This window comes from Dendropsophus ebraccatus, chromosome 8 (genome assembly GCF_027789765.1).
Source record: "Dendropsophus ebraccatus isolate aDenEbr1 chromosome 8, aDenEbr1.pat, whole genome shotgun sequence".
Lineage (NCBI taxonomy): Eukaryota > Metazoa > Chordata > Amphibia > Anura > Hylidae > Dendropsophus > Dendropsophus ebraccatus.
Genome location: NC_091461.1, coordinates 119,795,891 through 120,905,864, shown reverse-complemented (window position 1 = coordinate 120,905,864; position 1,109,974 = coordinate 119,795,891). Strand labels below are relative to the sequence as shown.

General features: G+C 42.9%; 4 protein-coding genes across 9 annotated transcripts in view; 3 read left to right on the top strand and 1 right to left on the bottom strand.

The window, feature by feature from the left end:
• Positions 1–601, top strand: part of DMRTA2 (DMRT like family A2) — a 6,764-nt gene extending 6,163 nt beyond the window's left edge. Inside the window, exon 2 of the mRNA XM_069979491.1 lies at positions 1–601. This exon is cut by the window's left edge and continues 817 nt beyond it. Within this exon, the coding sequence (XP_069835592.1) occupies positions 1–64 (64 nt within the window). The 3' untranslated portion in view covers positions 65–601.
• A 175,188-nt stretch (positions 602–175,789) lies between these two features.
• On the bottom strand, positions 175,790–276,427 carry ELAVL4 (ELAV like RNA binding protein 4). Of its 6 annotated transcripts, none has more exons than XM_069979485.1 (8): positions 276,201–276,427; positions 224,354–224,594; positions 209,902–209,988; positions 196,221–196,324; positions 189,165–189,318; positions 185,211–185,436; positions 181,161–181,199; positions 175,790–178,211 (listed from the first exon to the last, which is right to left on the bottom strand). In XM_069979485.1, the coding sequence occupies exons 1-8, from the start codon at positions 276,246–276,248 to the stop codon at positions 177,884–177,886; spliced, it is 1,227 nt and encodes a 408-aa protein (XP_069835586.1). In that variant the 5' UTR covers positions 276,249–276,427; the 3' UTR covers positions 175,790–177,883. The 6 variants fall into 6 exon arrangements, with proteins under 6 accessions (XP_069835586.1, XP_069835588.1, XP_069835587.1 ...); XM_069979487.1 differs by lacking the exon at positions 276,201–276,427 and adding an exon at positions 270,246–270,426; XM_069979486.1 differs by lacking the exon at positions 276,201–276,427 and adding an exon at positions 269,495–269,618.
• Positions 276,428–331,595: 55,168 nt separating this feature from the next.
• Positions 331,596–973,787, top strand: AGBL4 (AGBL carboxypeptidase 4). Its single transcript, XM_069981925.1, has 9 exons — positions 331,596–331,765; positions 393,599–393,721; positions 447,947–448,071; positions 737,323–737,417; positions 891,278–891,494; positions 906,743–906,842; positions 908,695–908,730; positions 973,289–973,370; positions 973,610–973,787. Exons 1-9 carry the CDS (start codon positions 331,723–331,725, stop codon positions 973,785–973,787), a joined length of 999 nt encoding a protein of 332 aa, XP_069838026.1. The 5' UTR covers positions 331,596–331,722.
• A 72,872-nt stretch (positions 973,788–1,046,659) lies between these two features.
• Positions 1,046,660–1,077,118, top strand: BEND5 (BEN domain containing 5). Its single transcript, XM_069981577.1, has 7 exons — positions 1,046,660–1,046,986; positions 1,050,316–1,050,458; positions 1,058,476–1,058,860; positions 1,070,952–1,071,044; positions 1,073,562–1,073,710; positions 1,074,741–1,074,954; positions 1,076,943–1,077,118. The coding sequence occupies exons 1-7, from the start codon at positions 1,046,776–1,046,778 to the stop codon at positions 1,077,098–1,077,100; spliced, it is 1,353 nt and encodes a 450-aa protein (XP_069837678.1). The 5' UTR covers positions 1,046,660–1,046,775; the 3' UTR covers positions 1,077,101–1,077,118.
• The last annotated feature ends 32,856 nt before the right edge of the window (positions 1,077,119–1,109,974 follow it).

Genomic DNA, 1,109,974 nt, shown 5'->3' with positions numbered 1-1,109,974 from the left:
GGACCAGGTTTACTCCAATGGGCTTTACGGTTCTGTAGTCAACAACGCTACAGAGAAACAATGAAGAGTACTCTTCTGGAAGTGTCTGAGGACCCTAGATAGTAAGACTGTGGAGGACAAGCTCCAGGACTGAAGACCCTCTAAGGAACTGGGGTCCAGCTACATGCACAATGCATAGGTTATAGTTCCAGCAGCCAAATTCAGGATCTAATCCATGTGGAGGTTTCTCTTTGGCCACAGCACAGACACATTGTAAACTTTTCTTCTTAAGATGCACTTTTCTCCCCTTGATGAATTGATTGTTCTTTTCTCAGCTTGTTACAATAAGGTTACAATGTATCATATACACAGACAGATGACAATGAATGTTGGGGCTTCTAAGTTATTCGTGACGTCGTGGGGGAAGTCGGTGACTTGCAGGTTACAAGGACAATAGGACGAGTCTCTTTTGTGTACAGAATTGTAGATATGGTGCGGAAGTGGCGTTCAATCTACTTCTTTTTTCTTTTTTTTTTTTGGTCAGTTTTAAAGTATTGCTGTCGGTTTAATTGTTTAGAGATCAATAACATCTATGTGTGAGCTGCGTCCATGAGCATTAGTAATAAATGGTATTTTCTAAACTGATTTTCTCCAGTGATTATAAAGGTGAAGCCTCAATATTATCCAGAGGACCAGAACTGATCATATTATTACAAGGAATCCTAATATTTATAAATATAAGAAGAGTTATAATAACCGAAAACAATGAAATATTATATATAACTATTTAAATAATATTTAGTATAAATATATTAATATGATCAAAATCACACACACATATATATATATACTTGTACACACACACACATATATATATATACTTGTACACACACACACACACACACACACACAAATATCCTCTTATTCACCTCATACAATTACGTCAACATTTAAACAAATTTTTGTCACTTTGTTTCAATACCCCCGATTTAAATTTTTCAATCTTTTTTTTCCTAAAAATTAAAACCTATAAATCCACAGTTATTTATTTATTTTTTCTATGCACAATCCAAAAAGACAGAAATGGCTGCACATCGCACCCATGGCTGACACGAAAGCTTATTCAGCTACATTTAAAACCAACATCAGAAGTTAGTATATAATTTGGCCAAACCATATTGCCTCATGTACCACGTGCAGGTCTTCTGATACACATGAGTCCCTAACCAAAAAACATCACTGTGCCGGTCAGCGACCACAATCCCCGCAAAACGTTTTAAATTTTTTTTTTTTTTTACTGTCCTTAAATTGTTTACATACAAAATACCAAAATCTGCAGTGAAATCAAAGCTTTTACGTATGATTTCGTTGTTGATTTTTTTGATGATTCTTATTTTTTTATTTATATTTTTCAACTCTATGATGAAAATTAAGATTATATTCCCAACCGCTAGGGGTGACTGTGGATCGTGCCTTGAATTTGCTGCAGGTTTATTTTGTGCAGTGAATGAACGATCTTTAGTAACGATCACGGTCGCTCACATTGTGCGGCGCAGATTCTGCAACTGAAATTTCACAGTAAATCCGCAATGTGTGAATTCAGCCTCAGGGGCTGATGCTGAAAATTATATTACTTTAATCAATTTTTATTTTTATTTTTGGGAATTAAAGAATGAAGATAAAAACAAACAAATAATTGTATTTTATGCATCAGTTTTCATTATTATGAAGACCGGATAAACATGCCAGTGATTTGTACACACCAATGTAGTTACATCATATTGTTTATTTTATGTGCAGCTGATTCATATCTATCTCCTATCTATCTATCTATCTATCTATCTATCTATCTATCTATCTATCTCCTATCTATCTATCTATCTATCTATCTATCTATCTATCTATCTATCTATCTCCTATCTATCTCCTATCTATCTATCTATCTATCTATCTATCTATCTCCTATCTATCTATCTATCTATCTATCTATCTATCTATCTATCTATCTATCTCCTATCTATCTCCTATCTATCTCCTATCCATCTCCTATCTATCTATCTATCTATCTATCTATCTTCTATCTCCTATCTATCTATCTATCTATCTATCTATCTATCTATCTATCTATCTCCTATCTATCTCCTATCTATCTATCTCCTATCTATCTATTATCTATCTATCTATCTATCTATCTATCTATCTATCTATCTATCTATCTATTATCTATCTATCTATCTATCTATCTATCTCCTATCTATCTATCTATCTATCTATCTATCTATCTATCTATCTCCTATCTATCTATCTATCTATCTATCTATCTATCTATCTATCTATCTCCTATCTATCTATCTCCTATCTATCTATCTATCTATCTATCTATCTATCTATCTATCTATCTCCTATCTATCTATCTATCTATCTATCTATCTATCTATCTATCTATCTATCTATCTATCGATCTATCTCCTATCTAGGTGTTTACCACCAAAAAACAGTCCAACCCCCCCCCTACCCTAAGATCTGTCCAGTCTTGAAGACATATCTTGCATAGTTATTGTGGCTCCTTTATGAATGGAAACCATGCCGCTAGCATGAACAGAGCGACTGGAATGACTGGACAGACCTGCAATACAGGCTTCTCTCTAGTACAAAGTTGTATATGAAGCGCCCAACAACCCTGTGCAGCCATTGTCACATTATACCATTCTCAGATCACTCCATATCTCCCTTACCACTAGAGGGAGCTAGAGAGCTTTAGATTTTCAGAATATTTAGCTTTAGAATTTTATGGAAGTTTTCACTCATTGCTTTTGTTTGAGTAGATTAAAAACAGATAGGAAATTATAAAGAAGGATGTATACTTCTTCATGGATCCACTTTTGGCTTTGGGTCATGAAAGCTACGTGACAATCCCCCCCCCCCCTCTTCCCTTACAATTTTTATTTTTTTATTATTAAGCAAGTGTATTCTCAACAATCCCACACTACAATGTCAGAACACATGCTGCCAAATGACAAACTCAGCACTGCTCCATCCATAACACCCGCTCAATACAAGGTCACCTGAAAAGACCCCGAGATGTCATGAGATCTGGAGATCTGCAGGAAATCTTACCCTGAACCTTCCCTTTCCGTGTTTGTACAGATCATTGGGAGTAATGGATGAAATGCTCCTTAATGTATGTAAACTACACCTCAATAAACAGAGCTAAATCCGCTGCCGCAATTGCCAAATCTATATCACAAAGTAAACTTTTAAAAGCTTTATCTGCTGGGGGGAGCGGAAACATAATATCCATGGCCGCGGCCGGGGTTTAATAAAGAGCGGCTTTAATAGGAGCTAATGTGATTGGTTTTACTAATTCCACTTTAATTGGAAAATTAGGTGGATTCTGGCTGTAAATTGGCAGGTTCCATCCCGGCCGGGAGACGATGGGGCTGAACATCTGTATAAACTTCTTGTGTACTTAGCTGCTCAGTCAACCTTAATGCTGCGCAGACCCCCGGCCCACGGCAGATGTCACACTGGGGGGGATTCCTGGCTGGTTACTCAATCCTGCAAGTGTCCAGTATACACAGGGTTAAACATTTGCATATGGATACTAATCCCATCTCTGTCATTGGCAAATATTGCGGCACTACAAGACCCAGATTACCAAAAACATCTGTAACTCACATTGTGCTGGGAATTATAGTTTCTCCAAATGCAGAAGTCCTAGGGACCCTATATATATCTATGGCAATTGTAAAACGCACAGCACAGTTGTAGTGGTGGTGGCCCCCAAAGAAAAGGCCAGAGTAACCCTCCAGCGCCGGCTTTTACCATCCAGGACACAAGGTTCTGGTGTTTATTTCACTGTCTATGGGCCTATACCTCCCCGATCCTCAGGGGAGGGGACATCCTGGAGACGTTCTCATCACCCAATAGCAAAGAGGCTTTTTGCAGTCTGCACCACAGACAGATGAGGAGAGCGCTCGGAATGGTAGGTGCCCCCTCCGCGCCATTTTTATCACTATTGTTGCCCTCGTGCAGGTGTAAACGGGTGCAGCAACTCTCAGGCCTCAGGAGTTAGGTAGATTCTCACAGCTCCCATAGCAACCAATCACGGCTCAGCTTATATTTCTCACATAACTCTGGTAACATGAAAACTGAGCTGTGATTAGTTGCTATGGGAGCTGTAATTGGTTGCTATGGGATCTGTGATTGGTTGCTATGGGAGTTGTGATGGCTTTCTATGGGAGCTTTGATTGGTTGCTATGGGAGCTGTGAAGGGTTGCTATTGGAAACAAGGAGAATCGTATTAAAGGAAAGCGCCATAAATCGTCTACCATATCATAGTTGCCATCTGTCCTGAATATTATTTATTGGCCTAGCGCAAAAAATATCATCATATATCCTAACTCTGCTGTCATAGGGAAGGAAAAGAAAAAATAAAGGGTTAACCCCCAGAGTAATTTTCTCTGGTGACCCCAAAGTAGTCCGATCTGAGACTATATATGTGTAAGTGGGGACGGAACTGTGATCTTAAGCCACCCTGTATATAAAGAAGTGTGTGTGTGTGTATACCCATTATTCTGTAATATGCTGGGACCTGATACTGGGGTATGTAATATACTGGGGATCTGATACTGGGATGTGTAATATACTGGGGATCTGATACTGGGGTTTGTAATATGCTGGGACCTGATACTAGGGTGTGTAATATGCTGGAGCGTGATACTGGGGTCTGTAATATACTGGGGGCCTGATACTGGGATGTGTAATATACTGGGATCTGACGCTGGGGTGTAATATACTGGGGGTCAGCTACTGAGGTGTGTAATATACTGGGGATCAGATACTGGGGTGTGTAATATACTGGAAGTCTAATATGGGGTCTGTAGAATGGTGGGGGTCTGATACTGGCATGTGTATATACTGGGATCTGATACTGGGTCTGCAGTATGCTAGGGGTCTTATACTTAGTTTTCTGCAGTATGTTGTGGGTCTAATTTTGTGGTCTGCATTATGCTGGGGGTCTGGTTCTGGGGGTCTGCATTATGCTGGGGGTCTGGTTCTGGGGTCTGCATTATGCTGGGGGTCTGCATTATGCCGGGGGTCTGATTTTGTGGTCTGCATTATGCTGGGGGTCTGATTCTAGGGCCTGCATTATGCTGGGGGTCTGATTCTAGGGCCTGCATTATGCTGGGGGTCTGATTCTAGGGTCTGCATTATGCTGGGGGTCTGGTTCTGGGGTCTCCATTATGCTGGGGGTCTGATTCTAGGGCCTGCATTATACTGGGGGTCTGGTTCTGGGGTCTGCATTATGCCGGGGGTCTGCATTATACTGGGGGTCTGATTTTGGGGTCTGCATTATGCTGGGGTTTTGGTTCTGTATTGTCTTGTTAGATCCCTACAATAAGGACAAAATACAAGGGAAATGTAGAATTAAAGTGTTTCTGCCACCCTTCTTACTGTATGTGCAATTCTCCGCACACCCACAAGCTTCGCTGCTGCACATGTGACATATACCTGAAAACTTGTCTGTGTCTTATTGGTAACAGGAGGGGAGATGGGGCCCAACTGCTGGGAATCCCTCCCAGATGACTCTGTTAACCAATGAAATAAAGCGAAAGTAAAGGGGGTGACAGTATCACTTTAAGCCTCTCAGTGACAAGCCACACCCCAAACCACACCCATCCCCACAAACCACACCCAAAATAAACCACACTCCATAAGTTCCACACCCACAATAAACCACACCCACAATAAACCACACCCACAATAAACCACACCCACAATAAACCACACCCACAAACCATACCCACAATAAACCACACCCACAATAAACCACACCCATCATCATGAAAGCTGAGGTGTCCTTGGAAAAAAATGTCAAATATTGGAATCTATGAATGTATTGATATGGTCACTCATAGACCCCCTGATCCGCGCCCCAATACACCGAAATGTATGAGGGTCTTTTTTTTTTTTTGGCGTTTTTCTCTTATATTCAATAGGTCACATGATGAGGGAATCACATGACAGAGAAAAACACAGGTGTAAAAATAAACATAAAAAGCCCAAATACACAATATAAACAAAATAAACAATAAAAACATAATTGTCACATGCTGTACAAAGGACGTTATTTAACGCCACCTATGGCCAAAACTAATGATCATGATAGGTAACGTTAAACAACAGCCAATTACAGCAGAACAGCTCTGCCTTGAACGGCCATTGCTTGTACAGCGTGTGAACATAGCCCAAAACTGCATCATGGAGGACAAAAAAATATTTCTGAAGGAAGCCTTAAAGTGTTGCTGTCATGATGGCAGCTGCCGCACCAATGGAGATCTCCTCTGTTAGTCTGGGAGTTCGGGTCTCCATGGCCATAAACACGACCATTATGTGCGTGACCTCTAATAGGGGTCGTGCATATTATGGTCACATTGTGAGTTTGTAGCCATGAAGACCTCAACTTACATTTTTTCTTACAAATCAACTGGTGTCAGAAAGTTATATAGATTTGTAATTTGTTTCGGTTTTAAAAATCTCCAGTCTTCCAGTACTTATCAGCTGCTGTATGTCCTGCAGGAAGTGGTGTATTCTCTCCAGTCTGACACAGTGCTCTCTGCTGCCACCTCTGTCCATGTCAGGAACTGTCCAGAGCAGCAGCAAATCCCCATAGAAAACCTCTCCTGCTCTGGACAGTTCCTGACATGGACAGAGGTGGCAGCAGAGAGCACTGTGTCACACTGGAAAAAATACACCACTTCCTGCAGGACATACAGCAGCTGATAAGTACTGGAAGACTGGATATTTTAAAATAGAAGTATATTACAAATCTGTATAACTTTCTGACACCAGTTGATTTAAAACAAAAAGATTTTCGCTGTCGCCAGGTGTTAGCTGGGAGTCGGTGGGGAACTTTTTTTCTGTGTGTTTTTCTTGCCTGCACGCTGTGGGGGATTTATAAAGTCAAATGCAAAGTGGATGAGAGTTTGAAAATCTCCTATAAAATGTGTAAAATAACTGCAAATAGTCACAATACAGGACGGGATTCCGGCTGGTGACATCACTGCAGATTGGTAGAAAATCAGCAGAACTGTGACAAGAAATCCATTGTGATTCCTTCCCCAGTCACTGATGAGGCAGCATGATCTCTAGAATGCACCGAGCTCAGTTCAGTACTTTGATTACAGTGACATCTTGTGGCCATAACCAGAATGACAGCTTTCATTCCTCTGGGTAGTCTCCTCTTAGTAAATAATAAAAATGTTCTTGTCATTTAACAAAACTTTTGGCGTGTCACAAAGACGTGAAACATTTGATTGGTCTTAGGGTCTTTACAGATATTGTACACTTTAAGGCTATGTTTACACACTCTAAAAACAACGGCCGCTGATTGACATGTTCTCCTGGCCAATTAGGATTGTGAGCACATTTGGGTTTGCCTGCAAGCCGAATTACCATTGAAATCAGTGCAAATAAATGAACGGCTGTGAGAACGGCCATGCATCGTGTGAACAGACCATGAACATCGGCCGTTGTTCACAGTCTGCCCAGCCAGAAATAATTGACAAGTCAATTATTTCCACGACTGTAGGGGAACAACGGCCGCTGTGCAATAAATTGTGTGAACAGCGGCCACTGTTCCCTATAGGATTCCACACAGTTCATTCTTTTTCTACAAGAACGGCCATTGTTTAAATCGACAACGACAGCCGTTCTTGTAAAAAAAAAATAAAAATACATTGTGAGAACATAGCCTAAAGAGAGACTTTCTATACCTGAAATGGATGATAACAGGGAACAATAGCACCTACAATACCCAGTGCGTTCTGCTGTCAGGATTCAGGGGAGACTGATATTATAGCTAACCGCGTGTGTCTTATAACCCCAATGGGAGGACGTTCATACAGACTCCTGGAAACATCCAAAATGAGCAAATCCCCTTCTCCTCTGAGGTTGGAGGAAACTAGAAATCTGCAAGAAAGATGAGCTGGGCAATGAAGAGATTGTGGAATGAAAAACGTTCATCGGACCACCAGTTATCTCTTTAACCTCCCCATATACACCATATTTTATATATATATATATATATATATATATATATATATATATATCAGATCATATTATACCCAATATTAAAAACAGTTTAAATATCCCAACATAGGGACCATGACCAAAAATTATCACCACATTAGGTAATTGCAGTCTACGGGTCTCTACGTGTTTCTTTCCCTACTGAGACTTCTTCAGGGGTAGAGATGATACCCATGGGACATGTATAAAGTGAGCATGCGCTGATAAAAATGCAAGTGACATGGGATGCCACATCCATCCAAACAAAGCAAATAAACACACTGGTGACGTGACAAATCACTCATCTTGTCAAGCCCAGGTACTGGATTAACCCCTATAAATGCCAGATAATGATTTGCAGATATTGCGTGCCCATAGACTTGAAGTAAATTTTAAAGGGTACTCCAGTGATTTTTTTCATTTAAAACTGTTTTTAGAAAATACAGATTTGTATTTTACTTCTTATTAAAAATCTCCAGTCTTCCAGCACTTATCAGCTGTTGCATGTCCTGTAGGAAGTGGTCTCCTGACACAGTGCTCTCTGCTGCCACCTCTGTCCATGTCAGGAACTGTCCAGAGCAGGAGAGGTTTTCTATGGGGATTTGCTGCTGCTCTGGACAGTTCCTGACATGGACAGAGGTGGCAGCAGAGAGCACTGTGTCACACTGTAAAGAATACACCACTTCATGCAGGACATACAGCAGCTGATAAGTACTGGAAGACTGGAGATTTTTTTTAAATAGAAGTAAATTCCACATCTAATTTAAAAAATTTGAAAGAAAACCAAAAATTGCAGGAGTTCCCCTCACACGTTCCCTTTTTTTTGCAGTCTGTGTATAATGTCTACAATTTTTACTGCGCATTCGCTATGCCTCCGAAATTGTCGCTTTTTTCAACAAAAGTGTAAAGTACTGCGAGGCCGGGTGTCATCAGCAAGTGATGGTTGGTAACACAATGCCGCCCGCTGGGGACAGAAGAAGTGCAGAGAAGACACAGCAGAGATCAGTGGTGAGATGTCTAGCTAATCCCCCTGAGGTGTAACCTCTCCACCAAGAGACAGCTTCTACTACAGTGGGCCTAAGAACTTCACCTGGGTCCCAAAATGCTGAACAATGGACTTTTAGGAACTAAATTATTGTTTGGAGAGACTTCTGACCTATAAGGTGCCAGGATACCAGAGAGCCTGCTCCACCAATAGGAAACCAGTCCAGACCTTAATGTTGGAGAGGTTCATGTGTTCAGTTCCAGATTAGAAAAGCTGTTTACCAACCCCCCCCCCCCACCACCAGAAGCAGCAGGATTCCTGTGTCCATTATGGTCTATGGAGAGGGGAGGGGCCGAGGGGGATGAGTGAGCACGGAGAGGAGAAAAGGCAGCCCTGCACAGCACATCACATCATCCTGCAATCTTCTCTCACCAAGCTCCCAGTCCAGCACTGACCTTTCTGACCTGTGAATCCAGCGTTTTATGTGCCCAGACAGTCTCCAAATTGCAGTGCTGCTTGTCTCCTCTTCCTACTTACTTACCCCCCTCAGCCCCTCCCTGGGTTACAATGGACTCAACAAACTCATCTTTACTTTGCTCCTCTGAAATGTAGACGACTTTGCCTGATAATACACAGATAAGAAGTGTGTCTGTGTGTGTGTGTGTGTGTGTGTGTGGACAGCTTTTTGAGCACTGAAGAAGGCTTTCTTGACTAATAAAACCTATTACAGACTTTCTTAAAATTGATTATACTATTTCTGCAAAAATATTTTAAATATATATATAAATATTACATTTTTCAAACTGAACCAGCAGTTGGAGAAGTGCTACGTGCCAATGTGCCTCGCTGTCTCTTGCTCAGTTTCCTTGGCTAATGTTGAGGGGCCAGCTCTGCCCAGTTGTGCAAACCTGGGGCCCGTATTACTGGACTTGCCACTCTGTTTACTCAACCAGCATTGACAGATATTTTCTGACAGTGAGTATGGCTTATTCTCTTTATTTAAAGTATCGCAACACGAGCCAAGGTTGTCAGAATCTCCCCAGCAGAGTGCCCTGCTATTGGACAGGCCCTCACTAGAGATGAGCGAACCTGCCGAGGTTCGGATTCGTATGAACCTGAACTCTCGGCTTCTGATTCCCGCTGTCTGCAGCCTCCGTGAAGAGGGTAGATACAGCCGGAGGACTGCCTGGAAAACTGTTCCTTGTCTGGCACCTGTCGCAAAAGCCTTGTACTCAAACGTAAGGTGGTGATGAAGATATTTGTGTCACTATAGGGTTACTGTTTCTTAGTATTTTGTGATTCTGTGCACCAATGGATATACTTCTTTTCTTCTACCTATCTCTATTCTTCTTTCTTTGCACACTCTCTTCTCCACCACTCCCAGGGACTCTTACATACCCTGTAGGAAGTAGTCACTTGGTGGAAGGAAGTGTAGCATCAGTTTCCCTCTGATTCTCTGAGGAGTAGGACACACACAGAACAGGCATCCCTGCTGTACTTAGCCAGGGCCTGGCTCTGCCAGGATCCCTGTACGGGACAGCCCGGCTGTCTTAGTCGTCAGAGACACTCGCTGCGAGTCCGTTCGTGTGAATATACCCTAAAGGAGAAGTCTAGGCACTGAATTTTTTTCTTTTCAAAATAAGTGATAAGTAAATATACATAAAACAAGGCGGCGAGAGACACCGGGGGAGTGCAGACTGGTAAGCATAGGCTTTTTTATTTATTTTTTTATGCGTATTAAATTGTGCAGCCGCCATTATTACGGACTGGTTGCGCATTTTCCTTATTGCTCCAGATAAGACAGTCTGGACTCCAATACTCCACAGTGAGACAGACTGAGACCACCATCAGGAGGACACTGAATAACCATGGTGTGCATGACAGGACTGCAAGGAGTAGACCGCTGTCCAAGTAGAACATTGCTGCCTGTCTGCAGCTCCGCCCCCCCTCCCCCCTCCGTCATTGGCGATAACCTCAATGCTTGCCATTAAACTCCGCACAAAACGAGGCCTCATGTAACTCAGTCAAAATATTTTTAATCTTCATTGACCCTGAGAAATATTATTAACCCCTAAAGCACCACATATTTTAATTTTAGCCTCTAAATCATTCTTGGCTATAGATATGCATTAACCCCTATACCACAAAGCCCTCTGACATTGTACAGTACTAGGAATAGTCACCTTTCTTTGAGAAATAGTAAACCTTAAAGGGGTATTCCATTCAAACATACCTTTTGATATGTTGCTGCCCATGGTGAGACTAACAATTCTTTCCATACTTGTTATTTTCTATTCAGTCTCCTTCCCCCAGTTCTCGGCTGCTGCTTTCTGCTGAAGACACAAAAATCTGTGTGTGAGCTTTTCTCTCTGTCTTCCCCTCCTCCCCCTCCCTTCTGAGATGGCTGATGTAAACAAGTCCCTGGCAGGCTTTATCTACAACTTTGTAGCTTCTTTGAAAGGAGGAAGGATTAATCACAGTAAGTTCATCAGCAATATGACCTCAGAATAATCCTCCCAGCATTACAAAGAAGCTACAATGCTGCAGATACAGCCAGTCAGGGACTTGTTTATATCAGCCATCTCAGAAGTGAGGGGGAGGCAGAGAGAAAAGCTCACACACAGATTTTTGTGTCTTCAGCAGAAAGCAGCAGCTGAGAACTGGGGGAAGAAAACTGAATAGAAAATAACAAGTATGGAAAAAATTATTAGCAACATATTAAAGGTTATGTTTGAGTGGAATACCCCTCAATATGCCTTCACACCTACCAGAACCGCAGCGGATTTTCATGCTGAGAGTTTGCAGAGAGATCAGCTGCGGATCCTGTACTGTGAAGCTCAATGGGTCCCATACATGCATGGGACCCGGCCCCTTTAACCCCTGCGCCGCCGCTGGCCGCCCGCAGCTTAAAGCCCGGGCCCCCTTAAACCCCCGCACCGCCCGCACGCCAGATCAGCCGGCAGCACTGATGCTGATGGGCAGCAGGGGGAGCCGGGAGCATCACACATCCACGGCCCGAGCATGATGTGATGTATGCTCTGGGCCTGGGCTGCGATCGGGCGTGTGTGTGTGTGTGTGTGGGGGGCTGCGATGGGGCGTGCGGGCGTTCAGGGGGGCCGGGGCGGCAATCGGGCATGCGGGGGGCCGAGGCGGCAATCGGCGGTGCGGGGGTTTAAGGGGGCCGGGGCTGTAAGCTGCGGGCGGCCGACGGAGGCGCAGGGGTTAAGGGGGCTGGGTCCCATGCAGGCAGCGGATCCGCTGCGTGTATGGGACCCATTATGCTTCACACATAGGCGTAGCTACCATAGAGGCAGGGTAGGCAGCTGCTATGGGGCCCCTGCAGGAGGGGGGCCCGGGGATGCACAGGGAAGATAAGAGCCAACCTGTGTCCTTCTGCTTAACCACTCATGTTCTGCCGTGTGTAAGGTTAATAAGCAGAAGACAAGGGATCTCTGCTTCACTGGTCTGATAACCCCTGACCTCTGTTCCCCTGAGCCCTGCAGAGGTCAGGGGTTATCAATACACTAGCCATCTCCTCCTCTTCTGCTTTTAAGTTTTTTTTGTGCTGCAGCATGTAGGTGAGGTTTATATAGTGTGCTTTTTGTTTTGCGGGGGGGGCCTGTACAATTTCTTTGCTATGGGGCCCCATGAATCCTAGCTACACCCCTGGCTTCACAGTACAGGATCCGCAGCTGATTTCGCTGCAAACTCGCAGCATGAAAATCCGCTGCGGATCCTGTAGGTGTGAACGCACCCTTAAAATGCTTTAAAACATCCTGGACTTTTAAGTAGGAATTTCAATTTAAATCCCATCATTTGGCACTAGATGGCGCCATAACCTTACTTATTGCTCCGCATTTATCTATTGTAACTGGAAAAAATATGTACCTGAAAAATAAATGCTCTGCATTATATTGTGACCTTTATAAAGGGGACTAGTTTTTTTAAAAAAATAATTGGCAAAAATAATTTATTCATTTATTCATTTTTTTTTTACTGAAAATGAAAACTGCAATTTGTGAACACAGCCTTGTAATCGTCGACTAAATTGCCTCTTCCTGCTCCGCCCTATACTTTATACTGCAGCTGTGTACAGAATAGAAACAAAAGCAAGAGGAACCCAGTGCATAGAGGGGGGGTTACTATTATTATTATAATCTATAATCAACTAAACAAGCAGATTACTAGACAACAGATATAGATTAAGACCAATGAATCTCCATACGGGAGGCCGTGAAACCTGCAGAGTTTTCTATATTTCTGCAGAAATATAATTAAAGACGACATAAGAGTTTTACAAAGTGGCTAAAAGAAGCAAAAGGAGTTAAAAATATTAGAGCTGAAGAGTATCCTTTATAATACTAGCAGTGCATTCTAAGCCTAGCCTGTAATAGAGGTTTTAGTTGGCAGTGTTATGGCGCCATCTAGTGGCACTAGTGTGTTATGCAGCCAGTGCATTATCCTGACTGGTATCATCCTCCGGCATTAGTCCTGCCCCACCCTGCACTAGCCATAGCATAAACAATCACCCTGAAAGGGGAGCTCTGTTTTTCTTTTATTATACAAATCTTTTCAGTAGTTATCAGCTGCTGTATGTCCTGCAGGAAGTAGTGTATTCTCTCCAGTCTGACACAGTGCTCTCTGCTGCCGCCTCTGTCCATGTGAGGAACTGCCCAGAGCAGGAGAGGTTTTCTATGGGGATTTGCTGCTGCTCTGGACAGTTCCTGACATGGACAGAGGTGGCAGCATAGAGCACTGTGTCAGACTGGAGAGAATACACCACTTCCTGCAGGACATACAGCAGCTGATAAGTACTGGAAGACTGGAGATTTTTAAATAGAAGTAATTTACAAATCTATATAACTTTGTGACACCAGTTGATTTGACTTTTTTTTTTTTGCCGGAGTTCCCCTTATAGAGAGGAGAATAGAAGCTGTTGACTTCTTCTGGCATATAGTGCTGGCACACCATCAGTTTCATTGGGCTCCTTGAGAATGAGACCATTTGATACTAGGATTTGCATCCCGGCTATATAACCTGCAATGGGGGACGTGTTCACTGGATACGTCAGCAGAAGCAGCTGGACAGGCTCATATAACATGGCGGCCGTCCATCTCTTCTCCCCCATCTGTCCGTTCATTGCAGATGCCTTTATACACAGTGACTTATAGCCAGCCATATAGATTGGAGTTTTATTGTCTACATTTGTTTAGGAGATGACACTTCCATTCCGTCCTCTATGAAATACTGCGACGTGCAGACACCTGGCATTGACCGCGCAGACTATAAATGCTGAGACTATGGAGGGGGAAGGAACGCGACTGAAAGCTTCCAGAAAAAGGAAAATCCAAGAGCGACAACAAGGCAGCGACCATTCGGAGGTCGGTGTGGACTGGCAGATTCTTAGTCTAGCTTACTGACTTTGTTCTGTAATTATTGGAGGATTTCTTTTTAAATTGAATTTTTGGCTTTTTTTCAGCAGTCCTATTCAATTAAAGGGGTACTCTGACGAATTTTTTTTTCTTTTGGTTTCAGAAAGTTATGTAGATTTGTAATTTTCTATTTAAAAGGGGATGACTAATCTCTTACTATTGCTACCACAAGGGTAAAATCTCATCCTTATATATCTTATCAGGCAAAAATGCCACCGTCTCCTGTTACAATAAAGTTAGCTTAAAACAAATGTACCACTACTGTACATTGCTTTGTGTTTTTTTACATGAACAGACTGGAGTTGGTGTGGGTATGCTGGTGATGTGGTCCTTTTTTTGAACCGCCACCTGATTCATGCATGGCGCCGGTCTGTTCCTGAGCACTGACCTGCCCTGGAGCTCTGGGGGCAGTTCGGACGGCCCCCACTTTGCCAAAACCCCTTCTGTGACGCAGCTATTGATTATAATGGAGCCGCATCACAGAGGGGAGGGGGTTTCGTCACACTGGGTGCCAGCGGGCCTGCCCCCAGAGCTCCAGGGCAGGCCGGTGCTTGGGAATAGACTGGCGCCATGCACGAATCAGGCGCGCGGGTCAAAAATAGAACCGTGTCACCAGTATACCCGCACTGACTCCGGTCTGTTCATGTAAGAAACAGAAAGTGATGTGTTAGTAGTAAAATTCGCTTTAAGTTAACTTTATTGAGACAGGAGATTGTTGCATTTCTGTCTGATAAGATATATTAAAATTGTTCATCTATTTGCTTGTCCTATTGATCTAAGTAAAGTTTGTTTAAAGGACAGTGACCATCTGAGGGATTAAAATTTCAGGATCATTTCAGGATCATCTTAATGTAGAATCAAACGGTTACTGTGAGATTGGTAAGAGGAGAACGGATGACGATGGAGGAAAAGGCAACAAATAAGGAGGGACGAGCTGGATGGAGACCGTCAGCATCAGCATGTTCTTCTTCTTCTATATCACAGGTGAAAAAACTGTCGGCCCTCCAGCTGATGCAAATCTACAATTCCCATCATCCCTGGAGAGCTAAAGCTTTGGCCGTCCAGGCGTGATGAGAACAGTAGTTTTGCAACGTCTGGAGGTTTGAGACGCCTGTCCTAGATGGAGACAGATGGAGAAAACTAGAGAGGGCACAAAAAAGGACAAGAAAGGTTCTTATATGTGCAGATAAGGGGGATGGGATCCTGATTAGGGTCTATACAGAATATGATGAAGACGCATGGAAAACCACGAAAGATGCAGAATATGATGAAGACGCAAACAACGAAAGATGCAGAATATGATGATGACGCGGGACACAACCTAGTTCCAATTCTTCATAAAACTTTAGGGGGTTTTTAGGGTGGAGGCCAATATTTCAACTATAATAACATCAATGTTACTCTAATAACATCAAATTGTGCCTTATTCTTATAGACTTATAATGGAGCGGCCCCACAGACTTATAATAGAGCGGCCCCATAGACTTATAATGGAGCGGCCCCATAGACTTATAATGGAGTGGGTGCGGCCCCACAGACTTATAAAGTAGCGGCCCCATAGACTTATAATGGAGCGGCCCCACAGACTTATAATGGAGCGGCCCCACAGACTTATAATGTAGCGGCCCCATAGACTTATAATGGAGCGGCCCCATAGACTTATAATGTAGCGGCCCCATAGACTTATAATGGAGCGGCCCCATAGACTTATAATGTAGCGGCCCCATAGACTTATAATGGAGCGGCCCCATAGACTTATAATGTAGCGGCCCCATAGACTTATAATGGAGCGGCCCCATAGACTTATAATGTAGCGGCCCCATAGACTTATAATGGAGCGGCCCTGGGGTCAGGGATTGCAGTGCGCTGGCATTAGCTTCTCCTGACTCATTCTCCTTATCGGTGACCTGTGAAAAAGGAAATATACTTACCAGTTCTGATAATACCTGTGATGCACGGCGATTCCTCAGTTTCGAGGGGGGCAGGGCTGGGCTGTTTGCTGGGTATACACACACACGGACTTCCTTCCCTTACTTGTCTGGTCCATCACAGCCCAGTGCTCCCTCCTCTCTCCTGCCAGGACATAGTGCTGGTGAGTGCACGGGATTGGCTGGCACTGTGCTGGGGAATTACTTACAGGGGTTATAGAGACGGACAGGTCACAGATAGCGGGTAGAAAGTCTTTGCACACCGCACTAGCTAAGCCCCACCCACAATTCTTACATTCTGGCCGTGAATAGCAAATAGCAGGGAGCAATCTAGTGGCCAAGACTTGAAAAAAAAAATTCTGGGGTAAGGAGTCATTTCTGGAACACATATGTTAGACATCACCATGACTATAACATGGAGGAAAGATGTTTGTAATGACAAAGACTCTTGAAAAATGTAAAATTTTAAGGCAACATTTCTATGAGATTCTGCATATTACAGCAGCTCACACCATTTCAAATCCAGTATGTGAGCGACATCTTGTGGCAACAGCTTGAAATTACACCTCTCATTGATTTCTATATCACCCAGGAAATACTACCACAGCGACCCCTGGTGGTTGAGACAATGGAATAGAGTGCTGATATACATTATGATGGATTGTAACACTTCCTACAAGTCTCCTATAACTAGATAACACACATTACAAAGTTATACAACATTGTAATGTGTGTTATTTAGGTGAATGGCCCCTTCCCCATGTTTCCACCCACCGCCACTAGTCCCTGAAGTGTAAGGCCGGGTTTACATATGTCCGGCGGTGCGGCGGCGTTTCCCTCCGGCGCAGGAGAAAAGCGCCGGAGGGAAACGCATCTTTGAACTCATCCCATTGTTTTCAATGGGATCGTTCAAAATGTGCGGCGGTGAACTAGTGGCCGCCGCATCGCCAGGCCGTCGGTGCGTTAGGACGCATCTTGCAGCGTCCTGGCGGACCGCCGCTCCGGTGATGCGGCGCCGCACCAATTCAATCGAATAGAGCGCCAGATGCCTCGCCGGGCAGGACGCATGCCGTTCGGCCCTGGCATCCGGCGTTCAGGCAAATAGTAGCACAAAATAAACACATCTCTCCCCCTGTGTGCTCTCCTCCTCCCCTATAGTCCCCCCTTGGTCCCCCAGTAGTATTTCGCCCCCCCTGTTTCTCCTCCAGTAGTATATAGCCCCCCTGTTGCCCCCCCAGTAGTATATAGCCCCCCATGTGAGCTCTTCCCCTCCCAATTAGTATACAGCCTCCCTGTGCGCTCTCCCCCAGTAGTATATAGCCCCCCATGTGAGCTCTTCCCCTCCCAATTAGTATACAGCCTCCCTGTGCGCTCTCCCCCAGTAGTATATAGCCCCCCATGTGCGCTCTCCCCCTCCCAATTAGCCCCCTATGTGCTCTCCCCCTCCCATATAGCCCCCCATGTGCGCTCTCCCCTTGTAGTATATAGCCCCCCTGTGAGCTCCCCCAATTAGTATATAGCCCCCCCCTGTGCGCTCCCCCGCAAATCCCCTTGAAAATGACAGGAAAACATACTGGGGAAAAAAATGTCAACTGATGAGAGCAACTTGTGACAACTGATGGTTTTAATGAAAAGAAGGATAGAAAAACTGATCACAACTGATGCATTATTGGCATCAGTTGTGGTCAGTTTTTAGGCGGTCCATGGGGCAATATGGTTTTATCAAATTATATACCAACATCCTGGCGTTGGTTTTCAAATATAACCGAGAGGCATCAGTATCAGCCATAGGTGTGAGGTGCAGCCGCTCCTTCTCTCTCCAAGTCATCATTAAATGTTCTGCCAATTATGTGTTGTGCACTGTCAGGCAGAATGGGATATATTGCATCCACACATGCTATAATATATGTATTTCAGAAAATTGTATAGATTTGTAATTTACTTCTATTAAAAAATCTCCAGTCCTCCAGTACTTATCAGCTGCTGTATGTCCTACAGGTAGTGGTGTATTATCTCCAGTCTGACACAGTGCTCTCTGCTGCCACCTCTGTCCATGTCAGGAACTGTCCAGAGCAGCAGCAAATCCCCACAGAAAACCTCTCTTGCTCTGGACAGTTCCTGACATGGACAGAGGTGGCAGCAGAGAGCACTGTATCAGACTGGAGAGAATACACCACTTCCTGCGGGACATACAGCAGCTGATACGTACTGGAAGACTGGAGATTTTTTAATAGAAGTAAATTACAAATGTCTGGCTTGTGCTGGGACCAGTTCATTTGATTTGAAAGAATGTTTTTTTGGTGTACAAGCCCTTTGCCTCTAGTGTATACGGCAGTATACAGCTGCAGACTGTCCATATATCAGTATTTCAGCTCTCCCTCCTGCATCTCGGATAAGATGTGATGGATAAATACAGAGGAGATGATTCCCCTGATTCCCGGCTCTCCAGTGTGATAAGGATTTGTCCGTTCTTCGCCGGCCTCGGGGTAATGTATCTATTTGCCTATTGTTGCGGCTCTATTCTGTGTGACACAATGGGATGGAATTAGAGAGTCCGCCAGGGGAGGCAATGGCTCGGAACGTGACCTTTCGCCGTTCTCAGCTTTGTGCGCTAAGCTTTATCAGCCCAGTGATATTCTCCTCATTGACATTTTTGCTTTTTCTTCTGAAATTATCCGTCTCCTCCACACAAAGCAACAAGGTTACAATCCGATGAGTTCACCTAGGCCCCATCCACCGGGGAGGAGGAGGATCGCCTCGCAACGTCCATGGGGAAGGTCAACCAGACGAAAACAGGATGTATGGAATGGTAATAGGGCCGAGTGCATGAGGCTTATAGGATACTCATTGCCCAGTAACAGCTAGGGAGGTTTATGATGCCGATACAATGACTAAAAAGTTTAAAGGGTTACTCCACTAAAAAAAATTTATATATATGTATATATTTTTTTCAAATCAACTAATATCAGAAAGTTTTATAACTTTGTAAACTACTTCTATTTAAAAATCTCCAGTCTTCCAGTACTTAGCAGCTGCTGTATGTCCTGCAGGAAGTGGTGAATTCTCTCCAGTCTGACACAGTGCTCTCTGCTGCCACCTCTGTCCATGTCAGGAACTGTCCAGAGCAGCAGCAAATCCCCATAGAAAACCTCTCCTGCTCTGGACAGTTCCTGACATGGACAGAGGTGGCAGCAGAGAGCACTGTGTCAGACTGGAGAGAATACACCACTTCCTGCAGGACATATAGCAGCTGAAATTTTTTAATCTTTTTTAATAGAAGTAATTTATAACTTTCTGACATCTGAGAGACACCCTTGTTAATCAGAACAGGTGGAGGAACTTTTTCTTTTGGGACAAATGTTACGTGTACATGGGGTGTGCTCAGATTTTTGTAGATTTAATTCCATTTATCCAATGATAAATAAGGAAAAAATTGTGGCACTCACCACTTCAATAACATGTTAAAAAAAAACGTGCAGCAATTTTTTCTTATTTGTCGTTGTGTGTCACTATACTTTGAGCTCTGATTGGATAGTGTGCAGGGACACGCCCACTATTGGTCACACCCAGTTGGCTACTGATAGATTTCTAGTAAGAATAACAGAGGATCGGCCCATCACACGGCTACAAGAATAGGTGATCCAGAATTGTTATTTCATGGACGTTGCATGGTGGTGGCTGGTCCTCTTTAAGGGTATGGGCACACTATGGAATTACAAGCGGAATCCGTGTTGCAGATTTTTTTCCATTGCCCCTTTTTATGCGTTAACCCTTTGTGGGACTGTCGCCTGCCTATAATGTATTATTCCCAGTAATTTATAGGAACGTGTTTCTCTACTTGTGGATCAATGGATAATTTTCCTCCTTTCAGTAACGTCTGCGAGTCGGAGGGATGTGAAGGTGCCCCCCCCCCCCCCCCGGCAGACATCACTACTCCGCGCTGGCACCTGGCTAATTTCCTGTGTATTGTACGCTCCAGCCCAGGAGCCCTGCTCTCAATATTCCTATAAATATATTTAATCGCTCGTTTTGCTTCCTCTGCTCCTGACAGGTCTAATGTTTTATCCGTTACAACTCCCAGGTCCCTTTGCTCTGAAAACATCAATATCTTTACTCGAAAATCCAATCGGCGCCGGCTTTTTTCTTGCATTGAGCAGCTGTTTGGAATTTGATGGGTACTATGTATTCTTCATCTTCTCTTAACCTTGAAATGTGAAGCCGTACAAGTAAATTCCTCTATTTTTTCCCCATCTGTGTAACAAACTGTCTGGCTTATATCTATAGCAATTTCTTCGGGAGCGTAGCAATTAATTAGATTTATGTATTGAAACATATTCATTTTGCTGATGTGAAAAGAAGATCCAAAGATTTGCTGTACAGGAGTCACATAGCCGGTAAGCAAACCTACCATGTGGGAAGGCTCAGTGACTGTGTTGTGGGAGTGTTCAGTGACCGTGTTGTGGGCATGCTCAGTGACCGTGTTGTGGGCATGCTCAGTGACCATGTTGTGGGTATGCTCAGTGACTGTGTTGTGGGCATGCTCATTGACCATGTTGTGGGCATGCTCAGTGACAGTGCTGTGGGCATGCTCATTGACCATGTTGTGGGCATGCTCAGTGACAGTGTTGTGGCCATGCTCAGTGACCATGTTGTGGACATGCTCAGTGACCATGTTGTGGACATGCTCAGTGACCATGTTGTGGGCATGCTCAGTGACCATATTGTGGGCATGCTCCTTGACCATGTTGCGGGCATGGGTGGTACTCGTCCAGTTACGGTGATGTTGCTTGTCGTGATGCCAGTACTGTAGTAGTACACAAGTGTACCTGTACACACGACATAAAACAGTAAACCCATTACTCTTCAGCTGTGTACATAGAACATAAAGATAGTAGTGACACCTAGTGCGGAAAACAAGGTACTTCATCTGCCACTTGTTTAACCTCGGTGAACAACTTACTGGGGAGCATATACAACACCTGTGGTGGAACACCACACATGCTCAGTGACCGTGTTGTGGGCATGCTCAGTGACCATGTTGTGGGCATGCTCAGTGACCGTGTTGTGGGCATGCTCAGTGACCGTGTTGTGGGCATGCTCAGTGACCGTGTTGTGGGCATGCTCAGTGACCGTGTTGTGGGCATGCTTCACAATAAAGCACCTGGTGTATACATGACAGGCTGAAAAGCGATGGAAAATATCAGTCTATTTGCTGCTTTTCGCTGTAGGAAAAAAACATTATATTTTACTAGTGGTGATAACGAATGATTATTTTTGTTCACATCATTTTATCAGATAGAAAAATGAGTAAGAGGGGGGGGGGTGATGATTTTGAACTTTTATTATGGGAGATTTTTTTAAAATATTTTTTTCTCCAGTTTTTAAGGCCGCCAGGGAATTTTCATAGGAAGTGGTTAGATTACATACATCGGTGCTCTGGTATTAGTCTGCCTAGCAGTGTCACTATGGCGGCAGGAAGGGCTAGAAAAGGCCTCCAGCTGCTGTAGTAACCAATCACGTTGCGGCGGTGTGGTGGTGGGGGCCACTGCCATTGATTGTGGCATTTAAAGGGTTAAATGACTGACATGAGTAGGTTTGCTGTTGCCAGTCATTTGCAGAGGATGTCTGTTGAACTCTGTGTATAGAGCAGGCAACCAAAATGTGTGTGTGTGTATATATATATATATATATATATATATATATATGTTCTGTGGGTGGTCATGAAGAGGTTAAAGGGTGTTGTTCAAAGTCTAGTCTGTCATTTAAAATATTTTAGCAATTTTAAGACACTCTGTAATAGGTTTTATTAGGAAAAAAAGATAAAAAGGGTTTTTCTGAGTTCATTATAACCTATGGAGGGGGGAGAGGCTGAGGGGGATGAGTGAGCAGGCAGAGCAGAGAAGCAGCTGTACAGTTTGGAGACTGGGCACATAAGATGCTGGATTCACAGTTCAGGAAAGTCAGTGCTTATCTGGGAGCTCGGTGAGAGAAGATTGCAGGGCTGCCTTTTCTCCTCTCCTTGCTCACTCACCCCCCTTGACCCCTCCCCTCTCCATAGAGCATTATGGACACACTGACATGAGTCACATGAGTACGGCTTCTTTTAATGTCATACCATCCTGGCCCAACAAATGAAGTGTCCGGGCAACTCCTTCAATGGGAGCTATACAGGTCTACTGCATAAAAGCTAGGACCGTCTACAGGAGAAGAGCAATGACCACTTCTCACTAGGGATGGTCCGAACCTGCCAAGGTTTGGGTTCGTATCAGATTTCTGCTGTCTGGCCGCTCCGTGGAGAGGGTGGATGCAGCGGGAGGAACGCCTGGAAAACTGGGATACAGCCATAGCCATAGGCGCGGGCAGACAGGGGGAATCATTACCGAGGGTTCGGGTTCGTACAAACCCGAACCGAACTCAGTTCGGACCATCCCTACTTCTCACCCAGCACCTGGGGCACATCCACCCGGACCCCCCTCGCACCGCTGGTCCATTGGTGGTTCCTGAGGGACACCGGCCCCCATGATGTCCTCCGTCGGCTGTATCGGATCCCGGAGAAGCAGCCGCCGGGTTCCTCTCAAATCCTCCAATTTGCTCCAGTTTCAGCTGATAAATAGATGGGATAGTTGCTGCTGCTGATATACGAATCCGGCGGCTCAGACCGCGCGTTTACCGGGACGCCGATTATTGGAAGAGACATTGATCAGATTCATCTAATAAAGACTCACAAGTTTTCTAGCGTTCGGCATTTCTGAAAACTCTCGGTACAAGTCAGGAGACGGCGGGAAGGAAAGTCGGGATTGTGTGATGGTCCGAAAGGTGAACTGGTGATCAGCTCGAACAAAACGGCCAGTGATCAGCCGAGGAGTGGGAAATCTCTTGCTGATCAGCTGATCGCATCCTTTGTGCAGTCATTTATATTAATGTTAGGCGCATCTTCCTGTGGAGAAGGAAATGTGCTGCTGACTATTACGAAGTTTAAGGGGTACTCCGGAGAAAATATATATAGAACTAAATATAACCTTATTGTTGGATCCACAGTTTACACTGATCAATACTGCTCTATAATGTCCATGTTGCTGCTGCTACTGAGAATGTACTACAAAGATATACGGTGGCAGGATCCCTTCTCCTCTGTGTGTACAGTGTATTGGGAACCAATATTAAAGGGGAACCAGTACCAAATAATATACAGATTTGTCATTTACTTCTATTCAAAAATATCCAGTCTTTCAGTACTTATCAGCTGCTGTATGTCCTGCAGGAAGGGGTGCATTCTCTCCAGTCTGACACAGTGCTCTCTGCTGCCCCCTCTGTCCATGTCAGGAACTGCCCAGAGCAGGAGAGGTTTTCTATGGGGAATTGCTGCTGCTCTGGACAGAGGTGGCAGCAGAGAGCACTGTGCCAGACTGGAGAGAATACATCACTTCCTGCAGGACATACAGCAGCTGATAAGTACTGGAAGACTAGAGATTTTTTAATAGAAGTAAATTACAAATTTATTTGCCTTTCTGACGCCAGTTGATTTGAAAGAAAAAGATTTTTTTCAGCGAACAACCCCTTTAATAGCAGATCCGAGCCGCGTCTGCAGACCTGTAGGTGACAAAGAATCTGTGTATTTCTTTGCAGTGCATAGACGGATATATTTCCAGCGATGTGTGAGCGGAGACAGACGGTCGGCTCTCCTCCTGATCATATCTGGCGTTCCCCGTGTTTTGACAGCGCCATCAGACATCTTCTCTTCCTCTTCTCTTCCTTCACTCTTCTCCTTTGTTGGCACAATCGATTTGAACGCTCTTCGCTCTCTCGTTTGCGTCTCCTCTATTCTCCGGCGCGCGCTCATTTTTTCTCTCTCTCTTTTTTTTCTCCATTAAATCAGGATGGGCCTCATCAATAACGTATGAACCGCGCGCTCCCCGCAACTGGAGGTGAAAATAAAGAGGAAGAGATGGCTGCAATTACATAAAGAAAGACTCCGGATACTCCGCCGCTCCTCCCGGCGTCTCTATACAAGGCTGGAGAGTTAGACCATCTCCCCTTCCTGCATTTCTGCGTTTTGTGTAAGGTGTAGGCTTCATCCTGGGTCAAAGTCGAAGGAGGGCGCAGAGAACAGAGCGGGAACATTGGATGGTGGCACAATATTCAGAGGTTGTGTCTGATGAAAAGGTCAGATTATTGGTTCCAGGTCTGTTGTTTTACTACACAGTGACATTAAAGGGGTACTCCGGCGATTTTTTTTTACATTTCAAATCCACCGCCGGGCGATAAAAAAAAATTCTCAAATTAAATGGTAACAGATAGTTATGCAGATCTGTAATTCACTTCTATTTAAAAATTTCCAGTATTTCAGTTCTTATCAGCTGCTGTATGTCCTGCAGGAAGTGGTGTATTCTCTCCAGTCTGACACAGCGCTCTCTGCTGCCACCTCTGTCCATGTCAGGAACTGTCCAGAGCAGCAGCAAATCCCCATAGAAAACCTCTACAGCTCTGGACACTTCCTGACATGGACAGAGGTGGCAGCAGAGAGCACTGTGTCAGACTGGAGAGACTACACCACTTTCTGCAGGACATGCAGCAGCTGATAAGTACTGGAAGACTGGAGATTTTTATATAGAAGTAAATAACAGATCTATATTACCTCAGTGTGATGATCTCCCAGCCTCTCTGTGACACGGCTCCATTAGAACATTGGGGGTGGGGGGGGGGGGTGGGGGGGCGGAGGTCGGTCGGAGTTACTCGTCACACTGGGGGCCTGCCTCAGGTGTTTCATGCCAGGCCCATGCACAGGAACTGGGCGGCGGTTTAAAAAAAGGGACTGCACCACTGTCATCCCTGTGCCGGCCCCGGTCTGTTAACCATTTCTATCCAGGATTAGAAGAACACAGATCCTTTTCTGCAAAAACTGTCCCATCACGGCCAGTGATTGGCTGAACGAGCTGTCACCCTCAGACATGTTTGTCTCGGAAGTGGGGACTGGATCGTCTTGGCCAGGACCTGAAGATGCTGCAGAAGGTCACCGCGCGGAAATCTTGTTATGTTCTCACCATGGGCAGCAACATATCAACACTTATTTATGAGTGGAATACCCCTTTAAAGTCTCATTTTAAAGGGGAATTATTAGACGAATGTAACCTGCTGATACACTCATAGAGCACAGCCGGGACAGTGGTACGGTATGGAAGCTCCCAGCCACTAGGGGGAGCTCACCACAGCACACTCGTATAGCACAGCAGGGGCACAGCATATGGTATAGCGGCTTCCGGCCACCAGGGGGAGTTCACCACAGCACACTTGTACAGCACAGAAGGGACAGAGTGTACGTCCGATATGGTGCTTCCACCCACCCGGGGGAGCTCATCACAGCACACTCATACAGCACAGCAGGGACAGAGTGTATAGTATGGCAGCTTCCACCCACCCGGGGGAGCTCACCACAGCACACTTGTACAGCACAGCAGGGACAGAGCGTACATCCGATATGGTGCTTCTGGCCACCAGGGGCAGCTCACCACAGCACGCTCGTACAGCACAGCAGGAATAGATCTACGGTATGGGGGCTTCTGGCCACCAGGGGGAGCTCACCACAGCACACTCGTACAGCACAGCAGGGACAGTATACAGTATGGCGGCAGGTGACAGGATAATGGCAGACTGTGTGTAGCTCTACATCTAGTGGTAGGGGACAACAGAAAAAGCAGCAGACGATTACAAGTGACGGACACAGAAGGGAACATTGGCGGCAGGTGACGGTCTCCATGTCCTGCATGCAGCTGCTCTGCAATGGACGGTGAAGGTAGGGGACAACGGCGGCGGGCTAAAAAGAATCCCAGCTGCATGCCCTGGTGTTGTGTTCGGCGGCCATGCTTCCTTACTTTCGGGGGAAATCTTATATTTAGCAATTCAGCAAAACCTCCACCAGGTCTTATTTTCAGGGGAGGCGGGGTTCTCTTTTATTTATTGAGAATATTGCTGGTGAATGTCCTTCAGGCCTTTCCCCGCTTTATGAGCCTCTTTTCTTTATGGCGCTTGTATAATATATATATAATCTGCATAGACGCTGCTACTTCTCCTGTTTACAGGGTTCAGTCCTCTCCATTTATTACCGTCATAGGCCGCAATTATTTATGGGAACTCCCCAGAATCTATGGCCGCCTGGTTAATTTAAATGAATGCAGTGACACTCAGCCTTGGATATATGAAAGGCTTCTCCCTTGTAAGCGCCGAGCAGGCAATGGATTTATGAGGAGCTATTCATTTTATCATCACGCTGAACTATATTTTGATTTATATTGTGGCACTAAACTCCGATGCAAATCCAGACTATAGAGATTTCCATTACATAAAATATGCTTTATTCTAATAGTTTACTGGAAATTACTTCAATTAGAGGCTTATAAATAAATAGACTGGATCGGGATTTTAAAGAGACAGGATAACCGGTAAGGTCGCGGCGTGGCGAGACGGAAGGAGACGCTAAGTGCTCCCCATAGTAGGACAATGCGGCATTTGTGGTTCATTCCTTTTATCCTTGTTATCTTTTCCGCTATATTATAAAATAATCCTGATATCTTGCAGTTCTCATTCTCACCACTGGGGCTAAAACTAAGCTGAGACTTCCTGCTGTGTCTGTGGTGATAAGGAGGAGGCTGCTGTAAAGTGACCTGTACAACATTGCAGCGTCATGTGACACCAGTAGATAGAGGAGACGATAGCAGCTCCCTGTGGAATCACCTCTTCACAGGTCACAGAGCGCGCTCAGTAATGTCTCACATTCATTTCAAGGGGACAGAGTCTGTCTATTGTCGTCTATGTCCATGAGGCTTGCTGTAAAGCATGTCACTAAATGCTGTTAAGAACAGCCCAGGCAATATGACTGACCCTGTAACAGTGTACAAATAGCAAAATACAACAAAATGGTGTAAGAAAATAGAAACAGATTGGAATAAAAGAACCAAAATTAGTATATGACTCCGATCAGCAAAAGAAAAATAAAAATGTAGGCGACACAGGAAATATGTCTGCGCCCTCTGTAATGAGTGCAAACTATATTTCAGTCCATAGAAAAATAAATATCAATTGCACGCCATGTAACCCACATCAGGACCAGCATATCCCTTTAAAAAGTCAGGCGGGAGGGGTTTACCAGTGGGTCCAGTTCCTGAAGCATGGTGTGGAGAATCCTGGTGCGTACAGTCTACAGAGAGTTAAAGGAGAAGTCCGGCGAAAAGTTTTATTAAAGTATTGTATTTCCCCACAAAAGTTATACAAATCCCCAATATACACTTATTACGGGAAATGCTCATAAAGAGCTTTTTTCCCTGCACTTACTACTGCATCAAGGCTTCACTTCCTGGATAACATGGTGATGTCACTTCCTGGACAACATGGTGATGTCACTTCCTGGATAACACGGTGACGTCACTTCCTGGATAACACAGTGATGTCACTTCCTGGATAACATGGTGATGTCACTTCCTGGATAAAATGATGATGACTCCGACCGGACTCCTAGAGCTGTGCGACACAGGGCACTGGAGGGAAACTAAGCATTCCTCAGCCATCATCCTCTCCAGCAGCCACAGCCCGCACAGCTCTGGAAGTCGGGTCGTGACATCACCATGTTATCCAGGAAGTGACATCACCATGTTATCCAGGAAGTGACATCACCATGTTATCCAGGAAGTGACATCACCATGTTATCCTGAAAGTGACCACCATGTTATCCAGGAAGTGACATCACCATGTTATCCAGGAAGTGACATCACCATGTTATCGTGAAAAGTGACATCATCATGTTATCCAGGAAGTGACATCACCATGTTATTCAGGAAGTGACATCACCATGTTATCCAGGAAGTGACATCACCATGTTATCCGGGAAGTGACATCACCATGTTATCCAGGAAGTGACATCACCATGTTATCCAGGAAGGGACATCACCATGTTATCCAGGAAGTGACATCACCATGTTATCCAGGAAGTGACATCATCATGTTATCCAGGAAGTGACATCACCATGTTATCCAGGAAGTGACATCACCATGTTATACAGGAAGTGACATCACCATGTTATACAGGAAGTGACATCACCATGTTATACAGGAAGTGACATCACCATGTTATCCAGGAAGTGACATCACCATGTTATCCAGGAAGTGAAGTCTTGATGCAGTAGTAAGTGCAGGAAAAAAGCACTTTATAAGCATTTCCCGTAATAAGTGTATATTGGGGATTTGTATAACTTTTGGGGGACAATACAATACTTTAGTAAAAATTCTCGACGTACTTCTCCTTTAAGCGTCCCGCATATATCACTGTAGTTATGCCTGTATTGTGGCACATTGCACATTGTTGTTCAATACATTGTGTGAAATGACAGCCGTTGTTTGCATTGACTTCAATGCGAATCATTGCATTATAAAAAAGAGCGGCCGTTGTTTTCATAAAAAAGTACGCTGTGTGAACATAGAGGGGAAAGACGGCCGTCTCATTATAAACACAGCTGAAAACAATGTTCATGATTGGGATTCGTGGCCGTGAAGTAGGAACGTAGCGGTTTCACTGTTAGGGTACAAACACACACACCGTATATGCAGCGTATTTACTGCTGCGATACGCAGCAAATGCGCAGCAGATACGCAGCAGATTAGATCTAAATAACTGAACACAGCATCAAATCTGCACCATCAAATCTGCTGCGTATCTGCTGCGTATCTGCTGCGTATCTGCTGCGTATTTGCTGCGTATCTGCTGCATATACGGTGTGTTTGTCCCCTTAGGCCATGTTTCAACACTGTGAAGTAACGGACGACATTTGAATTTGTTTTAAATTTTCAATAATTTCCTTTGAAGACTATTATGGTCTAACTCCCGGTGTGATGTTATATCGGAGGAGCGGCCGGTCACTTGCTAGGTGTTGTAGTGTGACACCACTCCGGTGGTGGTTGGCCGAGATACAGCCAGACCTTGGGATGTTGTCACGTGACGCCAGTGCCGGGTGGGCACACAGCTGTGATGGCACGCCTGCTTTTACTTTACAAGGCCGGGTGTACCCTTTTCCCCTGTGGTCGGTGTCCTGCTGTCACGGACGGCCAGAGCGGTGTAGTAACCCTCCCGGATAGTAGGACCCGCCACCCACAGAAAGGGGAGAGTGTCCCAAGGCTGCAGTGTGTGCTGTGTCGGTTGTTTCCACGAATAATGACACAGTCTTGTAGATATAGTTGAGTTAGTTTAATACTTGTAAATGTGCAGCAGGTGATACAGGTTCAACAATACAAGGTTCCTTTAGACCAGATCTGTAGCATAAGTGCAGTGTAGGAGATAGTCCTGTTGGTTGAGTTGTGCGGAGAGATACAAGAAGCAGAGTAGCAGAGAGGAGGATGTTGTGAGAGTCTCAACCCATGTAGTATTGTGCTCTGCCGGCATGTTGGAGGATGAGGTAGAAGAATACTTAGAAGAATAAGAAGATAAGAAGAAGAACACCAGTGCCCATGAATTGACCTTTACCTTAGGCTTCACGCCATCTTATGCCCACTAGTGTCGGGTGTCAGGTTGATGGGGTCTTGATGACACCGGGCTCCAACCTTGTGCCATAAAATAACATTACACTGGGGCTCACGCTGGAGATGGATCGGGAAGCCTCCTAACTCACAGGTATAAGGAGCGGAGACAATGGCGACTCTCGGTATTTAGGAAACACATTCAAAATGGAAGCCGATTAGAAAATGAAAACTGAGCACAGGCCTGATAATCATTTTTCCTAAAACTTTACAGGTACTTAGTAAATATGACAATATCTATCCCGTACTGTGAACACAACCCTAGTGCTGCCATAGTTACAGTGGGGTGGGGGGGACCCAAGCTTAGTGAACAGCTCTGGGCTTATGCTTAAGTTATTCTGCCCCTGGTTGTTTTGCATTATTTTTATATTGTGGGAACATAACCTAAGGCTATGTTTACACAATGTTATTTTGAAAAAAAAAAAAAAAAATATATATATATATTGCTGAACTTATCAGCTGCTGTATGTCCTGCAGGAAATGGCGTATTATTTCCAGTCTGACACAGTGCTCTCTGCTGCCACCTCTGTCCATCTCAGGAACTGTCCAGAGCAGCAGCAAATCCCCATAGAAAACCTCTCCTGCTCTGGACAGTTCCTGACATGGACAGAAGTGGCAGCAGAGAGCACTGTGTCAGACTGGAGAGAATACACCACTTCCTGCAGGGCATACAGCAGCTGATAAGTACTGGAAGACTGGAGAATTTTTAAATAGAAATAAATTAAAAACCTGTATAACTTTCTGGTACCAGTTGATTTAAAATAAATAAAATCGCCATTTAATTGCATTGTTTGCCTCCACATTTTCAGGATCAGCGGGTCAGACTGTTATCCCATACTCTATCAATAAGCTGATATGGGAAAATCCCTTTAAATATATTTATACTGTAATAAAAAAATTACATAATTATGCAGTTTGCACTTTAAGTGATTATCTGTTAAACAAAATAAAATAAAATAAGACAACTGTACTGGTTCAGGGGCCAGAATGTTCTTGCTCCCCCTCCCCCCTGGTCCGTCTTTGATTGATGTACAGGGCTAGGCTATCAGTGCTGGGCTCTGGATGCAAATCCTGCACATGCGCTATGGATACCAAAGTGGGGCGCACACAACATTTGCAGTCAGCTCAGCGCCGTTAACCCTGTATGGTAATCATAAAAAATAGGAGGGGGAGAGAAAAGGCGTGGCAAGCTGGGGCCTTAAAGTGTTTCTGGACACTGGAATGGACGAAAAAATAGATCATATTAAAGGAGAACTCTGGCTAAAATGTATTTTGTAATATGTTATTACATAAGGAAAGTTAGACAAATGTACATTAATTATGGGAAATCCACATATACTGATTGAGATATATATATATATATATATATATATATATATATATATATATATATATATATATATATATATCAGATAGTGCTATTCCCCTTAATTTAGTAGATCAGACAGGCTTCAAATTCTCTAAAAAACTGTGATGTCACGAATCAGGTGTAATTAACATGAAGTGTGCAGCAGGGGGCACACTATATGTTGAAGTCTAAGTAGTGTATTGTCTATGGAAGTCTGTAGTGTATTGTGTAACCTGTGTGTGAGCTTTTCTCTCTGTCCCCTCCTCCCCCCTCCCTTCTGAGACGGCTGATGTAACCAAGTCCCTGGCAGGCTGTTTCTGCAATCTGTAATGCCAGGAGAGTTAATCACAAAACCTCAGATTAACAGAGTGCAGAGACATGTTTACATCAGCCGTCTCAGAAGGGAGAGAGGAGAGGGAGAGAGAGAGAAAAGCTCACACACAGTTTTCTGTGTCTTCAGCAAAGAGCAGCAGCTCAGAACAGGGGGAAGGAGACTGTATAGATAATAACAAGTATAAAATAAATTGTCATTAGCCAGGAGAGGGGATGGCTTAGCATGTATTTTACCTAATTCATCATGGGGCTTGGTTACATCTGCTGAGCTTATGCCCCAGGGCTTTATGATACAGCAAGAGGTGGGACTAAGAACAAGTGAGGCCTAGCGATCCTAGGGCACGGGGAAGCCTAGGCTCTGCCTCCTTGACACTATTACTACCTGAATAAAAAATGAAAGCCTAGATGCAGGAATCTAAGGTCTGACCATTATTAGAGCTGTCCAGCAGTACCAGTATCTCTATAGACATGATGGGGGTGACCGATTTTAGTTAAATAGATTATCCAGGATCTTCCAAGAACAGCGCCTCTCCGTCCTCAGGCCGTGGGTGGTATGTATTTTTTGCATTTCATGCAGTCAATATGGATGTCCTGTAACATTTCTCTCCGGCAGGTGTCTTCTTCCATTGTGGCAGCAGGTGGCAGTAGAGCACACGGCATCCACTTGGATGAATCCATTTGTCTATGCAGATGTGATCTGGACATCAATCACAGCTATAACAGTTCCATATATAAATGAATTGTTTTTAGAGGCGGCTACGCTCCGGCCTCCGTTTTCTGTTTTCGCATCCTCGGCTGAATTTAAATTATTATTATTTTTTTTGTTAAATGTTTTTTATTGTAAATGCAGAGAAGTAGTGACGGCGTGATGTGTTATCATGACTTAGATCCCACACTGCTTGCTGTATGCTTTATTCCGGTGATAGAAGCCGCTCTGTACCCAACCTGCTACGCTCCAGATAAATGGAGACTATTCATCCGAAATGAAATAATGGCGCAGATGTAGCTGCTGCTTTCTAGTCGCCGGCTCTGTGCACAATCTGGGATTGCTGGTGGATTACTGGAATCTCTGGGCACTTACATGGAGCTTCCAGGAAAAGTCATCATTCTGGTTTACAAAGGGTTGAAAGGAAGCAGGTTCAGAGATACGGGGTTGGGGGCTGCGCCGTATTTCTCATCCGTGCATCAGTTCCTGCGGATGGTTGGTGCATATCAAATACTGTATAGCAAAGGTCATGCACGGAGGCAGATGTATACTTACCATCAGGAACGAGGGGCTTCCTGCTCCCCTCTAACAGAGATGGTAAGGAAGCCGAAAACAGACAAAATTTGTGTGATTTCCATTAACTTTAATTGAGGATGTATAATCAGTGTAGTTCAGCCTTTTTCCAGAGTCATACCTGCCTGTTTTTGGTTTTCCGACCACCTCCGCTAAAGATAAATGAGGGTCCGCAGCCCCCCATCTAAAGATAAGTGAGGGTCCGCAGCCCCCCATCTAAAGATAAGTGAGGGTCCCGCATCTATGGTATCTCAGTAACATATTCCATAGATATGCTATAGATGGGAATATCCCTCTGATCACCACTAGATGGCGCTTAGGAGCTTATAGCTTTTACCATAGATATAATAATACAATAATAAAAAGTATAAATGAAAAGAGTCGTATAGAATAAGAAATTTATGACTGCTTTCTTGCTTCTACATACAGCGCCTCACCTGTCTATAGGTTGTTCCTTATTGCGCCATTGAAGTGAGTGAGGCTGAGTTGCAATATCACACACAACCTCTGGACAGCTGTGGCGCTGTCATGTCTTTCTGATTCTAAACTATTCTTTGAGATTTTTTTTTTAATTATCCATCTTTACTTTTATGTAAGGAATTAGGAGTTTTGTATAAAAAAGAGAACCCTGGTAAACATAAAGATATAATGGGAATAAAAATCAGTACAGACTGGTGTGCCTGAAAAATTATACAAATCAACTGGTACCAGAAAGTTATGTAGATTTGTAAATCACTTGTAGGTCTTCCAGCACTTATTAGCTTCTGTATGCTCTGCAGGAAGTGATGTATTCTCTCAAGTCTGACACAGTGCTCTCTGCTGCCACCTCTGTCCATGTCAGGAACTGTCCAGAGCAGCAGCAAATCCCCATAGAAAACCTCTCCTGCTCTGGACAGTTCCTGACATGGACAGAGGTGGCAGCAGAGCGCACTGTGTCAGACTGGAGAGAATACACCACTTCCTGCAGGACATACAACAGCTGATAAGTACTGGAAGACTACCGATTTTAAAATGGAAGTAAACTAAATAAATTGAAATAAAACAATAATAAATTGCCAGAGTTTCTCTTTACGACCCCAATTGTCCTGTCCCTCAAGGAATTAGTTTGTCTGATATGAGAAAGTTTACTTACATTTTTCACAATTTTTTTTATAATTTACCCAAAGTTTCTATCATTTCCCTCTTCTACCTGAGATAGTTTAAAAGTTTTTAAGTTTTTTGCGCCGCAGAGGCTGTAAGGGATTCTAAGGGTAAAACATGGGGCGTTTAGAGGGATCGAAAACAATTTGCTGGACAAGTTTTGCTCTCGTCTCTTGCAGCGTAAAAGGTCAATGGAAAATCATAGAGTATTTACCTGTTCTGTACAGCAAACACAGGACGGTCTACTTTGTCAGTGACCCTCAATAATGAAATGTTTGCCTGAATGGTTTATCCCTATGTAAAGGTTAGAGCCCCCCCCCCCAAAGGTCGGAATCCCTCCAACTCTATTCTAAGTCCTGGGCTGGTGCTGTGTGTGGAGCCGCTGTCCCGGCCGCCGGGTCCAGGTAATTACATCCACCTAAAGCCACAGGAAAGGATTCTATCCCACCCATCACCCACAGATCGCCTGACGCTATTACCATTAATAAAGTCGTATTCCTGCATCAATTCAACATGAGAACATCGACCAAGAAAATCAACCTTAAACTGCAATCAGATGTTTGAATATTGGGCAAAGGCCTATGGGAAATTGGTCATTTTCCTTAACCCCTTTATAGATGGGACACGTATTACCGATTATTACTTTTTTTCATGTGGCTCTATGGCTTTTTGTTTGATGATTTCACAAATTTCACACTGAATTTAATCTTTTTGGTCTTGTTTTATATATAGCGGGAAAATAAGTTTCTGATCCGCTGCCGACCACCTACACAGAATAGAGAGGGGGGGGGGGGGGGGGGGGGGGTTAATATTTCTGGTCGGTAACTTCACCTGTGAGAGACAGAATCTATAGAACATTCCAGATAATCACATTGTAGGATTTATAAAAAATCATTCATGACATTTTGTGACATGATATAAGGATTTGATCTCTGACCAGCAGTAATTCTGCCTCTCCCGCAGCTGTCAGTGTCTCTATAAGAAGCTCCTCCCCCTCTGCCCTCATTACCTGGATTACCTGCACCTGTGTGACCTCATTACCTGTATAGTAATCACCTGTCCTCACACTCATCACACTCCAACATCAACACCAAAGAGCTGTCTGAGGACACCAGGGACAAAATTGTAGACCTGCACAAGGTTTGGATGGGCTACAGGACAATAGGCAAGCAGCTTGGTGAGAAGGGACAACTAAGGAGCAAACACACAGCCGGGACAACTAAGGAGGAAACATGCAGGACAACTAAGGAGGAAACCCACAGCCGGGACAACTAAGGAGCAAACACACAGCCGGGACAACTAAGGAGCAAACACACAGCCGGGACAACTAAGGAGCAAACACACAGCCGGGACAACTAAGGAGGAAACCCACAGCCGGGACAACTAAGGAGGAAACCCACAGCCGGGACAACTAAGGAGAAGACCCACAGCCGGGACAACTAAGGAGGAAACACACAGCCGGGACAACTAAGGAGGAAACACACAGCCGGGACAACTAAGGAGGAAACACACAGCCGGGACAACTAAGGAGGAAACACACAGCCGGGACAACTAAGGAGGAAACACACAGCCGGGACAACTAAGGAGGAGACACACAGCTGGGACAACTAAGGGGGAAACACACAGCCGGGACAACTAAGGGGAAACACACAGCCGGGACAACTAAGGAGGAGACACACAGCCGGGACAACTAAGGAGAAGACCCACAGCCGGGTGTAACGCCTGGAGTAGTGGATCCACTGGACCGTCACCAGCGATAGCACTAACCTCACCAGGGAGCGGAGTCTAAGGGGCCGCTGGTTTTTACCAGAGCCCGCCGCAAGGTGGGACGGACTTGCTGCGGCAGGCGACCCCAGGTCACTACCCCTGGCTTGGTTGCTAGTGATGGCAGGCGAGGCGTGGCAGGAGCAGTAGGCAGGAGATAGTGCAGGCAGAGGTCTGTAGACATGATCGCAGGTGGCGGACAGGACTCAGGAACAATGGGAAGGCGGCGGGCAAGGACTAGGGACAAGGACTGCAGACAGGAACAAGGGACAAGGACTAAGGTCAGGAACAACAGGGAGCTGGGCCAAACGCTATGGGAAGCATGCAGAGGCTCCAACACCTGGAAGGGGGCAGGGCTGGAATTTATAGGAAGTGAATAGTCTACCTTCCAATTAGGGGCGGACTGGCCCTTTAAATCTGAGACAGCCGGCGCACGCGCCCTAGGAGGCGGGGACGCACGCGCCGGCCGGCACAGTGGGTGACAGGAGCGGGGCGAGGTAAGGCGCCCCCCAGGGCCGAACTAGTAGCAGCGCCGGGTCCCTGCACATGGACCCCGGCAGCTGCATGGAGAGGTCGCGGTGGCGGCGGCCCGGAGCACGGGACGCCGCCGCAGCCGTGACACCGGGACAACTAAGGAGGAGACACACAGACATTACAACTAAGGAGGAAACCCACAGCCGGGACAACTAAGGAGGAAACACACAGTCGGGGCAACTAAGGAGGAAACACACAGCCGGGACAACTAAGGAGGAACCCCCCAGCCGGGACAACTAAGGAGGAAACACACATCCGGGACAACTAAGGAGGAAACACACAGCTGGGACAACTAAGGAGGAGACGCACAGCCGGGACAACTAAGGAGGAAACCCACAGCCGGGACAACTAAGGAGGAGACACACAGCCGGGACAACTAAGGAGGAGACACACAGCTGGGACAACCAAGGAGGAAACACACAGCCGGGACAACTAAGGAGGAAACACACAGCCGGGACAACTAAGGAGGAAACACACAGCCGGGACAACTAAGGAGGAAACCCACAGCCGGGACAACTAAGGAGGAGAAACACAGCCGGGACAACTAAGGAGGAAACCCACAGCCGGGACAACTAAGGAGGAAACCCACAGCCGGGACAACTAAGAAGGAAACCCACAGCCGGGACAACTAAGGAGGAAACACACAGCCGGGACAACTAAGAAGGAAACCCACAGCCGGGACAACTAAGGAGGAAACACACAGTCGGGACAACTAAGGAGGAAACACACAGCCGGGACAACTAAGAAGGAAACCCACAGCCGGGACAACTAAGGAGGAAACACACAGTCGGGACAACTAAGGAGGAGACACACAGCCGGGACAACTAAGGAGGAGACCCACAGCCGGGACAACTAAGGAGGAAACCCACAGCCGGGACAACTAAGGAGGAAACCCACAGCCAGGACAACTAAGGAGAAGACACACAGCCGGGACAACTAAGGAGGAAACACACAGCCGGGACAACTAAGGAGGAGACACACAGCCGGGACAACTAAGGAGGAAACACACAGCCGGGACAACTAAGGAGGAAACACACAGTCGGGACAACTAAGGAGGAGACCGACAGCCGGGACAACTAAGGAGGAAACAACACAGCCGGGACAACTAAGGAGGAAACCCACAGCCGGGACAACTAAGGAGGAAACACAGAGCCGGGACAACTAAGGAGGAGACACACAGCCAGGACAACTAAGGAGGAAACACACAGCCGGGACAACTAAGGAGGAGACAGACAGCCAGGACAACTAAGGAGGAAACCCACAGCCGGGACAACTAAGGAGGAGACCCACAGCCGGGACAACTAAGGAGGAAACACACAGTTTCCTGATAGTGAAGGTCGGTTTAACCAAATGTCACGTTCAGCTCTGCTACATCTTCCCAACCTTTGCGACATGTTGTCATGCGGCTATAAAGCCATAAACCACCGCAAAACGTTTTATAATCACTTTCCTGCATGGGAAGACATTTCCGAATGCCGTTATCATGAAATATTCACCTGCGAGTCACCTTGCCGATGGTTGTGGTAGTGAAGCGTACAATGGTAATAATAACAACAACAATAATAATTATAATAATAATAACCCGTAATGCATATCTGGGGCAATATAGACTTTCTAATAGCATAAGCAATGGAGCATAGACCCGGCCACCGCCGCTCGGAAAGGACGTGATTGTGCCGAGAAAATCAAACAAAAAGGCACAAAATGGCAGAAGGGAGGCGGCCGGGTCTGCTTGGACGCGGTTCAGCCGGGGACATTGTAATGTTTAATAGGTTGTTTGTAAAGGAATGAAGTCATTAGTAGTCACACAGATTCACAGATGTGGCCGATATGCATGAATTCAGCCGGCGAGTGGGTGAGAGAATACACAATTTATTCTGTGCCACATACAATGAGACGACACTGATATCTCCAGGAAAAAAAAATCTGAAAGAAATTATGTTTCACTGAGCGCATCGCCTTTCTGGGGTATTTTGTGTGTATACAGCGGGATCGATTAAAAAAGTCTGCCAACAAATGCGTCAAAAAAAATTACAACAATATATATATAGATTTTTGCCAGTATCATGTACACTGAAAATGTGAATGAGGCATAAAGGGGCACTCCGGCGAAAATCTTTTTCTTTCACATCAACTGATTTCAAAAAGTTATATAGATTTGTAATTTACTTCTATTTAAAACAGCAGCTGCTGTATGTCCTGCCAGAAGAGGTATATTCTTTCCCGTCTGACACAGTGCTCTTTGCTGCCATCTCTGTCCATTGGAAAGAATACACCACTTCCTGCAGGACATACAGTAGCTGATAAGTATTAAAACACTTGAGATTTTTTTTTTTTTTTATAGAAGGAATTTACAAATTTCTGGCATTTTTCTGGCACCGGTTGATTTGAAAGATTTAATACTACGGAGGATCTCTTAGACCTGATCTATACGATGAGTACAAGCAAACTAATTCCAGCCCCTTTCTCCTTGTTTGCAAAAGAACACCAGAGAACTCCAGAGACACCACAAGAGTCTCAACGTAGTGAGCTAGCCAGACCTTCCTCCCGGAAGGAACAACCAAGCCAAGGAATGTCTCCAATCAAGAAAACCACCTGAGCAAGGTATCCATCCACATACAGCTGTTTCAGGGGTTTTGCCCCTCATCAGTGTGGAGTAGGTTTCTGGCTAGTGGGAGCAATGCCTAGTAAGTGCATGCAAAAGGACGCTGGTTGACCTCATCACGTGTCTCAACGCCAGTGTATTCTAGGACATTGTAGTCTGGATGCCGAAAAGCTGTCTGGCGGCGGTCCTAGGTGTCAGCACCCCGCTGATCGACTATCCTGTGAATAGGCTACCAATTATTTTTTTTATAGACAACCCATTTAACTCTCTAGCTAGTGTTAGGGCTAAATACTAAAATGTAGTTAGTAGAGGTGAGTGCACCTTGTGCATGCTCCAGTCCACTCGCTCGGCATTTGATTACCAGTGGCTGAAGTTGGATGCCACCCTAGTCCCTAGGGCTGCATCCAACTTCCTCAGCCACCAATATTAATATGCTGACTCCAGTTTGCTGAAATTGTGCTCATCTAAAGGCAGTGTGGCCCCTCACTGTTCTTGAGGATATGAAACACTTGCTCCTCCCCCTTACCCCCGCCCCTGAGGAGCCAGCAGCTATAACAACATCCATATTGTGGATATCAGGCACAAAACGGTGCCGCTTTATACAACCATGAAAGATTTATGTTGTTTTTTTTTTATTATTATTTCTATAAGAACGCACATTGTACATTCTCCATTATGGATGGTTTAGGGTTTTCTGAGAATAATTATATCCATGTAACATTCCGGCATTATTATAAGCTGCACAATGATCCATACCCTGGAATTAACCCTAATGTGCCGTATCCCTCCTATGTGTTGCGCTCCAGTACCGGAGCAGAGTGGGGGGGATTGCTGGGATGAGCCAACGGCATCTCATTTCACACAAGTCTGATGGTGCTGAGAGACGCAGCCTGCACGGGGAAGGCGGCGTGTAATGAGGGGAGCGGGGAGGAAGAGATGGAAATCATTTCTGGCTGAACGGTAATGCTGTAGACCGGTATTGCTTCTATCTCTGGGACAGAGAAGGTTGACATTTTGGGGTTCTGTGCACCCCGACCTCAGGATTTGTAGAACACGACACTTCATGGCCCTGCTGTCATTGGCAGCCTCATATCTACTGTAATATAGTACAACCAGACCTGAAATAAGTCCGTAGTTGCGGACCCAGAAATTTTTATTGGGCTACTCACACTACCCGTAGTAGTGCAAAAAATAAAGGACATGCTCTAGTATGGACTGTAATTACGGAACAAATGCTCCCATAAAAGCCAATGGGAATGTCCGTAATTTTTACGGATGAAACTGATGAAACTTAATTTAACGATCACCTTCCCCCAAAAATATGGATTATAAATGCACTACAAATTTTTAGAGGATTGAGAACAAGGATTGTAGACATATTATAAGGTACATATGCTTTACAATATGGCATCCAACAGAGAATGCCAACATGTTTTCGGTAACAAAGTACCCAGTGACGTCTATGGGTGTGGGGTTGTGTACCACAGAAGTTCTGCAGAACTGTAATATGCTTAAAGGGGTATTCCACAAATGGTCGATAACCTCCGGGAGTGTTGTGGGTCCCTTGGGCACTTGTCATGGCAACCTGGAGTGGTAGTAGAACCAGTGTCGGACTGGAGTGCCTTGGCCCACCAGGGGAAATCATTCTTGGGGCCCACCCTTCTGCCACCACACTTATCTATGGTAACATTAATAAAGGTACATTAACACGGCGTGATATGGGGCAGTGTAGGGCTGCAAATGATTGCTAATCAGCAGGGCAGGAATATATAGAGATGTGCAGCCGACAGCAATGATCTTAGCCGACTATGGGGCATTTGCTTGCATGTCAGCCAATCTCTGGCACTTTTACATGGGCCGATCATCGGCTGAATAGACTTCCTAGGAGCACTTGTTACCGATTATTGGCCGGTGTAATCGCGCTATAAGACAATTTTCTTTGCATGATAACACTGTATGCTACCAATAACACCAGTATATAAAGAGCAAATATCCCCACACATATTACCGCTATACAGTAACTGACCAAATCCTGTATATCAAGACCGATATTACCAATAAACCAGTATACAGGAGGGAAATAGTATCACCATACATATTACCGCTATACTGTTACTGACCAAATCCTGTATACTGAGACCAAAATTACCAGTACACAAGGGGGAAATATTACCGCCACACCACAACCATCACCACCATATTGTTACTGACCAAATCTGGTATACTAAGACCAATGAACACCGCACCAGATTACAAGTAACAAATAATACCCCCACATACTGACTAACACCGCCATTTACTGACTAACACCCCCACATACTGACTAACACCACAGCTGCTACTGAATAAAATCCTCTGAACAAAGATCAATATCCCCTCATACAGTCATATAGAGGTAGCCCCAGCTCTACACTATATACATTACGGTGCACATAGATTTAGTGACTCACAGGGGACGTCTTCTCTGATCGGAGTTCTTCCCTTTTCATCTACTTCTTCATCTGCCCTGGGCCGTTATGAGAACTTCTCCGAGCCACGAATCCACAGAATCTGCCAGAGAAATATATTAGGCTCCTTACTCTGTCACCATCCTCATCTCTCTACAAACTGCACATCTGTAATGGCCTCTTTACACCTTCTCTCAGTGGTTGGCTCTCCAGCTGTTGCAAAACTACAACTCCCTTCATGCCTGCAACAACTGCAACAGCTGGAGATCCAAGGTTCCCTATTCCTGCCCTATAGTATATGGCCCCCTCTGTGTAGTTCCCTTATAGATGACCCCTCTGTGTAGTCCACTAAAGTAGATGCCCCCTATAGCCTATTGTATACACACCGCACCCAGTATAGTTAACCTTATAGATGCCCCCCATTGTTGTCCCCCTCTGTGTAGTGCCCTTTATAGATGCCTCCTCAGTGTTGTCCTCCTTATAAATTGCCCCGATCCAGTGTCCCTTATAGATGTCTCCCTGTGTTATCCCCCTTATAACTGGCCCGCTTGTGTTATCCATCCCCCCCATATAGATAGCCCCCTTATGTTGTCCATCCCTACCCCCCATATAGCCCCTTATGTTGTCTATTCCCCCGTATAGCCCCCTTATGTTGTCCTTGCCCCATATAGCCCCCTTAAGTTTTCCTTCCCCTGTATACAGCCCCTTATGTTGTCCTCCCCTGAATACAGCCCCTTATGTTGTCCTCCCCCTGTTTATAGCCCCTTATGTTGTCCTCCCCCTGTATACAGCCCCTTATGTTGTCCTTCCCTGTATATACCCCCCTTATGTTGTCCTTCCCTGTATACAGCCCCCCTTGTGTTGTCCTCCCCCTGTATACAGCCCCCCTTATGTTGTCCTTCCCTGTATACAGCCCCCCTTATGTTGTCCTGCCCCTGTATATACCCCCTTATGTTGTCCTCCCCCTGTATATAGCCCCCCTTATGTTGTTCTCCCCCTGTATACAGCCCCCCTTATGTTGTCCTGCCCCTGTATATAGCCCCTTATGTTGTCCTTCTCCTGTATATAGCCCCCTTATGTTGTCCTTCCCTGTATACAGCCCCCCTTATGTTGTTCTCCCCCTGTATACAGCCCCTTATGTTGTCCTCCCCTGTATATACCACCCTTATGTTGTCCTGCCCCTGTATATAACCCCTTATGTTGTCCCCCCCTGTATACAGACCCCTTTATGTTGTCCTCCCCCTGTATACAGCCCCTTATGTTGTCCTCCCCCTGTATACAGCCCCCTTATGTTGTCCTCCCCCTGTATACAGCCCCCCTTATGTTGTCCTCCCCCTGTATATAGCCCCCCTTATGTTGTCCTCCCCCTGTATACATACCCCCTTATGTTGTCCTCCCCCTGTATACATACCCCCTTATGTTGTCCTCCCCCTGTATACAGCCCCCCTTCTGTTGCCCTCCCCCTGTATACAGCCCCTTATGTTGTCCTCCCCTGTATACAGCCCCCTTATGTTGTCCTCCCCCTGTATACAGCCCCCTTATGTTGTCCTCCCCCTGTATATAGCCCCCCCTTATGTTGTCCTTCCCCTGTATACAGCCCCCTTATGTTGTCCTCCCCCTGTATACAGCCCCCTTATGTTGTCCTCCCCCTGTATATAGCCCCTTATGTTGTCCTCCCCCTGTATATAGCCCCCCTATGTTGTTCTCCCCCTGTATACAGCCCCCCTTATGTTGTCCTCCCCCTGTATATAGCCCCCCCTTATGTTGTCCTCCCCCTGTATATAGCCCCTTATGTTGTCCTTCCCCTGTATACAGCCCCCTTATGTTGTCCTTCCCCTGTATACAGACCCCCTTATGCCATCCTTCCCCTGTATACAGACCCCCTTATGCTGTCCTTCCCCTGTATACAGACCCCCTTATGCTGTCCTCCCCCTGTATACAGCCCCCCTTATGCTGTCCTCCCCCTGTATACAGCCCCACATGTTGTCCTCCCCTGTATATACCCCCTTATGTTGTCCTCCCCCTGTATATAGCCCCCCTTATGTTGTTCTCCCCCTGTATACAGCCCCCCTATGTTGTCCTCCCCTGTATATACCCCCTTATGTTGTTCTCCCCCTGTATATAGCCCCCCTTATGTTGTTCTCCCCCTGTATACGGCCCCCCTATGTTGTCCTCCCCCTGTATACAGCCCCCCTTATGTTGTCCTCCCCCCTGTATACAGCCCCCCTTATGTTGTCCTCCCCTGTATACAGCCCCCCTTATGTTGTCCTCCCCTGTATATACCCCCTTATGTTGTCCTGCCCCTGTATATAGCCCCCCTTCTGTTGTCCTCCCCCTGTATACAGCCCCCCCTGTATATACCCCCTTATGTTGTCCTGCCCCTGTATATAGCCCCCCTTCTGTTGTCCTCCCCCTGTATACAGCCCCTTCTGTTGTCCTCCCCCTGTATATAGCCCCCCTTCTGTTGTCCTCCCCCTGTATATAGGCCCCCCTTATGTTGTCCTCCCCCTGTATATAGCCCCCCTTATGTTGTCCTCCCCCTGTATATAGGCCCCCCTTATGTTGTCCCCCCTGTATACAGCCCCCTTATGTTGTTCTCCCCCTGTATACAGCCCCCTTATGCTGTCCTCCCCTGTATACAGCCCCCCTTATGTTGTTCTCCCCCTGTATACAGCCCCCTTATGCTGTCCTCCCCCTGTATACAGCCCCCCTTATGCTGTCCTCCCCCTGTATACAGCCCCCCTTATGCTGTCCTCCCCCTGTATACAGCCCCCCTTATGCTGTCCTCCCCCTGTATACAGCCCCTTATGTTGTCCTCCCCCCTGTATACAGCCCCCCTTCTGTTGTCCTCCCCCCTGTATACAGCCCCCCTTATGTTGTCCTCCCCCTGTATACAGCCCCCCTTCTGTTGTCCTCCCCCCTGTATACAGCCCCCCTTCTGTTGTCCTCCCCCCTGTATACAGCCCCCCTTCTGTTGTCCTCCCCCCTGTATACAGCCCCCTTATGCTGTCCTCCCCCTGTATACAGCCCCCCTTATGCTGTCCTCCCCCTGTATACAGCCCCCTTATCTTGCCCCCTCTGATAAAAAATAAAAAAAAACCACAAGACAACTCACCTAACCACACGCTCCCCCGTCGGTCGCCGGTGTCCTCTTCTCTGACAGCAGCTCCGATGTGAAGTCCCGCCGGCGCCATCACTGACCTCAGTGTGCGCCGCGGTGGCTGGGACTTCCGGTATTCGCTCCATGACCCGGAAGTCCTAGCCGCCGCGGCGCACACTGAGGTCAGTGATGGCGCCGCCGGGACTTCGCAACGGAGCTTGCGTAACTCTTGTGATCGCAAGCAAATCTCTGCTTGCGGTCACAAGAGTGATTGACAGGGCGGGAAGCCGTAGGCTTCCGGCCCTGTCAATCACAACACTGCTTACATTTAACTGGAAGCGATTGTTGCGATCGCTTCCAGTTAAAAAGGGAGGTGCGGCCCCCGGCCCCCCTAGGAGCAGGGGGCCCACTCCAGCTCGGGGCCCACCGGGGGTTTCCCCGGCCCCCCGGTGGCCCAGTCCGAGCCTGAGTAGAACCAACCGGGATGTCGGTACCGCCACCCAAAGAGAAGGGAAAAAATAACCCAAAGTAGACAGTGGTGTGTGTATGGGTGCAGGTGCAGGAAGATAAGACAGAGTCCTGTGTGTTTTATACAAAAAGAGCTTGGTGAAGAGAAGGAAGAGGAGAGGAGTTGCCAGAGGAGCCCTGCCCAATGTAGAATCTGTACTCTGCCGGAACTAAGGGATAGATAAGGAGTAGATAAGTGATACTCGTACTAACGTATAGACTATAGTCTGACCACCTTCTACCCCCTGGTTGCGCATAACCCGTCCTAGATGGGTAGCATGATCCCCAGTGGTAGGTTATCTGGGTGTAGCAGACTTCCAAGATTACCTGGTTGTCCTGCACTGCGCAGTAGGACACGTAGAACAATTCCGGTACCACTGTTGTCCTACTGGGATCGATTCTTCTTGTTTCAGGAGATCGCCCTGCACTTTTTAGACACGTTCCTGACGTGGGCTAGGGTGATCCTAGGTGGCTTCTCTCCCCAATGTAATTTATTACTACATAACTGTAGTGGTGGCATGCATAGACAATAAAGTATTTTGCTGCATCTGTCACTGGTCCCTGTCAGGGGCCCTGGCAACAGCCAGGCCCTGGCTTAACTTCTGCAGGAACTGGTTTTGTTGTGTCCTCTCTAACTAGAACTTCATCTCAATAGTACTTCATCTCCCACTTTAACCTGAGTGAATGAGTTACTGGGGTGCATAAAGAACACTCGTGGTACACCACACTGCTTTCTGCTGAAGACACAAAAATCTGTGTGTGAGCCTTTCTCTCTGTCCCACGCTCCTCCCCTCTCCATTCTGAGATGGCTGATGTAAACAAGTCCCTGGCCTGCTGTATCTGCAACATTGTAGCTTCTTTGTAATACTGGGAGGGTTATTCTGAGGTCAAGTTGCTAATGAACACACTGTAATTATCCCTCCCAGCATTACAAAGAAACAACAAAGTTGCAGATAAAGCCTGCCAGGGACTTGTTTACATCAGCCTTCTCAGAAGGGAGGGGGGAGGAGAGGGAGACAGAGAGAAAGTATGGACGGAATTGTTAGTCTCACCATGGCAACAACATATAAAAAGTTATGTATGAGTGGAATACCCCTTTAAGATAAAAGTTTGCTGGTCTGTGGAAGCTGAATGTATCCCGTCTTGGATAATATATATATACAGTGCACTATTGCCATAAAACATCGGGCTGTTGTGCAGCACCGCCATAATGTTTTATATCTGAATAATATCCATACGTCAGGCGCTCTACCTGCTTGCCCCTTTGCTCCTGGAAATGTTCCCCCCTCCTCATTCTCTAACTTGGATCAGTCATAAAAATAACCAGTCATAGCAATGAGGTGCTGCACAGTCATGTGTGAAATTTCTTTGCATGATAAAGTACCGGGGAACTGCGATCCTGTCATTTTTATATAGTGCCGAGGATATAAACAATACAGTACAAGGTAACACAGACAGGCCGGCTGAGTTATGGGCCCCGCCGGATCGCAATCTACTTTTATTAAAAGTGCTCAAATAGATGATTCTGCTTAGAGGTGCAAAGAGCTGCTGGTGGGTTCGGATAACAGTGCGCCACCTGTGGGGAACTACAAGTCCCAGCAAGCATTTCTACCCCTATGTGGGTGATGGGTTCTCTGGGACTTATAGGTCCATAATGGAGGAAGAGAATCTGGGCTGGAGACAACGCCGTGACGTTCATCATTGTATATGGGCGGCGGAGTTTTCAGACTCGGGCTAAAACGCGTTCAGAAATGTTTCCACTATTTTCACTGTATAAACCGAATTGGACAGCCCCCCCCATCCCCCCGAACCGCCTCATCAAGGCATGTCCGGTCCCGGGGTTGCCCTGTCTTTTCGGGACTGTATTTGGTGTCAAAATAACTTTTACGGTGGCACATTGTCAATGAGGCGGGGCCTAGAGCATCCATGCTTAGGCCTGCAGCATCTCTCTCCACGCCTTCTTTCTTTTTTTGGTCCGCCCCGGGGCGTGATCTTCATCTTTGGCGTACTGATGATCTAGCCCAGGGGCGTGCCAAAAAGAGGAAAGGTGGGGAGAGAGATTAACGATAACGAGCCCCGCCCTATTGACACCCACCACACCCTGAATACTGTCCCCAAAAGACAGGCACACCCCGGGACCGGACATCAAAACGAGGTTTTGTTGAGGTTTTTTTTTTATCATCACATACAGTAGATAATCATGATTCAAAGAGAAGGCCGATGAATCCCTGGATGTCACGTTTTACTAAAAGTTTTTACTAAAAACACGAAAAATCACAGATCAGCTTTCATTTTACCAGAGCTGGAGGGCGACTGGTTCCTCAACATTGCTAGAAGGGTACGTTCACGTGTTGCAGATTATATATATATATATATATATATATATATATATATATATATATGGTCTTTTGCTGAATAATTGCACATTCTGATTACACAGGTAGATGCTGGCAGAGACGTCCTTAGGTGCCAGGGCCGCTGCTGGGCAGTGCGGCACCCCCTCTCCCTATAAGCAAGTCTGATGGCTGCAAGGGGGGGGGGGGTGAGTAATTGGGGATTAGGGGAGGAACTGATTAAATGGGGACTTGGGGGGTCTAATACTATATGGGGGCTGCAGTGGCAAGGAATACTAAATGGGTCTACAGGGGGGAACTGATTTTATATCAGGACTGCAGGAGGTGTCTAATATTAAATGGGGGTTACAGGAGGGGGCCTATACTAAATAGGGGCTGCAGGAGGGGGCTGATACTTAATGAGGGCTGCAGGAGGGGAATGGATACTATATGGGGACTGCAGGGGAAGGACTGATATTATATACTCTATGGGGGCAACAAGGGGGAACTGATACTATATGGGGGCAGCAGGGGGGAAATTATACTATATGGGGCTACAGGGGGGAAATAAAAGCAAGTTCCGCACAGGGCGCCATCTACCCTAAGGCCGGCCCTGGATGTGCAGCTCATGAACAACGTTTTTTTGATAGGTCTAAATGATTTACCAGTTGATCACTGGACCTAATAGGTGACGATCCTGGCAACATTGCCCAGCTATTGGTGAGGAAATGGGGGTGTGGTTTTAGTTGCGCTCGGGATGCATTCCAAATGCAAATGTATATAGTCAGGGATATAACAATGCATGGTGCATTATTTTGGTGCATGGCACAGAACGTTAGGCCGCATGCTTTTCCATGCATAGCAAGGAAGGCTACGCTCACTTTCCTGTTCTTTTTGGCACATGCAGCATAATAAATGTCCGGAAAAATCCACCATGTGAGGACAAACTGTAAAACAAATGGCACTGTAGGCGTCCGACACGGCATTAATACGTAATGTTATCGTGAGCCGGGCGTACATTGAGACATTTGAGGAGTCAGAGCCTTCGAGGGATTTTATAAGCACCTGGAAGCAAATTGTTTATCTTTAAATTCTTTTTCAAGTAGTTGGTGATGATAAAATATTCACGTCCAGAGTGAGGTGAAGATTACCGCCGACAAGGAATCCATACGGGGTCCACGCTAAAAACATTCAAAGTTTGGTAATACAGTAATTGTGAGAATCTCATTCCCTGCTGATTCTCCACACTCTATGTGTAACGTGAACTTCCGGTTCTGGCTGTTTGCAGGTTGTATTTGTGGGTCACCAAAATAACAATTATATCATTTCATTAAAAGGTCTTACAATACTTATCAGCTGCTGTATGTCCTGCAGGAAGTGGTGTGTTCAATCCAGTCTGACGCAGTTCTCTCTGCTGCCACCTCTGTCCATGTCAGGAACTGTCCAGAGCAGGAGAGGTTTTCTATGGGGATTTGCTGCTTCTCTGGACAGTTCCTGACATGGACAGAGGTGGCAGCAGAGAGCACTGTGTCACACTGGAGAGAATACACCACTTCCTGCATGACATACAGCAGCTGATAAGTACTGGAAGACTGGACATTTTTTCATAGAAGTAAATAACATATCTATGTAACTGGAGATTTTTAAATAGAAGTAATTTACAAATCTACATAACTTTCTGACGCCAGTTAAAGAAAAACATCTCCGCCAGAATTCCACTTTAGGGTAGCTTCACACACACCGTATCGCAGCAGATTTGATCTAAATAACTGAACACAGCATCAAATCTGCACCATCCAATCTGCTGCAGATCCTGTACATGTGAACGCACCCTAAGGCCGGGTTCACACTACGTATAACACCGGCCATTCACAGAATGGCCAGTGTTACTGAAGATCACCTTAAGATCATCTGTGGGCGCCCGTATCCCAATTCACTGCTGCACATAATGGAACACTGAATAGCGCCCGCACAGAACATGTCCGGCCGCTATTCAAAGTTTTTCGTGCGGCCGGAGCGTATGTGTATGTATGTATGGAGTGTATGTGTATCCGGGATTCCATTCATTCACATACAACATATGTTTTGTATAAATCATGGCCGTTGTTGCAAATTGTTCATGTGTGAACATAGCCTAAAGGGTAAAACTTTTTACACATTTATGCTATAGCCATAAATGTCTCTGGAATTAGGAGTACCCCTTTAACTCCTATATGTTCTTTACTCGTCCTAGGGGACATCAATGTGTCCTCCTCCTCCTGCATCCTATAGCTAGCACACATAACACACTATGCTAGGGAAGCGCTATAAAAGACAGACAACATGAAACATAAAACAATATTAATGATGTCTAATATAAATATATAAATATTTCATGAATAAACAGCTAAATAAACCCGATCTCTATCACACATTGTTTTCTTCCCAGAACTCATTTCAGTCTATGTGTTGGAGAGAATTCATCTCCATATAAACTTTCTTCATTAAGCCAATTAAAATTCCTCGCAGCCGGTAATTTCCGAGACGCCACCACAAGGCTTTACTAAAAGGTTTTCTTGTGCCTTGAGCAGGTCTGGGGACAGGGCTGGCATCTGTCTGGGGTATGGCGGGCTCTGGAGCGCCGCAGGCAGTCCCAAGCACAGCAGATGCTCTCCATGGTCCTGAAAGCTTCGCCCCACAGGTCATGCTACGGGACAGAATTAGCCGTCTGCGGAAAGAAGAATTCACTAAAAGTCCAAGCAATGTCACCGTAGTCAGACGTTCACGTATCTTCTGCACATCGGGGATGATTAACAATATAATGCTGTCTTATGGAATGAAGACATTATCGAGGCTTCACAAGTGCCTGATATTATAATGTTATGAAAGGTGATAGGAACGGAATATCTGCTGCTTGCTATATCCTTATTGTGCTTTAAAGTGAATGTACCATCAGGTACATTCGCTTGAAGTATTGCCCATGTATAGAACGGTATCGGCGCGGGGAAGGCGATGCCACAGTCCTTTTTTTTTTAACCACAGCCCCATTCCCGTGTACGGCGTCATTCTATTCACGGCTACAGGGCCGTTACATTATAATATCCAGCCGGCCCGCTCCCAGTGGGAGGAAACAACCTCCCCTCTATGATGCAGCTCCATGAGAATTGATGGAACCCCATCATAGAGGGGAGGGGTTTCCTCCCACTGGGGGGGTTTGTTGCCCACCTTTAGTGCTTCACCCCCGGCCCTGTGCCCGTGAATAGAATGAGGCCCTAAATGGAAACCGGGCCGTGGTTCAAAAAAAGGACCGATACATGGGTAATACTTAAAGCACATGTACCTGATGATACATTCGCTTTAAATATAGGCTATCACTCGCCCTGTCCAAACTCCTGATTTCTGACTCTGCCTTGTACTAGAGGCAACTGGAGGCATATCAATGACTTACCATTCAGGAGCATGGAAAAGATGGGTGATGTCAGTCTGCTTCGAAAGAAATGCAAATATCTAAGGAATGGCTGCGTGTTCTCTTATAGTTCTCTTATCATTTAATTTATTAGCGTTCAGGTTTAACCAGGGTAAAAAAAAATGGAGGTATTATTATTTTTATATAGGATTTTATTATATTATATTTCATTATATTATGTCATTATATATACTAGTATTACCTCATTCAGGTGTGCATATCTGTCAGAAAGTTCCTGGAATTCTTTCCTTCAATATGGTCATGTGATTTAATGGTGACCCTGTGAAAATTACATGTGTTTCTGTGCTTTCAATTGGATCTAATCCCCCACCATAATAGAGCCAGAATAATAACACCAGGTTGATGAGATTGTCCCTCCATAATGAAGCAGATTATATGTGACTTTTTACCTATAATAATGCCAATAGTGTATGACAGTATTTCCTGTACTAGCCCTGATTGTATAAGGTCAGGTTCACACATGTCCAGCAGTCTGGAGGCATCCTGGATAAACCACTAGATTACAGATGTCAAACCGGTGGCCCTCCAGCTGTTGCAAAACTACAATTGCCATCATGCTAAAGCTTTGGCTGTCCAGGCATGATGGGAAATGTAGTTTTGCAACAGCTGGAGGGCCGCAGTTTGCTCCCTGTGTGTAAGATGCATCAAGCTCATCCAGTATCCCATAAGCTGAAATAGGGGACGGTACTGGAGCTATAGCCTATCTGGTATAGTTGCTTTCTTGTAAGTTTTTTTGCACATAATGTTATTTGACCTGGAGCTGGTAGAGCCTCTATAATAGAGCGTCCATCCCTCCATAATAACAGGTACATTTTCAATGGCAATGTTCCCCAATGAGAGTACCAAGTGCAATGCACTACACAAAATAAATAATAATAATAATAATAATACCAGGTGCAATTCACCACATAAATAAAATAAATAAAATAAATAAATATTAATGATAACAATAATAGTAGTTGTAGTACCACCAAGTGCAATGTACTACATAAAATAACTACTACTACTACTACTACTAATAGTACCAGATGCAAAACACCACATGAAATAAATAAATAAATGATAATAATAATAATAATAATAATAATAATAATAATAATAATAATAATAATAATAATAATAATAATACCTGGTGAATGCAACACATTAAATAAATGAATGAATGAATGAATGAATAAATAATAATAATACCAGGTGCAATGCACCACATAAAATAAATGAATAAAGAATAAAAAAATAAAATAAAATAACAACATAAAAATAATAATAATAATAATAATAATAATAATGATAATAACAATAACAACAGTGCCACCCACAACCCCCTCCTATAGTGCTATCCAGTGCACCCAATAATAGCCATGCATATATATAGTATTAAACATAGCACTTTTATGAATCCCCTCGTACAGTGCCACCACTTAGTGCACCCCCTTCCCCAAAACACAGCACAAAATATACAAAATATCCAAATGTAGAGAGAAATCTTGAGTTTTCCTCCCTATGTGTGTATTGCGAGGCGTCTCAGTGCTCCAGTATAGCGGCTCTCATGTCGGGATGCTTGATTTGATATGTAAATGCACCTTGATCTCGCATTGGATGCATTATTCAGGAGTCTGCTGACAGATTCCATACAGCAGCATATTAATTATTAAGCGATATATTTGTAAAATCTGAGGCACAATACAGATTAACTCATCATTTGTGTGGTAAAGGTCCAGATGTTATTAGCCACCACTGGCAGCGCTAGGAATCCCCATCAATTATTTAGGGATAAAATAATGCGCTATATGTGCCGGATGGCGGGGATGGCGTTTTGTCAGTCATTTAGAAATAAAATGAGATCATAATTTTTTTTTTTTAACAGGCGAAGAGGCAGCGGTCCCCGTCTACCCGGTGCATCACTTATACACGTTTATCAAAAATGTACATTTCAGAAAATAATAGAGGCCGTGTTTTTATGTATATTTGATAATGATTCTATTATTTATGGGGAATTTTAATAGAATTGAAATGAAAGCTGCCACCTACGAGCACACGAACAGCCAGGTACAAATCACTGCCGGCAGATGAGATCGCTTCCGGGTACAATGGGCTTGACATTTTTTTTTTTTTTTGCCCATTCTATCAGTGTCTGCCATATTCTTCTTCTTGTCATGTGCCGAACCTCTTCTTCTTCTAGCAGGGTCCAGGAATTAGCTAAAGAAGCCATTTCTATCACTGTGTTTTTCCAAAAATCAGACATGGTCTTATATTATTATTATTTTATTTTTTTAAAAAAGGGCTAGGACTTATATTTGGGGTAGATCTTATTTTCGGAGAAATGCAATAAGCCGCTACATAGTAGCCGCACTCTATATGGTAGTTAGCTGTCATATTGTATGTATCACTGTTGTTATACTGTAAGTCCCCCTGTAGTTAGCCTTCCATACTGTATACATCCTTCCCACCTCTGTAGTTGTTCCCCCCATACTATATACCTCCCCCCCTCTGTAGTTAGTCCCCATACTGTATACATCCACCCCTGTAGTTAGTCCCCATACTGTATACCTCCCCCTCTGTAGTTAGTCCCCATACTGTATGCCTCCCCCTCTGTAGTTAGTCCCCATACTGTATACATCCACCCCTGCAGCTAGTCCCTATACTGTATACCTCTTCCCCCTCTGTAGTTAGTCCCCATACTGTATACCTCCCTCCGCTGTAGTTAGTCCCCATACTGTATACCTCCCCCTCTGTAGTTAGTCCCCATACTGTATACCTCCCCCCCTCTGTTGTTAGTCCCCATACTGTATACATCCACCCCTGTAGGTAGTCCCTATACTGTATACCTCCCCCTCTGTAGTTAGTCCCCATACTGTATGCCTCCCCCTCTGTAGTTAGTCCCCATACTGTATACCTCCCCCTCTGTAGTTAGTCCCCATACTGTATACATCCACCCCTGCAGCTAGTCCTTATACTGTATACCTCTTCCCTCCGCTGTAGTTAGTCCCCATACTGTATACCTTTCTCCCCCCCATACTGTATACCTTCCCCACCGTAGTTAGTCCCTATACTGTATACATCCCCCTCTGCAGGTAGTCCCTATACTGTATACTTCCCCCCTGTGTAGTAAGCCCCCATACTGTATACCTCCCCCTCTGCATGTAGTCCCTATACTATATACCCCCCCCCCCTATGTAGTTAGTCCCCATACTGTATACAACTAAGGGGGAAGCCGGACAACTAAGGAGGAGACCCACAGCTGGGACAACTAAGGAGGAAACCCACAGCCGGGACAACTAAGGAGAAAAAACACAGCCAGGACAACTAAGGAGGAAACCCACAGCTGGGACAACTAAGGAGGAGACACACAGCCGGGACAACTAAGGAGGAGACACACAGCCGGGACAACTAAGGAGGAAACCCACAGCCGGGACAACTAAGGAGGAAACACACAGCCGGGACAACTAAGGAGGAAACACACAGCCGGGACAACTAAGGAGGAAACACACAGCCGGGACAACTAAGGAGGAAACACACAGCTGGGACAACTAAGGAGGAGACCCCCAGCCGGGACAACTAAGGAGGAAACATACAGCCGGGACAACTAAGGAGGAAACCCACAGCCGGGACAACTAAGGAGGAAACACACAGCCGGGACAACTAAGGAGGAAACACACAGCCGGGACAACTAAGGAGGAGACACACAGCCGGGACAACTAAGGAGGAAACCCCAAGCCGGGACAACTAAGGAGGAGACCCATAGCCGGGACAACTAAGGAGGAGACGCACAGCCGGGACAACTAAGGAGGAGACCCATAGCCGGGACAACTAAGGAGGAAACCCACAGCCCGGACAACTAAGGAGGAAACCCACAGCCGGGACAACTAAGGAGGAGACCCCAAGCCGGGACAACTAAGGGGGAAACACACAGCCGGGACAACTAAGGAGGAGACGCACAGTCGGGACAACTAAGGAGGAGACCGACAGCCGGGACAACTAAGGAGGAATCCCACAGCCGGGACAACTAAGGAGGAGAGCCATAGCTGGGACAACTAAGGAGGAGACACATAGGCCGGGACAACTAAGGAGGAAACCCACAGCCGGGACAACTAAGGAGGAGACCCACAGCCAGGACAACTAAGGAGGAAACAGACAGCTGGGACAACTAAGGAGGAAACACAGAGCCGGGACAACTAAGGAGGAAACACACAGCCGGGACAACTAAGGAGGAGACCCACAGCCGGGACAACTAAGGAGGAGACACACAGCCGGGACAACTAAGGAGGAAACACACAGCCGGGACAACTAAGGAGGAGACCCACAGCCAGGACAACTAAGGAGGAGACCCAGCCGGGACAACTAAGGAGGAGACACACAGCCGGGACAACTAAGGAGCGGCTCAGTAAGAAGCATTTCCTGGTCCTGAAGCGGCCGCCAGTCTCCACACCTGAATCCTATAGAAAATCTTTGGAGGAGCTGAAACTCAATGTTGCCCCCAGTGACAGCCCCGAAACCTGGAAGCTGTGGAGAAGATGTGTATATGGGGGAGGGGACACAATCCCTGCTGCAGGGTCTGCAAACCTGCTCAAGACCTCCAGGAAACATCCGACCTCTGTGACTGCAGACAAAGGTTTCTGCACCAAATAGGAACTTCTCTCCTTCTATTGTATCAGATCCTTATATCATAGAATAACATGGTGACTAATTCTTTATAAATCCTACAATGTGATTATCTGGAATGTTCTATAGATTCTGTCTCTCACAGGTGAAGTTAGCTACCAGTAATATTACCCCCCCCCCCCATCCTGTGTAGGTGGTCGGCAGCAGATCAGATACTTATTACCCTCCTGTCCATTCCCTGCCTCATGCTCACTCTCAGTCTGCTGTCTCACACACTTAGTCTTACACTTGTTTGCACACACATGTTCTCTGGGAATAGATAAATACTGCATAAGACATATGTGTTTGTCATCATTACTATGTAACTAAATGTGTGAAAAATAACATACAGGACATAATGTGTTTAGTGTTCAGACCCTGACCAACTGCTAGAAGAAGTGGGGAGAGAAGCGGCAACACAGAGTAGTGCAGTAACACAATGAAATGATACAATAATCCGACAAAACCACAATGTGCGAACACAGCCTCAGCCTGCATGAAAGACGTCATAAGGAATTACAACCTCCTCTAAATCTTGGAAATTGAAGCTAAATAGCAAAGTTGAGCATCATATTCATTTTTAGCACCACAAAATTTATTAAAGGGGTATTCCGCTCAGACATAACTTTTCATATGTTGCTGCCCAGGGTGAGACTCACAATTCCTCCCATACTTGTTATTATCTGATCAGTCTCCTTCCCCCAGTTCTCAGCTGCTGCTTTCTAGTGAAGACACAAAAATCTGTGTGTGAGCTTTTCTCTCCATCTCCTCCCCCTCCCTTCTGAGATGGCTGATGTAAACAAGTCCCTGGCAGGCTGTATCTGCAACTTTGCAGCTTCTTTGTGATGGTGGGAGGGTTAATCTGAGGTCAAGTTGCTGATGAACTCACTGTGAATAACCCTCCCAGCATTACAAAGTTGCTACCAAGTTGCAGATACAGGTGGCCAGGGAGGGGGAGGGGGGAGGAGGGGGAGATGGAGCAAACAGCTCACATGCTGTTTTTTGTGTACTCAGCAGAAAGCAGCAGCTGAAAACTGGGGGAAGGAGACTGAATAGATAATAACAAATATGGAAGGAATTGTTAGTCTCACCATGGGCAGCAATATAGCAAAAGTTATGTTTGAGCGGGATACCCCTTTAGGTTCAACTGTTTTCGCCTATAAACCAATATGGCTGTTGATATTATAGAAACAGATTTTGGTTCTGGAGGTCAAAGCCATTAAGAAACAACTCATATCATAATTCACCTTCCACGTTATTCCTCACGTTACTCAGGTTTAATATGAACCGACGCAGGTCCTTCTTTATATACCAGCAGGGGCCCCTTTTAGGTCATCATTTTTTTCAAATCAACTGGTGCCAGAGATTTGTAGTTTACCGCTCTTAAAAAAATCTCCAGTCTTCCAGTACTTATCCACTGCTGTATGTTCTGCAAAAAGTGATATATTGTTTCCAGTCTGACACAGTGCTCTCTGCTGCCACCTCTGTCGATGTCAGGAACTGTTCAGAGCAGCAGCAAATCCCCATAGTAAACAGTTCCTGACATGGACAGAGGTGGCAGGAAAGAGCACTTTGTCAGACTGGAGACAAAACACCACTTCCTGCAGGACATACAGCAGCTGATAAGTACTCGAAGACTTTTATAGCAGTACATTTCAAATTTCTGGCACCAATTGAGTTGAAAGAATTTTTTTGTGAATAATCCCTGTATTACTTATCTATTTTATACAAGTAATCTGCTAACACACCACAGGGGGCAGTATTGCACCTGCTCTCTGGCCTGCTGCTTCTGCTAATGCCTGAGAATGTAAATGTCTTGTGTTGTTTTCTCGGAGCTGTCCACTGGAGTTCACTTCTGTCTATCACACGTCATGTAGCGACGCTTCCACTTTCGCCTCTAAATGTAACTTTGCACTTGTCATCCATGACTGTAATTTCCCGTTGAATTGTGACTCATTCCTAAGAGTTTCTGATTTTGCTATTCTACTAAATTTTCTGCCTCCTCCAGACGCTGCCAGATTGCCGGCTACAGCCGCTGCTAAATATGAATGAACTATAGATGACATTATTTATGGTCGCAGATCCTGAGGAGCGCTCCGGCCCCGGCACACACTGCGGCGGAGCGGCGGCAGGGACTGTTCCTTGCCTCGGTGGTCCTCTCTATGGCCGTGGATGTAACACAGGGCAGATCTCTCACCGGCTGACATTCATCTAAGAGTTGTAATAGAGACAAATGTAGAAAGCGCCATTCTGATGATTATTGGCACTTCTAGATCAATAACTTCTATTCCCGCTCTTAGCATTCTTGTACATTGTAACCTTTTACATACCATTCATGAAATTACATGGCATTTGGGTAAAAATCATTACTTAAAGGGGCACTCCAGAGAACCAGAGATATGTGGTGCCCCACCACTGGTGTACTTTTCTTTTCTCTGCACTTGTCGAAAAAGTCTCTTTCTCCAGGTTAAGTGGTGATGAAGGTGTTTTTATAGTTTCACCACTAGATGTCAGTATCTTTTATATGTCTATTCTTATGTATTGTACAGCTGAAAAAAAGGCAATAGGTTACTGTTTTCTGTGTACCATGTGCTCTTATTGACTTATAGGAGATGCTTTCTACTTTTAGCCAATCTTTTTGATTCTTTCTTATACACACACACTCCTTCCCACCACTCACAGGGTAGATTACTTAGCCCCTGTAGGAAGTTGTTACTTGGTGGAGGATGTTTAGTTCAATCTTATCCAGATTCTCACAGAGAGAAGGCACACAAAGAACATACACAAACCAGAAACAGACTAAACACAAAATAGGAGCACCCACAAAATATCAAAAAGTATATAAATTTTATTCAACAATATTTCATCATGTACAAAAAAACTGGACAAAAACATCTAAAAACACTTAAAAAAGCATAAAGGGTGAAATATACAAAGAAGCAGACATGATAAGCTTACTTCCACACCAGTTGCTATTATATTGTACCAGGGTCCAAAAAGAAAACAAATAATACATTCCAAATAAATTATTATTAGAAGTTAATGCAAATCCTAATTTTCCTTATAAAGGGCACATACATGAAACCAATAGTTCATATAATGACATTTGAAGACATCACAATCAAAAAAATCCATATATGAACACCAACAAAGTAAGTGCTGGTACCCAATATAAACCAACTGGTAGGATAAACAATTTTTTTTAACCACCAATACTATCACTTTTAATTAAAATAATGCCCCCCCCCCAAAAAAAAAGAAAAATTAGATAGCAAAAAGTAATATCACAAATATTACATAATAAAGATCACCCAGGACCCTGTAGGCTACTCTGGATCTGAAGGCACACAAAGGAAATGTCCCTGCTGTAGCCAAGCTAGGGCCTGGCTTATGCCAGGACCCTTGTCCGGGACCAAAGTGAAGTTGAGTCTAAGACACGCATGGACACAGATGCAGCTAAAGACAACCAGTTCTTCCAGTATTCCTACTATATCTACTATGCAGTGCTAAACACATAAAAGAGAAAAGAATCTATGAACATCTTAGCCCTCGCCATGAACCAGTCTAAAAAGTGCAGGGCAATATCCTGATACACAATAGGAACTAGCCTGGATAGGACAAAGCTACCAAGGAAGGTCTACATATCCTATCTCGCAGTGCAGGTAACTGAGACACCCCCGGAAACGTAGCTTCACCCAGATAACCACGGCTGGGGCTTGTATCACCCTATTAGGACAGGACACTCGACACTGTAGGGTAGAAGGTGGTCAGACTAAAGTCTATACACAAGCACAAGTAAACTTCTCAATCTACAAGAATTCTCTTAAGTTCTGGCAGAGTACAGTACATTGCTACATTGGGTTAGGACTCCCTCAACATACTCTTCTCCTCTACTTACAACTTTGCAAGCACCGCTACAGCTACCTCTCTTCTCTTCTACTTCTTCAAGCACTTGCTCAAGCACAAGCGAAACAAGCACTAAAGTCTGTGTAAAGATTTATCTATCTATTATTTATCTTTATCTAAGATATTAATGGTGGGCTCTTTTATTAGAGCCCAGCATTAATAGAAGCTGCTGCAGAACCACACACACATATACACCAGTGCTACAGACATTGCTCACACACACACACACACACACACATACACACACACACACACACACACACACACACACACACACATATATATATATATATATATATATATATATATATATATATATATATATAATATAGCCACAGATACATACACAAACTGACATAAATATATACACAGATACATATATACACACACTGACATATACATATACCTACAGATACATATATACATACATACATACACTCACTGACACACATACACAGCACTTACAGCTCCCAGGCTTCCCCCTCCTCCTTCTGTAGTCTGGACTGATCTTCACATAGAAGTATTCAGGACCTTTAAGTCATGTGACCCAAAGGTCCTTCATCCCTCTCCTGTGCCGTGCAGGACCTGGCAGGTCCTGCTCCTCTGTTCAGCCCGCTCACACGGCACTACAGTGAGGGGGCTGAACAGTGCAGTGGGGGTCCCTCTTCCTCTCTGGACCCCTGGGGGAGCGGGGTACAGTGGTCGGGTGTCAGTACCTACCATGAAGGCAGGGCAGGCTTTCTCTGGCCCCCTTCCTGCAGGGGCCCCATAGCAGTCGCCTTCCCTGCCTTCATGGTAGCTATGCCACTGCAAGGGACCCATTACAGCCCGGCAGGTCACCGACCATTTCAGGGGGATACAGCCAGCCACAACACAAAGCAGGTACCAACATCACACCTGTCTGCTGGACTAGCACTGGCATCACAACCACCTGTCATAACATCATGCGGTAGATTACTACTGCAGAGCTAAGTCTGTACACTACCACATATCTATCTATCTATCTATCTATATAACTATCTATCTATCTATCTATCTATCTATCTATCTATCTATCTCCTATCTATCTATCTATCTATCTATCTATCTATCTATCTATCTATCTATCTCCTATCTATCTATCTATCTCCTATCTATCTATCTATCTATCTCCTATCTATCTATCTATCTATCTATCTATCTATCTATCTATCTCCTATCTATCTATCTATCTATCTATCTATCTATCTATCTATCTATCTCCTATCTATCTATCTATCTATCTATCTCCTATCTATCTATCTATCTCCTATCTATCTATCTATCTATCTATCTATCTATCTATCTCCTATCTATCTATCTATCTATCTATCTATCTCCTATCTATCTATCTATCTATCTATCTATCTATCTATCTATCTATCTATCTATCTCCTATCTATCTATCTATCTATCTATCTCCTATCTATCTATCTCCTATCTATCTATCTATCTATCTATCTATCTATCTATCTATCTCCTATCTATCTATCTATCTATCTATCTATCTATCTATCTCCTATCTATCTATCTATCTATCTATCTATCTATCTCCTATCTATCTATCTATCTATCTATCTATCTATCTCCTATCTATCTTCTATCTATCTATCTATCTATCTATCTATCTATCTATCTATCTATCTCCTATCTATCTATCTATCTATCTATCTATCTATCTATCTATCTATCTCCTATCTATCTTCTATCTATCTATCTATCTATCTATCTATCTATCTCCTATCTATCTATCTATCTATCTATCTATCTATCTCCTATCTATCTATCTATCTATCTATCTATCTATCTATCTATCTCCTATCTATCTATCTATCTATCTATCTATCTATCTATCTATCTATCTATCTTCTATCTATCTCCTATCTATCTATCTATCTATCTATCTATCTATCTATCTCCTATCTATCTATCTATCTATCTATCTATCTATCTATCTATCTATAAAACAGGAATCTCCACGGCACTCCAAATTCATCAAAATTAGTGTTTATTCCATGGTGAAAACAGCACAGCAAAGTGTCAAAAACAGCGACGTTTCGACGACCTCCGTCGTCTTTTTCAAGCGGAGGTCGTCGAAACGTCGCTGTTTTTGACACTTTGCTGTGCTGTTTTCACCATGGAATAAACACTAATTTTGATGAATTTGGAGTGCCGTGGAGATTCCTGTTTTATATCCAGTCTGGTCGTGGTCTCGACTGTCCGCTGGCACCCACTACACCTTGCTAAGGTGGTGCCGCTCCAAGATTCGTTTTATCTATCTATCTATCTATCTATTTTCTATCTATCTATCTATCTATCTATCTATCTATCTATCTATCTATCTATCTCCTATCATCTATCTATCTATCTATCTATCTATCTATCTATTTTCTATCTATCTATCTATCTATCTATTTTCTATCTATCTATCTATCTATCTATCTATCTATCTATCTATCTATCTATCTCCTATCTATCTATCTATCTATCTATCTATCTCCTATCTATCTATCTATCTATCTATCTCAATATCTTTGCATGTCTGATCCTCCTCGCAGTCTGTCGCTCCTCCATGTCACCAGATATGACTGTAATCTCTATAACCTACTACACCACAGCTTGACACCCAGATACACTACAGACCCTCACAGAACTTCCATCCCCTTTATAAGACATTGATGCTGAGTGATCTCTCATTGCTTTCTCCTCAGCATGGGAAGAGTTACTCACTATGGAATGACATCAGCCGCATTTGTTAAGGGAGGCATGAAATTTCAGGGAGTGGTGGAGAGGTCCCTGAGGGATCCAATGCTCCATCTCCTGCTGGGACACCACATGTAGTTGCTCTGGTCTGTTTAGTCTCTGACTGAGCAGTTCTGGCGCCAGCCTAATGGGCAGGTGTCTCCTGCATTTAGGGCATTAAACGTCTTCACGGCCTCATGGAGCGGCAACATCCTGCGCCAGTTGTGTATAAATCATACACCTGAAGTAAGGAGTTTATTTCTGGTGTGTGCTTATGAATATTCTAATAGTGCACATAGCACATGAGTGATTTTATAAAGCTGCACAAAGCCATAGACATCTAGTGTGCCTGCATTACCACCGCTCACCTCTAGGTGTCAGCATTGCTTGTTTCCCTTATGCATTACCTATAGCGGCTTCACCTTTGGGCGCCGCTACGTTTCATACTTGGTAATAGTGTTTTGCAACAAGTACATGGAAAATTATATATTTGTAATGCAGCGAGCAGCTTGTATTAATGGTTCGGTGCACACCTTTTCTTGAAAATACTCCAAAGAATTAAGTAGCGGTCTTGGGCAAAGGCAGAATGCAGGTATGGCGGAGTATTGTTGGGAGATGTAGTCGCTGACAAAGGTGCTTGAAGTTTCTTCACAGAAGGTTGCCCTGCTTGTGGCTCATTAGGCATCAGGTACGCAGGTCTCCCCGTATACAGCGGAACTGTCAAACATTCTGACAGTCATTTACTGGGACATTAGGCAGCTAATGAAGTCAGTTCAATATCTGCCGCCACACGCAGGTAAAAGAGACAACTTTTTAAGATGCATTTTTCCAGTTTATGATTAACCGTTTCCATCCTGTGATGAATGATGAGATTTGCGACCGTTTTCCTCGCCTTTTCTGATCACGAAGATCGCAGCATGGTTACAGGATCGGGATATCAGGCAAGGTTATGCGGTCCTCAAAGGGGTAATTGTTTTCTTTCAAATCAGCTGGTTACAGAAAGATATATAGATTTGTAATTTGCTTCTGTTTGAAAATTTCCAGTCTTCCAGTACCTATCAGCTGCTGCATGTCCTGCAGGAAGTAGTGTATTCTCTCCAGTCTGACACAGTGCTCTCTGCTGCCACCTCTGTCCATGTCAGGAACTGTCCAGAGCAGCAGCAAATCCCCATAGAAAACCTCTCCTGCTATGGACAGTTCCTCACATGGACAGAGGTGGCAGCAGAGAGCACTGTGTCAGACTGGAAAGAATACACCACTTCCTGCAAGACATACAGTAGCTGATAAGAGCTGGAGACTGGAGATTTTTTACAGAGAAGTAAACGTCAAATCTATATAATTTTCTGAAACCAGAAAGCTTGCACTCTTCCTTGCTCCTTGCTCTCCCCTACTCCCATCGGAGATGTGGATCATGTGACCTCTGTTCCTGGTTAGCGCCTACAACCCAGCTCACTGCAAAAATGGAGGCCAAGGGATCTACTGACATCCTTGTTCTGGGATGGTCAATGGGCCGTGGCTTTATCCATAGATGAAGATGATGCACAGCATGCTGGGAAATGTAGTTTCCTCTCTAGTACCATCTTCAATATAGTCCTGGACATACAAAAACTTCTAATGGAGGCGCTGAGGAGGGTGGAAGAGTTCGGGTGAGGAGTCCTGGCAGCCGATCGGTTCAGGAGAACAGGGACCTCCTTCTTCAGTGGTCAAGTGATTTTCGGGGGGTGGGGTGATTTAGGGGTACAGGCAGAGGGGGGGGGGTGCTCTCCCAGGCCACCTGGAGGTCCGGACGCTTTCCCGATGTGCATCAGGAAAGCGCCTGGAGCTCTGGCACTCCCATAGACTTCTATAGGGGCGTCTGTGCCGGGTTTCTGGATAAAAATAGGACAGGATCTAAAAAATCCTGACCTATTTTCCGGAACGGACACCCTTCAGGAAAAATCCTGAAGAGTGTCCGTCACTAATGCACCTCTATGGGTCCGGGAATCTGTCTGGATTTCCTGATAAGAAATCCGGGTGTAATCTGGTGTAAGTGCAGAATGAAGGAGAGAGTCCAGTAGCTTAACCAGAATAACTTCCGTTTACTTAAAATCTTCAGTGCAATCCACAGAAATAAAGCTTCAGTAACTGCAGGTGCAGGCAAGAGGTAGAAGAAGTAATAGCTGTAGATGTGAGAGCAGAGGAGCGTCTTGAGGGCCCTGTCCAAGGTAGCTGTGTACTCTGCTGGGATAGCGTAGTGATGAACAAAGGAAGAAGAGGAAGATAATCATACATACATATAGATCCCTTACTTGATCTGATCGCCTTATGCCCTATAGTGTCGGAGTACCCGTCCTGTTAGGGTAGTACGAGGTCCAAGGTCCCTGCGATGGGTTGAACAGACTTCCTAGGATAGGAAGTAGGATATGTAGGCAAGTTGCAGCTTTGTCCTACTGGGGTCAGTACCTAACTCAGGTATACTGCCCTGTGTCTTGTTGAGAGTATCCCTGGCATGGACAAGGTTATCCTCAGAGGGCGCCCTTTCCTCCTTCGGGGTCTAGTACTGCATGCTAGCAGTGGTTAACAACTTGGGAAATGTCTTTCACTCTGTGTCTCTGTCTCTCCCACACTCCTGACAAAAAGATTCCAGAACAACAACTCCTCTCACCAGGAACTAACCTCCCATTTATAGGGGGAAACCAGAGCTCCTAGTGATTGGTGGGGCTGTGTGTGCGGAAAAGAGAAGAGAGGGAAAGGAGGGAAAAACTCCTGTACCTGTGATAGGAGAGAAACCAAACATGTGACAAACAGCAGTTAACCAACTTTAGCCGCGCTCAGTACAAGATACACAGTAAGTACAGCAGCGACACCTAGTGGGGAAAACACATAATACACTTTGCCCAGGTGCAATAAAAACTTAGTGGCACACCTGTGCTGGGACACTACACTATGGGACTGCTAAGGACAGACAAGCACTGTATATCGCTATATCGCAGTTCTATAGTGATTGAATAAAGCAGCTAAAAATGCGTACCACAGCTTTGTTCAAAAGGAAGATGAGAGACCTTGTTCCTATCATTCGGACAGAAACTTATTGCACCAAAAAGACATCCTGCACAGGGTGCCATCTTGTAACAGTACAGTAGTGCACAGAGGGTATACGGCTGATTAGTAACAGTACAGTAGTGCACAGAGGGTATACGGCTGATTAGTAACAGTACAGTAGTGCTCAGAGGGTATACGGCTGATTAGTAACAGTACAGTAGTGCACAGAGGGTATACGGCTGATTAGTAACAGTACAGTAGTGCTCAGAGGGTATACGGCTGATTAGTAACAGTACAGTAGTGCACAGAGGGTATACGGCTGATTAGTAACAGTACAGTAATGCACAGAGGGTATATGGCTGATTAGTAACAGTACAGTAGTGCACAGAGGTTATACGGCTGATAAGTAACAGTACAGTAGTGCACAGAGGTTATACGGCTGATAAGTAACAGTACAGTAGTGCACAGAGGGTATATGGCTGATTAGTAACAGTACAGTAGTGCACAGAGGTTATACGGCTGATAAGTAACAGTACAGTAGTGCACAGAGGGTATATGGCTGATTAGTAACAGTACAGTAGTGCTCAGAGGGTATATGGCTGATTAGTAACAGTACAGTAGTGCACAGAGGTTATACGGCTGATAAGTAACAGTACAGTAGTGCACAGAGGGTATACGGCTGATTAGTAACAGTACAGTAGTGCACAGAAGGTATACGGCTGATTAGTAACAGTACAGTAGTGCACAGAGGTTATACGGCTGATAAGTAACAGTACAGTAGTGCACAGAGGGTATACGGCTGATTAGTAACAGTACAGTAGTGCACCTGTAGTGTCCCAGAACCCAATGTTCTGCCATTGTTTCTGTGTAGGTATGTCAGTCGGAATTGAGTGTTACCTTTTGCAGGGTTTTCTTTGGAAAGTATTTTACTACTTTTTGGCCACAAGATGGAACTATCTTCCTCCTATGCAGTCAGCACACAGAAGGATGCTTAGGAGCAATTGCCTTGTAACACTTGTAAGTGCGCATAAGGACATTTGCCAGCCACCTCCATACTCCGGGGGCCTATTACAGGCCTTTTCTAGAAGGTTCTCTCCAGCCTACCTCTATTTACCACACAGCCTGTGTAGTGTCCCAGTACAGGGGACACTAACTTGTTTACCGCTCGTCAGAAAGTAACTCTGTCAGGTGTCACACCAAGAGCTGGGAGCTGTGATTTTCTGCTCCAGCCACTAGGTGTCTCACTCTCCCCTGTGCACAGCTTCAGTGTTAAGCTTTAGCTATGTGTGTGCTTAACCAATCATAGGTGCAAGACACTCGACACTTTTTTTTCTATTTTTCTCTTTTTTCTGTCACATGACACTATATAGGTCAAGGTAGCTTCCTTTTCTGGGTCTTCTTCTAGTCAGTGTGTATGAGAGACACACACAAGAGACAGGTTCCTACCAAAGAGACAAAGCGGGCCTGGCTTGTGCCAGAGCTCTTGATGGGGTCTGAAGCTGTTATTCTTAAGAAAGACTTAACCCACCCACTAGTATGTAGTGCTGAGCCCTTAGAAGTGGGGTAACCGTGGGTTGGGACACCCTTGTCTGTGCTGTGGATCGTCTCAAATGTCAGGAAAGTCACCAGCTAGAAAAGAGGAAGAGGGACTGATCCCCAGTAAGACACAGCTGCTAAGTGCAAATGTCAGGACAGTCACCCCCTAGAAAAGAGGAAGAGGGACTGATCCCCAGTAAGACACAGCTGCTAAGTGCAAATGTCAGGACAGTCACCAGCTAGAAAAGAGGAAGAGGGACTGATCCCCAGTAAGACACAGCTGCTAAGTGCAAATGTCAGGACAGTCAGTAGCTAGAAAAGAGGAAGAGGGACTGATCCCCAGTAAGACACAGCTGCTAAGTGCAAATGTCAGGACAGTCACCAGCTAGAAAAGAGGAAGAAGGACTGATCCCCAGTAAGACACAGCTGCTAGGTGCAAATGTCAGGACAGTCACCCCCTAGAAAAGAGGAAGAGGGACTGATCCCCAGTAAGACACAGCTGCTAAGTGCAAATGTCAGGACAGTCACCAGCTAGAAAAGAGGAAGAGGGACTGATCCCCAGTAAGACACAGCTGCTAAGTGCAAATGTCAGGACAGTCACCAGCTAGAAAAGAGGAAGAAGGACTGATCCCCAGTAAGACACAGCTGCTAGGTGCAAATGTCAGGACAGTCACCCCCTAGAAAAGAGGAAGAGGGACTGATCCCCAGTAAGACACAGCTGCTAAGTGCAAATGTCAGGACAGTCACCAGCTAGAAAAGAGGAAGAGGGACTGATCCCCAGTAAGACACAGCTGCTAGGTGCAAATGTCAGGACAGTCACCAGCTAGAAAAGAGAAAGAGGGACTGATCCCCAGTAAGACACAGCTGCTAAGTGCAAATGTCAGGACAGTCACCCCCTAGAAAAGAGGAAGAGGGACTGATCCCCAGTAAGACACAGCTGCTAAGTGTGTTACTGAAAACGCTCATCCACTTTGGGGAATCTACAGTAGGAGCTTGATGTAGAGACCTAGGACTTGTATTACCTCACATGGCGGTCTCCCAGCTGGTGGGGCAGAAGGTGGTCATATATGCCCAATCCATATATATATATATATACATGAGTACAAAAAGTTCTTCTTTCAAGTATCTACACCACAATACCCGGCAGTGTACTGTGCTACTCAGACAAGGGCCCCTACACAGCTCCTACACTACCCTCACTACTTTCTTCACCTCTACTACCCCCAGAGTTGTATTACCTTTTTGCACTAGCACCTGTGAGCGGAAGTTTTTACAACTAAAGATGGGGCAAGTGTCATCTGCCTTATAAGGGTTTTTGCCTTCCTCTGGATCAACACAGTAAGGTTTCTCTGGGTTGAAGCTGATGGACTCTAGGTTTAACCTTATTAACTATCTTACTATGTAAGTGCTGGACCTTTCTTGCGTCGCACCTGCACCCTTACACAACACTATAATTTTTTTCAAGCGGTGGGTGGGTATTGTCATTCCTGGCCACCGTGACAAGGTTATTCCAAAACACCAGAGCCCACCAGCTGCCACAACACCTGCATACAGCACCTGGGCCACGGCACCTGCTCTGTCAATGGGAAGCTAGTAACGTCCCAACTTATAAATTTGGTGAGCATGGCCAGTTTGTTAGTTCTGGTGTAGTTAAAGGGGTTATCCAGGTAACAAAAACAATATTCTAAACTATCCCCCTTCCCAATACCACCCTATGTCTTATATACTGTACATGTATAACCTATCTTGCACCCTTTCCCTGTTTTTTTCTCATTCTTATCTGGATGTCTAAATTCATCTTCTCTATGTCCACTCTAACCACGCTTAGCTCTCTCGCCCCACCTCTCTTTGTAGTCACAGGACATGTGATCTCTCTAGGGGCTGGGTTAGCTGTTTATTGCCTTGGCAACCCAACTCCCAGGAGACATTATATGCATCATCTCCATGCACCTGTGCTGCTTCCATAGATGTACATGTGTCCATGAGCCTAGGTCTCTGTAATATGTTCTATCCCTGCTTGCTGTCAGTGAATGCAGGCATATGTACCTGTCTTTGTGTCTCAGCTCTGAATATTGTATGTGTTATAGATGTTCTTAGAGTCTGGATGGAACTAGAATGTTTTCATTCACAGTCAGCAAGTGAGTAAGACCAGCTAGCTGCTGCCATTTCTTAGCTCTTGGGTGGATAACCCCTTTAAGCTCCTTACCAGACCTGCACCATCAGGCAGTTCCTAAGGAAGTTCTTTTCAGGGCCTAAAGACTGCAAGCGGATTTCTGTTCTACATTCCAGTAACGTTCCAGCTACAGTTGGCTCAGTACTATGCAGCTCTGCTGTCTATGTAAAATCGAAGAATAAATCCCTTGTGATTGGTTATGTATGTGGCTGGAGCGGGGACGTTGTGTAGTGTAGTATACAGTTCTGTCTGTATTATTCTGTCAGTCGCTGTGCAGGAAATTATTGGGCAAGTTTAACAATTTCCCTGGAGCAGTGATGCCTGTGTAATACTGAATTTTTTTTACACTAGGTATATGCCGCCATGGCCATCTGTATATCACAATTCTGAAGGTTTTTATGCAGGTTTTGGATTCCCATTGGCTTGCAGGTAATGGATTATAGCGGGGGTTAATGGACGGCTGGTTGACCTCTCGGAGATGACACGGTAGTCTGAAGGAGAGAGCCGTCATTTTTGGAGAGGAAGGTGATGCGCTTTGGGAAACCTCGGCAATACCGGCTCCAATAATAAAAAAAAATTCAGAGTTCTGGAAGCTGCATTTTTATTTTCCATTTCATCATTTCTATTATTATGTTTCTGTTTTCAGCCGTCTGGAATATTAAAGCAGCAGAGAACAGGCAGAAAGCAAGAAATAAGAGATCTGAGGGAAATTATCAGCCGCCTCTTTTCCTTGCACATTCAGAAGAGAGCGCCTGCTCCAGATTGAGAAATATGTGTGTCTGTAAGATTGGATTGTGCAGTGAACAGTAGCAAGAAGTGAACGGTAATAAATCATGGCGTCGTGAGACAGTGGGAGAAGCGCCTTCCAAAACCCCTGCTGGAATCAGTCTGAAGGTGACCTCAGCCCAACGCAGACGGAAAAAGAATAAAATCAACACCTATTTATACAAACAAGCGCGATTACGAGTGCGGCGAACAAAGAGTAAAGAGTCTGAACCGCCAGACGTCGCCTGATTTGACTGCGATAATACAGGTTATTTATATGTCCGTGCGAAAAGCCACCGACGAGCCCATAGTCTGGAGATGGGACTTACGACAGCTGCCCCTGGTGAAAACCCATTAGGCATAATCCAATCTTCAGAGGGGACAATCATCAGGACGGGATAAATTACATATTACATAGACGCATTAAGGCTTTTACATTATGGTGGAACGGGAAGGGACCGATGCATTCACTAAATAGGTGATTACCGGCTATGCGAATGATGACAGTGCATAGTAACTTACCCTGCTCCATACACTGATCAGCACCTGTTGTTTCAGGTAACTTTTAGGATAAGCTTTCGTGTGTGTACATGTGCACATAAGATGTAGAACTATTTTGGCCATTAGATGACTTTTTATATGATATTATATAAATTGTGATGTCTCCCATACATTACACACATAGTACTCCACACAGGACTCCTCCTCTAAAGTACACCCTGAGAAGCAGCAGCAGCAGCAGTGTGGAGAACATTATAAAGCAGTGTAAGCTGCTATGACATCACACACTCTCAGTAAACTTTTGTACTCTCTTTGCATTCCCTGCTCTCTATTGAGTCTCTCCAATCACTCCCCCATTCATCTTCCTCTTTGACCTTCTCCTCTCCGTAGACTTTTAAAGGCAGCATGCAACTGACCCTTCCCTAAGCTTTTAATCTGTTTAATAAAGACATAATTGAATTGACTAAAAAAATAAGCATTTTTATTACTTTTTTAAATTAATATTTCCAGTCAGTAGCAGCCTGGTAGTACCTGTATGGGAAGGGTCATTTATTTTGGCTAGAGATAAGCGAACCTGGAGCATGCTCGAGTCCACCCGAACCCGATCGTTCGGCATTTGATTAGCGGTGGCTGCTGAAGTTGGATAAAGCCCTAAGGCTATGTGGAAAACATGGATATAGTTATTGCCTGTATCCATGTTTTCCAGACAACCTAAGAGCTTTATCCAAGTTCAGCAGCCCCAGCTAATCAAATGCCGAACGTTCGGGTTCGGATGGACTCGGACTCGAACCCGAACCCGGTTTGCTGATCTCTAATTTTGGCCCTTTCAAGCCTAATAATACTAGCCTGCTACTGCCTGACCCTATTTTAACACTGGGCCTGATGGTATCTAGCTATTCCCTGTATCCCTGTGGCAAGGGGTACTGGAAGTAATACTGTGGCGGTTAGCAATAGCTTGCTAACATTCAGTGACAATAATAATATTAGATTGTGAGCCCTAATGGGGATAAGGACCGAAATTGATGAACTATGTAAAGTGTTGTGGAATCAGTGTGCACTGTACACATAAAAGTTTTATTATTAATATAGAATAAAAGTCATGTCCCTTATGTAGTTCACAATGCATATGTTAGCTATGGCTGCTAGTGTAGGGGAGAAGAGCCCCCCAAAAGAGCTGGAAGGCTGCGGACCCACCCAACCACTGGTAAGCAGCTAGGGAAGCTAGTAATATTTCACAGGTAAAACTTTCCATAAGCCGCACAGTCAGCTGAGAAGTTTCACTAGTTGTTTGGAACCTGCCGTTCCGCCTACATTGAAACCAATTGTCGCAAAGTTTTAGTTGTGACATAGAGGCCTGTATGTGTCGGTGATATATTACTAGTTTTCTTTTCTTAACCCATGTAATGCACACTCACCACTGCTATCCCAGCTGTACCATGTGGTTCATTCTATCACAGCTGGGGCCGGGTCACACCGCCTTTTAGCATCCGTTTCACTGTATTAGTTTTTGAATGCTTTATTTTAACATACAGTATGTGGTAAACCACGGTTTTGTGTACAGTGAAAAAAATGTAAAAAACATATCTGTTTTGATTGTGTCTTTAGGTTCGAAACCAAAATCATCATCCACCGGCCACGCATCACTATGTGTAATAGCTACGTGTAATATCAATGCACGTCCGACAGCTAATGATTGAATACATTACCTCTCCAAACTCCTGGTCTTCTCCTGCCCTCTGCTTCCTATCCAGTGCTGCAGCTTCAGAGCGGTCTCTGTGCTGACAGGCTGCTTAGACAATGACTGGCCTGGACCACCATGGTCAGTGATTGGCCAAGTAGCCTGTCAGCACAGAGACTGCCCTGAAGCTGGCGCCACAACGTCATCTAATAGGACCCTAAGAGTCTGAGGAAAGTGGTAACTATTCTATGGTGATGGGAATTCATCACTGGTAACTGTAGACAATGAATACACTATTTATCTGTGCACGGTATGGCCCTGTTGGTGCAATGTTTGGCCATGCACCATGTGGCTACCATCAGACCACGGCACTGGAGGACACTATACACCTCAACATTTGGACACTATTTTGGCACTGTCTGATTGTGTAGCAAGCTCTGCCACTAAGTGGGCATCATATGGCTTTATGTGGGCATTATATGGCTTTATGTGGGTATTATATGACTTTATGTGGGCATTATATGGCTTTATGTGGGTAATGTATGGCTTTATGTGGGCATTATATGGCTTTATGTGGGCATTATATGACTTTATGTTGGCATTATATGGCTTTATGTGGGCATCATATGGCTTTATATGGGTATTATATGACTTTATGTGGGCATTATATGGCTTTATGTGGGCATTATATGGCTTTATGTGGGCATCATATGGCTTTATGTGGGCATTATATGGCTTTATGTGGGTATTGTATGGCTTTATGTGGGTATTATATGGCTTTATGTGGGCATTATATGGCTTTATGTGGGTATTGTATGGCTTTATGTGGGTATTGTATGGCTTTATGTGGGTATTGTATGGCTTTATGTTGGCATTATATGGCTTTATGTGGGCATTATATGGCTTTATGTGGGTATTGTATGGCTTTATGTTGGCATTATATGGCTTTATGTGGGCATTATATGGCTTTATGTGGGTATTATATGACTTTATGTGGGTATTATATGACTTTATGTGGGCATCATATGGCTTTATGTGGGCATCATATGGCTTTATGTGTGTAATGTATGGCTTTATGTGGGCATTATATGACTTTATGTGGGCATCATATGGCTTTATGTGGGCATTATATGACTTTATGTGGGCATCATATGGCTTTATGTGGGCATTATATGACTTTATGTGGGCATAATATGGCTTTATGTGGGCATTATATGGCTTTATGTGGGCATAATATGGCTTTATGTGGGTATTGTATGGCTTTATGTGGGTATTGTATGGCTTTATGTGGGTATTGTATGGCTTTATGTGGGTATTGTATGGCTTTATGTGGGCATTATATGGCTTTATGTGGGCATTATATGGCTTTATGTGGGTATTGTATTTTGGACTATGTTAGTGTTTCTTTTACTTTAATTTACTTGCAGCAAGGTCTTCAGTGTATCGGACGGCTGAATGTTGAACGGTTACATGGAATCCCAGGCGGCCATTGTCCTTGAAGTCTACGCAGGGGAGAGAACGGTTTCTGTATGCAAAGCAAATCCAATAACAGGGCTGTAATGGCGGCTCCCCTGCAAAGCACCAAATTACTAAATAGGTTTGCATTAAAATTTTTGCTTTATTTATATATCATCTGTGAGTATACAGCGTGGCAGAAGAGACATTTAGCGTGCTGGGATGACAACCTGCGCCAGAATGAGATGGAAATTCTTCTATCCCTTCTCCCCGTGTACTGCGCTGTAACGCACTGCAACCTCCTGAAGTCAACACAAAGCAGAACAATGGGATATTCCTAAGACAGAGGGGGACTTAGAGCGTTATTATCACCGCGTCCAGGCAAAACATCTATTATACAATCAAAAACATCTCTAAAAGAAGAAAAAACTAAAGGGATTGTCCAGATTTAAAAAAACATTGCTGCTGTGTTTGATAAACAAACACCTGTCTGGTATCATGTGGTACTGCAGCTTAGCTCCATTGATGTGCATGGGGGAGAGCTGCATTACCACAATAATCCTGTATACAGATAGGGGTGCCATGTTTGAGAGAATGGACTTAAAGGGATTGTTCACCAATTTTTTTTTCCTTTCAGATCAACTAGTACCAGAGATTTGTACTGCACCTCTATAAAAAAAAATCTCCAGTCTTCCAGTACTTAACAGCTGCTGTATGTTCTGCAGGAAGTGATGTATTCTCTCCAGTCTGACACAGTGCTCTCTGCTGCCACCTCTGTCCATGTCAGGAAGTGTCCAGAGCAGCAGCAAATCTTCATAGAAAATCTCTCTTGCTCTCGAAAGTTCCTGACATGGACAGAGGTGGCAGCAGAGAGCGCTGTGTCAGACTGGAGAAAATACACCACTTCCTGCAGGACATACAGCAGCTGATAACTACTGGAAGACTGGAGGATTTTTATTTTTTATTTTTTAATAGAAGTAAATTACAAATCTCTGGCACTTTCCGGGACCGGTTGATTTGAAGGAAAAAAATTTGGTGAACAATTCCTTTAAGCCAGAACTTCTGTCCCTCGAAAGCGATAACGGTTAACCAGGCATTGTGCTGTTCAGAGCCGAGCAGTTTTGTTCTCCATATCCCAGATAACACCTTACTGATTTTCTTATTTTCTCAGCTGAAGGACCCTGGAAATATCTGATATAATTTAAGACTTTTTCTTAGAAGTAGAAATATGGCTGCCAACTCCTCCCTCGCCCCTCGGAGAATCTGCCAGGATTACAGTTTTTACAGTCTAGTTCATTATTTCAAAACATGATGGAAGCCGCTATTTCACAAAGGAGCAGCGAGGAATTCTTATCTGGTTTGTGCAGCGACCATTGTAAACGCTAATCCACCTGCTTAGCTAACCCCAATAACGCTATTAGTGCACGGCCTCTCCTATCTGCTCCGGCACATAATGTGCTACAATGTTCTCATTCACCGAGCCCCATTCCAGAGATTTCACTTAGCAACCTGCATCTGCAGAATGGAAACACTCGACAGTGAGTCCAGTGCAGAGGGTCTATTCAGTGGCCGGGGGGGTGCCGCACTGCCGGGAATTACACCGACTCTCCTATATGAATTCATTATAGCCATTTAATGGGGCTAATTACTGTATGTAGCCTAACCGGATGATAATAATAATAATAATAAGAGTTCCTGAAATAGCAGTTATTACAGCACTCACCCTGCAGGAGCGGGAACACCTACAACAGCAGAGCTGGGTTTGGGAGATGTAGCAGAGCTAAGTTTTTACAGCTGACAGATGACTATTTGGCCGATAGCTATTATATGACTTAGGGTGGTATTACAGGGGCCGATGGGGGCCAGATAATACCTGTAAACGAGCGCCGATCTGCTAGAACGGCGCTCGTTTACTGGGCCTATCACACGGCCCGATAATCGTTTAACAAGGGCTACATGGACATTGTTCCGGATGTCCTTGCAGCTCTTGCTTAAACCCTATACATTACCTATCCAGGCTGCAGGGCTCCTCTTGCGCTCTGCTTCTCACTGGGTCCTGGCCGCGGCAGTCCTGTCCAGTGATTGGCTGAGAGGCCTGTCAGTTCAGACAGGCCGCTCTGGAGTTGCATCACGCAGGACCCGGGGAGAAGCAGAGTGCAAGAAGAGCCCCGCAGCATGGATAGGTAATGTATAGAGTTTGGAAATCGTCAGCTGCCGGCCGTGCACCGCTATTACACGCGGTGAGCGCCTGTCAATTATAGGTCCAAACCTATATCAACGATCAGCCGATGATCGTTGTCATCGGCTGATCGTTGTGTTTATTACACAGAGTGATAATCGGACAGATAAGTCCGATTCGGTCGATTATCGTTCTGTGTAATAGGGCCCTTACTGTTTGACTGAAGGGTGGGATGAGCTGCCAGACCTCCCCCTCCCCTTGTTGGATGGACAATCAATAAAGTGAATTGCACCCATATCTTTTCTTCAAATCCTAGAAGTCCTATTACTTATATAGAGAGGACCACCCGGAATTGCCTTGAGGAGTAAGAGAAGGTGGTCTTTTAAAAGAGGTGGTCTTCTGGGCAGTTGTCTAAGGGGCCTATTCCACAGGAGCGATAATCGGCCGAATTGGCCCCATTCGGCCGTTTTTCGCTCTGTGGAATAGAGAGAACGATTGTGTCATCGGCTGATTGTTCATTTTGGTTCAGACCTAAAATCGTCATTCGCCACCAGCACATCGCTACATCGCTACCGCGGCGACCGACGATTTCAGCAGAACCATACATTACCTGTCCAGGCCACAGGTCTTCTTCTCCCGGTCCCGTGCGCAGCATCGGCTTCGGAGTGGGGCTGTCTGAACTGACAAACTGCTAAGCCAATCACTGGCCGGAAATGCCGCGGCCAGTGATTGGCTGAGCGGTCTGTCATTTCAGACAGCTCCGCTCCGAAGCTGCTGCGGAGCGCGGGAACGGGAGAAGAAGACCTGCGCATGGACAGGTAATGTATGAAGCAGTAGCGAAATTAGAGGGGTGCAAGGGGGGCGGTCGCTCCTGGGCCCACACTGGCAGGGGCCCACTGAGGTCTCAGACGCTTAATGCTGTCTGCTAAATCTATTTCTTTTGCAGACAGCCTTAGCACCTGTGTAGTGGGCCCCTAACAGGGCAACAACACCTGGCAATACCTGGCAACACCTGGCCCCCTGCTCAGCCGTCAGATGCCATGCCCGGCCAGGGCTGGATCTTCTCCCTGTTTTCTTCTCTTCCTCCTCCACGCTGCTTCCTGCTCTGCTGCTGGGCCCTCCTCATCCTCACTGTCCTACAGAGCGTGGTGTGAGGAGGAAAGTTGGAGGGATCCTGCCATCCAGCAGCCATTTATAGATATAGCAGTGACCAAATAAACAGTTGTGAACAAGGCGCGAGAAGCGTTGAAACGCGTAAACTTTTTTATTCACTGTACCTGATGTGAAGAATTACAATAAAGACTAAGCTTTATGGGATTTGCCATTTTGGTGCTGGACTTTTCCTTTTTGTATATATATATATATATATATATATATATATGGCTCCTCCTGGTTATTTCACTACTGCTGTGTATATATATATATATATATATATATATATCTCCTCCTGGTCATTTGATGACCGCTGTGTGTGTGTATACATGCAAAAATGTATTCAAATCCCAAATACAAAAGCAGCAACGTTTCTGACCACAACTGCTTGAAATAGCTTGAAAAAAGACCGCAGTTGCAGTCAGAAACATCGCTGCTTTTGTATTTGGGATGTGAATACATTTTTGCACAGTTTATCACTATCATTGGAGTGCCGCAGCCTTTTTGAAGATATATACAGCATTGATCTGCAGGAGCCATATATATATATATATATATATATATATATATATATATATTGTGACAATCTGGGGGTTACTCACTCGCTGGGATCGCCATCTCCTGGGCCTGAGACGGTTGGCACATCACAAATTGCAGTCCAGTCAGTGCTGTATGCTTTATACTGACCTCAGTCAGCTTTATTTATCCGTTCAAAAAACACAAGACATAGGCAACACTGCCAATAAAATAAAACCTAGGCCGTCTAGCCACTGACTAACACCACAGCTTCCCTAGCTGTCACTTATGAGCCTAATGCTCAATATCACCAGCTCCACTGGTCTTACCCAGACTTCTTGTCTGCAGCTCCCACAGGCCTAGTGCTGCCTGTTCTCCCACCCTGGGAGTCTTCACCTGGGAGCCATCACCTGGGAAGCTCTGGAGTCTCTAATAGAGCTCCACCAGGTGGTTTCAGAGCCTCATTAGCTCTAGGACTGGAGTGGAGTATCTGGACCAGGAGCTCCACCTGAACTCCAATTCCCACTCCAGAGGCATAGAACTGCCTCTTACAGCCCCACCATGCCACATATCCTCCCCCCCTGACAAAGGCCATAGGACTTGTCACTTTATTAACACCCCCTCCTGGGTCAAAGGTCCTACATTGGGGTAAGATGTGACACCATTCATGCCTCATTTTCTTTTTCTGGGGACACACATCACACTTTTCATGAGGTTTTGGTTTTCCCCACATTTTCCATAACACAGAACCCCCGTACCCCACTTTCTCACTTTGCCGTTCATTTCTTTCATGACCACGTCTATAAGTGGAGACATACATAGGACGGCTGTACTGAGAACCACTCTCAGCGTGCACACAGTCCTTGTTCTCATATGTAATTTGGGTTCCCTTATTGGTAACATCCAGGCTGTTACCCTTGGCAACATGAAACCTCTCACTTCCAGCTACATTGTAGGGGACTGTATGAGTGACACTCGGCTCAGACATTGACTGACAGTTCTCACTACCTCTCACTTCAGACAGGGCAACATACAGACTGCATTCACTTTCAGTCTCCAAAGTGAAAGTCTTCATACCAGCTCCTTCATGCACATCTTGGTACTGAGGACATGATTCCTCCAAAGTTACCTCTTCATTATTCACATCAGCCTCAGTAACTTCAAGACTCCCTGTAAGAGGTAATGTGTGAGCCAACACAAGCTCTTCAGCCGGACATTCTCTGGCCACCATCTCATCACCTGCTACTTGAGGCATGTTCACATTAGTCACAGGAACAGCTTCTGGGACCTGACAAAGAAGAGATTCTATAACAATAAGCGGTGGCTGTTCTACTACTGTGTGACCCTCACTAACATCACTGGATGCTACTACTGTGTGACCCTCACTAACCTCACTGGATGCTACTGTGTGACCACCACTAACCTCACTGGATGCTGCTACTGTGTGACCCTCACTAACCCTACTGGATGCACCACTCAGGTCTAGCTGGCTCTGCATTGTAACACGGTCACCCACACCAGGCTTACTGTCATAGACATAGGGGGCGCTCTCAGACAAACCACGTGCATACGGCTTCCTACCAGGCCAAGCACATCTGGCTATCTCCATGCAACATTTCAGTCTACAACCATATTCACACTGGTCACTTTTTCCCCTTCTTTTATTTCGGAGATACCTATTGGGCACAGCACAGCTGTTGTAGGAACATAGTTTAGGTGTGAGAATACACAACACATTTTCACTATGTTTCCTCACCCCATGCATTCTCACTGCATCACTTTGGGAAAAACGCGCCCCACAAACCCAGCATACATACCGCTTACTGCCACAGTCACTTCTCACATGCTGTTTGACTTTGTAGGTCACTCTCTTGGCATAATATGAACCCCTGGGCTTGTGAGTCTGATTACCCTCCTTGTTATCTTCAGCAGATATTTGGTTGCCACTAGCAACCACATTGGCCTCACTTGACTCAGTAAAGGCCACCAAACTCTCTGTATTGCTTTCAACCACAGCACATGCATCCCATGCAATACTCTGGTCCTTACACACCATGACCTCTAGGGGCAGCACTGCACCTTCATCACATGCAATCATCTGGTCATTATACACCATGACCTCTAGGGGCAGCACAGCACATTCATCACATGCAATCTTCTCGTCATTACACATCATGACCTTTAGGGGCACACTAGAGCGAATCCCCTCTGCTGCTTTTTCTGCTTTAGAGGTTAGTTCACACTCTGCATTCATTGGAACTAACGCTGTAGCACACCCATCATTTACCTGCTTAGGTTGTGGGACATAGTTATGGGTTAAATGCATGTTAGGCAGCAAATCTGACATTACCTTACTGCTATCATATAACTGCTGGGTGACATTTTCAATACACATTGCATGCAATACATTATCATTAATTTCATCTGACTTTTCAAGTCCATGTTCAGACTGTGCAATAATCTCATCAGACATCAGGATGGTCTTGTCAGCCACAGGATTCTTCTCCTCACTTGGTAGCATTGCTGAACATTTGGACTTATTTTGGTCACAGTTCACACAGTAAGATAGTGAGGCTCCGCCCACTGGTAACTCTGGGACTTTTGTATATGGTTCTCCTGGTTCCTCCCCCTTAGGCAGTGGTACAGTACACTTTACTGGGGACTCTCCCTCCCACAACTGCCAGAAATAAGGAAAGTCTCTGCCAAGTATGAACTCCACCTCAAGCTCCGCACAGACCTCCAGCACATGATTTACTGTCCCATAACAAGTTTTAAAGTCAATTAGAATAGTCTTACCATACGGCTCTGGTCGACTCTTCACAAACAGTATAATATCCGGGTGGACCCTGGACACCTCCTGGCGACAGTCCAGGTCAACCAGCAGTGGGATGCCACCCACCAGCAATTCACAGGTTTTTGGTTTAAATTTCTCTGATCTCCTGACCAGAGGACAATAAGATGCACAGACCCCCTCTCCCATGCACCTCCAACATGGCGCTCTCTGCTCAGTGACTGCCGCTTGCTGGTGTGGTTGGTTGCTCCTAGCAACAACATCATGGCGCCTCTGCAAAAGTGACTTTTTAACACTTGGGCTTTGGGCAAAAGCACATCCAATTACACAACAGTCCATTCTCATACATCTCAAGCCTGGCTCTGGCTGGTTGGCTTTAGGGACGGCACCCTCACACTTTTTATCTGGAGAATCAGACCAGGATGCAACTGGGACCTTGGTACAGCAACCACTGGGCTTGGACCCCTGTGCTTTCTGGTTAGCAGCCCCCTGCAGTGCAGTGCGGGGTGTAGCAGTACATGCACTTTGTACAGAAGCGTGCTTATCCAATGTCCTTTGCAGTTGGGCCTCAACAGCCTCCCGCTCTGCTTCAAACTGCGCAAGGTTATAACCCATTTGTTTGGCCATGTCTTCACGGCGCTGTATGTCCCATATGCGTCTGACATAGTCCTCTGCTAGACCCATGGCAACTATATTCTTTATGCAGCAGAAACACCAGCTTCAAACAAAAGCAATATTGGCCTTATCCAGACAAGACAGTCTCTGTATGTCTCTCTTGCTCCACAGAGACACAGCCTCTTATAAGGCTTCTGGCCCTTTAAATCCAGCCAAAAACTTCATGTGCCATTTTCTTGCCCGCATCCTCCACCATATGTGACAATCTGGGGGTTACTCACTCGCTGGGATCGCCATCTCCTGGGCCTGAGACGGTTGGCACATCACAAATTGCAGTCCAGTCAGTGCTGTATGCTTTATACTGACCTCAGTCAGCTTTATTTATCCGTTCAAAAAACACAAGACATAGGCAACACTGCCAATAAAATAAAACCTAGGCCGTCTAGCCACTGACTAACACCACAGCTTCCCTAGCTGTCACTTATGAGCCTAATGCTCAATATCACCAGCTCCACTGGTCTTACCCAGACTTCTTGTCTGCAGCTCCCACAGGCCTAGTGCTGCCTGTTCTCCCACCCTGGGAGTCTTCACCTGGGAGCCATCACCTGGGAAGCTCTGGAGTCTCTAATAGAGCTCCACCAGGTGGTTTCAGAGCCTCATTAGCTCTAGGACTGGAGTGGAGTATCTGGACCAGGAGCTCCACCTGAACTCCAATTCCCACTCCAGAGGCACAGAACTGCCTCTTACAGCCCCACCATGCTACAATATATACATATATACAGCTCTGCTGGAGGGCCTGAGTGTGACACCCTTGCAGTAGTCAGTATGATGGAGGTCACCCAGCTTTCTGGCATCCTGTAGTCAGTATTATGGAGGTCACCCAGCTTTCCCAGCATCTTATACTCAGTATGTTGGAGGTCACCCAGCTTTCCCAGCATCTAGTACTTAGTATAATGGAGGTCACCCAGCTTTTCAGCATTTTGTACTCAGTATGATGTGTGTGTGTGTGTGTGTGTGTGTGCGCGTGCTATTTTGCACATGGGTCTGTACTAAACAGAAGAGGGAGGAGTGTACTACACACAGGGGGGGGCAATACTATAGAGAAGCCTACACTCCAGAGAGGGGGGGCAATACCACAGAGAGGCCTATACTATACAGAGGCTGCATAGAGGGGGCTACTACTGGGGAGTTTGTATAGAGATGAGGATAATGCTGGAGTGAGAAGCCTAAAATGTCTCTCTAGCAGATCCTGTGAAGACGAGTCATGGTTGGAGAAGTCTTCATGATGGCCGGAGCCAGATGGAGACCAAAGAAAAGCGAACAACCTTGAATATCAAAAACGTTGCCTGCAATTCGGATGGATGGGAGATAGATAGATAGATAGATAGATAGATAGATAGGAGATAGATAGATAGATAGATAGATAGATAGATAGATAGATAGGAGATAGATAGATAGATAGATAGATAGATAGATAGATAGATACATAGATATATAGATAGATAGATAGATAGGAGATAGATAGATAGGAGATAGATAGATAGATAGATAGATAGATAGATAGATAGATAGATAGATAGGAGATAGATAGATGATAGATAGGAGATAGATAGATAGATAGATAGATAGATAGATAGATAGATAGATAGGAGATAGATAGATAGATAGATATATAGATAGGAGATAGATAGATAGGAGATAGATAGAGAGATAGATAGATAGATAGATAGATAGATAGATAGATAGATAGATAGAAGATAGGTAGATAGGAGATAGATAGATAGATAGATAGGAGATAGATAGATAGATAGATAGATAGATAGGAGATAGATAGTTAGGAGATAGATAGATAGAAGATAGATAGATAGGAGATAGATAGGAGATAGATAGATAGAGAGATAGATAGATAGATAGATAGATAGATAGATAGATAGGAGATAGATAGAGAGATAGATAGATAGATAGAAGATAGGTAGATAGAAGATAGATAGATAGATAGATAGGAGATAGATAGATAGATAGATAGATAGATAGATAGATAGATAGATAGAAGATAGATAGATAGATAGGAGATAGATAGATAGATAGGAGATAGAGAGATAGATAGATAGATAGATAGGAGATAGATAGGAGATAGATAGGAGATAGATAGATAGATAGGAGATAGATAGATAGGAGATAGATAGATAGGAGATAGATAGATAGATAGATAGAGAGATAGAGAGATAGATAGATAGATAGATAGGAGATAGATAGATAGATAGATAGATAGAAGATAGGTAGATAGGAGATAGATAGATAGGAGATAGATAGTTAGGAGATGGATATCTAGCAGCTCATCACATATCTTGGATTGTACATACCAGCTCACCCCTTTTAATGTCTTAAAACATATTACCTATACCACTATTATTTGTAGGCAAAGATAATCTGGTTAAAAGGGTTCTCCAGAATAAAGAAAAAAAAACCTAATTGCTTTCTTCCAAAACAGCGCCACCCCTGCTCTTAGGTTGTGTGTGGTATTACAACTTGGCTCTATTCACTTCAGTCGAATACCACACACAAACTGAGGACAAGAGTTGTGCTGTCTGTGGAAGAAGGCAGCTATATTTTTCTAATCTTAAGCACTTTAGATTTTTTTGTGGTTCTATATGTGAAATGTAGAAGCCTCTTACACAGCTCTTTATCCTTATCCACTATGAGTAATGTTGAAGAATATTCCCTTTATTATTCAGAAAGCCTTGTCACCTGCAGAGGTTCCCTATGGGTAAGGTTGGTTGGGGGCCCACTCAGACTCACTCGCTCCCCCCTAGGCTGAACCCCTAGCTACGCCCCCGGTCTGACCACCTTCTGCCCTACAGTGTCAAGCTTCCTGTCCTAATAGGGTGATACAAGCCCCAGTCGTGGTTATCTGGGTGAAGTTAAGTGTCCGAGTCTTCCCATTTACCTGCACTACGAGATAGAATACATAGACCTTCTTGGTAGCTTTGTTCTATCCAGGTTAGTTCCTCTTGTACATCAGGATACTGTTCTGCACTTTTTAGACTGGTTCACAGTGTGGGCTAGGATGTCCTGGTCTCTTCTCCCTTTGTAGTGTCTAGTACTGCATAATAGATATAGTAGATAGACTAAAAGAACTTAGACTTAGTCTTAGACTCAACTCACTGAACACACTATCTGAACTGACTTCCTCACACAGGGCTATCTAGCTACTTCCTAAGGGACTGTGTGTGTGTAGAGAGAGCAGGGATAGGTAGAGGAAGAAAGAACATCTCCTAAAGGTGAGCAAAGAACACATGGTACAACAACAACAATAACTCTTTGTTAACTCCAGCTGTGCATGAGATAACAAGACTTAAAAGTAACACTGACACCTAGTGGTGAAACTATAAAATACTACCTTCATCCCCTCTGAACCTGAAGAGAGAACTTTACGATAGGTGACTAGGGCACTTAACAGTGGGACACCACAGAGGGAGGTATACAGTATTGGTGGAAGAACTGCAGAGGGGGAGGGAGGTATACAGTATGGGGGGGGGGGAACAACTACAGAGGGGGGAGGGAGGTATACAGTATGGGGGAACAACTACAGAGGGGGGAGGGAGGTATACAGTATGGGGGGGAACAACTACAGAGGGGGAGGGAGGTATACAGTATAGGGGGGAACAACTACAGAGGGGGAGGGAGGTATACAGTATGGGGGAACAACTACAGAGGGGGGAGGGAGGTATACAGTATGGGGGGAACAACTACAGAGGGGGAGGGAGGTATACAGTATGGGGCGGAACAACTACAGAGGGGGAGGGAGGTATACAGTATGGGGAACAACTACAGAGGGGGGAGGGAGGTATACAGTATGGGGGGAACAACTACAGAGAGGGAGGGAGGTATACAGTATGGGGAACAACTACAGAGGGGGGAGGGAGGTATACAGTATGGGGGGAACAACTACAGAGGGGGGAGGGAGGTATACAGTATGGGGGGAACAGCTACAGAGGGGGGGGAGGTATACAGTATGGGGGGCAACTACAGAGGGGGAGGGAGGTATACAGTATGGGGGAACAACTACAGGGGGAGGGAGGTATACAGTATGGGGGAACAACTACAGAGGGGGGAGGGAGGTATACAGTATGGGGGGAACAACTACAGAGGGGGGAGGGAGGTATACAGTATGGGGGGAACAACTACAGAGGGGGGAGAGAGGTATACAGTATGGGGGGAACAACTACAGAGGGGGAGGGAGGTATACAGTATGGGGGGAACAACTACAGAGGGGGAGGGAGGTATACAGTATGGGGGAACAACTACAGAGAGGGGGAGGGAGGTATACAGTATGGGGGGGGGACAACTACAGAGGGGGAGGAAGGTATAGAGTATGGGGGAACAACTACAGAGGGGGAGGAAGGTATACAGTATGGGGGGAACAACTACAGAGGGGGAGGGAGGTATACAGTATGGGGGGGGACAACTACAGAGGGGGGAGGTATACAGTATGGGGGGAACAACTACAGAGGGGGGAGGGAGGTATACAGTATGGGGGGAACAACTACAGAGGGGGAGGGGGTATACAGTATGGGGTCCTTACTGTGCGGGGAGGAGAGGTATACAGTATGGGAACTACCTAAAGAGGAGGGAAGTATACAGCATGGAGGCATAACTACAGGGGAACTTACAGTATAGGAGCCCAACAACAGTGATACATACAGTATGACAGCTAGCTGCCACATAGAGTGGGGGATACAGTGTAGTGGCATATTGTGTTTCTCCAAAAATAAGGCTGCATTCACACGTTCAGTGTTTTTCCTGGTCCGTGATTGTGGTCCGGCAGCTACCTCCGTGATCCGTGCAAAACAGTCCGTTTTGCATCCGTTTTGTATCCGTGTCTGTTTTTTTTATGGATTTGTGCATTTTAAATTATATTGATTACATCACATCTGTGTTTTTCACGGATGAACACGGATGTCACATCCGTGTACTTCCGTGAAAAACACGGATCTCATTGACTTCTATGGGGAATCCTTTCCGTGCATCCGTTCTGAGTAATTACATGTCCTATTTTTTAACGGAACGGATCACGGATCCGTGAAATCATGGAACATCTGAATAGCCCAATAGAAAGCAATGGGCTGTACAATTGTCCATGCGCACTGATCTGTGAGCACGGACAACTTCCCGGAACGTGTGAATGCAGCCTTAGTTTCAGAGGACCCCTCTTTGGCTCGCCATCCACATACACCATCATTTATTATTTCTAATAATGAATTAATGAAATGAAATATAAAAACCTGCTAAAGTATCACCTCCCCCATTATTTGATGTGTGGGGTCTTCGGGCGGGGACGGTGCTCGAGTTACATCAGGAAAGAGTTAAAGACACAACCTATCCTGATGTCTCCTGTAATGGTGGCTGCGGCTGCACATGGCAGACAGGAAAGAGGGTCCCCCAGGGAGGATGACACCAGCGCTGTCTGCCTGTCTGGGTGGGATTCTATCTATTATTCATGGCCGGGGTGGGGGAGGGGGGGGGGCTCCTCAGGAGCAGCTGTGACCTCACCATCCAGTCACCAAAACAGGCAATTAAGTGAGAAGTCATTTATAATAACAAGTGACAGATCGCCCAGAAATGTAAGGTTTAACCCCTTCAAGTACAAATGTGTCTTGTCTGCTTAGCAAGATGTCCAGGAATTTTCAAGAGCTAAGAAAAGAGATGAGAAATTATCTATGTACCTATCTATCTATCTCCTACCTATCTATCTATCTATCTATCTATCTATCTATCTATCTTCTATCTATCTATCTATCTATCTATCTATCTATCTAATTATCTATCTATCTATCTATCTATCTATCTATCTATCTATCTATCTCCTATCTATCTATCTATCTATCTATCTATCTATCTATCTATCTATCTATCATAATCTATCTATCTATCTCTCTATCTATCTTCTATCTATCTATCTATCTATCTATCTATCTATCTATCTATCTATCTATCTATCTCCTATCTATCTATCTCCTATCTATCTCCTATCTATCTATCTATCTATCTATCTCCTATCTATCTATCTATCTATCTATCTATCTATCTATCTATCTATCTCTCTATCTATCTATCTCCTATCTATCTATCTATCTATCTATCTATCTATCTATCTATCTATCTAATTATCTATCTATCTATCTAGTAGAAGATAGTCCACAGCACACCAGGTAAAGGTGAAAAAGTAGTAGTGTTTTATTCACAGCATTATCATGTTACAGCACTCCAGTGACGCGACGTTTCAGCAGCCTCACGCTGCCTTTTTCAAGCGTGACATGTGAAACTCATACATACTCATATCTATCTATCTATCTATCTATCTATCTATCTATCTATCTATCTCCTATCTATTATCTATCTATCTATCTATCTCCTATCTATTATCTATCTATCTATCTATCTATCTATCTTCTATCTATCTATCTATCTATCTATCTCCTATCTATCTATCTATCTATCTATCTATCTATCTCCTATCCATCTATCTATGTATTATCTATCTATCTATCTATCTATCTATCTATCTATCTATCATCTATCTATCTATCTATCTATCTATCTATCTATCTATCTATTATCTATCTATTTCCTATCTATCTATCTATCTCCTATCTATCTATCTATCTATCTATCTATCTATCTATCTATCTATCTCCTATCTATCTCCTATCCATCTATCTATGTATTATCTATCTATCTATCTATCTATCTATCTATCTATCTATCTCCTATCTATCTATCTATCTATCTATCATCTATCTATCTATCTATTATCTATCTATCTATCTATCTATCTATTATCTATCTATCTATCTATCTATCTATCTATCTATCTATCTAACTCCTATCTATCTATCTATCTATCTATCTATCTATCTATCTATCGATCTCCTATCTATCTATCTATCTATCATCTATCTATCTATCTATCTATCTATCTATCTATCTATCTCCTATCTATCTATCTATCTATCTATCTATCTATCTATCTATCTATCTATTATCTATCTATCTATCTATCTATCTATCTATCTATCTATCTATCTATCTATCATACACATCACAATTACCCATACAATATAATCATTAACAATGGTGATACTATAATGATAATCTAAACTCTGCTAAATCATTAGGGGAATTGATCTCTTGATCGTCACCGTTGTGATTGATCATTAATCATAACCATGAAGCGGAGACATGTATGTAGCCATCTGACAAGTCCTGACAGACAATTAAGTGTGAGGCGTGCAGAAGATGGAGCGTGTATGACAATCGGCTTCAATTAGTTCTTATGTTCGGGGAATGAAGAATTAGCGCCATCCTCATGACTGTGTTATGTATGTAGCTGTATGGAGGAGCCGCCTGACAGAATAGCATAGAGTGTACTGCTGGGGCAAAACTCCACCTGTGGGATACCACTCACATACTGCCCGCTAGTCGCTGCATAAGAGCTATTAAAGGGGTATTCCAGAGAAACTTCTATGTATATAAATGACCTATACTTACCCACCCCATTACCCCCCCCCCCCCCCCACTGCTGCACTGCATTGAGTCTGTGCTGCAGAGGCGCTTTCCTGCTCAGCCAATCAGTGAGTGTGGTCGTGTCCTACTTCAGCCTCTGATTGGCTAAGCAGAAAGGCCCTTGTGTGTGTCACAAGTGCAGGGACTGAACAGGTGACTCATACAGAGAAATAAACGGCGTCAGGCTAGTGAGGGGGATAAGTATAGTTTTTTTTCCTATTTAAATGGGCACTCAGATAATTTTTTTCCTTTAAAATCAGTTGGTGTCAGAAAGTTATACAGATTTGTAATTTACTTCTTATTAAAAATCTCCAGCCTCTCAGTACTTATCAGCTGCTGTATGCTGTCCTGCAGGAATTGGTGTATTTTTTCCAGTCCTCTAGTACGTATTAGCTGCTTTATGTTCTGCAGGAAGTGGTGTATTGTCTCCTATGATAATCCTATTCTCCTGCATATTAAGAGAACGGATTACCAGAATTATGTAAGTAATACACGGATCTGTTCAGCATTTCTCTCACTAGTTTATGTTGCCCTCATTTAAGGTGGAATAAACCTAGTGACAGATTCTGTTTAAAGACAGACTATGGAGATAATGAGGAGTCACCCTAATAATGGTAACCTGTTAATGGTGTTTCCCTATCCCAACGTGTTTCCTTCAACAAGGGGTCTTCAGGGGATTTAGGATTATGCTTTGTGATACCAGCTCATTGGATTAAATCCTCAGGTTCCCAGATGGATGAACTACATGGATCATGACCATTTACCTCTATGGCAGCCCCGCATACAGGATATTACTATGAAGAAAACTCTTTCCTATAATAACATCTTCCGATACAGTAGAATCAAGATTTTTTATTCTTTGACCTCGAAAAACTTTCACCAACTACTGAGTTAAAGGAGAAGTCCAGCAATTTTTTTTAAGTATTGTATTGCCCCCCAAAAGTTATACAAATCCCCAATATATTTTCCCCTGCACTTACTACTGCATCAAGGCTTCACTTCCTGGATAACATGGTGATGTCACTTCCTGGATAACATGGTGATGTCACTTCCTGGATAACATGGTGATGTCACTTCCTGAAAACATGGTGATTTCGCTTCCTGGATAACATGGTGATGTCACTTCCTGGATAACATGGTGATGTCACTTCCTGGATACCATGGAGATGTCCCTTCCTGGATAACATGGTGATGTCACTTCCTGGATAACATGATGTCACTTCCTGGATAACATGGTGATGTCACTTCATAGATAACATGGTGATGTCACTTCCTGGATAACATGGTGATGTCACGACCAGACTCCCAGAGCTGTGCGGGCTGTGGCAGCTGGAGAGGATGATGGCAGGGGGAAGGTCAGTGTTCCTCCAGTTCCCTGTGTCCCTCAGTGTCCCCCTGCCATCATCCTCTCCAGCAGCCACAGCCCACACAGCTCTGGGAGTCGGGTCGTGACATCACCATGTTATCCAGGAAGTGACATCACCATGTTATCCAGGAAATGACATCACCATGTTATCTATGAAGTGACATCACCATGTTATCCAGGAAGTGACATCCCCATGTTATCCAGGAAGTGACATCACCATGTTATCCAGGAAGTGACATCCCCATGTTATCCAGGAAGTGACATCACCATGTTATCCAGGAAGTGACATCACCATGTTATCCAGGAAGTGACATCATCATGTTATCCCGGAAGTGACATCACCATGTTATCCAGAAAGTGACATCACCATGTTATCCAGGAAGTGACATCCCCATGTTATCCAGGAAGTGACATCATGTTATCCAGGAAGTGACATCACCATGTTATCCAGGAAGTGACATCACCATGTTATCCAGGAAGTGAAGCCTTAATTGGTTACTTTAAAAGGACCCAATGCTGACCCAAAATTTCTAATCATTCATAATTTTTTTTTTTTTTAAACTACAGGTACTAAGGTTCCAGTTTTTCTCTACAAACCTCATGCAAATGAATGAATTAGTGAAGAATGTTATAAGATTATAGAGGAAGCTGATCAGTATAATAACGGCTGAGCATGTGGATGATGGGAGTGGTCCTCCGCCCGTGGGGACTGTCATCGGAGGCCTCCACCAGTTGTGGATCTTTCTGCTCCCAGTGAAGCGTGTTATGCATCTTACCAGGTGATCTCAGGAGAAGAGCATTACAGCATAGTGTCTTGGGACTTCATGTTGTGTCTGCCTGCGCTGCAATTATTCTGTATACAATGAAGTCACCAGAGAGAACCCCGGCGCCTACGCTGAGCTGCGTCTCAGACGCTTTTCCCCCCTCCCCAGTTGGTAACTCAGCGAGAGCCAATTGTTTTCACTGAGCACCGACTGGATGTGAGTCTTACACATTGTCTTGACAGCAGTGAAAAAAAAACAAAAAAAACCCCACACTTTAAACACCTAAAAAAACAATCAAACAAAAAAAAAAAACCAAGAAAAAAGTCAACGTGAATAGATAATATGGAGGAAACCAGTGTGAGGTCATTTTTTAAAGAAAATTTATTTATTGGGAAGAAGTCATGAAAGGTTTAAGAGGAGCTCCTGAAAAAATCTATCACAGGCCTCTCCATCTTTAACGGGGAACTGTGGCAAATAAATAAATAAATTATACATATATATATTTATTTATTTCAAATTATCAAATCAGCTGGTTTCAGAAAGTTCTTAAAATTTGTAAATTACTTCTATTAAAAAAAAAAACTCCAATCTTCCAGTACTTATAAGCTGTTGTATGTCCTGCAGGAAGTGGTTTATTCTTTTCATTGTGACACAGTGCTCTCTGCTGCCACCTCTGTCCATATCTGGAACTGTCTAGGTTGTTTTCTGTGGGGATTTGCTGCTGCTGTATTCATTCCCCGTCTCCTCCATTACCTCAGTCATTGTGCTGTGGGAGGGGGGTGAGCAGGGTGGGAGGACTGTGATATGTAGGACATGGGGGGGACATATCGAGCTCCAATGGAGTATCCATAAATGAGGGCTCAGTTGCCCCCAAATCCCAAAAAGTTATTTTTTCTCACCTGACAACGAGCGCAGGAGACAAATAGATCCATTAATACTCAGTAAACAGTTCAGCAATTCATTTTCTGATGAAACAGCCCAATCCGTCCCCCCTTGGAAATAAAGATTAATGAAATCTTTAAGCAAAGTTGTAACTGGAGGTTAAAAAAAAAAAAGGACATTATAAAATATTCTCCGGCGTTCCGTCGCCTCCGTTCCGCTGTTTACCTTCCTGAGAAACGTGAAATGAGATTTTATTTGTCTTTTTCATTGTGTGATTATTTTTGTGGATTTGTTTTTGTTCAGCAAATATTCCCGGATATTTTCAGGTGCATAAAGTTTGTAATAGTATTTATCCTGCTTTATTGTTATCTGCACTTTGTGCATAAATTACCATTCATTTGCATACGATTGCTGGCGCTGCGCTGGTCGGGGTGGGAAGGAATTCTCCTCTCTTTTGGAACAATAATATTCGAATATTCCATCGACAGAAATGTGGTTTGGATTAAAGTGTCAAAAATGGAAACTTTTTGGTCCAAGTAAGAGGCGAGTTTTTTTTTTTTTTTTACAGGTTTTCGAATGTGCCGACTCGGGGGTCAGGGGTCACGCTGCCACCTACCTTAGCGTCTCTCTTTGGTGAACTGCATGTTAGACACAAATGTTTGGCCATAAGATAAAAGTTGGCAGATCCATCCGCAATCTAAAGATGGCAATGCTACAGGACTGGATGCATGTCTGATGTATATGGCAGCATCCCAACTCCGCGCTGACGTCTGCCGTGGTGAGAAGCAAGGACCAAGCATATTGGGTTTCAGTACTCCCGACTGTTTGTCATCCAGGGAGATAAGTGTTGACAAATAAAGCTTATCCTCCTACTAGAGTAGACGTGTCTGGCCGCTCCACACAACACACTGGCTGGTGATGGAGATAGCTGTTGCCTTAAAGGAGAACTCCGGCAAAAAAAAATTTCTTTAAAATCAACTGGTGCCAGAAAGTTATACAGATTTGTAATTTACTTCTATTTAAAAATCTCCAGTTTTCCAGTACTTATCAGATGCTGTATGTCCTGCAGGAAGTGGTGTATTCTATCCAGTCTGACATAGTGCTCTCTGCTGCCACCTCTGTCCATGTCACGAACTGTCCAGAGCAACAGCAAATCCCCATAGAAAACCTCCCCTGACATGGACAGAGGTGGCAGCAAATATATGAAAGCAACTTTCTCCATAGGAAATAATTGAAATGCACAACCCAAAAATAAGGTGGGTAAGGGGTTCTGTATCAATAAAGAACACTGTATCAGTAAAGAAAGGGTTAATCTGTTAACTCTCCCCCCACACACCCAAATCCCCAGGGGGCTGAAAACCTGCCGGCTGCCTGGAGCAGCTATCGGTGAAGGGGCTAATTCAGGGGTCAGAGGGAAGCAGCGGTCATACACCATCCAGCGCCATGTGTAGACAAGACCCGCTTGGGTTATATGTCTGTGCACATGGGATCTAGTTTGTCTGAACACTGGAGAATGAGGACGCTGCAGCCTCATTAACACTTGGTCCTCCGGCAGCAGGGAGAGGAAATAAAGACGAGCTGCTCGCTTCCACAGGAGGATCTCCGCAGTTTTACAGGGTTTCTAGCATGGATAGGCCCCTGGAGGAGAGCCGGAAGGCGTCCAATCACCACCAGAATTGATCAGGTAGCAGTAGGTTAAAATGTGAGAGCTTTCTACCCAGTACAGTATCAGGATGGGGACACAGGGGGCTCATATTACCAAATCTTGCTCATTTGCCAAGTTACAATTTTTTTTTTTGTTAGCTGGCCCTGAAACATTCTCTCAGATCAAGTTACTTGTAATTCAAGGTTTCACTGTATACCTTTAATGGGGTATTCCAACTTTTGATAACTTTTCATATGTTACTGTCCATAGTGAGACTAACAATTCCTTTCATACTTGTTATTATCTATTCAATCTGCTTCCCCCAGTTCTCAGTTACTACTTTCTGCTGAAGACACAAAAATCTGTGTGTGAGCTTTTCTCTCTGTCTCCCTCTCTTCCCCCTCCCTTCTGAGACGGCTGATGTAAACAAGTCCCTGGCAGGCTTTATCTGCAACATTGTAGTTTTTTTGTAATGCTGAAAGGGTTAAAGGGTACTCCAGTGGGGGGGGCATTTTTTTCCTGGGACCGGGGAGGAGGTGGCTGAGGGAAACGACGTCCACTCACCTCCCCGTTTCCAGCACCGGGTTCCGCATCGCAGCGCTCCTGTACCTGGTTCCCGGCCACTTTCTGGTGTCTGACGCGGGCTCGAGACGGGACTTTTCAGGTCCGCTCAGCCAGTCAGTGACGGAGGCGGGACCCATTGCAAGTCCACTCAGATCCCGCCTCTGTCACTGACTGGCTTAGCGGACCTGAGATGTATCGTCTCGGGCCCGTGTCAGACACCAGGAAGCGGCCGGGAACCAGGGACTGGAGCGACGCGATGCGGGGCCTGCCGCTGGAACCAGGGAGGTGAGTGGACGTTGTTTCCCTCAGCCACCTATTCCCCGGTCCCAGGAAAAAAATGCCCCCCCACTGGAGTACCCCTTTAATCACAGTAAGTTCATCAGCAACGTGACCTTAGATTAACCCTCCCAGCATTACAAAGAAGCTACAAAGTTGGAGATACAGCCTGCAGGGGACTTGTTTACATCAGCTGTCTCAGAAGGGAGGGGGGAGGAGGGGGAGACAGAAGGAAAGGATCACACACAGATATCTGCGTCTTCAACAGAAAGCAGCAGCTGAGAACTGGGGGAAGGAGACTGAATAGATAATAACAAGTATGAAAGGAATTGTTAGTCTCACCATGGGCAGCAACATATCACAAGTTACGTTTGAGTAAAATACTCCTTTAAGAAAGGTCTAGCCTCATCTGCTCTCTTGTTACATATCAGGTACAGGTTGAGCTTTCTGAACCTTTCAGTAACTCGGGGTTCTTCCTAAACTTTCAGGGCTGTGAATCCCTCTGATGAAATGGAAATGAATGCAGAGCTGATACGGAGTATGTGGTGAATAGGAGGATGGAGCGGCGTAAATTGGGAAAGAACATTCTGTCAAGTACTTTTCTCTGAACTCGAGAGTGAGAGAGAGATAGAGAGAGAGAGAGAGAGAGCAAGAAATCCGTTCTGTGCCGTACACCATAATCATCCTCCCTTCCAGAAGAGCCTTGATTGCAATCACCCAAACAGGAGTCTGTCGGCACGTAATAAGGCGGCAAACGGTTAGTGCCGAAGTTCACTCCAGGCAGCAACACCTGTAGCCGAAAACAAGTCGGGAGAAGTCCTCCCAATGTCTGTGGTTATATTCAGAAGACTTTTAAAGGGGTTATCCTTTTAAGAGTAAAAAAATAAAATGCTAGCTGGTCTTACTCACCAAGTCCCCCTGAGTATTTTGAGCCGTCTCCTGTCTTTCTTGCTGCTACCATTCCTGAGTTACAAGTTTTCCTATAAGGTGATCTATATCCAAGATAGGAAACTACATTTCCCATCATGCATCTCCCTGATTGGTCTGTACTCACCCCCTTAGCTTTATTTCCTGCCCACTGCTCTCATTACTATTGCACAGTAAACACAGAACAGTTTTTTTTCACAGATTTTGCATCATATCACCCCAATATATATTCCACACTAGCTGATGAAGTAGCAGAGCTGACACGCGCATAATGTAGTGGAGGGTGTAGTGTGCGTTTAGATCTCTGCTTGCTGAGTGTGAAAGAAAACATTCTAGTTCCATCCAGACTCTAAGAACATCCATAACACTTACAATATGTAGAGCTGTGACACAGAGACAGGTACATATGCCTGCATTCACTGACAGCAAGCAGAGATTGAACAATAACCTTCATATAAAAGAAACCAAGGCTCAGGGACACATGTAAGTCTATGGAAGCAGCACAGGTGCATGGAGATGATGCAGATGACATCTCCTGGGGGTTGGGTCACCAAGTCAATAGACAGCTAACACAGACCCCAGAGAGGAGATCACATGTCCTGTGTCTACAAAGGGAGGGGGATAGAGGGAGTTGAGTGTTGTCAGAGGGGACATAGAAAAGAGGAATTTAGACATCCAGAACGAATAAGAATTAGAAAAAAAACAGGAAAAGGGTGCAGCATAGGTTATACATGTATATTAGACATAGGGTGGTATTGGGAAGGGGGATAGTTTAGAATATTGTTTTTGTCACCTGGAGAACCCCTTAAATGATTGTATCCAAAACTTCACCTTTGGCCCCTGGTCCTCCTAACATTGGAGACGCATTACAGGAGCACATACTGTAAGTTAGGTAGACATGTGATGGGTCCCTTAAAGGGGCTCTTCTGACAAAGATCAAAAAGTTATTGTCTGTCGTTTATAAAACCAAATCTATGTCTCAGCTATGATTGTCTTTTAGGCCCCCTTCACACGTCCGGAAAAAACGGATTTCCGGACGTATAGACTTTCATTGGACACGGACACCCTTTCGGATTTTTCCGGAAGGGTGTCCGTTCCGGAAAATAGGACCGGATTTTTTAGAACCGGTCCTATTTTCGTCTGGAAATCCGGCCCGGACGCCCCCATAGAAGTCTATGGGAGCGCCCGAGCCCTGGACGCTTTCCTGATACACATCAGGAAAGCGTCCGGAGTTCCACTCACCCAGACCACCTTCCGCCGCTGCTCCCGGTCTGCCCCGGCCTCCTGCTGCCTCCTCCTCCCTCCTCCTCCACTTCCTGGACCTCACCAGCACCGACACACCCACCTTCCCGGAGCAACGACCCGCGGCAACCACCGGCCACTCGCCGCACCCCCCGCGGCAAAGGCACCCCCCCTGCAGCAACCAACGGCCACTCGCGGCGCCCCCTCCCGCGGCACCCCCCCGCCGGCCACTCGTGGCACAACACCCCCCCCCCCCCCCCGCGGCAACCACCGGCCACTCGCGGCATCAACCACAACCCCCCCACCCGCGGCAAACACCGGCCACTCGCGGCACCGAGCCTCAACCCCCCCCCCCCCCGCGGAAACCCTCGGGCACTCGCGCCACCACCGCCACCAGCCCAGGTGGGATCCCTCCTCCAGGACAGGTGAGATTCCCCCCCCCCTAAGAATTAAAACTCCCACCATGACCGGCTGACAGGTCATGATGGGAGTTGTACTTCTGAAGCCTGTGGCCATCCAGGTTGCAGAAGTACGACTCCCATCATGTCCTGCAACCTGGGTGACCACGGACTGCAGAAGTACAACTCCCATCATGACCTGTCAGCCGGGCATGATGGGAGTTGTACTTCTGCAGCCTGTGACCATCCAGCTTGCAGAAATACATCTCGTGTCCTATTTTTCTTCTGATTAGGAAATCCTGAAGGTTTCCTGATGGTTTCCTGAGGGTAAAAACGGATTACTGTCAGGAAATCCTGATACTTTCCTGATGACATTTGAGGTCTCCTGATTAGGATTTTCTGACAGTAAAAACTGACACGGACGTGTGAAGGGGGCTCTTAGAAAGGTCCCGAGCTGTCAGCTTTAAGGGGTACTCCAGAGAAAAAAAATGTTTTTAAATTAACTGGTGGCAAAAAGTTATATAGATTTGTAATTTACTTCTACTAAAAAAATCTCCAGTCTTCCAAGACTTATTAGCTGCTGTATGTCCTACAAGAAGTGGTGTATTCTCTTCAGTCTTCCGGTACTTATCAGCTGCTGTATGTCCTGCAGGAAGTGGTGTATTCTCTCCAGTGTGACACAGTGCTCTCTGCTGCCACCTCTGTCCATGTCAGGAACTTTCCAGAGCAGGAGAAGTTTTCTATAGGGATTTGCTGCTGCTCTGGACACTTCCTGACATGGACAGAGGTGGCAGCAGAGAGCACTGTGTCACACTGGAGGGAATACACCACTTCCTGCAGGACATACAGCAGCTGATAAGTACTGGAAGACTGGAGATTTTTTTTTATGGAAGTAAACTACAAGTCTCTGGAAATAATTTTTTTTAGTGTACAACCCCTTTAATTTAAGTCCTGAATATGTGGCCATAATATAAAATGCCCTCATATTAAATATACATATTATAGCGCCTAAGGTACCAAATTATGTACAAGAAGAGCTCAGAATTGGGAATTGTTGGCTTCTATCCTACCTTTGGTTACTATATAGTCGCTGACTAGTCTTGTCCAGCTGGGCGTGATACGGTCATACGTCATGCATTTGGTTATAATGGATACTTCCCACTCCAGTCCGGTGACTGCAGGTTTAGGGAGAGAACGTCGGAGTAACCCCTTGGCGTCCGCTCGCCCTACAACCGGCGCATCGCATTCTCCCGGATTCCGGAGTGTGGTTGCTATGGAAACTTTCTGTGCATTCTGCAAGGTTGCTTGTTGATACTTGTACGATATTGCTGTTAAATTATTCTTTAATATAATACAGCCCGACATTTTCCCTGAATCCCTCGAGTACGACTGAATAAAATAGAAAATTGTCAAAAGTTTATGATTGTATTATAACCACAGAATAAATGATCTCTCGCTGAGACGACTTTTTTTTTCTCTCTCTTGTGGAAATTGATGCTGTGCGGAGGCCACATCGCTGCCGCCATGGCGCCCATCGCTCATACGGACACCGGCACAACGGCCAAATGTTATCTCTTTAATCTAATTAAAAACGACCTTACTCGCTTATCCCTGGCCCGGAAATCTCTCTCTTTCTATATATATATATATATATATATATATATATATATATAAGGTGACTTTTTTTTTAGTAAATTCTGCAGGAAATGTAATATTCATTTAGGTTTTATTGAGCAAATATATGAAGATCCTAAAAGGAGCAGCCGACAATTAATATTAATATTGTTACTATCCGGCTGATTTCTCCTCTGATGAAGGAACGTTCCGTCTAATCCCGCTGGTTCTCCTTGGTTTCTAACAAAGCCGCCGCGATAACAAGGTCCATGGAGTTCGGGCTCGTCAGATGGAGTCGGAAAAACCCGAAAGAAGGAATTCTAAAACATTTGTTGTATCTATGATATAGGCCCAACACAAAGAGCCAAGGTAAATTAGAATGGAATGTGTATTTTAAAGGGGTACTCCAACTAAAAAAAAGTTTTTAAATTAACTGGTGTCAGAAAGTTATACAGATTTGTAAATTACTTCTATTTAAAAATCTTCAGTCTTTCAGCACTTATCAGCTGCTGTATGTCCTGCAGGAAGTGGTGTTTTCTTTCCTGCTCTCTGCTGCCACCTCTGTCCATGTCAGGAGCTGTCCAATATCCCCATAGAAAATCTCTCCTGCTCTGGACAGTTCCTGACATGGACAGAGGTGGCAGCAGAGAGCACTGTGTCAGACTGGAGAGAATACAGCACTTCCTGCAGGACATACAGCAGCTGATAAGTACCAGAAGACTGGACATTTTTTGATAGAAGCAAATTACGGAGCTGTGATGGTTGCTGAAATCATAATAGTATCAGACTGTAAGGAGCTATACAATTGTACAATGCTATGGGACTTATTAAGGATGCATACCACTTTTTGGAGATACAAAAGTTGCAATATTTTGTGCAACCATAAGCAACGCCCCCTACTCTCCGGAGGTGCGGGCCAGTCTGGGGCGAAGCCAAGGTCATCAATACAAGTTATGGATCAGCCACAAATTGGAAAACTAAGAATAGTCAAAGATATGCGTGTATTGTTTGTGCAGCCTGGGAAACAGACAGTGCAGATATGTATATGTTGGGGTCTGATATATGTATATATGTATGTGTATATATATATATATATATATATATATATATATATATATATATATGCTGTCAGTTTAAAGGGAATGTTTAATCAGAAAATGACTTATTATGTAAATAAAGTTTTTATGTTATAGAGATTTTTAAAGAATTCATTTTTTCCCTAATTTTCCCATATTATAAAATAATCCTGATATCTTGCAGTTCTCATTCTCACCACTGGGGCTAAAACTAAGCTGAGACTTCCTGTTGTGTCTTTGGTGATAAGAGGAGGCTGCTGTAAAGTGACCTGTACAGCATTGTGGCAGTCATGTGACACCAGTAGATAGAGAAGACAATAGCAGCTCCCTGTGGAATGACCTCTTCACAGGTCACAGAGCGCGCTCAGTAATGTCTCATATTCATCTGAAGGGACAGAGTCTGTCTATTGTCGTCTATGTCCATGAGGCTTGCTGTAAAGCACGTCACTAAATGCTGTTAAAAATAGCCCAGGCAATATGGCCGTCTCCATAACAATGTACAAAAAGTGATTGTAAAAATAAATAAAAATTTAAGTAAGAAAATTGAAACAGATTAGAATAAAAGATCAAGTTTTAGTATCTGACTTTAATCAGTAAAAGAAAATTTAGGTGACACCCTCCCTTTAAAAATCACAAGCAGCAATGTAGTCTTCCTTCAGGACATACTTACTTCTTGTGACCCGGCATTCAGGTCACCCGTCGTCTTGGCGCTGGCTGTATTTTCAGGCCCCGCCTCCTTAAACTGTCAGTCATTCTGGAGGAGGTGGGGCCTAAAGATACAGCCAGTCCCCGAAAGGACGGGTGACCTGGATGCCCGGTCACAAGCAGCGTGGTTGTAAGTATAGATTGATATGCACAGATATATACATGTCCCAGAACCCAGTATATACATATCTGTGCTGTCAGTTTTCTTTTATCATATACACAGGACGATGGGTGGCTGGCAACAATACATTTTAAAGCCCGCTCTAAAGACACAATCAGTCAAGGATCAGCTGATCAGTGTCGCTATTTACATAGACTGCTTCTAGCAACATTCCTGGATAATCGTCCCTTAATACAATACCAAAGCCAAGATGGCGTCAACACAGGGAGGTAACAATGTACAAAATTAGTACATAACAATCCAGAACCGGGGGAGAGCAAGCAAACCAGAAGTCAGCATAACCGGAGGAAGCAAAGGAAGACAGAATGTGAGTGTGAGTGTAAACCATCGCTGCTGTCAGCTGTGAGCACCAGGGCCACTCATGTTTGGCCTGGCATTCCTTCTTATCTGATTGGCCAACCATGCCCAGCCTTACTGTGGAAGGCCAGGCCAGGTAGGCCAGGGTAGCTTGTGCCGTGTTGGGGCAGCTTCGTGGGTCACTTGGGTACTTGTTACGGTTGCCTGGAGTGGCGTTGACACCAACCCCCGGACAAGTGGGGTCTCTTTCCGAGATTTTAGATAACCCAAGTGTATCCCTGGTGTGTATGTGCAGGTGCAGTAAGAATAGACCAGAGTACAACAGCTTAACCAGAATAACGTCCGTTTACTTAAGATCTTCAGTGCAATACAACAATACTTTGGCAACTGTAGGTGCAGGCAAGATGTAGCAGTAGTAGTTTGTTGGCAAGAGGAAAGTGGAGTAGAGGAGCATCTTGAGGGCCCTGTCCAATGTAGCGCTGTATTCTGCCAGGATAGGGTACTGAAAAACGGAGAAGATACTCATACTTACGTACGGATATCTTTGATCTGACTTACATATGCCCTATAGTGTCAGGACAGCCGTCCTGCTAGGGTAGTATGAGGTCCCAGGTCCCTGGCTTGAGCAGACTTCTTAGGATTTCCCAAAATAGCTGTACGTTGCAGGAGGATACATAGGCATTTTCTGCAGCTTTGTCCTACTGGGATCAGTACCTAACTCAGGTAAGAGGAGAACAAGCATGTGACAAATACAGTTAACCCAATGCTTCCTTCAGCTGTGCATAACATAAGACTTACAAGAAATGCAGTAGTGACACCTAGTGGGAAAAACACACAATAGACCCTTACTTCATCCCACTGTGAGAACCTTACAAGATAATTTTCAAAGGTGCATAGGAAACTTAGTGGCACACCTGTGCCAGGACACTAAATTACCAGGGCCATGCAGGGACACAAGCTCCTTGCTCTGAACTGGTTGCCCAGTTGCAACGTCAAGAGGCTGGCCAGCCATGGCAACCACCTTACACCTTCATTGCCATAATGGAGGAGAGGGGACGACAGAGCTCCCAGAAATTGCCATAAGTTATGCCAGAAATCTGTCTTGTGCAAGGCAATGAAAGAACTGTACCAAATCTATTAGGAGGCTTATTCATCTTAATACATCTGCTACATCTGGGTTACTGCAGGGCAGGGTCAAGCTGGATGGATGAGATACCACAGTCTTGTCACAGACATGAGGGGTTTCCATAAGTAATCCTGCAGTGTCCCAGAGCCCACGTCCACTGCTACTAATGTATGTATGTGTAGGGCGGCACTACTGTCATCTTTATTCCAGGTCTAAGGGTGGACGAAGTATGTATAACTGCATTTACTTGCCAGCCACCTCCCTACCCCTGAGCCTATCACGGCCCAGCCTCAGGTCCACTCTACAAAAGGATTTATCTAAAGTGGTTGGAGAAGTTTCTACATGCCGACGTGCCCGCTGTCTCTTTCTCAGCTTCCTCTGCATAGGTTGAACAGTTAGCTGTGCCCAGTTGTTCAACCCTTGAGCCCATACTACTGAACTTGCTACTCTGTGTAATCGAGCAGCATGGACAGATAACTTCTGACCGTGAGTACAGGTTTATATAAAGTATCAAGGTTTTTAGAATCCCCTCCAGGTAACACCCCTTACTACAAGTCTTCTAACATTAACTCCCAGTTTTATGTATATAACATGAAAATTGGATGTAGACTGGAGGGGCGGGTCAGAGATGGTGACATCACTCAGGGGGGTTGGGCTACAGCACAAAGAGAAGATCCAGCCAAGCCTCCTGTGACATCAGAGGACCATGCATTGTAGATGGAGAGGGAGGAGTCAGGGAGCTGAGACAATACCCGTTTTGTAGTTCTGCTATTTTCCATTTCCTTTTAGTGATGGAACATGTAAAACCACGCAGAAGCCAGTACTATTAGTGATTACAGTATATTAGTAAGTTGTGTATTTTGGGGTGAGTTCCCCTTTAGGACACGCAAATCAGAAACCAGTCTTTATAAATCTGCCCCCCCAAGACCCCTTTTAAAGGAACCTGTCATTATGCAGATGTAGTCTTATCTACCTGCATGGGCTGCAGAAGAGGAGAAGCTGAGCAGACCGAGATACAGTGTAAAAATATTCAGTATAATGTGATTAATACTGCTGCTTAATGTGGGCTTAGGAGTCCTGTGGGCGGAGTCAGTGACTGGCAGAGAAGATTGTATCATTCAGAACTTTTTAGATTTCCTATATTCAGTTCCGATCTCTCATTATATCATAAATCTTTGGGGTTCTATGACATGGAAATCATATCTTTCCATCTTTTACCATGTGATGCCATTATTGACTATATAGCCACAAGCCATCGAGTCCTGTAATAATTCCTCCAGTATGAGCGTCCCATGATGGGGAGGAATGGATCTGCTCCGGTTGTAGATGACCGAGCATTTCTGCATCTTCTCTCGGTCTTGACGGAGTTTCTGGCTACAATCCAGTTGCCGTTGTTATTTATACCATGTGAAGCCGTCCCTTCACCTCTATTCCTATATATAACAATAGCGCATGGACAGATGCTCCATACACTGACAGTAATAATGTCCATGTAGTCTTCATTTTTAGATTTTTAGTTGTTCTTGTTTCTAAGAATAAAAAAATATATATTACATACAAGCATTTTCAAAGCAGCTATTGGTGGCCAAATACTACTGCTATATATATATATATATATATATATATATATATATATATATATAAATAATGCTATCATATGATGGCCAAACACCATTACTGTATATTTTCCACAAAATACAGTAATTCAATGCCAAAGTGAAGGTGGAGGAAGAAGTTGTTAAAGGGGTGTCAGAAAGTTATACAGATTTTTAATTTGCTTCTATTTAAAAATCTCAAGTCTTCCCATACTTAGCAGCTGCTGTATGTCCTGCAGGAAGTGGTGTATTCTCTCCACTATGACACAGTGCTCTCTGCTGCCACCTCTGTCCATGTCTGAAACTGTCCAGAGCAGCAGCAAATCCCCATCCCCAATTCCTGACATGGACAGAGGTGGCAGCCGAGAACACTCGGAGAAAATACACGTGAGCATGCTCTGTGACTTCTGTGATTTGTGTAAAGGTCATAGCACAGGGAGGGGAACAGCGTCATCTGTTATCTTTGCAATCTAACGACGTCACCTGTAATTTTGTACAGGTCACTTTCCAGCAAACTCCTCCTTATCATCACAGTCAGGGCACGGAAGTCTCAGCTTAGTTTTAGGCTTAGTGGTCAGAATGCAAGTGCAAGATTTCAGGATTCTTTTACAATATAAATAATTAACTGGAGCAGTGGAAAATAAAAATCACAAAGTGTTCCAGTATTTATCAGCTGCTGTATGTCCTGCAGGAAGTGATGTATTCTCTCCAGTCCAACACAGTACACAGTGCTCTGACACTCAGGAACTGTCCAGAGCAGCAGCAAAACCCCATTGAAAACCTCTTCTGCTCTATACAGTTCCTGACATTGACTGAGGTGGCAGCAGAGAGCACTGTGTCAGACTGGAGAGAATATACCACTTCCTGCAGGACATACAGCAGCCGATAAGTACTGGAAGACTGGTGATTTTTTAATTGAAGTACATTACAAATCTATGGCACTTTCTGACACCAGTTGATTTGAGACATTTTTTGGCCGGAGTCCACCTTTAAGCCCCTTACTGTCTAGGGCAATGAAGGTCTACATGCTCCCCTAACCCACCCCTGCACATTTGCACAAAGCCTACAATTAGTTTATGATGACTACTGACTCCCATGCAAGCGAATTTAGCAAATCCCATAAGATCCAGTAAACCATGGCTGCGGTGCCTCCCTTTAACCACTCACCCGCCTGGCATTCGCTTTGCAGCCATAGTAACATAATGGAGGGTGACAGCGGCTAAATGCACCGGGACCCCTCGGTGCTGCTATGTTGAGGCATGCTAGAACACAAAGCACACTTGTAGGAAGTTTCTAGAAATATTGCACTGCAGTCATTATGCTAATGGCAGAAGGAACATCAATTGTCCTTAAGAAAGAGCAGGCTGGGTTGTGCAGTAAATGCCAGTGGATGAGTGATGAGCTTCTTGCAGGGATGCTGGCTCCATCCGGCCTCCTCTCTCCATTATCCTGATGAATTTTTATGGCCCGGCCTTTATTCCTCCTCTCAGTGGTTGCACAGAAAGCTTTATAGTTTGCAGCTTTTCTGGCTGATTGAATGCAACCGGCGTACTTGCAGTGTAGAACAAAACAGGTACTTGGCTCCGAGCCTTAACCGTTCGCACGCCGACCATTACGCACTGGATGAAAATGTTACCGAATCCAATATCATTCAGTGACCTTCACGTCAATAGGAGGGAGCGCGGGGAGCGGCATCCATCAGTCAATGAGGCTGTCAGTCATCTAGAACAACCGACAGCTCTCCTGTCCATCACATGAGCAGCTAAAGGCTAGCTGTCATCTGCTCCTTTACTGTGCTTTATTGCCTGTCACCATTCCCTCCTGAGCAGTCAGCAGTTTCTGCTACAGAGGTAAGGTGGGTCCTTACAGGGGGGCCCGAAAAGCCTATCTGCCGTATGGGAAGACATCAGTATTATAAGACTCTATTACACATTGCGTTAAAAGGGTTCTATCGAAAAACCTCCAGTCTTCCAATACTTATCAGTTGCTTTATGTCCTGCAGGAAGTAGTGTATTCTCCCCAGTCTGACACAGTGCTCTCTGCTGCCACCTCTGTCCATGTCAGGAACTGTCCAGAGCAGTAGCAAATCCCCATAGAAAACTTCTCCTGCTCTGGACAGTTCCTGACATGGACAGAGGTGGCAGCAGAGAGCACTGTGTCAGACTGGAGAGAATACACCACTTCCTGCAGGACATACAGCAGCTGATAAGTACTGGAAGAAAGGAGATTTATAAATGGAAGTAAGTTACAAATTGGTGCAACCTCCTGAAAGCAGTTGATTTGAATTATTTAGCGGCAGAGTACCCCTTTAATCATATGAGATCTGCTATTCATATTACAGCATTAGAAGCCATGGCATATGCCCAAGAGACAGTCAAGAACTGTCCAGAGCAGCAGCAAATCCCCATAGAAAACCTCTCCTGCTCTAGACAGTTCTTAACTGTCTCTTGTGCATATGCCATGGCTTCTAATGCTGTAATATGATAATATGATGATGATAATATCCTGACATGGACAGAGGTGGCAGCAGAGAGCACTGTGTCAGACTAGAAAGAATACACCACAACCTGCAGGACATACAGCAGCTGACAAGTGCTGGACATTTAGAATTTTTAAAGTAGAAGTAATTTACAAATCTATATAAGTTTCTGACACCAGTTGATTTGCTATTTTTTTCCCTCCAGAGTACCCCTTTAAGATGGTTACAGGGCATACAACAGCTGATAAATACCCGAAGACTTGAGATTTTTAAATAGAAGTAGTTTACAAATTGGTTTAACTTTCTAAAACATGTTGATTTAATACCAATTTTAGTTCTGCAGAGTTCCCCTTTAAGCTTGACGCACATGATTTGAACCTTTGTAGAGTTACTCTTGGAGGGTTAATCCTTCCAATGAATCAGTACAGGACGCTGTGTTCTGTCTCTGTCTTATCATAAAAAGCCAACTAAAAGCCTCCATCCTAATTTATTACAGCTCACAGTCATTTTCTTCTTTCTTCTTCAGAAACAAAAAACTTATCTCTGGCCGAGTGACTGTAGGGGGCTGGTAAGTCAGGGAGAGGATATCAGCGGCCCTTGCCCTTCACAGACTGGGGGGGGGGGGGGCTGGTAGGTCAGGGAGGGGATATCAGCGTCTCTTGCCGTTCACAGACTGTGGGGGGGTGCGGATGTTCGGGGGTGGGGGGGCTGGTAGGTCAGGGAGAGGATATCAGCGTCCCTTGCTGTTCACAGACTGGGGGGGAGGGAGTGATGTTGGGGGGGGGGGGGCTTGTAGGTCAGGGAGAGGATATCAGCGGCCCTTGCCGTTCACAGACTGGGGGGGGGATGTGGGGGGGTCTGGTAGGTCAGGGAGAGGATATCAGCGTCTCTTGCCGTTCACAGACTGTGGGGGGGTGCGGATGTTCGGGGGTGGGGGGGCTGGTAGGTCAGGGAGAGGATATCAGCGTCCCTTGCTGTTCACAGACTGGGGGGGGGGGATGTTCAGGGGTGGGGGGGGGGGGGCTGGTAGATCAGGGAGAGGATATCAGCATCCCTTGCTGTTCACAGACTGGGGGGGGGAGTGATGTTCGGGGGGGGGGGGGGCTGGTAGATCAGGGAGAGGATATCAGCGTCTCCTGCCGTTCACAGACTGGGGGGGGGATGTGGGGGGCCTGGTAGGTCAGGGAGAGGATATCAGCATCCCTTGCTGTTCACAGACTGGGGGGGTGGGGATGCGGGGGGGCCTGGTAGGTCAGGGAGGGGATATCAGGGTCCCTTGCCGTTCACAGACTGGGGGGGGGGAGTGATGTTCGGGGGGGGGGAGGGGGCTGGAAGGTCAGGGAGAGGATATCAGCGTCTCCTGCCGTTCACAGACTGGGGGGGGATGTGGGGGGGCCTGGTAGGTCAGGGAGGGGATATCAGGGTCCCTTGCCGTTCACAGACTGGGGGGGGATGTTCGGGGGGGGAGGGGGCTGGTAGGTCAGGGAGGGGATATCAGCGTCCCTTGCCGTTCACAGACTGTGGGGGGGGGGGATGTTCGGGGGTGGGGACGCTGGTAGGTCAGGGAGAGGATATCAGCGTCCCTTGCTGTTCACAGACTTGGGGGGGGATGTGGGGGGGCCTGGTAAGTCAGGGAGGGGATATCAGCGTCCCTTGCCGTTCACAGACTGGGGGCGGATGTTCGGGGGTGGTGGGGCTGGTAGGTCAGGGAGAGGATATCGGTGTCCCTTGCCGTTCACAGACTGGGGGGATGCACTCGTAGGTCAAGGAGAGGATATCAGCGTCCCTTCACAGACTGGGGGTGGGGATGTTCGGGGGTGGGGGCTCTTAGGTCAAGGAGAGGATATCAGCATCCCTTGCAGTCCACAGACTGGGGGGGGGGGGTGTTCGGGGGAGGGGGGCCTGGCAGGTCAGGGACAGGATGTCAGCGTCCCTTGCTGTCCATAGACCGGGTGGAATGGGGGGGGGGGGAGGTTCTGGCTTAAGGCGGCTGATAAGCAGTTTTTCCATCATTCTCCGCATTACATTACACAGGTAGAGAAGACCCGACGCTTAATAAGAAAGCGACGTCAGTGATGGCAGAATGTGCAGAAACAAAACACGTTTTAAGCAAATTCGTTTTCATGTCAGATACATTTGCTGTAATTTATTTTGCTACCAGTTTAATTTGCATTTAAGGAACCTATTACGCTCTTGGCTAAAAATATGCCCTTCCCCCGAAACACATTACCCATTAAAGTGATATTTGTAATATCGGAGCAATGAGCTGCCGGCACAGGCGATGGAGAAAAGGTTACCGCTCTGCTTCTCATGGAAGGAAAAGAAACAGGAGTCTCGGCTGCATTATACTGGATATTTTTATGTTATTGTGACGCTGTTTAATCCATGTTTAGATCCTTAAAGGGGAATGTCACATTGAACACGCAGTATGATCTGCGGGCAGCATTCTATAAAGCAGGAGGAGCTGAGCAGGATGATATATAGCTTTGTTGGAAAATATTCAGTAGAATTTGAATTTAATTCATTTAAATCCTACTTAGGAGTCCAGTGGGCGGTCCTATTCAAGCATTGACAGCTTTCCTGGGGTGTATGTTCATAAAAGAAAGAATAAACTATATATCAGTTTGTTCAGTGCTTCCTGCTTTATAAGAAGACGCCTGCAGATTAGACTCCATTTTCAAGGTGACACGATCCCTTTAAGGGAATAGACATTGATGGCCCATTGCTAGGACACAGATTTAGATTGCAGAGTCTCTCATCATAGGGACAGGGGGACACTGGCCAGTACTTTGTCCTGTACTGGGAGGTAAATCTCTGCTTGTGCCACTGACAATGCTACTCTCATGACCCACCAATGTACAATATCCATTAGCGGTGCCTAGTTAATATACAGATGCTGTCCGGCTCAGTACAGTACAGCTGCACATGGTCCGCTCCTCTCCAGATTCTGCTCTTCCTCCTCTTACTGTGGATCATAATATGGGCGGGATTGGCTCAAACCGTCCACATCTGATCTTGTCCATCACGCGGGAGCCCACCAGAGGATACTACGGGTGAAGTGCAGCAGCAGGTCCGTCCCTGAGTGCACTAATTGCTTAATCGTGTGCCCGCCGAATACTGACAGCCATTTGGGACTTCAGAGGGGAATCTACTAAAGGAGTATTACACAGAAGGCTTCTAATATAGGAGACTACATAGCGGGCCATCTACTAATGGGGAAGTACACTGAGGACTGTCTAATAAATAGGGGGCCATCTACTAAATAGGGCACTACACAGGGGGCCATCTGCTATAGAGGGACTACATAGGGTGCCATTGACTATAGCATGAATACATAAAGGGCAATCTACTATAGGGGGACTACACACAAGGCATCTATTATGGGAGACTACACAGGGGGTCATCTACTAAAAGGGGGACTACACAGGATGCATCTACTATAGGAGACTACATAGGGGCCACCTACTAAATGGGGAACTACACAGGGGGGCATCTACTATAGGAGACTACACAAAGGGGCATCTACTATAAGGGGACTACATAGGGTGCCATCCTTTATAGCAGGACTACAGAGGGGCCATCTACTAAACAGGAGACTACACAGAGGGCATCTACTATAGGTGACTACACAGAGGACCATCCACTATAGTGGGACTACACAGGGGGCCATCTACTATAGGGGACCAAGCAGGGGGCATCTACTATAGGGGGACGCGAAAACTCTAGAGTCCTGTGTCTGTGTACTGGGGTGGGGCCCAGGGTACATTTAATGGCCCAATGATGTCTGCTTTCTTCTCTATTTCTGCTCCAGTTGGTGCTCTTCAGAAGTTTGTCAGTCCAGTAGTCCATTATAGTCTATGGGTGACCATATGTTACGAACATATAAAAAAAATTTTATGCTAAAAGTAATCAGGGATGTTCCTTGATGTTATACAATCGGAGTATATATCAGCTCTGTTCCTGTAAATCTTCCCGTATTCGATGGGTATTAATAATGTATGCCTGAACTGTGATTGTGCGTCTCCCATTCTGCACGTCCAGATTGCAGCTTTATTTCCAGATACGTTTGTTTAATTTACATGAATGAGTCAGATTTCTGGCGTTGTGTCCGGACGGTGGAACGAGATGTAGGGTGGCCGCACGGATTGCCAAATGAGATTCTCCAGACTGGGATATTAGTGGAAATAATAAGGGAAGAAAGTTGTTTTGATAAGTTTTGATCTTCTCCTCAGGGTTCATAGACTTGGCAGAGGGGCCATTTGTTTTCTGGAACCCTTTCAATGGTAAATGGCTGCCCAGTCCTTCACTTTGAAAGCTTTGTTATCGGCCCCTTATTCAGCTTCTATGAAGACCTGTACGCATTGTAGGTGGCATCTATCCATGCACATGTAATGGGTACAGAAGAGGGGGCCACGACCAGGTGAAATCTCTGCATAGAACTTATTGTACAGACACAACAATGGCAATATCCTAGCCGCTTTGGTTGTTGGGATCCTGACTGGCTCAGTTATATCATGACCTGGGCTTTTACTTGTGGCATGTTAGCTCTGGAGCTTCTTCTTTAGGTCTCTTCCTTGGTTCGTGAGCAAACTGAATGGACAAACACTCTTGTTTATCTGAACATTACCTGTAGAGGCGGGCGGCATTACACGTGGAGCCCCCACACATTACCTGTAGAGGTTGGTGGCTGTCCTCCACCCCAGACCCCAACAAGTGGTTTCCCCTGAGGAAGTCATTAAGTGAAACACGTTTGAGGAAAAGGAATGACGCAGCTGCATTAGAAGCAATGAGCTGCATCATAGAGGGGAGGGAATTCCCTCCCACTGGGGCGGGCCTGCTGTGCTTCAGCTCCGGCTCGGTACCCGTGGATAGAACGGCGGCGTACACGGGAACCGGAATAAATGGACCACGGCAGCGGCTTCCCTGTGATGGCCCTTTCTATCCAGGGGCCATATTAAAGAGGATGTACCTGATGGTACATCCTCTTTAATGTGTTCTGTGGATGACCACGACCTTCACCTCAGACCTCAGCACGTGTTTCATCCAATGACTTTCTCAGGGGCAAACCACATATTAGGAGCACAGTGCATATTGTGGATTGTACTTCTTCACATAATCATTTTATTCAGCTATTTTCTCCAATTCTAGACGGAGGCTAAAACGAGATGCCTGCGGCTTGGAACCTGAAAATCTAGAAGGATTCTAGGTAATCATTTATTTTTTTAAGTTAAAAAAAAAAAAAAAAATAGTACTGAATACTGAAAGTATTTTTCAGTTTTAGCTTTCTCGGCCATCGGTCACAAGAAAAGTAATTCCAGCCGTACAATCCTCTAATCACACGGGTCAGTATAGCCGGAGCCCTTCTTTGTAGTGTGAATAGAAATCCCATTAGAGACACGTGACCTGCAGTGAGCGGCGCACACACCTAAAGGTTAAGGACAGTGTAACATTCTGAGAGCCTTCTCACATGGAACAGATGGCCGAACACAATGGACGTCCTCTATGGGCTGATAACTCATACGCTATAAGCCGAGACCACCGGATGACATCATCCTCTTCTTATTATCACACGAAAATGCTTCAAAATTTTTTTTTATTTACTGCTCAGTCTCCCCTGTATTGTCTGATATAATAACATATGGCCTTGTCCATCCATGGGTCCTTTAAGACTTAGGGTCCTTCTACATGACCTAATACGGGGCCGTTCAAGGATGCAAGAAATCACGATTAATCGCTTATTTGGCTTGTATCATTTGTGCGTCCATTCACATAAATTGCTATCTGCCGCACATCTGCTTTATCAGCCAAGGATCGGACGTTTTCCTGCTCTTCAGGTGATCACTGACACTTTTCGGAGGGTCGATTATTGGTCAAAGAAACATTTCTAGAAATGCTCCTTGCCGATTGTCGGCCGTGTAAAAAGGGGCTATATGAGATAAGAGCCAGTTCCAGGTCCGTATGCCGCGATTGTGGGGCGGTGTTGCTAATTCCACTAGAACCAAAGGGGTTGTTCGCCAATTTTTTTTTTTACTTTCAAAATAACTGGTGCCAAAGATTTGTAATTTACTTCTATTAAAAATCTTCCAGTACTTATCAGCTGTTGTATGTCCTGCAGGAAGTGGTGCATTCTAACACAGTGCTCTCTGCTGCCACATCTGTCCATGGCAAGAAAACATTTTTTAATGTTAAAGTGGTTTCTAGCTAGCAATTATAGTTTACATTTGTTTTCAAAGGAAAATAAAAAAGACACATACTCACCTTCCTTACTCCCCCACCACTGTCTCTGTCATGGTATTCACCAGTCTTGTAGGATTAGGGTTGTCAGACGCCATCTTTCTTCTCAATCAGTGGCTGCAGTGGTGTTCTTGGGCTGTGGTGCATCGAGGACATTGGCTCTATGACAGTAGTGGGGGAGCGAGGAAGATAAGCTATTCTTCATCTTGCTTTCTCCTAGGCCAGGGGTCTAGTCCGGACCCCTGCTGCAGCTCAGTATATCTGTATACTTAGCTGCGCTCTGCAGAATAACTATGAGCGCTCGTAACGAGTGCTCATAGTTACCGTGCAGCAGCACTGACAGAGAGGGAGCCATTGGCTATATACTACTGGGGGAGTGCACGGGGGTCTATATTCTACTGGGGGAGCAACAGGGGGCTATATACTACTGGGGTAGAGCACAGGGGGTCTATATACTACTATATCTCTCCAGTCTGACACAGTGCTCTCTGCTGCCACCTCTGTCCATGTCAGGAACTGTCCAGAGCAGCAGCAAATCCCCATAGAAAACCTCTCCTGCTCTGGACAGTTCCTGACATGGACAGAGGTGGCAGCAGAGAGCACTGTGTCAGACTGGAGAGAATACACCACTTCTTGCAGGACATACAGCAGCTGATAAGTACTGGAAGACTGGAGATTTTTAAATAAAAGTATATTAGAAATCTGTATAACTTTCTGACACCAGTTCATGAAATAAAAAACTTTCGCTGGAGTTCCCCTTTAAGGCTCTATACTATAGTGCGTTAACCCAACTTAGAAGACATAATCAGGTAATATGCTAGTAAGCCCTTCTAAACTCTATGAGAACCTTGTGAATTATTATCTGCTATATAATTGTGGTTGCATTTTCCCTCGTTCAGATCTAGGAGCTGGAGGAACCCCGCTGCCGATACAATCACGTCCCTAACTTCTCCAGCGTTATATACACTTGTACAGTTTTATCCCCCATATTCCTGTCAGGCTCCGCACTGTGTCATGTATTGTGCTTTTACCTATCGAGAATTCACTAGAGGGAGCAGCAGAGCAAATGATTTCATCATCATATCGGTGCTAAATGTTTCATGTGTATATAGAATGGCGAAGAGAAGATACAGATATCATGGAACGTTCAGCTGCAGCTTGTGAGAATGGGGCTATAATGTGATCTGAGACCTGCACTTAAAGGGGAACCTCGGTGGAAAATATTTTTCTTTCAAATAAACTAGTGTCAGAAAATTATATAGATGTGTAATTAACTTCTATTTAAAAAATCTCCAGTCGTTCAGTACTTATCAGCTTATTCAGTGCCGAACTGCCAGAAGCTGCAGCAAATCCACATAATGCAAACATAGGGGGAGATTTATCAAACATGGTGTAAAGTGAGACTGGCCCAGTCGCCCCTAGCAACCAATCAGATTCCACCTTTCATTCCTCCCAGACTCTTTGGAAAATGAAAGGAGGAATCTGATTGGTTGCTAGGGGCAACTGAGCCAGTTTCACTTTACACCATGTTTACTAAATCTCCCCCTATATAGAGAGAAAACATAATCACAGTTTAAAGGGAATATGTCACCTATATTTTCTTTTCCTGATTAGAGACAGATACAAAACTTCTTCTTTTTATCCAGTCTGTTTCTATTTTCTGATTGTAGATTTTTTATTTCACTTTTTGTACATTGTTATGGGGCGGCCATTTTGTCTGGGCTGTTCTTAACAGCATTTAGTGACCTGCTTTACAGCAAGCCGCTATTGTCTCATCTATCTACTGGTGTCACATGACTGCCACAATGCTGTACAGATCACTTTACAGCAGCCTTCTCTTATCACCACAGACTCAACAGGAAGTCTCAGCTTAGTTTTAGCCCCAGGGGTGAGAATGAAAACTAGTGAAACTAATGAAAAATATTTGGATTATTTTATGATATAGATAGAAAAATGGAAAAAATTTCATCAAAAATTCTTAAAAACATTATTGATATAATAAGTTATTTTCTGATGACGCTGTCCCTTTCATAACAAAAATTCACAATTTTAAGACAGAATATACAATATAAGCACATCTAATCTTCCATTTTTCTATTTATATTATAATTTAATCCTGAGATCTTGCAGTTCTCATTCTCACCACTGGGGCTAAAACTAAGCTGAGACTTCCTGATGTGTCTGTGGTGATAAGAGGAGGCTGCAGTAAAGTGATCTGTACAGCATTTCAGCATCATGTGACACCAGTAGATAGAGGAGACAATACCAGCTTCCTGTGGAATGATCTCGTCACCCGTCACAGAGTGCGCTCAGTAATGTCTCAATAGGGGACAGAGTCTGTCTATTGTCTTCTATGTCCATGAGTCTTCCTGTAAAGCATGTCACTAAATGCTGTTGAGAACAGCCCAGACAATATGGCTGCCCCCTTAGCAATGTACAAAATAGAAACTAATGAAAATTGCAGTCAGAAAATAGAAACAGATTAGAATAAAAGAAGAGGTGTTAGTATCTGACTTTAATCAGTAAGAGAAAATCTAGATAACACATTCCCTTTAACCCTTTTAAACCTAAACGCTCTGCACTTGATTACCGGTGGATGAAGAAGTTGGGTGCAGCCCTAAGGCTACCTGGAAAACATGGACACTGCCGTATGCCATAGGCTGTATCCACCAGGACTCCCTTGGGCTGCACCCAACTTCTTCAGCCAGCGGTAATCAAGTGCAGAGCATTCGGGTTTGGACAGAAAAGAACGTTCTCGAGATTTACCCATCTCTACTCTTCTTTATTTTGTCACTCTACGTGTTTCAGGATGTACAGTCTTTTTGCCTGTAGCCCGATAAAAGGGTTGTACACCCCGAAATGCGTAACTTAAAGGGGTTGTTCACCCAAAAATTTTTTCTTTCAAATCAACTGGTGCCAGAAAGTGCCAGAGATTTGTAATTTACTTTGTTAAAAAAAAATTCTCAAGTTTTCTCGTCCTTAGGTGCTGCTGTATGTAGGTTTTCTATGGGAATTTGCTGCTGCTCTGGACAGTTCCTGACATGGACAGAGGTGGCAGCAGAGAGCATTGTGTCAGACTGGAGAGAATTCACCACTTCCTGCACAACATACAGCAGCTGTAAGTACTGGAAGGCGGGAAAATTTTTAAATTGAAGCAAATTGTCAGTCAGTGTCAGTCACTCATCCAGATGTCCGCCATTGCTCCCGGAGAAGTAAACAACGGGACAGGGACCACCGGAGTCCAATGCTGATTCAGCATCTTCTTCATTCTCCATCGTCCCTTTAAATTCTCGGCCATCTTTATCCCGGCTGCGGACGTTCACATGCGGTTACACTTTAATACTGTAAACTCTTAATTAGAGAATTGACGGATTATCATAGAGAAAGTTTTCATTTATTTTTATTCTTTTGTCTTTAGTGAAACCTTGGAGACAGAGCCGCATCCCTCGAAGATTACGCCAGATCTCCAACATGCAATAAGCGGAGAGAGTGATTAGCTCTCCGAAAGTACAGGCAACAGGAAGCCATTCTAATTAGCTGCTGCAACGTGGTGTCACAAGCCGAGGACTCTCAAAGGTTTCCAATAGCAACTCAGAGTCTGCAGATTTATAGGATAATCTGAATATTGCATAAAATTAAAGGGGTTATCCAGGATTAGGATTACAAACCCAAAAACATAGCCAAACTGAGGGCAAGAGTGGCATGATTTCTAGAAGGAAGTTGTAATGGTTTTCAAATCCAATCTTCCAGTACTTATCAACTGCTGTATGTGTAGTGGTGTATATAGTGGTGTATATAAATACCTTTGATCTGACCACCTTTTGCCCTATAGGGTCGGGGTACCCGTCCTGCTATGGTAGTACAAGGTCCAAGGTCCCTGCGCTGGGATGAGCAAACTTCCTAGGGTTTCCCAGAATAGCTGTGCGTTGCAGTTTGATACGTAGGCTTTACTGCAGCTATGTCCTACTGGGGTCAGTACCTAACCTCAGGTATGCTGTCCTGTGTCGTGTAGTGTAGAGAGTATCCCTGATCCTCGGAGGACGTCCTTTCTCCAGAGGGGACTAGCACTGCATGCTAGCTGTGGTTAACAGCATAAATGAACAAGATCTCTCTCATCGTTTCTCTCTCTCCAACTCATGACTCAACTGGAAAGAGACCCTCCCACCAGGAACTAGTTCCTATTTATAGGGGCAAACTAAGCTCGCCTGTGACTGGTGGGGCTGTGTGTGTGCAGAGAAAGAGTGGAGGTTATAGGGCAGAAAAAAGACGGAAAACTGACCTGCACCTGTGACAGGATGAGAACAAACATGTGACATTAACAATCCTTCAGCTATGCAGAACATAAAACATACAGAAGATACAGACAGTGACCCCTAGTGGGAAAAAACAAACACTACAACTCTCCTTCATCCCACTGTGAGAGCCTGAGTGAGTTACTTTGCACAGGTGCATAGAAACTTAGTGGCACACCTGTGCTGGGACACTACAGTGACCTTTGGCATCCGCCATTGTCAGCTGATGATCAATGTTCTTCACTTCAGCTGCCGGCGCTGTGGATCTTGCGGCTGATGGGTGTATCGGTTACAGTAGCACATCTGCCTTTTCACGTCTTCTCTTCGTCTCCGTCCTGCGATCCTGATGTTTTTACTGAACTGATTTACTCTCCACGCTATGAATGAGCAAATTATTGGCTAATTGAGAAGTCAGCATCTATCAGCCACCTGTTAGTGCCGGGCGCCAGGTGTGTTGGCAGAATTCAGAGCGCTGCTCCGGTCTCTTCGACATGACTCTGTTCTGCTAGTTTATTGGCCGACTGACAAATAATGGTTTATTTCTCGGCACTTTCACATCTATGTCTACAACATCAGATTTAGTATTTTTTTTTACCATTCTGCTTTGTACTATCAGACCCTCTGGCAGTTTTATTCTATTACTCGCTGAAGGTTCATTGCAAATAGCTTCACATCAGTTTTGTATTTCATAAATAAATTATACAGGAACTGCGCAGCTCATTGTGTAGCCGAGCTTAAAGGGGCACTCCCATCTTATTAAAGGGGTTGTTGGGATTTACAATATTGATGGTTTATAGGATAGGACATCAAATCAGGGGATCCACCACAACGGCACCTAAATCTGGAAAACCCTTTTAAGTTACCCAGGGTCGGCATCAGCACAGGACTTACCCGGGCAAGTGCCAGGGCCCACAGCGCCTCTAGGGGCCCAAAGAGGGAACGGGGCCTAGTGTTCTGATGTTTAGCATGAACACTGTAACATAGTTGCCAACATTTGAAAGTTTTTTCCAGGGACACTTTAGTGTTACAAAGGGGTGTGGCTTATTGTGGTTGTGGTCTTGGTGGGGTGTGGCCTATCATGGGTGTGGGTTAAAAATTTTCCAGTTAGAATTTACAGTCAGAACAACACAAAAGGAGCATTACACACCCCAGTATCAGGTCCCCAGTATATAACACACCCAAGTATTAGGTCCCCAGTATATTACACACCCCGGTATTAAGTTCCCAGTATATTACACAACCCAGTATTAGGTCCCCAGTATATTACACACCCCAGTATTAGGTCCCCAGTATATTACACACCCCAGTATCAGGTCCCCAGTATATTACACACCCCAGTATTAGGTCCCCAGTATATTACACACCCCAGTATCAGGTCCCCAGTATATTACACACCCCAGTATCAGGTCCCCAGTATATTACACACCCCAGTATTAGGTCCCCAGTATATTACACACCCCAGTATCAGGTCCCCAGTATATTACACACCCCAGTATCAGGTCCTCAGTATATTACACACCCCAGTATCAGGTCCCCAGTATATTACACACCCCACTTAGAACAGGCGGAGACTCAGAGATAGCACTTTACTCACTGACTGTACATACTGGTAGTTTGTACCCATATGATGCAGCTGCACCCCCCTTCATCCTCCTGCCCCTCCATCATCATACTACTGCCCCCTTCATTCTCCTGTCCCTCCATCATCATACTACTACCCCCTTCATTCTCCTGCCCCTCCATCATCATACTACTACCTTCTTCATTCTCCTTCCCTCCATCATTGTACTACTACCCCCTTCATGCTCCTGCCCTTCGATCATGATAGTACTACTACCCCTCTCATCCTCCTGCCCCTCCATCACCATACTACTTCCCCCTTCATCCTCCTCCTTTCCCTTCATCATACCAGTACCCCCTTCAGCATCCTCTTGTCCCTTCATCTGTATTTAAAACAAAAAAAAGAAGCTATACTTACCTCACCAGTATGGTTGCTGTAGTCCCCCAGGGACTCCTCTCCCTGCTCTGCATGAGTGACATCACTCGCACTGGAAGGGGGCGGGGCTTCCCGTGGTGGTGGCGGGCATGGTTTTGCTGCGGCTGTCTCCTCAGAATCTGGACAGTCCAAGCAAAACCGTGACTGTTGGCATGCTGTAGTGCAGGGTGAGGGGATTAACATGAGATACAGGAGAAACTGCGCAGAGAAGTAAAAGGGTAAAGGACCTGATCACATGACCTACAGGTCCTCAACCTTACAGTGTGGAGAGCAGATGAACAGAGAGGAAGAGGGAGAGGAATGAGCTGTAAGTGCAGTGTGTCAGTGTCTAAGAGAGTCAGTCAGTCATTCGTGTCAGTCAGTCTTTCAGTGTCAGTCAGTGTCAATATTGTGTGTTTGTGTATGTTAGTGGTGTCTGAAGTGATTGTGCATAGTGTGTGGATGATGGGTGCATAGGACATTCGGGTTCATCTGAATTCGACCTCTCTACATTGATTACTGGGGACTGAAGACGTTGGATGCAGCTCTAAGGAGAACATGGATACAGCCATAGGCCATAGTGTGTATCCATGTTTTCCAGGCAGCCTTAGGGCGGCATCCAGCTTCTTTCGGACGGACCTGAATGTAGTGTAAGTTCCCTTATCTTTTTCTTGTTACCTCTTTACTGTATGGTTGTGCACACTGTGTGGGGTTTATTTGTAGGAGGCGGAATTTCTTCTAATAATCCAGCGTCCGTGATTTTCCTCTTTAGCCCCCTGTCACCTTGTCTTCTTCTGCTTAGGGGGTTGGTGCTTTTTTTCTATCTTTTCTATAATTGAATCCAATTTCATTTACACATGGACTCTCTCTCCAGGCACTTTGACATCTTCCTTGATCTACCTGTTTTTCCTTTACATAATTCCCATTTTCTGCACTGAAATATATATATATACAGTATATATATATATATATATATATATATATATATATATATATAGCCTATTTATATATATTTATATTCTAGTTATATATATATATATTTAAATTCTATTTTATACACACCTGGAACAACCAACATCTCTATCTGCACTCTGCTGGGTTTCAGTACGATTTGTTATTCTTTCCATTGATACAACTGCCAATTCTCTTGTTGGGTCCAGGTTTTCTTTCATCCCCCCCCCCAAAATTGATAAGTTTTCTAAGCACTTGTCCTTCAATCTGTGCACTATTTCACACTACGCCTGGCCTGGTGATTATGATACATAATATATGGCTCTCTGCTCAGTCAGTTCAAGGGCAGGGTCTCCTGTCTTTGATAGGAGTCTCTGCTCCAGGACTCATTCACTGGAAGGAGATCACAAGCATAAGATTCTAATGCATCCAATTTCTTTCGGTAAGATCCAGAACTTTCAGGGAACACTGGTTGGTATCTGACTAACCGACCGAAGGCACCATCTACATAGATCCTGCACTTTGTCCATGTCTTTGGTGAGTTATCCCCCGCTTTTTATATAAATAGAATACGAGTGGTCACCCGGGGGGGGGGTCTAATAATTTTGCTGCCCCCTCTTTTGCTTACCCCACTTCATACCTGGTTGCACACCTGTCACCCAGTCCTTATAGTTGATCCCAGTGCCAGGACTCTGGTGGCCATGGAGGATCCTACATGATAAGGAACGGTTTCAGGTGCACCTGCCTAAGCAGCTGTCTCGGAGTAAACCACAAGGTATTGTGCACCTCGGCCCTCAGATATTGCCGTTACTCGTCCCTCGGGACCTGGTGGGATTATCAGCCGGCAGAACGGTTGCGGCGCTCACGTGTAGGTCGCAGCTATTGTTTGAGATGCGCATTAATATTATAATTACGTCTTTTCAATGACTCCTGTTGGAGTTGATGTCTTTTGGGAGATTGTTAAATTGTTATTTTGTTCTTGATATAAGTCGGGGTCTTATTCCACCTGTCTATTGTGATGAGGAAACCTCTCAAGCACAGATGGATGGTAAACACAACACACCACTCTTATTGTGCCGGGGAGAGGGGGAACTAATTGGGATGATGCTTCTTGCAAGACAAAGCCTTTAAGAGGATGTGGCTGCTCCCTGTGGAACCTCTCCAGCTCTTCTCCGAACAATCTTCACTACTTTGTAGGAGATTTTCTCCTTATTGAAGCATTCAGCCATGGAAGTAATTGGCAATAGATGCTCATCATTAATTCACCTAAAATACTATTTGGTGCGTCTCACGTTACGTTGCATTTAAAGTGACAGTAGATGCTAAATAGACGACAACGGGAAGTACAGACGAAGGCATAGAAGAGGAGGACTATGTAGCTGTATGGGGTCAAATGAAGGAGAAGACGTTCAGAAGTTGTCAGCCATATGGGGCAATGGAGAAGAGCATTACACTGGATCATTTATTGCAGGGATCTGTTCTTAGTAACATAAAGCAAAAAAAAAAAAAAAAAAAAAAAAATACATATATATCAAAATGTTCTGCCGAAAACACGATAAGATCCACTCTACCTGGATAACAACTGACAAATGGACGGAGCTTAGCAAAAGGGGTGGGCTTAAAGGGGAACTCCGGGTAGAGGTAAAAAAAAAAAATGAAACTTCTGCAGAAGCATATAACAATACTTACCTATCTATCCCAGTTTTGAAACTACCAAAAATCCTTTTGTTTTGGGGAGGTTTTGTTCTGTTTTGTGTTTTTGTACTTCCTGGTTGAGCAGTTGTACTCAGTACTACCGGTTCCAGAGTGCAATGCTTTCCCTCAGCTGTTCCATCACAGCCCCCCACCCTGCCTATTCCCCACCCAAAGCTGTTGCAGAACATCTAGGCTGTGTTCACACATTGTAGTTTCATTGGGTTACTGAATTATTTGCAGTACTTTATCATTTCATTGTGGTCCCACCCGCACAGCACGCTGTATTCTCTTCCTGTAACACCACACAGCACACTGTATTCTCTACCTGTAACACCACACAGCACGCTGTATTCTCTACCTGTAACACCACACAGCACACTGTATTCTCTATCTGTAACACCACACAGCACACTGTATTCTCTACCTGTAACACCACACAGCACACTGTATTCTCTACCTGTAACACCACACAGTACTGTATTCTCTACCTGTAACACCACACAGCACACTGTGTTCTCTACCTGTAACACCACACAGCACACACTGTATTCTCTACCTGTAACACCACACAGCACACTGTATTCTCTACCTGTAACACCACACAGCACACTGTATTCTCTACCTGTAACACCACACAGCACTGTATTCTCTTCCTGTAACACCACACAGCATGCTGTATTCTCTCCCTATAACACCACACAGCACGCTGTATTCTCTACCTGTAACACCACACAGCACACTGTATTCTCTACCTGTAACACCACACAGCACTGTATTCTCTTCCTGTAACACCACACAGCATGCTGTATTCTCTCCCTATAACACCACACAGCACTGTATTCTCTACCTGTAACACCACACAGCACGCTGTATTCTCTACCTGTAACACCACACAGCACACTGTATTCTCTACCTGTAATACCACACAGCACACTGTATTCTCTACCTGTAACACCACACAGCACTGTATTCTCTACCTGTAACACCACACAGCACGCTGTATTCTCTACCTGTAACACCACACAGCACTGTATTCTCTACCTGTAACACCACACAGCACACTGTATTCTCTCCCTGTAACACCACACAGCACGCTGTATTCTCTACCTGTAACACCACACAGCATTCTGTATTCTCTACCTGTAACACCACATAGCACACTGTATTCTCTACCTGTATCACCACACAGCACATTGTATTCTCTACCTGTAACACCACACAGCACACTGTATTCTCTACCTGTAACACCACACAGCACGCTGTATTCTCTACCTGTAACACCACACAGCACGCTGTATTCTCTACCTGTAACACCACACAGCACGCTGTATTCTCTACCTGTAACACCACACAGCACTGTATTCTCTACCTGTAACACCACACAGCACGCTGTATTCTCTACCTGTAACACCACACAGCATGCTGTATTCTCTACCTGTAACACCACACAGCATTCTGTATTCTCTACCTGTAACACCACATAGCACACTGTATTCTCTACCTGTATCACCACACAGCACATTGTATTCTCTACCTGTAACACCACACAGCACACTGTATTCTCTACCTGTAACACCACACAGCATGCTGTATTCTTTACCTGTAACACCACACAGCACACTGTATTCTCTACCTGTAACACCACACAGCACGCTGTATTCTCTACCTGTAACACCACACAGCGCCCTGTATTCTCTACCTGTAACACCACACAGCACACTGTATTCTCTGCCTGTAACACCACACAGCGCTGTATTCTCTACGTGTAACACCACACAGCACACTGTATTCTCTACCTGTAACACCACACAGCGCTGTATTCTCTACCTGTAACACCACACAGCACACTGTATTCTCTACCTGTAACACCACACAGCACGCTGTATTCTCTACCTGTAACACCACACAGCACTGTATTCTCTACCTGTAACACCACACAGCACTGTATTCTCTACCTATAACACCACACAGCACGCTGTATTCTCTACCTGTAACACCACACAGCATGCTGTGTTCTCTACCTGTAACACCACACAGCACTGTATTCTCTTCCTGTAACACCACACAGCACGCTGTATTCTCTACCTGTAACACCACACAGCACACTGTATTCTCTACCTGTAACACCACACAGCACTGTATTCTCTACCTGTAACACCACACAGCACACTGTATTCTCTACTTGTAACACCAAACAGCGCTGTATTCTCTACCTGTAACACCACACTGAATTCTCTACCTGTAACACCACACAGCACGCTGTATTCTCTACCTGTAACACCACACAGCACGCTGTATTCTCTACCTGTAACACCACACAGCACTGTATTCTCTACCTGTAACACCACACAGCATGCTGTATTCTCTACCTGTAACACCACACAGCACACTGTATTCTCTACCTGTAACAGCACACTGTATTCTCTACCTGTAACACCACACAGCACACTGTATTCTCTGCCTGTAACACCACACAGCGCTGTATTCTCTACCTGTAACACCACACAGCACACTGTATTCTCTACCTGTAACAGCGCCCTGTATTCTCTACCTGTAACACCACACAGCACACTGTATTCTCTGCCTGTAACACCACACAGCGCTGTATTCTCTACCTGTAACACCACACAGCACGCTGTATTCTCTACCTGTAACACCACACAGCACACTGTATTCTCTACCTGTAACACCACACAGCACGCTGTATTCTCTACCTGTAACACCACACAGCACGCTGTATTCTCTACCTGTAACACCACACAGCACTGTATTCTCTACCTGTAACACCACACAGCATGCTGTATTCTCTACCTGTAACACCACACAGCACACTGTATTCTCTACCTGTAACAGCACACTGTATTCTCTACCTGTAACACCACACAGCACACTGTATTCTCTGCCTGTAACACCACACAGCGCTGTATTCTCTACCTGTAACACCACACAGCACACTGTATTCTCTACCTGTAACAGCGCCCTGTATTCTCTACCTGTAACACCACACAGCACACTGTATTCTCTGCCTGTAACACCACACAGCGCTGTATTCTCTACCTGTAACACCACACAGCATGCTGTATTCTCTACCTGTAACACCACACAGCACGCTGTATTCTCTACCTGTAACACCACACAGCACGCTGTATTCTCTACCTGTAACACCACACAGCACGCTGTATTCTCTACCTGTAACACCACACAGCACGCTGTATTCTCTACCTGTAACACCACACAGCACACTGTATTCTCTACCTGTAACACCACACAGCACGCTGTATTCTCTACCTGTAACACCACACAGCACGCTGTATTCTCTACGTGTAACACCACACAGCACGCTGTATTCTCTACCTGTAACACCACACAGCACTGTATTCTCTACCTGTAACAGCACACTGTATTCTCTACCTGTAACACCACACAGCACACCGTATCCTCTACCTGTAACACCACACAGCACGCTGTATTCTCTACCTGTAACACCACACAGCACGCTGTGTTCTCTACCTGTAACACCACGCAGCAGGCTGTATGCTCTACATGTTACACCACACAGCACACTGTATTCTCTACCTGTAACACCACACAGCGCGCTGTATTCTCTACCTGTAACACCACACAGCATGCTGTATTCTCTACCTGTAACACCACACAGCACACTGTATTCTCTACCTGTAACACCACACAGCACACTGTATTCTCTACCTGTAACACCACACAGCACGCTGTATTCTCTACCTGTAACACCACACAGCATGCTGTATTCTCTACCTGTAACACCACACAGCACACTGTATTCTCTACCTGTAACACCACACAGCACACTGTATTCTCTACCTGTAACACCACACAACACTTTATTCTCTACCTGTAACACCACACAGCACACTGTATTCTCTACCTGTAACACCACACAGCCCGCTGTATTCTCTACCTGTAACACCACACAGCACGCTGTATTCTCTACCTGTAACACCACACAGCACGCTGTATTCTCTACCTGTAACACCACACAGCACACTGTATTCTCTACCTGTAACACCACACAGCACGCTGTATTCTCTACCTGTAACACCACACAGCACTGTATTCTCTACCTGTAACACCACACAGCACGCTGTATTCTCTACCTGTAACACCACACAGCACTGTATTCTCTACCTGTAACACCACACAGCACGCTGTATTCTCTACCTGTAACACCACACAGCACTGTATTCTCTACCTGTAACACCACACAGCACGCTGTATTCTCTACCTGTAACACCACACAGCACGCTGTATTCTCTACCTGTAACATCACACAGCACGCTGTATTCTCTACCTGTAACACCACACAGCACGCTGTATTCTCTACCTGTAACATCACACAGCACGCTGTATTCTCTACCTGTAACACCACACAGCACGCTGTATTCTCTACCTGTAACACCACACAGCACTGTATTCTCTACCTGTAACACCACACAGCACACTGTATTCTCTACCTGTAACACCACACAGCGCTGTATTCTCTACCTGTAACACCACACAGCACGCTGTATTCTCTACCTGTAACACCACACAGCACGCTGTATTCTCTACCTGTTACACCACACAGCACTGTGTTCTCTACCTGTAACACCACACAGCACGCTGTATTCTCTACCTGTAACACCACACAGCACTGTATTCTCTACCTGTAACACCACACAGCATGTTGTATTCTCTATCTGTAACACCACACAGCACGCTGTATTCTCTACCTGTAACACCACACAGGACGCTGTATTCTCTACCTGTAACACCACACAGCACTGTATTCTCTACCTGTAACACCACACAGCACACTGTATTCTCTACCTGTAACACCACACAGCACACTGTATTCTCTACCTGTAACACCACACAGCACACTGTATTCTCTACCTGTAACACCAGACAGCATGTTGTATTCTCTACCTGTAACACCACACAGCACTGTATTCTCTACCTGTAACACCAGACAGCATGTTGTATTCTCTACCTGTAACACCACACAGCACGCTGTATTCTCTACCTGTAACACCACACAGCACACTGTATTCTCTACCTGTAACACCACACAGCACTGTATTCTCTACCTGTAACACCACACAGCACGCTGTATTCTCTACCTGTAACACCACACAGCACCCTGTATTCTCTACCTGTAACACCACACAGCACGCTGTATTCTCTACCTGTAACACCACACAGCACTGTATTCTCTACCTGTAACACCACCCAGCGCGCTGTATTCTCTACCTGTAACACCACACAGTGCACTGTATTCTCTACCTGTAACACCACACAGCACACTGTATTCTCTACCTGTAACACCACACAGCACACTGTATTCTCTACCTGTAACACCACACAGCACGCTGTATTCTCTACCTGTAACACTACACAACACGCTGTATTCTCTACCTGTAACACCACACAGCACACTGTATTCTCTACCTGTAACACCACACAGCACCCTGTATTCTCTACCTGTAACACCACACAGCACGCTGTATTCTCTACCTGTAACACCACACAGCACGCTGTATTCTCTACCTGTAATACCACACAGCACACTGTATTCTCTACCTGTAACACCACAGCACTGTATTCTCTACCTGTAACACCACACAGCACGCTGTATTCTCTACCTGTAACACTACACAACACGCTGTATTCTCTACCTGTAACACCACACAGCACACTGTATTCTCTACCTGTAACACCACAGCACTGTATTCTCTACCTGTAACACCACACAGTGCACTGTATTCTCTACCTGTAACACCACACAGCACACTGTATTCTCTACCTGTAACACCACACAGCACGCTGTATTCTCTACCTGTAACACTACACAACACGCTGTATTCTCTACCTGTAACACCACACAGCACACTGTATTCTCTACCTGTAACACCACAGCACTGTATTCTCTACCTGTAACACCACACAGCACGCTGTATTCTCTACCTGTAACACCACACAGCACGCTGTATTCTCTACCTGTAATACCACACAGCACACTGTATTCTCTACCTGTAACACCACACAGCACGCTGTATTCTCTACCTGTAACACCACACAGCACTGTATTCTCTACCTGTAATGCTGATATTGGAATAAAGCAAAGAACTTTTTAAATTACATTTTTCTTTTTTTTTCCTTTTCATCTCCACGCACATATTATGATCGAGCATCTTTTATCTTTGAAGTTGATTCCACAATAAGGACTTTATCCGATATTATCTTACATGGGATATACTGTTTATGCTTTGTTTTTTGTGCAGGGATTGGCAGTGCCGGCTCTTATCCTCTCTGCTGTTTAGCATTATCTATTTGTGTTACTGCATCATTTTTGTGGAGATGCTGCAGTACTGCAATGACACACCAACATGTGTGAACACAGCCCTAATTTCTCTGTAGACTTTTGCACAATCAGCGAAGCTGAAACACCTGCTTTTGGCCGGTCAGAGATGGTGAATCACGCCCTGCCCCCTGTCTGCATCATCAGCCTGTGCTCAGCAAGCACACAATGTGAGACAGAGGCATGGAAGATTTGTCTCCTAAGGTGGGAGAGAAGAGGGAGCAGGAGACAATGTGAATTGGCACAGAGGCCATTTTTTTTTCACTTCCTGGATTTCTATCAGCTACCAGTGTGGCAGAACTGTACAGATACAGTAATACATTGTATAGACACATCTATAGAACTTCTAATGTACTTTTAATAGAAAACAAGTTTTTCTTATCCGGCGTTCCCCTTTAAATGTTATTTCAAGGGGTACTCTGGCGAGTTTTTTTTTTTACCCGTGTCAGAAAGTTATAAAGATTTGTACTTTAGTTCTATTTAAAAATCTCCAGTCTTCCAGTACTTATCAGCTGCTGTATGTCCTGCAGAAAGTGGTGTATTTGTTCCTGTCTTACACAGTGCTCTCTGCTGCCACCTCTGTCCATGTCAGGAACTGTCCAGAGCAGGGGAGGACATGGACAGAAATGGCATTAGAGAGCACTGTGTTGGACTGGAAGAGAATACACCACTTCCTGCAGGACATAAAGCAGCTGATAAGTATTTGAAGACTGGAGATTATTAAATAGAAATAAATTAGAAATCTGAAAGATTTTTTTGTCGGAGTACCCCTTTAAAGAGGATTTAGAAGGATAAGGATGTCTAAGGATGGTTATCTTATGGTGCGTTTACACAGAGAGATTTATCTGACAGATTTTTGAAGCCAAAGCCAGGAACAGACTATAAGCAGGGTGCAGGTCATAAAGGAAAGACTGAGATTCCCTGTCTTTTCAAGTCCATTCCTGACTTTGGAATTGGTCAGATAAATCTGCCTGTGTAAACGCACCCTTAGGGTATGTCATAAATCCCTGAAAACATTTATCAATTCAGATTGGCTGCTAGTAGTTGCTTTTACCACTTACCAGAGATTATCCAGGGTTAAACATTCATAAAAAAAACAGCGCTACACCTGTCTCCAGGCTGTATGTAGTATTACAACTCCAATGGAACTAAGCTGCAATACCACACACAACCTGAGGACAATAGAGGCGCTGTTTCTAGAAGAAAGCGGCTATGCTTTTTCTAATCCTGGATAATTGTAAGTTCAAGACAATGGTGCTTGTAAAGAGGCTGACAAGGGGCCGTATACAGGTCATCCTACAGATACCAACATCTTACAATACATGAAATGGCACCAGATAGAAAGCACCATTTACAGGAACTCCCACCATACACTTCTCATTGTGATTTGGTCATATCCGTGGATGGCGCATGTGCGGCGGGGCTGAAGGATGGTGAGTATATACGGCTGCCGGGGCACTGACAGTATTTAAATGAGCATCATTAGGAGACTCATAAATTAGGAGTATTTCTTCCTTCTCGTGGAGCCACTGATTCAATGTTAATTAAAGAAGCGGAGTGGCTGGTGCGGCGGCGGCGGCGGCTTGCTCTCCCTCATGTACGGAGATGAGTATCATTATGGGTGGCTGCTTTGCTGTTTAATTATTTTTAAGCTGATTTTTTTTTATTGCTGCAGAGTTTTTCTGCTTGGCTTGCACTCCCTGTATTACAGGTCCCCAGAGACTCGATAAGTTGGATTCACTCCTGGGTAGTGTACAGTAATCCCAAGATTGTTCACCCATAGCACATGTTCTGTCTCACCGCACTGTGTTACTTTGTAGGGAGAGCAGGTTGAGATACAGTGTGGGTATACTGTATGGACGGAAATAACTTAAAGGGGCACTCCAGCAAAAATGTTTTTCTTTTGAATCAACTGGTGTCAGAAAGTTATACAGATTTGTAATTCACTTCTATTCGAAAATCTCCACTTTTCTGGTACTTATCAGCTGCTGTATGCTCTGCAGGAAGTGGTGTATTCTTTCCAGTCTGACACAGTGCTCTCTGCTGCCACCTCTGCCCATGTCAGGAACTGTCCAGAGCAGCAGCAAATCCCCATAGAAAACCTCTCCTGCTCTGGACAGTTCCTGACATGGACAGAGGTGGCAGCAGAGAGCACTGTGTCACACTGGAGAGAATACACCACTTCCTGCAGGACATACAGTAGCTGATAAGTACTGGAAGATTGGAGATTTTTGGATAGAAGTAAATTACAAATCTGTATAACTTTCTGACACCAGTTGATTTGAAAGAAAACCCCCAAAAACCTCAAGGGTGGGTTCATTCTGAGGAATTCTTGCGGATAATGTCAGCGGAATTCCAGAGCATGTCCGCCCGCACGGCCGCGCGCCTTTCCGCTGGCTCCTTAGACACCATTCTATGGGCCGGCGTATTCCACTATCTGCCAAAAGAAGTGACATGTCACTTCTTTTGGCGGATAGTGGAATACGCCGGCCCATAGAATGGTGTCTATGGAGTCGGCGGAAAGGCGGACAGCCGACAGAATTCCGCGTAGTTTATCCGCGAGAATTCCGTAGTGTGAACCCACCCTTATAATGTTTTTTAGACATCTGTGTCCTGTATGGCAGGACTCCTTGGACAGAGAGTAAGAGTTCTGCTTGCACCGCCCACACACAGTGATTGACAGCATCTCTGTACACACACTGATATAGGGAAAGCTGTCAATCACTAAGTGTGGGAGTGGTAAACAGGATTCTTACTTGTCTGTTCTAGCAGTCCTCTTAGGATTTACTCTGCTTTATGCTCTTAATCATATTAAATAGGGAAATCGTCAATCCTGATGATGTCAGCACTGTTGGGACCAGGAGACTGTGTAGTGGGAGCAGTAAGGGGAGCAGAGTGGGGTAAGTATGCAGGGTGGGGTAAGTATGGCTTGGTTGCTGTTTTATGCTATGGGGAGGCACTGGGGAGAGCTTAAGATTTCCCTGGAAAACCTATTTGATATACATGACTGAATCGGACGTCTCTCTCTATCGCGATGCTTTTAGAGAGCGCTGCACAAATCACCTGTCAGGTATCTGTTTCAGTAAATACTTGTGTTCACCATAACAATTCCTGAATATCTTTACTTGTGCTGTTCCTCTGTATTTCTTCTGGAAATGTATGAATAATCGGACTTCCGAGAGTTATTATTCTCCTTGTCAAAACTCGTTTCAGGTAACTTTTTAAGGACAAGCTTTCTTATGAGTGCACATGAGGAGAACGACTATTATATCATTTGTACATGAAATTCTCTGCCAGATTTCTGCTGTTTAGATTCTGTCTTTTTTCACTGGTTCCTGAGCTAGTGGGTAAAGACTAGCTTCCATGATGGCTTCCATACTCAGAGGAGGAGATCCTGCTCTTCTATATTTTTATATATAACCTAAGAAGTAGAAGCAGCACAAAGGACATTATAGAACAGTACTGAGTAGTCTGAGCTGTGAATAAAGCTCTGGATTATATATATCATACAAATAGTGAGCTCTTGTGTAGTCTCATGGCAGTCTCTGTCTCTGTTTTTAGTCTCTGTACTCACTCCCTCTTCCCCCAGATGCCCTTCTCCATAGTCTTCTAAAGGGAGCATGTAACTGCTATGATGCATCCCATATACTGCAAATACACAAAGGAGAGGCTCCTGCTCTTCTAAGTCTCTATACATACCCTTACAAGAAGAAGCAGTATGGAGGACATTATCCAGCATTACTGAGCAGTCTAAGCTGTGAATCAAGTCTACTCATTCTGTCTTTCACCTCCCTCCTTTCTCCTCCCTACTCAATAGTTTTGTAAGGTAGAAGGTAACCTGATTCTTAAAGGGGTTATCCAGTGCTACACAAACATTTCTTCCTGTGGGGTTTTATAAGTCAGTTCCATTGAAGTGAATGGAGCTTAATTGCAAACCACACCTGAACTGGAGACAAGTGTGGCCATGTTGGATAACCCCTTTAATTGAATTGCTAGACAGACAAAACACAACAATCATTAAGCTCAGGGAGAACAGCAAAAAAACAAGTGGAGTACTCCCACAAGAGTCTACATTGATACATTGGCCCCTTAGAAATTTGAATATGCAAAAAAAAAAAAAAAAAAAAGGAGTCCATAGAGCCTCAAAACATAGGAATAGATATCTCTCCTGGGGGTAGGCTCGTTGCCAAGGGGTGCCTCCCAGTGGGGGGATCACAGAGCCACCCTGATACGGAGCCCCTTAAGTCCTACTCAGTTCCGAGTATTAGGATACATATAGAGAAATATTAGGGTGGCCCCTTTTTCATCAAAGTCTAACTCAGTTGCGAGTATTGCGACATGACAAGGGAAAACCAAAGGCCAGGCATCCATCCACAGACAGCGGTTTTGGTGCATTTGCCCCTCATCAGTGTGGAGCAGAATTCTGACTAACAAGGGGCAATGCTTTTGGAGTGGGAATATGGGATTTGGGATAAGAGAAGAAAGAAGCATTTTTCTCTGATAAGATATATTATAAAGTCTTTTACATGCTCTTGTGTTATTGGATAAAGGAATATTTTTGGTGCAGTTGCCTTTTTCAAATGTAACTTCCCCTTTAAATCTCAAGTTAAACATCAGTAGAAAATACGGTGGAAATCACGAGCTGAAGAGAATCAGGGGAACTTTAAAAAGAATTTTAATAAAGTGACAGAACATTGGATAGGCTGGAATATTTCTTTGCAATGATAAAGGAATCTGTCATCCCTTTACCGCGTCAAATTAGCTTGTCTTTGATGCCATCATTATATAAACACAGTGAACAATAATTAAATGAAAAGAACTCGGCAGGACCGCGAGAAAATACAAACACAATCATTTTTCACAGAAAACACCTAATTACAGCCGCCAACCCGCAAACCGCTTCCATTTTTTTTCCTCTTCATGCCAACCGCGGTGTCATTGTTTATTTAATCACTTGCTCTACGGAACCTGGATGCAGTCGGAGGGCTGGAGGGAGATGACAAGGTCACCGACCAGAAGGCGAAGGAAAAGAGCAAGATTTATTATTTACCATCCGCAATGTCTCCGTGCGAACCCATCGAGGTCCGGTAACCGGGGGCGGGAGACGAGCTCGGGTCAGGTGATCGCTGCCCACCGCGTGCTCGGAATCCCAAATGCATTGGTCATTGCACAAGACAGTGTCGTATGAAGGTCGTTAGACAGTAATAACTTCCCTGACTGTATGGGGGCGACTATGATGGGTCACCGGCTCACAGTTCCCTTAATCCTAATCATTTGTCCGTTTGTCAGCAGCGCTGAGCCGAGTTTCAGGTAGAATCGTATCTGGGGAATGTACAAATTCAATAAAGTCCGGGGGGGAGGGGGAGGGGGGAGGTTGGCGTGACACTAAGATGGATTCCTATTTTGAAGGAGCCGGTGACAACTACAAATGACATCATAAATGAAATAAATCTATAGGCGCTTATTGATTGGGATATTATGTGGGTATTATTTTCTCAGAGACAAAATAGATGGGCTCGGCATGGGGCCGGAGCCGGAGCTGGTTAACCCTTCGGGCGCTGTCTTCTTTTCCTATTATAGTGAGTTTAGAGGAAATCCTGAGGTTCATGCAAGTCCGTGTATGGATTTCAAAGCATTATTTTTTTTTATTTTAAAGTGATTGTCCACCTTTAACATGTTATTTTTACTTCCAGAGTTATGTGCTGCCTCTAGTTTTCTGAAATATAGGTGCCGATCCGTAGGCAAAGGGTTCAGTGATAAATACTAGTGTTCTGCAGACGCCTCTACAAGCTAAGAGTTTACTGCATGATGCATTATCATTGATTTTTATAGATGTATTCATTAAACTCTTCAGCTCCCCCTAGTGGTGGCAGCAGACAGTCAGTATTGAGTCATTCAGAAGTAGTAAGTTGGTCTCAAAGTCTCAGGCTGGCTGAAAAAGGTGATAACAACGATCATCGGCTGACCTAAAATCATCTCACAGCCACTGCGCATGCACGGCCAATGGCTGATGACTGTGTAAAGGGAATATTAAAGTATATTCATTACCTCTCAACGCTCTCATTGTCTTCCTGGCCTCTCTCTGCAGTTGCCGGTGCAGTTCCAGAGGTAGTCTCTGAAGTGACATGCTGCTCAGCCAATCACTGGCCAAATCCTTTGACTTGTTGCAGAGACAATTAGGAAATACTTAGGTGTCTCCAGAGATGTCTGCAGTCAGGAAGTGACTCCCTGTGGCCGGTCCCATGGCAGCTTCTATTGCTTTGGGCCTTCTTGTGCCCATAATTTTGACTGCCAGTAACTCTTCAGTTTCATGATCTTAAAGCGTCACTGTCGTATTTTTTCTTTCTTTCAGAAATCAATAGTACGGGCGATTTTAAGAAACTTTGTATTTGGGTTTATTAGGCAAATATGTAATTATCTGCATTCAAAAAGACTTTCCCCACGTCCCCCCCCCCTCTCTCTCATCCACTGCTCATTATCAGGAAATCTCGACTCTTTTACCTCAGTTGAGCCCTGTGTAACCTATGGAGAGGGAAGGGGGGAGGAGTGAGATTAGTCGGCAGCAGAGAGCAGAGAACAAAGGATTACACAGTGGGACCTGTGTGAAAGCCACTATTCAGAGCTCAGACGGGTCGGTGCTGACTTCAGAGGAGATAGCCTGGTGATGTAGCTGTGAAATTAACTCTTTGTTGTCCTGTTTTGTTGCCTCATCAACGACAGTGACACTTTATCCAAGAAAACCTGGAGAAGACAGAGCAGATATATGTACTCACAAACCACGAGTATTATGAATTCTTAGGAAATTGAGGTTTTCAGGGTCCTTGGTTGGTGTTTTCCAAATATCTCAGCCCCTGCTTATATAAGATGCTAATATGTCATGTCCAAAATGTTAACAAGCCCTGCTGGCATTTCTCAGGTGTTTGAGCCTTTGGCTGCAAGAACATGGCTTAAAGAAGGTTTCAGATGATAAAACCTTCAAGAGTCTAATAAATTATCATATATTGGCAAATAAATCTATTTTAACTACCATGAAAGAGTAAATCCCTTAATGGACTTCCTGTTTTGCTGTACACTATAGCTGGCAATTCATCCAAGTCTATCACCCTCCTACTATTTGGGAGGCAGCTGTGGTTGCAGTGGGTGGGGTTATATTCAAGAAGATATAGGGTGAGATAGATACAGTTGGCTGAACTACCAGCTAGAGTGTACAGCAGAAGCAGGATTTTCTAAAAAAAAAACAAAAAAACAAAAAAAAACACTGCTGCTATAAGTCCTGCAGGAAGTGGTGTATTCTCTCCAGTGTGACACAGTGCTCTCTGCTGCCACTTCTGTCCATGTCAGGAACTGTCCAGAGCAGCAGCAAATCCCCATAGAAAACCTCTCCACCTCTGGACTGTTCCCGACATGGACAGAGATGGCAGCAGAGAGCGCTGTGTCAGACTGGAAAGAATAAACCACTTCCTGCAGGACATATAGCAGCTGATAAGTACTGGAAGACTGGAGGTTTTTAAATAGAAGTAATTTACAGATCTGTATAACTTTCTGTTACCAGTTGATTGAAAAAGAGAAATTCCCACTGGAGTTCCCCTTCAATAGTTTACACTACATTGTTCCGCACTGGCTTTTTATTAAGGGGAACCATACGTGATAAAAAGCTCAAACCTCCACTCAACATTGTCAGTCAAAACAACCAATAGTGACCACCAAGAAATGGAGAAAGTGAGTAGTCTACGCATGGATATAGATCTGTAAACCTCTATGGGCCCATCTGTAAACCTCTATGGGCGCGCACAGCTATTCCGGTAAGTGCCATATACTGCAATACTGAAGACGTCTCTCCGCTTCTCCTCCATAATTATCTATGTTGTACTATATTGTTCAGCATAGAATAATATACCATTGATTGTAACGCTATGGTGGGAGTCGAGCCGTTGAGATGCAATGTATAGCAGCCTTGGCTCAACTCACTAGGATCAACATTTACATAACAATCCTATTCCCATGACCATCATGGCCTGGGATCCATCTTTGTTGGGTTTAGCTGTAGCGCCTGTCAGTCATCTTGCAGAGGGGGTCCCATTGAGGTGGGCTATGATGCTTTGCCATCTCTAAAGGTCTTTTCTTCCCTTGAGGAGGAGGAGATTTCCATTGCTTCCATCTCGGAGTTAATCAGCGAGCGCAGAGAAGAGCTAATAACTTTTATCCACAGATATGAGTCTCCCGGCCACCGGAGCGCCAGTATAAAGGTTACTTGCCGCGAGCACATGGGTATTTTGTAGCAGAAAGTGATATTCCTAAGGAGAATCTGTCATGGGAGAACAACTTTGCTTTGCAGGACACAGGATAACCAGCGCCGGCTGAAGGGGTTCGAGCTCACCGGTACAAAGAGAGACCCAATATACAACTTGTTACACCACCCTGGTAATTACTCGTTCAATGTGTACAACGCCTTGAAAAAGGGTTAAAATGGTGGTGGTGAGCGGACTCCAAAGTGTCCCCCTGCTGTGACCCGTGACGTCAGCTGTGGAGAAACCTGGCGGTAAGTGGTCAGATTGGCAGCAGCGCCCCCAGAGGGGAAATGAAGCATGACAGAGTGGTGACCAAGAGATGAGGATCCTCCTTCCATCTATTAACGTGGCTACCTTAGGGCGGGGCAGGAGGCGGGGCTGTAAGAGAGACTGGAGGCGTGCCTGAACCAGACGAGGAGGCGCACGTCATGAAGGGGGTATCTTTGAATTGCCCGTGCCAGGCCGACCTCCAGTGCATAACGGCCCTCATTAGCATATCGAATTACAGGCAAATATAACAAGGACCAGGTGTCGGATTCAGAAAAGCTCCATAGCTGCTGATTGACCTCAGCGGCGCCAACAGGGTTGTATGTAAATCTTATTACCGGCCATGAGGGGGTACATTCACTTGAAGCCTAGTAGCCAGAATAAAATTTTAAACATTTCAGAATTACTTTATAATATTGACAGTAAAATGAAAAATTAGAAATAACATAACCAAAAAGTCTTTAAAAAAGATGTTGTGGAAAACACCAATACAGCCATAGGCCATAGACTGTATCCATGTTTTTCAGGACTTCCTAGAGCGGCATCCAACTTTGTCAGCCACCGGTATTCAAACGCCAAGTAATCTGATGCAAGCATGCCCGAGTCGCACTCATCTCTCACCTTCTCTTTTTAACCTATAACTATTATGGTTTAGAGGCAAATCATGGCGCAAATCTACACCTGCTGGAAGCTCAGATTCGGGCACCCGGCCGGCCAAATTCCCTAAGAGGCCTCTTAGTGAATCCTGCTGTGAAAAAGAGGGCGGGGCTTCATAAATCCCCCCCATAGCATACCCTGCGGCCGGGATCCCTAGCGGCGCTGCAAACAACTGACATGTCAGTGCACATTGTGGAGCGAACGCCTGCAGCCGCAAGCTTCATAGTGTGCTGTGGGGAGTTCTGATGCCAGCGCGCACGCATACAGTACCGGCCGGTCTCTTACAGCATCTGCACATGGCCTAATAATGCAACTTTGGCGTGTTAGATGCAGCCAGGCATGCTTCCCCTGCTCTCCCATTCCATTGGCATCATTTCCTGAGGTGTCATTGTGGACTTGGTGACCTCCAAGTGGTCGAATTTTTATTTCCAAGTATTGAGCATTTTTCTCCCATAGACTTTAATGGGATTCGATATTTGATCGAATAGTCGAGTATCGGGGTCTACTCAACTTCATATTTGAAAATTGGAATATTTCACTACTCGTCATCTCTAATGTCTAGTATAAATGCACTAAAATTGGGTGTTGCCATTTACCTTAATGATGGAAGTCTAAAGGTGGCTATGTATGTTCAATAACTCCCCTGGCCTCTCTGTATGCATGAATATTCAGCATGGTTGAATGTTCATGTGTCCTCTATGGGTAGTGATAGGCCACAGCTACGGTGCTGGCCTACCTCTCCAAGAACAAAGGCACCAGGAATCTTCCATGCTTGACCTTTCTCTCTCCTGACATCATCTGACGGAGGAGAGTTGGGAGGCCACCATACACGATAAGGTAGCTATACACCTACGATAACTGTCGGCCTAATCTGCTGAATGGGTTGAAAGAGATCATTGGAACATGGCAGCATTTTCCAGAAACCTCTCTCCATGGGCTAAGTCTATGTACCAATTCAAGGGAAAGGGCCATCCCATGACAAAAGAAAAGTGACATCTTTGGCCAAAGAAAAGGGGTGTCAAATAACCAATAGAAAGGGGCATCCAATAGTTTTCCAAAGGGAAAGGGGTGTCCCATGGCCAAGAAAAAGGGGCGCCCTATGGCCAAAAGAAAGGGGTGTCCAATATCCAAGGGAAAGGGGTGTCCAATGGTCAAGATAAAGGAGTGTCCAATAGCCAAGGGAAAGGGGTGTCCAATAGCCAAGGGAAAGGGGTGTTCAATAGCCAAGGGAAAGGGGTGTCCAATGGTCAAGATAAAGGATTGTCCAATAGCCAAGTGAAAGGGGTGTCCAATAGCCAAGGGAAAGGGGTGTCCAATAGCCAAGGGAAAGGGGTGTCCCATGGTCAAGAGAAAGGGGCGCCTTATGGCCAAAGGAAAGGGGCGTCCAATAGCCAAGGGAAGCGGGTGTCCAATAGCCAAAGGAAAAGGGTGTCCAATAGCCAGGGGAAAGGGATGTCCAATGGTCAAGATAAAGGAGTGTCCAATAGCCAAGGGAAAGGGGTGTCCAATAGCCAAGGGAAAAGGGTGTCCAATAGCCAAGGGAAAGGGGTGTCCCATGGTCAAGAGAAAGGGGTGCCTTATGGGCAAAGGAAAGGGGCGTCCAATAGCCAAGGGAAGGGGGTGTCCAATAGCCAAAGGAAAGGGGCGTCCAATAGCCAAGGGAAGGGGGTGTCCAATAGCCAAAGGAAAGGGGTGTCCAATAGCCAAGGGAAAGAGGTGTCCCATGGTCGAGAGAAAGGGGCGCCCTATGGCCAAAGGAAAGGGGTGTCCAATAACTAAGGGAAAGGTGTGTCCAATAGCCAAGGGAAAGTGTGTCCCATACCCATGGTTGGTGTGGATTCAGACGTGTTTCTCATCTCATACTCTCATCATACTAATACTATTACTACTGATCCTAACGCTGCCGATAGTGAATAATACTGTACCGCCAGCAGTAAGGCTTTAGATAGAGTCACTTTGGCATTTAGTAATATAAAACAATGCTGGAACTATTAGCCATTATCTACTTCAGACACGCTCAATAATAGAAACAATCTGTTATTTTAAATGCATTGTGCTCCTGACGTTCCTGTGATTGGCGGCTACCATTATTGAATCCCTGCAGCTTTATCAGCTCATAAAACTTATCCGTAATATCTGATCTTATAATATGCATCTCTGGTATCCACTTCCTTCCAGAGTGTGAGCGTTCCTGTACAAATGCTGAACAAAAGGCTTCCATTCTCCTGGGATTAAATGTCCTATTACCTATTTGTCATTGGTCAGATACCCCACTCTATGCCCCTCTGCATTCTGGGGGTACTCCTCCGAAAATCTTTTTTCTTTCAAATCAAATGGTTTCAGAAAGTTATATAGATTTGTAATTCACTTCTATTTAAAAATCTCAAGTTTCCCCATACTTATCAGCAGCTGTATGTCCTGCAGGAAGTGGTGTTTTCTCTCCAGTCTGACACAGTGCTCTCTGCTGCCACCTCTGTCCATGTCAGGAACTGTCCAGAGCAGCAGCAAATCCCCATAGAAAACCTCTACTGCTCTGGACAGTTCCTGACATGGACAGAAGTGGCAGCAGAGAGCACTGTGTCAGACTGGAGAGAATACACCACTTCTTGCAGGACGTACAGCAGCTGATAAGTATGGGAAGACTGGAGATTTTTGCATAGAAGTAAATTACAAATCTGTTTAACTTTCCGAAACCAGTTGATTTGAAAGAAAAAGATTCCGCTGGAGTCCAGATTTTGCTATTTTATTTTTTATGTATGAAAGTGTAGTACATTATTCCCCATAGTAAATAACGCAAAATACAGGCAATGCATCATACAAAAGTGTACCAGTATCCTAAGTGCCCCATATACAATGTTATAAAATGTTGCAATGTATATTGCTCCATATAAAGTGCCATAAATAATAATACAATACATCAAAATAAAAAAAAAAATATGTTTGTTTCTGTTACATCTGTTTGGAGTTGGAAAGTTGCCTAGTTATACTGTGATATGGGCAAATGGATGTGTGGCTGCATCCCGTACCCATGCTGTTTATGGATCCGGGGGATTACAGCGCCAGTTCATCAGCATTCTGGCACTAAGCATTCTCCTGTCTCACTCGCAGGAAATCTATGGCAGTGCCTATTTCTGTACTGGAAGGGGTGTAACATCTTACCCCTGGCAAAAAGGAGATGTTCACCAGCTGTTTACTTCCTAGCAGAACACAAATCACAGATATGACACAAAGCAACGTCTGTTTAATGGCTGAATATTCTGCGTCCATGAAATGCAGGCTGTTGGATGATTTTAGTGTATTAGAGGGGGGGGGGGGGGGTGTAAAATCAAATTGTAATTTGCATTTCTAAAATAAATACGTGCACGAGTCTATAAAGGCAACTAAATGGGAACTAAAAGAGGAAAATTCTGGGATTATGGATAGGAAACATTGCCCCAATGAGAGGGTTGTCAGTGGATAGGATTATAATACTCCTTCATGCAGCATTGAGCGCAGAACAAGATGTTGGTTGTTCCCAGGCAGCTCTATGTAAAGAACCGTGCAAGTATAAAGAAAATGGGAAGGGTTTTAAAGTGTACCTGTCATCAATAAGTATCAATAGTACAAGCGATTTAAGAATCTCTGTAATAGGTTTTATTCAGTTTCCTTCTGTACTCAAAAAGCTAACTTTAGAAGAAGCAGGATTTCTGTGTCCATCATGCTCTATGGAGAGGGGAGGGGCCAAAGGGGATGCGTGAGCACAGAGAGGAGAAAAGGCAGCCCTGCACAGCACTATATCTTGCAATCTTATCTCACCAAGCTCCCAGATAAGCACTGACCTTTCTGACCTGTGAATCCAGCTTTATGTGCCCAGACAGTTTGCAAACTGTACAGCTGCTTCTCTTCTCTCCCTGTTTACTCATCCCCCTCGAGTAAAGGACTTTATTCCCCCGGCCGTGTGACAGGCAGCGGCGGGTAAGTAGTAATCTGGGTGGCTCCCTGCCCGTATCTAGTCACCGCTCTCTGCCTGTCAGCGCGCTCCAAGGGGATGAATGACAGGCAGAGAGGTCCGTTACTGGCCTGACAGGCAAAGCGTGGTGACTAGATACAGGCGGGGAGCCACCCAGATGACTACTTACCCGCCGGTTTCATACTAAATGTGAACATAAAGGAGCCTAAAGGAGAACATTCAGGTAAACCAAAGAAGACGTCAAAGTGTCAGGATAAAAGCCTAAAGCCATTTACTAGTTTGTATCCATTTGTTTCTCATCTATTTGGCTGAGTATTTTCTGTTTTCCAGACATATGGCTTTAGGCTTTTATCCTGACACTTTGACGTCTTCCTCGGTCTACTCCTATGTTCGCCTTTAAAAACCCTTCCTATTTTATTTTATACTTGCACCATTCTTTACATAGAGCTGCCTGGGAACAACCAACATCTTGTACTGCACTCAGTACTATATGAAGGAGTGTTATAATTCTACCCACTGTCATCCCTTTCATTGAGGCAATGTTTCTTATGTATTAGCCCAGCATTTTCACTTTTTACTCCTTTAAGTAGAAGGAAACATGGTTACAGGGAGCTACATGATCATGGTGTGTGGAGAAGTGGATGATAGTGATTGTCAGTAATCGATCACCGATTTGTATTGGCCATCTGGTGTCATTTTAATCACATTGTCCTGTAAAGAATCACATTCTAAGGAAAGACATATCAGCTCAATGTCACGGCCAGCAAACGATGTAAAAATAAAATAAAAATGACGAGGCTCCATCTTGCGGTCATGTGATCTGTCATCGCTCCTGGAGGAATCCTGATGAAGGATTCTGTTTATCATTAGTGAAGTCGGGGCCTCGAAGAATTCAGGCATCATAATAACTGAGGAGGAGAAACCAAGGACTGGCTTTGATTTTTTTGGTCCGTAATTTTTCCTCTGCTCGACCTTTACAACCAGCCACTATTCATTAAAATTATTTCCTTTCATGCATTTGAGGGATGTTTTATGAAGCTATGACATTGCACTAGTAAAGACTGTGTCATATCTGCGCTTTGTGCATTTACTACACTGTAAAAAGAACGGGGGGAGCTTCCTCTAAATGTGGTGATTCCATATTTTTTGCCACGGGTTGTAAATGCAAAATTGGCTGGACACCCAAGCTTTTATTTCACAAGTGATTTTAGGACAGGACATTGTTTAGCAGGATAAGCCCCTTAAAGGGGTATTCCAATGCCAAGTAAAAAATTAAATAATTCTGCAGTTAGCTAATCTCCAGCAACTGCAGCATTCATTTCCTGTCTGCTCCTCTCTCCCTGTGGCATTGCTCAGCACAAAGAAGCATGCTGTAAACTCACCTCGTAATTCTCTAAATGTCCCAGTGAAGATAGGTGTATATGACAGTAGATGGTGATGTAGGCTGCAGGGCAAGGTGGGAACCTTTGTCCCTCCAGCTGTTGCAAAACTACAATTCCAATTATGCCTGAAAAGTGGGAGGGACAAAGGTTCCCTATTCTTGCTGTAGGGTCTGGTCCATCATTGGGGGCAGGGCTGGAGCTCAGAGACAAAATCTAGTCACACCACCTGTGGCATCAAAGGATGATGTGTTGTCTGGAGACAACACCACATTGAAAATTAAAGAGCTACACAACTTCCTCTTAGGGGTAATTCTGGTAACAACATGCTAAAGCCAGAGCAATTAGTGATAAGACTAAGTTATATGTCTCGGAGGGGTACTTTCCTTTCAATATAGTTTTCTTATACTGGAGTACCCCTTTAAAGGGATTGTTCAATCAGGTAAAGTACGTGGTGAACCATCCTGGAGACTAACAATTCCTTCCACCGTTGTTATTAACTTTGCAGTCTCCTTCCCCCAGTTCTGAGCCGCTGCTTTCTGCTGGAGGCACAGAAAAACTGTGTGAGCTGTTGACTCTGTTGACTACTTTTCCCTCCTCCTCCCTCCCTTCTGAGATGACTCATGTATTGTGTATCCCTACCTATCTGTCTCTGCAGTTTGTAATACTTGGAGGGATAATCATAGTGAGGTCAACAGTAAGTTGACCTCAGATTAACCCTCCTGAAGTCACAGTGTGTTCAGAGACAGCCATACAGGGATGCTGTTTACATGAGCCGTCTCAGAAGGGACGGGGGAGGAGGGAGATCAGAGTGTCTTCAGCCAAAGGCAGCAACTCAGCACTGGGGGAAGGAGACTGAAAAGATAATAACAAGTATAGAAAGAATTGTTAGCCTCCAGGAGGGGGGAAGATTTAAAGAGGATGAACCATCAGGTACATCCTCTTTGATCTGACACACGCATCGAACAGCGATGTCACGGTGCTGCGGTCTGTTTTTTAAACCGCGGCTCGGTTCCCGTGTACGGCGCCATTCTATGCACGGGTCCCGGGCCGGTGGTGAAGCACAGGAGGGGGGCCGGCCCGCCCCCACTGCGAGGAATCCCCCACCCCTTTATGATGCGGCTACATTGATTCTAAAGGAGCTGCGTCATAGAGGGGAGAGAATTCCCTCCCAGTGGGGGCGGGCCGGCCCCCCTCCTGTGCTTCACCACCGGCCTGGGACCCGTGCATAGAATGGCGCTGTACACGGGAAACGGGCTGCGGTTTAAAAAATGGACCGCGGCACCAGCTTCCCCGTGACGGCGCTGTTTGATCTGTGTGTCAGATTAAAGAGGATGTACCTATTGGTACATCCTCTTTAACATGTACTGAACCTGATCATACAATCCCTTTAAAGGGGTACTCCAGTAACAGAAAACTGTATTGAAGTGAAAGCATCCCTTTAAGACATATAACACAGTTTTCTGTGTCTTCAGCAGAAAGCAGCAGGATCAGAACTGGGGAAATAAGACAGAAAAAGTAATAACCAGTATGGAACAAATTGTTAGTCTCCAGGACTATTCAACATGTATTTTACCTGTGTGGAATACCCCTTTAAGCTATCTACAATACTTCAGACGCTCTCTGTCTGTGACGGAGCTAATATAACTTTGCGTTATTTGGGTTACCAGATAATTAGAGTAAATTTCCGAGTTGAGGGTAACGGAGAGGATTGGTAGAGGAACAGATGGAGGGTCTTCGTTTGCCTGTTGACAGGTAGCATGTCAGCACTTCAGGTTGTTATCATACAGAGAACAGCAGTTGTGAATCTTAATTAGGACCCAGAAGGGTTTGTTGTGTAGATTTTGGCGCCTCTTTCCCGGCACATAAAGAACAAAAAGAGACGACTGGAATTATCAATATGATTGGATGGGAAAAATTACAGGATGATTCCTCGGCTCGGCTGCCTTTGATACCCGGCTATAAATGACGACAATCAAAGGCGAATCAGAGAAGCCATGTTTACCGAGCGATCAGCGGTTCAGGAGAGACACGCCGAGCCGGAGAGAAGGGCGACACAAAGTGGATTCATGGAGACGAAGAGCGATCGGCTTCTAATTTGTCGACCAAAGACGTAACAATGAACGGAGTTTTCTGCATAGAATTGCGCAATAGCAGCTGTTGGCGTTCAGTAATGTAACAAGATAACGGGACGAAAGGAAGCGAGAGAGAGGACACCGGCCCCAAGGAGGCCAGGGATCTCCACTCTTTATGGAGCTGGACCGGTCACTAGTCCATCTTATGATATAGGGGGACATTTATGAAGACCGATGTAACTTATAGCCCCGCCCCCTCCCCGTCATGAGTCATGATAAATCAGGTGCTGGAGGAGGCCACGCCTCCTCCCTGCTTTGCCACACCCCCACCCAATAGGGGAAGGGGGGGGGGTATGGCAGGCGTACACCAGGGAGAAGGGACATAGATTTGTAGGAAAAGTTCTCACGTACCCATTTACATCTCTGCTTATTCTGGCTAAGAGGTCAAGTGGGCGGTTCTACGTTATGATTGACAGCTCTCCCAATGTGCACATGAATACACAGATAGCTGTCAATCACATAGTAGGACCACCCACTTGACTACTGAGCACAGAATGAGAAGAGATTTATGTAAATAAATGACAGATTATCCTGAAATTTCGCCCACAAGACTGCTCAGCTCCTCCTCCTCTATACCGGGATCAATGTAGACTGGACGGCATTTTTACTTTAATTCAGAAGTTGACCACATTGGACAGTTCCTTTTTGTTAAAAATATAAGTTCTCTAAAGATATTTGGCTGCTGGTATCATCATTAGCTTCAGGTGTTCAATTCCCCTAGAGCTCCCCCTCAGGGGAAATGTGGTATTACATGATCTTATTGAGATCAATGCAATGTCTAGGTAATTCATTGACTTGCTGGGTCATCCAGAGCTCTATAAACCATGCCCTGCCCAGGCTAATAGACGACAGTAGTTGAGTACAACCTTTTCTGTATATTTTGTACTTTGCTTCTAGCTTCTGCCGGCTGATACCCTCAGGGGTTGTGAATTGATCCTGAAAACTCCATTGGTTCTCATGGGGGAGGGTAGAGATTCACTTATACTCTACATCTCTTGTACTAAACCTATTGGGAAATAAAGGGTCAGTGAGGTTACAGGTGATTTAGTGAGGGATGATATTGGCGGACATCTATATTATATGTATTGAGCCCTTGATTTATAGATTTTATACTGTTTGAGTAATTTAGAAATTTAACAGGTAAAAGGTATAATGTAAGTTGCCATACAATGTGATAGGTTCCATTTAGGTTGATCAATAATCATTATCTGTTTGGTATGGTTGGTTGGTTAGAGTTATTGGGATGTGCACCATAAGTCATTCAGGTGGAGCTGATCTTTAGAGTTTATTTTAAAGGGTTTTTTCTAAGAGAAACCCTGTCTACAGCATAGGGGATAAGAGGGTGATTGGTGGGGGTTCCACCGCTGGGACCCCAATCATTCATGAGATTAGAGATCCTATGAAGTGTCAATCAGACAAGTGTCCTGATGCACCATTCACCGCTATGGGACTGGTGAAGATGATGGAGCACAGGTGTAGTTTGGTTTGTATGATGGGACATTCCTGGCATAGAGATAAGCCGGGGTTTGTTCTTGCTTAATTAAAGGAGTACTCTGAAGAATTATTTTACTTTTAACTGGTGTCAGAAAGTTATAAAGATTTGTAATTTACTTCTATTTCAAAATCGACAGTCTTCCAGTACTTATCACATGCTGTATGTCCTGCAGGAAGTGGTGTACAGTATTCTCTCCAGCCTGACACAGTGCTCTCTGCTGCCACCTCTGTCCATGTCAGGAACTGTCCAGAGCAGCAGCAAATCCCCATAGAACAGTACCTGAAATGGACAGACGGCCGCTCTGTTTTCTCTTTTACAAGCATTTTTTGCCCTTATTCTTACATGGTGTGACCATATCCTAAATTCTAGGAAAAATTTCAATAACTTCCTCTATGGAGAACCACATTGCAGTTTCACATGCAACACAACACTTTTTCATTACTTCGGTTTTCTCCTTCAGTGAGAGAAAACTGCAGTAAAAAGACCAAAAATCTTGTAGTTTTTATCCAGACTGTTTGAAGGGGATTTTGGTAATAAGGTAACATATGGCCAGTGCATTAGTATACTGCGGCAACAAAGACACAGGGACTAAAACGCATGATGGCGATCTGTGTACAGCGCCGCTGAATAGGTTGGTGCTATGGTGCTAAATAAGCAGTGTGCAATAAAATCATATGGAGCGGCTTTTATGGAAATACATATAGTGTATAGGATGGTGAGAAGAGAGAGGAGACACTGCGTGGGGGAGGTGTAAGAATTTACCTAGTTACAGAGTGATCATCCAAAGGTGTAAAACCAAGTTACTGTATGCAGAATGAAACAAGATGCAATACAACAAGCCAGGAATGAACTGGAAGGGGGTAATAAGTCTCTTGTCACACTGAGCAACACAAAGACTTTTTAACCCCTTACCCTCTTATATCAGTATATAGCGGCGGCCCCTTTCCCACATATTAAAGGGGTTGTTCACCAAAAATGTTTTTCTTTTAAATCAACTGGTGGCAGAAAGTCATATAGATTTGCAATTTACTTATTTAAAAAAAAAATTCAATTCTTCCCATACTTCTCAGCTGCTGTATGTCCTGCAGGAAGTGGTGTATTCTTTCCAGTCTGACACAGTGCTCTCTACTGCCACCTCTGTCCATGTCAGGAACTGTCCAGAGCAGCAGCAAATCTCCATAGAAAACCTCTCTTGCTCTGGACAGTTCCTGACATGGACAGAGGTGGCAGCAGAGAGCACTGTGTCACACTGGAGAGAATACACCACTTCCTGCAGGACATACAGCAGCTGTTAAGTAATGGAAGACTGGAGATTTTTCAGTAGAAGTAAATAATAAATCTATATAACTTTCTGAAACCAGTTGATTTAAAAGAAAAAGATTTTCGCTGGACAACCCCTTTAAATGAAACCTAAAGCGGAGTTCACTTTAAGAGGCGCCAGCTAGAATACATTACCGAAAATTGTATTCCACTTTAATGCTTTTTCGGCATAATTTGGGTTCAGTTTTTTTTTCTCTTCCCGTCGACAAATAATCTTTTTGCTAAAATGGAGGCAATAACCTTGAAATACATTTTCCTGGTGCGAAGCAATCGAGCCCAATGTGCCTGCAATTTAGCTATCTATGTCCACTCTAATACAATAAATCATCTAATATTTATACTTCATAGAAAAAAAAAAAAAAAAAAAAGGGAAAAAAAAGCTAATTTCCCCAGACGTATGATTCATACCGAACGGAAAACATTCGTCTTTTGTTTGAATTTTCCAAACAAATTAAAAAACCTTTTCTATAAGTCAGGCTTCAATAACTTTGCTTATTAGTTTCTGAAAAGGGCAAATGTACTTAAATGGGGATATAAACAATTACTGCAATGAAGGAGTGTACATAGCGGCTGCTATAATTAGGTTATATATTTTCCGGGAGATGTCGGCGCTCAGTCTCACTTGTCTAGGTATGTTTAGATTAAGGTGGCGTAACCTCGCAATTAATTAATACAATCTTATTCCTGCAATTTTTTTTCTGCAAATCCTAAATGGGAAAACATGATCAAATTCAAACATGGATTTGTCTCGCATTATCCTCGTACATGGTGAAGACTTAAAAGCGTGTCTATTAAAGGGGATGTCTGCTTTACAATATCCTTTTTTTTTTTTTTTTTTTAAATATTCAAGTATTAAGCGTTAGGAGCTAATGGACCTGGCTTAAGGCCCTCATCTGTTAGTCACTAAGAGGGCATCAATCTCTACGGAGGACTCGGCGCATGCAGGTCTTACAAGGACAGGTCATTGATTTCAATGGATAATGTGCAATGCTTCATTCAGCGCTGGGGGTGTGAGTGTAAAGCTTGAGGAGGTATGGATCAGGCTCACAGCCCCTTTAAAAATCAAGGTCAGGCTAATCGGGTTATTCAGGAAAAGTATAGATGGTCAATCATGTAGTATAATCCCTATACCTAGTAATAGTTACCAAATAAAAAGTTTTGAAATCCAATTATTTATTTCAATAGATAATGTGCAATGCTTTATTTCTCCTGTGGTGGCGCTGAAGATCAGGTTGGGGGGACGGGATATCAAACTGAGGGAACATGAATAAGGCTTAGGGGGTGTGAATATGAGGCTGAGGGAGTGAATCAGACTCAGGGGGTAAATTTGAAGCTGTGGAGGCATGCATCAGGCCTGTGGGGCTGAATATGAGACTGTAGGAACGGGAATTAGGCTTAGGAGGTTTGAATATGAAGCTTAGGGTGTGAATTTGGCTCAAGGGGGGAAAATGAAGCTGTGGAGCACTGAAACAGGCTGGTTGGGGGGAGGCGGTTGAATATGAATCTGTGGAGGCATGAATCAGGCTGGCGGGTGAATATGAGGCTGAGGGGATATAAATGAGGCTTGGGGGATGAATATAAAGCTGTTATCATTCTAGATTTTTTTTGTCTTGATTGCCGGAAAATACAAATGTATGGCATGATTGCCAGATTTGGCTACATTTTTTTGCCACCTGCTTTGATGGTCCCCAATCTTTCAACAAACTTTTCAGAATATGCTGTTCTATGCGTGTACAGAAGGAGCAGCACTACATGACTATATGGCAGTTTTTTCCTCTACAGAACCTCTGCTGAACCCATATATTACAGCCAAAGAAGCATCATCATCAGCAGCATGAAGGACACTATAGAGCAGCACAGATCCGTGTAATCAGGGAATTCACTACTGTGTTACCTCCTCCCCCACACTTTTCCATAGACTTTGAAGAGCAGCATGTAACCTGGTCTCTGGTGAGCTGATTCATCTGCAGATTAATAAAAAGCTAGTGACCATTTAAAGTGGTATAATGACATATCCAGTAGAGATGAGCGAATGTACATTACAAATGGAGCAAAGCGCTTTGTTTGCTTGGCACTCAGATGCTTGGCACTCAGATTTTCGTGCTGCTCCACCCCGGGTGCCTGGAAAAGCTGGAGAGTTTCCCAGGACTGGATCCAGCTTTTCCAGGCACCCGAGGTAGAGCGTGAGGAAACGGCACAGAGATTGACTTCATCCGACGTATAAGGCAAGTGCCGAGCAAACAAAGTAATATGTAGTGCTACACTGTGTATGCAACACACATACAGTCCATGTCTATGAGCCAGCGGGTGGAGACTAACTGCTATGATGTCTCCCATATACTGCACATACAGAAAAGACCAGAAGCGGCTCGGTGGTCCTTGTACTTGAAGTAGGTGCGGGTCCCGAAGGTAGCTTTGTAAATGGATGGAAATCCCCCTCTAAGTTTGGGTCAGTCTGCTTTTCATGAGAGGTCTAGGCACCCGAGCACAAACACAGCTGAGTTAAAAAAATTCCAAGCGGGAACAATTGACTGCCCCAGTTTCAAGAAGTGAAGAACATCCAGTAACATCTAGGAAAGACATTTCCACTTCTTCCGTCAAACAGTTACGAAACTATTTTTAGCTATTTGTTCCTTTGCTTTAAAAAAAAAAAAAAAAAAAAAGTGCGTACTCCAGGCGGATCTGCTTAATTTAATATTTCACCGTAGATTCAAAGTGTCTTTGTTTAACTTGCGCAGCTACAGGAATGCAAGCAAAGTATTTCAACAAAGGATATTAGTCATTACAGAAAGCCAGACGCGCTATTCCTGTTTGAAGGTGCCGCTATTATTCCCGGAGTGGATCAGACTCCGCGGATCGCTCTAATGAACTGGGTTCAGTGTTTGATGAACTGTGGCGCCGCCGATAACACAACTTACTGCATTCACAGGGAGCGGAAAATGAGTTTTAAAAATATTTTTATTTGCTACCACAAACACGCGAAGAAGGGCGCTCATGCAAGCAAGATGCTGCTGCGGCGTAGGGGAACAAACAAAGAAACATGACGTGAAATGAGAAGCAGAAGTGGACATAACTTACTATGAAATATGAAAAGGTTTGGGGAATTCTGGGTTAAAATTATTATTCTTATTTCAGACTTCCATCAAGTGGAAAACACTTTACAAGTGTTAAGGACCCCTCATTCATGGGAAAGTATTCTTCAAAAAAAAAAAAAAAAAAAGGTTCAAACCGGATATCTCCACTTGCCACTTCATGATAAACTCATTCAACACTCACTTAAAATTCAACTCTTGGCCACGTTTATAGTTTTACTTGCTTGAATAGTTTCAGTTATGGGTATTAGGTTATTATCATGATGCTCTCGCCCTCTTTTTATTAAAGTCTCAGTAGAAGCCTGGACTGGCTGACACCATAGAGTTGTTTTGTTATGTCAACATCACATTAAGTGTATGACACAATGACAATATAACTATACAAACTACTTCATTGACCACTACTGGTGAACTGTTGGCGTTCGGCAACCTTCTCCGAACCCAAGCGCTCTGAATTTGACTCCTGGTGACTGGTGAGGCTCGATGCTGCCCTAGGGAGTCCTGGAAAACATGGAACTAGCCATAGGACATAGGTTCCTAGGACGGCATCCAACTTCTCCAGCCACCGGGAGTCAATTGCCGAGCATTTGGGTTCAGAGAATGTTGTCAAGAGGAGCATCAAACCACTGTGAGTTAGCATGTCACCATACTGCAAAAATGAATGCTAAGTTGGTCTATGCAAGATGCAAGACTGTGCAGATGCCAATATAATAGAGCAGATGCTGAACTGCCACCGGGAGTCAAATGGCGAGTGGGAAGGTTCAGAAAATGTTGCCGAACATGAACAGTTTGTCATCTCCGCTCAACGCTAACACATCAACAGGAGAAGTGGCCCAGTGTGAGGTTCTTAGGATATTCTGGTGGCAGGATGTAGGTCTGTACCACAGCCAATTACCTGGATGGCGAGGGTACAACATTGGTTCTTATGGTGTCCTAGACTCAATGATAGAATTGGAACCATAGCATGTGGTCATAGCGAAGTGACAAGTTGGTCAGTGAAATATGTACAAAGAACCTCAAGTCCATGTCGTAATTGGACGTAGTAGTCATATTTCACTGGTGAAATCTATTTCTAAGTATAGGGAATTGTTGACTCTTTGGAGTTAAGCTTAAACATAGTATTTTTGGTGCCTGGGAAACTAAGGAAGCGTGGAGAGCATCTTTTGGCATCAGTCACTGTCCTTAACCACCGAGCTGGTCCTTCTTCCTGTCAGTAATTACAAGTTTCTGTCGGGAAAATAACCATTCTATAAATCTAAGACTTCCTTTAGAAAGATAAGAACTGTTGTGAGGAAACCTGGACGTTGCCGTCTGTCTTCGAGAGGATCTTTATTGCTCCTTTTTTAGGGTTCCGGTATTGAAAAACATTTGAGAACTTTTTCTTTCCTCTGGAAACTGACAAAGCATCGCTCTCTCTGGAAGATATTACCCGTTATTGAGCGCATGGTAGATTTTCTATAATTTCTGACTCTCTTCTAATTTCGAAACAGTTTTCGGCCGGAGTAATTTCTCTTTTTCTACACATCGTTTGAAAATGTCAATGATAGTATTGAACCTCTATGAGTAGAGGACGTTCCACTACCTAGTCTACTCGCTCTTCCAACTTCAATGTCTCCATGACAACAACGTCATCCAATCACAATGTTCTTTTACTGGAAATGCTGCACATAAAACTGCTGACCTGCAATTTCTCTGCAAAGCTATGCATGAAAAGAGCAATCAGATGGAGCCTGGCCATCATCACAGGCCAAATATAGCTCCATCCTATATCCATCCTAGTGCACATCCTGATACACTCACATAACTACATGCAAGATCAGTTCTCTTGTTAGTCACGGAACGGAGCAGAAAAAGTTCAATATCATAGTTCAATCCAGTTTTTCTTCTATTGATGTCACCATATTTCATTATCGACATAAAAGCGCATCAATTATCATATGACTACATATTGAATATGTACCGTATTATTAGGATAACAAAGACTTCCTGCTCAGACTTTCTATCAGAAGAGACATTTATTGTTAAGAGCTTATATTTCTATGACACCAGCAGAGGCATTTCGACTGCTATGTAAGTGATATTCTTCAGTTCCGTAGAGAACATTATTACCTTAGTGAGAACCCTCCCAAAAAACAAACACCCCCCCATCCAATCAGGTTTAGGTTGACTGGAGACCCTGTATCACAATCCTCAATCTCCACAAGGGTCTCCCATTTCTGTGGTGCTCAGGTTAAGGTGGACATATGCCTTGAATAACTGACGGCTGAATGATCGTCAATTACATCTCTTATTCCGCCACAGTTGCTGGCATACCTCCGGAGTTCTAAATTGTCTTGCAGGAACTTATTGCATTTTTTAGTTTTAGTTTTGATATATTTCCTTTAAACATCCTTTCAAGGGATGAAATATACCAAAAAATAGAACAAAAACATGAAAAAGTTTAACCAGGCACCCGCCGCTCTACCAATAAGGGGGAACTTGAGTAAATGCTCGACTCTCCCATTGATTTGGGGGTTGTTACTTGAGTTGAGCACTTGAGCATTGAAGAATACTCAACTTGAGTAACGAGTACTTGAGCATTTTTAGTGCTTGCTCAAGACTAGTGTTCTCCAATGGTTGACACCATGAATGGACATTGGGAACATTCTGTTTGTCAGCTGACATGGTGAAGGGATGGACCCGAGAGTAGCCAACAAATTGCTGGCTCTATTATATCTAGGCATTGAAAAAGAATATAAACAGTTGACTTCTCAGGAGGAACGATCAAGGGATATGAAGAAGCCTCTCCACCTTGGCTAACATCTTCTAATAACAGAGCTGGAGTTTAAACTTTGTCCAGTACATCTGCAGAATACAGTTGACACATCAACTAAAGGGAAATTGCTTAGCGGTGGTGTCAAGTCCGTAGGGTAAAAATGAGCCCTGAACCCAGATCACTCGGTCGCTGCTTACTTGAACCATCTGCCCTAAACAGCAGACCCCAACTAGGTAACGTTCCCTACTCTGACTAGGTGCGGGCCAATCAGTGGAGAAACCAAGGTCACCAGAAAAACCTGTCAATTATGGATAAGCCAAAAATTGTCTTCTGGTAAACTGAGTCCCTACTCTAACAATGGCACAGTGCCGGTCGGCAACCACCACCATAGAATCAGAGACCAATTGCAGTGCCGAGCTGAGGATAACACAGGAGGTAACACAGTATAAAATCACAAAACCAGAATCAGGTGTCAGGGAGCCAGAGGTAAGTATAACCAGAGGAAGCAATGGAAAACCGAGTGCGAGTGATGATGTCTGCTGACAGTAGACACCTGTTTAAATCTCCGCAAGAGTCAGCAGTGAATGCTGTGATTGGCCCTGTGCTTCTACCCTCCTGATAGGCCAACAAGTCCCAGCACCGATTGGGTTCGGATAACGTTGCCAAAACTAAACAGTTCAGCCTCTCTGCTCAACACTATCCTTCACATAAAAGTAAACTTTTTGAAAGTTAAGTCAACGTTTCGGGAAGAGCTCTTCATCAGGCTGGTAAGTAGATGTCCAGGAATTGATCAGTTGTCTCACTACGAGTGCACAATGGGTCAATAAAAATTATGGGTTTGTAGGTAACGGAACCCTAGTTCCTGGGGTAAATAGTTGTAATGTGGTGTCCATTTTATACAGAGTGTCCTTAATCGCATTGTGGCGAGAACATAATTTGTTATGTCCAATCTTGTGTTGAGTCCATGGACGCAGCTGGACACATGAAATGCGTCGGACTCCAGAGACGTGAAAATTCCTATCCATTATTATATGACAAGTTATTAAGCGTCCGTTGTGGTCCCGTTGCAGTTCTTAGCACCAAAGAAATGGCTGTAAACCAACAAGACACAGTAAACACATGAATTTTAATGCTCCTTCAGGCCGAATTCCAAAAAAAAAGTTAACTCAACTTTTTTTTTGTTTTGTTTTCAATTTCATTAAAGCAAAAAGTTTAATTCCAATTCACGGCTTAGCTAGGAAATTAAATCTTTTTTTTTTTTCCCTGCCTGCCCAGAGAGTCAAACTGTTTTGTCATTTGTCTATAGCCCGGAGAATGTTGGACACATCTAAGGAATTTTGTACTTGTTGAATAGGGTTTCGCTCCGGAAAAAAAAAAAAAGTAAGTGTAACACCAACTGCTCTTCATGGTAGATTAGTGCTCCTGTGGCCAAATTTGCTTTTGACTAATGTCAGGGCCCTATGGAGTCGGATCATCTGTTGCGTAGCAACTGCCTCAGCAGCACGGAGAGTATCCATGCATAAAAGATTCCACATGATGGCAGGCCAAAGTGTGAAGATTTTTAAGAATTAGATAAAATCTCCACAGGAGTCTGAACTCAGGGTCCGAACTGGAAGGATTTTTGTAAACCTCAAGGCAGCGCCTGCTGAAAAACGTCTGCGTTTCACAGTATTAAGCGAGAACATAAGTACAATCGCACCTCGGCTATATCCGCAAGGCTGATGGTAGCCTATGGGGACCGCCAAAGAGTTCTCTACATTCATGGGAGCTGATTTATAATTGCTTAATATGGAATAATCACACAAATAGGAAAGAGAGCGAATATCATAAAAATAAACGCCTCCCAGTAACGCAGCTGCAGTGTATGGGATTCAGAGATTAGAAAGCAGAAATTGACTTGGTTCTTTGAAGGTAACCGGCTTAAAGGGGTACTCCGGAGAAGTCAGCTGATGTCAGAAAGTTATAGATATTTATAAATTACTGTATATAGTTTGACTGGAAGGTGGAGCCTGACTTCATTAACTTTGAATTACAGCTTGTACCCATCATTATGTAATACATTATGCTCTTCTGTTATAATAGACGCCCAGATAGTCACTTGCCTTAAGGCCCTATTCCACGGAACGATTATTCCACGGCCCTATGCCGTTACGGCCGATAATCGTCCCGTAGAATAGAAGGCAACAATCAGCCGACATTGTTCATGTTGGCTGATCATTGCAGTCGTTTGTTTTTCAACATGTTATAGCTGCCATTGCTCCACGGAATAGGAGCGGCGGCAACAGACCGCTGTTGTATGCTATGGGCTGCCCGGACGATCTAGCAATCACCCGGGCAGCCCTACTCCGCAGCTCCCCCCGGCCCTCCCCAGACTCACCCGCTCGCTGCTGCCGCGTGGAATCAAACTTGGTAATGAAACTTAAATGGAAAGACAGAAAAAGAGCTGTATAGGGAATCCATCAGCTCTGTACAAAGTTTGGAGCTACAGATCCTGACAGATTGGATTTGTTTGTGAACTGTAAACTGGACGTTTTCTGGTCCCAAATCCAGACCATAAACCAGAAGAACATAGTTTGAATGTGACACCAACCTAAAGCAACAAGAAGTCGCCATCACGCTGCACAATCCACGTTCCCCCCCTGGAGAATCTCATTCGCTTTCAGAATAAAATCATTTGGAAGGAGTTTTTGGTGCATTTCTAGTAGCGTCTGGACGAATATCTCGGCATGGATGTTGGGCTCGATCTGTATGCAGCTGTGCACATCTGCATAAATCTGAATAAACCTCCTGCACAGGTACAAGCTGGCAGCAAATAAAATGTATGTACCAGAGCTGTCATGTAAATCCCACTAATGAAGGAGTGGGAGCCCCGGCGGGCCGAGCAGACTGGGTCTCCGGGTGCCGGGAACATTGATTCTGCAGTCTCAGTGTTATACCGGACTCTTCACCTCCAGCAGAGATGAGTCAGAGTAGCGAGGGTGCGCACATCACTTGTCATTACACATTGTCTGACATTTCCATTCCCGGATCACACGCACAGCTCTGGGACAGGAACAAGTCAGGTTTTTCACTTTGATGATACAACTTTGCGCCTCTGTTATTTTTACACTCCCCCCCCCCCCCCCAATAAGCTGATTTGTAATCACCGGATAGATCACTCTGTACAACCATGAATACAGCATTTACATGACTTCATTCATTCTTTAACTCTTTGGATTCCAGGAGTAAGAAGAACACAGCTGCATCAAGGCCAAAAAGTCTAGGCTTCTACAATATTCTCCTGCATAACGTCACTTAGTGGTGTAGCTACCCTTAAGGCAGACCATACAACTACTACAGGGCCCGTGTACTAAAGGTACTATTAGACGGGCCGATGGGGGCCCGATAATAAACTAAAGAAAAAAACTAATCGGGAGTGGCCCCAATCATTCGGCATGAACAAAGACAATCTGGCTAAACACACTTACAATTGGTGAGTGCCCCATACGTTCACCACTCTCTTATGCACAACGTCCAAAACCAATTCTTATCCTCTGGCCCACCGCAATCACCATTCCACCGGTGTATATGTGTTGCATGAGATAGATGTATATATGTGGTGTATACAGTTTGGGGTCACCCAAACAATTTTGTGTTTTCCATGAAAAGTCACACTTCTTCACCACCGTACGTTGTGAAATGAATAGAAAATAGAGACAAGACATTGACAAGGTTAGAAATAATGATTTGTATGTGAAATAACATTGTTCTTCCATCACACTTTGCTTCCGTCCCAGAATCCTCCTTTTGCAGCAATTCCAGCATTGCCCACCTTTGGCATTCTAGCTATTAATCTGTTGGGGTAAGCTGGAGAAATTGCCCCCCACGCTTCTAGAAGCAGCTCCCACAAGTTGGATTGGTTGGATGGGCACTTCTGGCGTACCATACGGTCCAGCTGCTCCCACAACAGCTCAATGGGGTGGTGATCTGGTGACTGCGCTGGCCACTCCATTACCTATTATAGAATACCGGCTGCTGCTTCTGCTGGAAATAGTTCTTGCACAATTTGGAGGTGTTTAGGGTCATTGTCCTGTTGTAGGATGAAATTGGCTCCAACCAAGCGCTGCCCACTGGGTATGGCATGGCGGTGCAGAGTGATAGCCTTCCTTATTCACAATCCCTTTTACCCTGTACAAATCTCCCACCTTACCAGCACCAACCCCAGACCATCACATGACCTCCACCATGCTAACAGATGGCGTCAGGCATTCTTCCAGCATCTTCTCATTTCTTCTGTGTCTCACAAACGTTCTTCTTTGTCATCCAAACACCTCAAACTTGGATTCATCCGTCCACAACACTTATTTCCAGTCTTCCTCTGTCCAATGTCTGTGTTCTTTTGCCCATCTTAATCTTTTTCTTTTATTGGCCAGTCTCAGATATGGCTTTTTCTTTGCCACTCTGCCCTGAAGGCCAAAATTCCGAAGCGCCTCTTCTCTGTAGATGGTGACACTGGTGTTTTGCGGGTACTATATAATGAAGATGCCAGTTGGGGACCTGTGAGGCGTCTGTTTATCATACTAGAGACTCTAATGTGCTTATCTTCTTGCTTAGTTGTGCAACGCGGCCTCCCACTTCTTTTTCTACTCTGGTTAGAGCCTGTTTGTGCTGTCCTCTGAAGGGAGTAGTACACACCGTTGTAGGAAATCTTCAATTTCTTAGCAATTTCTGGCATGGAATAGCCTTCATTTCTAAGAACAAGAATTGACTGTCGAGTTTCAGATGAAAGTTCTCTTTTTCTGGCCATTTTGAGCATTTAATTGACCCCACAAATGTGATGCTCCAAAAACTCAATCTGCTCAAAGGAAGGTCAGTTTTGTAGCTTCTGTAACGAGCTAGACTGTTTTCAGATGTGTGAACATGATTGCACAAGGGTTTTCTAATCATCAATTATCCTTCTGAGCCAATGAGCAAACACATTGTACCATTAGAACACTGGAGTCATAGTTGCTGGAAATGGGCCTCTATACACCTATGTAGATATTGCACCAAAAAACAGACATTTGCAGCTAGAATAGTCATTTACCACATTATCAATGTATAGAGTGGATTGGTTTAAAGTTAGGACTAGTTTAAAGTTATCTTCATTGAAAAGTACAGTGCTTTTCCGTCAAAAATAAGGACATTTCAATGTGACCCCAAACTTTTGAACGATAGTGTATGTGTTATATGTGTATATGTGTTGCATGAGAAAGAATGAAAAAGGAGAGAGGACTTTTGTCCAATGCACATTCAAAATTAATACAGGGAGAAAGAAACTAGAACTTTACTCACTGGTCGGAGGGAAGCTCCCCCCCCCCCCCCCCCAAGGCCAGGAACGTCTCACAAATAGTCACTCTCATAAGAAGCCAGATCCCTGCAGTCCCCTAAGGTCTCCACAGTAGTGTTCTCATCCTCCCCAATTCACTCTGCTGGAAGGGGAGAAAGTGAAGCTCTGTGGTTTACAGCTTACGCTTTACATTATTGCTTTATAATGCCCTCCATGCTGCTGCAACTTCTGGGTGTGCTATAGAGATATAAGGTGGCAGGGTCCCCTCTTTGGTGTGTGAAATTCATAGGAAATATCACATCAGCTTCAATTCGAGCCAGCAATGCTATGGTAAGCTTAGATGAGGAGGATGACTGAGGATGCTCCCCTCCGAACTGTGAGTAAAGCTCGAGTTTCTTTCCCTCTGTAATTTTGTGTGTGCATTGGATTAGACAAAAATCAGCTCTCCCTTTTCAACTATTCTCATGCAGCACTACCGTCTGTTTTGCAATATAATCTCCCATGGGCGCTCTATAACCACCGTCTATCGTAGGTTGTGGAGACCCGGATTCTGCATTGTTACCCAAAAGGCCTAAGTTGCACCTCAAGTTTCCCCATTCCACGTTTTTTTTAAGACCAGACCGGCGCTTCCTCCTGAAATATTTCGCCTTCTTGTTGCTCGCATCCATCTGGAAGAACTTAAGTGTCATATTTAAATGTGAAAACGAGAAGGAACTGCTGAGTCTTCTCTTCTCGGCCGCACATTTCATCGGCACATCATTCTTCGCCGGTACATTCCGCAGGGATGAGTTTCCGAGAACTTTCCTATCATTTAACATCAATTACATGAATTACTGATTGATTTATCTTTCCGACTCGGCTCACCAGATACTGCCCAGTCCATTGATCTCTGTTCACACTGAAGATTTGGGGAGGAATCTGCCAAAGTGGATTAAAGAGCCTTCATCTCCCAACTTTTATCCAGCAAAGTCAGAACTTTATAAAACAACATAAGACGAGGTTTTAGGCTTTCTAAAGGTTAATCATTGTCGCTGGCGGCTCAGTATCAATTCCTTATCCATCTCATTGATTTTTTTTTTAACTTAAAGTAAGGAGTTTATGAAAGTAATGGCTGAATACAGTAACACAGAGTCTGCAGGGTAGAGGGAAAGGTATAGGGGGGGGGGGGGGGGGGGGGGAAGAGGTAACAGTCCTACCTGGTATCTTAGAGGGCTCATCTACCAGATCATAAGACAACAGTATTATAAAAATCTCCAGTCTTCCAGTACTTATCAGCTGCTGTATGTACTGCAGGAAGTGGTGTATTCTCTCCAGTCTGACATAGCTCTCTCTGCTGCCACCTCTGTCCATGTCAGGAATTGTCCAGAGCAGGAGAGGTTTTCTATTGGGGTTTGCTGCTACTCTGGACAGTTCCTGACATGGACAGAGGTGGCACTGTGTCAGACTGGAAAGAATACACCACTTCCGCAGGGCATACAGCAGCTGATAAATACTGGATGACTGGATATTTTAAAATAGAAGTAAATTACAAATCTATATAACTTTTTTTTCCCCTCTGGATTATTCCTTTAAGTATTCCATGACTCTTTTCCCCCTTGCAGATATTACAGTCATCCCCCATGTGTATCCGTGGCTGCATCACATTTATTAATCAGTGGAGATTCATTTCCTAAGATAGGGGAAGGCAGTGGACTTTCATTTGGTTGGTTTGTAACCAAGGAAATTCAATTCGGAGATATCTCCCGGAACATAAATCCTGGCGTCCTGATCCTGACACTGTTTCCTTACTCAATAAGAGGACAATTTATTTCTGCTGGCGCCATCTCCCCGGCACTGTGCGCCTCCTCTCCTGTCTGTCGGGCGTTGAGCCTTTTCATTATGTCTGGGCCACACAACGCTTTATCCCTTCTTGTTTTAATTTCCTTTGGTGTCTCCTGTTGTATCTTTTATCATAAATTCCAGATATTTTCCGTGTGGCGCGGACCACACTGAGATTATTAGTCCAGGTTTTACATAGAGCTCCAATGTATCCGATAGAAAAGCTAGATAAAGGGGGGAGGGGTACAGTTATTCAATAACCTATAATGTACCCTTGTATGCTATATTATAATTATGTTAATAATTACTCAAAGGCAAGCATAAATTATAGGGGTCGGCCACTTGCAACAATCTTTTCTCAGTAATTCCAATGATTGACTGTAATCGGCATAAGAACTAAGCAACAAGTATTCAATTTCCCTACAGCGCCCCAGCAGGACAAATAAAGCATTACACAGAGCCTGATAATATCAATACACTGTCCTTAGACATGGGTGCGCTTAGACCTCCAAAGCAAGAGGAGACTTGGGGGGAGATTTATCAAACATGGAGTAAAGTGAAACTGGCTCAGTTACCCCTAGCAACCAATCAGATTCCACCATTCATTCCCGACAGACTTGACGTCTCAGGTCCGCTCAGCCACCCAGTGAAGGAGGCGGGATCCGTTTCAAGTCACGTCACGTCTCGGGCCCGCGTCAGACACCCGGAAGCGACTGGGAACCGGGCACTGGAGCGCCGCAATGAGGGACCCGCCGATGGAACTGGGGAGGTGAGTGGACGTCTTTTCCCTCAGGCACCTCCTCCCCGGTCCCAGCAAAAAAGTGTCCCCCCCCGCTGGAGTACCCCTTTAACCCCTCATGTACTGCAGTGTGTAAGTGACCCAACGTTCACTTACATGCTGCAACACAAAAAAGGGTTTAAAAGCAGAAGATAAGGAGATCTCTGCTTCACTGCTCATGCACTGATAACCTCTGACTTCTGCACAGCTCCAGACATTTTCCTAGAACAGAGGTCAGGGTTTATCAATGCAGTGAAGCGATGACCTCTTTGTCTTCTGCTGTTTAACTTTGGTTTACACTCTGCAGTACATAGAGGGTTAAACAGAAGGACACAGGATGACTCTTATCTTCCCTGTGCATCCCCCGCCCGTGGCACAGGCCTCTAGCAACTGCCTGGCCTGCCTCTATGGTAGCTACGCCACTGTGCATGGACATCGTTACCAAATGTCTGAGCAGCCCATGCCTAATAATCTTTATACCTGTCCATGCTCCCTGGTGTTCTCCTCTCCTCTCCCCGCAGCTGTCGATGTAACTTCTGAGCCGGTCTCTGCAGTGACAGGCTGTTCAGCCAATCACCGGCCGAGACGGGACACCACTGTAGCCAGTGATTGGCTGAGCGGCCTGTCACTGTACAAACTGGCTCAGAAGTTCCAGTGTCAGCAGCGGGGAGAAGCGAGGAGAACACCAGGGAGTGTGGACAGGGAAATATAAAGTCTATAATTGTTTTTACACAAATAAATTTAAATTTTTTTTATTCCACTTGAGAATGATTAAACTTAAAAATAATTGTCAGATGAGATGATCGGTCCTCCTCAAAAAGAAAAGTCCCACTGTGTCTCAGGTTTTATTATACTGGTAGGGCTTACAAATATGGCCGACCCCACTGTCCCTCGGTCACAGAGCTGCACATCTCCGTTTTATGAGCACCAGAGTATAATCTTCCACCTTCTCTAGTATAAATGCCACATTTAAGTCGATATCCTTATTACCCGCAGCCAGAACCCGCCGTAAACAAGCATAAATAACATACTAATTGACCTCTCGAAAAACGATGAGCCTCTCCGCCCGTCCTCTGCCCGCACTTTGGTGGCCGCCTGTTAAAATAAGTATGAAAATAGAAAAGAGATGTCACAGCGTGAGGCCGGCTATTAACGCTCTCGAAATATCTCAGGTTTTATCTCTCTCGGATTGTGTTTTCGTGTGTTTGCGGCGGCCGCTCTAACCAATCTTCATTGTTCTGTCTTCTGCTCTAGATGGATCATTCTGTAACAGTTTGACCTCATTGTGCTCTTGTTGTTTTGTTATTTTTCGGGTAAAAGTACAAGGTAGGTAGAAGCTCTTTCCATGATTGTTTTTTTCTGTGTGTCTATTACTGCTATGGCATAGAATACTGATCAAAATGAGGACCAATAAAGTATACGCGAACCCAACCCTAGACACTTCTGAACCCGTCTCTGCAGTGACAGCCTGCTCAGCCAATCACTGGCCAAGATGGCACATCCCAATGGTCAGTGATTGGCTGAGCAGCCTGTCACTGCAGAGACGGGTTCGGAAGTGTTGGAGGCGGCTGTGGTCAGCAGGGAGCGCAGGAACAATGGAGGTTCCAACACATATACAAACCTAACCTGGTTTTAAGGGCTTTTTACAGGCCGGGAGAGTTGCTCCTTTGGCTGATAATTGACCTGTGTAAAAGTCATAGCGATCAGCTGAGGAGCAGGAAAATGCCTGATCTTTGGATGATAGCATCTTTTGGATACCGAAGAAAAATCGACAGCACCGATATGCATAAATCAGTGCTGTCAGTTTCTAGATAACACAAGATGTGCGTATATACCTTCTGCACTGCTGTGTGATCCGGCATCCTGCTCACCAGATCTCCTGTCCTGCTCCACCGCCACTGTATCCAGAATGATTGACAGCCGGAGGAGGCGGGGTGGTGCTCTGAAGATAGTACGGGAGAGCTGGATGCCAGATCACACAGCAGCGATCTAGGTAAGTATGCAATTTTTGTGATCTGTAAACTGACAACATGGATATATACAGATGTGTGCTGTCAGTTACCATGGCCACAGGAACAATACAAGGATCGTTTGAATATTGACTGTTGAACAGAGTATACATTTATCCATATACTGTATATTTAAAGTGTCACAGTTGTTTTTTTTCCTCTGCAGAAATCAATAGTCCAGGCGATTTTAAGAAACTTTTTTATTGGGTTTATTAGGCAAATATGCCATTATCTGCATTCAAAAAGACTTTCCCCAGGTCCCCCCCCTCCTCTCTCTCATCCACTGCTCATTATCAGGAAATCTCGACTGTTATACATCAGTCAAGCCCTGTGTAACCTATTGAAAGGGGAGGGGGGGAGGAGGGAGATTAGTCGCCTGCAGAGAGCAGAGAACAAAGGATTACACAGCGGGACCTACGTGAAAACCGTTATTTAGAGGTATGAGAAGTCAATACTGACTTCAGAGGAGATAGCCGGTGATGTAGCTGTAAATTAACTTTGTTGTCCTGTTTTGGTGCCTCCAGCCCTCCCCTCTTCATAGAAAAAAATTGAAGACAGGGGGAGAGCTTCTAACTGCTTTTTCACAATAAAAATGCATTTTTCGGCTAATAAACCCAATTACAAAGTTTCTTAAAATCGCCTGTACTATTGATTTCTGCAAAAAACAAAATAAATTTAAACGACAGTGACACTTTAAATTATATTTTTAAGTACCCTAAGACACAACCAATCCATCCCACCAATGCCAACCATAGTGCCTATTACTACCATCTGGAATGTTTCCAAATAAGTACTCATTAGGTACATAACATTTTTGGTAGTACTACTACAGTGCCCCACCCCCAAAGTATTCATTACTGTACCCCAATCAAATCCATACCCCAGTATATCAGTATAGTCATCCATGTTCACCGGCTCTTTTTGTTCTCCAAGGTCAGCGTATAGGATATAAGGGAAGAATCCCTCACTTGGTTCCCCTCTTTTCCCCTAAAACGACCTATCTTGGTCACCCTTCTCCGCCCCCTGCATGGAAACATGCTTTATACTGCAGCACAATGTAGATGCAATAAGTTATTCATTGAGGATAATGGCCACACTATATCATCCGTCCGGTTCCATCGCGGCAGGCTCTTTCCCTCACAGTTCCCATTGCTTTTTCTGTCCCATATCTAACATTCACCATCTCTATCCCTGATATTGACTTCATGAGCGCGGCTCCTATCTCTGTATATTCATTTTATGAGTGTCCTGTGAAGCAATGAATATACAATCAGCTCCATATTACAATGAAATGGAAATAATTCTAATTTTAGCTCGCCGGTACCAGCCTTTTATTCAGGAAGGGAGAAGACGGTTTTATTTTTTTCGCTATTTTTCTTGTGATCTTTCCTTATAAGAACAAAACGACATAACTGAGCATAAAATATTAATGTCAGAATCACACAAAACGTATTACCAAAAAGGCGGAAAAAAAAAACGCAATAAGGAAACGTCTCTCTTGGTGATCACTAAGGAAAACGTTCCAGATTAAATTTAATGGTGATACAAATATGTCCGGAAAAATATCCTATGGGGAAAATTGGGCAATCAATATTTATATACATTTACATCGCAATATTCCGAAGATCAATTGTAGCCGGTCTCAAGGCTGGAATCCCGGCGTAGGAAAATAGATCGGTGCCGCGAGTGTCACATTGTGCTCTTGTTTCTGCCGCTGGTTTATTAAGATGAATATAGAACATAAAGACAAAGGCAATGGTGGTAGTAGTAGATGTGTGTGATATCCAGAATACAGCAGGGACAATCTACAAACTTTCTTTTATAGATATATAGTATCAATAACCTTAAAAGGTCACCGTCATTTCGACAAAGTCATAGTGAGAAACTTTGTAATATATCTTATCAGAGAAAAATGCTTCTTTCTCTTCTTATCAAAGTGTCCCAATTAAACTTTCATTAACGTGTACCTGTCACAAAGTACAATGCACCTGCTCGGCTTGCAAACCGTTAGCTGACTGAAGTTCAGGTATCCATGGAGACAACCATGCTGTGTTTCTACTGGACCCCCCAATTGGGGTTGTGCACATTCCCGACCCTGCATGGTAATCTACACGGATACCCGATCTTTTGGCGAAAAATTAATTGCATGGTACCATTTAACCCTGAAATGACAGATCCATTCCTGTGATTACAGGACACACTAGCAAATCACTGAGGGATCAGATTACATGCTACCCCTACAAATCTTTAATGATAAGTGAGGAGGGGGATGGGGTGGAAGTGAATTCAGAGAGCAGACACAGAAAAAGAGACTACACAAGTTAATGGTGGTAACATTGTATAGCATCACTTTTTATGGCCACCATATGGCATATTGCATCCTATTGCATATTGCTTTTACCATACTAGGCATTAACATTATACTGCCACTATGTGAGTGTTATTACTGGTATTATATGGGCTATGGCAAACATTATACTGCCACTATGTGAGTGTTCTGATCCTCACGATATGTAAGTCATATAACATTATACTGCCACTATGTGAGTGTTCTGATCCTCACGATATAAAAGCCATATAACATTATACTGCCACTATGTGAGTGTTATTACTGGTATTATATGGGCTATGGCAAACATTATACTGACACTATGTAAGTGTTCTGATCCTCACGATATGTAAGTCGTATAACATTATACTGCCACTAGAGCTAATATTGGTGTATAGGGGGTATATACTATATGCTCCTGTTAGTGTCAGTACTGCGCTGCCATTATTCTGCCATCTCACCTGCATCTTATCACCCGGCGTCTGTACATTTTATAAACCCCTATTGGACTCCTGCCATGGGGCTCCTCATCCCGCTGATATTCCCTGCGCTCAGAAGAACAAGGACATCATTCACAAACTGCACATTTATCACTCTTTATTTACGTATCACAGACACATACCATGGCGCTCATCCACTGGGTGTATTAGCAAACACATTGACTTAGAATTGATTGAAAAACAATTACAATACAGGAACAAAGGAAGGAGAGGACCCTGCTGAGAAGCTCACAATCAGCTCGACATCACCCACACCCAGATCAATCATCAATTACAGCAACATCAGCCAGCTGTCACATGGAAGATAGTGACCACCCCCACGCAGTAACTACAGTCACCCTATCAGTCCCACACAGCTCTATGACCTGGACATCACTCATGGTACAGTCACCTCCATCACAGTCTATGATTCTATCAAGAAAAGCTTCCATAGACATCATACACAATCTTATATAAAATAATATAATCCTGGCCCTCGATGCACTTGGTGTACTCCAGGCGGTAGATACTTGACTAAAATCCTGACTCATGCTTTAAGGCTTTGTTATGGGTGGGATATTAGAGAAGCTGCCACCACTAGGTGGAGCTAGAGCTTGTTTTTATCTTTCTGGAGGAGAGCTCATTTGCATATCCCTTTCCCAGGGAGCTTTGGCTGAAAGATGGCAGATGGCAGTCTCCATAAGGAGAAACAATACCTGTTGAGTTTGTGCCATAAATTGTTGGGGATACTTTGGTGTAATTTATTTATATATTTATAACCCACATGACCTATCACTATGGATCAAAATACTGATCATGACAAGAGATGAACGCAACTTGAGCATGCTCGAGAGTCCCATCCTTCGGCACTTGAAGACCTGTGGCTGAAGAAGTTGGATGCTGTTCTAGGGAGTCCTGGAAAACATGGATATAGGCATAGGCTATAGGCCGTATCCTTGTTTTCCCAGACTCCCTAGGGTGGCATCCAACTTCTTCAGCCACAGGTCTTCAAGCGCTGAATGATCAGACTCTCGAGCATGCTCAAGTTGCTCTAATCTCTAGACCCCTTTACCTGTAGGCAGTCACCATATAAAGGTGCAGACACCGGCACTACTACCTCTATGTGGTTAGGACTCAATACTGGATGGAGGGAGTATTCCACTGCACAATCATACGTGGTGCTCACTTGCTGGAATTGTAGATATACAGTCTCTAAATCATCAGCATGAAGAAAAATGCAAGGGCACTCACCGATCCGTGCTTGTACTTTATTGTTTCATCTTGTTAAAACATAGATTAGCAGCCAGCGAGGAGGACGCAGAACACCTTTAGCCTCGCTGGATGCTAATCTTTGTTTTAACAAGATGAAACAATAAAGTACAAGCACGGATCGGTGAGTGCCCTTGCATTTTTCTTCATGCTGATCACCATATAAGTCTCTACCAGTGCTTTTTACCCTTTGATGTACCAGAATATTAGAAATAGCCCTGGTGGGCTCAAAATTAAGAGATTAAAGACGACATCCAGGCTTAGATAAATATGTCTGCTCTTGTCCTCAGTTGGGGTGTGGGTTTTGCAGTTCACTTCCATTGAAGTGAATGAATCTGAATTGTATTACCAAACACAACTAGGGGTGGCGCTGTTGTTGCAAGAAAGTAGCTGTGGTTTTTCTAATCCTGGAGAACCCTTTTAGTTGGCTACAAAGTCACCTCCAAATCTAATTGTCTTATAGTGAAACTTCAAGACCTTCTATTGTATGATTGGTGGGGTCTACTCAGGGATCTTGTACTCTTGTACTCACCTCAACCAGAGTTTGCCCTTTTTTTATAAGAAAGTAGCTGTGGTTTTTCTAATCCTGGAGAACCCTTTTAGTTGGCTACAAAGTCACCTCCACATCTAGTTGTCTTCTACTGGATCTTCAAGACCTTCTATTGTGTCATTGGTTGGGTCTGCTCAGGGATCTTGTACTCTTGTACTCACCCCAACCAGAGGTGGTGCTGTGTTTGCAATAAAGTAACTGTGGTTTTTCTAACCCTGGATCACCTCTTTAGTTGGTTAGAACATCATCTCCACATCTAGTTGTCTTCTACTAGACCTTCAAGATCTTCTATCGTGTCATTGGTTGAGTCCTCTCAGGGATTTTGTACTCTTGTACTCACCCCATCCAGAAGTAGTGCTGTTTTTGCAAGAAAGTACTGTAGTTGTGCTTTCTCTAATCCTTGATAATCCTTTTAGTTGGCTACAAAGTCACCTCCAAATCTAATTGTCTTATAGTGAAACTTCAAGACCTTCTATTGTATGATTGGTTGGGTCTGCTTAGGGATCTTGTACTCTTGTACTCACCCCATCCAGAAGTAGTGCTGTTTTTGCAAGAAAGTACTGTAGTTGTGCTTTCTCTAATCCTTGATAATCCTTTAATTTTGCTACAAAGTCACCTCCAAATCTAGTTGTCTTCTATTGGACCTTCAAGATCTTCTATCGTGTCATTGGTTGGGTCCTGTCAGGGATTTTGTACTCTTGTACTCACCCCAACCAGAGCTGGTGCTGTTTTTGCAAGAAAGTAGCTGTGGTATCTCTAATCCTAGATAACCCTCTTAGTTGGCTACATAGTCACCTCCAAATCTAGTTGTCTTCTACTGGACCTTCAAGACCTATTATGTGTCATTGGTTGGGTCCGCTCAAGGATCTTGTACTCCGGTTGGCCCATTAGATCCGGTTTTCACGATTTAGGCCATCACACAATTCACAGTCAGTTCCTCTTTTCTTTTTTTTTTAATTACGTCCTTGGATTAAGCGTTGTCGGCAGTCTTGGTGTAGACGCTCCTTAGCACCGACACAATTCTCTTTTGGATGCTCCATTACTTGAAGACAATTACCTGCGCGCTCGCTTACAATTATATATAGACTTCTAGCTTCATGTTTCTTTTGCGAGCCGCCCCAGGGAAAATCTTCAGCCTACAAATATTCCGTACTAGATCAATTATTCTTACAGCATAAGTGGTTAGGGAAGAAGAAAAATAATCGAGATTGATCGTTCCGTACAGTTCGAAAACCCAAGGTTGTTTATTCCATAGTACACCCACCAGGATTTGGGGGTTTTCTGTACTCTCCGGTGCCGGTGGCGCCTCTTTTGGCTCTACTCCGTCTTAGGACTCCCGGTAAGGTGGACATATAAGATTAGGCAGCAGATGGTTATGTGTGGGAGTCTAACTGAGGATTCAGACAGATTTCTAAGCTTAAAAAGTTAATTATGCACCTCGAGTGACTTCAATATACAAATCATTTTTTCTACGGAGGCGAAGTCTTATACCTTGTCTAGTAGAAGAAAAAAACAGGAGAGAATTTTTTTAATTTTTTCATTTATTCTTAAATGTTTTTGTTAATCGGCTCTGGAAGGTGGAGGAGACATTTTCAAACTCAGCATTAACCTTCGCGATGCCAAAGTGAATCGTAACATTAGTAAATTGTATTTTGTGGGGGTGCTGCTGCTGTTTACTGACTTCGATCAATGTAGCAACAACCCCCCCCCCACACACACACAAACAAAAAGAACACAATAAAAACGAACAAAATTGCAACATTAACGTTATTTCCATTCCCCTGCGGAGCTCACAATCTAATTTTCCTATCACATACACACACACTCGGGCCAATTTTACGGAAAGCCAATTAACCTAAAGCTTTTTGTAGCACTGGAGGAAATCCACACGAACCTATAAACTCCAGACAGATGTTACCCTGATTGAATTCAGACCCACGAGCGCCGATCGCGCCACCTGTTATTGTGGTTTGCTTGTGCTTTTGGGCATGTTACAGCTTTACAATTAGAGGATTAAGTAATAATGTGTTTTTCACTAGATCCTCGCGTTTTAAGGCTTAGCTCCCCACATTGGCGGCACACACAGTGTACTATGTACTTTTTGTTCTAGGTTTGTTTTACAGTTGTTGTTCGTCTACGGATTTGTAGAATCTATGTTTATATCTATTATAGTAGCTACAATTTCAGAACATGAAGCTAAATGGTCACAGGAAATCCAATGTACTATGCAGTATAGTGCTGCTTCATGCTTGCTAAGGTTGACCATACACATTACTCCAACAAAAATCTTTTTAATTCAAATCAACTAGTTTTATAAAGTTATATAGATTTGTAATTTACTTCTATTTAAAAATCTCCAGTCTTCCAGTACTTATCATCTGCTGTATGTCCTGCAGAAAGTGATGCATTCTCTCCAGTTTGACACAGTGCTCTCTGCTGCCACCTCTGTCCATGTCAGGAACTGTCCAGAGCAGCAGCAAATCCCCATAGAAAACCTCTCCTGCTCTGGACAGTTCCTGACATGGACAGAGGTGGCAGCAGAGAGCACTGTGTCAGACTGGAGAGAATAAACTTGCTGCAGGACATACAGCAGCCGATAAGTACTGGTGAAAGTGTTTTAAAACTTCCCAGCACTGTAATGAAACACCCATGTGGCTCTTCTATTACAGTGCCACAAGGATGTAAACACTTTCTCCCCGCCTCGGCATCATATTGATACATGTTGCCAGGCAGGGATACATTCCATTACACATCGTACCTGTAGGTTCTATGTTTCCGGAACGTGGGAATAAGCCCTTAGACTAGTGCACACTCTGTAGCTGAATTATAGTCACAGATCACAGCTCAGACCTAACAGAGAAAACAAACAAACAAAAAGCAATATCTGGCACATATAGCAGGCAGGTGAGCGCCCCCTATAGGCACTGATCTACACACCACTTTCGAGCTCCCGATTGGACAATCTTTTTATATACAGTGGTGCCTTGGATTACGAGCATAATTTGTTCCGGGACGGCACTTGTAATCCAAATCCACTCTTATACCAAAGCAAATTTTCCCATAAGAAATCACTGATATGCAGACAATTTGTTCCACCCCCCAAATATAATGATTTATTATTCTGAATAACATGTAAAACAGATGAAACAAACATTCAGAAACAGCAGAATCTGTGATATTATAAGTTACTGTACAGTAATGGAGAGGATGGGAAACACAAGGGCGGACAGAGACTGCAGGGAGCAGGAAGGAATGAGCAGGGCAGATGTGGGCACATACATGCAGCGCTCTCTGTCCGGGGAGAGAGGGGTTACAGCTATGGAGAGATTACCTCCACAGTCCTGTCCCCTGATGTAAGCCCCAGCCTGAAGTGGATCTGCTATGATTTGTAAGGTGAGGGAGACTTCCTGGGTCAGAGTACAGGCAGTGGCGTAGCTACCATAGAGGCAGGGAAGGCGGTTGCTATGGGGCCCGTGGAGGGAGGGGGCCCAGGGAAGATAAGAGCCTCTTGTGTCCTTTTGCTTAACCCCTTATTTACTCCAGTGTGTAAGTGACCCAGTGTTCTCTAACATGCTGCAAAACAAAGAAAGGGTTAATACAGAAGACAATTAGCTCTCTGATTGACTACTCTGATAACCTCTGACCTCTGTTCTCTGAGTTTCTGCAGAGGTTAGGGGTTATCAGTGCAGGAGAGAGCTATTTGTCTTCTGTATTAACCCTTTTTTGTGTTGCACCATGTTAGAGAACACTGGGTCATTTACACACTGCAGTAAATAAAGGGTTAAGCAAAAGGTAGTCTGCTTAAAGGTAGTATGTGTATATATACATAGTAGTGTGTAGGGGAGGGGGGCCCCATACAGTTTTTTGCTATGGGGCCCCATGAATCCTAGCTATGCCCCTGAGTACAGGGGTGTAAACCCCGCTATGCAGACCATACCCCTCCCCCACTCCCCCTCCCACCCAGTACAGGGAGCTCTTACACCAAAGCAATGCTCTTACACCAAGTCACAATTTTGAAAAACTGTGAGCCCTAAACCAAAACGCTCTTAAACCAAGTTACTCTTACACCAAGGTACCGCTGTATATATATCTGACACTCTCTGACAGACGGAGTATTTATCAGTCCTTCCTGATGCTTTGGACTTTATTAGACATCTAGTTCACTTGTCCATCATGCTCCTCCAGTATTTCACCCTTGGCGCAGTTTCCCCTCATTATACCATCACCAGATTATTTATTAATATCTTCCACATTAACATGGATCATTCCCTTCTTTTCTTCCTCCCCTTTCACCTCTTTCGTTCCCTCTCCATTATTTCTTTATATAATCTTCTCCCATCGCTGGTAGAATTTTTGTTTGTCCTGACGGCGTCTCTATCACAGCTGGTTAGTCTTTCTCTGTCATTATCCTATGTGATGTATACTACAGTATATTATACATATCATAGTATATTATATATATATATATATATATATAGACATGGGCAAAGTAGTATGTATACTTGTATTAATTACACTTAGGTCACCTTCACACACCCTATAGTTTGATTAAACAACGGACCCTGTTGCAGGTTTACAACAACGTTCCTTGTTTAATGACAGCGGCCGATCACTTTAATTACTTTGAAATCCCAGATAGAGTGTATACAGACTGTATACACTCCAGCCGGGATTCCATGCGGCTGCACCGAAAACTGACATGGCAGTTTTGTGTGGCCGCTATTCATTGAATAGTGGCCGCACAACACTGACAGAGCAAACAATGTTAAGGGCGGCTATGGGTAATTGGGATGCGGGCACACCAGAATGTACACTCGAAAGCACTCGCATCCCAATTAACGTTACGCTAGAGACCGGGCAAAACCCACCCTACTCTGTGATAAAGATTTTGCATACTTACCCTCACAGTCCCAGCAACGCTCTAAATGCCGGTCGCGTTGCCTAGAAAACCCTACTACATTTCTTCACGCTCATTGATCACTGATCTGTGATTTCCTATGTAAGTTGGACTCATCTTCTCATTGGCATAATGAGTAGCAAAAAGAGAAGCAGGGATTTCTGGGCAACACAATTGGCATCCAGAGCATCCCAGGGACAGAGAGGGTAAGTATAAAAATCTTTATTATGGGGTCAGGTGGGTTTTGCCTGGATCCCTAACATGACCTTTTAAGAATAAGGGATTTTATATTCATAGGTTACCCAACTTCTTGAAGTGATGGATCGACAAATTTTTTTTTTTTTTTTTTTTTAGAGGCAAATGAGTTAAAAAAAGAAAAACTTTAAATCCAAAATGATAAAAATCAGATGAGAAATGGATTTATTAATTTTCTTCCAGTAAGACTGCTTGGTGAGTGATGTATCTGTGTATTCAGCGGCTGTCAGGAGGCAGCTTACATATCATGAATCATCTGGGCCCAGGTCGTACAGCCGGGGCTGGCACACTCCACTGCCTTAATGCGACCAATAAACTGGTCAAGAAGGAAGATAAAATGTGTTTTATGTATTCTATCTCATGGAGCGGCAGAGAGAAACACACTCATTAACACTTTCATTGTTAGGGAGGATTGTGACCTTATATCACAACAGTAGAACGGGTCAAGGACCTGGGAAGAAAGAGCATTGAAGTCTTTGTTGGTCAAACAATGCAGTATATCTTACCGGCCAGAGATGGCTGACGTCCAGGTTCTCCTTCTCTGAAGGTCACTGCTGAGCACAGAGCTTTATAGCGGAGGCTTGCAGTCAGGATGAAGACCCGAGGATCAGAGTGGATGTCTCTTAGACTGTTGACGGGTTAATAATAAGCCTCAACCTTACAACTGAGCGACTTTGATACTGAACTGCAATGATGTCGATGTTCCAGCACTAAGACTCCCACACCTAGCAAGAAAATCATGCTTACCAGACACGGGGTTGTTAGGTTTCTGTAGGTCCATCCTCTAAACTCTAAAATGTTTCCCCATAAGGAAATGTGGACTTTGCTGGGTAGAATCTGCAGGTTGGGGTCCTCCAAACAGTCTCAGATTGTTAAGATGAGGTCATTGGGTGCTCAAGACTTTTTGATGTGTGAGTGGAGTGTGGACAAGCTTGCCTGATTTAAAGGGGAAGTCCGGCACAGGGTCAAAAATTATTTCAGGCTTGGGGGTGGGGGAACATAATAAAGCAGTCATATTCACTTGTCCCGTTGCCTGCGCAATGACGTGTCCCACTCCTGGACCCTGGCCGGCTGTCTTCTAAGCTCCCCTCCGGCTACGTCATGATCCGGTTGACAAATGCCCACTAAACCAGTGACTCAGGCAGGACACTGCTGCAGTCACTGATTGGCTGAGCAGGCTAAATCCCACCCATTTGTGATTTTCAACCCAGGTCGTGGTGTACCCGGAAATGGAAAAAGAGGACAACCGGCGGCGTACAGGAGCCCAATGCAGCACAGCGCAGGCACAGGGACAGGTGAGCATATTGTCTATTTTAATTCCCCCCCACCCCCTGCCATAATGATTTCAATCCCCCAAGAGATACTTGAGCAGAGAGACCAAACTGTTCAGATTTGGCAACGTTCTCCGGACAGGAACACTTGGCGTTTGACTCCACGCGGCAGCAGAGGATGCAGCCCTAGGTAGTCCTGTAAAATATGGACACGGCCATAGGCATCCAACTTCTGCAGCAAATACCAAGTGTTCAGGTTTGCAGAACTTTGTTGAACCCAAACAGTTCAGCCCCTCCACTCAACACAATTTGCTAAAAAACAGATAGAACACACAGGATATCTCAGCTTTCCATGTATGAAACTGCATAGTCATCGGGTGATCAGAATTCTCCCACAAGTTCCTAGAATGGGCTTCAGACCTGGGCCATGGGGCAATGTTGACCTGGTCGGATGAGGTGTGCTCTGGGTGCCTAGGGATTTGTTCCTCACTTACCTGGGGAAGAAATGGCACCAGGATGCACTATGGGAAGAACACAAGTAGGCAAGGCGGTGTGATGTTCTGGCCAATGTTCTGCTAGGAAACATTGGGCAATGGTATTGGAGCTTCTTTGTTATATAGCACCTACATACAGATAGTTATAGACCAAGTACCAGTGACCTCCCTCTGTTAGCAGGAAAATGCTCATAATCACACTGCAAAATATTTCACGAATGGTTAGAGGAACATGTCAAAGATTTCAAGGACTCGGCCTCCAGGTTCTCCAGATCTCTCTTATTGATCATCTGTGTGACGTACTGGAAAATCAAGTTTGACTTATGGAGGTGGAACTTCACACCTTACAGGGCTTAAAGGGGTTTTCCAATTAAGAAACCTTTTTTGAACTGCCTAATGAATAAACATATAAATTGGTAGTAAAGATATTTTGCTGGCTTTCTGTGGTCTTTAGACTTTGCTTAGACTGATGCTCTATGGTGTTCATATAGAAGGGAATCTACAATGGTACTGCAGGTCCACAGCTTTGCCTATGGATAACACAACTACACCCAAAAAGTTCTGTTTACAAAAGTTATTTGCTGATAAAGTAATTTCCAGCTGCCTAAAAAATGACCATATATTGGTAAATAAGATTTTTTTTTTTACTATGTTTCTGTGGTATTTCATACTTTCCTTTTGCTCTGATGCACACTATCTGCTCTGTTGTCTTCAGCCCTATGTCCTGTCTGGTGTACATCTTGTAACACTTCCTGTTACTGCTGCACACCCTAGCTGGTAATTCAGCCAATTCTCCCTCCCACTACATATTCTTGACTGTAGGGATGGGTTGAGACTACATTTTTATCATCCGTTTTTACAAAAAAAGGATGAAAAAATTGATACATTTCCATTGACTTCCATTATAAAAAGAACGTTTAAAATGCATCCATTTTTTTTAGCGTACACAAAAATGTGGTCGAAAGCATGAAAGACGCCAAAAAGATAGTAAAGCTTATAGGTTGTATATATGGTCACCTACTATTAATAGGGTTCTTCTTTGGACAACCAATGTGAGGAATTTTTGTACTTTTTTGTTATTAAATGTGAATTGAGTTGCGCTTATTTATTCAGAATGCAATTTGAAGTTATGAAAGTAAAAATAAATCTTGTCTAAATGGTTGTATCTGTCATGCTAAGCGGCGATACGATAGTGGCTGCAAATGTCACCGTAGCTATAAAAATAATAATATTCTACATTGTATCGTTTCATAAAACCTGCAGTTCCATAAAGTTTTAACCATCGACCACTAAAAGGAAATGATCCCACCATCCCTCTATACATGTGCACACACTAATAGGCTATGTTCACATGACGGGATTTTGCAGCCGTCACTGCCGTCAATGGAAATTATTTTAAAACAACGGATGTTATTATATGAATAATGACCAATAGTATAACATAATTAAAATGGTCATCATTTTGACAGTGTGAACACATCCACTTGTTGAGGAGTCCTGTGACATATTTTGTTAAAGAGAATCTGTTACTACGTTTATGCTGCCTTAAATGAGGGCAGTATAAACTAGTGAGAGAAATACTGAACAGATCGGTGTATTACTTACATCATTCTGTTCAGCCGTTCTTCTAATATGCAGGAGAATAGGATTCTTGCCACACCCCTACCCCCATCTGCTAATTGACAGTTGCTGACTATACACAACATGGATAGATAACTGGCAATCATTAGTTGGTGGGTGGAGTTTTCTGCTTCTCATGAATATCCAGGACTACTGAGCACATGCACATAATGGAGAGGACTACTTATTGTCCATGTTATTCAGGAGGAGATCTCTGGATCAGCTGCACAGAACAATGTAAGTGACCCATCATTCTGTTCAGCTTCTCCATCACTAGTTTATGCTACCCTGAGATAGGACGCCATAATCCTGCTGACAGAGTCTCTTTAAGTCTTTGCTAGGATCTACCGCTACTCCGGTGAGCCAGTCCAGCCTTAATCATTAAAATTTCTTAATAATGTCTACAATTGTAATGTTTGAAATCATCAAAATATTTCTTCAATTTCAACGCTCCCAAGAAGATGCAAAATATCTGCTTTTCTGCACATTTTGGGTGAATAAAAAAAAAAACTACACAAAGTAAGCACGTTATATATAACCATAACAACGTTTTATTACCATTAAGACTAAACTTGTATTGAAAAGATTTGATATAACAAGACAAGAAAAAGCAATAGCAAATTTTAACTATCAACTAGATTATGCATAGCGAGTAACTTTTCCTAGTACTCAGGGAAGAGCAGAACATTTTTTATTATGTTTTATTTTTTAAAATATAGAACGGTACAGAGCACAAACATACTAAAATTATCAGTGCACTGGATGTGGGAGAGCCGATTCTTCCTTCGTCTTTAGCCCATAGCTCTGTTCTTGTATCCATCAGAAGAACATTAAAAATAAAGACCCAGTTTTTTGTTGTATTTGTTGTTGTTGTTTGTTTGTTTGTTTCTACTGTGCATTAAGAAAAAATATTCACGACAAACATGACAACATATCAAACAATATTTCTACACAAGTTACCTTGATACGCTTGTCAATCAAGTATTATAAGAAAAACATTTTAAGACATATACAAACAGAACTAGCAAAGGAGTACAACTTAATAATAAGAATAATAAATTAACAGAAATTCAAAAAAGAAAAAAAAAATAACTTTATATATATATATTTATATTATATATACACGTACACACACAAGAAATGACACAATAATATGCTTCTTCCCATAGTTTAAGTAAACAAATAAATAGACTAGCCAAACCTGCTATAATTGATATTGGCCAAATGCATTACATCAGCAATTAAATAAATACGTGTTGCAAGCAACATAAAAACAGTGTTTTTTTTTAAATTTTTAAATGTGCCAACGCAGCCCCCGTTATATTGGAAAGGGCCGTAAAGTGAACTTGAAAACTCTTTAACAAATTTTAAAGCAAATGTTTCCTTTTATTATTCTAAACACATTACATTTAACTATGATACTAAGATATGTCAATGATTTTGTAGCACCTACAGCTCAAACTAAGGAAGTTTTTGCCCCACCCAAAATCGAAAAACAAAAACTAAAAACAAAAAAAAAGGAAGTTTTCTTTTGTTCTGCAGATATCCCATACTGATGACTTAAAGAAAAAAATTGTCTTGCAATGCACCTCTTGCTTGATTTGGGTTTTGACTGTGTGGTTTTTGGGGACCTGTGTAGTACACTCTCCCTCACTCAATAGTATAGTTTGCAATATGCTATGAAAAGATACGAAGACCAACTGTTTGTAACCCATCTCTCAAAAAACATTCTACTAATCCAATTTAAAACATATCTTGTTCTCTAAAAAGTTACCAGTGCAGTATGAATGACAAAGTTGTCAATTTTCCCCTAAATTAGCCAGTCAAAATATTATTTTATTTTTTTCTCAAATCCAGATTCTCTTGTAAAAATTCTTTATATTTTATAAAAATAGATTTTTCTGGAAACCCATTTTCAGCAAAGAGACAAACTCTTTGGCAACATTGTTCATTTATTTAAATTGTTTTGCGTCATCAGGTTATTCTGACCTTCGTGGTCCCCTCGGAAATCTCCTTTCAACAAGTCAAGAAACAATACAATTGAATGCAAAAGTCATTATTTTTTTTTTGTTCCCTTTTTGCACAAACTTACTATATTGTTTCTTTCTTTTTTTTTAAATATTTTTAAAATATTTTTTTTTTAAACCGCCCTTTGAGTGTTAGAACCTTTGCTATATTCCAACACTAAAAAGACGTCTGGAAAGGAGGAAAGGGGAACCGGTCACCAATCTGAAAGGATTTATTCAGTGAACAGAAAAGAAAGCTGAAAAAGAAAAGAAAAAACACACTTTTTTTCTTTTCTTTATAGTGTTACATTTGTAAAAATTGTTTTTTTTTCAAGTTTTTTTTAATTATTTTATTTTTTATTTTTTATTTCTTCAAATGAACTCATGGTCATCTTAAAAACAGCCACCTTCAAAGAAGGTGTAAAACTAGCCGGCTGGGTTAAAAAAGCCCTGCTCATTGTAATCTATGTATATTATATTCAACGACAACAGCTATGAAAGAACATTCAATGCATCAAAGTTTTTTTTTCTTATTTTCTTTTTTCTAAGCATTATAAAATCCTTTCCGGTTTATCACAGGATATCCAATGGTAATACTTAGGCAACATTGGCTTATAAAGTCCATGGTTGGTTATAAGCCATTGAAAGTCTGTTTTTTTTATTTTATTTTCCATCTTCTTTTTGTTCGTGAACAGAATTTATTTTTTGTTTTCAGGTTGATGTAGATAGGCTAGAAATTCAAGACTTGTGGGTTTTGTTGGTTTTAAAGGAAACCTGCAGAACTCTGTCTCCCAGGCGGTATCCATTAAGGCTGGCAATAGCCATAGCTGCTTCGTCATAATTGGTCATTGTGACAAAGCCAAATCCCTTGCATTTGTTGGTGTTGAAATCACGGATGACTTTGACGTTGTTGACTGCCCCAAATGGGCCAAAAAGCTGCCAGAGGACGCTCTCATCTGAGTCGGGAGAGAGGTTGTAAACAAAGATGCACCAGCCTGTACCCGTGTGCCCAGGGATGTTCATTCCAACCAGGCTTGTCATTCCATCAATAGTGATTGGAGAAAACCTAGAAGGAGAGAAAGGAGAGGACATTACTCATGAGAAAATAGACATAGTATAAGGAAAGAAAAAAATGTTAAACACTCAAAACCAAATTTTTGAAATTCAGTCAAATAATCAAAGTAATAATGATGATAATGACAATTTTGTACACATTTCCACTTGCTCCGAATAGATGGTACAGACTGGGCTCCCTTTGTATAGTGTTGGATTGAACTACGGACATAAGTGTTGGTTGACGTATGTTCAGGTTAGGCTCAGTTATCTTCGACAATTATATGAAACTTTGAGGGGAATTGATATTATATTTGTTTTTTGTTTTTTTTTATTCTGGGCCAGTTGTGCCAATTTCACATTAGGTAACGCATCAGAATTCCCTAGAATGGGAATGGGGAACCTTTGGTCCTCCAGCTGGTGCAAAACTACATGGACAGCCATGATGGGAACTGTAGTTTTATACCAGCTAGAGGACCAAAGGTTCCAAGTAACTGCTATACATGTTTAGGCTATGTTCACAAAGTGTATTCTTTTTTTTTACAAGAACAGCCGTTGTTGCCAATCATAACAATGGCCATTCTTGTCAAAAAAAGAATATGCATAGCAGAATACTATGGGGAACAGTGGCCGCTGTGCACACAATGTATTGCACAATGGCCACTGTTCCCCTACAGCCGTGGAAATTTCACTTGTCAGACTTCAGACTGTGAATGAATGGCTGTTGTTTACACAATGAACGGCCATTCATTGTATTGAGTTCAATGGTCCTTTGGATTGCAGGCACACCCAAAAATGGCTGCCTTCCAAATAAAATAAATGAATGTTCTTCCGGCCAATACTTCAGTATCGTCCGGTTGAACATGTAAGACTTTTTCTTACATAGTGTAAACATAGACTAAAAGGAACAATAAGGCAAATGATCTGCCAGATGAGCAGTATAAGCATCACATATGGGTCCATTGTACCCATCTAGTGTGATATCTAAGGAGTGAAAAGGTTTTTTTGTTGTTGTTCATGGTTTTAGATTTTTTTGATTCTATTACATTGTACCGGTATAATAAGAGTATATATTGGGATACAATATAACTAACCCATGGCGTGATAAATAAAAAAAAAATATATATTTATTAGGGCTCGAAAGTCATTGCGATGGTAAATATATTAAGAATTGTGTGTGATATCATGAGTGAGTGACTGTACAGATACAGAATAGGTTGCACTCGAGCTGACCTTGGTCTTAAAGTCATTGCATGATTTACCAGCTGGACGGCCGATAATGCCAACAAGATTCAATATATTACATATTCGGAATGATTATAATTTACATGAATTGTTAGTCTCTGCCATAAGGACCAAGCTAAATATCCATGGTGGATTTCCTGCCCACTAGTTTATTAGATTTTGTAAAGTTAATTAGATTAGGTAATTGCAAGCTTCATTGCCTAGAGACCACACATTTGGAGAGGTGTACAGAATATGTAGAAAAAAAACCAAATCAAAGAACCTTAACATTTCATCATAGTTATTAAACCTGCAAACAAAAGAAAACTCTGGGACAGGTAAGGTGCCGACAGCTGCACGGATCATTCATAGCAATGGAGGCTACTAATACCTAGGCGTAAGCTAAAACTCCGTTACGGTCCCCTAACATCCATAGCACTGGTGTACGGAACCTCTCAAATGTCAGGGCCTGAATATAACTTCACCACCCTATAGCTACACACTAACAAAGCTCTTAAAATCTTGAAAAAGGGCAATTTGATAATAATTTACCATACAAGTGGTAAATATTAGTTCTCATGAAAATTTTGGTAACATTTTACCGTACACATTGTAAATATTACTTCTTACGTAAATTTTGGTCATATTTCTAATATGCATATTAAACTGTAGACTAATATAAGTGGGGCATATAATTTCATATTTAGTAGGTTAGGTTTTTCATGGTATTTGGCTGTCCCAAAGAGACAGTGAAGAGTCGCCAACAAGGCCTAAGAATCTCTTACTCCGTGGACTCAGCATATACAGCTATTAGTCGCTAAGGGGACACCTACATTCAACTGGCTGACTTCATGAACACAATCTGTGTTGTAGTTATTCACACATGTATAATAATTACCATGGGACGATAAAATCTTTCAATATATGCCACCATGTGGGCTATCAAAAAAGTAGTCACTGTGGCCCTAACCTTAAAGGAGAAGTCCGGGGAGTTTTAAAATTCGGCAGCTGGCAAGGGCAGGAGGGGATATAATAACAATTACCAACTTACCTCTTGTCCACGGTGAGTGTCGGGACCGGCCTCGGGACCCCTAATGTCATGACCTGGCTGATGTACTGGCCGCTCAGCCAGTCAGTGACAGGGGCGGGGCGTCGCTCCAGTCACTGATTGCCTGAACAGGCTGTCCATCCTCCTGGACAGGCATTTTCTCCCGAATCTTGATGTAATTACAACTCGGGTGAAAATTACTTCTAGAATTGGTCCCGAGGCCGGCCCCGCTGCTCACCATGGGCACGTGGAGGGGTAAGTGCCCTGCCACTCACCACAGGCATGCGGAGAGGTAAGTGCCTACTTGTTATCAAATTCCCCCCTGCCGGCTGCCGGATTTTCAAAATGGCCGGACTTCTCCTTTAACCACACTACAACCATATAATCTAATAACCAGTGTAACTGCTGCACCTTAACTGCCAATGAAGCCCACCTGTGAAAGAAAACAAAATAGTGAAAAAAATATGGAACACCACAATGTACTGGCATCTTCATAAATGAAAACCAACATAAGTCCCAACGTAAAAGAACAGAATGTCACATGCTGGTGGGGAAAAAAAGAGCAATTAAACAAACACAAATAAAGTTAGTGAATTGAAAAAAAAACAACAAAATAAACAGAAAAGAAATAAATTATAGCGCCAATCTGTGCCAACATGGACATCTGGCATTCTGTGAAATTCTAATTACCTCTTAACGCCATAGGCCATATTAAGCAAATTGTCCAGCCTGAAAGAGAAGGAGTGTCTTTGGGTTAATGTCTTACAGATGGTAAGAGAGCTCAATGGAGCCGATATTAATGACGTCCCTTTTCAACAGAAAGACAAATCTTCTACCATTTGATTAGGCTGCTAGATCTTCAGCCTGTAGGAGTCAATCAAGCCGGATTTTATACCCCCTAAAATACCCTCCAGAAATGTAACACGCCAGTTTTTAACCCTTCCTCTGCACTTTAGGTCTTGCCCAGACTGTGACTTTGGCTTGTTGAGTGTTGGCCGTGAAAGGGTCCTCATACAAGGAGGCTCCTAGAACTTACTACTGCTAGATGTGAGGGTAGTATTGAGCGAACCTTGACAAAATTTTGGCCTTGGCAACATTTGTCCAAACCCAAACACTCGGCATTAGACTTCCAGTGTCAGGAGAATTTTGATGCCACCCTAGGGCTGCCAGAAAAACATGGATACAGCCGATAGCCTATTGCTGTATCCGTGTTTTCCAGGACTCCCTGCACCCAACTTCTCCAGCTGCCGGAATTCAAATGCTGAACGTTCAGGTTGCTGAACCCGAAGTTTGCTCAACACTAGTGATGAGAGCAACTAGAGGTGAAAGAAGTTACGCAAATGAAATCATTGGAAGTCACATCTTGCCATTTGGGTCGAGTGATCAGCCAGTATTTGGGATCATACGACCATTGTCTACCTGAATGGGATATAAATGAAATAACTTTTCCATTGTACATCGGCCTACAAAAGCGTTGTCAGTATATATGCCTTAACCTTTTTTATATGAGGGCACATAGACATTTAATAGAGCACATAGAGGGATTCCCAGCCTTCCATGAGGCTCTGCCGCGTGGCACACAGGGGGATGCATTTCAATTTTCAAACCTTATTGCTTCTGCCTAAACAATGGATGAATAAACTTATGGCACATGCTGTATGTAGGACAATAAAATAATAATACAGCACCAGATATACAGCCATATGAGTACAATGGGTAATATAAGGTCCTGAGTATGAACCCTCTAAGCTCTCCAACGTCAGACCCATCAATACTATTGTGCACTAGACACCAGATTTTGTTTGTTGGATCTGGGTGTATTCCTCTCATTCCTATGGCCCTTTTATTAACATATCAATACTAACAAATAGAAAGTGATACGGTAATAAAGTTAAGTTGATGAAAGGGAAGGATTTCAAACAAAATGATTGTCTGTTGGGTGACACGTAGCAACAATCAATTATCTTTTAGCCGATCGATGACTGTTACTGTCCGAATAAAGTCAACCCGGCTGGAAATTTCCAGGTGATAGTCACACGAAAGTTGGTCGTTGGTCGATTAATAATTGTTTGTGAAAGAATATTCTCTGAATGTTCTCAGAAAGACTTTTCACCATTTTGTCCGGTGTCATTGACCATGTGCGGCCCAAACAACGTTACCACCATCTATGGACAAAAATGTACATGATTGTAACTGCAAAAGATCGGTTGCTGGGTGATCATTTGATCAACTGTTGTTCAACCATCAGTCCACTTTTATCTAATGCGTATGCCTACCTTAGCAATCAAACACATTGGGGCAAATTTACCAAGGACGTTGCGTCTATTTTTAGGTAAATAATTGAAATATTCGCCCAATTTTGGTCCAAGTTTTATTTATGAACCAGTTTTTCGATGGGCGAATTTTTTTTTTTTAAATAAAAAAAAATCTGTCGTTTTTGAGTGTTGATAGATAGATAAATTGAGATAGATGGATAGATATTATAGAAAATACTCCGCAGCACTCCGATATAATTAAAAAAAGGTAACGTGCTTGAGAATGGCGTATGGTACGCTGAAACGTCGTGTATTTTTTTGCTTGCTGTGAATCGACACTTGATGTAATAAACGCACGTTACCTTTTTTGAATTATATCGGAGTGTTGCGGAGTATTTTCTATATTATCCATTTTTTGGTTCTGAAGTCTGGGACCCGTCTGCAGGCACCTTATTCTGTTACACGGAGTGCTGCCTATATTGCTGAATATAGATAGATAGATAGGAAGGAACTGGATGTGAGTGGCACTACAAGTCCAAGAGAGGCGGGTGCCGGCAGACTTGGTTCTGACCACGAACCTCAGTAGGTAGAAAGGACGATGATCCGCAGCACACCAATCGAGTGAAAAAACTTAGTGTTTTAATTTGAAAATTTCAAACAGTGCAACTCAGCATAGCAGGACGGTTCGGCGGGGTATCCGCCATTTTCAAGTGCACTTGAAAATGGTGGATACCCCGCCGAAACTTCGTGCTATGCTGTGTTGCACTGTTTGAAATTTTCAAAATAAAACACTAAGTTTTTTTACTTGATTGGTGTGCTGCGGATCATCGTCCTTTCTTTCTAGATAGATAGATAGATAGATAGGAGATAGCTAGATAGATAGATAGATAGATAGGAGATAGATAGATAGATAGATAGATAGATAGATAGATAGATAGATAGATAGGAGATAGATAGATAGATAGATAGATAGATAGATAGGAGATAGATAGGAGATAGATAGATAGATAGATAGATAGATAGATAGGGGATAGATAGATAGGGGATAGATAGGAGAGAGATAGATAGATAGATAGATAGATAGATAGATAGATAGATAGATAGATAGATAGATAGGAGATAGATAGGAGATAGATAGAAAGATAGATAGATAGGAGATAGATAGATAGGAGATAGATAGGAGATAGATAGGAGATAGATGATAGATAGATAGATAGATAGATAGATAGATAGATAGATAGGAGATAGATAGGAGATAGATAGATAGGAGATAGATAGATAGATAGATAGATAGATAGATAGATAGATAGATAGATAGATAGATAGGAGATAGATAGATAGATAGGAGATAGATAGATAATAGATAGGAGATAGATAGATAGATAGATAGGAGATAGATAGATATGAGGCCTTTTTGTTGTCATTCAAGACTCCTGTATATAAACACTTTCTTGTTACAGGTGGAGCTGCCTATACTGTATCGGGCATAGAGAAATACACAATATCGAGTTAATATGCAAAAATAAGCAAAACATTTCCACAATCTGCCATCAGATTCTCCTTTTTCTTCCCGTAGTCAAAAATGTTAATTATATGTGCCGCTTGAATCGCTCTCTGATGGACAGAAAATAATGGTTCATGCATTTAGATCCTCGGCTGTCAGAACGGAGATGATTTCGCCAGTAGACGCCGGCTCCATTTTTGGAACGGTTTCAGGATACAGGATGTTACATTTTTGGAGGGTTTGAGGATGAAGGGGGGGGGGGGGGGGGGGGGGGGGGGACGCTCACTAAAAATAGTTATACATTTAGGAAGAAGGCAAAGCAATAATTAATCTTTTTTTTTTCTTCCAGGCTCGGCATGCACAGATATTAAAAAATGATGACCAGTAAAGGATTTCAGCTCCGGCGGCTCCTGCCTGCCAGCTCTCTCAAGCACCACGGGAGAATATTGGAGAGAGCTTGATCAATACCTTCTGAAACTTGGCAGAAGATTAGTTCTCAGCCTTGAATAAAATAGGCCTTTGAGCAGGTTTGAGTGAATAATCAATCGAGATAAGGAGACAACCTCACTTACACCGTATTACCCTCTCTTGAAAAAAAAAAAGAAGAGGAAATAACCCTTTCAGTGCTGGGGACGTGGACATTGAGGACGCTAGCCTAGTGCCGAAGTATCCCACTGTCGGGCACGGCATGGCTGCTGCTTTCCATGGTTCTGCACATCCAGACACTTTAGTCTTTATTTGCATATTTTCCAGCCAGTTGTACAGTAAGTAATCTCTTACTATACAGATGAGGAAACCAGCCAACAAATCAATGACAGAAGACACAGATATTAGCATAAACAACGTCTCGTGCTGCCGCTACCGCTCTCTTACCGGGCCCTGACGCTCTCCGGATTTATTATTATAAGGTAATTAGTTGATGATTACAGACTATGAACAGAATGGTGATGGTGCAATGGACTGGATGGGGCTTCTAGTTACCTGAACCGCTGTGCCTGGTGGTGGAGAGGGCCTGGGTAGCGCCTGTTGGGGGACTGGTAGAGCTGGGAGAGTAGCGCTTGGCTGGTTTTCTGACTGGGGTTGTTGGCGAATTTCACAGTAATCGGTTCAGTTGCTCCACTTGGCTTCTGTCCATTCAAACCCTTTATGGCTTCCTCGGCCTCTATTCTCTTGTCAAAACGAATAAATCCGACTCCCCGAGACACACCTGCACAGGAGACATTGGGAAGCCTTACTATAAAACATCAGTGTAGTCAATACATATCAATCAGCAAGTTAATACAACTCTATATAGAAAGGTAGATGGAACTGGCAGCTTTATATTAGTGCATCTTAAAGGGGTAGGTCACCAAGGAAAATCTTTGTTCCCAATCAAGTGGTCTCAGCAGGTGCCAGAGATTTGTAATTTACTTCTATTTAAAAATATTGAGTCTTTCATTACTTATTAGCTGCTGTATGTCCTGTAGGAAGTGGTGTGTTCTCTCCAGTGTGACACAGTGCTCTCTGCTGCCACCTCTGTCCATGCCAGGAATAGAGATGATTGAACATCAGGAAATTTTAGGTTCGATCAAACTCGAACCTTCTCGAACCTTCAGCATTTGATTCCCGATGCCTTCCCGCTCCGTGGAGAAGGTGGAGACAGCCCGAGTACCGCCTGGAAAACAGGGATACAGCCTAGGTAATAGGCTGTATCCCTGTTTTCTAGGCGGTACTTGGCGGTACTCCCACGGAACGGGAAGGCATCAGGAATCAAATGCTGAAGGTTCGAGTTCGATCAAACCTAACATTTTCCAATGTTCGATCATCTCTAGTCAGGAACTGTCCAGAGCAGCAGCAAATCCCCATAGAAAACCTCTCCTGCTCTGGACAGTTCCTGACATGGACAGAGGGGGCAGCAGAGAGCACTGTGTCAGACTGGAGAGGATACACCACTTCCTGCAGGACATCCAGCGGCTGATAAGTACTGGAAACTGGAGATTTTTTTTATAGACATAAATTACAAATCTCTGGCACTTTTATGGCATCAGATGATTTGATAAAAAAAAAATTCAGTTTGTGGTATTGTAGCTCACAAGTGGTTTTATAGGAAAACATGGCAGATCTTTTTTTTCTTTCTTAGCCCCTTTAAGAGACTAATAAACACATTAGTCCATTGTAAAGATCCTGATTTCATGTAAATATTAAAATACTTGAATTTTTCCCTTTTTCAATGTCTCAAATTAACATTGACGTAGGGCTAAACTAACATTAGGGCTAAACCCCTAAAAAGCTGCGAATAGATGCGTCCTGATGAGGCTCATGATCATGTTTCACGGCTCTTTTTGGGTCAGCTATTGATTTGCTGGACATCCACCAATAGGGGGCACTAGAGAGACAGTTGAATTTTTTGAGGAGAGCTAATTTGCATACTTCTTTCCCATAATGCATTTTGCTTGTAGTTGGATCTCTTCAATGAGAACCAGTTACCCCCATTAGCTTCACTGGATTCAATAATGCAATGGGACCCACCATCTATTACAGCTTATCAATCCGATCAATAGGGGCAGATGGACTTGCGGCTCCCAAGATGGCAGCTATAATGTGCCTCAATGACTGTAAGCAGGGGACGTCAGTGTTAGAGCTGTGCAGCTGTGTAGACATACGGTGGTCTACCCCTGGGGCAGACGGTTGGTGGTCTTTCTTGGACACTTCTAATGGTTGTAATGCCGGCACACATTGTGGATCTCCCGTTAGCTCCGCTCCCGCCACCCACTCTCCTACATCTGCTCACGTCTCGCCAAGTACACAATTCATTGCACCTGCTTTAACCACTTCTGTGTTTTCTTACAGAATTTTAATCTTGGCTGACAAAAAACATCCAATCGCCACATCTCTGTTTTCACCTATTTACCCATGCAGATAATGGGCACAGCTTCAAGGCGTCTATTTCACGAGCAAACCGAGAGAGTAATTAGGAACCATATGCCGCACACTAGAATGGAATGGAGCAGGTTCCTCTGCCAGGGCTTCAGCTTGGGCGCACACCTGTACCGGGGTGGGGCCACTACAACGCTTAACCCCTTAAGGCCTTCTGTGGTACTCTATGGGGCAATGTTTTATTTTTATTTATATATCTCTGTACTTTGAAAGCATAAAATAAAAAAATAAATAAATACTGGGAATGACCGTATTGGGGTTACATATGACTTAATATTTTGTTTTTGGATTCCAATATGAATATGTTCTTATCATAAGGGTTACAAATGTGATGAAAATGTAGATTTTTTTTTTTTTTATATATTTTAAAAAGATGGCACCTGTCATTTAAATTCATAACAGTCGTTTTTTTTTTTCATGCTAAATGACGGCAGTCCATTAAAAACGGCCGTCATGTCAATGGTGTGGAATATAGCCTTGAAGGAGAAGTCTTCCTGGATAACATGGTGATGTCACTTCCTGGATAACATGGTGATCCAGGAAGTGACATCACCATATTATCCAGGAAGGGACAGCATGTTATCCAGGAAGTGACATCACCGTGTTATCCAGGAAGTGACATCACCATGTTATCCAGGAAGTGACATCACCATGTCATCCAGGAAGTGACATCACCATATTATCCAGGAAGGGACAGCATGTTATCCAGGAAGTGACATCACCGTGTTATCCAGGAAGTGACATCACCATGTTATCCAGGAAGTGACATCACCATGTTATCCAGGAAGTGACATCCCCATGTTATCCAGGAAGTGACATCACCATGTTATACAGGAAGTGACATCACCATGTTATCCAGGAAGTGACATCCCCATGTTATCCAGGAAGTGACATCACCATGTTATCCAGGAAGTGAAGCCTTGATGCAGTAGTAAGTGCAGGGAAAAAAGCACTTTATAAGCATTTCCCGTAATAAGTGTATATTGGGGATTTGTACAACTTTTGGGGGGGCAATACAATACTTTCTGCTGTTCTAACTTTTAGGGTATCAGGGCCCTTGCTCACTATGGAAATCACGTAGATAACTTGGATTCCGTGGGCACTACTGCTCGAATATCTGGCCATCCCATAGGCTTCATACTAGGCTCAGGCAGATTCCGCCATCCGCCCAAAGAATTAATGGAGCCTATGGGACTGGTGGAACTTCAAGCGGGGGCGCAGGCGGGGCGAGCGACGGAATCTGCTGCAAGTTATCTGTGTGATTTCTGTAGCGTGCAAAAGCCCTCACTGAGGAATAGGCGAGGAATTGAAGAGGAAAGTTTTCTGCTTGAAATTTCCTCTTCTTCAACTGAATTGGCGCAGAATAGGCGAGGCATAGCCGCTGAATAGGCGGAAAGTGGAACTTTAAAGCCTTAATGACTTCTATGGGATTTATTTAGCGGAACCCGCCCAAAGTCATGACATGTCAATTCTTTGGGGCGGAAAGCTGATCCGTTGTGGAACATTCCAGGCATAAAATCCATTATGTACATTGCTCTGTATGTATTGTATAGGCGGAATTTTAAGCGGAATACTCATGCAGATTCAGCTTGAAATTCCTTGCCTCTTCCTCAGTGTGAACATACCCTTAGTGTCCGCTCACATTGAGCAAAACAGGCGGAAATTCTTAGTGGAACTCTCACCACGGCCCCCGCTTAGAAACCCGCCTGCCTCAGTGTGTCAATGCGGTGCCTCATGTGTGTCCGCTCTCTGCCGGTCTTCACTCAAAGAATTGACATGTCAGGAGAGTGGAGGTACCCGAGGCATTGCATTGATATTCTGGGGCAGACAGGATTCCCAGCGAGGGCTATGGTGCGAGTTCTGCTTAGAATTTCAGCCTGTTTTGCTCAGTGTGAACATACCCTTATAGAGCAGAACTTGAGTGGATCAATAGCTATGTGGGAAAAGTATAATTTGTCAGTAATCTTGTAAATTGAATGTTTATTCTGCCTGATCCATCACCGGTATACAGTCACTTACCTGTAACTTGATCCACTAAGATTCTTGAGGTGATGATGCGTCCATACTGTGAAAATAATTGTTCCAGTTCCTTCTGCGTCATGGTTTTTGGAAGGCCGCTGACATACAAGTTGGCATCACGGATTGATGCGGAACTGGGCCGGGCGTAGGAAACCTGACAAAAATGAGGAGTTTGTCATCAGATCACTGGTAAGGAACAGACAAATTGTATGGTGTTAGGCAGAGATGGCTGCGGCCAAGCCAAAACAACATTTCGTTTGAAGGGGTATTCCAGTTTCAACAAAAAATTCTATTCATTGAGAAGTTATAAAATTGTTATAGAGTTATCAGTTCCTCCCAGTTGTCAAGATCTCTGCTTGCTGTGACTAATCATGTGACACACTATGACCAGTCCTGTATGTCCATCACATGACCAGGACAGATGGTCAGATTCAGGAAAGTGACAACAATTGGAGATCTTGGATATTTTTAAAGGAATTGATACAGAATCTAAATATAAAAAAGTGCAAACAGATTAGAGGGGTATTCCAGATAAAATTTACTTATATATAGAATCAGAGTCCTGTAAAATAGAAAACATAAAAGCAATATTGGTTTAAATTGTACTCAGGCTTCTGAAACTAGAAAAAAGGCAATACTCACCTTCCTTGCTCCCTTGCTGCCACTGTCACTCTGCAGTACTTCCTTGTGTCTACATTGGAACAAGGACCTGCCGGCACAGCCAATCAGTGGTTATAGCGGAACATAGATACAAGGAAATACTGCACAGGGATGGCGATGGCAGGAAGGGAGTGAGGAAGGTGAGTATAGCCTTTTTTCTATCTTACAGGAGCCTGAGTACAATCTAAACAAATAATAATAACATACAGTATATACATATATTTCTGGAATAATTGTTTGCTGAAACTGGAAAGCCACTTTAATTTGCACATAGAAGGCCTAAGGTGAAAACCTACATAAACCAAAATCTATTAACCTCAACACAGAATGACAAACTTTCTACAGAATGGCGTACAGTTGGTCACATTGGCCAATATCACTGCTCCTGCTGCAATGGATGAAACAGGAGATAGCTTTGATCTCAGGTGTTTAACCCTTTGATGTTACAGTCAATAATAACTGCAGCATCTAGGAGGTTATACAATAGGGAGGGGACAAGCATGGGGTGTCTATAGTCCTTGTGCAGTGTTCAGTGTCGGACTGGCCACCAGAGGACCGGAGGATCCTTCGCTGGGCCCCCAGCTTTAGAACCTACACTTACACTGACTGATATGTTGGTTCTCACTGGTTCTTCATTGGTGGGCCCCAGATACCCCAGTCCAACACTGACAGTGTCATAGGCATAGCTTAATAGATCTTATGGTTTAGTAAGTTTCCGGCTAAGGGTTCGACCCCTAAATGACATGACATCTCAATCCTAATGGTGGTCAGTAGCAATGGAGATCAATCTAATTCAGCGGCCAAATCTTTAAAGACGACTTAATTAGTATTGAGTGGAAATACCCAACTGTTTCGGTTCAGCAACATTTTCTGTACCCGAACGCTCGTCATCTGACTCCTGGTGGTTGGAGAAGTTGGATGCCACTGCAGCCTATGGACTCTCCAAGTCGGCATCCAACTTCTTGGGCCGTTGGGAGCGTTTGAGTTTGGAGAATGTTGCCGAACCCGAACAGTTTGGCAATTCAACACTAGTGATCCGTCTGTTTTCATGTGATCCGATTAATGTAGATTGCCTGAGCGCTGAAATATCTTCCATGAATGATCAACCCGTTATGAATAGGTTGGTTGCATATATTGGAGCCTCTTTATGTTTGATAGTTACTATTTACAGCAGGGGTGGGGAACCTTTTCCATGTCGAGGGCCGGTCGGGGCTTAATAAAATCATTCGAGGGCCGCACTCAATGTTATACCGTGCGCGGCAGCTAGTAGCGTGGGTTAGCAGCACCCGAACAAGGCAAAGTATTGTTCCCCTAATGCCCCTGCTATTGTAGTTAACCCTCTGTGATGCCCCTTGTACCTGATTTGAATCCTTAGTGATGCCCCTGGTAGCCTAGTTAACCCCCCAGCCATTTCCCTGGTGGCCTAGTTAACCCCCCCAGTCATGTCCCTGGTAGCCTAGTTAACTCCTCAGTCATGTCCCTGGTGGCCTAGTTAACTCCTCAGTCATGTCCCTGGTGGCCTAGTTAACCCCTCAGTCATGTCCCTGGTAGCCTAGTTAACTCCTCAGTCATGTCCCTGGTGGCCTAGTTAACTCCTCAGTCATGTCCCTGGTGGCCTAGCTAACTCCTCAGTCATGTCCCTGGTGGCCTAGTTAACTCCTCAGTCATGTCCCTGGTGGCCTAGTTAACCCCTCAGTCATGTCCCTGGTAGCCTAGTTAACTCCTCAGTCATGTCCCTGGTGGCCTAGTTAACTCCTCAGTCATGTCCCTGGTGGCCTAGTTAACCCCCCCAGTCATGTCCCTGGTAGCCTAGTTAACCCCCCAGTCATGTCCCTGGTAGCCTAGTTAACCCCCCAGTCATGTCCCTGGTGGCCTAGTTAACCCCCCAGTCATGTCCCTTGTGGCCTAGTTAACCCCCCAGTCATGTCCCTGGTGGCCTAGTTAACCCCCCAGTCATGTCCCTTGTGGCCTAGTTAACCCCCCAGTCATGTCCCTTGTGGCCTAGTTAACCCCCCAGTCATGTCTCTTGTGGCCTAGTTAACCCCCCAGTCATGTCCCTGGTAGCCTAGTTAACCCCCAGTGTCTGCCCCAAATGAAAAAAATAAACATCCCACTCACCTTTCCTCCGCTCCCAAGCTGTCCAGGTCCTCTTCTCCCTTCTCTCTTCTGTGCCGGTCTTCTCCTGCAGGCGGCGCGCGATGAAATGACGTCATCACGCGTGGCCCGCAGGAGTCAGAAGACGTGCGCCGCTCTGGTGAGGCAGGAGCCGGCATACAACACATCTTCCTGTGTCTGTGCCAGCTCCTGCCTCACCAGCGCGGCGCACGTCACAGGAGGGCAGGAGTCAGAAGATGTGCACCGCTCTGAGGGGAAGGAGCCGGCACTCACAGCATCCTCCTGGCAGCTGTCACAGACACAGGAGGATGCCGTGTGTGTCGGCTCCTTCTCCTCCAGAGCGGCGGATGTCACAGGGGAGCCGCGGGCCACATCCGGAGGTGTCAGGGGCCGGATGCGGCCCGCGGGCCGGAGGTTCCCCACCCCTGATTTACAGTATGTTACTTCCTAATCCAGTCAGGAGACTGTCAGTTTGAGTATTTATAACCGGATGTATTTGCAGTTTATTGACTAAGGGCCGTATTAGAAAACCCGATATTTGGAAGCAAGCAAGCGCCAACCTGCCAGGTCAGTGATCAGTTGCTCCTCATTCCCTGCGCGCTGTCTGTGCACTGGGATAGAGCGGGGAGGACCGGGGGTGGGGTTTTGGTCATAGTGGTTGGGGTCATGGGGAGCTTCAGGAGGAACTGCCCAAATAGCTCCTAGAACATAGCGGCGGTCTACTGCCACCGCTCCTATTACACAGAGCAACGTCCAGCAGACCATCGCTATCGTTATCTGGATTTTGGTTCATGCAGAAAGGCAACGATTAGCCGACATCATGCACGTTGGCTTATCACTGCCTTTCTGCAAGAGCTGTACCATTAAACGATTATCGGCCAAGTACGGCCGATAATCACGACTTCATATAGTACCCTTAATGCTGGTTGTGACAGGTAAGATAATAGGGGTCCCTGATTGGAATCCTTTTCTATTAGCCACACAATACAATCCCCTTCCATATCATGTGAACATCATGACGTCCATGTCATGTACCCAAGACATTCTTTGTCTATTAATTTGGCCACACACCACCAGGGTGCAGAGAAACCAGACCTAGACATAGCAATAAATCTTACTAATACTAATCAGGTTTGCATCTGGGTCCCCTATAATGAACCAGGAGGCCACTTTAATGTCAGTCTACAAATGCTTCCTATAGTTGGGGTAGGCTGTATCCTGTCGTATCCATGTAAACTATCCGCAGTCCACTGACAAATCAATGATCGCTTTTACCCCCAGGCTATATTTTCCTGACAGCAACCATGGGCCATGTAAAAACTTCCCTGCAGAATTGCATGAGCATTACTCATAATAACACTCCATGTATATTCAGAGAACTGTTATTTCTTGCAGCCCGCCTATATATTATATAAGGCGGCTGCAAATCAGTCAGTGGAGATGTATTGTATTGCTCGAAAGGATGGATGGAGAGGAAAAAAACAACGGGAAAAGACTGCTGTCCATTAGTCTTGCTATCCCCCCTTAAGACACATCGAGCCCAAGCAACCCCCCAAACACAAACGATCGGTTTCCATCTTTATCTTCTCGGTGTTTTAAAAATAGCTATTGAGTCAACGGAGAGAATGTGACTAATGTTAGATTCAGCAGAACGGATGAAGAAAGACAAACTTGCAGTTTTGTGTGATTGGCTGAATGTGGGTTTTCTAGTTCAGCGCTCAGAGTGACTGTAAATACTGCTTGTAAAATTCAGTCTTGGAAGCATGGATCTCAAATGTCATTTGTAGGTCAAACATTGCTTTGTGATTTCAGCTTCCAGTCTGCAAGAATAGCAGCCGTGCCGGATAGGACGAGAGCCGGTTAACAAGAAGGAGGTTGAATAGAAAGAAGAGAAATCAGATTTCTGCCTCGGTTCTACGTGGCTGCGTTATTCACTGAGTCGTCTTTATGAGCGTTCTCTATTGAAGGTGCCTTACACAACACTGGGACCGCAATGATTTCAAAAATTCCTTTAAATATTAATAAACGCAGGCCCCGTGCTATTCTTTAACTGGGAACTAGAAGCAGCTTAGACTAATCTAACCTGCTGATATGTCCCCTATTGCACAGGAGACGCCGAGGAGGAAGGTAAGTGTCTTATAGTATGTCTCTTACCTCCATCCTCAAAGCTGGTGGAATTAGTTGTTTGCTCCATGGTCTTGTAAGACAGTTAGGAGCACTGAGGTACCATCAGGAGAACTGCCCCACCCCCATATCGACGATCCGGCCCACTCCAATGATTATCATTGGAAAGGGGCAGTCCAGCCGTGGGCAGATCGGTGGTATGGGGGCGAGGCAGTGCTCCTAATGGTGGAGACAACAAGTAACTGCAACGGAATGGCGCCCAGGATGAAGGTAAAAGACATAAGCTACATACTGTATATACAAGTATGACCTCAATATTAAAATTGTATGCAGTAATCTCTTAAGCTCCCCCTAGTGTTGGCTGTAAACACCCAGAATTTGGCCTTTAAAGTAGTACTGCAACAATATTATTATTATTATTTTTTATTTGGGGGGGAGGGTATCAAATAACATTAATTTACACCCAGTATTCCTGAAGTGTAATTTGTTTCATCCCAGCTCAGCTGTCATCCATGCATTTTTTGCAGAAATCAATAGTACAGGCAATTTTAAGAAACTTTGTAATTGGGTTTATTAGCAAAAAAAATGCATTTTTATTATGAAAAAGCAGTTTGAAGCTCTCCCCCCTGTCTTCATGGTTTTCTATGGAGAGGGGTGGAGGGAGATGGGGAACCAAAACAGGGCAACAAAGAGTTCATTTAAAGCTACATCACCGGGCTATCTCCTCTGAAGTCAGCACTGACCTCTCTGAACTCTGAATAGCGGCTTTCACACAGCTCCCGCTGTGTAATCCTTTGTTCTCTGCTCTCTGCTGCCTACTAATCTCCATCCTCCCCCCTCCCCTCTCCTTAGGTTACACAGGGCCCGACTGATGTAAAAGAGTCCAGATTTCCTGATAATGAGCAGTGAATGAGAGAGAGGAGGGAGGGGGGGGGGGGACCTGGGGAAAGTCTTTATGAATGCAGATAATGGCATATTTGCCTAATAAACCCAATTATAAAGTTTCTTAAAATCGCATGGACTATTGATTTCTGCAAAAAACAAAAACAACAGTGACACTAAGTCCTTTCATTATTGCAGCTGATCCCCATTCAGATCACCAGTCTGGTGCACGTTCTACATACTACAAGTAGTGAATCTGCCAGACATAAATGTAGACCTGCTCCAGAGGTCAGGCCATGCCTCTTCCACTACTTGCCGTGTCCCCTGCCCGACCATCAGGCCAGCTGGGCGTACGTTGAGGGAAAAGGCACAGATTATGGTTTGAAGAAAACTCTGCGCTTTTTCCCTGACAGACACCAGGGCACATGCTGATACATCCCCCAGGGCTGTCAAATGTAGAGCGTTTGGGTTCAGAAAATGTTGCTTAACCCAACCAGTTCGGCAGGTCCATCCAACACTAATCACGAGGGTCTCAGCACCAAGACCCCAACCAAATTTTTCTCAAGTCAAAAGTTTTTATCAATGACAGTAACCCTTTAACCTCCCTCAGTTTGGGGGAATATGGATTTATTGCTACAGGTACAATAGGTGAGGGGGTGCAGCTCTCTATGGAGCCTCCAATACATCTACTATTTTTTCTGATAAGGTGATGGGCAACAAGAGAAACAAATGAAAAACTCCATTATAATCTATAGGGTCCATCAGGCACCTTCGGTGGCCATCATATTCCAGATTTAGCACCATTATCATTCTCCTTCTTGAGATGAATAACGTAGTTGTGAAAAAGACCTAAAAACTTTGACTGAGAGGTTACTGTAAGGGGCAGGATTGTTAGGGTACTGTCCATTCCCCCAAGAAGCTCGCAAGTCTTTATAGAGTCGAAATGGCAAAAGATGTGTCGTATGATCCCGGCTAAATGGCTAATAGGTCTTCGTAGAGGAAAGGGCTGAGGCCGCAAGCTATTTTGGCACTTTGGGAATTATATACGTATGTGATTGTATACATAGATCAGTGTTTCCCAACCCATGTCTCTCCAACTGTAGTAAAACATTCCCATTGTGACCTGCCATGATGGGAATCGTAGTTTTGCCTCAGGTGAAGAGACGCGGGTTGAGTAACAAAGTTACATTTTTGAGAACAATGTTTTCAGCACAAGTTATACACCAGAACCCATTATTGCATTAAACGTGACCGCTGCCATAAATGTGTCCTCACCTTGATAGTTTTGGTTTGTAGTCTGAGTCCATTTAAAGTGTTAATGGCTTTTTCTGCATCCTTTGGATCAATGTAATTAACAAATCCATATCCTAGGCTCTGTCCTAGATGGGAAAAGAAACAGCAAATTAGGGACCGATCATCTTATCAGTCGGAACATGATTTACATAGAAATGATCTTCACCAAGGTCAACCGAGCTACCAAGGTCAAAGGACTTTCTTTTTTTTTTTTTTTTTGTTGCGACAGTCAGAAGAGAAGCTGGAAAGCCGCTCATGGATCTTGTTAGAATGAAAAACGTGAAATTATCTCAAAAGATAAACATTCCAACCTGTCATGTAAAATTAGTGAGGACTAAAAGCGGTAATGTATTTAGGAGAAGAAGGTTTTCTGGTTTTAATGACATTTAGGGGTTTGTGGCAGAAAAGCTGGCCCGAGGCGTTCCGATCCCGCGGCTGAAGCAATGAATTTTAACAAAGCCCTACTCTTCATTAGTCCTGAAAATCCTCAATAAGAATGGTCACTGTATCGGGAAATTAGCATTTCTCATGAGTCTATTTGTGTGCGAGGCTTCTTTATTGTCAGATGGGTTTTCCTTATCTGAAATACTCAGTATAATACAACTAATGGCCCTATTACTCGAGGCGATAGCACCCTATAAAACCGGGACAGTGATCAGCCAACAATGCCAACTGTTGGCTGATCGGGTTGGTTTGACCTGCGAGAAATTAATTGGCCATCAGCCGCACGTCTGAGCGTGTAATAGATAATGGGCGTCCAATGGCTGATTACAGCAAAGGGTCACATGACTGATCCTGCCGGATGCTTGAACAGTGTAGAGGCTCTGTAAATGGGCTTCAATCTACGAGATTGATGCTCATTTACTCTGTGGGGTTGGGCCATGTATGTGGGTCCTAAGATAAGTGGATGTGACTGATGATTTATGAGTCAGATCAGTGAGGGTCCAATTGTTGAGACCTTCACAGATCACAAGAGTGGCCCCTTGGTAAATTAAATTGATGAAAATGGCCAAGGGCTGAAGAGTTATTTTTTGTCAGGACCATTGAGATGAATGGAATGGCAATGTGCAATTGCCACTCAATTCAATCGAAGGGACATGGGACTCCTAATCTCACGATCAGAGGGAGTTGGACCTTTACAGATCAGACACTTTCTATGCGGTAGATGGCTGTTGTGTAGTGTTTGAGCAGAAAGGCTGTATCCCTATTTTCCAGGACTCCCTAGAGCAGCGTACAACCTCTGCAGCCACAGGGAGTCAAATACCGAGCATTAGGGTTCGAAGAACCTTGTAGAACCTGAGGAATTTAGCCTCTCCGCTCAACGCAACTAATGAATGTTGTTGGACTGTCACTTTGTCAAGTTTTGATAATTCTAAAAATGCATGTAATATTTTGGGTCTTCCATGGTGGAGGGGGAGCAACGGGCTGCCCTCCAGGCCACTAAGTGTTTCTCTTCCTTTTGATCCTCTAAGGGTCCTTTTACATTAATCAATCTTAAACTGTCCGTGGCCGAAAGAACGTTTCTAGCAATGCTCCTGATCGATAATCAGCCCGTATAAAAGGACTTTCAGAGATGTATCAGTTAATTCCAATGAGCCCAACTTGACCAGGTGTATGCTAAATGAGTGGCTATTGTAGCCAATAGTTTGGAGCTGTAATGGATGAGCAGGACCCTATAATGTATGCTGAGGAACCTTCACATGGCTCAATCAATTGCAGGCCGAACCACATGAATAACTAGTTGGTACCATTAAGAGTCGTAGGGGATGAGGCATGGCTACCTTCATACCGGACATTGATAATGATCTAATTTTCTAATTTCATGGTCCGCCGGGAGAGATTGTGAACGGTAGCAAAGAATAACAACAAGAGGTTATTTATCTGTAATTTATCCTTCTTAACATATGTATTCGCTGCCCTATTTTCTGCACATTAAGCAGCGACAGTTCCTACTACAGCCTACAAGTTTTGGCACCCTCCTCCTTAGCAACTAATAGCTGGCAGCTCGTCTCTTCCCGTGCACGCTCTTACCTAGGATGTGATTAAAAATGAAGGATTGAGGTTCAGTCAGAGAGCTTCCTGCCATCCAATACATAGCTGATTAAAATAATTGTACAAATGGCGACTTTTCCAATAACATTTTGCGCAGTAGCCATCAATGCCACTCGTTTTAGCAACTATTCAAGGAATTAAAGGGCAATTCTATTACAAAAATTAGCCATATCATTTTTTTTTCTAGAAAGTGTTTGTAAACCCATTATAGCTCCTACCATGGTTGTCACTCAGCTTTACTAAGCTTGTAGATGTGTGCAGTACCTAACAACTATGTGATACTGAATATCTGGATTAAGACATTTAGGAAACCCTGATAATCTGTAGTGTTGGCTGTTTTGGTTGTTATCCAGTTTTATTAAATACAGATGTTTTGCTCTATGACATTTTTTTTTCTACTTTCTCAATCTCGACACATATGATAAAATTAGAGGATCCAAATCTGCACTTTGTGATGGAGACTAGAAATAGCCAATGGTGCCACTCTTTATAGAGACCAATGGAAACATCTAAGCTGAAGGCTTGCTTGGGTGTCGTTTCCATCCTTCCCATGGACATGTTCTCTAGATTAAGCCAAGTATGCATGGGTTGTCAATGAGGAAGAAAGAATATGCTGCTACTTGACACCAGTGGTGGCAGCTTATCTCCCGCGAATAGTGTTGAGCAAACTTCCGAAAAGTGTTCAGATTTGGTCACGTCGCCAAAACCGAATGCATCGCATTAAACTCCTGGTGTCTGGAGAAATTGGATGCCGCCTGAGGGCTGGCAGGAAAACATGGATACAGCCTATGGCCTATGGCTGTATCCATGTTTTCCTGGACTCCCTAGGGTGGCATCCAGCTTTGAAGGCTGAGCACTTTTCTGAAGTTCACTCAACACTACCCGTGAGGAAAATGGATTTATATTAAGTTCAACATGCCTGATCCATTTTCTCCTGATATCATCTGTGCAATGTTGGCGAAGCCCTGTACCATAATATAGCTGGGAACTCCTACCAAAATTCCAACTATTATAAAGATAAGTATATGTTCACAGGGTCCAACTGCTGGGACCTCCTATGATCTAGAGAATGTGGTTCCGAATCTCCTGTTGGAATCAAGCAGCAGTCGTGCATGCTTCTACATTATGTTGTCTATTGGAGATGTTGGTGACAGCCACATGTTATACTCAGGTATCTCCAGCAGTTCCCATAGATTGCTCCATCCCAATTGCTCCATCCCAATGGGACACTTGAGACCTCATCCGCTAGATCCAAGGAGATTGCAGCAGTCAGACCCCCCTATGCTCATACTCTTACAGTATGTGTATTGGCTGGACAACCACATTAGGTCACCATCATTTCTGCCATTAATTTCTAAACACGGTGGAGCCTTCACATAAATGGATTCATGTAAAAAATAATGGGAATATTTGAATTTTATTGCTATGAAAGGACATTGTTGTTTGAGAAAGATGAATAAATTATACTAATTTTTGTGCTTTTGAAGACTAGGATTTATGTTATTTGCCTTTGTACATCTAACAATTGCAGCTCAGTGTGTTCTGTTTTGTGTTCAGAAATAACCATCATCTCTTCCTGATCTAAAAAAATAGGAAATTGGGTTTCGGCAGTGAAGCCTGATTTCTAAAAAGAAACACAGCTATTTCCGCTTACTTAGTATGGAAACGATACTTTAGTAGCACAGGGTGAAAATGTGAAAAATATAATAACCATTTAATACCGTTACCGTGCTAGTAATCTATTATACACATAATGGCCAGAGCGCCGGACATGGCCAAAATAATGGAACACAACAACTTCCAACATGGCCGATTACTGAACATGTCCGTAATAAGATTTATTATAATCAATACTACACCGCCCAACATGACCTGGATATAACAGTACTGCATTTCTGTTAGACTCTATACACTAAAACCACCAACCTGAACGGAACACTGGACGTTATAAACCAATTCTGTTATACTCTCTACATTGAACACTTTGCTTTATCAACATGGCCAGAACACTGGATAATATCCTAATACCATCCTATTACATTCAGAGAATAAAACCTCCCATCCCCTGGATGTTATCATAATGCCATTTTAATATATTGTATACAAAGAAGACTACATCTCCCAAAATTACCTAACCACTGGCCGTGACCATCATACAATTCTATTATACTCTATATGTAGAACGCTGCAACTCCTAACTTGACCTTACCAATGGGCATGATCACATATAGTGTTCAGTGAACTTCATGAAAGTATCCGGGTTCACAACTTCTCCAAACCTGAACGCTTGGTATTTAACTCCCCCGTCTGGAAACGTTGGGTGCCAGCCTAGGAAGTCAGGTAAAACCTGGATACAGCCATAGGTTCCACCCTCTCCAGATATGAGGCGTTAAATGCCACCCGTTTGGGTTTGGAGAAGCTGCTGACCTGGACACTTCCATGAAGTTCGCTCACCACTAATCACAAACCAACTCTACTACAGTGTAAACATGGAACACTACATTTGCCAACATGACCAGACCACGGAACATGACTGTAATATAATTCCATTATCCATAGGTCTCCAACCTTTTTTAACCCTCGTGGATGGTCGGTCACCAAATCAAACAAAAAATTGGAGACATTTGTGATAACTGTAGAGAGACTAAACATTCTCATAAAATTTGACACTAGTATTAGTTATACCATGTAAATTTTAGTTTGGGAAATTACTGCCTCTACCTATGATCTGCCAAGCCACGCATCAGGGGGTCAGGAACCATTGGCTTTATACATAAAACAATACAATCTCCATCAAGGCAAAACCACTGGACATGGTCATCATATATATATAAAAACAGTACAAGACCCACTATGCTCAGACCACTTGGCACAATACTACTACTACTACTACTAATTCCCATGTCGATGGGATTTGAATCCAGGGCCCCCACCTTAACCATTCTATAATTTATACAATTTTTACAATTTTATTATACTCTATGCATAGAACATAGACCGACCAGTGGATATCACAGTAAAACCCCATATAGACTCCATCTCCCACCATGACCTTAGCTATGTGCACGACTAGAATCCATTCTACCGTACTCCGTACAGACATTAAACACTACATCTATTGGTATGACTCACTCACCATGGGATACGACCATAATAAAACGCTCTCATCCACAGGACATTACAGCAGACATGGCTGGTGATGGCATAGCCCCTTTTGTTGCAGCATAAATGCTCATATTATTTGCAGCTTTCAGGCTTCCAGATAACACAAACGTCCCAGTATTTTGCTTAATATAAGGTTCCGCATTTCCCGCATCCTTCTGTGCATCCTCAATCACGCAATAACATTATCGAGCCAAATTATTTCAAAACTCATTTCTACTTGTGCTCGGTCTATTGAATAAAATTGTAAGCTTTGTATCCAAGGGCAACAAAAAGCAAACACGAAAGGCGAAATCGGCATTCATAAAGATGAAACTGTGTGCCTAGCGAACGATGCCGGATGTGCGGGATGGAAAGTGATTACACTATTGTTATTTGAAGGTGACTATGTTATTATGATAGCACCAATCAGCGAAAGATCTGAAATATGTATTTATTCCCCTGTGATATTACCCGCATCTCAACTAAACGGAGGGATTAAAAAAAAAACTGCACAAAAAAACATCCGGACACCAGCACACAAGATATATTATCCCAGTCGGCTAATCATTACTCAGAAAGGGGATACTGTCAGCGAGTGACCTTCTCAAGGACACGGTCAGATGCGGAACTGAGCTGAGAGGTGTGCGACTCTATCGGTGGGTGGAGGCTGTGTAATAGAGTGGATGGGTTAAAGCCAGCTCGAAAAATGCTTAAGGACTCGTTACTGGGGTTGAGCATTTTTCGATGCTGCAGAGCTCGACTTGAGTAATGAACCCAGTTGAAACAATGGGAGACTTGAGCATTTAACCAGGTTCCCCCTGGTGGAGGTTGCCTGGTTAACCTTTAACCTTTTGCTTTTTTTCATTCTAATTTTTGTATATTTTGTCCCTTAAAGGGATGTGTAAAAGAAATATACACAGCCCTTCAAGTGACAAAATATACAAAATATAGAATGGGGAAAAAAAAAAAAAATTGCACTAGGTTACTAAAGAGGGTGGGAGTTATAACTGAGGAGCGAATGTTTTGCCGTCAGTTGTTGACCTTTACGTGAGCACCACGAGTTTGATCGAGTACAGCAATCGAGCACTATGCTCTACCAAGCACCCCGGTTCTCGATCAAGCACTATGCACTAGTTAATGTGCATCATTCACTATAAGAAAAAGTTGCACAATCCTCTCAATTTTTTTCAGGACCAGTCCACTCTATGGAAGACGCCCAACAATTGGGGAAGAGATGGGTTGAACAGTTCTCTTCCCCAATACTATCTTATTTTGACGTGATTCAACACCACCTTTTGTTTAGCGATAGGCTACAGCTGGAACTTTTGGGCAGCGGCTTTCCTCCCCTCTCACCATTGATGATACATGAATTTTCGTCCGGTTCCTAAATTCTTGTATGGGGTGAATGGTTTGAATGGCCAAGTGTACACGAAATTCAGGCCATATCCCCAGTCAATAGACCTCTCTTCTATCATAACATTTCTCAACATATTTGTGTATTTCACAATCTACGGACTGGCCTGATTAAAGGGATTATCCTTAGACACCCTTAGAAAAGCATGTCCGCTTTCTTCCAGAAACAGTCCCACTCTCCTCACGTGTGCTATTGCAGCTCAGTTGCATTGAAGTGAATAGAGCTAAATTGTAATTCCACACACAACCTGAGGACAGTGTGGAGCTGTTTTTGCAAGAAAGTAGCTGTGTTTCTTCTTTCACTTGATACTAGGTTGACTCTCTCTCTCTATATACAATGGTGCTGTCCATAGCAACTAGTTGCATTGTGTTAATTACCTAAGGTTTTGCATCATTTTATATATACAGCCAATAATTGATTATTGCAGAAATCTACTGGTTTTGGTTTGTTGCAACAAAACTAGTAGACTGTCTGGTCATCTGTTTTTGAGATAATTGTTATTGTGAGAAAGTTATTGCTGATCGGTGTCATTGTGGTGAAGCTCTGGGTACTAGTTATACAAAGCCGTACTTTTCAACATAGCAAAGACAGAAATATTTCAGAACAATCAGATGGACAGAAGACACGTCTGATTTTTACTTGAAATAGCGCCGCTCATGGACTGTGTCTGGTATTGCAGCAAATCTCTATTAAAGTTAATGGGGGCTGAGCTGCAATAACCTGCAATACCATGTTGACTAATATAAAGCAATTTTGCATTGAGACGCCTCAATGATATGTTACATTTGGATTGTGTAAAATCTCTATTGGATATTCCAAGGCATTGGCACATGTATGGACCTTCCAGGCATTTGTCCGATTAGCCGGATGGCCAGTCCGGGCCTGCTTCTAGCGGAGTTAGTGGGCAATGACCAGGAGGCTAAATAGTAGACACAGCAGATATTCTCTTGGGACTGGTTTGACTTGTAGGGTCATGGTTGTGTCTTTCGGCCATCTTTTCTCCAGCCCTTTGGCTATTAACCCCTAAACATGTGTCTTCTATTGTCTGATCTTTACCTATATATTCTACATTTCAACCCTCCCCATGCAACTGTAACACACCAAATCTCAGTATGACTTCCCCACAATGCAGAAGCTACTGTATATGGGCCACATGTCTGTCTATAGGTTCAGAGGAGTGGATATTACAGGATTCCTGCTGCACAAATGGAAGCCTCTCTCATGAATAATGCAGACCGTAAGCCGTGCAGAAGGCGGCGGCAGCAGCAGATGTGCATAGAGAAGAGTCAGCAGTGTAATTCTAAGGTTAAAATAATGCAATCCACAGGGATCAAAAGGTAAAAATAACCCTGCACCAACGCCGAGGCAGCAGACTCAGATTCATGCCGCTGCTCCTATGTATTTTGCTGATAAGACACAGCCCTTGTCCAATGTCACCGGCAGCAGCAGACTGGTGGCTCCCAGCATTCCACTCATCGCACTGATAAAAAGCAAATGCCGGGAAACGTGACTGGTGCACACTTCAATTATTAATCTAATGTATCCCAGTAATAAGACGGCCCGCTCATCCCTGCTGACCTCACTGCAAAACAAAGGGGGTGGGGGGGATAGGCCATGGCCTACACCGCTGTCTATGTTGTTACCGAGAAGGATTTAACCCATACTTTCCTGTACAAGTCAGACGCGTTTCATGTGGACTGAATTAGTCAGTCTATGTATCTGAATAGATAGATAGGAGATAGATAGATAGATAGATAGATAGATAGATAGATAGATAGATAGATAGGAGATAGATAGGAGATAGATAGATAGATAGATAGATAGATAGGAGATAGATAGGATATAGATAGATAGATAGATAGATAGATAGATAGATAGATAGGAGATAGATAGATAGATAGACAGATAGGAGATAGATAGATAGATAGATAGATAGATAGACAGATAGGAGATAGATAGATAGATAGATAGATAGATAGATAGATAGATAGATAGGAGATAGATAGATAGATAGATAGATAGATAGGAGATAGATAGATAGATAGATAGATAGATAGATAGATAGATAGATAGGAGATAGATAGATAGATAGATAGGAGATAGATAGGAGATAGATAGATAGGAGATAGATAGATAGATAGATAGATAGGAGATAGATAGATAGATAGATAGATAGGAGATAGATAGATAGATAGATAGATAGATAGAAGATAGATAGATAGATAGATAGATAGGAGATAGATAGATAGATAGATAGATAGATAGGAGATAGAGAGATAGATAGATAGATAGATAGATAGATAGATAGATAGGAGATAGAGAGATAGATAGATAGATAGATAGATAGATAGATAGGAGATAGAGAGATAGATAGATAGATAGGAGATAGATAGGAGATAATATATAGATAGATAGATAGATAGATAGATAGATAGATAGATAGATAGGAGATAGATAGATAGATAGATAGATAGATAGATAGATAGATAGGAGATAGATAGGAGATAGATAGATAGATAGATAGATAGGAGATAGAGAGATAGATAGATAGATAGATAGATAGATAGGAGATAGAGAGATAGATAGATAGATAGGAGATAGATAGGAGATAATATATAGATAGATAGATAGATAGATAGATAGATAGATAGATAGATAGATAGAAGATAGATAGATAGATAGATAGATAGATAGGAGATAGATAGATAGATAGATAGATAGGAGATAGATAGATAGATAGATAGATAGATAGATAGATAGATAGGAGATAGATAGATAGATAGATAGGAGATAGATAGATAGATAGATAGATAGATAGATAGATAGGAGATAGATAGATAGATAGGAGATAGATAGATAGATAGATAGATAGATAGGAGATAGATAGATAGATAGATAGATAGGAGATAGATAGATAGATAGATAGATAGGAGATAGATAGGAGAGAGATAGATAGGAGATAGAAAGATAGGAGATAGATAGATAGATAGATAGATAGACAGATAGATAGGAGATAGATAGATAGATAGGAGATAATATATATATAGATAGATAGATAGATAGAAGATAGATAGATAGATAGATAGATAGATAGGAGATAGATAGATAGGAGATAGATAGATAGATAGATAGATAGATAGATAGATAGATAGATAGGAGATAGATAGATAGGAGATAGATAGATAGATAGATAGATAGATAGATAGATAGATAGATAGGAGATAGATAGATAGATAGATAGATAGATAGATAGGAGATAGATAGATAGATAGATAGATAATAGATAGGAGATAGATAGATAGATAGATAGATAGATAGATAGATAGATAATAGATAGGAGATAGATAGATAGGAGATAGATAGACAGATAGACAGATAGATAGATAGGAGATAGATAGATAGATAGGAGATAGATAGGAGATAGATAGATAGATAGATAGGAGATAGGAGATAGATAGATAGGAGATAGATAGATAGATAGATAGATAGATAGATAGATAGATAGATAGATAGATAGGAGATAGATAGGAGATAGATAGATAGATAGATAGATAGATAGATAGATAGATAGGTAGATAGGAGATAGATAGATAGGAGAGAGATAGATAGGAGATAGATAGATAGATAGATAGATAGATAGATAGGAGATAGGAGATAGATAGATAGGAGATAGATAGATAGATAGATAGATAGGAGATAGCTAGATAGATAGATAGATAGATAGATAGATAGATAGATAGATAGGAGATAAATAGATAGATAGATAGATAGGAGATAGATAGATAGGAGATAGATAGATAGATAGATAGATAGATAGATAGATAGATAGATAGGAGATAGATAGATAGATAGATAGATAATAGATAGAAGATAGATAGATAGAAGATAGATAGATAGGAGATAGATAGATAGATAGATAGATAGGAGATAGATAGATAAATAGATAGATAGATAGATAGATAGGAGATAGATAGATAGATAGATAGATAGATAGATAGATAGATAGGAGATAGATAGATAGATAGATAGACAGAAGATAGATGCTTCATTGCTGCAAATGCATTTGGTAAATAGAGTGTAAAATCATGTAAAGCTAAAAACTGCATATATTTAAGTAAGGGCTTATTATAAATGATATAATACAACCCAGCTATCGGTAAAGAGACCCATACCAACTCAGCAGATCATGACTGGTCCACAAACATGAGCAGGTATAATGCCCTTGAAGTCAGACATATCATAAGACCTTGTTCACACTATTAATGTTAGATTTCTAGTGGGAGGAACCAGTATTTTTGATGGCACAGTCAATAGATACATTTTTGCCATCAAGAATTCCAGCTATGTCTGACTTATAGGCTTATAGTGTTGAGCGGACTTGCCGAACTGATCGGGTCTGGTAACGCTCTCCAAACCCAAAAGATTTGCATTAGTGATGAGCGAATACTGTTCGATCGAATAGATATTCAATCCAATAGTGAGATATTCGAATATGCGATAAATATTCGATAAGCGTTCAAATCCCCCAGCTTCCGGTTTTACCCTCCAAATGATCAAATAGATGTTTTTCACTAATCGAATACTTGTTCCCATAGACTTTAATGGGATCGAATATTCGATCGAATATTCGAATATTCGCGGGATATTCGTACGAATATCGAATATTGGAATATCTCACTATTCGCTCATCACTAATTAGCATTCAACCCCCGGTAGCTGAAGAAGTTGGATGCTACCTTGGGGCTGTTTGGGAAACAGACCCTTATGTACAACTGCGTTGCTTTGAAGGTGGCAATGACCCCCCCCAATGCACCTGCACAGGTTGCACCAATGATATGTCCGTCCCCATATACATGTGTAAATAAACTCACACACATATATTATACTAAGTGAGCAGCATTGAGAATAGACGCACTAGAAAACACAGATTACAGCTTATGCCTGAGACCTTGCACTCAAGTCATTTCTTCCTACTAAACCGATGGGGCTGCATTATAATGAAGTGACTATAATGTATATGTATTATGCTTAGACACAGAGGCCAACCTTGTAGGATATCGGCGCACAATACGCTTAGGGAAAATAATTATTAATCACTCTCGTTAAAAAAAATGCCAGCGACTTCCACATCACATCAAATGTAGTTATCTAGAACATGCAGGAAGAGGTCCGGCCGCAGATCAGTCCAGGCAGATACTTAAGTCAATCAGGCAGATCTGTACAGGATAACCGCTAATCGGCTGTTCCGTCCTGTGCAGGCTCAGGAATTAAAGGAGAACAGCAAACTTTTGGACTTTTTTAGTACTAAGCTAGCTAACATGGGACATCCATGGGGCACATCTAGGTAGGGGACTCTATAGATTAGCTGTCACCATTATGGCCCCATCTCCTCTCTCCTCTCGTCTAGTAGCCCAACCTCTATCAGAATTTTTATGGAAAAATAATGATGGAGAGTGAATGTTGTTTTCTCGACTTATTGAACTGGATGAGCAAGAAGAAGAATAAAAATACAAATTCCCTAGCAAATAAAAGGGAAACAGGTAAAGGAGAACAGCAAACTTTTTAGGCTTTTTGTAGGACAAAGCTAGCTAACATGGAGCCCCCCCCCCCCCACATCATTGGGACATCCATGGGTGACACCCAGGTAGAGGACTCTATAGATTAGCTGTCACCATAATGGACGCCATCTCCTCTCTCCTCTCGTCTAGTAGCCCAGCCTCTATGAGAATTTTTATGGACAAATAATGATGGAGAGTGAATGTTGTTTTCTCGATTTATTGAACTGGATGAGGAAGAAGAAGAAGAAGAAGAAGAAGAAGAATATAAACACAAATTTCCAGGCAAATTAAAAAAAGCTAATTTTTTGGTCTTTTTGTAGGACCAAGCAAGCTAACCAAAGGCTATCCCCACCAACCATCATTGGGACGTCCATAGGTCCCATCTGGGTAGGGGACTCTATAGATTAGCTGTCACCATAATGGACGCCATCTCCTCTCTCCTCTCGTCTAGTAGCCCAGCCTCTATGAGAATTTTTATGGACAAATAATGATGGAGAGTGAATGTTGTTTTCTCGATTTATTGAACTGGATGAGGAAGAAGAAGAAGAAGAAGAAGAATATAAACACAAATTTCCAGGCAAATTAAAAAAAGCTAATTTTTTGGTCTTTTTGTAGGACCAAGCAAGCTAACCAAAGGCTATCCCCACCAACCATCATTGGGACGTCCATAGGTCCCATCTGGGTAGGGGACTCTATAGATTAGCTGTCACCATTATGGCCCCATCTCCTCTCTCCTCTCGTCTAGTAGCCCAGCCTCTATGAGAATTTTTATAAACAAATAATGATGGAGAGTGAATGTTGTTTTCTCGACTTATTGAACTGCGTGAGCAAGAAGAAGAAGAATACAAATACAAATTCCCAGGCAAATAAAAGAAAAATAAGTAAAGGAGAGCAACAAAGTTTTTGGACTTTTTGTTGGACCAAGCTAGCTAACATGGAGGCATCCCCTATTGGGACGTCCATGGGTCACATCAAGGTAGGGGACTCTATAGATTAGCTGTCACCATAATGGACCCATCTCCTTTCTCCTCTCATCTAGTAGCCCAGCCTCTATGAGAATTTTTATGGACAAATAATAATGGAGAGTGAATGTTGTTTTCTCGACTTATTGAACTGGATGAGCAAAAAGAAGAAGAATACAAATTCCCAGGGAAATAGGTAATTATTCATTAGTGACCCCAACGCATTTCCACAATATAGTGGAGATCCACTGGTGTCGTTCACATTCAGCTGTCACCATAAGGGAATAGTACAGTCTAGCCCCACGTAATGGAGATGACTATGTGGTTTTGGATGGGATTATCCTTAACTTTATCAACGAGCTATAGCTAAAACTTGTGTTAACCTTGAGCTCAATGAGTATAATAAAATGCTATATTCAGTATCACATACACAAATGGCCCTGAGTGCAAGGAGCCTTCAATGTGGAATACATTGTAGACCCCTAGGTCACCAAGCTAGATTGTATTAAAAAGCAGTAACAAACACCACTGACCTTTCCCAAAGATAGGGCCCTCTTCAGTAAGGGATTTCCATTTTGTGCCAGTAGCTAAATCCTTCAAGTGTTCCTCCAAATGTGGGCCTATGGCAAAAATCCTTAGTGAATAGGGCCCAATAACAATTACAGCTTGGTATATTTAGTGTATATAGATATATATATCATGCATGCACAATATGAGCATAATCCTCCATCAGAAATATAGGAGAATAGAAAAGATAACAATAGAGTATATTACAGGAAAACCATTATATACAATCTTTCTTAAAATATTACTCTATGAGCTTACTCTATGGATGGCGCCAACGGAGAGCTGGCCTGGTGTAACCTAAGTATCTACTGGGCACCATCCTAGCTGAACTTTATGAATGATGATTCTGGTTCTATGTCGGAATACTCTTTTAATAAGAATCAAGACCTCTAGATATCATGGTGGCCATACATGGTCCATTATGGGGGGAAAAAGAAAAGATCAGATGACTAAAAACTATACTACTACTATAATGAAAGGAGTATCCAAAACGATTAGGACTACTGCCCCCCCCCCCCCCCCGTATAGTCATTACATTCTACTGCTATATTGAGAAATAATTTAAAGGGGTACTCTAGTAAAAATCTTTTTCTTTCAAATCAACTGGTGTCAGAAAGCTCTATAGATTTGTAACTTACTTCTATTTAAAAATCTCCAGTCTTTCAGTACTTATCAGCTGCTGTATGTCCTGCAGGAAGTGGTGTATTCTCTCCAGTCTGACACAGTGCTCTCTGCTGCCACCTCTGTCCATGTCAGGAACTGCCCAGAGCAGCAGCAAATCCCCATAGAAAACCTCTCCTGCTCTGGACAGTTCCTGACATGGACAGAGGTGGCAGCAGAGAGCACTGTGTCAGACTGGAGAAAATACACCACTTTTCTAAGTTTCTGAAACCAGTTGATTTTAAAGAAAATATTTTCGAAGTACCCCTTTAAGTCCATCATCACTTTGGTGTTAGTGCTGCCTAAATGCCATAGGATGGGTGGACATATTCCCATATATGATGGCTCTAAAGGGAACTTGTAACATTTAAAATGCAGTTTAAGTTTCCCGCCTCATCATTTAAAGTGGAAGGAGCTGGGCTCAGGAGTCCAGTGGGCGGTCCTAATGAGTGACAGTTGTTTTTGAATACGCACATGTACTGAGAAAGCTGTCAATCACTGATTAAGACCGCCCACTGGACTCCTAAGCGCAGAATGAGCAGGAACTAAAAAAAAAAAACCTACAAATAAAGTTGCAATAAATAAATAAATAATCTTTTCTTTTTACTTGTCTTTGAACATGGGGTATGAGTTTAAATACCCAAGATTAGAAAAAAAAATTTTATTAGAATTTTTTTAAACTTCCGGAAACAGTGCCCTCTCTTGGTCTGTGTCAGCATGTACAGAAAAACAAATGCTCCAGAATCCTTAAAGGGGTTTCTGATTGTGAAACGTCTTTTTAACTAGTAAATTCTTAATCGCTGGTAAATAAAGATATTTTACTACCTTTCTGTTGTCTATTATGTTTTCCTTCTTCTTCCGATACAAACTCCCTGCCCTCTTCTGTCCATTGCTTCACTTCCTGTCCAGTGTTCATCCAGTTGAGGACTTCCTGTTCCCGCTGCACACTCTAGCTGGCTGTTCAGCCAACTCTCTATTTCCCGTGTAATAGTCAAGGAGATGCAAATTTGACTGCAATAGAGTTGACTGCAAGAGCTATCTTGTACAGGAGAAACAGGAAGTCTTTTACACCAGACAGGAAGTTGGGATACCGAAGACAACGGAGCAGACAGTTTGAATTCTAAGCCTAAGAAAATGACCACAGAAAGGTTGTTAAATAACTCTGTTAAACAATGTGCATTTATTTTATGGTTGAAAGGAAAAAAAAACTTATCGAAAAGCCCCTTTAAGTGTCTGTCCTCATTGTATTACACCCATCTATATAAGGCTGCTGGAATGTTTGTTCTTCTCTACATAACTTGAAGGGTTGGTCTCCCCTCTTAAAGGGGAACTATGGGAAGGTTAGAGAAATCTAACCCGCTGATAGCCTTCTATTGTGCACAAGTCGCCGAGGAGGAAGGTATGTCTCTTACCTTCCTCCTCGGCCTGTTCCCGCTCAGTAGGACATTTGCTCCACAGTCTAATAAGACCGTTAGGAGCACTGCCCTCCCCCATAGTGCCAATCCATCCCCTTCTTATGATGGAGCGGCCGGCCAGTGGCATGCTGCATCAACCCTATGGAGGCGGACATTCTCCAAACGGTCTTACTGGACTGTGAAGCAAACGACGAACTGCACGGGAACGGCCCTGAGGGGGAAGATAAGAGACATATTATAAGAGACATCCTTCCTTTTCCGCACCCTGTGCACAATAGGGGATTATCAGCAGGTTAGATTCCCCTTTAAGGGGCCAATCGGTCCGATTTGGCCGATTATCGCTCTGTGAAATAAATACAATGATCAGCCGATGACAACGATCATCGGCTGATCGTTGATATAGGTTTGAACCTATAAATGTCGGAGCTGGCCGTGCATCGCTACGTGTACGGCAGCTAACGATTTACATTACCTATCCAGGCTGCCGGGCTCCTCCTGCTGTCTAACCCCCCCCCCACCGTCCCGCACGCTCAGCTTCAGAGCAGTCTGTCTCAGCTGACAGGCCGCTCAGCCAATCACTGGCCGGGACCACCGCATCCAATGATTGGCTGAGCAGCCTGTCAGCTGAGACAGGCCGCTCTGAAGCTGCAGCGAGCGGGACCCGGGGAGAAGAAGAACGCAAGAGGAGCCCTGCAGCCTGGACAGGTAATGTATAAAGTTTAAACAAGGACTGCAAGGACATCGGTAATGATGTCCATGCAGCCCTTGTTAAACAATAATCGTGTAATAGGCCCAGTAAACGAGCGCTGATCTAGCAGGTACAGTTATTATCGGGCCCGTGTAATAACACTCTAAGTGTCTCCTCACATCCTCACTGGATTGGGCAGCGCAGCCGCCATTTCTTTCTATAGCCACTTTACAGTAAATAGGGCTAAGCTGCACTACCAGGCGCAGCCCATGCACAAGAGGGGGCGCTGTTTCTAAGGGGGGGGGAGAGTAAACCATTTCTACCAAGCTCATTGTAAAAAAAAGAAAACAAAAAAAAAAGCAAGTGTGTCATGGACGGTAGAGAGAAACCAGTTATTGGGAATAAAGAGCCTCTGTAAAGAGTTATTTCAGGAATAAACATGTTTTGCAGATCTTATGGATGACGGTAAAGGGAGAAGATTCTAGACAGCTGCCATTTCCTTTACAAACCCCTCTGCGCTTTTGTAATGTCCCACACATGGGAACAAAACAATCTGATTGTGATTGAGGGAGAAAAAAAAAAAGGCCAGAATTTTAAATGCAGAAGGGGGGGGAGGAGGCGAAGGGAGGAAGGCGAAGGGAGGAAGGCGAATGGAAGCAGTCTGGCAATTATAGCTGCCAATGTCGGCTTGATCGGGCTATCACAAACAATATACCGGGCCTTGCAGGATTTCATTCTCATCTCAAGCTCCGGAGGAAAAGATCACACAGCTTAACCCTTCGGTGGCCTGACTGCTATCCTAAGCGTCTCCTCATAGGGATTTCCTTACATTCATTGCTTGGGATTAAACAAAGACATTAATACCTGTGCCCATTGGGTGCCGCCTTATTGAGATTCAGTATATATCGTATGTCTATAGGGTTCGGGGCTCATTCCTAATGCTTGGGATTGTCCATGTGCTGTTATTGGGATCTGACTATAATATAATGGGGGAGGGGGGCACGCTCTCATAACTGCGAATGGTCTGACTTAATGCAGAATAAATAGGCGATATAGTCAGAAGACCTTTAGCTAATGATTGCATATAGTCCGCCTCTTGTAAGGGTGCTGTTACCACTAGTCTGCCAGGGCAAACACTCTGCGTCCTCTCTATACCAATTAGCTTTCATACCAGCCCTAAGGTACAATGCCGTATTATGATCTGAATTGTTTGGAACTATAACGCAATGCTCTATACTGGTAATTAGTATAGCTCCAACTTTACATGTAGGCTCTTTCGGTTATATTCTTAAAGGGAATCTGTCAGCGCTCGATCATGCTCAGAGTTGAAGGGTCAAAGAGAATGAGTTGAGCCTCAGGATGCATGCCTACTCCCTCCCTCACACCACCCGGCCTTGACCAACTGACATACAGAATCATATACCAGCACTAAATCATTCATCAGTGAAAGCAAGGAGGGGTGGGGGAGGGAGGAGGCATGCATCCTGAGGCTCAGCAAAGCCTCCTACACCTTTTGACAATCTAGAGCTGATAGTGTCTGATGTAACACATGCCGTTTGGGTTTATAAGGGTTAATTCTTTAGTTTTTCAATGCTAGACACAGAGAATATTATCAGTCAGCAACACTAGCTCACTGATTCCAGATCACGTCCCGTACTTCTTTAAGTATCTTAGTGCGCTGTACACACCTGGCTTATACAGTAGATCACTAAATCTACTAGATTACTAATGGACATTAGGAGCCCAGCAATCCAGGCTGGTTGTACACATGCACACAGTATGAGGCCGATCCTTCTGGACTGTTCCAGGAGGCTCTGGGAGCGAGTAAGAAGACGAGACGGAATGATTCTGTGGGCTGTGGAACATAGTGGAGGATCTCTGCAGATGTTGTGCTAAACTCCTCTCGGCTTCCAGGAGCTGGATGACGGCCAACAAAGCCCCCTCCCCTCAGACTGCGTCTAAGATTCTTACTTTATAGCATATTTGGTTGTTTTAGATGTTTCTATCTACTTCTTTGTATCTTGTAGCTCTCATTGTGTCTTACTTGTTGCTTTGTATTTATCATTTAAAGGGAATCTGTCAGATGCAAATCACGTTACAAACTGCGGACACTGTTAGATGCTGTTAGGTCAAGAAGACACATGGTACCTGTCATATATCTGTCTGTGCTTCCAGAATGTAGAAAAATGCTTTTATTCTCCAGTGCAGTGTCACAGAGGCGGTCCCAAACTCTTGAATTGTTGCAAGCTTACAGTATGTGTCTCCTCGCTCCCCCTCCCATCACTATCCCTGCTTGATCGATAGTTAGTTGGGTGTTGTGTCAGGGATGGGAGGGGGGGCGAGGAGGCATCTCAGCTGGCAACAATTTAAGAGTTTGGGAAACGCCTGTCTGACACTTTACATTGGAGAATAAAAGCATTTTTCTACATTCTGGAGGCACAGATAGATAGATGGATGAAAGGTACCGCGTGTCTTCTTGTCATAACAGCGTCTAACAGTGTTCATGGTTTAGAACGGGAATTACAGCTGACAATTAGTGATGAGCGAATAGTGAAATATTCGAATATTCGATATTCGTACAAATATCTCCCAAATATTCGATCCCATTAAAGTCTATGGGAACAAGTATTCGATTATTGAAAAACATCTAATCGACCACTTGGAGGTAAAAACCGGAAGCTGGGGGATTTGAACGCTTATCGAATATTTATAGAATATTCTGCAAACTATTCAATAATATTCAATAGATCGAATACCTTACTATTCAATCGAACAGTATTCGCTCATCACTACTGACAATATCTATTCCCTCATCTATTTTATATGGACCTATTTATTTGAGCATCAAAGAATCCAACACAGAGGTTTACAGAGGTATTTCCTCATTTCTAATAATAATATAAATACTACTACTAGTAATATAAATAATAATAATAATAATAATAATAATAATAATAATAATAATAATAATAATAATAATAATAATATAAATACTACTACTAGTAATATAAATAATAATAATAACAATAATAATAATACAAATTCTACTACTACTGCTAGCAATAATAATATAAACACTGCTACTGTTAATAACAATATAAATACTACTAGTAGTAATAAAAAATATAAATAATAATAATAAAATAATAATGATATAAATACTACTACTACAAATACTACTACTACTGCTAGTGATAATAATAATATAAACACTACTACTACTACTACTACTACTACTACTAATAATAATAATAATAATAATAATAATAATATTATAAATACTACTACTTCTTAATAATAAAAAAAAACAATTACAACAATAATAATGTAAATAATGATATAAATACTAATAATTATATAAACAATAATAATAATAATATTTTTAAATAATTTTTAAGGGGTTGTCCACTAAGAGGTTCCCCGACCAGCAGCCCCTCAGCCCTATCCCTGTAATGCTGCTATACCAGACACAGCCCATACATACGGGTCACACTCTTCTCAGAATAAAGTTAGTATCAGGCTAATTTTGAACAATGTTCAATCCTGGACAATTCCTTTAAAAACCAGGTGATGGCTTTTTCTATTGCAAATGCAATGAGCTCTCATGTACTGGATACATAATAGAATCAGGATCCTATTATCCAGGATATATTATGTATAGCAAAATAATGCGGGGGATGAAAAGCAGCAACTTGGATTGTGGCCAATTAAAGGGAATCTGTCAGCTTTATATCATACTCCGAGCTGCAGATGTAGGAGGTAACCAACAGATATATATCACTTAGCAAATGGCAGCTTGTTAAATTATAAAATCATGTTATCCTCAAGAGTCGTAGAGGCCGGGCTGAGCTGCAGCATGCACGCCTCCTTTCTCCCCATCCCTCCCTGCCCTGCATGATTGATGTACAGGACTTTGTTTCTTCATGCATGACAGGGAGGATTGGGGGTAGGAGGCTTGCATGCTGCAGCTCAACCCGGCATCTATGACACTTGAGCTTAGAAGGAAAACATGATCTTATAACTAAGAAAGTTTTTCTATCAGCTGTCTGCCTGCATCTGCAGTCACTCTTTAAAGGTTTTTTTTTTAAACCATTTTGCCCTACTACAATATACCCAGTAAGGTTCACTTACTTCTTACAACAATACAGAATAATAAATCTCTATTCTAATCCGCCATGGTAACATATGGTCTATGTGTCGGCTCATATCTATATTCCTTTCACTGTGGTATTTCTGTGAGTGGGCTCTGTTACTATGATCTCAGTGAGTGGGATCTCAGTAAGGAACAGTCACGCTTATACCAGGCTCCCATCTCCACCGGACTCAGCAGAACACGACTATCCCCCCACAGGATGTCGTTCCTATAGCTATATCTGCACGTTGGTGTAGATAACACTTATCCCCCCCCCAATAGACTAGGACGTCGTTCCTATAGCTATATCTGCACGCTGGGGTAGATAACACTTATCCCCCCCCCCCCCAATAGACTAGGACGTCGTTCCTATAACTATATCTGCACGCTGGGGTAGATAACACTTACCCCCCCCCCCCAATAGATTAGGATGTCGTTCCTATAGCTATATCTGCACGCTGGGGTAGATAACACTTATTCCCCCCTCCCCCCCAGGACGTTGTTCCTATAGCTATATTTGCACGCTGGGGTAGATAACACTTATCCCCCCATAGACTGGGACATCATTCCTATAACTATATCTGCATGCTGGGGTAGATAACACTCCCCCCCCCCCCCCATGGACTAGGATGTTGTTCCTATAACTATATCTGCACGCTGGGGTAGATAACATTTCCCCCCCCCCCCCCCATGGACTAGGACGTTGTTCCTATAGCTATATCTGCACGCTGGGGTAGATAACACTTATCCCCCCCCCCCCCAGGACGTTGTTCCTATAGCTATATCTGCACGCTGGGGTAGATAACACTTATCCCCCCCTTAGACTAGGACGTTGTTCCTATAACTATATCTGCACACTGGGGTAGATAACACTTCCCCCCCCCCCCCCATGGACTAGGACGTTGTTCCTATAGCTATATCTGCATGCTGGGGTAGATAACACTTCCCCCCCCCCCATGGACTAGGACGTTGTTCCTATAACTATATCTGCACGCTGGGGTAGATAACACTTATCCCCCCCTTAGACTATTGCTACATTGTCATATAAAGGAAACTGTTACATCCAAAGGGATTGACACATCTATGCTGTATAAAGCTCAGTAGGCGCCACTCCTCATGGATATCAGGTCCCAAATGCAAAGCGTTGTCGGGTTAAAGGCGCCGGCTGGCCGCTAATTCCCGCGCTGGGTTGTAAGGCGGAATCTATTGCACAGATTGTAATATATTCATCTTGTTCGTGCAGGTACAGAGCTTGCAGACTGCTTATTAACCCAGATCAGACATGACTTGCCTTCACTGTCTGTCACTTGAGCTGTTCACAATTTAAAGACTTTTCATCCCCGCCCCCCCCCCCCCCCCAGGCCCTGCAGCAGCGCTCTGTCATGTGTGTTTGTGTGTGTCTGGGGTGGGGTTTTTTGCAGCTGCCCCCCCCCCCCTCCTATGCAAATGCTACTGACTGGCGCACACGCTGCACGTTGCTGTCTCTGGCATCGGCCATGTCTCTGGATAGGGAGAGATTCTAATTCTCTTTGAAAAAGCGTCTCATTATAAATACATCACATGACTGCAGGTCTCCGGTGAGACGGGGCTGGGAGGAACGCCGGATATTAGAAGGGGACTTGTACAATGCTATTTTATTAAAGAGTGTTTTTTTTTCCTTTCTTGCATAGAGAATTACAGAAGGATGACATTGTTATTCTATAACTGGGCGATGCATCAAATGTGAACAGCGACCGGCATGCTCCTCATTAGGAATCCATTAACCCATATAATCCTATTTAAGGCTTGCGGGGTAAAGACCCATTTATGAGGCTCGATTGTTGGCTGATTGAGCATTTGTAGGGACGACGATCAGATTCAAGTACTTATCAGCTGCTGTATGTCCTGCAGGAAGTGGTGTATTCTCTCCAGTCTGACACAGTGCTCTCTGCTGCCACCTCTGTCCATGTCAGGAACTGTCCAGAGCAGGAGAGGTTTTCTATGGGCATTTGCTGCTGCTCTGGACAGTTCTTGACATGGACAGAGGTGGCAGTAGAGAGCACTGTGTCAGACTGGAGAGAATACACCACTTCCTGCAGGACATTCAGCAGCTGATAAGTACTAGAGGACTGGATATTTTTTTTTAGTAGTCATTTACAAATCTGTATAACTTTCTGACATCAGTTGATTTAAAAACTATTTTTTTCCCACTGGAGTACCCCTTTAAGTTGACCCAACACATTAGACTGGTGTTGTGGCAGATAATGGGATTCTAACACGCCCAACCCCTTTGTTCTCAGGGAGTGGTGGTGTTTGGTGGCAGCTTTCTCCTTACTCCCCCTCAGAGTGCGCACGCTCAGGTGACTCAGGTGGGGGAAGGGGGCATAGCTGTGTTTTTTGGGGTCAGTGGCATTTTTCACAGAATATGGAATGGTCTGCCTGTGGTATTTTTTCTGGAAGCTTCTCTATAGAAATGTTATTACAAATATAACTTGCAGGAAAGCCACTAAAATACTAGTAAAAAGAAAACAGCAATAATTTTTTCTTTCATAAGCAAAAATGTTTATATATATATATATATATATATATATATATATATATATACAGTATAAATATGTTGCTTATAAAAAAAAACCTTTTAAAAAAAATAATAATGATAATAATAAAAAAAAAAAAAAAAAAAAAAAAAATATATATATATATATAGCCTGTTGATGGGAGAATTCAGCTCTGCAGGCTTTGGATGGAGCTCTGTACTGTAATACAGCCGGTAACTGGGGGCTGTTACATAAAGGAGATTCAATGTTCTTTCATTAACGGTGACTTCCCATAACTAGATTTACAGCTATGGGAATAAATAGCTGTGCCGGAACAATGTATCCTCATCATTATTCACGGGTAAATGTACTCATCTTCCGGGATCGTTCAGGATTAGAAAAAAAGGATCTGTTTTTTTTCGGTTTCAAATTCAGCGCCAAATCTGGTAATGTAGTTTAATCTCATTCACTTCAACCTGCAATACCAGACGTGGCCATAAAAAAGGGTGGCGCCTATTCATTGAGGAAAAAAAAATACATACTTTTTTCCCTCCTTTAAGTTCTGGACGACCCCTTTAAGTGGAGTTTAGCTAAACACAAACTCCCCCTTTGTATGTGGTTCTATGGCTGTAAACCCACTATATGTATATTGGCTAATCCCGACATCTAGGCGGCTCCACGATCCCATTAAGCAGGTTTATAAAGAGCCGGCACCCTGCGCCCATTCATTTCAGCCTGGCCTCATTTAATCATCTCCTTTCTGCTGAACAGGTAAGAAAGTTTCTCTTTCTCCTTCCCGGCCTCGGTACAACTGGAAGGGTCCTGGAGGGACCGGCTTTATTGTTAATTTAAAAAGCCAGAATTAATTACATTGTGGAAATGAAAGTTATAATAAGCTCACTTTATGGCTACATTGTGTCTTTCCAGCTTGTTCCATCTCAGCATCTTTACGAGACAATACCCCCTATGAATCATAGCTACTGACTGCAGGCTTGTCTTATTTATGTATTTGTTTTCCCTTCAAAGAGCACTTATCCCTGTCTATTATTACTCGGAAAATGTCTTTCTATAGCCTTGGTGGTGGCGGGCTTAGCGCACAGCAGGTGGGATTCAATATACGTCTTTTAGAGACAAAATGGGAAATACATCCTGTTCTCCAACGTAGCCGCAAATTAACAGTATCGTTAAACCACTCATAATGAAATCATTGTACGTTGCCAAGTCTCCATTGCAATCAAGTTCTCACGCCTGGACTCGGGGGGCTATGCCAGCCGATATCCACCAGGGGGGAGAGAGAGAATCTAGCATTGGAATGGCACCCATTGGTTTCAATGGGAATAACTTTTGAAGCGAACTTGCCAAACTGTTTTGGTTCGGCAACGTTCTCCAAACTTGAACGTCAGCATTTAACTTCCAGCATCTGGGAAAGTTGGATGTTGCCCTAGGGCTGCCAGGAAAACATGGATACAGCCTATGGCTATGGCTGCATCCATATTTTCAAGAAGTCTCTCGGGAGGAATCCAACTCAACAAACTCCAACTCGACAAATGCCGATGTTCGGAGTCAAATGTTGATGTTCGGGTTGAAAGAACGTTGCTGAACCCGAACAGTTTGTCAAGTTCGGTCAAAAATAATTTTAACCTAAAAGTAAGTAAAGTTGTTAAATAGTCAATCGGCTACTTTGTATCCAACCATTCACTGTCCGAAGGGAAAACCATTGAGGGTCGGAGAAATCTGGGTATATTGATACCATTGGGGAAATTATTTCCATTGAATGAATAAATCTTAGCATTGTTCTCTTTATGGACCCAATAACAAAAATACAATCTAGGATCAGTAAGTCCCTGCTCTGTGTGGCATCCGCTGTGTTAGCGCTCAGTCCCCACATTATTTGTACCTGCACTCAATAAGGACTCCCTTAGAGCGTGGTATGAGGCTATAGAACAAGCTATAAGGCTCCTAGGATTTGTCTTTGAAGCGACTCTGTACGGGCATGGAGCCGCCCCCAAACCTCCGGTATTGCCTTTTAGGTGTCCTAACGCAGTGTCCGGATCTGGGGTTGGTCTCTCTCCCGGCATGCCGGTATTTTGAAGAAACTACTTCTATTATTGCAGCAGTGTGGCGGGGAGTCAATCCGGCGTGGCCTAAAGCTTCCATGCCCTAGGCCTGTAACACCTCTCTCCCCACCCTGCCGCAGCAATAAAAAAATCTTTTTTTTCCTTTCTGACACCAGGAGAAAGGTTGACGCCCGAACTGGTCACTGCATGAGGACCTCAGCACGGTACCAGCAGTTTGGGGTCGACTACATGCCGGTACAGTCACTTTTAGGGTCAGTTCACACATACAGACTCGCAGTGTAAATCTCGCTGCGAGTCTGTCAGTTCCCTGTCACTACATACTCGCAGCTGTCTGAACGACCACTGCATGTATGTAATTCTGCCCGCCCCTTAACCCCTTCGGCTCCCGCCTCGCTGTGTCTGTATGTACGTTACCTGTCCTTGCTGCGCGGCTGGGCAACACACTGATTGGCCGGGCGGGAGAGCAGGACGCTGGGACCCCGTGCAGGAGACAGGTAATGTATATACAGACACAGCAGAGCGGGAGCCGGACGGGAGCTGAAGGGGTTAAGCGGCCAGCAGAATTACATACACGCAGCGGTCATTCAGGCCGCTGCGAGTATGTAGTGACAGGGACCTGCCAGGACCTGCCAGACTCTCAGCGAGATTTATGCTGCGAGTCTGTACGTGTGGACAGACCCAAAGCATTATTAAGGTTAAAAAATCTTTTAACATGTCAAAACTTTTGATCGGTTGGTGTGTTCATGAGTCGGGGAGAAGCACTCAGAACACTCCCCAAGTGATCAAAAGTTTATATATATTTATTTTTTATGATAACTTTATGGTAGTCATACATGTAAGATTGCTGTTGGCCCAATACTTAATAGGCCAACCACTATCTCTCCCGATGGCCCCGTATGCATAAAGGGTCATGTTTTCGAAGGAAAGGGGGGGGGGGGTAAGCCTCTAACAGAACAATAGTAACAATAGTCTACAGTATCCAGTCTGTAGGCTGCATCAACACTAAGCAAACATGGGCAGATGCTGGGATCATGGTTGGGTATGATGGATTTCAACATGCCCAATCCTTTTGGTCTTCAGGACATATGCTGCCATTGGAGGTGTCTGCCCCCCCCCCCCCCCCCCGACTGACCACTAAACGGTCAAGTGAAGTCATAACTACATAACTGCTAGCTCTGGTCAGGAGTGCTTGCAGTTAAAGGGAAATTTGCAAAACCCAGGAGACCAGCAGGGCCACCCGATGCTGCAAATGATGACGGCTCAGGGGGCCCAGTGTATTGCAGGAGCAGGCCATGGGGCCCCCTGATGCGGCGGGCCCCATAGCAGCCACTATGGCTGCTATAGTGGTAGATACGCCCCTGCTCACAACTATCTAGTGTATGGCCTGTGGTAGACTTAGTTGCCAGCCTCCCGATGTGAAGTCTGCTCCGAGGTATGAAGCAGCTTTGGTGGATTTCGTCTTGTTTTTGTTATGCAGTCGGTGTCAGCGATTTCTTTCTCTATACAAATGAACATGCAATTTCAGCTGAGCCAAGCGGGACTGTTAATGGGAGCCTGGGAAAGATCATTTTTGGTTGGATAACTTTCTAGAAGCTATTCTGGCTTTATCTATATCTTCTTAGCATCGCTCTCTCCTGCTTCTCTAAAACATTGCGTCAGGTTGTGGAAGGGGCAGATGAAGTCAATGGGAACATTGCCTCCTCCTGGTTGAGGATTGCTCCCTCCTTCCCATGCTAAGAGGCATCTACACCAGGGATGGGGAATCTTCGGACCTCCAGCTGTTGCAAAACTACAATTCCCGTCATGCCTGGACTGCTTTAGCTCTACACTGTAAGTCAGAACATGATTGCAATGATCGTCAATAGTGTTGAACGGACATGCCGAACTGTTCAGGTTTAGCAATGTTCTCCAAACCAGAACATTCAGCATTTGACTTGGAAAAGCTGAATGCCGTTCTAGGGTATCCTGAAAAACATGGATATGTAGGCTGTATTCATGTTTTACTGGATACAGCCTGGATATCAGAAACTTTGTAATATATCTTATCAGAAACTTTGAATTATATCTTAACAGAGAAAAATGCCTATTTTTTCCCCTTATCAGGCTCCTCCTCCCCCCTTATCCCTCCGAAACTCACTATTCATTTTTGAATACTGCTTAAATCTGTCATAAGATGGTTTAGCTCATTGAAGTCAAGTTATGACTGCCCGAAAAAGCCTGTGGGGGGGGGGGGGGGTGTCTTCAGAGTGGGTCACAGGCACAGAAAGAAACAAAGATGGTACCGAAACCTGTATTAAATGTTACTCTTCCCCCTGTTGTTTAATTCAAAAAATAAAATGCTCAGTACTTTGCTATAATGTCCTCCATGCTGCTGCTGCTTCTGAGGGTGTACTTAAGCTATAGGGAGCAGGATCACCATTGTGTGTGTATGCAGTGTATAGACAGCACCATAGCAGCTAGTTGTTGTTTTTTACCCAATAATTCAGGGGCAACTAATATTTAGATACGGAGCCCGTGGAAAATTCCATAAATGAGTGAAATAACGGCCAGAAATAGGTCTACTCCTCATAAACACACAACAGCTTATCCTCTAGAGTTACATTAAAGTATAGTAATGCTCATAACCTTCATTTATCCTATTGTCCCTTATGGTAAATACAATTCTAGCATGGATTTCCTGTATATATACTGTATATGTAGATTCTTTCAGTCCAATAGAAATACATTAATGACCAGTCATGAGCACTAAGGAGACTAATACGAGATATTACGGCCAGTGCAGTGACATGAGAGTCAATGGGTGGGGTTGTTGTGGCATCAGGCTATGGCTTCCCCCTATAGCATATAATAGTATCTGATACTTACTGTCCCATGTAACCCGTGCCCGATACACCTAGAAGATATGAGAGAAGAAGCTGTATACACGTACCTGTAATTTTGTCCCGCACCAGCTTGCACGATTCTATCTCCCCAATGCTGCCAAACAGACTCCTGAACTCTTCTTGCGTCATGTTTTGCGGCAAATAGTTGACTATGAGGTTAGTTTTGCTGTCATCTGTGGCTGCCCCTGTCTGCATAGGAGAAGCACAGTTTCGACTATTACTGGATGGTCCATTGCTCGTATTGGAAGTTGGGCCATTCGACACCTGAGGTTCCATGGTGCTAATTATCTGCAATGGAAAAAGTCGGAAGAATTAGCTCAGCTAGGCCTTAAAGGGACAGTGTCATCAGAAAACGACTTATCGTGTAAATAATGTTTTATGTCAAACAGATTTTTTTAACAGAATTTTTGGTGAAATTTTTTCTAATTTTCCATTTTTTCTATCTATATTATAAAATAATCCTGATATCTTGCAGTTCTCATTCTCACCACTGGGGCTAAAACTAAGCTGAGACTTCCTGTTGGCTGCAGTAAAGTGATCTGTACTGCATTGCAGCGTCATGTGACACCAGTAAAGGAGACAGGTCACAGAGCGCACTCAGTAATGTCTCACATTCATCTCAAGGGGACAGAGTCTGTCTATTGCTATCTATGTCCATGAGTGTTGCTGTAAAGCAGGTCACTAAATGCTGTTAAGAACAGTCCAGGCAATATGGCCGCTTCCATAACAATGGATAAATAGTGAAATAAAATAAAATTACAGTCAGAAAATAAAAACAGATTAGAATAAAAGAACAATTTTTAGTAGTATCTGACTCTGATCAGGAAGAGAAAATCTTGGTGACACTTTCCCTTTGAAGGAGACAGATGCATCTTTGTAAGAACTTTAGTGTTATCTCACGACTAATGATGAGTAGCGTTGAGTGAACATGCCAAAAGTTTGGGTTTGGCAACATCCAAACCCGAACGCTCAGCATTTGACTCCCTAAGACTGGAGAAGTTGGATGCCGCCCTAGAGAGCCATAGACTGCATCCATGGTTTCCCTGGTAGCCCTGGGGCTAAACCCAACTTCTCCAGGAGTCAAATGTTGAGTGTTTGATTTAGAACGAATGATGCTGAACCTGAATATGAAGAATATGGAGAGTTCACTCAATACTAGGGATGAAACATTTGGGTTCGGCCAAACACGAGCGCTTGCCATCTGGAGAAGTTGGATTGAGTTCTACAATCCAACTGGATACAACCATAGTCCCCCAAGAGCTGCATTCAACTTCATCAGGCAGCGGACGAACATGAAGTTTGCTCATCACTACTCATAACCAAAAGAGCGAAATAGATACATATGGTGGATTCTTCTTTCTCTAGACCACAGATAGAGAACCTTTGACCCTCCATCTGCTGCATTACTACAATTCCCATCATGGCTGTCCGGGCATGATGGGAATTGTAGTTTTGCAACAGTGAGAGGTCCACAAAGGATCGTGATCCGGTACGTAGCATCAGATAGCCGTTAATTGGGACAATACGCTCATATAACCTGCAACTCACTGAACCCAATGGTGGGTGAGTCGTCTTGTGGTTCTTCTTCCCTTTCTCAGATACAACCGACTCCTGGACTATTCTAATGCACATAACGGAGTATACGGCTAATCAGCACAATGCTGGATATAACCGGGACCTGAAATACTAATGCAGCATTAATTCTACAAAAACCCCAATGTGCATATTTATTGTGCCGCCCTTGACAATCCGCGATATAAATAAATGGCCTCCACTGAGTCTGCAGACCTTCCCGAGCACGACTGCAAAGACTCCCTCCGACACCTAACCACATGAACAATAATAAGGTAACGTTACCGGAGACGCAGCATGGGGCTGATTGAATGGGGGAAAACGAGTGACCTGTCTGCTGCTTCTTCTATCTGAGCAGGATTTGACTGACACTTTCTACATTTAGTGCAGTCGGGAGCCTCGGACGCCACATTGATGTGGCGCTAAGGAGAGCCGGAGCTTTAAAGAGAAGGTGTGACATTGCGGATATAGTCCAAGCTGTAGTCACCATGGTTTAGAACAAAATGAGCTGAGAAGATTGTAAACTCCAACTCATTGGGGGCTTAAAGGGGTACTCCGATGAAACCAAATTGTTTTCAGATTAATTGGTGTTAGGAAGTTATACAGATTTGTAAATTGTCTTCCAGTACTTGTCAGCTACTGTATGTCCTGCAGGAAGTGGTGTATTCTTTTTGACACAGTGCTCTCTGCTGCCACCTCTGTCCATGTCAGGAACTGTCCAGAGCAGCAGCAAATCCCCATAGAAAACCTCATCTGTTCTGGACAGAGGTGGCAGCAGAGAGCACTGTGTCAGAGTGGAAATATCACACCACTTCCTGCAGGGCATACAGCAGCTGATAAGTACTGGAGGACTGTAGATTTTTAAATAGAAGTAAATTACAAATGTATATAACTTTCAGAAACTGGTTGATTTTGAAGAAAAAGATCTTTGGTCAGGAGGTCAGAAAGCGTTTATAGTATATTGCAGCGGTTTACAGTCTCAGAGAGTCGCTCGCTAAGGTTAATCTTTGCTCATTAATACCTCTAAATTAGAAAATATATAAAATAAAGGATCGGTCCCAAATCTGTGACTTTGATGGTTTGTGCTCCGGTGTGTATATACATATATACATATATACATATATACTGTACATACACAATCATATATAATAGAACGTATAACACCCATGTGGCCCACAGTACATTATCCTGACCTATAATAGAGTAGCAGCTGCTGAGTGCCGTGCGCCGGGCGTGCTGATCACCTCAATGGGCCTCCATGTTGGCGTACAGGACTAATATACATACTATAAATGGAGACTCTATTTACTAGTTACATAACACAGTATGAGAAGCTTCCAGGGTAATGGAGAGGATTTCATAGGGAACCTGGCTGTATTATTGTATGAGAGCACTTCAGCTGGGAGAATATCATCTACAGGGTTTCCAGGGCTGCCGCTGGTGTATGTGTTACGGTTGTGTATGTGTTACGGTTGTGTATGTGTTACAGTGATCTCTGTATTATGATGGTGTATGTGTTACGGTTGTGTATGTGTTACGGTTGTGTATGTGTTACGGTTGTGTATGTGTTATGGTTGTGTATGTGTTATGGTGGTGTCTCTATTATAGTGATGTGTGTTATGGTGGTGTCAGCAGTATGGTGGTGTATGTATAGTGATTAGAGATGAGGGAACCAGGTTCGGGTTAGAGTCGATCTGAACCCGATCATTCGGTATTTGATTAGCGGGGGCTGCTGAATTTGGATAAAGCTGTAAGGTTGTCTGGAAAAGATGGATACAGCCAATGACTATATCCATGTTTCCCACATAGCCTTAGGGCTTTATCCAACTTCAGCAGCCACCGCTAATCAAATGCCGATCGTTCGGGTTCGATGGACTCCAGCTGCTCCAGGTTCCATCATCTCTAATAGTGATGTCTGTGTTAAGGTTGTGTATGTATTTTGATGGTGTATGTGTTACGGTGGTCTCTGTATTATAGTGGTCTCTGTATTATAGTGATCTCTGTATTATAGTGATGTATTATGGTGGTCTCTGTATTATAGTGATGTATTATGGTGGTCTCTGTATTATAGTGATGTATTATGGTGGTCTCTGTATTATAGTGATGTATTATGGTGGTCTCTGTATTATAGTGATCTCTGTATTATGGTGGTCTCTGTATTATAGTGATGTATTATGGTGGTCTCTGTATTATAGTGATCTCTGTATTATAGTCATCTCTGTATTATGGTGGTCTCTGTATTATAGTGATGTCTGTATTATGGTGGTCTCTGTATTATAGTGATCTCTGTATTATAGTGATGTATTATGGTGGTCTCTGTATTATAGTGATGTCTGTATTATGGTGGTCTCTGTATTATAGTTATATCTGTATTATGGTGGTCTCTGTATTATAGTGATGTATAATGGTGGTCTCTGTATTATAGTGATGTATAATGGTGGTCTCTGTATTATAGTGATGTATTATGGTGGTCTCTGTATTATAGTGATGTATTATGGTGGTCTCTGTATTATAGTGATGTCTGTATTATGGTGGTCTCTGTATTATAGTTATATCTGTATTATGGTGGTCTCTGTATTATAGTGATGTATAATGGTGGTCTCTGTATTATAGTGATGTATAATGGTGGTCTCTGTATTATAGTGATGTATTATGGTGGTCTCTGTATTATAGTAATGTATTATGGTGGTCTCTGTAATATAGTGATGTATTATGGTGGTCTCTGTATTATAGTGATGTATTATGGTGGTCTCTGTATTATAGTGATGTCTGTATTATGGTGGTCTCTGTATTATAGTTATATCTGTATTATGGTGGTCTCTGTATTATAGTGATGTATTATGGTGGTCTCTGTATTATAGTGATGTATTATGGAGGTCTCTGTATTATAGTGATGTATTATGGTGGTCTCTGTATTATAGTGATGTATTATGGTGGTCTCTGTATTATAGTGATGTCTGTATTATGGTGGTCTCTGTATTATAGTAATGTATTATGGTCTTGGCCCTCATACAGCAGCACGACTGATACATTGTACATAGAAATTACATAAATGTCTACCCCCCCCCCACCCATTGTTATATCCATACACCGCCGTTGCCTCGGTATATAAAGGTATCTATAATAATATTCAGATGAATTTTTGAAGCCATGTCATATCGTATCAGAGGAATAATTTCGACTCCAGGCTTCAGGCCGTGTTGTGTGAAGTAAAGTTCCCACAGTAACAGACTGCTCTCATTTCCCAGAAATAGTAAATGCGCTTTCCTTCGCTGTCATGCATCACGCAGAAGAAGCCTCCCAGAAGCCTCGGGAGTGATGGAGCCTCCGACGTGTCTCTCCAGTTCTCTGGCAGGTCTATTCATGGGATTGTGATCACCGGGCCTAATCCACAGCCACCTGCATCTAGGGCAGCCACCTTGTGACCCCCTCCCCGGCTCTCCATTCACAGGCCGCAGCCTTCCCTTGGCTGCCCACCGCCCCTGCTAATGGCACTTGTGAAGCCGCCTCCATTAGGGTGGAAAGAGAAATCTCACTGAGTGGATGACACTCGCTGCCACTTCGCACCTGCTCTGCAGATCTGCTAATTTCACGCCTGCCGCTTCATATCAGGAATCCTCTCAGACAGATTGAGGTCCCTTAACTACCCCTGGTGTATTGCCGAGCGCCTGGTCTGCCCTCCTGAAGGCGGAGGATGGGGCTGGCGGCATGGATTTTTAGGTCCATTTATTAACCCCTTCACAGCACTCAGTCTAAGCTTTGTTTACATCGCGTCTTCCTGACCCCCGAGGTGTCTGAGCACAGAAGCCGCGTCCGTGAATGTGCGAATTTATGAGCGGCCTTCAGCCTCCGACCAGATGGGGAATTGACATCACAAGGTCGTATAAAAATAATATAAATTACAAGATTTTCCATAAAGAAAAATATATTAATGTAAGAAGAGTCCAAGCACTATATAATGTATATAACAGCTCAGGGCTAACAGCAATAACCTATGTCCCACTATTCCATTACATACAAAATATTTGACCCCCCCCCCCAACACAATGAAGGGAAATCTATCTATCTATCTATCTATCTATCTATCTATCTCCTATCTATCTATCTATCTATCTATCTATCTATCTCCTATCTATCTATCTATCTATCTATCTATCTATCTATCTATCTCCTATCTATCTATCTATCTATCTATCTATCTATCTCCTATCTACCTATCTATCTATCTATCTATCTATCTCCTATCTATCTATCTATCTATCTATCTATCTTCTATCTATCTATCTATCTATCTATCTATCTATCTATCTATCTCCTATCTATCTATCTATCTATCTATCTATCTATCTATCTCCTATCTATCTATCTATCTATCTCCTATCTATCTATCTATCTATCTATCTATCTATCTCTCTATCTATCTATCTCCTATCTATCTATCTATCTATCTATCTATCTATCTCCTATCTATCTATCTATCTATCTATCTATCTATCTATCTATCTCCTATCTATCTATCTATCTATCTATCTATCTCCTATCTATCTATCTATCTATCTATCTATCTATCTGTCTATCTATCTCCTATCTATCTGTCTATCTCCTATCTATCTATCTATCTATCTATCTATCTATCTATCTATCTCCTATCTATCTATCTCCTATCTATCTATCTATCTTCTATCTATCTATCTATCTATCTATCTCCTATCTATCTATCTATCTATCTATCTATCTATCTATCTATCTATCTCCTATCTATCTCCTATCTATCTATCTATCTATCTATCTATCTATCTATCTATCTCCTATCTATCTATCTATCTATCTATCTATCTATCTACCTATCTATCTCCTATCTATCTATCTATCTATCTATCTATCTATCTATCTATCTCCTATCTATCTATCTATCTATCTATCTATCTATCTATCTATCTATCTATCTATCTCCTATCTATCTATCTATCTATCTATCTATCTCCTATCTATCTATCTATCTATCTATCTATCTATCTACCTATCTATCTATCTATCTATCTATCTATCTATCTATCTCCTATTTATCTATCTATCTATCTATCTATCTATCTCCTATTTATCTATCTATCTATCTATCTATCTATCTATCTATCTATCTATCTCCTATCTACCTAATATCTTTCTATCTATCTGAAGGCTTAAAGTTAAACTATCAGCAGATTGCAGCATTGATCTTTCTCTGTGACGCTGTTTTTTGGAATATTTTTATTTATTTATCCATAAGTAGTAACATCTCCCTCCCGGCCCAGATCTTGCACAGTAACACTAGCTCAGCCCCATACTGGCTATTACTGTATGAGATGTGGGGAAGAAGTTGCCACTAGGTATGGATACATGAGGCAATGGGTGAGTCTGCAGGGGGGGGGGGGGGCACTGAGGGGCCGGGGACACCCCAGGGGGCACCATAAGGGCTCATTTACATATTTCCTCCGCTAAAACTACCACAAATCTTCCTCTCTCCCCCTACAGGTACAAAACCACAGGGTTGTATATACAAACCTGCTGATAGTTTCCCTTTTAAATGCAGTTAAGTGGAACTATAGATATTTAGCAGAACGGTGACGTATGGCGGAGTATATACCTCCCTAAGCTTTCCATGCTGGCTGTGCTTCTTATTGATGTTTCTGTAACAGATTGTCCTTGTATACTGATTCCTATATCAGTCTACAAGTCTACTATCTATATCAGTCTACTATCAATCTACAAGTCTACTATCTATATCAGTCTATTATCAGTCTACAAGTCTACTATCTATACAAGTCTACTATCTATACCAGTCTACTATCAGTCTACAAGTCTACTATCTATATCAGTCTATTATCAGTCTACAAGTCTACTATCTATACAAGTCTACTATCTATACCAGTCTACTATCTATACCAGTCTACTATCAGTCTACAAGTCTACTATCTATACAAGTCTACTATCTATACAAGTCTACTATCTATACAAGTCTACTATCTATACCAGTCTACTATCAGTCTACAATTCTACTATCAGTCTACTATCTATATCAGTCTACTATGAGTCTTCAAGTCTACCATCTATATCAGTCTACTATCAATCTACAAGTCTACTATCTATATTAGTCTATTATCAGTCTACAAGTCTACTATCTATACAAGTCTACTATCTATATGAGTCTATTATCAGTTTACAAGTCTACTATCAGTCTACAAGTCTATTATCTATATCAGTCTACTATCAGTCTATAAGTCATTTATCTATATCAGTCTACTATCAGTCTATAAGTCATTTATCTATATCAGTCTACTATCAGTCTATAAGTCATTTATCTATATCAGTCTACTATCAGTCTATAAGTCATTTATCTATATCAGTCTATTATCAGTCTACAAGTCTATTATCTATATCAGTCTACTATAGATGTGAAGGAGCTGATGGAGTTCACAGCCACCATCGTAACATGTAAAGACTGGAGTAGACAGTGACTGTTTGGACATGATGGCTGCATATATTATCTCTTCTTTATGGATGGATCCGGTGGGTATAACGCCTCCTACTTATAATATCTCTTCTTTATGGACGGATCCGGTGGGTATAACGCCCCCCCTACATATATTATCTCTTCCTTATGGATGGATCCAGTGGGTATAACGCCTCTCCTACATATATTATCTCTTCCTTATGGATGGATCCGGTGGGTATAACGCCTCCTACATATATTATCTCTTCTTTATGGACGGATCCGGTGGGTATAACGCCCCTCCTACATATATTATCTCTTCTTTATATACAGATCTGGTGGGTATAACGCCTCTCCTACATATATTATCTCTTCTTTATATACAGATCTGGTGGGTATAACGCCCCCCCTACATATATTATCTCTTCTTTATGGACGGATCCAGTGGGTATAACGCCTCTCCTACATATATTATCTCTTCTTTATGGACGGATCCGGTGGGTATAACGCCTCCTACATATATTATCTCTTCTTTATGGACGGATCCGGTGGGTATAACGCCTCCTACATATATTATCTCTTCTTTATATACAGATCTGGTGGGTATAACGCCTCCTACATATATTATCTCTTCTTTATATACAGATCCGGGGGTTATAACGCCTCTCCTACATATATTATCTCTTCCTTATGGATGGATCCAGTGGGTATAACGCCCCCCCTACATATATTATCTCTTCCTTATGGATGGATCCAGTGGGTATAACGCCTCTCCTACATATATTATCTCTTCCTTATGGATGGATCTGGTGGGTATAACGCCTCCTACATATATTATCTCTTCTTTATGGACGGATCCGGTGGGTATAACGCCCCTTCTACATATATTATCTTTTCTTTGAGGACGGATCCGGTGGGTATAACGCCTCCTACATATATTATCTTTTCTTTATATACAGATCTGGTGGGTATAACGCCTCCTACATATATTATCTCTTCTTTATATACAGATCCGGTGGGTATAACGCCCCCCCTACATATATTATCTCTTCCTTATGGATGGATCCAGTGGGTATAACGCCTCTCCTACATATATTATCTCTTCCTTATGGATGGATCTGGTGGGTATAACGCCTCCTACATATATTATCTCTTCTTTATGGACGGATCCGGTGGGTATAACGCCCCTTCTACATATATTATCTTTTCTTTGAGGACGGATCCGGTGGGTATAACGCCCCCCCTACATATATTATCTTTTCTTTGAGGACGGATCCGGTGGGTATAACGCCTCCTACATATATTATCTCTTCTTTATATACAGATCTGGTGGGTATAACGCCTCCTACATATATTATCTCTTCTTTATGGATGGATCCGGTGGGTATAACGCCCCTTCTACATATATTATCTTTTCTTTGAGGACGGATCCGGTGGGTATAACGCCTCTCCTACATATATTATCTCTTCCTTATGGATGGATCCGGTGGATATGATGCCCCTCCTGATAATTTGCTTCTTTAAGCAAAAGTTTTTCACGTAGTTAAATCAAAAGTGTGAAAATCTTAAGTTCTCTATATTTAGCCCTGAGACAGGAGCATCAGTATCAGGTTTACACCTCTGGCGCCTGTAGGTGTCACATGGCATGCCTTAGCGCTTTCCCCTTTAATAGATTCACAACAAAACCCACGCTTTCTATAAGAGTAAATGAGCACAAGTCGAAATCATTCGGCAGAAATTTCTACCAGGATTACCAGAAAATCATGAGAATTAAGTTTGTAGATTTTGTAAGAATTTTTTATGTGCAAATCCGTACAAGGAATTCACGGCAAGTCCACCTCATGTGCATTTCTTCTTAATGATCTGGAGCCTTAAAGGGATTATTCAGGCTTAAAAAAAAACATGGCTTCCAGAAACAGCGACCCTTCTGTCCTGGGTTTTGCAGCTCACTTCCATAGAAGTGAATGGAGCTGTAATACCACACATAACCTGAGGACAGGGGTGGTGCTGTTTTTTGCAAGAAAGGAGCTGTGCTTTTTCTAATCCTGGGAGATCGCTTCAACTTGTATAACACTTCAGCTGCTGTATATTACATGTGTATATGTAGTCAATGGAGATTTCATATCAACATCCATAACATCAATCATGATCCTTCCACATAGCCGCTCGTAGACAATGCCCCTGGGGCCTAATGGGAAATCCATGTATTACATGAAATACAGATCTAATAACCCAGTATTCCTTCTCATCAGAATCAGCACAGAAAGGTCCAAAACAGAGTATTTTACTAAAACCAATAGCGATGATGAGTTTTAGAATCATAAAAACAGAAAAAAAAAAACGAAAACATTGTTTAAGGTTAGAAAAAAAATATTAACTTTTTTCCCCCCATAAAAAAAAAAAAAATCATTGAGTAGTCATCTCAGTCTTATTCAAAGCCAAAGGGCTTAGCTGCAATACCAAGCACAGCCCAAGGACAGGAGTGGCGCTGTTTCTAAAAAAAAAAATATATATATATTTTTTGACCCCTTTAATGGCCTTTAGCCATGTGTAGTCTCTGCATGGCGACACACTATTGCTAATAGAATAACACTCCTATGCGGCCCTGTGCAGACCCATGCTACAATAACAATCATACCGCAGACGTTATATACACAGCTTCTTTCTTGGGTTCATGAACATTATTTCTGGCCGTCATTATAAAATAATGCTGGCAAAACTTAGTCTTATGATGACGTTCTTAAAAAATTAAAAAACAAACAGCAGATCTCTAGAATTATTATACTATACTATATACTAGTAGTATACTACAATAATAATTATTTTATTAAAGGGATACAAAAATCAATTGGTGTCAGAAGGGTATATAAATTTGTAATTTACTTCTTTTCAAAAATCTCCAGTCTTCCAGTACTTATCAGCTGCTGTATGTCCTGCAGGAAGTGGTGTATTCTCTCCAGTCTGACACAGTGCTCTCTGCTGCCACCTCTGTCCATGTCAGGAACTGCCCAGGGCAGCAGCAAATCCCCATAGAAAGCTTCTGCTCTGGACAGAGGTGGCAGCGGAGAGCACTGTGTCAGACTGGAGAGAATACACCACTTCCTGCAGGACATACAACAGCTGTTAAGTACTGGAAGACTGGAGAATTTTAAAATAGAAGTACATTTCAAATCTATATATCTTACTAACACCAATTGATTTGAAAGTAATTTTTTTACTAGAGCTCCCCTTTAAGTTACTGATCTCTATTGCACAAAGGATATAGGATAATTGACAGATGGGTGGATGGGCTCTAAACCTTCCTGCATGAAGTTGCTGTATTCATACTAAAGCTATGTTCCTGCTTTTTCTTTTTCTTTTTTTTTTTTTTTTACTGTTTAGCCGCAGTTTTTGGGGGGCGGCCATCCTTATTGTGCCAAAATGCCACCATTTTATGGCACCAAAAGAACGGCCACGATACGGCCAAAAAAGGACATTGTGTGAACAAACCCTATATAAACAAAAGGCTAAGCTCCCATAGACTTGAATGGATCCGGCTGCCTCCTCTGCCAGATGCTAGAGGAGTCTCACCTAATTGATCACAATGATAGAAAAAAAACTGCTGAAATATCCGGAATAATAAAGAGCGCTGTATTACTCCGCCACATTTTCTCCGAAACAAAGACCAGAAGCAGCCCGCGTCTACCCAAACAAGACGCTTTACTTTTATCTTCCGAAACATTTGCGCGCCTCTCTCTTTAACAAATCAGCCGCTCTGTCAATACATCCGTTTGATTCCAGGGTTTAAGACAAATCTGTCTCAACATTGAGAAATCGTCATCCGTCTCCAGACACCGCGGCAGCCCCTCCTGCGCAGTCATCTCACTCCGAAATCTCGTTATTACACTGACTTCTCGGTTCTATCGGTCAGTAGCGGTGAAGCACGTGAGCCCGCCCCCCTGCCCACCACCGCTGTAATATCTATTCCCTACTTCCAACTTGCCGGCAGAACGCGTCGCTTTTTCGGCCGCAAGACTAATTATTCCGGGTCTGAATGTTCATAAAAAAATAAATTAAAAAAACTAAATTCATTCTAGCAGCTAATGACTTAAATTATGGCGTGACCCCCATCTCTGATTTACACTTGAATTATTTATTCGGGAAATGGCGCAGCCAGAAAATCTGAATCGTACCTATCTACTAGTGATAATGCCGGCTGATGGATTCACGTAAACACATTAGAAGTGAAAAAAAGTGATGAGAACCGATCGCACAAAACGATATTACGGTAATACGGCTTACGGACAGGAATGGCGTATTCATTGCGATGCCCGATCTTTAGGCTAGGTTCAAACGCAGTAAAAGAAAAACAAAATACAGCCGTAATTTTGAGTAAAAAACTAACGGATTTGAAAATTTTTTTTCTACCCAAGCCAGGAGTGGGATGAAAACACAGAAGGGCCATGAGCACACAACATTTTTTTCTGGACGAATGTTATTTTGGTGCCAAAACGCGTCCATTTTTTTTTTGCAAATATTGGCTGTATTTAGCATAAAAGGGTCACTTTTAGCTCCAAAATGATGGCCGCCAAACGGCAAAAAAAGATTGTGTGGCCGTAATGTGTAAATCTTTACTTTCTAATTTTCCTCTGTTTCTTCCATTTCTGATTTTGGCTGCAAATACTGAACAAAATACCACGTGTGAATATAAAAATCTGCCTTTTTTTTTTTTTAGCTATTTACAGTAGTTTAATCAACTCAACGGAAAAAGAACTGGAAATGCCCATTTAGTATAATGTCACTGCCATAGGCTATGTTCCCACTACAGGATTCTAGGGTAAAATAACGTCCGCCTCTTTTTTAAAAATAACAGCTGTTATTTGGACTCAAACTGACGGCTGTCCACTTCTGGAAAAGACGGCCGTCTCGTTATATAGATGGCGCTAATAAAGATCATATGTGGGAACATAGCCATAATATGGACCCATAGGAAATTCCAGTGCAATTTGATAGAATCCACATGAACAAGTTATTCATGGAAACCTCTAGTTCTTTAAAATTATTTCAAGAAACGGTTAAAGGAAGCATTTGTGCATGCGGTTGTCGCCTACTGATTTCAATGCAGAAAAACGATACAAAGCCGGAAAAAAACGTATGTAATGTTTCCTAACTGTACGTCAGTAGCCAAAAGTCGAGAGAAAAGTATAAAACACAATACAAGCAATTTTTTTTGCTTCTCCTTATTTTGAGTACATTTTTGGGCTCAGTGGCATTTTTTTTTTATTTATTTAAATGCAGTACACTAGGGTTTGGTGTTGCAGTATACTAGGGATTGGCATTGCAGTATACTAGGAATTGGCATTGCAGTATACTAGAGGTTAGTGTTGCAGTATTAGTTGGTGTTGCAGCATACAAGAGGTTGATGTTGCAGTATAATAGAGGTTGGTGTTGCAGTATTGGTTGGTGTTGTAGTATACTAGGGATTTACGTTGCAGTATACTAGAGGTTGGTGTTGCAGTATACTAGGGGTTGATGTTGCAGTATACTAGAAGTTGGTGTTGCAGTATTGGTTGGTGTTGTAGTATACTAGGGATTTACGTTGCAGTATACTAGGGGTTGATGTTGCAGTATACTAGAAGTTGGTGTTGCAGTATTGGTTGGTGTTGTAGTATACTAGGGATTTACGTTGCAGTATACTAGAGGTTGGTGTTGCAGTATTGGTTGGCGTTGCAGTATACTAGGGGTTGATGTTGCAGTATTAGTTGGTGCTGCAGTATACTAGAGGTTGGTGTTGCAGTATCTTAGAAGTGGGTGTTGCAGTATGTTGTGATGTGAGTATGTGATGTTGTATTGTGAGTATGTGATGTTGCAGTATACTAGAGGTTAGTGTTGCAGTATTAGTTGGTGTTGCAGCATACAAGAGGTTGGTGTTGCAGTATAATAGAGGTTGGTGTTGCAGTATAATAGAGGTTGGTGTTGCAGTATAATAGAGGTTGGTGTTGCAGTATCTATTCATGAGCTCTGATAAAATGAAAGCTGAGCTGGGGACAGGGGTGGCGCTGTTTATCTAAGAAAGTAGATGTGCTTTTTCTAACCCAGCTACATGGGCTGGCACAGCACACGTTAACCATACACATTTCCTCGCCAATGGGCCAATACATTAAATAAACTCTGTCAGTGAGTTTATGCAGTACTATATAAGAGTAGCATAAACTAGTGACAGAGAAGCTGAACAGAATGATGTGTCACTTATATTGTTCTGTGCAGCTGATCCAGAGATCTCCTCTTTAATAACATGGACAATAAGTAGTCCTCTCCATCATGTGCATGTGCTCAATAGTCCTGGATATTCATGAGAAGCAGAAAACTCCACCCACCAGCTGCTGATTGGCAGTTATCTATCCATGCTGTGTACAGGCAGCCAAATGTCAATCAGCAGCAGGGGGAGGGGTATGGCAAGAATCCTATTCTCCTGCATATTAGGAGAACGGCTAAACAGAATGATGTAAGTAATACACCGATCTGTTCAGCATTTCTGTCACTAGTTTATGCCGCCCTCATTTAAGAACACATAAACCTAGTGACAGAATTCCTTTAAGCCAGGGGTGTCAAACTTTTGACCATCCAGCTGTTGCAAAACTACAGTTCCCATCATGCCTGGGCAGCCAAAGCTTTAGCTTTCCAGGCATGATAGGAATTGTAGTGTTGGAGCAGCTGGAAGGCCAAAATTTTGCTCTGTGCTCTATGTGATACTGCTTTAGTATATGCGACCCTGTGGTTACTATGACTATTCATCTTGGAGTAAGGCGATCATCACATGACATTTTTTCTTTACGGATTTTATTTTTTAAGATGACGTCTGTCATTTCACGTGTTGGCGCCTGGCATTACAATAACGGCTGCTGGAATATTATTCTAGGTCAGGTGGGCTGATTGCCCTTTGAATGGGTCTATTGAATTAAATGGTAAGGACGGTGAAAAAAGAAGAATTGTGTGTGAACAACTAAAAAATGGAAAGGGCAGCATTGCATCGATTTCAATACAATGCTGCCCAGGCTGAAAAAAAGCGGCTGTTGCATGAACATAGCCTTATTGTGAACATAGCCTTAGTGTGAACATAGCCTCAGAAGAGCTTTATTTTTCAGCACCAATAAATAAATATTTATAAAATAAATAAACAAAGAACAGTAAACAAATACAAAGTCCTCGTCTGACACAATGAAGGTTGGAGAGTCCGTTCCCTCCCAGCCGAAGTGAATACAAAACACAATTACAGATCAGGAATATATATACAGTATACATGTTAAAATGAAAAACACAATTGTTGCAATTTTCTTGTAATTACATATTCAAAACTGTGCGACTAATGTACCCGAGGTAGCGAGGTCCACTTATTAGCTGTCTACTCCAGTGACAGCACTATATTCAGAAAGTCAATTTATATTCCAGCATTTTCCGTTTCCACACGCGCTAAATTGTTCCAGTGCCGAGCAACTAGTGACCCAAATATACAGGATCACATGATTCTTCAAACAGCGATCAAAAGACTCCACCAACTCGGAGCTACTAAGGAACCCCTGTGGCTATAAGTAATATCCATTCACACCACATAGCTCCGCTCCCTCACCTTTCACTGCAAGGATCTCAAAATAGGAGCCCAGATTCCAGATATTCCCGATATTCTACGCTTTAAAGGACGCCCTACGAGAATAATGTACAATCCCACGTTTTTTTTTATTTTTATCTTTGACATGAATCAGAATTGTGATAGGACGTCAGCAGCAAGAATTGGTGTTATCAACATGGGGGTCCGTGATGGAGCACAAAGCACAAAAGATCTTTATGAAGAACGTCCGCATTGTCTTAGTATTAAAAATAATTAAAAGGGTTAAAAAAGGGTCATGTCTATTTTCCTTCTTCTAGAAACAGCACCACTCCTGCCTGTGGTCGGTATCCGGTATTGCAGCTCATCCTCCTTTAGAGGGATTGAGACTATAACATACAAATCTATTTGCAAGAAACTGTAAAGACCCTATTCCACGGAACGATTATCGGCCGCATTCGGCCTCTATTGCCCATTACGGCCGATAATCGTCCCGTGGAATGGAAGGCAGCGATCGACCAACATCATTCATGTCGGCTGATCATTGCGTCGTTTGTCTTTCAAACATGTTGAAAGACAAACTACTCATACAACATAAGATCTGCTGCTGCTGTCGCTCTGCTGCTATATGCTATGGGTTGCCCGGGCGATCTAGCGATCACCCGGGCAGCCCCCCCGCAGCTCCCCTGGACTCACCCACTCGCGGCAGCGAGCAGGGAACCAGGAGCAGACGAGCGCTAATAGCGCTATTCGGCTGATCGTTGCTTTCTATTTCACGGGATGATTATCGGCCGTAAAGGCCAATGTCGGCTGATAATCGTTCCGTGGAATAGGGCCTTTACTCACCAGCACCGATGGTCTCTGTATGTCTACTTGTTGTGCAAAGATGATGTCATGTACACCCACATGACTACAGGAACCAATCACTGGCCTCAGCAGTCATGTGCTGTACTTGCTGGTGTACCATTAACAGAGTAATAGCTGCAATACCTTATACAGCCCATGGGCAGGAGGGGCGCTATTTCTAGAAATGGAAGCAGTCGCCATAGCCTTATCCCTGGTGATCTTTATAATAAAAGCATACATAAAGAGAACATCTATCTGTGACTAAAATAAAAAAAAAATACACTGAAGTATGGATTCTTTTCACCTGTATCACTTTAGCAGACCCTAAGAAGCAGCAGCAACATGAAGGACATTATAGAGCAGTACTGAGCCGTATAACCTATGAATCAAGCTCTGTGATGAGATCTAATACTCAATGTAAACCTCGGTAGTTTTTATTACCCTATGTCTCTCTCCAGCCATTCCCTATCCTCTCTCTCCCACCTCCCCATGCCCCTCCCCATTGACTTCCATGACTTCTAGCTGTACTCTGATCCCTCTCCTCTCTCAAGTTTTTGTTTTTCCAGTCAGTGGTGAATGTGGGGCTTGTCAGAAAATGTTAAAAAAAACAAAACAGTAAATTCACAGTATTCACAATAACAGTGACTTTTCAATTTCAATCATAGGCGCAATAGGGGGGAGTCTACTAGGAATACCACCCTTAATCCAGCTGGATTAGGTAGATTCCTTTAAGAGACAGACACCTGAGGCTGCTACCCGGCCCCTGCACATCGGCATTTAAAAGGGTTCTCCAGACTTTACGGCTCAGTCAAATTAAAGTGGATGGAGCTGAATTGTAATATCACACACATAGGATAGGGGTGGCGCTGTTTCTGGAAGAAAGTAGCTTTTTTTAAATCTAATTTAACCCCTTCAAGCTAGCTGTTCGCCAGTGTAGACTTCTGTTATACTTCACAGCAGATATCACCGAAAAGTAAATCTGTTGGGTGGTATAGGCCCCGTCCCCTTTGTCTAAAGCCCCACCCACCCCAAAGTGGCGAAACTGCTGAAAAGTGACACATTTTTACACAAATGACGTCCGTGACGTTCTTATGATAAAAACTAGCGTATAACCAATAGTAAACGCGTCTCGAAGTGACTGTGCTGACCTATTCCTATATTATTCTGTAGACTGTCTGTAGTGCCGTTATACGGGGTCCCTGAGGCTACACCGGAAGTCACATGACAGCTCATTTTACGGTTGTCATGGACTTTAGAGAGTTATTAGAAAACATTTATCAAAACTGATTAGTTGCCCATAGCAACTGAGCGCAGCTTTAATGTCTCAAACTTCCCTGGAAAGCTGCGCCGTGCTCGGTTGCTATTAGCAACAAGGACAGCTATTGTTTTCAACAGTTTTGTCTCCTCCTTTGTGTCACTCGTTGCCCCTAGCAACCAATCACTATGCGGCCTCCATTTTTCCAGAGCAGTTTAAGAAATGAAAGCTGAGCTCTGATTGGTTGCTATGGGCAACAAACGCAGCAGAATAAATCTCCTGCACTGTATGTACTGTACACGTGACTAGTAAAACACCCGCCAATGACTCCTGTATAGTAAAATGGAAGCCATCCGGAATGGTGGCAGATAGCGGACGCACAATATCTGTTCTGGCAGCGTACAAATCAGTGACAGATCCTAGATACCCCAGCGTCCGTGTGCGTAACATCAGACTCAGACAGTATATAAATGCGCCCAGGACGCTGCACGGCCATAAGGATTCATATACGGCACAATACAACCTTGAAGAACGACTAAAAGGATATGATAGAATCAAATGTGAAGCATCCCTTTAAGGGGCCATCACTCATGATTGGTGGGTGTCTACCTCCCGCACCACCTCCAAATCATAAGAATTAGAGGGGCTCATGACCACTAAGAATAGCCTGATGTGGTGTCTATCGCACTAACGTTTAAAGTAAAAAGTCATCTAGATTAAAGGGATTTTCTGGGATTTTTAAAAAATGTATTGCCTAGCCGTAGTTATAAAATCATGTTTCCTTCCAAGCTTCTAAGAGTCATAGAGGCGGAGCTGTGATGCAACATGCATAGACAGTGGAGGCCACATTTATGAATGTTTCAGATGGGAACACCCCTTTAATTTTTTTCCCCTCAAATTAGGGATTGTCAAGGCTTAGAAAAACATGTCCGCCTTCTTCCAGAAACAGCACCGCTCTTGTCTCCTGTTTGGGTGCGGGTTTTGCTGCTCCTTTGAAGTGAATGGAACCTAATAGCAAAACCAGTCCCAAATTGAAGACAAAAGTCAGTGGTGCTGTTTCTGAGAGAAAGCAGCCATGTTTTCCTAATCCTGGATAACCCTCTATAATATGTGCAATGGGATGAGATCCTATGGGCCCTTATTAACTGTGTTCATTAGAGATGAGCGTAACTGGAGCACTCTGGATAGCGAATGACTGAAGCGGTGACTGAAGAAGTTGGATGCCGCCTTAGGGATTCCTGGAAAACATGGATACAGCTATAGGCGATAGGCAGTATGCACCAGGACTCCCTATGGCTGCCAACCTTCTCCAAACCTGAACCCTCAGTATTTGACTCCCAGCGTCTGGAGAAGTTCTATAGCCATAGGCCACTGGCTGAATCCATGTTTTCCTGGCAGCCTTAGGGCGGCATCCAACATCTCAGCAGTCAAATGCATCATGGTTTGGAGAACGTTGCAGAAGCCGAACAGTTCAGCGAATCCGCTCAGTGATAGTTATAACTATGCACATCTTGTTAAAGGATGAGGATATCAACAGATACAACAGACAGATCCACTTTATCATGGGACAAACTATTTTTCAGGACTCTAAATTAGTAATAGTAAATAATAATAGCAAGTTATTCTTGACTGCCCGCATCCTATCCCAACCCAAAGTTACCATGTCTCCAGTCACATTATAGTAAATCACAGTAGTCATAATCCAAGAGAAAAGCCCAAGATAGAAACAAGTATGCCCATCCCAATGTAAGATGGTAATATAGATACAATATATATAATAATGTATACAGAATGTAAAAACGACCTGAAGAGGGGATCACCCCTACCTCACTAGCCAAGGACACGCTTACATTTAATATATGGCCTCCCCCAACCCCCCATATGCCCTCAATATCACATAGGAAAGTCACAGATGACGTGTGCACCATAATGTAATAAACGCTATATGCACTGTAATTATAAATAAGATATCATATATACATATGGACCATAAATGCATAAAGTGACAGAATGCAGCAAGTGCAGCATATAAAGGTATATACTTAGACTGGGTTCACACTACGTTTTTGTAATCAGTCTTTTTCATCTATTTTTTTTTGCAAAAAACGGTCGAAAAAAAAAACAGATGCATTTAAGTGCGTCCGTTCCTTCTTTGACTTCCATTATAAAGAAGACGGATCAAAACGGATCTGTTTTTTTTAGCCGACACAAAAATTAGGTCAACTACATTTATGCGTATGTTAAAAAAACTAATCTGTTTTGAAACTGCTTAAAGCAGATGCACACAAATGCATCAGTTTTTTTCCATTCGTTTTTCATGAGTACAATAAAAAGCAGAAGCAATGAACAACCTTACCAATAGATCATAATAAGCCCAGTGAAAGGAGGCAGAGCTGTCCCGGCACTACCCCCATGCTACTTTATATATGTGTCCATACTAGAAAATAAGAAACAAGGAAGGACGAGCAATATTAAAAGCATTGCTCTCCAACATTTTTTTTTTTCTTTCAAATAAAATAAAATAAAATAAAAAAGAGATTTGTAATTTACTTCTATTAATAAACCTCAAGTCGCCCAGTACTTATCAGCTGCTGTATGTCCTGCAGGAAGTGGTGTATTCTTTTCAGTCAGCAGAGGTTTCTATGGGGATTTGCTGCTGCTCTGGACAGTTCCTGACATGGACAGAGGTGGCAGCAGAGAGCACTGTGTCAGACTGGAGAGAATTCACCACTTCCTGCACAACATACAGCAGCTGTAAGTACTGGAAGTCTGAAATTTTTTTAATAGAAGTAAATTACAAATCTCTGACACTTTCTGACACCAGTTGATTTGAATGTTTTTTTTGGTGAACAACCCCTTTGAAGTAAATCCACATTACTGAGTGATATCTACTAATACAGGAGAATCCACTTTATAAAGTTTTATCCAAAATTCGGAACGGCCTCTTAGTAGCCAAACTGGCCCACAGGCCGGCAGGAGCAACTTTGCCATACAAAACCCAAGCGGGTCCCTTCACGGCGGGGCGTATGGATATCTGCATTGTGTCTTCGGCGGAGCGCGTCAGGCATAGAATATTCAGTGACTTCCCACGCCTCGTGCGCCACGATCCGTGCATCTGCATTAACATCAGAACCATGACAAGGAGACGTCTATTTATAAGGGTCCAAGTGTAGTTTGTTTGGAAAATATCTCCCTAACAGAATAGCAAAGAAGTTAAATATTAGGGGAGAGACGGAAAACATGCTGCTAGCATCCGATGCAGGGAACAGATTGCTACTCCTAGCAGCCGGGAGAAGTCCAAAATATTAGCTATGCATAAGGAACTGTTCCCTGCACCTTTGTGCCAGGAAAAGAGATTGTGGTAAATTGCGCTCATGAACTATTCATGAGCTCTGATTTCATATTATTTCTGCTCTTCATTAATGAAAACATGTCTTACATCCCGCCATAAGGAGGAGAAGCCATTTATATCTATAATATCGGAGGAGTCAGGGCAAAGCTATAGCCGGGGAGAGAGTTACATCCTCTGCTCCACCAACCACCACATCCCCCCTTATACTTCCAAATCAGGGGGGTCAAACTCATGGGCCCCCAACGATTGCAAAACTCCAAGACCCATCATGCTAAAGCTTTGGCTCTCTGGGCATCATGGGAATTGTAGTTTTGCAACAGCTGTCTAGATGGTCTGAGTGGTAATAGGAACCTATGTCTAACACAATTATTTCTGCCTGATCCACTGTAGGATAATAGACAATTGATCATATGGATAGTAAAGTCAGCAACATAGTTCTAGATAGACCAGGGATAGGGAAACTCAGGGCCTCCAGCTGTTGCAAAACTACAACTCCCATCATACCTGGACAGCCAAAGCTTTAGCGGATATAGAGTCTTTATACTACAGGTCAGTAGAGTATGGTATACATTATCTTAAAGTGTCACTGTTGTTTACATTTTTTTTGCAGAAATCAATAGTCCAGGCGATTTTAAGAAACTTTGTAATTGGGTTTATTAGCCTAAAATTCAATTTTTATCATGAAAAAGCAGTTTGAAACTCTCCCCCCTATCTTTATGATTGTCTATGGAGATGAGGCACCAAAACAGGACAAAAAAGAGTTAATTTACAGCTACATCACCAGGCTATCTCCTCTGACAGTCAGCACTGACCTCTCTGACCTCTGAATACCGGCGATCACACAGCTCCCACTGTGTGATCCTTTGTTCTCTGCTCTCTGCTGGTGATAAATCACCCTATGGCCATAAGCTGTATCTATGTTTTTCAGAACTCCCTAGGGCGGCTAGTCCACTCATCACTACTAACTATGTTACTTAAACGCTGTATATTCAACCTAAAAACATGGCAGATTTATCACAGTGCTCATGCTACTTAATATATATGGTGAATCTTCAGTATAGATCCTTTATTAGTCACTTTAAGCCCACCAAAAAGCACTTAAAGTCACACCCAAGCCACATCCCCATAGTGTAGTGTCTAGTGGATTTTCTCCAAAAAATTGCATATGGAGGTACCTATTCACATTGTATTGGGGTAGTTAACAAAAAAAATCTATTAAAAAAAAATCTATTCCAATATTTATCAGCTGCTGTATGTCCTGCAGGAAGTGGTGTATTCTAATATTAAGGAGGGTTATCCTAAAATTAAAACATATCACCTATCCACAAGATTGGTATTATGTATCTGATCTGTTAGGGGTCCAAGTGATGATGAGAATGGGGGTCCTTTGCCCCATGGTTTGTCGAACAAGCATCTATTTACTAGAGGCAAATGACCACCCCATAGGCAGTAAATGGAGGGTCAGTCTACATGCATTACTGCTGCCCAATTCACAATGGGGAGACAAGGGACCCCTATATTGATGATTAATAAGGGTCTCAGTATATGGTTCCGGCTCATTGCTGATATCACATTTTACAACAGATACAATGTGACATCATTAGTGACAATGGGAACCATGGCCTTTGTTTGCGCTCAATGCTCTTCATTGTGGCGGTTTATCTAACATTAGGATCTCCCATTGCGGATCGGCTATGGCTCGGCCATTGGAGGCTTTGTGGTGGGAAACCGCTCATGAACCACGGACAGACGATTGTTTTCATATATAAAATAATAATAATCTTTGCATTGGATTCCGTCCTTCCCCCGGCAGCCTGCAAGAGTTCACAATGGGAGTCATTTTACAGGGAGTCTATTGTGCTTCTCAAGTACACATGGAAAGAAGCCGCCAGGACCAACTCACTTTCCCGAGAACAAAAGACCATCACACAGACAGAATCTTTAGTGCTATAATATGTGATGGGACACAGTAATTTACTTATCCGCTGCACCTAACCACCGAGGACGGGAAGAACACTGGAAGACGCTTCTTTCCAAATGTCAAAGTCTAAGTGCAAAGTTTTCCAACTACCTGAAAAACTCATTGATTCACCTGTAGATGAACTCGAAAAACCGTCTGACACCCGGAACTTCAGAAAAACACAAGATTTTTTATATATTTTATGTTTCCTTATCCTTTTATGTTTCAGTAGTGATTCGAGTTTAAAGGAGAAGAAAAAACTTTTTCTTTCCAGAAACAATGACATTAGTAGTAATACTGCACAGTATTACAATGATACCCATAACTCCCTCCATTTAAAGGGGAGAAAATGATAGTTTATTACATATTTAATTTTAAAATCAACTGGTTTCAGAAAGTTATACAGATTTGTAAATTTGCTTCTATTTAAAAATCTCAAGTCATCCAGTACTTATCAGCTGCTGTATGTCCTGCAGGAAGTAGCCAGTAGCAGTGTGTCAGACTGGAATGAATAGGCTACTTCCTGCAGGACATTCAGCAGCTGATAAGTACAGGAAGACTGGAGATTGTTAAATAGAAGTAATTTACAAATCTGTATAACCTTCTGACACCAGTTTATTTGAAAAGGAAAAATGTCTCCGGAGTACCCCTTCAAATTCCCCATGATAACACTTTCTGGCAGTGTTGTGAAAAAAGTTTTTTCCACAATTAAATATTACATTTCTCTGTTAGATCAGGCAAAACACAATCATTTTACAATTGGTATTAGGAAACAAAATGCAGGCAGGACTAGATATTAATATTACATATAATTTTACATACAACGGTTCTCCCTGTATGGGGAGAAGAAGTTCCTTCTTGTAAGCTGATTCTTGTTAATGGGCTATACAATAGCAGGAGTCACTCCACTATCTGTGTATAAGAGGATCCTGGTACTTGGACTGAGCTACTGAGCATGTGTGACCACCAGAACTGGGCACATTAGGTGGACATCCTATAATAAAATGACATGAACACCAGGTGGCGCCATATAAAAATTATAAAATAACTGACTACAATAAATTAAATATTGTTACATTTTTTTAATTTAACAGGTTCATATGAAACATTCCTTCAACAAACTTTTGTCTAGAGGAATCATTTGTGTGCCGATTTTTTTTTTACAGTTCAAAAATGACCCGATCAGCCAACAAATGAGGGTTTGCCAGTTTGTCTGCTGATGGGAGTGATCATCCTGTTTGGCTAATGAGAAACCTGTATGCTAGGACCCTAAGGAAGATAGAGCAGTGATGTCATGAGGATAGATAGATAGATAGATAGATAGATAGATAGATAGATAGATAGATAGATAGATGATAGATAGATAGATAGATAGATAGATAGATAGATAGATAGATAGATAGGAGATAGATAGGAGATAGATAGATAGGAGATAGATAGATAGATAGATAGATAGGAGATAGATAGATAGATAGATAGATAGGAGATAGATAGATAGATAGGAGATAGGGAGAGAGATAGAGAGATAGATAGGAGATAGATAGATAGATAGATAGATAGATAGGAGATAGATAGATAGATAGATAGATAGATAGATAGATAGATAGAAGATAGATAGATAGATAGATAGATAGATAGATAGATAGATAGATAGATAGGAGATAGATAGATAGATAGGAGATAGATAGATAGATAGATAGATAGATAGATAGATAGATAGATAGATAGATAGATAATAGATAGATGATAGATAGATAGATAGGAGATAGATAGATAGATAGATAGATAGGAGATAGATAGATAGATAGATAGATAGATAGATAGATAGATAGATAGGAGATAGATAGATAGATAGATAGATAGATAGTAGAATATACAATGGGAATGACTAATAGAGTTTGTTTACAATGAAAAAGAAAATGTTTTTACAATTTTTTTAGACCTGTATTTATAGAGAGAGTGAGCGGATATTGTGCGGCTATAGAGACACTGACATCTCTGTGGGAAATGCTGCATTTTATAAAGAATGAGATATTTAATACAACATATTGAGCTTTTTTAGCTTTTTTTCAGAGTGTAGAGAACAAACCATTAGTCATAGAGGGTAAGGTTATGTCGGTACACAGTGTTTATGAGGACACAGCACACAGACATATATATATATATAGGGGTGTAAACAGAGCGGTTGTTACGGAGGGTTAGAGGGAGCTCGGCTGTCGGCGTGCATTAGCATGCTGGATTAATAGACTGCTCATAGACATGCAGATTCATCTCCATATGCTTCTGTAATCATTACTATTCCTTCAATGCACTAAAAAATCCTCTGCGATTAATCTTGATTAGAATTATCCTATGCTTTTGTGTATACGGCTCTAATGCAAACCTATATGGCTGCAGACTGTAAGCCTTGTGTAATAAAGAATTATTAAGTGGAACTTCCCCTTTAAGTCCTTATACAGTGATCGCTCATGTTACAATGGCCTCAGGATCCATTATTTCCTATGGTTGTTTTAACTTGCAATCACTCTCAATATACAATATACAGACCGGTCCTGATTTTCAGCTTTTATAACTTGTACTTGGCAGCATGTAAACCCCTGTATTATTGAAGTGCATGCATTGACTGTTTGCCTTATAGCGCCCCCCTACAGTACAGTGCAGTACTACATCTTCCATGCTGCCATCTGCCTGTACTCCTCTATGTGTACTGCAGTACATGACTTTGACCACCAGGTGAGGGGGGCTCTGGTATATTACACTGCACAGGACCCTCCTATCCTCCAGCAGCTTTTTACTGTCTTCTTTATCCGCTTTATTTCCTCTTTAATCTTCATTTTTTTCTTATTTTCAGATAACATTTTGGAGCTTTGGAACCAATTACAAGTTTTCCATAGAGTTATATAGTCTCCAGTTACAATAGTTTCCACCCGCAATAGTCGTCCTGGAACCAATTAATACTGTAACTGGAGGGAGTGTTGTATTCTATAATCCAGTCCTGAAGATACAAATCCGGCTCAATAAATGTCAGACATCCCTTATGCCGTCTGTGCAGATATCTTGTATATTATATGTAGCCCTGTACAACTTCATTCAGCAAAATTCTCCATAGGAATTTTTTTTTTTTTTTTTATCAGAAAGGTATATAGGTCTGTAAATCAATTCTATTTAAAAAAAAAATAATCTCCAGTCGTCCAATACTTATCAGCTGCTGCATGTCCTGCAGGAAGTGGTGTATTCTCTCCAGTCGGACACAGTGCTCTCTGCTGCCACCTCTGTCCATGTCAGGAACTGTCCAGAGCAGCAGCAAATCCCCATAGACTGGAAATATAGACCATTTCCTGGGATTTCAGTTGATTTGAAAGAAAACTCTTTTTTGGTGAACACTCCCTTTAAGGCATCAAGGTTTCTTTTTTTGGATCTAATGCTCTTGTATCAGATCATATAAAAATGTTAATTATATTCATAAAAAAACAGATTTGACACATAAAGGATTTCTATGGTTTTATATAAAAAAAAGAAGGAAAGCAGCGCTGCAAAATAAAAAGTAAAAAATACTCCAGGGACTCGTGAGAAAATAAAATGCATGTCAGCGCTCGGCAGTACAATGAACAAGGCGATGCGCTATATTTTTCCATGTGCAACATTTCTGCCCAGCTCAATGGGGTACAAATAAATAGGACACTAATACCGGAGTATGTGCTGAGAATGTGTTATATAGTATACAGCAGTGTCCCCAACCTGCAAGACTGCAGCACACAAAGGGGCAGCCTATCATATCTGACACTTTTCTTGCGTGCCCTTAAAGGGTCACTGTCGTTTACATTTTTTTTTTGCAGAAATCAATAGTCCAGGCGATTTTAAGAAACTTTGTATTTGGGTTTATTAGCCAAAAAAATGTATTTTTATCATGAAAAAGCAGTTTGAAGCTCTCCCCCCTGTCTTCATAGTTTTCTATGGAGAGGGGAGGGGTGGAGGGAGATGAGGAACCAAAACAGGGCAACAATGAGTTAATTTACAGCTACATCACCGGGCTATCTCCTCTGAAGTCAGCACTGACCTCTGAATACCAGCTTTCACACAGGTCCTGCTGTGTAATCTTTGTTCTCTGCTCTCTGCTGCCGACTAATCTCCCTTCCCCTCCTCTCTCCATAGGTTACACAGGGCTCGACTGATGTAGTGGAGTGGAGATTTCCTGATAATAAGCAGTGAATGAGAGGGGGGGGGGGAAGGCTTTTTGGATGCAGATAATGGCATATTTGCCTAATAAACCCAATTACAAAGTTTTTTTTTTAAATCGCCTTTACTATATATTTCAGCAAAAAAAAAACCCCAAAAAAACATGAAGGTGCATGAACACAGCCTTAAGCTATGTTCCCACAACGTCTTTTTTTGGTTCAATGTTATTGGCCAACTGTCAATATGTATAATTTGCACAAAACGGCTGCATTTTGGTACCCAAATGGCAGCCATAGAAAAAAAAACTGCTGCAAAACGCCCAAAAAAAGACGTTGTAGGCTGATGTCAAATACAAACCCTGTTTTTTATTCTCACACAAGGATAGTTTTATAGTAGATAAGGTAGAAAAAATTGAATACATAAAGATCAACCTATAACTCTACTGTGTTGATCCAGAGAAAGGCAAAAAACATATGGAGCATAGAATACGTGAATTAGATTAAGGCTATGTTTACACACCGTCAAAATAATGACCATTTTTTAAAGGGGTGGTCCACAAAAATCAAGTGGTCCCAGCAAGTGCCAGAGATTTGTAATTCTGGACAGTTCCTGACATGGACAGAGGTGGCAGCAGAGAGCACTGTGTCAGACTGGAGAGAATACACCTATTCCTGCAGGACATACAGCAGCTGATAAGTGCTGGAGAGCTGGAGACCTTTTTAATAGAAGTAAATTACAAATCTCTGGCACTTTCTGGCACCAGTTGATGTGAAAGAAAAATTTTTGTGAACTACCCCTTTAACAGGAAACAATGGACAATATTTAAAGCAAAGGCCGTTAATTTACGTATAACCGCCATTGTTTTAAAATAATGGCCGTTTTTTTCATGGACGTCATTTAACGGTAAATAACAACCGTTATTTTTAAACATTGATGGTTATTTTGATGGTGTGTGATCATGTATCAGAATGTAAGGTGAGTAAGGCACAAATCCACCTAAAAGTGGCACAAAGGGATAATAAGGATGCCAGATTAAACATGGCCAAGGAAGGGGGGGGGGTGCAAACGAGTGGAATAAAGATGAGTAACTCTCCCCCAAAGAGCTTACATTCCATGACAGATATGAAGAGATATGTCGGCTATGGTCCTGGCTATGCTATGTTCCTGGCTATGCTATGTTCCTGGCTGTGCTATGGTCCTGGCTGTGCTATGTTCCTGGCTGTGCTATGTTTCTGGCTATGCTATGTTCCTGGCTATTCTATGTTCCTGGCTATACTATGTTCCTGGCTGTGCTATGTTCTTGGCTATGCTATGTTCTTGGCTGGGCTATTTTGCTGTCTGTGCTATGTTCCTGGCTATTCTATGTTCCTGGCTATACTATGTTCCTGGCTGTGCTATGTTCTTGGCTATGCTATATTCCTGGCTGGGCTATTTTGCTGTCTGTGCTATGTTCCTGGCTATACTATGTTCTGTTCTTAGTTATGCTATGTTCCTGGCTGTGCTATGTTCCTGGCTATGCTATGTTCTTTGTTATGCTATGTTACTGGCTATGCTAGGTTCCTGGCTATGCTACAATATGTTCTTGGTTATGCTATGTTCCTGGCTATACTATGTTCCTGGCTATGCTATGTTCTTGGCTATACTATGTTCCTGGCTGTGCTACGTTCAAGGAAATGCTATGTTCCTGGCTATGCTATGTTCCTGGCTATGCTATGTTCTTGGCTATGCTATGTTCCTGGTTTTGCTATGTTCTTGGTTATGCTATTTTCTTGGCTATGCTATGTTCCTGGCTGTGCTACATTTCTGGCTATGCTATGTTCTTGGTTATGCTATGTTCTTGGCTATGCTATGTTCTTGGATATGCTATGTTCTTGGTTATGCTACGTTCCTGGCTATGCTATGTTCCTGGCTATGCTACGTTCCTGGCTATGCAATGTTCTTGGTTATGCTATGTTCTTGGATATGCTATGTTCCTGGCTATGCTATGTTCCTGGCTATGCTATGTTCTTGGTTATGCTTTGATCCTGGCTATGCTATGTTCCTGGTTATGCTATGTTCCTGGCTATGCTATGTTCCTGGCTATGCTATGTTCCTGGCTATGCTATGTTCCTGGCTGTGCTATGTTTTTGGTTATGCTAAGTTCCTGGCTATGCAATGTTCCTGGCTGTGCTATGTGTTCCTGGCTATGCTATGTTCCTGGTTGTGCTATGTTCCTGGCTATGCTATGTTCCTGGCTATGCTATGTTCTTCGCTATGCTATGTTCTTGGCTATGCTATGTTCCTGGCTATGCTATGTTCTTGGCTATGCTATGTTCCTGGCTGTGCTATGTTCTTTGCTACGTTATGTTCCTTGCTATGCTATGTTCTTCGCTATGCTATGTTCCTGGCTGTGCTATGTTCCTGGTTGTGCTATGTTCCTGGCTATGCTATGTTCTTGGCTATGCTATGTTCCTGGCTGTGCTATGTTCCTGGCTGTGCTATGTTCCTGGCTGTGCTATGTTCCTGGCTATGCTATGTTCCTGGTTGTGCTATGTTCCTGGCTATGCTATGTTCTTGGCTATGCTATGTTCCTGGTTTTGCTATGTTCCTGGCTATGCTATGTTCTTGGCTATGCTATGTTCCTGGCTGTGCTATGTTCTTGGCTATGCTATGTTCCTGGCTGTGCTATGTTCTTGGCTACGTTATGTTCCTGGCTATGCTATGTTCCTGGCTATGCTATGTTCCTGACTGTGCTATGTTCCTGGCTATGCTATGTTCTTGGCTATGCTATGTTCCTGGTTTTGCTATGTTCCTGGCTATGCTATGTTCTTGGCTATGCTATGTTCCTGGCTATGCTATGTTCCTGGCTATGCTATGTTCCTGACTGTGCTATGTTCTTTGCTAGCTGCCCCCACACTGTGTTTTACAGCAAATATTGGATGTTCTCATTGGAAAATAATTTTCTAATCATTCCTTTCAACTATTCCAAACTGCATTCTGCTTTGCTGCAGGCGTCTCTAGGACGCACCAGGAGAGCGGAGAGATGGGACTCCGCATGGCTGACACGTGGATGGGATAATTACTTCTCTACTCCGAGATCCTGTACATCTGGCTTCAGCCTAGCTGAGAGAAGCCACCGCCTAGGAAGGTGTCTACTAAAGCTGGGGAAACAAAACAAGGGCCAAACTGGATGTGGTGAATGCAAATGTACTGTACTGTGCATAAATGAGTGTTTGTATATAACAAATACAAAATACATAGAACAACAAGACACTGGTCTGTATATATATATATATATATATATATCTATATCATGACACCCTTGACTACTCAGTTTCCTAGTTTCATCCCATGCATGACAAAGGGCGACAGGTTCTAGGACAAAAGGTCATGTAAAGAGCAATGGACACCGAGTGCCGAGTTACAAATCAGTCAGATCTGTCTATGGTTCAGATTCTTCTTTAGGTTCAGAATTGCCTGTTGGAAAGTATATACAGCAGCAGCAGGGACACCTGCCAAAGACTGGAATCCCTGCTCCTGTACAGTACACTGAGTGGTTGGTGGTAGTAGTAATTGCAATAGTAGTAATAGTAGTAGGTGTAGTAGCAGTGGTAGTAGTATCAGCAGCAGAAGTAGTACTGGTAGTAGTAGTAGTAGTAGTAGTAGTGGTAATAATAGTAGTATTGGTAGTAGTAATAATAGTAGTGGTAGTAATAGTAGGGTGTTGGTAGTAGTAGTTGCAATAGTGGTAATAGTAGTAGGTGTAGTAGGGGTAGTAGCAGTGGTAGTAGTATCAGCAGCAGAAGTAGTACTGGTAGTAGTAGTAGTAGTAGTAGTAGTAGTAGTAGTAGTGGTGATAGTACTGGTAGTAGTAGTAGTGGTGGTAACAGTTGTGGTAGTATTGGTGGTAGTAGTAGTAGTAGTAGTAGTAGTGGTGGTAGTAGTAGTAATAGTAGTAGTAATGGTAAAAGTAGTAGTAGTAGTAGTAGTAGTAATAGTAGTAGTAGTAGTAGTAGTAGTAGTGGTGATAGTACTGGTAGTAGTAGTAGTGGTGGTAACAGTTGTGGTAGTATTGGTAGTAGTAGTAGTAGTGGTGGTAGTAGTAGTAATAGTAGTAGTAATGGTAAAAGTAGTAGTATGTAAATGGTCAGCACTCAAAAAACAAGGTCCCTTGAATCAAAGTGCGGTGTTCCTGTTTTGGCTGTATGCCACTCTGAGAGCGCGTGAGAATAGTCCCTGGACCCAAGGGCATCCAACAGAAGACAGACAAATAGATTTTCTCCAGCTCTCTAAAATTATAACTTTATTTGATAATGTTTAAAATGCCGACGCGTTTCGGGCTCACTCGCCCTTAATCATGGCTCTACACAACATGAAACACAGTGTGTTAGAAACACATATGTCTACATATACAAACCAAGTTAGTGACAAAAACAGTGATTGAACAAAAACCCAACGAAATATTAATTCGGGAAAATATACATATATAAATAACATGCAAAAGGAAAGAATCCACGTATATAAAGAAATCAGTAGTATTAAAATTTGCAATGTTATCTTTGGGTAGCGAAAGGTACCAGAATAATAAATCTCCAAAATAGAAATAAAAATAAAAATAAAAAATAAAAAATGAAAAATAAAAAAAGTAGTAGTAGTAGTAGTAGTGGTAGTAATAGTATTAGTAGTAGTACTAGTAGTAGTAATAGTAGTAGTAGTAGTAGTTGTAGTGCAGTATGGGACATGTAGGAAAAGGCAGGAGATATACGGCTGTGTATGACTACGAGGAGAGGTCGCCATTTAGAGATGATTCTAAAATACTGTATATCTCAAACATTTTCTATGCCCCAAATTTTTGGGAATTGGATTGGTGTGAAATGACTGTGCTCATGTCTAGAGCCTGATATGGTGAGTGTTATTATTACGTCATATATATAGTTACTACTACTATTATTTATAACCGGACTTGACCATCACTTGCCCCATCGTGCCGGTTGTATCTGTCAAAGGCAAAAGAAACCTGTCGGGCAATTGTCTGTCATTACCTCGCTCACCATTATGTAATTAAAATTAATTTATGCAGAGCAAACAATACTTTGCAGGTTTGATCGCAGGAGCACAAATTCAATAGGAAATTAAAAATAGCCCCATCCATAATAGTGTCTGTAATAATACCCAATGAGATTCTGTGCAAGGAAAAAAAATGCTAATTTGAAATGAATAAACTAGCAGGAAAGGAGTCTTTGAAAATTAAATAAAACATAGAAATATTAGGAACACAGTGTTAATTAAACTCTCAGGGGGTGATGATTTAGCGCAGTGCAAATGCCTTATAATTGTATACCTGGAGGATATCAAGTTGACAAATAGCTTCCTGTTAGAAAAAAGATATGGAGCAGCTAATCACACAGTGAATGACGGACGTGAATGACGGACGTGAGGCGACTGACAGCTCATACTTGACCCTTTTACTGTGAACATGTAGCAGTGGTTATAATACCAAGCTATGATTCTCATTGGGATCACACACTGAGGGTCCTCCTTATTGGCCAACCAAGAATCCATTGGCAATCTATTGGTGATAAAGTGACCTCTTACTGGGAACGATAGTGTTCAGTAAGTGTTCAGTTTCTCTGCAGTGCCTCCACTGGTGAGATCAGGCATTACACAGTGTCCATTCCCAGCAATGGGTTGTATGTAGTGTTGAGCGGATGTGTGGGGTTTGGCAATAAACATTCCTGTGCGTTCCTGGCAGCGCTAGGGCGGCATCCAACTTCTGCAGCCGCTGGGAATGAAACGTCCAGCGCTCGGGTTCGGATAGTGTTGCCGAACCAGAACGTCAAGGATCTATTGGTGATAAAGTGTCCTCTTACTGGGAATCTCAGCGATCAGCTGTGCGCAAATCTCTAAGTAAGTGTTCAGTTTCACTGCAGTGCCCCCTCTGGTGAGATCAGGCATTGGTGTTGCTGAACCTGAAGATTGTGATAGATCTGCTCAACACTAGTTGTACGTGTAATGCAGGACAGGACAGATACTCTGGAGTAAAGGCCCTATTACACGAAAAGATTATCGTCTGTATTCGGCCGATAATCGTCTTATGTAATAGAAGACAACAATCAGACAAGATGAACGATGTCGGCTGATTGTTGCTGTTGCGGCTATCCTCTATGGGCTGCCTGGACGATCTAGCGATCACCCGGGCAGCCCCCGCTGTGCTCAGCCACTCACTGCCGATGCATGTAATAGCGCCGGCAGCGAGCAGGGAACGCTGACCGCTCGTTTGCTCCTTAAAATCGCCTTGTGTAATAGGGGATAAGGTGTGGCCATATACCTTTAATAGCTAACAGCTATGTCTGCATTCACCCTAAACACATGAACGTAGGGCTCAGGAATTATGTGGTCTGAATAGGGAGTGGGGAGGTAAGCCACTGCCAGACTTATCTCCCAGAGAACAAAAAGATCAGGCAGCTAAAAGCCAAGATGCCTGATGTTTCTGTCTCCTGAAAGTGGAGATATCCACATATCCCTTAGAAAGTCAACTGGTCCCATCAAAACTGGTGCATTCGGCTGACCTCTCTAATGTATATGCTCTTTGTAACCGCTCTCGACTTTGGCCAGGAGACTGGGGGATTTGCTGCTGCTCTGGACAGTTCCTGACATGGACAGAGGTGGCAGCAGAGAGCACTGTGTCAGACTGGAGAGAATACACCACTTCCTGCAGGACATACAACGGCTGATAAGTACTAGAAGACTGGAGATTTTTTTTTCTTATAGAAGTAAATTACAATCTTTTGAACTTTCTGGCATCAGATAATTTGAAAAGATTTATTTATTTATTTTGCTGAACTGCCCCTTTAAGTCACCTTTAAAATCTCATGCATATGGCTACACTATGGGTTGTAATGTATTGTAAGCAATACAGAAGCCATAGATGCCAATAGGGACTGTATTGTCCTTGTACCATACAGATTCGCTTTATTATTGGCGCCCTACAGGCCCGCTATGGTCGTAGACGGAGCTTGGAGCCATAGGCAGCCGATGTGCCTCCGTACAGTCCGTACACTCCAGTCCTTGCTCAGCCACTTATCACGATACACAACGGTTAAATGACAAATTGAGCTCCGCTACATCTATATTACTATCAATTGTGTTCAAACGCTTAGCAATTGCTTGAAAACTAATCAATGACGCAGTTTAGATATCAATACAGTTGAAGCAATTGGACAGAAATCCTATATCGGCGGACAATATAGACCCCATGAAAATATTCCATCAGCCAGCGTCTCCCCTATAGCGTTTGATTATATTTCCGTCCATTCAATCCCTTTCTGCTGTTTTTAATGAATACATTAAGGACAAGCTGATAGTTGGTGAAGCCAGGAGCATACTGAGTCTTATTCTGAGAGGAAAGCTAAAAAGCCGAGGACTCCCGGTTCTCTCCCACTCCTGCTCCGTCTTTGTTGTGAAGGCAGAGATAATAATTAGGAGCTAACTAAGCATCGCATACTGTGAGGAGGAAAGCACAGCCTTATATACAGCCATTCAGATATATGTGTGCGCATTGATGCTTATACAATACCGAACATGGAGGCTGAATAGCAGATAGAAAATCGAGAATTCCAGTTTGGGAGAACAAAAACATCACAGCGCAGAATACAAAGGACCCAGGTAAATAGAACAGAACGTGGTTTGGGGAGATTGTCATTCTACGAGGGTCTCGTGCCCAGCGTTGTATTGTGGCTCTGCGCAGGTTTCCAGTTGTAAGGAACCGTAATGTGTCACATATAGACGTCAAGAATTCTATACTGTGTTGACTTCACGCCAAGGCGCTCTACAGAGCATGTATTTTATTCCATGCAGTGGCGTAGCTACCGTGAAGGCAGAGCACGCAACTGCTACAGGGCCGGTGCACTAAGGGCACCCACCCTCCGACACTTGACAGCATAGTCTGAACAGTCCATATTCAATTTGTCCCAACTTCGTTATCCGGTATACGCCAACCCCCGCCCTGGAGTTCTGTACTTGAGGTAGAATGCTGCCTGCAGCCACAAAGGGGTTTGGTTCAGCAGGGAGCCTATAGCTCCTTGCTGTGTCATTCCTATCACTGTTTGTAACTGTAAGCGATCATTAAGAGTGCTCACAGTGAAAAAAGTCTCACTACACAAGTGAGTCTTTTAACTGTGAGCGCTCTTGATAAGCGCTCACGCTTAAAAACAGCCATGTGATTAACACAGAAAGGAGCTATTGGCTCCCTGCTGTGACAACCCCCTTTGTGGCCACAGGCAGCATTCTGTCTCCCCCAGCGCACTGGCAGCACATGAGTGACATCACTTGTGTGTTCGCAGAGCAGGGAGAGGAAGAAGATGCCAGTGGACAGAGGGGCAAACTAGGTGAGTATGTGATGTTTTTTTTTTTTTTTTTTTTTATGCCTACTTGGGGGCACTTACTAACTGGATATTTCTAGGAAGAATGCTATCGACAGACAGGTTGGGCAAATAAACCCAGTACAATGGATCCGCTACCATTTGAAAAGACCGTCCCATTATCTAGGCCAGAGTTTGTGTGATGGTTTTCAGTCCCCTATATGTTATGTGTAGCAGCCATTTTATTTGAGAAAATCACCTTCATAGAATTTTGGGTGGACTTCTCAAAGAGGCTTTACTGGATGACATTAGATCTGTTAAAACTTCCTCATCAGGTCTAAAAATGTGATCAAGAGGTTCATTGGTGCTAGTAGTTATACTAAGATAGTGTTCCCCAACCCGTGCTTCTGTAGTTGAAGTAACACTTCAAGAGTATGAAAGAGTATGAAAGAGTAAGCCAAGAGTATGAAAAAGATGTAGTTGGGAAAAAGATGCTTGAGGAAGGTCCAAATAGCAACTTCAGCACCTAGAACCTCTAAAGCACCTTGACCGGTAGCATAGAACACCTAAAGCACCTTAACAAGTGGCACATAACACCTTAAGAACCCTGACTGGTGACACATAACATCTACAGCACTTTGACTGGTAGCAGAGAACATCTAAAACATTTTGACTAGTGGCACAAAACACCTAAAGCTCCTAGACTGTTGGCACAGAACATCTGCAGCACCTTGACTGGTGGAACAGAACACCTAAAGGTCCTTGACCAGTAGCACATAACATGTAAAGCACCTTGACTGGTGGCACAAAACACCTAAAGCACCTTGACTGGTGGCACATAACATGTAAAGCCCCTTGACTGGTGGCACAGAGTATCTAAGCACCTTGACTAGTGGCACATAACATGTAAAGCACCTTGACTGGTGGCAAAAAACACCTAAAGCACCTTGACTGGTGGAACAGAACACCCAAAGCATCTTGACTGGTGGCACATAACATCTAAAACTCCTTGCCTGGTGGAACAGAGTATCTAAGCACCTTGCCTGGTGGCACAGAGTATCTAAGCACCTTGCCTGGTGGCACAGAGTATCTAAGCACCTTGCCTGGTGGCACAGAGTATCTAAGCACCTTGCCTGGTGGCACAGAGTATCTAAGCACCTTACCTGGTGGCACAGAGTATCTAAGCACCTTGCCTGGTGGCACAGACCACCGAAAGCACCTTGCTTGGCGACACAGTATATCTAAACCACCTTGACTGGTGGCACAGAATATCTTAGCTCCTGCGTATGTAACATTTAATGCACCTTGACTAGTGGCATTTCAAAATGTATTTAGAGTCATTCATTTTGGGGAATATTTCCCTGCACTTTTTGATGCAGTTTTTTTTTTTAAGTCAGGAGTGAGTGCAAAAGAAATGAGAATGATAAATGAAGAACGTATACTTCTCCTTCCTGCTAGATCCACTTCTGACTGCATCAATAACTATTGTGGCCTTTTTTTTTTTCTTTTTTCAAAACTGTGTGAACACCATCTCAGCCTGTACCTTTTTAGACAGCACAACAACTACACTCCGTCCAGGTGGCAACCACTTGCCTGGTCCCCTAGAGACGGAGCTGGGCCATGCCTCAGTAAACAGAATATCCCTTACTCTGTGTTATCGCACATAACATCTGTTTCATGTAGTCGCCTGGTCTGTCGGAATTTTGTCAACTCCGAGCACCAATATTCTGTCGAGAAGGTTGTCCAATAGGGATGCAGCAGAGGTGGATTCGATATACCCTGTCGCCATATCAAATGAGTTTCCATAGGTCTGAAGGAAAAATCCATCAATCGCAATGGACTAAGAACTCGACCTGAAAGAGTTTACGACATCTGTACCGAGAATTTACTGCATGAGCAAAATAAGGAAGTAACAGATTGAAAGGATGCTAGCAACGGCCTCGTCCGTAACTGGAAAGGGTTAAGCTTCCATGCAGAAGAGGGAGTGCGGAGCAGCATTTTGTTGGCTAGCTCTGCATTTTGTACTGTGCTGCAGTCACATCTTTGTAAATGTGCGTGCACATCCATTTATCCGACCTTATTACCCCCGCCCCTTTCCAGCGCGCACAGTCACCCTTGCCATGTCTCCATCCAATTTAATTAAAGATTCTATGTGCTTCTAAACACTTCCTTAGCCTTTCAAGATCACCTGATCCTCTGGGGATACAGAATAATGAAGGATGGTGGAGCAGAGCGGGAGGAACTCCGAGTTTCCAGTTCTTCTAGTCTTTGAAACAAGCCTGGGTGAAAATTATGCAAGGCCGAGTAAATGAAAGGCCATTTAACCACCTCATTGCCCTTACACATGGGGGAGGGGGGAGGAGAATATTTAGGGAGGGTTCCTTAATGGACCAGTGCATCTATCTGCTAGACATTCAGACATTCAGACCCTCCTCTCTCTTACAGAAAGGTGAAATGTAACAAAATTGGTTTCTTGTGATGATTTGATTTTGTTACATTGTTATTATTCTGCGCCATATGGACATGATAACATTACTAGCATGGGGGGTTGACTATACAAGGACATAGTATTGGGGGTATTCTTAGGCTAGGTTCACACCATGTTTAAGTGCCAAATCCTGCCAATGTACACATCTATGTTGGCATATGTGTAGCCAGCAGACCGATATACAACCTTAACCGTACAGAAAAGCCTGGTCTCCAATACAACTGCTGGTCCGTATCCAATACAACGGCATACAACAGACATGGAGAATATGTGTTTTTTCTCATATGCCTCAATAGCAGATGTATATAACTGTATACCATACTGCGGCATATGTCACCATTGGCCCAGAACTTAACCCTAGTGGGTATGACAAGGAGATACTAAAGGTGACCAATACTGTCATGGATGTACACTACCCTACAAAGTGCTTAAAGAAAAAGTATTCTTATTATTATTTTACTATTATTATTATTGTTATTATTATTATTATTATTATTATTTTTCTATGATTTATATATATATATATATATATATATATATATATATATATCTTGTTCTAATATTATTAAATGATTACTAATATTCATCATTATTATTATTATTTGATTTTGTTATAATATCTTTAATAGTTTATTTATTTATTATAACATTATACATTATAAGATGTATTTATTTTATAATATGACTATTAGGCTGTGTTCACACATAGTATTTCTGTCATTTTTTTTTTTTAACCAAAATCAGGAGTAGAACTTTACTGGGTAAAATTATAATGGAAAGATTTGCACAGCTTCTGTGTTTTCGATCCACTCCTGGTTTTCTTTGGGAAAAAAAAACCAAAAAAAAACTGACAGACATGCTATGTGTGAACAGAGCCATTATGCTACATTGCTTTTATTATACAGTTAATATATTCTTATTATTACTATTGTTATTACATTATGTAATTAATAGTAAGTTGTTATTATATAATTAAAATAATTTTATTTTTTATTATTCATGCTTATGTTATTATTATTATTATTATTTTTTTATTACTGAGGCACCAGTACAGAAGAATCCCAGATATTGATGAGTCAATTTCCCCAGGAATATTCCTGCTTGTAGCACTGACCGCCTGCACAGACTCCTTTCTCTTCAGCATTACTAACTAGTATGATACAGATATTAATATTTTATTACATATGAATAGATTCATTTTCCGAGTGTCCCTGTAGACTCTATTCATATGTTGCAAACTGTGTATAATATAGGACAGGGATATATAACCAACCAATAGCTAATGAATTCCTATATATCAGAGAGGATTAATATAGCAAGTGATCAAAATAACCCACACAATGAACAAAGCCCATATAGTCTGGACTCATAGACTGGGTTTACATCACAGGTAGGTCACACTGGTGGCTTATAGGTCATATGTGGGACTCTTTTTCTATGTTTACATCAATCTTGTATTAATCCCATGGGAAATTAGTTTGCATATATATATATATATATATATATATATATATATGTACATGGCCCAAACATCATATAATTGCAATTGCAAAAAAAATATATATATATAATTCCCAACAACTCTACTAAAGTTTGGGATAACTTTACTGGTGTATACTCACTTTGTTAGTGTTCACCGCATATTGTACAGTACTTGACTATAGGGTCAACTCAATTCAATGTTGTTTTTATCTATTGGTAAATTGCCGTTCTATCTAGAGAGCTAATTTGCATTCCCTTTTCCCAGAGTGCATTGCCTGGCCTATAAAATTCCTCAATGCCAGCTTTGTCATCTCCTCAAGGAGAAACATTACCGCTTCAGATCTACTGTTTGTAGTGTTAGTTATTCAGTGTGATATTTCTCTCAACCACCTGACTCTTTAAGGAAAACACTAATTCACGGTAAGTAACATTGGTGTTTCCTATGGGCGTTACTAGACACTGGGCGCTGGATGTCACACCCACTTTGCCAACAAACTGGGGACTATATGACTATAACGGGATACACCCAATATGTCAACGATCTAGAGCCAAGTATAGACAAATCAGAAACTGAGTGTAATATGTCTCCACCACCAATGTTCACTCACAATACACCAAAATTATTATGTTTAAGTCCAATATATTTCCCATATGGTATCTTTTCCCTTATCCTGTGTACATTCCGGGCTTATATAGCGTAGTCAACGCATTATGCAAATACATTTAAAAGGGATATCTAAGATTAGAAAAACAAAGACATTTTTTCCCCCAAAACAACGCCACCCCTGTACTCAGGTTGCGTGTGGCATTACAACTCAGCTTCAATGGAACCAAGCTGCAATACCGCTTACAGACTGAAGACCAGAGTGGTGCTGTTTCTGGAAAGCTATGTTTTCCTAACACAACTCATTTAAATTCCATGGTTGCTTTCCAACTGTTACGTATGAGGAGACTCTGCACCAAGTTGTTCAGTTTCCCTATAGCACCTCCAGAGGGGAAACGAGGTATTACATCACACCAATTAAAATCAATAAGCTGCCTATGGCGTGTTTGGGTTCTCCAATCTGATTCTGAGAGAGAGAGCCTGATTTTATTTACCCATAATGCCCTAGTACCCCCAACCCAGTGCAAAGCCTTGACCTAATACACGTCATGGCGAGATAAGATGAGAATGTATACGAGATAATATAAAGGAGGCTTATTGATATGAAAACTACTTGGCATCAGAGGCCTACGTGTTAGAGTAGATAGTAGTCACCCCCCCCCCATACATCAACCCAACTCTCTGCCTTTATAGATCATTAAAGAACACACAATAATACCTCAAAATGTCTATTTGACTTGACAAAAGTCTTTCCTCTCCTTTATGAGCTGTCATGGAGCTGCAAATATTTGCATCTTAATCCTTCCTTTCTGCATCAGCTCTTTCTTGTTTTCCGGATGGCTGCGTCTGAACGGTTATGTTTATAGCTTTGGAAGACTATCCGTTATGGTGCCGTAAATGTGACAGAGCCCGGGGTCAGGGGTCATTACAAGAGTGCACATTTAAAAGTCCCTTGGAATCAATGTAATGAGAAACAATTGACTACGCAATACATAAACTCTGTCCCCACTGGAAGACGGAGCCCGGAGCTACAAGAACTAGAAGGATGTCTCATTTATTCTAGAAAGTATTTCTTTTAACCTGCCTCTTCCTATAGTGGATTTGGGGCACGAGTGTCAGACATCTGCAAGGCTTCTTACTGGATTCATATTATAACATATCGATAGTTTTCAGCAAGATTTTCTGCTTTCTTGACCCAAACGATGGACATAGACTCTCCATACGCTACATGGCGCCATTATTTAGTGCTATTACTATATTTTATAGCTACATCTAGCCTGTTCAGTAAATTATAGATCATTCAAGGATAATGATAAGACAACCTTTCCTCCTCACACATAAAGGTAAAGAATTTGTGTATGCGCTGATGTAGCAGAGCTCAACTGGTCATGCTCACAAGTTGTCTAAAACACTCTATATTGCTGCCAAACTCAACTCAATATTTGGTTGAAATGACTGTCAGAAAGTTATTGCGCTTTATGTAACGCTTGATACGTCATCGATATATCTGCGCTACATTTCACTTTTTGGCTGTTGCAAAAGAATTATGTAACTGCTAGATGAGCATCCTACAGTGCATAAAGGGTGGGAGTACTCCTTTAACCTTCACAGGCTGTCACCTTTTGTGGGTAATTGGGCAACCTTGAAAACATGAAAACAGAAGGAGGAGAAATTTGACGAACCCCCGACCCCCAGTTCATCTCGAAATTAGACGTTGTTTTTTTCTATGACGTCCCACCAAATACAAGCTTTGTCTAACCCTAAACACCCTAATGACATTGAAAAAAATACTGCATTGCAGCACTTATTCAATACGTCTACACTGTCGACTGTCCCATAGACAAATAACTGTGTGTAAGGTACACTGCTCGGCGAGTCAGCCAGGCTTGGTATCATTATATCCCCCCTGGGGGGAATATTTCTCATCTATATTTCTTTTATTTCTCATGCACAGCCAAGAGGCTAAACACACAGCGGGGGGAAAGGACACTACTCCACTCAACAGTCCCCACCGCAAATCGAGGAGAAGTGCTGCTGCTGCTGCTGGTGGTGGTGATGGTGTTCAGGACATGGAGACATGACTGTGACTATGCTCTGTGCATTTGGCAAACAAAGAGGTAAAGAATAAAAAGGGAGGAGGGGGTGTAACATGGAAATCAGTGGCTGCTGGGAGACACTGATCATTTCAGAACAAAGGGAAGGAGAAGAATTGGATTTTAAATTCACAAAAGGAGACAGATCCTATGACAGCCAAGGCAATATCTGCATCGAAGACTGGAGAAGAATAGTTAGGATTGACCGAGGCCTCTGGGCTGCTGACCAAGGTGCTGAAAGCCAGAAGAATCTAGGAAAGAACAATGTAGGGAACGTTGCCTTCTCACCGTATGAAGGGCATCAACAAACCATGTTAACGGTTGGGGTAATTTGCTGAGGTGTCCGTGGAAACTGTGAGTTTATGACAATAAAGGAACCTTTACAGCAACTGGGGAATTCGGGAGGGATTTTAACTATTCCACATCCAAACGGGAGTTATTCTTATTCCATTTATAAAGATAGCATTATGTATCCTGATGGATCTGCAACTATCCTTACAAAGTGTTCTAGGGATGACCCATAGGAATGATATCCAGACACAAAGCTCTCAATTCCCTGTCTGCTTAGTTTTCCATCTACTCTCCAATTCTGTGATAGTAAATCCAATGATCAGAGCCCCTATAGAGTTAAGGATTGAGCCTCCTTCTACATAGTCAAGTCACTTCTACACCAATTCCAATCTAAAAAAAAAAAAAAAATCATCATGGTTCTTCTATTCTTAGACTGAAGTTTCCATCTCTCCTTCCTTCAGCCATAGACTTATATAGTCCACAGGGAATGCAGTAAAATGGGGACAGTTCTTGTCTTTTCCCCCAGGAAGCTCTGGGCAATGCAATTCATAACAAACAGGAAGTATTAGTCCCAGACGTAGCTTGGGAAGTAAAGTTGTTCATAGGCTAACTTTGTCGATCTGGTATCTGGCATGGTGGTCATACACGTGCGATATGGTCGCCATACACATGCAATTAGCTAAAAGAAGTTATAGTCTGCAGATAAATATCTTATGTCTATGGTCATCATAAAGTTTTCCACCTTAAACTAGCAAGGGAAGGGGGAAAAACACACAGATATTCAATTTTACTAAATTAGTATTCTCTCCAAATCTCAAGGCCAAAAGCAGTCGCCCCAACGCATCAACATAAGCAAAAAGTGAAATGCACAAACCACACACTTCCAAAAGGACATGGTGGACGTTGGTGAGGAACACAATATAACCATTCCCTTCCCCTACCAGCTGTCTCTCCATCATAGATGATTGTCTGCCGTTCTATAACATTATTCATTTAGTCAACCGAGGTGTTGTGTGCGCTAGAGTAAGACACCTATAGAGATTATAGGGTCTTAACATCCCCCTGTACCGACATGTGAAGGTATCTCCTTACCCAACAAAGGCATAGACGCAATGAAGTCAAATTCTATTATTTACAAATAAATAAAAAAATTCTAAATTTAGTAAACTTACTAACGGTATACAGTGGCTATTTTGATATTGGAAAACGTCTAACCATCGTGGAATATCTACGGTACCTTTTGGCTATGTCTAATGTCCAATGCATAGCCCCCTCAACACTTTTTGACATTTCGGGGGTGGAAGTGGAGAAGGTGGATGGAATTATGGAATCTACAGACTATAGGGGGGGGGGACTCAACCCCCATCTCAACCCCCTGCAGGTTCTGTAAAGCCCATGTTGAAATTTCAAAAATAAGTGTATTTTTCTATGTGATCCACCTGGAAGAAGAAATGAGGACAACGTCTCTCTCTATATACGTATACAGTTACAGTATATATATATATATACATATGTTTGTGTGTTTGTGCTTGCTCTATTGTTGGTCAAGGTTTCGCTCTTCCTGCTCAGTAAGTACACAACGTGAAAAGATACACCGTTCTATAGAGAGACAGATGCTTAAAAATAGTGTTTAGCGATTCACCGTACATCTGTGCGGAGATGTAATTAGCACCTATATGTACGGAATAATTAAAGTTGTGACTGCTATAAAGCAGTGCGGATAATAGCGGTAACCCCAGTCCTTTTTTTTTTTTCACGCCGCTTGCTATATTCCCAAATGATTGCCACCTGCTCCCCTATCTCCGCTCTTTCCCTAGTCGTTTCCTCGGCAACCTTTCTCTGGCTTCCCCTCGGAGCGATAGCTTTCGCTTAGAATGCTCCATCTAATCTTGTTTGTTTTACACCCATCAAAACAAGCAGACAAAGACAATTCCTTAAGAATGAAGAAAGGCGCTCGGAGGAGATAAAGAAGAAGAATCCTCATATCGTAGGGGAAGTAGCTTTTTTTTTTTTTTTTTTTTCTCTCTCCTCATCCTCCTTAAAGGTCCAAGTCTACAACAGGTTCGAGGGATTAGAGGAAACTGTAGGTACATTGTGCCCTTGTGTCCCTGCAGCGTTCAATGAAATGCCATGCAGGTCACGACTGCAAAGATTCAAGTGTGGCACTTTACACCCATTGTGAGAAAAGCACACAAAAGAAGCGTCAAGTAGCTACATGCTCAGTGTTTTGGGGGTAAGGGAAGAAAAGACAGCTGCACTTATTTAACATATGGGCATTCTGCGGCAAAGGCTTTTTTTTTTTTTAGAAAGGGGGGGGGTCTTTTTTTTTTTTTTTTTTGCTTTAAGGCAGAAAGCTTTCAGCAGCAGCAGCGTAAAAAAGGAGAAAAAAATCCTGACACGGCCAAAGACTCATGTAATTCAAATGAAGATTACACAGCACCAAGTAATTCTGTGATAGACGTGCACTGACATTATAGTTGTCAAGGTCCTATCCTAGATTGGATGCAACACAGCAGTCACGCGTTCGACACGAATTACCCATGTAAAATCGCAAAGCCGGGAGAAAAAAAAAAAAAAACAGAATGTAATTTGAAATAATTGCTTAGTAGGGAATAGGCAATGAAAAAAATAAGAAATAAAAATGAAGGCAAAGGATAGCGTTGGATAGAATGCACTTACCATCTTTAAGCCATTCCACTCCATCTGTGACTATTGAGATGGAGCCTTCAAGCTTGTCACAGTGTCAAAACCAAAAAGAGCGTTATGTAAAAACTGACATTCCTTCTTACAGTACTGCTGGCAAGAGATGCTACGAAGGACACACACACACGCACGCACACTCACACACATACATACACAGAGTGCGCGCTCAACCACACGCCTGCCTCCTCCTCTTTTATGAGGTCACGGCAGGGAACTCTGAAATACAATATGCAGCATTTACCAAGCCCCTATATATTACTCTCATGAAAGATTACCATACTGATGGAGCAGACCAACCCAAATTAGCAGCATGGGCGAGATTTTTTTTTTTTAAGGATTTTTTTTTTTTTTAAAGGAGTCTTTGTGCCGAGAAACACAATGGCAGAAAAGAAACCTCACGCGCACACATACACAGTATCACAGGTTAAATGGAGACAGATGATCGCAACGCTATACACAGTACACAGGGTGCTTTTTTTTTTTGTCTAACATAAGCGTGCAATACCGGAATGACCTTGGCAATAATATGCATTCTAATACAGCCTGATAGCACGTGACAAAGCGACATAATAAAAAAATCAGCAGCCCACTGATACTACGACTAAAGCGGCAGCAACATAATGCCCATAGAACAAGAGATGCAGACACAACATATCGACACACTGAACGCAACGCGGAAACATAAAAGAGAGAAGCAAAAAGAAAAGAAATGCCATACGGTACCTACCATCACCATTCTTAACTGCTAATATTGTCTCGCCGTGCCCTCCGACTTTTCTCCCGGCAACAGTTAATTTTCGAGAATGCTTTATTATATGTTTTTGGAAAAAAAAAAATTCCAAAAAAATAGTTTTTGTGTATTATTGTTATTATTTGTAATGTCTTTTTGTTATTGTTTTTTGTTGTTGTAGTTGTCTTTTTTTTTTTTTTTCCAAATCCACGAAGTGCCCGGAAAAAAAAAAAAAGAAGCGTCCAGTAATCGAAAAAAAAAAATAAAAAATCAAATAAATAAATAAAATAAATAAATATATCAAATAAATAAATAAATCGTAAAGTATATCTTTGTCTTTCTAAAGAAAGGAGGAAAAAAAACAAAGGAAATAAAAACCGGAAAGGAAAAAAATAAGGAAAGAAAAAAAAAAAGAAAAAGAAAAAAACTGAGAGAGAGAGAGAGAGAGACTGTGTTGATGCCTCTCGAAAGTAGGGTGTAGATATGAAAATTGGATAGAGCCTTGCTAGAAAATTGGCTGGCTGCTTGCATGCATTTATGGGACTATCTGTCAGATAAAGGCTGCCTCTGATTGGCTGGGGGAGCTGGGGTGGGCGGGGCTATGCAAGGTGCTATTGAAATTGTCTTCTAACAGCTAGGGAGCTTAACTCTTTGTCTGCCGCGGGAAGCTTCTGGCCGTGGGTTCCTTTTGAATGTGTTGCTGCTGGAGCCTGGGGGTTAATGGCTCGGTGACGGTCACAGAAATGGCCATTGTATTTTATCATTAGTGACCAGCTGGACCCTTCTGGCTCAAACAGTATCAGTTCACGGGTCATTTCCAGCGTGCAAACTGTAGTCATCCAAATTATTGATTTTTGAGCATTACACTGTGAGTTGAATGGAGGAGGAAAACATATGATGGTGGAGAGGGGGGAAGGTTGGGGTAAAGGAAGTCACATGACCCAAAGTAAGATTCCTAATTATTTATTTATGTTTTGTTTTTTTTTTTACTTTGCACTAAATGTAATCCTCATGGCCGTGACTTGACCCTCCGACCTTCACATCAACCCCCGATGAAAGTTTTTCCTTGAATTTTTTCTTCTTCTATTGAATGGAAGAAGACATTGTTTGATATGATTCCTTTCTGAAGACAAGTCTATGTCTTACATGTTTGGTAAAGTGCAAAAACAGATAGAAATCCACCAGTGCTAGACAGCGGGCACATCTGTGCAGAGCAGGAGGGGCGGCTCCGTCAGTCAGGAGACAGCTCCACCAGGAACCTGCCATGGAACAAGCTGACCGTACCTGGTGCATTTGTGCAAGTGACCATAATACGGCCGTGGTGGACAATAAAAATGGTGGCAACTGGGCAACTAGAACCTAAGGTAGCTTTTGAAGGTTATCTGGGGCATTTGCTCTGAATGCATTGAATGCACATGTGCTATATAGGTATATGTATCTATCCATCTATTGGATAGGCAGGGAAGAATAAAAAGTGCAAAATCTCTATTTGCATGCCGTTATGATTATTAAACCCTGCAACGTGCATGACGTGCACGAAAATACCTGCACTCCATCTCCATACATTGGTTAAAGTCAGCATAGACATAGCAGACATAACACACACACACACACATATATATATATAGGATATATAAGAGCTAGACTAAGGGATTGCCATAAACTATTCAAAACCCATTAAGGACGTATAGATCAAAGGGTATGGCCATCTGTATGGTTCATCCATGATGATGACCATGACTATGAGTATGGCAGCACCACAGACAGAGTAAAGGTACAGGTAGGTGGTAAATATGGAAACACTCTAACAAACACCCTATATTGACTCCACTAAGTATATAGTCTATATCCACTTACGCCTAAAAATTATACTGAAACAATATTGGTTGCCGCCCTAGGCAATGGTAAATACATGGTAATCCCAGAACCAAGCTCTGATGTCACTAATGGGCGTGGCCTATTTCAGAACTATAAGCCTGGACCAATCCAATCAGCAGATTGAGCTGTAGGTAAGTTACCTATGATGATACCGCTGATCTGGTGATGTGCTGATCATCCCCCCCCCCATATACCACATCCAATGAGATACCATCGCATTATGGAGGCATGCATTATCCAGAGTGGTAAATCAGCTGTGACCCGGAGCGGGGGGAATGGCGCTGCGTCAGGAAACCTCCGCCTTGGAGTCCATTAGTAGCATTGTGTTCACAGGAAGCATCTTGGGCCACTTCTTGCAGATTACTGATCTGAAGATCAATAATAAAATGCTTAGAAGGGACGGGTTATTATAACATTATACCATCGCTTCCACTTTTTAGTTTCCTGATACATTTGTATTTTTTCCCTGGAGGCGGCGAGATAGAAGACGTTCTGTAATGTGCAGGAAGCTTTTTAAGGGATTTTTGTCCTTATTGATTAATGTAAACAGAGAGAAAAGTCATTACTGTGCAGAAGTGCTGAGAGCACCGAACGTCTCCACCGAGCCAGTCCGTCAGCGGGGATGGAAGGATACATCCAGTACAAGGCAATGACTGCAGGACACAGCAGACTGATAACACCAGGGACACAAGGACTTACACAGCGCCATGGACTCTCCATGGGCCATAGAGGAAACGTTACTGATCTGGGAAATATTGGCTTCAAGGACTGTCGGAAAAACAACCACAACTTTTTTACTTAACTTTTCTTGGATTTAATGTAATTAAAACATAATAATAATAATAATAATAATAATAATAATAATAATAATAATAATAATAATGATAATAATAATAATACCCTAAACCAAAATCCATAGGCCAAGCACGCAGCAAACCATGTGACTTCTGCCAACGCAATGTCACATGGCAGTATAACACAACAAGCGCATATATAGCATATGTATCCTGTATCCAAGACCTGTACACCACCAGAAATGTCCTTGGCCATATATATTTATCAATGGATCTACAAGCTGCATCTATCTATCTATCTATCTATCTATCTATCTATCTATTATCTATCTATCTATCTATCTATCTATCTATCTATCTATCTATCTATCATCTATCTATCTCCTATCTATCATCTATCTCTCTATCTATCTATCTATCTATCTATCTCCTATCTATCTATCTATCTATCTATCTATCTATCTATCTTCTATCTATCTATCTATCTCCTATCTATCTATCTATCTATCTATCTCCTATCTATCTATCTATCTATCTATCTATCTATCTATCTTCTATCTATCTATCTATCTATCTATCTATCTATCTATCTCCTATCTATCTATCTATCTATCTATCTATCTATCTATCTATCTATCTTCTATCTATCTATCTATCTTCTATCTATCTATCTATCTATCTATCTATCTTCTATCTATCTATCTATCTATCTATCTATCTATCTATCTCCTATCTATCTATCTATCTATCTATCTATCTATCTATCTATCTATCTATCTCCTATCTATCTATCTCCTATCTATCTATCTATCTATCTATCTATCTATCTCCTATCTATCTATCTATCTATCTATCTATCTATCTATCTATCTCTATCTATCTATCTATCTATCTATCTCCTATCTATCTATCTATCTATCTATCTATCTATCTATCTATCTATCTATCTATCTCCTATCTATCTATCTATATCTATCTATCTATCTATCTATCTCCTATCTATCTATCTATCTATCTATCTATCTATCTATCTATCTATCTATCTCCTATCTATCTATCTATCTATCTATCTATCTATCTCCTATCTATCTATCTATCTATCTATCTATCTATCTATCTATCTATCTCCTATCTATCTATCTATCTATCTATCTATCTATCTATCTATCTATCTATCTATCTCCTATCTATCTATCTATCTATCTCCTATCTATCTATCTATCTATCTATCTATTATCTATCTATCTATCTATCTATCTATCTATCTCTCTTCTATCTATCTATCTATCTATCTATCTATCTATCTATCTATCTATCTATCTATCTACCCATTCCCAATTTATTGAACCAAGCAGTAGAACACGCATTTAAACCCAACAACCAATCAGATTCTTGCTTTAATGATATGTGGCGCAGTAGAATAATAATCGCTGACTTATGATTGGTTACAGGCTGCACAGTTTTCCAGCTACCCACAATAACAGCAAATGACGCCACAGCCGGGGTGGCGGATCTCACAACTGTATATAGACATGAGAGGAAAGTGAATTAGATCCAATGAAGCGTAACCTTTCCTATAGGGCACTAATGCAGTCATCTAGTACGGGGAGACGCCATAACAGACACTGACTGGGTGTGTATGCGTATATGTGTGTGTATGTATGTATGTATGTGTGTGTGTGTATGTATGTGTGCGTATGTGTGTGTGTGTGTGTGTATGTATGTGTGTGTGTGTGGGGGGGGGGTACAGGTGTCTCCGTCACTTCTTTTAGAACATCAATTCTCAGCACTTTAATATAATGGTCGGATGTAGTGTAAGTGTCTTATTATCACCAGGACTGACATATATTATAGTATAAAGGGAACATAGGAATATAGACACTGTATATTATGACCATTTCTGATGAATATCATCATGGGCCGGGGTATTGCCTTCTATTATGGACCCCCAGACTAATACAATTACTTAAAGTAAGACTCCGAGTCCCATAGTGTGTAAGGGGGCGCCATCTGTCCAGGCTGAAAGTTATCCCTCAACTCTAAGGCAATGAAAAGGACAACGACCGGTGAGAGGAGGAATGGTTGGCGTTCATTATATCCCACATAATACATAGCCATACACCATGGAATGAGCACATGAAATGCAATATCACAATAGCACAACCACATGACTACTTTGTATATAATTCAGCTTGCAAGTGCGTATTAGGACGCTTAGGGCGTTTCCACTTTTTTTTATGGGTCGACCAAAAATTGGCGCCCGGTGATACCAATAACCCAAGTTCTGGAAAATTACACAACTTTTACCATAGTAAGTGGCTTACTGGTTCGTCGGATGAGTCCTAGGAAACCTTGGCTCTCCAGCTGTTGCAAAACTACAACTCCCATCATGCCTGGACAGCCTTCGGCTGTCCAGGCATGATGGGAATTGTAGTTTTGCAACAGCTTGGAGAGCCAAGGTTCATTAGCTCTATCAAAAACTTGCAAGCCTCTATATACAAACCCCCCTCTCGGTAAAGTTGGTAACATATAAGAAATAATAAAGCTATAGGATGCTACACCTGCAAGGATCAGCTATGCCGAGGGGAAAAAAACACTGCAAAGGAAGAAGAGGAAGGAGGAGAAAAAAAATAAAAAAAGATATAGACAAGGAACTGGTGCACGGACGATCCCTCCGAAAATCAAATCAAAAGGTGATTAGATTGCCTTACCCTAAATGAGCAGCCTTGTAAGTCATTAGCGGCAGCAGATGCATGTAATAGGGACGGATTCATAGCGTATCTCTCAGCCTGTCTCCAGCAAACATCCTTTCCAAACGGTATGGACATCTTAACATCACAAGAAATCTGCAGCGTCTCTTATAGTCCAGATGGGCTACACCACAAGCCAATTCAGCATTAATAAACACCTACTCTGGGCAGCTTGCAAGTCATACTTGGTACTACCATAGGCAACAGCAGGCGACTGACGCACTCATTAACCTCTATGCTGTCAAAAGGACTAAGGAAGGCAATACACTGGAAGCCCCCTTGGCTGCAAAGAGGTTTCAAAGATCACGGGAGGGAAGAAGAAGAAGAAGAAGAGAGGAGGCAAAAAAAAAAAATTCTTGATTTTTTTTTTTTTGGTTCGCAAAAGCCACAAAACAACAAATTTTTTTTCAAATCAGGTTAATTTGTCTTCATTTTAGATTTTTTTTAAAAATTTTTGGGGGAATCATCATTCTTCATTACAGCAGTTTAAAGTCAGCACGGAAAATGTCAAGAAAGTGTCAAATTGTTACCTCATTATTTAATAAAGCAGCATTAAGGGTCCTGGAGATTTCATACATCTTGCCAGAGAGTAAGAAAAAGGAGCCTTTGCTATATGCTCCGTCTGCAAAGGGTCTGTCCGAATTGTTCCTTTTTTTTTTTTTTTTTTTTGTTCCAAGAGAGTCAATAGGAAGATTCCCTAGAGTTGGCACATCGGAGCTTCTCTTCAGCTTGCTGGATTTTCCCCCCGATCAAGCGCACAGAGTACAGATGGATAAAGCAGCATGGACTGCTCTCTTGCAAGGTTACACTGCTACAAACATGGCTGGTGTTAAAAGTATTCTTTCAAAGTAACAATTCAAAGCAGATCCACTAGGTGGTTCGCGAGCAAAATGCAAATAACCTTGGGTAGAGAGAGGGACCTGGAGCTTCTTGGTTGGATGTGCTAAAACAGGTAGATTAACAGCTTGCACCCATGCCGGCTGTCCCTCCAATCACCCCTCGTATACTAAATGACTTGTCACTGCCCACCCAATCCCCCTGCCCTCCACCAAGAAGAACAAACTGCTTTCTTGCAGTCTCAGTAGACTCTGGAGATTAATTCCATTGAGTGAACAGATGCATGTCTGGAAATTGTTGCATCGTAGCTGCAGTCAGGACGAGAGTGATGGCACAGGGACGGGGATGGGAGAGAGATGGCACAGGGACGGGGATGGGAGAGAGATGGCACAGGGACGGGGATGGGAGACTGATGGCACAGGGACGGGGATGGGAGAGAGATGGCACAGGGACGGGGATGGGAGAGTGATGGCACAGGGACGGGGATGGGAGAGAGATGGCACAGGGACGGGGATGGGAGAGTGATGGCACAGGGACGGGGATGGGAGAGAGATGGCACAGGGACGGGGATGGGAGAGTGATGGCACAGGGACGGGGATGGGAGAGAGATGGCACAGGGACGGGGATGGGAGAGAGATGGCACAGGGACGGGGATGGGAGAGAGATGGCACAGGGACGGGGATGGGAGAGTGATGGCACAGGGACGGGGATGGGAGAGTGATGGCACAGGGACGGGGATGGGAGAGAGATGGCACAGGGACGGGGATGGGAGAGAGATGGCACAGGGACGGGGATGGGAGAGTGATGGCACAGGGACGGGGATGGGAGAGTGATGGCACAGAGACGGGGATGGGAGAGAGATGGCACAGGGACGGGGATGGGAGAGAGATGGCACAGGGATGGGGATGGGAGACTGATGGCACAGGGACAGGGATGGGAGAGTGATGGCACAGGGACGGGGATGGGAGAGTAATGGCACAGGGACGGGGATGGGAGAGTGATGGCACAGGGACGGGGATGGGAGAGTAATGGCACAGGGACGGGGATGGGAGACTGATGGCACAGGGACGGGGATGGGAGAGTAATGGCACAGGGACGGGGATGGGAGAGTGATGGCACAGGGACGGGGATGGGAGACTGATGGCACAGGGACGGGGATGGGAGAGTGATGGCACAGGGACGGGGATGGGAGAGAGATGGCACAGGAACGCAGATGGGAGAGAGATGGCACAGGGACGGGGATGGGAGAGAGATGGCTACCTGTCTGCGTAGATAGGGTGCAGACTCATATCCCCGCTGGACGAGTGCTTAGTGACGTAGAAATACATAGATGTTACTGGAATATTGGTAGCAGAGCAAGGACGGATTGGACGGCTAAAAAATAAAATATGTGGTTGTATAGAAACCCTTTGGTGTCCGTGTTGCATATAATGTACAAATAACATAGACAAGGGCGTACGGATCATGGTGACTACACATGGAGGCCTGGTTGGTCCCATCCCCTTTGACTTTGCTAGCAAGGTTGGTGGGGTACCAAGGCCCTTCAGTTCTGGGACCCCAATGATCAGTGCCCCCTCTCTTCACTATGCACGTTACTATATGCTATATTTAATTCTACATGGTTATTATATCAAGATTACAGTATTAGGCTATGTTCACACTACGTAAATTCTGTAGTAATAACAGCCGTTGTAACAAGTGCTGCCATCTGAGGATTCCCAGCCAGAGTGTGTACATATAGTATACACTGCGGTGGAGATCCCTAGCGGTGCCGCGAGAAACTGACATGTCAGTCTTCTGCGGCCACTATTCATTGAATATCAGCTGTAGAAAACCCTGTCAGTTTACACAATGGCCGCACGCTCCGTTGTGTGCAGCAGGGACTTCGGATGAGGGTGCGCACGGATGCGCCCGCATCCAAATTCAGCGGCGCTAAAGATCATCCGGTGCACATGCGATGATCTGTTCTGAGACCGGCCGTTCCGTGATCTTACCATGTCTGAACATAGCCTTATAATATAATCACTGCGCTGTATCAAAGAGTAACTAACCCTGTCAGTAGATTTTTGCTGTCCTATCTAAGGGTAGCACAAACTTCTGCTAGAGAAGCTGATCAGAATGATGTATCACTTACATTGTTCTATTCTGAAGAAATCCTTCTGAATAGCAAAAGATTCTGAGCATGACAAACTAGTCCTCTCCATTATGTGCATGTGCTCAGTAGTCCTGGATATTCATGAGCACCGGCACTCTCTGGCAGTTGGAAGTTGTCTAGCTTTAGGCACAGACAGCTGTCAATCTTGTGGGACGGCACAAAGCCCATTCACCTGCACATCAGGAGAACGGCTGAACAGAATGCTGTCAGTAATACACCGATCTGTTCAGCATTTCTGTCACTAGTTTATGATGCCCTCAATCAAGTCCCCAAAACAACTAGTGACAGATTCCCTTTAATCATGTATGTAGGAGTACTTTAAAGGAATTTGTCAGTAATAACCAATAAGAAACTATTGATGGCCTATTCTCAGGACAGGCCTTCCATATCAAAAAAGGGAAATGCCAACAACTGGCAACCAGGCCAATATGCTACTTGCCTGAACCTCTGGAATATACTGTTAATGGAGCCAGAAGCAGAAGTTACTGCACCTCAGCTCCCATTAAAGTGTACGGGACCTGAGTTGTAGTAACCGAGCATGGCCACTACATAGTATATGTCACTATTTACTTCCTGGTTTGTTTCTCTGTATCGGCTAAAGCATCTTGGGGAGGGGGGGGGGGGTAATAAGATCATGTTTTCCTTCTATGATCAAGTGTCATAAAAGCTGGGCTGAGCTGCAGAATGCAAGCCTCATCCCTCCCCCACCCGTCCCTGCCTTCAATGATTGATGCATTGATTAGTTTTATCTCCCTATCAGCTATTTGCCCATGTGTGCAGCTCTGAGCATCATATAAAGCCGACAGATTTCCTATAGGGCCATAATCATACTGAAAGCGCCCAGATCACAATGTTCCTACTCACCCTTAGAGGCCATCATCTAGCCACAGATAAGGGATGTCAGTCATTCTGACAAGGGGCTGACACATACAGGGGAGGACGCCATGGAAATAAAAGTATATGGCCCCTCTGAATAGCTTAGTATCCCATTGTGTCTCTCTAACAATGCACTAGTAATTGTGTGCCCTGGCGTTCAATCTAGTAGACAGTAGGAGGCGTCTTCAGGAGACAATAGGCCCTGTTACCTGCTGGGCCATTGTATGACTATGGAAGTTGCACATATGTCCACTCTAGATTTTTACCCCTTCCCCCCAAACACAAAAATGATCCGAACCCACAGATTTCAGGGGAAGCCAAGCATATGTATGGTGGATGAACACCTACTCGGCTGATAGCGTCTATGGCTGCCTTAAAGGGTTACATTTAAATGTAGCCAAGGAGGGGGGAATAGATGGTAGACCCTCAGATGAGCTGGAAACAGCTGCCTAGGATCTTGTCATCCAGTTTTTGGGCTCTTTACAATGTCTCGGTAAGTAACATTGAGCGGACCTTTCAAACTGTTTGGATTTGGTAACGTTCTCCGAACACCAAACGCTCGAAATTTGCCTAACACGGCACTGTGCAATGCTGTCTAATGTAGATTCCCTGTGTCGGCCACTCTCCACCCGACCCATGTAATCCCAGTCACATATACAGAGATCATTTATCCCTAGTTTACTGACATGCTGACAGTAAACTAGGGATGCAAAAAACATTCCTTGCTTACTGTCTCTACTGTAGTTAGTGAAGGGCTCCATGGAAACTATGCAAAGGAATATGGGCATCGGACAAAGACACATGCAACTTTAAGGTTGGTGCAGGCTACATCTGTATGTATCACAGAGGCAGATCATCTGGTTGTTATAGAGCCTGTGGAGCAAGGAAGTATACTTTTCGTTGGACTCTCTTTTTGTGTCAAGCGATGAGACACAGACGCGTGAGTGTTTAGAGCCCCACTGATCTCTAGTTATGGCAAAGAGAAGCACATAGCTAACTTACAATGGAGGTTGTCTCACCTCTGTTCTGGGGCCTCATAAAGTGATCAATGTCAATGCTGGGGCGTCACCAACAAACATGTATTACTACGCAGCGCTAGATACCATCATGTAATGCACATAATCTCCCAGAGCACCACCACAGTGCAGAAATATATACTGTTCTACCTATATAACTCAACACCAGACTGCACAACTACATACTGCTCCACCTCTATAATACAACACCACACTGTGCCAAAACATACTGCTCCAACTCTATAACCTGACAGCACACTGCACTAAAACATACTGCTCCAACTGTACAACTGGTCCACACTACACCAATACTGCTCCACCTGTATAATCCAACACCACACTGTGCCAAAACTTACTGCTCCACCTCTATAATCCAACATCACACTGCACTAAAACATACTGCTCCACCTCTATAATCCAACATCACACTGCACTAAAACATACTGCTCCACCTGTATAACCCGACATCATACTACACCAATACTGCTCAACCTGTATAACCCAACACCACACTGCACTAAAACATACTGCTCCACCTGTATAATCCAACACCACACTGCACCAATAAATACTGCTCCACCTGTATAACCCAACACCAGGCTAAACAAATAAATACTGCTCCACCTGTATAACCCAACATTACACTGCACTAATAAATACATGGGTCGAGGGGCCATGGTCGCTGCACTTTCTTCTGTATGTGTTACTTTGCATATAAGAATATAAGTAAGATTGGCCAGAAAAAAAAAAAAAAAAAAAAAAAAAGATGTTCAAGTTCCAGAAGAATGAAATGGGGACAGAAGGACTGATAAAGCGTTACATAAGAAAAGCTGCAATAAATGTGCATTGTCATCACACGGGGAGTGCGCATTTGTATGTTTTTTAGCACAATACGAAGCTCCACTTTCCACTGTACAGTAAGTACATCTTGTCGGAGATGTCACAACGCCTGACAATGGGCTCATCACACCGCTAAGTGCATCTCAAGGGCTATGTGTTGTGTCTGATAATGTTCTAAACTAACTTAATAGCTTTATTACCAGTGCAAAGCTTTACATAACTCTAACCCTGCGAAAGCGCCCAGGAAGTGGTCTTTTCCAGCTTATGTCCTATTCAATGACGATATTTTTTTTTGGCGTTCTTACTAAAAACAACATAAAGTTTAGGCAGAAAAACATTTGTAATGCTGCATCATTAAATACAATATATATATATAGAGAGAGAAATATACAATTGAGCCATATTCAGAAGTCATTGCTGTTATCATCAGCTAACCCTATATAATCCATCCATACATACTTCCTGCCATGCTGGGATCCCACCAGCAATTGTTACAGATGTGTCCAACATATTTTTCTTATTGGAAAAGGGAATAATTTGTAATCTGTCCCTTTCCCTTAGGTCCAGGTCACACTGAGCAAAAACGTTGCAGCGCCACGCTCAGTGTCCAAATGGGAGGTCGTATGCGCGTGCACGAGTCCGCTCCCACCGCTCTCCACCCAAAGAATTGACACGCGGAACACTAAGCGCGGAGAATTCCGATCTTTTTGCTCAGTGTAAATGAGGCCTTAGTGATTTCCTGTAATCTTTAGTCACCCATGTGTCCCCCAGGCCTCCTCCCTCCTCTGTGTCCCCGGGCCTTCTCCTTCCTCTGTGTCACCCACAACAAGGCTAACCTCTGTGCCCCCCACAACATTGCTAACCTCTGTGCACCCCACAACATGGCTAACCTCTGTGCCCCTCACAACTTGGCTAACCTCTGTGCCCCCCACAGCATGGCTTACCTCTGTGACCCCATAACATGGCAGTAACCTCTGTGCCCCCCACAGCATGGCTGTAACCTCTGTGCCCCTCACAACATGGATAACCTCTGTGCCCCCCACAACACGGCTAACCTCTGCGCCCCCCACAACACGGCTAACCTCTGCGCCCCCCACAACACGGCTGCAACCTCTGTGCCCCCCACAACATGGCTGCAACCTCTGTGCCCCCCACAACATGGCTAACCTCTGTGCCTCCCACAACATGGCTAACCTCTGTGCCCCCCACTACATGGCTAACCTCTGTGCCCCCCACAACACGGCTAACCTCTGTGCACCCCACAACATGGCTGTAACCTCTGTGCCCCTCACAAGGCTAACCTCTGCGCCCCCCCACAACATGGCTTACCTCTGTGACCCCCACAACATGGCTGTAACCTCTGTGCCCCTCACAACATGGCTAACCTCTGTGCCCCCCACAGCATGGCTGTAACCTCTGTGCCCCTCACAACACGGCTAACCTCTGTGCCCCCCACAACACGGCTAACCTCTGCGCCCCCCACAACACGGCTAACCTCTGCGCCCCCCCACAGCATGGCTGTAACCTCTGTGCCCCCCACAACATGGCTGCAACCTCTGTGCCCCCCACAACACGGCTAACCTCTGTGCCCCCCACAACATGGCTAACCTCTGCACCCCCCCACAGTATGGCTGTAACCTCTGCATCCCCCACAACATGGCTAACCTCTGTGACCCCCACAGCATGGCTTACCTCTGTGACCCCCACAACATGGCTAACCTCTGTGACCCCCCCACAACACGGCTAACCTCTGTACCCCCCACTACATGGATATCCTCTGTGCCCCCCACAACATGGCTAACCTCTGTGCCCCCCACAACATGGCTAACCTCTGTGCCCCCTACAACATGGCTAATCTTTGTGCCCCCCACAACATGGCTAACCTCTGTGCCCCCCACTACATGGCTAACCTCTGTGCCCCCCACAACACGGCTGTAACCTCTGTGCCCCTCACAAGGCTAACCTCTGCGCCCCCCCACAACATGGCTTACCTCTGTGACCCCCACAACATGGCAGTAACCTCTGTGCCCCCCACAGCATGGCTGTAACCTCTGTGCCCCCCACAACATGGCTAACCTCTGTGCCCCCCACAGCATGGCTGTAACCTCTGTGCCCCCCACAACATGGCTAACCTCTGTGCCCCCCACAACATGGCTAACCTCTGTGCCCCCCACTACATGGCTAACCTCTGTGCCCCCCACAACACTGCTAACCTCTGTGCACCCCACAACATGGCTGTAACCTCTGTGCCCCTCACAAGGCTAACCTCTGCGCCCCCCCACAACATGGCTTACCTCTGTGACCCCCACAACATGGCAGTAACCTCTGTGCCCCCCACAGCATGGCTGTAACCTCTGTGCCTCTCACAACATGGCTAACCTCTGTGCCCCCCACAACACGGCTAACCTCTGCGCCCCCCACAACACGGCTAACCTCTGCGCCCCCCCACAGCATGACTGTAACCTCTGCATCCCCCACAAAACGGCTAACCTCTGTGACCCCCACAGCATGGCTAACCTCTGTGACCCCCACAACATGGCTAACCTCTGTGACCCCCCCCCCCCCCACAACACGGCTAACCTCTGTGCCCTCACACTACATGGCTAACCTCTGTGCCCTCACACTACATGGCTAACCTCAGTGCCCCCCACAACATGGCTAACCTCTGTGCCCTCACACTACATGGCTAACCTCTGTGCCCCCCACAACATGGCTAACCTCTGTGCTCCCCCACTACATGGATATCCTCTGTGCCCCCCACAACATGGCTAACCTCTGTGCCCCCCACAACATGGCTAACCTCTGTGCCCCCCCACTACATGGATATCCTCTGTGCCCCCACAACATGGCTAACCTCTGTGCCCCCCACAACATGGCTAACCTCTGTGCCCTCCACAACATGGATATCCTCTGTGCCCCCCACTACATGGCTAACCTCTGTGCCCCCCACTACATGGCTAACCTCTGTGCCCTCCACAACATGGCTAACCTCTGTGCCCCCCACTACTTACTGCTGCAGTTTCTACTGGGCTCAGATGTTAGCTCCTCCTACAGGGGTGGGGCTAAATCAATGTGGATGTATAACCCCACCCACCTGATGACTCACTGCTCCCTCACTGGCAGGAACAGGAAAAAGAAAGGGAACGTGACATCACAGGAAGTAAAGGAAACACAGGCAGATTGGTCATGTGACTGAGCCTGATTAGGTTCAGATACTAAAACTTGTTCTTTTATTCTTATCTGTTTCTTTTTTCATACTTAAATTCTTTTTATTTTACTTTTTGTGCATTGTTATGGGGGTGGCCATATTGCCTGTGCTGTTCTTAACAGCATTTAGTGACCTGCTTTACAGCAAGACTCACAGACATAGACAACAATAGACAGACTCTGTCCCTTTGAGATGAATGTGATACATTACTGAGCGCGCTCTGTGACCTGTGAAGAAGTCATTCCACAGGGAGCTGCTACTGTCTCCTCTATCTACTGGTGTCACATGACTCTGCAATGCTGTACAGATCACTTTACAGCAGCCTCCTCTTATCACCACAGACACAACAGGAAGTCTCAGCTTAGTTTTAGCCCCAGTGGTGACAATGAGAACTGCAAGATGTCAGGATTGTTTTATAATATAGATAGAAAAATGGAAAATTGGAAGAAATGTCACCAAAAATTCTATAAAAATCTGTTTAACATAAAAACATTATTTATACAATAAGTCATTTTCCGATTTCTAAATTTGTAAATATTTCTATATTCTATCTTTACCTTCTCCTCAGGGACACTGAGTACAGACTGATGGAGGAAAACCTTATATTTTAGCACAAAGCGACAACATAAAATGTGAAAAAAAGTGAAGTGAAAGTGTTGGAAGGCTTTCCGAATGCCTTGTGTGATTGGTGTCAACCTACTTGTACTAGTTCATAGATACAAAGTAACAGAATTACAGAGTAAAAAAAAAAAAAAAAAATTGCAGAATTTTCAGAATAAAAAAAAAATAGTTAATCAATACATTTAAATTCTCCCAAAGTCTTCATAACTTCAACAAAAAACTCTCTGACTCTGACTCTAACACCCGGATGTTTCTCCCAGCAGGAAAGGGGTTAAATCATCAACATGATGAAAGTCACTTGCATAAAAAAAATACCCTTAAAAAAACCCAAAAAACAAATGTCTTCCACTGTTCTGCCCCCGTCCACCCCCAGGATGCTTTATCTGATCAATAATAACCATTCCCCATTGACATTACACCATCTGCCTTGCTCTGGTGCTAAGTGCAACTCAACTGTTATAAAGAGACTTATCTCGGCCTCTTAAAGTCATAGCCCCACTTAGCAAATTGTATATCAGATGCAGCAGACTGAAAGGATGTATCCCATGACATCGGGGTCGTGGACTTATGGTACGGTAAAAAAAAAAAAAAAAACAGTGGCACCCCATCCTTTGTGATTGTCTTTCAAGTTTAATGGAAAATTCACTTGACTTGTAACGGGCTTCGGGTTTTGGGCTGGTTCACGACACGGCTGCATCTGCTCTTCTTAGGGAGGGAGAAGAGGCTGAGATGTATAACGGGGCTCAAGCTCTCAGTATATGGCTAAACATGACCCTATCCTAATTGTAGAGTAATTTTTGTATGGTTACAGTATACTGACATAGCTCATATTAAGACGTAAAGTCTTAGAATACCACTAGCATTACTCTTTTTATCCAAAAGGTTGTATTTATGTGCACTGTAGGGCCTTGACACACTGGGGACTGCAATTAAGCGCAACGGAGGTGCACCTCACGAGTAGTTATATTGTGAAAGCAAACAGTTCAGTAAAAAGCTGAGGGCACTCCCTAGGATGTTGCGATGCTTCTTTATTTCAACATATAGTAAAACCTTCGGTGACACATGTCACTGTTCAGCAGACGCCAAACCACTTCACATATACGACATAGACATGACGGCCATTTCGCGCGGATGCACACTTCATCAGATGGGCTTCCGACGGCAAATTAGTATAAATTTCTGGTACCAGTTAATTTAGAAAAAAATAATACATTGTAGCCAAGTTCCCCTTTAACTAAGTGGTGCAAGACCGTACGTGTGTGTGTGTGGGGCAGGGGAGGAGGGTTGTCCAGTTTAGATTGACCTACGATTCGTTCTTAAAGAATAAAGCAAAACATTCAACTCTCAGCATTCTTACTTGTTCTTTGGCAGGGATGGGGAGCCTTCGGCCCTCCAGCTGTTGCAAAACTACAATTGCCATCATGCTTGGACAGCGCTGCGGAATCTGTTGGCACTATACAAAAAACGAGGGTTCCCCATCCCTAGAGGGTTGGATAATGGGCCATTACCTCTATGTATAGTATTGGAAAGTGGAATTTCTGACTCTGGCCACCAATATTCGGCAGTCGGCCCAGATACTGATATTCATTTGATCTCCTTTGTAGAACAGTTCCCTAAACAAAAAAAAATCTTCCATCCAATGGAAGCCAAGTAAAGGTTTGACATTGTTCTTTGATTTCCTAACATTTATAAAACATTCATCTCCATCCCTGGTCTTAGGAGAGCAAACGCACATTTGCATTACACATCTCCCTTTGGAATCTACATGTCACTTCAAAGCTCTGCCTCGAAATAGATCATACCTACCGTAACTGACAGGGATACATCACTGGTGAGAAGAGGCGAGGAATACTGTCCCGGAACATGAAACGCTCCACCTTATGAATTATTAACCTTTTACCCTTTACCCCAATTAATATTCTCCTGCTCATCCATTGGTTCTGGGAACGTTGCATCCACGATAAATAGTTAACCCTGGTGTACGCTCATACTAATGGCCTCTCAGTGCTGTAACCAGCAAGTCAATAGTCGTCTCTCTAACAAATTAGGATAAATAGCAGCGCACTTCCTGTCTCATTGGAAAGACTCACATGGGACCAGGGTTTTTTTTCGTTGTTGTTTTTTTCCCCCCTTATTCAGAATGAATTTCAGCTGTACGAGGAAACAAAGAAAGTAATGTGCCGTTGACTGTCCGAGGCGTGTGATTATCTAAGGAAGGAAGTCTGATAACTGGCATTGTGATGGGGTATGGGCAGGACATGTCATTTTACCGAGACAATGGACGTCAGACAATTTTTGAAGGATGGACTTTATTCAATCTTTAGCGCTCACGCACATGGTTGTATTATAGATGAGTGATGCGCTATAACCCTATACTGTACTTCCGTGTGCCTCTGATTTTCGTGCGAAAATCGATATATTGTTCAAATTTAAAAGATAATTGTGTTGTGTAAATGCAATAATCAGACGACCAACGAAAAATCGCTCATGTGTCCTTGATCATTGATTTTGTGGTCACACCGAAATCGTCACTAAGGGCGGGTTCACACTGAGGAATTCTCGCCAAATTCCGTCGCTAGACGCCATTCTATGTGCTGGCTGATTCCGCTATCCGCCGATTGCGGATAACTTTGCAAAAAGTTTGATTTGGTACTGAATTGAACTTTTTGCACACTTCATAACAAATCTTGAGTCGTGAAGTTCAGTTCACTGATTCCTAATGTGGGGTTTAGTTATATGGATTTACATAATATATGGTCTTAACCCTTCGACCTAGTGCTGCTAGAACAATGACACCATACAATGACCACCATAAAATAGCTTGGGGCTACCGACACAAATCCATGCGTAAGGGGCCCAAGAGCCACATCCCAAGCCAATAGTTGGAGAAAACCAATATACACCATGGCCAAGCACAGATCCTAGACTACCTTTGTAAATAATATAGTTCCCAGCTTAGGTGGGCCCCATCTCTATTCCATATGGAGGGAGGGTGACATTACTCCTCGCTTTTACAAGGAATGAGAAAGTCCTTCTTCTGGGATGAACTTGTAAATCTGTCCCAGGAGACAAGGCCCATTTTATTTTGTCAGCCATACTGGCCCATGAGATAACACTGTGGTGGGCCTCGGTCCTAACACACTTCCTAGGATCTTCTAGCAGGGGACGATCCAGTCTAAAGATAACCATAGAATGGATGCTTCTCGTCTTCATCTTCATGTAATAGTTGGGTAATTGACAACAAGCCTTCTGGTCCTTGCCTGTTGGGCTCAAACTAACCAAGTGGAGCAGTGAAGAGTTTCCATTGATGTTACCACTAGAGATAAACGCAATTTGAGTATGCTCCGGTCCATCCAAACCTAACTGTGCGCCATTTGATTAGCCATGGCTGAAGAAGTTAGATGCAGCCCTTGAGAGTCCTGTAAAGCACAGATAAAGCCATAGACTTGTGGCTGCATCCATGTTTTCCAGGCAGCCTTATGGAGATCGGATTCGGATGGACTGGAGCATGCTCAAGTTGCGCTCATCTCTAGTTACCACTCTACAATCTCCCCACAATGGCCCGGGTCTTACTAGTCTACTCTATAGACTTCAGATGAGTCCCAGTGTACACAATATACTGTACATTTCCCTGGCATTTTGTCAATCAGGATTAGAACAGTTTGAAGCCCTATTACATCCAGTCATCTGCTAATTTCCAGCATTTTCATGGGTTTTATCCTATGCATATGGGTAGAGAATGAATCTTATTAGTGCCTTCTAATCATCTCTTATTGCATTATATTAGCAGACAACTCGGTGATATGATTAGGGCCGCACATACAGTTCTGCCTATACTGTAATGCAAGTACGACATGCAGGATTTGTCACTATTTAGGATGCATTACTGGAAGTATTCTCCAGATTTAGAGACCAAGACGCAATGTGTATCCGTATCATTATAAATGCCTTTTAGTAAATTAAAGATAATAGCCATTAAAGGGGAAGTCCAGTGCTGGGCCAAAAAATTATTCTGGGCTGGGGGTGGATGAACATAAAAAAGTCCAAGTCACCTGCCTGTCCTGCAGCGCCATGTCCCCCTCCTGGACCCCAGCCGGCTGTCTTCTTAGCTCCCCTCGGACTACGTCACAACCCTGTTGACGGATGCCCCACTCAGCCAGTCAGTTAGTGGGGTGGGACATCGCTGTACTTACTAATTGGCTGAGCAGGCTCAATCCCACCCGCTTCTGACATTCAACTTGTGTCATGACCTACCCAAAAAACGGGAGAAGAGGATTATTTATTTATTATTATTATCTCCAGTCTTCCAAAACATATCAGCTTCTGCATGTCCTGGAGAAAGTGCTGTGTTCTCTCCAGTCTGACAGAGTGCTCTCTGCTGCCACCTCTGCTGGTGCTAGGAACTGTCCAGAACAATCTAGTGAGTGATGATGCATATAGTACTGTAATGAGTGATGATGCATATACTACTGTAGTGAGTGATAATGCATATATAGTACTGTATGAGTAATGTTGGATATAGTACTGTAATGAGTGATGATGCATATGGTACTGTAGTGAGTGATGATGCATATAGTACTGTAGTGAGTGATGAAGCATAAAGTACTCTAGTGAGTGATGATGCATATACTGTAGTAATTTGTGAATGATGATGCATTTAGTAATGTAGTGAGTGATGATGTATACAGTAGAGTACTGAGTGATGATGCATATAGTAATGTAGTGAATGATGATGCATATAGTACTGTAGTGAGTGATGATGCATATAGTAATGTAGTGAGTGATGATGCATATAGTAATGTCATGAGTGAGGATGCATATAGTACTATAGTGAGTGATGATGCATAAAGTACTGTATGAGTGATGATGTATAGTAATGTCATGAGTGAGGATGCATATACATTAGTACTGTATGAGTGATGATGCATACAGTATTGTAGTGAGTCTTGATGCATAAATACAGTAATGTAGTGAGCTTTTAGTTTCCCTTTAAGAAGTTGAAACGCATAATAAATATTTGTCATTAGTGTGATGACTCTGGAAATATGTGACAATAAGTCAATAAGCCGTATAGAAACAGATTTGCTTTTCTTTATACAGTAGTGAGCATACTTTATCCTTTATACAGTAGTGAGCATACTTTATCCTTTATACAGTAGTGAGCATACTTTATCCTTTATACAGTAGTGAGCATACTTTATCCTTTATACAATAGTGAGCATACTTTATCCTTTATACAGTAGTGAGCATAGTTTATCCTTTATACAATAGTGAGCATACTTTATCCTTTATACAGTAGTGAGCATACTTTATCCTTTATACAGTAGTGAGCATACTTTATCCTTTATACAGTAGTGAGCATACTTTATCCTTTATACAGTAGTGAGCATACTTTATCCTTTATACAGTAGTGAGCATACCTACTAAACATTGCGCTGCTGCTTTCCTTTCATCTACATGATTGTATGTGATCCGTGACAATGTGCCAGGACCAGTCTGAGATCTAAGCAGGTGGATGAGCTTCCTTGTATAGGACTCAGGTATGTAAGTCCGCAGTGAATGGGATCAGTCTTCCTCGTTCAGAAAGATAAATGTCTCTTCAATAAAACTATTGACCATCAACAACACAATTTCATGGCCTTCTAAATGCATTTCATTCCATCACGGTGACAAAAAGAAGATACGCCATGTAATATTCCAATCTCGCCGAGCACCTAAGAATGAGAGCCTTCCATAGATATCAGCTGTGGGGCCATGCGCAGAATTCTCTGGCTTTTGGTTAATTTGCTCGACCATTATACTTTTTACCATTTCACTTGTATTTCTTGGTTGCTAAAAGACTAGTTCTTCACAAATACAAGAAATTTGTTTCCATAAGTAAATCAGAGACACATGGAGGTATAATGTGGCCCACAGCACTGTATGGCTTCTGTATCAGGTTTATGTAAGTTCGGTAAGGCTGGGTTTACATATATAAGTTGGCATCAGTTGCGTTTTTTTTTCTAAAAAACTGACCACAACTGATGTCACAACTGATGCCAAAAAATGCATCAGTTGTGATCAGTTTTTCTATCCTTCTTTTCATTAAAAACCATCAGTTGCCATCAGCTACCACAAGTTGCTCTCATCAGTTGACATTTTTCCCCCCAGTATGTTCTCCTGTCATTCTCAATGGGATTTGCAGAGGAGTGCACAGGGGGGCTATATACTAATTGGGGCAGCTCACAGGGGGCTATATACTACAAGTGGAGAGCGCACAGGGGGGCTAATTGGGAGGGGGAGAGCGCACATGGGGGGCTATATACTACTGGAGGAGAGCACACAGCAGGGCTATATACTACTGGGGGAGAGCACACAGCGGGGCTATATAGTACTGGGAGAGAGCACACAGGGGGGCTAAATACTACTGGGGGAGCAACAGGGGGGGCTATATACTACTGGGAAAGCAACAGGGGGGCTATAGAGGAGGGGGAGAGCACACAGGGGGAGAGATATGTTTATTTCTTTATACTGTGCTACTCTTTGGCTGAACGCCGGATGCCAAAGCCGAACGGCATGCGTGCTGCCAGGCGAGGCATCCAGCGCTCTATTTGTTTGAATGAGTGCGGCGCCGCATCCCTGGACCGGCGGTGCGTTAGGATGCTGCAAGACACATCCTGACGCACCGACGGTCCGGCAATGCGGCGTCCACTAGTTCACCGCCGCATATTTTGAACTGTCCCATTCAAAATAATGGGATTAGTTCAGTGATGCGTTTCCCTCCGGCACTTTTTTCCTGCGCCGCCGCACCGACGCATATATGTAAACCCGGCCTAAGTCTGTAAGTCCAGGATAGTTGCCACCTGACATTGTGGCCCATTACCCAAAAAATTTCATGCAGTGCTATTCAATCTGGCTCGACCACTCTCTGGGGTAGCTACTTAGATCAGCCATAGGTCCAATATTGTGCCCTATTTCCACAGGGTGCAGATGGGAACTGGGTTCAGTGCATTTACCGTATTCTTTCAGTGCTCCCATCTAAGGTGGTTCTGAGTTGATGGATCTATTTAAACCCAGCAAAAATGTGGCCTTTAACATCTATAAACCATTATAAGACTGAAAAAGTTCCACTTTAGCATTTGCTTGTAAGAGTGTTAACCAAGCTGCGGTATTGTATGTACCATAGGAATGGACCACATTAATACATCGGGACCTAAAGGGAATTGGACCCTACAGCGAACTACATATTGTGCATAGAACTTTAAGTCAACGATTGAGTAAATGGATGGCCAGTTCAAAGGTCGGATCGGCTGGGGGGTCAGGGTTGAACCTCGAGCGATAAGCTGTTTGAGGTGGATACAATGCTCATCCCTGCTCTTGAATGTCTATCAGCACTCATGCCTTCATTTCCATATTAGTTGCAGCAGCGCAAAATACAGCAGTAGTGCTGAGTGAGCATTAAAATGCTTCAGTGCTCAACTTGAACTCCAGTAACGAACCTCATTTAAAGGAGAAGTCCAGGCTCCGTCTTTTTTTTTTCCAAAACAGCCTGGAATGAGGTGGCTGAACATAACAACATGCACCTAGCTCCCGAGCTCTAGTGCTGGGTCCGCTGTCCTTGCCCAGTTCCCGGTCCCTCGGCCACTCCCTGGTCTGAGCAGGGACCCAGGTCATGATGTCTCAGGGATCCCACTATGGCCGCTGACTGGCTGAGTGGAGCTGACACATCACGACCCAGGTCCCCACTCAGATAAGGAAGAGGCCAGGGGACCGGGAACCGAAGTTAGGGATAGCTGACACCAGCACTGAAGCCGGGGAGGTAGGTGCATGTTGTTATGCTCAGCCACCTCCTTTCCGGCTCTTTTGAAAAACAAAATTCAGAGCCCGGACTTCTCCTTTAAATCAATAGGAGACGCGAGTATTTACCAGGTGCCCCCAGCTCAGTAGATTGGGGGGTGCTTGGTTCACCCATTACATTTATTTGTTCTAATCTTTGTATATTTTGTCCGTGAAGGGATGTGCAAACGAAATATACAAAAATTAGAACAAAAAATTTATTAGCCAAATTGGAACTCTGGCGCAATGCTGGCCTATCCTGAAGATTTTATAAGGTTGGATAGCCCCTTTAACATCAGCAAAGCCCGCAGACTTCAATGGAATTCGTCGACTATCTAAAGGCCCTTAGATAATTGTCACGGTAGATTCTGGCTGTCAGTCTAGCATGTATGGAGCCGTTCTGAACGTCCATGTCCGAGAATGTCCATGATGATAGGGGTCTGCAGTTCAGAAATAGATACGTCACAGCGAACGTGCTCTCACTGCGGTTTATCTCCCCCCTCCCCATAGACAATACAGGAAAACTTGGCCATGTGTATAGGGCGGACAGGCGGTGGGCGGGAGATTCAAACAATCGTTCAGCCGTCAGTTATTGAAGGTGTATGGCCCCCTTAATGAGTATGGGACTGTCCTGTGCAGAGTCAAGGGTCAGGCATGTTGGATTTCAGCATGCCCCATGCTTTTGTTGACAGTGATATAATATAATTATAAGGCCAGGCTAAACAAGCTGACAATGCTCTGTGGAATAGGGCAAAGTATTAGCCAATGAATTAGCTAGTTTTTTGGCTGATTGGATCAGATCATTTTGATCAGCGAAGTTCTCCTCTCTCACTGACACTTGGGACATCTAATACAACCCCTACCCTCCCGCTCTACATCCAGAAGACAACCTCACCCATGGGTATCTGAACTATATGGCCAGCTACTTATTGATAGTGTTGAGCAAACTTGAGCAAAAAGCTTGAGGTCTTCAATGGTCGTCTGAACCCAAACTCTCAGCATTGGACTTCTGGCAGCTGGAGAAGTGTTCGGCTTTATCCATGTTTTCCAGGACTCCCCAGGTCTTCATCCAACTTTTTCAGCCACTGTAGGTCAAATGTAGAACGTTCGGGTTCAGATGAAAGTTGCCGGACGTGAACTTTTGCTAAGTTTTTACAACACTACTTAGTGCATATTCTGGGGTTGGACATAAGTCGTAGATCAGAAGCCAGAGAGGCAATGATATTGAGCCTAAAAACCCCGGAATATGTCTTTGTTATAACGAAAAGGAATTTTGCTCACTATAATTTATGCTAAATGTATCACTGATCCCCAATCCTATTCTTTAAGCAATTTCTTCAGGGGGTTAACTCCATGGTTGAAAGGGTTAGATTTAATTTCTAAAAATGCAATTTTTTTTTTTTACCTTTTCGATTTACTACAACAAAGTATCCTTTGTACATAAACAATATACTCCCCCGGGCTGGAAACAAAACCACATTTCTACACAAGAGCACTAATTACTAACAAGATCAGCGCGTATTAAAGCTGATCGGTGGAAATGTTTTGAAGACAGGGAGGAATCCACCCACCAACGAGTGAGAATTGCTATTCAATTAAAAAATACGGGAGGTGAACAGTTTACAAAACATGCATCGCAGACACAAATACATTTTAATTATACAATTATTGCTCAAAAGTAAATTATGGGCCTTTTATGCCTGTAGACACATTATAAATCATAGGCGCATGACACACATTCCTGCTTTTTAGGTCCCTTTATTAGCAAACTGTCAAAACTGAAAAAAAAAGGTGGCTTTGGTTTTTTTTTTTATTATTATTATTATGTTTTTTTTCTAATTACCTTCATTATAATCATGGTTTATATATTTCTTGGGTTATCCAAAATAATAAAACCCGGATTCAAATACTAGTCGGCTGAGAAAATGCTCGTAATTGTCGAGGTATTAAATGAGATTCATGAACGGTTTAGACGCCGTTTTCAGCTCGAATGTTAATTTTGTTTTGTTGGATTTGGCGTCTGAATTTTTTTTTTTTTGCAGGCCGTCAAAAAGAACCAAATCACTGAAGCTGCCTATGAGTTACCCAACCAGCTCAATTCACCAGTCCTTTTGGCATTTATCTCTCCGAATTCTTAGCTTTTACCTACCCAAAATAAGGTAGAGGTAACCGCCACAACCGAGGGCTCCTGCATATGGGCCAAGTTATTCACAGCCTTCATACTGCACCTATGAGGTTCTATTGCACCGACATTTGTCTCCAATGTCATACAGAGGAATAGAGATTTATTTTTTTTTGCATCCAAATGGAATCCAAGAAAAAAGAATAGAGGCATGTTCCATCGGGAACCGGACCACCTTGTGTTACGGTTACTACTGTAGGTGCTGTTGCTCACCTCTACTGGCTCCAGCACTGTCCTAGAGCCAAATCATTGTCAGGGGGTCCATTCTTGATGGTCACAATTGGTGTTGAGCAGACCTAACAAACGGTTCGAGTCCGCCAACGTTCTCCGAACCCGAACATTTGACTTTTGACTCCCCGAAGCTGGAGAAGTTGGATGCTGTCCTAGGGCTGCCAGGAAAACATGGATACAGAATATGGCCTATAGCTGTATCCATGCTTCCAGGACTCCCTAAAACTGTATAAAACTTCTGCAGCTGCCGGGAGTCAAATGCCAAAAAGTCAGGTTCAGAGAACGTTGCGGGACTCAAACAGTTTGACAAGTCCACTAAACACTAGCCATAATTCCATACCGGTGCATGTCAGGAGAAATGACACCAGTATGGAATGTTTAATAGCCCCCGATATCGCCACAACATTGGTAACATCCAGCAGCTATTGACCATTGCATGCTATGAGTAAATGGTTCCAGTCTTTCTCCGTGTCAGTATGTATTATGTATGGAAGTAGCAAGTTAGCAAGTTTTATAAAAAGATGCAAACACATTAGTAACATTACTCCAGCATGACCAGCAGATAATAGGATTGGGTTTTAACAACCTTTATAATAGTAAATCCGAGCGTTCCATAGAGAACACTGCAGCTCTATGGTCAGTAATGGACACTACTATACTTGCACTCTGCAATAACTCCATCTGCACCCATGATATGTTTGCACCCAGGGGGGCTGTTCTTAGTGTAAGAGTCGTAGCTAAGAGTTTAGGAGAGTGCAGTCTGGTCATATATTCCTGTGCGCGGTATATCTGTAAGTACGAAGGGACAGATGGCCGCTGCTTGAGGTCATGCTATAAACTGCTTATTCTTTGCAACCTAATAAACAGTGAAGGGAATGGTGAGTTCTAAGGGCTATAAAAGGCCTCCTTGTGCTAATCTACTATGATCACCTTCACTATAAGAAACTGCAATGTCTTCACCCCTCAGGTGCTATGAGAAAGGGAGCAATGACCATCTGGGTCATTTGGGCAATGTACAAGGGCCCATGGCCAGAAGGAGCCCATTGGTTTGTTATAGCATTCTATAAGAAGGTTATATCATCAGACGAGAGCCACCACCTCCATTAGCTGATTGCTGACATCTGTCCAAGAAACCCTGGAAAACAACTGCGGAAGCCGTGGCCGGCCTGACAGTTCCCTGTATTGGCTGATTGATGGAAAATGTTTTTGTACATGGAGGCAAGGGGAATAGAGCAGGCTGAGAAGACAAGTCTACAAAGTCTTAGCTTTTGCTAATATAACGATATGTTTCATGCTGTAATAACTCTATTCCCCGATGCAACAAATGCACATTTTAAGTAAAAAAAAAAAAAAAAAAAGATTGTGAATTTGCCGGTATGAGATGATACAATAGAGAGTAAAATGCCATAGTGCAGACTTCCTCGGTGCACTTTCTATAACTCAGCCTGGTAATAACCATAATCTTATACTCATCAATGGATTTTATAATTTCTATGTTTTTAAATAAAAGCTCTGATCTATGCAAAAAATCTCACCGGCCCATTGTATCTTCATCTTAATGGGCGATTTGCGACAGACACAACCAATAATTGCTTTTATGGCTTTTGCCATTTCGGGTCTGAATGTCAGATTTTATCAGTTTGAAAAAGAAACAAGCAAAGAACGGCCTCTTTTCTTCCTCTTAGACGGAGGCTTTGTAGGGCCACTTGTCTTCCCGACACAAATGGAATGTAAAGATGTCACCCGCTCTTTGTATTATTTGACGTGACGTCCGAGGCAACAAATTACAACAAAGTAATGAAACCAATACGGATACCTGTTAGCCAATGCATCACTTCAAAAACGACAAATTCTAATGGGAAAAAAGGAGCGTTTTTTGGTTTTTTTTTTTTTTTATTATTAGCTTTTTTTGTAATTTTTCTTCAAATAAAAAAACTGGGAGAAAGTTTATAGAGTTGATAGTTGGGAGTAAACTTGGGAATAAAGAATCACGGAGAGGACAGGCTGTAAAGATTCACTTATTGTATAAGCGTTAGATTTATAGAGTACCACACAGTCACCGCAGGGAGAATGATGCATCCGCATACTGACCAAACCAGTCTCCACCAGTCTGGAGGCTCCACCATAAGGATAAGATCTGCGGACAGCTATAGAAAGTGTCCATGCCGCTTAGATAAACTTTTGGGTTGGGTTGGGTTTAGGTTCATATGATTTCTCGATATATGAGGACACTTGTCCTACCTCAAAAGCTAAAAACTGAATTCCATGGGATTGTGTGATATAGCAATGGGCAACATCCTAAAACCAGTATCAACTCTCCCTAAACATAACAAATGTAGAGGAAACACAACTGCAACCATAGGTCCCCATAGACTTTAGACTTCTGTTGGGTAGGTTCCCATTGGTAGGTACAGCCATCAGTATAAAGTGAATGGGGCTCTCCCAAGACCAATTGCGTAACTAGAAAGGGCTGGGCCCCAGAGTAAACTTTTTAAATGGGCCCCCCTAGCCCCCCATCCCCCTGTTTGTTAACCCACCACCCAGTAGATTGCATATGTAAAGAATCTCCCTTGCCCCCCCCCCCAATAGATAGTTTCCCCCATGGTAGACGTCTCCTTTAGTGTCCCCCAAAATAGGCATCTCCCCTAGTATCCTACCCTCCTCAGTACATAGTGTTCCCCATGGTAGGCTTCTCCCCTGGTAGTATGATGACAGCTCACAAGGCCCAGTGTAGGGATGGGCCCCCCTAATGCGGTGGGCCCTGTAGCAGATACTATGGCTGCTATAGTGATAGTTACGCCCCTGTCCAAGCCTCCACTGACATCATCTGTAGGGGTTGGGCTTAATGGAAAAACACTGCCCAATCCCTTTGTTCTAAAAAAAATAAGCCGCCACCAGAGCTACCACCACTAGAGCATGGTCATCTGTTTAAAGGAAAATAATACTCAGATAATGTCAGAATTGCCAATTTTTTCTCAAATATCAGATAAAATGTAATAAAAAGCAAACAAAATGACAGGGGAAGGAGTTAAAGTTTCCTTACATAGAAGTATAGATCTTTTATGTAGAGCCATGCTACAGACACACTTATTTCCATCTATTCTACTAAGACATTGGAAAGCTGCAATCTCTGTTTTAGTGCAGTTCATTTAATGGCCAACTCTGCTGAAAATCTTTTTCTTTCAAGTATTCCAATACTTATCAACTACTGTATATCCTGAAGGAAGTGGTGTATTATTGCCAGTCTGACACAGTGTTACTCTATGGGGATTTACTGCTGCTCTGGACAGTTCCTGACATGGACAGAGGTGGCAGCAGAGAGCACTGTGTCAGACTGGAGAGAATACACCAGGACATACAGCAGCTGATAAGAACTGGAAGACTGGAGATTTTTAAATAGAAAAAAATTACAAATCTATATAACTTTCTGACACCAGTTCATTTGAAAGAAAATTATTTTCGCCGGAGTGTCCTTTTAAGGTTCGATTTTGACAAACCCGAACTTTGCCTCAAAGTTTGGCGAACTTGATGAACCAAACTTTTGAAAAGTTGTCTCATCTCTATCTACAACCCATTTACCATATCAGTAGCAGCGACAGATCGGAAGTAATAACCACAGTGACAAAGAAACCATTGAAAGATCTGGGGACGGATAGACTGGGATTAGCCATGAAATACGTTGGATTCCACAGATACAAATGATCTTATGTGACTAATGTTCCTTTCTGGAGAGCAGATTCTCTGTTTGTTTCGTGGAATGATCCCAGGAGAGGATGGAAAGCTTCGGAGGATGCACTTTTCAAGTGGATTAAAGTTTGCATTAGAGAGAGTTAGAGAGATTATTCCCCATCCAGTTAATTTTATACTGTAATCCACAGATAGCGCATCAGGTTTCCAGGGGAAGCCGGAGCTCAGGAGTAGGCGGCATGGAAGCCTCATTTACTGACGTAGCCGAAAGACTAAAGAAAACAGCCATCTCAAGGTGTATGACCTCCGCTATACAGCCCGAACCTCCACATCCATTATACAGGAAGCCATAGAGACACAGCAAACATTTACACTGCTTAGGAATCGGAGTGTTCAGACACCGACTGATCGGGAGAACGAGTCTGGAGAAGTCTTGGCTTAGCCTGTTCTTAACCCCTCAAGGACTGGGCCAATTTCCATTTCGTACGCAGCTTAAGTACGCTTCGAAACCAGAAAAAAATTCAATGTGTGATGAAATTGAAAAAAAAACCAAAAAACACATTTTTTATTTTTATTTTGGGAGGTTTCGTGTTTACGACCATTTGCCCTAGTGTAAAACTGACTTGTTATGCATGTTCCTCAAGTTGTCCCGATTACAACGATATGTAACATGTATAACTTTCATTGTATTTGATGGGTTTTAAAAAGTTAAAAACCTTTTTTAAAAAATAAATGTTCCTTAGAATCGCTCTATTCCCAGGCTTTTAGCGCTTTTATCCTTTGGTCTATGGGGCTGTGTGAGATGCCATTTTTGGCGCCATGATGTGTTCTTTCTATTGGTACCTTGATTGCGCGTATGCGACTTTTTTATGGCTTTTTATTAGAATTTTCTCTAGATTTGATGCAACCAAAATGGCACAATTTTGGACTTTGGAATTTTTTGCGCTTAAGCCGTTTACCGTGCGTAAAAGGGGGGTGATTCAAACTTTTATTAGGGGAGAGGATTGTTTTATTAATAAAAAAAACATTTTTTTTTTTTTTTTACACACAGACTAGAAGTCCCCCTGGGGTTAGGGTTATTCCCCCTGGGGTTAGGGTTATTCCCCCTGGGGTTAGGGTCATTCCCCCCTGGGGTTAGGGTTACTCCCCTGAGGTTAGGGTTATTCCCCCCTGGGGTTAGGGTTATTCCCCTGGGGTTAGGGTTATTTCCCCCTGGGGTTAGGGTTATTCCCCCTGGGGTTAGGGTTATTCCCCACTGGGGTTAGGGTTATTCCCCACTGGGGTTAGGGTTATTCCCCCCTGGGGTTAGGGTTATTCCCCTTGGGGTTAGGGTTATTCCCCCTAGGGTTAGTGTTATTCCCCCTGGGGTTAGGGTCATTTCCCCCTGGGGTTAGGGTTATTCCCCCCTGGGGTTAGGGTTATTCCCCCCCTGGGGTTAGGGTTATTCCCCCTGGGGTTAGGGTTATTCCCCCTGGGGTTAGGGTTATTCCCTCCTGGGGTTAGGGTTATTCCCCCTGGGGTTAGGGTTATTCCCCCTGGGGTTAGGGTTATTCCCCTTGGGGTTAGGGTCATTCCCCCCTGGGGTTAGGGTTATTCCCCCCTGGGGTTAGGGTTATTCCCCCCTGGGGTTTAGTATTATTCCCCCCCTGGGGTTAGGGTTATTCCCCCTGGGGTTAGGGTTATTCCCCCTGGGGGACTTGTAGTATGACTGCTCTGATCTCTCATTGAGTATAGATATACTGCATAGATCCATGATATCAGTGTTTTCTTTGCTTTCGGCTGCTGCAGCTAAATGCAATAGAATACCGAACTGGATCTGCTCCATTACGGCGCAGACCCTAGCCCGGAACAATCCCGTTGAAGTGGGGGTGGGCAATCCCCCCCATTAGACCACCGAGGACTGAAAAATAAGCTTTTTAAATGCAGCTGTCAACTTTGACAGCTGCATTTAAAAAGCTAATTAGTGGGCATGGCGATCGGACCATGACCGCTAACAGCCGCAGTCCCAGGCTGCATATAGCACCCGGGATCGCGGCGGTTCAGAGGGGGGTCGCCGCGCGGCCCCCCTCTGAACGCCCTTAGCGGCGCCAGGGCGTATATATACGCCCTGTGTCGTTTAGGGGTTAAAGGAGAACTATCAGCAGGTTAGACAAATCCATAGTGAGCACGGACACTAAGGATGAAGGTAAGTCGTCCTCAGAGCCGTTCTCACGCTGTTAGCTGTTAAATCCTCTGCCCGGTAAGCCGTTAGGACCACTGGGGGCTGGGCTACCGCACCGAGCACTGATTCCGGGGTTGGATCACCATACAGGGGGGTGGGGCTATGGCCCTGCTGGCCCAACCCTTCTAATGATTATCAATGGAGGGGGCGGGCTGGATCAGTACTCGGGGTGGTGGCTCCACCCACAGTGCTCCTAACGGGATGCTTGGCGGAGGATTTCAGAACGGGAAGGGCACCGAGAATGAAGGTAAGAGACCTCCCTGTGCCCACTAGGGAGCTACCAGTGGGTGAGAGTCATCTAACCTGCTGATAGTTCCTCTTTAACATGATCGACAATAGAAGTCTATGGGACCATCTCAGTGTCACAGACACAGAGCAGGAAGAAAAGCACATGGCCACACTCATTTCCCTGTTCATTCTACCGATCAGTTATTGTTTTAGTCCCACTGGGGGGAGCACAATGGGATCCGCTGATCGCTTCTATAATGCTTTAGTATACATACTATACTATCATTATTGCCTTTCAGTGTTACTCTGAGAGACATACATTCATGGCAGACCTGGGGGGCTTTGTCGGACGTGCATTTACAGGGGGCTGATGAATAACAGTAGGAGCCCCCTCCCTCTATGCACTGACTGCGGCATCAAAGGGGTTCGATTTACAGATCATTGATGCTGATTGTTATAGCAAGGTCTTGGCTGTGCATTATAATTGGACTCTTGATGCCTGATCCCATGGACACAGTGAGAGTGACCCTGTGATCATCTCCAAGCTGGCAAGGGTGCAGTGTGTCTGGCAATACTAGCACGGCCAGCTTACCCCAAGTAGCTTTCCCTGGTCATAACCCCTTAACAGTTTATCCCAATCTCTGCTTGGGGCACAGGTCAAAGGACAGAGGAGGCAGCAGAGAGCACTGTGTAAGGACATACAGCAGCTGATAAATACTGGAAGACTGGAGATTTTTTAAATAGAAAAAAAAAACTGAAATCTGTATAACTTTCTGACACCAACTGATCTGAAAGAAAAACATCTTAGCCGGAGTTCCCCTTTAAGACTTGTATGTGATATGCCAGTGTTAGTGCTATACAGGGGCATTCCTCATTTGGTGACTGTGACTTTATGAGATTATGAAGTGAGCTGCAGGTTTTTAGAGCCAGTGACCGATTTCCTTCACTTTTCGTTATTTTCCGGCTTATTTCTTGGGTTATTAATAAGACATGACGTCACTTTTGACCCTTTATCTCCGTGTGCAGAATATTTGTATTTGCATTTTGGAGCCGCTTTTCCAGTCCTGACATTCAGGAGATCCTTGAATCTATTTCTGAGTCTTAGAAGGTCAGATTGTGCATTTTGCAGTTTAGATTTTTTTCTTTTTTTTGCTTACGTCCTCTAGCACAGAAATCTGGTTAGGACGGGAGTTCACTTGGGTTTTTATTGTGATTTAACCCTGGAGTTAATGCAATGACTTTTTTCGCTAACGTAAGACTTTCCTAGTAATGGGTGAGGGGTCTCAGGAATATTCTGAAGCAAAAGTATTCCTGGAGTTTGGTGATTTCCCTGTCTTTTAAAGGAAAAGTCCAGCAAATTTTTTTATTACAGTATTGTATTGCCCCCCAAAGTTATACAAATCACCAATATACACTTATTACAGGAAATGCTTATAAAGTGCTTTTTCCCTGCACTTACTACTGCATCAAGGCTTCACTTCCTGGATAACATGGTGATGTCACTTCCTGGATAACTTGGTGATGTCACTTCCTGGATAACTTGGTGATGTCACTTCCTGGATAACTTGGTGATGTCACTTCCTGGATAACATAGTGATGTCACTTCCTGGATAACATAGTGATGTCCCTTTCTGGATAACATGGTGATGTCACTTCCTGGATAACATAGTGATGTCCCTTCCTGGATAACATGGTGATGTCACTTCCTGGATAACATGGTGATGTCACTTCCTGGATAACTTGGTGATTTCACTTCCTGGATAACATGGTGATGTCACTTCCTGGATAACATAGTGATGTCACTTCCTGGATAACATGGTGATGTCACTTTCTGGATAACATGGTGATGTCACTTCCTACCTGACTCCCAGAGCTTTGCGGGCTGTGGCTGCTGGAGAGGATGATGGCAGAGGGATGCTCAGTGTCCCTCCAGTGCCCTGTGTCCCTCAGTGTCCCTCTGCCATCATCCTCTCCAGCAGCCACAGGCCGTACAGCTCTGGGAGTCGGGTCGTGACATCACCATGTTATCCAGGAAGTGACATCACCATGTTATCCAGGAAGTGACATCACCATGTTATCCTGAAAGTGACATCACCATGTTATCCAGGAAGGGACATCACCATGTTATTCAGGAAGTGACATCACCATGTTATCCAGGAAGAGACATCACCATGTTATTCAGGAAGTGACATCACCATGTTATCCAGGAAGTGACATCTATGGAATCCCATTGAACTTCATAGTACAAGGATTCGCAGCGGATTTCGTTACAAACTTGCAGCGTTAAATCCGCTGTGAATCCGATAGGTGTGAAGTTACCCTAAAGGGGAATTATCAGCAGGTGAGACGTATCTAACATCATCTCACCTGCTCATAGTTCTGCTTTAATCATGTTTCATAGACTGCAATGGCTTGAGGGTAAGTACTGTCGGTATTAGAGATGAGCGGACCAGGTTCGGGTTGGAGTCGATCCGAACCCGAACGTTCGGCATTTGATTAGCTGGGGCTGCTGAACTTGGATAAAGCCCTAAGGTTGTTTGGAAAACATGGATACAGCCAATGACTATATCCAGGATTTCCTCATAGCCTTAGGGCCCTATTCCACCGGACGATTATCGTTCAGATTATCGTTAAATCGTTCGAATCTAAACGATAATCGTTCGGTTGAAATGTAGTTAACGATCAACGACCGAACGAGAAATCGTTGGTCGCTCTATAAGACCTGGACCTATTTTTATCATTGCTCGTTCGCAAAACGTTCGCAAATCATTCGCATTGAATAAGACATCGTTCGGTTGTTTGCAGTAGATACGAACGCAATAGCGAAGAAATAGCGAAGAAAAAACTATCATAAGTAACAATTATCGTTCCATGGAAATGAGTGAACGTTTTCAGGTCTGTCGCAATAGCGGTTGTTTGAGATTGTTAATCGTTAACGATTATGCGAACGATAATTGTCCCGTGGAATACGGCCCATAGGGCCCTATTCCACTGGACGATTATCGTTTGCAAAATCGTTAACGATTAACGATCTCAAACTACTGCTATTGCGACAGACCTGAAAACGTTCACTCATTTCCATGGAACGATAATCGTTACTTATGATTGTTTTGCGATCGTTTTTTCTTCGCTATTTATTCGCTATTGCGTTCGTATCTACTGCGAACGACCGAACGACGTCTTATTCAATGCGAACGATTTGCGAACGTTTTGCGAACGAGCAACGATAAAAATAGGTCCAGGTCTTATAAAGCGACCAACGATTTCTCGTTCGGTCGTTAATCGTTAACTGCATTTCAACCGAACGATTATCGTTTAGATTCGAACGATTTAAAGATAATCTGAACGATAATCATCCGGTGGAATAGGGCCCTTAGGGCTTTATCCAACTTCAGCAGCCACCGCTAATCAAATGCCGAAAGTTCGGGTTCGGATGGACTCCAGCTGCTCCAGGGTCGCTCATCTCTATGTTTATAAAGCGCAATGGATGACACCTGCAACCAAATCCTGCAGCTTTGCAAACAATAACTTTGTTTTGCTCCAATGCATAAAAAACTAAATAAAACTTTCCTAGTTGCCACTTTACAGCGTGTAAGGGTGCTAGAAGCCTTCCATTACAGTTTATAGTTTAAATGCTAACTTGGTAATTACTATTGCACTGGGGGTAGCTGTGTTACTGCTTGCCATATTAAAGTATTCGTTGGTAATGTATGGTACAGGTATTACTAGGTAAATGTATGAACTTTGGTTCAGGACTTGGCAGACGTTTCCATGTTAAAGGGGTACTTTGGTGACATTTTTTTTTCTTTAAAATCAATTGATTTTAGAAAGTTATACAGATATGTAATTCCCTTCTATTTAAAAATCTCCAGTCTTCCAGTACTTATCAGCTGCTGTATGTCATGCAGGAAGTGGTCTATTCTCTCCAGTCTGACACAGTGCTCTCTGCTGACACCTCTGTCCATGTCAGGAACTGTCCAGAACAGGAGAGGTTTTCGAAGGGGATTTGCTGCTGCTCTGGATAGTTCCTGACATGGACAGAGGTGGCAGCAGAGAGCACTATGTCAGAATGGAAAGAATACAGCTCTTCCTGCAGGACGTACAGAGCCTGATAAATACTGGAAGACTGGAGTTATTTTTTTTAAATAGAAGTAATATACAAATTTGTATAAAGTTAATTTGAAAGAAAAATATTTTCGCAGGAGTACCCCTTTAAACACTGTGATTTACTATGGGTCACCTACATATAGATTCAGCAGCAGAGCTGGGATGAAACAGACAACACTGTAGGATTAGTGGTGATCAGTATACAGTATATGGACCAAATAAATCTGGAGCCTCTATGACGTCAGTATTTTTAGTGTGTGAGTCCGGCCGGCTATAATTGGTGTCTGTTTTTAGACTCTTACCATAACTGATACGCCACATAGAGACAAAGCAATGAACTATGGGATTATCCTCCCAGGACTAACAGATGAGCCGGCTCCTTCTCAGCAGTCTATCTCCGGCGCTGGTGACATTTAAATTGATGGATACATGAAGAAAAGTTAGTTTGTGATATTTTAATCATCACTTTCAGCCAGTAGATGGTTGAGACTTAAATCTGCTTTTACAGCACTTAACTTCTTGGCGGGTTATAGAGCATAAATCCTCTTATGATCAAAACACCTGATTTGCCGACATTAATCTTAAAGGCAGAAAAGGTTTTAATGAAAGTTTTTTTTTTTCCTTTGCACTTTAATTCAAGGTGCCCCTGACGAATATCGAGATAATAGGATTATCGAAAAAGAAAACTAAGTGTTGGAGGGCTAATATATTGTAGCCTATTGTGCACAACATTGGGAGCTGATGATTGGACTATCCTGCGTTACGGCAACCTCTGTTTTGGAACATACCCAATACAATGCCATTCCCATCTATATCTAGTGCCGAACTGTTGGGCTTCGGCAAAATTCTCGGCGCTTGACTGCCGACGTCTAGAAAAGTTGGATGCCTATGGCTGTATCCATGTTTTCTAAGACTCCTACCTCACTAGAGGCAAATGCCGCGTGTTTAAAGACTGTTCGGGTTCGGAGACTGTTACCGAATCGGAACAGTTCAGCAAGTCACTCGATGTTACCTATATCATTATTTCATTGTAAATTCAGCATTTTTTTGCGCATTTTTTTGAGCATGCAAAGAAGTTAAAGGGGCACTGACGCTAATTTTATTAAAAAAATTTTTTTATAAATTTCCAGAGGCTGTAATAGCAAGCTGGTTTGCAATATGTTTTCCATGTTTAAAGTGTCCCTGTCATGTAAATGTCACCTTTCAGAAATCAATAAATATCAATAGTACAAGTTATTATAAGAAACTCTGTAATAGGTTTTACTAAGAAAAAGAGTTTTCTACTGTACTCAAAAAGCTGTTTTCCTCCTCCTCCCCCCCCCCCCCACTTCAGAAGATGAAGGATTTGTGTCCATTATGGTCTAGGGAGAGGGGAGGGGTCGAGGGGGATGAGTGAAAACAGTGAGGAGAGAAGGCAGCCCTGCACAGCACATCACCCTGCAATCTTCTCTCACCAAGCTCCCAGACCAGCACTGACCTTTCTGACCTGTGAATCCAGTGGTTTATGTACCCAGACAGACTTCAAACTGTAGAGCTGCTTGTCTCCTTTCCCTGCTCACTCATTCCCCTCTGCCCCTCCCCCTTCCATAGGTTATAATGGACACAGCAGAACCCATCTTCACTTTGCTTCTCTGTAATGATGAGCGGATAAGGAGTAAGGGGGGGCTGCAAAACAGCTTTTTGAGTATAGAAAGAGACTTTTTTTGCCTAAAAAAACTATTACAAAGTTTCTTAAAATCCCTTGCACTGTTGATTCCTGCAAAAATATTAACGTAAATTAACGTCATACGTATGGCCACTAGGTGTCTTCCTTCCCTGCACATGTCTACAGCAGCTGCGCGTTCACACTGAGTAGCAGAGATTCCTGGGTGTGCTTGCATTGTACGGTCAGCTCTTCTGTCACACAGCACCAAAACCAGTGTAACCACACAGTGACATTATACTGACTGAATTTTTGCCTAACAAAGAGCATTTTCTCCTGGTAAGGTGCAGAGCTGATAATAGAATTAGCCTAAGTTAATTGTCCTCAACTGACATACAACCTGCATGATGGACAGCTATCTTTCCTTGAGTGAGTGCGCAAAGGACGGGGACTTTCTGTGTTTGGTTTCTTTTTTAGAATAAAGAAAAAAAATTAATACGCGCCCCGAGTATAAACCACAGTTTGGCTGTAATTATATCGTTAATATAAAATTAAAAAAAATTAACCAAAAAAAAAAAAAAAAAAGTATATTGCAAAACTTCTTGCGATCCCAACCCCTGTGAATTTTATTAATAAAAATATTTTTATATTCATAAGAATTCTGACTTTCTAGGCCACCAGTAGGGGGAGCTTAGGAGCTTACTGCATACTGCTGCTCCTAGTGGTGGCCAGAACTTCAACATTTAACTCTACATATGGTAAATATGTAAACCTGTTTTGTTTTTTCCCTGTGGGATTGCAAAAAGTACAGATTTTATTTTTAATTTTTTTAGATTTTTTCTCATTTTTGGCAACCTATTTTATTTTGCTAGGTTCCCATAGTGTTGGGATTTCCTATGGTGAGCTGATATCGGTGCTCAATGCTCAGGCAAGTCCATGCACTTGAAGTGCGGTGTAATTCCATCCTAATACAGAGGGGTCCTGTCCACCAATGGCCGCATACATTGCAGGACTGGGGTTAAGAGGCAACGCACTTTCAGCTCCATAAAAACGTCAACTCTTCATTTCATTTTCTAAAAGTCAAAACTGACGTGTTTCGCATGCTGCATCTTTATTCATGGCTGTAGAACAATCTCAAGCAAACCATACAGACTTATGGCTAATTGGTACTCCATATGCAGCCCCAGTGGACCAGGCAGCCACTGTACTGCTCGCACATATGCCCCTAGGGAGCAAATAAGAATTTGGGGTCAAATATAAAGTAGCAATTATGGATATCTGTCTGGATTGCTCACACACTCGTTGGGATTGTTCTACAGCCATGAATAAGGATGCACTGAACACTCGAAATGCGTCGGTTTGATGGGAACTGTTTATGATGGTGATGACTATCATCTGCCCCTGGGGCTTCACTTTACCAGGGTGCTCATCACCAGCAACTCTCAGTTCATTATAGAAAGTCAAGTGCAAGATCATCTCCGAGTCATCCCAGTTTGTGACAAGGCCAATGCTAGGGTTAAAAAGATAGTTCAGAAGAAGAAAAAAAATCTTTCATATCAACTGGTGGCAGATATTTGTATTTTACTTCTATAAAAAAAATATCTCCAGTCTTCCAGTACTTATCAGCTGCTATATGTCCTGCAGGAAGTGGTGTATTCTCTCCTGTATGACATAGTGCTCTCTGCTGCCACCTCTGTCCATGTCAGAAACTGTCCAGAGCAGCAGCAAATCCTCATAGAAAACCTCTCCTGCCCTGGACAGTTCCTGACATGGACAGAGGTGGCAGCAGAGAGCACTGTGTCAGACTGGAGAGAAGACACCACTTCCTGCAGGACATACAGCAGGTGATAAGTACTGGAACCTGGAGAGAATACACCACTTCCTGTAGGACATACAGCAGCTGATAAGTATTGGAAAATGGAAAGAATACACCACTTCCTGTACGACATACATCAGCTGATAAGTACTGGAAGACTGGAGATTTTAAACAGAAGCAATTTACAAATTTGAAAAATTTTCTAACTCTAGCTAATTTGTAAACAGTTTTCTTTAACTGGAGTACCCCTTTAATCCATTACAGCTTCTGAATCTATGTGCATTACGGAAACCAAAGGGGCTCCATATCTGTACATGACAGTACATGGCGGTCTAGGAGATCTAGGAGATTTAGGATTACAGAAAAGTACCAAGTGGCGGTGAGATCGGAGGCAAAATACCGAACGCAAGAATCAGAATTCCATCAAAATCTGCAAATTTATAGTAAACACATAGGGGGAGATTTATTAAACATGGTGTAAAGTGAAACTGGCTCAGTCGCCCCCAGCAACCAATCAGATTCCACCTCTCATTTTCCAAAGAGTCTGTGCGGAGTGAAAGGTGGAATCTGATTGGTTGCTAGGGGCGACTGAGCCAGTTTCACTTTACACCATGTTTGATAAATCTCCCCCGTGTACAGTAAAACGGTCTCAGTCGCCCCTAGCAACCAATCAGATTCCACTTTTTATTTTCCAAAGAGTCTGTGAGGAATGAAAAGCGGAATCTGATTGGTTGCTAGGGGCGACTGAGACCGTTTTACTGTACACGGGGGAGATTTATCAAACATGGTGTAAAGTGAAACTGGCTCAGTCGCCCCTAGCAACCAATCAGATTCCACCTTTCACTCCACACAGACTCTTTGGAAAATGAAAGGTGGAATTTGATTGGTTGCCGGGGGCGACTGAGCCAGTTTCACTTTACACCATGGTTGATAAATCTCCCCCATAATAATAATAAAAATAAGGACACGAAAGCTAAATAACAATGAGATAGAAGTCCCCTTCATTTGGCAGCGGGTGCAGTGCACATCATTCTGGCGGATTCTGTGTCCTTTAATTAGTATGTGATCGGGATGCCAGCGCCGACACATCCCGGAGACGTTCATCTCTCCCAGTATTGGTGTGTAATGGAGGCCTTGTAGGCTTCAGGAACGGTCTGCCTATTAGGGACAGTGCTGAGGCACGAGGTTCCATATACCTCATCACTGAGCAATCTATATATACTGCCAAATAACTTTGATGATTGTATACTCTCACCGTGTTTGGTATAATGCCTGCTTAAAGGGGTACTCCGGACATTTTTTTTCTTTCAAGTCAAAAGTTATATAGATTAGTAATTTAATTATGTTTAAAAATTTCAAGTCTTCCAGTACCTATCAGCTGCTGAATGTCTTGCAGGAAGTGGTGTATTCTCTCCAGTCTGACACAGTGCTCTCTGCTGCCACCTCTGTCCATGTCAGGAACTGTCCAGAGCAGCAGCAAATCCCCATAGAAAACCTCTCCTGCTCTGGACACTTCCTGACATGGACAGAGGTGGCAGCAGAGAGCACTGTGTCAGATTGGAGAGAATACACCACTTCCTGCAGAACATACAACAGCTGATAAGTACGCTCTTCTTTAGGGCAAAAGCACGGTCAGGGCTGATCAGATCCATGGGGGAGAAGAACAGTACAGTTATGTAGATCATTTTATGTATATGTACAGTATGTGCCACACATCTTATTTGCTGCGTGGGAAACCCCCTATAACATCAGAGGGTGATGTGATCTCTTCTCCTCCTCAGCACAGACAGTGGTATACTCACATAGTGGTCGCATCGCCGCATCGTTCCCTCATCCCGAAGCTACAGCCGGGTCTGACAGTGGAAATGTTTATAAAAACACTTGAATATTCATAGATGACAGCGGCGGATTCCCATACTGCTAATCTGCTGCTAGAGAGGCCTGGACTGACAACTCCACCGCACCAAGGGATTATGGGGAATTATAAAGTTATACTCCCAGATCTGAGACGACTATTAGCAACAGGGAAGGGGGGGGGGGGTGCCCTGCACTCCAAGGAACCAAATAACTAAGGCATATCATAATATCATAGAGTAATCACAACCCCCCCCCCCCCCATCCAGTGCCGGAATCATGGCTGACACAGGGTCGTAGAAGTTTGGCAACAAAATACAAAAAAGATTAGAACATATGGAAATAATTTATACCAGATGGAATCCATTGCTTTCATCTATCTATCTATATATCTATCTCCTATCTATCTATCTATCTATCTATCTATCTATCTATCTATCTATCTATCTATCCATCTATCTCCTATCTATCTATTTATCTATCTATCTCCTATCTATCTATCTCCTATCTATATATCTATCTCCTATCTATCTATCTATCTATCTATCTATCTATCTATCTCCTATCTATCTATTTATCTATCTATCTATCTATCTATCTATCTATCTATCTATCTATCTCCTATCTATCTATCTATCTATCTATCTATCTTCTATCTATCTATCTATCTATCTATCTATCTATCTCCTATCTATCTATCTATCTATCTATCTATCTATCTATCTCCTATCTATCTATCTATCTATCTATCTATCTATCTCCTATCTATCTCCTATCTATCTATCTATCTCCTATCTATCTATCTATCTATCTATCTATCTATCTATCTATCTATCTATCTATCTATCTCCTATCTATCTATCTATCTATCTATCTATCTATCTATCTTCTATCTATCTATCTATCTCCTATCTATCTATCTATCTATCTTCTATCTATCTATCTATCTATCTATCTTCTATCTATCTATCTATCTATCTATCTATCTATCTATCTATCTATCTATCTATCTATCTCCTATCTATCTATCTATCTATCTATCTATCTCCTATCTATCTCCTATCTATCTATCTATCTATCTCCTATCTATCTATCTATCTATCTATCTATCTATCTATCTATCTATCTATCTATCTATCTCCTATCTGTCTGTCTCCTATCTATCTATCTATCTCCTATCTATCTATCTATCTATCTATCTATCTATCTATCTATCTATCTATCTCCTATCTATCTATCTATCTATCTATCTATCTCCTATCTATCTATCTATCTCCTATCTATCTATCTCCTATCTATCTCCTATCTATCTATCTATCTATCTATCTATCTCCTATCTATCTATCTATCTCCTATCTATCTCCTATCTATCTATCTATCTATCTATCTATCTATCTATCTATCTATCTATCTATCTATCTATCTCCTATCTATCTATCTATCTCCTATCTATCTCCTATCTATCTATCTATCTATCTCCTATCTATCTATCTATCTCCTATCTATCTCCTATCTATCTATCTATCTATCTATCTATCTCCTATCTATCTATCTCCTATCTATCTATCTCCTATCTATCTATCTCTCTCCTATCTATCTATCTATCTATCTATCTATCTATCTATCTATCTATCTCCTATCTATCTATCTATCTCCTACCTATCTATCTCTCTCCTATCTATCTATCTATCTATCTATCTATCTAATATATATCCAATATTATCTTCATTCTATGACATAAAATTCTATGCATAAAAATTTGCACAAAATTTGTGACTTTCTGGCTGATTTACACCATGCTTTAAAAAAGTAGTCACAGCGAGGTGTAAAAGGGGCGTGGCCAGCGCAGATATATACACCGACTATAATGAACTAGTGTAAATTATAGCTTACAGCTACGACAGATTGGAGCTGGCATAGATTTCACTGTGTGGCACTCAGCCAGATGCTGCAGCAGCAGATTTATTAAAGGGCCAGCGCCTCTTATTAAATGTGCTGAAACAATCAGCAATGTAAATTATTGTCACCAGTTATGATGTCGTATCACTTATGTACGTATTTGGGTTTCTTTAAGGGTTACCGTTGCAAAAAGAAATAAAATATTTTCAGAAAGTTATATAGGTTTGTACTTGAGTTCTATACAAAAATCTCCAGCCTTCCAGTACTTATCAGCTGCTGTTTGTCCTGCAGGATGTGGTGTATTCTCTCCAGTCTCACACCGTGCTCTCTGCTTTCACCTCTGTCCATGTCAGGAACTGTCCAGAGCAGAAGAGGTTTTCTATGGGGATTCACTTCTCCGTACAGTTCCTGAGGACCCCTTTAATGGCAGTGATAGGTGGTGCAATAGACTTGATTATGAGTTTATGAGTAAGCTAACACTAAACTCTCACCTGTATACATATAGTATATATAGCAGTGATACGGTTTGAAAAAAAAATATTAATATGAAGTAAAAGATGTTTTCAGATATGTTAGCGCCTTCAGGGCACTGTGATAGTAATGTTAACTTATATAGCTGCACATTACTATAGAGTCATATAGAGATGCAGATTATATACAGTCATATATATATACATTATATAGAGTCATATAGAGCTGTACATTATATAGAGTCATATAGAGCTGTACATTATATAGAGTCATATAGAGATGTACATTATATACAGTCATATAGAGCTGCACATTATATACAGTCATATAGAGCTGCACATTATATTGAGTCATATATATATATATATATATATATACATTATATAGAGTCATACAGAGCTGCACATTATATACAGTCATATAGAGCTGCATATTATTATACAGTCATATAGAGCTGCACATTATACACAGTCATATAGAGCTTTACATTATTATACAGTCATATAGAGCTGTATATTATTACAGCTCTATATGACTCTATATGACTGTATAATAATGTAATAAGCTGTATATTATTATATAGAGTCATATAGAGCTGCACATTATTATATAGAGTCATATAGAGCTGCACATACATTATTATATAGAGTCATATAGAGCTGCACATTATTATATAGAATCATATAGAGCTGTACATACATTATTATATAGAATCAGATAGAGCTATACATAGAGTCATATATACAGTATCTGCACATTATTATATAGAGTCATATAGAGCTGCACATTATTATATAGAGTCATATAGAGCTGCACATTATTATATAGAGTCATAAAGAGCTGTACATACATTATTATATAGAATCAGATAGAGCTGCACATAGAGTCATATATACAGTATCTGCACATTATCTGATTACTTTGTCTTTACCCAACTATAAACTTTTTTTTACACCAATAATTAAAGGGACGGCGTCTCCCACCTGTGGTCTGAGGACCGGCTGACAACTAAAAAACAGTTTTTAGCATTTCTGCTGGTTGTGGCGTCATCTCCTGGGACCAGGTTTGTCTGCAGGGATAGGATTGTGGTAGATGATGGTATCTAAAATTACACGGCATATGCAAGCTTCTAAACAGAGGAAAGTTGATATGATAATTACCTGCAATACTATTTTTCTTCTTTTATTTGTTATGTTCACTTTCCTCAGGGATGATTGATAATGAGAGCGAAGAACACAAAGGATCTGTATGCCGGGTGAGGAGATTCACAGGAAGGAGAACCAGGACCATAGACTGAGCTGATGTACTGTATATACGGGTATATATATGAGCAGGGAGATGGATTGTCAGATGGTTGTCCTGTCATGGCGCCTATTAGACTTGATAGTAATACTACCAAACAGAGGGAAGGAAGGAAAGCGGGAGGAATGAGGAAGAGAATGGAAAAAGGAAGAGAAAGATGGAAGGAAGGAGGGAAGGAAAGAGAGCGGGGGGAATGAGGAAGAGAATGGAAGAAGGAAGGATGGAAGGAAGGAAGGAAGGAAGGACGGAAGGAAGGAAGGAAGGAGAGCAGGAGGAATGAGGAAGAGAATGGAAGAAGGAAGAGAAAGATGGAAGGAAGGAGGGAAGGAAAGAGAGCGGGGGGAATGAGGAAGAGAATGGAAGAAGGAAGGATGGAAGGACGGAAGGAAGGAAAGCGGGAGGAATGAGGAAGAGAATGGAAGAAGGAAGAGAAAGATGGAAGGAAGGAGGGAAGGAAGGAGAGCGGGAGGAATGAGGAAGAGAATGGAAGAAGGAAGGATGGAAGGACGGAAGGAAGGAAAGCGGGAGGAATGAGGAAGAGAATGGAAGAAGGAAGAGAAAGATGGAAGGAAGGAGGGAAGGAAGGAGAGCGGGAGGAATGAGGAAGAGAAGGACGGAAGGAAGAATGGAAGGACGGAAGGAAGGCGGGAGGAATGAGGAAGAGAAGGACGGAAGGAAGGATGGAAGGACGGAAGGAAGGCGGGAGGAATGAGGAAGAGAAGGACGGAAGGAAGGATGGAAGGACGGAAAGAAGGAAGGAGGGAAGGAAGGAGAGCGGGAGGAATGAGGAAGAGAAGGACGGAAGGAAGGAGGGAAGGAAGGAGAGTGGGAGGAATGAGGAAGAGAATGGAAGAAGGAAGAGAAAGAAAGATGGAAGGAAGGAGGGAAGGAAGGAGAGCGGGAGGAATGAGGAAGAGAATGGGAGAAGGAAGAGAAAGATGGAAGGAAGGAGGGAAGGAAGGAGAGCGAGGGGAATGAGGAAGAGAATGGAAGAAGGAAGAGAAAGATGGAAGGAAGGAGGGAAGGAAGGAGAGCGGGGGGAATGAGGAAGAGAATGGGAGAAGGAAGAGAAAGATGGAAGGAAGGAGGGAAGGAAGGAGAGCGGGGGGAATGAGGAAGAGAACGGGAGAAGGAAGAGAAAGACGGAAGGAAGGAAGGAAGGAGAGCAGGAGGAATGAGGAAGAGAATGGAAGAAGGAAGAGAAAGATGGAAGGAAGGAGGGAAGGAAAGAGAGCGGGGGGAATGAGGAAGAGAATGGAAGAAGGAAGGATGGAAGGACGGAAGGAAGGAAAGCGGGAGGAATGAGGAAGAGAATGGAAGAAGGAAGAGAAAGATGGAAGGAAGGAGGGAAGGAAGGAGAGCGGGAGGAATGAGGAAGAGAATGGAAGAAGGAAGGATGGAAGGACGGAAGGAAGGAAAGCGGGAGGAATGAGGAAGAGAATGGAAGAAGGAAGAGAAAGATGGAAGGAAGGAGGGAAGGAAGGAGAGCGGGAGGAATGAGGAAGAGAAGGACGGAAGGAAGAATGGAAGGACGGAAGGAAGGCGGGAGGAATGAGGAAGAGAAGGACGGAAGGAAGGATGGAAGGACGGAAGGAAGGCGGGAGGAATGAGGAAGAGAAGGACGGAAGGAAGGATGGAAGGACGGAAAGAAGGAAGGAGGGAAGGAAGGAGAGCGGGAGGAATGAGGAAGAGAAGGACGGAAGGAAGGAGGGAAGGAAGGAGAGTGGGAGGAATGAGGAAGAGAATGGAAGAAGGAAGAGAAAGAAAGATGGAAGGAAGGAGGGAAGGAAGGAGAGCGGGAGGAATGAGGAAGAGAATGGGAGAAGGAAGAGAAAGATGGAAGGAAGGAGGGAAGGAAGGAGAGCGAGGGGAATGAGGAAGAGAATGGAAGAAGGAAGAGAAAGATGGAAGGAAGGAGGGAAGGAAGGAGAGCGGGGGGAATGAGGAAGAGAATGGGAGAAGGAAGAGAAAGATGGAAGGAAGGAGGGAAGGAAAGAGAGCGGGGGGAATGAGGAAGAGAATGGAAGAAGGAAGGATGGAAGGACGGAAGGAAGGAAAGCGGGAGGAATGAGGAAGAGAATGGAAGAAGGAAGAGAAAGATGGAAGGAAGGAGGGAAGGAAGGAGAGCGGGAGGAATGAGGAAGAGAATGGAAGAAGGAAGGATGGAAGGACGGAAGGAAGGAAAGCGGGAGGAATGAGGAAGAGAATGGAAGAAGGAAGAGAAAGATGGAAGGAAGGAGGGAAGGAAGGAGAGCGGGAGGAATGAGGAAGAGAAGGACGGAAGGAAGAATGGAAGGACGGAAGGAAGGCGGGAGGAATGAGGAAGAGAAGGACGGAAGGAAGGATGGAAGGACGGAAGGAAGGCGGGAGGAATGAGGAAGAGAAGGACGGAAGGAAGGATGGAAGGACGGAAAGAAGGAAGGAGGGAAGGAAGGAGAGCGGGAGGAATGAGGAAGAGAAGGACGGAAGGAAGGAGGGAAGGAAGGAGAGTGGGAGGAATGAGGAAGAGAATGGAAGAAGGAAGAGAAAGAAAGATGGAAGGAAGGAGGGAAGGAAGGAGAGCGGGAGGAATGAGGAAGAGAATGGGAGAAGGAAGAGAAAGATGGAAGGAAGGAGGGAAGGAAGGAGAGCGAGGGGAATGAGGAAGAGAATGGAAGAAGGAAGAGAAAGATGGAAGGAAGGAGGGAAGGAAGGAGAGCGGGGGGAATGAGGAAGAGAATGGGAGAAGGAAGAGAAAGATGGAAGGAAGGAGGGAAGGAAGGAGAGCGGGGGGAATGAGGAAGAGAACGGGAGAAGGAAGAGAAAGATGGAAGGAAGGAGGGAAGGAAAGAGAGCGGGGGGAATGAGGAAGAGAATGGAAGAAGGAAGGATGGAAGGACGGAAGGAAGGAAAGCGGGAGGAATGAGGAAGAGAATGGAAGAAGGAAGAGAAAGATGGAAGGAAGGAGGGAAGGAAGGAGAGCGGGAGGAATGAGGAAGAGAATGGAAGAAGGAAGGATGGAAGGACGGAAGGAAGGAAAGCGGGAGGAATGAGGAAGAGAATGGAAGAAGGAAGAGAAAGATGGAAGGAAGGAGGGAAGGAAGGAGAGCGGGAGGAATGAGGAAGAGAAGGACGGAAGGAAGAATGGAAGGACGGAAGGAAGGCGGGAGGAATGAGGAAGAGAATGGAAGAAGGAAGAGAAAGATGGAAGGAAGGAGGGAAGGAAGGAGAGCGGGAGGAATGAGGAAGAGAAGGACGGAAGGAAGAATGGAAGGACGGAAGGAAGGCGGGAGGAATGAGGAAGAGAAGGACGGAAGGAAGGATGGAAGGACGGAAGGAAGGCGGGAGGAATGAGGAAGAGAAGGACGGAAGGAAGGATGGAAGGACGGAAAGAAGGAAGGAGGGAAGGAAGGAGAGCGGGAGGAATGAGGAAGAGAAGGACGGAAGGAAGGAGGGAAGGAAGGAGAGTGGGAGGAATGAGGAAGAGAATGGAAGAAGGAAGAGAAAGAAAGATGGAAGGAAGGAGGGAAGGAAGGAGAGCGGGAGGAATGAGGAAGAGAATGGGAGAAGGAAGAGAAAGATGGAAGGAAGGAGGGAAGGAAGGAGAGCGAGGGGAATGAGGAAGAGAATGGAAGAAGGAAGAGAAAGATGGAAGGAAGGAGGGAAGGAAGGAGAGCGGGGGGAATGAGGAAGAGAATGGGAGAAGGAAGAGAAAGATGGAAGGAAGGAGGGAAGGAAGGAGAGCGGGGGGAATGAGGAAGAGAACGGGAGAAGGAAGAGAAAGACGGAAGGAAGGAAGGAAGGAGAGCAGGAGGAATGAGGAAGAGAATGGAAGAAGGAAGAGAAAGATGGAAGGAAGGAGGGAAGGAAAGAGAGCGGGGGGAATGAGGAAGAGAATGGAAGAAGGAAGGATGGAAGGACGGAAGGAAGGAAAGCGGGAGGAATGAGGAAGAGAATGGAAGAAGGAAGAGAAAGATGGAAGGAAGGAGGGAAGGAAGGAGAGCGGGAGGAATGAGGAAGAGAATGGAAGAAGGAAGGATGGAAGGACGGAAGGAAGGAAAGCGGGAGGAATGAGGAAGAGAATGGAAGAAGGAAGAGAAAGATGGAAGGAAGGAGGGAAGGAAGGAGAGCGGGAGGAATGAGGAAGAGAAGGACGGAAGGAAGAATGGAAGGACGGAAGGAAGGCGGGAGGAATGAGGAAGAGAAGGACGGAAGGAAGGATGGAAGGACGGAAGGAAGGCGGGAGGAATGAGGAAGAGAAGGACGGAAGGAAGGATGGAAGGACGGAAAGAAGGAAGGAGGGAAGGAAGGAGAGCGGGAGGAATGAGGAAGAGAAGGACGGAAGGAAGGAGGGAAGGAAGGAGAGTGGGAGGAATGAGGAAGAGAATGGAAGAAGGAAGAGAAAGAAAGATGGAAGGAAGGAGGGAAGGAAGGAGAGCGGGAGGAATGAGGAAGAGAATGGGAGAAGGAAGAGAAAGATGGAAGGAAGGAGGGAAGGAAGGAGAGCGAGGGGAATGAGGAAGAGAATGGAAGAAGGAAGAGAAAGATGGAAGGAAGGAGGGAAGGAAGGAGAGCGGGGGGAATGAGGAAGAGAATGGGAGAAGGAAGAGAAAGATGGAAGGAAGGAGGGAAGGAAGGAGAGCGGGGGGAATGAGGAAGAGAACGGGAGAAGGAAGAGAAAGATGGAAGGAAGGAGGGAAGGAGGGAGAGCGGGAGGAATGAGGAAGAGAATGGGAGAAGGAAGAGAAAGATAGAAGGAAGGAGGGAAGGAAGGAGAGCGGGAGGAATGAGGAAGAGAATGGAAGAAGGAAGAGAAAGATGGAAGGAAGGAGGGAAGGAAGGAGAGCGGGGGGAATGAGGAAGAGAAGGACAGAAGGAAGGATGGAAGGACGGAAGGAAGGAAAGCGGGAGGAATGAGGAAGAGAATGGAAGAAGGAAGAGGAAGATGGAAGGAAGGAGGGAAGGAAGGAGAGCGGGGGAAATGAGGAAGAGAATGGGAGAAGGAAGAGAAAGATAGAAGGAAGGAGGGAAGGAAGGAGAGCGGGAGGAATGAGGAAGAGAATGGGAGAAGGAAGAGAAAGATGGAAAGAAGGAGGGAAGGAAGGAGAGCGGGAGGAATGAGGAAGAGAATGGGAGAAGGAAGAGAAAGATGGAAGGAAGGAGGGAAGGAAGGAGAGCGGGAGGAATGAGGAAGAGAAGGACGGAAGGAAGGATGGAAGGACGGAAGGAAGGAAAGCGGGAGGAATGAGGAAGAGAATGGAAGAAGGAAGAGAAAGATGGAAGTAAGGAGGGAAGGAAGGAGAGCAGGAGGAATGAGGAAGAGAATGGAAGAAGGAAGAGAAAGATGGAAGGAAGGAGGGAAGGAAGGAGAGCGGGAGGAATGAGGAAGAGAAGGACGGAAGGAAGGATGGAAGGACGGAAGGAAGGAAGGAGAACGGGAGGAATGAGGAAGAGAATGGGAGAAGGAAGAGAAAGATGGAAGGAAGGAGGGAAGGAAGGAGAGGGGGAGGAATGAGGAAGAGAATGGAAGAAGAAAGAGAAAGATGGAAGGAAGGAGGGAAGGAAGGAGAGCGGGGGGAATGAGGAAGAGAATGGGAGAAGGAAGAGAAAGATGGAAGGAAGGAGGGAAGGAGGGAAGGAAGGAGAGCGGGAGGAATGAGGAAGAGAAGGACAGAAGGAAGGATGGAAGGACGGAAGGAAGGAAGGAGAGCAGGAGGAATGAGGAAGAGAATGGAAGAAGGAAGGAAGGAAGGAAGGAAGGAAGGAAGAAAGGAAGAAAGGAAGGAAGGAATGAGGAAGAGAATGGAAGGGAGGAAGAGAAAGAAGGATGGAAAGGAAGGAAGAGAAGTAGTGAGGATGGAAAAGAATGGAGGAAGGGAGGGACAAAGGAGGGAAATAGTGTCCTATGCTACTGGCATGTATAGTAATAGACTCTTGCTCTACCAGGAGGTATTAATAATAACTTCAATATATTTTTGAAGACAAAGGGGGGCATTTATTAAAACAGGTGGACTGTATTAGGCCCTCACCCTAATTGACTAAAAGGTCCAAGAGGCGAGATCTTAATGCAGGAAGTGCAAAAAAAGTGTAAATTTTTGCCTGGCTTATGCTTGGTAAACCTTGATAAAAGAGGCATGGTAGCAGGCCGAACTTCCTCTCCACCTTGCTGCTCCGCCCCTGCCCGCCATTCAGCTGAGCTGGGGATACGGCTAGCGTAACCCATGGAAAAGGGCCATCTTTTCTGTCTGGAAAAACATGGATACAGTCTATGGCCTATGGCTGAATTCATGTTTTTCCAACTGCATCCAACTTCTTCATCCACTGGTAATCAAATGGATCGGGATTGGACAAATCAAAGCTCAAGGTTCACTTGTCACTAGTAAGAATTTAACCAGCCCATCACTAATACTGCAGCTCCCGCAGATAGACGACCATTGTGGACTGCGCTGTTGGTATTCTCCGATCTGTGGCTCTCTGCTTGTTGTAAGACCTCACCCTCACAGTTTTTGACTACAGGGACAGAGCGATATAGATTTCCGATCTCCAGCTGTAGAACTGAGCATGCTGGGAAATGTAGTTTTACAGATTGACAGACACAGATTGGAGATGACTGGTGTATTAGGACTAGATCTTGGCCTTGTCTCCTACTCAGTTCCCCATGTGCTATCTCTCTCTTTGTGTAAGTATCTAATAAGTGCTATATTTTCCTACCACCATCTACTCTGATAGTTTATGTGACTCAAATGGCCTTGTCTTGTGTTTATGTAGAGAAATTATATTGCGTGCAATGAAGGTACAGGATCTAGATGACTTATACTCCATGGCTTGTACCATATCCCTGATGGACATACGGACATACAGTATACTAAACCCCTTCCATCATACTATCCATGTCAATGGCAGCCAGTTAGGAGTGGGACCAATGGAACACGTGACTATAAGTTACATTATGTTGAGTCCTTGGTCAGGACGACCGAAAACAGAATAAACATAGAAAGGAAGGTTCCATTACTGGGAGCCCTTATAACTAGCCACTGTCTACGAGGATAACCCATAGAGATTTCACTGCATGAACACATATAAGACTGAAATCCACAGTATACATCAGTGATGGGGATCCTGTAGTCTTCCATCTGTGGCAAAACTACAATTTCCATCATTCCTAGAGAGCTTAAGCTCTGTCTGTCCAGGCATGATGGGGAATTTGGTTTTGCAACAGCCGGAGGGCCTTGGGATCCCAAGTTTTCATTTGCTGGTGGCTCTCTGAATCCAAGAGCTATGCTTAATGGCACCATCTAGGTTATCTAGTGGGGTTCCTGTGTAGGAAACAGTCATCATTGCGGTTATTTACATGCATCAAAAATGCTGCAGATTTTCTACAGCAGAAGTGATTTCCACATCAAAGACCATTATAAAAAATGCTTCCATTGACTTCGAAGGATGTAAAAAAAGAAGTGAGATGATGGTGTGTTCACTTTTGTGCAGTTATGTTCTGAATTTCCCATTGAAATGAATAGGAGCTTCAGGTTCACATATCTGATGTATATTTCCACATATAAATCCACAGTGATAAAACTAAACAAGATCATGTGGATTTTGGTGAGGATTTGATAGATGATAGATAGGAGATAGATAGATAGATAGATAGGAGATAGATAGATAGGAGATAGATAGATAGGAGATGATAGATAGATAGATAGATAGATAGATAGATAGATAGATAGATAGATAGGAGATAGATAGATAGATAGATAGATAGGAGATAGATAGATAGATAGATAGATAGATAGATAGATAGATAGATAGGAGATAGATAGATAGATAGATAGATAGGAGATAGATAGATAATAGATAGATAGATAGGAGATAGATAGATAGATAGATAGATAGATAGATAGATAGGAGATAGATAGATAATAGATAGGAGATAGATAGATAGATAGATAGGAGATAGATAGGAGATAGATAGATAGATAGATAGATAGATAGATAGATAGATAGGAGATAGATAGATAGATAGATAGATAGATAGATAGATAGATAGGAGATAGATAGATAGATAGATAGATAGATAGGAGATAGATATATGTATATCTGTATATATTAAAACCTCTATATTACTCTGTGTGAAGACCACCCCTTCATTCAGACCCCTTTTACGGCTTTCTATTGGTGTTGCTGTCTATAGTATATAGTATATAGTATATAGTATACTGTATACAGGACATTGTGTAGTATACAGTAACAAACACTTGTGCCCCAAATAGTTTCACATACTCAGAATAAAGCCTTGAAATCCAACCTCAGATACACAGACAAATCTGTTCACAAATCCATCTGAACGCATAAAAGAAAGAGAGAACCTGCGCGGAGCATTACCATTTCCCACATGGAAAGTGTTAGTCATAATGATAAGCAATAACCATGTGTTCTCTTTGCTTTTCATGAAAACAACGGATGGGATAATCATTCTGTCAACAAATACAACAAGTCCAAACTGAACGTATGTCATCGACGCCGGGAGCACCCAGTAAGGAGAATGAATGGAGGCACTTACATTGCTGCGGCTGCGGAGCTCCTGATGATGCTGGGGGATTACCTGCATGCAGTGCCTCGTACAGGTACACCTGGCTCTTTGTCTCGGATGGGCCCGCCTGTGACTGTACATGTAACTTACACACGCTCCACCCAAGACCAGGTGACAATTTGGGATTTCTAGGGATGTGCATTACAAATCCAAGTATGCCGCTGACTAGTATATAGTTACACTATGAGAGGGGAGGGGGTTACTAATCCTATTACTTAGGCAGTGTAAACTTAGACTGTCCAGTCTGAGGCTATGTTTACACATTGTATATTTTCGTAAAAACGTGATTTATATGGAAATATACGTGCCATTGCTGCCTAGGAATCCCGTCCGGAGTGTACAGTATATACACATAGTATACGCTCCGGCTGGGATCCCTAGCGGCGCCGCAAACAAGTGACATATCAGTTTTCTGCGGCTGCTATTCATTGAATAGTGGCCACAGAAAACCATGCCAGTGCACACTATGGCTGTATGTTCCATAGTGTGCAATAGGCAGTTCTGATGTGGGCGCGCACGGACGAGATCAGAACTCTGCGGCTGCAAAGATCATCCAGCTGGTACTGCAGTACCGGCTGGGATGATTCTTTCAGAGACAAGCTGTACCGTGACCCGGTCGGGTCACGGAACGGCCGGTCTCTTACTGTGTGTGCACATAGCCTGAAGATGTATTGGAAGGTTAAAGGGGAACTATCAGCAGATGAATCTAACCTGCTGATACATCCTTTATATCATATAAGGGATATATATGTCTCTTACCTTCCTCCTTGGCTCCATTCCCATGCTGTAAGCAGTGTAATCCTTGGTCCGGAGCACTGTTAGGAACACTGCCCCGCCCCCAAAGCACCGATCTTGCCCGTCCGCTCCATTGGTTATCATTAAAAGGAGCGGACCGGCTTTGTGCTATGGTTATGGGGCAGTGCTCCTAACAATGCTCCGGACCGAGGATTACACTTCTAACAGTACGGGTGCGCCACATACCTTCCTTCTCAGCGCGCCATGCACAATAGGGGGCTATTGGCAGCTTAGATTAGTCTGACCTGCTGATAGTTCCCCTTTAAGAGTACACTAAGGGCTCTATTTCATCAAGCGATTATCGTCCGTATTTGGCCAATTACCGTCCTCTCTGTCTGATAATTCTTTGGTGTAATAGGACATGTTTTAAGACAACAATCAGCTGACATGAGCGATATCGGCTGATCGTTGTCTTAAAACATGTTCTATTAATGCGACAAAAGGATTAAAAGGATAGTAAGGGTCTGCTGGCTGTGTAATAGTAGTAGGGGCAGCAGACCGCCGCTATCTTCTATGGGCCCCTCACAATGCTCCCCACGACATCCCCCGCTCCTCCTCGCTCAATGTCTTTGCATGTAGTAGCACCAATATCGAGCGAGGAATGAGGAGAAAGTGAGTACTAACCTCACCAGTAAGCAATTGCTTGCTCCTTAATATCAGGCCGTGTTACAGGGCCCTTATACTTGCTCCAATGTTCCTGCACTTTGTTCCAAGCCATGCTCCCTCCCCCCTTCCCATAAGGAGAGTGCTTACTAGCCTTAAAGGTAAAAAGGCAACAATAACCAATAAACTTTTTTTTTTTTTTTTTATAAAGGAATTGTCTGTGTATTGGTTTATTTTTAAGTGGTCAATCCAGGATTAAAAGAAAAATGTAAAAAAGCACTACTCACCTGCCAGATTGCCCTTTGCTGGTGTTTTGACATTGCCCAGCCCCTGTTACTGACTACTTTCTAGTGTCCTCTGCCAGGTGCCAACACTTACTTCTGGCGTCACAGTCCGGCTCCCGCTTCCACTCACCACCTCAGTCCTGCCCGCTCCTCTGCCACATTCCTCAATGGTCCTGGGGGTCGCCATTGTCCACTAGCATCCTTGCTTCTGCTGACCTCTGCTGCTTTCTTCCAGCCATCACTGCAATTCTGCCACTGTCCACTAAGGGTGTGCACAACTGCTTGCTGAGGACTTAAAGGGCCAGCTTGTCCCCATTTATTTCGGCTTCCACTGATCCTGTTCTGTTTGCACCTAATTCAAGTCACTCCACCTGCTCTTTCTTGCCTGTGCATTGTTGGATCTTTCTGTTCCTGGTGAAGTTGTTTTCCTGCGATTGCTATTCAGTTTTTATTCCGTGTATCTTGATCTGTGTCTGTTCCTCAGATTGTGCTTCTTTCCTGACCCTTGTCTGTACTGTTTGCCACGGATGTCTGACCTGCCTTTGAAGCCACCTGCCCTGATCCTTCACCTGATTGATGAAACTCCTGCCTTATCCAAGGTACCACGCTTATTCCCTCGTTGACGACCCAACTTGCTGACTATTCGGCTTCTTCCCTATCACTGTCTGGTTCTCACATTCAGCCGCTACCCATATAGGTACCACACTTGGGGAGAAACTTAGTGTCCTCTAGCAGCAGAAGTCCAACTTCCCCACCCTGGAGCCGAATAAATGGTGAAGAGTAGTGATGAGCGAGCCGGGTCGACGATCCCGAACCACCACTATTTGGATCCCGCTATCTTCCCATTCCGTCGGGATGGAGACAGCCCATGTCCCACCTGGCTCTTTCCATAGCTCCATTGGAATGAATAGAGCTGCGGGTCTTGTGCCTTACCCAGGACTCTATTCAAAACACAGAAACCCATGGTCTCTTACTTATCTCTTACTATCCTGTGGCTAGGGGACAAGCTCATTTTTCTTGAAGTACCCCTTTAACCAGGTGCCCCATGCTCGGCAGAGAAGAGGGTGCTTGGTTTACCCATTACATTTTTTCGGTGTAATTTTTTGTAAATTTTGTCCCTTGAAGGGAGGTGTAAATGAAAAATACAAAAATCTGAACAAAAAAATGCACTAGGTTTGTGCAAGCCACATCTGACAGTGTACAGTCCATTAAGTTTTAATGTGTCTTGCAGGAACCTATTTCATTCTGTTTTTTTCTAATTTTTTATATGTCCTCCCTTGAAAAGATTAGTAAACTAAATATAGTAAAGCTCCAATGGGAGCTTCAAAACTGTTTAAATATTCGCTCTACTGTTTTGACACGCTGTACCAGTACAGTAGCGCCCAACACTAGTAAAGGCCTATTCACATTCCTTTTTGCCCACATGTCACCAGTATACATGGGAAACCTGTCAAAAAGATAGGCGCTAAGTTTAATGGATAGAGATGAGCGAATACGATTCGATTGAGTAGGTATTCGATCGAATATTGTGGTATTTGAAAGATTCGAATTCAATCGAGTAGTGAGACGAATACGCGGGAAACATTCAAAAGCCCTCCCATCGCAGTTGGTGCTTTTTTTAATCCAATGACCATGCAGGGAGGCCGTGAGGAACCCTGGGAGTACGCACGCAGCGAGAAAACAGCGTCTACCCTCAATGGATGGCTGAACCACATGACCTCAAATCTTGAATACTTGGCTCCCGCCTCTCGACCGCAGATGAGCTTTCAACCTAGCCAGGGAGAGATCTTGCAGCAGGGAGACATAGGTTTTAGTAGCGTTTTGGTTAGGTAGGATTACTACAGAACCCAAAAGGCTAAGATCCAGCAAAAAAAATCATCTCTTAATCAAAAGTAGGGATGAGCGAACCGTCGGACTTTTGGTCCGACGGCATTATCGCTCAATTAGTATGCCTGCGATCCCGGGTGCATAGTTGCGATCCCGGGAATCTGCGGGCAGGTTCTTCCAGGGAATTCAAGATACATGTATCTTGAATTCCCTGGAAGATCTCGGCTGCAGATTCCTGGGAGCGCAACTATGCACCAGGGATCACAGGCATCGCACTGGAATGAGCGTTCGCAAATATTTTTCCTTCGCAACTGCAGAGAGTGGCATTATACTGCGATTTTGGGGTGTTGGGTGCACCCAGGCATGCTCCCCCTAATGTCCCAGTGTCATTCCGGAGGTGTTTGCATCATTTAAGGAGGTTCATGGGGGACTTGGTGACCTCCAAGTGGTCGAATTTTGATTTCCAAGTGCCGCAAATTTTTTCCCCATAGACTATAATGGGATCGAATACTCGTTCAAATAGTTGAATATCGGTGCCTATTCAATTCGAATACTCAAAAGTCGAATATTTCACTACTTGCTTATCTCTATTAATGGACTTTGATGATTTAGATCCTATATCTCATCAGTTATACCTGATGATCCAGTATAATAACTTTACCCATAAGCTGCAGGTAACTAAAGTGGGTAAGAGCTTTTGATATGCGTTTCTCCATGTAGTGTTCCATAGGAAGCACAATGTACCCAAGTTATATATTCATAGGCTATGATCACACTATGTAAGTAACGTAGTAATCACAGCCGTTGTTGCCGATTTGCAACAACGGCGGTGATTACTATGTAGCTTATGCAGTGCTGCACCTGAAGGAATCCCATACATATAGTATACACTCCAGCTGAGATCCCTAGCGGCGCCGTAGAAAACTGACATGTGGTAGAATACGTAGAAAACTCAACCTGTCAGTTCAGCGGCGAATTGAGATGCGGGCACGCACTGATGCGCCCGCATCCCAATTTAAGAGTATCTGTCCGGTGCTGCAGATGATCTTCTCTGACACCGGCCTTTCTGTGACCTGGCCTGCTCACACATAGACTCTATTTCCGATGGGAACAGGATGAAAACACAGGCAGCGGGGGCAGATCGGGTGATCCGGGATCAGTAGCGACAGGGAACAGGACAGGTAAGTATATATCACGGACCTGTTCCCTGCAGATACCGCAGCCTGGCCAAGTGTTTATTTTTCCTGGACATCCTCTTTACGTCTGACTCAGTAATAAATTCCAATTAGGCTTTAGATATAAGATTGTGATTAGTGTAGAGCAACGTTGCAAAACTGTTTGGGTTTGGCAACGATCCTTGAACTCAGCATTTGACTCCCGGCGTCTAGAGAAGTTGGATGCTGCCCTAGGGCTGCCAGGAAAACATGGATACAGCCTATGGCCTATGGGTGTATCCATATATTACTGGCAGCCCTAGGGTGGGAGTCCAGTGCTGAATGTTCAGGTTTGGAGAATGTTGCCCAAACATTTGCTCCAACATTTCAGCAATTTCACTCAATACTAATTGTGATGAAACAATCAATCGACCAGTTTGAGCAATGAATAGTTAATGTATGGGATAAACCAACAAGTATACATATAGTAAGATTCCTGTATAGAGTGTGAGTATAGATAGTAGTCTATACAAGGCCTTGTTGACATTACTCTTCATGCTCTGTGCACATCCAATCCTGTTGTGCATCATGTCAGAAGACATAAGTCAAAGAAAATACAATTTACTAAACCCAATAGGGAATCATTGAGAATGTGAAAATGGCCATACTGAGAAGTGCTGCATGCATGACATATGGATTTTCCGTTCGGTTTTCACACTCTGACACGTGCGATCCCTGCTCACTGAATCCTGTATTACATCAAAACAAGCCTTACTCTTTCATTGTTCCATTATGCCGCTCTGTAGGGGCACTGATTCTCATTAGGAGATCCAGCTGGTGGATGGAGTCTTGCAAGCAATGTTCCATAGTAAGGAGTATGGAAATTACTATAGCTCTCTGCTAGATGAGAAAAAAAATGGTGTCTTTCTAGTGTGGAATGTAGTTAGTCAATGTCCGCCACCCAGGGGATCGGGTTGGCTGAGCATAGGGTTGTTTTTTTTTTTTATTTATACCATGGCCCAGCCAATAGCTATTTAGCTCAAAAAAAGAAAAACTTCTTCAAATAGGCGCCAGGCTATTAACAAAAGTTGCAGCAGCATAAATGACATTATAGAGCAGATGGCATTAAAGAGCAGATGACATTATAGAGCAGATGACATTATAGCGCAGATGGCATTAAAGAGCAGATGACATTATGGAGCAGATAACATTATAGAGCAAATGACATTATGGAGCAGATAACATTATGGAGCAGATGACACTGTAGAGCAGATGACATTATGGAGCAGATGACACTGTAGAGCAGATGACATTATAGAGCAGATGACATTATAGAGCAGATGACATTATAGAGCAGATAACATTATAGAGTAGATGACATTATAGAGCAGATAACATTATAGAGCAGATGACATTATGGAGCAGATGACATTATAGAGCAAATGACATTATGGAGCAGATGACACTGTAGAGCAGATGACATTATAGAGCAGATGACATTGTAGAGCAGATGACATTATAGAGCAGATGACATTATGGAGCAGTATTCATCATTTACTTTCCAGCACCCCCTCCCACTACAGTCATCACCTACTCTAATAAAAAATTATCAAATTTATTTTAAGGTGCCCCTAGAAGTCTATGAAGAAAGCTGATAACTTATAGTAAGAAGAAGAAGAGGACTGATCATCGGTGCAGGCACTGCTGCAGCAATTCTCCGACCTGTTTTATTTAATATACTGAATAAATGAAATACATGATTGATTATTGATGGATTACACGTTTCTGTTATCACATTCCTTCCTGCAGACACCTGAGAAGGGTGATATGCACAAAGTCCAAGGGGCTAAAAGGTGAGGGTCTCATCTACCTCTTAGGCCTAAGGCCAAACACTGACAATGCAGTATTACACCTAGCGCCACTATCCAGTGTTCTGTGAAGAAAGGAGGGAGGGGGGAAGAGGGGAATGGTTAGAGAGAGAGGAGACAGAGATAAATGGAGAGACTTGTAGTGAGTTTTATACCTGACACCAGTGCTTGATTAGCTGCTTACACTGCTCAGTACTGCTCTATAATGTTACAATGTCCTCCATGCTGCTGCTGCTTATGAGGGTGTAATATAGATATATAAGGAAGCCCTTATTTGTGTGTGTGACAAGTCTTCACCCAGGGATGATGGGAAGTGCAATTTTGCAACAGCTGGAGGGCGGCAGGTTCTCGATTAAAGGTCATATAAAGGGCAGACGATTTTAGTGCCACTAAGTCAGCTTTGATATTCCCATTAATTGTAGGTTTAATAAGTTAATATTGTATATGGAGATTATTTTCATCTTCATGTAGCGGCAGTCGAGTAGGTGGGCTTAGGGCCCCATTGCCTTTGTACTTAGAAGGACCGCGCTAATCCTGAGCGCTCCACTATTCCAGCTGAGGGTTATGAGCTGGTGATGATTTTTTCTATGGTAACCTAAATTGCCATCAGTATGTCAGCTTCTAATGGCTCATTAATCGCCAGCAATTCACACCTCAGATCATTAGTGCAATGAGAGCCGGATCGATCGCTGGCTGCACGGGGCTGCATCAGGCCGGGCTGCTTATTGCTGCTTTCACTACACACTTCAATTAAGTCCTAATAGCCAATCAAGTCAGGTTTGTGGTGGATTATCATTTTTTAGCTTTAGAGGTGGAGATTTTTGCACTCTGAAACTCAGACTTTAACCCTCTAACGAATGAGCCTATTATGCCAAAGATATCCCCCTGCCCCCCTCCCCTGGTGTTGCATTACAAACTAAAATTAACCCCTTAAAGGGGTATTCTGATGGAAAAAAAATATTCAAATCAACTGGTTTTATAAAGATTTGTAATTTACTTCTATTTAAAAATCTCCATTCTTCCAGTACTTATCAGCTGCTGTATGTCCTGCAGGAAGTGGTGTATTCTCTCCAGTCTGACACAGTGCTCTCTGCTGCCACCTCTGTCCATGTCAGGAACTGTCCAGAGCTGCAGCAAATCCCCATAGAAAACCTCTCCTGCTCTGGACAGTTCCTGACATGGACAGAGGTGGCAGCAGAGAGCACTGTGTCAGACTGGAGAGAATACACCACTTCCTGCTGGACATACAGCAGCTGATAAGAACTGGAAGACTGGAGATTTTTAAATAGAAGTAAATTACAAACCTATATAACTTTCTGAAATCAATTGATCTGAAAGAGAAAGAGTATCCCTTTAAGGCCATAGAAAATGCTAGAAAATACACTCCTTGTCACGTGACTGTTAACATACACTTGTGATCATACAAGGGATGTGATAGTGTTATATAATTGTATGGAAGGTCCTATAATTCATCGTTATTACGCATTGAAGGGTTAATTCAGAGTTCAGAAGCCACGCCCCCCTGATGACGTGGTGAATCCCCCTGATGATATGATTGGATGGAAGTTGGTTTCAGCAGGTTCAAGCTTTGTATTGTCTCTTGTGTGTAAAACCTATAAATGCACTGAGAAGGCGGAATGTTATCAGATTTTAAGTGAATAACAGCTATTCACACTGTGCGTTCTCATGCGTCTACTGTTACCATGGAGCGGCTGAAACTCCAGCACCTTGGTCAGCGACGGCCCCGCCCACCCTGACGTCACGCGTCAATCACCGTGCGCACGCCGTCGTCATTCAGCCGCGCTCCAGCACCTCGGACAGCGCCCCTGGCCACGCCCTCCAGTGACGTGCACATCAATCATCGACGAGGCGCTGCCTGTCCGGCCAGTACGACGTCACCGGTTACCATAGCGACCGCAGAGCGGCGTCTTCTGGTTGTGTCAGTGGATGACAACAAACATGGCGGAGAGCAGCGGGAATACAGAGACGGGTCTGTTATTTGTTTCGTTTCTATGACGTGCAGATTGTTTGGGCAGGGGGGGTGGGAAGGCACTGGCAGGGCCCGGGGGCAGCTAGGTAGAAACAGGACTGAACCTTTAAATAGAGCAGTGCCTGAGACTGGGGGGAAGACAAGATGGTGCTGCAAGGATGACTGGGGACTAATAGTCACCTTCACAATGATTCATTGCTGTCAGACCAGTCATCAGCCACATCATACATCATACACAGCCCTTGTGTTACATGTTGTCTCTAGAGGTTGTATACAACACCGAGAAAGACCGAGCTTCTTGCCGAAACAGCGCCTCTCCTGTCCTCAGGTCACGAGCGGTATTGCATCTCAGCAATATTGAAGTGAATGGAGCAGAGCTGTAATACCACACACAACCTGAGAACATTGGTGGCGCTGTTTTTGGGATAAAAAAGCTATGTTTTTCTATTCTTATGTTTAAAGGGATACATCAGTGGGGGTACGAGAGACGGGACTCCCCTAACATCACAGACTGTAATATTATTATACGGAGTATTTATAATCTAAAGGGGAAGTCACATGGGGTGTGCAGGAAGGCAGGGGGTCCAGGAACATAATAAACAAAGCATACTTACCTGTCCTTGTGTCCTCTAGCATCGCTCGCCGGTCCTGTTGACAGCCGCTAGCTTCCTGCAGCTGTTGTAGCTGCAGAGTCATATACTCGAGTGATCCATTAAGTGAGGCAATTCCAGCTGAAAATGACAGCCGGCGGCTGTCAGTGAGACAAGGGAGCGGTGCAGCGGAGGCACTGGGACTGGTAAGTATACATTGCTTATTAATCCCCCCCAGCCCTTTTTTATTTTATGGGACTTTTCTTCCCCAGGGTTTTTTCAGGCAGATTGTATTGATGACCTATCTTGTGGATAGAGGATCAATATCAGATTGGTGGGGCTGATTAGATGTTTGCCAGATCTGCTGCATCCACATACTCAGGAAGCAGATAGCGCCATACATTGTGTAGTGGCCGTGATCGGCTACTGCAACTCAGCTCCCATTCATTTCAGTGAGAGCTGCAGGAACCCAGCACGGCCATTACAGAATGTACGGCGCTGCCTGCTTCCTGCTCTGTTTCATAGTGAATGTGGGCGCAATGTCTACAGCAGACAGTTGTGCAGCCCTCTTATTTAATATCGCTGGTCTGTCCTGAGGATATGTCACCAAACAAGCTCAGAAAACCCCTTGAAGAGAGTTTTCCTTTCTTTATATGAATAAATTGTAACTGCAATGAAAAGAGATAGCTGTGCCCGTGCACTGTGTCTGCTCATGCTTCACCTCTCTCAAGATCTCTGCTTTCTGTCAGTGAAAACATAATCCGGCTATGAGGGCCTATTATATCATATTATAGGCTCCAATGGGGCGGAGTTACAGAAAATCCCATCCAAAGGAATGCAGGGTCGGCAAACTGTGCCCTCCCCATTATTAAAGGGGAACAAATGTCCCTATTACACAGGAGACGCTGAGGAGGAAGGTGTGTCTCTTTATTTGCTTCACGATCTGCTGAGACCGCTAGTAGCACTGCCGCCACCATAGTGCCAATCTGGCTCGTCCCTACCTGCCCCCTCCATTCATTATCATTACAAAGGAGTCTGGCCGGGGGTGGGTCGGCAAACTACTAACTGCACCGGAACGACTCAGAGGAGGAAGGTAAGAGACATGCTATAAGAGACATACTATAAGAGACACGCTATAAGAGACACACTATAAGAGACACACTATAAGAGACACGCTATAAGAGACACACTATAAGAGACACACTATAAGAGACACACTATAAGAGACACACTATAAGAGACACACTATAAGAGACATACTATAAGACAGTGCTTCTTGATTCCAGTCCTCAGGCCTCCCCAACAGGTCATGTTTTGAGGATTTCCCATACAAAGAACACATGTGATAATACCTGATGCACTGAGTATAATTATATCACCTGTGAAATACTAAGGAAATCCTCAAAACATGACCTGTTGGGGAGGCCTGAGGACTGGAATTGAGAAGCACTGCTATAAGAGACATGCTATAAGAGACATACTATAAGAGACATACTATAAGAGACACACTATAAGAGACATACCTTCCTCCTTCCCGGCATCTCCAGTACAATAGGGACATATCAGCAGGTTAGATTCATCTCACCTGCTAATAGTTTTTCTTTAATCATACAGTCAGGTAGAGGTCTGCACTACTACTTTACAGTCACAAATATAACCAATAATGCCGCCATATACTGACTGTTAAGAGCGATACATATTCTGACATGACGAAAACTGAGCTAGCCTTGTGGAGGCCGATCACTGAGGTGGCCTTAGGCAGTGTCGGACTGGCCCACCAGAGGACTGGAGGATGCTCCGTGGGCCCCCAGCTTAAGAACCTGCAGTAACACTGACTGACATGTTATTTCTCACTGGTTCTTCATTAGTGGCCCCTATGATCATTTCCTCTGGTGGGCCCCTGATACCCCAGTCCGACACTGGCCTTGGGCAGTATAATAAGGCTCTATAGGCTGCTAGTTCTTTATTAAGGGCCCATACACTTTACATTAAAGTCCGCCAAACCTGTCGCCTCTGGCGGGTCCAGCCAACTATACTGCAGAGAGGGGTTGGACGTCTGACCTTTTTTGCTCTGGGAGGGATAAACCAGCGCCCGAGCAGTTTAGCTGCAGATTAACTGGTCCATACCCACATTAAAGGGGTTATCCAGCGCTACAAAAACATGGCCACTTTATTCCAGAGACAACTAAACTCTTGTCTCCAGTTCAGGTGGGGTTTGCAATTAGGCTCCATTCACTTCAATGTAACCAAGTGGCAAACCCCACCCAAACTGGAGACAAGAGTGGTGCTGTCTCTGGAAGAAAGTGGCCATGTTTTTGTAGCGCTGGATAACCCCTTTAACCTGTAGACCACCCTGTACGTACCCTTACGTCCAGGGCCGCCTCCCCGCGTTCAGAGCGGGGCCGCGCAGCGGCCGCGATCTGAACCGCCGCGATCCCGGGTGCCTCATGTAGCCCGGAATCACGGCTATTAGGCGAATGGCGTAAAAACACATACCCCCCAAATAAAAGAAATGCGTTTTTTAATTTCAATTTTACCACACCTTGAATTTTTTTCTGGTTTTCCAGTGTACTTTATGCAAAAATTCAGCCTGTTATTGCAAAGTACGATTAGTGACGCAAAAAATAAGGGCTCATGTGGGTTTCTAGGTGGAAAAATGCAAGTGCTATGGGCTTATATACACAAGGAGGAAAAAACGAAAATGCAAAAATTTTAATTGGCCGGGTCCTCTAAGGGTTAAAGGAGTATTCTGGGGGAAAAAAATACAATGTAGGCAGGAAGTGGAGGTGAATGTACCCTTAATGTGAATTTGAAGTCATGTATTCTTGGATTAGTCTTCAATATCAGTTTACTCTTTTGTTCTTTTTTTATTGTTAATAAAGGTGAATATATATAGATCATTGAATAATTATTTTAGCTATGTATTTACACAGAGAAATCTTTTTTTTAAATATTTTATTATGTAATTGCTGCTTAAGTTTAATATTAAAATTTTGTATTGGGCTGTAGTATAATTGTGCTTGTAGGTTATGTTGGCTCTTTTCTAAGGGAGTAATGTAATATATGAGTGTTTTTCCTTTTTTTGTATTGTTTTGTCAGCTCTAGATCATGTTCATAGAGGTCGTGCTGTCCTGCAGCTTGCATGTCTCCTCGCTCCCTCACCCCTCCCTACCTTGACTGATTGATATACTGGGATCAGGGCTGGAAGTCACTCAAGGCAGGAAGGAGTGAAAGATGGAGGGGCATGCATACTATCCATGCTTGAAGCCTAGCACGGTATGTCAGTCAGTCACATCAGGGAGGAGACATGCATACTGTCAGGGCTGGGAGCTTAGCTCTATATAGCAGTAACTCCAGGGAGGAGGGAGGATGCAGATATGCCGTCATTGCTTGAAGCCTAGCACTCTTTGTCAATCACTCAAAGCATGGAGGAGTGGAGGAGTGAGGAGGCATGCATGCTGCCAGTGCTGAAAGCCTAACACTGTATGTCAGTCACTTAAATCAGGCAGGAGGGAAGAGGCATGCATGCTGACATTTAAGTTGGTTTCCAATGTTAAGTATTATCTAAGGCAGGGATGGTGAACCTACGGCCCTTCAGCTGTTGAAAAACTACAATTTGCCAGTCCAGTAAAAAAAAATATTAAAGTATTGTATTGCTCCCCCCAAAAAATTATACAAATCACCAATATACAGTACACTTATTACGGGAAATGCTTATAAATTGCTTTTTTCCCTGCACTTACTACTGCATCAAGGCTTCACTTCCTGGAAAAGATGGTGATGTCACTTCCTGGATAACATGGTGATGTCACTTCCTGGAAAAGATGGTGATGTCACTTCCTGGATAACATGGTGATGTCACTTCCTGAATAACATGACGATGTCACTTCCTTGATAACATGGTGATGTCCCTTGCTAGATAACATGGTGATGTCACTTCCTGGATAAACATGGTGATGTCACTTCCTGAATAACATGGTGATGTCACTTCCTGGATAACATGGTGATGTCACGACCCGACTCCCAGAGCTGTGTGGGCTGTGGCTGCTGGAGAGGATGATGGCAGGGGGACACTGAGGGACACAGAGCACTGGAGGGACACTGAGCATCCCCCTGCCATCATCCTCTCCAGCAGCCACAGCCCGCACAGCACTGGGATCAGGCCGTGACATCACCATTTTATCCAGGAAGTGACATCACTATGTTTATCCAGGAAGTGACATCACCATGTTATCCAGGAAGTGACATCACCATGTTATCCAGGAAGTGACATCACCATGTTATCCAGGAAGTGACATCACCATGTTATCCAGGAAGTGACATCATGTTATCCAGGAAGTGACATCATCATGTTTATCCAGGAAGTGACATCACCATGTTATCCAGGAAGTGACATCACCATGTTATCCAGGAAGTGACATCACCATGTTATCCAGGGAGTGAAGCCTTGATGCAGTAGTAAGTGCAGGGAAAAAAAACACTTTATAAGCATTTCCTGTAATAAGTGTATATTAGGGATTTGTATTACTTTTGGGGGGCAATACAACACTTTAATTAAAAAATTTTTGACAAACTTCTATGCCTGATTTAAGGTCTGACTTACCTATGTAGATGTGGGGAGGATGGAGCGTCAGTCAGTGGTGGTGCCCGAGATAGTAATAATCCAGATAGGTAGTAGAAAGGACCCGGCATTCACCAAGCAGTTCTGCTTATTTAATATAATGCAGTAGACATCAAGTAAAGTAAGGACGAGTTTTGGCCAAGCACGGCCTTCATCAGCTTAAGGAGTACTCTTTAAGCTGAAGAAGGCCATTCTTGGCTGAAACGCATCCTTACTGTACCTGATGTCTACTGCATTATATTAAATTAGCAGAACTGCTTGGTGAGTGCCGGGTCCTTTCTACTATGTGACCTGTTCGCTCCTTCACTTGGGTGCAGCGATGACATGATGCCATTATACCCACATCACTGCTGCAGCCAAGTGAAGGAGCGAACAGGTCACATAGTAGAAAGGACCCGGCACTCACCAAGCAGTTCTGCTAATTTAATATAATGCAGTAGACATCAGGTACAGTAAGGACGCGTTTCAGCCAAGAATGGCCTTCTTCAGCTTAAAGAGTACTCCTTAAGCTGATGAAGGCCGTGCTTGGCCAAAACTCGTCCTTACTGTACCTGATCTCTACTGCATTATATTAAATTAGCAGAACTGCTTGGTGAGTGCCGGGTTCTTTCTACTATGTGTCCTTTCACTGCTGCAGCCAATGCCTCCCCTCAGTGGTACTGTGCCGTATACTGCCAAGGTCAGGGGCTGCAGGCTTGACGCTAGTATATAGGCACGTCATCACCGCAGCCATGTAAACAAAAAGAGAGCGGGGCACATTATGTAATAGATGGGAAATGTTCCCACATGGCCACCATCATGATCTGTATAGCGGTACATGTTTATTAATATTTTTGCTGTTCTGTCACTGACAGAGCCCGCGGTTAATCCTCCTAATTACATGTTGTGCTATCGCCGCGCACATTGGGTATGTGAAGCCCTATCAGACCTATGACGTATTGTTATCGGTGTCAGCAGCATTAAATATTATTATGTATTGTCAGCGTGGCGCAGCTGTCAGGGTTATCCGTGCCCATGACATCCGATTAAATCTCCGTATTGTGATTGCAGTTTTTATTTTTCTTGTTACTTTCGTAGCCGCGCAACAAACTGCTAATTGCTGGTAATAATTATTGTTAGGGAGAGACATTACGGTGTCAGAGACCTGCCACACAATACTAATTATTACTAATGGATTATTGTTATGATAATTTACCACTTACAGAGTTGGAAAGATCCTTCCTATTACTAATCATATACTATTATTTAGTAATTGCCCCCCTTCTATTAGAACTGCCTAACCTGGAATACATTGTTCTAGTTTGGGGAAAGTTACGCCGCACGTTCAGAGTTCAGAGTTTCTTCATTGTGGATTTGCTGAAATGATGGAAGGTTTTTGGGTTAAAGGGGTACTCTAGAGATTTTTTATTTTAAATTTACAAATTTGTAAATTACTTCTATTTAAAAATATCATGTCTATCAGTACTTATCAGCTGTTGTATGCCCTGCAGGAAGTGGTGTATTCTCTCCAGTCTGACACAGTGCTCTCTGCTGCCACCTCTGTCCATGTCAGGAACTGTCCAGAGCAGGAGAGGTTTTCTACGGGGATTTGCTGCTGCTCTGGACAGTTCATGACATGTCACTCTAGTTCTGTCCAGTGTCACGGTGAAGCACATGCAGGTTTAGGCCATGTTCACACAACGTATGTTTTGCATAAATCATGGCCATTGTTGCAATTTGCAACAACGGCTGTGATTTATACAACCCATAGTAGACGATCTGGCCAGGATTCCATCCGGTTGCTCGAAAAACTGACATATCAGTTTTCTGTGGCCGCTGTTCATTACACAATGCTCCATTGTGTGCAGCGGTGAATTGAGATGCGGGCACACACGGGCGACCAGAAATGAAGATCATCCCGCCGGTCTGGGACAATCTTCAGTAAAACTGGCCGTTCTGTGACTCGGCTGTGACCAGGTAGTTTGAACCCGGCCTAAAACAAAATTCAGAGCGGACATTCCCATACATTACTAAGAGGAGGCTTATGTAGATTTTTTTTCTTTTCAAGTCAACTGGTGTCAGAAAGTTGTACAGATTTGTAAGTTATTTCTATTTAAAAATCTCCAGTCTTCTAGTACTTATCAGCTGCTGTATGTCCTGCAGGATGTGATGTATTATCTCCAGTCTGACACAGTGCTCTCTGCTGCCACCTTTGTCCATGTCAGGAACTGTCCAGAGCAGCAGCAAATCCCCATAGAAAACCTCTCCTGCTCTGGACAGTTCCTGACATGGACAGAGGTGGCAGCAGAGAGCACTATGTCAGACTGGAGAGAATACACCACTTCCTGCAGGACATACAGCAGCTGATAAGTACTGGAAGATTGGTCATTTTTAAATAGAAGTAATTTACAAATCTATATAACTTTCTGACACCAGTGGATTAAAAAAAAAAATCCTTTTCCTCCGGAGTACCCCTTTAATAGAGTGGTGTAATGTGTAGCTGTAAGGTAAGGCCGCAACATAACGAAATGTAAAAAAAAAGTGAATGGTTTGAAGACTTTGCGAGTGTTTTATATGTGGGTGAATAAGTAAAATGATAATCTCTCCTATGACTTATTGGGATGAGTCTTTCTATCCATCTTGCGAATCTATCTGGGTGCTGGCACAGTCTCCGCTCTGGCACAGTACCTTCCCACAATGAGGGGACTTGTGTCGGCGGTGACAGGCGATAAGGTTGGTGGATTGGGAGTTAATCTATGTACTTTATTTCCTATGCAGCCGGGTACATTCTCAGACAAAGGTCCCTCCATGGTTCTGCAGCTATAATCAGCTCCGTGTAGGAGTAGTGTCAGGAAGAGCTGTGATTTTTCTCTTTCACTTTGCTCATTCTTATGAAATGTTTTTCTTTTAATGAGGGCATATTTTTTATAAGAAACACAGAAAAAGTATGGATAAGCTGTACTTTACTCTGTTTGAACTATGAAATGTACTTTTTTTTGCATGCTAATGGTAATTATATGATGACTACAAGTCTCACCGCAGCAGAGTTTGTACTAGTCAGTGGTTTTTATATTCTTATACTTGGTCTTTCTTTCTGTACATGGATAGATAGATAGATAGATAGATAGATAGATAGATAGATAGATAGATAGCAGCAAGACAGTCCACGGCACTCACAAGGTTAAAGGTGAAAAAAAGTTCAGTGATTTATTTGTTCATCATGACACAGCACTCCAAACAACACACTTGAAGATGGTAACGTGAGGTTACCGAAACGTCGTGTTGTTTGGAGTGCTGTGTCATGATGAACAAATAAATCACTGAACTTTTTTTCACCTTTAACCTTGTGAGTGCCGTGGACTGTCTTGCTGCTATCTGAATATGATCCTGGGTCAGGATTCAGGACCGCTGGCACCCGACTTCTACTAAAGCAGTGCTGCTTGCCTTTTCTTTTTTGTAGATAGATAGATAAATAGGAGATAGATAGATAGATAGATAGATAGATAGATAGATAGATAGATAAATAGGAGATAGATAGATAGATAGATAGATAGATAGATAGATAGATAGATAGATAGGAGATAGATAGATAGATAGATAGATAGATAGATAATAGATAGGAGATAGATAGATAGATAGATAGATAGATAGATAGATAATAAATAGATAGATAGATAGATAGATAGATAGATAGATAGGAGATAGATAGATAGATAGATAGGAGATAGATAGATAGGAGATAGATAGATAGATAATAAATAGATAGATAGATAATAGATAGATAGAGAGATAGATAGATAAATAGATAATAGATAGATAGATAGATAGATAATAGATAGATAAATAGATAGATAGATAGATAGGAGATAGATAGATAGATAGATAGATAGATAGATTATAAATAGATAGATAAATAGATAGGAGATAGATAGATAGATTATAGATAGATAGGAGATAGATAGGAGATAGATAGGAGATAGATAGATAGATAATAAATAGATAGAGAGGGATAGATAGATAGGAGATAGATAGATAGATAGATAGATAGATAGGAGATAGATAGATAGATAGATAGATAGATAGATAGATAGATAGATAGATAGATAGGAGATAGATAGAAGATAGATAGGAGATAGATAGATAGATACATAGATAGGAGATAGATAGATAGATAGATAGATAGATAGATAGATAATAGATAGATAGATAGGAGATAGATAGATGATTGATAGATAATAGATAGATGATTGATAGATAATAGATAGATGATAGATAGATAGAAAGATTTTTATAGTTTCAATAGTTTTTATTGAAGAAATTTTTGGTATAAACAGTTTGAGAATATTGAGCAGAGAGGTACAATCTTACTATAACATAAATTTCAGTTTACAAGTTTACATACAAAGATGTGGTACATCTCTTAGATTTAGAATAGTTTTTTTAGATGTGTGTAGCCTAACCTTCACTTTATAAGTGATACAATGCACTTTAATAGTCAGTTATGGTGCGTTTACACCGACAGATTTATCTGACAGATCTTTGAAGCCAAAGCCAGGAACAGACTATAAACAGAGAACAGGTAATAAAGGAAAGACTGAGATTTCTCCTCTTTTCAAATCCATTCCTGGCTTTGGCTTAAAAAATCTGTCAGATAAATCTGTCTGTGTAAACGCACCATTAGTTTATAACATATATTCTGCTATAGGTGTCAGTGCTTAAAGGGGTACTCCAAATATTTTTTCCTTCTCTGGCTTACCCCCTTAAATGGCTGTATTTGGAATCCACATGATACACAATCAATGTGTTTTGGGCCCTGCATGGTATGAAGAGTGATGTTCACAAAAAGTGTTTCTATCAGTCTTTTGGTCGGTATTTTTTCAACCAAAGTAAGGAGTGGAACTGACAGGGCAAAATTATAATGGAAAAATTTGCCCAGTGCCTGTGTCATCCCCCCTACTCCTGGCTTTGGTTGAAAAAGACTGACGGAAATCTTACATGTGAACAGAGCCTAATGAGAAGTTCAGAACTCCTTCTGCCTTTGGCCGCGTACAGGACTTTATTATTCCTTCTTATTAGTTAATGTTTTGCAGGAAAATACACAAATTCTATGTAACACAGAAGAGTTGAGAAAGGCGTTCTGTCACATTCAGAAACATGTCGACTCTTCCATCATCATTCGTACAATATAATTTTTGATGCCATAGGGCAATGAATTGGCTCATTTACCAAGTGCTGGTGGTGCTATTTATAAAGGCACATTCTCCCCAGTCGCATAGAAACAACATAATTGTGAAGTAAAATGAAGCATTCTGCACAAATACTACATAAAATGACTGAGAGTGCGAAATAATTGTGTCCACACGAGCACAAAGCACCATATAGAATGGATTTATGTGCCGCCACCATCGCCGCCATCAAAGTGCCGGTATATTTAGAATGATTTTTCTGTTATAATTATCATTTCTTACATAAGACGCTCGGTCCAGATGGGTTGGGTGTTGCCGGATGGATCCTGTGATGTCACATGTGGCCCTTTATAGTGCACCATGCGGTGGTCTTACACTCTCTGGCTATGTTCACACTACGTAAAACTAGGGCCGTAGTTCTTGCCGCAGAACTACGGCCGTAGTTTTACGGGGTGGGACATAGCTTTATTTTTAATGGGATCCCGGCCGGAGCGTATACACATCGTACGCAGGAAGCCCTGTCAGTGCACACAGTGAAGCAAGCGGCTCCGGCCGCTCGCTTCACTGTGGGCTATGGGAAGCTCTGATGCGGGCGCATTCACTGAATTCCGGCCGCAGAAAACTGACCTGTCAGTTTTGTTCCGGCGCCGCATGGGCTCTCGGCTGGAGCGTGTACGATGTGTGTACGCTCCGGCCGGGATCCCATTCAACATAAAGCTATGTCCCACACCGCAAAACTACGGCCGTAGTTCTGCGGCGAGAACTACGGCCGTAGTTTTAAGTAGTGTGAACATAGCCTTGTATTGTCATCACATAAAGTTGGGGCAATAGGTGCAAAGTGTCCTGAGCCGACGTGCAGAATTATTTAAAATTAATATTTGCATTTAATATAATATATTGAATATTACATTTATTATTAGATTTTAAAATTAATTAAATCTGGCAATAAAACTATTCACACCAGCATCATGAAATGTGCAAAAAATAATAGATCACAGGGGTACTCAGGCGAAAATATTTCTCTTTCAAATTAACTGGTTTCATATAGATTTTTAATATACTTCTATAAAAATCCAGTCTTCCAGTACATATCAGCTGCAGCCGGATCCATTCAGGTCTATGGGAGCTAAGTGGAGCCTTTTGTTTATATAGGCTATGTTCACAGAACATCCTTTTTTGGCCGTATTGTGGCTGTTCTTTTGGCGTCATAAAATGGTGGCATTTTGGCACAAAAATTATGGTTGCCCAAAAAAACTGGCTAAACAGTAAAAAAAAGATGCAGGAACATAGCCTTAGTATGGATATAGCAACTTCATGCAGGAAGGTTTAGAACCCATCCACCCATCTGTCAATTATCCTATATCTTTTGTGCAATAGAGATCAGTAACTTAAAGGGGCACTCCAGTGAAAAAAAAATTACTTTCAAATTAACTGGTGTCCGAATGTTATATAGATTTGACATTTACTTCTATTTAAAAATGTCCAGTCTTCCCGTAATCATCAGCTGCTGTATGTCCTACAGGAAGTGGTGTATTCTCTCCAATCTGACACCGTGCTCTCTGCTGCCACTTCTGTCCAGGTCAGGAACTGTCCAGAGCAGGAGAGGTTTTCTATGGGGATTGGCTGCTGCTCTGGACAGTTCATGACATGGACAGAGGTGGCAGCAGAGAGCACTGTGTCAGACTGGAAAGAATACAACACTTCTTGCAAGACATACAGCAGCTGATAAGTACTGGAAACAGAACATGCTGTAGTTTCACTTATCTCTAGTAACCATGCCAGTGTGGACATATCTTAAATGAGTCTTTGCCGTACTCTTGAGAACTGGTACGATATTTATTTCAAGGTCTATAGAAAAAAACTAGGAGAAATTCTTTACAGATGGAGAAAAGACATGGTAAATATTGGTATAGGAAAGGATTCTTTATAGAAAGAGTAGTGAGATGGTTACCCAATAGGTAGTAGATAATAGATACAGTAAGAGTTAAGCATTAATTTCCCAGTTAATGACATTGAGAATTATAATAAATATAGAATATATGGGGTCAAAAAACAAATTCACCCCAAAAGACTGAAAAAGAGATATTCCGCTCAAAAATACCTTTTGATATGTTGCTGCCCATGGGGATAACATTACAATCAGTGTATGCTTACCTTTCTGTGCTCCTTCTGTGTCCTCCTCTGGGTCTCCAGTGTCCCTATGAGACGATCCTGCCACTTCTTGACAGTGACACCAATCACTGGCTGCTGTGACACACTGGAGACCTATAGGAGGACCCTGGGAGTGCGTGGAAAGGTAAGTATAAACTGTTTGTTGTGTTATCCCCAATGACAGCATCATATCAAGCGTAACCCCTCTATGGGGAGTCTGTCAGCAGTTTGGATCCCTTTCAAGATATTTATAGTAGTACTAACCAAGAAAAAGAAGCTTTACTCACTCAAGTCAAGCAATGCCAAGGGTCATGTGAATGTTCTGGTTGTAAAGACACAACAATATTTGACCTTGGTGCTACCGAAATATACAAAAGCATACTTACCAGCCCCGATTCCTCAATCAATGCAGTCCTACCGGCTCCTGGTCTCTTGTACTAATGGCTTCTTACTGCTTCCTCTTACATGGCCACCATGCAGGAACTGCCTGCTTAGTCACTGTCCACAATAGTGACTGCCTAAGCAGTGGTAGGACTGTGTCGGTAGGAGGGATCAGGGCAGGTGAGTATTGAAATCCTTGAAAAGCCCTTACATTTTCTACACGACTAACCTCTTCTATGAAATAAATAAAGGTGACACGGACAGGAGTCAGGAGGTTTCAGCAAACGTTGCAATTGCCGTATATATTATCACATAAAAATATTCCGCTTCTTTTGTCACCCCAGCACATGTCACGCAATAATATTAGGCTATTTGCCTCCTACCGCTACAGATAATTATTGTAAAGGTTCAGAATCTACTTTCTGGCATTTCGTATTTTCCAGAAAGTACACAGAAGGCTAATTTTTCCTCGTCTTTATCTGACAAGTACAATGCAGCACGCCTGATCCCAGTCCCATCCTTCAAACAGTTAAATGTATTGTCATTTTAAATGACATTTCCATTAGTCTATCTTGTACAACTGGTTGCCAGTTTTCTGCAAATTATAAATAGATTCTGTCTGCTGCTCAACTAGCTAATTTTTGTAGCACATAACAAATAACAGTATTTACAGTCAGTCATTTAGAGTTTCACAAATCCGAAGGTAAAATGTTCTGCCTCAGCGTAAAAATTGTGAATTAGCTGGCTGTAAAATGGAGTAATTGAAAAATATTTTGCAGAAAAAGTAACATTCTCACTAAACATCATTTGTTCGGTGTTAGACGGCATGCAAATTAAAATCATCCTGCCATTCACATGATGAAATTAAAAAAGATTGAAAAGATTTAAAAAAAAAATAAAAAATTTGGCTGAATACTTTGGGGAAAAAAATATGGTTTTCCAGGGATGAAGCCTTGTGGAGACTTGTTTTTTGCAGGATGAGTTTTATTTTTTTTAAAGTCACCATTTTAGGGTATATTTGACTTAAAGCGACTCTGTACCCACAATCTGACCCCCCAAACCACTTGTACCTTCGGATAGCTGCTTTTAATCCAAGATCTGTCCTGGGGTTCATTCGGCAGGTGATGCAGTTATTGTCCTAAAAAACTACTTTTAAACTTTCAGCCCTGTGTCAAATTGGCCTGGCCTAAAGTGTCTGTGCATTAGGCTTGCACCGCCTCTCCGTCCCTTCTCCCCGCCCGCTTCATCATCAGGAATGCCCCTGGGCAGGATTTCTCCTATTCATCTCCTGTGTGAGCATGGCACATGTACTGCATTGTTAGGGCACCTGTGCAGTATTCAGACAAGTGAGGGCTAGGAAAAATTCTGCCAGGGCCATTCCTAATGGTGAAGAAGGTGGGAGGAGGGACAGAGAGGCGGTGCAAGGTTAGGGCATAGACACTCAAGGCCATGCCAATTTGACACAGGGCTGCAAGTTTAAAGTTGCTTTTTAGGACAATAACAGCATTACCTGCCGAGCGGACCCCAGGACAGATATTGGATTAAAAGCAGCTATCTGATGGTACAAGCGGTTTTTGGGGGGTCAGATTGTGGGTACAGAGTCGCTATAAAGTGTCACTGTCTTTATAACTTTCAAAACCTAAAACAACAGGGGATACGATATGAAGTTTGCAATTTACGTTCCTTTTTTTTTTTTTTTACTTATAATGGAAAACATAGCACTTCCTGTGTTCTGACTCGTTTATTTTCCAAAGAGTCTCAGGAAGTTCTGTGTTTTCCAGGTGATCTGTGCTCACAGAGAAGGCAGTCATGTGATTGATGGACACTGAGCTGTGACTCTCTGTACAGATCAGACTTCATGTGTTTACTCTCTTTTCTTCAACCAGCACAAGACTAAAAAGCTTCAGCAGACTGGTACTGGATACAGTAAATATAGCTGTTATATTAGCAGCCTTCAGGAGACTGGACCTGGATACAGTAAGTATAGCTGTTATATAGCAGCCTTCAGGAGACTGGACCTGGATACAGTAAATATAGCTGTTATATAGCTGCCTTCGGGAGACTGGACCTGGATATAGTAAGTATAGCTGTTATATAGCTGCCTTCAGGAGACTGGACCTGGATACAGTAAGTATAGCTGTTATATAGCTGCCTTCAGGAGACTGGACCTGGATACAGTAGGTATAGCTGTTATATAGCAGCCTTCAGGAGACTGGACCTGGATACAGTTAGTATAGCTGTTATATAGCTGCCTTCAGGAGATTCGACCTGGATACAGTAAGTATAGCTGTTATATAGCAGCCTTCAGGAGACTGGACCTGGATACAGTAAGTATAGCTGTTATATAGCTGCCTTCAGGAGACTGGACCTGGATACAGTAAGTATAGCTGCCTTCAGGAGACTGGACCTGGATACAGTAAGTATAGCTGTTTCATAGCTGCCTTCTGGAGACTGGACCTGGATACAGTAAGTATAGCTGTTATATAGCAGCCTTCAGGAGACTGGACATGGATACAGTAAGTATAGCTGTTATATAGCTGCCTTCAGGAGACTGGACCTGGATACAGTAAGTATAGCTGTTATATAGCAGCCTTCAAGATTCTGGACCTGCATACAGTAAGTATAGCTGTTATATAGCTGCCTTCAGGGGACTGGACCTGGATACAGTAAGTATAGCCGTTATATAGCTGCCTTCAAGATTCTGGACCTGCATACAGTAAGTATAGCTGTTATATAGCTGCCTTCAGGGGACTGGACCTGCTTACAGTAAGTATAGCTGTTATATAGCTGCCTTCAGGAGACTGGACCTGGATACAGTAAGTATAGCTGTTATATAGCTGCCTTCAGGGGACTGGACCTGCATACAGTAAGTATAGGTGTTATATAGCTGTCTTCAAGATTCTGGACCTGAATATAGCTTTGTTTTACAGCATGATAAAAAAAGATGAATGTTTATTGCAAACTTGCTTTATTTCACATCTGCTGTTGATATAGATTTTGAAAGTTATGACGACAGGTACACTTTAAAGGTTAACTAGAACTAGAAAAGTAACTGTATTTATTTTTCACTTTTTTATTTTTTTTTTTCATTTTATTATTTTACCTTCTGAGGCATATTATATGGACAATTGGTCCATATATGATGCCTTACTGTGCACCTATACGTCAGCACCCCATTTACCAGGTTGATGACTTGCACAATCCCTGTGTCAACCTACCTGTACTAAAGATGAGCCCTACTCGGGCATGCTCGAAACCAATTGTTCAGCATTTGAATATTGGTTGCTAAAGGAGTTAGATACAGCATTATGGTGTCCAGGAATACTTGGATACAGCCTATGGCAAATGGTTATATCCACCAAGACTCCCCAAGGCTAGATCCAACTTCTCCAGCCACCAGGAATTAAATGCTGAACGATTGATTTTAAGCATGCTCGATTAGGGCTCATCTCTAACCTATACCTTTCTTTAGTGTATATTTACGGCAAAACTAAGTGTATATAGATCATTTTAATCACTTTTGTGTACAATTTTTTGTGTGTTTCCAAATTTTGATAGCTGTAACATTTTATTTTTCTGTTTCTGGATCTGTATGAAGGTTAGTTTTTTGCGGGACAAGTTATAGTTTCCATTTGCACCATGTGGTGGTTTATAGCACTTTTTGATGATGGGAGGTGAGATGAGTAAAAATATTTCTTACATGCAGCATGGATTCTATCACTGACTACTGACTGGTCGCCTAGGCGCATACAATATATCATGTGTAAGCTACTATGCTCTCTCTAGTGCCAACTATAGGCGGCCATAATGTTTGCATCTTTGGAGATGATACTGAGCAATGTGTCAGGAAAGTGAAGCCCCAACAACTATGAAGGTTAAGAAATTAATCAGAGCAGAAGATTAAACCTATTTGAACAGAATTATATTCAAGGATGGACACTGATTTAAAACAATTCCCTTTTAATCTTTTTATTAATAAACTAATGGATGGAATAGAATATAAAGTTTCGTTCTTTGCTGTTGAGACAAATCAAGAGACTTAAAACCCAGCTTGACTGTAAAATACTAGAGAAAACCTGGAGAAGCTGCCAGCATGGATAAGAACCTGTCAGATGAGTTTTAATATTGATCCATGTAAAAAATTCCCCCTCAGGTGCAGGAGTCATATTACTGCATCTACGTTACATTAAAGCGTGCCGTGCATCTCAGCAGACCTCTGACACGCTAGAAGTTTCTAACAGTGGGGATCAGGCTCGGAGACCCTACTGATCATTAGAATAAATGGTAGAAGTAACTGTATGTACACTGTGCCCCCCTTCAGTGGTGCTGTCTCTAGAAGAAAGTGTCCATGTTTTTGTAGCTCTGGATAACACCTTTAAAGGGGTTATCCAGCACTACAAAAACATGGCCACTTTTCCCCCTACTGTTGTCTCCAGTTCAGGTGCAGTTTGCAATTAAGCTCCATTTACCTCAATGGAACTGAGTTTCAAAACCCCACCCAAACTGGAGACAACAGTAGGGGGAAGTGGCCATGTTTTTGTAGCTCCGGATAACACCTTTAAGCAATAGTAGGTAACAGCAGGATAGTAATAGTAGGATAAATTAGTGTTGGTTTGCAATCTATAGGGGCATGGATTCCCCAGGTCTGGTGGAGAGTACTTGGCACGTGAACTCTTTTAACAGTAAGCGAGGGACGTATAAGGCAGCGCTAGCTTTCTGTCCATGCCTCCTTCCCATGTCCTATGGTAATAGTTCGGGGCCTCATGGAAACTATTCAAGGGAGTAGAAACATCTGTTCAAGAATGAACAAATCAGAATTCAACAATGAATGTTTTACGCCACATGTGTTCCTCCAACAATCGTTAGTGATGTCCATGCAGCCCTTGCCCAAACACCTGATACCTTCTGTGCTCTCCGCAGCTTCCTGGTCCCACAGGCCGGGCCGCTGGGACTGGAAAGCTGTGGAGCACAGCAGAGAAGACCGGGAGCACTGAAAGGTAAGTTATCAGGTGTTTGGGCAGTCGTTAGCGGTCCTGCCGCGCATCGCTATTACGTGTAGCCATGCGCGGTTGGTGGCCAAAGATTTTTGTTCCAAACCTAAACCAACGATCAGCCAGTTGTTTTCAGTAGTCAGACTGAAACATTCTACCCCAAGTGATACGATACAAAACTAGTTGCATAATTGACGAGAAAGGTAATAGTAATCCAATAAGGAGTTTATGGTGAAGATATAGTATCTTTCTATTTCATGCAGTTTTTTTTATATGTGAATGCCCCCCCTCTATGATTTCACTCTGACAGTAGCATTTATTTTGTGCTGTTTGTTTTGTTCCCTTTCCAAATAGTCGGCTGCAAATTATAAGCGAGCGAGAAGTGACTAGTCATACAGTCATCTGACAAAGTATGTATTTCACTTTTATAGAAAATCTATGCGTGTTAGCTGATGTAATTCCAGAAGCTAGGATGAAAACGTCATGCGGCTAATACAATGAAAATTGATCCCTTGTCTTCAGTTTTACTCTAAGGGTAATGAATGTTGTCTGTGATTTATCTAAGCTGCTACAAAGATAGATATATTTACCCTGCTTTTATATCTCTACATATATAGTTTATACTCAGAGATACATTTCTCTAAGTGGTACAAGCATTTAAGCAATTTCTTAACTTTAGTCGATAATTTTAATTTAATAGTTATCTCTTTATTTAAAGGAACAACCCTCAAGGACCCCTCTAATAGATCCTTTAGGTCAGGGGTAAGCAGCATCTCAGTTCTGGAGATCTGCTGCACTGAAATTACGTAGAACATTCTATGGTGGTGAAAAAAACTACTTTAAAGGGGTATGGCAGGAGAGGTTTTCTATGGGGATTTGCTGCTGCTCTGGACAGTTCCTGACATGGACAGAGGTGGCAGCACAGAGCACTGTGTCAGACTGGAAAGAATAGGTTACCCTGCATCCTTGGCTTATGCCAGGTAGAAGGTGCAGAATCGCCTCTTCTCCCTGGCCTATGCCTGTTGTATCCCCCAGTTGGTCGATGGGGGGTGGCAAGGTGGGGAGAAGGCGTGGCCTCCTCCCGTGCCTGATTTATCATGATTTACGCTTGCTTGCAGGTGTAAATCTTGCAGGTGCAGATTCATCGCACCAGGCGCAGGCCTGACTAGGTTTGCTGGAAGGTTTGAACCTTTTAGTAAATTCGGGGGCAGGGCTTAATTTAAAACCAACATACAAGTACGCTGGTCTTCATAATGTCCCCATACGTGTCTAGTATAGATCTAGGGAAAGATTAGGGATAGCTAGGATCAGTTTTTGTGAATGTTCCCATTCATCATCTTCTAACTGCCATCATCATTTCTTTTTTTCTTCATCCATTCCTCATCATTCGGTTCCTGTTTTCTGCTGATACTTGTTATTGTTACCTGCCTACATGGACCCATGCTTTGTATATTTTTTGCTGCGACTTTCAGCTCATCATACAGTTTAGCACTTCTGTAAGTCCTGGGGGTTTATGAGTAACAGGAGCCACTGCTAGGACCCAGAAAAATAACTGTTATAGGTGTAGTCTTACCTTCTTACCCTAGCCTGGCAATGATTAGGAGGCGAGGGGTATGTTGCAACATAACTAGAAAATAGTTCTCTGTAGAAAAAACCAACATCGCCGCACATCCATATACTTATGACTGATCTTTCTGCTCCTCAGCTCTATATACTACTAACATCAATAGTTAGTCACTTTTGCATAAGCCCACACACCATGTCAAGGTTCCTAATACGCGTGGGTCCCTAACTAAAAAATGGCGCAGCCTCACACGGCAACCATCACTGCAACAACAACAGCACTGAAGGGGGTAGCAATCCAGTCATCCAGAAGCCCCAATGCTGTGTGACAGAGCCCTGCCTGGACTCTGGGCCACACCATCGCAACACCACAGCAATGGCTGACGCATGGGGCCCCACCACACAGGACAAAAACATCCAAGTACTGACTGTAGCCAGGCATAGACACAATACATGTATACTAAATAAACCACCTGGGTGGAGGAGGAGTGCAGCACCAAGACAAAAAAAGACGGGACAGAATATATACAAATTAATTGGAGAAAAAACAGACATGGCTGCACATCTATATACTTATTACTGATCTCTGTCTGTATAGTGCTGAGAAGCAGAGAAATCAGTCATAAGTATACGGATGTGCAGCCATGTCTGTATAGTGTTGAGAAGCAGAGAAATCAGTCATAAGTATACGGATGTGCAGCCATGTCTGTATATAGTGCTGAGAATCAGAGCGATAAGTCATAAGTATACGGATGTGCAGCCATGTCTGTATATAGTGCTGAGAATCAGAGCGATAAGTCATAAGTATACGGATGTGCAGCCATGTCTGTATATAGTGCTGAGAAGCAGAGCGATCAGTCATAAGTATACGGATGTGCAGCCATGTCTGTATAGTGCTGAGGAGCAGAGAAATCAGTCACAAGTATACGGATGTGCAGCCATGTCTGTATAGTGCTGAGAAGCAGAGAAATCAGTCACAAGTATACGGATGTGCAGCCATGTCTGTATAGTGCTGAGGAGCAGAGAAATCAGTCACAAGTATACGGATGTGCAGCCATGTCTGTATACTGCTGAGGAGCAGAGAAATCAGTCACAAGTATACGGATGTGCAGCCATGTCTGTATAGTGCTGAGAAGCAGAGCGATCAGTCATAAGTATACGGATGTGCAGCCATGTCTGTATAGTGCTGAGGAGCAGAGAAATCAGTCACAAGTATACGGATGTGCAACCAACTCTGTTTTTTTTCTCCAGAATATAGCTAAGAAGTAGTGTTGAGCAAACTTGCTGAATTATTTGGGTTAGACAGTGAACCTGAACTCTCGACATCCGACAGCTGTATCAAGGAGTCAAAAGCAGAGCGTTCAGGTTCGGAGTTCGGAGAACAGTTCAGCAAGTTTATCCAACACTACTAGGAAGATATGCCATAGCGGGATTTTAGAAGTTGTATGATGGTTGTAAAGGAGACATAATAGGAGTCATTAAAGAGAGAAGAAAGGCTCCTGCTCTAACTGGAGGTATAGAAGTGTTAAATATGTTGACTTTAGCCGGAGATTTTCTAGGACTCGGTCTTCTCGAAGCTCCTAACAGGCAGTGCATAAGGGCAAGGTGCTCCCGCTAAGTGTGATGTCTTCTTTCACAGGCTTTCCCCTTCGTTTAAAAGTGCACACGTCCTGCTGAGGTGCTAAAATAAGCAATTGTAGTCCTGAAGGCAAGGCCCCATAGCTGCTCTAAGGCACTCACCATTGCAAGGTCTTAGCCACCTAGGGCCACAGAGAGTCACGGCTATTAAGTTGCTGCCGGGGCCCTGTATGTTTTAAGCCATTATAAAAATGTTTTGGATGCAGTTGGGAGCATTTTGCGACGTCTTAAAGTCTCTGGCTGCGGAAATTATTATCACTGTCTTTTCCCAGACAGCCGATGATATTTCTTTTTTAGTCGTGGAATATTTTATACTCTTAGAGTCATTCGGCGAGTGATCATTTTCAAATGTCATATATCATGAATATATTATGCATCACGTATACTGCATTAATGGATGTACTAATGCAGAGGGAGGTTTTTTTCAAGGTCTCCAGTCAAAAATTATATGTAAATATAGCATTAAGACGGTTTCAGGCGGTCATAACACTTCTGCATTTTTGTCTTCATATTTATATAAAAAAGTTTTAATGTGCAAAATGTAAAAGGGAAAAGAAGCCCCTGCGGTGAGTTCTATATGCTGTGGTCATGTAACAGGAATGGAAGAAATACCAGGAGTGCCATAGGGATCAGCAGGGATCAGCAGAGCAGGAATGCCTCACAATCAATAACATAAGTATAATACAAGTATTTTTAACATCTTAAGGCTACATTCACACTACGTGTTTTATCATTAAACAACGGTCATTGTTGCAGGTTGCAATAACTGCCATTGTTTAATGACAGCGGCCGATCACATTGCAGCCTATGGAACCATAGCCGTAGTCTATACACACTGTATACACTACGGCCGGGGTTCTATGCGGCCGCACAAAATAATTGACAGGTCTATTTTCTGTGTCCTCTATTCATTGAACAGCGGCCGCACAAGAAAGCCTGTGCACATAATGTAAAGTACAGCTCCCGGCCATACTTTACATTGTGCTCTATGGCTAATTGGAGTGCGGGCACACCCGAATGTGCCTGCATTCCATTTAAAATGAAGTGATGTTCATCTAAAACATAGACCATTGTTTTTTTTTGTTTTTTTTTTAATACATTTTTTATTTAAAATTTTCCATTTTAAAGACAACAGATACAAAAAATGAATGGTTACTCATCGGCCGTTGTTTGACTCGGCAAACAGCGGCCGTGTCAAATAACGACCGATGTTCTCCCTGTGTGTGAACATGGCCTAAAGGGATACTCCACTCAAACATAACTTTTGATATGTTGCTGCTCATGGTGAGACTAACAATTGCTTCCATACTTGTTATTATCGATTCAGTCTCCTTCCCCCAGTTCCCAGCTGCTGCTTTCTGCTTAAAACGCAGAAATCTGTGTGTGAGCTTTACTCTCTGTCTCCCTCTCCTCCCCCTCCCTTCTGAGACGGCTGATGTAAACAAGTCCCTGACTGGCTGTATCTGCAACATTGTAGCTTTTTTGTAATGCTGGGAGGGTTATTCACAGTAAGTTCATCAGCAACTTGGCCTCAAAATAACCCTCCCAGCATTACAAAGAAGCTACAATGTTGAAGGTACAGCCTTCCAGGGACTTGTTTATATCAGCCATCGAAGAAAGAAGGGGGAGAGAAAAGCTCACACACATATTTTTATGTCTTCAACAGAAAGCAGCAGCTCAGAACTGGAGGAAGGAGACTGAATAGATAATAACAAGTATGGAAGGAATTGTTTGTCTCACCATGGGCAGCAACATATCAAAAGTTATGTTTGAGTGGAATACCCCTTTAAAAGAACAGTAGGGGGAGCCATAATTAGGTAGTAGCAAGTGAGCAGCAATGCATATAGTCATGTATGCATCACTGCTCATCACATAGAGGAGCAGGGATCCCAGCAATAGACAGGAGTCCCTTCTCCTTTACTTTCATTCTCTGGACAGTTACACCATAGCGTTCAATGGAATCAGGGTAGTGTGCCGGCAATCTGTTTGGCCTAACAATAAACACAAGTGCCTGACTACTTGACATTATGCCACATTAAGACGTATTGTATCAAATCAATAACAAAGTCCATCAAATAACTCATTGAAAAGACACCAGCGTAAGGTAAATAAACGACTTCTGCTTTATTTCTCCAGACTTTTTGTTTCCAGGCTAATATTGCAGGAAGACGCTACGCCGCACCGACACAGAATACAGATAAAGAAATTTAATTTGTTTCTTAATACCTTTTTAGTAGAACGACTGAGCGAAATAATTGTTTTGCCAACATGAGATATCTTTACCTCCCTTTTTTTCCCTTTTCTTCATCATGAATGTCTTATTAACTTAAGTTATTTAAATAGAAATTAATTTTTCTTGTTCTCGCCGTGAACTCTGTGTAACTTGCAGAAATTATCTTGATCGGGAAAAAAAACATTGCAATTGACAGTGCTTAGAATCATTGTAACTTCACAAAGGGATGGAAGAATTAGATCAGATCAAGGATGCTTTCACAGTCTTCTCGGCGGTTGAAGTGGATATGCCGCCTCACTTGCCGTTGTTCCTCTATTGTTATCAGAATAAAATTTCTAAATGCAGAAGACACATGAGACATCCTGGATTCGGAGAAGCAGCACATAACAATTAATGGGACATTTTTGACAGCAGACAAGTGGCAGGTAACCAGGTTTAGTACCCTGGCAGCCTGCTAGGTCATACTTTGTTATGAGACTTCGTCTTCTGATCACCAAATGTAAGGATAGATAAGTTTTGTACTCATTTTTTGTTTTTTACTTTAGCTTTTTTGTTTTTCTTTCAAATTAACTGGTGTCAGAAAGTTATACAGATTTGTAATTTACTTCTGTTTAAAAATCTACAATATTCCAGTATTTATTAGCTGCTGTAAGCTCAGTAGGAAGTGGTGTATTCTCTCTCTGCTGCCACCTCTGTCCATGTCAGGAACTGTCCAGAGCAGCAGCAAATCCCTATAGAAAACCTCTCCTGCTCTACGCAGCTCCTGACATGGACAGAGGTGGCAGCAGAGAGCACTGTGTCAGAATGGAAAGAATATACCACTTCCTGCAGGACATACAACAGCTGATAAACACTGGATTATTGGAGAGTTTTAAATAGAAGCAAATTACAAATCTGTATAACTTTCTGACACCAGTTGATTTTAAAGAAAAAACTTTTGCCCGAGTACCCCTTTAAATTAGGTAAGCTATATAAATCCTTTATAAATCCTAATTTTTTTTTGTCAAAAATTGCTTGCGTTCGTGTAATGGTAGTGCTACTGGAGTTTTTCCTTTATCAGACAAGTTTGTCTCTTTCTCCATTGGGCAGTGGTGGACAGGCGTGCACAGATAAACAAACAGCCTCACAACATGACACATACTCCTTCCCAAACCAATGTAAAAAAAAATTGCCTGGATCAATCAAGGTGTCTGTCATACTGACAAGTAAAATGGTGCTGCAAACAGTGCTATTCTTCCCCCTAAAAACGGCCGTACTTTTACGTAGTGTGAACATAGCCTTAAAGTGTAACTATCAGCAGGTTAGACAAATCTATTGCATGGGAGACCCAGAGGAGCAAATCACTAACTGCACGGCAACAGCACCGAGGAGGAAGGTAAGAGTTGTACTATAAGAGACATACCTTCCTCCTCGGTGCTGTTCCCATGCAGTTAGTAATTTGCTCCATAGTCCGGTAAGACTGGAGCACTGCCCGACCCCTATCAGCAATGCTCCAAATGATCAGCATCTTACCAGGCCGTGGAGCAAACTAGTAACTGCCCCGAAACGGCGCTGAGGATGAAGGTAAAATACAGTACATACTATAAGACACATACCTTCCTCCTCCTTGAAATCACCTGTGCAATAGGGACATATCAGCAGGTTAGATTTGTCTAACTTGCTGATAGTTCCCCTTTAAGCACCCCATAGCAGACTCTGAATAAGATGGAGACTTTATCCTGCTGCATTTCTAGAACCCTGTAATGTAGAAGATTTCATTATTAAAGATTTATCAGTTTGATTCTATTTTTCACTTATGCATTTTTTGACCTTTTCGGATCGTTCAGAATCCATTGACTTCACTTTCAGAGTCGTATCCGCCTTCTAGATAAAAGATAATATGGTATACGTTCTAATGCTCCTCATTGACTGCATGTTAAGGAGAAATATTGATAATGTCATTTCACCCGGTCTGCTTTTTTATATTTAGTTACAGTATATGCTATTTTCAATCTTTGTACTTTATATGGTTTGTGCCTAGAATGGAAATTGTCCTCTTTACTAACATAAATGACAAAGCTTCTGTAGACTTAGTAATCCCTAACGTCAACCATTCTTTCTTCCTTCATTGGGAAAGTCATGCACATGTACATAATAGATCATTTTCTTCGTTTAGAACCTTTGTCGGACTAACACTTATAAAGTTATTATGGTTGGATGAAGATGGATGTCCATCAATGTGAACCAGGGAAATGGAGAGGAAATGAATGAAAGGAAGTGGGATAGCAAAGCTTAGGACTTTGTTATCCCCTATTAATCTACAAGGAGGAAAAAATTATGGCAAAATATACCGTTTCCCTGAAAATAAGACAGTGTCTTCTATACATTTTTTCTCCCAAAGATGTTCTTGGTCTTATTTTCAGGGGATGTCTGATTTTTCCGTGAAAAAGAATTCACTATACTATACAGTCTGGAGACTGTTACAGCAGTTCCTGGACCACAGCAGGGACGGTATTGTAGCTTCCAGACACCAGGGGGAGCTCATCACAGCACACTCGTACAGCACAGCAGGGACGGCATACCGTATGGCGGCAGGTGACGGGATAATGGCAGCCTGTATGCAGCTCTACATCTGGCGGTAGGGGGCAGCGGGTCTCTTGATGCCTTGCCTGCACATTTATAAGTGGCAGCCACAGAAGGGAACATTGGGGGTTGGCGGCCAGTGACGGTCTCCATGTCCTGCATGCAGCTGCTCTGCAATGGTGACAATAGCGGTGGGCTAAAAAGTATCCCAGCTGCATGCCCTCGTGTTCTGTTCGGCAGGCATGCTTCAAAGCAAAAAGTTTGCAAGGTCTAACTTTCAGGGGAGGCCTTATTTTTAGTAACTCAGTAAAACCTCTACTAGGTCTTATTTTCAGGGAAACATAGTATACATAATATATACTGATCAGTTATAACCTGAAACCAATCAAAGTAATTGATTATCTACTGACAATGACGCCTGTCAAGGAGAGGGATATGCAAAGCACCAAGAAGAAGCTGTTGGAATTTCATGAGACTTTCTATTTGGGATGTGTTATGTTTCTTCAAGACCTACCTCGGACATAAGGTCTAGCTTCTTGTGGCAGTCTTTTTTTAATATAACCCCCAGTTAGCTGACAAGATCCATGGCACTGGGTGCTGAGCATCAGCCAATCAGGGCCAGACTTGTTAGGCTCCGCCCCCACCTGCTCAACGCAGGGTGCAGGGTAGACATTCCCTGTCTCTCGGTTTCTGCCCATCACAAGTCACACTACTACTGGAGGCCAGAGGAACTTCCCCCAGCGCTGACGTCAGAGGTGGGCTTGGCTTGCTCTTACCAGGTCAGGCGCAGAAGACCACATGGGTGCCATCTACAATGGGGGCGGGGAAGGAAAGGGGCAAGATGGAGGGGGCAACCAGAAAAGGACTTTTGACCACTTCAGGAGGGGTGAGTGGCCCAGAATACCACCAAAACAACTAAGACTGCTTAGTTAGTGTATATTACAAACTGATATAGCTAGGGGTTTACTTTTTATTGGTGCAAAAAAAAAAAGGTTGAATTCCTAATGTATACCTCATTTCCCAGCATATATTTTAAATGGTGTGAACATAGCCTAACTTTCAGACATACAGCATAACAAGGACTAGAAGAAAAACAAAGACAAAGTCCTAGTATAGGTTCATCAGAGGTGAGCGACGGCATTAACTCTATTACTCAGAGTTCAGGATGTCGTCCTAGATCTAGTGCAGCAATGTCATTCGGTAATAAAGACTTTTTCTATAGAAAAGCCTCTCCTTGAATCCGCGGCATAAGAACCCATTGTTCTGCTCCTCTTCCGCTGAGTTGGTCTTTGAACAGACACAAATCGGAAACCGCATGCCATTGATTTGTCGGAGAACTCTTGTGCCGTTATTGCTAATACGGTAAAAGTGCAGGTGGCTATTCGTTGTGTAGAGCAGGCTTGGTGGCGTATGAAGAGGATTTGTTCATATTGCTTGTACCGTACATAGATCATTTCTCCAACAGCAGGGAGCTGTTTTTTCCCAGAGGAATAAGTGACTTAAGCATGTATCCGTCTGTAGATTTTTTTGGGATAGCAGATGGCAGACAGGCTCTGCAGGATACCAAGGAGACAGAGTAAAATGTACTGTATGCCGGTAATGTGGTGACTTTATAAAGGTTCACAAATGAGTAAAATAATACCGCTATGGCTTTTGTTCATTTGCGCACAGTAGCTTGTGTTGTTCGGCTGGCTGCTAGATTTATGACCTTTACGTGTAGATTTGATTAGAATAACGCTCGAGCTGGCAAATAAGGGAAAAAAAAGCAGATTTTATTTGTTTTCTGTCTACTAAATATTTAGACAGGAGGTTGACGAAGCATCCATAGCTCCTGCATCGATGGGAGAATAAGGGCAATATCTACTGATCATTTACATAGAGACGAAAATAAACAGATTATTCATCTCCCGGGCAAAGAAGGGAAGTCTTGTCGGTGTTGTCTGTTTTGTTCACACTTATAGAAAACGACTGACATTTTCTCACCCCGATGAAGTCTGTTTGTACTTACCTTCTGGTAATTGTTGCACGTGGGGGTGGGAGAAATTGCACATACTATTCACAATGGGAGGCCAGATAAGTGTGAGGCACCAAGGCAGCTGTTATCGGTGCTAAGACTTCGATGGGCAGAGAAAGGAATTTTTTTTTTAATTGGAGGAGAAGTTTGTAATGGTTTTAAGTGGTATTTATCCTTTAAAGTCATTGACTGACATTTTCAAATATTTAATTACCGCTATTCCCAGTTAATAGAAGGGGATCAGCCTTTAGGTTTCTCACTATAGTATTGATCCCATTGGGAGAAATTTATTGCGGCCTGTAGACCAGACAGAAGTTTGCAATTTGAGCTGCTTGCATAAAAATATATGCAATGTCTGGTCTAGGCATGGCTGTGCCAGGGGGCCCTGCACCAAATTTACTACAGCTTACTCCTACACGCCTGTATTTTAATAAGGGGGCAGTGGCAGGTCAGATGTGCCTGGATTGATGTAGAAGCATTGACCTCTACATAGATCCAATGTGCCTGTGCACTGGCGAGGAACTAATTACTACTGCCACCAATCTTAAAAAATACCCCCAATAGTGTCCATATATAATATGACAAGCCCAAGTCTTAATAAAAACTCCACTTACACTAGGTCTAAATGCTGTCTTAAAGGGGGTTATCCAGTGCTACAGAAACATGGCCACATTCTTCCAAAAACAGCACCGCTCTAGTCTCCAGTTCAGGTGTGTTTTGCAGTTAAGCTCATTTCACTTTAATGGAACTGAGTTACAAAACCTGCACCCAAACTGGAGACAAGAATGGTGCAGTCTCTGAAAGAAAGTGGCCATGTTTTTGTAGTGCTGGATAATTCCTTTAAGTCATGCAACATAAACTACAACCATCTTGCAACTTCTAATTTTCTAACTTCTTATTTTACAGTCCCAGACGAGTTGCACATTTTGGTTATGTGACTAGATGCAATTTGTTGTGACTGCCACCATGGTTGGGTAAGGGTAAGTGCTACAAGGAAGAGGGGAGTTAGTTGAGAATAAGCCTGCACATCCCTTCCCCTACCATAAAGGGGTAATCCGGCGGTACTGTTATGCTGCCCTGGTGGAGAACATATCAAACATGTTGTGCTTACCTCTCTGTGCTCCCCCGATGTCCTCTGCTGACTGCAGCTAACGCTACTTCCGAGACTAACTCATTCCAAAAGTGACAGCCTGCTCAGCCAATCACTGGCTGCTGTGCTCTCTTATCTCAGTCAGTGATTGGCTGAGCCGGTTGTCCCAAGACGAGTACGTCTCAGAAGTAGCGGAGACTTCAGTCAGTGAGGGACAGCAGAGAGGACACAGAAGGACAGCAGAGACTAGTAGATTATATCATTCAAAGTGAAGAGATTTCCACAGCTTGTTTTTTAATCTGTATGTTTTTTGTTTCTTTTTCATGTTGAACGCCTAATAAAGATTTTCTATGTTTTTAAGAAGCTGTGGATATCTCTTCACTTTGGATCTACAGGAGTTACGGCTCGCAATATCCACCTACGTGCTACGTCCTAGTGGTAGATTATATTGTTGCAAACCTTACTGTGCGTGTGTTCACATCTAGCAGTGCACACTGCACATGTCTCGAACTTCCATTCTCAAAGTACTGCCTTACCGCTGCGGTCACCTGGCCACAACCTTGATAAACAAAATAAATAACTGCACTAAGTGGAAAAGGATTATCATTAGAGAAGAGTGAATCTCAGCTTTCTCGGGTCCGTTTGAACTGAGCATGCAGCATTTGATTACCAGAAGTTGGATGCAGCCCTATGGAGTCCTGGAATCATTAATACAGGTTATGAGTATATCCATGTTTTCCTGGCAGCCCTAGAGCTGCATCCAACTTCTCCACCCATCTGAAATCAAGTGTCGCACGCTCAGGTTCGGACAGACCAAGCATGCTCGAGATTCTCTCATCTTTAATTATCATACTATTCATTGTACATTGCATTGGCTAACATGTACTAGTGTCGTTAAAAATCTTCCACCGGACCTCATCTATCACCAAGGGGTCGAAATCCCATTACCAACAGGCATGTAAACCCCATCTCAAGGCTATAATTTTGCAACAGTTGAAGGGCTGAAGGTTCCACATCCTTTGTCTTAGGAGACCTTTTCATCAGGAGTAAAAGAGGTTGTGAACAATCCTGTACTCTTTTAAGGGCCCTTTACACTGGACAATTATCGTGCAAACAATCGTTAAATTGTTCGAATTCAAACAATAATCTTTCGACTATTTTCTAATGACGTCCTTGCGGCCCTTGCTAAACGATTACCGAGCCCAATAATAGGCTCAGTAAACAAGTGTCGATCTAGCAGATCAGTGCTCGTTTATATTATTGCTGGGGCCATCATCGGCCCATCTAATAGGACCCTTAGGGGAAAATTTATCAAGGATTTTGCGCCTAATTTTCAGAAAATAATTGGATTTTCGACCATTTTTGGTCTAAGTTTTATTTACGAACCAGTGTTCAACAGGTGAATATTTTTCAGATGCGACTTTTTTTTAATCTGCCTGTTTTGAGTATTCAGCCAAAAGTTCCCATAATCCGGGATTAGCGCCCAATTTATCATTTGCGACTTTTTAAAAAGTCGCACAAATAGGTGCAGGCCGACGTCTAGTCAGTACTAGGTGAATATAATTGCGCAGTTTTTGTGACTTTTTACTTAGATACATTCACTATGGCAGTGCTACATTTTAATGAATCAGTCACAAGATATTGGAACACAATACACACCAATCCCCATTAGAATAGTTGCAAACATTAGACTCCTTAGTAAATGTCCCTCTTAGTCCTTATTTTGTCACTAATGTCCCTTTCGCCTTGGTGTATCAGTAAGGAAAAGTCATTGTATCAAAGTTTATCTCATGAAATTGTAATATTCCGGGGCTGGCTATCTGGACACTCGTCTTGGCCTATCTATAAATGTTGCACACAAAGGCAGTTTCACTTGTCAGATATCTTTATTCTGCAAGAAAGCTCAGTGACCTAGAACTAGCGGTGTCCAATCTCGGAGAGATGACTAGAGGTTGGGACATGACAGCACAATACATGATAGCATGTGAAAATCCTACCTCTCCTCCTCATTATGTTGTCATTTGACCCCAAGGCTCTAATCCATTAACTGATCCCATATGGTCAGAGTTTTAACTGTTAAAAGGCCCATTGCTGGCACCGCCGAGGTTGTGCTAATACATTATTAATCCAAATGTATCCATAGCTAGAGAGCAAGAGCCGGAGCCAGATTGATTGTTCACTATGGTGCTCTTAAATTATGCATCTTGTATATGTATTCGATGGCATGGTTCCAATCCCAAGTTAAGTGGTCACATAGATTTGGGAAACATCCAGCAAGTTCCCGGACTCTTTTATGCAGTTTATTGTATTGTGTTTATTTTAGTCAAGAAAAAAACATAATTGGAAAAGGCAGGAAAGGAACAAATTGATCTAAAGATAGCAAAAAAAAAAGGTCCTTACATTAGTCTTACCGGCGTGCAGCTTTGCCGCTTTATCTGAAAATAAATGAGAATGATTATTGAAATCCTGTTATGTATTTACCGGTTTCTATGGGTTTGTATTTTTAGACTTTTTAGATTTTTTTTTAACTATTATTTTCTAGAATGTCACTATAGCGCTGCTGGTTTGGGTACTACATACTGAATTTGGCCACTTATGTATGTTTGAGAATATCCATGTCTAGTATGAGCCTCAGATGGCCACCCCAACCAGGGCATTTGGGCCTGACATTCATTTTCCCACTCCTTCTTGTATACCTTGTAGGAGTGACAAGAACAATGTCAATCTGGTTCTTCCTATCTTTGTTTTCATCATGTTGGGTATCAGATCCTAGATTTACGTCGTGCAAAATGAATTGGGTCAACCGTGTATGAGAATCTAGAAAAATCTTGTTCCTAAGCTGTGTCAGGTAGCACAGATGATTAGAGATGTGCGAAGTTATTGTAAGTCTACAGACGTCTTCACACAAGAGAAGTCCAGCGAAAATTTTTTATAAAGTATTATATTACCCCCCTAAAGTTATAGAAATCCCCAATATACACTTATTACGGGAAATGCTTATAAAGTACTTTTTTCCTTGCACTTACTACTACATCAAGTCTTCACTTCCTGGATAACATAGTGATGTCACTTCCTGGATAACATGGTGATGTCACTTTCTGGATAACATGGTGATGTCACTTCCTGGATAACATGGTGATGTCCCTTCCTGGATAACATGGTAATGTTACTTCCTGGATAACATGGTGATGTCCCTTCCTGGATAACATGGTAATGTTACTTCCTGGATAACATGGTGATGTCACTTCCTGGATAAAATGGCGATGTCAGCTGTGCTAGCTGTGGCTGCTGGAGAGGATGATGGCAGGGGGATGCTTAGTGTCCCTCCAGTGCCCTGTGTCCCTCAGTGTCCCCCTGCCATCATCCTCTCCAGCAGCCACAGCCCGTACAGCTCTGGGAGTCGAGTCATGAAATCACTGTGTTATCCAGGAAGTGCCATCACCATGTTATCCAGGAAGTGACATCACCATGTTATCCAGGAAGTGACATCACCATATTATCCAGGAAGTGACATCACCATGTTATCCAGGAAGTGACCACCATGTTATCCAGGAAGTGAAGCCTTGATGTAGTAGTAAGTGCAGGGAAAAAACACTTTATAAGCATTTCCCGTAATAAGTGTATATTGGGGATTTGTATAATTTTTGGGTGGCAATACAATACTTTAATAAAAAATTTTGCTGAACTTTACCTTGAGGCCCTATTACACGGAACGATAATCACTCGATCATCGGCTGTTCGTTGGTTTAGGTTTGGACCTAAAATCATCAGGCAGCATGCAATAGCGATGCACGACTGACAGCTGATGATTGTCCAAACACTTGATACCTTACCTCTACCCGCTCCTGGTCTTCTCTCCTGTGCTTTGCAGCTTCTTGGTCCCAGCAGCTGTAGGGTCAGCTGACAGTCCAATAAGCCAATCACAGGCCACGGCAGTCCCGGCCTGTGAGTGGCTGGGCGGACTAGGGACTAGGAAGCTGCTGAGCACAGGAGAGAAGACCGGGAACAGGGAGAGGTAAGGTTTCAGATGTTTGGGCAAGAGCTGCATGGACATCGTTAACAATGTCCATGCAACCCTTACTGCTAATTATCACGTCTACAGTGTTTCCCTGAAAATAAGACAGTTTCTTATAATAATTTTTGCTCCCAAATATGCTCTGTGTCTTTTCAAGGGATGTCTTATTTTCCTATGAAGAAAAATCACACAATCACACACACACACACAAAATATTATATACTATATAGTAGTTGTCATCACAAACCATACATACATAGAAACAACAGAAGAGTCAGCACCGATAAAAAAAGAGGTATCAGGATAATAGTACAGTCCATATGTGGAACAATATATGTAAATAATAATGCTAAATGGCTGCTATAGTATAGGGCAGTATAACATGATATGTGCCAGCCAAACCTTACTACATATAGTGCATAGTGCAATAGAATGTAACTAAGGGTTAAAGATGGAACATAGCGCTGCATGCATAATACTCTTACCTACAAAAACCATGGATACCAACAATGGATCCTGACACCATTTGAGAAAGTTGGACGCAGAAACGCGCATCAGAGTACGCCCCTATTCTTGCCCGTATTTTTCTCATCTCAGCTCCTTTTAGCTTGTTGACCCAACAGGAAATGCCTGCTCAGCCAATCAAATCACTGGCCACAGCATTGACCCACCTGTGATTGGCTGAGCGAGTATTTTCTACAGGTTCTGAAGCAAGTAAAGAGCAGGAGTCCTCTGAATGGTGGAGGTGAGGAATAGGGGCGGGAGAGTATGGTTTGTTTTTTATGTTTATAGCATCCTGACTCTAGAGTAGAAAAATACTCACTGAAATGCCTATTTTAATCATATATTTTGCATGTATTTTTATTCCAGCTTTTCAATTATTTCATGGAAGGGGTCTTTTAAAATCTATGGAATGCAATGTAAATTTCTCCATGAGGCGTAAGGCAGACAAAATTAGTTGTCATTTCAATATACTAAACACTTTATTTGCAATTATCTTGGTACAATGAATATAATCTCATTTTGCCACTTTTATGTAACGATTCCATTAGTCACAACACTACTCAGTCAAACGTTTAATGCATTATGCCTTTGTATAAAAGCGCTTTACCCCGCTTTATGTCGACTTGTCAGTAAACTACAATTCATATAAAGTAGATTTGGGGGATGCTGGTTTTTTTTTCTGCTCAGTATTTTTTAAGCTAAAAGTGTTTCTGTGTCTTTGATGGAATGGCTTTTTTTTTTTATGTTATTTACATCGGTAATTATTATTTGACATGCTTCTCTAAAGTAGAGGGAGTAGCTTATATTCCACAAGTAATGATCTGTCAGCCATGCGATTCGAGTCAACTCGTTGCCTGCACACAATGGAGGTATGCATTTTGTGGGCTGAACCTGTATTCCGTCTCTGTACTTACAAGCAGGGAATATGTAGTGTGAAAGGAAAGCTTCAGGTGGAAATAACAGACTGTGTGGTGCCTGGTGCAGAGCTGGAAGGGAGGAGCATGACTCTTCAAGACCGACATACGCAGCTCCTTCCCCTCTCATTGAGAACCACTCGGGTATCTGAGGCAGAAATACATCAAATTAAATTTAACGCACGCCCCTTGTCAGCTATGTACCGTGCTGAGAGCTGCAGAGATTCCGTTATGGCCTATAATAGTCTTGTGTAATAGGCAACGATGGCCGTTATGGCCAATAATTGTCTTGTGTAATACGGTAGGCAACGATGGCCGTTATGGCTAATAATTGTCTTGTGTAACAAGAACTACGTTGGCTGATCGACGCTGTCGTTTGTGTTTTAACATGTTGAAAGACAAATGACTAATATAGCAGTGATCTGCTATATTGGCAATTTCTTTCTTGGCAATTTTTATGATCCTGGCTACCTGTCTGTTCAGTCTATGCCTTGATGTGGCAGGAAGGTTAGGGGACCCCCGTTCTGAAGACATGTGGGAATATTTCAGAATATATGATCATAACATGTTGATCCAGAGGTGTGAGGTCATTGCCAATTGCTATCATAAAAAAAAAAAAAAAAAAAGTTTTTTTTGCTGACACCCTTCTCTTTCCTGTTATAGCGCCCTGTGGTCTGGCTAAGGCTGGGTTCACACTACGTTTTTTCATCCATTTTTGCAAAAACGGGTGAAAAAAAAACGAATGCATTTGTGTGCATCCTTTTGGATACCTTTTAACCTTTGACTTCCATTATAAAAAAAAAAATTAAAACGCATCCGTTTTTTTTTTTTTAACCTACATAAAAATATGGTCGACCACATTTTTGTGTATGCTAATAAAACAGTATGGAAGTCAGTGGATAAACAGATTAAGGCTATGTTCACACAACATATACTGTATTTTCATAAAACTACGGCTGTTGTTGCCGATTGCAACAACGGCCGTGATTAATACAAAAATATACGTTACGTTTCCGTCTATGGAATCCTGGCCGGAGTGTATACACATAGTATACGCTCCGGCTGGGATCTCTAGCGGCACTATTCATTGAAAAGCGGTCGCAGAGAACCCGTCAGTGCTCAAAATGAAGGGCCGCACGCTCCATTGTGTGCAATGGGGAGTTCTGGTGCGGGCGCACACTGATGCGCGTGCATCAGAACTCAGCGGCGCTAAAGATCATCCGGGAGGTACTGCAGTACTGGTCGGGATGATCTTATCTGACACTGTGTCAGACAATGTGTGAACATAGTCTTAAACGGATGCTCACAAATGCACTCTTTTAATATATATATTTTTTTTAACATAGTGTGAAGTCAGCCTTAGCTAGTATCCCTGTTCATGTTATAAGGCTTGATTTACAGGGAAGTTGCCTCCAACAGATAGCACTAGAGAGCCAATTAGTCTTCTCTATGCAGAAGGGACATTTGCATATTTTTCCCCATGGAACCTTGCCAAATACATACACAGTTGGGGGTCTCCACCGAGAAATAGCCAGTCAGCCAGTACCCTACTCTGTTCTTGTTGCAATTACAGGATAGCACCAACAGGTGGCAGTAGAGAGCGTGTTTTCTTCTTTCTAAACAAAAGCCTATTTGCATAATATTCTATAATCCTTAAAATAATTACGTGAGATTATCCTAGAAATGATTGTTTCCTGCGTCTTTCCAGCAATTTACTCACAACCATCTATATTAAGAACTTTTACCAAGGTTGTGTCACAGTAGTGAAGAGAAAGCTTCTAGAAGAATATAATATAACACATAACTATAGGCTGGAAATGGATAATAGAAGAGATATTTAATGGACGAATGAAGTAAAGCTTGAAAGGTGGAAGATAAATGGAAGCCAGGAAGCCAGATATAGAGCTGAAAAGTAATTATTAGTATAATTATAAGCATCTTATGTGAATGTCAGTGTTGGGTGCGGATAATGGGATTTATCCATGGGGAAACACTGTGAAATGGAGAGACCCGGGCGAAAATCCTACAGTAATGACTCTTGTGTAACAGTATGGACAATTGCTTGGCAAGATACTTCAGGGTTATGTCATCCTTTTATCTTACATCTTAGAATATTCTTTATAATTACGATAAGAAGTCTTCTCTGTGGTTTAAGGGATCTGTGCAAAATAATTGTGAACCTCTAATGATGACTAGTTATTGGTTATGTAAAACTTTAAAGTTTTACTGTCGTTTAATTTTTTTTTTTTTTATTTTGTTTGCAGAAATGAATAGTACAAGTGATTTTTAGAAACTCTGTAATAGGTTTTGTTAAGCAAAAGAGTTTCCTTCTGTACTCAAAAAGTTGTTTTGCAGCCCCACATCCCACCCTATACCCCACACTTCTTATCTGTGCATTATCAGGCAAAGTTGTCTTCATTACAGAGGAGCAAAGTGAAGACGGCTTCCGCTGTGTCCATTATAACTTAAGGAGGGGGGGGGGGAGAGCTGAGGGGGATGAGTGAGCAGGAAGAGGAGAGAGCCAGCACACGTAGTTTGGAGACTGTCTTGGCACATAGAACGTTGAAACTCGGTCAGACTGCTGGGAATTTGGTGAGAGAAGGTTGCAGCATGTTGTGCTCTCTGCTGTACATCAGCTGTTTGTGTGTGTGTGTGGGGGGGGGGGGGGGGGTCTGGAAAACAGATTTTTGAGTACAGAAGTAAACTCTTTGCTCAATAAAACCTATTACAGAGTTTACAGAAATCTCTTGAACTATTGATTTCTGCAATAAATAAGTAAATGACGGTTACACTTTAAGGCCAGGTTCAGACTATGTAACTGTGCGGCTGTATTTGCGGCTGTAATTGTGCGGCGGTATTTTTGGTGGTTCATGCGTACGCTGGAAAGTATAGGATATACGGCTGCACAGTGCACACTATGTATGAATCTACGGCCCGATCGTAAACGGACCCGTAAAAAATGAACAAGACCATTGTTTGCGGCTGGACATGCGGCCGTGGATTGACAGGCGGTCCGTACGGAGTACTTCAAAAAGAGCCGGCAATGATGCCGAATGCCGATGCCTCTAATAGTTAATATATTAAATTAATAAAACACATTTTCTTTGTAATAAAGTCCCTTTCGTTGGTCAATAATTTAATTCTAACGAATCCATCATTGTGCAATTAAATATACTGTTAAAATAAATAGATATATAAATAAATGTATATTTATATATATATTTATTTTTTGACAGTATATTTAATTGCACAATGATGGATTCGTTAGAATTAAATTATTGAACAACGAAACTGAATTTATTTAATCGAAAATGTGTTTTATTAATTAAATATTAATTAGTACAGGAAGCTCCATAAGCCGTTAATTCATATTGCCGGCAAAAGAGCTTTCTGTACTAATCATCACTTTACTTTAATGAAAACATCAAATGTTTCTTCTAATTATGTTATCACAATAGCATTATTAGAAGAAACATTTAGAATTATATGTGCGCTCAGCTGATTGGCTGATCGGCTCAGCGCACGTATAATTAGCGGGTCCGCAGTACAGTGACTTCATTGTGCTGCGGACCAGTGAAGAGGACACATGGGGACATCGGGGTGAGTATAGAGCTCTCCCCACCCCCTCCCCAGCACTGCACCCCTCCCAGCAAGGAAGGGGGGTCACTTAACCCCTTCCTTGCTGGGATGGGTGCAGTCTGACATCAGTCTGGCCCCCAAGGGGTTAAGGGGGATGCAATGCATCCTCCCTTAACCCCTTGGGGGCCAGACTGTAAGCAGCGATCTGTAAAGATGCTGCATACTGTAAGGTGCACAACACCGCTCACAATGATGGGTGTTGTGCTCCTGTTTGTGTGTTTTTTGTGTGTTTCTCCCTTTTTGTTTTTCAGATATCGGTATCCTGGGGATTACGTCGGATTCCGTGGACTACGTCGATGACCAGTGTTTTTTTTTTTTATAAAATGGTCAATGAGGGGTGTGGGGGTGTTTTTATTTGAATAAAAAATTTTTTTAACTTGTGTCTTGTCTTTATTTCTTTACTTTATAGACTTAGTAGTGGAAGCCGTCTAATAGACGGAATCCATTACTAAGTTGGGGCCTAGTGTTAGCCGGTATAAAATGGCTAACACTAACCCCCTATTATTACCCCAGTACCCAATGCCACCAGGGGTACTGGGAAGAGCCGGGTGCCAGTGGTCCCGGAGCGTCAAAATTGGCGCTCCTGGACCGGGCGGCAGCAGGCTGGTAAGATTTAGGCTGGGGAGGGCCTAAACCAATGGCTCTTCCCACCCTGGTGTTACCAGGCTGCTGTCGTTTGGTTTTTAACCCGGCTGGTTATAAAAATAGGGGGGACCCTATGCGTTTTTTTAAATTATTTATTTATTTAAAAAATACCCGCATAGGGTCCCCCCTATTTTTATAACCAGCCGGGTTAAAAACCAAACGACAGCAGCCTGGTAACACCAGGGTGGGAAGAGCCATTAGTTTAGGCCCTCCCCAGCCTAAATCTTACCAGCCTGCTGCCGCCCGGTCCAGGAGCGCCAATTTTGACGCTCTGGGACCACTGGCACCCGGCTCTTCCCAGTACCCCTGGTGGCATTGGGTACTGGGGTAATAATAGGGGGTTAGTGTTAGCCATTTTATACCCGCTAACACTAGGCCCCAACTTAGTAATGGATTCCGTCTATTAGACGGCTTCCACTACTAAGTCTATAAAGTAAAGAAATAAAGACAAGACACAAGTTAAAAAAAATTTTTATTCAAATAAAAACACCCCCACACCCCTCATTGACCATTTTATTAAAAAAAACATTTAAAAAACGCTGGTCATCGACGTAGTCCACGGAATCCGACGTAATCCCCAGGATACCGATATCTGAAAAACAAAAAGGGAGAAACACACAAAAAACACACAAACAGGAGCACAACACCCATCATTGTGAGCAGTGTTGTGCACCTTACAGTATGCAGCATCTTTACAGATCGCTGCTTACAGTCTGGCCCCCAAGGGGTTAAGGGAGGGTGTATTGCATCCCCCTTAACCCCTTGGGGGCCAGACTGATGTCAGACTGCACCCATCCCAGCAAGGAAGGGGTTAAGTGACCCCCCTTCCTTGCTGGGAGGAGTGCAGTGCTGGGGAGGGGGTGGGGAGAGCTCTATACTCACCCCGATGTGTCCTCTTCGCTGGTCAGCAGCACAATGAAGTCACTGTACTGCGGACCGGCTAATTATATGTGCGCTCAGCCGATCAGCCAATCAGCTGAGCGCACATATAATTCTAAATGTTTCTTCTAATAATGCTATTGTGATAACATAATTAGAAGAAACATTTGATGTTTTCATTTAAGTAAAGTGATGATTAGTACAGAATGCTCTTTTGCCGGCAATAAGAATTAACGGCTTATGGAGCTTCCTGTACTAATTAATATTTAATTAATAAAAGACATTTTCGATGAAATAAATTCAGTTTCGTTGTTCAATAATTTAATTCTAACGAATCCATCATTTTGCAATTAAATATACTGTCAAAAAATAAATATATATATAAATATACATTTATTTATATATCTATTTATTTTAACAGTATATTTAATTACACAATGATGGATTCGTTAGAATTAAATTATTGAACAACGAAAGGGACTTTATTATAAAGAAAATGTGTTTTATTATTTTAATAGTTTAACCATGAGAGACATCGGCATTAGTGCAGAGGATCGCAAACCCCGGTAATAGCAATTCATGTAAACTGTTTCTCTGCTTTCCCAGATGCATCCAGAGGTGTTTGCATCACTTTCTTAAGATTTTATTTGTTATTTTTAGTTGAACCAGATTTCCAAGTAAATGACCGTATGTTTTGAGCCGCATGTCTATTTTTTCCCACAGCCGTAGTTTCATCCGCACATTTACAGCCGCATAAAAAATACAGCCGCACAGTTACATAGTGTGAACCTAGCCTGAAGGAGCATTAAACAAAGAAAATACATAGAAAAATGTGAAAAAAAGTCTTAGCAATTGCTCTATTCCTAGTCTGTGAAAAAATGTATAAATAACTGAAAGAATATCTTTTAGGGTAGCTTCACATGTACCGTATAGCTGCGTATTTAACGCTGCGTTTTTATCGCTGAGTTTTTATCGCTGCGTTTTTGGTGCAATTTTTACATGCGCGTTTTGATTTTCACCTGAAAATCATGTGAAAATCAAAACTCGCATGTAAAAATCGCACCAAACACGCAGCGATAAAAACGCAGTGGTAAATACGCTGTGATACGGTACTTGTGAAGCTACCCTTAGGGTGCGTTCACACGTACAGGATCCGCAGCAGATTTGATGGTGCAGATTTGATACTGTGCTCAGTTATTTAGATCAAATCTGCCGCGGATCCGCAGCAGAAAATACGCTGCGATACGGTGTGTGTGAAGCTGCCCTTAATGTATTAATAGGGCTTATGCAGGAAACCTGGCCTTCATCTTGACAGGTCCCCTTGAATTTATGTCTTAGAAGAGCCTCCAGTCTCCTCCCCATACACCTAGCTATAACTAAAGGATCGGCAAGTCACCACTCACCATTATCCGGTCAATATCTTGGTCGCTAGCACGGGGGTAAGCTCCACCCTTAATTATCTGCATATTTCATGTTTGCATTTCACTTGTGTGAACATGGTTGGATTTTGTCTGGCCTAATTGATGAGCACCTTAACAGTTGACTCCTTGCCTTGCCAGTGATCGACAGCCCTTTCCTCCTGCCCTAGTTCATCTGTCTGCCCCAATCACCTATGAGACCGGGACCTGGCTTCCTTTAAGTCTGTTTCTTTGCCTGTTGCCCGCTATAGCATTACCTGGTGTTCCTATACTTGCTCTCTACCCTGTGCTAGCTATCTTGACTTATTGGTTTCCTGACTTTGGCTTGTGTCCCTGACTATGTGTTTTGCCTACTGAGTTGGTCTCTTACTTGGACCTCTGGTTCTCTTTCTTACTCTGGTTTGCCTTATTGCCCTGCGACTTGTTACTAGTATCTTATTCTACTGGTTTGACCCTAGCTTGTCTACTATCCGCCATTGTGTATTTCTGTCTTTGGCTTGTAACTGTCTCGTATTTGTCTTGTGCCCTCTTACAACTATTTCAGCGCAAGGGAATGTTTTCAAGTTGCCCTGTGACGCTTAGGATACGTTGAGGCAAGTAGGCGGGGGCAGTGGGTGTGGGACAGCGTCAGAGCTGCACTTGTTTCTGTGTCTTCTTGTGTACCCTGACCAGTCCTGACAACGTCATCGTAACATGATAGGAGAACCGAGGCTGCACTTCCCATCACAAGCACTGGGCCGCAGTAAGTAGATGCATATAGTCTAAACCACTCCTGACAGGGTATTGCAAAATAGTGGCACCCACCTCAGTATCCTTTTAGCATATAGGAGATATACAGTAGGGAATGACTCTACTGTAAATAGCACTATTATTAATTTTCTTTTTTTTATCATATTTTTACATTGAATGGTGGCAGTAATGGGCAACATTGCCTTTTTATTTATATTTTCCAGCAGAATACCCCTTTAAGACTTTAAATAGTTTGAAGACATTTTATCTCTTGATTCGTACCATACAGAATTTGCATACCACCACTGGTTAGTTAGGATCCGTCTTGATGAACATCACTCAGCAGGACAAGTGGTGTTTCTCTCTTCCATTAACACCTCTTCTTCTCTGCAATTAAAGGGGTTATCCAGCCTGTAAAGTTCAATGGTCTCTCCATCTGCAGGGGTCCAACTCCCGGCTCCCTGCCAATTAGCTGTTTGAACAGAGCAAGGCAATGCCATCAATTCTTGCAGGCTGGATAACCCCTTTAGCATGCAGTGAATCTCTCTTTGAGAAGACCAACCCCTTTTCTTTTTTTTAAATATTATTACATTAATGTTGGCTTAAGCTGGTGATTTCAGGGAGTATCGGGGTGAGCAGAACAAGCATGCATTTGGGGGTTTAGGAGAAGTAGTTGTAGCCAAATGACAATCTAGTGTGTATGGTCTGCTTAAGAATGGAGGAAGTAAAGATTAAGGTGTGGAATAGGTATAGTATATAACGTATGTAATGCTTTGTAGACCATCTTATATTCTTATATCTGATCCTTTTTTCTAAGTGGTCTACTAAGCATTGTTTCCACCTAGCCAGTATCCTGCTCCACACTGATGAATGGCAACATCCCGAAAAAGCTGTCTGTGGATGGATACTTGGCTTTGGTGTTTCCCAAGTCATATAATCAGCCTCGTAATTGGATATTGACTGAAAGGGAGACTTAATATGGCTGATTTGGGGGTCTTCTCACAGAAACCACCCCCTGCTTGGTTTTTCTTCCCTCCAGGGATATCTGGCTAATCCTGTGTGTGTTTTGCGTATCTGGATTTCCCAGTGGGCTGTGCACCTAGGTTTTCACTGTGTTGAGTGCTTAAACGGGCAAAATATAGTGTCGTCTTTAGCTGGTCTCCCTGAGATCAGTGAACCCTGTAAGATCGTAGAGGTAGATGTGTGGGGAGCTACAGTACCTTGGCTCCCATGCATGAATTTCCCCATAGTTCCCTTCTGCTACATAAAAAAAGACACCAATATTATAAATAGCCTGTTGGGCCCCAAGGACTTCAATGTAAGAACTTCCAAATAAGATTACCCCTCTTCTAGACCAAATTTTTTCTTGCTATACCCTAAGCCTTTTATTGTTATACCCTATGCCTTTTATTGTTATACATTAGGGTCTGTTCTTTGAGGGGACCAACACCCACTAGGCTCTTTTTACTCTACAGGTTATTAAAGCGGTTGTCTGGTTTGAACAATCTCTTAACAATTTAAATTGATGTGTAGTGCATATAAAATCAATTCTCATTAGGGTCATACCAAAGTCTAGCATTCCATTCAGAAGCCATATAAACCATGACTATAATAGGCTATTAAAGGGAATGCAGATTGCAGCGAGTTTGTACCATCAGTGAAAGGTCTGTAAGTGCCTACATTTTTTTCTATTTTCCTCATCTACAGAGCAGCCTTTCAAAAGGCCAACCACAGACCCAACACAACACGACTTGGCAACAGCGCAGGAATGAGTTATCGATCAGCCCTTTGTAAACTTACAGAAATTTACAATGTCGGCCATATTTAATGGGATTAGAGGGGATTAAATCTTGCAGAACTATTATTGTGCGGAAACATTTCTCCAAGCTAAGAATCCTTCCAGGCATGTAAACACGTCTCTCTCTGTCTAGAAAGGAGAATTAGAGATCACTCAATAGGATCACTCGGCACAAAACAAATGAGGCATAACCTTTACAAAGTCAGGCTCTACAGCGCTATTTTGCCATTTTGCCTTTAGTTACGCCGCTGACAGTCACAATTGTTTATTTGTTTAGGAAGTGTTGGTGGTTTTCTATTTTGTCAACATCAGTTTGGAATTCTATGGGGGAAATGTTATATATGTGTATAGGAATACATACACCAAATAGAGGTGACCACAATGGCGACTGTGGGACTTCTAGATCCAAGATTTGAAATCATCATCTTAGTAGAAGGCTATTTGAATCCAAACAGGTTACCCTTTAATATTTCACAATTTAAAGGAGGAAGTCCATTTTTAAGCTGGGGAGGAGGTGGCTGAACATAGCAACGTGCACCTACCTCCTCGGCTTTGGCGCTTTTCAGGGACCCCCAGCCATTTCCTGGTCTGAGCGGGGACCCAGGTCATAATGTCAGGCCCATTCAGCCACATCTGGATTTTTTTTCCTCCATTATGACAGATAGAGAGGAAATTAACAGTGTATATAGTTCAATAAAGTGTGGTATGGAATAGAATATATGTAACAGTACCTTGATCTATCCGCTTTCCACACCTCTGGACGATGTCTTATATAAGAGAAAAATAATACTCATAGCATCAATAAAGCAAACATGGTTTATTTCTGTGGTACATGGTACGGTAACACGGTCGCAAAGCTGAACATTTTCCCACGTCCAAACCACCTGGTCTTGGGTGGATGTTTCAGAGGACAGACATGCCCTTTCCTTATGCGTGTGGGTAATATCCACCCAAAAAACGTACTCCGAAATTGGAGGGGCCTGGGTAAAGTGGAAGTCTGGCAGGATGAGGAGGGGGTAAAAAAAATCACTTGGGGCAGGGAGAGGGGGAAATTAAAAAGGCAAATATAGTCACTGCTCCCGAGCACACACTGCGGCCGCATCACAGTTCCTGGGCTGTCATCTTCTCCCTGGTTCCGAGTACGCAACGACCCCAAATCCACGTCACTGAAGAGTGAAATTTACCCCGCTCAGCCAATCGGTGACTGCAGTGGTGTCCCGCACCAGTCACTGACTGGCTGAGAAGGGCATCCATCAGCCAGGTCTTGACGTAGCCAGCTGGGATCTCAGAAGAGAGCCGGTGGGGTCCAGGAGCAGGATGCGCCAGACAGGTAACTATAAGTTGTTTTTCTTATTTTTCCTCACCCCCTGTCCATAAAGATAATATACTTCCTGGCTGGACTCGAGTCTCCCATTGTTTTCAGTGGGGCTTGTTACTCAAATTGAGCTCTCGAGTATTTTGGTGCTCGCTCATCTCTAATCTGCACATGTTCTGTATGGATGGAAGGTGGACCCTTTGAATCATCTCCTTTGGTGGCCAAGAGGAAACCCCCAATCCGACCCTGGATCATAAAGCCTATATGAAAGCACTAGGTACAAATATTTTTGAATTCTTAAAGAAACGGCTCCGCTCAGAAGATTACATGGATATTACAGAACTCGTTTTGATACTTTTAAATGGATTCATTTAAATTTCAAAGACCCGATATATTAAAAAACAAAAACAGAACACTTTGTTCTGGATAATTTACTATTTCCTCTGCCAGTTATTAGTCTGCGGTGTCTTTTTTTCTTTTTCTTTTTTCTCCCCTCCTTACGACTTGTCACCAGTCATTTAATCACCACAGGGGCGAATAATTCGAGAAAAAAAAGAAGAGTCAGTTCTAAACAGCCGAGGGAAGGAACATTATCTTTACAGATGAATTTATTCCTGGAGAAGAAAAAAAAAAAGAAAAAATCTTAAAAGAAAAGTGCCTCATTTGTCGCGGTCTCGGGACAGTACAACTGATGCTGTAAGAATCTGTTCTCCCGTGATGAGCCTGTTTAATCTGCTACTCATTTCCAAAGCTTAGGTTGCCATAGAAACTGCTATATTACATTGTTACCTGCACTATCTCAAATAAACAGAACACCTTCTGCAAGGCAAAATACAGATAGCGCGTGTGTTTGTGTGTACAGCGAAACAGTCCCTGCACAACGAGCACAACGAGCATTTTTCTTTGGCGTTTTGAACGTCTGTACTAATAATTACATTTTGTCATTTTATATTACTGGGTACATTCGGTTACATGGCATTTTTATATGGGTTATAAAACCTTGCTGTGATGTATATTCTTCAAAAGTGGTGATTTTGATTATGCCCGAACAGTAATGTTGGTAAAAGACGCCTGATTTGGTAATTTTCCATAGGACAATTTTAGCGAGATTCAAGACTAGGTATATAATTTTTTTTTTTTTCTCATGGGCTTTACAATGTTTTATGCTTTACCACGTTGTAGAGACCAATACAATTCAGTCTTTATATGGTAAGGGAATAAAATTGTACCATAGGACATGCCTGTTATAGGGTGGGTTCACACTACGGAATCCACACAGATACATTCCGGCAGATTCCATCGCTAGTACCCGCTCACGGCCGCGTGCCTCTTTGTCCGTGCCATAAACACCACTCTATGCACAGGCGGATTTCGCTGAAAGAATTGACATGTCAATTCTTTTGGCGGATAGTGGAATCGGATTCGGATCATGGATCAGATTTCAATCTGCATTCTCTTTCTTTCAAATCTACTATCAATTCTGTGGTGCCTTAGCACAGCATCACATGGTAACTAAAGCCTGGACAAGATAATAACCCTCATCTTTATATATCTTTAGGAAAACTAGGAGAAATGGGGGAAATTTATCATTCTCCACATGAGTGCAGAGTGACTAACATAACTGGTATATCATAATATCATGGCAGGACAGAGAGGGGTCACAACATGAGCACTCTCTATACCTTGCCACCAGCTGGGGACCATGACTTATAGCCAACATGGGCCAATTGTCCATGCTGGCTATTTAGGAATTTAGATGTCACTGTCAAAACTGACAGTGGCATTTAAATAGTGCTCAAATGACTTCATTGGTGGTCCAGTGGGGGGATCGGCTCCCTACGATGCGATTGAGAGAAGACGATCAGTTATACTTACAGCCCAGTTATACTTACAGCCCAGGGCTTCTGCGATGCTCCAACACTGTCCCGGCTTGTCAATTGCTACAGGCTGCCTTCAGCACCCCAAGCTCATTAACACTTTATGGGTGGCTTCTTGTCAAGGCGCCCTTCTAAAAGGGATTGTGCAAAGCAGGGATCCCCTTTAAACATATAATACCAGTCTCAAGTACAATGTACAATGGGATCTCAGTAATTGTTTCGAGGTATATTATGGATTTGTAAGTCTATCTTTGTAACGAGCAAAGTGATGGATGTGCATTTCTCATGGGGTGAAAAGCTGCAATGAATAAAATCCTGTCTACAAAACCATCTCATAAAAAGTGCATCAAAAGTGCAAAAGTGCTTTTTATTTGCCTTTATACTTTTTGTGTGTTCACTAAGGTGCCTCAATGTAAGAAATTCACATAAAAAATGCCTGTGTTCTTTTGAGGTGCTCCTTATAAACTTCTTGTTCCCAATCAGAGCTATCTCAGTAATTCACAGGGATTCCTAAGCGCCAGCTATATATCTCTATGCCGAGATTGACCCAGGCTGCTATCAAATGATACACAGATATGGTTTCTGTTTTACAGAACTATGAAAAGTAGTTCGCTTGAATCAGACAAAATGCAAACAAAAAGAAGTGTATTTTTAAAGGGATTTTCCAAGACTTTGCAATTGGTGGCCAATCCACAGGATTGGAAATCAATTGCTGATCGGTGGGGTACCGATACCTGGTACTCCTCAAATCAACTGTCCAGCACCCCATAAGATTAAGGGGGGTGATTAAAACTTTTATTAGGGGAGGGGATTTTTTATTAATAAAAACACTGTAACTTTTAGTCCCCCTGGGGGATTTTTAGTAGTACTGCAGTGATCTCCCATAGAGATGACTGCAGTATACTTAATACAGTTACACATAGACCCCTCTCTGAACACCCCCACCCGCATCAGGACGTACAGATACCTGCTGATGCGAAAAGGGGTAAAGGACTCTCAGAGGAGAGTGGCTACAAAGAGCATGTCCCTGTTTCAGTCAGACCCAACATATCCCAGCAGTAAACAGTTAGCTATTCAATTCACATTGTGTAATACTTTTTTTCACCTCTGGTGGTGCTATAGAAGAATTAAACACTTAAACGTTGTCCAAATAACGGTCATTATTTCCACGAATAAAGGCTGTTATTGGGCACAAAATGATGGCCGTCCAAAAACAACCGTCATAAGCCAAAAATAAACTGTGTGTGGTCGTGGCCTCTAACTAATGGTTCCACTATCCTATGATCAGTATTTTATTGAAGAGCCCTTCACTGTCTGAATGGAATTATCCGGATTTTCTTCTTTCCTTACTAGCATGGTACGGTATCTCCCTTTTCCACCTCCCCGGTCGTTTGTTGCCAGATCGATGGCCATATGCAACATATTTGAGTCGGTAACATTTAGCAAACAATAAACAGACTCTATTTTTGGGTCACCGAGCAGATTTGTTGGTGCGTAGAGTGATATTTTTATACCGCCTTTTGATCAGGTATGCTTTTGCACCTACACATGTACACAGTTTGCTTTTCGTTTTCTCAAAACATCAGAATTTTTTTTAGCACAGCGTATGGTGTACATCTGCCACTTATTTTAATCTAAATCAAAGCTAGCAAAGGGCCGGATATATTCATATGTAGCTATATGGTTTGCTGTCCTTAACCCCTGTGCTGTATTGATGGATCATGTAAGTACAGCTAGCTGCCCTCCCTCACCTCACAGCTCGCTAAAACAGAATTTAACAGGAGATAAGAAGTCTGTGCCCCACAGCGTCTGCCATTTCCTTTAAAAATGTTGAACTTTATTTGATCCATGGCCCGGGGCAGACTGGCAGCTTCTTGGCTGTAGGGTGAGCAAAAATGTATTTTTCATTTGGAAGTAGCTGCAACCCATAGACTATTACTGCCTGTTTGTTTTGTTTTTATAGGAGCGAAAAAAAAAGAAAAGACTGTAAAATTAGTTCCAGGACTGCAGACGTCCTCTTTTATTTTACGATAGACTCCCCATGCAAAGACGTAAGGTGTCCATAGACTTGAAATAATTATCATGTTTCTGATCATGAAAATCCCCAGCCATTAAAGTAGTATCCCCTCCCATAAAGGGGTATTATTGCCAGGATATATCATCACTTTATGATCAGAGAGGGCCGCAACTTGTGCATGCCCAAGTCCAATTGTTTGTTATTTGTATACTGGTGGCTAAAGAAGATGGGTTCAGTGGTAGAGAGTCCTGGCTCGCATGGATACAGCGATAGGCACTCATCTCTATAATCGGTAGGGATCTCACTTTTGGGATCAGTGACTGTGTGTGAGGAACTTACCTGACTGCGCTCCAGAGACGTCTTCTTCTTTGGCTGGAGCGCAGCACAGCCTTCCCACCTGGGGCTGCGCGATGTCACGGATACCGGAAGGTGTCCCTTGTTACCAGGGACGCCGCGGGCTCCAGTGACGGACGGCCGCTCAGCTGAATGACATCTGCCACTCAGCCTGCAGCTCAGCAGCTGTAATGAATCAGGACTCAATGGATCAATGATGTTCTGGTCCAGGCTCCTGGTCCTACATATAGTGTGCCAGCAGTCTGTAATTCCCGGCTGGCGATTAGGCTTTATACCATGTTCCCAGCTCCCCCTGTCTATTCCTGCAATCCCTGTTACTAACCCCTCTGTTTGCTACTCGTTACCTGACCTCCCGCTTGATTATTGACTATCCGTTTGCTTCCTGAATCTGTACTGCGTAGTCCGTTTAGTTCTGACCTGCCTTGTCGACTCTCCCATATTGTGTTTGTCTGGCTGTCTTGTTCAGTGTTACACATATTTAGTGTAGGGCATGCTTTGTTGTTGTCCGCGGCCGCCTGGGGCAGACTGAGGCAAGTAGGTAGGGACAGTGGGTGGGTTTAGATTCAGGGCCCACTGTCTAGTCTTGTCTCATACCTCCCATCCTGACACTGTGAGGCTATGTTCACACACAGTATTTTTGCTCGGTATTGTGTTCAGAATTTCTCAACCAAAACAAAGGTGAAAACACAGAAAGGCTATGTTCGCACACTGTTGTGAGTGGATGGCTGTCGTTTAATGGGAAATAATTGGCTTTATTTTAAAACTATTGCCCCGTTATTTGCCATTAAATAATGGCCATCCACTCAATTTCAACAGTGTGCTAACATAGCCTTTCTGGGTTTTCAATCCACTCCTGGTTTTGGTTGCAAAATACTGAGCAAAAATACTGTGTGGGAACATAGACTAAAGATGTAGGGAAGTTTTTCCTGCATGGCAGCGCTCCTGGCCACTTGTCTGTGCATGGTTCTATTCACTTGAATAGGGCAAATTCATGTTCTGTGGACAACCAGGTATCCAGGGGCTTCTGTGCAGAGATAAACAGAGATAAACAGTGTTGCATCCCCTTCATTCCCATGATCAGTGGAGGTCATAGACATTGGGTTGATAATGATGCATCCCAAAAGTGCTTTTGTATTGACTGTCTGTTTTAAATTACAAGTTTTAAAGTAACCTTAGTAACACACGGATGGGCAAGGTTGCCAAAGATGACAGCCAGTACATATCCTTTTTGTCCACTAGGGCACTCGTGTCAGTACTTTATTGGTACGGACAGAGTTACTTGCATAGCACTAGTGTGCTACTGATCATAAAATGGTAAAAATATCTTCATTTCATGTTTTATTCTGATTGGACGATCAACCATGGTAGTTTTGTCAAGAAAGGGGGAAATTGGACGGAGCACCCTTGGTGGGAATCCAGGTGCATGTCCCCTAGGGGGGTTCAGTCCGTGTTATCCCCACAGGAATGTAGATTGTATAGAAACATAGCACGCTTGATAAGGGCTGAGATACACAGCTGAAAATTTGCACTTATACAGAGATATACAGCTGAAACGTTGGACTTGTGATATGCAATAAACCTCCGGGCCCCAGATTTCCTCTAATAGGCCATAGGTATTCTCATTTGACACTGGACGTCTGTTGTTCGTTAAAACCAAGTACTGAATATAGTTGGAGAGATAACAAGCAAGTGTGCATGGAGCCTTGAGCTAATCCAATTCATTTGCACAATTGGGTTACAGAAGCCATTATATTTTAACGCCTCCTCAACATGTTGTACACGCTCTGATGAAATCCATATTACATGTCAGAAACCAAGGACCATTAGTCGTTGATAATGACTCGGGTGATATGGCTCCTACACCAGAGTGCTGAATCTGTGCGTCCAGATGTTACGTCCTAATGTAAACCAATTGTGACAGTGCTGTATGTTTCCGAGTTTCCATACAATTTATTTCAGATTCACTTCATGTACATGTTCCTGCTAGCTTACTGGATAAAGAACGGTGGGAGCCGCTATAGAGGGTGAAGGGGGAGCTCTTTCATCCGAAACTGGTGTGTGCTGCATGGGTCATAAAGACCTTAGTATAATAAATGGCCGGTGGCTGTATAATAAATTTTGCATTGGGACCAGGAGGTTCAAGTTGTGTTTCTGACCATTAGATATAGTTATATGAGATATATATAAAGTGTAACTGTCATGTAAGTGTCACTTTTTAGAAATCAATAAGTATCAATAATACAAGCCATTTTAAGAAACTCTGTAATAGGTTTTATTAAGCAAAAAAGCATCTTTTTGTAGAGGGGGATGTGTGAGCAGGGAGAGGAGAAAAGACAGCACATCACACATCATACATCATCCTGCAATCTTCTCTCACCAAGCTCCCAGATAAGCTCTGATGTTCCTGACCTGAGAATGCAGCGTTTTATGTGCCCAGGGCTGTTTGTCTGCTCTTCCTGCTCACTCATCCCCTTCACAGATTTTAATGGACTTAGCAAAACCTGTCTTGTATATTTAAATATTTTAAATCATAGTTACAGTTTAAATGCTTCCTGTTGAAGTGAATAGGAGGCTGCAGTACACGTGCATTGCTGCTACACAGGGAATGGAGCCATCTCCTTCCAGCATCTTTCTCACTGTAGTGCGGGCAACAAACAGATGATCGGCAGCGAAGCCAGGTGTCCTCACCCTGATCATCAACTATTGATAGCCTGTCCTGTGAATAGGCTGTCAATGGTTTTATCTCGGACAAAAGTCTGAGCACTCACAAAACTGCTGTAGGCAATTGTTCTCCTGTATACTAAGGGCCCTATTCCACTGGACGATTATCGTTTGCATATCATTAACGATTAACGATCGCAAACGACCACTATTGCGAAAGACCTGAAAACGTTCACTCATTTCCATTGAACGATAATCGTTACTTATGATCGTAATTGCGATCGTTTTTTCTTCGCTATTTATTCGCTATTGCATTCGTATCTATTGCGAACGACCGAACGATGTCTTATTCAACGCGAACGATTTGCGAACGAGCAACGATAAAAATAGGTCCAGGTCTTATAAAGCGATCAACGATTTCTCGTTCGGTCGTTAATCGTTAACTGCATTTCAACCGAACGATTATCGTTTAGATTCGAACGATTTAACGATAATCTGAACGATAATCGTCCAGTGGAATAGGGCCCTAAGACCTTAGCCTAACGCAATAAAACAAGAAGTTTTGTATTTTTGGTGAATGCCGTGGCTGTAAATTTCTCATTGTAATCTGGTGTATTGCTTGAGCTACAGAGCACCGTCAGAGACAGTGAGCTTTTTACCTATTTCTACAAGAATAGAAGCGGGTCAGTGCCAGTCCATTTGCAAATGTTTAGTTGTGGACAGGCAATATTCCCCATTGTGTTATCCCAGTTTTGTCCCCTGATGAACCTGTTACCATCCAGGGGAAACACGTTGGAAAAGTTTTATACATACTTTGGTGTGGAGGACATTTGTCAGTGAATTGGCGTTGTCTGTCCAATCTTCCCTTTTGTTGGTCTGACACCACTTGTAATCTGTATTTTGCGTTCATTTGGACCATAACATCTTATTCTATGTCTGTTTTTTAATGCGTCGTAAAAGAAAATTACATTTTAGTTATGGTGCTGTGCTTCAGTGATTGTCTACTATTATTTACATAGTGATATGTTTCTGCATAGACTCTATTTGTCTTGATTGTCATATATCTCCCCCCTTAAAGCATACTACATGGTATATATCTTTTTGTGGCAGCCATCAATATAGAAAATGAATCAGCCTTCGCTTACTGCCAGAATGCATGGTCAAAGAGCACATTGTAGGCATACATCAGGCCCTACTACCCATAATACATTCTTTGTATACTGTATACCAGGAGAATTCCTTGATGTAAATGTCAACTATAGGGCAAAAGAAATGTGAACATTGCCTTATAATGTCAGTGTGCAAAATTTCTTTTAGATTGGTTTACGCCAGCTCTGTGAATGGTTGTTAGCTGGCCGACCAAATTGCTTTTGCCATTTAGATACACTTGTTAGCCAAGACGAATGACACCGAAGCGCTATATACATATATATATATATATATATATATTGTCTACATCTAAAGAATGTTCTGCACCAGTTTTCTACATTTATTTGTTATTATTATTTTTAAGAAAATAGGAGTTATATTTGGTTTAATCTATTGTCCTACCACTTTCCTACCCAATCCCATTAAAGGGGTACTCTGGCGAATATCTTATTCTTTCAAATCAAAGTTATACAAATTTGTTATTTACTTCTATTTAAAAATCTCCAGTCTTCCGGTACATATCAGCTGCTGTATATCCTGCAGAAAGTGGTGTATTCTTTCCAGTCTGACACAGTGCTCTCTGCTGCCACCTCTTCCATGTCAGGAACTGTCTAGAGCAGCAGCAAATCCCTATAGGAAAACCCCTCCTGCTCTGGGCAGTTCCTGACATGGACAAAGGTGGCAGCAGAGAGCACTGTGTCAGACTGGAGAGAACCCATCACTTCCTGCATGACGTACAGCAGCTGCTAAGTACTGGAAGACTGGAGATTTTTAAATGGAAGTAAATGACAAATCTATGTAACCTTCTGAAACCAGTTGATTTTGAAGCAAAAGATTTATGCTGGAGTTCCTCTTTAAGATGTTTTTGTTCTTGCCCCATGAGCAGGTATAGGCAGGGGCTACACAATCCCAGCATACTGTACAGTAGCGCCTTTTAATATCCCATCTTTTTTATTGTTGTTTGTAATAACATAGCCTCTTGTCGATTACATTTTAAATGGCCTATACTGTAGTGGTATGAGCAGCCGGTGACACAATACATCTCATTCTTTCATTGCATCTATTTATGTAACACATTTATTGCCAATTTAGAGGTTTACTGCACTCTCCTGTCACACTTGACACAGCACAGAATTAGCACGTATACTTTAACATTTATATGGCCTTTTCTTCAGCAAACGCATTACCTACAGGGATAGAATCACCGGGCTGTGAGAGCTATTATTGATTAATTATAGTTATAGATATTCAAGCGAGAAGAAAAAGTTACTGTTCTGTTTTAGGCTATTGGAATAGTCACACTGCTGTAATAGAAAATAACAGTACAGCGGCTTCACCTCTGTTAGGGTATTTTTCCAGTGACATTTAGTATCTTCAGTTCACACAACACCTCATCATATTCCTGGTGCTGTACTTACTGGGCGCCAAGGTCATGGTATCATGAGCAGCATAGCACCCAGCCAAGTGAATGACTGACGAACGGAATAAGTGTAGGAAGCCACAGAAGCTACAAAGAACAGCAGGTACTGCTGTCATTTTTAAAGGAGTCCCTGCTCCTGTACAGTAAGCAGCCATGTAGGGTGCATCTCTGCTTACTGTCTGGCCAATGGAGGTAAATGGTAATGACACTCATTGCCGCTTACTTATACAGGTTGGGCGAGGAGGAACTGAGATCATCACCTGCCACCATGCCCTTTGTCCCCTACCGCCAGTTGTAGAGCTGCACACAGTCTGCCATTATTCAATTGTCTGCAGCCATACCGTGTGCTGTCCCTGCTGTGCTGTACGAGTGTGCTGTGGTGATCTCCCCCTGGTGGCAGGAAGCCACCATACCGTACCCACTGTCCCTGCTGTGCTGTGTTGAGCTCCCCCTGGTGGCCGGAAGCCGCCATACTGTATTCTCTATCCTTGCTGTGCATGTGACATGTGAATTCTTCTTCATGGGAAAATAAGACATCTCCTGAAAATAAGACCTGGCGGTAATACTCTCAAAAATGTTTCTGAGCACCCCCCTACTCTGGAACCGGATTTGAGGACAACAGATCCCAGCGCTGCAGCCAAAGAGGTAGGTGCATGTTGTTGTGTTTAGCTATCTCCTCCCTGGCTCTTTTTTTTTTAAAAAAAAGGGCCAACCCCGGACTTCTCCTTTAAACAAAGGTGAAATGTCTCCTAAAATATGCACCATGCATTAATCCCCATTCATTCCATATGGGGCTCTGGACATTGCCATAGAGAATGAATAGGTCTGGTTGCTAACTCGTGGTGCTAATTTTCTTCCCAACCTTGGAATCTTTGACCTGTATTGTTGAATCAGCAGTTCAGACTTCGACTCCGGATATGAATTATTATGGGGATCGGTTGTGGGGATGCTGAGCTCTGTGGTGTTAGGTATAACTTTTCTTAGCAGTATGACTCTCACAAGACAAAAAAAATTGGCAGGGTAACCGTTCTCTCTCTGTTGATTTTATTGAATGGCCGGTTTTATTGTAACTTATCTCCACCTGCTTGTTGTTTCCTTTTTATTCAAAAATCCTAGCTTTAAAAAAAAAGCTTAAGCTGACCTTGGTGTAAATGGCATTGGGGGAAATTAAATATAAGGAGATTTAAACTTCATTTTTTACCAGTACAAATTATTAATGCAAGTCCAAAAGTTACTTTACAATTGCAGGCCATTTGAGGGGATTTTGCATTCATAAGTCAGTGACTGAATGAATAGTCTCCCTATGTGAGCAAACGCTGAACTTTTACCACTGAACAATTTTTGCAGCCTTAATAACAAAATGGCTGCGGCTTATTGCTGCCGGTCAGCGTGCGGCTCTAAAGTGCTCATTATTTGCATACGGACTGCAATATTGATGCTATATAGTTGTCCTTTTTTGTTACAATTGGAGCAGAGATCAATTTGTTATTTAACTCTTTCTCTTGTGCGGCGTAACTTGCTGAGTTTCCCTCAGTCCTTAGAATAACATTATATAGCCATGTGACCTATCCACCTAGGGCATCTAAAGGGTCTGAAAGTGGGAAATTGAATAGAGCCGGTGGTGAAACTTTCCTGCATTAATACAGAATGTAGTCTTACTACAGTATATTACATCTTACATAGACCCTGAGATTCCCCTCCATGGTCCTCAGCTGTTTTTACTCTCTACAGCGGGGCAGGACCAGAGCTGGGCTGTTTGCCAGCAGTACTCACAACTGGACTTCCTTTCCCTTACTTCCCTGGTCAATCACAGAACAGCACTAACCTTTTTTTTTACTAGGACATGGCAGAATGCTGGAGAAAGTGCACTGGACTGAACAGGCTGGCACTGTGGGGAGTTATACAGTACACAACTATAGATGGTACATGGAGGGTAAAAACATTACTGATGCACTGGGTTTCTTAGGTGCTATATGGACACAAAGGAAACAAACAACATTAGAAGCAAGGAAAGGTAACAGCCCTATAAGCAGCCCTGTCCTAAGCAGTGAACTGCTAAATAGAAAGCTGAGATTACATTCAGAATGTACTTACCTGTTCTGTCCACCAGCACTCCACTTTTGCTCTCTCTCTAACTTTCGAGGAGGTGGGTAGGAAGTTGCAATCATAGTGTCTGGACAAAGCCACACCCGCTGACGATGGCCAAACCCTTAACAATGTCGATACAACATTGACAACAGGGAAAAATGTGGTTTCGCTCACATATAATGATTCTGACTTGCTACCTGCCCACTCTTGTCTCAGAAGGTGGAGAGGGTAGAGCGCTGGGTAGCAGAACAGGTAAGACCTTGTCTGCTCCCTGGACAACCCCTAAAGGGGAACAATCAGCAGGCTAGACAAACCTAACCTGTTTTTAGCCCCCTAATGCGCAAAGGACGCCAAGGAGGAAAGTATGTCTCACCCTTCTCCTCGGCACCTTTCCTGTGCAGTTAGTAGTTGAATGCACTTTCTGGAGCACCCTTAGGAACACAGCCCCCCCCCCCTTTTTCTCTAACTACAATATGGGGACATATTTTCTCTAACTACAATATGGGGACATGCAAACTATTTTGGTCTCTGTAGAACCTACTGTAGCCACCTGATTTGCTCCATAAAGGAGCCCACTGAGGCTCTGTCGCCCAAGGGCCCACAGAAACTTGGAGCCGGCTGAACTCCAGACGCATGTCACTTCCTTCATAACATGGTGATGTCACTTCCTCAATAAGATAGTGATGCCACTTCCTGGATAACATGGTGATGCCACTTCCTGGATAACATGGTGATGTCACTTCCTGGATAACATGGTGATGTCACTTCCTGGATAACATGGTGATGTCACTTCCTGGATAACATGGTGATTTCACTTCCTGGATAACATGGTGATTTCACTTCCTGGATAACATGGTGATGTCACTTCCTGGACAGCTGTGGCTGCTGGAGAGGATGATAGCAGAGGGACACTGAGGAACACAAAGAACTGGAGGGACACTAAGCATCCCTTTGCCATCATCCTCTCCAGTAGCCACAGCCAGCACAGCTCTAGGAGTCGGGTTGTGACATCACCATTTTATTAAGGAAGTGACATCACCATGTTATCCAGGAAGTGACATCACTATGTTATCCAGGAAGTGACATCACCATGTTATCCGGGAAGTGACATCACCATGTTATCCAGGAAGTGACATCACCATGTTGTCCAGGAAGTGACATTACCATGTTATCCAGGAAGTGACATCACCATGTTATCCAGGAAGTGACATCACCATGTTATCCAGGAAATGACATCACCATGTTATCCAGGAAGTGACATCACCACGTTATCCAGGAAGTGACATCACCACGTTATCCAGGAAGTGACATCACCATTTTATCCAGGAAGTGACATCACCATGTTATCCAGGAAGTGACATCACCATGTTATCCAGGAAGCGAAGCCTTGATGCAGTAGTAAGTGCAGGGAAAAAAGCACTTTATAAGCATTTCTCGTAATAAGTGTATATTGGGGATTTGTATGACTTTTGGGGGGCAATACAATACTTTCATAAAAATTTTCGCTGGACTTCTTTAAGCATCACAGTGCTGTCAATGGGGGGGGGGATGGTCAGAAAAGCTAACAAAGTCCCCTTGATAGGCCGGTTACATGGGCACAACTTGAGTTCTGAAAGCCCTTGTTTGTGCTGTGATTTTCCGGAGTATTCCTGTTGTATCCCCTGTGCCGGTTACTGTACTGTATTATTTTCTCTGAAATATTACACTCTCTCTGCTTACTCTCAGTTGACTCATAAACTTCATCCTCAGTGGTATTAATTCCAATAATGAATCCTTCCCAGACTACAATTACTGTAAAAAATCGGAGTGAGCGGCACGACTGACGAAGCAATATTGTAAACATATTGGCAGGAAATGTGGAGTAAACACAGATTTACAGGGAATATTAATATAATTTAATTCTACATTGCTTGAAGTTTTGATTTAAGCATGTCAAAACTTCTGTATTTATGTGACTAAAAGATGAATATAAAATGGGAATGTATTTGGCACCTTAATAATACGAATACTTATAAGTGACAGCTTGTCATGTAAGCTGACATATTCTGCCGGAGTATTCTATTAAAACTCCTCGAGTATTACTATTTAATTTTTGAAGGGAGCGTCCCCCTCTCTTCTACACGTTTTAACATTTGTATCGGAAAATCGGAGACTAACTGTAATATATGCAAACGAAAGTTGTTAGTTTGTGTCTGAAATTGAAGGATTGGAGATGTAGCCGTATCTTTGTCTGTAGCAAAATAAATTGTAACCAAGAACTTATTTAGGTTAGGCTCTGCAAGGGGTATAATAAAGAGGTTAAAGGGGTACTCTGGCAAAAAAAAAAATTAAATCAACTTCTATTAAAAAATCTGCTGCTTTATGTCCTGCAAGAAGTGGTGTTTTTGTTTCAGTGTGACACAGTGTTCTCTGCTGCCACCTGTGTCCATGTCAGGAACTGTCCAGAGCAGGAGAGGTTTTCTATGGGGATTTGCTGCTGCTCTGGACAGTTCCTGACATGGACAGAGGTGGCAGCAGAGAGCACTGTGTCAGACTTGAAAGAAGACACTACTTCCTGCAGGACATACAGCAGCTGATAAGTACTGGAAGACTGGAGATTTTTTTTAATAGAAGTAAATTACAAATCTCTGGCAGTTTCAGGCAGAAAGAATTTTTATTTTGGTAAACCACCCCTTTAAGAAATCAAAATGCGTTGCATCAACTGAATGCAAGGTATCATGGGGATCATGTTGATACAAAACTATATTTTGTGATTTACATATGCAAATAGAATTCACCTATGCACACTACTTTTTCTACACTTCTGTATATATATTCTTTATTTCTCCATAGACCCAGCTGGAACTATGTAAACATTAAGAATTTATTTGAAAATGTGAGAAAAAGAAGTGTGTATAAGTTAATTAAATTTGCATATGCAAATCACCAAAGTCCGCTCTGTATTGATATAGAGCCTGGCAGGCAGATTTCAGCTCTGAAGACTATGCAGAATTGTGAATGCAGCTTAATAATATTGTTTAAAAAAAAAAAAAAGTAACATTCCAAAGGGTGACCCATGTACTATTTAGGGTAGTGATTTCCCTATGATGGTTTTCATGACCAAAAATAGTTGTGTTGTTCGGCAAAGATTTTGCCATATTACAGCTCAGCAAGGTCCCCATATAGCCTATGCTTTTGTCAGCTGTACCTACTACTCGCATCGGTTAGGCCATTGATGCAGGGTATGTGGGGCTCTCCTGACCGACTGATGCTATTGGTGGAGATATGGTTGGGCTTGATGGAAAATCACCACCTGATCCCCTTGGTCTGGGAAAGATGATCCTAACCCCATCTCCTAACTGACTGCTGAACATCATTTGGCCATAAGTAGATATGGGGGAACTTGCTAAAAGTTCAGGTTGGCATGAACCCGAACAATCGGCATCTGAATTCTGCTTGGAGTAGCCCGAGGGCTGCCTGGAAAACATGGATACAGCCATAGGCTTTATCCACGTTTTCCAGGAAGTCCTCGGGCTGTATCTAGATTTCCAGGCAGTCCTCGGGCTGTATATGTTTTTTACAGGCAGTCCTTGGGCTGTATCTAGGTTTTCCAGGCAGCCCTTGGGCTGTATCTATGTTTTCCAGGCAGTCCTCGGGCTTTATCTATGTTTTCCAGGCAGTCCTCGGGCTGTGTATATGTTTTCCAGGCAGTGCTCGGGCTGTATCTATGTTTTACAGGCAGTCCTCGGGCTGTGTATATGTTTTCCAGGCAGTGCTCGGGCTGTATCTATGTTTTTCAGGCAGTCCTCGGGCATATGCACCTCTGGCCATATGTTATTGATGGTGTTGATGACCTTTTGTTCACATGTCAGATTTGTTGCAGAAATCTCTGGAAATGTCAGTTTCATTTATCTGAATGGGTTTTTCCATGGATAAAAGGGACAGTGGCTCCATAGCAGGTGGCTCCATAGCATGATGCCTATAATGCCTCTAGGGGAATACATCCGCTATAAGGAGCCTGATGGAACATGCTACACTTTTTTTCTGATTTTGTCTCAATTATTTTTTAATTCTCATTTTATTAAAAGATTATAAAACAATGCAGGTAGGCCCAAACAAATGGGAGAATGAGGCACATAATAAAAACCCAACAAGATTCTGAAGAGCCAATATATAAAATAAGGGAAGGTTATAGAAAAAAAGAAGGAAAAGTGAAAGAAAGAGAGAAGAGAGAAGAAGAGAGGGAAAAAGAAGAGGGCGGTGGGCGGCTTCACCTGTAGTAATGAAGACTAGTTTTCAGCGAACCTGTCAAACTATTCAGGATCGACAATGTTCTCTGAACCGGAACCCAGTGGCTACAGAAGTAGGATGCAGCTCTACGTCCTCTAGGAAAATAAGGATACAGCCTAAGGCTATGTTCACATTTGGTAAGAGACCGGCCGTTCCGTGACCCAGCCGGGTCACGGAGCGGACGGTCTCAGAAAAGATCATCCCGGACGGTACTGCAGTACCGCCCGGATGATCTTTAGCGCCTCTGAGCATCCGTGTGCGCCCGCATCAGAACTCTCCACTGAACATAATAGAGCGTGCAGCCGGAGTCGCTCACTCCATTGTGTGAACTGACAGGGTTTTCTGTGGCTGCTAGTCAGTGAATAGTGGCCGCAGAAAACTGATATTTCAGTTTCTCGTGGCGCTGCTAGGGATCCCGGACAGAGTGTATACCATGTGTATACACTCCAGACGGGATTCCCTCAGCCTGCAGCACTACGCAGGTAGAAATCATGGCCGTTGTAACAACGGCTGTGATTTTTGCGGAACTTACGTAGTGTGAACATAGCCTAAGGGCTATGGCTGTACCCATGCTTTCCAGGACTCTTTAGGGCTACATCCAACTTCTTCAGCCAGAGGGAATCAGGCTCGTAGAACATTGCCAATCCTGAACAGTTTGACAGATCCGCTCAACACTAATGAAGACATCAGGGATTTGTATTTGTCAGTATCCATATATTGTAACCAGTAAAACCACGTATGTTAAAATCGGCCATACTGGTCATGAAGTTGCTCCATTAGGGTCTTTCTTTTAAAACCCTAAAACAAGAGAAACGTTGTATCCAGTCTTGTCTGTATTGTCTGTGCTGCGCAGTGTAATATCGGGACGTTTCCATCTGTCAGATGTTTTTCCCGTTATCAGATTTCCAATAATAATTCTAAGAGACAAGTCTTGCTGTGAATATAGGATTCTCTTTTTAATAAATTCTGATAAATATCGTTCTTCCTTTTCATATATTAAAGTGAGGCCGCTCTGACAGACATACTGTTTTGCTGTAGTAAAGCTAATATTACTTTTTCAATTTTACGATGGAAATACACTAGTAAAAAAGAAGGGCCTGAATATTGATTTATTCATATGACTGTGCTGTTTGTTTATTACAGGTAATGGAATTGGAAATGAAACGGCCATGTCCCGGAATGTCAGCAAACTCGTCGTTTCACCTCCTGGCTTTAATGGGCAACCGAAAAGGGGGCACTTAATATTTGATGCCTGCTTTGAAAGTGGTAAGTGGGATAAAAGTATTAACCTTATCAACTCTGCTTCATTACGGGATAATAGTTATATAGTAAGATCTGACTAAGCTACATGGCCTACTCAGTGCCTGGCATAAGAACTGTTCTAAGGTTCTATCCATGGGATAAGAAAAACTAGGTGATCGGAGGGGTTTGATCCTAAGCCGATCACTAGAACAGAGGAGAAATGTCCACTTGCAATTAACCCATTTAGGACCAAGGACATAACTGTACGTCTATTTTTGTGGTGAATTCATGATCATGGACATACAGTTACATCCTCAGATGACCCATTCCATCTGTGGTGGGTCCTTTCTGTTAATGATAGCTGGGTACCCGCTACAACTGCCGGGACCCGAGCCAAGCTCGGATCCAGGCAGCTAACCCTATGGATGCTGCTGCAGTAAGTGCAATCGTAGCATCTATAGGGCAAAACAGAGGGAGAATTCTCTCTCTGTTCACCATCGGGGCTGTGAGATCGCTTAGTTATGGTAGCACTATGATATGGTTCGCTATGGCTATTCTGAGGCCTCCAGTGTCATAGCTACGGTGGCAGATTAGGCTCATCAGCAATGCTTATGTCAGATACGATACATTGCAGTGCAGACCAGGCAATCTGATGGTTACGTCCCCATGGTCAGACAGTAAAATAAAGTAAAAATGTAAAACAAAAAACAAAAAAAAACAACCTCTAAATAAAGTAAATAAATAAAGTAAAATACATGATTAAACCTGCACAGTGACCACAGGAAAATCTCAGAATCTTTAGCATAAGTTATAGCATCACAGAGCTCTGACGGCATAAAGGGAGACAAGTCAGATTGTCAGATTTAAAAAATGGGCTTTGGTCCTTAAGGCCAAAATCGTCCCGGTCCTGAATGGCTTAATGGCGTAGACCATGGGTCTCCAAACTGCAGCCCTTCTGCTGTTGCAATACTACATTTCCCTTCATGCCTGGAAAACCAAATCCAAAGCTTTAGCTGTCCGGACAGGATGGGAATAGTGGTTTTGCAACAGCTGGAGGGCCGCAGATTGGAGGCCCATGATGTAAATCGTGCATGCTGGAGTGGACCACACATGGAGTGGACCGCACATGACCGTGCGCCATTCATTGTCCAAAGTTTAGGAGCTGAAAATTACGGAGCATCACTCCATAGACTACGAATGGAGCGCTGGCCAAGAATGTATGGTCCACTCCTTTCTTTGCAGTGGAAATTTCCTTCCTGTCGATCCCCTAGTTATCCCTACCAGTATATCTGTAGATGCCCCTCTGTAACATTTTACTGATCCGGCGTGTAGGTCTGTAACAAGCTCCATTGCCGCATGCTTATCCCCGGGTGGCACCGGCGGTCTGTAATGGTTTTATTGACATATTTGCTCTTTCCTGGTGCAGTATACAATATATAAATCAGCAGTAAATGATGTGACAGCTTCTTTTTCTTGTAAGGATAAGAGGCTGGGTGTATTTCACTCCAAGAGCAATCCTCTCTTAATACACTTCCTACATTAACATTCCAAGTCTCTGTCTTCTTGTCAAACAGATGGATTTGTTCTGTTACAGCCTTGCAGAGTGAGATGTCTGGCTCTTGTGTTCTTATTTAAACTGATTATTTAGTAATTAGATAGCTCGGCTGTAAACTGCGTTTTTTTTTTTTTTTCTTGCGTGCGACCTGACTTAAACAGGCGTTGGTAAAAGTATTGTTGCCGCACTCGCTTCTCAGCGAGTAAACTTTTCTGCCGTTCATTGACGTCGTCGTCTGAATTTCCAAATACACTGGAGTGAGTATTGCAGAGACAGATGATATTTAGTCGGGGTATGTGCACCTTTTCATTTGTTTTAAAAATAAAAGACGTGAAGTGATATTGTCCGTCCTCCCCCTTTCCATATCAGGAGTTCTCAGCACTATTCTTCAGCTTCATATCTTACTGTATAAAGGATTTCTTCGTGGTCTCGCCCCTCAGAAATGCATGTTATTGTTGGTGGACAGTGTCACATGAGCAGGGCTTCATGGGCGTCCTGCCCCATATCCCTGCCTACATCAGCGCTTTAGACCCCTGCCCTCATGGACACTTAGGCCTGCATCATCAGAATGGGCCAACCTAGAGGCTGGATCAGTGGGGGTCAGGTCTAAGCCTCTAGGTTGCCCCCATTCCGATGATGCCACTGAGGGGCGAAGCTTAGGAGGTGATGACGTCACAGAGTGGGGTGGGGCAGGTACTATGTCGAGCACGAGAACCAAATCTTACGAACCAAGATTCATTTTGTCCTTTTCAAATAGTTCAATTCAGTTCTGAATCAAACTTTTTGCAAAGTTTGAAATGGGTTTATAAATATGGCAGCCACACACAAGGGTATACTCACCTTTCTGCACTCCCCCGGTGTCCTCCTACAGGTCTCCGGTGCCCCTCATTGATTGTAGCTGCCTCCAGCCCATTTAGCCAATTACTGCTTGAGAGTGGGCAGAGCTCCGGCCAGTGAGTGGCAGCGGAACCGGAGGCTGGAGGAAGATGACAACTGGGGAGAGCAGAGAGGTAAGTATTGATGAGTGAACTTTGCGAACTGCACTAAAACAGCTAAATGCTTTCAATCATTTAGCTGTTTTAGTGCAGAGTGTTTAAGGTTCGCTTTGGACGAACCTAAACTTTACTTCCTAAATCCTCCCCATTGTGTCCTGGCATCATGTGGATGTTCCTGTGACACCGATCACCTACCTGACCATTGTACACACCAGGCCCCCAATTTATGACAGCCAGAAGATCAGCAAAATAATGTTCCACCCATACTGCAGGAATGAGGAACATGATCAGGGTGCGAAAGTGGATTTAAATTTCCTGCACCTCAATCTGATTGATCATCCAGATTCTGAGGGATGTGCAAGAATAACAAGGTTTTTTTTTTTTTAAATCTATTCTAAATTTTTTTATTTTTAACTTCAGATTCATTCGAAATAAGAAGAAAATATATCTATACCGCCGTATAAAATCAGAGGTTTACTGAATTTCAGTATGACCCCTTGGATTTTTTGGGGTAGTGGTCAAATTGTGACAGTGTTAAAGACCAAAAACTAACTGCAAAAATTAACCCCATTGATTGCCAAAATGAGGCAGGAAAAGCATTGCAAAAATCTCCTCTCTTTATCTTTAAAGGGGCACTCCAGCGTTTTCCTTTAAATCAACTAGTGTAAGAAAGTTATACAGATTTGTAATTTATTTCTATTTAAAAATCTCCAGTCTTCCAGTACTTATCAGCTGCTGTATGTCCTGCAGGATGTGGTGTATTCTTTCCAGTGTGACACAGTGCTCTCTGCTGCCACCTCTGTCCATGTCAGGAACTGTCCAGAGCAGGAGAGGTTTTCTATGGGGATTTGCTGCTGCTCTGGACAGTTCCTGACATGGACAGAGGTGGCAGCAGAGAACACTGTGTCAAACTGGAGAGAATATACCACTTTCTACAGGACATACAGCAGCTGATAAGTACTGAAAGACTGGTGATTTTTATATAGAAGTAAATTACAAATCTATAGAACTTTCTGACACCAGCTGATTTATTTATTTCTGTACTTTTTATGTTGAGAAATGGTCACAAAACGTTTTTCCTGCATTGATCTAAACTGTATTTTACCATAAGTCTAAACACAAAAAGAGAGCGGCTTTAACTCCTGTTTGCCAGAGGCCTGCAATGTATTGCTCAGCGTGTTGCTGGCACCGCGGTAGGCAGAAGATTAAACACATAATCCGATGCTACGGACCCACAGCAGTGCTTTCTACAGCTGTATTTCCTTCATTTCCTATGCTCATATAATGCACATCTGTGAACATGGTTACCCCATAGATGAGTGCGGACGTGATGTGCTGGATATAAGGTAAGGAGAACACACACTGACTCCACAGACGCCACTTTGCAGCAGTTCTCCATAGTGGGGTGGATGTTATGTTATAGAGAATGTGTTTTACCAAATGTTATTCATACATTACATAAGAAAATTATTTGGACAGCTTGTAAAGCTATTTGTCACATTTTGTTGCTGAAAACTAGTTAAACCTTATGTAAAAAAAAAAGTTTTTACGTGATGTGTCTCTTCATACCATTAAAATTGAAACAGAACAATTTCATTCTTAAAGTGAATGTACCATCAGGCTGGGGCTGAAGCACTGGAGGCAGGCCCATCCAACAACAGTGGGAGGAAACCCCCGCCCCTCTATGACGCGGCTCCATTAGAATCAATGGAGCTGGATCAGAGAGGGGTGGGGGTTCCTCCCACTGGGGTGGCTCGGCCTGCCTCCAGTGCTTCAGCCTGATGGTACATTCACTTTAAGAAGAAGGGGTCCAGATCATGACCAAATCACAATTGTAAAAAACTGCCTTATCTTGCCTTTGTAAAGTAGTACACATTGTGGAGACATCCCATATGCCTGACTAGGACTATATGCAATCTCTTTTCTGTTCATCTACTTTAAGGCCATGTTCACACTGTGCCAGGTCACGGAATCGCCAGTGTCAGAAAAGATCAACTTGGCCGGTACTGCAGTGTCGGGCCGATGATCTTTACTGCCACTGTATTCGGATGCGGGCGCATCCGTGCGCGCCTGCATCCGAATTCCCTGCTGCACACAGTGGAGTGTTCGGCTGGAGCCGCGCGCTCCATTGTGTGAACTGACAGGGTTTTCTGTAGCCACTATTCATTGAATAGCGGCCGCAGAAAACTGACATGTCAGTTTCTTGCGGCGCCGCTAGGGATCCTGGCCAGAGTGTATACTATGTGTATACACTCCGGCCGGGATTCTACAAAACATACATTGTGAGAACATAACCTAAGGGTGTTAAACTCGTGGCCCTCCAGCTCCAGAAGAATCTGCTGCTGATTGGTCATAGGAACATGGTAACATAGTTAATAAAGTTGAAAAAAGACAAGAGTCCATCAAGTTCAACCTACAGAAACCCTTTTGTGTTGATCCAGAAGAAGAAAAAAAACCCCTATTAGGCAGATGCCAATTGCCGAATCACAAGGAGAATAATTCCTTCCCAACTCCAAAATGGCAACCAGAAAAATCCCTGGATTAGTGTATCACCAGAAATCTATTGCCCATAATTTGTAATTTTATATTTTTTCAAGAAAAGCCTCCAGGCCTCCTTATTTATTGAATCAGCCATGTGGCAGAGAGTTCCATAGTCTCACTGCTCATACAGTAAAAAATCAGCGTCTCTGCACACATAATGGATTCCCCCTTGTCATGGTTACAGACCTAGGTAAGGCCTTTGTGTCACTACAAAGACCTCTGTACTGCCCATTGATATAATTGTACACTGTGATCAGATCGCCCCTAAAATGTCTTTTTTTTCTAAACGCAATAGCCCCAAGCTTGATAACCTGTCCTGGTCCTGTAACCCCCTCATTCCCTCCTCAGCACCCGGTACAGTTCATCCATATCCTTCTTATACACAGGTGCCCATTGCTGTAGACAGTATATAGCATGTGTGGTCTGACCAGTGATTTATAAATAGGCAAAACTATGTTCTCATCTTTAGCATCTCGGCCTCTTGTGATGCCTCCCATGATGTTATTAGCCTTGGCAGCTGCTGCCTGGCTCTGATCACTATAGAAGAGTTTACTGTCCACCAATACCCCCAAATACTTTTCAGAAACAGTTTTACCCAGTGTTTTATTATTTAGCACATAACTGTGCTCATTATTACTACGGCCCAAGTGCATAACCTTACATTTATCCACATTAAACTTAGGCCTTATGCACACGTTCAGTAATTTTTTCTGCTCCTGAAACAACCCGCTAAAATTTACGGATTGGACATCCGTATTGCATCCGTATTGCATCCGTATTTCCGTAAATCCATTTTTACTACTCCAATGCTTTTCAATGCACTTCATCCGTATTTTTTTACGGAAATACGGATGCCAACATGTTACAATCCATAAACAATCCGTAAACAATTGATTTCAATGAGAGGATCCGTAAAAAAAATCAGGGTCCGCACCGCACCTAATAGGACACGTCCTTTTTTTTTTTAGGATTGATTTTCATCCATTTCTGCTACTGATAGTGTGAATAGCCCAATAGACATCAATGTGCACTAACTCGGATCCGTAAATTACGGAACGTGTGCATAAGGCCTTAATTTGCCATTTTTTGCCCAAGCCTCCAGCTTCTCCAAATTCCTCTGTAATATGATATTATTCTCTGCAAAAATGGAGGTTCTGCTCTGAAGCCCCTCTTCAAGGTCATTAATAAATATATTTTAAAAAGAAGTGGACCCAATACTGACCCCTGTGGTACCCCACTAATAATTGTGACCCAATCTGAATATTTTCCATCAATGAACACCCTCTGTTTTCTATCACTTAGCCAGTTCCTTATCCATTTACATATATTTTCCCATCATCCCAGCATCCTTATTTTGTAGACTAACCTTTCATGCGGCATAATATCAAATGCCTTTGAAAAGTCCAGTTTGACAGGACCGATCCCTCATAAATCCATGCTGGTGCTGTGTTATAAGATTATTTTCACTAAGATACCCCAGTATAGCATCTCTTATATATTATACTCCTGTATAGCATCTCTTACAAAACACTCAAATACTTCACCCACTATAGATGTTAGACTTACAGGCCTATAGTTTCCTGGATCAATTTTTGACCCCTTCTTGAATACTGGTACCACATTAGCTCTGTTCCAGTCTTTTGGAACAATCCCTGTCATTATAGAATCTTCTAATATTAGGAATAAGGGTCTGTCTAAGGGCCCTATTACACCAACAGATTAAAAGCAACCCAACCCTCCCACTTTGGGAGGAAAAAAATTGCATCTTATAAAGTAAAAAATACAGTAAATATATATAAAACGAGCATAAATATCAATGTATAAATTCATATATGAGACCAAGTAGATGGTGAACACGAGGCAGGTTAACAAATGACAATGAAGAACAGGGGTTGGTAACAATAGCGTAATGAATTGTAGTCTTGGATGAAATATTATGCCGGCGTGGGTATAGAGAATTGCTAATAATACAATGCTGTAGAGGATATGGAATTAACCAGTGACTAATTACCACCTTGTGCTCTTGGTTTACATTCAGAATTACAGTGAATGGAAATGCAATTATAATTCTCCTATTGTTTTACTATAAATGTGATACAAAATCTTCCAGCTGCAATTCGCTAAACACACACCATATATTATCCTGCCGCTATGGCACGATAACAGGCGAGCGTAAGATCTACCGATTGGGGAAATGCGGCTCCTGGATAGATAGGATTCCTCTGAATAGCTTCTCCTGCCTTTTATTTTATCTGCACTGAATATTTTTCTAAATGCACCGAGATAATCCCATATACGTCTGCCGGAGGTGTCTTTTTTTTCTTCTGACATAAAAGGCGACGGAATCATTTCTGTTTTCAGAGGTTTTTAAACGATATGGCCTAATTTTCATGTATTAAGTGACATATCGACGTTTTTTAAAAATAATTCTACCTACAAAAGCGTCCGGCTCATAAATGTGGTTATTACCTGACTTTCAACAGTAAGTACATAAAATTGCTATTTCCAAAGAGTGTAAAGTATAAGTAGGTTGACTTTATAGACGGCCAAGAGTGCAAAATGAGTTTAGTATAATTAGCTTACGAGAGAAGCGATTATTTGTGCATTTAGAGTGCTGCGTTCTGTAGTTCATTCCCATCATAGGAAGTCGCCTTAGAATAATACTCTATGTGAGATGGAAATGCAGAGTGCAGCATAGGAGAATAGTCCATAGTTTTACTAAAATAGCGCTGCAATTGTCCACTGGCTGTATCTGGTATTGCAGCCCAGTTCACTTGTTTGGGGTTGTATTGGTATAGCAGATGCAGTCTATATACAAGAGGAAAATGCAGACCTTACGCTGTACCAAAATCTGTACTACCGGACGAAACCCCCTCCCCGCCCCAAACCGCCAATACTATTTTGTCATCTTCATCAAGGCAATTCAGCCCTAGGGCATGCTGAAGAAAAAGAAAGGCGGGGAGAGAGGTGCCGAAAGCCTTGGGTGCAGTCTAGGCCCTGCCTCACTGACACCGCTCCACCAAAATAAAACTTGTTAGCCTGAATACCGGCCCCAGGACACAGGGAGACCCCTGGACTGTACATGCCTTAATGAAGATGAAGATAACAAAACGGTACCTGCGGGTTTGGGTGGTCTGTCCAGCGGCAGAGATCTGCTTTAAAGGGAGTCTGTCATTGAATGCATAAAACATGAAAACATACAGAATAAGGCCATGTTCACACAACGTAAGTTCCGTACTAATCACGGCCGTTGTTGCAACGGCTGTGATTTGTATGGAACCTACGTTGTGCTGCAGGCCGAGGGAATCACGGCTGGAGTGTATGCACATGGTTTACACTCCATCCGGGATCCCTAGCGACGCCGCAGAAAACTGACTTGTCAGTTTTCTGTGGCCGCTATTCATTGAATAGCGGCCGCAGAAAACCCTGTCAGTGCACACTATGGAGCGTGCAGCATAATGTGCAGTAGGGAGTTCTGATTGGGGCGAGCACGGATGCGCCCACATCAGAACTCAGCGGCGCTAGAGATCATCCGGCCGGTACTGCAGTACCGGCCGGGATGATCTTTTCTGAGGTCTTATACTACGTGTGAACATAGCCTCAGACTGGCCAACATAGGACCAAAGTATCCTCTGGTGTCCCTACCTATAAGGTTTAGTCATTGACAACCGCTTTAAAGCTGCAATTAGAACATGTTATTTTTTGCTGGGGTCCTTCACTTGTTTTGTTGTTTTACAAATTCCTCATTAGTACTAATGAACTAATGATATGGACAGAATCAGAACAGTCTTGTAAAGACTAGTGTTGAGTGGAGAGGCCAAACTGTTTGGTTTGGTGAAGTTCTCAGAACCTGAATGCCTATGGCTATACCCATGTTTTCCAGGACTCCCTAGGGCGGCAACCAACCTCTGCAGCCGTGGGAATTTAAATGCCGAGCATTCAATGTCAAAGAATGTTCCCAAACCTGAACAGTTCCGTCTCTCTGCCCAACACTAGAAGGACACATATTCAAGGGCAAAGTTAGCTAAGCCCAACCATGTTGGCAGGACTGGCCAACAACTATAGTTCTCCCTAATGATCATTTCAGGGGGAAGAAAGGTCAGGCATGTTTCAGTGCTCAATCCTTTTTCCAAAGGGAGTAAGGGTTCTAATAGACATAGCAATTTTTAAAAATTAACCATTGCAAACAAGAGCTACCTTAAATCGATCACCATATTACACAGAACAACAGTCTTTAGTTACGGTCGCTACTACAGTCATTACTACAATCTGATTCCAGTGAATAAATGAACCATGTGGAATTGCACTGAACAAATGTGGAATCGAAGCGAACGATTATTGAACGGTAAACAATGATTTTAGGTTAGTCATATTCATATTGTAAGTTGCCCATATGCAAAGTCAACAAAATCCACCGACTTTGGTGGAACGGCACAATTTTATGTGTATATGGGTATTCCCACACTCCCCATACAGATGATGTTGGGGGTAGTAAAGATTGGACATCTTGGATTTCAGTGCACAATCCCTTCTCATTGAGAACACACACACTTGGCTGAATAGACTATGCATGTACATTTGGAGGATGGGAGGAATAGCTGTCGGCCAAACATCTTTTGAAGGTCTATAGCACGGATGGGGACCCTTTGGCCCTCCAGCTGTTGCAAAACTACAAAGCTTTGGCTAAAGCTTTGGCTGTCCAGGCATGATGGGAATCTTAGTTTTGCAACAGCTGGAGGGACAAAGGTTTCCCATCCCTGGTCTATAGTACGACTTCCTTTGATGATGCCAAATCAGTGATGAACTAGTGGGAACCCTTGCAATAAGTTACCCATCAGGAGGCCAGAAGGAATAAGCAAGACTTCCAGAATGGCATCATAGTAGGGCAGGGCTTAAAGTGCAGACTGTTTCCTGGGAATTCCTGGGGATTCGGGAAGCCATTAACCATCTATATTTGCACACGACTCAGCGTTTCATTTCCCGTCTTCAGAATCAAGTGCAGCATAATACATGCATCACTGGAAAAAAAACAAATATGGCATCTATGTGGCTATAAACACCTGTGAGAAAGACCAATTTTCTACGTAATTCCATGCGAAAATAATGCAGATTGAGTCAGAGCCTCATTTTTGTCACTTTGTGTCCCCTGATTAATGACCCCCTCCGGTTTATTTCAGCTGTTTGCCTTGCTGAATTGTCCTTGGTTGTGAAATTGCTTTCTTGTATCCCAACAGCAGAATGTTTTTACAGCACGGCAGGGGAATATGGAGATAAATCTTGACTGTCAACAAGATGTTGTTCCTTTGTACTGGATTTCAGAGAGTAGGTCTGTATTACCGTACATCCATAGCAGCCTATTCATATCTGCACAAGATGAGCACAGAGATTTTTTTTTATTTTTTTTTATTTGATTTGCGCCCTTGTCTGTCTGGACTTTTTATCAGATTTTATTCTCATTTACAGCGTATGGGAATAATCTTCAGGCTGACAGAGTGTGCTATTCTCAATGCTTTTAAAGAAAGAACATAACAGCATTTTCCTTGTATATATTTACAAGCTGAATAATATCCATAGAAAGAATGAATCTCTCTTGACTTGTCATACGACAACTAAAATTAAAGAAAGCCTCACAAGGGAGATGAAGTCTCTCCTGTCGTACTACCACCAGTTTCTTTAAAAAATACTTACCGTGTTGTTCTTTTTAGGGTTGAGGACCAACTGGGGTTTTAATGGTATTGGATTAGGGATATATTCCCTAATCAGAAAGAAGACAGGTATAAAGGTGCTTAGGTTAAAGTAACTCATTTTGCAGGTCCATCATCAGCCTAAAGGGTATGGTGGCCTTCCGACTCCATGGGAAAAAACGTCGGGCATGGTGGATTTTTAATGCCACTTATCTGAGAGAGTTAGGGTCTCTTTTATATGGGCTGGTGGGCTCCAGATGATGAGCAGCAATCCCTGTGATTGGCTCTTATTGCAAGAGCCGTTACATGGTCAGGTTGTAAATCATTTGGTTTATGTAAAGACATAACCACTTGACAAATGCATCACAGAAAAACTAAAAGTCACAAAATTTTTGCAAAGATCTTGCACCAAAACTTGTGGTGTTCTTTAATAAATTCATACTATGACCACTATATCCAAATTGCCACTGTTCTATGGTTAGGATAAGTCTGCAATATTGCCAGTGTCAGTTTCGTCATAACTTACGATTGCTATCCAAACAGCAGTGGGTTGTAAGCCACATGTGGCTACCAAGCCATTGGTTAGGAACCTGTTTCGTAGGGAAAATATTTGAATGTCCATGTGTATGGGGACATCAAGAGAGATTGTCGGTCAAACAAATTTACTGAAAGTGGCCACCTTAAGAGACTTTCAAGGCAACCTAACAGATCTATAACTAAGGGCCCTATTACATGGAGCGAGAATAAACGAATTGTCCTGATTCGGCCGATTATCGCTTCATGTAATAGAGACAATGATCAGTTGGTGAAACAATCATCGTTGGTTTAGGTTTGGATCTTAAATCATCAGGCGCCGACCGCGCGTCGCTACGTATAATAGCGATGTGCGGCTGACGGTTGACGATTGCCTAAACACCTGATAACTTACTTCTCTCCTGTTCTCCGCAGCTGCCCGGTCAGCTGACAGGCTGCTCAGACGCTGCTGCTGCTGGGAATGGGAAGCTGTGGAGCACAGGAGAGAAAACTGGGAGCGGGAAGAGGTAAGGTATCAGGTGTTTGGGCAAGGGCTGCATGGACATCGCTAACAATGTCCATGCAGCCCTCACTGCCTGATTATCGGGCCATCTTATAGTTCCAGTAAATGAGCGCCGATCTAGCATCTAAAATGATCTGCCCGTACTCAACCCTTGTAATAGTACCCTTAGGCACTGAAAGATGGGGAAAGGGTTGAGAACACCTTGACTTTGGGTTTGAGAAGCCAGAAACCAAAACTCACATAGCTGGCTGCAAGCCACAGTGGAAAAGAAGCCATGGGGAGCAAAACACTTCCCACTGAAATGGGGGAATATATATGTATGATGTCATCGGACAACTATAATGTTCTGTAAGTAAACTAATTCTCAGATCTGCTGCTAAACCGATGTAGGCTCTTTGCCTTTGTAGCAGTTGCGTCGGCTACGTGAAAATGCAGTTATACTTAACTTACTACAATGTTGATAGATTTACCAGTGTTCACTATGGAGATTTCAGTATTTTAAACTCATACTGTAAACCTCTGTAATTTCTAATATCTGGGCCCCGTAATTGAGAAAATGACATGATAAGACAAGGTTGAGGGTCATAAGATAAGCTACTACCTCTGGAATTACGACTCATCAGAGCTACTGTATAATGCAGCAAAGAAATTGAGAACATGCAAATTACATCCAGCAACAGTAAATCATCTCCAGTCTTACATTCATTTCATGGACTCTCTAAGATTAATTCATAAGAAAGGGATAAGGCACACTACAAGCATGCTGCTCCTTTCTATTCCTTATTAATGCCATTATTTGGTCTTGAAGGTCTTATCTACTACAAAAAAGGCCCCTACAGCTTTTATATACATTAATATTTATTTACTGATTGCATTTTTTTCTATGGGACCTTTCCCTCCTATATCTACCTTTGTGCCTTCAAAAATTTTCCATATTTTTCATGTATATCGCATCTACCCAGGATGACATAGATGTCTGATGGATGTGGGGCTTACCTCTGGGCTGGGACAAATACATATGTTGAGAACAGTAGATTTTTGGCTCCTTTTGCATTTGGTCAGGATACTGGATACAGGAAGTACAGAAGCAGCAGGATATGCCACAGGTGTCCAATATGGCAGGGCTCCAGACTAAAAAATTTACCTAGGAGCCATTGGCTCCTAACCTGAAAAATTTAGGCGCCAAATAGAATATTTGGTCGCCAACATTTTAAAACATGTAAAACTAATGTTATGTTAAATGGGACTTACTGTGTGCAGAGGCCGCGGCAGCATCCTCCTCCTTTAGATCCTTTCTTTTCTTAGTTCATGGAACTTTCTTCAACATGGAAACTTGCAACTTGACAACCATATACCCCCCTGCAGCCGGTGTGTTCCCTCAGCCAGCTGCCATCTTACCGGCAATGATCTACTATATATATATATATATATATATATATATATATATATATATAGCCCCCGGCAGCTGATGACATATAGCCCCTGTGGCAATGTATATGGGAAGTGGTACTGTGCAGTGTATACATACACACACACTGAGGGAAGTGGTACTGTGCAGTGTATATACATACAGACACTGAGGGAAGTGGTACTGTGCAGTGTATATACATACAGACACTGAGGGAAGTGGTACTGTGCAGTGTATATACATACAGACACTGAGGGAAGTGGTACTGTGCAGTGTATATACATACAGACACTGAGGGAAGTGGTACTGTGCAGTGTATATACATACAGACACTGAGGGAAGTGGTACTGTGCAGTGTATATACATACAGACACTGAGGGAAGTGGTACTGTGCAGTGTATATACATACAGACACTGAGGGGAGTGGTACTGTGCAGTGTATATACATACAGACACTGAGGGAAGTGGTACTGTGCAGTGTATATACATACAGACACTGAGGGGAGTGGTACTGTGCAGTGTATATACATACAGACACTGAGGGAAGTGGTACTGTGCAGTGTATATACATACAGACACTGAGGGAAGTGGTACTGTGCAGTGTATATACATACAGACACTGAGGGAAGTGGTACTGTGCAGTGTATATACATACAGACACTGAGGGAAGTGGTACTGTGCAGTCTATATACATACAGACACTGAGGGGAGTGGTACTGTGCAGTCTATATATACATCCAGACAGGCCCGGATTGGTAATCTGGCAAAGCGGGCAAATGCCCGCTGGGCTGCCAGGATTACCAGTCTGGGGGCCGCTGGTCCTGGCCCCCATGTGCACCGGCCCTCAGCAGTGGCTGCAAGAATAGCGCAGCCGGCCGCTGCGCTATTCATTCAGCCTCTGCAGAGGGACGGTGACCTGTGAGCGTTCAAGATGAACAAAATATTGTAAATTTTGTCCAAAAACAGCACCACCCTGTCCTCAGACTGTGTGTGGTATTACAGCTTGGCTTCATTCACTTCAATGGAACTGAGCTGCAATACCTTACACAAACTGAAGAAGAGTGTGGCACTGTTTCTGGAAGAAAGTGGCCATGTTTTTCTCCTTTAAAGGGAATCTGTGAGGTCCATACCAGGTCTAGGGCTGTAGATCTCAGCAGACAGATGTGAGGGAGATATCACTGAACTTTATTCCTGTGTAAACTTTTATAATTGTCCTTTTCATTACTAACTAAAGTTTCACAACAGCAGCGGCAGCAGCAGCACCCTATATGTCCATCAGCCAGAGCAGGAAGGGGTGGGGCAGAAGGTGCTGCTGTGGCTCCACCTCTGTGACACTTCAGCTGGTAATGAAAAGAATGATTATAGAGGTTTACACTGGACTAAAGATCCAGTCCCTGATCTGTACGCTGGGATTTACAGCCGTCTACCTGGTATAGACCTCACAGGTTCCCTTTGATGGCTAAATGAAGCAGAATTTGCTACATCGCATATTTTACACGGCTATCCATGATTTGGTATGTGGGCTGCTGGGGTTTGATTGCCAGGGCTGATTTTAAGTCCCAGTCCGGCCCTGCATCCAGACACTGAGGGAAGTGGTACTGTGCAGTCTATACATACACACTGAGGGAAGTGGTACTGTGCAGTCTATATATAGCTGGAGGGCCATAGATTTGGAAACGCCTATACAGAAGCATGCTATATTTTATGTCATTCTTAGGCTGCATCGACAAAGAACTACAAGTCCCAGCTCACCTACAAAAAGGATTTCTCCACCTGTAAAAATAAAGTTCCACCCCAGCGATGCCCACAGCCGCACTTGTATCTATAACCCCGCCAGCTCCCAGTCCCTGGCTGCAGCACAGCACCTACCAGACAAGTAGTTGGTCCATTTCAGCAGCGAACCCTCCATGTCCTGCAGCCTCATAGCCCCGCCCCCTACAAGAGGCGATCTCGTCCATGAGCGAGTAGCCTCAATCCCCCACCCAGGCCTCAGTCCCCCCACACACATTACTGGCCGGCCGCCACCCCTGCCGTCCCTCCGGTTGTACTCACCCACTATCTAAGCTTGGTGCCGCTGGGGTGAACTTGAAGAACCGCGGCGCCGGGTGAGGAGAGGCGGGAGAGAAGCGCTGGACGGACGTGCTGGATGACGTCACTGGAGAAGCGTGTCCCCGCACACGTCATCCAGCACATCCGTCATTCATTGGACGGACAGCCGCAGAGGCGCCACGTGATTCGGCGCAGCGTGCGGAAGGCGGAAGTCCTTAAAGAGACAGCACGCCGCCGGGGCCAGTCGCAAATGGCGCCCAGATTAATAAATCTGGGCGCCATTTGCAAGATGTCAGTCGCATTGGCGACCATTTTGGTCGCCATCTGGAGCCCTGTATGGGAATACCCCTTTAACTTCTGTAGGCCATGCCTTAATTGGCTTATGTTTGTATGGGAACGGGTATGAATGGACAGTGCATATGCCCTAAAAATTGAATATGGAAATAAGCTAATGCCAGACACCAGCTTTATTGGGGAACTATCATCAGCTTAGAAGAATCTGAGCTGCTGATAGCCTCTAATTGTGCACAGGGCGCCAAGGAGGAAGGTTTGTCTGTTACCTTCTTCCTCAGCACCATTCCTGTGCTGTTAGCTGGGCAGTCCTGGGTCAGGAGTACTGTTAGGAGCACTGCCCCACCCCCAGAGTGCCAGTTCCCCAATTGAATATCATTAGAAGGAGCGAGTGGGCTCAGCACCATGCACCTGACGGTGCTCTAGACGGAGGATTAGACTGCTAATAGCACGGGATTGGTGCCGAGGAAGAAGGTAAGAAGCTTCTTCCTCGGCGCCCTGTGCACAATAGTGGGCTATGAGCAGGTTAGATTCGCTTCATCTGCTGATATTTCTCCTTTAAGGGGTGAAAGTATAGAAAATTTGGCTACTGTTGATAGTACAGGGTACAAAGTAAAAATCCTTAGCATATAGTTATTGGACCATTTTTTTTGTAGTGTCCAGCAAACTTACTACTTACTTACCCAAATGTGAATGTTTAGAGCTTGTTGCCTGATGTTATGACCTGTAGTTCAGCTTTAGCTTGTTGCTCATTGTATAGGGGTATAGCTGGCTAACTGCATCCCAACTCCCATTGAAATAAAAGGGAGCTAGGCTACAGTTAACTGGTGCCACCACTACACAACGGACGGTGCAGGGTTTCCAGCCCTATTCCCTATCTAGTGCAGGACACTGATCAACCCATTGGGGATGGGTGCTGGTAAGCCCATTGGCTTTTTGTCAACCAGCGATTAATCCTGAGAATAGACCATCAACCGTTTCCGTCTGAAAATTTCCTCTGTTTCCTCGGGTTAGCACCAGAAGTTTCCATCTGTTGCCTTTTCTTTGCTTCCAATCCACCACTAATGGCTGCAGTGAGGACAGAGGAGGCGGAGGGGGCCTTTGCTTTGGCAATGCAGTTCCAATAGGTATATGCTATATTTCCCATATACCATAAAGTGTATTACAATGTTAATAGATTTACCAGAATTCAATATTTTAAACTCATACTGTACATCTCTGTAATTTCTAATGTCTGGGCCTCGTAATTGAGAAAATGACATGATGAGACAAGGTCGGGGGTCATAAGATAAGCTACGCTGGAATTATGGCTCATCAGAGATACTATCTAAGGCTAAGGTTCACACAACGTAAGTTCCGAAGTAATCACGGCCGTTGTTGCAATCGCTGTGATTAGTACGGAACTTACGTTGTGCTGCAGGATGAGGGGATGACCCCTAGCGGCCCCAGTGAATACCGGACGAAGAAGACATATCGGTTACTTGCATCGCTGCTAGGGATCCCAGCCTAAGTGTATACCCTGTGTATACACTCTGACCGGGATTCCCTCAGCCTGCAGCACTATGTAAGTACCACAGAAATACGGCCGTTGTAACAACTTACATAGTGTGAACATAGCCTTGAGTTTATGTTGGTTCAACTGCAGGTCTGGGTATTGGGGTATAAAACCAGCCTATATATACTACATGCTTTCTACAGCTTCGTATACGCTCCTGGCCTTGTTTGCCGGGCTTGGAAATATTATGCTTCTTGTTTGGTTTATAGGCAAACTCCCTGTCGACCAGTCGACCTAATGATTCGGGAGCAGGCTATTTCTGGTATCATATCATGCAGCACAGAGCTTGTATACATCGGAATAGATCAGGGATCTCGCTCAGCTATATAAACAATTTCAATGGTTCTGCGCTCGCTATATTTTGCCCTCTAATTAACTGCTGCACTTGATAAACTGATTAATTAAATTTACTTAATGCAATATGCTTTAAAATGACAACCCGCTCGCTGTAAGGATTTGCTTACAAATAAAACGTTGGAATAAAAAATTCTTGAAAAAGATACTAATCAACCAAATCAATAATTAATGCCCTGTAAACTGCATTCTTAATTAAGCATTTAGATAAATAGTTTACAGTTTAGTTCACAAAATAAAAGCCAAGCAAGAGAAGGAAAAGTGTGCCATTTATTGTGAATATTAGTGGAAATGTTATTAATTTACATGTTGTTTATTGTAAAACATTGAAAAGGAAACAAAAGCAAACGGAAATATAGAAACTGGATGATATCATTGTCTTTGGAAATCTCCCTATGTCTTAAAGGGATAAAGGGGACAAAATCTTTTTCTTTTAAATCAACTGGTGTCAGAAAGTTATATAGATTTGTAATTTACTTCTATTTAAAAAATCTCCAGTCTTCCAGTCCTTATCAGCTGCTGTATGTCCTGCAGGAAGTGGTGTTTTCTCTCCAGTCTGACACAGGGCTCTCTGCTGCCACCTCTGTCCGTGTCAGGAACTGTCCAGAGTAGCAGCAAATCCTCATAGAAAACCTCTCCTGCTCTGGACAGTTCCTGACATGGACAGAGGTTGCAGCCGTGACCGTGTTTTGAAATGTGATGTAGCAGGCCTGCTCAGACTTTCAGCGGGAACGGCTGGATACCACTACAGCAACTGAATGGCTGAACAGGCCATCTGGTTACATTGCAAAACCCGGAATGGGATGCACCTCGGGAACTGGAGGAGCAGAGTACGAGCGGCAGCATAGGAGTTCTGTCCTTGGGCACTCTGGAAATATGGGTCTGGCTGGACAACCCCTTTAAGGTAGAGTTTGTGTAAGTTAGTTATTTCATGTTTCCTTACTCATAACCTTGCCTAAGTCTTTGTTTGCTCCTTTGTATTTGTCAGCTGGTACTTGTAGTTTGACACACTGGTCTTGACCCCTCCCCAGTCTTGACCCCGCCCTCCTCATGATTACCTCTGGCTTCACTCTGAGGGCCTGTTACTTACCCTCTTCACCAGGTCCTGCTCTGTGCTCCTGGCCACCATCATGGATAGGCTTCTTTCTCCCATACGTTTCCAGCTCTAGTCTGAATAGTATGCGCATGCTTCTGCTATTTAAATAGATAGTGCATGCACCCACCCTGTCCCCTTTCTGTCTCATTTCTGCAAAATGGATTGACGGTAGCTCTACTCCTGCCTAACCCCTGTCTCCCACACTAACCCTCCTACGCCTGACCTGGTTGCTGTCTAACAACTTATGCTGCCCGCCACAAAGCTTCTATTTGTTCCTTACTACACTGTCTTGCCTCTCTTCCACGACCTCAGCCACCATACTGACCCCTTGGTGCCGCACATCATTGACTTCGGGCCAGCTGTTGCTCATACCAAGACCACCCTTGGCATCTTCTAACAGCAGAAGTCCAACTTCCGCATCTTGGAGTGGGATAGAGGGTGAAAACCTTAGATTCCGCTCCTAAGCCCAGCCCAAAGTCAAGCTGAATGGGGTAGGACACCGTGTCCATATCTGTTGCCTTGTTACACTCTTTAGAAATCTGCTGCTAAAAACCAGCAAGGAGCTTTTTCTAAGCTGTACAAAAAGAAAATTGGACAAAAAATTTAGTTTTTTTTAAATATATATATATATATATATATATTTATATATATATATATATTTAGCAACAAATTTAAGATTTTTGATAATATCCTTCCTTATAAAACGAGTTACCAAGGCTACACTCTGGAGGTAATTTCTATACTTTCTTGTACTTCTCTGGCATTTAATAACTCATAAAATATTCAAAGAAAGTGCTCAGATAAGAACATGCCTGGTTTTGTACGTTACCTCAAATCATTCCCGATAAGTGTGTGAGATGGAATTGGGACTGACATGTATGTGTTCCGCAATGTCTTACTGATAATTTGTAAGTTCATACCTTCGTGTCACGGTAGACACGGACGTGATTCATGAGAAAACCTTCCCATTATATAGACACGATCCGCAGAGTGGGAACTTATGTCATGTGAAGGGGCACTTCAAATTTTAATATCAGCAGAATAAAACATGTCGTAACATACAGTATCTCTGACTTTTTCCTACAGGGACTGAAGCTGAATTAAGTATGTAGCGTTCCTTTTACATGATATTTTCCTCTTAAATCACTCAGGCGTTGGTTCCGGACCTCATGGAATATAGTGCAGAATCGAGTAATGATGTTATTAATGTAACATAATAAAATACATCCCCCATTGGAGAGAGAAGAAGAAGAAGAAGAACACTAAAGATGCTAGAGCCATTTATAGAGTATGTTAATAGCCATCTAAAGCAGCTGTAATATATGGGGGTGGAGGTTATATACAATTATGTGATTACTCTGTATACTAATAGTACTTGTATAGAGGGACTGTGATATGAACAGATGTTCATACAATTAAATGTTTATTATCCTTCTTACATGCGAACAGTGATTCCATGCCAGGAGAGGTCCATCGTCTGAAACCACCAATTAAATGGCAGGACTTGGGGTTGTTACTTTCAGGCTGGAAACACAATCGCACTTTTTCTGCTGTTTTTTTTTTTTTTTTTTAGCCAAAACCAGCAGTGGATCCAAACAGAAGGAAAGTCAGATACCCATTGTCTTTTGTATCCACTTCTGTATCTGATCAGCCACAAAAACTGATGGTTGGATTATGTCCTTGAGAGGTTTTCTAGGAATATAAAACATTCATAGCTCAGAAGTATTGTAATTCCTTAATTCAGCTACTCAACAGGAGTCCAAGCGATCAGACCCTCACCAGTCAAACATTGATGGGCCATCTTAAATGTGTTGTAGAGAGACATGTTGGGGTGTGAGTGTTCAGACGCCCACCAGTCACTACATATAGTGGTGAGAAGTGCAGAGCTTAGCGGTTCGCTCCTTGGTTTCCTGCAATCTCCATCTTGCTGCACGAGACAAGCTCTATAGATTACAACATCTCACCACTCTCCTGGTAATATCTAACCCTCATAAGTGTTTGAACACTCAGTCTGCAACTTAACAAAACTTTAAGATATTTGTTGGCGGAATATGGGCTTGGTCAACAGCTCTCCAATGTGTGGTCAACAGCTCTCCAATGTGTGGTCAACAGCTCTCCAATGTGTGGTCAACAGTTCTCCAATGTGGAGTCAACAGCTCTCCAATGTGTGGTCAACAGCTCTCCAATGTGGAGTCAACAGCTCTCCAATGTGTGGTCAACAGCTCTCCAATGTGGAGTCAACAGCTCTCCAATGTGTGGTCAACAGTTCTCCAATGTGGAGTCAACAGCTCTCCAATGTGTGGTCAACAGCTCTCCAATGTGTGGTCAACAGTTCTCCAATGTGGAGTCAACAGCTCTCCAATGTGTGGTCAACAGCTCTCCAATGTGGAGTCAACAGCTCTCCAATGTGTGGTCAACAGCTCTCCAATGTGTGGTCAACAGCTCTCCAATGTGTATGGTCAGTTTCAAAGTAAGATCAAGAGCTGGGTCTTCTCATCTTGAGATGGGGAGCAGGTTTGTCCTATTCAGCACCAAGAATGAGGCATTGATTCTTTTTTTTTTTTTTATGCATAACATTTAAATAATTATTCTACTGGTATATTGGCTTCTCTAGTGTTATCCATGCTCACCCGTGTAGTTTTAAAAAACTGCAATTTACTAGGCATCAGGTAGACTTAGAATTTAAAGGGATTGGCCACTCAATAGTAAAATAGATCAGTGTACAGTATTAGGCTCACACAGCGTAAAAGTGCGGCCATTGTTGCAATCGGCAACAACGGACGTACTTTGTACAAAAAGACACGCTGCATGTTCTTCTATGGGATCCCGGCCGGAGCGTATACACATAGTATACGCTCCCGACAGGATCCAAAGCGGCGCCTCTACGGCCATAAAGATCACCCGGCTGGGTCACGGAACGGCCGGTCTCTTACGCCATGTGTACATGGCCTTAGTAAGTGTACTCATTGTATATACTGACAGGAACTCTCTGTGTACTCACTGTATATACTGACAGCAGCTCACTGTGTACTCACTGTATATACTGAGAGCAGCTCCCTGTGTACCTGATATAGCTAAAATCAGACTCCCCTCCTCCAGGCTGGGCTGCCCTGCTCTGTTTTGTTTTTGTCCTTAAGATGGCCGACATGGAGGAGCATGGTCACATGCTCCTCCATGTCGGACATTTTATGGACAGGAACACCACAGAGCAGGGCAGCACAGCCTGGAGGAGGGGAGTCTGATTTTAGCTTTATGAGGCACACAGGGAGCTGCTGCCAGTATATACAGTGAGTACAGGGAGCTGCTGTCAGTATATACAGTGAGTACACAGGGAGCTGCTGTCAGTATATACAGTGAGTACACAGGGAGCTGCTGTCAGTATATACAGTGAGTACACAGGGAGCTGCTGTCAGTATATACAGTGAGTACACAGGGAGCTGCTGTCAGTATATACAGTGAGTACACAGGGAGCTGCTGTCAGTATATACAGTGAGTACACAGGGAGCTGCTGTCAGTATATACAGTGAGTACACAGGGAGCTGCTGTCAGTATATACAGTGAGTACAGGGAGCTGCTGTCAGTATATACAGTGAGTACAGGAAGCTGCTATCAGTATATACAGTGAGTACAGGGAGCTGCTGCCAGTATATACAGTGAGTACACAGGGAGCTGCTGTCAGTATATACAGTGAGTACACAGGGAGCTGCTGTCAGTATATACAGTGAGTACAGGGAGCTGCTGTCAGTATATACAGTGAGTACAGGAAGCTGCTATCAGTATATACAGTGAGTACAGGGAGCTGCTGCCAGTATATACAGTGAGTACACAGGGAGCTGCTGTCAGTATATACAGTGAGTACACAGGGAGCTGCTGTCAGTATATACAGTGAGTACAGGGAGCTGCTGTCAGTATATACAGTGAGTACAGGGAGCTGCTATCAGTATATACAGTGAGTACAGGGAGCTGCTGTCAGTATATACAGTGAGTACACAGGGAGCTGCTGTCAGTATATACAGTGAGTACACAGGGAGCTGCTGTCAGTATATACAGTGAGTACAGGGAGCTGCTGTCAGTATATACAGTGAGTACAGGAAGCTGCTATCAGTATATACAGTGAGTACAGGGAGCTGCTGTCAGTATATACAGTGAGTACACAGGGAGCTGCTGTCAGTATATACAGTGAGTACACAGAGAGCTGCTGTCAGTATATACAGTGAGTACAGGGAGCTGCTGTCAGTATATACAGTGAGTACAGGAAGCTGCTATCAGTATATACAGTGAGTACAGGGAGCTGCTGCCAGTATATACAGTGAGTACACTAGTGTAAGGCACCAGGCATTTTAAGAAGGCCAAATGGTCAGGTAGTACTGGTACAGGCATGAGTAGCAAGGTAGCAGTGTCAGGTTCAGGCCAAACAGTTGAGGCAGGTTGCACAGATTCAATGCCATTATCTGGCAGATATACTAGAAAGGACAAAGGGTGGGCACCACCAATCTGGCAGATATGTATAGCAGGTGGCTCAGGTTCACACTGGGTCATACATGGGTTGGTCTAAGTAGTATAAAGGGGTCAGACAGAGGCAACATCATGTAATCGGGCACAGGTCAGGATACATAATAGCATATCAGAAACACATTTTTGCTATAGTAAACTATGGGGTTATTATAATGTAGTTTAGAATATGTAAAATTGTATGCTACAATATGGTTTTACTTTTTTTATTATAATTTTGTCCGGTACATATCTAGCCCCTCTCTTCTGTTTTCTGCTCTATACTGACTAGTTATCCAGCATAACCCATAGGTTATTGATGAACTGCAATTTGTAATTTACTTCCATTTAAAAATCTCAAGTTTTCCTATACTTATCAGCTGCTGTATGTTGTACAGAAAGTGGTGTATTCTTTCCAGTCTGACACAGTACTCTCTGCTGCCGCCTCTGTCCATGTCAGGAACTGTCCAGACCAGGAGAGGTTTTCTATGGGGATTTGCTGCTGCTCTGGACAGTTCCTGACATGGACAGAGGTGGCAGCAGAGAGCAGTGTGTCAGACCGGAAAGAAAACCCCATTTCCTGCAGGACGTACAGCAGCTGATAAGTACTGAAAGACTTGATAAAGACTTGATAGAAGTAAATTAGAAATCTATATAACTTTCTGAAACCAGTTGATTTTGAAAAAAAAAATATTTTCTTCGGAGTATCCCTTAAATTTCTGTAAACACATTGCAACATAGGGTAGACATCTGTGTTAGAAGAAGTTCCTAGGATGGTCAATTTATTCCCTGCAGTAAGCAACGTGGCGGATGTGAGGCCGGACCATCAGTTGTCATGGTCTCCCTGTCAGTCATATGTCCGCTCCGTCAAGGTAAATGTTTATGTATTAAAAAGCTGCAGGTGCACCGCCATTATGTTCTATTGGTGTCTTGTCAAAATTTCCGTGGCAAGAATAGGGAATTGTATTTGATTGCAGTATAAAGATCAGGCTATGATGTTAGAGGCAGCTATAGTTATGTTTTTTTTTTCTGTTGTTTGTATTCATATTTGTACCTTACTATCATGTTCTTCCTTATTATTCTGAGCTTTTTATATAACCCGCTTATTGTTTTTCCTGGCACCACAGTCTAAGTTGGCTGCAGACGTAATAGTTATTATTAGTGATCCGACTAATTTTACAATCAAAGAAGTTTTTTTCAGAAGTTCAGTAATCTCTGTAAAACTCGACCATCATTTTTTTTTCTCATGGAATAAATAAGCTTTTGGCTGTGTTCTCACCAGGGAACATATCAGGCAAAGTCGGCCATCTTGTCATATAAATGGCCGCTAATAATGATCATAATCTTTATTAGTGGTCGTCTATATAACGAGACATCCACCTTGGCCTGAAATGTTCCTGAATGGAAATACTTTTTGTTTGTTGTTTTTATTTATTTTTTTTTGCCCCATGGGTCTCACACTTGTGTTGGCTCCTTTCTTTTAAAATGGACCCAGACTACAACTATTGCTGGTTTGCCAGGCTTCCTAAAAGGGGACCTGTCACTAGTAAAACAAGGACAGACCCTCTTATCACTATGTTGTATAAATCACTCTATGCATTCTATTGCTGATACCTGGAAAAGTTGGATGCAACCTTAGGGGGGTCCTGGAAAACATGGATACAGTCATAGCCTATGTTCACACAATGTCAATTTTATGAAAAGGAATGCCATTATTTTCATTTAAAACAACGGCTGTTCTTTTCATAGTAAAATGTATTGTATTAAAGTCAATGCAAACAACGGCCATTGTTCACAGAATGCATTAAACAATGGCCGTTGTTTGCTACAGCAGTAGAAAGAGTTGACATTTCAAAATTTTTCACTTGCTACAATGGCTGTTTTTCAGTGCCAAACAATGGCCGTTGTGTGTACAATGTGTGAACATAGCCATAGGCTGTATCCAAGTTTTCAAGGGCGTTCGAGTTCGAATGATCCCGAACTTATGATAAGTTCGCTGTTCTCTAGTCATTCTATTTCTTCATAAAGCCTCCTTTACCTTCCCAGAACATTAAAACATAGCAATAGAAATTATGGGCTATTCTAGCTAGGTGAAATACACTCCTTCCCCCAGTTCTGAGCTGCTGCTTTCTGCTGAAGACACAGAAAACTGTGTGTGAGCTGTTCACACTTTCTCAGCCCAGAACCTCCTCCTCCCCGCTCCCTTGTGAGACGGCTCATATAAACAGGATCCCTGTCCGGCTGTCTCTGCACTCTGTGATGCTGGGAGGGTTATACTGAGGTCAAGTCACTGTGATTAACCCTCCCGGTATTACAGAGTGTAGAGACAGCCAGCCAGGGACTTGTTTATATGAGTTATCTCAGAAGGAAGAGTAAAGGAGGGGGTTCATAGCAAAGACAAATTGAATAGCTCAGACACAGTTTTCTGTGTCTACAGCAGAAAGCAGCAGCTGAAAACTGGAGGAAGAAGACTGAAAAGATTATAATAAGTATGGAACAAATTGTTATTCTCCAGGATGGGGGGGAGGGGGGTGATTGAACTTGTGTTTTACCTTAGGGGAATACCCCTTTAACACCTATGTATGGTATAGGCCGTTGATGCTATAAACCCGGACAACCCCTTTATAAAAAGGACTTTCAAACAAAGCAGGGAATGCCAATATCTCGATGACCATTTTGTCTTTGGCTCTACCCGATGGATTAGCAATATACGGCCGAGCTTATGGGTGAGAAGCTTTATACAACTTTCTAAAGTGATAAATCTGAGATGTGTCGGGAAGTTCCGTCCTTCAGTTACTTAGCTGTAAATAATGTTGTTTACCGGGATTCCACGTGTCACTCAGCCGTAAATAAGATAAAATAAGTGTATGTAATTAGAGAGATCATTCTGCACGGAAAGCTTATTCCGCTAAATATTTACAGGAGTTAATATGCAATAATGATGCCAATCCCTTATTTCTGCCAAGAGAAAATGATGTATTATTACCACTGGGCTTTAAGATAGAACGTGCCATGCCATGTCCTGGGTAGCGTCTCTCTTGCTGGATGTTGGCATCTATACATTCTGTGGAATCAGCCATTTTGAACTGTGAGTCAGGATCAAATGGAAAAAAAAAATTGAGTGCATGAACATAAGTCTCTAGGATATCACTTAAAGGAGGAAATCAGGCCAAATGTATCTTCTGGCATGTCTTATAGACGTATGGAAGCAGGATGTTGTTGTGGATCCAGAAGAAGTCATCTTGTCTTTTCAGGGACTCTTTCAGATGAGATTTCCATGACTAGAATTCCAGGCCATGTTGCTTTAATCAATGGAAATTTTTGTTAAGAGAAATGGACCCCTAGGATGATAGTGTCAAACGTTTCGATCAGTCAGGGTCTCAGTACTTTGTGTATATAGCCAAAAAAAGTGCTCGTTGTTTCTTGCAGAAGACCGGCTATATACACTTGTCAGATGGAGCAGCGAGCCTGAGAGTGAATGGCTTCTCCCGGCCATCTATAGAGATTAGTGGGGACTTACATGTCAGAAGGTTTTCTTCTTAAATGACAGTAAAGTTTTAAAAGGGGTATTCCCCCCAAAAGCTAAAAAAAAAAATTAAATGACCCCAAACCTAGCAGGTCTTACTCACAAAACCCCCCTGAGTATTTTAAGCCATCTCCTGTCTTTCTAGCCGCTGCCGATCCTGAGAAAAAAGTTTTTCTAAAAGCTGTCTATATCTAAGATGGTGCCAGCCAGTAAACTACATTTCCCAGCATGCAGTGCTTCTTGCTGCTTGCTGGCTCACTGGGAGGGTAATGTATGCATGCCCCAGAGGGGTGGGGGGGACTGGTGCGGGCGGGGATGGCCTCGCGTGGGGGTGGGGGGTTAGGTGCTGTCGGATGGGGTGGGTGTTCGTGCAGGCATATATGTATGGGGGTGGGGGATTCCGGCAGTGTAGCATAGCTTATGAGACTTTCATCCCCCTCTTCAGTGGGCAGGGTTATAATCACCAACCCTGCCCATTGAAGAGACGGAGGACACATGATCCCGACACGGAGGGTGGGGGCCAGGACCAGGGAGTGGTGTCGGACAGGACTGAGATTTGATGATTTTATGCGACCAGAGGGAGTGAGTGCACCAAAAAAACAGCAAAACTGTGCATAATCCGTAATAAATGTATGTTGGAAAGATGGAAAGCTATGGGTGGGCAATTTATTAAAGCAAAAATGATTTTGGGGGTAATACCCCTTTAAGCCAACGCAATCAAGACCTGGAACAATGTCTTTTCCTGTTTTTTTTCTGTTAGCAGAAATATAATTTAGAGTTTGGCTGTACAATGTATTTTGCTAACTACAGATGCTGAATCCAATGTAGTAAAAAATATTCAACTTTTATTACACTTACAATCAATACATAAAAATATCAAAGAAATCAATTAAACATTAAAAAAGTTTGGCATCCGCAGAGAAGAAATAGTGAAATATTAATTACCTATATCTATGGCACATAAAGTGCCAGTGCCTAATAACCATACATATACTACTGTATTAACACCCCTCTTATAATTGAAGCCGTACTTGCATATTACCATATAACAATGGAACTCCTCGCTTCTCCGGGATGCCACCACACTGAAAAATCAACTGGTGCCAAAAATTTGTAATTTACTTCTATTTAAAAATCTCCAGTCTTCCAGTACTTATCAGCTGCTGCATGTCCTCCAGGAAGTGGTGTATTCTTACCAATCTGACACAGTGCTCTCTGCTGCCCCCTCTGTCCATGTCAGGAACTGTCCAGAGCAGTAGCAAATCCCCATAGAAAACCTCTCCTGCACTATAGCCTATAGCAACAATACTATTCCAAAATTCAGAGAGATGTGGTCACCATGGACATCTAGTCCACTATTTTCACCTTAACCTCTTTTTAAATATTTTACTATCTGTTCTTTAATTGTTTATGAACATATTATAAATACATGTATGAACATAATACATGCAGACTTATTTCACTTTCACGAATAACTTTAAAGACATATTGCTTGAATATATGTTCCCTTTATGATTTATTGTTTACTTTCTTTGCTCTCCTTATGTCTTATTTATACAATGTGTTATATTTGTTGTATACTTTTGTTTCCAAAATTCTGTAAAAAAATATTCAATAAAATATATTGAAACAGAAAACCTCTTCTGCTCTCCAGACTGGAAAGAATACCACTTCCTGCATGACATACAGCAGCTGACAAGTACTGGGACACTTGAATTTTTTTTTTTTTTATAGAAGTAAATTACAAATCGATGGCACTTTCTGGCACCAGTTGATTTGAAAGGGAAAACAAATGGTGAACTACCCCAAAAAACTATAAATCTTAAAACAGAACTATACTAGACCGATCTGTGAAACGTTCTATGAATAATGCCCTCGTTGATTGGCTACTTCCAGAGAATTCAGGTAAATTGTTTACCAGTGACTCCTGTGAATTCTCCCCTTGGACAGCTGTGGTTAGGTCTCTCATTATATGGGTTAGCCATTCACATTGGGAGAGGTCCAGGCATCCTGGAGAGTTCACGTGCAGGAAACGACACATTGTTACAAATTAGGTTCTCCTTTCCGATTCCTGGTAAAAGCATTACAAAGTAATCACGCCCTGCACTGAGTGCACTACCTCTGGGACCAATAAGTGTAAATAAAAAGGGCTGCAAGCCGGCTGATAAGTTGTTGTTCCACAGATAGCGCTCTTTTTTTAGCAGAGTGTTTGACCTTTCTCTTTATACTGCCTCAGGCTTGTCTAAGACCCTCCAGGTCTACTTTTCATTTTTAAATCCTCAGTGGGGAAGAAAAATGTGTGACTTTCGAGGGATTCTCGAACACGTCCATATTATATGTTACTTACCACGACTGCAGTGGCTGCTGTATCAGAAGCTTTCAAAAAAATTTATTAATTTTTTTCCCCAACAAAAATAAAAATGCCCTCTTGAGTTTATACGTAGTTTTGCTTTTCAAGTGCAATTTGTGAGTGTGAGGTAGAACAAAAGACGGTCAAGTCTCGCTTCTCCGCGACTCTGGTTGTCATAATGAAATAATACACTGGATTTTGTAATGGTAACAATGGTTTTTGTTCTAGGTTTGAAATGCAGACGTAGTACTAAAAAATTACAAGTACTATGGCAAAGTGCCAGATACAGGTGGGCCGTATTGTTTCGGTGCATGTTGTGAGTAGGCTGCAAATATCACTAAAGCAAGATTATTATTTCATATAGAAGTCGTCAGAATGAGTGTTTGGAAAACAGATGTTTCTCCAATATATTTGCCGAGTCTGCATGTGTTCTAAGTGGGAAGAGGGGGAAACACCAATGTCAGACGCCTCTAATCTCTCTGTGATCTGAAGCATCAGGCATATTGAAATCTCACTGCCCGATCCTTTTTCTTCTACGTCTGCCATTGGAGATAAGTCAGCCCGCCCCATACACATTATATGCTTGGCTGATCCTACTAAAAACAATGGGGGACATTTACTAAAGAGTCTTATTTGTGTGACTCTTCTAACGAGGATTGCTGTCTATTTTGTTCCAATATCTTGGGACTGATTTATTAAAATGTAGCAATGCCATAGTGAACGTATCAAATTAAAAAATCGCTAAATTGTTGCTAAAAGTACAAAAAAACTAATTTGAGAGAGTCTGGGGTACTAGACAAAGAGACTGCCTTTGCTAAAGAGGGAACATAGGCTAGGGAGAGCGTACAACTAATGAAAGGCAAAGAAATTCCAGTCTCATCTCTTTAGGCGAGACCTTGAGGCCTCCAGTATATTCAGCTCTGTGCAGAATAGGGTCCTGCTCGCTTGGACTGTGGTTATAAAGTCCTTATATATTTCATTCTTCTTAAAAATTGAGAAAAAGCATAAAGTTTAAACATGTCCTGGAAACAGCACTAAAAAACCAAAGTGTCTTAAATGTACCCATATGTACTCAGTGAGTAACCTGGAAGTATGGGTTCAAGATGTGTTGGTTTTTGAGTACTGTTCAAAGGACATATTTGGATTTCAAATTTATTTCTTGCCTTGTGTCCATGTCTTAGGGGGGGGGGGGGATCTACAAGGTCTCACCTCTTGGAACAAATGTTGACCCAATTATGCAGGATGACCTCTCATTGAAGGAATGGAGTGATTGGAGAGGTGTTCATTGAAGTAAAGAAGTTCTCTAAACATCCAGGTAAGCTTGACGCCTCTGAGGCCCTGACCCATCAGACTATTATAGTGGATGTGGACACGCCATAAGGATCTATTGTGTGTCACTTCATAAATTGTCTGTATGGTGAATGTAGCATTTACTGTGTCTATTTCTGATGGCTATTCATTCTTTCTGGAGAGGTTTCTGGCTTGGTATAAATTCCCAGCCATGTTCCAATGCTCCTTATCAGAATGGAAAGCTGGTTTGAAGGGAAAGCCAACTCCAAAAGGTGGTTAGAGAGCTACTTTGCATATCCTTCTTCCCAGAATTCCCAGTGGAGCACGAATGGCCTGTAAGTCTCCTCATGTCTTTTTGATGCCCTCCTCAAGGAGAAGCATCCCTCATTTATTCCTGACCCCAATCTTGATATTTGAAGTCAACGCTGTTTCTTTTAACTTTGCACATTGTTTTTTTTTTTGCTATTGATGCAGTAATAAGATTGTTCGAAAGAGATATTAGCATAAATAAGTGACTGTGCAGCCCCTGACTAGACATTCACTATGGGTGCCCAGGGGCTTTAAAATAGAAAGGAAATAAATGCTTCCTCTCAATTGAATGAGTGATGTCACTGGCAGAGTTGGCGGACTCCATTCACATAAATCGGGCAAACATCTTTATTAGAATTAAATAAAAAAGTAATTAAAAAGTAATTCATACATTCTAGAGTAAATATAACTTCATAGAACAGAATTCTTCAAGGTTTGTAGTTTATAGTTTTTTTTGTAGTTTTTTTTGCAATAAAAGGAAGTGCAATGGATGGATCAAGCACAAGGAGGTGGATCCCCTGGATCACAGAGGAGTGCTGGTGTCCACTCGCCACAAGTCCGGTACTATGTACTCTTCCTCTGTAGTAGAAGTGCAGGATGCAATGTTAGGACATACACTCACCGGCCACTTTATTAGGTACACCTGTCCAACTGCACGTTACCACTTAATTTCTAATCAGCCAATCACATGGCGGCAACTCAGTGCATTTAGGCATGTAGACATGGTCAAGACAATCTCCTGCAGTTCAAACCGAGCATCAGTATGGGGAAGAAAGGTGATTTGAGGGCCTTTGAACGTGGCATGGTTGTTGGTGCTAGAAGGGCTGGTCTGAGTATTTCAGAAACTGCTGATCTACTGGGATTTTCACGCACAACCATCTCTAGGGTTTACAGAGAATGGTCCGAAAAAGAAAAACCATCCAGTGAGCGGCAGTTCTGTGGGCGGAAATGCCTTGTTGATGCCAGAGGTCAGAGGAGAATGGGCAGACTGGTTAGAGCTGATAGAAAGGCAACAGTGACTCAAATAGCCAACCGTTACAACCAAGGTAGGCAGAAGAGCATCTCTGAACGCACAGTACGGCCAACTTTGAGGCAGATGGGCTACAGCAGCAGAAGACCACCCGTTACTAGCATGGTGTACCTAATAAAGTGGCCGGTGAGTGTAGTTCAGACTGAAGCTGAGCTGGAACTGGGAATGGGCTAAAATCCAAAAAGCTAAAAGAACGCTAGGAAGTGGCGGATATCCAAGTAGCACAGACATGGTTGTTGTTGACTGACAAACAACAACAACTGAGCAAAGAGGTGAGGAGGTGGAAACTATATATACCTTCAGGAGAACATGCCAGAAGACTCCAGAACCTGTGGGCTGAGGTATAAATACAGGTGGAGAGGCGCATGCCTGCCACTAGAGGGAGCCCAATCCTCCAGGAGTCCAGCTCAGAGCAAGAGAAGCTTCTAGAGGACAAGCAGGCTGAGAGAGAGGGAGATGATCACAGCACAGTGGGACCCAGAGTGGGTAGGGGGTAACGGACGCGGCCGCATGCCATTACAGGAAGTTTGGGATGCATTTTTGGCATTTTTGAATTCTCCTTCTATTATCTCCACACGCAGAGGTAGAAAATTTGCATCAAATTGCACACATGTACACATCTCCTCCAAGCAGGAATTCTCCATGTACAGTATTGCACTGAATGTACACATTTTTAAGCACATGGCTACATGATAAAGAGAAGATTTTGTCTACATGATTGACATGTCAAAAGTTTTGTTTCTTTTTTCTATGCCTGTAACGCTTTAATTGCACTTTTTGTTTTTTGTGCGTTTGTCTTGTTTCCTATTAACAAGTCATGGTATTGTAGACTACATTTATCACATGTGTGTAGTGTCTCTGTATATAACATTCCTCTCTGTTGAATGAATGAATGAATGAATGGAGATGCTGAAGAAACTCTCCTGTTACCTTCCCCATGAAGCCAAAAACAAAGCAGCAGTAAAATGCAGATTCACAGGGGGAGATGAGATTTGAAGGAATGACTGGCCAACCCCCTGGTGGCAAATATCCCCATCCATATCTCAGACAATGCTGTTCTATAAAACCCAAGATTTTAGCTTTCCCTTTACATAGTCCTTGTTTTAAAACTCCCTCAATAGAACATACAGTGTTGCAAGGAGGATTCTCATAAAAGATTAAATACAGAGAACATGGCAAACACTGTGACCTTCAAGGGGTGCCAGAATGTGCTTTTTCTATTAGTATTATGTTGATGCAGATTTTCTATAGTATTACAACTGGGATTGTTATCGTCATATATCTAGTATAAGCCTTGAATATAAATATGTATTTGTAATTATTTATGAATTATTTATGAATTGCAAATATAAATATTATTTCAGCTCACTGATCCTTGGGGTGTGTAGCATCTGATCATGTACATGGGAAGTGGTTTGCTGATCTGACCCTAAGTGGATACAAGAGTAGCGGCCTCCTTCCGATCCTTGTTCCAATAACACCTCTGGTCACTAGGGATGCATGCACGCCACATGCTCTAGATTTATACAGCCAGCTTGTCTCCATCTGCTGCTGCCTTCTACTCATCAAATTCCACCTGCACCTATTTAAAGTCTCTCCGCCCGCACCCCCTTGCTTGAGCATTGTTGGATTCTTGCATTCCAAGAGAAGGTGTGTCTCTGCTATACTGCTGAATCTCTGTTAATTCTAACCTGTGCCTGTTCTTCGGATTATGCTTTCTATATGACCCTCATCTATACCGTGTGCCTTTCCTGTTACTGACTTGGATTGTCTGACCTGCCTCTGAAGCTGCCTGTCCTGACCCTTCACCTGCCTGACTACCATACCCTTCTCATCCCTGGTACTGCACTGACTTTCTTGTTGACCACCCGGCCTGCTGACCATGATTACTTGGCCTGTTTCCCGGTGCCTTGCATTGACTCTGGTCCTTGGGAACCAGCTGCTGCTCACACTTGGGCCACACTTGTGGAGCGACCTGGTGTCTTCTATCCGCAGAAGTCCAGTTGCCATATGCTGGAGCGGGATAGGGGGTGAATACCTAGAGGGCACTTATATTCTACTCTCTTGTGTGGCTCAACTCCGTGCCTTTTACAACAAGGAAGTCCAACTCTAAAATTGTTTCTTCAAAGAATATTCTTAGAGCATTACTGTCATTTGTAGTAACTTTTGACATGTCTTTAGTTGCTGATCACACTGGGTCTCTGCTGAGACCCGCTGTGATCTTGAGATACATTGGGAATAGTGTGCTTTCACTTCTCAAATTTGACTCTTTTGTTTTATTGCAGTCCATAGAACCTAAGAGTCAGATGTTCGTCTGGCCAAGGGGTGGACCACACTGCCGCACACTCCTTCGGCCATATCTCAGGATTGCAGTGGGTTTCAAGAGTGAGCACATCAAAAATTACTACGAATGATGTTAAGACTATTCATTGTTAGTCGATACTTCCTTAAAAACATGGTGAGCAAATAAAGACGCAAGACACATGTGAGATGTGGAAGGACTTGAAACGTACAATAAAAGTTAAAGATTGATTGTTTTTAAGATTTTTCCTTCAGGAAACAATTGTGATGCTGGTCTTTCTTGTGTTTATCTTGCTTCTCTTATATTATTTACGACCCTGTGTGAGACTCTTCACTGGTGTTTTTACAGCGCCTGGCATCCATCTGAAATAATAACATGGTACATTACAATGTTGCTTTATGTGACAGTTTTACGTGATAACTTGCAGTGCACATGTATCTAGACTACCAGGGAAAAAAAAATATTAGTATATATTTATTTACATTGGAACATGGGTTTAAGAACAACTTGGATTGAGAGCGATTTGCAAGAAGAAATCAGTTTTTAAAAATTGTAACTTGGTTTGAGAGCGTTGATTTGGTTTAAGAGCTCCCTGTGCTGGGTGGGAGGGAAAGTTGGGAAGGGGCATGGTCTGCATAGCAAGGTCTACAGCTGTTGTGACCTACCATGGGTGTTGCTATTGGTTACACCCTTCATAAAAGCCTGTACTTATTGTGAGTAAGTGGTGATGAAGTAGTGATAGAGTTTCGTAACTAGATGTCGCAGATGTATGTACACAAATGCTGCACGGCTGAAGTATGGAAAGGGTTATTGTTTATTGGTATGTCACATGGATTTGTGAACCTATGGGAGTATCTTCTTCTGTCCTATCATCTCTCACTTTACTTTTTCTTACGCACTCTTCACCTACTCACAGCGCCCTTTAGCTACGCTGGAGATAGGAAGTCACATGGGTAGAGGAAGTGTGAAGGTCTATAGTGTTTGACGTTGTAGGGGAAGGACACAAGCTAAAACGCTCCCTACAGTGGTCCCTTTGGGCCCTGGCCCTCTGCCAGGTCCCCTCACCCTAAAAAGAGGCTTAGTCAGGTCCCCGTATGGGTAGGTAGCAAGACAAGACACAGCTAACAGTTTCTTCTCAGCTTACTCTTCACACCACTATACAGTGTTAAACTCCTACAGGAGAGGACAAGTCAGAGATAATCTCAACCCACGCCGTGGACTAGGAGAGTCACAGTGCAGGACAGTATCCACAAAAGCCAAAAGAAGCTAGGAACTGATCCAGATAGAGCAAAGTTGCTAAGAGCCTAGGAACTCTATCTCGGAGCGCGGTTGTCAGCAGGGAACCCTCAGCATTCCGCTCATCCCAGGTAACAGGGTCTGGGGCTAGCAAGTGACCGGCCGTTTCTCTGCCATAGTACCGCGGGGGCTCACTACACAGCACTGTACTTTGGCCCAGACAGTCTTCCTCACCTTCTAAATCATAGCAGATCCACTTCAGGCTGGGGCTTGCATCAGAGGACAGGCAATTGTGAATCTGTGGAACAGTCTACCCCAGTATCTGGTCACAGCAAAAACAGTAGAGGGCTTCAAAAGCGGCCTAGACAGGTTCTTAGACCAAAATAACATAAATGCATATGTATAGAACCTATCATCAACCACCCCCCTTCCCTGTATCCATCCCCTCCTTGTATATCCCCCTTCCCTGTATCCATTCCCTCCTTGGTTGAACTTGATGGACATGCATCTTTTTTCAACCATATAAACTATGTAACTGTGGAGGTAATCTCTTCATAGCTGTAACCCCTCTCTCCCCAGACAAAGAGTGCTGCTATACTGTGCCCACATTTGCCCTGCTCATTCAGTCTCTGTCAGCCCTTGTGTTTTTCATTCTCTCCATTCCTGCTATAATGTGCCTGCACTTACACTCAGCTATACGCACTGCTGCTATAATATGCTTGTACTCACACTCAGCTTTATACACTGCTGCTATAATATGCTTGTACTCACACTCAGCTTTATACACTGCTGCTATAATATGCTTGTACTCACACTCAGCTTTATACACTGCTGCTATAATGTTCCTGTACTCACATTCAGCCATTCACACTGCTGTATAGAAAAGTCTCTGTCACTGTCCTCCTACACAGCTCTGTGATTCTTACTTCCTGATTGGTCCATGCTGAACACACCCCCTTCCCCTTTGCTGTCATGTGACCACACAGACCTCTGACAGCAGCCCTGCTTCTCTATTCTACCCTGTTGTACTACACTACTGCATTATGGTGATCTGCAGCTCCATCCTGTATCTACAAACTGCTGCTGTTTTTTCAGGTTTATGCACTTACTATACATTTACTTACTATACTTGTACAGTAAATTATAATATGACATTTTTAGCTGTTTCTAAATGTTTGTTTCATTTGTTTTACCTGTTATTCAGAATAAACAATCAGTATTTTGGGGTGTGGAACCAATTGTCTGTATTTCTATGATTTCTTATGGGAAAATTTGCTTTGGTTTAAGAGTGATTTAGTTTACAAGTGCGGTCCTGGTACAAATTATGCTCCTTATCCAAGGCACCACTGTATATATATATATATATATATATATATATATATATAACATATGTGGACATATGTGGACATGGTCTGTATCATAACTACTGTTCCTGGAGGGGGAGGAGGGAGAAGGAGCTGCTTTGTGGTGTAATCATGTGTTATCTGCTTATGTTCACCTTTAGGCTATGTTCACACAACGTACTTTTTATGAAAATAATGACCGTTGTTTTTAATTTACAAGGCTCCACAGACCCCCCTTTTTTTGCATATTCAAATTTTATAGGAGGTAATGTATCAATGGAGACTCTTGAATGATTACCCTGAGCTCAGTGATTTTTTTTCTTTTTATATTGTCAGTTTTAATTTTTTTTTTTTTTTTTTTTGGTACATTAATCTAAGGGCAAAGTTTTTGAGCCTCTGCTTTGCTCTACAGTTTTAGGCTATGTTCACATTTTGTAAGAGACTGGCCGTTCCAGGACCCGGCTGGGTCACGGAACGTCCGGTCTCTGAAAAGATCATCCCGGAGGGTCTTTGCAGCTGCAGAGCTGTGCGCCCGCTTTAGAACTCCCCCCAGCACACAATGGAGCGTGCAGCCGAGGCCGCTCGCTCTATAGTGTGCACTGAATAGTGGCCGCAGAAAACTGACATGTCAGTTGTTTGTGGTGCCGCTAGGGATCCCGGCCGAAGCGTATACTATGTGTATACGCTCCAGCCGGGACCCCATAAGCTGCAATAGCACGTATATTTTCGTAATAATCACGGCCGTAGTACAACGGCCATGGTTTTACGAAAATATACGTTGTGTGAACATACAGTAGCCTTAATAGATATGCTTTATAGCATCCACACGAACCATAGAAATAGTTGTAGATGACTCATTGGAGAAGTAAACAGGGATGTCAGCTTCTTATTAGGCTTAGTGGCCAGTGACCTGCTGTAATCATTCTAATATACAAAATTTACATGATTTTTCTTTTTTTTTTTTGCACCAAATTTAAAAATTTTTTTTTTTTTGTATTTGGTCTTTTTTATATTTTTAAAATAAGAATCTAACACAACAGGCAATTTTTTTTATGTTCCAGTACTTTGTGGTCATGCAGAAACAGCAGCATCAAGTTGTCATTATAATTGCCAGTATTTACACTGAATGCCCGTGTCTATTTATGCTATAAAAAACAGCGGGAGGTGAATACGACGGCTCTCACTTGTAATTTGGAGATACAGGCCTATTGATTGCTATCTAAGTTCTAGGTCTTGTTTCCATGGAAAGGAAAAAAAAAATTACAAAATTCTTTTTTTGTATGTTGAACTGCAACCTGATTACCGAATCTTTGTAATCAGTCGGTGGGAGATGATTGTATAAATAAATGCAAATATTTTTTTTCATGAATTTTTCCCAATTAATTTTTCTTGATGAACTATTTGCATGTATAAAATTCTGATTAATTAAAAAAAAAGTTTATTTATTTCTAATTAAATAAAAAAAAAAAACTCATCTCCCAAATTAATCCAGTGCACTAAAAAAATATGAATGATGATTTTGGCTATGTTCACACGAGGCGGCTTTTATGCATTTTGTGCAGGTGAACAATCCATGGTAAAATAACGCCGAAAGACCATTTTAAAAAACACAGTGTGAACATATCTTAACACTTCAAGGCCATGTTCACACAACGTATGTTTTAAATAAATCACATCCGTTGTTGCAAATTGCAACAACAGCCCTGATTTATGCAAAACATACGTTGCTTTTGAATCAATGGAATCCCAGCCAGAGCTAATACACATATTATACGCTCCGGCCGGGATTCCATCTGGCCGCACGAAAAACTGACATGTCAGTTTTCTGTGACCATAGAGAACCTGTCAGTTCACACAATGTAGCGTGAGGCTCCTGGCCGCACGCTCCATTGTGTGCAGCGGTGAATTCAACTGCGGGCGCACACGTGTGAACATGGCCTAAGGCTATGTTCCCACACAGTATTTTTGCTCAGTATTTTGCAGCCAAAACAAGGAGGGATTGAAAACACAGAAAGGCTACGTTCTCACACTGTTGAAATTTTGTGGATGGACGTTTTTAGTGGCAAATAATTGCTGGTATTTTAAAAAAACGTCCATTGTTTTGAAATAACGTCCATTATGTGACATTAAATGGCGGCCATCCACTAAATTTAAACAGTGTGTGAACATAGTCTTTCTGTGTTTTCAATCCCTCCTTGTTTTGGTTGCAAAATACTGAGCAAAAATACTGTGTGGGAACATAGCCCAAAGCTATGTAAAAAACAGGGCAAATGAAGGCCACTGTTGCAAAATAACGGCTGTTATTAATAGAAGTAATCTTTAATAGAGATGAGCAAATTTACAGTAATAAGAAAGCAAATTGCTTTGTTAGCTCGGCAGTCGGCTTATCAACCTGCTGCCTTTAAACTCTGTGCCACTCTGCTCCAGGTGCCTGGAAAAGCTTGATCCAGTTCTGGGAAATTGGGGAAAGTTGCCCAGGACTTCACCCAGCTTTTTCAGGCAAGTGAAGCAGAATGGCATGAAGCAGCATCAAAGGCACTAACAAAGTGATTCGCTTCATTATTACTGTCAATTCGCTATTCATTAAGAACGGCTGTTATTTTGCAACAACGTGGGATCATAGCCTTAAAGGGGTTATCCAGCGCTACAAAAACATGGCCACTTTTCCCCCTACTGTTGTCTCCAGTTCAGGTGCAGTTTGCAATTAAGCTCCATTTACTTCAATGGAACTGAGTTTCAAAACCCCACCCAAACTGGAGACAACAGTAGGGGGAAAGTGGCCATGTTTTTGTAGAGCTGGATAACCCCTTTAACCCCTTAAGGACAGAGCCAATTTAGATTTTTGCATTTTCGTTTTCCTCTCCTTGTGTATATAAGGCCATAGCACTTGCATTTTTCCACCTAGAAACCCACATGAGCCCTTATTTTTTGCGTCACTATTTGTACTTTGCAATGACAGGCTGAATTTTTGCATAAAGTACACTGCGCTTACGCCGTTTACCGTGCGAGATCAGGAATGTGATAAATTAATAGTTTGGGCGATTACGCACGCGGCGATAGCAAACCTGTTTATTTATTTATTTTTATTTATAACCTGGGAAAAGGGGGGGTGATTCCGACTTTTATTAGGGGAGGGGGCTTTTTATTGATAACAACACTTTATTTATTTTTTTTACACATATACTAGAAGCCCCCTGGGGTTAGGATTATTCCCCCTGGGGTTAGGGTTATTCTCCTTTGGGTTAGGGTTATTCCCCCCTGAAGTTAGGATTATTCCCCCTGGGGTTAGGGTTAGTCTCCCTGGGGTTAGGGTTATGCGGCACCCGGGACTGCTGCGGTTCAGAGCGGGGTCGCCGGGGTGGATTAGATTTAATATGTGTAATGAAAGGACCTCATTTTTTCATGTGTCTGATATGGCATCCCATCACTATTTACTTGAATAAGGAGGAGAAGCATTACCAGACACATCCTATAGACTAGAATGGCGCTGAAGAAGAAAATTTTTTTTAATCACACAAGTAGATTTTTGTATTTTTTGAGGTTTGACCTTAAATGGGTTTTCCATCTCATTGTTGGGGTGTTTACACCTGACATTCCCACCATGCAGAGATCTACACTGTGTATGGAGCCAAAAGTAGAGGGCTCCATTCATTATGTAGTGTCCATGATGGGTCACTGTGGCTCAGCTTCAATTAAAGTGAATGGGGGCTGTACTGAAGTAACACAAGGCCACCATTAAACTCATTAGTATTTTAATGGCCATGAAGACCAGTGGAGGCTATACCAGGCTATAATAACACTAATAGACTAGAGAAGATGGTAGCCTAAGTCCTATGGGCCGTAGGAAGGGCAATGGCCAACTTTGTGGGAACCTTGGGCATATATCTTGCTGTCCAGCCTTGGTGCAAGGAACTCAGAAACCAACTATTTTCCGCTCGTATAGAAGAAGTGACATTTGAGTGTAAATTTGTTTCTACATAGTCGCATCAAAGTCAACAGGTTCTCAAAGGTGTCACCATGTGTTTCTGAAGCAGAAATCGGCGCTGGTTTTGCATCATAACTTTATCACACAAAGAAAAAAGCAAAGTAACTATTAGTGCAAAACAATGTTCTCGACTCTAAACCATTGACCGTTCCTTGGCTTTATCACTTATGGGTCGATGTAGATTAGAATTTGACAATGACGTAAGGTGTCTGCACTGTTGTATATGAAATAAGACTAGCATCGCCGCTCAGAAATTGACGTCGCACAGATGGTTTACAATACTAAGTGCATGACAAATGGAAAATACATATGAAAATGAATTCTACTAATTTCCTAAAGCAGATGGTCCAGGCCACAGGACGAAAGGCCAATAATCCACAGATGCCAGCGCTATTCAGTAACAACTAGCACAGTACAGAGGCAGGTTGGAGCTTGACATTCATAGCAACTGATGGACCTCGATGTCATCAGGAGCACATTATACTTTATACAATCTGATATGTCTACTGTATATACAATCTGTTCTCGCCATGAGCGGAATTAAAACTAGCAGCAATGAATGCTAAAGTGTTAAATGCCGTATAAATGTATTTCACATGTGTGGGAGATCCTTCTAAACTGTTTAGGGAACATAAGGATTAGATTTGAGAAGCCAAGGGCTACATGTAGTCTGACACATGTCTGTACAATAACCCCTGTACAATAACCCCTGTCCATATGTCCTGCATATAGTGTATGTAAGACTAAATGCAGATCCTCTTTACATACACAATATATTAGACCGTCTGCAGAGGAACCAATATTATCCCTATTATCCCATATAGTGGTGGATACCAATTTTATTCCATCTCCTTTGTGTCATAACTCCTTTATGCCCAAGTCCGACCGTTCGGCATTTAAAAACACAAGGGACTCCATAGAGCCATAAACTGGACTCCTTAGGGCTGCATCCAACTTCATCAGCCACCGGTATTTAAAGAGGTACTCCGGGCTGGGGTTATTTTTTTAGTGTATGGCCAGGGATGGGGTGGATATAGAAGCCGCCGGTCACTTACCTCCCCGGTGCCAGCACCGGGTCCCGGATCGCACTGCCCCGTTCTCCTGTCTGTCTGCCGCTTCCTGGTCTGAGCTGTGGCTTGAGACGTGATGTCTTAAAGCATCTGAGCCATTTAGCGGTGGATGGCCGCCATATAAAAGTAAATAACGGCCATTATTTCAATATAACAGCCGTTGTTTTAAAATAACAGCAAATATTTGCCATTAAATGGCGGCCATCCACTCAATTTCAACATTGTGTGAATAGATGCTTTCTGTGTTTTTAATCCACTCCTGGTTTTGGTCGCAATATGAGGACCACAATACTGACTGAAATATACGTAGTGTGAACCCAGCCATATACTGCACTGATCTCCCTGGGGGGATTTTAGTATTACTGCAGTGATCTCCCATAGAGATTACTGCAGTATACTTAATACAGCAATGATCGATTAGATCATTGCTGTATTACTCTGGTCTGCTACAGACCAGATACATCGATTACTGAGCTGGGATCAGCATCAGTGCAACGCTGAGCCCCGGCCCGGTAAGGAAAAGGGATCTTCCCTCCACAATCGCATCGCTGAGGGAAGATCCCCCCACTAGACACCAGGAAAAGGGGCACATAGTACATTTAAATGTATGTCCCCCCGCATCAGGACATACAGTTATGTTTTGATGCATGAAGGGATTAAATGCCAAATGATTGGAGTCAAGCTTGCTCGAGTTGCATCCATGTCTAGTCATAACACAATAATTAGCTCTCCTATGTTCTCCCACATATTATTAATGCCTCTCGTTTTCTTTCTGCCCATTGATGAGTGCTGCAATCATAGCTGACCTTTTGGAAGTGTCTTCCATCCGCATACAGGATCTTCAGAGCTCAGTCAGAGTAATCATTGCGTTCATGGTCACCTTTCCCACTAAAGCCCTTCTCCATTGATTTCTTAGTTTGGTTGGGCAACCAGCTTTAGTTCACAACCAGTATGTTCACACTACGTATGAGATCGGCTGTTCCGTGACCCGGCCGGGTCACAGAACGGCCGGTCTCTGAAAAGATCATCCCAAACAGTACTGCAGTACTGGCCGGATGATCTTTAGTGCTGCTAAGTTCTGATGCGGGCTCAACAGTGTGCGCCCGCATCAGAACTCCACACTGCACACAATGGAGCGAGCGGCCGGAGCCGCGCCCTCCATGGTGTACACTGACAGGGCTTTCTGCGTCCGCTATTCAATAAATCCTATCTCTGAGCTTTACAGACAGCTCTTTCCTCCTCCTTACCGTCCTGTCTCTGAGCTCTACAGGCAGCTCTTTCCTCCTCCACACAATTCAGTCTCTTAGTGCTATAGGCAGCTCTTTTCTCCTCCACACAGTCGTGTCTCTGAGCTTTAGAGGCAGCTCTTTCCTCCTCCATGCAATCCTGTTTCTGAGCTCTACAGGCAGCTTTTTCCTCCTCCTTACAATCCTGTCTCTGAGTGTTACAGGCAGCTCTTTCCTCCTCGTGGCTTTGATTTTGCTCTGAGTTGTCAGCTATGAGTCCTTATATAGACATGGGAGGAGTCTTTTTTAAATCCGGTCCAATCAGCTGAATTTACCACAGGTGCCTCCAATCTCAAAGATGATCAGGAGAAATGGGAGCCCCCTATAGCTAAATGTCAGGGTCTGAAAACTTATGTCCATGTGAAATTTTGGATTAAATTTTTAATAAATATGCAAACATTTCTAAAACTCTGTTTCCCCCTCTCATTGTGAGGTACTGAGTGCAAATTGAGTTTTTCCTAAAAAAAAAAAAATGTGTAGCACAAGGCCACATAACAAAACAAAACGTGATAAAAAATGAATGGATCCAAAGACTTTTCGAATGCATTGAATCAAAAAGCATTAAGGCCATAGAAGACAAGCGGTTTAAAATTTTTAATAAAGACCTGTTGGAAAAATGTTCTTTGCAGCAGAAACAAATACAATGAATACAATGCTATAATGGAAAAGCATGCATACAATGGTGCTTTGTAGCCTGTGAAGACATTAATGAAAAAAATGTCACTAGCTTAAATTTTTTTAATTGATATTGAAAACGCTAACATATTATTTCTACTGAAGTAGGGAGATGAAACATCCAGATATGGCCTGCTCACGTATTTGTGAACAAAGACACCAAAATATTTTTATTCAGGTTTTGCAAAAATGAAAATTGAAATAGAGAGCGTCGTCTCATGGGACAGAATTACTATGGTCCTGGGAGATATAAATATGTAAGAGTTCTGAGATCTCCAAAGTTCATCGTGTTCAGTGGTGTGAAGAACACAATCCCATATATACTGTCACTGGCCGCTCTGTTCACCCAGTAATGTGGTGATCCTGGGATGATGATCACAGTGGGTGAAATCCCGATGGCAAAAAGAAAGAAAAAAAGTGTAATGCCACAACGTAAGTTTCAGTGTTATATAGTAAAAGACAAGATTTGCTCACCTGAGGAGGGCATAAGAATTAGGCTATGTTCACACAGCGTAAGAGACCGGCCATTTCGGGACCTGAAAAGATAATCCCGGCCGCTACTGCAGTACTTTTCTGTGGCCGCTATTTACTGAACATGTCAGTTTTCTACGGCACCACAAGAGATCCCGGCCGGAGCATATAATATGTGTATACAAAGTACGGCTGTTGTTGCCGATTGCAACAACGGCCGTACTTTTACAAAAAATATACGTTGTGTGAACATAGCCCTAAAGTGTAACCTAACAACTTTTCATTATTTATATATATATATATATATATATATATATATATATATATATATATATTAAAGTGTCACCAGTTTAATCTTCATCTGCCCAGAAATAGTGCCCCCAGGAATGCTACAAGCTACTATTTGGCTGACAGTGTAAAGGAAAAGTTTGGACACTATTGACTTCTATGGCAAAAGTTCTAGGCATGCTTTATGACCTGTCACTCTGCAAGGAGGGATGCTGTGAGGCTAAATGGTAACTATTGGAGAGTGCACTCATTTGCTAAGTGCACTCTGCTCAGACAATCAACGTCTGCAGTGGTGTCCCACCTTGACTTCCTGGATAACATGGTGATGTCACTTCCTGGATAACATGGTGATGTCACTTCCTGGATAACAGGATGATGTCACTTCCTAGATAACATAGTGATGTCACTTCCTGGATAACATGGTGATGTCACTTCCTGGATAGCATGGTGATGTCACTTCCTGGATAACATGGTGATGTCATGACCCGACGCCCAGAGCTGTGCGGGCTGTGGCTGCTGGAGAGGATGATGGCAGGGAGACACTGAGGGACACAGGGCACTGGAGGGACACTGAGTGTCCCCCTGCCATCATCCTCTCCAGCAGCCACATCCCGCGCAGCTCTGGGCGTCGGGTCATGACATCACCATGTTATCCAGGAAGTGACATCACCATGTTATCCAGGAAGGGACATCACTATGTTATCTAGGAAGTGACATCACCATGTTATCCAGGAAGTGACATCACCATGTTATCCAGGAAGTGATATCACCATGTTATCCAGGAAGTGACATCACCCTGTTATCCAGGAATTGACACCACCATGGTATCAAGGAAATGACATCACCACGTTATCCAGGAAGTGACATCACCATGTTATCCAGGAAGTGACATCACCATGTTATCCAGAAAATGAAGCCTTGATGCAGTAGTAAGTGCAGGGAAAAAAGCGCTTTATAAGCATTTCCTATAATAAGTGTATATTGATAATTTGTATAACTTTTGGGGGGCAATACAATACTTTTAATAAAAATTTTCTCTGGACTTCTCCTTTAAGTAAACGTCTTACAGATTCACTTTAAATCATCCATACTACAGCCCTCATTTATACCGCCTTCCATTGTTTTCCTCCCTCTATAGAGCAACTTCAGATGTTAGAGAAGAGCAATGGATCACGGGCCTAAAACCATTTTTGGCTTTTAAAACCATTTTCATTGTAATTTAATGAACACAATAGTTAAGTATGTAAACATTGCCTTTGTGCGGAGCCAATCTATACCGCCTAAAGCATCAGCACATTGTGACTTTATGCAATATGCAATATGCATAATACCTGGTTTAATGTCAGCATTTGTAAGCAATAAGATGTAAACCACTGTGGGATAAATACAAAATAAAAGCTTTAACACTGCAAAAAACAAAAGTTATTGTTGCTCTTTGATCATGGGCTATAAGCCACCGATTAAAGGATGTTTGCATATTGTTAGCTTGGCTTGTGTAATTGCCTTTTGTGGTTGTGCTGATGTGAGCTTCATTCCCCAATGAGTCTGATGAGATCATACACAGCCATACTAAGCCATTAGAGCCCCCTTATCAACAGGCCACTATCCATTATCCTAAATGGAAAGTAGCATCGTTGAACGGAGGAAAAGAAAATAAAAAACAGGAAGCTTCAAAGTAATGGGGTTAAAATGGATCCTTATGCTTGATAAATAATGTATGGAGTAGAAATCTGAAAGCCCATATGGTTGACTGCGAGCCACGGACCATAGGCTTCTGTATCATAATACCTTGCTTGCTGCTGGTTTCCTTAACGTTTCTTCAGATGCACCTGTCACCCCGAGCTCTTCATTTCTATTATTTAAAGTGCGTAAGTTAGGGCTGTTGTAGTCTTTATTAGGTGTTATTAAGGCGCTGTTATTTGTATTAACACCTTAGGATTGCCCTTAGATTTACAGATGATTTATTGGTGGATACTACATTCATGGGATCCCATAGCTAGCCACCACTGACTCTACTTCACTGTAGGGATGTTGTCTATTGGTGCTGCTTTAGCTCTGTTCCTATTATACTCTATAATGCTTAACCCCTTAAGAACCGGGCAAATCGTCACTTCTGCGTTTTCGGTTTTTCCTCCTCGCCTTCCAAGACCCATAACTCTTTCAATTTGCCACCTACAGGACCATAGGAGGGCTTGTTTTTTTTCAGGAACAGGTGTACTTTGTAATGGCATAAAATGAATGACAGAACCTTCAAGATATCATTTATGGGGTAATTTTGGGTCAAAAAATGCGATTCTACTATTTTTTTTTGGGGGGGGGGGGGCATGTTTAAGTAATGCACTTTACAGTAAAACTGGCATTTTTTCTTTATTTTATAGGTCAGTCTGAACACAACGGTATGTGATATGTTTACTAGGTTTTCTAAAGTTTTACTATTTTTATTAGCAGAAAAACTTTCATTTTTTTTGCAAATAGGTGTATTTAAATGGTCTTATTGTGACTCTTTTAGCGCTTTTATTTTTTCATCTATGGGGTCATATGGGGTGTAATTTTTTGTGCCAGGATCTCTAGTTTTTATTATTAACATATTTTCTAGATGAGATGGATTGATCACTTTTTTATTTTTATTTTTTTATACATAAAATGTAATTTAAAAAAGCAATCCCTGCGGGGTTTTTTTACCACTTTTTGTTCATGTCGTTTACCGTGCGGGAACAACAATGTTTTATTTTAATAGATCAGACGATTACGCACGCTAGGGTATATTATATGTTAATTATCTTAATTATTTTTATGTGTTTTATGTATAAAATGGGAAGGGGGGGGGGTGATTTTCACTTTTATTGGGGGAGGGGCTTCGGGACATTTTTTAAAACTTTAATAGATTTTTTTTTGCACTTTTTAAGTTTCCTTAGGGGACTTTTACACTAATACATTTGATTCTGTACACTGATCACTGCTATGCCATAGCATAGCCGGGATGAATGTAATCTGCGATCTTCTGATAGAGCCTGCCTAATCGGACTGCACGGAGGTAAGCAGTCAGGCAGTGCCATCGGGACCCCCGCAGACACCCTGTGGGTGGTCCCGATTGGTAAGTGACCAGAGATGCTCCTGTCACTTACACTTAAACCTGTCATTACACTTAGGCCTGTCATTGAGGATGATGGCCCTGCTACTGATAGCAGCAGGGAGTAAAAAAATGATCATCGTTCCATTGACGTTTGAAACATGTGAATTGAAATCCTGGGACCTTTGCAAGGTCATTCCGCAGGAAGGCTGCATACTGAGCTTAAAGGGGTTGTCCAGCGAAATTTTTTTTTTTTTTTTCAAATCAACTGGTGTCAGAAAGTTAAATAGATTTGTAATTTACTTCTATTTAAAAACCTCAAGTCTTCCCATACTTATACACTGTTGTATGTCCTGCAGGAAGTGTTGTTTATTTACATTCAGAAACAGTGCTCTCTACTGACATCTCTGGCGGAGTCAGGAACTGTCCAGAGCAGCAGCAAATCCCCATAGAAAACCTCTCCTGCTCAGGACAGTTCCTGACTCTGCCAGAGATGTCAGTAGAGAGCACTGTTTCTGAATGTAAATAAACAACACTTCCTGCGGGACATACAACAGTGTATAAGTATGGGAAGACTTGAGGTTTTTAAATAGAAGTAAATTACAAATCTATTTAACTTTCTGACACCAGTTGATTTGAAAGAAAAAAAGTTTTCGCTGGAAAACCCCTTGAAACTGTACAGTTGTCAGCTTTCATTGTAATGCTATACAGATCACTTTCCAGCAGCCTCCTCCTTATCATCATCATTACAGATAGAACAGGAAGTCTCAGCTTAATTTTAGGTCAAGTGGCAAGACTGTAAAATTAAAGTAGTAGTAAAATGGAAAATTTGAAAAAAATACCAAAAATTCTTTAAAGATATATTTTACACACAAACTTGATTCAAACAACAGGTCATTTTTAGATGACACATTCCCTTTTAAAGCGGTTTCTCTTCGATCCCATGACAGCACTTCTTTTTACAATATTCTTATACTAGCCAGCTAGTCACGGCGTTCGGATCATTTTCTAAGCGTGTTGCGTTTTTCACTTGGACCCAAAAGTGGAGAAGACCATGCTTTAAAGAATACAACAATGCTCAGGCAAGAAGGAACAGGTGGGGTGACTTTAATTTGGTGCCGGTGGCTCTGGATTGGTAGACGGCAGTAGCAGGCAGGGATCAACTGACCCTATACATCCAGAACTATGGCCATAGGGTTTATTGCAGCAGGTATCAAAAGAAAGATCCGATGTAGGAAGACATGAGGACAACAGAGATGAGAAGCCCTGGGCCAAGCATGGAGTACAGCAGAGAAGTGGAGCAGGAGTGGGACCTAGATGGAGCCACCAAGGGTAAGTATGAGGTCGCCTCTGTTATGCCCATGGGCCCTAATAGGCTGTATAGAAAGGATTGTCCAATATCGCTGAAGCTACTAGAATGTAATAACAAGAAGTGTTGTCATGGGAACAAAGAGAAAAACTATTCCCACTGGAGTATCTTACACCTCTTATGAATTTTTTTTCTATCATTTTGTTGGGTTTTTATATGTTTTATATGTTCCCTTATACTAGAGCTTTCACTGCCGCTTCTATTCCCATAGATGTGAGGATTTGTCGGGAATCCTTGTTTCCGATCTTTTTATGACTTGTTATACACTGATATTTTTGTCTCATGTCATCACGCCATCTTTATATCTTTGGTTTCATTGCTGGCACGGACACCGTCAGTCACATACTGTACTCATGAGTTTGTTATTGTATATTACAAAAACTGCTGCAATTAGCTTGCATTTATCTGGGATGAAACAGATTTGATTCATGTCATTTGGCAGAAATATATTTGGCTTTCTAGCTCTTGAATTTAATCATAATTTTGCGAGTTCTAACCACTTACTGCCTGAAATGTTACATAGCGGAGGTGAGTCACGCTTGTACGTAGCTGAAGGTGATGATACCTCCGTTAGGAGTTTGCGTGTTTTCTTATTTCATCTTATTTTTTTTTAATAATGATGAATTTTGTGCGAGATTTATTTGGGATTACATGATTAGTCAAAGTCTTAAGCTATAATAAAATTCCAATTTTATTCATTTTTATTTTAAAGAGAATATTATTATTGGAAAATGTATTGTATTTTTATTACAGTTTACACATTAGCAAGTTTTTGGTGTCCTACTCTATATACAATTATGTTAATTAACCTCTTCATGTCCACTACATATATACATATAAATAAATATATATATGTGTGTGTATCTGTATGTCTAACTGACGATGCCCCATGCAGTTGCAACATATATGAACATTAATGGCACGGATGTCTGCCATTAAAGGGGAACTCCAGGTAGAGGATAAAAAAAATGAAGCTTCTGGAGAAGCATAATGCATTACCTGTCTATCCCAGTTTTGAAACTACCAAAAATCCATTTGTTTGGGGGGTGGGGGTGGGGGGGGGAGTTTGCTCGGTTTTGTGTTTCTGTTCTTCCTGGTTTGGCATTTCCCAGAATGCAATGCTTTCCCTCATGTGATCATCACAACCCCCACCCATCACAATCAATAAAATTAGTGCAGCAGCTGCTTCTGTTCGGTCAGAGATGGTGAATCAGTCAGGGGATTGGGTTATCCAGCCCCGCCTCCTGTGACATCACGCCCCACCCGCTCTCTGCATCATCAGCAAACACACACAATGTCAGACAGAGGCATGGAAGATTTGTCTCCTGGGGGGGATAGCAGCAGGAGCAGGAGACAATGTGAATTGGCACAGAGGCCATTTTTTTCACTTCCTGGATTTCTATCAGCTACCAGTGTGGCAGAACTGTACAGATACGGTAATACATTGTATAGACACATGTATATAACTATTAATGTACTTTTAATAGAAAACAAGTTTTTCTTATACGGAGTTCCCCTTTAAAGGGATAGTGCGGCACTAAACATTTATTCACAAAATAACACACATTACAAAGTTATACAACTTTGTAATGTGTGTTATGTATGTGAATGGCAAGAACAAGAAAATTCAGCTCACCCATGTCCTTAAACCTGTATGTGCCAACCCTCGGTGGAGCACGGATGCCGATGGGCCGACTCCCATCCGAGAATATAGGTACAATTGTGCAAAAACAGCAATGTAAATCCAGCTCCAACCAGTGCGATAAAAATCTGAATTTATTCAAAAAATACATGGTTAAAATTACATGGACGTCCACACAGGGGAAAACCTGTTTTTCCCCTGTGTGGACGTCCATGTAATTTTAACCGTGTATTTTTGAATAAATTTGGATTTTTATCGCACTGGTTGGAGCTGGATTCACATTGCTGTTTTTACACAATTGTATGTATGTGAATGGCCCCCTTTCATGTGTTTCCTCCCACCCACGCTAGACCTGGAAGTGTTGGTGCATTATACGAGGGACGGATGGAGCGTTCGGCCGGCCTCCCGAAGACGACGTCATTGTCCCAAGACGGCGGATGGGGGTCGACACGAATGCGGTAAGTATAATGCACCAACACTTCCAGGTCTAGCGTGGGTGGGGGGAAACACAGGGAAGGGGGCCATTCACATACATAACACACATTACAAAGCTGTATAACTTTGTAATGTTTGTTATTTTGTGAATAAATGTTTAGCGCCGCACTACCCCTTTAACACCTTAAGCCCGAGATCTATAATTTTCAAACTGTAAATAAACAGTGGATGTAATACAAGGCATGTTTGACATTTGCATTCATTTTTTTATTATTCATCATGCTTTAAAACAAAGCTATACTTACTTGTATCAAGGTCCAGTCTCCTGAAAGCAGCTGTATAACAGCTATACTAACTTGTATCCAGGTCCAGGTTAAGTCTTCTGCTGGTTGAAAAAAAAGAGAATAAACACATGAAGTCCCAGCCAGTACACAGAGTCACGGCCCAATGTGTCCATCAATCAAATGACTGCCTTCTCTGTGAGAGTGTAGATGACCAGGACCTCTATTGTTTGGTCTCTTCTTTTCAACTAACACAAGACTAATGTAAAAATATTCAGGAGACCAGACCTGGATACAGTAAGTATAGCTGTTGTATAGCTGCCTGCAGGAGACTGGACCTGAAGACTGTAAGTATAGCTGTTATATAGCAGCCTTCAGGAGACTGGACCTGGATACAGTAAGTATAGCTGTTATATAGTAGCCTTCATGGGGAGACTGGACCTGGATACAGTAAGTATAGCTGTTATATAGCTGCCTTCAGGAGACTGGACCTGGATACAGTAAGTACATCTGTTATATAGCTGCCTTCAGGAGACTGGACCTGGATACAGTAAGTATAGCTGTTATATAGCAGCCTTCAGGAGACTGGACCTGGATACAGTAAGTATAGCTGTTATACAGCAGCCTTCAGGAGACTGGACCTGGATACAGTAAGTATAGCTGTTATATAGCTGCATTCAGGAGATTGGGCCTGGATACAGTAAGTATAGCTGTTATATAGCAGCCTTCAGGAGACTGGACCTGGATACAGTAAGTATAACTGTTATATAGCAGCCTTCAGGAGACTAGACCTGGATACAGTAAGTATAGCTGTTATTTAGCTGCCCTCAGGAGACTGTACTTGGATACAGTAAGTTTAGCTGTTATATAGCAGCCTTCAGGAGCCTGGACCTGGATACAGTAAGTATAGCTGTTAAATAGCAGCCTTCAGGAGACTGGACCTGGATACAGTAAGTACAGCTGTAATATAGCAGCCTTCAGGAGACTGGACCTGGATACAGTAAGTATAGCTGTTAAATAGCAGCCTTCAGGAGACTGGACCTGGATACAGTAAGTACAGCTGTTATATAGCTGCCTTCAGGAGACTGGACCTGGATACAGTAAGTATAGCTTTGTTGCAAAGCATGATAACTTAAAATAATAATTCATGTAACTTACAAAAAGGAAAATGCTTTATTTCACATTCCCTGTTAATTTAGATTTTGAGAGCTATAATGACAACAACAATAGTGACTGATCAGAACCCCTACAGAACCCCCTTTACAAATAAAAATAGGTTTAAAAAAAAAAAATCAAAAACCTATTTGGTAAAAACTGTAAATAATGGCTCATGTGTGTGTGTGTGTGTGTGTGTGTGTGTGTGGGGGGGGGGGGCTAACATAAAAAGCTGTCACTTTCTGCGTCTGATATAATTTTTCAGCTTAACTGTATAGACTGGGACATGACAGCAGAGTCATCTTAAAATCATTGGAATATAACAGAATACAGCATATTCTATAATAAAGTATACTATCAGAAAAGAAACCACCATTGTCTGAAAGCCGAGTAGAGTGCTTGGCTATATCTACCAGGTTTATAGACTCTGAATGGACTGAATCTACTGACACTCCATTTGAGTGAAGACCCCTGTTATAGGGATTGTTGTGGGGCCCCCAGCAGTCTTACTACCTCATATGAAGGTGATCAATGTGGATTGTTTATAACTGAACTTCTCCTTTAAATAAAAGCATAAGCAGCTCAGACCTAGGTCTAATGTGTTTCTCTTATGTTTAGTTCTGCTTTAACTTTGTTAAACATAAAATTGCAGTGGAAAATCACAATAAATTTACTTTATTTCTCGCCAGGACCCTTTTGCAAATCAACATTACTGAATGTGCCTCCATTCAATGAAATGCACATAGCCGAGGCATTAACTTCAATCACATGTTTAATGAGGATGACCAAGTGATAATTATACTTTATAGAAGTGATTTGCTGAAAATGAAAGTCAAGAATATTGGTCGGAAATAAGCCGGTTTATCACATATAACCATTTATTCTCAGGGAAGCAAAGATAGCTGGAAGATTTCTTTTATTTTTTATTTTATATTTTTTACTGCTGTCTCAAACCTTCTCTATCAACTCTTCAGAACCACATGGGTATTGCTCTTTTATCTGCTCTTTATGTAGATTTGGTTTATATCTTTTATAAATTACTATTTTATTAGGTATCACTAATAAACCATTATACTAGAACCTTTACTGAACAACCAAATGATGTTGGCTTGGGGTGGACATAGCATGCGTATGTGGGCTCTATATTGTATAATAGCCAGATTGTCATGAGATGTGGTCATTGAGCTCTGTTGTTGGAATGTACGACCAGGGTGAATAGGTAGGGATGACACAACAGTAGGCCTAGTGCTAGGCCCACCAAATGTCCCTACCTACCTACCCATCCGACCCTAGGTGGTCGGTGACAACTGGTCGACAGTCCCTTCCTAGGCCAAATTGCACACTGAGACAAAGCAAACAAACAAACAAACAAACAAACACTAAGAATGGTTGTACAGAATTGAGTCAGAAAACCAAGCGGGTCAGTACAGTACCAAACAAATTCAGAAAATCCAAAACAGCAATCCAGATAAATGCCAGACTAGCTTTGAATAAAGAGATAGGCGTATTCTTATGTGATGTCAGAGTCTTGGTCCAGAGCGTGATTGGACCAGTCCTCTGACATCCAAACCACACAGATCACAGACTGGTAAGAAAGGAATATGAGTGGTGAACTGTCAATTACAACTAGCTTAATCATCTGCAGTCCAAACAAAGTTAGCAGGTGAAAGAGACAGGTGTGGTTGAATCCAATCAACACAGCAAAGAGTGAAATTGAACTGCTCTACCTTGTGATACTGGAATTCCTTACTTCATATGCACAGTAGTCATAAGCCTGTCTTAAATTAAGCCCTGGTCCCAATTACCCTGCCGGATTTACTAAGAGGCGTATGCCTCAGACCTGCATCTGGGCCCAAGCTGATCAATGGTAGATTTCTGTAATGATTTACACCTGCCGCCTCCCTGGCTGCCCATAAGGAAAGCAGGGATACTGCTTGTGCCTAAAGTAACGTCAAAAGTTTGCAAACCTGGCGAACCAAATTTTTGAAAACTTCACTAATCTCTAAGTCTGAACACCAGACTATGTTACTATGTTTGTATTGTCAACTAGCACAACTTTATTATTATTAATTCTCTTCCAGGGAATCTCGGCAGGGTGGATTTTATCTCGGATTTTGAGTACGACCTCTTTATAAGGCCTGATACCTGTAACCCTCGTTTCCGCGTCTGGTTCAACTTCACTGTTGAGAATACTAAAGAGTACCAAGTAAGCAAAAAATGATAGTATTGATCCCTTCTCGAATTTCTGCATTCAGTAACCAAAATGTGTCTGAAACTGCGATTACTGTGCTCTGAACTCTCAAGATGTCTTTAACTTTGTTGTTTTTTTTTTTTTTTTTTTACAATGGATTGACTCAAGCTGCTCATCTTATATCATAATCAAAGAGTTTGCAGAAAGTTGTCATGTCAATATTTGCTGAATTATCTAAAAACTTTGCTTACACTGACTTTTTTATGCTGTTTGGATACTCTTGCACTTTTTTTTTGCTATTTAACTGGAATGAATAGCTCGGATCGATACTTGATAGCATATAACAAATACCGTACTTTGCTTGCAATTTTTTCTCGTTTGCTTGACATCTTGCTTTGTGGCAGTTTTAGCTCTAAAAATTGATCTTGTTTTAATGTGTTAGGCAGTAAAAAGGTAGTTGTACATGACCTTCAGCCAATGTGTGCGCCCTTCTAAGACTCATTGTGAGATGGCTCCGAATAGAAACTTCTAATGCAAACACCTGGTAGAAACTATACTACGGCTTGGGTTCCATGATATTAGTTTACAGTGACGACTATGACACAGTACTTTTCTATGAGGAAAAAAAAGTTTGTGACCATTGAAAACAAATCCGACCATGTAAAAAAAATTCTGATGGTCACAAAGTGAATTGCAGCTTTTTCTTTTCTATAGGAAACCATTAAAGTCATGTCCTAGTAACCTTATCATTTTACTACAGCTTGGAGGCATTGCTGTGCCTTCATGGTGTTCTAGTCCCAAAAAATAATTGGAAAATGTATTTGAAATACAATTGATATGCCATCGCCTGTTCAGATCTCAATGCGGTCTTCTGCCTGTAAAGTACAGCCGAGACTATGCTTTTGGCTATGATTCAGTATGCATGTTTTCTACCAATCTGAACTCTGTCTTATTCCAACACTTAATCTACAGGTTCCACCATGCCCGTCTGGTTTCTTGTACTAGCTGCTCCTGGACTGGAGATGGTTTAGACTGAGTAGTGATGGATAGTTGTCTTCTCCACTTATCTCCCTTCCATGCCACTCTGTGATCTGTGTGGTGTAAATGTCAGAGGGTGGGTCCTATCAGACCCTGTACCACAACTTTGGGATCTCATAAGAAGTCCACTTTTGCTCTTGGATCTTGCGTGCAATAGGCTCTTGCAGTTAGAGCTGGTGTTTATATTTGATTGCTTGGTATTCTGACCTTTTTGCCTGTCCTTCCGACCTCCATATTTGCCTGCTGTACTTCTACTGTTCTGCTTTGACCTCTATCTGCCTGACTATTCTTTATGGTGTTTGTCTGTCTTGTCTCATTATGTGTTGCATTATGTGTAAGCGACCATTGCCTAGTTGTTGCCAACCATTTAGAGTCAGACTGGCAAATGGGCAAGGACAGTCTGGGGGGGGGGGTCTAGCACTAGGGCTCACGCTGTCTGTCTGTTCCTGTATTTCATCCAGGTCCCAGGTTTTCTTAGAACAATACAGCTATATTATTTATTGTAAAATGGAAACTTTGTTTTTTATTTGCATACAATCATATGAAGTAAAAGAGGGGACATATCCATTGGGGTTAGCTGTTAAAATTAATGCTATGTTCACACAGTGTATATTTTAAGACAAGAACGTCTGCGCCATCAAATCTGCTGCAGATCCTGTACATGTGAACACACCCTTAGGGTGCCTTCACACCTACCGGATCCGCAGCGGGTCTCACTTCTGCGGATTCGTATCGAGAACCGCTGCGGATCCGGTACCATTCACCCCTATGATAGCACATACTCGCAGCGGGATTGACATCCCGCTGTGAATATGTGTTTTAACCCCCGCTGTCCGCAGCCCCGCCGCCGCATCCCGCATCCCCGGCCGCATCAGCCCATCCACGGCGCATCCCCCCATCCCCGGCCGCATCCTGCAGCCCGCCGCCCGCATCCCCCCAACCCCGTCTGCATGGATCGGAGCCGGCAGCCTCACTGCAGCCGCGCTGCCGAGCAGGTACTGTATGCTCTCGGTGGCGGGCTGCAGGATGTGGCCGGGGATGGGGGGATGCGGCCGGGGATGGGGGGATGCGGCCGGGGATGGGGGGATGCGGCTGGGGATGGGGGATGCGGGCTGCGGCCGGGATGGGCTGATGCGGCCGGGGATGGGGGATGCGGTGGCTGTGGACAGCAGGGGGGGGGTTAAAGCACATATTCACAGCGGGATGTCATAGGGGTGAATTGATACTGGATCTGCAGCTGATCTCGCTGCGAATCCGCAGAAGTAAGATCTGCTGCGGATCCGGTAGGTGTGAAGGCACCCTTAAGGAATATTTCACCAAAACAATTTCACATTCCTTCTCCAATTACTCCCACGAAGTTTAAATGGCTCTAGAGTAGATGCTCCTTCTATTCCAAGTGGAAACTGAATTCCACATTCTAGTTGAACCCAAACAGCCTTAAAATTTACCATTCATCCATTGGCTAGATATTTTTTTTTTAATGCAGTATCCCTTTAGTAATTTTGCTATACTCTCAAGCTGCTGTTTTTTTTACCTACTGTGTCTTCCCAGAATAAAAATGCTGGACCAGTGTAAGCTGCTAAAAGATTATTATTGTATTTGGTGCTAAAAAAAAAACAATTTTGCGTAACCAATTTTGTGATTTGACTGTTAAAGCAAAGAGAAGATCATGTTCAACATTGTTTATTCAGTATCTTTATCGTCTTTTAGTAACCAGGTTTTTGCTTTGAGTTTGCCTTCTGTCTTTTTGAGTCTTCAGGTTGACATCTATCATACAACCATGACAAGGTCGGAGCAGGCGTCAACACTGTCAGACCTCTGATTTTCAATTTTTACTGTGGAAAAGCTGTTGTGCTAGGAAAGAAGAAAAACGTGATTATATTTACAACTGAATAATGTAAAGTGCTCACCAATAACCTGATAACGAAGGCTGAAACTGTAGATTTACTGCACTGTATACGTGATACGTATACGATGGCTTAAGCCTCAGCTCCAAATGCACTTTGTAACTCATGTTAATGGAACCAGAAATTATGCTTTTTTTTAAATTGTCCTTACTTCTATCCCATCTAAATCCTTTCTCCCACAGAGCCCCTGCCCCCCCCCCCAATATCCACTAAGTCCCTGTCACGTTATCCCCACTTCTTCTTCCCACAGAGCCTCTGCCACTATTGATTCTTCCACACATGTCCCTCTATAGGGTTCTTTATGCCCCCCTTCCCCTTATCCCCATAGAGCTCTGCTGCTCTCTGCTCTACCACCCCGCTCCCTCCGTTGACCGGTGGAGGTCTATAAGTCCCGGCCACCCCAAAGACGTTCTTCCCTGCAGTAACTTCCTCCTCTTGGTTTCCACAAATACCCCTCTTGGAAAACTTTGTGATTGTGGTGTCCTTATACAGTAGTCTAGGAAACCCATTGATGATCTGTTCTCATACATGAACATCTCACAGTCAGAACTATTACCTAGTCAACTTCCAGCCTGCATGAAGCAACGCTCTGCAGTTCAGAATTTTCCAGGCTTGCAACCACATCCAGGGAGAGGTTCGGCTAAAGGTTTCGAAAGTGATGAGCGTTCATCCACTTTGGGCAGGGTGTGTGTCACTCAGACCAATAGCAGGGCCAGGAAGAAAAGACTGTTAGCTTTACCTGTGATAGCTCTTTGCTTGCCATGCTTCACCAGGACTTTCTGTGTATTACATATTGTGTATCGGACCTTTGGCTTTCTTTCCCTGACCTTGGCTTGTCTCTTGATTTTGTACTTGGCAACAGACTGTGTGTCTGACCTTGGCTTGTTTACCGTTACTTCTTTCTTCTGATTTAGTACTGCATTGTCTCTCTTGGCGTTGACCCATGGCTCGGTTTCCGACTTTGGCTCTGTATATTGATTTGTGGCATATACGTACCTGTTTGTTTCTGACCAGGAGTGCTTTACCATTGTCAACTTCTGACGGCCCCTGTATGTAGCAATGTAGTGCAAGATCGGCAAGCAGTCAGGGACAGAGATTGTGGGCGAAGTTAGGGCTCGTGGTTACCCCTGAAGGGACACTGAATGTCTCAGACTTTATTCATTACTGGACGTCTCTGAGCACCGTTTTTGGATAGTGCAGACTCAAAAGTACCATATCCCATTGCCTTCTTTTTTTCTATACATATTATACACTGGCCCCTGTTGGGAGTAACTCGTGTCTAGTGGTGCAGTCAGTTCGGCAGTCCTTGCCTGTGCTTTTCTATACCTGGACCACATCCTGCATCGGATCTAGGCTCCAAATTGGAATGGCCACTGTACCCCTGACATGCTGAGAGCCCAAGGGGCAACCAGATGAATATTTTTCTATCCATCTCCCTAAGGTATCACAGGACGTGCATGGGCCTTGTTTTTTCCTCCTCCATTTTTCTAATGTGTCAAATAGATGCCCGAAAATATAAATTCTGGAGAACCCCTTAATTATTTCTAATGATGAGATGCCATGGTAACATCTTCTTTCGGGCTAGTATTAATACTCTTTATCATAGACCTTTTCCTTGTTATTTAGTTATACTGCTAAGTGAAGACCATGACCCTTACTGCTGATGGCTCCAAGTCACGACACATCTTGCTCTGTACAACCTGTAATACTCTCTGTACATGTCACATCTCACCGTATACCCTGTGCATGACTGTTCTAGGAACATTCTGGGAAATGCCACAGTGGGCAGTGTGAGAATCACTTCACAGAAAACTATTGATTGAGATTAATGTCTGTAGAGATGATACAAACACTAGTAAACAAATCCATGAAGATGCAGCAGCCACACATCTACCGGTGGATATACATATATACAATGTATTTGGGTGACTTGGCAGGAACATTTGGTGCCATCGTCTGTCTGTTTGTCCATGGAGCTAGATTTTTAATCTTTTTGATGACGGTTAAAAAGTAAAAAATGTTCTTACCTCAATGGCTACAAAGTATAGTAAAGAATTATCCAATATTCTTCAGCAATGGTCTCTATCTTTTGCTCTACAGCTGCTGTAAAACTATAGCTCCCAACATGTCCTGCCAGTCGAACACAGCAGATTATTCCAATGTTAAAAGGACCTGGCGACAATCTGATGTATGCTTTAAGGAAAACAAGATGAAACATAGTGGATATTATCATGTCCAATCCCTATTTCAACCTAAAGATGGTTTAAAGTTATAGTTATATCATTAACAATTCTATTTAGCATTAAAGGAGAACTCCGGGCTGGGAAGGGGAAGAATGTAAGAAGCAACATGCTCTCACCTCCCCCGCTGCTGCGCTGGTGCCGGTATCCAGCTGCTCCACTCTCCCACTCCTGGCCGCTTCTGGGTCTGAGTGGGGACCTGCTGCGTCATGTGTTTGGCCCACACAGCCAGTCAGCAGCCATTCCGGGACCCTGCTACTCCACACTGATGAGGGGCAATACCCCAAAACAGCTGTCTGTGGATGGATATCTGGCGTTGTATTTCACTTGTCATGTCACAGTACTCATAACTGATTTGAAGCAAAGGGGCCACCCTGGTGTTTCCCTATTTATGTCCTATTACTCCCAACTGAGTAGGACTTAAGGTGCTATATATCAGGGTGGTTTCATGTCCTCCTCACTTGGAGGCTCCCCTTAGCATTGGGTTTCCTTTCCAGCTGGGATATTTGGCTATTCTTGTGTTTTGAATCTTGTGACTGAGGCTCCACGGACCCCTTTCTTTGCATATTCATAATTTTTAGGGGGAAATATATTAATGGAGACTCTTGTAGGAGTACTCCATTGGATTTTTTTTTTTTTTGCTGATCTCCCTGAGCTCAATGATTGATGTGTTTTGTCCAGCCTTGGGATTTTTTTTTTCAAATGGCAGGGCACGAGGGGAACATAACAAACAATACTAAATCAGCTCTTCCCATGTCTCTCCGGTGCTGGATCACTATTCCGAGACCCTAACCAGCTCCGGGATGTCCAGCAGAAGCCGATGTCACAACCTAGCTGATGGAGTGGCTGGGGCGGGACCTGGCTCCAATCACTGATTGGCTGAGCTTGTTGTCCATTAGCTGGGATGGGTATTTTATTAACTTGGGAGAAAATGCCTTCAGATAGGGTTCCCAGGGTCGGTCCCATCCCAGGCATGGGGAGAGATAAGTAAAGGTTGCTTGTTATTTTTGCCCCTGCCACCTGTCCCATCTTTGCCAGGGCCGGACTTCCCCTTTAATTAGCCTCTAATCATGTGAACAATGAAATGCAACAGAACTGAGGGTAGAGGCCTGTTAGAGGTCACTAATTCAGCTTGTGGTGCCCAAGTTGTCATTGCCAGAGAAAGACAACACAGGTAATACATGAATAAGTCTCACAAAGGAGAATAAAGCGTATGCATAGGAGCCGTTCCGCCTTTGATGAATAAAGCGGAAGACATTAATGATCATATGCATATTCCGTGTATTGATCTCTCCATACCCACCGGCTTAAATTGTAACCATTCTCTTTATACACAGTGATCTACCAGGCAGTGATAAAAAATACATTTGCCGTTCACAGCTGTCATAATAAAATCCCTGTAAGCGCCGTCTCCACTTTTCATTTCTATACGCTGCTTACTCTGTGGTAGAGAACATAGATATAGCTCACCTCCTTATAATGAACACTCTATGGTGTTTTTTTTTTTTTTTTTTTTAACTCTAATTTTCATTTTTTACGTTCCATCTTTGAAATGTGTGCTCATCTCCGGCTATTGTCCTGTTGCCTGGCAACCTTTAAACCATACCTTTGTGGGGTGACAAAGAGCTTAACATGACTCCGTGCGTTTTCTATCTGCTCATGTTACAATGCACTAATCGTATTCACTAGGAGGCATTATTAACAGAAAGCTGGGAAAGAGTTATTATGAGCGGGGACCTTTGATTGTGAATGCTCGCACTAGCTGATAGCGCCATGCCAAAGGACACGAGAATTCTGGGAGTTTCCAGAAACCTTAACTTTTAGCTGACAGCGAAGAATTGCCACTTGGTCATGGTTCTCAGTAGCGTCAGTTTTTCAGAAGTTATTCCTCATTTAAAACCTGTAAAAAAAATGGTTATGATAAGATGGTTACAGTTTGTCAGAAAGTTTTAAGGCCCTATTACACAAATCGATTATGGGCCGTATTTGGCCGATTATCAGTCATTATGGACGATAATTGTTTTGTGTAATAAAAGGCAATGATCAGCCGACTTGAAAGATGTCGGCTGATTGTTGTCTTTCAACATGTTAAAAGACAAACGATGTGGGGAGCAATGATCTGTCATTGCTCTGTGTAATAGTCGCTGCTATCTCCTCTGGGCTCCCCGCAGCTGCCTGTGGCCCCCTGCACTTACCCGCTGGCTGTCGGCGCTGACACCATTCTCTCACTGTCAGCCTGTCTGGCGGGGGGAGGAGCCAGTAAATGCCTCTCTGCCTGTCACTCATCCCCACAGAGCGTGCTGACAGGCATAGAACGGTGACTAGACACGGGTGCTCGCGGCCAAGTATCAGCAGCTCGCGGCCTTGATAAATCTCCCCCAAAAGAGTTTAGTGATGAGATATGGGGGCACTTCCCTGGTAAGACAGCTCTGGAGAGGTTTGTTAGGCTAAAAAAAAAATGGCCACTACATACTGGAGGGGTTTCAACTGCATGTGGTGGTCACAATACAGCCCTGGGGAGACAGTCTGCCTCCTGGAAGTGGGGATAAGAGTAAGAAGAACTACCCCCACCCCCTCCAGAAATGAGCCCCTGGGGAGCAAGCATCAAGGGAGCAATTTAAGCAATATAAGTCAGGTGGTCTTAAAGGGAAGCCCGCCCCCGCCCGACCCTCTGGTGGAGCCCCTTATACTTATCCCCCTCTCGAAGACGCGGTCCCGGACCCTGTCCCACCACCGAGAAATCCCTGCCTCGGGGGTCGGGCGGGCTTCACCCCGGCAGCTGGGGTGACAGGTCCCCTTTAAAGAAGAAGTCACTTTTTTATATTAATTTTTCAGCTAGTCAGCCAATATATATAATTCAGCTAGTGTTACATAATTAAAGTGAATGTATGACTAGGTACACATAGCTTTGTGTTTTTTACATGAACAGATCGATGCCAGCACAGGGTACCAGTGGGACAGTCATTTTTTTAAAACCACCACCCGATTCCAACTCACGGCGCTTGTTTATTCACAAGCACTAGACCGGCATGAAGCACTGGGGGCGGGCCCACTGGCCCCCAGTGTGACAAAACCCCCTCCTTTCTGTGACGCGACTCCACTAGAAGCGATGTACCTAGTGGTACATTCACTTTAAGGTGTTAATTTTTATCTGAAAATTCCTCTAATAGTTTCCTTGAGTTGAGTCATGTGATCTCATTATGACCCTGTGGAAATTACCAGGGTTTTTGTGCTCTCAGTGGGGGTCACCATTTTACCTATCAGATCTTCCTATATAATGAAGCTACATGGACTGTTCCACACAAACTCTTCACAGAAGGGGATACAGAATGTCCCATCAGAGTTACTGGTACCATATTTTCCAGTGTATAAGACGACTGGGCATATAACACAACCCACAACTTTTCCAGCTAAAATAAAGAGTTTTGGATATGCTCGCCATATAAGACTACCCCCCTAAAATTCACACTAAATAACAATTAATAGAAAAAACATCAGAAAGCAGCGTGGTCTGAGAGGCAGAGACGGCGGTACAGCAATACTGGTAGGATACAAGGGCGGCCAGACGGGTGGGAGAGGTGTGTTATTCTGGGCACAGCGCCACTCTACCACATCTCTTTTTTCCATACCCCGGAGCCTGCAGCTTGCTCTGCCCTTTATACGGTCTCCGCATATGGCAGGGATGTGGCCGTTTTTTTAGTTCCCCCCACTGTATGTGGCGACCACAGATTCTCCAGTCCGGTTCCAAAGTTTTTCAGCACCCGCCCTATAAGATGACACCTGGCGTATAAGACGACCCCTGACTTTTGAGAAGATTTTCCTGGGTTAAGCAGTAGTAAGAAAATACAGTAATTATACAGCTCCAGCCACACAATATAATGTTAACTGTATACTAATAGAGTGATCAATAGAAATAAGGATTATTTCACTGTACTCCCAGCAGGCACGGATAGTTCTGGCTGTAGCTGCCCATGTGATTCTGTGCTGATGCATCATGGGATTGATAGCAGATTTGAAATTGAAATCAGTTTGAAATGTAAAAAGATAATAAAAATGATGACTGACCAGAGATCACATGACCCAGATACAGCAATGAGGCAGAGCAGGGATGAAACAGATGACACTGCAGGGATAGTGATGACATGTATGCAATATATGGGCCAAAAAAAGAGGAGAAATGGAGGCATGATGGGTGTATAAAGTCTTAATAAAATGCTCATGTGATTTAGCCCCTTCTTTCTTATCAATGTTCTACCCTGCAGTTCTTTAGTTTTCTCCAATCAAATGATACGGTCTGGGAAGAGATGAGAATGTATGTGAGGGGGGATGGAGATGTGGTGGGAGATACCATGTACTGTATCTGGAGAACGCAGGATATTTGCTTCTGCTTTAGTCTACATGAAAGGAATGGTTTCACTATTTTGCCTGACTTGTGAGGTCTGTTTTTATTATATCTCCGCTTATAATCTTTTTTTTTCATCTCTTGCAATTTCCGTCAAGACGAGACCTGCTTGAATTTAATCTATGCTTAGACCTCATTTAGAGTTTCGTGGAACACACAGTAACTGACTTAGTTGTCAGAAAGACTAGATTTAACTTCTTCGCCTCTGGAAAAAGCAATTCATCTGCGTTTTCCAAGGGTATTTTTTTTATTCTTTTTATTTATTTTTATTTTTTCTCTATTAAGTTCTTAAACGCAGATCTCGTAATCAATGTTTTGTGGATTGTAGTAGTAGATAGAGTAAAAAAAGGACAAGGAGAGACAGGAGCATTACACCTCTCACCTATGGCTGACACTAATGCCTCTTGGCTACATTTAAAAACCAACGCCAGGATGTTATATAATTTGATCAAACCATACTGCCCCATGTACCATGTGCAGGTCCCCTGGTTCACATGAGTCCCTACACTAACTCACCACCGTGTCAGTCCGCGTTTGCTAACCCCGCAAAGCGAGCACAAACAGGGAAGGGAGGCCATAGCACGGTCTTGCAACCCCAATGTCACAGGACCGAACCCCATGGGCCCCCCCAAACCCAGCAGGCACCGTCGGCGGAGAAAGATGCCACCAAGCAACACAAGTGTGAATATGGTCCTATCACTCACCATTGCTCATGCAAGTAGAATGGGAAGAATAGGAGGTACTAGTCATGTGTGCACAGGTGCCTCCTGCTGATGGCGGTCATACCAGGAGGACTGCTAACACTCAGGAAAGAGAAATGTAAAATATGAACAAGGAGAGAAAGGAGGGCTGCACTTCACATCTATGGCTGACACTAATGCCTCTCGGCTACATTTAAAAAAAAAAACAACAGGATGTTGGTATTGATTTGATCAAACCATATTGCCTCATGTACCACGTGCAGGTCCCCTGGTTCACATGAGTCCCTACATTAGATAGAGTAAATTGTAAAGATTAGCTAATAGAATAGCTAATAACAAGTATGGAAGGAATTGTTAGTCTCACCATGGGCAGCAACATATCAAAAGTTATGTTTGAATGGAATACCCCTTTAAGACTCCTAGCTAATGCTTGGTATGATGGCTTGTAGACCTGACTATAGAATGCAGAGACTATAGATACAGCAATACATTGACATGGAACCATTTGTTCAGTCTAAAGTGCATATAGGACTCGGTTATGATTTCTTTATTGTGGATAAAACAGAGAACAGATACAAAGGAGACCCTGATGTGATTGAATGGGAGAGAACGTGAACCCGGTGAGGACACACAACCCGACTGAAGGTTCAGGCATTGGGGGCTATAAAGACGAGCTCTGTCATTGTTGTCGCATTGTGTCTATGTGTTTCCTTTCTCCATTTCTGATAGAACTATTGATATTTTTAGAGCCGCGCCATTCTCTTTTTATATCATAGTCAATAAACAGTTGTGCTCACGGCCGAAGCTATAAGGATGAATATAAATATAAATGCATTTTTGATGGTAAACTTTAAAGTAAAGCAAATCCATTTATTGCATTTATTTTTACTACATGGTGGTGAATGCTTTGCAGCGGGTTTAGGGGGGAAAAAAGTGTTTTCACAGAAGGCAATTTTCTCAAGGAACAATGAAAGCCGCCAAGGATAGAGCACAAAGACTTACTGCCATGGACTTGTTCTGTATAGTGAATAAGACTAATGTTTTGGTCTGGGGTGGAAGGTTTCATTCTTTATCAAGAGCGGGTCATTCCGATTCATGTCGCAGTATGTCATTGGTTCCTTATACTATTCTGCTGGTACGCGCACTGGTCGAGTAGTAAAGACTTGTCCAACATTTCAGCTAATTCTGCACAATACAAAAGAAATACGTCATTGCAACATGCTAGTGAAACCATGAAAAGGCTGCAGCGCACATCACAACCACTGGGTGGACACAAAGGGGGACATTTATTAATGACAGGGGTGTACTCCAGGGAGAAGGTGCAGAATTGCCCCTCTGCCTGGCGTATGCTAGCCATATCCCCTGCTCGCCCAATAGGTGGGTAAGGGGGTGCAGTAGGACATGGAGGAGGCGTGCTTGCAGGAGTAAATCATGGTAGAATTCTACACCTGCTAAGGAGCAAGTGTAGATTTCTGCACACGCCGTAAGGGAGGGGCAGCTAAGGCCGGACTCACTAAGTGGTGTAATCCGGCGGGGTAATTGGGGTTGGGGCTTTATTTACGACTGGTGTAAGAGTAGCATAAACATTTTCCAAAGACGGTCATCTTGTGCGCTTGGCTCCGGAAAGGTAAGGATGGACACATCTGTACTTTCCAAGATAAAGTATTGTTTTATGCCTTATATCCATTTTATGTGATGCTTGAGGTGAATCACGATGTAATTTATTCTGTAAATGGTGTAAGATGATCATCCCATTGGTGATCTTAAGATTACATTTTAAAAAATTCCTAAAAGACAATTCCTATCAATACAGGAAACCAACACAAACATGGAGAGAACATCCAAACTCTTTGCAGATACAGCTGGTTTTCTATTTGGATGAGTGAACCCCTCCCCAGGACGCTCATGTGGCGTAGAGTATTGACATAGGTCACCTTTATGAGTCAACTCCTTAAAGGGGTTGTCCAGGCTGACCCTACTTTACAGGGAGTTGAGTGTTAAAAAATGCTTTTCTGCTTTTTTTGTATAGTGCCAACTGATTCCGCAGCACTTTACATACTGTAGTTTGCCAATTTTGTAAACTGTCCCCATTAGGGCTCACAATCTAAATTCACCTATCTGTATGTTTTAGATGTGGGAGGAACCCGGAGTACCTGGAGGAAACCCACAGAAACATGGAGAGAACATACAAACTCTTTTGAAGGGCTTGATGCTCTGGCAGCCCAGGGAATGTTATCTATTGCCATGCATATAATACTTTATTCCCACTCTTCACTTAGTATTCTACCTACTGGAGCAGGGTCTCCGGTCATTGACAGGAGTCTCTGCTTCTGTACATGCATTCTGTTACATCAGAATATTTTACTACGCCAATAGAATAGTGTAATAAACTACTAGAGTAGCGCACTGCATGTTAGTAACTGTTACATCTGTAGTGTCATTTTATTATATCTTAGGATAGAGAGCTTATTCTTTGATTCCAAAACTCCACATCTGCTGTAAATACATACATACAAGCTTTAAATTTCTGTCTGCCTGCAGCCACCACTAGGGGGAGTATGGGAGCTTACTGTGTACATAGTAATCTTCTCCTGGTGGCAGCTAGAGCTACAGTATTATATTCCAAAGAATTTAGAGTTTGGAAAAATTGGGGGAAAAAACTCCAGTACTATTTTTAAAGAGGTACTCCGGTGAAAATCTTTTTCTTTCAATTCAGCTGGTTTCAGAAAGTTATATTATATATTAGTTATAAGTTATATATTTGTAATTTACTTCTGTTTAAAACTCTCAAATCTTCCATTACTTATCAGCTGCTGTATGTCCTGCAGGAAGTGGTGTATTCTTTCCAGTCTGGCACGGTGTTCTCTGCTGCCACCTCTGTCCATGTCAGAAACACAGTTCCTGACATGGACAGAGGTGGCAGCAGAGAGCACTGTGTTAGACTGGAAAGAATACATCACTTCCTGCAGGACATACAACAGTTGATAAGTACTGGAGGACAGGACATTTTTTAAATAAAAGTATGTTACAAATCTGTATCTTTCTATAACTTTCTGAAACCAGTTAATTTGAAAGAAAAACTTTCGCCAGAGGACCCCTTTAAGAAGAATTAAAAATTTCCAGTGATTTCATCTTCTTTTAATGATGTTTCTTTTAATCTATGAAATGTAGCTTGTAGAATTTATACCAATTTCCTGTTCTTTTTATGAGCCGCCATATAAATTATACATTCCTAATGCGTTTCTGCCCGCGTGTTACCATTTTGCGCACAATTCTCTGATTATATCACTTCAATGTGACTTCATGATAAGCTTCACTATTTACTAGGTAGCTATACAATGCAAAGTGAGTCCTGTTTCATTAAAGGAAATCACTGCCGGCTCATTACTGGCGGCAAATACATGATGAATTTTTCCTATTCTTGTTAATTAAATTGTTTATTGTTCGACCACATTCTCCTTCCCCCCCATTATATTATCTGAAGAGAAATAAATTAGCCGAACTGCTAATGGTCGGGCTTATTCATTCCCATTTGCCTTAATTTTAAATCAATCAAAAGCAATGGTTTAGCCCAATCTATGTGTCATAATTATTACTTCTATCTCTCCGAGACAGAAAATGATCCTCTTGTCTTTATAATAAAACTAAGTGATCATCAGTAAGTGATTTGCAGTAAATGATCTGAAAACGTGAACATTTTAAAAAGTTCTGAAGTTGTACTGAACCAAGAGAGTGCGGCGGGGCGGGCAGAGACATCTCTCTTCATCTCTCTACCAGTCGACTCATTCTGGGATACGTTACCGGGACTCCTACTAACTGCAATATTGTGGTTTGACGAAAAAAAAAATATTCATCATATCCATTAAAGGAGAAGTCTGGTGAAATTTTTTATTAAAGTATTGTATTTCCCCCCAAAAGTTCTACAAATTAACAATTTACACTTATTACGGGAAATGCTTCTAAAGTGCTTTTTTCCCCTGCACTTACTACTGCATCAAGGCTTCACTTCCTGGATAACATGGTGATGTCACTTCCTGGATAACATGGTGATGTCACTTCCTGAATAACATGGTGATGTCACTTCCTGGATAACACGGTGATGTCACTTCCTGGATAACATGGTGATGGCACTTCCTGGATAACATGGTGATGTCACTTCCTGGATAAAATTGTGATGTCACGACCCGACTCCCAGAGCTGTGCGGGCTGTGGCTGCTGGAGAGGATGATGGCAGGGGGATGCTTAGTGTCCCTCCAGTGCCCTGTGTCCCTCAGTGTCCCCCTGCCATCATCCTCTCCAGCAGCCACAGCTCTGGAAGTTGGGTTGTGACATCACCATGTTATCCAGGAAGTGACATCACCATGTTATCCAGGAGGTGACATCACCATGTTATCCAGGAGGTGACATCACCATGTTATCCAGGAAGTGACATCACCATGTTATACAGGAGGTGACATCACCATGTTATCTAGGAAGTGAAGCCTTGATGCAGTAGTAAGTGCAGGGAAAAAAAACACTTTATAAGCTTTTCCCGTAATAAGTGTATATTGGTGATTTGTATAACTTTTGGAGGACAAAGAATACTTTAATAAAAATTTTTCCTTTAATGGGTTATGCTAAGATTTTGGCTGTTACCTATTGATAAATATCAGATTTGGGGATTAGAGATGAGTGAGTAGACAAAAGTTTGGGTTCGCGAACCTGAACAATCGGCAGTTGAATCCCATTGCCTGGAGAAGGCAGAAAAAGCCCAAGGACTGCCTGAAAAATATGGGTACAACCATAGGCCATATTCATGTTTTCCAGCAGTCCTTTGGCTGCATCCACCTTCTCCAGCCACCGGGATTCAAATTTCCATTTTTTTGGGTTGGTGCAAACTTGAACATTCAGCAAATTCGCTCATCTCTATTGGGGATATGACAAATAGGATATCTACTGATCACAAGAGTTGGGTTCCTGATGGTGGATGAGCTTATACACAACTTCTCCATTCACCCAGTCCTGGACTGCCAAAGATAACCTAATGCAGTGCTCAGCTATCTATCTCACAGTGAGTGAATGGATTGACCCCTGATACATCCACATGGGGGACATGGGACCAGGTGAATAGATGATACAGATAAATGTTTTAATTGTATTAAAAACATGATCTGAGTACTTTAGATGAATTGTTAGCTGAGATGACACATTCACAGTATGGAAGAGCTCATGGCTGTCTCCCCAGAGGCGGTGAAACGGTACACTGCTACGTGGGCCCATTGGCTCGTTTTCCAATCTTCAGAGGCATGTACAGTAGGACCGCCTCTGCGGACTGTTTTATGAGATTGTTCCCCCTTTTGTTCTTTTCCTACTCTCAGGGTGGACGCCGACCCTATAACCATCATTCGTTGGTTATAGAGAGGTAAGAGAACTTGCTGTATGTGTCCAGATATTTTCAAATGTTCTTTGCATTTGATTATAGGTGGAAATGAGCAAATCAAAGGTAAGGTTCACTGAATCTAATGAATGGGTCATTGAGTTATTGTTCCACTTTAAGGCCATGTTCACACAACTTATGTCTTACATAAAGCAATTTGCGCCAACAGGCGTGATTTATGCAACACATATGTTGCATTTGAATGAATGGAATCCCGGCTAGAGTGTATAGACATAGTATACGCCTCGGCCAGGCTTCTATCCGGCCACACGAAAAACTGACATGTCAGTATTCTGCGGCCACTATTCATTGAATAGCGACCGCACAAAACAACAGTTCACACAATGAAGCTGCACTCTCCATTGTGTGCAATTGTAAATTGGAATGCGGGCGCAGAATACCGCATTGGAATTCAGCAGAAATGAAGATCATCCGCTCGGTATTGCAGTAACGGCCGGGATGATCTTGAGTAACACCCGGCCAGGTCACAGAACGGCCGGGGTGAACCCGGCCTAAAGGTTTTATAATCCTACTGAGATGTCTGGTACGACAAAGTCTGAGGAGACTTTAAAGCCTCAAAGACTCCTAAGAAGAATTGAAGCACTTGGAAGGTAAAAGAGCTTTTTTAAGACTAAAAGAGTTTTCCGATGGAGAAAAAAAACAAAAAACACACAACTATTAATATGATACCCACCGCATAGACTATTCTTAGTTGACCAGGAAGGTACCAGTCCCAGGCTTGAGAAAGGGGAGGACCCCAAAACGTTGCATTTCCGACCCATCGGTGGAGGGTGAGTGCCCCCATGCATGATTTGATTTGAAGAGCGCTGCTGCCATAGTGCGAAGACCGAATCTCATCGTCTTGGCACTTGGGTGAAATATCTATGATGTCTCTGTGATTCTATTGATGTGCTTGTTAGTTCAAGAATATAAGAATATTTTTTGGAAAGATGCATGTGTGCAATTTTTTGGAGTCTATAGCTCAGACTAGCACCTCGCTCTTTTGGAGCCTGTTCACTCAGTGCATTACGTGGACATGGATGTTAAAAATCCTGTGAACCAGTCCCAGCGCCCCTGGTGATCACTAAAGAAGGAATCAGTGGTGGCCTCGGGTTATTGCAGCCCCGGCTCCTATAACCATGAATACAAGCTGAGGCTGCAGTACACCGGCATTCCATTAAAGTGAATGGAGGTTATTTGCAAACCCCGACTGAACTGGCGATTAGAACGGTTCTTTCTCTGGAAGAAAGTGGCCATGTTTTTGTAGTGCTGGATAACCCCTTTAAATATCCCCTCTAAGTGCCCAGTACTGCAGCTCATCACTGTTCACTTGCTGGGTAATGAGCTGCATCACCAGACCATGAGCAATAGCTGTAGAATACCGAACGCCCTGGACCACGCTGTTACTACTTTTATTTTTAACGGCGCATTAACGGAACGAGTGTCGGGATTATTTTCATTTCCAGACAGTATTATCCCTTTAACTCACTGAAGACTTCCCTGAAATGAGGTTAAATAGGAATCTCTAGCGCCATTTGTGCCATTTCTACGGCTCTTCATAATCTATAATCTTGTTTTCTATTACAATTTCATAAACAAATGTGAGAGGCGTTTTATAAGATGCCGTAATGTGATCAGGAGCCGACATCTCCTGCTTTATCACCGCGCCTTTTACTTTTTATTCTAAGCATAAAACTCCTGGTTTTATTATTGAGATAACTGCAAAAGTGCCGCCATTTTTTTCGAGTGCATACTGCAGTTCCAGCACCTGAAGCCTGGATTTTTAGAGGGTAGTTCCAGAATGAAGTCAACATTGGTGTAAATGAATCTAATAACAAAGTTGTGCTTTAAGGGGTACTCCGACTAATTTACTTTTCTTTCAAATCAACTGGTGTCAGAAAGTTATACAGATTTGTAATTTGCTTCTATTTAAAAATTTCCAGTCTTCCAGTACTTATCAGCTGCTGTATGTCCTGCAGGAAGTTGTGTATTCTCTCCAGTCTGACACAGTGCTCTCTGCTGCCACCTCTGTCCATGTCAGGAACTGTCCAGAGCAGCAGCAAATCCCCATAGAAAACCTCTCCTGCTCCGGACAGTTCCTGACATGGACAGAGGTGGCAGCAGAGAGCACTGTGTCAGACTGGAGAGAATACACCACTTCCTGCAGGACATAAAGCAGCTGATAAGTACTGAAAGACTGGAGATTTTTAAATAGAAGTAATTTACAAATCTGTATAACGTTCTGAAACCGATTGGTTGGAAATAAGTACCCCTTAAGGGTGTGTTCACACCTACAGGATCTGCAGCAGATTTGATGCTGTGTTTAGTTATTTAAATGATTTCTGCTGCAGAAAATCAGCTGCAGATCCTGTAGCTGTGAACGCACCATTAAAGTGTTTTTCTTTTCAGAAGAAAGCAATCAATAGCCTATCCACTGAATAACCTATCTATAGATGAACAGCAGGATGTCGACTCCAATCTTAATATAGTGCGGGTAGCAAACAACGGATCGGCGGGGGAGTTAGGTGTCAGCACCCTGCCAGTCAACTATGGATAGGCTAGCAGTTACATTTTTTTGGACAACTCCATTAAAGTAAATTGGCAGCGTAGTGTCAGTTTACAGAAACTAGTCGACCAAAAGCATAGTGTACGTCTGGCAAATCAGCAGAACAAAGTCACATAATGAGTCCATCCTGTTCATTCAAGTCAATGTGACCGTCATGTGGCTGTCGGCCGCACGCCGGGCTGCACGTCAGCATCCTTTTTTCCCTGATTCCTGATGAGTAGCCCGACGTGGGGCCAAAGACGAGATGTGAACATACCCTAACATACCTTCCTCCTTGGTGTCTCCTACGGAATAGTAACATCCTAGCAGGTTAGATTAGACCTGCACTTAGACCTGGACCGATCAAAACTTTTGCCGTTTCTCTATGACATGTCAAAAGTTTTGTATGCACCATTGCTGTGATTTTTGCATGATTGGTACCCTTTAATACGGAAACAATGACGTTTTTCCTGGTTTTAAATTTGATGCAAAGAACCAAGAACATTAGAAGCAGTTCCATTTTCCCTTGGACACAGGCTGCCATAGAACAGCATTGGTGCAGTATAAGTATCTCCTTGATGTTGTAGCCACATCAGGATATTATCTAAGAAGATTGTTGAATCCCGAGTTGTATTCCTCTGCTGCAGTGATTTATGGAGGAACAGCAAATAATTGGCGGCAATGGCTGCTGGCTTGAACCTAACTGCCCAAGTCACAGACTGAGACTGATTCCTTCCTCTTTGATCTCTATCGATTTTTTTCTCTTGTTCTCTTCACTAAAAACAGACTGAGAAACCAACTTAATGACTGACACTCATCTACTATACTATCTCTCTGTGAGCTCCACACTTTGCAGTTCGCAACTGAGCAGGATTTTCCGTAGTGTATAGTTCATCCATGTTATCGTTCTGGTATTAAAAAATTAGATTTAAAGGGGGTCATTCTTAAAAAAAAAAAAAAAAAAAAAAAAATTCAAATCAACTAGTGCCAAAAAGTGCCAGTAGCAAATCCACATAGAAAGCCTGTCCCGTTCTCCAGACTGGAAAGAATACACCATTTCCTGCAGGACATACAGCAGCTGATAAGACTGCTGTATGGAGACTTGAGATTTTTTAAGCAAATTCCCAAATTATCAATATCTGGTGTTTCTGGCATCAGTTGATTTGAAAGAACTTTTTTTTTGTGAACAACCCCTTTAAATAAAAATATCCCCAAGGTCAAGTGGAGCATCTGCGGTGCTATGGTGTCACAAACATCGGCTCAGAAGGATGTGGAGATTCAAGTTCTTTTACTCTAGTCTTGATACCATTGCTGTTTGGGTTTGTTAGACCCCTCTTTTTACGTTCAGGAGAGATCCAGTTCAGTTTTATATCTCCTAAACTTGAAAAAGGAGTCTAAGAATTTCAAAATGCATTGTTAGGCTATGGTCACACTTAGTATGGGACCGGCCGTTCCAGTACCGGCTGGATCATCTTTAGCGCCGCTGAGTTCTGATGCGGGCGCATCAGTGCGCGCCCTCATCAGAGCTCCCCATAGCACACAATGGAGTGTGGGGCTGGAGGGGATCCCAACCGGAGTGTATACAACGTAGTGTGAACAAAGCCTTATGGAGATTACAGTAATAGAACTAGACTATCCACATCCTTCTGAGCGACTGATGTTCGTGACACCATAGCACCACAAATGCTCCACTTCTCTGGGTACACCACTGATCCTCAGCACCGTACAGGATACTTCTATTGGCCGTCATTTTGTGGCTACATATTCCGGATTGGCTGCTCGAGCAGCATTCATGTGCTACTAGGTGTTGTACTCTTCGCTCAGCATCCATAGGTGAGTCTATTCTGAACTTACCCATATGTACCTAATATACAACGTTTTAATTCTATGGTGCACCCTATGTTCTGCTTTTAACCTTGCTATACCTTACCTGATATTACAGGAGACATGGCTGGATTTTGTCTCTTTTCTTTAGCCTTGACCCCCTGAGTGATGTCATCACCTCTGACCAGCCCTTTCAACCTACATCACCATCTCTCTGTTATATACTGTACACATATACATCCATACCTTTATTGGAACATCTAAGCAGAGAGAGATGTGATTACAGTATGCTGCCTCAAATAAGCAGGCAGAATAAATGCAGCAGGTGCTGTCACCTCACCAATGTTGCAGTAGTCTGCAGTGAAATGTAATGTTCTGCAACAACTTTGGGGGGAGAAGTGACAGGAGTGGTGGTAGGCGGAGAGCTGTGATAAAGAGCTGAGGGAAAGCAAAACTTTCTAGGTAATGTGGTGCTGAGCGACTGTCAACCAGGTAACCCAATCACAAAATATTAAACTAAGACCCCAAACAAATAAGATTTTTTTTGTGGTATCTGACAGGTAGACAGGTAAGCAATGCCACCTGCTTCTGCAATATGTTGATTTTCTTACCTGATGTCAGAGTACCCCTTTAATTCTGGATCACTAATGAATTGGTTGGATCAGCCGTCCACGGTTTGCCATTAGATTGTCGATATCCATGTCTGTTGTTAAGATGGCTGCGCCCTCCATTCATCGATGAATAAGATTTATTATACAAGTGTAATGTCAGCATGAAACCCAATAAATGCTGAATCAGCGGTAACCTCTGCCATCCGCACGTTTTTGGATAGCAGAACTGTTGATGGGCGCTTTGCCTATTCTGACAAGGTGAACTATGCGGCGCTCAAAATTCAATTAAATAATAATAAAAAAATCATTGAATTAAATATAACATTGATGCAAGCAAAAAAAAATCTCAGCCCTGCCAGCAATAATGTGCTTGGAGTCACGTTTAGTGACTAATAAAACATTGTTAAAGGGTATGTCCACCTGCGAACAAAAGTTTTGTAACTTTGTCCATACTTTACATTACGTATCCCAAGTTAGGGTGGTATTACACGGAACGGTTATCGTTTATTGTAATAGGGGACAACGATTAAACGACCAATGAGAAATCGTTGGTCGTTTAATAGAATTTAGGCCTATTTTTATCGTTGATCATTCGCAAATTGTTCGCATGTAATAAGATGCTGTTCAGTAGTTTCCAGTAGCGGCGAACGCAGTGGCGACGACAGGACAAATGCAATAACGATCATAAGTAACGATCATCGTTCCGTGTAATTGAATGAACAATTTCAGGTTGTTCGCCATAGCAGTCGTTTGCATTTGTTTATCGTTAATCGTCAAAAAATCGCTTTGCTTTATAGTACCCTTAGAGCCTTTGTTCACGTGTGGTCACACTTATTGTTTCGGGCACGGATTTCTGAGCTTAAACTATTTAGAACCTACCCTTACGATAGTGTAGGTTATCAATATCAGATTGGTGGGGTTTGCCAGAGCCGCAATGCCCACAAATACAAAGAACAGAACATAAACAGACAGCTCCATACAGTGTATAGTGGCCATACTGGGTTACTGCGGGTAAGCTCTCATTCATTTCTATGGGCTATAAGCTGCAGTAACCAAGTATGGCCACTGCACAATGTATGGAGCTGTCTGCTTCCTGCGCCGTGTCAGCACCCCACCAATCTAATATTAATGACTAATCATAAGAATAAGTTATCCATAAATTTATCATAGAAAATCCCTTTAAAGAGGACACTTCAGTTTATGTGACCTCTTTGTCCTAGTTAACACCTGCATAAAATAACAATTCTGGAGTTTTGCCAGTTTTCACTATTTCTTTTCCTGAAAATGTATATATTAGTTAATAAATTGACATCAGGCTGTAACCATCCTTCGATAAATTGAGAACTAGGTAAAACCATCCTCTTTGTCATTGGGACATAGCCCTCTGTACCAGGCACTCTCCAGCCAGTAGCAGACAGTGCTGACACTATTAGACACACCCTATTGACAAAGGGAATGCTGATTTCCAGGAGTGATCGAAAAGTAAGAGAACAAAACGTGCCCCAGAATTATTTTACTGGTATTTTATAAGACAGATATATCAGAAGAAGTGACAGGTCCCTTTATCTGTGCATGTTAGTTTAGACAGTATTAACCCCACTGAAACAAAAAGGACTCTTTTATATGTGACAATAGTCATGGTTATTATTTTTTACTAAAAGTAGTGTTAAAGGGGTACTCCAGCCCCTACAATGATTTCAAAATTAAAGTGGTATTCCAAGAAAAATGAATGTGTCCCCTATCCACAGGATAGGGGACAAGTAAGAGATCATGGGGGGGGGTCCAAACTCTAACCCCACCGGCGATCTCTGTATCAGCCCCTGGCTTCTGTGTTATGAATTGAGCAGCACAAGACCCATGGCTCTTTTCATTCCTATGGAGGTCCTGGAGAGAGGCAAATAAACACTTATTCTGACTTACTCAGCTCTTTCCAGCGGCTCTGCTTATTCCTATAAGGCCACCTGAGAGAGCCGAGTACAGAGCTCTTCCGGCTTACTTTCCTGCATTAGCGGCTCTAGTCAAAACACAGAAGTCAGGGCCGATACAGAGATCGCCGGAGGGTTTGGAGGTCGGACTCCCTGTGATTGCTTACTTTTTCTTGGAATACTGTATAAACATTAAAAAGACCATACTCACCTACCCCGCTCCCTTGCCACTTCTGTTCCAACAGTTCCCATCATTCACCTCTGCTTCCTGGTTCTTGTGACCCATCGACCCTATAAGAACTGTAAATTCAGCCAATCACTGGATGTGGCCGGTTGGCGTTCCCTGGAACCAGAAAGCAACAATGTGCAGCAGCGACTGGAAGCTGTCAGACAGATGGTGATCGGGGCAGGTGAGTATGTTTTTTTTTTTGTTTCACCTCTGATTTAAAAAAAAAATTTAGGAACTGAAAGACTCCTTTATTATTACTATTGTTATTATGCCTTTGAACACATACGTGTATGTTATATTACAGACCTCTCAATGTATCTAAAGCTTTCTGTACATTATATTTTAATTGCCTTCCTCATTCCCGTATATAAATAGCCTGAACCGAGAGACACTAATAAAGATTGCCTCCACCATACATTTATGTAAATGTGTCGCTGTGTGATCTGTTTTGACATCATCTGGTTGTGTTGATAGGCGCAGTAAATACAAACCGTACAAACCTGTTAGATATCACATCGCACATACAGTTTTTGTTATTGGGATTTTTTTTTCTGCCTTTTTTTTTTGGGGGGGGGGGGGGTGAAAAAACTCACAGGTTTAATGAAAACTGCTGAAAATGTAAGATTATGAGCAAATGATGGAGGTGCGAAATGTTACACCAGACTGAAATAGAAAGTGCTTTACATTTATATGGGTTCTGAAGATTACTCATGTATGTGAATTGTGGATAATGGTAGGAAATCACCATTACTGTAGATCAGATCCTAGTCCCATCATATAATAATATAGCATATTATATATGACGATTGGTGGGGGTTCCATCTCAAGCACACATGTGAAGAACTCTTAGGTAGAAGCCATATACTGAAAATAGCCTTTGGTCAACAACTATCTGTCCCAATACCCCCACCCTTGTCTCTGAATGGGGAGATGAGAGCTAAGACTCCTCTGGCAGCAGCTTGTCTTTCCAAGAACTAAAGGATCAGACAGTTGAAATCCAACATGCTCAGTTCTTCTCTCCTCTAACATCATCTGTCGGGGAGATTAGGGCCGTCCCCATATGTATTAGATGGTTGGTTGGTCCCACCCATATCAATAGATTTGCATGACACATATCTAGTGTGTGTGGGGCCTTAAAGGGGTTGTCCAGGCTTAGAAAAACATGTCCGCTTTCTTCACCACACTTGTCCTCAGTTTGGGTGTGGGTTTTGCAGCTCAGTTTCATTTAAGTGAATGGAGCTGAATTGCAATACTATATGCAACCTGAGGGCAGGGGTGGTGCTGTTTTTGTATGAAAGTGCTGTTTTTGTATGTGTGTTTTTTTCTAATAATGATTCCTTTAAGATCTTTTTTTTTTTTTTTGTACTTTTCCCATACAACAATGTTACTGGCCATATGCTGTGCAATGATGCAATCCATGCAAATGAATAGGACAGTAGGTGTTTGGGAACATTGTTGTATTGGGAAGTCTGCAAAGTCTTTCAAATCAGCTGGTGCCAGAAAGTGCTAGAGATTTGTAATTTACATCTATTAAAAAATACAGTACTTCCAGCACTTATAAGCTGCTGTATGTCCTGCAGGAAGTGGTGTATTATCTCCAGTCTGACACAGTGCTCTCTGCTGCCACCTCTGTCCATGTCAGGAACTATCCAGAGCAGCAGCAAATCCCCATAGAAAACCTCTCCTGACATGGACAGAGGTGGCAGCAGAGAGCACTGTGTCAGACTGGAGAGAATACACCACTTCCTGCAGGTCATACAGCAGCTGATAAGTACTGGAATACTGGAGATTTTTTTAATAGAAGTAATTTACAACTGTCATTTACATCTCTGACACTTTCTGGCACCAGTTGATTTTATTTATTTTTTTGGTGAACAATCCCTTTAAATTGCACTAGGGCCATTTTATTGAGTATTGTGGGGGTCCCAGCCATTGTGCTGACTATACTGACCCACTGAATATAGTAGTTGTCTGTATCTACCATCTGTTATGTTACTGAATCCTGTTAGAAGATAAGTGAAATGATAGTTGGCATCGGCCGTATCTTGGAGTTATTGCATGTGGCTTAATGCCTATTAACATAAGAATGTCGTCAATGTACCGTAGCTGTTAGATAGGACAATGGTCATGTGACTGACATACAGGTGCGCGACTCGGTTACCTCTTATAACCCTTACATTGTGGTAATACGTACAGGGAATCATTTCCTCGAGATGAACTGCTTTATATTTGTACTAAAGCATGTGAATGCCGTCTCTTACAGACCACTGGTTTGGACTTGATGAATGGGATTGCAGCCGGGCTCGCCAGCTCCGATCACTGAAAAAGTTATGGTTTTAGTTTTATAGCAGTTTCACAATGTCTACTGTGGGCTGCAGTCTAGAGATATCTTAAATCAGCCGACTAGAATATAAAATAGCTGAAGAGAAAATATAAAATTGTACTCGGAGAAGCGGCTGCGGACTGATTCTGCTGGATGTGCTCACAGAGGACACGACGTGGAGGTGATTCCATACTCAGCTAAATGCATTTCAGGGTATCCAGCCCCATCCCTACCCTGATATACTGTGAGGGTGCAATACAAATCCTATAGAAATGATCAGGATACAACAAAAATATTCATGATGCGATCCTGGTTCACAGAAAACTTTTCTCTGTGTTCTCTATAATATCTATCTTCTATCTATCTATCTATCTATCTATCTATCTATCTATCTCCTATCTATCTATCTCCTATCTATCTATCTATCTATCTATCTATCTATCTATCTATCTTCTATCTATCTATCTCCTATCTATCTATCTATCTATCTATCTATCTATCTATCTATCTATCTATCTATCTATCTTCTATCTATCTATCTATCTCCTATCTATCTATCTATCTATCTATCTATCTATCTATCTCCTATCTATCTATCTTCTATCTATCTATCTATCTATCTATCTATCTACCTCCTATCTTCTATCTATCTATCTATCTATCTATCTACCTCCTATCTATCTATCTTCTATCTATCTATCTATCTATCTATCTATCTATCTATCTCCTATCTATCTACCTCCTATCTATCTATCTTCTATCTATCTATCTATCTATCTATCTACCTCCTATCTATCTATCTTCTATCTATCTATCTATCTATCTATCTATCTATCTACCTCCTATCTATCTATCTTCTATCTATCTATCTATCTATCTATCTTCTATCTATCTATCTATCTATCTCCTATCTATCTATCTATCTCCTATCTATCTATCTATCTATCTCCTATCTATCTATCTATCTATCTATCTATCTTCTATCTATCTATCTATCTATCTATCTATCTATCTATTATCTATCTATCATCTATCTATCTATCTCCTATCTATCTATCTATCTATCTCCTATCTATCTATCTATCTATCTATCTATCTATCTCCTATCTATCTATCTATCTATCTATCTATCTATCTATCTCCTATCTATCTCCTATCTATCTATCTATCTATCTATCTATCTATCTATCTATCTATCTCCTATCTATCTATCTATCTATCTATCTATCTATCTCCTATCTATCTATCTTCTATCTATCTATCTATCTATCTATCTCCTATCTATCTATCTATCTATCTATCTATCTATCTATCTATCTATCTCCTATCTATCTATCTATCTCCGATCTATCTATCTATCTATCTATCTATCTATCTATCTATCTATTATCTATCTATCTATCTATCTATCTATCTATCTATCTATTATCTATCTATCTATCTATCTATCTATCTATCTATTATCTATCTATCTATCTATCTATCTATCTATTATCTATCTATCTATCTATCTATCTCCTATCTATCTATCTATCTCCTATCTATCTATCTATCTATCTATCTATCTATCTATCTATCTATCTATCTATCTATCTCCTATCTATTATCTCCTATCTATCTATCTATCTATCTATCTATCTATCTATCTATCTATCTATCTATCTATCTATCTATCTATCTCCTATCTATCTATCTATCTATCTATCTATCTATCTATCTATCTCCTATCTATTATCTCCTATCTATCTATCTATCTATCTATCTATCTATCTATCTATCTATCTATCTATCTATCTCCTATCTATCTATCTATCTATCTATCTATCTATCTATTATCTATCTATCATCTATCTCCTATCTATCTATCTATCTATCTCCTATCTATCTATCTATCTATCTATCTATCTATCTATCTATCTATCTATCTCCTATCTATCTATCTCCTATCTATCTATCTATCTATCTATCTATCTATCTATCTATCTATCTATTATCTATCTATCTATCTATCTATCTATCTATCTATCTATTATCTATCTATCTATCTATCTATCTATCTATCTATCTATCTATCTATCTATTATCTATCTATCTATCTCCTATCTATCTATCTATCTATCTATCTATCTCCTATCTATCTCTCTCTCTCTCTATCTATCTATCTATCTATCTATCTATCTATCTATCTATCTAGCTCCTATCTATCTATCTATCTATCTATCTATCTTGCTTTTGCTCTTTCTCTAGAACAATCCTAAAGACCATCTTGTTTAGAAAACCAATCACTTCCTAAGACTATATAGAAGAAAAAGAAGAAGAAAGTTAAAAAAAAAAGTTATATTATTTAAGTTGTAAATTAGATTAGAATCTTTCAACATCTTTTTACTGGGGTTTTGGCATTTTGGAATATTGCAGCTGTCATTTCAGTGGAGATATGTGAGAATCGGGTATAACCCCATGTCAGCTGTCACTTTTACAGTAGGTTTTTATCACTATTTGCTTCTTTAGCAACTCGTCACTTCAATGAACATCCAGCACATACACACCAGGAATGGAATCCCCTCAGAATTGCCAAGTCCAAGCAGCGAGGCCACACTGATCATACTGCTATGGTGTGTCTAAGTGTGATACCATGGAAGGTATTCACTGGGAACCCCCACAACACAGCTACATCTATAGACATACTGGCAGTGACCTTATACACTATACAGCAGTAACCTACAGTACAGCAGCAGTGACCTAATACACTATACCAACAGTGACCTACAGTACAGCAGCAGTGACCTAATACACTATACCAACAGTAACCTACAGTACAGCAGCAGTGACCTTATACACTATACAGGCAGTAACCTACAGCACAGCAGCAGTGACCTTATACACTATACCAACAGTAACCTACAGTACAGCAGCAGTGACCTAATACACTATACCAACAGTGACCTACAGTACAGCAGCAGTGACCTTATACACTATACCAACAGTAACCTACAGTACAGCAGCAGTGACCTAATACACTATACCAACAGTGACCTACAGTACAGCAGCAGTGACCTAATACACTATACCAACAGTGACCTACAGTACAGCAGCAGTGACCTAATGCACTATACCAACAGTGACCTACAGTACAGCAGCAGTGACCTAATACACTATACCAACAGTGACCTACAGTACAGCAGCAGTGACCTTATACACTATACCAACAGTGACCTACAGCACAGCAGCAGTGACCTAATACACTATACCGACAGTGACCTACAGTACAGCAGCAGTGACCTTATACACTATACAGGCAGTAACCTACAGTACAGCAGCAGTGACCTTATACACTATACCAGCAGTAACCTACAGTACAGCAGCAGTGACCTAATACACTATACCAGCAGTGACCTACAGTACAGCAGCAGTGACCTTATACACTATACCGACAGTGACCTACAGCACAGCAGCAGTGACCTTATACACTATACAGCAGGAACCTACAGTACAGCAGCAGTGACCTAATACACTATACAGCAGGAACCTACAGTACAGCAGCAGTGACCTTATACACTATACCAACAGTAACAGACAGTACAGCAGCAGTAACCTTATACACTATACAGCAGGAACCTACAGTACAGCAGCAGTGACCTAATACACTATACAGCAGGAACCTACAGTACAGCAGCAGTGACCTTATACACTATACCAACAGTAACGGACAGTACAGCAGCAGTAACCTTATACACTATACAGCAGGAACCTACAGTACAGCAGCAGTGACCTTATACACTATACCAAGAGTGACCTACAGTACAGCAGCAGTGACCTTATACACTATACAGCAGGAACCTACAGTACAGCAGCAGTGACCTTATACACTATACCAACAGTAACGGACAGTACAGCAGCAGTAACCTTATACACTATACCAAGAGTGACCTACAGTACAGCAGCAGTGACCTTATACACTATACAGCAGGAACCTACAGTACAGCAGCAGTGACCTTATACACTATACCAACAGTAACCTACAGTACAGCAGCAGTGACCTAATACACTATACAGTAGGGACCTACAGTACAGCAGCAGTGACCTTATACACTATACAGCAGGAACCTACAGTACAGCAGCAGTGACCTTATACACTATACCAACAGTAACGGACAGTACAGCAGCAGTAACCTTATACACTATACCAAGAGTGACCTACAGTACAGCAGCAGTGACCTTATACACTATACAGCAGGAACCTACAGTACAGCAGCAGTGACCTTATACACTATACCAACAGTAACCTACAGCACAGCAGCAGTGACCTAATACACTATACCAACAGTGACCTACAGTACAGCAGCAGTGACCTTATACACTATACCAACAGTAACGGACAGTACAGCAGCAGTAACCCTATACACTATACAGCAGGAACCTACAGTACAGCAGCAGTGACCTAATACACTATACAGCAGGAACCTACAGTACAGCAGCAGTGACCTTATACACTATACCAACAGTAACGGACAGTACAGCAGCAGTAACCTTATACACTATACAGCATGAACCTACAGTACAGCAGCAGTGACCTTATACACTATACCAACAGTAACGGACAGTACAGCAGCAGTAACCTTATACACTATACAGCAGGAACCTACAGTACAGCAGCAGTAACCTTATACACTATACCAAAAGTGACCTACAGTACAGCAGCAGTGACCTTATACACTATACAGCAGGAACCTACAGTACAGCAGCAGTGACCTTATACACTATACCAACAGTAACGGACAGTACAGCAGCAGTAACCTTATACACTATACCAAGAGTGACCTACAGTACAGCAGCAGTGACCTTATACACTATACAGCAGGAACCTACAGTACAGCAGCAGTAACCTTATACACTATACCAAGAGTGACCTACAGTACAGCAGCAGTAACCTTATACACTATACCAAGAGTGACCTACAGTACAGCAGCAGTGACCTTATACACTATACAGCAGGAACCTACAGTACAGCAGCAGTGACCTTATACACTATACCAACAGTAACCTACAGTACAGCAGCAGTGACCTAATACACTATACAGTAGGGACCTACAGTACACCAGCAGTGACCTAATACACTATACAGCAGGAACCTACAGTACAGCAGCAGTGACCTAATACACTATACCAACAGTGACCTACAGTACAGCAGCAGTGACCTAATACACTATACCAGCAGTAACCTACAGTACAGCAGCAGTGACCTAATACACTATACCAGCAGTGACCTACAGTACAGCAGCAGTGACCTAATGCACTATACCAACAGTGACCTACAGTACAGCAGCAGTGACCTAATACACTATACCGACAGTGACCTACAGCACAGCAGCAATGACCTTATACACTATACAGCAGGAACCTACAGTACAGCAGCAGTGACCTTATACACTATACCAACAGTAACGGACAGTACAGCAGCAGTAACCTTATACACTATACCAAGAGTGACCTACAGTACAGCAGCAGTGACCTTATACACTATACAGCAGGAACCTACAGTACAGCAGCAGTGACCTTATACACTATACCAACAGTAACCTACAGCACAGCAGCAGTGACCTAATACACTATACCAACAGTGACCTACAGTACAGCAGCAGTGACCTTATACACTATACCAACAGTAACGGACAGTACAGCAGCAGTAACCCTATACACTATACAGCAGGAACCTACAGTACAGCAGCAGTGACCTAATACACTATACAGCAGGAACCTACAGTACAGCAGCAGTGACCTTATACACTATACCAACAGTAACGGACAGTACAGCAGCAGTAACCTTATACACTATACAGCATGAACCTACAGTACAGCAGCAGTGACCTTATACACTATACCAACAGTAACGGACAGTACAGCAGCAGTAACCTTATACACTATACAGCAGGAACCTACAGTACAGCAGCAGTAACCTTATACACTATACCAAAAGTGACCTACAGTACAGCAGCAGTGACCTTATACACTATACAGCAGGAACCTACAGTACAGCAGCAGTGACCTTATACACTATACCAACAGTAACGGACAGTACAGCAGCAGTAACCTTATACACTATACCAAGAGTGACCTACAGTACAGCAGCAGTGACCTTATACACTATACAGCAGGAACCTACAGTACAGCAGCAGTAACCTTATACACTATACCAAGAGTGACCTACAGTACAGCAGCAGTAACCTTATACACTATACCAAGAGTGACCTACAGTACAGCAGCAGTGACCTTATACACTATACAGCAGCAACCTACAGTACAGCAGCAGTGACCTTATACACTATACCAACAGTAACCTACAGTACAGCAGCAGTGACCTAATACACTATACAGTAGGGACCTACAGTACACCAGCAGTGACCTAATACACTATACAGCAGGAACCTACAGTACAGCAGCAGTGACCTAATACACTATACCAACAGTGACCTACAGTACAGCAGCAGTGACCTAATACACTATACCAGCAGTAACCTACAGTACAGCAGCAGTGACCTAATACACTATACCAGCAGTGACCTACAGTACAGCAGCAGTGACCTAATACACTATACCAACAGTGACCTACAGTACAGCAGCAGTGACCTAATACACTATACCGACAGTGACCTACAGCACAGCAGCAGTGACCTAATACACTATACCAACAGTAAACTACAGTACAGCAGCAGTGACCTAATGCACTATACCAACAGTAACCTACAGTGCAGCAGCAGTGACCTAATACACTATACCGACAGTGACCTACAGTACAGCAGCAGTGACCTAATACACTATACCAGCAGGAACCTACAGTACAGCAGCAGTGACCTAATACACTATACCGACAGTGACCTACAGCACAGCAGCAGTGACCTAATACACTATACCAACAGTAAACTACAGTACAGCAGCAGTGACCTAATGCACTATACCAACAGTAACCTACAGTGCAGCAGCAGTGACCTAATACACTATACCGACAGTGACCTACAGTACAGCAGCAGTGACCTAATACACTATACCAGCAGGAACCTACAGTACAGCAGCAGTGACCTAATACACTATACAGCAGGGACCTACAGTACAGCAGCAGTGACCTTATACACTATACGAACAGTAAACTACAGTACAGCAGCAGTGACCTAATGCACTATACCAGCAGTAACCTACAGTACAGCAGCAGTGACCTAATTCATTATTACCAGCAGTTACCTATAGTACAGCAGCAGTAACCTTATACACTATACCAAGAGTGACCTACAGTACAGCAGCAGTGACCTTATACACTATACAGCAGGAACCTACAGTACAGCAGCAGTGACCTTATACACTATACCAACAGTAACCTACAGTACAGCAGCAGTGACCTAATACACTATACAATAGGGACCTACAGTACAGCAGCAGTGACCTAATACACTATACCAGCAGTAACCTACAGTACAGCAGCAGTGACCTAATACACTATACCAGCAGTTACCTACAGTACAGCAGCAGTAACCTTATACACTATACCAAGAGTGACCTACAGTACAGCAGCAGTGACCTTATACACTATACAGCAGGAACCTACAGTACAGCAGCAGTGACCTTATACACTATACCAACAGTAACCTACAGCACAGCAGCAGTGACCTAATACACTATACCAACATTGACCTACAGTACAGCAGCAGTGACCTTATACACTATACCAACAGTAACGGACAGTACAGCAGCAGTGACCTAATACACTATACAGCAGGAACCTACAGTACAGCAGCAGTGACCTAATACACTATACCAACAGTGACCTACAGTACAGCAGCAGTGACCTAATACACTATACCAGCAGTAACCTACAGTACAGCAGCAGTGACCTAATACACTATACCAGCAGTGACCTACAGTACAGCAGCAGTGACCTAATACACTATACCAACAGTGACCTACAGTACAGCAGCAGTGACCTAATACACTATACCGACAGTGACCTACAGCACAGCAGCAGTGACCTAATACACTATACCAACAGTAAACTACAGTACAGCAGCAGTGACCTAATGCACTATACCAACAGTAACCTACAGTGCAGCAGCAGTGACCTAATACACTATACCGACAGTGACCTACAGTACAGCAGCAGTGACCTAATACACTATACCAGCAGGAACCTACAGTACAGCAGCAGTGACCTAATACACTATACCGACAGTGACCTACAGCACAGCAGCAGTGACCTAATACACTATACCAACAGTAAACTACAGTACAGCAGCAGTGACCTAATGCACTATACCAACAGTAACCTACAGTGCAGCAGCAGTGACCTAATACACTATACCGACAGTGACCTACAGTACAGCAGCAGTGACCTAATACACTATACCAGCAGGAACCTACAGTACAGCAGCAGTGACCTAATACACTATACAGCAGGGACCTACAGTACAGCAGCAGTGACCTTATACACTATACGAACAGTAAACTACAGTACAGCAGCAGTGACCTAATGCACTATACCAGCAGTAACCTACAGTACAGCAGCAGTGACCTAATTCATTATTACCAGCAGTTACCTACAGTACAGCAGCAGTAACCTTATACACTATACAGCAGGAACCTACAGTACAGCAGCAGTGACCTTATACACTATACCAACAGTAACCTACAGTACAGCAGCAGTGACCTAATACACTATACAATAGGGACCTACAGTACAGCAGCAGTGACCTAATACACTATACCAGCAGTAACCTACAGTACAGCAGCAGTGACCTAATACACTATACCAGCAGTTACCTACAGTACAGCAGCAGTAACCTTATACACTATACCAAGAGTGACCTACAGTACAGCAGCAGTGACCTTATACACTATACAGCAGGAACCTACAGTACAGCAGCAGTGACCTTATACACTATACCAACAGTAACCTACAGCACAGCAGCAGTGACCTAATACACTATACCAACATTGACCTACAGTACAGCAGCAGTGACCTTATACACTATACCAACAGTAACGGACAGTACAGCAGCAGTGACCTAATACACTATACAGCAGGAACCTACAGTACAGCAGCAGTGACCTAATACACTATACAGCAGGAACCTACAGTACAGCAGCAGTGACCTAATACACTATACAGCAGGAACCTACAGTACAGCAGCAGTGACCTTATACACTATACCAACAGTAACGGACAGTACAGCAGCAGTAACCTTATACACTATACAGCATGAACCTACAGTACAGCAGCAGTGACCTTATACACTATACCAACAGTAACGGACAGTACAGCAGCAGTAACCTTATACACTATACCAAGAGTGACCTACAGTACAGCAGCAGTGACCTTATACACTATACAGCATGAACCTACAGTACAGCAGCAGTGACCTTATACACTATACCAACAGTAACGGACAGTACAGCAGCAGTAACCTTATGCACTATACCAAGAGTGACCTACAGTACAGCAGCAGTGACCTTATACACTATACAGCAGGAACCTACAGTACAGCAGCAGTAACCTTATACACTATACCAAGAGTGACCTACAGTACAGCAGCAGTGACCTTATACACTATACCAACAGTGACCTACAGTACAGCAGCAGTGACCTAATACACTATACCAACAGTAAACTACAGTACAGCAGCCGTGACCTAATGCACTATACCAGCAGTGACCTACAGCACAGCAGCAGTAACCTAATACACTATACGAACAGTAAACTACAGTACAGCAGCAGTGACCTATTGCACTATACCAACAGTAACTTACAGTGCAGCAGCAGTGACCTAATACACTATACCAGCAGGAACCTACAGTACAGCAGCAGTGACCTAATACACTATACAGCAGGGACCTACAGTACAGCAGCAGTGACCTAATACACTCTACCGACAGTGACCTACAGTACAGCAGCAGTGACCTAATACACTATACAGCAGGGACCTACAGTACAGCAGCAGTGACCTTATACACTATACGAACAGTAAACTACAGTACAGCAGCAGTGACCTAATACACTATACCAGCAGTAACCTACAGTACAGCAGCAGTGACCTAATACACTATACAGCAGGGACCTACAGTACAGCAGCAGTGACCTAATACACTATACCAAGAGTGACCTACAGTACAGCAGCAGTGACCTAATACATTATTACCAGCAGTTACCTACAGTACAGCAGCAGTGACCTAATACATTATTACCAGCAGTTACGTACAGTACAGCAGCAGTGACCTAATACACTATACAGCAGGAACCTACAGTACAGCAGCAGTGACCTAATACACTACTAATACACTATACCAGCAGGAACCTACAGTACAGCAGCAGTGACCAATTACACTATACAGCAGGAACCTACAGTACAGCAGCAGTGACCTAATACACTACTAATACACTATACCAGCAGGAACCTACAGCACAGCAGCAGTGACTTAAAGGACAACTCCCCCAAAAATTTTTTTTTGCTCATTTAACACACATTACAAAGTTATATAACTTTGTAATGTGGTTAAATACCCGGCCTGGCCCCCTTCCCCCACTCTCGGACCCCCGACCCCCCACCCCGGAAGTTAAGGAATGTATACATTACCTATTACGATTGTCACGGTCCTCTTCTCCGGGGCGGCATCTGGTGACGACGACGTCAGAGCCGAGGGGCGGTCCGGGTCTTCTTCCTCCTCGGCGTCTTCATGCAAAGTGAATGGGGATGAAAAGGCTGCTGGTGCACATGCGCACCAGCAGCCTTTTCATTGGCTGGAGCTCATCATATGGCTTCCAGCTTGCTCAGCCCTGATTGGCTGAGCTTGCTGGAAGCCATGTGATGCGCTCCAGCCAATGAAAAGGCTGCCGGTGCGCAAGCGCACTGGCAGCCTTTTCCATCCCCTGGACCCGGAAGTTGGAGACATCGCTGGATGGCGGAAGGCGGCGACGGAGAGGCGGACGGTGGGCGAATCGAGTGGCGATCGTCACCGGAGAGATGGTGAGTATGGTGTCTGTGTGTGTCTGTGTTTTTTTTTTTTTTTGGGGTCCCGCGGGAGTTGTCCTTTAATACACTATACAGTAGGGACCTACAGTACACCAGCAGTGACCTAATACACTATACCAGTAGGAACCTACAGTACAGCAGCAGCAGTGACCTAATACACTATACTAGCAGGAACCTACAGTACAGCCACAGTGACCTTATACACTATACCAGCATTGACCTACAGTACAGCAGCAGTAAGCTAATACACTATACCGACAGTGACCTACAGTACAGCAGTATGGACCTAATATGCAATACCAGCAGTGACCTACATTACAGTAGAAGTAACCTAATACACTACCTAATACCCCACCTTTGTAGGGAGGCCTACATGGAGGTGTACCTACACAGGGACTACCTATATTGTGGGTAATATTCACTTGGGGGGACAACTACTACAGGGACAACCTATATGGGGGACTAACTCAGTGGGATTACCTGCATGGCGGAAATGTTTTAATTGGGGGCTAACTACCAGGGGATACTAACTACTGGGGGAGATGGGGTTGGTTGCTAAATTCGAGATGCTTTGTACTGGGGGTCCACCTGCACAGAGAGACCTGACTACTATATGGAGGCCCATAGGGGGTCTAACAACTAAATGGGAACACAGACGGGGGCTTAACTACTATATGGGAGTAGAGAGGGGGTCTAACTACTAAATGGTAACACAGAGGGTGTCTAACTACTATAAAGGTACATAGAGAGGCCTAACTACCATATGGGAGCACAAAGGGGGCCTAACTACTATATGGGGCCCGAGAGGGGCCAAACTACCACGTGGGAACACAGAGAGGACCTACTTACTATATGGGAGCACAGAGGGGCCTTAATACTATATGGGGGCACAGAGGGGCCTTAATACTATATGGGGGCACAGAGGGCACCTACTTACTGTATGTGCTTGAGCAAGAATCCCAAAATGTTCTTTTGGCTGATTTCCAGATGGCAAATAAAAATAAACGTGAATGACTCCAATCAGACCTGTGAGTCACTGGATATCATGTCACCTGTGAGTCACTGGTTTAAATACAAGCCTATATGAATATCTGTATATATACACACACTCCGAAAAATTTAAATATGACATTGATATATGGATATAGGGGGAAGTGCTGAAAGAAAGTTTTGCATGGGGCACCATCTACCCTTAGACCAGCCCTGCTAATACACAATCCCAGCAATGACCTAATACACAATCCCAGCAATGACCTAATACACAATCCCAGCAATGACCTAATACACAATCCCAGCAATGACCTAATACACAATCCCAGCAATGACCTAATACACAATCCCAGCAATGACCTTATACATAACCCCAGCAGTGACCTATTACACGATACCAGCAGTGGTCTATTACTTTGTATTGGTGATGACTTAATTCACTATAATAGAAATGGTCTAATGCTGACCTAATACACAATCCCGGCAGTGACCTAATAGAATAGACCAGCAATGATCTAATATACTTTACTAACAGTGTTCTATTACTTTACAGCAATGACTTAACACGCCATGCCAGGAGTGACCTCGTATTGACCTAATACACTATACGAGCAGTGATCTAACCAGCACATACATGATATGCCATATGATACACAGTAGCAGTGTATCATATGACTACAAAATGGCAGTGTATTCCCGGCTACAAAATGGCAATCAGAATAATCCCTGAATCAGCGTCCTATTACTTGTAATCTAGTGCCCATAACTTGTAATATTATATTTTTCAAGAAAAGCATCCAGGCCTCCCTTGTCCTTATATAATGAATCAGCCATGACAACATCATGTGGCAGCGAGTTCCACAGTCTCACTGCTCTTACAGTAAAGAATATAGAGAGTTCCATAGTCTCACTGCTCTTACAGTAAAGAATATAGAGCGTCCCATAGTCTCACTGCTCTTACAGTAAAGAATATAGAGAGTTCCATAGTCTCACTGCTCTTACAGTAAAGAATATAGAGAGTTCCATATTCTCACTGCTCTTACAGTTAAGAATATAGAGAGTTCCATAGTATCGCTGCTCTTACAGTAAAGAATTCGCATCTGTGCTGATGATGAAATCTTCTTTCCTCTAGACGTAGAGGATGCCCCCTTGTCATGGTTACAGACCTAGGAACAAGGAGATCACTACAAAGATCTCTGTACTGTCCATTCATATATTTATATATTGGGACCAGATTGAGTAAATAACCCCAAGCTTGATAACCTGTCCTGGTCCTGTAACCCACCCATTCCGTTATTACCCTCGTCTCCTCCTCTGCACCCGCTCCAGTTCAGCTGTGTCCTTCTTATATACCGGTACCTGTCGCTGTACACAGTATATACCATGTGTGGTCTGACCAGTGATTTATAAGGAGGCGACACTGTGTTCTCATCTTCAGCATCTCGGCCACATGTGATGCCTCCTATGATGTTATTAGCCTTGGCAGCTGCTGCCTGGCACTGATCACTATAGATGAGGTTACTGTCCACCAATACCCGGGTCAGTTTTGGAAGCAGTTTTACCTAGTGTTTTAATATTTAGCTCATAACTGTACTTATTATTTCTACGGCCCAAATCTACAACCTGATCTTGATCCGGGGATTTATTCTGATGTCGGAAAACAATTATACCCTAGGATGGGCATTTGGCATCTGCCTTGTTAGAGTTTTCTGTCTTCCTCTGGATCAACACGATAGTGTTATAGGTTGAACCTAATGGATTTGCTATAGCACATTACTGTCTTTAATGACAGCTGATGAAGGGGGTCCAGATTAAAAAAATAGAAAAAGAAAAACACTACTATGATGTCTCTATCCTATGTATTTAGTAGCTTTCTGCTAAATGTTTGTTTGGCTGACAGCTCTGTCTCTAGATCCGTCCATACACATCAGTATTTGGCTCAGCTAGTTCATGTGTTCTGAATTAGGAAAAGGGTGGTAAGCTGCTGGCGTACTCCTATGGCGGAAACGTATGTCCCCAAATACAAAAAGGATCAGGCAGTTGAAATCCATTGGGGGAGGTGGGTGTAGATAGACCTCCATACTAGAGATGAGTGCTATTTAAGCATGCCTATGGCTGTATCCATGTTTTACGGACTCCCTATGGCTCCATCCAACTTTGTCAGCCACCGGTATTCAAATGGAGAACAGTCGGTCTCGAGCATGCTCCATATCAACTCCATACACATTAGTTGGCTAGTCCTGCGTAAAACAACGGGTCTGGCTGACTTTTCACGAACGCAGACTATGTGATCCCTTTAATCTAGTATCTCAGGTCTTTATCCCCTAAAAGCACTCGATACTGTACTAACTATCCCACAATCTGACCATCCATCTATTACTCACTAATCCATCATTGAGACGTGTACGGCCGTTGACAGATGACTATGAATCCTCCATACACCGCTATGATGAGTCTCCAGTCTCCTTCCGCTCTCCGACACTTCTGTCTCGAGAAAGCCCCCTAGAGCTCTCGCGTATGATCCTTCCGCCGCCATTCTGCTATATTAATAAATGACGGCGCTATAAAGTTAATGGTTTAAATTCCCGTCTTTCTTTTTATCTGGTCTCGAAGCCTTTGCTGTATTTAAGATCCCTAATTGTTTTGTGGCTGCCGTTAACATAACTTACTCTTAAGTCAATAGACGGAGTGAGTGGCTGCATTAAATGAGTGCTGTGCACTTGATGTATCACTTTGCCACTTTTAAGTGTTTGTTGGGTCTAGTGATCTTGTTTTCCGCTGTGTTTTTATTGTGCCGAGCTTTGGATTTGTGCTGCCGCTGGAAGGCTCTACACATGCCTGTTATTATATGAATACTATTATAATGATCATCTGCTGTCTCCACTTCACTAATAAACAACCAGCTCTCCGTGTTTTCATCATCGCGGCAGAAAGCTTGGTGTCCCTTACATAAAGTAGATGCTATTTTTCCTTTTCAAATGCGAGCATGATTATATATCTCCAATATCGTTTTTTTTTTATACACGGTTATGTTTATCAGCCTTTCTTTTACAGAAAAAGCTTCAGCTTTATTACTAGTTTGTATTGCTTTACTGTTCGGCTTGGATCATGTCTATAAATGTCACTACGCTGTGGGTGTATGTTGGAATACTGGCCAAATTTTATTCATCCGTATACCCCTCCATAGCCATAGGGTTGGATACTCTAAACCTGTTTTTTTTTTCATCCATTTTTTTTCATCCGTCTTTTGCAAAAAACGGATGAAAAAAACGGATGCATTTGTGTGCATCCGTTTTGATCCGTTTTTCCATTGACTTCCATTGTAAAAAAAACCCCAGATCAAAACGGATCCGTTTTTTTTTACGGACGCAAAAACGTAGCTGACACTGTTTTTGTGTCAGTTAAAAAAAAACGGATCCGTTTTGATCCGTTATATTTACAATGGAAGTCAATAGAAAAACAGATCAAAATGGATGCACACAAATGCATCCATTTTTTTCATCCGTTTTTCATCCGCTTTTTGCAAAAAATGGATTGCAAAAAGGCAGTGTGAACCCAGCCTAACAAACGTAGGACCATAAGGCTTGTAAAACATAATAACCTAGGATCCGCTGCAGACAGGCAATGACATGAAAGAAGCACCGGAAGGAGCACTCACTGTCCATGTAAAGTATTTTACCGGGGGAGAGGTGTACCAGTATAGACCCAACATACATCAAATGGATCAGGAATCCCTTCGTGTTCCCAACAACAGCAACTATTAGGGTCTAGGGAACCCCTCCAGGTCGGTTGATAACTGAAGAAACATGGGCTACATCACGTCCGGTGGACCTCCTTCAATACAACATAAAGCAGAAATTTTTTTTGCACCGGAGCAATCTAAATCAAGACAATATATAATTGAGTAGCCCCCGGGAGGGGGTCAGAAGAGGTAAGCAGAGAGAGATAATTAAGGAGGGCAGAAGGGCAGTCAGGCGAAGGAAGAAGGAGAGGAATGGGACCAAGGGGGAACAGCCCCATATTGGGGAAAGGGAGGTAGTTTGGTAATTGAGCAGCCCTAAAGACTATCCTATCAAACGAACAATGTCTGAAAGTCAGGAGTTTCTCGGAAGAGCAACCAAGGCATCCATACCGTCTTATAACGTTTATCGGACCCCGAAGCCTCAGCAGAGAGTTCCTCCATATGGCGGAGGTGTGACATTTCGGCCTGCCACTCTGCCATGGTGGGAACCTGCGTAGAGCGCCAGTGGCGAGGGATGACCGTCCGGGCTGCAGATAGGCAGAAACGCCAGATACTCTTTTTCTGTCGGCCTATAGCACCGGGAAGTATAGAGAGGATAGATGGCATTATATGTTTTATTTGTTTGATAGACTCTCTTGCAATTGTACCCCACAAATAAAACTTGTATTAGACAAAAGCAGACCAAACATAGCTGCAAACAGACTATATGTGTTGTATTGTAGCTTATGGCTATGCTGTGGTTTTGCTTTCACAGAAAGAGAAGCTTTGTGTTACTTTTAATCTCTTGCATTACTTTTAGACCTTTATTATGTCCAAGCCTGTTTAGCCCTGGTCTGGTTTCTTCTATTAGCTTCTGCCTTCTCCCTCATCATCTTTCTTTCTGGTCAGTCTGTGTTCTGTGTGGTTTGGATGTTAGAGGACTGGTCCAATCACACCCTGGACCGGGACTCTCATATGAAGTCCACTTGTGCTCGGGGACACTACTTATAGACTGAGCTGGTGTTTTGTATTGGATTGCTTGGTATTCTGACCTCTTTCCCTGTCCTTCTTACCTCTGTTTTCCCTGCTGTTTTTGTACCCTTCTGCTATCTCCAGTTTGATGTGTATCCGCCTGACCATTCTTTATTGTGTTTGTTGGTCTTATGTCATTCTGTGTTTTTCTTACCCAGTATAGGGACTGTTGTCGAATTGTCCCTTAGGGTCGGGCTGGTGAGTAGGCAGGGACAGTCTTGGGCGGCCTAACACTAGGTCTCACACTGTCTGTCTATCCATGTTTTCCATCTAGGTCCGGATGTTCCCTTACAACCTTGTTCTTAGATAAAAAAAAAAATATATATATGACTCAGTGGGTATTCATTGGAATATGAGCCAAGATATAATCAAATGTAAAGTGCAGCATAGCCATGAATTGCAGTAGATCAAATATAGTCTATTTTTTTTTTTAGAGAACTGTGTAGACCACTAAGCAAGTATGCCCCACAAATAAAACACATATCAATGTAAAGCTGGGAAAACACAGTCCCAGATGGGATGAATGGGGTCTATTGGAGCCTATGGTCAGGCTTTGGTATATATTTGTGTATCTTATTGCCAGTATTTCAAAGTCTTCCTGCAGCATAGTCATTAAATGAGGCCTCATTGTATAGAAAGGCAAACTAGTAAAAATTGGCCTATGGCGCTCATGTCCTGCTATTAAAGTGAGCAATCTGACCTGGAAAAAGGGTGTATCCTTATCTGCTGTGAAAACCTTCCTCTGCCATGTACTTGCTGGTATTTGGGAAGTAACCACAATGCCAATTACTGTCTGCGGTGGTCACTGCTGTGGCCTGTGATTGGCTCCGCTGGTACTTCCATGTGACATGGCAGAGACCAGGAACTACAGTATTCAGCAGTGGAGTCTGGGTGCCATTGGAAGAGCAGCATTGTGGAATCATGGCAGGGGAGGATGCCTTAAATAAAGTGCCAGACAACCCCTTAAATTTATAGTTGCCGAGTTGACTATAGTAGCAGAGGTTGTACATACTCACAGGGTTATTCCATATTATAAAGTGAAAGCATCTCTTTAGGACCCCCACCAATCCTCACAATGAAGGAGTCGCTGTGATGAATAAGTGCTGTTGCACCTTCCTCCTTTTCTCCAGAACGGCGATGCTCCCGGCCACCCCGCTCCACAGGGAGTTGCTGCCAAACCCTTTCATTAATTGAGCACTACATCTCCTTCAGTCTCAGGATCAGTGGGGGTCCCCGAGATTGGATCTATCACCCATATGATGCTTCTTAGAAATGACCTAGAAATGTTTCTTTAAAATAGAGATTTTGCAGGTGTTACCTACTAATTTTTAAAAGGCTGTCAACTAGGAGAACTGGTAAGCATCGTCCTACATGGGGAGATCTTTGTTGGGGGAGTGATACTGCAACTAAAATGTATTGCACAATGGCTTCGGAGTCCTCCACAATGGAGGCAGGTCTAATGGATTCCCTCTTAGACTACGGCCAGCCATACAGATGGACCATACTAGAATCAGAGTCCTATGGGATCATTGTTATGAACGACTGCCAATAACGTCAAACTAACCTGGAAGAGTCTTGCTTTCACAAAGTGGCAAATGACTGAATTTGTCCTATCAGAACGTACACTGTTACTTCCTCAGCTGATCAGTCTGCTGTCAGATTTAACAATTGATTGTTTAAAGGAGAAGTCTGGCCCTGGCTAAAATTTGGCAGGTGTCTGTGGCAGGGGTGTCATAACAACTAATCCTTACTTACTTCTCCGTGTGCCTGTGATCTGAAGTGTGACCAGTTGCGGGGCCCCTGCCGGTAGGCATCTTTCAATTGTGATGACCTCACTACACGGGAGAGGATGCGCGTCCCGGCTGATGGACAACCTGCTCAGACAACCAGTGACCGGAGCAGCGTCAGCTGGGTCATGGACGTCGGCTCTGGTGGAGATCCTAAAGCCCGGCGGGGATCCCGGAGCAGCGATCAGACGCTGTAGAGCCACAGGGAGAGGTGAGTTAGTATAGTTTTTTTATGTTCCTCTATTCCCCTGCGTCTTGAAAAAAAAGTTTAAGTGGCTGGACTTGTCCTTTAAGTCTAATTAACAGATACTGGTCGGTAAAGATAAATCCCAAACCACAGACCCTAAATGGGCACAGTTATTTAAAAAAAAAAAAAAACTTTCAACATGTCAAAGTTTTCATCTGTTAAGGTCTCACTACCCAGCTACGTCTAGGCAGCTCCGATAGAAGTCTGTGTGGCTGCCTGGAAGGAGATGATTGACAATACCCTGCTTGTCCTCCTGATCGGTGGGGGTCGTAGCAGTGAGACCCCTACCGATCAAAAATTTTGACATGTCCCAGTGAAATACCAAAGAGAAAGTCCAATAGCACCAAGGAACTTGGTCTAATATGGCCATTCTAGTAAATGGATGCAAACTGGAGAGTTGACAAATAGAAAAAGCACACAGCGTCCATGGTTTAATCAGAAAAGGTTTATTTTACTTGATCTGGTACAGAAATGCAATATTTCGACCCTACAGGACTCTAATAAGCTCTAACAAATAAATTCTACTTTATGTCCCAGTGACATGTCGAATAATTATTGTAATGACTGGCACCTATACAACCCCCATATGTGAGTTCACAAGGGAGATCGCATGGCCACGGCACCGCCAGTAGGGCATCTGGTGAAAATTCTTGGCACCAAGTAAAAGCTCCCCCCCCCATCTCCATTACCAGCATTTATATGTGAAAACTAGACAGTCCCTTTCAGATCCCCAACAAGCTTCCAAGTGGAAGCTTTTCCGACATCTGTCTTCTTCTTCTTTAAGAAAACAGCAGCGTTTCCAGGAGGCAGAGAACTGAGTCACTGTTTCGTCTCATAAGCGATACAGAAAATCAGCATCTTTACATTCACATAACAGCCTTTAGCACAAAGAAGCTACAATTGAACACATAATCCTAGATTGAAAATGTCTGCTGTAACACTCAACGGCACTGACGGCTCTTATAATTTCCTTACAGATGGAGGAGCTACATGAAAGCTTCTAATTTTCATACTAGCACTAGCTCGGTGCCCCTGTAGCTCATTATTTTTATCTCGTGGCAGCTGCTGATACTATGAGAGGGGCTGAGGTTTTTTTTATTTTTTTTTATTTAAGAGAAACATTAGTCAGTTACTGCTGGATTCCTGACATGCTCTACAAAAGCTTTGTATTAGTCGCTATAGAAAGGGTGGGGGGGATTGGCAACCATTTGCTCCTAGAATTAGGTGTCATAAACCAGGAGGTGAAGTTCAGCTCATCCCAATCAGAATTGTTTTACGAGCATCCCATCTGTGCGGCTGTCAAGATCTCTTCTTCCGAGCGATAGTAGCAACTTTAAATGTCTTCCGGAGAACTATGGGAAAACACGATTGTCTGATTGTTCTTCCTATTCTATCATTTCTGCATGAGCGTACAAAGGCGGCTGATTTCCTAAGCTATAGATATCATTTTAATTTTTCAAAAGTGACCTTTGCTAAATTGCATGTAACCCCTTTCTTGCCTGAAGCTTTTGAATCGCTTTGTGCAGAGGTGAGATGGCTGACTCTCAGCAGGGCTTGTGATGTAAATCATCCCTGCTGTGTCTTTTTTTAGTCTGTCAACATTCCATATAGATTGAAAGCCCTTAAGGGTAGGGGGCTTCCACATCTGGGTTGTCTAAGTTGGCTTGCGGCATTTTGTGGCTGCATGCCTTATTAGATTGTATACCGGGTTGACTTTGTGTATAAAAATTGCATGAAATTCAGATTTTGCTTTTGTTCTCCTTCCGTTCGGTTACCTTAGCGTTTGCGTTGTTCTCCAGTAAGATATAGTATGTGCGATATTGAAGTCCATATAGTATGCAGTATTACAGTAAAAATAGACGTCCCCTGGAAATAAGACCTAGTAGAGGTTTTGCTGATTTGTAAAATATAATGTCTCCCCCGAAAGTAAGTCCTAGCAAAGTTTTTGTTTGGAAGCATGCCCGCCGCACAGAACGCCAGGACATGCAGCTGGGATTCTTTTTAGCCTGCCACCCGGCGAGTTATTGGCAGGCAGGAGCACTTGGTGGCGATCAGCGATCAGTAGATGAATGAGGATTCTCTTGTTATTCAGCTGATTGCATCTTTTAAATCATCACTACTAGTCACTTAATCATCACTGATCCGCAGATAAACGTTGATGGAGTCAATCGGCCGCACAAACGATCCAGTGATTGAGATTTGTAAAATCTGTGCAAACCAGTGCCGGTCTTTCTGATTGCTCTTTCCTGTCACTTGTTTACCGTACTTGGTCCGACTGTGTGAAAGGGCCCCATAGAGTATTTGTTAAACCAGTGACACCGCTCTCCTCCTTTCTCCACACTTCTTGGAAGATGATATCAAACACTTTTGGGGTTGATAAATTCCCCCCTTTAGGGTATGTTCACACTGAGCAAATGGGGCAGAACTATCCTCTGTGGAATTACGCCTACTTCAGTTTTTTAGAACGCATCTCTATGCGCGAGGGATGCGGTCTGACACTGAAGCAGATGGAATTTTGCCCCATTTGCTCAGTGTGAACATACCCTTATGCAGGAAATATTTGGTCGGGTTTGAGGCATTATGGGAATGAAACTTCCAGGAAAATGGTATATAGTGACATTTATTATTATTATTATTATTATTATTATTATTATTTTTATTTTATTTTTTTTTTTACTATTCTTCCACTCCAATTTATTAACTAATGTTTAAATTGACAAAATTGACAAAAGTTCTTACAGTAAGAGCCTTCAGTCTTAGGGCCCTATTACACGGGACGACTATCGTGAGAAAAATCGTTATATCGTTCGAATTTAAACGATAATCATTCTGTGTAATTGCAGGCAACGATCGAAAAATCGTTCATATGTCGATAATTGTTGATTTAGATCTGAACCTAAAATTATCGTTAACCGTTCGCTGTAATTCCACGTTTTTTCGCTCAAGTTTTTGTCACTAATCGTTCAGTGTAATTGCTCATTGCTCATTGTTTTATATAGTCATATCATAATATATTCATTGATTGCAAGAATTGATAAGATGTTCCCTATATCGATCATGTTCTGTTCTGGTTATACTCGTTTCTGGTGTCCTTGTATTTATACAGATGTAAAATAAAATTTAAAAAAAAAACAACAAAATGAAACGTTTATAAAAGGCCAAATAAACATAAACTACCGGAAATTTTATAAATGGAAAACCAAGTTTCCTCCCAGGAGCTGATCACACAGTGTTGAGCTGCCAGCGAATCCATAATGCAAAAGCCTGCCCTGTTGATGCTACCACTGAAGACTAGTACTCGTAATACAATTTACAAATCCCTTGGCATAGTAGAAATTTACATACATGCATTTTTATGATGGCATTTGGATGCCAGTGTGTTTAGACAGCCCTTTCTGCTGAAATCAAAGTCTTCTGTGTTCTCCGTTAGAAATCTGCATTTTCATCTTGTTAAGTTACCGGCAGATGCCAAAGGTATCTCGGAATCTGCCAAAGTCTGTGCCCTGGTATTTGTAGTGGTGACCATTTTGGGGGGCTGCGGTGCTATTCCTCAATAAACCTCAGGTAACGGCAGAGGATACAAAGTAGCGACGCTCCTTATTTAGTATGGAACAACAGATGTTCTTTCCACAGAGAGGAAGAGACAATTATCATAACAAAGAGACATGTTATAGTGTTGGATTGCACATTTTTGAGCCTTAGCAGCTCAGGGCCCCTAATGTTCTGACAAAGAAATACGTCGGCTGCACGTTCCACACCACCAGCTTTATAAATCTGAATTCCGGGTCGCTTTTAAATCTTCTGTTCCTGAAAGCTAAAAGAATTAAAATTCCGTCCCCCCTGAGTTTATATACGCCATTTATATCGTCAAATATACTGTACCGTTCTCTCTTTACAGCACTGCCCTAAAGCAGTCTACCCAAGTCTATTAACCCTGTGTCGCCATGTAGCGAACGATCATTATTTTGAGAGAATACAAGCTAAAAGGAAGAATATTCTAGATTCTTAGATTGCGATGCTTTCTATTTTTACTCAACCTAGAGAAATAAATAGGCAGAATAAAGGGCAGAAAAGGTCATTTTTACCTTTAGGCCATGTTCCTTCAATGTAGGTTTTGTAATAATCATGGCCGTTGTAACAACGGCCGTGATTAGTACAGAGCTTACGTAGTGGTACCTCCTACAGAATCTCGGCTGGAGTGTATACACATAGTAACACTCCAGCCAGGATCCCTAGCGGCGCCGCAAGTAACTGACGTTTTCTGCGGCTGCTATTTATTGAATAGCGGGTGCAGAAACCCTGTCAGTTCACAAAATGGAGCGTGTTGCTCCAGCCGCACGCTCCATTAAGTGCAGTGGCGAATTCGGATGCGGGCACGCACGGATGCGCCCACATCTGAATTCAGCGGCGGTAAAGATCATCTGGCCGGTACTGCAGTACCGGTTGGGATGATTTTTTCTGACACCGGCCGTTCCGTGACCCGGCCAGGTCACGGAACGGCCGGTGACTTACAGAGTGGGAACATAGCCTTATAAAGGCTATATATACCAATGATGAAAGGCTGCAAAATATACTACTGAATACACTAACATTGGCTAATATTGTTTTTCATTAAAGGGACAGTGTCATCAGAAAATGACTAATTGTATTAATAATCGTACCCAGAGAGTGGTGGTCAATGATTCCTACTCCGAATGGTCCCCGGTAATAAGTGGTGTACCCCAAGGGTCAGTACTGGGCCCTCTTCTGTTTAACTTGTTTATTAATGATATTGAGAATGGAATTAACAGCAATGTTTCTATCTTTGCAGATGACACCAAGCTTTGTAGTACAGTACAGTCTATGGAGGATGTGCAGATGTTACAGGATGACTTAGACACTCTGAGTGTTTGGGCGTCCACTTGGCAAATGAGGTTCAATGTGGATAAATGTAAAGTTATGCACCTGGGTACTAATAACCCGCATGCATCATATGTCCTGGGGGGAGTTACTCTGGGAGAGTCGCTGATGGAGAAGGATCTGGGTGTACTTGTAGATAATAGACTACAGAACAGCACACAATGTCAGTCAGTGGCTTCTAAGGCCAGTAGGATATTGTCATGCATTAAAACAGGCCTGGACTCTGGGGACAGGGATATAATATTACCGCTTTATAAAGCTTTGGTGCGGCCTCATCTGGAGTATGCCGTCCAGTTTTGGAATCCGATTCATAAAAAGGACGTTCTAGAGCTGGAGAGGGTACAAAGACGGGCAACTAAACTAATAAGGGGAATGGAGCATCTTAGTTATGAGGAGAGATTAGGGGAGTTACATTTGTTTAGTCTGGAGAAGAGACGTTTAAGGGGAGATATGATTAACTTATTTAAATATATAAATGGCTCCTACAAGAGATATGGGGAAAAGATGTTCCAGGTAAAACCCCCTCAAAGGACAAGGGGGCACTGCCTCCGCCTGGAGAGACAAGGGGGCGCTGCCTCCACCTTGAGAGACAAGAGGGCACTGCCTCCGCCTGGAGAGACAAGGGGGAGCTGCCTCTGCCTGGAGAGACAAGGGGGCACTGCCTCCGCCTGGAGAGACAAGGGGGCACTGCCTCCACCTGGAGAGACAATAGGGCACTGCCTCCGCCTGGAGAGACAAGGGGGCACTGCCTCCGCCTGGAGAGACAAGGGGGCACTGCCTCCGCCTGGAGAGACAAGGGGGCGCTGCCTCCGCCTGGAGAGACAAGAGGGCACTGCCTCCGCCTGGAGAGACAAGGGGGCGCTGCCTCTGCCTGGAGAGACAAGGGGGCGCTGCCTCCACCTGGAGAGACAAGGGGGCGCTGCCTCCGCCCAGAGAGACAAGGGGGCACTGCCTCCGCCTGGAGAAAAAAAGGTTCAATCTCCGGAGACGACAAGCCTTCTTTACCATGAGAACTGTGAATCTGTGGAACAGTCACCACAGGATCTGGTCACAGCAACAACAGTAGAGGGCTTCAAAACAGGGCTAGACAAGTTCTTAGACCAAAATAATATAAATGCATATGTATAGAACCTATCACCCCTCCCCCTTCCCTGTATCCATCCCCTCCTTGGTTGAACTTGATGGACATGTGTCTTTTTTCAACCGTATTAACTATGTAACTATGTAACTATGTAACTATAAATAATGTTTTTTTTTATGTTAAACATGTTTTTAAAGAATTTTTGGTGACATTTTTTCTAATTTTCCATTTTTCTATCTAGATTATAAAACAATCCTGATATCTTGCAGTTCTCATTCTCACCACTGGGGATAAAACTAAGCTGAGACTTCCTGCTGTGTCTGTGGTGATAAGAGGAGGCTGCAGTAAAGTGATCTGTACAGTATTGCAGCGTCATGTGACACCAGTTGATAGAGGAGACAATAGCAGCTCCCTGTGGAATGACCTCTTCACAGGTCACAGAGCGTGCTCAGTAATGTCTCACATTCATCTTAAAGGGACAGAGTCTGTCTATTGTTGTCTATGTCCATGAGTCTTGCTGTAAAGCAGGTCACTAAATGCTGATAACAGCCCAGGCAAGATGGCCGCCAACATAACAATGTACAGTTAAATAGAAAAAATTAAAGTCAGAAAATAGAAACAGATTACAATAAAAAAAGTTTTAGTTTTTGACTTTTTTAATCAGTAAAATAAAACTTAGGTGACACATTCCCTTTAAAGTGTTTTACTGTATCTATCTGGCCCAACATATGCTATAAGGACACTTTTTGGCATATGCTGGCTGCATAGGTAGGTACAGTTACTGAGACCCCCACCGACTATGAGAACAAAGTGAAGGGCATAAGCAGCATCTCAAGATAAAGGGGTACTGCAACGGAAAAAAAAAATCTTTCAAATCGGCTAGTGTCAGAAATTTCTATAGATTTATAATTTACTTCTATTTAAAAATCTCCACTCTTCCAGTACTTATCAGATGCTGTATGTCCTGCAAGAAGTGGTGTATTCTTCCCAGTGTGACACAGTGCTCTCTGCTGCCACCTCTGTCCATGTCAGGAACTGTCCAGAGCAGCAGCAAATCCCCATAGAAAACCTCTACTGCTCTGGACAGTTCCTGACATGGACAGAGGTGGCAGCAGAGAGCACTATGTCAGACTGGAGAGAATACACCACTTCCTGCAGGACATACAGCAGTTGTTAAGTATCCGAAGTATCCAATGCACAAATATCTGACACTTTTTGGCACCAACTGATTTATTTATGTTTCCCTTTGATATTCTCAACCTGACTTATCATTGCCATGATTTTCCATACCGGCTCCATTTTGGTGACATATTGGGTTGGATTCTTCCCATTTCCGTCTGTTAATCAAATGACTTCATGAAATGACTTGGGGACCATGTAGTCATTGTCCACAGACCTAATTATTATACTTACTCATAATAACAATTCAAGGCGTTGCCATTTTACCCTGTTAACCGTATTATATTGCATTGTTCACATTTCCCTTATGGGACTGCCGTGTTTTGCACTGCTATAATAGCATATTCTCTATTTCTGTAGTCAAAGTTACAAGAACACTGAAGTCTGGTGGATCCTATTACAGCCAGGTGGAATTTGTACAAGAAATGTATGAATCGAAGCCATGGCCCATGTTCCAACTAAGCCTTTGTAGCTAGTAACCTAGGGAGGTGGGCTCTGTTCTAAGGACTTCTAAGCCAAGTAGTAGGAGGCCATATAATACAATCGGGATGTACATAAATATAACTTATATGTATGATCCTAATATACATATAAAGGGCCACATAACATCCAGACAAATAGTGTTCTAGAACATTACCATCAGTATACCTGGTGACAAGGGAGGGGGGGGGGGGGTCCACTTTCCCAAGCATTGTAGGGTAGTAAGGGCATTAATGTAAGGATCCCTGGTGGTCTAGTGCAATGAATGGATTAATGTGAGTATTCTTAAGGGTCTAGGGCTGTGAATACACTAATGTGAGGATCTCTAAGGGTCTGGGGCAGTAAAGAGGTTAAAGGAGAAGCCCAGCCAAAATTATTTTGTAATATGCTAATACTTATGGCAAGTAAGACACATTACTAATGTACTGTGCCGTCGGGTGGTGGATGGAGGGATGTATGTGGGGTGTTTATGGTGATCGGCCTGGTAATAATCCCCCATCATCTGCTCATAGTATGAGCAGATGATGGGAGTAGTAGTACAGTGTGTATGTGCCCCACACACCGAGCAGAGAGGGAGGGGGAGGTAGATAGATGTACGGGCACCTCTCTCCCTCCTTGCTCAGTTGCATCTATCTCCCTCTCTCCCGGTGTGAGCCTGGTCATCGGCAGCACAGGGAGAGAGGGAAATGCCCTGTGTCCCTGTGATACATTACATACAGTTGCATATACACTACATAGACTTCTACATATAGTGCCCCCCTCCTGGACACTCAATAGGAATTACACCTGATTCGTGACGTCACAGTTTTTTAGGGAATCTTAAGCCTGTTTCATCTACTAAATTAAGGGAAAAAGCCCTAAATGTGCATTTCCCATAATTAATGTACATTAGGAATATGTCTAAGTTTCCTTATGTAATAACATATTAAAAAAGTTTTGGCTGGAGTTGTCCTTTAATTATGTAAGTATGAATGATAATCTAAAAAGTCAAATTGGTAAATCCAAGAAAGTATATTAAGAAAGTATACTCACTGGTCCGTGTGCCCCCGTCATTCTCGCCCCCCTGCCGGAAACCTCCATCTCTCCCTCCTGCAATGTCAAAGCCCAGCTGATGGATGCCCCACTCATCCAGGTGGGACACCGCTGCAGTCACTGACTGGCCTAGCAGGCTATTTCTCGCCCCTTTCTCAGGAGCCTGTTTACCTGGTGCTGCAGGGTTGAGAGACCGACCACCAGATTTATTCTTTAAGTGAAATAATTCCCAATTTATTAATTAATTATTTTAAATATAAAGCTATAAAGTTACGGTCCGTTTACACGAAGCAATAATTCGCCCAATCGATCGTTTAACAATTTTGACGCAACGATTTGTTTTTTATAATGATCAGTGTTTAGATGAATAAATCGTTAGAAAATTCGTTAACATTTTTTTTATTGTGATCGTTTTTAAGATCGTTTACGCCCATCTCACACATAGGGTGAATCTTTGAAAGACTGTTTACACAAAGCGATCTGTGAATTTTTAGCGAACGACCAATTACAATTCGAGAACATGTTGAAAGATCACAATGAACGATTTTTTGCTCGTTGCTTGATCGTTTGCTGTGTTTACACGAGCTGATTATCGCTCAAATGTGGTCGTTATTGCGAAAATTCAAATGCACCATTAGATGTGCTATATTCTGTTCAAATTATTAGAATGGTTGATGCTGAACAAATGGTGTCCAGTGGTTACCTCTCTTTAGGTTTCATCATCACCCCCAATATTACAGGAAGCTGAACATTGATAAATCAGCTTCCTGTTTTCTCACTGCACCGATCATGAAGATGAGTTCTGGGAGGGGATAGATACGATAGCAGCACAGTTCTCTGTATAATCAGGCAATTCTGGAGCACTCTGCTTGATCCCAAGGGAAGAGCTCAAGGGAAGAGCCCTTGTGACCTGCATGACCGTTCTGCTGTACAGTTTAGCGGGAACATTGGCCATGACAGTAGTGAAGTCTTATGATGAGTGAACTTGCTACAGCCTGTGGCCTATGGCTATATCTGTATTTTCTAGGACTTCCTAGGGCTGTAACCAACGTCTCCAGCCAGAGACAAATGCAGAGCGTTCGGTTTCAGATGAACACAAACGTTTGGCAAGTTCACTCACCACTAGTGAGGTCATATCCCACCTTAAAATGAATGTACCACTTAGGTACATTGCTTTGAGTTTCTCACATGAACAGACCAGCACCAGCGCAGTCCTTTTTTTGAACTTCTGTCCGGTTCCCACACATGGCGGCAGTCTGATCCTGAGCACCAGCCCGCGCCAAAACACTGGAGGTGGGCCCGCCGGCCTCCAGTGTAAAAATCTCCCCTCCGTGTCATAGAGGGGAGGGTGTTTCATCACACTGGAGGATGGCGCACCTGTCGGCCCTTAGGGTGACAGTCTCCCTTTCTGTTTGTGATGCGGCTCCATTGATTCTAATGGAGCCGTGTCATAGTGGTGATACATTCACTTTAATTCTAAAGCTTGAAATTAGACACCAGCAATATTATTACTAAGAAATCCAAACTATAAGTCGCGTTCAACCGGCAGCGAAGAAATTTCTAAGAACAGAGAATGTGAATTGCATGGAAATAATGGCTCCATTGTAAATAGATGGCTCTGCCTTCGTGATCCCTCAGTAACTCTATATAAATAAATCAGCACTTTGGTCAAGAGCGAACATATTTTTCCATGTTTTACCCCATCTGCTGTTAGTTTCAATTACTAAAACTCATTTCCTCCTAGACGCTAATTCGGTCCCACTCTGGAGCTGGAGTGATTCAATTAAAAGTCATTTTTCTACTTCCCGACCCTGAATTATATATACTTAGATCATTACGACTTGACAGCTGCATGTTAAATAGCTGCCACAGATCCTTAGCTACCACGGCCGGCTCAAGTTGTAGGACCAAACAACTCCAGTAATCACCTTGTCAACCTACGAAGACTTGTCAGGCATTCAAAGCCATTGTCCAGAACGGCTCTAGTTAGTCATGGGGCTTAAGAGCTCCGGTAATATGTCCATTCCATACAGAATCCGTCTTCTTCGCTCTCTCCATAATGGATCACAGGAATATCTACCATGCTATTAAATAAGCCATTTGTAGGAAAGTGGCTGAATAGTCATCTTTCCCTCCCATAAATGCCATAATCACTGGGAAAAAACTGATCAGGGGTGAAAAGGTTAATTCTATCACTTTGCCAGTCTATTTCTTGTAAGCATGTGCACCCAGCACTCCCAGATTTGCATTTTCATTAGATTTCGTATTCAACGCTTAATGCCATAAATTTGTTCCCGAAACTCTTTAACTCCCTTGAGTGTTTCAATATATTGAATGCTATTTACTTTGTATTATGTTGGCAGTAAAAACACTGTCAATATATATTCATAGCTAACATTGTTAAGTAAAAGCAATATTGTTTCTCCATTGTAAACCGTCATAAATGTTTGGCACCCCGTGGTGTCAGCCAAAAAGTCAAAGAAACACCAAGCCCGGAGAAATCCATAATACAAACGCTTTGATACGGTGTGAGGCGCTCGGCATTTGAATATGCGCCATTATCATACGCTGGAAACAATCAAAATTTTCAAGATGGGTATTTTTCAACCAATAGATAAAAGGAAAATTGCATCGTCTTTTATATTGTATTAGACGCAATCTATAGCGAAGAGCGGATGGGTGGACAGGTAATCCACAGTGGATGGGCTAATAATTTTGTCTTAGAAATGTATTTCTTGTCTGCCTCTATATTTATGTACTTACTTAAAGGGGAACTTCAGCTATTCCATTAACAAAAAACATATAGGTGCACTCACAGATCTACCACCGATTGTTTGACACTTTTCCCACTTGTCTACGCTGCTCCTAGCCACAGATTCAAACTTATACAAATGATCCCATTTTTACATGATGACACCCGGCCAGGAAACTACATCTCCCAGCATGCATTGCACCTCAGAACCAACGTCCGGGTACTTGCCCCATCTTGTAGTATCTGCCCACCATGGGCTCCATCTGCTTTGTACAGTAAATACAGTATTTATCCATCCATTATCTCCTATCTATTATCTATCTATCTATCTATCTATCTATCTATCTATCTCCTATCTATCTATCTATCTATCTATCTATCTCCTATCTATCTATCTATCTATCTCCTATCTATCTATCTATCTATCTATCTATCTATCTATCTATCTATCTGTCTATCCATCTATAGAAATGGATTAGAGAAAGAGAGAGGTGAAACATCAGTGTCTCCTTTCCCCTATACTACTCCGGAGAGGCTGTTGTTTGCCCGTCCTTGGTCAGGTGATCACTGTGTGATGACAGTGGTGGGTCGGGTTACAGATGAGGTGTTACAACTTGCCAGACAACAGAAGAGACAGAAATCATGTGACGTCTGTCTCAGAAGGGAGGGGGAGGACAGAGAAGTTGAGACAGAGTAGAGCAGGCAGTGAGGATTTTCAGAAACTTCAGGGTGTAAGGATGTGCTGCAGACAAACGGACAGATTCATGTAATAGAAACCTATTACATAGCTTAGATTATAGGCGGGGATTGAACAGGGGATTGTCTTTCTTAGCTGGAGTTCCCCTTTAAGGGTATAGGTAGAGATGAGCGAATCTACAGTATGTTCAGGTTTGTGAAACCCCTGACACTTGGCATTCGATTCCCGCTGGCTAGAGAAGATGGATGTAGCCCTAGGTTTTGCTTCAGGCAGCGAACAAACTGATTACCTGTAGCTGGTGGATACAGCTGTAGGCCATAGGCTGTATCCAGAACTCCCTAGGGTTGCATCCAACTTCTTCAGACACCAGTTATTAAAGTCAAAACACTTAGGTTCAGATGAACCCCGGCATGCTCGAGGTTCCCTCATTTCTACTGCTTACCTCTGAATGGCATGAGACATTTGCTGGGCACAAATCAGATTTTTTTGTAAAATTCTGAACAAATTTGATTCATTTCAATTTCATTAGCTTATCTCCAAGTACCTATTTTGTCCTGCCCAGACAGGAGGTTCTGCTCAAGACTTCTCCTATTTACCAGACCGTGATTGGTTCGGGTTTCAGAAACAAAATGTGGTAATCTGTCAGCATCAGTAGTGGATTATAATAGGGGCGTTTTGGGCGGCAGCCCGGGGCCCTGAGCTCCTGGGGGCCCATGACCACCCAAAAAGACTTATACTTTCAGTGGTGTACTGTCTCCTGGCTACACTTCCGCCATGATTTGCAAAAAATCACTGTCTTTTTATGGCAATTTTGCACAAATCAGGACATGATGACATTATCTGTCCTGTACTATGAACGCCAGGCTAGTGCTGCCATAGTTACAGTGGGGTGGGGGGGCCCAGGCTTGGTGAACAGCCCGGGGCCTATGGTAAAGTTAATCCGCCCCTGGTCAGCATCCGGGCCTTACAAAAGGTGCTGTAGCTGGCAGTCCCCCAGTGAGCATGGTGCCTGGTGTGCAGTGGATTATGCACAATCTCAGGTCTCCTACTATAATGAAGAGTCAAACAGGAGTTGTTTGTGCCGCACTCTGGCACACCTCACCACTCCTTCCTCCTCCCTCTTCTTCATGAGTAAACAATGCTGCCCGGCCTCCTGCTCGCTCAGCTGTCAGCCAGTGTCTCTGATTGCAGATCAGTCCTCTGTAGGCAGCTCATGTCTGAAAGAAACATTCCAGGTACTGTATAGTTGAATCTCTGATGCCAAATGTGTATGAGCTGTGGTCTAGGGGTAACTCACCTGTCTAGTTACCTGCCAGCAGTTCATCTGCTTGAAATCCCCTGATGGACATGAAATAGAGATTTTTTTTTCCCCCCTTCTCATTATTGTATAATTTCTAAGGCTATGTTCCCACACAGTATTTTGTGCTCAGTATTTTGCAACCCAAATTTTTTTAAAAGAAAAACACAGTTGTTTTGAAATAATGGCCGCTAATAACCTAGTAGCACCTTAGGTAGAGCCCGGGTGCTGACAGATTCCCTTTAAGAGCAGATAGCCTAAGGATTCTTTTATTTTCCAAACCTGATATAGGGGCAAAAATATTGGATTTTTTGCATGTATTTCGAGCAGATTTTTCCTTCATCCCTCAATTAAAATTAACAGTATCTGAAAATGCTATATATATATAATTTATTTATTTACATTAATCTTAGGAATTAGAATGTGCAGTAATGAATGTTGTCCTAATAAATGGAAATGACCAGCTGTATTCCTGTATCGCACCATTTATCAAAGCTCTTGCCACAGCTTGACCTTCTTTCCAGAGCGGGGGACATCCTGTCATTAGATGGGAGAGTCGTGTCAGGTCCCATCCATTTGTGGGATGACCTTCTTGACCACACTCTTGTGCTGTCCTCTAGTTCTTATCTGGATATTGATAAATGTGGTAATGCAGTTGGAGGTTACTACACTTAAATTAGTGACTACATCTTTGTTTGCATATGTCATCTCCCCCTACATTGATAATGTAACGCACAATAAGCCTGGTCCACCAGATGGAGATACTTCAGCTCTGTGGGCTAGGATCTCCCCTTTATTATATCCATAGGCACAAGAAGAGCATCCGGGTTATACATTGGACAGTTTGCTATAAAATAAAATACAACATGGATTAGAAAGAATTTTTTATGTTCTAATTATAAACAAAATTAGGCTGACTTGCGTTTTTACAATCTATTTTTTTCATCTATTTTTGTGCAAAGAAAACCCCCATGAAAAATAGATAAAAACAGATGTATTTGTGTGCATCCGTTTTTCCATTGACTTCCATTACTAAAAAAAATGGATCAAGAAATAGATCAAAACGCTTTTATTTATTTTTTTTAATGTACACAAAGCCGTGTTTTGATCCATTTTCTTAAGGCCACGTTCACACAAGGTAAGTTCCGTACTATCACGGCCATTGATGGAACGGCCGGTCTCTTACTGCGTGTGAACATAGCCTTATAATGTAAAACAATCAATGGAAAAATGGATAAAAAAAAAAAAAAAAAGCACACAAATACATTCATTTTTCATCTGTGTTTTGCAAAGAACTGATGCAAAAAAATAGACTGCAAAAACTCAGTGTGAACCCGGCCTTGACAAAATGTCTCCTTTGCAGAACTTAATATAATACCCCCCTTACTCAAAAAGTAGAGCTTTGACAGTTCCGGATAGGTTTACATCTCTTGTTGTCCCTGTTGCAGAATCCATTCGGCAGCGGCAAACACAGCTGCCTGATTCGTTGCATGAAGGACATGAGTGAAGCCCAATAGACCCCATTGACTTGAATGGGGGGCGTCTAGTTTTCCGCAAGTGTCCGTCCTTTTGCAAAAGAATAAACAGGACAACAACAAGAAAATACTCTGTTTATTTCAGTGGATTCTGCGATCAAAATGGATTTTCTAGCACAGATGTAAACAATGCCGGCAGTCTATGGGCCAGGAAAGGAAAGGCGACATAAAGTCTCCTAACAGCAGCAGCAGATGAGCAGAGCTGACTAGATATAGGTGAGCACATAGTGGGTGTATAATGTCACCATTTTCCACCAGCTCTATATCTCCCCCGTACTATTCATCTGCTTGGCAGAGATGGATGCACCGCTGGGGGAGGGAGACAACAGAGCGAAGATTCAGCTTCTCATAGATTATAAGTGCAGGATGTGTCATGTGGTGCTGCTCTGCTTGTTTAGGTCGCCATCTTGTCATGTTCTGGCATTTGCTGCCATTGGTCTAAGAACAAAGAGGGAAATTTATCAAGGATTTTGCGCCTATTTTTAGGTGAATAATTCGGTTTTTTTTCGCCCATTTTTGGTCTAAGTGAACCAGTATTCATTGGGTGAATATTTTTTAGGTGCAACTTTTTTTTAATCTGCCTGTTTTGAGTATTCGTCCAAAAAAAATCACATAATTTGGGATTTGCGCCCTGTTTATCATTTGCAACTTTAAAAAGTTACACAGTACCAGGTGAATTTTTCGGCACATTTTTTTGTAAATATTTTGTGATTATTCTATTCGCAAATTTATGAAAAGTTAAATTAGTTCTATTCAACAGGGTAAAAAACAGACAAATACTCTGTAGATGTTAAAAGTTAGTTTGAACATAATGAGAAAAATTGTGGTCAACCATGTTTTTTGTACCCTAAAAAACCCCCAAAACGAATACACTTCAATGTAGGCAATGGAAAACAGTTCCTAATAAAATCCCATAAAACATGTTAAACAAACAGCAAAAACACAGTGTGAGGCCAGGTTTAGGCTATGTTCACATTTGGTATAAGACCGGCCATTCCATAACCCGGCCCAGCTGGTCTCAGAAAAGATCATCCCAGACAGTACTGCAGTACCGGCCGGATGATCTTTTGCACTGCTGAGTTCTGATGTGTATACACTCTAGCTGGGATTCCCTCGGCCTGCAGCACAACGTAAGTTCCGTACCAATCACGGCCATTGCAACAACGGCCATGATTGGTACGGAACTTACATTGTGTGAACATGGCCTTAGGCTATGGTCGCACTTAGTATGAGACCGGCCGTTCCGTGACCCGGACGGTCTCAGAAAAGATCATCCCAGCCGGAACTGTAGTAACGGCCGAATGATGTTTAGCGCCGCTAAATTCTGTCAGTTTTCTACAGCGGATATTTTTTTTTTTTATTGTTGGGTATGCAAAAACATGGTTGACCAAATTTTTCTCTATGTTAAACCTATTTAAAAACAGCTGCTTGCAAAAATTCCCAAATCTTCCATTTTATTTGTATAGATTACTAAGCAGATTGTTAAGTGTCCGTTGTGCCGCTCCCTTCATTGTGCGGTTTTTAGCGGATCTATCCAGGGTTCTGAAGGGATGCACTTTGTACTCAGTCTTCACTATATAAAACAGAATATTGATGATCTACAACATCTATCATGCAGTCGTCAATTTACGTTCATGATTATTTAAGCAGCTTCCATAAGTGCTTCTCCCAAGGTTAAAAGGAGCGAGCAAAGATTAAACCCAGCCCGCCAGCATCGCTCTCATCATCACATCTCTAATTGGATTACTATTCTTATTATTGCTGCCGCCATCAACATGCTTAAATGATACTTTAACCTTGTCATCATTTTATGAGTTGTTGATGTAGGTAATCTGGGAATCATTGCATTGTTGATCAGTGGTTGTTTATAAGGAACGTAAATCATCGGAAAAGTTTCCATTAGTATGAGGGTGAAGCTATGGGCATCATCCTCTTGGATATAAGTCCAGATTTGTCAATCTGAAACAAAAACGGGTGTAATTTGTCTATAGCAACCAATCACAGCTCATATCATAGCTATGGCAAATTTAAAGGAGAACTCCGGACACTTTTTTTTTCGGCGGCACTTACAATACATTAAAAAGTTATATAACCAACTTTCTAATTTGCTTTAATAACCGGTCTGTAAGTATACTTACATGACCACTGTCAGCCACGGAATCCTTGGCCGCCACCATCTTGTGTCAATGACGTCATCTGTAGAAGGAGGCTGGCCTTACTAGCATCACCAGATTACTAACAGCTTGCTCAGCTCCGATTGGCTGAGCAAGCTGTAAGCCATCTGAGCTGCTAAACAGATGGGCGGAAGTTTTGAACGGCCAAACCAGAAGCCAGTGAGAAACAGAAGACAATGATCGGTGCAGGGCAGGGTCCCGGGACAGACAAATTTGGAGCAGCAACAGTCTCTACAGTTAGAGTGAGTATACAAATTAGCTTTAGGAGGCTTTAAAAAAAATCCCTACCAGAGTTGTCCTTGATTGGTTGCTATGGGCAGACCGATAAATCTAGGCTGAAATCTTTTCGTCATCAAAAACGTTAAAAATCGAAATGCACCAGTTTATTTCTATGTTTACACTATTTATATTTGTTTACTTGTAAAATCAATAAACATTTGGAAAGGTGAATACAAAAATCTACCTTAAAGGGGAAAATTGTTTTTAAAGTGTACCTGTCACCCTATAAAAAACTTTTGACACATCATAGAGACATGTCAAAAGTTTTGGTTGGTCCAGGTATGAGTGTTCAGACCCGTACTGATCATAAGAATGAGCGGTGAGAGGACGGCACTGAAGTGCGGACCGCAGCCCGCTCTGTGTGACACAGAGCCAGGAAAGGACCACGCTTAGCTCGTTCTCAGGATTGGTACAGGTCTGACCCGGAACAATTAAAATTTTTGACTTGTCTCTATAAAGTTTCTTTATGATACACATAAAGTTTGCTGAATGATGCTACAGAATGAACAGACAGGGAGTAAATACGCCATGTGCTGCAGTACTGGGGGAGGAGTAAAGGAAGGCTAAGAGGATTGTGATTAAGAGCTGAGAGAAAGCAATTTATTCTGGGTACTACAGTACTGAGTGACTGCTCAACCAGGAAGTACATAGTTAAAAAGAATGGAGGAGGAGGAGGCAGAGAGAAAAGCTCACACACAGATTTTGGTGTCTTCAGCAGAAAGCAGCAGCGTAGAACTGGGGGAAGGAGACTGAATAGATAATACAAGTATGGAAGGAATTGATAGTCTCACTATGGGGAGCAACATATCAAAAGTTATGTGTGAATGGAATACCCCTTTAAGTGAGAACGTTTTAGTGTTGTAATTGGAAGCCAGCCCTTAAACCATTTCTGTATCTGCTGAGTAAATCATATGTACCCGCCACAGTCTCTGTGCAGAGATCTCAGGACACTTCCTTTCCTATCACTTTATAAAGTTCATTCCTTTCCAAGACAACATCCTGCAAACTTCTAGCCGATTTGTATGGACAGACTTTCCAACGAAGAAATCGACTACGGTCAAAGGTCTTGTAGGTGCATTTTCACATAATGAGTCTCTTCAGTATTCATGTATTCTCACCCTGAGTACATACATCCCAACCAATTTGTAATGTTTTTTCTCTCAACTAGAGAGTTATATAGATTTGTTATTGACGTCTAAAATCTCCAGTCTCCGAGTACTTATCAGATGCTGTATGTCCTGCAGTTAGTGTTCTACGTCAGTGGTCTACGTCCACTGCTCTGGACAGTTCCCGACACTGATAGAGGTGGCAGCAGAGAGCACTCTGTCACACTGGAGAGAATACACCATTTCCTGCAGGACATACAGCAGCTGATAAGTACTGGAAGACTGGAGAATTTTAAATAGAAGTCAATTACATATCTGTATAACTTTCTGACACCAGCTGGTTTGAAAGAAAAATAAATTTGCTGAAGTTCTCCTTTAAGTATATATTGCTAACCAGCAATACTAAATACATCCCACATATAAAAGTAATGTCTCAAAAAAAAAATAATTAGCTTTGTCCTTTCCATCTCATTTCCATTAGACGCCTTTACTGCAGATTCCTTAAACAATGCTGAATAGAATAGCATTGTTTCATCTAGTTAAATAACAAATGCCATCATGGAACCCGCAGCGACCTCCATTAAAGTCAGTGGGATCCATCGATGAGCGTCACTGGTGTCCTCAATGTACGGCGTCCAGTGCTGCCAAACAACATAAAAAATGTTGCAAAATGGAATTGAAGTGTTTTTTTTTTGCTATGAAACGTTTTTCAAAATCCAAAACATTTTAGCATTTTATAAACCAGACACAAAATATCAGCTTATTCATCGAGCAAAATAGATGTGCGATATCTACAATTACAAGCACGCTAAGCAAACATTCAGCGAGCTGCCGGAGAAGGAACTGAATAGAAGATTACTGAAACTGTCAGCGCGATGTGATGAATTCCGCCCAGTGAAAGTGCTACGCGCCATTACTATTATTGTCTTCCTGCTTGTACATCATTTACATCTTCTCTGCTCTGTCCAGTGGGCGATAGTTTATGTGACATTTATCTAAAATGCAAAGCGATGGCCCTAAAATAAGAGAGCCCCCCTTTTTTTTATCGTTTTTTTTTTTTAGTCTTTTGGTGAGTTGGGTCGGGGTTGTAGCTTTTTATTTATCAGAGTTTGATGACCCAAAACAACACAAAATGATTCTGAATTAAATGTTTACTAGGAAACAGTCCTAATCATTTACATAAACCTTATTCTCAGATTTTAGGTTTTTGAGGGATTGGGCCATTTTTTTGAGACCTGGGACTCACATGCCAATATTACAGATCACTTTTTGTATGAATGCCCTTCCAGGATCTTTCTTCAACACTTGGCAAACCCCCCCAACATTTCAACCCCAAAAAAGGGGGTTGAGATGTTGTATTTTTTCTTGTTTGTTACATGAAAGGGTAAGTCCGGGGTCAGACATTTTTTTTTTCAAAAGAGTCTGGGAGGAGGTGGCTGAACATAACAACATGTACCTACCTCCCCGTCTCCAGCACAGGGGTCCGCTGTTCTCCGCTTTGGTTCCCACTCCCCTTGCGCTTCCTGGTGTAAGCGGGGACCCGGGCTGTGATGTCTGTGCCCCCCTCAGCCAGTCAGCGCCCAGGGGACCAGGAATCAGAACAGGGGACAGTAGGCCCCTATGCTGAAGCCGGGAAAGTAGGTGAACGTTGTTATGTTAAGCCAATTCCACCCCAGATCATTTGAAAAAATATCTGACTCCGGACTTCCTTAACTAATAAGAAGTAACTAGGAAAGTAGGTGCACATAGTGTGATTCAGCAGGCAAGGGGAGGGTAGAAAGGCTAGTGCAGTTTTTAGGATGGGACTAAGAGACACAGGACAGGTGAGGCCCTGCACTGGCACCCACCCCACTGTCCCTGTCTACTTACCACAACTGCCCTAGGTACCAGCGGATAACTGGGCGACAGTCCCTAGACAGGTGGAAACACAAAGACGTGGAAAGAACAAACGAACACAACAAGCAGGGTCAGTATCAGTCAGTCGTCAAGGTATAGAATCCGTGCCAGCCGCCAGTCAGCACACAATGATTACCAGCACGTCCCTCAGACTGTCCGCGGGCACTGGCGTCGGGAGCAGAGCCTGATGGCCAGTGCCGGATTCTGAAAGCAATCTGTGGCTACTTTATTCACCCAGCTACAGTATGCAATGTTTCTGCTGCCTAACGGCCTTTCTCCAGCAAGTTGTAAAGTAACGGGCGCTGATCGGCATCAAAGGATTCGGATCGGGATCAGAGAGTTTTGTTCAGCTTCAGAAATTTCACCGAGCCGTGAGGGAAGTTACAGCACTGTATTTATTAGGTAGACAAAGGTAGTCTTTAGATACTTTAACTCTTCTAAAAAAATTTTATGAGAAAACATAAAGTTAGAAATGTTAGACATCTTTGCTCATTTACTGAAGAAGAAAAAGTAAAATCTCCCATTCCTATTGCCGTAAGTATTCAGAGCCATTGCTCAGTACTTAGGTGAAGAACCTTTGGCATTAATTCTGGCCTCCAGTCTTCTTGGCATCAACACCAGTCTCTGTGGCTCAGCTGCCACTAAATACCCCACCGCATGATGCTGCCCCCACCAGGCTTCATTGTAGGCAGGTGATGGGCAGCGCCGGGTTTCCTTCAGACATGAGGCTTAGGATTGAGGCCACAAAGTTCATTCTTTATTTTGTCAGAGAAGAGCTTCTTGTTTCTTGCTGTTCTTTAGTTGCTTTTTTGCAAACTCCTGGCCTTCATGCTCTGCTCTGCTCTGCTATGAAGCCTGTATTGGTGATGCTTTGGTGATGCATGACCTTCTGGAAGTTTCTCCCATCTGCACACATGATCTTTGGAGCTCAGCCAGAGTGACCATTGGCTTCTAGGTCACCTCTCTTACCAAGGCCCTTCCCCCTAATGACTTAGTTCAGCGGGATGTCCATCTCTAGGAAATGTCCATGTCATTCAAAGCTTCTTCCGTTTTATAATTATATTCATATGTCTTGGTTTTTCCTTTGATATACATTGTAAGATGTGAGACCTTACATAGACAGGGGCGGAGTCTCTCCAGATCCTGCCCAATCAGATGAATTTACCATCTGTGACCCCAATCAAGGATCTGAAGAGGATCATCTCAGAGATGATGAAGACAAATGGAAGACCCAAGAGCTAAATGTCACGTGTCATACTATAGAGTCTGAAGACTTCTATTTATGTGAAATTTTATTATTTTTTTCTTTTCTTGGTAAATTAGCAAAAATGTCTAAAATTCTCTCTGGGTATTACCTTTATGGGGTATTAAATGGAATTTTGTTTTTTTAATGATTTATTAAAGGGAACCTGTCATGCTAGGGGCCAAGGGAAATTGCACTATACCCTGTTATAAAGAATTTCATACTTACCCCCTTGGGCCCGGCGACGTTCTGGATGCCAGTCTCATGGTATAGAAATCCCTGATTCTTTTCTTTCTGCTCATTATGCAAATAAGTATCAATGACTCCGTAGTCTAGCCTTCTCCAGTTTGATTGAAATTCGCGTCACATCTTGCTCCTCCTCAGTTCCCGTCAGATCTTGTGTATTCAGCACATTTGCAACCATGTGTAAGGTTTCCCTAAAGCCCCTTGATTGTACTGCACATGCGCTGGAAAAGACTGGAGAAGATTATCACTTAGACTGCGTAGGATCGGCCGGGACCTGAGAAGACAAACGGCTGTAAATCAAGATCCAGGACAGGGACCTCATCGGGCTTATCTCCGATTCTCTATGGATGTCGGACTCCTCTCTGCTTATTTGAATATTGAGCGGGAAAAGAAGAATCAACAATTTCTCGCCAACAGGACTGGCATTCGGAGTATTACTGGGACCAGGAGGGTAAGTATGAAAATCTTTATTATAGGATATAATGCTCTTTCTCTCGGTCCCCAGTGTGAAAGACTTCCTTTTATTACAAGGCAGCAACATAACAAAATGTGAATGGATCTGAAGAGTTTCTGAATAAGCTGCACATCCTACCGGCAATAGGACAATAGCAGTCATATCCACACTAATACAAGAAGATGACAATGTCATATGGACCTATATAGAAATCTGACCTCATACTGTGTATCCAATTTGTTATCCCTCACCAGGAAATGTTTGGCCCATTATAGGGATAACCCCAGAGATCTAGGAGAGTTATGCAAAATCTATCTAATACAACAGCCAGACAAATATGCTATATTGAAAAGTGAGTAAAAAAAAGTCAAAAAGACTATAAATATAGATCAAAGTGTCCACATTTGCTGTCAAAATAAGATAGGAACAGTATTAAGGTGCAGAGATGAAACAAACCAGCACTTATCCACAGTGAAATCTATAAAGTGTCTTCGATTGCTCAAGGGATCTTTAGATATTGCATTATTTTCTCTATCTTATGGATAACTTGACCACCTCCGCTATGAATTTTTCATGATTTTCCTGACCTTGCAGCTTTTTGCCTGCGGAGAGAGTAATATGGTATTGATTTGGGTGTTAGGTTGCTGCCTACCGTACCACAACAGGATTTTTGTAGCCTAGAAACTTCAATCCCTGATTACTCATTAGAGACTGAGAAAGTTTTCTTAGATGCGGAGCGCCGGGGCTCGAGATGTTTGGATGCCGGAGTCGCAGCTGCCTGTAGTGCCTGTGTTTAGTGTAATGAGACTTCATTGTGTAAAAGTTACCTAACAAGACTTTGCTTCTTGTCTTCCACTTAGATATTAAGGGAGAAAAAAAAAGATGAAAGTAAAAGAATTGGTCTTATGGGACTCAAAAATAGAAGCTAAATAATGGTCTCCCAGTTATGATACCTGTAAATGGTGAAAGGAACTAAAAGAAATGATGGTAAATATAAGCTAACAAGACTGTGAAAAAAAAAAAAAAACCTTAAAGGGAAACTCCAGTCAAAAGGTTGTTTTTTTTTTTCTTTAAAATCAACTGGTGCCAGAAAGTTATATAGATTTGTAATTTACTTCTATTTAAAAACCTCCAGTCTTCCAGTTCTTATCAGCTGCTGTATGTCCTGCAGGAAGTGGTGTATTCTCTCCAGTCTGACACAGTGCTCTCTGCTGCCACCTCTGTCCATGTCAGGAACTGCCCAGAGCAGGAGAGGTTTTCTATGGGGATTTGCTGCTGCTCTGGACAGTTCCTGACATGGACAAAGGTGGCAGCAGAGAGGATTGTGTCAGACTGGAGAGAATACACCACTTTCTGCAGGACATACAGCAGCTGATAAGTGCTGGAAGTACTGGATTTTTAAAAATTCCCCCTAAGGCTATGTTCACACTGCGTATGAGTCCAGCCCCATTTCATACGCCGCTGTACATGTGCGGCTGAAACTACGGGCGTGGGAAAAGTAGACATGCGCCGGATGTGTACGAACCGCGAACATACGCCCGTAGTACAGTTATGCTTCCCTAGCTTGTTTCGAAGCGATCTGAGGCCGGTCATTTACTTGGAAATCTTCGCCCAGCCCTGTAAACCACACAGAACATTTTGGATCGAAAAATCAAGTTCAATTTGGCTGAAATAAGTTCTCCGTACGGGACCGCATGGAAATCCACGGCCGTGAGTTTTAACATTTCCATCCTCAAACAATGGTCTTGTTTATTTTTCACGGCGCCGTATACAATCCGGCCGTAAGCTCATACGTAGTGTGCATTGTGCGGCCGTATATCGTATACTTTCAAGCGAATGCATCAACCTCAAAACTACGTGCGTATATTCGCGGTTCGCACTACGGCCGGAAACATACGCAGTGTGAACATAGCCTAAAACTGGTGTTAAAGAAATTAAAAAGTGTAAAGGCTTGTTTACATGGGCCAAGGCAAAATGAGCACTGATTAAAAAATATTTCTGGGTGGAATTGAAAAATAAAGTGAGCTGTAGTTTTTATTTGAATAGATTAGACTTTTTGATATGTTCAGTTTATTTAAAAGCAGCTATTCAACTTTTCCCCTATCCATAAGATAGCGGTAAAGTAAGAGGTTGCAGGGGGTCCGACCTCCGTACCCCCCGCCGATCTCTGTATCGCCCCCCAGCATCTGTGTTATAAATAGAGCCGCAGGTACGGCATGTGACCCGCGGCTCTATTCATTCCTATGGAGCTGCAGGAAAGAGCCGAATAAGTTATATGAGCGCTGTACTCGGCGGTTCCATAGGAATAAATAGAGCCGCGGGTCACATGCCGTACCTGCGGCTGTTAATAACACAGAAGCGGGGCACAGATAAAGATCACTGGGGAGTTGGAGGTTGGACCCCCGCAATCTCTTATTTTTTCTGAAATACCCCTTTAATGTAACACAAACAATGTAAGTATTGCCATGATATTGCCCATAGGATATAGAGGATAGATTCACCAGGTACACTTTTATAGATTCCTATTATTTAACCTCTTAGATGTCTCAGCTCACTGAGGAATCACTATTGACCACGGCATCACAGGGGTTAATTGGCCGGAGTCTGATACGTTGTTACACAATATTGGATGGGAATCTCAGCAGCCGCCCCATGAGTGATCACTCACTTTAATAGTTTTGAAATGTCTATAGCAGTGTATGAGAGATAGAATATATATTTGGCTTCACCTACAAGCTCAGAGAGAACTGGGAAATTAGAGATGAGGCCTGTATAACAGAAGTCTAGTGACAACACAATGCAGTACAAGCTATAGAATGGCAACAAACATTGCTCCTCCCCATGACATGTGACAGCTTATCCTGAAACAACAGGAACACTTTGTGTATAGATATATTTGTTATTATGTTGAAGCAATGTTAGGTTCTCTCTCAGCCTCCCAGTGTAATAAGGCGGTGAGGTGTTTCATATTGTCTCCATCCTTACCTCTTGGTAATAGTTTCAATCTTTAATTTTGTTGCAGTGGAAATCTAATAGAATAAAAGGTTAAGGTATGTTGACCATTAAAGGAATTGTTCTCCCTGTGATGGGGCAGTTGGCATCTGCCTAATGAGAATTTTTTACTTCCTCTGGATCAACACAGTAGGGTTATAGGTTGTACCTGATGGACCCTTGTCTTTTTTTCAACTATAAGAGAAACAGATTGCTGATCTCAGGGAGACCAGTCAAACGATAACACTGCCGGCTGCTAGTGAAAGTGCTCAATGCAGTGAAATCCTTGTCCCATTGCCCTCTGGGAAACATGAATATCCAAAAGAAGAGCCTGCGGAGCCTCATTAAAGAGTCTCGAAACACAGGACTAGCCAGATATCCCTCTGGGAAGGACCCAGCCAAGGAGTGGCTCCTGTAAGGAAACCACCAAAACCACCATATTAAGTGGCCCTATAAGTCAATGTAATGACAAGGGAAAAACCAAGGCCAGGTAACCATCCACATACAGCTGTTTCGGGGTGTTTCCCCTCATCAGTGTGGAGCAGGATTCTGGCTAGGTGGGAGCAATGCCTAGTAGAGCCATAAGAGAAACAGATCACTGATCTCAGGGAGACCAGCCAAACGATAACTCTACCGGCTGCTAGTGAAAGCGCTCAATGCAGTGAAATCTTTTTTCAACTATGTAACTAGTGATAAGCGAATATTGTTTAATCGAATAGATATTCGATCGAATAGTAAGGTATTGGATCTATCGAATATTATCGAATAGCATGCCGAATATTCGATAAATATTCGATAAGCGTTCAAATCCCCCAGCTTCTGTTTTTACCTCAAAGTGGTCGAATAGATGTTTTTCAATAATCAAATACTTGTTCCCATAGACTTTAATAAGATCGAATATTTTCGAATATTTCACTATTTGCTCATCACTATATGTAACTATTAGAAAGGACCGCAATTCCAGCATGCTCAAGTCCGATCATTCGCTATTTGAATACCGGTAGCTAAAGAAGTTGGATGCCGTCCTAGGGAGTTCTGGAAAATATGTATACAGCCATACGCTATAGGCAATATCCATGTTTTCCCAAACTCCCTAGGGTGGCATCCAATGTCTTCAGCCACTGGTATTCACATGCCAAACAACTAGACATGCTCGAGTAGCGCTCATCTCTAGTAACTATGTAATTATGTAAAACCGTGGTAAAGATTTTGACCTTAGTCCAAAAAAGGGATTGGTTCCATTAGGAACTTCCCTAAGTCCTCTACAACTCCAACAAATATGATGACTAGCTAGACTTTACCAAGTAGGAGATATGGCATATTGAATCAGGTTATTGCACTGGTTCTCTGCATCGAGTATTTACCCCTCGTCAGTAGGATTTTTGCTAATGGGGCAATCCTACTCCACCCTGATGAGGGGCAAATACCTCAAAACAGCTGTCTGTGGATGGATGCCTGGCTTTGGTAATCCCTTGTCATGTCGCAATACTCACAAGTGAGTTAGACTTTGATGCAAAAGAGGCCACCCTAATATTTCCCTATTTATGTTCCAATATTTACAACCAAGTGGGACTTAAGGGGCTATGTACCAGGGTGTTTTGGTGATCTTCCCCCTTGGCAACAGGTTTTCCTTCCCTGGAGAGATATCTGGCTATTCTCGTGTTTTGAGACTCGTAACTGAGGCTCCACGGACTCTTTTTTTCACGTAGCGAGAGAAAAAGTTCATTATCTAGATCTAATGGAAGAAATTTCTTGTTTTTAATCTCTTTGTATTCCTAATGACCGGTATTTCTGATCTGAGGACCAATCTGAATGATGAATCATCTTGTGGTGTTTACAGGTAACGTGCCATGAGGTTTGCTATTAGCCATGGAGAATAGACTCACTAGGTTGGAGATTTTAAGGATTTATTAATCTTTCTTGGTTTCTGATATCCTACTGAAGAATTTCTCGTTTTTTAATCTCCATGTTCCTAATGACCACACTTTATGTTCTCTGCTGTAATCTCAATGATGGATCATGTTCCGATTTTAGATTTTTCTGCAGGTCATATGAATCCTTGCTATCAGATCTGCTTCCTGACAGGAGGCTTTCTTAGATGTCTTCAGATGTTATAAACAGTTCACTATGTCTTACACCAACACAGCCGAATCCTGACAGTGCACAAGTCTTCCTGTTTGCTACCAGCGTAGTGGTGGCTTTGGCCATGGAGGTGGATGTTGCAAAAAACCCATGAGTTGAGGTGAACAGGTCTCCTTCAGAAAGCTTTTTCTAGTGCCACCTATTGGAGGTATCTTTCCTATGTGTCTATATTACAAAGGAGCGAACCTTGAGCATGCTCGGGTTTGTTTGAACCCGAGCATGCAATATTTGATTAGCGGTGTCTGATGAAGTTGGATGTAGCCCTAAGGCTTCCAGGAAAACATAGACACAGCCATAGGACTTCCAGGGCTCCCTATGGCTTCAGTCACCAGTAATCCAATGCTGCAGGCCCAGGTTTAAGTGAACCCAAGTGTGCTTGAGTTTGGCTCATCTGTAATCTCTATCCAACCCATCAAAACATGTTATATTATAAGCCAAACCAGACTCTTCTCCAAAAGGAAGTGGAACCATATGTGGACAGTTGTTTTAGGGTACTTGCTCCTCATTGATACAGATGAGTACTGGTTGGCTAGATGAAAGACCTTTGAAGAAGCTCTGTCGGATAGTGTTTCTACTTGTGGAGACCACCAGCTGGCATAGGGAGCCTTACAGTGCTCTCTGGGAAAAAAATATGCAAATTAGCTCTTCTCTAGAAGGAAGAAAACAGTCTCTCTTGTGCCACCTATCGGAGGTAACGTTCCGCGAGTCAAAGCCTGGCTCATTGAAGAATCATAAAACATGACCAGGGATTATAGAGGTATGAAGTTTAAGGAGTACTCCTGCGAAAATCTTTTTCTTTCAAATCAGAACGTTACATAGATTTGTAATTTACTTCTATTTAAAAAACTCCAGTTTTCCAGTACTTAACAGCTGCCGTATATACTGCAGGAGGTGGTGTATTCTCTCCAGTCTGACACAGCGCTCTCTGCTGCCACCTCTGTCCATGTCAGGAACTATCCAGAGCAACCTCAAATCCCCATAGAAAACCTTTCTGCTCCGGACAGTTCCTGACATGGACAGAGGTGGCAGCAGAGAGCACTGTGTCAGACTGGAGAGAATACACCACTTCCTGCAGGACATACAGCAGCTGATAAATATTTGAAGACTGGATATTTTTAAATAGAAGTAAATTACAACTCTCCAGTTGATTTGAAAGCAAAATATTTTGGCAAGAGTTTTTTTTACTATACACTTTGCAGATTTACTTAACGCAAATTTGCCAGCCAATATAAAGTAAAAAAAACTACCTATGAGTAAAAGTAAATGAAACTTTCAGCAAACCAATTCGCCCTTCAACAACTCCACGTCCTGGAATCGGTACTTAGAGTAAGAATGATGAACATGAATAGCGCTGGCTCTTAAAAGTGTGTGTACAGCATATATTTCCTCATTAAAATTCCGTCTCTGTTCGAGCCCATCACTGGGAGGGACAGTGTCATATATATAGACATCTCCAAAACTTTTTCTTTTGGCTGCTTACAGTGGAGGAGAGAAAAGCTTTGCCTGAACAAATGAGTAATTGATGGGTAGTTAAATATGCAGGTGCCCACTGGCTAATTGTAATTCTGCCAGTTAAAACATTCCTTGGTCCGAGGGGAACGCTTAACGCATACTAAATGTCCAAGTAACACACATCATTCTGAAAGAGAGTCGTAGCGGAGTGTATCATCGGAACAGCGCCGTGTCGCCCCATCATTTAAGCAAGAACAAAGAGACAAAAGGTTGATGCTAAAAATCCCAATAAATAATTGATGGTCTGTCAGGATATCATATTGGATGGAGATGAATTGCTAAGAAATGTAAATATCCTAGAACCAGCCATAGTCCTCAGCATTGGAATCCAAAACTTTAGTCTCTCGGAGGCTTCAGAGCTAGAATCTAAATCTCCCAACATCCCTTGCCGCTTTAGTATCTATGCAAGAAGCAGTGATTTACCTTCTAGAAAGTGCTGATGCTGTACGATCATCTGATAAAAAAAAAAAAAAGTTTGTCCACAGAGTACTGCCCGAGTTTTGTAATACAAGATGGAACTGGATCCATAGAAAACAAAACAAAAAAAAAATGGAAAATGAGTATTGCTTTGTAATACATTCCTGCACCAGACTTGTTTTTTGCTTCCCCTTCCACCTAAACTCTTCATTTACTGATAAAGGTCCACCCTGGTAACTGAGGGATCAAGTTATATGCTTCTTATAGAAGCCTTAAGAGAGGTGGTGGAGTAGGAGGGTGGAGTAGCTGGAGAGGCATAAAGACACAGAGACACCTTAGTAGCTTGTAGTGATTATTTGATGTCACTGTAGTAGTGCTGGATTCATATCTTACACTTTACACTGCTGAATACTACTCTATAATGTTCTCTATGCTGCTGCTGCTTCTGGAGGGGCTCTATACATATATTTGCTGTATATAGGAGACAAATATAGCAACTAGTCTCCCCACAAGCTTGAGAAGCAGGGGCCTAACTACCTCCATAGCGGCTGCTATGGGGCCTGCCGTATCAGGTAGTACAGTGGGCCCTCCTGAGCCATCATCAGTTGTAGCTACCGGTGGCTGAGAGGGCCTTCTGGGTGCTGCAAATTTCCCTTTAACTGCAAATGCTCCTGACAAGCACTTGCAGTAATATGTTAAAGGTTATGACTACACTCGATGGGCTTGGTCTGTTGGCGGGGGGGACAATTAAAAGTTTGTTACTTAAAGGCCACGTTATACAGAAGTCTATAGAAAGGTGATGGGGTAGGATAGGTTAGTGTATAGAGAGGCAGAGAGACATAGAGACACCGAAGCAGCTTGTAGTGAGTATTTGATGTCACTGTAGTGCTGGGATCGCATCTTACACTGCTGGGTACTGCTACACAATGTCTTTTATTCTGCTGGTGTTTCAGAATGCGGGCAGTATATAGCAGACACCATGACAACTACAGTGGTACCTTGGTTTAAGAGTAGCTTGGATTAAGAGCATTTTGAAAGAAGAGTTCACAGTTTTTCAAAATTGTAACTTGGTTTAAGAGCATTGCTTTGGTGTAAGAGCCCCCTGTACTGGGTTGGAAGGGGAGTGAGGGAGGGGCATGCTCTGTATAGCAGGGTCTACAGCCCTGTACTCTGACCCAGGAAGTCTCCCTCACCTTTCAGATCACAGCAGGTCCACTTCAGGCTGGGGCTTACATCAGGGGACAGGACTGTGGAGGTAATCTCTCCATAGCTGTAACCCCTCTCTCCCCGGACAGAGACCGCTGCTATACTGAGCCCACATCTCCCTGCTCATTCCTTCCTGCTCCCTGCAGTCTCTGTCCGCCCTTGTGTTTCCCATCCTCTCCATTACTGTACAGTAACTTATAATATCACAGATTCTGCTGTTTCTGAATGTTTGTTTTATTTGTCTTAAATGTTATTCAGAATAATAAATCATTATTATTGGGTGTGGAACCAATTGTCTGCATTTCAATTATTTCTTATGGGAAAATTTGCTTTAGTTTAAGAGTGGATTTGGATTACAAGCGCTGTCCCGGAACGACTTATGCTCGTAATCCAAGGCACCACTGTAATTTCCACTCGCACACCCAGTGACTGGAGAGACACAGAGACACCTAAGCAGCTTGTATTGAGTATTGGATGTCAGTGTAGTCCTAGATTAAGAGCTTACATTGCTGACTACTGCTCTATAATGTCCTCTATGCTGCTGTCCACACACAAACTACGGGACACCAAGTAAAATATGCCACACACAGGACATATAATAACCAGACATATAATAACCAGACGTTAATCCATGACAGTTTATCCTGCAAAGTTAAGTATTGGTGAGTAGAAGCTAGACATGTAAAATGTAACATGTATTATATGGCGATATCTTACAGTTCACGCCAAGTGACTTCAAAGTAAATACTTCAGGTAAAGTGATCCTTTCTCCATTGCTGCAAAGCAAATAGATGGTGAAAGTGATTATGGGCAGCTTATCGATGAGCATCACTTGTGCTTCTCTCTGATTGCCGCCAATTAAATTATTAATTTCGCTCTCTAAACACTTGAGAGCTGGCACTCGATCCGGCGTCAGCGCCATCATTGGATATTTACCGGGCTGAGGGTGGGAGGAGATGAAGGTCGCCATCTATCATCACATATTCCTGGATCCCATATTTGTGTTTGTAAAGTGACTTTAGTATCGCTGACTAATGTTCTGTCTGTTTCTCGCCAATACACATTATCTGTTTTAGGAGATTGATTTTGTAATTAACATAAGCGATATATTCCCGCAAACACGGGAGCGGAGAACAAAGCCGAAAATGAAGGAAATACAAGATGTGAGATAGATGTGAGAGAGAGGCCGGTACTGCAAGTACCCACCAGGTATCCTACTTACATGCGGCATTGCATGTACTGTAAGGGCTGTATAGAAGAATAACAGAGACAGTGACAGCCCATCCCCCTCCCCGCCGCTGCATCCAAGATGTATATTACCACCTGAGGTATAGTAATTCTGCTTCATGTGGCTTATACATCACTAGAAAGACGATTGTTATTCTCTACAAGAGATGGTAAATACGGGAGGTCTGATATAAATGATATAGTATACCTTTATATGATGTAGTCAGGGTGTAGTATACCTTTATATGATGTAGTCAGGGTGTAGTATACCTTTATATGATGTAGTCAGGTGTAGTATACCTTTATATGATGTAGTCAGGTGTAGTATACCTTTATATGATGTAGTCAGGGTGTAGTATACCTTTATATGATGTAGTCAGGTGTAGTATACCTTTATATGATGTAGTCAGGTGTAGTATACCTTTATATGATGTAGTCAGGTGTAGTATACCTTTATATGATGTAGTCAGGTGTAGTATACCTTTATATGATGTAGTCGGGTGTAGTATACCTTTATATGATGTAGTCAGGTGTAGTATACCTTTATATGATGTAGTCAGGTGTACTATACCTTTATATGATGTAGTCAGGTGTACTATACCTTTACATGATGTAGTCAGGGTGTAGTATACCTTTATATGATGTAGTCAGGTGTAGTATACCTTTATATGCTGTAGGCAGGGTGTAGTATACCTTTATATGATGTAGTATACCTTTATATGATGTAGTCAGGGGTAGTATACCTTTATATTATGTAGTCGGGTGTAGTATACCTTTATATGATGTAGTCAGGTGTAGTATACCTTTATATGATGTAGTCGGGTGTAGTATACCTTTATATGATGTAGTCGGGTGTAGTATACCTTTACATGATGTAGTCAGGGTGTAGTATACCTTTATATGATGTAGTCAGGTGTAGTATACCTTTATATGATGTAGTCAGGTGTAGTATACTTTTATATTATGTAGTCAGGTGTAGTATACCTTTATATTATGTAGTCAGGTGTAGTATACCTTTATATGATGTAGTCAGGTGTAGTATACCTTTATATTATGTAGTCAGGTGTAGTATACCTTTATATGGTGTAGTCGGGTGTAGTATACCTTTATATGATTTATTCAGGTGTAGTATACCTTTATATGATGTAGTCAGGTGTAGTATACCTTTATATGATGTAGTCGGGTGTAGTATACCTTTATATGATGTAGTCAGGTGTAGTATACCTTTATATGATGTAGTCAGGTGTAGTATACCTTTATATGATGTAGTCGGGTGTAGTATACCTTTATATGATGTAGTCAGGGTGTAGTATACCTTTATATGATGTAGTCAGGTGTAGTATACCTTTATATGATGTAGTCAGGTGTAGTATACCTTTATATGATGTAGTCGGGTGTAGTATACCTTTATATGATGTAGTCGGGTGTAGTATACCTTTATATGATGTAGTCAGGTGTAGTATACCTTTATATGATGTAGTCGGGTGTAGCATACTGTACCTATATATCATATTTGCAGTAGGCAGGGTACAGTATAATTATGGTTATAGGCTTTAGGCTGTATCCATGTTCTCCTGGCAGCCCTAGGGCTGCTTCCATCTTCTGCTGCTGCAGGAAAATAAACGGCAAGCGCTTGGGTTCGGAGAACACTGCCGATCCCGTACAGTTTGACAAGTCCGCTCAACACTATTCCCAACCATATTATTACAAATGTAAATTGCTTTAAGGACATGATGATAATTTTACTATGCAGGTGTCCAGTGGACGGGTCTCGGCTATGCGCCTCCACTTTAACTTGATTGACATCCCCTGTCAGACTGTCTGATGTCGTTCTCGGGCTCATGTCCAGTCTAAAGTTTGTCCAAGAAAAAGACTGTGTTTATTTATCTGCCCCATTATTTTTTTCCGGCGTAAGAGATTGTAACCTCCGTACCCCCTGCCAATTTCCTTATCGGGCCCCCGGCTTCTTTGTTATGAACAGAGTCATGGGTACGGCACGTGACCCACAGCTCTATTAATTCCTATGCATTTCTCAGAGAGAGCCGAGTGGCGATACGGAGATCGGAGATCGGATTCCCGCGATCTCAGGGGAAATTATTTGGAGAGCCTGATGTTATCATTATAAACATATGGGGGGGGGGGGGGAATTTATCAACGCCAATGAACTCGTACACCTGTCTTAAATTAGGCGCCACCCCCTTTACCTCGGCCGTATTCACTAAGAAGCGCACCAGCCGACCAGATCCTGCGCCCGGGGTACCACTTCTACACCTGCTTCCAGATTTAAATTTGGATCATGACTTACGGCTGTGAGCCTCCTCCCCATCTTGCTGCACCCCCTGCCCATTTGGCGCGCGGGGAATACAACAGGTGTACACCAGGGAGAAAGGGTAAACCTAGGCCTTCTCTCTGGCGTACGCCTCTCGCGTCACTTTGATAAGTTGATACAATTTATTAGGTTGTTTGTGAATTCATGGTAAATAAATTATAGTGACAAGTAATAGACTGCAAAGTCACCTCTAAAGATGAGCCAATTGGTACAAACTGGAGATGGCCTGAATTTTACAAAAAATTGAGATTATTTCATTGTTTCCCTGTACATGGAGCGGCTTGAGGGTAAGTGATGTAAGCCTGCAGCTTCCACTCATATATTTATTGGGCAGGGCATTGTGCACCTGGCCAGGCCCGGCCTATCTGTATTCACCGCCAGATGGAGTTGTCTTCTTCTGGACCTTTGGGATCTTTAGTATTGGGGATCCATTATTATATCAGAGCCCTGGCTTACCGCAGGATCGTCTAGTCCTGTCTTGGGCGAGTTGATCTCTAACACTGCTATAATACACAGACATTACAATGGGAGATCTTTATCAGCTTCCTGTTCTTTGGCACAATGATGGAGCCTATGAGCTTTTTCCTCTACATTACGGAATAAATGTTCTATGTTTGACAGCTATCAGAGAACCAACAATTATCCGCCCCTCTCATCGGGGACCCCTTATGTGTATATACTACTAATAGTCATCTAACTTTCAAGACAAATGCTGACTGCTGGGTTATTGTTCATGCAATGGAGTCCCATCATCTTCTGCAATATACGCAGATGTTTGGAACCTAAAGACGGGGTTCCATGTAGATATGATCCCAACCTGTCCTGCCAACATTATCAGTTTACCTAAAGATACATTGAAGAGCAACAGGCAGCATGGTCAGTTCCTGACATGGACAGAGGTGGCAACAAAGTGCACTGTGTCAGACTGGAGAGAATACACCACTTCCTGCAGGACATACAGCAGCTGATAAGTACTGGAAGGCTGGAGATTTTTTTTTTTTTTTAAAGAAAAGTAAATTACAAATTTGTATAACTTTCTGACACCAGATGATTTGAAAGAATCCCCCCTGCTTATGTTTCCCTTTAAAAACACTTGCATGCATATGTGTTTATAGGGGGACTGGGAGGGATTTTTGTAGGCCAAATGAGTGTTCGGCCAATGGCTGCTATAAATGTATTTTTCCACGTTCCATTACATACTAGTTGTCAGTCTCTCAGCTTCAGTACTCAGATTTAGCACCGCACTAGAGTCAGCAGCAGAATGGCTGATATTATTTGAGTCGAGGGGTTAGGATTTAGGATTTCTCCTTCAATAGTTTAATGTAGGACAAAAAGCAGCTCCATTATCTCATTGTGCATTATCGTCCTAGTTAAAGTTACATGAGATCATGAGCGTCTCCCCAAGGGTTGCACAAAGAGGGAGAAAATGGAAGCATCGCCTGCAGGCAAAATCTGAAGCAACCACTATTTGTGGGAGATGACTCATCCAGTTTATCTTCCAAAGCTTATCATTTGCTGGTGTCATCCTAATCAATCAGGATGTATAGAGCCTTAAAGGACGAGGAATTATAGCGCTAGACGAGTGGATGACATAAACATTGGCGCATTATTAAGATATGAAATGACTTAGATTAGTGAATGGACTTACATAATGTAACCAGGAAAGTGGCAAGTACTGGACTGTATATCAGAACCAACTCCATTGAGCGTTTCTAAAAACATTCATTACTAGTGATGAGCGAATACTGTTCTATCGAATAGATATTCGATCGAATAGTGAGATATTCGAATATTCGATATTCGTACGAATATCCCGCGCATATCCGACAAATATTCGATAAGCGTTCAAATCCCTCAGCTTCCGGTTTTACCATCCAAGTGGTCAAATAGATGTTTTTCACTAATCGAATACTTGTTCCCATAGACTTTAATGGGATCGAATATTCGAATATTCGCGGGATATTTGTACGAATATTCGAATACCTCACTATTCGCTTATCACTATTCATTACTGATAATAGGTCAGCGTAAAAGGGCCAGCGCTGTATAAACAGAGAATGTATAGCTGACAATGATGAAGGTAAAGACCACACTATCAATCCAGTAATTGTTCGTGTGGCCTGGCCACACGGCTTTGTCAATGATCCCTGTGATCTCCACTTGCTATTGGGAGTCCTTTGAACTATGTGTCACAGCTTTAGCGGCGTCCCGTACTTTGGACCGCAGCCACACCCGCTCCCTGGGCTCCCTCAGCTCCCCACCTGTCTCCGATGCCAGCGCCCTGCAGGACATCCCACCTCCCCGCCCTACTGCTTGTTCTTCCTTTCTTTGTTGCATCCACACCCACTTTCTAGGTCCTGTGCACAGGCAAGCTCTGTAAAGTTTAAAGGGCCCTTGATTGGCTGCAGCCTTGCCCATATAAAAAGGGGGCTTGCACAAGGTTTCCTTGTTGGAGCCTCTGCACGCCATTCCTTTGCGTGTTGTTCCAGCTCTCCGTGATTCCTGCCTGTGGTTCCTGCTGTCTGCTCTGAGTCCTGCTGCAATCCTGCCTGTCCACCTATCTGTCTTCAGCTGCACCTCTCCCGCTGCCGCTAGCAAACCGAGCCTGGGGTAGCGACCTGGGGCAGCCGCCTGCCACAGCAAGTCCACCTTGCGGTGGGCAATGGTAAAAACCAGAAGTCCCCTTAGTCTCTGCTCCCTAGTGCAGCTTTTGTTATCGCTAGTGGTGGTGCAGTGGATCCACAACCTGTTACACTGTGTGAAAGGGCTTAAAAGAGAAGTCTGGGGAAAATGTAAAATTCCCAGTATAATAAGCAAGCTTTACTTACTATTCCCCATGCTCATGAAGATCCACGTCACAAGCTCCCAGAGCACTGCCGGAACTCATTTTCCCCCAAGTTCCGATGTCGTCACAACACAGGAGAAAATACCCGACCTGGCTGATGGATTGCCCGCACAGCCAATCAGAGACTGCAGCGGTGTCCTACCCAAGTCAATGGCTTACTCTTCCATTACCTGATGAATAATGTCGTCCCTTCTGTTCACATTGAATTCTTTATATGTTAGCCATAGGCACTTGCCCGGATTAGAGCATGACCACTACACGAGCACTGAAGTAAACCCCTTCCAGATGCCACCCGCTAAATTGCATCCGTCCATCTTTTCATGGCAGAAGTATCCGGCAATCCAGCCTGGACAGTGGGTGATTGGGGAAGGGGACTACCCAGTGCATCACTTTACAACAAGGAATTGGGGGGGGGGGGGGGGGGGGGGGGGCACAAATTTATTTTAAAAAATACATATTATTACAGAATTGTGTTGTTTTCAGCAACTATTCATATCCACAATTTACAGCTATTTGTCTATACGGAAGATAAATTACAGTTGTGTTCGGGTAGGCCTGTATTGTATGTAGTCCTCCCAGGAAAGTGAAACAATCTCTTTGGTCTTCTCATAAACTTCCACTGATCCTATTAAATGATATAAAGCGGCTGCTCATAAAAATGTTTGAAAGTTTCTTTAAAGAATAATTTAAGCAGAAATATTAAAAAAATGTCAAATCTGCCTGGTGGAAAATATTGGTTCTCCTTAGCGGCTCTTTATCTGATATTTCTTCTTCTAGATGTTCCCAAATGTCATAGTAATGATTATTAGAATGAAAATTATAATTTAGACACTATGATGTTTGATGCACAGATACCGAGCGACTGCAATGTGAGAACTCGCAGCAATCAGTCAGGAAAAAGGGGAACTATATCCTGCTGAAAGATGAGACGCGTCGGGTTCCGTTTATGAGATTAGCGCGTTTTACATATTCTAAAGTTCTGCTGATCTATGAAAACAAATAGTAATGTTAGTTATGATATAAACGTAAAGTAAAAGGAATGTTAGGTGCTAAAAAAGTAGATCATAAATGTACATGTTGTTACTAGTGATGCGCAAACTTGCCGAATGTTCAGCTTCATCCAAACCCGAATGCTTGCCGAATGATTGGATGCAGTCCTGGAGAATCCTGGAAAATATGGATATAACCATACGCTGTATCCATGTTTTCCTCATAGCACTATTACAAAAAGCGATTTTTTTGACGATCAACGATTAACGATAGACGACTCAAACGACTGCTATGGCGAACGACCTGAAATCGTTCACCCAATTACACGGAACGATGATCGTTACTTATGATCTTTATTGCGTTTGTCCTGTCATCGCTATTACGATCGCCGCTACTGCCAACGACCAAATGACATCTTATTACATGCTAACGATTTGCGAACGATCAACGGAAAAAATAGGTCCAAATTCTATTAAACGACCAATGATTTCTCATTGGTCGTTTAATCGTTGTCTGCTATTACACTAAACTATTATAGTTCAAATCCGACCGAATTAACGATTTTTCGAACGATAATCTTTCCGTGTAATACCACCCTAAGGCTATGTTCACACGCTGGAACGGCCATAGAACGGCCAGTCTCATTAAGATCATTCCGGCCGGTACTGCAGGTACTGATGATCTTTAGCCCCGCTGAGTTCTGATGCGGGCGCATCTGTGCTCGTCCGCATCAGAACTCTCCACTGCACGCAATAGAGCAGGTGGCTAGAGCCGCTCGCTTCACTGTGTGCACTGACAGGATTTTCTGCGGCCGCTATTCATTAATTAAAAAAACTGACATGTCACTTCTTTCCAGCGCCGCTCGAGATCCCGATAGGAGCGTATACTATGTGTATACGCTCCGACAGGGATTTCATAGACGGCAAAGTAACGTATATTTTCATATTCATCACGGACGTTGTTGCAATCGGCAACAACGGACATACTTTTACGAAAATATACGTTGTGTGAAAGTTGCCTAAGGCAGCGAGAGTCCCACAAACCAGTCAGATCTCAAGGTCTCGGTCCACAGAGTGGTCACATGCTTAGGCAATAAACAAACTGGTAGAATAGTCAGACAGAGAAATGGGTCAGAAGGTCACAACAATCTATGTAGAACAAACAAAATACAAATGTAGTGCTACCTATGTCACAACTTTGTTACTATTACGCCATGAAATGTACATCCCCTTGTTTCCTGCCAGACTTCCTGTTCATGTATTAACTGAGAGCGTTGAATATGATGTTCTTTGCTATGTTTGCAGGGCAGGGACAGTTTCCCATCAAACTTTGCATAGATCAATAGCACAAGTGAATATAGGAAACTTTTTATTATATCTTATCAGATAAAAATGCTTCCTTCTTCTTTTATCGAGCATCTTATCTCTACCACCTTCCCTCTAACATATCCGCTCTTCGCATTGACTTCTGTTTATTGGTTAAAGAGTATATACCACCTGGTACATCCTCTTTAACCTAAACCCACTGATCGAACGGCGCCATTCTATGCAACGTCACCGGCCGGTGCATCGAACGGCGCCGTTCTATGCACCGTCACTGGCCGGTGCTCAAGCACTGGAGGTAGGCCGGGCCGCCCCCAGTGGGAGGGAATTACCTCCCCTGTATAACGCAGCTCCATTCATTCTAAAGGAGCCGCGTCATACAGGGGAGGGAATTCCCTCCCACTGGGGGCGGCCCGGCCTGCCTCCAGTGCTTGAGCACCTTCCAGTTCTGGTGCATAGAACGGCGCCGTGCACGGGAACCGGGCCTCGGTCCGAAAAACAGATTGCGGCACCGGGTTCCCCGTGCCGGCGCCGTTCGATCAGTGGGTTTAGGTTAAAGAGGATGTACCAAAGTCTGAGGAATGGGGACAAAGTCTGAAAGTCAACGAAAAGTATAACCATGTATACAGTATATAGGTGTCACCTGAGTTCACTAAAAAATATTTAAGAGAAGAGTCTGGAAAAGCAAAACTATTAAGAGAAAGAAAATAGAAAGTGTTGTAACATGGAAAAGAACGAGGAAGAAGAAGAAGCACAGATCAAGTTGAGGAGATGAACCTCGTGAGGCCGTTATGGAAATGACAGCGAGTACAGAAATCTCTTTCCTGTACACAGCAATAAGTTTGCTATGACCTTTCCTAAACACAGTAGAGCATATCATTAAAAGCATTTGCATTTCTTAATTGAAAACGCATTGCAACTCAAAAATGATTGTTGAGCCATGACATGGCAATCTCTCCCCGCACCTTCCCTCTAAACGGCAAGGTAATTATCCACATTACAGAATGGTACGGAGAATACTTATTTCCTCTTAAGAGCAATTGTTTGAAGATCACCAAGATAGAGCAACTGGCGGATGTAAAACTGGGCTGAAATTGCCCGCTAAATGTCTGATTTGTATTCCTAAATTAAAATCGAGCCTCCGCTGGGTAGATTGGCTGGAAACGTCCTGGGGAATTGTCGTAAATATTCCAAAACAAAGGCAAAACTTTCAGCCATTCTGTGCCCAGTATCACATTTCTAATTACATATCAATAGGGAAGATTCATTTACCCACAATCCCTCAAGAATCGGATTCATTTGGTGCCGGATTATTTGTGACATTATATTAATAGGGTTTAGGCTAGGGATGGTACGAACCCGGACTCTCGGCAATGATTCCCGCTGTCTTCTCCATGGAGAGGGTGAATAAAGCGGGAGGACCGCCTGGAAAACTGGGATACAGCCTATGGCTGTGGCTGTATCCCGGTTTTCCAGGCGGTCCTCCCGCTGTATCCACCCTCTCCACGGAGGTTTAAGACAGCGGGAATCATTGCCGAGAGTCCGGGTTCGTTCGGACCATCCCTAGTTTAGGCTAAAAAGTAAAATTATTTCTACGGGACTGAATTTTTTTTTTAGTTTGGTAATTGAAGACTTTAAAGAGAATGTGTACCCTTGCAAATCACTGTGTAACCATATAACCATACGCTATGTAGCCATTTAAAAGGGGTTTCTATTAGTAAAAAAAACAAAAACAAACTGGGACTAGCCCCCCCTAAGCCAAATAACAAAACAAAAAAAAACCTTGATTCAGCCCTCTCTGATCCACTGTGCCCACCCAACATGCTGCAGTGGCATCATGTACATCATGCATGAGAGATTGCAGCCTATGGCTATGTTCACATTGCGTAAGGGCCTTATTAGACGGAACGGTTATCATTCGAAAAATTGTTGGATTTTTCGTATTTGAACGAGAATCCGTTTAGTTTAATAGCAGACAACGATTAAACGACCAACGAGAAATCGTTAGTTGTTTGATAGAGTTTCGACCTATTTTTATCGTTGATCGCAAATCGTTCGCATGGAATAAGACATAGTTTGGTCGTTTGCAGTAGCAGCGAACGCAATAGCAACGACAAGGCAACAGTAAAAATGATCATAAGTTACGATTATCGTTTCTCGTAGTTGGGCGAACAATTTTTGGTTGTTTGCAAAAGCGGTCGTTTGAGATCATTAATCGTTGAAAAATCGCTTTGTGTAATACTACCCTAAGACACCGGCTGTTCTGTGACCCGGCCGGGTCACAGAACGGCAGGTGTCAGTGAAGATCATCCCGGCCGGTGATGATCTTTATTTCTGTTGAGTTGGGATGCGGGTGCATCCCAATTCGCTGCTCCCCACAATGGAATTGTGTATAGGCGGTGCAGAGCCGTAGTCAAACCTGAGCTCTAGGACCCAGCAGCCGCTCAGTGACATAAATGTTTATTATGCCTCTGTTAACGCTGTGGGTTTTGTTCTTGTTTGATGCTGTTGCGGAGCTGAATCACTTTCCCATAATTCAGCTGTGTTATTATAGCTGAACTCTCTGATGACATCACTGTGCATCATTCCTAAACAGTGCCAATTATTTCAGTGTTCCTTTCCCTCTGTGCTCTGACATGGTTTATTATCTGCTTAGTGACATCACAGTGTTTATTATCTGCTTAGTGACATCACTGTGTATTGCCCTGTACTGTGACATCACTGTGTGTATTATCTATGTACTGTGACATCACTGTGTGTATTATCCTTGTACTGTGACATCACTGTGTGTATTATCCCTGTACTGTGACATCACTGTGTGTATTATCCCTGTACTGTGACATCACTGTGTGTATTATCCCTGTACTGTGACATCACTGTGTGTATTATCCCTGTACTGTGACATCACTGTGTATTATCCCTGTACTGTGACATCACTGTGTAGTATCCCTGTACTGTGACATCACTGTGTGTATTATCAATGTACTGTGACATCACTGTGTGTAATAAACCTGTACTGTGACATCACTGTGTGTATTAATCCTGTACTGTGACATCACTGTGTGTAATAAACCTGTACTGTGACATCACTGTGTATTACCCCTGTACTGTGACATCACTGTGTGTATTATCCCTGTACTGTGACATCACTGTGTGTATTATCCCTGTACTGTGACATCACTGTGTATTATCCCTGTACTGTGACATCACTGTGTAGTATCCCTGTACTGTGACATCACTGTGTGTATTATCTCTGTACTGTGACATCACTGTGTGTAATAAACCTGTACTGTGACATCACTGTGTGTATTATCCCTGTACTGTGACATCACTGTGTGTAATAAACCTGTACTGTGACATCACTGTGTATTACCCCTGTACTGTGACATCACTGTGTGTATTATCCCTGTACTGTGACATCACTGTGTGTAATAAACCTGTACTGTGACATCACTGTGTGTATTATCCCTGTACTGTGACATCACTGTGTGTATTATCCCTGTACTGTGACATCACTGTGTGTAATATCCCTCCTGTACTGTGACATCACTGTGTGTATTATCCCTGTACTGTGACATCACTGTGTATTATTCCTGTACTGTGACATCACTGTGTGTATTATCCCTGTACTGTGACATCACTGTGTGTATTATCCCTGTACTGTGACATCACTGTGTATTATCCCTGTACTGTGACATCACTGTGTGTATTATCCCTGTACTGTGACATCACTGTGTGTATTATCCCTGTACTGTGACATCACTGTGTGTATTATCCCCCCTGTATTGTGACATCACTGTGTGTATTATCCCTGTACTGTGACATCACTGTGTATTATCCCTGTACTGTGACATCACTGTGTGTATTATCCCTGTACTGTGACATCACTGTGTGTATTATCCCTGTACTGTGACATCACTGTGTATTATTCCTGTACTGTGACATCACTGTGTGTATTATCCCTGTACTGTGACATCACTGTATATTATTCCTGTACTGTGACATCACTGTGTGTATTATCCCTGTACTGTGACATCACTGTGTGTATTATTCCTGTACTGTGACATCACTGTGTATTATCCCTGTACTGTGACATCACTGTATTAATTATCTTCTTTATTATCCATTTACTGTTAAGTTACTGTATTTATTGTCCATTCCTGTGACTTCTTTTGGTAGGTTCTTACTGTATCCATTGTTCCTGTGAAGTTCCTGTCTGTATTTTTAGAGATGTGTATGAGGTGTAAAAATTGCAGTTGCATCTATTAAGGAAATCTGTCAGTTCTGTATCATGCTTAGAGCTGCAGACTTGGGAAGAGAGCTGATAGGGAAAAAATAAATGACACCTGTCTCTTAGCTGATGGCTCATTGAAAAGTTATAAAATCATGTTTTTCTTCTAAGGCCAAGAGTCATAGAGGTCGGGCTCTCTACCCCCTCCTTGCCTTGCATAACTGACGTACAAGCTCGATGTTGAAAGACACATCGATAATGCCTTCCAAGCCCTGTACATATTTCTTGCAGGAAGCTGTGGGGGAGGGAAGAGCCATACACAGTGCAGCTCAGCCGAGCTTTGACGGAAAACATTATTCTAATATTTATCCACATTTTCCTGAAAGGCCTTTGGCTGCATCCAAGTTGTCCAGCCACAGGGACTCAATGCCGAACATTCAGGTTTAGAAGAACCCAAACGGTCAGCAAGTTTGCTCTTCACTCATTACAACATCATGAAGGTCTATGCTCTTCCTACAAGTCAGAGTGTATGTGAGCAAGAAAGGAACCTGAAATTATTTTTTCAGCATTTTACCGAAAAAATAAAAAATAAAATAGTGCTTAAAGGAAAAGTCCGGCAAATTTTTTTATGAAAGTATTGTATTGCCCCCCAAAATTTATAGAAATTACCAATATATACTTATTACAGGAAATGCTTATAAAGTGCTTTTCTCCCTGCATTTACTACTGCATCAAGGCTTCACTTCTTGGTTAACATGGTGCTGTCACTTCCTGGATAACATGGTGATGTCACTTCCTGGATAACATGGTGATGTCAATTCCTGGATAACATGGTAATGTCACTTCCTGGATAACATGGTGATGTCACTTCCTGGATAACATGGTAATGTCACTTCCTGGATAACATGGTGATGTCACTTCCTGGATAACATGGTGATGCCACTTCCTGGATAACATGATGATGTCACTTCCTGGATAACATGGTGATGTCACTTCCTGGATAACATGGTGATGTCACTTCCTGGATAACATGGTGATGTCATGACCCGACCCCCAGAGCTTTGTGGGCTGTGGCTGCTGGAGAGGATGATGGCAGAGGGATGCTCAGTATCCCTCCAGTGCCCCATGTCCCTCAGTGTCCCGCTGCCATCATCCTCTCCAGCAGCCACAGCCCACACAGCTCTGGGAGTCAGGTAATGACATCACCATGTTATCCAGGAAGTGACATCACCATGTTATCCAGGAAGTGACATCATTATGTTATCCAGGAAGTGACATCACCATGTTATCCAGAAAGGGACATCACCATGTTATCCAGGAAGTGACATCACCATGTTATCCAGGAAGGGACATCAACATGTTATCCAGGAAGGGACATCACCATGTTATCCAGGAAATGACATCACCATGTTATCCAGGAAGCAACATCACCATGTTATCCAGGAAGTGACATCGCCATGTTATCCAGGAAGTGACATCGCCATGTTATCCAGGAAGTGACATCACCATATTATCCAGGAAGTGACATCACCATATTATCCAGGAAGTGACATCGCCATGTTATCCAGGAAGTGACATCACCATGTTATCCAGGAAGTGAAGCCTTGATGCAGTAGTAAGTGCAGAGAAAAAAGCACTTTACGTGCATTTCTTGTAATATATATTTATTGGTAATTTGTATAACTTTTGGAGGGCAATACAAAACTTTAATAAAGATTTTTGCTAGACTTCTCCTTTAAATATTTTTGAGCTGATAAGAGGAGCCCAAACACCATGGATCTCCCAATCCTGACTCTTCTACATTACAGAAACATCACAAAAAGATTAAAATTCCTGAACGTTACTTTAAAAACAAATAAAACTGGAACATAAATCCCTTTTTGAAATTCACAATTTGCCCTGATGTTAAAGGGGGAAAAACAAAACAAAAACGAAGCTATTTCAGCTGTTATCCCAAACCTCCCGGCTCATCTTCAGGTCCTGAGTCTGAAAATTGCTAAGAAATAGATAAAAACAAGAACTTGTGCGTATACAGTAGATCCACACCGTGCAATCAATTTGATGCTAAACTGCTACGACATAAGGTGAAATGTACATTGTTTAAACGCCAGGAAGAATCTAGCGCCATTTAAATACAGATGCAGTGTTTTACGCGGAGAAAATGGACAGTCTGGGAGACTGCTGAAGAATCAGAATGGAGAAGGTCTGGCTTATTTTCTATACAAATAGATTCTTCTCCCCCCAGGAATGTATTATGATGAGAGCCTATAATGTTCCTACTGTACATAGAACAATTCCATGTAATGGAATATACATTAGTTCAGGTTACACTCTAGCGGGTAAGTGACTGTCTTGGAGGATGACAGGAGTTGGAGCGTCTCCTGTTTAAGCATTATCCGCTCTCTATTTATACAACACAATTCCATAATTCCAGATTCCCTTTGGATTGACATTAATTGCCCTCCTTAAACCTAAATTGTACCAACTCCAGTCGGCGCTGACGTGACAGATCAATTGCTTACATGGTGTAAATTGAAGATGAATGCCATTGAATAGTTTGCCCACAAACACCGAGATTATGTCGACATGTTCGCTTTACATTTTTTTTTATGTCTGGGCTGGAACACAGGACACATTTCACCTGCAGAAAGTCACACGCCGGAGATGCCCCACCATGAAAGCAATAGCTGGGGGAGACTTAATAAAGAGTCACATGTGTGCCACTATTCTAATGGGGGTCGGCGTTTATTTGGTTCCAATATGTTGTGTGGGATTTTTGGAAAAGTCGCCGTCATAGTAAATACGTCTATGAGTAAAAAGGCGCAAACAAATACACCTGGAACTGACCAGACGTAAGTCAGGACCAGTTTTTGCGACTTTTTAAAAAGCCGCAAATGATAAATCGGGCGCAAATCACGAATTATGCACATTTATTGGATTAAAACAAAAAAAAATTTGCATCCCAAAAAAAAGAATACTGGTTTATACAACGAACTTAGACCAAAAATGAGTGAAAAATCCAATTAATCACCTAAAAATAGGCGCAAATTCCTTGATAAATTTCTCCCTTTGTCCATCAAGATGAGGGGGGTGGGGAAGCTGTCAAGGAAACAAACTTACTAATTTACTTATTAAAACCAAATACTGATTTTTGTTTTCTTTCTTTTTTTAATGGAATTTAAAGATATTTCTTACAGTAGCCACATGAGCCATAGAACAAGATAAACTAGAGATGTCCAAAGCTTCTAAAGGAATGTTGTGTGGTCATGCTCTATGCAGCAGTCATTGTCTAGGGAGGATGCTGTGATATCTTCCTCCAGCTTCTTAATAGAGGTGATCATTATGCCTGAGCCTAATCTCATTTATAGATATTGTATTATTTAGAGCAGCCACATGGACCATAGGAAACTTTAGACAAGAGATGTCATTGACCTCTGTATGACAAGGTTGTGGGCATGCTCTGTGACCTTTACAAAGGTAAATGGGCACCTATGGTCAGTGGTGAATTCTGTCTTTATAATAGAGGTGTTACCTTTCATTGTAATCCTGTCTGTATAATATAGATAGCAACATGGAACATGAAAAATACCTGGAGATCAATGGGAAGTAATTACATTTGAATAGAAATTTTACTAATTTAGTTGGGTTTCCCCAAATCCAATTTTTTCCCCTACAATTTACTTTGTCTTCACAAGCCATCATCTTCAGTTGCATGACATAGGCCACTTCTCTGTAGTTAAAAACAAGTCTAAGGGTCCCATAACACGGAGAGATTTTTAACAATTAACGACTAACAATCGCAAACATTATCATTAACCTGAAATCGTTCACCATATTACACAGAACCATGGTCATTAGTTACGATCGTTACTATGATCGTTATTGCGATCAATACTATGATCGTTTACTACTTCTGATTCCAGCAAAACAATGAACAATGTGCAATTACACTCAACAATTAGTGAACAAATGCGGAACTTGAGAGGACGAACGTGGAATTACCGCAAACGATTAGCCAATGATTAGCGAAGGATTAACAATAATTTTAGGTTCATATCTAAATCACCGATCAACGAAATATGAACGATTTTTCGATCGTTGCCTGCAATTACACAGAACAATTATGGTATAAATTCGAACGATATAACGATTTTTCACACAGTAATCATCTTGTGTAATAGGGCCCTAAGGCTGGGTTCACACTACTTTTTTTATCAGTTTTTTTTTTTTTTTTTTAAATGGATGGAAAAATGAATGCATTTGTGTGCATCTGTTTTTCCATTGACACCCATTATAGAAAAAGAGGTTCCCAACGATTCCATGCATTCACATACAACGTGTGTTGATGAGTAAATCACGTCCGTTGTTGCAAATTGCAACAACAGCTGTGATTTCTACAACACATACGTTGTGTGAACATAGCCTAAAACTATGTTCACACGTGGTAAGACACTGGCTGTTCCGTGAACTGGCTGGGTTACGTAACGGCCGGTGTCTGAGAAGATCATCCCGGCCGGTTGGCAGATCTTCACTGCCACAGAATTCGGATGCGGGCGCACGCTCCATTGTGTGAACTGACAGCCTTTCTTGCGGCGCCGCTAGGGATCCCGGCCGGAGTGTATACTATGTGTATACACTCCGGGACTCCTTAGAAGGTACCACATGTAAGTTCCGTAGTTAGATTATTACGAAACTTACACAGTGGTAACATGGCCTAATACTGGAAGTCAGTGGAAAAAAACTGATCAAAACGGATGCATCAGTTTTTCCACGTTTTTCCATCCCCCTTTTTTTTTTTTAATGGATGAAAAACAAACAAACAAAATAAACTGATTAAAAAAAATGTGTGAACCTAGCCTTAGTGGCTCTGGATTTTCATCTCTCTGGTTTATAAACCATCTCGTCTTCATTTACAAAGTCTAAGAAATCTGTATTCCGTATCAATATACATAAAGTTTAAGGCGTCTTTCATTCCCACTGTGCTCCTCCACTTGTCTCCATCATTTTCGAGGTGTCATAATGAAATCCTATAGATTGTAGTCAGTAAATAAGAATAGTTGAAGCAAAAAGATAGGAGGAGGATGGTTGCCTGATAATTTGGTGATGTTCCCCTGGCATCAGTATAATGAAGATAAAAGAGACTGCCAGAGACTTGTGTTGTACATTGCACATCTTAGCTAAGAAGTCAGAGTAAGCCCAGGAGGAGCCAGATGTTGAGAAATAGATACAGTGTCTTGGGTCCCTTGTCATATGGCTGCGATCAGCAGCAGAACAATGACTATGTCCATACTATAATTAACTTTGCTTTAGTGAATATGATATGTAGACTCCAAATGGTTCATTATCTACAATAGACCGATAAAATTGAGCATGGAAGACTTAAAGGGTACCTGTCACTATTCTCTCTATGGTGTGGCATGAAGATGCAGCTGATACCACAAAATTGGGCGATGGGTTGTGTGCACAAGCCCATTAGTACCAGGAACGTACTCGGAGTGGACTCTTGCCTCTGGAACCCAATCTTTTGGGGTCAGCTGCATCTCCTCTCCTAGCTGTGGACAGGCCCATGGTGACACATACCCACTGAGCAAAAGAGTCAGTGGAGCCTCAATGAAGAGTCATGAAACATGGGACTAGCCAGATATCTCTCCAGGGAAGGAACTAGCAGAGGGGTGGCCCTTTTAGTCAATATCCAACTCTATTACGAGTCTACGGACTTGACAAGAGAAATAGCAAAGCCAGACAATTGTTTAGGGGTGTTTCCCCTTAGTTGGGTTAGTCGGAAGAAAAGTCTAGTAGACCACCATGGCAAAACGATCACGGGTCTCAGGGAAACCAGCTAAGGGAGACACTGTAGCCTGCTAGTTAAAGTGCCAAACACAGTAAAAACATAGGTGCTGGGAAATATATACAAAACTATTTGTGGAGCCTCAATTAAGAGTCTCAAAACATGGTATTAGCTAGATATCCATCCAGGGAAGGAACTAGCATGGAGAAGCACTGGTAAGGAGACCACCAAAACCACCATAAGGTGGTCAGAAACATTTGATAGGTGTTAAACAATCATATAACAATTTGTTTCATACTTGTTATTATCTTTTTAGTCTCCTTCCCCCAGTTCTGATACTGCAGTTTTCTGCTGAAGACACAGGAAAATGTGTGTGAGCTGTTCACTGATCTCCCTCCTGCTCCCCACGGAGACGGCTGATGTAAACAGTGTCCCTGACTGGCTGTTTATGCACTCTGTGATGCTGAGAGGGTTTATCACAGTGAGGTCGCCAGCAACTTCACCTCAGATTAACCCTCCTGGCATTACAGAGTGCAGAGACTGCCAGCCAGGGACACTGTTTACATGAGTCTTCTTGGAAGAGAGAGAGAGAGAGAGAGAGAGAGAGAGAGGAGAAGGAGGGAGATTAGAGCAGGGACGGAGAAAAAAGCTCCCACACAGTTTTCTGTGTCTTTAGCAGAAAGCAGCTGCCTCAGAACATGGGAAAGAAGACTGAAAAAGATAATAAGATAAGATAATAACAAGTATGAAACAAATTGTTGTATTTTACCTAACCGGATAACCCCTTTAACATGCTCTAAAAGTTTGGAGACTGAACTTAATCGTTCTAAACACGCGTTCTCGGAGACACATAAATGAAGATGGCACTCTCTTTCTTCTGTAGAGTATTGATGCATTTTCATTTTTCGTGGGTAATGGACCCTGATCCAGCGCAGAGTTGATCTTTCTTCCATGGCACATTGGTATAGGAACAAAAGCTACATTTCCGTTGTTCTCGCTGGCACACAATCCTATTCCATACTGTTCTGATTTTTAATTTTACAAAGTTATGCTAATGCTTGTTAATGTATTCAAAGTACTGATATGGAAAATGACATGTTTAGACGGAAAAAAAAACACTGTTATCATTACTTAAGGCCCCAAAAATCCATTTTGACAATACATTTACATATCTCTTATGGCACTTAAATTGACAAAGCCGCTTTGATGGGGAAATGGGCTGTGACTGCCACAGCTAAACACTTTCACATCCAGCGCTCTCTCTGTTTAGCTTCTTTTCCATTCATACCATGTGGTTTGTTTGGAATATTGAGTGGCAAAACTTCAAGTATGACGGAAAATCTAAAATATTTGATTTTTCTTTCTTTTTTTTTAAATCTATGGGTCCACTGATAATAATAACCTCTAGAGCATGGGTCTCCAAACTTCGGCCCTCCAGCTGTCGCGAAACCACAACTCCCATCAGGAGCAGGCACTTCTGTCAAAGACACTCACCAATGCACTTGAACAGTCATTTCGCATGACTTGCTATACTATCAGGTCGGAAGAAGTGCACGTTGCACGAAATGGCTGTCACCTGTGGAATGTCTCAATAAATGACCATTCAAGCGTATTGGCGAGCGCCACCTGTTCACTTGTCTACACTCTATGATTGATGTTCTTCTGAGGCTGAGCACCGCATTGGTCACCCGATCTGTGACCCGCTGGTCTGGCTGATTGACAGCCGATGAAGGTGAAAGTTATGCAGGAAACTTCTCCTTTACAAAGTTTTCACTTCTGTCAAAGCTACTGCTCCTATCCAGTACACCGAGTACCCGACCTAGCGACTGTAGTGAGTGGAGGCTGCAGTACATACAGCGTCACTACTTACCAGGCCGCTTAGTGTATGGCAGCAGGGACAAAAACAATCCAAAACAAATCCTAAAAAGTTCAGGTTCTAAGTAATCTAAAGTTTTTGGTGAAATTTGTGCTGAATCAGTTCAACCCAGAATCAGAGCACATCCCTAACTCCTACAATGGGTCAGTGAAATGGGCCAGTATTTGTACAAACCCTTTAGGTGTGCATGAGGTAGGTAGAGATGGGATAACTTTTGGCCTAGAAAGTAATAGGATATGGTAGGAGCTAATGCAACATGTTGGTTAAAGGGGTTGTCCAGGGAGCAGAAGACGACTGACACCTTCTGTTCCTAAGTAGGAATGAGCGAACTTTTGAAAAGTTTGTTTCGGTTCGGTTCGATCCCCCGAACTTTCCTGAAGTTCGGGTTCTGACGAACCGGACCGAAAACGAACCATGCAATAACGGCTGAATAATTGCAGCTACAATAGTGAGAGTGTGATAGGGTATAGTTTCGTGTAGTTGCAGTTGCTATTACAATGAAAAAAGTGGAAAAAATCGAAGTGCAAAAATAGTGGAAAAAAAAAAAAATAGCCGGCAAATCGGCAATAATGCCGAGCCGACTCCCCTAATGGTTAATATGTTTAATTAATAGAACATATTTTCGTTCTAATAAAGTCACTTTCGTTGTTCAATAATTTAATTAAAACGATTCCATCATTGTGCAATTAAATATACTGTTAATATATATATATATATATATATATATATATAAATAAATAAATGTATATTTATATATATATTTATTTTTTTACAGTATATTTAATTGCACAAGTATGGATTCGTTTAAATTAAATTGAACAACGAAATTAATTTTATTACAAAGAAAATGTGTTTTATTAATTAAAAATTAATTATTACAGGAAGCTCTATTAAGCCGTTAATTCATATACCCGGTAATAGAGCAAACTGTAATAACCAATACTTTACTTTAATTAAAACATCAAATGTTTCTTCTAATTTTGTTATCACAATAGCATTTTTAAAAAGAAACATTTTGAATCATATGTGCATTCAGCTGATCAGCTGATCGGCTGAGCGCACATATAATTAGCGGGTCCGCAGCACAGTGACTTCATTGTGCTGCGGACCAGCGAAGAGGACACATGGGGACATCGGATGGTGAGTATAAAGCTCTCCCCACCCCCTCCCCGGCACTGCACCCATCCCAGCAAGGAAGGGGGGTCACTTAACCCCTTCCTTGCTGGGATGGGTGCAGTCTGACATAAGTCTGGCCCCCAAGGGGTTAAGGGGGATGCAATACATCCTCCCTTGACCCCTTGGGGGCCAGACTGTAAGCAGCGATCTGTAAAGATGCTGTCGCTTGGTTTTTAACCCGGCTGATTATGAAAATAGGGGGAACCCTACTCGGTTTTTTTAAAATAAATAAATAATAATAAAAAAAACCGAGTAGGGTTCCCCCTATTTTCATAACCAGCCGGGTTAAAAACCAAGCGACAGCAGCCTGGTAACACCAGGGTGGGAAGAGCCATTGGTTTAGGCCCTCCCCAGCCTAAGTATTACCAGCCTGCTGCCGCCCGGTCCAGGAGCGACAATTTTGACGCTCCGGGACCACTGGCACCCGGCTCTTCCCAGTACCCCTGGTGGCATTGGGTACTGGGGTAATAATAGGGGGTTAGTGTTAGCCATTTTATACCGGCTAACACTAGGCCCCAACTTAGTAATGGATTCCGTCTATTAGACGGCTTCCACTACTAAGTCTATAAAGTAAAGAAATAAAGACAAGACACAAGTGAAACTTTTTTTTATTCAAATAAAAACACCCCCACACCCCTCATTGACCATTTTATTTAAAAAAAAAAAACACCAAAAACCGCTGGTCATCGACGTAGTCCACGGAATCCGACGTAATCCACAGGAATTACAAACGAAAAACAAAAAGGGAGAAACACACAAAAAACACACACACAGGAGCACAACACCCATCATTGTGAGCGGTGTTGTGCACCTTACAGTATGCAGCATCTTTACAGATCGCTGCTTACAGTCTGGCCCCCAGGGGGTTAAGGGGGATGCAATACATCCTCCCTTAACCCCTTGGGGGCCAGACCGATGTCGGAATACACCCATCCCAGCAAGGAAGGGGTTAAGTGACCCCTCTGCCTTGATGGGATGGGTGCAGTGCTGGGGAGGGGGTGGGGAGAGCTCTATACTCACCCCGATGTTGCCTCTTCGCTGGACCACAGCATAATGAAGTCACTGTACTGCGGACCTGCTAATTATATGTGCGCTGAGCCGATCAGCCAATCAGCTGAGCGCACATATGATTCAAAATGTTTCTTCTAATAATGCTATTGTGATAGCATAATTAGAAGAAACATTTGATGTTTTAATTAAAGCAAAGTATTGATTATTACAGTTTGCTCTATTACCGGGTATATGAATTAACGGCTTAATAGAGCTTCCTGTAATAATTAATATTTAATTAATAAAACACATTTTCGTTGTAATAAAATTAATTTTGTTGTTCAATAATTTAATTTAAACGAATCCATACTAAAAAAATAAATATATATATAAATATACATTTATTTATTTATATATTTATTTTAACAGTATATTTAATTGCACAATGATGGAATCGTTTTAATTAAATTATTAAACAACGAAAGGGACTTTATTACAACGAAAATATGTTCTATTAATTAAATATATTAAGCATATTATGCATTACTGCATAGGATCGCTAACCCCGTAATGCCGATTCCTCTAATACTGTTTCCCTGCTTTCCCAGATGCATTCCAGAGGTGTTTGCATCACTTTTTAAAGATGTCTTTGATTGTATTTGTTGTTGTTATTTTAACCAGATTCGTTACAAACTTTCTCAAAGTTCGGTTCGGTGACGAACCGAACTTTTTGCAAAGTTCGTAACGAATCTGGTTCGTTACGGTTCGGTTCGCTCATCCCTATTCCTAAGCACTCCCTTCCTTTGAATCCATGTCTTGGAAGTAAGCCTTTGGGGACATGGTATGGGTTGTCTTCTGCTCCTTTTTAAGAAGTAAAGTATAATGGGGATCAATTCTTGGTAGACAGGCATCAGGAAAATGTCCCATTCAACAGAATTGGGCTGCATTTATACATTTTAGGCGCATATTTTTTATTTTTGTCAGATTTTGTTTCTACCTAAATCAGTAGGCATTTATCTCTCCTCGTGCCCGTGGTGAATGGCAGATCTGGCCTCGGAACGCCTGCCAGAAGTAATTTTTTCCTACCACGACTTGGGGGGTGGGGTGGGGGGGGAAATGCCTGTCCCGGGTAATGGACTGGTCACTCAGCCAATCAGTGACTGGAGTGGCGTTGTCTCCCAGTCACTGACTGGCTGAGCGGCCATTCCATCTGCCAGGTTATGACGTGCAGATCACAGAGCCCGGAGAGGTCCTGAGGCTGGTCCTGCCGCTCACCACAGGCATGGGGACAGGTGAGTTCGTACTTGTTATCAAATTCCCCCCGGCCTCTGCCAGCTGCTGGATTTTCAAAATAACCTATCCTCTATAAAATTCACTTTGTCTCAAAAGTATTGACTGAACTCTTCTAATTGGTAATAACAAAAGCATAATAATAAAATATCTGCTGATCTACAATTATAGCACAGACTTGATTATGGCAGTGGAGGTAGCCGTCCATCCACTTGTGGCATTTCAGCTAATATTCGGTATATGCCGGTATAGAGTAGGGACTAAGGACAGAAACGTCCTGCGTACGAGTAGTCTGAATCCGCCTGATAACAAAAGTGCTTGATTAGCCCCTATTAATTCATCAGAGGCTGGCGTCTTATTGAACACTGGGGATATACTGTGACAAACAACACATGCTTTGAAAATTACATTTCTGATGTGAGACAAATTGTCAATTTAAATGAGATCCTTTGTATATTTTGCTAGAAGCCACATTCGCTGGGAGGACTCATTTGTGATCGTGTATTGTGAAATGTTAATGACTGTAGTCCTAGATTATGCACTAAAAAATAAATGACAAAAAGATGTTTGTTAAAGTCAAACTCCATTTACAAACCCACTTTATTTAATCTAATGATGATAGAGTGCAGCCTTCTGCCGAGCAGTTTTCACTGACTCCCTACCTTCTGCGTGTTCTGATGTTCTCGTCTATGCTGTGAATGACGCATTTTATCAGTGACCCCCTTAGGGCTGTATTTGATGGGCCGATATTTAGGAGCAGGTGAGTGCCGACCTCTCAGTACAACGCTCGCTTGCTCCTTGTCCCTTGCTAGCTGTTGGTGGTTACACCAACAGCAAGCGGGGGACCGTGGGGAGCTGCGGTAGGGTCTGCCTGGACGATCTTTAGATCATTCAGGTAGCCCATAGAAGATAGCAGCGGTCTACATGGAGCTTTTCTGTATGAGTTATTACATGAAACGGTTATTGGGCGGTACGGCCGGCAAAAAGCCAAGTACGGCCAATAATCCCTTTGTGTAATAGTACCCTTAGGCTAGGGCTCCTCTGAAGTATTTATGGCACTCCTAGCTAAAATTCAAAAGTTATCTCCAATTATATGGACTGCAGCTGTCACAAAATAGGTAAAAGCCATAAGTAGCCCAATAAAAAGTTGCAGTGTAGCCCCAGCCTTGTGTGTACTATTGAAGTGAGTGGCAGCCGTTCCATCTATTGATTCAGAAGGCTATCCCACAATACAGACAAGAAGCACCAAAATGGTGCCTGATCATTGCATAAACTAATAGGACAGATGTCAAAGATAGGGAAAAAAAATGAATCAAAGAACTGTCATCATGTGATTGTATCCCATCCTTCGCTCTATTTTATGGACCGTTAGGCTCTGTTCTCATATGCAGAGTGATTTCCATTTATCTGCCCCATCACAGAGGCAGAAAACATGACCGATGTCAATGGCACCTAAAGAACCCTATTGAGTTATGGTGTCCATCATTTTGATGGGAAGACTACCGATGTGTGATGTTCCTTCTGTCACATATGATGGAATCTGAGGCGAAGGCTCTGATGCAGATGTGAATGGAGGCTTAGGTAGAGCTGTTTACTAGTTCTTGCCATAGACACTTCACAACCTTCTCTAATCTTTGGCACAAGCTTTTGCTGATATCATTGGTGAATTCCAACAGACTGTTCCGTAGTAGGTTGTTTCCTATAAGACCAGAAACTAATAGTGCTAACAATGTGCTCATTCCTTTCCTATCTAACATATCCCGGCATAAAGGTCAAGCCTTAAAGCAACGGCAAGAAGATATCGGCATGACAAACAAGTGGCATCATCGTACCGGTCTCCCTCCTTCACCTGGCTCCACTATAACTATAGCCTGAGCATTGATACTTACATCTGACAGAACCTAATGTCAACCATGTTTTCTGCAAGTCTAGAACGGGATGACAAAAACTTGGTGTTTTCCAGCAAAATCCTGTAATACAGCTCGGAGTTGGTGTAGATATTTGTGTTATCCTCACAGCAGCCTCAGATTCCCTGGATTTACTTAGAGATAATGGGGGTAGGGGGGTAAGTACACTGGTCCTGATAAATACCCTCCAAGCGTTTGTACCAAATATTAGTGGGCCTACTTTACTCCAGTTTTTGGCACACAGATGCAAACAACACCCCTGGCGCGCCCAACCCTACACGCTTTGCTATGAAGCCATTCCTATTCGCCCTTAGGCCACGAACTCTAGTCAAGCAAGGTGCAAAAAGTAACTGAAATTGTATGGTGCAAATTGTGTCAGAATCCTGGTAAAATTAAATTATTTCCTTGTCTGGGATGTTTCTACCACTCTTCAAACAGAAATGGAATTTTTAAAAATAAATAAATGTACAAATAAATAATTAGCAATCAATTAGAACAACCATTGTTCACATGGCGTAAGAGACTGACCGTTCCGTGACCCGGCTGGGTCACGGAGCGGACGGTCTCTGAAAAGATCATCTCGGCTGGATGATCTTTCGGCCCACAGAGTTCTGATGCGGGCGCTTCCATGTGCACCCGCATCAGAACTCCCCACAGCACACAATGAAGCAAGCGGCTGGAGCCCCTCGCTCCAATGTGTGAACTGACAGAGCTTTCTGCGGCCGTTATTCACTGAATAGCGGGTGCAAAAAACTGACATGTCAGTTCCTTCCGGCACCGCAAGAGATCCTGTCCGGAGCTTATACTATGTGTATACGCTCCGGTTGGGATCCCATAGGAGGCTAAGCAGCATAGCTTTTCGTAAAAAGTATGGCCATTGTTGTCGATTGCAACAACGGCCGTACTTTTACGAAAAGTTACATTGTGTGAACAAAGCCTTACACTTATAGATGGATCCTGATTAAGGTGGTCTCTTACGCCATGTGAACATGGTCTAATGTCTAAATATACTGTGTCCGGGTTTTGTCCCGTCCTCTTTCCGTTACTACATAATTCTCGCCCTTGATTTTGCACCGATCATTGCCATTCGCTGATTGTAAGAAACCCAGACGTGCTGCCGAATTCCAATACGGCCCTTGCTGCTTCGCCTGATTTTCCTATTGAGTGTTTGCACACACCTGCTATTTTCCCGTCTTTATTAGCTGTCTATTCTCAGCTTTGTTTAGGTGTTTTCATGTGTTCTTGAAAGAACTCCCCCCCCCCCTCCTTCCATGCTTCCTTACAACTTCCCTTTCTACATACTCCTTAGATTATTGGCTCTTTCACCTCGGCTTTAATTGTGCTTTGGTCTATGCACCGTGCCGTTTAATGCTTCTATTGTCCTTGATTTAGCTTGCTGCTGCTCCAAGCTCCAAATTGTCCTTCATGCAGAGTTGAGCTTGTAATAGGTACCTTAGTTGCTGAGTAAATGCTTTTGCTGGCATTCCCAGGCTTACTTACTCAGTCAGCCCGAGTCACCTTCAAAACATCAAGATTATATGTACATACCCAATGATAAATAACCACCCGAGTCGCTCTGATGAAAATTGAATTTGTTGAAATATAGCCTACTATATTACAATCTACGTTGTTATTAGAATTTTTATTGTACAAAACCAGTTTAGGCTGCGTAGCACTAAAAAGAAATTAGATCAGGAAAACTTTGCAATGGAGACAGTGGGCGGTGGAATCCAATGATGTGCGCATCGCGGAGAGGCCGGGATCATTTCCTGAATTTCTATGATGGCTGGAATGCAAGGCTGCTGCTCTTCTGGCGGGCTTCCTTTATTATCACGCAGGAACCATTGCTTTCAGTGGTGTAGACAGGCATTTCCGAAGCCTTGTTTGTTTTGTGTTGGTGTTGCTCTTGGTGTCAGATTCATTCAGCACTTAAAGCAGTGCGTGTGAAGACGAGGAGACACTGGTTACCCAGTTACTAGTATGATGATGTGATTTATCGCAGTCTACAAGCTGAAGTGCGCAGCCAGCGATCGGAGTCTGACAGTCGTTCCCAGAGCCGGGGTATTCTAAGCCCACAGGCCATCCTGGCTATCGAACCATCTGAGACCTTCATTCCTACCGTTATATAGAGATCTATTACAGCTCTATTTTCATGGTCGTAGTTGTTTCAACGTTATGTTCTACCCGCATATTCTTTTCAGCACATCCCTGCCCTCTTGTAAAGGTTATTTCAGGATACCGGTACGGATTCACTAGTTGTAGCGTGAAATTCTATGATGCCTTACAGTGCAACTTTTGTGTCTTGAAAGCGGTTTGGCCATGAAAAACATGCATTCCCTTTCTGCAGGATAGGGGATATGTAAGTTGTCGGTGGGGGTGCTCCGATTGGCATTCAGGGTGACTCCCTTCAATTCTATGTAGAATTGATAGAATTGATAGAAACTATAGTTGCAGCAAGGCATCAGCACAACATGTTTTCAGAATGGTCTGGCCTCTTCATCAGTATCACTTGATGAAGAGTCCGGATCGGCCTGGAAATGCGGCTGGAGGCTGCCGATCATTACTTCATTACATATGCTTTCTGATATTATTAGTTGGGTCCTGTTCCATGGAGCACTACTTTTTTTTTGTCTTCTAGTGTCATTCACTGTCCCACTGCCAACTCATATAACCAGGTTGCTCCAGAAAACCCCCTTTGATTGGTAGGGTTCCATTGGTCAGATATCCACTGACCAGGGATCTTTTGTTGTCAAGCCCCTTTAAAAAGCAGTAGAGATGAGCAAGGGCACCTGTCCTGCTACCTGAACCATTGGGATGGGCCCAAGAGGCCTCTCCCCACCCCACCACCTTTAATTAATTGAGCTCGTCATATAACCAAATAGGAAGAAATCTATCAGTCAAGGCCGGTCTGCCGCAGAGACATCACAGATGGACACCCTGATGGTTCAGGCAACATAAAGAGTGATGACATTCCCTTTAAAGTGGTCATATACATTAGCAGAAAAAATTATTTAAAGCTACTAGGCACATACTGCAATGGTGCTGGCTTATCTCTCTAAGCACAAAGGAGTGGGGCAGTGAAATTTCATTGTGTCCAGCCCCTATCTCCACCAACAGCTTCTGGATGCATGGGGGAGGTCCCCATACACCTTATACTGATGATGAAACCTACCGACTTTTAAGTGGGTTCCCATGGGGGTCATAAAGGTGTCTATGCATTTTATATTCAAGTTGACCAACAGTATAAGGTGCACGGAGGTCTCCTGATTTCATCTGTCAATGGAAAAGAAGGTCCTATTACACGGAGAGATAATCAGCGATTATCTCTCCGTGTAATAGAGACAATGATCAGCCAAAGACAGTGATCATGAGCTGATCGTTGGTTTAGGTTTGGACCTAAAATTGTATTACACATTGCCATGTGTAATAGCGCTGTGCGGCTTACGATTGCCCAAACACCTGATTCTTTACCTCTCCCCGCTTCTGGTCTTCTCACCTTTGCTTCGCATCTTCCCGGTCCCGGTGGCTGCAGCATCTGAGTGGTCTGTCAGCTGACAGGCTGCTCAGCCAATCACATGCTGTGGTGGTCCTGGCCTGTGGTTGGCTGAGCGGCCAGGCCCGGGAAGCTGCGGAGCACAGGAAAGAAGATCGGGAGTGGGGAGAGGTAAGGGATCAGGTGTTTGGGCAAGGGCTGCATGGACATTGCTAACAATGTCCATACAGTCCTTACTTCCCGATTATCGGGCCGCCTAATAGGTCCAGTAAATAAGTGCCGATCTGCTCGTTTACTAAAATGATCGGGTCATAATCGGCCGGTGTAAAAGTACCCTAAGTCATTGACAGAGATGTCTGGCTGCAGCAAACCCCACCGCTCCCCTTAGGGAACACATTCAGCCATGTCGGGGTTCTGCATTTATTGGACATTTATGGCATATCTTATGGAAATGCCTAAAATGGCCGGACGGTAATAATCTTTGAGCCATTATCCAAGATTAACCGAACTTGCCTGGAGACCATTTTGTAGGTTTTTTGTTTTTGAAAAAATATGATATATAATATTCTAATACTATTTTCCCAGAAATAAAACAGATAAATGTAGAAATATATTCATGACTTTATATAACAGCTTGGTTTGTGAATTCACAACACTACATTAAACATACGGCGTCCACGCATTTGTAAAGTGACCTCATTTCTTGGGAGTTCAGCGTCGCTAAAGTTATTTCTTGGCGTTGGAAAAAGCTCGAACTGTTCAAAGTATTTTCCTGCATATCTTAATTAAGAATGAGTTAACCTCTCACACAGCCGACTGACAGAATGAAATCAATACATTAGCTATAAACAACGCTATAATCATTCTCCTTATATAATGGATTATTCATGCCGTATACATACAACTCTTGTTTCAGATGCAAATGACGGCTTTTTTGCTAGGTGACTCACCGTTTATTGCCATTAACATATGAAATATCACAGGACGTGTTAAAGGTATATGATACTGCGGCAAAGGTGGCCAACAATCCATCTGTTCTCTTCACACAAGTTATTGTGATAGGTGAAGGACAGTTGGTGGTTTTCTATTCAGGTCCTTCTGATATTCGACTACAGTAGATACAGTTCTTCTACTTACTCAAATGAGGCCTTAAAGGGGTTGTAGAAGACGGTCAAAGCCTTCTGCTCCCTGGAGCCGAAACTCCCCTCCCTTTCCGAGACATGGATGGGCAGGGCTAAGTCCTATTCACACACCTGCATGCGATGTCCATTAGCTGCACAGTGTCTCTGCAATATCAACATTGTGTTCAGGCATTGTTTCACCCACACACCCCATCACATCTCGAACGGCTTACTTCTGAGACGTGGAATCTCAGGAAGTGAGCCCCAGGGAGCACATGGTTTCTTCTGTCTTCTGCTGTATGGACAACCTCTTTAAGGTGGCCATACAGCTAATATTAACGTTGACCAAACCCATGTCAGGTTCGTCTGAGTGTATGGTTGTGTCCCAATGTCAGTGGACTTGCTGGATTTTTGTCACCTGCACCTTTTGTTCTTGGAGGAAGAAACAGGTGCCTGAGGTTTCTGACTGCGGACATGTCAAAAATTCATGTGTATACGGAGACCGGGAGAGATAACTGTCGATAAAATGGATTTTTGACTAAACTGTTAAAGGGGTTAACCAGGCTTAGAAAAACATGGCTGCTTTCTTACAGAAACAGCAACACTCTTGTACTCAGCTTAAGTGTCATTTTGCAGCTCAGTTTCATTGAAGTAAATTGTAATACCACACACAACTGAGGTGAACAGGTATGGTGCCGTTATTGAAAGGAAGTAGCCATTCCCCCCTAAGGGATGTTCACTCTGAGCAAAATTGGCAGAATTTTGCGGCAGAGAATCCCGCCTGCCTTAGTGTCAAACAGTGTCTTTATGGGAGGTCTTGCGCGCCTCCGCTTCTGCTACTTTCCACTCAAAGAATTGACATGTCAATTCTTTGACCGGAGAGTGGAGGCTCGCAAGCACTCCTATTGAGACACTGTTTGACACGGAGGCAGATGGGATTGCTTAGTGTGAACTGGCCCTAAGTCAACGCCTTTTTTGGCCCTATTACAGCTGCCTTTTTGGACAGCTGTTGAAAAGGTCGGTGCCAAAATACGACTGTATTATTCAAATTATGAAAGGAAAAAATATCAGCTCACCATCCCACTAAAGTGTCCACAGTGCAAATCCAGTGTCCCGTAGAGAGTAGAACGTAGAACGAGATATTGCGAGCCGTAACTCATATAGGATCCAATGGAAAGGTGAAGTCCACAGCTCCTTAAAATGTGAAAATCTTTATTTTGCGTCCAACATCAAACAAAAATAAACATACTGAATAAAAAAAAAACAACATACTGTTTTTATTCAGTATGTTTATTTTTGTTTGATGTTGGACGCAAAATAAAGATTTTCACATTTTAAGGAGCTGTGGACTTCTCCCTTCCATTGGATTATTCAAATTACTTTGGTCCAAAAAGACATCCGAGAAATGGCCAAAGGAAGACGTTCTGTGAACATTGCCATATCCTGAGTATAACCCCTCTAAGGTTAATGAACAATTCGGCAGTATATTCCTCAAGTGTGAACATATCCAAACAGACAACCAGAGAAAAGTTATTGAAGTTAACTCTGGTTGTTTAAAAAAAAAAAAAAAAACTTAAAAAAAAAAAATAAAAAATAGACAGGAAGAACAGCTGCAAATTGCTTCAGTACAGTAAGGAAGATTAAGTCTAACAATGCACATTCCTGAGAATAGAGTCAGCGCCGAGTTACCTACATAATGCATAGCATGCAGAACTTGTAGTCTTTTAAAACAAATGTTTGAATAAAATATAGGCATGCAAATGTAGTATGTCTACTCCGAGCCAACGGTGGATTTTAATTACTTAGTGGTGGAAATAAAATCCAAGTTCAGGGTGAGGGTCATTATGATGAAGATTAACTCTCAGTCTTGTTGGTCTTTGTCTGTAGCGTGTGTACAAATGATGATGAAGTCCCCAGTGGGCTCATTAGCAGGAGAGCAGGTAGAATATAATATGGCTGGATTAATGCATCGACTGAACCCAACAGGTTTCCAAAGACGAGGGAATAAATAGAATGTTCCCCTCATATATTATACCGCAACGTAATGTCTATACAAAGACGTAAAATTAAAATACAAACTACCCATAAACTGGTCTACTCGGGTCATATTTTGTGTTATACCATTTCCGTATGTATGCTAAGCATCTAAGGGGACCTGAATCCTCCACCCCCAAAATAAGTAAGGGCATGTGTTTGTTAATGCGGATTTGTGACTATAAGGAGATCAGCTACCTGAAAAATAGCGCTAAGCCTTTATTTCATAATTGGACGAGAGTGGAAAATACTTAAGAATTCTTAGGTGACGGTGGGTAAGAAGAGCCCGAAAGTGTCCCCCCCCCCCTTCCCCCCGTTACCCAGAACAGTTACTGTAGGTAAATTGAAGATAAAATGATCTCCACAAGGTATGACGTTACAGATGACACTTTATCTTTGTATTTCACAGCAAACATACCACCAGAGGGGATAGGAGATGTCACAATGGGGGCTCTCAGTGCTCTGGGGCAGGGTGATGCTGGGCGACGTGGGAACCAGGCAGCAGTTCAAAAAAAGGACCACCAGCATCCCCGCGCTGGTTCCGGTCTCTTAGTAAAAAAAAAGAAAGAAAAAAAAAATCCCTTCTGAGACAGCTGATGTAAACAAGTCCCTGGCTGGCTTTATCTGCAACATTATAGCCTTTTTATAATACCAGGAGGGTTAATCACAGTAAATTCATCAGTAACCTGACCTCAGATTAACCCTCCCAGCATTACAAAGAAGCTATAAAGAAAAAGCCTGCCAGGGACTTGTTTACATCATCTGTCTCAGAAGGGAGGGGGGAGGAGGGGGAGACAGAGAAAAGTTTACACACAGATTTTTGTGTCTTCAGCAGAGAGCAGCAGCTGAGAACTGGGTGTAGGAGACTGAATAGATAATAAGAATAATGAATTGTTAGTCTCTCCATGGACAGCAACATATCAAAAGTTATGTTTGAGTGGAATACCCCTATAGGCTATGTTCACACAACGTAAATTTTCAATTAATCACAGCCATTGTTGCAAAATTTACATTTTACTGAAGTCAATCGAATCCCGGCCGGAGTATATACACATAGTATACATTCCGGACGGGATTCCAAGCAGCTGCAGGAAAAACTGACATGTCAGTTTTGTGCGGCTTCTACTCATTGAATAGCAGCCGCACAACACTGACAGTTCACACAATGAACAGTGTGGCTTCGGCCACACTTTACATTGTGTGCTATGGGTAATTGGAATGCGGGCGCACATGAATGCCCCCACATCCCAAGTCTAAAGAAATGAAGTTCAAACGGACGGTACTGCGGTACTTTACTGACACCGGCCGTTCTGTGACATGACCATGTCACAGGACAGCCGGTGGCATACTGTGTGTGAACCCGACCTTAGGATGTAGAGAGGATTTACTCTCCTTCTTTTATAACAACCCTCTTAGGAATGAATCCTTTAGACAACCAACCATTTCCATCCCTAATGAGTGGATGATATTTACCGTGCGTTGTCTTAGTGGTAGGGGTTAGAGATTGGAAAGCTAATGTAGCGCTCATTAAAGTGCATTCTGCCGCTTCACATTATAGGCGTCTCCACAGGTGGATAGAAATCACACCTTCCAGTTCATTATTATCGCCGCCTAAAACTTATTGCAGCTCGTTTCGGGAAGGCTTGCTTTCAGGAGTGGGAAAAATTATGATTTTTTTTTTTTTCCTGTAATTGTAAACCATTTAAGTTAGCCGAACAAAATATAAAAGTAAATCTAAAAACATACAGTATGCCTCGGCAGTCATTAGCCCTCTAGATAGCAAACTGTAATGCAGGAATTACTGCATTAACCGCCTGAAAAACATTTAAACGCCCATTAACTGCTGAGACAATAAAACAGCTCCATCCATTTCTAGTGGTTTCCCATTGACTTCCATGCTGTTTCCATCAGTGACTCCAGGAGATGCTCACTGCGAAAGCCTGAAAGGAGCCATCGGGAGTCAGCGCACAGTGTTAGGACACTGCGCAATTAGTGGCAAACTCCTTATATCTCCAGACTTGGGACTTCCTGTTTGTTTCATAGCGGCAGAATAATATCTGGATAGAAAAGCGGTTTGTCAGGCGAAGGCGGAATCTCAAGACGCTAGACTGCGCACTTATCATTTCAGGAGATAATAGTGAAAATGAAGCAGCTGAATAATAAAGAAAGCAGAACATCTGCACGCCTATGATGCACCAATAAGATATACTAACTATACAGCTTTTTAATAACGTTCATGCTGCGTTGCTAAAAGGTAGCACAATTTGCAATAGATCCTATGGAGTGAATTAAGCACCTGCCTGAATTTAGCTTCAATGTTTTTTTTTTGTTTTCCGTTTGCTTTTTTTAAACTTATGAATATTTTCTTTGTAAAGGTAACGTCACTCATAGCGTGGAGATTGTAGCTGGCATTTAAAGGGATACTGTCACCCCAGTTTCCTGTGTGATTTTATCATTGTTGGGCAAAAGAAGAGCCCGTGGAGCCTCATTTAAGAGTCTTGAAACACAGCACTAACCAGATATTCCTCCCCAATTGGTGGCTCCACCAAAACCACCATATTAAGTGGCCCTACAAGTCTATGTAATGGCAAGGGAAAAACCAAGGCTAGGTAACCATCCACATACAGCTGTTTTGGGGTGTTGCCCCTCATCAGTGTGGAGCAGGATTCTGGCTAGGTGGGAGCAATACCTAGTAAAGCTGTAAGAGAAATAGATTGCTGATCTCAAGGAGACCAGCCAAATGATCACTCTGCCGGCTGCTGGTTAAAGCGCTCAATGCAGTGAAATCCTAGGTGCATTGCTCCCTGGGAAACATGAATATGCAAAAGAAGAGCCTGTGGAGCTCTTTCATTGTTGGTCAGTGTCACTAAGATGAAGCTTAGGGTCCTATTAGATGGGCCGATGGCGTCCTGATCAATAATGATCCCCGTCACTGTGGCTGTCACTTTAGGGTGGTCTCTGTGCTGACAGGCCGCTCAGCCAATCACTGTCTGGGGCCGCCGCGGCCGGTGATTGGCAGTCACAGTTTCCGAGAGAAAGCAGATGGCAGGAGAAGATGTATAATAGTTTATTCAATTGTTAGCCGTCAGCCGCGCATCGCTATTATACGTAGCTATTACACATATATCCGTGCTGTCAGTTTCCAGACCACACATGCAGTGTATAGTACACTGCTGAGTGATGTAACATCCTGCTCTCCGTCCTGAATGATTGACAGCCAGAGGAGGAGGAGCAGCCTGAAGATACAGCGGCAGCCAGGTAGCCGGATGCTAGATCACACAGCAGTTAACTAGCTATATAGGCACTGCATGTGTGATCTGGAAACTGACAGCACTGACATATTTCTACCTGTGCCATCAGTTTCCATGGCTGCATGAACAATAAAAAAATCGTTCATGCAGTCCGGCCAATTGATTATTGTGCATCTTGCATGTCAGGCCATGTACAAGGATCCTAAGAAATCTCATCCCAGGGCATCATACAGAGAGATCTCACCCCAGGGCTTCATACAGAGATCTCACCCCAGGGCTTCATACAGAGAGATCTCACCCCAGGTCTTCATACAGAGAGATTTCACCCCAGGTCTTCATACAGAGAGATTTCACCCCAGGTCTTCATACAGAGAGATTTCACCCCAGGTCTTCATACAGAGAGATTTCACCCCAGGTCTTCATACAGAGAGATTTCACCCCAGGGCTTCATACAGAGAGGTCTCACTCCAGGGCTTTATACTGAAAGATCTTACTCCAGAGCTTCATAAAGAGAGATTATACTCCAGGGCCTTGTACAGTTTAGACTGCTCACTAAATCTTTATCATGGCTCTCATGCTGCTACTTTTTAGGCTGTGCACAGAGACAGTGCAGGATCTCCTCCTCTATGGGTGCAGACACCATAGATATTAGACTCTGCCTTTCTGCTCTTAGAGAACTTAAAGGGGTATTCCCCCCAAATCTGGTAATAGCCCACCATTCTGACACCGCTCCTTTCTCCTGGCCCCCACCCTCCGTATCGGGATCAAGTGTCCTCCAGCTCTTCAATGGGCCGAGTTAGCGATTATAACCCTGCCCACTGAGGAGAGGGAGGATGCCTGATCAATCAGTGTGCACCTCTGTCTGCACACACTCTTCCCCTAGACCTCATCCCCTGACTGTCCCCCCTCCCCTGGACATCATACCTTGACTGTCCTCTCCCCCCAGACCTCATCCCTTGACTGTCCCCCCTCCCCCGGACATCATACCTTGACTGTCCTCTCCCCACGGACCTCATCCCCTGACGGCCCTCTCCCCCACCTGACCGCAGCATCCTCTGTGGTGCCCTCTCCCCCTGGACCTCATCCCCAGCTCCCCGCAGCATCCCTGTCCTGTCCCCTCCCCCCAGACCATATCCCCAGCTGACGGCAGCATCCCCCGCCTGTTCTCTCCCCACGGACCTCATCTCCAGCCGCCTGCAGAATCCTCGTCCTGTCCTTTCCCCCCACACTTCATCCCCAGCCGCCCGCAGCATCCCCTTCCTGTCTTCTCCCCACGGACCTCGTTCTCAGCCGCCCGCACCATCCCACACCTGTCCTCTCCCCACGGACCTCATCTCCAGCCACCCACAGCATCCCAGTCGTGCCCTCTCCCCCGGAACTCATCCCCCAAAGCCTCGTCCTCTCCTCCCAGACCTCATGTCCAGCCACTGGCAGCATTCCTGTCCTGACCTCTCCCCCCTGACCTCATGCCCAGCCACTGACAGCATCCCTGTTCTGACCTCTCCCCCCTGACCTCATGCCCACCCGCTGACAGCATCCCTGTTCTGTCCTTTCCCCCCTGACCTCATGCCCATCCGCTGACAGCATCCCTGTTCTGACCTCTCCCCCCTGGCCTCATGCCCAGCCGCCGACAGCATCCCTGTCCTGACCTCTCCCCCCACACCTCATGCCCAGCCGTCAGCAGCATTCCCATCTCGCCCCAGACCTCATCCCCTGCTGCCTCCAGCATCCCCTTCCTGCCCTCTTCCCCCGGACACCATCCCCTGCCGCCCACAGCATTTCCCCCCAACACCATCCCCGCCTCCCGCAGTATCCCCTGACTGCCCCCCTACCCTTGACATCAGCACTTCTGCTACATCACTGACTCAACTATGCTACTTCACTGACTCATCTCTACTACATCATTATGTCACTTCTACTACCCTTAACTTTGCTGTATCATGTTGGTATCACTTGGTGAGAAAGACCAGCTGGGTTTGGGAGCTTTTCATTTTTTTTAGTTTTTGCATAGAATACTCCTTTAGGCTGGGTTCACACTATGTATATTTCAGTCAGTATTGTGGTCCTCATATTGCAACCAAAACCAGGAGTGGATTAAAAACACAGAAAGGATCTGTTCACACAATGTTGAAATTGAGTGGATGGCCGCCATTTAATGGCAAATATTTGCTGTTATATTGAAATAATGGCCGTTATTTACTGTTATATGGCGGCCATCCACTCAATTTCACCATTGTGTGAACAGATCCTTTCTGTGTTTTCAATCCACTCCTGGTTTTGGTTGCAATATGAGGACCACAATACTGACTGAAATATACGTAGTGTGAACGCAGCCTTAAAAGTATAAATTACAGATGTTTCTTACCTTCCTTCTCTGCGCTGTTCCCATGCTGTTAGCAGTATAATCCTCGGTCCGAAGCACTGTTTGGAGCACTTCCTCGCCCCCATAGCATTGATCCCACCCAATCCATTGCTTATCATTAGAAGGAGCAGGCTGGATCATGGTCTGGGGGCGGGTCAGTGCTCCTAATGGTGCTCCGGACCGAGGATTACTCTGCACAGGAGTGGCACCAAGGAGGAAAGCAAGACACATACCTTCCTCCTCCAAACCCCGTGCACAATAGGGGGCTATCAGCAGATTGTCTAACCTGCTGATAGTTCTCCTTTAAAGAATGTTTATTAGGTGGAAAGAATTTTTTTTGTAATCACATTTATAACATGCTATCTGTATAGTAGCTGTGATGAAGACCTCTAACCTCACAAATTCTATTTAGTTCAAGAGAACCATTGTATTGCAAAGGAACCGTACTGAAATGAACTTTGTGTTCCCGTAATTGTTTAGTGAAACAAGAGATGTTGTGTATTCCACTTAGAGGAGATGAAATATTGCCTTCACTGTCTTGGAACAGATCCTTGTGGTCAGGTTCTGTAATTTCTGAAAAAGTGGATTTTCATGTTAGATATTTCTCCAGAATAAATTAATCTCAGCGCCTGATCAACGGCTATCAAGCTCCTATCTCCCTGCTAGCCATCAATGCGGTTGACCCGGTTTCTTGATACTTCTTCCTTGGTTTATGACACCAGAAAATGATATATATAATATATTTATTATTTATTTTATTTTTTTTCTCTATCTTGGCTTTGAACCCTCATGACCCTCACATAGCAACATACATTAGATTGGGTTCTAATAAAAAGCAATCTAGCAAAGAATTTTCTATGTTATGAGTGTTTGGATGTGTGTTCCATCATGGACGTTTATTGCCAATACTTTACTAATCAAGAGTCGTGAGGCTTATGTGGGGAGTTGTGTCTCTTTTAGGTTCATGGTTAAAATATTTAAAGGAGAAGTCCAGCCAAACCCATTTTATTAGCAAGTGCTGGGAAGGATAAAAGAAATAACATGCCCCCACCTCCCCCGCTCCAGCGCTAGTGGCTGCATCCTGACGCTCCGGTCATGGGATCGTGGGGATATGTGAGGTCCGCTCAGCCAGTCAGGAGCTGAGGCAGTATCCCACTATGGCCCCTGACTGGTTGAGCAGATCTCACACGTCACGACACAGGTCCTCGCCTAGACCAGGAAGCGGCTGGCGATCAGAGCGTTAGTATGCTGCAACCAGTGCTAAAGCCGGGGAGGTAATTGTATGTTATTTATTTTATCCTCGCCCTCCTCAGCACTTGCTAAAAAAATGGGACTGGCTGGACTTCTCCTTTAAAGAGGACATTTATTATCAGGCTAAAATGTCCTTTTATGGCGCAGATAAGGGGGCAGGGGATTTATCAAGACCGGAGTTTAAAACTAGTCCCCGCCCCCTTTCCCCGGCTGGATTCACTAAGAGGTGCACGCCTCTTAGTAAATCCAGCCAGCCATGCGCCCAATCCTGCTCCCAGCGCAACAAATCTACACCTGCTTCCAGATTTGGATCATGATTTACTCCTGCGAGCAGTCTTAATTCATGATAAATGAGGAGGAGGCCACACCTACTCTCCGCCTTGCTGCACCCCCAAGAGCTCCCCTGCCAGCCCATCGGGCGAGCGGGAGATATGGCAGGCGTACGCCAGGGAGAAGGGGCAAATCTGCACCTTCTGCCTTGCATACGCCTCAGGCTGAACTTTCATAAATGTCCCCCAATGTGCGTAAATATATAAAACGCTGGTTTAGCTAATATTTTATTTGCACCAGGTCCCTCTGCTCCGCTTGCACATGGAGGGCAGAGAGGGGGCAGAAGGGGGGGGGGCAGTGGCCTCTGCTTGCACAAAATTTTATATCTTTTTGCTTGAATAATGTCATTGAAACCTATACCAGCTCTTTGCTTATGCGAGTTTACTAATGCCAGTAGGTGAGAGCAAAAGGTGGACCCCTGCCAACACTGTTGTATCAAACGACTCCCTCCATGTGATCGCCTATATGAATTGTAACATATTTGTACATCACTTCATTAACTAAGAATGACTTCTTACCCCAGAAAACTGCTCTAAAGTCTCGGCCACAAGGTGTCTCACTTCTATGGAATCTGCTGTCCTCTGCCTGTTGCCAGGGGATTTATGTCTCTATTAAAGCCAGATCAGTGAAAAGTACAGAAAGTCGTGGTTTTACTATGTGCGAGAGAGAGACTGAGACTTGTACCTATAAGTTAGGCCAGTCTGTCTGCTTTAAGGGATCTAAACTTTTTCTTAAAGGGAGGAGGATGCTTTCTTCCAAAATCAGCACCTCAATTTGTATGTGGTTTTGCATAAAACTGGGCTACAATACCAGAAATGGACAGATATGGTGCTGTTTCTACAGGAAAGCAACAAGATATTGTAGTTCTGTGCAGCGCCTTTAATCTACACTACTGCTGAATCTAGAAGCAGAATGAATGAGGGCTATTTCTTCCCACTTTGACAATGACTGAGCTCGTATTCCATTATGTAATGATGTGTGTTCTCTCCCGGATCGTATCTTTATGCTTTACTTACCAATCTCGGTAATCTCGCACATTTTATCTAAGCATCACAGAGCTTTAATTATTTCCGTACCCCCTTGTCCAACCCATAAGAAGCCAAAGTCATGGCGGGGACCCGGACCACCTAGTCAAGTGGCTGCAACATTTGGCTTAAGCCTCAAGCCGTCCATGTGATTTTACCCTGACGACAACTCTTAACTATGGAACCCTGTTAACGTGAAAAGTCAGTTTCTATATAACAACAAACCAAGGACAAGAGGTAATAATAATTTAGCTCAGGAGAACTCAACCCTCAAATTAGACCCAATAGTCACATCAGGTTTTAGGAATGAAATTTGCTTTGCTCACAGGCAGAATTTATCTAATCTACATATAAATCGAACATTGAGTGGTTGTATTAGAAACGGAGACTATTTCGGGGAAGAGCCGAGAGACGCGAGTGTTATCATAAACAATATTGCCATATAGCTGACAAAAATATAATGGAAGCAAGAAACCAAAAAGAAAGGTAGTCATCCAAGCATGAAAAAAGTTAACTGTCTGAGCACTTCATTGATGCTCCGCCATCTCTCCGTCACCTCTCTGTCTTAGGTATCAGTATTATATTCCAATCTTGTCTTGTTGTCTCCTTACATTTTTTTTCTTTCTTGTTTGTTTTTTCTTACTTTTAAGATTTACTCTTGTCTAGGACAGATAGGAGCATACAATGACCAATTTTATACCAGAAAACAAGGCATTATCATTTGTGAGGCTAAACGTAAGCCTAGGTCATTTGCTTAAAAATGCAACAACTTTTTGTGGGTGTGCAAAATCCATGCCCGATGGGGATAGGGCAGAAAGGATGTGGCCTGCTTCATTGTTTGTTTCTCTTTATAAATGTCATGCAGTCCATGGTTCGGGCTACATAACTTTGCAGACAGTCTACTTTAAAGGGGAACTAACAGCAGGTTAGACAAATCTTACCTTAGGATATACCCCTTTTGCACAGAAGAAGCCAAGGAGGATGGTATGTCTCTTACCTTCCTCCTCTGCACTGTTTCTGTGAAGTTAGCAATGTAATCCTTGGCCTGGAGCACTGCTAGGAGCACTGCACTGTGCCGACCTGCTCTTTCTAATGATAATCAATGTAGCGGGCGGGCCAGCACAATGGGGGCGGGGTAGGGCTCCTAATGCTGCTCACTGCTCGGGTTCATGTGAACTTGTGTGTGCTGAAGGTTCACTAATCTCTAGTAGTAAGCCTTCTGTTTAAACCCAGTGCTTAATTCACAGCTTGTACTGTTCAGTACTGCTCTATAATGTTCTCCATGCTACTGCTGTTGCTTTTGAGAGGGTGCCTTAGAGATATATGAGATTAGGATGTCTTCTTATGTTTGGTTTGTGCAGTGTATAAGTGATATCATAGCAGCTAGATTTCACCCACTAACTCATGGACAATTTTGATGCAGCCAGCAGAGGAGAAAACTGGTTAAAAAATGTCATATAGAAGTTATATAATGGTGAGAAATAATATTGCCCATCATGTGCACACATTACCCATCAGCACAGAATCTGTAGACGATCCACCTTATAGATGGTAATCTCTTATAGACAGGGCCTGCTCTTCTCCCTCACTTCTGGTCTGTCACCCAAACACCATGATTACCATTATTTAAGAATAAAACACTGCCTATGCACCAAGTGAAGCAGAAAAATTCCAATGACTATCGTAGTAGGGCATTCATATTTTCCAAGTAAGCCCCTTTGGCCCCAATTAAACCGCATGCGTCATTGACCTCCTTCACTTTTATCTAACATTTCGAAAAGCGTAGAAAGGCAATAAACCTTCTGCTTTGGATTAAGGTAAACCTAAGGAGTTTGATGACTGATAAACTTGATAAGAAAGCTTATTTCCCAGCATTGCCCAGGCCTGCCTGCTGAAGGTTACTACTGGGAGTCTTTTTTTTTTAACCAGCTCATCTCGGCAGCCCGGCATCGGCTCCTTTCTTTCATTACTTCGGTGTAGTGATTGTAGAGACGTTGCACTCTCCACTCCGTGAAGCTCATATCATGGTCAATCTAATGCAGACAAAGGTGAACTGCGCTCGCTCCTCATGCTCTGATTACATTACAGCCGAGAAAATAAAGAAGGAATATATAGCACACCCTTATTTTCCGGCTGCAACAAAACAGCAGCGCACGTCCCGAGCCTCGGTGCGGAATTAAATACAACACTTCATTATCCTCCCTGACTCTCTACTCTTCTTTCTCTTTTTTTCTTCTTACTTTTAACACAAATTGGAATTTTAACTGAGAAGATTCAAGAACAGTTCCTCTCTGTGTATAAACGAATATAATACGGTACTTAAGTATAAAACAGTGTATAAGGTAAATAAAAAAGACCCAAGGCCCCTATCTGCATTATTAAAATGTGTGAGCGTGCTTTTTTCAAGTAAGCGTTTTATATTGTAGTTCCCTTTTGTCACGACCATAGTGGTAGTCCGTGCTCCAGGCTGCCGCCGCTCCTCCCACTCTTAGTCATGGGTGGATACTGGACCCCATCTCCGCTAGCAAGCCAAGCCAGGGATAGAGACCTGGGGGTCATCTGCCGCAGCAAGTCCAAATTGGGGTGGGCACGTAGACTCCCTAGTGCGGCTTACGCCATCGCCAGTGGTACAGCGGATCCACTACTCCAATTGTAACACCTTTGACTTCATTTAGTTGAGTCATATGACCCGGCACCAGAAGTTCCATGCTACCATCGTCCCTTTAAGTTGCTTCCTCTTACTCGTTTTGGATGTTATGAAGGGCCTTCATGGGTCTTGACTAGAGTTGATTGAGTATAACATTCGCTCAAGTATCGGGAGGCTTTTGTAAAAAATAAAATTTCCCTCCCACAGCTAGTACAACTAATACGGCAGACTGGGAGTCTTAGATGCCGTCATACATGCTCTATCTGCTGTTCTCAGTCCATTTTTGTGGTATTTTCATCACTTTCTGAGGTTTTCAGGTGGACCAGACACCCTCCCCTCTGCTGAATAGGAGGCCCCTGAAAAGATTCTTTAGTCTCCCATTGACTTAAATGTGGTTTGTTACTCGATCAAGCATTCCAGTATTGAAAAATACTCAGCACACATGACAAGCATTCGAGTATTTTAGCCCTTACTCATCACTAGTCTTGACATGGGTTGACTTAAAGGGGTTTTCTAGGCAAAAGCAAAATTTTCTCCTGAGCTGAGGGTTGCATAAACATTATAAAAAAGTATACTTACCACCTCTGCCATGCCAATGCTCCCTATACTCTTCTGATCTCCTCTTCTTCCTGATGGTGCTCAGGGCCTGTGTACTATGGCAATCACAGACTGAGGCGGTGGGACACTGGAGGGACTGATGGAAGTGAGTATAGCATGTTTATTATTTCTATGCAACCCTCAGTCCAGAAGCAAATTTTTGTCTGGATATCCCCTTTAAGGGAGGTTGTGGCTGCTGTAGGAAATGAATCTGCTTCTGTCACAATGGGTCATGCAGTATAAAACAGAAGAGGAAAACACACCTGGCAGTAACCTTATCAGAAGGGCATTATTTCTGGAACAAACCTTTGTGATGTTCTACCACAGATGGATAAACCAGAGTAAGCAAAAACCAGAATCAGAGAAGATCTCAATTGGGAGTCATTGCAAGGGGTGGTCCAGGATTTGAAGAGCATGTCTGCTATTTTTCTGAAACAGTGCCACAACTGTACATTGGCTGTGTCTGGTATTGCAGCTTAGTTTCAGCAAAGTAAATGAGGCTAAACTGGAAAACTGTAGACAGATGTGGCACTGGAAGAAAGCATACCAGTAATGAGATACGAACGTATGTAGATACACATCCATTGGATCTTAAATAACACTGTTTCTTGTAAAAACTTTTGACATGTCAAATGTTTTGATTGGTCCTGGTCTGAGTGTTCAGACCCATACTGATCGGGAGAATCAGTCGGGAGAAGACCACGCTAAGTGCGATCCTCTCCTGGAGCTGTGTCACGCGATCATTCAGGCTCCGACTAATTGCCTTTGTAAGTCTATAGAGCCCCGATTCACATGCACAGAGCCTGCATGACAGCTGCTATTCCCTGCTATGCTCCTGAAGTGGGAACATATCCTTAAAGAAAAAAAATTTTGCTCAGTTTTTCTTCTACAGCCTCCTGCTGTGTCATTTCCTGAGCAAACCTCTAAGCTGATTAATGACAACATTAGAGTTAACTGACTAATTAAGAGGAACATAAGAGGGGAGACAAAGGCAAAACAATGTCTAGACAGCCTTTCTATTTGACTTTGTGTTAAATGATACAAGTCATGAAGCTGTAGAAGAGAAAATAAGCTAAATTTTTAATAAATACTTATGGAGAAAAGGTAGCAAATTAAAGTAGCATTAGAATCAATGCAGCCACATCACAGAGGGGATATGGTCACAGTGCATAGAGCTGGACCGATGCACAGCAAAAGAATGGTGCCGAGTGCGGGAAAAATATCCCTGCACCGGCGCTGATTGGCTCATGTAAAAAAAAAAAAAAACAATATACCCGATAAAACATTTGCTTTAAAGTCTTTTTGGATTGAAAAATGTGGAAGTGTTCACAGTTGGAGTTGCTGTATAAGTATATGCACAGTTACTTATGCTATATTCCAAGATACAGTGTTGTTGCGCTGATATTTGGGACATAAAACCCATTACACCCAGTTTGAAGTAATCCACAATATTATCGCTGTAAACGTAATTTTTTTTATGTTATTAGAAGCCGATTCCTTACAAATATTGATTCCAGAAGTGAATGTGATTATTAATTCTGCTCCAGGTTCGTGTTTTAAGGACAGTAACGTTTATTTTAAGCGGTAGATGCCATCGTATCCTACATCCAGCTGCGTATATTACCATCACATATTGTGTGTGATTTACTCGTTTCCATTCAAGAGCAACAGCACACAAAGCTCTCTGCGTTATTAGTTTATTACTTTCTATGTGCTAGAGAAATCTGCCAGACAAAGGTGGTAGGTTAATCTAGCCCAGATGCAACATTTTATTAAACAGAAAAATATGTAAAAATGTGGATCGCAACGTATGCTGTCATCTCATCAAGTATCTGATCCCGTCTGTTAGCAGAATTACTGTCTAGCATACCAGCAACAATTTTCTTATTTTGTAATATGCTCTTTAAGTTCCAAAAAATTAGGTAAATTTCTATCAATGAGCAAAAGGTGGAGCAATGACTCACCGATCCATCATCAAAAGCTCAAACTTGACTTCAATGGTGGTTTTTTTAAGTGTTTAAAGGGGTTATCCAGCGCTACAAAAACACGTCTACTTTCTTCCAGAGACAGCATCGTTCTTGTCTCCAGTTCAGGTGTGGTTTGCAATTAAGCTCCATTCAATTCAATGGAACTAAGTTGCAAAACCTGCACCCAAACTGGTGACAAGAGTGGTGCTGTCTCTGGAAGACAGTGGAATATTTTTTTTAGTGCTGGATAACCCATTTTAACTCCATTTTCCTTATCTCTATGCATTATTACTGTCCTAAATATAGATGGCTTAGTACTAGACTAGACTAATCTAGCTGTAGGGTATCATGCTTTTACGTTGGGGTGGTAGGATAGTTTATGCATGCAAATGAATACCTATTACTCTTCACTTTGTTTCTAGAGCCCATTGAGTGTTTGCTCAGCAATGGCTGAGACCAATAAAGTAATGACAGATGAGATGGTCAATGGGTGCATGGTATGCTAGATGCTAAAACTCTTGCCTTGGGCACCAAAGGAGCTTGTCTTTCCAGTGTTCTTACAGATGACCTGTAACTATCAGGTGATGGGTGTGGTTATATGGTCAGAGGTATTCATTAGACATACACGCCCCTCAATGCAAAATATTCACTCCGGTAGGATCTTTCCCATCACTGGAGGTTCACCAGTTGTTAAAAAAGTTCACGTCCATCTGACTGTTAACTAAATTGTAGAAAAAAATCGATAAAGTATAAGAAGGTGTTTGATTGGGTACCTTAAGCTTTTATGATAGTAAAATCTCATTTTTTGGGGGTGGGGGTGGCCACAGAACCTTTATAGAAGATCTGTGACCAACTCCCAAATTTGACTGATATTAAATAACACAGGGTGCTGTGATAACACTTGTTGTTGTTGTTGTTTCTTGATATGCCCATCCATTTCCAATATATGCAGGTTTATATTTTGGCAATTTAGCTAGGAGTCAGATGGGCCTGAACATAACTTTAATGGTAGTGAATACAAGGTGATTAAGGTATGTATTGGCATCTCACTTCTCCAGACGCCAAGAGTCAAATGCTGAGTGTTTAGGTTTGGCGAACGTTGCTGAACAAGCTCGGCAACTCCGCTCATCACTAGAGACAACCCCTTTAAAGAAGAAGTCCAGCAATGTTTTTTTTTAAGTATTGTATTGCCCTCCAAAAGTTATACAAATCCCCAATATAGACTTATTACGGGAAATGGACATAAAGTGCTTTTTTCCCTGCACTTACTACTGCATCAAGACTTCACTTCCTGGATAACAGGGTGATGTCACTTCCTGGATAAAAGGGTGATGTCACTTTCTGGATAACATGCTAATGTCACTTCCCGGATAACATGGTGATGTCACTTCCTGGATAACATGGTGATGTCACTTCCTGGATAACATGGTGATGTTGCTTCCTGAATAACATGATGATGTCACGACCCGACTCCCAGAGCTGTGTGGAATGTGGCTGCTGGAGAGGATGATGGCAGGGGGAGTAGGGCACAGCTCTGGGAGTAGGGTTGTGACATCACCATTTTTTCTAGGAAGTGACATCACCATGTTATCCAGGAAGTGACATCACCATGTTATCCAGGAAGTGAATCCTTGATGCAGTAGTAAGTGCAGGGGGGAAAAAAAACACTTTATAAGCTTTTCCCGTAATAAGTCTATATTGGGGATTTGTATAACTTTTGGGGGACATTATAATACTTTAATAAACATTTTCACCAGACTTCTTTAAATAAACGTATTTGGCCCAGTAGCACTAGTCAATCCCTTCTGTTAGGCACAAATGAAGATGCACGTTGGAGCCCATTATCCCTGGTGGGTGCGTAGACTTGAAGAAGGAGAATCCAACAGCATCCAATGTAATCAGGAAATCTTCAAATTTTTATTGGCTCACGAGTATAATACGACGTTTTGACTCTACATGAGTCTTTGTCAAGTATACTTGACAAAGACTCATGTAGAGTTGAAACATCGTATTATACTTGTGAGCCAATAAAAATTTAAAGATTTCCTGATTACATTGGATGCTGTTGGATTCTCCTTTTTCTTTAAATAGTCTTATGGAAATCTGAAACTAAAGATCAAAAAGAAAGATGGCAGGGACTGTATTAGACTGCAAAGTCTGTTATGCATCTCCTACTCCTTGTACTTGGATAAGATGCTGCCTTCTCTGGTGTACCATCTACGCAAAATCTCAGCGATTAATTTCAGCAAATGTAATAAAACTGGTAATTTTTCCTCCCACACTTTATTAAATGAAAACAGAATGGAGTTGCTACGGGTAATGGTGGAGTTTTCCATTTGGACTCATTTTCATAAACATCCTCCAAAGGTTTGTAGGTGTTCAATAATGTATTGAATATGTTTTCTCATCTCGGTTCTGCTATTCACAACGAATTATGTTTCTAATAAATCCTGTACCCTATAAATACACTGTGAGTGCTGTGTATAAAATCTATAATGATCATTAAAAACCTATTCCGATGAATGTCTACTGTAAATTTGTAAGTAGAAGGTACAAACCTGTAATAAATCTCATAATGAATGGTACAAATAAAAAATCACATACAGGCAATAAACAAATAAACACTATCAATGTGATTTACATCAGGCGTGAACATGTCAAAAACAAACTCTTATTTACATCCACATTGCAGCCACTTGCGTTATATTCTGGACTCATGGGTCACTTATTTTCTAATATTTATGGTGATATAGGGTTGTAAATGTACATATTGTATATATAAGACTCTAAATATATGAATATTGCAGATAACTTGGCTTCAGTATCTGCGGATGTTCTAGCTTAGTCATTTTTTGTAACTGGGTTCTCCATCCTTTTTTGGTATTAAAGGAGAAGTCCAGCCATAGCCAACTGCTAACAGCCAGCAGGGGAAGGGGAGCAGAAAAAGATCAGAGGTTGCTTACCTCTCCCTGTGCCCGTGATGCGCCGCAGGGCCAGCTCCGGGACCCCTGCCAGAAGACAATTGCCCCTGAGTTATGAGGATGTCATGAAAATACCTGTTCCGGCTGATGGACTGCCTGCTCAGCCAATCAGAGACTGGAGCAGTGTCCCATCCCACTCACTGACTGGCTGAGCGGGCTGTCCATCAACGGGGTTGTGAAGTTGGCAGCTCAGGATATCCCGGAACCTTGCAGGGGCCCCCAAGCTGCCATCCAATGCTGCAAAATCACCGGGAAAGGTGATTTAACATTGTTTATTATGTTCCCCCCGTGACCTGCGGTTTCTAAAAAAAAAAAAAAAAAATGTTGTCGCCGGACTTCTCCATTAGAATTACAACATTTACTAAGGACATGGTGGAGAGCAGACGAGGAGGGCTGGTCTGTAAGGAGCTCATGATTGTACTCTCAAATCTGTACAACACCTGTAAGGCTCTACACTAGTATTAAGTGAACTTACAAAAAGTTTGGGTTCGGCAACGATTATCCAAACACTGACACTCCGCATTGGGCTTCTGGAGAAGTTGGATGCCGCCGTAGGGAGTCCTGAAAAACATGGATACAGCTATAGGCTGTTTTCTTGGCAGCTCTAGGATGGTATTCAATTTCTTCAGATGCCAGGAGTCAAATGCCAAATATTTGGGTTCAGACAGATGTTGCCAAACCCGAAATTTTGTGAAGGTTGCTCAGCACTTCTCTATATCTCTCCAAAAAGTCAATATCGACACTCAGACATATCACCATTAACTCAAATGTTAATGGACATTAAGGCGCTCTTCTATACACCCCCATTTTCCATATTAAAGGGGTTATCCAGCGCTACAAAAACATGGCCACTTTCCCCCCTACTGTTGTCTCCAGTTCAGGTGCGGTTTGCAATTAAGCTCCATTTACTTCAATGGAACTGAGTTTCAAAACCTCACCCGAACTGGAGACAACAGTAGGGGGAAAGTGGCCATGTTTTTGTAGCGCTGGATAACCCCTTTAAACCCCTTTGTGTAGTGTTGAAGGACACGTGGGATGACAACATGAATCTCAATGGCCAATTTTTCTTCCATCAAACAGTGGCCAATGTATCTTGTATCTCTGGGGTCCAAAACACATATTTTGGGGGCTTCTAGAGATTGGGAAATGTAAGGGTGGCTGGGGCTGGGTCTGCCCGACTTCAGTATGGTATTGCTTACTAAAGTAGTTTATTATAAGATGATAGACAAGGCTAAGCACTTTCTGGACTAGGACCTTGGCAGTTTTACCTGTACCATCCATCTATCCTGTCATATTTATTTTTTATGGGGATTTGCTGCTGCTCTGGACAGTTCCTGACATGGACAGAGGTGGCAGCAGAGAGCACTGTGTCAGACTGGAGAGAATACACCACTTCCTGCAGGTCATACAGCAGCGAAATACTGGAAGTAATTTACAAATCGGTCAATTTGAAAAAAAAAAAATTAAGTCTCTGGATTGTCCCTTTAAATCTGGCAAAAGAACATAGACCATCATACCTGCCACTCATCCTCTCCATGGAATAAAAACATGACTGTAGCCCAATAGGACTGTGGGTTTGGATAACAGGTATTTAGGTAAGAAATATAACAGATACCTACAATAAGTTTCCAAGTAAAACTTTCAAACAAAAACCAATTTGGCTTCCCAGCCTTGTGTCCATGATGTGCGAGGAGCTGAAATGTTGCCGCAAGTCCTTTTAATTTCCTTGGTAATTAATGCCCTTCATCCTGCGCCACTCATGCTGATGCAGCAGTTGTTTCTCCTGCTATGGATAGTTCTTCAATATAACCTTGTTAAGATAAATGCAATTATTTACTGACAAATTCAACGAGATAGCTCCGAGACACCGCCAAAAGATAAGTGATGATAAAAAGCCAGTGATTAAAATTACATTGGGTCTCACTAACTGCTTTCAGCTGGCAAAGTGGAGCGGTAGAATGTGTGAAGCCTCACCTAGTAACATATGCTGCGGCTCAGGAAATCATTGGGCCACCTTTTAACTTTAAACCATCATTAACATTGAATTATTGCAGCGTAAGCCTCTATTGTACATGAAGAACGAGGAGATCAGGTTCATCGGTCCAGACCGCTTCTCGTTGACCATTTTATGAAGGAAAACTCCTCTGCATTCTGCAATCCATCTTAGGCCAAGTTCACACAGGAAAATTGGCAGGGTTTTTTTATTTACTATTTCATAGTAAAATGTGTTGCATTGAAGTCAATGCAAACAGCAGCCGTTGTTTACACAGTGGCTTGAACAATGGCCGTTCTTTCCTACAGTCACTGACAATGCAACAACGGCCATTGTTTATCATTTAATATAACGACGGTTGTTTTTGGGTGTCCATATGTTGTGTGAACATAGCCTTAGACTTTTTTTTTTTTTTTTTTTAATTAAGGCTATGAAAATTATCCAAAAAAGTAACCATAGCCTTATAATGTGAGGCTATGGTGACATGTAGTATGAGACCGGCCGGGTAACGGAACGGACAGTCTCAGAAAAGATCATCCCGGCCACTGCAGTACCGGCTGGATGATCTTTAGCGCCGCTGCAGGAGGTTCGGATGCGCCCGCATCAGATCTCCCCACTGCACACAATGTAGCGTGCAGCCGAAGGTTTTCTGCGTCTGCTATTCGGTTAATAGCGGCCGCATAAAACTGGCATGTCAGTTTCTAGCTGCGCCACCAGAGATCCCGGCCGGAGTGTATACTATGTGTATACACTCCAGACGAGATTCCCTCAGCCTGCAGCACTACGTAAGTACCAGAGAAATCAGAAATTTCTGCAGAACTTATGTAGTGTGAACATAGCCTTAAACTGTACATATTTAAATAATGCCACTTAAAGTCAGCCGTTGTGTATTACAGCACAGGCCGGTGTGTAGTATGTCCCTACGGCTGATACTGCAATATAGGCCATAGAAACTTTATCTTTTTACTATTTGGATTGCAGCCAGCTTCGGGTGTGCCCACAATCCAGTTAACCATTGACCACAGTGTAAAGTACGGCCGGGAGCCGTACTTTACACTGTATATATGGACTATTTTCTACAGCTGCTGTTCACCAAACTGCGGCCGTAGAAAATAGACACTGTCAATTATTTTCCGTGGCCTCAGTGAACAACGGCTGTAGTGTATACAGTGTGTGTACACAATACAGGAATAATATACTGCACTATAGTAAAAATATAAATGTAAATATATTAATAATCAGTTAATTAAGTAACTAAAAATTCATATTTAAAAAATGGCTCTGAAAAATTAAAGCTGAAATCTGATTGCTCTGAACTCTGAACTGTCTTCTTTTGCATGTTTATGTTTCCCAGGGGGCAATGCACTTAGGATTTCATTGAGTGCTTTCACTAGCAGCCGGTAGAGTTATCGTTTGGCTTGTCTCCCTGAGATCAGTGATCTGTTTCTCTTATGGCTTTACTAGACATTGCTCCCACCTAGCCAGAATCCTGCTCCACACTGATGAGGGGCAACACCCCGAAACAGCTGTATGTGGATGGTAATCTAGCCTTGTTTTTTCCCTTGTCATTACATTGACTTATAGGGCCACTTAATATGGTGGTTTTGGTGATTTCCCTTCAGGAGCTGCCCCTTGGCTGGGACCTTCCCGGAGGTATATCTGGCTAGTCAAGACACCTAAATAAGGCTCCACGGGCGCTTTTTTTTTTTTGCTTATTCATTTTTCCCAGGGGCAATGCACCTAGGATTTCACTTTTTTGAGAGCTTTAACCAGCAGCTGGCAGTGTTATCTTTGGCTGGTCTCCCTGAGATCAGTGATCTGTTTCTCTTACAGAATATTGAGGCAGATTTATATTCTGGCCTCATCCGCATGACAAAAAACTTTTTAGATACCTCGGACCTGGTTCATCAAGGCTTTTCTGGGAAATGGGCATTGTGCCAAAATTTGGTGCAAGAGTAAGACTTTACACTTTCTGTTTGGCTAATTTGAGCTACCATTCTTCCTCTTAGACCATTGGCTTTAATGCAGGTGAGATGGACCAAGCCCACCAGTTGACTGGCACCATCTTGGATTACCTAACACCACTGCTTCAATGCGAACTTCCTATCTATCGCCTCAGTCCTAACTCCCTCAACACTCCCCCTGTTTTGCAGAAAATGACTAAAATTTAATTTCTCTTAAAGAAGTTGTCCAGACGGAAACTGCTTTTGGCAATGCCTGGGAAGAAGGTGAGTGAAAGCAATTACATCCACTTACCTCCCTGACTCCAGCGCTGCCGCCTGCATTCCGCTGCTCTGGTCCCAGGTGTCTGCCCTCTTCCGGGGTTTTGAGACATGATAGTGACAGCCCAGCTTAGCCAGTCAGTAACAAAGTGAAAGCTGTCCGCAATGGCCAAGAGCTGTTCTGAAGACAATAAATGGAGCAGCGGTGCCCTGGAAGACTTGGGTCTCCATTCTTATGATTGTGGAGGTTGCCAGCGGTCAGACCCCCATGATCAATTAGTTATGCCTTATCCTGGGGATATGGCATAACTTGATTTTCTAGGACAATACCTTCTATTTAAAAATCTACAGTCTTCCCATACTTATCAGCTGCTGAATGTCCTGGTGTATTCTTTCCATTGTGACACAGTGCTCTCTGCTGCCACCTCTGTCCATGTCAAGAACTGTCCAGAGCAGCAGAAAATCCCCATAGAAAACCTCTCCTGCTTTGGACAGTTCCTGACATGGACAGAGGTGGCAGCAGAGAGCACTGTGTCACACTGGAAAGAATACACCAGGACATTCAGCAGCTAATAAGTATGGGAAGACTGAAATTTTTTAAATAGAAGTAAATAACAAATCTATATAACTTTATGAAACCAGTTGATTTGAAAGAAAAAGATTTTGGCTGGAGTATCCCTTTAAATGTGTAATGTTTAGCTCTTTCATTTGTTGACCCCACCATCCAATATTTATGAGATCTGGCAATGCCCGGTTTACTATGCAAAAAATTACAACAATTAAACCATCCGTTATTATTAATAATAATAATGATAATAATCAGTGTCTATAAACCATTACCATCTCCCATACATTGTCTATAGCTATGCGCAGTCTTGATGACCTTCACGAAGGAACTACAAAGTCATCTCCTCCATTGGTGTAAATATATAGCCCATCAGGGAGAACGCTGCAATCGGCAGCTGCTCTACTCGTTGGAGAGGAGCCGCGCACGGTCCCTTGAAGTCGCGCCCGTCTTTGTTTCCACGTTGTTCGCTGCATTTTTCCCCATTTCCATCTTGCGCTCGGCATCCTTTTGTGCTCCATCCTAATCTTTTGTATCTGGGGGGAGATTTATTTGTGACAGTCACAGAAGCGTGCCCGCTAACACCCACACACGCAGGTAAATCTGCGCCGGTGATATATTTTAATTACCGATTTAGTCAGATGTAATTAAGGCTCGGTGTCACGGGGACGGAGCCGAGTCCTAGAGAAACACATGCAAATTTCTCTTTTGTGTTTGCACAGTTTGTGACACGGAGGTTTCGCCGGAGAAGAACCCCTCTGTGCTGTTAGATTAATTAATAGAAAGAGAGTAAACTTAATGGGGCCAGAAAAGTGCAAAAAATGGTGCTTTTTCCACTGAATCTCACACAGATGGAATGGCTGTCTTGGGATTGCAGTGGGGGACAGTAATTGCATTTTAATTACAATGCTGATGGTTTCTGCTTCCTACCAGATGGAAGGGCCTTTTAAATCCGAGGCACTAACACAAGTCTCTGCTTATTTTCCCTTCTCATGTCGGCTAACGCAATCTGACACAAGACAAAAGCCATTATGTTATTGTTTGATCATAAGGATCCTATTCAGCATTCGAAATCACAGCTACCGGGGAAATGTACGCTGGAAATTCTATACCAGGCTGCTCTCGCAACTTCAGTCTTTTGACTCAGATTCTTCTTTGTCAAGTTTAATTTTTTATTTGCCCATTGCCGCACCTTATTCGGGAGAACGTCTTGCCAAAAAAAAAAAAAAAAGTATTCAGATTTAGCAGCACAAATGCCTTTCAGCAATTTCTAATGCAAACATTTAGCGAGGGGTAATTTCCTCCTGTGCTGCTGTGTAAGTTGGGAGTAAGTCGATGGGTTTGGGCACACGGTGGCGCTGCGCTGCAGATGTCCCTGGATGATTATTTATCCGTGCCATCAGGGTGGCAGCTCACGTTACTACAAACACTCGTGCTATGCAAGATAAACGGGAGCAAGCTGGGAGCACTCTAGTGAACGCTCAACAAAGTGTTAATAGAAGGTGAGGAAGGGATTATACAGCGATCGGCCATAATATTAAAACCACAATACCAATCTTGCTACAATGGTGCCTGAGAAGGGGCAGAATATATTAGGCAACAATTAAATACAAGTCAGTTCATGGAAGCAATAATATCAATATTCTGAACTGCACCTTTCCCAAGCCATTGGGTCTCTGTAGGAAGCTTCAGGGTCTGCCAGGTCTGGTGGAATGCAGGCATTCTCCATGCATTTTCTATGGGGATTTGCTGCTGCTCTGGACAGTTCCTGACATGGACAGAGAAGGCAGCAGAGAGCACTGTGTCAGACTGGAGAGAATACACCACCTTCTACAGGACATACAGATACAATCTGGAGGACTGCTACCGTACATGCTTTTTTCCCAGAAAGCTTTGTCTGGGATACCCTTCTTCAAAATCTACCCACAGAGACACATTACCTCCTTAGACCCATATGAAATAGCTTTCACCCATCCAGACCTGCTTAATACTGATGAGGAATCCTGAAAGAGTTGTCTACAGATGGGTGGCTCTTCCATTTGGAGGAGATTCGTGTTTAGATGATAATGGTGAAGCTTCTGGGCTGTTTAAGGGGTTCATCATTTACTTACGGGGAATCCATCTTCAGTAGCTACAGATATCATGCATGCTAACTTTGGTGGTGCTCTCTGCTCCTTTGTAGCGTAGCATGCAAGTGGTTGAAAGGTGAGCGTAGATACACACAGTACTGTAGATTTACATCACTGCTTGCTAATAAGATTTGTAAGAGAATCCATCACCGATCCCGGCCAATGTGCCGTAACGCAGAGTAATGCCAAGGTACAAAAGCATGGAGTCCACGACTAGAAAAACATGGATTCCACAAATAGAAAAACATGGAGTCCACGAATAGAAAAACATGGAGTCCACGACTAGAAAAGCTTGGCGTCCACGACTAGAAAAACATGGAGTCCACGACTAGAAAAGCTTGGCGTCCACGACTAGAAAAGCATGGAGTCCACAACTAGAAAAGCATGGAGTCCACGAATAGAAAAACATGGAGTCCACGAATAGAAAAGTATGGAGTCCACAACTAGAAAAGCTTGGCGTCCACGACTAGAAAAGCATGGAGTCCACGACTAGAAAAGCATGGTGTCCACGAATAGAAAAACATGGATTCCACGAATAGAAAAGAATGGAGTCCAGGAAAAGAAAAGCATGGAGTCCAGGAAAAGAAAAGCATGGAGTCCAGGAAAAGAAAAGCATGGAGTCCAGGAAAAGAAAAGCATGGAGTCCAGGAAAAGAAAAGCATGGAGTCCAGGAATAGAAAAGCATGGAGTCCAGGAAAAGAAAAGCATGGAGTCCACGAATAGAAAAGTATAGAGTCCAGGAAAAGAAAAGCATGGAGTCCAGGAATAGAAAAGCATGAAGTCCAGGAATAGACTGGTGTCCTATCTTGATGGCATGGTGGACTTAGGAAAGAAAGTAGATATGGAGGTGTCTACTAGATCTCTACCACCAGATAGCCATCACTTTTCCTTCTAAAGAACTTCTTTGAATGTTTTTAAAACATCAATTCCTTTAACACAGTTATCAACCAAAGGTAAAAAGTTCTTGTAGGTGTTTTTTTTTTTTACCGGCATCTTCCATTGCAGTTGTAACGTCAAGGTGGGTACAGTTAGCCCTAACTAGAACCCAGTCCACTCTCCCTTCCTATGTGATGAGCTGCCCTAAGTGGCAGACCCCAACTGGGCAACGCTCCCTATGTTACTACAGTGCTGGGGCCGTCAGATAGATAGAATAGTCGCACAGTCTAAGTCAGTAACAGTATGGGTACGCCAGGCTAAAATCGGAATTCAAATAGAGAAACCAGTAAAACACGCCGGGGGTCAGACATACTGAGATAGCTATGCAGTAGCCACTTCCCTAAGTGTTGATTTGCTGCACTGGCGCAGTATCAGCAGACTGGGAAAGCTCCGGATCCCTGCACCGTTCCTGCCAATACCACGAGGGCACAGCAGTCTTCATACAAACGCAATCCGGTAAGTTTCTCTCCATAACCGCAGGATATTATTATACCCACCGTATAGTCTGTATTATATCCTAGCTGTCATATTCACCAATAAGTAACATTCTGGTTATTGTTTTCCTTATAACTGCAAGGTTGTTCCTGAAATATAGAACAATGCCCAATTTATACTGAAGCTCGTACAAAGCCAAAGCTATTAGTCCTTATAAACGACAGCACCACGATAGCTTCTAATATTCAGCTTCGAGGCTTCTATAAACTCTGTGGCAGAGCCAGTCTATAAAAAACCCATCGCAGGAATTAGAGCAAATATTTATCAAGCATCCGCATGCCATTAAGCATTTTAATTACACGGCGGTTCAATCCTTTCCATTTATTTATTTTTTCAATTTTTCTTTTCCAGTTTTTTAGGCAAAAATAAAACATGCAAACAATATTTAAAATGCAAAATTAAAAAGCGTTGTGACATTACGTTAACTGTTATTTTGTGGAAATAAGCAAGTCATTTATACTGGCTAAATGCTACAATGTGCGAGTGGCTGACGAGCTCATCACCGATGCGCGGCGGCTCATTCTTCGGATAACAAAAGGTAAGTATGGAAATGTTCTCATTTTTTTTTCCTGATTAAAATTACCTGTTTTAATGGCCACTTCTGGCAAATGCAAATCACAGGACATCTGCGTTGTTAAATTTTACGGACGAAAGAATGCCTTCCAAAAATTGTAAATAGATTTGTTTTACTAGGTAGACATTAGGGTTTTTGTGACTCCCGGGACTGTTACTCTATTTATATATTTACTCTAAAACCAGGAAGAGCGACTGTCTTTCTGTATAGAAAATTCTAGTTTTTTTTTATTATTGTAGCATTGTTTTCCTACCAATATGGCTGCTTAAAGAGGAACTATCAGCTGATATGGCCCTATTTCACAGGAGACACAGAGGAGGAAGGTATTCTCTTGTAGTATGTCTCTTACCTTCATCCTCAGCGCCGTTCTGGTGCAGTTTGTTGTTTGCCCCATGGTCCGGTAAGACCAAAAGCAGCTCTGAAGCATCCGTTAGAAGCACTGCCCGCCCCCATATCAATGTTCCGGCCCACTCCCAGCCGGCCCGCCCCATTGGTTATTGTTAGAAAGGGGCGGGCTGGCTGGTGGCAGATCAGCTTTATCAGGGCGGGCAAACAACTAACTGCACCGGAACGGCACTGAGGAGGAAGGTAAGAGACATACTATAAGAGACATACCTTACTCCTCGGCGTCTCCTGCCCAATAGAGACATAAGCAAGTTATTTTCATCCTTTAAAGGGCCACACTCTTTTGGAAACTCGTATGGCCAATACTGAGTCTGAATGCTGGGTCTTATTTCTGGTAATGGTGACTTCCCACTATATCCACCAGGTGAATTCCATAAGAATTTCCATCTGCTATCATCATTTAAAGGAACAATGCAGAATTTTTTTCCCCTGTAAAGTACAGCATAGGGTATTGTATAAAAATATAGAGGCTAAGTATACCTTTAGAGATGAGGAAATTTCTATTTTCTATTTCTGTTTATTCTCCCATCCAGGAGTCGCCGCTCCTCTATTTTCTATTTATTATAATGGGCAGTTAGCTTGGATATCCATCAGGGGATGTATATACTGGGTAACTTGAGGAAACAATCAATTTGTCCCTAATGGTCCTTTTACACGGGACGATTGATCGTTCGTTTTTGCACGATAATGGTCAAATTCGAACGATAATCGTCCGTGTAAACGCAGCGAACGATCAAACGACGAGCAAAAAATTGTTCATTTTGATCTTTCAACATGTTCTCAAATCATCGTTGATCGTTTGCAAAAAATTCGCAGATCGTTCCGTGTAAACATTCTTTCAGCGATTTCACCTATGTGTGAGATAGGCTTAAACGATCGCATAGCGAATTTTCTGTACGATGTATCGTTCCGTCTAAACGCTGATCGTTATAAAAAAAACATCGTTCATTCAAAATCGTTAATCGTGCGATCGGGCGAATTATCGCACCATGTAAAAGTACCATAATGGCCCTATTTCACCGGACGATTATCGTTCAGATTATTGTTAAATCGTTCGAATCTAAACGATAACCGTTGTTCGCTTTATAAGACCTGGACCTATTTTTATCGTTGCTCGTTCGCAAAACGTTCACAAATCGTTCGCAATGAATAACACATCGTTCGGTCGTTCGCAATAGATACGAACGCAATAGCGAATAAATAGCAAAGAAAAAACGATCGCAATTAGGATCATAAGTAACGATTATCCTTCCATGGAAATGAGTGAACGTTTTAAGGTCTTTCACAATAGCGGTCATTTGAGATCGTTAATCGTTAACGATTATGCAAACGATAATCGTCCGGTGGAATAGGGCCCTTAGTGGTTACATAGAAACAAAAGACAATTTGGTTTATCTAGTCTGCCTTTTAGGGCAGCGTAGAATTGATGTCAGGTTCCCTTTAAGACAGGAATCATCCTCCCCTGCGTTGCCTGGTGTTTCAGATCCTTTCCTCTCCTGGCTCCTGTTCTGTGCATTTGCTGCTGACTTTTATGTTTGACCTTTCTCCTGACCTTGGCTTTGTTCCTGACCTCACTGTAGTTAGTTCTATTATATCAGTCCTGACCCTTATTAATGCTTCTCTCCTGCCTCCTCCTCCAGCTTGTCTCCCTGTCCTTGTTATTGACCTAGGCCGGTGTCTGAGGATCCTACTGCAACAAAGTCTATGCCTCCTTATGGGGATACGAGTAATATATACTGTAAGGGAACCCCTTAGACTCATGACGGTACATGGCTGTAACACTGACATCATTTGGGTATGGTATATGCAGTGGCGTAGCTACCATGTAGGCAGGGAAGGCGACTGCTATGGGGCCCCTGCAGGAAGGGGGCCCGAGGAAGCCTGCCCTGTCTTCATGCTAGGTACCGACCACTGTACCCCCAGGGGTCCACAGAGGAAGAGGGACCCCCACTGCACTGTTCAGCCCCCTCACTGTAGTGCCGTGTGAGCGGGATGAACAGAGGAGCAGGACCTGCCATGTCCTGCACGGCACATGAGAGGGATGAAGGACCTTTGGGTCACATGACCCAAAGGTCCTGAATACTTCTATGTGAAGATCAGCCTGGACTACAGGAGGAGGAGGGGGGAAGCCTGGGAGCTGTAAGTGCTGTGTATGTGTGTCAGTGAGTGTATATATGTATTTGTGGGTATATGTATATGTCAGTGAGTGTATATATGTATCTGTGGGTATATGTATATGTCAGTGAGTGTATATATGTATCTGTGGGTATATGTATATGTCAGTGAGTCTATATATGTATCTGTGGGTATATGTATATGTCAGTGTGTGTATATATGTATCTGTGGGTATATGTATATGTCAGTGTGTGTATATATGTATCTGTGTATATATTTATATGTCAGTATGTGTGTATGTCAGCAATGTCTGTAGCACTGGTGTATATATGTGTGTGTATGTCAGCAATGTCTGTAGCACTGGTGTATATGTGTGTGTTTGTGTATGTCAGTAGTGTCTCAAGTGATTGACAGTTTTGCTCCCAAAGATGTTCTGCAGCAGCTTCTATTAATGCTGGGCTCTAATAAAAGAACCCACCACTAATATCTGCTGCATTTTCTTTTATTTCTGGTTGAGTATTTCTTATTACACTGAGATGATTTCCCTGTATACAGTCTACTCATGGTGTATACATCAGCACTAGTGTAATCACATTACAGCGTACATATGTGTGTATGTGAGTGGTGGATCTGTATATATGTTAATGGTGCCTCTGTGTGTGTATATGTGCGTCATTGTCTGTGTTTGGCGGGGGGGGGGGGGGGGCCAACAGGATTCATGGGGCCCCATACAGTTTTTTGCTATGGGGCCCCATGAATCCTAGCTACGCCCCTGGGTATATGGTGTCACTCTTTCAGTAGACTGTTTGGGCACGGACTCCAGTCGTAAATGTACTGTACAAGCACAATGTATCTGAATATTATCCCTTATACAAGGTAACTAGATTCTCCCTGGAGTAAGTGCATAAAATCTTTTTTGCACCAGATATGCAAAAAAATTTTTTTTTCCATGAATTCATTAAAGAATACTCTGACATATTGGCAAGGTAAGCGTTCCAGCGTCATAGTAGATGATTTTTCTTTACATAAATTTTTTTTTTCTGTGACCCTAAGAAATTAAAGTTGCTTAAGTAAGTCCGAATGAGCTAGAGACGCCCTTGCGCAAATGACATTGCATGTAAGAGAAAGATACCAATGATATAGTATACGATGAAATAAGGTAATGTGTCGCATCATTACTTCCCTCCTCACCCCCCCCCCTCCCTTCCTTCCCCTACTTGATTGACATGCAAGGCTCAGATTTCAGGTCTGAGACCTTTAAAGGGGTAGTTCACAGAATAAATCATCTGGTTCTAGCAAATGCCAGAGAGTTGTACTTTACATCTATTAAAAAAATCTCAAGTATTCCAGTACTTATCAGCTGCTGTATGTCCTGAAAGGAGTGGTGTGTTCTTTTCAGTCTGATACAGTGTTCTCTGCTGCCATCTTTGTCCTCTGTCCAGAGCAGTAAAAAAATCCCCCTAAAAAACCCTTCCTGCTCTCTAGACTGGAAAGAATACCACTTTCTGCAGGACATACAGCAGCTGATAAGTACTGGAATGGTTGAGAGGTTTTTTTTTTTTTTATAGAAATAAATTACAAATCTCTGGCACCTGCTTGTAAAAAAAAAAAAAAAAAAAAAAATGAGAATACTTGCATACTTATGGCAGCGTAGTCAGGATTTCAAGAAATGTCGTAGTGCTGAGCCTTGCTTGTCAATCAAGCAGATAAAGGAGGAAAGAGGGTACAAGGGGGTGGGCATGCTGCAGCACTTCAGCAGCTTGGCCCCGCCTCCTGAATATTTCCATTGGTCGGTTTACAGTTGTGGCATGTAATATCCTCTGAGCACGGGCGTCTGTTCCTCAGTTGGTAAAAAATGAGCCAATAGACTCATAAAAATGACAGCATTGGCCCCAGACATCGCTAAAAACAATTGCCACTATCTTGGATTTTTTTGTATTATTTTTGATCATATTATTTTTCATGATTGCACAACAAGTATATATTGCTGCTATAATGTCTTATCCAGATAACCAGCAGTACAAAATACTTGTCATTAACTTCCCTACCCTATTGAGTTGTCTCTGTTCATTCTGTCCTAGTCTACACAGTAAAGCTGACAAGGAAGCCGAAGAACACAAGAAATGTTGTCTTATTGGGCCTCATTTACTGACAACGCGTCAATTATGACGGTTGTGTCTGGTTTACGCGCCAAATTTATTAATGTGACGCACACCTTAGGTAAATCTGGCAGGTTTTCCACAGGACAAAATTAAAGCCCGACCATCCCGACACACTAGAAGCAGCTGGTTTCTTCAATAGAAAACCCATTAAAAAAATGATGGTTTGCTCAATAAATCTGTCAGTTGTGGTGAGTTTTGAAGGACACACCCATGACACACTCACTTGGCTTGTTTTTGGACAAAAATGTTTTTGAACAATTGTCTTTGGAAAATTTGTATTGCACGCTTTAGTAAATATGTCGGAACACCAAACCAATAAAAATGGTCCCATGGTGTATGCCTCAGGGGCCAGGGTAAATATTGGAATATTCAGGATGTATATATTTTTTTAAGGCTAGTGACAAAAAATAAAACCTGATTAAAATAGTAAAAATTTTTAATGATAATGCTTCCACTAAAAAACAAACAAACAAACAAAAAAACCTAATAAAGTCACTGTCAATGGTTTAAGCAAGTTTCAGGTTTATAGACGATTTAAATCTCACTGTTTTAATCCATATTCCACATTGTTTTGTTCTATTATGTTTTTAATTTGTATTATTTGTTGTGTTACTATATTTTTGGAAACCAAAAGTTTGAACAGATTACACTGTAGGAAATAAAAAATAAAAAAAAAATATATATATAAAAATCTTATACACTACCACTCAAAAGTTTGGGGTCACCCAAACAATTTTGTGTTTTCCATGAAAAGTCACACTTATTCACCACCATAGGTGGTGAAATAGAAAATAGAGACAAGACATTGACAAGGTTAGAAATACTGATTTGTATGTGAAATAACATTGTTCTTACATCACACTTTGCTTCCGTCCCAGAATCCTCCTTTTGCAGCAATTCCAGCATTGCACACCTTTGGCATTCTAGCTATTAATCTGTTGGGGTAAGCTGGAGAAATTGCCCCCCACGCTTCTAGAAGCAGCTCCCACAAGTTGGATTGGTTGGATGGGCACTTCTGGCGTACCATATGGTCCAGCTGCTCCCCCAACAGCTCAATGGGGTGGTGATCTGGTGACTGCGCTGGCCACTCCATTACCTATGATAGAATACCAGCTGCTGCTTCTGCTGGAAATAGTTCTTGCACAATTTGGAGGTGTTTAGGGTCATTGTCCTGTTGTAGGATGAAATTGGCTCCAACCAAGCGCTGCCCACTGGGTATGGCATGGCGGTGCAGAGTGATCGCCTTCCTTATTCACAATCCCTTTTACCCTGTACAAATCTCCCACCTTACCAGCACCAACCCCAGACCATCACATGACCTCCACCATGTATAACAGATGGCGTCAGGCATTCTTCCAGCATCTTCTCATCTCTTCTGCGTCTCACAAACGTTCTTCTTTGTGATCCAAACACCTCAAACTTGGATTCATCCGTCCACAACACTTTTTTCCAGTCTTCCTCTGTCCAATGTCTGTGTTCTTTTGCCCACCTTAATCTTTTTCTTTTATTGGCCAGTCTCAGATATGGCTTTTTCTTTGCCCCTCTGCCCTGAAGCCCAAAATCCTGCAGCCGCCTCTTCACTGTAGATGTTGACACTGGTGTTTTGCGGGTACTATGTAATGAAGATGCCAGTTGGGGACCTGTGAGGCGTCTGTTTCTCAAACTAGAAACTCTAATGTGCTTATCTTCTTGCTTAGTTGTGCAACGCGGCCTCCCACTTCTTTTTCTACTCTGGTTAGAGCCTATTTGTGCTGTCCTCTGAAGGGACGAGTACACACCGTTGTAGGAAATCTTCAATTTCTTAGCAATTTCTCGCATGGAATAGCCTTCATTTCTAAGAACAAGAATAGACTGTCGAGTTTCAGATGAAAGTTCTCTTTTTCTGGCCATTTTGAGCGTTTAATTGACCCCACAAATGTGATGCTCCAGAAACACAATCTCCTCAAAGGAAGGTCAGTTTTGTAGCTTCTGTAACGAGCTAGACTGTTTTCAGATGTGTGAACATGATTGCACAAGGGTTTTCTAATCATCAATTAGCCTTCTGAGCCAACGAGCAAACACATTGTTCCATTAGAAGACTGGAGTGATAGTTGCTGGAAATGGGCCTCTATACACCTATGTAGATATTGCACCAAAAACCAGACATTTGCAGCTAGAATAGTCATTTACCACATTAGCAATGTATAGAGTGGATTTGTTTAAAGTTAGGACTAGTTTAAAGTTATCTTCATTGAAAAGTACAGTGCTTTTCCTTAAAAAATAAGGACATTTCAATGTGACCCCAAACTTTTGAACGGTAGTGTATGTTTACTTAGAACATCTGTCACAGTGAGAAAAAAAAGAAAAGAAAAATTCTATTTCTCTACTATGCAAAAATGAGGACTAACATTTTACTAATGAAGCATCCAGTATTAAACACACATCACACCCGACATGACCTCTAAAAATAATAAGAAACTACACTAGGAATAATAATGACAAATCTTCCTTCTATATCATCTCTAATAAAGTAAAAATATAGTCTGCCTAATAGCGTCTAATAAATGCCGGCTCATTGAGAAAATGTGTGCAGGGAAGTGGTCGGCTCTGATATGCTGCAAATAAAAAAGGCCAATAAAACCATACATTCATTAAAGAAGACTTAATGTACACGGCCATAATAATGAAAAGAGGTTTCCAGGCAAAATTTATTGTCGACCTATTCTCAAGAAAGATTGTCGATATCAGATTGGCCAGATCGACCATATAGTATAAGGCCCCCTCTGTACACCTATACCTATATACTGTAGCTTTAGGGCTCCTCTGTGCTCCCATATAGTAGATAGGTTCCTCTGCACCTTGATATTGTTTCAGAACCCTACCCCCTATAAGATTCCCCCCCCCTGCCCCCAATCCTCATATGTTTAGTCCCCTGTGTGCTCCCATGCCTAGGTGTCTTTATACCCCAAATGGCCAAACAGTTTTAACCCTGTGCCATTCAGCTTTTTTCTTCTCTATCAGCTTCTGGTGCAGGCAGTATGTTTGGGGGATGCCGCCTCTGCTCCTAGTTGCTCTTTCAATTGTCTGTCTATATTAAAAGCTAGGCTCATCTGGTAGAACCTGGGGATGCATCCTTGATTCCGAGAGGGCCTTATAAAACTTAGCATAAATGTCAGGGCCCACCAGAGGATCCCCAGTCCAATTGAATTGGCTGTAGTGGCAATATGTCCACGTCTACGTCCACCTCAATATGTCTGCAACACAGTGGCTGCAATATTCTGTGATTCATCATGGTCATAAGTAGAGATGAGCAAACTGAGTCTTACAAACCAAGATTCTCTCCGAACTTTGCAAGAAGTTTGGTTTGTCACCAAACCATTTTTTTTGCAGTGTTTGGAACAATTTTGTAAAGATAGCGGTCGTATATATTAAAAACAAAAACAAAAAAATGTATACTTACCTGTCTGCGCTTTCCAAATGTCCTTCTCCAGGTCTCTATTATCTCCCGTTGCCTCCAGCCCACTTACTGACTGAGACAGGACAGCCCATTCAGCCAATTACTGTCCGGGGCACTGTCCCATCTTAGTTAATGGTTGGCTGAGAAAGATTTTGGCAGCTGCGGTGGACACAGGAGGACAGGAGTGTGGACAGGTAAGTACAGATGAGCGAACTTTGTGAACTGTACTAAAACAAGTAAACGCCTGCAATAGTTTAGATGTTTCAATGCGGCTCATTTGAAGTTTGGTTCTTAAGAACCCGAACTGTGCATTAAAGTTCTGTGAACTGCAAAGTTTCCTCCTCTGTAGTCGTATGACAATCTTGCATCCAGTCAATGCTCCTCAAAGGAGACATCTGCAGACTTCGACATCAGGAAAATTGTGGTCAATTTAAAGGGGTACTCTTGGCGAAAATAATTTTTCTTTCAAATTAAGTTCAAATTCAAAAAGTTATATAGATTGTAATTTACTTCTGTTTAATAATCTCCAGTCGTCCAGTACTTATCAGCTGCTGTACGTCCTGCAGGGAATCGTGCTTTCTTTTCAGTTTGACACAGTGCTCTCTACTGCCACCTTTGTCCATGTCAGGAACTGTCCAGAGCAGGAGAGGTTTTCAATGGGGATTTGCTGCTGCTCTGGACAGTTCCTGACTTGGACAAGAGGTGGCAGCAGAGAGCACTGTGTCAGACTGGAAAGAATACACCACTTCCTGCAGGACATACAGCAGCTGATAAGTACTGGAAAGCTGGAAATTTTTAAACAGAAGTAAATTACAATCTATATAACTTTCTGAAACCAGTTGATTCGAAAGAAAAGGATATTCGCCTAAGCCCCCCTTTAATATTGGCTGAGGTTAGACAGTGTTTTGTCTCTTTTTTATGAATTGTTTGATGGCTGTCATGTATTTTAGTAGCCCATCGGACAGTAGTAGTGTGCCAATCATTGACACAATAGGGAAGATCTATGTGACAGATGCAAATCCTTCTGATAGATACATTGTCAGCACGGTAGATAACTGGGGCTTCACAACCTAATTTGCCACAAGCTTTCTTCGGGTTTTCTGTCTGTGATATCAAGAAGACGACACATCTTGCATTTAACCCCAGGCTAAAATGAATGTGTTAGCCACAGGCTATAGGTGGTTGTGATGTTGTGATACCACAAGGCTGCATTGATGTAATTAAAACAGTTTTGCAGCACTTAAACAGTAAAAACATAAAACAGCAATCAAAACATATAGCAAACCTCTCACATTGAATAAAATATGCGCTATATGTACATAAATCCCTTCACGCAATAAATATGTTATGCCGCGTTTTGTGGAAGCGTTGGCGTTGCCGTCTCATTTTACTTCGGTGTGTAGTTCTGTAGAATTCATCTGATGGGGAGGGAGGGGTGACGTTCTGTAACGTCACATTACTGTGCACATGGCCGCCTCCTCGTGTCCCCGGTGTAATGAGCCGCAATGTCATAATCTTCCCAATTGTGTCATTATAGAACTGTGAATTCCCTATATGGATAATTAGAAAAAGTGTAGAAATCTGGCGTGAAACAATATGTGTGCTATAGTATACTGTGAGTGTATATATATATATATATATATATATATATATATTTGAAAAACTGTAATAGGACAGTACACAGCCAGGCTGCTGGTATAGGGGGCTCCAGACTACATGCCAGACTGCTGTTATATGGGGAGATACAGACTACACAGCCAGAATGCTGTTATTGCTGTTATAGGGGGACACTACAGACTACACAGCCAGACTGCTGTTATAGGGGGTGATCCAGACTACACACCAGACTGCTGTTATAGAGGGGCTCCAGACTACACGCCAGACTGCTGTTATAGGGGGCGGTCCAGACTACACACCAGACTCCTGTTATAGGGGGGCTCCAGACTACACAGCCAGACTCCTGTTATAGGGGGGCTCCAGACTACACAGCCAGACTGCTGTTATAGGGGGAGGTCCAGACTACACACCAGACTGCTATTATAGGGGGCTCCAGACTACACACCAGACTGCTTTTATAGGTGGCTCCAGACTACACAGTCAGACTGCTGTTATAGGGGGCTCCAGACTACAAAACCAGACTGCTGTTAATGGGGGAAGGCCAAAATACACAGCAAGACTTCTGTTATAGGGGGCTCCAGAATTCACAGGCAGACTGCTATTATAGAGAACACAGCCATACTGCTGTTATAGGGGGAGGCCCAGACTACACAGCCATACTGCTGTTATAGGGGGCTCCAGACTACAGAGCCAGACTGCTGGTATATGGGGCTACAGACCACAGAGCTAGACTGCTGTAGTAGGGGGAGGTCCAGACTACTCAGCCAGACTGCTGTTATAGATGACACTTCAGACTACACAGCCAGACTGCTGTTATAGGAGGAGGTCCAGACTATACAGCCAGACTGCTATTACAGGGAGGCTCCAGACTACACAACCCGACTGCTGTTATAGGGGGCGGTCCAGACTACACAGACAATTTGCTGTTATAGGGGGCACTATAAACTACACAGCCAGAATGCTGTTATTGTTGTTATAGGGGTACATTCCAGACTACACAGCCAGACTGCTATTATAGGGGGCTCCAGACTACACAGCCAGACTGCTGTTATAGGGGGTGGTCCAGACTACACAGACAGACTGCTCTTATAGGGGGAGGTCCAGACTACACAGCCAGACTGCTCTTATAGGGGGCTCCAGACCACACAGCCAGACTGCTGTTATAGGGGGCTCCAGGTGACACAGCCAGAATGTTGTTATTGGGGGAGGTCCAGACTACACAGCCAGGCTGCTGTCATAGGGGGCTCCAGACTACACAGTTAGACTGCTGTTAAATGGGAAGCTGTAAAAGCTTATTTATACTGCTTTTATAGGAGATGCCCCCTTTTACCTTTCATCTACTGTATACAGATCCTGGGTGTGTCCACCTTTATGTTATCATTGTTCACACGAGACATATCAGTACAATCTAGTGGGTTATTTGTGATCCAGCTATAAGAATAGATCCTCATGGTAAGTGTTTGGCTCCATAGTCTTCTCCAGATGAGGTTGTCATCTGCCACACATTTATGGTCCGTTTCCAGTAGGCAATAGGGATCCAATATTGTGTCATAACCCAAGCCCACCAGCTGATCCTCTGGAACTCTAGACGTTCCATATGTATGTCTCCATACAGCTTTGCCTGAAGGAGATCACCTAACCATCTTGTGAGTTTTCGTTAACCGTTAGGGGCTTCATTGTATATCGCATTCACTGTACAAACTGCTTACAAATGGCTTGTTCATAGCAGGACATTTGAAATGACTGGCATTTAGCCTGGAAATGAAAGTCTATGGCAGAACAATATGCATGCTTTTTGCATTATTGACTTGTATAAGACAGGGTAAATTTGCTTGATGTTCGGCACCATTAAATTATATGAACTGCTTTAATTGCGGGAACAAAACCTTTTATGTTTCAGCTCTATCGATTTGTGTGGAAGTAAGGCCGGTGAAATACTTTTGTGGTGCACCTATAATTTTCTCCAATCAATTCTGCCGTATGAATTTGAAGAAGGACTCCAGCCAAAAATCTATTTTTTAGTTTTGGCAAGCGGTTCATCCTAGTAAGCTATTAAGAAATATTTGAAATTTTTTAAAAATGACACTTTATCCTTGTAAACCAACTTTACTGGGTCCCTGTTTATTCCATTTGAATGTTCTCAAAACTTTAAAGTTGTTTTAAATGCTTAAATTTTTTTATGATTTAAAGCAGAAGTCCGGGGCTTCTATAATTTTTGCAAAAAGCAGGGGCACCGGGAACATAATAACCACCACTGCTCACCTGTCCCCGTGCTGGATCACCGCTCTGCGACCCCGCTGGCCTCCGGGATCATCTTCTCAGCCGACGCCCCGACCCGTGTGATTGACAGCCCGCTCAGCCAGTCAGTGACTGGGGCAGAATGCCGCTCCAGTCACTGATTGGCTGAGTTGTCTGTCCAACAGCCGGATTGGAAGAGAATGAACAGAGGGCAGTATTCATGGTTGTCTTGTCGCTCCTCTTAAGGTGGCCATACATCATCAATAACTGAAAATTCCTTTGTTCTTTAAGGGGAGACCTGACCCCTATCTCCTCGGACATCACCACTTTATCCACCTGTCAGAGGAGTATCGGGAGGCCCCATACACTCTATACTGATGGCCGAACCTTAAGTCAGGTGTATCAGGTCCCTATTCAAGAGATCTCAGAGATTAGAACCCAACAATCCAACTTTTATCCCTATCCTAGGGGATAGATTATTGGATGCTGGAATACCCCTTTAAATTTATTACCGTAAAAGTCATCATCTTTACTAAATGGAGGCAGATAACAACACCATGGAAAATAGGTGGTGGGGACAGATCAACTCCTCTCCCCCCCCCTTTTTTTTTTTATAAATGTCTTATGTTATGATTGTAATGAGAAGGCGCATGCTCCCAACACTTCCTATATAGGACATAATAATAAATCTCCTGAGATTCGCTGTAGGTTCTGTGCAGGATGGGTTCAGGGACGTCAATGATAGGTGTCCCTGCTCCTGTACGTTATATCAAACAAGCAGGGATTAAACAAATCAAATGAATTACAAAAAGTTTTAATTCCAATAAATCTAAAAAAATTTATGAAATTTGGACTGAATCTGATTCATGACACTCTCCATTGCCAACAGGTCTTTTTTTTTCTGGCACTGCTGTTGGACAGTGAAGGAAAGACGTCTGCTCCATAATAATGTCAGGAACCCAGAATTAAAAATTATTACAGAATTATATCTCCGGAAAAGCACATTTGGCTAGTTATACCAGGCTACTTCACTAGCTCCTATATTATATTCAATACTAATCAATCAATCATAGGTGTCTGACAGTCAAAAGTAGTGTTGAGTGGAATTGAGGAAACTCTGAGTTTGGCAACTTCTCTGAAACCGAACGTTTGGCATTTGATTCCCAAAGTCTGGAGACGTTGGATGCACCCTAGGGAAAATGGATACAGCTATAGGCCCTCTAGGGTATATTCATGTTTTTCTAGGACTCCCTAGGACAGCATCCAAATCCCCCAGGCGTGATAAAGGACGGATTACGACTTGGCCAGAATACCCAAGTCTCCTGCGTCACCACCATTTAGGGACTTCTAACTATGGCCCTTAGAGGGAAATCCACTGATATTATCTATATATAGATGAAATTTAGTCTATACAGTCTGCCGGTCCTCTAACATTTTATATTAAGTTGTACACATAGTTAAAAGTCATATACACAGTTACCGACTGCAGAGTATACCGAAGCGTATAAGAGCCTACCAACTCTTCCCTGATAAATAATGTTGTAGAAATAAAAGGTCGGCACCTTGGATTTCAGCTTCCTAACCATTTTGCTCTGAGATAGATAAGCCATAGCCAAAGCTGTCTGTCCACCTCTTTTCACTGAGAAGATATGAACGTTCGGGAGATTATGATAGGGAGATTAGGAGAGGTAGTTGTTTGCTGAATTAACTGTTAAAGCTGTTGAAGACATTTGGCCACTTAAATGGTGTTTTCTGGACAAAATATACTGATGAGCTATCCACAGGAGTCACAGATTGTCTGGATGCCAACATCCCGCACACCAGTCGATCATCTTTTCAGAGAACACACTACACAGTGGACATGGTTGGAAATAGTTGGCTCTGTTTACTCTGTTCCCTTGCAGCAACTGAGGTGGAGTAACCAGGCTTGGCTAGTACACTGTTACTGGAGAAAACTGCTCCTAGGCCCTGTTCAATGTGTAATGCAGATACCAAACAGCTAATTGGTGGGAGCGCCGGGGGTCAGCATCCAGACAGTGAGTGATTGAGGATCTATCATGAGGATAGCTCTTTAGTATGTTTAAACCCTTTAAGAATGCACTAGATTTATCTCAATGCATTAAGCTATTTGAGTGCAAGTTCGAGTTCAGCTCCCTGTCGCCGTGCTCCTGTCCGTTCCTCTACTGTGTTTCGTTCTGGTCCTGGGGCTGCTTGTCCTAATCTCTTCTGGCACGTTCTTTTAGTTATGCTTTCTGCCTGACCTCTGTCTGTACTGTATGCCTCTTTCTGACCTGCCTCTGAAGCCGTCTGCCCTGACCCTTTGCCTGTCTAACTACGATATCAGTCTCATCCCTGGTACTGTGCTTACTCTCCTGTTGATGACCTTGCTTGCTGACCACATATACTTGGCCTGTTCCCCAATGCCTTGCTTACGCCGTGACCACACTTGTAGAGCGACCCAATGCCCTCTAGTTGCAGAAGTCCAGCTTCCACCTCCTGGAGTGGGATAAAAGGTGAGGACCAAGAGCCATGATGGCGAACCAATGACATGCGTGTCAGTGCCATTTTCGCTGACACACGGCCTCTTTCAGACAAGTATGCAGCCGTGTGCCAAGATTGACAATAGGCGCAGCCTCTGGCAGTGCTCCCTGGCCTGGCTTGCCCCATGTACCCTGCCCCACGTGCCATCAGACATGTGCTTCACGTCATCCAGCACTCTTTGCTGATTGGATGCATGTGCCACAGCCTGCTGCAGTGGCACCACACTCCCGCGTGCCTACACAACTAGAGCATTCCCTCCTAAAGAACGGACCGTTCTGCAAGTTGGTAATTATGAATGGATGGGGCAGGGGGACTGGAGGTGTATACTGGTAAAGGGAAAGGGCAGGAGACTGGGGGTGTGTGCTATTGAAGGGATAGGGGCAGGGTGACTGGGGGTGTATGCTAGAGAAGGGATGGGGACTGGGGGTATATATTTTCGTTATTTAAACTATGAATATCACAAAATTATGTTTTTGGTTTTTTTTGTCGAGTTATTCTAGTTGTTTTGCCAAATTTTGACACACCAAGCTGAAAAGGTTGCCCATCACTGACCTAGAAGGACCTTAGACTCCGTTCCCTGGTGTGGCCCAAAGCCAAACCGTTTGAGTACAACGGGTCTACACTCACTGTCGCTTGCAAAGCTATGTTCCTTTTCCAATAGGCAACACCCTCTTGGCACTTTATTCTCTTTATACTAATTTTAGGCACACTGTGCATGGTAATTGCTCTGCACTACAGTACTGGTACATTTAAAGCTGAAATTTTTGTGCAAATCAGGGCCATTCTCACTTTTTGGCACAAGTATATATCACTACTTTAGTAGCACCGGATGGTTCCACATTTAACCCTAAATGGTCGTATTACCGTTACTTAAACGTTAAGGCTATGTTCACACTACGTAAGTCTCCGGACGTAGCGCGTTCCTTGAATAAGCGGCCGGAGATTTACGTAGTTTGCGTACAATGGAAAGTATACGCTGCACAGTTCACACTACATACGAACTTACGCCAGGATCGTACGCGGTGCCGTAAAAATTGAACCAGACCATTGTTTGAGGACGAAAATGCCGTAACTTACGCCCATAGCGTAACATGCGGTCCCGTACGTAGTGGTGATTTCTTCATTTTTCCACTTTTCTTTGCCGATCCAAAAGGTTCTGTGGGGTGTCCGCGGCTAGCCGAAGATTTCCAAGTAAAAGACCGCTGTCAGATCGCTACGTAGGGCGCTCGGGAAGCGTAAGTAGACTGCGGGTGTAAGTTCGCGGTCCGTACGTAGCCGGCCACAACTTGCGTAAATCCCCGGCCGGAGTTTAACGCGTATATGTCCGGCTGCGAAAATATGCGGCCGGACATATACGTAGTGTGAACATAGCCTAATATTGTAGCATTATGCTCCATAAAACAAATTGGAACGTGGGGGCGACACGTGTTGGGCTCAGGAACATCAACAGACTGATTGAAGCTCCGCAGGAATATAGGGTTATTTCTGGATATGCGAAACAACCTGCAAGTTTAGACGCGAATACATTTTAAAAGGAGAAAAGTGAAGAAAAGATGACAGCTGACATTCCAATTCAAGTCATTGTACAATATCTCAATTTGTTCTTTCTGTTTTCAAAACTTAGCTCGTCGCTTGAAAAATAAAGGACTCGTTCTTCACCGGGTTTGATGGAAACGTCAACCTTGGAAAAGTCAGGTATTTTCTCCGTCAAAATTATACCTCCTCTGCTGCCGGTCTCGTTTCCAACTTTATGAGCAATTTTGGAAGCCATTTGATGTGATTTGAATTTCAGCTGTGCATCCTTGTGTGACAAGCAGTGAATGAACCGCCCTGCTTTCTCCAAGTCTTGTGTTCTTTAATGTCTTACTGTGCAGCCATCTGCAACAGAACTTTTACCTGTCCCTAAGATGACATTTATGATATCCTTCAACACTTCATGAATAATGACACAAAGTGCTTTATTCCACTCCTCCTCCTCTGCATAACGTAGAGGGGAATTTTAACTTGTCGATGGCCGTAGACTACGACCAAAGGAAAGAATGGTGCGTGGAATTTTATTTTATTTTTTTATTTCTGGCAGCTACACGGTTATTAGTCCCCAGAAACCCAATCAAGTTGTCATCCGGGGTGTCTCCTGTCACATTCTGCAGCTGTAGTGGAGGAAGAGGAATCACATTTGAATAAATGAGACCCATGTTTCTGACATCTTGACCCGATTCACATGTTTATTTGAGGCTCGGAGCCCGGCAGGTTTAAGTAAGGACCGCGAGGCGAGCTTGTGAATACTGAACGGCCCGGCTGCTCCCATTCTCTTCTCTCATATAACTGCATCGGTTAATCGAGAAGTGCTGTATTTTATGTTCACAGTTCTTCTATTTCTACTTTCCATGACTATCAGGAGAAGGAAATAACTTATTGATTTTTTATTTTTCTACTAAGCTATTATTTGATTTGTAATGGCTTATGCATAGGGACACATTGCGGCTAGATACAATCTGTGAGTTATACCGAGCCGTGATTCATCACTTCAAGGCGTCAGTGGCTTCTAGGGGCTTCGCTATACTCCTCAGCGGCGATAAGTTCCATCTAATGCCATAGTATCGAGCTTTTCTCAGTGTAGAATAACCCTGCAATATGGCGCCACATACAGTTCATTACAATGGCGGATGAAATCTCTGTTGTTGCCGTATAGAGTCACAGGAACTCCATGTGGTTGTGCAGCCCCCTATAAAGAGATCTGCCTCTGCCATATGCAGTAGTCCTTATAGTAAACACATGTTAACAGTCTTTCCAAATTAAATTAAAGCTTAAAAAATACAGAATGGGCGTGAGGAGAGGGGAACATAATAAAGATGGTGGGGGGAACATAATAAAAAATATATACTTACCAGTCCCCATGCCCTTCGCTCCCCCTGCCGGTATCCTTCTGCTCTCCCTGCTGCAATGTCACAACACGGATGATAGACGTCTCATTCAGCCAGTCCCCAAGACACTGCTGCAGTTACTGATTGGCTGAATAGGCAATCCATCAGCCGAGTGGGTACTTTCCCTTAGGCTCTGAGCTAGCAGGAAGCCATGCTCTGATGTCCAGAGCAGCAGCAAAGCCCCATAGAAAATCTCTCCAGCTCTGGACAGTTCCTGACATGGACAGAGGTGGCAGCAGAGAGCACTCTGTCAGACTGGAGAGAATACACCCCTTCCTGCAGGACATACAGCAACTAATAAGTACTGGAAGACTGGAGATTTTTAAATAGAAGTAAATTACAAATCTATAGAACTTTCTAAAGCCAGTTGATTTGAAAGAAAAATTTTTTTGCCGGAGTACCCCTTTTCTAAGATGGCTGTAATCCAATCCAAAGAGCAAATATGTTACCACCAATCATGGCTACGTACTGAAATATACACATATAAGTAGTGGCAAAGTGCCTGAATAACAAAAGTTCCCCTGATTAAAAACACAGAGGAAGAGAAGAGGACCCCAACTCCACACATGTTTTGTGTATGGCTTTTTCAGGGGGTTGCATGATTTTTTGAAACGTGTAAGTTTACCCAAAGGGTTTAGTAGATCTTATTGCCATAACATAAGATGTAAATGCCTCTTTAACTTGAACTACTTATCAGAGATGAGCGCGACTCAAGCATGCTCAAGACCGATCACTCGGCATTTAAATACCGGTGGATAAAGAAGTTGGATGCAGCCCTAAGGAGTCCGAGAAAACATGGATACGGCCATAGGCATGCTTGAGTCGTCATCATCTTTACTACTACTTCACCTTCTATGCAGGTTTGGTACTCAACATTCAGCCTGTCAGTCAATTGCTACCGGTGTATTTTACAAAAAACAACTGTATATAGTGACCCTGTGACTCCTATATAATATGGTAACTAAAGCGGCCATGTGAGAAAGTCAAGTGACTGCTGTACAGAGCTGTTCTTCGTACAGTATACAGAAAAGGGAGACACAACTGCAATGTCTACATGTGGCTGAGGCCAACCCGGGAGAGCAGCAGAAATAATAAATAATGCATGTTATAAAGGGAAAAAAAACAGAGGGATTTAAAGGGTTACACCAGAGTCAAAATAAATCAATAAATAGAAAAGAAATGGTGCCAGAAAATTGTACAGGTTCTTTTAAATCAGCTGCTGTATGTCCTGCAGGAAGTGGTACAGCAAATCCCCATAGAAAACCTCTGCTGTTCTGGACAGTTCCTGACATGGACAGAGGTGGCAGCAAAGAGCACTGTGTCAGACTGGAAAGAATACACCACTTCCTGCAGGACATACAGCAGCTGATAAATACTTGAAGGTTTTGTTTTAAATAGAAATAAATAACATAACTGAATAACCTAAAAGCACTTCAGAGTCCCAATTATGCTTTAATCTCCTGTAACATGGCCAATAAAACAAAAACAAAACTTGAGCATACACCTTTTATACCGCCCTCATCTGTACTGGGAGACTGGAGTGGTTTGTTGCAGAATTCCTGTAGAGTCAATAGAAAGGTCAATGCAGTAAAATAGAAAGTGATATTTGTTTTGTTGTCTCTTTGAGGTGTTTTTGTAAACCACGGGCCAGTTGTGGGTTTTTTTTTCCTACCAAAAAGCTTTTGTCTTTCTCCGACCTGTCTTGGTCTAACAGGAAGTCCATGCAGATAATTACCATCAAATTGTATTAGTGAAGACTCTGATCTGGGCCCACTGATGTCCTCCTTTTGTGATGGCCGCCTCGTTTCTTGGTATTCTATTTCTGGGTTTGCTAGTAAATGTTATTTGCTTCCTGTAAGAATATAAAATCTAATTTCCAGTAATTTAATATCAATGCTTGATTGAACACATGACATTCAACCTTGTGCCGAGCTGCTTCTTCTTCTCTAGTTATCGGTGCTCTCTGCTGGTATTCTATGTTATAGGCAACAGAACGTTCATTCATAAATCATTGGTTTTTTTTTTTAAGTGTATTCCGGCCCAGCTATAAATCATAGGGATAATTTGTTTTCTTACAAAAAAATTAATAATTCGAATTGTGTTCATATCTTTCATTTGTTGGAATAGATACGATAACCTGATATCAATAATGGAGCTGCTCCAAATACCTGTTCCTTGGGCCTACATCGTGATGAATATTGAGCGAACACTTAAATGCCTGAGTGCTCATTACTTGAATCGGCCATTTTTCAATGCTCGAGTGTTCAACTGGAGTGACAAACCCCATTGATATCAATAGGAGAATAGCATTTAACCAGGTGCCCCCTGCTCGGCAGAGTGGAGCGCATCTGATTTTTTTGTATATTTCGTCCCTTAAAGAGAGGTAAAAGGTTTCTGCAAGACACATTAGAATGCCGATAGTATTGCTGTCAGTTATTAAAGGGGCTATCCGGGTAACAAATTTTATACTGTAAACAATCCCTCTTCCCAATACCAGCCTATGCCTATCTTGCACCCTTTCTCAGTTTTTTTCTCGCTCTTATCTGCTCTGGATGTCTAAAATCCTGCACTCTGGGTCCACTCTGACCATGCTCAGCTCCCTTCCTTTGTAGTCACATGACATCTGATCTACTCTCTGGGGGCCGCATTAGCTCTCTATTGACATGATAACCTGACCCCCAGGAGACATTATTTGCATCATCTCCATGCACCTGTGCAGCTTCCATAGACTTAGGCTACATTCAACAACCATAGTGCAGCCTGCGACTGCGGACCAGAGTACGAATGTGCATATGTAGTAGAGCACTACATTGGCACTTCATTAGTATAACGATCCTATAGCACGTCCTTTTTCTTTGCGGCACAGATTGTGGCCCTGTACACGAGTACGGACGTGTGAACAGGGCTATTGAATACCATTGCTCCTATGTCCTGTCGGCAATTGCGGGCAGAACAACAAACGTGTGAATGTAGCCTTTCATGTGTCCCTAGGTTTCTGTAATGTGAAAAGTATATATATATATATATATATATATATATATATATATATATATATATATATATATATATATATATATATTGTGGACATGTCACTGGAGATGTGTTCGAGGGGGTGTACATCTCACCTAGGCTGATGCGTAGTGTGAGGTGGTAAGTCCAGGAGGGATCTGTTGCTCAGCAGTGCTATGCTGCTGAGTTATTATTTATTTTTACCGGGCCTGGATTTACTGGAGTGGTGGATAGGTTGGTAGTGGGATCTGCCATTCCCTCCCCCTCGATCCAGTATGGGTTTTGGGATCAGGTGAGCTCTGATCCCAATCAGCCTGAGAAGGCAAAAGGTGAGCTCAGTGTGCAGGGGAGTCTCTCAGCCAGGAGTGAACAGCCTGCATGCTGTTTGGTGAGAGCTGGGAAGACAGCCGCTGCTGGGGCCTGTTCACACCCCGCAAAACTGACCACTGAAGTGCCAGAGAGGTAACCTGCGTTGTTAGTTAGCGCCCAGACGGGCAAGACCTTTTTGTTTTGTTCTTAAAGCACAGTGTTGCTATATTTCTGTTACGGACTGTTTATGCTGAAAATAAACGCCAAGCTGTTGTTTTACAAGTCCAAATCTGCTGTGAACTGTGTCCAAACACACCATCCCCCGGGAAGATCCCTACTATATATATATATATATATATATATATATATATATATATATATATATATTAGTATCTAAGCTTGCTGTCAGTGAATGTGGCATATGTACCTGTCTCAGCTCTGTATATTGTGTTATAGATGTTCTGGATGGAACTAAAATGTTTTCATTCACAGTCAGTAAGCAGAGATCTAAACTTACACTACACCCCCGGTAAACAGATGCTCATTATGCAGCACATAGCTACACCATACGTGCGTCAGCTCTGCTACACTATCAGCTAGTATGGAATACATATTGGGGTCATGTGATGCAAAATCAGTCCTGTGTTACTGTGCAATAGTAATGACAGCAGTAGGCAGGAAAGAAAGCTAAGGAAGCGAGTACACAAATGGAAAAATCAGGGAAATGCATGCTGGGAAATGTAGTTTTCTATCTTGGTTATAGATCGGCTTGTAGAAAAACTTGTAACTCAGGAATGGCAGCAGCTAGAAAGACAGGAGACGGCGCAAAATACTCAGAGGGACTTGGTGAGTAAGAGCACCTAGTATTTAATTTTTTCACTTTTAGGTGGATAATCCCTGTGAGGCTATGTTCACACTGCGTATGAATCCGTCAGTAGATCGTACGCAGCCGTACATGTGCGGCTGAAACTACGGGCGTGGGAAAAATAGACATGCGGCCGGATGCGTACGAACCGCGAACATACGCCCGTAGTACAGTTCTGCTTCCCTAGCTTGTTTCGAAGCGATCTGAGGCCGGTCATTTACTTGGAAATCTTCGCCCAGCCCCGTCAACCACACAGAACCTTTTGGATCGAAAAATCAAGTTCAATTTGGCTGAAATAAGTACTTCGTACGGGACCGCATGGAAGTCCACGGCCGTGAGTTTCAACATTTCCGTCCTCAAACAATGGTCTTGTTCGTTTTTCACGGCGCCGTATACGATCTGGCCGTAAGCTCATACGTAGTGTGCACTGTGCGGCCGTATATCGTATACTTTCAAGCGAACGCATCAACCTCAAAACTACGTGCGTATATTCGCGGTTCGCAGTACGGACGGATTCATACGCTGTGTGAACATAGCCTAAAGGTGTATGGTCACCTTTACCCGAGTACCAAGCAGTGTTCGGTTGAGCATCAAGGTGCTCAATTGAGCTTGATTTTCGACCGAGCACCTCTTTGTTTTTGTGTAAAGGGGGCTGTACACCTTCAATAATTGAAACTCGACCGAGCATGTTTGCTCAACACTATCGTGATATAACAAAAGGGTAGTTCAGCAACCATTTATTCTGCTAGGGAATATGATCACCATAAAGGTTTACTCCCTGCTATGGACCCCCCCCCCCATATGTGCCAAGGTGGGCTCATCCATGTTTGCCCACCCATTTGGTGCAAGTAGGAATACTTACAGCCCATACTTGTTTTTAGGTTCAGTAACATCTATCATCTATCCATTACACACCGATTGACTGTATTAGACCAAATGGAGCCGCCGGAAAGAGATGAGTAAGCCGGAAGAGTGCTTACTTTGTGTTTTCTGGTGGCTTAATAGGAATGAATAGACTCGCGGATCACAAGGGGGCCACCAGCTTATCTTCATCAGTCAAGGACATGGCACAAATCTGGGAGGACTACCTCGGACACTGCCCTATGAAAGGTCAATTGGTTGGTCTAATGCTGCGTTTACACTGAACGATTATCATGTGAATTTGCATGATAACGATCGAATTCGAACGATAATCGTACGTGTAAACAATCAAGCGACGAGCCAGAAATCGTTCATTTTGATCTTACAACATGTTCTCAAATCGTCGTTGGTCATTTGTAAAAAAATCGCAGATCGCTCCGTGTAAACAGTCGTTCACCGATTTTAGCTATGTGCAAGATAGGCTTAAGCCAGGCATGTCCAAAGTCCGGCCGGAGGGCCATTTGCGGCCCGCGTTCCGAACTTTTACGGCCCCCCAGGTATCCAGCTTGCTATTATCTGCCTGTGTTATAAAGCATATAGCATGTAGCATGTAAAATGGTCGGCCCTCGCACATGTTCACTTCATCAAATTTAGCACTCTTCGAAAAAAGTTTGGACATGCCTGGCTTAAGCGATCGCAAAATGATTTTTCCGTACGATATATTGTTCCGTCTAAACGCTGATTGTTCTAAATAAAACATCGTACTTTCGATATCGTTAATCGTACGATCAGGCGAATTATCGCTCCATGTAAACGCAGCATAACCCTCCTGAGGAGCGGCTTATCATCATTCTTACAGAAGCCCAATGAGGCACATATTGAAGCAATCGGTGTACCGTGAATGTTAGATGTGGTCTACAGAACCATATAGCTTCATTTCTGACCTAGAAGGTGCGAGAATATACCCTCTCATTTATATAGCTGTAGCATCCTATAGTAAATCACTCTAGTTCTGATATGGAAGCATGGGGTTATTTGAAGTTTATGGACTATTTACAGTATACCTTTATCCTTAGTACCCTGTGCACTAACCTGCAGTTAGTTTCCCTTTAAGGGGGTAGTTCCACTAAACCCGTTTTCTTTCAAATCAACTGGTCCCAGCAAGTACCTCAGATTTGTAATTTACTTCTATTAAAAAAATCTCCAGTCTTCCAGTACTTATCAGCTGCTGTATGTCCTGCAGGAAGATGTGTATTCTCTCCAGTCTGACACAGTGCTCTCTGCTGCCACCTCTGTCCATGTCAGGAACTGTCCAGAGCAGCAGCAAATCCTCATAGAAAACCTCTCCTGTAGTGATGAGCGAATAGTGAAATATTCAAATATTCAATATTCGTATGAATATCTCCCCGATATTCGAATATTCAATCCCATTAACGTCTATGGGAACAAGTATTCGTTTATTGGAAAACATCTATTCGACCACTTGGAGGAAAAAAACGGAAGTAGGGGGATTTGAACGCTTATCGAATATTTATCGAATATTTGGCGAACTATTCGATAATATTCAATAGATCGAATACCTTACTATTCGATCGAATATCTATTCGATCGAACAGTATTTGCTCATCACTACTCTCCTGCTCTAGACAGTTCCTGACATGGACAGAGGTGGCAGCAAATCCCCATAGAAAAACTCTCCTGCTCTCCAGACTAGAGAGAATGCACCACTTCCTGCAGGACATACAGCAGCTGATAAATACTGGAAGACTTGAGATTTTTATAATAGAAGTAAGTAAAAAAATTTTTTGTGAACTACCCCTTAAAGTTTCACGTTTACTTTGAGTAAACCATTTTCATAAGTAACATGTGATTTCTTTTCTGGTGATCTTGCCCTTTAAATGAATGAGTAATAAGTCAGTGATGAGACATAAAAATCACGTAGACATTTTATATACAGTAATATGAGCAAAGTCAACCGTTCTGTTCCCCGCGTGTGTTTACCGAGTCACACTAGTGAATCCAAATTACCCATTGAACCTGCGGTGCAACTTATCAGGATGTCACTTGGAGCATTAGAGAGCAGTGAAAAGCCATTGATTCCTATGAGAAAAAGAAAAAAAGGGTAAATGAGACTGAAGAGCATTTTGTATAAGTTTGGTAATTGACACTGTACTGAATTCATACAATGAGAGCAGGTGGATCTACAGTCTCCTCTCTCTATTCCTGAAGGCTCAATTGTGATTTCCCTCCTCTGGTTGCTTAATGCTCTGTGACATAGGAATATAAGTCATTTCCAGCCAATGCACCTGATCTAGAGAAGCCATAAGCAGCTTGCTTTCTATTCCAGGAATCAACAGAGGCTGGTGAGTTGGCTCCGTTATGGGGGAATATGCAGAGTGAGCCAGCTCCTGCCATCAGCACATATTGAGAAGGTTCCAGACTCTCTTACATACATTGTCAGATTCTGCTATCAGAATGGCTGCGGATAGAGGAACAACATGGAGAGCGCTGAATTAATAGGCATTGGTGTATGGAATGGAGGCATGGAATGGTCAAGTATACATGCGGAGAACATTAACCTATTTCTGCAATATGCCGCCATTCAGGCGGGTGTGGGCTAGAAAGTAAACTTACAGTAGGAGAGGAAAGGAATAAATTAAGGCAGAAAAGAGGAGAAGTTGCTATTAGGATGATGATTATTGTTTGGAGAGTAAGGCCATGTTCACATGGTGTAAAAGACCGGCCGTTCCGTGATCCAACCGGGTCACGGAGCGTCCGGTCTTTGCAAAGATCATCCCCGCCACTACTGCAGTACCGGCCGGATGATCATTCCCGCCGCAGAGTTCTGATGCGGGCGCATCAGCGTGCGCCCGCATCAGAACTCCCCACAGCACACTATGAAGCTTGCGGCTGCAGCCGCTCGCTCCACAGTGTGCACTGACAGGGTTTTCTGCGGCCGCTATTCACAGAATATCCTTCCTCCTCAGCCTCTCCTGGGCAATAGGGACATATCAGCAGGTTAGATTCTTCTAACCCGCCGATAATTCACTTATAGTTAAGGTATTATTACCAGTAATAGGGAGAATAGTATTCAGAGGGTAGTACCGTAGCTCATGAGTAAATAATAGCTACTGAAAAGTAGTAGTTACTACAGGGGTGGAGGTTTAGCCAATTAGCTTGGTTTGGGAGAACCAGTTGTTATAATTACAGCCAGTTTGGGAAAATCAGTGCCCCAACCTGGTAGTTTTATGGGGGACTACTTACATTATGCATTGTGTGATTTTGCCCATTTTCTATGTCTTTAACACTTGTGAATATTTCTCCTGTGGCCACCTCTGTCGATTGCCATGTCAATGTGGCTGATTTTTACCGATTAGTAGAAACCATAGCTGGAAATTTCAGCCCCACCCCTGAATTGCTAAGGGAGTTATAGTCACTAAAAGATTAGTAGTTTCTGAAAAAGTAATAATTATAAAAGTGATAAGTAATAATTATATTAGTTACTGAAGAGTAATAGTGATAGAGTAGTGATAAGTGAAGAGTAGCAGTTACTGGGAACATATTAGTTCCTGATAAAGTAGTAGTTACTGAAGAGTAATAGTGATAGAGTAGTGATTAGTGAAGAGTAGCAGTTGCTGGGAACATATTAGTTCCTGATAAAGGAGTAGTTACTGAAGAGTAATAGTGATAGAGTAGTGATAAGTGAAGAGTAGCAGTTACTGGGAACATATTAGTTCCTGATAAAGTAGTAGTTACTGAAGAGTAATAGTGATAGAGTAGTGATTAGTGAAGAGTAGCAGTTGCTGGGAACATATTAGTTCCTGATAAAGGAGTAGTTACTGAAGAGTAATAGTGATAGAGTAGTGATTAGTGAAGGGTAGCAGCTACTGGGAATATATTAGTTCCTGATAAAGTAGTAGTTACTGAAGAGTAATAGTTTAGGAAAATATTCTAATTAGTTATTGGGCATTGAAGGGGGTGGAGTAGTTACATAAAAACTAATAGTTCCCTGATAATGTATTAGAGATTGAAAGGGGAAGATAACAAAAAATTTAAAAAGAAATTCTCTTACCTTCATTCTTGGCGCTGTTCCCATGCAGTAAGTAATTTGCTCCACAGTCCCATAAGACTGCTTGGAGCATAAGGGCACCGATAGAAGCACTGTCCCGTCCCCATAATGACGATCTGTCTGACGGCCAATCAATGCAACGGGCCGGCCGAGGGTGGATCTGTGCTATGGGGGCGGGCAGTGCTCCTAATGGTGTCCTAGTGCTCCTCATGGTCTTACCACACCATAGAGCAAACCAATTACTGCAGCAGAACGGTGCAAAGGAGGAAGGTAAGAGACATACTATAAGAGACATACTTTCCTCCTCGGCGTCTCCTGTGCAATAGGGACATATCGGCAGGATAGTTTTGTCTTTGAAGTAATTCCATGGCTTCAATGGATAAGCATGCCCTATGCTGTATATACCGTTTATATAATGTCTGCATTGACCATTTGTGATAGGTTCACATACTGTATAACAGTCATTGGAGATGGAATAAAGTTTGACATAGAAACTTAGAACATAGAACTTTTAAAGATTTGTTCATTGAGAGACTAAGACTCAACAGGAAAAAAAGTAATTCAAACTTTGCTAAATATTTAAAGTATAGTTTAGTAAATATTGATAAAATTATATAGTAAATATTGATAATATAGTATAGTTGGGCATTTATCGTAACACAACATAGAAAGCGTCTCGGCTTTGTCTGTATTCCTCTTCCCGCTAGGTCAGATGGGTTGCAGAAGTCGTGTATTACTTTTACACAATATAGAACCTCTATGGGGAGCTCTTGGCTGCGCCTGGCTCTGTGGTTGGCCCGGGTCATTGGATCAGAGTTTTTGGCCGCCGTCACCGTGTCACTTTGCAGCTGTAATCACAATGGATGGAAGTGTATACATTTCTCCATCTGTGAAAAAAAAAAAGACAAGTGCACAGTAGCGCTGCAGCCGCGGCACCATCTCGGCCAGGCTGTTTGGTAAACCAAATATGTTTCTGCTTGAAGTATTTTGGACAGAGGAACGACTGTTTAAAAAACATGCCAGCTTTGATAGATGTGCTCTTTAATTGGGGAATTCTTGGCTGTGCTCTTTTACTCCTCATTTCTGTGTGATCGAACACATTTCATTATTGACTCACAACATTCCAAGCCATTTGGACTGTGTTTTTTTTTTTGAGATCTAAGAAAAGAAGACATTTTCATTTTTGGCAGCCTTTGTATCTCATTTTTCCCTGCGCAATTTAATTTATTGGCTCGTGAATATTAGGTGCCGCTTTTCAAATTAACTTCCCAATCACCTGATAACAACGCGATCATCAAATTCTGCCGGAAATATTCATTTGTTAGGGATGACATCTAAAGGGAGCTGAAATTGAAATATTTTTTTCTTGCATAAGTATCAAAACAATCTCCCTAGGATTGGAGCGAGGCCAAATCGGGGAGCTTATTTGTTACCAGGAGAAGTCACAGCTGGCTAGGCATTACCTCTGCAGCGACCACCGCAGGGAAAATGTAGTATTACATGGCAGACATTCAGTTAGTGATATATTACTCTATTGTGCCAGAGTGGGAGTTGGCCTTATGGACCAACACTTATAAGAAAAGTCCCACCAAATAAAAAAAAAAAAAGGGTGGGGAAAAATAATAAACAAAGTATACTTACCTGTCTCCATGCCTCCATTGGCCACTTTTGGGTCTTGTTCATCATCGCTGGATTTCATTTTCGTCTGGAAACTGCAACATCACGTATCCGAATGAGTGACTGCTCACTCAGTCACTTAGTGACTGGAGTGGTGTCCCACCGCAATCACTGATTGGCTGCTCGATTGGCACGAGGATAGGTAGGTTTACTTTGTTTATTATTTTCCCGCAGCCCACCACCTTCCTGACTTTTTTGAATTTGTTGGGACTTCTCCTTTAATTCCTTCTTCCAGTAGGGAGCGTACCCAATGACATGCATGTATTCTAGGCTCTCTTATTTCTTATTTATTGAGAATTCTAATGAATACAGCAGAGGGAGCTGGGAATTGGCTTATCGGTACTAATGCTGTCCAACTGACTTTCCCTGCTGTTTGTGAACCAGCTCTGAGCTGAACAGATAAAGCTGCCATAGATATTACATAAAGTTGAATTCAGTGGCCAATTGGACCATTTTATCTGATTATAATTTTATTAGTTTATATGAATGATGGACAATCTCTGACTGAAGGCTGCCAAAATAGTCTCGTGTTGGAATTAGGCTCCTGCTGGAATTTTTTACCCGCCATACAGAAACACAATACGTATGGGTCATTGTCTGCCTTACTGATGGATCCCTGAATAATGGTAACCCGCAATGACCTCCTCAAACCCCACCCCCAATGTCTTGTCCTGGGGTCCAAATATCTCTTGTTGGTGTTCTTTTTCATTAATTTGGTGTCAGCACCAAACGATCGATGAACGATTTCTAGTTGGTCGTTTGATTGTTGCCTGCATTTACCCGACATGATTATTGTTTAAATTCGATATAATAATAATTTGCACAATAATCATCCCATGTAATGGGGCCCTTAGGCAGCCATGTCTTAGGCCTGTAGTGCCTCTCTTTTCTTGCTTTCTCAGGGGCATGGCTAATAATAGAGTTGTGCAGCAAGTAGAGAGAGGCCGCGGGACCAAAGAAGGATTGACTGCTGCAACGCAATGGTACCAGGGCTCTGGGGAGGAAAGAGGCTGGGGTCGGGGTGCCTACAGATTCAATTTAAACCTACCATATCCCTAGAATAAGTTATATATGAGTAGTCTAGCATAGAGAACATAAATGTCAGTAGATAGGGTTGTCCAGTAAGTGAGCAGTGACTGGCAGCCCCTACTGAAATAGCTGATCTCAGAAGCAGGAAGAAACGGTAATGGTAGGAGACCAGACCAAATCAGATTGGGAGATGTTGTGGTTGGAAGGAAGAGAGTAGGACTTGTTTTGTTTGAGTAACTATAAGGTAATATTTTGGTAATATTGATTCACACACTTTCTCTTTTTGGCTGTTTGACGACCGACCATTATTTTATAATGATGGACGTTATCTGTACAGTCATGGCTGTCAAACAGCCAAAAGAAGATGGTGTGAGAACATAGGCTAAAGGTTTATTAGAGGACCTATCATATCTATTCTACTAAATAGTTGCATTCCTCATAAAATAACAAATTTGAGGCTCTGTTTCTTATAACTCTTCATTCTGCTGTTCCTCTGATATTCCTCCTGGAAAACAAGCCTCATCATTGGCTCCAACCAGAATAGAATTCTTATCTGTACTATTACGTTAAATTATCCCTTTGCTGCCTATTTTATGAAAAAAATAAAAATAAATAAAAAATGCGGATAGCCTATCAAGAGTTAACTCCCAGCACCCCTGCCGTTCAGCTGTTCATTACTCACTACAGCCGAATGCAGTTGGCGCCATACTCAGTGTAGTGGCAGTGGCAGGGTACTGCAGCCTCAGCTCCTACTTATTTTAACTGACAATTAGATGTCTGCTAAATTATCACAGCTAAAAGTACCAAACCGTGAAGGTACTCAAACCTTGACAAAGGGGAATAATCACTCAATTGTCAATTTGTGGACACATTTCTTGGCACCCCTGCAGATCAGCTGTTTGACACCAACACTTCACTGGGAATTAAGCTGGAAGCCCCATACTCACTGTAGCCTGGACTCCTACTGAAGTGAGTATAAGTTGAGGCTGCAGTACCCTGCCACTACCACTACACACAATACAAAGCCACCTGCTTCCAGCTCCATTCTTAGTGCAGTGCACATTGTGAACAGCTGATCGGCATACATGCCGGGTGTCGTCACCTTGCCACTCAACTATTGGTAGCCTATCCATTTTTATTTTTTCGTGGACAACCCCTTTGAGTGGCATTTTATATTTTATCTGGTGTTGATAGTGGTCAAAGTGGTTCTAGCCACACATCAGTATATTTTTCCCTTTGTCCACTATTTTTCATCCCCAATCCACAAAATTCCATCCATATTGCAAAAAGTGTAAAAGTAGTCACTATTTGCGGATCCCTATCCCTACAGAGTTCTAATGGTGCATCCGTGGAGGAATTTCAGTCTGTATTAGGGCCTGTCTTTTTTTTTTTGGGCGGCACTGATCATGGCCGTGTATGCACCTACGGATGTTTGAATGGGGCCAGTGCAATACATTGACCCTATTTTCTGTCTATAATTGTGGACAGAATTGCGGAGGTGTGAATAGGACCACTCTCTATTGCTTGAGCCATTTGGACATGGATTAGGTGCTTTCAAATGAAGGAAATTCTCCGCTTAGTTCTTAATCGATTAGAATCAAATTGTATCAAGTTGATTGGAAATGTCCATTGCCTTGACGGGAACAACATCTAAGAGCCCTTTCCACCTCTGGTCGGTATAATGTCCGACGTGCTTTGACAATAACTGTGTTTTTCTTTATCATCTCTTCGGCACAGACAAAGGATGAGAACCCTCGCCGCAATGACCGCGGCAGATAAAGAATTGTGCCATTGTGTAGGCTTTGGATCAGTTTTTTTTTTTTTTTCTTGTACCTCTTCTTTGTATAAATAAAACATTATTTCAGATGTTCAATTAAGATAAGTGCCCTTAATTTACAGCCTCACTCCGTTGTGCTCTCTCATTATTCAGAGCACTGTCTGTGATTCACACAGACAATTACTCTCCCCCGCTTCCCCAGTTAAATTACTGGTAATTTCTGGTTTCCCATTTATTTAGAAGGACAAAGCAAGCCACTGCATTACAGCTTGCACTGGGACTAATGCTTTTACTTAATAATTTCCAACTCCCGGTGTGTGTCTTCGAGAGTCAGGTGGAGAGAAAAAAAAAACTTCAATGTTGTCTTTGTGAAAGCCGAATTCTGCTCTGAAACAGCTGAAAACAATTGGGCGCGTGATGCCATCTGCTCTCTTACTGGAAGGAAAGGTTATCCCTAAGCAAACATTAAAAATGAATGCTGATAAATTCAGGAAGTGGACAGAGGACAGTTTTTTTTTTTTATGACTAATACATATGATGGAAGCTTTTTAACTGACCATAAAGTTGGAGGTGTTCTGGAGGAAAAAGAAAGCATAAGAGGGATTGTATGAACAAAGCCTAGATGAATAACTCATAGCTGATGAATCTTATGGAGCGTTGACTACAGAAGAGCAAATCAGGAGCTTAAAGAGGTTAAAAAAAAAAAAAAAAAAAAAACATCTGTATCTATGGGGATACACCTACTAACTCATCTAGCCACTCTACTGGCTGAAATTCACACCCTGCAGACCTGTTAACCGCTCCATTACACCAACTGGAAGCTCCATTTACCTTCTGGTTAAGGGAAGCAACCGAGCATGTTGCTGGTTACTACAATTCCTATGATCCCATGGTTCTCTGCCAGGGGCGTAGCTAGGATTCACGGGGCCCCATAGCAAAAAAATTTAAGGGGCCCCCTCCCCTACGCATTATATATGTATATACACACATACAGTATACGCTCTGTGATGTGGATAAAAAATAAAATCTCTTGTGGCCGAATCCTGGCTTCAGCCACAAGAGTGACTGGCAGAGCAGAGAGCCAATGGCTGCTTGCTCTGTCAGTCCACTGTTTTACCTATAAAGGCCCATTAGAAGCCCTTATGGTTAAATGTATAGGTGCAGGAGCGGACTACCTTCTGCTTAACCCCTTAGTTACTGCAGTGTGTGACACAATGTTCAGAAGACAAGCAGATATCTGCTTTACTGCCTGTGCCCTAATAACCCCTGACCTCTGCACTGAGCTCTGCACATTTTCCTACTTGATGGCGCAGCTGGAGAACAGAGGTCAGAGGTTATCAAAGGAGATCTCTTTGTCTTCAGCTCGTTAACCCTTTTTTGTGTTGCAGCATGTAAGTAAACACTGGGTCACTTACACAGTGCAGTACATGAGGGGTTAAGCAGAAGGAAACACACTATTACCTTCTCCCCCCTGTCCCCCTCCTGCATGGGCCACATAGCAACTGCCTACCCTGCCTCTATGGTAGCTATGCCACTGCCCTCTGCTCTGCATGGCTGCTCCTCTTTTTCCTGGATAAAACCAACCTGTCACTGGCGGAAATACCACTGTAGCAGCCGTAACGGCTGCTACGGGGCCCCACCGCATCAGGGGGCCCGTGACACGGGCCCCTGGAGCTTACATATCCTGCAGCACCCGGCGGCTGAGCATGCCTCCCGGGTGCTGTAGCCGGGGGCCTGTCCTGTGCTCCTCCCGATTCGGAGACTCCTTTCCCCAACCATAGGGAAAAGGAGTCAATGGGCCAGGAGGAGCACGGGACCGGTCCACAGCGCTCCTGTCACCCCCTGTCTGATGCGCGGCTGCTGTCTGATGCCGCGTCCTAGCCCCGGCAGCGCGCATATCATAGAGTTCTGTGTGGGCTTGTGCTGCGGCCGCGACTTCCTCGGACGGGGGGGGGGGGGGGGGGAAGGGGGCATCTATAAGGAAGGGGGGGGAGAAGAGAAGGGGGCATCTATAAGGAAGGGGAGGGAGAAGGGGGCATCTATAAGGAAGGGGGCGGAGAAGAGAAGGGGGCATCTATAAGGAATGGGGGGAGAAGAGAAGGGGGCATTTAGAAGAGAAGGGGGCATCTATAAGGAAGGGGGGGAGGGGGACATCTATAAGGAAGGGGGGGAGAGGGGGGCATCTATAAGGGAGGGGGGAGAGAGGGACCATCTATAAGGAAGGGGGGGGGGGACCATAGGGGGAGAGCAGGCCATCTATAAGGGGAGAACATAGGGGGAGAGGGGGACAACATAGGGGGAGAGGGGGATATAAACGTACAACATTGGGGGAGAGGGGAACATCTATAAGGGGACAATAAAGGGGGAAAGGGGGCCATCTATAAGGGGACAATATAGGGGAAGAGGGGGCCATCTATAGGGGGAGCAACATAGGGGACCATCTATAAGAGGACAACATGGGGGGCATCTATAAGGGGGACAGTGGGGGGGCAACATAAGGAAGCTATCTATAAGGAGGGGCGACAGAGAGGAGGGCCATATACTAAAATGGGGTCACATAGAGTCAGTCTACCCACTAAATGTGGGTGTAAAGGGGCCAATACAGATGTGCAGTTGGTAGAGATGAGGATGGTGACAGAGTGTGGAGCCTAATATGTCTGTCTGGAAGATTCTGTGGATTCGTGGCCCAGAGAAGTTCTCATAACGGCACAGGGCAAATGGAAAAGAAAATGAAAAGGGAAGAACTTCGATCAGAGAAGACGTCTCCTGTAAGTCACCTGATGTAACTGTACTGTAATTTATATGGTGTACAGAACCTGTGTAGAGCTGAGTGTGTTGATGGCATAGTGGTCGATCGAGTGGGGGTGGGGCGGGGGGGCCCCAATCAAAAGTTTGCTATGGGGCCCAGCCATTTCTAGTTACGCCCCTGCAACCTGTAGTACTCCCATGTACACACACTACCCTGCTTGGTGATACAAAGAACTTACCTGGTTTTCTTAGAATAATCCTTGGGAGTAGCAACAAGGAGCTTTTAGTCCCTTCCTTGTTGTAATTGAACCATGGTACACAGCAGCTATTTCTCATTGTCTCCATTTCATGTGATGAGACTAGAAGAAGGCTGTTTACCAGTAGTACACACACATGGACTTTCTTTCCCTTCTCTGACTAATCACAATACAGCAAATGCTCGTATCAGCTATTTCAGAACACGTGTTTTTTCACTTTTGTTTTTTCCTCCTCATGTTTAAAAGTCCATAGCGTTTTTTTTTTTCTTTTTTTTCCCTATAAAATGTGCAGTGAGACCGAGGGAAACCGAGGGAAAAAAATCTAACTTTTTCTGGGGATATTTTACAACATTCGCCATGTTATAAAACTGACATGTTATCTATATTCCTCAAAGTATGATTGATTAAATTGATGACATTGATGAGTAGGATTACAACAATACCTAAATTATATAACTTTTTTTTGTTCTTTTAAAAAATTAAAACATAAAAAAAAAATGTGCTTCAAATATCTCACTTGTGACTTCTGTAACCTTAATATCTTTTATTCTGTAAGGCTTTGCGAAGGGGAGTTTTTTTGGCAGCAGAATTTAAACAGCAGGCAAAAGAGATGTCTCCATGCTGGCTATTAGCTGCAGGAGCAGAAGCCATGGGGTGTAGAGAGGACTCGTGTCCTGTGCCCACTTTACACCCCCACATTGGTACCGGGACATTTCACATTTCATTACGTGATTGTACGGCAAGGCATAAAGTGGTTACATTGGAGTATAGATAAGACAGGGTAGAGTCATTCACAATAGGGGATGGTCACAGCTCCCTTAACACACCTCTTTGCGCTATGACAAAGGTCACAGAGCATGTCTAGAAAACTTTTTTTATAGATATCATTGAGTCTGTTATTCACTGCATCTTTGTTGCTACTGTAAATCAACTCTCTACATGCTGTTAGCAGAGAAGAATAGAAGCTTGAATTATATGACTACTTCAAAAATAAGGTATAAAAATAAAAAAGAAATTACAATCAGACAATAGAGAGATTAGAAAAATGCCATGTCTCAGTATGGCTTTAGATGGTAAACAAAATCCCTTTAAGAGGTTTCACAGGGGATCCGTCTATTCATTATTTCTTGTATATTGACATCTGTTTTTCAATCAATGTCCACTTAAAGCTGAATAGTCGGCTAATCATAATACGTCTAATGTAATAAGATAATCTTTTCAACTAGTGCAACATCATATTTAACCAGCAGGGCTATATTTCTATTTTTCCATACATTCTGTATAAAATCCTTTAAAGTGTTGGGTTTTTGTTTGCAGAAAACAATAGTACAGGCAATTTTAAGAAACTTTGTAATTGGGTTTATTAGGCAAATATGTAATTATCTGCATTGATAAAGACTTTCCCCAGGTCCCCCTCCCCCCCCTCTCTCATTCACTGCTCATTATCAGGAAATCTTGACTCTTTTACATCAGTCGAGCCCTGTGTAACCGATGGAGAGGGGAGGGGGGAAGGGGGAGATTAGTCGCCAGCAGAGAGCAGAGAACAAAGGATTACACAGCGGGACCTGTTTGAAAGCCGGTATTCAGAGGTCAGTGCTGACTTCAGAGGAGATAGCCTGGTGATGTAGCTGTAAATTAACTCTTTGTTGTCCTATTTTGGTGCCTCATCTCCCTCCACCCCTCCTCTCTCAACAGAGAACAATGAAGACAGGGGGGAGCGTCAAACTGCTTTTTCATGATAAAAAGGCATTTTTCAGGTAATAAACCCCCAATTACAAAGTTTCTTAAAATCGTCTGTACTGTTGATTTCTGAAAAAAAAAGTCGGAAGTTGGTCAAGATGACTCTTCATAGCCATTTCATAGATCAAGTGTTATTTTAAAAGGGTCTTATACTGATAGGACTTGTTAAGTAAAATATTTTGTGCAAATACATTCATTTAGCAAACTTGTCTCCCCCTTCTGATATGCTGCTCTTTCCCTTCCATTGTTGACAACCGACCACCGTTCTGCTCTAAAATCAGTGGTCTGGCTGATAAATAGTATAGATGTATACAAATATAGTTTATATGTACTGTATAGCTATTAATACACCAGTCACACCACTGCTTTTAGAGCAGAGCGGTGGTCGGTAACCCAGACAATGAACTGTAAACAATAGGAGGGGAAAAGCAACATATCAGAAGAGGCAATGAATATATCTGCAAAAATATTTATTTTGACAAGCCCTACAAGTATTGAGATGGGAATACCCCTTTAGGGTGGGTTCACACATACCAAATCTGCAGTGGATTTCACTCTGCAACTTCGCTGCGAAATCCGCTGTGGATCCTTAGTTGCAATTTTCAATAGGAATCCATATTCACAGCGAGATTGTGAAAGTCAGCCCCCTTAAGGCCCACAGCCCGGTACTCCCCGTGTCTCCCGGTGCTGAGCAAATCAGTGTGCTGCGGTTGGACAATCCCGCTGCGAGTGTGGATTCCCATTAAAAATTGCAGCTAAATGTTACAGCCAATGTTATACCAATCCATAAGAAGGGGAATAGAAAAGAGCCCAGTAACTACAGGCCAGTGAGCCTGACATCTGTAGTAATGAAAATGATGGAAACTCTTCTAAAAAAGAAGATAATGGATCACCTAAGAATCAACAATTTGATGGATCCAAACCAGCATGGCTTTACTGAGGGAGCCGATCATGTCAGACTAATCTCATTGATTTCTTTGATTATGCCACAAAAGTGGTGGATGAAGGTGGTGCTGTGGATATCGCCTATCTGGACTTCAGCAAAGCTTGTGATACAGTTCCCCACAAAAAGCTGATAGAGAAGTTAAAGAAAATTGGACTTAATCACTGGATAGTTCAGTGGATTTGTGGTTGGCTGAAGGATAGATACCAGAGGGATGATGGTAATGGTTTATATTCCGAGCAGAGACTGGTTACAAGTGGTGTGCCTCAAGGGTCTGTTCTGGGTCCTATTCTTTTTAATATGTTTGTAAGTGACATAGGAGAAGGGTTGGTAGGTAAAGTTTGTCTGTTTGATGACGACACAAAAGTGTGCAATAGGGTTGATATTCCTGGAGGTGTCAGTAATATGGAAAACGATTTAGCTTTGCTAAATAAGTGGTCCAAACAGTGGAAATTGAAGTTCAACATTTCCAAATGTAAAATAATGCTCTTGGGGAGGAGGAATCCTCTATCCGAGTATCACATCGGCAGTGCTGTGTTGGAAAAGACTTCAGAAGAGAAGGATTTAGGGGTAGTGATTTCTGACAGCCTTAAAATGAGTCACCAGGGCAACCAGGCGGTGGGGAAAGCAAATCGTATGCTGGGGTGTATAGCTAGAGGTATAACCAGTAGGAAGAGAGAGATTGTGATCCCGCTGTATAGAGCTCTGGTGAGGCCACATCTGGAATACTGTGTCCAGTTCTGGAGACCTCACCTAAAAAAGGACATTGATAAAATAGAACGGGTCCAAAGACGGGCTACAAAAATGGTGGAGGGTGTGAGGCATAAACCATATCAGGAAAGACTTAAAGATTTGAATCTGTATAGTCTGGAGGAAAGAAAAGTAAGGGGGGACATGATTGAAACCTTTAAGTATGTTAAAGGACTAAATAAGGTTCAGGAGGGAAGTGTTTTTAGTAAAAAACTGAGCTCAAGAACAAGAGGACTCAGTGAGAGGTTAGTTGGGGGAAAGATCAGAAGCAATGTGAGAAAATATTATTTTACTGAAAGAGTAGTAGATACCTGGAACAAACTTCCAGCAGAGGTGGTTGGTAAATCTACAATAACAGAACTTAAACACGCCTGGGATAGACATATATCTATCCTAAGATAATAAGAAAGAAAATACTAAAAGGGCAGACTAGATGGACCCAGTGGTCTTTTTCTGCCGACAATCTTCTATGTTTCTATGTTTCTAAAAACACGTATCTCCTGTGCCACCACCAATATTGACATCACCAATATTGTGTAGGTATTAGCCATAGCATTGCCTACATGCGGCAGTCATAACATAGAATTGGCCTTTGTGACACAGCTCACACCTTGCGGGCAGGCTGGAAAGTGTACTTGAGCGTTGAGGAGTGAAGGTATGTAATACTTTTAGTGTGACGGAAAACACTTTAACAGTTGACTTGGTAGAGATGGAGACAACCTTTGGTCATAAAATGTTGATTTTCGACACCCAGTGACATTTTTGTTTTCTATTTTCTGCAGTTTTACATTATACTCGCTATATATTTTTTATTGTTCTTTGATCACATAGATATTATATCATATATAACCGTTTCGTAAGGCATCAGTAGTTTTGGTATCCTCGAGCAATCTTTGGTAAAAACTCAAATAAACAAGAAAAAGCCCACTGATGTTTTAAGAGGGGCTTTCAAAGTCTGTGCAAAGAGAACAAAAAGGGGATGATCAAACGGTGCGCTGCTTACAAAGGCAAGTGGAACAATTGATCAAAAGTTACAATATTTACAAAGCTTATTATACACTTTGAGGTTGAGGTTCTTCTATCTTGTGCGAGTAACTTTGGCATAAAGAGTATTCCTCTTCGCTTCAATAATTCAGCGTAAATCATTTTCTAGCTTTTTCTTTTTAGGAAAGATCAATTCTGGTTCCTTCTAGCAGCTCAGTATCGATGACGGTTCTCTTAATGAGCAATGCAGCTAATATCGAGAGTAACCGCCATGTGCAGCATGGACAGCAGCTAGACAGAACAGGAATGACTCAATAATGTCACAACTATCTGGGGCAATGCTGACTGCATCCCACAGCTGCTGAAGGGGGCCTGGGGCAGGATCCATAGAGCAAACATGACCATCAAGGTGGTTGCACAGATGCTCAATTCTAGTGAATTAGGGGGACAGGACTTGGCAGTCTTGCTCATGCTCCAATGTCAGATGTTTCTATATAAGTTGTATTGTCTTGCTCATTAACCAGCATGTAAGTGTGTACGTGGATTCAGACTTAATTGGTTGAGACCACCTCAACATGGATGGGTGGCCCAGAGAACATCCCATAGACCATAACGCTGCCCTCAACAGCTTGTGCTCTTTCAGCAATGTCTGCCGGTTGTTTGTTCTCTGCTATTTCTCTCCTGACACACCAAGGTTCATCTATGTGATGTGACTCCTCGGAGAGGACAACCCTTTACCAACCAGTGGAGAAGACAGCCCTTTACCAATCAGTGGAGAAGACAAACCTTTACCAATCAGAGGAGAAGACAACCCTTTACCAATCAGTGGAGAAGACAACCCTTTACCAATCAGTGGAGAGGACAACCCTTTATCAATCAGTGGAGAAGACAACCCTTTACCAATCAGTGGAGAGGACAACCCTTTATCAATCAGTGGAGAAGACAACCCTTTACCAATCAGAGGAGAAGACAACCCTTTATCAATCAGTGGAGAAGACAATCCTTCGCCAATCACCAGAGAAGCCAACCTTTTAAAAGGTTCTGATACTTCTGTAAAAATTAAAGCCGATTTTCTACCAAAGCAACATTATTAGCAGAGCTGCAGTGGCCATCTGTCTGCTTTGGAGCCTCATACACTAAACGGTCATATTAGACACACATCTGGTAGAACCCCTGGGCCATTTTGAGAGTGAACTGCTCTAGTGTAGCTTGTCGGGCCGCCATTACATGCCTACATAGCTGATGTTCACCTCTCACATCAATGGCATGTGGTGCTACGCAGTTTTCACATTTCTTATTCACCATGGTGCCATTTGTTAAATGACAATTCACTTTCCCCAGCATCACAAGAACAGTTCAAAAACTGCACAGTTTAAATAACTACCCATGGCCTTAAAGCAATGATGATGTTTTAGCCCATGTAATGTCCCTTAAAGGGGAACTATCATCAGGTTAGTTGAGTCTAACCTGCTGGTAGCCCCCTAGAGGGCACTAAGGACGATGGGATGTCTCTTAAGTTTAGACTCAGCGATGTTCCCGTGCTGTTAATTGTGCCCAGTAAGTGTTAGGAGCTCTGGGGCATGGCTACCTCCCCTCTGAGCACCGATCCAGCCAACCCCTCACCCCCAATAATAATCATTAGAGGGGGAGGACTGACCGGGGGCCATAATCCCCCCAGCCCCCCATGCGTCGATCTGCCCCTGCCCCCCTCCCAATGAGTATCAGTGGAGGGGGCCAACTGCGGGCAGAACTAGGGGTGGGGCTATGGCCCCTGGTTGGCCTGTCCCCTCTAATGATAATCAATGGATTGGTGCTCGGAAGGCCGGTAGCTTTATATATATAATGTGTGGAAGGATCATGTATAACTAGTATTTTATTCATCTAATTCCCCTCTTCTATTTAAGAGTCCAGTGGGAAGTCTCACTTAATTATTGACAGCTCTTCTTGTAGGAGATCGACTGACTAAGACCGCCTACTGGACACCTGAGGCAAGACTATGCAAAAAATTCAATCAATAAAATACAAGTTCTTCAGAACCTTTTCCTTTATATACGTACATCTTGCAAACCTAAATAACACGATGCTGTATTCTTCTGGCTAGCCAACCAGTGTATAATCCCAGTAATATTTCTGTCTTTTTTGACACAATAGTCTTTCCCGTCACGTATATCTTTCTAGCTAACACTGTAATAAAGTGTTTTTATACAATAGCACATATAGCCTTCCCTTTTATGACTTCTCCATGTTCACACCATCCAATTACATTGCATAGCGGTGGATCACACACGGGTGTTTAGAAGAGCCTACGAGCACCGCTAACACGCTCACACGCCTTTTGTCTTCATCCCGAGGCTTTAGGGCATAACCATTTCCTGCTTTCTGTACAGTAAAATGAATTCAGTGTTTGTGTCTGAATAGCATTTCCCCTATAGACGCGGCGCTCATCCTTGTTTTGTATGGCTGCACTCAAGCAGCTGTAATGAGAGGTCTGTCAGACATCCAGCACATTGTGAGACCACAGTCAATAATGTCTTGATCGGCCATCTGCTGCTGAGTGCGCTTATGTCCTGCAAGCTTCCCGTTATGGCTCGAGACTTCCAGACACCGCAGATTGTAAAACTTGGCAGATTCGAAGCTTCGGAACTAAATAACGTAACTTCAGGGTTAGAATTATCTATCTTTTTATATTGCTTAAATTGCACCAACATATTCCGCAGGGCTGTACAGAGAATCTCATTCACATCCGTCCATGTCTCTTATAGGGCTCACAGTTTAATATCTGTATAATAGAAAACACCAGGGCCAATTTCATAGAAAGACCATTAACCTACCATATGGGAGGAAGCTGGAATACCCGAAGCAAAGCCGCACCAACATGGCACATGGTCAGATTCAAACCCAGAACCAAGTGCTGCAAAGCAAAAATCCTAACTGCTGTGCGGTGAGCAGAAAATGGCCCATTCTATAAATAACATTTTTATGTTAACTATATCTTTTAGGAATTTTTGATGATATACTTTTTTCACATTTTCCATTTTACTATCTATATTATGAAATAATCCCAGAATTTTACCACTTTCATCTTTAGTTCTGAAACTAAGCTGAGACTTCCTGTTCTTTTTGTAATGATAAAGATGAGGCTGCTGGAAAGTGATCTGTACAGCATTACAGTATCTGTACAGCATTATAGCAAAAATGACATCCGTAGATAGGGATTTCAATGGATGAAGCTCACAGCTCAGCCGCCTCCCCCTCCCTGCGGAATGGCCTCTTAAGGTCACAGAGCATGCACGGTAACATTTCGTCTTTCATGTCAATGGGATAGGTCCTGTCCATTGTTGTCTATTTCCATTGGGGCTTTCTGAAAAGAATATCATGACAAGATGGCTGCCTCATAATAATGTACAAAATAATGAATAAAAAAGTTACAAAATGAAATGCAGAAGCTGGACTTCTGCGGCTAGAGGACACTAGGTCGCTCAACAAGTGTGGTCCCAGTGTGAGCAGCAGCTGGAACCAAAGTCGGTGCAAGGCACCAGGGAACAGGTTAAGTATATGTAGCCAGCGAGAGAGGCAGCCCAGTATGAGGGTTGACTCAGGTATTGTAGTCAGACAGGTGAAAGGTCAGGGCAGGCGGCTTCAAAGGCAGGTCAGACAATACGGCAAGTCGGCAACAGGAGAAGTACACAGTACTGGCAGGGGGTAAGGCAGGAAGCTTGAGCTACATAACAGGCACAGGTCAGGATAAACGTAGAATCAGCAGGATTACAGAAATGCACCTTTGCTTAGAATGCATAACTGTAATAACACTCAGGCAGGGAAGAGCAGGTGGGATTAGTTTAAATAAGTGCAGGATGCTCTGGATTGGCAGAAGGCACCAGCAGGCAAAGACAAGCTGTCTATATTAATCTCTAGTGGCCATAGGTGTCATTGCAGCAGGGACCAGAAGGAGGAAGAAGATGTCAGAGACACTGGAGAGAGCAGGCTCAGGATCAGCATGGAGCACCTGGACAGTGCCACCGAGGGTAAAAGTAAAAGGGTACTGGGGCACTGCTGTTTTACCTATACAGCAGTGCACCCCATCATTTTCCAAGTGCACAGACTACTATTACCATATGTTACCATATCCTGATAGATTATCTATTAACCCCTTCCTGTAACACAAAGTAACTGTAGCTTGTAGTTTAGACTTAACATAAAGGATGGTGGGCATAAAGGAAAGGTACCATGACATTAAGGATGGTGTGTATACAGTTCCTATAAGAAGCAGCCAACTGAAAATCTGTGAACTCCATCCAACGGCCCAGATGTTTTTTTTTTTATTATAAAGCAGCTTTTTTTAAGTGTTATTAAAAATGCATTTGGTGATGACAACTGGCAAATGTGTTAAATAATACACAAATATAGAGTTATAAGATATTGCAGCAGTCTTACTGACCTGTATCATCATGTTAACACATTATGTACACTGCACTGTAAATGGCATAGAAAAGTCAATCTGAAATGGCGAAATTGCTTTTACATGATCCCACAACCTAAAATAATATAACATAACTGATCATTTATATGTACCTTAAATTGGTTCTATTTAAAAAAGTATGACTCACTTAACATACAGCTACACTGATGGAAACCAAAAGTATAATACCTATAATAAATAAGTTGTGGCTCTTGGAATGCAATGAGGAAACTATTTTTTATTATGTTGTAATTGTATAAAAGGTGTAACACAACCTATTTTAATATTGCAGTAATTGTATCTACCCATAAATATATAGGGTAATACAGGGCCGGTACTTCTTTGGATGATGCCTTGGATGATGCCAAGCATCTGTTTGCCCCTCGTCTCGGGTATATTGTCATACAGTGTACAAATAATCATACTAAACAATGCCTAAATATAAAGAAAAATAGTGTTTCGTAAACTTGCCAAATTGTTTGGGTGTTGCAACTCTCTCCGAACCTGAATGCTCGGCATTTGTCTTCCGATGACTGGAGACGTGGGATGCAATCCTCAGGAGTCCTGGAAAACACGGATACAGCCATTGGCTGTATCTATATTCTCCTAGCAGCCCTTGGTTAGCATCCAACTTCTCCAACCACTGGGAGTCAAATGCCGAGCATTCAGGTTTGGAGAAACTGTTCGGCAAGTCTACTCAAGGCTGATACACAATGGTCTGATTTGAATATCCAATACAGTGCCACCTCTATGGTACATCATAAAACTAATATAGCGTGTATAAGTGAAAGCACCACACATTACTTTACTGGCCACCAAATAACAGAAGTAAACTTTACCTTTCCTAGATCTTATCTTTGGCACCAGTGCCCAAGACTAACAGTAGAGCTGAATAGTATGAGAAGCAGACAAATGCAACAAAGACATACAAAGCACCGGTAGGTGGTGAAACAAGAATAGTAAAGTGCCAATAAACAGCAGGAACTGGAGATGGATGATGGAATGAAGCAGAAGAAAATTAGCAAGAAAAAATAAAAAGGACAGACCCGAACTAGCCTAGCTTCCCCCCACACTTTCCCTATACAGTATCTCCTTCTTATCTCTGCTTAGCATCATTGTCCCTGCAAATATCTCTGCGAACCAAGAGACAAAAACAAGGCAAAGTAGACACTAAAGAGCTAAAAAAATTAAAATGAAATAAAAAATAACAATTCAATTAAGATTCAGAACTTTAGAATACAAACATGATACCAAGAATTGACAATATATGACAGTATTAGACCAGAACAAGGCATTAGAGGCACAAAGAACATGGAAACCAATGCAAAGTACCTACTCCATAATCCACATTAAACTGGCTTAAAAACACTATGAGCTTATCCATCATCATTTTTCTGGATGAGAGTTATTTTACATACTTTTCTACGGTAACATTGTACTAAAGACTAGAGATGAGCGAACTTGCCTAAAGTTCGTGTTTGCATGAACAACCAATGGCTATATCCATGGTTTTCAGGCAGTCTTCGGGCTGCATCCACCATCTCCAGGCAGTGGGATTTAAATGCCAATTGTTTGAGCTCGTACAAACCCAAACTTTCAGCAAGTTCACTCATCTCTACTGCTTAGGCAATCAGTGGCTACGTTGTGTCACCATTATGGCCAGTAAACGGGGCTTTCTATGTGTTGAGACAAAAACAAGAATCCAGGGCCACTTGAATGAATGGGGGATCTTTTCTTTCCCAAATATGAAAATTTTGTGGTGTCAAACCTATACATATTCTATAAGCCACTGGTCCGGAAACTGGAATATACATTGGAGAAAAGGAGGAACGTGCAATAGATCACATCTGAGTGAGCACATTTTTGACTTGCACTGGAACTGAACGAATCATCTAGAAATTTCCCCCACTAAGACTGGTTGAGTAAGCGACATTGATGACGTGCCGCCGTTCGTTCATCCATCTCTAGGTACATTGTGCTAATGTTTGCATTCTTTGTCATCACAGAACTATTCGAGACTAATATTTACTATCACCAACAAATAATAGACCCTCATTTCCATAGATATAATTATCCTGATATATTAATGAAAGTGTCTCTCTACGATATCATTATAGTGGGAGAATTACAGCGGCGCAGAAAACACTGCAGAATGCATATTAAATAACGGAAAGTAGTCATTACGCCGAATATTTCCTGCGCATTTTAATATAAACCTTTTTTTCCAAAGACGAGGAGATATTTTTAGAGCCACGGCAAAGTAACAAAACCTCCTTAACAATCTCCTGAGGATAATTTGTTAGACTTTTAATCGGTTTCTTGTAGCAGAACTAATTTTCTCAGCATGATGTATACAATCTGTAGGAGCTTTCCATAAGGAATTCACATCATGATTACAGTGACAGTTCCTCAAATGAAAACATTTTGAAGTGCTACTATTGTCTGGGCAGTTCCTACTTTGATGGTGGAGTGAAGGATGGTGGCGGTGCTGTAGGCTAATTACACAGCTAATGTCTTTACTTTGCATAATAATGCATGGTTCTATAGACGGGCAATGACTGACGATCTGTTACCAGCCCAATACAATGCTTCAAATTAGCCGCTATTTGCTAACAAACAGAATTAACTCCTTTAGCGTGAGAAGTGACTGCCAGGTGCCGCTTGGCAAGGTTCTAGACCAAGGGGCTGGATGTTTACGATTTGCCCCCGTTTCATCTTTACATCTCACAAAAGGAAAGCTTTCACTCGATTTGCTCGGGACAATTGGAGAAGTGTAGTTGCGCTAAGCCATATCATCTGCTAAAATACCTCTTAAGTAGAAGAGCTGCTTAATATCAATTACATCCCAAAGCCTCTGCTTGTCTAGAGTAACAATACATAAAAAGCTTCTTTCAAATCTATTTTTTAAACAGAAATGTAAATCCATAATGATGGCGTAAGAAGCTCAACTTCTTCTCCTAAACCGCCATTATCTTAAATAGCACAGGTGTGGGAGAGGACTGCCTCAGCCCGAGCCGAGAAAGTTTGTCCGAGAGACCATGAGTTAGTGTATAGTTAACTGAGTAGTGTTTTATGCATTACGGAACGGCCACTGGAATTACAATTATTACAGGCAAGAGTCTAATAAAGACCATTCTAATATAGCCACAAGCTGATCATCGTAGGTTTGAGTTCAGAAACTCCCATTGATCATACCTTAAAGGAGAACTCCAACTGGGTTCTGTTTTTTTTTTTTTAAACTCCCGAGGGGGGTGCAGGTGAAAAAATAACATCCAGTTACCTCCCTGGCTGCTGGGCTGCCACTCGAATACTGGTCCCCAGTGTCCGGCCTCTTCCTAGTCTTGAGAAGGGGCAACATGATGGGGCAGGCATGCCCAGCCATTCAGCGATTGTAGCAGTGTCCCGCCTCTGCTGACGAATGGTTGAGCCGGCCTGCCACGTCACATCCCTTTAACAATTGGGTAAGGTGCAGCATGCCATAGATTTGTCCCCTTCTTACCGTTTCAAAAATCTTGTTAAAATGATACTGTCACCCTACACTACCATGACATGCTGGCAAGATCCTTTTTGAGCAGTAAGGCATACACATACAGTAGCCTGTAAACGTAGGCCTATGGACATCCCAACATATTATCCCAACATATTACCTAAGCAGGAGCCTGGATGTGCAGAGCCCCTGCTCCTGTATGTGGTTTTTTGTGGCCCCATATGCATAGGATGCCATGAAAACTATGTACAGAAGCAGGGACAGCTATCAGGGAAAGGAGTCCCTGATCTTTTATGTCCTGTCATTGACTTAACTTATATGGATTATATTCTTTTATACATAAATAGAGCCTTTACTGATTTATCCAAAGTGAATAACAAAAAAATAGTATTTAAAACTAATCTGATTCAATTCACTCATATCTAGTGGCCACATACAGTATAGACACATATACAATAAACATCTCCAACCAGAGTCTTTTTGGGGTATGCTAAGCCAAGAGAAATGTTAAGGAAAAATGTATTAGTATTCTCTACATGGGGAATGTAGTATATGATTTCCATTTGAATATAATACATATATAGGACAAGTCCACCAAAACAACAGCTGTTCTTTGTTAGCGCCCTATGGTCTGCATGATGGGGGTTGCCCCACTCAAATTTATTTATGTTGCACAGAATGTGGGAATGGACTCTAGATGCAAGTGGCCAAAGCAGTCTGGGTTAAAAATGCAGTAATCAAAAGAGCCTTCATGGAGGTCTGGGCTGGAGATAGATGATAAGCAAAGAAAAGCACTCTCCAAGAAGATGTCACCCGTGAGTCACTGCCTTACAATATTTTTGTACATTCTACCTGGGACTAGTGTTGAGTGGACATGCCAAACTGCTCGGATTCGGGCATGTTCTCCAAACCTGAACGATCTGCAATTAACTCTCGGCATCTGGAGAAGTTGGATACAGCCCTAAGGAGTCCTAGTAAACATGGGTCCAGCCATAGGTCATAGGCTGTATCCATGTTTTCATGACAGCCCTAGGCGGCTTTCAACCTCTCCAGACGCCGGGAGTCAAATGCTGAGCCTTTGGGTTTGAAGACTTTTGCCAAACCTGACCAATTTTGCCAGTCCACCAAATGCTACCCATGTCTGCCTCTAATCAGTAATGTCTGTCCTGAGAATATTTCGCCAACCTCCCATATAGAACAAGTAAATAACAATCTTATGATTACTAAATGGCAGCAATATTGGCACTTGTATAATAATAGTATCTAACACTCCCTGATTGTGCAAGAGTACGCCTGCCCTGACCCTGTGATTGGGTGGTCTCTGTGTTTCCCATTTCTTCTTCTTCTACTGTTGACGACGGTGCTTTGTGCAATAATTTCCGGAGTGGCGCTGTGCGCCATGGGAGAAATTGTCATTTTCCATCCCCCTTCTTTGCAATGGCCCCCGATTTATTTCATGATGATATACTTCCCCTTGATGTTCCTTCGTGTTTTATGACATGCTTACAGGAGTACTTCTTGAGTTCTCTTCAAACCATTTCCTCTTTAGAACCAATTCTCAGAGGGGCCCATCGTGGAGCCATAATCTCATTATCTGTGATGAATAATCACAGACTTTGCTTTTGCCATTCAGGACTAACCATGGCACATCATTTGAGAAAAAAAGATGCAAGTGGTTTAAAATTAGCATTTTTGCCTGTTTTTTTTTTTTTTCCATTTTCTTTAAATAGCAGTTACTAAATTAGCTGGCAAAGGAAAAGTCGCCCGTCTGAGCATGGAGGAATAATTCTGTTTATCAGATTCCCCAGTCTGGATTGATGGGCTGCAGTCCATGCTTCTCACAATACTACAGATGGATTAATAAAAGAAGCGGTGAGTCTTTTTGCCAGCGAGCTTCTGGTACCTATCCACAGGAGCCTGAGAGATCATTATTTTGCATTTTTCAAGCTGTTTGACTTTGAATCCAGAGCTATAAAGCAAATTCAGAATAAATATGTGAAATAGGCCATGCTTCCATGATCTTATAAGGCCATTTGTGGATTCAGGAAAGTATGAGTAGAGCTTTACGCATATAGTAGATGTGTCGGTTCAGAGATCCATTAATAGTGTTACTGCAAGTACAATGGGAGATTGTTTCACTTGCCAATCAAAAATCTATACAGGTATAAGTACAATATATACACGGCTAATCCACAAAGCAAAATTCTGCAATGAGTGTCTCAAATTTTAGATGGGACTATGGGATCACAATAGCGACTGTCTATCTTGATGACCAGCAGTTTCGATTTCATGCTTGGTTGAGCATAGTGCTCGATGGAGCATCGAGGTGGTGCTCAGGTGCTTGGGAGACCTGGTGCTCGCATGTTTTTGCTGCCATATAAGAAAACATAACAAACATGTTATGCTTACCTCTCTGCACTCCCCCGGTGTCCTGATGCGGTCGCCGGTGTCTCCACTGTGTGTAGTCACCATTACTTTCAAAATGAGCTTCTCTTGCGAGGGAAACCCCACTCAATCAGTAACTGAGACAAGACATCGCCATGGACAGTGATTGGCTGAGCGGGCAGTCACTTCCATAGCTTTAAACCCATGGGGGGTTGATACTTACTGCTCTGGTTGTGTATCTTCTGTCTTCAGTATTGCTGCTCAACCAATCAGTAGTGGCATCCCCCTTCAACTGCTTATTGGCGTGGAGTCTCCGCTCAGCCAATCTATAGCTGAGGTGGGACACTGCTGCAGCCTTTGATTTGCTGAGCAGCGATAGAAGACCGGATTGATAAGTATAATCCCCCCACCCCACCCCATCCCAGTCCAGTCTGGTCCCCAGGAGGTTAATTTAACCACTTGGGGCCAGACTGTCACCTTAGTAGATTTCAAGTTAATCAGATACCATACGTGGGGGGGAAGGGGGTCGTTACTCAAGTCGAGCACCTGAGAATTTTAGTGCATGCTCAACACTAGTGATCAGCACTTCTTTAACTAGCCTTGAAATGGCTCAATTGATTGTGGCCTCATTGACGATCAGTTGATCGCCCTTATGGTTCGTTTACACGAAACGATTATCGTTCGAATTGTCGCGATAACGATCGCATTTGAGCAATAATCGGCTCGTGTAAACACAGCAAATGATCCAGTGTCGACCGAGAAATCGTTCATTTTGATCTTTCAACATGTTCTCAAATCGTCGTTGGTCGTTCGCTAAAAATTCGCAGATCGCTTCGTGTAAACATTTTTTCAAAGATTCACCCTGTGTGTAAGATAGGCTTAAGCAATCTTAAAACGATCGCAATAACGATTTTTCCAAACGATATATCATTCAGTCTAAACGCTGATTGTGATAAAAAAAACACATTGTTACTTCAAAATCGTTAATAGTTCGATTGGGCGAATAATCGTTCCGTGTAAACGCAGCACTAGCTTCATTATTGTTAATAGCACATCCCTTGTTTACACAGGGCGATGTGTGGTAATAACAATAATTACAGCAGACGATGTAATGAGCCAATGATGGCAATGTTCTCCGAACCTAAACACTCGGCTGGAGAAGTTTGGATGCCACCCTAGGGCCGGCAGAAAAACATGGATACAGTCTATGGCTATGTTCACACAAAGTATATTTTCGTAACAGTATGGCCGTGCTTTTTTCGAAAATATACGTTGCCTTGTCTTGTCTATGGAATCCCGGCCGGAGCGTATACACATAGTATACGCTCCAGCCAGGATCTCTCGCAGTGCCGTAGAAAACTGTCAGTTTTCTGTGGCTGCTATAAAGTGAATAGCAGTGTACACTATGGAGTGAGCGGCTCCAGCCGCACGCTCCATAGTGAACAGGGGGGAGTTAAGAAGCAGGGGTACACGGATGCGCCCGCACCAGAACTCTGCGATTGCAAGGATCATCCAGACGGTACTGCAGTAGCGGCCGGGATGATCTTTTCAGAGACCGGCCGTTTCACGACCTGGCCAGGTCACGGAACGGCCGGTCTCTTACGTTGTGTGAACATAGCCTATGGCTCTGTCTACGTTTTCCAGGACTCCCTATGGCGGCATCCATCCTTTCTAGCCGAGCATTTGGGTTCTGAGAACATTGCCAAACCCAAACAGTTCGGCAAGAACACTCAACATTACTGAGGAGTCATACAATTGTTGTAGTGGCCAATGCAAACCATCATACCAAATGCATTCAGCCCTGTATGTACTATATACATTCATCCTAATATATTGCTGCATATAACTTCTTAAGAACACAAAAAGGTTTTTAGATCATAGGTTTATTAAATAGCTTGAGCCTATAGTCTATTACCAGTGACCTATATGAGTGGGTTTTATGGCTGCAGTCCCTGCCTGATAGAACCAACACTTTAACAATTCCCATATACCCAGGAGGGTCAGTGAGCATACATATTGCACCGTGGCCTCAGATCTCGCTCCTTATCGGGCAGAGGCAATTCTGCTTTATTACCTATTGGTCAGGTAAGAGAGAAGGAGATTGGGAGACATAACCTGTACAGCAGTTACAATACTTTGTTTTAGTGTCTCTTTTTATGGGCACAATGTGCTTTCCCAGAACTCATCTGCTCATTATATAGCTTCATAAAATTTTCAAACTAGAGCAAGCATGGATTGTGCCACAGATGGTAAAAGAAGGATAATCATGTAGCTGCAGTATTGATTTCTTATTGAATTACCTCTCTGCAGCACTTAGTACTACTATGTAATCTACTCAAACTGCTTTTACAATATAAAATTTCCATTTTCCGAGGTCAACGTAATGCAATCAAGTGCTTCACTTTATACGAGCGGATCACGTGCTTTCTTGTCCTTATCTTAACGCTTCAGGAGGGAGGGGGTTAAAGATTTTCATTTGTAAAGATGACAAAGAGATATATCCGGGGAGATATGTAAACCAAGGAGGATGCTTACATCGGATAATCATGGCTATCACTTTCTATGTCATTATTTTCCTCTGTATTATGTGAAAGTAAGTAAAGTAGAATTGCTGGGATAGAGTTACCATCTTGATAATGTTCTCAAGAAATGTATTGTGTTTAGCAGGAAAGTTTCTTCAAGGGCATTCGGAAGTAATAGGAGGGAAACAAGCGCAGTTTATTTGCTTTGCATACACATTCTCTTAGGTCCATATTACATGGCGCAACATTAGGCTATGTTCACAACGGCTGTACTTTATGCGCCTGTGAACACTGCCGTATCTGCTATGGGCCGGAGCGTATAGACATCGTATACGCTCTGGCCGGGATCCCATGCGGACCCATAAATAACTAACATGTCAGCTCTGTCAGTTCACACAATGAAGCGAGCGGCAGGCGCTTGCTTCATTGTGTGCTGTTGAGTATTCTGATGCGGGCGCGCGCTGATGCGCCCACATTAGAACACTACGGCCATAAAGATCATCCAGCCGGTACTGCAATACCAGCTGGGATGATCTGTGCAGAGACCGGCCGTTCCGTGACCTGGCCGGGATTACGGAATGGCCGGTCTCTTACAGAGTGTGAACATAGCCTTACACTGTAAGCGAGCACCAATCTGCTAGATCAAAACTCGCTTATCGAGCCCATGCACAGCTTGATTATCAAGCAGCAAGGGCTGTATATATATATATATTTATCATTAGGGATAAATAAAGGGATGTACTTACCTGTCAAGGCTCCCCAAGTGTCCTCCAGCTTTGCTCGTGTGTTCTTCGCTCACCACAGCCGCCTTGGGGAATTCTGTTCCCATCTCTGAAGTGACAGGCCGCTTAGCCAATCACTGGGCAAGATGGGACAATGCTGGGGCCAGTGATTGGCTGAGCGACCTATCACAACAAGGAACAAGGCAGCAGGATATTGAGTGAACCTGGATAGGTAAGTATAATCTTTTTTATTTAATATTTTTTTCTTTACCCTAGCATCAGTTGCTGTCCGCGCATCACTATTACATGTAGCAATGATTTGTAAACATGTTAAAAGACAATGATCAGATGATGATCAGATCCACGGCTGATCGTTGTCTTTATTACATGGAGCGATAATCTGCTGAATCGGCCTAATTTGGCAGATTATTGATCCATGTAAAAGGGCCCTTAGAAATGTGATGGATAGTGAATGTTTCAGGATGGGCAGCAGCAATGGCTAAAATACTGAACTTAAATTTAATTGTTCTTTAGAATAATGTAATTTAAGATATATTCCCCAGGAACCATTTTTTCCTAAAATTCAGATGCTAAAACATAAAAATAACCCTATACCTACCTTCTTTGCATCCCCACCTGTGCCATTCTCATAGAAAACTATGCCCCCTTCCTCCGCATTCAGCATGAGGCATTGCCTGCTCAGTCACTCAGTGGATATGGTGGGACATGGGTGTGGTTGTTAATTGGCCATGCAGGCAAATCATTGTGCCAACCCTAGAAATGCTGCAAAGTAGGACCACCAGGGCTATTTGAGAATAGTGGCAAAGTAAGTATAGTTTTTTTTAAAGATAAAAAAAAATAAAACCATAAAGGAGCCAATAAACTTTAAACACAATATATATTTAAATACTCATTCAGGGTCCTTTCATACAGACGCCAATCAGTTATACACAATTTGATCAGCGGTCGACCGGTTGATTACCTCTTCCTATAGGGAACACATGAACGTTCGGCTGTGTATGAGAAGGCCGGGAAAGATAATGGTCAGTCAAACAGTCTTTTGGCCAACAGATATTGAAGGTGTATGGGCGCCTTTACTCCAAATGTCCTGTACTGGTGAGAGTGGGAAGAACCTTAGTTTTATAGGATAGATATCTGGGGATGGATGAGATGGGCAGAAATACTTTGGCAGATTTATTGGCTAAACACGGACTAAATAGATTTTTTTGTTTTAAGATGCTTTATGTACTCTTCAAAGGCTTTCTGAACTACAGTTCCGGGCAGAGCTGGATGCGCTGATTTGGCCCTATAAACAACAGAGACGTTTTCATGTTGCAGATGGGGGGTAAGACCATTAAACCATTGATGGCCACTCTTAAGGAGACGTCAATAATGTTTATGTCCCAGAGAGCCCTTTTAACATATCTAAGTTTCTGCTTTTCCATTTTTTTAGGTACTTAGGCAACTAAAATATGTTGGCAAACATTTTTAAAATTCACGTACAGGAAGACATGAAATATTAATATTTGTGTTTATTCCTGGACAGATCCCTGGAACACGTCGTCCACATATTTATTATGTTTTTGGTGGTATGCACATTTTACTTATAATCATTTTGCAGAACACATAATACGGCTCTAAAGCTGTCAACACTGTACAGAGGAATTATTTCACCATCATATAAATGTGACTGAAATATATATAGACTCAATTTATTTCTGTTATTTTTCATACATCTATTTCAATGGCGTGTTAGTGAAGCTGTAGGATTTGTTCTGTCCACTGTACTGCGGTATGAATTCCCGCAGGAATATCTCCATTAGTGTAAAGCTGGATAGCAGACCAAGTGTAAATTATGTGTGTTAACCCTGTGCTAAAATGCCCCAAAAAATAGAAACTCACCAGACTAGAGAATAACAATATATTTCGGAAATGAAAAATATATCAAATCTCTAAGAATTTTTGTAGAAATCGACACAGAGAAAAAGATACTTAAAGGGGAACTATCACCAGGTTAGATGAATTTAACCTGCTGTTAGTGCCCCATTGCACAGGAGACGCCGAGGAGGAAGGTATGTCTCTTATAGTATGTCTCTAACCTTCCTCCTTGGCACCGCTTCTGTGCACTTAGTCGTTTACTCCTTGGTCCAGTAACATTGGACTCGAGCACCCTCCCCCATAGCACCAATCTGCCCCTGGCCGACCTGCCCCTGCTAATGATTATCAATGGAGCAGGCTGACCGGGGGGAAGGCCAGATTGGCACTATGGGGTTGGGGCAGTGCTTCTAACGGTCTTACTGGACCAGGGAGTAAAAACGACTATCTGCACAGGAATGGCGCGAAGGATGAAGGTTAGAGACATACCTTCCTCCTCAGCATCTCCTGTGCATTAGGGACATATCAGCAGGGTTTTTTTAATCTAGTTTGCTAATAGTTCTTTAAGGAGTTGTATTGTTTACAAAAACTGAAGAATTAAATCGGGGAGTCTCCTGTTTGGACCCTCATCTAGTAGTCATGACCAAAATCATCCATAAAGAGGTCATCTTGATCTGGAGGATCTGGAATGTACACACAATAAGGACAGTTTATTGAATGTACTGTGCGGTGTGTAATGCTTGTAATGTAATCTGCTGTAATGTAATGTACTATGTGGCTGTCATTTTGGGAGAACTTTTCAAAAAAAATTGTTAGCTAATCAAACTTTTTGCAAAGCTCGGAACATATCTTGGTTTGAGAAGTTTGGTTCGCCCATCTCTTAGGACAACCAGTGTAACAACCTTTGTAACCCTTGGTAATAAAGGGGTAATTGTACCTTATGTACAGCTTGTCTCACTGTACAGGGGTCCAGTGGCATTCACCACCATCTTTAAAGAAGATGCTTCCAAAAGAACTTCCAGCTGTTCACTATACAGATAGGGGTAACAAACAGGAACATTACAAGATAAATGGCAGACTGGCACATGAGGAGAGAAGACCCTTCCTGCGAGGGCTTACAATCTATGAGGTACGGGAAGAGAGACAGAAGGTAAAGCGTTGCCAGTCAAAGTGTGGAGCAGAATTATTGTAGGTTGTAGCCTAGTTTGAAGAGATGGGTTTTCAGGTTACCTTTAAAGTCCTTGATGGTGGATGAGAGACGGATGTGTTGGGGTATAGAGTTCCAGAGTATGGGAGAGGCTTGGGCAAAATCTTGGAGGCGGTTGTGGGAGGTACGAACAAGGAGGAGTGCAAAATAGCAGCAGTCATTCCATTTGCTCCTAAATACTGGCGGATTACGACTCTCTGTAGAAACCCAAAGACCATTGAGAATATTGGTTCTATTGCCTATTGTTCTGTTCACATTTCTAGGTATATGTTGGGAGTGTTCTTCAGTGTACTGTATGTTCCAATGTGTCCATAGGCCACCATGCAAAAGTGTCCTTTTGGCATACATTAGGATGGTAGGAGTTGGCCGACATACTATATGTCACTGTTTGCTATATCATGACACACAACGGGGGATATTCCCAATATAAACCTCTGATATCTTTGAAAAATAAAGAGTGAACACAGCCTTAGATAACTAGGTTGTCTCTCAAACCAGTGAATCTACTGTGTATGGATCATATCAGGCTAAGTTGTGTTTATCAGATGTACAGATTGGAGGACTCCCTGACGTATACCTCTGATGTATACCACATATATATCCCACACATAATCCAATATATAACTAGAAAGCCCCTGATCAGGATATATGATACAGTTTCAGAAGACAAGAACCCCTTCATCTACTTTACATCTTCATCTTCTTCACATCCCTGACTGTTTGTCCCTTGATCCTGATCTAATGGTGCTTATACTATTGTATTTGGGTAACTACTGGATGAGAAGGATCTTTGGACTACAAGCTATTGGAATTTTACGGTGTAATCCAAGCATAATTCAAGTGCAAAATCGCTCTTAGTTGAATTTTGGAATAATTTTTCTTCCAATAACACTAACACCATTCAATAGGAAAACCCTAAATACACTCAATAAGGAGGAAAAAAAAGGTAAAAGAATATTCCAGTAAAACCAGGATTTCTGCAGGTTTTCTTTGCATTGCAGTCTAATTAGCGATGTGTTGGGTTACACTGGCACCGGAGGGGTTAATGTATTTTCCCAATCAGGTGAGCACAATGAGCGCTCATCATGCAAAAGCAGATGCACAATTTTCTGTACAGAACTCAGGATAAAGGGCATCTTCTTCATAATTACAGCCAGTTCCACGCGCTCGCAGCGCACCGACTCATCCCGCTCCCACAAAGGAAAAGCTTCTTCGCTGAACTATTTATAAACTTTAAGAATATGGAAAAGGAAACAATATAAAATGATAATTTCATCTGTACATTCGCTTCTCCTGCAAAGTTTACATCCATTTTATGCAAAGTTATCGACTTCTTTCTTAAGGAAGGATTATTCCTATCTAGATAATTATTGTGCCGAATGAATTATATAAAATAAACATCCCTGTGTAGTGTAACAAAAGTAGACAAAGAGATGTGTCCACTCTCCACACCGAATATATTTAGTCATCCGTCTCATGATATGATATCACCAACTCAAGGTCATGACCTTCTTTCACTAAGTATAAGCACCATGTAAATCTATGAGGGGCCTTTTAAGCCATTTGATGTTGGGATGACGCAGTGAAGGGCTGTCATGAAAAATGTCTTTCTTTGGCTTATCTAAGGGAAAGGTGGGGATGGACACATCTGTAAGACACATTATGGGTTAGCTTTGCCTTTGTGTTAATGAGACTATAAAAGTATGGGCCAGTGGCTTATGTGAGCCTTTCCATTCAGGGACTGCTCTTCATAGTCTTACAATTATCAGCATACAATAGTCCACATTAGAAACAAAGAAACATAGAAGAATGTCAGCAGATCATGTTGGTCCTTTTAGTATTTCTTTTCTTATTATCTTAGGATAGATATAGGTGTATCCTAGGCAGGTTTAAATTCTGTTATTGTAGATTGATCAACCAACCACATCTGCTGAAAGTTTATTTCAAGCATCTACTACTCGTAGTCAGAGCAAACCTGTGTTTGGCATTTGAATTCAGGGGCCTGGAGAAGTTGGTGAGAGAAGGTCATGACCTCAAATTGCTGTGAAAAGCTAAAAATCTCATGAAATGAGTCACCAAATATACTTAGTTTATACGTGAGATTGGACACGGGTAGACCACTATCACAGTATCACTATTCTGATCAGCATCAGTGTATGTACAGATGGGATGCCTGCCAAAAGTATTGCTGCGGTGCTATATCATGTTATTGTAATGCCTGTCAGTATGCACGGCATGCTGCGCCAATAGTATAGCACACCGCCACTCTGTTTGGCAGCTGCTACGACTATGAGTCAAAACCAGGAGTAGGACATAAACTGATACCGATACAGAATACTGGCCTTAGTACTACTGTGTGTGAACATGGCCATAGATAGTGTTGAGTGCATCTGTCAAACTGTCAGGGTTCTGCAACGTTCTTCGAACTTGAACATTTGACACTTGATTCGCTGCGGCTGCGGAAGTTGAACGCCGCCCCAGAGATGCCACAAAGACATGGGTACAGTCTATGTTCTATAGCTGTATACATGTTTTCCAGGACCCCCTAGGGTGGCATCCAACTTCTGCAGCCACTGGGAATCAAATGCCAACGTTCGAGTTTGGAGAACTAGTCATAGGCTTAAGTAACACCAGGTCAGACCTGACATTTTTTCAGACTCTCTTCTAAATAGAAAAGAAGCATTGACATACAGTAATAAATAAGTCATGCTCGGTGGGACTCACTCAGCCCAGCTCACTTTTTACAATGCATTTATGGGATACAAGAGACTGATAAATTTGGAGCTTGGCACAAACACCAGATTTTTCCCTGTTAATAAATCAAACTCCATCATTTTACCTTCCCCCCCCCCCCCCTATCCACTTGTACATGAAATTTTTTCCAAAATACCAGATGCCCCAAAACTGATATGTTTTTGGCCAATTTATAATCAAATTTTCCTGTGTACTTTTTAGAGCAGGACTATCTGGTTGTGTAAAAAGCCAAGATGAATTCCGATATTTTATGTGGCCTTCTGAATCATATGCAAAAATGGTAAAAATTCCGGGATACGATCTAAACCTCGTAATCCCTCAGTGTTTTTCCCCTTAATGAATGGTAATTATCCAGTTCAGGTTTTGCTTGACTGGATTCTAGGAAATATTGAAGCCGTTCTGAATCTTAATGTTTGTCTTAGTGCTCTATGAATGGATAACGGCCTTTATTATCTGTATATATAGAGAAGATAGACATTATAGATATGCAAGACTAAGCACGGTAATGTATATATTATGAATGCGTTGAGCCGGACTTTCCACGTCAGGGTGTTATTTAGCAGCCACTTATATGGTATAATGTTACTATGAATGTGGTAAATTGTATTTTAAGGACATTGTATTGTTTATCAATAATGCTGGTGCCAAAGGTCTTGGTCTGAAAATGATTTCACCTCCCCGAAGCCTTTTCTTGATTGACATCCGCCAAATCCCTTACCTCCCGAGTCTCTGCCTTCCTTCATCAAATGTTAATTTCGTCTTTTCAGTTGTTATGTTGCTCTAATTCCACAGTCCTCTGGGAGGCCGAACTTTATAATAACCATCTGTTTACTTCCAATTGACCACAATTTTCCATGTAGCATACACTACATCAAAAAGAGCTCCAGACTGGTTATCAGGACAAAGAAAAAAAAAGATCATTCAACTACCGTCAACACGACTTAAATCCCACCGCACCATCTTGGAAGTCAAGTAACCAAGGTCATTTAGAAAACCTACAAAAAGAAGAGTAAAATATATTACAGCCCGATAAGTTTAGGAACCCGAAAATTACATTGGTGCTGCTGAAGTGGCTTTAGGTTTTGAGATATTGGTTACCCCTAATATAGTAATTAGTACTAGTATATAGAGCCCAATAAGATTTGTGTCTCTTAACGTATGCAACTGGGGTACCTAGGTTAAAGGGGTTCACTGTGTTTTTTTCAAAAACATTTTAAAGTGATATTGTCCCCCCCTTTCCATATAAGGAGCTCTCAGCACTATTTTCAAGTTTATATTATAGACATTTCATATCTTACCATATAAAGGATTTCTTGGTGGTCTCTCCCCTTAAAAATAAATGTTATTGTTGGACGACAGTGCCATATGGGCAGGGCTTCATGGCCACCATGCCCATATGCCCACAGGGAAGCCGGAGCCGTGGTCTGTTTTTTGAACCGCAGCCCGGTTCCGCTGTACGTCGCCGTTCTTTCCACGGTTACCAGCCGGTGCTCAAGCTCTGCAGGTAGGCCGGCCCGCCCCCAGTGGAAGGGAATTCCCCCCATTGGGGGCGGGCCAGCCTACCTCCAGTGCTTGAGCACCGGCCGGTAACCGTGGAAAACCGTAAAAAATGGACCGCGGCACCGGCTTCCCTGTGACGGCGCCATTCTATCCCTGTGTCAGGTTAAAGAGGACGTACCTGGTGGTACATCCTCTTAAGAAAAGTGCTGAGAACTCCTAATATGAAAAAGGGGGGACAATCTCACTTTGAAATAAAAAACAAGCAAGTACTCACCTCACTGATCGCACACTTATCCCATGTTCAGGCCCCCTGGTCATCAGTGGTGTCAGCGGTAACAGAACTTACTCCTGGCATCATGGTAGAAACTGGGATTATAAGTAGAGATGAGCGCAGCAGCTGAAAATTCATTTTGCGAGCTTCGCAAATTTTCAGTCAAACTTGCTAAGTTTCGTGAATCAAATCTTAATGAATTTCATTTAAACAGCCAAAACTATGGTAGCTTCAGTACTGGGGCTATTTCAGAAGGGAGATTTTGTTAAAGCATGTTTTTCTAAAAATTGTTAAATATCGGAAAATCACAATTTTAAAAAAAGTCCATCAGCCAGTCCCTCATCCAATTTCCGCCATTCCTCTCCTCTCTGTCCCTATATCACTCTGTTAGTCTCTCCCTGCTCTGCTCTAACAGCCTGCTCTCGTCCTGCTCTCTCCTCCACACACACAGCCGACTGGCCACCTCCATTACAGGACCGCCTTATATAGAGTGGGAGGGGAGAAGCTGACATCACAGAGGGGCCTCTCCAGACAGCATGTGCGGTCACCATTTTGTTTTTTTGCGAATGTCCTTAACAAATCCGTGGGAATTCGCTTTGCAAAACAAAGCGAATTGACAGCGCGATTTGCAGTAAAATCTTGATTTGCCAGTTGGGCCAAGGGTCTTAGAAAGTGTGTGCTCTGTATTACATGGCAGAACCTGGAAATGTAATGGCCTGGCTGACATAACGACATAATATGATGCATTACCATGCTGCTTATCCCTTTTCCTCCTCAGCCATTCTCTTTTATGAATAATGTGACATTCATGGGACGTTGCATTAATGACTGAGACTTTCAATCATTATGTATGCTTTTACATTAGCCTGGACAGAACTCTTTTAGTTGCAACAATCATGTGACAGCACAAGGACTTCAAGTCATAGAGGCTGAACCTACATACTGCACGACTAATGTAATGCCTGGGGATAAGCATCACAAGACAAGAGTGACACAATAACACATTAAAGGGTTATTTTGATTCTGTTATTATCCAGCCTACAGCATGCAACGTATAAAATTAGAGAGGAGTAAACTGAATTTTAGGAACTGAGATTCGTTCCGAACTTTCAAAATGCTTACCTGTTGACGCTCCCCCAATGTACTCCTCTAGGTTTCCAGTGTCACCCACTGATCGTAGCCACCTCCAGCCCACTTATCCAAAGACTGGCTGCAGTGCTGTCCCATCTTGGAAATGATAGCTAAGCGGGCTGTCATTCCTAAGAAAAGAGTGGCAGTCAGCACAGCCAATTACTGACTGATTGAGACAGGACGGCACTGCAGTCAGTGATTGGCTGAGCAAACTCCAACTCTTGAGGCAAGAGTAACAGCCTTCTCAGCCAATCACTGGCCACGGCTCTGTCCCATCTCAATCAGTGATCGGCTGAGCAGGCTTTTTCCTGCTGCGGCGGACACCAGAGATCTGATAAAGAGGACACCAGAGAGAGTCAGGACAGGTAAGTATTGATGAATTAATTTTGCAAACCACACTAAAACAGCTAAACACCTGCAATCGTTTAGCTGTTTTAGTGTGGTTCATTTAAGGTCCAGTTCACACAAATCCGAACTTTACACCAAAGTTTGGCGAACCTTCCGAACTTCTGAAAAGTTTGTTCATCTCTATGCAAAATAACAAGAAGATACTCACCTTGCCCGGTTCAGAAGCGGTACTCCGCCTCAATCTCTTTACTTACCCTGGGGATTTGCTGTCTTCACATCAATGTTTCCACAGTGTAGGCAGAGCAGGGATATTGTGTCACCAGTTTATACAGAGGGCCCAGGGTGAACCAGAGCATTGGGGTGGGACCAGACAAGGCGAGTATGCTCCAGTTTGTTATTTTACACATGCAGCACATTGTTTGGCTATCCACTAAATCTGAACCTTTAAGTAGATTGAAAAATGTTTTCCAGTTTTAAAAAAGAAAAAAAAACTGCATTAAGACATTAAGAAAAAAGCACCACTTTTTAACAGGTTTTTGCAATAAAATCTTCAATATTCTTTCTTTCTTTGATAATTTGCATGGAGTGCCTTGTATTTTAGATATCAGCATGGGTTCCTCTGGGCTTATTGGTTTCTTGCTCCCCTTCACAAACACACTGGCAGGTTAATTAGCTTCCAGTGATGTTGGCCCTTGAGTCCATGTGTGAGAGCGTGTGCTCCTGGCAGGAAATATACATTGTAAGTTCCAGAACATTTTCTGCTGCCAATGTATTTTCATTAATACTGCTCACACCTAATGATATAATGTCTGGACAGTCTAGACATAGCGATATGTAGGCTGGTGACATAGGTGAAGCCTTAGATGTCGTACCAGCGCTAATGAGTCTTAGGAAACTTTACACATTGAGCAATGCATGTGAATGTTTATGTATGAAGACACCCCACCTCCCCCCAACTATGCGGGTGATCTGTGCAAATTATAAGATATGGGCAGAAATATTTTACAGATTTACCTATTGTAATTACATGGGGAGGTCAGCATCCATGTACAGGATATTCTAGTACTAAAATGTGCATGCTGTCTAGGGGCTATGGTAGTACCACATGTTAAATTGGAAATATTGGGAATGGAAGTTCCATTTTTGAATAATTCCATTTCAGGTGGCCAATATGTTAAAGGCAGTGCCCAGGCAAACACTTTTCAGTAGTGTTCAGTAGTGAAGGAGCGAAGTCATGGGAAGGGGTACAGTATATAGATGTGTCCACCCTTACCTTTCCTTTTGTTAAGGATTTCAATTTATTGTCAAACAATTTAAGTACAACATTACAACATTCCATCTGAACACGCAAAGGGCTTCATTTATATAACAGTCACTGGGTGTCCATGCATAGATGAGCACAGCATTTACATCTCAGGGAGTGGTTCTTGCTATGAAAAACTGTGAAACTGTAGATATGATAATATGCTGAGTGTAGAGATAAATTGAGAAAGGACACTGGCAATTAGGTGTCATCAGCCAAAGCCAAAGCTGCTGTATGTTCAATAGGAGCCATGTGGATAGCCCATGCTCATACCCACTGTAGGAGTCTCTTTGTCCTTGTGTTGGTGCTTCCTCCCCATAGCCAAGCAAGTCATAAACAGTATTAGCGCTAAAGTGATTGAGAAGAGAGTTATCAGAGATATAGGTAAACATGGCTTTAAAAGGGTGAGTAAAGACTGCTTACCTGTTTCTCTGAAAATAAGACATCCCCTAAAAATAAGACCTAGTAGAGGTTTTACTGAATTGCTAAGGCCACCCCCGAAAGTAAGGGATGTGTAGAAGACAGCCCTTCCGTGGCGGTGGTGCTTAAGGTAAGAATGTTCATGTAATAGGGAGAGCCTGGCACTCACCAAGTCAATTATGCTTCTTTTATTGTGATGCAGCAAACATATGGTACAAGAAGGACGCGTTTTGGCCAAGCATGGGCTTCATCAGCTTAGGTGTGTACCATATGTTTGCTGCATCACAATAAAAGAAGCATAATTGACTTGGTGAGTGCCGGGCTCTTCCTATCCCCCGAAAGTAAGACATAGCAAAGTTTTTGTTTGGAAGCATGCCTGCCGAACAGAATACCAAAGCATGCAGCTGTGATTCTTTTCAGCCTGTCGCCGTTGTCCCGTTCCTTCATTGTCCGTTGCAGAGCAGCTGCATGCAGGACATGGAAAACCATTACCTGCCACCAACTGCGATGTTCCCTTCCTCATCCGTCACTTGTAAATGTGCAGGTAAGGCATCAAGAGGCCCATCGACTGCCGTTATCCCTGTCCCCTACTGCCAGATGTAGAGCTGCACACAGTCTGCTGTTATCCCATCGCGTATGCTCTGTCCTTGCTGTGCAGTACGAGTGTGCTGTGGTCAGCTCCCCCTGGTGGTCGAAAGCCACTATACCATACAATGTCCCTGCTGTGCTGTACGAGTGTGCTGTGGTGAGCTTCCCCTGGTGGCCAGAAGCCACTATACCGTACAATGTCCCTGCTGTGCTGTACAAGTGTGCTGTAGTAAGCTCCATCAGGTGGTTGGAAGCCACTATACCGTACAATGTCCCTGCTGTGCTGTACAAGTGTGCTGTAGTAAGCTCCATCAGGTGGTTGGAAGCCGCCATACTGTACGCTCTGTCCCTGCTGTGCATGTGAAATGTGAATTCTTCTTCAAGGAAAAATAAGACATTTCCTGTAAATAAAACCTAGCGCATCTTTGGGAGCAAAACTTAATATAAGACACTGTCTTATTCTTGGGGAAACCTGGTAGTAGTTGGATGGATCCACTGGTGGTTTTGTTAGTTAGGTATTGGAGTTCTGACAGCTGTTCGAAAGAGGACAGAAAGAGAACAGAAGAGATAATCACTAAGTATTATAGATAGAAGAATAATGAATAGTTTCCATCTGAGTAAATGTGCTTAATATAGGAAAGAACAGATTATGCACAACTGTCTATAGATAACTGGTAAATAAAGGCGATCTTACGCCCTGGACTGATGATTCCGCCTTATAATGGGCAATAAGCAAAACAAGGTCATTACGCGATCCGCACTGTTCTCTTTAGCTCCATAATAACAAATCCAATTTAATACAGAAAATAATGGACATGAAATAAAGCGGCGGCTCAGATGCCAAATACTATCAAAATATTTTCCCTAATAAATGTAAGCGAGTGTTTATCAGGAGCGACTTCCTTGTATTCTTGGCCGTTGTGGAGTGATGGCTGCACCACAGTCGAGAAGTGTTACCCTGGAGATGACCTTTATCTAATGATGCTGTGATAATGGTCTCTGGCACACCTTATTCATGACACAAGAGGATTTTTTTTGCCACCTCTAATAAAGGGAAGGTTTTATGTATCTGTAAAATGCATCATGAAACTTCAGACGTTCCAAGTATTGACATAAAGCATTGCAGCACACATAGTTACTGATACTATGGATCCTGGATGGATGTAAGATTAGATTTTCTTGTGCTTTTTTTTTCAGTGGATTTGTTAGCCGTTCTAACATGTAAAAAAATAAATCTTAGCTGTATTTTTCTAATTGCAAAGGGAAACTTTTATTACCTTATCTTTATTAGATAAGTGGTCAAAACAATGGAAGCTGCAGTTCAGTGTTTCCAAATGTAAAATAATGTACTTTGGGAGAAAGAATCTTCTATCCGAGTATCATATCGGCAGTACATTGTTAGCAAAGGCTTCAGAAGAGAAGGATTTAGGGGCAATGATTTCTGACAGCCTTAAAATGTGTCTCCTGTGCAGTCAGGAGGTAGGCTGGTATGCTGGGCTGTATATATAATGGTATCCTGGGCTGTGTGTATATATATATATATATATATATATTGGTATCCTGGGCTGTGTGTGTATATATATATATATATATATATATATATATAATGGTATGCTGGGCTGTATATGCATCATACCTTTGTTTATTATTGCTGTGCTGTTTTTCTACGTTGAAATGAAATAAATACACAAAGTTTCTTTCACCAGAAGATGTGCTGCAGAATATTTGTTTTTTTAACTAATTTGTGTCTTTGGTCGGACACGCTCCTGCAGGCACTCGGACTCACAACAGATTGGTGGTGCTGCTAATATTCCATTTGACTATATATATATATATATATATATATATATATATATAAAATAATGGTATGCTGGGCTGTATATATATAATGGTATGCTGGGCTGTATATATAAATATATATATATATATATATATATATATATATATATATATATATATATATATATACTGGGCTATAGCTATAACCAGTAGGAAGAGGGAGGTTGTGATCCCGCTGTATAGAGCTCTAGTGACACCACATCTGCAATACTGTGTCCAGTTCTGGAGATCACACCTACAGAAACAGATAGATATAGATAGATCTGGAAAAACTTAACTAAATCTGTAAAGTCTGGAAGAAAGAAGGGAAAGAAACCTTTAAAGGTCTAAATAAGGTCCAGGTGGGAAATGTTTCTAATAAGAAACTGAACACAAGAACAAGGGGACACAGTCTGAGGTTATCTGTGGAAAAGATCAGAGACAACATGAGAAAATATAACTTTACTGAAAGAGTAGTAGGTACGTGGAGGAAATTTCCAGCAGATGTGGTAGGGATATACATATCCCTATCCTAAGGAAATAATATAAGGGCAGACTAGATGGAGAAGGGGAGCTTTTTCTGCCAACAATCTTCTATGTTCCTATGTTCCTATTAGCCTGTTGAGGATGGAAGCACAAACTCAAGCTCTCCCCCCATCAATTACAATTACAGTTTTCTCTGAGAAGTGTTTGCTGACTATAAATGACCTCAAGCAGTATTGAGAACGTTTCCTTTACTTGAAATGTATGGAGAGAAGTGAGAGGGATCCATGGAAGTGATTGGCTGGTTGTAATTCAGTTGTTTCTGGAGATTGTGCTGAGACTTCCTGCAGGGAGAGGAGAAGAGAGAGCGGCATCATTGCCAGCGCTGCTGCACAAAGCTCCCACTATGAGACACACTTAAAGCTAAATGAAAAGCCAGGTTATCCGAGATTGGAAAAAGAACAGTTTCCATAAGCATTGCACATCTAGTTATTTTCTGTTTGGAAGCGGGTAGAAGGGGGATTAAAACCCCTTAAGTGTAATGGCTGATATTACTATGTTTTCTAAACTGTTAGCGTTATATACTGTAAAGGGGTACTCCGGCGAAAATCTTTTTCTTTCAAATCAACTGGTTTCAGAAAGTTATATAGATTTGTAATTCTCCTGTAAAATCTCCAGTTTTCCAGTACTTATCAGCTGCTGTATGTTCTGCAGGAAGTGGTATATTTTTTCCTGTCTGACACAGTGCTCTCTGCTGCCACCTCTGTCCATGTCAGGAACTGTCCAGAGCAGGAGAGGTTTACTATGAGGGTTTTACTACGGCTCTGGACAGTTCCTGACATGGACAGAGGTGGCAGCAGAGAGCACTGTGTCAGACTGGAAAGATTACACCATTTCCTGCAGGACATACAACAGCTGATAAGGAAGACTGGAGATTTTTAAATAGAACTAATTTACAAATCAGTATAACTTTCTGAAAACAGTTGATTTGAAAGAAGAATTGACTGGAGTACCCCCTTTAAGAATTTTGTGTAAATGCTGGCTGTAATAATTCTCCATTAGACACAAAATATTACATCAAGCAGAAACACTAAGACAGTAGAGATGAGCGAACCTGACAGATTTCTGGTTCATACAAACCAGAAATCTCGGCATCTGACTCCTGCTGTTTCTTACAAAGGTTCCTCACCCGTCACCTGGTAAGTTTGAATCTTTAGCAGTGTCGGACTGGCCCACCAGAGGACTGGAGAATCCTCCGGTGGGCCCCCAACTTCAAAAACTGCCCTAACACTGCCTGACATGTCTTTTCTCACTGGTTCTTTATTGGTGGGTCTCCAGGATCATTTCCTCTGGTGGGCCCCAGATACCCCAGTCCGACACTGATCTTTAGTAAAATAGCCTAGGAATGTTAATACATATAAAATACATAGGCACATCTTGTAAGATATCACGTAAGCCATTTACTTAAAGTTACTTAAGGTTATCCGGTTACATAAATTACATGTTCAATAATCACCTCTCCTAAAGACTAACTATCTTTTCTATACATTTTATTATCTTTTCAGTTTCTTTTCCCCAGTTCTGAGCTGCTGCTTTCTGCTCAAGACACAGAAAACTATGTCAGAGCTGTTCTCTCCATCCCGCTCTGAACTCCCCCCCCCCCTTCATTCGAAGACACTTATGTAAACAGCAACTCTGGCTGTCCGACTCTGCACTCTGTGATGCTAGGTGGCCCGCCCTTGGTGGAGACCCTGTGATTAACTCTCCCAGCATCAAAGAGGGCCAGTGGCGCCATTTACTTGTGTGTCCCTGAAGAGAAAGGGGAGGAGGGAGAATAAAGCTGGGATAGAGAGAACAGCTCAGACATAGTTTGCTGTGTATTCAGCAGAATGCAGCACTGGGGGAAGGAAACTGATAAGATAATAACAGGTATAGAGAAGATTGTTAGTCTTCAGGAGAGGTGAAAAATGTATTTTACCTATTCAGATAACTCCTTTAAGGTTCACGATTGGTGCAATTTGCCTATTATTAGGCATCTATGACCATAATTTCCTGTGTAAATGACATGAAGAGAATGAACCGGCAGCCGGCAGTGTTATCTTTGGCCGGTCTCCCTGAGATCAGTGATCTGTTTCTCTTATGGCTTTACTAGGCATTTCTCCCACCTAGCCAGAATCCTGCTCCACACTGACGAGGGGCAACACCCGGAAACAGCTGTCTGTGGATGGTTACTTAGCCTTGGTTTATCCCTTGTCATTCCATTGACTTATAGGGCCACTTAATATGGTGGTTTTGGTGGTTTCCCTACAGGAGCCGCCCCTTGGCTGGGTCCTTCCCGGAGGGATATCTGGCTAGTCCTGTGTATTGAGACTCTTAAATAAGGCTTCACAGGCTCCTCTTTTGCATATTGCATACGACAAGCTCCATCTTGTCCCCGGCCTCATATGTTTGGTAGTCTGGGGAACATTGTTATTCTGTGGATTTCCACTTTGTTGGTAGCATTGTAGCTGGTGGGTGGGAGCCCACAGGTGAGTTCAGGCCAGGTATTTTCTTGCACAAGTACCACCGCCGCTCTTCTGTAGACGCCCCTGTCTGGGACAATAAGCCTTAACGCGTAAGAATATGGTTATAATTAGATTTCTCTTCTTGTTTTGTATGCACCCAACTCCCTGCAATCATAACAGCCAAGAACATGCTGTGTCCTCTCCTGACTCGGAACACTATTGTTCTGTATACATTTGCTTAGTAATAGGGAAGCTCTTCATGATGATCTATTGTTCACATAACAAGAACTTGGATGGATTCAAGAATCAGATTATTTTTCTGCCATATATTGTTCCAGCTATGCAAACACTTTTATTTTTATTAACAGCAAATAAAGCCGATGTTCTCTTGTACGTCTATTAAATTATTATCCAGAAATCACCACCTTCTAGAACACTCCATATAACCTGCAATACGCATCGCTTTCTACCAAGGGGGAAAAATGGCAAATTCTTTATAAACTCAAACTACCCAGTACCATTTATAGTTGTTCTTTCTCCTGTGGTGACAAATGATTTGGGTCCTTTCTGCCAATAGGTCAGGGCAGGGGTGTAACTTAAAATGGCTGGACCCATTGGCTGATGAAGTGGGTCCTGTAGCAGTCGCTATGGCTGCTATGGTGATAGTTACACCCCTAGGTCAATATGTTAATGCTACTTCTGCCCCTCTATATCAGGGGTGTCAAATTCACGTCTCTCCATTTGGACTCAACTTGTTTCAACTTAATTCACTCATCTCTACTAGCCAATTGTTCCACCGTTCCTTGGTCTAATTCTTATGAATCTCCTATCCAGGCCATGTTCACATACTGCACATTTTCATTATGCATTCGGCACACAAACCCCATTCAGGGGCTATACAAAAAATTGTATTGCCTTGGATTTTCAATGTTGGCACATGCCCCCATATTTCCTGATTTCTTCAGGGGGGGGTTTTGGGGTTGCATTGGGTAAAGTTCACGTCTTGGAACACTTTTTTAGGTCTACTGTTAGAACATACTGTCCTTCCCAGTTCTTGAACATTGGGTTTCTTTCAGACCCTTACACCTTTTGTACCCAAAAAGACCTCCAACAATAACCCAATTAATAGAAACCCTATTTCCTTGTAGACCAGTAGACCTTGTAGACCAGTTCAGTATGACCAGTACGTTCCTATATTTCCTGATTTTTTCTGGACTTTATGGGTTGCATTGAGTAAAAGTCACATCAAGGAACACTTTTTTGAGGTCTACTGTTAGAACATAATGTACTTCACATTCCTTGAACATTGGGTCCCTTTCAGACCCCTACCCCTTTCTACCCAGGAAGACCATCCAACAGTAACCCAATTAATAGAAACCCTATTTCCTTGTAGACCTTGTAGACCAGTTCAGTATGACCAGTATGTCTCCATATTTCCTGATTTCTTCTTGATTTTATTGGTTGCATTGAGTAAAACTGGGTAAAAGAAACCCTATATCCTTGTAGACCAGGTCATGGGTGCATCTTACTCTAAAATTGAGGGAGTTGGCCAGCGTGCATTGGAGCTGCCTTTGCAAAGCCAAAGGAGGCCATGGAGAAAGGGTTTTCAAAGAACACAACCACATTGGCTAGAAAGTAATGCATTATTGAAATGATCTCTCTTTTAGTTGGATGTATGGAGGCATGAGAGACAAAGAGGTGCCAGAACACAATACAGGAAGATGACTGATAAACATGGCGTAGGCGCAGGAGCTCTTATGCTGGCCCTTGGCCACTGTCATCTTTTCTTGTATCATTAAAGACACAGCTGCACAATAACAACAAAACACGGAGGAAAATCGTGTTCAAATTATACATTAATCCCTTCATATCCCATCAAAAGGGACGGATGAATACATAAATTAGTGGCATTAGACACCCTCTTTTTAAATAATATTTTTAATTAGTATTACCGATAGACAATCCACTTATTGTGCCGCCGCATTCATCGCCGTTTCCAGCATCGGAGCAAGGATGTAATCTTAAATATGCAATTTATCCAACTTTTGCCTACAGTATAATTAAATCCTAATGGAAGAGAGGTGCAATTACCTATAAATACTATGCTAATGTGTGTGAAATATGTGCAGCTACTGTATTTTATTTAGTGTTTGCAAGCCCCGGCATTTTGTGCTATGCTTGTAATTTGCTGGAATAGGTCAATGGATTGAACTGCTGTCGTTTTCTGTAATAAGCAAACAGATTTTAGACCATAAAGAACCAGACATTGTTTGGCTACGTCATTACGGGGAAAGAAAAGGGCATCTGTTCTTTGCTGAGCCTGAAACATGCTACTGATTTAATGACCTAAAGCAAAATACATTATTTCCAAGAGCGGTCTACAGTAATGTAACCTTTGATGTACCTCGATCGGTGTGTGTTTACTTACAGTTCTCCCCGGCTTGTATGGCGATGTAGGGGCTTGTCTGGCGGCACACTAACGGGAGCCCTGCCATTGTGACTTTCTGCAAATGCAAAAATAACTCTACACATTGATATCATTTCAGATTGTATATATATCTCCGATTGTCACTTTCCTAATGCGACCATTTCTGACCATACCATCACCAGGACCTGATCTATGGAAAATAGGTAACAGATAGAGATGAGTGAATATACAGTTCATTTGAATTTGTCCAAATTTTACTGATTGGCATTAGTTTGGTTATGTCTAGTGTTAGTGATTGTATAGAACAAGGAATGGTCTGGTATGACACTGTAAGGGCCGTATTAGATGGCTTGATCTAAGGATGGAAGCGAGCGCCAAACTGTCAGGTCAGCTCTCGCTTGCTCCTCGTTGCATGCGCAGACATTGAGCGGGGAGGAGCGGGGAATCATTTATTTGCTTTCCAGCTGTGCTTCATTATGTTAACACTTTCAAGACTATGGGATCATGCCCGTAGCTCTGCCCCCTCTCGTCTGTCCCCTGCCACTGTTAGAATCTTGTAACAGCAGCAGGGGAGAGAGGGGAGGGGACAGAGGTTGAGGCCGCACATGCCCAGCCTTACCTCTCTCCTGTTCCCCACCGTGATCCATAGCTAAAAACCGGAAACCTGAGGCTTCTGTTTTATATGGCCACCATTGGGCTCTGTGATCACTCTGTAGAGGGAGAATTCTCTGTCTGAGGCCCTACTGCTGACCGCAGTATCTATGGGGTTGACTGACAGCACCGTAGTGCGGCTCATGTGCTGAGAGTTGCGGCGGGTCCCTGGCTATCACTGTTAGCTGCAACCCGCTGCAGATGACACAGGTGCAGCCTCAGGCATAGGCTGCAGCGACGTTAATTTACAGTGCAGCGGCGGGAGGGGGTTAATCCAATGAAACTGTAAGGGTGCAAACTTACCCTTAAAGGATTTTCTTATCACTGACAAAATTGTCCAAGTGGTAACCATAAAGTCCGTAACAAACACGATGCAAGATGATGGAAACAAAAGGATATGTTCAACTTTCCATGCTCCCCCACTGTCGTCCTACAGCCACCTCCAGCAGACTCAACCAATCACTGACTGAGACAGAACAGCGACACAGCCAGTCATTGGCTGGTTAGGTTGTCACTCCCGAGACAAGAGTAACAGCCTGCTCAGCCAATCACTGGCCACAGTCCTGTCTCAGTTAGTGATTGGCTGAGTGGGCTTCACTCCCGTAACTCACTTACCTGTCCGCTCCTGTCACTGTCCTGCAGCCACCTCCTCTTCCTGACTGAGACTAGAGCTAAAGTTCGGTTCGGACAAAAACATTTACTTCTAAAAGTTTTCTCATCACTAGTTGTAATCAATGGCCGTTATTCTATCTTTTGTTTGCACTGCCAGACACTTTCCCATCTGCTTCAATGAAGTGCATTATTATCTTGAAAATACAGCCATATTTTAACCCCATAATTACAGCCGTATCTTAACTTTATTTTGTGTGAACATAGCCACAGCCCTTATTAAACTTTTGTATTGCGCCCCAAAAGCTATACAAATCCCCAATATACACTTATTACGGGAAATGCACATAAAGTGCTTTTTTTCCCTGTACTTACTACTGCATCAAGGCTTCACTTCCTGGATAACATGGTGATGTCACTTCCTGGATAACATGGTGATGTCACTTCCTGGATAACATGGTGATGTCATGACCTCCAGAGCTGTGCGCCCTGGCTGCTGGAGAGGATGATGGCAGGGGGATGCTCAGTGTCCCTCCAGTGCCCTGTGTCCCTCAGCGTCCCCCTGCCATCATCCTCTCCAGCAGCCACAGCCCGCACAACTCTGGGAGTTCGGTTGTGACATCACCATGTTATCCAGGAAGTGACATCACCATGTTATCCAGGAAGTGACATCACCATGTTTATCCAGGAAGTGACATCACCATCTTATCCAGGAAGTGACATCACCATGTTATCCAGGAAGTGACATCACCATGTTATCCAGGAAGTGAAGCCTTGATGCAGTAGTTAGTGCAGGGAAAAAAGCACTTTATAAGCATCTCCCATAATAAGTGTATATTGGGGATTTGTATAACTTTTGGGGGGCAATACAATACTTTAATAAAAAAATTTGCCGGACTTCTCCTTTAAGTGTGTACCACAGGCGTCCTCGTACTCCGCATTAAAGCCGTTAATTGCATCCCAGTTCTTCGTCAATTGAGCATTTCCATATCTCTAAGCCTCTATAAGAAGCTGCGGAATTAGCAGCGGCATTTCAATAGCGTATTAGTATTCCCATTAGACTTGGTTGTACAAATGTTTACCATAAATCAGGGTGAAATATCCATTGGAAAAAAAAACAAGTGCATCCAGAGCGGGAAAATATCATTAATTGTTTCCACCAGCAGCCGCTAACTTTGACCTCTACGACTCGATATTTAATCTACAAAAAATAAGCAATTGCACTTGTTCATTTCATATATCCCTAGCACACGCTCATAAGATATATCAGCAGGCTTTTAATTATCCTGCAAATGATTCTATTAAGCATTCTCCTTGCATATTAAGTGGAGGAGACATTGTTTGCCGTTTCCCCGGCTGCCTCCGAGTGGAATGTGGGCAGACATAGAAAAATCAAATTATTTTCCGAAATGAAAACAACCTGTACAGAAGCAGCCATTTGGAATAATGACAGCCGGGCTGACAGGCTGACCCGTTACCTCATATCCTACCATTACTCCGGGAACTTGAAATGTGACAAAAATGTGTCATGTACAAACAAGCCGAGGCGCTATTAGAGTAAATAGAAGAAATCAGGAGATATTTTTATATGGAAGAGAGAGTGGGCTTTTAGAATGGTTATCACAGCCGGAGTAATTCTCTTAAAGCCGCTAGTCTCTGGGAGTAGCAGACATTATAACGAAGTCTGTCGGAATGGAGTGACTGACTGTCTGGCCCGGAAAACAGCTTATTAAAACCCAACTCAGCTGGCGGGCCGGCCGTAAATTAGAGGGCTTTTGTCGATGGAAAATGCTGGTGGCGAGCCGAACGCTGCTCAAATGAAAGAGGCGCAAAATAAGGCTGAGTAGGATACGATCTCTGTTTAAGTATCGGCTGTGTTTTTTTTTTTTTTTTACACATGATCATTGACACCATATACATTTTGCTTAGAAGAGACTGAATTCCTTAAAGGGGTTAGAGGCATGCGCTCTGAGAAGACTTCTGAAGATGTTTAAAGGGGTTATCCAGTGCTACAAAAACATGGCCACTTCTCCCCCTACTGTTGTCTCCAGTTCAGGTGCAGTTTGCAATTAAGCTCCATTTACTTCTATGGAACTGAGTTTCAAAACCATCACCCAAACTGGAGACAAGAGAGGGGAAAGTGGCCATGTTTTTGTAGCGCTGGATAATCCCTTTAATGATATCTGGCACTAAGACTACTAGCGGATCGTTTAAGTAATGGTGTACGGTCTTTTCTCATATATGTTAGATTGGATTGGGGATTCGGAGGCCAAGTCAACACTATGATCTCTCTTTGTCATAACTTTCCCAGTTTGGCACAGTGCATTATCCAGCAAGAGACCATTGCAATGAATGGGGTCCTCAGGTGAATTTTTTTTTCAAATCAACTGGTTTCAGAAAGTTATATAGATTTGTAATTTACTTCTATTTTAAAAATCTCCAGTCTTCCAGTACTTATGAGCTGCTGTGTGTCCTGCAGGAAGTGGTGTATTCTCTCTAGTCTGACACAGTGCTCTCTGCTGCCACCTCTGTCCATGTCAGGAACTGTCCAGAGCAGTAGAGGTTTTCTATGGGGATTTGCTGCTGCTCTGGACACTTCCTGACATGGACAGAGGTGGCAGCAGAGAGCACTGTGTCAGACTGGAGAGAATACACCACTTCTTGCAGGACATACATCAGCTGATAGGTACTGGAATACTGGAGATTTTTTAAATAGAAGTAAATTACAAATCTATATAACTTTTTAAAACCAGTTGATTTGAGTACCTCTTTAAGGAGTGTCATTGCCTTTAAGGGGAGGACTGCTGGGATCCATTGTAGATTCCATAGATTTCACCAATGCCATTACAATAGATACAATTTTGGGTGAAATTCTGCAACAAATTGTCATCAACACTGAATGCTCAATCGTACACGCTGAATTCATACACAACATGTAGACGAGATCTATAAAATCTCATTGGTTTTCCTGCTACTGTAATCCACTATGTATGATTCACTTGTACAAATCTGCAAATAAAGTCTAAAACATTTCTAACACTTGTAAACGGAAAGAACCTGATGAAGACAAAACAAAGATGGAGAAGGAAAACCCGCCGGGGGGCCTGACTACAGCAGCAGCAGCAGCAATATATTCTGAGTATAGATTACGGCAATTTACTTTCAAACAACTCATTTTCACTATTTGACATGTTCGTTAACCCAAGGTAGAAAAATTATTTGGCCGCATGGATTTTTCACCAATCAATATATTAGTCATTCGGGCACGTATCATTAGTGCTGGCCACACAGGTCTATCTCTCTTCGACTGGCTCATATGGTAGAATGTCAAGTACGGCCGGCCAATTCTCCAGGTCGCCAACCTTTGCAGACTTTTCTCTTTTGCTTTTTAATTAGATTGCTCTTAATGACTTTCCTAAACGATGTGTTCTAGATAGGAGACTGTGCTGGAGAGACGCTGCCCACACCACAATGAAGAGGAACTCTCACTAAAAGGCACAGATTCTCCCCTTCTCTCTGGTGTATCCCCTGCTCCCCTAATAGGTGGGGGAAGGGGAGCAGCATAGTGAGGAGGAGGCAGGAATCATGATACATATCTACACCTACTGGAAGCAGTTGTAGATTTGTTGCACAGAGTGTAAGGCCAGTCGGGTTTCCTAAGAGGCGTGCTCCTCTTGGTACATCCGGCTAGGGGAAAAGGGGCAGGCTTTATTTAAGACCGCCATACTCCTACGCCGGTCTTCATAAATGTCCACCTCTGTATTAGGCTAGGTTCACACTATGTAAAAACAAGAGCTATAATTCATAGCAACAGCCGTTGTTGTGCAAACAACGACCGTTATTTAAAAAATAACAGACGTTGTTTTTACATACTGTGAATCTAGGCTTAGACCACGTTCACACAGCATAAAAATAAGGGTAAAATACGGCCTGAAATAAAGAACATGATCATTATTTCAAACTGTATTTATCCAAATACGGCCATATTTTACCCTTATTTTTACGTTGTGTGAACTGGGCCTTAATATTAGTTTGTATTATAGTTTGTAGTTTGTATTGTATTATTATTCAGTGTATTTTTGAACATCTAAGACTACTGTGCTCTTGGGATGAATGGCGACCAAAAAGACTAAAGGACTTAAAACAGGCTCCGTTGCAAGGTAGGATGGACTTGGCTGGTATGGACCCAGGTTATATCTGCTGAGTCAGGTGACAGAATAGTGGTGCAAAACAAGCCCAGAAGACCTAAGAACGGCCCAGAGAAAACTCAACTATCCAAGGATAGAACCAGAAACGCGAAGGGGAAATCAGATGATAGATTCAGAAAACCAGAAGTCAAATGGGAAACCAGAGATCAGTTTCTGCGAACCAGAACCATAGAAAGAATATCATGAAAGGTGGGTGCGGGGATACTATCTGAAAAAGAATAACAGTCACCTATCCTGTCTACAATTGTATACTGAGCCAGGGCCCTGATCGGCATAGCACCCCAGCCGTGATAGGTCCTTACACAACTATGGTGGCTGACAAGGCAAAGTGATCGCTCACAGTTATCGGCCCAATCTTCGGTTTTATAAATATGTGTTGAAAAGAAGTTTATATGACATTTAACATGAGCGCAACTCGACCATCCAAACCCATGTTTTTTCAAGCCAGGACAATCTCTTTGAAGGGGAAAAAATCGCCACTTTCTTCCAGAGACAGTCTCCAGTTTGGGTGCAGGTTTTGCACTTCAGTTCCATTGACATAAATGGAGCCTAATAGGAAACCACACCTGAACTGGAGACAAGAGAGGTGCTGTCTCTGGAAGAAAGTGACCATGTTTTTATTTTAATGCCTAATAACTCCTTTAGGCTGGGTTCACACTACGTATATTTCAGTCAGTATTGTGGTCCTCATATTGCAACCAAAACCAGAAGTGGATTGAAAACACAGAAAGGATCTGTCCACACAATGTTGAAATTGAGTGGATGGCCGCCATATAACAGTAAATAACGGCCATTATTTCAATACAACAGCCGTTGTTTTAAAATTGGTGAACATACAATGAAATCCAGCCCTTTGAGGACACATACATCCTAGTGATAATGAATCCTGACCTACATTGCTGGAGGCATTGGACGGCCAAGTATCGTGTATGAAAGACTCTATCATGGCTGTATAACAGCAGAGGAGCAGTTAATTCTGCAAAGACCGTGCAACACATTCCACCCTCCTCCGTCCACTTATGATGCTCTATCGGAGAAAGTGATAACTCACCTGCTTCCTGCTACCGTCTACTATTTAAGCACTTTTCTTCTTGATGGAAATCGCTTTAGTATGAGAAAATGCAGCACTCTGACCATGATGAAGGCCAAAGTTCAGGTGGTAACGCCGGATGCTGACAGGCCTATTTCCAGCCTGTCAGAATGAAATACTAATAGTGGGTCCTATCACTTGTGACATTGCCTTCTCCAGTTCTGCATCTCAAGGTTACTGTGAGCCATGCAGGCGCTTCCTATGCAGATGGCGGTGGACACGGCGCCGTGCATCAGCATATGAGTCCTGCTCGCTGTGATTAACTGCGGATCCCGGACGCTGATCTTTTAAGAGGAGGTTATGGTCCAGGAAATCAGTCCTCTTTAATTCTCTTCTGTCGGTGTGTAGGTTCTTCTGCCGCTAGACTAATTGCCTGTGCAGATTTGTTTACCCCTTTATTTATTAGGAAAGTCACCACAATATGACTGTGGGGAATGGCAGGATTGCTTAATTACAAACCTTAATTAAGATAGCTTGTTATTTGTAAAGCATGGCCAGACACCGAGTCCTTGACTCCGAATACGGCGGAAAGTGTTTCCTCTCCGGAACGTTCCAAACTCGCTTCTTAAAGGGGAACTATCATCCCGTGAGACGGATCTAACCTGCTCATATGCCAAGGAGGAAGGTATGTCTCTTACAGTATGTCTCATACCTCCTACTCAGTGCCGTTTCGGTAAAGTTGGTCGTGTACACTGGGGGAAGCCCATAGTGCCGCCATAGCCCCTGGCCGGCACACTCTGTTCATTATCATTAGGAACGGGCAGGCTGGCCAGGGGCAGATCTAAGCTATAGGGGCAGGGGACAATGGAGCACACGTACCTTTAACGCACCTAGGCTTTCCTTTAGCAAGGGCAAACATTTTGCTCCCCACTATAATATCCAATTACTCCATCCACAGCCAGGAGACTTATTAGTCCCCCTATCTGGGGTGAGATGAAGGCAGCATAAACTAGTGACAGAAATACTGAACAGATCGGTGTATTACTTACATCATTCTCTTGAGCTGTTCTCCCAATATGCAGGTGAATAGACTTTAGGTCGCTTCATTAGCTCCGCCCCCTTTATGGATAGACAACTGCCAACTGCCAGAGTGTGCTGGTGCTCATGAATATCCAGAACTACTGAACACATGCACATAATGGAGAGGACTAGTTCCTCTATGTCTTTCCCTCCACCCACAATTACCTTTTCTCAGATACATTCCCCCCCCCCCCCCCCAATATCCCTTACCCACATTGGACACAGTCTCCACATCCCATACCTACTCCTTAATAACAATGGTCAGCCTACTGTTAAAATCTGAACAAAACATTGCAGGGTTTAAAATATTCACTGATGTCTAGGACACATGCTGGATTCAATGCTCCCCCTATAATGATGTTGGGACAGTCCCTTACCTCCTTGAGGGAAGGAAAAGGAACTATGACAACTGCAGGGAGTCCAGTACCTAATGGAGAACTCTGGTAAAATCTAAAAATTCCAGAGGGCAGGTGGTGGGCGGAACTTAATAAAAAAATTATACTTACCTGTTCCTGTGCCCCTGCAGCGCAGCACCACTGTTCACAAGCCCCCCTTGGCCTCCTGCAGCTCCCAGTCTGGTGACATCATGTCTCGGCTCTGAAAAGTCCGCTCAGCCTGTCAATGACTGGGGCCGGACACCGCTGCAGGTACTGACTGGCTGAGCGGGTACTTCCTGCAGAGATGTGTGTACCAGGAAGCCGGGAGGAAAAGATTGGAGGCAGAGGGTGTGCTGGTGGCTTTTCACTGCATGGGCACACAGCCCCCCTTCAGATTTCTCCGGTGTACTCCTTTAAAGTGTTAGCACCTGAAACGCGTGGGTCTACGGTAAACGTGCTCGTCAATCCAACCTCTGATAACCTGAGACAGAAATAGAACATGTAATAACATTGCAGGATTCTATTGATCGTCAGGATGTTCACCTGGAAGGGTAATGATATGACATCATGGGCCCCTCGCTGGCTCATGTACCTCGTGAAATCAAGGTTTTAAATGCTGAAAGCTACAAAAGGAAAAGGCGATACTTTGAAAGAGTTTCATTTCCCACGAACACAGCATGAGAAGATGCCTCAATTCCCTGCCTCTATTTTCTCCGAATGTTTTCTCTTTAATCATATTTTTTCATTATTACCAGTTGGACATCATACACTACATTGCTTTCATATAATGCAAAATGGAATAAACCTATTGTACTTGTGAAATCTGCAGAAGTGTCACAGTGGGACTCCAATGTCCTGTCTTTATCTAGAATCGCAGGTGCAGGCTGGAGATGTAACAAGCTTCCCGCTGAACCTCAGATCCTTAGTGACCTCATCTATGACATGAAAGAGCCGCCGGCCCGGGACAGAAAGTCATTTTTTTGCTCACCCACAGACTTAACTACCTTCTACATTCGGGTTACCATTAGCTCTTCTCAGGTCAAAGGGTCCGTGAAACCGCAAGAAGAGTAATTATGAAATCTTTGTTGCCGAGCCGGCCTCTGACACCTGAACACACACAGTAAATTGGACAAGCATGACCCAATAAAGCGGAAGACGTGGCATGGCAGGCAATAGCGCTGACATGTTTTCCTTTTGGCATGCATTCTTAATGGTTCAGTAGGCTTGTTTAGGCTGATAATGATATTGCGGAAAATCTCCTGGGCCTCTCCCTCTCTTGGAGACGTCTGATGGCGAGGCCTGGACTGACATTACTGCTCTGCCGGAGAAAGGTCAGGCTGGAACTAGAAAATAGTCTGGGATCTCGGAACTTATCTGACAGATGGACTTCATATGCAGACATTTAAAGGGTTAACAATTGTCGCTAAGCACGCCCATTATGCATTTCGATGTGATCGTAGCGAGACACCCTACGGTGCTGCTATCTGAAAGCAGGAGACGTCTTAATTAGACCTTTGTGCGTCTCAAGCATGCTCGGTCACTCCTAATCCGGTCGATCTGCAATTGATTACCGGTGGCTGAAAAAGTTGGATGCCGCCCTAGGGAGTCTGAGAGAGCATGGATACATCCTATGGCCTATGGCTGTGTCCATGTTTTCCCTGCAGCCTCAGGGCTGCATGTGAATTCTTCAGCTGCTGGTAATTCAAATGCAGAACGTTTTGGTTCATACTCGAGACACGCTTATGTCTATTCTTCGTGACCATTAAGTTAACAGGAGGAATAAGAAGAGAGAGGACCTACATAATTATTTTGATTCTGGTCATTTATATAGACATGGGTGGGGGGGCCTTAACATTGTTCCGTCCGAGGCGTAGGCCAGGAAGAAGGCGCAGATTCACCCCTTCTCCCTGGCTTATGCCTGCCGTATGCTCAGCTTGCCCAGTGGGCAGCCATGGGGAGCTTGGGGGCATGGTAAGGCAGGTAGGAGGTGTGGCCTCCTCTCACACCTCATTTGTCATAATGTACGCCTGCTTAAAATCCTCTACGTAATGCCGGGAGGTCAGTGATTCCGGTCTGTAGCACGTCTTCCCTGCATGGGCAGTAATCACTGAACACCTAAAGATCTAATTTGTCAAAAGTTTTCTTTTTTTTTTTCTTCTAATGACAGGTACACTTACAAGGAGAAGTCCGGCAAGTATTGTATTGCCCCCCAAGGTTATACAAATCACCAATATACACTTATTATGGGAAATGCTTATAAAGTGCTTTTTGCCTGTACTTACTACTGCATCAAGGCTTCACTTCCTGGATAAAATGGTAATGTCACTTCCTGGATAACATGGTGATGTCACTTCCTGGATAAAATGGTAATGTCACTTCCTGGATAAAATGGTGATGTCACTTCCTGGATAAAATGGTAATGTCACTTCCTGGATAAAATGGTGATGTCACTTCCTGGATAACATGGTGATGTCACTTCCTGGATAACATGGTGATGTCACTTCCTGGATAACATGTTATCCAGGAAGTGACATCACCATGTTATCCAGGAAGTGACATCACCATTTTATCCAGGAAGTGACATCACCATGTTATCCAGGAAGTGACATCACCATGTTATCCAGGAAGTGACATCACCATGTTATCCAGGAAGTGACATCAAGGAAGTGACATCACCATTTTATCCAGGAAGTGACATTACCATTTTATCCAGGAAGTGACATCACCATTTTATCCAGGAAGTGACATTACCATTTTATCCAGGAAGTGACATCACCATGTTATCCAGGAAGTGACATCACCATGTTATCCAGGAAGTGACATCACCATGTTATTTAGGAAGTGACATCACCATGTTATCAAGGAAATGACATCACCATTTTATCCAGGAAGTGACATCACAATGTTATCCAGGAAGTGACATTACCATTTTATCCAGGAAGTGACATCACCATGTTATCCAGGAAGTGACATCACCATGTTATCCAGGAAGTGAAGCCTTGATGCAGTAGTAACTGCAGGGAAAAAAGCGCTTTATAAGCATTTTATAAGTGTATATTGGTCATTTGTATAACTTTCGGGGGGCCAATACAACATTTTAATAAAAAAATTTGCCGGACTTCTCCTTTAAGAAGTCACAAATTACAGATATTCTGTAGCACTGAGCCCTGCTGCAAAATACTTTTTCATGTAGTAAATAGTGACGTCAAATGTCTGAAATAGGGTTATCCAGTTTTATTGATCAGTTTTATATAAAAAGTGTTTTGGGGTTTACAGGAACAATGGTTTTCGGTGGGACTAGTTGTCCATCTGATGTGTTTGTTTTAAAAATGATGTATAAACAAATAGATGTATAAGTATAATAATAAATAGAAGTATAATATAAATATAAACATCCCAGTATCTTGAAAAACAGTGTCACATCTGCCAGTCAGCTGTGTCTGGTATTTGGAGAGCTAATTGGTAGTGTCGAGCAGACTTGCGAACTGTTGAGGTTCGGCAACAATCTCCAATCCCGAATGCTTGGGATTTGACTTCTGGCATCTGGAGAAATTGGATGTCGCCATAGGCCTGCCAGGAAAATATGGATAAGTATGAAGGAGATACAGTAGCCCTGTGATGTAGCTGTAAATTAACTCTTTGTTGTCCTGTTTTGGTGCCTCATCTCCCACCACCCCTCCCCTCTCCATTAAGACAGGGGAAGAGCTTCTTATTGCTTTTTCATGATAAAAATGCATTTTTCGGCTAATAAACCCAATTACAACGTTTTTTAAAATTACCTGTACTATTTCTGCAAAAAAAAAAAGAAAAAGAAAACGACAGTGAGACTTTAAGTATTCTATAAAACAAACAAAACATGAAGGAAATCACAACAGCCACAAATAGACTGTGTGGGAGACCGAGGACTGAACGCAAGGAGATGACTTCTAAGTCCTATTTTAGAACAGGTGTATGCTATAGAAACATGTGAGATGAATCGGTTTGTGCGAGCAGAAATGACATCCCCCCGCCCCCCGCGACACCTGTGAGGAACGTGTTAATTGAGAGGATGGAAATAAAACTGAAGACATCTTATCCTGTATGTCTGGAGATTAGCGAGTCACAGCTAACGCACGTCTGCCATCACATCTCAGCGTGGGGCACATATCACACACAGACCCCCTGAGTACATTGTTGGACCCCACGGTTGGGTTCACACTGAGTCCGTATTTCGGTCGGTATTTTTAGCCAAAACCAGGAGTGGGTCTATAACACCGAAAAAGGTGCAAAACTTTCTATTGTGGTTTCTTACTCTTCTGGCTCGACTTCTGGTATTGGCTAAAAATACTAGCAAAGTGTTAGTTGTGAATCCACCCTTACGAGTAATGCACTAGCTATGACCTACGAGCGAAGGGATCGAATGAAGCTACTGCGAACAAAGCTTTAAATATCTCCCATTGTTTTGTGTCTGTAGGTTCTATGCAGAACTATCTGTCTCCATGGTTACAGACTACAGATATGTAGTCTGATTCTACCATCTGTTCCCTTCCTAGTTAGTTTACAGTTAGTGTGCATTCACATGTATATCTATTGTAGAATTATAGTTAACTCCTCCCACCTCCAGGATGCCCCTATTATTTTAGTTAACCCTTCCACTGCCAGGATGCCCCTAGTATTGTTGTTAATCCCTCCCGGATGCCCCTAGTATTGTAGTTAACCCCTCCCCCCTCCAGGATGCCCCTAGTATTTTAGTTAACCCTTCCACTGCCAGGATGCCCCTAGTATTGTTGTTAATCCCTCCAGGAGGCCCCTAGTATTGTAGTTAACCCCTTCAGGAGGCCTCTAGTATTGTAGCTAACCCCTCCAGGATGCCTCTAGTATTTTAGTTAACCCCTCCCCCATCCAGGATGTCCCTAGTATTTTAGTTAACCCCTCCCCCATCCAGGATGTCCCTAGTATTTTAGTTAATCCCTCCCCCATCCAGGATGTCCCTAGTATTTTAGTTAACCCCTCCCACATCCAGGATGCTCCTAGTATTGTAGTTAACCCCTCCCACCTCCAGGATATCCCTAGTATTGTAGTTAACCCGTCCACTGCCAGGATACCCCTAGTATTGTTGTTAACCCCTCCAGGAGGCCACTAGTATTGTAGTTAACCCCTCCACTGCCCGGATGCCCCTAGTATTGTTTTTAACCCCTTCAGGATGCCCCTAGTATTATAAATTGCCACACTCCTCCCTGGATGCACCTAGTATTGTAGTTAACCCCTCCACTGCCCGGATGCCCCTAGTATTGTTGTTAACCCCTTCAGGATGCCCCTAGTATTATAATTTACCACACTCCTCCCTGGATGCACCTAGTATTGTAGTTAACCCCTCCACTACCCGAAAGCCCCTAGTATTGTTGTTAACCCCTTCAGAATGCCCCTAGTATTATAATTTACCACACTCCTCCCTGGATGCACCTGGTATAGTTTTTAAATGCCCCCCTCCCTCGAGGAACCCTTCTCTCCCCAAATAAATGCCCCTAGTCTGTGCCGAATCCGAGAAGATGTCTGCTGTCCTGGTGTACAGGAGCAAGGAGCCCTTGCTTCTGTATGTACATTATGAAGTACACTATGATATGTACATACAGGAGCTGGGACTTACCTCCAGATTCCGTTTCTATACAGCGGTGAGTGATGATGCGTACATAGTAAACATTGCCTCTCAAGTTACATTCTTAGGGGACAACATTATGCTCTTCTAAGGAATCTGTTCCCTGAGCAACCACCCCCATTGCCAGCTGCCTGGGCTGAGCATTGAGCGGGGTTTCCCTTTAAGCTGCATGGCCATGCACTGCGCAGCTTAGAAGTAACACAGCACTGAATTTCCCCCAACCTTAACTGCTCAGCCGACACCCCACAATTATATTCTGATCAGGGGATCATCAGAGGAAAAAAGGGGACTACAGCCTGCAATCTAACCACCTAGATGCCTCATTATTAAAAGTAGGCATCTAGGGGGCTAAATGACCTGGATCTGAACAATCTCTGATCCTGGCCCCTTGATGCCTGCTGCATTTAACAGCCTGTACCCTACATTTATGGACCAAACTCATGTCCATCACTTTTAGGGAATTACAAATCTAAAAAATAGTATTTAATATCCTATAGGATGACATATAAACACAAGAAGTAAAAGGGGTACTCCAGCAAAAAAAGAATTTACAAGCCAACTGGTACCAGAAAGTTATACAGATTTATAATTTACTTCTATTTAAAAATCTCCAGTCTTCCAGTACTTATCAGCTGCTGTATGTCCTGCAGGAAGGGGTTTAGTCTTTACAGTGTGACACTGCTGCCACCTCTGTCCATGTCAGGAACTGTCCATGGGGATTTGCTGCTGCTCTGGACAGTTCCTGACATGGACACAGGTGGCAGCAGAGGGCACTGTGTCAGACTGGAAAGAATACACCACTTTCTGCAGGACATACAACAGCTGCTAAGTACTGGAATTTTTGAGATTTTTAAATAGAAGTACATTACAAATCTATATAACTTTCTCAAACCGGTCAATTAGGAAGAAATTTTTTTTCACCTCTTTAATGTTCCAGCGGCTTCCCCTCCCCCGCACCGGTAATGGCTCCCCATCCCTGCATCACTATACGTATTAGCCAAGTAAAAGCCTTGTATCTTTTTTTCCCTTCCTAACCCCGCTCTTAATTGGCATTGTTTTATTTTCTTCTATTGTTTTAAACCGATAAGGTCTAAAAAGGCGACTGCAAGAAAACAAAACCATTAATAAAAAAAACATTTCGGCAAATTTCAGGTCGTGTATTATTCTCCGGGACCTTCTAAAAAGGTTAAAGAATGATGCTGGTTGTGTGGAGTTGAAGCGGGTGCAGGTTAGGTTTCTAATACAATAAGAGAGTTGGATATTACCAGGGTGAAGGCGCTAGTCTTGATTTACGCCGCTTCAGGCTGTTTGTTTATGCTTTTTAATGGGTTTAGAGCAATTTAAAGTCTACTGAAGCTGTCAGACACCCTCACATTTTAAGAAACTGTCTAACTGTAAGAACATGAAGCGAAGCCAAAGACTTTCAGCACGCAGTAATCTCGACAAAAGTTTGCTGTTTAAATTGATTTTCTGCTGAGATTACTTGGGTTTTTCGCTTTGAGTCTCTGTGCTGATCCTCATTTTTAAGATACCAACAAAGCGTTCGTAGTTTGCTCTACTTAACCAGCAGATTGTGTGCCCTAAATACACTTTCTGTTTACAAGTTATCATTGTTATGTGGAAAACTTTTAACACGGAGCTTAAAGGACACTTAAACCCAAAAATAACTCCCCCCCCCCCCCCCCCCCCCCGATGTTATCCACGACTAGGACCTGTAGAGTTGGAGCCGTGGAGTCGGAGACAGTTCTCGATAGAGTTAGTGTCAGTGGAAAAGTATCAGTTCTGACTCAAAATAAAAACATGAAATATTATATATATTGTATCATTGTTTTTTTTTAAATGCGTATGTTACATTAGAAAAGTTTTAAAACTTCATTCCCATGAATATATGTTACGTTCTATCAACCTACGACACTATTTAACACTTCTCTTTAGTCAATTTGTTACTTCTAGTTATTATCGTGAGACATTTATTTAAGGGGTATTCCACTGAAACATAACTTTTGATATGTTTCTGCCCATGATGAGACTAACAGTTCTTTCCATACTTGTTATTATCTATTCAGTCTCCTTCCCCCAGTTCTGAGCTGTTGCTTTCTGCTGAAGACACAAAAAATCTGTGAGCTTTTCTCTCTGTCTCCCTTTCCTCCTCCCTCCCTTCTGAGACGGCTGATGTAAACAAGTCCCTGGCAGGCTGTATCTGTAACATTGTAGCTTCTTTGTACAGTGTTAGGCTGCGTTCACACTACGTATATTTCAGTCCGTATATGTATATTTCAGTCAGTATTGCAACCAAAACCAGGAGTGGATTAAAAACACAGAAAGGATCTGTTCACACAATGTTGAAATTGAGTGGATGGCCGCCATTTAATGGCAAATATTTGCTGTTATTTTAGAACAACGGCTGTTATATTGAAATAATGGCCGTTATTTACCGTTATATGGCGGCCATCCACTCAATTTCAACATTGTGTGAACAGATCCTTTCTGTGTTTTTAATCCACTCCTGGTTTTGGTTGCAATACTGACTGAAATATACTGACTGAAATATACGTAGTGTGAACGCAGCCTTAATCTGAACTCACTGTGATTAATGCTTCTAGCATTACAAAGAAGCTACAATGTTGCAGGTACAGCCTGCCAGGGACTTGTTTACATCAGCTGTCTCAGAAGGGAGGGGTGAGGAGGGGGAGACAGAGAGAAAGGCTTAAATACAGAATTTTGTGTCTTCAGCAGAAAGCAGCAGCTTAGAATCGGGGGAAGGGGACTGAATAAATAATAACAAGTATGGAAGAACTAGTCTTACCATGGGCAGCAACATATGGAAAGTTATGTTTGAGTGAAATATCCCTTTAAAGGGGTATTACCCCCAAAATCTAAAAAATGAAATGCCCCAAAACCTAGCTGGTCTTACTCACCAAGTCCCCCTGAGTATTTTGAGCCATTTCCCGCCTTTCTAGCTGCTGCCGTTCTCGAGAAAAAGTTTTTTTTCCTAAAAGCCGACTATATCCAATATGGCGCCAGCCAGGAAACTACATTTCCCAGCATGCAGTGCTTCTCACTGCATGCTGGGACCTGTAACCTGTAAAACTGTGCAGAATCCTTAATAAATGTATATTGGAAAGATGAAAAGCTATGGGTGGGCAATTTATTGAAGCAAAAATGATTTTGGGGGGAATACCCCTTTAAGTACTCACTAACTCCACAGTCTTATTCCCGGTTGGAAGATATACTGGAGAAAGGTTGGAGGTGGTTCGTGTTTGGCATGTTAAGAGACATAGCGTGACATTTCTGGAGCCCAATGCAAAACAGCACCTCTACCTACCATATGCTATCTATAATTAGTATTCGGATGGGATGCCTACAAGTGGAATGGATTCTTGGGGCCCATCCCTACATGAAAATCTTCTTTTAGGTCAATTACTTCTTGAGAATAAAGTAACAAACCTCATTGAAATCAATGGAAGACTAGAGCATTTAACCAGGTGCCCCCTGCTCGGCCACTGGAGTTCCTATATGTCTTGCACAGCATCTTGCAAAACCTTAGATGCTAAAACAATAAAACAGCAATACTTACCTGTTTGCACTCGTCGCACCTGTTTTCTCTCTCTTCCCTTTGGCACCAGTTCCGATTCCCCGCTCATTGACAGTCCACTTGTCAATCACTGCATTGTTCTGCTGTAGCCAGTGATTGGCTGAGCAGGCAATAGCAGAGTGAGGGTGCTGGAGCCAGTGCTGGAGGGCATCGGGAGGAGCACAAAAAGGTAAATATGGCTGCTTTATTGTCTTTTACTATAACACCTGCACATCTTACACGTTTTACAAGATGCTGTACAATACACATTAGAATTCCGATGGTATGTCACAATTGCCGACATACCAACAGAGTTCTAATGCGTCTTGCAAAAAACCTATTAATTTTTTTACTTCTAATTTGTGTCTGTGTCAGTATAGTAGCGTGAATATTAAAAAGGACCCTAAGGTGCTCGGTCAAGCATTGAACTTGATCGAGCAACCCCCCCCCCCCCCCCCCCCCCCCCAATGTGCAGTCCCCAAGAGTGGATCTCTATTCTGCCTCATAAAGGGGTGTCCTGAATGACAGAATCCTTCTTCTACATTGCCTGTTTTTGGGAAGAAATAGCATAAAAAGCCATTTAAGTACCTGGCTGACCATGTCACTCTTATTATTATTATTATTTATTTATAGAGCGCACTTGATTCCAGAGCGCTATACAATAGATAGGGGTAACGAGCAGAAACAACACAAGATCAAAACACATTACATGAAGGCAAATGGCAGACTGGTACATGGGGAAGAGGAGCCTGCCCGCGAGGGCTTACAATCTATAAGGTGCGGGGAGAAAAACAGGAGGTAAAGTGCAGCCAGTCAAGTGTGATGCAGAATTATTATTGGTTGTATGGGTTTTCAGGTTACTTTTGAAGGACTTGATGGTGGGTGAGAGCCGGATGTGTCGGGGTAGTGAGAGCCGGATGTGTCGGGGTAGTGAGAGCCGGATGTGTCGGGGTAGTGAGAGCCGGATGTGTCGGGGTAGCAAGTTCCAGAGTATGGGAGAGGCCCAGGCAAAGTCTTGGAGGCGGTTGTGCGAGGTACGAACAAGGGGGGAGCGCAGACGGAGGTCACTGGAGGATCAAAGGTTGCGTGAGGGACGGTAGCAGGATATCAGGTCAGAGATGTACAGAGGGGACAGGTTGTGGACGGCCTTGTACGTCATGGTCAACAGTTTAAAGTGAATACTTTGGGCAATAGGGAGCCAGTGGAGGGATTGGCAGAGGGGAGAGGCTGAGGCAAAGTGAGGGGAAAGGTTGATTAGTCGGGCAGCAGAGTTTAGGATAGACTGGAGGGGATCAAGGGAGTTAGATGGAAGGCCAGAAAGGAGGATGTTACAGTAGTCCAAGCGGGAAATAATGAGAGCATGGACCAGCAGTTTGGTAGCAATGCGTCATTGCACCACCATCTGGCCTCCTGACCATCATGGAGGTCTCTGCTTTGTGAAGGATACAAGGACTTTAACAGCAACCATGCCGGAAGCAACAATGAGGTCCATTTGAGTATCCTATGCACTTGGGTGTGAATATTTTGAATTATTTATTGTAACTTGATGAATACTGAATATAAAAGCAAAAGAAAACGGCAATAGTTGTGTCTATTACTTTGTTTGGAGCTTCATGATACAGGGGATTTAAGGCGTTCCCTAACTTAGACACACCACACCCGAGGCTAAAAATCGGTGCACACTGTGTAATTATATTGAGAGTCAGGGGTGAGAAAAGATCGGATTCTGGAAATGCTTTTGAGGTGAATGCGGCAGGAGGTGGTCAGGGCTTGAATTAGGGGTTAAAAGGACAGGGCAGAGTCAACGGTGACCCCGAGGAAGCGGACTTGAGGAACAGGGGACAGAGTGCAGCCATTGATAGTGATTGACAGATGGCAGGGTGGAGCGAGATGGGGGAAAGATGATAAGTTCTGTTTTGTCCATGTTGAGTTTTAGAAAGCGGGAGGAGAAGAAGGCAGATATGGCCGATAGACACTCTTGAATTCTGGATAGCAAAGAGGTGACATCCGGACCAGAGAGGTAGATCTGAGTGTCATCAGCGTAGAGGTGGTACCTGAAGCCGTAGGATTCTATGATATGTCCCAGGCCAGAAGTATAGATGGAGAAGAGAAGAGGCCCGAGTACAGAGCCTTGGGGAACACCAACTGTGAGTGGACGAGGAGAGGAGGTGGTGTTGGAGTGGGAGACACTAAAAGTGCGGTTGGAGAGGTAAGAGGAGATCCAGGAGAGGGCTGAGCAAGTGACGCCAAGAGATAAGAGAATTTGTAAGAGGAGAGAATGGTCAACTGTGTTGAAGGCAGAAGATAAGTCAAGGAGAAGGAGCACAGAATATTAGCGTGAGGTTTTGGCAGTTAGCAGGTCATTAGCCACTTTGATGAGGGCAGTTTCTGTGGAGTGGTGGGGGTGGAAGTCGGATTGCAGGGAGTCAAAAAGCGAGTTGGTTGAAAAGTAGGAGGATAGTTCATGGTAGACATGTTGTTCCTGGAGTTTTGAGGCAAAGGGGAGAAGTGAGATGGGGCGGTAGATGGATAAGGAGGTAGGGTCAAGGGATGGCTTTTTAAGGATGGTTGCATAGAGGGTTGGGCTCCACAGAGTGGTTTTCCATGCTTCCAACTCTTGGGGCCAATCATGTAATGAATAGACCATTGGGTCCCCTAGAACACCTCTAACGTGCCTCAATCTATAACGTCTCTTTTCCCTAATCTGGCACATTAAGGAGGAAGATGTCTCTCGGAGACATCCCTTTTAATGAGTAAATACCACACTTATTTGCAAAGATTGTTCCCTCCGTTTTACTCCCTCTCTGATCCTGAAAACAAGGCTTGATTGTTTGTGACATTGGAAATGATTGTTAAAATCAGGCCGCTGACGTGAAGGGGAGATGTCTTGATTTGAAATTCTGTTCGAGCAGGTGACAGATCCCATCAAGGAGTTCTCTTCCCTACAGAATGCCCGTTTAATCAAGCTAAAACCTCTTCTTAGCTCACTTACTCCGCTGCCTGCACCAAACAGCAGAAAAGGCAATCAAGAAATCTCTCCAGAACTGTTCCAGCGTGCTAATTGAACCTCAAACGGCCATTATCACATCCATATTCAGCGATCATATGTAGTCTGTGCCGAGATTGCCGGCTGCAGTCCATGGTAGTGAGATTGTAAAGCTTCGGAAATCGTGGCCCCGTTTTATTACACCTTCGTCTATATTATTAATATTGTATTCTGGGGATTTTACATAAAAAAAGATTAGGTACTGTGAGGTGGTTGTAATGTACTGGTCCTCCTGGAATAGACCACTTATTGAGTTGCTATGTCTTGCCGGCTTTGCTGAGTAGCAATAAGGAAGGTATAGTAATCTACTTAACAAACATGGCATGAGGGACCTTGCAAGCTGGAGTCAACATCAAAGACAAATGTTGTTAAGAACTATTTTACAGTCATTTTTTCTGCCGTTTTTTTTTTAAATGTCACTGTTGTTATAACTTTTAAAATCTAAATCAACAGTAGATGTGATATAAAGCAAGTTTGCAATATACATTTATTATTTTTGTTGTTGTTATTATGCTGTAAAACAAAGCTGAAACTTACCTGAAATCCAGGTCCAAAAACATGAAGGTAGCTATATAACAGCTATACTTACTGTATCCAGGTCCATTCTCCTGAAGGCAGCTATATAACAGCTATACTTACTGTATCAAGGTCCAGTCTCCTGAAGGCAGCTATATAACAACTATACTTACTGTTTCCAGGTCCAGTCTCCTGAAGGCAGCTATATAACAGAAATGCTTACTGTATCCAAGTCCAGTCACCTGAAGGCCTCTATATAACAGCTATACTTACTTGTGTCCAGACCCAGTCTCCTGAAGGCAGCTATATAACAGCTATATTTACTGTATCCAGGTCCAGTCTCATGAAGGCAGCTATATAACAGCTATACTTACTGTATCCAGGTCCAGTCTCCTGAAGGCCTCTATATAACAGCTATACTTACTTGTATCCAGGCCCAGTCTCCTGATGGCAGCTATATAACAGCTATACTTACCGTATTCAGGCCCAGTCTCCTAAAGGCTGCTACATAACAACTATACTTACTGTATCCAGGCCCAGTCTCCTAAAGACAGCTATATAACAGCTATACTTACTGTATCCAGGCCCAGTCTCCTGAAGGCAGCTATATAACAGCTATACTTACTGTATCCAGGCCCAGTCTCCTGATGGCAGCTATGTTACAGCTATACTTACCGTATTCAGGCCCAGTCTCCTGAAGACAGCTACACTCACCGGCCACTTTATTAGGTACACCTGTCCAACTGCACGTTACCACTTAATTTCTAATCAGCCAATCACATGGCGGCAACTCAGTGCATTTAGGCATGTAGACATGGTCAAGACAATCTCCTGCAGTTCAAACCGAGCATCAGTATGGGGAAGAAAGGGGATTTGAGTGCCTTTGAACGTGGCATGGTTGTTGGTGCTAGAAGGGCTGGTCTGAGTATTTCAGAAACTGCTGATCTACTGCGATTTTCACGCACAACCATCTCTAGGATTTACAGAGAATGGTCCGAAAAAGAAAAGACATCCAGTGAGCGGCAGTTCTGTGGGCGGAAATGCCTTGTTGATGCCAGAGGTCAGAGGAGAATAGGCAGACTGGTTCGAGCTGATAGAAAGGCAACAGTGACTCAAATAGCCAACCGTTACAACCAAGGTAGGCAGAAGAGCATCTCTGAACGCACAGTACGGCCAACTCTGAGGCAGATGGGCTACAGCAGCAGAAGACCACACTGGGTGCCACTCCTTTCAGCTAAGAACAGGAAACTGAGGCTACAATTTGCACAAGCTCATCGAAATTGGACAGTAGAAGATTGGAAAAAACGTTGCCTGGTCTGATGAGTCTCGATTTCTGCTGCGACATTCGGATGGTAGGGTCAGAATTTGGCGTCAACAACATGAAAGCATGGATCCATCCTGCCTTGTATCAACGGTTCAGGCTGGTGGTGGTGGTGTCATGGTGTGGGGAATATTTTCTTGGCACTCTTTGGGCCCCTTGGTACCAATTGAGCATCGTTGCAACGCCACAGCCTACCTGAGTATTGTTGCTGACCATGTCCATCCCTTTATGACCACAATGTACCCAACATCTGATGGCTACTTTCAGCAGGATAATGCGCCATGTCATAAAGCTAGAATCATCTCCGACTGGTTTCTTGAACATGACAATGAGGTCACTGTACTCCAATGGCCTTCACAGTCACCAGATCTCAATCCAATAGAGCATCTTTGGGATGTGGTGGAACGGGAGATTGGCATCATGGATGTGCAGCCGACAAATCTGCGGCAACTGTGTGATGCCATCATGTCAATATGGACCAAAATCTCTGAGGAAGCTTCCAGCACCTTGTTGTATCTATGCCACCAAGAATTGAGGCAGTTCTGAAGGCAAAAGGGGGTCCAACCCGTTACTAGCATGGTGTACCTAATAAAGTGGCCGGTGAGTGTATATAACAGCTATACTTACTGTATCCAGGCCCAGTCTCCTAAAGACAGCTATATAACAGCTATACTTACTGTATCCAGGCCCAGTCTCCTGAAGGCAGATTTTCTTACTTGTGCTGGTTGAAAAAAATAGACTAAACCCATGAATTCCAGCCAGTACAGAGAGTCATGGCTCAATGTTTCCATCGGTCACATGGCTGCCTTCTGTGAGCGCTCAAATGACCACGGAAACACTGGACTTCTTGTTTTCTGATTGTTTCTTGTTTTTTTTTAGAAAAAAGAGCCAGAAAACAGGAAGTATGTTTTAATGAATGTAAATTGCAAACTTGCTTTATATACTTGCCCCTATTGCTGCTGCTCCTTCCCAACTCCTTGGCACCCTAGCTATGCCACAAACTCCCTCAATCACTCAAAGGCTAATATGCAGAGGTTGGATAAAATAACTAAAGCGCCAGTATTTTTACACGATGCAAAGACCAAACATGTGCAGACAGCAGTAACCGTGGTCAAAAGTCACAGCTGGATTCGGGTGATAGAAGGGCACTTAGTTAAATTGTCGCCAAAATTACAAAACGCTATCCCCTTAAATCACTGAGCTGAATGCAAGTTTAAAAGCACCAATATCAGTGAGGGGGCACCAGCGTGTTCAATGGAGCAGAAACCCTGACAATGGAGGGATAGAAACACGTGGCATGGTCAACTTCTAGATGTGTGTATGAAGCTTACAATGTTGGCTAACTTAAACCCACCATAAAGGATGGTGAGTGTTCCTGTATAGTTTGAGATGTGATATCGGTGCACTTTTTGGTCTGATGTATCTGGATATTCTAAGTGAACATTTGCATCCAAGAAAATCCAAAAGGTGATACAACCATGACACTATTGGCTCAACATACCCCAAGATGACTGGAGTGTGATCATCAGCTTAAAAAAAAAATTCTGTGGTGCCCTGTTAGGAGTTGTTTCTACTATATGTGGCCTCCTAGTGGTTGTGGTGGGAATTTCCAGCCGTAAAGGATTTTCCAGCATGTGCCTAAATCAGAATGTGTAATGTGAGGGTGGGTTCACACTAGGGAATTTCTGCTGGATTCCGTAGCTCGTACCCGTTCACAGCCATGCTCCTCACCGCCCGGGCGGATTCTGCATTCGCCAAAAGAATTGACACGCTAATTCTCTCTGCGGAATGTGGAATCCGCCTGTGCATAGAATGGTGTCTATAGCACGGGCGGAGAGGCGCGTGAACGGGTACGGGCTACGGAATCCGGCAGAAATTCTCAGCTCGGGTTTCTTAGTGTGAACCTACCCTAAGTCCTTAAAGAGGTTGCCTAGAAAAAATAATTGATAGTCTATCCAAAGAATAAGCAATCAGTAGTTGATTGGTGGGGTGTCAAGCAAAGCTTTTGGGGCAAAAAGAAAATCCACACCTTCATCCCAAAGTTTGACGTTGCACGGAGCCTTAAAGGGGTTATCTGCTGATCAGCATTTCCTGGTCTCTCACTTGACATACAAGGGAACGCCTGCTTAGCCAACCAGTAGCTGAGACGGGTACCGGAGTGGCCAATGTTTGGTTGAGTAAAAATTACCTATGTGTTGAGAAAGTTGAGCCGTGAGATGGACCGAGCACCATAAGAATGAAGGCGGAAGTCCCTTTAAAAAAAAGTTAACCCTAGCCCTTTTAAAAGTGTTCATAGTGCCGGACAACCCCTTTAATTCTCTCGCCAACCTCAGCCCTTCTAAAAGTGTTCGTACAACCCCTTTAATCCATAGTGAATGTCCAATAAAATATTTCGCTTTTGTATTTAGTGAATGTTTTGTGGATTGTGACCTTCATGGCGGCCTGCACAATGCGTCCGGTGGCCCCTCAATGTCAGACAGCAGTTTATCTAACCTCCCACCATGCACTGATCTCTGTATCTCGCTATGACTAATAAACTGTGGATTCAGAATATAGATTTTTGTATTATTAACAACATGAAGTATAGAAGAGAGCAGAATCATAAATCATTCTTCACCATTTTTGCGCATATTTCCATTCATTACCATAAGCGGAGGTTGAATTACTAGTTACTTGGCTTGGGTAGTAAAATGAGAAATTGTTAATAAATTATTCATTTACCTTTTCTAGATTTCATATGAACAATGTCCCCGCACTATATAATGTATCACTGGACATAATATCATATATTATTTTAATTCCATTATCATATCGCTTAAAGGGCTTATCCAGCATTACAAAAACATAGGCACTTTCTTCCAGATATAGCACCACTCTTGTCTCCAGTTCAAGTGTGGTTTGCAGTTAAAGGGGTAGTTCACAAAAAAAAAAAAAAATCCCTTCAAATCGGAGCCAGAGATTTGTAATTTACTTATTTTAAAAGATCTCAAGTCTACCGGTACTTATCAGTTGATGTATGCCCTGCAGGAAATGGTGCATTCTCTCCAGTCTGACACAGTGCTCTCTGCCGCCACCTCTGTCCATGTCAGGAACTGTCCAGAGCAGCAGCAAATCCACATAGAAAACCTCTCCTGCTCTCCAGACTGGAATTAATGCACCAATTCCTGCAGGACATACAGCAGCTGAAAAGTACTTGAAGACTTAAGGTTTTTAATAGAAGTAAACTACAAATCTCTGGCAACTCTGGCACCAGTTGATTTGAAAGAATTTTTTTTGTTGTTAAGCTCCATTTACTTTAATGGAACTGAGTTGCAAAACCTGCACCCAAACTGAAGACAAGAGCGGTGCTGTTTCTGGAAGAAAGTGGCCATGTTTAATGCTGGATAACTGCTCTGAAGGGGTATTCTGCTCAGACTGATCTTTTAATATGTTGCTACCCAGGTGCAGAACATAACAGCAGACTATTCTTCCCTTTCCGTGCTCTCCCGGTCTCCTCTTACACCATCTTCTGTCCCCGGCTGACCCATTCACCTCCACTTACCGGACGGACTCCACTCAGCCGGTCACGGACACCCAGAGCAGAGAATCCCTGGACTAGTGTTACTGATATCTTTTACTTGTACTGAGAATCACGCGATGACAGGAAGATGCAGCGGATTATTGACTGACATTGATCGCCCTCTTTTTGGCAGACTCTCTTGTTACGTGGCGGTGATGGTAGACTGTCCTACGTGTGAGGGAATGGACTGGTGTTTTAGTGTTACTAACTCGAAATACGAATTACCATTTGCTCATTGCAGAAAATCACTCATGTATAGACACAATATAACAGCAGGTTTCTTCAAAAAATAACAATCCCAGAATCCATGTCTCATCTTCAGATATCTAGCAACCTGTGGTCAGGTGGGGGCGCTGTTTTTAGAAGAAAACATCCATGTTTTTCTAATCCCACACCTTGTACACTCTCCTACCAGGACCTGGAGTCCGATCATTCGGCATTTGGTAGCTGAAGAAGTTGGTTTCTGTCCTGGAAAACATGGATACAGCCTATGGCCTATGGCTGCATCCAATGTCTTCAGCCACCGGGTGAGCATGCCCCAGTTGTGCTCATCTCTGTTCTAAAAGTCTTTATTGAATTATTCCCTTAATATCAAATAACTTAAATGTAAAATAATGGACAGATTCATTAGGCTTTGACAATTAGTAAATTGAATGTATTACAGCAACAACAACAACAACAATAACATTGTACTATAGCAACAACAACAACAACAACAACAATAACATTGTACTACAGCAACAACAACAACAACAACAATAACAACTATAAGCAGACGGGTGGGGGTGGTGCAGACAGTACTCCTTCATTCAGTATGGCAGGGATGGGGATCTGCGACTCTCCAGCTATTTCAAAACTACAATTCCCATCCTGCCTGGGTAAACAAAGCAATATGGAGTTGCCAAAAAGTCTGTCGTAAACTTAAGAACATCTTGAGATTGAAACCCCCTTTAAAGGGTTACTGCAGCGAAAATCTTTTCCTGGGGTCAGGACGTTATATAGATGTGTAATTTACTTCTAATAGTCTTCCCATACTTATCAGCTGCTGTATGTCCTGCAGGAAATGTTGTTTTATTTTCAACCTGACACAGTGCTCTCTGCTGACATCTCTGGCTGAGACAGGAACTCTATCTCAGTTTTCTATGAATCCCCATAGAAAACATTTCCTGCCCTGAATAGTTCCTGTCTTGGCCAGAGATGTTAGCAGAAAGCACTGTGTCTGACTGAAAATAAAACAACATTTCCTGCAGGACATACAGCAGCTGACAGGTATGGGAAGACTTAAGATTTTTTTTTTATAGAAGTGAACTACAAATCTATATAACTTTCTGATATCTGTGGATTTAAAAGAAAAAGATTTTCGCTGGGCAACCCTTTTAATACTGGGGTCTGGGGTTGGATGGAGCTCTAAGGAGTCCTGGAAAACATGGATAATGCCTATGGCTTATGGCTGCATCCAACTTCTACAAATGCCCAGTGATAGGACTCATGCTCCAGTTGCGCTCATCTGTATTCCAGAAGTCTATAATGAATTATTACCAAAGTATCAAATAACTTCAACATTTATTTTTATGGAAAATAATCACAGATTCATTAGAGAGAACCTGCAAACCCCTGTGGGTGCAGTCATATTAATATTAGTTACACCTGTAGAAGAATAGCCGAGGCCCGGCACACCGGATAGCCGTTAAAGAAGCTATTAATAAGACCCGAGTGATTCCCGCAAGATTAAGAGTATGGCTGCTAATAAGATATTATATGTTACAGCTTCTGTACATTATTGAAGGGAACACTTGTTAACAGCTGCAATTCATTTACTGCTTTTTTTTTTTTTTAAAGGTGTAATTTTTATTTTATGATTCATTTACCGTATTATTATAATATTATTATTAACAAGATAAACAACACAGTTACTTTTTTTTTTTTTTTACTTTTATTCTACTGTATAGAGATTGTTCTCATTTACATAAGTCCCTGCTTACAATCTACATTTCATAGATTATCGACTCTGGCCAATTTCATAGGAAGACTATAAAGCCAGCGGTATGCTTCATGGCAGTATATAATTGGGATGTATTTATTGAGATTTTATTATTCACTAGGTTATATCTATCGTGAAAGTTAGCTTTAGTTTTTGCTGTCCAGGCATGATGGGGATTGTAGCTGGAGGGTTGAAGGTTTCCCATGCCTGATTTAAAGGATAAGTGAAAGCTGTATTATCACTTTAAGACCAAGCTCTTAAAGGGAACCTGTCACACCCCCGTGCCGGGGTGAAGGCCGCCCGACCCCCCGCTAGAGCCCCGGATACTTATGGCACAGTGGATGAAGGTAAGAGAAATACCTTCATCCTCTGCCCCTGTGCCCACTAGGTGGCTATCAGTAGATTCCCCCTTAAAAAAAAACAAAGATGACAACAACAAAGCTTGCTCACCTGTTCCAATCCACCATAGCTTTGTGATGACATTGGGTCACTGCTGTCCCTTACTTTTTCTGATATATTGGGCAGGTCACCACTGTAGGCTGCATTTCCTAGAGTGCCAACATATCAGGTTATCTAGATCAGACACTGTCTGAACAGCTGCATCAGGGGACTTGGGGAGGTGAGTGTGCCTTCACAGCCCTTTATTTTTTCCCCCTTAATGGTCTTTACCATTGTACATGAATCATTTTCCATAGTTACATATAAGACCTGCATCACTAGCCCATGCTTTGTTGCAAGGTCCTTGTTTTGTCCACATGTTGACGCAGCAGATTGTTTGATCGTCACTTTTTAAGCGATTTAGGGGTTCTTGGCTTTGGAAAGTTGAGAATCATTGATCTGATACTGACTTATACTGCTCCATCTCTGGCTTTGGGATAGAGAATTTTATGGAGAGCGGAACGCCGTCCCTATACTGAATAAGCTAATTAGAAAAACTCGATCATGCTTAGTGACCTGACAACCATTTCTCCTCCATTATCTTTCTGGCTCTGTCAGCTCTTTTCAGATCAGTTTTCTCTAGCCAGCTCTGGAAACTATACAGACACATTATACATTGTTGGATTAGGTCAAATACAAATGACTTGCTCCAGAAGTGGAGGAAATTGGTGTTTTATGTCCCTTTATTTCTGTCTAAATTATTGTCTTAAACCTCCGAGCAGTTTTGGCCTAATTATGGAAGATAAATGATTTCTTTATAAGAAGTGTGAGGTTGGTGGAGAGAGGGCGGTGGGGATAGGATGGTGGAGAGAAGATGATGGAGAGAAGGCGATGGAAAGAGGATGATGGAGAGAGGACGGTGAAGAGAAGATGAGGGGGGGATGGTGGAGAGGATGGGGGAGAGAGGACGATGGAGACAGGACAGTGGAGAGAGGATGGTGGAGAGAGGACGATGGAGACAGGACGGTGGAGAGCGTGGTGGAGAGGATGGTGGAGAGAGGACGGTGGAGAGAGGATGGTGGAGAGGATGGTGGAGAGAGGTTGGTGGAGAGAGGGCGGTGGGGATAGGACGTTGGAGAGGATGGAGGAGAGGATGGTGGAGAGGATGGAGGAGAGGAGGGTGGAGAGGAGGGTGGAGAGGAGGGTGGAGAGGATGGAGGAGAGAGAATGACAGTGGAGAGAGGGCGGTGGGGATAGGATGGTGGAGAGGATGGTGGAGAGAGGATGGTGGAGAGAGGATAGTGGAGAGAGGGCGGTGGAGAGAGGACGGTGGAGAGAGGACAGTGGAGAGAGGACGGTGGAGAGAGGATGGTGGAGAGAGGACGGTGGAGAGAGGATGGTGGAGAGAGGACAGTGGAGAGAGGGTGGTGGAGAGAGGACGGTGGAGAGTGGATGGTGAAGAGAGGATGGAGGAGAGGATGTTGGAGAGAATGGTGGAGAGAGGACGATAGAGACAGGACAGTGGAGAGAGGACGGTGGAGAGAGGATGGTGGAGAGAGGAGGGTGGAGAGAGGATGGTGGAGAGAGGGCGGTGGGGATAGGACGGTGGAGAGGATGGTGGAGAGAGGATGGTGGAAAGAGGACGGTGAAGAGAGGATGGCGGAGAGAGTGGCGGTGGAAAGAGGATGGTGGAGAGGATGGTAGAGAGAGAATAGTGGAGAGAGGATGATGTGGAGAGGACGGTGGAGAAAGGACGGTGGAGAGGATGGTGGAGAGGGCGGCGGAAAGGATGGTGGAGAGAAAGCGGTGCAGAGAGGACGTGGGGAGAGGGCGGTGGAGAGAGGACAAAGGTGAGGAGGGAGAAGAGGATGGTGGAAAGAGGATGGTGGAAAGAGGACGGTGGAAAGAGGACGGTGGAAAGAGGACGGTGGAAAGAGGACGGTAGAGAGGATGGTGGGGAGAGGACGGTGGAAAGAGGACGGTGGAGAGAGGACGGTGGAAAGAGGACGGTAGAGAGGATGGTGGGGAGAGGACGGTGGAGAGGGGACGGTGAGGAGACCTGTGCTTCTTCCTTCAGGGCATTGGATTCTCTTACCATAATACATGGTTGAGATCCTGTCTGCCTGGATCGAATTGTGACTGGAAATAAAGATGTCAGATGTATATTGGGATTTTTCATACATTTATGACTCAATCTCAAGATATCACATTAGTTTTTAAATTCGTCCATACTGTATATTTTATCTAAAGCTATTGGAGTCTTTGCCTCCGGGTGAAGGCATAACTAGCTGTGTAGGGGGGGGGGCGGGGGGCGGGGACAGGTTACTGTCATGTCTTGTGCCTATCAAAAACCCAGAGGCTATCTTTATTATGTTCTGTACTGTTACATCACTGGGTTTATTGTCTTTCAGCATTGTTATCATTTTTACAATTGTTTTAGGACATCATTGCATTAAAGGGGTATTCCCATCTGGGGTAGTTGTACCCTATGCAGAGCATGCACAGACTAGTAATTATACTGGAATTCTGCCACATATGCAGTAGTATTCCTCAATGTGCTTATTATACTTATACTATGACTATTATCTTTGTCCTGTGACATCATTTTTTATCATTCTATGACATCAAAGTGTTAACCATCCTTGTTCACTGACATCACTGTTATCCCTGTACTGTGACATCACTGTGTGTATTATCCCTGTACTGTGACATCACTGTGTGTATTATCCCTGTACTGTGACATCACTGTGTTTATCACTCTTATTATATGACATCACAGTGTGTATTATCTCTGTACTATGACATCACTGTGTGTAATATCCTGGCTGACACAATAGGGGTGACGGGCACTGCTGGAATTACCAGGATGAAATCCTGAGAGGTCAATGCAATATTGTCATGTCCTCAGGGTGCAGGTACAGTTCGGAGAGATCTGGGGAAATAGACCAGAAATTTGGGGTTTGCACCCTGGATCCCCCATACTAGTGATTCCCCAATAGTCATTATGATGCAAAGAATCCTGGCAGATACAGCCCAGTATGTGGCACTTTATTTGCCTTTTACTAAGTGCTATACTTGACCCTTACTGTATCACAATGACGACATTTTCTATACAGATTGATGGTTGCAATTGTTCTATCTCAGGAACCATGAAAACACAGGCGGCAGCATCTCGGCAGGATGGCGGCTGCCTTCTCTGTAGCCGGAGCTGAGAGCACTTGAAAATAAAGCCGAGATATAAGAGAGGTGAATGAGTTTATTATGGGAAGTGTCGAGATTACAGCAATGGATGGAAGAGAACAATTTTAATCAATACACCTTAATAATTATCCCGCTTAATGAACTAGTCGATGAATAGGCATTTATTCCTAATAGCAAGGTTTCCATTGAAATATGCTTTATCCCATTACAGAGAACGGTGAAAACACAGTAAGTAGGATGACATCGATCTGGCGATAATATAACCAAATGGAAGCAGATTGTTAAATATCCGGCATTATACTGCTCATACAGAAGCAGGAGAAGTCTGCGGAGAGATCCCAGAGAACGGCTAACATTGGATTTACTGCTATCAGAATATATTGTGCAGAGAATCAGCACAGTCTGGGCCCCTATAGATTGAACTAAAGCCTGTAATGTATATACACAGCACTGAATATGTAATGCATCTAAGAGAATACACCGTACTATGTCATCCTATAGATTCCGTATGGACCTGCCTGGGGGTTGAGCATCAATCGCACCCTACTCAACTTCATACTCCCCCTCCTCCCCAGCCTGATTTACCTGCCCCAGCCTCATTCACATCCCCCTGCCTAATAACCACCCACCCTGAGCCTTAGTCACATTCCCCCAGCCTCATATTCCCCCCAGCCTGATTCACCTCTCCAGCCTCATAGTCACATCCCCCAGCCTCATATCCACCCCCAGCCTGATTTACCTTCCCCAGCCTGATTCACATCCCCCAGCCTAATAATCACCCACCCTGAGCCTCAGTCACATCCCCCAGCCTCATATTCCCCCCATCCTGATTCACATCCCCAGCCTCATATTTACATAACCCCAGACTCTTTTTCCCCCTCCCTGAGTCTGATTCCCATCCTCCAGCCTCATATTCACCCACCAGCCTGATTTACATGCCCCAGCCTCATATACAGCCTGATTCATATCCCCCCAGACTCATATCTACCCCAAGCCTGATTCGCAACCCCCCAGCCTCAGATTCACCCTTCCAAGCCTGATTTACCCCCCAGCCTCATATTAACCCCAGAGCCTGATTTACTTTCTGCAGCCTCATGTACAGCCACATATTCACCCCCTGATCCTGACTCACATTCCCCCAGACTCCTATTCACCCCAGAGCCTTAGTTAAATCCCCCAAGCTTCATATTCACCCCCCTGAGCCTGATTTACATTCTGTCAGCCTCATATTTACCCCCAAGCCTAATTCACACCTCCTATCCTTATTTTCAAACTCCTTGAGCTTGACTCACACACCCCAGCCTTAAATAAACCCATTAGCCTTAACCCTCCAAGCCTGATTACCCCCCCCCCCCCGGCCTCATATCCCCCCCCCCCCAAATGATTCACTCCCCCCCTCCATATTCGACCCCCTTCCAGGCCTAAATCACATGCCCAGCCTCATATTCACCCCTCCCCCCAAGGCTGATTAACCCCCTCCCAGCCTCATCTTCACCCCCCAGGCTTAATCACACCCCCAGCCTCATTTTCACACATCCCCAGGTTGATTACCCTCCCAGCCTCATATTCATCACCAGGCTTAATCAGACCCCTAGCCTCATATTCAACCCCCCCCCCCCCACCATTTACATCCACCCATCCTCAGCTTCATCTCCTGACACAAGGGGGTTACTGTTTCTAGAATAAAGAGGCCATGTTTATTTTAATCCTGGAAAACTGCTCTGATATACTGAGAATGTATTAAAAATAAGATGACAGGAATGCTGGGTATCACAATAAGTGCGTGTGTGTGTGTGTTTGTGTGTGTGTGTGTGTTTGTGTGTGTGTGTGTTTGTGTGTGTGTGTGTGTGTGTGTGTGTGTGTGTGTGTGTGTGTGCGCGTGTGTGTGTGTTGGTTGCCATCAGAAGAGCCAGGACTTGGGACATTAATCCATATATAATATATTTCCAGATGTTTCTCACAATCTATATAATGTAAAACCTAACACCACGAGTATAAATAACCTAAAGCAGTAAGAGCCCAGATAGAGCGGCCAGGTATAATCTTATCTCGCGTTTCACCTACATTGTGTGATTTATTACATCTGCCTATGAGATCCTGTGTAATATGTGGAGACAGACTGCATCGTGCCAGACCAGACAGCTGCCGTACTCCATAAGGATCTGTTTAAAGGGAACATTCTTCTCTAAATGCCCTACTGATATCTGTGTGAATCTCACTCCGGTCCAGCAGTAAATGATTATGATTGACTGTATTATCTGCGTCTGCACCTGTTCTGCTCCGAGTTATATGGATATGTTAATCTCCCGAGGAGCACCTAGGAGCCTTCATTACCTAACCATGATGCATGTGCGCTTAGAAAATCACATTTCATTCTGCTTGGTGGGAACTAAACATCCATGTGGATTCTATACATGTATTATACATGTAAGACCGTATATATTGTATTAAAGGAATACTCCGGAGGGAAGCAAAAATTTAAATCAACTGATGTCAGAAAGTTATACAGAACTGTCGCTTATTTTTAAAAAAAAAGGAAAAATCACCAGTCTTCCAGTACTTATCAGCTGCTGTATGTCCTGCAGGAAGTGGTATATTCTTTCCAGCCTGACACATTGCTCTCTGCTGCCACCTCTGTTCGTATCAGGAACTTTCCAGAGCAGCAGCCGCATGAAAGATCCCACAGGGAGAAGGGGAGGGGAGAGAATAGTATTCGAGTATTGTTACCTCCTCCTCTGCCCCCACTGCACTGGCTTCGCTTCCCCCCCCCCCCCCAATCACCACAACTCTGGGGAAAATGTCCGTCCTTGCTCATGGACAGCCCACTCAATGAATGACTGGAGCAGCGTCCTGCCCCAGTCACTGATTGGCTGAGTGGGCTGTCCATCAAGCGGATCATGACATCGGATATCCTGGAGCCTGGATCCCTGAAGAGGGGCTGAGAGAGGTGAGATGATGAGGTTTATTATATTCCCCACTGCCCCTGATCTGAACAAACCCTTTGATATGTTAAAAAATACATGCAAACCTGTGCAAAACATGGGCCGGCTTTGTCTCTACTTGTATAATTCACCACCCCAGTATAAGTCCCCTATAGTGTTAATAAATGCACTGAATTGGCTCTTCCCAAACAACCGTACGGTAGATAACATTTTGAGCTTTCTAAGGACGGACAATGGGTATTGATAGAGTCAGATACAATTTCATGAGTAACATAACACATACAAGTATATGAGGCTAATAAGGAAATAGCCATGTCACAGAGACAACATGGACCATTGTCCGGGGAACGCTAACACCTAATTGGCAATTTATACATTTCCAGAGGAACAGCGCAAGAACACTGAAATAATTGTTGTTTCGTAGAGATTGTTAGTACTTAGACATGTCAGGAGGAAAGTGGAAGATTATATAACCTTCTAGATTTCGAGGGAAAGACGACTGGAATAATGACTCATATGACATAAAGCCATAAAATATAAAATGACACGACATGTGATGGTGTTTCTGCAGTGTTTTGGTTGATCTCTCTGAGGTCAACCAGTGTCCTTTTGCATGCGCTTACTAGCATTGCTCCCACTAGCCAGAAACCTACTCCACACTGATGAGGGGGAAATATCCCGAAACAGCTGTCTGTGGATGGATACCTTGCTTGGGTGGTTTCCTTGACTAGAGACATTCCTTGGCTTGGTTGTTCCTTCCCGGAGGAAGGTCTGGCTAGCTCACTGACGTTGAGACACATGATGGTGTCTCTGCAGTGTTTTTTGCATATAAAATATGAAATGACAAGACTGTTATCACTCATAAACTTACTTAAAGGGGTATTCCCATCTCTATCCATTATCTATCCGTGGTATGGGAGATAGCAAGATGATTGGTGGAGGTCCTACCGGTGGGACCCCCACCGATCACGAGAACGGAGACAGATTCACCTCCAATAAAGTGAGTGCCCAACCACACTCCATCCATTCTGAGGGCGATTGTGCTCCATTCTTGGGATCGATGAAGGTCTCAGTGACCAGATCCCCACTCATCAGCTTGTTGTCTTTTATCCCTATTTGGGGGGTTGGAAATAAGAAGCCGATTGTGGGAGTTCACTTTTTGACTCCCCAGAGATCATGAGAATGGAAGAACACTGTTCTACATATGACTGGAGGGCACCAGACTTACACAGTCAGCACTTCATTCATTCTCTATGAGACTTCCAGACATAACTAAGTGCTGTGGATAAGGAATAACTTTGTGACTACCCCTCTAAGATAGGTGTCCTCTGAATTCCACCCATATTCCGCCTATACACCTCCGTGCTTGGGTGGGGGAGTGTGCATAAGTTTTAGATAGATAATAGGAAGCTACTAAACACCTCTGTTCTTTCCTGATGGCAAGGGGATTGGAAATGTCAATAAAAGGAAAATTAAAGGATTGGACATTGGAAACACACATATACTTGTTAAGGTTACACTTAAATATTACATATATAGCATATTACAGACCATGATGTATCAAACTTTAAAGCGAATGTAACATCAGGTACATTGCTTTTTTTTTTATTTTTTACCTTTTTTACCGCATTCCCGGCTTCCCATGCTCTTTTCCCAAGCACCGGCCCAGCTCGTAGGTCTCCAGTGTGACCATATTCCCTCTGCTCTCTGACGCAGCTTCAGCACACTGGGGAATGGCAGGCCTTCCCCCGGTGCTCCAAACCAGACAGGTGCTCAGGAAAATACGGTCACCAAGCATGCAAACCTAGTGGTGTTTTAAAAAAAAGGACTGCACCACTGGGATCCCCACACCGGACCTGATGAGGTTTAAAATAGCAGATTACATTGAAACATTCCATCGAGTTAACGTTTACTGTCATGGTCCATCATGGTTTGTAACATGTTCAATGTCAAGTTAATGTTTGCTCCATTTGTAATGAAACTCAGTCTCCTGCTTCTTGCTTCCGGATAAAGGTTCCCACCCAAAATGTAAAAATTTACCATATCTGTTTTTTGGTAGCAGCCATTAAAAAAAGGAAGTGCAGCCATATTGAATTAGCATCTCAGAAACTGACCGACAGCTGTGAAGGAATTATAGAGAGAGAGACCAGGTGGCTGCTGAGAGGAGGCCCGGCCTTGGTTACTCCCATTCCATTTACTGTTAGCAATACTCCAAGAAGGAGATAAGCGAGACTGCAGGAGATCTAGATGATAGGTAATGCATTTAATGCATTAGAGTACTTCTGAACTCTGTATACCTTGATAATGGCCGTGGAAGTGAGGATTAGGCGGGCAGCCCTGGAATGTTCTATGTATGTAGTACGACTGGAAAGTAATGTGTAGCCTCCTTATGTGCTGGTACAGATTGGTATCTTCTTATGGAGAAGAACCAATAGCAATCTCATTACTGTGTATAATTTTCCTATTGATAGGGCGCTGTACAGGACTTCTCTCCTTAGGGAACTGTATTCTCAGCAAGTAAAGGGATAAGGACTTAAGGGTCTCACTGTGCCTTCCTGCCCTTGTTAAAGTGAAACTTTTTATTAGAGGGGGTGAGCTGGCCAGGGGTAGATTCCTGCACTGGGGGGCGCTAGTCCTGCCCCCACTGCACCAGAACGGCTAATTAGCATTTAATTAAACTCCCAATTGCATAAAAAGAATGCCAAGGATTAAGGGGCATATCAGCAGGTTATATCCCTCTAATTCGATAATAGTTTCCCTTTAAGTAGGGTCTTTAGCAGGGGAGACCCTCCTTGCTACTGTGCAATACACGGTGAGATTGACCTCTGTCCGTGAAGGGAAGTTCTATATTTGTTTATGAGCAGTCGTAGCTGGTGGCCATAGTGATGAACTGAGGGGCAGGGTGACACCCCCAGGGCACTGAACAGTTTAAAGGGGAACTATCAGCAGGTTAGACAAATCTAACCTGCTGAAATGTCCCTATTGCACAAGAAACACCTAGGAGGAAGGTATGTCTCTTACAATATGTCTCTTACCTTCTGCCTTGGCATCATTTTGGTGCAGTTAATAGTTTGCTCCACGGTCTGGTAAGACCACTAGAAGTACTATGGCACCTGTTAGGAGCACTGTCTGCCCCCATAGCGCCAATCCCCCCCACCCCCCCGCACGCTGGCCCGATCCATTGATTATAATTAGAGAGGGGTCGGCCCACCAGTCATATTAGTGCTTTGGGGGTGGGCAGGGTTCTTAACGGTCTTACCGGACAATGGAGCAAACTACTAACTGCACTGGGACAGCGCAGCCAAGGTAAAAGACATACTATGAGACACATACCCTCCTCGGTGTCTCCTGTGCAGTAGGGACATATCAGCAGGGTAGAATTATCTTACCTGCTTATAGTTCCTCTTTAATGTGCGCCTTCCCATTTATTAATACTAGCAATGTTAGTGTCACCAGGGTTATCCTACGATACTAGAAGGGTAATACTGGCTACCCTGGAGGCGGTCCTCTGACGTGTTTTGGATCTGTACAACCCTTATTCCTAGACCTTTATTCCGCCCATCTCTGTCTGGTATACTGGTCTATCCAAGCCTCCGATTCCTTTCCCAGAATTATTAGGATTATTTTTTTCTCTTTGATTCGAAACCCACTCATTATTTTTATGTCGGCAAAGACAGAGAAGTAAAGTCATTATATATAAGATTACATAGTGGGCTGTAAAGCCCCCAGGAGAGGCGCATGGAGAATAATTACACCTTTAACTTCAAACTGTGACGTGTCCTTTACAATGCACTCAGCTACTCTTCTCCCAAATCCCTACAGAAGCCCCAGATGAAGAGCGTCTCGAAAAGGCGGCATCGACAGAAATATATGCAGCTTAAAATGAATCATTACATTTGTGTTTGTATGTAATGTACCAGTATGTGCTTGGTTAGCTTGTCTCATGCATTCCCCAGCTACTTGAGTTAATGAATAAGGAGAACAGAACAGGGAGGGTAAGAACTGCCGAGAAAAAGTCAACACATTTTAATGGAAATGAGGATCTGTGGTAATGCAATAGGCGGTTTGTATCCCCCCTCACTCTCTGATCTGTGTACATACTTTCAAGTGAGAAAAATATCAAAACAAAGCAAATCAAATCCACTCCGAGTCTATAATGCCGGGGTACTCGTGCTTCTCTATGGTGGCACACTGATAATTAAGAAAAGACGTTTGAAACACCCACTTCAAACAACCTACCATCATTAATAAGGGGTAGGATAGCACAGAACTCGCTGAAGATGTCAGCTCAGCCTTAAGTCATAATTACCGGCTCATACGTGCCTATCGAGAGGTTTCTTTTCTCAAAAATAAAAAAAAATAAAAAAACATTCTTGTTCTCCATGGGATTCCTAAGCAACACCGCCATCTACACCTTGTCACTCATGAATTGGCATCAATGATTCATGGATTATTGCAATGTTATGTCTTGTTTACGTGTAAATCCCCAACAACCATCTACAATTTAGGGATGAAGGCTCCTTGGCTTTGTTTTTTTTTGTTTTTTTGCTGTAGTGGATGAACCTGCCCCAACGCTTGTGTAAGTGTGGACATAAGCGCTAAAGGTGAACCTATAAGTAGGATTTTCATGATTGGAAAACTTGATGTACTGTACTACAGCAACAAGAACAATAATAATAATGTACTATAGCAACAAGAACAACAAGAACAATTTATCATAGCAACAATAACAGTGAGAATATACTATAGCAACAACAATAACAATAATAATAATGTACTATAGCAACTTCAATTCCAATCCTGCCTTGAAAACCAAAGTTCTATGGAGTTGCCAAAAAGTCCTAAACTTTAGAACATCTTGAAATGGGAAACCCCTTTAATACTAGAGATGAACAGCTTTAAGGCACCATTAAAGTTCTGTAGCCACCGGTAATCGAATGTAGAGTGTTCAGGCCATGCTGTAGCTTCCAGGGGCGGATTAACTTCACCATAGGCCCCGGGCTGTTGACCAAGCTTGGGCCCCCCAACTCTACAATAACTATGGCAACACTAGCGTGGTGTTCATAGTACAGGATCGATAATCTCATGATGCCTTGACTTGTACAAAACTGTGGTAAAAAGAAGCAGCGATTTTTGCAAATCACGGCGGAACTGTAGCCAGGAGACAATATACCACTGAAAGTATGTCTTTTTGGCTGGAGCTCAGGCCCCAGGCTATTGCCTGAAAAGGACCTATTATAATCCGCTACTGGTAGCTTCAGAGTGTGTGTGTGTGTGTGGGAAAGGGGGGTGTTAGGGTTAGCCTGGTTTGGCTGGTTTGAGACGCAGTCCGGGAAGGGGGGGGGGGGGGCTGCTGTCAGTACCATGAAAGTGGACCACGTCTCTTCTGCCCCTTACCCCACCTTACCCCATAGGAGTTGTGTGGTCTGCTTCATGTCATTAACTATATCTGCTTCCTGCTCCACCCTAGTGTTCAACTGTGTCTGCCTCCTGCTCCACCCTAGTGTTCAACTGTGTCTGCCTCCTGCTCCACCCTAGTGTTCAACTGTGTCTGCCTCCTGCTCCACCCTAGTGTTCAACTGTATCTGCCTCCTTCTCCACCCTAGTGTTCAACTGTATCTGCATCCTGCTCCACCCTAGTGTTCAACTGTACATGCTTTCTGCTCCACCCTAGTGTTCAACTGTGTCTGCTTCCTGCTCCACCCTAGTGTTCAACTGTGTCTGCTTCCTGAAGTTCAAAGTCATGGTTGTCCAGAGATTCGGGATACTAGACTAAAAATCTGGTTCTTGCTCCATGGATACCTGAAGCCACTGATGACACTGTGTCCTACCAGAAAGACATCAGACCCTTTTTCAAGTTATTCCTTTAATCAACCATCTTAATGTTCAGAGAAATCAGTGTTTGGGTCTCAGGCAACATTTTTCAGATCTTTTTGTAGAAACAACTATAAAAGAAAACAAATGAGAGATCAAAATCCCGAGTACAACTTCCTAAATGAAAACGCCCTGCCAGTAGAGGAAATAAATTCAGAAAAAGTCGGTTGATTTTTAACAATAAAAGCGTGAAAATGAGCAACGAGGAAATCCTGATTGAAGTGAATCTGCGTTGCCATGACTACTAAACATGTCACTTCCAAATCTCAACGTACGTTTTATGAGGGAGTCGACTGCAAATGCCCCAGAGTATCAAAACTGAAAAGAGGTAATACAATAAAACAACGGGCTACAGAGCCGACATCTCATCGCTAATTACCAAGTGGAGGGGCGCCAAGCCAAGAGAATCTCTTTTATGGGAGGCAATTCGAAAATCAGACGTGGTCCAATATTTTGCAGGTAACAACGTTCCCTCTAGAAAAATAAGAGTAAAATGTAAAGAAATGATCGGCTCCGCAACGTGGCGTGAGGCAGCTTACAGCTGGTTCTTTTTTATTTCCTTTAAAAAAAAAAAAAGAATATAAAGTGCGCCAGTGTCCGTCTCATATAGAACGCGATGTATAGGAATAGCAAATAATTGGGAGGATCAATTCCATCCAGGCTAAAAGGAATCTATTAAATCGGTTTTCTTATCCTGTTGTGTTGGCAGAGATACAGAATAAGTCTAAAGACCATCGAATTTAATGGAAATTTATTACCTTTTTTTTCTTTCTTTTTTTATTAACTGTATAATCTGTTTTTATTTTGTGACCAAATTTTTTTTCCCGCTTTAGGCAAAACGGTTGATGGCCTATCCATAGGATCAATTACTGATCGGCAGGGTGGTGACAATTGGCAGCTCCAATAATCAGTTGTTCAGTACTGGCAAGGGGTAGGAAGCAGATTGCATTGTTCACTGTGTAGTGGCCAGACTTGGTTACTGCAGTCCAGCTTCCCGTCAATCCCATGCAGTTACATGTTGCCACCACCACAAAATGAACAGCACTAACTCCTTCTGACTTGTCAAACTGTTTGGGTTCGGCAACGTTCTCCGAACCTTAATGATCAGCATTTCACTCCCAGCAGCTGGAGAGGTTGGATGCTGCCATAGGGAGTCCTGGAAAACATGGTACAGCCATATGCCATAGGCTGTATCCAAGTTTTCCTGGCAGCCATTGGGCTTCATCCAACTCCTACAGCAACAGGGAAACAAATGCTGATAGTTTGGGTTCAGAGAAGTCCACAAAACAGAGAAAACCCAAGGTAATTAGGCAGGAGTTACGTTCATGAGACAACCTTTTTATGGCAACGATCTGTGTCAACATGTGACCCATTAAAGGGCCGTACAACATAATTTGGGCCATCAGTCGTACAAGAGGATTATCTATAGATACTACTGTTTCAGATTACATAGACTTCAAAGTAGTGGAAATAGAAGAAAACAGCGCCCGGCGCTCATAGTGTATTACTGTAGCATATTGTGTCCAATTAATTCAGATATGGTGTTGCTCAGCTTTGGCGGTCGCGCTATGAGCCCGACACCCCCTGAAGCTTTAGCTGAACCAATTTAACGCCCGCTGCCCCTCACGAGGTCCGTAAATTTGGTGAGAAGATTCAAGAAAGTTTCACTCATCTGAGGTATGATGCGTGGAGTCCCTGGAAACCAGGCGCAGAGCGAATCAGCCACGATGATGAGAGTCGTGGTGATAGATTGTTAGACTCCTTTATTAACATTATTAAAGCCATGAGACTACTACCCGTCGCTGAATTACTCTGAGCCAGGCTTTTTAGGGACTCCACGCATCGTACCTCAAATGAGTAAAACTTTCATGGGGCGGCCGGAGGTAGATCGACACTATGGGGTCAGGCAGTGCTCCTAACGGTCTTACCAGACCATGAAGCACACGACTAACTGCACTGGAATGGCGCCGAGGATTAAGGTAAGAGACATTTTTCCCTCCTCAGTGACTCCTGTGCAATTTAGAAATATCAGCAGGTTAGATTCGCCTAACCTGCTGATAGTTCCCCTTTAAAATCCTAGGTCATTACCCCCCCCCCCCCACAACATCTGTTCATGAGTATCAGCAGCAGCCTCAGCCTTGTCTGATTTGTGGTTTAATACCATCTAATATGTAATATCTTCAGCCCCATACATCAAAACCTCACTGTCTGCCTGGCTTCTATCTTCATAATCAAATCAGAAGAGCAAGTAACCGGAGGCAAACTCCTATTGTAACTTTAAAATACTTTTAATGTAATTTGTTCGGTAAACTGCAGTATATTAAATATCTATATTAAGTAAATTATAAAGACCCAAGCACTTTGCAAAATTAAAAAAGTGCACAGCTAAGATATCTATTATTCCTCTGGGAAAGTATCCAGTGTGTCTAGTGTGATTAGATAATTTCTATAGACAGAAGAGACTTTCTAGAAAAATATATGAGAATCTCTGCTATGACTATTGAAGACGACGCGCAGGACTCGGTGAGAGAAAATTTACTATGATCAGAAGTGAGAGGGAAAGGAACATGATGTCTCATTCGGTCACATCTAAAGGAGTTCTCTGATTCGGAACCTGTTAAATGGTCTTATAGGAAATACAGGTATCACATAGCATGGGCTTGAAGCCACTCTCTATTAGCCACACTGGAGAAGCCGTCTCTTTCTATAAAAGGCTCATGACCCTATATGACCTGATCATTATTTATCTGAATGGTTTTAATTAGAAGTGAGCTCAAGCATGCTTAAGTCCGATCGTTTGGCATTTAAATACTGGTGGCTGAGGCAGTTGAATGCAGCCCTAAGGCTAGAGCCTATGGCCTATGGTCATAGCCATGTTCTCAAGACAGCCTCAGTGCTCATAAAAAGCAACTGTCTATTGGAATATTTCCAATAGATATAACATTAGCTAAATAGCTACTTTCAGCTTTGCCATCCTTTTATCTATAGGTTTGTGTCAGTTAGCTTTTGGGGCAATCTTGGGATTGGTCTATTATGTCAACATCTGCTTCTGTAAAACTGTTAGGAAGAAGAGCTAATGCTAGACCCACCCTGCTGTCCTTACTACCTTAAGTGGTAGAGGACACCTTGGCAAAGGTCCTTTCCTACTCCAAAGGTGAATACACAAAGCACGGACAAGACGCACAAACATATATGGGTAATAAACAAGCCAAGGGTCAGTACAAAATCAGAACAACAGGGGGAAACACCAGCACGCTCAAACTAAGACTAATAGCAAGCAATGGAGTCTGGATTAGAGAACTGTTTATGGGATGCCAGGAAACCACCCCAGGCATGATTGGACTAGACAGTGATCCTAGCCACGTATAGAGGGAACAGGAGAAGTGAGAGTGGTAGGGAAGGATGTTAATCACAAAAGCAACAGCCAATTTAACTTTTTGATGGCCAGAGGAAACTTAGCAAAAAAAAAGATGGGTGTAGTAGAGATCAAATTACCACAGTAGGGGGAATAGAACTGTATTCAGACAAGTGTATAACAATAAACCAAAAAAGCACAAGATCATAGCCTAACACACCTCCTCTGCCTTACAGTTGGAAGATGGCGCAGAAGTCTGAATGGGTGCGGATGTTTCATGGTCATAGACTAATGGTAGTGTTGAAGAACAGATGTCAGCACAGTCTAATGGTAACGTTCACCAGCATTTGGCTACTCACATTATTAGGAAGCTGTATGATGGCTCCAGAGAATGTCTTAAAATAGTCAGGCAAGTGGACAGTCCCTCAAACTTTAAGAACTACTATTCTCTTTCCTTGGTGAGAGTTGAAATCCCATAGTGAAACTCTAAAACCACACACCCTAACCCCTAAACCCCTGGACAGTCCAATATTAGATAGTAGAATACTATGTAAATATTAATTATCAAATATTTCTAATCCAGTAAGGTTCACCAATAATGTGAACGTTTGGGAACTTCTGTCCTGCTATGTAAATGACCAAACCTTGTATGCTAAATCTCCAAACAACAAAAATATTCCTTCATATCATAAAACAAAATCCAGTTCTCCGAGCCAAGTTCTGTTGACATCTACCACTACGTCGGTACATTAGTCATCAACATTTTTTGCAATACCACATTTTGTTGACCTGTGACATCATCTCGATCTCGATGTGTTCATACATAGGATACCCTCATTATTCTGGTTGTTGACCCCTCTTTATTCAGTTGTAGGCAATGTGTCAACACATCCCTGATGCTGAACAGGAAGAAATTAAATCTAGTGGACCATTTCTTAACATCAGCAGAAACAAGAAGACTGTGGCCAAATGGGGGCTAGGAGTACCCTGACTCAACACAATCCTTTCGCTTCTGAGAAATTGAAGTGGTCACGGGCTCAGCCAACCAAGCAAATCAGTCTCAAGCTCCATCTGGTTCTCCAGTTGTTGAGCACTACAGCGCTCCGCAGGCTCCTCCAGCCAGTTATTTACTTCTACAGCTGGACAGCCACAGGTTCCCGAGCCAACCCCAGGCCGTGAACACATGCTTATTTCTCTAATTCTTAGGTAGTGTAGAAATGTTTATTTAATTTCCACTAATAATCTCATTTGATAAAATCATGCAAAGTTTATGAAGCACATCAATACCATTTAGAATTTCATAGTGAGTCTTAAACCGATTATGTGTGTCCAATGTGTGTGTTCTGTTATGGAAAACAAATTTAATAGACACAGGTATCAGTGGAGAATGGTGATAAATTGAGCTGGGAGCTCATTCGCCTAATGAAATAGACTGTCTTCAAATGACCTCAGCGCTTCCATTGCACATTGGACCTGATAAAAGAGAAATGTTCTTGCTGTTTAAGGCTATGTTCACACTATGTAAGTCTCCGGATGTAGCGCGTTCCGTGAATAAGCGGCCGGAGATTTAAGTAGTTTGCCTAGAATAGAAAGTATACGATCTACGGCTGCACAGTTCACACTACGTACAAACTTACGCCCGGATCGTACGCGGCGTTGTAAAAAATGAACCAGACCATTGTTTGAGGACGAAAATGCCGTAACTTACGCCCGTAGCGTAACATGCGGTCCCGTACGTAGTGGCCGCAACTTGCCTAAATTCCCGGCCGGAGTTTAACACGTATATGTCCGGCCGCGAAAATATGCGGCCGGACATATACGCAGTGTGAACATAGCCTAAAGATGCTACATACCTTACTTGGCTTTAGAGCAGATTGGGTGTCATTCAGATTAGAGGATCAGAAATTCTTCCAAACTTTTCATTGTGAACACAATTGACTGTTGCAGAGGGGCATGGCCTGGCAGCTTTTCTAGAATCAATATAAACTTATATCACACAAAGTACTAGTTTTAGCAAATGTTTTGCTCATAACGAGAAAACTTCAGAAACACCAGAAAGAGCACCCCTGTATCAGAGTCTATTTCTTGCAATTCACCATTTGTGCCCCTTGTTTTAACCCAGTGGCTTGCTCCCATCAGTGTGTCCTCTGTGCATCCCCCATATAGTAGATGGCCCCCTGTGTAGGTCCCCCTATAGTAGATGGCACCATGTGCCAGTCTTCGTATAGTATAGGGTCCCTTGTGTAGGTCCTCCTATAGTTTATGGCTCCCTGTGTAGTTACCCCTTTAGTAGATGACCCCCTGTATAGTCCCCCTTTTACAGATGGCCCCTATGTAGTCCCCCTTTTATAGATGACCGTCTGTGTAGTCCATTAGTAGATGTCCCCCTGTGTAGTCCCCCTTTAGAAGGTGCCCCCCTATGTAATCCATAGTCCCCTGTGTAGCCCCCCCCCCCCCTTTAGTAGATGGCACCTTGTGTCAACCATGGTCCCCTGTGTAGTTCCCCCTTTAGTAGATGTTTCCCTATGTACTCCACCATTAGTAGATTTACTTCTTGTAAACCATGGTGCCCTATGTAGTTTCCCTTTAGTCTATGGTCCCCTGTGCAGCTCCCCTAAAGTAGATAAATAGAGAAAAACTCTCCTCCTACAAGCTTCCCCATTGCTGCAGGACTCCTGACACTGCTCATCCATGTTCTCTTTACAAAAGTTGCCTGCACCAGAAGTCACAGACGCCTTTCAGGAGCGCTGGGCTGCAGAGTGATGTGCAGTTGCAGTGATATCAGATGTGGGCGGTTTGAAGGGTTGTCGGGCCCCTAGGAGCCCCAGGCCACATTCGCCGACCCCTGCAGTCTCTTTGTTCATTTATTGAGGAGCCGTGATGTCACATTCCTAACAATAAGATCAATAGACATATCTCCTTAAACCTTTGAACCCTTTTCTATATGCCCTGAGTGGTCACTGTCATTTAAACAACTTCCCTCCTTGTGATAGCCTATGTGATTCCTTACAATTCTGTAAAATACATTATTTACTAAACTAAAAAAAAAAAGTCTACATAGCTTTGGGTGCCCTTTTGCTGTCCAATGCCTGTTGCCAGGGGAATTCTGTCTCTAGCAATGGCAGGATCAGGACACAACACAGGAAATTGTTATGGGGCTTAGCATGTGCTCTGTTCAGGAGAGAGAACCTGAGAGAGATTTTGCTGTGTACATGTAATCTACACTGTTCTTGAAAGGTAAAACAAGGCTTCCCTCCCATCTCTTATCACTCACAAAGCTAGAGGGAGACGTCACTTTGTGTACATACCAATGTATCTGCTGTAGTACGACCACATTGCTGCAGTGTAACTTCACCCAGCCATTTTAGCTTCTCAGCAGCAGTTCAGTACATAATGTAATCCCTGCATTGCTTTGCTGCTGCTGTTTCTTTTCTTTCTGTTCATATAGCATCTTACAAACCCAGTGCATCAATAACCCCCTGACCGAGCATCGGGGTCGATGTTATATTTCTTGCCTGCAGCACTAAACTATTTCATTTTTTTTGTTAATTTCTTCCCTTGAAGGGATGTTTGAAGGAAGTATACAAAAATTATAATGAAAAAAATAAATAAATAAATGCTGTAGGTTTCTGCAAGACAAATTTAAACTCCAGGGGTATGCCGACAATCGAGTTCTTATGTGTCTTGTAGAAGCCTATTGAATTTTTTTATTATAATTTTTGTATATTTCCTTTAAAGATCCCTTTAAGAGAAAAAATATACAAAAAAATTGAATGAAAAACTAAGTTAACCGGACACTCTCCACTCCAGGCAGGGAACATCTGGTTAACGGGGAACTATCAGAAGGTGAAACAAATCTAACCTGCTGATATGTCCCCACTGCACAGGAGACACCAAGGAGGAGGGTATGTTTCTTATAGTATGTCTCTTACCTTCATCCTCTGCACCATTCTGGTGGAGTTAGTCTGGTGTAATAGTGTCGTTCCGCCCTCGGCCAGCCCACCCCTTTCTGATGATGAAGAATGGAGCAAACCTTCTAGGGGAAGGCCGGATTGGTGCTATGGGGCAGACGCTCTCACTGGAATGGCAACTGGAATGGCGTACCTTCCTCCTTGGCGTCTTCTGTGCAGTAGAAACATATCAGCAGGTTACATTTGCTAAACCTGCTGATGAGTTCCCCTTTAAATGATTGAGTGTCCCACTTGATTATGATAGAGTTTTTTACTAAAACCATATAAAGTACATGTGTAATAGATGCCACTGTTTACGTATAGAGTTGACCCTACCTGAGGCATCTGCCAAAGGCGTTTATAGGAAAATCCACCAGATATATCTGACAAAATGCAAAAACGCATTATGAAAGAAATCTTAGTTTCTTGTAAAAAAAAAAAAAGAACTTCAACAACAATACTAATACTGTAAGTATGGTCTTCTGTAAGTAGTGACATCATAATCCTATAAAAGGTGTACTAAATAGGATATTGACCGGAATAATGTCAGTGAAAGTTCTTCAGCAGTTACGAGTCACAAAATTCTCATTTCATTGAGTGATTTTGTCAGTGTGACTCTTCTTGTCACAGGTTTACTGCTGAAGAAGATCTGCTAATCTTAACTGTATTTTTAGAAGTGATAAGGATATTGAACTGGTTGGAGCATTTGGAGGTTTTCAGCTGCGCGTTCTGTGATGTGAAATGCCATGATCTACAAAAAAATTTTTTTTCCAGGTTATTGCACGGTGTTACTGAGGATTTTAAGTCAATTCGAACTCTTTCCAAGCAGGGATTTCCACCTCTAGATAACTTTGATTGGCTTTTTCAGTCTTTAGTGTTGTCTATCCATTATCCTAAGGCATGGGCTGTTCTTTTGGGCATTAGGGCCCCTGTGCCATTAAGATTCTGAAACATTGCATGAAAAAAAAAGAGCACCGAATTTTGCCAAGTGAATTATGACCCCATAAACCCCAAGGACCCATAGTGTCCACCTTGCCTGAGATGAAAACATTTGTGTTTTCTGCTCCCTATGTAAAGTCTGTCGTCTTTTGATGATCTGTATGTGGTGGAGTCATAAACATTAGACGTCTTAAGGCCATACATTTTCAACATGGAAATTGGATTAGATAACTTTCAGCCGAATGAACGTTAGTCCTACAGTTATCTCTCCTGCCTTCCACACGGCATGGTCGTTTATTCTGTTGGGTGAAGATGGGTAACATGCAGCTGTAGCCATAGGTTCTTTCCCTGAACGATAGGGCTGGCAGTAGGGATACAACATGCCCCTTCTCTCTAACAATGTCATTCTTTGGTGAAGAAGAATTGGGAGGCTGAGACAGGTGGCCAAACCTGGTTTGGGTAACAAACAGAACCCTTACTCCAGATCAGTGCCAGAACTAGAGCTATGTCTGCTACGGGGCCCACTGCATGAGGTGGCCCGATGGCCCAATAATAGACAAGGTTCCCTGGGCTGACATTTTTTGCAACACATGGCCACTGAGCATGCCTCCCGGATGTTGCAAATAGCCTCTAGATCCAGAAGTTTCACTGCGAGTGCTCCTGTTGAGCACTCCCAGCTAAATGCAGGACTGTGATTGACAGTGTCAGGAGCCAATAGCTCACAACTCTACCAATCACTCTTGTGGCCCCAGGCAGCATTTTGACACTTGCCACAAGAGCCCTTTCCCTCCCTCAGTGCTCCAGCGAATGAGTGACGTCACTCGTGTACTTGGAACAGGTGGAGGAAGGAGACGCAGGATGTTACAGGAACACTACCTATGGAGGAAATAGCAACATGGGGTATACTACCTATTGGGTGAGGGGGGGGGGGGGGTACCTGCACAGGGAGACCTAACTACTATTCAGATAAGTAGAGAGGGACCTAACTACTATAAAGGGGCACAGAAGGGTCTAACAATTATATGGATAAAAAGGGGACTAACCACTATATGAGAGCACAGATAGGGAAATATAGAAGTGGAGTTGCCCCTTGGTGGGGGGGGGGGTGTGGATGGGAGGGGCAATCAAAAGTTTGCTGTCGGGCCCAGCAATTTCTTGTTTATAACCTTGCTCCAGGTAGAGAGAAACCAAATTACCATTCTAAATATTTAAACAGGACAAAATGAGGGCCAGGAGGTGTACTAGCTTGAAAGTGCATTGAAGGGACTTCCCATGTAAATGGAAAACTTCCATTGCTCCCTTATGCCAAAATTCTAGCAACTTCCCTTGTAGTTCCAGTCTCTGCTCTGCCAATCACAGCACTGAGTAGGAGATCGCAACATAATAAGGGGTGCAGCTGGGAGCGGAAGATTGCACAACAAGTATAGGCTGTTTATTTATGCTATGGCATAGGGAGGCAGTAAATAAATTTTTCTCTTTGCTTGGAAACCCCCCTTTTTTTAATTAAAAAAAAAACAAAAAAAAACACGTTACACCCCCACGAAAGACACCGGGTCTTCCATGCTAGACAGGACATTGGAGCAGAAGACAAAAAGAATAGATACTGTATTTTGCATTAAAAGCAGAAGTATAGCATGGAATACCCTGGGGTGCCATTTTATGTTTATTTATTAGATGGTAAAAAAATAGATTGAATTGTTGGATAGTCCCTATAATTTTAATTCCTTTTCTGCAGTATACTTTTTTGTTGTTTTTTAGACTGCACTATTGCATATAGTAGCCCCTAAAGGGGCAGCACCGCTATCACTCAGCTCTCTTGGCCAATTATTGTCATTATCATTTGAGCCCCTTTCTCACCTACAACAAAAGATTCTGAAAAAGACTTCTTTACATTGAGAAGATGGTGAATAATACTCAAGCTAATAGTAGTAAGTGACTATGTGTGTGGCGGCTCTTCTGATGGTCTCTCAGGCGGTAGTTCAGCTGTTTCCCTCTGCTTATCCTTCAGCTATTATCCCTGAAGTACATGACTAACAAAGCACTAGATGTCAGGATTCAGAGCAGTCACAACACGTATTGCAGCTAAACACATGTGCTACAACAGAGATGAAGAGGCTATTACCGATCTGATGGTCTGATGTTCTTTTCAACAGCCTTTTCTTCTTCTACTTCTTCTTCTTCTTCTTTGGCGTTTCATGATCACCCAACTTGAGTAATAATGGAAGACCAATACAAGGCCAATAAGAGATGGAGAGCACCTTCAAACCACCTGTGCTGCAAGTGTTAGGGTACTATTACACAAAGCGATTACCAGACTTATGTGGCCGATTACTGGCCGTTCTGTCCGATAATTATTCAGTGTAATAGTTCATGCAAAAAGGCAATGAGCAGCCAATATGCACAATGTTGGCTAATCGTTGCCTTTCTGCATCAACCAAAATCCCGATAATGATAGCGATGGTCTGTTGGCCGTGTAATAGGAGCGGCGGCAGCACAACACTGTGATCTTCTATGGGCCACCCCTTCCGCAGCTCCCTGCGGGTAATAGGTAATAGCACCAACAGCAAGCGGGGAATGAGGAGCAACCGAGACCTGTAATACAGCCCTTACTTCTAGAATAGTACTTGGAGAACAGGCATTAGAGATAAGTGAACTTTTCAAAAGTTCGGTTTGGCAGGTTCACTGAACTTTGAAGCAAAGTTCAGGTTCAGTTCGGATGAACCTGACCTTTTCTTAATCCCTTCAAATAATATATTTAATATAATTATTTTAGGGATATAAGCAGTCATTTTTGCATGTGGCTTTGCATAGAAGCGATCTCCGTATATGCTAATTGATTTCTACCCGCCAGTTTGTTTTGTGTATATGTACTATGACAGCGTGTTTTTGTTTCAATGTTGCTGTTGGAAAAGGAAAAAAAGACAGCAACATTGGAACGGGGGGAAAAAAAAGCACTTATTTGTAATTATACACAATCTGGCAGGGTAGAAAGCAAGTGGCATTAACTAAAAATGTGTCTATTACTTTCTACCCCGCTGGCTTGTTTTCTGTATACTTACTTGTCAAAGCATGTTTTTGTTCCATTGTTACTATTTTTAGTTTCCAACAGCAACATCAGAATGAAAACATGCTGTCATAAGTAAATATACACAAAACAAGCTGGCGGGGAACATTGGAGACACTTTGAGGGTACAGGAGAAGCACTGGCAGGTAGGTATAGGCTCTTTTTTATATATGTATTAAATTGTGCAGCTGACATCTTAACAAAGTGGTTGCAAATTTTGCAAAAAATTTGGTTCGGTAAGGAATCTCAGTTTATGGTGTTTGGCTTGCGCATCTCTAGGAGTGATGCATCTGTCTTTCTGGTGTATGTCTTAGGGTCTAAGGGGTTTAGTTTAATTCCAGTGCTAAAGTGCCACAATATTAAGAAGAAATGTAGGTCTCACAATACCAGCTGCACCAGTTTTTGCCTCCCATGAGAAACAAATCAGCAAAAATAAGTGTGAACACTATGTCTCAGGGGAGGTATCTAACTCCAATATCTCATGAGTCCATAAAGATAGCAGCAGCAGATAGACCCGGGTTGGGAGGGCAGGGATCTTGAAGCAGCCAGAAGGGGTCTAATAAATGATGATATCATTGTACAGTTCTTCGGACGTCAGCTGACCCTGGACAGATCATTTCCTTTGACACATTGAACTTTGTAATTTCTTGTGGGTCAGACTGGTGACCTGGTTACAGTAATGAAATCCAAGGATGCTACTGCACTGAAATTAAACTGATGACATTGTTCAACTGGTTATGGAGAGTGTGCATTATTTATTAACATATGGAAACAATGGTCTGGTTCATTTCTTACGGCGCCGCATACGATCCGGCTGTAAGTTCGTACGAAGTGTGAACTGTGCAGCCGGGATCGTATACTTTGCATTGTACGCTAACTACGTAAGTTTCCGGCCGCATATTCACGGAACACGCTACGGCCGGAAGCTTACGTAGTGTGAACCTAGCCTCATGGGGATGATTTGTAACAGCCAATGCACTGTTTGGTGCTAATTCCAGAAAAATATCCTGGACCAACCCTTTAATGGTCCTATAAAGACCATGGCTACTTTCTTGCAAAAACAGCACCACCCCTGGCTGGGGAGGCTGGAGAGGTGCTGTTTCATTATAAAAGTGAACATGTTTTTCTAAGCCTGGATAACCCCTGGATAAGTATTTTCAATTTTCTAAGTAAAACATCCATTTTTCTGTAGGTTTTTGTTGTTGTTTGCAACTCAACTTATCCTCTTGGTTAGTTATAACATCACCATAGAATGTGTAAAAGTAGCAGTGCTGAGTTAGTTATAGTTCCCTATGATATCAAACAAGGTTATTTATTTATTTTAAAAACGTAAACCTATGAGCTCCAAACACCATGGCTATGCACAAAGGAAACCTTAAAGGGGTAGTTCCTTCAAATCAACTGGTCCCAGCAAGTGCCAGAAATTTGTAATTTACTTCTGTTAAAAATCTTAAGTCTTCCAGTATTTATCAGCTGCTGTATGTCCTGCAGGAAGTGGTGTATTCTTTCCAGTCTGACACAGTGCTCTCTGCTGCCACCTCTGTCCATGTCAGGAACTGTCCAGAGCAGGAGACGTTTTCTATGGGGATTTGCTGCTGCTCTGAACAGTTCCTGACATGGACAGAGGTGGCAGCAGAGAGCACTGTATCAGACTGTAAAGAATACAACACTTCCTGCAGGACATACAGCAGCTGATAAGTACTGGAATACTTTTAATATAGATTTTTTTATTAGAAGTAATTTACAAAATTCTGGCACTTGCTGAGACCAGTTGATTTGAAAGATTTTTTTGTGAACAACCCCTTTAAAAAGGTAAATTTAACTCTGCTACATCTGTGTGAATCGTGTGTGTTTGTAACTCCAAGATATAAGCACCACTTCATTTTCCTATACCATTTAAGTAGGTCCTAAGGATGAATCACATAGGCCTATATTTATCAAACCTGGCAATTTTTTTGCTGCTGAATGAGTCACATAATTGTCAAATTGTCATGAAATCACTAGAAATCAGCATTAAGGGCTGCATGTGCTTGATAAATAGCCGTCATAGCGGAGCACACGCTCTGAGTGTTTGACCTTTCTCACTTTGGTTGATCTGGTGGTTCAACAATCACAGTAGGAGCCATTTGAATCCCTTAATTTCTTTTCAATCCTCTTTATCCAATCACGCCACATTGATGTGAAACCATTCTTCTCCCTTATCAAAATATGTCATATTCTAATACAAGGAGAGCGTTCGTTTTTTATGTTTCAATTTCATTATTTGAATTTTTTTTTATTCAAATAACAATCTTCTTTGTAAGAATAGGCAGCACTGTATATCTATTATACTGTACTGTCTATGTATATCTATATGTTTAATATACTTTAAGGCTATGTTCACACAACATATTTTTTTGGTATTTCTACGGAAGTAGTCAATACGAAAAAATATGTTGGCTTGCTGTCTATGGGGTCCCGGCTAGAGCGTATACACATAGTATACGCTCTGGCCGGCATCCCTAGCGGCCCCGCAAACAACTGACATGTCAGTTTTTTGCAGCCGCTATTCATTGAATAGCGGCCACAGAAAGCTCTGTCAGTGCACACTATGGAGCAAGAGGCTCCGGCCGCAAGCTTAATAGCGTGCAGTGGTGAATTCTGATGCAGGTACGCACGGATGTGTCCGAATCAGAACACTGTGGGCCGCAAGATCATCCGGCTGGTACTGCAGTACCACGGAACGGCCGGTCTCTTACGCCATGTAAACAAGGGAGCAAACACACAGGGCGGATCTGCATTGGATTTTCGCAAATTTGCAGCGAAATCCGCTGCGGATACATTGCCTGTAGTTTCTATGAGAAGACATACTTGCAGCGGGATTGACATTCCGCTGTGAGTATGTGAGGAGAACGTCCCGTTAACCCCCACCGGCCAGAGCATACTGTGCCTGCTCCACGTTCCGGCTTGCTTCAGGGGCTCCTGGCGTCTGGATGGGGCAGCACACTGATTGGCTGAACGAGACGTGTAACTGGGAACCCCTGAAACAAGCCGGAGGGTGGAGCAGGTACAGTATGCTCCGTCCAGCAGCAGGTACAGGCAGGTGCAGCAACAAATCCACTGCGGATACACCCTGTGTGTTTGTACCCTAAAGGGGTACTCCAGGCAAAAAGAAAAAATATTTTGTGGGTACCGGGTGGGGGACATAAGAATGTATACTTACCAGTCCCTGGACCCCTGCTGGTATCCTCCTGCTCTCCCTCCTGCAATGTAATAACACGGCTGATGGATGTCCTGGTACTGGGGTGGGACATTGCTGCAGTCACCGATTGGCTAAACGAGTACTGTCCCCTGGACCGTGACATGGCTGGGAGCTGGGAGAAAATGATATTCGGTAGGAGTCTGGGAGCCACTTGACTTGGCTCTGCGGGGGCACAGTGACTGGTAAGTATACATCCTTTATTATATTCCTCCCACCCCCTGCCCGCACTGTATTTTATGTTTTTGTCCCTTCAATGAGTTTATTGAAATATTATTTTAAGGCGATCAAGCTTGATGCCCTGTTGGTGCCCGAGACCTTGCTCATCTCTGCTTCCTAGTCTAATGGTCTGTTTAGACAGAGCGATAAATCGCCAAATCGATCGTTTAACGATTTAGCAGCAACTATTTGGTTTTTATGTTGATCAGCGTTTAGACAAAGTAATCAATCGTTAAAAAAAAAAAAAAAAACGTTTTTACGATCATTTTCAAAACTGGGACTAGAAGGTGGAAGTCAGTGGAAACTAGCACAGCAGTGGAACAACCAGAGCCGGAGATACACAGGGTGAGTAAACTTTTTTTTTTTTATGTTGGCCCCTTTAAACATAACAATGTATACACATGTACATAATTACCCCCACAGAGTATTATATCAATGCAGAATATCCTGTACATTTTAAACACATATCACAATGTAGCTCAATATCCAATACTACCTTGATCCTAGCGTTTGTTATTTTTCCCTCAAGGATCTATACTATCCAAGATTCAGAATTAATATGAGAAGCAGTAGCCTATTAACCAGGTTGTTGGCAAACAACAGGCATAGAGCAAATTGAGAAGCTGCGTAGGAAGAAGAGATTACTAGTATGACCAGTTATTAAAGAATTTAGAGCCATGGTTGTGATAGGAAAGTAAAGAGTTTTAAAGTTTATTTAAAGTTTATTGAGTGTTTGCACACAAGAGTTGTCGTTTTAGGCTATCAGTATGTTGGCTGTAACAAAGATTTGGATATCACTGACCATACTGAGCACAGCCATGAGTCTATACTTTCTGTGTGGAAAGTGAAGATCATTCTGGAAACTTATTTTGTGAGCTTTTATGATTATGAATTAGTTTAAGCCGGAAGTGTGTTGGGGGAGGATAGGTAAAAGGCCTATCTATTAAATGATTTCCTCTTTCTTATTTATTTACTCAAAAAAAAAAAACGAGAGAGAGAAAGAAAGAAAATCCAATGAGAGAAGCCATGAGTATTAATAACATAAATGATCTATTAAATGTCACCTGCTTAACCCAACAAAAAGTGCAGTGATTTCTTAAAGGAGAAGTCCGGTGCTGAGCAAAAAAAATATTTGGGGCTGGGGGTGGGGTAACATGAAAAATAGGTCATACGCACCTGTCCAGATGCCCGTGCAGTGACGTGTACTGCTCCTAGACCCCAGCATGATGTCTTCTTAGCTCACCTCCGGCTATGTCACTACCCCGCTGACGGATGCCCTGCTCAACAAGTCAGTGACTAGGGTGGGACAACACTGCAATCACTAATTGGCTGAGCAGGCTAAATCCTACCTGCTTGTGACGTTTCAGCCAGGTTGTGGTGTATCCGGAACCCGGGAAAATATATTTCAGAAAAATATTTCAATATATTCTAAAATGTGAAATATGTCAATACTTCCCAAAGAAGGGAAGCCTATTCAGTTCTCTCTGTAGCCAAATTAGACCGGATTTTTGACTGTGTGGAGACATAGAGTAGATAAAGATTAGTGTTGAGCAAGCATTTAAATGCTTAAGTGTTTGTTATGCGAGTCTATCATTTTTCAATGCTCAAGTGCTCAACTCGAGTAATGAACTCCATTGAAATCAATGGGAGACTTGAGCATTTAACCAGGTGCCCCCTGCTTGGTGGAGCGGAGGGTGCCTGATTATTCTATTACATTTTTTCATTTAAATTTTTGTATATTTCGTCCCTTGAAGGGACAAAAATAAAAAAAAACTTGGAACAAATAAAATTAGGTTTTTGCAAGACACATTAGAACTCCGGCAGTATGTTATTGCCGACATGCCACCAGAGTTCTAATGTGTCTTGCAGAGGTCTATTTGATGTGCGATCGAGCACTATGCGTTCTCAACACTAATGAGGATTCATTATTATTAGAGATGAGCGAACCTGGAGCATGCTCAAGTCCATCCGAACCCGATCGTTCGGCATTTGATTAGCGGTGGCTGCTGAAGTTGAATAAAGCCCTAAGGCTATGTGGAAATCATGGATATAGTCATTGGCTGCATCCATGGTTTCCAGACAACCTTAGAGCTTTATCCAACTTCAGCAGCCCCCGCTAATCTAATACCGAACGATCGGGTTCGGATGGACTTGAGCATGCTCCAGGTTCGCTCATCTCTAATTATTATATATTTTGTAGACTTACGTTTTTCGGGTTGAGTTTAGTATGTTCCAAATAAATGGACCTAATGGTATCATGCATCCACATTTTAGTATTACATGTCGTGGTGGTTACTACAGTAGATTACTAGGGATAGATCATTGATCCGGAATTTATTCTGCCTGTCGTATTTGGTGTCAGGAAGGATTTCTCTCTCTAAGAAGAGGAAATTGGCTTTTACCTCATGGGAGTTTTTACTTCTCTACTTCAGCTTTGCAGGATAATAGGCTAAACTGCATAGACTTAAGGTATACCCCTTTCCGTCCTTACAAACTATTTTACTACATCCATACAATAAAAATTTGCACAGTGAAAGATATATTTGAAGGAATTAGAAAAACCTAACTGCCATCATTTGCATTAAACAGCTGTGTTTTGGTGGCAAAATGACGTCTGTTCAAAAAAGCGTCCCCAAAATGGCAAAAAAAAAAGACGTTGAACATAGCCATGCGCGATAAACAATTGGTACAACTGTTAAAGTTCAGTATATGAATCCTCTGGTTCCTATATTAATTTAATCAACCATTAAGGCTAGGCAAGTGTGAACCCAGCCCAACCTGGTCAAGTGGGAATAAGTAGGAGATTTATTTACCCTATGTTCATTAAGGAGTTAGTGTTGGATTTCTACCCTGTTTCACCCCAAATAAGACGTCCCCTGAAAATAAGATCTAGTGGAGGTTTTGCAGAATTGCTAAATATAAGGCCTTCCCCGAAAAGTAAGACCTAGCAATTTTTTTCTATTTGGAAGCACCAAACAGAACACCAGGGCATGCAGCTGGGATTTCTTTAAGCCCACTGCCCCTGTCCCCATCCTTCACCGTCCATTGCAGAGCAGCTGCATGCAGGACATGAGGACCACCACCTGCCGCCATCCCTGGTGTTCCCTTCTGTGGCCGTCACTTCTAAATGTGCAGGCAAGACATCAGAAAGCCTGTCACTGGCCACAATTCCGGTTGTCCCCTAATGCCCGATGTAGAGTTGTATGCTGTCCCTGCTGCGCAGGAATGAGTGTGCTGTGGTGAGCTGCCCCTGGTGGCCGGAAGCTGCCATACTGTACGCTCTGTCCCTGCTGTGCTGTACAGGTGTGCTGTGGTGAGTTCCCCCTGGTGGCCGGAAGCCGCCATAATTTACGCTCTATCCCTACTGTGCATATGACATGGGAATTCTTCTTAATGGGAAAATTAGACATTCCCTGAAAATAAGAACAAAAATTAATGTAAGACACTGTCTTATTTTTGGAGAAACACAGTATGATCAGGAAGCATCGACAGAAATATGAAAGGTACCATGTGTCTCCTTGACTCAAGAGCATCTAACAGTGTCAGCAATTTGGAACATTCCGCTGATAGGTTCCCTTTCCTAGTACTTGCTGAAGAAGTTTGATGCAGCCCTAGGGAGTCAAGGAAAACATGGATACAGCCTATGGCCTATGCCTGTAACCAAGTTTTCCAGAACTTCCTAGGGCTGCATCCAACTTGTTCAACCACCAGTAATCTAAAGCTGAACGATCAGACTCGAGCATGCTCCAGCTGCGCTCATCTCTAGTCCTTGCTTGATTGTAGTACCGGCTGAGTAGGGGTCAGTAGTTGGTTAAAACCAGTGTAGGACTGGGGTAGCTGGGGCCCACTAGAGACAATGATCCTTGGAGCCCACAAATGAAGAAATGGAGAAACAACCGGTCAGTCAGTGCAACTCAGCGTTCTGAGCTGGCGGCCCACCGGAGAATCCCCCGGTCCTCCGGTGGTCCAGTCCAACACTGGTTGAAACCCAGCATGCCCACATGTAACCTATTGGGCAGTTACCATCAATGCTGACACCAAAGTTTTCAGTTATAATTTACCTACTATAGCAGATGGCGATTTCTAGTAAGAAGGAAACAAGGCTTTAAATCACGGCATCCACAATCCTTCCCTATAACACAATAACATCTGAAGAGGCTCCTAGGACATTCACAGGATATTACTGACAATTTGCTTCTAAAATTATGTTGAGATTATGCTTGTAAGGAAAACAGCTGCATGTGTTACTGTCAAGTGCATTGCACTCCAGAGTGGCCGGCATCCCACAATGGCAGTTTAGGCCTCATCGTAATCGCCGGCACTGCGCCGCGTACCGTCTACGGAAAGCGCAAATATTGTCTGCTGCAGAAAAGAGAGAAGCAGCCCCCAATTCTCCCAGGATAAAGCAGAGAGATAGCAGAAGGCTGAGGGCCATCCATCATCCCTGACAATTTCACAGCCTGGAATAACTTGACAGGGACACAGAACAAATTGTTGTTGAGAATTGAATGCTGCTAAGCTGAGTGAATTGACTCTCCGGTGTCACAGAGAGACTCGCTTTAAGTGGATGGAGAGTTTTCTTTTTGTGATTCAAGGGCATAAGGTTTTTTTAAAAAGAGTCACGTATGGAGGGAGGCCGGGATCGTCTCGGAGGAGCGGACATTGAGAGTTGTTACTGATGGCTATGCTGCCACTTCTACCTTTTATTTCAATGATATCTCAGACTAAATATAAAATCTGCCAGGGATTTATTATTACTGTGCACTATTTATTTGCCTTGTTAAGGATGACGTCATATTTTGTATTTTTAGTGAAGCCATTACAATATGGCGCTGACCTTCTAAACACGTAGAGATGTTTAAATTCCTTAAAGGAGGAGTCCGGGCAGGGTGTTTTTTGTAAAAGTGTTGGGGAGGGAGAGGCTGAAAAAATAATGTGCTCTCACCTCCCTGGCTCCATCGCTGGTGCTGTGTACCACCGATCCAGTCCCACTGGTACCCGGCCGCTTCCTGGACTGATGTGGCGTGTCCGGCTCACTCAGTCAGTCAGCAGCCGTAATAAGGTCCCGCCTTGGCCGGTGACTGGCTGAGACCAGGAAGCAGCCGGGACCCAGGGGACCAAAACGGCAGTATGTGGCATCAGCGCTGGAGCTGGGGAGGTGAGAGTACATTATTTTTTCAGCTTCCCCCTCCCCAGCACTTTAAAGCTTACATAAGTAACACTACTGCTACACAAGTAACTCTTTTTGCACCTCAGCCAATGAAGTACTGACATGGGCCTTAGTAGTAGACCCCCCCCCCCGCCCCATATATATAAACTGTCGCCCACCTTTAAATATATGAGTTCCACCTTAACCATCAGTGTGTACTTGAATAATATGACTAAGATTTAGAAACTTTGGGGGGGGGGGGGGAAGTATTTTTTTTATATATATAATGAGTCCTTCATAGTGCCATATACATATTTACTATACGGAAAGGCCTGACTGGAGGAAACTCCATTTGTCCTATAATCACACCTATTAGCTCTGAAACAAAATTGCCCATTTAGTCTGTTTCTTAAGCACATATAATATTACAAGTTTCGCCGTCTTGTTTGCACATTTTAATCCTTTCAAAATGAGTTTTTCTCTCCGTGCTCCGCCATTGACACGTCAGAGGCAGACGGGTTATTACCGGTGTTTATGTAGATCTTTGCTGGATTAAAAGGCAAACACTGTATATAGATTGGGGATAATGTAATCAGTTTGAGGGGGATAATGGTTTACGATATATTGACCTACAATTCCAGCCTTGAATGGTCAGGAGGTTGTGAGGACTCACAGGACATTGAGAGTCAATATTAATGTGGGATGTTAATGTTATACATTGTTTGAGTAATGAACAGATACAGATACATTAGCATCTACTGAGACCTATGTGTCTCCATGGTTACAGACTACAATCTATAATTGTAGTCAGTTGCTGTAGTTATGCATTACTCACTTTCATCTGTTTCATCCTCTACTGTCTGTAGGTCAGCTTGAAAAAGGGTTGGAGAATTGGAGTTGGGGCCATATTACATGGTCCGACATCAGACTGCAGGTGAACGCTGATCTGCTTGATCGGTGGTTGCTTACCAAGACCATACTCGGCTCAATTATAGTGTTTCAAGGACTGTGTATATACTATTAGCGATGACCATGCAGCCCTTGCTCTGGTGTAAAAATAATAAACAGATGTACTTACCTGTCCAGGCTTCCCCAATGTCCGCCAGCCTTGTTCCTGTGTTGTCCACTCACTGCAGCCACCTCAAAGACTTCTGTTTTAGTCTCTGAAGTGACAGCCCACTCAGACAAATACTAGATGAGATGGGACAACACCACACCCTGTCACATCAAAGACAGAAGTGCTGGAGGTGGCTGCGGTAAGCCTACAACACAGGAATAAGGTAGCAGGTCACCAGGGAAGACTGGACAGGTAAGTATAATCTTTTTTTTCTCTCTTTTCCCTAGCATCAGCCATTGACCGTGCATCACTATTAGACACAGTGTTGCACGCCCAACGGCCGATGATTTCTAAGCATGATAAAAGACAACAATCAGTCGATGATCGTTTCTTCAGCTGATCATTGTATTTATTACTCAGAGCAATAATTTGCCTAATCGACCTGGCTTGGCAGATTATCACTTTGTGTGATAGGGCTCTTATGCTGCAGGATCTAACCCAGTCTGCTCCTTTTTTTTTTTCTTATGCCAATGACCAACCCCCTTTAACACTAATGGACTCACAGCAATTTTGGTCCAGGCTGTTCCATTATAGATCTCTGGGACCAATGTACAGACTCAAAGATCAGGTGCTCAGCCTTTTGTTTCTTCTCACTCATTCTATAGCAGTGAGAAACTGACCAATCAACTCTTTTGACATGTCAAGAGGGTATAGTGGGAGGGAGATAGAGTTGGCTAAATTCCAAACTAGAGTGTCTAGTAGGAACAGGAAGTCTGTTACAGGAGTTCCACCAGACAGGAAGTTTGGCTATTAATGACAATAGGGCAGATAGTTTGCAATAAAGACAGAAGGAAAGCATAAAAGACCAGAGAAGGGTAATAAAATGACCTAACATACTAATATCTTGATTTATTAGACACTGTAAATAGATTTCATCATTGGAAAATCCTTTTAAGGTTCAGCAGAGATTGTAGAAGTTGACAGCGCGAGTTGATACACTATAAGGCCTTATTCCCAGTAGCCAAATTCTGCACCTTCTAAAAAAAAAGATCAATATTTTGCAGTAAAGACAGAAAAAAATTAAAATCCCAAATGGCGGAACAGGTCACGAACCCAAGCAGGGAGGCCCCTGAGGCATAGAGAGTGCTTCACTATCCTGCACTGTGTCTGGGATTACAAGCTGTACTGGAATGATGGGAGCCGTGTAACACCAGGCATCATATGTTTGCTGTCAGTTTGGCTTGTAGGTCACTTTCATGTGTATCTGCAGTTACTGTACATGTAGTGACCTATAATATATTGACAAGAACGACCCCTCCTTGTTAGGGTAAAATCCATGAACCCCTAGTACACAGGTCATTCTCTAAGGTTGGCACAAGTACACTGGTACACTGGTCATAAGAACCCCATAGGCAAAATGGTCAAGCACTTTCCTACTTTCTGTTCATTTGGCAAGCTTAAAGCTTAAATTTTTTTTTTGTTTGTTTTTTTTTCCCCTTAAGTTAACTGGTGTCAAAAAGTTATACATATTTGTAAATTACTTCTGTTTAACAACCCCCCCCCCCAACAAAAACAGAAAGAAAGAAAAAAAAAGAAAAGAAAAAGAAAGGTTTATTCCTAAACCAGAGATTGTTACAGCCAAGAAAAGGACAGCTTATAGTCACTTCCTTGAAAACGGCCTCCCCAGCTGTGCCTCGCCAACAACTAATTTGACAAACAGATCACTGTATTGGTCTACTAGGCATTGCTCCCACCTAGCAAGAATCCTGCTCCACACTGATGAGGGGCAACAATTCGAAACAGCTGTCTGTTGATGGATACCTGGCTTTGGGATTTCCCTGGTCATATTAGACTCGTAGTTGGGTTGCATAAGTGGCCACTTAATATGGTGGGTTTTGGTGGTCTCTGTACAGGAGCCATCCCTTTTCTAGGCTCTTTCCCAGAGGGATATCTGGCTAGTCCTGTGTTTTGAGACTCGTAACTTTTTGCATCACCAACAACTAGGGGCCGTTTAGTACAAGAAGCACTGATCTTTACAATGTGGCAGCCAGGACGTTCATCCAAGTAATAGAAAAGTAATTCTAACCCCCGCGAGAGAGATCTCGACCCATCATTGTGCCACTACTAATAGTATTTTCCGTAAACATGAGCGATAATTCTTTATTCTACGCCAGATAAAAATCAACATTCGGCAAATGTTTCCTTTCATGCACATTTTGTTCCGGGATCAACGCAGGACACAGATGACTGCTTTATTCCCACTTAGTAGAAGTGAGCACTTTATGAGAACAACCGGCAAAAGCTCCCAGCTTGTTGTGTGCCGCTCGGACCTGTCACACTTCTGAGACATCCAGATTGAGATATTCATCGTTTGGTGACGTCTCGGTTTTTGTTTACACCGCTTCAGTGGTTCACTTCTGGGACTGAAGGCGGCTTCTGAGTTTTTTTTTATGCTGTTTGTTGCCAAAGAAGCTTCAGTTGTTTTTTTTTAATCATTTGAAAGCTTTTTGGGCATCAAGTGATCAAAAGCTGCCAGAATCAACCCTGAGATCTACCATCAAAAATAAGGCGCGGAATATTCTTCTATGGACTGTGCCCTGAGGGGGGAAATAATTTGTCTGTTGTGCTGTGTTTTGGTCCTTTTATATAAACGCCTATCTACGATACCGATAGGGACCTTGTGGATTTCTTGTTACAGTCTTATTGTTTATTAGTGAACTTTTGGTTTGTCTTACTTGATCTTATATCTCGAGGGGTCCTGCAATATCCAAATCTTCAGGGTTGCCTTTGCCTGCTTCCTACACCTGCAAAAATACTAGAATACTCTTCCTCCCTCAGTTCCTTCAATTATTTATCACATTTTGCCGGTTGCCGTCACATTTCATGCCCTCAATGACTTATACAAATATGTCTATAGTGATATCATCTCTACAGTGCCTTACTGTATGATGTTCTATCATATGCTACGTTTCCTGTAGAGGCCAGAGGCATAACTATAGGAGGGCAGAGGGTACATCTGAAACCAGGCTCATACGAATCAGTGGCCCAAAAGGCCCTTTGCTTGGAAAGATGGGTCCATTATTCACAATCTCAATAAATAATGTATTAGAGACCCAGAGCTTTAATGGGGAACAGTACAGTATTCCAGTATTTATCAGCTGTTGTATGTCCTGCAGGAAGTGGTGTATTCTTTCCAGTCTGACACAGTGCTCTCTGCTGCCACCTCATAGAAACATAGAAGATTGTCGGCAGAAAAAGACCACTGGGTCCATCTAGTCTACCCTTTTAGTATTTTCTTTCTTATTATCTTAGGATAGATATATGTCTATCCCAGGCGTGTTTAAATTCTGTTATTGTAGATTTACCAACAACCTCTGCTGGAAGTTTGTTCCAGGTATCTACTACTCTTTCAGTAAAATAATATTTTCTCACATTGCTTCTGATCTTTCCCCCAACTAACCTCTCACTGTGTCCTCTTGTTCTTGAGCTCAGCTTTTTTTTTACTAAAAACACTTCCCTCCTGAACCTTATTTAGTCCTTTAACATACTTAAAGGTTTCAATCACCTTTCCCTTCTTTCCTCCAGACTTTACAGATTCAAATATTTAAGTCTTTCCTGATATGGATTATGCCTCACACCCTCCACCATTTTTGTAGCCCGTCTTTGGACCCGTTCTATTTTCTATTTTATCAATGTCCTTTTTTAGATGAGGTCTCCAGAACTGGACACAGTATTCCAGATGTGACCTCACCAGAGCTCTATACAGCGGGATCACAATCTCTCTCTTCCTACTGGTTATACCTCTAGCTATACACCCCAGCATACGATTAGCTTTCCCCACCGCCTGGTTTCACTGGTGACTCATTTTAAGGCTGTCGGATATCACTACCCCTAAATCCTTCTCTTCTGAAGTCTTTTCCAACACAGTACTGCCGATGTGATACTCGGATAGAGGATTGCTCCTCCCCAAGTGCATTATTTTACATTTGGAAACGTTGAACTTCAATTTCCACTGTTTGGACCACTTATCTAGCAAAGCTAAATCGTTTTCCATATTACTGACACCTCCAGGAATATCCACCCTATTGTACACTTTTGTGTCGTCAGCAAACAGACAAACTTTACCTACCAACCCTTCTCCTATGTCACTTAAAAACATATTAAAAAGAATAGGACCCAGAACAGACCCTTGTGGCACACCACTTGTAACCAGTCTCTGCTCGGAATATACACCATTAACAACAACCCTCTGATATCTATCCTTCAGCCAACCACAAATCCACTGAACTATCCAGGGATTCAGTCCAATTTTCTCCAACTTCTCTATCAGCTCTTTATTGGGAACTGTATCAAAAGCTTTGCTGAAGTCCAGATAGGCGATATCCACAGCACCACCTTCATCCAGCACTTTTGTGGCATAATCAAAGAAATCAATGAGATTAGTCTGACATGATCGGCCCTCAGTAAAGCCATGCTGGTTTGGATCCATCAAATTGTTGATTCTTAAGTGATCCATTATCTTCTTTTTTAGTAGAGTTTCCATCATTTTCACTACTACAGATGTCAGGCTCACTGGCCTGTAGTTACTGGGCTCTTCTCTACTCCCCTTCTTGTGGATTGGTATAACATTGGCTGTCCATGTCAGGAACTGTCCAGAGCATCAGCAAATCCCCATAGAAAACCTCTCTTGCTCTGGACAGTTCCTGACATGGACAGAGGTGGCAGCAGAGAGCACTGTGTCAGACTGGGGAGAATACCCCACTTCCTGTATGACATACAGCAGCTGATAAGTAATGGAGGACTGGAGATTTTAAATAGAAGTCAATTACAAATCTGATACCAGTTTATTTAAAAGGAGTACTGCTTTTGGGTTATACCTCTGATAATGAAAAACATGGTAGATCTCCTGAAGGAAACTCATCAGCTCTCTAATGCCACCTAGTGGAGATAACTTCCCTGTAAACCCCTGTAAGGGGGTTACACAGAGCCGATTCCAGGTTTCCTGCTGCCTGAGGCAAATCCCTTCACAAAAGGCCCCCCACTGCCGCCAATATTTCACTTCCGCAAAATCTACCGGAGAACCGAACCTCCTCCCATGGCACAAGTCGGTCTGTCTGTTCTCTGTCCGGGAGACATTGCATACTGAGCCCGGCAATAAGTGGGGACACTTGTGAGTGTGGGGATAAAGGTCAGCGGGGCTTCTGGGTTCCCCCAAAGGACAACATCTGCATGGAATTTGTATGTTCTTCTCATGTTTTTGTGGGTTCCTTCCTACTCCCCTAAAACCTCTACAGCTACATTTAGAATTTAGAGTTTAGAGTTAGAGAGGAACCAATGTAAGAGATGGCAGACTGTCTGCACTGTTCTGAAGTTGGAAATTATTCAAACATATTCACCAATCTCTCCATAAACATGACCGGTAACAGGATAGGAACTCAAATCTTCGAGCAGACTCGTTGGACTCACCATGCAATATTCATTCGGAGAAATCCCTGTCTTCTCTCTCCCGGGCCGCTCATAGCAGTAACTTCAAGATGAATCTTTTATTTTTGAAGACCCCAGAATAATGCCTAAGGGCTGGCAGTCCTGTTGGGACTACTAAGGTTGTGTGGGTTTCCTTGTAGGTAAAGATGTGAAGCACTGAATGTACATTCTATCTATCACAGGGTGCACTGCATATTCTTATTGTTTTACAAAACCGTAACGGTACAAATGTATTAACCTGTCAGCAAACGGGCTGGAGATCTGCTGCTAGTTGTTAAGCACTTTAAAGGGGTACTCCAGAGAATTATTTATTGTTGATACATTGCTTTAATAAAGTTACATTCCTTTGTATAATACTGTAGTGAGTGAATATATACACACAGATACTCTATGCGCATTAATGCTCAATTCACTAAGCCAAGTAAGAGAGTACCTGGCAGCGATGCATACAGTTGTGGGTTCATTGCCATTTATTGTACATTCATTAAGTGGGGTGAAGTGCCTATCCCAGGGAGTGTAGTGAGCAGTGATGCACACAGTGCAGTGTATGCATCATCGCTCATGTACATTTATCTGTGTTCCACCCACCAGGCTCACCAGTATTATCACGTTGTGCCACCACATTTGTATTTGTATTGGTATTTGATGGCTTTGGTGCCTCTTGCTACAAAGATGAGACAATTTTTATTAGACACTTGTCTCCTCTTGATTGGCTTACCGTAATGGAGAAGTCCAGGCAGACCTCTTTTCCCCCAAGTATCAGGGAAGATAAAAGAAACATGCTCTTACCTCCCTGGCTCCAAAGCTGGTGGCCGTGTACCACCGATCTGGTCCTGGGTCCCCTGCCGCTTTCTGTTCTAAGTGGGGATCCGGGTCATGTTGTGCCAGGTTCACTCAGCCAGGGGACCTGATCAGCTTTATGCGGCCACCAGCGCTGGAGCCATGGAGGTGAGAGCATGTAATTTATTTTATCCTCCTCAGCAGTGAAAAAAAGAGGTCTGCCCAAACTTCTCCTTTAAGGGCATTTTAAGATGCCCTTCCTTTGGCCATGAAACGTTCCTTTGGCCAAGAATCATCCCATGTAAAATGTCAATGATTAGCCGAGGAGTGGGAAGACACACGATCCTCGGCTGATTGCATCCTGTGTTTAGGCTTAAAATTTGTTGTTATCAGCTGCACATCTTCCTGTGTAAACAGATGATGTGTGGCCGATACCAAAGGGAAACTGACAGCACAGATATACATATATCCTTGATGGCTTTCCAAATCACACAAGCATTGCATACTTACCTTCTGCGCTGCTATGTGATCCAGCATCCCGCTCTTCCACCCTGCTCTCCAGTCTCCGGTGTATTTTCAGGGCAGAGACAGGAGACAGGACAGGAGAGTCGGGGAGCGGGATGCTGGATCACACAGCAGAGCAGTAGCACCTCCCCTTCACCCCGTGAATGGAGGTGGCCAGTTGGCTGTGTGTGGAGGAGAGAGCAGGGTGGCAGCAGGCAGATAGAGCAGAGAAGGGAGAGACTAACAGAGCAATATAGGAACAGAGAGGAGAGGAATGGTGGAAGTTGGATGAGTGACTGGCTGATTGACATTTTTTTTTTAAATTGTGATTTTCTAATTTTTTACACTTTTACAACAACATGCTTTAACAATTTCTCCCTTCTTTAATAATCCCAGTAATGTAGCTGCTATAGTTTTTATAATATTTATTTCTATAGCGCTGTTTTAAATAAATTCGATTCGCCAATCTGAACAAATTTGACCGAAAATTTGCGCAGCATGAATTTTCGGCTGCTCCGCTCATCTCTAGGCCTATGTTCAAACCCAACCAGGGGCAATTTCTATATGGAATCTGTATTTTCTCTAGGTTCTCTGGTTTTCGATACTCTATCCTGATAGGTTAATCAATTTTCTATGGAAATTGGTCCTAGTGTTTGTGCAGTAGAGAGATAGATTACAAACCCCCATTAAAGAAAGAGACTAATGTAAATGATTGTAACCTGTGTTCTATGCTCTCTAAACAATGATTAGGCAATGCCACATCCCAGTATCTGCTGCTTCCTGGAATATCTGATTCTTAATATTCCAGTGGGACGACGAAAGCCGCTTCCTGTGACAATTATGATAATGGATTCCTCTTAAATCACTGCTTTGTTTATTATCCCCTTATACTTGGTAAATGTTCCTTTTATTTCCCTAGTAACAGTAAAGTGGTTGATCTGACACTTCCTGACCCCTGCCATATTAATGAATGCTTAGTCTTTGCCAAACTCGTTTTACCCGGCAAAGTCGTATCCCTTTAGGTCAGTGGGTAATAAAGGAGCAAAGAACAGCAGGCTCGCGGTTTGAATCAAAAACAAATGTATTACATGAGACTTGGGCCCAACATCAAAGAGCAAAGCCATCAGGATTAAAATGTAGGGAACGTCTTGCACTTCAAATAGGTGGCTTGATCAGTGATGTTGTAGCAGTTGAAGTGAGCACCTTGATCACAGCGCTGGATATTAATCTGCAGAAGCACTCGGGTAGCTTGATCTCATGCAGTAAATATGGGAACACCGTGGAGCTCTCAAGGGGACCCGTCTTGGAGAAAAAGAGGATATTTTTTGGCTGAGAACAACAGCCACTTAGCAGTCAAATGGCGTAAGGTATATTTTGTTTTGGAAAAGTACAAAAAATGTATCAAAGTATAGGCTTTTGGTCAAAATACCATCTGTTACGGAACCGGTGGCTTCAGTTAGACCTGGTGGTTTCTGCATGCCCGCCAGCCTTGATTGATAGATCTTTTCTTATACCCAAACAGAGAGAGATGTATCAAGGTGATCAGTAACCAACCCAATGACTTGTGGTTCCGACATCATGAAAGTTCACTTCAAAGGGAATATGTCAGCGTTTTATAGCCCTCAAAATAGCTGACAGCTCCATATAGAGGAATAGGGACATCAGTGTACAAATAAATGGGCTAAGAGTCACAGGGGTGTCATGACCAAGAAAGCCTTTATATTAAAGGGGTACTTAGGTCACATGACATTGAAAGCTCCCAGCCAATCAGCAGCTGCAGTGGTGTCCCGCCTCAGTTGCTGATCTGCTGGGCTGGCCCCAGGACCTGGAAGCAGACAGATCTGCAGCAGATTTGAAGTTGCAGATTTGCTTTGAATCTAATCTGGGCCATGAAATCTGCTACATATCTGCTGCAGATCCTGTATGTGTGAACACACCCTAAAGGAATTGAAGGGAACCAATCACTAAGAAATTGCTATCACTAGGAATAGTTATCATGCTTTAAAACAAAGCTATACTTACTTGTATCCAGGTCCAGTCTCCTGAAGGCAGCTATATAACAGTTATACTTACTTTTATCCAGGTCCAGTCTCCTGAAGGCAGCTATGTAAGAGCTATACTTACTTATATCCAGGTCCAACCTCCTGAATGGGCCCTTCAGACAATATTTGACCAGCAGTGGCACTGCAGATGAATTGAATACTTGGTGGTTTGGTGGTTTCATGTGATGAGGTTACCAGGCAATTGCCTAACGCTTATAGAGTGGACAACCCCTTTAAAGAACATAAACTGAAAAGCAGAAGGTACACTCCAATATGCTCAATATCTGTGGCCTGGGGTGGGGGGCATGAACTAGGCATTACACATTGTTATATACCTTGTATAATATAGCCCCAGTTGTCCTCATATTTTTTAGACGGAGACACATTTGGCCATGAGTCATGTTATTTGGGTCAATAAGAGGCACTTAGACCACGAATCTATGACTACTTTATCATTTTATAGGTTTGTCACCCAGTGTGGTCAGGATAATAAGGGGTCCCATTTTCTTTGATACATGCGGCCCACTGATTTAATCTGTGATTTTTCTTTTCTCGCATTAAGTTTCTGAACACAAAGATTCCATAATTATTCCACAATCCCCGTTTTCTCATTTTGTAATCAGTCATGTTGAAATCCTCAATAACTTATTATTTTTTATGAGTTTTCTAGAAAAAAAAAAGCAGCATCCAGTTTTAATGAGTAAATTTAATTGCGATACTTTTAGAGGAGGAATAATTAAGCCGGGGTTTTGATTTAGTGTGTTCTGCTGTAAAGTGTTTTTCCATATTCTGCCATAATCGCTCACTTTCTACACTTCAAATCTATTTTCTCACTTCATTGACTTCCCAAATAATGTCACCTCCTTCCAGTGCGTTGCGCAGACATTCGCCGTAGCCCGTTTCAAAACTTTTTGCCTCTATGAGTGAAAAGTTTAAGCAAACTTGTGGCTTTTATGTTTAATTCTTTCAGGCAAAGGTCAACGATGGTACCTTAAAGAGAGGAGCAAACTTCAAGTATGCTTGAGTTCTTGTAATCCCTAGCATTTGGCATTTGACTCCTGGCCTGGAGAAGTTGGATGCAGTAGGTCATAGGCCATATCCATGGTTGGGTTGCATACCATTTCTCTAGGCACAGGGAAATGCCAAGAGCCTGGGCCTTGGACGTACCTAGGCATGCCCAAGGTTCACTTATCTCTAATACCTCATATACTGTTATGAGGTATAACGGCACACGGTCATGTCCGTTATCCTCTACCTGCTGAAGACCGCTCCGTCCTGTGGTCATCTCTACACTCTCTTGCCTTTACTTAAAATGTTTGTCTTCCGGCATTTTCTATGGCTGTGAGCTGGCCTCCTGGAGGATTGGGCTCCCTCTAGTGTCAGACGTGTGCCTGTTCACTTGTGTTTATAGCTAAGCCCATAGGTTCTGGAGTATTCCAAGCTGTTCACCTGAGGGTATATATTGCCACAATCTCCACACCTCTGTGCTCAGTTGTTGGCGTGTTTCAGTCAGCAAACCATGACTGTGCTCCATAGTTATTTGCCACTTCCTCGCTTTTTGTCATCCTTGTAGCCATTTGGATCTTGCTCCATTTCTAATTCTCAGCTAGTCTGAACAGAGCCTCCTCAAATTTCGAAGTCTGACCGCAAAAGAAGAGCATCTAGTTCCGGGCTACAGTACTTCTTCACTACCATCAGTATGGGGTCACCGGGGACCTACTCTGAGGGTAGTTACCTGGGATTTTCCCACAGCGAATACCATCTCGCCTTGCAGCGTGCTCTGGTGAAAACTGGGAGCTACTTAGACTCTGTTCTTTGGAGGGGGCACATAAGCACTTGTAAGTTATCCAGGGGATCCCCGTGTATGGTTCACCCATTACATAAGGTCTACATGGAGGACCATGGCAATCCATTGAGTTGCTTTAGATTTAGCATAAGGCTAAACTGAGATGCCTTAGGGGCACCTAAGTGTTCAAACTGAAACCCTTGACAGGGATCTAGACCTCACTGCATAGATAACCCAGTTTACCAGCAGGCAGGGGCAGTGGGAAACATTATAAAAAAAGCACTACTTACCTTTCTCTGTGCCCCCAAAGCACCACGACATAGGCTCCCAGACCCTCATTTTCCCCCGAGTTCCTATGTTTTCAGAACTCGGTAGAAAATATCTGTCCCGGCTGATGGATTGCCAGCTCAGCCAATCAGTGACTGGAGGGGTGTCACTGACTTGCTGAGCGGGCGATCCATCAGCCAGGTTGTGAGAAGGAGATCCAGAAGCCTGGCGGGGGTCTTGGAGTGGTAAGGTAATGCTTTAGTGGCACAGGGAAGGGGAAGTAGTGGTTTTTTATTATGTTCTTCTCTGCTGGAAAGGTTTCACTTTCGACAGACTTCTCTGTTAATCTCTGAATAGCAGTTCTTTATTAATGCAAGCACACTGCTGTAGGAGAACACCTTCAAAATAGTCTCCAAATAGCAACACTTGGTAAATCCAAGCACAGTACAACAGGAGAAAACTAGGTCACTTCCTTCAGCGTAGACTCCAAATAGCAACACTTGACAAATCCTGCACAGTATCAAAGGAGAAGACCAGGTCACTACCTTCAGATTAGTCTCCAAATAGCAACACTTGGTAAATCTAAGCACAGTACCATAAGAGAAGACCAGGTCGCCACTTTTAAAGCAGTCTCAAAATAGTAACTCTTGATGAATCCAAGCATAGTACCATAAGAGAAGACCAGGTCGCTACCTTCAGAGTAATCTCCATATAGCAACACTTGATGAATCCAAACCCAGAACTATAAGAGAAGACAGGTCAATACCTTTAGATTAGTCTCCAATAAGTCACCCTTGAATCCAAACACAGCAACATAAGGCTCCATTCACATAAAGTAAACCTAGCAGAATTACACGGCGAAATTCTCCGACACCCTCCGTATAGCAACCTCCAGTATTCTCCATACGGCAACACTTGATGAATCCAAATATAGAACTATATGAGAAGACGGGTCACTACTTTCAGATTAGTCTGCAAATAGTAACCTCGGCATAATCCTAACACAGCACCATAAGAGATTACCAGGTCACTATCTTCAGAGTATTCTTAAAATAGTAACCCTTGAAGAATCCAAGCACAATACCATCGGGAAAAGACAATAGACTAGTCAGATAGACAGACAGAGGAGACAGGGGTCAGGGCAGGCACAGTCAAGTGAGTAGGATGGACAAGCGATGGTCAGGACTGGCTGAGTTGTTTTCAATATGAAGGACAGTCAGAAGGTCAGGGCAGGCAACATACAGAACAGGCCTGGAAACAAGCCTGAAAAACTGGGCTACTGGCTACCAGCTACCATACAGCAACTATGGAGATCCTTAGTAATAGTAAAAGTAAATGTCCCCTATAATGCAACCTCAATGTTTCAGTATACACTCGAGGATGAATTAAAGGGGTGTTCATAGGGTATAATAGGCTTAAAGCACAAGTGTGTCCGTGATTTTGTCCGGCACCATTCTCATCAGGCAGGGTAGTGAGACCTTTGTGTCGGTTTCTCTCTCCGTTGTCAGCTAACATGGCAGTAGAGAGGTTCCCTGCTCCGGTTTACTTTAATCCATGCTGCGTTATATAAAATGAAAATCTGGTGGAGCTGAAACCTCAGTATGAGAATGACCGGAGATAACCCCAGACATTCTCACGCGACCATCACCGGGAGGAGTCGCCGGAATGTACAATGAAGTGTGACTCACCGTACGCAAGGAATGAGAGTTACTCTCCATATCTGATGAGCCTCTAAGGGTGGTATTACACGGGCCGAGCAGGGCCCGATAATACCTGTAAACGAGCAGCGATCTGCTAGATCGTTGCTCGTTTACTGGGCCTATTACACGGCCCGATAATCGTTTGACAAGAGCTGCAAGGACATCGTTACCGATGTCCTTGCAGCCCTTGCTAAACTGGCATACATTACCCATCCACGTTCCAGGGTTGCTCCTGCCGTCCGCTTCTCCCTGCCGTCCCGTCCCGCTGTGAAGCTAGAGCGCGCACGGGACCCCGGGAGAAGCGGACGGCAGGAGCAGCCCTGGAACGTGGATGGGTAATGTATATCGTTAGTCGCCGGCCACGCACCGCTATTACACGCAGCGGTGCGCGGTCGGCGCCCGACGAAAATAGGGTCTAACCTATATCAATGATCAGCCGATGATCGTTGTCATCGGCTGATCGTTGCATTTATTACACGGAGCCAATTCGGCCGATTATCGTTCCGTGTAATAGTACCCTAAGAAAGCTACAAATTCACCACATTTACCTGAAATCTTATTACAGGTTTAATGAAAATGTGACGAATTCTAATGGTGCTGTGTGACGACTGGAAATAACCGCACTGGACTGAGAACGTGTCGTCCGCTTGTTGTTACCTTGTTTATTTGCAATTTTTGCTCTCACAGTGTTATTGTTTTATTTAACCCTTTGAAGACATGGACATATTTCATTTTTGTGCTACGGTTTTTTCCTCCTCGTGTTTAAAAGGCCATAGCGGTTGCATTTTTTCATCTACAGACCCACATGAGCCCATATTTTTCGCAACACCAATTGTAATTTGCAATGACAGTCGTGGTGAAATTGGGAAAAAAAAAGTTTTTTTTTCTTAATTTCGGGGGATTTTGTGTTTATGCCCTTTGCCCTATGGTTAAACTTACATATTATATATGTTCCTCAAGTCAGTAGGATTTTAAAGATGGGTAACTTACAGTATATAACTTAAATTTTATTTGACAACTTTTAAATTTTTTCATTTTTTTTTTATTAATTAAATGTTCTTAAAATTGCTCTATGACCATGCTTATAACGCTTTTACCCTTTGATCTATGGGGCTGTGTGAAGTGTAATTTTTTGCGCCACAATCTGTACTTTCTATCGTTACCTTGTTTGCATACATGCAACTTTTTGATTGCCTTTTGTTACAACTTTTCTGGATTGGATGTGACTAATGGTGGTTTTACACGGAGCGATAATTCGCCCGATCGCACGATTAACGATTTTGAATGAACGATTATTTTTTTTATAGCGATCGGCGTTTAGACGGAACGATACATCGTATGGAATATTCGTTTTGCGATCGCTTAAGCCTATCTCACACATAGGGGAAATCGTTGAAAGACTGTTTACACTGAACGATCTGCGAATTTTTCGCGAACGATCAACGACGATTTGAGAACGTATTGAAAGATCAAAATGAACGATTTCTCGCTCGTCGTTTGATCGTTCGCTGCGCTTACACGTACGATTATCGTTTGAATTTGACCGTTATCGTGCAAATTCGAACGATACATCGTTCCGTGTAAAACCACCATAAAAATCATCAATTTTGTGCTTTCACATTTTTTGGCGCTTACACTGTTTACCGTGCATGATCAGGGATGTGATAATTTTCAGGCGATTACACACGAGACAAGACCAAATATGTTTGTTCATTTATTTATTTAATTTTTTTTTTATTTATAAAGTGGGAAAAGGTTTTGGCAACCTGGCCGTACCTTTTACGAAAACATACGCTATTGGCAACAATGGCCGTACCTTTTACGAAAACATACGTTACCTTACTTTTTATAGGATCCTGTCCGGAGCGTATTCACATCCTATAAGCTCCGGCCGGGATCCCTTGTGGCGCCGCAAAGAACTGACATGTCAGTGTTCTGCGGCCGCTATTCAGTGAATAGCGGCCGTAGGTAACAATGTCAGTGCACACTATGAAGCGAGCGGCTCCGGCCGCTTGCTTCATAGTGTGCTATGGGGAGTTCTGATGCAGTCGCGCGCTGATGCGCCCACATCAGAACTCTGCGGCAGGAAAGATCATCCGGCCAGTACTGCAGTACCGGCCGGGATGATTTTGTAGAGACCGGCCGCTCCGTGACCCGGCCGGGATCTTACGCCATGTGAACATGGCCTAAATATGTAAGCTATTTAGATATTATAAATGATATATAAATGATAATTTCTCAACATCTATGCATCAGACATTGGACATCCAATAATGGTGGGAAATGTGATATTTTCATACATTGTATGTTGCAGCCGATTCAATGCATCTTGCATCACTGCCTCCTGGGTTGTCCTTCCATGTACATTTCTGGTAGGTACAAACCACTACATACCAGTAACACCCCACATGATGACCCAGTCATCCATTTATCATTATTTGGCCCTGATCTAAATCGCTCAGATCCTTACACTTTCCTATTTCTCCCGCTTTCCGTACTGCACATCAACCTCAGTAAGTCCATATCACACAAGGCATTGCAGCTTGCCAGGGTTGCATAGCCGCATACCAGGCAACAGGCCCATGCTAACCCCTGTCCATTAACACTATGCCTATTAGCCTCAGAACTGGACCACTGAGCAGAGGAAGATGGTGGGTTGGTCAGCTGAGTCATGTTTTTATTTAAGCAGATATGGCACCAGGAGGAAGGAGATCACAATGGGCAATCAGTGGGGTGAAATTAAAAAGGACTATATGCTCACCTGCCTCCCATACCCTGCCCGGGTGTCCTCTTCCCTCTGGTACATCACCAGATTGAATGTCCCAAGCGGGTGGGATTTAATCTGCTCAGCAAATCAGTTACTACAGCAGTGTCCCACCCCAATCACTGGCTGGCTGAGCAGGGAATCCGTCAATTGGGTCGGAGGGGAGATAAGAAGATGGCTGGCTGGGAGCGAAACACAGCCCTCCAAGGGCATCAGGACAGTTGAACATAACTTCTTTTTAATGTTCCACCACCCCCAGCCCCAAATAATTTTTTTTGCCACAAGCCAGACTTCTTCTTTGAATGAACCACATTAAAACAGCTAAACAATGGCAGGCATTTAGCTGCTAGTGTGGTTCAGAAAGATTGCTCATCAACACTTGCCTGTCCACCCTCCCCTGGTGTCCCACACTGACCTCAGCCGCCTAAACTTTCTGACCGAGACAAGAGACAGCGCCACAGCCGAGGCAAGATTGACAGTTCACCAAGGCAATCACTGGTTGCGATGTTGTCCTGTCTCAATCCGTGATGGGCTGAGTTGCCTGGAAGCGGCTGCGATCAACGGGGAACACCAGAGACCCCTATGAGGATACCGGGTGAAGATGGACAGGTCAGCATACCCTTTTTTTAAAAAATGTTTTCTATGTGTATGAAATTGTGTGGCCGGGTTTGTTATGAACTTTGCACTTCGATACCAAACCGAGCTTTTAAAAAAGTTTGTAACAAATCTCTGTAAAGTTCGGTTCTCTCAGCTCTATTCATGGCCGCCAACAAGAGTAAGGGTCCTATTAGACAAAGTGATTTTTAACAATTACCGATAAAGGATGGCAAACAAGATCGTTTATCGCTAACTTCGAAATCGTTCACCATATTACACAGAACGATAGTCGTTGGTTATGATTGCTACTACGATCGTTTTCTCCATCTGATCCCAGCAAAAAAAGGAACAATATGGAATTACAGCGAACGTTTAGCCGACGATTAACTATGATTTTGCGGTCAGCACGTAAAGAACAATAAACAATTTCTCGTTGATCATTTGATTGTTGCCTGGCTTTACACAAAACGATTATTGTTTAAATTTGACAATATAACAATAATTTGCACCATAATTTCCCCGTGTAATAATTATTATAGAGATTATTCCAGGTAATGACTTTATCTTTATTACGGTACTGTGTGTACAGCCACATAATGTCACAGTGGATGTGTGTATGGCTCCCAGACTGACTGGCACTCCTGATAAGCGTTTGCTGTAGCCAGCTCCTGCCTTTGTTTCCAGCTGGTTAATGAGCGGGATCAATATTACGGAGCATTTTATATTTCTTTCATTACTGTAAACCTTCTCATAAAAACAGAAGAAATCGCCGCTGTGCAGTTAACAAGACACAGGTGCCGCCGATTAACCGATCAGCGGGCCGCTGCTTGTCCTGCAGGTAACATCCCCTATCATGCAGCAATAGTACAGGAATACATGGCCCCATATAGACCTGACCAAGGCCCCCCGAAGCAGCGGGGTAGGTTTGTACCAGTACACACATATTAAGTGTAAGTATTCTCGCCTAGGTGGAGAGTAATTGGCAGTGATTTTAGTGCAGGAATGGGTTATTACTTCCATCGGTAATGGGGGATAATGGCATTTGTCTGGGACCCCAGAGGTCATATTGCTGCCAGCCAATTATACAGGAAGAAATTTCTATTGTTTCGTACAATGCAATGTACATATTTGCCATTTTGAGTACATGTATGTGAATTATGGGGTTCGGAAGAGAGATGTTCACTTTTAGGGTCCTATCCGCATTGGGTTGACATGGTCTCTCTGTGTTTGAGTATTTTGCCTTTCCAAAATATTACTAGTGGTAGAGATTAGAGATGAGAACCTGAGTTCAGTCTAAGTTTTAGTCGAAGTTTAGTTCAGCACAAACTGGAACCTTGGGTGGTTTGTTTAGGCAAAAAGGAGAAGGAGGTAGAATCAGATGACCTCAAGGTAGCCCATGAGTTCTTGCAAACAGCCAATCAGAAGACAGTATAATAGTGATTATAGATCCACTAGATCTGCATAGTGCTTGATCAAGCATCAGGGTGCTCAGGAAAAGTGGCCATAAATCTTCCCGCCAAAGTTCTTTATTCTGTCTTTCAGAAACCTATTACATTTCATTGTTCTAATTTTTGTATATTTAATTTAAACATCCCTTCAAGGGACGAAAGATACAAGTATTAGAACAAATAAATTTAGGTATACCAGACACCCTACACTCTGCCAAGCAGGGGGCATCTAGTTGAATGCTCGAATCTCCCATTGATATAAATGGGGTTCGTTACTCAAAACATTTCTTTTTTTTTTTGTTACACTTATTCTTGTGAAAAGCAGTGCATGGAGGATTTATGTCACTTTGCCCTTTTTAGGATGTCAATCCTGTTCCTACTTTCTTCAGCTCAGCAGGGGACCGGAAAACACCATAGTTAGTATGGTTAGTGGTTAGGTAAGAATAGGGTGTTTATGATTTTCTATGATGCCCCAGCACTATATCAAAAATTTTAATGGCTTGAGTACCCCTTTTAATAGTACATTTTTCCATGAAGAAGAAAAAAAAAACCTATTTAGTAGTGTTGTGCCCAATCAAGCATTGGGGTGCCGTCAGATATATCTTCCATCTGGGGCAGAATCTTATTACATTTTTTTCGGTCAAATTTTTGTATATTTTGTCTCTTAGGGGGATGTGTAAATGGGATATACAAAAATTTGACCGAAAAAAATGTAATTGTATTTTGCAAGACACATTAGAACTTCAGCAGTATGCCGGAAATTGCCAGCATCCGGCCAAAGGTCTAATGGATGAAATATACAAAAATTAGAACAAAAAAATTCAATAATCTAACCAGGCATCCTCCGCTGGACAGGGGGCATCTGGGTAAATGCTTGAGTCTTCCATTAATGGGAGATGGTGTTTATTACTTCAATGGTGTTTATTACTCGAGTTGCGCACTCAAGCATTGTCAATATAACCATTGCAGTGGTTTAGGGGTGGGGAGGAGGATTTCCATAATGACAGATTCCCATTGGCGTTCCAATGTATGTATTTGTTTACAATTTCTTATCCGATGACATTTACCCTTTTTTCCCTCTCGAATATCAATATTGAATGGTTATCTCGATAAACCAGAGAAGACGTAATTATCTGGAAGAAATTAAATTAAAAAAAAAAAAAGTAATTTGATGATTTGCCGTGATGAGTTATGATATATGAGTCCAATTTTTGGTAATGTTCTCAGTCTACCTTCGAGGTACTTGAGATGCAAAGCACGCCTTCCAAATTGCTAGAGTTTGTGTGATGTAATTAACTTTCCCCAGCCTCCCACACGTACTTAAAGGAAAGGGCAAAGAAGTTTGCGTTTCCTGTCCTGACTTTTGGACTCTGTGATAAAAGAAAGGTGCCGGATTCTTGTTTCTTCCGTGAACATTTTATGGCTGATCCAAAAAGCAATTACCGGACTAAATTTAGCCTGATGCGAAAACACAGCAGATAAAGTCAGTTGTGAGCAAATCTGATGATGCATACAGTCCTAATGCTTTTTCGCAGCACGCTGAACACCTGCTCTGCAGATGTTCCCCTATTAAAGCGGAGTCCATTTAAAGGTGCATCCCCTCTGACTCGGAAGAAAAATGGGTTTTTATATACAAAGCCTGTAAACTTTTGCTGGTATGTTACTAAGGCATCAAGAACATGACAGAACTAGTATCTATAAATATATATATATATATATATATATATATATATATATATATATATATGTACAGTATGCTTTCAGAGGACAATTTCCTTGTAAGCAACATCCAGTTGAACATGACACTTTATTTTTTTTCCTGCATGAATCAGACAGATAAAAAAAACTCTCTACGCTTCCTCTGAAATTAGAGATATACAAAGGTACAGGCTATATTTAGTATAGCTGCTTAGACCGTTATAAGAGCCGTTTTAAAGGATCCATGTATTTCAGAGCTTGTAGAGAGCTGTGATTTAGCCAAATATTGGCCCATCCCCAACAGAAGAGGTGCAGAAGAAGTAGAACTCTCTCTGCCCCAGACTATTGCTGAGCGGAGAGGCCGAACTGTTCGCAACGTTTTCCGACCCCGAACAGTTTGGCCTCTCTACTCTACAGTACCCAAGACCACTTGGGTGGTTTTAAGCAGGGAGCAGCTAGATCCTCCATGCCCATAATGTGTAGGGTTATTGCTGGCCCAGGAGGCAGGTGTATGACATCACCTTAGCGTGGTGGAATGGTACACACTATTTAATGACATTTTATGATAATAAGAACCCATTTTTTTCTAGAGAATTTCAATTAAAAACGTTCTATATTATCCATCCATCTTAGGCAATTGCCATGTGCTGCTGTTCTTTTTTATGTTTGTCTCTGTATTTAAGCCTTGGCCCCATGCATTGGTGTATTTCCACACGGGCTTAACAATTTTTTGTTATCTTACTAAGACGTCAAAAGTTTTTTTGTTTTTTGTTTTTTTAGACAGGGCAGTTGTAATGTAATGTTTAAATAGAATTGAACTGCCTTAAGCAAGTGGTGTTGACTAGACTGGAGAATAGAGATGAGTAAACCTCAAGAATACTCAGGTTAATCTGATTTTGATTCATTGATCACCAGTGCTTGAAAAAGTTGGATGCAGCCCAACGGGAGTAGTGGAAAACATGGAAACAGCCTATGGCCTATCCATGTTTTCCAGGCAGTCTTAGGGCTGAATCCAACTTCTTCCGCCATTGGTAATCAAATGCAGAGCATTAGAGTTCAGAAGAACCCAAGCATGCTTACAAAGGTTGTCCTGGCAAAATCAACTTTTCCCCTATCCACAGCATAGGGGAAAAAGTAAGAGATTGCGTAGGGTCCGACCTCCATATCCCCTGTCAATGTCGGGTCACAGGCTTCTCTGTTATGAATACTGCACATGACCTGCAGCTCTATTCATTCCTATGGAGCCACCGGAAAGAGCAGAGTATATTGGAAGAGCGCTGTGCAGTCACTTGCTATACCTGCAGCTTTATTCATAACAGAGAAGCTTGGGCCCGATACGGAGATCGAGGGGGGTACAATAGTCAGACACCCCACAATCTCTTACTTTTCCTCTATCCTGTGGCTATTTTGCCTGGACAACCTCTCTAGTGGAAAACATCCCATGGCTTATAGTCTACCGAATCCTCTATTGCCCAGAATGACCTTTCTCCACATCAATATAAAAAATACCTGTTTTACATTTTTACCATCACTAAACTGCACTTCTTTAATCTGTTTGCTGAACAAATCATTCTATCATCTCTAAACTAAATACAGAATAAAGACTCAGGCTCCTTAAGTTTGACTGGAGGTTCAGACACTAAACCTGTGCTGGGCAGACGGTGCAGTACAGTGCGTGTACACTGCTACTCAATAATCCATTAAGACCACCACATGATCAGAGCCGATCACAGAGAATATCCTGGATTATTTATGAAGACTTGTGTAAGAAGTAAAGTGATGTTGCTGAAATCAGCCAAAAAGGATATTTACTGAGCTGGCTGTAGTCAGAGAGTTGGAATCTTATCATTTTGTACTATTTTCTATCCTTAAATAAGTAAACATTTTATCGTTCTGCTTTCATTCACTTACTGTGTACTGTGTTTTGTTAGCAAAGTTTCAAGAGACATTTAACATTTAAAAAAAAAAAATCTATGAAAATGACATAGAAACCAATCAAGAGCAACCTGTCCAAATCCAAATATGTTGTCAAAATGCAAACAAACACCTTCATCTTTTTGCATGACTAAACTACCAGTACTGTTCATACAAGAACAGGGACTCCGGACCATTCAGAAAATAGTAGAACGTGGGTCTCCAGCTTCTTAAAAATTTATTTCTTTATTGTGGCGTAAACATCTAAAACGGCAAACGGCTTAAAAAAACTGTTGTTTTTTTTTTCTTCATTGTGTTACTCCAGCCCATTGCCAGACTATCTGTTCTTGTAGGTACAGTACTGGCAGTACTTCCGCTCCCTGTACTGTACTGTACATTTGCCAGGCAGAAGAACACATGATCCAGCAAATCTAACAGCTAGAGTGAAAATTGGCTAATAAGAATAACTGAAACTGAACATGGCTTTTGTCCCATTTATTGTGATTTTTTTGACACTTTATTGTCCACCAACAATTAACAGAAAGAACATGATTTTGGTAAAAGGGGCTTGACTTAAAGCGAAGTACCATCAGGCATATGGCTTCTTTTTTCACCTTAGAAACTCAGCGCTGGTGCAGGGATCCAGGTGGCACAGTCCTTTTTTTAAAGGTCACCCGGTTCCTGAGCTCGGTGCTGGTCTCCTCCTGAGCACTGGCCCAGCTTGGAGAAGTGGGGGTAAGTCCACCGCCCCACAGTGTGATGAAGCCCTCTCCCAGTGCTCCAAGCTGATGCCCTGGAAAAGACCTGCACGAGCGCGGGAACCATGGCATTTCAATGAATTAGAATACTTAACCATGACAGGAGCGATGTAAAGCTACGGACATAGTCAGATAACTGATAAGGAGATACAATAAATGATACCTGTCTCTTAGTTCATGTTATAGAATCATATTTTCCATCTAAGCTAAGTGTAGAGGCTGGGCTGAACTGCTGCATGCATGTGCCACACACTGTCCTGCATGATTGATGTACAAGGCTCAGTGCTGGAAGGCAAGCTGTGAGGTGTGGGGGAGGGAGAAGACATGCATACTCCAGCTCAGCCCAGCCTCTATACTTGAACTTAGATGGAAAACATGATTATATAACTTTGCAAACAGTCTTAGCTAAGAGAAAGCTCATTTATGTTATCCCTGATCAGCTATGGTTTTTTTGGGGGCTCTGAGCGTCATATAGAGCTGACAGACCCCCTTTCAGAACAGTATCATTACTCTACTTTTATGCTAATTCTTATCTAAAATCTTCTGTATTCATATTCCTCAACAATCTGTTCTTCAAAAATGTTAAAACCTCTTGATTTGTGAGACTTCAGGCAATCTGCTTTTAATGGCTTCGTGAAAATGATTTCTGTCTTTTAACATTTTGATGTATTTACACGTGATTGTCACCGATTTGCAAAAAAGTCATCTTCAATGCGGGGCGGCTGCTAGGTAGGTTAGGTAAACTTTGTTTTTCAGGCGGTTTATAACCCACAGGAAGCGATTTTGAAACAACTATAAAGAAGCCATCAGTCTTGGTCTCACACCTTGGTGCTTTAGAGAAAAGTTGGTATTTCTGACAAATACCCATAAAATGTCAGTTTATTTACTCGTCTCAGAATCTTTATTTTTCATAGGTTTCTAAATCACAAACAACCAGCGATTTCATGTCCTTTAAAAGGTTCACTGTGACATGCCAGGAGTTTAGTTTAAAGGGAGTAGAGATGCGCACAACTGGAGCATGCTCGAGACCGATCATTCGGCATTTGATTACCGGTGGCTGAAGACGTTGGATGCAGCCCAAGGGAATTCGGGAAAACATGTATACAGCCACAGGCTATAGGTTGTATCAGTGTTTTCCTGGACTCCCTAGGGTTGCATTCAACTTCTTCAGCTGTCAGTTTTGACACCTGCATGTAAATGTCTATTTAGCCCAGCATGGCGATTGGCTCGCACCTGCTAATAGCCATGGTCCCCAACTGCTGACAGCAGCTGGGAAGCTGACACAGAGTGACCCCTTTTTTAAACCCCTTAGCTGTGCCATGACGTAAATATGCATCATATGTCATTAAAGGGAACCAATCAGCCCAATTGGGCTGATATGGTTCCCAGGAGCGCTGTATAAAGCTCCTGCAGCAGCCACGGCACGTACCGGCTGCGGCTGCTGCAGAAACTTTATACCCGAGAAAAACGAGTTTTATTCCCCGGGCGCGTGACAGGCAGAGGCGGTGAGGTAGCCATCTGCGGGGCCCCCTGCCCATGTCTAGTCACCGCTTTCTGCCTGTCAGCGCGCTCGGAGGGGATGAATGGCAGGCAGAGAGGTTTGTTACTGTCTTTCTGCCTGTCAATCATCCCCTGCCTGACAATGTGACTGGGACCAGGGCATCGGAGGCACGGGGACAGGTGAGTTCAGCTCTTTTCCTGCCTCCACCAGCCTGACTGCAGTTTTTGTCCTTCCATGGGACCTCTCCTTTGAAGCTAAAGGATCAGACTACATAGAGTTATATATATATATATATATATATATATATATATATATATATATATATAATTTTATATATAAATTTTACATTGAACTTTTTTTCTTTTTTTTTTATAAAAACCATTGAACTATTTTTGTATTTAAATTCGGCTTTCATAAAAATATTTTTCATGGTTGAAAACATTTCTGCTGCCACACTATTCTGATGTAAAATGTGCTTGTTGCGCTTAAGTGATTTCCATGTGTTGCCATACCCTCGGCCGTACGCCACATATTATTTTTGCTCCGGCTGCATATTTATTTTACTGTTTTGCTGTAACATACTCCATAATTTTCATACCAAGTAATGTCACAAAAACAAACGCTCTGTTGACTGCGCCGACTCCTGCCCTGATCTCTGCTTCGTGTTACTGCAATTTGTGAACATTAAATTCATCACTAAAAAGAACCAAATTGGCAGGTATGATAACACCGGTATGACATGGATGGAGAGACCGGTGACGGTAACGGGAAGATCAGCCAACAGGTGTTTCCTGATATCAATATCAATAAAAAAAAAAAAAAAAAAACTACTGACTAAAAGAGTACTGAAAATAAAAATCTACTTAATCAGTGAAGCCAAGTTATTACTCTATGGGTGTAACTATCACGGTTACAAGTATAGCAGTTTCTGGACTCTGCAATCAAGGGGGTCCCTCTCCACTAAGAGCATCGAAAGGGGTCATGGAAAATGGAATGCAGATGATTTTGATCAGAGGTGTCAAACCTGTGGCTCTCCAGCTGTGGCAAACCTATTGTTCCCATCATGTCTGGACAGTCAAAGCTTGGGCATGATGGAAATTGTAGGTTTGCAAGAGCGTGAGGGCCGCTAGTTTGATATTCACGACTAGAGATGAGCGATCCGAGATTCGTTATGAACCAAACTTTTTGCAAAGTTCATATTGAGTTATGCTCAGCCAATCCCTGGCTGTGGCGCTGTCTCAGTGAGTGATTGGCTGAGTGGACTGTCAATCCAGAGATGAGAATGACAGCCTGCTCAGCCAATCACTGACTGACTAAGACAGGACAGCCAGTGATTGGCTAAGTGGGCTAGCTCTATCGTCTCAGGAAGTAGAGGAGGCTGGGATCAGTGGGAAACAGGTAAGTATGATGAGCAAACTTTAATGCCATCCGTTTACATGGGACGAATAGCTTTCTAAGAAATGCTCATTACCAGTAATCTGCCTATAAAGTGACCCTAATTTACAAAACTTTCTCTTAGATGACTCTCTCTTCCTGTGTTCACAAGCTACCCCCCTCTCATTTCTCCCCTCTCCCTTCCATAGAGTTGCCTTGCTTGTATCTTGATCCCAGAGCTAGCTCCAAGGTAGGACTGATTGATGCTTAAAGACAGGAAAATGAAACATTTATGTCCAATAAGGTATATTACAAAGTTTCTTATGTTCATTTTATCAACCAATGCAAAGTTTGTTGAAATGACGATGCCCATATAAGATGTCTTGGACATGTAGAACCCTATTGTATGGTCCCCAAGTTATTGTATGGTCCCCATAAGCTCTATACTTTCTCCACTTAGGACAAAGTTCCATACATTTGGTTGCATGGATGTTCATGTTTATTGTTCTCTTCTTTTGCCTTCCAGAGAGTCATTTTCAACATCGTCAACTTCAGCAAAACAAAAAGCCTTTACAGAGATGGCATGTCTCCAGTCGTGAAGTCTACGAGTCGTCCTAAGTGGTAAGACACTCGTACCATATAATTTTAAGAATTCTGTGTGTTTAGAATTGCCAAAACAATGTTGCTGCCACCCTAACATTTCCGTGAGCCTTACACCATGATTACTGCCAACCACATCAACAGCTAAATCCCTCCGTTTATGGCATAGGTTCCATTTTTGTTGGATATCAGAGGATCAGGAATTTTACAATATAATGTACCAGAGTATAGTGTTTTTATTTTATTTTATTTTAATGATTCTGAAGAACTAGACAAGTTTAAATGACAAATCCAAAAGTTTTCAGTCATTTAAATTCTAAGGACATTTAGTTACTTGTGTAAAAGTTTATACAATGAAACCTCATAGTGATCATCAGGAAACCATCGGACAGAATGGAAGTGATAATGGTTAGGATTGTCTTCTGAAAGTGATTTCTGTTTGACAAGCAAATTATCTAGATAGTATTTGATTTTGATATCTGAAATATGGAATATTATTTAGAATTAGATCACTTTCTAGCCACTTTTTGAGTCCAGGTACAATAGCTAGTCTGACTAATATACTGTATTTATAGGACACTATGGTAAGATATAACAGTCCTGAAATTGTGTACACGATTAAAGTACCTTCTCAAGTCTCAGTGTCACTTCCACCATTTAATCAACAGGAAAATAAAACCTATAGCCATTTCCTTTTGTCTTTATGATATAATTTTGATAACTTTATAACTTTTCATATGTTACTGCCCATGGTGAGACTATTTATTACTTCAATACTTGTTATTATCTATTCAGTCTCCTTCCCCCAGTTCGGAACTGCTACTTTCTGCTACAGACACAAAAATTTGTATGTAAGCTTTTCTCTCTGTCTCCCCCTCCCTTCTGAGATGGCTATTGTAAACAAGTCCCTGACTGGCTTTATCTGCAACATTGTAGCTTCTATGCAATGCTGGAAAGGTTATTTAAAGGTTAAGTTGCTGATAAACTCACTGTGATTAACCCTCCCAGCATTACAAACAAGCTACAGTGTTGCAGATAAAGCCTGCCAATTTTATGGGAATAAATGCTGACCTACACCAGTTTCTAATACTACCGAAATACCCATCTGCCACTTCATTTACTTAGATTGAAATATAGTAACTATAAAGCCAGATCAGTCATCATCATATTGTGTTTATTTATTTTTGACCTTCACTTGACCTTCTTGAATCTAGACCACCGCCAACAACAGCTGGTCACATTGTATAATTTAGACATGGCAGTGTCAATCCCTATGAGTGCAATCTATACAGCTGACAATGGCATCTACCTGGTGCAGAGGATGGAGTTAGACCCCCACCTATCTCCACAAGTAGTTCCTCATGTTCCTGTGCAGCTCGGTTGCAGTCACTAAGATTCTACAGTCCAATTGTTCAGCATTTGAATATCGGTGGATGAAGAAGTTCTATGCAGTCCAAGGGAGTCCGGGAAAACATTGATACAGCCCATGGCCTATGGCTGTATCCATGTTTTCCAAGACTCCTTAGAGCTGCATCTAACTTCTTCAGCCACCGGTAATCCAATGCTGAACGATCGGACTTGAGCATGTTCAGTTGTCATCCCTAGAATATGCCCGATTGACTTCAATGGTCCAAACTCAGTGACTATGTCAGGGTCATGTCCCTCGTGAACAGTATATGTAACTTGTTTTGGACTAAAAACCGTGGATTGCAAAACTTTTTGAGTCCGAGACAAAAAAGAATATGTTCTGGAAATAACTCTTTAAGTAATAACATTATGTAAATGAGCCTTCTAGGCTCGGTTCTACTCTAAAAATTTTCAGATTTTCTGCTTCTTTTGCAACCAGCCTATATGGATATATTATATTCTGTTGTTACAGAATAAAAGAGCAGATATTAGGAGGAAACAGAAAAGTTAAGTCTTAGCCTTGCAGGAAACTGACAGCCTGTTCTTCTTTTGCAAAGCCGAATGAGCACAAGTTTGGAGGACTGTCAGCTTGTGCAATAAAGTTTTTGATTGATTAAAGTGAGTGCGGTTCGGGGGTTACTCTATCCTGCATGTCTCTTGTAATCAGACCGGGCAACCAAGACAGCCTGACAGGCACCAGGCTAATTTTGCAAAACTCTTCCCGAGTACAAAGCAAGTTGCTGCAAAAGCAGCCGACCTATTAAATGGTAAAGTTTTGCAAATACTCCGAGTGGGGATAACAAAATGCTATAACTCTACACCGTTCAGCAAGCCCATTATCACGTTGGGGACATTAGTGCTATGGAAGGAGATAATGTGTTATGAGTAACTACTGACCACCCATCACCTGAGGTCTTTTAATAGTCATATGAACCTTCCTAATTAGTATTTATAGAGGATGGAACCTCCCCATGGACCGCTATCTGCAGCTGGAAGTACTTGGTTGAGAACAGTTAAAGAGACTTTATGGGGGTGGATTGTTAGGCCCATGTCATGCGTAAAGAAGGGAACGTAGCCATTTCTTTGCATGCTTTCTTATAAAGACCACGGGACCTGGATATATTAGGAGCTACAGTTTACAGTACTGCAGAGTCGGACTGGCCCACCAGAGGACCGGAGGATCTTATGGTGGGCCCCTAGCTCAGAACCGGCAGGAATACTGACTGACATGTCGTTTATCACTAATTCTTTATTGGTGGGCCCCCAGGATCATTTCCTCTGGTGGGCCCCAGGTACCCGGTCCGACACTGCAGTACTGTATGGTACGATGAAGAAATAAGAAGATTTCATGATAAATATTGAATTCTTATACACAGTAGTTTTTTATAGATTAACAAGGTTTTCTGAGGGTTTAGACTTTGGTGGTTATCCTTGGGTAGGCCATCAATATCCAACACTCAGGAGCTGTAGCACCCAGTGAATGGGCAGGACCCCCAACTCCATACATTTTGTAAAGGGCATGACTAGAGATGAGCAAACCTGCCGAAAGTTCAGGTTCCCACAAACCGCAACGATTGGCATATGAATCCTGCTGTCTGCAGAAGGTGAATGCAGCCCTAGGACCGACTGAAAAACATGGATACAGCATATGGCAGCAGGATTCAAAAGCCTATTGCTTCCTGGATAACATGGTGATATCACTTCCTGGATAACATGGTGATGTCACTTCCTGGATAACATGGTGATATCACGACCCAATCTCAAAGCTGTGCGGGCTGTGGCTGCTGGAAAGGATGATGGCAGGGGGATGCTCAGTATCCCTCCAGTGCCCTGTGTCCCTCATTGTACCCCTGCCATCATTCTCTCCAGCAGCCACAGCCCGCACAGCTCTGGGAGTAGTGACATCACCATGTTTTTCAGGAAGTGACATCACCATTTTATCCAGGAAGTGACATCACCATGTTATCCAGGAAGTGACATCACCATGTTATCCAGGAAGTGAAGCCTTGATGCAGTAGTAAGTGCAGGGAAAAAAGCGCTTTATAAGCATTTCCCGTAATAAGTGTATATTGGGGATTTGTATAACTTTTGGGGGGCAATACAATACGTAAATCCTGAAAAACCCCTTTAAATGTGTTTGTTATTCCTATCATTTACCAAAAAAAAAGGACTCCAAATAAAAATAGCTCTAAAGATCTCTCTCCTCTGCAACCTGCCTCTTCAAAATGGAAAAATGGATTATACTGGGGATTGGATTTAGTAAGTGCTCTGTGCTAAAGAGAGAAGGGGGAAAAAAAGACTGTGTCCCGCATTTGAGTCCTTTCATCTGCATCTGTGAGTTTTCAGGGGATCTGCATTGTCTGTGCAAGGTAAATCAAGGCTTCCCTTTGATCTCAGTAGCCGCAGGGCTTTGTACAAACCAATCCTTGCTTTGGTGCTGCTGTTTATTTGCTTTCTGCCAATGGCAGCTTACAAACTTACAGGGCATCAGTAACCCCATCTCCTTCACATGCCATCCATGGTATTACAGTATACTTTGTAAATCCTCAACCAGTACAATGCCAGCCTGTTCTTTGTTTAGGGTAACCCCTTCGTTGTTTTCCTGCTGTTTTTTTTAATCTGCTTAAATGGTTCTCAGTGCATCACTTATAACCATATAACTCTATTATTGCACCACTCAAAACTAGTAAAGAGCCATAACATGATCATGTTCATGGTCCCAAAGGTGGTTGAAGGAGCATCTTTGGAGACTTTCTTAATATTTTCATTGAAATAATTTGTCTTAGTGATTGATCCTAAATATAAACCCCCGTCAGCCTCTCCAAAGATCTGGATATCCATGTTTCGGCGTGCAGTGATCCGAACAATATGACTCCGATAAAATTCTGACATCTAAACTCATAATGTTCAAATATTGAAGCAGAAGCCTGTTGGTTTGGTAAAATGGGAAAAAAAATTAGATGGATTTAAAATTCCATTTATAATTTAGTACCAATTATTCATTGTTTGACATTATCTTAGAAACAGAGCGCGGAGCTAGAACAAATATTTTCTCTGAGCTCGAAATGATCTGATATAATGTTCCGGCACAAAATGAGCACAGCATAAAAATACAGTTTCCTAGTGGAAAATGTAATGTAATTTTTAAAAAAAAAATAGAAATAGAGAGAGCAGACACTAAAGGTCACCGGTGAGAGTAGAAACCAATGGGGCCACCATACTTATCACAGCATACAGAGGTTCTCATTGTAGGTATCTAAGTAATAGATACAACAAGTTAGGTAGGAAATGGATAAACTTTTCTAAACTTTGCTGTTACTTACAGTCAGTAGCCTCAATACTCTCCAATAGTTTAAAGGGGAACTATCATCTCGTTAGACGAGTCTAAACTGCTCATATCCCCCTACTGCACAGGAGATGCTGAGGAAGAAGGTCATAATATGTCTCTTACCTTCCTCATCAGCGCCATTCTGGTGCAGTTAGTAGTTTGCTTCATGGTCCGGTAAAACTGTTAGGAACACTGGGGCACTTAATAGGAGCACTGCCTGCCTCCATAGCGCCAATCCATTCAGTATTATTGGCTTGGGGTGGATCCGCACTAAAGGGGCGGGCAGTGCTTCTCACAGGTGCCCCTGTGCTTCTAACAATCTTACTGGACTGTGGGGCAAACTACTAATTGCACCAGAACGGTGCAGAGGAAGAAGGTAAGAAACCCAGTAACAGCCTGGTATTCCTTGGGCTCCTTTTACACACAGGACATATTGAAGAATCAAATAACCAGTCTGGATCTGGATGCAACAATAATGGGTTAATGGTGCTTCCCAGATAATATAGTATCATTTACCTATCTGTACCCAGAACCATGAACAATCATTGCTTTAGAATTTATACATATGAACCTATTATTATGTACTTGTAAGCATTTTTACTGAGAATATATATATACATATATATACATATATATATAATATAATTTTTTTTTTTATCCATTGCACCATTTCATTGTAACATATACAGAATAAGGCTATGTTCACACAACGTATGAGACCGGCCGTTCCGTGCTTAAGTACCTGCCGGGTGATCTTTCCGGCCGCAGAGCTCTGAGCCACTCTTGTACATGCGGTGTTGAGGTTTAAGCTCATTTACGCTGAAACATCTCTGCAGAATAAAGAGCTGATATATGCAGTGGTATCTAATGTTTCAAAGGAAGAATAAATAGTTGCAGATTCTTTTTTTAAATGAAAAACTTAGTCTTACATAACTAAATAATAAATAAATAATTTGATGGCATTTGATCCATGAGTAAGACTGTGGAAATGTAGTCAAAACAGGTTGGGAAAGCAATCTTCTAGCGATCATGTGATTATGGAGCTAGGTTTTAGGCTTTCTTATGGTTGACTCGATTAACCGGGATCTCTGTGTTATTTAGGAAAAACTATCACTGTGTAAATTTGAAGACTCCCCCCCCCCCAGTCTGTGTTCCAGGGAGGATGATGATGATGATATGAAATGTGATTTAACAAGAAAAGGAACCAAGTGCACGCTGCCAAATGGGAGACATGTGCATAATTTAAATAAATTAAATGGAGACCATTTCATTTGCCACCCAGTAAAGATTATGCATTTATTCTGTCATTTTGACACCTCTAAACAAGAACAAGTGACCTTTCTATTGTAGGTTGTGGAACTGTTTGTAAAAAGGCTTCACAACTGTCTATGTATATGCCACGGAAATATGTCACCTCTCAGATCCTGCTCTTTTAACTTTGCTTTCTTCGAGTCTTTCTGTATCATGTCTATCGGAAATCTCATGCAAGTGCGGCCTCATCGGGGTCGACTGGAGGGCGATTGTATTAGGAGTTGTAGTGACTCTATCAGACACGATTTTTGAAGATCTGCACCTGCAATAAAGATTGAATTTGCTGGCCTAGCCTGGCAACATAATACCCTGGTCATGGCAGAATGGCTTCTTGGTGCCGCCAAGTACCCAGGGCTCCATTCAGAAGCACCCATTGTTGGTTTGCACCTTTCTCACATTTGCACTTTTTAAAGCAACAAGGCTGAGGATTTCATTTTATAGTTTGGACCAGATTTAAAGGGAATCTGCCTGCTGTACTTCACTTTCACACTGCTGACACTATTAGATGCTGTTAGGTCAAGGAAGCACATGGTACCTCTCATATATTTGTCTGTGCTTCCAGAATATAGAAAAAAAAAATGCTTTTATTTTCTGGCGTTCCAAGGCTCCTATGAAAAATGCAAGTTGGAAGCTAAACCCTAAGAAGAGTAAGGTATGGAAGGGGGGGGGGGGGGAGTAAGAAGATGACAGCTTGCTGCACTCGCTGCAGAGGAGCTTGGGAATGCCTTCTACTATAGAATAAAAACATTTTCACACATTCTTCATTCTGGAAGCACAGACAGATATATGAAAGGTACCACATGTCTTCTTGATATAAAAGTACCTAACAGTGTCAGCAGTTTAGAACATGAATTGTATCTGACGGTTTCCCTTTAATTTTTCTTATATTTCCTAACTTTTAGCACAATCTCTTCCATTCTCCCCTTAGATTTGACTTTCGGCGTGGCCATACATTCATGTGTTCACCAAAAGGAAAGGGAGACTGCTCTGATACCTGCTTATCCCTCCGAAAACAAAAGGGACAGGCAGCAAAAATCCATTCTTAGGGCTCTATTACACGGAGCGATAATCAGCAAAATCAGACCAATTCATCTGATCCGTGTAATAGAGACAACGATCATTGGCTGGTCGTTTCAAATAGTCTGATACCAAAATCATCGGCCGTTGACCGTGCATCACTATGTGTAATAGCTATGTGTAATAGTGATGCATGTCCGACAGCTAACAATGAAATAAACTGTTATACATTACCTCTCCACACTCCTGGTCTTCTCCTGTCCTCTGCTCACTTCCCGGGACAGCGGCTGCAGCTTCAGGGCAGTCTCTGCGCTGATAGAGCTCAGAGACCGCCCTGAAGCTGCAGCCACAGATCGGTGCTCGTTTACATTATTGATCGGGCTGTCACTGTCCTATCTAATAGTACTCTTACCCTACTTTCCGCCATCTTCTTCTGTTGGTGGTTGGCCTCCATACACCTTGAGGCAACTTTAGCGTAAAGTGTTTTGGTGGGGCAGACTTTAGTAGCCTATTTGCTGTAGTGCAGACAGTGCAGAGGGGGGAGGCTCCTGCTGCAGCCAGTTATGCTACACAGAGACACAGAACAGTGAGAAGGTGCAGGGACATTGCCCATTTTCTGTGACCCATAGAGAAGACTTTTTCTAATGTATTTGTTTCCTAATCAGTTAAAGGACTGTGTCAGTGACCATTCAAAATGACTTCTAATCCTATGTTAAAGTAGCAGGTCATGTGCTCCACACTAGGTTACTGTATGCATGTTAATAGTAAAAAAAAATATATATATAATAATATATATATATATATATATATATATATATATATATATATATATATTGCATACAGTTAAGGACTGTATTAGCATTATGGTGGAATTAGGTTTTACACTGTATAAAGGGTGATAATGTATCAGTCACCTATCATTGCCTTACATTGTGTTAATGATCTAAGGTTGCAATAGAAAGCAAGGTCATCTAAATTACAAATCACTTATCTGTCTTTTTTTTTAGCTCAATCTACCGTCCGCCTGATTGCCTGATCTTATCCGCTGTCATTTCAGCTCATATTTTACCGACTCTTTGAAGGAAGATTTTTCTTTTTCCACCTTGTACGCATAGAAAAATGATTATGTAATTTTTGAGAATTGGGCTTAGACTTTATGTCAGCTAAGAATGGTGAAGGTAAAGGGATGCAGTGGATGAAACACAATCATAGTCCCAAACCAATGCATTTTTAGCTCTCTAATAATGGGCCTTTAGTCGTGAGAGAAAGACATGTTTGGTTTGGGATGTGTAAAAGTTGCCTCTAAATGGTCCAAACTAAGGCTATGTTCACACTACGTAAAAGTACAACGTGGAATACACATAGTATACGCTCCGGCCGGGATCCCATGCGGCGCCGTAAACAACTGACATGTTAGAGCTTTCTGCGGCCGCAATTCACTGAAAGCTATCAGTTCACACAATAAAGCGAGCGACTCCGGCCGCTTGCTTCATTGTGTGCTGCGAGGAGTTCTGATGCGGTCTCGCGCTGATGCGCCTGCATCAGAGCACTGCGGCTGGAAAGATCATCCGGCCGGTACTTAAGTACCGGCCAGGATGATCTTTGCAGAGACTGGCCGTTCCGTGACTCGACTGGGTCACAGAACGTCTGGTCTCTCATGCCGTGTGAACATAGCCTAACACATTTATTGTCATGCGAGTGACGCATGACCATCTCACGTTACTAAGAACTTGCCAGTTTTTGACATTCTTACATTTTTTTTATATAGTACATGGATAATAATTTAAAGTGTTTTTTTATATGGTAGTTGTTTTTTTTTTTTATCTAAAAGGAGTCCAATAGTGCTTTTATCTACTTCATATACTGCTTTAGATCTGATATCTGAAACCCAGCCTAGTCTAGGCTTCTGCACACCTGGACCACTCCAGCCTGAGATTATATTGGTTGATGAGCAGATATGGGATTTTTTTATACTTTCATAGAGAATGCACTTATAGTATTCATTAGAGATGAAGCTTTAGTTTGTCCAAGCCTGAGCATTCTGCATTTCATTACCGGTGGCTGAAGAAGTGTGATGCAGCCCTAGGGAGTCCTGGAAAAATTGGAAACAGCCTATGGCCTATGACTGTATCCATGTTTTCCAGACAGCCTTGGGGCTGCACCAAACTTCTTCAGCCACCGGTAATAAAATCCAGAGCTTTTGGGTTCGGACGAACCTGAGCGCGCTAAAGACTTTGCTCATCTCTAGTATTCATACCTATGGGCTGGTTATACATGGGACGCAAACCAAGATATAAGTCCCCAGTATTACAAATGCAGCATGATTGAAGAGAGCCATGGTATATATTTTACATTGGGGTCAAGCTGATACCAAACGGATACCAAGGTGATACCAAGCTGATACCAAGGTGTTTGGAAGCCCCAGAGAGAAGGAATGAGCACTGGCAGTGCCTACATGATGCAATCTATTTACTTGGGTGAAAAATGTTCTATTCTTGTGATTGATGGGGGTCTTAGTGTTTGGACCCCCACCATTCAGCTCATTCTCAACTTTTAGTGATGAGAATTCCCCTTTTAGGCCTTTATAAAGCATATAGCAGCAGTGAATTTCCTTTTTTATGGACAGTATTTTCCTACAGTCGGCAATTTATTGTATAAACAGTTCTTTTGTCGCAGTCTACACATCTCCTAGGTATTAAAGCCCGATCGTCATGAATGTTTTGAAAACGTCAACTTAAGCAGTTCAAAAATTGGAATTTAAATTTAAAGTTATTAGATGAAATATGCCCAGATCCGATAAAAGCCAACATTTTAACGAGTAAACGCTTGTCTATGTAGGTAGCCGTAGCTGAGGTTTTTGATATACAGCTCCAAATCCCCTTTGCTTAAAGTTTACTTTCAAAGTTAGATGCAGAAGCTCGAAATAATAATCTCATCTTTGTATCTTGTAGCTCAGAACAGTTGTGTACAACTTTATACTTTGATGTCACATACTTCAAAAACATCCAGCAAAGATCATAGAGACAAGGACAGATAGCTCAACTACTTCTCTATAACAATGAAAACTATAAATCACTTTGCCAAGCTCTCATTCTGTTTAGATTGACCATGAGTAGAGATGAAGAAACTTCTTAAATCTTTAACATAAAGTTTGGGTTCATCCAAACTGAACCTTAAACAAACCGCATTAAAACAATTAAATGAATGCAGGTGTTTAGCTGTTTTAATGTAGTTCAAAAATTCACTCATATAAACTTACTGTTCTCCCCTGGTGTCCTTCTTCTGTGGTCCACGCAGCCGCCAGATTCTATGCAGCCAATCACTGACTGAGAAGGGAGAGCGTCATGGCTAACAATTGGCTGAACGGGTTGTCACTCTTGTGTCAAAAGTGACAGCCCACTCACCCAATCACCGGCCATGGTGCTGTCGTCTCTGTCAGCCTGTGATTGGCTGAGCAGGCTTTCACTCCCAAGGCAAGAGTTATAGCACACCCATCCACTGACTGACTGACTGACTGAGAAGGGACAGCGCCATGGCCGGTGATTGGCTGAGCAGGCTTCCACTAGAGTGACAGTACACTTAGCCAATCACTGGCTGTGGCTCTGTTCCGTCTCAGTCAGTGATTGGCTGAACAGGCTGGAGGCAACTTGACACACCGGAGATACAGAAGAGAACACCAAAGGAGGACAGACAGGTGAAAAAAAACACCCTTTTTTTGTTTGATTTTTTTGATGTGTGGCTGCCATCTTTCTGAACTTTTCAAAAAGTTTGGAACGAATCTTGGTTCGGGAACTTTGGTTCACTCATCTCTAATTATGAGATTAAAAAGGTAGTATTTCTACTGGAGGAGAGCCTTATGAAGGCATGGAGAGATTTATATGGCATTTATACTCCACTCGGAATTCTTAGTCCTAGGGCTTCATCCAAGTTCAGCCACAGGTATTTAAATGCCAGACAATTGGACTTGAGTTGCGCTCGTGTCTAATTCTAACACTATCCTTGGGACCTGTGGAGTGGCCAGCACCTGAGTTTATATCTCCAACTGTACTTCATCTAGGAATAGAGTTAGCCACATTGACTGCTGACTCCCATAGCAGCTGGTGTACCTGCCATCCCAGTAGTTATACACATGACAGAAGATGAAGTTGGAAACACCTGAAAAAAAGTATATGGACTATCCTAGCTCCTGTAAATAATGCATCTTGTAGTCTCTTGGACTTCTGGCCCAGAACCTTGTTGGTCCTTAACAACCCATCAACTTCATTACTCACTACAAAGTATCAAATCCCAAGCTATTGTTATCGTCTACTGCAGAAGCTTCATGCTGAGGGAGTCATGGTCCCATAAGTCAACTGCTGATCCTTTGAGCATGACTGTGTTGAAGATTGCTAATGCCCAGTGAATAAAATGTGCAGATGTTACCGCGGTCAGTGACAACCAGTGGAAAAGACAAGGACATGGACAGTGAGCCCTGCTCTGTTCCCACCCACTGTCCCTGCCCTAGGCAGCTGCGGACAACAACGAGGACGGCCCCTGCACTGATATAGCTGGTACATGAAACACAGACAGACAAACACAATAATTTTTTGTGGACAATCCAGGTCAGCAACAGCGGGCAGAAAAAGTACAAAATCAGAGGCAGATGGGTAGTCAAGGGTAAGGCAATATGATCAAGGCAGGCAGCAAACAGGGAAGTCAGAGAACAAGCAAAGGGTCAGAGAACAACAGGTCACAGCAGAGAAATGCTTAGCCTAGCAAGGAATACTAAGCAAGGATTGATGGATCTCAATACTATTTATAGAGGATCAGGGACTCAGTCCAGCGGCTAATTGGAACGGCCCAGACAGACAGGGTGTTCAGACAGGGTTGAGGACACTGCACAGAAATGTAAAAGGTATGCCATTGATGGCTGAAAGCAGATGAAGGCCACAGAAATGATCATGCCCCAATCATGGGCACCAATCATCAGCAGTCATTTATAGACAGGTTTGGGCCATCTGCTTCTAAACAGTAGCCCAAGAGGGCAACTCATAGTTTGTTATAAAAGCCATTGTCCTAATAGACCAGAACAAGCAGTAGATCAATGACATATGCCATTAAATCACTATTAGATATCTGTTGAACGTTACATTGTTTCCTCTGTTAGGAGATATAATCCCTAGAACCATAAAACCATTACCTTAGATAAATCAGTACAAACATATCAGAAGGCATAGAATATTGTTTGACTGACTTGCAGATATTGTCTCACCATTTCTAATCCAGTTCTTGTACCACATACGATGAAGCATTTGCTTTCCGCACACATCCGAACTCAAACCGAGGACAATTCATGCAACATTTATGGAATGTAATCTGGAGTGAACTGATGGATGGTGGCAACATGACAAGGGACAGCTGCCGGGGTGTTTTATTCTCATTTGTAAAATAGAGATATCTCATTAATTTATGTGAGTCTGTAAATTCAGAAGGTGAAGTGGAGGATATGCTGTGAGGCTTGTAGACCGGATTACAAAAAATTTCCATAAAGCGTCGATTGTAACATTTCATCAAACGACTAAAGACCAACGACATAAAGACCTGGTGGCTATGGTCCTCCTGGACATTTATTTATGTTATCTAGCAGGTCAATGCTGATACCTTGTACACCTCTAACATATAAAGATTAAACGAATTCAACTTTATAGGGTTCTTCAAAGTTATCTTACCACCATTAGACTTTATTTAAGATGGTGCAAAGTCCAGCTTTAAGTGGGCCAAATGCTAACACATGTTAGCAGATTTTGGCTCATGGTTTCGTCATGTCTAGTGTTGAGTGGACTTCAGAAAACTGTCCAGGTTCAGCAACTTCTTTCAACCTGAACGCTCAACCTTTGATTCCTTGTGTCTGGAGAAGTTGGATGCCATCCTCGGTTTGCCAGGAAAACATGGCTTGTGTCATTTGGACTCCCTAGGGTGACATCCAACTTTTCCAGACTCCAGTAGTCAAATGTCAGTCATTCGGTTTCAGAGAAGGTACCGAACCCCAACAGAGATAGCAAAGCAAATTACCACTGATTCGTTAAGGAAATCTCCAAAAACAAAATGGCAACCACACATGCTGTCTGGAGCGTTACTGGGCAGGAGAAAGGGATAAACCATAATCTTTAGCGCCCGTCCAATCAGCTGCAGGCCCCTCTGTGATGTCAGCCCCTCCCCCTCTATATAAGATGGTTCAGTAATGGAGGTGGCCAGTCGGCTTTGTGTGGAGGAGAGAGCAGGATGGCAGCAAGTAGCTAGAACAGGGAGAGACTAACAGAGCGATATAGAGACAGAGGGAAATTGGATGATTGACTGGCTGATTGATATATTTTTTTTAAATTGGGATTTTCCAATTTTTGACACTTTTACAACAACATGCTTTAAGAAATTTGCCCTCCTGTAATATTCCCAGTATTGTAGCTGCTATAGTTTTGGCTGTTTTAATAAAATTCGTTAAGATTCGATTTGCGAATCTTAACAAGTTTGACCGAAAATTCATGAAGCTCGCAAAATGAATTTCCGGCTTCTTCACTCATCTCTAATGATGATGATGATGTTTATTATTCATTTTCAAAGCTTCCTTGCTTCTTCAGTACTATACATATGATAAGTAGATAACATACATATCAACAAGCTAAGGGAAGGAGACAGAAGGTGAGGTGAAGATTTATAAGCAAAGGAAATGCCCTGACAAATTCTATAAATTGTGAGAATTCTCGTATAAATCAACCATAGAAGCTCAAGCAATAGACACCATTTCTAGACCAATCTCACCTAGAAAACCTTCACAAGCTATGTGACTAATTTTGACTAGTTCTAGAGATCTTATTTGCAAAAAAGAATAGGGTTTCCTTCTGTAGAGCTCTAGTGATCACTAAAGTATCAGGATAGGGTTCTGTGACACCATCTTGCTGAGGAGTAGGCACTTTCACAGGAGATCCTGCTCCTCTAAAGTAAGCTGCTCACTGTCTCTAGCCCAGTCTAGAAAGTAGGAGTAGGAGTAGGAGACATGCAACAAATAAAGGGAACCACTGCAATTATATGTAGAACAAGGACTCCTCTCATTTTGACAGGAGTCCCAGCTCCCCCATAGTAAACAGCCATTCGCTAATCAAAATAGTTTATTTTTTGGTTGACCAATAGGGTAAGTAGTGATGTCAATCACCACTTAACTCCTTACAGTCCCTCGGCAGCAGCCTTTTCCACTCTTCAGCCATATCTCCTAACAGCTTATTTCAAATATGTAAGTCTATGAGACTACATGATTGCAATTATCAGCCGGTCATGGACTGTACCATATTCCTGCCATGCTCTCTCCCTGACTATGATAAAGATGAGCAAGCCTTGAGCAAGCTTCGGTTGGTCCTAACTCAAGCATGCGGCATTTGATTACCGGTGGCTGAAGAATTTGGATGCAGCCCTAGGTAGTCGTAGAAAACATGGATATGCCTATTGCCTATGGCTGCATCCAACCTCTTTAGCCACTAGTAATCAAATAGCGCATGCTCAGGTTCAGACCAACCTGAGCATGTTTAAGATTCACCCAATTGCCTTACACTATATATAGGACAATAGAACCCTAGCTCATACTGCCAATGAACATGGATTTATCCCCAATACTGCAGATAAGAGATGAGTGTCTTTCATAAGGAAACAACTAACTTTTCTGTTCTCATAGGACCAGGAACCCTGGGAATTTACACAATTTTTTTTTACCTTCATCATCATTTTCCTGCACTCTTTCATTTTAATAATAAGTTAGTTAGTAGGCTTGGTACACTGGGGGTGGTGATACAGCCCTTGGTGCACCATCTGCCCCACCAGCCCCACCTCTTTCTGAATATTTTTTCTGTATTACTGTCATTACAACCACTCATAAATGCAACGTTTATAATTAAAGGGGTTGTACAGCGTGGGGGCTATTTTTTCATATGGCCGGGGAGGAGGTGGCTGAAAGAAAAGACGTCCACTCACCTCCCCGGTTCCAGCGGCGGGCCCTCACGATGGACAACCCCTTTAACATAATAATAATAATAATATGAAAGAATATAGACAAAGAAGGTAGGAAAACAATTTTATTTTATTTATATTAATTTTTTTTAGGAGGGGGGGGATCTGCAATTTTTTAATTTGTTCTCTAAATTTACAGTTGTCAACATGTGACATAAGTAATGCTATATTGGATTAGTTTTTGAATTTCTGCACATGGCAATACCAATTACGATTTATTGTACTTTTTGAAAAATGTGTTGTTTTAATTATTTTATATAAACTCTATTTTTTTTTTACATTTTTATTCCTATTACATGCAAATATGTGTCAACACTTAGGCAGTGCACTGCAATCATAATGTATTGCAGTGTACTATCATTTTGATGCCTATGACTTTAAAGCACAGTTGACAAAGTTTAGCACATAATCTTTTTGAAGTTTGGCTCCTGTTGGAATCCACGAGACTTCGCATATAACATGTCAAATTATTATACTCTGAAAGATAAAATGTTTCTTTGAAATGTATCTTGTCTAAAAGTAAATTGGCTTCCCCTAGTCTGGGCTGACATGCATGTATTATATATGTCCGTACACACCAACACGCCATTGTGTTTAGGAAACAGTTGGACGGCTGAACAGACCACTTTTGAAATTTCCATTTTATTTTTCCCGAGAACAAACTTGGTGTAAAGGGCAAGAAGGAGCCGCAATTAATTGGGTCCTTAGAGAAGGAGAGTTAAGCAGAAAGCAGACGTGGATTGTATTCTAAGAGTATCCAGACAAGTACCTAAACTGCAGCTTGCCCCTTTACAACACACTCACAAGACGCAAAATTATTCCAAAGCTTTAATTATTGAGCAGCCTGATAAAGATGAAGCTCCGTTTCACCCAAAACTTGCGTTAATATTAATGCTATTATACTGTGCAGTCCTGGCGCTGTAGTAAAAATCTGTTCCGTCTCATTCCCTTTAAAGACTTTGTGCTTGCCATTTTGCTGTTAGATGTTTCGCACATATTGTACAATAATGAAATAAATAAAACAAAAAGAGCAAACAAGAATCTGGAATTCTAACAAATAGTTGAAGGAGAACAGATAGAATCCAAGGCTCTTGAGGTTGGTGCGAAGCCTGTAGGATGGCAAAACCCAACTAATGCAAATGAAACAGCTGATCTCCGTGCAAGCTTTTTCTCTGTATCACTGAGCTTTTTACCCCATACATAGTGTATTCAGTTCAATAGGACATTTTCAGAGGGTACGGACACTTTTTTTTTTTTAGAGATATGTGGCTTGGAGACTAGAGATAAGAGAACCAAACTCCGCAAACCCAGATTCATTATGAACTTTGCAAAAAGTTTGGTTTGTTGTCGAACAAAACGTTTTTAAAGAGTTTATAAAGTTGGTAGGCAATTTAATACACATAGAAAAAAAGGTATCTGCTTACCTGTCCACGCTCCCCCAGTGACCTTTTACGGGTCTCCAGTGTCCCCCGTTGATCACGGCTGCCTCCAGCCCACTCAGCCAATTACTAACTGAGACAGGACACAGCAAAGCCAGTGATTGGCTGAGCAGGCTGTCACTCGCGAGATGAGAGTGTCAGTCTGCTCAGCCAATCATTGATTCACTGAGATGGGAAATTGCCACGGCCAGTGATTGGCTGAGCAGGCTGTCACTCTTTTCTCCTAGTCAGGAACGGTTATTTGCTGCGATCAGGGGAAGACACTGGGGCAACAAGGACAGGTAGGTAGCGAACTTGCTAAATGGCACTAAAACAGCTAAACATCTGCAGTCATATACAGTGCTGTTTGTTTAAGGTTTGAATCGGACCAACGTCCAGCCTCTTGTGCAGTGCATATTGAGTTCACTTACTGCGGATCCTCCTATACTAGTTTCTAGTTCCCATCTTACGCTGTTCCATCCTACTGCTGCAACTGAGCATGTGCGATTAGCAGGATGAATTTGACCTTCAGGTTGGACCTAGGCAGTGAGCTATACATATTACATATTGCCCTCCATGCTGGAATTTCGCTTTGGCTGTCCAAGCATGATGAGAATTGTAATTTTGCAACAGCTGGAGAGCTGGAGAGGTTCCCCATCCCTGGCATTAAGGAAGTCATTGTCTTTATTTGTAAACTCGTTTTGCCAAGCGATGGATGTCCACCCTATCAATCGAAGACAGTCAAGGTCATGGAGATCGATCAATGATTTACTGCTTTAACATATGGCATTGTCATCCAGACTGTCAACCTTTACAGACCAACCATGAACAAGAAGTCATTTCGGAGATGTCTAAAGCCCCTAGTGTATAGCCAGCTTATGTTATGTTTACATTGTAGCTTGGTAGTATATCGTTCTTGTCTGTATTGCTTATGTTGCATTCCCAGCTGGTGCTGGTCTTTATTAAATGCGATGCATTACACCATTGCTTTTCTAAACCCTGCGTTTGTAAATCTGTTAGGTTTCAGTGTCAATTCTTACTGGGTTTCCTCATGGCAGAACCCAGTCGGAAGGCACAATTTAGCTATGCAGGTTGAGATCTAATTACCTGAGCCTGCATATTGGCTTACTATAACCAAGAGAAGATCATTTCTCCGTATAACTACAGTAGCATTTGGGAGTCCCTGCAAATCAATTTCTTATTAGCTTTTAAATTGATGGAGAACATGTTAGTTACTGACAGTGGGAGGAAACTATTTTGCCTATAGGGACAACTTTAGTTTTCTCTTCTCTCCCCTACAACAAAAGGTTAATTAGAACTTTGGGGGGAAATCAATTTTTCTTTTGGCTTTTACAAAACCTCAGCATTTTTTGTGCTTGTGCATTGCAGAATCTTGATGACTCCCTGTGCCTTAGACTTATTAGCGTTGAGTAACATTTGGAAAATAAGGAAATGTTAGACGATACAGGACTTTTGGTTAACAAATTGATTGATTTGCCGCGCACGTTTGTTATAGGTATGTTGATATATTGTATACACGCTTTATCCAAGGTTAAGCCTGGAGGAGATGTCAAGTTTTAAAGGGCAGGGGAAACTGGAGGGAGATGAGGTATAAAACTGCAAAATAGTTTTCCCAGTCTCAATTATAACCACTCACCGTCACGGGAAGATTGAGTATTTCTAATCTATATGTAATAGAAAATGTACAAAATATTTTGTCATTTTTGTCACAACTTATCCCTACCTTGTTGTATAGTAGACAATTATCTAAATGATTTTTGTGCTTTCAACAATCTGTAAAATATCACCCACATGTTGGGAACAAACCCCTAGAATGTCTGTAGGTCCCTTAGTAAGTGGGTGGGAAGAGTAGTGATGGACAGTTGCTTTCTCCACTAATCTCCATTCCCGGCCAGTCTGTTATCTATGTAGTCTGGATGTCAGAGCACTGGTCCAATCACGGTCTGGACTGGGACTCTGGCATCCCATAAGAAGTCCACTTGTGCTTTGGGACCTAGTTGGATTGGATTGCTTGGTATTCTGAGCTCTTTGCCCGTCCATCTTACCCCTGTTCTTGTACTGTTCCGCTATCTAAGCTGTGAATCACATCCTGTGATGAGATCTATTACTTACAGTTTTGCTAAGGAGCAGTAATTGCCAGTAGTTGCTAAAAATGGCATGTGCATTGAGATGGAGCATGAATACAAAGTCTATGTTGTAGCTAAATGGCCGGTTTACCGGTGACTTGTGTGTTAACCCCTCAGTGCTGGAGCTAGTTTGAGCCTTAATGACCAAGCTGGTTATTTAAAATCTGACCTGTCTGACTTTATGTCTACTTTATAGCTACGTGATGCTGTAACATATACTAGCAATTCTGTTGTGTGTGTGTTTTTTTGTGAAAAACATCAAAATATAAGAAATTGGGGAAAATTATAATTTCAAAAATTACATAATAAATGTATTCTCTTGATCAGTACAGTGACGGCGTTATCAAATTTGTATTTTTTTTTAACTATTACCACTTTGGCACAATAGAAACTGTTTTCCTGGAAAAAATGACAAAAAACTGTCTACACATTGCAAGGTCCATAGCGTCCATCTTTTGCATAGCAGAGCTAATCCCCTTTAGCACTGTCCACCAACAATAACATTAACATTTTTGAGGGGAGAGACAATCAAGAAATCCTTTATGCGATAAGATATGAAATGTCCACAATATAAGCTTAAGAATGGTGCTGAATGGAAAGTGGGGGACAATCTACCTTTAAACTACTAGGGCAGTAAATTACCACTCTGGGTAGTTACAGCAGGTGATCAGCTGTCATAGTGACAGCCCATCTCCTGGGATGCTGGCGTATGAGCTCCACAAACACTTATTCTGACCCGGGAATAAGACCCAGTAGTGACCGCTGTAGAAAGCTGCATCGGCAGTCACTTAAAGGGCTTAAAAGGGCTGTCTAGCATCAGGTTACTTTTAATATATCTTGCTGCTAATACATAGAAAACAGTAAAGAGCCTCTACTTATGTCTCCACACTCCCCTAAAGGCCAGAACGCCATAAAACAAATAACTTCCCAAAGAGAGAAACTTTACCACTGTGGGTCAATAGAACAGTAAATGAGAATGCGGTACCTTGATCTACTCAACAAAACTATGAAGATGAGACCTGATCCCGTCCAAAGTCTCTTTCATAGGCATAGGTCCGAGAGCTTATCATAAAATTTCAAGATGTTTACAGAGATTTTTTATTGTTACATTGTTATTTTTTGTTGCCTTAGCTCGGCAAGAACCTTACTTTTTAATGTTCTTCAGCATTCGATCATCGCAGCGTATAGAAAGGTATCTATGAGGTTATCCAAGCAATAAATGAAGTATTGATAGAACTATAGACTATATAAAGAAGACTATTTGTACACTCTTCCCCCTTGCGAACCCGCATGTTATATTAAATTTCATTAATATTGACTGGAGCCTGTATTTATAATGTATCCACCTCGATCTCCAATGAACATCCAATTCTCTACTGTATAGAAAGTAATAGGAATAAATATGGAGCGGTGCCTGGTTGTATGTAGGAAGCCAATCTATACACGTAGGGGTATAAATAGCTGGATTCGGTGTATGCATTATAAGTAAGTATACCCGCATTGGACAGCTGGGATGTGAAGTCTGCATGGAGAGCTCCAAGACAGAATTTGCAGTCATTTAAAGTCACCTTTGGGGGGGGGGGGGGGGGGGGAGTTAAGCGTCGAGCAAGACGCCTTATCTATTTTTTTTTTCCTTGAGACTTTCACAGCCTACGATAGAAAACCAGTTTTATAACCAACAGCTACTGTACATCAAAATATTGAAATTCTGTTTTAAATGTCGTTTACCGGAGCAGCAGCTTTGCGCCAGTAATTGCCTTGTCAATCACTCCGCTTCCTACTGCTCGAGAAATAACAGGTTGGAATAAAATGTGTTTTTTTTTTTTTTTTCTCCAGATAGCAATAAAAGTCAGTTATATAAATAGTATGGAACCTTGAATACTGTGCTTCAAGAACAAGAAACACTTAGAAAGAACCTGCCAGACCCTACTCTACATCCTTTTTATCCTTAAAGGCTTCCTGACACCTACATATATACAGTAGATGTATAATGAAAGCTATGAAAGGGGTATATGGAAAGATGAAATAGTCATTTCAAAGGGGTTTCGTATGGGCTTTGATACCTTACTGAATATATATAATACAGGAGGTATGGCTGAGATTTGTGGAAAATGGCTGGCGTTGAGCGAGCACTAAAATTCTCATGTACTTGTTGCTCGAGTCGAGCATTGAGTAACAATCCCCATTGAAATTAATGGGAGACTTTAGCATTTATGTGCCCTCTGTTTGCCCCCCTGCAGAGAAAACTGTAATAGGTTTATGCAAGATACATTATAACCCTGCCTGCAATTGCCAGTGATTGGCTGAGTGGGCTGTCACTGAGCGGGGGATTGGAGCTGGTGGGCATTGGGAGATAAGTATGGCTTCTTTATTTTTTCTTACAATATGATACTGTTTAAAGGGAACCAATTAGCTGATATGATTCCCAGCTGCACAGTATTGGACCTGATGGGTTTCCTTTAACAGTTTATGAGCTCCCGGCATCATAATAAAAGATGATGCTAGGAGCTTTGAAACTGTTTAGATCCTTGCGCTAATCGGCTGACACTGTGTCAGTACAGTAGCAAAAATATTTAAAAAGTGCCCCCCCCCCTCCAGCACCCTGAGGTGATCAGTCAGGTGTAGAGCTCGATCGAGCACTCTGATGCATACTAGAAATGACTCTCTACAGTCAAGTTGGGTTTGTGGGCCATCGATATCTGATTGGTTGGGGTTTGGCACCAGAAACCCACCATTCAGATACATACACAGGCAAGGGAATTGGAAGCAAATAGCTCCATACACTTTATTGGCCGTGCCATGATATTTGAACTGCCTGGGAGTTGAATTGCAGTAAACCAATGTATGAAGTTGCTGTATTTGGCTCAGTTCACTATGTACTATGTACTGAGAAATAGATGTTGGGCGTCAGATTTTGGTGGCGTATCCTAAGGATGGACCGTCAATGACAAAGTCCCAGAAAAACAATTCAAAGGAAATCAGTCATCAGATTCTATATGGTCAACATTATGCCCGACTGAGCGCCTCGTGGTACTCAGGTTACTGCAAGACACGTTCTTTCATTCTAATTTTTGCATATTTTGTCCCTTGAAGGGATGTGTAAATAAAATATAGAAAAATTAGAAAGAGAAAATGCAATTTGTTACTGCAAGACACATTAGAACTCTTGTGGTATGCCGTCAGTCGCATGTTTTTGTTCTAATTTTTGTATATTTTGTCCGTTGAAGGCATGCGTAAATAAAAAATATACAAAAACTAGAAGGAAAAAAATACTTGAGTCTCCCATTGATGTCAATGGGGTTTGTAACTAGATTAGAGCACACAAGAATTTTAGTGCCCGCTCCACACTACTGTCTAAAGTTGCTCTAAAACAATACAGAGTTTTAAAGAAAACATTTGACGGGATTAGGGCTTTAAGGTACCGGGATTATCTTTTCACCAACCCATTGGGCATGATTCTATTATCTGTCTAGAAATAGTAGAAGCAGATGACTTTATATACATACTAGTGATGAGCGAATACTGTTCGATCGAATAGATATTCGAATATTCGATAGTCGTACGAATATCCCGCAAATATTCGATAAATATTCAATAAGCGCTCAAGTCCCCGAGCTTCCGGTTTCACCCTCCAAATGGTCAAATAGATGTTTTTCACTAATCGAATACTTGTTCCCATAGACTTTAATGGGATCGAATATTTATCGAATATTCGAATATCTCACTATTCGCTCATCACTAATATATACGTTTAATAGATTTCCTGTACTTGCATGACTTCTGACAATATGCACCATAACTATATACTCCACACGACCAATAATGTTGGTTGCCCACCAATTTTATTCATAAGTACCGTAAAACACAATTGTAAGACACATAGTCAACCAAGGGTTTGAGCATCATGCTACCATGGGACTCCTGGCAAGAGAGTCCACTATCTAGCCCTTTATGCTCTTCAGTGACCCCTGCTGGTAGTTTTGAAATGGAGGAGCTATGTTTCCATACAAGTGCTGCATCATTGTCTATCAAGATCCTGTAAAGAGGCAAGTGAAGGAGGAAAAGCCCTCCAAGGCTTTCTAGGTGTGCAGGAGGAGGAGTGTGTGCCGTGGGACAGCAAGGGGAAAAGAGGATCGACTGCTATCATTAACTAAGGTTTACTGGAACCCAAAGAAAGGAACAAAAGTTGATGGTGGTGGAAGGGGGTTTGGGAGGTTAAAGGTTATGTGGTAAAAGGAACACAGCTGGAAATGGAAGGGTTGAGCATTCTTTAGTACCATCTACGAAAGGATAACTGCCTCCACTATATGGTGCATCCATATGGCTGCGGAATTCTCCTCTACAAGCACCAATGCTTCTGGTGTTGACTAGCTCAGTAATTTCGAACCCAATACTGCATACCATGATTTATATTATTGAATTCTATGTTAAAAGGCCTCTCTTTGAACTTCTCGGAATACACAGATGGTGCCATATTCCTTGTGTATGAGACCATCTTGTCCTTGACAATGATTTCTATTGAAGGGGTTATGCAGTATCAGAAAAACATGGCTGCTTTCTTTCAGTAACAGCGCCACTCTTGTCTTCAGTTTGTGTATGGTCCTGCATCTCAGACTAATTGTAGTGCGTGGAGCTGAGCTGTAATAGCACACACAACCTGAGGACAGGGGTGGCGCTCTTTATGGAACATGACTATGTTTTTCTTGCCCTTTTAAATATGCATGCGCCCAGTCATTGGTAAGATCTACGGAATCTGTTCTTATACTTGTCCAACCAAAAATCATAGATGAACGCTCCCAGTCTGGTATAAATGACATTTTCTTATCCCTCTTTGTCTCTGGAAATGTAAACAATAGAGAAGAAAGTTTGATGGCAGCTTCCCCATCTATCTGTCCTTTGTCATTTCTACTTTACTCTGATGGTCACAGATTCCTGCGCTTCTCGAGCTGACAATGAAAAGCGTGAGAGACAGTAAAAATAACCGAGGGAGCGGGTCAAGTAGACGATAAAATGAGCTTCTCAATTTCACTAGAAGACAAGAATAGCTGCTAACAGGAAACCTTCTCCATCTTCTCAGCCCTCTTCTTCTTCTTCTTCTTCTTTGTACGCACAGTGGATTATTTTTTCTCTACAATTAGAACTGTATCTATTTTAGAGTTATATTAATAATATGGAAATGGTTATTATATTTGGCTCAGTAATGGGGCCCCTTTAGAGCCATTTGGACACTTGCACAGCTGCATTCAAGTGAATGGGGGTGGTTGCAATTTCCTAGCTAGCTGTGGTGGGGGGGGTGAGAACAAAGCTGTGCAAGAAAGGATGGCGATGCTTAAGTAATGCTGCAGCTAGTATTGAGCGAGCACTAAAATGCTCAATTCCTCATTACTCGAGTCAAGCATTCTTCAACTCTTGAGTACTCGAGTAACGAATCCCACTGAAATCAATGGGAGACTTGAGCATTTAACCAGGTGTTGCCTGTCCGGTAGGGAGGACAATGTCTGGTTTACCTTCAAGGGATGTGTAAACTAAATGTACCAAAAATATTAACGATAAAATGCAAAAGCTTACTGCAAGACACATCAGAGGTCAGGTGGTATGTGTCAATTGATTTCTAATGCGTCTTGCAGTAATCCGAGCTCCACAAGGGATTTGGTAGAGCATAGTACTTTTTTGAGCCCCCCAATGCTCGATAAAGCATGCATGCTAAACACTTACTGCAACCCATTTATTCTCAGGTGATTGGACCCCTCACTGATCGTGAAATGATGTCATCCTACCAATATGTCACCACATTACTTTAAAGCGCATTCCATGTAACTTTTCAGGATAAGCTGCATTTGCCATCAAATTTTTGTTCTTCAGATTTCACCTCTGATTTTTAGTTGTTCCAGATCTAGAAGATGGAGACTCGCTGCTATGATGTCTCCCAAACATTGCACATGTACTGTAAAAAGGGGGAGAGTCTGCTCCCCTATATCTGAATAGAAACTCTCAGAAGAAGAAGAAGAAGAAGAAGAAGCAGCATGGAGAACATTATATAGAAGTACTGAGCAGTTTAGGCTTTTAATCAAGCCCTGAAGTGACGTCTAATACAGTTAGCTCCTATGACGTCTCTTTTTGTCTTTGTCTGTTTCTGCTCTTTGAACTCACCAACCTCCCATCTCATCCCAGCCTGACCTCTCAGTGAGCTGCTTGTCTGTCTTGTAAATACAGAATAGAAATTACCTTTATTTACGGAATGAATGAAAGTTTAGGGGGTTGGGCATTCCCTGGTATGTTACAAAGTATTTTACATTTGCTTATAGCGCTGGTTTCTAGTTTGTTGAAATGATGGTATTTAAGTTTAAGTTTTTCTTTAAAAAAAAATTATTGTTCTTTAAGCTTTGATACAGCTATGACTGGAACAAAAAGTCTTGTAACTTTTCAGTACAAAAAGTGGTGACCTAGTTGTCCCTTATTGTGGACTAAAGGAGTATTGCCATCTCATAAGGGACAGTCTATCACAAGTTGATATCAGCTTATAATCAGTGGGGATCTAACCTCTGGGACAACTTCCATTGGGAGTCCATCTACAAGAATAGGACTCACTACAGTTTCCTGCAAAGAAGAGTGAATAGAAAAACCCAGAAGGCATGGCAGCACAACAGCAGTTCTGCTTTCTGTCATTCTTACAATAGGAGGGTATTCCAGAGGTCGGACCTTTACTCTTCATGAAGTGATGTCATATTCCAGCTGTGTACAATTACTTTAAAATATATCACTACTAGTGTTGTGCGAACTTGTTGAAGGTTCGGGTTTGTCAATGTTTGTCCAAACCTGAACATTCGGCATTTGACTCCCAGTGGCTGAAGAAGATGAATACAACCCTGGGGGTCCTAGAAAGCATGGATACAGCCATAGGCTGATCTGATACTATAGGCTGGTCGGATACCTTTACTTCCACATTTAGGTGCCATACTATTAAGTAATTATTATTTTTTCATTTGTGTTCAATAAAAAAATTTCTGGAAATTGATGTAACCCTATACAACATAAAAATGGACTAAACAGATGGATACATTTCATCCACACATGCATGTAGTTTACCACTATTACTATGCAGACCTGTGACTAGTAAAGATGATGGCTGAAGCCTGGTTATGTGGCATCTGGTTCGTAGATTACATGAGCTGGAAAGAGATGCCGTTTATTGGTGAATAATGCAGACCATTAAATCCACCAGTAAAGACAGTTGGCTGTCCCAGGAGAGAGAATTATACGGGAACGGTTACATTGCATTAAGGTTAACTATACCGAACACTCTGGAGACAATTCCTTGATGTTTGTGAGCTGTGCAATGAGAGAGTGTGCTTGAAGAGGGTAAACAGAGCTTTACCTATTCAACACATGAGATCTTTGCAATGGATTGTGTGAAATGTTAGGGTGAAGATGTCCACCAAAATTTGCATTAAGAAAGGAGGTCTTCTGGGGTGGTGGTGGTGGGATCTTTCTGGAAGATCATGTACAGCTTGCATAACAGATGTTGGACCAGAAAACTTCCAGTGTTGCAGCCGAAACAGACGAGAAGCATGGCAGAAGCTGAAAGTTATGGTTAGACCATGGTCATTGTTAGATGATGGTCATGGTTGGACCATGGTCATGGTTGGATGTTGGTCATGGTTAAACGATGGTCATAGTTAAATGATGGTCATTGTTAAACGATGGTCATTGTTAGATGATGTTCATGGTTAGACAATGGTCATGGTTAGATGATGTTCATGGTTAGACAATGGTCATGGTTGGATGTTGGTCATGGTTAGACGATGGTCATGGTTAGACGATGGTCATGGTTAAATGATGGTCATTGTTAAACGATGGTCATGGTTAGATGATGGTCATTGTTAAATGATGGTTATAGTTAGACAATGGTTAGGGTTGGATGATGGTCATGGTTAGACGATGGTCATGTTTAGGTGATGGTCATTGTTAAACGATGTTCATGGTTAGACAATGGTTAGGGTTGGATGATGGTCATGGTTAAACGATGTTGTTTTTTGTTCTTTTGTGCTTGTCACATAACTTTTCATTATCATTTTTGATTTGATCCATCTTTCATGCATTTGCACTTTATTTGTACATATATGTGTTCATCTGAGATCGATTTTTCTGTGGTGATTAGGGACTTACATATTGTTGTTGGATGGGGTTTGAGACTTTTACCTGGAGTATATTGTTCTCCATTATTGGCCCTGAGTACATGATTACAATCATGGTCTCTTGTTCTGTTTTTTTAAGTGTTTTTAACCTTTTTCAAGTGTTTTCCCTTTATATTTCATGATTTGTTAAATAAAGATATTTTCATTCTCAATACTGGTGTGCCATTGCCCCTTTTGCATACTTACTAGTGTTTTGTTTTCATGGTTAAACGATGGTCATGGTTAGATGATGGTCATTTACCACCTGTTACTTGCAATTGTATGTTAGGGGAGACCCTTAGAAGACAGGATCCAAGTATAAACACATATTTGCTTCTTTCATTATCCTCATTTAACCTTACTTATAACTTTTTGGACCATAAATAAACTGCAGACTTCTTTGTGCTGACTTTTAGATTACTCATTTTTGACCCTCTACTGTTTGAGAGGTTTGCAGATTCTTTGTGAATGCAAATAGTGATGGAAGCCGGGAGAAGGAAGCTTGGGTGTTGACAGTCTGAGTGTAGTCTCGGGAGGTCTTTCCTTGATCTCTAGTAAATTATTTTGGCTGACATTTTGCCATCTTCAGTAAACAGATGTGGTTATAAAAGTTGTGAGATGCTAAATTATGTAAAAAAAAAAGCGTTACATAGGCTGTGAAGCCAAATCTGGCCATTTCGCTCTCACATTTTAATGACTTTTTGCAGCAATATTTAGAACTGTTTAAATAAATGATTCGCCTATTTACAGGTATGCAGAAATATCAGTGGAAGTATGGCTTAACCCTTTATATACTTGGCAAATCTTCTTTTTAAGAAGCATTTTCACCTAACAAGGGGTTATGAGGGGAGCTGAAGATGACTCAAGCCTTCTTCTTCAAGACACTAACGTTCGGTCTTTCCACGTCTCAGAAGAACCTTACAATATGGGTGGGGCCAGGTATTAATGTCGATCATCGCATATGAACAAAACTGCACCCACATGTGATGACCATTAGCTGCATGTGACAATTGGGATTGGTTTCGCCCCCTCCGTATTCTGTCTTCTGCTCCCCCGCAAACCCCTTTACTCAGAAGATGAGAAACTGCCAAATTTGGTGAATATATTTTAAAGATAAATTAGTCATTTCTATTTTATTGTGTCATAGATTTTTGCACAATAGGAAGTTGGAACCATATTGATCATACCCATAGAAATATCTTCATCTCAGAACAGGCAATTGCCTTAAAGCAGGGGTGGGGAACCTTTTCCATGTCGAGGGCCGGTCGGGCATTAATAAAATCATTTGAGGGCCGCATACCGTGCGCGGCAGTTAGTAGCGGGGGTTTGCAGCACCCAGGACAAGGCATAGTATTGTTCCCCTAGTGCCCCTGCTATTGTAGTTAACCCCCAGTGATGCCCCTTGTAGTCTAGTTAACCCCAAAGTCATGTCCCTGGTAGCCTAGTTAACCCCCATCAGGCATGTCCCTGGTAGCCTAGTTATTCCCCCCCCATCAGTCATGTCTCTGGTAGCCTAGTTGTCCCCCCCATCAGTCATGTCCCTGGTAGCCTAGTTGTCCCCCCCCCCATCAGTTATGTCCCTGGCAGCCTAGTTATTCCCCCCCCCCCATCAGTCATGTCTCTGGTAGCCTAGTTATTCCCCCCCCCCCCATCAGGCATGTCCCTGGTAGCCTAGTTGTCCCCCCCATCAGTCATGTCCCTGGTAGCCTAGTTGTCCCCCCCATCAGTCATGTCCCTGGTAGCCTAGTTGTCCCCCCCATCAGTCATGTCCCTGGTAGCCTAGTTGTCCCCCCCCCCCCATCAGTCATGTCCCTGGTAGCCTAGTTGTCCCCCCCATCAGTCATGTCCCTGGTAGCCTAGTTGTCCCCCCCCCATCAGTCATGTCCCTGGTAGCCTAGTTGTCCCCCCCCCCATCAATCATGTCCCTGGGATCCTAGTTAACCCCCAAATAAAAAAATAAACATCCCACTCACCTTACCTCCGCTCCCACACAGTCCAGGTCCTCTTCTCTCCCCGGTCCTATGTGCCGGTCTTCTCCTGCAGGCGGCGCGCGTTGAAATGACGTCATCGCGCGCGGCCCGCAAGAGACTAAAGACACGCGCCGCTCTGCTGGGGAAGAAGCCGGCACAGACAGCATCCTCCTGTATCCGGCAGCTGTCACAGACACCGGAGGATGCGGTGTATGCCGGCTTCTTCCCCAGCAGAGCGGCGAGCATCACAGGGGAGCTGCGGGCCGCGGGCCGCATCGGGAGGTCTCAGGGGCCGGATGCGGCCCGCGGGCCGGAGGTTCCCCACCCCTGCCTTAAAGGGTTATCCCAAGATTACAACTTATCAACTATTCTAAGCATAAGCGACAAGCACAATATCTGATCATTGCAGGTACACCATTGGAGGAATGAGGGTCCCTTGTCCTTCCATGTAAATTGAGTGGCAGTCAAACATTAGGAACAAATGACATCTGGCTTGCCTCCACTTGGGAAATTTGACATCAGAACAACACATGACCTCACACTTTCTGGGTGGGTCCAGAACAGTTGCATCATGGTAAATGTTATTAAGAGCTAGTTTCTCTACTTCTCATACTGATCTATCTATCTATCTATCTATCTATCTATCTATCTATCTATCTATCTATCAATCATCTATGTACTATCTATCTATTATCTATCTATCTGTCTGTCTCCTATCTATTAGAGATGAGTGAACTTTTCAAAAGTTCGTTCCGCCCGGACTTCCAGAGTTTTTCGAAAAGTTCGGTTTGACCAGATTTCGGATTTCTTCGGATTTCATAGTTTAAAGCATCTATATGATACAGGGGTAGTGTATTTGGTTGAATTTAGGGCTCTACATGTCAGTAACATCATTATCTTTTTGATATCTCAAAGTCATTTTTTTTTAGACTTCTATATTCACCATTACAAGGTCTATGCAGGAAACTCACCATTACAGGGTCTATGCAGGAAACTCACCATTACAGGGTCTATGCAGGAAACTCACCATTACAGGGTCTATGCGGGAAAAAGGTCACAAATGCAGTGAAGGAGCAGTCTCTCCACCACACTCTCCCAAGGGTCCAACTATAGTACTTGTATATCTGTATAGCACTTTTTTTTAGAGTTTTATTCTACACACATGCACAAGGTATATAGTATGATATGCAAGACCATATTATTTTTGGATACTACTGTGAGGCTATATAGCCTCAGTACCCATATTAAGATACCTTTTAGCTGTGTGTTGGTCGGTACGCATTCCGGATGTGCGACGATCCAACGGTTTTGTAAATATTAGTAACTTTGGTAATGGGCACACTGACATTGGTGTATCTTAATCAAATTTATTAAAAGTTACGTTTTAAGCACATTTCCCATATTTTCTATTTGATTTAACTGTGCAGAGATTGTTTTTCAATAGGAAGTGTACCCTTACTGTACAGCCATATTAAACATATATGTTTGTGCCTCAGGAAAACACCTATGTCATATGCACTTTTGCAAGGGTGACCGTATGGTACTTGGATATCTGTATAGCACGTTTTTGTTCTGTGCACCCTTTGCTCTCCTATGCCCAATCTATCTACCTATCTATCTTTCGCCCTCTCTATTTTTCTCTCTCAATCACTATACAGATGTTTCTCCTCTCCGCTTTTCTAATAATTTTTTGGTCTTTGCTTTTGTACAATATCTTCTCAGTACAGCAGCAGCGTTTTGTGACTGACGAGCTCTGTGCACTGCTAACAGTCTCCTTCCTCTCTCTGTGCAGACTGCCTCATGTGGTCATGTGATCGCTCCTCCTAAAGCAATAACGACGTCACACAGGGGGTGGGCTAGTGCAGCATCCCTGCTGATTGGATGTGTTCTGGGCATCATGGGAAAGCGCTTTTCCCGCCCAGAACACTTCCTGTTTTTTTTTTAAATGGCGGCTGCCATTTTAGAAAGCAAGAAAAAAAATTCGGAGCAGACTTCCAAAAATCCAAATACGACCAGACTCGGACTTTTGGAAAAATCCGAACCGGATCCCATACCAGCCGAACCGGTTCGCTCATCTCTACTATCTATCTCCTATCTATCTATCTATCTATCTATCTATCTATCTATCTATCTATCTATCTCCTATCTATCTATCTCCTATCTATCTATCTATCTATCTATCTATCTATCTATCTATCTATCTCTCTCCTATCTATCTATCTATCTATCTATCTATCTCCTATCTATTTATCTTCTATCTATCTATCTATCTATCTATCTCCTATCTATCTATCTATCTATCTATCTATCTATCTATCTATCTATCTCCTATCTATCTATCTATCTATCTATCTCCTATCTATCTATCTCCTATCTATCTACAGTATCTATCTATCTATCTATCTATCTATCTATCTCCTATCTATCTATCTATCTCCTATCTATCTATCTCCTATCTATCTATCTATCTATCTATCTATCTATCTATCTATCTATCTATCTATCTATTTATCTATCTATTTATCTATCTGTTTATCCCATTCATATACAAATACATTTTATATCAATGTACATTAAATCTAGATCTTGTGCTCTATCCTCTGATGGCTGTGATGTTTTCCTTGAAGCGACAGTATCTTTTCGGCATTTTACTGTACTTTAATGCTTAACAGCTTTTCCCCCCAAAAGTAAAGCATTTCATTAATAGGTTTTAGTTTCTCCGATGAAGCCAGAAAAGCAGAAATTGAGTTTCATGGCTGCATAGATCAGTCAGTTGCTTCAGCAAGTCTGTGCATTCCTCCCAGCTACAATCATTTGCTAAATGTTTCTGTGAAATGAAGAGTTGGCTATTACACAGTTGTGCTTCAGTGTATTATGGAGAGACCAAAATAGTTGTTAATGGAATGGGAGGTAAGACATGATCCTTAGCGGGTCAGGAGTTCACAGGCACAGCATCTAGCTGCAAGCCAGGGAGAAAATGAGATGGATGGATGGATAGATAGATAGATAGATAGATAGGAGATAGATAGACAGACAGATAGATAGACAGACAGACAGACAGACAGACAGATAGATAGATAGATAGATAGATAGGAGATAGATAGATAGATAGATAGATAGATAGAAGATAGATAGATAGATAGATAGATAGATAGATAGATAGATAGATAGGAGATAGATAGATAGGAAATAGATAGATAGATAGATAGATAGATAGATAGATAGATAGATAGATAGGAGATAGATGGATAGATAGGAGATAGATGGATAGATAGATAGATAGATAGATAGATAGATAGATAGGAGATAGATGGATAGATAGGAGATAGATGGATAGATAGATAGATAGATAGGAGATAGATAGATAGGAGATAGATAGACAGATAGATAGATAGATAGATAGATAGATAGATAGATAGATAGATAGATAGGAGATAGATAGATAGATAGATAGATAGATAGATAGAAGATAGATAGATAGATAGATAGATAGATAGATAGGAGATAGATAGATAGGAGATAGATAGGAGATAGATAGATAGGAGATAGATAGATAGATAGATAGATAGATAGATAGATAGATAGGAGATAGATAGACAGACAGATAGATAGATAGATAGATAGATAGATAGATAGATAGGAGATAGATAGATAGATAGATGGGAGATAGATAGATAGATAGATAGATAGATAGATAGATAGATGGGAGATAGATAGGAGATAGATAGATAGATAGATAGATAGAAGATAGATAGATAGATAGATAGATAGATAGATAGATGATAGATAATAGATGATAGATAGGAGATAGATAGATAGATGATAGATAGGAGATAGATAGATAGATAGATAGGAGATAGGAGATAGATAGATGATAGATAATAGATGATAGATAGATAGATAGATAGATAGAAGATAGATAGATAGATAGATAGATAGATAGACAGACAGACAGATAGATGATAGATAGACAGACAGATAGATAGAAGATGGGGCAGTTTTGAGTACAGAAAGAGGCTTTTTTGGCTAATAAAACATATTACTGAGTTTCTTAAAATCGCTTGTACTATTTCTGCAAATAAATAAATAAATAAATGGCAGTTATACATTAAAGCGAATGTGCCATCAGGTACATTCGCTTTAAGTTCTGCACATGGAAAGGACCTTTTTTGGAACCATGGCCTACGGCGTCGTTCTATTTCTGGGCACGGACCCGGGCTGAAGCATTGGAGGTGGCTTGTCCCGACCCCAGTAAGAAGAAAGCCCCACAGCTCTATGATGCGGCTCCATTGTCATGTCACTTTTGAGTGGGGCCACATGGAATCCAGACTGCAGTGTATACTGTGTGAATACACTCCAGCCAGGATTCCATAAAAAACAATGTTATTTGATTTTTCACTAAATAGTAGTTGTTATTGCAATCCTGTAACAACGGCCATTAGTTAGTGAAAAAACACATTGTGTGAGCGTGGCCTTAAAGTGTTATTTTATTTTATTTTTTGCAGAAATCAATAGTAGAGGCGATTTTAAGAAACTTTGTAATTGGGTTTATTAGGCCATTATCTGCATTCAAAAAGACTTTCTCCAGGTCCCCCCCCCCCCTTCATTCACTGCTCATTATCAGGAAATCTCAACTCTGTTACATCAGTCAGGCCCTGTCTGTTCTATGGGGGTGGGGTCGGAGATTAGTTGCCAGCAGAGAGCAGAGGATAAAGGATAACATAGCGGGACTTGTGTGAAAGCTGGTATTTAGAGGGCAGAGAGGTCAGTGCTGACTTCAGAGGAGATAGTCCAGTGATGTAGCTTTAAATTTACTCTTTGTTGTCCTGTTTTGGTGCCACCCCTCCCCTCTCCACAGAAAATCATGAAGACAGAGGGGTGAGCTTCAAACTGCTTTTTCATGACAAAAATGCATTTTTCAGCTAATAAACCCAATTACAAAGTTTCTTAAAATCGCCTGTACTATTGATTTCTGCAAAAAAATTAAATAAATAATTAATAATAATAATAATAATATATATATATATATATATATATATATATATATATATATATATACATATATCTATAAACAACAGCAATACTTTAATAGACGGATGCTAATAAAGATCATGGTCTATATTAGTGGCTGTCTATTTAACGAGCAGGCTGCGTTCCTATGCCTTGGTGGCAGAAGACGGTACTGACCAGTTTGGTTATCTCCATTAGATCTCCTATATGTGCTGTAAACAACTCTCTGTCCCTTCTGTATATGAAGAATAATGGATATAGATTTATTCTTTACAGAAAGAGATATGAGTCTGTGAATCACTGTGAATTATTAGTCTATTTGTTGGGAAGTCAATCTGCGTGGGTTCATGTAGAAGCGATGGCGGCAAAGTAATGAAGAAATTATACAGAAGAAATTCTCACCAGCCCGGAATGGGTTAAGGACCATATACAAATACTTAACTAAACCAAGGATCCATATAAACGCACAGTGACTACACATTACTGGCAGAGACCCTCCCTGACTTCTCTAACCCCGGGGGGCTGGCTGGATAAGACAAGGATCTAACCTATTATAGATTTACATGATGGAGTTATAAGGATGGATTGTTTTTCTGTTTTGCTCTCTTGGTGTCTGCTGGGAGTAAGATGAGAAGTCAGCCGGCTTTCCCGCTGGGCCACCGCAATAACCGGGGCCGAGGAACTGGAGCCCTAATTGAAAAGCGCAGAGAGCCATAATGAGTTTTTATTAGACTTTGATATTTGAGCCATTGTAAATGATGATGAAATTCATCAACATGTGGGCATTATTAGGTCGTCATGACAAATACCTGTGGATACATGATATGAGTCACTTCCTATGTGTCGTGCACCCGGGAGCGCTCACCTGCCTCACACTATATGATCGAGCAGAATGGAAAGGTTATTCGTTTTTGCACTGTGTGGCTGTTGTATTTTTTTTATTACAGTCAGAAATTGCATAAAATAACTATGTCCCAAATTTGTGTTGGTCAAGATCCAGATGCTCACTAGCACCATGTGACTATGGTAGCCAATTTTACATGGGCTGATGGACCCCAGAATTAAGTAGCATGACTATAATGATTCATGCACCTACGATCCTCTTTATTGTCAGCACAATCTCTGGTAAAATAGCGCAACGTGCGGCCGATAACTATGATAATATTAGCCGCACAAAATATGCAATCAGCCGATGAACAAGCATTCTTGTTGCTCACTTATCGATGGAGCACATATATTGATCTTCATCCCTTTAGTAGAAAGAGATGGTAAAATTTTCCAGTTGCAATGTCTCTTAGTTGCATAATAAGTAAGAAACTTCTCGGCACTCACCAATCCGCTATGCTTGTTGTGTTTATTGCACCTTCAAAGATGAAAAACAAATGGTACAGGGCTTGTTGATAAAAACACAAGCCGAAACACATCCTGTACCTATTGTTTTTCATCTTTGTAGATGCAATAAACACTACAAGTATAGCTGATTGGTGAGTGCCGAGAAGTTTATTACTATTTGTTACGTGGGACTGGCTCCTATCTATGTGCACCACCACTGATTACCGGAGTGGCGAACTGAACTTTGTTTTCATAATAAGGACCCTCTTACGTGGTTTAATGAGCTCCAATCCCTGTGATCGTCACTTGTTGAGTCTTTAGAGAGCCTGATATGATTGAGCGACTGGTCTACATAAACAATCACTTGATTGTTCATGCAGCCATTAACAACAAGCCTAGATATTCTGAGCACATTTATCGAGTATACATAGTATATTATAGTCTGTATGGGTGTGCTGCTATGAGATCAGTAGAAGATTTTAGGTAACCTCAGAAAGTTCTAAAAAAAAATTCTGGAAAAGTTTCTTCTATTGGGTTTGTATTAGGTATTTGCAAAGCAATTTTCAGTCCTTGCTTTCTGTTACTGCTGCTTATCATGTAAATGCTGCAAAATGACATTTCCTCTCTTGGTGCATCTGTAAATAATATCTGTATAATCATCACATTCTGATGTCAGGACCTGCGGATTATACAGAGATGAGTGGCACAACACCTCTCCTATCGCTCTGCTGGAGAACTCACAGATCATTTTTAGAAAAAGATGAGGTGCTTCATATCATCCTATGACAGATCTTTACTGTCCGAAAAGAGGTTCTGCAGCAGCCAATGAAAGAGCTTCTCCTTACTATAAAGTATGGGGATTTACTGTATGACCTGTATGAACAGGCTCAACCAAAAGCCTTGGGTGTTTATATGGTCATCAAACCATAACCAAAAGAAAGGAGTCCTTTCCGCTGTACGGTAAGTGATACTCTGTGCCATTTGACTTCTGAGGCTAGGTTCACATAAGCATCAAAGGCTTCATTTAGGCCTCCATCACAGATTCCACTGAGTAGGGGCAAACAGGGCTGACTGGTTGGTGGACACCAATGGAGCCTTAGATACTCTATAGTCTTTATTAAATCAGTCTGTTTTCTTTCGGTGTCCATCACCTTCCTTTTATACCAATGGATTTTCCAATGGAGACGCCAATATGGATGTCAACTAAACCCTTTACTCGCTGGGCCTGGGTTCTCTGCACCTGGTCCATTGAGTGTAGGGTCAAATGCAAATTAAAGGACAACTCCGGCGAAAAATTTTTTTGGCTTATTTAACACACATTACAAAGTTATATAACTTTGTAATGTGGTTAAATACCCGGTCTGGCCCCCTTCCCCCACTTTCCGACTCCCGACCCCGGAAGTTAAAGAATGTATACATTACCTATTACGGTCGTCACGGTCCTCTTCTCTGGTGTCGGGTGACGTCAGAGCTGGGGGGCGGTCCGGGTCTTCTTTCTCTTCGGCGTCTTCATTGAGAGTGAATGGGAGAGAAAAGGCTGCTGGTGCACATGCGCACCAGCAGCCTTTTCATTGGCTGGAGCGCATCACATGGCTTCCAGCTTGCTCAGCTCTGATTGGCTGAGGTTGCTAGAAGCCATGTGATGCGCTCCAGCCAATGAAAAGGCTGCCGGTGCGCAAGCGCACTGGCAGCCTTTTTTCTCTCATGGACCCGGAAGCAAGAGACATCGCTGGACGGCCGACACAGGTGACGGTGAGGCGGATGGCGGGCGAATGGAGTGGCGATCGTCACCGGAGGGATGGTGAGTATGGTGTCTGTGTGTGTCTGTGTTTTTTTTTTTGGGGGGGGGGGTCCCGCCGGAATTGTCCTTTAAATCAACAGATGAGAACCTTACCAAAACAAATTTTGCATGGTTCACTCATCCCATCGACTTATTATGGCAGAAATAATGCCATGTCATAGCGACATATCAGAAGTGCGTATTGGTGGGGGTCCGGGTGCTGTAGCGCTCAGCAGTGTACACTCAGCCTCTTCATCTCTGCTATAACTGCAGTCTACTGAATTATAATGAAGCCTATGGAACTTACAGCCAGAAGTCCTATAGGTTCCCATTTTATTTCCGTAGACTGCTTGATTAACAGTCTACAGAATTCATCTCTATATAGCAGAGATGAAGGGACAGGACCCATGCTACTAAGTGCTTCTTCCCCTTTATTTTAGCGATCGGCAGGGGTCTCAGCACCTGGATCCCGACCAATACCGACTTCTGAGATGTCACATCAGAAGTTTTTACAAAAGATAGTTACACTTCCCTGGAAATGAAGTTCTACGGTAGGCAGCAGTCTATTTTACCTTCCGTAACATTCAAGTTGTTGGAATAACACAAGTTGTTCTTTAGTTTTTCTCTTCCAAGAATCGAGATGCCGGGAACTGTCACCAGACTTTGTGCATCCGCAGAAACGTTAACTTCGAGACTCTTTTCTCCCACACACACACTGTTTCAAACAGCAAAAAGTCATAACTATAGAACATCATCAGCTCCCACTGACAGCCAAAGACGTCGTTTTTATAGCACTAAAGATTTTTTTCCCTCGACTCATGACGTGTCCTCAGGGAATGTCACTCGTACATTTCTCCAACGTGTTCTGTTTTATTTTTTCAACCTCTTACCAGAGACAAGCCCTTGTATGGCTTTAATAACAGGTGTTTTTTTTTTCTTTTTTTTGCCTGGAGTACAAGACGAGAAGGCAGAAAAAGCCGGAAAACTGTGATAAAAAATGAATCTGAAATCTCAGCAGCCCTCGAGCAGAGAAAGTCGGGAATCACAACCGCTTGGTGAATTGAGCTGAAGATTACTTAATTAAACAGGGTTATGGATTCAACTTTAAACTTGAAAATTTAAGTGAATTTCCTTGGTGAGGAATCTTTTAATGACTTCTTGAATGTCATTCTGTAATTTTTCTTTTTTTTTTTTTTCCCCTCTTTTCGCCGGCGCTGGCACTAAATGTCATTGCATTTTGAATAAGAATGAAAAAGTAATTGCTTATTTGTTTCAACACAGATGTTTTTACGCATCGGTAAGCACAGTGTTATGAACATTTTTTCCCTTTGGTCCTTAGAGATGATTCTTGACAGCTAAAGAAATTACCAGAATTACCCAATGATATTAGAAACATATGTATTAGTACTGGGTTTAAAGGCACCATATTTGCTTTCATCCTTATGGATTTATTGTCTGTGGATATAAGAGAATGCTATAAGGTCTGGAGAAGCGGGAGAACTTGAGACATGTAAGGCTCTGTTTGCAATAACAGTATTACAGTCATTCTTAAAGGGGTATTCCACTAAAATATACCTTTTGTTATGTTGCTGCCCATGGTAAGACTAACCATTCCTTCCAAACTTGTCGTTATCTATTCAGTCTCCTTCCCTCAGTTCCGAACTGCTGCTTTCTGCTGAAAACACACAAATCAGTGTGTGAGTCTTTCTCTCTGTCCCCCCCCCCCCCCAATCCCCATCTCCGATGGCTGATGTAAACAAGTCCCTGCCATGTTTATCTGCAACAATGTAGCTTCTTTGTAATGCTGGAAGGGTTATTCTGAGGTCAAGTTGCTGATGAACTCACTGTGATCAACTCTCTCAGCATTACAAAGAAGCTACAATGTTGCAGACACAGTCAGTCTGTCTCAGCTGTCTCAGAAGGGAGGGGGGAGGAGGGGGAGACAGAGAGAAAAATTCATACACAGATTTTGTGTCTAAAGCAGAAAGCAGCAGCTGAGAACTGGGGAAAGGAGACTGAATAGATAATAAAAAGTATGGAAGGAATTGTTAGTCTCACCATGGGCAGCAACATATCAAAAATTATGTTTGAGTGGAATACCCCTTTAAAGGGAACCTGTCATATTATTTATGTTGAACGCTTTGTCAGCAGCAGCAGTTATAGAATCAGAACTGCTAAATATACTAGAATATAGTTTTATGGGAAAATACTTATTATAACCTAATTTTGTTCATATAATCTTTGATTCATCTGGGCTTAGATGTCCAGAAGGCAGTCCTATTCTTATTCCTACTAGGGCTCCAACACTTTCTCAGGTAAGCCCAGTGCTGACGCTGGCTTTGATTGACAGACTTCCTTGCATAAGCTTGCATTTAAAGATAATTGTCTATAACTGATTAGGACCGCCCACTGGACTCCAAAGCATACAAATCTGTATCTGAATCTGCTCAGCTCCTCCTACTCTATGAAAATCAGCAACAATCCGGCCTAGTTTACCGATTGTGACATTTCAGCTCACACTCTTGTTTCCCCACTCACTGGCGTCTTGTCTTTCGTTGTACTAAACTCCATGTTAAAAAGAGCAATGATATTTGTTAGAATTAATAGAACCCCCACCAAATTCCAGGGAGAGAATTCCCTTGTACGATCACCACACTTGGTGGAGATGTATTTTAGCGAAATTAACTCTGCGTACTGCTCTTTGCAGTGTTAATATTCCACAGGGTTTTCCCATTCTAGAAAACTCATTAGTATACATGCTCGCAGCTGAAAAGAAACAAGAAGAAGGCATATTGTGGGCATACCAGTCAGGAGCACGAGACAGCTGCTTTGATCATTTATAGAAAAAAAAATATAAAAAAAAATGTAAAATGGCTGCCTATTATTAGGGAGTCGGGGAGAGGAAGAACGCCTTCATGGGGCCTCTTCGCGTCTTGGGCTTCTCGTAAACAAGGAAACATATTGATCAAGGAAAAACTGCAGAAACTTTTTTTCCATTGCTGTAGAGAAAAGTGGGGCATTTATTTAAGGCTCCGGTGACCTCATGTGTAGCTTTGACTGATGCCATTGTTGAGCGCACTGTAGTTGGACAATGGCCTTCTGACAATAGCTATTTGCTTTCATTGCAGCCAATTCTGTGATCACTCATGCCTGAGGAGAGGCACCTGAGTGTCAGTAAAATACACTGAAAACTTACTGTACTTGCTTTATGGCATCTACTGTGTGCCATAGAATCCAGCCACGGCCCCCACTACTCCCTATAACTACCTGAATTATTTACAGCTCCATCAAAGGCAATAGAGAGAGTCAAGTGCCCGTGTATAGAGTTAGCTTTACTGTTGGGTAACAATTGTAACATAGAAATAGAACAGAGATGAGATATTGACATTTATTCTGCAACAACGACAGCAATACCATATAGTCAGAGGAAAATTTAGCTCTTCAAAGTCTATAAGGATTCAAAGATTCATTCATGGCGGTCAACCTAATAATTTATTGGGGCTACGCATCTTTTTATTTTTTTTGTATGATTGGGCTCAAGATACTGAAATATGTTCTTATTTCCAATGTTTTTATTTTCATTTTTTATTTCATTTTTGCACATTGTTATAGAGGCAGCCATCTTGTTGCTTTTAATGGCAATTAGAGATATGCTTTACAGCAAGCCCCATAGACTTAGTGTCAGGAATTTACCTGATCGGGATCTGGGCTGCGGTGCCATCTTCATGGCCTGGGCCGTGTGACGTCACAGAGAACTGACAGCGTCTCTGGTAACCAGCGGCGCCGCGGGCTCCAGTGACGTGCGGCCGCTCAGCTGAGCAAAGTAGTGCTCAGCTGAGCAGAGTTTAGCTCAGGCTGAGTGGCAGGCGCTCCTGCCACCCAGCTTACAGCCTCCCATGCGGTTGTGATCAGGATTCAGGAATCCCGTTCTGGTCCGGGCTCCTGGTCCTGTATTTAAAGAGCCAGCGGTCAGTTCCTGATCGCTGGCTGTTAGGTTAATCACCTGATCCCAGCTCCCCCTGTCTATTCCTGCGATTCCTATTCCTAATCCCTCTGCCTTGCTTGACTGCCCCTTTTGACTATCCGATTGTTTTCTAATTTTGTACTGCGTTGCCCGTTTGGTTCTGACTTGGCTTGTTCACTATCCAATATTGTGTTTGTCTGTCTGTCTTGATCTGTGTTTCACATACTCAGTATAGGGAATGTCTTTGTGGTGGTCCGCAGCTGCCTAGGGCAAGTAGGTAGGGACAGTGGGTGGGTTCAGACCAAGGGCGAACTGTCTTGTCTTGCCCGTACCTCCCAGTCCTGACACATAGACACAGTGTACACACAATCCCACTACTATCACGTAAAGTAACCTGTCTACGGAAATTTTATCAATTTTCATCAGAGCCTTTAATCTAATCTTGCATATCTAATCTAAGGAGCACCATTGATTGGATGTAATGGAGGTTGTCATGTAGACATGGTGGTATGTGTACTACTATGTACCGCACTTGACATTTATCAAATAATGTGATAAACTGAAGGACTGTTCTAAAATGAAAGACTACATGCAAACAATTGACTTCCCAGATGCATCTAGCAGACCTGATTTCAGGAATTTTTAGCTAGTAAGAGGTATCGTGAAGGAATTACCCACAATGTTTACTCCAACCAAAGATTCTCATTTAAAAAAGGAACAAAAACATATTTACAAACTTTTCTTATTCAGATCATATCTAAAGTCCCAACCTCAACTCCACACCTCCAGCAGATATTAGGACAAGTAGGATATATCCTGGACAATCTATAGGGATATCAAGATCATATCTAAAAGTTTCTGCACCATAGATAAGTAAATCGGATTACTATTGAAAACGTACGAGTTCTAATTACTTTTACCTTTCCATTTGGTGTCAATGGCCAGTAATCTAGGCAGATGTTCTCCACTTTTAACCAGATTTACCACTTTCAACTTTGAAGATAGAAGCAACAGGGTATAGGGCTTATCATACACCTGCTACCTTTTATGACTAGTCATGACTAGTCAGTACTTTAAGAATCGAGGACCGCGCAAAGATTATAACAGGTACAGTCCTTACAATGTCTCTTGAGTGCCTGCTGATAGCCCAAAAGTTCCTCCTTTTAAGACCCCTTCATTAAATTACTGATAGATACAAAATTGGTTGATGGTTGAAACCTTGATAAACCAACGATCGATTGACTGTGAACTATCGTTTCACAGACACAACCAAGAACATTTTAACAAACAATTTAATACACGTAGAAAAAAAAAAAGGGGGCATGCTCACCTGCCTGTGCTCCCCCGGATCTACGGTGTTCCCCACTGATTGTAGCCGCCTCACTCCTGCTTAACCAATCACTGACTGAGGCAGAACATTTCTGCGCCAGCGATTGGTTGAGCGGGCTGTCACTCTCTCCCCAACTCTCTTGCTGTGGCTTATATCTTTCTTAACAAAGGGATCGGCCGTGATTTTCCATCATTATCTTATCATCACCGACATCATCTTTTGGTGGATGATCGTGAGGACTCCATACACCATAGACTGAGGGCTGAAACCGATGTGAGCGCCGGGTTCAGCCGACATAAGTCTAATATGTATGGCCACCTTTATACTTTATGTGCAGAAACTACTACTAGTGCATGAAGTGTATGGGAGCCTTCAGTTTGATGTCTTTAATCATGTACTGCCAGTTGGAACAACTTTAATGGCCAATATGGACTAAAAGGTCTATGGTTGTCTCTGTAAGAAGATTGTTCAGCAGACAATTGAACCTATTTTTTATCTATTGTGTGACCACCTTTACTTGAAAGATTGTTTATGAATAAAAGATTTTTCTTAAATGACAGAAATATCATCTATCGTCCAAAAATTTTTAAACGTTGTCAACTTCTCTTCGAACTATGACGATCTGCCATTGATTAGCTAAAATTCATTGTTACTAGAGATAAGAGCAACTCAAGTATGCTTGAATATGATCATTCAGCATTGAATGACAGTGGCTAAAGATGCGGGATACACATCTGAAAAACATGGATATAGTCATAGGCCTTAGGCTGTATCCATGTTGTCCTAAACTACTTAGGGCTGCATCCAACTTCTTCAGCCACTGGTATTCAAATGCTGAATGATCAGACTTGAACATGCTCGAGTTGTGCTCTTGACTAATTGTTACATTCCACCTGATAAATGGTAGTAGCCTAGGATATACAGTACCTATATCTATCCTAAGATAATAGGAAGTGAAATACTAAAAGGGCAGACTAGATGGACCCAGTGGTCTTTTTCTGCCGACAACCGTCTATGTTTCTAGTTTTGGTTTATTTTGTGCATTTTTTCAACTTTAATCTAAAGTGTATGGCCACCTTTATCCAAAGTATCAATTTTACAAAAGAAAAATTAAGGTAAGAATTCAAAATTCTAAATACAAATCCATTCAGAGTTCATGGGCAAGCAATAGGAAATTTACCGCTTCTTTGATCCTAGCCAAGAATAGGCTCTGTTGGCAGATCCTGTAATCACTAGTTATGATATATCAGGTGATATTTGGCTAGATGTGTCAGTTCCATAATGTGACTACCAGCCTGCTTTAATTTTCCATTTTTCTCGGATCGTGTCCTCTCTCTGGCATTACAGGAGTTAACACAGACATCTGGTCTATTATAAATCAACCTCATATTTGTTAACAGCTTTTATGTATCAATGTGGCATTCTGGATCCTAGATCCAACCCTATCTATCGGGTGCATATTGACTGTCAGATTAATGTATGCCATTTCTTGAGTTTACAACTTTCCAGCAGCTGTTTCTCTCTTAGGGGACAACATAGAGATGAAATATTACAACAACATATAATAAACTTGGCTGATTACAAGACCATAATCGGATTGGGCTTCGCGTCTCCAAACTTAGTTGGCTACTTTCCATTTTATTTTCGAGTTACAATTTATTTTACATCTTATGTTGGAAAGAGGGTTTCACTATAAGCTCAGACCACTGTAACTTGAAAAAATAGAGGGCTGGCATTTTTATGTACCAATATGAAGGAAAGCGGTTAACCCCTTGAGGTGCATGTGAGCATATCTGTATATCTGAATGCCTTAAAGTGGACATGTCTTCAGCTTTTCGTTGACTAAAATAAAGACATCTACTATAGGGCTCCTTAGCCTCAAACAGAAGGTATGACTCTTATGTTAATCTGTCGCTCCAGCGCTGAGATATAAGCTTTAGACAATTTGCCAATTTGGAGATATAGCCTACAAGGTGTTTATAGCCCATCAATGTGCAGACTGTCAATCTAAAGAGAGGGCGGCGTTTTCTTGTAGGCTTAAGAAAAAGCCGAATATTGGTGGGTTCATCTAAATTTACTCTCTGCACATAATGGCTCACCATATTATCTATTAACACACTGCATTTGACCCCCAGAACCTGGAGAAATTGAATGCAGTCCCATGGCCTGCCAGGAAAACCTTGATACAGCCTATGGGCCCTATTCCACCGGACGATTATCGTTCGCATAATCGTTAACGATTAACAATCTCAAACGACCGCTATTGCGAAAGACCTGAAAACGTTCACTCATTTCCACGGAGCGATAATCGTTACTTATGATTGTATTTGCGATCGTTTTTTCTTTGCTATTTTTTCGCTATTGCGTTTGTATCTACTGCGAACGACCAAACAACGTCTTATTCAATGCGAACGATTTGCGAAACGGTTTGCGAGCGAGCATTGATAAAAATGGGTCCAGGTCTTATGAAGCGATCAACGATTTCTCGTTCGGTCGTTAATTGTTAACTGCTATTCAAACGAACGATTATCGTTTAGATTCGAACGATTTAACGATAATCTGAATGATAATTGTCCGGTGGAATAGGGCCCTATGGTCTATGGCTGTATCCATGCTTTCCAGTACTCCCTAGGGTGACATCCATGTTCTCCAGGTGCCTCAAGTCAAATGCTGTGCGTTCAACAATACCCATGAACTCAAGCATTTTGGTAGAATATTTTAAAAAGTATTGAAGAAGATATCCGGAGAACAGAAAGGGTCCTTCCTCTTCTCTAGCGCTCTACTTCCTCCATCTTCCAGTCTGTGCTAACTGCGCTTTATACCAATTTCATTAACGTCATTAGATTTAGACAATTTTCTTCCTTCTGGATTGCAATGAATTTCCAGTCAAATATTTACTGGACAAACAGAGGCCATAACACTTGAATCAATAATAAACCTGTATTTGTCTCAGACGAGGACCTCAAGGACAGTTGGGTATCTCCATATGGGGGGAATATGACAGTTCCTATGGTGGATGAGTGTAAAGGGCATACATAGCAGTTTTGTGTACAATAGACCAGCAGCAGTCTCTTTAAGGAGTAACATCTAAATTTCCTCAAATTGTTTATTTCTTTCCAAACATTACGAGTCAGACTGACATTTGCTGCGGGGATTTAAAGATCTGTCGATCAAAAGCATCTCTCCATCTCAAACATCCTATCAAGGCTTCCACGCTTTAGGGTCTCAGATACAGAAATGCTCTTGACAGCACCCAACTGTTGGGATGCCTTGAAGGTGTCACATCAGTCGTGCATGTGGAGTCTGCTGGCAGTCGTGATTGTTCACAGAATCGCTAACTAGCTTTCTCCATTTGTCGGAGTTGTAATGGCTTACTGTTGGGATGCTTTTTACAAATGTCACTATGTGTTTGCATTACCTGTCCACAAGGATCTTACACAAGCGTTGTTTCAATCTGTTTGACAGAACATGTAGCCGATACTTTGTAAAAAAAAAAATCCAGTACAACCACTGCCTTAGGGTGGGGAAATGCTAAGTTACATGGATACAATGAACTGTTTTCAAAAAAACGTCACCGTGAATCAGTCTCTCGAAAAAGAGCCGTAATATTGGCTAAAAAGTATTTCTCTGACTTTGCTCCACAAACCTTAGCCGTGCCATAGTCATTTGACCTGACCGACTCTGATTAACTAACAGTCTTGTTCATGTCTTCAGTATCAGTCCTGGTTTTATTTCCATGTGCAGATGGAACAGTCTCTATTGCATAATTTATCGTCACCCTGGTGGTTCATCACTTATCACTTAACACCAAATGGAGAATGTGTCACCAACTACAAGCTTCTGACTTTACTTATTAACCCCATAGAATGATCTAACCCTGGTATTATACTGAAGTAACAGCGTGCTTCATCAACATCATGGTAAATTGGAATAGCCAACAAAAAAGGTTTCCTAAGATTGGTGTCACGCGGGGTATTTGTGAAAAGCATGTATTCAAAAGTAATGGGAGATATAAAGGGAGGACTTAAACTTCTTCCTGCAGTGGCAAATAATGGTACTTGTGTGAAAACAGTGCTAAGGAAATTCTGGGGAGAAACTAAGCATTTTTTATGGATTTTTCCAGGTATTTTTACTAGGTTACAAAAAAAAAATTACATCCAGATGTTAGCCAGAAGTCAATAGGTGTATATAAAATACATACCTCCCGCCACAGCTGCACTGTCACTCCCGTCCGTGGACGGGCTTCTTTCTCTCTCCCCAGCTCTCCTGTTTTAGATGCCTCCTCCTGCTCCCCATCGCCAGGATGGAGCTCGCTTCCCCGGTTCCTAGGGCGAGCATGCCGGCTCTGCTTAAATTTTTAAGGGCCAGCGTGCCCCTAATTGGCTACTACACAGCAGCCTTGTGTTATAAATTTCAGCCATTCCATAGCTTTATTGTTGGAGCCTTTGCATGCTTCCCTTAGCGTGTGGTCCCAGCTTTGCCTGTGATTCCTGCCCATGGTTCCTGCTGCCAGTGTTCCCAGTCCGTGATTGCTGTCCTACTTCCAGCCATGAGTCCTGCTGTGTTCCTGCCTGCCAATGTGTCTCCAGCTGCACTCTAGCCACCTCTAGCAAGCCAAGCCAAAGGTAGTGACCTGGGGGTCGCCTGCTGCAGCAAATCCAACCCACCTTGCAGTGGGCTCTGTTGAAGACCAGGGGCCCCTTTAGACTCCACTCCCTGGTGTGGCTTATGTCATCGTTAGTGGTGGTTCAGCAAATCCACTGAACTATCCACTCTTCCTGAACTAAACTATAGATTCCACTGTCTACAAAGTTTTTCTTCTTCCTTTTTTACTCATGGAAGTGTTTTTCTCCAATACACAGCCATAGTTTTTTCTTTTTCTGCTTAAAAAAATGTTTGATACTCATAACTGGCCCTTGTAAAAGACCCATGTAATCAATATCGGCTGCACATTGCCAAGTGTAGACAGGAGATGTCCAGCTGACAATGCTAAGTTGATATGGTCACACAAATCAACCAGCGATTGAGTAAGGCCTGAGATTCCCATATACTCCCTGAACAAAGAAGTCGCCCAACTCCTTTCACCACCAGTCGTGGTTGTTCAAGGGAGCCTCTTGCACCTTAGATTAATGGCCAAATCAGCTGACTAAAGTCTAAGGTGTATGGGGGACCTTTAGTGTCAATCACAGAGATCAACAGCTTCTTCTAGTCCCATCTTGAAGGCTTTTAAAATGTACAATGGCCTTCCCATATTACACGACATGCACTAAAAGTTGCCTTTGAGCTTTTAGAATGATTTGCAGAAAATTGTATTTAATATTTAATAAAATTATAAGATCTCCCCAATGTTCAGTTCACATATACAGTAGAAACTGTTCACAATTCATCCACTGTTGACAGTTCCCTTTAGGGAACATAGATATTAATCTGAAGTACACGTAATATGTAGTCTCATGGGCCCATTGTATTGAGAAATTCCATTAACTCCCTAGATCAAGAGTATATATATATATATATCCACACGTCCTATGTAAGTCCCAAAGGAGATTGTTAACTTTCGAGGCTGTGAACAGTCATGTGGAAGAGACACTTCAGGCACCAAGTCGTGACATTTCAGCGCAGTCAACTAGACAAGTTCAGTGAAGGGTCCAGTAGAGGGTCACTTAGCATCCTAATAATTGCAGCAAACCAGATGGAAAAATGTAGTAGATACTAATTATGGGTCAATTTCAGGTTAGAAACTATTTTAGAAAAATATGATATGGTCTTTGCGTAGATCCATCCCAGGTATTCCACAGTATCATAGGGTTTCCCCTCTGGGGTATAAGAAAACAGGTATAAAATCATTACAGATCTCTAATATCTTATGATCATCAGAGGATGGAGAAAGTCATGAACAATTTTGAGTATGTACCCTTGTTACCCTTGAACCTCAAATGTGTATTTTACCATAATGATGATAATAGGAGGTGAGTTTCATAACAAGATGAATATCCAGTGTAAACTGGACATAGGAGAACGACATCAAAAAATTCTCAAGGCTTCATCTGATATATGTAACATATTCCCTGTTAAAACAATCCCGACCCCAGAAATATAAACATAAAAAAGTGCCATATGTAGGTCGTACTAAAACTCCAATAAAAGGACTGCTAGATAAAAGCATTGGTAATTTGCCTCAGACTTCTATAGAGGGTAGAAACATCAGGGGGAAAAAATCCATCACATCTATGCATAGTAGAGTCTTTTCTGGTGTTTCTTTCCCCAGTTCTTCAAACAGAAATCCTAGAATCTGATAATAAAGAATGGCATGAAATGGCAAAAATCAGGGGATAAGAAACCAGAAAAAAATGCCTATAGTAGTTTACACTTAAATTAGAGAACAACAGAAAATCTGGCTATAAAACCACAAAAAGATGGAAAAACTTCTGGCTGTTTTCTGGGTGTTTTTGTGGCTTTTCTTTAGCCCCGAAAAACCCTGTGTAAAACCAATGCATGTGAGCATTAATGTTATGCAAGCATACTTGGTTGAGCATCAGGGTGTTTGATTGAGCTTGATGCTCCACCGAGCACCTTGTGGTGCACGGGTAAAGGTGGCCATACCCCTTAAAAAACTGAATAAGGGTATATTCACACAAACGGGCTCGCAGCGAGATTCTCGCTGCAAGCCCGGCAGGTCCTGGCAGTTCCCACACACTACATACTTGCTGCGGTCTAAACGACCGCAGCAAGTATGTAATTATACCGCCCTTAACCCCTTCTGCTCCCGCCCGGCTCCCCCGCTGTAAGCATACTTTACCTGTCCTTGCTGCACGGGTCCGGCGTCCTGCTCTCCTGTCCGGCCAATTAGTGTGTTGCCCAGCCGCAGCTACTGATTGGCCGGGAGGGAGAGCAGGACGAGAATCTCGCTGCGAGCCCGTTCGTGTGAATATACCCTAATAATAATAATAATAATATTTTGTATATTTGTATAGTGGCAACAGATTCCGCAGCGCTTTTTTAAATATATAAGTACAAAACAGGCAATATTTAAAATACATTATACAATAAATAAGTAAAATAAAATAGAATGACAGACTAGGATGACTGGAGGTGACACAAGAGGCAGTAAGTGCTTTATTTTGCCAATGTTACAGTCATTGTACATAGCCGCAAAGTGCCTATGGGTGATTGGGCGAGACAGTCAAATGCTGATGTTGTCTTGTTTCAGGTAGAAGGTACAGGGCACCAAGGAGGAAATAGAGTTGATGGAGAAGGGAAAGCAGAGAGGAAGACGAGCACGCTTGAAACTGTGGGTGTTGGAAATAAGTCTGGGTAGGGCATTCCAGAGAACGGAGGACATTAGAGGAGATGCCTACCATCGGGGCACTAAGGGAAATGCCTACCATGGGGGACACTGGGGGAGATGTATACCATGGGGGACACTGGGGGAGATGCCTAAAATGGGGGACACTGGGGGAGATGTCTACCATGGAGGACACTGGGGGAGATGCCTACCATGGAGGGCACTAGGGGAGATCCCTACCATGGGGGTCACTAGGGGAGATGTCTACCATGGGGGACACTAGGGGAGATGCCTACCATGGGGGACACTAGGGGAGATGTCTACCATGGGGGACACTATCTACTGGGGGAGATGCCTACCATAGGGGACACTAGGGGAGATGTCTACCATGGAGGGCACTAGGGGAGATCCCTACCATGGGGGACACTAGGGGAGATCCCTACCATGGGGGACACTAGGGGAGATGTCTACCATGGGGGACACTAGGGGAGATCCCCACCATGGGGGACACTATCTTCTGGGGGATACCAGGGTAGATTTCTACCGTATGCAAACAGATGGATTACCTATAATGGGATGAGGGGATTAAGGGGGCTAAATAAAAGTTTGCAATAGGGCCCAACCCTTTCTAGTTACGCCCCTGACTGTGTTCCTTGTTTATTGGTGTGTGTCTGTTACCTGATACAATTAGCACACAAAGCTAATGATGTGGAGCCCTGGTTGACTATATTGGGTAATGACCAAGATTTCTGGGGAAATAAATTCTTATAGAGAATTCCAGGATTAGAATATAAGGTTTAATTTTTTTCATGCAGAAACAACACCATGTCAGTCCATCAGTCATGTCTGATATTGCAACTTCCAACTTCTACAGCCGCTGGGAATCAAATGCCGAGCAGTCGAATTTGTGACAAACCAGAAGTTTGATAGGTTTGTTCAACAATAAATACAAAGCATGCTAATGGTAAAGCATAGTAGTGGAAAAAAAATACATCTTTTCTAACTTATTAAAGTGTAAATTAAGCATGAAATAACTAAAACCAAGAAAAAAAATGCTGGCTAATCCACAAAAGCCAAGATCCAAGCTTCGTCTACTCGGATTTGCACTCAGATGACCTCAGCAGGGTTCATCCAGGTCCTCCAAACTAGCGTGTCCCTGGCTGCCCATGGATTTCATACTGTACATACATCTCCTAACCTCTATCATATTCCGTCTCCCATCTGTACTATTCCGGCTGTTTTGTGGGCAATTTATTCCACTTTTGTAATTACATTTTTTATCTGTCACAGAGATCAATTGAGTATCCATGTGTATTAGAATAAAAAGCTATTTCATTTTCCACCTGACTGAAAAATAGTGATTTTACATAAAAATGACAATAAGTGAGATGAGAGGAGAGCCGGGGAACAGAAATGAATGTCGCCCTATATATCCTCGACCACATTGCTTGACAGATCACCAGTCTAATTGCTTCTGGGAAGTTAGTCTAGTGATCTGCGGATTCTGTTAGCGATACATCAGTAATGGGATCTGAAGACGTTGCTTCGAAGAGACCTTACCATGGAAGTATTAACATCCGTGAACTCCTTCAAGTAGTTCTTGAAAATAAGTTTGATTTATTGGCTTCGTGACCCCTCCAGTGCCTTCCATTTTCATTTTTTTTTCTACACGGCCCGTGAACTGCTGTGCTAGGGTGAATTCACACAGGGCAGATTTGTTGGAGAATTTTCTATTTCTGATATTCGGTTTCATACATATGAATGGGGTCGTTTCTGCAGAAAGCTCATGGATTTCTGCGAGACTCATTCATATGAATGAGACAGCCGCAGAAATTTCTGGAACAAATTTCATCCTTATTGTTTTTGCAGGAAATAAGATGTTTTTTTTTTTCTTTTTTATCCTCTTCAACCTCTTTAAATCAAGGTACGGTTTTGTTTTGTTGAAGAGAATCCGTAGAATTTATGGAGACCAGTTTACAATTGACACCTACCCAATATATTCCGGGATTGATGTCGAAGCCATCAACTTGATTGGCAGTGCCGTACTCTTTTAGCCAGTAACCATCATGTAATATGTGTACAGGGGTGGGGATGCTCCGTTTTTCCTTCTTCCAGCTTTGCTCTGTGATTGGCAAAGTGGGGACCAGGATGTCATAAGAAGTAGAAGGAATAGGACCTACTGTAAGCAGCGACCAATGCTTCAATGATGTTGCAGCAGGGGAGTTTTGTATGTATTCCTATGCAGAGATGCAAATAGTATTCTCTTTAGGCTTTCCCGGAAAACCACATTGATATTCAAATTCAAGGTGGACACAAACCATAAGTTGCAAACCTTCTTTGGTGTTAAGCGAGCATACTTGGTCGAGCATTAGTGTGTTTGATCAAGCTCAATGCTCAATCAGGCACCTTGTGGGGCATGGGTGCTCGGGTAAAGGTGGCCATACACCTTCAAAAACTGAGGCCAAACAGTTGTTCTCAGTCTAGATAGCAAACCTTCTTTGGTGTGCCCTTTAGCATAGACAGCTGATGCTTCCCAAGCAACCACACACATTGAACATCCATAAGGATCTATAGTGCGCACTGAAACCTCTACAAAGGCCAGTTCTTAGAGGAGAGTACACCACAGATTTTCAGCACACCACATGGTACTAGTGTTGAGCGGACCTGTTAAACTGTTCCAGTTCGGCAACGTTCTCGGAACCTGAATGCTCGGCATTTGATTCCTTGTGGCTGTAGAAGTTGGATGTAGCCCTAGGGAGTCCTGGAACACATTGATACGACCATGGGAATAGGTTGTTTCCTTGTTTTTCTGGCAGTTTTAGGCTGGCATCCAATTTCTACAGCCGCAAGGAATGAAATACCGAGTATTCGAGTTCAGAGAACATTGCCGAACCGGGACAGTTTGACAGGTCCGCTCAACACCACATATTACGCATATTGAATATTTTCTTTGAGACGACCACCCCCCATAGAAGACCACTGTCACTGCAAGTTTGGGTGATCTGCTTAAAGAGATTTCACCGTATTTACTTGTATATCACGGTTTCCTTGAAGATGCCTCCATCTTTCTAATTTGCTTTAGCCTTGTAATACTGGAATAAATCTGTAATTGGCCGAGTATCAGAAATCTGAATTCTGGAATGTATGCATTTGCATTTTGGTTGCAACCTGGGAATTTAGACTTTAAACGAAAGAAAGCTTAAGTGGATTAGAAAAAGATTAAAAGCTTTTTACCTCACCTGGCACCAAGTTTGGACCTTGGGAAAACTCAGATTAATGACTTTAAATATGTCAGTCTTCCTATTAAGAGATGTCTAGAAAGGGCTTTTCTATGGGCTCCGCATCCCAAAAATGTGCAGTTTGTTATTCCTGGAAAATCAGCTTCTTTTTTGTTGTTTTTTTTTTTTTTTTTATTAATTCTCTTTTATTGTAACCATTCCAAATCATATACAACAATACTAAATCCAAGTCAATAAAAAAAAAATGTCTAGACTGCACAAGTAGAACAAGCAAAACCCCTCAATCTCTGTAGACACATACCCCAAATGTACATGCATTTTATCTAGTAATAAGCAAAAGCAAATGTTTTCATGACATTAAAAAGATACAAAGTGTGAAATGTTGTTTGTGGCGGTGGTGCGCCTTTGTGAGGTTAACAATATAACCTTTTGAATTTTTCTTTTTTTATTCAGTCCTGCAAAGGGTACAGTACATCGGCTGAATTAAAAGAAAAATTCTAAAAAAAATGAATAATCGGCCACATTCTTATGTTACAGAAATCTGCTGTTCGGTATAAAGTCATTATTGGCGTAGTGCGGCGTTTAAGATTTATTCACTAAATAACACACATTACAAAGTTATACAACTTTGTAATGTGTGTTATTTAAGTGAATGGCCCCCTTCCCCGTGTTCCCCCCACCCCGTAAGTGTGGTGCATTATACTCACCAACCCCAGCCGCCATCTTGGGTCGAGGACATCATCTTCAGGAGGCCGGCAAAACCGCTCCAGCCGTCCCTCATCCCTCCCGCCCTCTGCTGCATCATCAGCTGCTCAACTGCAATTGGCTGAGCACAGTTAGGCTCAGCCATTTGCGGCTGAGCAGCTGATGGTGCGGTAGAGGGGGGCCGGCATGAGGGACGGCTGGAGCGGTCCGGACGGCCTCCTGAAGATGATGTTGTCTACCCAAGATGGCGTCCGGGTCGACAGCAATTTAGTAAGTAAAATGCGGGGAAGGGGGCCATTCACTTAAATAACACACATTACAAAGTTGTATAACTTTGTAATTTGTGTTATTTAGTGAATAAATCTTAATTGTTGCACTACCCCTTTAAGTCGCAATCTTAAAGGAAACCTGCCAGGACTTTTTTTTTGCTGAACCATGAGCCATTGGGGAGTCCTCCCTATACCCAAACAGGTAAAGATCTATCAATCATGGCTGGTGGGAAGATGAAAAGCCAAGAAGGACTGCCCATTGACGAGATGAATAGATGATTGATCACATAATAAAGAAGTTTTACTTACCCTTCTCCAGTCGAAATGCTGGTCTCCCGGAGCTCACTGTCCTGTGACATCAAAACTAGGTCAGCATCCCACTTCTTTAGACAAAAAGTTGCGCTCATCTCTAGCATGAACCCTTGGCCACCATTATTACTGGTCCAATTTGATAGAATAGCGGAGTCTGTCCTGTGGTCCTCCAGCTCTTGTGAAGCCACAACTCTCATAAAGTGTAGACATGAAGATGTAAAACGGCACATGTTAATGAATTCTACAGTAAATTAAAATAAAAAATAAAAACCTCAAATCCAAACTATAGTATTAAAAAAGTTTCAAATGTGGAAAATGGCCTAGTTTAAATGGGCTGGAATAGCTGGGATTGAAGCAAAGTGGGCAATCTGGATTAAAATGGGCAGGAAAGAATAGGTAATTTTGGACTCTTCTATGAAAAGAACTCCACTTTCATACCAATTGTCTCTAAATTCATGTTTATCCGAATGCGACTGAAAAATCTGAATGTGAATTGCAGAGCTGCGGATATAATATGCCTTCTGCAAACTGAGAATTAATTATTCAGAACCACCTACTCCACCAGCCTCTGCCTGTGCAGACTGAACAGAACCGGCCTCGCTTTAACTCTACTTCAATGTGATACTGTGCGGCAGTCATTGTTCTTATGCAAATGGAATGGATATTGCCCCTTTAAGGGGTTGGGGTGGGGGGCAAAAGACGTCTCAAGCCTTCTGCTTCCTGGCCCTATATTCTTGTATTCCCACTTCTTGGAACTACGTGGGGTGTATATTGCGAAGTTACAGTAAAGTTGTGCTACTATTGGCATGGTTTCACCCATAAGGATTGATGGAGATATTCCCTCCCCCCCCCTTCTGGGTAGGTATACTTCCGAGATGTGGATATACAGGAAGTGAGACAGGGAGCAGAAGGCTTGAGTTGTCTTCTGCCCCCCACACAATCCCTTTAAGGTCTGACAATAATGGAGCCTCCGTATGGAGTATGGAATTGAAATGTACACCCATGGAAATTTATAGGCCCATGTTTTGTCTTAGCATGTTTCATATGAGCCACGTTCCATTAGGCTGCAGTATTCTGTATTTTAAGTATATTCCCTCATACTGCAGATTACAGGGGCCTGAATGTAGTCATTGCCAATGTGACCTCAAAAACCTCCTTACTTGGCGCCACAACCACCCCACCCCAAGCTTCTGTGACGATAGCACCTTAGCCAACCACCCACCGTCCATAACAGGGTGAGTGGGCAGGCTGTTCTCAGGTCTGGACAGGTGGAGCAAGTGCGAAACCCCCCCTCCTGACTTCATAACACCCTAAGCTACAGACCTCCCCTGCCCCTAACAGTCTGATTGGCCCCTGAATGCCTTACTTCACATGTCCTGACTCTAATCCTCCCCCAGACCCACATTTAACACCCTACTCTGACTCTGTACTTAAGCTCTTAACCCCCTACTACCAACCCCTTCATGTACGAGTGACCATTAGGCTGTGCCCGTTCTCGCCCTCCCTATGAGAGTCGTCAGGAAACAAACTAATCAGCTGCAATGCCTGTATGCTTCAGGGGTCTATTGTTTTACCCCATTGAAACCCCCCAACCATATACTTTTTTTCTTTTAGGGCCCCCGGCTCCTCTCTCCCCATGGACAATGGAGCCCACATGCCCGGGCCCAGTGCTGCTTCCTCTTCGGCCACCTGTGGAGCCTCCCCACTTCACGTTCCTGCACTCTGCACTCTTCCTTCGCTCTTCGTTTGCTCTTCCTGAAGAATCTAGCCCTCACTTGGGGTCCGGGATCTTGCAGAAAAAAAAGTCTCTAAGTCAGCTATATTTCCATATTTTCTGGGTAATCTGGGAATATGACAAACTAAGAAGGAAAAATAAGAGGCGTACAATGTTAAGGAATTTCTTGAGTATGGCCCTTAAGTATGTAATTGTTGTTCTGTTACCAGCCACTGTGTTCCTGTTGTGTTCCTGTCCGCCTACCTGTCTCCGGCTGCACCTTGCCTGCCGCTGCTAGCAAGCCAAGCCAGGGGTAGCCATCTGGGGGTTGCCCGCCGAAAAAAGTCCAACCGGTGGGCACTGGTGAAAAACAGCAGCCCCTTAGGGCCCTATTCTACAGGAATGATAATCAGCCAAATCGGCCCCATTCGGCCGATTATCGCTTGCTGGAATAAAGAGAACGATCAGCCGATGATCGTGTCATCGGCTGATCGTTCATTTAGGGCCAGACCTAAAATCATCGGTCCCCCACTGCGCATCGCTACGGTGGAATAGTGGTGCGCAGCGGGCGACCGACGATTTGAGAAGCACAATACATTATCTGCAGGGCTTCTCCTCCGCTCTGTCTTCCTCCCCAGGTCCCAAGCGCTCTGGCTTCAGAGTGGCCTGTCAGCTGACGGAGCGCTCAGCCAATCACAGGCTGGGACCGCTGCGGCCTTTGATTGGCTGAGTGGCCTGTCAGCTGACAGGCCATTATGAAGATAGAGCGCAGGACCCGGGGAGGAAGACAGAGCGGAGTAGAAGACCTGACAATTTATGCTGCAAGGTTCGCAAGGACATCGGTAACGATGTCCTTGCAGCCCTCGCTCAACGATCATCGGGCCGTGGAATAGGCCCAGTAAACAAGCAGCGATCTAGCAGATTGGCGCTCGTTTACATCGTTGAGTGGGCCCTGCTCGGCCCGTGGAATAGGACCCTTAGAATCTGCTCCATTAGCCATCGCTAGTGACGGTTCAGCCTATCCACGACTCCTGACGTGTCATTTTCCAAGCTTATAAGCATTTTTTTCTTTCTCGAAGCTGCATATCAAATTTTATTTTTTATGTTTTGCTTTTTCCACATTACAGACTTCCTCCCCAGATATAATATGGTACACATGCAAATGACCTAGCCGGCATTTGCAATATATGCTTGATTCAAGCCCTGGGCAACTGGCTCTATTTTCTAATGATGGTAGCAACCTTGAAAGAGTGATTGCCTAACTTAGTCCTATTAACAAACAGGTCCATCATCCTGCAGATTCTAACTACAAAGCATTATGGATATTTTTCTGCCTATTTTTTTTTTATTTTTTTATAATAACACTGAATAATATAGTGAACCGAATGCAAGTTGTTTAATTCTGGAAACAAGCAGTATCCTCAGGATATGCATGAATGCTTGCAGTACATTAGTAATTTGCTAATACCCTATTACATTCTGGCCTAAGAGAAGCACCAGGGAAAATTGGCAGTCATTTGCTAGAGGTCTGAGGGGGACTGCAAAATGAATTAAGAATTCCACAATATTCTAAGACGAGATTGTCAAATACGACTCAGCTTGAACTACATTAATTCAATGCACAGTGCTATTGTGTATGCATTGGAAACAATGTATCATCCCTCCAGTAAGCAGCAGTCTGCCTGGCTTTGTTTCCCGTTGGGACCCGGGTGATGATTTTACCTATAAGTTACTTATTTGTCTCAGATGCACAGAAACTTGTTATTCTGTTTCATGGCTAAACCTAAAGGGGATATCTGCTACTGACAATGCCGCCGGCAGTAAGGGTCCCCCAACAGTCAGCCGATCGCGAGGTTGGGATCCTGGGATCATCGGTAAACTGAAAGAGAATTCAGGAGTGAGTGCTCAATTCCCCTGTAGCACCCCCGCAGGGGAAAGAAAGTGTTACACTTCAAATGATCGGGCTGTGTGGGTAATACATAGACGGGATGGGTCCTCCAGAGTGCCAGGTGTTCTTTGTAGCTTCTTATAGATGACGTTTATTAGTATATTTGATGGGTTTCGTCATCCGAACAAAGCGAGTACTGTGTTCATGACAATGTCAATGCTTATAAACCAGTGAAATACTCACACGGCTATATATCCACTGTGAAAAAAAGAAGCTGTCAGAAAATTGTACCGCTTTTATTTTAGCTGTATATCCAGACACAGACTATGCAAAAAAACAAAAAAAACAAAAATAAATAAATAAATAAAAGTAAAAAAAAAAAAAAAAATTGAAGGGGTATTCTGGAGGGGAAATTATTTCAAATCAACTACCAGAAACAAATACAAATCTGTAACTTACCTCTGTTTAAAACATGAAAGTCTTCCAGTACTTATCAGCTGTTGTATGTCCTGGAGGAAGTGGTGTATTCTCTCCAGTCTGACACAGTGCTCTCTGCTGCCTCCTCTGTCCATATCAGGAACTGTCCAGAGCAGCAGCAAATCCCCATAGAAAACCTCTCCTGCACTGGACAGTTCCTGACATGGACAGAGGTGGCAGCAGAGAGCACTGGGTCAGACTAAAGAGAATACACCACTTTCTGCAGGACATGCAGCAGCTGACAAGTACTGGAATGCTTCAGTTTTCTAAATGGAAGTGCATTACATATCTGTATAACAGTCTGCCACCTGTAGATTTGAAATATATATTTTTTCCCTCCAGAGTACCTAGATTTTTTTTTTTTGAATTAGATATCGGAACATGTTCTCTCTGTTTAATCTGTTTAATATGTTTATAATTCATGAATGCTGTTTGCCAGTATCTACGGACATAAGCACAATGGATTAGTGAAGACCTATGTCACACATGTCTGGGAGAGGCTTCTGAGCATGCTCTGTGTCCTGAGCAAAGATCATTCAATAGGGGTGGGGCTAATCTGTAAACATCAGATATTGTTTTATCTGCATACAGCACTGTAATCCTTTCTGTGATGATAAGGAGGAGACTGCTAGAAAGTAACCTCTACATAATGGGAAGTCCCAGGAAGGAAAAAAAAAAACACTAAAAATTTCAAATAAAGGATTAGATTTTAACAATAGATCATTTTCTGATGATACACCCCATTTAAGAACTATTTCTCAACAAATTAGAATTACTTTAGAGTAACTTCAAATGATATTTCTGGTAAATTTATCATCTTAAGTGTTTCATAATGAAGATCACTACATCCAAACGTCCCTGGCACTACCCAGATATTTTCTACATTCATCATTCCATTTTGGCACTAGAAGAATGACTATATACTCGGCACTGCTACATAGCTCTCCAAAGCAAATGGTGTAGAGATCTACATGGCAGCACCAAGCATATAGCCATTCTATTGCCTTTTGAAAGTCACAAGATGGGTCTCTCCAGGATCGATCCGGTTAGTTACACTCTGATGAAGCTGCCCCCTTTCCTCCAGTACCTCAGTGTATGGATAACAGGTGCTTCTCATTCATACCAACTAATCTGGGTTTTAGAAAATGCGCATGGTGTACTTAACTAGAGGAAAGGTAAGGCTGGACACATCTGTAGGCTCCAATCACCCACACAGAGGGCTACAAATAGTGTCTCTTTTTCCACTTTTAAGGGCGTTTTAAGAGTTTCTGTTTTTCTTTTGGATGAAACAGCGCAGGATAACATTGGGGTCTCTGTTAAAGGGGTGCTCTGGAGAATAGAAATTCTAATCTGCTGGTGTCAGAAAGTTATACAGATTTGTAAATTAATTTAAAATATTAAATTATCAAATCCAATACTTATCAGCTGCTGTATGTCCTGCAGAAAGTGATACATTCTCTCCAGTCTGACACAGAGCTCTCTGCTGCCACCTCTGTCCATGTCAGGAACTGTCCAGAGCAGCAGCAAATCCCCATAGAAAACCTCTCCTGCTCTGACAGTTCCTGACATGGACAGAGGTGGCAGCAGAGAGCACTTGGTCAGACTGGAAAGAGTTCACCACTTCCTGCAGGACATACAGCGGCTTGACTTGATATTTTTAAATAGAAGTAAATTACAAATCTATATAACTTTCTGACACCAGTTCATTCAAAATAATAATAAAAAAAAGTTTGCCAGAGTACTTCTTTGAGGAGGTTTTCAGAGCTTCTGTTAGTTTTTTATATGGAATAGTGCAGGATAACATGAGAGTCTATGTTAAATAGGCTTCAGAATAGCCTTAGTGCACCTGCCCTTATCCGTATCTTACCTGGTATCCTTACAGAATAAAATCTCATGTATACCATAGAGCCCCATGTATGATAGCCCAGGCTCTGTGCACACCATGCTTTCTCGTTAATATCAGAGACCTGTCCTAACTTCTACTATAAAGGGGTTAAACCTTCCCGGGGAGCCTGCACTGTGTTTTAATGAATAAACCTTAATGTGACAGAACCTTCTTATCCATTTGATCAGTTACATAGAGGAATAAAATGCCAGTGTAATAAATTCCCTCGATGAAAAATCAGCACCTTTTCATTCTCCTTCATTATGTCTTTCACTTACCACTAAAACAGAGCTATAGCTGCTGGAAACCTTTACTTTGCTGCAGACGAATGAGAAAGTGGCGATTTGACATTTTCTTTTTAGGATTTAAGAAAAAAAAGTATTGGTCTCTGAAAGTTAGAGATACGGTACATGGGATGTTATTCACAGTATAAGGACTTAAAGAAATATTTTTCTTTCAAACAAACTGGTTTCAGAAAGTTATATAGATTTCTAATTTACTTCTATTAAAAAATCTCAAGTCTTCCAGTACTTATCAGCTACTGTATGTCCTGCAGGAAGTGGTGTATTCTTTGCAATCTGACACAGTGCCATCTCTGTCCATGTCAGGAACTGTCCAGAGCAGGAGGGGTTTTCTATGGGGATATGACTCATATTGCAGGAACATACCCTATATATATACGGTATAACAGATATATAATAGTAGACATAGTGAATTATCTGCCATCATTGTATTATACTTGTTTTATTGTTTTTGTATTTATAAACATTAGTATTCTTTACTTACTTATTATTTTACAAAGATTTGAAAACACTGAACACCAAAAATCCAGTTTGATGCCTCTGATTTACCTGCGGTTAGGCTGGGTTTACACCACACCTTTGCAATCCGTTTTTTTTTTTATCATCCCTTTTTTGCAAAAAACGGATGGAAAAAACTTTTTTTTTTTTTAACAGACAAAAATTAGGTCGACTACGTTTTTGTGTACATTTAAAAAAAACGGATCCGTTTGGATCCATTTTTTTAAATAAAGGAGTTCAATGGAAAAACGGATCAAAATGGATGCACACGCATGCATCCGTTTTTTTCCATCCGTTTTTTGCAAATGGAAAAAAAACGATTTAAAAAATGTAGTGTGAACCCAGCCTTAGGTGACATAACAGGGCGATTTATAGTTCCTGCAAAAATAAAAATAAAATAAAAATAAAAAATGTGCAAAATTATTCCAAGAATTTCCTTCCGATAAAGCTCCCTATAAACGATTGTATTACCACCACCACCACAATGGAGCTATCATCTCGGTATAGAACATTAGCATGACAAATTAGCGCTTTGATCATGCTAGATATAAGCATATTCATTTGTTTAATTAAACAATCTTGGCTTCTCATGGTGTGGGTCATTTTAAAAAATGTTAAAAATAAAATTAAACACATAATTAAGCTGACAAGAGATAAAGACCCTTGTGTTCCAAGTTGAAGGCAGTTAATTTATAAGAAGCTCGCTCCCCGAAGGCTGTGTAGTTTATTAAACTTACTGAGGCAGAGATGTGATAAAATATTTTATGTGCTTCTTTAAAGGCTAAATTGCTCTGACACTTTTAATGTCCATGCGATGCAGTCAATTAGGGGGCCTTGTTATCATGTTGCTATATGATAAAGCCAGCCAAACAACGGCCCAGCGTGTACACTATTAACGTTATTTCCCCGGTGTCTGGTTAAGTTTGTTGTGGCAGAATGGCCCTTTGTTTTAGGGATGGCATTAATAAAGTAAGGTGGCCTACAGTGTCGTGAAATAACCGTCCAGAGTATAATCTGGTGATGTTTGCTCCGACGTGTTTCGCAACTGTAGATTTTGTTGAGAGACGTGTTTTTACCTGGGGTGGAAGATATTGGTAAATCCTCAAAATTCCAATTTAGGGAGCCTGTTATGGATTCGGGGAGGAATGCTGTGGAAATTCAGCCCTGGAACATGAGTAAGTGTTATTATATGAACTTCAATACAGGCTGTAATTTAAAGTGGTATCCCGGTCAAAATTAACCTTTAACCCCTTGGGGACCAGGCCTAAAATGACCCAGTGGACCGCGCAAATTTTCATTTTTGTGTTTTCGTTTTTCCCTCCTCCCTTTCTAAGAGCTCCAGCACTTTCAGTTTTCTATCTACAGGCCATGTAAGTGCTTGTTTTTTTACAGGAATAGTTGTATTATGTGATGGCGTCTTTCATTCTACCATAACATGTATGATGGAACCCCAAATATATTATTTATGAAGATATAAATTGGTGAAATCGTAAAAAAAAGAATGCAATATGGTAACTTTTGGGGGGTAAATGCACTATACGGTAAAAGCGACATGATACCAGTATTCTATAGGTCAGTCTGAACACAACCATATGCAGGTTTACACTGATTCTCTAATGTTATATTTTTTTTTATTAAATCTTTTTTTTTTGCAATTAATTATTAATAAAATGGGCCTATTGTGACTTTTTGTTTTTCCCCTACAGGGCCGTATGGGGTGTCAATTTTTGTGCCATGATCTCTAGTTTTTATTAATACCATATTTGTGTAGCTCGGATGTTTTGATCACTTTTTAATAGAAAAATCGGTAATCCTGACGCTTTTTTCACTCTTTTCGTTAACGCCGTTCACGATGACGCTTGTTATATTTTAATAGCTCAGACAATTATGCACCCTACGGTATATAATATGTGTATTTATAATTTTGACTTTTGTTGGGGGAGGGGCTTTGGGGTATTTATAAAAACATTTTTCCTTTTTTTTTTAAACATATTTTAAGTCCCCTTGGGGGACTTTTACATACAATATTTAGATTGCAGACACTGTACAATGCTATGCCATTGGCATAGCATTGATCAGTGTAATAGGCTTTCTGCTCATTGATGTAGGAGGAAACCAGGGGAGTGCAGAAAGGTAGGTAAGAATAGGCTGTTTGTTATGTTCTGAGCCTGGACAGCAACATATTAAAGGTTATTTTCTAAGCGGAATACCCCTTTAACAATAAAGATGAGTGAAGCTTACTATTTTTTTTCTGGTTTGTGCATCAGTGATCAATTAGATTCATATCTGATGGCCATTTTGTATTTAGTTCACACACTTGTTAGGTAGGGTGCGGAGTGCCTGGCTCAGTGAATGTATTAGGGAGTATAAGCAGCAATGCATAGAGCATCACCACTTATCTTTAAGCTAATGTAGAGAAGCAGGGACTCCTGCCTTTGGTTCCTTACATTATGTGCAGTAATGGCAATCCTGTGAAACAGTCAGCCCCCACAAGCATGTCATCTGTTGGTGCCGATGTATTCATGGGATTGCCACACTGGATTATCTAAAAGACGGGAATGAGGAGCCTGGTGAGTGAGTATACACACAATTACACTTACAGGGGGGTTTACCAGTGAGGCATAAAGTGTATGCCTAGCCACCCAGTACATACAGGAGCAGGGATTGATATAAATTTAGACCACAAGCCAGAACCCTACAATTGGCCAGATCACTATCTGACTCATTAAATTAGCCCCTGGATTAGACCCTTCAAATAATCAGACCACTACCAGACCCTTCAAATAATCAGACCACTACCAGACCCTTCAAATAAAAGGACAAGATTCCTAAAACCAATTCAGACCCCAGACCAAAAAATAATAAAAATATACAAGCATGCAAGTATCAGGGCAATCGAATGACCTCAATTTTCAAATGAGCACCTCCTAGTGCTCGGGTAGAGGTGGCCATATACTTTCAATAGCAGTTGTATCTCCCCCCCCTGCTGCAGTAAACTATTTTGTTTTTTTGATTCAATTTTTTCGTATATTTTGTCCCTTGAAGGGATGTTTAAATAAAATATCCAAAATTACAATGCAAATGCAGTAGTTTTCTGCAAGACACATTAGAACTCTGGCAGTATGCTGGCAATTGCTGATAAACCACCAGAATTCTAATATGTCTTGCAGAAACCTATTTGATTTTTTGTTCTAATTTTTGTATATTTCATTTAAACATCTTTCCAAGGGGCAAAATATAAAACATTTTGAATGAAAAAATTAAATAGTGTAAGTGAATGAGAGGGCGCATGCTCGTCCGCTGCCACCGCTCTCCGCTCAAAGAACTAACACGTTAGTTCTTTGAGCGGAGAGGAGAGCGTGCAAATTCTGACAATCTTGCTCAGTGTGAACTGGCCCTTAGACCATGCATGACCGCCCCAACACTAGTTCTTATAGATGCTGTGAAGAAGACGATTCCCTCCTCCAATTAATCTATGATGGCCAGTCTGGCATCTCTGGTCTAGTTTTGGGCCGCAGTCTGCCAGTTGTAATGCAGCTTTGGGGCAATGCCTTCAGGCAGGGGCGTAGGTAGGATTCATGGGGCCCCAGAGCAAAAAACTGTATGGGGCCCCATGAATCCTGTACGCCCCCCCCCCCCCCCCGCCAAACACAGACAATGACGCACATATATATACACACAGAGGCACCATTAAGATATATACAGATACGCCACTGACATACACACATATATACGCTGTAATGTGATTACACTAGTGCTGATGTATACACCATGAGTAGACTGTATACAGGGAAATCATCTCAGTGTATTAAGAAATACTCAACCAGAAATAAAAGAAAATGCAGCAGATATTAGTGGTGGGATCTTTTATTAGAGCCCAGCATTAATAGAAGCTGCTGCAGAACATGTTTGGGAGCAAACCTGTCAATCACTTGAGACACTACTGACATACACAAAGACACACATATATACCAGTGCTACAGACATTGCTGACATACACACACATATAGCCACAGATACATACACATATTGACATATAAATATATACACAGATACATATATACACACACTGACATATACATATACCCACAGATACATATATAGACTCACTGACATATACATATACATATACCCACAGATACACATATACACACACTGACATATACATATACCCACAGATACATATATACACACACTGACATATACATATATACCCACAGATACATATATACACTCACTGACACACATACACAGCACTTACAGCTCCCAGGCTTCCCCCCTCCTCCTCCTGTAGTCCGGGCTGATCTTCACATAGAAGTATTGAGGACCTTTGGGTCATGTGACCCAAAGGTCCTTCATCCCTCTCCTGTGCCGTCTGGCAGGTCCTGCTCCTCTGTTCATCCCGCTCACCCGGCACTACAGTGAGGGGGCTGAACAGTGCAGTGGGGGTCCCTCTTCCTCTCTGGACCCCTGGGGGAGCGGGTACCTACCATGAAGGCAGGGCAGGCTTCCTTGGGCCCCCTTCCTGAAGGGGCCCCATAGCAGTCACCTTCCCTGCCTTCACTGTAGCTACGCCACTGCCTTCAGGAGGGATTAAAGGGGTAGTTTAAAAAAAATTCTTTCAAACAACTGCTTCCAGAAGGTTCCACAGATTTGTCATTATTTTTTTTCTATTAAAATCTCCAGTCTTCCAGTACTTGTTAGCTACTGTATGTCCTGCAGGAAGTGGTATTCTGTTCAGTCTGGAGAGCAGGAAAGGTTTTCTATGGGGATTTGCTACTGCTCTGGACAGTTCCTGACATGGACAGAGGTGGCAGCAGAGAGCACTGTGTCAGACTGGAAGGAATACACCACTTCCTGCAGGACATACAGCAGCTGATAGGTACTGGCAGACATTCTGAAAGTTTCTTAATAGAAGTAAATTATGAATCTCTGGTACTTTCTGGCACCTGTTGATTTGAAAGAAAAAAATAATTGGTGAACAATCCCTTTAAAGAAGTTGTCAGACGGAGAAACCCGTCCATAGACGTTGCTGTTTAGAAGCTGCTGCTCCTCTTCAGCGCAGAGGAGGATTATAGTTGGCTGTAAGCGCTCTGTGTGTAGTGGCTCTTAGCAGGTACCGATTCTCTTTGTGGAGATCCAGTTGTTAGGAGACTAATTCCGATCATGACATTCCATTAATGATTTGCAGATAGGAGTATATCAGGGAACTCGAGATTGTCTTGTACTCGCTTAATGAGCTTCATTCACACAATCAAAGAGGAGCCCTTTAACCTTTACCTAGTTAACAAACTTGATTCCTTATTCCAAGACTTTGATCAAAACTTTATTAGTTTACAAAAAAAAAAATAATCAGTAAGCGTAGTGGTAAGAAGCGGGCAGCGTTCACATCATGCAGCATTTGTCTCCCTGGCTTTCACATCCGACCTGAAAAGATAGAGTTGGCAGAGCCGCCTTCTCAGTGGTACAGAACAGAGCAAATATATGTTGTGGACGTGAGACAGGGAGCTTTGCTTTCACAGCTGTCAAATTACCCAAGGATAATTTGGCTGCCTGGCAGACTTTGGTGTTCATCGGTTCAATAACAAGTCACAGGCTTGCCAGTTCACTCAACTTGGCACTGCCACAAATTCCAACCCTGCTTGGTGGAGGGGCGGCTATTAGCTGTGTGTTTGCTGGGAAGTTTTCTTATTTCTTTTATGCATGAATTATTTGGGACAGAATTGTGCTGTGATCCTATAAGATAAATTTATCTACATACAGAATAACATTCCGTTCTTAAAGGGAAGGTACAGTGTCTTTAAAATATTTCAAACAAACTTTTCTTAAAAACGTATTTACATATATATATATATATATATATATATATATATATATATATATATATATACATACCATAAAGTGTCACTGTTGTTTAATTATTATTATTATTATTATTATTATTATTATTATTATTATTATTTTTTGCAGAAATCAATAGTACAGTCGATTTTAAGAAACGTCATTGGGTTTATTAGCCGAAAAATGCATTTTTATTATGAAAAGCAGTTTGAAGCTCTCCCCCCCCCCTGTCTTCATGGAGGGAGGGAGGGAGATGAGGCACCAACACAGGACAACAAAGAGTTAATTTACAGCTACATCACCGGGCTATCTCCTCTGACAGTCAGCACTGACCTCTCTGACCTCTGAATACGAGGTTTCACACAGGTCCCGCTGTGTAATCCCTTGTTCTCTGCTCTCTGCGGGCGACTAATCTCCCTCCTCCCCTCTCCATAGATTACACAGGGCTCGATTGATGTAAAAAAGTGGAGATTTCCTGATAATGAGCAGTGAATGAGAGAGAGAAGGGAGGGGGGGACCTGGGGAAAGGCTTTTTGAATGCAGATAATGGCAGATTTGCCTAATAAACCCAATTACAACGTTTCTTAAAATCGTACAAAAAAAAAAAATGCATAACTTCTTTTTCATCTTTTCTGCTTAGAAAAATGAGTGCATGTAAGGCTGGGTTCACACTACGTTTTTTGCAATCCGTTTTTTAATCCATTTTATGCAAAAAATAGATGCAAAAATGGATGAAAGAACAGATGCATTTGTGTTCGTCCATTTTGATCCATTTTTCCATTCACTTCTATTATAAAAATAACAGAACAAGATGCATCCTTTTTTTTTTTAGCGTTCTCATAAATGTGGTTTTGTGTATGCTTAAAAAACGGATGCAATTTCATTTGTTTTTTAAACCGTTTTTTTTAATAATAGAAGTCAGTAAAAAAACAGATCAAAATGGGTGCACACAAATATATCTGCTTTTCCATAAATCGATAATAAAATAATAAAACGGAGATAAAAAAAAAGTAATAAAACGATAAACAAAATAATAAAATGATAAAAAAAGATTATAAATATATAAAATTATAAAACGCAGTGCATAAACGCAAAAGTCTTCCTGTACTTATCAGCTGCTGTATGTTCTGCAGGAAGTGATGTATTCTCTCCAGTCTGACACAGTGCTCTCTGCTGCCACCTCTGTCCATGTCAGGAACTGTCCAGAGCAGGAGAGGTTTTCTATTTGCTGCTGCTCTGGACAGTTCCTGACATGGACAGAGGTGGCAGCAGAGAGCACTGTATCAGACTGGAAAGAATACACCACTTCCTGCAGGACATACAGCAGCTGATAAGTACTGGAAGGCTGGAGATTTTATAATAGAAGTTAATCACAAATCTGTCTAACTTTCTGACACCAGTTGATTTGAAAGGACTGCAATAAGGAAGCCTACCTGGAATATTTGGACAGTCTTGTCCGGCAACAATAGTCGCATGAATAAGATTCTGTATGCAAAATCACTTTCAGTTTTCTGAGGAGGCAACACTTTTTGGAGATTTTTTTGTCTATAGATCCTCTTCTAACTGGCAACTTTTATTAATTGCAGCAGCTGCCATAAAGCGCACACCACACTCCTCGCTGCACCGGCTGTGCAAAATTGATATTTTGTTTATTTACACTAAAATAAAAATAATTAATATTAAAATTAAATACGTGTGAAATTCCTTCTAAAATAAACAAAGCAGCTTAGAGCAGTCAGGGAACTGTTTTATGAAGTCGCCTAGTAGTATATCACTGCAACAATTAGAAATATGTAGCTATAAACAGTCGGAGTTATGCCTAAGTGTGAAATAGCTTTGTTCTAAGGGGATTTTCTAGAGATCTATAAATAGTGTTAAAAAAAGCTTTGGCGGGTTATAATAGCACAATGCACAGAGGAGAACGATGGCTGCCGCAAGGGGGCGAATACAGACAGAGGTTACTGCAGGAGCTAGACAGAGGGGCTGATTTCTCTCTTCTGTATGAAGGAATCTATTAAAGGGGAACTACAGCATTTTTTCTCTCTTTTCTTTAAAATCAACTGGTGTCATAAAAGTATAAAGATTTTTAATTCACTTCTATTTTAAATCTCCAGTCTACCAGTACTTATCAACTGCTGTATGCCCTGCAGGAAGTGGTGTATTCTCTCCAGTCTGACACAGTGCTCTCTGCTGCCACCTCTGTCCATGTCAGGAACTGTCCAGAGCAGGAGAGGTTTTCTGTGGGGATTTGCTACTAATCTGGACAGTTCCTGATATGGACAGAGGTGGCAGCAGAGAGCACTGTGTCAGATTGGAAAGAATAAATTTCCTGTGGGACATACAGCAGCTGATAAGTACTGGGAGACTGGAGATTTTTAAATATAAGTAATTTACAAATCTGTATAACACTAATACCAGTTGATTTAATGTTTTTTACTTTTTCTTGAGTACCTCTTTAAGACACAACTTCGTTCTTAAATTTAAAGTTCTTAAATCTTAAAGTTAACATATGTTAAATTGTGTCTTGCTGTCACACTGCTAAACACTGCAAAAAAATGCATACTCTAAAGTATCGTGTTGAAGGGTTACACTGCTTTGTATTTAGCCCACCCAGTGGTCACATGTCCAGGATGTAAGGTGTTTGGTCACATAACCATCCCATGGACAGCTTCAACCTGAAGTGTGGTCTGAGGAAAGAGTCTCCCAGGTTCTAGATCTTTCCCTAGAAAGCTAAGTCCAGCCCTTTCCTCAAACAAGGCTGAAACCTTCTAGATATTCCTGGGGAGTAAGAATATCTACCCCTGTCTCCTAATTACTTTCCAGTTCTCCATGACATCTACATGTAGCCAACCCCTCCAATAGTGTCCCACATAGTAACCAGCCCTCCCGATATTGCCCCACATAGTAACTATCCCTACTATTGGTGCCCCTTATTATAGCCATATAGTAGCCAGCACCCCCAATGGTGACCCATATAATAGTCACCCCCCCAAAATGTCCCATATATTAGCCAGTCCTTCCAGTAGTGCCCCATATAGTAGCCAGCCCCCAATAGTCTCTTATATAGAAGCCAGCCCTCCCCAATAGTGTCTTTTATAGTAGCCAGCCCTCCCCCATAGTCCTATATAGAAGTCAGACCTCCCCATAGCCTCTTATGTAGTAGCCAGCAATCCCCAAGTCTCATATGTAGTAGTCAGCCCTCCCCATAGCCTCTTATGTAGTAGCCAGCCCTCCCCAAGTCTTGTTTATAGTAGCCAGCCCTCCCCCATAGTCTCTTATGTAGCAGCCAGCCCTCCTCATAGCCTCTTATGTAGTAGCCAGCCCTCCCCCATAGTCTCTTATGTAGCAGCCAGCCCTCCCCCATAGCCTCCTATGTAGTAGCCAGCCCTCCCTCATAGTCTCTTATGTAGCAGCCAGCCCTCCCCCACAGCCTTTTATGGAGTAGCCAGCCCTGCCCCATAGTCTCATATAGTAGCCAGCCCTCCATAAGTCTTGTTTATAGTAGCCAGCCCTCCCCATAGTCTCTTATGTAGCAGCCAGCCCTCCCCCATAGTCTCTTATGTAGCAGCTAGCCCTCCCCCATAGTCTCTTATGTAGCAGCCAGCCCTCCCCCACAGCCTCTTATGGAGTAGCCAGCCCTGCCCCATAGTCTCATATAGTAGCCAGCCCTCCCCATAGTCTCTTATATAGTAGCCAGCCCTCCCCCATTGTCTCATATAGTAGCCTTTAATGTCTTTAATGTAGCAGCCAGCCATACCCCATAGCCTCTTATGGAGTAGCCAGCCTTTCACCATAGACTCACCTTTCCAGCAGCCCCAGCCGGTGCGGGAGGCACCCGGCGCTGGACGCGGCGATGACTAGAGATGAGCAAACTTTTCAGAAGTTCGTTCCGACCAGACTTCTGGATTTTTTTTGAAAAGTTTGGTTCGACCGAATTTCGGATTCCCTCGGATTTCATAGTTTAAAGCATCTATATGATACGGGGGTAGTGTATTTGGTTGAAATTAGGGCTCTACATGTCAGTAACATCATTATCTTTTCAATATCTCAAAGTAAATTTTTTTTTTAGACTTCAATATTCACTATTACAGGGTCTATGCAGTAAACTCACCATTACAGGGTCTATGCAGGAAACTCACCATTACAGGGTCTATGCAGGAAACTCACCATTACAGGGTCTATGCAGGAAATTCACCATTACTGGGTCTATGCAGGAAACTCACCATTACAGGGTCTATGCAGGAAACTCACCATTACAGGGTCTATGCAGGAAATTCACCATTACAGGGTCTATGCAGGAAAAAGGTCGCAAATGCAGTGAAGGAGTAGCAGTAGTCATTGGAGGCTAGTGGAGGTCCAGCAATAGTTTTTAGTTTGATTCTACACACATGTACAAGGTATATATTTGTGCCTCAGGAAAACACCTATTTCATATACACTCTTCCAAGGGTCCAACTATAGTCTTTGTATATCTGTATAGCACTTTTTTTTTGCGTTTTATTCTATTTTATATAATTGTGCCTCAGGAAAACACCTATGTCATATACACTCTCGCAAGGGTGACAGTATAGAACTTGTATATCTGTATAGCATGTTTTTGTTCTGTGCACCCTTTGCTCTCCTATGCCTAATCAATCTATCTTTCTCTATCAAGCTATCTTTCGCCCTCTCTATTTTTCTCTCTCAATCACTATATGTTTCTCCTCTCCGCTTTCCTAGTAATCTTTTTGTCTTTGCTTTTGTACAATATCTTCCCAGTGCAGCAGCAGCAGCGTTTTGTGACTGACGAGCTCTGTGCACTGCTAACAGTCTCCTTCCTCTCTCTCTCTCTGCAGACTGTGTCGTGCGGTCATGTGACCGCTCCTCTGAAAGCAATACTGACGTCACACAGGGGGTGGGCTAGTGCAACATCCCTGCTGATTGAATGTGTTCCGGGCATCATGGGAAAGCGCTTTTCCCGCCAAGAACACTTCCTGCTTTCTAAAATGGCGGCTGCCATTTTAGAAAGAAAAAAAAAAATTTGGAGCGAACTTCCAAAAATCCAACCGGACTCGGACTTTTGGAACAATCCGAACCGGATCCCATACCAGCCGAAGCGGTTCGCTCATCTCTAGCGATGATGTCACCACATTTCCGGCGTCTGGGCGCTTCTTACATACTGCAAGGCTGCAGGTTAAAAACTGCCTGCGGCCTACAAGATTATAATATGGGAGGTCTGAGCGGCCGTCCGGACCTCCCATATTATAATCTGTGATGTGATGTAGAATAGTGTGGCGGGCCAAAAATAATGGCACCATCAGTTACAGCTGCAAAACATCATAGTAAAAGACTCAAGGCCAAACCTTACCCAGCAGTAATACTGGAATCTGCTTTATATAGCGACACAAAGCTGTGTCATTTTACAAGGTCTGCGATGTTCATCTGCTAGAAAGCATTAACCTAACATCACATAAAGCAGATTCAAAGGAAACTTCACTGACTTGTAAACCAATGTCTGAGCTGCATAAACTACATCCTGACGGTGTTTATCTGCCATTGTCAGGATAATGTGACTAGTATGAAGGAAACAAAAAGAGGCCGCGGTGGAATCATCGATGCTGGGAGGGTCACTTATGTATAGGAGATCCCTGAGAGATCAAACGCGAGGTGTAAAAGAAAGACAAAAGGCAATATATGCTGGATAAGAACAGCAAGAGGATGCATGCAATGAATCAGTTCTTGGGCCAAAAACTAAATCTGCAAATAAAAACTGTATGAAGGGGAAATGTAAGGACAAAGAAGAGGATGATCTGACAAACTAGATTTGGTGAATGTTTGGACCGTGCCAAAAGGTCAACCAGGAAACGTAATGACCCAGATTTACTTTTGCAAATGTACCTAAATTTTGCACACAAAAAATGTTTTTAGGCTATTAGTGCGCTAAAAATTGTATCAAAACCTAGTGCATATTCTGGCACATGTTTCGGCAAACGAATAGTTGGTCTAAATGTAAAGCGAATTGACCATCAGATACTAGAGATGAGCGAATTGTTTGGACTTTTGGTCCGAAAGCAGTCCGCTCTCTCGTCATGTCTGTGATCCCGGCCGCATAGCTGCGCTCCCGGGAATATGCGGCCAGGATATTCCAGGGAATCGATGTTGAAATCCCTGGAATATCCTGGCCGCATATTCGCAGGATCACAACTATGCAGCCGGGATCACAGACATGACGAGAGCGCTGACGCCGATGCCACTGTACCCAGGACCAGAAGCACATGCCCTCCGGCCACCCTTCATCTACTGTAAGCACCCGCCTGCTTTGCATAGTGCATTGAATGTGTTATCAGTCATCGCATATATTCTTGCATAAAAACATTTATATACGTAATTCTTTTCTAAAACCTTTGACGCATTCCCAGCCCTTATAATGGTCGGGGTAAATCCTATAGAAAGCAGGTTGAAGGTTTGTACTGCAGGGTGTCTGCTCCTCACTGCCTCTCTGTATAGAGTACTGTTCTTAGTCATGTTATTAACTGTTCTATTCCCGGACACACCATGCCGTGAGAGTGCATCGTCTAATGGACCTGTTATTCCACCTAGGATAAGACCTGACAGTGATGAGTTAATGTAACATCCATGGCTCGGAAAATGTCAGCGAGGCTAGCCGAATGTCTAATTTATTATCAGTGGGTAGAAAAACTCCTATAATAAGAAAGATGAATTCAACTTGTGAATTTACATCTCCAAGTGGTTATTAGAGAGATGATTTTTCCCGGCTACCAGTGTGTTTCCCTCTGTAGGTATCTCGGAAATTTGAAAGGTGTGCCGGCAGGAATCGCGGACCCCCGACAGCTGTGTATCTCCATCTTATAATCCTGAGGCTTGATATTCAAAGAGCAAACACTACACATCCTGGGAGGGAGGCTGCCTAACTATACACTGGACTTTTTTATGTGCGAAAATCAGAGCAGTCAAATCGAACTCTGAGGTTTTTATACTTTTTTTTTTTTTTAAATAAAAGTCAATTAAATGGAACACTATTGTAGATTTCTCTTCTGTATCGGGGGTTCGGGGGGGGAGGAGGGAATAGAGATTTATGAGCATGAATCATGTCAAGTTGCTGAAAAACACTGAAATCTTTACAACATCATTGATGTCTCGAGTACAGAGACAATTGACAGTTTATATATATTTCCATGATGCACAAAGGGATTGTATAATGTAGCACTTAGAAGGGAGAACAACTGAAGAGATCGGGGAAGGAGAATAGGCTGGAAAATACTGAGAATGTTACCAATATAGATTGGGATGGGACAGAGGAGAATGGAGGAAACTTTTTGGGTTGGATATGGCTTCATCCGATTTGCTCATAACGTCGTATTATTACCTCATCCTGCTTACCGTACTGTCATAATAGATCTTATATAAGCCAATAATGAGTTTCTGTCTTGTAGGATGATTAGTAACATTGGCAGTCTGCTCCATCGGCATACTGCCCATCCCAGCCGGAATTGCTGCCAGGTTACTCCATACTCCTACTAAGTGCCCATAGGGTGTGTGCATAATACCTTCCTGATTCTAAAAGGGCTAGTATGCCCCCCCCCCCCCCAAAAAAAAAAAAAAAAAAAAACCTTCCCCAGCCAATCACTGTTGGTTGGCTGATATGCCAGACAGCTACTCCAGTCACAAGTAAAAGGGTTTTTGGCTTGTTACTTTTCTGTGAAGGTGTTTATTTGTAAGCTGTTCTGTTAGAGTAAGTGCACACTGAGGAATCCGGACGGATCACCCGTAACAAATTCCGCAGCACTCCCCTGCTCGAGGCCACATGCATCTTCGCCTGTGCAATAGACTACATACTATGCACAGGCAGATTCCGCTGTCCGCCTGAAGGATAAACCTATTTGGCTCAGGTGAACCGCCCGGATTCCTCAATACCCTTACTGTGTATAACCCTGACCTACTGTCCGATCCCGGCTCTGTCTTCGATGTGTCTGACACCAGCAAGTCTGTAACTTCTGAATCTTTAACTTCCACCTTTACCACCTTTGCCTAACCATTGACTATGAATTTACTCTTTCAGCATGAGATCTTGCCATGTACCTGGACTCCTCTCTTGCAGAGCTTTGTGCCAATGTCCCTTGGCATGCAAGGCCAGCTGTTACCTTAAAAATAAGGCCATGCCTAGGAATGGCAACTTGGTGGCCCCTTGCATTGACGTCTAGATGCCTGTTGAGGTTTTAAGGAAATGATGGCGACCTGCAGCCCATCAGCTGTTGTAAAACTATAATTTCCATCATACATGGACAGCTAAATGATCATTCCCAATGATCTCAGGAGGGTCTACATCTAGTAGTCATTACACAATGAGGCTATGTTCACACTACGTAAAAGTACGGCCGTTGTTGCCGATGGCAACAACGGCCGTACTTTTACCACGGTGGAACAATGCTTGTTGTTCTATTGGATCCCGGCCGGAGCGTACACACAACTAACATGTCAGTTTTCTGCGGCCAGAATTCAGTGAATTCCGGCCGCAGAAAGTCCTGTCAGTTCACACAGTGAAGCGAGCGGCTCTGGGCGCTCGCTTCACTGTGCGCTATGGGAAGCTCTGATGCGGGCAGGCATCAGAGCTCTGCGGCCGGAAGGATCATCCGGCTGGTACTTAAGTACCGGCCGAGATGATCCGGCCAGAGACCGGCCGTTCCGTGACCCGGCTGGGGTCGCGGAACGGCCGGTCTCTTACGTAGTGTGAACATAGCCTGATTCTGTATGCTTTCACTGAATTGCATTGAGACTGTTGACCAATCACATTAATTTAAAGAGTTGATTGGAGAAAGAGTCATCTGTTGTCCCAGACACCTCAGCTTTATAGAGGCTTCAAATTAAAACGATCTTGATGGTCATTTTACCCTTATTTTCTACATGCAATGGTGGATGTGGTGTCATGAACCATAATCAGAAGAGTATCCAATCTTGCTTTATGTAAGGTTAGCTAAATCTTAGGTTCTGATTTAGAGGCTACATTTAGGGTTCTGCTTCATATCATTGATATCAACATCTTTATATTGATCAACATACATGGTTTATATGTGTGTATGATCATTGATAGAGATGAGCGAGCATGCTTGTCCTAGTACTCGTTTGAGTAATAGCGTACTCTATGGTACTCGTTACGCGGACAATGTTTGGCGGCTTTTTCTCAGCCAATCATCTTGCAGGAGAGTCTTTGGAAGCTCGTAGCATCACGTGGGAACCCTGCATGTTGACAGCAGCGATTGGCTGGCCAGATCAGATGACCTGGGCATAGAAGAATCAGGTCCCGCAATGCTCACTTCCGACAAAGGCTGGATGAGCTTAGGGAGAGAGCTGCTGTCTGTCAGGGAGAGTGTTAGGGTGGGAATAATAGTGTCTGTTAGGCAGGAATAATCCACAAATATCCCAACAGTCGTTCTTAGGACTACAACTACATTTTTTTTTGTACTCTTGGCTGCTGGCTGGGACTTGTAGTGCAGCTACCGCCATCTTGGCTGCACACTGTGCAGAGCGACAGGGCCAGAAAGGGGACAGCACGTGGTCCACAAAGACCCCAAAGAAATTGCCCAAAGTCATTTTTGCTACTGTACCTTGGCTTGCTGGGATCTGTAGTGCAGCTACACCTATCCTGGATGTGCAGTGTGCAGTATAACGGGTGCTCTAAAACATAATGTTGCAATTAGCCAGCTCCAGAGGCGTCCATGCATGCTACCCCTGTCCATTTCCATTTTGTTTCCATCATTTTCTGAGGTTTCCAGGTTTTCAGGCAACCTTCCGTGTGCAGAGCTTTGGTCCCCTGCAAAAATGCTTGAGTTTCCCATTGACATTAATGGGGTTCGTTATTTGAAAAGAGCACCCAAGCATTGGGAAATATTTGTCTCGAGTATGGAGAAGCACTATATAATATTATATTTACCCCTCAAAATTCTCATTAAAGGGATTATTTAACCCTAGAAAAACATGGCCACTTTCTTCCAGAGACAGCACCACTCCTGCCTCCAGTCCAGTTACAATATGTTTGCAATTAAGCTCCATTCACTTCAATGGATCTGAGTTACAAAACCTACTCCCAAACTGGAAACAAGAGTGGTGCTGTCTCTGAAAGAAAGTGGCCATGTTTTTGTAGGGCTGGATAACCTGAAACCCACTTAGTGGTAATTATCAAAGTACAGGAGCAATGTTTGTGCATTGACCCAATGAGTGTGTCGCTCCTCGTGGAGGTATGGTGAATGTCAGGCCCAGCAAATGTTTTGAGTAGTGTTGAGTTAATTTGCCAACTGTTTGGGTTCAGCAACGTTCTCCAAACGTAAACGCTTAGCATTGGATACAGCATCCAACTTATCCAGCTTCTGAGAGTCAAATGCTAAGCTTTAGATTTGGAGAACGTTGACAAACGCGAACAGTTAGGCAAGTCAGCTCAATACTAGTTGTGAGTGTAAGTGATGAGGGATTCAGCATTGCTACTTATCTCCAGAAGTCCTGACACAATACATCTCACTGCTCAGTAAACATGAACATGTCTGTTGAAAGGTGTCCCTGCCTTGTATGTAAGCCCAGGGCCGGTTTAAACAAATCCTCCCGAAAAATCACTCATCTCTATTCCCTGACTCCCTTACCTTACAAAAATAACCTTTTCCTTTGTATCTTTTGCCATCCTATCCTACAGATGTGTAGACTACTAGTTTCTAAAGTTTGAAGAGCCTATACATGGGCAAGGGGGGCGTTCATTAGCAGAGCTGGGATACGGCATAAGGACAGATGAAACAACACTACCATTGCTTTCCAGCACCTTCTGCCTATATGACATATGTACAAATCATGAATGTTTTTTTTTTTTCTATTTTTATTTCTATAGTAAGGATAATCACCTTCAAAAGCTTGGAGCTGCCACAAAGTCTAAGGATTTAGCAAAAAAAAATATATAAAGGAATGAATGACACCACGAACAGCTCTGTAAATGACTAAGATTAATCTCGAACCACAGAGCATCATTCACTTCAATACACCAAAGATCTATCAGCAACATTATAACACAGTAACTTTTAGAAGTCTGGCTTCTGAGACCAAGTTTTGCATTTGGAAGACTTTGCTAAATGAGCTGCTTCTCTGGCCACTTCCACCGCCTCAATCTAAATAGGCTGTAAATATTTCTCTGCAAGAACTACTTATTGATCAGTCCTGAATGCAATTAAACAGTTGGCCGGTCACAGCAAAACTTCCCTTGTTGTTTTGTAGCTTATGTTCTTGGCCCTAAGCTTTTCATGGAAAAGAGCCAGACTCCATATAACTTATCTCTTGTGATAAAGATTGAGTTACCTCAGCTATGGAACAACCTAAGTTATAAAAGTAAAAAAAAAAAAAAAAACATACCCATGAGTCCAAATAAAAATGCAGAAAGAAATCGAAAAGTTATTAAATAATTTAGAGAGTTAGAACAGAAAACGAAAGTCTAATCAACAAACGAAAAATTAGCCATTTATTTAACATGCTAATTTAATTGGCTGCTATGGGTTCATCAATGGTACGAAGCTCAAGTTGGGCACAAAAACTTTTAAAAGGAATTTTGCACAGATTTTAGAGTCTATAATGTTCTAACTAATGTTATCTTAAAGGGGTGCTCCAGCGTGGGGGCACTTTTTGGGGAGGACCGGGGAGGAGGTGGCTAAAATAAAAGACATCCACTTACCTCCCCGGTTCCAGCGGCGGGTCCCGCATCACGGCGCTCCGGAGCCCGGTTCCCGGCCGCTTCCTGGTGTCTGACACCGCCCGAGACGCAACGTCTCAGGGCCGCTCAGCCACTCAGTGAAGGAGGCGGGATCCGAGCGGACTTCAAACGGATCCCGCCTCCTTCACCGAGTGGCTGAGCGGCCCTGAGACGTAAAGTCTCGGGTGGCATCAGACACCAGGAAGCGTCCTGGCACCGGAGCGCCGTGATGTGGGACCCGCCGCTGGAACCGGGGAGGTAAGTGGACGTCTTTTATTTCAGCCACCTCCTCCCCGGTCCCCCGAAAAAAGTGCCCCCATGCTGGAGTACCCCTTTAACTGGCATTTACTGATGATAATAGTAGAAGGCATATATGTAGTTTACATTGCCCCATAGGTTTGCATGAAAGAGAGTTCCTACATGGCCCTAAGTACTGTTCCTAGGCATATAAGTAGATGCTATGAGAGTTACTTTTATGGCTCAAAAACATACTTTGTCATTATTACCTGTGTAGGCATGGGGGCGGTCCAGAGCTCCTAACTAGTCACAGGTGGCGGGAAACTTCTTCGGCAATCACGCCTCCCTAGAATAGTTGGAGTAAAGGAGCCTGCTGCGTCACAGGGGCGCTGTCTCTGAGCGCTGACGGTCCCTGGAAGGCGTGATTGCCTAAGAGGTTTCCCATCAGCCATGACCAACTAGCAGAGAAACTGCGGTCACCCGATTCCTTTCTCCCCCACAACTCTGATGTCCCAATAATACCGAATTACTTTGAAAACTCAAGCTGGTGAGTGCCGTTTCTCTCTTTTATGCTACCATCATGAATAACAGTCTACCCCTGCCTAAGGGATTTATTTTAGAAAGTAGAAGAATTTTTTTTTTCCCCCCCCTTCTTTAACTGAACCAGCATTACAGACAGTCTATGAGGGAAATTGTACAAGTACCTCATAGCTCTTCAAATACCTGCAAGGGCTTCAGGTTGGGCAAGAGGATCGTGACTAATATTTAATATTTTTAATATCTGCATGTGGGTTGCAGAAAAAGTGACTACTTCAGTAATTTTTGAGCAATTAGGGGAGCCAACAAGTGTGAACACCAGCCCTCAGGAAAGAGAAAACACAGAGATTATTATTAGATTTTACAGCTCCACATAGATTAAACAATTCACTTTCTTTCTTCACCTTTAACCACTGTCCACTACCACTATGTTAGTAACTGTACCAGCATGTTATTGCATTACATTGCATTCATTCTATTGCATTCAGCTCCTCCATTCCCAGTGTCTTGGGCATTTCTTGCTTTCACAAAATCAAAGGCAGTGCATGCTTATTGTTACAAGGTCCCTAAACACTAAAAATAAGAAAACATGTGTATAATTAAACCTCATTTAGACATCTGACATACAGTATTGGATGCTTTCACAACTCCCCTAGGGGGACTTAAAGGATTTATTAAAAAAAAAAAAAAAATGTATCTATATTTTTAAATATAAGATATACAAAAATTAAAATTCAACAACCCCTCCTTTTCCTATCTATGATATTACCATCATTAAACCAATTCTAATTGGCCTTGTCATGTTTCAAAATGTCCAAAATATTAAGCTATCATTTATCTTACACGGTAAGAGACGTCTACAAAACATAAATAAATGTATAATACCGCCAGAACTGCAGGTATATGATATTCTCTCCTCTCAAAAAACATGGTCTTAAATGTGATTTGAAAAAAAAATCATCTACCCCCAAGTGGTACCAATAAAAAAATTAGAGCTCACGCTGCAAAAAACGAGCCCTCTTGTTACCCCATTATTGGAAAAAAATACACAAAAATAATATTTAGGGTAAGTAACCGTGATGCAATGCAACTCAAAGGACAACTCCGGCAAATGTAAAAATCACTGGTGATAAGGGGTGGTGAGGACAACAAAGAGATACTTACTTGTTCCCTTGCCTCCACAGTGCATTGCCACTGCTCAGGGCCCCCCACCAATCTCCTGGATCTTCCCGTTCTGTGACATCATGACATGTTTACGAAATGTCCGCTTAGCCAGTCAATGACTGAGGAGGGACACCTCTGCAGTGACTGACTGGCTATGCAGGTAGTTGCTGCTGGGCTGTCATGACACAGGAAGCCGGGAGAAATAAGAGTCCGGAGGCTGACAGTAAGCACCGGCGATTCAGCTTCGGGGTATTTCCACCAGGCCATTCGCTCCGGGATTTGCCCTGATAACTTTTTTTTTTTTTTTTTTAAATTGATTTCCCTGTAATTATACTGATAAAGCTAATTGCAGAATGAACGCCATACACTGCACTGTGCAGAAATGTGTTAGACGTATATCATAGAAAAACATGGACAACATCCAATACCCTTGTTACACCTAAGTCCTAGAAATCTAGCTGAGTTTTGGGAGATACCTCCATTACTTCCATTCTGGGGGACCTTCTAGCATTACATCTGGACTGAATTATTCCCAGCGGAGCTTGGTAATTGCAATGGTGGGGTGGTCTATTGCAGTGACACATGACTAGTCCGTAACAAGATGAGCAATATAATTTTTATGGTTTCCTCACAGGACCTAACCATTCATGTCTTAGCTTACAATTTCCTCAAGCTCATCCACTATCAAATTAATGACCCAAATTTATTAGGGGAATAGAAAACCGCCATAATTAGAGCAATTTTGCATGGTTTGACTTGGTTGGATTTCAAGCATTTCGAAGTTCTCTCATCAGCTTTACAACATTGCAGATTGTAACTTGGTCAATTTTAACAATGAATAGAATTGTTTCTTTTTATCCTAAAAAAAATGTACTAATGAAACCTAAATACAATTATTAACATCAATATAAAAAGTAATGACCAAATGCAAGGATATCATTTGATCATACCATAGGGAGAAGATGTCATAAAATGCAATTCATCGAGATTTCGGGTGTCTAATGAGTTTGTGCTCGTAACGTCTCTCATTGTTGGATGCCGCCATGCTGGCTGTTCCCCTGCACTTCCTGATCTGGCTGTTAGGGCTCCGGTGGCGTCCCCTTCTCTTGGCCCCCACAACTGCTCTTCCTGTCCCCTGCTTGATGCGGACACTGGAGCCCATGTGTCCAGGCTCGGAGCGCCACCTCATCTTCGGCACCCGGGACGCCTTACCGCTCCACGCTCCACCTTGCTCTGCTCCTGACTGGTGCCCGCATCCTCACCTTCTAGGGCACTCACGCGCCGGCTGGCACAGATTTCAAGGGACAGTGCATCCCTAATTGGTTTATTGTACCAAACACCTCCCTATAAATCCCTGCACTGCCCTGACACCAGCGTTGGAGCCTCCCATGATTCCTGCCCGTGACTGGTATCCCAGTTTCAGCTGTGAGTCCTGCTGTGTTCCAGCCTGCTTACCTACCTGTCTCATACTGTTCACTCACCCCCCACTGCTAGCAAACATGGGGTAGCGACCTGGAGGTCGCCTGCCGCAGCAAGTCCATCCTGCCTCACAATTTCAGTCCTTACGCTGCTCATTTCTCGCTGCCACTTAAAGGGCCAGAGGACATGTCTAATCTGTCTTTATGCAAAATTGTGATTGCATGTGTCCATGGTGCTGGAATCCTTATTCTGTTTTCCATTTATGACCCCTATCGGTTTCTCCTGAATCTGCTTCTGTGTTACCACTGTGTACTGTACAGTCCTTTGTCCCCAAATTGCTTACTATGTCACCTGTCATGACTCCTCTGCTTGGTCCTGACTACTGGCTTGCCACCTGACCATGATTTATGGCTAGACCCTGACTTGCATATCCTGACCCCCTTGGCGCCTTGTACCAGTAAATCTTGGTCCATTTGGGCTTCTATTACCCACACTGGGGCCATTGGCAAGTGACCTATTGACCCTAGCTAGTGCATTTTGAAGTGGGATAAAGGTTAAAAACCTAGAAAGTACTTAGACCCTGCTCCTGGAAATGGCCCTAAGCCAAACTGGTTGGGTAGCACAGCGGGCCCATGCCCGTTGCCTTCTTAAAGTGATGAACCTTTTCACAGCTAGAATGCTAGCTTTATGTATCCAATTTTTATAGAGCAGTAAGGTTTAGTGTCATATATTGCCCATAGAATTCAAGAATTCCATACTGTGGATTTTTTCTTTTTTCATGGATTCCATTAAAACATTGTATTTGAAAAAAATAAAATTGTGGTTTGCTGGCTATGTTACAAAAAAATTGTTCTCTAGTAGCAATGAAGGCACCATAAGGTGACATCTGGCTTCTTATATGGACCAATAGCACGGCAGCACAATGGCTCAGTGGTTCCTGTTGCCTTGCAGTGGTGGGATTAAGGTCATCATCTGCAAGGTCATCATCATTTGTATGTCCTTGCTGTGTTTGCATAGGTTTCTTCTGGGAACGCCAGCTCATCCCACACTCCAGAAACATATTTGTAAGGTAATTTGGAAACAGGAGGAGGCAGGAGTCAATGTGAGACAGCAATGGCAATTCCTCTACAATGCTGGGTAATACGTTGGTGATACATTTGCATAAAAAATGAGATTTCAGGGTTTGTTGCAGTCCTATCAGTACCATCAGAGCAGGTCAGGAGAGTCCATAGAAAACAACAAAATGGGACTTTTAGCTAAGTTTTTTCTAGAAGCAGAGGAGAATATTATTAACATGGATGAAAGACATGAACAGACAGATAGTGTGAGCCCTAGTGCTAGGTCCCCAAAGACTGTCCCTGCTTCGGCAGATACACGTCAAACCGGAGATACCAGAATGGCAGGAGGACAAAGAAGGAGCCTGGAGAGGTAAGTATAACTTATTTTCTATATTCTTTCATCAGCCAACGACCGTGCACCTCCTATTAACAGGAGGGTTGGCAATTGATGAATTTTAAACTTGCAGGAAGACAACAATCAGCCAAAGATCGGCTCCATGGCTGATCATTGTCTTTATTACATGGGGCGATATCTGCTGGAATCGTCCAGATTGGGCAGATAATCGCCCCGTGTAATAGGACCCTTAGGCTTAAAGTGACATTTGTTTCATCGAAGCAGAAAATCTTTAAAAGGCTCTAATGATTCTTCAGACTGCTCCTCCTAACCAGCACATACCTAAAACGAAACTCTCTTTTCAGTAAAAGAGCTTTTTTTTTTTTTTTAATATCTCTAAGCAGTAAAATATTTAATTTAAATTTTCCTCTTCCGACAGGGGAAGTAAATTAACTTGTGAAATTAATCACATTACATTTAATGAAAAATATAAATACAGTCACACTGTATGTCTGCCTCTCGCTTCAGGGGATCAGGATTTATATTAAAAAATACTGTTCACTCTGAATTTCTGCCACTGTTCCTTGGCTAATTTCAATTTGTTTTTGTTTGTGCATAAAAATTGTTTCGTGACGGGGGAAGGTTCGGGTTTATTGGTCATCCCGTGTTCTAAAAATGTCTTCAACCTTTCGAGAGGTTTATTTCATCTTTGGCTCGGTATTGTTAGCCCTCTCTCCTCAAAAACCCTTATGGCTCTTAAAGGGGTTATGCATTATTACAAAAAACATGCCTTCTTCCAAAAACAGTGCCACCCTTTTCCACTGGTGGTCTGTGATATTGCATTTATCCCAATTTGCTTTGAAAGTAAACCTTCCACAACCCAGGTATATCGATATTAAAAGGATGCCATTTATTATTAATCCTAGACACCTCCTTTAAACTGATTTTTTTTAAAGGGAAACTATCAGCAGGTTAGACAAATGTAACCTGCTGATAGCTCCCTATTGCATCGGAGACGCCAAGGAGGAAGGTATGTGTCTTATAGTATGTCTGTTATGTGTTTTTCACTGATGGCTTATTCTCATCTCCAATGTCTGATTAATGGAGATCTAGCACTGCACACTCTCAATATTTTCTATGGGGATTTGCTACTACTATGGACAGTTCAAGTACATGGACAGAGGTGGCAGCAGAGAGCACTGTGTCAAACTGGAAAGAAAACACCACTTCCTGCAGGGCATACAGCAGCTGATAAGTATTGGAAGACTTTAGAATCAAAAGTAATTTACAGATCTGTATAACTTTCTGACACCAGTTCATTTATCTCTTTAAGTATCCCTTTAAGCATTTTCCTTTTGTACAATGTATAGGCGTGTTTATTATTTTAATAGTTTGCTAAATTAACCCTAATTTTTTTCAGAAAAATGACTTCAAAGTGACATTTGTCCCCAGTGAAACTTTACATGAGAAATTGCCTTATGTCAGCGCATTACCCGGGATTGAAGTCGTGTTCTGCACACATTGTGCCTTTAAATTGGAGTTTGTTTTTCGTGCGTACTCCCAGACGACTGTAATGACATTGCCGCTCAGATTTCCAATGTAACGTATGTTGCTGTCTATTCAGCTGAGTGCACTGACATCTGATAGCAATGCAGGATACCGCAACATACCAGTTCCATTCCCATGACAATGGGGATACAGGAATAACTCACAGCTCTAATCCATTGGGCTCTTGTTTGTAACTACACCTTTTGTCCTTTATTGTTTAACTTGTTTTTCTTGGAACATTTATCTTGACCAAAAAAAAAAAAAAAAAAAATGCTAATGTGGTAAATGACTATTCTAGCTGCAAATGTCTGGTTTTTGGTGCAATATCTACATAGGTGTATAGAGGCCCATTTCCAGCAACTATCACTCCAGTGTTCTAATGGTACAATGTGTTTGCTTATTGGCTCAGAAGGCTAATTGATGATTAGAAAACCCTTGTACAATCATGTTCACACATCTGAAAACAGTCTAGCTCGTTACAGAAGCTACAAAACTGACCTTCCTTTGAGCAGATTGTGTTTCTGGAGCATCACATTTGTGGGGTCAATTAAACGCTCAAAATGGCCAGAAAAAGAGAACTCAACAGTGTATTCTTGTTCTTAGAAATGAAGGCTATTCCATGCGAGAAATTGCTAAGAAATTGAAGATTTCCTACAACGGTGTGTACTCGTCCCTTTAGAGGACAGCACAAACAGGCTCTAACCAGAGTAGAAAAAGAAGTGGGAGGCCGCGTTGCACAACTAAGCAAGAAGATAAGCACATTAGAGTCTCTAGTTTGAGAAACAGACGCCTCACAGGTCCCCAACTGGCATCTTCATTACATAGTACCCGCAAAACACCAGTGTCACCATCTACAGTGAAGAGGCGGCTGCGGGATTTTGGCCTTCAGGGCAGAGTGGCAAAGAAAAAGCCATATCTGAGACTGGCCAATAAAAGAAAAAGATTAAGATGGGCAAAAGAACACAGACATTGGACAGAGGAAGACTGGAAAAAAGTGTTGTGGACGGATGAATCCAAGTTTGAGGTGTTTGGATGACAAAGAAGAAGGTTTGTGAGACGCAGAAGAGATGAAAAGATGCTGGAAGAATGCCTGACGCCATCTGTTATACATGGTGGAGGTCATGTGATGGTCTGGGGTTGGTGCTGGTAAGGTAGGAGATTTGTACAGGGTAAAAGGGATTGTGAATAAGGAAGGCTATCACTCTGCACCGCCATGCCATACCCAGTGGGTAGCGCTTGGTTGGAGCCAATTTCATCCTACAACAGGACAATGACCCTAAACACCTCCAAACTGTGCGAGAACTATTTCCAGCAGAAGCAGCAGCTGGTATTCTATCATAGGTAATGGAGGGGCCAGCGCAGTCACCAGATCACCACCCCATTGTGGGAGCAGCTGGGCCGTATGGTACGCCAGAAGTGCCCATCCAACCAATCCAACTTGTGGGAGCTGCTTCTAGAAGTGTGGGGGGCAATTTCTCCAGCTTACCCCAACAGATTAATAGCTAGAATGCCAAAGGTGCAATGCTGGAATTGCTGCAAAAGGAGGATTCTGGGACGGAAGCGAAAAGTGTGATGGAAGAACAATGTTATTTCCCATACAAATCATTATTTCTAACCTTGTCAATGTCTTGTCTCTATTTTCTATTCATTTCACAACGTACGGTGGTGAAGAATTGTGACTTTTCATGGAATACACAAAATTGTTTGGGTGACCCCAAACTTTTGAAAGGCTGTATATATATATATATATATATATATATATATATATATATATATATATATGTATCCTGCCTTACTGAAAGCATTTATTATAAAGGGATAATAAAGATACCCTATTGTGTACTACATATAAGAGAGAATTCACACTCTTCATTTATATAACAAATAACCCAAAATATAAGGTGCCTGGATAAAGGAGTATTCCCATACATCCACAGGAACTGTCCAGAGCAGCAAATCCCATTGGAAAACTTTTCCTGCTCTGGGCAATTCCTGACATGGGCAGAGGTGGCAGCAGAGAGCACTATGTCAGACAGGAGAGAATACACCACTTCCTATGGTATGGGAAAACATGATTTTCAAATAGAAGTAAACTCTAAATCTATTTAACTTTCTGAAACCAGTTGATTTGAAAGAAAAAGATTTTCTCCAGAGTACCCCTTTAATGTCTGATAGATGGGATCCACTTACCCTGTCCCACCTGGGGAGGACTCTAGTGTGTGTCTATAATGGGAATACTCATTTAAGGCTTTCTTCTGACTAGCATCCTGGCTACCATCTATAAAGGAACAGTGATTGCTATGGCTGATGCATTTTTAAAGTGATTCCAATGAATTCCAACAGGTCGTGGTATAATGGGGTCATTCAGATTCCAATGGGGTTCATGAGCTGGAATAGTTCCTCAAATTATAGAATGAAAATATGATCTAAAAGGACTTTAAAATTGGTCAATAAAATTGTATATTAGACCATATGGAAATGTAATAGAATTAGCAAAAATCACTCACCAGGTACTCACCTTTTAGAGTTGTGCAAGTAGGCACAACTCTAGTTATAGCAAAAATCACTGCTGCATATTGGGGGGGGGGGGGGCGTCCTCACCAACCGGATGTTGTGAGTATACCATATACAAAGGAAAGGGCTCTGCCGGACCCCGCAGGAGCAACGCTTGAGAAAGGTCCTCCTGTATTAGAAGGCTTAAACGTGTTGCCACCATTAAACAAATTGGGTTTATATGTGACTCTGGGCATATAACCAACTGTTCACACATGCCCGTCCTGCGGTTTGGAATTTCTCTCACCTGCGCCATCTTTTAGAGGGGAACGTTGCTATGAAGGTATATAAAGGCAGACCATCAATAATGGTAAAATTTTATGAGCAGTCAGCCTTAGCTACTGCCATCTAATGGTAAATTCTGTTATTTGCAGGTAGTTGTGCACCGTGGATTAGTGATGAGCCAATAGTGAAATATTTGAATATTCGATCCCATTAAAGTTTATGGGAACAAGAATTAGTTTATTGAAAAACATTTATTGAACGTTTATCGAATATTTATCGAATATTCAGCGAACTATTCGATAATATTTGATAGATCGAATACCTTACTATTCGATCGAATATCTATTCGATCGAACAGTATTCGCTCATCACTACCATGGATGATTGTGAATATAAGTCTTACAGTATTGCAGTCTGCTGGTTTTGCTGGATGAAACCATCAGGTCTACTAGTTAATTCAGAGTTATTTGACTTCCATATATATTTCCTTCCATTTTAATTTTGATTTTCCCTTTCTGGTTTCTTCACTTCATTCTTTCTTCCATCTTTTATTTCCTTTTTTACCTTCTTTACTTGCTTCTACTTTCCTCTTTATTTTACTTAATTTATATTTCTAGTTATCACCCTTTCTTCTTTACTCTATCATTTCCTTTTCCATCCTTTCTTCACTCATTCCTCTTTATGTTCGCTCCTTTCTTCCTTGTTTCCTTTTAATCTTCCTTCCTTTCATCCTTCCTCTTTATCTTCCTTGCTTTCCTTCCTTCCATTTTTTCCCTCCTTCCTTCCTCCCCTCCCCCCTTTCTTCCATCTTCACTTCCCTCCCTTCCTCCTTTTATCCTTCCATCCTTCTATTTATTTTCTATCTTTCTTTTTAATCTTCCTCTATGCTTTCCTTCCTTCCTTTCCTATCAATCTGTCTTATTTTCCTTCTTAAATTCCTTCCTTCCTCTTTATTTTCCATCTTCCTCCCTCCCTCCTTTCTTCTTTCCATCCTTTCTTCCTCCGTCCCTCCATTATCCTTCCTTCCTTCCTTCCTCCCTTCCTCCCTCCCTCCCTCCCTTCCTTTCTTTCTTTCTTTCTTCCTTCCTTCCTTCCTTCCTTCCTTCCTTCTTCCCTCCCTCCCTCCCTCCCTCCCTCCCTCCTTCCTTCCTTCCTTCCTTCCTTCCTTCCTTCCCTCCTTCCTTCCTTCCTTCCTTCCTTCCTTCCTCCCTCCCTCCCTTCCTTTCTTCCTTCCTTCCTTCCTTCCTTCCTTCCTTCCTCCCTTCTTTCTCTTCCTTCCTTCCTTCCTTCCTTCCCATCTCCCTCCCTCCTTCCTTCCTTCCTCCCTCCCTTCCTTCCTCCCTCCCTTCCTTCCTTCCTTCCTCCCTCCCCTCTTTCCTTCCTTCCTTCCTTCCTTTCTTTCTCCCTCCCCCCTCCCTCCCTCCTTCCTTCTTACCTTCCTTCTTTCCTTCCTTCCTTCCTTCTCTCCTTCCTCCCTCCCTCCCTTCCTCCTTCCTTCCTTCCTTCCTTCCTTCCTCCCTCCTTCCATTCTTCCTTCCTTCCTTGCTCCCTCCCTCCCTTCTTTCTCTTCCTTCCTTTCTTCCTCCCTCCCTCCCTTCCTTCTTTCTCTTCCTTCCTTCCTTCCTCCCTTCCTTCCTTCCTTCCTTCCTTCCTCCCTTCTTTCTCTTCCTTCCTTCCTTCCTTCCTTCCTCCCTCCCTTCCTTCCTTCCTTCCTTCCTTCCTTCCTTCCTTCCTTCCTTCCTTCCTTCCTTCCTTCCTTCCTTCCTTCCTTCCTTCCTCCCTTCTTTCTCTTCCTTCCTTCCTTCCTTCCTTCCTTCCTTCCTTCCTCCCTCCCTCCCTCCCTTCCTTCCTTCCTTCCTTCCTTCCTTCCTCCCTCCCTCCCTTCCTTCCTCCCTTCTTTCTCTTCCTTCCTTCCTTCCTTCCTTGTAATCTTTCTTCTTTTTCCTTCCCTCTTCATCATCATCCTTTATTGTGTCTTATACCTTTGCTTTTTCTTCCTTTCACTTTCCTTGTGCCGTCAACCATTTTGTGGCTACTCTAATTTCTATGAGCACCGTAGTCTCTTTAATTGAAGCATATGCTCTTCTTACCAGGGTATTTTATGAACAATATTCCTGTGTTTATCACTTCCAGAACCATCAGTCTCCTGAATTCCTTTCCATCCTATATGATGGCTGCAGCGGAGATGTCTTAGTCTTCTTTGTTTTAGCACTTTGAATAGAAATATCTGAAAATGCTCTTTAAGACACTCACTATCTTCCTTTAGTGCCCGTGATGTGAAGACAACGTTGTTGTTATACGTCAGGAGACTTTACTATCGCACTCTTGTCTCGGTCGGAACTGCTTGCGTGTTGCTTTTTTATCTCTGGGTTTATTTAAATTGGAAAAGTTCCTAAAATAAAAGAAGTCTTAAAATGCAGAAGGTGACATCAAGTGCAAATGCTTTCAATCCCAATGTTTGGATGTGACAGCTCAGAACGGTGAAGAGTCTTGATTTGATTTTCTGTGACCTTGAAAGGTCTCCACAGGGACTTCATCCCTTTTTTCCTAACCCCATTAAGTCACATATCCCTCTGAAAGTATGGCTTGGGTTGGACAGCTCTTAAGAAACACCAGCAAGGTGCACACCGGCGTACGAGTGACCTTGCAAGAGTCCTGAATCATAGAGTAAAGCATAAATGACACATGCTCAGAAGTTGAAAAACTCAAAATGTCACAAGAGGACCCTGTGACCTATTAGTTATATGAGTTTTTTTCAGATCTGATCTGTGCTTGCCCTCTCGAAATCTATTCTAACCTCTATTACTTAGAGATTTGATCTGTGATCATTGTGTTTTTTTTTTCTATTGCCAAACACCTTTGAAAGCTGATTTCTACAATTGGGTCATAGAGGGTCATCTGCCGTAGGGTTTCTTTGTTTGAAAAAAAAAAAAATGTTGACAAAGATAAGATGCAATATAAATTACGAGCCATTGCTTCCAATACCAGTATTCTCATTCCTATGGTATGTTAGGAAGCTTCAGATATGCAATAAAATACAACCCATTGAAGGAAACGACCTCCAACCAGTCTCCTCCAGTTTCATTTGTACAGATATCACCTTGACATTGGGTAAAATGACCTTTGGTAAACGTGATTTTTGTATATGAGGGCTCATGCACATCAATATATTATGGCTTTAGGTAACCTTTGAGTTTTATTGGTAATCATAGTCAAAGGAGGCAAACTGTACCTCCATATGTTTTTTTATTTCTTACATCGGGAATCGTATAGGAAAATAATCATTGCATTCTTAATCAGTTGCTATATTATGAATAATGGCATATGTAGATGCAGGGAACCTTATAGCAAAGATCAAAATGGGTCCGCCACCCACAAGGCGGATGCCTTTTCCACTTATATGCCCCAATTGGGTCTATTACCTACAGTACGTCTGTTGTTTTCAAGTAATATACTGTGTCTAGAGCAGGGGTCTCAAACTCAATTTACCCGGGGGCCGCTGGAGGTAGAGTCTGGGTGAGGCTGGGCCGCATCAGGTTTTCCACAAAAAAAAGCTCTTACAAAAACATTCCAATGTCATCAAATGTTTTTATCTTTTCATCTGTTAAAACCACATATAGTTGCTGACTAGAGAAATGTAACTATTATTATTCAGATTCAAATGTCTGTATTGACAGTTCCTTAACGTTTAACTTTCTGAACATGAATGGAACACACACACACACACACTGCCTGACCCCCACCCCACACACACACACACACACACACACACACACTGCCTGACCCCCACCCCACACACACTGCCTGACCCCCACCACACACACACACTGCCTGACCCCCACCACACACACACTGCCTGACCCCCACCACACACACACTGCCTGACCCCCACCACACACACACTGCCTGACCCCCACCACACACACACACTGCCTGACCCCCACACACACACACTGCCTGACCCCCACCCCACACACACTGCCTGACCCCTACACACACTGCCTGACCCCCACCCCACACACACACTGCCTGACCCCCACCCCACACACACACTGCCTGACCCCCACCCTACACACACTGCCTGACCCCTACACACACTGCCTGACCCCCACACACACACTGCCTGCCCCACACACACACACTGCCTGACCCCCACCCCACACACACACTGCCTGACCCCCACCCTACACACAAACTGCCTGACCCCACCCCACACACACTGCCTGACCCCTACACACACTGCCTGACCCCCACACACACACTGCCTGACCCCAACCCCACACACACACTGCCTGACCACCACCCCCCACACTGCCTGACCCCCACCCCACACACTGCCTGACCCCCACCACACACACACACACACTGCCTGACCCCACCCCACACACACTGCCTGACCCCCACCCCACACACACACTGCCTGACCCCCACCACACACACACTGCCTGACCCCCACCCCACACACACACTGCCTGACCCCCACCCCACACACACACTGCCTGACCCCCACCCTACACACATACTGCCTGACCCCACCCCACACACACTGCCTGACCCCTACACACACTGCCTGACCCCCACCCAACACACACACTGCCTGACCCCCACCCCACACACACACTGCCTGACCCCCACCCCCCACACTGCCTGACCCCCACCACACACACACATCTTTTTTCATTAAAGAGGTACTCCAGGCTGGGGGCCCCCATCCCGGAGTACCCCTCCAAGGAACCAGCAGGCCAAGTGTCTATTCCCCTCCCCCCTGTGGCCTCCCCCATGTCTCCTCTCCGGCCTCCCCCTTCTCCCCATCGGCCTCCTCCTTCTCCCCATCGGCATCCCCCTTTTCCCCTTCGGCATCCTACCTCTCCCTACCGGCCTCCTCCTTCTCCCCACCGGCCTCCACATCCCGGGCACCGCGGCCTCCTTACCTCGGGTAACAGCGGCAGCCTCACACACCGCCCACCCGACGTAGCGCCCGGACGTCCTTGTCCAATCATATCAGTGCAGGGAGAGAGCGTGGAGCCGCGGCAGGCATTTAATCCGGGGCTGGGCCGCACTTACAGTAAAATTACCATTGAGGTGGGGGCCGCAAACTAGTGTCCCGAGGGCCGCAAGTTTGAGACCCCTGGTCTAGAGAGTCCTGTACAGGTTTTCACAAACGTTCCCAGGTAGTTTAAAGGGCTGCTTCTATTGTATGTTCTTAAAGGGGAACTCTTCACTCACTAAACAACCACCAGTAGGTGCCATATGTAAATGGCTCCAGAACAGCCATGTGGGTGTTTTCGGTCATTGGAGGAGTCATGACATCTCATCGGCTGGGTTAAATCATCAGCAGCTAACCCTGATGGCATCTGGCGAAGTGACATATACCTCCCTTGCCTTCATCTGTGCACTTGTTACCGGGTTTCCCCGAAAATAAGACAGCATCTTATATTAATTTTTGCTCCCTAAGACGCACTATATCTTATTTTCAGGTGATGTCTTATTTTTCCAGGAGGAAGAAGACTCACCAAAGTCCTGGGTCCTCAGTAGGTGCTTGCTGCAATTGGACCTCGAACAAACATTGGGTGTGCGGCGTGACATTCGGCGGCATGTGCGCCAGGATGTGACCTCGGGAGTAGAGCAGAACGTAACCTTGGATGTACGACAGGACATGGGGGCCAAGGACCAGAGGCATGCCTGCAGAGGTGGTGATGAAGGGTAGCAGAGGCTAGCGACATGTTGGCAGAAGGTGGCGGCGGAGGTCTTACTTTCAGGGGGTGCCTTATTTTTGGAGGATGCCTTTTTTCGGGGTGATTTCCTATTTTAAGCTATCCTGTAAATCCTCCATTATGCCTTATTTTCGGAGGATGTCTTATTTTCAGGAAAACGCAGTAAAATTGGCTTGAGGAGACATATCCCAACCGGTGGGTTGTCAATCAAAAAAAAATTTTATGACTCGGGACCACCCACGTGACTCTTCTTGAATAATTTATCTATAGTACATGCTGTATTATAGGTTCATTTTATACACGATGGACAGGGACGTGTTCAGACAGCTACTCCCAAACTGCATAACAACATGATGGTGGTTTAGTGGTCAAAAATGCAGTGACATTTACCCCTATAGAATTCCTCTGCATTACCAGGACCATATGGCAACATGTAATGTTCTTCCGACCTTGTGCAATGCCAAACAGTCTCTGTCATGTGCTGTACATGAGGCTTTAGTGTATGACATTGAACGTTCCTATTAATAGGCTATGGGCGTAGAAAAGATCGGAGTAAAGTTCCAATGATTGTTCCGGCACTTGGAAAGACCGTGGTGTGATATGATGGCTTGAGTATTGCCCCGGGATCCTTTGCTTTTTTTAGATTCTACCACTTACTTACAGTATTTGTTTTATTTAACCATCGGTGATTGGACGGTTCAGCATAATATTTACTTTTTTTCCCGTTTACAGTTTGATGCTGGCACCCGCCATAACTGTATTTGTTACTCTTCGCTGTCTTGCTTTACTGTTGTACTTGTCAACTTGATTGGGGACAATTGAATGATAATAAAAAACAGCTTGTTCCCTTTCTAGCAAAGGTGACACTGTGCATAATGCTACAAAAAAGCAACAAAAGGCTTCCTTGGACCTAGTTTAAAGTTAATTGGCAGCATCTGCTCTTTGCAACAAAAGAAGAGGGGAGTTTTCCCTTGACATTTGGATAGGAAAGCAAAGGATTTTCATTGGCATGTTAACCCATGAAGTGCTGCCGTAAGCTACTGTACATCTGCTATGAGCTCATCACTTAATCTGTGCAGTTATTGCCACTCCGCAGATGTGAAATGGTAGAACCTCTATCTTGTATCACATTTTCTCAAACACCACTGTTATTAGAATGTGTTGGTTTTCAGCCCGTGTAATGTAATCGATCGGGATTGGTAATGCCATCAGCGTTCCCTTTAAGTTGTGCACTAAGCTAAAAAGGAGTTAAATCAACACTATTAAGTTTAAAGGGGTATTCCGGGCAAGGAGCTTTTTCTTATATTTGACCGGGGATGAGTTGTGTAAAAATAATAAAGCACACTTACCACCCTCCGGGCATGCCCACTGAGCAGGAGGGACAGGTATTAGATATTAAAGGGGAACTATCAGCAGGTTTGATGAATCTAACCTGCTGATTGCGCACACGGGGCGCACAGGAGGAAGATATGTCTCTTACCTTCCTCATCTGCGCCGTTCCTATGGTGTTAGCAGTGTAATCCTTGGTCCAGAGCACCGTTAGGAGTACAGCCCCGCCCCCAGATTACCAATCCAGCCCACCCACTCCATTGATTGTCATTAGAAGGAGAGGGCAGGCTTTCACAATGGGGGCGGGGCAGTGCTCTTAACGGTGCTCTGGAACGAGGATCACACTGCTAACAGTGCAGAAATGGCGCCAAGGAGGAAGGTAAGAGACATTCTATAAGAGACATACCTTCCTCCTCAGCGTCTCCTGTGCAATAGGGACATTTTAGCAGGTTAGATTTGTCTAACCTGCTGATAGTTCCCCTTTAATATTACAAAGCCATTTCTAATCGCTAAATCAATTTCTAGCTTTTCCTGCTGCTTCCATGTCCTTTCAATAGTTTTATTAACTTTATGCATTATTTTACTTTCATTTTAATTAATATTTATACTTGATCTCAGTCATATAGAGATAACATGGTGTCCCGCCACTGACACCCTCCAGAATCAGCTGGGATCGCATAGTGAATCTGGCAGCAAGTGTATAGGAATACATAGTTCCTATTAAAATGAATAGGCTATCCTTATAATGTGCAGATTTGGTGGGCGAAAAATATTCTCTGTTCTGTCCAGAAGGGGGCGTTGAACGAAGGGGCCATGCTTGGGGGCGGGCATCCTGGGTGCCTGGGGTGGTTGCCAACGAGTTACGTGCTTTAAGTTTTAAAATAAGAAGTTAAGAATCTAATAAGAAGTTAAGAATCTAATCACTTCCTGGTTCCCTCAGTAAACTGTGACCCTGCTCTTGCCATGCAGCAGCACACACACTTTCCCACAATCCTCCTTGCTTGCAGGTTCAGTGGAGACCAACTGCAGACACTTCCTGGAGATTGCAGTTGAACTGAGCATGCCTGACCCTCCATAGCAGGTCGTAACCAAGGGCAGCAGGTCATCAGAACGTTGGAGGCAGATGGGAGTTCAGTAAATCTGTATAACTCAAACAGGACATTTCCAGAAATATGCTTAGTATCACATAGTTTTCTTAAAGGAAGAACCCCTTTAAGGATAACCTACCTATTAATCAGGATTATGCATATCCCGGTAAAAGGGAAGAAATAAATAGCAGAGTGACTAGTTCCAAAATTCATGGGACTGGATTTGTGACTCACAAGCAACAAATGGGATTTTGGTATCTTGGAATGACATCGTATATAACGCGCGCTCACATTACGGTATATCCAGCTGACAGTAATACAACAAAGTGGATCTTACTAAGTGCAGAAATGACCAGGCTTACAAAGTCTGATTCATGCATGCATCATTCCTGCAAGAAATACAGTTACTAAATTCCATTAGCCGCATCCTCAGCGCCTTCCACCAGCCCAGCGTTAAATATTCTCTCTCCGCTTCTATTCCGCTTTGCTCTCTTTTTATCACAGGCTGCCCTGTGTTCCTTCCCCATCCATAAGATTTAGTATTTCTCTTTTAAAATCATTGATCAATGTCCAAAGCCACTTAAAGCCAGAGGAAAAATCAATAGATGCTTCTGATTGGGCGGCACGTTGACTTTAAAGAGCAGCTGCATAAAAAGGGGAAATAAAAAAGTGGGAATGGCCGCATTGGATGACTTTATTTGCGGTTGCTATGCACTTTCCATGCAAAGCCAAATTAGCTTAAAAAAAAACCAAAAAAAACGGAGCACATTCTGGAGGTTTTAATCTTTCCTTCCTGAATGTAAGGTCGGAGATGGAGACATGCAGCAGCTTGTGTTACTGGTGAGTTCACTGCAGTGTCCGGGGAATCATTTTTCACTCAAGGTCACAAGCCCTCTCCAAGGGCCACCAGCCGTAATCAAGAATATTGGGGTAACATTGAGGTCATGGGAGCTACTGATGAGGTCATATTATTGGTATGACATCATTGGTTTACATTCTGAAGCTTAACTATTCATACTAAAATCAGATGGCACATTGCGGGCACAGGGAGAGGTAAGTAATGCTTCATTGTTACGCTGCCCCTGCCACCTGTCACTTCTAAGAAGTCTAAGAAGGTCTTTTTGAGGAAAATCTGGCAGAGAGATCTGCTAAAGAGATCATACTGGTATTGTAAAAGGATTTGAGGTGTGACATCATAAGTTCATGTTCTAAAGTTTGACCCTTAAAGGAGAAGTCCATCCAAAACTACAGATTCAGCAGGGCTTGGAGGGAACATAATAAAGAAAGTATACTTACTGGTCAAGTCACTGGGTTCCTGCACCCCGATCAGACGTAATTTTCTCCCAGCTTCGTGTTACATCATGATCTGGTGGTAAAGGGTGGAAAATAGCCTGCTCAGCCAGTCGGTGACTGCAGCAGTGTCCCGCCCCAGTCACTGATTGGCTAAGCGGGGCATCCATCAGCTGGCTTGTGATGTTGTAGGAGGGTGAGAGGAGGAATGCTAGTGGGGTCAAGGAGCGGTAATGCACAGGGTCCAGTAAGTACACAGTTTTTTTCCCATCACACTTCTCTAATACTTAGCCAAAGTTTGAAAAAGTCTTTTTGAGAAATGTCTGTCCAAGGGACCTACTCAGGAGGTTATATTATTGTGAACATATCTGAGCTATGACATCATGAATTCATGTCCTTAATTTTATTTCTTTATACTCAAAGACTGGGAAGGTCGTTTTTGAAGAACATCCGGAGATGGAGTGAACCAATGAGGTCATACATTTTTTGAAAAATATTAAAAGCGGATTGGTCAACAGGAAAATAGGGATGTAAATAAGTCATTGTTAGAAAGGTCCAGCCATGATCCCAGGGATACGTTTTTATTTTCATAGTGTGCCAAGATATAAGTCTTTTTGATGTTATGTAAATGAGGCTCAAAATCCCAGGGGGTATTCCCCAGCATGGCAAGAGCGCAGCAAAGCCCAGCCTATGTCTTCTAAATCTTATGGCTGTCAGTTAAAAAGGGTAGGCATATGCAATTGAGTACAAAGGAGGGTAAGATGGTTTGGACTCGCCTGGGCCTTTGTCATGCTGAGAAACGCCCCCTGGACTTTTGAGCCTCTTTAATATAACAACAAATTGGCTCAGCACCGGAAAAGTTTATGGAGTTTATAGAAATTGTAATTGTAAAATTGTAATTGTAATGAGGTGCCCAGTTTGGCCACAGACTTATTTACACCCCTGTTGCTCTGCTGACAGGGCCACTGTAAAGAATGACATCATTAGTTCATGTTCTAAAGTTCTACATAATTTCATATTGTTAATTTAAAGCAAGGGATCTTTACTTAACGGTGCTGTTGGATTTCTTACAGTTTTGGTAATGTCATGAGATATTTTAAAAGTTACTGATCCCGTTAGGTTTTACTCCGCCACAATCCTGACATACAGCCGGGAAAACATCCATCTCTTTCCCTCCATAAACTGAAATGAAGCGACCCAGTCAAATTCGATTGACAGTCGGGGTGAGACACAGGCTGCCTCGCACTACCCCCAGCTGTATCCCCCCACTTCGATCAATAACTTTGGACATTTCTGATGACAAATCAAAAGTTACTCCAAATGACAGTAAGGCTTTAACTCTTCATACTCTCAGCATGAAAGCATGAGTTCAAAGCTTGAAAACATCTTTTTCAATGACTGTCTGGTCGAGAGACGTACTGATTAAGTCACATATATTACTTTGAAAAGGTCTAAGGTATGACATCATCAGTTCATGAGTGAAACGAATCTGGAAAAACAATTTGCTTCATTGTGTTAAGAGAATTCAGCGTGATTTGGTCCAAAATTCGCTAAAGATGGTGGCCATTATGGCGGCCGCACATGTTAACTTACAGTACTGTCACTTAGAGGGAGCAAGGGATTTTACATAATCTCCTGTGACTGTGCAATCATCTTCAAGCCCCACTATAATGTCAGCACCTTCGCCTCACTCTGTTTATAATGTGAGCCACTTACTTGGGGCGTGCAGTCAGCTGTGGGTGGCGAGAAGGATTGCAGCAGGCATTTAGGCTGACAGAGAAATTGATAGAGATAGGAACAGAGAGAGAAGAGGATAGGAGAGTCCATTTTGGGTGGGTGTCTGTGGGTGAAGTTAACCCAGTGTGTGGTAGAAGTGTTCAGTCTCCATTGAATCCAGGCTGTGGGTGCAGTTAACCGAGTGTGTGGGAGAATTGGTCAGTGTTTATTGAATCCAGGCTGTGGGTGAAGTTAACCCAGTATGTGGAAAAATTGGTAAGTGTTTATTGAATCCAGGCTGTGGGTGCTTTGGGTGAAGTTAACACACTGGTACCCTTGTGTGTGTGCTGTAAAGCCAGTTTGCATTTCAACCAGTCTGATTTGATCCGATGCCGCTGATCCACCAATGTCCACTGCTTTCCTGGGAGAAAAGTGCCATTTTACGCCACTCATTTACCAATATCCACTGCTGTCCCGGGAGAATATTGATATTACGCCAGTGATCCACCAAGGTTCACTACTGTCCATGGCGAAAATTGGATAATTGAGTGACTGACATTTTTTTTAAATTGTCATTTTCCATTTTTTGACACTGTAACAACAACAGCTGTTGAACAAAACATAATATTGTAATAGTCCCAGTATAATATTTAATATAATTAGTCTGTTTTGATGGGATTCGTTTGCATGCAGTTCGCGAATATTTGCAAATCTGACCCATTATTCGCAAACCTTGCAAAACGAAATTTCCATCTCGACTGTAGAGTTCATTTTAAAGCCCTACAATGTTTTTTTTTTTTTTTTTTTCTCAAAATGATGCAATCATGAGGTCATATATTTTAGCGTGAAAAGATTTCAGGTATGGCATTATCATTTCCCGTTCAAAAATGTAACGCCTCATGATCCAGAGCTCTTCTCTAAGCCCCAAAAGGCCTTTACGGAGGAACCTCTGACCATATAGCGGCATTAACGCCTTGATTATCAGAAGATCCATCTACTCCAGTGAGAAATAAGTGTGGAAAAAAAGGCAGTCAATATCTAATTTCTGAAGACCAGGGAGATTTGACAGGCATTCTGATCAGCTCTATCTTCTTTTTTGTGTTACCGTGGCAAATAATTAGAAATTGTTCCTGATAAATCCTGCGTCTTCTCACTCTAGCAGCCAGTTGTTATGGAAATCAGATGCAATCAATGCCAAGGGACACTGTTGATATTTAGCATTAATTGCCATCGTTATGTTGAACAGAACATTTGGAATTTGCATAACTCTCTGCTCCGCAGCGTTTCTGAGATAGCGAGACTCCTCGGGACTCGATGGGGGTCGCCTGATGATGACTGCGCTAAGGGTCGTAGCTGGTGGCTGCGAAACGAGGCCAAAGGCTGTGATTGAGGCAGGTATTACGGGCTCCCACCGCACTGTGGGCACCAAATCTAATACAAGTGATTTTAATAAACAAAAACGCGATAATTATAGAGAACTTTTTATTACCCAAAGGATCTAAAGAGAAGCGCAGAAGCGGAGAGGTGTTAATAATGTGGTGCGTCTACAGAAAGTTTTAGAAATTTCCAGGAAGTGTATCATTTATTATTAATATGTCTTCTGCAGTTACAAGAAAACGGCGGGCAGATTGCATGAGAATAAATACCGACTAATGTCATATATACAATATAACCACATACATAGTACAAAGAGTCACGAGGGAGATGGCGATAATAATAATAATAATAATAATAATAATTCTTACATGGAGTAGATTGTATTTATTTGGGCTCATGTATTTTCAGTGCTGTCAAAGATACATTGAACCATGACCAGATTGTGACACCGTCAGTATGCAGGTAGGTTAGTATTACCGATAGAAAAACCCAGGCAAACTCATAAGGGAATATTTATCAATGTGTACCAGGTTTATCCCGTTTCTGTGGCATACCCTACCGGTATCCCTCGCTCACCTAATGGGCACGGGGAGGGGGGGAGGTTGGAGCAAGGAAGGCTTTGCCAAGAGGCCAGGTTTACTAAGAGTTGTATGCCGTGAAAATGGGACGGGGCTTTCTTTAGGACCCGCATACATAAATCCCCCCATAAAGAACATGTAGGGACACAATGGGGGAGATTTATCAAAGGGTGTAAAATTTAGACTGGTGCAAACTGCCCACAGCAACCAATCACAGCTCAGCTTTAGGCAGTGCTGAAAGGAAAGCTGAGCTGTGATTGGTTGCTGTGGGCAGTTTGCACCAGTCTAAATTTTACACCCTTTGATAAAACTCCCCCGATGTGTCTTTTTAACAGCGTTAGAAATGTTTACATTTCCCTGCTTTACCACCACTAGATTTATCAATCCTGCATAGCAGAGGCCACAGATCTTTAGCCTGTTTTTTGGCTAATTGGGGGGCAAATATTGATAAATTTTGCGCACAGGGAGGACATGCCTCCCCATGCACAGTGCTGCCCCCCTCTCACCCCATATGGCACACAATGCACAGGTATTGCGCACGGGCGATCCTTGCACAAGGTTTTGCGATTTTCTTCAAGTTTGCGCTGTTATATTATTGTGCCCCATAATCTCCTTGCAGATGTGGCCCTCATTTGGATTCCAACCCAGGATCCCAGTGCCGGAAGGTGCTAAATAAAGATGAGGGGATGATTATTGCATGTTTATATGTTTATATATATGTGTCATAGAAATCATGAAGAAACCAAAAGGACCAGGAGCCAGACGAGTGGCAGTGGCTGTGGTTGGGGATCAGGATCAGCAAATATATATGACAAACATATGTATATATATATATATATGGCTTTTCTGTATGTGCATCATTTATTGTCAAATCTATTAGAAAGTCAACTCTCTTTTCATTTAAAATATTTCTCTCTGGTATATTTGGGACTTTCTGCTACCTTGGGAACTGCAAAAGTTTAAAAGTAAAATATTTTAAGCCGCAAGTTACTCTTGCGTTGTCATTCCATTTTAATGCGTAGGTATCCTTAAAGTGGTACTCCGATGTCAGGTAAAAAAAAAAATGCTGCAGAAGTGTACAGCATTGCTTATCTGTCTGCTTTAGTTCTGAAACTACTAAAAATCCATCAGTGTTGGGGTCTTAATTCTGTACAGTTGCTCAGTACAATTCCCAGAATGCATTGTCCCCCCCCCCATCACAATCTTCCCACCCTGCCCACTCCCCTCTTACAGCACTCCTATCAATTACCCACCCAAAGTTCATTTTACTGCAAACTGTTGAACAATCAGGTTGCTGCACCTGTTGCATTCACTTCCAGTCTGCTTTTTCTTTAGCGTCATACAGCACAAGGCGGCAGCATGCTGTAATCACACATCACTCTACCTAAATGTCCCAATAAAGATAAAGATGTATGTGTGTATATAATAGGGAGATGGTGATGTAGGCTGGAGGGGCTGGTCACAGATGGTGACATCACTTGGGGGTGGGGCTAGAGATAAGATCAAGCCACGCCTCCTGTGACATCAGAGGATGATGCATTTACTATAGAGAGAGAAAGGAGCCTGGGAGCTGCAGACAATACACAATTTCTAGTTCCTTTCAACTTACTGTCAGGGGTGCATCAAGCAAAAACACGTCTAAGCTGGCACTATAAGTGAGAACACTATATCAGTAGCTTATATGTCTGGGGGGATTTATTTTTATACAGTTTTCTCACACTGGAATACCCCTTTGAATTCCTTTTGAGCTTAACTTGAAATCAAGACACAGGTATTAAATGAAGATAATCTGTATTTTTGCAAATATTTGACAATATTTAACATATTGTAGATTTTAAAACCTGCAAAACATTCTATATCCTGTGCAGTTTTTTTCTGCTGTATGTGAACAGGGATATAAAATACTCACAAGAATTCCAGCCTCTCTGATCTTCTAGTGATCTGGGCTTTGAGTAGCTTGGCATACACCCTTCCTATTAGACATGACTGGTTTCCTACAGATGGGAGAAGTGCTGGGTGACTGTCAGGGTGATACAGTGCTGCTTCTATAAGGTCACTGGAAAACATCGACCTCTAGTGGTGGATGAGGGACGCAATGCCGGAGTAACCTCACTGCCTGTGTGTATGGAAGGAGACTGATGGCAGTAACGATAAAAAAATCCCAGACACAGGAAAAAGAAGAATCAGATTTCGACATGTGAGATCATCAGCAGTATACATATATGCTGTATGCAGGCAAAGATGTATATATTATTGGTAGAAGCCACCGGAAAAAATCCAACTCAGGACTTATGGTCCTAATCGTAATGTACCACATAGGAAAAAATCATAAAAAAGGCACAAAGTCATAGCAATGACTGAGCTGAACAGTTTGAATATTCCCTGTCTAATAGTTTTTCTTTAAGGGATTGTGTGATAAATTAACAAATATTGGTAAATAAAGTTATTTAACTACCTCTCTGTGGATTTTATGCTTTACTTCTACTTTTCAAACTATCTCTCAGCCCAATGGTCTGTAATGTATTTCCTGCTCCTGTGTACACTCTAGCCAGAAAGTCAGTCACCTCTTTCTTCCTCCCAATTATCTTACCTATCCTAAGATAATAAAAAGGAAATACTAAAAGGGCAGACTAGATGGACCCAGTGTTGTTTTGTTGTTGTTGTTGTTGGGGTTTTTTTCCGTCAATCTTCTATGTTTCTAAATCACTTTCTTGTTTGGATAAAGGGTTGGCTGAATTCCCAGCTAGAGTGTGCTGTACACAGGAACACAACAGAGTAGAAAGTAGAAGGAAACCAGAAAAGATCACAGAGAGGTTTAAATAAATGTATTTACAAATATATGTTAATTTATCAGACAGAGGAAAAAAAGAGTTTCTTTATCAGACAAATAGAGGGATGTAACAGTACAGGGGGGATAATACACACAGTGATGTCACAGTACAGGGATACTACACACAGTGATGTCACAGTACAGGGTGGATAATACACACAGTGATGTCACAGTACAGGGATAATACACACAGTGATGTCACAGTACAGGGATACTACACACAGTGATGTCACAGTACAGGGATAATACACAGTGATGTCACAGTACAGGGATAATACACACAGTGATGTCACAGTACAGAGATAATACACACAGTGATGTCACAATGAAGGGATAATACACACAGTGATGTCACAGTACAGGGATAATACACAGTGATGTCACAGTACAGGGATAGTACACAGTGATGTCACAGTACAGGGATGGTACACAGTGATGTCACAGTACAGGGATAATATACAGTGATGTCACAGTACAGGGATAATACACACAGTGATGTCACAGTACAGGGATAATACACAGTGATGTCACAGTACAGGGATAATACACACAGCGATGTCACAGTACAGGGATAATACACACAGTGATGTCACAGTACAGGGATAATACACACAGTGATGTCACAGTACAGGGATAATACACACAGTGATGTCACAATACAGGGATAATACACACAGTGATGTCACAATACAGGGATAATACACACAGTGATGTCACAGTACAGGGATAATACACAGTGATGTCACAGTACAGGGATAATACACACAGTGATGTCACAATACAGGGATAATACACACAGTGATGTCACAGTACAGGATAATACACAGTGATGTCACAGTACAGGATAATAAACACAGTGATGTCACAGTACAGGAAAAATATACACAGTGATGTCACAGTACAGGGGGGATAATACACAGTGATGTCACAGTACAGGGATAGTACACACAGTGATGTCACAGTACAGGAATAATACACACAGTGATGTCACAATACAGGGATAATACACAGTGATGTCACAGTACAGGGATAATACACAGTGATGTCACAGTACAGGGATAATACACACAGTGATGTCACAGTAAAGGGATAATACACAGTGATGTCACAGTACAGGAGGGATAATACACACAGTGATGTCACAGTACAGGGATAATACACAGTGATGTCACAGTACAGGAATAATACACAGTGATGTCACAGTACAGGGATAATACACACAGTGATGTCATATTACAGGGATAATACAGTGATGTCACAGTACAGGGATACTACACACAGTGATTTCACAGTACATGGATACTACACACAGTGATTTCACAGTACAGGAATAATACACAGTGATGTCACAGAACAGGGATAATACACACAGTGATGTCATAGTACAGGGATAATACACACAGTGATGTCACAGTACAGGGATACTACACACAGTGATGTCACAGTACAGGGATAATACACACAGTGATGTCACAGTACAGGAATAATACACAGTGATGTCACAGTACAGGGATAATACACACAGTGATGTCACAGTACAGGGGGGATAATACACACAGTGATGTCACAGTACAGGGATAATACACACAGTGATGTCACAGTACAGGAATAATACACAGTGATGTCATAGTACAGGGATAATACACACAGTGATGTCACAGTACAGGGATACCACACACAGTGATGTCACAGTACAGGGATAATACACACAGTGATGTCACAGTACAGGAATAATACACAGTGATGTCATAGTACAGGGATAATACACACAGTGATGTCACAGTACAGGAGGGATAATACACACAGGGATGTCACAGTACAGGAATAATACACAGTGATGTCACAGTACAGGGATAATACACACAGGGATGTCACAGTACAGGAATAATATACACAGTGATGTCACAGTACAGGGGGGATAATACACAGTGATGTCACAGTACAGGGATAATACACACAGTGATGTCACAATACAGGGATAATACACAGTGATGTCACAGTACAGAGATAATGCACACAGTGATGTCACAGTACAGTGGGGATAATACACACAGTGATGTCACAGTACAGGGATAATACACACAGTGATGTCACAGTACAGGATAATACATACAGTGATGTCACAGTACAGGATAATACATACAGTGATGTCACAGTACAGGGATAATATACACAGTGATGTCACAGTACAGGAATAATACACAGTGATGTCACAGTACAGGGATAATACACAGTGATGTCACAGTGCAGGGATAATACACACAGTGATGTCATAGTACAGGGATAATACACACAGTGATGTCTCAGTACAGGGATACTACACACAGTAATGTCACAGTACAGGGATAATACACACAGTGATGTCACAGTACAGAGATAATACACACAGTGATGTCACAGTACAGGAATAATACACAGTGATGTCACAGTACAGGGATAATACACAGTGATGTCACAGTACAGGGATAATACACACTGTGATGTCACAGTACAGGAATAATACACAGTGATGTCACAGTACAGGAATAATACACAGTGATGTCACAGTACAGGGATAATACACACAGTGATGTCACAGTACAGGGGGATAATACACACAGTGATGTCACAGTACAGGGGGGATAATACACACAGGGATGTCATAGTACAGGGGGATAATACACAGTGATGTCACAGTACAGGGGGATAATACACACAGTGATGTCACAGTATAGGGGGGATAATACACACAGGGATGTCACAGTACAGGAATAATACACAGTGATGTCACAGTACAGGAATAATACACAGTGATGTCACAGTACAGGGATAATACACACAGTGATATCACAGTACAGGGATAATACACACAGTGATGTCACAGTACAGGAGGGATAATACACACAGGGATGTCACAGTACAGGAATAATATACACAGTGATGTCACAGTACAGGGGGGATAATACACAGTGATGTCACAGTACAGGGATAATACACACAGTGATGTCACAGTGCAGGGATAATACACACAGTGATGTCACAGTACAGGGGGGATAATACACACAGTGATGTCACAGTACAGGGGGGATAAAACACACAGGGATGTCATAGTACAGGGGGATAATACACAGTGATGTCACAGTACAGGGATAATACACACAGTGATGTCACAGTACAGGGGGGATAATATACACAGTGATGTCACAGTACAGGGATAATACACACAGTGATGTCACAGTACAGGGGGATAATACACAGTGATGTCACAGTACAGGTATAATACACACAGTGATGTCACAGTACAGAGAGAATACACAGTGATGTCACAGTACAGGGATAATAGACACAGTGATGTCACAGTACAGGGGGGATAATACACACAGTGATGTCACAGTACAGGGATAATAGACACAGTGATGTCACTGTACAGGGATAATACACACAGTGATGTCACAGTACAGGGATAATACACACAGAGATGTCACAGTACAGGGGGGATAATACACACTTTGATGTCACAGTACAGGGATAATACACACAGTGATGTCACAGTACAGGGATAATACACAGTGATGTCACAGTACAGGGATAATACACACAGTGATGTCACAGTACAGGGATAATACACACAGTGATGTCACAGAGGAAAAAAAGACTGATGTGGGGATGTGATGTGCCTGTGACCTCTGCCCCTGTATAATTACACCACATTAGAAATCTCTAGGTGTATATAAACGGGATCTCCATACAATAGTCACATCTCCTGTGTAACATTACAGATTACATATATTCACAATGTATCACTGAAATGACAAACCCTTATCTCTGCTTCAGCCCTCCTGATATATATATATATATATATATATATATATATATATAACTGTGTTTAGGACGGAGCTGTACAGGGGACGCGGCTTCTCTTCCCCTCGTGGTAAATCTCATCGGCAGACGACGTCGCTGTTGGTTATTAACTCTTATCTGTAAATATCTGACATGTGGTTTTACAGAAAATCCAATATTGCAGCATTTATTATATTCCCCCTGACTGCATGTGAAATCGACAGCAGATGTGGCGGCGGCGGCGGCGGCTCCCGTCAGCCAAATGGTCAGTGGATTATTTTTATTACTCAGAGTATTAACCTATCTTTGGGAACGGCGGGGGTTACACTAAAGCCTGATATATTTTTGCCAAGTAAAAAGCGCCCGTCTTTCTCCCCACAATGCACGGCGGCTCCCTTTCGGCCTGTTTAGGGCTGATCTTAGCAGTGTCAGTAATTACTATTCTGATGGCTTGCCCCTGGAAAGCTCTCACTTGTACCTGTGGGGACAGAGAATCCATTTTCCAGGCGCCGGGGAGTCGAAGGCAGAGGCTGACGCCAGTGAAGGGAAGATGATTAATATGTCTTATAGATTCACTGCCTCTTCACTTGTCCTGGCCCTGCCAGTAATTCCTATCCCCTGTGGATCCACCTTGATCACACATAATGGAGGCAGATTGAAAGTTTAAAGACACAGGACTCTGTCTTTCTCTTGGAATTGACATTACTCGGTCACATTAAATGAGTTTTTTTGCCTCCCCCTTCCCTTTAGCCCGTTGCCATGATTCCACTGTATTTGTCACCAGACGGATAAATAAACAGAAATTCGCCTGCATGAACATGCAGCGAACGCCGGGGTCATAAATAGCATTTTATTCGCATTGTGTGTTAATCGGGACGTCAGCCAAGGAACACGTCCATCTTTATCCGTTCATCTTTCTAGTATCTCCCTTTGCTAAAACTTACACTTATTTTGTTCAAGTTGGGAAAAAATATGCCTATTTTTTACATTGTAAGGCTATGTTCACACAGCGTAAGGTTCACATTAATCACGGCCGTTGTTACCGATTTGAACAACGGCCGCGATCAATACTAACCTTACATTGTGCTGCCTTCTGGGGGAATCCCAGCCGGAGTGTATACACATAGTATACACTCCGCCCGGGAGCCGTAGTGGTGGCGCGAGAAACTGACATGTCCGTTTTCAATGATTAGCGGCCAGAGAAAACCCTGTCAGTGCACACTATGGAGCGTGCGGCTCTGGCCATGTGCTCCATTGTGTGCAGTGGGGAGTTCTGATGCGGGCGCGCACGGATGAGCCTGCATCAGTGGTGCTAAAGATCATCCGGCCGGTCTCTTACAAGGTGTGAACATAGCCGAAGGGTAAGTGCACATTACGTAATCCCAAGAAAAACCTGCCACTGATTTTGCAACCCGCACCAGCTCCCCTATCCACAGGATGCGTGTTCTACTCAGGACCACTTACTGCCGCCAGCCACCCGCTCAGGCCGGGATCTCAGCGCCGTGACTGACAAAGATTGACACAGCAAGGAGCTAGTGGATCCCCTGTGTCAACCCCTCTTGTTTTTGCAGGCAGCATTCTGGCTGGCAGCCACACAAGGTCGCTCCTACCCCCAGCGCTCCAGCAGTGTGCAAGTGACCTCACTCGTGCGCTCATAGAGCAGGGAGATAAAGAAGGGGATAGTAGGATATGCCTTAAATTGGGGCTGCTAACTAAATAGAAATATGCAGAATATGGGGTATTCTGACACCCCTCCCCCTATTTCATACTTTTCCCCCACAAGTATGTGTAAATCCGAAATCCATCTTTAAATCCCCTACATTGTGTATATATGAGAAAATAAACATTCACAAATAAATAAAGTAAATATTTATAACAATTAGTAAATATGTTCTGCTTAGTATTAATGTGAGTGGTGGCGCCCAATGCTGCCGCTTGTTCTGCTGATTTCCCTTGCTGGCTCGGTGCTCAGTGTCCAAGTTTACACTTTCTATATACATTCTTGAGCCTGTATAGGTGAAGAGGAAAAACAATGACACCCAGAAATTCATAGAACTGTATCTCCCTTCTAGAGAGAATGGATATATGTTCTCTCTAAAAGCACAATGTGTTAGTGGGATGTCTGGAGCTAGGTGTGATGCACTCCTTTCTATACTGGTTAAAGGAAGGAGACAGGAGAAAGAAAATAAAAAGTTTCAAATAGACTGCACTGCACTTCTGGGAAATAAAGCTGCATCCTGGTAACGGGAACAGAAAATGGAGAGGCCACAGCTACACTACTTTATAACCTCCACCCCCAATGATGCCGCTTTATCAGTATTTATGATGATTCAGAATGGGAGCATTATCATAGTTTAATTATGGTTATGGTTATTCCATACAAAGCTCTCAATTGAAATCTGATCTGTAATATGACTCCATGAATTCTCCAACCCAGAAGAGCGCACAACCCCTTAGCCCCGCTCAGCCCATAGACTTATTTGCTAAACGGTCTCCACAACCCTCTGGCTGGGAGAATCACATTTCTCAGCAATGTTCTCATAGAAATTAACTAAAATATTCATGTCTATTATACCCTGGATTGTCATTTATGGTTGCTTTGTGCGGAAACAATGCCATAGACAAACAATAAGTATTATACAATAACTGGATATGTTAATGTCACCGTCAGGAGGTAACGGCCTCAACAGTAACCACCATGCTGGAATGTCGGTAATATAGATGTGTGTATTATCCTGCATAACCAAGCTTCCCTTAAAGGGATTGTTACTCAGAAATAGCGCTACTATATTCTACAGGTTTTGTCTAGTATTGCAGATCATCCAAATAGAAGTTAAAGGGACAGAGCTATAATACCAGAGACCATGAATATGAATTATGTTTTTAATAGGGGTTTTCCAGGACTTCGTTACCTATATTTTTTAGAGTAATGCAATAGAAGTGTATTGGGATGGCGCTCCATAGCCATCCTGGCAAAGGCTAGGCTCCCTAGCTTCCGTCCTATCCAAGATCATAGGGAGGAGCTGACTGAGTGACAGAGCCGCCTCCTTTCCTCTATAACAGCTTAGATGTCATGGTTGCTATTGATCGCAGCATCTATGGGGTAAGGTACTATATACTACTATATACCTATTTTTGTGCTGTCTACAATACTTCTGCAAAAAACTCTCCACAATCTATTTGTATGGTAATCAGCATTTTTTACACACCCATTGACATCTATGCCTTAAAGGGGTAGTTCACAAAAATGTTTTTCTTTAAATCAGCTAGTACCAGAAAGTGACAGAGATGTGTAATTTACTTTTACTTTCACAATTAAAAAATCTCCAGTCTTCCATTACTTATCAGCTGCTGTATGTCCTGCATGAAGTGGTGTATTCTCTCAGTCTGGACAGCAGGAGAGGTTTTCTACGGGGATTTGCTACTGCTCCTACAGTTCTTGTCACAGAGAGAGGTGTCAGCAGAGAGCACTGTGTCAGACTGGAAAGTATACATTACTTCCTGCAGAACATACATCAGCTGATAAGTACTGTAAGACTGAAGATTTTTTAATAAAAGTACATTACAAATCTCTGGAACTTACTGGGACCAGTCGATTTGAAAGAAAAGATTATTTTGTAAACTACCCCTTTAAGTAAAGATTGTGTAAGTGCGGGTCCCAAGGATGTGCATGGACACATAGACATCAAGGGATCCATGTGCTGTCTGCAATTGCAAACAGAGGATATCAGTGTACAACATAGACGCCATCTCCCATATTGCCTACTGAGGATGAACCATTTCTTTCCAGAATATGACGTCATTTGTGGCAAAAGGGGATAAATTTAGAGATCCGAACCGAACTTCCCGAACCAACTTATGCAAAGTTCGGAACAGGTTCGGAAATATGGCGGCTGCACATCTTAAAAAAAAAAAAAATTCTCACCTGTCTGCACTCCCCCTCCTCTGGGTTTTCTCAAGACAGACAGCCTGCTCAGCCAATCACTGGCCCTCTCAGTCAGTGATTGGCCAAGCAGTAGAATGACTGGCAGCTGCAGGGGAGACCGGAGAAGAAGGACACCAGGGGAGTGCAGACAGGTAAGTACAGATGAGCACATTTTTAGAACCACACAAGATCAGCTGAACACCTTCAATCCTTTAGCTTTTTTCAGTGGGGTATTGAAAAGGAAAACAATAAAACTATATAGTCCCTCATGGATGTACTGCGTAGGGGACGTTCATTGTGTTTGTTTTATAAATTCCATCTGTGTACAGAGGAAGCGACGTATAGGAAGGGGGTATATTGTTTCTGCATCCTGAATATAGGTCATAGCATTTCATACGTTTGGCCTTTGTAAGATAAGCTTTTTATGGCTTCAACTGTAGCAGCCGCTCCCGATCCGACTTCAAAGTCAACTAATCACATAAGGACAAATATACCATTACCAACTCAGGCGGAGGAGGAGCCTTTAACTCTTGAGATGCGTACAGCAGAAAGCAGTATACGGCTGTTCCCAGCACATAGACTCGGACTGGAGGGGGATAACAATGCAGCGCTCAGTGTAGCTGCGTTACTTCCCATGAATCCACTCGGCATGAGTCAACTGGGCATTGTGTGTCTGTCCAGTGTGAACAGGAACAGTAAACATCGGGATATGTGATTCTACAATAAATTTTCAAGCTCACAGATTTGGTGAGTGCCAATATATATCTTTACTAAACATACAGTACATGGTAGTGCCCCTCCAAGTGCATCCCGGTGTCCATGAAGTGATGTCATCACTATTTTTATAGCTATCTAATGTTAGACGTATATGTTTAGATGTCACCCATAGGCTCCCATGCCCAAAAAAGTATACTACACTGGATGTCTCTGTATGGAAATGTGCAGTCTGCTATGCTATACATACATTCTAACCTATAACGGATGACTTGAAGCCAAAACACTCACTCATTGTCTTCCAGCTGGTGTATAGAGACCTAGGGATCTGATTAAATTAATTATACCTGTCTCTCACCTGATGGCTGCAAAGTTATAAAATCATGTTTTCCTTCTTGAGATTAGAAGGAAAACATGATTTTATAACTTTACAAACAGCCATCAGTTATGAGATACGTGTCCTTCTTTCTTCTCCCTATAAGTTATCTGCTTTAAGTATGATATACAGCTCACAGAGTCCCTATAAGAAGAGCTGGCAAAGTCTTCTTTGGTTTTAACCATTTTTCTGTATTTATTCAGTTACAGAATTGAGAACAACTGTTAGTGACTTATTGCTGCTTCATCTGCCATCTGTTTGTTTCTATTATGGCTCTACTAGACATTGTTCTCACCTAGCCAGAATCCTGCTCCACACTGATGAAGGGAAATACCCCAAAACAGCTGCCTGTGGATGGATACCTGGATACCTGGCCTTGGTTTTTCCCTTGTCCTTACATTGACTTAATATGGTGGTTTTGGTGGTTTCCTTACAGGAGCCACCCCTTGGCCGGGTCCTTACTGGAGGGATATCTAGCTAGTCCTGTGTTTCAAGGCTCTTCAATGAGGCTCCACGGGCTCCTCTTTTGCATTTTCATGTTTCCCAGGGGGCAATGCACCTAGGATTTCACTACATTGAGCGCTTTTACTAGCAGCCGGCAGTGTTATCTTTTGGCTGGTCTCCTTGAGATCAGCGATCTGTTTCTCTTATGGCTTTACTAGGCATTTCTCCCACCTAGCCAGAATCCTGCTCCACACTGATGAGGGGCAACACCTCAAAACAGCTGTATGTGGATGGTTACCTGGCCATGGTTTATCCCTTGTCATTACATTGACTTATAGGGCCACTTAATATGGTGGTTTTGGTGGTTTCCTTACAGGAGCCACCCCTTGGCTGGGTCCTTCCCGGAGGGATATCTGGCTAGTCCTGTGTTTCGAGACTCTTTAATGAGGCTCCGCAGGCTCTTCTTTTGCATATTCATCTGCTATCTGTTAACCTCACAATTTAAAGGAGAACTCCAATAGAAAGTAGAAATCAAGGGCTGGCAGGGGACAGTGGAAACATAATAAAGAAGTTATACTTACATGACTCCTGTATCCAATCACAAATGAGTAATTTACAAATGCAAAAAAAAAAAAAAAAATTTAAACACTGTAAAATTTTATGTTGAGCAATAACAAGGCTATAAACATATCTGATCTCTCATTTAGTCCTAGAGGTCGGTCGCAGTCTTGTTCGCACCTTATCAGCAGAGGACCACACAGAGGTCTGACTACCCTGGACATGATAACAGCACATATGTGTATGTGAGGCACATCTCATTTTACCCCTTTAAATTATGTTAGAATCTTGGCGCAATTCTGGTTCATGGTGCTGCTGCACAAGCTCCTCCCTTTTGTGAAAGCCACACCCCTTTGCCAATCACCATTTTAAAAAGCTTTTAAAGACATCTGAAATGTGATGCACATCATATCTTATGGTTTATTGTCTAGTAGAATTCAGCATTTTCAACATTCTGAATTTTAACATTTTATCCAAATTCAGCAGCTGGACAGCGACTTGCTAGTAAAACCCATAGATGAAGGGTCGGTATGACAACAATGCTGCAGTATATACTGCTGAGTATAAACCTGTCAACAGATACCACATCGGAGGATTAGGCTCCAGTAAATCAGTGGACAACATCAAAGTAAGCTGGTGGGTATGGCTGCTTGTTAGTCGGAGAATCGCAGTGTGAAAACCCCTCCGCTACGTGACCCGCCGCTAACTGGGGACGGAGCAGACATTACAGCGGAGGACCAGGAGAGGAGCACAGCTGGAAAAGATGGAGTACGAAGAGAAAAGTCAGAGATGACAGAATCAAGCAGAGGAAGTGTCACTAACAAACAAGTGGCGGCCGGCGGTGGCAGCCCTAACTATCAGGACTTCAATGACACTAAAACAATCTCTACTTCCGAATGTACAGAAGCGTCTCATGCAGTGGAAGAAAATATGGCACCACGGGTGGGCTATTGGTGACAAAACGCCCAATACAATCCTGGCCTGGCACACACTTCACATAAATTAGGTGTCAGCCTATTAGGTCCACACATTGCATCCATCAGGTGTACGGAGAAAACGGAAGACGACAGAGGAAGAGATATCACAGTTATGTTTTCTGCCATTTTATTTTCTGTTGCATATAGATAGATAGATAGATAGATAGATATAGAGAGAGGGGGGGGGCAGGGATGTACAGTGATCTTCCTCACCACATCAGTGCCTTATCTTAGACATAGACGCATTTCATCTAATCACGTAGGAAGCAAATTTACTTATTTTGCCAAGAACAATAGGATAAGTACTTGAGATTGAACTTTATGGATCCAGGTTAAGGTGCCCATACACCTTAGATTTAAAGGGGGACAATAATACGAATCTAACCTGCTGATAGCCCCCTATTGCACAGTAGATACTGAGGAGAAGGTATGTCCCTTATAGTATGTCTGTTACCTTCCTCCTTGGCGCCATTCTGGTCCATCCGGGGGTGGGCGTTATAGGTGAGGGCAGTGCTCCTAACTGGTGTCCCAGTACTCCAAATAGTCTTACTGGACTATGGAGCAAACTACTAACTGCTCCAGAAGAGTGCTGAGGATGAAGGTAAGAGACTCATATTATAAGAGACACATCTTCCTCCTCCGCGTCTCCTGTGCAATAGCGACAAATGAGCAGGTCTAACCTGCTGATAGTTCCCCTTTACGTTGGTGAAAGTGGATGATTTCAAGCAAAACAATCGTTCATTAGCTGAAATCTATCTACGATCACTTTTGGCTGACCAATGACCAATCTGGCTAGTCCTGTGTTTCGAGACTCTTCATTGAGGCTCCACGGGCTCTTCTTTTGCATATTCATCTGCTATCTGTTAACCTCACAATTTAAAGGAGAACACCAGGGGACGGTGGAAACATAATAATAAAGAAATCTATCTACGATCACTTTTGGCTGACCAAGGACCAACTGTTATTATCTGAAAAGAGGTCGGCTGTTTTGGAAGTTTTCGAACTATAGTTGGATGAAAGATTGTTCATCGAGTAAAATCTTTCATTTACGAATGATCTTTTGGGAAAGAAAATTTTAAGAATGTTCCCAAAATATTCTCAGAAAGATTGTTCATCTTTCATCTTTGGTACTTCTGAGCAAAGTGTATGGGAGCCTCCCAATTATCTTCGGCAGATGAGCAGAGTTGGGAATGTTGAATTTCAACTGCCTGATCCCTTTGTGTTCTGAGATATATGCCAATGGTTCAGCTGTCTGGCCTAGCAATTATGGGAACATGGGCAGAGCTAGCCGTTAGCTGGTCGACCATCCGCTACTTAAGGTATGTGAGCAACTTTTGCTGGTTTAGCCATCATCTATATAATGTGTATACCAGCACCAGATGTGTATGTTTGTGTGTGTGTGGGGGAGGGGGGGAGGTCGAATGATTGACCCTGTCTTAATCATAAGGGCATTAGAGCAAATGAGAACAATGATAGGAAGGTCATTCTTGACCGATAGATCTGATCTCTTCACGTGTTGCCCTTATGTCCTTCTAGTAAGGACTGTAGAAGTTGGACTCGGCACCAAAAAAACTCTCTTTTTGTTTGAGTGTGTGCAGTGCCCCATTAGTTATGTTGTAATGTCCTAGTATGGACACAGTGGGCCTGACTCACTAAAATGTTGCAACAAATTGTAGAGTTTTTGTCCTTTTTTAGTGTACCGACCCATTTACTAAAGGTGTGTGACACTATTTGTACACAAATCAGACAAATTCATAATTTTTGTCCAAAAGCCCGCCAAGTTGGCGTGTTGTAGCTGTCTCATGGGTGTGTCCTTTACAACCACCACAACCGACAGATTTACTAAGCAGAAAGTAATTTTTGGACAGGTTTTCTATTCTAAAAACCAGCCACTTCTAGTGTGGCGGGATGGACGGGCTTTAATTTTGTTCTGTGAAAAACCTTCCAGATTTACATAGGGCGAGGGCCAATTTGGCGCAAAAAAACACATCATTGACACATCATTAGTAAATAAAGCTCATTGTCCTATCAAACTGACTTGACTTTGGACAAAACTTGTGAGTGGAGTTTAAGTACTCTCTAGGTTTCTACCCTCTATCCTACTCCAGGATATGAAGCTCAACTGCCAGACGGTACAAGTGCAATACCCCAAGAATGGTCCCAACTAGGGATGGTCCGAACCGAGTTCGGTTCGGGTTCGTACGAACCCGAACCCTCGGTAATCACACCCGCTGTCTGCCCGCTCCGTGGAGCGGGTGGATCCAGCGGGAGGACCGCCTGGAAAACTGGGATACAGCCATAGCCATAGGCTGTATCCCAGTTTTCCAGGCGCTACACCCGCTGGATCCGCCCGCTCCACGGAGCTGGCAGACAGCGGGAATCTGCTGCCGAGCGTTCAAGTTCATACGAACCCGAACCTCGGCAGGTTCGGACCATCCCTAGTCCCAACATAGCAGCTGGCCAGATGGGGTGGACAGCACCAATGACAAACACTAGGGCTATAGGCAAAGGCATTTCTAGTTCTTTCATGGGTATAAGGATGGCACAGGCAGAAGACTCAAAGATGATAGCAGAAGAGTGACAGGTCAAATTCAGAAAGAGCACACCTACGCTTTGGCAAAACCATACTGTGGCTCAGTCACAGGTGAGCTAGTAAAGAAGTGAATCTGTAGTTCCAGGCAGGAATATAAAGAACACATTTGCAGTATGCCCGCTAGCCTCTTTCACCCTACAGGCCACACCAGAAATTGTAGCAGCAGGAAGAGGACGGGAGGAGGAAGTCCGGACCTGATGGCAGGGAATGACTGGTACACAGACAGAGAGCTGGCAGTGCTCAGTGCCAGGAGTGATAATAATACACCGGTGGGTACCAACCGCTGGCATTACACTTGTCAACCTGGCACTTTAAGCTCTACCCATGATTAACCTTTGACCATTCTTATTTATTCTAGTCCTGAAAAGCATCAAACCAGCAAATAGCTTCCCCTTAGCGGAAACCCTATCACAGCTGTGTATCTCCGAATATCTTCGACCGCTTCTTGAATATCTTCTTCTGCTCAAAAAAAGAGAAGAGAAAAATAGTCAGACCTTGGTCTAATTATGTTGAAGTGGAACCATTCTAAATCAAATGGTATAATGTATGTAATTGTGCTGCAGATGCCGGTGCCCTTCGAATTTGTTTCTACTGAGATGTGTTCCACTTAAAATAACAAACATAAATGAAGCAAACGCAAGGCACCACGAGAAAAAAAAAAGAGGAAAAGGTCGAGAAATTGGCAGTTAGCCTACTTTTAGCTAAGGAAAAGTGAGGCTGCCTCCCTGCACCCAGGGCACGGCTATGTGGGTGGGAGGGAAGATAAATGGATAAACACAACAACCAGATTTATTTCTACAAGCTCTGGAAAAGCACAAGTTTTCCACAAAGAACAAAATTTGAATGTAATACAGGCTGGTGCCGCGTAGTGGGTGACTTATAGTGCAGCTGGGAGATAACCTGACAGCCCAGGCTGAGGAAGACTGAGTTAGTGCAGGTTTTACCTATACTCCCCCATGGTTGTTTGCAGCAGATTTTGTTCTGCTGTTGTCATGGCTGATCTATTTGTAGTTCTGCACAATGTACAGTAATTAAAGGGGAAATCCACCGAATATTATCTGGTATATTGCACATCTTGCAATGACATTGTGGGTTGTATGGCCTTGGACATAAAGGAGAGGCGTGGGGGAGCTCTGTAAAGCAGTTGAGCTGTCTTAAGGCAGGGGTGGGACAATCCAAGGTGGACACTTCAGTAAGCCCCTTCCCATGTTCCACAGGCACACAATAATGTATTGATGTGTGTTGTTCCATTCTATGTAGCACAGTAGTCATTTTTCTAGTTATCTGTAGCAGCTTCGGCTGTCCAGGCACGATGGGGGGACTGTAGTTTTGCAGTCCCAGGTCTATAGCATCATTCATGGCTATGGCAGAGTTTCCAGTTAAGACTAGTGGGAAATTGCATTTGGCAAGGCTTTTTATTTTAAACTTTAGTTTGTGGAAAAAGAAGCCAAAAAAAACAAAAATGTGTCAACACTAGAGACTAGACTAGAGACGAGTGAAACAAACTTCTTAAACTGAGATTTGTTCCAAACAGAACCAAACCAAACTTTTTTTAAAGTTCGGAAATATGGGGGCTCCACACTTAAAAAGCAAAAATAATGTTTTCCTCACCTGTCCACGCTCCACCGACCTCTTTCTCTGGGTCTCTGGTGTCTCCAGTCATCTTCAGCCTGTTCTGTCAATAACTGATTGAGCCGGCACGGTCCATGGCCAGTGATTGGACTATTGAGACACCTATTCAGCCAATCACTGACTGGCTGCGCTGTTCCAACAAGAAAACCGGGGAAAAACGATCAGGTAAGTATAGATGTGCCAAATTTTTGAAACGCACTGAAACAGCTCTATGCCTGCAATTTAGCACCAACCACCAATTACATACTGCCTTATATTGAATGCATATATCTCTCCGGACAGTCCTTAATTGTGACAGTAGTAGCCGATGGGGGGATAGGAACTGTACCCAAGTGGCACAACTGAATACATGTAAAAAAAAAAGATTCCACGCTCACCGCTCTGCAAATCGGGCTTGTCTTTATTTTATATCGGGATCACACAGCAAGGAGAGGGTAGGTCAGGATGTGTCTTCTCTCGGCAACAGCCATTTTAGGAGTGAACGCCCTTCTTCCTGACCGGAAGAAGGCTGGTTACCCTTGAGATAGCCGTTGCCAATTCAGGCATGAATTGCAGAGTGGTGAATGCGGATTCTTTTTTCTACTGTACATGTATCAATTTGACTCTTTTAGTAAGGTTTATTTAAAATTTGGTTGGGACTAACCCAAACTTTACATTAAAGTTTGGCAAACATGCCAAACCGACCTTTTGAAAGTCCTCTCATCTATAGTGACAACGCAATCCATCAATGTTCGTCGTAAATTCAAGGGCTGACCTAAAACATTTATTCGTCTTGGGTCAGGGATCAAAGTGGTCAAACCCCCAACAATATGATATCTTTAAAAAAAAGTCTGATTGCTATATAATGAAAATTAATTGTGGACAAGAACTCTTTAACGGGGTTGCTTCATAAAGACAGGTGTTATCTATATGCTCTTGTTGGACATATAGACTTTTAGGCTCCTCTGTTACCTAAAGTGGAGAACCTATGCCGACCATGAATCATTTTATTGATGTCTATACATTTCAATGGCTGTCAATGGCAGACTACAATGTGCCCATATGAGAATATGAGAAGCTGTTTCTCCATTAGGAACCCATAGTGATCACATTAACATCCATCTAAATACTAGTATTTCTTCAAAAGAAACCTAATATTCATCCTCTCAATTATAGACCAAGACAGAAAAATTTAATCCCTGTAAAAAATCCATTATATGGATATCCAATACAGAGTGATCTAATTTTATCTGAAATGTTAGCAGCCCAATTCCTCTTGCATACTACTGCTCCCAGCATGCAAAGTCGCCAGGTTACCTTCAGACAGAGACAGAGGCCATGTATCTGCCTCTGTCTCCGCCATTCTCAGCGCTGTCCATAGGTTTATGCATGCTCCCTTTTTGATTGTTAAAGGGCCAGAGGTTGGACTATTGGGCTACCTGAAAGTACTAGATACTATGTGGTGCTCAGGTGCTCGATAAAAGGCTACTGAGCCAATGTTAAGAACCCACTCAGCCAATCAGCGGCTGGTGTCTCGCCTCAGCAGCTGATGAGAGACAATAGTGAAGACAGATAGAAGACAGGTGTGGTAAGTATACTTTCCCCATTCCCCCTACACCAACAGAGCACAGTCTGGCCCGAGTGTCACTTTCAGGTTAACCAGGTACCCTCCGCACCTGGTTAAATACTCAAGTCTCAAATTGTTTTCAATGAGGTTTGTTACTGGAGATGAGCGCTCGAACATTAAAAAGTACTGGAGTACTCAAGTATTTTAGTGCTCGCTCATCTCTAGTATTATCCATACTGTTTACCATAAATCTGTGCTGTGTACCCTGACCGGTTGGCCCATTCCTCACTACACTCTCCTGCCAATCCTTGGTTTCTATCCAAACTTGCCTTTTCCCGACCCCTCAGTGTTTTGCCCTGATGTTTCTTTACCTATTAGGCCATCTGCCACTCTCAGATGTAGAGACCTGGTAGCCCCTGGAATGAAAAACTTAGGGACTTTTTAGCCAATGCCAAGAGTAGCCCAAAGCCAAACCATTTGGATTAGAAGGCGGGACCCCACCCGTACCCTTTATATTATCTCTAAGATTGGTCTAGAAGTAAAATGAATTTACAGAGGTAAATTCTTTTTTTATTGAAATTGTAGAAACCTTGTGTAGCTCATCGCTAACTGGAGAGCAGCTGGGAGAGTGTTCTCTGAAGTCCTATCGATCCATTCTAGTCATCCGGAGTGATGATGTCAACCTATCTGACAGAGAAAGGGGTTAACAAACTGTGTGATGAAACATTCATTTTCTCCCTGAACAAATAGTACCCTCTGGATGGAGATAATGACACACCACAGGGTGTTAAAACTCATGAAACACTACAGACTCCAAGCAACGAATCATGGGACCTTGGAAGTGCTTGTTAAAGATTGAACCCAATGTTCCTTGTTTTGTTCAGGTAGAAAATATCAGGTCTTAAACAATAGTATAAATAAATCGCCTGGCTGGTCCTGGAGCCACATAAGTGGGTTATGATTTTTTTTAGACCCAGTCCATGAAATTGCTCCATGTATTTCAAAGTCAAGCATTTTTGTGATGTTATACATTGCTTGAAGATATTCTGTCTGCATATAAAGGAAGCACAGTGCCCTTCTCTCTCCTGGACATTTGCATCTGTACTTGTCAAATGTTCTGGTTGGTTCTATATGTATGGATAAACCACTGCCATTTTCCCATTACCCATTAAGGGTGGGGCCACACTACGGAATCTGGGTGGATAAGTTACAGCCTTAACATTGATACAATAATGAAAAAGGAAAAAAGAAGGACATCTATTTAATTTCCATCAGGGGTTTCGAACCAGAGAATGAACTGCTGACAGGTGAGTTACCCCTAGACCACAGCTCCAACACATTATTGAGAAGAGATTCAATTATACCTGAGTGTTTCTTTCAGACATAAACTGCCTACAGAGGACTGATCTGCAATCTGACAGTTGAGCGAGCAGGAGGCCGGGCAGCATTGATTATTCAGGAAGAGGGAGGAGGATGCATGCCAGAGTGTGGCACCAACAACTGCTCTGTGACTCTTTAGTACAGTAGGAGACATAAGATTGTACATAATCCGCTGCACGGAAAATTACCAAAAAGTCATCATGCTCCCTGGAGGCTGCCAGCTACAGCACACTGTCAGCACCTCAGGTAGGGCCCAGGAGGTGACAGATTTTTTTTAGAATCAATAAAGGGTCATGCCACGCAAGCTCATTGAAAAGATGTTCCAGTACTTGCGGATGATCATCATGACTTCCTCTGATCATTCGTCATAGACCCCTATCAATCTTACCATGTTCTCTGTGGTCGGACTCACTGGTTTTGAAATGTCTTGTCCATACAACATAATTAAAGGTCCCCTGTCTGTGTCAGGAATTCTCCCATACCAAAGCAGTTCCTCCTCACCTTTAAATATTGTCCCTTCGGTATTCCATGTATACACTCCGCCCAGGATCCCATTTACTTTTCATTTAGGGTACAAACCCACATGACGTATTTGCTGCGTGAATCAGTCTTAAAAATAAGCAGGCAAAACGCAGGTTGGCTTTATACAATTGTTCTGCTTTAAAATACGCAATTGCGTATTTTTGAAGCGTGAAGCTACATGCGTTTTTCGCACAGGTTGTTAACAACTGATGCTTTGCTAACAACAAGCTTCACGCTTCAAAAATACGCAATTGCGTATTTTAACACAGAACAATTGTATAAAGGCAACCTGCGTTTTGCCTGCTTATTTTTAAGACTGATTCACGCAGCAAATACGTCAAGTGGGTTTGTACCCTTAAAGTATTCTGATGACTAGAGAAAATACCTGTCCCAGCTGATGGACAGCCCGCTCAGCCAATCAGTGACTTAAGCGGCATCCCGTCCTAGTCTCTGACTGGCTGAGCGGGCAGTCCATCAGCCAGGTCATGACATGTGCAGTGTCGGAGACCCCGGCGGGGCCCTGAAACGGTGATCCGGGAGTGAAGAGGCACGAGGAGAGGTGAGTTAATACTCTTTGTTACAGTCCCCCGTCACCCTGACTTGCTTAAAAAAAAAATGGGAGTTAGGTCATGCCCCTGCCTAAAATTGTCTAAAACTCATACTATGCAAGTAAGTTATCAATCAACACAAAAAGTCTCCAAATCAAATATAATAAATGTAGTGCAAGGTAAATGTCCCCCATGCTTTATATTCTAGAACTCTTTGAACTTTCAGATGGCTGGGGACCCTGCTCCTTCTCATATACTGTAGCTATATGACATGTTAAGAGGTACAACGAGGTAAACTCTACTTTTCAAATAGCATTGTACCTGAAATGACATGAATTTCTATAAAAAAAAAAAATCACCTCTGACAAGCAGAAACAATTGCCTTTGAATAGCATTAAGAAAAGGCATTGTCATGTGTAATTTCCTGATCAGATTGTATTGTTACAGATCAGTTGAACTCAGAATCGGCCCATTAGCGGTTTTATTTTCAAGACCCCGAAGTCCCGTACACACAGATACTTAACAACTTGAATTGTCACATTGCAAAGGCATCAACACAAGAAGTGTGACACTAAACGTCCTACTTTGCCACCATCTCGGTAATCCATTCTATTTTACCCGTGTGAAGTGAAGGCGGCACTTTACCTTAGCAATTATTCAGAATTGAAATTAGGCACTCCAGATTAATAGGATTCTCGATGCGGAATTCAAAACAGTTCAATCACACCAGCAAATTACTATTCCCAGATGATCATTTGATAAGGAGGGAACTTTTTGACATAACAAAGTTCAATCGAAGAATCAGTCCGTACAAGACTGATTGCATTTCTAGCCATGTTCTGTGTTATCTAGACTTGGCCTGAGGGTGGTCTCCATTAGGTGCTCTATTTTCCATTGGTGAAAGTCAACGAGAGAGTTAAAAAAAAATAATATAGGACTGGTATAATAGTTTGAGCTGGAAATAAATTCAAGTAAGATTTAAGTTGGATGGAAGGCTGGACATAGAGTATTCATGACAAGTGTAGAGCAACATTTAGTATTGGACTCCCGGGGCCTGGAGAAGTTGGTTGTCACCCTAGGGCTGCCAAGAAAACCTGGATAAAACCCATGGCCTTTGGCTGTATCCATGTTTTCCAGGACTCCCTAGGGCGACATCCAACTTCTCCAGCCACTGGGAGTCAAATGAACGTTCAGCTGCAGAGAACATTGCCAAACCCAGTTTCGCAACTTGGATCAACACTCTTTGTGACACAACGATCAAAAATATTGTTGTCCAGGTGCTAAGACCCACACCGATTGTTAGACCAAGGGGCAGATGTGCTCAGCAGCACCTGCTCTGCCTTTTTATCTTCACTCTCACTACTAATGTAGCAGTGAATGGAATTATAATGGAACCTATGGGACTTTCTGTAGATGCGATTGCCAGAAGTTCCATAGACTTTATTATTATATTGTCTACTGGCACTTTGAGAGCGGTCATGAGGTAGCAGAGCGCATTCTGCAAAGAGCTTCATTCTAGAATTTGGCAGGGGGGCTAGTGTAATAAAACCCCCTCTGTGGCATGGCTTCAATAGAATAAATGGAGCTGCTTCACAGAGGGGAGGGGAGATCATTACATTGGGGGCCGGCTGACCCACCCCCAGTGCCTCATGCCAGGCCGGTGCTCCGGAATAGACCGGCGTGCGCAAAACCCGGCCGGCGGTTCAAAAAAAGTACTGTGCCACTGGCATCCCCGCACCGGCACTGGTCTGTTAATGTAAAAAACACAAAGCGATGTACCTGCTGGTACATTCGCTTTAAGTAGGTACTAACTTCTTCACCAGGAACACCAAACAGAACCTGCTGTTGTATCCATTCATCAATTTCAAGAAAGGAACTAATTGCTTTTATTGACAGATGATTAGTTTGTTAGTTGGATATATAGTTAGCCTATCCCCCCACCCACCCCCTACTCACACAAGTCTCCCTCCCGCCATATCATGACCTGGTGTCGGGCTACAGAGGTGAGAGCCGTATACAGAATATATCCCTTGCAGTTATTGTATCTTGTTAAACTTTCCTCAGCTCTGCTAAATGATATGGGATATGGCAATCTGAAACTATTTATGTAGATCAATAATCGGAGATAGAAGAGTTATGCCGTAATGGAACATATCAATTTCTGCATGGTGGGCGCTATTATTCTCTCTGTCAGTGATATCAGATCATCCCGCTCCCATTTACCGGCAGTCAATGGATCAGGTTTAAAAATAAGATTCCTATAAGATGCTGATGAGTAAATGGATCCAATTGAGCAAATCTGGAGCCAGTCCGACCCGGCGCTCAGTTTATTCTTGGACATTACATGGTTCGTTAAGAGTCAGATTGCCTTTTATGTTGTTTTATTTGTATCTCTTAGTTAAGTGCATGTTTTATATGTTCTCAGTTTTTATTGTGCAAACAGAATCTCAAGCTCTTTAATAATGGATAAGGCCACGAATCTACAATTTCTCCATTAGATGATAAATGCGGTGTTTGATATAAAACACCGAGGAGACGTAACCTTGGCTAAAACTGGTGTGTGGGTGGAGACCTTAAAGGGGTACTCCACTCAAACATAACTTTTGATTTGTTTCTGCCCATGGTGAGACTAACAATTCCTTCCATACTTGTTATTATCTATTCATTCTCCTTCCGCCAGTTGTCAGCTGCTACTTTCTGCTTAAGACAAAAAAATATGTGCGTGCACTTTTCTCTCTGTCTCCCCCTCCTCCCCCCTCCCTTCTGAGACGGCTGATGTAAACAAGTCCCTGGCAGGCTTATCTATAACATTGTAGCTTCTTTGTAATGCCGGGAGGGTTAAACTGAGATCGGGTTGTTGATGAACTCACTGTCATTAACCCTCCCAGCATTACAAATAAGTGACAGTGTTGCAGATAAAGCCTGCCAGGGACTTTTTCTTTTACATCAGCTCTCTCAGAAGGGAGGGGGAGGAGGGGGAGAAAGAGATAAAGGCTCACACACAGATTTTTGTGCTTTCAGTAGAAAGTAGCAGCTGAGAACTGGCGGGAGGAGACTGAACAGATAATAAGAAGTATAGAAGTAATTGTTAGTCTCACCATGGGCAGCAACATATCAAAAGTTATGTTTTAGTAGAATACCCCTTTAAAAGGGTACTCCTGGTGGATCTAAAAAGGTATACCTACCTGTCCTAGTGCCCGCACAGCCGCTGCCATTTACTAGTCTAGTCAGCTAGTCTCCTGTAACTTCTGGTCCGGTAATATCACAGCCCTAATCAGCCAATCAGGCGAGACACCTCTGCAAAGGCTGAATGGCTGAGGGGGCATTTTTGAGCGGGGCTGTGATGTCACTGGACCAGGAGTTACAGACTAGTGGGTGACAGTGAATGGCAGTGAACCAGCTGTGGGGGCACCAGGACAGGTAAGTATAATTTGATTATGTTCCCAACCAACCCCTCCTCCCCCGCCTCCCTGTGTTTTTATTTTTACCTGAAAACACTCTTCAAAGAGAATTTGTCAGCTGTATAGCATGCTCAGAGCTATGGACATGGGCAGGTAGGTGTGTGGCACCATTTGTTCACATTGCATTTTGTCGCACAAAAAGCATTTTGCATTGCTAAATTTACTTCAATAACACAAAATACATTTTATACACACAAAACATCATGCAGCTGTGATTCTTTTTTTGCCTGCTGCTACTGTCCCCTACCTTCACCGTCCATTGCAGAGCAGCTGCATGCAGGACATAAAGGCTGTCACCTGCCGCCAATCCCCCATGTTCCCTTCCACGGCCATCACCTGTAAATGTGTAGGTAAGGCATCAAGAGGCCCGTCGCCTGCCGCCATCCCTGTTCTTCCGTACCGCCCGATGTACAGCTACACACAGTCTGCCATTATCCCGTCGCCTGCCCCCATACTGTACTCTGTCCCTGCTGTGCTGTATGAGTATGCTGTAGTGATCTCCCCCCTGGTGGCCTTAAGCCACCATGCCGTACTTCTGTCTCTGCTGTGCATGTGACATATGAATTCTTCTTCATGGTGAAATAAGACATTGCCTGAAAATAAGACCTAGCACAACTTTGGGAGCAAAAATTTAAATAAGACACTCTGGGAAACACGGTAGGGTGAGTATACACATAGTATTATAAACAGAGTTTTTTTAAGTACAGATTTTTTTGCTAATACCAAGATGCTCCACAACACACACACAAAAAAAAAAAAACTGTTAAAAAAAAACAATATAGTTTTTCACAGTTGGTTCTGTTCCTGGTTATGGCTGTGTAGCTTGTTCTTTTGTCCCCTTTGGGTTTGGCTGTCCAGGTATGATGGGAATAGTAGTCCTGCAACAGTTTGCTACCCCTGTTCAGTAAGTGCCCAGCAGCTTTAAGCTCCTCCCCCAGTTGCCATCACTTTGTGGCCCTAGAGAACGCCCCATTGTCCATTGCACATTTCAGGTGCGGATCACGTTGAACGATACCATTTCCCGCCAGTGACCCTCGTTCTAGCATTGTTATTCACACCTGATAAATCTTCTATGAAAGGTCATATAGCGCAATCAAAAATAAAAATAACCCGATAATGAAAATAACACAAAGGACCATTTAAAAAATCTAATCTTTTCTAAAGCGCGCAGCTCCTGATATAATTGCTCCAAACGATATAAAAAGCCTTTTAATTTGGCTCCGGTTTCCAGGCTCTCATTGGCAGAATACACTTTGCAGGGTATTTAAAAAATATTAGCCATAAATTGTTTATATTGCAACTTAATAGCTATTACTTAAATGCTGGAGGCAATTGTTTCGCTAATCTTGAACCGTTGATCTAATTAAGCATGCATAAGAAACATAATTATTGAACGAGTCTGGGACACAGTCAACTCGCATTGATTGAAATGATTACAGAATGGTTTATCCAGCTGTTTTGTGGATTACACCCTTGTTGCCAGGCTCTAGGATTTTCGATGACGGATGTCGATTCCTATTGTTTTATTACTTCTATCAATTTGATAAACTTACGAGGAGGCTTGGAGTTGGCGTTTATTGAAAAAGTAGATATAAAAATAATTATTTCCAGTTTTGCTCTTTTCCGTTGGAATTCTAAGGTGAGCTCCGGCAGAACAGACAAAACAGATCTTCTGTGCAGAGTTTGGTGGGGGTATGTAGAACAAATGATGGTGGCTCAGGGGGCCCAGGGTGTTGCAAGAGTGGGCCATCAGGCTCTCTGATGTGGCGGGCACCGTAGCAGCCACTACGGCTGTTATGGTGGTACTTACACCCCTGGCACTCATCTTCTATGTGCCATAATACTTATGTGGCAAGTGGCTTTGAGATCCATCTGACATGTTTGACTGCCAGCTTACAATCCCAATAATAATAATAATGATCAACATTATCATCATCATGATCATAATATATATATATGCACTACAGGCACTTACAGGCTATGTTCACACAACATACCTTTTATGAAAAGAACGGCCGTTCTTTTAAAGTAAACCAATGGCCGTTCTCTTCATAGTAAAATGTGTTGCATTGAAGTCAATGCACACAACGCCCGTTGTTCACACAATGCATTAAACAATGTCTGTCTGCTACGGCCGTATAATTGACATGTTGATTATATCCAGCCACTGCGCATTGATTTTCAACTTAGCTATATACTGCATACAGAGTGAAGAGTCTCAGGGCACTCTTTTATTTCCTAAATAAATGTGAAAATGACATAACTGAATAGTAATTCAAGAAATGGTTTAGGGTCGCTACCTCTTAGGCCAGTGTTCCGCAACTCCAGTCATCTAAACCCGTCGATAGGTCATTTTTAAGGATACCCCATAGAAAGAACAGCTGAGGCAATACACGATGCACTGACTAATTATATCACCTGTGAAATTCTCAAAACATGATCTATTGGCGGGCTGGAGTTGGGGAATACTGTTTAAGGATATGTCCCAAACATCAATACTAAGGGGGAGCTTTATTGAAGGGTGTAAAATATACAATACAATATATAGTGTAACCTGCCTATAGCATCCAGTTACAGCTCAGCTCTCAGCTCTGGTAGAATAAAAGCTGAGCTGTGATTGGTTGCTGTGGGCAGTTTACACCAGTGGATATTTTACGTCTTTTGGTAAATCTGGGCCAGAAAGTTGCAACAACAAACGGGAACTGTCCGTAGTGCTGAACACACAGCTGAAGGGGCTGGATCCAACTTTGTTGCAACTTTCTGTGTTGACAACTTTTGACCCACAATAGATATTGTTAGAGATGAGCAAGTAGTAACATATTCTAAAGTTTGAAATTTGATTTGAGTAGATGCTCGCCCGCTATGCTCGACCATTCTCCTATTAAAGTCTATGGGAAAAAATGCTTGTGACTTAGTGATCTCAAAGTGGTAGAATTAAGGTTTCCACGTCCCCCATGACAGCTCAGAAAATGATGCAAACACCTCTGGAATGCAACTGGGAGAGCAGGGGAAGCATGCCTGGGTGCATCTAACATGCCAAAGTCGCAGCATTACGCCACTATCACGGCCTGTCTACAGTACACTCCAAACACTGACTGACTGACTGTCCCTGCTACACACTGTCTCCCTGTCTAACACCTGACTGCCCCTGCTACACACTGTCTCCCCGTCTAACACCTGACTGCCCCTGCTACACACTATCTCTCTGTCTAACACCTGACTGTCCCTGCTACACACTGTCTCCCTGTCTAACACCAGACTGTCCCTTCTACACACTGTCTCCTTGTCTAGCTTTAAGTAGCATCTGAAACAAAATCTGAAACCCACTATTCTTGTACTTTGAAGGTCACATGGTTTAGCCAGCCAGTGAATGTAGATGTCGGTCGAAAACGAGTATTTCGAATAGTGCACGACTCGATTGAATACCTACTCAATCGAGCAGTACTAGCTCATCTCTAGATAATGTAAATTGTGTGCAATCCATTTGGACCCGTTTTTCCATTGACTTTCATTATTAAAAAAAAAACGGGATGCGTTTTTTTTTTGGATGCATAAAATCATGGTTGACTATGTTGTTGTGTACATTAAAGGTAACAATTAAAAAATGGATGCCTTTAAAGGACTGCAGAAACGCAGTGTGAACCCAGCCTAAGTGTAGACGCAACCATGCCAGGTTGGTTCCTTGCACGCACCCTATTGAATTAGAATGGAGCTAATGCACAGAACAGACCCAGCGTGGTCATATGCCTAGTTACCTAAACTTCCAGTGGCAGAAGTGACTGCACAACAATAGGGGGAGAAAACTTCATGACGGGTACCCTCTAAATACAGTGGCTTTCAAGACGGTCATGTTCTGGATATATAGCCTAAAAGATAGGGATTACTTGATGGAGTATTTACATTTGTCATTTCTTAATATGTGATGATCATAGCTGCACCATATGACCAATGTTGCTTGAGCCAAGGAAGGGGACATATAGTGGCACATGGACTCTAAGATCTTATTGATATGGTTCTTATTATACTCAAATATAACTTTACCCCTTACACACTCTTAGAAAACAAAAAAAGTATCCCTTTAAATGCCTCTATGAAGTTTCTAGAGCAAGGTTGTCAAACTCGGGGCCCTTCAACTGTTGCAAAACTACAATGCCCATCATGCCTGGACTGCCAAAGCTTAACAGGCATGATGGGTATTGTAGTTTTGCAACAGCTAGAGGGAGGGGAGTTTGACACTTGTGTTCTAGAGCAATACCTGCATGGTTTTTATTATATCAGCCAACCATAACTATGAATGAGATGTTCCACTGTCAAAGTGCGGCCCCCGGTTATCGATCTACATCACATATAATACATGTCCGAACAAATCTTCTTCTATTTAATGACACAGCAAGCAGCGGAGAGACAGGGCATTCCATACTTGATCTGATGAAGCTTGTATAAGTACAGTACAGAATAGGCCAATAAAGCTCAGCAGCGATGCTAAGATTTATTTCCGTCCGGGCTCCACTGACATTTTATTCTTTTACTGTGTGTGGAAATGTTTAGCGTCTCCATGCTGCTCCAGTGACATTTTATAGAGCGGCCGAATGATACTCTTTCCTAATGAATAGCCTCTAACTCCAAAACATATACAATTTTCTCATTCTCTCTTCCTCTGGGAGGCTATGACAACATTTTGGCAAGTACAAGTAAACAGCTTTGTGTTGGCATGCAGTAAATTAAACTGAGTAATTAAAATCAATAGCAAAACACCAGCTAGACAGAAAGGTCATAACGCAAAAGAACACTGGTGAGGAACATATTGCAGGGAATCAAAATAATATTCAAAACTTTTTCCGCAGCCTTCGAAACGGCATTGGTGAGCGCTATCCGTAACGTCAAAGTCAACTGCAGATATGATGACCTATGGTTGTATTATGGTTGTAGACTGTTGTGTGTCAATGTGTATAAATGCACCTTATACTGAAGTCAGTCAAGCCCAACCCTGTCTAAGTTGTATGGTGGCCACCCGACTCTCCACAGACAGATTATCATGGTGGAGAGAAGGGTTGGGCAGGTTGGACTATTCACAGAGAAATAAGCAGGCACCAAAGTTGCCTACAGCTTACCACTTACCAACCCTAAGTTGTATGGTGGCCACCCAAGTCTCCTCAAACAGGTTGTGTTGGTGAAGAGAAGAGTTGAGCAGGTTGGATTGTCACCTCCTGACATTTTTGTTCTTGTAGAGGTAAGCAGACACCAGAGTTGTCTACAGCCTACCACTCACAGCCTGTGCTGAACTATAACTGTGCTGAACATCCATGTTTATGGGAAGGTCAAGAGAGACCACCGTCGGCTCAACAAACATTTGGCGGACAGTTATTTAAAATGTTTGACTAATAGAGTTGAGCTCGATGCTCGGTCAAGCAAGGTGCTCAATCAAGCTCGATAGTCAACCGAGCATTGATCAAGCATACAATACCGGTGCACAGCATACAAAAAGCTTGTTGAATCAATCGACTAGCTTTAAGGCTATGGAAATGTATAATTTATTTCCAGAACCTTAAACCGAGCTTAAAAACAGCTCTAGCCTTTTATCTTCACCATTGCCGCTAAGCCAATTAGTGGTAGTGAAGAGAGATGGAAGACCAGAGGAAAGTAAGTATAATCCCTCCCACCCCCAACAGAGCACATTGTAAGTCTGTCACATTGTAAGATTTTAGGTTAATCAGACACTTTCCAATGACCAGGGATCATCTGGTTAGATTCTTGAGTCTCCCATTTTTTTTAATGAAGTTCGTTACTCAAGTTGCTCCCTCGACTCCAGTAATGAACACTAGTGCATTTTAGTGCTCGCTCATCTCTAGTGCCTACCTTTAGCTAAGACCCCATTACTCAAAGTACCCTGACGGCTATGATCATGCACGTATGGAAAGCACAGCATGATGACAAGGTCTTCTGGAGACAAAACATTTATCTCCTGGCTGTCAAATCCAAGTCGACTTGATGTCGGATTTGAAGTGAACACTCCTTAAATGAATTTTGAGATATTTCAAGATCTTTTCTCCACTTAGATACGTTTTAAAGATAACTGGTTGGCAATCAATATGGAAAGCATTGAGCTCTTATATATATGGTCTACTCTTTCAAGATTTCTTAGACTCCTGAACAATTGGATGACGGTACGCAATAGAACGGCTGCCCCTAAGCCGTGACTCTTCTGTTTGAAAACTCCAATCTCCGCTCGACCTTACAGGTGTGACACCTACGCCATATCCAAAGCTATAGATGTAGGGTCCACCTCTGGAACCTGCATCTATCTTCAGATTGAGGGCTCCTGGCCTCCTCTAGATGGTTTTCAGCCACAGAAAGCCAAATACTTGTAACTGGGTTATACTTATTATTTGACTCCCACTAAAGTCAATGGGTGTAACATAACTCACCAGATTTGGCTGTTTTCCATGCCATAAGTGTCTCGGGTGAGTATATCACAAAACCATAGCCCTTGAAGACCATCCGACAGGCTTCCATTTTAGAGGGAATAATGCACGTAATAATATTGATGTAGCTGTAGGAAAGGAGCAACTTGGCATAATTGTGGTTTCCTAAGTAAGAATAGGTATTAACTTAAAGTTAACCTGGGTCACATGTGGTGCGATTTCCTTTTAAAGTGAGTTTTAATGAATGCATCCTCTGACTCCTGTCTTCTACCCCTAATGTTCGGTAAAGTGCTTCACAGACCGGGATTTATCAGTCTAATTTTATCTTAAATGAGAAAATCTCTCTTAATCCTGTAATACCTCGCTGCTCGAAATTCCTCAACTCTTTGATTTCTCTGATCTATAGAAGAAACGCTATTAACACTTTTGCAATTTAAATGGATGTCCTGACCTGCTGGGGTTAAAGGGAAGCCCCCCCCCTCGAGGGTCCATAGACCGTCTGGACAGATGAGTAGAAAGTTTTATCAAAGGGGGGGGGGGTCTGCTCGATTAAAAGAAAGGTAAAGTAAAATAACAAAGCTTGTCTATGTCTTCTTTCTGCTCTAAAACCATCTCATTTCATTGGTGGACATTGTTACCTAGGCTAGGACAAGGCGTCACTGTCCACCGATGAAATAAAGAGAAATTAAGAGGGCTGACAGTATCACTTTAAGAGCCGCGTCAGGAGGCCAGAAGCCATCTGTAAACTAGGCGATCAGTGCTCATTTATAGGGCCTTAACTGTTCTTCTTTCAAACCAGTGTCAGAAGTTTATATGGAATTGTAATCAACTTTTACAATCAATTTACAAATTTTAATTCTTCCTGTATATATCAGCTGTATTTATATATCAGGTGTATTTATTCCAGTCTGACACAGTGCTCTCTGCTGCCACCTCTGTCCATGTCAGGAACTGTCCAGAGCAGGAGAGGTTTTCTATGGGGATTTGCTGCTGCTCTGGACAGTTCCTGACATGGACAGAGGTGGCAGCAGAGAGCACTATGTCAGACTGGAGAGAATACACCACTTCCTGCAGGACATACAGCAGCTAATAAGTACTGGAAGACTTCAGATTTTTAAATAGAAGTAATTTACAAACCTGTATAACCTTCATCGGCCAATCACTAGTCCTATTACAATGGGAGATAGGAGTCTGCTCTGACTATTCTCTCCCTGTGTGATAAAGCCAAATAAGTATAATCACATGATCAATTTGTTGCCTACATTTCTGTTCCGTTTGCAGAAATCCATGTACATACAACTAATACCATCTGTTTATAAATGACAAAGTTACAGAATTTTCTGCAACAAATCTGCTGTGTGTGAACGTATCCTAAGAATTTAGACGCTCCGCAGCAGTGGCAGCCATTCATCCAGGCATGATGGGAATTGTAGTTTTGCGACAGCTAGACGGCCGCCAGTCTGACACCTGTGATCTAGAGGTTTGTAATGTAATGTAATGTAATGAAGACTGCAGAGCTGACAGTCTAATTTGTAAGGCCAGGTCTTCTTTTTCTCCAGATATTATTGTATTGACAAAGCATCTTGGTATCAGACAGTGCATGCTTGTGGGATTATGTACTTTAGATTCAAGGGCAGTCGATTTCTTTCTCAAACCGCTTAGTAAATGCTATATTTTCCTGTGGGAAGAACATTTAATGAGAAACTATAATGACGGGAAGGCTGGCGGGCCTGTGCCGCTCAATAATATAATCACTAGTCATGGACCTGCTGCTACTGTAACACAAAAGAAGGTGAGGCCTGTGCGGGTTAGCAGATTAATGTGCCGGTGATTTAAAGGGGCAGCTCCGCCGGGCGCTGTGGCTTTGCAGCTGTTTGCTGTCTCTTTTCATTATTGACTCTTCTCTCTGTGACTCTTCGCTCTGGACATATGAGCAATATTCATTTGACCCTTCTTTACACCACAATGTTTCCTATTCACGGACAAAACCTGATTGTCGGACATTTATGTCATTAATTGCGGCTAGGGGACTGACTTATAGCTATGCAGCAAGTGTGGGAGCTTGTGAGTGGGCACTGACCTAAAGTCGGAAATTCTTATGGGTGACCAGGCTCGGCATGGTCCTCCTGGGGACTGGCCTGGTGGGCCCCAAACTCAAGGTGACTTAGAGAGTCGGTGCTTTTAGATTAAAGGGTTACTATCATTTTGAAAAAAACTTTTTGAAAGGTTATAGTGATATAGAAAAAGTTTTGATCGGTCGGGATCTGAGTCTTCAGACCTCCACTAATTGTTAGAACAATCCGGAAGAAACACTGATCAAAACTTTTGACATGGCTTAAAGACATGTCAAAAGTTTTCTATGATGTCAGTGACACCTTAATGAAAAATAATGGCCGTTATTTGTAGCTAAATGACGGCCGTCCAATAAAAATTCTTATGGGTGACCAGGCTCGGCATGGCGCTCCTGGGGACTGGGGAATCACCTGGTGGGCCCCAAACTCAAGGTGACTTAGAGAGTCAGTGCTTTTAGATTAAAGGGTTACTATCATTTTGAAAAAACTTTTGAAAGGTTATAGTGATATAGAAAAAGTTTTGATCGGTCGGGATCTGAATGTTCAGACCTCCACTGTTAGAACAATCCGGAAGAAACAAACTTTTGACATGTCATGTAGAATTTTCTATGATGTCAGTGACACCTTAACGAAAAATAATGGCCGTTATTTGTAGCTAAATGACGGCCGTCCAATAAAAATGTCAGTTTACAAGATAGTGAATCCTAATTGTTGATGATAATAATAATAATAATAATAATAATAATAACAATTATATTTTTTCTTAATAATAATAATAACAACAATAATATTTTTTTCTTAAAAATAGATACAGAATAATTTTAAACCATAGGCCTGACAGGACGTGAAAGGTAGAAGTAGCGGTCACCTACCTAGGTTATAGTGAACACCACACAATATGATTTTATTTATCCTCTAAAACGAAGTTTAGTGGAGAAGCTACAAAAACATGAAACTTCCCAAAGACCACTTTTCACCATGACCTCAATGACATAATGTGAGACAATGTCCTGAAAGATAAATCTAAATGGGATATTTTAAAGCATTTTATATAGGACCTGTGAGCGATGTATACCTCACGGGGATAAATGTATGGAGAAAACCAATGGGGTTCAATTAAACTTTAAGGGGCGCAATAAATGAGGAAAAGAAAGTGTTCAAATTACTGAAGCAAGAAGGCAGCGAAGAGGCACTAAACATGATAGAGCAAGGAATGCGCTGTGTAAAAGGCAAAAAACAAAGGAAAATTTACTTTGAAAATACTTATTTAAAGTGACTCTGTATCCACAATCTGCCCAGGGGCATTCCTAATGATGAAGAGGGCGAGGAGGAGGGATGGAGAGGCGGTGCAGGCCTAGGGCACTTATAGACATAAAATTAGAATTGTTAGGCACCTCTGGGTGTAATGGTAGAGGAGGATAAGGAAAAGGCCAATCTATTAAACACCTTCTTCTCTATTAATTCTCAATTAAATGTCATCATTTTCCACCAATGTCTAAAGTTTTCAAAGACATGACAAGTCAATTTTATGGGCGGAAAGCGGATCCGCTGTGAAATATCCCACACGTAAATTCCACTGTGTGAACACAATAGGACATTGCTCTGTACATATTTTACAGGTGGAATTTTAGGCGGAATACAAGCACGGATTAAACTTGAAATTTCACCAATTTCTCAGTGTGAACATACTCTGATACAGGAATAAGGGGTTTTGCCTTCCCCTGAATTATCACGTTTGGATTATAGGTTGGACGTTCCCATTTTCCCGGTACTGGGTTCAGATGAGCATAATACCGGTGCTCATATTATGGCCCGACCGCCAGTCTAATGACCCGTTCTGACAGTATCATAGATCATTGTGATACTGTCAGATAGGATCATTAGACCCACGTGTGAATTTGGCCTTACTCTTTAATAGGACATTTATCAATGTAGCTGCTCTGCTACCTTACAGAAATTACAATTCTTAATCTCAACCGATCCACCAAGAGTTCTCACTTCTGTGGGTAGGAAAGGCTATCATTTATATATATCTGTGGGGACATTTACTAAGGGTCGGTGTTTCTTTTATTCCAATATATCGTGTATGATTTATGGACAAGTTGCACCTTCATAGTAAATGCGCAAAATTAAAAAGTTGCAAAAAAAAAAACCTTGCACACTCACCTGGTACTGACCAGACGTAGCCTGCACCAGTTTTTGCAATTTTTTAAAAAGTCACAAATTATAAACTGGGCACAAATCACGGATTATGTAAATTTTTGGGTGAATAATTTTTGGGCAGATAAAAAAAAAAAAAAGAAACATCTAAAAAATATTTGCCTGTCGAATATTTGTTCATAAATAGAACTGGGTGAAAAATCCAATTATTCAATTAAAGTGTCACTTTATCTGCATTATCTGCATTTTCCCAGACCCCCCCCCCCCTCTCTCATTCACTGCTCATTATCAGGAAATCTCGACTCTTTTACATCAGTCAGGCCCTGTGTAACCTATGGAGAGGGGGAGGAGGGAGGAGGGAGGAGGAACATTAGTCACCAGCAGAGAGCAGAGAACAAAGGATTACACAGTGGGAGCTGTATGTAAGCAGGTATTCAGAGGTCAGAGAGGCCAGTGCTGACTTCAGAGGAGATAGCCCGGTCATGTCGCTGTAAATTAACTCTTTGTTGTCCTGTTTTGGTGCATCATCTCTCTCCATAGAGAACAATGAAGACAGGGGGAGAGCTTCAAACTGCTTTTTCATGATAAAAATGCATTTTTTGGCTAATAAACCCGTTTACAAAGTTTCTTAAAATCGCCTGTACTGTTGATTTCTGCACTTTAAAAATGGGTTATTATTATTATTATTATTATTATTATTATTATTATTATTATTATTATTATTATTTTATTTTTTATTTATTTTTATTATTTATTCATTTATTTTTATTATAATATTTATATAATATTTATATTTATAATTTATTATTATAAATACAATTTCATACAAATTAAATAAAATGTAATTTAAAGGGACGTCTTGCTCCACCAACTGAAAAAAAATGGATTTAAACAAGTAAATAAAGTAGATATACGGTAAGGCGCTCTAGTATTCTGTCTCCGGAGAGTTCTATTTGAGCCATTTTGTTTGTGTTTAGCTATAATTGGACTGGCTGGATTGCAGCATGCATGCAATACGCCTGTGATCATCTTATCGATCAATGCTGTGTCTGTCATCTTATGTAATGAGTGAGATGTATTGATGCACATGTAACAAAGTATGCACTTAACCCCTGAGGTATCCCGTTTAAAGGGAGCTATCGATCCCTCCTTTTCATATAGCTATATGAATTGCTATTTTCCATAACGCCTGAATGTAGTTATTTACCAGGGGATCTTATTGATTTTAATAGAGATGTTGAATGCTTGTGTCAGATACACAAAGGCAGCTTAAGAAACAATAGATGCATTTTGCCTTTTATGTATCATTTCCCGGGAAAACAGAAATGATACGTACGCTGTCAAACAATGCATTAGCTTCTCAAAGCAAAAATCCATGTTGCATGAGGGCGATGAGGGATTGGGGCGTATTACTAATGTCTGGGTCTCAGCGGAACCGTGGTAAGAAGGGTGAAAGGGGGACGAACCTCTTGGGACAATCAGACGTCCTCTGTACAAAAGGCTTTCATGTAAATGGTGAATTGCTATGTTGATGTTGTCTTGGTTTGCAGACTTGGTTTTATTGTGCACTGTATTTTTTGTACTGTGCAAATATTTTTTTGGAGGTATCTGTGAAATTTGGAGGAGGATTAACCCAGATGTCATGTGGCCATAGGTCAGGGGTACTCAACAACTGAAGGTCCACTTCTGGGGTCTATTGTCAGGTCAGCACTTATATAGCCCCCCTGTGCACTCCCCCAGTAGTATATAGCCCCCCCTGTTGCTTCCCCAGTAGTATATAGAACCCTGTGTGCTCCCCCAGTAGTATATGGTCCCCCACTGCGCTCCTTCAGTAGTATATAGGCCCCCTGTGCGTTCCCCCATTGTATATCGCCCCCCAGTAGTATATAGCACCACTGTGAGCTTCCCCCAGTAGTATATAGCCCCGCTGTGCGCTCCCCCTCTCATATAGTATAACATAAAAAAACCAAACACTTATACTTATTTTGGTCCGTGCGTGTCCGCTTCTCTTCTCCTCTTGTGGCAGAGTGCAACCTCTTGTGACCACTGCGGCCAGTGAGGGGTTACTGACAGGGAGGGAGCCAATGGCTCCCTCTCTGTCAGTGCTTTTCCATGGTAACTATGAACGCTTGTTAGTTACTGTGCAGAGCGCAGCTCAGTATACAGGCATACTGAGCTGCAGCAGGGGTCTGGACAGCTGGCCTCTGCGGTCCGAATTCGGACCGAGGTCCGCCAGTTGAGAACCCCCTGCCAAAGGTGGTTCCTAACATGGAGGGCCCTCTGTGTAGTTGAGATTGGCTTGACACCATGTGACTGTTCTGTGTGTGTGAGAGACTGTGTACCAATGTATCTCTGGTTCTGGAGACTGTTAATCAGTTATATTCCTCAAACGTTGTAAAGCTTTATATATGTTTACTGTAACCACCAAGCCTAAATGCCTTCAGTAAAGTCTTCCAGGCTTTGCAATATATATATTTGTCTTTTTTCAGCTCTCCAACCACCGCAAACAAGCCAGAGTGGGCCGGGGAGTCCTCAATAGGAAGATAAGTCCCAAAGGTGGGACCTGCTTCTAGGGGATAGTTATAGCTTATCCTGTGTCCCATATGGGTGTACCCCTTTAATGGGAACATGTCATCATGTGATGATGCCGAACCACGAGTAAAAGGATGCCAGTAACTTCTCCTTATCCCACCAGCTTTGTTTGCTAGATCTTTGCCTATTTGGGTATAGGATGGGGTATATCCATCAAGGCTAGTGGGATCAGGAGAAACCACCCGGGACAGATTTGTGGGCTATGTCTAGTGATGAGCCAACTTTCTGAACTTGAACGCTCGGCATTTGACTCCCGGTGGATAGAGAAGAAGAATGTAGCCCTAGGGAATCCTGTAAAAGATGGATACTGCCATATGCCAGAGGATCCAGCCTTGTTTTTGTGGCAGCCCTAGGGCTGCATCCAACTTCTCCAGCCGTCAAGATTAAAATTTTGAACATTCGGATTTGGCAAATACACTCATCACTAGTTATGTGCTCTTCAACCATTGTTCCATTTAGAGGCCCCGTTCAGGAAAGATACTGTATGTTAAGTGTTTTACTACGTATAATTTGGATATAGGGAGATATCTTTCAATCAAGGCCGTTGGGATTGGGAGAAACCACCCGGACCATTGTTCACATCATTGTAAATTTAGTGCACTTGATATTATCATAAGTGCAAGCTAGAATAGTGAAGTGAAAAGGTGCAAATAATAAATCTCCCCATGGTGCCTTAAATGAGGGCAGCATAAACTAGTGATATAAATCTTGAACAGATCATTCTGTTCAGCCGTTCTCATAATATGCAGGAGAATAGGATTCTTGATGCACCCCTCCCCCGCCCTCAAGCAGCCTATACACAGCATGGATAGATAACTGCCAATCAGCAGCTGGTGGGCTTCTGCTTCTCATGAATATCCAGGACTACTGAGCTCATGCACATACTGGAGAGGACTATTTATTGTCCATGTTATTTCAGACAAAATCTCTGAATCAGCTGCATGGAACAATGTAAGTGATACATCATTCTGTTCAGCTTCTTTGTCACTACTTTGTGCTTCCCTGAGATAGGACACCATAAACCTACTGACGGAGTCTCTTTAAAGAGGCCGGTCTGTTCATTTCAAAGGCTTTAATCTTGTAAGTGCCAGGTTTACCCACATTATACCCGATCACAAGTCCACCTAACAGCAGGACACCTAGTGATCAGGTTACACTCCATCTAACTAAATGCCATTGTGCTAAGTAAACATCCCCTTTAACAAACAGCACAGCTGAGAATTTATGCAACACATCATTTTTATATAGAGTTACCATGGAAAGTGACAATGTAATTTTTTTTTCTAACTTCCCCTTTAATTAACAAAACAATGTTTCCAATTTCCTAAAATTTGCTGGAATTGGTAAAACAGTAATTCTTTTTCCTTCTGCCTTGAAGGAATAAACTGCATCGGCGTAGAGGTAGAGAGACTTTGTGCGGCACAGCTTAACTATAAAAGATGACGGATATTCAGCGAGACTCCTCTAATTAATGTTGGCAATAACAAAAGCAATACTATTAATCCTCGGCGTCGGCATTGACTTCAGTGAACTGTGCCAAAAAGATTTTACTTTCTGCAGAGAGCACTTAAAGCGGGATTCAATCTCGGCAGAGAAATATTCTTGGCCATAGAGCTGTGTGATATGAAACGTCTGGGAGGTTTATTACAGGTAGCTCGGTAGACTTATTCATAAATGCTCCGGTTCCGTTTGCCATTGTGGCGTTTTTGCCCTACATTCATGTCTCCTATGTTGCATTGTTGAACCCAGACCAACATCCCAACACTTGCCTGGTGCATGAGTCCAAGTAATAAGACGCTAATGCAATATATTAGGAATCTGAAAAAAAAAAAACATATATTGTCTGTATGTGCATAGAAGGAACAAATTATACCTGGGGCATGATGGAAAGGACACATTAACCAAAACTGAGCTCCGTCCATGTTGTCAGGTTATGTTTAGCGAACTTGCTGAACCAGAACGCTCGGCATTTGACTCCTGGTGGCAAAATTATTTAACCCTAGGACATCCTAGAAAACATGGACATAGCCATAGGCTTGATCCATGTTTTCCTGGCAGCCAGTGGGCTGAATCCAACTTCTCCAGATACGAAGGGGGGAGTCTATCAAGGCTGCTCCTTGGGTGTACGCCAGGGAGAAGGCACAGATTCGCCCCCTGTCCCTGCTGTATCCCCTGCTCGCCCGATGGGCGTGGTCTCCTGTCCCACCTGATTTAACATGATTTACACCTGCATAAATCATGGCAGAAACCTACTCCTTCTCAGGAGTGCACCTCTTAGTGAATGCAGTGAGGAAATTGGGGGCAGGTCCTAATTTAGGATTTCATAAAAGTCCCCCCAAGGGTCAAATCCTGAGCCTTGAGGTTCACCCAACCCAAATGTCATCTCTAACCATTGTTCCATTTAGAGACCTGGTTCACGAAAGAAAGGAAAAGTGACTCAAAAGATTGTGTTCTTGCAAGGTGACCAAACCACAGAAAGGTGGTTGAAACTGTGGCAGATAAGGAGGATCCAGTGGTGACCACCCTAAAGAAAAACGGCACAGTAAAGACAAGACATTAAAGAATCAAGGTTTCTTATACAACTGGGTAAACTAGATTGGTGATGGCATACAGGTAAAAACGTTCTCCTTTAGACTTTTGACATATGTCTATGACATAAAAAGTTTTTTGTAACGACAGTGACACTTTACATTATGGCCCCTCTTAGAGTTAAAGAGTCACTGTCGTATTTTTTTTTTTTTGCAGAAATCAATAGTCCAGGCGATTTTAAGAAACTTTGTAATTGGGTTTATTAGCCAAATCTGCCATTATCTGCATGTAAAAAGCCTTTTCCCAGGTCCCCCCCTCCTTCCTCTTTTTCATCCACTCTGAAAAATCTGAAAATTGTGACTTGTTGCAGGAGACGTCCCCTGTCTGCTCTAGGGAGAGGGGAGGGGGGAGGAGGAAGGAGGGAGTTAGCCGGCAGCAGAAAGCAGATAACAGAGGATTACAGGCACAGGAGGATTACAGGAGCTGGGTGACAGCTGTAATCCGAGCTCAGACAGGTCACTGGTGATGGTCAGTAGAGATATCCCGTGAGGGATTTGTAGATTAACTCTTTGTTGTCCTGTTTTGGTCTTTTCTTTAGCTCTCTCCATAGGAGAACAATGAAGACAGGGGGGAGAGCTTCAAACTGCTTTTTCATGATAAAAATGCATTTTTCGGATAATAAACCCAATTACAAAGTTTCTTAAAATCGCCTGGACTATTGATTTCTGCAAAAAAAAAATTCACGACAGTGACACTTTAAGGGCTTTAATGTTATCATGCAAGAAGGCTGTCCTTGATGGACACCAGTTACTGTTTGCTCCCCCACAGTCCACTTCTCTATAGCTCCAGCAGTTTTGATCTCTTGTTCTATCACTGAGGTGGTCTTTGCCTAGCGCATCTCTGGATCTAGTATGGATATGCCACCCTTCTTGCAGTCATAGCTCCCCCCCCCCCCCCCCTTGAAGTTCTCAGAATCTCTACCAGCATCTGTTTGACATCCCATTGACACTACAGAAGTTAACTTCCCAATTTTGACTCTACCCGCATGATGGGACAAGCACAATATTTCTAATGTAAACCTTCTGTCTTCAATGTTCAACATGTCATTCAAGGACTTTTGCTGGAGTTCGAACGGTCAGAACAATCAAAGCTTTTGACGTGCGCCTAAAACACAGGTAAATTTTAAAGAGGTTATTTTAAGAATAAAAGTTGTGACCAGGAAGGGAAATACTAGCGGATTTGTGGGGGTCCAACCATTAGGACCACTACTGATCATGAACACAGAGGTTAGTTGTCCCTTAGGAGAATCGTGCCTTCTTAGCCACTTATCCATTCTCTATAGGACTTCCGAAAATAGTCAAGTTCAGGCAATGCTGTCAATAGAGATGAGTGCAACTCGAGCATGCTCAACTCCGACTGTTCTGGGTTTGATAACCAGTGGCTGAAGAAGTTGGATGCAGCTCTAGGAGGCCCAGGAAAACATGAATACAGTCAATGGCCATAGACCGTATCCATGTTTACCAAGACTCCCTAGGTCTGTATCCAACTTCTTCAGCCACTGGTAAGAAAATGCAGAACAATCGGACTAGAGCATGCTTGAGTTGTGCTCTAGTAGTCAAGCATATGAACTGCACTACATTCTCTCAGGGGACATTGGATCTCCTTTTTTGTGATTAATCGGATTGGGGATAAACAGACCCCACTGGTGAGCTATGTAGGGGATCATTTTTAATTTTGGCACAACCAATGATGACCCATTCCCTTTAAGAAATTATTTGGTAATAATATGGACCTAAATATGCATGGTTGAGCCTTTATAATTAGCTCCAATCCATCATAACCGTAATACATGCGCTATTACTTTATTTACTGCCCGATTATCATCTCGTATTTCTAAAACTTTGTTCCTGGCCACGGAGAACGTATAAAAATCACTTAACCATTGTATCATTGGAAAGCAATAGCGCTTGAAAGTTATCACCACACTTTGTGCCATGACTGGAGCGGTGGATTGCAATCACTCCGGCTGTCACTGCCTCGGTTCAGACCACATCATTGCTAATTTTCTTTCCCATCGATCTTCTAAAGTTGCTGCAGTTTTATTTGTTTTATCACCAGACCGTCATATTACTTTGAATTCTGTTGACTTTGACAAGAGCCATACAGGCAGAAAGAAGATGATGTTGGGAAATGATTCGAACGGGTTTTGATTATATAACCATTATAAGCCAGACAGGACCATTAAAGACAGAGGCTCTTAAGCAAGCGAGCCCGATATTAGCAGGGAGGAAATTGCTGGATTTTAATATAAAGCTCAACAGCAGATAAGAGATTTTTGGGTCAAACCGGTTTACAATTTCCTTCTATTCTGGACATCTTCAGTACATTGCCCAAAGTCAAGCTTTAGCGAAATGACATACATTAGAGATTAGGGCAATAATTGAATTTTCAATTTTTACTTAAAGGGCCACTAAAGTTGAAATACGACTCGGCTGGTGGGAAGAGAGAGACGATTGCGGGAACAAATGTAGAATTTTGGACAAGAGTCATTGTTGGGAATAGATCTTCAGAGACAAATGCAGCATTGATTACTGATTATAAGGACACGGACGGAGAAAATCTTCCCATTTATATGCAGCTTTTTGTCCGTAGTCTCAGAAATTGGGGTGTTTCCTCATCTTGGGAGGACCTATAAGGCTATGTGGACACGCAGTAAAATAAAAGCTAATTACAATGGTAATTTGGTAAATAATAGCGACCTTGCTGTTTTTGACACCCTCAGCCAGTGCTACTATATTAAGTGGTAACAGATGATACTTATTCAATTTTCTGCCATCGGAAACCCACTAGTTTGTGCCTTCTTGAATACGATCACATGAGATGGGTGGGAACAGATGAATGAATGTTGTTGACTAGACATGAGTAAACCAAAGTTCCAGGAACCGAGATTCCTTCCAAACCTTGCAAATACAAAGTTCGTAACAAGTTTGGAAAGATGGCAGCCACACATATAAAGAAAAATAGGGGGAAAATGGTTTTCTCACCTGTCCACGCTCTCCCGGTATCCTTCTCCAGGTCTCCAATGTCTTTAACCATGACTAGACTGTTCAGCCAATCACTGACTGAGAGAAGACAGCGCCAGGGCCAGTGATTGGCTAAGCAGACTGTCACTCTTGTCTCGAGCGTGACAGCCTACTTAGCCAATCACTGGCCACAGTGCTGTCCCGTCTCAATTGGGAAGTTATTGGCTTAACTGGATTTTGGTGGCTGCGAGGGACAACAGACACCAGAGAAGATGGACACTGAGGGAGTGCGAACAAGTAAGTATAGATGAGCAAATTTTTTTTTGTGGTTCTGTCAGGAATGTGCAGCCTGGTGTTAACTAGGTCTGTTTTTACTTTTTGTCTGACACACCCGCTTGCCTTTCAGCCTCCTGGCAATGCAGGAGTTACACTGCTCACTGTTAGCCTTGATCGCTGCAGCTGAGCAGTGTTGTTTGCTTGACACATGCCTCTGCCTGTCCAGAACCTTGAGGATCAGAGCGCCGGTCCAATGGGCATCCGGACCGGGCTCTTGATCCTCATAAATGAAAGCAGTGGCCAGTCTCTGATTGCTGGCTATTAAGGTTCATACACTGATCCCAGCTCCCCCTGTCTATTCCTAATTTCTCTGCTTGCTTGACTTGTTACCTGACCTCCCACTTGACCTTTGACTATCCGTTTGATCTCCGATTTTGTACTGCGTTGCCAGTTCGGTTCTGACTTGGCTTGTTGACTTCCCTTTATTGTGTTTGTCTGTCTGTCTTAGTCTATACTTATTCAGTATAGGGAACGTCTTTGTGGTTGTCCGCGGCTGCCTAGTGCCGATTGAGGTAGGAACAGTGGGTGGGTTCAGTCTCAGGGCCCACTGTCTCGTCTTGTCCCTACCTCCCCGTCCTGACAGATTTGTTTAAGGTTTGGTTTAGATGACCTCAAACTTTACATTGAAGTTCAGGGAATCTGTTGAACCGAACGTTTGTAAAGTTCACTCATCTCTATAGTTGATCCAATGGCTATCTTCAGGGAATAGTAGGGAAGTGGGTGTATTCTGAAACTGCCCCTCAAATGCTTGTCCTACCCCTGTTACAAATAATAGTCATTTTATATTTCTTATATGTCAGCACCAAGCCCATAAAGGCGCTCATAAAGGCGGCACATGTACAAACTCTGCCATGGTTGCCGCTCATTGACACTTGATGATTTTCTTCGACTTGGAGTGTGACCGTGTCCTGCCAGCTTCGGAGTGGATTAGTATTCTGCTGGCAGCCGGCTCTAGGTTGGGAATTTTATTTATTTATTTTTGTGTCCATAACCGGAGGGAACAATCACACTGAAGCGGTTTTCCGGCTATAAACCAGCCAACGTAATTGGTTTTAATTTTAATTTTTGTAATGGCTTTAAATTAATAGGAGCAGCTGCTGTCACAGTGTGTGGGTGTCCTTTTCCAGAAGGCAGAATGCAAAAAAATAGTAATAAAGAAGGAAAAAAGTAAATAGTGCACTGTGTAGGACAATAAAGGTTAATTCAAGAACCCAGCCATGTCTGTGGCTTAGCCGAACGCAGAAAGGAAGATCTAGAATAGAGATGCAACCACCCCCGCCTTAATTCCAGGATAAGATCAAAATCTTATTAGCTTTCACTATTGCAGCCGGTATCAGAACACTAAACTCACTGTCTCCCCATGACTCACTTAAATAGATTAGTGGTTACAAAGTGCTAGGAGAGATAAGAATAGATTAGCAAGGAAAAAAAATCCTAATATCATTATTTTTAGAAGCTGTGGTCTGAATAGGAACTCAGGAGACCCGGCCATTAACTCCTTAGTTACACACTATGATTTTGTACTCTATGCTTCAGTAGCAGATACCACACCTTGATTTAAGGGACGTTGTGTATCGTAAGGAGACGGTGGGAAAAGAAAACAGTCCTGGCTGTAATGAGTCGTCTGCCGATTAGTGGATTGATCTGACCTGTGTGGAGACATCTCCAACCTGTGACTCATCAGATTTGGCAAAAGGAGAACTGGAAGCAGCAGCCGCAGCAGCAGACCATCACAACATGCAAGATATAGGAGAGGTTCAGTCCTGTGGTTTTTTTTCCATCATGTTTTATACTGTACTAAAACTACTGTTACTACTACTACCTCTACTAGTACCCCTACTACTACTACTATTACTACTAGTTCCACCCCCACTCCTACCACTACTACTAATACCTCTAGATAGCCAAACATCTCCTGCCTTGTCCATCATGTTCTGTACTGTACTACTATTATTACTACTATTACCTCTATTACTACTACCACCACTACCACAACTATTATTACTACTACCCCTTCTGCTATTGCTACCACTACTATTACTACTACCACCACCACTATTACTAATGCCACTACTGCTGTTTCTACTACTACTGCTGCTTTTGCTACCACCACTACCACTGCTGCTGCTGCTGCTGCTACTACTACTACCACCACTACCACTACTACTATTACCACTACTACTGCCGCCACCACCACTACTACTAATACCACCACCACTACTAATAATAATATCACTACCACCACTACTATCACCACCACTACTACTACTACTACCACCACCACCACCACCACCACTACTACTAATACCACTACTACTACCACCACCACTATTACTAATGCCACTACTGCTGTTTCTACTACTACTGCTGCTTTTGCTACCACCACTACCACTGCTGCTGCTGCTACTACTACTACCACCACTACCACTACTACTATTACCACTACTACTGCCGCCACCACCACTACTACTAATACCACCACCACTACTAATAATAATATCACTACCACCACTACTATCACCACCACTACTACTACTACTACCACCACCACCACCACCACCACCACCACCACCACTACTACTAATACCACTACTACTACTACCACTACTACTAATACCACCACTACTACTACTAATACCACCACCACTACTACTACTATTTCTACTACTACTACTAATACCACCACTACTACTACTAATACCACCACTACTACAACAACAACTACTACTACAACATTGTATGCCTCCTGTCCAGCCTGCCAGGAAAGAGTTAAATGTTGATGCTAAGCATTGCCACTTAACTTTTTTGAGCCCAGACACTAAGCAGCAATGCTTACAGTCCTTCCTCCCTGACAGTCGTAGGTTGCTTACTCGTCTCTGTGCTGTCTGATCAGTGATCTGTTACTACAGTCTGATTAATGGTATGCAAGAACACAGCATTGACCAATATAAGCAACCTAATGATTGCACATAAAATTTCCTTAGAGTTAGAGGACTTAAAAAGGGATTTTAAAAGAAAGTTTTATATATAAATATAAAAAAATATTACAAAATCACTCCCCTTTTCTCATTTTCAAATCAAAATACCTTAAAAAATAAAGTTTGCTATCATTGTAATTGCAATTGTCCAATTTATTAAAATATACTAATATTGTTCTTACACAGAGAACAAGAGGAAAAAAAGGGATTGCTTTTTTTCCCCACATTATAAATGAGAAAAAAAAGTGATCAAAAATTCCCATCTACCCTAATATTAATAAAAACTATAGATCATGGCGCAAAAAAAAGTTACTGTTTTAAAAAAAAGTAAAACAGAAAAGCTATAAACATGGGTATCGTTGTATTCAGACTGACCTATAGAATAAAGATAATCTGTCAGTTTTACCAAAAAATGCAATGTGTAAAAATTGGGTGTGGTCCATTTTGCACCAAAAAATGCACCTGAATCTGGCTGAAAATTCTGGCGGACTCAAAGCCAAGTAATAGATGGTGTCAACTTTTTCCCAAAAAACTGAACAGTTTTTAAAGTCCGGCCCCGGGAAGGATGTGACAGGCGGCAGGGGAAGGGGAGAACACAGCAATGAAGCATTACTTACCTCTCCCCGTGATGCGCCATCTGACCGGCCCCTGAAGGTATTTTCACCTGAGTTGTGATGACGTCACGACGCGGGGGAAATGCCTGTCCTAGCTGATGGACAGCCCGCTTAGCCAATTAGTGACTGAAGCGTCACCCCGCCCCAGTCACTGACTGGCTGAGCGGCCAGTCCATTAGCCAGGTTGTGATGTCAGCTCTTCAGCTCTGGTGGAGCAGCGATCTGGCGCTAAAGAGGCACAGGTGCGTAGTACCATTTGTTATCTCCTCCCCCAGCACTTCTCCTGTAAGTGCAACAGATTTATCAAACAGCCTGATAAAACTGCCACAATTAAAGGATGTCTATTCTAAGTTTGCTCTCAGGCTGGGTTCACACTACATCTTTTTCATGCGTTTTTACAAAAAAATGGATGGAAAAACAGATGGAGAAACGCATGCATTTGTGTGTATCCATTTTGATCCATTTTTCCATTGACTTCCATTATTAAAAAAAAAAAAAAAACAGATCAAAACGCACGTTTTTGGGTTTTTTTTTTACGTTGGTCGACCACATTTTTGTGTACGCTAAAAAAAAAACCAGATGCGCTTTGATCCTTTTCTTTTTTTTTTTTTTTTTATAATGGAAGCCAATTAAAAAATGGATCAAAATGGATACACTCAAATGCATGCGTTTTCCATCAGTTTTTTTTCATCCATTTTTTGGAAAAACGCATAAAAACATAATGTGAACCCAGCCTTAGACAGTTTTAGTAAATATGGGCCATTCAGTCAAAGGGGATCCAGATGCTTTTACTAAATAAAAGGACCCCAGTATTATACATGGCACATGGCAGTGGGCGCCCTGTTACAGAAATTGCATTGGGGCCCGTTAGCTACAAATCTCTAATCCTTATTTTTCTTCTCGGACTGTTATTTCAGCTCTCCCCAGCTTTTTTTCCCCTTATAACTAAGATTTTCTTTTCGCCGCAGTATAGAAGAGACTTGTTAAGACATTCAGGAGCAGAAAATGCCTGAGAGTCACACGTACGACAGACAAATATTTAAGCCAGATGGCCTGGGAACCAGACTGGCACATTTTAGCCAGAGGCAGGGATAGAGCCGGTGACATGATGGCTAATAAAGCAGATGTTTAACTTCTGCACTGAAAGGTAAAATAAATTGAAGATAAAGGTCTCGGAGTAGCTGAAATATGGTCGAATTTTCACGCTGCCCGACATGAGAAAAGTAAATTCTCTAAAATATAAAATGGAATACAAAATGGGAGACCAAAGGCTCGGGGCTGCCGGATGACTCAAACATCGGAGACAATTCCTCCCGCTACAAGGATTAGATACGGGAGTTCAGCAACCTCAGCAATAAAGTGATATGGGGGGGGGGGGGAATTTACATAATTCTGAAATACATATTATTTCTTGGAACTTAGCACACCCAATGGAGAAACACATTTACTTATCTACCCTGTAAGTTAATATGTAACCCCCTTTAAACTTCTTAAAGTGTCACTGTCGTTTCTTTTTTTTTTGCAGAAATCAATATTCCAGGTGATTTTAAGATACTTTGTAATTGGGTTTATTAGGCAAATCTGCCATTATCTGCATTCAAAAGGCCTTTCCCCAGCCCCCCCCCCCTCCCTCCTTCTCCTATTCACTGCTCATTATCAGGAAATCTCGACTCTGTTACATCAGTCGGGTCCTGTGTTACCTATGGAGAGGGGAGGGGGGAGGAGGGAGATTAGTCGGCAGCAGAGAACAAAGGATTACACAGTGGGAGCCGTATTAAAGCTGGTATTCACGTCAGAGAGGTCAGTGCTGACTTAAGAGAAGATAGCCCGGTGATGTAGCTGTAAATTAACTGTTTTGGTGCCTCATCTCCCTCCACCCCTCCCCTCACCATAGAGAACAATGAAGACAGTGGGGAGAGCTTCAAGCTTTTTCATGATAAAAATGCATTTTTTGCCTAATAAACCCAATTACAAAGTTTCTTAAAATCACCTGTGCTATTGATTTCTGCAACAAAAAAATGTGACTCAGGTTAGTAATTAGTTTACTAGTGTTGAGTGAGCACTTAAATACTTGAGTGCTCCAATCAAGTAATGAGCCCAATTGTAATCAGTGGGAAACTCGAGCATTTAACCAGGGGCCCCCTGCTCGGCAGAGTGGAGGATGTCTGGTTCCCCTTTAAGCAGGGGCGTAGCTAGAAGTAGCTGGGCCCCATAGCAAACTTTTGATTGCCACCACCCCCCCAGACGACTAAGCCGTCATGTGTAGTCATAACTACAAGTGCTCATGAGCAGTTAAAGGGACATTTGCAGAACCTGGGAGGCTCGCTTGGCCACCTGGTGCTGCAAATCATGACAGCTCAAGGGTCCCAGTGTATTGCAGGAGTGGGCAAGAGGGCCCACTGATGCGGCGGGCCCCATAGTAATTGCTATGGCTGCTACAGTGGGAGTTATGCCCCTGCCTTTAAAGGAGAAGTCTGGCGGATTATGAAATCCGACACTTGTCATGCTGGGAGGGTTATTCTGAGGTCAAGTTACTGATGAACTCACTGTGATTAACCCTCCCAGCATTACAAAGAAGCTACAATGTTGCAGATACAGCCTTCCAGGGACTTCTTTACATCAGATGTCTCAGAAGAGAGGGGGAGGAGTGGGGAGACAGAGAGAAAAGCTCACACACAGATTTTTTTGTCTTTAGCAGAAAGCAGCAGTTAAAAACTGGGGAAAGGAGACTGAATAGATAATGAGTATAATTATGGCAGGAATTGTTAGTCCCACTTTAAGCAGCAACATATTAAAAGTTATACCCCTTTAACAGTGAGTGTGCCCGCACAAGCAAGATTAAACTGAGTGGCAAAAATGTCTCTCAACTCAATGTACTGAAGCAGGAAGTCACCCATTTAGGTAGGTATGTCCACCTAGTAGGAAGTCCCCCTCTGTGCCAGAGTTTAACCATAATCTGAACGATAACCGTCCGGTGGAATAGGGCCCATACTGTAAAGTGGATGTTAAAGTGCAGAGATTGGACAGCTATAGGCCCCTGATGGTCGCCCAAATCACCCACATAATGATCTGCTGGGTGGTTCAAGGTTGGGGTCATTGACCAGGCTCCATACCAGCTGTGTACCCTCACACCATGCCAGGTACGCCACTGGATTAGAGGCAGCAGACCTGTGATAACCACTTCATTGTCCCTACAGTTTTGTGTTTTTTTTTATTTGTTTTTAAAGTTCTTTTTATCAACAACCCCTTGAAATACTATTTTCTGGTTAATATTTTAGACAAGCTGGGTCATCCACCTCATAAAAAGAATATATACACACACATCCGGTTTCAGTAAGTTACATCAATTTGTAAATTATTTTTATCTAAAAATATCCAGTCTTCCAGTACTTATCAGCTGCTGTATGTCCTACAGGAAGAGGTGTATTCTTTCCAGTCTGACACAGTACTCTCTGCTGCCACCTCTGTCCATGTCAGGAACTGTCCAGAGCAGCAGCAAATCCCCATAGAAAACCTCTTCTGCTCTGGACAGTTCCTGACATGGACAGAGGTGGCAGCAGAGAGCAGTGTGTCAAACTGGAGAGAATACACCACACCATAAATTACAAATTGATAGACAGCCGTACCCCTTTAACTGGTGTTTTAGGCTGATGAAAATCTTTAATTTCACAAATTTTTTGGCTAAGTATCTAATTACCACCATGACTTTGTACACAGCCTGTAAGCCTAAAGTAGTTACTATGAGCCGGGGGATGAAAGCAGAAGTGTCCTTGGTACGTCGCCTCGCATTCTTCTCCTAGAATAAGCGTGTATAGAAGCTTGGCATTACACGGCCAGATAAATGGAAGGTGTCGAGCAGAATTAAAGTGTTCAGTGCCAATTTTCTAAACCAATATTTACATTGCTAACGCGGCGGGGTTACAACCTGCATCTCCCCGCTCCTGCCGGAGAACCACATGATGTGCTGACTCAGACGAGAGCAATCCGGCTTATTTAAACACATAAAAAATCAATAAAAATCTCCTTTATTCAGCAGGTCTGTGCATTTTATACCCAGCTTACGGGAAGAAGCCTTGTAAAACGCGTCGCTTCCACCCAGTCACTAGAAATGCAGCTACAATTCATGACCTTGTTAGAAAGTCGCTCATTAAGTTGATGATATTTTACATCGATGAAAATGTTTTAACGCTGGAAATCTGTATAGGAGAATAGTACTGGTGATATTCATAGGAAATAGAAGGCAAATCCAATGCACTGGGCCAAGCCTAATGAAGAGTCTAAAAAGAGCAGGAGGGTTACAATAGGATTCAAAGGGGAACTCCAGTAATAGCAACTCAGAGAGGGTGCAACTATCTTAAAGGGGTACTCCGGCAATTTTTTTTTTTCTTTCCAAATCAACTGCTGTCAGAAAGTTATATAGATTTACAATTTACTTCCACTTAAAGGGGTTCTCCGGCCCGGGGGTATTTTTCAGATATGGATGGGGATGGGGATGGGGTGGTTATGGACAGCGGAGGTCATTTACCTACCCCATTCCAGCGCCGAGTCCCGGATCGCGCCGCCCGGTACACCCGTCCCACAGCCGCTTCCTGGTGTGAGCTGCCGCATGATACGTGACGTCTCAAGGCAGCTCAGCCATTCAGCAGCCGAGGCGGGACTTTGCTACGGTCAATGAGTGGCTGAGCGGCCTTGAGACTTCACGTATCATGCGGCAGCTCACACCAGGAAGCAGCCGCGGGACGGGTGTACCAGGCGGGCCGATCCGGGACTCGGCGCTGGACCTCCACCGTCCATAACCACCCCATCCCCGACTATAGATGAAAAATACCCCACTACTTATAAGCTGCAGGAAGTGGTGTATTCTTTCCAGTCTGACACAGTGCTCTCTGCTGCCCCTTCTGTCCATGTCAGGAACTGTCCAGGGCAGCAGAAAGAAAATCCCCATAGAAAACCTCTCCTGCTCTGGACAGTTCCTGACATGGACAGAGGTGGCAGCAGAGAGACTGGAAAGAATACACCACTTCCTGCAGGACATACAGCAGCTGATAAGTATGGGAAAAGTTGAGATATTTAAATAGGAGTAAATTACAAATCTATATAACTATGTGAAACTAGATGATTTGAAAGAAAAAGACTTTTTCGCTGAAGTACCCCTTTAATTTTTCCATTGAAATCAATGTGATGTGACTTGCAGGGGAAATTCACATAAAACAAAAATCCACATGGAATTCCCATAAAACTCTCAGTATGACCATGTCCTATAGACTGTAATGTCCCAAAAATTAATTTTCCATATCTCTCATTTCTTTGCAGGCAGAGACTTCCCTCCAAAAATGTCTACTACTATCGGTGCCCGGATCATCGCAAAAACTACGTCATGTCTTTTGCTTTTTGCTTTGACCGAGGCGATGACGTCTACCAGTTTGCTTACTGTTACCCGTACACATACACCCGTCTACAGCATTACCTGGAGAACCTGGACAGGCTGCACCTGGACTATGTCCACCGAGAGCTGCTGGGATTAAGTGTGGTGAGTAACAGTGATTAACTATTGGTTATTGGGTGTAATAATAATATTGTTATATCAATATCACATGGCCTCCTAGAAGGAGAGAGATCCTACAGGATGGTGTCTGCCAGAGGAAACACCTACAGTGCTCACTTATCGCCACTTGTCCTTCCCACCATTTTTGTCATAGTGCATTGACTATAATGGTCTGACCATTGGGAGTTCAAAGAAACTATGAGAGAGGAGGCGGTAGATTGCTGTGGTTTAGACTTGCCTCTTTGAGAGCAAAGGGGTCGGGCAGTGAAATTCCATAACACTCATCATATGTCAGTGGATTCTTGGGAGACCCCCCTATATATCAAGCAATGGGTGTGCCCGAAGTAGCTATAAAATGTATGGGGACCTTAAAGTGTATGCGAGAACATAATAAACAAAGTAAAACTTACTTATCCTCATGTCCCGTAGTGTCTTTCTCCCGGGCCTCGGTGACAACCGCCGGCCTCCTGCAGCTCCTCTAGCTGCCCCGTTACATTGCAGCTGATGGATTGCCTTCTCAGCCAATCAATGACTGGGGGCGGGACACTGACTGGCTGAGCGGGCAATCCATCAGGGGGGCACTGACATTGCAGCTGGGGGAGCCCGGTATGTGATATACCCGGATGCCGGTCAAAAATGACAGCTGGTGACTGTCAGCGAGACCTGGGAGCGGCACAGTGGGGGCACAGGGATGGGGAAGTATACATTGTTTATTATGTTCCTGCACACACACACACCCTGCCTTTATGTCATTTTTTTTTCCACTGAACTTAAAGGGGTACTCCAGCAACAGTACTCATCCAAATCAACTGGCACCAGAAAGTTCCAGAGATTTGTAATTTACTTCTATTAAAAATGTTGAGTCCTATAGTACTTATCAGCTACTGTATATCCTGCAGGAAGTGGTGTATTCTCTCCAGTGTGACACAGTGCTCTCTGCTGCCACCTCTGTCCATGTCAGGAACTGTCCAGAGCAGTAGCAAATCCCCACAGAAAACCTCTCCTGCTCTGGACAGTTCCTGACGTGGACAGAGGTGGCAGCAGAGAGCACTGTGTCACACTGGAGAGAATACACCACTTCCTGCAGGACATACAGCAGCTGATAAGTATGGGAAGACTTGAGATTTTTTAATAGAAGTAAATTGCAAATTTCTGGCACTTTCTGACATTTACCCTAGGTATAGTAGTTTTATTTCCCCTATCCCCAGCCTGGGTGCAATAGTCTGCAAGACGCCATGGCATGATGCAAACCTGGTCTTCCCTGCACAGATCCCCTTCTTACCATACAGACAATGGCTGTCTCCCGCTATGTAATAGGATGATACCCATAATGAACGGTGCCGATAACATCGCACATCACTTTGAATTTCAACTAAACAATCTCACAATAAGGTTCCTGTGAAATCCCTCAGCATTTTGCTTCTAGACGACGACTATTTAAAATGATAAAAGATAATTATATCACATTCGTGTCGGCGTCTCGGCGGCTGATTGTGTGGTGACAGGCTCTGTCAAAACGGTAAAAGCAAAGACGGAGCAGCCAGAACATGTGTTAGTGCGGGAAGAAGACGGAAGGGAGCTGGATCCCCCCACCACCCCCACCTCCCATTGTCACAGGCGCCAGCAATGCATTATGGGTGTGCATGTGTGATAATAGGGGATCATATCCGACAATCTATACTACTCCACGTATATACCTATATACAGTACAGTCTATATTACTCCACGTATATACCTATATACAGTACAGTCTACATTACTCCACGTATATACCTATATACATTACAGTACAGTCTATATTACTCCACGTATATACCTATATACAGTACAGTACAGTCTATATTACTCCACGTATATACCTATATACAGTACAGTCTATATTACTCCACGTATATACCTATATACAGTACAGTCTATATTACTCCACGTATATACCTATATACAGTACAGTACAGTCTATATTACTCCACGTATATACCTATATACAGTACAGTCTATATTACTCCACGTATATACCTATATACAATACAGTCTATATTACTCCACGTATATACCTATATACAGTACAGTACAGTCTATATTACTCCACGTATATACCTATATACAGTACAGTCTATATTACTCCACGTATATACCTATATACAGTACAGTCTATATTACTCCACGTATATACCTATATACAGTACAGTCTATATTACTCCATCCCTACAGCAATAACATCCTTATATCCAGATCACTGTACAGCATATATTTACAACCCACCGTATTTCTCCTAAGAGAAGACAGGGTCTTATATTATTCTTGTGTCTGAGTAAAAGGGCTAGGGCTTATTTTTGGGGTAGGTCTTATTTTTTTTTTTCCATGAATAACAATTACACATAGATTTTTCTTTCTGAACTCATGCTAAGGCTATGTTCACACCGTGTTATTGCTCAGTATTTTTCAAACAAAACCAGGAGTGGGTTAAAAACACGAAAGGCTATGTTCAAACAGCGGATGGACGTCATTTAACAGCAAATAATAAAAATAACGATAATTATTTGCCATTAAACGACGGCCATCCACTAAATTTCAGCAGTGTGTAGACATAGGCGTTCTGTGGTTTCAATCCACTCCTGGTTCTGTTTGAAAACTACTCTGTGTGAACATAGCCTAAAACATCCTAAAACCTATACAGTGTACCAGTTAGAGATCTGCAGAGTCTTGGGGACTTGGGGTGCGTGCACACTACGGAATTCCCGCGTATGACCCGCGGCAGATTCCACCGATTATTCCGTATTCTGCTGAAAGAAGTGACATGTCAATTCTATGGCATGGGCGGTGATGCGCGCCGCTGCGTGCTGGTACGAGCGACGGAATCCGCCGCGGGTCATACGCGGGTATTCCGTAGTGTGCACGCACCCTTAGAAGCGTGGTGGAAGGTAGGGTAGCGGGCACTGGTCCAGGACTATTGGGATGCCTACACTAAAGTGGGCCTATTCTGTGGCCCTGTGACATCACGTAGTATAACTATAGCCAGACTATAACCAGGGCTTTTTTGAGGGTAGGGCTTATATTTTGAGCCTACTCCAAAAACCCTGCAAAATCAGGGCAGGACTTATTTTTGGGGTAGGGCTTAAAGGGGTTTTCCAACTCAAAACTAACTTGTCCTCTATTCACAGGATAGGCAACAAGTAAGAGATAGCGAGGGGTCCGGCCTCCGTACCCCCCGCGGGTCTTCAGATTGGCCCTTGCTGCTTTGTTTTGATTACAGCCGGGGGTACGGCCAGTGACCCGTGGCTCTTTTCAGATGGAGCCACCTGAAGGAGCTGTAATGGGCTCTCTCTGGCAGCCGCTTTCTTTCTCTATAGAGGACAGCCCGGGGCATTGCTAGGATTCATGGGGCCCATAGCAAGAAACTGTACGGGACCCATGATTCCTCGGCCTCCCGCAGCGTTCCATTCTCCTAGACCCCCAGCACCTGAGTGATGTCACTAGCATGTCTTGGATCTGGGAGAATGGAACGACATTCTGGGCATGTGGTCATCACAGGGAACGGGGGGGGGGGGCTCTTGTGGCTGAAAGTGCTATGCTGCCTTCAGCCACTAGAGAGACTGGCAGAGCAGGGAGCCCCCCCTGCCAGTGGGTGCTGTGAGCCATAGCCAACATGGAGGCAGACCACGTTTCGCATGGCCCCACAGCAGTCGTGTGGTCTACATCCAGCACTCGCCTCTTTCCAGCAGCTCCATAGAGAATGAATAGAGCCATGGGTCACGGCTGTATTCAAAACAAAGCTGCCAGGGAGCGATCTGGAGGTCGGCAGGGGGGAATGAGGTCAGACCCCCAGCAATCTCTTATTTGTCCTCTATCCTTTGGATAGACAAGTTATTTTTGAGTTGAAAAACCCCTTTAAGCCCTTTAAGTAAATTACTTACTTTGCTTATTTTGCTGGATCTCACTGAAATCAGTAAGTTCATTGTCAGACTTACCCCTAAAGGCTTTGCTGCTTCTCCAGTCAGTTTTATATAAGATTACTATACAGTTTCTTTTTCATAAAGACTGGACTGCTGTATGGTTTTGAGCCAGCAAATAATAATGGAAGATTTCAGCTCTGAAGTCTGCCTAAATATTAATGCAGCTTTTGATATACTACAGGTGGAGACTCACACTAAAAGGATGTGTTTTTAAATAATTCTTTCATGTGGCGGAACAAAGGGTAATTTTTTTCTCCTTCAGGAGAGCGTCATAAAGATGAGACCAAGTGGAGAGACCATTTGTGATCCGCTGGGAATTCTGGGAAGAAGGATATGCAGAGCAGCTCTCTGATGCCACTTTTTAGAGGTAGCTTTCCCTTCAAGCCCAGTAAAAAACTTTGAAAATGTGATTGGAATTATTTCTCAGTGCTTCGAAAGGAGAAGTTTGAGAGATGATTTTTACATGGATTAATTCTATATGTGGACTCTAACTGAAAGTCACACTTAAAGGGGTACTCCCTCCAAAATTATTTTTGCACTAATACATTGCCCACCCATAGCTTTACATCTTTCCAATATCAATTTATTAAGGATTCTGCACAGTTTTGTTGTTATCTAGATGCATTCACCCCCACTAAACGGATAGAATCATCAAATCTCAGTCCACTCCGACACCGCTCCCTGCTTCTGGCTTTTCAATGGGCTGAGTTAGCTGTTCTAACTCAGCCCACTGAAGTGAGGGAGGACACTGAGACAGCTGCTGCTCACTGTTTCCCTCCCCCAGGTCACAAGTATTGTGCCCCCCCCCCCCACCGCCCCTGAGCTAACCTGCTCAACCTCAACTCTGCTATGTCACTACCTCAACTCTTCTATGTCACTGCCTCAACTCTGCTATGTCACTTCCTCAACTCTGTTATGCTACTACCTCAACTCTGCTATGTCACTGCCTCAACTCTGCTATGTCACTGCCTTAACTAAACTCTGCTATGTCACTACCTCAACTAAACTCTGCTATATCTTGTGGATATAAGCTCTGCTACATCATAGATCAGGCATAAGCATTGCATGATGGTAGATGTAGTTTACCCGCGGGCGCCATGTTGGATATAGATCAGCTTTTTAAAAAAAACTTTTAACTATTGAACGGAAGCAGCTAGAAAGATGGGAGATGGCTCAAAATACTCAGGGGGACTTGGTGAGTAAGACCAGCTAGGTTTGGGAGCATTTTTTTTTTTAAACTCTTGGGGAGAACTAACTGCTGTAAATGGAACCAAGCCGTAGCCACAGCTAAAGACAGTCCACAGTGGTGACAATCCTCAGGGGCAGAGTGCCTAGAGATCAGCAGCAGACAAGTGATCAGTAAATAAAGCAGACATATACCATATCTATATACTGTAGACTGATTTATGTAGATCCACTTATGGCATGTAGAAACAACTGCAGTGCGGCTATGTTTCCACTGTTTAGGTGAAGAAACTGCCTTTTTTTGGTTGGTTGTTTGTTTTAATGACAGCTTTTATATGATAGCCATTTTAAAAAAAAACAACAACTAAAAAAGACGTCATAGATACATTGCCTATTTGTGGATGAGAATTATTCCATGTGTTTCTATTTTAGATGATGAGGATGAATTTTTATTTTTTTTTGCCAATATATTAGTTTACATATTAAGGCTATGTTCACACTACGTAAAAGTATGGGCATTGTTGCCGATGGCAACAATGGCTGTACTTTTACCGCAGTGGAACAATGCCTGTACAATGCCACACATCGTACACGCTCCGGCCGGGATCCAATACGCCGCCGCAAACAACTGACATGTCAGTTTTCTACGGCCGGAATTCAATGAATTCCGGCCGCAGAAAGACCAGTCAGTTCACACAGTGAAGCGAGCGGCTGCGGCTCACTGTGGGCTATGGGAAGCTCTGATGCGGGCGCACGCTGATGCGCCCGCATCAGAGCTCTGCAGCCAGAAGGATCATCCGGCCAGAGACCGGCCGTTCTGTGACCCGGCTGGGGTCACGTAACGGCCGGTCTCTTACGTAGTGTGAACATAGCCTAAATTTCAGACCGCAATGATTATTCCCCAAGAACTAAAACGTCATGATAAAATTCCAATTCCAATTGTATTTGTCATTGAAGAAGCCGAGCACAAGCTTCCCAGCCGTGATCTGTGAGTTCCTGCTGCCACCATCTAATACAATGACAGGCTCACCCATTTTATTTGTGTCCAATTCCCTTTGTAGAGCTGCGCATTAAAGTGACTGCACTAAATAAAACAAGAATATAATTACAAATGTCTTTAAAAAAAAAAATCTTTGATTATCAGTGAACTCCGGTATTTCATCCTTTGAACGGGTTCCATTAAACCGCTGCAGTTTCTTGCTTGATGTATCGGATCCCCGGGGAAATCAGCTCGCTGTGCAAAGCGTTTCATTTGGGTTTCCTGGCTTAACTTTCTGCCACATAGTAACAACAAGTTGTGTAGCACTGCGGGCGGATCGTTGTTTCATCTACATCAATGGTGAAGACCTTAGGATCCTGTATAATCACTCTAGGATGTACAATCCCCATGCAATTTCTGTAATAGGTTCCCCACCTATCATTGGGGTCTTCTTATGCTTTATATGGGTCATCGGGCTCAGCTATACCTATGACCCTGACCCAAAGGCTATGCATTAAAATGGCTAAACCCATCAATTAGTAAGTGACCCATAAAGAGAAATTTTAGGTTTAAAGGGGTACACTAGACATAAAAAACATTCAAATCAACTGGTGTCAGAAAATTATACAGATTTGTAAATCATATAATAAATTATACATATTTGTATATTATAAAGATTTGTAAATCACTATTTAAAAAATCTCCAGTTTTCCAGTACTTATCAGCTGCTGTATGTCCTGAAGGAAGTGGTGTATTCTCTCCAATCTGACACAGTGCTCTCTGCTGCCACCTCTGTCCATGTCAGGAACTGTCCAGAGCAGCAGCAAATTGTATCTGTATAAGGCTATGTTCACACTACGTAAAACTACGGCCGTAGTTCTCGCCACAGAACTATGGCCGTAGTTTTCAGGGGTGGAAAATAGCCTTATTTTGAATGGGATCGTATGCGCTCCGGCCGGGATCCCATGCGGCGCCGGAAAAAACTGACATGTCAAAAAAACTGACAAACAAAGCCCTGTCAGTTCACACAGTAAAGCGAGCGGCTGTGGCCGCTTGCTTCACTGTGGGCTATGGGAAGCTCTGATGCGGCCGCGCGCTGATGCGCCCGCATCAGAGCTCTGCGGCCAAAAAGATCACCGGGATGACCCGTGCAGAGACCGGCCGTTCCGTGACCCGGCCAGGGTCACGGAATGGCCGGTCTCTTACCTTGTGTGAACATAGCCTCAATCTGTATAACTTTCCAACACCAGATGACTAAAAAACATTTTTTTATTACCTGTCACTACTACCTTACATCTGTGTCACGGCTGGGGCGGTGCGAACCACCCCGCCTCCTAGGGCAATGAGGGCTTCAGATGTAAAGGGGCTTTATGCCCTCTATATATGAAGTACCTGTCCTTATCCCCCTTGTTAGAGCCTCTGCATGCTTACCCTTAGCTTGTGGCCCCAGCTCTTTTGCCTGTGATTCCTGCCCATGCTTTTGCCCTAGACTGCTGTCCATGGTTCCGGCCCGTGACTTCTGCTCTGGTACCAGCCATGAGTCCTGAGTCCTCATGGGTTTGCCAAGCTCCATGCCAACTGGGGATCTCTCTATTGGCAACCCAGCTCCTTTGTTATGAACTAAATGCCTTCGTGACTCCAGTTGCACCTTGCCTGTCTCAGCTAGCAAGCCAAGCCGGGTAATGACCTGGGGGTCCTCTGCCGCAGCAAATCCAAATCTAGTAAAGACCAGTGGGCCCTTAGACCTTGCTCCCTGGTGTGGCTTACGCCATTGCTAGCAGCAGTTCAGTGGATCCACAGCTCAAGTTGTTACAATCTTTATGTTTTGGGGGAAAACCCAGAGGAAACCCATGCAGACTCTTAAAGGAGGTACAGACTCTTAATAAATGTGTCTTTGGGCATTATAATGGTGCCGCCCGTTCCTCAAACCACCAACTGGTCCTGACATCTCCTCCAGTTTGTATATATGTGCAAATGTGCTAGATTGGTGCACTGGGGGTGAGCCTAGTGCACCCACATCTCCTTCCCTCAGTAATGCAACAGGCCGGGGACAGCACATTTGCAGATACATAGACTGGGGATCTGAGGAACCGGGTGACGGTATGAGGAACGGATGGCATCATTACAATGTGCTCGGCAGCACTGATCAGGTCCTATGGAAATCTTTATTGACTCAATCTAATGGTGCGTTCGCTTTAAAGGGGTTTGCTGATTTAAAAATACTTGTTTAGTATCCACAGGTATGAGATTAAATTCCATGGCTCCCAGGGATCTCTCTATCTGCGACCCAGATCCTTTGTTATGAAACGAGCTGCCGGTTAGTGCCTAACCCGAGAATTAATGGAGATTGCGCCACCCTGTGGCTCAGTTCATAACAAAGGAGTTGGGTTGCCGATAGAGAGACCCCCAGGGGGCATTGAGCTTGACAAACCCATGATCTTATACCTGTCCCCTATTCTGTTGATAGGGAACAAATATTTTTAAAGTGTCAATGTTGTGAATTTTTTTTTTGCAGAAATCAATAGTCTAGGCGATTTTAAGAAACTTTGTAATTAGGTTTATTAGCCGAAAAATGCATTTTTTTTAATGAAAAAGCAGTTTGAAGCTCTCCCCCCGTCATTGTTCTCCTATGGAGAGAGCTAAATAAAAGACCAAAACAGGACAACAAAAAGTTAATCTACAAATACCTCACCCTATATCTCCTCTGACAGTCAGCACTGACCTCTCTGACCTCTGAATATGCTGTCACTGAGCTCCGTGCCTGTAATCCTCTGTTATCTGCTTTCTGCTGTCAGCTAACTCCCTCCTCCCTCCTCCCCCCTCTTCTCTCCCTAGAACAGACTGGGTACGTCTGATGCAACAAGTCACAATTTTCAGATTTTTTGCAGTGGATGGAAAAGAGGAGGGAGGTGGGGACCTGGGAAAAGGCTTTTTACATGCAGATAATGGCATATTTGGCTAATAAACCCAAATACAAAGTTTCTTAAAATCGCCTGAACTATTGATTTCTGCAAAAAAAAAAAAAAAAAAAATACGACAGTGACTCTTTAAATCGGAAAACCCCTTTAACTTCAACCATTTTCCTGGATACTGCTTGTGCCCAGCTCCTCATCTGGTACCTGTTGTTCTACTCCTGACTGTGACCACTGGTTCTCACCCTGACTATTCTCCCATCACCAAAGTAGAAAAATCTCGGCACTCACGTCACGTCACATCACATATTTATTTATGTGAACATAGGGTGCTCCACGCGTTCGGACCTGGCGGCTTTCTCAACAGCACGGTACGAAGATTAAGGGTGGGGTGCCAGTATACAGACTTAATTTACTATTCTCCCATCTCGTCTTCTACGCCACCAGCTCTATTGCTTCCAGTTGGTGACTATTTTATGCTCTGTAACCTGCAGCAAAGTCTCCACTTCCTTGCAGGGTTAAGGTAGAAGACTAGGGTTCCCTCCGCCCCAGCACCCCGGTTTAGCCAGCACCAAGTGGATCTCAGCTTAGAGATTCCCGATGTCTATTACATGACTGTAACAATCGCAGAGATTTATGTATTCATGAGATCCTACTGACAAAATCATTTTTCATCACACTTCATTTTTTTGTCAGGTTGAAAAATAGTTTTCTGTATTGACAATTTGGTCGTTTACTCCAAAACCTCTGAAATCTGTCAGCGAGCGTGTTTCCTAATTAAAAATGTGTGTGAATGAAGCCTAAGGCGAAGCCGAAGTGTGAAGAACCCGAGAAAAAGCGAAAAAAAATTCTCACAAAAAAAAAGTCCAACCCCAGTAAATGATGAAGCAGTGACTTAGCGAGGGGGTTAATATCTGCAGCGATGATATTTTACTGACTGGTTTCCACTTGGTAACAACTCAGTTCAATCATCCATTTAAGGGCCATTACCGGTCAGATTAGGCAGAGCAATGAAGTGCCAAGCCGGGACCTGATGGGAATATAAATCGGCCCGGTATGATATATGCTGCTGGAGACATACATCATCATTCAGTCCTCGTGTTCCCGGCTTCTCCATCCCTCGCTTTCTAATTTCTCAAGTCTTCAAACAACATTACGAAGATTAGAGCAATATCAATGTAGACAAAACCATGAGCGGAGAAATTTAGTTCGGGATATTCACTGTCTTCTATAGCTGTCAAAAAAACTACTACTCCCATTAAGCCCTGGCAGCCTAGAGATGTCAGGGCATGCTTAGAGTTGTAGTTGTGAAATAATTGGATGCTTGGTTTGGTTAATCTGGTCAAGCATCCTAACCTGGTACTAATGAGAATCCCCTTATTTATGGAGGGGGTCTCCATTCCAGCTGTACTAAAACGACAACTCCAAGGTTACCCATGGAAATAAAGTAGTCATTCATCGTTCCCCTTTGCTGTAAGCACGCCTACTGCCTGATGATTGACAGCTGATTTTTGCCAGTATTAATTGGATCCTGCATGCCCAAAGCATAGGCTTATTATTAGCCATAGAAAAGAGAGGCCAAAAAACAGTGTAGGATCCATCCCAGTTATGGGGCCACCTTATCATGGGGGGTGGTGCACACTATTAATAATACAAATAATATGCCAAGAGCCTCATTATTTTTAGCAGTTGGGGGGGGGGGGGCTGCTTTTCATATCTGTATTGGGTCTGTGTCTTGCCATTAGCGGCAAACTGTTGCATTTTTTGGCTTTTTGTTTGATTGACAGCTGCTGTCAATCATCAGGCAGGAGGCGTGCTTGCAGGAGGGAGGGAGTTGAATGCATACAGATGTCTCCTTCACTGCTGTGTAACTCCTCAATAAATCTATGTACTTTATTTACTTAGGCAGCAGAGATATAGAGCACGCTCAATTGCATATTATGGCTGTTGCACTAGCGCCTAGAAGCTCCGGCGGTGCAGATTTCCATGTATCCTTATATTTCACCCTGACTAGTCAAACTTTGGACAATTCGTACAATTTTTGCCACTTAGAGTGACAATGCATCACTGCTTACTTTATAGCTAAAACTACCCATAATACATGGAGAGTAGAAATGAGCGAACCTTGAGCGAACGCGGGCTCATCCAAACCAGAACACTCTGCATTTGATTACCTGTGACTGAAGAAGTTTGACGCAGCTCTATTGAGCCCTGGAAAGCATGGCTGCAGCCTATAGCTTATGGCTTAATCCATGTTTTCCAGGCAGCCATAGGGCTGTATCCAACTTCTTCAGCCACTGGTAATCAAATGCAGAGCATGAGGTTTGGACGCTAAAACTTTGGCTTTGGTTGTCCAGGCATGATGGAGATTGTAGTTTTGCAACAGCTGGAGGGCCGGAGGCTCCCCTTCTCGGCTTTACTAGATATTTGCCGAGCCAAGCGCTCCTTCTTCCGGTTCAGGACATGTGAGCAGCGATGCATACAGTATGCATCACCTTTCACACAGTACAATACTGTATAGCTGGCAGCATGCCAGGCCCATAGCATAACACAGAATCGCTTCACCATGTGTTTGCAATATCTCAATGTACCACGCCAACAAGGTAGCAGCCTGCCAATCTGTTTTCCTGCTACTACATCTCTAAGGGTTTCCATGGTGACAGACAACAAGCGGATCATGTGTAGTCTGATCCTACAGCCATATTGTCTTTAAGTATCCTAAATGGAAGGGAGGGCAGGCACAATGCAATATGGCAACAGAATCTAAATATACAAGGTTTGTTATTTGTTACCTGGAGGAGCTGAAGGTTTTTAAAGGGGTTGTTACTTAAATTAAAATAAAATCTAGTCTTTCAGCACTTATCAGCTGCTGATATCCTGCAGGAAGTGGTGTATTCTCTCCAGTCTTCTCTCTGCTACCACCTCTGTCCATGTCAGGAACTGTCCAGAGCAACAGCAAATCCCCATAGAAAGCATAGAGCACGGTGTCAGACTGGAGAGAATACACCACTTCCTGCAGGACATACAGCAGCTGATAAGTACTGGAAGACTGGAGATTTTTTTAATAGAAGTAAATTACAAGTCTATATAACTTTCTGACAGTTTGAAAGAAAAAAAATGCTGAAGTTCCCCTTTAATAAAGACTATTCATGAAGCTGCTTCACCTACTACTTCACTTGCATTAGAGGACATCTCCGTATACATAACAGATCCACGGCAGCTTTTTTTTTTTTCTGTATAAATATCTGAGATTTTTTGGCTCCGAATTTCCGATGTTTGAGAACATTGAAGCTAAACTGAACTCTGATCTTGAGCAAGTGTGACAATGAGTGGAGAGACTCAGCTGGCATATCCCCAGTTCATTTTCCTCCTCTCTCATCTAGGACATGGAACTCACCAAAGTTACACAATATCAGCTGCAACTTCCAGCCTGCTTGATCTCTGCCCTGAATAGAAAAGGATTTTTTTTTTTTTTTTTTTGTTAAATCGAAGGGAATTTATAGAGCAATGTCCCCGTTTTTTATGAACAAATCCATGTGAAACATTACATGGTATCAGATTTTAGTATTCAGCAGAAATCCGCTCTCAGGGTCCACAGAAGACTGCTCGAGTAAGCATTTTTAATGCAAAGTAAAGGTCACATTGCTGGAGTCTGCTTTCATTAATCCTTTGTGCCCTTAAAGCAGATATGATTGTAACTGGAGGGAAAAAAATGATTAAAAATGAAAGCCCTTGAAATTCATGAAAAGGAACAGTTTAAATGTTTTTTGGTCCAAGTGTTTAATTTTTAACAGCTGGTCTGGTAGCCGCTACTTTTCCCCTTTGTACTGTTACTATGATGGGTGTTGCACGTATTTGGTGTATTTTCCGATGACTTTTGCTTGGGCGCTAATAGTGGGAGACAGAAGTATATACAGAAAATTATGGGCGCCTCTTGGTGTTTGTTTACATCAGCCCCGAATCCACTTCCTAGGGGCAGAGACAGACGGCAAGGCCCCTCTCCATGCCGGAGGACTATGTAAGACTATTGCTCTCCAATTAACCCCTCATTGCACCATGACATATATGAATTTCTTTACCTGTGTGTCCTGGATGATCAGGAGCTGTGTCCATGGGGTCAACCACAGGATCCTCCTAGGCTTAACCTCTTAGATGCCATAGTCAATAGTGACCCCAGCATCTAGGTGGTCAGAATGAGAGGGTCAAGGTACCGCGGGTAACTTTGCTCCACCCGGATCAGTTCCTAACTCTTTGGCTTTTCTGCGGAGACCGTCCTGCACTGTACTGACTACTATTAATATTAATAACATTCTGATCCAATAAAGCTTGTGCACGTAATCAACCCAGCGTTGTGGTATTCATGGTTACTAGAACGTCCGGTAGCACGACGATTAGGGCATAGAACATCATGACAGGTAACATTTAATGTTTCTAAGTCAAGTAGCCAACTAATAACTTATATTGAAGTGGTCACCAAAACTATGGCCAAACAATATGCTGAACCTACAGAATTGGAGAAGAAGAGGTTTTCTGAGGCATTATTACTGAGGCCATAAATGTCAGCACGTCCCTTTAATTGTTTGCCAAGCACTATTTTGTATCTTGAGTGAATCTGACAAAAAAAAAAACAGCGAAAGTAAGCGGCAATGCGGTATACATCTAATTTCTGCTCACTCCACTTGCTGGTATGGATGCTCAGAAATTGGCTCAGTCTCTCAGTGTACTATACAGGGACTCCTGTCTTTGATAGAAGTCCCTGCTCCTGTACATAATTTGCCTAGGTAATGGAAGGTGCGTGGTCTAATTGTTCGTGCTCTTGTTAATCAGCTGACTGAAGGGTCCGCAGCACGTCCCTTTAATTGTTTGCCAAGCACCTTCCTGTATCCTAACTCAGAAAAATTTTCAACATTCCGACCCTCCTCTGTACACGAAGTGGCCTAGAGGTCAGTGGCAGTGCCGTATGCATTGAGTTTTTACTCACTCCTGGTATAGATGCTCTGAAATTGTCTCAGTTTTTCAGTGTACTATACAGGAGCAGGGACTTCTGTCTTTGATAGAAGTCCCTGCTCCTGTACACACTTTGCCTGGGTAACTGCAGGGCAATATGGTCTCTTCTTAATCTGAATTGGGACCCCGTTCTGAAACAAATCCAGCAGTCAGACTCTCCGATGTTAACTTGAAACAAATCTCAGGAAATTCGCTGATTTCTAAAGGCAAGTGGAAGGACTGATGAACTGGCCATAAGATTATCTTGCTCTTCCCCATACGTTAGGTAGAGAGCTTTTACTACGTTCTTTGACATCTCCATAGTATCTCAAGTTAAAAGCAGACCAGTAAGTCATTGCATTTGTCCTCCTTCCAGACACCTACATAGCAGCGACAACCTCCTTGCCCACATTACTTCCTCCTCCCTATATTTTACCGTCTATTTAAGAGTAAAATATATCCATACGTTGGGTAGATATTTCTTTTAAATTGCATATTGCGTTCTTACACAGCAGGTTGCCTTCCAATATATTCATATTCCGGGTCTCCATGTGCGCTGGAGGCATAAATTCACACAGCTATAAAACCACTGGAATATGGACGTTTCTCATCGATCAGCTCAGCTCGGCATCTGTCCCCCCACCCCCCGCACGTGTTTGAATACAAAAGTGTGTCCTGCTATCGAAATGCTTCCCCGTCGGAGCGAAAAATAATATATGTTCTACTGTATAAATAATCTTTACACTTTTTTAAAGGCTTCAAGGAAATTTTTTTTAAAAAAAGCGCTATCAGCAAGATGAAAGGAAAATTTGCTACACTTGTACTAAATTTCCCTGGGGGTTATAAAATATCGTTTTGATCGGGAGGGCGATTTTGTAGGAGCGGCGTACGGTATTGATGTTTGTCATGCCGCCCATTCCTTCCGCCCGGTCCTGCAAGTAAGGAAAGCTCCTTAAGTGAAAAGTTACAAGTTTCTTGTTAAATTGAATTTCTCTTCTTTTTGTCTTACAATTTATTGTACCGTTGCAATTTTTATAACTTGGTAAAAAGAACAAAAAAAAAAACTTGCTGCGGCATCATTTGTACAAGTGAAAGGCCATCTAATATCGAACAGGTTTCCTTCCCGAGCAGCTATTTGCCGGAGCCTGAAGACGGATAGCCGGTGTCATTCCTGTTTCATAACATCCGTGGTGGGTTTTTTATTTGTTTGCTTCTTAGACTGTTTCTTTGGTGAAACAGGATGCAGGTCGCAACGCAATAAGAAATGGTCCAAGTTTCGAGAAGGGAGCAAAACTTATAAAAAATGATATCCGGGGATGTAAGGCAGACTATTCTGTCTTCTGTCTCCTGTTACCCAGGAAGCTCGGCATGAAGATTTCTTCTCTTGGTGACAAATCACTAATCTTCAAGGGTCGAAAATGCCGGGTATAGAATGTGGAGTCTAGAAGTTGTAGCTGCACTGCGGACATTGTGTTGCCCAGAGATCCCTTTGCTGCTTAAAGGGATACTCTGGAGATTTTTTCTTTTTTTTTTAATCAACTGGTGTCAGATTTGTAACTTATTTAGGTTATGATTTTTCTTTTCTTGGATCCCATACATTCAGATGTATTTTCCTTGGTGGGTTCTACCATTTGTACATGTTATAGCAATCAGCTGTAATACAAGGAGACCCTGCAGAGCCACATCAGGGAACACCGAGCATTACACAGTCACCAACGGAATCGATACTGTGTCCTTGTCATGCATGGAGAAGTTGGATCCTTCAAAGCAACAGCCAGTCTTTGAAGCCGATCCTCAGTACTTTCACAGAACACATCTTCCTATACACCAATATAGACTCATAAAGAAGTTCTGTATAGAGCTATAATGGGAGGTTTCTAGGCCTCATTGTAGAGTTGGTATCAGACTGCCGTCTATATGTACCATTTATAAGGCTTTATCTTCTTAAAGTGGTAATCTGGAGACTTATTTATGTATTTATTTTAAATCATCTGGTTATACAAATTACTTGTATGTAAAAATCTCCTGTCTTCCAAAACTTATAAGCTGCTGTATGTCCTGCAGGATGTGGTGTATTCTCTCTCTGCTGCCACCTCTGTCCATGTCAAGAACTGTCCAGAGCAGGAGAGGTTTTCTATGGGGATTTGCTGCAGCTCTGGACAGTTCCTGACATGGACAGAGGTGGCAGCAGAGAGCACTGTGTCAGACTGGAGAGAATACACCACTTCCTGCAGGACATTTAGCAGCTGATAAGTACTGGAAGACTTGAGTTTTCTTAAATAGAAGTAATTCACAAATCTGTATAACTTTCTGACACCAGTTAGATTAAAAAAAAAAAAAAATTAATAATCAATCATTCTCCAGATTACCCCTTTAAGAAAGAAAACGAATGGAAAAGATATCCAGCAGCTTGGTGTAGTCCAATGAATATGTCTCTATTTGTATAAAAATGCACTAAAAAAAAAAAGACCAACATGTTTCTAAGGACTAAGGACCTGAAAGCCTGAAACATGTTGTACACCTATAAATTCTAGAATCTGCTATAGGAACAAGAATCTGGGGTCTCCGAATAACCTCTATTCATGAATTATACACCTATAAATGTATTTGGTGCCAACATAACAAACCATATTATACAAAATCATGTATGTTTTCAAAGAACTTCATTGAGATTTATCGCAAAAAAACAGATAAAACCAAAGACCTGGGAGGTGGGAGACCATCTATGAGGACAAGGTATATGTTACCAAATAAAGTGCAAGTGCAATTATCAAGTAAATGTCCAGTATCTCATTGCAGCATGGTTACATATATGTACAATAAAGTGCCAGTGCAAATCAAATTCATGAACCACTAAGCTGTATATGATAAGTGCTAGACACCAAGTATGCAGATCCACATAAACAAAATTACCCGGGGGTCAAGCCCCAAAGCCTCAGGCCTCCCACCTCACACTCCAACTCCATTTCGCCTCCTGCTTCCTCAGGGAGTCAATGTCTCTATTTGGATAAAAATGCACTCAAAAATCTTCAGACCAACATGTTTCAGGCTCTCAGGCGCTACACCATGACTAAGGACCTGCAAGCCTGAAACATGTTGGTCTGGAGATTTTGGAGTGTGGAGCTTGGACTACACCGAGCTGCTGGTTATCTTTTCCATTTGTGTTCCAGTTGGGTTGTTCGTGCCAGACAGTGATCCGAGCACAGGTAAATGGTTCCCGGCAGTAGTGGTGAGCAAATGACATTTTTATTTTTTTCACTTTAAGAAGATAAAGGGGGGGATATATCAAACATGGTGTAAAGTGAAACTGGCTCAGTCGCCCCCGGCAACCAATCAGATTCCACCTTTCATTTTCCAAAGAGTCTGTGAGGAATGAAACGATTGTTGATCGTTTAATAAGACCTGGACCTATTTTTATTGTTGCTCGTTCGCAAATCGTTCGCATTGAATAAGATGACGTTCGCAGTAGTGACGAACGCAATAGCGACGACAAGACTACCGCAAGAACGATCATAAGTAACGATTATCGTTCCATGTAAATGGGTGAACGATTTCAGGTCTTTCGCAATAGCGGTCGTTTGGATCGTTTATCATTAACGATTATGTGAACGATAATCGTCCCGAGTCGGTGAGCCCATGCCTAAACCATATAACTTGTCTATGACTTATCTGGTCCTTTTTGCGGCATGGATCGTGACCCGACATCGGGAGACCTGGGACTTCTCTCTATACTAAAGTTCCCTGTACACCTCAAGGGCCTTTTACATAGGACAATTATCGTGCAAAAATCGTTAAATCATTCAAATTTAAGAAACAATCTTCTGGTGTAAAGGATCAAACGACAAACGAAAATGTGTTCATATGTCGACCTCAAAATCATTGTTAATCATTCTCAAATCTTTCTGTGTAAACTCTCATCGCTCATATAGATATGAACGCAATCACGATCGCATTAACGACTTTTCATAGTGATTTAACTTTTCTTCTAAATGCTTATCGTTTAAAAAAAACCATCCCTTGTTCGCTTTATCTGTGTGAGTTAAAGGACCCTTAGACTTTTGTTGGCCATACCCACCGCTCACAGCGGGTTCATCCGTCAATCTAAGGTGTAGGGGTCTCTCCCGAACAACCACCAATAGATGATGTCAGTGGTGATAGAGGTCTGGCCGGATGTTAAAATCACTGCCCAACCCCTTTGTTTAGGGAGAGACAAGCTGTAGCAGTAGCTCTCTCACCACAGCTTACCCCTCTTCTGCCCATAGAGAACGTAGGACACTCGGCTGTGCCAAATGTTCCTGTGTATGGGGAGAACAGGCGGTGGGCGGGAGAGGTAACTGATGGCAGAATGATCATTCGGTCATGAGTTATTGAGAGTCTATGGCCACCTTAATGGAGAAGCCAGGGAGCTGAACATAACAACATGCACCTAACTCCTGGACTCCTGGGGTCCGCTGTCCTCCTCTCCGGTTTCCAGTCCTCCGGCCACTTCTTGGTCTGAGCAGGGTCACGTCTCAGCCGTTGACTCACTAAGCGAGCCTAACACGTCACAATCTTGGTCCTCGCTCAGACCAGGACACGGCCGGGGACCAGAAACCAGAATCAAGGTCAGCGGACCCCAGTGCTGGAGTCGGGGAGGGGGGAAAGAAAGCCGACCCCGGATGTCTCCTTAAATATGTACATCAAGCTTTCAGTGTCTTCCCCCAGACAAGGACTGGTTGTATTAGATCAAGTCCATTCCTTTAAGACTCAGAGACACATCCTAACATATTTTTTCAGTCTCGAAGTTTTGAAGCGGCTCCTAACAATAAGACCAATCCTTATCGATGAGGAGATGGTCGAGGTCCGACGTCCGCCCTTCTTATCTATTTCCAATGAAGAGTCGGCGCTGCAGAATACAAAGTGGGATTTGCGGTTGAACATGAGAATTATTTAACAAACTCTCAACTTTTGTCTTCAATATGTTGAGTAATTTTGGTGAGAAAACTGTCAGTCTTGTTACATAAAACAGACAGAAGGCGGTCAGGGCCTTTCCTCACTCTCGTGGGGTGTGAGTAAATACGCGGCTGTGTCTGGCGCGGTTTACCGGATTTGTACTGTCGGTGACACTTAATTGTTCAAAGTGAGAAAAGCATATGGCGGATTCCTCGAAGTCACAAGTGTTCCTGGTGAGTTAGTGTAAAATGAGTAAAAATGATATTTCTATAATAACTTTCCTGCATAAACCCTAGACTCGCCCATTCTAATGTTGACGACTATTCCCCATATCGGGGCAAGAGAGAAGATCTGCTCTGAGAAAGGGCTGTGGGCTCTTTACTACTCATGAATAGAACTGGAGAGAGGGGAACTAATTTGCATACTTTTCCCAGAAAGCATTGCCTTAAAGATACAGTGACAGGTCGCTCAACCAATCACTGACCGAGACGAGACAGCACCACCGCCAGTGATTGTCCGAGCGGCCTGTCACTGAAGAGGCGGGGCCAGAAGTGTCAGTAGCGGCTGCAGTAAGCGGAAAACATGGAAAAAAAAGCAGCAGGAAACCGGGGAAGCCTGTACAGATAAGTAATAACTTTATTATTTTCTTTACACTGCCATCATGGTGTCTAAACAGACAACGATCAGCCGATGATTGTTGCTTTTGCTGATGGTTGTCATTATTACACGGAGCAATACAGTATCCTCAGACCTGGTTGAGCAGATACTCTTTGTAATAGGACCCTTACTTTTATGTGGAAACTCTTACTCCAATTCCTGCTTCAACTAAGTCATGTCTAACAGCATTTCATTATTTAAAGGGGTACTCCGAAAAAAATCTTTTTTCAAATCTACTGGTTTCAGAAAGTTGTAATTCACTTCTATTTAAAAATCTCAATTCTTCCAGTGCTTATCAGCTGCTGTATGTCCTGCAGGAAGTGGTGTATTCTCTTCAGTCTGACACAGAGCTCTCTGCTGCCACCCTTGTCAATGTCCATAGAAAACCTCTCTTGCTCAGGACAGTTCCTGACATGGAGAGAGGTGGCAGCAGAGAGCGCTGGGTCACACTGAAAAGAATACACCACTTCCTGCAGGGCATACAGCAGCTGATAAGTTTGGGAAGTCTGGAGATTTTAAAATAGAATTAAATTACAAATCTATATTACTTTCTGAAACCAGTTGATTTGAAAAAAGATTTTTTTTTCGGTGTACCCCTTTAAATAACGAAATGCTGTTAGACATGACTTAGTTGAAGCAGGAATTGGAGTAAGAGTTTCCACATGAAAGATTTAAAGGGGTTATATGGTGTTTTAAAATTGATGTTTTAGCCATACAGTGGGCCTCTGACTTCTAGAACGCAGCATCTTCAATGTTTATCAGCACACAGCACACTATTAGTATGGACGGTGCCAGCATTGTCCTGTTCAGGTTAGGGATGAAGCCGGTAGAACGGGGTACTTGTGGGGTTGTTACTGCCTTTGACCGGCCTTGGACTGTCTGATATTTATTGTATTATAATCTAGAAGTTTGCATTGTATGACTCTGGCGATGGTAAATGGAGCATACACGCCATGGATTTACGCCGAGTCATTCCGAGAGTTGCTCGGATGGTTCCTAATCAGATCGAGCAATGAGCGGCCGCATCTCCCATTTTAATTGTGTTATCGAAATGTGGAAAATGTATTAGAAGAGAACAATGTAATTTTATTCAGCTGATACAAATCTTTCGGTGACCTTTGCAGCTTAATGGGCATTTCATTGTGTAATCCATGTTTAGGTTTCGGCAAATGGCTCTGGATAACAAAGTTAACCTGCTTTTAAAGTCATGCCCATCGCAGTTATCTTGTTACGGCTTCAGTCAAAGGACTAAAGGACACAGCTAAGCAAATCTTAGGTGAAACTCAAACCTTTACTAAAATTGACTAAAATGATCATATCGTCCAATGTTCCAGATAAGAATTTTGTTATTCTCGAAATTGAAAATTGAACTGTAACATAATAGGATAATGACTTACAAATACGGAGGGCAAAGGCCATGGTGGCCGACATCTCTTGCGTCCAGAGCTTCAATAGGTGAAAAATAATTTTTAATTGTAAAAAATGAGAAATAATGGCAATGACATATAAAATTGTCTCCTGTACTTAAAGGGGTTTGTCACTTAATGTTTAAATAGTTCAGTGTACAGTATTATTAATTGTTCTCACTGGCCTTACTGACAGCAGCTTCCTGTGTATCCCAGAGAACTAGAATAGGACATCCCCCCCTCTAGGCTGGGCTGCCCTCCTCTGTGGTGATTCTGTTCATAAGATGGCCGACATGGAGGAGCATGTGACCATGCCCCGCCCCCAGAGTCCACCCCTGAGCCTGTATATGCCAATGGAGGACATAGAGGGAGGGGCATAGTCACATGCTCCTCCATGCTCAGCCATCTTATGGACAGGATTGCTGTTCATCATTTAGAATATGAAGAAACAGCCTGGAGACGGGGGCATCTGATTTTAGCTCTAGGAGATACACAGGTTGCTGCTGTCAGTAAGTGCAGCAAGTACACAAGTTGCTGCTGTCAGTAAGTGCAGCAAGTACACAAGTTGCTGCTGTCAGTAAGTGCAGCAAGTACACAAGTTGCTGCTGTCAGTAGGTGCAGTAAGTACACAAGTTGCTGCTGTCAGTAGGTGCAGTAAGTACACAGGTTGCTGCTGTCAGTAAGTGCAGCAAGTACACAAGTTGCTGCTGTCAGTAGGTGCAGTAAGTACACAAGTTGCTGCTGTCAGTAAGTGCAGCAAGTACACAAGTTGCTGCTGTCAGTAAGTGCAGGGAGTACACTTTCCAATACTGCACTATTGGACTACTAAGTTGCCAACCCCTTTAAAGTGTTACGGTCACTTTAAAAAAATTGACCGAAAACATGTTAAGGCTATGTTCACACTACGTATGAGACCGGCCGTTTCCTGACCTGGCCGGTCTCTGCTTAAGTACCGGTCGGATGATCTTTCCGGCTGCAGGGTTTTAATGCGGGCGCATCAGTGTGCGCCCACATCAGTACCTCCCACAGCACACAATGAAGCAAGCGGCCGGAGCCGCTCGCTTCATTGTGTGAACTGACAGGGTTTCCTACAGCCGCAATTCATTGAATTGCGGCCGCAGAAAAATGACATTTGCGGGTCCGTTATTTGCGGGTCCGCACGGGATCCCAGCCGGAGCGTATACGATGTGTCCATGCTTCGGCCGGGGTCCCATAGAAATGTATTTTTACGTAGTGTGAACATAGCCTAAAGGTTTTGATCGGTTTTGATTGGTGCAGATCACTAGATATAACAGGGAAAAGTGCACAGCTCTGTGATTCGCTCGCCACCTCATCACTTGATCCAACCTGTTGCAGAAGCCATATTTTGTAGACTGTCTACGGCAAAAATTCAGATCGAGCAGTGAGCCAGGGAATGATGGGCACAACCAGACACTTTTCTCAGATGTATCTAGAAACCGGTGTGGGTTTCAGCACTGAGAAAATGTGATTGTCTTTAAGGGATTAAATTAGGGATATGGAACCTGCGGCCCTCCAGCTATTGCAAAACACACAGTTCCCATCATGCCTGGAAAGCCAAAGATTTGGCTATCCAGGCATGATGGGAATTTTTGTTTTGTAACAGCTGGAGGTTCCCCATGCCTGGGTTAAAGGTTGGCACATTGGTGACATTTTCATGGGCACATAACTGATGCAAAACTGTTGATGACCACCCAACATATTGGAGCAAAGACCACTGGGGCATGGGTTCATGTACCTATAAAATCCCTGCTTTTATTTTTTAAGTTCATAAAAAACATTAGATATTCGTTGATTTTTTTTTCCCAAAAACATCACTCGATCGACCAACAACCAAATTTTTATTTTTCATTACGGCTTTATTTTTATCCTATTTATGGCGAAGACATTTAGATTTTTTTTCTGATTTAAAATGAGACCTGACAAGTTCTTCTTCCTGATCCTGCACCTGGTGAGCTATTTCATCCTTTGGCCAACGTTCCCTTGGACACCAGCTTTCCCGACTGTGCTCTGCCGGTTGAGCTTGTCACCAACTCAAGTCATAAAAAGGTTAAACTGAAAACAGAAGCGCACATTGCCTCATTTCCCAGTCCTGTACATGGACCCTCCTCAGCTAGGCTTCCTACATCATTTTATTTCAGATGAGCTTGCGAAATAGAGAAAATTAAGCCACTACATTGGTTCCTTCATAAGAATTCAATTTCTGAAAATGTCCCCCATAAGACTCTAAATGACTTTTACTATGGATTCTGATTTTAAAGAATAATCGCTCCTTTTGTGATAATGTGAGCTATCATGCAGTTACTTTATTATAGAGCAACAGACTGTCGAAAAGTGGTTTTTTAGAAAGACATTCATTAGTGTAATGGAGGAGAGCCAGGATGTTTTTTTCCCCTTCTTGTAAAAGAACAAATGGTGAACACGCAATTTAAATTCTAAATATTTTGGGCCAGGAACTGCCGACTCAGTACGCCAGGTTGCAAATTGTTCTGTAGAAATGAGAAGAGCTTGTGCCCAAAAGATTCTTTACCAATGCAATGTTTTCCCTTCGTTTACATGCGGAGAGAGGGTTGTTGGGGTACCTGATGCGTTGCAATAGTGTTGTGGCTTTTAGTTAGCGGAATCTGCAATAAAATTAAATACTTCTGTTATGTTTGAGCAAATTTCTAATTCCAAAAAAAGTGGCGCCTCTTTTTTGTTGTTGTATGGCATTGGAGATGGATTAAAGGCACCAAATCGGCAAATGGGAAAAATAATCTATGTTCTTTGCATGAATATATAGCAGCATTGGCTCAATTGGAAAGGGAGAACTCAAACATAATTTTTTCTTGGATACATTTTCATTCTAATGTATGCTGTACAAAGCAAACAGTAAGAAATGGAAGGGCCGTGCCACACCGCAGTGAATCTTTTAGAGTGTTAAGCCATTATAAGAGAAACAACAAATAATCAATGAGATACTTTATCATAGCCATAGATCATAGATCCCAGGGAAGGGATCTCCTCACCCTGTTTTTCTTCCAGGCTGGTAACATAACATGCCATACTGTATTTAATTCTTTTTCCCAAGCCCCCCCCCCCCCCCATACTTTCCGAAACTTATTTACCGTCTTCCAGAAAAACTTTTGTTACTAGAAGTTGTTCACATTAACCCCTTAACGACATCGGGCGTAATTATACGCCCCCGCAGGGTAGGCTTTAACGCAAACGGGCGTATACTTACGCCCGATGTTTCCCCGATCGCTGTGTGTTCACACACAGCGGTCGGGGAAGATGGCCTGCTATAATGTATAGCAGGCCATCTCTGCTCGTCGGCACGGGGGGTGATTAACCCCTCCCGTGCCGACGATCGCTGCTATATGCTGATCAATACAGATCAGCATATAGCAGCTAAAAACAGCTTTCCAGGTCATCGATGACCCGGAAAGCAATGGCGATTGGTGCTGTCCGAGATAGCACCAATCGCCATTAGTGTACTGGGGAAAGATGGCGCCGATGCCACCCCCTTGATGGCCGTGATAGGCCGGCCAGTACCGGCTGGCCCATCATGGCGATCAAACTGTAAAAAAACTGTTTTGTCGGATTCTGCACCCCTCAGCTAGGTAGCTTAGGGGTGCAGAACAGGTGTGTGTGGTGCAGGTGTACCATACTCACCTGATCTGGGCGTCCGGAGCGAAGATCTGCGGTCCGCGCCGTCCTCGCGTCTTCTTCGCTTCACTTTCGGGTTCGGTCGTCCAGCGTCGGAAATCTTCGGAAACGCTCGGGTCCGGCGGGTCTCGGCAATCTCCGGCAGCGTCGCTCTACTGCCCCCTAGCTGCTGATCAGTGAATATCATTTACTGATCAGTTGCTTTGGGTTAAAAAGATTTTTTTTTTTTTCTTTCCCCAATTTTTTTTTTTTTCTTTTTTTGCGCCCTAACGCCGCTGAGTGCTGATCAGCATTGCACGTAAGTGCGCCGCTGATCAGCAACTCCTCCTTTTTGGCGTAGGGGCGTTTTCCCCCCTATATCCTACCGCCACTGTCTGCTGATAAGTGCCGCACATAAGTGCGGCATTTATCAGCAGTTCCTTTCTTGGAGTAGGGATATTTTTTCTTACTGTCAAAAAAACACGTAAAAAACACTACACTACACCACACTACATGGAATAAAGTTTTACACTACACCACTACACATTTACATACCCCATATACTTATCCCCGTATAAAGATGGCCCCCAGAGTGTTTTTGGCGTCGGACGCATACGTTATTATTGCCTCCAACACTGAAACAGCCAGTGAGGATGAATGGGGGGATCCTTCTTTCCTCCATTCATTCTCATCATCCTCATCATCCAGTGACGTGTCTGGGGGTAGCGTAGCGTACGCTGCCCCCCAGACACATCTTTTCCGCCAGTACCGTCCCAATAAGAGATGACGGTATGGAGTGAAATTCTACAAACTCTGTAAGAGTACCTCAGGGTACACTTACAGATTTAGGGTACGTGCACACTGCGGAATGGCGAAGGATAACCCTTTGTGCATTCCGCAGCTGGCACCCGCCGGCGGACTGATGCGGGCGCATGTCTCTACCCGTGTCATAGACTCCATTCTATGCACGGGCAGATTCCGTCGTCCATCCAAAGAATGAACACGTTCATTCTTTGGACAGAGAGCAGAATCCGCCCGTGCATAGAATGGAGTGTGACACGAGCGGAGACGCGCGCCTCCATCAGTCCGCCGGCGGGTGCCAGCTGCGGAATGCACAAAGGGTTATCCTTCGCCATTCCGCAGTGTGCACGTACTTAGAGTGTATGAAGGAAGGGACAGCCGAATCCAGCCCCCAGATGCCCCCCCCCCATCCTCCGAGTTAGTGGGGAGATCATTCGGGAACTGATCTTCCCACTGCTGGATAAAGGTTACCACCCGTACGGGGATAACTTTTATACCAGCACCCCCTCTTCCGGTCCCTCGCTGCCCGAGCTACTGTAGCTTGCGGCATGATCCGAAAATATCAGAAGCAGTAATAAAGCCCTAATATTTAGCAGCCATGGAGCGGACCCAGCGCTTCTGGATATGAGGGACCCCGTATCACACCAGGGCAACATTTTCCAGGTGATGTCCCCCACACTGGAGAAAGGGAGACCCCAGAAGAAGTGCAGAGTGTGGCGTAACAGGGGCCCCCGGCCTCTACATACTGGATCGCTCCAAGGCGCACCACACATCATCGGAGTTCTACATTATCTAAATTCTGTCCCTTATTCCTATTTCAGGGGTCACGTTGATCCAGGGATTATTCTGATCGCCATTATGGAGTCGGGAAGGAATTTTTCCCCTGTGATGAGGCTACTGTCGTCTGCCACACGAGGGTTTTTTGCCTTCCTCTGGATCAACACAGGTTGAATTTGATGGACACCTGTCATTTCCAACCTTATAAACTAATAATTGGCCTAATACCCCCAAATAAATTAATAATTGTCCTTTTTCCCCAGCTAAATAGGTATGGCCCTCATTCCCATTAGAGGATACCATGATGCAATTACAAAGCCTCTGTGCGGCCAGGACAGTAAAAAAGCCCCCACAAGTGACCCCTGAGGGGGGCAGCAAGGATATGGCCCCCTGGTGACGGCCACATTTGAAAATGAAAAAAATGTATTTTTTATTTTCTCGGCACATGTTCCACTTATGTGCCCGTCACCAGTGGGCTCCATATGCTCACTGTTCCCCTTGTTGGATTTCTTATGGGGTGTAGTTTCCAGAATGGGGTCACTTGTCGGGGGTTTCTACTGACCTGGCAGCAAAGGAGCTTTTTAATTGCGACATGGCCTCCATCCTCCATTCCAGCCTCTAAATGGCGCTCTGTCCCTTTGGTGGCTTGCCCTCTGGGCATATGGCACATTATATCCACATGTGGGGTATTTTCGTACTCAGGGGAAATTACCCTACACGTTTTGTGTTCACTTTCTTTTTTAACCCCTTGTGGAAAAGGAAAAAAATCAAGGCTAGACCAACATTTAGTGTAAAAAATGTTTAATTTTTACACTAAATCATTGATCTTGTCTTGATTTTTTCATTTTCACAAGGGGTTAAAAGATAAAAAAAACACGAAATGTGTAGAGCATTTTCCACTGAGTACGGAAATACCCCACATGTGGACATAAAGCGCCATGCGGTTGCAGGGTAAGCCTCTAAAGGGAAGGAGCGCCATTTGGCTTTTTGAGGCTGTATTTGGCTGGAATGAATTTCGAGGGGCCATGTTGCATTTAAAAGGCCCCAGCGTTGCCAAGACAGTTGAACCCCCCCACAAGTGACCCCATTATGGAAACTACACCCCTCAGGGAATGTAACAAGGGGTGTAGTAAGCATATGGACCCCACTGGTGACGGGCACAAATGTGGAACAATATGGCATGAAAATGAACATTTTTTACACTATAATGTTGGTTTAGCCTTAAATTTTTCATTTTCACAAGGGGTTAAAAAAGAAAAAACACACAAAATGTGTAGAGCAATTCCCACTGAGTCCGTAAATACCCCACATGTGGACATAAAGCGCTGATGCGCCCGCGTCAGAGCTCTGCGGCCGGAAAGATCACCCGGCCGGTACTTGATCCGGCCAGAGACACGGAACAGCAGGTCTCATACGTAGTGTGAACATAGCCTAACACTGCACAGAGGAAAAGTGATCATCATGGGTGAATATACTTGTCAGATTGCAGCTTGGATCCAATGAAACAAATATTGGAGGGCTTCTTTAACCCCTTAAGGTCAAAGCCAATTTTCGTTTTTGCACTTTTGCTTTTTCCACTTTATGTTTAAAAGGCCATAGCGCTTGCATTTTTTCACCTAGAGACCCACATGAGCTCTTCTTTTTTGTGAAACCAATTGTACTTTGCAAAGACAGGCATTATTTTTCCATAACATATGCTGCGAAACTGGAAAAAAATCATTTGCGCTGTCAAATTGAAAAAAAAAGGAATTTGTTTTGAATTCTGGGAGTTTTGCATTTACACCGTTCGCCCTATGGTAAAACTGACTTGGTATACATGTTCCTCAAGTCGTTACGATTACAACGATATATAACATGTATAACTTTTCTTGTATCTGATGGCTTGTAAAAAATTCAAACCATTGTTAACAAATATATGTTCCTTAAAATTGCTCCATTCCCAGGCTTATAGCGCTTTTATCCTTTGGTCTATGGAGCTGTGTCAGGTGTCATTTTTTGCGCCATGATGTGTTCTTTCTATCGGTACCTTGATTGCGCATATACGACTTTTTGATCACTTTTTATTACATTTTTTCTGGATTTGATGCGACCAAAAATGCGCAATTTTGCACTTTTGAATTTTTTTGCGCTGACGCCGTTTACCGTGCGAGATCAGGAATGTGATTAATTAATAGTGCGGGCGATTACGCGCGCGGCGATAGCAAACATGTTTATTTATTTATTCATATTTATAAAATGGGAAAAGGGGAGTGATTTGGACTTTTAATGGGGGAGGGGATTTTTTATTAATAAAAAAACATTTTTACTTTAAATAGAAGTCCCCCTGGGGGACTTGTATATAAACAGCACTGATCTCTCTTAGAGATCAATGCTGTGTATATACACCGCAAAGATCCATCAGATCGGTCATAGATTGCTATGGCCTGCTGCAGGCCATAGCAATCTATTGCCGAGCCGGAATCAGCGTCATTCTGACGCTGAGGCCCAGCACGAGCAGAAGACTGGATCTCCCCCCCACGATCGCATCGCGGGGGGAGATCCGTCCCACTAGACACCAGGGACGTGCGGAGCAAAGCCTCTAAGTGCAGCAGATTAAACAGATTTTTTAAAGAATTTTTGGTGACTTTTTTCCCCATTTTTCTATTTATATTATAAAATAATCCTGATATCGTGCAGTTTTCATTCTCACCACTGAGGCTAAAACTAAGCTGAGACTTTCTGTTGTGTCTGCGTTGATAAGAGGAGGCTGCTGTAAAGTGATCTTTACAGCATTGCAGCGTCATGTGACACCAGTAGATAGAGGAGACAATAGCAGCTCCCTTTAGAATTACCTTGTCAAAGATCACAGAGTGCGCTCAGTAATGTCTCACATTCATCTCAAGGGGACAATGTCTATTGTCATCTATATCCATGAGTCTTGCTGTAAAGCATGTCACTAAATGCTGTTAAAAACAGCCCATAACAATAAACAAAAAGTAAAATAAATAGAAAATAAAAACAGATTAGAATAAAAGAACAAGTTTAAGTACAGTACCTGACTCTTATCAGTAAAGGAAAATTTAGGTGAGACATTCAGTTTATCTTTTTCACATTTCCAGAGTCTGCTTAACTGCAGAAAGCTGTAACTTTATTGGCTGTAGCTAATCGACCAGCATTAGCCTCTTTTTTTGTGTGTGTCCTGATGATAGAATTCCGAGTGCAAATCACAAGACACCTCTTCCCGAATACCACCACATAGTTCCACCATCATTATCTGTCTGTAGCATTAGTGCCAATTGACCTTAGCATATGATAATGACTTTTTTGTAAGGTTGTTCTCTTCAGTCAAAGGAAGGCAGAACAAAGTAGCAGCCTTTAATGATGGATCCAGAATAGGTTGTCCTCATTAAAACAATTGCTGTGGTCATGATTGAGACACACATACACTTCATCCTCAAGAACCCTTCAAGCCGTATCCTTTCTTGATAAGGATTTCTCAACGCTCTTTGCAGTTTGCTGCTCGGAGTCCATTGAACTTCTTTGCCTTGAAAATGTAAGCTGGTTACAAATGAGGGACAGGCAGAGAAGGAACATTACAAGCAAAAAAAAAAAAAACGAGAGTATGTTGGCAATTTGCATACGTGGTAGAGGGACTGCAATGGTTTTGATATAGCCTCATTGTATTCTTGTGCTTGTTTCTGAAATGGCTTTTGTGTTTATTGTCGTACCTGGAGTGAATGGTCTTATTACACCGTGAATAAGGTGAAGAAAATGTAGTAGAAACATTTATCATCAAACCAGTGGCGACAATGAATACCTAGAACAACTCCAATCCCACTTAATGGTTTTAGCAACTTAATTCATTCCATACTTGTTATTATCTATTCAGTCTCCTTCCCCCAGATCTCAGCTGCTGCTTCCTGCTAAGAACACAAAAATCTGTGTGTGAGCTTTTCTCTGCCTCCCTCTCCTCCCCCCTCCCTTCTGAGACAGATTATGTAAACAAGTCCCTGGCAGGCTGTATCTGCAACTTTGTAGCTTTTTTTGGTAATACCACGTCCAAGGCACAGACTCCAATGAAACGGGTGTTTATTCAGGCAACGCGTTTCAGAGGTATAGCGACCACCTTTCTCAAGCCAGAGATTTACAATAGTGAAGGTATAACAAGAATTTATAAGGGAAACTTACATAAGTGTCGTCCCCTGTATCTCCATGTGTCACCACTCTCTCCAACGGCCAGGTCAACGCTGCCGTCCTGAAATTGTGTGTCATGTGCCTATCTTGCTGTACCGCAAATGTCCCGCATGCGCCGTCGTGCCAGGAAGAGTTCAGCTCTGCTATATACTCAATGACTCCTTCTCCATCATATACTCGATCACTGTTTCCCTTAAGTATGCTTGATCACTCCAAATTTCCCATATATTCGATTACTCTTTCTCAAGCTCTCCTATGTATTTGAAACAGATCGCTGATCTCAGGGAGACCAGACAAACGACAACACTGCCGGCTGCTAGTGAAAGCGCTCAATGCAGTGAAGTCCTAGGTGCATTGCCCCCTGGGAAACATAATTATGCAAAAGAAGAGCCTGTGGAGCCTCATCGAAGAGTCTCAAAACACAGGACTAGCCAGATATCCCTCCAGGAAGGACCTAGCCAAGGGGTGGCTCCACACTGATGAGGGGCAACACCCCAAAACAGCTGTATGTGGATGGTTACCTGGCCTTGGTTTTTCCCTTGTCATTACATTGACTTATAGGGCTACTTAATATGGTGGTTTTGGTGGTTTCCTTACAGGAGCCACCCCTTGGCTGGGTCCTTCCCGGAGGGATATCTGGCTAGTCCTGTGTTTTGAGACTCTTTGATGAGGCTCCACAGGCTCTTCTTTTGCATATTCATGTTTCCCAGGGGGCAATGCACCTAGGACTTTACTGCATTGAGTGCTTTCACTAGCAGCCGGCAGTGTTGTCGTTTGGCTGGTCTCCCTGAGATCAGCGATCTGTTTCTCTTGGGATCTACTAGGCATTGCTCCAACCTAGCCAGAATCCTGCCCCACACTGATGAGGGGCAACACCCCAAAACAGCTGTATGTGTATGGTTACCTGGCCTTCGTTTTTCCCTTGTCATTACATTGACTGATAGGGCCACTTAATATGGTGGTTTTGGTGGTTTCCGTAAAGAAGCGGCTCCTTGGCTGGGTCCTTTCCGGAGGAATATCTGGCTAGTCCTGTATTTTGAGACTCTTTGATGAGGCTCCACAGGCTCTTCTTTTCCTATATATTTGATCACTTCTTCCCCAGCTCTCCGATATAGTCGACCATTCCCTCTCCAGCTCTTCTGTATATTCGACCACTCCCTCTCCAGCTCTCCGATTTAGTCGACCACTCCATCTCCAGCTCTCCTTACAATGGTCTCAGGATACAATATTTCCAATATACAATGGAAATTTCATAACATGAGACCAGACTCAACATACAATGCTACACTCAGGATCTGCAGCACACGTGAATAACTAGATGATTGACCAGTGAAAGTGGCCTTTTTAAAAAAAAAAAAAAAAAAAAAACAACAACCAGTATTAGTGCCTGCAATGGTCGGCTGTCTATCTCCTCTCTACATTACAGTGTGATACTACATATGATTGTTTTTATTTTTATTTTATTCTAATAAATAATTAAATAAAAATTAGCTATCCTGTTTTTTTTCTGCTTCTCATTTACACTGTTAATCATGCAGGAACAATATTGTTATATTTTAATAGATCAGACAATTCCGCACGCTATGATATGTAATATGTTTATTTTTTATATATTTTAAATATGTTCATTTGTATAATGGGAAAGGGGGTAATATAAATGTTTATTGGGGTATTTTTATTAGAGATTTTTTTTAAATATGTTTTAAAACTTTTTTACACATTTTATATTGCATATATAGTCCATATATAGTCCCATAGCATAGTATTCATCAGTGTTATCAGCGATCTGTGCATAGAGTCTGCCTGAGAGCAGACTCTATGCACAAATTGAAAGATCCAACAGAAGGGAGGTAATAGTACGGGAGTCCCAATCAGTCAGTGATATTAGCTTCAGCGCCGTCTACATTGATGTGTGCAAGACCGCTCGTATTGGAGCAGTCCCACACACATTTAAAGCCACTTCAGTCCAGGGACATATATATAAAGATTGTGGAAGTGAAGGTGTTAATTATTTACTTATTTTCCTTTAAAAAAATTCTCATTTTGGGAGGACATTTTGGGGGCTTCAGAACCAATAACTAGTTTTCCATAGGGTTTTTGTCTTAGCATACAATGGTCTCAACATACAATAGTCATCCTGGAACCAATTCATGTCATATGTCGAGGGACCACTGTGTTTGATCACTCCTTCTCCAGCTTTTTTATATACTCTATTGCTCCTTCTCCAGCTTTTCTATATACTTGACCACTCCTTCTTCAGCTCTTGTATAAAATCGACTAATTGGAGGCTAAGGGTCGCTACCAGACCTAGTGTCTGGCAGCTTCCTTAGTCCAGCGGCGGTCGTTAGCCACCAATTAGCAGCACGGCTGCAGCGCTGCCTTTGGAACAGGGGGGCAGGGTTACCAGGGCAACTCACCTGTCCCGCCTCCCCAGCAGCTCCTCTCATCTTCAGCGCAGGCAGCCGGGTACAGGAACTCTGCCTGCGCCGGAAGTCACCTGCAGCCTCTGTCAATCATCTGCAGGGGCACCCAGCACAGGCAGCGTCTCTGTACCCGGCTGCCTGTGCTAATGACAGCAGAATGAGCGCCATAGAGGGACTGCCGGGGAGCCAGCACAGGTGAATTACTGTTTTTCTTGTAAGGGCACTATGGGGAGGGGGGGGGCTGGGGGGAGGTTGGCTACTATATGGGTATATGGGGCACTGTGAGGAGACTGGCTACTATAAGAGGCACTATGGGGGGATAAACTACAATATGAGGCACTATAGGGGGGAACTGGCTACAATACAAATACAAACTGAGGAGCAGAGTGGTGCTGTGTCTGAGAGAAGGCAGCTACTGTATGTTTATTTAATCTTGGAGAACCCCTTTAATTTTTACACGGCTATATATGTGAAATGAGTAATGAGTCACTATGAATAATGTAGCAGAAAATACCCTTTATTATTCAGACAACATTGTCGTCTGCTGAGTTTCCCTATGGGTAATCTAATCAGTTGGGGGCCCACTCAGACTCACTTGCCCCCCCTAGGCTGAACCCCTAGCTACGCCCTTGCTCTATATCCAACAATCCTATGTACTCGATCACCTCTTCTCCAGTTTTGCTATATATTCGACCACTCTTTCTCCAGCTCCCCTATATACTTCATCAATCCATCTCCGGGGTTCCTATATACTCGAACACTCTTCTCCAGCTCTCCTGTATAGCTGATTACTCCCTTTTAAGCTCTAAAATATATATTCGATTGATTTACCATAAACGCCAATTTCCCTTTTTTTTTTTTTTTTTTTACGTCCTTGGCTAAAAATAACAGTATACAACTGACCATGAAAAAAAGGGAAAAATAAATAAATAAAAACTGGAAAACCTGGCATCTAAAAGTTCTGATCCAGTGAAGCGTTATTAATCCGTTCAGACATGCTATAATTATAAGGCTATCTTTTATTGCTGGCTCTGGGCGCTGTATTCAGGACCCCTCGCTGTGCCCACCCCAGGGAGTTCAGTCTTCCAGCTCCTGACATTTTCACTGCTTGTCAGTATGTAGGTAGATTTCCAGAATTCTCCATCCTGCACAGATGGTGTGGATAGCAGCGCAAATTAGCACAGGGACCGATACCAGTCAAAGATGAGCGGCTGCTCGGCTACAGACAGGTGTGCAGATTTAACATGTAAAAAAAGAAGATAAAAGCAGATATAGCAATTAGTTTCCAGTCGGGCAGTCCAGCTTGTGGTTAACCCGTTACTTGCCGGAGTGAAAGAGGTTTAATCAGATGTACCGTAATAACATAGTACACTAGAGCGATACAAAGTGAGCAACATATAAAATATAATTTATAATTTATAATTGTATAATAATCAACTACAAAGGCAGAAGAAGCCATATAATGAACTAAAACCTTAACGCTTCTCTATATTGACAGTGATTCAGGAAATAAAATGTTATAATGCCATAGCACTTTCTTTTGTGATTCTGGTATTATTCACAGTACTGTATTGCTCTTGTATTGTTTCTGTAAATTATTTCATTACTAAGGTCAACCACTAGATGGCGCTTTTGCTTTAGGTGACTAATACAGCACTCCATGTGGATAGGAGGGATATTGCAGAACTTTATTTATTTTTTAATAGATTTAAAAAATTTTATTTTAAACCTGTGACAAAGCTAGACTGGTCACAAGAACATATGTAGATACATGCGGCAAACAGATCACTGATCTCAGGGAGAGCAGCTAAAGAGGACATTGTTTGCTGCTTGTTAAAGTGTTGAATACCGTGAAATCCTAGGTGCATTGCCCCCTGATTGGTCTCCCTGAGATCTGTTTGCCATATTGGTTTCCTAGGCTTTGCTACCACCTAGCATTACTCCTACTCCACACCGATGAGGGGCAACACCCCGAAACAGCTGTCTGTGGATGGATACCTGGCTTTGGGATCATCAGACTCGTAATTGAGTGAGATATTGACTGAATGGGCCACATAATATGGTGGTGTTTAGTGGTCTCTGTACACGAGCCATCCCTTTGCTAGGTCTTTCCCTGGTGGGATATCCGGCTAGCCCCATGTTTTGAGACTTGTAACCAAGGCTCCGTGGACCTTTTTGCATATGTATTTAAAGGCATTATAAGCCATAGCTTTTTTTTTACAGTTCCATTCCTTCCCAACATCGGACATACATACATGGCTGGATTGAGTGGGGAAATATGGAAATGAGTCAACTCCATACTCTGCTATCTGCAGTGACTGGGATCAGAGTTCACACCAATGCCAGTAATTTAACCTCTTAGATACCATGGTATCTAGGAGCCTCAGCATCATGGGGGTTACATGACAGGTGATAGACCTGTACTGCCCCCAGCAACATAAAAGAGTGTTGATCTGTCACCCTAGCAGCCATGGGCCTTCTGAAAGCCCCCTTGACTACCATGTTAGAGCTACTATTTCAGCCTATCACAAATAGGCAGTAATAATAGATTGTAGAAATGACAGTACACTGCAATACAATAGCATTGCAGTGTACTGCACAGCTGATTAAGTCCTCTCCTAAATGGAGACTAAAAAGTGTAAGGGGAAAAAAAGATCATATAGAAAACAAAAATTCCATCCACAAAAGCCCCTCCTTTTTCCATTTTGTTTAAATAGCACTCAAAAGGTCCCATGTACACCAGTCGAAAACCATAGCTAATTGTAACAAACCCCCCCCCCCCCCCCCCCTCTAGTTATGAGAGTCAGAATACACTGATCTTTCAAGGGGCAATAAAAATTTTATGGATCTTGGAGGGTAAGGGGGAGTAACATGACAAAAAAAATCCTGATGGCAAGAAGTGGTTAATAAAATGTATAGTGTAATCCCCCTGCAGTATGGTACAGTCCACATCAGGAGACAGGTCGTCTTTAAATAAATACAAAGAAAAGAAAGCCCATACAGTAGACATAGAGAAAGAGCAAAAAGAGGCAGGCTAGACCATATGCCTTCCCTCTGGGTATCCCTTGGCACGGAGGCCCTGGCAAAGTATATTCCTTGGTGCAGGAGCCAGGGAAAGATGCTTAATGGCTTTCAGACGCTGATATGAGTTCTGTGACCATGTGGGTCCCTCTTCAGTTGTTGCAGGAGATGAGTTTGAATTACAGCTCAGTCTGGCTTGCCAAGCTTCCTCCGCTATTCCAGCCGACCAGCTTGCCAGCAGGATTTATAGTGTATTTAGCCGGGTATCAGTGGAGAAGGCAGCATTGTGTGATAGGACCTCCATGCCAGAGATGCTTATCAATGGGAAAGGAAATGACTCCTGTACTTTCCTATATCTCTTTCTTCCATGGAGCATCGCAGCAGCGCTGGAAAGCATTCACATAACCATGTAGAGCAGTATATGGGGGGGGGGGGTAATCCTGTGTGCTCTAATATTAACTTTCCATGTGAGGGAACCTGATATACCTTCAGCTTGGCACCTGGATTGGTCTTGTCCAGATTTCACATTATCAGCTACTGAAAACTCAAATATAATCGACAAAATTACTTTATTCAGCCACAAAATGACTTGGTCTTGGCAGAACCCTCGCAATGGTCTGTATAGCTTCAGTTCTTTATTGTTAGGTATTTAGTGCAATGTTCTTTTTTTTAGGCTCAGGGAAGAAACAGAGTGCTGCACATCACACCTATGGCTGATACTAGTGCCGCTTGGCTAAATAAAAAACACATCAGAATTTTGTGTATGAATTGATCAAGCCATACTGCCCCATGTACCTCGTGCCGGTATCTGATACACATGGGTCCCTACACTAAGTCCACACCGTGCCAGTCAGTGGCCACCAACCCCGCAGGCGTGCACAGCCAGGGAACGGGGGCCATGGGACGGCCCTGCGACCCCCATGCCACAGGACCAGACCCAAAAACACCACACCAGAACCCGGCCAGCACCGCCGGCGGAGAAGGTCGCCCCCAAGCAGCACAAGTCTGGATAAGGTATTGCGCTCACCATAACTGCAGCAAACAGAATGGGAAAAAAACAGGAGGGATTAAAACCATGTGCACTCAGGTGTCTCCTGCTAATTGCGGTCATGTGGGTCTCACCAGGAGGAGTGCAAAACACGGAGAAAAGAGAGAAACAAAATGTGGCTCCCTGAACCGTATTTTGTTTCTCTCTTTTCTCCGTGTTTTGCACTCCTCCTGGTGAGACCCACATGACCGCAATTAGCAGGAGACATCTGAGTGCTCATGGTTTTAATCCCTCCTGTCTGTCCCATTCTATCTTTGATAGCTATGGTGAGTGCAATACCTTATCCAGACTTGTGCTGTTTGGGGGCAGCTTCCTCCGCCGGTGGTGCTGGCTGGGTTTTGGTGTGGCATTTTTGGGTCTGGTCCTGTGGCATGGGGGTTGCAGGGCCGTTCCATGGCCTCCATTCCCTGACTGTGCACGCCTGCGGGGGTGGTGGTCGCTGATTGGCACAGTGTGGACTTAGTGTAGGGACCCATGTGTATCAGATACCTGCACGAGGTACATGGGGCAGTGTGGCTTGATCAATTCACATACAAAATTCTGATATTTTTTATGCAGCCGAGAGGTACTAGTATCAGCCATAGGTGTGAGGTGCAGCACTCTTTTTCTTCCCTGAACCGTATTTTGTTTCTCTCTTTTCTCCGTGTTTTGCACTCCTCCTGGTGAGACCCACATGACCGCAATTAGCAGGAGACATCTGAGTGCTCATGGTTTTAATCCCTCCTGTCTGTCCCATTCTATCTTTGATAGCTATGGTGAGTGCAATACCTTATCCAGACTTGTGCTGTTTGGGGGCAGCTTCCTCCGCCGGTGGTGCTGGCTGGGTTTTGGTGTGGCATTTTTGGGTCTGGTCCTGTGGCATGGGGGTTGCAGGGCCGTTCCATGGCCTCCATTCCCTGACTGTGCACGCCTGCGGGGGTGGTGGTCGCTGATTGGCACAGTGTGGACTTAGTGTAGGGACCCATGTGTATCAGATACCTGCACGAGGTACATGGGGCAGTGTGGCTTGATCAATTCACATACAAAATTCTGATGTTTTTTATGCAGCCGAGAGGTACTAGTATCAGCCATAGGTGTGAGGTGCAGCACTCTTTTTCTTCCCTGAACCGTATTTTGTTTCTCTCTTTTCTCCGTGTTTTGCACTCCTCCTGGTGAGACCCACATGACCGCAATTAGCAGGAGACATCTGAGTGCTCATGGTTTTAATCCCTCCTGTCTGTCCCATTCTATCTTTGATAGCTATGGTGAGTGCAATACCTTATCCAGACTTGTGCTGTTTGGGGGCAGCTTCCTCCGCCGGTGGTGCTGGCTGGGTTTTGGTGTGGCATTTTTGGGTCTGGTCCTGTGGCATGGGGGTTGCAGGGCCGTTCCATGGCCTCCATTCCCTGACTGTGCACGCCTGCGGGGGTGGTGGTCGCTGATTGGCACAGTGTGGACTTAGTGTAGGGACCCATGTGTATCAGATACCTGCACGAGGTACATGGGGCAGTGTGGCTTGATCAATTCACATACAAAATTCTGATGTTTTTTATGCAGCCGAGAGGTACTAGTATCAGCCATAGGTGTGAGGTGCAGCACTCTTTTTCTTCCCTGAACCGTATTTTGTTTCTCTCTTTTCTCCGTGTTTTGCACTCCTCCTGGTGAGACCCACATGACCGCAATTAGCAGGAGACATCTGAGTGCTCATGGTTTTAATCCCTCCTGTCTGTCCCATTCTATCTTTGATAGCTATGGTGAGTGCAATACCTTATCCAGACTTGTGCTGTTTGGGGGCAGCTTCCTCCGCCGGTGGTGCTGGCTGGGTTTTGGTGTGGCATTTTTAGGTCTGGTCCTGTGGCATGGGGGTTGCAGGGCCGTTCCATGGCCTCCATTCCCTGACTGTGCACGCCTGCGGGGGTGGTGGTCGCTGATTGGCACAGTGTGGACTTAGTGTAGGGACCCATGTGTATCAGATACCTGCACGAGGTACATGGGGCAGTGTGGCTTGATCAATTCACATACAAAATTCTGATGTTTTTTATGCAGCCGAGAGGTACTAGTATCAGCCATAGGTGTGAGGTGCAGCACTCTTTTTCTTCCCTGAACCGTATTTTGTTTCTCTCTTTTCTCCGTGTTTTGCACTCCTCCTGGTGAGACCCACATGACCGCAATTAGCAGGAGACATCTGAGTGCTCATGGTTTTAATCCCTCCTGTCTGTCCCATTCTATCTTTGATAGCTATGGTGAGTGCAATACCTTATCCAGACTTGTGCTGTTTGGGGGCAGCTTCCTCCGCCGGTGGTGCTGGCTGGGTTTTGGTGTGGCATTTTTGGGTCTGGTCCTGTGGCATGGGGGTTGCAGGGCCGTTCCATGGCCTCCATTCCCTGACTGTGCACGCCTGCGGGGGTGGTGGTCGCTGATTGGCACAGTGTGGACTTAGTGTAGGGACCCATGTGTATCAGATACCTGCACAAGGTACATGGGGCAGTGTGGCTTGATCAATTCACATACAAAATTCTGATGTTTTTTATGCAGCCGAGAGGTACTAGTATCAGCCATAGGTGTGAGGTGCAGCACTCTTTTTCTTCCCTGAACCGTATTTTGTTTCTCTCTTTTCTCCGTGTTTTGCACTCCTCCTGGTGAGACCCACATGACCGCAATTAGCAGGAGACATCTGAGTGCTCATGGTTTTAATCCCTCCTGTCTGTCCCATTCTATCTTTGATAGCTATGGTGAGTGCAATACCTTATCCAGACTTGTGCTGTTTGGGGGCAGCTTCCTCCGCCGGTGGTGCTGGCTGGGTTTTGGTGTGGCATTTTTGGGTCTGGTCCTGTGGCATGGGGGTTGCAGGGCCGTTCCATGGCCTCCATTCCCTGACTGTGCACGCCTGCGGGGGTGGTGGTCGCTGATTGGCACAGTGTGGACTTAGTGTAGGGACCCATGTGTATCAGATACCTGCACGAGGTACATGGGGCAGTGTGGCTTGATCAATTCACATACAAAATTCTGATGTTTTTTATGCAGCCGAGAGGTACTAGTATCAGCCATAGGTGTGAGGTGCAGCACTCTTTTTCTTCCCTGAACCGTATTTTGTTTCTCTCTTTTCTCCGTGTTTTGCACTCCTCCTGGTGAGACCCACATGACCGCAATTAGCAGGAGACATCTGAGTGCTCATGGTTTTAATCCCTCCTGTCTGTCCCATTCTATCTTTGATAGCTATGGTGAGTGCAATACCTTATCCAGACTTGTGCTGTTTGGGGGCAGCTTCCTCCGCCGGTGGTGCTGGCTGGGTTTTGGTGTGGCATTTTTGGGTCTGGTCCTGTGGCATGGGGGTTGCAGGGCCGTTCCATGGCCTCCATTCCCTGACTGTGCACGCCTGCGGGGGTGGTGGTCGCTGATTGGCACAGTGTGGACTTAGTGTAGGGACCCATGTGTATCAGATACCTGCACGAGGTACATGGGGCAGTGTGGCTTGATCAATTCACATACAAAATTCTGATGTTTTTTATGCAGCCGAGAGGTACTAGTATCAGCCATAGGTGTGAGGTGCAGCACTCTTTTTCTTCCCTGAACCGTATTTTGTTTCTCTCTTTTCTCCGTGTTTTGCACTCCTCCTGGTGAGACCCACATGACCGCAATTAGCAGGAGACATCTGAGTGCTCATGGTTTTAATCCCTCCTGTCTGTCCCATTCTATCGTTGATAGCTATGGTGAGTGCAATACCTTATCCAGACTTGTGCTGTTTGGGGGCAGCTTCCTCCGCCGGTGGTGCTGGCTGGGTTTTGGTGTGGCATTTTTGGGTCTGGTCCTGTGGCATGGGGGTTGCAGGGCCGTTCCATGGCCTCCATTCCCTGACTGTGCACGCCTGCGGGGGTGGTGGTCGCTGATTGGCACAGTGTGGACTTAGTGTAGGGACCCATGTGTATCAGATACCTGCACGAGGTACATGGGGCAGTGTGGCTTGATCAATTCACATACAAAATTCTGATGTTTTTTATGCAGCCGAGAGGGACTAGTATCAGCCATAGGTGTGAGGTGCAGCACTCTTTTTCTTCCCTGAACCGTATTTTGTTTCTCTCTTTTCTCCGTGTTTTGCACTCCTCCTGGTGAGACCCACATGACCGCAATTAGCAGGAGACATCTGAGTGCTCATGGTTTTAATCCCTCCTGTCTGTCCCATTCTATCTTTGATAGCTATGGTGAGTGCAATACCTTATCCAGACTTGTGCTGTTTGGGGGCAGCTTCCTCCGCCGGTGGTGCTGGCTGGGTTTTGGTGTGGCATTTTTGGGTCTGGTCCTGTGGCATGGGGGTTGCAGGGCCGTTCCATGGCCTCCATTCCCTGACTGTGCACGCCTGCGGGGGTGGTGGTCGCTGATTGGCACAGTGTGGACTTAGTGTAGGGACCCATGTGTATCAGATACCTGCACGAGGTACATGGGGCAGTGTGGCTTGATCAATTCACATACAAAATTCTGATGTTTTTTATGCAGCCGAGAGGTACTAGTATCAGCCATAGGTGTGAGGTGCAGCACTCTTTTTCTTCCCTGAACCGTTCTTTTTTTTAGCTCTACAGTTTTTCCCTTATAATGTATGCTTACCACCACTACTGCTTCAGTGCCATCTGTTTCATTCCAGCTCAGTTAAATCCATACTTATGTTTCATTACTATAGCCGGGTAATTTTATCAGAGCTCAGACCACCAGATCATCACATGGGTTTATGAGTCAGTGGGAGTGGTCTTTCCTGGGTCAGCTGACTTCATGTGAAGAAGAGGATGATATATGACCCCTCCTGGCAGCTCCCAGACCCCTCCCCTTTCAGCACAATGTCCTAAAAAAAAAAAGATGAAACTTGCTCTTTAAAGGAAATGTAGGACCTCCGTTTCCTTACCTTTGCTATTTACTTTTCGAATCGCTAATAGGACCCTTAGAGATCCAGAAGTCACATTGACTGTAGGAACTTGTAGTCTAGAGGGGACCTATTGACTTCTATGGGAGAGTTTTGTAGTCATGCTCTAAGACCCATACTAAGGCAGTTTGAACAACTTTAATGGCCAATATGGACTAAAATTTGTATGCTTGTGTCCATGAGACAATCATCTTATGAACTCGACCATTATTGACACCAATATTGACATGCTGTAAATCTGAAATCTAAACCATGCATTCAGTTTATGTGCAGACTGGTGTTGAGCGGACCTGTCAATCTGTTCAGGTTTGGCAATGTCCTCTGAACCCAAACACTCGGCATTTGATTAGCAGAGGATGCAGAAGTTGGATGCCACCCTAGGGCTGCCAGGCATCCAACTTTTGCAGCCGTGGAGAATTAAATGTTGAGCGTTCGGGTTCGGAGCTTGTTGCCGAACCCAAATAGTTTGACAGGTCCGCTCAACATTACAGACTTTTTACTGATTTACGTCTGTAAATAAGAGTTCTTACCTTAAAAAATTTATCCGGGTAACGAAAACAACATTCTAAATGTTCCCCCTTCCCAATATCACCCGATGTCTAATATACATGTATATCTTATCTTGAACCCTTTCACGGCTCTGGACATCTAAAATCTTCTTCTCTGTGTCCACTCTAACAATTCTCTGCTCCCTTTTCCCCCCTCCCTTTGTAGACACCGGACATGTGATCTCCTCTCTGGAGGCCGGTTTAGCTGTCTATTCACTTGCACCTGTTTACTGCTAGTGATAGTGCTGCTTCCATAGACTTACAAGCAGGGGCGGTCTTGGCATTTCTAGGGCCCCAAGCGAAGATATGTCTGGGGCCCCCCCTCGACACGCGTTCCAAAACAATAGACCGCTGTGTGTTGCTCCCAGTTGTATATACCCCTTGTGCGCTACCGCCAGTAATATATACTCCTTGTGTGCTGCCCCCAATAGTATATACCCCTTGTGTCCTGCCCCCAATAGTATATACCCCTTGTTTGCTTCCCCCAGTAGTATATAGACCCCTTTGTGTTCGCCCAGTTATATATATTCCCCCGTGTGTTCCCCTAGAAGTATATAGACCTCCTGTGTGCTGCCCCAGTTGTATATAGACCCCCTGTGTGCTGCCCCCAGTTGTATATACCCCCTTTGTGCTCCCCCACTAGTATATAGGCCCCCTGTGTGCTCCCTCAGGGGTATTTCGCCCCCCTGTGTGCTCCCCCACTTGGATATAGACCCCTGTGTTCTCCTCCAGTAGTATATAAACCCCCTGTGTGGTTCCCCCAGTAGTATATAGACCCCCTGTGTGCCCCACCAGTATTATATAGACCCCTTGTGTGCTGCCCCAGTAGTATACAGACCCCTGTGTGCTCCCCCAGTTATATATAGACCACCTGTGTGCCTCACAAGTAGTATATAGACCCCCTGTATGTTCCCCCAGTAGTATATAGACCCCCTGTGTGCCCCACCAGTAGTATATAGACCCTTGTGTGCTCCCCCAGTAGTATATAGCCCCCCTTTGTGCTCCCCCACTTGGATATAGACCTCCTGTGTGCTCTCCAAGTTGTATATAGACCCCATTCTGCTGCCCCAAGTAGTATATAGACCCCCTGTGTGCTGCCTCCAGTAGTATATAGACCCCTCTGTGAAGCCCCAGTAGTCTATAGCCCCCCTGTGTGCTCCCCCTGTTATATAGCCCCCCTGTGTGCTCCCCCCATTTATATAGACCCCCGATGTGCGCTCCCCCAGTTAAACAGACCCCTGTGTGCTCCCCCTCCCATATAGTATATAACACAATAAAACAAACACTTACACTCACCTGGGTACGGGCGTCTCCTCTTATCTTCACTCTTGTGGCCGCAGGAAGGGTTTTCCCTGCGATCACAAGAGGCCGCATTCCCCTTGTCCTGGCGCCGATGCTCCAGTGATGTCACTGGAGCGCCGGCACCACAAGGATAAAGCGGCCACTTGTGACTGCAGGGAAAACCCTTCCTGCGGCCACAAGAGTGACTGACAGGAAGGGAGCCAATGTCTCCCGCCCTGTCAGTGCTGCTGCATGTAACTATGAGCGCTCATTACGAGTGCTCATAGTTACAGTTCAGATGGCAGCAGCGAGCAGGGCAGCGGCCCTGTCCAGCGGTCTTGAGCACAAGAGCGGGGCATGGGGGCCCCCCTGGATGTTGGGGGCCCCAAGCGATCGCTTGGGGTGCTTGGTGCCAAAGACCGCCACTGCTTACAAGTGTCCCTGAGCCTAGGTTTCTGTAAAATGAAAACGTATAGTTTTATCTATGCTTGCTGTCGGTGAATGCAGCCGTATAGTTCTATCTCTGCTTGTTGTCGGTGAATGCAGGCATACGTACCTGTCTTTGTGTCACAGCTCTGCATATTGTAAGTGTTATGGATGTTCTTAGAGTCTGGATGGAGCTAGAATGTTTTCATTCTCAGTCAGCAAGCAGAGATAAAAACCTACCCTACACCTCCCACCCCCCCGGTACAGATGCGCGCGTCAGCTCTGCTACACCATGTGTGCGTCAGCTCTGCTACATCAACAGCTAGTATGGAATACATATTGGAGTGATGTGATGCAAGATCAGTGAGAAAAACAGTTCTGTGTTTACTGTGCAATAGTAATGACAGCAGTGGGCAGGAAAGAAAGCTAAGGGGGCGAGTACACAAATGGACAAATCAGGGAAATGAACGATGGGAAATGTAGTTTCCTGGCCGGCGCCATCTTGGATATAGATTAGCTTTTAGAAAAATTGTAATTCGGGAATAGCAGCAGCTAGAAAGTCAGGAGATAACTCAAAATACTCAGAGGGACTTGGTGAGTAAGACCTGCTAAGAAACGTTTCATTTTTTAGCTCTTAGGTGGATAACCCCTTTAAAGGTGAAGTCCATAGCAGGAATGGGGAACACTCGGCCCTGTAGCTGTTGAAAACATACCATTCGCATCATGCCTGGACAGCCAAAGCTAAGGCAACCCTACGGCAACCACACTTTTGCTGGACCCACACATGCGCCACTTACGATACGATGATATTTAGCTACACTTATACTCCAGCATCTCTTCCGAGTATTTGTTCCATCAACCATGCAAACATATATCTCCAGCTTGATAGAGAGTTATAATGCGGGATTTATTGTTCTTAGATTTCAAAACAAATTAGTCTTTTCAAGCCGAAACTGAAAGCCTTAGCAGGGTTGAAGTTTTTCTCCGTGCGTCCTTTGCTGGTTGCTAAGTAGGTATTCAGTCTCTTCCATTAATGTAGTACAACAGAGGATACAGGGTGACAATGACTCTGTTGCTAACTGGATCAAATTAATGTAATTAGCGTATCATTTACCTGAAATTGTTTTGTAACAAACCGTTAATGAATTGCGTAGGTTTGCTCAACACCATTGTCAGAAAAATAATTAGTCTCATCACAGCACTTAAGGCTCGGCATAAAACATCCCAAACAAAATGCACATAAATTAGACTTATGACACGGATCTACAAGGGGGGGGGGGGGGCAGGCCGAGCGACACTGGAAGTGCAGGAACATGTGCACATGTCTATGGCATATGTCTATGCACGGGGTGGGGGATAAGTCTGTAGTCACCATCTGCCGATCCCCGACTGGTGCTATTCCGATGGTGCTGATCCCTATTGTCAGTGCTTCATGTTCACATGGGAGATGCCCTGCCTGCTTAGCCAATCACTCACCTCAGCAGTGACCCACCCAGTGATTGGTTGTGTGTTGAGAGGAGAGCACTAGGATTCTGCAATTCAATGGCACCAGCAGGGGATCGGTGACAGAGGAGTACATTCTTATTTGTACCCCACCCTAAGCAGGTTTAAAAATAGGACTATGCAATTTTTTATTAAAGTGTCCCTTTCACTTCGTGACCGCTAAAAAATAAATCCGTCAGCAAAAAAAAAAAAAAAAAAAATAGCCAGCACTCCACTAATACTTGTTCACACTGTGCATAAGAAATGCTGCAGCAACCTGCAAGTGTCAGAACTCACTGCATGTATTCACGATAAAAACCTGTTCTAAAGATTTTTAATTTTTTTTTTTTTTAATGAGGTTCTTAGCAAACCATTTGATCATATTGTATATACAATGTACCATCTCACCACGTTAAGGTGACCCCAGAGAGTTGGTCCCTATACTAGCACTGGCCTCTCTCGGACTATAATTCCGTAACAGAGTCCCTAATAGGTAAATGTCTGTTTGTACCCCATTAAAATACTGTACCGTATTATAAAGCCACGGGCAGACCTAATGGATTCACTAACCCCTTCTCGACCTTTGACATTATACACGTACTATAGTTCCTTCAGATCCTGACTGATTAACCTGTTAGATGGCTTTGGCATGTATACAATGGCTAGTGGCCCCCAATGTTACTCCATTCATCTTCTTGTGTCAGGCCCCCTATCGCCGTTTGGCAAGTGTACCCTGCTGAAGGATGAAAAATGCCCAATGCCAGAAAGATTATTTTTGGGCCACCTTGCCTCCTAAAAACTTCATATCTACATTTAAGTCACATCTATTCTAATGAGGTAACAACTAAAGTCTACCCCGCAAAGAACAAACACAAAGCTCCATAGATGGAAAAAAAAATTAATTGGTTGGAAATGTGAACCATTTTTTTTAACATAATGAAAATTAAATAAAATTGGCTCTGATGCACAGTGTCGGACTGGGGTATCTGAGGCCCACCAGAGGAAATGATCCTGGGGCCCACCAATGAAGAACCAGTGAGAAGCAACATGTCAGTCAGTGTTTGTGCAGGTTCAGAAGCTGAGGGCCCACCGGAGGATCCTCCAGTCCTCTGGTGGGCCAGTCCAACACTGCTGATGCAGTTAGTGATCTGGTCCTTGTCAGATAGAGCATTAAAAGAAATATTAACATGTGGTGTCCTAATAATCGTCAGTGAAGTAGCCAGATAGACGGGGCCACAAAGCATTCTGGGAAATTGCAATAAACAATTTGCAAGTCTGGTGCAGTAGGTGAATACTTTCCATATGGCTGGTGGTCTAGGTCACTGAATGGGCTAAAGTTAGCATTTCTAGTGGTCAGGGGCAGTGCAGGGGTTAATGCCACTGTGATAGTATTAGCAACACTGGTGATCTAAGCAGGGGCATAGCTAGGATTCATGGGGGCCCATAGTATTAAACTGTATACCCCCCCCCCCCCCCCCTGTTTTTTGCTATGCAGCTCCAGGAATCCCCCTCTCCCCATAAATATACTCACCTCGCCATGGCGTTCCTTTTTTCCCCCAGCTCTGAAGTGCACCAGTGCCAAGAAGCTGGGACAGAGGGCAGCCACTTGTGGCTGGAGGGGTAATGCTGCTTCCAGCCACAACAGAGACTGACAGGGCAGGAAGCCAATGGCTTTAACAGCATTTAACTATGAGCATTCATCATGAACGGGGCCAGATTCTTGTCTGGGCCTGTGGGCCCCTTCACTCCTCACCAATAATGGCCCAACAGTGTCATCTGTTTCATGACCATTTATTACTGGGTCATGTGATCCCCAGTCTGACCTAAAGAAAATAACAGCACTTAATGTGTCCGAGGAAGTGATCTGTCCCCGGGACCAGATGACTATCTGTAAACTACAGGATGACATCACCTACCAAAAATACAAAAAAAGCAACAGCAACCCACAGGTGCATGTGCTTACCATATATACTCCTTCCAGTGTACACACGATTAAACACCTGCTCTGTAGATATTGAAAAATGAGGATCTTAGCTACAGAGCAGGTTTTTATCATCACCTACCAGACCCTTCAGCCAGATCTGTATACTGCTATTATCTCTATAGGATCGGGATATATGGTAGTTTTACGCCTCCACTCATGCTGTATTTCCGCATTGCAGTTTTGCGACTTTTGGCTATGCACTCACAATGCCTTTTTTGGCTGTTTTACATTGTATAATATGGATGCGTTTTGCTGCCAAAATGTACCTGTTTTTTTTGTGTGTGTGTAATTTTCCTGAAATTGATGCAAAATAGTGGTATTTTACTGTAATTGCACAAGTCTTGGTAAAATGCACTTGAACCCAACTCAAGCATGCTCAAGTCCAGTCGTTCTACAGTTAAATACCAGTGGCTGAAGTCTGGGAAAAGTTGGATACAATATATGGCCTAGGGCTGGATCCGTGTTTTCCCAGACTCCCTAGGGTTGCATGCAACTTCTTCAGCCACCAGTATTCAAGTGCCAAACGTTCGGGCTTCAGCATGAACAAGTTGCGCTCATCTCTATTAGTGTATGTTCACACTGAGGAATAGGCAAGGAATTGAAGGGGAAAGTTTTCTGCTTGAAATTTCCTCTTCTTCAGTAGTGATGATTGAACAGTAAAATGTTGGAGTTTGAGTCGAAACTGGAACAGTAGCGGAGTTTGGTTCAAGGTTCAACTCGAACTCCAACCCCACTAAAGTCAATGGGAGATGTTTGAGTTAATTTTTATACCTATACAGGTGAGAAGAAGCTGGAATTGCCATCCAGAAGAATAAACTAGATATATGGAACAACTTTGGGTCTAAGAATGACAGAAAAACAAAATTAAGGGTAGTTTCACACGTACCGAATCCGCAGCGGATTTCACGAAATCCACTGCGGATCCTGGTAGTGTAAAGTGAATGGGTCACATACCCGCAGCAGAATTTTCATTTCGCGCCCAGTATGTGATCCGGCCCCTTTAACCCCCCGCCCCCGGCCTGGAGCATACATTACCTCCTCGTATGAGGCTTCCGGCTGCCGTCGATCCCCATTAGCCAATCAGACAGCAGTAGAAAATCATTTCATTGTGGAAGTAGGAATCAGCATGGCTGCCGCCACATCAACTAAAACACGTTCCTCTACATATACGATCCTCTATAATGTTTTCTATAAAGGAGGGTAAACACTAAGGATTATACAGTAAATTTATGTGTTTATGTGTTATATTTAACTTTGTCCACGCCAGCTCAGAATACACGACCCACAATGAGTTCCTGAAAAGACAAAAAAAAAAAAAAAAAAAGACAAATCCATTGACAAAGTAAATAGATCTCCCAATCCAATAATACACAGCGGTGCAGAAAAGATACTCTGTCCTTTTAATGATCGCATCCATCATCATCACTGTTTTCTGGAAGATGGTCTTACGACCGTGTACGGGATTCAATGGCAATTTAATTAAAACACATAACAAAGGCCGGCTAATGAAGTAAATGGCACGAGCGGCGGAAGGAAGAAAAACACCTTCAAAATCGAGGAGAGGAACAGAAAACAAAGCCGAACAATCAAGGAAAGGTCAGCGGGAGCCGCGCACCGGATTTGTTTTTGTGTATTTTTTCCGGACCCGATGAAACGTTTCCACTTGAGCTGAAATCAGGTTGAACCTGAGACTTGGCACTTTTTTGACTGTTTGTAGTGCTTTGACATTCTAAGGAAAGGGCGATATGACCACGAGACATTTTATGTTCTTTACACAGAACATTTGATGTAAAAAGGTGGGAATGATCTTGTGTCCTAAAGATAAGTTGTATTTCCAAATAACTATTTTCTGATAAAACTGCCTCCGTCTCCCACTGAAGAAAAAAACACAATGTTCTCAGAGTTAGAGCTGCTTAGGGTTGAGCTATGAAAGGGCGGCTTTATGTATTTTTAGAACATAAAAAGTTTGGGATGTTGGGTTGTAGTTGAAAAAGTTTATAATACTCCCCCCAAAAAGTACAAACTTACTTTCCTTTTTTTTTTTCTTTTTCTTTTTTTTTTTTTTTTTTGGGGGGGGTGACAAGGGGGAACTACAGGCGTGTACTGTACTATTTTGAGAATCTAATTGAGGACTCAATTCTTTTAGGGCAATGCACCTAGGATTTCACTGCATTGAGCGCTTTCATTAGCAGCTGACAGTGTTATCGTTTGGCTGGTCTCCCTGAGATCAGCAATCTGTTTCTCTTTACTAGGCATTGCTGCAAGAATCCTGCTCCACACTGATGAAGGGCAACATCCCGAAACAGCTGTATGTGGATGGATACCTGGCCTTGGTTTTTCCTTGTCATTACATTGACTTATAGGGCCACTTAATATGGTGGTTTTGGTGGTTTCCTTACAGGAGCCGCCCCTTGGCTGGGTCCTTCCGGGAGGGATATTTGGCTAGTCCTGTGTTTTGAGACTCTTCAATGAGGCTCCAGGGGGGGCTCTTCTTTTGCATATTCATGTTTCCCAGGGGGCAATGCACCTAGGATTTCACTGCATTGAGCGCTTTCACTAGCAGCCGGCAGTGTTATCGTTTGGTTGGTCTCCCTGAGATCAGCGATTTATTTCTCTTATGGCTCTTTTAGGAAACAGTATTCTAAACTGCACTCCTCTCACCACGATTGATTCTCAGTGGAAATTGGTTCTGCAACCATAGGGACGGGGCACACACGGCACACATAGGGGGACATTTCTGAATGTCCCACCCGAGGTATACGCCAGGGAGGAGGCACAGATTTGCCCCTTCTCCCTGTTGTACGCCCTACGCCATACACCCTGCCGTATCCCCCACTCCCCCAATGCAGGCAGGGGGAGAACAGCAAGGCGGGGAAGAGGCGTGGCCTCCTCCCGCGCCTCATTTATTATGATTTAAGCCTCATCCACATGTACACCTGCTGGAAGCAGGAATAGATTTGGTACACCGAGCACAGGTTCGGGCGCCTCTTAGTGAATTTGGCCAGGGAAAAGGGGGCGGAGCTTAATTTAAGATTCACGAGATTAAGATTCATAAATTCCCCCCCCCCCCCCCTAGTGTTCAAGGTGAAGATAAGAGGCTTATGAGACCGTAAATCCTGTATCCTGTAGGACCGAAACGTAATGTCACGTTACTATACAGGATTCGCAGGCTCATAAACCTCTCCTTGCATTTTATTGTTGGAACAAAGATTCTGTTTTATAAATATAAATAAATAAAAATGATCTTCCCCTTGACCTCTATGTGTGCCGTAGTTCAATTACATTTCTCACATTTTTTAGGATACAAATTCAGTAATTCAGTACATTAGCACATTATTACACATACATATTTTAAACTCTTAAAGGGAAACTATCAGCTGGTTAGAAAATAATATATTTTTTTTTTTTACTGTCAGACACAGTGCTCTCTGCTGCCACCTCTGTCAATGTCAGGAACTGTACAACCCCTCAGAGCACAGTTCTTCTGACAAGAAGTTATTTACTACTATAGAATACCTCTCTAAGGACTCTTTATGCTGCTGACTTTTTACAACACAAGCCCTTAAAGGGTTTATCCAGTATTAGAAAAAACATTGTTGCTTTCTTTAAGTTACAGCACCACTCTTGCTGGAATAGATTTATTTTTAGTCAGATATTTGGGAAATACAGATGACTTGAGTCATGACGTCGGCAGGTTGTTCTATCTAATAGTTACTGCAAGCACTTTACATCTCCTGCCAGTAACTCCACTTGGCAGCCTGGCACCCTAACCACAAAGATTCTCAGATTGATTTCATATTGTTTTAAAAAAAAAACAAAAAAAAACGAGCTTTGAATTTTTGAAAAGTCGCTTGTATGAACAAAAGGAACAAGTGTGCGTTTTATCCCCTTGTTAGCGCTTAACCCGCTCCCAGATACAGGACACCTCCTCGCTTTACACTCTCAGACTATCCGAACCTGAAGCATCATCGCTATTCACAAGTTGCCGTAACATTTTTCTCTTACTTTGCATGGGTTAATTGCCCTCGGAGGGATGTTCAGGATACTTCATACCAGTTAGTTGCTTTTCTTGTCAGCTACTTTGCAACTTGTATCCGCTGTGTTTGCTGTTTCCCGAGTAGGTCATTAGTAACACTAAATACTTCATGGAACCCTCCGTGGGTTTTTCCCCATCTACGCCATTAATATCCATTACCTGCTGTGATCAGTCACGTATATTGATCTCTGCTAGATAAGTCTTCCGACTTCCACCACTGCCTCTCCTGTCTCAAGCAGACATCGGCTACGGAATATTTGGTATAATAGATGCATTTTTTTTTTCGTGTGTTTTTGGATGACTTAAATGCCGGCGTTGCCCAATTAGACAAGTAATTGTGTGAAAAGTGCAAAAAGTGTTTCAAGATGTTTTTCTAAGAAGATAAATAGCGAGGTATCGGTAAACTGACTGTTAACCCTTGGCACTCTTTCGAGGCACCATCTTGTACAACATTCGATTGTTACTTATTGTTACATAATGTAATATACATGAACGACCCAATACATTTACATTAGTGTATACTAGAGAGTATGGGCACTATGACTGGTCTGTGGCTATGCAACCCCGCACACAATAAGCCGAGAGGCTGCAGTCCAATCGGTCAGCATTTGATTACCAGTGGCTGAAGAAGTTTGATGTAGGCCATAGACTGTATTCATGTTTTCTCTGACTTCCTAGGGCTGCATCCATCGTCTTCAGCCACTAGTATTTAAATGTCGAATGATCTGGCTTGACATGCTTGAGTGGCTCTCATCTCTAAGGGCCCTATTACACGTAAAGATAATCGGCCAAATCGGCCCTATCCGGATGATTATCGTTCCATGTAATAAACACAACCATCAGCCGATGACAAAGATCATCGGCTGATCGTTGATAAAGGTTTGGACCTATAATTGTCGGGCACCGACCGCGCATCGCTACGTGTAATAGCGGTGCACGATCGGCGGCTAATGATATGCAAAGTGTATACATTACCTATCCATGGTCGAGGGCTCCTCCTGCGCTCTGCTTCTCCCCGGGTCCCACGTGCTGCAGCTTCAGAGCGGCCTGTCTTAGCTGACAGGCCGCTCAGCCAATCACTGGCCGGGACTGCCGCGGGTAGTGATTGGCTTAGTGGCCTGTCAGCTAGGACAGGGCGCTCTGAAGCTGCAGCGCGCGGGGCCTGGGGAGAAGCGGACCGCAAGAGGAGGCCTGGACCATGGATAAGTAATGTATGCCATAGTAAACGTAGGAGACAGCACTCCTTGTGAAAAAACGTGATATTTTATTCACATCAGACACGACGTTTCGGCTGGTACTTCAGCCTTTCTCACGCTTGAGAAAGGCTGAAGTACCAGCCGAAACGTTGTGCCTGATGTGAATAAAAAATCACGTTTTTTCACAAGAAGTGCTGTCTCCTACGTTTACTATTGGATTGAAGCCGAACGGAAGGGTCCTGTACGGTGAGACGTGCACTCCATCTAAACATTCTTATTTTTTTTTTCACTTTTTCCAGTGCTGTCCCAGTTTGAATTTTTAAGTAATGTATGCAGTCTAAGCAAGGGCTGCAAGGACATCGGTAACAATGTCCATGCAGCCCTTGTCAAACGATTATTGGGCCGTGTAATAGGCCTTGTAAATCTAGCAGATCGGCGCTCTTTTACAGTTATTATCGGCCCCCCATCGGCCCATGTAATAGTACCCTTACTCATTCTGTCTGTCTTGTCCGTGTTTCGTGTTGCACTTACCCAGGTCAAGGACTGTCACCCAGTTGCCCGCAGTTGCTTAGGACTGTCTAAGGCAGGTAGACAGGGATGGTGGGTGGTGACCTTGTCCACGCTTCTTTGTCCCTTCCCTGACCATTTGGCATCAGTGAGTTCTTGACAGACACCTTTCCATCATAGCCAACAGCTCTTCTTGTGCCACCAGACCTGATGGAATAGAATTAGTTCCCTACGTCCATCAAGCCTTGGGTGCCCATGATCTTAACCTTATCACCAGTTCACCACCTGTCTTCCATGCGACCCATTTTGATGAATACTTACCACTGCACACCACAAGCTCCCCACAAACATTACTTCGGAGATGTTCTAACCGTAGTGCTTTGACATTCTAAGTAAAGGGCGACACGACCACAAGACAATTTATGTTCTATACTCAGAACATTTGATGTCGTGGGAATGATCTGTTCTCCGAATAATGTTGTTATATGTTGTTTTCCAAATAACTATTTTGTGATGAAACTTCCTCCGTCACCCACTAAAAACAAATTGCACAATGTTCTGAGAGTTATAGCTGCTTAGAGTTGAGCTATAAGGGCGGCTATATGTATTTTTAGAACATTAAAAGTTTGCAATGTTGGGTTGTAGTCTTACAGATGGTGAAAAGATTGGAAAATTGGGCAATACTTTAAGTGGGGATTTGTGACCAAAGGGAACAACAGATATATTCCTTACCCTACCGAAATTTTATTAAAAGCTTGAATATCTTTAGGATATTCCTTGCTGTGATCCCCTCCTTTTACATCTTAGTATCCTCATAATCGGCAGCAGACCACTACTTAGACCATAACTGCTTTTATGATTTAAAGGGGTTGTCTGGTAATAGAAAACTTTAAATATACTGCTGCTGTTATATAGAACACCAAAAAGAACCTATGCTTACCTGTCCACATTCCTTCAGTGTCCTCCTATGGGTCTCCAGTGTCCTTCACTGATTGTAGCCGCCTTCCCTTCTAAGACCAATTACTGGCCGTGGCACCATCCAGTCTCAGTTTGTGATTGGCTGAGTGGGCTTTCACTCCCGAGATGAGTTTGTCTGAATTCACCGGAGACCTGTCAGAGGACACAGAGGGAGCATGGAGAGGTAAGCATAGGCTCTTTTTTGTTTTCTATATAACAGCAGAATAGCAAAAATTGTCTAACGCCAGACAACCCTTTCCCCCCCTGCCTTGCTGTGATTCTGAAGTTGTTTTCCTTTCACAAATCCAGGGCATTAGTAACCCCTTCTCCCTACACATGCCATCTATAGTTGTGTATGGTTAATCATTCCCTGTGATAACCCTTTCAATCCAGTTCACCTTCACCAGCACTATGTCATGGCCAGAGAAGTAAGGGAAAGGAAGTCCAGGTGTGAGTACTTCTGGCATATAGCTTTGGTTTCTCCTCCCTGGATAACAGCAGTGAGAGCATTACAATCATCTTGTCACCACTCTAAAGGGTTAATGGAAGAAAAACTTCCCCCAAACTTTAGGTTTTATCCAAGAATGTCTGCCCAAGATTGCTTCTTCTGGAGAGAAAGGCACTAAAATTTTTAGCAGCCACTTACACCACCTCTTACCTATGGCCGTAAACAGTCAGGGAGATAGCTGTCACTTGATGTATATCACACTTTAGAGGCATATAAAGCTAAGTACTTGGAGTCAATGATATACAGGAGTCTGATCTGGATCTGCTCACTAGGATGCCATGCACACATCCATAGACGCTGCCTCTTTGTAATCTCTTATATAATGGTGCAATGTGATATCTTGTTTTCTTGCTGTTTAGATGGAAAAAAGAAAAACATTTTATTCCTCATTTTGGCTTCAGATTATACTGGAACCTGCAGCACTAATACTGACCTGTCAAAAAAATACTCTCTACATCAAAGGTCATATTGATAAGAGTGGTGCAGTGAACTAATATGAAGGTTTATGCATATGTGCGGAGATTGTAATTAGTGTGGAGTGAACCTGTCAAACATGTCAACATTCTCCAAGCTTGAACGTTCGGCATTTGATTCCTCGCGGTTGTAGAAGTTGGATGCCTCCCAAGACTGCCAGGAAAACATGGATACGATCAATGGTCTATGGCTGTATCTATGTTTTCCAGGACTCCCTAGGGCAGCATCCAACTTCTACAGCCGCAGGGAATCAAATGCCAAATGTTCGGGTACGGAGAACGTTGACAGTTTAACAGGTCTGCTCAACACTAATTGTAATATGTACATTAGATATAGAGACTTTGTCAAAGTTGTCTGCTCTGAAAAAAATACCCTGTTCCCAGTCAATAGGGATTAAAGTGAATTTACCACCAGGAACATCACTTTGTCTTTTTTACATTGATTGACTGGCGTGGAAATGCCAGTGGTACGGTTATTTATTTATTTATTTTTAACCACCGACACGGTTTCGGCGCACGTTGCCAGCTTATTCCCGAGCACTGGCTCATCCCAGAGTACTGGGGGCAGGCCCCCCGCCCCCCGAGTGTGACAACCCCCCCTTTTCTCTGTGACGCAGCTCAGCTGGTCACTGTGCCTGTCCATCAGCTGCTCTTTTTTTCCTTTAAGAGCCAAACATGGGATGTACAGAGTCAGAGAAAATCTGAGACTTTACCATTTATACCTTTGTTTTGTCTCTGATCAAAATTGATGAAATGTGACGTGTGAAATCTGTCACCTGTAGAGAAGAGCACAACTGGAGCATGCTCAGGTCCGATTGTTTGACATTGGAAAACCAGTGGCTGAAAAAATTGGATGCCGCCCTAGAGAGTCCTAGATAACATGAATACAGCCATAGGCCATAGGGCTGCATCTTAGGCCTAATTCACACGTACAGTAATCTACAGATCCATATTTCCATATTTGAGTCAGTACACACTAACGTTAACGTGGACTTAAACCAATGCTGAAAAAAAAAGGACATGTCCTAGTGCGGACCTAGATTTTTTTTACTTATATTCTCATTGATATAATTGGGATTCACTTCTTTTTTTTTTTTACGGATTGTAACCTGTTTGTCATCAGTATTTCCGTTAAAAAAAAATATGGATAAGTTATAACTGACATGTTGAAAAAAAAAAATTATTTACAGAAATACAGATACACTACGGGTGCACTACATATGCCCGATTTGCAATTTTTAGTGGATTGTATGAGTGGATGGCGGGAAGAATCTATGGACTTGAAAAACTACTGAACGTGTGCATAAGGCCTTACTTCTTCAGCCACCGGTAATCAGATGCCGAATGATTAGACTTGAGCATGCTCCATTTGCGCTCATCTCTAGTCAGCTGCAATTCACATTCCAAACTGCTAAGACTGATGGATATGCAAAGAGACTCCGGGGGGAAATTTATTAAAAGGCTAAAATGCCTTTTTATTAAGGTGCAGATGCGTCAGATCGGCATAAAAATATTCGCAAATAGTCTATTTGTGAATATTTTATTTGCATCAGGCCGATCAGCACCTCCTGCATCAGTGGGGCGAAGAGGGGGCATCACTGGGGTGCGGCAGCACGCAGGGGAGCGCCGCCTCTGCATGCGCCGCATTTATAGCTATGAGCTGGCGTAGGTTTCATTTTAATCGACTACAAATGCAGACAAGGCACTACCATGGAAAATAATAATATAATGGAACAATAAATCCTGGAGTGCTCAAAACCGATTGGCATAGAAAAACACAATATACTACTACAAGAAGGAGCATGCCAATAGCATCGGTGGCACTTCAAAAAAAAAAAAAAAATCATTTCATTTTATTCGCACGGACGGGCTCCGTGCGCTCGGGATTTATGTAGAGGCAGGGGGCCTCTACATAAATCCTATGAGCTCCGGAGCTGCGGGGACACTTGTAAGCCTAGGGTAAAAAACGCCGGACTTAATAAATGGCCCCCATGGTGGCTTTCCTTTATCTGTCTGTGGAAAAAATGGAAAAAATGATTTTATTCTCCAATAAAAAAGTGTCAAGGAGGTGTGGTGCTGAGGGCTGTAATACCTCCTTGCTCCGCCTCCTGCTTGATTGACATTCAACTGGAAGCGTTGAGCTCTGCCTCCAAATCTGGCACCTGTGCCCAATATGTATGCACAGAGCAGGAACGAGATTTGGAGACAGGGCTTACTGCCAAGCAGGTATATGGATAGAAGGGGGAGCAAGGAGGCGTCTCAGCACTTGGAAATGCATCAAGCAATCAGGGTACGATGCATTCCTATTGCTGGATTATTTTGGCGCTCCAACTTGAGGAGAGTACGGACAATCTCCTATATTGTTACACCCATTCGGACGCCAACCTTCTTGCAGTCATACTGTTTTTGCTCCTATGCTCTATTGTTCTGCAAAATGTCCTAACAATAATAACCGCAATAAACTGCTGTACGGATATTAGTTTTGCAGAGTGGACAGCGGGAACGTGCCATGGCAACCCGAGCTGCTAAACTCCGAACATTAGCATTACAATGGCATCTCGAGAACGTTAACGAGAAAACATTTTTGTAGTATAATGTAGCGTTTCTATATCATGTGGTCCGGGACTCAGCAGCGTCTGCCCCTCTCACTTGATTGACTTCTCAATAAGAACAATCTAAGTGTAGACGGTATTATTTAAAGCCGATAGACGTGTCAATAGATCATTTGTGAATTGTGTGCAATTGAGAAGGAGAATTATCGAGACAAAAGAAGGGAAATTGCTTTGATTAGAGGATATTATGGAAAATGGAAATGGCTTCATTTCCTATAAACACACCGGTGAGGACTCCAAAGGACCCAGATCACGTTTTCTACCGCCATAAACCACATTGTTATTGCTCAAACTGTAGATATAGTGTTAAAGTGATTGTATAAGGTCAGAAAAACATGGCTGATCACCTCCAGCAATAGGCACAATGTAATCTTTTATTTTACCTGTGGGGGCACTGTAGGGAAACTGAACAGTTGCTTCCAGGTCTCCTCTGGATCACAACTGATTGTAAAACTGAGATGAAATTATTTCGAGGGTACTGTACAAAGTTTTTCTAAGCCTGGATACACCTTTGATAGTCATTCTTTCCAATACAATACACTGCTCGCTGATGCCACCTCTGCCTGTATTGGGAGCTGTCCAGAACAAAAACCAACGACCAAAGTATGCCTCTTCTTCTCTGGACAGTTCCTGACATGGACAGAGGTGGCAGCAGAGAGCACTGTGTCAGACTGAAAAGAATACACCACTTCCTGCAGGACATACAGCAGCTGATAAGTACTGGAAGACTTTATATATATATATATATATATATATATATATATATATATATATAATAATTTTCAGATCGGTATGTCTTATGGTGTGTTTATAAAGAGAGATTTCTCTGACAAAGCCAAAGCCAGGAATGGATGTGAAATGTGGAAAAATCCCATTCTTTCCTTTATAATCTGTTCTCTGTTTATAGTCTGTTCTTGGTATAGTCTGGATAATCTGTCTGTGTAAAGGCACCATTACTGCCCCCCAGGGGTGTAGCTAGGATTCATGAGGCCCCATGGCACAAAACTGTATAGGGCCAATGAATTTGTGTGTGTGGGAGGGTTCTGTTTGTGTACTGTCCTGGGGGGAGGGGTCTGCTGTGTGTGACCTGGTAGCTGTTTTTGTTGGAGAGTGGGGGGAATACTGGAGTGCTGTCTTGAGTAGGGGGATCTTGCCAGCATGATAGTCCGCTCCGCATCCTCCCCCCAGAGACAAGCAGCATCTCCGCTCGCTGGGATGAACCCCCACCTCCCTCACCTATCAGACAGAGACACCAGCTTGCACTGTGCTCTGCCTGAGATGGTGTCTCTTTCCAAGGGGGGAGGGAGGTGGGGGTTCATCCCAGCGAGCAGAGGAAGCTGCACACTGCCTCTGTTCAGATTGTGCCATCCCTGCCCCATGGGCCCCATAGCAGCTGCGTGGTCTGCCTCCATGGTAGCTTCTCTTCTCTTCTTGCTGCCACCATCTGATTAGAATTTTAAATTTTTTTTTTTAAATCAGGACTATCCCTTTAAGTCATACATTTCAATTATCCGCTATTGATATCAGCATACATCCTATAGCTCTCGATTATTGATCCTGTTTCTTGTACAGCACGTAACACAGTTGTGAAGCTTAACATAGGTTTAGCCCACCGACGTTCTGTTATCAGCTAAACGCTTCTGCATCCTCTCATCAGAGATTCGGCTGGGAACAATGTATTCCTGCCACGTCTCCTCCTTCTGCCTACATCCAGATAGGGCAGGACCACGTCCAGGTAAAATGGCAGCCATATAATCTACTTTCTGCTGGTATTGTCAGGGCTCCACGCTGAATGATAAATTTGAAAGCAGAACATGTAAACAGGATTTCTTTCCCTGCAGAGTTCCAGCTTAGGCTGCTCGCTTGTCTCTTTTAATATGATTTGTCCTGGCCATAAAAAACAAGGGCTCCTTTTTCCACCGATCCCTCTGCTAATGTAATTAGCATCTAGTCAATAATGTTCAGCATTTCATTTTACCGCTTTAATTAACAAATTCAATTTGTTCAAAGCACTGTGAAAGCAAATTAAAAGCAGACAGAAGGGAGAGCTGCAGGTCTAGATATATGGAAAGGTGTTTGGGAGCGAGATCTTTATTCCGCTCTTTGTTTATCTTCGCTTTTTGATTCCTGCCACAAAGACAAAGAATTCCTAACCCTGCCGAGATTACAAGAAAATAGGACGCCGAAATAAGTATATGGGAGAGTGTCAGATTCCGCGACATTGTAAGATCGTTGTACTGTATATACAAGTAGCATTGAGCACAGTTGTCGAACTGTTCGCCTTCGGCAACGTTCTCCGAACCCAGACAATCGGCATTTGACTCCCGGCATCTAGAGAAGGTGGATACATTGCCGAGCCCAAACAGTTTGGCAGCTTTGCTCAACATTATATACTGTACAAGTGCTGTAGAGGGTGTTATGCAGAAGGTGGGCTTGGTGCTGTGTCGGACTGGGGTATCAGGGGCCCACCAGAGGAAATGATCCTGGGGGCCCACTAATGAAGAACCAGTGAGAAACATGTCGGTCAGTGTTTGTGCAGGTTCTAAAGCTGGGTCCCACCGGAGGATCCTCTGGTCCTCTCGTGGGCCAGTCTGACACCACATGGCTTGGTGGTTTGTAGCTGGAACACTCGGGCACTTGTCATGGTGGCCAGGAGTACTGATGAGCGACCATGTTGGTAAATGTTTGTATGTTCGTACGAACATGATAGTAATTTTTCATGTTCGCCAATCACAAAAAATTTGTTCAGTGATCGGAATGGTTACAACGATCATTTTCGAGCATATTCGTACTTGCGATTGTACGCAACTGCGTAATTTACGCTTTGCACCTGATGATCTGTACGCATGTGCGTAGACCAAAACTCAGGCAATCTGTATGTTTGTTATTTGTTCGTAAATGGTCCGCGAACACCAACATGAACCGATCACGATCATTTTTTTTTTTTTTATGTTCGTGTTTGGGATCCGAACCCAATCCGATCCGATGTTCTCTCACTAGCTAGGAGTGGTGTAACCCACCCCTGGATACATGGGCACTGTGCTTCAAAAGGGGTAGCCTAACGTGTGGGTGCAGAGTCTAGCCTAAGGTGTGGGTGCAGAGTCCAGCCTAAGGTGTGGGTGCCGACAGAGTCCAGCCCTTAAAGGGGTTATCCAGGGTTACAAAAACATGGCTACTTTTCCCCCTTTCTTGTCTACAGGTCCGGTGTGGTTTACAATTAAGCTCTATTTGCTTCAATGGAACGGAGTTTGAAACCCCTCCCAATCTGGAGACAAGAGAGGGGGAAAAGTGGCCATGTTTTTGTAGCACTGGATAACTACTTTAACCAGAGGTGACTTTTACTAGAAAAATTCAGTGCAATTAAGACAATAAGGCTCGGAACTTGGACAGGTGCAGGTGTCTGTAGTTTGAGGTAGTAGGAAAGATAGGGTTTGTACAGTGCAGGTGTAGGGACATTCTTGGGGGCCTTGTCCAATGTAGACGTGCACTCTGTCGGGATCAGGGTGAAGAATAGTGACATAGAAGAAGGAGAAGAATACTCGTATTCACGTATAGATAGTTGTCTATCTGACTACCTTCTGCGCCACCCCAACTGGACTCTGGAGCAGGGGAGACATGAATAAGCTAAAACTCCCACAGACAGACGCCAAAATCTTTAATCTTCAAAGAAAAGTAGAAACGGAAGGTGGAAAATTCCATAATAATGCCTATAGATTTAGAATGGGACGGCGTATAACTACTGAAGGTAGAATGTTTGTAGACCATGTGGGTAGACCATTCACAGCTTACCTTCTCCCCTACCTTTTTCCCCACCATGCCAAGAAAACTGTATCAAAGAAACCAAAGGGGAAGGGGGTAGGGGGTGGGGAGAGAAATAAATAAAAAATGATCTAGTTCTTGGACAGTGTAAACTTGGACTAGACAGTGTGAGAGTATGCCAATAGTTTTAACAATTTTTACAACAAGACCCATGGACGTAGAAGACAATAGACAGACTCTGTCATATCTAAGATGAATGTAAGACATTGCTGAGCAGGCTCTGTGACCTATGAAGAGGCCATTCCACAGGGAGGTGCTATTGTCTTATACTGGTGCTATCTATTAGTGTCACCTGACGCTGTAATGCTGTAAAGATTACTTTACAGCAGCATCCTCCATCACAGTCTCGGCTTGGTTCCAGACCTAGTGGTGAAAATAAGAACTGCCAGATTTCCGTATTACTTTATAACGTAGATAGTAAAATAGAAAATGGGGGGGGGGGGGAATTAAATCCGTTTAGAATAAAAATTTGATTAAAACAAGTTATTTTTAGGGTTCTTTCTGATGACACATTCCCTTTAAAGGAGTATTCTGCTCAAAACTAACATTTCATACATTGCTGCCCATGGGGGCTATATATGACCACCCACTTTCCACGCTTCCCTGATGTTCTCCTATGTCATCTTTGGGTCCCCAGCTGAGCAATCCCGCCTCTGCTTCCAAGATGGACTCTTGTGAGGGTGTCAGCCGTTCAGCCAGTCAGTGGCCGAGACAGGCCAGTGCCATGACCAGTGATTGGCTGAGTGGGCTGTTACCCCTAGACGGCCTAATAAGCCAAAAATATGCACAAAAATCCGGCAAATTTTTGATGTAGGACATCACATTTTAGCCACACCCCTTTTTTTTTTACAGAAGTCACACCCACTTTGCAATGCTAATCATAACCTGATGTTTCAGAAAAATCATTTTTTTCTAACCCTGGAGACATTTTTCATCTTTAAAGTCAAATAATAATCAAGAATCTTAGTGAAAACTCTATTGAAAATCTTTTCTTTTTGTTTTTTCCCCCAATCATAAAATATTGATGAGAAGAAAGTATTGGAATTTTCATAATTAGATCCTCATTCGTGTCGCTTTGCGGCTGAACCTTTGGCTCGCTCCGTATCTATGCTGCACCGAATCGCCATGGGCAAAAGTAAATACAAGCAGATAAGAGAGCCGCTTCATTAATTACAGAAACAAACGTCAAGGAACGTGTGCCGGATTTTAGTTTCATCATCGGCCAGAATCAAGTTTTTGGCCCCGGTCTGGTCTCCGCCGGCTGTCAAGGTTTTAATATTTAAATTCCAGCCTTAATCTCCTACAGCAGATTCTTAAATAGAATAAATCAGGTAAATTTGGGATGAATTGAATAATACTAATAAAACCTCAAGTAGAACGCAGAACTTTTAAAAAAACTTAATGCCCAGTGCTCATATTTATAGTAGTGGTGAGTGAGCGCTTAAAGGGAACCTGTCTCCCCGGCACCTGGGGCAGAACCCAGCTGATCCCTGGATAAACGATCATATACTCACCCCCTCCTGCTGGTCCTGCTCCTGATGCTAGTCCCCCCACGGAGTGGTTTTAGTCTCACTGCTCCAGTGAGTTCCTAGGGACATCGGACCCATCTCTGCTCATTTGCATATTGAGCGTACAGACGAGCGGGCAGTGATTTCTCTGCAGTGGGACAACTTGAAAGTGAATATTGTGCAGAAGATATTCACAAAAATACAATGGGGGGAGATTTATCAAACATGGTGTAAAGTGAAACTGGCTCAGTTGCCCCTGGCAACCAATCAGATTCCACCTTTCATTCCTCACAGACTCTTTGGAAAATGAAAGGTGGAATCTGATTGGTTGCCGGGGGCGACTGAGCCAGTTTCACTTTACACCATGTTTGATAAATCTCCCCCAATGTCCTTTGTCCCGATTGACAACCCAGAAGTATTAGCTTTGGTGCTGGTAGAGTAGACAGTAGGTTACTTAGGGAGAGTAAGTTTAAGGAGAAGTCCGGCAAAATTTTTTTTATTAAAGTATTGTATTGCCCCCCCCCCCCCCCCCCCAAAAAAAAAGTTATAGAAATCACCAATATACACTTATTAAGGGAAATGCTTATAATGTGTTTTTTCCCTGCACTTACTACTGCATCAAGGCTTCACTTCCTGGATAGAATGGGGATATCACTTCCTGGATAACATGGTGATGTCACTTCCAGGATAACATGGTGATGTCACTTCCTGGATAACATGGTGATGTCACTTCCTGGATAACATGGTGATGGGTGGCATGTTTTTGAATCACTGCAATAAAATTATCGAGCACAGCATTGCTGAGCCTGAGTGAGTTTCGTAACCATAATATGGTGATGTCACGCCCCGACTCCCAGAGCAGTCACAGCCCGTACAGCTCTGAGAGTCGGGGCGTGACATCACCATATTATCCAGGAAGTGACATCACCATGTTATCCAGGAAGTGACATCACCATGTTATCCAGAAAGTGACATCACCATGTTTATCCAGGAAGTGACATCATCATGTTGTCGAGGAAGTGACATCACCATTTTATCCAGGAAGTGACATCATCATGTTATCCAGTAAGTGACATCACCATGTTATACAGGAAGTGACATCACCATGTTATCCAGGATGTGACATCACCATGTTATACAGGAAGTGAAGCCTTGATGCAGTAGTAAGTGCAGGGAAAAAAGCACTTTATGTAAATTTTTCATAACAAGTGTAATATTGGTGATTTGTAAAACTTTTGGGGCGCAATACAATACTTTAACAACATTTTTTGCTGGACTTCTCCTTTAAGAGGTCTTGGTTGAGTAGAATGGGTTAAGGCTTGTTTTGAGCTCAGTGATTGCAGCTGGCTCTGGGTACTAGGGCCCTGTCTACGTTCTAAGGTTCTCAGATGTGCAGGCCTTAGCCACCTTAAAAGAGAATGGCAATGGACTTATGGTTGTAGTACCTCCTGCAGACTTTTGCGATGTTCCTGTAGTACCTCCTGCAGACTTATGCGATGTTCCTGTAGTACCTCCTGCAGACTTATGCGATGTTCCTGTAGTACCTCCTGCAGACTTATGTGACGTTCCTGTAGTACCTCCTGCAGACTTATGTGACGTTCCTGTAGTACCTCCTGCAGACTTATGCAGTGTTGATGTAGAAGGAAAAGTAGACCCCCAGCATAGACAGGATGGTCACCTTGTCCATAGCCTCACAACCTTTGGCACTAGCCAAACATGGCTAGGGAGATAAGACTTGTAAGAAGAAGTATAATCCTTAGCATTGAGTCCTGTACAAGGGTCCTGGCCCTCAGGCCTGGCCTGGATACAAGCTTCAGCAGGAGTTCTAGTTGCTTGTCTGTCTGTCCTCTCTCATCACCATCCACTAAAGAAGATCCTTCCACCAGGGGTGACCAGGACTACCACCGTATTGGTTGGGAAAGTGCTAGAAAGAATGAGATGTGAGCGTGTGATTGGTGAGTGTAAGGCAACGAAGCCAGTGATTGGTCAGTTAACCCTTTATATTCTTTGAGCTGTGCCTAGAGATAAGAGAGAGTGAGACACCAAGTGGTGATAGTGCAAAACAACATTTATCATCCCAGAGTGTGACACCTGACAGAGAAACCTTTAGTCTGATAAAATACAGGACTTATTGGCACACCTGTACAGACTACACCTGCTTCTTTTACCCATTGACTGCTCAGGTGTAGGCTGGAGAGACTGGTCAGAGATGGTGAATCACTCAGGGGGTGGGAGACAAAATCCAGCCACACCTCCTGTGACATCAGAGGATGATGCATTTTCTATGGAGAGAGGGAGGAGCCGGGGCAATGCAATTTTTATAGTCCTCCTATTTACCATTTCCTGTTAGTGTTGAAGCCCAGAAAAGCCACTGAAGCCAGGACTATTGGTAATGACATTATATTAGAAACGTTTATATCTTTGGGTGATGGTTTAATTTAAATACAATTTTCTGAAACTGGAGTACCCCTTTAAATAGAAGTAAATGACAAATCTAGATAACTTTCAGATACCAGTTGAATTAATCCCTTAACAATGCCGGCCGTTAAGGGTAAGCAGAGAGGGCTACCGGCGTGAGCTCTATTCATCAAAAATACTCAGGAAACCTTCTCCAGCTCTGAGCCGGCGTAGATTTCCTGGCGCACGCACTGGTGCGCACAGGATTTATGTAGAGGCATAAATCTCCAGATACTCTCAGATCTGCGGGGACATTTTTAAGTCCGGACTTAATAAATGTCCCCCATTTTGTTTTTCATAAAAGGTTTTAATTTTTTAAAAGCCATCAAATAAAATTAAAGTTACACAAGTTACATATCGTTGTAATCGTACTGACTTGAGGAACATAGATAACATGTCAGTTTTACCATAGGGCAAACACGAAATCCCTTAATATAAAAGGAATCGCACCTTTTTTTTCAATTTCACAGCACATATAATTTTTTTCTGGTTTTGCAGCATATTTATAGAAAAAATAAGTATAATTGGTATCACAAAAATAAGGGCTATGTAACTATGTAACTATGTAACTATGCAGTGGCCTTTTAAATACGAGGAGGAAAAAATGAAAGCACAAAAATTAAAACTGGCTCCGTCCTTAAAGGGTTTTAAAAAAAAAAATGTTGGAGCGCCCCTTTAAACAGGGGCATGTGGGACTTTCATTCTTGTGAAATAAATAGGGGTACCAACAGTGCCCCACCACCATTACCGATTTATTCTCACCTAGCCATAGGATAAAAGACAAGCTGTTACTATGGACAAGAAAGCTAAGGATAAATATTCCATCCATAATAGAGAAATTGTGGGAAAAAAACGGACTAATACATATTGGCCGTACGTAAAGCTGAGATGTACGGACCGATTCCATCAAGCCATGAATGTGCAGGCAGCCATGCCAAAATTCTGCAACTTTCCTAATGGTATATATCAGCTGAAAAGCTTCCTATCATTTAGCTGTAATGTTCTCCGACCTTCTGTGATGCGCCAGTCCCGGAGAGCTGCCAGCTTACTGTTGCAGAATATCCCGGCATTATTACATTTCTCCAGGGAGCGCTCCGGCTTCATACCTAAACAGACTGGCCTGCACACTGACAGATATAGATACTGCGCTCACGCACGCTCCTCTGCTACTTTACAGTCATTTAAATTCATTTTGCATCTGCCAGAACGATGGCTGTCATTGCAACATATGTTTCTCCCAGTGGTTGTTAGACAAGGAGAGCTTCACTGTCAGAGCCCGACGACCGGAATCATCAAGACTGAGGGAAAAAGGGAAAAAAAAAATGGAAGGAAATTACATCAAAGTGGACAGATACAGGCCTGGCAAGGAAGGGGTTAGGAGTAGGGCTGAGCGAGCATAGTGCTCGATCAAGCATCGGGGTGCCCAAACAATCGATCAGCCGTCAGTTATATGCGTAAATTTTTGTTGTAATTTTTGTATATTTTGTTTAAACATCCCTTCAAGGTCATATCCAAAAATTAGAATGAAGTAATGAAATAGATGAGCCAGGCACCCTCCGCTCTGCTCCAGTCTCCCATTGATTTCAGTGGGGTTCGAGCACTCAAGCATTGAAAAATACTCAAGTAATAAGTATACAAGCATTCAAGTGCTTGCTCAATACTAATTAAAGGGGTACTCTTTAATTAGTGATACGTTGCTGCCCATGGTAAGTCTAAAAATTCCTTCTATACTTGTTATTATCTATTCAGTCTCCTTCCCCCAGTTCTCAGCTGCTGCTTTCTGCTGAAGACACAAAAATCTGTGTGTGAGCCTTTCTCTCTGTCTCCCCTTCCCCTTCTGAGACAGCTGATGTAAACAAGTTCCTGACTGACTTTATCTGCAACATTGTAGCTTCTATGTATGCTGCATTACATAGAAGCTACAATGTTGCAGATAAAGTCAGTCAGGGACTTGTTTACATCTACCGTCTCAGAAAGGAGGGGGAGACAGAGAGAAAAGCTCACACACAGATTTTTGTGTCTTCAGCAGAAAGCAGCAGCTGAGAACTGGGGGAAGGAGACTGAATAGATAATAACAAGTATGGAAGGAATTGTTAGTCTCACAATGGGCAGCAACATATCAAAAGTTATATTTGAGTGGAGTAGCCCTTTAAGGCACCAAAGACCTAGTGACAGATTCCCTTTAACATTTGAGAACAAATCAGGGTCTTTTTTTGTTGTTGCATTGCCACTTTTTAAAATATTATAGCAGGTGAATAGTAGGATGTATTCTGTATATATACCTGGGGGGGGGGGGGGACATCTCGAGAATACATCGAGGACTCCGCTATGGAAAATAATAGAAAACATAATGCCATTAGCTCCATACGGCTCGCAGCATTCAGTCATCTAGACGCGTCCGTATTTGACTCTTTTTTTAAAGACATCAGCGCTGCTTTACTTGAGGATGACAGGTCCGGGGTTTCTATCCAGACAAATGAGATCCAGGTCTGAGAATAAATCTTGATCTACAAATCCTCCTCTGTCAGAGATGACATTGCCAAGAATCGACAGCTGCCTAGAGGCTACCAGGCTGAAACAGAGAGATATCAATCTGCCCGCATTACATTGCATTTCTTGGCCTCCATTAGTCGGTAAGTGTTGCAGTTAACATTTGATCTTAGATTCTTGGCTCAGATTATTGATCTATTGTATCAGTTTTGCTTACTCAGATAACCTATAGCAAACAATCAGCTATTACTCCTGATTAGTCAAGAGGAAATGAGAAGGACGAAATCAATCACGTTAATACATGGCTGCGTTACTGAATGATCCCAGGACCATAGTCACCAGAAAGCTATATAGTCCCTGGGCCGTCACCTGGCAGCCAATAAGATGAGAATATCATTAAACTATTTATTGCATTGGCTCCATTCTGTAGTGTTCTTGATATTTAAAGGGGTAGTTCAGGAAAAACAAAAAAACATTTTTTTTTAAAAACAACCGGTGCCAGAAAGTGCCATGGATTTGTAATTTACTTCTATTAAAAAATCTTTGGTCTTCCAGTACTTATCAGCTGCTGTATGTCCTGCAGGAAGTGGTGTATTCTTTCCAGTCTTAGGCCATGTTTCCACTGCATAAGTTTCACAATAATCACGGCCATTGTAACAACATAGTATACACTCCGGCTGGGAGCAATAGCGGTGCCGCAAGAAACTGACATGTCAGTTTTTTGCGTCAGCTATTCAATGAATAGCAATTGCAGAAAAGCCTGTCAGTTCACACAATGGAGCGTGCGGCTCCGGCCGCATGCTCCATTGTGTGCAGTGGGGAATTCTGATGCGGGAGAATTAAAAAATTAATTAAACTATTAAAAAATCTCCAGTCTTTCAGTCCTTATCAGCTGCTGTATGTCCTGCAGGAAGTGGTGTATTCTTTTCAGTCTTACACAGCGCTCTCTGCTGCCACCTCTGTCCATGTCAGGAACTGTCCAGAGCTTCTTGAGCCACAGCTAATCAAATGCGGCACGCTCAGGTTTGGACAGACCCGTGCATGCTCAAGATTCGCTCGTCTCTGGTATCTACAGTATCCTGGAACAAACATGTCTATCTCTTTCCCATACAAAGATTAACCCTCCCAGTCCCGGATGCCGCATTGTGGCCGTTATTGCATCTGTACAGTAGGTGTTGAAAAAAAATCCTGCATTAAAACTCCCAGCAAAGCTTAAATTATCCAAAGGAACAAAAGGTTTTTCTGCAGACATTTCTCTATATAGACGGAAAATTACCATTAAAGGAGCCTTCTGTCCTTAATTTACACTTATATTAATTCCCATTAATAGTTTCCTTGGCAACCGTGTAATCGCCTAAAACAAAAGAACGTTCCCGTACTGCTAATCTGTATGAAAACAAAATGTGATTGTCCAAGTAGGAGTCCTCCGTACAGTGAGCGGGGACGGTGTGGACGTCCAACAGAACCGGTCAGAACTTTATTAGTGCCGATCTGGAGGTAGGATCCTCCACACCATGACGCCCTATGGAATATTCCAGACACGTAATAACCGATGGACATTTATGAGGGTTTTGTGCCTTGTAAATGCTTTGTGCTCCTGGTATTGATTGGATACAGCTCGGACTCTATATACTGTAGTAAACATTGACCATACTCTCTATGATACAGGGGAACATTGGTCAAATGAATGTGCAGGCTAAGGCTATGTTAACACAATGTATATCTTCGTAAAATCACGGCCGTTGTACATTATTACGATAATGTACATTACCTTTCCTTCTATGGGATCCCGGCCGGAGTGTATAGACATAGTATACAATACGGCCGGGATCTCTCGCGGCGCCGCAAACAACTGATTTGCAGATCTGCTCGCTCCACTGTGTGCACTGACTGACTTCAATGAATAGTGGCCGCAGAAAACTGACATGTCAGAGATCCCAGCTGGAGTGTATACCATGTGTATACGCTCCGGCCGGGATCCCATAGGCAACAAAGGCACGTATATTTTCGTAATAATCACGGCCGTTGTACAACAGCAGCGGTTTTACGGAAACATACGTTGTGTGAACATAGCCTCAAGTAGATAGGATGACTTTATACAATGTCAAGAATAGTTTACGAGTCTACAAACGGGAAGTCTAGTGATCATTAGATTCTATTCTTCATGGACATTTTCTCCTCATTCTGTAGTGTTCTTGATATTTAAAGGGGTAGTTCAGGAAAAACAAAATGATGGGCAGCATAACCTGGAGAAATAGACATCTTAGTAAGAGTATGGTGCTTGGTGGAGACCCATAGCTCCTACATTGTCATGCTCTGTTATGGTCCGTTTAGACAAAGCAATTATCGATAAGAAATTCGCAATAGCGATATATTCTTGTAAACTCTAGTAACGATCAAGCGATTAGCGATAAATTGTTGGCTGTAGTCTTTCAGCATGTTCTCAATCATCGTTTGTCTATGGACCATTAGGGTATGTTCACACTGAGGAATTCCGATGTTAAGCCGCGCTTAATTTTACACATATTCCACTTGAAATTCAGCCAGTAAAATAAGTACAGAGCAATGTCCCATTGTGTTTAATGGGATTTCCGCTCTGTTGTTCTCGCAGCAGAATTTACGCACGGAATATTCCGCTGCAGATCTGTTTTCTGCCCGGAGAGAGGCGTCATTGGGCTTTGAATTTCTACTTTCTGCTCCAATTCCGCACCTATTCCGTCCGAGCTGAAGAAGAGGAAGTTTCAAGCAGAAAACTTTCCTCTTCAAGTCCTCTGTGTGAACACAGCCTTAGGCTCTGACCTTTTTCTGGGTCTCAATAACATGATACCCTATGTAACAGGTGTCGAACCAGCAAACCCTCCAGCTGTTGCAAAACTACAATTCCCATCATGCCTGGACAGCTGAAGCTAAAGTGGGTTCAGTATAATAATTATATTTGCTACCTGCAGGTGGAGAGGGGCTTCTCTTTGCGTCAATGAGAGTCAGCTGCTTAGCTTGACATGGACAGCTAATAAAGACTAATGTGGAGTGATCTTGGGCTAGCTACCCCTGCGTCCGGCTGTGACATGGAGAAAAATGTGGTCACCAGAGATTTTTATTTCTTTAACATCAAAATGACTGTACTGGGTAACAAAAAAAATCCAATTTGATGCGTTAACCTTGCAAAGCCGAACATCATCGTGACCAACGTGTACCTTCAGGCTCAGAGGCAAGTAAATTAGTTTAACCATATGAAAACCAACCCGAAAAGCTCCAGGTTCCTGACCCCTCTGAGCATGACCTTGGGAAAAGAAGGACACCGGATATAACTATGGTCACACAAGCATCTGGAGATGCACAGATACATATACAGTAACTAAAGCGCTTGTCACTGACATAGAATATGCAGATAATGTTTAAAGAAGCGTGTAAAGTTTAGGGCATTGTCCCAGCAGTGGGGTACCCCGTGATTCATTGTACGGGGACTCTTTTAACAAAAAAATATAAAATGTGTCTAAGCAGACAACACTTTTAAGTAAGTTAAGGCCTGTCATCTCACCTAACCTTGTATGGAAAAATAGTACAAGCAAATATAATAAACTTTGTAATATATCTTATCAGACAAAAAGGTTTCCTTCTCTTGTTTTTAAGCATCTTCTGACTTCAATCTCTACTAAACTGTCTTCTACTAGGAAAAACCAGCTTAGTCTCATCCTGTAGCTTTCTTAGGGATCAAGTTACAAGCAAGGGAACTCTATGGAGGGAGAGGAGGGAGTTGGGAGAGGGAGTGCACAGGCAGAAAGAGAGAGAGAGAGAGAATAAGCAAGAGCCAAGAGACAGTTCTATAAGAGATCTCACCCCCAGGACATTATATACGGTTTAGACTGTCCACTGCAGCTTTATCATGGCTTCCATGCTGCTGCTGCTGCTGTTGTTTTATTGGCTGTACATAAAGTCAGTGCAGGTTCTTCTCCTCTGTGTGTAAAGATACCATAGACATTGAAGAAGTTGTCCAGGGAAAATCAAATTGTTCCCTATCCACAGGACGGGGACAAGTAAGAGATTGCAGGGGGTTCGACCTCCAAACCCCGCGCCGATCTCAATATCGGGGCCCCCGGCATCTTTGTTATGAATAAAGCCACGGGTACAGCTGGTGATCCGCGGCTCTATTAATTCCTATGAAGCCGCCGGAAAGAGCCGAGTAAGCACTCTTCCATCTTGTCTCTTTCGGGCAGCTCCATACGGAGATCGGCGGGGGGGGACAGAGGTCGGACTTTCCACCATTTCTTACTTGTCACCTATCCTGTGCATTGGGGACAAGTTAATTTTTCCTGGACAACCTCTTAAAGCTGCAGTAACCAGCTCTGGGAGAAGGGAAAATTCTAGATTTATCTTGGGGAGCAGATATCTGGAGAAAAACATAAAATAAGATACATGGTGGCCAGATATAATGCACACATATGGCAGCTTATCCTGAAAAGTCACAACAGGTACACTTAAAGTGTCACTGTCATGTTTTTTTTTTGTTGTTTTTTTTTTTTTTTGCAGAAATCAATAGTACGGGCGATTTTAAGAAACTTTGTAATTGGGTTTATTAGGCAAATCTGCCATTATCTGCATTCAAAAAGACTTTCCCCATGTCCCCCCCCCCCTCCCCCTCCCTCCTCTCTTTCATTCAATGCTCATTATCAGGAAATCTCGACTCTTTTACATCAGTCGAACCCAGTGTAATCTATGGAGAGGGGAGGGGGAGGAGGGAGATTAGTCGCCAGCAGAGAGCAGAGAACAAAGGTTATACAGCAGGAGCTGTGTGAAAGCCAATATTCAGAGGTCAGAGAGGTCAGTGCTGACTTCAGATATAGCCTCGTGATGTAGCTGTAAATTAACTCTTTGTTGTCCTGTTTTGGTGCCTCATCTCCCTCCACCCTCTCCATAGAAAACAATGAAGACAGGGGGGGAGAGCTTCATATGCTTTTTTATGATAACAATGCATTTTTTGGCTAATAGACCCAATTACAAAGTTTCGTAAAATCGCCTTTACTATTGATTTCTGCAAAATAAATGAATAAATAAATAAACGACAGTGACACTTTAAGTAAAGAGTTCAAGCTGGCTTCCATAACCTGCAAAAGTATTGTGCACATAGATAACAGAGGAAAGTATAGCCATTTGCCTTTCCATACTCATTCTATAGGGCAGGTTGGTCTATATTATGTTTACCTGGATGATATTTGAGTAAAATGGGTGGTAAGGGCATTTCTGGGCTGTATTTATGACCGGTCAAACTGGAAAGACATAACTATCATATATTTCCTCTGATGTCTTATAAATTTCTTCATTGGCCAATCTATGTATCTCTGGGGTCTATTTAACGGTCCACGAGCACCGTCCATAATTCCCATCCAATGGCAGACTGTGCTGGCTGAGAAGCCCTGGATGTGGATGAGTGTTTGTGAGTCTCCTGCTGTCATCCTGTGTATTTGCCAGGTGCAATCGATCTTTTGGAACTTTATCTTTCCCGCAAGATGTTCAATTATTCCGCATTAATCAAAGCCTCAAGGCATTAAAACAGAAGCAACCAGAAGTTAATGAAAATAAAATATCGGCATTTCATGCCGAAGACTCTGGCTACATGAAATGGGAAGTCATTGTCTTTTATCTAAATACTTAACCCAGTAAACGTAGACATATTACAAATTCTTAGGGTGCGTTTACACAGAAAGATTTATCTGACAGATTTTGGAAGCCAAAGCCAGGAATGGATTTGAAAAGAGGATAGATCTCAGTCTTTCCTTTATGACCTGATCCCTGTTTTATAGTCTGTTCCTGGTTTTGGCTTTAAAGATCTGTCAGATAAATCTGTCTGTGTAAACGCACCATTACAAATAAAATTAGGATTTTGAGTGGTATACCTACATCGGAGAGAAGATAGGCTACTGGTGCCTTGGCGATGACCATTAACCTGAAGGAGGCGGTCTCAGGATAGACGTTGTTGGCCCATTGCTACGATAGACCACTTACGTCTATTTGTTGTATCTCTGTGAACCTTCCATAGCAAGAATAAATAAGTAGTGTCAGTAGGAACTTGGCATGCTCTGTGACCCTTGCAGGACTAAGCTCCAATAATCATCTATTGTTATTAGATGTCTTATACATCTCCTGGTGTTGCTGGTTAGAATGTGCCCTATTACACGTATCTGGACGATTATCGTTCTGTGTAATAGAGACAACGATCATTAACTGATCGCATCAAATGGTCTGACACCAAAATCTTTGGTGGTTCGGGCAAGTGATTGGCTAAGTGTCCTAACAGCTTAGAAACAGCTCAGAAGCTGCAGCCGTGAGGGCAGGAGGAGATCGAGAGCGTGGAAAGGTAATGTATTAACAGTTTAGGGCAAAGACTACATGGACATCGCAAATGATATCCGTGTAGCCCTTGGCAAACAATTATCGAGCTGTGTAATAGGCTCAGTAAACGAGCACTGATCTAGCAAATTGGTGCTTGTTTACATTATTGATCAGGCCGTCATCCGCCCCATCTAGTAGAAACCTAAGGGTCATATTACATGGCCAGATGAGCCGGGTAAGCGAGCGCTGATCTTCTAGAGCCTATTAGACAGCTCAATGATCATGCGGCAAGGCCTGCACGGACATTGTTAGCAATGTCTGTGCAGCCCTTGCCTTAAATGGGGATTTGATATATAGAAAAGTAATAAAGATGCTATGCTTAAATGGGTAAGCCATAAGAGAAACAGATCGCTGATCTCAGGGAGACCGGCCAAACGACAACACCGCCGGCTGCCAGTGAAAGCGCTCAAAGCAGTGAAGTCCTAGGTGCATTGCCCCCTGGGAAACATGAATATGCAAAAGAAGAGCCCGTGGAGCCTCATCAAAGAGTCTTGAAACACAGGACTAGCAAGATATCCCTCCGGGAAGGACCCGGCCAAGGGGTGGCTCCTGTAAGGAAACCACCAAAACCACCATATTAAGTGGCCCTATAAGTCAATGGAATGTCAAGGGAATCCATCCAAATACAGCTGTTTCGGGGTGTTGCCCCTCATCAGTGTGGTTAAGTGTGGATGGGTAAGCGGCCTGTCACTGCAGAGATGGGTTCGGAAGTGTCGTCCGCGGCTCATTCCTCCACCGATCGTTGTATTTATTACACAGAGCGATAATAGCTCAATTCTGCATGATTTGGAAAATATTCACTCTTCACAGGTCACAGAGGTACAGAGCATACTTACAAATGTGCCCCATACAAAGAATAGGGTCTGGAGATTCATTGTGTCTATATCCATGAGCCTTCATGTAAAGCATGCCATTAAATACTGTTACAAACAGCTTAGGTAAGATGGCTACCCTGATAATTAGGTATATAAAAAAAAAGAAAAGTAGAAACATTACAATTATAAAAAAAAATTATATAATGTTTCTGTCTTTAATCAGTAAAACAAATCCAGGTTCTACATTCCCTTTAAGCCTTACAGTGTTTTCACCGGGGCGGATCACTTGCATTTTTAACATTTTTTATCTATTTTTTTTCTTCCTTTATTCATCGTCTTTCCGCCTCCATGAAAAATATACATCTGCAACATCTTTACTGTGACAGCTACAGACTCATAAAACAGGATTGTAAATCTACACCCTGAAGATCATAAGGCTTGCCGTTAACTTCCAGGAATAAATATGAAGCGCGCCGGCGTTAGATGACTCCGGTTTTGTCACCGTAAGGTATAATTCCCATTTTGGGGAGAGACGCCTCGTGCTGGAGGCCACTGATTGCCATTAGAAGTCAATTGTTATAAAATGAGTAATTGTGACCGTATCTAACAAACCCAGCAAAACTGTTTACATCAGTATTTCACTGAAATTGAAAACCGCTGGAGCGTGTCAGTATGCAATATTAGAAAAGAAAATGTAAAGACAATTTATTTATATATTGGGGAAAAAAGATAATATGTAAGCGAGCAGGTTGTTCTGCTGTCATTATGCTGATTTTATATTGAATATATTCATAGGACAATGAGTCAAGGGAATAACCATAGAGGACGCTGAGGAGCAGCCAAGCCTTCTATCTGGGTCAGGGTTCCGCTTCCACTATAATAAATGGCTTATGGTGGATGGGCTCCCTATAAAGAACTTACATTTAGGCCTCAATTATCATAATCTAAAGCAGCAGCCCCAAAAAATTTTCCGCCAGGCACTGGATTTACACAGGACCATTAACCGCACAGTATGCTGTAGCGCTGGTGCAGCGCACCGACACTGAACCCATCTGCGACCCAGTCCCAGTTTGTGGACCAGTGGTTAGGGACCCTGATCTAAAGGTGAGCATGAGGGGTTGCAGCAGATGATATAGTGCAGTGCCTTCTGGGTACATTAGTCCATTGTATACATCTCATGGCATACCCTGTATACCCCACACTCTCCTTTTCAGTCATGCAAAGTGTAGGTGATTGGCTTCTGATACCGACTGATTCTGTAAAAAAAAATTATAGTTATTTAGCAAAATCCATTAAACATACATTCACAAATTGCACAAGGGAGATACAAGTTGTATGCTTAGGAGTAAGAACATTTATTCACTTTCTTTTAGGAAGTCAGACCCATTAGACTAGACTCTGCTTACGAGGATCTCTATAGTCACATGAAATACGAATCAACACGTGCAGGAGCATGATCACAAACATGGAAGACAATCAACACCATCTACGTCTGGAGGCCTAATAATAATACAGCAATGCCAGGAGACCCTTGAACAAATTCTTCAACCCTGGGCTAGAGAATAAGTTTGTTGTAGAATGTAGAACATATCCTCACAGCCAATACTGGAGTAGTGAAATGCTTGTAGCAGGATGAAAGATCTTCTCCTTGGACTTCACTATTGCAGATGAAAAGGTAGATCTACATGAGAACTTAAAGAGGAACTTGCCATGGAATATCTCCTTTGTCTCCTTGTCTGTCTCTTCCTGTATACGCTGTCACAAAGAGTAATGAGTAAGCTTATGGCTTATTAAATGACTAAACTGTCTGACTAGCAAGAGCTGAGCTAGCAAACATGTGCAGTGGGCAGAGGTCAGGTTCAGCATGGTTTATGTCCACCTCTTCCTCGGTTAGCAGGACTAGCTGCTATTCTCTTTGGTGGTGAGGCATCATGTGACCAAAGCATCTTACTTCCTTACATTATTCCTCCTATGGTGAAATCTTTAAAATAGATGGAAAGGTTTCTGGCACCTGCATGACGTATGAAGAATGGCGTCTCGTGGGTCTTTGGTGCCAACAGACCAGTGAGGAATGATGCAATACCTGCTTACAATTGTAGTTCCTGCGTTTTGAACATTACAGATGTAGAATTGGTTGATCCTTCTGTAACAGCTTAATGTATATATCATTCAGCTTAGTTAAACACATTTCAAGTCCAAGTTGAAAAAAAGTGATCTTTTTAGCAAACAAGGGATACGTTTCTGTTTTGGATTGGGGGGGGGGGGGCGGGATAAATTCTGGACCGATGCTGATGTGTTTTTTTTATTCAGTAGAAGTTAATGGAACGTGGATGAAAACATATAGATATATGAAAAATCTAAGTTTACATGTCCTCTAAGCAGATATAAAAATCCAATCTGGCGGTTCCTGTATGGAAAAAAAAAAAAAAAAGCTCTCCAATATCCAGGAATGATGATAATATGGCTTCAGATTTTTTAGTAATTCCCATTTGTTCATTTAATCATCAGTCTGGATAATCAGAAGCCCAGAAATTATATTGATAAGTATTATTCACATGGAAGCAGCCCTAATAACGGCCGCTACAACTAACACAGCCTAACATGATACAGGTGAGTACAACATACCCAGGATAAGGCTGTATACGATCTAGGTATCCTACTTCCTTCATAGAGGGGTCCAGATGCTAGGATCTATGGTGCTGTTTGCATTCTTTTTGACTGTGTAAGATGCTGTATGTAACTTATTTCAGAAGATATTGATTCTCCTTGTTGAGTTCCAGTGATAAGCTAGGCTTTGGGTTTTTTAAAAGGCCTATAATGAAAAAAGTTTTGATAAGCCGGGGTCCCCCCGCCCTCAGGAGAACAGAGGTTAGGAAGTGCATAGCAGCCCATTTCACTCCCCATTTTGGGGTTCACTTTAAGCAGATTGCTCAAAATATAGTATTATCTCCGTTCTCAAACACTGTCAGCTCTAGAAGGCTGTTCCAGAACCGAGCAATTCAAGAATCGAGCTGTGTGTTCCCATAGCAAACAACGTAAATGTGTTTTTTTTACTTTTTGTTTTTAACACTCCATGGGTCAGGTGCAGCGCGCCCGGCCAACAGAGTGTAAAGACTATGAGTAAGAAGCGGTGAATCTTTCACTACTACTTGCTGTAAAGGAGCGGTGATTCCCGTCATTATGATGGAAATCCCCAATCTAAACGGCATTCTCCGTGGCTGAGAGGCAGAAGTGAACTTGCCGTACGCTGTTAGAACTCAGCACCAAATTCAAACTGGCCAGCACCAAGTATTTACAGGACAGAGTGGTGGGAGCTGCACCAGGGGCAGGGGGCTGTCGCTGCTTCTTCCTGCCATAGGGAACAGCTCCTCCAGCCTGCCTTAGTTCATGGAACCCTCCTCCGGGTCGCAGATGGCCTTGCCCTCCACAGCGGGGAGAAGCAGCGTCAGCGTAGAAAAAACGTTGACCGGTGGCTGCAGGATGAGCCGTGTGGAGCGCTGCTGGACACCGGCGGCACAGAGGGTTCCTTAAGCTAGGGAAGGCTGGAGGAGCTGTTCCCTGCAACGGGGAGAAGCAGCGGGAAAGGCGGAACGAAACAAATTCAAACACACGCCCCTGCTCCTGCCTTTCCCTTTCTGCTGCGGGAAACACCTGTTTAGAGCAGATATTCCCATTATTTTGACAGAAATCCCTGCTCCTGTAACCTAAAGCCCCTATTACACGGGGCAACTGTGGGGAGCAGATGAGCTATGTCAGCACCTGTTTGCTCCTCGTTCCCCACCAGCTGCTGGCGCTATTCCACACGTTGGCAGCCAGTGGGTAAGTGCAGGAGGGGCTGCAAGGAGGTGCGGGGGGGGGGGGGGGCTGCCCAGGTGATCGCTAGATCCACCGCTCCTATTCCGCGGTGCCATGGCAGCAGATCGCTGCTATCATTGTCATTTGTCTTTCAACATGTTGAAAGACAAACGACAGCAACGATCAGCCGACATCGTCCATCGTTGCCTTCTACTACACCAGACGATTATCTGCCGAAACGGCCGATAATCTTTCCGCGTAATAGGGCCTTAAATCTTAGAACACCTCAACCGCGGCTGACAGTTATCTCCCTGATTTTGTTCACATACTGATGTGTTTCGTGTAAGACGGTTTGGAGGTCAGGCATTGTGCTACCTTGGTGTGAAAGTGTTAGATACAGTCCTAGAAGGGCTCAGACTTTTTAACACTTTCTAATCCAATGGCCAATTTAACTAATTCAGACCCTAAAAGAACTATGGAAATGTTGTCCTTCCCTCTCATTTTTTTTTTTTTCAAAGGATCAACAAACCGGACTGTGATGCTGATGGCTGCTATGGGCGAATGCTCACTTTCCCTCTGCACTATGTTTGATACCCCCCTTCCCATCACCACCACCAGCTTCTTAATAATCTTCCTAAACTAAATTTTAAATGAAGATGCCCTTTAATTGACTTGTGCCTTTAACTCTTGTCGTCCTGGGTGAACGCTCCAGTCCTATTGATTGCAGATTATGTGGCGCACACGCGACAGGCCTCCTGGCAGTTTAGCTCTTTGTTCTTGTTCTCCTTTAGTGATCATTATTTCTCACATTGTGTGTTTATCTTGCTTCGTCCTCACAGTTATGCAGTGAGTGATTTTCTCTGTCATCTCGCACTAAATTGATGAATATTGCCTGCCGATGGCGTGCAAAACATGGCTAATATATCAGTTAAATGGGAATTGCAAACACCACCTGCTCATCCAGGCAAGTGGCTCTCAGGAAAATAGAATGTATAATCAATGGAATTAAATCTTTAGCTAAGACAAATAACCGGGCGTGGTCTGGTGGCTGCTCGATACCATCATTCATAGGCCGCAAGTGATGGATGCAAAGAAGTCGGGAAAAAAATGAGCCAAACGATTCACATGTGGAATTTTTCCGATTTTTTTTTTTTTTTAAATGATTCTATTATCTCAGATTAATTGGGTTCCTTACGACTTATCACAGTTTTTATTGCTAGAAAGCACACACCGACTAGAGGCAGATTTGTCTTCCTAATCTGTTTGTATTTTCTGATTTTTTTCAGATTTTTTTTTGGTACTTTTATTATGAAGGCGGCCATATTGCCTGAGCTTCTGTTCCGCTCTGTTAAAGGGGAACTATCAGCAAGTTAGACAAATCTAACCTGCTATGTCCCTATTGCACAGGAGACCCGAGGAGGAAGGTATGTTTCTTAGCATCGCCCTGGGCGCAGTTCCAGTGCAGTTAGGAGTTTGATCCACGTTCCAGTGAGACTGTTAGGAGCACTGGGGCACCCGTTATGAGCACTGCCCACCCCCATAGCACTGATCCGGCCCTCTTCTATAGCACCTCTCCCTTTCTAATTATAATCATTGGACCGGGCCAGATCGGTGCTATGAGGATGGGCAGTACTCCTAATGTGTGCCCCATTGCTCCGAACAGTCTCACCGGAACGTGGAGCAAACGGGATGGCGTTGAGGATGATGATAAGAGATATACCTTCATCCTCGGTGTCTCCTGTGCAATAGGGACATATTAGCAGGTTAGATTCTGCTGATAGTTTCCCTGTAACAGCATATTGGGAGATGCTTTACTGCAGATGCATGACCATAAGAAAAAATAGACTGGAGGGAACATGTTGCCTTCTATGGAAAGGTTTTCTAGGCATGATCTGTGACAGCGTGCAATGAGACCATCATCTATTGTGTCACATTTCATTGTAACTAGAGATGATGGAACCTGGAGCAGCTCGAGTCGATCCGAACCCGAACTTTCAGCATTTGATTAGCGGTGGCTGCTGAACTTGGATAAAGCCCTAAGGCTATGTGGAAAACATGGATATAGTCATTGGCTGTATCCATGTTTTCCAGACAACCTTAGAGCTTTGTCCAACTTAAGCAGCCACCACTATTTAAAAGCCAACAACCGGGTTTGGATGGACTCGAGCATGCTCTAGGTTCGCTCATCTCTAATTGTAATGTTTTGCTAGAGACTGCTGAAAAGTTTTTTCTATATAATAGAAAGTACCAATTTACAATTAGGCGTCATGGCGCCCACACTTTACGGTGAACAGAGTTTGCCTCTATTCATTGTGTAGTGGTTCCCTATGAGATACTAGGCAGGCTGCAAACCGCAAAGCACTAAAACCAGGCAAAAAGACCTGAGCTGCAGTAACAGGTCCGGACACTACACAGTGAATGGAGACAACTGCTTCCTGCCCAGTTTACTTGATAGTCCAGATGCTGAACAGCTGATTGGTGGAGGGCACCTGGTGTCAGCACCCCACTGATCAGTGACTTATGATCTATCCTGTGGATAGCTGATCAATAGTGTTGAGCGGAGATGCCGAACTCTTTGGGTTCTGCAACATTTTTTGAGCCCGAACACTTGGCACTTGACTCCTGGTGGCTGGAGAAGTTGGACATCGCCCTAGGGCTGCCAGAAAAACATGGATACAACTTAAGGCCTATAACTGTTTCCATGTTTTCCAGGACTCCCTAGGACGGCATCCAACTTCTCCAGCCACCTGGAGTCAAATGCTAAGCCTTCAGATTCGAAAAACGTTGACGAACAGTTTGGCAAATTTGCTCAACACTACTCATCAACATGAAAACCCCTTTAAGTCATACTGTACATGTAGACAATGACAAGTGAGATGACAGTGAACACATTTAGAGTGACAATCACATGAGTAAATATTGCTAGCCTTACCCATCTGACACTCCTATCCATACAAGCAGCTAACGCCCCCATGTGGCTAAATAGGTAATATACTCTTTGTCAAGCTATTTTTACTTGTCCCCTTTTCACAGGATAGAGAACAAGTATGAGATCCTAGACGTCCGACTGTATGGCCCCCAGGGTCCTCTAGAACGGCACCCAGGCTCCTTTGTTTTGAATGGAGCCATGGGTCGATGCCGGACTCGCTGCTCCATTCATTCTTTAGAAAGTTGTCAGAGATATCCGAGTGCTGAGGATGGACCCCCATAATCTCATACTTGTCCATACTCATACTGTGGTGACCACTGGGAGTGATGTTATCAGTGGTATGATAAAGCTCAGCCAAAGGTGGTAATGTCATGATGCCAGTGCTAGTCCTGCACACAGGTGTGATGTTGGTACCTGCTTTGTAGAGTGGCTGGCTGTATCCCCCTGAAATGGTCAGTGACGTACCGGATTGTGATGGGTCCCTTGGGCCTGAGTGGCAATTGATCCACCCAGACTATCTGTGCCGCCACCCACATTAAGGGGAAAATAACCCAAGGTGTGCGGCTAGTGTGTATAGGTGTTGATGTAAAGATGACTGAGTCCCAGTGATTTAAAAATAAAACAGCTTTATTGTGCAGTCTCTGAATAATACAAAACACTTTGGCAGCAAATGGATAATCTTTGTACAGGTAATAGTGCTCAACTGGGTCTGTGCTGCAGAGATACTTTGAAGTGCTGAATATAGTGGAAGTAGGTGTAGTGGTGCTTGTAGAGTTTAGAGTAGAGTGATACTTGTACCCAAGTTTAGACTAGTGTCTGACCACCTTCTACCCTACAGTATAGAGTTTCCCATCCTAATAGGGTGATACAAGCCCCAGCCATGGTTACCTGGGTGAAGCTAAGTGTCCAAGGGTGCCCCGTGTCACCTGCACTGCGAGATAGAATACGTATACCTTCTGGTATCTTTGTTCTATCCAGGCTAGTTCCTCTGTGTATCAGGATACTGCCCTGCATTTTGCACTTTCTAGCTCTTGTAGTGTTTAGCACTGCATAGTGGAAATAGTGGATAGACTGGAGAAACTGAGTGTCTCTGGTTGCTCCATACACGTGTCTCTTAGACTCAGACCAAAACTAAGCTTGTCCCGGACAGGGGTCCTGGCAGAGCTAGGCCCTAGCTTGGTTACAGCAGAGACGTCTGCTCTGTGTGTCCTCCTCCCACGAGAATCTGGGTAGAACTGGCCTTACACTTTCTCCCACCAAGTGACTACTTCCTTCAGGGGTATGCAAGAGACCCTGTGAGTGATGGAAAGGAATGTATGCAAAGAAGAGAAGAGAAAGGAAAGGTCAGAAAAGAAGAGTCTCTCTATTGCACAATAAGAGTACATAATTTATAAGAAACAGTAATACTTTGCTCACTTCAGCTGTGCAATACATAAGAGCTTATATAAAACACTGACATCTAGTGGCAAAATTACAAAATACCTTCATCACCACTTAACTTTGAGAAAAGAGCCTTTGTGACAGGTGTGAAAGACGAAACACCCATGGTGGGACACCGCAATACTAAAGTAACAATAACTTGGCAACCCCATTTAAAGGGGTACTCCGGCAAAAATCTTTTTCTTTCAAATCAACAGGTTTCAGAAAGTTATATAGATTTGTAATTTACTTCTATTTAAAAATGTCCAGTCTTCCAGTACTTATCAGCTGCTGTATGTCCTGCAGGAAGTGGTGTATTTTTTCCAGTCTGACACAGTGCTCTCTACTGCCACCTCTGTCCATGTCAGGATCTGTCCAGAGCAGCAGCAAATCCCCATCCCCAATTCCTGACATGGACAGAGGTGGCAGCAGAGAGCACTGTGTCAGACTGGAAAGAATCTATCAATTCCTTCAGGGCATACTGCAGCTGATAAGTACTGGAAGATTTTTAAATAAGAGTAAAGTACAAATCTATATAACTTTCTGTCACCAGATTTAAAAGAAAAAGATTTTCGCCAGAGTACCCCTTTAAGTCTAACCCTTGAATAGGTGACCAATATATATAAAAAACAAGCTGGTGCTGCACAGTCTGTCAAGGCAGCAGTGCACTTTTATAATACTGTTATTATTCAGCTCTTTCTCGATATGGAGAAGTATAAATCTTTTAAGACTCATACTATGAAACTACGGGCTGTGAACTCTGATGGTAATGAGCTTTAGCATGTTCTATGTGAGAGAGCAATAGAAATGGAAAGGGAAATCTTCATATTGTGCTCGGATCTTCAGTTTGGAGATTTGCCAGCTGGATATCATAGCAATGAAATCACATTGTGGACCGTTCTGAAACCAAATATTATACATAAAATAAAAAATTATATATAGAAACTATTATCGATTAAAGATTTGTTCTATACACAATAATATGAGTCAAGGAATCAGTAGACGGCAAAACACACGTGTGTCCGGATTACCTCTTTAAAGGTTTAGTACTATCTCAGCTAATATAGTTATACATGTTGTATTTGTCAAGTTAAAGGTGTTGTTCTCCCCCCCCCCCAAAAAAAAATACTTTTAAATCATCCGGTGACAGAAAGTGCCAGAGATTTGTAATTAAATTCTATAAAAAAAAATATTCCAGTACTTATCAGCTGCCGTATGTCCTGAAGGAAGTGGTGTATTCTCTCCAGTCTGACACAGTTGTCTCTGCTGCCACCTCTGTCCGTGTCAGGAACTGTCCAGAGCAGGAGAAGTTTCTATGGGGATTTGCTGCTGCTCTGGACAGAGGTGGCAGCAGAGAGCACTGTGCCAGACTAGAAAGAATACACCACTTCCTTCAGGACATGCAGCAGCTGATAAGTACTAGATTATTTGAGATTATTTTAATAGAAGTAAATTACAAATCTCTGGCACTTTCTAAATTTTTAATGAACTACCCCTTTAAATATTTTTGCAAATACATTATTTTAGCAAAACTGCCTCCTCCTCCTGAAATGCTTCTCTTTCCTTCCCATTGTTGACGGCTCATTGTCTAGATTACCAACGACCAAAAATGTTGTCAATTTATAACCCCTGGTGACCACCCCAGGCCTTTATGTCCCTATATATGCTCAGGTGATAATTCCTAGACAGGAAGTAGAATAGTTGCTAAGCAACCTGAACCACCACTTCCTGTAAAAATACAGTAAAGTGAGAGCTGGAAAAGGAAAAGCACTTAGCACAGATTTAATGCATGCAGAAACCAAGGGGGAGATTTATCAAACTGGTGTAAAGTGAAAATGGCTCAGTTGCCCCTAGCAACCAATCAGATTCCACCTCTCATTTTTCAAAAAGCCTGTGAGGAATGAAAGGAGGAATCTGATTGGTTGCTAGGGGAAACAGAGCCAGTTTCACTTTACACCATGTTTGATAAATCTCCCCTTATATTCCAATGTGTTAAATAAGCTTATCGCTTCCCGTCTGTGTTCTTTTTTGGCTATTTCCGCACCTGTTCTGAACCCATTTTTCCGCACTCCGCGCTCGATAAATAACTCCCCCGACGTTCACGGCTTGTTAACCGCCGAGCGGAAAATTTAAATACATCTCAACCAATTACCCTAAAAAAAAAGATAAATATAAATAAATAAAAAATAAATAAAGACAGGCCGCAAACGATCTGCCCTCCGTTACAGCCGCCCCCGCCGTCGCCGTCCTAACGTTATAAACACAGAAGCGACAGTTTTAATAAGTCCTCGCATCAGCAAAGGCGAAAAAAAAAAAAAAAAACACAGTCCGGGCTAATAGGCTCTTTTGAATATAAACATCAATATATATATAGGAAGGGATCGGGCTCAGCACATTCCGTAGCAAGAGTCATTTAGAAATTAGAGAGATAAGCGCCCGCCGCCGGTCGCACCCGCTAACCCTGACGTTTTTGCTTCCCGAAAAAAAAAAAAAAAAGAGGTTAAAATAAACTTGTGTGATTGACTGAGAATTTTAAGCAGTTTTTCTTCAATGTAATCAGGGCCGTACCAATGTCATTGCTCATTATAAAGAAAGATTTTCCATTCCGCCCTTTGATTGAGTGTTTTTTTTTTTTTTTTTTTTCCAGCTCTCATTTAAATTTAGCTTTCTACGGCGTAAGCATATTGCCTTCGCGAGTGATTAGATCCCCCCTCCCCCATCCGTACGTCCCTTATCTGTCTATAAAGTCATACACTGGGAAGGCAGCAGTGATTTGCAGGCCCGGCTCCATAAATGATTGAATGAGGATATTGACTGGAGAGTCCTAAGGCAAACAGGCCGATGGATGGACTCTCTCTGACAGCATGATGGAAGGGAGCCGGGCCTTCTACTTAGCTGCCCTTCTAATTGGCCTTTATGAATATTTAATGAAATCAAGATGAAATTCAATCAGAGCTTTTAACCGCTGAATCTTAAGGAAAGAAGGAAGGAAAAAAAAAAAGTGCGCATATTATTAGATTCCTGGGTGTACGGGGCGAGCGGCGGTCGGGCGGCTCTAATGGATGATGCAGACTTATCTTGATGAAATGATTTATCCGCCCCGGCTCTGCTATCTGTAAAATAAAGATGGCTCGCTGCTATGATGAAGTATACAGGATGCTATCGGGGCCGCGTAAACAAAGACAGGAAGATTTAAAGGGTTTCCGGGAGCACAAATAGTCAAATTTAAAGGGATAGCGTGCGGTTTAGGAAATGAAGACAATGAAAAGTTTCGGCGTTTTTTTAAGATACTTTCTGTACCGGTGATTTATTGTTTTCAAGATCTCTGCGTGCTGCGGTTGTTTGAAGACAGGACCTGGTCATGTGATCATCACATAGTTGTGTTTTGTAGGGTAGTTTTTTTTTTTTTTTGGTTTGTTTTTTTTTCTCCGCTGGAAGAAAAAAAAATTGCAAATGAATGACAGGAAGCCGAGATCTTTAAAAAACTGGAAAGCATGACACCAGCCACTTAAAGGAGCCTTTCCAGTCTGACACAATGCTCTCTGCTGCCATCTCTGTCCATGTCAGGAACTGTCCAGAGCAGGAGAGGTTTTCTATGGGGATTTGCTGCTGCTCTGGACAGTTCCTGACATGGACAGAGGTGGCAGCAGAGAGCACTGTGTCAGACTGGAGAGAATACACCACTTCCTGCAGAGCATACAGCAGCTGATAAGTACTGGAAGACTGGAGATTTTTAAATAGAAGTAAATTACAAATCTATTTAACTTTCTGACGCCTGTTCATTTAAAAATAAATAAATGCAATCTCTCGAGTGCCCCTTTAATAAATAGATTGCCCTGAGCTGGTGCAGAATTCCACTATAATTTATAGCAGCTGCTGGGGCACTCATGGCCTGCCCTCTTTGATTAAGACACACCCACTTTTAAAAGTTAGTGCAAAAATGCCCAAAAACTGCAATTTTTTGAGCAACTGATTTGAATGGATTTGTCCAGGATTTCAAAAGCATAGCTGCTTTCTTCCAGAAACAGCGCCACGCTTGTCGTCAGGTTGTGTGTGGTATTGCAGCTTAGATCTATTAAGTGAATATAGCCAATTTGTAATACCACACACTACCTGAAGGCAGGGGTGGCGCTGTTTTTGGAAGAAAGAAGCTATGATTTTCTTATCTCTTTAAATATAATGTCATTTTCTTGCTGTTAGATACTAAAACATGTTTAAATTTTTAGCCTATTTATAGTTTGGAAAATTATTACTCATAACTATAACTAATAACTATGGGGTTGCCATATTTCTTGAATTGCGTATAACAGCATTTTGAGCTTTGCTTTACAGCATCCACATGGACACAGTCAATAAAAGAGTTGAGGAGAGGGACCCATTGACAGAGGAGTCTCAATGTTATTGTAATGGGAGGAGCAGAGGCGGAGCTCTGACTATTGGCTATTGTGAATGGCCAGATCCCACCTTATCTATCCATTGGTGTCCCATTTCACTGTTACTCTCTAATTTTGGTGTCCCCTTTCACTGTTACTTTCTAACTGATGATAAGCAAGAGACTGCTGAAAGATTTCCAGGAAGTGTCAGCTTAATATTAGGCTTAGTGGCCGGATTGAAAACTGCACGATTATAGTCTGAAAAAAATAGATAGCGAAATCATAAAATGTTGGTTGAAGTGAGACTTGAGAACACTCAGTTACTTCCCAGGCAAAAAGTAATTAAAACTTAATGATTAAAAATAAATAATAAAAAGTAAAGTACACCCCTGGGATGCCGGTGCATTCACCCCTGCCATCCAATCACTGGTAGCCAAATTGGCTGGCACTGGCAGTCTGACTACGGCTATTCTTAGTCTAATCATGATGAGCAATAAATCAAATAATTAGCGAGTGGCAATGCCTGTCACCCACTAATTGTCTTCATTTGTTGCATCGTGTCACCATGAAGAAGTACAGCAGATTCTCCCAAGCCTGATGTATTTGGATAGCGGCGCGCTCCGCATGACAGTCTGGACTGTGATACATCTAGGAGATTTAAGCTGGAGACCCTGGTGATGTATAACTGAAGATTAGAATTTAGAATAAAGTAAGCCTGCACTTATCCACTATGGAAAAAAATTCTGTGTGGAATCCTCCTCTCTTGATCCGAGTGGCGAGAGTAGAGATGAGCGCAACCTGAGCATGCCCAAGTCTTCCCGAACCCGGAAGTCTCGACATTTGGATATTGCTGGCTGTATCCATGCTTTCCAGGCAGCCTTACGGCTGCATCCAACTTCTTCAGCCACCGGTAATCAAATGCAGACACTTCCGTGGAGGGACTTGGGCATGCTCGGGTCTTGTTCATCTCTAGGAGCGAGGTTACAAAGAGTGTCTCTCGCTCTGGAGGACCCATCCACAGACACCCATCACATTACACAGACAGCTCATTTGAGTTTGCTCTGTATTATGTTCAGTTTTTCCTGTAGGGGCGCTGCAAAAAAAAACTTCACCCTATAGATAAAAGCTACATTCTTGGGGGTCACAAAAGAAGACACTTTGTGATAAGCTTATTAAAAAGAAATGGGAGTGCTTAAGGGATTAATCAGGATTAAAAAAAAAAAACATGGCTGCTTTCTTCCGAGAACAGTGCCAACCCCTATTCTTAGGTTGTGTATGGTATCTCAGCTCCGCTCTATTCATTTCAATAGAACTGAGCAGGAATTACCGGTCCCATCGGTGTCTCAGTTCATCCAGTGTTTGGCTTTAGGCGTAGCAGATTGAGGAGCCACAACCATGGATTGAGTGGTTTCTGTTACATGGACAGATAAACCAGAGGTACCACGTCCACCAATGTGCTATCACCTATATAGCACTGTCAGCAATTGGGCTTGGGGTTATTCCCCCAATATTGGTGGCCAACTCTGGCTCAAAATGTTAAAGATTTATTGGACGCTTGCTTGGACTATGCCCACAATAAGAGCCTGCAGGTCTCCTGTTGCCACTACCTGTGGCGGAGATTCCATGGACACATATTGCCATGGATTTTTTCACCGACCTTCCCCTCTCCTCGGGTTGCTCTGTAATCTGCGTTGTAGTAGACCGATGGCACATTTCACTTTTTCAGGCCTTCGGTAACTAAATTGACATCTCTATTCATCCAACACATCTTCCATTTACATGGCATGGCAACCCATATTGTCTCCGACAGGGGAGTTCAGTTCACCTCCAAGTTCTGGCGTGATCTCTGTGCTCAGTCCTAAATTAAGCTGGTCCTGTCTTCTGCTTACCAGCCCCAATCCAACGGCCAGGTGGAACGGGTGGATCAGATTTTGGGCAACTATCTTCACCATTTTGTCTCAACCCATCAAGACGATTGGATTCCTCTACTGCCATGGCCAAGTTCGCTTATAATGACCACTCCGGTGGCTCTTCCGGTAACACTACCTTCCAGCATTCTCGACTTGATTTGTCGATTGCTATGACTTTGGAAGTTCCAGTAGTAGAGACCCAAGTTTGTGATTTTATTCAGAAATGGCATCAAGCTCGTCAAAGCCTTCTCCGAACCTCTGCAAACATCAAAAGGCATGCCGACAAGAAACACAATCCTGTACCCTAATTCCAACCCGGAGACGAAGTCTGTCTGTCATCTAAGAATATGGTTCCCTAGTTTGAAGTTGGCACCTCCTTACTTTGGACCCTTCTTCGTTCTTAGACAAATTAATGCACTTTCTTACATGCTTGGTTTGCCGCCATCCTTGTGTATTATAAAATAGTGCAGTCTCCTATGCTACTTTATGCCTCATTTTAAGTTGTACATCCCCAATGTTCTACAAAGAAATGATTTGTCTTAGCAAGCTCATTTTTAATACTCCTACTAGGCAATGTTGGGTCTCCACCACTTAAGACGCCTTTCTAGTAACCGGAAGACTTTCTTTCACTCGAAAGGACCCAGAGCATCTATGTATTGCACAGGGAGCCTATAATAGACCTTGTGTAATGTCCTACTCTTCTTCCAGTGGTTTACAGGGAAACTGATCCTTTACAGTAGACTTTGATGGCCAACAGATTCAAGGAATTATAAAAAGAGGACAACCCCTTTAAGAACCTTCTGTCAGTTGAGTGCTTTGGAACAATCCCCTTCCACCCGGCTGGAGATGGAAAGGTTACTTACCTGTTCCGTACAATCAAGGTGACGGTTCTCAGGTCTGGTACCGGATGTGCTATTTTCTCTCCCGTTCATTTAAATGGAGATTTTGTTTTCTGAAATGCATTGGCGGAAATTCTTTTCTTTCATGGAAACACAAAGGGAAGATTAGTATATAAATGGAAAAGTCACACTGCAGGGGAAGCTCTCTCCATTTTAGGATTGCAAATGTGCCTGTGTCTCTCTGGCAGATAAGCTGTTCATTGAAGCAATGTGATGCCTTTATGCAAAGTAAAATGCATTGTGTCGGCAGCACTCTCGGCTTAGGGAAGTCTCAAAAAAGCCTTTTTTTTTTGGTGTTAAACAGAGCACAAAATAGGACTAAATTGGGGACCCCCCTCCCGTGAACCTGCAGAAGGCTTTATTGAAAACATGTACACACAACACGCTTATCTTCTAAGACTACACTAAGATGAAAACAGCTTTCACCGCACAATAATATGACATCATGGCCGCTTTAGGACCAGGATGTAGCTGCCAAAGACCTACTTAGGTTCTAAGCCGGCAGGTAAAAACTTTCCCCATTCAAAAATCCTATTTAATGGCAATGGATTTTCAAGTCAATAGAAGCACAAAAAATACTCGGAAATCAAAGTACTTAGAGGTGAAGGCAAACATTTCATAACCGACCACAGCCAAGGGGATCACATGTCCAGTGTGTCGTCCTTCTGTCCCCACTTACCGACTTATGTAGAGTATTGTGTAGAGTATAGGCCCTATATAGTATAAAAGGACCAGCAGCCATCAGTCAACGCATGAGAAATCATTCACTCTGGCGGATCTCATCTTTGGCCATTTAAATCGTTATTGGCTGCACATTGCTCTGTGTAAACGGGTAAGATTGGATTCCCACTGCACTTTGGCAATCCGTTTTTTTACGGCCATTTAATGCAAAATATAAAGGCTGAAAAACTGATGCATTTGAGGGCATCCATTTTGATCTGTTTTTCAATTGATTTCAATTGATTATGGAAAAAAAAGGATGGGGTTTGATCCGTTTTTTTTTTATAAAGAAAGTCAGTGGAAAAATGGATCAAATAGAATGCACACAAATGCATCAGTTTTTCTGTATAAAACAGATACAAAAAAAAAAAAAAGGGGAATGCAAAAACGCAGTGTGAAGCCAGCATAATAAGCAGCCAACAGTGATGGATTTAAGGGCATGCATGATTGATCAAACCATCATTTAAGGGACCCAGCCTACAATTAAAGGAGAAATCTGGTGAAAATTTGTATTAAATATTGTTTTGCACCCCAAGAGTTATACAAATCACCAATATATATTAATTACGGGAAATGCCCACACAGCTCTGGGAGTCCGGGCGTGACCAGAAAGTGGCATCACCATGTTATCCAGGAAGTGACATCACTGTGTTATCCAGGAAGTGGCATCACCATGTTATCCAGGAAGTGACATCACTGTGTTATCCAGGAAGTGGCATCACCATGTTTTCCAGGAAATGACATCACCATGTTATCCAGGAAGTGACATCACCTTGTTATCCAGGAAGTGACATCACCATGTTATCCAGGAAGTGACATCACCATGTTATCCAGGAAGTGACATCACCATGTTATCCAGAAAGTGACATCACCATGTTATCCAGGAAGTGACATTACCATGTTATCCAGGAAGTGACATCACCATGTTATCCAGGAAGTGACATCACAATGTTAGCCAGGAAATGACATCACCATGTTATCTAGGAAGTGACATCACAATTTTATCCAGGAAGTGACATCACCATGTTATCCAGGAAGTGACATCACCATGTTAGCCAGGAAGTGACATCCCTGTGTTATCCAGGAAGTGGCATCACCATGTTATCCAGGAAGTGACATCACCATGCTATCCAGGAAGTGACACCACCATGTTATCCAGGAAGTGACATCACCATGCTATCCAGGAAGTGACATCACTATGTTATCCAGGAAGTGAAGCCTTGATGCAGTAGTAAGTGCAGGGAGAAAAACACTTTATGTGCATTTCCTGTAATAAGTGTATATTGGTGATTTGTGTAACTTTTGGGGGGCAATACAATACTTTAATAAAAAATTTTGCCGAACTTCTCCTTCAAGCAAGCTATGTATACTTATTAAGGCTATGTTCACACTACGTCAGAGACCGGCCGTTCCGTGACCCCGGCCGGGTTACGGAACGGCCGGTGTCTGGTCGGATGATCTTTTGGCCGCGGAGCTCTGATGCGGGCGCATCAGCGCGCTCCCACATCAGAGCTTCCCATAGCCCACAGTGAAGCGAGCGGCCGGAGCCGCTCGCTTTACTGTGTGAACTGACAGGATTTCTGCAGCTGGAATTCACTGAATTCCGGCCGCAGAAAACCTACCTGTCAGTTATTTGCGGCGCCGCATAGATCCCGTCCGGAGCGTATACGATGTGTGTACGCTCCGGCCGGGATCCCATTGAAAGTAAGGTTATGTTCCACCCCGCAAAACTACGGCCGTAGTTTTACGTAGTGTGAACATAGCCTAAAGGGGTATTTCCATCACCTAAACTTTTATTACATAATGGGAAATTCTATGCATAAGACAAGATTTTATTTTTTTAGTTTGGCCCCTTTTTTTCCTCCATACTGCTGATACAGCTCGTTCCTCGGGCCTTGGGAAGCAGTATAGACTATATAGATTTACTCCCCTCCAGAGTCTCCTACTGAGGTTACGCTTTCAGGCCATGGATTGTCCATGGAAACATGTATAATTGTTCTATGAGACAAAACAATTTTTTTTTCTCCGATCAACAATAAACTATTGCAAATAACGTGAAATCCTTCCCCATACTACATGAAACACTAGTCATTAGGTTGTATACTCTGGTATATGGACGATTGTAATGAAAAACAAACGATTAGTCAACGATTAACGATTATTTTATGAGCTTAAAAGATGCGATCAACGACATACGGACAAATTTTTTCGTTAGTCGTTTGATCATTTCCTGCATACAAACAGAAGGATTATCGCTTAAATTCAAACGATTTATTGCCTGATGATCTTTCTGTCTAAAGGGGCCCTAACCTTAGTGGAAGACATAGCAGAGCCGGGCACCCGCTGGCAATAGATTATATGTGAGGTGCCGACCCTGATGATGAACTGTTTGGTGCCTGAAGTACAAGTTGGTTCTATTTCCTGTAAAGCGGCAGTGCTGGGGTACTAAAGCCAAAGGAATGTTTTACAGAAAAGTCCCCATAGGGGTTCCCCACCTCGGCCAGTGATTGGATGAGCACTGATTCCTACACATTGAGATGAAACCAGGTTACGATACCTAGAATGGACCAGACATCATCAGAACAGGCAGGCACAGGGCAGGTGAGTAGAACCTTTTTTTACATTTTCAAGCAAGCCCATGTTTAAAAAATGGTTGGGCTAGAGAACCCTATGTAAGATACCTTAAAGAGGTACTCCGGGGCAGGAGGGTTTTTTTCAACATGGCCGGGGAGGGGGGTGGATAAAAGCAATGACATTCACTTACCTCTTCGGTTCCAGCGCTGGGTTCTGCATTGCATTGCTCCGGTCTCTGGTCCCCAGCCATGTCCTGGTCTATGACGCAGCTTGAGATGTGACGTTTTAAGCCTGCTCAGTGGGGGTAGCGGGGTCCCACCTCTGCTGCTGTATGACTGAGCAGGCTTTAAACCTCACATCACAAGCCACTTCATAGACCAGGACATGGCTGGGGACCAGAGACCGGAGCAATCGGGGAGGTAAGTGGACGTTGTTGCCTTCATCCACTAACTCCCCAGCCATAGTTAAAAAAAAAAAAAGCCCTCCAGCCGGAGTACCCTTTTAACTATAGGTGACCGTAATGAGAGTTTGCTACCCCCTTTATTTGCAAACTATCACAGTCAGGAACTGTCCAGAGCAGGAGAGGTTTTCTATGGGGATTTGCTGCTGCTCTGGACAGTTCCTGACATGGACAGAGGTGGCAGCAGAGAGCACTGTGTCAGACTGGAAAGAACACACCACTTCCTGCAGGACATACAGCAGCTGATAAGTACTGGATGACTTGAGAGAATTCACAGGTTTCTGATTTGATAGATGTTTTTTTTTTCCATTTAAGAGGCAGGAATGACATGTAAATTCTCTTCCTGTCCTTATTGCAGGATAAATAAAGCATGCGGGGGTGTCTGATGGAATCAGAGCTTTTCATGGCACCCACTGGTTTCAATTAGAGCCCTCCATGTCTTCAGTGTAGGAAGCAGCACCGCATGTGGATTATAACAGAGGGGGCAGCAGGCGCCTCTATCCCCCCATCCTTACATGTCCCCTTCCATCCCCTTCACTTTTCCCGGATTCTTCTCTGACGTCCAGTTTTTAGCTCTAACAGAGTTTGTGCCCAAAAGAAAATTAAAATCAGTTAACAAACCTAAATCCTCTTTCCTTTGCTGCTTTCTCAGCTCAGTGAGCAGCGACCGTCTCTCCATGTTATCAGTGTCCCTGGGTGTCGCCAGATTCCCCTCTCACAATCAGCGCTCCAGCCTCCAAGCTGCCACATTTCGACTTCGGGAAGAAGCTTAAAGAGACAGTTTGGAAACTTTGACATTTCTTCTTCTTATATTTTATACCGGAAGCTACAAAAATCTGAATGTGTTCAAATATAAGCTAGGCGGAAACTATATGGAAATAATAAGTCCTCGATAGAGAAGTACATGTCCCCCTTGTTTGAAAAAAAAACTTTACACTTTATATATATATATAGAATTAGGATGAGGTCAGAGATGAGGAGACTGTGGGAGCTTGAGGTGCTGCCTGGGAGTGGCCACCATTGGAGAAAGTGGGGACATTTTGGGAGTAGACATGAGCACGCTTGAGTCCGATTGTTCAGTATTTGATTACTGGTGGCTGCAGTTGGATGCAGCCCTTGGCAGTCAGGTAAAACATGGATATACCCTAGGGCCATAGGCTGTATCCATGTTTTCCAGGACTCCCTAGGACTAAATCAAACTTCTTAGCTGCCCTATTGGTATTGGTGTACCAATCAAATGGTGGTGGACTCCCAAGCGCATTGTGAGGTCATCAGCCCGGGATTTGGTTCACCTACAGTATAAAAAGGTTCTGTGTCACTCCACCAGGCATCCACTCCTCTATACTTCTAAGGCTATGTTCACACTATGTATAAACAATGGCCGTTGTTCCACATGACCATTGTTTACAGACAACAGACATTGTTTGACATGTTCCTGCGGCCGATATTATTATATTGGCTTCAGGAACATCATTTTATTTTATCTGGATTGCGGGCACATTTGGGTGGTGCCTGCAATCCAATTAACCATTGTGCAATGTATGGCCGGCGGAACAGCCAGACATTGTGTGTACAGAGCGGGAACAGCGGCATTTGTTCCTGCGTTAGCAGCCACAAAATAAGTTGATTATTTGTGCAGGTGTAGAGAACAACGGCAGTTGTTCATTACAGTGTGTAAACAACGGCCGTTGTTCCCATAGGCTTCAATGCAGTACTTTTTTTATTATTATTTTTTTTTTATTTTATTTAGGCATGAACGACCGTTGTTTTAATCACCAACAATGTTCGGTCTTGTCTTAAAAAATACACTTTGTGAACATGGCATAAATATGAATATCATGTGTTTGGACATAAAACTTAAATGTAACTGTATCGCAAGCATAAACACAGTACGATGATGGTCATGTGATCAGGCATATACGAGTAATAGCTTGTTTGGTTTCAAATCTAAAGAAGTATATATATCCCCAAAATAAAAAGACACAAATGATAAGAATGTGCAAAATGCAAGAAGATAGTGAAGAGGATCCGCTGAGAGCCGTCGGGCTGATGTATCCAAATGCTTTCCCGTTCCTCATAGATTGGTCACTATTCAGACATAAGTCAGCGGTGATTGATTAAAATGGTTTTATTCCATCTAATAGAGTGACACACGGTGTCACAATACAATAATAACTTGCCATCTTGTCCCTGAGCTGTGGCGTCGCTTTCTCCAGGCAGAATTGCTTCTCACACTTTGCACTGAGAAATAGGTTCTGAGATGTTAGTGAGTTATTATCCTACGGCTCCCATGACCCCGCTCAGGTGGTGGCTACAATCCTTTTGTTTCTTTTTCTGTATTTTATTCATAATCACTATGGAGAGTTTAAAATGGGTTATCCAGGCTTAGAAAAACATGGCCGCTTTCTTCCAGACACAGCGCCACTCTTGTCCTTAGGTTGGGTGGGGGTTTTGCAGCTTAGTTCCATTGAAGTGAATGGAACTGATTTGTAATATCACACACGACCTAAGAACAGGGGTGGCGCTGTTACTATTATCAAAGTCATCATAACCATATAACCTCTTGTGTTATTACTTATTATAATAACCCCCAACAGCCAGGGAATTGATAAAAGGGTGATTTTGGTCTTCCATCTCTCCGTGCTGAGGATTGTCCGGGAAAAATTGCCGAGAGTTTTACCTAATTTTTTTTTTCTACTTATTTTTTGTAATTATTTATTATTATTATCATTATTATTATTATTATTGAGGCAGCCATCTTGCCTACACAGCTTTGAACAGCACTTAGTGGTTTGCTTTACAGCAACCCCCCATAGACATAGGCAACAAGGGACCTGTCCCATTGAGATAAATTAAAAAAAACATTACTGAGCATGCTCTGTGACCTTAAATGAAGCATTTCCCCTTGGATCTGCTATCGTTTTATACTGATGCAATCAACCTCCCGGTAGCAGGTGGTCAAAGAAGACCAGAATTGTTGCAGAAATCAATTGCAATATCCCTTGTAGTTCAAACGTTATCAGCACAGAAAGTTACAAAAACAACCCGGAACGTCCCCAGTGATGCACAGCTATCCATGCGTGCTGTCCATGGTGCTATCCATGCGTGCTGTCCATGGTGCTATCCATGCGTGCTGTCCATGGTGCTATCCATGCGTGCTGTCCATGGTGCTGTCCATGCGTGCTGTCCATGGTGCTGTCCATGCGTGCTGTCCATGGTGCTGGCCATGCATGCTGTCCATGTGTGCTGTCCATGGTGCTGTCCATGTGTGCTGTCCGTGGTGCTGTCCATGGTGCTGTCAATGGTGCTGGCCATGCATGCTGTCCATGGTGCTATCCATGCGTGCTGTCCATGGTGCTGTCCATGCGTGCTGTCCATGGTGCTGGCCATGCATGCTGTCCATGTGTGCTGTCCATGGTGCTGTCCATGTGTGCTGTCCGTGGTGCTGTCCATGCTGCTGATGACAGAGCTGCTGGTGCTGACTTTTAAATCACAACATATATTGTAAATCTTATAACAGCAGTTGATTCGTAAGATAATTCTGGCCTTTGAATTGCTACATAGTAACATAGTTAATAAGGTTGAAAGAAGACAGACTCTTGTCTTCTTTCAACCTTATTAACTATGTTACTATGTTACTATGTAGCAATTCATAGGCCATCAGGTTCAACCTAGGGAAATCCTACTGTGTACTGTACATGACCCTACTATTAGAAAAACTTGACTTTATCAAATTTGGTGGCTTTCAAGATGGCGGACATTTTCTGGTCGTAGCCATATCTGGGGTATTCAGATACAATCATTGCCCCCTTTGTTTCTGAAATAAAAGGCTATCCTGAGACGTTTAATCCATGCTGTATATATAGTAACTTTAAAAATTAGGGAAAAAAATTACCAAAAAGGTCTTTAAAAATATGTTTAACATAAAACTTGAATTAAACAATGTCATTTTCTGATCACACATTTCCTTTGACTCTCTGTTCAGTGTCCAAAACTTGTGGAATAAAGGGTTTGTCCAGCCATATATTTCACTTCTACAATGGGAATAAAATGACTGATAAACAAGAACAACTGAGCAAAGAGGTGAGGAGGTGGAAACTATATATACCCACAGGAGAACATACCAGAAGACTCCAGAGCCAGTGGGCTGAGCTTATTAATACAGGTGGACAGGCGCGTGCCTGCCACCAGAGGGAGCCCAATCCTCCAGGAGGCCAGCTCAGAGCAAGAGAATCTTCCAGAGGACAAGAAGGCTGAGAGAAAGGGAGAGGATCACAGTGCGACCAGAGAGGGTACCGGGTTATGGACACAGCTGCGCGTGTTATAGAAGACTGTCAGTAATGTCAGGACTTGTAATGCACCTTATAATCTATTCCCAAAGTATAATCAAAACTATATGTCTACAAAGTCCACAGTGGGACCAGGGGGCAGTAGAGAGCTGGAACAGCATGTAGACCCCTTCTGATCCTGGTTCTCCATATAATCCTTCTGTCCATCCAGCTGTAATTATGAGCTATGGGAACCATTAGTCTAGTACATTGCATACATTCTAATAGGCAGTAGGAGGTGCTGATAGTTTTCTTTTAAGGTGCAAGTGGGCCCAATTCCCTCCCGACCCCTCGTACCAGCACAGGTCACACATTTTAAATGGCTCCGTCCTAATGGGACCTGAGACCATTTACAATGAAATGGATTTATTCAGAGAGCCTGCAGGCATTGCTGAATAGGAGAGTCCATCACCGACGTTAATATAGCGCCGTCCTGCCATTGAAGGGGGTTTTTGCCGGGTCCGTCCAGTCTGAATTCCCTTTTGGCAGGATGCAATTTTGTGAAGAGTAAGGGACTTTGCTGCCACGCACGCTGACACATTGGCTCCCACAATCCTCCCTCATCCCTTATATACTGCATTGCGACACTAGCAAGGTGACCCTGTATTAAAATAATTGAAAGGCAGAAGCTGTAATGATTTCTGCCTGGTTCCATTTTTGGCGTCTAATACAGAGGTGGAAGTGTTTTGTAACAGCTGTATGGGAACGGATAGCTCCCCTGAGCACAATAGATTTAATACCCAAGTAAACATTAATAACGCAGGCTGGCTGTGTTTTTGTAACTCCCAGAAAGGGATGTGGATTGGCTCATAAAACACACTGCTCCCGGCTCCTCTCCTGATCTATCCCCGTCCGGGGACTCCAGGCACTGGGCAGTTTTAGGGTCTAGATGGATGTGCCGTCATAGGAAAAGATAGCGTGCGCCATACTAGATGCCCCGTCACACCGTGATTAACCAGTAAAACGCCATAGCCAGGACCGGGAGCTCCGCCTGGGGAAATATGTGGAAATCTATAAAGGAATCTCCAAATACTATCGACCTCATATTAATAAGAAATTTCCATTCTTGCAACAACCACAGATCCCCGATTATAGGCATGGTGTTATATAGGAGCAGCATGGATCCTTATGCACTGGTGACCTACCGGCTTACCCAGTGCATGCAAACACAGGTTCAAAGTAGCTATTACTTTTAATCGAGATAAGCAAATTTTTTTGCAAAAAAATTTAAAGGGGTACTCCGGAGACTATTGTTTTTAAATCAACTGTTGTCAGAAAGTTATACTGAATTGTAAATGACTTCAATTCAAAAATCTCCAGTCTTCAAATACTTATTAGCCGCTGTATGTCTTGCAGGAAGTGGTGTCTTCTCTCCAGTCTGACACAGTGTTCTCTGCTGCCACCTCTGTCCATGTCAGGAACTGTCCAGAGCAGGAGAGGTTTTCTATAGGGATTTGCTGCTGCTCTGGACAGTTCCTGACATGGCAGAGGGCACTGTGTCAGATTGGAGAGAATATACCACTTCCTGCAGGACATACATCAGCTGATAAGTACTGGAATATTTTTTTATTATTTTTTTTTTTTAACAGTTTACAACTCTATACATCTTTCTAAAACCAGTTGAATAAAAAAAACTTGTTTCTGTCCTCCGGAGTTTTGCTTTAAATTCATCCAGTCTGTATTATTATGCTGCATCACACCACATGCTATGTACAAGTAGTAGAAACCCCCACTATTTGAAGAGAATGTGTCTTCAGAAGATGAAAATCTTTGGATCCAATGAAGTTTTGTTAAACGTATTTTTTTTTTTTTTAGCAATTGTTGATGGAGGAGGAGACTGCTGGACAGTGATTGGTTCAGAATTACAGTGGGGGAGCCAGTAAATAGATAATGGTCACAGCTCAGCCTTCCCCTCCCTGTGGAAAGCATAATGTATAGTGACATCCATTGAGTCTATGTTCATGAGGCTTGCCATAAAGCATGGCACTAAATGTTGTTAAAAACGGCTCAGGCAAGATGGCCGCCTCCATAATGTACTAAAAAAAAAAAACAGATTAGAGAAAAAGAATATGTTCCAGTTGGCTCTAATCAGCAAAAAAAAATCTAGGTGATACGTTCCCTTTAAAGGAGTTTTCCTGGAGTAGAATATCGATGTTCTTTGTATAGGCCATCGATCTTAAACTCATGGGTGTCTGACTCCTGGCAACATTTGCTGATTGGGTGCCGCCTCTTTATTTGCCTGACACAGCTCCATAGCGCTCACAGAGGTTGTGTTTGGTACTGCAACTCACTGCACCTCAGGCCTTTTTCATTTCCTAAACCCCATTTAATCTATTGTAACAACTTTAAGATGGAGGAAATGTGAAGTAAGCAATCCAGACATCAGTCAAAGTTATAACGCTCCTTAAAAGGGTACTTTGGGCAAGGGTTATTTTTAGGGCCTCTATTTTAACCCTTTCCGTGGCCATACCCTTAAAAAAAAAAAAACCCGTCCGGAGTACCACTTTAAATTTTACACATCTCTAGACCTTGCTAGGAGTAGCCTGTTTGCCTTCCTGTTGGGAAACAATCCACTCCAGTCGCCTTAGATACAAGGCGAGGGCAAATATCTGAATCTTTGCCACAAATAAAGAAAATTCCAGCAACAACTTAGTTACAGAAAATGACTTAAGTCACAAGTAACATAGATAAAGACTGAACACAGGAAGTGGAGGCGGGGCTTACCATGTGCTCTGTGCAGAGAGAGAGCAAGAGAAATTCTGGGCAATCTCCCTGCTCAAGATAATACACACTGTTTCTAAAAGGTAAACCAAGGCTTCCCTCTCATCTCTTATCACCCACAAAGCCAGGGCAGTGTACCTACTACTGTATGTCTACAGTGCTGCAGTGGTATCTGTCTTAAAGGGATATTCCATTCAGTTAAAATACATGTTAAATCATCTCCCTTCTAAAGACTAACAATTCATTCCATACTTGTTATTATCTTCTCAGTCTCCTTCCCCCACTTCTGAGCTGCTGCTTTTTGCCAAAAACACAGAAAACTGTGTGCGAGCTGTTCACTCCACCTCCCCCTCCCCTTCTGAGACAGCTCATGTAAACTGCGTCCCTGGCTGTCTGTCTCTGCCCTCTTTAATGCCTAAAGGGTTAATCTGAGGTCAAGTTGTTGATGACCTCACTGTGATTAATCCTCTCAGCATTACAGAGTGCAGAAACAGCTGTCCAGTGATGCTGTTCACATCAGCCATCTCAGAAGGGAGGGGGAGATGGAGTAAACAGCTCATACACAGTTTATTTGTGTCTTCAGCAGAGAGCAGCAGGCTCAGAAGTAGAGGAAGGAGACTGATAAGGTAATAACAAGTATGGAAGGAATTGTTAGTCTTCAGGAGAGGGGATGATTCAACATACATTTTACCTGAGTGGAATACCCCTTAAAGCTTCTCAGCAGCAGCCGCTCAGTGCTTGATGTAACTCCTTCCTTACCGTGCCTTCCATCTCTGCTCACATCCCGCCTTGTAAATACAGAGCATCAATAACCCATCTCCCTCCATATAGCATCTATAGCAGTGTACTGCCCCCCCCTGCACAGTGCCAGCCTGCCTAATGCACCATTACTAGCACTATTCCATGGTATAGCAGAGCTGTGCTGTGAATGGCCAGAGAAGTAAAGGAAAGCAAGCCCTGTGTGTGTACTACTAACAGAAGGCCATGCCATGAAGAATATAGGGAATAGCTGTGCACCATGGAGGGGAGGCTCCAGGGCTCAGTAACTGCAACAACGTTACCAACGTGTTTCCTCTAATTTTATGTATTTACTGATTTTCGTCCGTATCGCCATTGTTGATGGAAATACTGACACACGACATATTCCCTTTTCTTCGATTGTTAAACCATTCTTTCTAGTTCTGCGCTGACACAGACGCCATGTGCCGCCACATGCTCTTCAGTTCGCCATACACTTTAGACATCTCACTTTAAAGCCCACTCACTTCCCGTCTGTCTCTTTTGTTGCTTATTCTGCTCTTTTCACCAAGAGAAAAAATATATATCAGAGTGACATTTACTTTGATTCAGAAAAACGTTACAAGTGCAGCTTTCTCCCGGTTCGGGCGGCACATTAGGTGGGACTGTCATCCCTAGTTCCTTGATGTTCCCCTCGAAAATTAATTCCACTGTCAGAGTCAGACGTATACATTCTGATACTGGAAAGAAAAGTTTCTGCAAACTTCCCAGAGATCAGAATATTGTGTCCTTTCAGTTATTTTACACCAGTTTTTTTGCCAGTATTATGTCAGTAGATGTTAGGCTGCTATGTACTACACCCCCTGGTAGCAAGGTGGAATCCCACACTTAGAGGATGGTCACCTTGCTTTTAAAACAGATATAATGCATGATGTTTGTTTAATCGCTGGAACATTCTGGTTTCAGGAAATGCCACCAATTTCATACAGAGACAATAACAAGTTATACAGCTTAAACTTTAATTTAGTATGACGCAGCTGGCACTTACCACGAATGACTGACATCAGCAATCTTGCTGATGTCAGTCATTTAACTATCTAAATGCTGTGATCAATAGCAATTACAGTAATTAAATGCTTTACTGACCTGTAACAATGGAGTTCAGGGGCCAATCGGCAAGTTGATTATTGAGCACCAATTGGTTACTATAGCAGCCAGAGGTCGTTACTAGTCCTCCATACCAGGTCTTTGAACTCTGTCTCCTGATCTTGCACCATTTGATTACCAGTAGCTGAAGTAGTTGGATGCAGCCCTAAGGCTGCCAAGAAAATGTGGGTACAGCCATAAACCATAGACTGTATCCATGTTTTCCAGGACTCCCTAGGGCGGCATCCAACTTCTTCAGCCCCCGGTAATCAAAAGTCGAGAGTTCTGGTTCAGACAAACTCAGACGTGCTCAGAGTTCGATCATCTAAAAAAAATAAATAAAAAAAAGTTAGGTTATTAGGGTCAGAAAAGAACAATTTTAAGCAAATTAATTTCTTTAAGAAAAAGATTTTTAAAGGTAGTAAAATAAAAACCCACAAATTATACGTAAAGGGCTACTCCAAAGAAAATCATTTTCTTTCAAATCAACTGGTTTCAGAAAGTTATATAGATTTGTAAATTACTTCTATTAAAAAATCTCCAGTCTTCCTTCAGAGAGTGGTGTCTTCTTTTCATTGTGACACAGTGCTCTCTGCTGCCACCTCTGTCCATGTCAGGAACTGTCCAGAGCAGGAGAGGTTTTCTATGGGTATTTGCTGCTGCTCTGGACAGTTCCTGACATGGACAGAGGTGGCAGCAGAGAGCACTGTGTCAGACTGGAGAGAATACACCACTTCCTGCAGGACATACAGCAGCTAATAAGTACCGGAAGACTGGAGATTTTTTAAAAGAGGTAAATTACAAATCTCTGTCACTTTCTAGGACCAGTTGATTTGAAATTATATATATATATATATATATATATATATATATATAATATATATATTTATGAACTATGCCTTTAAATTGTAAAATGATGCTGAAGTGTGGAGCTATGATTTCCAATCTCTTTTGCCATCTCATATCGAGTAGCTGTGAATTTTGCACCAAAGCGATGATGCTCCCGATTTACATCTAACGCATGTATATCATAGAAATGGCCGACCAAGCTGCTGGGAAGGAGCTCACCTGTCATTAGGTTTAATAAATGGAGCACGATCTCAGAATTTCCTAAGGTGATTTTATACCTTGGAAATCAGATCTCAGGTTCACTTAATCAGATCATATGATGGTGCGTTTACACAGGCAGATTTATCTGACAGATTTTGGAAGCCAAAGCCAGGAATGTATTCCCACCCCAGTGTGTGTTCCTACTACTCTATGTACACAGTGCTTCCTCCTAAATGTAATGCACCACAGTGTGTGTTCCTACTACTCTATGTACACAGTGCTTCCTCCTAAATGTAATGCACCACAGTGTGTGTTCCTACTACTCTATGTACACAGTGCTTCCTCCTAAATGTAATGCTATCCCCCCGTCCAGAGCAGTTCATTCTATGTCTGGATGTGTCTACAGTGTTGTTAAAAGCTCATAGAAACCTATTATCCCAGAAGGTGGAGGGTCCCAGAGGTGAGATCATATATAAGATGGTAAAACCCATAAAACAATAAGATGTTCTCTATAACAATATAAAAGTTTCACACCGTTTCTAGATGACAAGCCAAATGAAACCGTCCAATTTTTATAAGCTTGGTTGTGCAAACAAAATGGCTTCTTCCATCTGCCTATTCTATAACCGTTCTCTAATAAATAGTAACGGATCGCACATCAGAAGAAATGGCGGCGAGAGGAACTGCGCATTATTTATTAAGACAGTCCAATTTAAAATGAAAAATATAAGTCATTTATGCCAGAAGCAGGTGCATTAATTTCTGCTGTTAAGCACATAAATATGCACGATCCGGGATGATTTAGTCGCTGCTGTACTCGCATCTGAATGAAGATCTTACAGTCGTGTGATAAAACAAATGTTTAAAATTTGTACTGAAAACAGCAGCGAAAATCATCGTTATTAGTGAATGTAATAATACTGTATATATTCTGTAATAAACGTGGATTCTGTCCATTCTTTATTTAACCAATAGGAAGATAAGTGAAGGCTACAGAATTCACGTTCTTGGTACCGTGTTCTGCCAAAAAAAAGGCCTATACTTATTCTGCAGGCTTTTGAAGTAAGCTTGAACTATAAGTCATTAGTCATAAGTCCCAGTCAACTGACCAGATCCTTGACACTGGGTGCTGTGCATCAGCCAATCAAGGCCAGGCTTATGACCCCCCCCCCCCCCCCCCACCTGCTCAACACAAGCTGCAGGGGAGCCAGGAGGAGTAAGAAGATGCACAATAGGGGACACTGAATATGGGGGGAAAGAGGGTACATGGCCAACTACAGGGGGGAGGTATACAGTATGGGGGAACAACTACAGAGGGGAGGGAGGTATACAGTATGGGGGAACAACTACAGAGGGGAGGGAGGTATACAGTATAGGGAATACCTGCAGAGGGGGATGTATACAGTATGGGGACTACCTGCAGAGGGGGGATGTATACAGTATGGGGAAACAAATACGGGTGGGGGGTATATAGTATTGGGGAACAACTACAGAGGGGGAGGTTTACAGTATGGGGGAACAACTACAGAGGGGGAGGTATACAGTATAGGGAATACCTGCAGAGGGGGGGATGTATACAGTATGGGGAAACAAATACGGGTGGGGGGTATATAGTATGGGAGAACAACGATGGGAGGAAGGTATACAGTATGGGGGATCAAGTACAGAGGGGGAGAGAGGTATACAGTATGGGGAACAACTACAGAGGATGGAGGGAGGTATACAGTATGGGGGAACAACTACAGAGGGGGAGGGAGGTATACAGTATGGGGGGACAACTACAGAGGATGGAGGGAGGTATACAGTATGGGGGAACAGCTACAGGGGGAGGGAGGTATACAGTATGGGGGAACAACTACAGCGGGTATACAATATGGGGGAACTACTACAGAGGGGGAGGGAGGTATACAGTATGGGGAACAACTACAGAGGGGGAGGGAGGTATACAGTATGGGGGAACAACTACAGAGGGGGAGGGAGGTATACAGTATGGGGGAACAACTACAGAGGGGGGAGGGAGGTATACAGTATGGGGAACAACTACAGAGGGGGGAGGGAGGTATACAGTATGGGGAACAACTACAGAGGGGGAGGGAGGTATACAGTATGGGGGAACAACTACGGCAGGTATACAGTATGGGGGAACAACTACAGAGGGGGGAGGGAGGTATACAGTATGGGGAACAACTACAGAGGGGGAGGGAGGTATACAGTATGGGGGAACAACTACAGAGGGGGAGGGAGGTATACAGTATGGGGGAACAACTACGGCGGGTATACAGTATGGGGGAACTACTACAGAGGGGGAGGGGGTATAATGTATGGGTACTACCTTTAGAAGGGGGATGGTATACATTATAGGGGAACAACTAGACCCTGTCTTATTTTCGTAGAACCATAGTAATAGCCTGGCTGCGTGTAGGCAGAGTATTGTGGGCGTGCTCTATGACGTGTACAGGTCAAGCTGTGTCCGTCACTGCTGAAAAGTCATCTATACAAAACAGGAATCGTCTCCTTATTAAGAGCAAAGTTCAAGTTTCACTTTTTTTTTTTTTTTTTTTTTTTTTGTAATACAATGTGCAAGATGCAAAGTAAACTAATAAATCCATGTGCCAATCGGAATAGATTTAAAAAAAAAATCTTTAGTTGCCACTTGGGTCGGTAGAATCTTTAAGGATAACTTTGAATGGCTTGTTGGCCTCCTGACACCCCCCATCTAGGGCACATGCAGCTCCAGCTCCATACATCCCCAGCTATACGTTTTTACCTTGTGCGGGTAGAAGGAGAATACAAGCAGCCTGTACAGAACAGATGCCGCAGAGCCGCGAGAGTCAAACGTCAATACAAATAAACAAAACAGAATAGTAATGTGCTTCATTGTATTGGATTGGTGGTATTGGATTTTCCTGTGATCTCAATCTCGGAAGCTTCCTTCACATAAACATCATGGCCAATTAATATTGGAGTATGCATACGAGGCAGAACGTAGACAGACGGTGCTCCTACGTGAGTATAATGCAGCAGAGGATAGGGTTGTGATGTTGCGAGTCAATAAGAAGACGGCCATGAGTTTTAGATTTGCTTTATTCACCAGTAAGAAAAGGAGATAAAACTTGAGGTCAGTGACTCGTGTGATACAGTTTGGAGGTGTTGTTACCTAGTATTAGAGGTGGACCTCACCCCTTTTCCCCTTTGGGTCATGCGTGTCTTCCCAATAATAAGTGGCTTTGTCTTGGAGGCTGCTGTCTTGGGAGGTCAGATGTCTGGGATTCTCCCACGAGGTTTTAACCCGTCACTTTATCCACCAGTAGACTTGGTTCTTGTTCCATATAGAAAGCTAACGTACAGTAGGTTGAGGAGGTTGGGTATGACTGGCCAATTCTTCATGGTATTGACTTCTGTTAGCAGCAGAACGTTGCAGAGAGAGCCTATATGGCAATGCATAGAGCCTATACAGGCTTCATTGGACTCCGTAAGTATGGACATGGTCTACTCCAGAACCAATACTTCCAGGAAACAATGCATTGGTCCATGTAGAACTTAGTACAGCATTCACCTATCTGAATCTACCATGGCGGACACGATGTTCCCGTAGTAGTTATAGGCAGCTTTAGGTCTAGTGGTATTCGAGTCATGTAACCATTTTATTTTCTTTCTATTGCAGCAACAACGAAGACTCGATCTTCTGACAATTACCAGCCCCAGTAAGTACGATACTAGTAGATTTGATGGCCTATCTCAGCATTGTAATATTCCAGCGGCAATGAAATATTGTTCATGCAGTGATGGATAGTGAAATATTGGCTTCTTTGAACCCGATGTCATCCATAAAGTGATATAATTATGGTGTCTTGGCATTGTCATTGCTCCTAATACAGGAACCAAACCCAAAATAAAGAAGAAACCTGTAGTCTCTAATTCTATCCACCACTAGTTCTCCATTACATGATGATTCAGGGTTGGATGGGAATGGTTCAGACCGGATAGCGGAACATTTATAAAACTGGTGTAAAGGAACAGTGGAGACGTTATGAACTGATCAGATCTAGTCTCTAGTTTGTACTTATCCTTATAAGAAGAGAACTATTCTTCTTTTATCTTGAAGTGGTCTTCACGACTCTTCCTTTATGTATCTTCAGAATGTAATATGTAATATTAATGGTGATGATTGAAAATGAGCGCAACTGAAGCATTTTCAAGTCCTATTGTTCAACATTTGATTACCAATGGCTTCAGAAGTTGATTGTAGTCCTGGTAGATACAGCCATAGGACATAGGCTATAGCCATGTTTTCCAGGACTCCCTAAGGCTACATCCAACTTCTTCAGCCACAGGTATTCAAATGCTGAACAATCGGACTCGAGCATGCTCCAGTTGTGTTCATCTCTAGTGATGATCCAACTGGGAAGTCTACTTTTTTATGGAGTTGGTCTGGTTGGGCCACTATTTGTCCCCTTGTAACATGGTCGCAGCAGAAGGTTTTGTGACATTTGTGCATTTACCCGATTATGTTCCTAAGGTCTTGGGTGAATGTGACTGCTTTCATGGTATGATGGAGCTGAAACTTGGAGGAAGACATTAGAAATAGATTGTAAAGAATAAAATCCCATCAGTTTATAGAATAAAGTTGGTTTCACTCAAGCATGCTACATGTCTATATTTGTAGCCATATTACATATCGGCTATGTCCATAACATGGCTGCCATCTTGAAAGCCACCATATTGGATCAAAGGCAAGTTTTTCCAATAGATAGGAGGTCATGTAGTATCAAAGAAGAGCAGAATTGTCTTAGAAATCCATTTGCAATATCTCTTGTGGTTCAGAAGTTACTAGCACAGAAAGCTCTGTGCTCAGCACAATGGACAACACTTTGAACATGTCACATAGCTGTGCATCACAGGGAACATTCCCAGTTCTGAAATAAAAGGGTGTTCTAAGACTTTTGACTCACTTTGTACAATAACCATCATGTTATTCCCCAAAGGGGACAAAAAAAATTGCAAAAATCATCTACAGTACCTTATTCTATGTGCCCATCAAATGTATACACTGAGAACAAAGATAAGGCAAAGGATGTCCAAGGAGTCCAACCATTCATCTGAATTAGACAAATTCCAATTTTAAATTTTTTAAAATAAAATTTTCTAAATTCCAGTTGGCTGCCCTGTCTATGTTACAGGTGTGTGTTGTATGGAGCACGGCACCAACAGGGGCTCATCCCATACCTTTTTATGGGCCCCTGTTGGTGTCGCGCTCCATACAACACACACCAGTAGCATAGACTGGGCCGCCAACTGGAATTTAGAAAATTTTTATTTGAAAATTTATGTTTTATGCAAAGGGAGTTTTTTCTGGATTCATATAGAATTTAGTAAATTGGTTCAATCCCAGTTCCAGTTCCAATACCATATTTTGGAGAAGAATAAGGTAGTGCACCCAAACACTATATTGCAGCCCCATGTTATGCCATATAGGCTTAGTGCAAATGGCTTATAGAATGAAACCTAAATATGATGTATTAATATGGCATTGTACAATAATATATAACCTGTATTATATAAGCTTCCCGAGTCAATAAGTGGCTTTCTGAGTATATAGAGTAATTGTCTCTCCCATGTCAGTTGAGTTCAGTCATAACATATGTGAACAACGACGTCGAAAAAAAAAGTTGCAAAACTTGCATTTCAGCTGTAATGGTCTTTTAAAGCTGCATAATTCTGTAATTGGTGGTACATTTTCCTCTTTCAAGGCAATGCGCATTTAATCCAGCATTGCCCAGAATTCACAATGTGCATTAGCAGTGCCGCTTCAGTTTGACAGCTGTTCCCACCCCTTGGCAACGGAAACGTTTTATGCCTTTTAGCCGTATTCAGTATCCAGTAATCAAGTTAATGTATGCTCAATGCTTTCCCAGCAATAAAACTAATGATGACATCCCGCTATTACAGACAACTTCCCAATGATCAGATGTTCGTAGGCACCAAAAATATATATTTTTCTTAAAATGCCTAAATATTGCCATAAAAATTTACAAAATTCAGGGCGCGTGGATATGCATTATTTAGCTTGCATGTATTTGTGATTTTCAATCCTATAATGATATGTTGCTTTAGGTTGGTATTTTACTGATTTTGTTACAATGGGCTAAGACATTGGAAAGCATTATACCAGCCATGTGAACAACTATTAAGTATACAATAGGTATCCACTATTTTAGCCTATCATAAACAGGCAGTAATAGTAGATTGTAGAAATGACAGTACACTGCAATACAATAGCATTGCAGTGTACTGTAGGGCACTTGTATGAAAGTGGCAGTAGTGTGGACCATGTGGTGTCCTACACGGCTGTGGGTGGTGTGAATCAGTGCAGGGTGATCCCCTTCTCAAATTCAACACAAAGTTAGGGCCCAATAACACGGAGCGATAACCTGCCTGAATAGGCCAATTTGGCAGATTATCATTCCGTGTAATATAGACAACGATCAGTTGAAGAGCCAATCATGGGCTAATCATTTTCTCTTAAACAAGATTAAAAATCATCAACCGCCAGCCGCACATTGCTACATTTAGTGGTGCATGGCAGACGACTGATGAAAGTGTACAACTAATATACTTACCTATTCTCCCCCGTTGTCCTGATGCCTTTTGCCCATGTTCTCTAATCACCTCTGACTTTTCTGACCCCATCTCTTCAGTGACAGGCAGCGCAGCCAATCATTGGCCCCAGCATTGTCTTGTCTCTACCAGTGATTGGCTGAGCTCTGAAGAGATGGGGCAAGAAGAGTCAGAGGTGAGTGAGGATCACAGGCAGAAGGCAGCAGGACGATGGGAGGAGAACAGGTAAGTATAAACTTTATTATGTTTCATGTAAAAAGCAAGGGCTGCATGACATAACTAATGATATATATATATATATATATATATATATATATATATATATATAAATATATATATATATATATATACTGTGTGTGTATATATATATATATATATATATATATACAGCCCTCATGCACGGTTATCAAACCATGTAAGTAAGCAAGTGCCGATCTAGCAGATCATTTGTAGTTTCATCAGATTTAACTTGAATTATAGCATAGCTAGCATCACTATTCTTAGCATTAAGATGGTGGATGCTTTAAAAGAACCCAGTGGGCCCCATGATCAGTCAATGGGGTCCATAGGATGCCATTGGTGTCCTTCATTTGATGGATCCAACTCAAAAGCAACAGAGTCTTAGGCTCAGTTCACATCTCATTTTGTTCCTCATGTTGACAATCTGTCAAAAAGTTATTCTTAGGTAAAGCCGACATGGTGCCACCAAGCCTATTCTCTTCAATAGTCCGAGCTTATAGTTGTGACTATGTTTGGTAGATTTCCTGGACGAATACTGTTTTTGTTTAGGACTCAAAAGGTTTGGTAGACCAGCACAGATAGCAAATATGTATAGGAAGTGAACAGAATGTCGTCACAACTAGACTGTGCTCGGTCCAATAAAGAAAAGAGGTCAGGTGCCATAACACTATGTAAACCTTGCCCAGTACTTTATAGCTTTAGGCTATGTTTCCACCTTAGGAACCTATCAGGGGAAGGCATCCATCTATATAATAAGAAAATCGTCTTCCCCTGATATGTTCCTAAAGTGAGAACATAGCCTAAGGGGCCTATTCCACGGAGTGATAATCGACCGTGGAACAGAGAGAACGATCAGCCGATGATCGTGTCATTGGCTGATCGTTCATTAAGGTTCAAACCTAAAATCATCGATCGCCACCCGCGCATCGCTACGTGGAATAGCGGTGCACGGCGGGCAACCAACGATTTAAAAACATCATACTTTACCTATCTAGGCTGCAGGTCTTCTCCTGCGCTCCTTCTCCTGGTCCCGCGCGCAGCAGCAGCTTCAGAGCTGACAGACCGCTCAGCCAATCACGGGCTGGGACCGCTGTGGCCAGTGATTGGCTGAGCGGTCTGTCAGTTCAGACAAGCCGTTCCAAAGCTGCTGCTGCGCGTGGGACCGGGAGAAGGAGCGCAGAAGACCTGCAGCCTGGATAGGTAAAGTATGATGTTTAAACAAGGGCTGCAAAGACATCGGTAACAATGTCCCGGCAGCCCTCGCTGCCGTGAACTAGGCCCAGTAAACGAGCACAGATCTAGCAAATCGGCGCCCATTTACATTGTTGATCGGGCCTTGGTCAGCCCGTGGAATACGACCCTAAGGCTTCCTGCTGGGACAGCAGTCTTCTGTGACACTGAGATTTCAAACTAATTAGCTTCTATCTCCCATCCCAGCACCTGGTAAGTAGGCAAGGGGGTCGAGCCTCTGCAGCAAGTAATCACAGGGCTGGGGTGCTAGGGTTTGCATAAAGTTCCCAGCAGCTAGGAAGAGGGTGGAGGAACCGTGACTACATCACTGTGGCTCCACCCCCATGTCTACTTACCAGGTGCCAGAAGTGGAAATGAAAGCTCATTATTTGGAAAATGCCACCTTGCAAAAGATTTACGGGCACACTGTCGTAGTGGGAAAGGCTTGAAAACGATAAAGGACCTGTTCCCTTTAAAGTCATTAGGACTGCTGGAAAACGTTGGGCTCCTTTTTGGCAGATGTATAGCCCAATGGGAGGAGGAAAACAAGATGTGAACTTAGCCTTGGCTTCTTAGTTTCATTTTCACGAACCACAAGTTACAGACTTTCAGTGACGCACCTCTGATATGTCTTTAAGATACATTTTATATGGAATTAAAAGGAAGTTTACTGTTCATTTTGCCTTTTTTAAGTCCAGTAAGATGTAGGTTGAGTTTATTTTATTCTTTTGACTCCATCACGCTACGGAATTGTACATCTCCTCTAAGCATTACGTCAACCTCTTTGTATGTTTTTTAAACTTTTAACCATCTTGAAGTTTCCAGAAGTTGGTCTTTCAGCGTCTATTTTTACCGTCAAGCGTCCGCCGGCTGGCTTCTTTTTCCAGGTCACCTCGATGTTTCCATGCACCTCGGCATGCCCCATTAATTGGATACTTGGGTATGAAAGTCCAGCGCTCTCCATTGAAAGCTGACATTTCTAACAAGATGACCTTTTCAGCGCTCCGTAATGATTATCGTCTGGCTTTGTTTGGACACAATAACACATACTTCACACCACACAGAGAATATGGGCTTTGAAAACTATTCAAAATCCGGTTAGCAAAATGAGTAAATTGGGTACAAACATTCATCAGCCTGTTATTGTTCTCTTATCGATTTGAATGCTCTTTCATCTTTTCTGTTGCATTATAGAGTTCCAAATTAACTCTTATTCCCTTTTCTTGTTTTCTTGGATTCTATTAAAAGGTCAAATGCTTTCAGAAAGACAGATCTGCAGGATAAAGGCTGGATGATAACCATCATCCTTGAAATAACCTTTAGCGGGACTAGCCCTCTCATGACTATCGTAATTGATGTGCTCATTAGACAAATAAAAGCCGCTCCTCAATATTTGGCTATGGCAAAGGACTAGGAGGGAAAACACGCTAGTCTCTTCTTCTGTCTCCTAAAGTTTTAGCCGGCAAGGCAAGTGTGTCCGTTCTTCAAGGTTCTAAAATATACAAGATACATATTTGAAAGGTCAGCGGGAATTAATTGTGGTGCTGAAGAATCAGATAAGGCTTTTACCTTCTGACCGGTGTTCTTCTTGGCTCTATCTTACTGGCTGTTTATTTTCAAGCTGCCAGTTCACCTTTATTGCAAATTATTTCTCCTGACCTGTTTGCCCTGCACAAGCTGGCAGTATTTCTGCAAACTATAAGACGACCAAACTTGAAGTAAAAGTTGATCCCGTAGACAAGCTTGGCTTCTGACCCTCAAAAATAATGTAACGTCTGATAGGATGACTATCCTTAGAGGGCTTTGTCATTTAACGCTAAAGTAGACTTTGTCTGTATATTATGTATACTATATATGTTTCTTAGTAGATCCTTACTATGTTTGTTATAGTATTAGGAACCATATAAATGTCACTTTCCAGCCATGTGGACTTTGCTTTATTGGCTATTGGGGGCTGCTATCGAAAGCCATTCAGAGAGCGGTCAACCAACAGCCATTTGTCTCGACTCCATGCACAAGATGAGAAAAGCATGCATGTGTTCTCAATGGGGAGAGAGGAATAAGCTGATGCCAGACACCGCTGATCCTGGCTAGTGTCGAGTGGAGAGGCCAAACTGTTTGGGTTCGTTAACGTTCTTTGAATGAGACCATTCTGCATTTGGCTCGGCTGTAGAGGTTGGATGAAGTCTAGGGAGTCCTGAAAAACATGGATACAACCTATGGTCTATGGTTTTATCCATGTTTTCCAAGACTCACATCCAACATCTGCAACCACGGGGAGTTAAATCAGCGTTCGGAGAACATTGCCGTACCCGAACAGTTCAGCCTTTCTGCTCAACTTTTATCTAACTGTCTTATTGTCAATTAAAAAAAAATGGGGCAAGTTGAAATCCAGTAACCTGATCCTTTTTCCTCAAACATATGCCATATTGGGTTCGGCTGACAATAAGCTAAAGGGGTTGTCTGAGATTAGATAAACATAGCTGCTTCTACCGTACACAGTGTCAACCGTGTCCTCAGGTTGTGTGTGGTATTATAGCTCTGCTCCATCCACTTTAATGGAACTGAGCTGTAAGACCACATACAAAGAACAAGAGTGGCATTGTTTCTGGAGACAAAGCAGCCATGTTTTTCAAATTGTGAATAACCCCTTTAAGAGTTCTCCTACACTTTTTCTATGAGTAATCCCTTATCTACGAGTATGAGCATACCCACCAAGCAGGCAGACCATGTGGCAACTGGTGAGAAAGGGACCAGTCCTGTTTGGTCCTAATCCCTTTGTTATTGGGTGATTGGACTCCCTCCTCTAAAGAAACTGCATGATTAGCAAATAAGATTCTCAGGGGGAATTTTGACCCATTTTCTCCCACGGGATGTAATGCCAACTGTGAAAGAAAACAGGATACTACTTTCAAAGCTGGGGGTAGAATTGTCATGCTTTTGTTCTAATAATATATTTGGGAATAAAAAAAGTTAAATACAGCATAGAATAGATGACATCATATATAACCGACAATATTGCATACGTAGACCCACCATTAAAACCCTAATTCAGAGACTTCTGTGACTCACTCCATTTATACCAATTCTTCTTCACCGATCCCACTTTATCCAGTCTCTACAGACTTTATCCAGACTTCTACAGACTCCACCATCTAGCAATGGCATTTCTAGTGGCCATAAGTACATGGATCAGAATAGTTAGGTCACTAAAATGAATGCCTTCTGTATCCATAGATAGAAGAGCTAAACTGGGACCCCATAAGAGAGGACAGTTACACACGTTCGAGAAATTTACGCAAGTTCTTCTAAAAATGGCACCAGTACTGGACACTCCCACCAAATCCCAACAGATTGCCTACACTCAACTTACAACGCCTGCAATCTGGGGAGGCCCCTGGGTATATTTTAGAAAGGCGGTACAGTGTGAGATACCACCTATACAACTAGACCTAGACAGTGCGACACCTTTGAAACCAGAGTAAACATGTGGTACCAGTTGACATGGCTCGGAAACCAAAAGTTTTTTGTTTGTTTTTTTGCCATTGAATTTTATTTGAATGATGTATCTTAGGCTGCAAACTATGGTGCCTGGTTCTTAGAGCTCAGCTGCTGTTCAGTGAATGGCATTCGAACTGCAGTAATGTAGTCCCACCATAACCATTAGGACTCATGTATGAAGCTCATAGACATCTTCTGAGCCCACACTGTGCTGTCTATTTTACAAACAAAGTCATTCCATGCTTCCATCCATGTCATAGTATCAAGTCATTGTGAACATTATTTCTCGGGGACAATATAGCGGCATTATGTGCCTATGAGGGAGGCCTGGAGTGTAATCTATTTCCCTCCGCATGGCTCCATACACACACAGAATTTATATGTCTATGCGCCATATGTCATATGAAACCGTAAGCTCTCCGCCGCTATGTTCTTGGACTGAATGGTGCGGCACAGATATCTGACACCATTATAGGAAATACTTAGTCGCAGAATCTGCCATTTACGTCCCATTATTCCCGTAACTGTCACCATCTACCATTTCCTTATAAATCACGGCTCGCGTTATAATATCCTTCATCCAGGAAGAGCCCCGCTGCTTTATGCGTCGGATGGAGATGCACATAGCCAGTTATTCTTTAAGATTTAGTCTTCGTGCGACACATAGACGGCAGGCATTGGATTTTAATGGCTGAACGGGGACCCAACATCTGTGAAAAGATCAATGTTATTGCTCCTAAGAATGATATTTTACTCAGGGACGGTTGGCAGATGATGCATAATTAGCTGTTTGTTTTGTGTGATTGATCAGTGGAATACCTTTGCGGTTGCGGATCTGGTCTGGCAGTTCCAGAGACGAGCGTTGATTGCAAACGCTGATTGAGCGCTATTAATATCATCCTGCAAGTGACCAGCTGTGGAAGCAAGTCTCTTCAATTAATGTAATTAAAGCGGAACTCCGGCCAAAAAATGGGAATTGAGAAAAAAAGGCTGATTCTGATTGGAGAGCTCCTCCAGAAGGGGAGGCAGGATGCCAAGTAGTGTATATAGAATCAGGATGGAATAGAACGGGTTCTATAGAGTGTACTGCAATGGCTGCCGAGGCATGGAGAATTAATGGAAAGGAAAAGAACTCCGCGGTGTGTTCCAGCATAATAGGAACGTTAGATGATCCGCTAGGTAGCCGAGAACTGTGACTTCATGGCCGACACTGTGCAAACTGCATCTTCTTCCATTTCATTCTTTCTAAATAGCTTTATTGTTTTTTTTCTTGTTAAAGTGTCAAAAGCCTTAGAAGATTTCTTGTGCCAACTTACTATTTGTTACATACAATTTTTTATTCATTTTATAACATGGTTTTAAAGGGGTACTAAAAGGTTTTAAATCAACTGATATAAGAAAGTTATACAGAATTGTAAATCAGCTGCTGTATGTTCTGCAGGAAGTGGTGTATTCTTTCCAGTCTGACACTGTCCAGAGCAGGAGAGGACTTGCTGCAACTCTGGACAGTTCCTGACATGGACAGAGGTGGCAGCAGAGAGCACTGTGTCAGACTGGAGAGAATACACCACTTCCTGCAGGACATACAGCAGCTGATAAGTACTGTACTGGAAATGTACAATTTTTAAATAGAAGTAAATTACAGATCTATATTTATTTATGACACCAGTTGATTTGAAAGAAAAATATTTTTGCCGGAGTACCCCTTTAATGTTTTACATTGTGTGCCTAATATATACCTTCTGACTGTGTGACCCCACCCATCACCTGAAATGTACTCTGCAGTATTAAAATTAAGTTCACGCCCCTCTGACTATTAACTGAGTTGTCAAAGTATAAACCGCATGACTAGGAATGGAAACTGTAAATAGGTTTTTAATCAGGGCACCCTATGCTATTTAATGGTTGTAATATATATATATATATATATTTTTTTTTTTTGGGGGGGTGGGACTACAGGTCCTCTTTAAAGACAATAATAAAATGTGGGAGAAAGTATAAAGAAATGAAGCAGTGAAGCTAACACAGACACATCGCCATCTGTAGCTACCAGTAGGTACTGCAGCTCTATAAAATGTATTCAGTGTTATTTGTAATAGTATCAGCATAAAAAAACATTGACTTTTAATCAGCGAGGAGACTGTTATAATTTACAGTGTTGTAACCTGATGATATGCCACATTTATGTAATCCCTTTAAGGAACGACCTATTATTCTGGAGGATTAGGGGATTATTTATCTGGAGCGATTGATCTCATTTCTTACGTTCCCCGGTCCGCGTTATGCTGTATAATGTTACTGAGTATTATGGATTAATGACTGCATCGGCCGCCGCTTTATATCTAATTAGTGTTTGTTATTGCTGCTGAATAAAAGCCTAATGTCTCCCATTTTTCATGTCCTGTAAACTCCTGTTTTGCAATTTATAGTTTGACTTGGAGTCAGAGTTTTCACTGTAAATCTTTAACTTTTTCCTCCAAGTGACACTCCACCTTTGAAGCAACCATTACAATAAGGAAGCCCCAAATGCTCCTGGTATAACTGGCAATGACAAGGATTGAAGGTGGAGTATTATGGGCAGGGGATGGGGGGAAATTAAAAAAGACTATACTCGTCCCCGTGACTGTGCTGTGCTGCTTCGTACCCCATCGGCTGTCCTCTTCTCCCTGTTTCTGGGTACCTCACGACCCAGGTTGAACATCACAAGTGGGTAGGATTTAGCCTGCTCAGCCAATCAGTGGCTCCAGCGGTGTCCTGTCCCAGTCACTGATTGGCTGAGTGGGGCATCCGTCAGCCGAAAGCAACCGGAAGGGAGCTAAGAAGACAGCCGGCTGGGTCCAGGCAGGACGTGGTGCTGTGTGGGCACTGGTACAGGTGAATACGACTTCTTTTTTATGTTCCCCCACCCTCAGCTCGTAATAATATTTTTGCCCCACGCCGGACTTCTCCTTTAAGATTTGAATATTGATGGCAAGGTTTGGCTTCCTAGGCAGGCAAAATTACATATGGCAGGTTACATATGCAGCAACGCACCAGTAAAACAGAGGTTACATTACAATCTGCAACGTTAGCTCTATTGCACCATAGGCGCAGGTTTGCATGTGTGAACCTGTTGTTAGCATCCCTGTAAATGGGACAGGTCGGTCATATTCACTATGCTCCCTATGGCACCCTAGTCTCAATTCGAAGCTGAGCTTCTAGGTGATAATTAGTTTCCTCTGGCCTTCAGTTAAAGTGTCACTGTTGTTACAAAAAACTTTGGACATGTCATAGAGACATTATAGAGACATGTCATAAGTTTTGATCGGTTTGGGTCTGAGTGTTCAGAAGAATAAGCGTGAAGAAGACCGCTCTGCAAAAAAAAAAAAAATCAGGCTCCATAGAGCTCCATTATAAGTCTGATTCTTTTTTCTAACTCCTTCTCCCTATTGGTATGGCTGTGTGACCCAGGCCAATCAAAATTTTTAACATGTATCTATGACATGTCCAAAGTTTTTTGTAAAGACAGTGACATGCCTGGGGTGGATTTATGACATGCCATAAACAGTTCAATAGCCCAGACTCTAGTGCTTGCTAGTCTCTTTTGAGCGTGTTAGCGCTTCCCCTGGCTTGTTGACTATCTGTATGTGTTTGTCTTGTCTGCGTTTGTCTATTTATCTTTGGCAAAGGAAGGGAACATCTTCAATGTGTTTTCTACCGTTCAGGGTAGTTGAGGCAAGAAGGTAGGGACAGCAGGTCTAGCATTAGGGCTCACCGTCCTTGTCTCCCCCCTTCACAGCATCAGCAATTGTACATATCAGTTCTTATGCAATACAGTCGTTGGGTCAGGTATCTTCAGACAGGTGTCATTGCTCTTGTATGAATCTGAAATTAATTCAAAAGTCAGTTTGAGCAAATTCTCCAGAAACAAATTTCTTTACTAAAGGGCTCTTGGCTCGTTGGCTCAAAGCTCAAATCACAGCTCTGTCTAGACATGCGGTGCAGTACAAAAACGTGTCCAAGGGGTTAGTCAAATAGTCAGAAGCCAGAAGTCAGATAACCAGAAATATAATGCAGGATAATGCTAGGTCGAGATACACTAGTAAACTAGGCACCATGGCAGGCAAGGAACAAGACACAAGGGAAGGTAGTTATGGCACCTGGAGTTCCAGCCCTAGGAGGTATTGGGACTGAGACTTCAGGTCTGGCCCAGGTTCTGACAGCTGACTGGTATGTAAGCTGTGAGTCAAATCAAACACATTGCATACACCTTATGCAGGGGCATAGCTAATGTCTCCTGGGCCCTGGTGCAAGAGGTCAACTTGCCTTCCCCCCCCCCCCCCTCGATGCTATTTAGATATATATATATATATATATATATATATATATATATATATATATATATAAACGTCCAGTATGAAGTGCACTCTATTCAGACCGGTGCAAGGGTGCCAGCAGCTGGAGACCGAATCCACGTCTCCCCGTAAATAATCAAAGAATTCCGCAGCACAACCGTATGGTGAAAAATCCAAAATTGTGTTTATTCCATTTCAGTAGAAAATTCCATGCAACGTTTCTGTCTCTTCTCGAGACCTTTCTCAAGCATAAACATAGTGAGTAACACATCCATTTTATACACACGTGAAGTCAGCTGTAGTTGATTGTCAATCAATGTGACGTCATAGTAAAGGTGAAATCATTCACAATATAGGGTCCAAAAAAGGACAAAGTGTACATCGGTATACAATTCCTTGTGCATTTATATATACATAACACAAAATCATAGTGAAAAAGTGCTGTGTTTAAAATATACATAATATGTAGTTTGCTGGGCGGAGTCAGCCACCACTCTCCACTGCTATTGGTTCTTCATTCACATGCCTTCATTACAGGACTTCATCTCCCTGGTGTGAAACAACCTCTCAATGCAGGTGTGTGCAGACTCTCACTCTGCCCATCCCTGTGGGTGGATACATGGGAGGACCTGTGGGGGCTCGCTTCTGTAGCTCCAATCTCAGTAAACAAATATTTTATTACACGATCATGCTAAAACTCAGTAGTACATCTGTGATCTTCAAGGAGCAGGGGCCAAAATAAGTACAACTAGCAAATCCAAACGGACTATCACTATACGGAACTCCATCCATCGAACTCCAGGTTATCCGGCCAGACGCTCTAGCTCCGTGTTCACACACAGCGCTAAAGCGAAAGTGTACTGTGTGTGATTTTGTGTTATGTATATATAAATGCACAAGGAATTGTATACCGATGTACACTTTGTCCTTTTTTGGACCCTATATTGTGAATGATTTCACCTTTACTATGACGTCACATTGATTGACAATCAACTACAGCTGACTTCACGTGTGTATAAAATGGATGTGTTACTCACTATGTTTATGCTTGAGAAAGGTCTCGAGAAGAGACAGAAACGTTGCATGGAATTTTCTACTGAAATGGAATAAACACAATTTTGGATTTTTCACCATACGGTTGTGCTGCGGAATTCTTTGATTATATATATATATATATATATATATATATATATATATATATATATATATATATATATATATATATCAAAACAGGAGTCCGTGGAGCCTCGGGTGTGAGTCTCAAAACACGGGAATAGCCAGACATCTCTAGCCTGTTGCCACGGGGTGCCTCCATGATGGGGAGAGCACCACACCACCCTGATAAATAACCCCTTAAGGGAATACTGTGTTTTGTTGATATATATATATATATATATATATATCAAGACCAATATAACCAATAACAACAGAATATAAGAAATTGTAAGGGTGGAGAGACAGCCAGCCCGCACTGCATACAATATAGTCCCAGAAGTATAATGCCGGTGGCAACGGGGAACGACTCTAGCGAAGGCTACCGGGGTGCTAGATAGAAAGAACAGGAATGTAATGTAAGTAGGAGAAATAGTCCAGCACTCACCGGGTAAAGTCTTCCAAAAGTTTATTGCGTGGAAACCATAGCAGGGAGGGGAAGGTGGATCAGTGCAGGTGCAGGCGCATCACCTGGGAAAGCTATTTCGGGACTCCTCCCTTCGTCTAGCCAGGCCTGAAATAGCTATCCCAGGTGATGCGCCTGCACCTGCACTGATCCACCTTCCCCTCCCTGCTATGGTTTCCACGCAATAAACTTTTGGAAGACTTTACCCGGTGAGTGCTGGACTATTTCTCCTACTTACAGTATATAAGAAATATTATCACCATACTGTTACTAACCAAATCATGTTTACCGAGACCAATATTGCCAATAATACCAGTATACAAGGGGCAAATATTACTGCCACACCACAACCACTACCATCACCACCATATTGTTACTGACCAAATCCAGTATACTAAATCCAATAAAACACAGTACCGGATTTCAAGTAACAAACAATACCACCACATACTGACTAACACCACCACATACTCACTAACCCCACCGCTGCTACTGAATAAAATCCACTGTACACAGACCACTATCACCTCATCCAGTCATATAGAGGTGGACGCGGCTCTACACAGGTTCTGTACACTATATACATTACAGTGCAGTTATAACCAGTGACTCACAGGGGACAGACTGGACTGCCTCTTGTGATCGCAAGCTAAACATTGCTTGCGGTCACAAGAGGGAGTGTGAGGGGGGCAGTGCAGTGGCAAGGGGGGGCCTCGCAGACGGCCCGGTAGCAGCGGCAACCACTGCGACCACGGTAGCTACGCCACTGACCTTATGCCGGCCGGGGGCAGTAAAAAACCCAGCCGCGGCTACATCAAAAAGAAAGCGCAGCAGCGCTATATAGAAGCATGCCGGCTGCTAGGGACACCGTCGGCGCATCCCCAGCAACCAGCCTGAGAGGTTACTAATGACGCCGTTGGGGTCTCCATAAACCTGGCCGCGTGCTCCAGCAGAGCCAGAGTGCACAGCTCAAGCTCTAACAGTAAGTCTTGGTGGGTAGTCTAGTATTTCTTCTTGTAGAGACTAACAAGCTTGCTTAGAGAGTCTTGTAGTCCAGACAATGCTTACTGGGAAAAGTTATGCAAATTAGTTTTCTATCATATGGAAGAAAGCTGGCTATTTAGGTAGCTTCATGTTGGACGGCCCAATCATTAGACGGCCCAATCATAAAGTGACCAAATACACGGGCCGACTATCGTGTAGCTGGAGCTGCACAGACAAAACTAAAGTAATTACTTACCATACCATGTTCCCAGGTGTCCTCAGGCCTTCCTCGGCCTCTGCAGCTGCAGCTCTGCCTTCTGTTCCCTTCTGGTCCAGTCTCTGCACTGACAGTCCGCTCAGCCAACCACTGACCGTGGTCCTGTCTCAGCCAAAGACTGGCTGAGCGTCCTTTCAGTGCAGAGACCAGACCAGAAGGAAACAGAAGACCGGGGAAGGCCTAGGGGCACCAGGGAAGGCCCAAGGACACGCGGGAAAGTGGTAGGTAAGTAAATGCTTTATTATTTTACACTACAATCATCAGTAGATGGCCATAACATCTAGCAATTTGTGCCTGGCGCTCAATGATTTCAGGTTTAGACCTAAAAAAAACAATATGCCAATGATTGTTTCATCGGCTAATTTGTCTGTCTATTACACGGAGCGATAATCGGCCAAATCGGGGTGAATCATTGCTCAGTGTAATAGGGCCCTTAGTCAATGTCTGAACTATTAAAGAGCCTCAAAGCACATCATAAACTGCTAAAATGGAATATCCCTTTAATTAACCCAGCCAGTGACAAGCAGGGATATCCTATAATCCTTCTCGGTTAACACGACCATCAAGAAACACCGAACGAGAGGATTTTTTAATGAACGTTTAATTTATATTGTAAAATTGTAATTAAATATTAGTTAATGAAATGCAATTCCAAGGAGGCCTATTAATTTTACATGTGAGCGGTGCAGCTGGGTGATGAATTTACCTCATCTTCTCCGTTCCGAAAGCAAAAAAAAAAAAAAAGAAAGGATGAAGGCCTTAATTCTGCCGGTTTTGAAGCGTTTGCTGAAATATGAGTCACATCTCGATAAAAGCCGAGAGAAGTTATTTGAAGCCATTTTTGCAGTATATAAAACAGTGGGACGCGCGTTCCTGTGCATTCCTGCTGTCCTACATAGCTTTGTTAAATTTCTCTGATAACATCTACTTTTCTGTGCAAGTATCTCCGATCCGGCAACACAAAATCTAATTATTTCCGAGAATTTGGCTCTGATAATTAGTTCAGGGAAACACAGAAACGAACAGCACAAAGCATTTTCCAGCCTTGTCTATAAATTAATTTCAGGCAATGTGCTGTCAGCAGCAATTTCCATATTTTTTAGGCTTATTGAAGGGGGGGGGAAAATCACGTATGATTTAAGACCTACAAAAACAAATTATGCGGGAATATGGCCCTGGATCGCGATAAGCAGGAGTAAATGGGCCCCTGGTTTATGTACTGTTTATTAGCTTTGGTGGTAAATTTTCATGACAGATGTTTTTTTTCGTCGTCTTCGTTTAGTGGATCAAGTCTTGACCTTTCGATAACAGAATCGTCTCAGGTTCTTGTCAAAATATAATGAACAAATTGCCGCGCTAATCGAATGCGGCCCTTTCCGGATAGTCACCAATCAAAGGTCATTTCGTCGCTAATGAGGTCTTGTGATGATACCTTCCGCACGTCCGGAGGGTCGTCTTAAAGGCCAAGTGGTTTGGGTGTCGCTTGGGGAAGGACGGTGAGGACGGGAATACGGCAGAAGGTCTCACACATTTGTAGCCAATTTGTGTCATTAGAATTAAGTAGACAGATACATTATTTGACCTTCAAAAACATTAAAAAGTGCAAATCTATCTAGTTGATCATGCAGATCTGCGGCCTTGCATCATTGAGATGAATGGATGGCTTGGCTGGTGTGCGCGACCGCTGCTTGTCTGGATGGATTTCAATCCCCTGTTTCGCTTCTATTACATGAAAAGGTTAGGCTGAAAAGATAATATACTTTAGCGGGGGGGGGGGGGGGGGGGGGGAATTACCGTTCTGAAGCAAATTACCGGATATAGATTTAATCACCCAATTGCATATTTGCCTTTATGAATATGTATTACAATAATGTATGTGGAGTCTTAATTGCGAGAGGCACTTCAGCAGGTGTGTGCTAGTCCTTGTCGTGGCCGTACCACGGCTTTAATACGTGATTGATGTAAATGAAAATAGAATTAAAGAATCTCTGAAGCGAGGCCCTAATAATTGCCATTTCATAGTATAATTCGCTATAAAAATTATTCCTGGTATGAGTATTCTATTTCTACCTCCATCTGATGTTGTCAAACTCTGTAAGCCTATCAACTACCATATAATAGCAAGTGTGGAAACAAAAATGCCCCCCCCCCCGAAGCCTGGGACCTCCCAATGTACACCCAGAAATAAGAAGAGCCCAAATGTAGTAGTACCACCATACAGTACATATAAAACAGAAGACACTTCTTAAAGGAGAAGTCTGATAAAAATTATTAATAAAGTATTGTATTGCCCCCCCAAAAGTTATACAAATCACCAATATACAGTACACTTATTACGGGAAATGCTAATAAAGTGCTTTTTTCCCTGCACTTACTACTGCATCAAGGCTTCACTTCCTGGATAACATGGTGATGTCACTTCCTGGATAACATGGTGATGTCTCTTCCTGGATAACATGGTGATGTCACTTCCTGGATAACATGGTGATGTCACTTCCTAGATAACACGGTGATGTCACTTCCTGGATAACATGGTGATGTTACTTCCTGGATAACATGGTGATGTCACTTCCTGGGTAACATGGTGATGTCACTTCCTGGATAACATTGTGATGTCACTTTCTGGATAAAATGGTGATGTCACGACCCGACTCCCAGAACTATGCGGGCTGTGGCGAGGATGATGGCAGGGGGATGCTCAATGTCCCTCCAGTGCCCTGTTTCCCTCAGTGTCCCTCTGCCATCATCCTCTTCAGCAGCCACAGCCGGCACAGCTCTGGGAGTCGGGTTGTGACATCACAATGTTATCCAGGAAGTGACATGACCATGTTATCCAGGAAGTGACATCACCATGTTATCCAGGAAGTGGCATCACCATATTATCCAGGAAGTGACATCACCATGTTATCCAGGAAGTGAAGTGTAGCTGTAGCATTTAAGCCCCTATTCCACGGGCCGATGGAGAGAAGAGCTGTCAGTGCTCGTTTGCTCCTCGTTCCCCGCTCGCTGTCGCCGCTATTCCACGTGGCAGCAGTGAGTGGGTGAGTGCCGGAGGGGCCGCGGGGGGCTGCCCGGGTGATCGCTAGATCGTCCGAGCAGCCCATAGAGGATATTCCTATTCCACGGAGCGACGGCAGCAGATCGCTGCTATATCCGTAGTTTGTCTTTCAACATGTTTGAAAGAGAAACGATGCAACGATAATCCCAATATGAACGATGTCGGCTGATCGTTGCCCTCTATTCCACAGGACGATTATCGGCCGAATACGGCCGATAATCGTTCAGTGGAATAGGGCTTTTAGCCTACTGTCATCATTAGGGGGTTTCAGCCTAATAATGACAATAGACTAAATGGCACAGCCATTGTGTGATGGGGAAGGGGAGAGGGGACAGGTCACAGTTCTGACCAGGGGCCCATAATGCTGTTCGGTGGCCCTGGATGTGCTATAGAATTGGAACAGAAAATTGAGCTTATTGCAACTTAATAACTGAAGGTCTACTATATATATATACTACTCTCTGGTGATATGAAATACCTCTTCAGCCAATCACAGGCCACCATAGTGATCTACATCCACCAGTAATTTATTGAGCATTGGGCATATCTTGCTTCTACAGTTCAGTATGATCTATTGTTATACGGTATTTAAGTCATCCTGATTCCTTTAAAAAACAACTCCCCTTCCCTTAAAAATCCCTTTGAATATGTAAAGAGAATGTCGAGCCTTCAGACTAGTAGGTATTATAGTTATATAATTATTACAATGTAATAATTATAAGAGAAAAAAAAATAGTTTAAACCTTTTGCTCTTTCAGAAAGATTTGTAACCAAAGGAGTCGATGTCTGAGATCAGTTAGAATAGTGCAATGTGAACAAACGCCAATAAAATCAATGGAGGTCTGTGAACCACAGGCCCCTTTAATCCCAATAATAATGACAAGAACGTCCGACTCAGGAATTCCAATAATATTTGTTTCTACCATATTGGACGTTTGCTGGCAGCGGCGCTGATGCATTGCTAAATCAAACAACGGACGGGGCTTCATATCCTGCTCCACAATAAATCTTACATTCCCTTACTTTACTTCATTCCTCTTATATAAGTGGAACGTTCCACCCGTTTTACTAAAATCCGTTATTCTTCATAGTTCTATTTCTATTTAGATTTTCATCATCTTCTTATTATGTTTTAGCTCCTAGTCAGGCCATATGGATCAGGAAGGGTACGGAACCGAGAAACTGAAAGATCGAAACGATACTGAAGGATTTTCAGCGCTACTTATTAGAAAACGTATTGGAAACTATATTAATTTTAAAGAACATATATATATATATATATATATATATATATATATATATATATATATATATATGTATTTTTTCCTCTCTCTTTCTCTGGAGTACCCCTTAACAGAACTACAAGGGTAACTCCATTGGTAACGCCACCAAAGTGCCCTCATTGCCAGTGTCACGGCAGTAAGACTAAAAGTGCCCATATCAACAGTACCACAAAAGCACCTCCATTAGTAATGCCATGAAAGTCCTCCCACTTAAGGGGTACTCTAGCGGGGGGGGGGGGGGAATATTTTAAATTAACTGGTGTCAGAAAGGTCTTTAGAATAGTAATTTTTTTCTATTAAAAAATCTCCTTTCAGTACTTATTATGTGCTTCATGTGCTGTATGTCCTGCAGGAAGTGGTGCATTCTCTCCAGTCTGACACACTGCTCTCTGCTGCCACCTCTGTCCATGTCAGGAACTTTCCAGAGCAGGAGAAGTTTTCTATGGAGATCTGCCGCTGCTCTGGACACTTCCTGACATGGACAGAGGTGGCAGCAGAGAGCACTGTGTCACACTGGAAAGAATACACCACTTCCTGCAGGACATACAGCAGCTGATAAATACTGGAAGACTAGAGATTTTTACATGGATGTAAATTACAAATCTATACTGTATATCTTTCTGAATCCAGTTGATTTGTAAGAAAAACATTTTCACTTGACTAGCCCTTTAACAGTGTCACCACCAACTGTTTAAAACTATTATCAATTTGGACCACAGTACTTCCAATAAAAATACTAACACGGTACACCCATATACAGTCTTTATACAATGGCCAAATTATAAAAAACACCAATTTTAAAACAACAACAATTGGCTCGTCCAGAAAAAAGAGGCATCGTTTCTTGAACAGTAATACAGGCCAGTGATGCTTGGGAGGAGTAATGCAAAAATCTTTACTCCTTGTACTTGACACTATTCCCCTTGTATTTCTCCCAGCGCAGATCACAACTGGTATAAGAAGCCTTCATTCACAACTGATGCTACAGTTCCCAATAGCGGAGTGCAGGTACAGTTTGAGGCTGGGTTCACACTACGTATATTTCAGTCAGTATTGTGGTCCTCATATTGCAACCAAAACCAGGAGTGGATTAAAAACACAGAAAGGATCTGTTCACACAATGTTGAAATTGAGTGGATGGCCGCCATTTAATGGCAAATATTTGCTGTTATTTTAGAACAACGGCTGGTATATTGAAATAATGGCCGTTATTTACTGTTATATGGCGGCCATCCACTCAATTTCAACATGGTGTGAACAGATCCTTTCTGTGTTTTTAATCCACTCCTGGTTTTGGTTGCAATATGAGGACCACAATACTGACTGAAATATACGTAGTGTGAACCCAGCCTAAAACATGATACAAACATAATAAACAACAAACAAAAAATAAATAAAAAAGAGACTCTAGAAAGGTTAAAGTGACACTGTCACCTCCTTTGTGCAAGTGGGTGGGTCCTTGCGGCATTAGCGCCACTTAGCCCCGCCCACCACGCAACAGTCGGCCCCGCCCCCTCGTCAGCCATTGGAACAGGCTGGCCTAAAGGTTTAGGCCCCACCCCCTGTAGGTCGGCCCACCAATGGGCGCCAAGGGGGCGGAACCAACGGTGGTGCGGGGGGCGGGGTTACGTGGCGCTATTGCAGCAAGGCCCCGCCCACTTAACGCAGTCTGCAGTTGATAAAAGATGACGTATGATATAAAATAAGGTATGAAAACCACTAAATTTAGCCTTTACACCTGTGAAGAGATATCAGAATGCAAAAAGGAGGTGACAGTGTCACTTTAAATAAAAATTAAATAATAATAAAAAAGTAATAAAAAAAAGTATCCAAAAGTATGAAAGTATAAATAATTCAGGGAAAAAGAGGGGGTGAAGACATATAAAAAAGGACCTTGGGGAAAGGGGTGGACAAGGAAAAAATGGCCTGCCTTCAGGTATGTTATCCCTAAGTTTGGTTGCAGTGGTTTGTTGGTGTTTCTCTCTCATGATGGGTTGGGGTTGGAGGAAAAATATGTTTTGGTTCTTTTCCTGGAAAATTTTACTTTTTGTAAGTGATAATCTAAATGAAGTAATAAAAATAAAAACTGAAAATAATAATAATAATAATAATAATAATAGTAGTAGTAATAATAATAATATATAAAAATAGAAATATTATAACATTATATTATTATTATTATTTTACCTAAATCTCCACAAGGGAACATACAGAAACTAATATAAAATACACCCTATATATTAGGGGCACTATAGGGCAATGGAAAACAAAGCACCGTCATCACCTGTCAGTCTGATGCATAGTAATAAAGTAGAGACTACCGAGACATCTACAGGACAAGCTAGAAATCTTGCAGGGCTCCAGTTAGGAACCAATTTACATTTTTGGCAACCATTTTAGCCGCCATTCGGAGCCCCCTAGAGACAACAATGTCACAATGTCTGACACTAAAAGGATAGTGCCCCCCCCCCTCCTGTTACAGATCAAACAGGTCATCATCACATACCCTACTGGGACGGCAGCAAATGGCCATCAACCTCTATGGAAAGCAACGCCATGATGAAAAAGTTGACTTTTATCTCGGCTCCTCTATATTTGTTATACCCTTTCAAGCAGCGACAGCTTGATACGCTCGCATTTTACTCCGGCGCGTGTGTCATTCATGTAACCTTTCTATGCAAAAACAAGCTGGTATGCAAACAAACAAAGAGCTCCCTGGGGAGCTGGCTTTAAATGAGAACGCCACCATGGTTATGTGAATGTACGAGCTGTCAGATCGGAGCTATTAACTGCCTGCTTCTCCCTACTGTGTGCGTGTTAACCTGCCCGCAGACTGAGCACACAAACTCGCAGGCAGGCTTTAACACGTTTTATATACAGCAGATGTCTTGTAAATAGGGCTGCGATTTCTGCTCCATAAAACCTATGTGTGCCTTAATATGCATTATTCATGGTATGTTCCCAGAGTATGTCTGCCACCAGTACAGACAGTATCGGGAATAGTCACCTTCAGTACGGAAAATTAGACAAGTCAGGGGAACGGATCTGCCGGATACTAGCGACTTCACCTTGAATGTCGACTCTGTATACTGTACATGGGGTAAGGTATAGTATTGTGGCTATTAGCAATACCTTTTGTATAGTCCAGTTACATACTAATGTCATATAAAGTGGTTTCTAGTATCCATAAAAAGTTATGGCCACGATCGCTCGGCATTTGGATATTGGAGGCTAAAAAAGTTGGATGAAACCCTAGGGAGTCCGGAAAAACATGGGTATAGTCTATGGCCTATGGCTGTATCCATGTCTTCTAGGACTTCCTAGTGCTGCATCCAAAGTTGTCAGCCATAGGTGTTCAATCCTTATCTTTAATGGCACAAATTGGCTAAAGTTTGCCATCTTCAATAGCTGCCAGATAAATGTTTGTTTGGCCAAAAGCTATCGCTTCCAATCTGCCCATACACATGAACACTTGTAAGGGTTCTAGTATTTGGCAAAGGAGGGGGGTATCTACTGCCAGACTCTTCAGATGGTGGCTTATTTCCTCAAAATCAAAAAGATTGGCCAGTTGAAATTGAACTTCTCTCCCCCAACATCATACGTTGGTTTCTGCCATGATTAATGCCTGTTTGCAGACGTTAATCATGAAAAATAGGGTTTCCTGCCATGTCCTGCCATGCACCCCCCGCTCCTCAATCAGGCAGGCGGGGCTTCTGTCACTAGACATGAGCACAACGATAATTCGGTATTTGGATATCGGTGACTAAAAAATTTGGGTGAAACCCTAGGGAGTCTGGAAAAACATGGATATAGTCTATGGCCTTTGGCTGTATCCATGTTTTCCAGGACTCCCTAGGGCTGCATACAACTTTGTCAGCCATAGGTGTTCGAATACCAAACAATCCTTTCGCTCATGTCTAATGGCTAAGGACTATGTTTTCTAAAATACACAAGTTATGGTAAGGTTAAAAATCTTCAATAGCTGTTGGCTAATTGTTTGTTTGGCCAAAAGCTATCTCTTCCAATCTCCTATACACGTGAACACTTGGCTTGTAAGGGTTCAAGAATTCGGAAAATGAGGAGAGGGTTATCTACTGCCAGGCTCTTCTGTTCGCGGCTTATCTCCTCAAAATCCAAAGGACCGGGCCATTGAAATTTAACTTTTCTCCCCCAAGATCATAAGCTGGGGACAGTCAGGAGCCGCCCCCCCCCCCCCCATACACATCAGTCATCTAGTCAACACATGTCACGGGTGCTTCTAACTTGGGAATGGCAATAAGGATTTGATGATTTATATGACTTGCCGGGAAGTTCTCTGAACATAGGTACCAAATTTACAATGGAAATAGTTAGGTGTGAGGGAGTGCTGGTAAAGGACCGGTGATGAGAAAAAAAAAGGATTTTGAACCACTTTGTTTTAAGACTTATGTATAAAATTTTTGTTTTGCAATTATTGTGCAGGTGTGGCGTATTTTATGACTTTTTTTGGACACAATTTACATCGAAAACTGGCAAAAATGATTAAATGTTGGTCAATGTTTTTGGGTTCATTTTGAATATTGATTCCATTCAGCAGCCTGCCGTGCCTCCGACCATGATTTGGACTTTGACCCTTGACATGGCTGTGGAAGATGGTTTTAATGAGACTGATGTGGATACTGTGCCAATAATTTTTCCTGCTTTGGACTGGTTGGTTGTTTCTTGGCGTATAGTGTTAGGGAGCTAAGACGACTGCCAGAAGATTCTGTTCCTGTTGAATTTCTTTGACAATGTATAAGCTTGAAAACATGAAAGTGAATTGATTACATTTTAGTAAAGGAGGAGTGGGGCTAAGCCACAGGAGTGTCACAAACACTTAGAGGGAGAGTTATCAAGATAGGTATACTGGTACGCCGGTCTTAAATAATGCTCCGTTCCAATTCATCCCACTGGATGTACAGATCAGGTGTAGGTTTCTGCCGTGACTGATGTCTGTTTGCAGATGTAAATCATGACAATTCAGGTGTAGAAGGAGGCCACACTTCATCCCTGCTACACCTCGTCCCCACCCTGATGGGTGAGCAGGGATTACGTAAGGTACGGAGTGAATACTGAGTAATCTGCCCCTTGGTGCAAGCAAATAATATTATTTATCTTCCACAACTGGGGCACAACATTCTTGCAGGTGATTATCATGTAATGGTTACAGTCTCATCGAGCTTGGTGGTTACTCTCACAGTTAGTGGCCACAGTCAGCAGATCAATGGACAATACAACAGTTGGAATAATTTAACACAATCTTAGATTGAGACCTGGTGGTCAGGCTCTGTCCCAAATGGCTCATGCCAAACACAAAAGTAGCTAGGTATTAGGTGGGCTGTTTCCTACCTATCCCTTGTCTAAGGATACCCTGGAGCCTTCAACCATTAAGCCATGACCCATTTATAGAATGTATCAGACCACCAACATTTTGTGCAATGGAGCTCTTAGGCTGATCACGTTTATGATTTTTCATAAAGTAGTCCTTTTCTGAAACACCATAAGTCCATAGTTCACAGTTGGGGTAGCACCTCTTCAGGATTATTATTCAACAACTTACTGTTTAACTTGACAGAAACATTGCACATTCACTTCTTGCCTTTGGCGCATTCTCCTTCTACTCTTATTCGCACAAGTAAGATGGTGGGGTCAACTGTACAATCCCTTCTTCCGCTTGCAGAACATGCTCTGTCCCTGCCTGGGTATCTAATGGCCTTGTTGCTTAACTTGTTTAACTGCATGATGCTCCTGACAGTACACAGTGACTGACTTTCCTACACACTCTCTATTAGACTAGATAGCCTCTGCACTCCCACCAACTCGCTCTTAGACATTCAGGTGATATTTGCAGCGTTCCTTTGACCCAATGCTACTGGTGGACTTCTTCCGAGACAAATAGGCAATGTTGTCAACAGCTTCCATTCACAGACAAGTAGGAGAGGCACTCACCAAAAGTAGCAAGACGTAGTTTCTTTATTCCATATTCAGGCAATACGTGAGGAGTGGGTGAGCTAACAGGTAGCCGTAGTGGCTGCAGTCTGTTATCTTACCCACTCCACATGTATTGCTTGAATATGGACTGAAGAAACTGCTTCTTGCTTCTTTTTGTGAGTGCCTCTGCTTCTTGTCTGTGAATGGATGGTGTTGACACTCTCTTTTAGACTCACTCTCTCCTATCTCCGAGTAATACCTCTAAGGGCTTTTCACCAAAACCTGTCTCTACTCCCACTGTCCCACTCAACAGTGTGATGGACCCCACTTTTCCTCAACATTTAGTATGTGTTAGGTATGGGACTGAAGGACACAAGACAGATGAGGCCCTAGCACTGGCACCTGCCCCGTTGTCCCTGCCTGCTTACCGCAACTGCCCTAAGTGGCAGTGAATTACTGGGTGACATTCCCTAGCCTGAACAGGTGAAAACACAAAATGCAGAAAAGACATATAAACACATGTATCAAGGTCAGCTAGCAGGGTCAGTATCAGTCTGTCATTGAGGTACAAAATCGGAAGTCGAGGGGAAAGTCGAGAAGCCATAACCAGAATCAGGAAACCAGGAATACAATCAGAATAAACGCTAGCTTAGTCACTCTCACATGGAGGCTCTCTCCCAGGCAAAGAGGACACAGAGAGGAGCATACTTATGGAGACCATAGTCCCCTTATGGAGACTCCAGCCCCAGACCTCTTACACAAGCTGGCTGCCAGTCAGTTAGCATCAATATGGCACAATATTCATCAGCTCCTGCTTTGCAAGCCTGGAAATCTGTAGGTACTATGGTAATAAGAACACATTACCGGATATTATAACGGAAGGCTTAGCAGCCAACCTTTTTACATTTTTAAGTATTATCCTACAACATACGATTCCTTAAGGGGATGAGTATAGGTTGAGTGGAACTTTCCCTTTGTGGATAATTTAAGGTCCCAGCACTCCCAAGTTTGAGAAGTACTTGAAGTCTCTGAACACAAATGCTCTTAACCCCATGAGATTAGTGCGGTAATGTCCGGCTTCCCGTATTACTGAGCTGAATAATCGGTAAATAGCTTTTCTTTCTCGGTATGTTTTCTGCAGTCCTTCATTTGCCGCATGTGATCAGAATGAACTTGTATCTCCAATCACACCTACTTGAGCCTCGAAGACTTAATCCTCCTCCAAATCAAAAGCACCAAAGAAAAGCCGAGATACACCTCGAACCACTTTAAATTTCTGCTTGAGTTACTTTTCAATTACATCTGGTGGAGCAGAACCAAATTCGTGCAGCTTCCTATTGATTGTGTTACTCTCCATTAAGGCGAAAGGGAGATATCTATCATATTTTGTAACAACTTAACCACGTACAACAACAGAGGGTCCTAGATGTCGGCTTTTGTGTCATTCGGCAAATAGAACTGGGAGACTTCCTGGCGGCACAAAAACTCTAATTCACTTATTGGCACAAAGCTTACGATATTCTCGGGGAAATAAGCCGCTGAAATAGTGGCTTATTTGGAGTGCACTTGTCATCTGCAAACTGGGAAAGTCGCCATTTTATCACCTGAACCAGAATTTGTGGTAATGCGGTTTATCGATACAGAAGAAAACGGTAATAATATTGAGGTTTTGATGGAGCAATAAGGCGTTGTGATTGCATCACGGTGGCATAATAGTAGGTGGCACCACCTCACTATGAAAACACCATGAAATTAAAGGGTTACTCCGGCAAAAATCTTTTGCTTTTAAATCAAATGGTGTCAAAAAGTTATATATATTTGTAATTTATTTCTGTTTAAAAAATCTCAAGTCTTCCTGTACTTTTCAGCTGCTGTATGTCCTGCAGAAAGTGGACAAATAGCAGACAGGGACAATGTGTGTCTGTGGGTATAGTTATGTAGCAGAGCTGTTTGTGTATGGTGATGAAGCAGAGGTATGTGTGTATGTGGGAGTTTATACAGGAGAGCTGTTTGTGTATTGTGACTTAGCAGAGGTGTGTGTGTGTGTGTAATAAGGTATAAATAATTAGCAAAGCTGTTTGTGTGTCTCTTTATGCAACAGAGCTATTTGTGTATAGTGATGTAGCAGAGGTATGTATATGTATATTGATACAGTAATACCATGTTTGCCTGTGGGTGTAGTTATGTAGCAGAGCTGTGTGTGTCTCTATGTAGCAGAGCTGTTTGTGTATGGGGATGTAACAGAGGTGTGTGTCACCAGGCTTATTTAATTAGCAGGGCTGTTTGTGTGTCTCTATGTAGCAGAGCTATTTGTGTATGGTGATGTAGCAGAGGTATGTGTATGTATATTGATACAGTAGCACTGCATGTGTCTGTGGGTATAGTTATGTAGCAGAGCTGTTTGTGTGTCTCTATGTAGCAGAGCTATTTGTGTATGGTGATGTAGCAGAGGTATGTATATGTATATTGATACAGTAGTACCATGTTTGTCTGTGTGTGTCTCTATGTAGCAAAGCTGTTGGTGTATGGTGATGTAACAGAGGTGTGTGTCACCAGGCTTATTTAATTAGCAGGGCTGTTTGTGTATCTCTATATAGCAGAGCTATTTGTGTATGGTTATGTAGCAGAGGTATGTATATGTATATTGATCCAGTAGCACTGTGTGTGTCTGGTCTGTGGATATAGTTATGTAGCAGAGCTATGTGTGAAATTTCATGTAGCAGAGCTGGGTGTTTATTTTGCATTCAGCAGAGCTGTGTATGTTTGGGCATAAAGTACTATCACAGGGAATTTTAATTCACGTGAAATCTCTTTTTTCCCCCCGTTTTCAGTTCTCTAAGCCAAGGGTGCGTCATATAATTAGGGGCGACTTATATAGCGAGAAATACGGTAATTATTAAATTATTTTTTCTCTCGCGAACAAGCACAGTGTTATATTCTAGAGTGATTTACTGTACGTAAAAATGACAATCTGTCTGCTGCGGCGACGGTGGCGGCAAACCCTCCAGACCTTGAAAAGTAAATAAAAATGTAAAATGAGGCTTTAAGTGAGATGGAGTAAAAACAAGTCAAGTGGGTAGATTCCTATCACCTAACCTTGTCCTTCTCTTCAATGTGTTTCCTGCTCTGATGACAATAATCGAATAGGTTTCCACTCGCACCGACGCAGCGAAGAAAAATGTGAGGATTTCATGAATAAAACAAGGAGCTGGTGTGTTATAAAAGGGAGCGGAGCCGGCTGGCTCGTCTCTCAGACACTTGTTAACCTGGTTATCAAAATAACTATCAGAGAAGCAGCATGAGAACTTTCTACGGCACGTACTGGTTTACTGCAAAGCTGTCAAACATGCGTCTATGGGAGAAACGTGACAGCAGCGCCAGCTAACAAATAAAAAAAAGTGCACGATAATAGCTCCAATAAGATGTGAGCATGCATGTACATATCGGAGGTATATATAGACTGTAGTTCATGCATGTACATTATACTGTATAGATATATACAGAGAGAGATAGAGGCAGCACAGAATTACAGAAAATATAATGCAGACCGCCAGACTATAATCAGGACTAGTGATGTTTGGTTCGGATCCGGAACCTAAAAAAATGATCATGATTGATTCATGTTCGCCAAACAGTCACGGACAAATAACGAACATACGGTGGAAGCGTACGCTTCGATCTACGCATATGCGTGGAGATTATCAGGTGCAAAGCTTAAATTACGCAGAGATGTACGTTTGCAAGTTCAAATATGTTCAAAATTGATCGTTATAACCATTCCGTTCTTCCAACAAATTGTTCGTAATCGGCATACGAACATAGGAACAGTTACGAACATGTTTGCTCATCACTAATGAGTCTATCAATGAAAGGAAAAAACTCCCTAAGGCAAATGTACCATCAGCTTTATTGCTTTTTAACCTTAGCCGCTCGGCGCCAGTGCCAACTTATCAAAATGCCAACGTATCACTGCTTAAGTCAGCCAGGGCCCCATTCACTTCAATGGCCAGCTTGTCAGCTAGTGTCCACATTTGGGTCATCTTCTGACTGTATGCAAGTTTTGGGCTTGGAGTGAGGAGCGTGGATTATGGCAATTTTTAGTCCAAGACAAAACTTAAATATTCTCAGAAAATTAACACTCACTTGCTGACTATGTTCAGGCCATCAATATGCATGGGGCCCATAATGATCCAAGCTGAATATATGTGCCATTTTTGAGTTTCCTGATGGATCTGTGCCCTGGAGGCAGAAATATTAGGATATTGGCATGAGTGATTTTTCCATTAAATAAAAAAAATTGCTAGTTTGCCCAGTCTGCAGAGCATAAGGTGAGCTTAGCCATCTGTTCACACTGGCTTGGTGCTGTGTGGCGGCAATTGTTGCTGCAGCATCAGGTCTGTGGGGTGGCCCAGAGCCAGGGGGGCTAGGTCTGGTGGCAGTGGTGTTGCTGGACCACTGAGTTGTTCCCTCTATGGGCATAGGCATGGTGGCAATGGTGGTCGCCACCAAACACTGTGCCATTTACGTAAGGGACCCAATAGAATTAGGACCGGAAAGTGTTGTGTGGTCTTATAAACTGTGATTACAATGTAAACCATGGTAACTCTCGATTAGTGTTGAGCAAACCTGTCAAAATGTTCGGGATCAGCTTTCTCTTGATAGAATTCCCCTTTAATAATGGGTATTGTGCAGATTATGATGTGCTAATTGGCTGCACAGTTTTACATTTTATAACATTTCATCTATTAATAATCTGTGTGGGTGCTGAGCATCGGACCCCCGCTGATCAGAGCCATGGCCTTTTGTGAGGATAGAATAAACAAACAGAGATGGTGGGAGCTACTACAAATTTATAAGGGGGATGCTGCCAATGTCCTTATACCAGAACATATACTACACAAGACAGAAAGACAGAAACAGGCGCACCCACAAAATAATAGTATGTAAATCTTGATATCTTTATTATGTATACAAAAAACAGCAAATGGACATACACTTAAAAACACTTAAAAACCCAATCCGGGAAAACCATCACAGGGAATATACGTAATAATGTACGTGTCCCTCTAGCCGCAGCCCCAAAATCAATACCTATCAGGCCCTATATCCTATTGTAAACTGATAAGCTGAAACATCCTGACTTATCACAATAATCCTGTCATAAAGTGCACGTGCTCACAAAAGTATCAACAACTCATCAATAAAACATACAGCAGTAGTAATGTGAGAAATGTAATTCAAAAACAAAATATTTCATGTGCATCTCCCCCCAAAGGAAAGTGACCAAGTGCATAACCTATCATATAATGGCAGAAAGTCAGGGTCAACACCATGTAAACTGGTAAAATATCACCAAGGGCTCTGAAATGGGGCTCCGGTCTGTAACCCTTACAGACCGGAGCCCCATTTCAGAGCCCTTGGTGATATTTTACCAGTTTACATGGTGTTGACCCTGACTTTCTGCCATTATATGATAGGTTATGCACTTGGTCACTTTCCTTTGGGGGGAGATGCACATGAAATATTTTGTTTTTGAATTACATTTCTCACATTACTACTGCTGTATGTTTTATTGATGAGTTGTTGATACTTTTGTGAGCACGTGCACTTTATGACAGGATTATTGTGATAAGTCAGGATGTTTCAGCTTATCAGTTTACAATAGGATATAGGGCCTGATAGGTATTGATTTTGGGGCTGCGGCTAGAGGGACACGTACATTATTACGTATATTCCCTGTGATGGTTTTCCCGGATTGGGTTTTTAAGTGTTTTTAAGTGTATGTCCATTTGCTGTTTTTTGTATACATAATAAAGATATCAAGATTTACATACTATTATTTTGTGGGTGCGCCTGTTTCTGTCTTTCTGTCTTGTGTAGTATATCTTTTGTGAGGATAGGTCATCAATGAAAACACCTTTAACGGGGAGAACAGTTAACAGGATTTCTGTGACTTTAAAACCATGACCTATCCTTGGCATGAAAGATCAGTGGGGGTCCGGTGCTCAACAATCAGCTGAACAAGGACGTCTGTGGTTCTCACCTCGGGCTCTTCATTGATCCTCCTCATACAGGGCTATAACTATGGCTGTGATGAAAATGAACTGTGTCCAGCACTTGGATGCATGAATAAACTTCTATACTTTATTAATACGTGTTAAAACCTTGATAAATGCAACATGATCCCGGAGCCACAAGTAGTCAGTGCCAGCAAGAGCATGGCTGTGCCCGGCACTGCAGCTTTACCTCACTTAGGGTCCTATTACACTTGCCTTTAGTGTAAAATAATAAAGTATTAACTTTCCTTACTGTGTTCCCTGGTGTCCTTGGGCCTTCTGCGGTGTCTTCAGACATTCTGCGGTGTCTGCAACTCTGCCTTCTGTTCCAGTCTCTACACTGACAGCCCACTGGCTGCTCAGCCAATCACTGGCCACAGCCTGTCTCAGTAGCTTGCTTAAGCTTCCCAACAAGAGCAGAACAAAGATAAAAGGACCAAGGCATGTGTTGCCAAGAGCTTCTGCCCCTTCATTTTAGTGATCTGTAAGGGGCTCAAGACTAAGACCCCCATCGATAAAAGTAGAGCTGCCGGTCTTGGTCAAGTCTGCTGGGCTTGACTCTTTCTCTGTGACAGCAGGAGGTGCACAGAGGGCAGTATAAGTTTCAAGCCTTTTATCCTGCGTTTCTTCTCAGCATAGCTGTTGCTAGAGACGAACACGCACTAGCAACGAGCAGTTGCCTGTAAACTGCACAGTAGGTTGTCCCCTAGTGGCCAGTGATTAAAAGGGTTGTATGTTGAGCAGAAAACAGCTAAAGCCTTCTGCTCGCTGATGCTGAAACTTTATTCTCCTGCATCTCTTCCGAGGTGTGGGGAGGTGGTGGGGCTAAGTTGCGATCATCGTGTGTGGAAACACACCAGTGGGAGATTTATATTGGAGATACCGTGCAGCTATTTTACATCCCATTTACTTCTTTACTTCCGAGACATGGGATCAAAGAAAGTGAGCGCCGGCCAGCAGAAGGCTTCAGCCGTCTTCTGCTCGTGGACAACCCCTTTAGCGATTCTTTTTTCTGATAAAAGTCAACATTTTTTATGTAAATTGGAAGAATGGTTCTAAGAACTTACATCTGTTGATTTGGATAACACGTATATAAATCTGGTCTGGTTAAGGAAGTGGTTGTCTTTTAAAGGGGTTATTCAGTGCTACAAAAACAAGGCCACTTTTCCCCCTTTGTCTCCAGTTTAGGTGTGGTTTGCAATTAAGCTCCATTTACTTCAATTGAACTGAGTTCCAAACCCCACCCAATCTGGAGAAAAGAGAGGGGAAAAAGTGGCCATGTTTTTGTAGCTTTGGATAACCCCTTTAATGTTTTTTCTGTATTAAGAGAAAACGCGGGAAGGTTTTTTTTTTCATTATTATTGAGCATTTTATTGCATGAAATAAGGATTTGATACAATAGGAAAACAGAACTTAATATTTGGTCCAGAAACCTTTCTTTGCATTTACAGATGTCAGATGTTTCCTGTGGGTCTTGACCAGTTTTACAGACACTGCAGCATGGATTGTGTCCCCCCTCCTCAATACACATCTTTTCTAGATTTATCAGGTTTCAGGGCTGTCGCTGGGGGATAACATTAGGTTTCAGCTCCCTCAAAGGTTTTTCCATTGGTTTCAGGTGCGGAGACGGGCTAGGCCACTTCAGGACCCTGAAATGCTTCTTACAGAGCCGCTCCTTAGTTGTCCTGGCTGTGTGTTTTGGGTCACTGCTGGAAGACCCAGCCACCACCTGTGCTCGATGCTTTACTGAGGGAAGGAGGTTATTGGGCAGAATCTTACAATACATGGCCCCATCCATCCTCTCTTCAATACAGTGCACTCGTCCTGTCCCCTTTGCGGAAAAGCACCCCCAAAGTATGATGTTTCCACCCCATGCTTCTTGGTTGGTACTGTATTCTTAGGGTTGTACACACCCTTCTTTTTCCTCAAAACATAACAAATTGATTAGATACCAAAAACTTCTTTTTTGGTCTCATGTGACCACATGACCTTCTCCCATGCCTCCTCTGGATCATCCAGATTGCCTTTTTTTCTTTTACTTCCAAAGGGTCTGGACATGTGGTAGCGTGAGCTGGGGGACCTAGCGTGCCCTTCAGGGTTTTAATCCATGATGGTTTAGTGCATTACTAATGGCAATCTTTGAGACTGTGGTCCCAGCTCTTTTCAAGTCATTGACCAGATCCTTCCATGTAGTACTGGGCTGAGTCCTGACCTGTTTCAGAATCATCGTTAACTCACAACTTGGAATCTTGCATAGAGGCCCAGAATGAGGAAGATTGACAGCCATCTTGGGTTTTTTCCGTTTCTACTATTTTGCCAACAGTAGGTGCCTTCTAATCAAGTTACTTAACTACTATCCTGTAGCCATCTCAGCCTTGTGCAGGTGTACAGTTTTGTCCTCGGCATCCTTAGACAGCTCTTTGGTCTTGGCCATGGTGGAGAGGTTGGAACGTAATTGATTGTGTGGACAGGTGTTTTTCATACAGACAACAAGTTCAAAGAGGTGCAATAAATCCAGGTAATGAGGGCAGAGTAGGAGGAGCTTCTTAAAGAAAAAATAACATGTTTGTGAGAGGTCTGTCTCTCATAGGTGAGGTGTATCTACAATAAAAATTACACCCCTCTCTATTCTTTGTAGGTGGTAAAACGTTCAAAATCGACAGCGTATCAATTACTTATTTCCCCCACTGTAGGTCTGAATATCTACTATATATGGTATATTCTTATACATCACATAGTTCTCCTTGTTGAACCTTTGCTAGTTTGCAACTTAATATTCTGTACAGGAAATGGCATTCTCCATTTTGGAATAAATAGGACAATTTAACTAAAGATCTTTTAATTCACAGAATGACAGCCTTAGGCCACAAAGAACCTTTTATCCCTTTGAATGTTAAAAAAGAATGGGAAAATATTGATCCCTTAAATAAGATTAAACAGTACACGCAGGTGCTTCCTTAGAAGCAGACATGTTCAGCTCAGTGAGGTATGGGCTCACTCTGCCATGAAATTTTACTATGTTCTTTTGGAGTTAATCCCAATCGCTAACGGAATAAGTAATTGCTTACAAATTGAACACTAGAAGCTAATGGTTTTGATGTTTTCTGGAGGTCAGATGTGGAAACCAGGCTCTGTTTAATTCTACAGGAGCTTTGAAGGAATCAAGTCGGATACTTTAAGCATTTCCTCATTCACTCATTTCTAATCAGGTCAAGACTGCCACCTGAGCAATCGTGGCAAAAGGGAGGAGGAGGTTCATCCAGCATGGTACATCCAGCATAACGATGATAAAAATGGCAACTCAAAATAAAGTGTAAAGTACGGCAGTCATCATTGGTTGTAGGTCGCCTATTTGCCTGTGCTCTGATACAGACCTGACAGATTCCCTTTAACCATAGGACTACCCTTCCTGTTATCAATGGGGGCCTAAGTGGTCAAACACCAGGAGAACCAGTATCCAGCCCAATAAGCATTTCAATATACCAACCAGTACCCTTCTTTGTACTAATGAGGAGTAAGAAAAGCAAAAAGAAAAAAGCTTTTTAGAGATGGTTGTCTATGGTCTAAGCTGCCAATGAGCAAGCTGGTGGGTTGAGAGGCAACAATAAATTATGGAAAGCCAGAGGGAAGCTGTGAGGGTAAGGAATGAAGTCTTGTATTGCTGCCATGAAAAAGATGGTCGGAAGAAGATCTGGAGAAGAAGGCTGCCCACCTCTGAAATGCGTCATCAGCAAATAAAGATACTTTAACTCTACTCCTGGTGTTGGTTGGTTGGATGATGTTAGCCTGTCCCTGGTGAAAGCACTGAAGCTGCGTTAAAGTTCCTCCCGAAACCACCTTCCCTCCAATGGTGCATACTACAACTGGGACCCTTCAGATCCATACAAAAAGTGAGAGTGCACAATGAGGCCTGACAAACATCACACAAGAAAAGTCACAGGGCCAAGGAGTCTGATAAACAGAACATTGTGCACAAAAGCCAAAATAGAGTAGAGTGGGCCAAGAAACCAAAGATTTGCAATTATGGCTGAAGTCCGGATGGAGAGTGCAATGTAAGTTCTTATTACTGCCAAGGACATAATTACTATTGAGGAAACTGCTGAGAGGGTTGTCTCCGGCTCAGATTGGTCCTGTTTTCCTATTAAGTAATATGGAAACAGAATAAGAAGCCAATCCAGAGGTCACACTGCGTTTCTCTTCTCTTTTGCAATGTGCTCCATCACACCGTAGAAAAGCAGTGCCCGTTACTTCATTTACCCAGTTACAGCACCATGTATACAGTTGTGGCTGCATTTGGTACTGCATCACAGCCCCATTCGCTTATATAGGGATAAGATGTAACGCCATACACAGGCCATTGAGAACGGCAATATTTCTGGAGAATAAAAATAAATAAAAAATTATTGTCCGAATAATCAAAGTAAAATCCTCACATCTAAGGCTTACTTTCTACATGCTAACGGAAATTGGATTGGTTGCCGCAGGTAAGACCACCGTCTTTTGTGATAGTTGATATACACCACCCCCACTGTTTTTCTGTGCGCTTTGCAATCCATATGGGAGGCGCAGCGTGAATAGTTGGCTGGCGCCGGATAAGCAATGTGTTGCTTTTGATTTAGAAGAAGCTCTACCTATCTAGCCTATCTCATGCTAAAATATGGAAAGAGGAAATCTATGTATTTTTCAAAACGTTCTTTCATATAGCAACTTCACATTAACTCGCAAAAGCTCTCTAAGCTGAGAGCGCGTTAACCACTGCGTGGCCGATGCGGCGGCACTGTACCAAATTTATAGGTTTTCATGATATGTCTCTATACATGACTGGTTTCAGTGAAGTCATTTTCTCCTATGTATTTCATTATCCAGTGACTTCCTATCTGCACGGACACATTTCCGTCTGAACCTGCACACCAGGCTTAGAACGGCGCCCTCGCTCTGTACCAAATTTGCGTAGAACCATCAAACATTTGAATTTGATTAAACGGAAAAACTAATCTTAAATATCTCCCAACTGAACCGCGCACATTGCAATTCACAGTCCGCATGGTGTGTTTCCATGCAATCATCTGTCGGAATATTTATTCCAACCAGGAGACTCGAGAGAATATGGAACAGAATAAAAATGGATGTATTAAATTTTTCACTCAGGTGCCCAGTTTTGATATTTGTAGGGAATTTAAGCTGCAGGCGATATAACCACCTGAACAGTGATTCATGAATAAAAACACAACTAATATAGAAAACCCTGGGAAAAAAAAGAAAAAAAAAAGCCTTTTCCTGGGCCGAAAAGAGGAGAAAATATGTAACTCATCTGCATGATCCGAGCTTGTCATTACTTCCACTGATCTGATGTAACCTTGATAAACATTGCTGGCGAGTGGTTAACACCGCGTCCATGCAAATAATGCCCATTGTGTCCTCGTAAATACACATGAACTCTATCAGCCAGCCGTCTTCAATTACTGAGGAGCCGACGGTAAGGACACAGACCTTCATCTTGGACTGTGTTCTCACTGATAGGGCAATGTGTCATTCAGTCGCTCGGTGAATAGCTCAAGTTCCAAGTTAAAATAAAAAAGCAGACGGCAAGGGCTTGAGGTTTTAGTATGGTTTTAAGCTGAAGGTGCATAGTTTGAGGGCTTCTATACGATCCCATTTTATGAGGACCCCTCATAAACATGGTATGACCTGTTTTCTCATGAAGCCAACCTGGCTTGTATAGGGTCGCCTCTAGAGATGAGCGAACCATGAGCATGTGACATTTGATCACCAGTGGCTTAAGAAGCTGCATGCAGCTCTAAGGACTCTCTAGGTCTGAATCCAACTTCTTCAGCCACTGGTAATCAAATGCAGGACGTTCAGGTTTGGCGGAACCAGAGCAAACTGAAGGTTTGCTCATCTCTAGTAGCCTCAGATGGTTATATTCCATCTAATAATTTGACCTTAAAGCGAATGGACCATCAGGTAGTCTTTTACCTGGGCACTTGTGCTGGTTTTTCGGGATCACCGTCCCATCCTGGAGCATTGGGGGCAGGCCTGCCGTCTCCCAGTGTGGCGATATCCCCTCCCCTCTGTGATGCAGCTGATTCTATGGAGCCGTATCACAGGGGGGAGGGGGGTTTGTCACATTCGGGGCCAACGGGCCTGTCCTCAGTGCTCTGGGGTGGGCTGGTGCTCAGAAAAAGACTAGTACTGGTACTGGAACCAGGAGGCAATTCAAAAAAGGACCCCAAGCCGCCTCCTATCCATTAAGGTAAAAAAAAAACACAGCAATGTACTTAATGGTCCATTCACTTTAAAAGACGTTAAGGTTGATTTACTAATGTAAATGTCCAGGAGAGAGAGAGGTCGGCACCACTGCTATAGCAGCATAACAGATGAGCAATCAGCAAAAAGATTGTGTCTGAACAGACTCCTAGGGTGGTGCACACATGGAGGTAAGGCAGTCTATAATAGTAAAAAGAAAGAGACGTATGGCACTCACCCAAAAGTAGTGGGGTCTTCTACTTATTCATGGACACGAAGTGCAGGCAAGGAAGGGGGAAGATGGCAAGCGGGCACGTCTAGAGAGGCAACAGTTTCGCGCTACAGGTGCGCTTTGTCAAGCCCAGTGCATGATTTACTAATGTGTTTCTGTCAAAAAATTTACGGGTTTTGTCGGCTTTCCCTTCCGGTTTAGTATTCAGGCATATTTACTTAAGGTGTGTGACAAATTTTTTTCCAAAAACCTAACCAGACCGTCATTTGCCTCCAAACCCCCAAAAAGTGGGCTTGTCATGGGCATGTCATTTAAAAGCCGCAACGGACACATTAATAAAGCAAACCGTCATTTTTTTATGGGTTTTCTATTCTAAATATAAGCCACTAGTATGGCGGGATGGTCGGGTTTTAGTTTTGTCATGTAAAATACCATGTTTTATTAAGAAATAGTGGATGATGAATAATTATGCAAAATGATTGTCTGGATCTTCTTACTTGAAGTCTTATTAGCAATGCTTTTTGGGATAAAATATACAAATTATCTTTTCCTCCAAAAGGAAGAAAAATATCTCTCTAGCGCCCTCTATGGGTAGGTCTCATTTAAATATAGATCAGACCATATTAACAACTTTGGAACACGACTAAAGGAATCAACCAAATCCATCTGTAACCAGCTGTTTTTAGGTCTTTTCCATACATAGTGTCCTTGTCGGCTGGGTGGGATGGCTTTAATGCAGCTCTTAAAAGGGTACTACTAGTGTAGAATCACTTATGCAAATTCATTATCCACAAAGAAGAATGATGGGGGCCAAAAAACAGTTCTCCCAAGTGATTTCCCTACTCGTATTTAAAGGCTCTCGTGACATGAGATAAAGAGAGAGGGTTTTTTTCCATCTGGAGCATTTGCATACTTTTCTCCCCAGGAAAATACTCCATACACCAGCTGGATCCCACAAAAATATCAATTCCTAGTATGCAAAAACAGGGTTCACGGAGCCTCACCTACGAGTCCCAAAACTAAAGAATAGCCAGATATCCATCCTAGGAAGGAAACAGGAAACCTAATGCCAAGGGGTGCCTCCCAGTGGGGAGATCACCAAACCATCCTGATTCTGGGCCAATAGATTTTTGGGGAGGATAAAAGAAATAATGTGTTCTCTCCCTCTCCAATGCTGGTGGCTACATACCGCCACTCCGGTCCCTAGCCGCTTCCTGGTCTGAGTGGGGACCTGGGTCGTGATGTGTGCAGTCCACTACGGCTGCTGACTGGCTGAGGGGACCCCACACGTCACAACCCGGGTCCCCGCTCAGACCAGGAAGCGGCTGGGGACCCAGGGAACGGAGCAGCAGTATGTGCCACCAGCACTGGAGCGAGGGAGGTAAGAACATGTTACCGCTTTATCCTCTCCAGCACTTGTTAAAAAAATTGATTTGCCCGGAATTCTCCTTTAAGGGGCTATGTATCAGGGTGGTTTGGTGATCTCCCCGCTGGGAGGCACCCCTTGGCAACAGGTTTTTCTTCCCAGGAGGGATATCTGCCTATTCCCGTGTTCTGAGACTTGCAACTGAGACTCCACGGACCCTGTTTTTGCATATTCAAATTGTTTAGGCAGCAATTTATCAATGGAGACTCTTGGCTGAGTACTCTATTGAATTTTTTTTGCTCAGTGATTGAGCTCAGTTTGAGCTCAGTGATTGTTCTATTATCGACTCCTAGTACAGCTGCATAATAAGGACTTCAACTAACTAACTAGGACCATTTGGTAGTAATGACGGACAAAGTCATTAAGGCTATGTTCACACACCGTTGAAATGATAGGGGATCATTACTGGATGGCCGACATTTAAAGGGGTTATCCAGCGCTACAAAAACATGGCTACTTTTCACCCTCTCTTGTCTCAAGTTCAGGCGTGGTTTGCAGTTAAGCTCTATTTACTTCAATGGAACTGAGTTCCAAACCCCACACAATCTGGAGACAGAGGGGAAAAAGTCACCATGTTTTTGTAGCGCTGGATAACCCCCTTAACAGACGATATTTTATAATAATGGTTAATGTTTGTCCGTCTTTTGAACAGACCTTAAAACCGCTTTTTAGAGATGGGTGTCTCTGGTCTAATAATCCCCAATAGAAATGACTTGAAGAGGAACAGTGACTCCTGTTAGAGATAGGAGTCCCTGCCCCCTATACATTGCTGCTTTCCCTCCTTAGTACATTGACTTGGCTGTACAGACCGAATGTGAAATTTACAGAGAATACTCCCAATAGAAATTTTGGAAGGCTCACTCGTCTTCAGTCCCTAGTCATGTTTCACTATCACTATCTTTCATGACAGCTACCGACAGGTGGCACTAGATGGCAGTTTTCGTCCTTTGATGGGAAAGCTAATTTGCAATGCAGGTTGATAAAATTCTAGGCTGTGTTTGTGCGGATCGATAACCAGTGAGCGTGTGTGACCTGGATGAAAAATGTAAAGTGAAGAGAATTGGTATTTAAAAATATTCAAAAGCTAATTAGAATGCGGAGCGACCTGCCCCGACCACCAGGGAGGCACTGTTTACCAATCTGCTAATAGGCAGATCAGGACAGAAACCAGGCAGAGCGTAATATAGATGGAAACCCAATTGTTCCGTATAGACCTGAAAATAATTAGTTATGTCTGGAAGGCTGAGCAATGCACATTGCTTAACAGGAGCAGACGTGAGCATAATAATACTCACACAATGCAACAAATAAGCGCTTTATACTCACAACCGCCCGGCCAATATATGTTATGGATCTCTTTTTCCGATAAAATCTGATAAATCTCAAATTTGTGAACACAACTTAGTGACAAAACGGAACCTTCTACATCAATTAAAAATATAAATCTGTGGAAATTCAATATGCCTGCGAGCCATGAAATGCGAGCGCTCGTAATAAGGCTACTGTTGGGACAAAAAGAATGAGCGAAAAGCAAGTTACGCCGTAGGCAGGAAATCAATATTACATTTGAAGAACTTTTTTTCAAGTAAACTTTTGTTGTCTCCGAACCTTGCGTAACTTAATCTGTAAATGTGCAGTGATGTCGCATTTATGGCACGGCGGGAGCCGCAAAGCCTTTCATGTGGTGTTTGGCACGTTGGGCACGGTTTCGGAACATCGTTATCGAACGCGGGAACATTAAAGAGGTCTGTTACCATGTAGTTATAGTACACCAAAGGCTAAATTCTATCCCGCTTTCTACTTACTGAACATCCATGCTAGCCTAGAGGACAATACTACAATATAGAGATAAGTATATTGATTCAGAATTAATTAAAATTTTTCTAAAAATTTCCCCAAAAATTGTGGTGCCCTACGCCCATATAATAAAGCACCAGAGAAACCGCATACAGGAGCAGGGACTCTTGTCAAAGGCAGCTGTCCCTGCTCCTGTACACTGAGCAATGTTGTATGCATCACCATTAAAGGGGTAGTGCGGCGGTAAAAAATTATTCACAGAATAACACACATTACAAAGTTATACAACTTTGTAATGTATGTTATGTCTGTGAATGGCCCCCTTCCCCGTGTCCCACCACCCCCACCAGTGTACCCGGAAGTGTAGTGCATTATACATACCTGATCCGTGTCGATACGCGTCCGCCATCTTGTGCCAAACGTCATCTTCGGTCGGCTGGCCCGAACACCTCCGATCTTCCCGAGTGCTGGCCGCCCTCTGCCGCGTCATCAGCTGCTCAGCCGCGATTGGCTGAGCATAACTGTGCTCGGCCAATCACGGCTCAGCGGCTGATGTTGAGAGTATTTTTGGGACATATGTGTGTATAATTGTTCTGCCTGAAATAAGGTTCATTTTGATGTTCAGGCCAAAACACGTTGCACATTAATAATAATATACCGCACAGTCTGTGTTCAGTGTTGGTGCTTCTGATTCCGCAGTCCCCACAAGTGCAGCTGGAGCATGCTCGTGTTCGATTGTTTGGCATTTGAAAACCAGTGGCTGAAGAGGTTGGATACAGCCATAGGGAATCCAGAAAACAAGGAAACAGCCATAGGCCATATCCACCACAACTACCTTCTTCAGACCAACGGTGCTGAAATGCTGAATGTTTATGCTGGGGTTGCACTCATCTCTATTCTTTTATATCTATCTGATCCATACCCCATATGCATACACCTATACATGTCCACCATTGGTGATCCTCCATGAGCTGCATTGATCATTTTAAGGCTATGTTCTCACAGCGTATCAACGACAGCCGCTCTTTGACATGTATGGTAATATCGGCCGCAGGATCATCATTTTATTTTATTTGGATTGTGGGCACATTTGGGTGCTGCCTGCAATCCAATTAACCATTGAAGTCCATGTAATGTACAATCATCAGAACGGCCATTGAACAACGCCTGTTGCTCCTGCATTTGTGGCCTAAAACGATTGACAAGTCAATTATTTGTGCGGCCCTAGGGAAGGAACGACCGTTGTTCAATACAGTGTGTGAATAATGGCCATAGTTTCTCATAGGGTTCAAGGCCGTTCATTATTTTAAGGCAAGAACGGAGAGTGTTTTAATCGCCAACAACGGCCGTTCTTGTCTTAAGTCCTGATTGTGTGTGTTTTTGAAAAAAAACTCCTGACACATACAAGACATTATTGCACCAGGAGATGCCTATTGTTTTCTCTCCATCAAATGACCTTATGTGATGAAAAAACAAAAGAAAACATTTCGTGTGGGTGTGAACCAATATTACCCTTGTACAGTGGAGTCTATCTATACTCCTCCGAGCCCTAAACAACAAATCTGCTTAGTTAGTAATAAAATTTATTGGAGTGTTACATGAAAGCTATGACTTTTCTTCAGGCGCCGATCTGTTTTTGTAAAGACCCAAAAAAAGAAGAAAAATGTAACGCCTTCTAACGCTAATAGGGAAAGGCAGATTATTATGAGTTGTAAATAGCGTCTGCAAATCAATTTCCTGTTGTGTCTTCAGATTTGTGCGCTTGGCAGTGATTTGTATTGATCGCGGGATGGTGAAGTTAGGGAGCGAAACAAAATTAGGTACAGAAATATAGAGAGAATGGATGAGGGATGAGGGATGCACATCCAGATATAGACAGCGCAATCACAAAGGATTTCACAGGTTGCTTAATGTTCACCTCACCTGCTAACCTGGAGATTTTCTATCATCCTCGAGTCTGGGAGCTGCAGCAAGGGTGAATGCCGCAACACAACGCCCTACAACCTGCGGCTCTATGGCTGTTACAGAGCCACAACTCCCAACATGTCAGGAGAGTCTCCAGCTGTAGCAAAGCCACAACTCCCATCATGTCATCAGAGTCTCCGGCTCTTACAAAGCCACAACTCCCATCATGTTATGAGATTCTCCGGCTGTTACAAAGCCACAACTCCCATCATGTCAGGAGAGTCTCCAGCCGTTACAAAGATTTTCTATCATCCTCAAGGCTGGGAGCTGCAGCAAGGGTGGATGCCGTAACGCAACGCCCTCCAACCTGCTGCTCTATGGCTGTTACAAAGCCACAACTCCCATCATGTTATGAGAGTCCCTGGCTGTTACGGCATGATGGGAGTTGCAGTTTTAAAGAACACTTCCTTGACTTATACAGAAAAAGATGGTAATAATAATAATAATAATAATAATAATAATAATAATAATAAAATATTAGTCTCTGGAGAGTTTCCTTTGGTTGGATCTCAACCCAGGAGCCAGAGGTTGCAAGGAAATAGTGTGAATATTGTGAAAGGGAACCTGTAACCCTGGCAGGACCCACCTGGCTCCCGATGCCGGTCTTGCCAAAGAGAAATTGACGCCCACTGGTCTGCGCGGTCAATAAGCAAATGAGGTGAGTTGAGCCCAATGTCCATAGGAAATCACCGAAGCAATTATTTTCTGTGGACATCTGACTCATCTCTCATTTGCATATTGGGGGCACAGGCAAGCGGGTAGCGATTTCACAGCAGCGGGACCGGCATCGGGAGCATGAACAGCAGGAGGGGGTAAGTATCGGGGGCGCTATTGAAGGGTCGGGTGGGCCCAGGGTGCAAGGTTCCCTTGGACAACAGAGTGTGGAAATCACATGTGAATTTACCCTAAATGGGCTGAAGACCAGCACAGACTAAATACTTTCACAGCTGAGAGTCTGTTACAATTGGTTCCAGACTAGAAAATCTCCAGTAAGTAGGCATTCACATGTTTTTTAATTATGGTCTGTTCATGATGTGCGGGATTCGGAACTCCTGGCATCATCACCATTTATTATGATGGCGGGAGCTCCGAAACTGATCAAATCTACTGACGCTGTGTCAGTACAGTAGCATGAAGATTTAAACTGATTCAGAGCTCCTGGCATCATGATAAATGATGATGATCCTGCCAGGAGCTCTGAATTCCGTTCTGTAGCACATCCTCCATATTGATGACTTGTGCATGGACTGTGTGAATGCCTTTGGCTTTGTTCACACTTGCTTGGTCAGTTCTGTTTTTCTGTTCCATGAGTGACCAATTGTGACATGCGATGGACATTACATGCACCAACAGACTCCACTGGCTCCTAAGAGACCACATGGACTGATAGCGGGGTTTATCGGGTTCTGTAACACTGTCTTTGTTTTTGACAAGAAGGATTGCCTGCCTGCAGCACTTTTTTTATTTTTCATCAAAAAAGTCTGTGTTCATACCATGTCTGATGTCTACATGGGGCACAGATGTGGAAAAATCATTTAAATGTTATATGCAAAGCTAGATAGAGGGTTAAAGATCCTTTCTCCCATCATACCAATAATATCTCATAGGGTAAATAAATGGAGAGCAAAAATGTATATATTTAGAAACCAATATCCACATGCATCATCCATGGGCACCTAAAGTAAATAGATATAAAAAACAACAACAATAAAAAAAAAAATAAAAACTATTTGTGATAACCGATAAGAACCCTGATATTGATGAAAAAGCTCCACAACGAAGAGGTAAGAAAGGAACAGGGGGGTCAAAAAGTTAGAGAGCAGAGTTAGAGTACAATAGGTGTGCAAGAAGATAAGTATGCTGTAGAGAAAAATATAAGGCCATAACGATTATGTTTACATAAATAAGAGTTCAGGAAGGGAGAAAAAATAAAAAAATATATATGTGTGTGTGTGTGTGCGCATATAAATATACAATTAACTGGGGAAAAAAGAAAATTAGTGCCATATGAACCCTATAGCATGACTGTCGAGACATTTGGCCCACATGAACCTTCCTGCATGGACAAGTAAGGGCATAAGCCGAGTTGTGAGATTTATAATTCAAATATTTAGACAATTAAAATTCTCATTTGCTCTGTGGGTGCAAAAACACGTCCCCACGTTGAATGAAAGCATAAACTCTTCTGTACCACACCAATTCCGCCTGTACTGCACTGATCCCTCCTGTACCGCACCGACCCTCCTGTACCACACCGACCCTCCTGTACCACACTGATCCCTCCTGTACCAAATCGACCCTCCTGTACTGCACTGATCCCTCCTGCACCGCACTGATCCCTCCTGTACCACACTGATCCCTCCTGCACCACACCGACCCTCCTGCACCGCACTGATCCCTCCTGTACCACACTGATCCCTCCTGTACCACACCGGCCCTCCTGTACCACACTGACCCTCCTCCTGTAGCATACTGATCCCTCCTCTACCGACCCTCCTGTACTACACAGACCCTCCTGTACCACACTGATCCCTCCTGTACCACACCGGCCCTCCTGTACTACACAGACCCTCCTGTACCACACTGATCCCTCCTGTACCACACCGGCCCTCCTGTACCACACTGATTCCTCCTGTACCACACTGATCCCTCCTGTACTACACCGGCCCTCCTGTACCACACTGACCCTCCTCCTGTACCATACTGATCCCTCCTCTACCGACACTCCTGTACTACACAGACCCTCCTGTACCACACTGATCCCTCCTGTACCACACCGGCCCTCCTGTACCACACTGATCCCTCCTGTACTGCACTGATTCCTCCTGTACCACACTGATCCCTCCTGCACCGCACTGATCCCTCCTGCACCACACCGATCCCTCCTGTACCACACTGATCCCTCCTGTACCACACAGATCCCTCCTGCACCGCACTGATCCCTCCTGTACCACACTGATCCCTCCTGTACCGCATTGACCCTCCTGTACCACACAGATCCCTCCTGCACCGCACTGATCCCTCCTGTACCACACCAACCCTCCTGCACCCCCCTGAACCTCCTGTAGCACACCTACCCTCCTGTAACACACTAACTCTCCTGCACCACCTCTCCTGTAGCGCATCTACCCTCCTGTAATGCACCAACTCTCCTATAGCACATCTACCCCCCTGCCATGCACCAAATCTTCTGCACTACACCGACTCTCCTGTACTGCACCATCTGTACCACATTGACTGTCCTGCACTGTTCCGACTCTCCTGTAGCACACTTACCCTCCTGTGCTGCAGTGACTCTCCTGTAACACACAGACCCTTCTGTACTGCACCGACCAACCTGTAGCACACCGACCCTCCTGTACCGTACTGACCCTCCTATACCGTACTGACCCTCCTGTAGCACACCGACCCTCCTGTACCACACCGACCCTCCTGTACCGTACTGACCCTCCTATACCGTACTGACCCTCCTGTACCACACCGACCCTCCTGTACCGTACTGACCCTCCTATACCGTACTGACCCTCCTGTACCGTACTGACCCTCCTGTACCATACTGACCCTCCTGTACCGCAGCGACCCTCCTGTTGCACACTTACCCTCCTATACCGCACTGGCTGTCCTATTGCTGACCTGAACCTGTGCCACCTGTCTCCTTATCCACCTATGTAAGCCTGCACTTCTGTGTACTCCCTGGGGCCACAAACCAGCACCATCTTCATCCATACAGGGACCACATTTATGAAGCGACCGGGTGTCCTCCAGCTTCCACATCCTGCTCCCTGGCATGACCCAAAGTACAACCCGTTTGCTGCCATAAGTCTATTAGTATTATATATTACAAAAAAAAAGTAATATTGAAAATAGAATAAATCATCACTACATAAATAAATTACAAATAATACATGTAATAAATGAGTACTGTGCGCCCTGCTGCTGAGCCCTGTAGTGGCCCGGCTCCCGTCTCCATGGTAACGCGCAGGGACCACGCGCGCGCTCGGCCTCTCGGCCATCCATTGCTCTCGCCTTCCTGTCACCGCCGCATCCTCCGTTGCCAGGGCAGCCGCCTGGTGGCTGATTGCCGAGCGGCGGAGCCCGGGCCCGGCAGCGGGCGGAACATGTTCGCTCTCGTCCGCTTCCTGGATGATAACGTCTGCTTCATGTTACCGGCGGCCCGGGTGGCAGGCTTCGTGCCCAGCTCTACCGACGACTTTGATAGGCGGAAGGTTTACACCGTGTACCGGAGCCCGGAGGAAGAAGAAGAGGCCGAGGGGAAGAAGACGACTACTACTACTACGCTGCAGAGGGCGCAGATCCTGGCGCTGGCAGGTGAGTCACGACACAGATGACAGGTCACGTGATGTCACGACATGGTCTACATATAGCATCAGAGTAGCGGCACATTGTATGAGGCGGGGGTCACGTGACTGCAGCGCCATCCTGCAACTTTGACCCCCTAATGGTGATGTCCATATGTTCTGGATCACCTATAGAGGAGCTGGGGGCAACTATAGAGGAGCAGGGGGCAACTTTAGAGGAGCATGGGGCAACTATAGAGGAGCAGGGGGCAACTATTGATGAGCAGGGGCAACTATAGAGGAGCATGGGGAAACTATAGAGGAGCATGGGGAAACTATAGAGGAGCATGGGGAAATTATAGAGGAGCAGGGGACAACTATGGATGAGCAGGGGGCAACTATAGAGGAGCAGGGGGCAACTATAGAGGAGCATGGGGAAACTATAGAGGAGCAGGGGGAAACTATAGAGGAGCATGGGGCAACTATAGAGGAGCATGGGGAAATTATAGAGGAGCAGGGGGCAACTATAGAGGAGCAGGGGGCAACTATGGATGAGCAGGGGGCAACTATAGAGGAGCAGGGGGAAACTATAGAGGAGCATGGGGCAACTATAGAGGAGCATGGGGAAACTATAGAGGAGCATGGGGCAACTATAGAGGAGCAGGGGGAAACTATAGAGGAGCATGGGGAAACTATAGAGGAGCATGGGGAAACTATAGAGGAGCAGGGGGAAACTATAGAGGAGCAGGGGGAAACTATAGAGGAGCAGGGGGAAACTATAGAGGAGCAGGGGGAAACTATAAAGGAGCATGGGGCAACTATAGAGGAGCAGGGGGAAACTAGAGGAGCAGGGGGCAACTATAGAGGAGCATACGGCAACTATAGAGGAGCATAGGGCAGCTATCTATGGATGAGCAGGGGGCGCCTATATATGAGCAGGGGGCACATAAAGAAGTTCTGGGGTCTAAATACAAAGTATGGAAGGCACTGGGTAGTTGGGGGTTCTTCTCTTTGAAAAAGAATAGGGAACCTTCTGCTCCCCAGCTGTTGCAAACTACAGCCCCCATCATGATAACCCTTTGGCCGTCCGGGCTTGATGGGAGTTGTAGTTTTACAGCAGTTGTAGGGCCGCAGGTTCCCCATCTCTGTGGTAGGGGTCATGGATCATGGTCTCTGGCTGTTGCAGAACTACACTTCCCATCATGCTCGGCTAGCCAAAGCTTCATCTTTAGTTGTCCAGACACAATAAGAGTTGTAGTTCTGCAGCAGCCGGAGATCTCCCATCCCTCCATCTCTCCTTCAGGTCGGTGCTCCCCAATCTGCGACTCTCCAGCTATTAGATAACTACAACCACCAGTATAGCCTCACATTGCAGAAATACAACTCTCATGGTGCAAGTTACATAAGTTCATCTTCCGCAGCTGTCAATGAGCAGCGTTGAGCGGAGTTGCCGAATTGTTTGGGCTCTGCAACAATCTGCAAACCTGAATGTTCGGCGTTTGATTCCGGCTGCTGCAGAAACTGAATGCCGCCCTGGGGCTGTAAGGAAAACGTGGAGACGGACTATGGCCGTAGGCTGTATGTATGTTTTCCAGGACTCCCTAGGACGGCATCAAACTGCTCCAGAGATCGGTATTCAAATGTCTGACGGGTTTGGAGAAGGTGGTGGGTGCTGCGCTGGGCTGGGGGGGGGTCTCTGGGCATATAGAAGACTGATAGACTTGCAGAGGGGAGAGGTAAAGGAGGTAGGAGGGTGCAGGGAAGTTGTATAAAAGTACTTGACTAAAGGCTGTTGCCTCCAAAAAATAGTCTAGGACAGTGTTCTCCAGCACCAACAGCCAAAGCCTTGATGGAAGTTATAGCTTTACAACAACTCAGTAGTAAAAAATCAATAGTACAGGCAATTTTAAGAAACTTTGTAATTGGGTTTATTAGCCGAAAAATGCATTGTTCTCTATGGAGAAGGGAGGGGTGGAGAGAGATGAGGCACCAAAACCGGACAACAAAGAGTTAATTTACAGCTTCATCACTGGGCTATCTCCTCTGACCTATCTCTATCTGCACTGACCTCTCTGATTTTTGAATACTGGCTTTCATTCAGGTCCCGCTGTGTAATCCTTTGTTCTCTGCTCTGTGCTGGCGACTAATCTCCCTCCCTCCTCCCCTCTCCATAGATTAGACAGGGCTCGACTGATGTAAAAGAGTCGAGATTTCCTGATAATGAGCAGTGAATGAGAGATGGGGGGGGGGCTGGGGAAAGTCTTTTTGAATGCAGATAATGGCATATTTGCCTAATAAACCCAATTACAAAGTTTCTTAACATCGCCTGGACTATTGATTTCTGCAAAAAAAAAAAAAAAAGACAGTAACCCATTCCCTGCCGGTTCATGACACCTCTGCACTGCTGTAAATTTGTCACCTCCGACCCTACTGTTTTGATGTGACCGCTGGGATCACAAGAATCACCATAATGGAGATCAGTTATTGTTCTTCTAATCCGTGGGGATCCCAGCGATCACCTAGTTATCCCTTAAAGGGGGTACTCCAGTGAAAATATTTTTTTTTCAAATCAGGTGGTTTCAGGAAGTTATACAGATTTGTGATTTACATCTATTTAAAAATCTCCAGGCTTCCAGTACTTATCAGCTGCTGTATGTCCTGCAGGAAGTGGTGTAATATTTTCAGTCTGACACAGTGCTCTCTGCTGCCACCTCTGTCCATGACAGGAACTGTCCAGAGCAGGAGAGGTTTTCTATGGGTATTTGCTGCTGCTCTGGACAGTTCCTGACATGGACAGAGGTGGCAGCAGAGAGCACTATGTCTAACTGGAAAGAAAACACCACTTCCTGCAGGACATACAGCAGCTGATAAGACTGGAGATTTTTAAATAGAAGTATTTTACAGATCTGTATAACTTTCTGACACCAGTTTATTTAAATCCCCCCCCACACACACATTTTAACCTATGTTGAGATTACTTTTAATTTTGGGATAACCCCTATAATCTAGTCATGCATCCAGAGATGATTTCCATTAGATTTAGTATGCACTCATTGCTCGCAGTAGAATAAAGGCCTTTTCTAGGTGCCGCTTTCTGCCCGGATAGAGCCGGAGAACGTAGACGCTTTAAAGAAAAGTTTAGAGGGAAAGTTAAATAGTGAAACCATCTGCACTTCCATACACACCGTCCTTTGTTCCATCCCATTGTAGAGACACAAAATAGTCTTGGCAAATTCTCGGCACCTAGAAGCCGCGTCTTTTTAATGTTTGTAGCACAAAGCGCAGTTTGATCTTCAAGAGAAGCCGAGTCTAATCTGTTTAATGCGCTTTCTATTTTTTTTTTTTTTTTTTTTCTTTAAGAAAACAAAACTGATCTGGAAAGTCACGTAATGCAGAAAAAAATCAAAATCCCCAAGCTGTGCGTGAACTCCTCCGAAGGGTCCTGGGAGTTTAAAGAGAATGAAGAGGAGGAGGACGGCGGCAGCGAGCGGCGGCACAGTAAGGTAACGGCGGGAACTCTCAGAAGCTACAAAATGATGGGGCGGGAACCGCAATCTCTTGGATTTCTTGATTCCTAAGTACTCTGTCATCAGGAAATTGTGTCTTGCTGGTTTTTGTCTTTTCATGTTTGTTTTGAGTATTAAAGTGGAAGCGTGACCCCCTTTCCATATCAGCACCATTCTTAAGCCTATATTCATATCTTACCGTATAAAGGATTTCTAGGTGCTCTATCCCCTCTAAAATGCATGTTATCATTGGTGGACAGTGCCGTATAGGTGGGACTTCATGGCCGTTGTGCCCCCAATCCCCGCCTACATTGGTGCTGTAGGCCCTGCCCCCTCAGTGGCATCATCAGAATGGCCCGACCCTCCTCCCTCTGTGACAGCCGTATCAGAGTGGGCAGGGCCTAGGCCGCTATGTTGGCCCATTCAGATGGAGGGGCAGGGCTGTAAAGCCCGCCCATATGGCACTGTCCACCAACAATAACATACATTTTTGAGGGGAGAGACCACCAAGAAAAATATATGAAATGTACAGAATATAAGCTTAAAGTGTCACTGTTGTTTAAATTTTAATAGTACAGGCGATTATAAGAAACTTTGTAATTGGGTTTATTAGCAGAAAAAAGTATTTTTATCATGAAAAAGCAGTTTGAAGCTCTCCCCCCTGTCTTCATGGTTGTCTATGGAGAGGGGAGGGGTGGAGGGAGATGAGGCACCAAAACAGGACAACAAAGAGTTAATTTACAGCTATATCACCGGGCTATCTCCTCTGAAGTCAGCACTGACCTCTGAATAGAGGCTTTCACTCAGGTCCCGCTGTGCAATCCTTTGTTCTCTGCTGCCGACTAATCTCCATCCTTCCTCCTCCCCCCTCCTCTCTCCATAGAACAGACAGGGCACGTCTGATGCAACAAGACGTGATTTCCTGATAATGAGCAGTGAATGAGAGAGAGAAAGGGAGTTGGGACCTGGGGAAAGTCTTAATGAATGCAGATAATGGCATATTTGCCTAATAAACCCAATTACAAAGCTTCTAAAAATTGCTTATTGATTTCTGGGGGGGGGGAGGTGATGCTGCAGAATATAGATTTTCCAACTGTAGTAAAGAGTCAGAGGTGTGGTGGCGCTTGTGTCGCACTCTGGCACACCTTACAACTGCTTCCCCTTGCTCTTCTATATGAATATTCTGTACTGCCCGGCCCCCTGCACTCTCATGCCATCTTCCCAATCTGCGCAAGCCCTGCTGATGTCAACTACTACTGCGAATGCAGGAGGCGCCTGTGACATCAGTGGAGCATGCACAGACTAAGAAGGTCGGAGCTTGCAGGAGACCCTCACGGTCCTTGCATACTCCACTCTCCACTGATGTGACAGGCCACGTAGTTGATATCAACATCGCCGGTGCAGAACGGGAAGATGGCACGAGAGTGCAGGAGGCCGGGCAACACAGAATATTCATACAGAAGAGGGAGGAGAAAGGAATGGTGAGGCGTGCCAGAGTGTGACATAAGCCATACACCACAACTCCTCTTTGGAAAATCAGTATTGTGCAGAATGACCTCCACAGATAGACTAGCCAGAGGTAACCAGCGCGTTGGGCCCTGGTGCTGACAGATTTTTTTTTTAAGAAGTTAGCAAATGGTGAAGGTGAGAATTTTATCACGCTGTGTCTTGCAGGTATACACACTGAACACTGAAGTTGCATGTAGCCCTAGGGAGTCTTGGAAAACATTAATACAGCCACAGGCCATAGGCTGTATCCATGTTTTCCAGGTAGCCTTAGGGCTGCATCCAAGGTCTTCAGTCACTGGTAATCAGTTGCTGCACACTTGCTCATCTCTATACTCAGGTGATCATATATACATCAGACTGATATCTCTGACTTAGCTTTATTTTCCAGGATTCTTGTAGACGAGGGAGGGAGGTATATAGTATGGGGGAACAACTAAAGAGGGGGCAGGGAGGTATACAGTATGGAGGAACAGCTACAGAGGGGGAAGGGAGGTATACAGTATGAGGGGGGGACAACTTCAGAGGGGGGTATACAGTATGGGGGAACAGCTACAGAGGGGGGGAGTATATAGTATGGGGGGAACAACTACAGAGGGGGAAGGGAGGTATACAGTATGAGGGGGGGACAACTTCAGAGGGGGGTATACAGTATGGGGGAACAGCTACAGAGGGGGGGAGTATATAGTATGGGGGGAACAACTACAGAGGGGGGAGGTATACAGTATGGGGGAAACAACTGCAGAGGGGAGAGGTATACAGCATGGGGGGACAACTTCAGGGGGGAGGGAGGTATACAGTATGGGGGAACAACTACAGAGGGGGAGCGAGGTATACAGTATGGGGGAACAACTACAGAGGGGGAGGGAGGTATACAGTATGGGTGAACAAATACAGAGGGGGAGGGTGGTATACAGTATGGGGGGAACAACTACAGAGGAAGAAGGGAGGTATACAGTATGGGGGGAACAACTACAGAGGGGAGAGGGAGGTATACAGTATGGGGGAACAGCTACAGAGGGGGGAGGGAGGTATACAGTATGGGGGAAACAACTACAGAGGGGGGAGGGAGGTATACAGTATGGGGGAACAACTACATAGGGGGGATGTATACAGTATGGGGGAACAACTACAGAGGGGGGGAGGGAGGTATACAGTATGGGGGAACAACTACAGGGGGGAGGGAGGTATACAGTATGGGGGAACAACTACAGAGGAAAACTGGACAGTGTGCATGTTACCATTGGTTGTGAAGCGGCCTTATTCAAATAGCATTAACCCCAATGATTGTTAGAACAGTGTCCCCCAACTCTCGTCCTTCTCTCTTCTCTACTATATACTACCATTTCCATTTTCCAGGGATATCCTTTCCATATCCTCCCTTTTGTTCCCCCTACCATGTTACTGGAATAGTACCGGAGGCATCGTAGGAGGAAGAGCTGGAATCATCTGTGACCCCATCTACCAGGGAGACTGAGCCACATGTAGTCACTGACACTTAAAGCTGCGTTCACACACAGTAAAAAGCAAGAAATGGTTGTATTTTGGTGGCAAATATTAATAATATTCATTATATATACGGTTGTAATCAATTACGGCCAATTTTCTATACAATGTGTGCAGCGTCGGCCAGCTTCCTATTGACTTTAATAGAAGTATTACATTCAAAATACTTCTGGATTTTGCTTTTATTTAACTGCGTGTGATCTAGGGCTGGGCAATTAATTGAATTAATGTTAGATTTTATTTTTTGCTTATATGGCCCAGTCCTAGTGTGAACATAGCCTAAAGGGGTATACACATCGGAGACGCCTATGGCATATCCACATATGGCATATGTTTCTTACATGCTGGTCCTACCTCAGGGACCCGCACCTGTTTTCAGATTGAGGGCTGTCTGGCCCCCTCAGACCTGTTTGTGGCCACTGGACATAGACTGGAAGCCAAAGATGTGTTATAGCCCGACAGAGCAGCACCGCCACCTTGACCTCATTTTCCGGTTTCCAGTTTTCTCCTTTTTTCTGTGTCGTGACACAGTGCTCTCTGCTGCCCCCTCTGTCCATGTCAGGAACTGTTCAGAGCAGCAGCAAATCCCCATAGAAAACCTCTCCTGCTCTGGACAGTTTTTAATATGGACAGAGGTGGCAGCAGAGAGCACTGTGGAGACTGGAATACACCACTTCCTGCAGGACATACAGCAGATGATAAGTACTGGAATATTTTTTACAATTCTGACACCAATTGGATCTGAAAGAAAATAATTTTTTGTGAACTACCCATTGACTTTAATAGGAGTTGCACAAATAGTGTAGCCCCATAGCAGGGGAGCCCCCAATCTGAAGAGAAGTGGTGCCAGAGGTGGCGCTCCCATCTAGGGGACACTTACCGCATGTTTTGTGCATATGCAATAAGTACCCTGAGTTACAGCACCTCTCCCCTATCCACAGGATCTGGTGTAAGTTTCAAATCACCGGGGATCCACCCCGGATAGACTCTTTTCCAGCCGCCATGCTTCAGCTCCTTTTTTCCCCCTTTGCATTTAGTCTCTTTTTGGTCGAATATGAGTGAAGACTTTAGCTTCCGATCAGTATTATTAGGCGACCTGTGGCTATTGAGGGGTTAAATACCTTCTGAGTTTTGTCACATTAATTGCACTAAAACAAGGAAAAAGAAGATGTGAACTAATCAAGTGTCAGCGCGGACGGTGAAGTCTTTATTAGCCGTATTTCACACTGTTGTACATCTGCCAGAGAGAAGGTTAATGATGTATTCAGACTGAACATCTCTGAACCTTGATTACTCGCACAGAAACTATTGCTTTAACTAATTACCGCTTAATGAATCCAGAGTTTTTCGTTCTGTTTTACTTAAATAGATCTCGCCATCGCTGATTTCTCTTCTGAAACCGCTAAACTTTGTTACCAGACTGATGTTACTGCCGCCATTCGTTCCCTCAAGTCGCTCATTTTCCTCGTTGTCTCCTCACTGAGACTTGGACTCTGTTCACATTGCTGTCAGAGGATCAGCAGTCAGAGTAACAGAGTAGTGCTGCTTTGTGCAAGCCGGAGGACCATGTTATGCATCATTAGGGACAGATTCACTGCAGACCTAGTACGGTGCTGGTGGGGGGGGGGGCTCTTTAGGGGTCCCCCAGATGCACTGCACTAAAAATTGCAGTTGACTTGCAGAAATTGTTGATGGCGCTGCCCAGAATAAGAAAAACACGGCTGCTTTCTTACAGTCTAGATCAACAGTATATGTGAAATAAAGCAAGTTTGCAATATATATTCATATATTTTTTTTCTTATCATGCTAAAAAAACAAAGCTATACTTACTGTATCCAGGTCCAGTCTCCTGAAAGCAGCTATATAACAGCTATACTTACTGTATCCAGGTCCAGTCTCCTGAAGGCTGCTATATAACAGCTATACTTACTGTATCCAGGTCTAGTCTCCTGAAGGCAGCTATATAACAGCTATACTTACTGTATGCAGGTCCAGTCCCCTGAAGGCAGCTATATAACAGCTATACTTACTGTATCCAGGTCCAGTCCCCTGAAGGCAGCTATATAACAGTTATACTTACTGTATCCAGGTCCAGTCTCCTGAAGGCAGCTATATAACAGCTATACTTACTGTATGCAGGTCCTGTATGCAGGTCCAGTCCCCTGAAGGCCGCTATATAACAGCTATACTTACTGTATCCAGGTCCAGTCTCCTGAAGGCAGCTATATAACAGCTATACTTACTCTATGCAGGTCCAGTCCCCTGAAGGCAGCTATATAACAGCTATACTTACTGTATCCAGGTCCAGTCCCCTGAAGGCAGCTATACTTACTGTATCCAGGTCCAGTCTCCTGAAGGCAGCTATATAACAGCTATACTTACTGTATCTAGGTCCAGTCTCCTGAAGGCTGCTATATAACAGCTATACTTACTGTATCCAGGTCCAGTCTCCTGAAGGCAGCTATATAACAGCTATACTTACTGTATGCAGGTCCAGTCCCCTGAAGGCCGCTATATAACAGCTATACTTACTGTATCCAGGTCCATTCCCCTGAAGGCAGCTATTTGACAGCTATACTTACTGTATCCAGGTCCAGTCCCCTGAAGGCAGCTATATAACAGTTATACTTACTGTATCCAGGTCCAGTCTCCTGAAGGCAGCTATATAACAGCTATACTTACTGTATCCAGGTCCAGTCTCCTGAAGGCAGCTATATAGCAGCTATACTTACTGTATCCAGGTCCAGTCCCCTGAAGGCAGCTATATAACAGTTATACTTACTGTATCCAGGTCCAGTCCCCTGAAGGCCTCTATATAACAGCTATACTTACTGTATCCAGGTCCAATCTCATGAAGCTTTTTAGTCTTGTGCTGATTGAAAAAAAGAGACTAAACACATCAAGTCCCAGCTATTACAGAGATTTTCACCTCAATGCGTCCATCAGTCACATGACCGCCTTCTTTGTACGCAGATGACCTGGGAAACACTGCACTTCCTGTGTTTAAAAAAAAAAGTCTGAATACAGGAAGTGCCATGTTTTCCATAACTAAAACAAAAAATGAATGTAAATTGCAATCTTGCTTTATTTCACGTGTACTGTGTATTTAGGTTTTAAAAGTTATAACGACAGGTACACCTAAAATAAACAAACAACAACAAAAAAACTGCTCCCCACCTATCCATAGATTGTGTCCAGTAGATATGAGCCATAAGCTGCATCTATGTTTTCCAGACAGATCATACTGATATTGTAGCTTGTTTGTATCGCTATTATGGCTGCAAATCTTGCCTGACTATGGATTTATAGACCCGAACTGAAGGTATTATAGATCCCAGTAATAGACTCTTGTAGTTCATCTTGTTCTGATGAATTTACTTCTGCTCATTAGATCTGTGGCGAGCCGGGACTTGCAGCCATATTGCCCCTCGTCTCACACCAGTATAGGGTTACACTTTACCCATTTCTAGTCATATCTAGGCAGATTTCCATTTCAGACTATAGATGAGCTGGGTATCCGCCCCTGTGAGATCCTTGAAGACAAAATATGAAAGAAAAATCTTTACTTCAACTTTCAAATGTTTGTGGTGTCACTAGAGCTGGCGGCAGGATCCTTCAGATGAGCCTGGTACAGACAGAGGTGACTCCATAATTAAATGCGTGAATGCTATAGTGTCTGGTTAGTAATGCCTCCGTGTATAGTAACTGGGTGTTACTGGTGCAGAGAGAGTTTATAAAAGGAAGTCATTGTCATCCCCACTGTTCTAGATGAGATTACAGCTCTGGGGCCATTGTGGCCTCCGTTCTTTACCATAAATCCCTTTATTGTGCATTTATATTGATGCCTCGGGGTCATTACTTACATACATCTGCCTTCCTTAAAAGGTCTCCTTGCTTTTTTGTCTCCTTTGTGGCTCTGGTATTAACATCTTTGGGGCTGTTCTGTTGTAAAGTTTGGTTCAACTTCTGACATGCCAAAAGTTGCAGTTGTTGGGGGTCTGGCTGCTGAAACACCCATAACACTTTGGGGTTGAGTTATCATCATGCTCCCCTGGAATACCCCCACAAAAGGGGCAGATTTGCCCCTTCTTTGTGGCGTACGCCAACCATATCCCCCACTCACCTGATGAGCAGGTGAGGGGGGGGGGGGGGGGGCACGACATTGTAGAAATCCTTCAGAAGTTCCCAGACTATCATTAAGTTGCCAAACATGTAAATCCAGCGTTTTATTTGGCCACAAGGTCTCCACATTGCACCGACTGTTTGTCTCCTCCTCCTGTCAATCATCCCCTTGTCCTTCCTCCTTCATGAAGGGACAGTACCCTTAGGTGAACACCTCTGTCTCTTTGTTCTAGCGATCAGTGGGGATTCTTGGCTGTCAGACCCCCCTCTGATATCTCTATGACCTGGCAGAAGTTTAATAAAAGTTTAGGTATACTTTAAAGGGGTTGTTCACCATTTTTTTTTCTTTCAGATCAGTTGGTCCCAGCAGGTGCCAGAGATTTGTAGTTTACTTCTATTAAAAAATATCCAGTCTTCCAGTACTTATCAGCTACTGTTTGTCCTGCAGGAAATGGTGTATTCTCTCTAGTCTGTCACAGTGCTCTTTGCTGCCACCCCTGTCCATGTCAGGAACTGTCCAGAGCAACAGCAAATCCCCATAGAAAACCTCTCCTGCTCTCTAGACTGGAATGAATACCACTTCCTGCAGGACATACAGCATCTGATAAGTACAGGAAGAAAAGATTTTTTTAATAAAAGTAAATTACAAATCTCTTTAACTTTCTGGCAACAGTTCATTTGAAAGAAAAAAGAATGTTGAACTAACCCTCTAACTGTTCAAGACCACAATAACTTATCCACAACCATACACAAATGACACTTACTTGCTATACCTGTTCATTTACTTAGAGTTTCCGAACAGTTAGTGCTCTAGTTTATTTCTGCTCATGCCCAGGGGTGTATACAGTATATTTAGTGGCTTCTGTTTCTATTAATTTAGAGGCCAGATGGGAGGAAACAAGTAGAAGGCACCCGCAAGAGCATTGAAGCTGTGGTGGCCCGTCTGGAGAAGCAGAATAGCGTGACACCGAGTCCCAAGTCCGGCTGCGAGGACATCTTCCTGGAGCCCTGCCCGATGGCAGGAAACATGGACACGCTGGATGACGCCTTGATCCCCAGAGTCTTATATGAGGAGTTGCTGAGGAGTTATCAGCAGCAGCAGGTGGAGATGAGGCACATCCAGCACGAGCTGGAGAGGACTCGCAGGCAGCTAGTCCAGCAGGCCAAAAAACTCAAGGACTATGGGACATTAGTGACAGAAGTCAAAGAACTTCGAGTCCTCAACAGAAGACTCCAGGATGTGTTATTGCTCAGACTGGGCAGCGGTAAGTGATCATATTGACTGAAGTTATCGAGGCCTTGGTTAATTACATTGACATTTGCTGCTCAAGGTTAAAGGAGAAGTCCGATGAAAATTTTTATTAAAGTATTGTATTGCCCCCCAAAGTTATACAAATCACTAATATACACTTATTACGGGAAATGCTTATAAAGAACTTTTTCCCTGCATCAACTACTGCATCAAGGCTTCACTTCCTGGATAACATGTTGTTGTCACTTCCTGGATAACATGGTGATGTCACTTCCTGGATAACATGGTGATGTCACTTCCTGGATAACATGGTGATGTCACTTCCTGGATAACATGGTGATGTCACGATCCGACTCCCAGAGCTGTGCGGGCTGTGGCTGCTGGAGTGGATGATGGCAGAGGGATGCTTAGTGTCCCTCCAGTGCCCTGTGTCCCTCAGTGTGCCCCTGCCGTCATCCTCACCTGCAGCCACAGCCCGCACAGCTCTGGGAGTCAGGTCGTGACATCACCATGTTATCCAGGAAGTGACATCACTATGTTATCCAGGAAGTGACATCACCATGTTATCCAGGAAGTGACATCACCATGTTATCCAGGAATTGAAGCCTTGATGCAGTATTAAGTGCAGTGAAAAAAGCCCTTTATGTACATTTTCCATAATAAGTGTATATTGATCATTTGTACAAATTTTGGGGGGCAATACAATACTTAAATTAAGAATTTCCACAGAGCTTCTCCTTTAAGAAGCAATATCTAAACATGTATTTTACAAATTGTGCAAAGTGATCTAAAAAAGTTGTAGAGATGTCTTACAAAGAATTATGGCCAGGAGTGGAACCCATGGAGTGGAGTCTTAGTTCATATCTTGTGCTCCCTTCCTCAGCTTTCCTTCCCATAGTATGCTTACTCTCGGGGATCTATAAGGGTAATAAGTGTTCCCTGTGGCTGAAGAGAACAGGTACCAGGTGGTTATTGGAATTTTAAGAAGACTTAGCCCATGGTTCAGTGGGCGACTTGTTCTTAATGGGCCATTGATTGTTGATGTTTTTTACACCTGGAGGGCCACAGGTTGGACACTACCGCCACACGAGTATCATTGTAATCTAAAAGCAACTTGACGTCAAAATTTTAGATTAATCAAGACGGCTAGGAGGAGGTGGGATAATCTTTGAGCTGAGTGCACAGATCAGCACTTCTCCTGCCTCCTTTTAGCTTTAAAGGGGTTGTCCAGGCTTAGAAAAACATGGCCACTTTCTTTAGCTTTGGCTGTCCAGGCATGATAGGAATTGTAGTTTTGCAACAGTTGGAGGGCCGAAAATTCCCCATCCCTGCTCTATACTGACCAGCCATTTCCTGTGGGAATGGCATGTCATTGGATGTTTTCAAACCACTGACAGTGGCGAAGAGCGGGCGGCCTAGGAACCAGCAGCAGCCGGGGAGCAGTACAGGTAAGTACTACTATATTATTGAAATCTCTCGGTAAAGAGGGAGAGAGCTTCAGATGTGAAGTAATGGAGCTGAAATGTAATACCACACACAACCTGGAGACAGGGGTGGAGCTGTTTATGCATAAAAGTAGCTGCATTTTTTGAATTCTAGATATTCCCTTGGTAGACAGTAGAGAGAATGCATTCACCTTACTCACAGATAACCGAGTAAACTTTGCAGAGTTCTCCAGTATTTTTTTATTTTTGGTGTATTATGTGTGCCCTCTCTGCTCCCCCCTATACATAGATCACATAAGGCATTTAAATACTCTTTGATTTATCTCCATCCTCTGAACCTTAAACCATTTTAGTATCCCCCTCTTTCCACAATTTATTTCTCTCATTTCGAGCACAGAACTCTGGGTGAAACCAGCAATCTATAAACCCACTCGAAACCCCGTCGGCTGCTAACAAATCTCTATGTGCTGTCAGTAGCTCTGTCCCTGCGCAACCTGGAAATCCTGCTGACTCCAGTACATTGCTCGCCTCGTCTCATCCCAGCACAAGCGGCCATTACTCCCCCCCTTCCCAGAGTAAATATGAAGTGTTTTATTCCAAGTCCTCCACACCGGCGGCTCCGTCCTATGTGCCACTTGTGATGAGGACCAGATTGACTTGTGCACAGGTACAGGAACTTCAAAAAAGTATTCAATCCCTGTCTGCTGCCGTTAGCAGTGACTACTCTTATACAGCAGCCATCCCATGAGGCCACAGTTCCTGACGCTGGGGCTCGGCTACACTTTCTGTGCGGCCTTTTCTCTTGGCGTCTTACCTGCGCTTGCTCTCGGGCTGTCTACTTCTCACTGGCGCGCGTGTCCCTGCCTTCTAGGCTGCTCGCACGCTGGCTCTCTCAGATTTAAAGGGCCAGTGTGCCTCCAATTGACTGCAGTATGCAACAGCTGTGTATAAAGCCCAACCCTGCCTTGACTCCCTTGTTGGAGCCTCTACATGCTTACCCTTAGCTTGTGGTCTGGCCAAATCTAAAAATGTGGTGCATGCAGAAGGTGTGTGAGTGTGTATGTATGTGTGAGAAGTCATACTTACCTGTGCCCCTGCACAGCCAAAAATTATGCAGATCAGCAGATTGACCCCTTTGTTCTCTGGGGGATTTCTATTCAACTTTTTGTTAATATGGATAATGCAGAAAACCTTGCAGACAACCAAACAGCAAGATTATCTCCTGTTTCCTTCTATCAGTCACTTTCAGGTTTAATATTCCTTTAATCTACACTCGTAGCGCCGAGTCCTAGCACTAAAGCTGCAAGGTGAGATTTTAATATAACGTAATAGCCTCTGTAATAAAATAACGTATACAGAGCAGGTTATTGTAACATTGCAGAGTCTCCTACAAATTATCCTCCCATAGATCCTCTGTCAGTAATGGAGCTCTGGGAGAAACCTTAACCCCCTTCTCTCCTCATTTCTCTGCCATATTTCCGAGTGCGTCTTGTTAACAGCGGACTCCCTCACCTCCCGCTGACCTGCGCCAGGCTTCTCTCTACTTCTCTTCTGCCATCTCAGCGTTTGAAGTCTAACAGAGTATGGTATGGGGTGTTTCTTCCATCCTTCCCTGCTCCCGGGTGGTCTCAGAAGAGCTAGCTAAAACATGTATAGACTACCGAGGTTAGACAAATATCCTTAAAACATCCTAAATTTTTGGTGCGGTAAGCAAAAAATACAGTGTTTAAAATTAATGCCGATTTTGTCCCCTGATATCTGACTTTTGGAATAAACAGCACAGTTTTTTTCCACCGTTTTTCTATAGAAGTCCTTTTATTTCTTTTGCAATCCATTTTTGCTTCCTGATTTCACACGTACATTGTAGTTTCGTAATGAAAGCACGGTTGCATCACTTACATGCTGAACTGGTATGGAGCCTGATGGACCCTGTTGACTTTTAATGGGGTCCGTTTGAGTTTCAAGCATCTGTGATGCTCATTAAAAAAAATTGTGTAGAACACTGCGCTATTTTGTCCGTCATTTTTTTTATAAAATATAAAACAGAACCATTAACATTGCACAGTTAAGTGTTGTGTCTAGGGAATAAAAACACAATAGTTGTGTATGATCAGGGATTGTACCACCATAGTGTATGATCAGGGATTGTCCTACCACAGTGTATGATCAGGGATTCTTCTACCACAGTGTATGATCAGGGATTGTCCCACCATAGTGTATGATCGGGGGTTGTCCCACCATAGTGTACGATCGGGGGTTGTCCCACCATAGTGTACGATCGGGGGTTGTCCCACCATAGTTTATGATCGGGGGTTGTCCCACCATAGTGTACGATCGGGGGTTGTCCCACCATAGTTTATGATCGGGGGTTGTCCCACCATAGTTTATGATCGGGGGTTGTCCCTCCATATTGTATGATCAGGGGTTGTCCCACCGTAGTGTATGATTGGGGGTTGTCCCACTGTAGTGTATTATCTGGGGTGGTCCCACCACAGTGTATAATCAGGGATTGTCCACCCGTAGTGTACGATCGGGGGTTGTCCCACCATAATGTTAATTTAGACAATCAATAATAGGTCACTGACATCCCGATCAGCCAGTGAGTGTGCTGTCCTATTGCAGCCACTGATTGGCTCAGGTTAGTGACCTGGGAGCTGGAGAAGCAGACGGGAACGCAGGCAGGTAATGTATTAGCTTGCTTAAAGCCCAGCAGCTGATGGGTTAAATGGAAACTATCAGCAGGTTAGACAGATCTAACCTGGTGATAGTTCCCTATTGCACAGGAGATGGCGAGAAGGAAGGTATGTCTCTTACAGTATGTCTCTTACAGTATGTCTCTTACCTTCCTCCTCGGCTGCGTTCCAGTGCAGTTAGTCATTTGCTGCATGATCCGGTGAGACCATTAGCAGCACTGGGGCATCCAATAGGATCACTGCCCGTCCTCATAGCGGCAATCCAGCCCAATCCATTCATTATCATTAGAATGCAGCGGGCCTGTCAGGGGTGCATCGGCACTATGGGGGCAGGCAGTGCTCTTAAAGGGTGCCTTGGTGCACTTACCGGACCATAGAACAAACTACTAACTGCACCAGAACGCCGCCGAGGAGGAAGGTAAGAGACATATCTTCCTCCTTGGCGTCTCCTGTGCAATAGGGGGCTATCAGCAGGTAGTTTATAGGTCCCCTTTAAGTAGGCAGTGGCTACATTCTCAGTGGAACGCAAATCTGCAACAATGCAGAGCCATTACGGTGGATTTCGCTGCAAATCTCGCATCAGGAAATCCACTGCAATGCTGTATGTGTAAATCTACCCTAAAATAAATGGCGCTTGTTCTTGGCAACCATGTGGTGTCAGACATTGTTGGACATGCCGGGATGCATCACATCTTTGTACCGTGTACTGCGGTATTGATAAGCAGATGGCCGTAGACTTCTATCGTTGGATGAAGATCATTTCAGTAATAACCACGCCGCTCAGATTTGCACAGACTATTGTTTCTTTTCAAGTTAGTAAAACCCTTCTGAAAATGTTAAATCCTGTGTTATCATCAGAGAGAAGTAACAGCGTGTCGTATAATAGCCTTCTCATGCCAAACAATCAATGGAGGTTGTGAGGAATTTTTTTAAAAAATGTTCACAATCTTCTCCAAGAATTCCTGATATACAGTAATCTACTCTCAGGAATAAGGAAGCCGAAACCGGCTAGAGAAAGACACAGAAGCTGGCCGAGAGTTCTCATCAGCCAAGGTCCAGGCCATCGAGTGACATCAGCAGCCGCGCCGCCGCTCACAGACCGGACAGTGGTGGTCGGTAACATAGACAACAAGCAGTAAACAAGAGGAATAGAGCACTGGGCACAGCAACGGAAGGGAAGAATTGTGCAAATTAAAAGTAGTTGCAAAATCTCGAGGCCTTTCACACAGGCCAATTATTGCTACCACTCATTCCTGTAGGAATATCAGCCGATGATCGGCCCACGTAATCACACCAGCGATCAGTTGAATAGCGAGAAAACGCAGCTCGTCGGCTGATTTGATCTTTTGTCGGGCAGTAAAAATCATCATAATCCGCAAATCTGTGTAAACGGGATGTGCAGCAGATAACAATGGTGATATTCAAATGGCCACACAAGCGATACAGGGATTGTTCATGCAGCCCGGCCATGCGATTAGTCCTGCCTTGTAAAGGCACTGCAATCGAGCGCCGATCTCAGTGATACTGCGGTACATTGTACTGCGAAGAAGGACCCTAATGGGCATCAGTAGCTGTCCGGAATTCTGGATACACCCATAGACTTCTATGGACTCACTTGAAAATGCAAAAATAGGACCTGTTCTATTTTTCCAGCTTTTCCCTGAAAAGTGACTGAAGGGTGTCTATGGCCTATAGACCTCAATGCGTGCGGAAATGTACTTGGATTTTGCACCCTTTGATAGGAGTCATTGTCACCACATAATCCATGTTGCTCACTTCACCTGTCTGTAATTGGAAATAGAATTTATAAGATCTATGTCCCTTCAAGGCACCCATACTGCAAAAGTGTGACTGTCGTTTTTTTTTTTTTCTTTTCCCAATAGTCCAGGTGATTTTTGGAAACTTTGTAATTGGGTTTATTAAGCAAATATGCCATTATCTGCATTCAAAAAGACTTTCCCCAGCCCCCCCCTCTCTCTCATTCACTGTTCATTTTTAGGAAATAACCTCTTGTTTACATCAGTAGATTAGTCACCAGCAGAGAGCAGAGAACATCAAAGGATTACACAGCGGGACCTGTATGAAAGCCGGTATTCAGAGGTCAGTGCTGACTTCAGAGGAGATAGTCCAGTGATGTAGCTGTAAATTAACTCTTTGTTGTCCTGTTTTGGTGCCTCATCTCCCTCCAGCCTTCCGCTCTCCATAAGAGAACCATGAAGACGGGGAGAGCTTTAAACTGCTTTTTCATGATAAAAATGCATTTTCCGGCTAATAAACCCAATTACAAAGTTTCTTAAAATCGCCTGTACTATTGATTTTTGCAAAAAAAATTAAAATTAAACAACAGTGACACTTTAAGTTTATGAGACTACTAGATTTTTAAGGCTGAAAAGGACCTTAGCTAAAGAAATTAGCATAAAGCGCCATCTCCGTTTCTCCATCGAGTGATTTCATTTCTATGGCGTCTAAATGATTTCTCTTTCGTTAGTGACAGGGTTCACGCCAATTTCGGCGTCAGTCCTCTGGATTTCACAGGCCGCTGACTGAGAGCGACGCTTCTCTAATTACAATTATTTTCCTGAGGATTCGTGTAACTTATAACTCCGGCTTTATCAACTTTAACATCTAATCAGATGAAATCTGCGGCCGCTCGGGGCCCAACTTCCTTCGTAGGCTTTGATGTACCTGCTGCCGCACTTCTGAAGGAGAAGTGGTCGCTCATAAAAATATGAAGAAAAAAAAAAGAAAAGATTCATTAAAATATTTCCTTGTCTGCAGAGAGGGGCGATCTTTGATTCCACTTGTTTTTAACTTGAAGTGGAAAATATCTTATTTACTACTTTTACTTCTTTTTTTTGTTTTATGTCTTCACTTCTAATGTTAGATTGCCGTGGGAAATGGTCTTAACCATTGGATCTATTGGTTCTGCTTATTAATCAGTCCGATCGTTGTGATCTCACTGATACTAAAATCTTATAAAAACGGAAGCCTGGTATGGGAAATATAATGTAATCTATGTGAGCATTAAAGGGGTATTCCACTGAAACATTCAAAACTTTTGATATGTTGCTGCCCGTGGTGAGACTAGCAATTCATTATTATCTATTTGTTCTCCTTCCCCCTAGTTCTCAGCTGCTGCTTTCTGCAGAAAACACAAAGTTGCAGATAAAGCCAGACAGGGACTTGTTTACATCAGCTGTCTCAGAAGGGAGGGGGAGACACAGATTTTTGTGTCTTCGGCAGAAAGCAGCAGCAGAGAGCTGGGAGAAGGAGACTGAATAGATAATAACAAGTATATAAAGAATTGTTAGTCTCACTATGGGCAGCAACATATCAAAAGTTATGTTTGAGTGGAATACCCCTTTAGTTTATCCAAACATTAGGCAGTGTTAACTCTGCTCAGAAGGCTTTAGATGCACTTTCAATAAATAGTATGTTTGCACGGACAAGAATGGGTCCCTTTGACTGTAATAGCCTAACTGTAGTCACCCAGTGTTATATTCAGATAATAAAAATTACAGGAACCTATTTTACTTTCATGCCATTCTCTGCCGTTGGTTTCCCGTAGGATTTTGATGCTAAAAGGTCATAAACGGCAAGGAAGAGGCGAAGCTCATAACTTAGGATTATTAGGATATACAATTTATGTAACTGTGTACAGGGCCGGTTTTAGACTAGATGTGGCCCTGGGCAAAGTTAAAGGTGGGGCCCCAAATGCTGAAATATTTTAGCAACAATTTAAGGTCCCCATACATGTTACTCTTTTGTTGGTGGTACCTGTTGCTCCTGGTGGGTTCGGCCATCAGCGTAAGGTGTATGGGGCTCTCTGGACAGTCCTCTGACAGATGATATCAGTGGACATAGGGGGTCGAGCTTGATGGAAAATCAACGCCCAACCTCTTTGTTCTCAGAGAGATAAGCCGGCATCAGATCTGTATGGCTATGGCTTTCCCCTCTCATAGAGAACACAGGAACACTCAGATGTGCCAAATTTCTGTGTATGGGGAGGACGGGACCAGATGGGACAGATAATTGTCAGCTGAAGGATTGTTCAGCCAGCAGTTATTGGAAGTGTACGGCCACTTTTAAGGCCGTATTACACGGCCTGATATTCCGCAGAAGCGAGCGCCAATCTGGTAGAATGGAGCTCGCTTAGAGAGCCTACTACATGGCTCTTTTATGATGCAGCAAAAGCTATGGAGGAGATTTATCAAACTGGTGTAAAGAAGAATTGGCTCAGTTGCCCCTAGCAACCAATCAGATTCCACCTACTTAGAATGTGAGTAATGAAAGGTGGAATCTGATTGGTTGCTAGGGGCAACTGAGCCAGTTTCATTTTACACCATGTTTGATAAATTTCCCCCCCTATGTGTATATATACAGTATATCATTAGTGATGTGTGTGCAATCCTTGCTGTATATAGTAAACAATAAAGATATATACTACCTGATTAAGGTCCCACGGTGTCCTCAGGCCTTGTATGTGATATATACTACCTGATTATGTTCCCCAGTGTCCTCTCAGAGCGATAGCGTCCTGATTCGGACAATTTTCGCTCCATGTATTAGGGCCCTTACTCAGTTCAGAAGGTTACATGCCGGGACTGCCGCTATATGCCAGGACTGCCGCTACATGTCAGGACTGCAGCTACATTATGGGTCTGCCGCTACATGTCGGGACTGCCGCTACATGTCAGGACTGCCGCTACATGTCAGGACTGCCGCTACATGCCGGGACTGCCGCTACATGCCGGGACTGCCCCTACATTATGGGACTGCCCCTACATTATGGGACTGCCGCTACATTCTGGGACTGCCGCTACATTATGGGACTGCCACTACATGCCAGGACTGCCGCTAGTGGTGTAAACACAAGAACTATTTATATGAATTGCATTAAAAAAATAAAATAAAAAAATCACTATAATCAGGACCAAATATTACCTCCATACCGTTATTGAAGAAAACACACTATATATAGGCCAATATTACCACCATAAAGTGACCGCCCCATAATGACTTTATATACACTATATACAGACCAATATTACCGCCATAGAGTGACCACCGCATGACTCTTTATATACACTATATACAGACCAATATTACCGCTATAGACTGACCACTGTATAATGAATGACTCTATATACACTGTATACAGACCAATATTATGTGTCTGTAACTCTATGGCTGTACTTTTGGTCTGTATATAGTTTATATATAGAGTCATTATGTGGTGGTCACTGTATGGCGGCAATTTGGCAATATCATTATGTGGTGGTCAATCTATGGCAGTAATCACTATATATACACTATATACCGACCAATATTAATGCCAAAGAGTGGCCACCACATAATGACACTTTATACAGACCAATATTATTGCCAAAGAGTGACCACTGCATAATGACACTTTATACAGACCAATATTATTGCCAAAGAGTGACCACCGCATAATGGCTCTATATACAGACCAATATTACCGCCATAGACTGACCACCACATAATAACTCTATATACAGACCAATATTACTGCCATACAGTGACCACCACATAACTCTATATACACACTATATACAGACCAATATTACCGCCATAGAGTGACCACCACATAATAACTCTATATACAGACCAATATTACTGCCATACAGTGACCACCACATAACTCTATATACACACTATATACAGACCAATATTACCGCCATAGAGTGTCCGCCACATAACTCTATATACACACTATATACAGACCAATATTACCGCCATAGAGTGACCGCCACATAACTCTATATACACACTATATACAGACCAATATTACCGCCATAGATTGACCACTGCATAATGACTCTGTATCCAGACCAATATTATGTGGCGATCACTCTATGGCTGTACTATTGGTCTGTATATAGTGTATATAGTCATTATGTGGTGGTCACTGTATGGCGGTAATATTCGTCTGTATATAGTGTCATTATGTGGTAGTCAATCTATGGCAGTAATGACTATATATACACTATATACAGAGCAATATTAATGCCAAAGAGTGACCGCCACATAATGACTCTATATACAGACCAATATTACCGCCATACAGTGACCACCACCTAAGGACTGAATACCACCTTATTTTTTTTTCTCACCGTATTGCCTTATATACATAGGAGCTGCAGCCAATCAGCGGCCTCAGTGGTCACCTGCAGCAATTACATAGGACTGATGAGGCCAGAGAATGGCTGCAGCTCCTATATACAGTCTATTCACCTCAACACTTGGAGTCAGCAGTGCTAATACACACACACCATTATATATATATATATATATATATATATATATATACACACCATTATATATATATATATATATATATATATACACACACACACCATTTTATATATATATATATATATATAATATATATATATATACACACACACCATTATATATATATATATATATATATATATATATATATATAAAATTGAACACGAGGACGGCACTCCAGTAGTGTATAGTGAGGATTTATTCACCCAATCACAAACAGCTATATATATATATATATATATATATATATATATATACACACACAGCTATATATATATATATATACACACACACACACCATTATATATATATATATATATATATATATATATATATATATATATATATATATATATACACACACACACACACACACACACACACATCCATGAAAACAAATTATACAGATACAAACCATCCAGTCCACACACTATACACAGGACATGTAACACACACTACATTCATGCATTATACACCTACATTCATACACATTACACACTACATGTACAATACTTACCCCCTCTAGCATGCTGGGTGTAGTGGTACATCCCCCTCATGTACCATGCAGCAGCAGCAGGCTGTCATCCTCACCCGGCAGCCCTCTCCTCCATCGTCCCGACAGCTCCACACCAGAGCAGGAAGTCACGTGCAGAGAGGAGCTGGAGGGAGGGGGAGGGGGAGCTACACACACGGAGCAGACACCAGCCCAGCGTCCTGCAGCCTCTGCGTGACCCCTGATAGCAGCAGCCGGGGATCACTGCCAGACGCTGCAGGACGCTGTCTGTGCTCTCCTCTCCTGCTGGAACTGCGTTAGGGGGCCCCTGGGGGATGGGGGCCCTGGGCATTTGCCCTGCTTGCCCCCCCCTAACGCCGGCCATGACTGTGTACCCGAATAGAGAGGATGTCCACATTTATGACTTTCATGAGCTAGAGAATAGAGATACCTTGTAACACAAAGGGGCGGTAAATGGAAGACAACCCCTTTAAAGGGGTATTCAACTCAAACATAACTTTTGATTTGTTGCTGCCTATGGTGAGACTAACAATTCCTTCCATACTTGTTATTATCTATTCAGTCTCCTTCCTCCAGTGCTGAAAGCACAAAAATCTGTGTGTGAGCTTTTATCTCTGTCTCCCCCTCCTCCCCCCTCCCTTCTGAGAAAGCTGATGTAAACAGGTCCCTGACAGGCTTTATCTGCAACTTTGTAGCTTCTTTGTAATGCTGTGAGGGTTATTCTGAGGTCAAGTTCTAATGAACTTGCTGTGATCAACCCTTTCCAGCATTACAAAGAAGCTACAATATTGCAGATAAAGCCTGCCAGGGACTGTTTACATCAGCTGTCTAAGAAGGGAGGGGGGAAGAGGGGGAAGACCGAGATAAAACTCATACACAGATTTTTGTGTCTTTAGCAGAAGGCAGCAGCTGAGAACTGGGAGAAGGAGACTGAATAGATAATAACAAGTATGGAAGGAATTGTTAGTCTCACCATGGGCAGCAACATATTGAAAGTTAAGTTTGAGTGGAATACCCCTTTAAATTGACTTTATTTGGGAAAATAGTCATAGTTAATGTAGAGGTAAAATCTCAATGTCTCAGTGGCTGTACCTGGTCATCCTGATCTCATAGCGTTTTACGTTTGTTTTCTAGTCTCTCCGTGGAATTACAGATCGAATGGAATTCACGGTTCATCTCCGGTTGCAATAGGACCTGAAAATACAGACATTTCCGGAACAAATGAAGGTCAGAGTCCCCTTTCTCTGATGAAATAATAAAGGCCTATCATCTGCATTCACACAGCTAATTCTTTACATTATTGAAAGATGACATTTCTTTTATATGCAAAATGCATGAATGTTTTTATCCGCGCTCGGCACAGTGATACCTTTACATATTTATTTTATAACTAAAAAATTCATGGCCGTCACATTGATACCGCCATTTGTTAACTGGGATTGTAGAAGTAGTTAAATGAGCACTGTCAAAAAAAAATGACAGTCATAGAGAACAGTCAGACCCTGACAGATCAGAAGAGGGAGCAGGGGGCGCAATTTACTCCCCGCCTCTCTGTGATCTGTGTTCTGTTGGGCCATTGTAAGTCTATGGGGCCGCAGGATGGAGATGATTGACAAGTAAATCAATAAACCCGGCAACATTGTGCGACTATTGGGGAAAAATGGAGGACATGTTTTTCACAATCTTTACGCATTAACACTCTTAACAGGTCAGATCACAGTTATTAAAGGGGTACTCTGGAGGAAAATATGTTGTTAAATCAAGTGGTGTCAGAAAATTATACAGATTTGTAAAAAAAAAAAAAAAAAAAAAAAATCTCCAGTCTTCCAGTACTTATGAGCTGCTGTATGTCCTGCAGGAAGGGGTGTATTCTTTTCAGTCTGACACATTGCTCTCTGCTACCACCTCTGTCCATGTCAGGAACTGGTCAAGTCATTTAGAATGCGCTTGGTGCCTTAGTTAGAGCAAAAACTTAACTTTTATTCTGTAGCAGATGAGTCAAAGTGGTGTGGCCTATATTGTCTGTGCCCCAGGTCAGCGACGCCTCTCCTTTCTTCCTCCTCATCACCCTCATCCTTAGGAACGCCCCCAGGCAGGATTTCTATTCATCACTTGTCCAAACAGTGCTGTAGTGACACGGGTGCAGTTTATAAGAGAAATAAATAGGAAAATGCTGCCTGGGGGCGTTCCTAATGATGAGTAGGGCGGTGGGAAGGAAGAAAGGAGAGGCGACGTAGACCTGGGGCACAGACATTCTAGGCCACACCATTTTGAATCGCCTGCTACAGAATAAAAGTTCATTTTTTGCTCTATCCAAGATACCAGGCGCATTGTAAAGGGCACGACCGGTAAATATTTTCTCTTGTCAAATGGATGATCCCTGCAGTTTGGGGGGATAGGTTGGTGGATATAGTGTCACTTTAAAGATTTTTTTTCTCCAGAATACCCCTTTAATTTATTGGTATTATAATTATTGATAGTTCTGTAATTTTTTTTTTAAGGGAACCAATCAGTCCAATTGGGCTGAATTGGTTCTCTGGAGCACTGTATGTATATGTGCAGCCCTGTGCGGCTTTATACAAAAAAAAAAATGGAGCACGGCAGGGAGAGGGGCGGGAGTCAGTAAACCTGGGCGGCTCTACGTCTGTGTCTAGTCACCGTTCTCTTCCTGCAGCGCACTTGGCGGGGATGCATGTCAGGCACCATTACTGGCACCTCTCCCTGGCATAGAGCCGCCCAGGTGACTACCGCCCGCTCCGCTCCCTGCTGCGCATCCGGGGATTAATCTTAATTTTCTCCGGTATAAAGCTGCTGCTGCATCCGCTGCCATGAGCTGCACAGGAGCTTTATATAGTGCTCCAGGGAACCAAATCAGCCCCAGTTGGGCTAAATGGTTCCCTTTAAGGGGACTAATTTGGGGGATTGATTAAAAATAAAGCTGTTTATGAACAATTTATGCCCCTGTCCAGGAACAGGATAAACTCCATTAACTTTTAGCTATGTCTTAATTTTAGTCTTAATTCATCCACCTAATATATAGACTTTTCATGCACTAGAAAAAAAAGGCAATAAAGCGGCCCTGCAGGCAAGAATTATACAGAAGTGTGACATCACAGTTGCTTACAGAGACACGTTCCTCCCGTATTACATTTAGCTCTCCGCTTTGCATTTTTTGGGTGCTGTTTACTCTGTTAGTTATTTACGCTGTTAAGTTGCTGAACGTTATTACAGCTTTTTAGTGTTTCCCTTACTGAAATTGGTCATATCCTTCTGTAAGGGCCCTATTCCACGGGACGATTATCGTTCGCATAATCGTTAACGATAAACGATCCAAACGTCCTGAAAGACCTGAAATCGTTCAACCATTTACATGGAACGATAATCGTTACTTATGATCGTTTTTGCGGTTGTCTTGTTGTCGCTATTGCGCTCGTCACTACTGTGAACGACCGAACGACGTCTTATTCAATGCGAACGATTTGCGAACAAGCAATGATAAAAATAGGTCCAGGTCTTATTAAACGATTAACAATTTCTCGTTCGGTTCTTAATCGTTAACTGCTATTCAACCGAACGGTTATCGCTTAGAATCGAGCGACTTAACGATAATCTGAACGATAATCATCCCGTGGAATAGGGTGCTAAGTACCCCTGAAACCCCAATCTTTCTGTATACCTCTATAGCAAAGACAATTTATTGCACTGCTGAGTTTTCTCATACACCACTGTTGTCTTTGTGTCTAGGATTCACAATGGAATTAAAGATGGAAAACTCTGAAGTGTGTGAGCATGAAGCGGACGTCCAGAAGCCGTGCAATGAAGAGGCCAACACATCCTCCTTCTATCCCACACCAACCCCGGTCCTGGATAAATACATTCTGGAGAATGGGAAGGTAAAGGGATGCTTTACAGTTATATAACTCAACGCTGCAAGAAGGAAATTCACCAAATGAACCTACGTACTTACGTCTACGTCCTCTGGTGTGATATCGTCTCATCAATAGTGGTCCTTGAAGGGATTTTTCCTCTGGGACACCAACATAAACCAAGATTGGATTGCCCTGTACCCTACTGTGAAAAATTCCCTTAATTGTGCACTTGCCCTAATAGTGCTTTCCTGTTCCTATATCTTTATAGATTAGGATGATGCCACCGCGTGCTCCATACTGAAAGGGGGTCCTAGTGATCTGGTGTTTACCTTAATGGAAAGGTCTTAAACTGGGACCTCCGCCAGTGGTTAAGGGTCCTTTTATACGGCACAATTAATTGAGAGTCCGGGCCACACAAACATACAGTATTGTTTGTGTGGCCATGGACACTGACGGCACAGATATGTATATATATTTGCTTTCAATTTCCAAATTACATGTGGAGTCCATACTTACCTTTTGCGCTGCTTTGTTATCTCCCATCCCACTCTCTGGCTCTCCTGTCCCGCTCCCTGGCAGCCACCCCTGCCCCCTCTGGCTGTCAGTTATTCCAGAGGAGGTCGCGGCCTGAAGATACAGCGTCGGTGAAGCAGGACAGGAGAGCCATAGGCCGGATCATAAGCAGCACAGGAGGTAAGTATACACTGCATGTGTGATCTGGAAGCTGAAAGTATGGATATATGCATAACCCAGAACCCTGACATATCTGTACTGTCAGTTTACCTTTCCTATTGGCTACTCATCTCCTGTTTACACAGTAAGATGTGCGGCCGATAGCAATAAATTTTAAAGCCTGCCTGAAAAATGGTATCAGCTGTGGATTGGGCGTTTTCCGATTGCTTGGCCCTTAGGAGTGTCCTGCCCTTCATCTCTCAGCTTAGACCTTTTACAGCCATTAATCCTTACATGTTATGACAGTACTATGTAATTTTATCTTCTGAATACAGGCAAAATATTAATAACCGACCTTTGTAACCCACTCCCCTATATATAGGTCCATCTTGGGAGCGGCGTATGGGTGAATGAGGAGAAGTGGCACCAGCTGCAAGCAACTCAAGGAGATTCCAAGTACACAAAGAACCTGGCCGTCATGATCTGGGGAACAGATGTCCTCAAAAACCGGAGCGTCACCGGAGTGGCTACAAAGAAGAAAAAGGACGCCAGTCCCAAACCTCCACTGTCACCGCACAAACTAAGTGTTATCAGAGGTAGGCCATGTGTGCCTATTGTCCTCATCATCATCATCTTCAATCCCGGCTTTATTCATTCACATTATGTTCATGAGAAAAATTAACCGGTTATTCCTGAGCAGGAGAATGAAATGTTCAGAGCCCACCAATGACCCCGACCCATGTCACCTGCAGGGTCGCCCCACCCACCATCTCAACGGGAAGATGCTAAATTCAAGTTTGTAACATTAAAGGGATACTCCTTGTTTTCAAATGAACTGATATCAGAAAGTTATATAAATGTATCAGCTGCTGCATGTCCTGCAGGAAGTGGTGTATTCTTTCCAGTCTGACACAGTGCTCTCTGTTGCCACCTCTTTCCAGAGCACGAGAGGTTTTCTTTGTGGATTTGCTACTGTTCTGGACAGTTCCTGACATGGACAGCGGTGGCAGCAGAGAGCACTGTGTGAGCGTGGAAATAATAGATCACTTCCTGCAGGACATACAGCAGCTGATAAGTACAGGAAGACTGGAGATTTTTAAATAGAAGTTATTTGTAATCTATATAACTTCCTGACTAGTTGATTTAAAAACATTTTTTTTTCCCTCTTCATAAATATTTGTCATGGCAAGAAAATCTGAGAGCTGCATATTCAGTCTGAACTCAATAGAGGTCAGATAGATCAGGGGTAGTATAAGATCAGCAGATATAGCTTATTTCCCTCTTTGTTCGTGGCCATGCTTGATATTTCTGTGACAAGTGAGCAGTAAATAGAAGGACAGAATAGCGGATGTTAGTGGCCGTGTGTACTTACTAGGGGTCTGGTATGGAAGGAGATGGGAAGATGACAGGTCCACCAAGAGTTTCTATATTACTCTTAGGCTATGTTCAGACTACGTAAGAGACCGGCCGTTCCATGACACTGTCATTCTCTGTCAGAAAAAAAAAAGAGTCGGCTCCATAGACTTACATTAGGAGCTTGACTCTAACAGAGATCTGGAGTGGACCACGCGGTAACGATAAATCTTCTATTTATCTATAAAAGCTGAGATATAGCTCGCTTGTGCTCATGACGTTCCATAACTAGACTGATAAGACATTCAGGAAGATTTTAAAGGTGTAGTGATTAAAATCGAGAGTAGTCAAAAAAAAAAATCGAGATTTTATATTTAGGCCATACCACCCAGCCCTACACTGTATTGTTTTACATCTACATTATAGCTATATACAGTATATACCAGCCAGACCTCTGCTTTTAGAGTATAGTGGTGATTGGTAACCTAGACAATGAGCTTTCAACAATGGGAGGGAAAGAGCAGCAGATCAGGAGAAGACAAGTTTTTTAAATAAATGTTTGTGCTAAAATATTTATCTTGACGAACCCCACAAGTCTAACTATATTATCTGAGATGGGAGTACCCCTTTATCCTGACACCCTACAGGTCTAACTGTATTAGTGGAAATGGGAGTACCCCTTTATCCTGACACCCTACAAGTCTAACTATATTAGCGGATATGGGAGTACCCCTTTAAGCTGACACCCTACAAGTCTAACTATATTAGCGGAGATGGGAGAAATACCCCTTTATCCTGACACCCTACAAGTCTAACTATATTAGCAGAGATGGGAGTACCCCTTTATCCTGACACCCTGCAAGTATAACTATTAGCTGAGATGGGAGGAATACCCCTTCATCCTGACACCCTACAAGTATAACTGTATTAGCTGAGATGGGAGGAATACCCCTTCATCCTGGCACCCTACAAGTCTATATTAGCTGGGATGAGAGTACCCCTTTATCCTGACACCCTACAAGTCTAACTAAGATGGGAGGAATACCCCTTTATCCTGACACCCTACAAGTCTATATTAGCTGAGATAAGAGTGCCCCTTTATCCTGACACCCTACAAGTCTAACTATATTACCTAAGATGGGAGGAATACCCCTTTATGGTTGTCTTGTGCAGCTTTTTTCTTTCTGAGGAGTAACCTGTAATCTCTCCCGTGCTTTTCTCTTTGATTCAGAATGCGTGTACGACAGAATTGCACAAGAGACTATGGACGAGAACGAGATTGCACAGCGGCTCTCCAAAGTCAACAAGTACATCTGCGAGAAGATAATGGACATCAACAAGTCTTGCAAAAACGAGGAGAGAAAAGAGGCCAAATTCAGTCTCCAATAAACCTGTCACGTTTTGTAAGTCGGGGGGGTGGTTGTCTTATTCCATCGGTTTTTAGCGCTTTGTCCTTATTGTTCCGAAAACCGAACCACTTGCGTAAAATGACATTTGTGCATTTGCGGGCGCGGATACGGAGGCGTCACAGTGCAATTCTTGCCCGGCAAAGAATTGCAAGCGGCCGTTATCGACAGTGGAACTGAGAAATCTGCATCGCGTCTGACATCGCAATATCTGCCGCAGCTGTCTCGCTATCTCGCTTCACATTTTACACTCTTCACTGCCAGGCTTTCCAAAAACCGACATTGCTAAGGTTCTTTTAAGACAGATTCTTTCCAAATATATATATATATATATATATATATATATATATATATATATCTCCCTTTGAATGTTTCTATTTATGTCAAGTTCAGAGCTGAGTCAGGCAGATACATATCCTGTTAGTAAAACTAGAGAAGAAGTTTTAAAAAGTTTAAAAGTTTCTATGCAGTCCGAAAACTGAGTGATAACATGTATGGAATCTGTGATGGCAGCCATGCTGTTTTGGGGGCATGGAGACAGTGACATCTTCCTAGACTGCCGCTCCCAGCCTCCTGCAATCAGTCTGTCCATGCATAGACTCCACTTTAAGGGTAAATTTCCATGGGACATAGGTTTTACAGGTTATTTGTGCAGGTAAAATGCATATGGAAGAGATCTTACAGATGTTATCCAAGCGTGTGTGAAGTAATAGTTAAAGGGGTATTCTGGTGCAAAAACTTTATTACTTGATAATGTAATATAACTTTTTTATGACACAGTCCCCTCTGCTGCCACAATGGCTGTAAAGAGAAGTGCAGGACATCCTTTGGCAGAGCGAGCTGAGTATAACTGTCATCCACTGCTTGTTCTGCTACAAGGTGCTGTGGCTGCAGCACTAGTGACTCAGACAGCTTTCCCCAGTGTCATGTCTATTCTAATGCTAACAGAAATTTGTATAGGCATCAGGGAAGACTCAGTATCTACATACAGCAGTGCTGGGAATATGTAACTGTTGGGACTAGGGTTTGAGCAGCCCTGCAGTTCCCAACACAATCCTTGGTGACAGCAGAGGGGCTGTGTTTCCCATTACTGCTGTTTCTCTAGGCTTAAAAAAATAAAATCCACCTTTGAATGTAATTTTAAGCTAAAATAGGTCATATCTTGACTAATGATGCTGTGATAAAATTTTGGCTGTCCAGGCATAATGGGAATTGTAGTTTTGCAACAGCTGGAGGGCCTGAGTTTGACGCCTGCTGCTGTAAATAATTTCTGCAGATTTGTGTTCACCATTCTCAAAAAACAGTATGAGAGTCAGTGCACATGGGGCTAAACTGCAGTTACCAGGCTTGGCCAATACACAGTGAGCTGACCTACAGTAACCAGGCCTGGCCGCTACACAGTGAGCTGATCTACAGTAACCAGCCCGGCCACTAAACAGTAAGCTAAGCTACAGTTACCAGGCCCGGCCACTACACAGTGAGCTTAGCTACAGTTACCATGCCTTGCCACTACACGGGGGGCTGAGCTACAGTAACCAGCCCGGCCACTAAACAGTAAGCTAAGCTACAGTAACCAGGCCCGGCCACTACACAGTGAGCTAAACTACAGTAACCAGGCCCGGCCACTACACAGTGAGCTAAACTACAGTAACCAGGCCCGGCCACTACACAGTGAGCTAAACTACAGTAACCAGGCCCGGCCACTACACAGTGAGCTAAACTACAGTAACCAGGCCTGGCCACTACAATGGGGGGGCTGAGCTACAGTTACTGGGCCCGGTCAGGTAATGTACACAGTACTATCAGTCCTACTCACTTTACTGTAATGCAGCCTCTATGTCCTAGTGGTTACCTTAGGCCGTACCAATCCAACCCTCACTAATCTATAACTGATGGCATATTCTGTTGGTGTGCTATCACTAACTTAAATAGAAAGTGCCCTGAATTGTACCATGCATTGTGCCAAGTTTACTTTTATTTTTCTATTGATGAGTGCCAAAAAAAAACAGCACTGTGCAAGGATTAGGATAATCCATATGTGCGGTAAAGGCGTTGATGGGCCGTCCACAGGATCACTGTTTCAGTATTAACATTGGTTTGTACTTATACCGTATAATTTGTAGTAGCCGTGCAGGGTGCTGCAGTATTTATAAGGCAGGGCGACGCTTCAAGTGAGTGCTAGATTAGTGGGAGTACAAATCAGTGTTACATCTTGTCCCAGGGATTATCCACTCAGAATAGCCCCCGTCCATTATTCTATTCAGGTGGTTGGATTGTTGTATTTATTTTCTCTGGACTATTTCTCCGATGGACCATGTATTTTGGAGTTGTAGACAAGCATTGAGTTTATGCCTAAAATATAGTTGTGACATAACTAAATTTACCTTAAGGGTAGCTTCACACGTACCGTATCGCAGCAGATTTGATGGAGCGGATCCTCAGCAGATTTGATCAAAATAACTGAACACAGCATCAAATCTGCTGCAGATCCTGTACGTGTAAACACACACTTAGGCTATGTTCACACTACGTATATTTGAGCCTGTATGTTTAAGGCTGTATAGCAACCAAAACAAGGAGTGGATTGAAAACACAGAAAGGCTCTGTTCACATAATGTTGTAATTGAGTGGATGGCCGCCATTTAATGACAAATATTTGCTGTTATTTTAAAACAACGGCTGTTGTATTGAAATAATGGCCGTTATTTACTTTTATATGGCGGCCATCCACTCAATTTCACCATTGTGTGGACAGATCCTTTCTGTGTTTTCAATCCACTGCTGGTTTTGGTTGCTATGAGGACCTGACATGAGGACCAAATACAGCCTCAAATATACATAGTGTGAACCCAGCCTTAAAGGGTAACTGTCATTTAAAATATTTTTGCAGAAATCAATAGTACAAGCTATTTAAATAAACCCTCTAACAGGTTTTATTAGGGAAAAAAGCCTCTGTACTCAAAAAGTAGTTTTGCAGCCCCCCCCCTTACTGTGCATTATAAGGCAAAGCCGACTATATTACAGATAATCACTGTAAATACAGGTTTGCTGTGTCTATTTTAGCCTATGGAGGGGGGAGGGGCTGAGGGGAATGAGTCAGCAGGAAGAGCAGAGAAGCAGCTGTGTAGTTTGGAGACTGAGCACATAACGCGCTGGATTCACAGGTCAGAAAGGTCAGTGCAGCTCTAGGAACTTAATGCTCATTCACCTTGACCTCTCCCCGCTCCATAGACCCTGATGGACACAGAAATCCTGCTTCTTCTGAAGTGAGGGGAGGGGGGGAGGCTGCAAAACAGCTTTTTGAGTACAGAAGGAAACTCTTGCTTAATAAAACCTATTACAGAGTTTCTTAACATCGCTTACTGATTTCTGAAAAGTGACATTTAAATGACCGTTACGCTTTCAGGGAGTTGTCTTACTAGATAACATGGAAAAATTTGGGGGCATAATATGGGTTAAAGAATAAAAAGCAGTAGTCTCACGATTCCAATGAAGTGTGTGGGGTCCCCGTCTGCTCCGATATGCCTTGCTGATACCTCTTGTAATATAGTAGTTGCACTTAGCGGTGAGTGCCCTCTACTGTTTCTCTGCTGTATGATGTTTCATTGCTATACAACTGCTGTCCACATTAGAGGAGAACCAGTAAGCAACATTGGGTCCCCTATGTATCCCAACCCGTATACTGTTTCCCAGGCTGTGAAGGAAGTCGTGCTGGTTGCAGCTTCTGGTATAGACACCCATCCTCCACTGCTGTCATTGTGGCGGTCCCGAGTCCTCACCCATCTGTTCTTCCAGATCCCAACACCAGCCAGTCACTTCGATAGATATGATAGAAATGTTTTGAATGTTTATTATTATTATTATTATTATTATTATTATTATTATTATTATGTGGGGGAGGGGCAATGGGAAGAAAAAACTATTTCAGCATTATTTTTAGCGACCTACTTTTATGGCCTTTACTTTGGGGGTACAAATAATATGTGAGCTTTATTATACAATTACAAAAATACCAAATCTTAGAGGGTTTTTTTTTCTTTTACGTTTGTATTGCTACTTTGCACAATATTTTTTACAAAACAATTTCACTTGCATCATCCCCCATTCCAAGGCCCGTAACATTTCCTGCAGGACGAATTGTAATTTTTTATTAGTATGACAGTTTATTTTTTTCTGTTTTCTATTGATTAGGCTAGGTTCACACTGCATTTTTGCATTTGTTTCTCTGTATCTGTTTTAAGCCGGGTTCACACAACGTGAAGATCATCCCGCAACTACATTTATGTTGAATTGGGATGTCGGTGCATCAGTGTGCACCCCATCCCAAATCGCCATAGCACACAATGGAAAGTGCGGCCGGTGCTGCACTTTCCATTGTGTGAACTGACACATTCATTGAATGGCTATTCATTGAATAGCGCCACTTAAAACTGCTGTGTATGTGTATATGTGTATACACTCCAGCCGGGATTCCCTCTGACTTCAATGCAATGTATCTTTTCTATTAATCATGGCAGTTGTTGCTCGTTGTTGTTTTTTTTTAAATATGTATATATAATGTAAGTGAATGAAAAATGATGCTGCAGGACGGCATACAACTGCGTCTGTTTTCCCATCCGTTTTTTCCCCCTTTTAAATGGATACGTTCAATGGACGATACAAATACAGTGTAAATCTAGCCTAAGGAGACGATAACGTGAACCATAAGTCACTTCCCCGGGGTCATTTGAAACCATAGAGGGCCAGGAGTAGGATCACAGCTCCTCATTCTCCCCCTGTAGCCTTCCTGCTCATCCCTCAGTACCTTCCCTCCATGTCCCACTCTGCACATAGACGTAAGAGCTGCAAGTAATATGCAGCCCCCTACATCTCCTCTAAGTCACACAGTATAGCAGCTAGAGGAGAATCTGTATGGTAAGCAGTACTGTAGTGTTGAGCGAAGTAGCTGAATTGTTTGGGTTTTGCAACGTTCTCCGAATCCGAACGCTTAGGATTTGATCCAGGCGTCTGGAGAAGTTGGGTGCCCTCCTAGGACTGCCATGAAAACATGGATACAGCCTATGGCTATGTTCACACTAGGTATGATCAACGGCCGTTGTTTGACACTCAAGCCGTTGTCTTGAGTGTCAAACGCAGGCCATTGTTGCAGTGAATATTGCCTTTAATTCAATGGAGAATGGTCGGGAATAACTAACTTGTCAATTATTTCCAGGGTCTTATCGAACAACGGACGTTGTTCAATACACTGTGTGAACAATGGCTGTTGTTTGCCTTGACTTCAATGCAACACTTTTTTTTAATTACAGGATTGCCCGTTGTTTTAAGTGCAAACAACGGCCGTTCTAGTCATAAAAATATGTTGTGTGATTATAGCCTAATTCTAGGACCAGGACTTTTTTGGGCAACGTCCAACTTCTCCAGACACTGGGATCAAATACTAAGCGTCTGGAGAACGTTCCAGAACCCAAACAGTCCCGCAATTCCACTCAAGACTACATTACAGAAAAGTTTTCAGAAATGACTGACTTTTAACCCTTTGATGATTGGATCCCTTTGTCTGCTAATTGTTACCATTTACGCTTTAAACAAGCAAACTGTCCTGTATCTCGTCTGCACTTTTAGAAAAGCGCTTTGACCCAAGAGGTCGGACAGGCCACTGTCTACGTAAAGAGTTAACAAAGCGCCAAACAGAATGACGCAAATGTATTAAAACCAGTGCAATAGAAAACGTGTAATCCGTAACAAAGAGACGCCAGATACCCGGAACAGTGTCGTGTTATGTTTACATAGAGACTAAAGAAGCGTCTGACCGGTACGGAGACGGTTTCTGTATGTTCTTGCTTAACAATGTTTTTGTACTGAGCTGAAGTCAGTGAATCCATTTACTTCAATGAACTATCAGTATGTTGTTTTATTTGCACTATTGTAATATGTAAAAGGCTTTGAAAATTGTGCACCAAAATTTGCCGCTTTAAGTGAACCTGTCACTCATTCACATTGGAGGCGGTCATATTGTGAACTGCAATGCAGAATGTCGTATCCATAAAAAAACTGTTCACATTTTAATCAATTAATATAGAAAGGGTATAATGCTAGGACTACCCTCCCCTCCTCTTCTTTGCAGAGCACCAGTTAAGCATCAAGTAATCCGAGAAAGACACTAACACAGCTTAAGGCTTTTCCTTAAAGGGATACTCCAGGGAAAAAAATGTTTTGAAATCAACTAAGTTATATAGATTCATAAATGTATTCTATTGAAAAAAAAAAAATCTCCAGTCTTCCAATACTTATCAGCTGCTGTATGTCCTGCAGGAAGTGGTGTATTCTCTCCAGTCTGACAGTGCTCTTTGCTGCCACCTCTGTCCATGTCAGGAACTGTCCAGAGCAGCAGCAAATCATTATAGAAAATCTCTCCTGCTCTGGACTTTTTCTGACATGAACAGAGGTGGCAGCAGAGAGCACTGTGTCAGACTGGAGAGAATACACCACTTCCTGCAGGACATACAGCAGCTGATAAGTACTAAAATATTGGAGGTTTGCAATTACAAATTAAGAATCTAGCTTCTCGGTTTTCAATTGCAAACTTGCTGACACTAGTTGATTTAGAGGACTCCTTTAAGACATAATATTCCCACCATAGTGTTATTAATCACATTTAAAAAGAAAAAAAAATTATGGCTTTATTTTTTTGTAAATTGTAACAAATTTACAATATGAACAGTTATCTGCACTTCTGATTCTGATGGATTCTGATGCTAGAGACTTTGGGGGAAATTTATCAAACTGGTGAAAAGTAGAACGGGCTCAGTTGCCCCAGCAACCAATCAGATTCCACTTTTCATTCCTCTCAAGTTCTTTAAAAAATAAAAGGAGGAATCTGATTGGTTGCCAAGGGCAACTAAGACAGTTCTACTTTACACCATGTTTGATAAATCTCCCCCTTTGTTAGACGACTGTATCACGTGGCTGAACTGTTCACAACATGGCCGCCCCCATTGAGTGCGCACACCAGTTACACCTTAAGGCAAAGCTCTGACAGTGTTTCCCGCTTGTTGTGGTTTGCAGCACTTTGTTTCTATTTTGGAGAAATGAATTGTATTTTTTACTGCCGAAAAATTCCAAATGGTTATTATTAAATACTATAAAATAATCCTGGCGCTCCTGTGTTTTGTTTAGATATCGAGGGTATAAAAAGTGCTGAGAACTGCACCGTAGGAAGGGAAGAAACATTTTATTACCTTCTCAGGGTCACAGTACATAGTAAAAAATGTAATTTTGGTGATAACCGACTAGTGAAAGATTCGGCACTCGGAGCTAATAGGTTGTTTGATCTGTGCGACGGCGGCGGGGACACGTTGTCTCTGGGCACAGTTTAGCTTTTGTCAGGATTAATGTATGGATTAAATTACAGAGATTTACAAAATAGCCTCTAGCTTTTACCGTTTGAAGATTCAGTATATTACATAGATGGTCGATGGAAGGGTACGTAAATAAAAACAGTCATACAACGCAAGCCGCATTCACACTACTGACTGCTCCATAGCTAGTGCAGAACAAAAATGCAGGGCAGGGTGGGTGGTGGTGTAGTTGTCACGGCACACGTCCGTGTCCGTTACCCCCTACCTGCTCTGGGTCGCACTGTACTGTGATTATCTCCCTTTCTCTCAGCCTGCTTGTTCTCTGGCAGCTTCTCTTGCTCTGAGCTGGCCTCCTAAAGGATTGGGCTCCCTCTGGTGGCAGACATGCTCCTGTCCACCTGTATTTATAAGCTCAGCCCACAGGCTCTGGAGTCTTCTGGTATGTTCTCCTGAGAGTATATTCTCAGTATATTCTCAGTTGTTGGCTAGCTGCAACTTCCTAGAGATCTTCTAGCTATTTGGATCTCAGGCCATTCCCAGTTCCAGCTCAGCTTCAGTCTGAACTTTGTCCTAACGTTGTATCCTTCTACCACAGAGGAAGAGGACCTAGTCCTGGACTCCAGTACTCCCTAAGTTCCTTAGTCAGTGGTCACTGGGGACCTTCTCTGAGGATACCGACCTGGGAGTTTCCCGCAGCAAGTCAATCCTCCCTTGCAGCAGGCCCTGGGGAAAACAGCGAGTTCCTTAGACTCCGCTCCTCTAGCGTCATACATTTTCTACTTACCTTGTTATATTTTATATGGATTCTTTAATAAACATCAAGTCTTTTATGGATGCCATGCTGTCAGAAGTTTTCTTTCTACTCTTCAAGATATACCCACACTATCTTAAAGGGAACTTGCCATTGTATAACTTATTGTTTAAAGGGAATCTGTCAGCTCTTGGGCCCTATCTAAGGTGCTGGCAGTGTGCTGTAGTTGGCAGTCCCCTAGTGAGCATGGTGCTTTTTGGTAATTTTCTGTGCAGTGGATTATGCATTATTTCATATCTCCTACTGTACTGAAGACTCAAAGGGGATTTGTTCATGCCACACTCTGGCACGCCTCTCCACTCCTTCCCCTCCCTCCCTCTTCATGAATAATAAATGCAGCCCGGCCTCCTGCTCGCTCAGCTGTCAGCTAGTGTCTCTGATTGCAGATCAGTCCTGTATAGGCAGTTTATGTCTGAAAGAAACACTCAGATATAGTTGAAGCTGTGGTCTAGGGATAACTCTCCTGTCTAATAGACCTACCAGCAGTTCATTCTCTGGTTCAAATCCCCTGATGGGAATGAAATATTTATTTATTTATTTATGTTTTCCTCATTATTGTACCATTTTTAAGGCTATGTTCACACACACAGTATTTTTACTCAGTTTTTTGCAACCAAAACCAGAAGTGGATTGAAAACACAGAAAGGCTATGTTCACACACTGTTAAAAATTGAGTGGATGGCTGCCATTTATGGCAAATAATTACTGTTATTTTAAAACAACGTCCAATATTTGCCATTAAATAACGGCCATCCACTCAATTTCAACAGTGTGAGAACATAGCCTTTCTGTGTTCTCAATCCACTCCTGGTTTTAGTTGCAAAATACTGTGTGTGAACATAGCCTTAAAAATGATACAATAATGAGGGGAAGAAAAGACCTCTACTTTATTTCTATCAGGGGATTCGAACCAGAAAATGAATTGCTGGCAGGTCTCTAGACAGGTGAGTTACCCCTAGAGCACAGCCACAACACATTTGGGATAAGAGATTCAATTATACCTGAGTCTTTCTTTCAGACATTACCTGTCTACAGAGGACTGATCTGCAATCAGAGACACTGGCTGACAGATGAGCGAGCAGGAGGCCGGTCAGCATTGATTATTCATGAAGAAGGAGGAGGATGCATACCAGAGTGTGGCACAAACAACCTCTCTTTGACTCTCTAGTACAGTAGGAGACATAAGATTGTACATAATCCGCTACACAGAACATTACCAAAAAGGCATTATGCTCACTGTGGGACTGCCAGCTACAGCACACTGTCACCACCTCAGGTAGGGCCCAGGAGCTGACAGATTTCCTTTAAATCAAGTTTTTATGTTAAACATACTTAAATAATTTTGGTGATGTTTTCTCTAATTTTCCATTGTGTCTATAATATAAAATAGTTCTAAAACTAAGCTGATTCTTCCTGTTCTGTCTGTGATCATAAGGAGGAGGCTGCTGTTAAGTGAGCAGCATTACAGCATCAAATGACACTAGTAGATAGCATCAGTTTAAGATAATAGCAGACCTTCACAGGTCACAGAGCACGCTCAGTAATGTGACCTATTCATCTCAAGAAGACAGGTCCTGTCTATTGTCCTCTATGTCCATGAGGATTTCCTTAAAGCATGTCACTAAATGGTAAAAACAGCTCAGGCCAGATGACCTGTACTAAAAATATAAAAATAAATTACAGTCAGAAAATTGAAACCGGTTAAGCATACATGAGGTCATCTTAGTAAATCCCAGAAAACCCATTTAAGTTAAAGTGGTGTTCTCCTAAAGATGACCGCTTTTCCTTATGCCCTGTTAAAGGGTTTAGAAGAGGGTTTGCCACCCTTCACGCAGATCTTCCTCTGGTAGACACTACTCATCCGTGTAATTTTTGATTTGCGTTTTTTTTTTTTTTTTTTTTTTCATTTTAAGGCCCACATACAGAAATCTTAAATAAAATTGCAAAAACATAGAACGTTTAATTCTGAAATAACCCGAAATCTAGGACGATGGATTTATTTCTTTATTACTGTAAAAATAAGACAAAGTAATTGTGTTACCAGGAAAAAGTTTGGTCCGTCAGTGTTTTTCTTTCCGCTATAATTTGGTGAGTAAACATTGTACGGCTTTTCAATAATCTCCAACTCCTATTTAAACTTTAAAGAACAATAATCTGCAGCTCGTGTTTAAAGTTTAAGCAAGGCTGAATGATTGAAAGCTCTACCCAGGGAGACAGCGCTTGTAATACAGCACACATGGGAAAACTTCCATATTACATTGTAAAGCGTAAACCTTTTCTTATTCATAGAAATACGGGAAGAATCGTGGCCTTGTTTTACTAAAAAATATTAAAAAATAAATATACAGTGTTCCTGTCAGACTTGGTTATAAGGTCCACACTTAAAACTTTCCATCCATTCTTAAAGGGGATTTCCACTTTTATGGGTAATAGAAAATATTTGGACAATGGCCAATAGTAGAGGTGCTCCATAGAGTTTCTTCATACTTTTCTATTGCCCAGAGAGTAGAGCGGCTGCCGAGCGTTCGGGAGGCAGTAATATGCGGCTTCCTGCAACTTTTTCTTACAGTCAGCCAAAGCTGCTGGGTTGATTACATTTTCCGTTCAAAACCATTGGTTTCTTATTTTTCTGCATTGTCTACAGTTTTCTAAGCCAAGGACAATCCCAACCACAGGCAAGACATTTTAGATACTATAAAGAGAACCAGTCCATTGGGAGGACAAATGGACCCTTATGACTAGTAGAGCCTGTTATTATTAGTTTAGAATAGCTAGTGGCCGGTGGGCTTATTTCCACAAAATTCTATAAGTCATGCATCTCTGCTATCCTCTATGCTTGTCTACTTACGCTCTTCAGGCAGTCAATGACCTGCAATGTCTCCTGTGATTCCCCCCCCCCCCCCCCACTACCCTTTTTTGTTTTTTATTTATTATAGTTCAAAGCATTTTTCCCCATAGTTCTTTATTAAAAATGTTGCTCACTTTAGCATCCAAACTGTCTATAGTTGAGATTAGCGAAATTTGAGTACATTCGGGTTTGTCCAAACTCTCTGCATTTGATTATCGGTGGCTGAAGAAGTGGAATGCAGCCCTAGAGAGTCTTTGAAAACATGGATACAGCCTATGGCTTATGGGTGTATCCATGTTTTCCAGGCAGCCTTAGGGCTACATCCAACTTCTTCAGCCTCTGGTAGTCAAATGCCAGTTTGTGTTTGGGTTTGGACAAACTCAAACGTTCTTGAAGTTCGCTCATCTCTACTCTATTTTCTTTCTAGGCAGCCTATATGATGATCCAATGCAAACTACCTTTTGTGTGCTCTCCTCTTTTTCTCCCACCCATGGGAGCTGTCCTCCAAGGTTTCTATTTCCCTGGACACTCTATGAACTGGTGTTAACTCTCCCCTTTACTCACACCACTGCATTAACAATGATTAGTAAGAAAGTATATCTGGAAAATGTATCTTTTCTCTTCTGCAAGTTACAGCTAAATGGTAGGAAATTTATAAAGAAGACTTTTTAAAAAGTTGCTTTAATTTTGTAAGCCACAAGGGACATAACCGTAGTCCATGCCTATAAGCTACTTGACCTAGTTACAAAAATCTCTATTCTGTTTACCCCTGTCTTGGGTCAAAAACCTTGTGGGTGACTGGTTCATTTACTTCAGATTCCCTTTACCAACACAAAGGAGCGGTCCCCTTGACAGAATTAAGTGCTTGCTCTGTCTGCACCATTTGCATTAAGCTCTTACAATCAGGGACCTCTCTCCTTTTGTTTGTTTTCACCCTCCCCAGAGCGCAGATCTTCCCCCGAACGGACAGGGGTAGCTCTGTTTTTGCAAGAAAGTAAGTTAGTTTTGTTTTTCTAGTCCTGGATAACCTTTTTAAGGGGAACAGGAAAACAAATCCTGCTCGTAACTAATAATAGGGACCATATTGGTTGTCACCTAACTTTTTCAAAAGCAAATATGACTAAGGAGCCTGCATACCTCTATACTAGAGGAGAACAGAGCCCCCTCCAGTCTCCTTATGGATCAGGACGAGCCCATGAGATTGGAGGACCTGACCACCTCCATCCATGATTTGAATTCTAGGTAATGGGGGCTTATACCGCCATACTCAGGATGTCTCCTGACTCTTAACTTGGTGAGACAACTTTTTTGTGTAGCTCTTAGTCTTTACCCTTAACTGCACCCTCCCTGGTTCCCTACCCCGTTTCCCCCTTATTCCCCTGACTTTTTTGTTTTGTTTTTCATTTTGTTTTATGCGTTTCCCTTCTTCTCTCTCCACCATCGTCCTTTGCTGTGGTTTCTTTTCTATTCTTTCCCTATCTTACTTGTTTACGTTAGTGGGCAGAAGGCGCAGTTATTCAAGTGTTAAAAAACGAAGGTGGTTTGCCGTTCAATGGAGGGCATCTCCATCTGTATGCATTATTTCACCGGCCTGGCATATGTTTATTTTGAATGTTCTTCCTCCATATTTGACAATGTGTGGAAGGAAATGTTTAAATAAAAAAAAAAATATATATATATATAAAACTAAGCAACAGCTAAGCAGAACTTTTAGAAGTCTGATGGAAAGGATAACCTGGTGGATTTTTTGATCTTGGGGGTATATTATCCTTACCCGTTCTTGGTTGTAGACTGCCATGGTTAAGCGTCCACTTTAGCACTTCATGTCTCATCCTATTTAACATCATTAATAACTGTTTTACCAAGTATAACAACTTCAAGTTTTTGAAAGAAAGTTCTTAAGTAATTATTGAAGCATTCACCCTGAGTTGTTTAAGGCCCTTTTGACATTCATTCGTATAGTGAAGACGGAGGAATCATTACTCTACAAAAATAGCTTTCCTAATGAGTGTTGGGTTTTCTGACTGCATACATTTAATGAGACAATGGAGACTTAATGGATTTCTCTGAGACGTGATAACCTGTGCCAACCTTGTGTACAACATGGTCAGCTCTGCTTCTCAGTCCATTACCTGCAATGAAAGTGAAATAAAGTTTTGCCGTACTTCAAGGTGCATTTCGTAGGAGTAAAGGGGATGCTCTTTACTTTGCACAGTTGTTTGGAAGTTTTTGCTCATAAGTAGAGATGAACAAACCTCAAGCACGCTCAGGTCTGGCTGAACCCATACACTCTGCATTTGAATACCGGTGGCTGGAGAAGTTAGATGCAGCCCTTGGGAAGCCTGGAAAACATGGATACAGCCTTTGGCCTATGGTTGTACCCATGTTTTCCATGTAGCCTTTGAGCTGTATCCAACTTCTTCAGCCACAGGTAATCAAGTGCAGAGTGTATGGGTTCAGACAGACCTGAGCATGCTCAAAGGTTTACTTATCGCTGCTGATAACTTATAGTTTGGGATCCTGAGTCTCGCCTTCCTAACCCCCTTGGCCAATTGTGCGTTTGTTCTCAAAATATAAATGGGAATAAGCTACTGCAGAGGCTTTACTAGAAATGGCTGAGTCCCATAGCAAACTTTGGTTTGCCCCCCTCCAACTGACTACTAAGCCGTCAAGTGTAGTCATAACTGCAAGCCCTGGTCAGGAGTGCTTGCAGTTAAAGGGACATTTGCAGAACCCAGGAGGCCCACTCGGCCACCGATTACTGCAAACGAAGATGGCTCAGGGTGCCCAGTGTATTGAAGGAGCGAGCCACCGGCCCCCCTGATGCTTCAGGCCCCATAACAGCTGATTGGACATTTGTTTTTAAAGCGCACCTGTAGCTGCAAGCACACCAGTGTATGATAATAAAGAGGGGATGGACTGGGCTTCTCTAGGCTCTTTGGTGAACGCCTTTGGAATTTTAGCCTTATTTACATATATTATACAGTATGTTCCCGGGATTTCAGTGGATTAGGCTATGTTCACATCTGATTTGGAATACATCAACGTTACAGAGTAATATGGTGCATAGAGATAAGCACACTCACGGGCCATAGGCCATGTCCATGTTTTCCCAGACTCCCTAGGTCTCCCTAGGTCGCCGGACTTGAGATTGCTTCAGTTGCGCTCATCTCTACTGCAAAAGAAGAACCTGTGGAGCCTCATTTAGGAGTCTCAAAACACAAGACTAGCCAGATATCCTTCCGGAAAGGACCCAGCCAAGGGTGGCTCCTATTAGGAAACCACCAAAACCACCGTATTAAGTGGCCCTATAAGTCAATGTAATGACAAGGGAAAAATCAAGGCCAGGTAACCATCCACAGACAGCTGGGGTGTTGCCCCTCATCAGTGTGGAGCAGGATTCTGGCTAGGTGGGAGAAATGCCTAGTAACACCATATGCACTTAGGATTTCACTGCATTGAGCGCTTTAACCGTCAGCCGGCAATGTTATCGTTTGTCTGGTCTCCCTAAGATCAGAGATCTGTTTCTCTTATGGCTCATCTCTGCTGGTAACGTATACCATGACGTACACGGTGGGCCTAGTTCAGTGGATTGGAGGCTGCATCTACTTGAAACTCAATAGTAAAACACTATGTGGTCGATGTCCAAGCTTCCTCACACCAGCACCATAATTTCGTCATTTATCTCTATATAAACAAACGAGTTTTACAATCCCGTTTAAAGTCAGACGCTTACTGATATTAATAGCTATAATTAATGAGCGGCGATTATAGACATATATTTGCCCGTTCCAGTAACCGCCACCCATATCATTGTGGACACACTACGATTCTTTACACCACCGGATGAGAGTTCTCTTTTAAGTTGTATTTCACTGTGTTATGTATTAGCACTGAGCTATGGGAGAAGGAGCGGCGAGACTGCGAGTTGGATGAGCTTAAATTGATAGATTCCCATTTGTGCTTTGCAATATAAGAAAACTTTCTCTGTTATTGCCGGGCTCAACACCTGTCTAGCGAAAGGAGATCATCAAATCAAATACTGAATGGAGATATAAAAAATCAATTTGACCCATCTACCCTGCACACTGTCTGTTTTTTCTTGCTATCCCTTTTTTAAATGCAGAAGGAAAGCCCATAGAGCGCCTCTGCCCGCCATGGGCTTATGCAGCTTCTGTGAGCGATGAAAAGCTTAAAGTGTAACTCTTATTTAAAATATTTTTGCAGAAATCAATAGTACAAGTGATTTTAAGAAACTCTGTAATAGGTTTTATTAGGCAAAAAAGTCTCTGTCCGCATCCCCCCCACTCCCAACATACACACACACAAACAAACTTACTATCTGTGCATTATTAGCCAAAGTCATCTACATTACAGAACAGCAAAGTGAAGATGGGTTTGCTGAGTCCATTACAACCTATAGAGGGGGAAGGGACCGAGGGGGATTAGTGAGCAGGAAGAGCAGACAAGCAGCTGTACAGTTCGGAGTCTGGGCACATTCAACACTGGATTCTTAGGTCACAAAGGTTAGTGCTGGTCTGGTAGCTTATATAAGACTGCAGGATGTTGTGCTGTGCAGGGCTGCCCCTTCTCCTCTCCATGCTCATTCATCCCCCCTGGCCTCTCCCGCTCTCTAGAGAATAATGGACACAGAAATCCTGCTTCTTCTGAAGTGAGGGGAGGGGGGTAGGGAAACAGCTTTTGGAGTACAGAAAGAGGCTCTTTTGGTTAATAAAACCTATTACAGAATTTCTTATAATTGTTAGTACTGTTAATACTTATTGATTTCTTATTGAGTTACAGTTACACTTCAATAGGTATGTGGGGGTTTCTATACTCCTCATCCCTATCAACGATCACAAAATGCATTATGGTACACCGTTTCAGGCTATGTTCACACACCGTCAAAATGACAGCCGTTTTTATTGGACGGGTGTCATTTAACGGCAAATAACGACCCTCATTTTTAAAAAATGGCCGATAATCATAAAATATTCCTATTGCTGCAATTGTTTTAAAATAACAGACATTATTTGCCATTAAATTACGTCTGTCCAAAAAAAATGTCATTGGAATGTGTCACCTAAAGGTACAGATTTTTTCCCTTTAAGAATTCCCTTGTGGGACATTCTTTTTGAGTCCTTCCTGAAATTTGCAGAAGGATATCGTAAAAATCTGCAGCAGCCATTTATGTAATTCTTATGCAAATAATTCTTACAGAGAATCTCGCTATTCTGGCCATAGAGGAAGGTCCGGGCCTAAAAACCACAAGATTCTCTCCCGCTAAAATTATTAAGGAAAAAAGATCCAATAATATAATTCTAAGTTATTAGCTTTGAAGAAGCAAACACCGAACGTCCTACAAACAAGGTCAAACCGCTTGGAAAATAATAAAACTTTTCGAGTTGACACAAACTGAATTACCACTCTTAATACTTAACCCCACGTGTTAATCTCGGTAGAGTTGTGCATTCTTTCCTTGGTTGACCAGATATTGATTGGTCACATGGAAAATCAGCAGAAAATCTTCTATTGATTTCCCCAGTGATGCATTTCATTGGAGTTGTTTTTAATGTATACTTTACCCTACCTTTCTGTAATTGGTGTTTTCAAATATATCGGGGCCATGTACTTGGCCGGTGACCCAATCAATATTAACATTGACCCATGTAAAGGGTGTCAATTGAATCTTCAGCACATTAGAGATGCGTACGTAAAGAAACTGGGAAAACAACAGGAAGGGAGCAATTCAGAAACTAAGACGTTGGTCGTATAAATGGTATACGGAGATTTAAAGAATAGGGGAAATATCTTCACCTGCTAAATTACTGATGAGCCCTAGTTGGGTGTTCAGACTACACAATAACATCATGTTGGGTACAAAACTCTGTCTCAACTCTGTCATTGGCTTCATATAGGAAAAAAATGGCAAATTCTTGGCAACTTTCTCCCTTTGCCAGCTACTGTGACTTTACTCTGATTACTGTATGTCATGTCACGCGCATGGTTTTTACATTTCATGGGACTTCCTCTTTAAATTAATATCCTTTACCCACAAGTTAGGGGATAACCGTGAGATCACGAGAGGTTTGAATGCTGCCCTGCCGTGCGATCTCCAAAATGAGACCCCACTCCTTTTCTAATGGCGCTGCAGGTTGGCGCTGTTGCACCGACCATTCTCTATGACAGCTGCCAGAAGTGCTACACTCTGCTATGGCAGCACCATCGACAGTGGACAGATTGGTGGTGTGTGTGCCAGTCCATTGCTCCATTTAAAAAAAGGTTGTTGGGGCCCTATTCTGGAGATTGCTTGGGGGGTGGGGGTGAGGAATCCCACTGCTGGGCCACCCACAATCTCTAGGGACAGGATGATCGAAGAAATAAAGTGCATGTGACCACCGAGGCTAATGCTCGGTTGCCAAGTCCTGTGCAGAGAGTATACTGACGCCACCTGGGCATTTTGCCAGGGACTGGCATGGGTGGCAGCACTGGACCGAGAGCAAGCAGAAGCCTGATTATAATTTCTACCTTCTCCTGTCCCTTGGCAAACTTTTCATGAAGATAGAAACCCCCTTTCAGCGTACATTTGTGTTTGGTAATAACAATATTGCTGTGAGTGAGTATATAGTCAGTAGGCAATATGAATTTATAATGGAACCTATCACAATATCGCTAATGGGCCCATCCATTTACCATATCTTTACCTACGCTCCTGAGCCCTAGAATCTGCCCTTCATCAGCAGTTTGAGACGTAATCATGAAAGCGATATTCCTTACAAGCGAGTCTGCAAAGGGCACACCAGCCTAAATCTCTGCAACAGGGTCACTTGGATATAGGTTATTGGACCCCAGTGAGCCAAGAACCGAATGGAAAGTTGCCGTTTTGAGCCTGTAGGCTGAGCGTACAATAGAAAATACTGCACCGAGTGCAGACAGTGCTTCCCCTGATACCTAACATGTATTTAATTTATCTGACTGACTGTGCCAGAGTAAAGAAAAGAGGCAAGGAGGAGACATTTAATAGTATCATATCCCAATGTCCTCCACAGGTTTAATTAGAAAACGCTACAACTGCAGCGAGGAAAGAAATCACATCACTTCTTCCCTACTCCGTCTCCTCCGCTTGGAATTGCCACAAGCTAATTGGGTCCAAGGTAGCCCATTTCTCAGCTAATTAGGGTTAATTGGATTTGCCTGCGCCTGGGTTTTTGCAACATTACCTCGACTAACCAGGTCTATGGATCAGAAGGCCCCCTCTTAGTTCATGCACATGCTTAGTGTGTTCTCTCAACATATTGCTCGTTTCCATGGCTTATGGTATTGCACATCACTTTGCTGACTTTGTACAGTGTTTTCTGCAAATTACTCGCCCTTGGGGAATCTGCTGATCTTTTTACAATTTATCCACTGAGCATAATTCAGTATGGAAGACGCTTTGGTCTTGCAAATCTCATATAATCACGAGTGATACATGCATGAGAGGTGGGTAATGTGACATCTCTCGTATTGGTCCTTTGGTCCCACGGGGACACTATACATAATTTTTGACACTAAGCATCACGTTACCGCAGAGCCCTCTTTGAAGTGTTCATGCTATGAAGCATTAGAGTAAGATTTGAAGAATATTGCTCATGCATGGTATATATGTCTCTCGCGAGGGCTTCCTATGCCCCTAACGCCATTACGAATGATTGGCCAAATTAACCTTGTTAAAGGGACCTGCATAGTCTTGTGACATATCTGTCTTACTAAATACTTTTATTTCTTGTAAAATAACAACTATGGAGATTTCAAACATAGAAGAAAAACTCCAGAAAGAAACTCGGCTGATACTAGCCACTAATGCAGAAGGCGACATCGGACTAAAAGATAAAGTAGAGTTGAATATGTTCATATAAACCACAGTTGATAACCAAGGTATATAAATTTAGTTTTAAAATATTTGTAAGGCCCACTTACACACGTCACTAAGTGAAGTCTTTTTTTTAGCTCTGGACATGCGAGAGGGGCGGCGTCTGAAGAAGCGCGCTAGTGCGCGAAACAATTGTTACCACCTTACCTCGTAAGTGCTAGGCGTTCACCACGTCGCCCAGGATGTCCTCTATTTTTAACATGCACGTAAAGAAATAAAGAAGATCATGGAATCTGGTGAGTGCTCTCATCTGTTATGGACTGTACACAATACTATAAATCGTAGTGAGCACCAACCAGTGATCCTAAAAAAAGTATCGGTCTAAAGTCATTGGCGATACTCACACAAACAAGCCAAAAAATAGCAGTGCCGGTGTCTAACAATATACCTGTATGTGAACTATGGAGAGTTGTTTCTTAGAACTCGACTATGAACACATTGTCAATTAAGCACCTCTATTCCCTTTGTCAATAAGGTGTTTCCTGCTACAGTCGGCCACTTTACATTTGGTTTCAACACCAGTTGTAGAAAACTTTCTATTGTAAGGTAAATCATTTGGTTGCTAACACTATCAGCAGGTTTCATGGAGTATCCGTCCTCATACTTGGCTTTGCCGCAGGATACCTACAATATCTTGGAATTGGATATCTACAATTAACTTTCTCTGCACATTCAGTGTTCAAATTAACAATTAGAAATTCATTTTGGGAAGATTTTGTCAAGTTCTTTATCAGTTGTGATTCATATTTGATGGCTGATTTAGATTTGTACCACAGCAGGGACACCTGTCAAATGGAAGAAGTCCCTGTTCACTGAGTAGCGAGGCTTTCCTGATCAGCCACCTTTTGCGCTATCGGGCATGGAGGGAGTGTACGCAGCATACAGCATCTCTGTCTACCTCCAACTGGCCATACACAACACCACTCACCTTACAGGAACAGGGACATCTATCTTTCACAGGAGTCCCTGTTGCTTTATATACTTGTAATTTATTTGAAAAACGTGAATTCAGACAATTTGGGGGAAATTTAGAGCTTGGTTCTATTTAACCCTTAAAGGAGAAGTTGGCCAAGTTTCTCCTTGGTTACAGTGTCATCATGACCTGGTGGGACGGGCCAGCTCAGCCAGTCACTGAGAGGGCATTTCTGAGCCGGTTTGTAACGTTGCAGGAGATTGAGGTTGCCAGACAGGGTCCGTGATTGGTGATTCAGCACCACGGGTGCACTGATAAGTATAGATTCTTTATTTACTAAAGTTTTCATTGAAAGAGTATATATAGTAGGGAGGGGGGAATGGGAGAACGGGGAGGGGGGACAAAGAGACACAAGGAAAATAGAAGGAGAGGGGAGGGGAAAAACGTATAAATTCTGGAATGGGATAATGAAAAATTATCCAGGAGTTAAGAGATTAGAGATATCCCGTATGAAGTTAGTGATTCCTCAGGAAAGGCGTAGGGTCTCTGGTCATGTTCAACTTACCATAAGGAGAATATGTAGAGTCCTGGTCGAGGAATTATAGATTCTTTATTATGTTACCCCACCCCCTTGCCTGCAGAGGATTTTTCATTTTGACTAGACTTACCCCTTAAAGGGATTGTGTCACCAAAATTTTCTTTTACTAATTAGAGCTAGATATTAAAAATTGTTCTTTTATTCTGATGTTTCTATTTTCTGACTGTTTTTTTTTTTTTATTACACTTTTTGTACATTGTTATGGGATCGGCCATATTGCCTGGGCTGTTTTTAACAGCATTTAGTGACATGCTTTACAGCAAACCTCATGGACATAGACGGCAATAGACAGACTTTGTCCCCTTAAGAGGAATGTGAGACCTAACTGAGTGCGCTTTGTGACCTGTGAAGAGGTAATTCCCCAGGGAGCTGCTATTGTCTCCTCTATCTACTGGTGTCACATGACGCTGCAATGATGTACAGATCACTTTACTGCAGCCTCCTCTTATCACCACAGAGACAACAGGAAGACTCAGCTTAGTTTTAGCCCCAGTGGTGAGAATGAAAACTGCAAGATATCAGGATTATTTTATAGTATAGATAGAAAAATTAAAAGTTAGGAAAAATGTCACAAAAAATTCTTAAAAAATATGTCTAACATAAAAACGTTATTTACATGGAGTCGAAATGACTCCTCAGTATGGAGCTGTATAGGCTTCTTTGGATGTGGAATGTACGGATAGACTCTCCTATAGTGAATGCCTCGGGGTATGAGTTGATACCTCAGGCACTATGGACCTCTATGACAGCCCCATTATGGATACATGCAACATGTAATATACCTGTGTGCATGAGCACTTACATGAACCTTTTAATAGATGTGCTATATGCATTGAGTCGCAGTCACATATCCATTACTTTGCAGTCTCATAACCAGGTTTAATAAAACTCATCTTTTGCAATCAAAAATAAAACGGCCACCAACAAGACCGGCGAAGCGGAACAGCAAAAAAAGGCTATTTTTGATGCATAATTCCATCTCCTGTACCGCCTTATGCGGCCGTGTCATATATGTTGTTGTCGGGAACTTTGTTTATTAAAAATGTCATTTACTTCAAGAGAAGCAATAAAAACACAGACGCCATTCACCACCGAGAAGAGAAATTGTCTATTAGTGCTCCCAGCCAAATGAATGCAGATTTTCCAGATTGGCACAAAGATATTTAAATAAATTGCTATGCCTCCGAGCAAAAAGAAAATGCGTGTGTTAAAATATTCGACATATAAAAGGATGTAAAAGAATCTGCGTTACTTATGTCATTTCATGGCTGATGAAGATAAGGGAAATTAGAATGGCATGTAATGACTGTAACAGGCAGAAGTCTGAAGGCAAATTTCAATGAGATACATATAAATCAGGGTTGTGTTGGCAGGAGGTGGGGTGGCCTATGCTACGAATTCAAGGATTTGTTAAAAATCATATGACAACCCACCTAGAGCTCCAGCGCCGGAGTGTAGTCCCATAGGACAACCAACGAGAACTCGAAAGTAAACCTCCAAAAAGAGTTGTCTTCTGTGACTCTTTATAGTTTTATTATATTACAGTATAAGCCATGGCTCATGAGTATGCCAGTTTGACCTTGGGAATAGGGAAAGATCATAGGGGACAAAGTGTTTTTTGTAAAGGATCCAACAAAGTGCTACAATAAAAAAAAAAAAAAAAGCATACTCACCTGCCCTGATCCCTCACTTTTGATGTTCAAATGATTGTTACAAATAGTGATCGGCTTAGTGGACAGTTCCTGCAGGGTTGGCACATCATCCTACACAGGAAGGTTTAGAAAGCACCAAGGAGGCCCAGTAGGATGGCGCAGGTGGGGAATTGGGGTAAGCGAGTATGCCTTATTTATTTATTTATGTGTCATTTTTGTAGCACCTTGTTTTTTTTCTAAAGAAAAGACACCCAAAACAACCACTTTAAACATCATACCTAGAGGGTCTGTAGGAGAAAAGACCCTTCATTTCTATCATTTTCTGTCTTAACTGGTTTAAAGGAACCCCAATGATTGCAAGAACAGTGGCTGGTCAATCATGCACATTGCCACTTTCATCCAATGTCTATAGGAATTCTCTGCATCACCTAGACTATGGCAGTGTTGGACTGGAGTGCTTAGGAGCTTTTAGTGCATTTGATTCTGGGGTCCACCTTACAGTGACTGTACATGGAAATATTACCTGGTCATTTATAGGCCTCATACACATATGATCTTACTATCCTTCTTCCAGTGGGCACAGTGACAATGACCCCTGTTATCACCGTGACATAATAATAAGTCATGGTGCACTTATTATCTATTGTTGTCAAGGTGTGCAAGGGGGTTACCCCTAAAGGAGTTTTCTCCTTCTATGAGCTTTTACCTTTTTTTTTTTTTTTACAGAACTATATGGGGCCTTGTTTTTTGTTGGAACAGTTTTACTTTCATTATACCATGTGATAAACATAGGGAACCAATTTATGGTGATACACGTGGGTAAAGAAGACACTTGAAACAAGAAGCTTTAAGCTGTGTTGTATGATAGCTAGATACAATAGGGGGTTGACTGTAGCTCAAGGGCCCACTGGATGATTCACCTGCTTACCTGTGAGCCAGTCTGAACCTGGTCTTGGCACGTGAATGGTGTTGGTCTCAGCCATTAGATCCCCATCACTTGGGTACTATTCGTGCACTGTTCCACCTCAGTCACTGATTGACTAAGTAGGCAGTCATTGCCAGACGAGTCCGTCTCCAAAGTGGAGGCAGGATAATTGTGCGGAGGACCTGGAGATGCCGTAGAAGGACACCGGGGGAGCACAGAAAGGTAAGGCTGTTTGTTATGTTCTGTGCCTGAACAGCAACATTTAAAAGTTAATTTTGAGTGGAATACCCCTTTAATAAATAATGGGAATAGGGGTCAGATAGGACCATCAGGCCCTTTCCTGGAAACAAAACCTGGCACCCTAATGGGGAGGCCCACCTGGTGCCCCTTCTCTTCTGCACTTGTCACTGTTGATCATCCATTTATGATGTTCCGATATAGTTTCTTTTTTTTCTTTTTGAGCCAAACTTTAATGTTTTTTGTATAAATTGTCTTAACCTTTGACCCCCAGGATTGTCCAACTAGTAATTGTCAGGAACCCATTAATAATATTTAACAGCCGCATCTTTAACGCCAACACCACAGAAGAATATACGGATATGTAGCCATATGTACATCCAGCATCCTCCGCAATCTAATATCCAACTCCCACTCGCCTCCGATCAATACAAAATAATTTTTCTTCAATTTTTCTGTTTTCCAGCATTAACCTTATTAATCTTTAAGCTTGGCAGTGTGTCAGCCTTAAACGCGTATGATTAAAGATCTGGAATGCATTTATCCAATAAGTACAGAAAAGGAGCGCGTGGCTCGGTTCTCTGCACAGCTCGGAGAATAAGGGCAGGGTAATAAATAGACCTTTTCACTCACAAACCCAGAGCGAGCCGTGGGGAATCAGGCGGCACTATTAATATCGGTCACTAGTGGAATATATTACTGATTGACTATACTTAAATCAATTGTGTCTGGAAGGAAGTGAAGCGAGGCCGTGTCCTCCACTAGAGAACCTATAGTAAGTTTCTATGGTCACTGGTTGCACCATCCATGGTGACTGGAGAAATGGACCTAGATCCACAATGGACCTAGATCCAGGTCTGTTTCTTTACCCCCAGAAACCACGCCTCTTCTGCCCATGGTCATCGTCAGGTATTGCAGGTCATATCACGTTTGTTCCCTCTGTGGCATGGATACAGTATTAGAATATTAAAATGGAATGACGGATAAATGGATAGGCCAAGACTTCATTGATTTCAATGGCCTCAACATAGTCAGCTAGCCACTAAGTTTGGGTCATTTTCTGAAAGTATATGGGTGTTGTCTCGGACCCTAGAGGGTGGTTTATGGTCTGAGCCAAAACTCAGAAGTGCAGAAAATGTAGTCATTGACTGGCCACATTTGGGCCATGAAAAGCAATTGCTTGTCTGTCTTTTCATGGATAGGCTGAGATACTTTTTTGACACCTTGCCAGTGTTAGTTATGCAGAATGAAACTCTTCTTTGCAACTTCTAGAATTCCCAATACAGCTTTAAATGGTACTGGTTTTATATTCTGCCAAGGGTACAATGGACAGAGGGTAGAAGAGGAGGGAGAGGGTATGTACTCATCATAAGTAGAGATGAGCGAACCTCGAGCATGCTCGAGTTCATCCAAACCCGATCGTACGGCATTTGATTAGCGGTGGCTGCGGAAGTTGGATAAAGCCCTAAGGCTATGTGGAAAACATGGATATAGTCATTGGCTGTATCCATGTTTTCCAGATAACCATAGAGCTTTATCCAACTTCAGCAACCACCAAATCAAATGCCGAATGCTCTGCTTCGGATAAACTTGAGCATGCTCGAGGTTCTCTCATCTCTACAGGCTATGGCTATGTTCACACACCGTTAGAGACCGGCCGGTCTCTGCCCGGATCATCCCGGCCAGTACTTAAGCACCGGCCGGATGATCCGTCCGGCCGCATCAGCGTGCGCCCGCATCGGAGCTTTCCATAGCGCACAGTGAAGCGAGCGGCCGGAGACGCTTGCTTCATTGTGTGCACTGACAGGTCTTTCTGCAACTGGAATTCAGTGAATTCCGGCCGCAGAAAACTGACATGTCAGTTTTTTCCGGCGCCGCATGGGATCCCGGCCGGAGCGTATACTATGTGTGTACGCTCCGGCCGGGATCCCATTCATCAATAGGCATTGTTCCACCCCGCAAAACTACGGCCAAAAATTTCAGGAGCTTCTCTGATCTCTAAATTCAACCGCACAACCCTTCTCAGCAGCCATCTGCCATTATGGGAGTGTTGGGAGGCCACCACACGCATTAGTTTAGGAATGAGGAACCTTCAGCCCTCCAGCCTTTGGCTGTCCAGGCATGGTGGGAATTGTAGTTTTGCAACAGCTGGAGGGCCTAAGGTTCCCCCTCCCCGCATTAGATGGTAGGCTGTTCCCATCAAAATGCATTGTGTCCAGGCATGGTGGGAATTGTAGTTTTGCAACAGCCGGAGGGCCGAAGGTTCCCCCTCCCTGCATTAGATGGTCGGCTGTTCCCATCAAAAAGCATTGTGTTTAGCTAAGCACTAAAGTATATAGCCTGCTCAAGAAGCTAAGTATATTTAATAGCTTGATTGCTGATTCTCCAATCTGCCTCGTAACAAGAGGGAGAAATACTCATCACGAATGACGAACACAACTCAGTATTCAGGAATAGCACCTTCTGAACTAAAGTGGAATCTATTATGTCTTAAAACTAATTGTCTCACGTCAAGCAACAGTTCAGGGAAGGCTTTTACAATCCACCGAGGGGCATTTCTGCAATGCTCAGTATTCAGATTAAGTTCTGTAAACAGGTGTTTAATAGGACTGTACAACGTCGACTGCAACCCCAAAGCATTCGGTGATTTGTCACTTTCCCCCACTGCCCCTTTGTAAATCTCATCTCCATCTCATTGTTGAAATCTACATGCCACTGTAATCTAATATTAAAAGAGTTTGCTTCTCTAATCTCTCAAGGTATCGCAATAAAATCAGGAAACAGAGATGCAAAGATAATGAGTTAGTCTCCGAGCATGCATTGCCAGTATCCGAGAACGTGTAAACCACCACAGGGAAGGGGGAGCAGCCCCATCTATAAATTACACTATAACAATGCAGCATTTAGGCAGTAGTCATCCCTAGGTAATATTTATCAGTTGCATTTACAATAAATACAATGTAAGCAGATCCTTACTGAGCTAGGCTGCCTACCAGGGCTTAGGTCCGTCTCTAGGCCGCTGGTTTGGAAATGTTTAGTGGTTGTCCCTAGTGAGTGAGTGCCCATAGTTGTGAGTAAGACACTACTGGGGTCGCCAAGGACATTGAATAAGGAAAAGTTTATGGCGGCAACAATCTCTTTGCTAACTTAAAGGGGTATTCCAAGAAAAATAAACTTGTCCCCTATCCACAGGATAGCAGACAAGTAAGAGATCATGGGGTTGCAACCTATAAACCCCCCAGCGATCTCCGGATTTGCCCCTTGGCTGTGATGTGAATAGAGCCGCGGGTACGGCACAAGTCGAGGCTCTATTGATTCCTAGGGAGGTTCCAGAGAGATCGCTTTTCCGACTTACTTCGGCTCTATCCGGCACCTCCATAGGAATGAATAGAGTGCCGTATCTGTGACTCCATTCGTAACACAGAAGCCAGGTGGCGATACGGAGATTGTCCGTGATCTCTTATTTGTCCCCTATCCTGTGGATAGGGGATAAGTAAATTTTTCTTGTGATACCCCTTTAAAGTGACTCTGTACCCACAAACTGACCTCCTCAAACTGCTTGTACCTTCAGATAGCTGTTTTTAATCCAAGATCTGTCCTGGGGTCCGTTCGGCAGGTGATGCCCTTTGGCCGGGGCTTACATTGTGTATGCATTAGGCTGGCACATCCTCTCTGTCCCTCCTCCCCGCCCTCCTTATCATTAGGAATGCTCCAGGTAGATTGCCTACTATTCATCAGCTGTGTGAATACTGAACATGGGCTGGATCATTATGCAGCTGTGTAGTTTTCACTGCAGAGGAATAGGAAAAATGGTTAAGAGGGTGGAGAGGAGGGACGGAGGGGTTGTGTCAGCCTAATGCATACACAATCTAGGCCACTCCCGTAGGGCTGCCAGTTTAAAAGTTGTTTTTTATGACAAGAACTGCATCACCTGCCGAACGGACCCCAGGACAGATCTTGGATTAAAAGCAGCTATCCGAAGGTCTAAGAAGCCGCGCTCTAGGCTTAAAATCCTGGAAAAACACCAATAAAAATGCCAGCGGCCAGATGTTAACTGGAGGTCAAAGGAGGTTTATGATCGGCTTTACACACATGGCGTTTTTTTTGGGTTGGTCTTTTTCTCTCCTCTCTGGCGTTTTTGAGGCTCTGTGCCAGTCTTGTCAAAACGCAGCAGGCTGAGGGTTTGGTGTTTTTTTTTCTGCAAACTGTGTTTTTTCTCCCATAGACTTCAATGGAAGTCTTCTGCTCCACTAAAAAAACGCCATAGCCTATAGGGGGAGATTTATCAAACATGGTGTACAGTAAAACGGGCTCAGTTGCCCCTAGCAACCAATCAGATTCCACCATTCATTCCTCACAGACTCTTTGGAAAATGAAAGGTGGAATCTGATTGGTTGCTAGGGGCAACTGAGCCCGTTTTACTGTACACCATGTTTGATAAATCTCCTATGTGTATTGCGTCTTTTTAGTTTCTGGGGAGAAAATGGCACAGTCTGGGTCCCAGGTGGTCCCTGTGGGCCAGACTGTGCTCAATTGAGCAGTGAACAGAGTTTTCTGTGTGCCGGGTCTGGCGCCTGCTCCAGCTCCCCTTTACCCCTTCCTTTCTGGAGCGGGTGCATTCACGCCGGCATTTTGATCGTTCATGAAGTCCATGTTCGTGTAAAAACGCTGACCTGAAAAACGTAAAAAATAACAAAGTTCTTTTCACACATGAAGTCACAAATGGCAGAAATAAAAACACAAATGCATGGGGGGGGGGGGGGGGGGATGGCAATCGCCACATTTGCTTTTTTTCTGGCTTTTTTTTTTTTTTGGCATGAAAAACGCCAAACAAAAAGGACGTGTGAGGGCGCCCAGAAGAGAGTTTTTTCAGGTCCCTCTGGCTGATACAGCACAGCTAATATATGGCGGCTGCAGATACCATAGTTGTCTAACACTGCCGTAACACATATACTATGTAGGGAATATTCATCTGAACAGCGCTCCCTGAAGAAGAAGACGTTCTATTTTGCAGCATTACATTGTTATAGAAGGGGGCGCTTTCCTGCTATGAATTACACATCGCCGTAGAAGCCGTATATCTCGGTAATTGCCGGCATTAGGCTGAAAATGCATAAATCCCCATGATAAGGATTATACACACAGAACTAATGTGTGATCAGCATATAGAAGGTTTAGTATCAATTACTTACACAAATAGTAGTGCCAAAGCCATTGGGATTCAGCCGAGGTCTCTGCAACTTTTCAAAGAATACAACATATCAGCAGATCCTGACAGAGTCTCCAATTGCAATAAAGTAAAACAAATGTCTCGGGCAGCATGAATTCCCTCTCTCCCTCTTTCTTTCCCATCCAGTGCTAAAGCATGTATAAATAATAATATAACGTAAGAGGAATAATACAGTGTGAGGCTATGTTCACACTGCGTATGAATCCGTCCGTAGATCGTGAAACTACGGGCGTGGGAAAAAAAGACATGCGGCCGGATGCGTACGAACCGCGAACATACGCCCGTAGTAGAGTTCTGCTTCCCTAGCTTGTTTCGAAGCGATCTGAGGCCGGTCATTTACTTGGAAATCTTCGCCCAGCCCCGTCAACCACACAGAACCTTTTGGATCGAAAAATCAAGTTCAATTTGGCTGAAATAAGTACTCCGTACGGGACCGCATGGGAATCCACGGCCGTGAGTTTTAACATTTCCGTCCTCAAACAATGGTCGTGTACGATCCGGCCGTAAGCTCATACATAGTGTGAACTGTGCGGCCGTATATCGTATACTTTCAAGCGAACACATCAACCTCAAAACTACGTGCGTATATTCGCGGTTCGCACTACGGACTGATTCATACACAGTGTGAACATAGCCTAAATGTGACTTGACGGACAGTCCTCTTAGCATAGTAACTAAACATAAAGTCCACAGTGTAATATACTTGCCAACATGTTCACAGGATCCAGACCAAAGGCAGAGCTACGCATGGCTGGAGGTGTATGATGGGCAGGTGTCTCTCATCTCATGCGGGGGGTACCCTCTACTACAGTATGTTACTTGTTCATTTATAAAGTTACAAATAATACAGAGAGTAAGTCCATAGATTACAAGGTAGTCAGAGCTGACAAGTAGCAGTGTAGACAGCTCCTAAGGATATCCCCCAATTCAAAGTGTGACTAATGCCCCGCTCCGGACCCTTAGTCACAGTGATAGTAAACCGCAGCCATGTCACCCTTGTGTGAATATGGACCTGAAGCTACAGAAGTCTGTGGTTGACACAACTTACTGGCTTCCATACACTATTCCTAAGTTGTGCTGCTTGGATATAAAGTTCTGTGGTTCCAAATGGTGTTTATTGAAGGTAAAAATTTCACATACCGTACGTGCAACATTTTGACGTCTCAATGACGTCTTTCTGAAGCATGCTTGAGAAACACGTCAATGAGACGTCAAAATGTTGCACAAATTTTCACCTTCAATAAACACCATTTGAATCGTGGAACTTTGGAGTGATGCAAGACTTCTGTGATAGATAGATAGATAGATAGATAGATAGATAGATAGATAGATAGATAGATAGATAGATAGATAGGAGATGGATAGTAGATAGATAGATAGATAGATAGATAGATAGATAGATAGATAGGAGATAGATAGAGAGATAGATAGATAGATAGATAGATAGATAGATAGATAGATAGGAGATAGAGAGATAGGAGATAGATAGATAGATAGATAGATAGATAGATAGATGATAGATAGATAGATAGATAGATAGATAGATAGATAGATAGATAGATAGGTAGATAGATAGATAGGAGATAGATAGGTAGATAGATAGATAGGAGATAGATAGATAAATAGGAGATAGACAGATAGAGAGATAGGAGATAGATAGATAGATAGATAGATAGATAGATAGATAGATAGATAGATAGATAGGGAGAGAGATAGGAGATAGATAGATAGATAATTAGATAGATAGATAGATAGATAGATAGATAGGAGATAGATAGAAAGATCGATCGATCTAAAATAAATTAACTAACCCAAACAGGGAATTACAGGCTGTCCTCTTATCTATAGACTGTTCTTGCTTATAAAGTCCTGTGATCACAGCAGCATTGGCAGTGATACATGTCAGCAGTCTATGCAGTGTGAGAAAGCTAGTGACCGATAATTCCTACAGATCTGTGCAGCAGGTGGAGTTATCACATCGGTCCTAGAATCCTTGTCCTTTCCTATATCACATTAGAAGATATAATGGGGATATATAAATGTATGGGATGATGCAGTAATAAAACACACATTTCCTATAATCCCATACATCACCCAGAATCTGCATAGAACTTCTGTTTCCTTGGAGATGGAAGGAATTACGGTTATTCTCCACATGTGATCTCTACAACTGTATTTCATTTCAAAGTTTTACCCTTTTTTATAGGTTTTCTTCACTTCTCTTCAGGTTTTCGCAGTCTCCCAGCCCACCTATAAAGAATGTGTGGAGGGTGATAGATTTATGATGTATTCATCTGCATGCGCCATGATAAAACATTATAATATACGGAGGTGGCGTGTCACTGCAGCCGAGCACTCTCACATTATCCTGCACACCTCATCTCTGCTTAAAGTGAGCAACGTCCTCTCTACTCTCCATACTCGTCCATAGAGAACCGAGTTATTAAAAATTAACCACCATACTATGCTTGACCAACAGTGTAATACTACTACAACGACGATGACTACTACTCTACACAGCCTTGTCCAACATGTTTCACACTCTACTACAGCTACTATGACCATGTCAGCACCCACTGTCTTTGGTAGAGAATGGGAATGACCACCACCAACCAAGGTAGTTAGTTGGGTGGCCGTTACATCATGGCAGCATTTCCTGGGCAGCATAGCTATAGAAGAGGGGTTTTCGGTGACGCCAGTGATCACTGTGTTGGTCAAATAATCCATTATACTGATCCACAGTCACACAATCACATCTTAAAATGCCAATACAATGCATCTGGAAGACCGAGTACTGAATATGCATCCTATAATGGAGGGACTAATGTGGATTTTTTACGTGGAAAACTTCTTCAAAATGCTGATTCTAAGAAGAGTGCCAAGAATACCAGCCCTTGATTCCGGGGATCTTTTCTGTTATGCAAGTATGCAAATAAACAAGTTGGGTGAACTGGAAGTGCATGATATCCCCCCTCGGTGATACAGTATGCCTCCTTCATAATCATGTCGGGCTGCATTACCGAGGGGAGGGGATATCGGTGCACTGGGAGCTCTGGACCCGTCTCCAATGCACCAAACTTGCACATTTGCATACTTACATAGCGGAGAAGAACTCAGGAACCGGGTGGTGGTCAAAGGAATGTTAGAATTTGCACCAAAGATTCGCTTTAAAAGCATTTTATTTGTTGTTTACATGTCAGAAGTTTTGATCAGTCATAATTAGAGATGATCGAACAGCGGAAAATCTTAGGTTCTAACAAAATCAAACCTTGCTGAACCTTCCGCATTTGATTCCCGATGCCTTCTCGGTCCATGGGGAAGGAGGAGAAAGCCCGGGTGCCGTCTGGTATTCCAGGATTCAGCCTGTGTATAAGGCTGTATCCCGGAATTCCAGGTGGTACCCGGGCTGTCTCCTCCTTCCCCACCAACCGGGAAGGCATCGGGAATCAAATGCGGAAGGTTCAGCAAGGTTTGAGTTCGTTAGAACCTAAGAGTTTTCATCCCTAGTCATAATCCAACCAATCGGTGAAATGAGCCAGGAGAAATAATTACACCCTAAGCATGTTCTCTGCCAACTTGGTGACCAAGATGGACTTCCAATGTAAGCCAATGGGAACATTTTAGCAATGCCCACAGAGAGCGGGGCTTCAGCCCCAGTCCATGTGCAATGGGGAAACTGGGCGCATCTCCAATGCACCAAACTTGCACATTTGCATACTTACCCAATGGAGAAGATCTCAAGAACCGGCTGGTGGTCAGAGGAACAGGCGGCGCCGTTAGAATCTGCACTGTACATTCGCTTTACAAAACATTTTATTTGTTGTACACATGGCAAAAGTTTTGATCAGTCATAATCCAACCAATCGCTGGAATGATCTGTGAGAAGCGTACACTAATCACGTTCTCTGCCACCTCTGTGATCAAGATGGACTCCCAACGTAAGCCCATGGGAACATTTTGGCAATGCCCACAGAGAGCAAGGACAAAGGCCTTCGACCCCAGTGCTCTAGTGATCAGACAGGGTCTAAACACCCCAACCCTTACCGATCAAACTTCAGACATCTTTCTATGATCAGTTCACTTCATCCAATTCGCAAGTTTTTGAGCTAGCGGAAAGAAATACATGGAGTCTAGTGACAAACATGTATGGGAGGTGGTCCAGAGGAGTGCACTATCTGGCCATGAATGCTGCCTGGGATGGATTGTAGCTGTCTGATTGACAGTCCTGGCCTCATTTTTGTGCTTTGGGCACGATTAACAGGGATTTGTATCACCGGCACCTGGTATCGTCTGATAAATATAGACAAATAGAAAAGTTTGGTTTCTCGAGACACCATATGCATTTGTTCGTGTATGGTTTGGGAATTCTTAGC

Coding starts and splice junctions, on each gene's coding strand:
- ELAVL4 (XM_069979485.1), bottom strand. CDS start 276,248: ATGTATGAAATCTCCAGGACCCTTAATGCTGCTTTATTAAATAATGAG. Junction 209,989..224,353: donor GGTGCGGGACAAAATTACAG/GTACGTGTATAC, acceptor TTTTTGCCATAG/GCCCACATTTGGAGGAACAC. Junction 181,200..185,210: donor CACCAGGCACAGCGGTTCAG/GTAACTAGAAGC, acceptor CTTCTCTTTCAG/GCTGGACAATTTGCTTAATA.
- AGBL4 (XM_069981925.1), top strand. CDS start 331,723: ATGACAACAAACATGGCGGAGAGCAGCGGGAATACAGAGACGG. Junction 393,722..447,946: donor TGATGCCTGCTTTGAAAGTG/GTAAGTGGGATA, acceptor ATTCTCTTCCAG/GGAATCTCGGCAGGGTGGAT. Junction 891,495..906,742: donor AGCTGCTGGGATTAAGTGTG/GTGAGTAACAGT, acceptor TTTGCTTCTTAG/ACTGTTTCTTTGGTGAAACA.
- BEND5 (XM_069981577.1), top strand. CDS start 1,046,776: ATGTTCGCTCTCGTCCGCTTCCTGGATGATAACGTCTGCTTCATGTTA. Junction 1,046,987..1,050,315: donor GCAGATCCTGGCGCTGGCAG/GTGAGTCACGAC, acceptor TTTTTCTTTAAG/AAAACAAAACTGATCTGGAA. Junction 1,050,459..1,058,475: donor GCGAGCGGCGGCACAGTAAG/GTAACGGCGGGA, acceptor CTATTAATTTAG/AGGCCAGATGGGAGGAAACA.